Source organism: Heterodontus francisci, chromosome 7 (genome assembly GCF_036365525.1).
Source record: "Heterodontus francisci isolate sHetFra1 chromosome 7, sHetFra1.hap1, whole genome shotgun sequence".
Lineage (NCBI taxonomy): Eukaryota > Metazoa > Chordata > Chondrichthyes > Heterodontiformes > Heterodontidae > Heterodontus > Heterodontus francisci.
Window position 1 is genome coordinate 100154914 of NC_090377.1, and position 1099036 is coordinate 101253949.

Here is a 1099036-nt window from a genome sequence, read left to right on the forward strand (position 1 = left end):
ATTGTGAGCTCCTATTCGGAGTCCTGAGACTGGCCTGAATTTGGATCGCAGCATCAACAATTATTTGCCCGTTAGTGGCCCGGCCATTAAATGAAGCTCCTCACAGCAGTAGTGCATTTCATCTCCGAGGGCAGACTGCTACGATGCACTGAAAACATGCTTTCTTTTGGCCAACATGGTACAATGACAATTGACACCCCATATCCAGGATAAGTGGGAGTTGAATGGTGACAGAACGATGTAAAATCAATTTTTTTTTAAATTGTTGCTCGGATTTTTGTATATGCATTCTCTGAATAATTCCTTTGAACAACTTAGTGTATGTGTAATAATTGTTGTATCCATGTTCAAAATTTATTTTGTGATAATGCACTACACATGACTGTAGTTAGCACCGCAGCCTCACAGCTCCAGGGACCCGGGTTCGATTCTGGGTACTGCCTGTGCGGAGTTTGCAAGTTCTCCCTGTGTCTGCGTGGGTTTCCTCCGGGTGCTCCGGTTTCCTCCCACATGCCAAAGACTTGCAGGTTGATAGGTTAATTGGCCATTATAAATTGCCCCTAGTATAGGTAGGTGATAGGGAAATATAGGGACAGGTGGGGATGTGGTAGGAATATGGGATTAATGTAGGATTAGTATAAATGGGTGGTTGATGGTCGGCACAGACTCGGTGGGCCGAAGGGCCTGTTTCAGTGCTGTATCTCTAAACTAAACTAAACTAAACATGACTGAAATTCAAAGGAATAACGAGGAACACCTGGCGACCATGTTTAGAAGTCACAGCTAGTGATGGTAAACAAGTTGATACCGAATATCCATTTGCCCCTAGTATAGGTAGGTGGTAAGGGAAGGTGGGGATGTGATTAGATTAGAGATACAGCACTGAAACAGACCCTTCGGCCCACCGAGTCTGTGCCGAACATCAACCACCCATTTACACTAATCCCATATTTCCCTACCACCTACCTATAACTAGTGACAATTTATAATGGCCAATTTACCTATCAACCTGCAAGTCTTTTGGCTTGTGGGAGGAAACCAGAGCACCCGGAGAAAACCCACGCAGACACAGGGAGAACTTGCAAACTCCACACAGGCAGTACCCGGAATCGAACCCGGGTCCCTGGAGCTGTGAGGCTGCGGTGCTAACCACTGCGCCACTGTGCCGCCCTGTGGTAGGAATATGGGATTAGTGTAGGATTAGTATGAAATGGGTGGTTGATGGTCGGCACAGACTTGGTGGGCCGAAGGGCCTGTTTCAGTGCTGTATCTCTAAATAAATAAAAAAATAAAATAAAATAAGACTAATCGTTGGTTTTAGAGATCTGAGTAATGGGGAATGATTGTACAAACTTGAGATTTCTAGCCATAAAAGGAAATGCCTGAGAGCTAATGTTACACCGTATATCATAGAAAACAGTATGGAAATTCTAGAAAGTAGGATAAAGGAACCCAAGTTCAACTTAATAAAAAGCAAATTTAGGTCTGATAGCAGGAAATTGTTCTTCACGTAAGTGATCAATCATTGGACTGGACCTCTGGACAGAGTAGTGGAGACAGAAATGCTAAAATCACATAGAAAAACAATTAGATGCCACATTTGGGGGCTACAGACTCATTTTGGATGGGTAAATAAAAATGGACACAAAGGCATTCTGCATTTTGTGATATTGCAATGTGGCATGAATTTAAAGAGTATAGGTTTTAATGCTTCCAACAGCGCACAGTGTTAAATCGACATTTTCCTAATGTTAAACCTCTCCATATATATCTTTTCTGTTATCTATGGACATAGTGGGTGATTGCTCAAGTCCTCTTATATTTTGTTAAGAAGAAAACCTGCCATGATATATTTGACACTGAAGCAAAATTGTTTACAAGTTGGTGCATCAAATGATTGAGTCAAGATTACACAGGGTTGAGGAACAGGAGTTTCCCTTCTTAACAAATATAATCACTGTTTCCGCACAAGCTAGTTTGGCAAATTTTATTTCAGAAGTGTACTCCTCACATTCTATAAATTGCCTTGACCTGGCTGAATCTGTTAGATGCCTTTGTTTTCCCAATGTTGCTCTGCAGTCTCCCACTTAATTGTTCCAATGCTGTTGGAGAAAGAAAACAGCAGGAGAAGCAAAATCCAGAGGTGATTTAAAAAAATGAAAAATAAGAGAGCAAGAACGACGCACAAAATTGGATACAGAAGTAAAGGGAACAGAAATAGAGTAGAGCAATCAGAAGTTGATAAAGATAGGGAGAGAGGGAATGGAAGTGGAGGAGGAGAAAAACAAAGAACTAGAAAAGGAGAGATAGATTTTCTTTCTGATTTAACACTACACTCATGAACTTTAATGGGGGTTCTACTACTCAACCAATGTAACTTCAGCAGAAGAGTTGCAGAAAACCAGCTAATAATCCATACAGAAATTCACCCCTATATCCTTAGCGAGAGGGGCTTGAAAGGCTGAGAGTTTTTCTATGAGGTCAAGCCCAAATATGGTTTTGAACCACCGAATCAGATAAATTATTTTCAAATTTATGGTTAAGAATGTCAGTTGGTTTGAGTGAGCTTTGGACAAAAGTTTATGGATTTGTTCCCCCAATGCCTACCATTGTTTTGTGGGTGGTTACATCCATGCAGCAGGCAGAAACTTTTACCTTTTAAGTTTTCAATTATTGAAGGAAAATTGCTGAAATTTAAAAGGTTATTCAAAGTGAAATACTGCATTGAATTACATCAAACTTTGCAGCACGGAAACAGACCATTCGGCCCAGCAGTTCCATGCCAGTGTTTTTGCTCCACACGAGCCTCTTCCCACCTTACTTTATCACACCCCATCAACATATACTTTTATTCCTTTCACCCTCGTGTACTTATCTAACTTCTCCTTAAAGGCATCTATGCTATTCACCTCAACTATTCCATTTGATAGCGAGTTTCAAATTTCACCACTCTCTGAGTAAAGAAGTTTCTCCTGAATCCTTTATTGGATTTATTAATGACAATCATATATTTATAGTTTTGGACTCCATACAAGTAGAAGTATCTTCTCTACGTCTACCCTATCAAACGCCTACAAGGGGCTGAATTTTCGCCATGGAGGTGGGCACCAGGAGTTGGGATTGTTTTCAGGTCAGGAACCCGCCGTCTGTGGGAAACTAATTAAAGTCACAATTTTCACAGGGGTGAGCCCTTAACTGATGTGGAGACAGGTTTCCCTGTCCAATTAGAGTCAGTGGGGGCGGGAACAGAGGCAGGTCAGATGAACTGATTTAGACTCCCCAAGGCAGCCATCACTGAGGCTCCCAGTTATCCTAAGGGAGAAATCTGCTCAGTGCCAAAGCCTTCCACAGCAGCAGAGGGAAGTGAGATGTCACAGGAGAGCTGGAGGCATAGCACCCAGAGCAGGGCAGACCCTTACTGCTTTGATGCTGACCTGGATCGAATGCTGCAGGCCATGAGAGAGAGGAGGGAGATCCTCCTCCTAGAGGGTGGCAGGAGGAGGCCACCAGCTGAGACCAAAGAGGCCTGGGTGCAGATTGCTGCCACCATAAGTGGCAAGGCGACACGCGAAGAACCTTGATTCAGTGCCGTAAAAGGTTCAATAACCTCATCCATTCTGGCTAGGTGAGTGTAAATCCCAACTCTCCGAACAGGTCTCAGTGCTTGCACCCTCCAGCAGACACACCACCTGAAGAGCCTCAGGGTGCAAGCTGCTCCTGAACATAGGAGGGGTGTGTGCTCAGGCCACTTACTCACCCATCAGAATAGTTCATTGCCATGGTGCTGCTGAGGGCCAGTCACCACTGAGACATGAAGCTGCTAAGGCATTGGGGCAGATGGCATTGGACATAGAGGACAGCAGTGCCTTATCTTGCTCTCTTTCATCCGTGCAGGGGAAACGGGTGCACAATGTCTAGGAGAGGGCCCAGATCAGAGGAGGGCTGCCGTTCTTTTACTGCATCACCCCAATGGAGCAGGCAGTGATGGAGATTGCCAGGATAGTGGAAGAGGAGACAGTTGGGTCTGGAGAGTCAGGAGTTTATGGTGGACCTGGTGATTACCGAGGGCAATGTGGTCATGTGGATGCAGTACATGTCACCCCTTCTGATAGCATGTTACATACTGAGTAACATTGGGTAACCTCAGCACGGCAGAAGTTTCTACTTTCCAAGGCTAGCTCTCATCATCTCTTCTTGTGTCACCCACAGATGCAGATGCCCAACCAACATCAGCCTCTCCCCCACCCTCCGTGGGCCCAGAGAAGCAAGAAGGAGGTGAAGAAGCTCCATCACACCTTTTGAGTGCACTGTCCACCAGCGTAGATACTTTCATCTCGGTTGTTCCTTGCGGCATGTAGATAGGGTGGCACAGGAAGGTGGTCATAGCACGAGTGTGCAGGAGGATGTGGCAGGGACAGAGGGAGCTGTGGTCAGTTCCCCTCAGAGGATGGAGGACACACACAGCCCTGCTCAGTTGGGCACAGGTGCAGGGTCTCAGAAATCACTGGAAAGGAGGCTCCACCTTGAACAGCAGCAAGAGATGTGCTCCCACATGAGGCAGTGCAGGGTCTTGAGCAGAGGTTGGAGGAGTCCATCCAGCTCATGTGCGCCACAGTGGCTCAGGGCAAGGAACACATGAGCTTCTCCATAGAGAGAGTGGCCAACCTTTTGGAGAGTCATATGCGGCAACACTTGCAGTGCATGCAGGAACTGCGCACGTCCTCAGGATCCATGAGATGCTGAGTAGTATTGACTGGTCAGTGGCACTGGTGACACAGAGATCCTTGGAAGGGATGCCACCTGCGCCCCAGCTGGTGCTGTCATCCGGGCATCCGGCGCACCCAGCAAGGGCTAAGGATGTCACTAAGGAGGATGAGGGTGCCACTCCCTCATAGGGTGCCTTCATCAACCTCAACCTCCTTGCATCCTCTGACTGAGGGGCCAAGTGACGGAGGCGGCCCTTGCAATGATGCAGTTGCAGCAACCTGTGGTGATGTTCCTATGGGCACCTCCACGGCGAGGATGACTGCCACATGCGTCTCAGCCACGATCTGAGACAAGTGAGCAGGTGGCCTCCACCTCCTCTGAGACCACAAGGGGAACACCACATAGGGGTGGCTGAATGCAGAAGCCACTGCGCCGCATGAAGCACTAAGTGGGTCATTGGGGTGAGTTCTTACTGTCTCTGTCAACTGTTTTCCTCTCTTTACACTGTATAAATTTTTACATTTTAAGCCACATATCTGGGACAATCGATGAGGCCCTGGACCTGAGGGAATCCAGCGATGGCAGTTAAACCCAATGCCCCCGATCCCTGTGAGGTCATGTCTGTCATAAAATGAATGTACTGTCCAGCTTTGACAAAGAGGGCATCAGTGATGTGCAAGGTGCTGTGGCGTGCTGCCATTTGTAAGAAGCCACCAAGGTCTGCAGCTGATCCTTGGAAGGAGTCAGAAGTGAAGAATTTCAAGGCTACGGTGACATAGATGGCAACTGGCAGGTCAATGGCGAATAGTGCTGCGAGGTGCAAGGTTTTCAGTGACTAGGTCACAGATGTCTCCGACTATCCTCCTGGAGAGACGTAGTCTCCTGCGGCACTGTATCTCGGTCGTCTCCACGTAGCTCCGTCTTTGGCGGTCGGTCCCGTGTTGAGGGTACAGCCTCCGTCTCTTTCCTGAGCCTCTTTCCTCTTCCATGCCCTCCTGCTGTTCAGGGTTCTGCCCTTCCTCTGGTGAGTGTTGTCCCTCATCGCCACTGGGTCCAAAATCTGACAGTCATGCCCCCATTGCCAGCTGCAGTCTTCCTTTGAGACAGGTGGCCACTTTATTGCGATTGGCAGCCTTTCCCCCTGCTCTTCTGCCCCCATGATGTAAGGGGGCTGCCAACCTTATTCAATCCCTGAGCCCTGAGTGCCTACTCTCCCGCCACCTGCGCAGCATCAAGGGCACCTCCTTCAGAAATGCTGAGTCCCCTTTTGTCCTGCTGATCCTCTTATGGGGCCAGGGTAATTCCCTAAGGCAGCTATGACTGTCTGCCTACTCTGTACCTGCATCCCTTCAGCTGGTCAGCAACAGAGAGGCGTATAACCTGTGTGCCCCCATCAGAATTTCAAAATCCAGCTCTAACAAGCTCGTAATGAGTTGCTTAAGTACTTTAATTGGCTTCAATTGGGAGGTGGGTGGGATCACTGTCTCGCCCTCCCTCTCCCCTGGTGAACATTGCTCCACCAGCATCTTGAAACTGACACGCCAGCTGGCACTGGTGTTTTTGGACCCCCCCCACTTCTGTTCCCGACCTCGAGGGTGCCTGAACATTCAGCCCATAATTCTAAAGCCCTCAGTCTTTATTCTGGAGAAAAGACCCCCAGCATGTTCAGTTTTTCCTGATGGTTGTATCCTGCCAGTTCTGGTACAATCCTTGTAAAAGGAAATTGCATTTTCTCCAGTGCTTTACGTGTCCTTTTTGTAATCTGGAGACCAGAACTTTGCATAGTGCACTAAGTGTGAGTTAACCAATGTTTTATATACATTTCATGTAACTTTTCGGCTTTTGAATTCTATTCCCCTAGAAATGAACCTCAGCACTTTGTTTGGACTTTTATGGTTATATTAAAAACACACCATTTACATTACTGAATCTTATGTTTTATTAAGTTTTAAATGTGTGTTTATAGAAGTTTTAATTCATATAAAGACATCCCATAGACACTGTGAAGGTTTAATCAAAATTATCTGCAAACTTCTCTATTGTCTCATCATTTTTGCTTCTGAAAATATGATTGAACAGCTGCATTTCAATTATATTATTACTGCAGTAACTATTACAAGGCAAGAGAGGACATTATAATATACAAGCAAGCAATGAAAACCAATTTATGCATAGTTGAGCTGTCATGCAGGCCCCCACTTGCCAAGAGTGAGGCACATTAATTTTGCCACATGGACATTAAATTTTAAAATTGTTGCTGGGAAGAAAAGAAGGCCGATTATAATGGGTTGCCAAGCCCCTGACTGGAAAGACATTTTTTGCATACTAGCAGACAGTGTTAGAACAAAGGAACCATACCCTGCTCAGCAATACACAAAAGATACCTGGTCAAACCAGTCAGTCACGTGAGCACCTGCTGGCCAACTCGGGGAGTTTTAAATTGGAGAAACAGTGTTGGAACTCCAAAAGCTCTTTGCTCTTGGACTGAGAACATCTCTCTTCTGTCTGCCCTCATCTCGTTCTCATCAGCTTCGGAATCCATTGAAGACATATGAACCCCAAGAGAGAAACATCTCCGACATGTAAACAAGGTTTAAGAAGAATACTGGGCCCCAACGAAAAGCAAGATCTACCTACAAGCAAGGACTACAGTGAGCTCGAAGCACAGTAACAAAAACCCCTCTTCAGAGATTTCCTCAAACCTCTCTACTTTATTTTTCTTCTGCTCCTTTCTGTCTCTATTTGCATGTGCGTATCATGTACCACTGCTAGCATGGAGCGCAGCGTGTATCCATAGGCGTTAACCGAATTAGAGTTTAAGTTTTAATAAATTTTACATTTCTTCGTTAAAACTAAGAAAGCCTGTTTGTGCTAATTTATTTGCCTTATAGTTGGAAAGCGATGAACAAGGATTCACCAAGGGGGAGCTCAAGGCACAGTGTGTTTAAGACAAAAACTGTTACAATAAGACCAGGTGAAGGCTGAGAGGAACCCCTAGATACCTTTCTCACCTGGCCGTAACATGAGCAATAATCTCATAATACTGAATACATAATCCTCTCCCAAATGCTTTCCTCCATGAAAACAAAGCTTTTTTAGGAGCCAGAATTCTGCAAAGGTTTTCTAGTGAGCTACAGAATCTGGTTTTAAGAATATAATTTTAGCCAGAATATACTGGTGCATGAGGAACCATTCTCATTCCACAGTATTTCATGTTTGTGGTATAATCACTGCAAGATTCCTGGAGTTCAACTTCCAATTACTAGTCTGTAGGACTACCCTCTGTGCTATGCACATCAATTAAGTGAAATGCAAAGATTTTGCTCCATTTTACAAATACGCTGTTGGAAATCATTAAGAAATGATTATTTACACCTTTTTGGAACAGAGTGATTGAACTATTTTCTTAGGAATAAAAGCTTTTATAAAAAGTGTGAAAGTTTACTAATATACAGAAATGGGGGATGGGGAGAAGAGACCCTGCTGTTTGATGCACAAACAAAGCAAGGCAATCTTGTAAATTAAGTTTTTGTTGACTGTCCATGGTGCCAGGCATTTGTCACTCAAATCTATCTCCTGATACTGAGGCACTTGTCATCATTAAACCTGGTGCTGGGGGTGAACCTAGTAAATAATAATAAATCACATTTTTATTCAACAAAATATACTTGAAATATATTTGATTTAGCTAAATGCAGCAAGTATACTTGATATCACAGTTCAGAGTTTCAGTGGTTTGAGATTTGTGGTTTGAATTTTTAGTATGATGTAATGGTCATAAATAATATAGTACTATTAATGTCTGAGTTCAGTTTTCTAAAGTCAATGGTACTTTATGGCTATATGTTAACCCATCACATTCATGTAATGAAATAATAATGCAAGTTCAAAAATAAGGCTTACAAGAGACATGTAATACACAAAAAAATTTTCAGGGACAAATCTTAGAGTCATATCAGTACTGTCAGTCAAATTAATCGTACACCTTTCAGTGGCGTAGGCTGATTCAGTTAAAAAGATATAAAGACTCAAACTCAGTCATTTACCCAGCGCTGCTGTCATTTGAAATTAATAGATTATGGCTGCACACTGGCTGGCTGGTTTTATAGCTTTGCTTACTGAGCAAACAGAACAAAAAGACATTGGAAGAGGGAGCAGCCCATTACTTATTTAATATAAAAAGTCCCTTTGTGTGCAATGAGGGTGAGGATTGGGTTGGGTTATATAGATTTCCAAGAAATCTTCCTGCCTTGAAACTGCAGCAGGGAATACAGTGAAAGTAATGTCTACAGTCAGAGGATCAATTATATTAAAAATTAGTGTGTGCTCAGTCTGGGATGCATTCAGAATGTCACACTGAGACTTTATATTAATATATTCTTTGCACTCTTATAATAGTATAAAACTGCATTTTGTGCTAATTGCTGCCAGAAATGGTTGTCCTTCTGCACACACTAAAGCTAAAATTTGTACCTGGTGTTTTGATTTTTTCTTTGCTTTTTTATGCTAAGGTACCAAATGTTATTTGTAACATTGGTACAAATACTTTTTACACCAACTTTAAAGTGATCAGGCTTTCTGTTCTTGTACAAATTATTTTTTTAAGAAGTCCACTAAGAGTCAATTTTTTGAAATATGAGGAAGAGGTTTTTTTTTAGACATATTAAAGGGGTAAAATGCTGAGGAGAGGACAACAATGCTGCTGGATGCTTTCCCCAAGGAAACGTATCACTCAGGTGGTGCCAGCAACATAATATTAAAGGAATTCTATTATCCTGTAAGGTACATTGAAAATATGTTTACATTTATGAAGAGAGGGATACAGAGCAAAATAACTCATACAGCACAGTTTGCAGTTGAGCCCCTCACTGTGTTGGCCTACATTACTTTCTTGCATTGACTTTTGCAGCCATTCCAGTGTACTCAATGTTGGGACCAGTCTGCCTGTGTGTGCCCAACGTTAAAGCAGTTTGTGTGCACCCGTCTGCCCTTGTGTACTCAATTTTACACCTCTTTCCCTTTATGAATTACACGTTGTACCGGTCTCCCTGCCTGTCGATGTCTCTGAGTAAAATCGCACCTTATGGGAAATGCCTTAATATTTTGATTACTTCCCTTTCTGTTAATGAATGGCATAATATACAATTAGAATTGCAGTGTGGGCCCACGCGGTTGGCGCCATGCAGGTTCCCAAGTGGCTTTGCCTTTCATGCTATAAACAAAAGGGGGGAAAAAGGATTGCAAACGAAGAACGTCAGTAACTGGAATCAGTCATAGAATATCCAAGTTCAATGACTTCCCGCTTTGGTCAATGTTTAACCGTGTTGACTTCGCATCCAGCCCTTAGTGGTGAAGCAAGTTTCGGTGTTTTGATGTGTTTCTGCTGGAGGCTCTGTGTGCTGCGTGCGTGCAGTTGCTGGACTGCGATGAAGTATAATAAAAGCAAAATACTGCGAATGCTGGAAATCTGAAATAAAAACAAGAAATGCTGGAACCACTCAGCAGGTCTGGCAGCATCTGTGGAAAGAGAAGCAGAGTTAACGTTTCGGGTCAGTGACCCTTCTTCGGAAGTATTAGCAAATATTAGAAATGTCAAAGGTTATAAGCATGTGAGGCAGGGGTGGGGTAAGAGATAACAAAGGAGAAGGTGTAGATTGGACAAGGCCACATAGCTGACCAAAAGGTCATGGAGCAAAGGCAAACAATATGTTAACGGTGTGTTGAAAGACAAAGCATTAGTACAAATAAGGTGTTAACGGACTGAAGGTTGAACAGCAGCAAGTACAAACATGAAAAAAAAGTGGGTAAGCTAACTGAACAAACTAAACTGAAATGAAATAAACATGAAAAAAAAGTTGTAAAAAATGTAAAAAAGAGAAAATAACTAAAAATAAAAGTAAAATGGGGGGCCCGTCATGCTCTGAAATAATTGAACTCAATGTTAAGTCCAGCAGGCTGTAGTGTGCCTAATCGGTAAATGAGATGCTGTTCCTCGAGCTTGCGTTGATGTTCACTGGAACATTGCAGCAATCCCAGGACAGAGATGTGAGCATGAGAGCAGGGGGGACTGTTGAAATGGCAAGCAACCGGAAGCTCAGGGTTCTGCTTGTGGACTGAGCGGAGGTGTTCTGCAAAGCGGTCAACCAGTCTGCGTTTTGTCTCCCCAATGTAGAGGAGACCACATTGCGAGCAGCGAATACAGTATACTACATTGAAAGAAGTACAAGTAAATCGCTGCTTCACCTGAAAGGAGTGTTTGGGGCCTGGGATAGTGAGGAGAGAGGAGGTAAATGGGCAGGTATTACACCTCCTGCAATTGCAGGGCCAGGTGCCATGGGACGGAGACGAGGTGGTGGGGGTAATGTCGGAGTGGACCAGGGTGTCGCAGAGGGAACGATCCCTTCGGAATGCTGACAGGGGAAGGGAGGGGAAGATGCGCTGGAGGTGATGGAATTGGCGGAGGATGATCCTTTGGATATGGAGGCTGATGAGGTGGAAAGTGAGGACAAGGGGAACCCTGTCACGGTTCTGGGAGGGAGGGGAAGGGGTGAAGGTAAAGGTGCGGGAAATGGGCTGGCCACGGTTGAGGACCCTGTCAACAACAGTGGGGGGGAATCCTCAGTTGAGAAAAAAGGAGGTCATATCAGAAGCACCGTCATGGAAGGTAGCATCATCAGAGCAGATGCGTCGGAGAAGGAGAAACTGGGAGAATGGAATGAAGTCCTTACAGGAGGTAGGATGTGAAGAAGTGTAGCCGAGGTAGCTGTGGGAGTCGGTGGGCTTATAATGGATATTAGTAGACAACCTATCCCCAGAGATGGAGACAGAGAAGTCGAGGAAGGGAAGGGAAGTGTCAGAGATGGACCATGTAAAGGTGAGAGAAGGGTGGAAATTGGAAGCAAAGTTGATAAAGTTTTCCAGTTCGGTGCGGGAGCAGGAAATAGCACCGATACAGTCATCAATGTACCGGAAAAAGAGTTGGGGGAGGGGGCCTGAGTAGGACTGGAACAAGGAATGTTCGACATATCCCACAAAAAGACAGGCATAACTAGGACCCAGACGGGTACCCATAGCGACACCTTTTACTTGAAGGAAGTGAATGGAGTTGAAAGAGAAGTTGTTCAATGTGAGAACAAGTTCAGCCAGGCGGAGGAGGGTGGTGGTGGATGGGGACTGGTTGGGCCTCTGTTCAAGGAAGAAGCGGAGAGCCCTTAAACCATCCTGGTGGGGGATGGAGGTGCAGAGCAATTGGACATCCATAGTGAAGAGGAGGCGGTTGAGACCAGGAAACTGGAAATTGTCAAAATGACGTATCAGTGTCGTTTCCTGCTCCCGCCCCGAACTGGAAAACTTTATCAACTTTGCTTCCAATTTCCACCCTTCTCTCACCTTTACATGGTCCATCTCTGACACTTCCCTTCCCTGCCTCGACTTCTCTGTCTCCATCTCTGGGGATAGGTTATCTACTAATATCCATTATAAGCCCACCGACTCCCACAGCTACCTCGACTACACTTCTTCACACCCTACCTCCTGTAAGGACTCCATTCCATTCTCCCAGTTTCCGACGCATCTGCTCTGATGGTGCTGCCTTCCATGACGGTGCTTCTGATATGACCTTTTTCCTCAACCGAGGATTCCCCCCCACTGTTGTTGACAGGGCCCTCAACCGTGGCCAGCCCATTTCCCGCACCTCTACCTTCACCCCTTCCCCTCCCTCCCAGTACCGTAACAGGGTTCCCCTAGTCCTCAATTTCCACCCCATCAGCCTCCATATCCAAAGGATCATCCTCCGCCATTTCCGCCACCTCCAGCGTGATGCCACTACCAAACGCATCTTCCCCTCCCTTCCCCTGTCAGCATTCCGAAGGGATCGTTCCCTCTGCAACACCCTGGTCCACTCCTACATTACCCCCACCACCTCATCCCCGTCCCATGGCACCTGGCCCTGCAATCGCAGGAGGTGTAATACCTGCCCATTTACCTCCTCTCTCCTCATGATCCCAGGCCCCAAACACTCCTTTCAGGTGAAGCAGCGATTTACTTGTACTTCTTTCAATGTAGTATACTGTATTCGCTGCTCACAATGTGGTCTCCTCTACATTGGGGAGACAAAACACAGACTGGGTGACCGCATTGCGGAACACCTCCGCTCAGTCCGCAAGCAGGACCCTGAGCTTCCGGTTGCTTGCTATTTCAACACTCCCCCCTGCTCTCATCCCTGTCCTGGGATTGCTGCAATGTTCCAGTGAACATCAACGCAAGCTCGAGGAACAGCATCTCATCTACCGATTAGGTACACTACAGCCTGCCGGACTTAACATTGAGTTCAATAATTTCAGAGCATGACGGGCCCCCCATTTTACTTTCATTTTTAGTTATTTTTTAATTTTTTACATTTTTTACAACTTTTTTTTCATGTTTATTTTATTTCATCTTAGTTTGTTCAGTTTGCTTACCCACTGGTTTTTTTTTCATGTTTGTACTTGCTGCTGTTCAACCTTCAGTCTGTTAACACCCTATTTGTGCTAATGCTTTGTCTTTCAACACACCATTAACATATTGTTTGCCTTTGCTCCGTGACCTTTTGGTCAGCTCTGTGGCCTTGTCCAATCTGCACCTTCTCCTTTGTTATCTCTTGCCCCACCCCCGCCTCACTTGCTTATCTCCTTTGACATTTCTAATGTTTGCTAGTTCTGAAGAAGGGTAACTGACCCGAAACGTTAACTCTGCTTCTCTTTCCACAGATGCTGCCAGACCTGCTGAGTGGTTCCAGCATTTCTTGTTTTTATTATCTGCGATGAAGTATGTTATTGTGAAGGGGGCGCTACTGCATTTTCATAAAATGCCCTTTTACTATTTCTTGATTTCACTTTGAATTTCAAGCTTTACATCTGTTCTTTCAGCACTCGGTAATCGATGCTAAGGCGCATCTGGTGGGTTTAAACTATTAAACTGTGAACATATGTGTGCTTCTGGGATTGTCACAAGGGACAAGTTCCGATGGGCGCATAATCTGTGCTGTTTGTTTCTGGGATCTTGAATTCGTCGCAAGTACTCCCAGGCCAGCTACACAGAGAAGTCAGCGAGATGAAGGAGAATGAGTGGATCTCGACCCATCTTTCAGCGCAGGCTTCTATGAAATGCAAAACTGTAATCAGCCATTGTTATATATGTTTGCATGAAGTCATTGCACGAAATCCGGAGTACATGTTTGCAATCCCTTTGTTAAATAACAAACGCAAAAAAAAGTTAAAACCCACGGTCGTGAAATATTAGCCGGAAATGCAGAAACGTTTGTCGGCGTAGTCCGTTGATAAATTAATACCTAACAAGATGATAGATATACTTTTCCAGATGTAAACCACATCACTTATGCAACGATGGCGCAAAGCTGAACTTTTAAGTTGAGCTCAGTCTATCAGGGTCGTTTATTTGCATTGATTTGGTGCGGCCGGGTGCTGTCAATTGGGGTTAGACTGAGCGCCAGTGCTTGCACCAGACAAGCCTCTTCTCGACTTTGTTAAATGAGTATATGAATAAGACGTTAAGATGGAAATAAAGCGTAAAAACATTACTTCGGCGTTGCACTTGAAACGGGCACATTATTCTTGTCCAAAATTTAATAGCTTTCCTCCGCTTGTGTAATAAGCTAATACAGTGATAGGCATCCTCTTTACGTTCCGAAGCGGAACCTTACAAATATTAACGAGAAAATACACACAGGCTCAGGTTTACATAATTACATCGAATTTACAGCACAGAAACAGGCCATTCGGCCCAACAGCTCCATGCAGGTGTTGATGCTCCACATGATCCCCCTCCCACCCTAGTTCTGGTCTCTCCTGCAAGTGGAAACATGCTGGAAGTTTGATCAGCTTTCTTTCATCTCATCCTTTAAATAAATATATGTGCAAAGTCAGGCCAAGAATGACAATTTTAAAATATGCCATGTGCATGGCAAATGACTGTTGTTGGTCGAGATTGAAGGGACTGAAGATGTGATACCATTGCCTAGGACGCAGACAGGTAACTAGGGAGGGGAAGATTTATTTACCTTTTTCCGATCTACATTACTGTGGATAATAAAAACAAAATACTGCAGATGCTGGAAATCTGAAATAAAAACAAAAAATGCTGGAAATACTCAGCAGGTCTGGCAGCATCTGTGGAGAGAGAAGCAGAATTAACGTTTCAGGTCAGTGACCCTTCTTCAGAACTGGCAAATATTAGAAATGTGAAAGGTTATAAGCAAGTAAAGTGGGGCAAGAGCTAACAAAGAAGAAGGTGTAGATAGGACAAGGTGACAGAATAGCTGAGCAGAAGGTCATGGAGAAAAGGCAAACAATATGTTAATGGTGTGTTGAAAGACAAAACATTAGTACAGATAGGGTGTTAATGGACTGAAAATTGAACAGCCACAAGTACAAACATGAAAAATACAATGGGTAAGCAAACTGAACAAACTAAGATGAAATGAAATAAACACAAAAAAACCAGAAATAAATATATAAAAAATAAAAAAATAGCTAAAAATAAACGTATCTTACTTTGTTCAGTTTGCTTACCCACAGTTTTTTTAATGTTCAATTTGCAGTCCGTTAATACCCTAGCTGTACTAATGCTTTGTCTTTCAACACACCATTAGCATATTGTTTGCCTTTGCTCCATGACCTCTTGGTCAGCTATGTGGCCTTGTCCAATCTACACCTTCTCCTTAGTTATCTCTTGTCCCCCTCCCCCTTTAGTTGCTCATAACCTTTCACATTTCTAATATTTGCCAGTTCTGAAGAAGGATCACTGACCTGAAACGTTAACTCTGCTTTTCTCTCCAGAGATGCTGCCAGACCTGCTGAGTATTTCCAGCATTTCTTATATTACTGTGGAGCTTTACATGGTGAATTTGTTATATTTTCTGTTAGTGCAAATGCGCTTTGATAGCAGGGGGTCGTCAGTAACCGGTTCAGCTCTTCATTCTGTAGATGTTCCTAGAACTGACGTAGGTCATGCTTCATCATGTATATGGCATTACCTTATAATCCCAGAGGCAGAAACTGCACAGAATTATGTCTCATACCTCTGATAGACAATCCAACTAAATGTTATATCCCGACCCTGTCAATACCTTGCTAGATGACATGCACAATGGAATACAACCTGTAAGATGGACCTTGGAACTCTTGAACATAATATTGTGCACAATTTCAATAGAAAAGGGGAACGGAAAAAATACAGGCTGATGGCCAACAGCGGTCTCTTAATCTATTATGCGTGGAGAATGTGCATGCTGGTCTCTGGGGACTCATTTCAGAATGTACGAACCTAGTTGACGCCACATGCATTGATGTGATGGACTTGATAGAAAGTTTAGATAAACTTGAAGTAACGAAGCTGTTTAATTTGGGATTGGAGAACACATGAAAAAATCACGAAAGAGCAAAGTTAGAAATGGGAAATAAATATTTTTCTATAAAACGGTGAAAAATGTGGAATAAATGCCCAGAGAGGGTAATTGAATCATTGACACCTTTTAAAATGGAGCTTCCTTTATCATAGTTTGAAAATCTCTCAAAACTTCACATCCAAGGAAGTACTTTTTGAAATGCTTGAAATCCAATTACTTTCAGCAAGGTCCCACAAACAACAAATGAGATGAGTGGCCAATCAGTTTTTCTTTGTGCAGTTGGTTGCAGGAGGAATAATAAGATTCCAATTTTAGACGGAGTTGGCTTGATGACAGTTATTGTCCTGTCGGTCATGAAGTCAAGGGTCTTGCATTTTATTGAATCTGACCTCCGTTCTCGCCCTCATAAACAACATCTTACAGCAGTGAAGGCGGCCATTCGGCTCATAACGTCTGTGTCGGCTGTAGAAATTCGAGGCTTTATTATAACAATCCAAACAGGTCACCAGAGCACTCAGATAAAACCATTTCTTAAATAAGGGGTTCCCCCAAGCCTCCAATTATTAGAATGTTAATGCACATGTGAAAATACATCTATTGGTTTAATAAAATTGCTATCTTCAGGAGTGGGGTAGTGGATTCAAGGGTGAACTGGTGTTATTTCTATAAGCCATTTGTTCGCTTCTAAATGCATAGATGACGCTGTTTGTCCACTAAGACGCACTTGAGCCCGTATTGCTATATCTGAAAGTGCTTTGCTTTTGAATGATCTCTTTTTGACAACAATGCTAGGGAATTCAGAGCTTGAAAATGATTTCAATAGGGTAATGACCTCAGTCTACGATCTGTGTATGGCTACCCCATGGTGGAAGAGTAGGCGAAGAGTACTCTCGTAGCATTGGGGGAGAGAGAGCGGTCAGTAGCACAACGGTAAGACTCCCTTCACGCCAAAAAGGGTACGGGTTCAGGTCCTAAAACTGCTGACATTTAAACCAAGAGTAAGAGGTTTATGTGGGTACCGTACACCACTGACAATAGGTTGACACAGGCCTTAAGACATGAGGTGTTTTCTCCCAAAGATGATAGTGTAAGAGACCACGCACATGTTCAATTATTCCGTTATTTATCTGGGATTGGAAATGCTAAGAATGTGTTATTTGTTGAATATTTATTTGTTGAATATTTGAATAAAATATTTAGTTCCATGTTTTAGCCGTGCCTTATTATTGACGTTAGTTATCTCTTTATGTGTGACCAAGAACATCTTAATACCCAGATCGGGCTAGTGCAGGTCAAGTGCTTTGGGAATGCAACCTCAATAAAGAGCTGTACAGCCTGACTCGGCTTCCTTATTTTCCAGGCTCAATAACATTATTAATGCCTACGAATAGCAGTGGAGCCGCACTAAAAAAGGGAAACACTTATAAGGAAAGCTATTTTCAACTTGCCCATACTCTTTGGTGTGATATAAACGATCTTCTTCTCCTTCTTCTTTGGCCTCCTTGTCTCGAGAGACAATGGGTAAGCGCCTGGAGGTGGTCAGTGGGTAAACGATCATGGGTACTAATAGCATTGAAGATAATAGTGGAATTGCAGAACTTCAGTACTGTTACCGTAATACATTGTACTAAGTTTGAAATGAATTGCATATCAATAACTATTAGCTACTTTGCTGCCCTTTCATTTCACATTTATGACGGATGAACAGTGCATTGTATTATTCTGTTGGTTTCCTTAAAGCAAGACCGTCAGGAAGAACCCTCTATCTAATAAGAGATTTTTGCTTCTTAGTGAGATGTTTTGACAAAAGAGTCCATGTTTAGTTAAAAAATTATGAACAATCTTATATTTCACATTCCTGTAAAGTCTATGCTTTAATTTTTAAACTGGTCTGAGTTAACATACAGGAACATAACTTCTGAAACTAATGGCTACGAATGCACGTACCATATAATTATTAAGAACGTAATAATGTGCAGATATTGTGAGATTAAATAGGATCCTGTCACTCTTATTTCAACTGCATTGTAATTGACTATTATTTCACGATCTTCCCCTACTTTTTTAGCAAGTCTGTGTTTAGAATGCTCACACAATCATCTGGTGAAAATGAAGTAATGCAGAGAAAAGTGTAGGTAGAAATATAATTGACCAGAATGTAAATCAGACCCTGCTCTCGGATACTGAGGTACTCAAGTGTATCGCATTTCATTGGATTCCAATGTCAAAACATCCACACAATCCAGCCAATAAATGGATTTATAAATATTTATCAAATTTTTAAAAATGAAATGGGTTATCCACACATAAGGCAAGGAAGCACAATGACAATGGTTGGCACAGATAACAGCATTTTAAAATGATATCTGGGGCTTCTACTCACTGTCGTGAGATGAGGTACCTTTGCAACTTTAAGGCGGGTCCTGCAGGAGTGGCTATTCCTGTGTATTGATGTTACCTGGGAACGGCTAGAGCCCCGAGGATCCTCCCCATCATCCTGAGCCCCTGCTACTCATGTGACACGGCATCTGCTTGGACAAAGCAGGCGCGTTGGAAGCACTTTGTCTCTGCTCAGGCTACCAGAAGAAGAGAAAAACTGAACAGACTGCAGCTTCACACGGTCACACCTCGAGTTCATGGCTCAACCGGCATTATAAAGCGGCGTGGTTAACTTGTGATCAACTTTTCGGCTTTGGTGCGTAAATTCGGCGAAAGAAGCAATGATCACTTCTGCTTGGCCGAAGTGTGCAAGTCAACATAAGTGCTCGGGTGCCTGGGGCTGACTCCTTCATATATATGTTTACGTACTTACATATATATTGTATTTCCGTATTGTTTAATCACTTTTAATGGCTACGGCTGTTATTGTCAGCACAAGAAAAGATGCCTGTCATGAAAGGGTTGCTTGCGCCTCAGAACACCTTTTTGGATACAATTGCAACACGATTCGACGGAACTCGTAAGTGAACTGCATAGATGTATGCCGTGAATAATGTTTTGTATATAAACTGGGGGAGGGGAAGGAACGGATGTTTCCTATTGCAGTTTTAGAAGATGAATATTTAATCAAAAGACACCCTAGTAATAGGATTATGAAGTTAAAAGTGCAAAACTTTGTTTCCCAGCCCTGCGGTTTCGATGTAAACAGATGGAGTAGACTCTAAAGCACAAGCAGTTTAACTTCAACTTAGTGAAATGGTAACCCGAGTATAGACCTTCCCTGCAGCCAGAAGACACAGGGCTGTTGGGCATCGTAATTGCAATGTTCAGTCTACTGATGCAACCTGCTATTGAAAAAGATGTGTTGGTAACGGCTTTTTGTTACGTGGTTATTGACCAGCTGTGACATGACATCGTACAGTGCTGTAATACGACCCGTTACAATAAGGCAGGACTTGTACACTGGAGTCTTCAGACCTCCAGATCTCCCAGAGCGACCGAACTCGATTCCCGTGACAGCCAATAATGAATTGCTTGGCTGAGAACTGGGACCCATTGGATATCACCAATTTCACGTTTTAGTCTTGTTTAATACTGTAACTGTTACGATCCCTAATGTTAGCTTTTCCCTTGGGATCGCTATTCCTGGGTTCCTGGTTTCAGCACCATGGTCAGAGACAATAGAGTGATTCGAAACAAACAGCAAACGCGCGAATAGCAGGAAAGCTGCTTTGCTCTTAACATAATGACCAGAAAAAAAGAAAATGCAGAATTCCTGATTAACGCAAGTCCTTTCGTCCACTTCAATTTTGATCAGTAATGCAGCCAGATAAGTTCAAATAGTTTGTTTTAAAAAGCGGCAGTTTGCATTCCTTGAGAAAAAACACCATACTTAATAAAATAATTGTCTGATTATTTAAATTCTTTTTTAAGAGCCAGTAAAATATGGTCTCTCCTTCGGGATTACTCTATTCAAATGTTATAAGAACAGGTACTTGAAAGTAGCTGCTGTGTGATCATGATGATCAGAGTGCGAGATATATATAGGCTTCAGATAGTTGTGAATATGTTAAATGAACTCAACTAAACGACCTAAAATCAATATCGATTAATGAAACATTTGGAAGCCGCTTCCTCTTTGGCATCGTCCTTTTAGACATTCTCATGTGCAGTTCACTAATGAACCAGAGTTCTTGTGAATACGAGATACAATGCTTTTCTAAAGTGCACAGGAAGTCTTTCGAATCCACTCGGTCTCATGGAGGTAACTCGCATCTGAGAAAATGAATCAAAGGCAGTAGGAAGTGAGTGCTGTTGAAAATATAAGTAGAGTTGTCTGTTTTCCATAGCCTGCTGCAACCATTGCCGTGAATGAAGGATGCTTAATGTGGGGCGAAGCTGGATATTACTGACACACAACACAGAAGATTAATAGCGCAGAACAACACTTGGTGTCGCTAGCAGTAGATCGCCGATGGTGAGGGAGTCAAATTGGGCTCGTTGGCACTCGTTTTTTTGATGCAATGAGTGCCCTTAAAAACGCCAAAAATGGCATCCGCGGTGCGCTCGCAACTTATGGGGCGAATATTAGTGAGGGTGTTAGTTTGTACACAATGAGCGTCCACCGGAAGTATGTAGTGTCCTTCAGTGTGCAATGCTGCTGTGACACTAGCGATGCCATTCTGGAGCTAAACACTTCAGCCAACGCCCTCATGTAAACTGGCACAGCTGAACATGCACTCAGCAGCTGGAAGGACCACCCCCCCGTACACCCCCCCCCCCCCCCCCCCCCACCACCAGCAATACATAAAAAGATAATCAACTACTTACAGTTTAGTTGCTGATTGATTTCTTTCAACAGTTTTGATGCTTTGCATAGTTGTTTAAAATTGCAAAAGTCTACATGGAGTGATGTGGCAGGTTCTGAAGGAGTTTTAGGTGACTTCAAGGCTTCTGCACAAACCAGTTGCCCTCAGATACTAGTTGGCATTCCCCCTGGAATACAGCATGACTTGAAGAATGAACAAGGACCATGCAGAACAGGACAAGCAGCTGGAAGAGGGAGAAGGAGGAGTGCTCTGTGCAGGAACCATATCCATCCAAGGTGTTCAGGGAGCAATATTCCTACCTGAACCTTCATGAGGAACAATGTGTGAGATGGCATCCTTACTGAAATCTGCCACCTGCTACAGTCACAACTGCAACCTCAGAGCAAGGCAAGGACCGCATTGTCAGTGGCTGTTCAGGTGACCATGGTAATGAACGTTTATGTGTCTCATTCTTGCCAGGCTGGAGCTGGAGATATTTATAACATTGTGCTGTTTCCATCCACTGTTGTGTAAGGGAGACTCTCTTCTAAGAGTACTAACTACATTTCATTTTCTCTTGCCAAAGAAAAGCAGGTGGAGGGAGCATAAGTCTTCGCTAGGACTGCCAGCTTCCCCACCATGCAGGGTGTCATTGACTGCAAGCACATCACTTTATGGGTGCCGTATGTCAACTCTGCCTATGCCAGAGCCAAAAAGGATTCAATTTTTTCAACTTGCAGCTGGTGTGTGGCAAATCATGCAGGTCAATTCCTGCTATCCTGGCAGTAGTCACAATGCCTTCATTCTGTGGCAGTCCACTGTGCCAACTACATCCAGCTCCAATGGCAAGCCAAAGGGTGGCTACTCCATGACAGGGGTTATCTGCTGACCAGATGGTTGATCATTCAAGTGCGCAACCCATGCACACTTGTGCAGCATGCTAACAATGAAAGCCATACTGCCACACAAAATGTGATCGAGCAGACCATTGGCATGCTGAAACAATGCTTCTGCTGCCTGAACCGCCCTGGAGGAGCCCTGCAGTACTCAACAGAGTGGATGTCAAGATTTGTGCTGGTTTGATGTATGCTCCACAACCTTGTCACCCTGACGGGACAACACATGCCACCAGCTATACAGCAAGTGACTGAGCAGCAGGAGCATGAGGAGGTGGAAGAGAAGGAAGAACAAGGGAGAAAGCAACCTAGATAGCTCCTTTATGGTTGGATTATCCATGACGAACTCATCTGAGTGCAATACCAGTAACAGCAATCCCAATTCCCCATTCACCAGTCATCTCACATGTTACCTGCACTCTATCTCTGAACATTACAACATCCACTTGGCCACAATGCAAAAATAAAAACCACCACAAAATGAACATTCCACCCAAATTTATAAATGAAACCATGCCACATTGTACAGAAAAAGTCAACTAACCACCCTTGTGAGTTCACTTAGTGCCTATCTCCCACATGCCTTTGCCTGTCCTAGTTCTCCTATGCAGTGCTACTCCAGTGAATGTAGCAGGCTGGCAGAAGGATGCTGACTTTCAATGGAAGAGACTGCAGATGACCTTGCAGGATAACCTTGAGCAGCTCTAGGCCTAGAAGGCCTGGTTGCTGACTGCACCATCTTGGCATGGATGACAGGCAGCAGCAAGAGCACTGGTGGAGTGGCAGTGGTGGGAGGATAAATGCTGGCTTCCTGAGAGAGGACTGCAGGTTTGTGCTCCATTGAGCTGCTGCCACTACCTTGGGGTGGCATCTCAACAATCCTAGTAATCTGTTGGAGGACAGAATGCTGGACTGCTGTGAGAGCCTGCAAGTCCCTTTGTAGACTATTATCTTCAACCATGATGGCAGCAGCCTGAGCTTGCTTGGCAGCAGTTTGAGCTTTCATGAGACCAGTCTGAATTTCTGTTGAAGCACTCAGATATTGGGTGGCTGCTGTTTGTGCTGCCATCAGCTGCTGCATCAATGTGTCATCGGAGCTGGCCACCACTTCCACGCTATAAAGGATAGGCTCCGAGTTCTGCGCAAAGCTGTGTGCCAAGTTGGTACTGAACCCATCCATGCTCCTTGATATTGACCACAGGCTTTCTGGCAGGCTTTCCAGTGCACCAAGTGTTTCATTGTGCATACCTATCCGCATTTTTCTGCAGGCTTCCCCATCAAAGTCCTCATCTGAGTCCTTTGAAGCGGAACCAGTGTGTGACTTCACCCTCTGGTGAGCTAGTACCTGCACTGCCCTTGTCTCCTGCCCTGATTGCAGCCCATTTGTGCCTGGTGTCTCACCACGTGCAGATCCCACCTCTATTCTATCCTTTAAGACACATGTAGTGTCAGTATCTGAGCTGATGGGTGCGAGTGTGGAATCAAGTGACAGTGCTATGTCATCATCACTCTTCATCTTGTTCCTCCACTGCCAGGCTAGATTGGACCTCTTGGGTATCTGAAAGGAGAAAAGCACAGGGGTAAGGTTGTGGTGTGGGAAGTAACAGATGCTTGCTTACACCATCTACAGCTTGTAAATCAGAAGATAGTGTGGGATGAGAAGGAGATTGGATGTGAGAAGGAGGATTAGGTATGAGGATACCGTCATCTCCGATGGTTTCAGCCCTGCAGCTCGCCACGGCCTTGTCAATGGCTGTCCCACTAATGGCGAACACTGTCTCCTCCAAGTGGGGGTAGGATATGCAGGCCGCCTGTCCCCCTCTGGTTTAGCTCCTGTTGCCTCCGGTTGTGTGCCACCTTGCTCTGCAAGAGAGAGGGAAGCGTGTCAACAAGTGTCATGCGATCTGATTCTGTGATGTGACTGTCATGGTTGAATAACTGTCAGTTTGGGCAAGCTGCGAGATGTGTGGTGTGAGTTTTGCAGCAGTGTTAGGCGTGTTAGGGTTGGGTGAAGCACATGAATGTCAGACATGAGGTCTGATTGACAGAGATTGTTGATAGGTAAGTGATGGGAATGTGGTGAATTGAGTAGTACCTGAGGCTGCTGGTGCAGTTGGTAAAATATGGCATTTGATGATGCATTCATTGACGTTGATGATTCATGTGAAGTCATTGCAACACTGAATCCAGGTTCTTGGGGTTTGGCTCCTGTCATTGACCTCCACAGCAATCTGTTCCCACTGCCTTTTGATTGTATGTCTTGAGGGCCCCCTTCCCCCTACAGATACAGGACATTTCTCTTCTTTTTCAGCTCCTCCACCAAATCCTCAAGTGCATGTCTGAAAGCCTTGGAGCCTGCTCTCTCCACTGTTTCCGATTCTTCAATGTTCCCCAGGTCAGATGCTCTTCAATCACAACTCCCAGTACATGCTCCAGCCACAATGCACTGCCCCTTTAAGAGGTGCTGGCTAGCTTTAAGTGGAGTTGTCCAGTGCAGTCAGTGCTGGCTGGACACACAAAGATCATTCAAATGAACAGGCAGTCTGAAGTTGCCATGCTGCCTGCATTGCAATCAACAGGCATGGGTTAATCGTGCAGAGAGATTCCCGTGTCTGTTTTCGGTGGCTGTTCAATTTAGCCCCCCATTAGTTTTATTGAGTATGGTGACAGAGACACTCAAGGACTTAAGGCTTCAGTGCTAACAGTTATTTATTTTATACCCAGGTACTCAATGATTTGATTGCTTTCTTGCTTTTTCTTTCAAATTGTAAAGCAATGAAATCAGAAAAATCCAGGCTGATGTAATAGATATGTAGGATAAAAAGAACCAACATATGCACTCAGCTTTTGTGTTGTAACTTTTCATTTGGGATCACTTGCAATGTAAAATTCAATTTCAGTAGAAATCAAATTGAAATTTTAAATATTGTGCTGTGATGCTTGCAAATCATTCATTGATCAAACCAATATAAAATATGTTCAGAATAGCAAAAGAGATCTTTATATTGAATCAACAAGTACTTGCATGAGCACAATGGGTGTGTGTTTGATACTTTGTGAACCAAGTGAGAAAATACACGGAATAAACATTTGTCAGTTTGTTGACAGAAATATAACTACAGAGTGTGAAAATTGTCCAGGTAAATAACAGGATGGGAGTCTTTTAGATTGAATGTGAAAGGCAAAATGTCATAGAGTCATAGAGTCGTACAGCATAGAAACAGGCCCTTCGGCCCACCGTGTCCATGCCGACCATAATGCCTATCTATACTAATCCCACCTGCCTGCATTAATTCCATATCCATATAATGTAGTCATGTTTTTGATGGTGGGATGTTAGATTTCTCAGAAACATGATCATGAGGGTTCCCAAAATTCAGCTACAGATTTAGTTTTAGATCACACTGGATTCCATTGACTCTGAAATCAAAGTTCAATATAAAAGTCAATCTCTACTAACTGAACCTGGATTTGTAGTCACCTGAATGGATAAACGTTTGCCAGGGAGCAACCTGATAGAAATAACTGTAGATCATTAAATTCAATTAGGAGCAGCATAAGAATTAACAGCCACATGCCCAAGTATGAACTAGGCAGTTGACATTGGGCCAGATTTTGTTGAAAAAAATGAGGGTGTCTAAATGATGCATGCTGTTATTAATTCACAAATTGACCGCAGCTTGTAGCCAGGAAGAGATGCCTCATGAATTGCAAATTGCCACAAGTGGCTGCCTGATTTGCATTGCTCCGCCATTAGCTTTATGAAACTGGCATCTTACGCTTAACTACTCTTTGATTTTCATTATTGCTACATTTTCATGTGAGTCACCCATTCAGTGTGCTACAGAAAGTTTAATCTGGCAATTAACAATATAAATACCCTTTTAATGACGTGATAATTATTAATGACTGACAAACAACCTCTTTTGCCCAGCTAAGTAAATAATTCTAAGCATGGCATTTCATTCCTTCAGGTTATGAATCATTTTAGGAGATTTAAAAAATGTCAATTTTTAAATTTTTTTTGTACTTTTCCTTTCTGTCTGTTTTTGTCTCTTTCTCTCTTTTAATCCAATCTTTCCTCCCTCCCTTGGGCCTGGATTTTTACTTACCTAATCTGCTGGGAGTGGACGGCTTAGAAAGTCACGGAGAATCTGGAAGTCAGGTTTCTCCTGCACTCTGTGGAGTTATAAGGACAGATTAAAGCTGCAATTGAGAATTAATCATAAAATAAATTGTACCTTATAATTTGCGCATGATGTGACTGGTAGGTTCATGCCTAGAAGCCAGCGAGCTTTATGGGCTTGGCTTCCTGTTGGGCAGGGAACCGGTTGTTGAAGCCACAGGACAAGGTAAGCCTGCGCCGGGTTTGGGGAAGTAGATCAGTCCTGGGGGAGAGTCAATCTGATGGCAGTGGGTATGGTCGATCCCAGGGAGGGGGAGGAAGGGTCAATCCCTGGGTGGGGGTTCCTGAAAGGGGGATTGGATGCCCCATAGGGAAGGGGTGGTGCCAGTTGTGGGGGTTGCTCAGGCAGGCATGCTGGATCCATAAGGTAGGTGTAAAGGTACTCACCTGCATCCCCCAAGTCCTCTCCTGTGTGTAGCTAGCAGGTTCCAGAGGCTTGGGCAACCTGGCTGACAGCAGCTAAAGTTGAAAAGCTGAATAACAATGAGACTTGCAGCCTCATTATAATATTTAAAGTACCAACCTTTCTCCTTGGAGCGGGTTAGTTGCCTACCCACTTTCGCACTTCAGTTAAAGCCGGAAGTGGGCGGATTGGAGGCGGTTTCGGGTTGGGAATCTGATTCTTAAGACTTTAGCCCCCCCACCCTATCCAAACCCGCTTTGTTATATTTCCCTTTCTGGACCTGATTTGACTCTAACTCACCTCCTCTCAGTCCTTCCGATATTTAATTTCTCAATCATTTAATCTCATTGGTTAAGGGATAGACTGTTTGCCCTGTTGTTCACCAAGTTCCTTGCTACACCATTATTTGCTCACACTTCCAGCTATTTTGTGGGCCTTGCACCAACAAAATCTGGCCATATCTAAATGTACACTGGCTACTGCCTGTCAATACAACTAACCTGTCACTACAATAAAATGGATGATGGGACAGCATTAATACATTTGCTCCAAGTAGATATATTGTAACTAAGATACTTAACATGAATTAGTTTCCCAACATAAGCTTTCTTACAAATAATAGCTAAGATTCACATTCTTTGTTAAGCAGCCACTTGCCATTGGTAAAATAAGATATTGGCTCTTCAGTTAAAATAAATGGAACATACACTTGGGATTGAGCAATGTGTTAAACTACCCCCATAGATGATCAAAACAGCAAAACAGAATTACTTGAACGTTAGAATGTATCTGGCCAGTGAATGGTGTACCCACATTTATATAGATCAGAATTAAATGGAATATAAAGAATTATGATTTGATATGTACATTTGTGCTACACTCAGAGATATGATCACTGGCAGAATATCACTTTCTTCACATTTCCCTCATAATGCGGTGGGGGGTGGGGGTGGTGGTGCCAGGTTGCAGAGGCTCCTAAGGCAGGCACTGGATCCAGGAGGTAAATGTGAAGGCACTGACATGCTGAATCCACCACGCCCTTGCCTTGATGAAGCCGTCACTTGGGAAACCCAGCCAACGGCAGTTAAAGTTGAAAAACTGAATGACATAAGACTTGCAGCCTCATTATAATATTTAAAATGCTAACTCACCTCCTTCGATCAGGTTGGTCACCTACCCACCTTCCGGCCTCGGAGAAACCTGGAAGTGAACAAGTTGGAGACCAATTTGGGTCGAGAAGCAGATTTTTGAGACTTCAACCCCCACCCAACCCAAACCTACCTTTTCTTTAGGTTAAGGTTCAGCCCAATGTGGACATTTTACCTTGGCAAAGCTCTTATTTTGGAGAAACCCTCTCTAAGGAATATTGCTGAATTAATATGAAGTGTACAAACTCATACAAAATCAGAACACTGCTGATACTGGAAATCTGAAATTAAAACAGAAAATACTGGAAATGCTCAGCAGGTCTGGCAGTATCTGTTGAGAGAGAACAAGTTGATGACCTATCGTCAGAACTGGAAAAAGTTAAGAGATATAACAGGTTTCAAGCAAGTACAGAGGAAAAGTGGAGAGAGGAGGAAAGAAGAAAAGGAAGGTTTGTAGTAGGCTATTTTGCCTATCACCCTATCACAGACTTGCTGTTTGTTGTTCCTCCTCTCTCTTTCCCTGTCTTTGTACTTGCTTAAAACCTGTTCCCGATCAGAAATCTCAGGCACCGGGACCATTTCCGGGTTCTGACCCCGTTGATGACTGAGGTTTGCCCCCGACGTGATCTTATGGGAGGTGGCCAATTAACAGGCCACCTATGGGAGCCCCGTCCAATTAGGCACGGTGGCTGGGTTCCATACTCAGAAGGTGCATTCAGTGCAATCTGTCGATATGGTCGTTGGCCACCTTTGCAGTGTGGGTGCTGCTGAAGGACCAGCAGCAGAGACAGCGACACAATGGAGGCACCTTCAGTAGGAGGTGAGTGACTGCCATCGCATCAAGTACAGCAGTAGCAGAGACATCAGTCTCCATGACCTAGCCGCAATGATGTGCTTTCTGCTTGGGATACATGAGCTTTGCGAATCATTGCCAGCAAATGATTACAAGGCCTCAATTGTTATGCAGCTTGGACCTCCCACTGTGATTACACCTCCAATGCATTGCCAGGCTTCTGACATAATGGCGCGCCCATGTGATGCTGAGAAACCTGCCTCCCCGTAAAAATATGGCCACTAATTAATGCTGATTCCATTCACAGTCCACCTCTGGGAAAATTTCCTGGAGGCGCGAACAGGGTGGGGAGGCTACCCGATGAGCTTCAGTTTGATTTTCCACATCCACCTGCCTCCAAAGATGCTTCTCTCTCCACAGATGCTGCCAAACCTGCTGAGTACTTGGAGCATTTTTTGTTTTTATTCCCAAGATGCCTTCACGGGGCTCGAAGAATTCCGGCCACTGTCTGCACTGCAACTGATGTATAATGAAGTTTAAAAGCTAGTAGTGGTTTTTTTCATCTTAATTTTTAATATTTTTAGTGATAAGGGACAGTTGGCTGTCTGCTAACATTACAATTTAACTGGCATTTGAATTCTGGTGAGTGGTGCTCTACCATATGCAGGCTGAATGTTATTTCTATCAGGGCAGAGAGTGAAGTGGAACAGGAATATAACTTCAGACTGTTTTGTCTGCAATTTTGTAAGCTGGCATTGGCCTCAAGCCAACACTAGTCTAAAACCATATTAATAGATGGTACTTGAAACAGAAGTAAAAAAAGAGTATGCACTATTTAACTACCTGGTTTTGAGACTAAAAGGCATTGAGCAATTGACAGACAAATTAATTAAACTAGAAGGGCTCATGAAACAAAATGGTGGATAAGTTTAACTGCTGCAGACTGTTATCACATTGGAGAAATATGTCCTTAAATAGGGGAATTAGGCTAATACAAGGCTACAGTCTGTAAAATAGTTAAAAATATTGATGTATTCAAGTGGGTTATCAAATCAATGTGAAAAAATTACTTTTTCGCTATCAAAATCTTTCCTTTCAACCTTGGCTTTTAAATGAATAGAATATCCAATAAAATGATGGTTAAAGAAATATTCCAGGAAAGGGTATGCAACTCCAGATCTGTGGCCACTTCCTTTCTTAATGAAATTGTCAGGTTTTTACTTGTCTATGGTGTAAGTGATGGTTTCTGTTTTACCAGGCCAGAGTCTCTTACCCTTCAGACTGACTGCATCCAACTTCCTGTCAGTCCGAGTCAGTAAAACATTAATGGTGAACATATGACCTACACTTCCCAATTTGTGGTGACATCCATCTCTTATAATTTTCATAGTGTTCAGACATGCCTTGTATTTGAGAGTGTTCAGACACTCAAATACAAGACATAATATTACATTTTAAGGCACTGCCTCTCTACTATTTTCCTTTCACTGCTGACCCTGTTCACCCTGTAAATTAGGAATTTTATTCCTTGAAATATTTTGACAGATTATAGATTTTCCATTTTAGTATGATATAGAAGAATGTTATGGCCTCAAAATAATGTGTGAATGAAAGATTATATACTATTCATGCTTCATGAGAAACAAAACATGAGGTAAAAGGCCAGAAGATTACCAGGGTGTTCATTTTTCCTCAGTTGTCCTCTACTCACTAAACCTGTAGGATAAGAGGAATGAATAGCTTGGGATTGGGTGACAAACTATTCCATGATCAGTGCCATTGATGCTCCCTGACTATCTGTCTGACAGTAGACACAATTCTGCAAGATGAGTCAGTCAGTTGATGCTTTCTTTCGAAATTAGAGTGCAGAATTTACATCCCGATATGGGGCGAGATCAGAGGTGGGCAAGTGTGTAATTTTACCCTGATGGCTGGTGTGCCAGCTTGGCGGCACCATCCCTTTCCAGAGCCTTTTTGCTGGAGGCTGGTTTGGGGTGGAATGACTACCCACCCCTAAGTGACGGGTAGTTTAAAGACCAATTATCAGAGGCGGACTGGAATTCCCCAGTTGGCCTGTGGGACTAATGCAGCATTGGGAACAGGTCAACTGCCGGGGGTGGTGGTGTGGGGGGGGGGAGGTGGTGGTGGGCCAGCGCTCCAGGATGCCTTTGAGGCCCTCCCCGCCCATTTGGCCATAGCTGCGGCAGCTGCGGTCGTTTTCTAATTCACATTTTTTAACATTGCTGAGAGGGCGTTCAAGATGCAGGTTGCAGCTCCTTCCACGCGAAAAAGCCTCCTATTGACCCTCCAGCTTCAAAAGCCCACCTAATTGACCTATTAAGTTAAAATCAAGGTCAGGTGTCTGCTCACAATATAATGGTGGTGGGGGGGGGGGGTTCAAGGCCCCCTTTTTACCCCGACGTTGGAGTCCCGAGCCAAAACACAAAATCCTGCTCAGAGCCTCCAGTTGACAGTCAATTAATATTCTTTAAATAGTTCATCAAAAGGAAACTTTTTATTATAGTGCTCTGTGGAAATGTCTGAAACCTATGTCAGACCATCTGGTTTTAAGCACAATATTTTGCAAATGAAGTTTGCAGCTGTTTTAATGCAGGTGGTCCCTGTTTTCTACACCTGAAATATTACTATAACAGCTGGTTTTGAAGCAGAAAAACTTGGCCCATTATGTGTAAAGCTACATTACTAATTTCAAAGTTAGAGGCAAATACTGGGGTGAATTTTCAGAGGCTTCCCCACCCCGCTGCCCTAATCTTGGCAGAAACCTCATTTGTGAATCTAAATGGGGTTTCTGTCGAAGTTACGGCAGTGCAGCAGGCGAAACCCCAAGGAAATACACCCTCATGATTTACCTAGGGTTCAAAGAGACGAAATAAATCATCAAATGTGCTAGACTAGGACTGTGGATCTCAAATTTTTTTGGCTGAAGAACTCTTTTTCAAGTGTTCAGAAGGGCTCTGCAATCAGGCATTGGACACCTTATTTACATATGCAAAGAGGCCTAACACTTGCTTCAGGTGTGGGTAAAGGATGCCTCTTGTTTGTCCTTACTCAATATGGCAGGTAGTCCATTTCTGGATGGAAATATGCTTCCTGCCTGGCATATTGGGGCCTTAGTAGTTCAGCAATAATTTCTGCAGCAATATGTATTGCCTGTGGGAGTGATTGAGAAGGGGAACTAAACATATGAATTTAGATGGGATTTGTCCTGAGCAGGGAATGCCTACTGCTAAATGTTGGGCTACTTTCTCTTATAGTCTCTCTTATATACAGGGATGTGTAGGGTGACCCCTTTAAAGGTAAAGCAAAGCTTGTAATTTCTGAACTCTCTTTTACTTCATGCATGTTCATTTTCATTCTGTGGCACCTTGTCTTTTTTTTTGTTCCGAAGATGTGGGCGATGTTGGCAAGGCTGCATATATTCCCTATCCCGAGTTGCCCAGAAAGGTGGTGGTGTGCCATCTTCTTGAACTGCTGCAGTTCCGATGGTTGATGGTGCTCCTACAATATTAGAATGTTCAGGGGTATTGATCCACCAATGATGAAGAAGCACTGATATATGTTCATCAGTATGGTATGTGACTTAGAGGGAAATTTGGAGGTGATGATGATCCCATGACATTACTATTTTGTCCTTACAAACAAGAAAGTTGTGATCAGGTGTCACAAGTTGAACGAGCACATACAGTGATAAATGAGCCTATCTCGTGTGTTGGTAGTGACCATGCATCATGCAGCTTGGCTGTGTTACAGCACTTTGAACGTATGAGTGTATCAAGCCTTTCAGTTGTAAATTGTAGCTTGACTGTGTAATGGATTATGGGCATGTATAGTTAGCAACAAACAATCTGCAAGGCTGTATGAACACTTGACATGGAACAGCAGTAAATCGTTAACAAGTTGCTTGGCAATACTTTCTGACATGCACACTTGGGCCATTACCTGGTAAATAATACTGTTTGGTATCAGACTTTGGCGGCATTATTAAAGTTTTTCCTCCATCTACTGCATCTGTCCCCATGCTGTGCAGGTCACGTTGAAACTGACCACCTCTCCCTGCCAGCATATGTTGCACTGCTTTCCTCTGGGGAGAGTGCCTCAGAGTACCAAATGTGGCAACTCTCCTCACCCATCTCGTGCAACAGCTCATCCACTCCACTATCCATCAGATTGGGGGGGGTGGTGGTGGAGGATGGGGGTAGGGGAGGTGATGGGGAGGGGCTTGGATATCATATCATTCCATTAATTACCAACCAGTCTCTGTTTCCTCCCTTCACTTTTATTTTGACTACCACTAGTTTTTTGACAACAACTTTAATTGCCCTCTCCAGCCTTTGGAACAGCTGAAAATATCTTCAATATATTTTTGACTTACTAAACTGTGACTTTTTTTCCAATATATGTGGGCATTTACCTCTTAAATGCTTCTGCATCTTTGAAATTTTAAAGGTCGTTTAAAGCCATCTGATGAACAATTTCTCACTACCTCTCCCTTTGTGGGCCTGGAGCTCACCATATATAATGAATTAGCCCTACTGTGAACTCGGTGTGGCAAGAGCATTAACCTTGCTATTCTGTAGTCCCAGCACCATCAGCAAATGTACACTGTTAATAGTGACAAATTGCAAATCACCTTTCTAACCTGTTAGGCTGTGGCTTGGCTGCTGGTGGGTGGGTGGAACCCTTGTTATAAGCAACTTTAGGCAAAATGGTAATAGAGAATAAAAAGATGTCCTGACTGAGGCCATGTCATAGCAAACATTGCAAAGTAAATATTCTTGTTTTAATGCATCACATGGATAAATAAAAAAAAGATTAAACGTTTTTCCCTTTATCATGACTGCTAAGATAGCATCACTGACTGTGACACAGGTACCTCAAATACAGTTACAGTACTTGAAAACAATAGAAGAAATTGTTTAATGAGTTTTGTTTGAACTCAGAACCTAGGCTATTACAAATATAAACAGTGGCAGCTGGTAACAGATCTGATTCACAGTATTGTGACATATTGAATATCAGTAAGGTCCTGAGGTGGAGTAGCCGTCAATTGGTACAGTGGTTACTGTCTTATATGTTTGCCAGTGTCATCGTCAAGCTTTTAGATTGAAGTGGTATGTGCTCCAGCTGTAAATGAGGGAAAACAAAACTGTTTGTCATTTTTGTAAGAATAGGCAGTGTTTCTGTAATACATTGGAAAGCGCTATGAACAAAGAACAGTACAGCACAGGAACAGGCCATTCGGCCTCCAAGCCTGCGCCGATCTTGATGCCTGCCTAAACTAAAACCTTCTGCACTTCCGGGGACCGTATCCCTCTATTCCCATCCTATTCATATATTTGTCAAGAATCCTCTTAAACGTCGCTATCGTACCTGCTTCCACCACCTCCCCCGGCAGCAAGTTCCAGGCACTCACCACCCTCTGTGTAAAGAACTTGCCTCGCACTTCCCCTCTAAACTTTGCCCCTCTCATCTTAAACCTATGTCCCCGAGTAACTGACTCTTCCACCCTGGGAAAAAGCTTCTGACTATCCACTCTGTCCATGCCGCTCATAACATAAACCTCTATCATGTCGCCCCTCCACCTCCATCGTTCCAGTGAAAACAATCCGAGTTTATCCAACCTCTCCTCATAGCTAATGCCCTCCAGACCAGGCAACATCCTGGTAAACCTCTTCTGTACCCTCTCTAAAGCCTGCATGTCCTTCTGGTAGTGTGGCGACCAGAATTGCACGCAATATTCTAAGTGTGTCCTAACTAAAGTTCTGTACAGCTGCAGCATGACCTGCCAATTTTTATACTCTATGCCCCGACCGATGAAGGCAAGTATGCCTTCTTGACTACCTTATCCACCTGCGTTGCCACTTTCAGTGACCTGTGGATCTATACGCCCAGATCTCTCTGCCTGTCAATACTCCTAAGGGTTCTGCCATTTACTGTATACTTCCCACCTGCATTAGACCTTCCAAAATGCATTACCTCACATTTGTCCGGATTAAACTCCATCTGCCATTTCTCCGCCCAAGTCTCCAACCGATCTATATCCTGCTGTATCCTCTGACAATCCTCATCACTATCCGCAACTCCACCAACCTTTGTGTCGTCCGCAAACTTACTAATCAGACCAGCTACATTTTCCTCCAAATCATTTATATATACTACAAAGAGCAAAGGTCCCAGCACTGATCCCGTGGAACACCACTAGTCACATCCCTCCATTCATAAAAGCACCCTTCCACTGCTATCCTCTGTCTTCTATGACTGAGCCAGTTCTGTATCCATCTTGCCAGCTCACCTCTGATCCCGTGTGACTTCACCTTTTGTACCAGTCTGCCATGAGGGACCTTGTCAAAGGCTTTACTGAAGTCCATATAGATAACATCCGCTGCCCTTCCTTTACTGAAGTCCATATAGATATAGATAACATCCACTGTCACTTCCTCAATAAACCCAATCAAGTTAGTGAGACACGAGCTCCCCTTCACAAAACCATGCTGCCTCTCGCTAATAAGTTCGTTTGTTTCCAAATGGGAGTAAATCCTGTCCCAAAGAATCCTCTCTAATAATTTCCCTACCACTGACGTAAGGCTCACCGGCCTATAATTTCCTGGATTATCCTTGCTACCCTTCTTAAACAAAGGAACAACATTGGCTATTCTCCAGTTTTCTGGGACCTCACCTGTCGCCAATGAGGATGCAAAGATATCTGTCAAGGCCCCAACAATTTCTTCCCTTGCCTCCCTCAGTATTCTGGGGTAGATCCCACCAGGCCCTGGGGACTTATCTACCTTAATGCTTTGCAAGACACCCAACACCTCCTCCTTTTTGATAATGAGATGACTGAGACTATCTACACTCCCTTCCCTAGGCTCATCATCCACCAAGTCCTTCTCTTTGGTGAATACTGATGCAAAGTACTCATTTAGTACCGCGCCCATTTCCTCTGGCTCCACACATAGATTCCCTTCTCTGTCCTTGAGTGGGCCAACCCTTTCCCTAGTTACCCTCTTGAAGTAACAGATCTTTATGCCAAGAATTATTAATCTCACTGCTCTGCCCATAATTCATCCTTCACCCAACACAAAATCCCTCCGTTCTGCTATCTCTCTCCTTCAAAAGCTTTATAAAATTGTATCTCCCATAACTCTAGTCTCACTACTTTTAAGCATGCAGTTATTTTCATCTCTGTGAAATGTTTAGGACATTTTAATGTTAAATGTGCTGTATAAAAGCAAATGGTTCTTCATGTGTTGGCAGTATATTTTGGTGGATTGACTATTTTGTATTTAAAATTCTCTTTATTTGCACCAACTCACATCACAAAATGTCTCAAGGTGCTTACAAGAGGAGCAGTGGGCACCAGGCAAAAAATAGCAGAGAAGTTGGGGAAATGACCAAAAGCATAGTCAAGCAGATAGGCTCTGAGAAGGGTTTGAAGGTGGGAATTAGGAAGAGAATTCCAGATTTCTGGATTGTGATAACTGAAAGTGCAGCTACTGATGGTACAGAGGAGGAAGCGGGAGAGGGTATGATGTTAGGGGTAATGCAGGGCACCAGAGCTGGAAGATGAAGAATGCAAGTTGGAATTAGAGTTGGATAGAATTGCAGAGGTGGTTTGAATCAAGATCATGAAATAATTTGAGAATGAGGATTTTGAAATTGATACACTGGGAGCCAGGGAGCGAGTGGAGGTTGGGATGAAATGATGAGATTACAAGTCTTTGTTCAGCATAAGATATGGCCTGCATATCCATCAACCAACACCACTAAAAATCTGATTATTTATCATTTATTTCATTGCTGTTTGTCGATCCTTGCCAAGCACAAATTGGTGATCACATTTCTCTACATTATAACAGTACCTACACTTCATTGGATCTGAAATGCTTTGAGAAGTATTAAGATCATGAAAGGTTCTCTATAAATGTAAATTCTCTCATTCTTTTGTGAAGTCTTTGGCTGTGAAATTGGGCTCCATAGCTGGTGCTGGTGTGATGGAAACCCGAATTCAAAAAAATAGCGGCTGGAATGCTTCTGGCCAATTCTGGCTTGGCTCGTGTGCTGCGTTCTGACTAAGGGCGCTAGTGTGGCTGTGCTGCATGTGTGCCGGAAGCATGCAGAGTGGGCGGATCGTGATGTCAAACAGCCTCTAATGCTGATTTGGCGCATGATCTGACATTTTGGAATGTGCAGGTCCTGTTCGCACCCTCTCTTAATCACTTGCAGCTATACATGCTTTCAGCTGCATGAAGGGCTAACTTTGCGACTTCCAAGTGTGATGCTTTTGACTGGCATTTGCTGATGCACAGTTAGGGCTGGATTTTATGATCCTCTGGAAGATGTGACGGCATGATCATTCACATCTGTTAAATACTATATCACATATATCTGAACATTCATTGCGATCTTACCAGGCATTCACAATGTTGTGTTGGACATGTGGCATTCACATGCCTTCAGTTTCGCATCTTTAAAAAGCTGGCGCCACCAAGGCGAGAGTCCTCGGTGCCTCGAGAGGGTAAGTAACTTTATTGGTGATATCTAGGGGAAGTGGATGGATGGAAGGAGAACTCTGCAAGTGAATTGTTTATGGGGTGGGGGGGGGCGGGGAAACAGGGGAGGTGAGGAACTGTGCAAGTGATTTGGCTTTGAAGGGGAGGGGAGTCCAGGGGGGCTGCTTGCAGAGAACAAAAAATGTTTTAAACAACTCAGAAGTGTAGCCTCATGGAGGTATTGAGGAAAGCACACTCATACAAATGCAGGGCTCACAGCCTTTTAAAGATGATGCCAACACCTGCTCCAGCATCAGGTGACGTGTGAACTTCGTTGCCATTGTTGCCCCTGCCACGTGATTGGGGGGGGACAGCCTCTGTCATTACATTAAATCGTCGCCTGCCGCATAATCGCGGTGGCGAGGCTGCTGACGTCACAGGCGGGACTGCCGCCATTTTGCACAGCTGCCGCCACTCTCGGCAGCGGAATAATAAAATTCAGCCCTTCGTGGAAGAACTGATGAAAGGTCACAGACCATACTCAGTAGGTCTGACCTGCTGATTATTTCCAGCATTTTCTGCTTAGGTCAGAGGTGTTGTTTGGCCTGTCAGGAGAAAGTCAGCTTCAGTAATGGGGGCTATAGTTGCAGTCCCTCTTGGGCTGTAGTGTGAGTTAGAAATATAGCACAAGCAGCAGAGAGGGGAAGCTGTGCATAGAGGGAGGACGATTCTCAGTAGAACACCCTACTCACCAAGGGATTTCAGGGAACCTCTCTTCTACCTCCACCTCTGCCAGGAGAAGTGTGTGAGGTACCTGCATGTCACTAAGGAAGTGGTCACTGAACCGTGCCTCCTACAACTCGACCTGCAGCCTCACAGCAGGGCCAGAACACCACTGCCGATGGTTGTCAAGGTCACCGTTGCCCTCAATTTATATGCCAGTCATTCCGTCCCGATGGGAGCAGGTGACATTAGCAACTTCGCGCAGTTCGCTGTCCATCGCTGCATCAGGGAGTTGATAGAGGATCTATGTAGAAGGAGAGGGAACTTCATAGTCATCTCACTGGCAGTTGTGGTAGCATGAATGCTGCCATCCTGGGAGAGGATAGCAGGTTCATGTTCCAAGCAGTCACTGGCACACTCCCTAGCAAGCACCTCAACAATCCTAGTAATTGCTGGAGTACAGATTGCTGGTCTGCTGTGAGAGCCTGCAAGTCCCTTTGGTATCAGCAGCCATTATGGCAGCAGTCTGAGCCAGCATGGCAGCAAGCATGAATCTCATGACCTCTGTCTGCATTTCCACTGCAGCACTGAGATGTTGGGAAGCTTCTGCCTGTGCTGCAATGGAAGCTGAGACGTCATCCACCAGACGCTGCATCATGGGTGGGTTCCCAAGTGCTGTAATGGTGTTGACCATCACGTCTACACAGGAAAGGATAGGCTCTGAGCTCTTCATGAAGCCATGTGCCAAGTTGGGGCTGGACTTCTCCAAACTCCTTGACAGTGATAAGTGACTCTGTGGCAGGCCTGCCAATACACCAAGCATCTCAGAGTGCATGCTACTTGCTCCTTGACCCCCTTCGGAAACGTGGCATCTTTCCTCCTTTCCACCTCTATCATTAATGCCTTCAGCGCCACATCACCAGAACACCTAGGAGCCCTCTCTCTTGCCTTTTGCTCCATTTGCTGTGCTTTTCCTTTGAGCCAAGCATTGCAGAGGCTAGCTGTGCAATGCACTAGCCATGCATGTTGCTGGGTCTCGTGTAGAGCGTGCAGCAGTACATTCTGCACTGGTCTGCACGCTGAAATCATTTAGCAGTGGAGGCACAATGAAGTTTGCACTCTGTCTGCCTCATTGGGGCTGGATGTGGGGATCGCAATGCGCAAGAATGGGTCTTATTCGATTTCCCCCCCCTTTGTGTTCTTCAAGGTACGTTATGTTAACCGTTTGAAATGCAGCACTTTCTCAATCAAGGCCTGCAGTATAAACATCAATAGTAATGGAAATTGGTATTTCTACAGTACTCTTCATGTGAAGGAACATACCCAGATTGTGTATAGCATAATTTAAACACCATTTCCCCTGCCTCAACCCCAACATCAGAGGAGTAGTCCACCAATGTGCCACTTCCCGTACTTGCCATTTTTTCATTATCTCTTAATTTAAAAACCAATTAGTGCCAGCTAGGGACAGTTTTGTGTTGTGAACCCACACTGACTAGGAACTGGCAAAGACTACCCAAATTCATTTCATGCAGTACCTTTACAAACAATAAAGATGGGAGAATTTCATTCCATTAGTCTAGGCTACAGACAGATGAGCGCTACGGGTAGAATTGGATAATCCAATATGCCAACATGTTCACCATATTAAGCATTTAAACTCTTACTTTTCAATTTTTTTCACCCCCTAGAGATGGTCATATGGCAAGTACAGTTCTTCAATGCAAGGAGGCGGCCCTCTTAAATCTTTGCCCTAGAGGTGCTCACCAGGAATTGTGTAGGAGTGGAGAAGGTTACACTGATGATCCGTCTTCCTTCTGGGAAAGTTCCTTTTTAGTGCTCCATGGAGTGTTCCATATTTCCAGTCATATTTCCCCTCTGTTACCTCAAGTTACACTTTGTCACTGAATATTCCACACCAACTGATTTCTTTTTCTCCCTATAAATGCTGATTTCAGAGTCAAATAAGATAAACGCATGCTCACTTTTTCTTTAATTCGTGCCTTCATTGTTTAGTAAGGAGCTTCAGCAAACATTACAAACTCTGAGGCTCAGAGGTGTAGTCAGCCTCCACGAGATGCCTTTCCATAGTGGCCAAGCTAAAGTCTCAGTCCCAATCAAAATTCTGAACTGCAAAGGAAGCATATAATCTATATTCAGCTGCAAAATACAAATTATTGATTCAAATCTTTTTTTGATGGAGCATTTGCTAATCTAGCCATGAAGCAATTGTTGCTTAAAAATGAGTAAATGTTTCATTGGAGAAATGGACTTTATAAATCATTAGTTAGGCCTCAGCTGGAGTACAGTGGACAATTCTGGGTACTACATTTCAGGAAAGATGTAAAGGCCTTAGAAAGGGTACACATGAGGTTTCCTCTGATGTTAGCAGGGATGAGGTACTTCAGTTGTGAACAGAACTTGGAAAAGTTATGACTGATTTCATTGGAGCAGGGAAGGTTAAGAAGTGACCCAGTAGAGGTTTTCAAGATTATGAGAGGTTTTGATAGGGAAAAACTGTTCCCTCCGTCGACTGGGTCAATAACCAGAGGTCATAGATTTAAATCATTGGCGAAAGATCTAGAGGGGAGTTGCAGAGAAAAGTTTTTACTCAGAGTTGTCAGGATCTGGAACACTCGACCTGAAAAAGTGATGGAAGCTAATTCCGTTAATTTTAAAATGGAGTTGCACAGGTAGTAAAGAATGAGAAACTTAGAGTTACGGACAAAAAGTGGAGGCAGGGAGGAAGTTAATGGTGGGAGTAAGCATGACTGCTCTTTCAAAGAACTAGCACAGGCACGACAGGCCGAATGGCCTCCATCTGTGCTGCAAGTTTCCATGGTTCCGTGATTCAAATTATTATTTTTAATTTCTTGGCATTGTCATTCATTCTGCTATGAATTAGTATAATTTATTCCCCACTTCAATTTTATTCTCAATTAATTAGACTTTTTGTCAACAATAATGCACAAATAATCCCATGCTTAACCAACACTCGCATACTATTTTCTGAAGGAGTCGAAAATCTTAATTACTTTCGGCTGTAGAATTGCAAACGTTGCAATTCTATTCCCATTTCTGGGCTGATTAAAAACAACTCTATAAATATAAACAGTGATAGCACATGGAAATCAATTGCAAATTATTGTTCAAATCTACAGTAATGAGATCAGGATTCTTAGTGTATTATTATTAAAACAAGGTTCAACCAAATAACTCTTATCTTTAATTTAATTACTCCATTTCCCCACTATCCTTCCACACATTTTTAATCCAGATCAACTGCATGAGTGACTTCAAGAAAGCTATCATAGAGTCATAGAGTACTGCAACACAGAAGCCCATCGAGTCTGCATCAGCTCTTTCAAACAGCAATCCAGTTAGTCCCATTCGCGTCTTCTCATTTCTCATATCACTGCAACTTTTTCTCCATTTTGAAGGCTACTATTCAAACTGTATCCACTGCACTATCAGACAGTGTATTCTAAATCCTAACCATTCACTGCATAAATGGGTTTTTCCTCTTGGTACCTCTGGTTCCTTTGCAATCACATTAAATGTGTACACTCTCATTATCGACTCTTCAGTTATTGGAAACAGTGTCTCTTTATTGACTCTATTTAAACCCTTCATGATTTTAAACATATCAAATCTCCAATTAGCCTTCTCTATCCTAAGGAGAACAACTCCAGCTTCTCCAGCTTATCCACATAACTATTCCTTATCACTGGAACCATTCTAATAAATTTCTTCAGCACCCTCTCCAAAATGTCCTTCCTAAACTGTGGTGCCCAGAATTAGACCAGTACTCCATCTGGGTCCGAATTAGTGTTTCATATAGGTTTAGCATAACTTCCTAGCTTTTGCGCTCTATGCCTCTGTTTATAAAGCATATGTGATCCTGGGCTTTATTAACTGCTTTGTTAATCTGTCCTGCCGCCTTCAAAGATTTGAGCACAAACACCCCCAACTCTTTCTCGTCTTGCACTCTCTTTAAAGTTGTACCATTTAGCTTGCATTGTCTCTCCTTATTCTTCATACCAAAATGTATCACCTCACACTTTTCTGCTTTGAATTTCACCTGCCATGTGTCTGCCTATTCACAGAGCAATACAGAAAAGTGTTTACAACACTTCCATATTTCATGTCATCTGAAATTTGTGCCCTGTACCCCCAAGTCCAAATCTTTAATATATATCAAAAACAGCAGTGGTCCTATTACTGAACCCTGGGAAATGGGGAACACGACAGTATATCTTCCTCCAGTTCAAAAAATAGCCATTCACCACAACTCTCTGTTTAGTATCCATGCTGATACTATCCCTTTTCTCCTATGGGCTCCAGTTTTGCTAACAAGCCTGATATGTGGTGCTTTGTCAAACACCATTTTAAAAATCCATATACACAACATCAACTGCACTGCCCACATGTCACCTCATCAAAAAAGTGAATCAAGTTAGTCAAACACAATTTGCCCCTAACAAATCTGTGCTGCCTCTCTTTTAATAGTCCATGCTTGTCCAACTGGCTGTCATTGTCACCTGGATTATGGTTCCTAAATGCCTGCCCAGCACCGACGTTAAATTGATTGGTCTGTAATTGCCAGGTTTATCCTTCTCTTTTTTCAACAAATATGTAACGTTTGCAATCCTCCAGTCCTCAGGCACCACGTCTATATCTAAGAAGGGTTGGAAGTTTGTGACCAGTACTTTTGCAATTTCTACCCCTCCTTTCCTCAGTAACCTAGGATGCATCCCATCCAGACTTGTTGACTTATCCACTTTATGTACTCCCAGCCTCCTTAGTACCTCATTATCTATTTTTATCTCAGCCATTATCCCGACAACCTCTTATTTTGCCATAGCATAGACAAAGTCCTCTTCCTTGGGCAAAAAAGCAATAAAACTACCCACTAGCTCCAGTAAATATACCATTAAAAAATAGCAGATAGAAGGACCCCAATATTTATGGACAAGCTGGGAGGATGCGGTAGCGTGTCAAAAAGATGGAAAGCCAATGGATTTGGAGGTCCTGCCAATATTCACAGCTGGATTCCTGCTCATCCTGGGCTCTAAAAAGCACTTACCTGCTGCAGCAGCAGCTTTGTTCTCCATTTCGCTGTCAGGTTTTCTGAGCCTCGGGAATCTATCCAGCAGCTGTTAAGTTTAAATCAGGCTCCAAGCTGCTCTGTGGGAGCCTCATTTAAATATGATAATGAAGTATCCCACCTCTTCAAGATAGAAAATGTGTGTTGCATGCAATCCTCCACCGTAAAAATGGTGGCAGGCGTATATAGGCAGCGGGTTGAAGACTCGTTCCACAAGTTTTAATTCATCTCTCACCCTCCATGGGGATTGATATGGAGGTCCAAGGTTTTATTTTGCTCTTGGATTCATTGTGTGAGTTCAGCTCCATGATAACTGCTTGTAATCATTCCTGGGTGTTCATTATTCTCTTTGTTATTTCAAGTGGAATAATATTCCACCCACCTGGCTATAATTGTGCACCATGTCACTATATCCTAGCTGTTTGAATGTGGTCTGACTGGAGTAGGTGGCAGCTGAATGTTACTGCCTGCTGGAAAACTGACAGCTTGTGGTATGCCGACAGTCGAGTTTAGTCTATCTGTTACATCAGCCAGTAGGGAGGAAGGAAGGCAAGACAACCAAGGTGAGGAGTGTGATCAGCAAGCAAGGCAGAAGTTACTGAAAGTCATCTCCTCCATAGATGAGTTTGCAGTAGACTCTCATTTACTATAATAAAGTTCTATAAAGCATCCTTTAGTAGCAATTTTTTTATTTGTTCATGGGATGTGGCCATCACTAGCAAGGCCAGCATTTATTACCCACCCCTAATTGCCCTTGAGCAAGTGATGAGCTGCCTTCTTGAACTGCTGCAGTCCATGTGGCATAGTTACGTCCACAGCGCTGTTAGGAAGGGCGTTTCAGGATTTCCACCCAGCGAAAGTGAAGGAACAACGTAATAGTTCCAAGTCAGGATGGTGTGTGACTTAGAGGGGAACATGCAGGTCGTGGTGTTCCCATGCATCTCTTGCCCTTGTTCTTCAGGGTTTGTACAGGTTTCGGATTTTGAAGATGCTGTCGAAGGAGCCTTAGTGAGTTGCTGCAGTGCATCCTGTAGTTGCTATTATGCATTGGTGGTAGAGGGAGTCAATGTTTAAGGTGTTGGATGGGGTGCTGATTAATCAGGCTGCTTTGTCCTGGATGGTGTCAAGCTTCTTGAGTGTTGTTGGAGCTGCACTCATCCAGGCAAGTGAAGAGTATTTCTTCACACTCCTGATTTGTGCTCTGTAGATGGCGGACATGTTTTGGGAGTCAGGAGGTGAATTATTCGCTGTAGACTGCTCAACTTCTGACCTACTCTTGTAGTCACAGTACTTATATGGCCAGTTAATTTTCTGGTCCATGGTGAGCCCAGGATGTTGATGGTGGGGGGGAATCAGCAATGGTAATGCCATTAAATGTCAAGGAGAGATGGTTAGACTCTCTCTCTTATTGGAAATTACCATTGCCCGGCACTTGTGTGGTGCGAATTTTACTTGTAACTTACTATCCCAAGCCTGAATGTTGTCCAGGTCTTGCTGCTTGCGGGCATAAACCACTTCAATATCTAAGGAGTTGCGAATGAAATAGAGCAATTATCGGCAAATATCTCCACTTTATGATGAGGGAAGGTCATTGATGAAGCTGCTGAAGATGGCTAGCCTCGGATACTGCCCTGAGGAACTCTTGCAGCGATGTCCTGGGACTGAGATGATTGGCCTCCAACAACCACAACCATCTTCCTTTGTGCTAGGTTTGACTCCAGCCAGTGGAGAGTTTTCCCCAATTCCCATCGACTTCATATTTTACTCGGACTCCTTAATACCACACTCAATCAAGTGTTGTCTTGATGTCAAGGGCAGTCACTCTTACCTTACCTTTGCAATTCAGCTCTTTTGTCCATGTTTGGACCAAGCTGTAATGAGGTCTTGAGCCAAGTGCTCCTGGCTGAATCCAAACTGAGCATTGGTGAGCAGATCATTGGTGAGTAAGTGGCACTTGATAGCACTGTTGACAACACCTTCTATCACTTTGCTGATGATTGTAAGTAGAATAATGGGGCGGTAATTGGCCAGATCGATTTGTCTTGCTTTTTATGGGCAAGACATAACTGGGCAATTATCCACTTTGTTGAGTAGATGCCATTGTTCATTCTGAACCCAAGCAGCTTGGCAATAGGCATGGCTGGTTCCGGAGCACAAATCTTCAGCACTACAGCCAGGATGTTGTCGGGGCCATTGCCTTTGCTGTATCCAGTGTGCTCAGCCATTTCTTGATATCATGTGATGTGAATCGAATTGGCTGAGGACTGACATCCTTAATGGCGAGAACTTCAGGAGGAGGCTGAGGTGGTACTTCTGGCTGAAGATGGTTGAAAATGCTACAGCCTTGTCTTTTGCACTCACATGCTGGGCTGCACCATCATTGAAGATGGGGCTATTAGTTGAGCCTCTTCTTCCCTTAGTTGTTTAATTGCCTACCACCGTTCATGACTGAATGGGGCAGGACTGTACATCTATTCATTGTGTAAATAATCGGGCTCTAATTAGAAACTGTCTACCAGGAAATTTCAAGGTTGGAACACTGCAACTCTGCCCTTTGTGTAGCTCAGACCAGGAACTGACCAAAATATGGACCAAACCTACCTTCATCTTCCACTATCTGGCTTGAGCATTAGTATTCGGTCCTACTGTGCAATGAATTCCATTAGTTGAGGTGGGATTAATAATGCACTATAATTATGCAGCATATCCTATAAGTTGTAAAAAAAATCCTTTAGGTTTAAAAAGAGTATTTGTGTTATCCATGTAAAACAGTCAGGCAGACAAGCCAAGAATACCTTAAGGCTTGGCCATTGCATACATGGCATTCTTTCTTTGCTAACGGTGATCCATTCCTTAATCTCTGCTACACTCAGTAACATTAAATGTTGTTTATGCAAGAATATGATCCATTGAACTAAAGTACAAGTACACTCTAATATGTCCATTCACATAGTCACTTCTTGTTATCGGCACACATATTCCTTCCCAAAATGAGCTGCATTGATAATTCAAAGAAAGAACTTGCATTTGAATTGTGCCTTTAATGACCTCAGGATGTTCCAAAGAGCTTTACAGCTAATGAAGTACTTCTGAAGTGTAGTCACTTTTGTAATCTAGGCAACTGTCGCTGGGTCAAAATTCTGGAACTCCCTTCCTAACAGCACTGTGGGTGTACCTACCGCACATGGACTGCAGCAGTTCAAGAAGGCAACTCACCACCACCTTTTCGAGGGTAATTAGGGATGGGCAATAAATACTGGCCTAGCCAGCGACACCCACATCCCATGAACGAATTAAAAAAAACCCAGTACCAATTTACAGACAGCAAGTTCCCACAAAATGCAATAAGGCAATGACCAGGTAATCTGTTATGGTGATGTTAGTTGCGGGATAAATATTACTCTTCTTCAAAATAATGCCATTGGATCTTTACATCCATTTGAGAGGGTGAATGGGGTCTCAGTGTAATGTCTCATCTGAAAAATGGCACCTCCAACAGTGCAGCACTACCTCAGATTAGATTATGTGGTCAAGGGCGGCACAGTGGTGCAATGGTTAGCACCGCAGCCTCACAGCTCCAGCGACTCGGGTTCAATTCTGGGTACTGCCTGTGCGCAGTTTGCAAGGTCTGCGTGGGTTTCCTCCGGGTGCTCCAGTTTCCTCCCACATGCCAAAGACTTGCAGGTTGATAGGTTAATTGGCCATTATAAATTGCCCCTAGTATAGGTAGGTGGTAGGGAAATATATAGGGACAGGTAGGGATATGGGATTAGTGTAGGATTAGTATAAATGGGTGGTTGATGGTCGGCACAGACTCGGTGGGCCGAAGGGCCTGTTTCAGTGCTGTATCTCTAAACTAAAGTCTCTGGAGTGGGATTGCAACCCACAACCTTCTGCCTCATAGGAGAGAGCTACCACTGAGCCATGGCTGATTGGGCTGAATTTACAAATGTTTTGTGTAACTCCTCTGAGGAATTAGTGGGTAAATGCACTACTCAATACAATAGTGAACCACACAGATTTGGAAGCCCCAAATTTCAATCTCTGCTCTGCACTGAGTTAGTGGTTCTCATGGAGGACTGCAATGGGTAATGTAAGTGTCCTCCTTGTCTGAGGGGCAAAGTTTGCCAAGGTTCTTTCTTCTACTCACTATCCAGTGACATATTGCAAAGTGTGCGTGCGTGAAAATTTCAGTTACATGACTACTTGGCTGAAGAATCTGAGAGCTGTTGATGCCCAATGAACAGTACCTTAACATGAGACAGCACCTTTAGAAGAAAAAGGAAGAAAATGAAACAAGGCTTTGCCTACAATTTATACAATGTGGAATTTAGCACTTAAGTTGATGTTTAAAATTTATGGTTCAATATTTGTACATTGATCATTTCAAAACAACATTTTCAATTGATTAACATAAAAGGGTAAATTTTGTGAGGGTCCAAGTCAACAACAGGGCAAAAACTCACATACAAGCTCCACTGGCAGCATGAGCTCTCACAATATTTATCCTATAAACTCAAAATACTAGTCTATGCACAGTATAATTTCAAACTGTTGAAATGTTTATACTGTATTAAATTTATTATTTATCTTTCGGTCCCTTTCTTTCCAGGGCCAGGGCCCTACTGATAGTGCTCATGAATTGACCGTTAGCAGAGAGTTAGTGCACCCTGGTGACTCACCTGCTAAATCTTTTTGGTGCTCTAGGTAACAAGCTCTGGCCTCCACACTTCATTGGGGTGAATACATTGTCAGATAGGAAATCAGAAGTTGTGAACCTATGCACCAGTACTCCACAAAGCAAGGTGTACATACACCAGCTTATTGTTCAGCTGTGCCATCCTGAAGTCTATGTGACTTCACAATTTGTAAATAGAATAGCTGGAAATCATTTTTTAAATGAATATTGACGATTGAGTTTGTAGAGCTGGAGTCGATTTCACCTCTTGGGCGGGAAAGTGGCTGAGCGAGTGGCCAACCAATCTGAAAGTGGCAGCAAGGAGGCTTACTAACTTTTAACAGCAGGGCCTTGTTATCATGCCACTGAACGAAGTCCCAACCAAAATGCATTCATACTTTGGGCACAATGTTAATAGCTTCGTTTAACCATGCTATATTGGATATCTCAAGATACAAAATGGAAGAAGTTCAAACTGGTGCCTGAAAAATCAGGAAACCTACATTAATAGCTATGAATGAAGATAACAGATACAAAAGTGCGGCAAGTGGATAAAGTTTCGGTGAGAGAGCTTTTGGGGAACAGTGATCATGATATCATCAGGTTTAGGATAGTTTTGGAAAGGACAAGAAACAATCAAGCATAAAAATACTTAACTGGAGGAGGACTAACTTCTTCTGGCCCAGGTGGGTTGAAATCAAAAATTGGTAGTCAAAACAGAAACTGAACAATGGAAGGTGTTCAAAGAGAACATGGTTTAGGCAGAGAATAGACACATTCCCACGAGGGGGAAAGGAAGGGCATCCAAAGCTTGAGCTTCCTGGTTGACAGAAGATATAAAGATTAAAATAAGGCAGTAAAAGGAGGCTTATGATAAATACAAGGTGCATTGTATAGTAGGGAACCAAGCTGAATATAGAAAGTACAGAGGAGATCTAAAAAAGGGAATAAGAGGGGCAAAGAGAAAGTCTCTGAATAGATTAGTGGTCAGCATTAAAGGGAACATAAAAGTTTTTATATAAACTTATAAATAGTAAAAGGGTAGTTGAAAGATGGGTGGGGCCAATTAGGAACCAATAAGCAGATCATCTTGTGGAGGCAGAGGGCATGGCTTAGGTACTAAGTGAGTACTTTGCATTTGTCTTCCCTAGAGAAGCAGATGTCACCAATGTAGCTATAAAGAGGAGGCAGTAGCAATATTGGATAGGCTATAAATAGATAAATAGGAGGTATTTAAAAGGTTGCTTGTCCTTAAAGTAGAAAAGTGATCCAATCCAGGTGGGAAGTAAGGAATAAAGTTACAGAGGCTCTGGCGCCAATCTTCCAACCTTCCTTTGATATGGGGGTGTTGCAGAGGACTGGAGGATTGCGAATGTAATACTCCTGTTTAAGAAAGGGGAGAGGGATAAACCTGGCAACTACAGGCCAGTCAGCTTAATATCAATGGTGGGGAAATTTTCAGCGACAAAAATCTGGGACAAAATTCATTGCCATTTGGAAAAAAGGGACAATGACTAAAAGTCAGCAGTGATTTGTTAAAGGCAAATAGTGTTTGACTAACTTGATTGAGTTTTTCGATGATGTAACAGAGAGGGTTGATGAGGGTACTGCAGTTGATGTTGCATATATGGACTTTCAAAAGGGGTTTGACAAAGTACCACATGACAGACGTGTTAGCAAAATTGAAGCCATGGGATTAAAGGAACAGTGACAGCATGGATAGAAAATTGGATAAGAGAAAGAAAGCAGAGAATAATGCTAAATGGTCTTTTTCAGATGGAAGGAATGGTGGTGCACAGACCACTGCTCTTTTTGATATATATTAATAACATGGACCTGGGTATACAGAGCAAAATTTCAAAGTTTGCAGATAGTACAAAACTCAGAAATGTAATAAACAGTGAGGAGGTTTGTAATGGACTTCACGATGATATGGACACACTGGTGAAATGGCCAGACATAAGGAAGATGAAATTTAATGCAATTAAGTATCAAATGATGCATTTTGGTAGCAAAAATGAGGACCAGAAATTCCAACTAAATGGTATAATTTTAAAGGGGGTGCAGGAACAGAGACACCTGGGGGTGTACGTGCACAAATCTTAGAAGGTTGAAGGACAAGTTGAGAAGGCTGTTAAAAAGCATATGGAATCCTTGGCTTTATTAATAGAGGAACAGAGTAAAAGGAAGCTATGCTAAACCTTTCCAAGACACTGGTTAGGCCTCAGCTGCAGTGTTATGTTCAATTCTGGGCACCACACTGTAGGAAGGATGTCAAGTCCTTAAAAGGTGTGCAGAATGGATTTACTAGAATGGTATCAGGGTTGAGGAACTTCAGTTATCTGGAGAAGCTGGGGTTATTCTCCTGAGAGTAGAGAAGGTTAAGAGGACATTTGATAGATGTGTTCAAAATAATGAATGGTTTTGTTAGAATAAATAAGGAGAAACTGTTTCCAGTGGCAGAAGGGTCTGCAAACAGAGGAGAGAGATTTAAGGCGCTTGGTAAAAGAACCAGAGGTGATGCAAGGAAACACATTTTACACAGCAAGTTGTTGTGATCTGGAGTGCACTGCCTAAAATGAAGGCGAAAGCAGATTCAATAGCAACTTTCAAAAAGGAATTGGATAAATACTTGAAAGGAAAAAATTACAGGGATAGGGGATTGGGACTAAGTTATACCAAAGAATCAACATAGGTACGATGGGCTGAATGGCCTCCTGTGCTGTATCATTCTACGATTCTATAAATTAATGCTGTGCCTGTATTGCTTGATTCTATGTCTGCACAGGGTTGCAACTAAATTAAATGACAAAGAGTTGCCATGATGCCCGGGGAAGTGTGAAATAAAAAATGCTTCCAATGTCAGAGGAATGCAAAATATCAGGCTGTAAGTGACTATCAGCAGAAAGCCTGAGTAATTGGGTATCAACATAATTACCAGAAAATAACTTGCATATATATAGCATCTTTCACATCCTCAAGACATAATAAAGTGCTTCACAGCCAATGAATTACCTTTGAAATGTGGTCGCATTTTTGAATCTAATTTGCACATGACAAGGTCCCATGTACTGCAATAAGTCAAATAACCTGCTAATCTGTTTTGGTGAGGTTGGTTGAGGGATAAATGTTTACCAGGACACTGGGAGAACTCACCTGCTCTTCCTCAAATAACACCCTGGGATCTTTTATACCCAGCTGACAGAGCAGGTGGGTCTCTGACAATGTAACACTCCCTCACTATGGCACCGAAGTGTCAGCCTAGATATTTGGGTGTAATTTGGACTGAATACGTTAGGCACTAAGAGAGGTGGCCAAGATGAAGTATAAAGCTGCAATGCTAAAGTTTCGGCCTAGTTTAGTGCAAGACACCATATTGGTAATGATGTTAAAGCCAGTGCTAGTCGCGGCTGCGCAGAGGCTTGTTAAGGGGCTGATTGACAATTAAATTGCCTGGTAGCTCTCATTCAAGAGGCTGCATGCCAATTTGGTAGGTAATGCTTTATTTAACGACCTCACCTAACAATGACTAGCTGAACAGCAGTAAACAAGTCTTTGCCGTCAATTGAGCGCTAAAAACCTATCACCTGTTCATGTTCACTTACTGTTGGAGCTTTGAAGAGGACTTTTGAAACATATCGGCAGCCTTTCTGGGACACTTTGTCAAGACTTCACCAACACTATTGCATTATTCTGGAAATTCTCTGAGGACTTCATCTAAAAAGAATGGATGCTGTGATACTCTATCTTATAGGAGTCACCAGGAGATAGAAAATGCTTGGTCACTTTGCTAGGGGTCTTCCTTAGTCTGCAGGAAGATGGGAGGAGCAGATAAGACCTGGGAGAACAGCACCAGCTGCTGCAGGAGAGAGAGTCGGGATGACAACGTTGACTTCTTCCCCACTGTGTGTACAGGACATTCCCCCTCCACCAGGACTTCCAGTACCACATCCAAGAACTTGTGCGCAGTCTCCCTCAGTCCCTGAGCTATCCTGAAACTTGCCACTCCTAGTCCACCAGCACACACACACCTTCAGTGGAAATGTGTGTGTGGAATTCAAATATACTGCTCCATGAAAATTGTTTCTAATCAGCAGAGTGCTAAATCTTCAAATGGTTGATTTAATGTCTCCACGCAAGTTCATGTAATGGTAATAAGCAATTAGGACCAAAATTACATGCTAAAACAAGGCATGTTTTATTAGCACAGCATACATTTAGCACCTGTTCTCACCCCTTCAGCAAAATAACCCCCAGGTCTTGGAGTAGTGCTTGAACCCATGACCTTCTGACTCAGATGCAAGAACCAAGCAGAGCAGCATGATTGCTTCATTAGCAGTGTGGGTAGGGAAATGGGGGAAACAGTCACTCCAAAGAGTAGGAATAATAGCTGGGATTTTTCAGAGGCAGTGGGGTCCCTCCATCAAGGCCAAAGTGGTGGGGGGGGGGGGGGGAGGGGTGAGCCTGCTCAGGTGTGTGGCAGCAGGTAAGCGTTAGGCACACAATCTGATGCCTTCCCACGTCATTTTGCCAGCCTTCCTGCCTCCGAGCATATCCCCAATGGCCCTGTAAAATTCCAGCCAGTGTAAATTAAGGCACAGCACTGTGGGTGATTCATTTGTTTTTATAAACACAAAATAGTGTGACCAGGGAATATTCTAAATATATAAAGTTCTGTTCTTTGTTAATCCTACCAAAAACATTCAGGAATCTGTAAAAACCACTTTGGGGCTGTCATTGCTAATTGTAGTAAAGAAGTAAATGGCAGCAAGAGGTTGCCACTTATTACCCATGTGACTTCCACGAAAGTTATTAGTAAATCTCGAGGCAAACTAGTTTCCTAGAGTAACCCTCCTTGGGGCGGATAACAGCAGTGAACATGGACCATTTGTCCCACTTCTGTGATTTATGGACAAGCAGATTTTGAAAATAACAGTTGGCAGTGAAGATGGTGCCAGGTTTGAGTGGAAATAGCTCGAAGATTTGAAAAGATCATTTATATTGTTTAAGCTGTATAGCTTTGAGAATCTATTACAAATGAAAGTGTATTACACCTCAGAGAGGTATCAGAAATGCACTGGCAAATGCTGTGCCTTTATTTGTTCTTTTCTTTAGTGCAATATCAAGAAACGCTGGGACAGGTTGAATGCATTGCCATACCCAAGTAGGTACTTCATCCTGAAACTGGCATCTCTGCAAATTGCATTCTCATGTTCTGCAGGTACTTTTTGTACTGAAATCTGATAGGTATTGTTCTCTTGTGACATTTTTGGCTGCTTCTATTGAGCTTCATTCTGAGAACCTCATTATCTGGCATTTCCTTCCGACATTTCATTTTTCATTAATGAAAGTAGGGACAGTGTCTGCTCCCTCAGTAATTTTCAGCTTGCCCCAAACCAACTGAGGTCGTTGTTCACTGCTTTTATCCACTCCTAGGTAGGATTACTCTAGGTAGCCAATTTGTCATAAGGTCATGGAAGGAGGCCATTCAGCCCATCGAGTCCATACCAGTTCTCCATGGAGCAATCCAGTCAGTTCCACCCCCCGCTGCTCAACCCCGAGCCCTGCAAGTGTATTTCCTTCAAATGTCCACACAATTTCCACTTCCACTACCATTGTGAGCAGTGAGCTCCAGGTCATTACCACCCGCTTCCTCATATTCCCCTTGCATCTCTTGCCCAAAACCTTAAATCTGTATCCCCTAGTCCTTGTGCCATCAGTTAATGGGAACAGTTTATCCTTGTCTTACTTATCTAAGCCTATCATTATCTTGTACACCTCTATCAAATCTCCCCTCAATCTCCTTTGCTCCAGTGAGAACAACCCCAGCTTTTGCACCCTAACCTTTTAACTAAAATTCCCCATCCCTGGAGCCATTCTGGTAAATCTCCTCTGCACTCTCTCAAACACCCTCACATCTTTTCTAAAGTATGGTGACCAGAACTGGATGCAATACTCTAGTTGAGGCCTAACCAGAGCTTTATAAAGGTTCAGCATAACTTCCCTGCTTTTGTACTCTATGCCTCTATTTATGAAGCCCAAGATCCCATATGCTTTACTAACCACTGTCTCAGTATGTCCTGCCACCTTCAAAGATCAATACACATGCACTCTCAGGTTCCTCTGTTCCTGCACGCGCTTTAGAACTGTGCCATTAAGTCGATATTGCCTCACCCTATCCCTTCTGCCAAAATACATCATCTCACACTTGTCCATGTTAAATTCCATCTGCCACCTGTCTGCCCATTCTGCTAGCCTATCTATGTCCTGTTGTAGGCAGTTCATATCATCCTCACTCTTTGCCACTCCTCCAAGTTGGTATCATGGGCAAAATTTGAAATTCAACTCCATATTCCAAGATCCATGTCATTTATACATAGCAAAAAAAGCAGTGGTCCCAGCTCTGACCACTGTCTACTATCCTCCACTCTGAAGAACAACCTTTTGCCACAACATGCTGTTTTCTGGTTATGTGTTTTATATTTTATATTTTATGTTTGCATCAACATAAAGCGGGTGAAGCCATTCAAATCACAAATGGTGGGAGATTGTCAGTCTAGTGTGAAGCCAAGTTTTAGAAATTTGCAAGTGGTCCACTGGACTGACTAAGGAATTTATAAACCTTTTAAAATCTTTTTACTGTCTTTAAAAAGCTGACAGGACAGTTACCTCTCTGCTTGCGTTATAATTTAATGGGACTTCAGATTCAGGCAAAATTGCTTCTCTTGGCTGGTCTTTTACAGCTATAAATAAATAAAGACTTGAATTTAGATAGCACCTTTCATGACCTCAGGAAATCCCAAAATGCTTTATAGCCAATGTAGTCTCTGTTGTAACGTAAGAAAGAAATGCAGCAGCTAAATTGCACACAGCAAGGTCCCTCAGATAGCAATGTGATAATGACCAGATAATTTTTTTCGAATGATGCAATTTGAGGGATAAATATTGGCCAGCACTCTCAGGATATCTCCCTGCTCTATTTTGAAACACTCTCATGGGATCTTTCTTGTCCACCTGAAAAGGCAGACTGGGCCTCAGTGTAACATCTCATCTAGAAGATAGAACATAGAACAGTACAGCACAGTACAGGCCCTTCGGCCCACGATGTTGTGCCGAACCTGTAACCTACTCTAAGATCAAACTAACTACCTACCCTTCATTCTACTGGTGTGGTTAAAGTGTAAAAGTCAGAATCCTGACCCAAACCTGCCTCCAAACCTCCCACTTCCAGCTTTAACTGAGGCCAGAAGGTGGGCAGGCAGTGGGCAGACGGCCAACCCACTCCAAGGAGGCGGGATGACACTTTAACTATTATAATGAAGCAGTGAGCCTCGTTGTTCTTCAGCTTTTCAAATTTAACTATCAGCAGCTGAGCTTCCCAATCCTCACAAACCAGGCAGTTCCATCCAGGAAAGGGCTTGGCAGAATTAAAAACAGAAAATGCTGGAAATACTCACCAGGTCTGGCAGCTTATTTTAGGGCTTGGCGGATCCAGAAGGTGAGTGCCTTTACATCTATCTCCTGGATCCAGAATGTTTTCCTGAACAACCCCTGTGATCGGGCACTGTCACCCCTACCCATCTCCACGTTCCCTCCGACCTCCTCTAAGGCGTCTGACAACTCCCACCCACCACCCCCCCAAGCCTTTGATCCACTTCGCAGGCCTCCGACTGCCCCCTCTGACCTCCCCCGAAGGCCTCTGATTTTCCCCCCGCCTAGGCCTGTGACATCCACCCCACTTCCCACTTCTCCCAGTATCATCGGCCCTCTGGGGATTACCCATCATCCCCAGCACCCGTTCCCCTCGGGATTGCCCCAATCCAAAATCGCTTCCACCCCCCCCCCACCCCAATGCAGACCTATCTTAGTCTATAGCCTTAACCAATTACCTTCCAGCCCCCTGGAAGCCAAACTTGTCAGGCAGGCTGGCTTCCGAGCAGGGAACCAATTGGTGATGTCAAGCACGCGATGTGGAGTTAAAACTGCAATCCCGACTTCCTGGTTCCCAACACTTTTCCGAGATTTGCAGCCCCCCCCCCCCCCCCCCACCCCCAATCTGGCCTGGCCTGCCAATCCCCTACTCTTGCCTGGTCAGGTCAGTAAAATTCCATCTTTTTCTCTGTTAAAGGCACAATATAAATTTAGGTTGTTGGTATTTTGGGAATCAGATTTCTTGATTCCATTGATTTTTCTGTGAAACTGAAATCTGGTGGTGCCTGTGATATGTAAAAACAAGCTGTGAAAGTGCAATGGGAATTTTAACTTAAACTGAGTGATATCCAAGATTTTATTACTTGCACTGCAGGGGAAACAAACTGAAAAATGGACCAAAAAGTCCCAGAACATAAGATTAAATATAAAAGATTTAGGGCAGCGAGTAAGGAGACACATTTTACATAGGGCATTGTTGTGGCTGGGGAATGAACCATTGGTGTTTGTGATAGAAGATGGAAGGAAAGTGGGATAAAGAGATAGGAGAGTAGAATGGGTGCATGAGATTAGCAGTACTGTTTGTGAAGAGGGTAAACATCAAAACAGCCTGGTTGGGCTGAATGGCCTGTTTCTACATTGACATTTTTATATGATGCTATGTAAAATGTTGGAGAAATGTTTGGGAGGCACAGTGGCACATTGGTTAGCACTGCAGCCTCACAGCTCTAGGGACCCGGGTTCAATTCTGGGTACTGCCGATGCGGAGTTTGCAAGTTCTCCCTGTGACCGCGTCGGTTTTCGCCGGGTGCTCTGGTTTCCTCCCACCGCCAAAGACTTGCAGGTGATAGGTAAATTGGCCATTGTAAATTGCCCCTAGTGTAGGTAGGTGGTAGGGAATATGGTATTACTGTAGGGTTAGTATAAATGGGTGGTTCTTGGTCGGCACAGACTCGGTGGGCCGAAGGGCCTGTTTCAGTGCTGTATCTCTAAATAAAATAAATAAATAAAAATATACAGAGGACCATATCAGAATTTAGAAAGAATAAACAGGTGCACATGACTCTGGTATGTATCCTTCATCAGAACTCTGTTTTTGTTTCTGATTTCCAGCATTTATACTTTTTTTATTGAAGATCTGAGGGGGGATATGAGAAAGAACTTTTTTATGCAGCAACTGGCACTGACCTGGAACTCGCTGCCTACATGGGTGGTGAAAATCAATGATTTCAAATTGAGGGAGATAAACTTGCAGGACTAGGAGAATGGAGTGCGGGAGCGAGACTGATTGGATTGCTCTACAGAGAGCCAGCATGGACTTGATGGGCTGAACGGCCTCCTTCTGTGCCTTAATGACTCTGAATGCAATGTAATTTTTCTGCTCTGTTTCACTTGCTGTCTCTACCCTGGCATTCTCCCACTGACCAATAATCTGCCCCACTATATCACTATAAGTGATGTAATGCTATGGATGTATGGAAGAATTGCACCACAGTGACTCATGGGGTGGCATTAGAGGAGTGCAGGGAGTTTGAATCCGTGCTGATCTTTCGGAACAAATGTGAAAAAACTGCACTGAATCTAAAGTGCAACCAATAGTTTTTTATGCAACAGCATTAGTAGCGACAGAGAGGGAACATTAAAACTTACACCTGGAACTGTTGCATGTGTACTCAAAATTAAAACCAGATTAAACCATGCATCCACAATAGTTCTGGTACTTGTCAACACCTCTACCATCCTGTATTCAATCGAAATAATAAACTGTACTTTAATTTCCATGTAGCTAACATTGGGAGCATTTAACAGATGGAAAGTACATAGGATATGCATAATAACGCAGAAGTGGGTTTCAGTGACAGATTTGGAAGGTTTGTCCAGTGCGTACATAGGATATACAACACAGAAACAGGCCATTCAGTCCAAGCAATTCATGCTGGCTCCCATCCTTCCTCATTTAAATTTATCATTGTCACCCTTTATTCTCTTCTCCCTCATGTGCTTGTCTAGCTTCCCCTTAAATGCATCTGTACTGTTCGCTTCAACTGTGGTAGCAAGTTCCATATTCTCACCACTCTCTCAGTAAAGAAGTTTCTTCTGAATTCCCTATTGGATCTCTTGGTGACTATCTTACATTGATGGCCTCTCGTTATACTCTTCCCCACAAGTGGAAACATCCTTTCTGCATCCACTCTTTATCAAAACCATTCATAATGTTAAAAACCACTAATTAGGTCACCCCTCAGCCTTCTTTTTTCAAGAGAATAGAGATCCAGCCTGTGCATCCTTTCTTGATATATATATCCATGCATTTCTGGTATCATCCTTGTAAATCTTCTCTGTACCCTCTCCAGTGCCTCAATACCCTTTTTATAATATGGCGACCAGAACTGCCAGCAATATTCTTGTGGTCTAACCAAGGTTTGATACAGGTTTAGCATAACTTTCCTACTTTTCAATATTAGCCCTCTAGAAACAAGGCTTAGTGCTTGGTTTGCTTTTTTATGGCCTTGTTAGCCTGTGGCACATTTAGTGATTGGTGTATTTGTACGCTGAGATCCTGTGGTTCCTCTATTGCACCTAGACTCACACCCATGGCTAACAAAAAATCTATCAATCTCAGCTTTAAAATCAACAATTGATCTAGCATGAATTGCCATTTGTAGAAGAGTTCCAAACTTCTAACACCCTTTGTATGAAGAAGTGTTTCCTAAATTCACTCCTGAAAGGTCGGAATCTAATTTTTAGACGATCTGCATAACTATTTTTTAATAAACCAAATAAAAACATTGAAGGACTTGTTTGCATCACCTGTTAAAGAACAATCATTGTTTAACATATCAAGGGGTGAATACAAAAATAAAAGCAGCAAGCTTCCAAAATCAATTTATCTTTTATTATACCCACACACTAAAGCCATTATAAGTCATTTGCCTTTCTCTAATAGAGAATGGGTGTTCACATGATTTTATATTTGTTTCTGAACCTGATTTATGGTTGACAGTTGAAGTTATTAATTTCAGGTCTTATATATCCTTATGTTTACTCAACAATCCTGTGTACCTGTCAATAAATGTATTATGTGCTGTGTAAATGTATTGGCTGTTGCTTATAAGCTTTTTATATCTTCAACATCTGTCAATTTTAGCTGTGTAATTAACTTTGTCTAGTTATTTTATCATGGTTGTGATGAATGAAAATTAATCTAAATCTAGTTTATGACAGGACTCTTTACCTGGGAGATGATGATGATTTTGGCAGAGGTCCTATTTAATTGTGTCAATGCATGTCCAAGGAGCAGTATGGTTGATTGCCAGTAGAGAGTTTATTAACTCCTACTTGACATTCTGGAGGACTTTTAATTTGACGACACACTGAAAGTGAGGGTGGGGGTTGGTTGAGGGGTGTGGTGCAGTGGTGGTAGGTGCCCGGTTGTGAGCAGGAAACCTGAAGTTAGTGCAGCGCATCTGTCAGTGGCTTTTTGCATCTGCCTTCTGGCTTTCCTGACCAATTAAATTGAGCAAATGTGATGACGACCCACATGAATCGAGCTGAACTCCAATACTTAATGGAACACTGCAAAGATGACAGTTGATGAATTCTGGAGGTGGAGAACAAGAGGAGGAACTATCAGGATGAAGCCCAGCATTCCAATTCTGTGATAAAAGAAAAATACTGCAGATGCTGGAAATCTGAAATAAAAACAAAAAAGTGCGAGAAATACTCAGCAGGTCTGGCAGCATCTCTGGAGAGAGAAACAGAGTTACCGTTTCAGGTCAGTCTGATGAAAGGTCAGAGACCTGAAACGTTAACTCTGCTTCTCTCTCCAGAGATGCTGCCAGACCTGCTGAGTATTTCCAGCACTTTTTGTTTTTATTCCAATTCTGTGCTTTGCTTTAGTGGTATCTTCTTGGATGAGATGCTGGGAGCTGTCAGGGCTCACAGAGAGATACAGTGGGCGGAAGAAACATGCCAGTGAAAGCAAGAAGGCATGGGGGGAGGTTGCTCAGGAGGTGAGCAGCAGGAGTGTGGTGCCATACTCCTGAATTCAGTGCTGAAATTGATTTAATGACCTAATCAGGGCAAGAAAGGTGAGTACAGTGGCATATTCAACAACATCCTGATGTGCGTATCAAGCCAATTTCCGCACTTTGCCTTCTGAAGCTTATTCCAACAAATCACTCCGCACACCAACTTATCTTGCAGATACACTCAGTGTTCTCTGTTAGTGCACTTCCTCACATTCCCATCTGTCTATCCACCACCAACACTTACCCTCATCTGAATACAATGTCACACCTTTCCCTCATGTTCACTCTCAACAAATGCCCATCCATCCATTCAACACATTCCATTACTCTCACTGATAGGTGTCTTCTTTCCCTCCTTGCTGGAGAAGGCAACAGAACCGGGGAGAGGCAGAGAACTGGACATGGTCCTCCATCAATCTCACAATTAACATTTGCAGAGCAGGAGGCACTGGAAGCCAGCGGAGCATCGGTGCTCCTGGACTTTGGAGTTGGTGAGATGGGAGCCTCCCAGCTACCAGATGACAGAATGAAATATCACACAGCCACATGGCATACGACACTCACTCATGTTGACTGAGCCAGTGAAGTATGATCATGAGCATAATGTTCAATTAAAACATTCTTACAATAACAGTTCTAATTCATGTCTTTAATCTCCCACAGGCCTTCATGCATCCGGCAGGAGGTGATGCAGGAGGACGATGATGGCACCTCCTTGGAGATTACTCAGTCTGAGGGTGCAGCAACACAGAACTCAAACAGACTGTGCACTGGCTCAGATACTCATATTTCTGTGGGAGCCATAAGGAAGATTGTTGGGTTTTCATCTGGTGACTCACACTTCACAAGTGAGCAAGAGCAGATAGTGGAGACAGGTACAGAAGTGGCAAGTCCATGTCGGAGGGCACAGGACTCTCCAAGCTCTGCACAGCTGGGCCCAGATACTGAACCTTACGGGCCACTGATGAAGAGGATACTTCTGGAGTAGCAGTAAAGAACAATCAACGTGTAAACAGGCTTTTCAGCCCCACCATACACACTTGCAGAGAGATTGGAGGAGTCTGGCACAAGCGTGACTGGCATGATATTGCATGGAAAGTGTGGCCACCTGCATGAAGCATCAAAAACAGTGATCAGACAAGTGCATACAGAGCCTCACCAATGTCTTGCCAGCTTAAATATGATCGCTGAAACCCTAGTCTTGGCCATTCGTCGTCCCACTGATCTGTAGCAAAGTGCTCTACAGCTTATTGCTAGCAGGGGAGTGTAGGTGAGCCATGAGGGGCATTATGGTGAAAGGGGACATAGAGTTGGGGACTCAGTTCAAAGTGCTTCCACTTCTCCACCATTGCCCCCTCTCCCCTCAGTCAGTACCTCACATGCTGTCTCATGTCCTCATGGTCCAGTCTGCCCCCGCCAGGTACAGGTGGGGTCCTCAGAGGCTCCAAAACCCAGAGGACATCGGCCAAGAGCATCTCAGCAGTCAGCATGGAATCTAAGCAGCCTGCCTCTACCTCTGCTGAAACCACAGGTGTTGCGCTATGTAGAAGTGCTAGGAATAGAAAGAGTAAAGATTTGTAATTGCACAAGGTATGCACATGGGTGTGTTGCGCAATGTTAGATTGTTAAGTACCTGTTTCATTTTTCAGTTACATAAATATTATTTGTTTTCACCATGTTCCGTGTTGCCCATTTTTGTCTCCTGCCTTTTCACTTATGATTGGTAAGACAGAATTTAATGCTAAGCAATGGCTGTCTGTGAAAGGGATGCTTTGTTGATTGTGTGACTGCTTTGTGTTGGGGGAAGGAGGAGGGAGGAAGTGGCATAGCATGTGGCTGCCAGATGGGTGCACTGGTGGAATCTAAGTGAGCATTACCATTATGAAGGGTTCCCAGGCAGCAAAACACACTGCTGCTAGTGCATTGGCTATATCACATTCCTCCTCCTCCTCTGAAGGGGCTCTGTGCTCTGCACCTTGCTCCTCCTGGAGTTCCAAACCTCACGATGTGCTATTTTGTGCAAAGCGCAGCACATCACAACCATTCTGGAGACCTTGGCTGATGCGTATTGAAGTGCGCCTCCAGATCTGTCAAGGCACTTGAAGCACATCTTCAGCATGCCGATTGTTTGCTCAATGACACATCTGATTTTCATATGGCTTTCATTGTAGTGCTCCCGGGCCTCATTGGTTGGGTTCCTCATGGGTGTTGTCAGCCAGCCATGTTTGGAGTGGGTATCCCTTGTCTCTAAACAACCAGCCAGTAATTCTGCTTTGAGGTACAAAGAGATTGGGGAGGGCGGACTCCCGTGTGGGAAAAGCATCAAGGCAGCTGCCTGGGAATTTTGCATAGATATGCATAAACATCTTTTTATGCACCAGCCATGCATTGATCTACAAGGGAGTAAAGGGTTATGGGAGGCAGGCAGGAAAGTGGAGTTAAGGCCACGAGCAGATCAGCTCTGATGTTATTAAATGGCAGAGCAGGCTTGAGGGGTGAAATGGCCTATTTCTGCTCCTATTTCTTATATTCTTATGATGGAGTAGAAGACCTTAGGGTTCACCAACACTCCTGGATGATCTGGGAGTGCCCCAATTGTCACATCTGTGCAGTTGATGCCCTGCACTTGTGACAAATCAGCCAGAGTTGCAAACCCGAGCGCCTGCTCATTCTGACTGGTCTCATTGGTGGCAAAGTTTATATAATTGTCTGCACTGGCATGCATGATATCATTTGTAGACGGCTGACTGCGAGATCCTGCTCCGTGGAGAACCGGCATGGACTTGATGGGCCGAATGACCTCCTTCTGTGCCTTAAATCACTCTGACTCTATAACTCTAAGGAGGCAGAAGTTCAGGGTAGTGGCAACTCTGACAGCCAGTAGTAAAGCGTTGTTACCATGTCCTCTTAGCAAAAGATCATTTTCCAGCAGGCTGTAAACGTCTACCACGAGACCCTGACCCTCCTGAAGCACTGATGTTCTGACATGTCCAGGTGGCTGATCCTCTCCCTGTATCTCCTGTGTTGTGCGTATCGCCTCCTACAAGCTGCACGTCTCTGTTCATCCCCTCTGTCCTGTAGAACAGCAGGTTTGTGAGGAGAAGGCTGCTTCTGCTGGTGGTGCTCCTGCTGGTATGCTGCCTGCTGTTGCTGCATGTCCTGCTGATGCTGCTGGTCATCTTGGTCCACATCTGAAGTTCAAACTAATACAGCATAAGCAGCACCCATGCTGATCCGGTAGATGACAGCTGCAAAGTGGTGGGCAAACACACAAACATCTAAATTAGTGAAAGTAACCTCCGAAGTAGTGAAATTCACCTCCTATGTATTGAAAATAATCTCTCTGAACACGTCATGGGTTTTCACACAATTAGGCAAGAAAGCAGCTGTGACGTTCCAGAACCTATCAGAATTTTTGCCTGTCATTTCTTCAGCCCCCATAATTGCTGCTGTGCTCTTGTCTTGTTTTCACTGGTGAGCTCCAGGAAGCTGGGAAACCTGTGCATAGAGTCATAGAGTTATACAGCACAGAATCAGGTCCTTTGGCCCATAGTGTCTGTGCTGGCCATAAAGCCTAACTATTCTAATCCCATTTTCCAGCACTTGGCCCATATCCTTGTAGGCTATGGCGTTTCAAGTGCTCATCTAAATACTCCTTAAGTGTTGTGAGTGTTCCTGCCTCTACCACCCCTTCAGGCAGTGCGTTCCAGATTCCAACCATCCTCTGCGTGAAAATTTTTTCTCAAATCCCCTCTAAACCTCCTGCCTCTTACCCTTAAATCTTTGCCCCCTGGTTATTGATCCCTCTGCTCAGGGAAATAGTTTCTTCCTATCTAACTTATCAATGCCCCTCATAATTTTGTATACCTCAATCATGTCCCCCCTCAGCTGTCTCTGCTCTAAGGAAAACAACCCTAGCCTTTCCAGTCTCTCTTCAAAGCTGAAGTGCTCCAGCCCAGGCAACATCCTGGTGAATCTCCATTGCACCCTCTCCAGTGCAATCACATCCTTCCTATAGTGTGGTGCCCAGAACTGTACACAATACTCCAACTGTGGCCTAACTAGCATTTTATATAGCTCCATCATAACCTCCCTGCTCTTATATTCTATGCCTCAGCTAATAAAGGCAAGTATCCCATATGCCTTTCTAACCACCTTATCTACCTGTTCTGCTGCCTTCAGTGATCTATGGACAAGTACACCAAGGTCCCTCTGACCCTCTGTACTTCCTAGGGTCCTACCATACATTGTATATTCCCTTGCCTTGTTTGTCCTCCCAAAATGTTTCACCTCACACTTCACAGGATTAAATTCCATTTGCCACTGCTCTGCCTATCTTACCAGCCCATCTATGTTGTCCCGTAATCTAAGGCTTTCCTCCTCACTATTTACGACACCACCAATTTTCATGTTATCTGCAAACTTACTGATCATACCACCTATATTCACGTCTAAATCATTAATGTACACTCCAAACAGCAAGGGTCCCAGCACCGATCGCTGCGGTACACCACTGGTCACAGGTTTCCACTCGCAAAAACAACCCTCGACCATCACCCTCTGCCTCCTGCCACTCAGCCAATTTTGGATCCAATTTGCCAAATTGCCCTGGATCCCATGGGCTCTTACCTTCTTAACCAATCTCTCATGGAGGACTTTATCAAAAGTCCATGTAGACTGCATCAACTGCTTTGCCCTCATCTGCACATCTAGTCACCGCCTTAAAAAATTCAATCAAGTTAGTTAGACATGATCTCCCCCTGATAATGCCTTGCTGACCATCCCTGATTAATCCCTGCATCCACAATTAAATCCCAAAACGCATATCAATATCAACCTTGGTGAGCTGTTAACGTATGCAAGTGTGAACCTGACTCTCCCAAGGGCATGGCTTTCACGCATCCTAATGTTTTGCAGTTAAATATGGAAGTTGGCCTGTTGGAGCCAGATTCCTGACTCGCTATCAAAAACACTCGCTCCTCCAAGTAAAACTTCTCCCTTTATTTCCTGCACTCAGTGACTCAGGTGTACCGCTTAGCTTGAAATCTTGGCAGAAAGTTTGTTTTGTATTGAAATTCTTTTATTTTTCAATTCACTCAGCATCTGTATAGCTCTTTAGAGACATTTTTAGATCCGACTTAGCCGGATTCCTGTGTCATTACTGCTTATAACTTGGAGGGTCCACTATTCGAACAAGAACATAATATCATGTATCACTCAAAATACATTATTCTGCAAGATGTGTCTTTTTAAGGCCACAATGGAGGTGAATTTCTGCGGTGATTCATTTGTGTTGTGTGTTTTAGTTGGTAGTGCTGTTGCCTGTGAACCAGAAGGTGGTGGGTTCAACTCCCAATTCAGGACTTGAGCCCAAGCTGACACCCCAGTATAGTACTGAGGGATGAAGGTGCTGTTGTTTTGGATAAGATGTTGAACTGAGGCCCCATCTGCCCTCTCAGGTGGATGTAGGAGATCCATTGTTTCAAAGAAGAGCAGGAGAATTATCCCTGGTGTCCTGGCCAATATCTATCCGTCAATCAACATCACAAAGGCAGATTATTTGGTCATTTATTACATTATCACATTGCTGTTTGTGGGACCTTGTTCTTGGCAAATTGGCTGCTGTGTTTTCTACATTACAGCAGAGACTACACTTCAGAAGTACTTCATTGGCTGTAAAGTTTTTTGGGGTGTCCTGTGGTCATGAAAGGTACCGTATAAATACAAGTCTTTGTTTTTCTTACACATCTTCCGTATATAGCCTTTATCCGGGATTTCTCTGGCCCAACTGCCGAAGTCAGTTTAACATTTGCCACCAACCCCCCCTCACCCCACAACAGTCCTTTAACACAATTCTCTTCACAAAGATTCTTGAAAAATTATGATTAGTGCCTCTGAAAACCTCTTCCCAAACTTCCCTTGGTATCCTGGGATACATATTTACCAGATTGTCCTTTTGAATATTTATCCCCAATGATACTTCAGTCATACTTTTATCTTCCTGTGTAAAAACTGAAACAAAATATTTATTAGGAATTACCCCCTTTCTTTCACCCTCAAGTCCGAGATGCCCCCTTTCATTTCTAAGTGGCTGCATCTTTTCGTCAACAATCCCTTTACTTACATGCTTAAAAGCACGTGCTATTTTCCTTAATGTTAGCCACCAGTCTTCTTTCAACGTCCTGCTTAATCTTGCTAATCTTTCTATTTGCTTTATTTCTATAATTATTATAGTTTTGTTCTGTATTATTCACCCCCTATATGAATTGTATCTCTCTTTTTAAATCTAATTTTTGTTCTATGCTCACTATTTATCCACAGGTCCACTGACTTTGATCCACCTGCTTGGTCCCTAGCAGGAATGTTTTTCATCTGTGCCTCGTATACCTTGGAGACCTGCTGCTGTTTAGAATGGCTGCAGCCTCTGTGCTGGTAGTTAAATTAGGCCAAAGCAATGGATTTGTTACAATTTCCGGACTTTAGAACTTCCCACTTGACCAGAATTTTACGCCACCCCAAACGAGCCAGATGGTGGCGGGAGAGGTGGGGGGGGGGGGGGTGGGTGGGTGCGGCGGGTGGCGGAAAATGGAGTTGCAGGCTCCGGGAGGCTTTCCCGACCGGCTTCCACCTCCACCCTCCAACCCCCCCCCCCCTTTACGTAGGGTTGGGGGCGGAGGGGGCGAAAAACAGCCCGCCCGCCCCAGGCCAGTCAAGGCCCTTAAATGGCCACTTTACGGCCACTTAAGGGCCTTCGCCAGCCTCCATGTGGATTTTACGCCTGGCAAGCGGGCGTTTTGGAACCGGGAAAAGCTGCCTGCGAAAAACAAGCGGCTGCGATCATCTACGGTGGTGGGGGTGGGGCGTGGGGGGGGTGGTCACTGCTCATCGGGCACAGGCGCCCAATGGAGGGTCACCCCTCTACCCCAACCACCCCCAGCACCCAACACGTCCCCCTTCCCCCCAACTGACCACCCTTGCCTCGCCAGGGCCTGACCGATTACCCCTGGCAAGACAACCAAAACCTACCTGTCTTACTGGCTCCCAGGCATCTTCTCTTCATGCTGGGCTGCAGTCCCAGCAGTGGCCACCACTCTCGGTGGCGCTGCTGGGACTAAGAGCTGACGGCCTGCTGATTGGCCAGCAGCTCAATGAGGCGCGCCTTCCTCCCTCAAGGGGGTGGAAGTCACGCCTCGAACAATTAAAGCCTGGGGGCATGTAAAATACGGAATAGATCCCCAGGCGAGGCGGAAGCAGGTTTGCCACTGACGTTTACATCGGAGGCCGGCTCTCTTCCACCCATGGTAGAATTCCGGCCATTGTCACTGTTGTAGCAAATGGGCATCTCTCTTGTTTGTTGTGACGCAAATGATGACAACACGATAGATGGACTGTTTTCCATTATTTAAATATCTTTTTGGACCTGCCACTTCTGGTGGAAAATGAAATGTTAGAAAAATACGGTGGATGAGGAAATTTTGGCAAAAACTAATATTTTCAACACATGGTCCAGTGTTTCTAAATTTCAGCACAGCTTCCCAACCTCTAGAGACTGCAATGTAAGAATGGCCAGCAAGCAGAGGGACCACATCCCCAACCCAATTTCTGCACCCAGCCACTCCAGTTCTCCCAAAAAATCTGGTGGAAAGATGTCAGAAAATCCCAACCATTGGTTGGGATTTTTCTGAGCTCAGAACGTTGGGCTCTGTGGCGGGGGACGGGGGGATGCTGGAAGAGTTCCGGCATTGACCCATCATGGAGCCCGACGCCAGGAGTGCGGGGCCCAATCTTCCCAGCGGCAGTGAGGCTCTGTGGTGGGCCCCCCACTGCTAAGCGATGGGAGCTGACTTTACATATTTAAGTGAAGTGAATGAATACATTTGAATAAAATTTGCTGCTATCTTACCTTCTTCCCGAGATCTTCTGAGCGCCGGCCGGCATTCATGCGTCTTTACTTTCCTGTCCAGGGAAAGCAGGCGCCACCGAGGTGGGGAAGGGGGAAACTTAGAATTATTAGTGCCCGGAGTGGGGGGGGGGAGGGCAGTGCGGGTAACGGGTTCCGATCGCAATTAATAGTATGGGGGAGGGTGGGAAGGGGTGACCTCTGCAATTTGATCAGTTTGGGGGGAAATTGTCAAGTGTTGCGCAGGTAGTGTTTTAGTGGGGAGAGGGCAAATATTGAATTTAAACATTATTGGAGGGGGGGAAGGGGCGATAGCTTTTTCAGTGGTATGTTGTGGGGGTGGGGGGTGGATTAGGACTTTAAAAATTTAAATGAGCCGGCAAGGCTGGTTGCCCTTGAAAAATGGCGCCAGCGCCTACACACAGGCAGCTGATGCCATTGCTGGCATTGCAGAGTCTGTCCCTTCCACATGATTTGTGGGGGTGAGGTGGGGGGGTTGCAGGGGAGCAGCCTGACTGCTCATTATCCTGGGACACCACGAGGTAGATTATGGTGGTGTGCGGGCTGCCATTTTCTTTGCCCGAAAATTCAATCCATTATTTCTAAAACGTAAATGCCGGTGACATTAAGCAAACTGGCTTCCTAGAGTCAGCCTTGGCAAAGTGAGATAGCTCAGCGGATACTGGCAGAAATACCATGATTGATTTCGATTACTTTAGTAAGTTCTCTATTTCAGATGCATATTATTTTGTCCCCATTAGACTGACATACTTTATACTATATTCCAGTCTATCGTCCAATGATGTTAACATGTTGTTTAAAACTCAACAGTGATGCAGGGAAAAAAATGATTGATAAAGGCTATGATCATTCTTTTAAGAAAAACAGAAATGCTGACAATACACTGGGAATAATTTTGACTTTGGGCGATGGTGAAAAACTGGCAATATCAGAGCAGTTGGTTGTTATACATCTCTCCCATTTTCATTTCCATTGATCTGATGACACCCATTTGACACAACCTCCCAGTCAAAATTACCTCCACAGACACAGGAACAGAGAAGATGGGTTAATATTTCAGGTGGAACTTACGAACGTACGAATTAGGAGCAGGAGCAGGCCATTCGGCCCCTTCGTGCCTTCTCTGCTATTTAATAAGATCATGGCTGATCTGATTGTGGCCTCAAACTCACTTTCCCGCCTACCCCCGTTACCCTTTGACTCCCTTGTTAGTCAAGAGTTTATCTACCTCTGCCTGAATAATATTCAATGACCCTGCCTCCACCGCTCTCTGGGGAAGAGAGTTCCACACTCACAACCCTCTGAGAGAAAAAAAATTCTACTCATCTCCATCTTCAGTGGGCAACCCCTTATTTTTAAACTGTGTCCTCTAGTTCGAGTCAACCCTTCAACAAAAATTACAGAGGGTCTTCACTTGAAACATGAACCTGTTTTTTTCTTTTTACAGATACTGACTGACCTGTTATGTATTTCCAGAACCTTGTGGTTATTTTCATTTCAAAATTTCCAGTAGTCCTTGGCTTTCTTTTTGCTTCCACCATTCTTTTGAGCTGGTTTTGAAACACTGTCTCACTCCAAATATTCCAATCCTTTTTGTAATTCAATTCTAATTGTATTTTTTAAAGGGTTAATTTAATTACTTGCTAAACAGCATCATCTAAAATCAGTAATAATTTCATCCATTCATTTTAAAAGGGTTAATGCTATTAACTAGTCAATAGCATTTATAAAATCTGTAATAATTGCCTAGTAATTAGTAATTATTTAGGAAAAGACGATTATTAATATTTCAGGATTTTTAAAATTTAAAAATGTGAATTTTGTACCTTTTCCATGCTGAAAAAATTGCGAAGGGATAGAGAAAGAAAAAGAACAAAAATATATTTGAATGAGGCCTGAGGTCTTCATTGAGATCTTGACACAATAATACACTATGTGAGCTGTCACACAGCAGTCCTAGTGCTTGTCATTAGCTGTGACATGCTGTCGAATGATTTCAAACCCAAAGACCAAGCCTTGTATTAATTTCCATAATCCCCCAACTCTTAAGGGATTTAAAATTAAAGACAGTACAACAACAACCATCTTGTAACATTCCCTTAGGTATCATATGTACTTGTGTCTAATTTAATAAATGATTAACTGTAAAGCTGTGACTTTGAAAGAAGTATCAACAGGGACTATGGAGAAGCTGCAAAGACAGCTTGTGTGGGGGTTGGGGTTATGCTTCTCTTTCCCCATCTCCCTGGTTTTGGACTTTGACAATTAAGTGTAGATTTTATTTTGTTTTCAACAATCTGCTTTGCTTCTCCAGTAAAAGACACTCACCATTCCACATGATCAAATTGGTCCTTGGGCCTCATCAACGTCAGGCTGATATCGGCAGTGGACTATTTTACGATCATCGCCATCACTGTGGCTGCATGGCTAACTAACTACTGGGCCAATTTATAGATTAACCTATCTGGTATCTAATCATTAGTATGAGTTTGAAAGAAAGGGGAGTCCTATGATTGGGAGAAAGGGCCTTTAACATGTCTGCTGCAGAGGCCTCGTGGCAACACATTTAAAATAATAATTAATTAGGCTGTACATCGCGATAGTAAGTGTATTTCTATTTAGGGTTTCAAAATTCAGGAGACAGCTCCCTTTTGTTGTAACTGACAGGTAATCCACCTAAATAAATATGCTCCTTTTTCATTATTTTACTGTTACAAGAGGCTTTTTTACTCTTTTACTCACGAAAATAACAGCAAAGAGAGAGCATGAGAAGAGACTGGCAACCAACATAAAAGCGAACCCAAATGTCTTCTAAAGGCATAGAAATAGTAAAAGGTGGTAAAATGAGGAGTTGGGCCGATTAGGAACCATAAAGGGGATTTACGCATGGAGGCAGAGGGCATGGCTGAGGGACTAAATGAGTTCTTTGCATCTGTCTTTACCAAGGAAGAAGATGCTGCCAAAGTCATAGTGAAAGAGGAGGTAGTTGAGATACTGGATGGACTAAAAATTGATAAAGAGAAGGTATTGGAAAGGCTGGCTGTACTTCAAGATGATGTCACCAAGACCGGATTAGATGCATCCGAAGATACTGAGGGAAGTGAGGGTGGAAGCTCCAGAGGCATATAGATATAGGAGTACTGCCAGAGGACTGGAAAATTGCAAATTTAATACCCTTGTTCAAAAAAGAGTGTAAGGATAAGCCCAGCAACTACAGGCCAGTCATTTTAACCTTACTGGTGGGAAAGCTTTTCAAAGCAATAATCTAGGAAAAAATTAACACTTGGACAAATGTGGATTAATTAAAGCAAGCCAGGATTTGTTGAAGGTAAATCGTATTTAACTAGCTTGATTGAGTTTTTTGATGAGGTAACAGTTTGTTGAGGGTAATGCGGTTGATGTGCTGTACATGGACCTCCAAAAGGCTTTTGATAAAGTTTGTTTTTATTCTTTCATGGGATGTGAGCATTGCTGGTCAGGCAAGCATTTGTTGCCCATCCCTAATTTCCCTTGAGAAGGTGTTGGTGAGCCGCCTTCTTGAACTACTACAGTCCAAATGGTGTAGGTATACCCACAGTGATGTTACGAAGGAAGCTACCAAATTTTGACCCAGTGACAGTGGAGGAATGGTGATATAATTCCAAGCCAGTGTGGTGTGTGACTTGGAGGGGAACTTGCAGGTGGTGTTGTTTCCAAGCGTCTGCTGTCCTTGTCCTTCTAGGTGGTAGAGGTCACAGGCTTGGAAGGTGCAGTCGAAGGAGGCCTGGTGAGTTGCTGCATTGTATCTTGTATATGGTACACCACCTGCCACTGTGCACCGGTGGTGGAGGGAGTGAATGTTTAAGGTGGTGGATGGGGTGCTGCCCAATGCCACATACCAGGCTTGTCAGCAAAGTAGAAGCCCATAGAATAAAAGGGATAGTGGCAGCATGGATATGAAGTTGGCTGAGTGACAAGAAACAGACAGTCGTGGTGAACGGTTATTTTTCGGACTGGAGGAACGTATATAGTGGGGTCGGTATTAGGACCACTGCTTTTCTTGATCTATATTAATAATCTAGACTTGAATGGGCAGGACACAGTTTCAAAATTTGCAGATGCCACAAAACGTAAAAGTATTGTGAACTGTTAGTATAGTGATAGACTTCAAGAGGACATAGACAGTCTGGTGGAATGGGTGGACACGTGGCAGATGAAACTTTGATGCGGAGAAGCATGAAGTGGTACATTTTGGTAGGAAGAATTAATAAAGGCAATATAAAATAAAGGACACATTTCTAAAGGGGGTGCAGGAACAAAGAGATCTGGGGGTAAATGTGCATAAATCAGCGAAAGTGGCAGGGCAGGTTGAGAAAGCAGTTAATAAGGCAAACGGCAAATGGTTTCATAAATAGAGGCATCGAGTACAAAAGCAAGGAAGTAATGGTGAACCTTTTTAAAATACTGGCTCGGATTCAGCTGGACTATTGTGTCTAAATCTTAGCAACAGACTTTAGGAAGGATGTGAAAGCATTGCAGAGGGTGTAGAAAAGATTTACAAGAAGGGTTCCTGGGATGAGGGACTTCAGTTATGAGGTTAGATTGGAGAACTGGGGTTTTCTCCTTGCAGAAGAGAAGGTTGAAAGGAGATTGAATAGAGCTATTTGAAATCATGAGGAGTCTGGACAGATTGGACAGGGAGAAATTGTTCCCATTGGAAGGATCGAGAACCCGAGGACAGTGATTTAAAGAGATTGGCAAAAGAACCAGAGGCGACATGAGGAAAAGCTTTTTTATGCAGTGAGTGGTTAGTATCTGGAATGCACTGCCTGAGATTGTGGTGGAGGCAAATTCAATTGTGGCTTTCAAAAGAGAATTAGATAATTATCTGAAGAGAAAAGGTTTGCAGGACTACAGGAAAAAGGTAGGCGAGTGGGACTAGTTGAGTTGCTTTCGCAGAGATCCAGCACAGACATGATGGACCGAATGGCCTTCTGTGTTGGGACCATTCTCTGGCTGGGATTTTACTACCCTCTGGAGATGGGCTGGGAGATGGGAGAGTGGTAAAAATGGCTGCGCAAGGCAACAGGAGGGAAGCCCAATGTCTTCCTGTCACCACAGGATATTTCAAAAGGCAGGAACGGCAGTGGCCCGGCCACCCGCTGATTGGAGGCGGGTGGCCAATTAATCCAATTAACTAGCCTATTAATGCCCATTTTACACTTACCCTCCCCCCCCCCCCCCCCCCACCGCATTTTACTGGCCTTGAAATGGCTCCACCGCGTGGGGAGACCGCCAGGTACATCAAGGCACTCTCTGAGCAGCTTCCAAGTGCGTGCCTTCTCCGGCAGCACTGGTTGCCCCCGCGGCTCCAATGCCAGAGCTGGAGAGTTTACCTCTCCGATTGCTGGTGCCTGCCTGCCTGGTCCCAGCACATTAAAAAAACTTCTCAGTGGCCTTTTGAGAGCACCTCAACATGGAGACGCCCTCTCCTTCCTGCAGCCTCACCAGCAGTCACCTTTATCGGTGGCAGTGCCAAAGCTGCAGAGCTGATTGTGCTGGCAGTTTGGAGAGACAGGCCACTGTCCTTAATTGCATTTGGTCCCGGCGGTGGGACCCACGGCATGCCAGTAAAATTCCGGCCTACGATTCTTTAAAATGCAAAGGGTAGGGCAGAGGGCCACCAGAGAAGTACAACTTTACAACCTTTCTGTTTTGGCCAAGCTTTGTGAGATCTTCTTTGTACTGCATCATTCTGTACTGCATCAAGGCATATTTGCCCATTTTTCTGTTGTACTTTTGTTATTAGCTCGATAGCCAAAGGACATGACACTAATGCTAAAAATGCAGTAAAAAAATGAAAGAAGCACCCCTTCCTTAATAACATTTTTGATTAGGCAATAATTCAGAAAAATACACTTCGGCTGCAAATTTCGACTCTGTAATACCAGTAGTTTAGATGTTACTGGTGCCATTTTGGTAGCAAAATGGTGTTCTCAATGCACGCACACACCTCCGGTGTGACCTGTGCCAGATACCATTGTGAAAAGGGTGTTAGTGCAAGCGTTAGCTGCATGTGCCAGAAGTATGCAGAGTGGGCAGATTGTGAGATCAGTCAGTTTGTAATGCTAATTTGATGTTTTGCTGCCATTTTTTTACCTTGGCACTCCAGCTAATACACTCTCTTAAACACACACAGCAGAACATGTGTTCAGCAACAGGAAGGACCTCCCACCAGCACTATTTAGAGGAATCATCAACTACTCTTAGGTTAGTTGCTGATTGATTTCTGTTGGCTGTTGCTGTGATTGTAGAGATGATGTGAGGTTTCTTCTGCTATTTAAAGTTGGTGAAGCCAGGAAGTGGTGTTGCACATGGTGAAGACCTTGATTCCGCCTTCAAGGGTCTACTTAGAACACCCGCTGCCAGCTATGGATGTTGCAGTTACTATTCTGCTTAGCCTGCAGCATGACAGGCAGATTGAGCTGAGGCAACATAAAGGAGGACAAGCTGCTTGCAGAGGGAGAAGCGCTCTCAGCAGGAAGCCATATCCACCCAGGATCATCAAGGAGCATTTCTTTTACCTCAGCCTAAACCAGGAACAGTGTGCGCATCATTTCCATTTTATGGAGGAGAGGCTCACTGAAATCTACCACCTTTGTCAGACAGACCTGCAGCCTCAGAGCAGGGTGAGGAGAGAGCTGCCAGTGGCTATGAAGGTGGCCATGCCCATGAATTTCGTCATGTCAGGATCCTTCCAGGCTGGAGCAGGTGACATTTCTAACATCTCCCAGTGATTAATGCATTTGTGCCAGAAGAGGGGAGTACATTGTGTTCTTTATGACCGGAGAGAAGCATGCAGAGTGTGCGCATTGCTTTATTAGGCTTACCCATGGTGCAGGGTGCCATTGACTGCACGCATGTGGCTTTACAGATGCCGCATCTAAATGCAGAGAGATGCAACTGCAAAGGGTTCCACGCCCTGAATGTACAGTTGGTGTGCGACCAAGCTCAGTGCAGCAAGCAGGTGAATGCCCACTATCCTGTCAGCAGTCTCGATGCCTTTATTCTGCGCCAGTCCACTGTATCATCAGTAATTCATATAATGAGCCATGCTGCTACACGAAACACCATCAAGCAGACTATGGGGGTGCTCAAGCAATGCTTCTGCTGCCTGAGCCCCACTGGAGGATCCCTGCAGTAGTCGCGCATGTCATGTTTTGCCGAGGTCTTCTGTGTCCTGCACATCCTCGCCATGATGAGGACATAGCCCTTGCCACCAGGTGCATGGCGAGCAGCCGTAAAGGAAGAGGAGCAGGAGAAAAGGAGAAGTCAACCAAGAGATCCCCTTTCCAGCCGGGCTGCTCGTAATCGCCTCATCTGACTGCAGTACCAGTGAACATAACCCCAATACTCTGTTCTACAACAGTCCCACACCTTACTTTCCCTCTGCCACTGGCCATCACAGTGCTCTCTTGGCCACAATACTGAAATAAAAGCAACCAGAAAACAACCATACAGCAACTCAGCAGCACATTTAGCATTGGGCTGCATGCTACTATAATTGAAATGATCAGGCAGCACAGTTTTTATGCCGCCTTCATCACAACAAACTGACATGGATTAATCACGTATCACAATCCCCAAGCCCATCTTTGGGCCTTATCCAAATTTTCCCCTTTCTACTTTGAAGCCTGAGCAATGGTCCTTTCCCTTCATCATCCCACTATCCCATTCACATGGTTTGTTTATTAATGAGGGCAGATGAAATGCAGCTTCACAATTGATCATGATTGGAAGAGTGACTGAATGGGAACACCTCCAACTGCATCCAACTTGATGTGAATTAGTGGAGAGAATGAGTTCAGTGCTGGCTGCCTCTGACACCATCAGCTTCTGGGGGAAATATTCCTTTAGCTTATTAGTTTAATGAGTTGATGCAAGATTTATTTTTATTCCCAGTTCATATTATGGATTGGCTCATTCAAAATAATTTTATAATGACTTGTGGGTTCAACAGATTCATGTGGGCAGACTTATTTTGTTTCAAGTCTAACATACAGAATTTAAAACTTTAAATGTTTTTGCTGTTTTTCAGAATTCTTGCCTTCTGTCATAAGTAGAGATTATATATTTTTCTGCATCTATCTTTGAGAGGCTGTGGCATGGACTTTGTTGCACTTCATTACCATTGGAGCTTCTCTGACTGTAAAATACTTTAAAACATAGGTGCCATACCAGGTGGCAGGGTTTGCACAGAGAGGGAAGAAAAGATAGGTAAGAAAAGCAATAGCATTGTATGTCCTTTCTCAGTAATGCCACTTCAGTCAACAGGCTTTGCAAAATGCAGCCAATTCAAAACTTACCAATCTACACTTGCTGGAAGGTTCAAACAAATACATGGATTCTAGATGGTAAGAGAGGAAAATAGCAAGAGAAAGTTGTTAATATCTGTATTGCAGTGCCTTCATTTGCTGTGTAGACAGAATTACTTTTCTTCAAAAGATTCGCAAATGTAGCCAATTAGAAAGCCTTTAAGACAAGCAGTACAGGTTAGCCCTTTACAGGAATTTTTCTCTTTATATCACTGCTGATCAGAATTCATTACAGACTTAACCTGAAACATAAAATTCTCTCTGAACTCATTTAATGCTTCCTGTATGCTAAAGACACATGGTTCCTGTACCAACTAGTATCCATGTATTTGTCTGAACCTTACAGCAAGTGTAGATTGGTAAATTTTGAACATGATAGAGGATATCGAAGCATAATTTGACTGAGTATCATTGGCCGAGGATAACTGGGACACCATTGGCTGATGATAGCTGGGGTGCCATTTGCCGAGGATGCCTGGGATGCCATTGGCCATGGATACCTGGGACGCCATTGGCCATGGATACCTGGGACGCCATTGGCTGAGGATACCTGGGACGCCATTGGCTGAGGATACCTGGGACGCCATTGGCTGAGGATACCTGGGGCGCCATTGGTCGAGGATACCTGGGGCGCCATTGGCTGAGGATACCTTTGCATCATTACTAAGCATACCTAGGAACTGCTATGAAACACTGAGATTTCACAAGCTGAAAATGCCCAGGAACCAGTGATTGAAAATCCACTGAGATGACCATGAACTTTAGGGTAGCACCATGACTGAAGATATTTTAACATGAATAGCAACAACTTATATTTACATAGTGCCTTTAATATAATATAACATCCCAAGATGCTTCACAAGCATTAAAAAGCAAAATTAGATATTGAGCCACATTGGACGATATTAGAGCGGATGGCCAAAAGCTTGGTCAAAGAGGTAGATTGTAAGGAGGGTCTTAAAGGAGGAAAGAGAGGTAGAAAGTCAGAGAAGTTTATGGAAGATATTCCAGAGCTTAGGTCCTAGAGAGCTAAAGGCACTGCCACCAATTGGAACAGTTAAAATCGGAGCTATTCAAGAGAGCAGAATTAGATGTGCGCAGATATCGCAACGTTTATGGGGCTGGAAAGGATTACATAGTTAGGGAGGGTAGGAGTTAGGCCATGGAGGGATTTGCATACAAGTATGAGAACTATGCTTGATCGGGAACCAGTGTAGGTCAGCAAGCACAAGGGTGATAGATAAACAGGACTTGGTGTGAGTAAGAGTGCGGGCAGCAAATTTTTCCATGACCTCAGCTTTATAGAAGGAAGAACCTGGGAGGCCAGCCAGGAGTGTGTTGGAATAGTCAAGTCTATAGTTAACGAAGGCATGAATGGAGGTTTCAGCAGCAGATGAACTGAAGCAGGGGCGAAGTAAGGCGATGTTACGGAGGTAGAAATAGGCGGTCTTAGTGATGGCGTGGATATGTGATCAGAAACTTATTACAAGGTCACATATGACACCAAGGTTGCATTTAGTCTGTTTAGTACCAGACAGTTGCCAGGGAAAGGGATGGAGTCGGTGACATAGCAGCCACATTGTAAAAAAAAGTGTAATGATGAAACGAACTAAAATAAAATGAAATAAAAATAAAAAAAATACAAAGTCAAACTAAAACAAAAAGGTAGAACTAAAAAAAAGAGGGCCAGTCATGCTCTGAAATTATTGAACTCAATGTTCAGTCCGGTAGGCAGTAGCATGCCTAATCGGTAAATGAGATGCTGTTCCTCGAGCTTGCATTGATGTTCACTGGAACACTGCAGCAAGCCCAGGACAGAGATCTGGGCATGAGAGCAGGGGGTTGTATTGAAATGGCAAGCGACAGGATGCTCGGGGTCATGTTTTTGGACTGAGCGGAGGTGTTCCGCAAAGTGGTCACCCAATCTGCGTTTGGTGTCCCCAATGTCGAGGAGACTGCATTGTGAGCAGCGAATACAGTATACTAAATTGAAAGAAGTACAAGTAAATCACTGCTTCACCTGAAAGGAGTGTTTGGGGCCTTCGGTGAGAGAGGAGGTAAAAGGGCAGGTATTACACCTCCTGCGATTGTATGGGATGATGCCGTGGGAAGGGGACGAAGTGTCGGGAGTAATGGAGGAGTGGACCAGGGTATTGCGGAGGGAATGATCCCTTCAGAATGCTAACAAGAGGGGAGGGAAAGATGCATTTGGTAGTGGTATCACGCTGGATGCGACAGAAATGGCGAAGGATGATCCTTTGAATGTGGAGGCTAGTGGGGTGGAAAGTGAGGACAAGGGGAACCCTGTCGCAGTTCTGGGAGGGAGGGGAAGGGGTGAGAGCAGAGGTGCGGGAAATGGGCTGGACACAGTTGAGGGCCCTGTCAACCACAGTGGGGCGAGGGGGGGGCGGGGTAGCGGAATCCTCGGTTAAGGAAAAAGGAAGACACGTCAGAAGCGCTGTTTTTACCTATTCCTGCAATATAGAAACTGGATCTGATTGAAACATATAAGATCCTGAGGGGTCTTGACAGTGTGGATGTGGAAAGGATGTTTCCTCTTGAGTGAGCATCTAGAATTAGGGGTCACTGTTTAAAAACATGTGGTCGCCCATTTAAGACAGAGATGAGGAGAAATTCTTTCTCACAGAGGGCCGTGAGTTTTTGGAACTCTCTTCCTCAATAGGCGGTGGAAGCGGAGTCTTTGAACATTTTTAAGGAAGAGGTAGATAGATTCTTGATAAGCAAGGGGGTGAAAGGTTATCGGGGGTAGACGGGAATGTGGAATAATCAGTTCAGCCATGAATTTATTGAATAGCAGAGTAGGTTCAAGGGGCCGAGTGGCCTACTCCTGCTCTTAATTTGTATGTTTGTATTTTTGCTCAACCTATATACAAGATTGAAATACAAGAAAATAATTCATAACTGCAGTCATTCTTATAAACATCAGACGCATCAGAGAGAAGTTAAAGTAAATGCCTATTTACATCAAATAAGTGCATAGAAACAATATTTTCCTCTTGAGGCATGTGTTTGCCTTTTCTCCATTCTTTTTTGCTTTTCGTCTTGCGGCTCCCAATAGTTTTTATTTTAGGCAAATTATTTAAAAAAGGATCTTCAGTTAAAAAGGTTGCTGACCCTGATCTTGAGTAAAAATACTTAATTTGAGGAACATCAATTTCAGAGGGTTGAGAACAGATCTGTCCTGGGGAAATTGGAACCAATGACTGGCGGGCAAAACTATTGCAGAACAATCAGCTGCCTTTAAAGAGGTGATAGTTCTGTTCTAGTTGAGGCACATTGCCACAAGGGGGAAAGGTAGGGCAGCCAAAGCCAGAGCTCCCTGGAATTTGAAAGTGATAGATCGTAAGATGAAGCAGGAAAAGGGTGTGTATGACAGCTGTCAGGTTGATAATACAAGTGAGAACCAGGCTGAATATAGGAAGTTCAGAGGGGAAGTGACAAAATAATTAAAGGAGTCAAAGAGAGGGTATGAGAAGAGACTGGAAGCTAACAGAAAAGGGATTCCAAAAGTCTTCGATAGGCATATAAATAGTAAAAAGGTAGCAAGAGGAGGGGTAGGGCTGATTAGGGACCAAAAAGGGAATCTATGCATGGAAGCAGGGGGCATGGCTGAGGTACTAACTGAGTACTTTACATGTGCCTTTACCAAGGAAGAAGATGCTGTCAAGGACATAGTGAAAGAGGAGGTAGTTGGGATACTAGATGGGCTAAAAATTGATAAAGAGAAGGTATCAGAAAGGCTGGCTGTATTTCAAGTTGGTAAGTCACCAGGACCAGATCAGATGCAATACTGAGGGAAGTGAGGGTGGAAATTGTGGAAGCACTGCCCATAATCTTCCAATTCTTTTTAGATACAGAGGTGGTGCCAGAGGACTGGAGAATTGCAAATGTTACACCCTTGTTCAGAAAAGGGTGTAAGCATAAATCCAGCAACTACAGGCCAATCAACTTAACCTCGGTGGTGGAGAAAACTTTTAGACCCCCATCCACCACCTTAAACATCCACTCCCTCCACCACCGGCGCACAGTTGCAGCAGTGTGTACCATATACAAGATGCAGCAACTCACCAAGCCTCCTTCAATAGCACCTTCCAAACCCGTGACTTCTACCACCTAGGAGGACAAGGGCAGCAAATGCATGGGAATACCATCACATGCAAGTTCCCCTGCAAGCCACACACCATCCTGACTTGGAACTATGTCGCCGTTCCTTCACCGTCACTGGGTCAAAATCCTGTAACTTCCTTCCTAACAGCACTGTAGGTGTACCTACCCCACTTGGACTACAGTGATTCAAGAAGGTGGCTCACCACCACCTTCTCAAGGGAAATTAGGGATGGGCAGCAAATGCTAGCCTTGCCAGTGATGTTCACAACCCATGAAAGAATAAAAGTAATGATAATCTGGGACAAAATTAACATTCACTTGGACAAATGTGAATTAATGAAGGAAAGCCAGCATGAATTTGTTGAAGGCAAATTATGTTAACTAACGTAATTGAGTTTTTTAATGAGGTAACAGAGAATTGATAAGGGTGCTGCGGTTGATGTGGTGTACATGGACTTCCAAAAGGCTTTTGATAAAGTGCCAGATAACAGGCCTGTCAGCAAAGTGGAGGCCCATGGAATAAAAGGACATAGTGGCAGCATGAATACAAAGTAGGCTAAGTGACAGGAAACAGAGTAGTGATGAATGCTTGTTTTTCAGACTGAAGGAAGGTATACAGTGGTGTTCCCCAGGGGTCCGTATTAGGACAACTGCTTTCCTTGATATATATGAATGACTTAGATTTGGGTGTACAGATCAGAATTTCAAAATTTCCAGATGACACAAAACTTGAAAGTATTGTGAACTGTGAAGAGGATAGTGATAGATTTCAAGAAGACATGGACAGGCTGGTGGGTGGATACATGGCAAGTAAAATTTAGTGCAGAGAATTGTGAAGTGATACATTTTGCTAAGAAGAATGATGAGAGACAATATAAACTAAAGGGTACAATTCTAATGGGGGTGCTGGAACAGAGAGGCCTCAGGGTAGATGTGCGTGTATCATTGAAGGTGGCAGGGTAGGTTGATAAAGTGTTTTAAAAGGCATACAGGGTCCTGGGCTTTATAATTCGGAAAAGGGCAGGGAAGTGGGTCTAGTTAAATTACTCTTGCAGAGACCTGGCATGGGCTTGACAGGCTGAATAGCCTCCTTCTTTGTTGTAACCATTCTATGATTCTACTTCTGGTAAATCATTTAACTTTTGCAGAGCAACCTCCCTACAGCCAGTGCCCCAATGTGTTGGCATCATTCCACTCAGTTGTGATGCAGCTGCATTTTAATATTATGCCTGGTACTGTTTGAAGCATGAACAGGGCTTTTCTAACCCACTTAGCAATGTCATCACTTGTGAGTCACATGGCTTCTTTTGCTTATGAATAAATTCCAAGATCCATTTTTGGACACTGGCATCAGGATGTCCCATTAAAAAGGAAGACCTTTGCAATGTTAAAAGCACCCTTGAAAGGACTGGTATGTCATAGACATTGCCTGAGTATTTTCTTATGGATAGCTGCAGTATTTAATCTCACCATTTTCTAGCAGCTTGAACCTGTATTTTGAACCACTGTTGTGATTATGTGAATAAAATATGGGTTACGCTAGTGCTTACCAAAAGAATGATGGCACAACTTAGCAGTTTAGAGTTCTGGTTTCAAAATGACAGCAATACCAAAGGGCAGGTCCCGTAAAATAATTTGATAATAGAACTGCATCCAAAAATAACCTAATTGCTCATAGAAGGCCTTGATGTTAGATACAGTTTGTGGTGTTACTCATGGCTTCTTTAAGATCCTGTTTGATTTTTTAAGTTATACAATTATATACATTATATACAAATTTATACATTAGCTTTGCCGGAACATATCCCAGATTTTCATATTAACAAAAATCTTTTTTTAAAATTATGTTTACTAAGGGTATACAGTGTTTCTTAGTATTCATCAAAGTAACAGATCTACTGTGGGAACTAATTAGAATTTTATGAATGTTTTTGTCCGTCTTTTCCCAAAGAAGCCTTTTTTCCCCACTAAAGTGTACACAAATTAATGTACTGCAAAATATTCTCCTTTTCCGAGGCTGTGGGAGGAATCTTAAAAGACAGTTGGCACCTTAACAGAACTGCTTTAAAAGTAGAATAATTTAAATCAACAGCAAATTCTGAATGAGCTGTTTTGTGAGCTTTTGTTTCACTCAGTTCCTGTTGTGGCTCAGTTGATAGCACGGTTGCCTCTGACCTTACAAGGTTGCTGGTTTAAACCCCACTTCAGGCCTTGAACATAAAAATGAAGACGGGCATTCCAGTGCAGTGGTGAAGGAGCGTATTGTTAAAGGTGCCGTTCCTCAAAAGAGGTGTTAAATTGAGGGGCCCCATCAGGGGGACATAAAAATTACTGTGGCACTAGTTTGAAGAGCAGTGGAGTTATCCCTGGTAGCCTGGCCAATCTTTTTCCCATCAATTAACATCACAACAAGCAGATTTTCTGGTCATTATCACATTGCTATTTGTGGGAGCTTTCTGTATGCAAATTGGCTGCTGCATTTCCTACATTATAACAGTGACTACAAAGTAAAGAACTTAATTGATTTGCGTCGGAGATCACACCTGCCAGATGGAAATATATTAATTACATCATATGGGACCTTATTCGAACGCTTACTGGACATTGAACATAACTTGTTTTAAAAAGATCGCAGAACAGCAGCTGAAAACATGGCTGCACATTTGCATTCTAAAAGACTGTAGCATGGAGAGACAATGGGAGTACTCCTGGATTCAATTAACCAGATGGGTTTTGTCAATAGTGATGATCAAAAGACATTGAGAGTCATTGACTCTGTATGAGCCAGCAGCCTACCTCCCTGTTGAGAGTGTCTGTTAAGCTTGGTGGAATCCACAAATCTCACAACAGAGGCTCACATGACTAACCTGCTGGCCAACCTGGAGTTAATTGAATTGTGCTCAGAACATGTTTTGGAAGAGACTGCAATTGAACTTCAAGAAGAGAGCACCTCTCTCTCTCACGCAAAGTTACACAGACTCACAGAAGTAACTTAAGCCTCAAGACAGAAGACCAGTGAAACAAGTTTGAAAGTGTGCACTGGGCCCCAATGAGAACTGCAAGAATTAACTTCAATCTAAGCCTTTACATCCAACTCAAAACCAGTAACTGAATTTCCTTCTACTACTTTAAACCTTCCCCCCTTTAATTCTTTCACCTCCTTTGTCTCTGTTTGCGTTTGTGTTTATCACGTATGCATACTAGCATGGTCGCGCCATGTATTTTTAGTAGTTTTAACTGAGTTAGAGTTTTAAGGTTAATAAAGTTTCAGCTTTCTTGTTTAAATCTGAGAAAACCTGTCTGGTTGATTTCTTTACAATCACAATTAGAAAGCAGTGAGCAAGGACTCACTGATGCGAAACTAAAACACACTGTGTTTTAAAAGTTAAACCCTGTTACAGCCAAACCAGGAAACGGCTGAGAGGGGAGTCCTAGACCCCTTTCTCACCTGGTCATAACAGATTGTAAAGTGCTTTAGATGTCATGTGGTCATGAAAGTGTGAAAACTAAGCACATCTCAGCATTCAGTATGGCGATCTCACACAGATTTCTCAACTCCACGCTATCATGGTCTGTGTGCAGAATTGGGAGAAACTTGTAACTTAACCTTTGGGTTCTCTGTTCTGAAGTCAAAGCCAGTTTGAAATACACTGAATTTAAATTGATGAAAAGTTATACGGTACATTGGTGAGACCACATTTGGAGTACTGTGTACAGTATTGGTCTCCTTATTTAAGGAAGGATGTAAATACATTGGAAGCAGTTCAGAGAAGGTTCACTAGACTAATACCTGGAATGGGCGGGTTGTCTTATGAGGAAAGGTTGGACAGGCTAGGCTTGTATCCGCTGGTCTTTAGAAGAGTAAGAGGCGACTTGATTGAAACACATAAGATCTTGAGGGGTCTTGAAGGGTGGATGTGGAAAGGATGTTTCCTCTTGTGGGAGAATCTCGAACTCGGGTTCACTGTTTAAAAGTAAGGGGTCGCCCATTGTAGACAGTGATGAGGAGAAATTTTTTCTCTAAGAGGGTCATGAGTCCTCTTCCTCAAAAGGCGGTGGAAGCAAAGTTTTTGAATATTTTTAAGGCAGAGGTAGATAGATTCTTGATAAACAAGGGGGTGAAAGGTTATCGGGGGTAGGCGGGAATGTGGAGTCGCGGTTACAATCAGATCAGCCATGATCTTGTTGAATGGCGGAGCAGGCTCGAGGGGCCAAGTGGCCTACTCCTGATCCTAATTTGTATGTTTGTATGTAAAAACTCTCACTAGTGGGATGGAATTGGTGCTGTGCACCATGTTGGTAGTCTTGGGATTCCATATGTGATTCTTCACACCGTGAGCTTCTGATCTGAACTGGAGCATCTGTGGGAAATACTGCACAGAGATCAAACCCTTTGCCACACAGATGAAAGACCAGGCCTGAGGTAAGGTTCCCAACCCTCCAGTTTGCCCTGTAGTCTCTAGGAATTAAAGGGAATAGTAATAGCTGTAATAAATGACAATGCGCTTGCGCAGAGAGAGTTTGTCCTGATCATATTCTTGCCTAGAGAATGAACGGGGTAGAAAGTTAGGCAAAATGAAAGAAAAGATTTTAATTTGAGATCGAGTCCATCTTTGGCTGAGCAAGCTTAACCTCTGAGTAGCTGAACCATACAGACCAAGAGAGCCCCAGGTTCAATCCCCTGTCTGTGATTAGGTCGGTGAGCTCAAATGGCGCAGTGATAATAGTGTTGCAATTGGCCTCAGCATTCCTAGACTAGGTCGGAGAAAATTGGCTGTGGTTCACTCTCTTAAGTGATATTCAGTGACCCCTTGTGGAAGTATATGTCTGTGGAATTGATTGGGCTCAGCTCATGGTGATTACCCCACCAACATTCATGTGTGGGCTCACATATTAAAAGAGGGCATCTGGCATCTGTTTGACCACATCCTAATGAGAAACCAATACTTCCAGGAGGAAAAATAAAAAAAAATGAAATAAAATCAGGATGATAAAATAAAGTGGAGAGATTGAAAATGAGAATGCACATCGCTGCACTGTGTAAAATGGGAAGTTGTGATACAAAACAGCACACTATTATTCTGTTCAACAAGCTGCTGTTAATTGAGTTGGTCTTGATGGTTTCCTAATTTTTGTTTAAATGTCATCTGTAATTCCATTGAAAATACAGCTTGTTTATCTAGCAGCACTCACATATTATACAGTTAAACTGGAAGCATTAGGTAATGGTTGCCCTTTACTGTCAGCCATGAGCATGAGTCAGAGCACCTCCATCTAACAATGAAGAAAGCACTTGATAAGAAATGATCTCTCGGTTACCTTAGGTCAGCAGAGTTGAATTATAGGCTTGCTTTGTGTGATCTATGTTGTGTATTGATTGCAAGCAAACATGCAGTAGGAGTAACACAATAACAGTTGTTTATGCAAATACTGCCCAATTGTTAATTGCTGGATGTTTGTGTCTTGAATATTCTAATTGGCTTGCTACAAACGGTGCCCAGAGAATTAATAATTTAAGTCACTGAAACCTCTTGAGGACCACAGGAGCATTTCTGTACCAGAAAATAACATTTCTTATGCATGAGCTTGTTGGAGTAACAATCCATGGCACCACAAATTGTTGGTCATTCACCCCCAGTAACCTGGCACCAGCTCAGCTTACAAAGGTGAGTAACCTAGCAAAACCTATATAGGGAGAAAATGGGGGTAGGGAGAATGGAGTATTTCCATACCCTTGTGTATATACTATATAAAATACTGAACTTTTTTAAAAAAAAAGTGCTGTATCCACAATGTGCCTCAATTTTCAAATTTTATGTTATAAATTGTTTTTCTTCTGCTTTATGATATCCAGTGGAGCAAATTCTAACTTTGTGTAATGGTGTAAAATGGATCATAGTGAGTCAGCAGCCTGTTTCACATCTCTCCCAATTTTTATTTCTATTGAAGTCAATGTTTTATGCTCACGCACAAAACCAAGGTCTACTACCCCAGTATGCAGATTATTAATGCTGTACTAGATCTCAGTACTCACAATGATTCACATGTATCTCACGCTTCTATGCCCCTGTTTTTCCAGTACTGTATGAGGACTGATCACTACTGTGCAAAACTGAACTAAGCTGAGATATCATTTGATGAAAATGCATCAAAATAAGGTGACAGCAGTAATGGTCGATTCTGACTGTATGGAAGCAGGGAATGCCCTTTGCATTGGAAAACAAGTCGCACTTTATTTGCCCATTTTGGTTACTGAAATCCTCTGTTTTCTTTTCAACCTGAAAGTAAAGAAAAGAAAGAAATTTCATTTATATTGCACCTTTCACAACCTCAGGATGTCCTAAAGTGCTTTACAGCCAATGAAGTACTTTTGAAGTGTGGTTACTGTTGTAACGTAGGAAACACAGCAGCAGTTTGCAAACAGCAAGCTCCCACAAACAGGAATGAGATAATAACCAGATAATTTGTTTCAGTGATGTTGGTTGAACAAATGTTCACCAGGATACTGGGAGAACACCCCAGCTGTTCTTAGAATAGTGCCGTGGGATCTATTACCCCCACCTGAGAGGGCTTTATGAATGTAATCGTAATGTCTTCATGAAGCCCAGCATCAGAACTGCTAGTGTATAGGAGAAGCAAATTTCAATCAGTATGTTTGTGTGGTAGATGTATTGTCTTGACTTTAATTTCATTCTTTTTCCTGGGCCAGATCAGGTGGTTGTGAATCAAAGCCTGCAAGTCTGCACCTGTTACATTAATATGCTTAGCATTTGCACAAATTACTGAAGCCATGATTGCCATTGTAAGGAAAAACAATACACCTAAAACGCAGCTCTGTTGCACTGGTTAATGGATGATTTTATGTTTGTGATTATGCAAATCAGTTTGACTGAAAACTTGAACCATAAATTCAATTGGAAAACTGGCGGAATTTGCGCCTGGATTGTCAATTGTTCCGAAAATGGAAACGCTACCTTGTAAACTTTGAAAACAGAACTTCTGCTCCTTAGTTATTTCCATTGAAATCTTGTTAATAAGTGAATAACAATTAATTTTAATTAGATCTATAACTTTCTGTTCTTTTTACACAGCACCCATTCAATGCAAACTTTAAGAGCAGGATAATAATTCACTCATCTTTATTTATCTAAATGGGTTATTTTAATACATGATTAGCAAATAGTATTCAGTCTCTTGGACAAGAGTTAATAGCATTAAAGAACATAGTAGAAGGCCATCCTCTGGAAATGGGGTCACAACTGCATCAGTTCAGTGGTCACAATCTAATAGTAGTTGCTTTATCCTCAAACACATTTTGGAAAAGAATAGGTTGATTCTAGCTAATTTGAAGCAGCCCAGTTGTGCCTTCTGTTTCAATCTGCTCTCTGTCTCCTTGTCCAATGTAAGACTTAAAGTAACCTGCCAATTTTGAATTAGGTTGAAGTGGTCTCAGGTATTTATCAATGTAAAAAAGTAGTTATTTCACTCAATGCATGAGGTTTAGAGCTGACACCCAAATGCATGATAGCCAAATATTGTGTAAAAATCACTTCCAAAGGCCATCTCATACTACTTTGAATTAACGCAGGCTGCAGTAGAACTCCAGCCTGGTGTAAAGCTGCATCTCTAGAATGCTCAGGCAGTCCAGTGATCCTCCAGGAACTTTCAAAACTTTGATGAAACATCTTTAATGTTAAAAAGGAATAGATGCTTCCTCCCATTCTCTACTAACAGTTATCCGGGGGTAGGGGAGGTGGCAGGAGAATGGGGATGGAACTTCACATATGTTTCAAAGGGCAGTGCATCGTTGTCACCGCAGTTCAGTGCTAGTCAGCCTGAGGTGATTGTGCATTATGACAAGTGTCTGCCGACTACACATCATGCCAGCAGATATCAGTTTCAGATCATTAGCTGCAATTTAGCTGTGGCCTAAATTGCTAACTAGTATCGTTTAGCATGTGTGAGCCAAGTGGGCAGGATTCAATCCTAGATACCTGAAATTAGGAATACCCAGATTCAAATAGAGCAGCATTTTGAAATGGAAGCAGTGGGGGTGTGGAGGGGGGGAGGGGGGGGGGGGGGAGGGGAAGGGGGTGGGGGGTGTGGTGGGAGTTAATGTGAAACGCCAGCAAAAGAGACTAAAAACATATTACTAAGCTTCCATGAATCATCTGCTAACTTGTGTAAAATAAAACTACCACCAATCTACTGAGTAGGAACATAAACTTTCTCCATCCTCTCTGACTCTAGGATAGACAAAATGGATTTAGTCCCCAAACAATTCACTGCTAAAAGCATGTTCCAAATGTTGCATTTTCTGACACAAGTAATCATTTGAAAGTATGAAATAGCACTGTGTCAAGCAGGGCCCCACCTGCCAAGAATGAGGCATATTAATTTTGACACATGAACATTGATTATAAACTGTTACTGGAGTAAAGAAAGATCTTGATTTTCCCAAAAAAAACACCAGACCCTTGACTGGAAATATATTAGCATATTTACAGACAGTGTTTAAAGGGGACAAAAGACCATTCCCTGACACATTCAATCCACAATGGACTTTTGATTGCCAGACATTGAAGGTGGAAGAACTAGCATTCCAGGTTGACTGCTAAGATGGCTGAATACACAATACACAGCTAGTCACATGACTAACCTGCTAGACCACCTGAGTTTTTTGAATTTGAACTTGCCACAGAGTTTTGAACTGGCAGAAAGCTGTTTGCTCCTGGACTGAAAAGACCTCGTGGCTGGCTTGCCACAGCCTCTCCTGTCTGCTCCCCTCTCTTTCTCACAAAACTCCAAGACCCATTGAAGATACATGGACCCCAAGAGACAAAAGTCTTCTACAGTGAACTTGGTTTAAAAAGAATACTGGGAGAAGCAAGATCCACCTACAAACAAGGACTCTACAGTGAGCCTGAAGACCTGTAACAAAAAAACTCTTCAGACATTGCCTCAAAGCTTTCCACTTTATTTTTCTTCTCTTTTCTGTCTCTATTTGCATGTGCGTACCACATATGCATGCTAGCATGGGCGTGGTGTGTATCCATAGGCGTTAACCAAATTAGAGTTTTAGCTTAAGTTTAATAAATTTCACTTTTCTTCAAACCTAAGAAAGTTTGCTTGTGCTAATTTCTTTGCCTTATAATTGGAAAGCTGTGAACAAGGATTCACCAAGGGTGAGCTCAAAACACAGTGTGTTTAAAAATCAAACCCTGTTACAGTAAGAACAGGTGAAGGCTGAGAGGGGCCCCTAGACACCTTTCTCACCTGGTTGTAACAAAGATTTGGTGCTAGCATCTGGAATTGACCCACAGACAAACGAGAGAAGTTGGAAGTGGAAAGCCGAATTGTTCCCAATCAAAAAAGTGCAAGATTAATACAGGTTTTCTTGTGGTTGTGTGTGCTTGAATACTAACATGTCTGCAACTGAAACTAGCAGCTCTCCAAGCCAGGGTGAAGTAACTTGGGATAAGTTAAAAGCACTGTCTGTGGAGGAGTTGAGGAAAATGGCTGAGCAGTGTTGGATCACTGTATGCAGCAAGGCTCGGAAGTCTGAAATCCTAAGGCTAGTGGCAAACCATTTTTCCCTTGAATCTGAAGAGTTTGAATGAGCTGCCAGAGGAGGTGGTGGAGACAGGAAACGTAGCAACATTTAAGAGCCATCTGGACAGGTACTTGAATGAGAAAGGCATAGAGAGATATGGAATTAATGCAGGCAGGTGGGATTAGTATAGATAGACATTATGGTCGGCATGGACGCGGTGGGCCGAAGGGCCTATTTCTATGCTGTACGACTCTATGACTCTATGACTGCAGGAGGTCAGAGAGACAGGGCAATAGCAGGAGATGTTCCCCTGCAGTTACCCTGAATGTGTAATGGATCAGGCCATGATCAATCCAGCTCCCCCAGAGGAGACTGCATTGGCACTGCAGGCAGATGACCATGAAGTTTGCCTGTCCAAGACTTTCTTTGGAAAGTTAGAAGACTCATGGAATGAATTAAATGGATTTTCCCTAGCTGAGGTTCAGCGAGCCGACCCAGTGTTGCGAGTGTTAGCACAGGCTGCCCAGTCTGAAAGTGAAGCAGAGGGCGTCCCTGATTGCTACTATTTAAAGATTGAGGTACTGATGGGGAACTGGAGTTCTCCTCACAGACCTGAGAGCAAGGAGGGGCAGTAGTTCACCAGTTAGTGGTGCCGCAGAGGTACTGGAGAGAAATATTAAGAAGGGCCCACGAGACTGCAGTGGCTGTACATGCCGGTATACAAGAGACCAAAGCCCGCATAAGACAGCAGTTTGAATGGTCAAAACTCCACGAAGGTATGGGTGGAGTACTGCAGGGGTTGTCACGTGTGCCAGGTTGAGGGGAAACCCCAACCTACAGTGTTAGGAGGACCCTCCAGAAGAGGGCCGGTGAACTGTAAAGGACCCCCACCAAGAACAAAGGGGACAGGCAGGCACACAGCTGGCAAAAGGTTAGACATGGAAGGGGAAAAAGTGACCAAGAGGGCAGGTTAAAGGAAGTCCGGGAGAAATCCTGGACGAAAATCCCTACTTTCCGGTCAGCCAATCCCAAACAATTTGAAAAGTTAGACCCCACATCCTCCTATGTAAATGCAGACTCTAGAAGCACCCCATCAGAGTTGCTAACAGCATTTACAGGAACCTGCAGAGACAAAGAAAGACCTCTTAGGGGCAGAGAAACCATGAGGGTGATGCCTCACCTGGTCGATGTGCTACAGGGGAGTGCAGTAGGGTCTGCACACATACCTGCAAGCAGGAATGTCCCAGAGAACAAAGGGGAGATTAACAAAGAATCCTCCCCCACAGTCAGAACCAAAGAGGAGCCACCCATCCCCTGAAGTCAAAAGGCTTTGCATGACTCGGCAAAGCACTGAAAGAGAGTTAAGGATAGACCCGCCCACTACTAAATCTTCTGAAAATGAGGTCTGGAGCCGAGTGACCCTGGTGGAACCCCAACTGCATATCAGTGAGCAAGTTGTTGCTGAGTAATTGGTGCTTGGTGGCACTGTCAACAACACCTTCCATCACTTTGCTGATGATCGAGAGTAAACTGATCGGGCGGTAATTGGCTGGATTGGATTTGTCCTGCTTTTTGTGAACAGGACATACCTGGTAATTGTCCACATTGTCGGATATATACCAGTGTTGTAGCTATTCTTGAACAGCTTGCCTAGGGGTGCAGCTACTTCTGGAGCACAACTTTTCAGTACTACAGCCGGGATGTTGTCAAGGCCCATAGCCTTTTCTTTATCCAGTGCCTTCAGTCATTTCTTGATATCAGACTGTCATCTGTGATGCTGGGGAACTCAGAAGGATGCGGAGATGGATCATCCACTCAGCACCTCTGGCTGAAGATGGTTGCAAATGTTTCAACCTTGTCTTTTGCACTGATGTGCTGGGCTCCCCATCCTTGAGGATGGGGATGATTGTGGAGCCTCCTCCAGTTAGTTCTTTAATTGTTGACCACCATTCATGACTGGGTGCGGCAGGGCTGCAGAGATTGGATGTTTCGATGTGATCCATTGGTTGTGGGATAGCTTAGCTCTGTCTATCACATGCTGCTTCCACTGTTAAGCACACATCTAGTCCTGTGTTGTAGCTTCAGCAGGTTGGCAGATCATTTTTATATTATGCCTGGTGTTCCTCCTGGCATGTTCTCCTGCACTCTTCATTGAACCAGCATTTATCCCCTGGCTTGGTGGTAATAGTAGTGTGAAGGATATTCCGGGCCATGAGGTTACAGATTGTAGTTGAATACAATTCTGCTGCTGCTGATGTCCCACAGCGCCTCATGGATTCCCAGTTTTGAGCTACTAGATTTGTTCTGAATCTATCCCATTTAGCACGGTGGTAGGTGGTAGTGCCACACAACATGATTGTCAGTACCTTCAGTGTAAAGATAGGACTTTGTCTTCACAAGGACTGTGCGGTGGTCACTCCTACTAATACTGACATGGACAGATGTATCAGCGACAGCTGGATTGGTGAAGGCAAGGTCAAGTAAGTTCTTTCCTCTTGTCGGCTCTCTCTTTGCAGGCCCAGTCTGGCAGCCATGTCCTTCAGTCCTTGGCCAGCTCAGTCATTAATGGTGCTACTTAGCCACTCTTAGTGATGGGCATTGAATTCCCCCACCCAGAGTACATTTTGTGTCCTTGATACCCTCAGTGCTTCTTCCAAGTGGTGTTCAGCATGGAGAAGCACTGCTTCATCAGCCGGGGCGGGGGGGTGTGGGCGGTGGTAAGTAGTAATCAGCAGATTTCATTGCCCATGTTTGACCTGATGCCATGAAACATCATGAAGTCTGGTGTCAATGTTGAAGACTGCCAGGGCAACTCTGTCCTGACTGTATACCACTGTGCCACTACCTTTGGTGGGTCTGTCGGTGGGACAGGATATACCCAGGGATCGTGATGGAGGAGTCTGGGACATTGGGTGTAATGTATGCCTAGTCTGTGGGACAGCCTTTCCAATTTTGGCACAAGTCCCCTGATGGGAGTAAGGAGGATTTTGCAGGGTCGACTGGGCAGGCTGTACCATTGTTGTTTTTGGTGCTTAGGTTGATGTCGGGTGGTTCTTCTGGTTTTATTCTTCTTCATCTTTTCTGTAACGGTTTTGTACAACTGAGTGGCTTGCTAGGCCATTTCAGAAGGAAGTTAATAGTCGTGCACATTGCTGTGTGCCTTGAGTTGCATTTAGGCCAGACCAGGTAAGGACAGCAGATTTTCTTTGCTAAAGGACATTAAAGTGAACCAGATGGCTTTTTACGACAACTTGGTAGTTACATAGTCACGATTACTGAGACTAGCTTTTAATTCAAGATTTATTAATTAATTGAATTTAAATTCCTACAGCTGCCATGCTTTGAACTCGTGGCCCCAGAGCATTAGTCGGTGTCTCTGGATTACTAGTGCAGTAACATTACCACTATGCCATCATCTTCTTATATTCTCTGCCTCAGCTAATAAAGCCAAGTAGCCCGTATGACTTCTTAACACCTTATCTACCTGTCCAGCCACCTTCAGGAATCTGTTGTCATGCACTCCAAGGTCCCTTTGTTCCCTAAACTTCTCTTGTAGCTGGTGTATGAAGAAGATCATGTCCACGGTAGATCTGATGGCACGGAAACTGCACTCTGTTTCCGGGTACACTCGGTCTGCAAGTAAATGGAGTCTTCAAGTATAATCCTAGCAAAGGCCTTCCCCATGACACTAAGGAGTGTAATGCCCCTGTAGTTGTTGTAGTCCCCTCTGTCACCTTTGTTTTTTGTATAGTGTGATGATTTTCACATCACGCATCTCCCGTGGCCTACTTTCCAGCAGAGAAGGTCATCAGTGTGCCAATAGATGGGATTTTCCATGCTTGGGCAGTTCAGCTGGGATTCCATCCTTGCTGGGTGCCCTTAGAGTCATAGAGAGATACAGCACTGAAACAGGCCCTTTGGCCCACCAAGTCTGTGCTGCCCATCAACCAGCCATTTTATACTAATCCTACATTAATCCCATGTTCCCTACCACATCCCCACAATTCTCCTACCACCTACCTACACGAGCGGCAATTTACCTATCAACCTGCAAGTCTTTGGCTGTGGGAGGAAACCGGAGCACCCGGCAGAAACCCAAACAGTCACAGGGGGAACTTGCAAACTCTGCACAGGCAGTACCCAGAACCGAATCCAGGTCACTGGAGCTGTGAGGCTGTGGTGCTAACCACTGCGCCACTGTGCTGCCTTCTGTTCACTAGGTGATCTGTGGCTCGAGCTCCAGTGATGAGGATTCTTCATCTAACTCATCCATGACAGGAAGTTGCGGGAGAGCATCAAGTGCGTACTGGGAGATGTCTGGCTCACAGGAGTACAGCTCACAGTAGTGTTCAGCCCAGCAGGTCATTTGTTTATTTTTGTTGGTGACAATTAACAATCAGATGACAGGCATTTTCTTGTATCCTGTCCAGAAGGACAAGCCAGCTACTAGTTGAGCTTCCTCTGAATAGAAGCTGCTTTCATGATTTGGACAGATTTGGGCTTTACAGAGTTAAAAATTGTTAAGAGGAAAAGAAAAATATGGTGCAAAAGTGAAAAACACAGCTTTTAGGAGGCAGGTGCTTTTAAAAGCTGTGTTTGAGCTATACTCGGACAGTATACTTGAGTAAAAACACACTTAGCAGGAGTGCACTCTACTGCTACAATAATTTACCCTGGTTCTGGCAATTAACTTCGATCAGAATACCCTTTAGAATGCTATGAAACCTCTGATACAATCACTGCTTTCTAAATTCAAAAGGATAATGGTTTTCTATTGAATATCCTGGACCATCTTTAATGGAAATATAAAAATGTATTCAGATAAAATATCTTTGAATATGAGACTTCTGGCCTGCCGGCAAACCATTTGTTACTTTGATTGAAAGCAATAAAATGATTTGTTGAATCATGGTGGTATTTTATTCACCTGTGATTTATGAGACTGAAAATCCATTTTTTCAGGAGTCAACATGCAATGTTCCTGAGTGTACACACCAGTGTTATTGTGCTTTAGAAATATGGCAACAAATAATATTTGAATATCAATAAATTTGGTTAAGTGGAGTGTGGTAGATCTGAAATTAAGTCTTTTTCATTTTCTTAAGGAAACAATGCTTTCACATAGGGCAGGATCGATCAGTCTTACCTTTTCTAGTCACATATAGGCCAGAGATAAGAAACAATAATGCTTGCCCTTCCAGCCATATGATGTTCTCCTACTGTGAGCAACAAACCTACAGAGCAGAACAGGGAGAGTATTTCCTTCAAAGGAATAAATCAATGACTGGTTTAGATGGTGCAATACCTGCAATGACTGGTAACCATAATAACTTAGATAGTCATGGGCTGCAAGAAATAGGCTCAAGTGCCAAAAACACTCAACTTTACCTTTTGCTTTTATCAGATATATGCAGTTTCTGTTCTCCCCTGTTCTGATTTGTAGGGTAATTTTAACCCCAGAAAAGGGTAGTGTTGAGACGGGTGGGAAGTTAAAATGTTAAAAATCTGAAGCAGGAGCCTAACCTTCCACTTCTGGATTGGTATGAGGGGGGCAGGTGATTAATCCACTCTCAGGAGGTGGGTCGGCCACTGAAACCTTTTAAAGAGGCTGCGTCACTCCATTTTAACAGTGATTCTATTTTTAACCACAGTCGCCCAGGCCTCAGGAAACCCAGCAGGTAAAAGGAAGCAAGAAGGGCCAGATACATCAGGTAAATGTTGTTACAGCACTTCCTTTGGGCCAGGAAGATCTGGAGTGTTTCCTTCAGGGCCAACAAGCTAACCTGTAAAACCATCCCACAACCATCTCCATGATCTCCCCCCGAACTCCCATGATCATCGACTTCAGCCTGCAATCACTGATCTCCCCCGTTTGTGACCAATTCGTCTCCCCCAATCTCTTGTCGCTCCTTCCTATCTGTCTCTAAACTCCCTACCTCTACTCCTGATCTCTCTGCCAACACCCCCACCTGCAACCATCCAACCCTCCAAATCTCAGTGTATTCCCCCCTCCCCTCACTACCCAACTCTTCCCCACCCTTTCACGATCTCGACCCCAAGAAGCACAGAACCTTCCTGATCCTGGTTTGTGGCCTTTTCTAAAGCATTCCCTACCCAACAGGGAGCCAAGCCTGTCAATCACGCTGCTTCCAGGCAGGGAACCTGTTAAAAAAACACACAGACACACACCCCATGGTATCAAAACTCCAGTGTTTGGCCAACCAGAATTCCTCCCCCCACTTTGAAATCCCACCCTCTCCAGTAAATAAGAGGGCCTTGCACTTTGTTCACTGTCAGTGTTCGGAGTGAGATTTTTGCTGAAAAAGAACAAGACAGATCGCAAAACTAATTTTTAGGAGAAAGGTTGATTTAAAATAGGTACTTTTTAAAAACTATATTCATGACTTTCACTACAATTGAATGAAACCTAATAGGTCTCTGTTTATATTTTTCATTTCTGCTCATAACCAAAATAGCAGCTCAGCTTTGCTATACCATTTTGCAGCACTTGTCAGGAAGAATGTATTATTTATATTTTTGATTTTATCAATAATATTCCTTCCCTGGACCAGGACTGTGATATTGCCAACTGACAGAGAGAGAGTTTTGCCAAATAATAATGTTCTTCCCTAGACTGAAATATACCCTGGAGTGGTGGAACTCAGTGCAAATAATCTTCGACTGGTCTTGTCTCATTATGTTAAATACACTCTGTTCCTATCACATGCAGCATCAAAGCTGTACTCAGTAGTCTAGGGTTACTGACTCCAAAGGAATATTTATTGATGTAACTGAAGGTCTAGAATCAAGTGATAAATTTCAAATGAGAAAGCTCCTACACAGTTTTCTTTTAAATTAAAAAATCTAATAAAAATACAAGATGTAATGGGCTCTCAGAATTTTGTGTAATAAATGAGTTTATCTAAGCAATTCTATTGTATTGCTGTCTTACAACACACAGCAAGATAATGCAATATTGCTATGTTTATATTGTACACCAGCTGCAATATACATTTTGTGTTGATGCGATGATGCATCGATAATGCTAAATATGCAGTAAAACACAGGAGTAATGTTTGTGGATTGTGAATTCTGACAAGCAGTGTGAAAACTGCTTTGTCTTCACATGGCTGCAGTCTAACTCCAGTCATTGTAAATTAAACTGTTTTAAACCTTTTCCTCTGCTGATCCAGGCTCTGAGAAAGCATATTACCACAATCATGTCAACATACAATAAAAAACAGACTGGAAAAGACCAACTGACCCATTGAGTATGTCCTAATCATCTGCGTTGCAACTAGGCAACATGACCCCCAACACTCTTTGCCCACCAGCAGCCATTTCCGAGGTGGGCTTGCCAGGGTCCGCAGAAATGGTGAGTGGCAAGCACGACCAAACAAGTAACGTGGCTTCTGATCACAGTGGCGTGCTTTCTTTCATACAATATCGTGCACAACATGACATACTGTGAATGGGTGGCTTCTAAAGAACCTAAGGGTGAGGTAAACATTCGCCATCTCATTGTCGTGCCACTGGGAATTCTACTGCCACAGATGTCATTAGGAAGAATACCATAAACATTTGCCAACGTGAGATTTTTCGATGTCTCTTTTTAGATGATTGAGTGCAGGTGTGTGCAGAAGGTTCCAGAGCCTGTTTCCAGCAAGAGTTACAGATGCTTGTCCAAGGCCTGACTCAAAACTTGTGGGTGTAATTGAGCGGGAATCCAATGGAACTGAGTACTGCTGGATTTTTATTCTTTTTCTGTCTCATTACTACCCAAACCTGGATTAGGAGTAAGACAAAAATCATCTCCAGTTTTCCTTTAAATCCAGTAAAAGCAAGGATTCCACATAAAGTTGAATTGTGCAGGTAAATATATAGCTAGAACCTGTTTAATCAAAAATCAAGAAACAACTATCCAAGCCTTCGTGCATCTATGTGTAAACCACTTCCTTTCTTGATGCTATGAATTACATGCTCCTTCATTTTTTATTGCTGATTAACATTCCTGAATATGTTTTCCTTTTCTCTGTGACCTTTAATGGGCTTTTGATGTTGAACCTATTTGAGGAACTGTCTGTCGCTGCTGTCAGTATGTCATATTCAACACAAGATCTAACTGTTCTGGGAATGATGCTCTTGTATTTAAACCATTTCAGAAAAAAAATATTGTCAAAAGAAAAATGTAATCCACAGGAATATTGCCTCTACGCACCCCGCCCCCACCCCCCAATACCCGACGCATCAGAACACAATAAAAATCTTCTAGGTCATGCATGGAAAATATTACTTATCTTCTTCTTTGGCCTCCTTATCTCGAGAGACAATGGGTAAGCGCCTGGAGGTGGTCAGTGGTTTGTGGAGCAGCGCCTGGAGTGGCTATAAAGGCCAATTCTAGAGTGACAGGCTCTTCCACAGGTGCTGCAGAAAAATTTGTTTGTCGGGGCTGTTACACAGTTGGCTCTCTCCTTGCGCTTCTGTCTTTTTTCCTGCCAACTGCTAAGTCTCTTCGACTCGCCACACTTTAGCCCCGCCTTTATGGCTGCCCGCCAGCACTGGCGAACGCTGGCAACTGACTCCCACGACTTGTGATCAATGTCACAGGACTTCATGTCGCGTTTGCAGACGTCTTTAAAGCGGAGACATGGACAGCCGGTGGGTCTGATACCAGTGGCGAGCTCGCTGTACAATGTGTCTTTGGGGATCCTGCCATCTTCCATGCGGCTCACATGGCCAAGCCATCTCAAGCGCCACTGACTCAGTAGTGTGTATAAGCTGCGGATGTTGGCTGCCTCGAGGACTTCTGTGTTGGAGATACGGTCCTGCCACCTGATGCCAAGTATTCTCCGGAGGCAGCGAAGATGGAATGAATTGAGACGTCGCTCTTGGCTGACATACATTGTCCAGGCCTCGCTGCCATAGAGCAAGGTACTGAGGACACAGCCTTGATACACTCAGACTTTTGCGTTCCGTGTCAGTGAGCCATTTTCCCACACTCTCTTGGCCAGTCTGGACATAGCAGTGGAAGCCTTTCCCATGCGCTTGTTGATTTCTGCATCTAGAGACAGGTTACTGGTGATAGTTGAGCATAGGTAGGTGAACTCTTGAACCACTTCCAGAGCGTGGTCGCCAATATTGATGGATGGAGCATTTCTGACGTCCTGTCCCATGATGTTCATTTTCTTGAGGCTGATGGTTAGGCCAAATTCGTTGCAGGCAGCCGCAAACCTGTCGATGAGACTCTGCAGACACTCTTCAGTGTGAGATGTTAAAGCAGCATCGTCAGCAAAGAGGAGTTCCCTGATGAGGACTTTCCGTACTTTGGACTTCGCTCTTAGACAGGCCTGCCCCCTGATCTTGTGTGGAGGAAATTCCTTCTTCTGAAGACTTGAACGCATGTGAGAGCAGCAGGGGGAAGAAAATCCCAAAAAGTGTGAGTGCGAGAACACAGCCCTGTTTCACGCCACTCAGGATAGGAAAGGCGTCTGATGAGGCGCCGCTATGTTGAATTGTGCCTTTCATATTGTCATGGAATGAGGTGATGATACTTAGTAGCTTTGGTGGACATCCAATCTTTTCTAGTAGTCTGAAGAGACCACGTCTGCTGACGAGGTCAAAGGCTTTGGTGAGATCAATGAAAGCAATGTAGAGGGGCATCTGTTGTTCGCGGCATTTCTCCTGTATCTGATGAAGGGAGAACAGCATGTCAATGGTCGATCTCTCTGCACGAAAGCCACACTGTGCCTCAGGGTAGACGCACTCGGCCAGCTTCTGGAGCCTGTTTAAAGCGACTCGAGCAAAGACTTTCCCCACTATGCTGAGCAGGGAGATTCCATGGTAGTTGTTGCAGTCACCGTGGTCACCTTTGTTTTTATAGAGGGTGATAATATTGGCATCGCGCATGTCCTGAGGTACTGCTCCCTCGTCCCAGCACAGGCATAGCAGTTCATGTAGTGCTGAGAGTATAGCAGGCTTGGCACTCTTGATTATTTCAGGGGTAATGCTGTCCTTCCCAGGGGCTTTTCTGCTGGCTAGAGAATCAATGGCATCACTGAGTTCCGATTTTTGTTGGCTGTACGTCCAGCTCATCCATGACTGGTAGAGGCTGGGCTGCATTGAGGGCAGTCTCAGTGACAACATTCTCCTTGGAGTACAGTTCTAGATAGTGCTCAATCCAGCGGTCCATTTGCTTGCATTGTTCAGTGATTATGTCCCCTGATTTAGATTTGAGGGTGGCATAGCAACATAAGAAATAAGAACAGGAGTAGGCCATTCAGCCCTTTGCCCGCTCCGCCATTCAATATGATGGTGGCTGATCTTCTACCTCAATTCCACCTTCCTGCACTGTCCCTATATCCCTTCATTCCCATAGTATCCAAAAATCCACAAATCGCTATCTTGAATATGGTCAATGACCGAGCATCCACACAATCTGGGGTCAAGAATTCCTAAGATCCACAACCCTTTGAGTGATGAAAATTCTCCTCATCTCAGTCCTAAATGGAAGACCCGTTATTTTGAGATCGTGACCCCTAGTTCTAGACTCCACAGTCATGGGAAACATCCTCCCAGCATCCACTATATCATGCCCTTTAAGAATTTTGTTTGTTTCAATGAGATCGCCTCTCATTCTTCTAAATTCCAGGCAATATCAAGAGTGGTATTGAAGCAAGGTAGCAAAGTCTGCTCATTTTGTAGCTCTGTCACTATTTTTGATGCATTAAAATTTTAAAAGGAAAGCTGAAATCCTAAATTAAACTTTTAAAAAGACAGCTGTTAAGATGGCCACAGCAATTTGCATTGAAATACCTCACATTACAATGTATCGAGGTGGAGACGTATGTCTGAATAGCCCTCATCCAGAACAATGGCTTGAGCAGTTTGAATGCTACCTGGTATTGGTTTCATTAGCAAGACATTCAAAGCCATCTTGGAACATTAACACTAGTGGAGACGAACCTCAAGGGGATAATCATTGAAACAATAAAATCTGAGAATGATAGGAATTCTTAGACTTGGATCTCATTAAAGTGCAAAAGAGAATACACTGGGAGAATCATGTGACAGTCTCCCCAGTCTGTATGAAAACTTGGAGTTTCTTTTAACCACATCAGACAAGCTTTGAGTTCTAACCTGTGCAGGAGCCCAGTGGTCTCTCTCTCTCTCTCTCTCTCTTTGCAGGTAACACTAAGTTTCAAATGCTGTCTGCAGACTGCAAAACATCTAAGTGTACCATTGCTGAAGATGGAGACTCTGGGAGAAAGCCATCTACATCACTGTCTCCAAGAAAAGCCTGAACCAGGTGGCCACCTCTACTAGCCACCAATTTCAGGACCACAAATTCAGCCAGAAGACAACTGAATTACCAGACTTCACAGACTGTATATTATTCTATTTGTTCTGAACTCTAATCCAACCAATCTATTCTTCATCACTCTCTAACCTATTTGTATGTGTTTGGTTTGCTGTGTATGTGCTTGTGTGCATGTGAGTGAGAGAAAGTTGGAGCATTGTTTATTATTTTTACTTAGATTGGCTTTTGATTTTAAGTGCAATCAACTAACCTCTTTCTTGTTTAAACTCAAGAAAACCTGTCTAATTGCTTCTTTTATGATAGCACATAAAGGGTTAAACACTCACTGAATTGATAAGCACATCCATTGTTTAAAAGAAATAAACCATGTTGCGGTCAAACAAGGAGAGGGACAAGAGGGCAGCCCTTTGACCCCTCCTCACCTGATTGTAACAAGCACGTGCACATACTTAACAACATGACATGTCTCAATCACTGTTTTACACCTGTTCAAAAACATTTGCAGTTAAGTCACGCAACTTTATACCATGAACAGGCTCATCTCCATTTTTTGTAATACCTGCGTCATGGATGGTCTACCAATGTATGTGCGCCTTAACAGAGCCACTTCCCCATTTCCAATGAACCCATTAAGCGGACAGATTTGGATTTTACTTTGAAGGGGCACTGTGGTAGATTTCACCTTCACCACTTGAGTAGAGTGGATCTCCCATCCGTTGCAGAACACACCCAAGTGCGGCAGGTGAAAATGACTCCCACTATTTTTAAGAACATGCTTACTAGACTTTCTGGGCTGGACTTTGTTGGACGTCTGATGTCGGGCTCTGTGGCGGTGAGGGCACCAGCCCGCCATGGAGCGCGACGCTGTGATTGCCGGGCCCGATGTTCCTGGCGGCGGCGAGGCTCCGTCGTGGCACCCCACCGCTTGGCGACGGGACCCAACTTTAAATATTTAAATAAAGGATAGACATATATTTACATACATTTTACAGCGATCTTGCTGTCTGTTCACAGCCTTCCGTGCGACGGCTGGCACTCATGCGCCTTCACTTTCCGTCCAGGGAAAGCTGGTGCCACCGAGGCGGGGAAGGTCGGGGGGCTCTTGCAGGAAAAGGTTCCAGGAATTTTTCCTTCATGTGCTGTGACCCGAGCAATGTCTAAACAAGTTCCATTGTCGGAGGTCAAATTGGCACCACAGACAGATAGCCAAATATCTGAAACTTTCTTTGGGGATTTGGATAATCCAAAGGAAATGTTTAGTAAGTCTTCTCTGATCAAGGCTCAGCAAGCTGATCCAGAGTTAAATAAAGCGGCACGATCAGCTCTAACTGAAGCTCAAGCAAAGGGAGTTCCGGAAGGCTACTATATTAAAAATGAGATTCTGTGAGGAAGTGGAGACCTCACAGACCTGTGGATGAAGAATGGACAGTAGTTCACCAGATAATGTTACCACCCAAGCATTGCCAGGAAATATTAAGGATTGAGCATGAAATTCCTATGGCGGGACTTTTTTTTATATTCATGGGATGTGGCCATTGCTGGCTAGGCCAGCATTTATTACCCATCCCTAATTGCCCTTGAGAAGGTGGTGATGAGCTGCCTTCTTGAACCACTGCAGTCCTTGGGGTGTAGGTGCACCCACAGAGCTGTTAGGAAGGGAGTTCCAGGATTTTGACCCCAGCAACAGTGAAGGACCAGCGATATAGTTCCAAGTCAGGATGGTGTGTGGCTTGGAGGGGAACTTTCAGGTGGTGGTGTTCCCATGCATCTGCTATGTAGGGATCCGGAAGACCCAATCACATATAAGTCGACATTTCTACTGGCTGGGTCTTTCCAAGGCCGTGGTGCAGTTTTGTAAAACATGTCATATGTGCCAGATTGTGGGAAAACCACGACCTGCCATAAAACCGGCCCCTCTAATTCCCATACCAGTTTTGGGGAACCATTTAGTAGGATGTTGATAGATTGTGTGGGACATTTACCCAAAACAAAAGTGGGACATCAATATATACTCACGATTATGGATATGGCTACTCGGTTCCCAGAGCCCATTGCCTTGCGAACAATTTCTGCTAAGGTAGTGGTAGAAAAGTTAACTCGGTTCTTCACTAGATATGGATTACCGATTGAGATTCAGTCGGATCAAGGTTCTAATTTTATGTCTAAAATTTTTCAGGAAGTTATGAGTAATCTGGGTATAATACAGTTAAAGTTTTCAGCCTACCACCCACAGACACAAGGGGCTTTAGAACGGTACCATCAGACCCTCAAAATGATGATCAGGGCATACTGACACAAATATCCCCATGACTGGGATAAAAGGTTGAAATTTATTTTGTTTGCCACTAGGGATTCACTAATGAGTCTACCGGTTTTAGTCCTTTTGAATTAGTTTATAGACATGAGGTAAGAGGTCCTTTAAAACTAATCAAAGAAAAGTTTTTACAACAGAGGGACGAATCTTCTGTGTTAGATTATGTATCCGTGTTCCGGGAACAGCTCACGTGAGCCTGCAAAGTGGCTCAGGAACACCTGAAAGCTTCCCAAACAACCATGAAGAGATGGGTAGACAAACATGCCAAGATCTGAACATTTCAACCAGGGGATGAGGTGTTAGTATTATTGCTTTTACAGGGTGAACTGCTGAAAGCACGGTTCCGTGGTCTATATAGAGTAGTCAAAAGAATTGGTGAAGTAAATTATTTGATTGATACCCCAGATCACCAGAAAAAGAATCAGCTGTGTCATATCAATATGTTGAAACAATATCATCGCCGGGAGGAGGATAAGCAAGCACGGGCATGTCAGGTGGTAGGGACAGTGAAGGATGAGTTAGTGAGGATGAGGCAGAAGAAGGCCTAGAAAATTCTTAAATTGAACCTCTTACTATCCGGTTAGCTAATACTGAATTATTAGGGATTATTAATTATTATTAATTAATTATTAATTATTTATGATTATTCACCTCATCTACTCCATGTGGTACCAGGTTCCACATTCTAAATACTTGCTGAGTAAAGAAGTTTTTCCTGATTTTCTTATCAGATTTATTAGTTACTAACTTACATTAATTAATATTAACTGGGTACACATTTAAATATATGTTGTGACCTGTGGAGAAGTGGAACTAGAGAGACAGGGCACTCCTCCTGCCTTGGTTGTAACATGACCAGAAAATTAGATAGGATTATATAGCCCCTCTCTCCATTGCACTGCCATAAGTTAGATAAATGCATCATTGCATGATGCCATGTATACCTTACCTTCTTGGCTATCAGTGTATCACCAGTTTGCTTCCCAAAATTAACTTATATAGAATGACATAACATTTATAGCACAAAAACAGACCATTCTATCCAACTGGTCTACAGCAGCATTTTTGCTCTACATGAACTTCCCCCCACTCTACTTCATCTAACCCTATCAGCTTTACCTTCTATTCCTTTGTCCCTCAAGTATTCATGTAGCTTTCCCTGAACTGCATCTATGCAATTCACCTCATCTACTCCATGTGGTACCAAGTTCCACATTCTAAATGCTTGCTGAGTAAAGAGGTTTTCCCTGATTTTCTTATTAGATTTATTACTTACTAACTTACATTTCTGACCCCTAAGTTTAGGATTCCCTCACAAGCAGAAGTCTTTCCTCTACATCTACCCTATCAAACCCTTCATAATTGTAAACACCTCTGTTAGGTCACCCCTATGTCTTCTATTGTTCGTGAAAAGAGCCCTGTCATTTCTAGTGTCATCCTTGTAAACCTTTTTTGCACCTTCTATAGTGCCTCTATATTCTTTTTGGAATATGGAGACCAGAACTGAGCATAGTGAGCCTCATGGAATATCGAAAGCAGACCTGAAATTTGTAACAGTGTTAAACGATTTGAAAAGTTAAGGAATTCTTTTGTGTCACTCTTTCTCCAGGTCACTAATGTGCATTAAATGTTTGTTTAAGGAAAATCAAGATCGGAATTAATCTTCTGTCTTGAGTGTCTGAAGCAGATTTCTGCAAAATAGAGCCCAGCAATATCCCACTGCAGTTCATAAACTAATTCATATTAAATGAGTGTGTTTGATATTATGACAACTGCATTACACAGCACTAATATAGGATATGAACTTATTCCAAATTTCCCTGTTTTTCCCAAATGATATTAATGTTTGTGAAGAGTTAAAGGTATTTCTAATCCCTTTAGTATCAGGGATTCAAACACTCACTCTGATGGCATAATAACCATAGGTCAAATCCGGCTCATAAAAGCAATAATTTAATCAACAAAATTAATGCGCAGATTTTGTAGTCAACAGGAAAGCAATGACGCTCTCCGCTGTCCTGGAAGAAAGCAGCCTACAAAGATCTAGTGATCTCTGTGGCATGGACTTTCCCTTTCCCATCAGCAATTGAAATTTGATGCCAAGTCAAGATCTCCTGCTGTGCAGCAGCAGTGATGGCAACAAGCAGGGTAAGCAGCCAATCACATTGAAGTATTCTCACAGACAGCAAACCAGGAGGTTAACAAAACTGAATACCTTTACTTTTAATTTAACATTTCAGATAGCGAAATAAATTATGATTGGGTTAAGATAGAAGCTAAAATAAAGATAAGCAAACTTAATTTTTAAAAAGTGTAATTTTTTATCATAATGGAGAAATTCCACCAATATAAAATTAGCTTTTCAGGGCCACTGAAGGTGTTTAGCAGTAATTATGAACTTAGTATGCTGTTAAAAACCAAGTGACACTTTATTCAACAAGGTGTAACTATTTCAAGGTTTTGTACAGTGAGACTAACAGCATAAGAGTGGAATTTATCATCAGTTCAAAGACTGATTGCACTCTTTGGGGCTGGGGGGTGGTTTGGTGGTGGTGGGGTGCCATAAAGGTGCACTTTCCGGTGAAGCTGGAGAAGTCTAGAATCACTGACAGCAAGTTCTGAATTTCCACATTATTCTGTGCATGTGTGGGCTCCCAAAGTGGCTGTCAGTTTCAGTAGAGTATTGACAGCGAACGCTGATAATTTTGTCATCATTACCTCTGCAAAATTCAGGCCATTATATTATAATGTTTCATTTTTACAGGTGTTTAAATAGCTAGGTATTGAGAGGAATAAGACTACACAGACATCTCCCCCATCTCCCATTCAAAATAGCTGTCTCACCTTATAATACTTGTATTTATTTAGCACATTTAATGTAGAAAATAAGTCCCAAAACATTTTAGAGGTGTAAGGAAAAATTACATTTTGAGCCAGAAAAAGGAAATATTAGGAGGTGTGATGTAAATATTGGTCAAAGAACTGGATTTTAAGGAGGTCATAAAAGAGGAAAGGCAAAGTGATTTAACCAGGGAATCCCAGAGCATGGAGCCTAGGTGGCTTAAGGCAAAGTGCCAATGGTGGGACAAAGGGAGGGGAGGGGTTCTGGTCAGTCACAAGAAGTCAGAATAAGAGAAGGAGGGAGTTTTCAGCATTGGAGGGCTGCAGGAAGTTACATAAATAGAGAGGGGGGAATCCATAAATCGATTTCAATATGAGAACGATAATTTCAAATTTGAGTCATGGAGGCACTGAGAACCAATGTAGGCCAGAGAGGATAGGGATGAGCAGCACTTGGTGTGAGTTAGGATACAGGCAGCAGAGTTTTGGATGAGCTGAAGTTTACAGTGAGTTTCCACAGATGGCATTTCCATTGTTTCACCTTCACACAAAGCAATGTGTTCCACTGTGTGTAGTGCCCTTAGAACCATCAATCCCATTCCTAACATGGGATTCATGGTAAGTATTGACTACAAAGTGAATATCTACAGATATATGCTGATAAAGCATAGTGATAGAAAGTAACAAATGAAAGAAAGGTAAGAAGGAAAAGCAACAAGTAAAGGGAGATGATAAAAAAAGAGAAACAAATGTTCACATTTTTTGTTATGCAAAAAATCACTTGTCTAGTTCCCAGTGCAAATAACTTAATATTATTTAGTGTTATTTACTCTGACTCGATGACAGATAGCACATTAGTTGTGCATGAATCCATATACAACTTCATTGGTAATTGCTCACTTATAGCCACACTCAGCTCTTTGCATAAACAGGTACTGATATTCAGTGCCAGGAGACAGTGCAGTGAGCATGCTTGGAACAGCAAGAGGCGTACCTACAAATGAGGTGCTAACCTGGTGAAGCGACAACATAGGACTACGTGCATGCTGAGCAACGGAAGCAGCATGCTGTAGATAGAGTTAAACGATCTCACAACCAAAAATCAGATTGAAGTTCTGCAGTCCTGTCACATCCAGTTGCAAATGGTGGTGGACAATTAGACAACTAATGGGAGGAGGCGGCTCCATGAACATACCCATCCTCAATGATGGGGGACCCCAGCACGTTAGTGTAAAAAACAAGACTGAAGTGGTTGCAACCATCTTCAGCCAGAAGTGCCATGTGGCTGATCATCTCGGCCTCCTCCTGAGGTCCCCAGCATAACAGGAGCCAATCTTCAGCCAAGTCGATTCAGTCCATGTGATATCAAGAAGGATCTGAGTGTACTGGATACAGTATAGACTATGGGTGCTGACAACATCCCGACTGTAGTGTTTGACATTTGTGCTCCAGCACCAGCTGCACCCCTAGCCAAGCAGTTCCAGTATAGCCACAACACTGGCATCTACTCGACAAACTGGAAAATTGCCCAGGTATGCACCGGTCACAAAAAGCAGAACATATGCAATTCAGTCAATTACCACTCTATCAATCTACTTTCAATCAACAGCAAAGTGATGAAAGGTGTCGTCGACAGTACTATCAAGCTGCACTTACTCATCAATAACCTGCTCACCGATGCTCAGTTTTGGTTCCGCCAGGACCACTTGGCTCCATTTCTTATTACAGCCTTGGTCCAAACATGGACAGAAGAGCTAAATTCCAGAGGTGAGGTGAGAGTGACTGCCCTTGGCATCAAGGTAGCATTTGACCATGTGGGGCATCAAGAAGCCTGAGCAAAATTGAAGTCAATGAGAATCAGGGGAAAACTCTCCATTGGTTGCAGCCATAACCAGCACAAAGAAAGATGGTTGTGGTTGTTGTAGGCCAATCATTTCAACCTCAGGACACCACTGCAGGAGGTTCACAGGGTAGTGTCCTAGGTCCAACCATCTTTGGCTGCTACATCAATGATCTTCCTTCCATCATAAGGTCAGAAGTGGGGATGTTTGCTGATAATTGCAGTGTTCAGTTCCATTCATAATTCTTCAGATAATGGAGCAGTCTGTATTCGCATACAGCAAGGCCTGGACAACATTCAGCCTTGGGCTGATAAGTGGCAAGTAATATTTGTGCCACACAAGTGCCAGGCAATGACCATCTCTAACAAGAGTGTCCAGCCACCTTTTATTGGCATTAAATGGCACTGTCATCACTGAATTCTCCACCATCAACATTCTGGGGGTCACCATTGACCAAAAACCTAACTGAACGAGCCACATAAATACTGTGTTACAAGCGCAGGTCAGAGGCTAGGAATTCCGCACTGAGTAGCTCACTTCCTCACTCCCCAAAAGCCTTTCCATGATCTGCAAGGCACAAGTCAGGAGTTTGATGGAATACTCTCCACTTATCTGAATGAGTACAGCTCCAACAACAGTCAAGAAGCTTGACACCATCCAGGTGCCTGTTTGATTGTCACCACATCCATTACCTTAAACATTCACTCCCTCCACCACAGGCGCACAGTGGCAGCAGTAAGTACCATGCACAAGATACACTGCAACAACTTGCTAAGGCTTCTTCATCAGCACCTTCCAAACTTGTGAGCTCTGGTGCATAGAAGGACAAGGGCAGCAGGCGCATGGGAACATCACTAACTGAAAGTTCCCCTCCAAGTAACACACCATCCTGACTGGGAAATATATTGCTGTTCCTTCATGGTTGCTTAGTCAAAATCTTGGAAGTCTCTAACTAAGAAAACAGTTGGAGTAATTTTGCCACACAGAGTGCAACGATTCAAGAAAGTGGCTCACCATCACCTTTTCAAGGGCAATTAGGAATGGACAATAAATGCTGCCTTTGCCAGCGCCACTCACATTCCACATGCGAATAAAATAATAACTCTACTTACAGATTGGTTGTCCCATTTTATCAGTATTTTCTATTTTTAGCACCACTTCGGAGTGATGTCATAAAGTGCAGCTTGTGAATATTTAGAAGATATTTTGATTGCATAAATAGCATAATTCTATGCTGTGCAGTTTTCCAGCAACCTTGAGGGATGCTGTGTTTGCACGAGTTGCTGATCCAACAATCTGTGACATTTTAACGAATGTAATGCTTGTTAATATTTTGTGCATGTCTTATGGCACCCAATCCAAGCTAGGTAAAGCAATCCCTGGACAGGCATAAAGGAGTCCTAACACATGGCAGTGTAATTCCAAACAGAAGGCACTTTGCCATCACTTTATTGCATGATTGTATCATATTTTTAGTCATTATTTAGGAAAATGCTGCAACTCTGTCATACCATGTAGATTTAGTTCATAATTTGTGATCATGACTGCCAAATTTAAAAATAACACAGAACATTACGTTGCATAGGCTATGAATCCCAGGCGATACTGGTAGCTAAATTACAAGACATATCTAGAATTTAATGGAAGCAATCAACTGGAAAAAGAAGAGTTGTTAGAATTATTGCAGTCTGTTTTGAAGTGTTGCTAGGGTGATGACTGGCCAATGGCTTCAGTTAACCCATAAGTGCTGAATTTCCCTTCTAGTAATCACATTTGGCTCTAATATATAATGGTGAATTGAAGAGACACTGTTTTATAGCAATAGTGGTGTTAAACCAACTAGGTATAATAGGAAAATGCTATACAGACGACTTTTAAGATATTACAGAAATTTGTAAAAAGATCTTTGATGGAAAATGTGAGAAAGTAAAGTTGAAGAGAAAAACAGTGATAATATTCTCTCAATAATTAGATCTAAAGATTGTTATATATATTTACACATATTGATAAGTAAATGAACTAATTATACTGACAGATGATTTTGTGATTGGTTTCAACTGTATTGGAGTCCCTATTGAAATATAATTCTAGACTGCATATCTACTAATGAAATCTCAATTCTTCACTTTTCTGGCTCTGTTTCGACTATTCATCTCCTTGCAATGTGTCCCCATTCCTTCTAAAGCCTCTTAAATTTCTCTAACCATATTGCTGCTCCTTTCATTGTTAATATACCAGCTGCAATTGGTATGAACTTCTCGTTATTGTTACGACCAGGTGAGAAAGAGGTCTAGGGTTCCCTTTTAGCCTTCACCTGGTCTTATTGTATCAGGGTTTAAATTTTAAACACACCGTGTTTTTAAGCTCCCTCTTGGTGAATCCTTGTTCACCGCTTTCCAAATATAAGGCAAAGAAATCAGCACAACAGGCTTTCTCAGGTTTAAAGAAGAAAAGTGAAATTTTATTAAACTTAAACTCTGATTTGGTTAACACCTACAGATACATGGCATGCCAAAGCTAGCATGCATTTGCAATAGACATATACAGATAGGGACAGATAAAAGCAGAAGAAATAAAGTGGAAAAGTTTGAGGCAATATCTGAAGAGATTTTGTTACGTGTCTTCGAGCTCACTGTAGAGTCCTTGCTTGTAGTTAGATCTGGCTTTTCATTGGGGCCCAGTATTCTTCTTAAACCTTGTTCACCATAGGAGACTTTTCTCTCTTGGGCTTCATGTGACTTCAGTGGATTTTTGAGTTCTGTCAGAAAGAGATGGGAGCAGACAGGAGAGGCTGTGGCAAGTCAGCCAGGAGAGTTCTTCTCAGTCCAGCAGCAAAAAGCTTTCTGCCAGTTCAAACACTGTCTCTCCAATTTAAAACTCTCAGTTCAAATTCTGCAGCAGCCAGTTAGTCATGTGATTAACTGGTCTGACCATATCTATTTGTGGATTATTTTTGAGCGGAGGATAGCTCCTTTGTTCCGAAACACTGTCTGTTAATATGCAAAAATGTTTTTCTAGCCAAGGGCCTGGCAACCGCTTGTAACAGGCCTTCTCTTCTTCCCAGCAACAATTTGAAATTTAATGTCCATGTGGCAAAATTAATGTGCCTGATCCATGGCAGGTGGGGGCCTGCATGACATTATTAACAGTGCTTGTAGTTATTACTGAAACATATATAAGAATATAAAGGCCTTCAAATTACCATGAGCAAACATCAGTGTACAGTGCTTAATGTGCTTGTATGCCAAGCTCTTGCTTCCCATTTTGTTGCAAACACAACTTTTTAAACAACAAGCCAAGGAATTTTATGTATATGAATGTGTTAAACATTTGCACACTGATAATTGCAGAGAGTAAGTTCAAGGCCAAAGAATGGAATAAAAAGAGGACATTCAGCCTGTATTTTTAAAGACCCTGCATAATTTACTCTTTCATAAACTCTTGTTATGATCCTGTTGCTTTTTATTATGGGAAATATGTGGTGTGTCTTTACGACAGAAAAGGATCAGTACTGCTTTAAGACAGCCAGCTTCAGAAAGTGAATTTTGGTTGCCCCGGATACAGCCATTCAGAGACCGAGAACAGAATATACAATGTTGCAATTGACTTTTGAAACTAGCTGAAAAACTGGCTTTTGCAGAGACAGTTGAGAGACACAGACGCAGACACAGACTGTTGTGCCAGCATGTACTGAAGGAAATAGGAGCTCTCTCCCTCGGTCTATTTAAACCCTATTTATTATACTCTGAGAATTCTGAAAAGTCAAGCCAGATTAATTCTTAAAAAAGAAGTGTTGATCGGTGTTCATCGCTGGAAAAGGAAGAGTGGCACTTCGGCTGCTGAACTGGACTGCTGGGTTTCCTATGGTTGAGGAACTTGTTTTTTCCCATCGGACAACTGCAAAGACTTCAAGCAACCTTGGACCATTTCTACATGGAAGATTCCATTTCGGCTGGAGCGTAAATCTGCAAGGATTTTGTTACTTCTATTTTTAACTGTTGTTTTATCTTAGTAGTGTTTAAGATTTTTTTTAGTTTTTTCTAATGAACTGTTAATTTGTTAATATCTAAAGATACCTGGTTTGGTTCGCCTCCTTCGGAGTGGAGGGGGGGTGGGGGTGGGGGTGGTGTTAATAGATTGTTCAATTCGGCTGTGGCTTTCTTTAATTTGGAAAGTTTAAAGTGATATGTTATGTGATCTGTGGAGTGACGGGACTGAATTGACAGCGCGTTGTTCCCACCACAATCAGAATCATATATTTTGATTGGGGGCTTTGTCTTGAGCAGTCGTGTCATAACACTCTACCTTTGCTTTTTCTGCCTCACATTAAGGTAATTGAGTAAAAGTCCAAAATATATATCTAGCCTCCTTTAATCAACCTAGTTCAGAAGAAAAAACAGCAAATACTCTAAATCTGAAATAAAAAAACAAAAATTGCAATTGATGTGCATAGAAAGTGAAAAAAACAGCTTAATATTTCCATTCTCAAAACTGATAAAGGCAGTTTACCAGAAACATAAGCCTAACACTTCCCAATATAGATGCTGAAAAAGTGCTGCTTTTTCCTGGAAATTTCTTATTTAAACTGTTTTATATGTCAGTATAAGACCTACTACATGCAATTTAGGGTACAGTGTGACAGGCCATAGTTAATATTTCTACTTGTGAGCTGATCTTAACCCACTTGTGGCTCCTCCAGTTGTGGATGAGCTAGTTTGCCTTATTCGAGGTGCTAGTTACTCTATATCATGGATTTCTGACAAGTTGTGACATGTCCTGATGAGTGAAGACAGAATCATTAAGGAGGTAAGTATTTGAGGTGCCACAGTATAATAGTCTGTGGTTCATGGTGCATTCTCCTGGCATCCGATCACCCTGTTAGAATGTCCTTCAAGGCTAGAAACGGGGACAGGAGTGGCAGTGGAGGTGCGGGGGGCCAAAACATTGCTGTGGACGCGCTCGCCTGGAAACCTGACGTGACGTCGGTTCTGGATTTTGCCAGCGGCGAATGAACAGCAAGTTAGAATACATTTACATTGAATTGAAGCCAATTTTGTCACACCTTCTCCCCAGCTATTTAATGATGACACCACTGCCACAGGAAGGCAGCCATGGTGAGCAGTGGAGAGGGGAGGAAGGGAGAGCAGAGGCCATTGTTGGGCTGTGGTGCTGTGATCTCAGCAAGGGTGGGTGCAGTCTCAGGTGCTGGGATCTCTGTAAGGGTGGGCACAGTCTTGGGTGCTGTGATCTCAGCAAGGGTGGGCACAGCCCCAGGTGCTGGGATCTCGATAAGGGTGGGCACAGTTTTGGGTGCTGTGATCTCAGCAAGGGTGGGTGCAGTCTCAGGTGCTGGGATCTTTGTAAGGGTGGGCACAGTCTCGGGTGCTGTGATCTCAGCAAGGGTGGGCACAGTTTCGGGCGCTGGGATCTCTGTAAGGGTGGGCACAGTCTCAGGTGCTGGGATCTCGATAAGGGTGGGCACAGTTTCGTGTGCTGTGATCTCAGCAAGGGTGGGTGCAGTCTCAGGTGCTGGGATCTTTGTAAGGGTGGGCACAGTCTCGGGTGCTGTGATCTCAGCAAGGCTGGGCACAGTCTCAGGCGCTGGGATCTCTGTAAGAGTGGGCATAGTCACAGGTGCTGGGATCTCCATCAGGGTGGGCACAGTCTCGTGTGCTGTGATCTCAGCAAGGATGGACGCAGTCTCGGGTGCTGGGATCTTTGCAAGGGTGCAGCAAGGCACTCATGCATCCTCAGGAGTAAGTAGTAACAGGAAGGTCCTAAGGCAAGATCATGTCTCCCACGACAGCACGCAGGAGGTGCAGAGAATAGCTGGCCCGGGTCTCATACACCCAGTCTTTGTGGACCCCCTTGCCATGCAGCAGCGGCTCAGCGGGAGGGAGGGCCAAGATCTGGCCAGCCCCGCCAGTAAAGCTCTAATAGAGTGGCAGCAGCAGCAGCCACGCCAAGAAGGGCCTATCCTCAGCAGAGAGTGGACTTGTCTGAACTAGCTGCAAATGTCCAGCAGTGTCAGCGAGGACTACGGCTCTCCAGGGAGGCCATTATTGACTTATGCGCCACGCTGCAGGACAACCTATGACTCATGTCCGTGACCCTGAAGATCACTGTGGCACTCAACTTCCACGCATCTGGCTTTTTCCAGGGATCCACTGGGGACATGTTTGGGGTCTCCCAGGCAGCTGCCCATTGCTGCATCAAGGAGTGACCAATGCCCCACTCGATAGGGCTGGCAACTATTGTGTTACCAGACCAACCCTGGCAGTCAGGCGGAGAGGGTCATCGGCTTGGGAGCTATTGCTGGATTCCCCCAGGTGCAAGGTGTCATTGACTGCATGCATATGGCCATCAAGGCTCACACGGAGTAGCCTACTGCCTTCATCAACAGGAAAGGCTTCCATTCGGATATGGGGATAGTGTGGGAATATGGCGCTGAGGTAGACAATCAGCCAAGATCTAGCATGGCGGAGAAGGCTTGAAGGGCTGAATGGCCTACTCTTGCCCTTATGTTCCTATGTTCTGTGCTGCTGACACCAGAGGCTCGACATCAGCCTGGGACTCAGCATGGGCCAGACCTCCCACAGTCCTCTGACTGTCTGTGGCCTCAGCTGTCTCAGCCTCAGCCAGCTGCCTGGGTGCTTTTGTGGTGTCGTCATCAGCTTGTGACCCTGAATCTAAGCCTGAGCACATTCCCATTGATATGAAAATATCTGTGCGGGTGGAGGATGCAGGGGAATGATGTGACGGTGCATCCTCCGACTGTTACTCCTCCTCCTCAGAGGTTGATGGCAGTGCCCCTGCTCCAGTGGCTGAGCTTGGCTCCGAAGTGCCATATCCTGCAGGAGAGAATGCAAACATTTGTGGATTAGGTTGTTCAGATCGCCTCATGCCAACCAAGTGTGATGTGGATCTCTGGAAGTGTGGTGGAGGAGACATGAGCACAATAGGCTGAATTTTGTTATGAAGATGAGGGTCCTGGTGGCAGGCTGGAAGGTTGGCTCCACTTTGTAATTACACTGCCTGCCAAACCTTTAAAAGATGAGCTCCCATCTCCAAGAGCTGCCAGCCAGTTGGAAGGGCTGGCAGCTCTGCAGTATCGGCAGCACCATGGGAGCAAACCCCAGGAGAGGTGAGTGGGGTCGGGGTCACTGAGCCCATTCAGGCAGGGCCCAATGATGAGGAGGAGTGTGGGGTCAGTGAGGGTGGGGGACATCATCCTGGAGGGGGTGCAGGGTGGTGATTGCTGCCGAGGGGGTCCTCAGGGAGCCCTGGATTGCCCCAAAGGAGGGAGACCCCCCTCCCGTGACCAAGCTAGAAGGCCGCCAGGTTCCAACAAAGAATGCAGTTATGTTTTACAGACCAAGTAATTACAGAACCAGGAAAACAAGCTGTAAAAATAATGATAGCAATTGGAAATGAGGGATTTACACAGAATCAATACCTCTGGATTATCTGAACAGGACAAGAAAGATCCCACAAAGATATGGAAAGTGCTGGAAGGTCAACTCCGATTATGAGTGAATTTCAGAATTCTCCACCTGGAATTGATGTCCTGTAGGCAACAGCCACAGGAATCAATAGACCAGTTTGTCAGTAGATGCCATAGTAAGGGCAATGAATGTGGCTTCTCAGAAACTCAGCTGTCAGAGCGACTAATGGAGTTGGTGATTGTTTCAACACCCATTGAAGCATTTCAGAAGGACCTCTTGGGGAAAATGAAAGGTCACAGCATCGATGCACTGATGGAAGATGGCAGGAAACATGAAGCCATTGTAGCTGGACAACAGCACCTACAAGCACTAGGTGCAGCCAACAGTATCGGCACCATAACCAGGTTTAAAAAGGCAAGCAAGCTGTGTGGTAAATGTGGTAGGTCCCACACATGGCAAAATAGCCCTGCATTTCGAGACCTATGGAAGCGTGCAGTGCAAAAGGACACTGGACCTGCTTATGCGGGAATTCTGGCTCCGAAGACACAGCCAGAAATAATGGTCAGTTGCAAACAAACAGACAATAGGGCAACAGCAGCAAGGAAAGTGCCAGACACAGGTGTAAACGCAAGCCGATACACGAAATCCACGGCAAAACAGACCTGAGGCAAGACTCAAGAGAGAAGTAATTCTCAGTGAGAAGACAACTAAGCATTCCACATTGTGAACCTGACACATCATGTTGATGAAGTCAAACAACTGGATGCTTCAGCCACTTTCAGCATCATGTGCCCAAAGAAAGCTGGCAAACATACACTCAGGGTCAAGATTGACACTAGCTCTAGTGCAAATATCCTCCCAGTCTGAATCCTCAAAGATATGTACTGGAGTCATTGGAAATCAATGATGCAACTGACAACTGCCAAACTATCTGCATACAATGGGCCTCCCATCCCTTGCAGTGGCACATTAACAATGCAATGCAGATATTGCAAGTTGACATGGAAACCACAAACGTTCTACCTAGTAGACACGAGCAGACCAGCAGTGGCAGAGCTACCAGTGTGTAAGGACCTCAATATCATACCATCCACAAGAGCAGTGCCAAGGGGAAATCTCCAAGGACCAGAACCCACTTGCAGACTCTGACCAGCATCAAATGGTGCAACAGCACAACTATGCCGTTCCTTCTCTTCTGCTCTCTAGAGAACTGCCAGCACCATAACAAGCCAGAACAGGTATCTCCATGAGACCAAGTACTCTTCCCCCAACATACCCTCAGCTTGAGCCCAAACCTTCAGACGTGGAGGATGAGGAGAGGCGAAGGACATGCAATGTCCTGAAGAGGCAGAGGAGGAATGAGTTGAAGCGTTGTCTGTTGGTTCTTCGGGAAGAGATGCCGGAACTTTCCAAGAATGGCAAGGCCTCCATTTTGAGACAAGCAACAGAGTATGTAAACAGGCTGAAGGCAGAACAACAGAAACTGAATGCAGAGAGGGAGAAAATTCAGAAAGAACAGCAACAGATGAGATGTGAATTCCCCGAGCAAGAGTTGTCAAACCACTGAGACGATTTATGGACTTCTGAGCCTCTATACCTGCAAACCCCACAATCTTTATCCATGTGTAAATAATTTTGATGTTATCCAATGTTATGTGTTTTGCTTTTAGCATACGAGACCTCTTTTGAAAGAAGGGGAATGTTGTGTGATTGCCTTTAAGAGTGATGTCCCTTTAAGATCTTAGTATGCTAATGAGCCAAGTGCCAGTACTCAGTCATGTGGCCACAAGCTTGCATCACTCTGTAACTGTAACACCAAGAGGCAGCTTCTGTAAATAGTTAGCTCTGTGCTGTATGTAATAGTTAGCTGTTACTAAACCTGTTTGAGATCTTCAACAACTGAACTCCATGCATATCATTTATGTTGCATCAGACAATATAAAAAGCTTCTCATTACAGGTTTTATCTGGTGGTGTTTCCCAGTGGTGGTGGGACCCTCTGCCTTCCATTAAATTGAAGCGGAGGTGGGAAGAGGCTCTTAAATGGCCATTAATTGGCCACTTTAGGGCCTCAATTGGCCTGGGTCGGGAACACTGTCCTTGGCCTTCCCTGCCCTGGAATAAATTGGAAGGCGTCAGGAAGGCGACGTGCACTCCACTCCCTGACTTGCGACACAATTTTCTGGGGCCCACCCACTTCTGTTCTTGTCTGGAGGGAACCATTAAATTCAGTCCAGTGTCTCCTTACTCTCTTGTGCTCAGCTGCCCTAGGCACCCACTAACTCCAGGACCTCCTCCTCTGCCGGTATCAGAGGATGCACATCAGGGGCCCCCATCGCCAATCCTTGTTTTCTTCCTGCTGTTATGGGCCTATTTCTCCTGCAAGCGGAAGGAGAGACACAGTTAGACGTTGCACGAAGAGCAAGTGGACACTAGTGGCAGCCACTCGTCCCCTGATGGGGTCTCCCAAATGGCTCCTCCTCATGTCCGCTCTCAGGGGATCTATTGGGGTTGAAAGAAGGTGACCTGTCGCTGGCATGCAGCCATGTGTCTGCCAGGATGTGCTAATGCCTCACTGCCATGCCACCACCTTTGTGGCCACTCCCTCCCCATGTAGCACTCCCTCCCGTGTAGCCACATACAAGTCCCAAAGAGGAGATAGGTATGGATGACTCATGCTATTACTCTTGCGGCACTGGACCCTGTTCCCGCAGATGACCCCGCAGCTGCTGACCTCCTCTGCAATCTCCATCGAGGCTTGCTTCGTCAAGCGAGAGGATCTCTTCTTGCCATCCCTTGGAAAGTGGACTTCCCACCTTTCCCTTCAGCCTGGTGGAGAATCTCGAGGGAAACATTGCTAAGCCATGGGGCCACCTGGTGCGTTGCCTCGGGCATGGTCCCATTTGGCTCCCACACCATCTGTTCAGTTCACAGTCCTGGTGCAGGGGTGCAGGGACGTCCAGCAGCAGTAGTGGGGAAGTCCAGGAGTTGCAGCAGTAGAGGGGGGGGTCCCGCCGCAACAACAGCACTAGAGGGGAGTCCAGCAGCAACAGCAACAGTACAGAGGCGGCCAGGAGTAACAACAGTGCTAGAGTCAGGTTCGGAGTAACACCACCAGTAGAGCGGGTCCGGGAGTAACAGCAGCAGCAGAGGGGGGTCCAGGAGTAACAGCAGCAGTAGAGGGGGTATCCAAGAGTAAAATCAGCAGTAGAGGGGTGTCCAAGAGTAAAAGCAGCAGCAGAGGGGGGTCTAAGAGTAACAGCAGTGGCAGAGGGAAGTCCAAGAGTAACAGCAGCAGCAGAGGGGTTCCAGGAGTAACAGCAGCAGCAGAGGGGGGTCCAGGAGTAACAGCAGCAGCAGAGGGGGGTCCAGGAGTAACAGCAGCAGCAGAAGGGGGTCGAGGAGGCAAGCAGCAGAGAGGTCCAATAGCAGTCCAGAGTCACTGCATCAGTAAAAGGTAGCAGTACAAACAGGGCTGGCAGTGCTTTAAAGATGGCGCCAATATCTGTGTTTTCATCAGCTGATGCAGCCGTCAATGTCTCATAGCCCACTCCCATCCTGCAATAGGATGGGCTCCGGACCTTGGTTATGTTAATTGGCTGACTGCTATGGGATCGCAATTGGTCAGCCGCGACAGGCTGTTAAAATTCAGCACATTTGTATAAATATAGTCTGAGCACCACCTTACTTCAGAATTCTACTTTATTACCACAAATGCTATTCTCCCCTGTGAATCATGAGATCACCATGTTATTCTGCAGTAATAATTTTGTAGAAACCTCTCTTCAGTCAGGCTAATGGGAAGATTCTTGGTAGTGTAGATGAGCAGAGAGATCTTGGTGTCCAGGTACATAAATCCCTGAAAGTTGCTACCCAGGTTAATAGGGCTGTTAAGAAGGCATATGGTGTGTTAGCTTTTATTAGTAGGGGGATCGAGTTTCGGAGCCACGAGGTCATGATGCAGCTGTACAAAACTCTGGTGAGGCCGCACCTTGAGTATTGCGTGCAGTTCTGGTCACCGCATTATAGGAAGGATGTGGAAGCTTTGGAAAGGGTGCAGAGGAGATTTACTAGGATGTTGCCTGGTATGGAGGGAAGGTCTTACGAGGAAAGGCTGAGGGACTTGGGGTTGTTTTCGTTGGAGAGAAGGAGGAGGAGAGGTGACTTAATAGAGACATACAAGATAATCAGAGGGTTAGATAGGGTGGATAGTGAGAGTCTTTTTCCTCGGATGATGATGGCAAACACGAGGGGACATAGCTTTAAGTTGAGGGGTGAAAGATATAGGACAGATGTCAGAGGTAGTTTCTTTACGCAGAGAGTAGTAGGGGCGTGGAACGCCCTGCCTGCAACAGTAGTAGACTCGCCAACTTTAAGGGCATTTAAGTGGTCATTGGATAGACATATGGATGAAAATGGAATAGTGTAGGTCAGATGGTTTCACAGGTCTGCGCAACATCGAGGGCCGAAGGGCCTGTACTGCGCTGTAATGTTCTAATTCTAATTCTAATTCTATTTTAATCTCTTGATTTAATTGTCAATTGCATGGTTTGCATTTTATTGAGACTATAATGTATATTATACATGTTTAATAATGGGAGAGCGTATAGATTCTCACTTATTCTGGGGAGATGACAGTCCGTTAAAATTCATTAATAATAAATAAATTAGAATGAATTATAATTGCATGAATTTGCCCCTTGTTGTTTATGATGTTAACTTCAAAAGTGAATTACAACTAATTACTCATTCCTAATCACCCATAGTTCTACCTGTAATAAATACAATGAGTAATCAATAACTTCAAAACACAGTCTGATCAGCTTTTCCTACTCTCCTATCATTAACATGAATAATTTACACACATTGACATCAAAAAATGCTCTTTACAATGTGACTGAAAACCTTCATGCACAAACTTAAGTTCCATGAGAAGGGCTGAATCCATTCAGATAAGTGAGCACATTAATTTATAAGACCAAATAAAGTTTTCAATCAAGGAAACAAAACATAATCAAATAGTTAGAATAATTGTTGGGATATGTTTAGTAATGCGCATTGTGGGATCATAATTCACTGTTCATACCATCATCAGGACCCATAATTAGAGGGCCCATCTAGTGCATTGTGTAATCTGAAGGAACCCAAGAGAAAGAAAGAGAGACTTGTATTTATACACTGCCTTTCATGGTCACAGGACATCCCAAAGTGCTTTACAGCTAATGAAGTACTTTTGAATTGTAGTCACTTTTGTAATGTAGGAGATGCAGCAGTCAGTTTTCACACAGTAAACTCCCACAAACAGCAACGTGATCATGACCAGATAATCTGTTCTTTTATGATGTTGATTGAGGGATAAATATTGGCCAGGATACCTAGGATAACTCATTGATTCTTTAAAATAGCGCCATGGGATCTTCTAGGTCACCTGAGAGATGGCAGACAGGACCTCAGTTTAACATCTCATCCAAAAGACAGCACCTCTGACAGTGTAGCCCTCCCTCAGTATAGCACTGGAATGTCAGCCTAGATTTATAAATTCCCGAGTACTTGAACCCATAATCTTCTGACTCAGAGGCAAGAGTGCCATTAACTGAGCCACAACTGCAGTGAGTTGCCATCTGATAAAAGCAATGCAATCTTACTGGAGGACAGATCTATCATCTAGGGGCAGTTAGACAGGGATGAAGCAACAATGGAAATTTGACATCAGGACAAGCAAGTAGTACAGATACACAGCTTAGCAAATTGTACTCTTTACTTCAGGAGTCCTGCTCCAGACACTTGGGCACAAAATCTAGGCTGACATTCCAATGCAGTACTGAGGGAGTGCTGCACTGTCAGAGGTGCCGACTTTTGGATGAAACTTTAAACCAAGTTTGCCCTCTCAGGTGGATGTAAAAGGTCTGATGTCAGTATTGAAGAAGCGCACCTCCAATTTTGTCCCTCATTCAACATCACTGGAATAGATTATCTGGTCATTAGCACAATGTTGATGAGCTGAGGGCACAGATAGGCACATGACAGAATGACACCATTGCTATAACAAGGCTTAAACAGGGGCAAAAATGGCAGCTCAACATCCCTGGATATAGAGTTTTCAGGCAGGATAGAGAGGGGGATAAAAAGAGGGGGTGTAGCATTATTACTTAAAGAATTTATTACAACTTTGAGGAGGGATGATATGCTAAATGAATCATCAAATAAGGTCATATGGGTTGAGCTCAGAAATAAAAAAAAAGGGGCAGCCACACTGCTAGGAGTGTACTAGAGACCACCAAATAGTGAGAGGGAGATAGAAGAACAAATATGTAGGCAAATTTCTGAGTGCAAAAACAATAGGGCAATAATAATTGGAGATTTCAATTACCCTAGTATCAACTGGTTACAAACAGTGTGAGGGGCACAGAGGGCACAAAATTCTTGAACTGCATTCAAGAGAACTTTATAAGCCAGCATGTATCAAGCCTGATGAGTGTGGCTGCAATTCTAGATTTAGTCTTCGGAAATGAAGCTGGGCAAGTGGATGAAGTAGCCGTGGGTGACCATTTTGGAGATAGTGACCATAGTACTGTTAGATTTAGCATTATTATGGAAAAGGACAAAGATAGAACAGGAGTAAAAGTTCTAAATTGGGGGAAGGCAAATTTTACGAAGCTGAGAGGTGATCTGGCGAAAGTGGACTGGATACAGCTACTTGAAGGAAAATCAGTGGGAGGCATTCAAAAGTAAGATTCTACGTGTACAGTGTAGACATGTCCCCACAAAGAAAAAGGGTGGTACTGCCAAATCTAGAACCCCCTGGTCATCTGGAAGCATACAGGCAGAAAACAAAAGACAGTCGCAAAAAACTTTTTTTTTATTCATTCATGGGATGTGGGCGATGCTGGCCAGGCCAACATTTATTGCCCATCCCTAATTGCCCTTGAGAAGGTGGTGGTGAGCTGCCTTCTTGAACCTCTGCACTCCATTTGGGGTAGGTATACCCACAATGCTGTTAGGAAGGAAGTTCCAGGATTTTGACCCAGCGACAGTGAAGGAATGGCGATATAGTTCCAAGTCAGGATGGTGTGTGACTTGGAGGGGAACTTGCAGGTGGTGGTGTTCCCATGTATTTGCTGCCCTTGTCCTTCTAGTTGGTAGAGGTCGCGAGTTTGGAAGGTGCTGTCTAAGGAGTCTTGGTGCATTGCTGCAGTGCATCTTGTAGATACACATTAACATCCCACTCAGAAGAGTGTCTGCAACATTCGCAGACCTCCAATCCTCTGGTACCTTGCCTGTATCTAGTGAGGATTACACACTGCTGCCACTGTGCGTCAGTGGTGTAGGGAGTGGATGTTTGTAGATGGGGTGCCAATCAAGTGGGCTGCTTTGTACTGGATGGTGTCGAGCTTCTTGAGTGTTGTTGGAGCTGCACCCATCCAGGCAAGTGGAGAGTATTCCACTTAATACTTTAGAAAGCCTAGAGGAGTATAGATAGTGCAGGGGTGAAGTAAAAAAGGAAATTAGGAAAGCAAAGAGAGGACATGAAAAAATATTGGCGTGGATGCATAATGAGTACTTTGTCTCTGACTTCACAAAGAACAGGGATAATGCAGACATTGTGGTTAAAAAGGAAGAGTGTGAAGTATTAGATACTATAAGCATAATGAGAGAAGAAGTACTGGAGGGACTGACATACTTGAAAGTGGATAAATCACCAGGGCTGGATGGCTGTATCTCAGGCTGCTAAAGGAAGCCAGGGAGAAAATAACGGATGCTCTGAGGATCATTTTCAAATCCTCACTAGATACAGGCAAGGTACCAGAGGATTGGAGGTCTGCGAATGTTGCAGACACTCTTCTGAATGGGATGTTAATGCAGCATCGTCAGCAAAGAGGAGTTCCCTGATGAGGACCTTCCGTACTTTGGTCTTAGCTCTAAGACGGACAAGGTTGAACAACCTGCCATCTGATCTTGTGTGGAGGAAAATTCCTTCTTCTGAAGACTTGAACGCATGTGAGAGCAGCAGTGCGAAGAAGATCCCAAACATTGTAGGTGCGAGAACACAGCCCTGTGTATACAATAGAAAAGCAGGGATGTAATGCCAGAACAGTATAAAACTCTGGTTAGGCCACAGCCAGAGTATTGTGTATAGTTCTGGTCACCACATTACAGGAAGGACATAATTGATCTGGAGAGAATGCAGAGAAGATTTTCAAGAATGTTGCCAGGGCTTGAAAATTGCAGCTATGAGGAAAAATTAGATAGGCTAGGGTCACTTAATTGAGGTGTACAAAATTATGAGGGGCCTAGATAGAATAGACAGGAAGGACCTGTTTCCCCTAGCAGAGCGGCCAATTACCAGGGGGCACAAATTTAAGGTGATTGGCAGAAGGATTAGAGGGGACATGAGGAAAAACTTTTTCACTCAGAGGGTGGTGGGTGTCTGGAATTCATGCCCAGATCGGTGGTGGAGGCAGAAACCCTCAACTCATTTAAAAGGTACCTGGATCTGCACCTGATGTCCTGTAACCTGTAAGGCTACGGCCCAGGTCCTGGAAGGTGGGATTAGAATGAGCGGTTAGTTTTTTCATCCAGCGCAGACACGATGGGCTGAATGGCGTCTTTCTGTGCCGTAACTTTTTTATGGTTCTATGGTTGTTTGTGGGACCTTGCTGTGTTAAAATACATATCGAAAGTACTTCATTGGCTGTAAAGCACTTTGCTACCTCCTGAGGTTGTGAAAAGCACTTTATAAATGCAGTTTCTTTTCTTTCCAATGATCCGAAGCAGGATGGATCCTCTGGGTCTATCACAGTTCCTCAGAGATAATTTCATAATGAGTTTTGTTTAAGAGGGGTTTGCACCACTATTAGTCATCATTTTAGTAGCATCAACATTAATCAAATTAAAATTAAGGTCACTGGCTGCCTGCAGCTATATTGTAATCTGCAGGAAGCTGCTCAACGTATTGTTTGAACTGTCCTAATTCTGTCAGTCCTTCCTCAATAAAATAATGTTCCACACCCAGGTCATTATAATAAGTAAAACATACAGACATTTACATGTTTTCACTGCAGTAGTTGCTTGTCATTTATTTCTGTTCTTGGAAAATGTTGGGAAAAGAGTACAGTCTTGGTGAAGATGTAGAATGGAGTGTGAAATTTCCACTGATCAAGACTAAACATTTACTGGATTTAAGGGGACTTACCACCAGTTTGAGGGAGAAAGAAAGTTTAGAAGAGATAAATATAATTTTGACTCATGAAATATCATGATGGCATTTCATAACAATGTCGTATGTAGGAGAAGAAACATATTTTTCACTATTCTATCGAGCTAACAGTGCTCCTTTTAAGACTAAACAGTGTTCAGTTCTCATGCTGTGTTCCCAGTTAGAAATGAGCATTGGTTGATACATCATATACAATGGGCAATATCCTTCATTATATTTCATTCTATTTCTTCACTCTTGATAAATATAGTCTGCTGGATCCTTGGCATTGGATTTCATAGGATTCAGACAACATTGTAAAGTAAATGAACAAAGATCATGAGCCACTTTTACTCCCAAGAATAAATGGCCAAGAATGAGGGATTGCCTGGTACGAAGGTCAGACACGAGTGAGATTTCAGTGAAAGAGGTGCTTATGGATAATACACAAAAGAAAGATCTTGAAGTAGAGATGGGAGGCGGGTGAGGTGCTCAAATAAGAAAACGAGATAGAGGAATAGGGGGAAAATTGAAGTGAGATTTTGATATAAACATCACACCATCACCAAGGTTGGGAGACATCGTGCAACATGTGAGGTAGCTTTGTGAGGGAAAAGGTGTTGTATGCGAAGAGCTAAACATCAGTCCAGCTCAGCTTGTCAGAATATTCATCCAACAGAGAGATCACGGATGAAAATGCATTTTTTATTTTGCAGGGTGATGTGGAAGGGGGGTGGGGGGGGGTGGTGGCAAAGAATTATTGGGCAGCAAGTTAGTGGAAAGTTGACTGGGAGTGATGAAGAGAGTGAGGGAATGAAAGGTAAGGAATTGGAAAAGGGTGAAGGTAGAAAGAGATGGGCAGAGCAGCAAGGATGATCCATCCTTAGGTACACCGAGTGGAGCAGGACTATAATAATGCAGTCACATCAGCTCAACTGGAGTCAAGCTGCAGGCGAAAGGGACAGTTCAGCCAGGAGAAGCCTGGAGAGTAATATTGGTGTTGAGCATGAGATGTCATCAAACTTTGGACACACTTGCTGAAGAATCATGCCATAGAATTTTGTCGAGGTGGCCACAGAAATAGGCCTCGCGATGCTGTAGGATTCTAGGGCTTGAATATGACCGTTAGAATGCAGAAAGATCCATATCTAAATAACATTTCATCACATATTGCAGTTGAGGAACAGTATCACAATCGCTGCACACAGAGAAGTACATTAAATAAATGAAACATTCAGGACTCATTCCAAGCTCAATAAAAACAGAATTTTACATTCAATTAACTAACAACATCTTGCCCCGCTTCTAAACTATATAGTGTAAAGATCATTTGCCACCTGTTAAATGAGGTTTGCAGACAGCTTCTGCTTCACTTAAGAGTAAGTCCCTGATGTGATGAAGTTTGATCTTTATACAGATATATTGCTCTGTTGCTCTGAATTACTCATTTATATCAGTTTTATGTTCAGTCACAGTGCAACTCAGTGAAGTGAGGTGAGCATGTACCATTTGTCTCATACTCTGTCACAGTAATCGTCCCTTATGGTTATAGTTGCTTTGTTTTAAAAAGATGTGAATAAGCTGGTGGGCCACTTTCAGCAGTCATTGCCTTGATTTTATACTGACCAGTGCAGGTATGAATTGGCTTTCACAGAATCATAGAATTGTTACAGCACAGAAGGAGGCCATTCAGCTCGTCGTGTCTGTGCTGGCTCTCCGAAGGAACAGTTTAACTAGTGCCACTCCCCTGCCTTTTCCCATAGTTCTGCACTTTCTTCCTTTTCAGATAACAATCCAATTCCCTCTTGAATTCCTTGATTGAACCTGCCTCTACCACTGTGCTGCCCTCAAAAGAACACCCTGCTGAAAATGGAAATATTTCCTTTGTTTATAGTGCATATCTGACTGTGGTGCTCCAGCAGCACAAATATTTCTCGATGCAGAGTGCCTGCAATCCCCCTCATCCCATAGCACTGAAGGCACCACAACACCAGTGACAGATGCTGATAGAGGTGGTGGACACTGCCTGGCACCATTGCTCTTACAGCTGTAGACTACCTGAGTGAAACATAGAAACATAGAAAATAGGAGCAGGAGTAGGCCATTCGGCCCTTCGAGCCTGCTCTACCATTCATTATGATCATGGCTGATCATTCAACTCAGTAAGCTGTTCCCACTTTCCCCCCATATCCTTTGATCCCTTTCGCCCCAAGAGCTATATCTAAATCCTTCTTGAAAACATACAATATTTTGGCCTCAACTTTGGCCCATCTTTGTGGGTAGGAAAATGGTCCATGCCCAGAAAATAAGCTAGACTTTGAAACAATGCACTCTTTTTGTGTTGCTGATGGAGTTTTCAAATCAGAACTGCAAGGCAAACAAGGCAGGCTAAGCACCGAGAGTCAACATGCTTGCATTTCAAATACTTCTCTGTGATCAGGGGGTTTGTTTACAGATTACTAAGGTGTCTCACCAGGTTTTACTCTTGTACTATATGCAATGATGATGCCATTTGTGCATAATGAGACAACAATCACTGACAAACATTGCCAATCACAGACTGAGGTCACCAATCAGAGAAACACGTCATCAATTACAGACACACATCACCAATCACAGACACACGTCATCAATTACAGAGCCACGACACCAATCACAGACACACATAGGAACATAGAAGCAGGAGTAGGCCATTCAGCCCATCGAGCCTGCTCCACCATTCAATACGATCATGGCTGATCTTCCACTTCAATACCTTTTTCTCACACTATCCTCATATCCCCTTATGTCATTTGTATTTAGAAATCTGTCAATCGCTGCTTTAAACATACTCAATGACTGAGCTTCCACAGCCCTCTGGGGTAGAGAATTCCAAAGATTCACAACCCTCTAAGTAAAGAAATTTCTCCTCATCTCTATACTAAGTGGTTTCTCCCTTACTTTGAAATTGTGTCCCCTGGTTCTAGACTCCCCAACCAGGGGAAACATCTTACCTGCATCTACCCTGTCTATCTATTTAATTATTTTGTAGGTTTCAATGAGATCACCTCTCATTCTTCGAAATGCTAGAGAATACAGGCCCAGTTTCCCCAATCTTTCTTCATAGGACAGTCCCGCCATTCCAGAAACAAGTCTGGTGAATCTTCGTTACACTCCCACTACGGCAATAATATCCATCCTAAGGTAAGGGGACCAAAACTGCACACAGTACTCCAGGTACGGTCTAACCAAGGTTCTGTACAATTGAAGGACAGGAAGGACAGGAAGCTAGGAAAAGCTGGAGGGGTAGCTCTGTTAATTAATGATGGTATTAGTGCAATAGAGAGGGATAACCTAAGTTCAGGAGACCAGGATGTAGAAGCAGTTTGGGTAGAGATGAAAAATCATAAAGGCAAGAAGTCACTTGTGGGAGTGGTGTATAGACCACCTAACATTAACCACACTGTAGGATGGGGTATAAAGGAAGAAATAATGGCAGCTTGTCAAAAAGGTACAGTGATAATTATGGGGGATTTTAACCTACATATGGATTGAAAAAATCAGATGGGCAGAGGTAGCCTAGATGAGGAGTACATAGAATGTTTTCGGGATAAATTTCTTGGAACAATACATTCCGGAGCCAACCAGAGAGCAGACTATACTAGACCTGGTATTGTGCAACGAGATAAAATTAATTAATAACCTCATAGTTAAGGTGCCCTTAGGTAGCAGCGATCATAATATGATTGAATTTTACATTCAGTTTGAGGGAGAAGAGTGGGTCCAAGACTAGTATTTTAAACTTAAACAGGGTCAGTTATGAATGCATGAAAGCAAAGCTAGTTAAAGTGAACTGGCAAATCAGGTTAAGGGTTAGGTCAATTAAGATGCAGTGGCTGACATTTAAGGGGATATTTCAGAATACACAGAACAGATACATTTCAACGAGAAAGAAAAATTCCAAGGGTGGGACCTGCCATCCATGGATAATTAAAACAGTTAAAGATAGTATTGCTAAAGGAATAGAGTATAAAAGTAGGGAAGTGTTGTTGCAACTGTACAAGGCACCTGGAGCATTGCGTACAGTTTTGGTCCGTTACTTGAGGAGGTATGTAGTTGCTTTGGAGGCAGTTCAGAGAAGGTTCACTAGGTTGATTCCAGAGATGAGGGGTTTGTCTTATGAAGAGAGATTGAGCAGTTTAGGCCTTTACTCTCTGGAGTTTAGAAGAATGAGAGGAGATCTAATTGAGGTATATAAGATGATTAAGGGGATTGACAAAGTAGACATAGAGAGGATGTTTCCTCTGGTGGGGCAATCTAGAACAAGAGGTCATAGTTTGAGGATAAGGGGTAGCAGATTTAAAAGAGAGATGAGGAGAAATTACTTCTCTCAAAGGGTCGTGAGTCTGTAGAATTCACTACCCCAGAGTGCAGCGGATGCCAGGACATTGAGTAAATTTAAGGAGGAGATAGACAGATTTTTAATTAGTAAAGGGTTGAAGGGTTATGGAGAACGGGCAGGAAAGTGGAGTTGAGGTCGAGATGAGATCAGCCATGATCGTATTGACGGGGCTGAATTGCCTACTCCTGCTCCTAGTTCTTATGTTCTTGTGTTCTAAAAGCCTATAATTGCGCAAAGGTGGGAGACAGGTCAGAAGATTGGGCAGCATATAAAAAACAGCAGAGAATGACTAAAAGGTTGATAAGGAAGGTAAAATTAGAGTACAAGAGAAAGCTAGCGAGAAATATAAAGACAGATAGTAAGAGTTTCTAAAGATATTTAAAAAGAAAAGAGTTAACAAAGTGACCGTTTGTCCTATAAAAGGTGAGTCTGGGGAATTAGTAATGGGTAATATGGAGATATTTTGCATCGGTCTTCGCTACTGAGGATACAAGTAACATCCCAGTATTAGTTGCAAGTCAGGAAATGGAAGGGAGGGAGGAACTCAAGAAAATTACAATCACCAGGGAAGTGATATTGAACAAATTGTTGAAGCTGCGGGCTGACACGTCCCCAGTTCCTGATGGACATCATCCTAGGATGGTAAAAGAAGTGGCTAGTGAGATTGTTGATGCATTGGTTTTAATTTTCCAAAATTTCCTAGATTTGGGGAAGGTTATATTAGATTGGAAACTAGCGAATGTAACTCCTTTATTCAAAAAAGGGAGACAGAAAGCAGGAAACTACAGGCCAATTAGTTTAACATCTGTCTTCAGGAAAATGTTAGAAGCTATTATTAAAGTTGTTATAGCAGGCCTTTTCGAAAAATTCAAGGTAATCAGGCAGAGTCAACATGTTTTTGTGAAAGGGAAATCATGTTTAACAATATCACATATCATAACAATATCATATCACAGACACACATCACCAATCACAAATGCCCATCACCAATCAGAGACACACATCATTAATCACAGACACACATCACCAATCAAAGACACACATCAACAATCGCAGACACATATCACCAATCACAGACAAATCACCAATTTCAAACACACGTCCTCAATCCCAGACACACACCATCAATTACAGGCAGACATCATCGATCACAGAGACACATCACCAATCACAGACACACATCATCAATTACACCCACTCATCATTAATCACAGACACGTCAGCAATTACAGACACACGTCATCAATCATAGACACACGACCTGAATCACAGAAACACGTCATCAATCACAGTCACACATCAGCAATCACAGACATACATCACAAAGCAGTCACACATCGCCAGTCACAGTCTCACATCACAAATCACAGACACACCTCATCAATTACAGAAACACGTCATCAACCACTGTTACACATCGACGATCACAGGCATACATCACAAACCAGTCACACGTCAGCAATGACAGACACACGTCATCAATCACAGACACATGTCACAATTACAGACACACATCATCAATTCCACACACACGTCCTCAATCACGGAAACATGTCATCAATCACAGTCACACATGTCACCAATCACAGTCACACATCATTAATGACAGACACACATCATCAATCCCAGTTACACATCACCTATCACAGACATAGATAGAAATAGTCACACATCACCAATAACAGGTACATGTCACCAATCACTCTAACACATCACCAATCACAGACACACAGCACAAATTACAGATGCACGTCATCAATCATGGACACACGTCAATAATCACAGATGCAGAACACCAATCACAGTCACACATCATCGATGACTGACACACATCACCAATCAGACACATATCACCAATCACCGACACACTTAACCAATCACAGACACACATCACCAATTACAGACACACATCATCAATTCCACACACACGTCCTCAATCACGGAAACATGTCATCAATCACAGTCACACATGTCACCAATCACAGTCACACATCATCAATGACAGACACACATCATCAATCCCAGTCACACATCACCTATCACAGACATAGATAGAAATAGTCACACATCACCAATAACAGGTACACGTCACCAATCACTCTAACACATCGCCAATCACAGACACACAGCACAAATCAAAGATGCACGTAATCAATCATAGACACATGTCACCAATCACAGACGCAGAACACCAATCACAGTCACACATCATCAATGACTGACACATCATCAATCAGACACGTGTCACCAATCACAGATGCACATCATCAATCACAGACACACATCAACAATCACAGACAAACATCATAAATTACAGACACACATCATCAGTTAGAGACTCACGTCATAAATCACAGACACACACAACAATCACAGACACACATCATAAATTACAGACAAACATCATCAATTAAAGGCTCAGGTCATAAATCACAGACACACATCGCCAATCACAGACACTCATCAATTACAGACTCATGTCATAAATCACAGACACATCATCAATCAGAGACAAACACCATCAATTACAGACTCACATAATCAATCACAGACACACACCACCAATCACAGTCGCACCTCATCAATCACAAAGACACATCACCAATCACAGACACACATCACCAATCACAGACACACATCATCAATTACAGACTCACGTCATAAATCACAGACACACATCATCAATCAGAGATACACATCATCAATCAGCGACACACATCATCAATTCCAGACACACAACATCAATCAAACACAGACACACATTATCAATCACAGACACAGATCAATTACAGACGCATGTCATAAATCACTGACAAACATCATCAATCAGAGACAAACACCATCAATTCCAGACACACATCATAAATCCCACACACACGTCCTCAATCACGGAAACATGTCATCAATCACAGTCACACATTGCCAATCACAGACACACATCATCAATGACAGACACACATCATCAATCCCAGTCACACATCACCTATCACAGACAGAGATAGAAATAGTCACACATCACCAATAACAGGTACACGTCACCAATCACTCTAACACATCGCCAATCACAGACACACAGCACAAATTACAGATACACGTCATCAATCATAGACACACGTCAATAATCACAGACGCAGAACACCAATCACAGTCACACATCATCGATGACTGACACACATCACCAATCAGACACATGTCACCAATCACCGACACATTTAACCGATCACAGACCCACATCAATCACAGACACACATCATCAGTCAGAGACACAACAATTATAGATACACATCATTAATCACAGACACATGTCACCAATCACAGACACACATCATCAATTACAGACACACGTCCTCAATCACGGAAACATGTCATCAATCACAGTCACACATTGCCAATCACAGACACACATCACAAATCACAGACACATGTCACCAATCACAGTCACACATCATCAATGACAGACACACATCATCAATCCCAGTCACACATCACCTATCACAGACATACATAGAAATAGTCACACATCACCAATAACAGGTGCACGTCACCAATCACTCTAACACATCGCCAATCACAGACACACAGCACAAATCAAAGATGCACGTAATCAATCATGGACACATGTCACCAATCACAGACACAGAACACCAATCACAGTCACACATCATCAGTGACTGACACATCACCAATCAGACACATGTCACCAATCACCGACACATTTAACCAATCACAGATGCACATCATCAATCACAGACAAACATCATCAATTGCAGACACATCATCAATGATAGACACACATCATCAATGATAGACACATCATCTATCACAGACATACATCGTTAAATACAGACACATATCAATCATAGACACACATCATCAATTACATACATACACAGCAATCGCAGACACACATCGTTAATTACATACACAGCAATCGCAGACACACATCAATCGCAGACTCACATCATTAATTACAGACACACATCATCAATCACTGACACATCATCAATCGCAGAGGCACATCATCAATCGCAGATGCACATCATCAATCACAGATACACATCATCAATCACAGACGCATCATTAATTACAGACACACATCATTAATCACAGGCACACATCAACAAGCACAGACACATGTCATCAATCACAGAACCACATCACCAATCACAGACTCACATCACCAATCACAGACTCACATCACCAATCACAGCCACACATCATCAGTCACAGTCAGACATTATCAATCACAAACACACACCATCAATTACAGACACACATAATCAATTACAGATATACAACATCAATCAGAGACACATAATCTCAATCACAGACACACATCACCAAAGACACACATCACCAATCACACATGCACATTATTAATCACTGACAAACATCATCAATTACAGGCACACATCATCAATGACAGACATACATCACCATTCACAGACACACATCATTAATTACAGACTCATCATCAATCACAGACACACATCATCAATTACTGATACATATCATCAATTACAGACACACATCATCTTGACAGACACAGGTCATCATTCACAGACGCACATCATTAATTTCAGACACAGATCATCAATTACAGACGCACATAATCAATGACAGACACACGTCATCAATCACAGATGCATCATCAATCACAGACAAACTTCATCAATTTCAGACACACATCATCACTCATAGACACACATCATCAATGTCAGACACTCGTCATCAATAGCGGACAGACATCATCAATCAGAGACAAACGTCATCAATTTCAGACACACATCATCAATCAGAGACACACATCATCAATCAGAGACACACATCATCAATCACAGACACACGTCATCAATCACAGACACACATCATCAATCACAGACACACATCATCAATCACAGACAAACTTCATCAATCGCAGACACACATCATCCATCAAAGACACACGTCATCAATCACAGACAAACTTCATCAATCACAGACACACATCATTAATCACAGAGACATGTCATCAATTACAGACATACATCATTAATCACAGACACACATTGCCAATTACAGATGCACATCATTAATTACAGACACACATCAGCACTCACAGACACACATCATCAATTTCAGACACACATCATCAATCACAGACAAACTTAATCAATCACAGACACACATCATTAATCACAGAGACACGTCATCAATTACAGACACACGTCATCAATTACAGACACACATCATCAATTACAGACACACATCGTCAATGATAGACACACATCATTCAGAGACACGCATCATTAATTACAGACAAACATCATCAATCACAGACAGACAGACATCATCAATGACAGACACACATCAACATTTACAGATCCACATCATCAAACACTGACACACATCATTAATCACAGACGCATCATTAATTACAGACACACATCATTAATCACAGGCACAGGTCATCAATCACAAACACACATCATGAATAACAGACACACATGATTAATTGCAGAGACACCTCGTTAATTACAGACAAACACATTCAATCACAGACAAACATCATTAATCACAGACACAGATCATCAATCACAGACACACATAATTAATTACAGACACACATCATTAATCACAGGCACACATCATCAATCACAAACATCATTAACCACAGCCACAGATCATCAATTTCAGACACACATCATCAATCACAGACACACATCATTAATCACAGCGACACGTCATCAATCGCAGACACACGTCATCAATCACAGACACACATCATCAATTACAGACACCCATCATCAATCACATACAAACATCATCAATTTCAGACACACATCATCAATCACAGACACACATCATTAATCACAGAGAAACGTCATCAATCACAGACACACATCATCAATCACATACAAACGTCATCAATTTCAGACACACATCATCACTCAAAGACACACATCATCAATCACAGGCACACATCATTAATTACAGACACACATCGTCAATCACAGGCACACATCATTAATTAAAGACACACATCATCAATCACAGACAGACGTCATCAATTTCAGTCCCACATCATCATCCACAGGCACACATCATTAATCACAGAGACATGTCATCAATCGCAGACACACATCATCCATCAAAGACACACATCATCAATCACAGGCACACATCATTAATCACAGAGACACGTCATCAATCGCAGTCACACGTCATCCATCAAAGACACACATCATCAATCAGAGACAAACATCATTAATTACAGACACCACATCACCAATCACAGGCACATATCATCAATCACACACACATCACCAATCACAGACGCACATCATCAATCACAGACACACATCACCAATCACAGACACACATTACCAATCACAGACAAACATCAGCAATCACAGATACTCATCAGCAATCAGAGACACACATCATTTACTTCAGACACACCTCATTAATTACACAGACACCATCAATCACAGAAACACATCGTCAATCGCAGATGCACGTCATCAATCACAGATACACATCATCAATCACAGCCACACATCACCAATCACAGTCAGACATTATCAATTACTGACACACACCATCAATTACAGACACACATAATCAATTACAGACATACATCATCAATCAGAGAGACACAACCTCAATCACAGTCACACATCACCAATCACAGACAGACATCAGTAATTACAGACACACATCATCAATTACATACAAACATCATCAATTTCAGACACACATCATCACTCAAAGACACACATCATCAATCACAGACATACATCATCAATCACAGACACATATCATTAATCACAGAGACACGTCATCAATCGTAGACGCATATCATCCATCAAAGACACACATCATCAATCAGAGACAAACATCATTAATTACAAACATTCATCATCAATTACAGACACCACATCACCAATCACAGGCACACATCATCAATCACACACAAATCGCCAATCACAGATGCGTATCATCAATTACAGACCAACATCACCAATCACAGACACACATCATTAATTACAGACACACATCGTTAGTTACAGACACACATCATCAATCACAGACAAACACCAGCAATCACAGGCACACATCATTTATCACAGATACACATCAATCAGAGACAAACATCATTAATTACAAACGCAGTTACCAATCATAGACACACATCATTATTCACTGATACACATCACCAATCACAGACACAGATCGTTAATTACAGACACACATCACCAATCAGAGACACACATTACCAGTCACAGACACACATCAGCAATCACAGACACAACTCATTAATTGCACAGACACCATCAATTACAGAAACACATCGTCAATCGCAGATGCACATCATCAATCACAGTCAGACATTATCAATTACAGATGCACACCATCAATTACAGACACACATAATCAATTACAGACATACAACATCAATCAGAGACACTCAACCTCAATCATAGTCACACATCACCAATCACAGACACACATCATCAATTACAGATGCACATCATTAATAACTGACAAACATCACCAATCACAGACACACATCAGTAATTACAGACACACATCATTAATTACAGACACTTCATCAATCACAGACACACATCAGAAATTACAGACAGATATCATCAGTTACAGACACATAATCGATGACAGACACGTCATCATTCACAGACACACATCATCACTCACAGACACACATCATCCATCACAGACACATGTCATCAATCACAGACAAACTTCATCAATTACAGACACACATCATCAATCACAGACACACTTCATCCATCAAAGAGACATGTCATCAATCACAGATGCACATCGTTAATTACAAACGTCATCAATCACAGACAAACATCATCAATTTCAGACACACCTCATCAATCACAGACAGACATCATCAATCACAGACACGTCATCATTCACAGACACACGTCATCAATCACAGACACACACCATCAATCACAGACAGAAATCACAAATCACAGACACACATCATCAATCACAGACAAACATAATCAATTTCAGACACACATCATCAATCACAGACAGACATCATCAATCACAGACACGTCATCATTCACAGACACACGTCATCAATCACAGCCACACACCATCAATCACAGACAGAAATCACAAATCACAGACACACATCATCAATCACAGACACACTTCATCCATCAAAGAGACATGTCATCAATCACAGACACACATCGTTAATTACAAACGTCATCAATCACAGACAAACATCATCAATTTCAGACACATCATCAATCACAGACAGACATCATCAATCACAGACACGTCATCAATCACAGACACACATCATCAATCACAGACAAACATCATCAATCACAGACACGTCATCATCCATTAAAGAGACATGTCATCAATCACAGATACACATCGTTAATTACAAACGTCATCAATCACAGACAAACATCACCAATCACAGACGCACATCATCAATCACAGACACACATCACCAATCACAGACACACATTACCAATCACAGACAAACATCAGCAATCACAGATACTCATCAGTAATCAGAGACACACATCATTTATTTCAGACACACCTCATTAATTACACAGACACCATCAATCACAGAAACACATAGTCAATCGCAGATGCACATCATCAATCACAGAACCACGTCACCAATCACAGCCACACATCACCAATCACAGTCAGACATTATCAATTACTGACACACACCATCAATTACAGGCACACATAATCAATTACAGACATACATCATCAATCAGAGAGACACAACCTCAATCATAGTCACACATCACCAATCACAGACAGACATCAGTAATTACAGACACACATCATCAATCACATACAAACATCATCAATTTCAGACACACATCATCACTCAAAGACACACATCATCAATCACAGACATACATCATCAATCACAGACACACATCATTAATCACAGAGACACGTCATCAATCGTAGACGCACATCATCCATCAAAGGCACACATCATCAATCAGAGACAAACATCATTAATTACAAACATTCATCATCAATTACAGACACCACATCACCAATCACAGGCACACATCATCAATCACACACAAATCGCCAATCACAGATGCATATCATCAATTACAGACCAACATCACCAATCACAGACACACATCATTAATTACAGACACACATCGTTAGTTACAGACACACATCATCAATCACAGACAAACACCAGCAATCACAGGCACACATCATTTATCACAGATACACATCAATCAGAGACAAACATCATTAATTACAAATGCAGTTACCAATCATAGACACATATCATTATTCACTGATACACATCACCAATCACAGACACAGATCGTTAATTACAGACACACATCACCAATCAGAAACACACATTACCAGTCACAGACACACATCAGCAATCACAGACACAACTCATTAATTGCGCAGACACCATCAATCACAGAAACACATCGTCAATTGCAGATGCACATCATCAATCACAGATACACATCATCAATCACAGTCAGACATTATTAATTACAGACGCACACCATCAATCACAGATACACATCATCAATCACAGTCAGACATTATCAATTACAGACGCACACCATCAATTACAGACACACATCATTAATTACAGACACTTCATCAATCACAGACACACATCAGAAATTACTGACAGATATCATCAGTTACAGACACATAATCGATGACAGACACGTCATCATTCACAGACACACATCATCACTCACAGACACACATCATCCATCACAGACACATGTCATCAATCACAGACAAACTTCATCAATTACAGACACACATCATCAATCACAGACACACTTCATCCATCAAAGAGACATGTCATCAATCACAGATGCACATCGTTAATTACAAACGTCATCAATCACAGACAAACATCATCAATTTCAGACACACCTCATCAATCACAGACAGACATCATCAATCACAGACACGTCATCATTCACAGACACACGTCATCAATCACAGACACACACCATCAATCACAGACAGAAATCACAAATCACAGACACACATCATCAATCACAGACAAACATAATCAATTTCAGACACACATCATCAATCACAGACAGACATCATCAATCACAGACACGTCATCATTCACAGACACACGTCATCAATCACAGCCACACACCATCAATCACAGACAGAAATCACAAATCACAGACACACATCATCAATCACAGACACACTTCATCCATCAAAGAGACATGTCATCAATCACAGATGCACATCGTTAATTACAAACATCATCAATCACAGACAAACATCATCAATTTCAGACACATCATCAATCACAGACAGACATCATCAATCACAGACACGTCATCAATCACAGACACACATCATCCATCACAGACACACACCATCAATCACAGACAGAAATCACAGACACACATCATCAATCACAGACAAACATCATCAATCACAGACACGTCATCATTCACAGACACATGTCATCAATCACAGACACACACCATCAATCACAGACAGAAATCACAAATCACAGACACACATCATCAATCACAGACACACATCATCAATCACAGACACACTTCATCCATTAAAGAGACATGTCATCAATCACAGATACACATCGTTAATTACAAACGTCATCAATCACAGACACACATCACCAATCACAGACACACATTACCAATCACAGACAAACATCAGCAATCACAGATACTCATCAGCAATCAGAGACACACATCATTTATTTCAGACACACCTCATTAATTACACAGACACCATCAATCACAGAAACACATCGTCAATCGCAGATGCACATCATCAATCACAGAACCACGTCACCAATCACAGCCACACATCACCAATCACAGTCAGACATTATCAATTACTGACACACACCATCAATTACAGACACACATAATCAATTACAGACATACATCATCAATCAGAGAGACACAACCTCAATCACAGTCACACATCACCAATCACAGACAGACATCAGTAATTACAGACACACATCATCAATCACATACAAACATCATCAATTTCAGACACACATCATCACTCAAAGACACACATCATCAATCACAGACATACATCATCAATCACAGACACACATCATTAATCACAGAGACACGTCATCAATCGTAGACGTACATCATCCATCAAAGGCACACATCATCAATCAGAGACAAACATCATTAATTACAAACATTCATCATCAATTACAGACACCACATCACCAATCACAGGCACACATCATCAATCACACACAAATCGCCAATCACAGATGCATATCATCAATTACAGACCAACATCACCAATCACAGACACACATCATTAATTACAGAGACACATCGTTAGTTACAGACACACATCATCAATCACAGACAAACACCAGCAATCACAGACACACATCATTTATCACAGATACACATCAATCAGAGACAAACATCATTAATTACAAACGCAGTTACCAATCATAGACACACATCATTATTCACTGATACACATCACCAATCACAGACACAGATCGTTAATTACAGACACACATCACCAATCAGAAACACACATTACCAGTCACAGATACACATCAGCAATCACAGACACAACTCATTAATTGCGCAGACACCATCAATCACAGAAACACATCGTCAATTGCAGATGCACATCATCAATCACAGATACACATCATCAATCACAGTCAGACATTATCAATTACAGACGCACACCATCAATTACAGACACACATAATCAATTACAGACATACAACATCAATCAGAGACACTCAACCTCAATCATAGTCACACATCACCAATCACAGACACACATCAGTAATTTCAGACACACATCATCAATCACAGACAGACATCATCAATCACAGACACGTCATCATTCACAGACACACGTCATCAATCACAGACACACACCATCAATCACAGACAGAAATCACAAATCACAGACACACATCATCAATCACAGAGGCACGTCATCGATCGCAGACACACGTCATCCATCAAAGAGACATGTCATCAATCACAGACACACATCATTAATTACAGACACACATCATCAATCAGAGACACACATCATCAATTACAGACACATCATCAATCACAGCCAGCTATCATTATTACAGAGACACGTCATCAATCGCAGATACACATCATCCATCAAAGAGACACGTCATCAATCACAGACACACATCGTTAATTACAGACACACATCGTCAATCACAGACAAACATCAGCAATCGCAGATACACATCATCCATCAAAGAAACACGTTACCAATCACAGACACACATCGTTAATTACAGACACACATCGTCAATCACAGACAAACATCAGCAATCGCAGACACAGTTCATCAATCACAGACACACGTTACCAATCACAGACACACATCGTTAATTACAGACACACATCGTTAATTACAGACACACCTCATCAATCACAGACAAACATCAGCAATCGCAGCCACACATCAATCGCAGACAGACATCATTAATTTCAGACACACCTCATTAATTACAGACACACATCATCAATCACAGACGCTCAATGTCAATCCGAGATGCACATCATCAATTACAGATACACATCAATAATCAAAGACACACATCATCAGTGACGGACACACGTCATCAATGGGAGACACACATCATTAATCACAGACAAAATATCAATTACAGAAACACATTACCAATCACAGACACACTTCACCAATCACAGACACGCGTCATTAATTACAGACACACATCATCAATCACAGACAAACATCAGCAATCGCAGAGACACATCATCAATCGCAGACTCACATCATTAATTACAGACACACATCATCAATCATAGGCACACATCGACCATCACAGATGCATATCATCAACCCCAAACACATATCACCTATTACAGACACACATCATTAATTACAGACATACATCATAAATCAGAGAGACACATCATCAATCACAGAGCATCATTAATTACAGACACACATCATTAATCACAGGCACACGTCATAAGTCACAGAACCACATCACCAATCACAGACATACAACACCAATCAAAGCAACACATCATTAAATACAAACACACATCATCAATCACAGGCACACACCATCAATTACAGACGCATCATCAATCACAGAGACACATCATCAATCACAGACACACATCATTAAATATAGACATTCATCATTAATCACAGACACACGTCACCAATCACAGGCACACATCATCAATTACAGACGCATCATCAATCACAGAGACACATCATCAATCACAGACACACATCACCAATTACAGACACATCATCAATTACAGACACACATCACCAATCACAAACACATATATTTAATTACAGACACACATCATCAACCACAGACACACATCATTCATCACAGACGCATCATTAATTACAGACACACATCATTATTCACTGACACACATCATTCATCACAGACACAGATCATTAATTATAGACACATCATCACTCACAGACACACGTTATCAATCAGAGACAAAATTCATCAAATACAGACACAAATCATCAATCACAGACGAACGTCATTAATCACAGGCACACATCATCAATCACAGACACGCATCATCAATCACAGGCACACATCATCAATCACAGACACGCATCATCATTCACAGACACAGATCATTAAATACAGACATACATCATTAATCACAGACACACGTCATCAATCAGAGGCACACATCATCAATCACAGACACGCATCATCATTCACAGACACAGATCATTAAATACAGACAGACATCATTAATTACAGACACAATTACCAATCACTGACACACATCATTAAACACAGACATATTATCAGTTACAGAAAAACATCACCAGTCACAGATACACATCACCAATCACAGACACACGTCATCAATCACAGGCACACATCATGAATCACAGCCAGAAATCATCAATCACAAACACACATCATGAATCACAGACACAAATCACCAATCACAGCCACACATCAATCACAGCCACACATCATCAGTCACAGACATACATCAGCATTAACAGACACATATCACCAATCACAGCTACACATCATCAATCACAGTCAGACATCATCATTCACAGACACACATCATTAATCACAGACTTATTATCAATTACAGAAACACATCACCAATCACAGACACACATCTTCAATCACAGATACACGTCATCAATCACAGTCACACACCATCAATCACAGACAGAAATCACAAATCACACACACATCATCAATCACAGACACACATCACCAAGCACAGACACACATCACCAATCACAGACACACATCATCAATCACAGACACACATCATCAATCACAGACACACATTACCAATCACAGACACACATCATCAATTACGGACACACATCATCAATCACAGACACACATCATCAGCTACAGACACACATCATCAATCACAGACACACTTCATCAATCACAGACACACATCATCAATCACAGACACACATCACCAATCACAGACACACTTCATCAATCACAGACACACATCATTAGTCACTGACACACATTATCAATTACGTACACACATCATCAATCACAGCCACACCACATCAATCACAGACACACATCACCAATCAGAGACACACATCATTTATGACTGACACACATCATCAATTATAGACACATCATCATTTACAGACACAGATCATTAATTACAGACACACATAATCAATCACAGACACACATCATCAATCACTGACACATATCATCAACTCCAGACACACATAATCAATTACAGACACATGTCATCAATCACAGACACACATCATCAATCACTGACACATACCATCAACTACAGACACACATAATCAATTACAGACACATTTCATCAATCACAGACACACATTATCAATCACAGACACACATCACCAATCACCGACACAGATCATCAGTTACTGACACACATTATCAATTACGGACACACATCATCAATCACAGACACACATAATCAGTTACAGACACACATCATCAATCACAGACACACATCATTAAAGACAGACATACATCATCAATCAGAGACACACATCATTTATGACTGACACACATCATCAATTATAGACACATCATCATTTACAGACACAGATCATTAATTACAGACACACATAATCAATCACAGACACATATCATCAACTACAGACACACATAATCAATTACAGACACATGTCATCAATCACAGACACACATTATCAATCACAGACACACATCACCAATCACCGACACAGATCATCAGTTACTGACATACATTATCAATCCACACGCACATCATCAATCACAGACACACATCACCAATTATAGACACAGATCGTTAATTACAGGTACGTATCATTAATCACAGACACACGTCTCCAATAATGCGCTCTGTTAAATCCGATTATAAAGTCATGATAAGTAATGAACTTGACTAATACTGAACTTGAGTAATAATAATATCGTGAATAGTAAAGAGGTGCACTGCAATCATTTAATTTGCATAAGCTATTGTCCTATCTCCAGTTTAATTCATATGCACAGTCTTTGATTTGCTCCCACTGTGGCCTAATCAATATATTATGGGGAATGACAATGGCAGTGAGCAACTAGTCATGGAAGCATTTCTCATATTCCATCCTGGGCGGTCTCTTGATCCAGGCAGATCATGGCTTTGTAGGAAGCAAATCTGGCAAAAAAATTTACTCAAATAACAACAACTTAACTGACAACATGCGGCCAGGAATGTGGAATTCCTTGACCAGCACAGGGTTAGAATATAATCAACACCCTTATACAAGAATCAGTAAATGAAAAGGATGCTGATCACCATTAGGTCAATAGAGGCACTGGATGACTGAAACAATAACTGTTGCCAAACTGAGCACCCTGCTGTATTCCTGAGTTATAATGCCAGGTTAATGCATATATCATGGTGATTATTTAATTAATGAATCACACTCAAGAATCACGTATGGCAGGCCAGATTGTGTTTTTGGACTGCAGTATGTGGGAGTTTGTGGGCCGCAAGTCTGTCCCGAGCAAACACATCTGCAGTGTATGTGTCTGTCTCAGATCTTTCCAGCTTGGAGTGATTGAGCTGGAATGCAAATTGAAGACACTCCACCATATGTGGAGGGGAGGAGTATCTGTACTGTTTGCTGCGTACTTCAGTCACCTCTTAGAGAGGTGCAGGTTCAGAATTGGGTTAGTGTGACCGATAGTAAGGGGAACCCAGGTGAGAGATACAGAATGAAGATCTACAGAAACTGATACTATCCAAGAGACACATGTGCTTTCTGCCTGTGAGAATAAAGATAAAGACTGTTGGAAAGGCTGTCAGAATGATGACCATGGTAGCTTGGAACAGGAGGCTGTCCAAAGTGAGGAGTAGGGGGTAGCGTAATGTGGTAGTTGTAAAGGTGTCAATAATTAGAAAGACAGATAGCATCCTTTGTAAGCGGGATCGAGAGTGCAACATTATGTTTACCTAACTGATGCCTGGGTGAGTGCCATCTCGAACCGACTTGAAAAGATATTGAAGAAGAAGGGGACTGATCTAATTGTTGTGGCCCATGTTAAGACCAACAACATAGGAAACATTATGCAAGAGGTCAGAGAATACCAGGATCTAGGAGCTAAATTTAAAAAAAACAGCACCTCAAGTGTTGTAAACTCTGGATTATTACCCGAGCCACATGTAAATTGGCATCGGTAAACAGATTAAGAAGATGAATATGTGGCTGGAATGTTTTGGAGAAGAGGGATCCCAAATCACAGGACATTGGCACCAGTACTGGGACAGGAAGGAACTGTACCACTGGAACAGGATGCACCTGAACTGGGCTGGGACCAGGGTCTGAGTAGAAAGGATAAATAGGGAGGTCACAAGGACTTTAAACTTGTGACTGATTGGGGGAGGGCTCAGATGGAAAAGGTACTAAAAAATAGTTGTAAACAAACAAAAAGGAAGAGCGTAGGATAACAGTCAGAAATTGTGCTTGAGGCACTACAGGTAAAGGGAAAAGTAAAAGATGTAATTAAATCAGAAGAAATGTGTGAGAAAAGTAACATTAGAGCTGAAAGACAGGTTAGGGTATATGGCCCAAATAAGGGTTCTTTGTACAAATGCACAGAGTATCAGGAACAAGTTGAATGAATTGCAGACACAAATTCAACTTGGAGAATATTGCATGGTAGTTATTACTAAGACATAGCTGCCCAGGACGGTCAAGAGTGGGAACTAAATATACCAGGTTGTAAAGTCTACAGAAAAGGTTGGAAAATGGTAGAGGGAGGACTAACCTCAGTGATTAATGATGAAATCACTTCAATGATAAGAGAGGATATAACAAGAGGTAAGCAGCCAGTGGAGACTTTATAGATAGAATTAAGAAATAAAAACCATTTAAGAGTGTCGTGGGAGTTATGTTTAGGCTCTGTGGTAGCAGGCGTGAAGTGATAGATTGTATAAATCCAGAGATTAGCCAAGCATGTAACAAAAGCAGAGTGATTTCAATGAGGGATTTTAACTTTCATGTTGATTGAGATAAGCAGATTCGTACATGTCAGAAAGGCAGTGCATTTCTTGACTGTGATCAGGATAGTTTTCTGCAAAAATATGTCCTACGTCCAACAAGGGGGCATGCCATATCAGATTTAGTCAAAAGTATTGAACCGGATTAGTGCATTAATATTTATTTAGTAGTGATCATAATATGATTGAGTTCAAACTAGTGTTTAAAGGGAGAAATCTGAAACAGCTACATAATTCTAAATTTAGGCAAGGCTGACTTCAATGCGATTAGACAGAGACTGTCCATAATAAACTGGGCAAATCTGTTAATGGATAATTTGCCCCTTCTATGGAGGCCTAGTGGTGTTTTACAGGCTGCACTGCACCACTAGCCACTTCCTGTGCAGCATTCCATCAGGAAGCGGGTGCCCACATGGGCATTTCCAGTGGGTACTGGAAGTTTGTGAATCAACGCAATCCTGACATCAGACAACCCACCAGGATACAAATTTGGATTATGCAGGTCAAGGCAATGAATTCATACATCACGTACCAAAGATCAGGCATCCTGTTGCCAGATGGACCATGAACCAGGGCTATTTAAAGAGACATTCAACAAGTTGCAGGTGAGATGCTTATGACTAGCTTTATCTTAGATTAAGTTTGTGGAAGCACTGTGCTGGGCTTTTGGTTGTTTGCAGTTGTTTTTTTGGCAGTTGGTGGTTACAGTCAGGGAGAACAGATGCACACTTGACCCAGGTATGGGAGCAGTTGTTGCAGAGGATGCAGAGAGGGGAAGCTCTACGAGGAGCGTGGAGTAGGAGAGCTCTCCACAGAAGGCTCTAATCACTAAGGGTTTTCAGACAGCTGGTATCCTACCTTTATCTAAGGAGCAGTGCCTGTGCCACCTCCTGTAATCCAACCTAAAATGTCACACCAGGGCAAGGCCAACCCTGCCAGTGCCCATCAAGGTCACCGTTGCGCTCAACGTTTATGCCTCCAGTTCCTTCCAGCTGGAACCGGAGGCACTGCAAACATTTCTCAGTATATATTCCTTTGCAGCATTTGGGAGACGATGGAGGCCATATATGGCAATCATCTTCTCGCTCTGAAGGGACAAACAGGTTGAGAGACCACATGGCTTTGCCAGGATAGCGGAATTCCCAATGGTAGAGGCACAATTGACTGCACCCATGAGGCTGTGCGGAAGAGCTACAGGAAACACATGGGGTTCCATTAAATAGCAGTTGGTGTGCGACTACACCAAGATCTTAATCTCAATGAATGCTTATTGTCATGGCAGCAGCCACTATGCATTTATTCTGTGCCAGTTGGCCCTCCCTTCATCCCTAATTCGCCTCTCCTAGAAGAACAGGAGGCTGACAGCTTGGGGATAAGAGTTACTTCCTTTGTACATATCTGATCATCCCCTTCCATTATCCCACAATGTGAACGAAATAGGCCTTCAATGAGAGCCACGGAGCCACTTGCAACATCGTGAAGCAGTCAATCATCTCCTGAAACAGCAGTTCCATTGCCTTCACAGCTCGGGTAGAGCACCGCAGTACAGTTCAGAGAGGGCCTCCAAGTTGCTGGTAGTCTCTGCGTCCTCCACAACCTCGCCATTATGAGGGCACAGCCATTACCTCCAGGGATCTGGAGTCTAACTCAGGAAGAGGAGGAATAGGAGCAGATTGGGAGGAGGCATACAGGTCACCTTGAAACTGGATGGGCTGTCAGAGAGTGCATTATGAGGCTCTTCTCCCACTGAGTCAACTTCCACAGACCAATGTGGGCCCACCATTCCCCACCATAACATCCATTTTAGAGGCTCATCACAGCATTCCCTGGGCCACCATCCAACAATCAAATCCACCAACAAAGACCTTCACGTAACACCTTTATCCAACAACACATCCAATTATTCAAACAAAAAATGACAGTGACATAAGGCTATCTGTCAGTGCACTCAACATCTCTGTGTGCATCGTCATAAGTGTTCTCCTGTCGGCCACCCCATCTAAGTCCTCATCTGAGATCCCTGTAGCAAAACTTACCTGCAACCTCACCCTCTGGGGAGCTATCACATGGGCTACCCTTTCTGCTGACCTAGTTGCAGCCCACTCGTGCCCAGTTACTCACCACGTGCTGATCTCAACATTATGCTAGCCTCCAAGGTATCCCCAGTGACAGTATCTGTGATGGTGGCTGGGAGTGTCCGATCAAGTAACTGTGCCTCCTCATCACTGTCGGGGGATTTGTCTTTCTCTTCCTCCTGGCTGCATTGGGGCTGTCCAGGTGGCAGTTCTTGGGTATCTGTAAGCATAAAAGCAGAAGGGGAAGGTTGGGTTGTGGGAGATAGATGGGGAGGAAAGCAGGAGGTCCATGGTTCCACCATCTACAGATTTTACTTCACGCCACATCTCAGGATGAGGGTAATGAGAGAATTCAGAGAGGGCATAAGGCAGTAATTTCTCATCATCCTGATACTGGATGCCATGGGGTCTGTTGCTGCCAGCCCCAGGATTCAAAGCACCATCTCCTCGGTGGGGAGAGAGAGGACTCAGCGTGCTGTACCCCGGCTGGGTTTGCTCGGTCTTTCCTGTGTTGTAGGCAGCCTTCTCCTGCAAGAGAGGGGGCAGAGCGCCAGTGATGGTGTTGTATTGCATTTGGGTAATGTGCCTGTGTGGGTGAGGTGGAGTTGGTGAACGTTAACGCTGAGTCCTGAGCGCTGGTGAGTGCTATTGGTTGAGTGAAGAGGGTGCACCACTGCCAGCTTTTGGAATTCTTATAACTACACATTTAATTTCCCAAAACTAAAAGTGACCTCTAAAATATTAATATAAACCATGAACCTGGTGATCATAACAAGATAGAAGCATAACAATTACAAAGAAATATCAATGGATTAAGTGGCAAATGGATTTCAATGTGAGCAAATGTGAGGTCATCCACTTTGGACCTAAAAATGCAAGGTACCTTCTAAATGATGAAAAGCTACAAACAGTAGAGGCCCAACTAGACTTGGGGATCCATATCTATGAATCATTAAATCTCACGGATAGGTACAGGAAATAATCAAGAAGGTTAATGAAGTGCTGGCCTTTGTTTGTATAGGGATAGAATACAAGGGGATAAAAGTTATGTTGTAGTTATACAAAGCCCTGGTTAGATCACACCTAGAGTACTGTGAGCAGTTCTGGGCAGCACACCTTTGGAAGGATACATTGGCCTTGGATAAAGTACGGCTTTTCCTTTACCAGAATAACACCTTGACTCCGAGGGCTAAATTAAAAGGGGAGGTTACTCAAACTAGAGTTGCATTTCCTGGAATTTAGAAGATTAAGGATGTGATTTGAACAAAGTTTTCAAAATATTAAGGAAACCTGATAGGGTGGGTAAAGAGAAACTCTTTCCATGTTTTGAGCAGTCTAGAACTAGGGGACAAAGCCTAAAAATTAGAACCAGGAGTGAAGTTAGGAAACACTACTGCACACAAAGGTTGATAGAATTTTGGAACACTCTTCCCTATGTTGCAGGCAACCTTCTCTGAGATTGACAGATTTCTGTTCACCAATAGTATTAAGGGATATGGAGCAATGGTGGATATATGGAGTTAGGTCATAGATCAGCCATGATTTCATTGAATGGCGGAACAGGCTCAAAGGGCTAAATGGCCTACTGCTGTTCCTATGTTCCTAAAAGAGACTTAAAATGGATAGTAATTTTCATGAAAGTTGTCCATCCCACTTTTTCCTTTCAATAATGTTCCACCTTAAGCATTGTTTGGATTTCACTTTTATCTCACTTAATGGTACCAACTTACTTTTTAAACGGTGGAGATTAATTAAGTAAAATTTATTGTATCTGCTCCTTACAGCCATTTGAATTTTGACCCAGTTAGGAACCAGGTCACCGTTTGTCTCTTGTTCCTCATAGTACAAAACAGTCTATCAAAAACAATTTTTCCAAAAAATATAGTTTATAAAATTTTGTAAAAAAATTACAAAATAATTCAAAATGGACATTTCAAAAGTGCAATAAAGATCATTTCCTTTTGATGCAGAACTACTCTTGCCATTCCATTTTATATACAATGTCCAATTGCCAAAAAGATTCTCTAGTGCATACAGACTGAGAGGTTTTACATGGATTTCAGCCCCTCGGTATACTATGGCAGGAGGACCTTACATAGTGGCTTTTCTCATTGAGCCTTTGCAGCGGCTGCCCCAAGTTTAGTGCATCCCGCAGCATGTAGTCCTGGACCTTGGAATGTGCCAGTCCGCAACTCTTGGACAGCTCTTTGCACTGGAAGACCAGCAAGTTTCGGGCAGACCAAAATGTGTCATTCACTGAGTTGATGGTCCTCCAGCAGCAGTTGATGTTTATCTTGGTGTGCGTCCCTGGGAGCAGCCCGTAGAGCACTGAGTCCTGTGTTACAGTGCTGCTTGGGATGAACCTCAACAAAAACCACTGCATCTCTTTCCAACCTGCTTTGCAAAGGCACATTCCAGAAGGAGATGGACGACATTCTCTTCCCCATCACAGCTGCCTTGAGGACAGCATGCGGTGGTGCTGAGACTCTTGGTGTGCACGAAGGATCTGACAGGGAGGGCCTTTCTCGCCACCAGCCAAGCTACGTCTTGGTGCTTGTTTGAAACTTCTGGCGATGAGGCATTCTGCCAAATGCGTTTGACAGTCTGCTTGAGGAACCAACCGACAGGATTCAGCATCTCCTTTTACACTGCCTGTTGAACTTGTAGTCAAAGATGTTTTTCTGCACAAACCTTTCCACGAGGGGTAGGTGGTGCGGGATGGTACAACTGAATGGAACGATCCACGGCAAAGTGGTGAGACCCATCTTTCGCAATACCAGGGACAGATAGAATCCCAGCACATAGTGACACTTGGTGTTTGCATACCGGGGGTACCAAAGGTGGCCATCAGGATGAAGGCAACATTGGGTATGTTTTTCCTCCTTTATCTAGAAGTTTGCACATCGTGTCCCTGGGGGCACAGTCCATTTCCGATTTCTAGATAAAACGAAAGATAGCTTGGCTGATCGCCACAGCACAGGAATGGGGTGTGGGCCAGGCCAGCGCCTCCTACAGTAACATCGTGAGTGCCTCGCACCTGATGGCTAGGTTCTTACCTGCAATGAAGAGGGAGCATCGTTCCCACATAACCAATTTCCAACTCACCATGGCTGTTCGCTCCTTCCAGTTTTTGGCGCACGCCCCAGCCCCTCCGAACCATATCCCCAACATCTTCAGGTGGTCTGACCTGACGGTAAAGGGGACAAAGGATCGGTCGGCCCAGTTCCCAAAGAACATGGTTTCATTCTTGCCGCGAGTTTCTTTGGCTCCCAAGGCCAGTTCGAACTGGTCACAGATGGTCATCAGCCTGCGAACAGACTGCGGATCCGAGCAGTAGACAGTGACGTTATCCATGTACAGGGAGGCTTTGACCTGAGTGCCTCCGCTGCCTGGGATTCTCACCTCTCTTATGCCTGTATCCTTCCTGATGGACTCAGCAAAGGGTTCAGTACAGCAAACAAATAAGGCAGAGAAGAGAGGACAGCCCTGCCTGACTCCAGATTTGATCAGAAAACTTTCCAATTCTCACCCATTGATTGAGACTGAACTACTGATGTTTGTATAGAGCAGTTGGATCCAATTGTGGATTCCCTCCCCAAACCGCATTTTGGAGAGCACGCCCATCATGTATCTGTGTGATATTCTGTCAAAGGCCTTCTTCTGGTCCAAGCTAATGAGGCAGGTGTCCACCCCCCTGTCCCATACATAGGCGATCGTATCTCTGAGTAGCGCGAGGCTATCAGAGATCTTCCTGTTGGGTACAATACATGTCTGATCAGAGTGAATCACCAACTCCACAGCAGACTTGACCCGATTGACAATGACTTTGGACAGAATTTTGTCATCCACATTAAGCAGTGAAATGGGCCACCAATTTCTGATTTCCTCTCTCTTCCCCTTCTGCTTGTAGATGAGGGTGATGATGCCTTTCCTCATAGATTCTGACAGGCTGCCGGCCAGAAGCATACTCTCATACACTTCCAGCATTCTGGGCCGATCCAGTCCCACAGAGACGAATACAACTCGACTGGTAAGCCGTCACTTCCGGGAGTTTTACTCATCTCGAAGGACCTGACGGCCTTTGTCAGCTCAGCTCGTCCAGAGTTAACAGTTTGTCCAGACTCTGCCCTGTACTGTCAGCTAAGAACTCTGAGATAGGGGATAGGCAGGACTGGGAGGCTGTGATGTCTGTGGTCTTCACATTGTATAGCCTGGCATAAAATGATTTGCTGATCCTTAGTATGTCAGACTACGATGATGTTACTGAGCCGTCTTCTCCTTTCAGGCTGCTGATCACAGAGTTCTCTCTGTGTACCTTTTGGAAGAAGCATGGGCACGTCTCATCCTGCTGAACGGAGCGGACTCTGGACTGGAAGATGATCTTGGAGGCCTCTGCAGCAAAGAGTGAGGCCTGCTGGCTCTTCAGCTCTTGGAGATCCTCCTTGACAACGACCCCCATCGACTGCAGCAGCAGCAGATTCTGCATGCTTTTCTGGAGTCGGGACATTTCTCTCTGTCTCTCAGCCTCTGAACACCTTTGAGGATGAAGAACCTGTTGCGGTTCACCTTGATCGCTTCCCACCAGTGAGTCAGGCACTCAAAAAAGTCTTTCACAATTTTCCCACCTTTGTAATTCCTTTTGAGTTCCTCAATGTTCTCTGGGGTCAACAATTTCACATTCAGCTTCCAAGATCCCCTGCCAACCATCTGATCTTCCTGTAAGTGACAGTTGGCCAGTAGGAGGCAGTGGTCAGAGAAGAACATTGGCTTGACATCAGTGGATCTGACCATGAATGCATGGGACACAAACAGGAAGTCAATCCTAGAATGGCCAGACTGGTCTGGTCTTGATCAGATGTATCTACGCTGTGCTCCGTCTGCAGGGTTGCTGAAGACGTTGTGCAGCTTGGCATCTTTTACTGTTTCCATCAGGGGTCTGGACATGGTGTCGATTTGACTGTCGGCGTGCAAATTTGTCCAGCTGCATCGATGATGCAGTTGAAGTCACCGCCTAGAATGACCGGCCTGGACATTGCCAGCAGCGTTGGGAGCTGCTGGAGGGCGGTCAGCCGCTCGCTGTATTGAACCTGGCTGTACATGTTGATTACAGGAGCGGAGCATTTTTGTGCATTACGCCTGCTGTAAGGAGACGACCATCCACCAGCTCCTTAACTTTGAAGATGGTGAAGTTGCCTCCACGCAGCAGAATACCCAGGCTAGAGGAACAGGAATCATTTCCCCCTGACCAAATGGAGGGCCCTTGGGACCCCAATCGCAACCATTGCCTGTAAGTGCTGAGGTGCGGTATTCCACACCCCTCCAGAAACAGTAGGTCGGCTTTGACCTTGGCAAGGTACCCCATGGTCGAAACACATCGTGTAGTAGACTCAATGCTGTGCACATTAATGGAAGCAATCTATAAACCCATTAAAACTGAATGTTGCTTATCACACCAGATGTCGTTATTAGTCCCAGTCCTTGGGTATGTTCGCAAACTGTTTCACAGTTGTTGGGCTCAGTAAACTGTCCTGGTCACTCATGGGGGGTTTGTTCTGCTGCGGTGACATTGGGGCGGGGTGGGGGAGGTTCTCCTGCAGGCAGCAAGTTTTGGACTGTTCTCTGCTGGTGGAGTCTTTCCCCTTTGTTCCTTCTCGAGGACATTGCTGCTTCCGGTTTCCTGGAGCAGTGGTGCGCTGGGCTTCTCGCTGCACTCTGCACTTTGGAGTTAGGGTTCACTGGGCCCATCATTGCATCCAGTGTTTCGGAGCTGAGGGGACCATCTCGTTTGCGTTCTGCCACTTCTTTTGCTGGCGTCGTCTTTCCTGCCCTTTCTCATCCGATGAAGAGCAGCTGCTGTAGTTGGTCTCAGACATGAACCTCCTCTTGCCATTGGCTTAAGTGGTGGCCTGTTCCCTTTTTTGGGTCTTTTTCTTTGTGGTTTTCCTGTTAACCACTTGCCACTCACCCGGTTGTTGCTCTGCTGACTCCTGTTCCATTGATTCTGTCTGCTGAGGAGGAGGCTCCGGGCACAGGATCGGTGTTTGGCAGCTCGCTGCAGCTCCCTCTCCTTTCTTCTTCTTGTCTTCCTTCGACAAATTTTGCCTCGCTGGGGGGCTTGGTGGGGGGAGGGTTGCTGGTCTCCTCCGCAGCACCAGTCACATTCACCGTTCCTTCTTTCTGCCTCTTCTTTGGTTCTCGTTGCCTGTGCATAACTGAAGCAGTACTTGGGGCAGGTCTTGTAGAGGTGGCCTGCCCCACCACACAGATTGCAGCACTTAATCTGCTTGCAGTCCTTTGTCTGATGGCCTTCCTGCTTACAGTTCTTGAGGACAACTGTGCTGCAGTTGGCCACCACATGACCAGATTTGCAACAGGTAAAACAAACTCTGGACTGCCCCGCGTAGACCAAGTAGCTCCAACTTCCTCCGAAAGTGAAGCTGGAGGGAGGGTGGAGGATGGCTCCATTGGCCACCTTCAAGGTCACCTTGATCTGCTGTTTGCTGGTTCAAATCCCGAATGGGTCCTTGACCTCAGTGCTGCTCCTGGTCATCTCGACGTGCCTGGCGAGGGAAGTCAACACATCTACAACAGGAATATGGGCATTGTAGAGGTGGATGGTCACCACCCAGTTCTGTTGTGACAACAGCATCAAAAATATTTTCTTTATGTTTTTCTAAAAATATACTTTGTTCATAAAAATCTGTAAATAAATACATTCCAAAACAGTTCCAATTTGACGTTCCAGAAAGTGCAAAATAAATCAGTTTCCTTTGATACAGAACGCAAGTTTCCTCACAACCCTTGTCATTCCATTTTACATGCAATGTACAATTGCATCACACAGCAAAACCATATTTTGGTGCATACAGCCGGAGGGGTTTTACATGGGTTCCAGCACCGCGCCCCCGCCCCCACCCCCACCCCGGTATGTTATGGCGGGAGGTACTTACACAATGGCAGTGAACAGCATCAAAAAAAATGTTTTCCAAAAATATACTGTGTTCATAAAAATTTGCAAAAATACATTACAAAACACTTCAAAACAGTTCGTATTTCACATTTCAGAAGTACAATAGAGATCAGATTTCCTCGACACAGAAAACATGAAGTGCCTCACAATTCTTGCCATTCCATTTTAAATGCAATGTAAAATTATAAGCAGTTCACACTCAGGTTAAAAAAATTGTGTTTTTGTTTTTGTTCCTATTTCCTGTTTCTATTTAACGTGTAGCACAATAATATCATTATAGCTCATGACACAAACATTCCAACAGCAGAGAATGGCTTCAAAAACCTATTGAAGAAGATGAGTAAGCAGATTCAATAGTTTTTCCTTGCCAGTATCATAGATGTGTCAGTGATTCAGTACAAATTAACACTCGGAGGAAACATAATGCTAATTCCTACCAGAGATGGAAAATTCTCATTGGTTTTACTCTGCATCTGGCCTGTACTGCACGTGACCCCAAGCTTGCTGGTGACACAGGGTTGACACAGTGGAAAAAAATCCTTTCTCCAGCACTGAAATCTATTTCCTTGAACACCAAAAATAACCAAATGATGCCAATTGATCTATGTTTTACCAGGCAACTGGCAGGGCTGACAGAAAAATAAAGAGCAGGTGGATTCCCACATGTAAAGGAAAGATCACGTGCTGAATTTTATCACAAGGTAGGAAGTCCCGCCACCGGGACTAAAAGTGGGTCCCAAGCCTGTGCTGGTGGACGGCGGGATCGCGGGTGTGATTTTACCGGCGGCAGCCAATTAAGAGGCCGCCACCAGCACTGCCGTCCAATTGAGGATGGCGGCCTGAACATAACATAGGAAATAGGAGTAGGAGTTGGCTATTTGTCCCCTTGAGCCTGCTCCACCATTCTATAAGATCATGGCTGATCTGATTGTAGCCTTAACTCCACTTTCCTGCCTGCCCCCAATACCCCCCGCCACTTGATAACCCTTGATTTCCTTGTAGATCAAAACTCTGTCCAACTCAGCCTTGAATATCGTCAATGACCCAACCTCCACTGCTCTCTGGAGTAGAGAATTCCAAAGAGTAATAAGCCTTTGAGAGAAAGAATTCCTACTCATCTCTGTTTTAAAAGGGAGACCCCTTATTTTGAAACTGTGCCCCCTCGTTCTACATTCCCCATGAGGGGAAAATTCCTGTCAGCATCTACACTTTCAAGCCCCCTCAGAATCCTATATGTTTCAATAAGATCACCTCTCATTCTTCTAAACTCCCATGAGTATGGGCCCAATCTGCTCAACCTTTCCTCATAAGGCAACCCTTTCATCCCACGAATCGACCTGTTGAACCTTCTCTGAACTGCTTGCAGTGGAAGTATACCCCTCCTTAAATAAGGAGACCAAAACAGTACACGGTACTCCAGGTGTGGTCTCACCAATGCCCTGGACAGTTGTAGAAAGACTTCCCTACTTTTATGCTCCATCCCCCTTGCAGTAACGGCCAACATTCCATTTGCCTTCCTAATAACTTGCTGTACCTGCATGCTAACTTTTTGTGATTCATATATGAGGACACCCAGATCCCTCTGTACCACAGAATCCTGCAGTCTCTCTCTATTTAAATAATATTGTGCTTTTCTATTCTTCCTGCTAAAGTGGACAACCTCACATTTTCCCACATCTGCCAAATTTTTGCCCACTTACTTAACCTATCTATATCCCTTTGCAGACTCTGTCCTCCTCAAACTTGCTTTCCTATCTATCTTTGTATCGTCAGCAAATTTGGCTACAATAAACTTGGTCCCTTCATTTAAGTCATTAATATAAATTGTAAATAGTTGAGGCCCAGCACTGATCCCTGTGGCATCCCACTAGTTACAGTTTGCCAACCTGAAAATGCTACATTTATCTTTCTGTTCCCTGATAGTTTGCCAATCCTCTATCCATGCTAATATAATATCACCTACACCATGAACTCTTGTGTGGTAACCTTTATGTGGCACCTTATTGAATGCCTTTTGGAAATCCAAATACACTACATCTACTAGTTCCCCTTTATCCATCCCACTTGTTACATTCTCAAAGAACTCTAATAAATTTGTCAAACATGATTTCCCTTTTATAAAACCATGTTGATTCTGCCTGATTGCATTATGATTTTCTAAATGTCCTGCTACTACTTCCTTAATAATGAATTCTAGCATTTTCCTAATGACAGATGTTATACTAACTGGCCTCTAGTTTCCTGCTTTCTGTCTCCCTCCTTTCTTGAATAGAGGTGTTACATTTGTGGTTTTCCAATCTGCTGGGACCTTTCTAGAATCTAGGGAATTTTGGCAGATAACAACCAATGCATCCACTATCGCTGCAGCCACTTCTTATAAGACCCGAGGGCGCAGGCCATCAGATCCAGGGGACTTGTCAGCCTTTCATCCCATTAGTTTTACCAGTGCTTTATCTCCATTGATAGTGATTGTTTTAAGTTTCTCCCTCCCTTTTGCTCCTTGATTTCCTATTATTATTGGGATTTTTTTAGTATTTTCTTCCATGAAGAAAGATACAAAATATTTGTTCAAAAACTGCCATTTCCTTGTTTCCCATTATTAATTCTCCAGTCTTATCCTCTAAGGGACCAATGTTTACTTTAATCACTATTTTCCTTTTTATATACTTGGAGAAACTCTTACTGTCTGTTTTTTTATTTAGTCATTTTGTAGTACAGAACTTGAGAATTGCTGAAAATAGAGACATGTTGTCGCAGTTTTTGTCTTGCACTCATCAGGACAATCCACAAGAATAACCAATGTAAGGGAAAACAACAACTTATGCTGCATGAGAAGAGAGTGCCAATTGGTTGGCAAGTGAACTCTGATTGATAGAGGCGTTGCCATGAGAATGCACCAGTTTAAGGTGACTGACAGTGAACTGCCAAGCTTGGTTGGTTTCAGAATGTTCTAAGAAACTTTCCCAAGTACACTCTATGAACTCCTCCTCAAGGCTACCTTTGCCAATTTGTTTTGTCCAATCGATGTGAAGATTAAAATTACCCATGGTTATTTCAGTACCTTTCTTACAACGTCCCATTAGTTCTTGGTTTATACTTTGTCCTATAGTATAGCAACTGTTAAGGGACCTATAAATTACTCCCACCAGTGACTTTTTTCTTTCATATTTCTTATCTCCATCCAAACCAATTCTACACCTTGATCTTCTGAGCAAAGATCACTTCTCACTACTGTACTGTTCTCATCCTTTATTAACAGAGCTACACCACCTCTTCTTCCTTTTTCCTGTCCTTCTGAAATGTCAAATAGCCTTGAATATTCAGTTCCCAGCTTTGGTCACTCTGCAGCCACGTCTCTGTAATGGCTATCATGTGGATTCTTATTTTGTATGCTTTGTCTCTGTCACACTCTGGTTATCTTTACTCATATCGCTACCCTGCACTATTGCCTTGTCCTTTCTTGTTAACTTTCTAAGCTCACCTCCTATGAACCCTCCCCCTGACATCAAGGCAGCATTTGACCGTGTGTGACATCATGGAGCCCGAGCAAAATTGAAGTCAATGGGAATCAGGGGAAAACTCTCCATTGGTTGGAGTCACCCTTGGAGGGGGGCCATTCCGCCACTGGTAAAATGCCAGCGAGCCTGAAAAATCACCCCCATTTGGGGCCTTAAGTATGTGATTTGGCTGCCGCCACCATTTAGTGGGCAGTCAATCCGATTCCCAGGCCATTCGAGAAGCTTTCCCAATGACAGGAATGTGTTGGGGAGACGTCCCAACACAGCTGCCCTGATTTTCCCAGCTCACCCCACAACCCACTCCCACCTCCTAGCCAGCCACCTTGGATCTGGGAAAATTCCGCCCATCATCTTTCAGATGAGATGTTAAACTGAGGCTCTATCAGCCTGTCCTGGTGGATATAAAAGATCCCATGGCCCTTTAAAGATGAGAAGGGAATTTTCCTGGCATCCTGGTCAACATTCATCCCTCCACCAAAACCACCAAAGAAGATCTGCCATCATTTATTGCAGTGCTGCTTGCTGGACCATTGCTGTGTAAAAATTGTCTGCTGTTTACCTACATAACAGTGACGACACATGAAAATTCATAGATAAAATTTAGAAGGAAAAAAATCTATTCAGAAGAAGGGATGGTTGCACTGAGTTTCAATATTATTTCTTTCATCCCTGGAACTGACGGTCCAGATATAGTCCAGATATTCATATCCAAGTTTTTTTCGCCCTCATCATTCTATTCAGGGCCTTTCAGATAGGAAGTCAGGATATCAGGTGAGGATAGGATTGTGCTTGACTATGATGCCTTCCCTATGATCAAATACCCTGCTCAGACTTTCTGTCTAGGCTCACATGTGAAGATTAGTCACTTCGGTAAAGTGCAGGCAGCAAATGGTCCCTGGGGAACTGTACCTTAGAGTGAATCAGTAGCGGAAGTGGAGGATAAAGTTGGAACAATTTTTTTTTAAAGTAAACAAATCATCTAAAGGATGCATTCACAGCTAAGATTCACCCATCCAAGAATGTCCATTATAGATCCTAACAGACTGTCCGGGGTTAGGGGAAATTCTTTCATTTCCCTCTCGGTGGTGAGCACATAATGGGCACAGCTGGTATGATCAACTACCTGAGAAGTAAAGTATGGCAGCAGAAGTAGCTGAATTTCAGGGGAAGAGCTAATTCCCCCCACCCCCAACCTATTGCAGGAATATGAATTTCTGGCCCATTCGGTCCCCCTTTAAAATCTTTGGAGATTCCACCTCTGCCTGCTTTAAACACAGACCTTGAAAATCAGGTCACATCGAAATGATGGGAACTCCTGTGTAGGGACTCTCCACCCATGGCCCTGCCCTCTTCCCCATAAATAATAACCTTTTTTGAGGTAGATACAGGATCCTTATCCCAGCCTATTTTTCAAGCCTTCTCCCACATTCCCATCGGAGTTGCTATGGAGAGCACCAGAAGGCCCATGGACTTTTGATCCCAACATTTCTTGTAAATGATAACAGGCATGCTAACAGAATAATTTGTATTCATTTCCCTAAGAGCATAGAATGAAGGTTTAATAGACTGGTTCAAAACTGTGTACTCTGACTACCATGGGCAGCAGTATTGGCTGCAGCTGTACTGTTTACTATAGCAACCACTGTGAGCTATGTATAGGTGACCTTGCTGCACCATGACAACAAACTCCAAAAAACCTTTGACCTTATACACTAACAATAGATTTCAGTGTGAGCAAGCAGACAGCATTAATTAATACCTTCTAACACAGTCACTAATTACCATAAAGAAATCAATATAAATTACACTAACTGTACACCTTTAAAATACAGCAAAGTGGTTTCATCACTTTGTTCTTTTAAAATACAAACAGAAAATATCAGATAACTGTAGAGTAATGGGATCTGCAGTTCATTACATGTCTAGTAATATTTCTTCAGATTATTTTTTTTCCTACAGACTAATGAACATTTAGCACATTCATACAGCATTCCTCTGTTCTCTGTGGAAGCACTATTTCAGTGGGCAGAGGAATGCACATTAAGCATCTGTCCACTTATGTCACCAACTAATAACTTCTATGCTTATATGTTATTCATCTATCACTGTTCTAGTTTCTTATTATAAATTGTCTTCTCTGGTTAAATTTGCGTTCCTAGAATCTGGCAAATGAGGGGAATTTCCAGAGGCGACTTTTGCCAATACTGGGAAATCATGCTATATACTCCCTACGGTTTTCTGTGTATTTGTTCAGTACTTGGTAAAATTTTACCTAAATTGCCCTTTGCCACAAGTGAGGATACTTGTACAGTATAAATGAACTAATATGACCCAAAATGACAGATTTCCCTACCTAATAGTTTAATTTTATTCTGTTTCTTGATTTACGTTTTTACAAGTATTTCCTTCCAGTTGTCGAAATAGTTCATCCTACTGACAGTATCACTGGTACTTACATGGATTATGTACACTCAAAAGCAGGAGCCCATCATTACATTGTCTAAAGATAATCTAAACTTTCCCCTCCTTCTATCTTTTTGATTGGTGCTTATTGAGCTCGACTTTCTTGTAACTCCAGGCTGCGGCATGTTTTTACCCAGAATAGAAAGTAAAATTATCATTACCACTTTCACAAGCTCTGCCTTCATCGAATGGAAGAGAAACAGCTGTCAGAACCCTTTGGTGCTATTTGATTTATCTTTTTAACCTTATGGCAAGATTAACAATTAAAGAGAACTCAATGAACAGCCAGCTCGTCATTGATGAATACAATCTAAATAACTGTGTTATCAGTCTGTCAACATATTTGCTTAATATATTTGCTTAATATTCCTTCTTTTCTCTTGATGCAGTTTAATTACAACATTTTTAATACTCTGGTGGTTCGAGTTCCATATCTATTTTCCTAATTGGAACTGTTAAAACAATAATTGCTGAATTCCTCAAGTAGTCGTTTCAACTTTTTATTTTCCCCTATTTATAACCAGTTACGTAGTAAAATAAGATTGTAAAGTGCCGCTTTGATATCAGTTACTGAAGGGAGTCGCAATTTAAAACTGGCAGAGAGATTGATGTGTACGATACCATTGTATTTTCACTCACTTTTCCCCCTTTTCTTTTTAAAGCTGCGCTCTGGGTACCAGCAGCCATCTGAGATATAGTCCAAGTGACCAGTCCTCGAGGGAATTTTATGCTCTTCCCTGCGGTGGGTTTGGAGGCGGGCATAATGGGGACCCTGCTACCTTCTCACCTCCGCCAAAATTAAGTCAGGGCGGGAGGGCCTGTGAACGGCCTTCCACCCCACTGCCAATTGAGGCTTTTAACTGGGCAATTGATGCCCAGTTAAGGGCCTCATCCCACCACCGCTGCAATTAGCCATGCAGCGGGCAGCACTGGTGCCGCATGGGAGGTATGGCATGAAAAACTGTGCGGGCTGCTTGCCAGCTCTGGGGGGGGCGGGGGAGGGGATGCGTCATCCCTCATTAAAAGACACAGTGCCTGAATGAGGGACCTGGCATCAGGAAAAGGGGCTCGCTGAGAGCCAACTCCCTGACCTTGCTACTGAGCCCCCTACACCCCCTCTCCCCTGCGACACACCCATCCCGTGAGACCTCTCTCGCCTGACCTATCTGTGGCCTGGGTCCAGCGACGCTCCTGGGCTTTGGGTAGGTGCTCCACTGGCAGCAGCCACCTCCTCCATAGTGGCGCTGCTCAATGAAAGAGCTGCCAGCCTATGATTGGCTGGCACTTCTCCAAGGGCGGGACTTCCAATTCCAGGGTCCTTGATTCTGTGAAAGGCCCGCCACTGTCCTCTTTAGTGCCTAATTGACACTAGGTTCAGTGGGCCTCCCACAGAAGTGGTGACACGAGGTTCTATCTGTCGCTTTTTCTGGACATCAAGACCCTCATTGCCAGCATAAAGTCCCGGCCAAGGTTTGTGAATCCATATAGTGAGAGTTGGCAGGTATTCAAAACTGGAAGAGTATTACAACTAAAGCCTGAACAGGTAAGCCCTTTCCCACAGAGGTCAAAGGCTAGTGATCAGAAGTAGGCACCCTGGCTGATTTGCCCACTCCTGAGCAGGGAGTAAAGAGCAAAATTGTGATGTTTCAATCGGCACCCTGTCTGAAACTGACTAACCAAGAAGACTGGAGATCGAGCCTGGAACTTTACAGGCCTGAATAGCTCACATACATATCACCTGAGTAAAAGCCTGTAAAAGGCTGACAACCAAAAAACAGCCTTGGATACAGGCCTATGACATATAACTACACTGAAAGTGCAGTGAGCTATTTGCTTGTCATGATTTAAGGTGTATGTTTATGCACAATTCCATCATGTGCATAATGGATGCAAACATCTTCCCTTCACTTCTCAGTTGATGCTGGCATTCTCCCTCACCTATACAACTCCCTGTCCCTCTCCACATCTGATCTATTCCTTTCAAGTAACAATAGTGGAATTTAATGTGGTGAACTACCACTGTCCTACTTAGTCTAACACTCCCACCCGAACCAGTGTTTTATAAAGGTTTATCACTTCCTCGCTTTTGTACTCTATGCCTCTTTTAAAAAGTCCAGGATACTGTATGCCTTTTTATCCACTTTCTCAACCCGCCCTGCCACCTTCAATGATTGTGCATATTTACCCACAGGTCTCTCTATTCCTACACAGTAACAGGATATGAGTAGACTGAAATGAGAATAGAGCAGTCTGGAAAACTAGGAGTTGGAATTCAGGGGGCACTGCATCCCAACCAACTCATGGGCAAACATTTCTTCTGTGCACAAGCTGGAAAGAAATTATGAAATCATGAACTAAAGACACAGAGGAAATCTTACCTTATAATCTAGCTGCTGAAAATTACCAATGGAACAAAGCTATGGAAAGCAAGGAGGAGCAGGATTGGGACCAGATCCTATAATGTCTTCTATTTATTTAATAAAGATATGTTTTTTCATATCTTCTATGACTTTACTGTTCAGTTTATATTCTAGTTAAAGTACACCATCTCCATTTATGACTTTGTTTAGTCAGTTCCACATTGGTAGTGTTTTTTTCCAAAGTGAACCAGCGAAAATGAAGGAACGGCGATATAGTTCCAAGTCAGGATGGTGTGTGGCTTGGAGGTGAACTTGCAGATGGTAGAATTCCCATGCATTTGCTGCCCTTGTCCTCCTTGTTGGTAAAGGTTGTGGGTTTGGAAGGTGCTGTCTAAGGAGTCTTGGTGCATTGCTGCAGTGCATCTTGTAGATGGTACACACTGCTGCCGCTGTGCATCGGTGGTGGAGGGAGTGAATGTTTGTGGATGGGGTGCCAATCAAGCAGGCTGCTTTGTCCTGGATGGTGTCGAGCTTCTTGAGTGTTGTTGGAGCTGCACCCATCCAGGCAAATGGAGAGTATTCCATCACACTCCTGACTTGTGCCTTGCAGATGGTGCACAGGCTTTGGGGAGTCAGGAGGTTAGATACTCGCCACAGGATTCCTAGTCTCTGACCTGCTCTTATAGCCACAATATTTATATGGCTACTCCAGATCAGTTTCCGGTCAATGGTAACCCCTAGAATGTTGATAGCGGGGAGTTCAATGATTGTAATGCCATTGAATGTCAAGGTGAGATGGTTAGATTCTCCCTTGCTGGAGATGGTCATTGCCTGGCACTTGTGTGGCACGAATGTTACTTGCCACTTATCAGCACAAGCCTGGATATTGTCCAGGTCTTGCTGCATTTCTACACAGACCACTTCAGTATCTGAGGAGTCGCGAATGGTGTAATACATTGTGCAATCATCAGCGAATATCCCCACTTCTGACCTTATGATTGAAGGAAGGTCACTGATGAAGCTGCTGAAGATGGTTGGGCCTAGGACACTACCCTGAGGAACTCCTGTAGTGATGTCCTGGAGCTGAGATGTTTGACCTCCAACAACCACAACCATCTTCCTTTGCGCTAGGTATGACTCCAACCAGCAGAGAGTTTTCCCCCTGATTCCCATTGACTTCAGTTTTGCTAAGGCTTCTTGATGCCATACTCGGTCAAATGCTGCCTTGATGTCAAGGGCAGTCACTCTCTCCTCACCTCTTGAATTCAGTTCTTTTGTCCATGTTTGAACCAAGGCTGTAATGAGGTCTGGAGCTCAGTGGTGCTGGTGGAACCCAAACTGAGTGTCACTGAGCAGGTTATTGCTAAGGAAGTGCCTCTTGATAGCACTGTCGATGACACCTTCCATCACTTTACTGATGATCGAGAGTAGGCTGATGGGGCAGTAATTGGCTGGGTTGGACTTGTCCTGCTTTTTGTGTACAGGATATATCTGGGCAATTTTCCACATTGCCGGGTAGATGCCAGTGTTGTAGCTGTACTGGAACAGCTTGGCTAGGGGCACGGCATGTTCTGGAGCACAGGTCTTCAGTACTATTGCCGGAATATTGTCAGGGCCCATAGCCTTTGCAGTATCCAGTGCCTTCAGTCATTTCTTGATATCATTCAGGGTGAATCGAATTGGCTGAAGTCTGACATCTGTGATGCAGGGCACTTCAGGAGGAGGCCGAGATGGATCATCAACTCGGCACTTCTGGCTGAAGATTGTTGCAAATGCTTCAGCCTTATCTTTCACACTGATGTGTAGGGCTCCCCCATTATTAAGGATGGGGATATTTGTTGGGCCACTTCCTCCAGTTAGTTGTTTAATTGTCCACCATCATTCATGGCTGGATGTGGCAGGACTGCAGAGCTTAGATCTGATCCGTTGGTTATGGGATCGCTTAGCTCTGTCTATCGCATGCTGCTTACGCAGTTTGGCACGCAAGCAGTCCTGTGTCGTGGCTTCAATTTTGTTTCCACCACAATTTCTGGTCGGGCATTCCATGTTCATCTCGTTGCATTAACAAGAATCTCTTAACCTCTTCTTTCATTCTTTTGATGGTCTTCAGTTACCAACTGACTAACCAGTGGAAAAGTTTTCTTCTATTTACTTGATCAAAGCACTTCATAATTTTGTAAATTTTTCTCATATTTTTAACTTTCATTGTTCTAATGAAAAGAGCTGCAGTTTCTCTAGTCTTTCCTTATAAATAGGCCTCTCAACCAATCTCAATCAATTGAAAGTTTCAAAATTGTAATTGATATTTTGCTAGGCAGGGCATTAATTGGAACCAAGGCAGGAAAATTGATCAAAAGATGTCATTGTTTCCAGTAGATTCATGAGTTTCATTTACAACAATGGGCAATTGCCAAATAACTTCCCATTGTTTTGTAGTTGCAGTAAGAACAGCGAGTCAACACCGTGATTCTTTCTGTGACTGAAGTTCTTGTTTTGGCAGATAAAACATCAATATAACATGTTGAACATAACACAGGGGATGTCAGCTAAATAACAACAACAACTTGCATTTATATAGTGCATTTAACATAGCAAAATGACCCAAGCTGTTTCACAGGAGCATTAGCAAACAATGACCATACTACGGGTTAAATATTGTCATCACCACATGTAATAGCTGTTTTAAAGTTTTTATTGAACAGCACATATTACATTCTGCTGAAGCAGTTTCTGTGTAATGAAACATTTGAACTCACAACAGAAGAGCAAGAACACAAGAATTAGGAGCATATGGCCCATCGAGCCTGCTCTGCCATTCAAAATGATAATGGCTGAGGAAGTTATATGTACTGTGGATAAAGGGGAACCAGTGAATGTACTGTACTTAGATTTCCAGAAGGCATTTGATAAGGTGCCACATCAAAGGTTATTACAAAAAATAAAAGCTCATGGTGCAGGGGATAACATTTTAGCATGGATAGAAGATTGGCTAGCTAACAGGAAACAGAGAGTAGGCATAAATGGGTCATTTTCTGGTTGGCAAGATGTAAGTAGTGGTGTGCCATAGGGATCAGTGCTGGGGCCTCAACTTTTTACAATTTATATAAGTGACTTAGATGAAGGGACTAAAGGTATGGTTGCTAAATTTGCTGATGACACAAAGATCGGTAGGAAAGTAGGTTGTGAAGAGGACATAAGGAGGCTACAAAGGAATATGTGTAGGTTAAGTGAATGGGCAAAAATCTGGCAGATGGAGTAAAATGCGAAGTTGTCCATTTTGGCAGGAAGAATAAAAAAGAAGCATATTATCTAAATGGTGAGAGATTGCGGAGCTCTGAGATGCAGAGGGATCTGGGTGTCCTAGTGCATGAATTGCAAAAGGTTAGTATGCAGGTACAGCACGAAATTAGGAAAGCTAATCGCGTGGGGAATTGAATACAAAAGTAGGGAGGTTATGCTTCAGCTATACAAGGCATTGGTGAGACCACATCTGGAGTGCTGTGTACAGTATTGGTCTCCTTATTTAAGGAAGGATGTAAATGCGTTGGAAGCAGTTCAAAGAAGGTTTACTAGACTGATACCTGGAACGGGCGGGCTATCTTATAAGGAAAGGTTAGACAGGGTAGGTTTGTATCTGCTGGAGTTTAGAAGAGTAAGAGGTGACTTGATTGAAACATATAAGGTCCTGCGGGGTCTTGACAGGGTGGATGTGGAAAGGATGTTTCCCCTTGTCGGAGAATCTAGAACCAGGGGTCACTGTTTAAAAATAAAGGGTCACCCATTTAAGACAGAGATGGGGAGAATTGTTTTCTCTCAGCAGGTCATGAGTCTTTGGAATTCTCTTCCTTAAAAGGCGGTGGAAGCAGAGTCTTTGAATATGTTTAAGGCAGAGGTAGATAGATTTTTGATAAGCAAGGGGGTGAAAGGTTATCGGGATAGGTGGTAATGTGGAGAAATCAGTTCAGCCATGAACTTACTGAATGGTGGAGCAGGCTCGAGGGGCCGAGTGGCATACTGCTGCTCCTAATTCGTATGTTCGTATGTACTCCACTTTCCCGCCCACTCGTCATATCCCTTTATTCCCTGAGAGATCAAAAATATATCTATCCTAGCTTTAAATGTATTCAACAATGGAGCATCCACAACCCTCTGGGGTGGAGAATTCCAAAGATTCACAACCCTTTGAGTTAGAAGTTTCTCCTCATCTCAGTCCTAAAGGATCAACCCCTTATCCTGAGACTGTGCCCCCATGTTTTAGATTCCCCAACCAGCAGAAACAATCTGTCAGTGTCTACCCTATCCAGCCTTTTAGCATCTTATATGTTTCAAAGCACAGCATGGAAGCAGGTCAAGGGTTACGAATTAACTGCCAAAAGTACATGGTATTCAAGTCAATCATTCTGAAAGCAGAAACTTTAAAGAAAAGTTGTAAAAAACACAAAATACCCCAAACTCCTGGGACTGTTGAGGGTGGAAGCCTTGTTGGGGCCCATGGCATTTGATGATGCATTCACTGACCTTGACCACTCGTGACGTCATTGAATTTTTTCTGACACTGTATATTATGTTTTTATGTGTCCAGGTCCCTGGGACCAGACTCCTTGCATTGACCTCTGTGGCTATCTGTTCCCATTACCTTCACAGCATATGTCTGGAGGGCCTTGCAGGATGCCTCACGCCCCCTGTGGAAAGATGATCTCTCTCCTCCTTTCCACCTCCCACACTAAGGTCTCCAGTGCTGCATCTTAGAATCTGGGAGCCCTCTTTCTGACCTGCTGCTCCATTACTCCAATTTCTTCCTGCTGAGAAAGTCTATCCCTTCCACACCCAGCATTTGCTGCAGCCAGATTGCATATCCCCTTTAAGAATTGCAGGCTATCTTTAATTGGTGCTAACCTGCCATGAACCTGGGCCCCCTGCTGAGCATGCTGCCACTCAGCAGCATATTCAGCACTGGGCTGTAGACCAGAGGCATGGAGATGAGCAGGAGCACAAAATGTCCGTGCTGCCTGCATCACTTCCACCAGAAGCAGGGTAATCGTGCATCACGATCACTGTGCCCAATAACAGGCCTCATCCAACTTTGATCCCAGTATCTTTTTATTTATCCACCTTTCAGATGAGATGTTAAAGCATGGCCTCGTCTGCCCTATCAGGTGGACGTAAAAGATCCCATGACACTATTTCAAAGAAGAGCAGTGGAGTTATCCCCAGTGTCCTGGCCAATATTCATCCCTCAATCAATATCACAAAAACAGATTATCCAGTCATTATCACATTGTTGTTTGTGGGAGTTTGCAGTGTGCAAATTGGTTGCCACATTTCCTACATTACAACAGTGACTGCACTTCAAAAGTATTTAATTGGCTGTCAAGCTCTTTGATACATCCAATCTCAAAGTGCTATAAAAATGCAAGTTTTTTTCCTCTTTATTTTGTTGACTTGAGGTGTTAAGTAATAGGCTTTCTATTATAAATGCATATAATTGTATTATATCAATTAAATTATTCGGTTGATAATTGTTTAATAAATTTGCTTAACATTTTAAATTTAAAACAAGAGCTGATGCGATACTCTACTGTTCTTGAAGACTGCAAAAAGATCTTATGAAGGCATATAATCAATTCCAGTATGTTAAAAAAATAATTAACAGGCAAACTTTATTACTTGCCCTCTTGGAATATTACTAAAAGGTCACCTAGATATCATGGCTAGCATAGGTGCTGTCAAAGGTCTGGGGACTTGGGACTCATCCAAGGTATGACAGCAAGGCAGTCTAAAACAAGAAGTGTAGAAAAGGTCCAAACATATAAAACTGATAAAATATACAACCTGAGAATGCTGAGAATGTGGAAATCGCTGTCACATGGAGTGATTGAAACAGGCAGTATTGATGCATTTAAGCGGAGGCGTGATACTTATCTGAGGCATAAGAGACTACAGGGATACAAGGGCAGGATAGGTAGAAGTAATTAGAGTGAGAGGAGGCTCTTGTGGAGTATGAACACTGGGATAAGACGAGTTTGGACCTGTTTTTGTGATGGCAATTCTATGTAATGTGGGTTAGTTAGGCTTTCGCATATGTTAATGACACCATCTGGTCTGGTGTTCCAAAACCCTTTGAGAAGATCAACCTCCATCTGCACATCATCTGCTAAAGTGACATACGTTCATCTCTGCCTGCACTTGTGGGTGTGCAGATACATGTAGGTGGGCACAGAGCATTTCAGACCTGCCTGACCTCCCTCTGTTAGTCCTCCTCTTCTTCCAACCATCTAAGTCAAAGGAATTCCCACCGAGAACCTTACTGGTGCCAGCAGTGTCACTGGGGGGGCAAACAATTTTCATCATTTGGCACTAAAGGCTTATTAGAAAGAAAAAATGAAGAAAAACAGGATCTCTATCTGTACATCAGTATGTATCATAGGTAATATATATATATATCATGTATACCACTGTCCCTGTCTGTATATCAGTATCTAAAACAGGCAATGTCTACCTATCATTTATACCACCGTCCCTGTCTATACGTAAGTATTTACAACTGGCAACATCTATACATCACTTATACCACTGTCCCTGTCTGTAAATCAGTATATACCACAGTGACTATATGTACATTAGGTATACCAACTGGCACTAATTATTAATCTGTAATGTTTATACTATACTACTGCATTTGCAAGTTTATATTTTTCACCTGGACATGTGGTCTATGATGTTATATGGCAATTCTTTACATGTGTCGTGGACTAAAGACCTTCCGGGTCAGAGGGGTTAAAGGTCTGAATGAATAGTTTACCATTTTAAATATGCTGTCTTATTTTAGTACTTACCTTGCAGTAACATGGAATCATTGCTTAATTAGTAATAAATAAATTATGTCAGGGACTAACGAACGGCTTCTTTGAATTTATGGTTATCTCCTGGTCCCTCTGCTTTCAAGTGCTATAATTCCGTGTTTCCCACCCCACAATCTGTACACCTCATATTACAACATCAGTCGGCGAGAATTAATTGAGCTGTATGGTTTTTCCCATTACCTGCATTGATGCAAAGCTGTTCTATGCCTGACAATGGAGAGTCATTCTTAAGAGTCTAGTCAAAGTGAGATCAATAAAATCTTGTACAGCACAAGTATGTAATTTAGTCAGTGTATCATGTCTTTATTTCAATTCTCTGGGGAGCCACCAGAGGCCATAGGAACTAAAAGAGTAAATTTAATTACAGACATGCATTACATTGGACTTTAGTTTTCAGGTTTAAATCAGTTTTTCTCGTGGTTCTGGTCTTCTACATTTGTTGCCTGTTAAAAGATTCCGAATGAGAGAATTTTTAATATATTCAACAAATGTCAATTTCAGAGCCTTCCAATTAGTTAAATCTTTGTGGTACATATACAAGCCAATATACAACAACCTGGATTTTCCACTGCAGCACTTTTATTTTCAGAAGTTATTTTGAACTGAATCTCTAACCACCAGTGTAACTCTGTGTTATTTTCCATACTTCATCTTAACATTGTGAGCAGGTATGTCCCCTACATTTGGAGCTTGCCTTGGAAGAGTGTGGGGGAAGGGTGCTGGAGGTGAACACGGGCACTGCTCCAACATTGCACTGGCTACTGTAGCCATTTTCCAAGTAGGAATAATAATATCACTGAGACCAGAAGAAACTTGTCTGAGACAGCAGAATCAGGGCACCGAGTCCCAGGTTTGCAGATTTCTCAGCAGATGTTTTATTGTACCACATAAGGGGAAGGAGGGACCAGTTATTTGGCACCAAAGCATGGAAGTCAACCTAAAGAATGATCGCGGTATAGTGGAAGGAAATAGGCTTGGCAATCAGTGGCACTTCTACCTAGCCCCTCATATGGTTACTTAGTGACTTCATCAGGGCAGCCAAGGTAAGAACAGGGAGTCACAAATTGAACAAATGCATGTTATCACATTTACATCCACCTTGCCCTCGTGTTGAACATTGCCTACTACATGCCTGAAATGTGCCCAAGGTACCACGAGATATTTCACACCCCCTTTCTGCTTAACAGCATACCTTGTAAACCTCAATATCACTCCCATTAAAGAAAGATGACTCAGACTGAAAAATGTACATTGAAATTAGTCACAATACCGTAGAGGAGGAATTCATGGAGTGTATACGGGATGGTTTTCTGGACCAATACTTTGAGGAACCAACGAGAGAACATGCCATCCTAGACTGGGTATTGTGTAATGAGAGCGGAATAATTGATAATCTAGTGGTGCGAGACCCCTTGGGGATGAGCAACCATAATATGACAGAATTCTTCATCAAGATGGAGAGTGACGTAGTTGATTCTGAGACCAGGTTCCTGAACCTTAATAAAGGAAACTACGAAGGTGTGAGGTGCAAGTTGACTATGATGGATTGGGAAATGTTACTTAAAGGGATGACGGTGGATAGGCAATGGCAAACACTCAAAGAGCACATGGATGAACTGCAACAATTGTTTATTCCTGTCTGGTGCAAAAGTAAAATGGGAAAGGTAGCCAAACCATGGCTTACAAGGGAAATTAGAGATAGCAAAAGATCCAAGGAAGAGGCAAACAAATTCGCCAGAAAAAACAACAGACCTGAGGATTGGGAGCAGTTTAGAATTCTGCAAAGGAGGACCAAGGGATTGATTAAGAATGGGAAAATAGAGTACAAGAGTAATCTTGCGGGAACGTAAAAACTGACTGTAAAAGTTTCTATAGGTCTGTGAAGAGAAAAAGATCGGTGAAGACAAATGTAGGTCCCTTACAGTCAGAAACAGAGGAGTTTATTATCGAGAACAAAGAAATGGCTGACCAACTAAATGCAAACTTTGGTTCTGTCTTCACAAAGGAGGACACAAATATCATACCAGAAATGTTGCGGAACACAGGGTTTAGTGAGAGGGAGGAACTGAAGGAAATCAGTATTAGTAGAGAAATGGTGTTGGGGAAATTGATGGGATTGAAGGCTGATAAATCCCCAGGGCCTGATAATCTACATCTCAGAGTACTTAAGGAAGTGGCCCTAGAAATAGTGGATGTATTGGTGGTCATCTTCCAAGATTCTATCGACTCTGGGAAAGTTCCTACAGATTGGAGGGTAGCTAATGTAACCCCACTATTTAAAAAGGGAGGTAGAGAGAAAGCAGGCAATTATAGACCAGTCAGCCTGACATCAGTAGAGGGGAAAAGTCGAGACTCCATTATCAAAGATTTTATAGCAGAGCACTTAGACAACAGTGCTAGAATCGGACAGAGTCAGCATGGATTTACGAAAGGGAAATCATGCTTGACAAATCTACTAGAATTCTTCGAGGATGTAACGAGTAGAGTTGATGAGGGGGAACAAGTGGATGTGGTTTATTTGGACTTTCAGAAGACTTTCAACAAAGTCCCACATAAGAGATTAGCGTGTAAAATTAAAGCGCATGGGATTGGGGGTAGTGTATTGCAATGGATAGAAAATTGGTTGGCAGACAGGAAACAAAGAGTAGGGATAAATGGGTCTTTTTCCAAATGGCAGGCAGTGACTAGTGGGGTACGGCAGGGATCGGTGCTAGGACCCCAGCTATTCACAATATACATTAATGATTTAGATGAGGGAACTAAATGTAGTATCTCCAAATTTGCAGATGACACAAAACTGGGTGGGAGGGTGAGCTGTGAGGAGGATGCAGAGAGGCCGCAGGGTGATTTGGAAAAGTTGAGTGAGTGGACTAATGCATGACAGATGCAGTATAATGTGGATAAATGTGAGGTTATCCACTTTGGTAGCAAAAACAGGAAGGCAGATTATTATCTGAATGGTTATAAACTGAGAGAGGGGAATATGCAACAAGACCTGAGTGTTCTCATACACCAGTCGCTGAAGGTAAGCAAAAAGGTGCAACAGGCGGTAAAAAAGGCAAATGGTATGTTGGCCTTCATAGCGAGAGGATTCGAGTACAGGAGCACGGATATCTTGCTGCAATTATACAGGGCCTTGGTGAGGCCATACCTGGAATATTGTGTGCAGTTTTGGTCTCCTTATTTGAGGAAGGATGTTCTTGCTGCAGAGGGAGTGCAGCGAAGGTTTGCCAGACTGATTCCTGGGATGGCGGGACTGACATATGAGGAGAGATTGAGTCGGTTAGGATTATATTCGCTGGAGTTCAGAAGAGTGAGGGGGGATCTCATAGAAACCTATAAAATTCTAACAGGACTTGACAGGGTAGATGCAAGAAGGATATTCCCGATGGTGGGGGAGTCCAGAACCAGGGTTCATAGTCTAAGGATACCTTTCAGGACTGAGATGAGGAGAAATATCTTCACCCAGAGAGTGGTGAGCCTGTGGAATTCACTACCACAGAAAACAGTTGAGGCCAAAACATTGTATGTTTACAAGAAGGAGTTAGATGTAGCTCTTGGGGCGAAAGGGCTCAAAGGATTTGGGGGGAAAGTGGGAACAGGTTACTGAGTTGGATGATCAGCCATGATCATAATGAATGGCGGAGCAGGCTCGAAGGGCCAAATGGCCTACTCCTGCTCCTATTTTCTCTGCTTCTATGTATGTACATTATGCTTGTTGGCAAGGTTAGGGAATGCCCTTGAGAAGGGTTCTGTAATTATTTGTATATTGTGTGGAGAGGTAAATGACTGAAGCAGAATGAATTGCTATTTCTTTTATGGATAAACATTGTTTCATGACTACATATGCAGTGGCCACAGATGGGAATTAAAATAATGTCTTCCAGGACAACTGTGATCATATACAGTTGGCAACAGGTTTTCCCCTTTTCTGCCCACACACTCTTCTTGGCTTGTAATAATTTATCTTCCTCCTTTTAGGAGCTATCTTCTATGTAATAAATTATGAAAGGACATGACTAAGGAGCTCCCCATTATCGGTTGAGGCACCTGAAGTGTGATTTTATCTGTTCTATAACAATTCTGGTGGCAGTATGGGCATCATCATATTGGTGCTTGCTTCTATTATAAGGGAACCCAGAGTCATCAGTCACTACTCCAAAGAGCAGCTTCTATCTCAAACCATTGAGACACCTGCCTTTCAGCAGTGAAGTGTGGTGGCAAATTGGATTGCCTCATGATGAAGGAATAGCAACAGCTACCTTTGTACCGAATATTCATATCAACATGGTGTGTTGATCATTAACCAGCTCAACATTGATCGACTGAAACACTTTCCTGTTCAGGAAGTTGATGGCATTTTGAAAAGAGACAGTCAGTGACCTCTTTCACCTGTGGAAATCATATCACTAAATAAAAATTGTACAGCCCTATGTCGCTGATAAACAATACCCATAGGGAACGTGATGAGCTGTCTGGATTGAGAAAATGATACATCAGTAACTTGTTTGAAGTGATGTACAGACGATCCACCAATATGAAAAATGTCCTCTGATACAACCTGAAAAACCCTTAGGCATAAAAGTTAAGAGCTGCAGCTAGTTTTGCCATTATATTCAATGTGTGGAGGTGGGTTCAAACATGTGGCTTCATTCAGTTATCACCTCCAGAGGGAGGCATTGTTGAGGTTCAAACAGGAACATATTGGGCAGGTAGATGTTCATGGGTACCTGTGAATGGACGCTGTGGTCAGGATTTCATCCGGGCAATGAGGGTCCTGATCTCTGGCAAAAGCACAGGCGAGAACCTCGCGTTGCCCTACTGTGGGAGACACGCCGAATCAAGTGCCGGCAAGGCATTTAACGGGGCGGCAAGCAACCCGCACGGTTTTTCTTACCGTGTTCCCCTTGCGACGACAGGCCCCCGACCACTGGGCTAATTACGGCGGCAGGATGAGGCCTTTAATTGGGCATTAATTGCCCACTTAAGTGCCTCAATTGGAAGCGGGGGAGGAAGGCCGTTCAGAGGACTTCCTGCCTCGGACTTAATCTCGGTGGAAGTGAGAAGGTGGCGAGGTCCCTCCTCACCACCGTCCCACCCGATGACATGCTCTCCCTGCCTAAAACAACGGCTGCAGGGGTGAGCCTAAAATTCCCCCATGTGTCTCCCATGATGCCTGACAAGCCTATATCCCTACAGAGCTCCTCCTCCACCACTTCCTCATCACAAGAGAGATAATAGGAAATGCCCAGGGAACCATTGTGAATATTAGTTGTATTTAAATTCCAAACAAACAAAAGGAACACAGCACCAGCTGCGATGCTGAAATAAGTCTCAAGCTGAACCGTGAATAAGTGACAAGACTGACTTTGATCTTAGAAGGTAGCTTTTAACAGTGCTTCTTCCTACTTGATATCGCCTCTTTCATGTAGGTCTGTTTTGAGGTGCACTATAGGTGCTAGTGAGGTAAATCCCAATGGATTTCATCAAAGGACCATTTAAATCCAATTTTCATGCAATGGCAAAATTATGGCAGAGCTATGTGCAGTGGAGGAAAATTTAAATTTTGTTTATAGCCAGGCATTCGGCAATAGTCCACCCTATCCCATTTTCCTTCACCATCCACTCCGAATGCACCACCAAACAGGTGGCAAACAAGAGGGAAATGTAGGCCGGCATATTAAGTAGTTACAAATTGGAGTGGCATTGTGATGCAACAGGTTATTTCTGTTTGGGAGAGACATGCAATACTGTACTAATGTGCCTCCTGGCTTGCTGTAGTCATGTGACCTCTACCACGAGGCAATCACTGCAGGCATCCATCAGAAGGCAGTTCAATAAAGACTTAGTACAAGCAAGGCTGTTGTCCTGTGAGCTCATAACACGGCGTCAGAGTGGAGCTGAGATTGAGTGTTGAAGAGCTGTATAGAAACATAGCTACTAAAAGAGGCACACAGGAATGTTCAGAGCTGCTGAAAGCTGCTAAAATCCACAGCAAGCCACAGAAAAGGAACAAAGAAGCACTGAAAGCACTGGGTAAGACACAATGGCTGCAAATCTTCCTCTCCTGACACCAGTTGAAATGAAAGGTGGTATGAAGCAGAACTGGCAGTTTTTCCACTCGCAATGGCAAAATTACGAAATTGCGACAGATTTAATTAACAAGCCAGATCAGCTACGAGTAGCTACACTTTTATCACTGTTGGGGAAAGACTTCCACCCTAAATCTCTCCGAAGAACAAAAGAAACAGACAGCAGAAACTTTGGAAGCCTTGACAGCACGCTTTGAACCCCAAGTGAACATAACTTATGAACGGTATGTGTTCAGTATTAGGACCCAAGTTGAAAAAGAGACCATTGATCAATATGTGACCGCATTAACACAGCTTGCAGAATCCTGTGAATTTGTGCAAATAAAAGATGATCTAATTAAAGGCAGGATTGTATTAGGCGTAAGAGATCCCGCAGTGAGAGCACGTTTACTGAGAGAGGAGAAACTTACTCTCAGGAAAGTGATAGACATGTGCAGAAGTGCTGAGGTTGTAAATCAGCAGCTAGAGCATATTCATGGCAGAACAGACCAGGCCTTGCATTATGCTGATAGACATTCCAGGCCAAAAGGGCAGAAAGATGATGGACAAAAGGCAGGCTGCAAATACTGCAGAGGATATCACATAAAGGAAAAGAAGGCATGTCCAATGTGGGGAAAGCAGTTTTTCACTACAAGAAGCCAAATCATTTTGCACGCAATGTTGGCTAGAAGGAAGTACAACAAGCAGGTGCAGTTGGCCACTGGAGAGATATCAGCTGAAGATTCTGACAAATTACAGCATACAACAGGTTGGTTCAGTCAGGTTTATAGGTGATAAATGGTTTGTGACTGTTAGAATAAGGACTGCAGAAGGAGAACATCTAGTCAATGTAAAGTGTCAGATAGATACCAGTGCGTCATGTAACATCATAACCTTCACAGACCTGTGCGAAGTGGCTCAACATGGTGATCCAAAAATGAAGCCCTCGAAAGTAAGATTGAGGCTATATGATGGCACCATACTAGTGCTGAGAGGACAAATTACTCTGACAGCCCAATGCAATGACAAGAATGAAGGTCTGGAGTTCCAGTTCATTGACGGCAAGCAAAAGCCACTCATCTCAGCCGCAGCAAAAAGAGATTTGCAATGTGTCGCAGCACACTAAACCATTGACCGCGGAACAGATACTAGAGGAGTACAATGATGTATTTACAGGTTTAGGATGTCTTCCTGGAGAATATCATCTCGAAGTTGATGAGAAGGTAAGACCAATTTAGCATCTCCCGAGGAAAGGTCCAGCTGCCCTCAACGCCAGCCTGAAAGACAAGATAGAAGAGATGGAGAAGGGAGTAATCAAGAAAGTGACAACCCCAACAGAATGGATTAGCGGCATGGTAGCAGTGAAACAACCTGGAAAGCTGAGAATATGCAGCCACCCAAAGGATCTAAATAAAGCTCTGAAGAGATTCTGACTACCCCCTACCAACTCAAAGGAACTTTGCCACAACTGGCAAAGGCAAAAATCTTCACTACCCTAGATATGAAGGATGGTCACTGGCAAACGAAGCTGGATGAAAGCTGCAGCTTTCTAACTATACTCTGGACACCGTTCGGGAGATACAGATGGTTGTGCATTCCGTTTGACATTTCCATGGCTCCAAAGGAGTATCAACGCAGACAGCATGAGATAGTTAGTGATCTTTCCAGAGTGGAAGCTCTGGTGGATGATCTGCTAGTTTATGGATGTGGAGACTCAATGGAAGAAGCCATTGCTCACCTTGATAAAAATCTAGTGTGACTGCTGGACAGAGCTCGACAGATGAACCTGAAGCTGAACAAGAAAAAATTCCAATTAAAGATGCCCGAAGTCAAGTACATAGGTCATTTACTGACAGCAAAATGTCTTCGTCCAGATCCTGAAAAGGCGAGAGCAGTAGCAGTGATGTGACAACTAACAGCTGTAAAAGCAGTGCAACGATTTGTTGGATTTGTCAACTATTTAGCAAAATTCTTGCCCAATTTGTCATCAGAGTGTGAACCATTGTACTAACTTACTGTCAGGGACGTGCAGTGGTATTGGGGCACAGAATAAGAAGCAGCATTCACTAAAATCAAGCAACTAGTGACAGCAACACTAGTGCTGAAATACTATGATGTAAATGATCAAGTCACCCTGCAGTGTGACGCCAGCGAGACAGGACGTGGAGCAACCCTAATGCAACAAGAACAACAGTTGCATTTGTATCCAGGGCATTAACGCAAATGGAATGACGCTATGCTCAGATCAAGAAAGAGTGCCTGGTCATTGTCTTTGCTTGTGAACATTTTCATCAATACCTACTTGGAAGAAACAAAGTGACAGTCGAGTCCAACCACAAGCCAGTTCAAAGCATTTTCCCCAAGCCGCAACTTTCTGCTCCAAAGCACCTGCAAAGAATGTTACTCAGGTTACAGAGATATCGGGCAGGATTTTGTTCTGTCCCAGGTGTTGGAGTCCGTGGCGAAGAAGATGCCAGAAGATACCTCCGGGAGAGGGCCACCACGCACCCCAATGCCGGGAGGGCCCAGCCTGATATTACCAGTGGTGGCGAGGCCTTGTGGCGGGCCCCCCGCCCACTGCTCGGCACCAGAACCCCCATTTGAATATTTAAATAAATTGAAATTAATGATACTTACGCCACCGCCTGCTGTCCCACTGCGACTTCAACCCTGTGGCCAGCACTCCCGCGCCTTCCGATCCCTGTCTGGGGAAACGAGGCGCCACATTGGTGGGAGGCGATGAGTTTATCAGTTCAGGTGCGGGGGGGAATCGGGGTCAAAGTAACAATATTGGTGTAGGGGATGGTGGGAAGGGTTTGAGATTAAAGTTTATGCAGTTTGGAGGGGAAGGTCACATGGACAAAGTAAGTGTTTTGTGGGGGGAGAGGGCAAATAATTAATTAATTTGTTATGGGGGTGGGAAAGGGGCAGAAGGAATGTCTTTATTTTTATTTACCACAGTTTTAAATATTCAAATTTACTGGTAGGGCTCAAAGCCCTTTAAAAATGGCATCAGTGCCTGTGCACAGGCGGCTGATGCCATTGCCGGGTTGGACAGCTGGCCCTCTCCATTTGATCGGTGGTGGGGGCGGCGGCGGTCTGCCCCGGCTATTTAAATGAGCTGTTGTACGGAAGATTGTGGTGGATCTGCAGCATGCCGTTCTCTTCGCCCACTGCCGAAATCGGCGGCAGGCACAGAGGATTCAGCCCATCATCTGGACGTGACATACAAGCAAGGGAAACAGATGTACATTGCTGACGTGCTGTTGAGGGCAGAACTCCCTATGAAGAAAGTAGAGGATGCTACGACAGAGTGTGAAATCTTCCAGATCCAACATGAAGCTGCAGCTTGACATGTTCTGGAAGTCATCAACCCAACATTGAATCTGACGGACAAGCACCTTGCTCAAATCAAGCGAACTACCCAACAAGATGCAACTCTCCCAATGTCGCAAGAAGTAGTGATGAAAGGATGTCCTGAAAGCATCTAGGACACTCCTGTGGTGACAAGAGCATATTGGGCATACAGAGATGAATTGACAGCCCAAGATGGCATCTTGTACAAAGGAAATAGAGTCATTATCCCTAAGGAGTTGAGAGGAGAGATGCTTAAGTGCATCCGTGCAAGCCACCAAGGAAGTCAAGTCTGAGGAAGGCAAGAGAAGTGCTCTGCTGGCCAAACATGAGCAATGAAATCAAGGACCACATCAGCCAGTGCAGTGCGTGTAACGGGAAAGCTAAGCAAGCTAATGACCTGCTGATGATATATGACATCCCAGACAGACCTTGGATGAAGCTAGGAGTAGACCGCTTCACTCGCGCAGGAACTGATTAGCTTGTCACTATAGACTGCTAGTCTGACTACTGAGAGGTAGACCAGCTGACCTCAATGACTACCAGTGAGATTGTAGAATGCCTGAAAGCACACTTCAATCGTTACGGTATTCCAGACGTTGTGATGATCGACAATGGCCCTCAATTCACAAGTGAAGAATTCAGCCGCTTCATAAAGGATTGGGAAATTCAACACCATGCATCATCTCCACACAATCACCAGTCAAATGGAAAGGCTGAAGTGGCAGTGAAAATCGCCAAAGGAATCATAAAGAAATCTAGCAAATCCAGCACAGATGTATACAAGGCAATCCTTGAGTGGAGAAACACACCTACTGAAGGCATGGAAGGTAGCCCAGTACAAAGACTAATGACACACTGCACCCAAAGTACTCTTCCAAAAGCAAAAAAGCTACAGAAGCCAGAAGTACTGACAGGTGACAAAATCAAGGTGAAATGGCAGAAAGCCAAATTTAATTTTGATAAAACTGACAAACCATTGCCAGAATTGAGCATTGGAGAGCCAGTAAGGGTGCAAACCTTCAACATTCTCAACAAGAATCAGCCCAAGTGGTGACTTGGAACCTGTGTAAAGCAGTTGTCACCTCGATCTTATGCGGTGGAAGTGAGTGACCAGATATACCGTCGCAACCACAGACACACATGCACAACTGGAGAAGCTGTTCCTTCACTGCAGGCGGCCGATCAGGAAGATGTGAACTTACCATCGGCACAGACCATAGATCAACCATCAGTCCCAGAGGGCCACACCACCCTAACAATGGAAATGGAACAACAACAGTTACTGTGGCAACAAGTGACATGGGAATGATAATCCCCGAAGAAGGAAAATCACCCAGATGAACAGCCAACAACAACGCGCACACGTATCATTAAGTGACCGGCACGATTTAAAGACTATTTGTGCAATGCATGTGTGGAGACTGTTGAGAATAATGAACTGCTAATGCATGAGAACAGTTGTGTGCATAGTGGGTAACTTGGGCAACTCACAGTGTAAATGATAACGCATGTAATTTTTTTTTTGTTTTTTTGTCTGAAAAGGGGAATGTTTGGGAGAGAAATGCAATACTGTACTAATGTGCCTCCTGGCTTGTTGTAGTCATGTGACCTCTACCATGAGGCACTCACTGCAGGCATCCATCAGAAGGCAGTTCAATAAAGGCACAGTACAAGCAAGACCATTGTCCTTTGAGCTCATAACAATTACAATGACCTATACCAATGAACTCCCACTCTCCTCCACACCACTGTGAGCAGGTGTTAAGCACAAGCCAGGTGGCAAGTCTGACAGGAAGTCAATTCAGACCATTATCACATTGTTCTTACCAGATGGTTACATAGCTGCTTTGGCAGAGTGCCAGGAGTAAGTTATCATTTGGGTAGGATGACTTGGAGAGCAAAACACAAAAAGGGAAATGGGAGAAATCATCATCTGCACCTTTTGGCAGGGTCAGTGTTTGGACGCTGGTCCTTTAAGTGCTTGCTGATCAAGAAAATATTTGTCAGTCATTTTTCTATTTAATTTAGATAATGAATGCTTGAATCAAGTTACAGAATTGACCTTTCTTTGCTAAATTTCTTTGAGAGTACAAATGTGGGTTAGGTCTGTACATACCAGAAATCAGCCTGTTGTCACATCATGCAAATATTTTCCACCCACATATTGTTTGTCTATCCTAGCAACATAGTATTTAAACAAGGCACCACTAGGTTTAATGAGAGTTGCTTGATGATGAGGGGCAGCGAAACCTTATTTAAATAATAGCCTGAATAAGCAAGGCATTTGGAGTTAGGCGATATGAGAGGATTGATTTTTTTTCCTATCTTCTTTCATTTCTTAAAGATTTGCAGGTCTATGTAGCCATGAAAGAAGCAAAAAATAAGAGCTCACTTTGGATTGTCGATGGAATCATTATTCTCACTAATGAGGCATACGGCCAGTCTCACTGCATTATGTGCAAGGAAACACCAATCAATACAAATTTAGTTAGGTTATATTTTGATATCTATTACAGTCCTCTCTAAAAGTCATCCCTGCTATGTAGGCATCCATTTTGTGCCACAGAAGAAGCTTCAAATGAACAATAATCACAGTTTAATGTTGATTCCAAAGATGCAAGTGTAAAAAAAAAATTAGAAAATACTTCTGTTTATATGGCACCTTATTACATCTCGAAACACAATGAATTATTTTTGAAGTGCCTGACTGTTGCCATGTACACTAACATAGCACAGCCAACCTGCACCAGCGACATCATACAAACAACGAGATGAATACCCAATGAATCGCAACGTATCTCTTGCAGTGAGAAGGAGAATGCAGGTATAGTTCGACTTAGGATTCAGTATGAAAAGCAAGTCGGCAAATAGGGAAACATTCCTCCCAGCATACAAAAACCGTAAGTCAATATTAGAAGGATAAAATTATAGAATGATGTAGCACAGAAGGAAGCCATTTGGCCCATCATGCCTGTGCTGGCTCTTTGAAAGAGCTATCCAGTTAGTCCCAGTTAGTAAGCAGAGAAGCCTTAGGGTGATTTGGACAAGTTGAGTGAGTGGACTAATGCATGGCAGATGCAATATAATGTGGATAAATGTGAGATTATCCACTTTGGTAGCAAAAACAGGAAGGCAGATTATTATCTGAATGGCTATAAACTGAGAGAGGGGAATATGCAGCGAGACCTGGGTGTTTTCGTGCACCAGTCGCTGAAGGTAAGCATCCAGGTGCAACAGGCAGTAAAAAAGGCAAAGGGTTCGAGTACAGAAGCAGGGATGACTTGCTGCAATTATACAGGGCCTTGGTGAAGCCACACCTGGAATGTTGTGTGCAGTTTTGGTCTCCTTATCTGAGGAAGGATGTTCTTGCTGTAGAAGGAGTGCAGCGAAGGTTTGCCAGACTGATTCCTGGGATGGCGGGACTGATATTTGAGGAGAGATTGAGTCGGTTAGGATTATATTCGCTGGAGTTCAGAAGAGTGAGGAGGGATCTCATAGAAACCTACAAAATTCTAACAGGACTTGACAGGGTAGATGCAGGAAGGATGTTCCCGATGGTGGGGGATTCCAGAACCAGGGGTCATAGTCTAAAGATACGGGGTAAACCTTTCAGGACTGAGATGAGGAGAAATTTCTTCAACCAGAGAGTGGTGAGCCTGCGGAATTCACTACCACAGAAAGCAGTTGAGGCCAAAACATTGAATGTTTTCAAAAAGGAGTTAGATATAGCTCTTTGGTCTAAAGGGATCAAAGGGTATGGGGCGAAAGCCGGAACAGGCTGAGTTGGATGATCAGCCATGATCATAATGAATGGTGGAGCAGGCTTGAAGGGCCAAATGGCCTACTCCTGCTCCTAATTTCTATGTTTCTATGTCCCACTCCCCTGCTCTTTTCCCATAGTCCTGCAAATTTTCCATTTCAAGTATTGATCCAGTTTTCTTTTTGAAAGTTATTATTGAATCTGCTTCCACTACCCTTTCAGGTAGCGCATTCTGAACTTGCTGCTTAAATAAATGTTTCCTCCTGTAGCCACTGGTTCTTTTGCCAGTTACCTTAGATCTGTGTCCTCTGGTCAACAACCCTTCTGCCATTGGAAGCAGTTTCTTCTTATTTAATCCATCAAAACTCTTCATGATTTTGAACACCAATATCAAATCTTCTTTCAACCTTCACTGTTCAAAGGAGAACAAGCCCAACTTCTCCAGTCTTTCATCACTGGTACTGTTCTAGTGCATGGCTTGGCCATGTGAGCCGCATGGAAGATGGCAGGATTCCTAAAGACACATTGTACAGCGAGCTCGCCACTGGTATCAGACCCACTGGCCGTCCATGTCTCTGCTTTAAAGACGTCTGCAAACGCGACATGAAGTCCTGTGACATTGATCACAAGTCGTGGGAGTCAGTTGCCAGCATTCGCCAGAGCTGGCGGGCAGCCATAAAGGCGGGGCTAAAGTGTGGCGAGTCGAAGAGACTTAGCAGTTGGCAGGAAAAAAGACAAAAGTGCAAGGGGAGAGCCAACTGTGTAACAGCCCCGACAAACAAATTTTTTCTGCAGCACCTGTGGAAGAGCCTGTCACTCTACAATTGGCCTTTATAGCCACTCCTGGCGCTGCTCCACACACCACTGACCACCTCCAGGCGTTTACCCATTGTCTCTTGAGATAAGGAGGCCAAAGAAGATTGTTCTAGTAAATCTCCTCTGCACCCTCTCCATATCCTTGACATTTTTCCTAAAGTGCAATAAAGGCCTGCTTCCCAACCCGAACCCGATGGGACCCGACAACATGTGTCGGGTTCGGGTCGGGTCGGTTTGCACTTCTGGGTCCGGCATTCAGGCTCGGGTTGGGCCGGGGTCGGACATGCTCTATCACAGGTAAGTGGCTTCACTGTTGATTTAATTTTTGTACTAGAAAGGTGGTTTTGTAACAAAGTGAAAAACGGAAGATAAGTTAAGGCTCGGGTTGATGTGGTTCTGTCGGGCTCGGGTCGGGTTTTTTTTTGAAGACCCGAGCAGGCCTTTAAAGTGCAGTGCCCAGAATTGGACACAATACTCCAGCTGGGGCCAAACCAGTGTTTTACGTAGGTTTAGCATAGTTTCCTTACTTTTGAATTCAATGCCTCTATGTATGAAGCCAAGACTCCCATATGCCTTTTTAAACAACCTTTTCAACTTGTTCTGCCAGTTTCAAACACTTATATACATACACTCCCAGGTTCCTATGGTCCTGCAGCCCCTTTAAAATTGTGCCAATTATTTTATATTGCCACTCCTCATTCTTTCTACCAAAATGAATCACTCCACACTTTTCTGCGTTTAATTTCATCTGCCATGTGTCTGCCCTTTTACTAGTCTTTTTATGACCTCCTGAAGTGTGTTACTATCCTCTTCATTGTTTACTGCATTTCCAAGTTTCTTATCATCTGCCAACTTTGAAATTTTGCCATGTATACCCAAGCCAAGGTCATTAATATATATTAAAAAGAGCAGTGCTCCCAAAACTGACCCCTGAAGAACAGCAGAGCATACTTCCCTGAAAAACAACCATTCACCGCTACTCTTTGCTTTCTGTCCCTAAACTAGTTTTGTATCCACACAGCTATTATCCCTTTAATCCCATGGATTTTAAATTTGCTAAAAACTCTATTATGTGGTACTTTATCAAAGGCCTTTTGAAAGACCATATTCAGAACATCAACCGTACTACCCTTATTTACCCTCTCATTTATTTCATTAAAGAACTCAATCAAGTTGGTCAAACACAACAAATCCATGCTGGCTTTCATTTATTAATCCATATTTTTCCAAGTCCCTATTAATTCTGTCCCAGATTATTATCTCAATAAGTTTCCCCAGCACCAACATTAGGTTGACTGGCCTGTAGTTGCCAGGTTTATCCATCTCCCCTTATTTGAATCGGGATGTAACATTTTCAACCCTCCAGTCCTCTGGTACCACTTCCATATCTAAGGAGAATTGAAAGATTCTGGCCAGAGCCTTCACAAATTCCACCCTTACTTTCCTCAGCTACCTAGGATGCATCCCCTTGGGGCCGGGTGCCTTTTCTACTTTGAAGACAGCCAACCTTTTTACTATTTCCTCCATCTATTATTATCCAATTTGTATTCTCTGCTACCTCCTCCTTTACTCTGATTTTGGCAGAATTCTGTTCTTACGTGAAGACAGATGCAATGTACTCATTTAGTACCTCAGCCATGCCCTCTGCCTCCACAGGAAGATCTAAGGCTGGATTCTTGTTTTGAGGTTGGGATGCCAACAACCAGAGCATTTCCATGTCCCAACCCTGCACCATGTCAGCGAATTTTTAAATGCTATATAAGTAATTGGCCTGGGAGCAAGTCCGTGCCCAATTAGAGAAGCTGGAAGAGTTATGGAGGTGGGAATGGAGAATTGAATGTAACTTTTAAAGGTAAGTGGCTGCCATTGCTGGGCTTGCTGTTGCCAATACAGATGAATCAGCAGGGATCTCAGAGGGTCTGTGTGGGCTTGGGAATGCATCCTCTTGCAGCCCCCACAGTGCTCCTCTGGCCTCCTGCTGTCCAGGAGGTTGCATCTGCCATAGCTCACCCTGACTGCTCTGTCCAATGTCAGAGTGGCTTGTTCCTATTTGAACTCCATTAGCTGGGCTTTGTGGATTCACCAGGCCTTCTCATGCCAACCCCAGATGCCACAGTGATGCCAGCGGGCTCACTTCCCTCTCCGCTTTCCTGCCACTCCCACTGTGACATTAAACTCTTCCAGCTGCAGCAGTAGCCACACTGAGACATATCTGAAGCAGCTAAGCTTTATTTTCTGCCTATGAACTAATTTAATCAGCCCTTCCCATCGCCTTCACAGCCCTCAACACTGTTCACGTCTTCAAAATCCTGTCTTATTCCACCCCTACCAATGGCGTCTTCCCCATTCCCAGCCTTTAAAAATTGCTCACAGATACTGACAAGCCTGTTAATGAGCTCTTTAATGAGCTCAGCAGGCAGTTAATTGGCATGTGCTCGACCCATTCCCTCCCTGCCGGTGGCACTTTGAAAGTAGTATTAAGTTCCAGAGGCGGCAGGATCCCGTGCCGACTTTTGGGAACACAATATTCAAATCGTGCTCGCAGCCGTTCCAGTATTCAGTGGGGTTCGAAAATCCAGCCCCTCCTTTTTGGTCCCAAATTAGCACTACCCATCCTTTCACTATGCTTTTGCTATTAATATGTTTATAAAAGGCTTTGGGTTGCCTTTTATGTTACCCACTAATCTATTCTCATGCACTCTCTTTTGTCCCTCTTATTTCCTTTCTCAGTTCTCCCCTATAATTTTTTGTATTCAGTTTGGTTCTGTACTGAATTTATAAATCCAAAGTTTATCAGAAGCCTCCTTTCTCTGCTTCATTTTAATCTCTATGGCCGGAATTTTACATTGGGCAGGAGGCCTCACCCACCAGCCAAAAGGTCAGGGGCGAACCCGCCTCTGCTGGGCCTGGGGAGCCATGTTGGGATGTTACTGTCCCCAGGCCCTTAATTGGCCTTGGGTAGGAATTCCACCTCTCTGAGGCAGGAAGTCCCGTCTAATGGAGCTGCCAGCCAATCAGTGAGTTGGCAGCTCTCAGTCCCAGCAGCGCCACTGGGAGTCATGGCTAATGCTGGGACTGCAACCCAGCCACAGCAGCAAGAGGGACGACGGTCTCAGAAAACAAGTAAGGTTTTGGGGCCTCACCAGGGACAATTGGCCAGGCCCCAGTGAGGCAAGGGGAGTCGGTTGGGGGTGGGAGTGAACTTTCTTCCAGTGGGGGCGGTTGGGGCTTCGAGGGCAGCCCTCCATGAGGCAGAGGGTGCCAGATTAGAAGCCCCCCCTCCACCCACAAAGAGGCTGCCAAGTTTTACCTGGCGGCATTCTGGGGATCTGAGCCACCACCTGCCACTGGTAAAATACCAGCGACAGTGGGAGGAGGCCCTTAAGTAGCAGTTAATTGGCCGCTGCCACCCCTCTTAAAATTTTAGTGGGGGCGGGAAGGCATCAGGAATGACATCCTCCACCTCCCACTCAATTTTACGCCCCCCCCCCCCCCCCACCTCCTCGCACCAGCCTGCTCTTGTGGGGTGCTGTAAAATTGCATCCTATAACTTTTGCCATCCAGGGAGCTCTAGTTTAGGATGCCCTCCTGTTTTCCCTTGTGGAACTGTGTCTAGTCTGTACCTAAACTATATCTTCTTTGAAGGCCTTCCATTGCTCACTTCATGTTTTACCTGCCAATCTTTGATTCTAATCCAACTAGCCCAGTTTCCTATTCAACTGACTAATATTAGCCCTCCTCCAGTCAAGTATTTTCACCTTTGAGTTTCCCTTATTCTTTTCCAAAACAAATCTAAAGCTAATAATATCGTGATCACTGTTTCCTTTCTGCTCCCCCACTTGCCCCACTTTATTCCACAGAACTATATAGATCCAGCACTGCTTCCTTTGTCGTTGGGCTACAAATATACTGAGCAGGAAAGCTGTCTTGTACCCATCTCAGAAATTCCTCCTCATTCTTTACCCTTTACACTTTTATTTTTCCAGTCTATATTTGGATAATTGAAGTCCCCCATTATCAATACTCTAAAGTTCTTGCATCTTTCTGGAATTTGCCTGCAAATTTGTTCTTCTATCTCCTTCCCACTATTTGGTGACCTGTAGTATACACCCATCAATGAAATGGCTCCGCTATTGTTCTTTAATTTAAAGCAAATAGATACTGTCTTGTACCCCTCATCTACATCATTCCTTTCCAGTGCTATCTCTTGCCCTCCTTTCTTTATTTCCTTGCCTATCTTCTCTGAATGCATTGGAGCCCGGACTATTAAGAAACCATTCCACCCCTTGTTTGAGCCAGTTTTCTGTTATTGCCACTATATCATAATCCCAGATGGCACAGTGTCAAATTTTGCTTTATAGCACTCCTGTGAAGCACTTTGGAACGTTTTATTACATTAAAGGCGCTCTACATAATACAAGTTGTTGTTGGTACTTTGTGCCTGCAGTTCACCAACCTTATTTGCCACACTCTGTGCATTTATGCACATGCACTCCAAACTTATCTTAGACTGCCTCACATTTCCATCCTGCCTGATCATTCCTATTTCTGAACTATTCTTTATTCTAATGCTGTTTTTTTCTCCCAGTCCTCCATGCATCTTATATCTTCACTCTAATACTCCATCATGGTCTCTGCCCCTCACCCAAATTAGCTAAACTCTCCCTGACAGCAATAGTTAACCTTCCTACGAGGGCTTTTATCCCATCCATGTTGAGGTGCAACCTGTCCATTTTGGATAGGCCCCTTCTGCTCCAGAACTGGTCCTGTGTCCCAGGAATCTGAAGCCCTGCCTATTGCACCATTTCTCCAGCTGCACATTAATCTATCTTATCTTACTGCTCCTATACCCACTAGCATATGGCTCTGAGAGCAATCTAGAGATTACTACCTTTGAGGTTCTGCTCTTTAAGCTCCTCCCTAGCTCCTGAAACCCTATCTATAGTGCCTCAACCTTTTTCCCTATCTATGTTATTGGTTCCAACATGGACCACAACTTCTGGTTTTTCCCCTTCCTCACCTGCAAAATGTCACCCATTCAGTTATGTCCTTTGCATCTCCTGCAGGTTACCGAAGATAGCACTTGTCTTTTCAAGGGTGTTTATTTTTATTAAATTGAAAAAAGTAGGTAGGGTTGTCAACCCTCCAGCATTACCCTGGATTCTCCAGGAATTAAAGATTAATCTTTAGGGCACTGTTGCAAGCAACCTAGGAAAAAATCATAAGGGCATTAAAAACTGTGGGTTTTTTTTCTCAAACATGTAATCAAAGGCTATTTGTCTGACAGTCAAGAATCATCCACTTGGATAATAAAGAGAGCATTCACCTTCCATATTGTATGGTAAGGTGGTGTACCACAAGTATGGGCAGATTAGGTGACCAATGACAGGAGTGTGGGGGAGGGTGATTGGCAGCAATAGGTCATCTCCAGGAATGTATCCAACCAGAGGTGGCAGCACTAAAGGTCCACAGCACAGCCACTGTTGAAGAGAGGAGGCAACAAAAACAAATAATCAGAAAGTTGTGATGATTTATAAACATTGGTCATGACATCTAACCAAGATTGTTCTCTTCCTGCTGTTAGCTAGTTCTTTATTGTTGGTTTAGAGTGGAAGGAGCTTTACTTGGTACCTGTGGTATCTCTTGATCTTCCATTCCTTAACTTTTCTTCAGATATCTACCATTCCCAGCAAAACATTTAAATATCAAGCACAATATTTCTTAAATAGATAACAAGTACTTGCAGAGAGCGAGGCCAGGTTAACAAAGAACTTCTCTCAAAGAGACAAGTTTTGAGGAGGCTTTGAAGGAAGAAAGAGATGGAGAAAAGTGAGGCGTTTAGGAAGAAAATTTGCCAATCCAGGGCTATGATGGCTGAAGTGAGAGAAACTACAGCAGAGCAGGAAGAGGTAACAGAGTTAAGTGGGGTGAGACCATGCAGATGCTTGTAAATCAGGATGCAACGTCTGAAATCAGTGCACTGTAGGTGAGAGGCAGTGAAATTTGCTGAGGACAGCAGTGATAGGCAATTTGTATTTATTAAGAGATATGATGCAGGCACTGGAATTTTAAATGAATTGGTGTTTGTGTAGTATGGAACTTGGGAGGTTGGTGGGAGCATTGGAGAAATTCATCCTGGAGGTGAAAAGGTATGGATAAGAGCGTCAGTGAGAGTGAAATAGCATGAATCACAAAAAAGTCAGCATGCAGATACAGCAAGTAATTAGGAAGGCAAATGGAATGTTGGCCTTTATTGCAAGGGGGATGGAGTATAAAAGTAGGGAAGTCTTGCTACAACTGTATAGGGCATTGGTAAGTCCACACCTAGAGTACTGTGTACAGTTTTGGTCAGCTTATTGAGGAGGGGCATAATTGGAAGCAGTTCAGAGGAGGTTCACAAGGAAGATTCCTGGGATGAGGGGTTTGTCTTATGAGGAAAGGTTGAGCAAATTGGGCCTATGCTCATTGGAGTTTAGAAGATTAAGAGGTGATTTTATTGAAATGTATAAGATTCTGAGGGGGCTTGCCAATGTTGATGCTGAGAGGATGTTTCCCCTTATGGGGGAATCTAGAACTAGGGGCCATAGTTTCAAATTAAGGGGTCCCCCATTTAAGATGACGATGAGGAGCAATTTCTTCTCTCAGAGGGTTGTTAGTGTTTGGAATTCTCTTCCCCAGCGAGCAGTGGAGACTGGGTGATTGAATATATTCAAGGCCAAGTTAGACAGATTTTTGATCAACAGGAGAGTAAAGGGTTATGGGAGGCAGACAGGAAAGTGTAGTTAAGGCCCCAATCAGATCATCCATGATCTTATTGAATGGTGAAGCAGGCTCAAGGAGCTGAGTGATGTATTCCTGCTCCCATTTCTTATGTTCTTATGAGGCAGGGGATGTTATGGAGTTGGAAAATGGTGATCTTGGTCATGGATAGGTTGTAAAATTTGTCGACAGACTGGCCTTCAAACATTAGCTTAAAATAATCTATCATTGTTGGACAAAAAAAATTAAAGAATACTTCAAAAATTGTTCCTATTTCTGTACAGCTCAATTGTTTCCAAAATGAGAATGGCATCAAAATTGAACAGACGTTTCGTAAAATTTTGACTGCAGAATCACAGTACTGCAAATTAGGTGGCTGACCTCCATCGCTGATTCTAAGATCTGCTCTCCTATTGAACCAGAAATTGTGAACATAAGAACATAAAAAGTAGGAGCAGGAGTAGGCCGTTCAGCCCTTCCAGCCTACTCCGCCATTCAGTGAGATCATGACTGATCATCTACCTCAAATCTACTTTCCCACATGGAAACAGCCTCTCCACATCTACCCTGTCAAGCCCTCTCATAATCTTATCTGTTTTGATGAGATCATCTGTCATTATTTTAAACTCCAGAGAGTATTCGATTCAATTCTACTCATATAACAACCCTCTCATCTCATGAATCAATCTAGTGAACCTTCGTTGCACTGCCTCTTATGCAAGTATATCCTTCCTTCAGTTTGGAGACCAAAACTGTACAGTTTACTCCAGGTGTGGTCTCACCAAAGCACTGTTCAACTGCAGCAAGACTTTCTTACTCTTATACTCTAACGCCCTTGTAATAAAGGAAAATATACCATATGCCTTCCCAATTGCTTGCTGTACCTACATGTTAACTTTCAGTGTTTTGTGAACAGTGACAATCAAATCTCTTTGAACATCAACATTTAATAGTTTCTCAGCATTTAAAACATATTCTGTTTTTCTATTCTTCCTACCAAAATAAATAACCTCGCATTTCCCCACATTATATTTCATCTACCACCTTCTGGCCCATTCACTTAATCTATCTGTATCCCTTTGCAGAATACTTGGGTGGAATTTTATTTTTTGATCCACTGGGAGCAGGTATGGTTTGGGCGCCAGTAGCGCACAGGAAGCTCAGGAGTCGGGCTTGCCAGGGCTTTGTGAAGTTTTGACTTTACAGAATGTGTGTGATGTTGTGATGTCACTGATAGGTTTCCCGCCCAGAAATCAGCCTGGTAAGTCCTGACTGGGAATGAGCTTCCAATTCTGGGAGTGGAGCAGGGAGAGAAGAGGCCTAAGGATTGGGGGGGGGGGGGGGGGGGGGTGGAATTGGAGGCCTTGAAGGGAGGTTGGAGTGGGTGTGGGCAAGGTATGTATGCCAGATCCAGCAGGTAAGTGGAAAGGCACTACTGTCGGTATCCTACAGTCCTCACCGCCCTGTAGCTGCCGGGTTTCCCAAGGCTCAGGAAGCTCAACCAACCAGAATTTGGTTTAAATGTTGCAGACATTATATATATATTATATTTATATATATATATACATATTTATTTCTCATATTATAATATTTAAATTGCCAATCTGCCTCTTGGGAGTGGATTGACTGCCCTTTCCCATTTTGCCTTTGTTAAAACTGCAAAAGAGGGTGGAGGTGGAGGGTGGCGTGGGTTGGAGGGGAGATGGAGTGCGGATTCAGATTTTTAACACATTAACCTTCCACCCGTACCAACGCTACCTGTTTTTGGGGCTAAAATTCCCTCCTTGTGTTGTCCCAGTGGCCTACTTTTCCACCTCCTTTGTAACATCAGCAAAACCAGATACATTAAACTCTTTTCCTTCCCATGGCATTATTTCAAAGCAGAGCAGGGGAGTTATCCCCAGTGTCTTATTTATTTTATTTTTTATTTAGAGATACAGCACTGAAACAGGCCCTTCGGCCCACTGAGTCTGTGCCGACCATCAACCACCCACTTATACTAATCCTACACTAATCCCATATCGCTACCACATCCCAACCTGTCCCTATATTTCCCTACCATCTACCTATACTAGGGGCAATTTATAATGGCCAATTAACCTATCAACCTGCAAGTCTTTGGCATGTGGGAGGAAACCGGAGCACCCGGAGGAAACCCACGCAGACACAGGGAGAACTTACAAACTCCGCACAGGCAGTACCCAGAATTTATTTATCCCTCTATAAACATCACAAAAACAGATTATCTGGTCATTATCATTGCTGATTTTAGGAGTTTGTTGTGCGCAAATTGGCTGCTGTTTCCTACATTACAACAGTAACTACACTTCGAAAGTACTTCATTGGCTGTAAAGCGTGAAAAGTGTTATATAAATGCAAATCTCTCTTTCTTTCATCTAAGTCATCAATATAGATGGTAAAAAGCTAAGGCCCAAGCACAGTTCTTGCAGCTATCCACCAATAACAGCTTGCCAACTTGAAATGACCAGCTTATAAAAAAAAAAATCTAAATCAAAATCTAATCTATTCCTACTCTCTGTTTTCTGTCCTTTAGCCAATCCTTAATCCATGCCAATATATTGCTCCCTGTGCCATGAACACTCATATGCCAACCTTTTGTGTGGCACCTTATTGAATGCCTTCTGAAAATCCAAATATACTATTTTCAGTGGTTCCTTTTTATTTACCCTGCTAGTTGAATTCTCAAAAAAAAATTCCAATGGATCTGTCAAACATGACTTCCCTTTAGTAAAAGCATGTTGACTCTGTTGTCATGCAGACCCCCACCTGCCAAGAATGAGGCACCTTAATTTTGTCATATGAACATTGATTTTAAACTGTTGCTGGAGTGAAGAAATGACGTGTTTGAAGATCACCAGGCACTGGGCTGGAAGGATGTTTGCATACTGAGAGATGCTGCTTGTGGAGACAAAAGGCTGTTCCCTGCTCCAGTTAACCCAAATGGATTTTGATCACCAGACATTGAAGGTGTAAGGAAGTGCATTCCAGGCCCTACTGAGATGATATAATCCACAGAGCCAGAACTGGTTAAACCAGCTGGTCACATGACTAACTGGCTCGTCCAGGTTTTTGAACTAGCCACAGGACAGTCTGAATGCAGAAGGGAGTGTGCAACTGAAACTGAAACAAGCAAGTCTCTCGCCTGGCTGTCTCTCCCTCTCACTTTCTCCCAAGTCACCGGACCCACGGAGGACACATAAACCTCAAGAGAGAAAAAACTCCTACATCGGAACAAGTTGAAGCGTGAAATGGGCCCCAATGAATGGAAGAATTACCAGCAACCAAAGACTCCACATTGAACTTAAAGGACTGTAACTACCAGATATTGCTTCACACGCTTCCCCTTTATTCCTTCTACTTTTTCTGTCTCTATCTGCATGTGTGTTTATCGCGTATGCATGCTCGTGTGGTCAAATGCATATTCGTAGTCGTTAACCGGATTTGAGTTTAAGATGAATAAACTACCTTTCTTGTTTAAATATAAGGAAACCTGTTTGATTTCTTTGCCTTACAATTGGAGCAATGAACAAGGATTCAGTAAGGGGGAGCTAAAAACACGGTGTTTAAAAATTAAACCCTGTTAAGGTTAAACCAGGTAAAGGCTGAGAGGGGACCCCAAGACCCCTTCTCACCTGGTCCTAACACTGTTTAAATATATTCTGATTTTCTAAGTGCCCCATTACCACTTCCTTAATAATGGACTCCGACATTTTCTGAATGACTGATGTCAGGCTAACTGGCCTGTAGTTGCCTATTTCTCTCTCCTTCCTTTCTTGAATAGTGATATTACATTTGCTACCTATCAACCCACTGGAACCATTCCTGAATCCAGGAAATTTTGGAAGATCATAACAAGTGCATTCACATCTCGGCAACTATCTCTTTTAGAACCCTAGGATGGAGGCTATCAGATCCAGGGGATTTGCCAGCTTTTAGTCCCATTAATTTCTCCACTACTTTTTCTTTACTAATTAATTACTTTAAGTTCCTCACTCTCATTAGACCCCTGGTTCCCCACTATTTTTGATATGCTTTTTATGTCTTCTCCTTTGGAGACAGATACAAAATATTTGTTTAACATCTTTGCAATTTCCGTATTCCCCATTATAATTCCTGTTGTCTCTGCCAATGTTCCCTCTAATTTCCCTTCATTGTGCATGGCTGGTTTGTTGCACTGCGTAGTCACTTTAAGATTGCCACGCAGCCACATATGCGCACATCTTAAAGGGACCGCTTCTTGTGCACAGCCAGTTTGCCCCCTGCGCAGTAATTCCTGGACTGCTATGCGGCCACACACCCACGCAACTTAGAGGGAATGTTAGATTCAGCCTACAAGGGACCCATGTTTACTTCTGCTACTCTCTACACCACTGAATACACCAAGTGCTGCCCATTTTATATGCTTTTGACAAACTATTGGCCCTGAAATTCCATGGGAGCTCTACTGGTTTTCCATCATAACTCCAGCACGACACCAGTAGAACCCTGCAAGGAAACAGCATAAATGGCTGCTTCAGCAGCTTATGCTGGTCTCATGGGGATTCCACTCGTCTCCTTTGGGACCGATAGTGGGAGATTATTCGAACCCCTGCAAAATTTCAGGGTCATTGGCATTATGTCTAGAAAGGAAGTAGTGAGATAGCTGTGTAACATTTTCATCACAGGTGTGTCATACACAAGCAACTTGATGCTTCAGGATGTGACATTTCCATGCAATTTGTGACCTTATGCAGTTGCTGAAATGCATAAAATGGGTTGCAGAACACTTTCTAATAAATAAACAGTGCCCCTTTAAACAATTTGTTTCTTTTATTTGGGTCTCTTTTCCTCTCCGCTTCCCTGCCAGCATCATCTGGCCCTTACTAATCCTTCAGCAATCAGTCTTGTTCTGTGGTTTCCCTGTAACTGTGAGTGCTCTATTTCCATGGCTATTTTTGCTAACAATGTCACTCATATTGTGATTTGTCCTCCCTTTTCACAGCTTCCCCCAACTACTGAATCACAGATAATTTTGATATTGCAGTGATTGCTCCTGTCACATGATTTTTGCTATTGGTTTTGTTATCTTCCTGTTAGCCTACCATTTCTTCCCAACGCTGATTCACTGATTATTTTCATCGCATGGATTCACAGTTAATAAGAAGCCACAGGGCAAGAGCAAGAGCCTTTATTGTGGAACTCCAGGACAATCCTGATCCTTTAATCATAATTTGGAAATGACTTCAGGAAGGGAAGTTGAGTTAGTGTAAAACTATGGAATACAATTGACACAATTTGCAAGGAATTGTTAGGTAAGAAAACTTCTTGTAATATGCAAAGCCCACGATTACAAAGAAAGCTCCTGAAAGTGCTCAACAGCTTGTATGATTCTCTGATTTGGTACCAAAATCAAACAGAGTAAGTACTTAGAGGTTCTTTAATATTTATTGATGGAATTTTTAAAGCCCTAACTTGAAGAATTCTTTTTTAAATTTATCTACAACAGTCATGCTGACCACCGTTATTTCACTAGCAAGCATGGAAATTCCTTTCCGATGAAAGATCATAGATCTGAAACATTGACTCTGCTTCTCTTTTCACAGAAGCTGCCTGACCTGCTGAGTATTCCCAGCACTTTCTGTTTTTATTTGGGAATTCCTTTTGTAGTCCTATGGCAGTCCTGGGTTTGGAGGAGGAAAAGTAGTATTTTTTTGTTCTTCTGCCATTGCTTCCCTTATGCTGCACTTCACCAGACACTCCCTCCTGACCCTACAGAGATGGATGTATCTGAGATGCGAAGTTCCTACAAATTGATTAAAGGGACACATGATACTATGGTGCCTGTATGAAATGGCTGTCCAGAGCCTGAATGCTAATATATTTGAGCACCATGCTACAGTTATGCAAAAATATACCCCGGTCTTAGTGAATGAATGAGTTTGGTGGAGGAACAAAGATATTAAATAAAAATGGACACCTACCTTGTTGAGCTGGCTCAATTCTTTCTGGCTCACACCCTCAATTGACTCCATTCCAGTAATTTGGTTGGCTGATTGTGGGCCTTCACTTACTGTTTTTGAGTGGAGCTGATATGGTGCCTGCAAATTGGAAGAAGTAGTCATTTTCAGTTTTTCTTTCCCCAAAATGAGTGTGCTCCAGTTTGCGATGCTTATTTGGGCTTCCCAGTGATTCACCTGCCAAGTCCCCATGGAGCTTATTTAAATCAAAGCTAATGGCAAAAGTGTGCCAAAATCCCAAAAGTTGAACTTACTGAACAGCAGGGGTAAGATAGAGCAAGATAAATGAGGTTTGCTTCTGACTCCCTGAGAGACTGAGGCCATTGGATACTTTCTCCTGCATCCTTGGTGAGAAGTCCTTAAAAGAAAGGAGGAAAGACTTGCATTTATGTAGCTCCTTTCTTGACCACAGGACATCCCAAAGCACTTTACAGCCACTAAAGTACTTTTGAAGTGTAATCACTTTTGTAATGTAGGAAACACAGCAGCCAATTTGCATGCAGCAAGCCCCCAAAAACAGCAATGTAATATTGACCAGATTATGTTTATTACGTGATGTTGATTGAGGGTTAAATATTGGCCACTTCACTGGGGAGAATTCCCCTGGTCTTCTTTGAAATAGTGCCATGGAATCTTTTAAGTCCACCTAAAAGAGCAGACAGGGACTCAGTGTTAACATCTCATTCAAAAGACAGACAAAGTATAGGATTCCCAATCGACATTCTTCTGTTGGCTGCCACAGTGCAGGAGGAATTGCAGAAGATGATGGAGAAAAGGAAGTAAGGCTGCATATCTGGAAAATGCACTCTTCACACTATTTATTTGGAGATACAGCACTGAAACAGGCCCTTCAGCCCACCGAGTCTGTGCCGACCATCAATCACCCATTTATACTAATCCTACATTAATCCCATATTCCTACCACATCCCCACCTTCCCCCTACCTATACTAGGGGCAATTTATAATGGCCAATTTACCTATCAACCTGCAAGTCTTTGGCTGTGGGAGGAAACCGGAGCACCCGGTGAAAACCCACACGGTCACAGGGAGAACTCGCAAACTCCGCACAGGCAGTACCCAGAATTGAACCCGGGTCGCTAATGCTGTCAGATTGCAGTGCTAACCACTGTGCCGCCCCTAAAGAATTTAAAGACCCTATTGATCTTAAGAACTTAAATGAAGAGCTAAAAGAGAAAATAGGGGAGCTATTGTGCCAGCTATTGCAGGAAGACCTGAAGTCAAAGTCATCTACCCTGACAGCTCTATCAGTGGTTTGAAGGTGATGACCATACTCAACTTTTGAGCCACTGGATCCTTTCAAGCTGCCATGGGAAAATTGTATAATAACAGTCAGGTTCCTAGGCAAGTATTCACCAAGTGATTGACACACTTTTCAGGATAGTTGGGGAATTCATGCACTTGTTGTTAAGAATCTTGTCCTCCCCAAAGTCAAGAAAGATAATTACGTGAATGGATGGCTTGTAGGTTGCAAAGCATACCCCTTGCTACCACGGATGATGACCTTGCTAAGAGTTGCAAGAAGAGCTGCTACAGAACACTATAACAAGCACATGCCTTGACCAGAGCATTCATTGTAAAGCCTACCAGACTCTGGAGGGGCTCTGAACATAGCAACTTAGCCCCTGAGCCTGTTTCACTGTTCAATGAGATCATGACTGATCTGTGATCTAACTCCATATACTTGCCTTTGCCCGATAACCCTCAGTACCTTTGGTTATCAGAAATCTATCAATCTCAGATTTAAAATTAACAATTGATCAAGGAGCAATTGCTATTTGCAGAAGGTGAGCCAGATTTTATTCTGGAGACCCCACCTTGGCCCTCTGTCGGACCCCTGGTGTGATTCCAGGGTGGGCAGCCAATTAACTGCCCACTGTTGAGGATGCTGTCCTTTTAAGGGACGACCTGCTGCCTCCAGAGCTGCTGGCCAATTGGAAGGCCAGCATCTCTGCAGTAGTGCCACTGGGAGCGGTGGTTGTACTGGTACTGCATGAGGCCCTGCAGAGTAGAAGATCGATAAAGACGCTGGTAGAGTTAAGTGGGGTTTGGGTCACCAAGGCCATCAGGCAGGCTCCGGTGACAGGGTAGGCGGGGATGGGGGGTTGTGTTAGTGAGAGTGGGGGGTTTCTTCCTGGAGGGGGGCAGCCATGGCCACTGGGGGGCAGGGGTTCCAAAAGAAGGACACCCCAACCCTGCTAGGAGGCTGCCAGGTTTTACCTTGCAGCATCTCCCCATGGCATCAGGCTCCTTTGCCTTCAACAAATTTGAGGAAGAGGTGGGAAGAGGCACTTAAGCGGCCATTATTTGCTCACTTAAGGGCCTCAATTGGCCTGTGGTGGGAAGGCCGTCTTCGGCCTTCCCCATCCCAGACTAAATTCAAAGGTGTCAGGAAAGCGACAGGCACTCCAGCAACCCCAACCACACCTTCCCTTGCAATTTTACCAGCTTCCCCTTCTTCTGTTCCCATCCCTAGGGGGCCCATAAAATTCTGCCCAATAGTTCCAAGCTTCTACCATGCTTTATTTGCAGAAGTGTTTTCTCATTTTATTCCTAAAAGATTTGACTCTAAATTTAGACTATGTCTTCTAGTCCTAGAGTCCCCAACCAGTGGAAATAGGGTATCTGGAGATAAACTATCTGCATCCCTTAATATCTTGAAACCTTCAATTATCTCACCCCTTAACCTTCTAAATTTCAGGGAATACAACCCTTGTTTGTGTATTCTCTGCTCATAATTTAATCCTGGAGTCTAAGTATCATTCTCATAAGTCTACACTGTATTGTCTCCAAGAACAATATATCCTTTTAAATGTGTGGTGACCAGACCTGAACACAGTAGCCCAGGTGTATTCTAAGTGGGGCGTGGCATAGCAGTAGCAGAACCGAAATGCCTTGTATTCTAATCCACTAGATATGAAGGTCAGCATTGCATTAGATGTTTTGATTCTTTTCTGTGTCTGTTCAGGATATTTTAATGAATTATGTACATGGATCCCCAAGTCTTTAGGCCTCCACTATTTCTAGCTTTTCATCATTTAGAAAGCACTCAGATCTATGCTTTTTAGTCCTCACACTTGCCTACATCAAAATTTATTTGCCACAGTTTTGCTCATTCACTTGATCTATTAATATCTGTGTATTTTTATGGTTCCAACTGCACTGGTACAATGCCGCCAATCTTTGTGTAATTGGAAAAATTAGATGATGGGATAGACAGACACGTATACAAGTTGTTAATAAATGCGGTGAACAGTTGATGCCCCAACACAGACCCCTGTGGGATACCACCAGGCACATCCTGAAAATTAGAGTACCTGCCCATTATCAATTTCTCTGCCTCCTGCTGCTCAGCCAATTTCCTAACCAGATCAATAATTTCTCTTCAATTCCATCAGCTTCAACTTTAGTTAACAGTCTGTTATGGTGAGACTTTATTGACTGCTTTCTGGAAGTCCATATAAATAACATCCATAGACATTCCCCTGACACTACCTTAGTCACCGTTTCAGGAAGAGAAGCCAATGCAGGTGATTCTCTGGCTCTGATTAAATAGATAAGAATGGAACCAATTGACCACAGTCCCATTCAGCTGGATAACAGTGGAGAGGCATTAGAATAGGATGATGGGGTTAACTACATTAAGGCTGCCAACGTTGTGGAGCTAAGAAGACCCACAGACGAGAGCAGTGCCCAGCAAGTAAAGCTGACTGCTTTAAGTGTGGATGTGCCACAGCAACATTTCTTTGCTTAAAGGTACAAAGCAGAAGACCTTCACATAAAGAGCAGTGAATCAAGTTCAGCAATACCCACAGGAGAGAGAACCAGAAGAGTTCTTGGGAGAAATCAATAATCCAGATCAGGATTTCTGGACAGCAGATATCTATGTGAATGGACACCTCACGAATTTTAAGCTTGACACAAGGCTAGTGTCAGGGTATTGTCTGACCAAGAGCCTTGGGTAAAAAGACATTACCTGCAACCGACAGATATACAGTTGCATAGTCCAGGTGGGACACAACTGCGAGTTGAAGGCAAACTCCAAGTGACTCTTCAGCATGAAGGAAGACAAGTGGTAAAGACCTTCTACATCTTACACAATCAAGAATTTTTTTTACTGAGCAGGATTGCATGCTTGGTACTGCAGTTGATTGAAAAGGTAGCTGAAGTCAAGCAAACAAAAGTAAACTATTTGTACCAATCATCAGCCGATGTGTTATCGAGGGCAACCGTAGATCACCCATCACAAGAAGATGCACATTTCATAGGTGACATTGTCATACTCACAACACACAGCACAAAGTTGGCCAGCAAGCACACAGAGGTTGCAAAAATATGACAAGCATAGAAGAATGATTAAGAGTGCATCCACATTAGAAAATATTGTACACGTGGGTGGCCAGAAGAAAGTCCAGGAGGGAGAACAATGAAGATGTTCCATGAGTATGGTTTTATGCAGGTCCCCAACTGCCAAGAATGAGGCATATTAATTTTGCCACATGGACATTAAATTTCAAATTGTTGCTGGGAAGAAGAGAACACTTATTACAAGGGCTGTTAATCTGACTGGATATTTTTGTATATTGACAGACTGTACTTGAAAGGACAAAGGGGCTATTCCCTGCTCCAATTTAACCCACAATGGACCTTTGATCACCAGGTATTGTGTGTAGAGGAGACATTGCAAGGTCTGCTAGGAGAAGACAATCTACAAGGGCCAGGACTGACTAGGTCAGCTGGTCGCATGACTAACTGACTCTTGCAGGTTTTTCTGAACGCACCACAGAGAATTTGAACTCAGAAAGCTGTTTGCTCCTGGGCTGAGAAGACTTCTCTTCTGCCAGCTCCTATCTCTTTCTCACGGAACTGAAACCCACTGAAGACACGTAAACCCCAAGAGAGAAAAACCTCCTACAGTGAACAAGGTTTAAGAAGAATACCAGGCCCCAGTGAAAAGCAAGATCAACCTACAAAAGGACTCTACAGTGAGCTTGAAGAACCGTAACAAACTCTTCAGATATTGCCTCAAACCTTTCCACTTTATTTTTCTTCTGCACTTTTCTGTCTCTACTTGCATATGCGTATCTCATATGCATGCTAGCATGGGGCGCAGTGTGTATCCATAGGTGTTAACCGAATTAGAGTTTTTAGTTTAAATTTACTTAATTTCACTTTTCTTCTTTCAACCTAAGAAAGCTTGTTTGTGCTCATTTCTTTGCCTTATAATTGGAAAGCAGTGAACAAGGATTCACCAAGGGGGAGCTCAAAACATGGTGTGTTTAAAATTAAACCCTGTTATCGTAAGACCAGGTGAAGGCTGAGAGGGACCCCTAGACACCTTTCTCACCTGGTCGTAACAATAGAAAATACTTCACCATAATTGACGACATATTAGTTTATAACAACAGACTTGTTATTCCTACTTCAATGAGATCCGATATCTTAGATCAATTACATCAAAGCCATTTGGGTATAACCAAATGCAGAGCGTGGGCACAGTCTTCAGTATGGTGGCCTGGTGGATATCAAGACCATAATCAACAAATGTCAGACATACGTGATACAGAGGTCAGAAAAGCGCAAACTGCTGTTGACGACCCAATTTCCAACTAGACTGTGCCAAAGGCTAGGCATGGATTTATTCATGTTTAGTGGGAAGTCATACATCATCATTATCGACTACTTTTCCAGGTGGATGGAAGTCAGATGATTACATTCTACAACTACTGAGCTAGTTATCAGAATCCTTATGGACATCTTTGACACATGGGATTCCAGATGAAATATTATCAGACAACGGACCACTGTTCGCGAACAAATGTTTTACCCAGTTTGCCGTGAAGATGGGCTTTCAGCATCTTATGAGTTCACCGAGGTATCCTCAGTCCAATGGCGAGGCAGAACGAGATGTGAGAAGATCTTCCTATCTCACTCTGAGTTTATCATTCAATGCCCCTGCTGTGTGGATTATCACCAACAGAATTACTTATGGGAAGGAAGTTAAGAATTAATGCCTGGATTGAGGATTCAAGACGATGAGAAAGTTCGAGAAAGACAAAACTCCTACAGAAGGAAATAAACCCGGAATTACAATAGAAGATTTCGAGCGAGAAGCTTACTCAAATTAAATAATGGTCAAAAAGTTTGGATACATGACCTGGAACAAGAAGGTACAGTAATCCATGGACATGAGGACGATCACCGATCGTATGTTATATGAACGAATGAAGGGAACATATGAAGGAATCAGAGGAATATAATTCCTATTCCGCAAAAGTAACAGCCAATAATCCGTCTGCAAGATCCAAATGAAGATGAACAAACCGAAACTGAACGGAATACTACAACCCGTAGAAACGAAAAACCATGTCAGCAATCCAGACTTCCTATGAAGGAAGACTGGATTAATGGCATCTACAGTAGGCTGGTGAAGCAATTTACCATTTGCATGATGGTATCTAATCACTTTGTCGTTAGTGCTGCGGAGCTCAGGGTCCTTGGTCATGTCAAGGGTGAGTAGGGAATTCGCATGAGTATATAATCTCATGTAAAACCTGTTTTATCACAGACATCTGATCAAGCAAATATTGTTTCTCTCTTCTGATCTATTATGTAACTCTTAAAGCCAATGCCAATGAAAAGTATTAATAATTGTGCTCATTTAAACTGATAGGGGGTAACGTTCCTGCGCAAACAAAAATCCGGATGTAAATTGTGCTCAAAATTATGCTAGGATTCCAAATTGAATTTTTGGGCCAAAGTTTCCATTCCTTTGCATGTCACTGAACATAAAATTATCCATAAACCAGTGCAATTAGGCAGTATTTTAGAATATATTTTTCCCTTGCATTAAAAAATTCCTTAATTTATTTATGTTCCGTTTTAATGCAACTGAAAATTGATTTATCACAAAAAATAAGCATTTATTACCAATTTTATATAACTAAAGATGACTTTAAAAAAACATACAGGACCATTTGCTGGTTTCATTGGTATACAATAATCAGTTTCTTAGTAAATCAAATATTTTATATTTAAAAGCTTTTAAAAGGCTTGGGCAAATAGTGCCCTTGCACCAAAGAAAGCTCAATTTTAAGAGCCTTCTCAAAGGCTCAATAGTGATTAATTTGATCTGGGGTGGGGCCAGCTTCCAGTGAGTTTTTTTTTAAATCAGTGCACAAGATTGCAGAAACTCAATTTACACTGAATGTACAATGCACTTGAAATTCCTTGATCTTTTGCTCTATCTTAGGCACATTGCATTGAAAATCCAGTGTAACTTAGTGGTAACTTCAGGCCAAAATATTCAATTAACTTAACACAGAATTGCCTCCCCGCTCTAGTCTGATAGACCCATTTTGATCTTTATCTAGTCTCAATAAATTTTGTGGGCTGCATTAGTTGACTTAGAGGACAGCTCACTTAATACTTACTTCTATGATTACCCTGCTCTTAACTTCGAATATTTTAACTGTCCCCTTGTTACCATGTTATACCGGCCATTACATATAGTGAATCATGTTTGCAGGAACACACTGTAAGTGTTCAAGAAGACCCATTAACCTCAACATAATTCAGATGGGTAATAAACTTGGCCTTTCCAGAATACCCCCACATCCTAAATACAAATAAAAAGAATGAGTGAAATCCCCTTGTTAATTTCAGAACCATTATTGTGTTACACATTTTAAACTTGGGCTGATGACCCTCAAGACTGTTGTTTTGTTCGGTGTAGAACTATGGGTTGGTCAATTCATGGACATGGCTACTAATTAGCAACTACTAATCTAATTCAGCCTTCACATCTGCTAATACATAGATTACAGAGTGGGAATGGGATGAACTATTATTGTACTGTTGGCATTCCTGTCATCACTAAAAGGGGCATCTGTTTTATACAAATTTGGATTGATCTCTTTTTTTAAAACACAGCAAATGGATGAACATACATTTACATTAAAACATTGCGTTCATCAGAATTCACATTTTGTGTCTGGAAGAAAATACTTTTTTATGCATGACAAGAAGAGATTTGTTGGCTGAGGAAAATGTTATGCTTTGGGCCACTACCCATCCCCTCAAATCATTTCATGTTGGACTTTTCTAGCTGCCAGAGAAAGAAGAATTTCATTCCATAAGTCTGGGCTGGATTTGAATTCCTTGCGGATATGGACCCAAAGCGTAATACAGCTCATTACTCAATACTAATTATCTAACTCTTACTCAAAGGCCTCAAGGATGCCTGCTTTGGAAAAAATAAATTTTAATATTGATGTTGTAGCACCTGCTTCTTTGAGGTTTGGAAGGAAGGCACATTAATTGGCAAAGCAGTGGGAGCTACACTCAGCATTTATTGTTCCGTACCTGATCTTGGAATAAGCAGTACTGATACTGACACCTGGACGCAGAGTTCAAAGGGCAGTGTTCCAGTTCACTCTGCCACACAGTGTTAAGTTAGCTGACCTGTACCGAAGCAGCAGTGGATTACTGCAGTACCCTTGGCTACAGAGACAGAAAACCAAACTCTGCTACTACTTCAAATGATTACCCATTAACTCCTGCTGGGAGTGTGCTTGTGATGTCTGGTCAGGGCTTGACTGATATCTTTTCAGGTCAAATAACTTGCCCATACTTGTTATGTTATTGCTTTCTTCAGCAATAAGGTACCAAACAATTTTGAGCTGAGTGGTAGCTAAAGAGTGGGTTGTTTATTGTGAAATAATAAGTTTACAAGAGAGCTTTATAATACATGTGTGAATAGGTGACGAACACAACTCCAACTGAACTATCATGTGTTGGTTGACATCACTTCCTGTGATGCGTGAAGTACTCAAACTGTTAAAGCAATATCACAACGATACTCACTGCCTAGTTCATGAGTGAAGAATGGTATTTGAGTTAGGAAATGGCAGAATACCAGTGCCTAGAACTGTACTGCAGCTTGGGCCTGTTACCTCAGGAGAGGAGGAAGAGAATTTAATCTTATGAAACGAAACAAAATAAGCAATTTGGCAAGCCACAGAACTGATGTAACAGAAGGCAGCTATCATGATCCTCCAGGTTCCCATTCATAAAATGATAATTCATAAAAACAATTCATTTCCAGATGTAGACACAGCTGGAACATACAAGCAACTGTAGGAGGATTGGGACAGAGTTAGGCGTTCAAGAAGAGAAAATAATTTTATGAAAATAGCTGTCCTTAAACCTGCTTTGTATGCAGTTACTTTAGGGGAATTCAGGAATGTGACTGATCTGCTGATCGATATCATGTCAATTTGAAACATTGGCCTGGATTTTGTGGTAAGAATAACGGTGAGGCTATCAGTATTCACCATTATTAAGGAGCAAATTGGAAAGCATCTTCCGGTGCATGCATATGCGCAGTTAGATGCAGAAATCAGGACATTGCAGCGTGCTTTGTTCTGCTCCTCTGCTTCACTACATAGTATCTCATCAAGAGACTCAACATTTACATATATGAAGGGCTTGAAGTTGCAGTACTCACCCACTATTCAGGACTTGTTCATTCAAGTGTAAGTGATCTTTTTAATGGCGCGATAAGTCTTAATTACTGCCAAATAACCTCTCAACATTGAAAATTTACTTTATACGTAAGGAGCTTCATTCAGATGTAATTATTGCTGAAGATTTTAAAAATTAAAATTACATGTTTTTTAACTTTGTCTCTTTATATCTGTCTCCTAATCCCATCCATCTTTCGGTTTCTTTATTTCACTTTCTGTACATGATTTTACATTGAATTAATTGTTCTAATTTGCACTTTTGAGTGCCTCAGTAAGGATTCTTCAGTCCGGTTGAGGAAAGCCATTGCTTGTTATGCTCACACAGGGGTTTCGTCTCCTCTAATTGCTGCAAATCACAATGTAAAAGCCCAAAGAAATTTTGCGGGCAAATGTAAGCATAATGAATGGCGAGTGCTGTTCATTCACCGCTGAACACAAAATCCATGCCAATGTTGCATTTATCCTCTTCAAATTCACATTGGATTTCCTGAAGGAAACAGTCAGTCATTGTGTTTTGTGTGATTTTATTCTCAATGACTGAAATCACATTACTATAATGAACAGCTCTGCTAAGTGATCAATACAGCTGACGCACACTGATCACTACAAGCAGTTGGAAAAGCATAGCCCTTAACATGAGGTTCTGCCATTGAAACAAAATATTGTTTAGTTACTACAAGCCAATTCAATTGTAGTAAGATTTTCTGATTATTAACTATAATAAGCTGAATGGATCTATCACTGATGTTACGATCAAGGCGGGAGTAATGCACTGTTAATTCAATCCCACTACTCCACAGGTCACAGCATATAAGTAAAGTTTCCCACCTACCGGAAACTAGCCGTATTAAACACTTTATTTATTCCCAGAATAAAGCACACCAAACCAGGTTTCTTTAAACAACAAAAAAAACTACTTATTAACAAACCAAATTTTAAACTATAATGAGATAAATCAATATGTATGAAAAGATTTTACAATTCCTTATTCTTCCGAACCCTCATGCACACGCATACATTCAAAAACCAATGGTTAATCAGTTTTAAATGATGTTACAAATTAGAACTGTTTCTTAAGAATAATAAAATAACTGGGTAACTTCTGGTAGGATATTTCCAGATTGGTGAGGTACCCCAGAGTCAAATAGTCAGATACCACTCGAAGTCTTTCCAGGCAAGTTTGATAAACAATCTGTGATGGGTAGGCATTCAAGGCAATTCGTCTGCAGCAGGCGTCACACAGATCTTTCAGCAACAGGTTGTAGCAACAGGTCTACTTAATTTTAAAGTAGTAGTCTAACAGTAGAACCTTTCTTAAGATTTCATCAACTTCCAAATACATAAAAGAAAACAAGACGCACTCTTGAGGCAGGGATTCTTGAGACTGGAGGCAACAGCAACCTGCCATACCCAAAACACAAGGCTTCCTTTCTCCAAAACAGTGTTCTCCACAGAGAATAGCAACTCCTCTTTTCCTGGGTCTTTTCTCTCTCTTCAGGCAGGTCAAAACCATACCTCAAATGTAGTATTTCCTTATAAGAGATGAAAATCTTCTGTTGCAGAGAGGTGGCGCCCACCCCAGGCCAATCAAGGCCCTTAAGTGGCCACTTAGCAGCCCAGACCCCGAGAGAAGCCGCCTGACAAAAGCAGGCAGCTCTCTGATGGCCCGGGGGAGGTGGGGCCCTCATGATCGGGCACGCTGTGCCCTATTGAGGGCCACCCCCACTGCCCCAACTACCCCCATCTCCCAACACGCCCGTGCCCCCCGGTTCCCCCAGTCGACTACCCTTGCCTCGCCAGGGCCCGCCTGATCACCCCGGCAAGGCAACCAAAACTTACCTTTGTTCCGGGCTCCCCGACATCTTCTTCTTCAAGCTGGGCTGTAGTCCCAGCAGTGGCCACCGCTCCCATTGGTGCTGCTGGGACAGTTAGCAGCCAGCCCGCTGATTGGCTAGCAGCTCTATTAGGTGGGACTTCCTTCCTCAATCGGGTGGAAATCCCTCCTCAGACTAATTAAAGCCCAGCGACCCGCAAAATACTTGTCGGATTCCCAGGCAAGGCGGAAGCGGGTTCGCCAAAGACTTTTCAGTCGGTGGCCAGCTCCTGACTGCCCAGGGTTAAATCCGGCCAATGTCTTTTTTCTGGTCTATCAGCAAATCACAGCTACAGTTCACTGCTAGCTGCTTGTCCAGCTCCCTGGTCTCTTTCACTCTGCAAAACTGGAACTGCAGCTCTCCAACAATCCAAGTCACAAGACCGTCGTAAATCTTTTCAGTTGCTTGGAAACCATTCTTGCAATCTGCACTCTTCAAACACCAAGTCTCTGCAGTCACTGCTCACAGAAAGTCCTTGTTCTCAGTCATAAAAGGCACACAGACCTCTTAGTTTAAAAAAAACTCGTGATACTAATTGTAGTAAAATGTGTGGACTACAGATAACTTGTTGCAGATCTACAGTTCAACTGTAAATTTAATCTCAGGTTACATCAAATTGCTGCAGAAAGTCCTGTTTATTGCTGGTAAGGTTACAACTGTCGCTTGAGTACTGGCATTAATGACTAACTTGCACTCTAATACATTTTTCACATCTCTTAGAGACATTTGTAACTCATTGAATAAAAGCACTTTCTCTTCTTGTCCCTGGGAGAGCTATGAATTTAGAAAGCAACCTTGAAGAACTCAAGTTATGAGATGAGACCAAAGGCTGAATTTTCACCAAGGAGGCAGGAAACAGGAGCCAGGTCTGCTTTTGTGTCAGAAACTTGCGTGAGGAAGCCCTTAACTGATATGGAGACGGGTTTTCTGTCCATTTAGAGCCAATGAGGGCGGGAACAGATGTGGATCAGATGAAGTGCAGGACTCATTTAGACTCCCACGGCAGCCATCACTGGGGTTACTGGTTGTCCTGTGGGAGAGATCTATAGTTTGTGCCAAAGCCTTTCACTGCACCAGAGTGAGGCAAGATGTCACAGGGGAGTCGGAGGCCTGGCACCCAGGGCAGGGCTGCTCCCCACTTCAATGCCAACTTGGGTCTAATGCTGGAGGCCTTGAGGGGGAGGAAGAAGGTCCTTTTCCCATAGAGTGGCAGGAAGAGGCCACCTTGTCATGCAGCAGGGGCACCTCCCTGTTCAGTGTTATCCCACTCTTCCTCTTCCTCCTCCTCTCTTACCTCCTGCTCCTGCTGCTTCCCCCATGAGCTGTTTCTTTCCGGGGCCTCACCATCCTCAAGATCCACATCTCTCTGGAGAGCCATGTTATGGAGAGCGCAGCAGACCACCACGATGAGTGAGGCTCTCGCGGGAGGGTTATGGAGGGCGCCACCTGACCGATCCAGGCACCGGAATCGTATGTTGAGAAACCCGATGGCCTGCTCAATGGTTGTCCTACTGAGCAGGTGGCTTTGGTTGTGTTGCCTTTCTGCCTCTGTCTGGTGTTCCCGTAGAGGGGTCAGTAGCCATCTTTTCAAGGGATTTCCCTTGTACCCTAGGATCCAACCACCCACTTTGAGAGTTGAAGTGAAGATCCGAGACAGGTTGGACTGGCAATGGATGAAGCAGTCACGGAAGCTGCCAGGAAAGTGAGTGCACACATAGAGAAAGCTCTTGTTGTGGTTGCAGACCAGCTGGACATTGAGGGAGTAGAAGCCCTTCCTGTTGATGCATCTCACTGGCTGATCCCTGGGTGCCTTGATGACCACATGGGTGCAATCGATGCCCTAGACCTGGGGGAATCCAGCAATGGAGGAGAAACCCAGTGCCCTCTGTCCCTCCTGAGGCCATGGCTGTCATTTAAATGAAGGTGCTGTTCAGTTCTGGCAAAGACAGCATCAATGACCAGAGACATGCAGTGGTATGCAAGCATTTTTGAGATGTCACTAAGGTCTGCAGCTGACCCTTGGAAGGAGACAGCAGCGAAGAAGTTCAAGGCCGCATTGACTTGCTGGCCACTGGCAGAGCATGGTGACCATTGCTGTGAGGTGCAAGGCCTTCAGTGATGAGGGCACAGATGACTGTGACCATCTGCCCGGAGAGTCGCAGTCTCCTGTGGCACTGGTTCTCGGTCATCTCCAGGTATCTCCGTCTTTGGCGGATGATCTTGTGTTGGCTGTTGTTGCCTTCCTGCCCCTCTTTCCACTGCTGTGCCCTCCTGATGCCCAGGGTTCTGCCCTTCCTGCAGAGTATGTTGTCCCTCATCGCCACTGGGCCCAAAATCTGACAGTTGCGTCCCCATTGCCAGCTGGAGCCTTCCTTCTGGGCAGGTGGCCACCCATTGTCCTTGGCAGCCTTGCTGCCTACTCCTCTGCCCCTGTGATGCAAGGGGGGTGCCGACCCAGTTCTGAGTGCCCACTCTTTCTGCTATCTGTGCAACACCAAGGGCACCCCTTAACAAGTGCCCAGTCCCCCTTTGACCCACTGACCCTCATGTTAAAAACTCATTTACTCCTGAATGCACCAGCCCTGGGGGTAACCATTGACCAGAAACTTAACTGAACAAGCCATATAAATATTGTAGCTACAAGAGCAGATCAGAGGCTGGGAAGTCTGTGGTAAGTAACTCAGCTCCTGACTCCCCAAAGCCTGACCATCATCTACAAGGCACAAGTCAGGAGTGTGCTGCAATAGTCTCCACTTGTCTGGATGAGTGCAGCTCCAACAACATTCAAGAAGCTTGACACCATCCAGGCCAACGCAAACTGCTTGATCGGCAACCCATCCACTACGTTAAACATTCACTCTCTCTACCACTGGCACATAATGCCAACAGTGTGTACCATCTAAAAGATGCACTGCAGCAACTGACCGTTCCTTCACTGTCGCTGGGTGAAAATCCTGGAACTCCCTCTCTAACAGCTGACTGTTTCAAGAAGGCGGTTCAAGAAGGCAGCTAATCACCACCTTCTCAAGGGCAATTAGGGATGGACAATAAATGCTGGCATTGCCAGTGACGCTCACATCCCAACAACAAATTGAAAAAAAATGCCCCAACTTTTTCAGCCATTTTTAGTGCTGATGTAGTGGACAAGTACCCCAAGTTCATGCTATTGTAGTCATTTCAGTGCCGAGTCTATTGGCGAGGACTCCACCAGCGCACCTGTGGAAGAGCAGGATAACTCTGACTGCAACTTCTGTATTTCCACATTTAAATGTGCGTGTCCATACTCCAGAGTTGCTGTCAGATTTCCTCCATTATAACGGTGAGCACAGGTAGCCTCACTGTTGTTCTCATTGCAAATTCTGAGCCAACATCTTTAAATTATGGATTTAGTGCAGTCATCAAATAATGTTTTTAATATTAATTGCTTTGCATGCTGTTCAGCAGACACCATATTGTTTTGTAGCAATATGATCGAAAAACCTCATCCAAGGAGTAAACTAGACAAGCTAGATGGTTTTAGAACAAAGTGTGTCCATATTCCACCTCCACTGTAAATAAGAGTGAAAAAAGACAGGACTGACTAAATTGAGTTATTCAGGATTATAGGTAGGAGGGAAAATGTTTGTTGTTAAAATGTACTGTTGAGTTTACAGAATAAAATATTACAAATTATTACAATAAAGTATTAAAATATTAGTTATTACATGAATGATTACTGAATGAAATGAATTATACATGCATTGACTCTTACAATGTATCATGAAATATAAAACAAAAAGGTTTCCACGATGAACCCTAGTTCACAAAATGTTACTGCTCAATAATTACTTGTTAACACAGCCTGCTACTTTTGTTCTTTACTAGAATTGGGAGTGGTTCTTGTCACACTTAATGTCTGGTAAAGTTACTCAATTCCATAATAATTTCTTACAGTGGTGTTCGAGTCATCGAGATGGAATTTATCTCTGAATTAACATTAGGGGAAAATTCTTTAACCATTAAAAAAACTATTGAAATTTATGAAAAAGTCTGCATAAGATATTACATCAAATTTTGCTTTGTAACTGGTTCTAAAAATAAAAACTAGCGATTAATTCATCAACTGCTCTTCAGCACCTCTGGTTGTGGGGGCAGTGGGGTGCATGAGGGCGATTATGCCTGACATTTTTTGATGAGTTATGTTCTTCCTTCTCCTCCTCCCCTAAAGGTAACCAATGAGGAAAGACTTGCATTTATATAGTGCCTTTTGTGACCTCAGGATGTCCCAAAGGACTTTTGTAGTGTAGTTACTGTTGTAATGTAGGAAATGCAACAGCCAATTTGCGAACGGCAAGCTATCTCAAACAGCAATATGATAAGGCCCAGGTAATCTGTTTTAGTGATGTTATTTGAGGGATAATTATTCGCCGGGCCACCAGAGAGAACTTCATTCTCTTCAAAATTGTGCCATTGGATCTTTTACATGCACCTGAGAATGCAGGCAGGGCCTCAGTTTAATGTCTCATCCAAAAGATACCACCTCCAACAGTGCAACAATCCCTCAGTGCTGCACTGAAGTGTTAGCCTAGATTTTATGCTTAAGTCTCTGGAATGTGACTTGAACCCACAACCTTCTGATTCAGGCGAGAGTCATGACTGACAACCAACTGCCCATCACTCCTGCTTTTCATAACTGCCGTGGCTCACAAGTTCAAACTAAGGTCATTGGAAGCCATTCTCTCCAAATCTAAGAGCTCCTTGTGATCTCCAAACTGTATTGGCATCATCATTAACTCATTACAAGCCGGTGTTCCAATATGACACGTTGCCAGTTGATGCCACGATGGATTCACTTTTCCACTTTGTCCTTTGTACAACTACTGCTAAGATGCGATGAGACAGGCGTTGTCAGTTTCCCAGTCAGCTCTTGTCAGATCTTAGCAACCGTTGTACATCTAACCACTCGTCTGATGCCTTTGGGGAGGACACTGGCTGTCCTCATCTGTAGTCTGAGCTAACTGTAACTTATTTGCTTGAGTTGTTAATAATGTGTTCTACTCCAGCATATTTTAGACTCCATGTTACGTATCATCATAATACTCATGCAGCTAATAAGCTGTCAGTCCGGATAGTTTTTCTGCTGTCAATTTTCAATGACATCTCACCAACCTACAATATTTACAGCAATTGATAGCAAACAGTAGTTTATACACTAGCAACTCTTTGGACTTGACTATTTGTTGCAGCTTTGCTATCTTTATTTGTAGAGACCTTTTCAAAGGGCTAATTAGTAATAAAGTTAACTTTGTTAATGAGATAATTGTCATTACAAAAGATTATTGGTGACATAGCCCTGAGTAACTATAAGTAGCTATCATCAACTGGATTACATTTTTGTGAGTTTGTTTCTAAAATAACTAAATACATTGTGTTTTAATTAGAGTGCTTCAAAATAAAAATGATATGAAACACGTTGGAATAGCAAACTAATGGGTCACATTCAATTTGAATGTCAGTAAGCACGAGCACCGTTTTGCACCCCACTCTACATAGCTCCCTATCTGTTCTGCACTCTGAGCAGACAAGCACCAAATGAAAGCCGTGCCATTTCCCAGCAGGAAGTTTGCAGTGCAAGCTCATGCCTGGGTGCTACAGCTACCCCCGAGGTCATTGGCTGCTGGCTGTGGGCCTTAACTCTGGGCTACAGGCATCGGCCATGTGGCTGAACAAAAAGAGGTAAAAATTTGAAAAATACATGGGGGTAATTTACTTAAGAACCTCCATGAAGCTTTCTTTTTAAAAGGCACACAAGTAGTTTTGTATTGCTTTATTGAATTTTTCAAAAGCCTGTGTTTTGTTATAATTTTAATCATAAGCTTGTAACTCTTAGTGGTGTCCTTTGAATATTCAATTTAAATGTACTATTTATTTATTTGAATTAAATTATAACAGATTATCTTCTAAACTCTGCAATCGATAATATTTCCATTGCAAATGGTTAAAGAGGTAATTAACCTCTCGATCTGATATCTACATGCACTTAGAAAGTAATAACAGATTATGTTTTGCCTTTATATTACAATTAACCTCCATGACACACAATTCTAAATGTCTGCATCATGCCTTATTGTGGCTAGATATTCACTCGGCAAAAAGCACTGATAGTTCTGAAGATTTATTATAATTGAGTAGAAGTTTTACAGCATATGCAAAAGATGCTATCATTCTCGGGGAGGTGCTAATCTACCCTAGAGTATATAATAGCATATAAACACGTTCAAAGTTCAACAAAGGAATCATGAAGTAATTGTATATCGTCATTACATTAAGTTTTTTTAATTCTTTTTTTTTGCCTTAAGGCACACACTTTTGAATTTACTTTGGGACGAACGAAAAAAATGGCGCCCATGATCTCCCGCACGGCGGCTCATTTAAATACCCTGGTTGGCCCGCCCCACCCCATCAATCACGTGGAGGAGGCGGGCTCTCCAACGCCGGCAATGGCGTCAGCTGCCTGTGCGCAAGCGCTGGTGCCATTTTTAAAGGGCAGCTAGCCCTGCCAGCTAATTTAAATTTTTAAAGGGAACCATCACCACCGTCCCCCCTGCCCACTGTTCAAATCAAAATTCTATTGCCCCTTTCCCAACCCCCAATAACAAAATTAACTTTCTGCCCATTCCACCCCCAAAACATTTACCTTTCAAATATGACTTCCCCTTCCCACCCACCCCACTAACTGAACAAAGTTTACAGGTCACCCCTTCCCAGTATCACCTACATTAATGATGCAAGTTTGACCCTGTTTCCCCCCCCCCCATCCACCCGCACTCCAAATCTCTCACTCTCCCCTACCCACCACTGTGGCACCTGCTTTCCTCAGACGGGAAAGTGAAGGCATGGGAGTGCCGGCTGCAGGTCTGAAGATCACAGCCCCACCGTTCAGATCGCACGTAAGTGTATTTAAATATATGCATTCAATTAATTACCATATGTTAATCCAGGTCCCATCACCCATTGGCAGAGGGGGCGCTGCCATGGAGTCTCACTGCTGCCAGGAAGATCGGACCCAGCCTTCCCGACTTTGGGCTCCGTGGCAGGCCGCTGCCGGAATGATCTTTGGGGGCCCTCCCCTCACCACGGAGCCTGAAGTCGGGAGCCCTGTATTATTTATTTTTATTTATTTAGAGATACAGCACTGAAACAGGCCCTTCGGCCCACTGAGTCTGTGCCGACCAACAACCACCCATTTATACTAATCCTACATTAACCCCATATTCTCTACCACATCCCCACCATTCTCCTACCACCTACCTACACTAGGGGCAATTTACAATGGCCAATTTATCTTAACCTGCAAGTCTTTGGCTGTGCGAGGAAACCGGAGCACCCGGCGGAAACCCACGCAGACACAGGGAGAACTTGTAAACTCCGCACAGGCAGTACCCAGAACTGAAACCGGGTCGCTGGAGCTGTGAGGCTACGGTGCTAACCACTGCGCCACTGTGCCGCCCATAATCCCGTCAGAACTGGGTCAAATATAATTCTGAAGAGTTCTGATGAAGGGTCACTGACGTGAAACATTAACTCTGCTTCCCTCTCCACAGATGCTGTCAGACCTGCTGAGTATTTCCAGCATTTCTTGTTTTTATTTCAGATTTCCAGCATCCGCAGTATTTTGCTTTTATTCAAATATAATCTTCTTGTTTTTTGTGATGCACTCACCAGACGTCACTTAAATCTCAATTGGGAGGAGGAGTTCTGCCCAATTTCCCCACCGTTACCTGCAGTTGAAGGGACTGTTGCATGCAAATGTTGTGATGGCTGAAGCTGCTTTAACATTGTGCTAGTGATGCCAGCTTACAAAATGTGGAGCTTCTAGCTGGCAACAGCAGCAAAGATAATCGGCTTTTTTAATTTGCTAGTGCCATCAGTTCTTGACTTGTGGTCACACAGCTAGGGATAACTCCAAATATAAACTTGCCAAATACACTAAGGACATGGGCAAGAAGATCTGTTTTTCTCCACTGTTTGGTCTCCAGCAACTCTGGCAAGTTTATCTGTGACATTGTCGCTGGCTGCAGCAGATTTGAGCTTAGCATTTTCCATGGCACTAGCACAATATAAAAGCAGCTATAAAATTACAGGATTTGTTAATGGTTCTGGGAAATGAAGATTTGCTTTTGCCAACTGCCGCCAGCATTTGGAGCTTGGCTAACTGTTCACTACATGTACTGAATTGGCTGCAGAGTGCTTTCGGCTTGATGTCATGAAGTGATGATCTACAAATGCACAAAGCTAACTCGACATGCATGCCTTTTCAGTCACATGGCAGATGGGCATGTGTTATTTTTGATGTCATTGTGCCAGAACTTCACTTGTACGTAGTGGATGAATTGATTAATGGGATTGCAATAGGGGCTAGTCTACATGGAAAGCTGCTGCACTCCTTACACAAACACAGGAGGGCTGCACAATTCAATTGTTCTTCCATTACCTGCACAATGGAGCCCAAATTAAGAACAGCTTGAGATAGGTTAGCTAAGTACAACTCAGGAATTAGATCGTGTGCATTTGGTGTGTATAGTCAGATTTAAACTGATGCTTTTTAAGTTTGGATTCTGGGAGATGAGTGTCTAAGTACAGAAAGCAATTGGATCTATAGTTCCAGTAACAGACCAAGAGTTAGTAGTGTAAGCAAAAGGATTTAGCTGACTGATAATTGTTTCCCAAAATCCAAAAACCGTACAGAAGTTGCCTATGGTTCAATGACATGCCTCTTGGGAAATATACACATTGAGCCATTGAGGAAATTGATGTAAAGTCTGTTTGTGCTTATTGAGGTGTAATTTCTACCATCTAAACACAATACTGCATAATCCTGGCTATATATAATGCAATTGTCAGCACCACTAATCCTTAATGAACAAATGAGAAAAGAAATGCTTAAAAGTGCCAAAGCAAATACATTGATAGAGTAAAGTTTAGCTGATCGAGCACATTTGACCATCTTATGCTTATCCAAATAAGTAATATGCTTCTCACAGCAAAACATCTCTCATTTGCTTAAAAATAGATTATTGTGCACATTACTGATGACAGGTGCCTGTTGAGGTTAAATCAATTGCTCTGGCCTGTAGAAAATACTGGCAACACAGAACATCTGAGAGAGAAAGAGAGGTTCACTTTGTGGGTCAGTCTTCATAAAAACTGATCTAAGACCCCTACCTGAAATGTTAACCTCACTTTCCCTTTCAAATACTGATCCACCTGCTGTGTATTTCCTGCATTTTTTTCGCTTTTATTTAGATTTCCAGCCTTTATGTTTTTCCTTTTTTTATTTTTGTCCTGATGTTATTGGGCCCTCTGAAGTGAGATGGGTGTATTAGAATCAGTGATATTGTTTCGAACATCTCCGATTCAGATAGTAGTTGATTATTCCACTTCTTTTAAGAAATATTTCCAGGAGAAGTTAAATAGTATATTTGGGATAGTAGTATTATGATTGAGTACAGATACACTGGCTAGGATATTATGTGGGCAATGGGGGTCTGGACATCCAGAAAAAGTGATGTTGAGAACCCCCCGTCGCCTCTTCTGTGGGAAGGCCTCCGAATCAAGTTCCTATTGGGTGCTTATTTGAATAGCAGTGGGCCTTCCACAGGATCAAAGACGCCAGTGATGGAGGCCTGCAGCTCTTTAACTGAGCAGCGCTACCACGGAGGCGGGCTGCTGCTGATGGAGCACTCAGCTGAGGCCCAGGAGCAGCGCTGGACCTAGGCCACAGGTAGGGCAGGGGGAGAGAGGTCTCGTGGAGTGGAGGTCGCAGGGGAGTGGGGTGTAGTGGAGTCAGTAGTAAGGGCAGGAGGGTAGCTCTGATTGGGCCCCTCCTTCCTGATGTCAGGTCCCTCGTTCAGGCACTAAGTGTCTTTTGACAAGCAAGCGACCCACCCCCCCCCCCCACCCCCACCCCACCCCCATGCCAAATCCTGGAGCCGTCAAACAACCCACACAGTTTTTCCTGCCATACTTCCTGTGCTGCGACAGGGCCACCTGCCACTCAGCTAATTGCGGCGGCAGCAGCAAGATGAGGTCTTTAATTGGGCATTATTTGCCCAGTTAAGGGCATCAATTGGCAGCAGGGCGAGAAGGCTGTTCACAGGCCTTTCCACCCTGGACTTAATTTTGGTGGAAGTGAGAAGATGGTGGGGCTCCTCCTGTCATCATCCCACCTGATTTTTGGCTCTCCCCGGCTCCAAACCCGCAACGGGGGAGGCCATAATAGTCCCCCCACTGTTTCAAATTGGATAGGAGATACCTTTCTGTCTAGGAGTGCCCACATAGTGGGGGGAAATTTTAACCCCTAAAAATGGGTGGGTTTGTGTTGGGAATTGAAATATTAGAATGAGGCTGGACCAGTCTACCTGCCTCATCAACCACCTGCGATTGGACACATCTCCCCACCCTTTTAATCCCCTTCCGATTCCCCCACCACCCCGAGGCCTCCGTTCGACACAACTCCACCCACCCAGCTTCTGATCCCTGAAGTCTCCGATCTTCGACCACCCCCCCCCCCCCCCCCCCCCCATGCTGTGGAATTAAAACTCCACAGCGTGTGGGAAACCCCCAACTTCTTACAACCTTAAAAAGTTTAAATTCCACCCCGTGAATCTTCTGAGCAATTCCTGAGTCTGATCTTTGCCAGAGATGATGCTCGGTGCAAGAAGAAATCAGAAATAACTTTTTGTGTATCAAGTTTAATATGCTACCAATCTTTTGGTCGTTCCATTTTTTATAAAGCCTATTAATGAAATAAACATCAGTTGTCAATTATCCTGTTGCAGTTTCTTACTGATAGAAAGGTTACAGCACAGAAGGAGGCCTTTGGCCCATCATGTCTGTGCTGGTTCTCTGCAAGAGCAACTCAGCTAGCCCCCTCCCCCACCTTTTCCCTGGAGCCCTGTATATTTTTTCTCTTCAAATATTTATATAATTCCCTTTTTAAAGCCATGATTGAATCTGCCTCCACCGCAATCTCAATCAGTACATTCCAGATCCTTAACCACTCACTGCATACAAAAGTTTTTCTTCATCTTGCCGTTGGTTGTTTTGCCATTCACCTTAAATCGGTGTCCTCTGGTTCTTGGTCCTTCCGCTGATGGGAACAGTTTCTCCCTATCTACTCTGTTTAGACCCCTCACAATTTTGAACGAATTCAGAATTTACCAGATTGAGTAAGTAAGAAAAGGTATATTAATTTGTACATATTACATGGTCTACTATCAGGAGTAAAGATTAGATGCTTCTGGAAAGCAAAACTGGAGGGAGCAAATAAAAATAAAAGGCAATGGCTTTAAAATGGGTGGCACAGTGGCGCAGTGGTTAGCACCGCAGGCTCACAGCTCCAAGGACCCGGGTTCGATTCTGGGTACTGCCTGTGTGGAGTTTACAAGTTCTCCCTGTGACCGCGTGGGTTTTCGCCGGGTGCTCCGGTTTCCTCCCACATCCAAAGACTTGCAGGTAATAGGTAAATTGGCCGTTGTAAATTGCCCCTAGTGTAGGGAGGTGATAGGGAATGTGGGATTACTGTAGGGTTAGTATAAATGAGTGGTTGTTGGTTGGCACAGACTCGGTGGGCCGAAGGGCCTGTTTCAGTGCTGTATCTCTAAATAAATAAAAAATAAAATTATACTGTGAGAACTTAAGTGCATGAATACTTAACGTGTTCACATGAAGTTCTTTCTTCACTGTTTTAGCAGAAGCCTAATGTGTTTGAAAATAAAGGGGATCAAGCTTGTTGAAATTAGCAGAAAACTGAATTTCACCGAAACACATCGATAGCCCAGAGTCTAAACACAAGGTTGTTGTATTTGTTGCGTAAGTGACTTGCTCTTGCCCCGTAGGTAGGCAACTGGCTTCTCTGCACCTCCAAACACTTTCATTTATGTACATTAACCTGCAATGTTTCATTAATGTACTTTAAGTTATATTCTTTACACACTTGCACTGTTGAAAAATCATTCTTTAACAAATGATTCATGGATATTTTTGGAAACTATAAATATTATGATTTACTATGCTATAGTAACCACAGAGGTTTCTAAAGTGTATGCAGCAGCTTTTGAAATGCAAAGCCCATTACATCGCCATTTACTTCTACAGTATTTGATTCACCTAAAAAGAGCATGGATAATGTGTACGACTTAACTATGGATTTGTTGTGCATTAAATTCTCTCTTTGCCCAAATTGTACTACACTAACTGACTAAATAATGTGTCCTCCACCCCTCTACTTAAGAAGAAATCTGCACAATTTATCATAAAACAAGGGATGGAGATACTGTCTGCCATTGTGGAACTGAAGAATGCTGGTAGCATGTGTCTACTGTCCAATCTGTCAACTCCATCAATCCTAATGCAGGGCATTCATTTACATTTAGACATTGACAAGCAAAGCAAAAGCAAAATTACTTGCACAGGAGCAGATTCCGTGAATTAAAAACTGCATTTAGGCTTTCCACTTTAGTGCTGCATTGCAATAATCTCTCAACCATTTTAAATTTTCAGATTTAAAAAAAAATGTATTTTATGATTTTGTCTCTCATTCCCCTCTCCTTGTCATCACATTGTATCCAAATGAAAGTGCAGGTGGGTGGTCTGCCCTCTATTCTCTGCTAGTACCAGTGTTTGCTGTGTGACTGCCTGAGGCTTGAAACATATTGGGCTGAATTTTATGTCGGGCGGATGGGAGCTGGCCACCAACGTAAAAGTCGGTGGCGAACCCGCTTCCGACTAGCCCAGGGACCCATCCCGCATTTTACGGGGTGGGTGATCGGTCAGGCCTCACCAAGGCAAGGGTGGTCGTTTGGGGCAAGTGGGCCCACCACGTCCGTGCCGGCCGTCAAGCACCTATTTATTCTAATCCCATTTTCCAACACTTGGCCCATAGCCTTGTATGCTCGGGCATTTCAAGTGCTCATCTAAATACATCTTTAATATTGTGAGTGTTCCTGCCTCTACCACCCCTTCAGGCAGTGTGTTCCAGATTCCAACCACCCTCTGGGTGAAATTTTTTTTTCCTCAAATCCCCTCTAAATCTCCTGCCCCTTAACTTAAATCTATGCCCCCTGGTTATTGACACCTCTGCTAAGGGAAAAAGTTTCTTCCTATCTACTCTATCTATGCCCCTCATAAATTTGTACACCTCACTCAGGTTCCCCCCTCAGCTTTTCTCTGCTCTAAGGAAAACAACCCAAGCCTATCCAGTCTCTCTTCATAGCTGAAATGCTCCAGCCCAGGCAACATCCTGGTGAATCTCCTCTGCACCGTCTCCATTGCAATCACATCCTTCCTATAGTGTGGCGACCAAATCTGTACACAGTACTCCAGCTGTGGCCTAACTAGCGTTTTATACAGCTCCATCATAACCTCCCTGATCTTATATTCTACATCTCGGCTAATAAAGGCAAGTATGCCATACGCCTTCCTAACCACCTGTGCTGCTGCCTTCAGTGATCTATGGATAAGTACACCAAAGTCCCTCTGACTTTCTGTGCTTTCCAAGGTCCTACCGTCTATTGTATATTCCCTTGCCTTGTTAGTCCTCCCAAAATGCATCACTGCACACTTCTCAGGATTAAATTCCATTTGCCACTGCTCTGCCCATCTTAGCAGGCCATCTATATCGTCCTGTAATCTATGGCTTTCCTCCTCACTATTTACAACACCACCAGTTTTCGTGTCATCTGCGAACTTACTGATCATACCTCCTATATTCACATCTAAATCATTGATGTACACTACAAACAGCAAGGGTTCCAGCACCGATCCCTGCGGTACCCCACTGGTCACAGGCTTCCAATTGCAAAAACAACCCTCAACCATCACCCTCTGCTTCCTTCCACTAAGCCAATTTTGGATCCAATTTGCCAAATTGCCTTGGATCCCATGGGCCCTTACCTTCTTAACCAATCTCCCATGCGGGACCTTATCAAAAGCCTTACTGAAGTCCATGCAGACTACATCAACTGCTTTACCCTCATCTACACACCTAGTCACCACCACGAAAAATTCAATCAAATTTGTTAGTCATAATCTCCCCCTGGACAAAGCCAAACTGACTATCCTTGATTAATCCCTGTCTCTCCAAGTGGAGATTAATCCTGTCCCTCAGAATTTTTTCCAATAGTATCCCTACCACTGATGTTAGACTCAGTGGCCTGTAATTACCTGAGAAATCTCTGATAATCTCATCTTAATACCCCATTTATATCCTCTGAAGAAGGCTAGTATATCAGTTTTAACATGACTTTATCCCTTTACTCTTACCGTTGTATATTTGTTAAATCCAATAGGCTGGGTAAGATTTTACTCCACCTGTTGATGCAGTTTTTACAGCATTTCTGAGCTCTATGGCTCAGTTTTTAATGAAGCAATGATTTGAAATACATTTTTAATGCAGTATCTTCTGAGATTTACATTGTTTTTCGTATTGTTTGATTTGCTAATTGTATTTGCATACTATTTGCAGGAGCATGCATTGATACATTTTACATGTTGGCACCGTTGCATGTACTTGACGAATATTGTGTGTTTTGTCAGTGATGGTCCTTGTGGAAGAATTGGACAGGTGCATTTGTGATCTTTCCTGCCTGGTTTGGGGCGGGGTTGGGGTTAGCTGTCGATATTTACAGTGCTTTGTATTAATCTGTCCCTTCATCAGCAGTTGTGAGGCTCCTGTGCATTTCTGTCCAGCCTCATTTGTTTTTGCAGCGCTTCTGGTGAGGAATTGCTACAAGTGTTCTTTTCGATTAAGACTATCTGTCTCAACTACATGACTTCCAGAATGTCAAATAACGGAAACAGCAAAAAAAAATGATCTTGAAATCTTAGCTTTGGGAATGTGTCTTTCTAAGGTGGATTTATGGATAGTCCCAAGCCATCTTCTAGAAGTACTGATATTTGTAAAATCTTGTTTCTGGTACTTGCTGAGAATCAGATTTTTAAAAATGTTTTCCAGTGATACGCATCCGATTATAATTCCAAAGGACATAAAACTGGGTAGCAGCAAACAATGTTCTTAAAAAAAAGATGAATGCACTATTCACATTTGTGATAGTGTATGGTAATCATAAAACCTGGATTCTTGCCCAGAAATCAGAGAAGTTAGATTAGATAATGATTCCACAGATTAATGAGGGAGTAAATGTTTAAATGTATAAGGGAAGTGTAACATCACATCATGTACTATGCACAATGATATTAATATGCCACATATCCTTATTTTGGCCTCTCAACCAACACCGCTCTCCCTCTAATGTGGAGTGCAATGGGTCACAAACATTCCTGCATCTCCTGTTAGTGGGAGGATTGGGTGGAAAGTGATTCACCTGTGCATTCACCTCCAGAGCCCCTAACTAAATGGTGCAACGGAATTGCACAAACAACAGCTATTGGAAGTGAGAACCAAATGTGAAATTTATTTTGCAAATCAACAAATAACATTAAATGGAAACATTCAGGCAACACATTAATTGTACAAGGACAAATTTATTCAGGAAATGAAATAACTTAGAATCAAATCAGATTCTCTAATCCATACAAAGGCATATTTATATACCACATAGTAACATTATAATCCAAAGGATTAATACATCAGGGGTTGGTTAAGGAGACTTAAATTAAACTAGTATGTGCTTTGATTATACCAAATATTTTCTTCCAAAGGTGGCTTTTGCAAGCAGCTGCTACAAAATTCTTTCAAAAGTTCTAGATTCCAAACTTCCAACTTTCTGTTTTGAATTACAGCTACTGCATTCTCACATGTTGCTCTATAATTCTTTCTTCTAGATCCAAATAAGTAGCTTATCAATTTGCACTGAGAAAAGTATTGACATGTACCACTGGATCAAACTTTATACTTTCTCTTGGGGAAAAAAAAATTAGAAGCTGTCAGTTCAGATGAAGGTAATCGTGAAGGTTATTGGAAGTGGAACAAAAGCAAAATACTGCAGATGCTCAAAATCTGAAATTAAAACTATTCAGTGGGACAGACAGCATCTGTGGAGAAAGAAACAGTTAACAGCCTGGATTTTTACTTACCTGACCCACTGGGAGTGGTTGGGGTGTCAGAAAGGCTCATGGAACGCGGAAGTTGGGATTCCCCTACATGCTGTAGAGTTTCAACAGCATGTGTGAGATATCACCGATCTGTTTCCCACCCAGACGCTAGCCTGAATGACAGGTTTGGCTTCCAGTCGGACAGGGAGCCAGGTGGTGAAGACCGCAGAAAAGAGTAGGTCCACGCCTTGTGTGGGGATCAAACTAGGGTGTGAAGGGGGAATCGATCCTATGGGAGAGAAGGAGGTCGATTGGGGTAAGGTAGGGGGACGGAGGTGGCAATCCGGGGGCAACTGCTGATTCCAGTGAGGAAGTGGAAATAAGCAGTCTTAGTGATGGCATGAATATGTGATCGGAAGCTCATCTTGGGGTCAAATACAACATCAAGGTTGCTAACAGACTGGCTTAATCTCTGATATTTGCCAGGGAGAGGGATGGAGTCAGTAGCTAGGAAACAGATTTTGGAGCAAGGACCCAATATTCGCAATATTTAATTGGAGGAAATTTCTGCTTATCCAGTACTGGATGTCAGATAAGCAGCCTGATAATTTAGCAACAGTGGAGGAGTCGGGAGAGGTGATGGTGAGTTAGAATGGATGTCATCAGCATACATGTAGGAACTAACGCTGTCTTTTTGGATGATGATGTTGAGGCTGGCAATTAGATGAGAACTAGGAGGGGCCAAGGATAGATCCTTGGGGGATGCCAGAGGTAACAGTACAGCAGTAGGAAGAGAAGCCATTGCAAGTGATACCCTGGTTAGATAAGGTAGATTAAATAGGTAAGAATGGAACCAGATGAGAACAGTCCCATCCAGATGAACGACAGTGGAGAGGCATTAGAGAATGATGGTATGGTCAACCATGTCAAAGGTTGCAGACAGGTTAAGAAGGGCGAGGAGGAATAGTTTACCTTTGTCACAATCACATAGGATGTAATTTGTGACTTTTGATAAGAGCCATTTTGGTACTGCGGCAGGAGCGGAAACCTGATGGGAGGGATTCAAACATGGAATTCCAGGAAAGATGGGCACGGATTTGGGAAGCAACAGCATATTCATGCACTTTGGAGAGGAAAGGGAGGTTGGAGATGGGGTTGTAGTTTGAAACAATGGAGGGGGTCAAGGATTGGTTTTGATCTATCACGTATGAGGCAAAATAACTGACCAGAAAATAAGTCAGCCATTTCAAAACATGTATCTAAAATTGTATTTTGAGGAAAAGATGCAACTGCACTATTTTGGTTTTTTTTCTGGGGCTGGATTAGCTGGACAATTACTGAAGCAAAGTACCATAGCATTGAAAGTACATGCCTTGTCAGGAAGGATATCTGGGTTGCTTTACATGCATCTTGCTGACCAATATTCAGGGAGGAATCCAGACCTTTGTCCTGCCTACCCTTCCTAACAAGGACATACTGTGTGGTGGAAAATGACCAACAACAGGAAAAGATGGTTTATGTTTCACTAACCAATCTGTAGTGGCTCCTCTAATGTATACTGGTTAAAAGCACCACATAGTATGGCATTGAGCTATACAGATCAGGAAGATGGCAAGTTTGATTCTTGATGTGTGCTGATGTTTGTTCGTCAGCCAGCATGACAGTCGACCAGTAAAACTGTCCTTGATACCCATAAGTAGAAATATCAACTAGGATTTCTGTTTCTGTTGAGGATCTATTCACTCTTCCTAGAAAGAGCACATCTGTGAACATCAGCTGAGGACAAGATCAAACTCTGGTAGGTGATATATCATGGTAGAATAGCCTATGGATATTCACAAACCAAGCCTACAATTGGTGAACTTTGCATATGATTGTTATTTGTGTTAGTTTTACATACCTTTATGTGCTATAAATGGGTTAATGCCTGTGTAGAAATACTGCACATAGGAATGTAGGCCATCTGCATGAAAACATAAAAGGCCCAATCTTGCTGGGGCAGGGCATCTTGCAGCATGCCTTTTAGACATTTTCTGCACCTTACAGTTCAAAATCATTGCTGGAAATGCAAGCTGATATTGGTGTGGTGAAGGCAATGGTGTATCTGGAATATTGATAAATGACAGGACCAACAGTATATCTCCTCCTCATTGAGAAAATGGAACTGGAAAGATGGTAAATTGGAGAAGGTGAGTTCAATATCAAATCAGGTAAAGAATGATGGGGAAGAAAGATTGGACTGGGAGGGAAAAAAGACAAAGAAAACGTATGAAAAACATGTAAATGAAAATAAATTGTCATTTTTAAAATTTCTAAACAATTTACCACCTGAAGGAATGAGAGTCCAACTTTACATCGTCCAATTTCTGGGCCAGAAAGTTTGATTGGCACTGTATTAACAATTATCACATCGTTTCAAAAAAAAGTACTTACACTGTTAATTACCAGACTTGACTTTCTATGGCGAGTTTAAGGGGCAGTTAATGTATAAATACCACAAGTTCTTAAATGTAATGGGGAGACTAAGGGCGAGATGCAGTTCATGTGAAGCAAATGCCTTAGCTGCGTAAATCATCCAGGAGGCTCTGGAGACTTGCATCACATGGGCAATCTCTTAATCCCCTGAACTTCCAGGCTGATTTGCACATTAACTGTGTGCATTGCTAACATGCCAATATTTCCCAAATTATTTGCATATAAACGTCACTGATAATTTCTGTCCTCCACTGCTTAGCCTGATGATTGGCCTCTTTGGAAAGGATAGGGGGTTGCTTGGCAGCCTTTAGTATCATAGTCCAATACATCAAAAATAAATTGCTGTTTTGTACCTTGAAATCTGATTACAAGATTTGACTGCTGACTGTCTTTCATTCTTTTGCTGTTTGTGGACCTTGTATGCAAATTGGCTGCTATATTTGCCTATAAAAAAGTGACTACATTTTAAATGTAATTCTTTGATTGTAACATCCTTCTCCCTTTTATTAAAACATGCATCAAGGTTTGTTGGTCAATTGTACATTGAAGCCAACAACAGTCTGTTCTGCTGTTACAAAAAAAAGCACGTGAAAATAAAAACAATTTGAAAAATATTCCTTATTTCCCACTTTTTTTGCTAATGAGTTAACACTGAAGTGTTCTTGGTAACCTTGCTATGTGTATTCTTGTGTACATCAATACTTTTGAGATATTCGACATGTGTGTTGAATTGCGTATATTCTTCTTGATGATGGAGGTATCTGTCAGAACCTGGAGAGTTACCCTGAAATGGAGCAACATTTTCCAGCAGGCTAGGTGAAATGGGTTTGATATCAGCATATCCTAACTGTTTTTCCTGCAGATATTAAGGGAAAGAATACCATTCGCAAGGAATGTGGTCAGTATTAATGTGGTTCTGCTAATTCTATTTGTGGATATATAACAGGGGCATGCATTTTCTTGTAATCTGATTTCCCACAAGATTACCAAGTTCAGTGAATACTGATTTGAAAGGAATGGCAGATAGAATTCAATGTTAGTAGGTCTGAAATGACACGGTTTCATTAAAAATAACAGCAGTGATTATACTCTGAATGGAAGTAGGCTTGGTGCTGTGGGATTTGGGGACAATGGTTCACAGTGCTTCAAGTTGATAATGCTATAAAAAGGTAATGGAATTCTAGGTTTTATCACAAGGTATAGAATATAAAAGCCAAGAGACGGTAATGAGCCTATATAAGATTTTAATAAGACATCCATTGGAATACAAAGTGCATTAATCGGCTGAACACTCCAGGGAGGATATTGAGGTAAATGAGGGCGGTACAATGTAGATTGACTGATCACTGCTGGCTGGTATGAGGAAATACAAATATGTAAAGACTTGAAAAATAGTCTTTTTTAATAGAACAATGCAGATTATAGGACAAATGATAGAGGCGCTAAAAATTATGAAAGCATGAGCCTGAGTAGATATAAGCAGATTGTTTAAGGTAGCTGAGGGACCTGGACTAAAGGCAAATGGATATGATTAAATGTGAGAGGTTTAGTACAGAGGGCAGGAGAACCTTACACAGAGTTGAGATTGTGGTATTCACTTCCAGGGGTAGCAATTGAGGCAGAAGTAATGTCGACATTCAGAATTAGTTGAGAGGGGGAGGGGTGTAGAAGGGGGCTTTGTCACATGATATTCTGAATGCATTTCCACCCAACCCCCCCCCCCCCCCCCCCCACGATCTTTAAATGGATTAAAGAAATTGAGGACAGGGCTTGTAAATGTGATTAGGACTATTTGCTCACATGGAGAGTAAATGCCAACATAAGCTGGTTGGGCCAAATGCCCAGTTTCCATAATGTAACTTCAGTGTATTTCGAAAACAGTTTCACATGGTGTAAGATCAGTTGTCATCAACAGCAATTTATATTTATTAAAGTGCTTGCAATGTAGAAATATGTCCCAAATGCTTCAGAGATATAATCAGATAAAAATGGATGCCAAAGCCAAGAAGGGGTGTTGAGAGATGACCAAAAGCAAGTGTGATGGGTATTGCGGAGTGTCTTGAAGTAAGAGTGGTGGAAGGGTGGTGCTTAGAAATTGAGGGCTGCATTCTATGTTGCTACTGCCAAGAACGGCGATGGCCATAAAAGATAGCGACCCAATCGCATGGGTTTTACTCCGCGGAGCGAACACGATCTTGTACGCGGCGGCTCATTAACATGGCCGGGGTGGCCCGCGCCACCCCCCCCCCGATGGCATGAAGGGGGTGGGCGAGCTGTCACAAGCAACGTCATCCGGTATCACTGCGCAGACACCTGTGCCATTTTTAAAGAGCTTCAAGCCCTTAGAAGAAATTTTAATTTTTAAAGGGATCGAAGTGTTTCAATTTAATTTACACATTTCATTGCATGGGCACTCCCCTCACCCACAGCCCCAAGGAATAACTGAGTCATTAAAGCCCATTTCCCCCCTAAAAAACTTTGAATCAGATTGCGACCTTTTCCCCCGACCTTTAGTAACTTTAACCCTCAACCCCTTCCCACTATCTCCATCACCAATCCAAACAGTTTGACCCCGCTTTCCCCCCACCCCCGCACTGAGACACTTATCTCCTTTCCCCTCCCCATGAGTGTTGCGCCTCATTTCCCCGAACGTGGATTCGAAGGTGCGGCAGTGCCGGCTTACTGGGATGAAGATCACGGTGGCACTTCAGGAGGCAACAAGAACGTCATTAATGCAGGTGAGTTAATTTGTTTGAACATTCAAATCTGGGTCCCATTGCCAAGCGGCAGGGGCACCACCACAAGGCCTCACTGCTGCCGGCAAGATCGGGACAGGCCCTGCTGGCGTCGAGGTCAGTGGTGGGCCTCATCCGGGGCAATCTTCATGCCCCCACACCCCCCATGGATCCTGACGTCGAGGAAATCCAGTCCTTAGTGTTGAGTTCAGATGGCTGAAAACACAGTTACCAGTGGAGGGGTGAAAAGAGTGTGGAATGTGCAAGAGGCCAGCATCAGAGGAGTGGAGAGTTCTGCACCGATTACAGAGATAGAAAAGGGAAAGGTCATGAAGGAATGTGAGGACGATAATTTTATATTGGTGAACCAGGGAGTTAATGTAGAGCAATGAGAGCGCGAATGATATGTGAGTGGGACTTTGGTGTAGTTTTGAATGAACTGAAATTTATAAAGCATGGTAGATAGGAGGTTGGCCAGAAGAACATTAGAATAAAAAGATCTTCAGCAGAAGGTGGGCTGAGGCAGGAATAGAGACAGGTATTGATGTGGAGATGACAGGAGACAGTTTTTGCAATCGAGAGGATGTGGAATCAGAAACTCAGCATGGCGTCAATTAGGATGACATGGTTGAGAACGGTCTGCTTCAATTTAAAACAGAGGCTGGGGAGAAGGATGGAATTGGTCATAATGGTAGAATGTTTGTGGCAGAAGCCAAAGAAAATAAGAGGTAATTTTGACGTTGGGAAATTTCAACTACCTGTTGTTCATCTCCCTTGATCTTGATTTTCACTGAAGTTGTTCAGTAAGGGCAGTTCCACAGTGCTGATCAATAGAGAAGAGGTGTTGGAGGAGGATGATTTTGTTGACCATATCAAAGGATGCAGAGAAAGTGAGAAGGTAAAATATATCATGATTGTGGTTGCAGAGGGTCATTTGTGACACTGATTTATGGCCATTTCAGTGCTGTCAAAGGTGCAGAAATCAGATGGCATTTCAGAAAAGATAGACGCAGATATGGGAGGTGACATCTTCAAGGACTTTGGATAAAAAAGGAGGTTGGGGTCATAGTTTGAAGAACAGAGATGGAGGATTTTTTGAAGAGGGGGGATAGCAGTGGATTTGAAAGCAAGATGAACAGTGCCTAGGAGAGGGAACCATTTACATTATCAGGACACTTGAGTGTCTGTGCTTCTGCATGAATAATATTTGTCATTTATTAGGAAAGTTTTAATGGCCGGATACTATTACAGTAAAGATGTGATTCATGAATGGTCCACGCACTCAAAAGCTTTACAGATAGTTTTTTGCTGAAAAGTTGCTGCTAAAATAATTCTATGCGTAGATACAATAATATTGGGAAGTGTTCACCAGAGCAAAATAGATCTGCAAACCATCTCTGAGTGAGGAGCTAGAGAACTATTAATATTATGATCCCTGTGGAGATCAACAAATCAAAAAACCGAATTTACCGAACAACCCCGATTAGAAAAAAACAAAGGGACAAGATTTCTCTTTTATAAAACTTTTACTTTAACAATCAAACCAAAATCAACATAAATTAATTAGGAACTAACAGACAAATCGCAGGCTATGTGTGTGTATATATATATATATATATATATAGCAAATTACACAGTAACTATCGGGTACAACAAAGACAGATCTCATGGATTTACAGGGCAGTCCACTCATTATATAAGACATCAATTACAACAACAAAGTTCTTCAAAGCTCTGATCTTCCTCACGTAGATATCTATGTCCTTTCTTCCAAGATACAGTCACTGATTCTCATCCAACAGTAGTTCCCCTTCAATCCTGAACTCCATATGTACAGTCATCACCCAAAACAGCACGCTTCTCCAGAATCTTCTCAACTTTTCTCACGACAGGCTTGATGGCCTGCATCTACCAGAACTACCTTTCATCTGGGAACTTCAGCGACGACCCTGTGCACTGTATGGCTGGGTCCGGATATTCAGTTACTCTAAGTAACAGACAGTTGCTAGATCCAGCCTTCACTTTCTTCAACCTGCCTGCACTGCACCCTTCTGCCATCTAAGCTACGATGGTGCTGGTGCTATGTTTTTTTTAAAATCTGGTTCCAACCAGTTTCAGTTTCCCCAGAAACTTGAAGTTTTTGTTTCATTTTCTGTTGAGACAGTCTGGCCCAGTTCCTCACAGTCTGTTCCGGTACCTCACAATCTGTCTCATAAATGAAACAAGCTTTGCAACCAGGGTCAGTGCACCTAACAGAACATTCAACACGTCAGCTGTTAAGATAACAGCTCGCACATACTCCCCAAGGGGTCCCAAAGACTGGAGATTCCATAACAGTACCTATATATTAATGGTATGGCCATGATCTCTGCTCCCTTAAGTTCAAAGGACGCAGGCTTGAACAGGTATGGTGGCCAACTGGTTTAATTATCCACTGCCTGATCTGGCTGAACCACATAAAGCACTTTTGGGTCTTGTCCTCATTTGCTAAAATTGCTCACTATTCCAGGATCATCCTGGAATGCAAAGATAGCCCTGGGCTTCTTTTCACTAAAACCTCCCACCCCTGTCTCCTCCAGTCTCTCACTTCCAACAATAAGTGCGAGGAAGGAGCTCATGGATGTCTTTGTCACTAAGATTGAGACCATCTGATCAATTGTCTCTGCCGCTTCCCTCCTTGCCATTAGGTTACGGGGCCAAACTGCCTCTAAAGTTTCCCCATACCCTAGCCCTGGACTCACAACTTTTTCTAGTTTTTCTGGTCTTCTCTAAGCTCATCTTGTCCGTGAAATTCATCTGTCTCCTCGATCCTATTCCCACTAAACAGTTGACCACCCAACTTCCCTTCCTGGTCCCCATGTTAGCTGATGCTGTTAATGGTTCTCTTACTTCAGGTGCTGTGCCTCTCCTTTTTTAAATCTGCCGGCATCACACCTCTCCTGAAAAAAAAACCCTTGTCCCCTCCACTGTTTCAAACTACCACCCCATCTCCAAACTTCCTTTCCTCTCCAAAGTCATTCAACTTGTTGCCTCCCAAATCTGTGCCCATCTTTCTTGGAACTCCATGCTTGAATCCCTCCAATCAGGTTTCCGCCCCTGCCACAGTTCCGAAACTCCTCTTGTCAAAGTCACAAATAACATGCTATGTGACTGTGACAAGGTTAATGATCCCTCCCCATCTTTCTCGACCTGTCTGCAGCCTTTGACACAGTTACCCACACCCTCCTGCTTTAATGCCTCTCCACTATCTTCTGAACAAAAGTCATATCCGACTCGAAATGTCAGCTCTGTTTCTCGCTCCACAGATGCTGCCAGACCTGTTGCGTTTTTCCAGCATTCGCTGATTTTAGTCCTTAAATCCTAACTCTTTGGCCAAGCTTTTGGCCATCTGCTCTAAAATCGCCTTATGTGGCTCAGTGTCGAATTTCACTTCATAGCGCTCCTGTAAAGTACCTTCGTATGTTTTATTAAGTTAAAATTGCTACATAAATATAAGTTGTTGTATATTGGTGATCGAATGAAGATGAGCAAAGTGTTCAGAAAAAAAATTGCATGTTCCTAAAATAAACAATGAAAATAGAAAAAAATGAATAAAGAAGGAGCAGAAATCTGAACAGGATTTTGAAAACTTCTATTAAATCTCCCCTTAATCTTCTCTGCTCTAAAGAGAACAATCCCAGCTTATCTAGTTTCGCTGAAGTCCTACATCCCTGGTACCATTTGAGTAAATCTCCTCAGCACCCTCTCTAAGCCCTTGACAGCCTTTCTGAAGTGTGGTGCCCAGAATTGGACACAATACCCCAGCTGGGGCTGAACCTCTGATTTGTAAAGACTTAGCATTACTTCTTTGTTTTTTGTACTCTACGCCTCTATTTATAAAGCCAAGAATCCTGTATGTCTTTTTAACAGTCTTCTCTACTTGTCCTGCCATCTTCAAAGATTTGTGCACATACACCCCCAAGTCTCTGTTCCTGCACCCCCTTTGAGATTGTACCATTTAGTTTATACTGCCTCTGTTCATTCTTCCTACCAAAATGGATCACTTCAGAATCTCTGCCTTATATTTCATCTGCCACGTCAATTTGACCAGTGTGTCTATGTACCCCTGAAATCTGCTACTATCCTCACACTGTTTGCTCCATTTCCAAGCTTTGTGTCATCTGCAAACTTTGAAATTATGCCCTGTATACCTAAGTCCAATATCATCTAAGCAATGTACAGCTGTTTGCCTTGATTGGACCCCAGCATCTCTTCCAAGGATGGAACCAGCGTAATTTCTTTGACGTAATGACCGGTACAATACAATATGCAAAATATTGCTCACTGAGTTCATTGCTGTTACCTTTTTTTATGGTTGTTACTTGCTGCAATTCAGAAATTTAGGCAGATACATTTGGAACTTCTGATCAGCTCTTTATATTGCTTGTTCTAAAACTTAGCATTATTCATCAGTTGTCTTTGTGCTTCACATTATTTGCTGTCTCTTCTACTGAGTAAAGTTGTTTAGACATGTATCTTTTGTAATCTAAAATTTCCCAGAAATTTCATATATGGCTTGTTGAGATAATTCACATGAATTTTCATTGTCTACCTTTGTAAGCTCAGAAAGTTTTTTAATGCAGCTCCTACCGCAGCCAGGAAATGTGTCACACAGTTGCTTTGTGCCTGGAACATATGATGGTCATTTTCAATATATACATCCACCCTGCGGATATTATTACAGCCGCTCCATAGCGTTGTCCACTGGAGCCTGTAAGACCTTGCCAGTGAAGCATGCCTTTTTCTCTTGCTTTCTGTGCTCCAGTACCAAATGCCTGATGTGCCTCATTAATGAACATTATTGTGCACTCCACAGCTGGAGTCATAAAATATTCCCATTTTAAACTATCTAAATAGCGCATTTGATGCCTAACGAGTGGCCTAAAAGCTTTAATTTGGTGCACCCTAATTGGCTGATCAGTGGTGTGTGCATGCTAGTAGCATTGATCTCTCAGGAATTGAACTGTTCAACATAGTTTACACCAATGATTTCATTACTAAGGCCTATGGGGGAAAAGGACACCACAGTAACACTTGAGTGAACAATTCCACCTTGTGTATTAATATTATCGGAAGTTAAAAGGGAATTGTTCGTGGATTTTGTTGACTATAATGTTATTTCCCTTTTCAATTGTTCACTTAAAACAATGCAGGCTGTATAATTTCTGTCTGCTCCAGTTACAGGGTTCTGTCATACAGTTTGTTGTTGCTCCAATGTTAAGCGACCTGGACCTCTTTTATTTGATTTTCATGCATTGTAGAGATCTAATAAATTGTTATTTTCAAGCATTCCCTATGTTTTAATGTGACATTAACACACAGTAGATATTTTGCTGCATGATAACATTCTACAGTCCACTTGAGCTATTGTATATTTTAACTCAGTTGAAAAAAAGTGTAAACTTTAGGATATGATTTTAATGGAAGGAAATTGTATTAGGCTCACGACCCTGCTACTAACTTCCTAACTGCCTCTCAATACTGTCAGTTTAAAACATGTGAAATCCACTTCTGTGTGTAAGAAGGAAGGCGAACCTATCAAATGAATTCATTAAAAAGTAATTACGTTAACTCACTGTTTTACTGGTACATAAACCAACGAAAGTTTTCATGGGCTAAAGAATGAAGCATCGGCCTCTTTTGGGGGCAATTTCAAAATCTGGAATTTGTGTGATTCTTTCACACTGCAATATTTTTCACAGCAGCTTTACATAATTTAGTATGATATATGCAAGTTGCAACAAAGTCATGATTAAGGGAGACTAAAAATTTGTTCCTCTGCCCAGAAACCTGAACATTCACTGCTGTCAAACTAAAAAAAAAGTGCCTGCTGAAATTTAGCTTTCAAACCACAATATGTTGAAAATACATTTTAAAGTAAGCTGTTATTCCCTCAAAGATTATGTTTGAAATAAAAATCTTCTAAGAAGATTGAGGTTGAGTTCATTAACTGAACACTTAGAGGTAGAAATTAGTATGTGCCACGTCCAATTTCTGGGCACAAAATTAGAGTTAGGAGGACCAATTTTGGGCAGCAAACTCTTGTGGCCGATCGCTCCTGGAAGTGCACAGTTCCATAGTGCTGGGACACCCAATGAAAACAAGTGTTGTACTAAACCATGGCAGACATCTGTTTTGGGACCCCAATGCCAAATTGGATAACAACTGAGTGGAGCATGCATTGCACAATACTTACCTAACTGTGAAACACTCCTGCTCCTCTTCAGCATTGCTCCTGGTCTACGCTCACACCCACTGCCTCCTGTTCACTTCTCCCCAACACCGGCCCACCCACAGACCCACTCAAAGGCTGCTGCCGCCTTCAGAGCTAGCCTAAATTGGTGACCTCCAAACTGGCAATCTGTGTTGGGACATCTGATTGGTGTCTACAGTTTTCCGGTTAAAAGCAGATACGGCCTGCCGCTGAATTTGGCATGGGCCTCACGCTGGCATGGAACAACCACTCTTCTGACTTACTGTCTGTTTTGGGGATGCGTCAAATTTCTAGCCTTTTTCTTTGAATGGCACTACCGTCGATTCCATACTACTAAATCTGTCTGTGCAGTGTTACTTCAGATTTACATTGTAACAGGCAATGATAACTTATATACTAATGTTTAACAAAAAAAAACTGCTCTGATTGCTTAGAATTGCTCCTGCTCCACCTCAACTCAAAAACACAATGGCACCATATTACTGTTGTGAATTTTGGACGCTTTCAGTTCTTTTTGGATGGATACGCTGAGATGGGCCGAATAACCTTGCTCATCCATATCTGCCTTATGATTTTATAAAAATCATTCCATCTGACAGTCCAAACTTGTTTCACCATTTTCAAACTGAGTTAGAATATCTTTGGAATATATGTGCCCATAAAGTGCCACCCTACAGTGCTCATTGCAGTTATAATTAATTTATTAACTTGTCATGGAGAAAGAATAGACTTTAAAATTTGGCTCTGTGGTGGCCATATTTTTGGTATGACCTTTTGGTTGCAAAATGGCTTTTGCACCACCTGCATGTCGGATGCCATTTTGGTGAGGGCATTGGCGTGGATATTAGGAGCATATGCCATAGGTATGCAGAGTGGGCAGATTGTGACTTCAGTCAGCCTGTAACACTGTGTTGATACCAGCATTACCATTTTTGGCCTCACCACTCCAGCAAATGCACTCTCTTAACCTTGCACAGCTGAGCATGCATTCACCAGCAGTGTTATTTGAAGGGATCATCGATTACTTTCAGATTAGTTGCTGATTGATTTCTGCTGGCTCTGTCTGAGTTTGTAGAAATGCTGTGGGTTTTCTAGTGTTGTTTTAAAGTTGGTGAAGTAAGAGGGGAGAAGGGCTTTCAGCAGGAGTATTTATCTATCCAGTGTTTTCAGCGAGCGACTCTCTTCCTTCAATGTTACCGAGTGTGTGCGATGTCTCTGTTTTATAAAAGAGGTGCTCACTGAAATCTGCCACCAGTTGCAAGCAGACCTGCAGCCTCAGAGTAGGGTGAAGATTCGCTACCAGTGGCTGTAAAGCTGGCTGTGACAATGAACTTCTTCACGTTGAGATCCTTCCAGGCTGGATCAGACAACTTCTCTAACATCTACCAGTTTTCCGTCTGCTGCTGTATAAAGGAGGTGGCCACTCTGTATGCCAGGAGAGGGGAATACATAGCATTCTCACTGGCCAGAACAAGTAACTGACAAGTAACATTTGTGCCACACAAGTGCCAGGCAATGGCCATTGCCAACAAGACTGGTTCTAACCATCTCCCCTTGACATTCAATGGCATTACCATTGCTGAATCCCCCACTCTCAACATCCTGGGGGTTACCATTGGCCAGAAACTGAACAGGACCAGCCCCATAAATACTGTGGCGACAGGAACAGGTCAGAGGCTGCAAATTCTGTGGCAAGTAACTCACCTCCTGACTTCCCAAAGCCTGTCCACCAACTACAAGGCACAAGTCAGGAGTATGATGGAATACTCTCCACTTCCATGGATGAGTGCAGCTCCAACAACACTGAAGAAGCTCAACACCATCCAGGACGAAGCACCACCTGCAAGTTCCCCTCCAAGCCACACACCATTCTGACTTGGAACTATATTGTTACTTCATGAGTGCTGGGCCAAAAACCTGGAACTCCCTTCCTAATAGCACTATGGATGTACCTACACCATAATGGACTGCAGTTGTTCAAGAAGGTGGCTTGCCACCACCTTCTCAAAGGCAATTAGGAATGGGCAATAAATGGTGACCTTGCCAGTGACGCTCACATTCCATGATAAAATAAACAAAACGCAGAAAGGACTTGCACATGGCTTTGTTGGGATAGTGCTCATGTGGCTTTGCATGCTCTGCATCTAAATTATGAGATGTACCACAACTACAAAGGTTTCCATTCCCTGTATGAGCAGTTGGTGTGTGACCATACTCAGCACTTCATGCAGGTGAATGCCTGGTATCCTGGCAGCAGTCATGATGCTTTTATTCTGCCCCAGTCCACTGTACTATCAGTATTTGAGCCACCATGTCAAACCGGAGGGTGGCTGCTGGGTGACAAGGGCTAACTGCTGACCACCTGGCACATGACTCCGGTGTGCAATTCAACCACATGTGGGCAGCGTACATAAAATGAGAGCCATGCTGCCACACAAATCATCATTGAGCAACGCTCTGAAGGCAGCCCTGCAGTACTCAACAGATCATGTGTCACAATTCGTTGCGGTCTGCTGCATGCTGCACAACCTTGCATCATGCTGCACAACCTTGCCACAGCCCTTGCAACCAGGTATACGACCAGCAGCAGAAAAGGAGCAGGAGGAAGGGAGGAGGGAACAAACACATTCCCTTTCCAGCTGGGCTGTCCATCATTGACTCACCTAACTGTAACACTAGTTAACACAAATCCAATACGACATTCAACAACAGTCCAACACTTTACCTTCCGCCTCTGTCACTGACTATCACAATGTCCTTTTGGTCACAATATTGAAATAAAAGCCGACACACAAAGCAAACGTTTCAAATTTATCAAACAAAGAATCCAATATTCCATACAAAATTCAACTAATCACTCTTGTGAATTCCCGTAGTGCCTGTTTTCTGTTTGCCTTTGCCTCTCCTACAGTTCCTACACAGTGCTACCCCAGTGATTGCAGCTTGGCTGGTGGAAGGCTGCTGACTTTCACTGGGAAGACTGCAGATGGCCTTTCAGGACGACCTCGAGCAGCTCTGGCCCTAAAGGGCTCAGCTTCAGACTTCACCACCTTGGCATGGGTGGCAATAATCTGGGCTAGCCAGCTGAAAGGCAACAGCAAGGACACTGGCAGAGTGGCAGTGGTGGGAGGATGAATGCTGTCATCCTAGAGTCATAGGGTCATAGAGTTTTACAGAAACAGGCCCTTCGGTCCAATGCGCCTGCGCCGACCATCGAGCACCCATCCAATCTAATCCCATTTTCCCACACACGGCCCATAGCCTTGTATACTATGGCATTTCAAGTGCTCATCTAAATATTTCTTAAATGCTGTGAGGGTTCCTGCCTCTACCACCTCTTCAGGCAGTGTGTTCCAGATTCCAACCACCATCTGGGTGAAAATTTTTTTCTCAACTCCCCTCTAAACCTCCTGCCCCTTACCTTAAATCTATGCCCCCTGGTTACTGACCCCCCTGCTAAGGGAAAAAGTTTTCTGCTGACCTATCCTATCAAAGCCCCTCATAATTTTGTATACCTCAATCAGGTCCCCCCTCAGCCTCCTCTGCTCCAAGGAAAACAACCTCAGCCTATCTAGTCTCCCTTCATAACTGAAATGCCCAGGCAACATCCTGGTTAATCTCCTCTGCACCCGCTCCAGTGCAATCACATCCTTCCTGTAGTGTGGTGCCCAGAACTGTACACAGTACTCCAGCTGTGGCCTAGCCAGCATTTTATACAGCACTAACATAACCTCCCTGCTCTTATATTCTGCGCCTCGACTAATAAAGGCAAGTATCCCATATGCCTTCCTAACCACCTTATCTACCTGTGCTACTGCCTTCAATGATCTATGGACAAGCACCCCGAGGTCCTTCTGTACTCCCTAGGGTCCTACCATCCATTGTATATTCCCTTGCCTTGTTAGTCCTCCCAAAATATATCACCTCACACTTCTCAGGATTAAATTCCATCTGCCACTGCTCCGCCCATCTTACCAGCCCAACTGTATTGTCCTGTAATCTAAGGCTTTCCTCCTCACTATTTACAACACCACCAATTTTCATGTCGTCTGCGAATTTACTGATCATTCCTCCTATATTCACGTCTAAAGCATTAAGGTACACTACAAACAGTAGGGTCCCAGCACCGATCCCTGTGGTACCTCACTGGTCACAGGCCTCCATTCGCAAAAACAACCCTCAACCATTACCCTCTGCCTCCTTCCACTAAGCCAATTTTGGATCCAACTTGCCAAAGTACCCTGGATCCCATGGGCTCTTACCTTCTTAACCAATCTCTCATGCGGAACCTTATCAAAAGCCTTACTGAAGTCCATGTAGACTACATCAACTGCCTTACCCTCATCTACACAACTAGTCACCTCCTCGAAAAATTCAATCAAATTTGTTCGACACGATCTCCCCCTGACAAAGCCATGCTGACTATCCCTGATCAATCCCTGCCTCTCCAAGTGGAAATTAATCCTGTCTCTCAGGATTTTTTCCAATAATTTCCCTTCCACCGACGTTAGACTCACTGGCCTATTTATCCCTGCTACCCTTCTTGAATAATGGTACCACATTTGCTGTCCTCCAGTCCTCTATTACCTCTCCTGTGGCCAGAGAGGATTTGAAAATTTGTGTCAGAGCCCCTGCTATCTCCTCCCTTACCTCACATAGCAGCCTGGGATACATCTCATCTGGGCCTGGGGATTTATCCACCTTCAAGCCCGCTAATACAGCTAATATTTCCTCCTTTTCAATGCTAATGTGATCAGGTATATCACAATCTCCCTCCCTGATCACTACACTTACATCGTCTCTCTATAGTGAATACAGATGAAAAGTAACCATTCAAAACCTCACCTATGTCCTCCGGCTCCGCACACAGATTGCCTCTTTGATCCCCAATGGCCCCCACTTTTTCCCTGATTATACTCTTGCCCTTAACATACTTATAAAACACCTTGGGATTTTCCTTTGTCTTGTCTGCCAGTGATTTTTCATGCCCCCTCTTCGCTCACCTAATTACTTTTTTACGTACCCCCCGCCCCACCACAACATTCTGTACTCCTCTAGGGCCTCCGCTGTTTTCAGCACTCTGAATCTGCCATAATCCTCCTTTTTTTTCCTTATCCAATCCTCTATATCCCTTGACATCTAGGGTTCCCTTGACTTGTTGGTCCTACTCTTCACCTTTACGGGAACATGTTGGACCTGAATCCTCACTATTTCCTTTCTGAATGACTCCCACTGGTCTGAGTTAGACTTTCCTATAAGAAGCTGCTCCCAGTCCACTTTGGCCAGATCCTGTTTTATCATATTGAAATCTGCCTTCTCCCAATTCAGTACTTTTATTTCCAGTCCCTCTATGTCCTTTTCCATAACTACCTTAAATCTTACAGAGTTATGGTCACTATCCCCGAAATGCTCCCACACTGCCACTCCTACCACTTGTCTGGTTTCATTCCTAGTCCAATACCACTCCTCCTCTTGTAGGACTCCCTATGTGCTGGCTCAAAAAGCTCTCCTGTATGCACTTGAAGAATTCCGCCCCTTAAGCCTTTTGCACGAATACTATCCCCTTTAATATTGGAGAAGTTGAAATCCCCTATTATTATTACCCTATTATTTTTGCACCTCGCTGAGATTTGCTTACATATCTGCTCCTCTATCTCTTCTTGATTGTTTGGAGGCCTGTAGTACACTCCCAGCCAAGTGATTGCTCCCTTTTTGTTTTTAAGTTCTACCAATATGGCCTCATTAGAGGAACCTTCTAAGATATCATCGATCCTTACTGCAGTAATTGACTCCTTAATCAACAGTGCAATGCCACCTCCTCTTTTACCCCCTCCCCTATCACATCTGAAGATTCTATACCCTGGGATATTAAGCTGCCAGTCTTGCCTTTCCCTCAACCATGCCTCAGTGATAGCAATAATATCATAGTCCCATGTGTTAATCAATGCCCTCAATTCATCTGCCTTACTAGTAAGACTCCTTGCACTAAAATAGATGCAATCCAGCCTTGCATTGTTTGCTTGAGCCTTAACAGGTCTACATTTACTCTTCCCTCCAGACTGACTTAGCTTCTCTTCTATATTTCATTGTACATCACCCCCTACTGTGCTTCCACTCTGTATCCCATCCCCCTGCCAAATTAGTTTAAACCCACCCCCTCCCAACAGCACTAGCAAACCTCCCAGCAAGGATGTTCGGCCCGTTCCGGTTCAGGTGCAATCCGGCCAATTTATACAAATCCCACCTTCGCCAGAAACAGGCCCAGTGATCCAGGAAACTAAAGCCCTCCCTCCTGCACCATCTCCCCAACTATGCATTCATCTGCTCTAACCTCCTATTCATATATTCACTAGCCCATGGCACCGGAAGAAACCCAGAGATCACAACCTTTGAGGTCCTTTTTAATTTGCTACATAGCTCCCTAAATTATTTTTGCAGGACCTCATCCCTCTTTCTACCTATATCATTGGTACCAATGTGGACCACGACCACTGGCTGTGCACCCTCACCCTCCAGAATACTCTGTAACCGCTCGGTGACATCCATGACACTTGCACCAGGGAGGCAACATACCAGCCTGGAATCATGTCTGCGACCACAGAAACGCCTATCTGTTCCTCTAACCATAGAATCCCCTACTACTATTGCCCTCTTGTCCCTTTTTCTCCATCCCAGAACAACTGAGTTATCCATGACATTCTGGTTATGACTCTCGGTGCATTCTCCAGAGGAACCTTCTTTCCCATCGGTACCCAGAACTGAATACCAGTTAGAAAGTGGGATGTCCTCTGGGGACTCCTGCACTACCATTATGTTAGCAGTCTGAGCGTGCTGGACAGCAAGCTGAGATGCATGACTTCAGTCTGAGCTTCCACTGCAGCACCCAGATATTGGATGGTTTCTGCATGTCCTGCAATGGAATCTGAGACCAGAGTCATCAAACATTCTATCATGGTTGGGTCAGCAAGTGTTCTCATGGAGTTGGCCACCACTTCCACGCTGGAAAGGATGGGCTACAAGCTGTGCACAAAACGCTGTGCCAAGTTGGTGCCGGACTCCTCCATGCTCTTTGACAGTGAGAGCAGGCCTGCCATTGCACCAAGTATTTCATTGTGCATGCCGATCAGCCTTTTTCTGTACACCGCCCCATCAAAGTCCTTATCTGAGGACTCTACAGCAGAAATCATGTGCGATGTCACCCTCAAGGGAGATGGCACCTGTGCTATGCTTTCTCTCTGTTCTGGCTGCAGCCCACTTGTGCCCAGTGCCTCACCATGTGCAGATCCTGCCTCTATGCTACCCTGTAAAGTACGCGCAATGCAAGTATCTGAGTTGGTGACGGTAAGTGTGAGATTGAATGACGGTATTTCTTCATCATCAGTCTCTTGTTCCTCTTGCACTTCACACTCCTGTGCCACTGCCTGGCCAGGTGGCAGTTTTGGGGTATCTGAAAGGAGAAGGGCACAAGGGTACGGTTGCCGTGAGGAGAGGAGGAGAAAGCAAGAGGTGCAGCTTACACCATCTGCAACTTGTAAATCAGAAGAGATTGTGGGATAATGGGGAAGTGGAATGTAAGAAAGAGGACGAGGAAGGAACATACCTTCATCATCTTCAGTGGTTTCAGCCCTGTCCCAGGCCAATGCCGCAATCATGGCCGCTGAAATGATGGCGAGTACTGTCTCTATCAAGGCATGGGCATGCAGCCATGCCTGACCCCCACCAGTTAGCTGCAGCTGCCTGTGGTTGTGCAACACTTTATCCTGCAAGAGAGAAGGAAGTGTGTCAGTGAGTGTGGTGCAATGTGTTTGGGCGATATGCCTGTCATAGTTGAATAGCTGGCTGTGTGCAAGTTGTGAGATGTGGCTGTGGGGTTTGTAGCAGTACTAAGTGTGTGAGGGTGAGATGAAGCTATTAATATTAGGTACGAGACATGGCTGACAGAGATTGTTGGTAGGTGAGAGAAGTGGGGAAATGAATTGAGCAGTGTTTGAGTTTAGTTGGTAAATTATGGCACTTAAAGATGCATTCCATATGTGTGAGGCGATTGAACTTGCAGCCCTGCATCCAAGTCCTTGGGGTTACACTGCTGGCATTGACTGCAGCAGCTATCTGCTCCCACTGCCTGTCCAATATCTTTCTGGAGTGCCGCCCGGCCCCCAATGTTAGAGGACCTCTCGCCTCCTGTTCACCTCCTCCATCAAGGTCTCTAGTGCTGCATCTGAGAACCCTGCAGTATGCTGTAAACCCTGTTGCACCATTAGTCAGTGTTCTTACTCAGAATAAAAGCAAAATACTGCGGAGTTCCGAAGAAGGGTCACTGACCCGAAACGTTAACTCTGCTTCTCTTTCCACAGATGCTGCCAGACCTGCTGAGTGAATCCAGCATTTCTTGTTTTTGTTTCTTACTCAGAATGTCTTTCCCAGCCACTTCCAGCACCTGCTCCATCCAGATTGCACCTTCAGGCTGACTTTAAGTAGTGCAAGTTAGTTTTAAACGGTACTAACCTCATACAAACTTGGGCCCCCTGCTGAGGCATGCAGCCACTCAACAGTGTGTTTAGTGCCGAGATGCATGCTACTAGGATTTAATTTAGCAGCCAACATGAAGTTTGTGTGCTGCCTGCATTGAAAGGACCGGGTGCATATTAATTGTGCACCGTGATCTCTGCACCCATTTTCAGGCCTTATCTGATCTCCCCCCCATAGTCTTTACCGTGGTCTGACGGCGGGGGTCTCGACATCGGGGGAAACTGACGCCGGGAACCCCGTGCTGGCTCTTGAACAGAAGGCCCGCCGAATCTGGTGCCAATCAGGCACGTAACTGAAGAGCGGCGGGCCTTCTGTACAATTTAGGACCTCGCCGCTGGAAGTCCTGGCCTGGCTGAGCTGTTGGCCAATCAGAGCCATGAAACACCGAGCAGCACTGCTGGAACCAGGCTGAAGGTAGGTCAGGGCGGGAGGGGTCTTGCGAAGGAGGTTGGGAGGGGGACGGCAGTAAGGGAAGAGGGGTGGTCCTCAGAGGACCACCCCCCCCCCACCTTCCTGATGCCAGGTCCCTTGTACAAGCACTAAGTGCCTTTGAATGAGGGACCCCACCACCCCCCGCATCCGGGAAGCAGCCGACATGGTTTATCGTGCCATGCTTCCCATGCAGCAGCAGGGCTGCCCTCTGCACAGGTAATTGTGGCTGCGGTGGGAAGAGGCCCTTAATTAGGGGTCAATTACCCAGTTAAGGGACCTTAATTGATGGCGGGCGGGAAGGCTGCTCACAGGCCTTCCCGCGGCGGACTAAATTTCGGCGGAGGTAGGATGGAAGAGGATGTCCCCTCCCGCCGGCATCCCAGCTGATTGTAAGCTGTCTCTGCCTCCAAACCCGACGCTGGGAGATCATAAAATTCCACCCATTAAATTCTGTTGACCGAGTTTTATGAGGGCTTTGATGGTATTAAATGGAAGTCTCTCATATCTATTTTCTTCTGACTTTCAGTTTTAAACTAAAAAGCTTGGATTACCCATCAATTACTCTGTTGGTTGGTTTTCTTTCCATTTGAACTGTATCCCTGCAGTGTAGCTTTTAAAAATAAAATCTGTGTATTCTGCAATTCAGACTTTGTCTACCAAAAATCTGCTTAGTTTATGTTGGCAAAACATCATTGCTCAGTGACTGACCAAGTTCTAGATGGTAAAATGGGCAGGTTTTTGGTAGAGTGCAGCGTTTTCTTGGCAGCATCATTTAGTGGACAATTTATTCTGTTCTTTTTCCCTTGGACTTTTCAAAGATCAGATTAAGATGTTTTTAAAAGATTGTCTTGAATTTTGAGGCTGAGTACCCTCACATAGAGAATGATTACAGAAAAAATTTACAAATTATACAGAAATAAATGAAGTAGTAAATTTCACTGAATATTAGTGCCACATTTTGAGCTTTTTCACATGTTTACTTGTGTAAAGAACAGTCCCATTAACAGACTGAGTTTCCACAGAGCTGAATCTGCACCTTTATTCTCCACCTATTTTGGGTTAGCACAGCATAGGTCTGACCAATAACTCCAAATCACAGTAAACTGCTCGTTGGGAGTTAAATAGGACACCCTCCACTTTCTTCTTTCTGCTCAAAGAGTGGCAAATAATCATAAGACATCATAAGACCATTGCATAATATATAAAACTACAGTTCAGATTCATTTAAAGATAAAATAATACATAGAACCAGATGGCAAGATACTAAGCTGTACAATCATCAAACTTACATTATTTATTATGCAATAAAAATATGAACGGGGCACACATTTCCAGTGCACAAACCTTGCTTCCTGTGTCACAGTTTTGAGTCACATTTTTATATCAGCATTTAACATTATAAATCACTGTGTAACTATTTATGATGGGTGGGAAGGAAGGAAAGAAAGAAAGAAAGAAAGAATTATATTTATATACCAGCTTTCACGACCTCTGGACACCCTAAAATGCTCTTACTGTCAATGAAATAATTTTCAAGTGTAGGCAATGTTGCAATGTAGGAAATGCGGCAGCCAAGTTGCACACAACAAGCTCCCACAAACAGCCATGTGATAATGACCAGACAATTTGTATTTTAGTGATGTTGATTCGGGAAACGCCCTACCTAGTGCCTTAAAATATTTCCATGTAAATGTTTTATCATTGCAGTATATTGGCACACCAATTGAGTCAGTCAATATGCTTTTGAAAAATTTTCCCTTGGTGATTGAAATTTCTAACATGTAAAATTAGGTTTTAAACAAAATATCTTAAAAAAAAATTATATTCCATAACAGTACGATTAAATTTACTCATTTGAAGTGTCATTTGTATCGCAAAACATTCGTAAAGGTTTTACTTCAGTGAATTGTCCTGTCTCAATAGCCTACATTTCCGTTGGAGTGCTGGAGGATGTTGGTGGGAGGGGGGGAAGAATGGTTCGGGAAGGGGGCACTTTCCAGTGTTCCCTGAGCTGTCTGTAATGCTGATGAAGGTGCTTCCAGTAATACTAATTGGTATATACCCCTCTATTCTAAGAAACTTAGCGAAAATATTCCAGCCTCTCTCAGCATATTTTTATTTAGGAATATATAAACTGCTTCTTACTTAGAGAACTGCACAAAAGATCATGAAATTTCAGGGGAAAATTATATTTCGCACTAATCAAGTTTCCATGATCTTTACCATTACTTTAAAAAAAAACCACTAGAAAAAAGACCCACCCACCAAACTCCAGGATGAATTAATCACCATTGCAACTTTGTTAATTGTATCCATTTGCAGGCTTTTAACATTAAGCTGGTTCTTTTCGGCACAAGGACACTAATAGGCACATTTGAAAAGATTTTGAAGTTTTTTTTTAATTTACTCAAACCGATTACTGTACACCAATGGAACTAGCTTGGTATATTTTTTAAAGGCCATTTTCAGTCATTTAAAATAAGGTTACTCACAGGTGCAAGATTGATACTAATTAAAAATGCTTATTTTTTGTGAAACCATTTTCAACTGTATTAATCAAACTGCACCAAATTAACACTCTTAAATATATTAAGGAATATTTCTTAGAGCAAATTTTTTTATAATTGCATTTAAAAACCCTACCCAATTGCGCTAGTTCATGGCAGACTTTGCATTCGGTAATATACAAATGAGTTTGAGCCGAACCCAAGGGGGAAAAAAAACACTTCTCCAAAACGGACAAAAAATATTATAGCGCCCAAAGTGTAAACTATCCTAAAGAGAGAAAGTGTGAACAGCCGTGACAAGTGATGCCTGTCTTCAGCCAATTCGATCCACGTGATTTCAAGATAGGGCTGAACACACTGGATGTAGTACTGAAGACTTGTGCTCCAGAACTAGCTGAACCCCTAGCCAATCTGTTCTAATACTGCTACAACACTGGCATCTACCTGACAATGTGGAAAATTACCCAGGTTTGTCCTGTCCACAAAAAGAAGGGCAAACCCAGTCCAGCCAATTACATCCCCATTAGTCTACTCTCAATCAACAACAAAGTCATGGGAAGTGTCATCGACAGTGTTATCAAGCGACACCTACTCAGCAATATCCTGCTCACTGATGCTCAATTTGGGTGTCAATACTATTTGTAACTCCTCAGTTAATGAAGCAGTCTGTATCTGCATGAAACAAGACCTGGACAACTTTCAGGCTTGAGCTGATATTGGCAGGTAACATTTGCCCACACAAGTGCCAGGCAATGACCATCTCCAACAAGAGAGAGTCTAACCATCTGCCTTTGACATTCAATGGCATTACCATCGTTGAATCCCCTACCATCAATATCCCGGGTGTTACCATTGACCTGAAATTTAACTGGATCAGCCATATAAATACTATGGCTGCAAGAGCAGGTCAGAGGCTGGGAATTCAGCAGCGCGTAACTCACCTCCTGACTCCCCAAAGCCCGTCCACCATCTACAAGACACAAGTCAGGAGTGTGATGGAATACTCTCCGAGTGCAGCTCTGCACTGCATCAACTCACCAAGGCTCCTTTGACAGCACCTGGAAATTTCAGACACCCCTGGAGCTGATGCTTTGTTTAATATGGGTTTCCCTTAAATATTTAAATATAAAGATAAAGCAACCTTATTTTTGCCTTAGCTAGATACCCCACAGTGGGATATAACACATGGCAGTTAATTGGATGCATTCATTGAAATAATTTTTGATCATGCTTCTATTCATCTGCATTCATTTACTGTGAGCTTGAAGGAAAATGTCACCAATGAATGTGAGAATGCTGTGTACTTATCCATATAAATTCCAGACTTCCTTTGCCTGCAATTTTTTTAACAAGCTCCCTGTGGAGTGAGAGCCACATGCCAATATATTGGAGTGACTGAGAACAACTCTGAATTCTTAGCGTGTTGTTTCACACCATTGTAAGGGTGATGACTCAGCAGTTAATGTCTAATTACAGGCCAAATTGATTTTAAGTTTTCAGTTCTCAATCCTCAATTCAGTTATACATTGGAAAGACTGAAGACATTGGCTTCAGCCCCCACCATAATTCCTTACTCTCACCACTGATTCCATTCCCTTTCACGCTCTGTTTCAGGTTGAACTAGATTGTTTTCAAACTTGGTGCCCTAAATGACCCTAAGCTAACCTTCCAACCCCATATTCTCTCCATTGCAAAGACCGTTTAGTTTCACCCCTATAATATTGGTTGTCCCCACCTTGCCTCAGCTCACCTACTGTTGAAACTCTTATCAATGCCTTTGTCACCTTCAACTTTGACTATTCCGATGCTGTCCTAGCTGGCATCCCATTCTCTCCTATTGATAAACTTCAGCTTACCCATAATTCTTCTGCCTGCGCCTGCGCCTGCACCATTCATCAATTACCCCTGTCTTTAGTCACCCATGTTGGCTTCTGGACCCCCAGTGCCTCAAATTTAAGACAGCCATTCACATATTCAAATTCTTTCATGGACTGTTTCCTCCCAAAGACCCTCCTTAAAACTTATGTCTTTGAGCAAGCTTTTAGTCACCCCTCTTAATATCTCCTTCTTTAACTCAGGATCAAATTCTCTCTTATTACACGTCTGTGAAGTGCCTGGGATATTTTGCTGTATAAAAAGTGCCCTATAATTCTATTTTGTGTTCAGTTTATTGACATACTCTGAAAAGAAGAGGGGAAAATGGTCAGTAAAGGATAAGAACATAGATTCAATGTCACCTGCAATGCAAATATCATAAAGGCAAGAACAGAAAAGGGAAGCCATTTGGCCCTATTTAGTTCATCCTTTGAAAAGAAACCTTTGACCCAAAGTCACAGGATCTAATGCTTCTGTACTGGAAGCCATTGAAAGTATTGATCGCTCTTTGCTTGAAGAAGTGCTTCTCCAAGTCAGTCCTGAAATTGCCTTTTACCATAAAGCATAAAAATTTACAGCACCAAAGGAAAATATTTAGCCCATCATGCCTGTGCCAACTCTCTGCTAGACCAATCTAAAACTAATCTTGTAATCTTCCTGCCTTTCATTCTTTTGAGTAATCCTTTCCTCCATTGTGCCATATTGTTACTCAGGACCACCCTCGGCTGAGTGACTGTCACTGTCCACCTCAGACTTTCATGGAAAAATAGAAAAATGTATGGCACAGAAGGAGGCCATTTGTCCCATGTCTGTGCTGCCAAAAAATAATTTTCCAGCCAAATCCCACCCTTGGTCTGCAGCCCTCTTGGTTATGGAACCTCAAATGCATATCCAAGTGTTTGTTAAATGCAATGAGGGTTTCTGCATCTACCATCCTTTTCAACAGTAAATTCTAGACTCTCACCACCTTTTGGGTGAAAATATTTACTCCTCAACTCCCCACTAATCCTTCTTCTAATTACTCTAAATCAATGCCCTTGGGTTATTGACCTCTCTGCTAACAGAAATAAGTTCTTCCTATCCACTCTATCTAGGCCCCTCATAATTTTATACACCTCAGTTAAATCTCCCTTCAGCATCCTCTGTTCCTAAGAAAACAATCCTAGCCTATCTTTCCTCAAAGCTAAAATTCTCCATTTCTCGCAGCATCCTTGTGAATCTCCTCTATACACTCTCTAGTGCAATCACATCCTTCCTGTAATGTGATGACCAGAACTGTACGCAGTACTCTAGTTGTGGTTTAACTTGTTTTTCTACAGTTCTAGCATTGACCTCCCTGCTATTATACTCTAGGCCTTGGCCAATAAAGGGAAGTATCCCAAATGTATTTTTAACCACCTTCTCTACCTGTCCTGCTACTTTCAGGGATCTATGGACATGCACTTCAAGGTCCTTCTATTCGGACACTAATGGGGATAATTTTAACTTAAGTCAGCTGGGGGGAGCCTGCCAGGATCAGATTGGCTTCCTGTTTTATACCCTACCTGATTTTTACTTTCCATTGACTTCAAAACAAGTACTTGAACCATCTCTGTCAGTTTCCTGCTGGGTGGGTTAGGTTAACATGACTTCTTCAGCATCTATTTTTCCCTGCGTCTGTGAATCCTGTCTAATCTCCTGCAGATGGTAACCCACTTCTCACTTATTACATTATCCTTGTGTCTTGAAGTGCCTTGCACTGACCACATTCTGGATAGTAAGATCCAGAAACACCTCATCCCCTCTAATCGTGTGAGATGTGGCCAGTTGCTACTCAATTTTCCAACACTTAGTGCATCCAGGAGCTTTTCTGATGTACTGGGGATACATGATGGCCCATATTTTGCACTCCATGCACATCACAACTGTTGCTCTGATTTCCTGTCCTGCAGTTGGGGTTTAACTTGAAAGAGCATGCTGCTTTTCTATTCCACTTACTATCTTGCTCATCTTACAAAAGTTCTCTCTTATTCCTCAGTCATTGTAATGGCTGTTTAAAGGGGTTGCATTGCTCATTACGAGAGTGTCCCCATTTAGTTTTACTATCTTGATCAATCTGGATTCAGACAACCTGTAAACCAGACAGTCAGGGATTCAGGTATAAAGTTGTTGATTTCTTCTGTTTTATTTGAAATGTTCTTTTGGGCCTCCTTATCTCGAGAGACAATGGATACGCGCCTGGAGGTGGTCAGTGTCAGTGGTTTGTGAAGCAGCACCTGGAGTGGCTATAAAGGCCAATTCTGGAGTGACAGGCTCTTCCACAGGTGCTGCAGAGAAATTTGTTTGTTGGGGCTGTTGCACAGTTGGCTCTCCCCTTGCGCCTCTGTCTTTTTTCCTGCCAACTACTAAGTCTCTTCGACTCGCCACAATTTAGCCCTGTCTTTATGGCTGCCCGCCAGCTCTGGCGAATGCTGGCAACTGACTCCCACGACTTGTGATCAATGTCACACGATTTCATGTCGCGTTTGCAGACGTCTTTATAACGGAGACATGGACGGCCGGTGGGTCTGATACCAGTGGCGAGCTCGCTGTACAATGTGTCTTTGGGGATCGGAGAATACTTGGCATCAGGTGGCAGGACTATATCTCCAACACAGAAGTCCTTGAAGCGGCCAACATCCCCAGCTTATACACACTACTGAGTCAGCGGCGCTTGAGATGGCTTGGCCATGTGAGCCGCATGGAAGATGGCAGGATTTGAAATGTATTACTCATGATTATAAGTATGTTCTCACCTCCAAAAAAAATCCTACGATGCAAGTTAACATGAACAGAAAATGAAGTGTGAAGCCTGTGATGCTGTTCAATAATCCTTCACTTTTCATAATACTGTCAGTGTTTCTAACGAACCCGTCTTCAATGCTAATGTATTTTTAACTGATTTGAGACTTGGCAGCCACTTGTCAGAATGTTATATTATCTGTTAAAGATGAGTTGTCCTCATCTTGTTTGGATTTTGTTCGGATCACTGTTGAATAAATCAGCAACATGCCAGTGATGAAATTTACTGAAAAATATCTCTCGTCTCTAAATTACATCAAACAAAAAATGGAGGAAGAGGGACCTGCATAATACAGATTCAGAAATGGTTTCAACCCCTCCCCCTGCAGAAAAGCATTTTTCCTGGTTTACAGGACTGGATTTGGAATAATAGCAAATGGTGGCACTCATGATTTCAAATGTCGGGTGACATTACTAATGCCACATTCAGATTAAAGGTAAATACTGCCAAATATATACTTGAGCTATTGACCAAAAGTTTCATTGATAATTATTTGCTGATTGACATCAAAGCCATGGCTCAAACAAACAGTGAGGCAGGTATTTGTGCACTGAAATCATTCCTTTATAGCCTTGAGTGCAGATTTGTTTCGGTAACAACTAAATTGTTCAGGAAACAATTTCTAACCAAGAGAAATGTTATCAAGTAATTGTTAGATTTTGTTTCTAGGGTAAGTTAATACTTATCCTAGAAATCCATAGAAATGTCACATAATATGAAATATAAGATAATTGCCATTTCTTCCTATTCAAACTGGATGTCATTGAAACGTGCAGGTTTCAATGTTCAGTTCTATTTACTCATTGGGCCTTAAATTCCCTTGAGATGTAATCCCAAAGGTTACACCAGGATCATGACCAGCAGTGCTGACCCTGCCAGAGGTTTTGTTTTTGGGGTCAGTGGGAGGGCACCTTATTTACATGGGACAGGCAGGTACAAACACCATTCTGGGCCTGTTTCCTGTGCATGCCTGTCCATAGCTTCCCAAAACTCTTACCTGTCTGTCCTTGGGAAGATCTGGGGTGAGTGGGAGCAGTTGCTCAGGTCTACCGCCCCCCCATCCCCACCCCACAGCAAGATACTGACCACATCCTCCTTGTTCACCTGAGCAAGGGAGCCAATTCCACATAAATGAAAAGAAAACTTGCAACTTTCTTCAGAGATCAACACCCCTCCCTTGGCGTGGACCCCATTAGTGGTACCCACATTCACCCAAATGGAGGCTGGGATGCCTCACCTCACTGAGCAGATCAGCTTTCACTGATGTGTTGTGTCCTGAATGGGTCAAAGGAGCAGGAACACGCAGCGTAGGGAGCCCCTGTTCATGGATCCACCAACTTACCATCATTTTCCTTGTAACGGGTAGATAGAGGTTTCACTCCTTATATGGCAAAAAGAGGCAGGATCAGGTCTCCATCCTCTTCTGAAGGGCTTTGCCCCTTTCCTCCTGGACTTATGGCTGGAGATGGGTAGAAAGCCAAAGAAGTTTGGAACCCTCTTGCTTTACACTTTTTTTACACCCTGAATGGGGTCATATATACAAAAATGATTTAATGTTGCAGCTTTAGTTCTGACAACTCATGGAGGTTTCTCCTTACTCAGTCGGAAGGAACAACTGGCAACGAACATAAATGGCCACCATTTTGTCTGAGATGAGGAATTTGTCCTATGCGTTACTAACCATTGCACATCTTTCTTACCTTGGAAAGGACCATAGCCTTTTGCATCTAAAATAGAGGTGTCAAAGTTTTTCTTCTTTGTGGGCCACATAACTGTAAACTATGGAGCTCGAGAGCTACACATGACTGGAGATTCTGCAGGGGTTCTCTTGTGGGAAATCAGCGGAATCCCCAAGAGAAATGGTGTAAATAACTGAAGTTTACAGCAAAGGATTAGAGCAATCCTTCAGATCTTCGACCTGACAAAGTTGAATCCATGTTCCTGTCCACATGCACACCGTTCAAATTGCCGATACTAACCAATCTTGAAGTTCTGATTTAGGATTAATCAAACAATGGGGCAACAATGCTAAGAATAGCCTTTTTCAAACTTCCAGGACAAACCAGCAAATAGGATTGATTTGCCTAAGCTTCAGGGGCCAGATTGCCAGGGCTTGGAACTGTTTCCATCCCTGGCTCTAAACACAGTTAGAAGCTAGGGCAAGAGAAATAGAATACCAAAGGCACAACATTCAGGGGACTAAATTGCCTTTTGGGACACTGACTTTTCTTTTGTTTTGTTCTTTTTTTAATGTAAATTTGTGATTGTGAATTTGAACACCTACATATGCACGGTCTTGTATTGTGCCATTGATTATGTTGTTTGCTGGTGCTCTGAAGTTCACCCCCACAAATGGGATAGACTCGAGAGAGCAGCAGCCTTGCACTTTGTGAAACTCAGCACAGTTCTGCGATACAAACAACAGATAAAACATTGCCTTCTGACAATGAAGAACTGAAGGATGAGAGGTGTCTACATCTATTAATAAAGCTGTGTGGATTTTCTAATATCACTGGGTGGTTTACAATGTGACATTGGCTTCAAGAAATAAAATATCTAAAGCATACCATCATCACCTGCAATATAAAGTAAACTCCTTTCTGTGAAGGTCAGATATTTGGATACAAATGCATCCAGAGAATGAAACGTGTTCAAATGTTGATGGTAGGATAACCGGTTTCAAAGGTTCAACTTGTGCTGTATCTTACAGTCTGGTTGTCCTCAGATGCTATCACTCTATGGAATATCTATGTCATTTAGCATTCTGTTGCTGTTTACATTTCAAAGAGGTCCAAATAAAATTTCAGTAATGTTTGCTATTTTGCTCCAGAGATTGTGCATCAGGTAAAAAGACTAGCATTTATATAGCACCTTTCACAACCTCCAGACATCCCAAGTCCTTTACAGAAATGAAGTACTTTTGAAATGAAGTTCTTTACGGAAATGAAGTCACTGTTGTAACGTAGAAAATGCAGTAGCCAATTTGTGCACAGCAAGCTCTCAAAAATAGCAATGAGATCATGACCAGATTATTACCAAAATAGATTTTGTATGAGGGATAAATATTGGCCTGGACACTGGGGAGAACTCATTTGTTTTTCTTTGCAGAGTGCCATGGGATCTTTTATATCGACCTGAGAGGGCAGATTGCGTCTTGGTTTAATGTCTCATCCAAAAGACAGCACCTCCAACAGTGCAGCTGTACTGCACTGGAGTATCAGCCTAGATTTTGTGCTCAAGTCCCTGAGTCTCAACTATCTAAATACTTGTCTGTTGGGAAGCGTTCTGCAAAAGCCTGACCTTTTCATAAGTGTAGTTAGGGAATTTGAGTGGCGCAGTGGTTAGCACCGCAGCCTCACTACTCCAGCGACCCGGGTTCAGTTCTGGGTACTGCCTGTGCAGAGTTTGCAAGTTCTCCCTGTGTCTGTGTGGGTTTCTGCTGGGTGCTCCGCTTTCCTCCCACAGTCAAAGACTTGCAGGTTGATAGGTAAATTGGCCATTATGAATTTCCCCTAGTGTAGGTAGATGGTGGGAGAATGGTGGGGATGTGGTAGAGAATATGGGGTTAATGTAGGATTAGTATAAATGGGTGGTTGTTGGTTGGCACAGACTCGAAGGGCCTGTTTCGGTGCTGTATCTCTAAAAAAATAAATAGAATAGGAACTGATTACTGCACAAAACCATGCCTATTGTTTTAATCTGTTCAAGATTTCCTCAATACAATGTAAAAAGTGGAAGAACGTTCGTAGTAACCATTAGTAGATGGAATAAAATCAGTGTGTGACATTGTGACTTAGTTATGACATTGTAAGAGTATAAGCTTTTTCCAGCCTAGTGCCACTCTCTCATCTGATTGAGTTGCTTTTGGTCTGCTTGCTAACATACTAGATTAATCGTTATTCATATTAGTGAAGTAAATATTTAGAGTTATATTTAATACTACCTGTGCATGGTACTTGCTACAACTAATTTCAAGTTGTTCTGAGTCAATAAAGCAGAAATAATAAGAGATTCAAATGCTATTCCTGCTTTCTGTTGGTGATTCAGCTTTAAAGACTTTCAAGGCTTAGATTTCTAAAGTAATGCAGTTAATATGAACCTGTTATGATCATATGTTATGGCATTGTCTCAACTTAACTCTGATATGTAGACGTTTGGACAGCTGCACTGTCCATTTAGTCAATGTTCAGGGGCAAAGGTATCAAAATACATATTGTTTTGGCAGAATCTCGCTTATCCTTCATGATAATGCACCCTGAAATGTGTGTTCTCAAACACACATACAGGTGTCTTGTTCATGCTTTGTAATAAATTTAGATGCTGACTGTGTGTCTGGTATACAAGTACTCATTCCTCTTTCTTTACTCCTCTATTGCATCATATCCTGGTAATGATAGGGACTTGGTGCTAAAACAGTTTTCAGCATTTGACTAAGATCAAATTCAGGATCTGTTCTAGAAGCACAGAAACATAGATTTACAGAACATAAGAAGGCCATTCAGCCCATCATGTCTGTGCTGGCTGAAGAAGAACTATCCAGCCCAATCCTACCTTCCAGCTCTTGGTCCATAGCTCTGTAGGTTACAGTACCTCAAGTACATTACCCAAGTGTTTTTTTAAATGCAATGAGGATTTCTGCTTCGATCACTCTTTCAAGCAGTGAGTTCCAGACCCCCATCACCCTCTGCATGAAAAGGTTTCCCTCGACTCCCCACTAATCCTTCTACCAATTACTTTAAATCTAAGCTCCTGGTTATTGACCTCCCTGTTAATGGAAATAGGTCCTTCCTATCTGCTCTATCTAGTCCCCTCATAATTTTATACACCACAATTATATCTACCCTCAGCCTCCTCTGTTCCAATGAAAACAACCCGAGCCTATTTAATCTCTCCGCTGAGCTAAAATTCTCCATTCTTGGCAACATCCTCATAAATTTCATCTGTATTCTCTCTAGTGTGATCACATCTTTCCTGTAATGTGGTGACCAGAACTGCACGCAGTACTCTAGCTGTGGTCTAACTAGTGTTTTATACAGTTCTAGAATAATCTCCCTGCTCTGATATTCGAGGCCTCGGCTAAGAAAGGAAAGTATCCCGTATGCCTTCTTAATCACCTTTATCTACCTGTACATGCCACATTCAGAGATCTGTGGACATGCTCTTCAAGGTCCCTCTGTTCCTCTATACTTTTCAATTGTACCATTTGTTATGTATTCCCTTGCCTTGTTTGCCCTTCCCAAATGCATTACCTCACACTTCTCTGGATTGAATTCCATTTATCATTTTTCTACCCACCTGATCAGTCCATTGATACCTTTCTGCAGTCTGCAGCTTTCTTCCTCACCATCAACAGCATGACCAATATTTATATCATCTGTAAACTTTTTAATGATGCCCTAAAGTCTAAATCATTGACATCTACCACAAGCAGCAAGGGACCCAGTACTGAACTTGAGCAGTGGCTGGAGTCGCTACGGTGCATCTGCGAGGTTGAAAGTTTCGTGGATAGCACATTTCTGGATGTGGTCAACCCGCACTTTGAGAGTGCAGGGAGAGAGGGAATGGGTGACTGTCAGGCAGTCAAGGAAGACCAGGCATATAGTGCAGGAGTCTCCGGATTGCATCTTGCTCTCCGACAGGTATTCAGTTCCGAACACTGGTTAGAGTGATGGTTCCTCTGAAGAGTGCAGGCAGAGCCAAGCCTGTGACACCATGGGTGGCTCAGCTGCACAGGGGGAGGAAAAAGAGAGGAAGAGCAATAATGGTAGGGAATTCGATAGTGAGGGGGATAGACAGGTGATTTTGTGGCTGCAGACATGACTCCAGGATGGCATGCAATGTCATTGACTCTGACTCTATGTTGCCTCCCTGGTGCCAGGGTCAAGGATATCACTTAGCAGCTAGAAGACATTCTGAGGGGGGAGGGTGAACAGCCAGAGGTTGTAACAAAACAATGGGAGATCTTTAAGGAAGAGATGTTTCAGGTACAAGATAAGTACATTCCAACAAGAGAGAAAGTCAGGGAACCAAAGGCAGGACTCCTTGGATGGTGAGGGAGATAGAGAACATAATGAAACACAAAAATAGGATGTAATGATGCATGTCAGGTGAATTCTTCAAGTGAGAAGCAGGCCAAATACAATACTGACACCAATGACATAGGCAGAAAGAGGGGTGAGGTCCTGCAAGCAGAGTTTAAGAAGCTACACGAGAGATTGCAGGACCTCAAGGGTAGTAATCTCCATTTTACTCCCTGTACCACATGCTAGTGAGTACAGAAATAGGACAATATAGCTGAGGAATGTGTGCTGGAGAGATGGTGCAGGAGGGAAGGCATTAGATTCCTGAGGCATTGGGACCGCTTCTGGTAGAGGTGGGACCTGTACAAGCTGGATGGGTTGCATGTCAACAGAGTTAGGACCAATATCCTCTTAGGAGATTGTGCTAGTAGTGTTGAGGAGGCTTTAAACAAGCTTGTCAGGGGGATGGAAACCTGAGAGTAGATTCAGAAGGGAGAAAAGTTGGAAATGGAAGGCAGTAAATTAGTAAGTGTGTTTAGAAGGCAAAAGAAAAAAAGGCTAGAAAAGAGACAACCAAGGAAGTTTGGCAGTGCTAAATGTGATATATTTCATTGCAAGAAGTCTAGGGAATAAAGCAGATGAGCTGAGAGCACAGATGTGTGGGAGTATGATATTATAGCTGATGCTGAGACATGGCTGAAACAAGGGAAAGAATGGAGCTCAACATTCCGAGTTACAGGTTATCAGATGAGATAGAGAGGGGGCGATAATAAAGGAGAGGGGTTCACAAATACTGATTAAAGAAGTAGTTATAGATGTGTGGAGGGATGATATGCAGAAGGATGATCAAAGGGAGAACAGCAAGGAACAATTTAACAAGGAACAATTTAAAATTCTAAATTGAAAAGGGCTATCTTCAATGGGATGAGAGGGCATCTAGCCAGGGTAGAGTGGAACCAAAGTTTGACAGGGAAAACTGTAACAGAACAATGGGAGATCTTTAAGGAAGAGATGTTTCAGATACAAGATAGGTCCATTTCAACAAGAGGGAAAGGCAGGGAACCAAAGGCAGGACTCCTTTTTTGAACCAGGTTCCCACCCCCTACCAAATTAGTTTTAAACTATCCCCAGCATCCCTAGCAAATCACCCCACAAGGACATTGGTCCCAGCCCTGTTGAGGTACAACACATCCATTCTGTACAGGTCCCACCTCCCCCAGAACTGGTCCCAATATCCCAGGAATTTAATGCCCTTCCTCCTGCCATGCATTCATTTGCTTTATTCTCCTATTTTCTATACTCAATAGCACGTGGCAGTCGGAGTAATCCAGAGAGTACTACCTTTGAGGTCCCGCTTGCTAGTCTCCTTCCTAGCTCCCTAAAATCTGCCTGCAGGACCTCATCCATCTTTCTGCCTATATTGTTGGTACCAATATGGACCATGACTGCTGGCTGCTCACCCTCCCCTCACAGAGTGCTCTGTAGCCACTAAGTGACATCCTTGACCCTGGCACCAGGGAGGCAATGTACCATTATGGATTCAGTCTGGGGCTGCAGAAACTCCTGTTTATTTCCCTAATTATCGAATCTCCTATCAGTATTGCTGTTCAGTCTTCTTTGTACCCCCTGTGCGGCTGAGGCAGCAGTAGTGCCAAAGACTTGGCTCTGGCTGCACTCCCCAGATGAACCATCACTTTCCTTATTATTCAGAACTGATTACGGTTGGAGAGTGAGCCACACTCAGAGGACTCCTGCACTACTTGCCTCGTCCTCCTAGACTGCCTGGCAATCACTCATTCCCTCTCTGCCTACAGAATCTCCACATCCAGAAACATGCCATCCACATAGCTCTCAGCCTCATGGATGCACTGCATTGACACCAGCTGCTGCTCAAGCTGCAAACGCAGAACTCAAGCTCCTCCAGCTGATGATACTTCTTGCACATGTGGTTGTCCAGGACACAAGAAGTGTCCTGGAGTTCCCACATGACATTTGGTGTGCATTCCATGGGACTGCATTGCCTTGCCATGGCTCTATTTATTTGATGTACTAAATTTAACAGAATTAAACTAAGCACTCATTAAAGACTTATATATATTGAAAAGTTTATCTAATTTATTAATTTAATAATTAATAGTACATTAGAGATTCTTAGCTCTGTGTTTGACTTCCCTATCTTAAAGAGCAAAAATAAACCTGCAATACTCACCAACCAATCACATACCTGCTATCTTGTGATGAGGCTCCTTGATTTTTTTTTTCCCGTTGATTTTGAACCTCCAGTGCCTGACTCACCTGCAGATGCTGGGCTTGGCTTTTTCTCCCATCGCTCCTCTCCCTGTCCTGCAGGTCCTGAGATTGGCTTTATCTCCCATCTCTCCTCTCGCTGTCCTGCAGGTCCTGAGCTTGGCTTTATCTCCCATCTCTCCTCTTGGTGTCCCGCAGGTCCTGGGCTTGACTTTATCTCCCATCTCATTCACCTGCAAGTACTGAGCCTGGCTTTTACTCCCTCTGGTCCTTTCACTTACCCACAGGTCCTGGGGCCAGCTTTATCTTCCACAGCTCTTCACACTCCACTGCCACTCCTCCCGTTCTCCTGTGGGTCTGCTCCTGGGCCTGGCTTTATCACCTGCCACTCCTCTCATTCTTCCATACGTCCCATGCCTGGCTTTATCTCCCACCGCTCCTCACTCTCTCGCACATCTGCTCCAGGACATGACTTTATCATTGCTCCTCTCACTTGCCCACTGGACTCGTATATGGAAGAATTTCCACTTCAGCAAATTACTAGAGGCAGTTTGGGCTGAGGAAATTGTGCCCAGCAGAGATCAAAGTCTTCATGAGGAGAGCAAATTTTTGAATATAAAAACTACCAGGGCACATTGCTCAAGCTAGGATTATTAAAAATAAACCAGTTCATGTAAAAGTTCAGGACAAACAAATAAAGTGTGTAGTATAAGGGTCTGAAAGAGAGTGTAAAGAATGCCACCTACCAGGATGATGTAAGCAATCGATTGGTAGAGAGACTTGAAGGGATGTAGCGTGGCTTTTGGAGAAGGCACACAGGCTAGTGTGGAGTATAAATAATTATAATGTAATAAAGATTAATGTTTAACTACGACAGACTAAGAATCTCTCTAGCTAGACTAACTAAGGTGGCAGTGTACTGAACATATAACAAAATGAATGATAATAAAAGCAAAATACTGTGAATGCTTGAAATCTGAAACAAACCAGAAATTGCTGGAAATACGCAGCAGGTCTGGCAGCATCTGTGGAGAGAGAAGCAGAGTTAACAAATGGTGTTTATTGAATGGTGTTTATTTGGGAAAAATCAGATGTAACAGCAGGTAAGTAAGGAGTATTGCATTTTTTTTAATACAGTTTATCAAGATCCTTGTTCTTAAAAATGAATTACATGAATTCATTGAAGTACAAGGAGATTGACCTCATTGTCACTTTCACATCCTGGTACACATCAATCTAGAAAGCTACAAACACTGGCCAGCATCACAAAAAGGACAGCTTAAAAACAGCCCTGGATTTAGGCCTGAAGCCAAGGAGTTCACAAGATGATTACAGATGAGGAGGCTTTTTGGTCCATCTTGTTCATTCATCTAGCAAGACACTCCCTCCCCCATTAGAGCATTTGCTCATTTATTAACTGGTTGCAGGGGTTTTGCCTCTGCTCTGTGATTTATGAAGAGTTTCCTGGTGTCAGTCCAAAATGACCTTTCCAATAATATGAACCTAGGTCCCTTTGTTATATTACCACAATTTAACTTAAAATACTATTCTGGATTTACTTTCTCTATACCCTTAACATTCTTGTATACCTCAACAAAATCACCTCTCAGGTGCCCCTTTCTACCTTCTAAGCCCAGTTTTCTCCACTTCTTCCTTAGAACACAGACTCCAAACTCTGGGAGCTGCCTGCAACTTCTCTGCACTACACCCGCACTTGAACTTTTTTTTAATTCTTTCATGGGATGTGGGCGTTGCTGAAAAGGCAAGCATTTATTGCCTATCCCTAATTGTCCTCGACAACTGAGTGGCTTGCTAGGCCATTTCAGAGGGCAGTTAAGAGTCAACCACATTGCTGTGGATTTGGAGTCACATGTAGGCCAGACCAGGTAAGGATGGCAGATTTCTTTCCCTAAAGGACATCAATGAACCAGATGGATTTTTAATGTAATTGTGAACTGAATGCAGTATTAAAAGCGTGATCTGACCAGAGCACTGAACAGATTGGTTACTGCCTCCTCCAATTTATATTATACCCTTTTAAATGTAAATGAGGGGCCTAGCTCTTTTCTGCCCTATTAGCTTTTTCATCGTCTGAAAACAATGATCAGCATTGTCATAGAAGGATTGATTTCCCCAGTTGGTTGCTTCTATGACAGAACGACATTCGTAGGAAGCATTGGTCAGGAAATCATGGGCCTGCTCTACCTGATTTTCCATCCTTTCAAATTAAATGTTTGGAAATTTCAGTGGTTGCAGGCCCACAATTTTCCAACTAATGCTCCCTGTGAGTGCTGCTCCACACCAGGTTGGAGAATTGGTCCTATGATTCCATGGGTATCAGGTTTGGGCTGGTGAATGAAGTTTCAATCAAGTAGGCTGCTGTCGCCTCAATGGCGTTGAACTTCTTGCATTGTGTTGTCGCTGCACCCATCCAGGCAAGTGGAGGGTATTCCATCATGCTCCTGACTTGTGTCTTGTTGTTGATGGAAAGGCTTTATGAAGTCAGGTGGTGAGCAAGTCACCACAGAAAGCCCAACCTTTGATCTGCTGTAGTAGCCACGGCATTAATGTGGTTGTTCCAGTTGAGTATTTGGTCAATGGTTATCCCCAGGATGTTGATGATGGAGGTACTCAGCAATGGTAATGCTTTTGAATACCATGGGGAAATGGTTAGGCTCTCACATTGGAGATGGTCATTGTTTGGCACCTAAGTGGCAAGTAACAATTGCGTCAGACATCAATCCAAGTCTGGATGTTGTGCAGGTCATGCTGGAATGGGCTACTTCATTATCTGAAGAATTGTCAATGGAGCTGAGTACTGTGAAAGCATCAGCAAACAGGCCCTTATCATGGAGAAAAGGTCTATATCTCTAGTGCATATCTCTGTATAAAAAGCAGACACTGTAAATCCAGATATATTTTGAAAACTATCATTATGAGGAAATTGTGTTCTCCTTTAATGGCACCTATTATCCCTCTGTATTTATTTTCTTTAAATACGTTAAATAAGGCACTGGCCATAGAGGATGATACACAGTGCCAAATTTATGCGATGTGTAAAGTTGCCAATGTACAGGAAATGTTGGGAGCAAATTTTAGATGAGTTAATGTTGGCAGAATCATACATGAATGATTTTGCTGATCAGGTTTAACACAAGCTAAATTTACTTGTAGGTACTTAATTATATATAACCACACTCGTCCAGTGCCCGTTTGTCATAAAATGGTTTGTCTGTGTACTCTGCTTGTTGTTGAAAATGTGTTACTGTGCCTCTCGTTATACACTCGCCTTCTCCTCTATTATTGCTAAAATAGGCTAATGGCTTAATTTCTTGTATTTGAATCTATAATTGTAATTGTTAACGCAGCGTATGATTCCCACACTCCAAGATAATTTGAAACCAATTGCACAATTGTTGAAGCAAGGCGAGTAATATGAAGACTGAATGAGATTTACTGAATGGGTTAATGATGCTCTTCTCAGTGGGAGATTAGTTAGTACAGAATGATAGTTGTGCCTTTCATTGAAAGATATAGATGTTCGCCTTTACAATGATAATGAGCAAATGTGATTGTACTTTACATGCCATAAGTCACGCGAATCAGGTGTACTGCAGCTTCAGAAAGGAACTTGGAGTGTTCATTATATTAATGAGTGCCTCCCATTGAAAACCAGAATTAGAACAAGAATGAAAGAGAATTTCAGAAGGAGTGATTTACTATCTAATGTTAATATTTTCTGATTTATATTTTGTAGAAATTGTTCAGCTTTCATTTAACCAATTCTTCTAAAATGAGAAGCTTCTTATTAGAAAGTTTATTTTGTGGTTCTTTTTGTACAAGCAGAATTTGATACATTTGCAAAGTTACTTCCATGGGGGTGTTCTATAGTATTGACTCTAGCAGTACCAAAAATATCAACAGGATTTTTTTTGATCTCTGTTGTTTACACCCCAATTTTAATGATGTTGCCACTCTCCAGAGATGTTCCTCTTTGAACAGTGCTGAATGATTTGGTGTCTTGTACAGCTGCCCTTTAGAAATGGTCTCAATATCTTTTAGGCCAGCTATTATTGTCATTCTTTTGAAGATCTCTATCCAACATTGCTTTGGACGCATGTAATTAAGAGTAGATTGAAGAGAGTATGTAATTATGTGCTGAAGCACCTTTTGGTGCTTTAATCTCTCTCTGTTCTGGAGGAGGGGAGGCAGGGAAACACCAATCTAACGCTTTTATTCTCTGACTATGGCCGGACTTTTATGCCACTCCAACATGCCGGATGGTGGCAGTGGGGGGGTAGGTGGGGTGACATGAAGTGGAACAGGAGGCTCCAGGAGGCTTTCCCGACCCACTCCTGCCTCCGCCCCCCCCCCCCCCCACTTTACATAGGGCGGTGGGGGGGGGGGGGGGGGAGCAAAAAATGGCCCACCAGCCCCAGGCCAATCAAGGCCCTTAAGTGGCCACTTAACAGCCACTTAAGGCTTTCATCCACCTCCACACGGATTTTAAGCGTGGCAGGCGGGCATCCTGGAGCCAAGAAAAGCCACCTGGGAAAAGCAGGCGGCTTCCGATCATCTCAGTGGTGGGGGGGGGGGGCCCTGTTCATCGGGCACTGGGTGGCCGATGGAGGGCCGCCCCCACAACCCCAACCACCCTCAAGACTCAACACGCCCCACTTCCCCCCAAACGACCACCCTTGCCTCGCCAGAGCCCGACTGATTACCCCCGGTGAGGCAACCAAAACTTACCTTTCCTCCCGGCTCCCCGACATCTTTTCTGGACGCTTGGCTACAGTCCCAGTAGTGGCCACCGCTCCCGGTGGTGCTGCTAGATCTAAGAGCTGCTGGCATGCTGATTGGCCAGCAGCTCAATGAGGTGGGACTTCCTCCCTCAAGCGGGTGGAAGTCCTGCCTCGGAACAATTAAAGTCTGGGGACCCGTAAAATACGGAACGGATCCCCAGGTGAGGTGGAAGCGGGTTAGCCACCGACTTTTACATCGGAGGCCGGCTCCTGTCCGCCCACTGTAAAATTCCAGCCTATGTTTTGTTTCTGAATAGGATGCCATATTGCAGTTTTGGTCGTCGTTCTGAATGAGGAATCTGGGGCTTTTAATATTGGTGAACAATGATACAGGTTGTACAAAATGTTAGGAGAACAAAATTAACTGCACTTGAGCACATAATCCAGGCTGGCACATGTGTGCATTACTTAGAGAGTACTGCACTGTCTTTTTTTGGATGAGACATTAAGACAAGATCCCATCTGCCACCACAGGTTGTGGTAAAACATCCCATGGCACCATTCGAAGAAAAGCAGTGGAGTTCTGTCCAATATCCTGTCCAACATTTATTCCTCAACCAACTTAGAAATAGTGATCTGGTCGTTTATTTCACTGCTGATTGTGGAGCCTTACTATGTGCAAATTGGCTACTACATTTCTTACATTACAACAGTGACTATGCTGCATAAGTACTTCATTGGCTGCAAAGTGCTTTGGGATGTCCAGTAGTCACGAAAGACATATAAATGCAAGTCTTTTTTTCGTATATCTCAATAAGATCAGCTCTCAGTCTCCTCCACTTTAAACTGAATAGTCCCACTTTCTCCAGTTCTTTTTCTTAACTCAACCCCTTGATACGCGGGATCAGCTTCCGGCTCTTCTCCACACTTCTTCCAATGCTTGAATAGCTCTCTTCTTCTTGCCGACAAGAACTGAACACAGTATTCAAGGTGCGGTCTGATAAGAGCACTATAAAGTTTGATATAATCAGGCAGAGTCAACATAGTTTTGTGAAATGGAAATCACGTTTAACCTATTTATTGGAGTTCTTTGAAGAAGTAATGTGCTGTGGATAAAGGGGAACCGGTGGATGTACTGTACTTAGATTTCCAGAAGGCATTTGATGAGATGCCACATCAAAGGTTATTGCAGAAAATAAAAGCTCATGGTATAGGGGATAACATATTAGCATTGATAGAAGATTGGCGAGCTAACAGGAAACAGTTTAGGCATAAATGGGTCATTTTCTGGTTGGTAAGACGTAACGAGTGGTGTGCCATAGGGGTCAGTGCAGGGTCCTCAACTTTTTACAATTTATATAAATGACTTTGATGAAGGGACCGAAGGTATGGTTGCTAAATTTGCTGATGACACAAAGATAGGAGGAAAGTAAGTTGTGAAGAGGACATAAGGAGACTAAAAGGGATATAGATAGGTTAAATGAGTGTGCAAAGATCTGGCAAATGGAGTATAATGTGGGAAAATGTGAAATTGTCCATTTTGGCAGGACGAATAAAGAAGAAGCATATTACCTAAATGGTGAGGGATTACAGAGCTGTGAGATGCAGAGGGATCTGGATGTCCCAGTGCAAAAAGTTAGTATGCAGGTTCAGCAAGTAATAAGGAAAGGTAATAGAATGTTATTGTTTATTGCGAGGGGAATTGAATACAAAAGTAGGGAGGTTATGCTTAAGTTATACAAGGCATTTGTGAGACCACATCTGGAGTACTGTGTACAGTATTGGTTTCCTTATTTAAGGAAGGATGTAAATGCGTTGGAAGCAGTTCAGAGAAAGGTTACTAGACTAATACCTGGAATGGGTGGGCTGTCTTATGAGGAAAGGTTGGACAGGCTAGGCTTGTATCTGCTGGAGTTTAGAAGAGTAAGAGGCCACTTGATTGAAACATATACGTTTCTGAGGGGTCTTGACAGGATAGATGTGGAAAGGATGTTTCCTCTTGTTGGAGAATCTTGAATTAGGGGTCACTATTTAAAAATAAGGAGTCGCCCAGTTAAGACAGCGATGAGGAGAATTTTTTCTCTCAGAGGGCTGTGAGTCTTTGGAACTCTCTCCCTCAACAGGCAGTGGAAGCAGAGTCTTTGAATATTTTTAAGGCAGAGGTAGGTAGATTCTTGATAAGCAAGGGGGTGAAAAGTTATCGGGGGCAGGAATGTGGCATTGAGGTTACAATCCAATTAGCCATGACCTTATTAAATGGCGGAGCAGGCTCATGGGGCCGAGTGGCCTACTCCTGCTACTAATTCGTATATTTGTTGTCAAGAAAACACTATATGCCAAATGAGAAATATGAATTCATCAGCTGTAAACCTACATTAGACTCTTAATGGAGAATATCCTTCAGTTAACTTTTAAAAAATCTGGCAGCCAAGATGGCCACTGCGATATGCATCTGAAACACATTTGCACATTCCAAGGTCCAATCAGAGCCAAAAGTCTGAGAAGCCCTGAACAATGTTTGCTCTAACTAATTGAATTACCTAGGATTGCTTCATTAGCACGGCAGTCAAGGCAATCCTGACCCATTGACTTTGAAAGAGCAAACCCCTCCACATGTAAAAATTGGCATCCTGAGGCCTGTGGAGTCAATTCTGAACCTTGTATCTCATTAGACGGTTCCAGAGAATACCCTGAGGCAGTCATATAACCGTCTGTCCATTTCTGAAAAAATTGGGAGTTTTGTTACACAGACAAGAGACAAGCAATAACGGATTGTGCAGCAGCAGAGAAGGCTGTGCACCTCCCTTTCTCTCTCTCTCTCTGGAAAACATCAAGTTTGAAAACCATCTCCAACTGTGGACCCTCCAAGCCTACAGACTGCTACAGCCAGAGACCAAGGAAAAGAGCCGCCTCCAAGAAAGCCCTGAGCAAAGTGGGCCAACCACAAAGTGCACTTTGACCAGCCAAAGACTTCAAGAATACAACTCCAGCCGGAAGACCACCGAACCATCCAACCTCAGACTGTATTTAACTTTTATTTATTCTGGACTTTAATCCAACCAAAAAACTTACTTTCCACTTTGTAATCTATTTGTGTGTGTGTGATCCCTGTGTGAATGCATGCATGAATGTTTAGCTTTTTAAAAATTATTTTAGATCGGGTTTAGCTTGTTAAGTGTAATAAACATACCTCTTTCTTGTTTAAACTCAAGAAAACCTGTCCGATTGATTCTTTCATGATCACATTAAAGGTAAAAGGTAAAACACTCACTGAGGTGGTAAGCACAACCACTGTTTAAAAGGAATAAACCCTGTTGTAGTCAAATAAGGGGAAGGGCAAGAGGGGCGATGGTGACCCCCTCCTCACCTTGGCTGTAACATCGTATACTTGATTATTTCTCACTACTGATCTACTTGCCTGTTAACGAAATTTTCTGCCTGTTGATTTGGGCCATCCTCCTTTTTCTTTCTCCTAATCTTTGCCTTTTGTCCAGTGCAATTATTTTCCAGTTCTTCCCTCTCATCATTTGTCCCACTTCATTTCCCAGAGCAAAATCAAGCAAAGCTTCTTTCTTTAATAATAGAAAATGCTGAAAATACTCAGTAGGTCAGGCAACAACTGTGTAGAGAGAAACAGAGTTAACATTTCAGGTTGGTGACCTTTCATCAGTGACAATGAAGGATTGGTGATACATTTCCAAATCAGGATGGTATATGACTTGGAGGGGATCTTGTAGTTGGTACACACTGCACAGTGGTAGAGGGAGTGAATGTTGAAGGTGGTGGACGGGATGCAGATCAAACGGGCTGCTTTGTTCGGGACGGTATCGAGATTTTTGAGTGTTGTTGGAGCTGCACTCATCAATGCAAGTGAACAGTGTTTCATTACACTCCTGATTTGTACCTTGTAGATGGTGGAAAGGCTTTGTGGAGTCAGGAGGTGAGTTACTTATTGCAGAATACCCAGCCTCTCACCTACTCTTTTAGCCACAGTATTTATGTGGCTGGTCCAATTAAGTTTCTGGTCAATGGTAACCCCATGATATAGATTGTGGGGGATTTGATGATGATAATGTAATTGAAAGTGAAGATGGGGTGTTTTGACTCTCTCTTATTGGATTATGGTCATTGCCTAGCACTTCTGAGGCATAAATGCTACCTGCCACTTATCAACCCAAGCCTGATAATTGTCCAGGTCTCGCTGTCTGTGGGCACAAACTGCTTCATTATCTGAGAAGTTGCAAATGGAACTGAACACACCATCATCAGCAAACATCCTCACTTCTGACTTTATGATGAAGGGAAGGTGTGTGAAGCAATCTGTGAAGCAACTGAAGATGGTTGGGCCTAGGACACTGCCCTGAGGAACTCCTGCAATGATATCCTGAGGCTGAGATGATTGGCCTCCAACAACTACAGCCATCTTCCTTTGTGGTAGGTATGACTCCTGCCAGTGGTGATTTCCCCCCTCATTACCAAATTTACTTGGGTTCCTTGATGCTACAATCAGTCACACTCACCCTTGATGTCAAAGGCAGTCACCTCTGGAATTCAGCCCTTACAGTTTTAGTTTCAGCAAAGCTTATAATGAAGTCTGGAGCTGAGTGGCCCTCGCAGAATCCAAACTGAGCATCAGCGAGCAGGTTATTGGTGAGTAAATGTAGTTTGATAGTACTGTCAATGACACCTATCACTTTGCTGATGATTGAGAGAAGACTAATGGTGCAGTAATTGGCCAGATTGAATTTGCCCTGCTTTTTGTGAACAGGACATACCTAGGCAATTTCATACTTTGTTGGATAGATGTCAGTGATGTGTTTGTACTCAAACAATTTGGCTGGCTACATGGCTAGTTCTGGTGGACACGAGTCTTCAGTACTACAGCTGGAATGTTGTCGAGGCCCATAGCTTTTGCTGCAGACAGTGCCTTCAGCTGTTTCTTGGTATCATGTGGAATGAATCAGATTGGCTGAAGACTGGCTTCGGTGAAGATGGGGAGCTCAAGAGGAGGCTGAGATGGATCATCCACTTGGCACTTCTGGCTGAAGATGGTTGCAAACACTTCAGCCCTGACCTTTGCACTCACTTGCAGAGCTCCTCCACCAATGAGAATGGGGATAGTCATTCAGTTTCCTCCTCCGTTGTTTAAATGTCCACCACCCCTCATGACTGGATATGGCAGGACTGCAGAGCTTTGATCTGATTTATTGGTTGTGGGATTGCTTAGCTGTGTCTATCGCATGCTGCTTCAGTTGCTCAGCTTGAATGTAGTCATGAGTTTTAGCTTCACCAGGTTGGCACCTCGTATTTAGGTACATTTGGTGCTGCTCATTGAATGAGGGTTGGTCTCCTAGCTTGATGGTAATGTTAGTGAGGGATATGCCAGGCCATGAAGCTACAGATTATTGTGGAATACAATTCTGCTGCTGCTGATGGCCCACAGTGCCACATGAATGCCCAATTTTGAGCTGTCCTGAACCATCATGCTTAATCATTTGACATAGTGGTCGTGGACACAGCATACTGGAGGGTGTCATCATTGTGAAGACAGGACTCTGTCTCCACAGGGAAGATACGGTGGTCACTCCTACTAATACTATCATAGACAGAAGCATCTGTGATAGGTACGTTGGAGAGGAAAAGGTCAAGTAGGTTTTTTCCCTCGTGTTGGTTCTCTCACCATCTGCCACAGGCCCAGTCTGGCAGAGGTGTCCAGCAGGTCTCGGACAGCTCAGTCAGCAGTGTTACTATTGAGGTCCTCTTGGTGATGAACATTGAAGTTCCCAAACCAGAAAACATTCTGTCCCTTTGTTAATCTCAATGCTTCTTCCAAGTAGTGTTCAATGTGGAGATATATTGATTGATCAGCTGAGGGAGGACAGTAGGTGGTAATCAGGCAGTCTCTTTGCCCATGTTTGATTTGATGCAATGAGACTTCATGGGGAGTCAATGATGCAGATTCCCAGGGTCACTCGCTCTTGACTGTATATCACTCTGGTGGGTCTGTCTTGGTGGTGGGACAGGACAAACCCAGGGATGGTGATGGAGGAGTCTGAAACATTGGCTGAAAGGTATGGGTCTGTGAGTATGACTATGTCAGGCAGCTGCTTGACCAGTCTCTGGGACAGCTCTCTCAATTTTGGCACAGGTGCATAGATGTTAGTGAGGAGGACTTTGCAGGGTCGACTGGGACTTTGTGTCGAAATCCAGCGTGTGGCCAATGCTAAGCAGTCTGTCTGATTTTAATTTCTATACCTTGCTGTAGCAGTTTAGTACAGCTGCGTGGCATACTAGGTCATGTCATCGGCAGTTAAGGGTCAACCACATTGCTGTATTCTGTATTTAATATATTCTTCACATTTAATGTTTCTGTGAGTCGTTTTCTTTAAACGTTTTTATTATGGGAGGAGATAACATCTTGAAAAAAACAGTGAAAACAATATATTTTTTCAATTCAACAGACAGCAACTTTGTTCTGGGAAATGCTCAGGTACTGAACGTGTATCCAATAGTGTACTGCTCCGATGGATTCTGCGAACTGACTGGCTATGCACGAGCTGAACTCATGCAAAAGAGCTGTGCTTGTAAGTTTCTCTATGGAGTAGAAACAAATGAAGCAATGAAAATCCAGATCCAAAAAGCACTGGATGAGAAGCGTGAGTTCAAGACTGAACTGATCTTCTACAAGAAGAGCGGTGAGTAGACCAAATTAAATTCTTTTTCACTAAGCTTACTATTTTACAAAGAACATCAAAGAACAAAGAACAGTACAGCACAGGAACAGGCCATTCGGCCCTCCAAGCCTGCGCCGATCTTGATGCCTGCCTAAACTAAAACCTTCTGCACTTCCGGGGACCGTATCCCTCTATTCCCATCCTATTCATGTATTTGTCAAGATGCCTCTTAAACGTCACTATCATACCTGCTTCCACCATCTCCCCCGGCAGCAGGTTCCAGGCACTCACCACCCTCTGCGTAAAGAACTTGCCTCGCACATCCCCTCTAAACTTTGCCCCTTTCACCTTAAACCTATGTCCCCTAGTAACTCTTCCACCCTGGGAAAAAGCTTCTGACTATCCACTCTGTCCATGCCGCTCATAACTTTGTAAACCTCTATCATGTCACCCCTCCACCTCCGTCGTTCCAGTGAAAACAATCCGAGTTTATCCAACCTCTCCTCATAGCTAATGCCCTCCAGACCAGGCAACATCCTGGTAAACCTCTTCTGTACCCTCTCCAAAGCCTCCACGTCCTTCTGGTAGTGTGGCGACCAGAATTGCACGCAATATTCTAAGTGTGGCCTAACTAAAGTTCTGTACAGCTGCAGCATGACTTGCCAATTTTTGTACTCTATACCTCGACCGATGAAGGCAAGCATGCCGTATTTTAATTTTAAAATATACTTCCTTTCCTCCTCCAAGTCCCCTTTTGCTCTTGTCCCTTCTCTATCCATCTGACACCTGTGCTACATATCATTCCACACTGATACAATGGTCCTGCTATTAATAGGGAAGGTGCAGGGGAGACTGAAATCCACTGAAGAATCCGGCAAGGCTGGGGATGTAGAGGCTCTGCCAATCTTAACATCAGTGCTTCGTTAGCATATTCAGCTCCACCTCCCACCCCCGCTCTGCCTGCCCCCATCCTCCATCGTCAATACAGTGGGCTGATTAGTTATTTTAATGCCTTTGGGAAAGATCCAAAACCCTACCATATCTTACTCTTCAGCATCTTTTTCCGAGACTTTAAGAGCATAATATTTAGCTTTTTGGACGAAAATCCCAATAGGAAGTCTGAGTTGTTGTTAGTTCGTGCCATGGACTTTGAGATGATTGTTCCTGTTTTATTGCTTTTTAGGCCTGTCTGCAATCATTCACTGATTTTGTTTATGTTAGTATCATACATGTCAGCTGTCTAATGTTTCAACCCATGATCATCAATTTACATTTCTTTGGGGCAATTTGTGTAACAGAATGACTTCTCAGAGTGAATTGCAGTGGAGTGGACAAAAACGGGTAAGAAGGAGAGAAGGACTCGGAGATTGACATCACTGCTGGGCAGAGGTATCTTTAAGATGGTTTTGAAAGTAGGAAGAGAGGTGACGAAGCAGAGGTGTTAAGGGAGGGAGTTCCAGAAGGGGGCATAGTGTCTGAGAAAACAGCTGCCAATGGTGGAGCAATGGTAATTGGAAACAGGGAGTGAGTCAATGGAGGAGAAGCAGATCATGCATGCAGGGTATATGGTTGCAGGAAACTGCTGAGATTGGACAGGGCAATGCTGTGGAGGGATTTAACAAATTGATTAGCTACAGCGAGGTGAGTACGGAGGTGCTGAATGTACTGCTAAGAATGTGGGTTGTGGCATGTTGTTTGAATTGTAATGGAAGCAGGAAAGCTGGTAAGAAAAGTGTTTAGAGAAATCAGATTTAGAGGGGAGAGCAGCATTGAACAGCATTGTAGCAACACAGAGCGGCACAGTGGTGCAGTGGTTAGCACCGCAGCCTCACAACTCCAGCAGCCCGGGTTCAATTCTGGGTACTGCCTGTGTGGAGTTTGCAAGTTCTCCCTGTGTCTGCGTGGGTTTTCTCCGGGTGCTCCGGTTTCCTCCCACAAGCCAAAAGACTTGCAGGTTGGCAGGTAAATTGGCCATTATAAATTGCCACTAGTAGGTGGTAGGGAAATATAGGGACAGGTGGGGATGTGGTAGGAATATGGGATTAGTGTAGGATTAGTATAAATGGGTGGTTGATGGTCTGCATAGACTCGGTGGGCCGAAGGGCCTGTTTCAGTGCTGTATCTCTAAACACTAAATAGAGGCAGAAATGGGCAATATTTCAGAGCCGCAAGAAGCTCATTTTGATACAGATGATATTGTGGGGCGAGGGGTCTGGTGAGAAAGCTGAGTTCAGATAAAGCAGCATATCAAGGTTTTGTATTTTTTTTTTGGCTTAGCCTGAAGTGGCAGCCACTGGTCAAGGGCACTGGAACAAGGGGTTAGATAAAGAGGATGACTTCAGTTTTGCCACCGTTAAGCTGGAGGAATTGAAAGTTATCAGATCAGTTACCACAACAGATGAATTGGGTTGGAAGGTGGGACTAAATTCAAAACTCTGATTACAGGCTACCAGAACCGGTCAGTCCATTTAGAGGACAGGACTGAAGATTTTAGAACCATTTGATTTTATTTCTTCCACTGTTGGTTGCATGTAAACTTGGGGCAGAATGGTTTTAAGATGAGCTAATAATTTCTGAGCATTGTGGTTATTTAGTACTTGTCCCCAAAGAAATGACCTATAACATACAAGCTATAAAGTGCAGCTTTTAAAAACTTATGTTCCTCAAAGGTACTTTCTGAAATGCCAAGCTGTTGTGAGATGTGAAATTTATTTTCTTCATGACTGGCTACAGTTGTTTATTTGAGATAAGGAGGATGTTCCCTGGTGTGGATTAGGAAGTTTTACTTGAGCATTCCTGTAACTGTACTTGTAGAATTGCCAAAATATGAGAACAAAATAAGAAAGGGTTAGAATGATAAGTTTAACTTCATTTTTATGAATTCCACTGAGGTTCCTCAATTTAAGACTTTGGAGGGCAATTTTATGCTGTTGGCGGCGGTCTTGACGTTGGGAGAAACCAACACCGAGATCCTCGCGTCACCTGTTTTCCACAAGGCCTGCTGAATTTAGTGCCAATCAGGCACTTAAGTGGACAGCAGCAGGCCTTCCATAGGATCTAGGACCCCGTTGCTGGAAGTCCCGCTCTTGGAGAGCTGTCAGCCAATCAAAGGCCAGCAGCTGCAGCGCCACTGCAGAGGCAATGGCTGCTGCTGAAGATGACTGTTCTGGAGGCTGAGTTGCTGGAGCCAGGTCTCGGGTAAGTCAGAGCAGGAGGGGCATCTTGGGGGGCAGCGGCTTGGCAGCTGGCCTCGCACTTTCCAATGCTTGCTCCCTCATTCAGGAACTAAGTGACTTTGAATGGGAGCCCCCCCTCCCCCACCCCCACCCCCAGTGCCAGGAAGTAGCCCGCACAATTTTTTGTGGCATGCTTCCCGTGTGGTGACAGGGTCACTCACCACCAGGCTAATTGCAGCTGCGGTGGGAAGATGCTCTTAATTGGGGGTTAATTACCCAGTTAAGGGCCTCAAAGGCCATTCACAGGCCTTCCTGCCCCGGATTAAATTTTGGCAGAGGCAGGATGGTGGTGGAACCTTCCCCCAGCCCCATCCCCACCCCCACCCCCAACACCATTCCACCTGACCTTATGCTCTAGCTGCCTCCAAACCCACCATGGGGGAAAGCATAAAATTCCCTCCTTTATTTGCATCAGTCTGTATTACACTATAGTAGTTAGCCTATTTGATGGTGTGTTTGTTGTGGAGCTCGGTTATGTTCTCTAGCTTTGAAAGTTATTTACAAGTTTATGGGCAAGGTTTCTTTACCATGCAATAACTGGGTAGACAGCCTGAACTGTCCATATTGGAGAAGTGACAGTAATAATATGAGAGCAGCAAAATCCAGCTCTTCACATCAGTTCCTGCAAAGCATGTTTTGGTGGGCCAGTCAGACAGGAAAGAGTACATTTATTTCATGCTGATTTATTCAAGCAAATGATTATTGGTATGGTCACATAGTGGTAAGGTTCTAAGTTGGGTACTGGATTGACGGATTAATCCTTTGAAGGTAGAAAAGGTTAGGGCAGTGGTGACTATTAAACAGAAGAGAGGGCTTCAATCATCAGTTGTGCTCTGATGTCCCTTTGAGCAGTCACTGAACAGTCCTCTGAGTTACTCTCATTTTGACACTCTTCTCCTTGTAGTCTTGCTTCCAAAGCAGTTTGAGCCACCTCAGCAATGTCCATGCCCATGTCTTTTTGGATGGGTCCTTGCGCAGGGCACAGCGGACTGCAGTGAGCTGGAACATACTACAAAGAACCTGTCAAGGCAGTGACAATGTCCCTTTTAAGATTCCAATTATCTTATAAGATTCCCATTATCCTTTTGGTCACCAATCTGTTAAGGGCATTTTTCTAGTAGCAAATCTCTGCTGCAGTTTGGGCCACCGTTGGTTGGGTCATTACCCATGGGAACAGGGGTACACACCATCACATACAAATCATCCCTTAACATGACTTTCTTCCTTAAGGAACTCTGCGAGAGAAGAATTCTGATGGCTGAATTCATCATGTGTAATTCCAGTAAATCTTGCATTGGCATTCAGGATCTTGTGTGTGTTGGCACTGACTTATATATTTGGAGAGTAGAAGCTCTTTCTGTTAAGGGACAATTGAACAAGATCTGAAAAAAACATAGGTACTATCCTTCACATCCTGAAACTTGGGAAAAGTTTTCAAGCTTAGAAACTCCTCACTTCCAGCTTCAGCGGATCCAGACGACAGCATATTTATATTTCTGATTCTAACTTACTCCAAATGCACTGACAGTGGACATGTTGGAAGCTTGGGGCTGCAGTGCCTTGGCTGTCATTCTCATATGTTGATTAGCTGGCTGGGAACTCAGTAAGTGAATGCACAAAGGGTTAAATTTATTAACGAATTCAGGGGGTGGGGGAGGGAGATGATTTGGGGTGGAAAACTGACACAAATGGCTTTTGCCCCAATTTGTTATACAGGAAAAATACTTGCTACACAAAAGGAAATGTTGTGGAATTTCAGGGTTGTTGAACTAGGTTGTGTTTATTTTAAAAGAAAATGCCTCTCATACTGACCCCAATACAGATTAAGAATGTGCCCATCAGTCATCCCCACGGAATATTATGTTCTCTTCCATTTTACAGAAGGATTGTGTTAACTATATCCAACTAACATGGTCCTATCATCCAAGTGCCAGTAGAACATGGTGCTAAGTACAAGCTGCCAAAAATGCACAGCTAACCAACATTTAAGCAAGCATATCAATCCTCTCCACGACATAGATCCCAGTATATATTTTAAACCAAGTGCCTTTCTTTTATACATTGATGTATGAAAAGCTATCAATGATTAGATCTGCCTAAATTTATGGTAAAGTCAGTGTGACTCAATCCCTTTGCAGTGAGGTCCTTTAATTTTTTTTCCATTTGGAAAGTATTTCCTGTTTAATGAAAATACCAATTAAATTAGCTCCAAAGCAATGTATATTTTATTAGGATTTGAACAGATTCCTTTATCTGGAGCTGAGTGAGCTATGGTTTATAATACCTTGGCCTGAATCTGTGTGTCTCTTGCTGCTACTCTTGCTTTAAAGTGTTGGAAGTTCCAGTGAATTGCCATCATCTGATTAAACAGTGACTGACTCCACATCAGATGGCAATTGATTTGAGTGACACAAACTCCTGTGTCTCAGATGGATGAGATGCCCCAGCTTGGCAACCAGATGGAGCACGCTATAAAAAATGAGGCCTTCCATTTTGGATGGTGAAAGGGAGAATCTTGAACTGTAGCTCTAGTCAACTCTGTGCATCTCCTATTTCATTCACCCCACCATTGGCAGCTGTGCCTTCAGCTGGCTAGGCCCCAAACTCTGTAATTCTCTCCGCACAACTGTTCACCTCTCTCTCCTACTTTTAGATGCTCCTTAACTTGGTCCTCTTTGATCAAGCTTTTAGCCGCCTATCCTAATGTCTCCTTCTTCAATTCGCTATAAAATGCTGTCTGATTAATCTCCAATGTAGCACCTTGGGACATTTAACTTTGTTTAAAGCTCTATACCAATTTTTGTTGTTGATGAGAATGGGAATTTCATGGTCTGGGCTCATGAATTGCCTGTAAAGCAAGAAACATCCTCAACATGAATACTTTATCTCACTGTCACTGAGCCATATTTGTACAGGACTTAAAACGTTTCATCCCTTGATGCCACATGACTGAAGATTTAGAGATAGAAATTCATGTCGAGCCATAGCACATGACTGATGCAGGAGGTCCAAGGGTGGCCTGAAATTTGGCCTCATCTAAATAACCTGGAAAAGTTATCTCCACAGACAGCTTTTCCTTCAGCAGTAAGTGTCAGGGCACCTGCCCTGCCAGCAGCAGCTTCAGGTAAATGCCAGCAGGGCACAAATAGCCAAGATTGCAGCCAGCAAGTGTTCACATCAAAAATTGTTTTTTATAGTACTAATCCTTTTGATGTCAGCCTCTTACTCAGCCATATACTTGCCAGCAAAGTGGCAAGCTTACTCCTCTCAGGCAACCTAATTTCCAAGAGGTTTCCTGAAACAGGTGACAGGACCCTCGTTAGCATATGTAAGAGCTATTTTAGGTGGACTGAAAAATAGCCCAACCCAATTTCTGATTGGATGATCAGGTGTCTTTAGGGGACAGGACATTGAGTTTTGGATCTGGCCCTCATTGCGCTGGTTTTATGTCTGTACCATGGGCCCAATGGGGTTCTATTTCCAGGCCTTACTGTTTCTGTAAAACTTGATCATTGTATCCAGCAGGAAAATACAAATGGACAGTTTTCTGTTGTTTTGAAAGTAAACCAAAGACACTAAATGTGGACTATTAACAAAGAAAGAGCACTTATATTTTGTGTTATTACATCCCTTGAGATGTTTCAAAGTGCTTCACACCCAATGAATTGCTTCTTAAGTGCATTCACTGTAATGTCATTGCAGCCAACGATGCTTTTGTGCACTGTATTGGACAATATTGTATTTTGCTCTGAGCCACCATTATTATCAACACTTCCAAGTGCATCTTAGGAACTCAGGACTGGAAATGTATGTTAGTTTGTCTGTGCCATGTGAAATTAAGCAATAGTGAAAGAAAGTCTATTTATTTATTAAAGGGTTGTTTGGTTAAGTGAAGTGATAAGAGTTTAGAGCCGATTCCTCCAATATCATGAAATGTACCCACCTCACCCCCACCAAAAATAATTGGAAATGATTGTTTTGAAATTTTGTCCTGTATAAAAAATCTTTTTTGTTCCACCCCAAGAGAATTCCAGAGAATGATGGGCATAGATCGTGTGTCCTTCAGTGTGACGCTCTCGGGTTGAGGCCCATACAGGAATGCAAAAAGTACGATGTTTAATGATCTAATTATGTGACTCTGCATCCAGCTGTACAGTGTGGTGCTCATCTGTTTGTCCTTCCTTCCTTCCTTTATCAACAGATTGGAGAAGCCTTCTGCTGCTGCAAAAAGGCAGGGATGGATTGCTGTGTTATTTTACGTTGTGTGGCTACACTGCACCTCCACATGAGCCCTGGCCATCTGGGAGATCCCATGTACCTAATTTCATAAAATGTTCAATTAAGCCCATACAACAGGTCCCAGTGGGATTCAGGTAAGGGGCGCACAATGGAAAGACAGGCTAACCCAGTGCTCAGCCTGAGACTTGGTTCAAATAGAGGAACTATTTGTTTGTGACTTCACAGACCCTATGTGCACAATGCTCTTGAGAAGGTGGTGGTGAGCCACCTTCTTCAACCACTGCAGTCTATCTGGTGTAGGTACACCCACATTGCTGTAAGGGAGGGAGTTCCAGGATTTTGACCCAGCAACAGTGAAGGAACAGCCATATAGTTCCAGTCAGGATTGTATGTGACTGGGAGGTGGTGGTGTTCCCATGTGCCTGCTGCCCTTGTTTTTCTGGGTAGTAGAGGTTGCAGATTTGAAGGTGCTGTTGAAGGAGCCTTGGTGCATTGCTGCAGTGCATCTTATAGATGGTACACACTGCTGCCACTGTGCGTCGGTGCTGGAGGAAGTGAATGTTTAAAATGGTGGATGGTGTGCCAATCTAGAGGGCTGCTTTGTCCTGGATGGTGTCGAGCTTTTTGCATGTTGTTGGAGCTGCACTCAATCAAGCAATTGGTGAAAATGCCATCACTCCCCTGACTCGTGCCTTGTAGATGGTGGGCAGGTTTTAGGGAGTCAGTGGTGAAATACTTGCCACGGAATTCTCAGCCTCTGACCTGCTCTTGTAGCCACAGTATTTATATGGCTGGTCCAGTTAGGTTGCTGGTCAATGATGGTCCCCAGTCTGTTGATGGTGGGGGATTTAGCGATGATAATGCCATTGAATGTAAAGGGGAGATGGTTAGATTTTCTCTTGTTGGAGATGGTCATTGCCTGGCACATCTGTGCCAGCCCAAGCCTGGATGCTGTCCAGGTCTATCTACATGCAGGCACATACTGCTTCACTATCTGAGGAGTTGTGAATGAAATGAAACACTGGAATCATCAGCAAACATCCTCACTTCTGGTCTTATAATGGAAGGAAAGTCATTGATGAAGCAGCTGAAAATGGTTGGGCCTATGGCACTGCCCTGAGGAACTCCTGCAGCGATGTCGTGTTGCTGAGATGATTGGCCTCCAACAACGATAACCATTTTCCCTTTTGATAGGTATGACACCAGCCAGTGGAGAGTTTGCCTCCTTATTCCCATTGACTTCATTAGGACTCCTTGATGCCACACTCTGGCAAATGCTGCCTTGATGTCAAGGGCTGCCATTCTCACCTCAGTCTGGAATTCAGCTCTTTGCTCCATGTTTGGACCAAGGCTTTAATGAGATCTGAAAGAGAGTGATTCTGGCGGAACCCAAACTGAGCGTCGGTTAGCAGGTTATGATGAGTAAGTTCTGCTTGATAGCCTTGTCGATGACACCTTTTAATACTTCATCATAATCAAGAGTAGACTGATGGATTGGTAATTGGCCAGATCGGATTTCTCCTGCTTTTTATGGACAGGACATACCTGGTTAATTTTCCATATTGTTGGGTTGATGTCAGGGTTGTAGCTGTACTGGAACAGCTTGGCTAGGGGCACAGCTAGTTCTATAGCACAAGTTTTCGGTACTACATTCAGTATGTTGTCAAGGCCGATAGCCTTTGATGTATCCAGTGCGCTCAGCCATTTCTTGATTTTATGTGGAATGACTCAAATTGGCTGAAATCTGCCATCTGAGGTGGAGGCCAAGATGGATCATCCACTTGGCACTTCTGGCTGATGATGGTTGCAGGCACTTCGGCCTTGTCTTTTGCACTGATATGATGGGCTCTGCCATCATTGAGGTTGACACTGCTATAGTTATCTTGGGAGGCCATGCACTAAATGACATCCCCTGTAATGCAGCCTCCTACGAGAGGTAAATCATTTTTACCTGAAATGGTTCATATGAACCATAAGTGATCACAGGACTGCTAGAATCCTTGGCAGATTCAACCTGCTACAATCACTGTAAACCAGATTGAAATGTAACATCAAAGATAATGGAGGGATTGGATTCAAGTCCTGTATGTGGTTTATTGTTTCATTCCTTCAGGTTGCTACAATGAACCAACACATAAATAATCAACCAATGATATCATTGTGTGGATTAACCTGATACTCAGATGAGACATTAAACTGAGGCTCTATCTGTGCTCTCAGGTGGAGGTAAAAAATCCCACGGCACTATTCAAAGAAGAGCAGGGTAGTTCTCCCCAGTGCCCTGACTAAAAGTCATCCCTCAGCAAACACCTAAAAGATAATCTAGCCATTCATTTCATTGCTGTTTTGAGACCTTGTTCAGTTTACAACAGTGACTACACTTCATAGGTACTTCATTGGCTGTGAAGTGTTTTGAAACATCCTGCAATCATGAAAGGTATTACATAAACACAAGTTCTCTTTCTTTCTTATTCAACCTTAAAAAATCTTTCAAAAATGATCTTCCTTCTGTATAATATCTGCATTAATGCTTGCTCCTATCAAGACTTCTGATGCTGATTGTTATAAAGTGAAGGGTTATGGGGGTGTGGGGGGAGCAGGCAGGAAAGTGAAGCGAAGGCCACAATCAGATCAGCCACGATCATATTGAATGGCAGAGCAGGCTCGAGGGGCTGAATGGCCTACTCCTGCCCCTGTTTCTTACGTTCTAAGATTTGTAAGAATACACAGAACCACAGTCTATGTGCTCTTGAAGCAATATAAAATGATATATGTTTGTCATACATTGTACTACAGTTATACAGACAGTAAATAGCTATGCACACTGAGCAAATGTTAGGATGAAATTTATGAACAAGGATTGAGAATAATCACAAATGCATAGAAATACTTTCTGATTTAGTGTTTTGTTGAGCACTAGTTAAAGAATTCACAAAATTAGATTGTGTTAAAATAGGTCACAAATTGTTAAGCAAACAAGTTAACAAGAACACTACCAGAGGTAATTAAACACAATGCAGCAGTATTTGCATGTCGGTGGGAGTAACATTACAATAGGTTACATTTTTACACTAAAATAAGTGAGTCTCCAGATGCAATTTGAGATGGAGTTGGCTCAATAATGTGGACACTGCAGTCTGAGAAGAGTCTTGGGCTTGATGCAGCCGATAGTCCTATTTTCACCATTCTAAACAAGTACCTTTTCCATGACGACCACTTCTGTGAGAGTTTAGGCACAAGCTCATTTCAAGTTGTAACATCCTTCAAAAAATAATATTTTTGGTTTATTTTTTGAAATAATTGTTTTAATCAAGTTGCTTCTCAGGCAATAGCTTCAATTATAATATTTCCCCCATTCCAGAAAATGATATCCTTGTGTGTGTTAAAGGCTAGCCAGTGTAAATATTGGACTCTAAGCGTAAATGGTAATGAAAACCTATTTCAGAGGGGCTAGTAAACTAATATAATTTTGTTTAGCTAATATCTACGATTCAAGATGGGGGTATGAGGGCATGATCTGCTCCTTAGTGCTGAGAGACTCTGGTCTTGATATTAACCGTCCTCAAGATGGGTGGGAAAGGGTCAAGAGGTTAAAAAGTGAAATACGTGGAACTCGATCCCAATGACTGCACACACTGCTGCACGGCTTTCCCAGGGGTTAGAAAGCTAGGCAGTGAAAAGAAAGCAGGAGCTATTGGCTTCCTGAGGTAAATGGCTGTTTCCGTGCTCATTGTGGGCCAGGAGACGCAGGACCGCTCTCCCCCAGGCCCCTCAAGGAAGTCATTGGCCTCCCCAAGCCACAATTTCCAGTCTCCCTCCTCTCAGCCCCATTCACCAGCCTCTCCAAGCTGGATCTCCTCTCACCCCCTGCAGCTGCGGCCTCCTGTTTGCTTCCGCCCGCCAGCCAGGTTGTCCATTTATTTGACTAAAGGGCAGGAGACAGTGCGACAAGATGTTAAAGGCATGATCTCCACATCTCCAGGCTTGCCAGATTCTTGGCCCGGTTTCAGCTTCACCTGCACCCTCCCACCTCCCCATAAGCATCAGGGTCTCTATATCTGCTTTAATGTCTTTAACTTTTCAATTGTATTTATAAAATAGTCTTTACAGCAATGTGAGGATTTAAGGGTGTTCTGCATGAATGAATTAAGAAGGGCCCAAATGGCCTTCCTCATCCAAACGTATCTTGTGAGTAGATATTGTATGTTGGACACTTAAATGAAAAATGTTGGGCAAGCCTTAGTTGAAGCAATGTCAATCGTGTTGACGTAACACACATGAAGTAATGTTAAATCACTCAGATGAATGACTTGGTAATTTTTTTCATGAAAGTGTGCCTGTCATGTGGGCCCCCCAGAATGGGGGGACATATATTTCACCACATGGACATTACATTTTAAAATTATTACTGGAGTAAAGAAAGAACTTGTTTTTTAAAAGGAAGCAACACCAGACCCTTGACTGGAAAGACATTTGCATATTTACAGACAGTACTTAAAGACAAAAGACCATTTCCTGACATATTCAATCCACAATGTACTTTTGATTACCAGATGTTGAGAGTGGAGGAGATCACATTCCAGGTTGACTACTAAGATGGCCGAATACACAAACTGACGTGGTCACATAACCCCACCCCCCAGTCACATGACTAACCTGTTGGGCAACCTGAGTTTTTTGAATTTGAACTAGCCACAGAAGTTTTGAAGGCAGTAAGCTGTTTGCTCCTGGACTGGAAAAGACCTCTCTCCTGTCTGCTGTCCTATATCTCACCAGTTTCGGAATCCATTGAAGACATATGAACCCCAAGAGAGAAAAGTCTCCGACAGTGAACAAGGTTTAAGAAGAATACTGGGCCCCATAGTAAAGCAAGATCTACCTACAAGCACGGACTACAGTGAGCTCGAAGTACAGTAACAAACGCCCTTAGAGATTGCCTCAAACTTTTTTCACTTTATTTTTCTTCTGCTCTTTTCTGTCTCTATTTGCATATCACGCAAGCATGCTAGCGTGGGCACAGCATGTAGGCATTGACCGAATTAGAGTTTAAGTTTAAATTTTAATAGATTTCACTTTTCTTCTTTAAACCTAAGAAAGCCTGTTTGTGCTAACCCTGTTACAATAAGACCAGGTGAAGGCTGAGAAAGACCCCGAGACACCTTTCACACCTGGTTGTAACAGTGCCCCTTTAACAAGAGTGCATGTACTGTTTTTGGAGGAATGACAAAACCACTTGTACCTATACACCCAGGCTCTAGTTATATTACTGGACGGAGAGGGATAGTTATGGAATTAACTCACAGCTGCAGTCCCGATTTTATAACACCTGGTTTATGAATCCACCACTCAAGACTCGAGAGATTCGGTGCCCCAAGTGCTTCTATGTATGCACCGAGCTTTTCTCTTGGCTGGGAACTTTTAGAAGTTTTGAAAGCATGGACAACACTTTGTAAACTTAGTCAGTTTCTTTTAAGTGCTCAGGAATGGGGGCATGTGGGGGTGAGGATGGCAAGCTACCCCTTCAACATGTTTAAAAATCAGTTTGACCCCATTGGGGTTATATTCCACATGGTACCCAAGGCCAAGCAGTATGAGGTGGCTTACCCGGGAAGTCGAGTATCATTCCCACCAGGGCCTTATTCTGGAATTATACTGTCACTTTTGTGTTGCTGAAGTAAATGACCCTTGATTTTAACCGAGTGCATTCCTAAACCATTGTTGTAATTATTACAACCTTTATCAAATGCATGTTTTCAATAAACTCTTAGGATTATCTAGTTCTCTTAAACCACTACATGAATATTGACCCTGATCTTTCCCTATCAGATCCCTTCTGGAAAATAGCCGAGGCCCGGCACAGCTGATGTATGCCTTTTTGTTTTGTTCATGGGATGTGTCGTTGACCAGACCTGCATTTGTTGCCCATCCCTAATTGCCCTTGAGAAGGTGATGGTGAGCCATCGCCTTGAACCGCTGCAGTCCTTGTGGTGCAAGTACAGCCGTGGTGCTGTTAGGGAGGGAGTTCCAGGTTTTGACCCAATGACCGTGAAGGAACAGTGATTTCTTGTTCCAAGTCAGGATGGTGTGTGAATTGGAGGGGAACTTACAGGTGGTGATATTCCCATGTGCCTCCTGCCCTTGTTCTTCTAGGTGGTACAGTTTGCAGATGCTGTTGAAGGAGGCTTGGTGAGTTGTTGCATTGCATCTTGTAGATGGTACACACTGCTGCCACTGTGCCCAGTGGTAAAGAGAGTGAATGTTTAAGGTAGTGGATGGGATGCTGATGAAGTGGCTGCTTTGTCCTGGATGATGTTGAGCTTCTTGAGTGTTTTTGGAGCTGCACCCATCCAAGCAAGTGGAGAGTATTCTATCACACTCCTAACTTGCGCCTTGTAGATGGTGGACAGGCTTTGAGGAGTCAGGAGGTGAGTTACTCGCTGCAGAATTCCTAGCCTCTCACCTGCTCTTGTAGCCACAGTATTTATAAATGGTTGGTCCAGTTCAGTTTTTGGTCAGCTGTAAACCCCCAGGATGTTGATGGCCTTGTAATGGCTGAACCCTCCATGCTCTTGTTGCATGATAAATACTTCCAGCTGGTCGAAGCCAGGTGCAGCGACTCTCTATGCTGGGTATTCCTACTTCCGGGTGCAGTCAGGAAGCAATGTATCTCTGGGGGCAGGTATGGCAAGTGAATTGAGGCATACCAGCTGCCAGATAGGTGAAGTTAAATTCCTTCAGCAACCAAGCCAAGGAAATGTCTTGGTACCCCCAAAGAAGAGGGGCATTTTAATTTGTCTGATCAGCCCACTTATTCAAGATGTCAAGGGGTAGATGGCTGGGATTGGGAGATGGCTGATCCCCTTCCCAACCACCCACTCCCAAATTGACAAGCAGGCACTGGATATTTCAGCCACGTGGGATAGGTTTGTCCCCACCTGCAAACAATGGCGGAGCAAGCTCTTGAGATCACAGGCTGGCTTAAACCTTGTGTAACTGCCTGGAATACATCCCAAGGAATTTTGGACCCTTATTATTTCCAAGATAAGAATATTGTAAATTCCTTTTGTAATCCTTGATTTCACTGCTGTTCTAATATGTTATTGCACAGGGAAATCCTGTCACATTTCATTTATGCAACAGATTCATTGGTGTCAATCGCATGTTTCCAAGGGCATGCTTAATAAAGCAGCTCCTCATTTACAAACTAAAATTATGGAAACTGTCAATCAAAGTATGTTAAACTAAAGAACTTTATTTAATTAATGAAAATGTAGTCATTCTCATTTTTTTAAAGATAGTACTGGATTAACATGATACTTGTTAGGATATCAAACTAGAGTTGCAGGATTCCTAAGTCTAGGCTTGAATTAGCCCAATAAGCTGTTGTAACTCTGAAGGTATCAGATCCATTTTAATATAACTTGTACCAGGTAAATATTTAAGGTGCCAAACTCTTCCCTCAGGCAGTTTAAAAAAAAATGAAGTCGTGAACTCAGCCCACTGTCCAGTCTGGATTTTCCAATCTGTGCTATTTTAATAATAGCAGTAAATCATCTAAAATAACAAATCCACATATAACTGTCCATCAAAACAGTTAGTGATTGTGAATGGCACGGTAATGAGAAAAGGGCACAATCACTTTTGAAGAAACACCAGGGGAACAATAGAGAACTTGAAACAGAAATATTGGCCTGGAACACTAACGAAACTACATACCGACAGAAGAGACTGTGAGGAGCTTCGCAGCTGTGGGGGGAGTCAGTGCAAAAAAATACAGACTTCACCACAGAAGGAAGTGTGGTCACCTGCAAATAGAATCCAACAATCAGGTGAGTTAAAAGCCCTTTAAAAAGCCTAAAGTAATTTTCATAAGGCACCAGGCTCAGAGAAAAAAAAAACACATGGAAAAACCCAATACTTTGCTTTGGCTGAACGCAAGGGCAAAGAGTGGGAAACCCTTGAAAAGCACAGGAAACCCCTAAACACAGCAGGGATGCTCCAAGAAGGCAACCAAGCCTGAAAAAAACAAACAAACTGAAGTTCTCAAAGAAAGAGAGAAAACCCTAAAGAAGTGTATTAAAACAGCAGGGAACAGTCGAACAGTTGTTGCACTCCATTAAGGCAACCAAGACTGAAAAAGAAAAACAAAGTGAATTTTTCAAGTAAAGGGAAAACATTTTTTTTTTAAAAAGCCTTTTAAAACAGCAGGGAACAGTCAAATACCTCTGACACTCCATTAAAGCAAGCTCGCCTGAAAAAAAAAGTTTCTTAAAGGGGAACACTCTGTTTTAAAAAAGCAAAACAAAAAGTGTACTAAATAAAGCAATAGGGATCCAAAATTGCCGGACAGTTTCCAAAATCAAGAGGGACCCAATCCAATTCAAAGCTAGGTATTGTGGAGAAAAAGATTCCTAAGGTTTAGAATCACTTCACAACTCCATAGAAAATCTGAATTGCAACAAGTGAACACCTTCCTATATTCAGTAGGTACGATTGCGGATGACTTAATTACTCAATCAGGGTACCAGTAAATTCAAAGAGGTATTCCAAGCATTTGATAAATATTTTAATCTCCATACCTATAAAATCTTGGAAAGAGCCAAATTTAACAAGCGGGCGCAGACGATTGGTGAATCTGTAGACTCCAATATTAATGACCTTTTATAGATTGGCAGAAGGTTGCAAATACGGCGAATGAAAGGCAGAACTAATCAGACAGAATAGTCGTTGGCATAGCGGATGAATCCTTGTCAGACTTGGGAAGACCATACACTGGAAAAGGCCATTCAAATGGGTAAGACAGGCTGAATTTCGCAAACAGAATAGGGACATCCTACGAACTGAAGGCGAGCCGTGGATGAGAAGGAGTCCAATGCCTGTCCAAACTGGTTAAGCCAAAGCCAGGAAACACTTTGAGGAACAGAAAAAACGTACAGGTGAGAAGGCACATGACATAGGAAAACCTTACCAACGTTGTGGAGTCAAGGAGACCCACCAACGAGAGCAGTGCCCAGCAAGGAAAGCAGAGTGTTTTAAGTGTGGAAAAACTGGACGCTATGGAAAGATGTACCATAGCAAGATTTCTTTGCTTAAAGGTAGAAAGCAGAACACCTTCACGCAAAGACCAGTGTATCAAGTACAGCAATGCCCACAAGAGAAGGAACTAGGAGAGTTCTTGGGAGAAATCAGTAATCCAGACCAAGATTTCTGGACAGCAGACATCTACGTGAATGGACACCTCACTAATTTTAAGCTTGACACAGGGGATAGTATCATGGTATTGTCTGACCAAGAGCCTTGGGTGAAGAGACATTACCTGCAACCAACAGATATACAGTTGCATGATCCAGGCGGGACACAACTATGAGTAAAAGGCAAACACCAAGCAACTCTTCAGCATAGAGGCAGGCAAGTGGTAGAGACCTTATGTCCTACACTATCAAGAACTTTCTTTACTGATCAGGAATGCATGCTTTGAAATGCAGTTGATTAAAAAGATAGCCAAAGTCAAGCAAACAAAGGTGAAGACTCAACACTACGAGAAAGGTTGAGAAAGAAAAAACTCCTACAGAAGGAAACAAGCCAGGAATTACAAGAAGAGATTTTGAGCAAGAAGCTTACCCAAATTAAACAATGGTCAGAAAGTTTGGATACGTGATCTGGAATGAGAAGGCATTGTCTTCATGTTTATGGATTACTATCAGCAATCGTACATTATACGTTTGGAAAACTGTTGGATAGAAACTTGGAGGGGCGATGTAGTATAAGGATATAAAGGGTTAATACCAAAGACAATGATAGAGACCTCTCTCACTGTACGATTGATGATGTAACAGTCACATGAGATAGGCTTGAGGAAAGGAAGGTATAGCAGCACGAGGGATGCTAGCTTAGGTGGCCTGCGGAGAGTATATATAGTAACTGTAAATTATAGTTGTTAATTAACCTTTACTGGAGTCCTAGACTTTCTCTAGAATGTCCTGGCAATGCTACAGAAACACAACAACGCAACACTAACTATAAGTATTCCTGCATCTATGCATGCTTTCAAGGTTCTGTTGGATAGGGATGGAGAAGGAGAAATTGCCTAACCAGACAGTCTACCCCTCCCTGGGGTCTTCTGGTCTATTTCTTAGGCCACAGTAATAGCTGTTGTTCCGACAGAGAGTCACCAATGCAAACCAGGAACAGAAACCTTTCAGGATTGTGTGTCTGTGTGTGTTCTGGATGAGGGTAACAGAAAGCTGTGGGTGCAGATCACTGAGCACATTGTACTTTAGCTCCTTGGCCACCTGTGCAACTGCAGTTGCATGATATCATTTGTACATCCACTCTTCAAATACTGGGGACCAGGGAGATTTTGTGATTTAGCTGCTATTCTCTGAATTAAACAATTTTGGCTCAGATCACTTAAAATATTTGACTCTGATGATAGTTTGGTAGTTGGTGTTGTATGTTTGTGTCGTCTAGCTAGGAGAGATCACTGAGACTTTGATAAGTTTTAACAATAAATAGTTTATTACATATTAAAGAAATATATAAAGCTTTCCTTAAGTATGTCTAACTCCACTGAAGCCATGATGCTTCTCTTCTCTTCTAGTCTCTCCCATTTTATCTCTTCCATCATCACAAAGGCAGGTGTTACTCACGCTGTCCCAGGATTAACCCTTTCAAACCTTTATACTACATCTTTCCCCCCCCCCCCTCCAAGTCTTTGTCCATTTTTGTTTGTGCATTCATTATTACTTTTACATACTACCCCACCCCAAGTCTCTGACATCACAGATACAATCTGTCAGGAGGCTTCACAATGCTCCCTGATCATGTTGTTGTCTGACTCAGAAGATCTTGATTGAAATATATAAGATTCTGAGAGGTCTTGACAGGGTGGATGTTGAAAGGATGTTTCCTCTTGTGGGAAAATCTAGAACCAGGGCTCACTACTTAAAAATAAGGGGTCGCCCATTTAAGACAGATGAGGAAATTTTTTTCTCTCTGAGGGTCGTGGGTCTTTGGAACTCTCTTCCTCAAAAGATGGTGGAAGCAGAGTTTTTGAATATGTTTAAGGCAAAGGTAGATTCTTGATGAGCAAGAGGGTGAAAGGTTATCAGGGGTAGGTGGTAATGTGGAGTAATCAGTTAAGCCATGAACTTGTTGAATGGCAGAACAGGCTCGAGGGGCTGAGTGGCCTACTCCTGCTCCTAATTCATATGTTTGTACGAATCAGTAATCTTTCTCTGAACTCGTGTTTCTTGACTTGGATGGCCTTCATTGAGGTTTTTAGTATCCAGTGCTTTCTGAATTTCTGGTTCATCCAAATGTATGTCTGAGCGACATTGTTTTTTTTGTACTAAAATCTTAGAATTCTATGTGTTTTTTTAAAAACTGTGTAAAGGATTTTCAGTGGACACGGACACCTGCAAATAGCTGAAATTTTTGGATGTTGTCTTTGTATACAAGAATAAGAAAACAAGCAATTTCAAGGAAGCCAGCCAGGGGTTTTGATCTCCTCAAAGCAACACTTGGAATGACCGAGGAGACACTGTGTCTGGTCATGTGATCAGCTCAGGAAAGTTTTTACTTTCACTTTGAACCCTTTTTAAAAACCAGTGAATTGGACAAAGAGCAGGCATTTTGAAATTTGGTTTTAGACCTGTCTGGAGATCAAAGTGGAATACCCAGAAAAAGACCTTTCTCTGTAAAGAAAACTTGCATCTCTTAAGCACTGGATACTACAAACCTCAATGAAGGCCATCCAAGTCAAGAAACAAGAGGGCGGCACAGTGGCTCGGTGGTTAGCACCGCAGCCTCACAGCTCCAGTGACCCGGGTTCAATTCTGGGTACTGCCTGTGTGGAGTTTGCAAGTTCTCCCTGTGTCTGCGTGGGTTTTCTCCGGGTGCTCCGGTTTCCTCCCACAAGCCAAAAGACTTGCAGGTTGGTAGGTAAATTGGCCATTATAAATTGCCACTAGTATAGGTAGGTGGTAGTGAAATATAGGGACAGGTGGGGATGTGGTAGGAATATGGGATTAGTGTAGGATTAGTATAAATGGGTGGTTGATGGGCGGCACAGACTGGGTGGGCCAAAGGGCCTGTTTCAGTGCTGTATCTCTAAATTAAAATATGTCATGATCCCTGTGGAGATCAGCAAACCAAAAGAACCGAATTTACTGAATGACCCCAATAAAAAAAATCAAATAGACAAGATTTCACTTTTATAACAATCACACCAAAAACAATGTGGCTTAAACTTGAATTAACAGACAAATCACAATCAATATTTTCCAAATTGAATGTTAACTGTCAGGTACAACAAAGATAGATCTCATGGATTTACTGGACAGTCCACTCAGCACATATGGCACCAAGTACAACCACCTAGTTCTTCAAAACTCTGAGCTTTTTCAGGTAGATCTCCAGATCCTGTCCTCCAAGATGCAGTCACTGATTTTCATCCGATGGCCATTCCCCTGCAATCCCGAACTCCACGGGTACGGTCTCCACCAAAAACGGCGCAATACTCCAGAATCCCCTCAGCTCTGCTCATGATGTTCTTGATGCCATGGATCCACCAGTATTTCTATAAGTAACTGAAAACAGCTGCAGCAACTTGTATTTGCCAATGGCCAGCTCCCGGATTCAGCTTCCAGAGACTGCAGCCTGCTTGAACTCTGCAATCTTATAATCTGGAGATGACTCTGGTCAGATGACTCTGTCTCTTATTTGGTTCTAACCAATTCTGTCTCTCCAGAGCCCTGAAGTTTTTAGTTTCACTTTTAGCTAGGGACTGTCTCCAAAAATCAAGCTTTGAAACCAGAGTCAGTGTATCTACCACAACATTCAACAAGTCATCTGTTCAGACAACAGCTTGTACATGCTCCTCCACTGGTCTCTCAAACTGCGGACTCCATCACAATTATTCCAAAGAGTTTAAAGATCATTAAAGAGCTTGCCCACTTTTGTTGATATATGGTTGACTGGAATCTAGGAATTTAAAATGGACAATTTCATTGCTAGATTCTAATGCGTTATCAAAAATTAAACAAAAGATTTGTGTATGAGCTATTTGCATTGTCTGGAACCTGCCAAGAATGCACTTGTTCCTTTTACATAGAAAAATCTATCAAGAATGTGGAACAAAGTGAATCACAAAAATCACTTTGGTTCAAAGATAAAACTACATTAAGTATAACAGGTCTGGCAGCATCTGTGGAAAGAGAAGCAGAGTTAACGTTTCGGGTCAGTGACCCTTCTTCGGAACGGTTCCGAAGAAGGGTCACTGACCCGAAACGTTAACTCTGCTTCTCTTTCCACAGATGCTGCCAGACCTGCTGAGTGAATCCAGCATTTCTTGTTTTTGTTTCAGATTTCCAGCATCCGCAGTATTTTTCTTTTATTTAAGTATAACAGACTGTACATGCACTGTTTCCTAGGGCTACTGCTGTACTCTCCAGCCACAATATATTCAGGCTGGATTTTTGCCTGAAGCAAAACATTATTGATAAACTTGGCTCCAATCACTGGAAACGGAGAGTTTTAAAACAACTGTAGGAGAGATGCTTTGACACTATCATCGGAACAAAATAATTCAACCTTTATAGTCAAATGGTCTTCCACATAGTCCTTAGGCTGCCATTTAGATGATTTCAATGTATAAGTGGCCTTTTAAACAGACAACATGTTGTGTTGAAGGGATCAGGAGCTAAAATCATATGCCGCCATTAATAATATTTGAGTTTTGCTCAAAAACCTATAAACACTCAAAACATTTCTGCCGTAGCAAATATAACATCTGTTGCATTACAAGTCTGCCAATCACCACCAATATGCCGATGCAATAGCTCAGATTTTATCTATTTCAGGAATTGAGACTGCCTGAAAAATCCTCATTGATGCAAAGCCATTGATGTTAAAGTTCTATTTCTTGTACTGTAAAAGCTTTCTTGAGCTTTATTTTTGTCCCAAGAGATACCTTTTGAGATCAGAAGGGTAATTTTCACTGTCAATACTTGGGTAAACAGGTGGAGTGTACCGCCGCTCCCCAATAGTATAAATCGCCCTATTTCCTTTTTCATTGCTTTAACTGTAAATGGAACTGGTTGTATAATGTGCATAAATCATTGAAGGTGGCAGGACAGGGTGAGAGCCTGGTTAATAAAGCATACAGCATACCAGATTTTATTAGTAGGGGCAAAGAGTAAAAAAGCGAGGAAGCTATGTTAAACTTATATAGAACACTGGTTCAGCCTCGACTAGTGTAGTGCATCCAGTCCTGGGCACCACACTTTAGGAACTATGCTAGCTTTGTCTTGCAATGATAGCTGCAGATGTGCTTTAAAAAGATGACATCTGGCTGTCTGCTGACTTATAACCTATGAAGACAGTTCCACGCGGTCATCGCTAACTATTTATGCCAGGGATGTTTCTCAGTCTGGCATATCTTTTTTTCTGCAGTGCCATGTAAATTACAGCATGCTGTGATTGGTGTAGTATAAGGATATCAAAGGGTTAATCTTGAGAGAATGTAAAGATTACTGCCCACCAGGATGACTTAAGAGATTATGTGGGAGAGACTTGAGGACAGTTACAGCATGGCTTTTGAAGGAGACACACAGGCTAGTGTAGAGTGTATATAGTTACAATGCAATAAAGGTTAATGTTTAAACAGTACAGACCAAGAACCTCTCTGGCTAGACTCTATATGGTGACAGCATAAAGAACCAAATATATGACATGGTGAACAACTCTGGGATCAAAGGCCTATACGCAGAAGAGAAAATTTGAAACAATAATCATTCTTCAGCCTGAAGAGAAGAAACTTTAAAACAAGTAGCTGAAGAGAAAAAAAAACTACATACTTTAGAAGGCAGACAAAAGCTCCATAGAACAGAAGTGTGGCTGAAAAGCAAGCGAGCGGGTGAGTCACTGTGCTGACGATCGAGAAATCCCAGTTTTAAAACAAAAAAGCCTTTGAAGAGCTTGAAAAATTAATTTTCTAAAGGCTCCATGTGAGTGAGAGAGAAACAAAAGAGGTAAGCCCTGAAAAGTGTGCGAACTGTGAAAAAATAAATGTCTGATAGTGAAGGTTTAAAAAAAAGCGCAGGAAACCCCTGAACGCAGCAGAGTCTCCATTAACGCAGCTAATCTGAGAGCAAAAAATCATTAAACACGTCAAACATGAAAATAAATAAATTCTAGCTCAAAAAAGCTGCTGTATAAACATTTCAATGAACTGCTTAAGCAAAGGAAAAACCCTGAGAGAACCTTAAAAAAAAGCAAACAGGGAACACTGTCAAGCACCTGCTACACTCCTTTAAAGCAAGCTAGCCTAAAAAAAAAGAGTTTCCTGAAGGGGAGCACTCAAATGTCTATTAAAAAAATCAAAATTTGGGAGTGCCAGAGAGTTTCAAGAGTCACAAGGGATCCAATCAGACTCAAAACTGGGAACTACAGAGGAAAAGGTTCCTCAGATATAGAATTGCATCGTAATTGGACAGCAGGTCCAAAACAGAGCAAGTGCATACATTATCATATTTAATTGGTGCTGTAGTTGATGATATAATAGCAAGACAACGTATTGATAAAGCCACATTTGACAAAGTCTTAAAAGCTTCTGATTCCTACTTCAATTGGTGCAGCAATAACAGACCAATCATATGAGGTGAGAAAAGACCTTGGTACAGGGCTGAACAAGAGGCACCAGGAGAAAAGGTACACGGGTGGTGGTGGGGGGGGGCGGGGGGGGGGGGGGTGGGAGAGCAAAAAACATCTTTAAACCCTGCCAGTGATGTGGTGCCAAAACTTCCCACAAGCATGAATAATGTCCCGGCAATAGAGCATAATGCTTTTATTGCAGAAAAATAGGGCATTTCAGAAAGATGTACCAAAATAAAATCTCTACCTCAACCTCTAAAGGAAAAGTAGTTACGAATAGGGAGGTAAATGAAGTTACGCAACCTCCTGCAGCAGACCAATTGAAATATTTTCTGGGTGAGATCAATGATCCAAAACAAGCATTTTGGTCAGCAGACGTATGAGACATATCACTAATTTCAAAGTCGACACCACATCAAGTGTGACGGCCCTGTTAGATAAACAGCCACAACTTTCCACACACATTCTGCAACCAACAGAAGCTCAGTTACATGGCCTAGGAGGTGCTGTCCTTGAAGTAAAGGGGAAGTTACAAGCAATGTTTCAATTTAAGGGAAAGCAGATATTAGAAACACTGTATGTCCTAAGCAATCAGGAGTTCTCACTCTTGTATTGGCCTTCACATTATAAAGAAAGTTGAAGAAGATAAACGAGAAGAATACAGGTGCCAGAACAGAGGGAGAGTCCCCCACCCTGACCTGAGCATTGCAGAGAGTCCAGATTCCAGCAGAGAGCCCGCACAATGCAGAGAAAACTACACAGCACAACCCGCCATGCTGCTCAAAGACTACAAGAATGAGAAAGAAATGCAGCAAGTTCCTACAGGAGTGCTACACGGATAGAGAACTTGGGAAGAAGAAAGTCCAACAAAATTGTCAGGTACACAAAGAAGCTTAAAGAAAACCACTACTTTCAACCAATTCCCAACTAGACTGTGGGAATTGTTGACAATGGATTTATTTTTCTTTAATGGACGATCCTATCTAATTATAGTTGATTGCATCTCGGGATGGATCCAAGTTAAGGGGATGTACGCAACAACAACTGAAGCAGTCATCAGAGTTTTACTAGAAGTTTTCGCAACACATGGTTTACCTGATCAGATAGTATCTGATCATGGACTACAATTTGCAAATGATTACTTCACGCACTTTGCAGAAGAATGTGGATTTGTTCACCTATAACAAGCTCTCTTAAGTATCTACAATCAAATGGAGAAGCTGAGCAAGTAGTCATAATGTATGTTGATGAAAAATCAAAATTTGCAATTAGCACTACAGAACTATTCCATTATTGTGTGAATTAGCACCATCAGAATTCTTAAAGAAAATAAATCTTTGCATGCAACTTCCAATTCTAACCAAGAAATTACTTCCAGGATTGAAAAGCAAGCATTATCAGTGATTATAAGACAAAGAACAGTCGTATTGGAACAAACAGACCCATAATTATAACAGCAGATACTGGACAAGAAACCTACCAAAGTTGTGAAAGGGCAAAAGGTATGGGTACAAGACCAAAATAGAGAAGCGGTAATTCTCCAGCAAGACAAGACCTAACAGCAATCTTTACTGCAAACTCAAAATTATCTTATTCCTTTACATCAGGTTGGTGGAGTTGTGGATAGTGCCGAAGGATGTTGTAGGGTACAGAGGGACATAGATAGGCTGCAGAGCTGGGCTGAGAGATGGCAAATGGAGTTTAATGCGGAAAAGTGTGAGGTGATTCACTTTGGAAGGAGTAACAGGAATGCAGAGTACTGGGCTAATGGGAAGATTCTTGGGAGTGTAGATGAACAGAGAGATCTTGGTGTCCAGGTACATAAATTCCTGAAAGTTGCTACCCAGGTTAATAGGGCTGTTAAGAAGGCATATGGTGTGTTAGCTTTTATTAGTAGGGGGATCGAGTTTCGGAGCCACGAGGTCATGCTGCAGCTGTACAAAACTCTGGTGAGACCGCACCTGGAGTATTGCGTGCAGTTCTGGTCACCGGATTATAGGAAGGATGTGGAAGCTTTGGAAAGGGTGCAGAGGAGATTTACTAGGATGTTGCCTGGTATGGAGGGAAGGTCTTATGAGGAAAGGCTGAGGGACTTGAGGTTGTTTTCGTTGGAGAGAAGGAGGAGGAGAGGTGACTTAAAAGAGACATATAAGATAATCAGTGGGTTAGATAGGGTGGATAGTGGCGAGTCGAAGAGACTTAGTAGTTGGCAGGAAAAAAGACAGAGGCGCAAGGGGAGAGCCAACTGTGCAACAGCCCCAACAAACAAATTTCTCTGCAGCACCTGTGGAAGAGCCTGTCACTCCAGAATTGGCCTTTATAGCCACTCCAGGCGCTGCTTCACAAACCACTGACCACCTCCAGGCGCGTATCCATTGTCTCGAGATAAGGAGGCCCAAAAGAAAAGAAAAAAGAAAGAAAAGAAGATAGGGTGGATAGTGAGAGTCTTTTTCCTCGGATGGTGATGGCAAACACGAGGGGACATAGCTTTAAGTTGAGGGGTGATAGATATAGGACAGATGTTAGAGGTAGTTTCTTTACTCAGAGAGTAGTAGGGGCGTGGAACGCCCTGCCTGCAGCAGTAGTAGACTCGCCAACTTTAAGGGCATTTAAGTGGTCATTGGATAGACATATGGATGAAAGGCCGAAGGGCCTGTACTGCGCTGTAATGTTCTAATTCAAATTCTAATCAAAGATGTCAATCGGTCATACATATAGATGACTCAGATGATGAACCGAAAGTTCAAAATGCTACAAACCTCAATGAAGGCTGTCCAAATCCAGACACAAGGGATCAGAGAAAAACTAACAATCTTCCACATCTGACTATGACAAGATCAGGGAGAGTTGTGAAGCCTCCTGATAGGTTGAATCGATGAAGTCAGAGACTTGGGGAAGATGGGGTAGAATGTAAATAAAGTGAATTATGTAAATATATATTGGGATAAACTCTTGGGGGGAAATGTAGTATAAGGGTATCAAAGGATTAATTTTGAGAGAATGTAAAGATTACCGCCCACCAGGATGAGGTAAGAGATCATGTGGAAGAGACTCAAGAACAGTTAAAGTGTGGCTTTTGAAGGAAACACACAGGCTAGTGTGGAGTAGATATAGTTACTATGCAATAAAGGTTAATGTTTAAACAGTACAGTCTAAGAACCTCTCTGGCCAGACTCTATACTGTGGCAGTATAAAGAACCAAATATATAACAATTGGTATGCTTAGAAAGGTCATGACTTCACATAATGGCTGAGAAAATTGGCACTTCAGCACCATTGAATTGAGTCTATATTCTCTGCAATTTAGAAGAATGCGAGGTGATCTCATTGAAACATACAAGATTGTGGGCTTGACAGGGTAGACACAGAGAGGTTGTTTCCCCTGGCTGGGGAATCTAGAACATGGGGGCACAGCCTCAGGATAAGGGGCCAATCATTTCGGACTGAGATGAAGGGAAATTTCTTCACGCAGAGGGTTGTGAATCTTTGGAATTCTCTGCCCTAGAGGGTTGTGGATGTTCCATCATTGAGCAGATTTAAAGTTGAGGTAGACAGATTTGGTCTCTCGGGAAATCAAGGGATATGGGGAACAGGCGGGAAGCAGAAGACCAACCATAATAGTGTTGAATGACGGGGAAGGCTGGAGGCCCTCTGACTGGGGCATGCAGCGTTTCCAGCACAGTCCTTGTGGTGACCTATGCTGGGAAGAGTGTTCACACGAGCATGCTGTGCACACGCCGAAAGCTTCCTAACTGGCCAGATTGTGACATCAAACAACCGTTCCAGAAGAGTTGACACATGAATTCCAAACTTGGATCGTGCAGGTCCACTCAACGCATTTGCTTGTCACTCATCAAGCTCTGCACATTGCCCTCTGCCAAGTTGAAACCAGACTTCTCCATGCTCCTTGACAGTGACAGGACGCTGTCTGGCAGACCAGCCTGCGCAACAAGCACCTTGGTGTGCATCCTCATTAGTGTTCTCCTCTATGCTGCCCCATCGAAGTCCTCATCTGATTCCCCTATCGCAGAATTTGTCTGCAATCGTGCCGTCCAGTAAGTTGGCACATGTACTATCCTCTCCCCCAGGCCTGGTTGCAGTTCACTCATTCCCGGTGACTCCGATTCCGATTCTGCACTGGCCTCTAATGTTCACGCTATACCAATGTCTGAGCTGGTGTCTGTAAGTGTCAAATCAATTGACGGGGCCTCTTCATCAGTGCTGTGGTGTTGCTCTCTCTCTTCCTTCTGGGACTCTTATGGCTCCACAGGTGGCAGGGGTGTGTAAAAGCAGAAAATTAGAAAGGGGAAGAGTGGGGTGAGGGAAGAGGCTGGGGTGGAAAGCAGGAGGTCCATCCGCAGCTTGCACATCATGTCATATAGCATGATGAGAGTGAGCTGGGAGTTGAGAAGGGCATAAGTTAGGGACATACTGTCATCTTCAATGTTCTTGCCAGTGCAGAGGCCACAGGCTCCGTCACAGACAGCCACATGATGCAAACAACTGGTTCTTCCATAGGACTCAGGAGATGCAGGTGTCCTCATCTCCTGCCAGTTCTTCTCTGCTCCAGACTGTTATGGGCCACCTGCAAGAGAGAGGGAAGAATGTCCTTGATTGTTGCACTTTGTTTGGGTAATGTGCCTGCCATAGCTGAATAGCTGGAGGTATGTGTAAGAAGCAAGAGGTAGGTGTGAGGCTGACATGATTGGAAGGTGTGTGGGGTGAGGCGGAGTATCTGGATTTTAGGCCTGAGTCTTGAGTGCCAGAGAGGGTGGCTGGGTGTGTGATGAAGGCATTGGACAACATGACAGGTTGGTGGTGTGGTGGGTGGGAGACGTCATATGAAGAGGCATTCACTGATCTTGACCACCTTGATGAGGACGTTGAACTTCTTGCGGCACTGCTGCCAGGTCCTCAGGGCCGAACACTGGGCATTGACCTCCCTGGCCACCTGTTCCCCTTCCCTTCGGAGGGTTTTCTTGAGGGCCACCTGCACCTCCACCCCCATCCCCCCTACCCCTCCACCCACAGAAATATGACCTCTCTTCTCCTGTCAACTTCCAGCACTAAGGCCTCTGGTGCTGCATCCATGAAACAAGGAGCCCTCTCTCTTCCCTGATGCTCCATTTGTGCAGTTCCTACTTGCAGCCAGTGTTATAGCAGATGGTCAGCAGCAGCTCCCTTCTACTGAGTGCAGCTCCCCTTTAAGAGGGACAGACTGCCTTTCAGAGGATCAGACTAGCTGCACCACATGATAGCAGTACACATTGCTCAGCACTCTGGCACCCAATAGCACGGGCCATGCTCAGGCCAATACTACTATCGTGTAAGTGGGAAGACAGCCCCAGGTTTGCTTGCTGACTGCCTTAACAGGAGTGGGCACCGGGTGATCCCGAATCACCACCCCTGCAACCCCCCACCCCACTGCCCGAAAATGGGCCTTAATGAATTTTTACCCCGTGTCTTTATGCTATTGCATCTGCTGCCACTGTCTCCCTTGGGAATTGGAACCTACATATGCACTAAGCCCCATCAGCCAAGCTGGCATATGTGGACCTCTCTTTGTAGATCCAGTGGCAATTCTCATACACTTTGAACTGTCCCGCACTTCCATGAACCTCCATTTCTTCCTCCAAAATGCTTGGATATATGGAGATTCCCATTGGTGCCATTAATGATGCTGGCTGGGGAATGGTAATCTCCTTACTCGTCTCTTAAATGTCATTTCCACGCGCAGTTGATCTCCTAGCAACCATAGATGACCATTATATTAATTTAACGTTTTGCACACACAGATATCAGAAAATGGTGTGCAAGACAAAGTGATGGCATCCCTGCTAGGTCTATTATAACAAAGCTCCTGCCTGTTTCAGATGGTGACTTCCTGGCCCCAAACTTTTCACATGCAGAATGCACACTCACCCTGAACTCAGTGACAATCTAGCAAAATGAATTCCCATGCCATTATTCCCATAAATTGGCACATATGGCTTGATGGAGACTAAAGTCAGACTTATTAGCTACTGTTGCTGTGAAAATGTAACACTGTAGTTTCAAATGTAACTGTTCTGAGCTAGTTTGGAATAATCCATCCAGCCATGTAATCACCTCTGAACCACCAATCATTTTAGGTATTGAACAAGGCTGAGATAATCCAGCCAGCAATTACCAAAGAAATATTAAGGTATTTGATAATGTAGGCAGCACTTGCAGTTACTGGAACACAGTACATTTTATAACCAGGTGAATAAACCATTAAAACTGATTAAAACAGCATTTTACTTAATTCTGTAATTAGTGCAATGTTATAATAAGGACAGAGAATAAAATGTTACATAATTCATCATCCTTGAGACTAATACCATTCTTTAAGTAACAGTAACTATTGTATTAATTTACTATGACTGAAAGCAATTACAGTAATATAAAATTCAGCTAAAATCAACTATCAATAATGTAGACAGCTCAGGTACCAGTACCAAGCTGGGTATGTTGGCCCTCCAGTTCTCTACCTAAGGACTCCTTCGTCAGCCTTTACAGTGAGTCATGGCAGGCGATTTGATCATGGGGGTATTATCTAATCCCATGCTCACCTGATGTGCAAACATACACACTTATAACAGGGGTCACCAGATTGCGATCAGGGTGAGACCCTGACTGACTTTCTCTTTCTTAACCCAAGGGTGCTCAGTCAGGGTGGGGGACCCAGGTTGAGATCAGCTCACGCGGCCAAAGTAGCAATCATTTGTGAGCTTTCCTGAGCTGCATTGATCAGTTTCTGTCTGTATCTGAACCATCATTTAGCTTCTCACTGTGTTAACCAGCTAAATCATCAGGGAAGTTTTGGTAAACATTCAGGTATTGAAGGTGTTACGACTGCGGCGGGAGCAACGCACTGTCAATTCAGTCTCATCACTCCACAGGTCACAGCATATTATTAAGCTTTCACACCCAATTGGAAAACAGCCAAATTAAATACTCTAGTAACCCCCAGAATAAAACAAATCAAACCAGGTATCGTTAGACACAATAAATTAACTACTTATTAAAAAACTAAATCTTAAACACTTAAGATAAACCTATGTCTAAAGACCTTATAACTTCTTATTTTAATCTAACTCTCCATTCACACACAAACATTCAAAAGTAACAGTAGTTAATCAGTTTTTTTAAAAAGTTGAGTTTTAAAAATTAACTGTCTCTTCAGAATGAATAAAATGGTAATTCTTTGTAGGTTACATTCCTGATGGATGAGGTCTTCTAATGTGGAAATAGTCAAAGGCCACACGAAGTCTTCACGTGGATTTGATGAAAATAGTCCTTCAGAAGATAGGCATTCAACTCTTCGGCTGCAGCAAGCATTAAACAGTTCTTTGAATGATGAGCACAGCAATACAAACGGTTTCTTGAAAATGAAGGTTTTTCTTCTTTACAGGGAAGTAATTTGGCTTGCAGCTCCTTGTAGAATTTCTGCTGAGAGCGTATAAACTGCTTTTTTCTTCAGTATGCCTCATTGGAAAGTCTGTCCAAACTAACTAGTTTCAGCCAGTTTCTGCCAGTTGCACACACAGCCAAGTGGAAACATTACCATGTGACCTCTCTTTCCTGCTGTTGCCCAGGGTAACAAAAATGCAGCTGTGGCACACTGTATCTCCAGAACTTTCTCCCCCTTTAAGACTCTGTTAAAACAGTGCACCTTTTAAGGCGCACTTTTTTTTTAATCGAAGGAGAAAAATAATTACAAGTCCGTGACAAATGCCAAATGCAACTTCCAATCAATAAATGCTTTTATGAAATGATTATGTATATCTAGTACTGGATATAAAGAATGAATCACTTCAGAAGTTCATACATATAAGGGATAATTGGATAATAGAATAAACCATTGCCCATTTCATTAGCTGGTCATGTAGACTTATTGTTGCCAAGGTTGAAACTTTGGTAACAGCAAGATTTATCAGAAAGAAATTGAGGCAGATTGGCTATCTACTGAGTTGAATAGAACTGCATGTACTTACTTTTCACAGGCATGGAAATAGTTTATTCTCGAATTGGTATATTCACTGTTCACTGTTTTGTGATGAATTCTAAAATAAAAGGAGAAACATCAATGCTTTGTTGTATTATATGTATCTAATTTTTAAAAAAAGTATACTCCCTGCTGAAACCCGGGTAGGGAATGAGTTGGGTTCAGCAGTGACCTATGATCTGAGGGCATGAACATGTGCAGGCAGAGAGTTGAGTTGATGCTCACATTTAGTTTTCTAGAAGAATGCATTGATTCTTACTTTCTCTGCCTAAGTATTCACTGAATGATTGAAAAATGCATAGCTTTGTAAAATGTTTATTCTGACACAGCACAATTATCGCAGTCAACCAGGTGCTAAGCAGTTTTCCTTTTCCCCTTTGAAACCAAATTGTTACTAACTGAATAAAAGATTAACATAATTAATTATTTAATACTACGGATGCTGGAAATCTGAAATAACAGAAATGCTGTAAATACTCAGCGGGTCTGGCAGCATCTGTCAGAGAGAAATAGAGTTAACATGTTAGGTCTGTGACCTTCCATCAGTTCTTTAATAGCTGTTTTGTGCTTGCACAGACAATGACTGTGTGGAGTGGGGTTCTCCACTTCTCTAATGCCCTGATGCCACTGAATATGCGGGTCTTTGTTCTCTTGTTTGCTGTCTCACAGGAAATTGGGAGTTTGACTCCTGATCCATCACCCTGACCTGAGATTAGCCAGTAGAGCTATCAATCAAGCTTGGTATCAATGCACTCCCCACTGTTGTGTGTGCACCTTTCAGAGGTGTGGCTATGTTATCTTGCCAGCGATGTAAGAGCTGTGATGTAACACACTATGTGACCTCAAGGTTGGGAGCAGTCTTAAGTAAGTACCTGTACAGGAAGACCTGTCTGTACATGCAGAACATCAATAAAGAGTCCACATTACCAGGTCGCTAACCCCATCTTGAGTGGTCAGCCCTTTGTGTATAGTAGCAGCCAACACAGAGGTTAAGAGAACAAGCAGCACCCACTGCAACTGCAGAGTGCAAAATAAAATTTAAATACTGCTGATGCTGGAAATCTGACACAAATCCAAAATCTGCTCGAAACATTCAGTACATTAGGCAGTATCTGTAAAGAATGGAAAAGTACTGATGTTTCAGACATTGCTCTTCATCAGAACAGCCTGATTTATTATTTCTAGCATCATCTATTTTTGCTTTATTACACAGCTGAACAGAAAAAAAAACATTACAATCCCTAAAATGTGAATGTTTACTGGGAGTGTCTGAGATGAGCTAATGTTTCCGCTTTTGTCCTTGATTATCATAAGTAACAGTTCTAATGATTGCTCATTAACCTAGTAATTCTCCCTTTTGTCCCACTGTGAAGAAGATCAAATGTAGTGGCCTAGTGGAGTTATGTTGGGGAGCCAGTGGAATGCAGCAGAAAATTCCTCAGGAGCCATTTCACTAGCTCTCTGTATGTTTCTGCCACTTTCAGGATTTTTTGCCAGAAGTCACTGAGGGGGAGGCATGAAATGCATGTGTCCAGATGTTATACAAGTATAGAAATATGTTGTACAATGTAATTTTTGTCAATTATGCCCCAGCAATATTGGATGCACTGTATGTCTTTTGTCACTGGTGTTCAGAATTGCTATAGCTAACTGATTTAAGATGTCTTTACTATTTTTCCACAAAGTATTTGGAAAAATTAGTTATATTTAAAGCAAAGGATGCACACAAAACTCTTGTTTTTATAAAAACAAATGAAAAACATTTAAAATAAAAATGTTCCCTATAGACTGCAAATGATAAGCAATTTGTTAGCCTATCTTGCTAATTGATAAACACCTTAGACCCATTGGAATGGATTTTGTGCTGGAGGCGGTGCTCCCAGTGCCAGGCCGAAAAAGTGGGGGGGATCCCCGCCTCTGCCATTTTGTGCTGCCCCTGGAGCAATCCTCCAATCTTTCTTTTTAAATCAAAGCTTCAGAAGGCGGGATCCTCGTCCCTATAAAGACATGGATCCCACCTCCAAGAACTGCCAGCCAATCAGAGGGCCAGCAGCTCAGCAGTATCGGCAGTGCCACCAGGAGCGGTAGCCACTGTCGGGACTGCATCGGCCTCGGACCCAGGCTCAGTGCTGGAACCCCAGAACAGAGGTAGGTTTGGGGGGGGTGGCGGTTGTTGCCAGGGCCAGTCCAGATGGCCCCAGCGAGGGGTGGTGGGGGGTTGTCGTGCAGGCCAGGGGCAGGGCATCCCAGAGGGGTAAAGTGGTTCCCAGTTAGGTCCATCTTGGGAAACAAATTACCCACAAAGGAGTGACCCCCCCCACCCCAAATCTGCAGGGAGGGTGCCTCGTTTTACAAGATGTCCTCCCTGCGCGGCAGAGGCACCGCTGGTAAGATCCCAGTGGCGGCGGGAAGAGGCCCTTAATTGGTCATTAATAGGCCACTTAAGGACTTTAATTGGCATCTTGGCGGGAAGGCCATCATTGGCCTATCCCACCCTGGGAATGTCGCTTGGCAATTGGGAGGCGATGGTCTGTGCGCACCACCCCCCTCCCCCCCCCCCACCCTGCTACCATTGCGTTATTCTTTGCTCTGCCCTCCCCCCCCCCCCCCCCACCTCCTCCGCCTCTATCCTCATTTCAGGGGGCCACACTAAATCCTGGCCATTGTGTCCCACTGTTTGTACATGGCTGAGGATGTCTGGCACAGGCCAACCCTCTCGAGCTATGAGCCGAGAAATAAGAAAACAGAGACCTTGATACAAACAGACAATGGTTTCGACTGAAAGTTGTAAGGGCAAGTTTTTGCGACACCAAAAGGAGGATGAAGGAAGATGGGATTCATTTTGTTTAAGTCAAGCAAGGTGACCCATTGGTGTGGGGAAGGATAGCATTGTCATTATTTTTGTATTATTATATGAAAACAAGTTGTACTAATGGAATTAAGTGAGGCTGATCATAACTATTTCCCTCTCTGATCGCTTTTTATGAGATAAAGCAACTTAGTTTGTATCTGCACTCATCTTACTAGGTGTTTTCTCTGTACACCTTTTGAGAAGGTTTGAGAAGCATGTGGAGACATGAATGAAAGTTGAGAATATCTGGTTCAAATCACACAGGGCTGCATTGTTATCATTATTAAGCTGATGCTCCAGTGCAGTACTGAAGGTGTGCTGCACTATTGGAGGTGTTATCTTTTGAATGAGACATTTAAACAAAGGTCCTCTCTGTGCTCTCAGGTGGGTGTAAAAGACCCCATGCTACTATTTCAAAGAAGGGGAAATAACCTCAATGTCCTGGCCAATATTTATTCCTCATTCAACATCACTATAAACAGATTATCTGGTTATTATTTCATTGCAGTTTGTGGGAGCATGCTGTGCACAATTTGGCTGCAGCATTTCCTACATTACAACAGTGACCACACTTCAAAAGTACTTCATGGGCTGTAAAGCATTTTGAGACGTCATGATGCATGAAAACTACTCTCTAGTTTGTTTTCCTCTCCTCTCTTCTTTCCATTTTCCTGCACTTTCACCCAAATCCTTTTATATTTCTCCTTTTCAGTCATTTATTCAATTCTGTTTTCAATTGTGCTGTGGGCAGAATTTTAACTGCCAATGATCAGGGCGGGTTTGGTGCAGGTGGCGGGGACAGTGGGGTTTAAATTCCCCAAAATGTCAGTGTCAGAAACCCGACATGATCCCACTCTCTCTCAGCTTTTACCGGGGCACATTTGTAGATAAATGAAAAACCCCCGTAGAGATGTCAGGTTTTTGGTTATTTACTTATTAAAATTAATTAATTATGCCTTTAACCCAGCATTCTGGCTGTCAAAGCCAACGTACAGGTTTCCGAAGCTGTGTTGAGCTCACCATCGTCAACAAATTGAGAGCACAGCAGGAAGTCATTGATCAATGAAATTGACAGGGCTGGAAAGCCTTTAAACAATGAAACTGCATTCCTGCTTCCCTGCCTATGTGAAAGGGTTGTGCTCATAGGACTTCTTCTGACAGCGTAATTTCACTGCCTTACGGGTGATTTCCAACTTTTTGGCAGTCATTTAACCTAGCTTGGATTTTACTCACCTTAGATCTGCACTGCCCTGCTGTCAGCCTTCACTGCAGCATGCGAGCAACTTATGCAGCTCTACATTGGACCTCTGTTGAGGAACAAGATGACCACCAAACACAGCAGCAGCAACAGCTGCCTTCTCCACAGTCATGTGATGCTGCACAGAACAGAGGGGGTGGACACTGAACTCCAGCTCGAAGGAGCTGATAGCACCAGTACAGGGTACACAAGCAGAGGATCAGCTTCCTCAACTAATGAAGCCACAGTACCTCAGGTGGCTCAGGCTTTTGAGACAGGTCATTGCTGACATCTTCAGCCTCCTAGAACATGACCACCTTCCAAGAGGCCCAGATGGGCATGCAGTGTCAGTGCCCTGAATTTCTTCACCTCTGGCTCCTTCCAGGAATCTGCAAGTGACATCTCACAATTTGCTGCCCAAACGTGTATATTCTAGGTGACTGATTCCATTTTCACCAAGGTCACCACTCAAATCCACTTTTACACTGATGAGGCCAGTCAAACATTGTTTGCTGCAGTGGCTGGATTCCCACAGTTACAGGGAGTCATTGACTGCACACATTGGGTAATCAAGTCATCCTCAGATCAGCTGGAGTATTTGTCAATCGGAAGGGATTTCACTTGCTCAATGTTCAGCTGGTATGTAATCACCGAAGGCTTTCATGCTTGTCTGTGCAAGATATCCTGGAAGCTGCCATTCCTTCAATCTGCAACAGTTATCTCTTCCATAGATCCAAGCAGGTGACTACTGGAGATAAAGGTTACCTTCTGAGGATGTGGCTGATGGCACCTATGAGGAGCCCTACCACTGATGTAGAGGAAAAGTACAACTGGAGCCACATGGGCATAAGGGTGATCATTGAGCTAATCATTGAGTTGCTGAAGATGCAATTTAGGTGCCTGGACAGATCTGGGAGTGCCATTCAGTATGTACCAGCAAGGCTCTCCAGAATGTTAGTGATCTGCTATGCCTTACACCACATCACACTGCAGAGAGGACTGGAGCTGCAGGAGGAGGAAGGTACAGACCACTTGGCATCTAAGGAGGAAGAAGAGGAGGAGCAGCCTGATGTGTCCAGGGTGCCTGCAGCCGCTCACCTAGCAGCCAAAGAAGGCAGCAATGGACTCAGCCAGGCACAGTTCAGATAACCCGAGTGTGTGAAGCCTTATTGCACTCCAATGCTAAACCCATCACATCTCTGCAGCCAATATAAATCATTCCAATAATCAAAGTTCCAACCATCATATTCACACCCTTTACTTGTCTTCCACTCTGGTCATACCATCCTCTTGAAGGCTAATGTCCATTTGGAATTTAGGAGGCAACAATGGAAATAGCTGGACAATGGAGATTTCAAATAAATTGCGTGATTCATTGAAATATTCATTTACATAACAAAACTGGCAGTGTTATAAACATCCAAGTGAAACCTGTTGTGCAACTAAGAAGTTTTCGTCTTCCACTTTTTATTACTCCCTTGTGGTGCTACCCCTGTGGTTTCAAAATCGCTGGAGGAAAGCTGCTCGTTCTCCTGATCTGACAGATGAAATGCCCGTGGCGGACCTCCTCTAGGTTTTGAAGCCCACGAGGACCCCACCAAAGACTGCCCCACCTGCATCTGTGCTCGGGCAGAATCAGTCATTGGGACAGGAGGTAGCTTGTGGGGCTATGTCTTGGTGGGGATTGGGGATATTTGGCAAGGGATGAGAAGTGAGAGCACCTTGCATAGAGTGGCCACATCCTTGTACCCTTTCTCCATTTTCCCTCTCATGACCCACGTACACTTCCCTGCTAGCCAAGAGCACTTTGCTGCACTTCTGTGAGGCATTGAACAGCCAAGGCGAGGCTTTCTTCCATTGTATTTAAAGTGGCCGACTGAGTTTGCAAGCCATTCATAAGGGCAAACATGCAATTAGTTGCCTGCTGTATCTGATTCTCCATGCAAGTGGCCACTCTTTCCATGGAGGAGGAGGACATCAGCACAAATGCCTGAAACATCATGGCACTCATGGTAGAGATGTACTCAGATCTCTCACCAAAGATGTACAGTACCTCTAGAAATGCTAATAGAACCTTACACATTTCCCATTGCAGATCCAGATGATCCTCGCGGCTGAGCCTCCACGTCCAGCCCAGCAGAGTTTGGGCTGTGCAGCGCCTTCCGATGCGGACTCTCCACTAATATTCCCATCATCAGCACCTGCTCCTGCTCACATGATGTGCGCCTCACCATGTGATAACCTAGCTATCTCTATTGGAGTCCCTACTGTGGTGTGTGGTCCTGTGCTGGTGGAGGGTGTACATGAGTTGTGTGACGGTGCTTCCTCAGAGTGTACGTTCTCCCCTGAAGACTCCTCAGCCTCTCCCTGGTCCAGCTCCTCCATCATCCTTGAAGGAAGGGTGGGAGATGAAAGACATGAATTAGAACTGATATGGGGAAAGGGTTCAACTTCAACATTGTGCAGACCTTCACATTTCAGTTAGTGGTGACAGCAAATCAACATGAGTAATTGTTACGTGCCAAGTGGCAGTGCGATATCTAATTCTGTCATTAGGTATGTGGGAGAACACCCCCCCCCCCCCACACCCCACCCCCCATCTCTCCATTGCCTATGCCCATGCAATCTGCCACTCTGCTTATCTCCATGGCCTCCTCTGCAGCATCAGTCAGGGTGCCTATGGCTGAAAGGCCACCCCAAATCTTTGCGTCTCTTTGGAGCTCTGTGTCTCTTCTGCAAGGAGATAAAGCAGAGAGATATGAGTGTGAGAAATGGAATGCGTGGAGAAGATGAAAGGACAACATTTGTGGAGGGGGATTGGTGTGAGATATCAACAAGATGAGAATGAGTGTCCATATTGACTGCTCAGATAGGGCTGTGAGGAGGAGCTTCGACAGAGGGGAATGAATGGAGTTGCAAAGTGTGTTAGTCTGAAGAGTTCTGTGCAGAAGAATGCTGGGAAAGTCAGAGTGTCGGCGTTGACACCTCAAAGTGTTATGCCATTCACCTTTCCTGCCCTTATGAGACCATTGAACCTCTTGGGGCACTGTGTCCAAGTTCTGGGGACCACACTTCTGCTGCTCACTGCTTCATCCCACTCTAGCCACACTTGCTTGTTCTGCGAGCTTGGCCTCTGCCTCCTGTCCATGGGAAACAAAACTTCTCTGAGGATGCTCACAGCCTCCAGCACCACCTCCAGGGAAGGGTCAAAAAATAAGGGGGCAGCCTTGCCATCTTGCACTTCCATTCTTTTCCTTCCTGAAACCAAAGAATCAATGTAAGATGCAGCCTTTAAATGGAAATCCTTCCATTGACAGGTTGTCATCACACCCGCACTCTGGTCGGGAAATCCGGAAGCGGGATATTAATACAATAGCTGAGTTAAACAGCCAAGGTAAAGCCTGCTCTGCATAAAATCAGGTTCCCAACCCCCTGCCGGCCCCCCTGCTGTAAGCAAATGCTGCCCATTGTTTCTGTTTCAATAGCAACTGTAGTAAAGCATTCCATATTTAAATAATCCTCTGGTTTCCAACTTCCCCCTTTATTCTACTTGTGATAACCCTGAGTTTATGCCCCTTGGATACAAATTCACTATTTGCCATTTCAAAACCTTTCTGAATTTTGAAAGGGTATTCGTCCAGCCTTAACTTTCTCTGTTCCAGTGGAAAAAGCACTGGAATGTCCAGAAACTTTGGAAGGAAAGAGCAAAGTTCAGTATCTAAAACAGGAGGCAATTGGCACCCTGCAAAGCATTCTTCAAAGGTGGAAAGGGACAGAACAAAGGACTGTCTGCTAGCATCTCAACAAAAGATTTAGTGTCACACATAATATGACAAAAAACTGCCAAAATTGAAAATAGACGCATTTCCATTCTGCTATATAACAAGAAAATATACCAAAGGGAAAGTACTGCACAGAACTAAACCATTAGAAACAAGTGTCTTGAATAATTTATTCCCATAAATTTAGTTCTGTGCCATTATCTTCCCTTTCCTACTAAATGTCAGATCATAACACACACAACTTGAAGTATTCTGCATTCTGCTAAACACGTGTAATACACACCCACTCAAATGTAGGATGTGCTTCTGTTCGAGTATGTCATGCATGAAACTTAATATATAATCTTCCTCAGCCACACACTGCCTGCATCGTCTTTTATACTACATTTAGATTATAGGCCATAGTTCTATAATAGGTACTGATTCCCTTGCTGCTGAAACTGCCCCATTTATACTGCATGGTAGATTTGGTAACCATGTATAACAATGAGTTAATTTAGTGAACAGTTGAGTTTAACAAGCCATGAAGAACCCAGATGCAATTCCTACTCTGGGTTGAATTAGCTGATGTCAGCTGGGGTAGCAGGCAGTAGGTTTGCTAAAATTAGTTTCATTAACCCCGATTTAGGGAGTGAAAATCTGCCAGACTTCCCATTCCTGATCGCTCTCCAGTAATTGTCACAGAAACTGCACCTTGTGGTGGTGGTGATGTGTGAGTACAGGATAGACCATGGATGTTTTGACACAAGTGGATTAAAAAGCCTGCTGATTGACAAGGTTTCACATGAGCAATGACGAGCTGTAACAGGTGCGCGGGTATGACCTGTACATTACCACCTATAAAACTCTAGCAAGAATTCTGAGGGTGGGGTGGGTTGGGGGCGAGGGGGGCAAAAAATAGGTTAAATAAATTCAAAACCACTTGTTATGTTCAAGAAAACCTTTGATTCAAATATCTGCTCGTATTGTTTTTCCTTTGTTTTTCCTCTTCAGGTTGCTGTGAAAAGGGGCGGAAAACTAGGAATACATGCCTAGCAGTTTTAATTGAAGATTTTAATGTTCACCTTTCCTGCCCTGTGAAAAGAGAATTGATTGGCACTTGCGTATTGTCAGTATTTTAATGCTGACTGTTTCTCAATACCTCTCAATACTGATTGATGTAGTTTAGTACGATTATATCTTCACTGGCTTCCTATTTGAATTGGAATTATGAGCTCAGATCTTCCACTTCTGCAGAATTGGGGCACATCTTTTGTACGGAGAGCCTTGTGCCCAGTACAAAGATACCCTGGTTGTTCTTACTGGTTCAGGGTCATTTAAATATTTCTGGTGAGCTTTTCACCCTCTCACCAGAAGTCCAACAGTAGTAGAGGCCTTCCTCGGTCTGTCTTTTCCAGTGGTCTCTGAGCTGCTGGTGTGTTTGCTGCTTTTCTCAAAGTCTGGCACTAAAGCCCGCGCAATCAAAAACACAGGCTTTAAAATTTAAACCCCCTTCTCCACCATAGCAACACTGGATACATGGAATTTACAGCACAGAGATAGGCCATTTGGCCTAACTGGTATTTATGCTCCGTATGATCCTCCTTGCACCTTATCCAACCCTGAAGCATACCCTTCGATTCCTTTCTCCCTCCTGTACTTATCTAGCTTCCCCCAAAATGCATCTATGCTATTTGTCTCAAGCACTCCATGTGGTAAATAGGAGTAGTTGAGGCGACCAGGGACAAACTGGCATCCCTTGCATCCAGTACTGCTAAGGGCCAACTGACAGAAAACATGTGGCCATTGCTTCTGCCAGTAAATCTGATGGATACAAAAATGGGCATGCGCCTGTCAACATTTTCCTTAGCCCACCAGTTCTGGCCAAAAATTGGCAGGGTGAGGACATAATGTCCTCGCAATTCCATCTCCTAGATTATAACATTATGAGTACTTCAGCTGCAAATTTGCAGCTCTGCATTAGCACAGAAGAAACATAGCAGAACAGGGGCAAACGCTCCAAAGAAAACTCATGACCACTCACACTACCGTATATAGATTAGATTAGATTAGATTAGAGATACAGCACTGAAACAGGCCCTTCGGCCCACCGAGTCTGTGCCGAACATCAACCACCCATTTATACTAATCCTACACTAATCCCATATTCCTACCAAACATCCCCACCTGCCCCTATATTTCCCTACCACCTACCTATACTAGTGACAATTTATAATGGCCAATTTACCTATCAACCTGCAAGTCTTTTGGCTTGTGGGAGGAAACCGGAGCACCCGGAGAAAACCCACGCAGACACAGGGAGAACTTGCAAACTCCACACAGGCAGTACCCGGAATCGAACCCGGGTCCCTGGAGCTGTGAGGCTGCAGTGCTAACCACTGCGCCACTGTGCCACCCCAAATAGAGACCATGAGTGGCTATCTGTCCCTAGTGAAGGAGCTGTGAATGCAAAGGCTAGGATTGTCTATGGTGTTAATTATCATTGATCTGTTTGAGGAAAGACATTGGAGTTGCAGAGATGGCTGAGTTTTTTTTCAAAAATATTCTTTATTCATAAAATTTGTAAAAAAAAACTGCATTCAAAACAATTCAAAGTGGACATTTCAGAAAGTGCAAAAAAGATCAGTTTCTTTCGATGCCGAACGTGAGGTGCCTCTTAACTCTTGCCATTCCATTTTATATACAATGAACATTAGCATTACGTAGCAAAAACCTTTTCTGGTGCATACAGCCTGAGGGGTTTTATACAGGTTCCAGCCCCTTGGTATACTTTGGCAGGAGGACCTTACACAGTGGCCTTTCCCCATTGAGCCTTTGCAGCAGCTGCCCCAAGCATTAGTCCATCCCTCAGCACGTAGTCCTGGACCTTGGAATGTGCCAGTCTGTAACACTTGGTCACGGACAACTCTTTGCGCTGGAAGACCAGCAAGATTCAGACAGACTAAAGTGTGTCTTTCACCGAGTTGATGGTCTTCCAGCAGCAGTTGATGTTTCTCTCGGTGTGTGTCCCTGGGAACAGCCCGTAGAGCACAGAGTCCTGTATTCCGGAGCTGCTCAGGATGAACCTCGACAAAAACCACTGCATCTCTTTCCACACCTGCTTTGCAAAGGCACAATCCAGCAGGAGGTGGACGACAGTCTCTTCCCCACCCACAGCCACCTTGAGGGCAGCTTGCGGAGGCAGTGAGACTCAGGGCGTGCAGGAAGGATCTGACAGGGAGGGTCTTTCTCACCACCAGCCAACCTACATCTGGGTGCTTGTTTGAAAGTTCTGGCTATGAGGCGTTCTGCCAAATGACTTTGACAGTCTGCTCGGGCAACCATCCAACTGGATCCACCATCTCCTTTTCCTGCAGTGCCTTGATGACGTTGCGTGTGGACCACTGCTTGATGGACTTGTGGTCAAAGGTGTTTTTCTGCAGAAACTTTTCCACGAGGGACAGGTGGTATGACACGGTCCAACTGAATGGAGCATTCCGCGGCAGCGTGGCCAGACCCATCCTTCACAACACCGGGGATAGATAGAACTGCAGCACGTAGTGACACTTGATGTTTGTGTACTGGGGTCTACGCAAAGCTTGATGCATCCACAGACAAAGGTGGCCATCAAGATGAGGGCAACATTGGGTACGAAGTATGATGACATCAATGATCTACACTTACAATCCTGCTTCTCCACCTTGCCCCCCGCCACCACACTGCGTGCACACATTGTTACAACCAAAGCCTGCACTGTCTTTTCTCGTCCCACTTCTCCACAGGTCACAACATATATTTCAAAAAATGTTTCCCCAGTTACCAATTCGGTCAATCTACAATTCTACACTTTATCCCAGAATAAAATACATCTACCAGGTTTCTTTAATAAACAACAAAATTGTCAGTTTATTATAAAACAAGACTTATCCATTAACGAAGTAAAGCATTAACACACAGATTGAAATATGAAAGTTCCCTTTTTAAATTCCCCCCCATACTTACTGAAAAAATACAGAAATTCTCTCTGCAGAGATCTGTTACAAAAAAAGAGACAAAAAAGAATACTTTGGCCAAATACTTGCTAATTCTGGAAGAAAAAGAAGATATGGAAGGATGCCAGTTGTCTTTTTTTTTTGTCTGGCGTCTGGGTTACAGAGACGGGTCACTGGGATTCTTTTCTGGAGCAATTCGTTTATCTGGCAGGTTTTTCCTCAGGAGAAATGCTGCATGAGGGGTTTTCAACTCCCACACACCCGATACGCAGGGTATTTTCAAAGAGTTAGAGAAAGAGGTGAGCTGGGTGTTCTTCCTTTTTCTTGGCAGGCAAAACCAACTGTCTTCGAAACAGTTCACACCCCAACTGACTTGAAAACAATATCCAAACCCCAAACAGCAAGTCAACCGCTTGACCTCCATAAACAACATCAGTATCCTTTTAATAAACTGTCAACAACAAAGCAAAGTCCAGTTTCCGTGAAGTCTTCAGCCTTCCAATGAATCCATCTCCACAATTTAAATGAGTCCTCAAAAAATGCTTAACAAAAAATATAGAAGCATCTTCATAACAACATACACAATACTGTAATGATGCCACACCTGGTTTGAAATGGTGTTTCTCTATCAGAATAAAATCTACCACGGAAGATTGGGAGAAGTGAGTGAACAGATGCTGGGTGGGTTAAATTTGCAACCGAGAGAGCAATTCCCCCCATCAATAGTCACAAATAGGCTTTTGATAGTATGCACAGGAGCAAGGATATCTATAGCCAGGACACTATTGTTTTTCAGATAGAAGCATTGGAAACAGCTGTCACATGATAACCTGCCTCTTAATCTTATTCATTACAATTTTCATACAACTCTCATTGCCCAATAATAGGGTCTGGCTGTGCACCCTTTTCTTCAGTTATATTCAGCATTCAGATATTCATTTTAGACTCCTCCTATGGGGAAATAAATTTGCGCATGAATAAAAATCCTTTCCCCGATTTATTTTTGTCATTGTGTGCCTATTTCAGGGAACAGCTTAGTGCATAAAATATTTATCGGGTAAACAATGAGCTGCAGCAACAGCCTTCAGTCAACACTGCCCTCAAGATAGTCAAGGTAGCAACAGTACCTATGCCACTGATAGCTTTCAAGTTGCAACTGGGGACGTCACAGCAATGAGTCAGAATTCAGTCCACAGAACCATAAAATTGTTGACTGCCACTCAATTTAAAAGTGCCCATTATTGCATCAACTTTGACATGGAGTAGCATCTGCAATCCCATAGATAGTAGGGCAGACACCGATTTCCATGGTTTTTTAGGGTTTGGAAAATGATTGTATTTGTGTTGTTAGTCACACACCATCCATAATACCGTGATGCCCGTAAATTGAAGGGCCTCCACTCCCTTAATGTGCAAATGGTATGTGATCCCCGACTTAGGCTCCTACCCATTAATGAGCAATTCCTTGGAAGTATCCATGATTCATATATCTAGTGCTAATCCAACAATTGCTGAACATTTTCAAAATGACAGAAGGCCGATGCCTAGCTGTAACAAAACTTAGGCTATATGTTTCACCCATGACTTAAGGCACTTCTGCAAAACTCATGCATCGGGATTGATCTGGGATACAACAAGGTTTATGATAGGACCAAAATTCTGATTGAGCAGGCCTATAATGAGTTCAAACAGTTTGAATAATTCAAGTGGCTGCCTCAGGTATGCTGTTGAAAAAATGGCCTGACCAGTGACTGTTTTCTGTGGGTTGCATAACATTGCATTGATAGAGATATCAGCATACCGTTCAATAATGGTTAAGCAGCCACCAGACAAGGACGCAACATAAATAAATGGAGGCTTGAGAACAATGCAGGCAATTGATTGATAGATTATACCCTGTTAAAGAAGCTGAGAATTTAAACTAAGACAGTCAAAAGACAATTCAGAAAAAGTTTTTCACGTTAAAAATGGTTTTGAGATGTGGAATACAATGACCCAGAAAGCTATAGATGAAAAGTGAATTCAGATGTTTAAAAGGGAGATACTTACTTGGGAAGCATGGGATATGAAGAAAATGCAGGGAATTAGGATTAAAATTACAGAACGTCATGGGAATCAAAATATTGGATCAAATGGCCGACTTATGTTCCAGTGTTTTTCCTTGAACTGCTGTCCTGGGATTTCATTTTGAGTTGATTGCAATGATCTACAATGATGTCCATTTCTTGTGTGAAACGTTTTTTCCTGAATTCCATTTTAACTGACTTAGTTTAAATTCTAAATTATACCCTCCTCGGAAACCATCAATCAATTGCTCCCACATTCCCTCATGTTACCAACTCCTAAAGGTCCCTTAAAATCCTTATATCCCAAGTAATTATCTATCTCTCATTTAATCATCTCAATTCACCCCATCAGTTACCACTATCTCAGCAACATAAGCACATACTGGTATCATTTAGATTTACAAAGCAAGTATAAACAACATCACATTTTCACCAGTGACAACATTTATTCCAGTGTAATGTGCATGATTGTGCAGTGTCATGTGTGACATAGTGTCTCTGTGCTTCTAATTAATGTCGATAGAGAACTGTCTATTTAGATGCCAAAGTTTAGTTTTTTTATTCGTTCATGGGATGTGGGTATTGCTGGCAAGGCCATCATTTGTTGCCCATTCCGAATTGCCCTTGAGAAGGTGGTGGTGAGCCAACTTGTTGAACCACCCGCAGTGCATCTGGTGTAGGCACACCCACAGTGCTGTTAGGGTGGGAGTTCCAGGATTTTGACCCAGCGACAGTGAAGGAACGGCGATATTGTAACAAGTCAGGATGATGTGTGATTTGGAGGGAATCTTGCAGGTGGTGGTGTTCCTATGTGCCTGATGCCCTTGTCCTTGTAGGTGATGCATATCATGGGTTTGGAAGGTGCTGTCAAAAGAGCCTTGGTGAGTGATTGCAGTATATCTTGTAGATGGTACACACTGCTGCCACTGTGCACCAGTGGCGGAGGGAGCGAATGCTTAATGTGGTGGATGGTATGCCAATCAAGTGGGCTGTTTTGCCCTGGTTGGTGTCCAGCTTCTTGAGTGTTGTTGGAGCTGCACTCATCCAGGCAAGTGGAGAGTATTCCATCACACTCATAACTGGTGCCTTGTAGATGGTAGACAGGCTTTGTGGAGGCAGGAGCTTCGTTACTCTCCAACGAATTCCCAGCCTCTGACCTGCTCTTGTAGCCACAGTATTTTTGTGGCTGTTCCAGTTTCTGGTTAATGGTAGCCCCCAGGATGTTGATGACGGGGTATTCAGCAGTGGTAATGCTGTTGAATGCAAGTGGAAGTGGTTAGATACTCTTACTGGAGATGTTCATTGCCTTGCACTTGTGTGGCATGAATGTTACTTGCCACTTATCAGTCCAAGCCTAATTGTTGTCCAGGTCTTGCTGCATGCAGGCATGGACTGCTTCAGTATCTGAGGAGTTGCGAATGGAACTAAACACTGCAATCATCAGCGAACGTTCCACTTCTGACCTTATGACGGAGGGAAGGTCATTGGTGAAGCAGCTGAAGATGTTTGGGCCTAGGTCATTGCCCTAAGGAACTCCTACAGCAATGTGCCAGGCTGAGATGATTGGCCTGCGACAATGACAACCATCTTTCTTTGTGTAGGTATGAATCCAGCCAGTGAAGAGTTTTCTGCCTGATTCCCATTGACTTAAATTTTGCTGGGGTTCCTTGATGGCAAAATCAATGCTGCTTTGATGTCAAAGACAGTCACTTTCATCTCATCTCTGGAATTGTCCATGTTTGGGCCAAGGCTATAATGAGGTCTGGAACGAAGTGGTCCTGGTGGAACCAAAACTGGGCATTGATGAGTCAGTGTTGCTTTATAGCACTGTCAAGGACACCTTCCATCTAATTGGCTGGATTGGATTTGTCCTGCTTTTTGTGGACAGGACATACTTGGTCAATTTTTCACATTGTCGGGTAGATGCCAGTGTTCTAGCTGTACTGGAACAACTTGGCCATGAGCGCAGATAGTTCTGAAGCACAAGTCTTCAGCACTACAGCTGGAATGTTGTCGGGGTCCATAGCTTCTACTGTATCCAGTGCACTCAGTTGTTTCTTGATATCACATGGAATGAATCGAATTGGCTGAAGACTGGAATCCGTGATGGTTGGGACCTCAGGAGGAGGCAGCAATGGATTGTTAACTCGGCACCTCAGACTGAAGATGGTCGCAAATGCTTCAGCCTTGTCTTTTGCACTGATGTGCTAGGCTGTGCCTTCATTGAGGATGGGGATGTTTGTAGAGCCTCCTCCTCCCATTAGTTGTTTAATTGTCTGTCTGTCACTATTCATGTCCAGATGTGACAGTACTGCAGCATTTTGATCTGATTCATTAGTTGTGGGATCGCTTAGATCTGTCTATAGCATGCTGCGTCTGCTGTTTAGCATGCAGATAGTCCTGTACTACAGCTTCAAAAGGTTGGCACTTCATTTTTAAGTATAACTGGTGCTGCTTGTCATGAGTTCTTTGTTTTATCTTCAGCAACACAATGAGGTGCATGGATTCCAGTTCGTTGAAGATCTCTAGAGAGCTTATTAACAGTTAAACTATTACATACAACACAGAGAAAACTATATACAGAACCTTTGTCTAGGGTGTTACAGTTGCAGAATGACACTGGCTTCTAGTCACATGATTACATCCTGGTTCTTAGCTCATGAACATACTGAGTTCTTAAAGGTTTCCTTTTCTTCAAGGGATTTCCCTTGTCCCCTTGGATCCATCCATGCACTTTGAGGGATGGATTGAAGTACCAAGGCAGCCTGGACTGACGGAGGACGAAGGAGTCATGGCAGCTGCCAGGAAAGTGAGTGCACACATAGAGGAAGCTCTTGTGGTCACAGACCAGTTGGGTGTTGATGGAGTGGAAGCCCTTCCTGTGATGGTTCTCAGTGGCCTGTTGCTGGGTGCCTTGATGGCCTCATGGGCGCAAGTGGTGATGCCCCGCATCTGGGGGAATGCAGTGATGGAGGCTAAAACCAGTGCCCTCTGTGTCTGCGCAGGCACATCTGTGCCAAAGTGGATGTAGTTCCCTGTCCTTCTGAAAATGGCATCCTGGACTTGCCTGATGAGCAGCCGACTGCAAGATGCCACCTAGGTCCACAGCTGATCCCTGGAATGACCTGGTTGCATTGAAGTTTAGGGCAATAGAGACTTTGACGGCTGCAGGTAAGGGATTGCCATGGGGGTTGTGAGGCCTCAGGTCATTGTGGATTAGAGCATACAGGTCGGAGACCATCTGCCTGGATAGGCGGAGCCTCCTAGGCACTGGTGCTCTGTCATTTGCAGTTAGCTGACTCTTGGGATATGCATCTGATGTCTTGGGTAGCACCTTCTTCCCCTTGCATCCTCCTGCTGTGCTCCTCTGGCCTCCTGCTGTCCAGGAGGTTGTATCTGCTGAAGTTTATCCTGGCTGCTCTGTCCAATGTCAGAGTAGCCTGTTCCCATCTGAAGTCCCTCAGCTGGGCTTTGTGCATTCACCAGGTCTTCTGCTGGCAACCCCAGCTGTCCAAGAGATGCCAGCAGGCTCACATCCCTCTCCAGATTCCTGCCAGACACCACTGAGAAAAGCAAGTCTCTCAGCTCCAGCAATGGTTACTGTGTTGCACATTTGAAGCAGCTGAGCTTTATTTTATGCCTCTGCAGTATTTTAATCAGCCCTTCCCAAAGCCCTCATGGCCCCCCGTAGTGTTGTGACCTGAACACCCTACCTTGTTCCCCACATAGCATCCTCCATGTTCTCAGCCTTTGAAAATTAAAAACTGCTGCTGACAAGCCTGTTATTGAGCTCAACAGACACTTAATTGGAGGCATGCGCCCAACCCGTTCCCTCCCTCCCAGCGTCCCTTTAAAAATGGTGTCGTGTTCGGAGGCGACGGGTCGCAGTCCCGACCTCCGGGAACGTGTTCTTTAACTAGCACTTAACCCCACACTCACATTCATCGGGCTTTAAAAATCTGGCCCACAGTCAGGTGGGAACATCATAGCAAGCTCTCAACATTGAGTCTGTGCCCAGTAAGTTGTATTTCCAGGTCAAACAATGACAAAAAAAACTCCTGCTGATCACTACTTACTATCATTCTCTCAACGGATGAATCAATAGTTCTCCTTGTTGATTTGGAGGAAGCTGTTCAGAAAACAAGAGCACAGAATTATCTCTGCCTGGGAGAATTTAGTGCCACCACTGAGAAAGCTGAACCCTGTAAAAGGATCAACTACCAGACCGAGCCTGCATCCAACATGAGGTAGCAATCGCACCAACCTACCTGTCACAAACACAGTGGTCCACTGTAGCATTGCTCGGAGTAACTACCATGCAGTCTTTGTCAGACAAACTCTCATCTCTACAGTAAGGGCACCCTTCATCGTGAGGTATGGTACTACTGACATGCTAAATAGGACAGATTAAAGAAAGGTCAGCCAAGTCATGAAGCTGTATGGGCCATCAGCTGCAGCAGAAACTACCAAAATCAATAACTTTACGGCCCAGCACATATCTAATTTCTGAGAATCATATTTTTATTTGTTCATGGGATGTGGCATCACTGGCAAGGCCAGCAATTTATTCCCATCCTAATTGCCCTTAAGGAGATGGTGGTGAGCTTCAACAACAACAACAACTTGTATTATATAGTGCCATTTAGGTAGTAAAATGTCCCAAGGCACATCACAGGAGCGGTAGGAAACAAAATTTGACCCTGAGTTGCATAAGGGGATAAAAATGACAGATAACCAAAAGCTTAGTCTTAATCTTAAAGGACGACAGAAAGGTAGAGAAGCAGAGATGTTTAAGGAAAGAATTCCAGATGTTACACCCGTGAGCTTTGTTGAATGATAATTTTCTTTAATCCACTGACTGGAGATCTGAATTTATATTTTTTTTAAAGACATTTAAAAAAAGAAACTATAAGGATGACTTTGCTGGCAGCTTAGAATGGTCACCTAATTTGCAACACTGTATCCTACACTGCAATACTGTGAGGTGGGAGACGAAATGTCTGTTCATATCCTAGCAAGAACCAAGACCCAGGAAGTTTAAGGGAACAGCTTGTTCTTTTTCTTTTTAGCAATAATGCTAACTGCTATGTTTGAATGACTGAGTGACTGACATGTGACAAGCCCCTCCCCATCTATGGCTTTAAGCTTGTGTCTTTCTGCAGCAGAGAGAGGGGAAGCAACTGGACTCTTGACACATGCAGACCTGAGTGGGGGTCTCTGTCTGTCTGTCTCTCTCTCCTTCCATTCCAGCTTGAAAGCTTTCAAATCCTGCCTGTTGACTGACCACCTTTTCATACTCTGGCTACAATCAGAATCCCGTTGGAGGAAATCATCCACATCACTGTCTCCAAGAGACCCACCGAACCAGTCATCTATCTGTTCATAATAAAAGCCTCAGGACCACCAAATTCAGCTAGAAGCCAGCTGAGAAAGCCACCACATGAACTTTTGCATCGAGTCCACCATCATGAATATCTTGAGGATTGTCATTGACCAGAAGCTGAGCTGGATCAGCCATATCAGAATCGCGGCTACAAAAGAGAAACTGACGGAATATTCTGATGGTGATGGTGGGTTCCTTCTTAGCCCCTCAAAGTCTCTTTGCCATCTCCAAGGTTCAAGTTAGGAGTGTGATGGAATACTCAATACTAACATGGATGCATACAAGCACAACATTTTAAAGTTCAACGCCAACCAGGACAGAACAATTTGTCCCTGTTATGGCCTCAGTATCCACTCCCTCCATCACCAGTGCACTGGGGCTACAGCATATACAATTTACAGGATGCATTGCAGCAATTTATCAAGATTATTTTGCCAGCACTTACTAGCCTGTAGCTTGATCACCGAGAAAGACAAGAGCAGCAACATTGCACTATCGCCTCCAAGATCCTCACCAAGTCACAAACCATCCCATCATTGTTCCTTCATTGTTGCAGTTTCAATATCCTGGAGTTTCCTGCCTAACACTATTGTAGGAAAACTATCACCACAGGGACTGCAACAAATTCAGGAGAAGGACCACCATAGATAATTATGGATAGGCAGTAAATTGCCAGTGTTGCCTACATCCCATAGACAAATTTTTAAAAATATGAACTTAAAGCAAGCATTTCGAATTTCCTTCATGCACGAGAGTCTGCACTTTATGTAGCCCAACTGCTCTTTCATTTCAACTATCCCATCATATTGTGGTAGCAGCACAACACTTTTGCTATGAAAAGTTGGCCATTGCTGGCCTCATAATGCTTAATCTGCCTGTACACCCTTTGTTTGCAGACTAAATATTGACTTACCTTTATTCTTTTCCACAAATTATTGAATAACTAACTTCTTTGATCTTTGGTAGAGGACTGGTGTCTGCATACATGGTGAGAAGTGAGCAATTACAGACTACTTTTAATAACTTTATCCACAAATCATTGAACAACTAAGTAACTTTATCCACAAATCATTGAACAACTAACTTCATCAATAGTCTGGAGGGATCAAGCACACAGCATGCACTCTGTCAGCAACATCCTGCTAGGTATACTTGTTTCCCTTGAGTCAAAAAGAGGTTTTCTCCTTTTCAGCACTATCTTCAAATTCAGGCAGTGAACTATCTGTAAACCAAACTTTTCTTGTGCATAGCTGCAACATAGTTGCCCCAGAGTTGCACTTTCTGCAGCTAGCTTAACATCACATATTTCTAGTTAAGTGGTTGTCCAGTATGTTTCATGCATCTGAAGTGGCTTAAGTTGGAATTGATTAGATTTCTGGCATTAACACCAATGCAATGAGAGACTGCTCCCAACAGAAACATGTGGAAATTCACATCAGCACAAATAAACCTATAAAATAGGAATATTAACACTGGCAACCTAAAGCAGTAGAAATACCTGATGATCAATAGAAATTGCGCCTGAGATGAGATGTCATCTGTCGCATACAATGGATGGTAGGACCCTAGGAAGTACAGAGGGTCAGCGGGACCTTAGTGTACTTGTCCATAGATCACTGAAGACAGCAGCACAGGTAGATAAGGTGGTTAGGAAGGCATATGGGATGCTTACCTTTATTAGCCAAGGCATAGAATATAAGAGCAGGGAGGTTATGATGGAACTGTATAAAATGCTAGTTAGGCCACAGGTGGAGTACTGTGTACAGTTCTGGGCATCACACTATAGGAAGGATGTGATTGCACTGGAGAGGGTGCAGAGGAGATTCACCAGGATGTTGTCTGGGCTGGAGCATTTCAGCTATGAAGGGAGACTGAAAAGGCTTTCCTTAGAGCAGAGAAGGCTGAGGGGAGGTATGATTGAGGTATACAAAATTATGAGGGACATTGATAAGTTAGATAGGAAGAAACTTTTTCCTTTAGTGAAGGGATCAATAACCAGGAGGCATAGATTTAAGGTAAGGAGTAAGAGGTTTAGAGGGGATTTGAGGAAAATAAAATTCACCCAGAGGGTGGTTGGAATCTTGAACGCACTGCCTGAAGAGGTGGTAGAGGCAGGAACCCTCAACATTTAAGAAGTATTTAGATGAGCACTTGAAACACCATAACATACAAGGCTACAGGCTAAGTGCTGGAAAATGGGATGAGAATAGTTAGGTGCTTGATGGCCGGCACAGACATGATGGGCCGAAGGGCCTGTTTCTGTGCTGTATAACTCTATGACTCTATGACATATTGGTTTCTATGCACACTGCAATGCACACTTCCCTGAATACCAACATGCACTTCTCTACAATCTCACCTGGGAATTACAACAGACAAGGAACTAATAGCAAAAGATCAGAATCAATGGGAATGCAGAAAAGGAGATGAGGAAGAATCAGTGAGAAGGAAAAGATATTGTCAATGAAGCAAACAAGATGCTCTACTTTGCTGATCAGTCAAGATAAGAAGTAACTTTGCCAGGTCAGGTTGGTGTTTTTTTTTCCAGTTATGATTGGATAACATACAACACAATTTCCAGTTAAAATTCAAACCAGTAAAGCAATTGGTTCCAAATTATCTTCAGTCCAAACCAGAATTTTGAGGAAATTTAGAATGTACACTCCACAAAGCAGAAAGAACCCTTCAAATGGAGCATTGTTAGAATCCAAGGTATCACATGTTCTTTCCCGAAAGTTTTATAGAGAAATGTAATTTTACTTTGATTTCCAAGTTGAATTTTCCCTGAAATAAGTTTGCGGAAAACTAAATACTGATCATGTAATGAAAGCAGGTTAAATATATTAGGGGGTGAAATTGGTCTTCATCAATAGTGCAAAAGGTGTGATAGCGAATTAGCAACTCCTTTTTCACTCCACCCTCAGATGTCAATGGATAAAAAAATTGGGCAGGATGCAAACAGATTGCCAATTCATTATCATCTATTTTGTGTTATCATCAAAGACCAACTTCACTCCCGTAATGCACATCCTGACTCTGTATGTATGTGAGGTCAGACTTTGCAGTTAAATAATTTTTTATCTTCTTTAACTTTTCCATAATAAGTCACTTGACTTCCATTATAAGTCATTTGAGAAGATAAAATTTGTCAGTACGCAGCTACTGCTTAGTTTCAGCACTTCAGGATCACACTGTAAATTCTCAGCAGTGCTTTTGGCAGACAGTTGTATTTTATTTTGTACCTGTCATGTTGCAGATGAAGGAGGAAATTAATCAATATTTATTTCTTTATATTTCTGTACCTGACAACTCCTAAGTGAAAAGCTCTAGTGGGGATAAAGTTATTTAAAGCAGTCTGTAGTTGCTCACTTCTCACCATGCATGCAGACGCCAGTCCTCTATCAAATAAGTTAGTTGTTCCAACATTAGTACAATCAATACTGGTGGGAATTTAGCTTTCCTCAGGCTATGGATTCAGAGGCCCAATCATTTGTGAGGACCAGATCCCAGAAGCTGGTACCTAGATTGTCTTGGGTCACTTGGAAGTATGGATAATCTCTCCACTATATTATTGAGGACACTGAATTTATGCTTATCATTACACAGCCAAGAACCAAATGCAGGTTCCCTCTGTCTGGCTTTTCATCTTGCCAATGCATAGGTGGGTCACCATTTTCCATAGAAACTGAAGATGCATTTGGCTATTAAGGGAAGTAGAAATGCTTGTGCTGCTCCAGCGCAAACAGGCACATATCAGCTCTGCAGCAATCACAAACCTCTAACTCAATCTTTTGGTAGGTTTAATTAAATGGTAAAGCTTGTGATCTTCAAATTTATTTATAGGTTGTCTATTGTGGTTTCAGTCCCACATGGTCATCACTAACCCTTCATCTGATATAACAAGGAAAATGTCAGGGTCTGGAAATGGCAGATATTTTGTGACTCTCTTGACATACACCACCATTTCGTTTTTTGACCTGAATTTTGTCTTTATTTTTTATGATTTTAACATGGTTGTCTTTTTTTCTCTTCAATCAATTACAAAGTGGAAGACAGGTACAGTGGAAACAGCTGAAAGAATTATTTGTTTTGATGGCTGGGAGACAGGTTAATGTATGCAGTTTAGAGATATTTCCGTGACACAGAAGAAGTTATGAAGTAACTGCTGGTACAAATAGTTATTGCAATTGCCAGTCTTTTTGTCTCTGAATATAAATTTACCTGTAAATAAATCATGGGAAATAGATTTAGCCTGTATGCAGTGGCCTATAAGCAGTACATTGTTTTATACTTTTGAAGTGATGGGAGAATGTATTCGATACCCCACATGTTCTTGTGTGATTCAGCATTAATTATTATGACTGAGGCTGGAGAAGTGCACTGTCTTCCTCTAGTTCCACATCTCCACAGGTCACAACGTATATTAAAATTTTTTACTCAGTTCCCTAAGTGGCCAATTATATACCCTATTTTATTTCAGAATAAAATCCACCAACCAGGTTTCTTTAATAAACAACAAAATTATTTATTTATTATAAAGCAAGACTTATTCAATTAAGATGCAAAGCCTTAATGCGCAGGTTAAATATGAAAGTTCCCTTTTTACAAAAAGACAAAGAAAATACTTTTGCCAAATACTTGTTAATTTTTGAAGGAAAAAAGGACAAGACATGCAATGTTCTCCCCTGGCTCTTTTATCTGGTGTCTAGATACTCGTAGACAGCTGTTACTGGATTCTTTTTTGAAGCAGTTTCTGCTCAGGCAATGTTGAGGATTAGTTGGGCAGGCTTTTCAGGGGAATGCAGCATCAATTTCCCCTGTCCACACACTGGATTCTCATTGTTTCTCAAAAGGGTGGAAAAGGATGAGCTGGCTTCTCTCTTAGTAGCCTGACCCCCAACTGACTCAAAACAATATCCAAAATGAAAACAACTCTTGGCCACCATAAATCTTGACATATCACTTCTCTGTAAACAATTCCCCTAGTCACCAAGGCTCCTGCTGTTTACTTAGCTTAAGACATGTGACATCCAGCAAGGGTTTGTTTTTAAACAAAATCTCAAGTCCTTCCAGCATCTATGGAATCCGTTCAGTCTTTCAAATAAATCCTTTTCCATAATTTTTAAGCATAAGTCCTCAAAAAATATTTAAAAATGGAAGCACTTTCATAACAATCAAAACATAGAGAGTTAAGGTACAGGTTTCAGTTCATAAGATTTTACAGCAGGGGTAGTTTTACATGGTGCTATGCTTTTGAAACTATTATGCCATATATTTTGTTAGCTATGCTAAAGTTCCAATTTAGAAAAATAGTCCATCCCTATTTATTGACTCCATCTTTTTTTTTATTCGTTCATGGGATATGGGCATTGCTGGCTAGGCCAGCCTTTATTTCCCATCCCTAATTGCCTTTGAGAAGGTGGTGGTGAGCTTCTTGTACTGCTGCAGTCCATGTGGGGTAGGTACACCCACAGTGCTGTTAGGAACGGAGTTCCAGGATTTTGACCCAGCAACAGTGAAGGAACAGTGATGTAGTTTCAAGTCAGAATAGTGTGTGGCTTGGAGGGAAACTTGCAGGTTGTGGTGTTTTCATGCATTTGCTGCCCTTGTCCTTGAGGTTGCGGGTTTGGAAGGTGCTGTTGAAGGAGCCTTGGTGCGTTGCTACAGTGCATCTTGTAGATGGTACACACTGCTGCCACTGTGCGTCGGTGGTGAAGAGCGTGAATGTTTGTGGATGGGGTGCCAATTGAACGGGCTGCTTTATCCTGGATGGTGTCGAGCTTCTTGAGTGTTGCACCCATCCAGGCAAGTGGAGAGTATTCCATCATACTCCTGACTTGTGCCTTGTAGATGGTGGCCAGGCTTTGGGGAGTCAGGAGGTGAATTACTCGCCATAGGATACCTAGCCTCTGACCTGCTCTTGTAGCCATGGTATTCATATGGCTACTCCAGTTCAGTTTCTTATTAAATCAGAACAAGAAATTGGGAATTGTACTTTTGCACCAAAGTGACATAGTGTGTGTTTTTAATTTTGCTGTCTGTGCTTACACAAGGTGTATCAATTTTAGGTGTTGCATGTTACTTATATGTTCATATCTTTCATGCTCTGATGTAGCTTTCAACCGCGATCCCATCACAGATGGTACATGGTTGCTTCTCTTCATTAAATAACTACCCTGAGCATGGCAACTTTCACAGATCCTACTACTTTCCTGAGTATTAATAATCTGAATCAAATGGGCCACTTTGAGCTGTAGAAAGAAAGTGGCCAAATTCGTTAAATGCCCTTTCCCAGGTATGAGCCGAGTGGCACATTAGAATTGCCTGAAAAAGTAAAACATCAACTTATATTTATATAGTGCTTTTATTGTAGTAAAACATCGCAACATGCTTCACAGGAGCATTATCAAACCAAACTTGACACTGAGCCACATAATGAGATATTAAGGTTGATGACCAACAGCTTGTTCAAAGAGGTAGGTTTTAAGGAGGGAAAAGAGGCTTAGAGGTTTAGGGAGGGAATTCCAGAGCTTAGGGCCTTGACAACTGAAGGCCTGGCTGTCAAAGGTGGAGTGATTTTAATTGAGGTAGTAGGCTCGAAGACTGTCCTAAATTGATCCTAGCTCTTATTATCTTCAGACCAGTGATCTGGCAGTGCCAATCAGATGACCCAATGCAGTTTGCTGGTTGGGGCCTGATTAATTTCAACCAACTTGGTCATCAGCTGTGAGAGCAGGCTAAATGGATTAATATTGAGCCAGGAGGACTCCACAATAAGTTAAGTATAAAAAACATACCTGGTGATTTCTTCAGCTGCCTGCAGCAGCCCCTTTAAGGACTGCTGGTTACGTTGCTATAGATGCAGAAAAACTGCATGGAGCTTGCGTGGTGGAAATTCCAACTAGTCTTAATGAATATTGAAATGAAACCTGCACTGATTTCAGGTGATCGCTGGAGCTGCCTTACAAACTGACCTGAATAAATTTAGCAGTGGCCCAAACGCATGTGCAGACCAGGCATTGGCCATTGCACAGCTAAATTCCCTGTCATTGCACCAATTTTACAACCATGAAATGAGCGCAGTAATGTTGAACTTCAGTCTTCCCAATATTTAATAGGAAATTTCTGCTCATCCTGTACTGGATATTGGATAAGTAGTCTGATAATTTAGCAAGGGGAGGAGTGGAGAAAAGTGGTGATGAGGTAGAGCTGGTTGTCATCAGCATATATGTGAAAAATAACGCCATGCTTTCAGGTGATGCTGCCGAGGGGCAGCCTGTAGATGCGAAATAGGGGCCAAGGATAGATCCTTGGGCGAGTTCAGAGGTAACAGTGTGGGAGCGGGAAGAGAAGCCATTGCAAGTGATTCTCTTGCTATGATTAGATAGATAAATAGTATCTGTGGGATGCTGTTGAGAACCCTGAGATCATCTTTTTATTTTTTCTCTCAATTTTTAATCTAAAATAATTTTTTCCTTCAGGAATGTATGATTTGTTGACGGTTGTTATCGCATGATAATTTTTTCCTGTGTCTGCACTTGGTACGCTGGGGTGTTTGGTACAGCAAATTGTGTACCTTGGAGCGTTAATCACCCAAAACCTGCTCCGCCAGGCGGGACATGTCATTCGCATGCCTGATACCAGACTCCTGAAGCAGTGTTCTACTCGGAACTTGGTCACAGCAGGAGACTCCCGAGAGGACAGCAGAAACGCTTTTGAGATGTCATCAAAGCATCCCTGAAGAGATCAAACATTCCCGTCGACTTGTGGGAGTCCCTGGCTCATGACTGTCCTAGATGGAGAAAGCTTATTTGGGAAGGCATCGTACACCTCAAGGGACTTCATCAGGAACATGTGAAGGCAAAGTCGAGGCATCGGAAGGAGCACACAAACCTCCAAACTATTCATCTGCCTGACTCGATAAGCACCACCTGCCCCTTGCATGGCAGATTCTGCAGATCACGCATTGGACTTATCAGCCATCTCAGAACCCATCGAACTGGAGTGGAAGCAAGTCATCCTTGATCCTGAAGGCCTACCTAAGAAGAAGACAACCTTGGAGCACATACTTGCAAAGAACCGGCCCAGTTTTCCTTCATTTAAATCAGACACAATGAAGACTTTATTATTTATAGGAATTGCTTAACTTCACTGCAGAAAATTAAACTAAATTATTAGGCAGTTGGTATTTCCAATGTTTTTCGATTATTTTTGGGAAAGTAGCTCATGTTTCTGAGTAACCTGTCAATGTGTAGTGCACCTCCTCTGTGTCAGTGAGTAACTGTATGGCCCAGTCAGGTGCAAAGTTCTACAAAACTGGAAGATTTCAGATTTTATCCCTGACATGTTATCCACATAGAAACCAATACAGATCCAATTGAGGATTGTGTGAAAGCATCTGCTTTATAAGATGATCCCTCTATCTGTGTAAGTGAATAACCAATGATATCGAAGCTGTTGTGGAAGATTTTATTCCCCCTCTCTCCTCCTTCTGTCATTTCTAATTTTGCTCCAATTGTGCCTGTCACAATCTGGCATCCTATAGCATTCTGTGGACTTTATCTCAGTTCATAATCTCTATAAATTTGAATTGCTGAATGTAGAGTTGTCAAAAATGTCGACTTTTGTCTTGCCCCACAACCACCCCCGCCCCCCTATTCCACACCATCCCCACCAAAATAATTCTCCTTCTGGTCCTTTGACAGAGATTTTCCTTGTAACTTTTATAAATCATCCTTTTGCCCTCTCTTTCATCCTGATGATTGGATCTCCTACAGAGAAAGCTGACTTTTTGGTTCACTTTTTCCTTTCACTCTAATCTCACTATTATTAGAAAAAAACCTGCCTCCATGACTACATTTTGTTACATAGGAAAATGACAACAGGCAAAGACCAACTGCCCATTTAGCCTGTCCCATGTAGTGCACACCTTAAATATCACAATATGTACACATCCTACTCACTGCAACCTTAGAGCATCCTGGGAGCAATGAAAAACAGATAAAAATTCAGGCCAATTAGGGAGGAAACCAAATCTGAAAAATTTCCCTCCAGCCCCTTTAAGTGACCAAAACTAGTCTAGGAGACCACATTGACCCAAATTTGTACCTCTTGTACGAGGTGAGCACTGCCCCAGCCCAGCCAGAACCAGGTCCAGCTCTCTCTTGAAGGAATGCAGTGAATCAGCGTTCATCGCATAAGCCAGCAACTTGTTCCTCAGGTCCACTATTCTCTGGGAAAAGAAAAAACACCCAACATCCGACCTAATTCTTCCCTTACATAACTCAAATCATTCCTGAATTTCTGCTTCTCTAATGCATACAGACCAATCTCTTTAACCCTACCTTGGTAGTTAAGGTGTTTTAAACTGGGAATCAATCATGTTCTGCTGGCGTAACTCACATCAACTTTTATCCTTGCCCAGAGCTTTCGATTTCAGCAAGATCTCTAATCCTGATTGTGACCCTTCCATCATTCTCTGTAGCCTTTGAATTTATCCCTGTTAATCCCAGCTCTTCAATTCTATCTCTTATTCCCAGTTCATCTTTATTTGCCTTGGAAAATTTGCTCATATTTACCCCAGCCTTTTCAACTACTGCCCTATATTCCCTTCATTGGTGCTTTCAAATGCTATGAAAGCTGCTCTTAGATCTCAAATTATCCCTCACACTTAGCAATCTGAGAAAATTTCAGATGCAAGGCCCCTGCTAGCTTGCTTGGGCATTGAAAATGGGCACTTTCTGGCTGCACAGAGGGGTAAGTGATGCATGTGGGCTGGGAATGTCCTCTTCCAATGCCCCTGCCCCCGCGCTCACCAACCCCAATCCCACTTACCTCTCCCTGGGTGTCCTCCTCCCCTCTTCAGAACTGCAGGGCTGTCAGTACTGCAGAGCTGCTGGCTTTCTGATTGGCAGCTCTTGGAGGTGGGGTCTTGTCCCTTAAAGGAACGAAAACCCCGACGGCAGGCAGTTAATTGGCCGCCTGCTGTGGAATAGCAACGGGGGTCCAACGGAGGGCCGAGGCAGGGTCTCCTCTACCTTTGGGCCCACTGCTGGGACCCCCCTCGCCAGAACAAAATTCAGCCCTAGGTTTCCCCACTCACACTAAACACTTCTCCACTCCTCAACATCTGTTATCTCTCTATAAAGCCTAATTAGATCCAGTACTTGAATATTGCGTCCATACCTGGTGATACTCCTCAAAAATCTCTTGTGCACTTCTGGACAGGAGACAGGAAAATGTTTTTCTGATTGACAATCCATCTGTCTCTTCTTTTTTCCAATTTGACTCGCTGGACCACTACTGTGGGCAGTGATCTCTGGAATTTTTCTTTCTTCCTCCTAATCCAAATACACCACCCGATCACGCCTTCCTTTACATCCTTGCTGCATTGAATTTGAGACTCATCATGTAGTCTTCTGCGCTGATATTCTTTCTCAGAATTTCAGAAAATGTGGAAATCATTACCTTCCTTAGTGTCTGTTTCCTCCTACAGTCTTTAGTCTTCTAAAACCTAGACTTGGCATCACCTAGTAACCGCTTTCTAATTTAACATGCCTCCTTATATTCTTTTCAGCCGTAGTGGTATCTTTGGCCTTTCATCCTTCACCTTGCTTTTTCATTTTTTTTCAAAGACAAACTGCAAGGAACAAGTAAGTTTGCTCCATTAGTGGGATTATTTCAATATTAACCTAATTCTCAAAGAGTATGCTCTGATCAGTTGTTCAGTAAGGTTGATGTTGGTAGTGATTGAAGTGGTGCTTCAAGTTCCTGCAAATGAGCAACACAATATAAATGCAGGTTGTTCTCGTATTATTTGTGATCAACTCCTGTGTAATTAAGATAAAAATGGTGACATGAAAATAATGGCTGAAAGACGAATTGCAGCCTTAAGTATTTTCTGACCTTTTTCTCCTTCTGTTTGATTGAATCTATGTCGCCAGCTGTAACTGTTCTATTACTGTGTGATATTAATGCTGAAGTGACTCCTGTAATTCCACTGACTGCTAACTCAGACAGAGAAAACCAACCTGCTGGTGCAGACAGATGGATGCTTTGTAAAACATCTGTCAGTGTCAGCTTAGAGGATTCCGCTTTATTCTTTTCTCTTTCATAATGGCAGGATAAGGCTACCACCTTGTTGTGTTATTGACTCTAAATAACTGTTAGTAACATAAAAGTTTTCAAGTATCAGTTGTGGCTCAGTTGGTAGCAATCCTATCTTTTGAGTCAGAAGGTTGTGAGTTCAAGTCTCATTTCAGTGACTTCAGCCTACAATCTCGGCTGACATTCCAGTGCAGTACTGAGGGATGAGATATTAAACTGAGGCCCTATCTGTCCCATCAAGTGAGCTCAAAACCTCCCTTGGCACAAATCAAAGAAGTTCTCCCCAGTATACTTTCCAATATTTAATTCTTTAACAGCATCACTAGAGCTAATTATCACATTGCTGTTTGTGGGAGCTTGCTGTGCGCACATTGGCTGCTGCATCTCTTACATTATCACTGTGACGACACTTCAAAAGTACTTAATTGGTTTTGAGAAGTCCTGATCTCATGAAAGGTGTTACGTAATAGAAAGTTTTTTCTTTCGAATGTGACTGTCCAGATCCCAAAATTTATAATGAACTTGAAGCACCACTTCAACCATTGCCAATATCAAACTTATTGAATAGTCCTGTTTTGAGCTTTGATGCTTCAAAAACATGTCTAGAATTAAAATGGACACACCTAAAACACAATTGTGGCAATTTTTATAGGCCTGAGCTCTCATTTGCTGCAAAAACCAACCTTTTGAGGTGGCTTCCAGGCAATGGAAACAAAATGTTCTAAAGCTTTCTTTTAAGATAAGAAATCATTGAAAGGCTACGATATTGTACACCAATAGTATCAACATCCCAGTTGAGGCAGTGGAATTTTTTTACCTAATGCTTCTTAGAATTAAAATAATATAACTAGAGCACCAATTTTAACCTAACCTGCCTGGCAAAGATGGGGCAGTTTTGGGCCAGATGAGTTACTGAAGTCAATGGAGAGTAAATTCTGGTGGTATGTAATTAGGGCTCCATCTCAAACCCACTACATTCTCACCAGGCGAGGTTAAAATTGGGGCTGTATAGGAGTAGGAGTAGGAATAGGGAAATAGTGATGGTGAGAACCATTTTAACTTCGGGGCCTCATTTAAATTATGCAATGCTGACTCCTCCCCCCACCACCCCCACCCCCATCCCCCCACCACCCCCCCACACCTCCACCACAATTCAGGTGGAAATGATGAGGGGACCAGCTGGTGGGAGCAGCATTTCAGACAGAAGGAGTCTATGGGAATGGTTCTCAGCATAAGGTAATATGTGAGGAGGAAGCGGCTTCCAGAGGCATTTGAGATCAAGTAAGCTAGTGGGATGGCTCAATGTTTGCTTGTGAGTCCTCAGCAGCACTCCTGCTTCTCCAGCCCACAAGTAAACTTAAAATAAATGAACCTTACAATTGTCAGCCTTTCCAGGACTTGGTACTGCTTTTCACCAGCTTTCAATGGAGCCTCCGCACTGGGTATCACTACCACCAGTGTCAGTTACAAATCGAGTTAGGTCCAAATTACGTCATCAGACCCCAATATTTAAATATTAATGAGGCTCCCGCCTGTTGCAACCAAAAGCCCGCTGGTTAAATGACAGCTGGGACAAACATCCGAGCACCATTTTAACACGCATCCGATTCACACAAAGTTAAAATTGGGCTCAAAGCATGTGAGCTACAGAATTCTAAATGAAACCTTCTGACCCAGAAGGAACAGAGATGCAGGTGATCTAAGAATTATATAGGACAGTTAAAAAGATCACGGAGTGGATTTTACCGAGCCCATGACTTCGGGCTCTGTGTCGAGGTGGGGGGGCAGGAAGATGGTTGTGGCAGAGGCACGCCACGGAGCCCGATGCCAGGAGGGCCTGGCCCGATCCACCTGGCAGTGGCGAGGCTCCGTGGTGGCCCCCCACTTCACTGGGCAACAGGACCTGCATCTACATATTTAAATCAATGACATGAATAAATTTAAATGAACTTACAATATTCTGGGCCCGCCGCGGTCCTCAATGTGACTGCCGGCACTCCCGCGCCTTCAATTCCCAGTCTGGGGCAAGCTAGCATGACACTGGTGGGGAGAGGGATGGAGTGAAGATTTCCAGTGCAGTGGGGGTGGGGGGAGCAGGGGGTCAAATAAACAGAATGAGTGTAGGGGATGGTGGGAAGGGGTGAACTTTAAACTTTGTGCAGTCTGGGGACTGGGGGGAAGGTCAGATTTAAAAGCTAAGTGTTTTAGCGGGAGAAGGGCAAATAGTTAATGTAATTGTTATTGGGGGTTGGAAACGAGTGTTAGAATTGTATTTGATAAATTTTGGGGAGGGTGATGTATCTTTAAAAACTTAAATATGCCGGCAGGGCTGGCTCCTCTTTAAAAATGGCGCCAGTGCCTGCACGCAGGCAGCAGACGCCATTGCTGGTGATGAACGGCCTGCCCCCTCCTTGTGATTGGCGGGGTGGTGGTGGGCCGTCCCGGCTATTTAAATGAGCTGCCGCGCGGGAGATCGCAGTGGCTCTTTGGCGTTTATGAGCTCGCTGCCAAGAGCAACGGCAGGCTCTTAAAATCCAGCCCCATTTCTTCTGTTCATAAACTCTTTGAGCCATTATCGACTGTAAATAAAAGTGCTTTTACCATTTACATGTTTTTATGCAAAATGGTTCAAATAATGCATTGGATCTTTAGCAGGTAGCACTCAAAGTTTACTAACCAACAATCTATGCTTCAACAAATCACCAAAAAAACCAATTGACTTGTTATTCATCATTTCGATGACAACCATCACTGTGTGTCAAAAAAAAGTAATTCATTCGCCAAAGTATTTTGAGACATTTTGACATGAAAGGTCATATGTAAATGTAATTTTCATAGTGAGTTTGCAATGACTTTGAGATAAGGATGTATTTAATGATTTAGTGGAGTTGAGGTAGAAAATTAGTCATAATCATATTGAATGGCAGTGCAGGCTCGAGGGACCATATGGCCAACTCCTGCTCCTATTTTTTACGTTCTTACGTGTCAAAGTTAACAGTCTCTGACTTCCAGCTGTAGACACAAATGGATTTAATTTCTAACGAATAGCTTAATGTGATCACAGAAAATTCTTTTACATGCAATATTACATAATTAGTATGAGAAAAAGTCTTCAAATTATCTGAGTGCATGTCTACAGGGGAAAAACAGAAGGAAGAGAGCTGTGGGGAAAACAAGAGTGTCATCGGAATTAGTGAAGACAGTGGAGTGTATCTTAAAAGTATTTTATCAGTTACCACTTTATGTTGGCTGCAGTCATTTTCTTTAACAGATTGGAGTTCTTTGTGCAAAGTGAAATATAATGAAGATAAATGTAATATTCACAGCTTTGCCGTAAAACACATAGAGAAGCTACTACTTTCTTGCCAGGCCCAAAAGATTTTAGAATATTGAGACTGAATTAGTAGAAATGAATTTTAATGACAATTGAAGTCCTCAATCATGTTCCAAAGGTGTCTTTGCTTTCAATCATAATTTGAGAAGGTTTATTTTTGGCTTCTATTACACCGCATTGGGCATCGCTCCAGAAATGTCATCTGTTGAGCTTTGTTTCCCTGGAAGTTATTTACTCCAAAGGGAATCCAGATTGAAGTAGCATCAATGGAAACTTATTGCTGTTTTCAGCCTTAGACTTAAACTTCCTCATAAGCTTGTGTCTCCTGAAGGATTTTATCCTGAGGGTCCCTGGAACTGTTTGGAGTCATTCTTGGATTGCTTATCAGACAGTGACACAACTAATGAGTAATTTCACTGTTAGTTAGGATTTGGAATGCATGCATCCAAAAGGGACAGAGACAGCAGAATTGGACTCATTTCTATGGTTGATATGAATTAGGAATTTGTCCCTTTGTAAATTTTTGTGTACTCATCTATAGTCTATATATAAGTGATTCATAGTTCACATTCAGAAGTGGATGGTTAGGTATTTCTCTCTCTATTTACAAAATTATTTTCTGTAGAAACCTTTCAATAAAATCAAATGAAGTCAAAAGCAGATGGCCCACACTGTAGAAAACTTCAGGTCACAAAGATAAGTACAGATGAGTGAGGCCATTTGGCCCAGGTATCTCTTCCTTTCATGGAAACCCAAGAAAGTCACTCATCACAACATCTCCCAGTCTTTTGAATTAGTCCAGAATTTTTGCTCTCACTGTCACATCGGAGCTCCATTCCAGGCATTGATTACTCTTTATATGATGTGTTTACTGACATCAGTCCTGACCTTGTCATTTAGTAGGTAACCTATGTCTTGCAATTGTGGTTTAATTTGAACTTGTGCTGCAGATTAATTTTTTATATTCCACTTAGTACACCAAATGCTGTAGCCATTTAGTAGGTCGCGTACTGGTGGCCCAACAGAATGAATGCCACCATGACTCAGAGGCACACTGGGGCAAGTCAGAGGAGAGATTCAGTGAGGCCTGCTTTCAGACACGGGGATCATGATGCATGACTAACTCGTGCTCAGTCCTGTTGAGGCAGGCAGCGCGCATACTTCATGCTTCTTGCTCATCTAAATGATTTCAGCATGCAGCCCAGCATGAAACACACTGCTGACTGGCTTCCCACTCAACAGGGGGCCCAGCAGTGTACGTGGCTAACACACACACAGCTAGCCCGGCCGGACCTCTTAAAGGGGAGCTGCACTCATGCAACAGGATCTGCTGTTACTATCTCTTGAAGGTTTAGCTGGAAGGAAAAACACAGAAAATTGAGCAACAGGCAAGAGAAAGGCCTCCCAGGTATTGTGGCACTGGAGGCATTAATCGTAGAGAGATGCCATATTTCCTCAGGTGACCAGGAGGTCCTCAAGGAATGCCCTGAGAAGGGAATGAGAGCAGGTGATCAGGGAGTAAATTCTCAGTGTCTAATCCTGAGAACCTAGCTACAGTGCTGCAAAGTTCAATTGTAATGTATTTGTATAATGATGCTAATAATGTGGTGATGTAATGACATGATGACATCATGATATAAATAACCACTTCCTTGAACTGGCCATGCTTGTGGAAATCTAGTCAGTTAGTGCCACCCAAATATATCACTGAAAATGGCAATAAGGATGGGATTAATGTCTGTCAATAAAGGCAGGGACTGCAATGAACAAGATCAACCAGCTTTTGATAACCTACCTGCTCAGATGGTGGAGATTTTGGCTGGTTTGTGTGAAGCCTGAGCCTTCATCTGATTTCTCGGTTGACTGGGTCCTAGTGTGCATCGGAAAAAGTGTTCATTTGTCTAAGAGAATATTTTCAACTACTGACTAGACTGGTTTTAGTTATCACTTGTTATGTTTACGCCGGGTTGCTGGATATCTTATATTTATCTGATTTATCTCAGAGCAGTGCAGATATCATACTTGAATTAAATCACCAGCTGGTTTATTCACAGCACTTTAAAATATCTCAGCTGTTACTAGATCTCAGTACAATGTCTTCTCGGAACAGTCTGTGCTTCTTTTAGTTTCAGTTTCAAACTCTTAAGCAATCAAGCACAGTGAACACAGATAAGTGGACAGACTAATACAATCAAACCCAGATCAATCAAACACGACATCACTGTTGCAGGCAGCCACATTAAAGTATTTATTGGGTTACTGTGAATTTGCAAACAGGAAAATATGGCTATTATGCCCATGAGATACATCGGAGGGCTAGGAACAGGTGAGAGGGTTCAAGAATCATTCAGTTTGCATATTGAAAGAACGGACATGTTTTTTAGAGCTAATTATATTTTTGAACTCATAGGTGACAGTGAAGAGGTTAAGACTCAAAGGCAATTCTTGAGCACAACAATTTTGTTAACGAAAATTGACCTGGAAGTGTATGGCACACTAATAAACCTTCTTGCTCCCAACAAGGCAAAAGATGTGCCATTCAAAACAATCACCGCCAAGTTGCAGGAACATGTCAACCCTAAGCCACTAGAGATAGTGTAAAACTAAAAATTTGGAATCAGAAATCAGGAAAGTAGTGAAAAAGTTGGTGAGAACATTGTAGCACTGAAGAATTTATCACTACATTGTAACTTTGGCACATTCTTTGACCGTGGATTACGAGACAGATTTGTGTGGGGATTGGTGGATCAAAGAATCCAATCAAAGTTACCAATCACACAAAATCTTACACTTGAGCTCGCTTGTAAGATTGCTCTTTCTATAGAGATGGCATCAAAGAATGCACGCGAATTTCATCCAATGCCAGCTTCTGTCCACTGTCAGAAGGCTTCTGCCAAGCTTAAAGTGGGGAGACCTTGTCAGAAGAGTGCTGGTGTTAGTGGTTTAGTGTCTTGTAAAGGCAACCACACAACACAAACACGTCAGTACAGAAATGCAAGTGCTTCAATTGCCAAATGATAGGCCATATTGCAACTGCTTGCTGAGCGAAGGTCAAAGCAGGAAAGTGGTATTGGAAAACAGCGATATCACAAGGGTGAGGTTCATAATCTTGAAGTGAATCCAGAGTCCCTAAGTGAAGAGGAGCTAGAGCTGTACAGCATGTATTCCACTAACAATCAATCAAATGACAGAGAATTTTCTGCAAAGGCATTGGTAAATCAACAGTACATCAACATGAGCATCAATCCAGCTGCAGATTACTCCATTATAAGTGGAGATACATATGAGAGCAAATTCAATAATGTATCTCTAATTGAGAGCACAATTCAGTTGAAAAGCTACTTTGGTGAGGTGTTATAAATGTGTGAACAAATGGAGTGCAATGTGCAATAAAGGGGCAACTCCCTCAAGTTACCCATTGTAGTGGTGAGATATGTCAACAAACCAACATTAATGGGCAAAGACTGGCTTTGCAAGCTGAAGTTAGACTGGAAGCATGTTTCCCAAGTTGAGATGATCTAGAAGTTTGATCAGCTATTGAATAGTTACAGGAACATTTTTGAGGATAGTTATGAAGGTATAATCGGTGTGTAAGCACACATCAGGCCTGATGCAAAATTATTGCAAGGCTAGGCCAGTTCCTTACGCTTTCAAAACCCAGGTTGAAGAGGAACTAAAGAAGCTAGAGAGGAATGATGTGCTAGTGAAAAACTGACTACAGTGGTTGAGGAACCCCAAATGTAGTAGTGCCCAAGTCAAACAAAACTGTAAAACTATGCATAGACTACAAGTCACAATTAACCAGGCTGTGGATGATGAGAATTATCTACTACCAACCTCTCAGGGTTTGTATGTAGAGTTAACAGGATCTATGCTATTCTTGGAGTTGGATTTTTCCCATGCTTCTGCACAGCTCAATATGGAACGAGAGAGTCAGCAGCATCTCACGATAAACACACACATGGGATTATACTGCTACACGAAGCTGCCCTATGGTGTGAAGTCTTCTCCAAAAATCTTCCAAGCTACAATGGATAGATTTGCTTGTGCAATCAGAATGATGTGTTGATCGCAACTGCAACAGAGGAAGCGAATCTTCAAGTGTTGGCCGAAGAGTTGTTAAAGCTCAATGATCACAATGTGAAGTTACAAAAGAGAAAGTGTGCTTTCGTGCAACATGAGGTCGTATACCTTGGCTTGAAAGGCAATGAAAAAAGACAATAGCTGGTGAAAGAGAAGATAGTCAATGTCGCAAAGTTAAAAAATGTATCTGAGGTTAGACCTTTTCCAGGCATGGTTTAATACTACTCACAATTTCAGCTTGAGCTCCACTACATGAGTTGTTGAAGAAAGATGTGAAATGGGAATGGTTTAAAGCACAGCAGGATGCTTATGATGCATATAAGAGAAGCTTGACCAATGATGGACTACTCGTTCAATACAACACAAATCATGACCCATCTGATGGTTCAAACTATGGAGTTGGAACAGTGATCATTCATGTCATGGATGATGGTCAAGAGAAGCTCATAGCATTTGTGTTGCATACCCTGGCCAAGAGTGAATGTAACTACGCGTAGATAGAAAAGGAAGTGCTTGCAATCATCTTTGGAATCAAAAAGTTTCACCAGTTTTTGTTAAGTAGAAACTTCACACTAGTAACCAATAATAAACCCCTAGTAGCTATTATGGGCCCAACATTTGAAAAACGGACAATGGCAGAGTCAAGGATGCAGCAGTGGGCTGTACTCTTCTGAAAGTGAAACCACAACATCGAATATCGCAGTTTGAAAGAGAATGCGATCGCTGCCACACTGTTGCGTTTGCCGCATGAGGACTCAGAAGTAGGCTGTGAAGGTGCAATCTTCACATTAGGAGTAGTAGATGATGACTTTCCAATCACTGCCACTGAAATTGCAGCTGAAACTCAAAGACTGTGTTGAAAAGAGTTTATGGTTGAATGGAAGGACAGAATTTGATCAGTGTACAGATGAAGAGCTGAAACCATTCTACGATAGTCGCAATGAGTTGTCAGTAAAGAGGGCTGCATTAAGTGGGGTCATAGAGTGGTGGTACCTAGTTCTCTGAGAGATAGAATTATGGCAGAACTCCATAATGAATACACAGCAATAGTCAGTATGAAATCCATAACTAGAGGTTTTGTTTATTGGCCTGGTCTAGACAGTGACCTAGAATCATTGATTATCAAATGTACATCCTGCCAAAATTGTAGAAACAATCCATCTAAATCTCCTTTTCAATCATGGCCGCAGCCAATTCGACCATTTCAAAGAGTTCATGTAGACTTTTGTGAGAAGGAAAATGGCAATTTCCTAGTACTCATTGATAGCTACTCGAAGTGGATCAACATCAAGCACATGGGTCAAAACATCAAAGCTGAATGAACAATTGACGTGTTAAGGTCTATTTTTGCTTCTCATGGACTGCCAGAGCTTGTCTCAGATAATGGTCCTCAATTTTGTTCTACTCTACCCTCACTCCTCCTTACCATCCGGCATCAAATGGAGCAGCTGAAAGATCGGTAAGGATGGTTAAAGATGCACTCAAGAAGCATATGCTGCATGGGTGTTCATATTTCAGTATGAAACAGCTATTGGCTAATTTTTTCCTAAGTATTGAACAACCCCACATTCCACTGCAGGGTATACACCTGCTGAGTTTTTGATGAAGAGAAGGTTAAGGACACATTTGAGTCTGGTCCTACCCAACTTGATTGTTAAAGTTGAATGCAAATAGTTCAGTCAGGAGTGTCAAAAAAAAAGAGAATGCAGTTTCAAGCAGAGTGAGTGTGTTTGTGTTTTCTGTTCCCCTCACAAGTCACACAAGTTGAATGTGGGAAATGAAGTAGAAGTGTGTGGAACCAAAAATACTTGGTTGAGATTGATGGTTAAGTAGTGTTATGACCAGGTGCGAAAGAGGTCTAGGGTTCCCTTTCAGCCTTCAGCTGGTCTTACTGTAACAGGGTTTTATTTTTAAACACACTGTTTTTAGCTTCCCCTTGGTGAATCCTTGTTCACCACTTTCCAATTATAAGGCAAAGAAATGAGCAGAAACAGGCTTTCTTAGGTTCAAAGAAGAAAAGTGAAATTTTATTAAACTTAAACTCTAAATCAGTTGATGCCTACAGATACATGGCGCACCCACACTAGCATGCATACGCAATACACACATGCAAATAGAGACAGAAAAGAGCAGAAGAAAAATAAAGTGGAAAGGTTTGAGGCAATATCTGAAGAATTCTTCAAGCTCACTGTAGAGTCCTTGATTGTAGGTAGATCTTGCTTTTCGTTGGGGCCCAGTATTCTTCTTAAACTTTGTTCACTGTAGAAGACTTTTCTCTCTTGGGGTTCATGTGTCTTCAGTGGGTTTTGGAGTTCTGTGAGAAAGAGATGGGAGCAGACAGGAGAGGCTGTGGTGAGCCAGCCAGGAGAGGTCTTTTCAAAGAGCTTTCTGCAGACTCTCAATTCAAACTGTACAATTCAGAAAAAAACCCAGACTGCCAAGCAGGTTCGTCATGTGACTAACTGGTTTGACCAGATCTGTTTGTGGATTGTATTGGAGCAGTGGATAGCTCCTTTGTTTCAACACTGTCTGTCAATTTTCAAAAATGTTTTTCCAGCCAGGGGCCTGGCAGCCCCTTGTCACAGGCCTTCTCCTCTTCCCAGCAACAATTTGAAATTTAATGTCCATGTGGTGAAATTAATGTGCCTCATTCGTGGTAGGTGGGAGCCTGCATGACAGTGGGAAATGTCCATGTCGATCCCATGTTCACAGCAAGGAATGAACCAAAACATGAGCACAGTCCGCTTGATCACAAGCTCATGCCAGGGTTTGAACCAGTTCAGACTTCAGTGTCTGAAGTACCAATTTCTGAGAAAGAAACAAGATCATCTTGAAATACTGAACCAAAACCAAGCAGTCCAAAACCTGAGTATACATCAAAACCGGTAAGGAGATCAGGAAGATCGTAAACTGGTTATCAAACTTGATTTGTAGATATAGTTTATTGTAGAGAAACAAAAAGGAACATATTTTTCTTTTGAAAGGGGAAGCATGTAATGTATTTGTATATTATGCTAATGATAGACACTTCCTTGAACTGGCTATGCTTGGTGTCCATTTTCTCTGCTAGTGGCACTCGAATATGTTAGAGGTAACTGCCAGGATTGTTGGGCCGACATAATTAATCAACAAAAGCCGTCAATATGGTGCATGCAAATGAGCTAACAATTGACAAATAATTCACATTCCCTTTTTTAATACCACACTAACGGTATTGTACTGCCACTTGTAGTATTTGCCATATGCACTATTTTTGAACTTGAGTTGAATTGATAGCAAAATCTGCTGGGATGGTGCAGCTTTTTTCACCTTTCCACCTTGCACCTTATTATTTACCTCATGGGAGGCAGGGAGATTGTGGGTTGCTACTGGCCTTGTGCCTTTTGCAGTGTGGAGTCAGGATGATTGTTGCTGCTGTCGCTGTAGCCTAGAGACAGATTCTTTGTTCTGTGAAGACTGGGTAGTTTTGTTCAGAAAGCCACCAGATGTTTCTATCCATATAATTAAAGTTGACTCCACCTGTACACCTACCAATGGCTAGTGCTAACTTGATAATGTGCAGTGAATATGTGATTGTGTTCCCCAGTAACAATAACCGCAAGCAGTGAAAGCAGATAAAGATTAATTTGTAGCTTTCTTTCAAGGCAAACAATTTAAAAAGCAACAGCAAAATATGGAAGCAAAACCTGACCACATATAGCCGGACTGATTTCGCTACTTAGAATGAAATATTTGCCCTTTTTTAAAACAAAACACTGAAATATTGCAGTAATTTATCTTGTTTGCTCTCAAGTTTATGACTGAATTTACATCACTTTTGCAGGATTTCAGTTTGAGTCAATTCTCTGGAAATGACTAGATTCTAAAACCAAAGTTTTGCTTTGTAAAATAGAATTACTTCCGACCATATTTTGAAATGGAGTCATTGATTTTTAAGGTTTTCAATTCTACATTACTTGGAGATCAAAGCTAAGAATACAGTTCCAGACCTGCTGAAATCCATCAATTATTTGATTTGGACTTGGTAAAAGGTGACAACTGCATGTTATTAGGAACAGAAGTAGGCCACTTCGCCCCTCGAGCCTGTTCCACCATTCAATGAGATAAACTACAATCTCAACTCCTCAAGTCTAAAAGTGATGACTGATTCAAAAGGAGAGAACTGTCCAGGTACATGATCACTGCTATAAGTAATGTATGGTTAGGAAATCCAACTACAGGACAAGCACAGAACCTGAACTGGAGCACCCATGATCCGAAAGCATGTTTGGTTTGTTATTTGCCATTAAACATTAACAGTGAGAACATTTGCTTGCTCCTTCGTGTTTTCATAGAAATATCAAATAAAAAACATTGCTATCACCCGAACAAAATAAAAGGTATATACATAATAATAAAAGCAAAATACTGCGGATGCTGGAAATCTGAAATAAAAACAAGAAATGCTGGAACCACTCAGCAGGTCTGGCAGCATCTGTGGAAAGAGAAGCAGAGTTAACGTTTCGGGTCAGTGACCCTTCATCGGAACTGACAAATATTAGAAAAGTCACAGGTTATAAGCAAGTGAGGTGGGGGTGGGGCAAGAGGTAACAAAGGAGGTCTAGATTGGACCAGGCCGCATAGCTGACCAAAAGGTCACGGAGCAAAGGCAAACAATATGTTAATGGTGTGTTGAAAGACAAAGCATTAGTACAAATTAGGTGTTAATACACTGAATATTGAACAGCAGCAAGTGCAAACCTGAAAAAAACAGTGAGTAAGCAAACTGAACAAACTAAGATGAAATGAAATAAATGCAAAAAAAAATTGTAAAAAATGTAAAAAAAGAATGTAAAAAGAAAGAAAAAAAAAATCACTAAAAATGAAAGTAAAATGGGGGGCTGTCATGCTCTGAAATGATTGAACTCAATGTTCAGTCCGGCAGGCTGTAGTGTGCCTAATCGGTAGATGAGATGCTGTTCCTCGAGCTTGCGTTGATGTTCACTGAAACACTGCAGCAATCCCAGGACAGAGATGTGAGCATGAGAGCAGGGGGGAGTGTTGAAATGGCAAGCAACCGGAAGCTCAGGGTCCTGCTTGCGAACTGAGCGGAGATGTTCCGCAAAGTGGTCTCCCCAATGTAGAGGAGACCACACTGTGAGCAGTGAATACAGTATACTACATTGAAAGAATTACAAGTAAATCGCTGCTTCACCTGAAAGGAGTGTTTGGTGCCTGGGATAGTGAGGAGAGAGGAGGTAAATGGGCAGGTATATACAGTTTGTTTCTTTATATAGCTTGGAAACATAGGAAGAGGAGTAGGCCATTCAGCTCCTCGAACCTCTTCTGCCATTTGGTTAGATCATGGCTAATCTGTATCTTAACTCCAGTTATTCAAATTGGCCTCTATATCCCTTAATACCCTAGGCTCACAAAAATATAGCAATTTTAGTGTTGTGTTTATCTTTCTTTAAAATAAACACACCAACCACACATGGAGGATTGGTAACTAAAATAAGTGGATTCTTTATTTGAAGATATGAAACTATGTACAACAATAACTGGGAGGCTAACGAACACGTCTGATCTCTCTGACTGCTTCTAACTTCTGTTCAATGGTTACATGAGTATATACATCATATCCCGCCTGGTGATAGATAGCAGTTTCAGACTGGCCCCTTAAAGGTATATCACAACATCCCCCCTTTTCCTAATTTAAAATTGTATCTTTAAACAATCAAAACTATGTACATCACATCAAGAAAACTGTTGTGTTTCAATATAAGATTATACAAAGTGATAAACTTATGCGTCTTGAAGCATAATGGAGGTTTATTGATACACCAGACTTGGTTACTGTCAAGTTGGTTTGAGATTTCTATATGTTCTCACAGCTCTAGTTGTCCATAGGAGTGTTGTGCTTGGATCATGTTCAATTTGCGATGAGGCTACTTGGTGTTTTTTGGTCTGGTATTTCCCTAATTTGGCATTGATTTCTTCACAGTGTCATGCCGTTGGGTGTTCGTACTTGTACCTTTTGTCCGATGTCTTCTTGTAATCAAAGGAATTCCTTCTTCAGGGTCCTAGTGTCTATATTTGTGCTTTCGGTTCTGAGATGGTGTCCCTCTTCCTCTGAAGGTATTTCATCTCCACTTCTTCACAATCTTCAGATAAGTTTCCAGTTGGACCCTGCAATGCTGTGTTGGCATCTTTGATTGTCTCGGTTTTTCATTTTGACTTGCTGACTTTGTAGCCCAGCTCCTGCAGTGCCTGCTGCTGCTCATCACAGATCATCTGTAGTTGTCCTTGTGATCTGTTGTCTTCACCATTATCAATTTGATGCTATGAAAGGTAACCGAGGTCAGGTCTCTGCATGACGGGAGGGCTGCAATCACTGGACCTGTGGTGGTCCGCGATATAGAATATCTGCGCTGATCTTGGTGAGTTGTTGTATCAGCGTTCAAGTGTAATGGATCCCAGAGATGGAGGCCGGAATTTAACTACACCCAGCCAGCAACAGGAAGAGGAAGGACAGCCCCGGAAAGCAGGTAAGTTTTTGGGGCCTTGTCAGGGACAATTAGCCAGGCCACAGCAAGGTAAGGAGGGTTGGTTGTGAGGGTTGGGGGAGTGTTGTGCGTTGGGGGTGGTTGGGGCTTCAGGGATGGCCCTCCGTGGGGCACAGGGTGCCCGATCAGGAGGGACCCTCCCCCCCACCCAGCCCGCAAGAATGCCACCAGGTTTTACCTGGCGGTGTTCTTGGGGCCTTGGCTGTCTGCCCATTGTGGGTAAAATACCGGCGGTGGTGAGAGGAGGCCCATAAGTGGCAGTTAATTGGTCACTTAAGGGCATTGATTGGCCTGGGACGGGTGGGTCGTTCCTCGTTGGAGGCCATAAAATTCTGGCCAGAATCTGAGCTGTTGTATGCTGTGAGCTTGGCAGTGGTTGGTTGAGTCATAACTTGCCATTTCTATGGGTGCATGTTCTTCAAAATGCAAAGTGGTAGATTGTTGGCACTCGCACCCATGTCAATTTTGGTCCACAGTGTATGTTTCCTCGGCTTTTGTGGTCATATAATGTGGATAGTGCCAAAGGCTTCAGAAGGTCCCACCGTGTCAACACACTCTATGATGTTGACAGTATGGAATGCCTGCTCACTGTGTGCGTCAATGCTTTGGTCATCCTCACCTTCCAATCTTGTAGTCTGGCTGGTCATCGCGTGGATTTTCTGCTTGTGGAATTTGGAATGGTCCCTCTGTTGGGATGCCATGCCTGTCCTGCATCTGACTGCAGCTGGCCCTGGTGTCGAGCCATCTGTTCTGGCTTTGGTTTCTTGCATTGACGCTTCCAGTGCCCTCTGGTGCCACACACCTTGCAAATGTCATGGAAGGCTGGACTGTTTCTTGGTAAATCTATTAGACTGCACCACCTGCATGGCTTGCCAAGTTTGGTAGCATTGGCAACTGTGCCAATTATGGTCGTAGTGCACAGAGCTTGTACACTCTGCCTACCCGTAAGAATTGCTTTGAATTTGCACCAGCTTTTAAACAAAGCTTCCAAGCTGTACCCTTTGGGTTGGTCAAGAAGATCCTTTTGGAATGCTTTTTATGAACAAGGGTATAACATTTGCAATTCACCAGTCCTCTGGCACCACTCCTGTATTTAAGGAAGATTAGAAGATTATGGGCAGTGCCTCCACAATTTCCACCCTTACTTCCATCAGCAGCCTCAGATGCATCCTATCCCATCCTGGTGACTTATCAAATTTAAGCACAGCCAGCCTTTCTAATTCCTCCTGTTTTTCAATTTTTAGCTCATCCAGTATTTTCACTACCTCCTCTTTCATGATGACTTTAGCAGCATCTTTTTTCTTTGTACAGACAGATGCAAAATACACATTTAGTACCTCAGCCATGCCCTCTGACTCCATGTGTAATCCCCCATTTTGGTCTCTTATCGGCCCCACTCCTCCTTTTACCATTTATATGCTTATAGAAGACTTTTGGATTACCTTTTACGTTAGCTGCCAGTCTCTTCTCATACTCTCTCTTTGCCTTTCTTATTTCCTTTTCACTTCAACTCTGAACATTCTATATTCAGCCTGATTCTCACTTGTACATTCAATCTGACATCTGTCATACACTCCCTTTTTCTGCTTCATCTTACTCTCTATCTCTTTCATCATCCAGGGAACTCTGGCTTTGGTTGCTGGCTTTTCCTCCTCGGAATGTACCTCAACTGCACCCAAACTATCTCCTCTTGAAAGGCATCCAATTGTTACATATGAACATATGTACGAACATATGAATTAGGAGCAGTAAACCATTTGGCCCCTCGAATCTGCTCTGCCATTTGATAAGATCATGGCTGATCGTATTGTGGCCTCAATTCTACTTTCTTGTCTACCTGTTATAACCTCTGACTCCCTTGTCAATCAAAAATCTATCTAACTTAGCCTTAAAAATATTCAATGACCCAGCCTCTTTTCCCTCTCCGGGGAAGAGAATTCCACAGACTAAAAACCCTCTGAGAGAAAAAACTTCTCCTCATCTCCGTCTTAAATGGGAGACCCCTAATATTTAAACTGTGTCCCGTAGTTCTAGTCTCTCCCATAAGGGGAAAGATCCTTTCAGCATCCAATTACATTTAATTACATTTTTGCCTACCAATGTTTGATTCTAATTTATCTGGGACAGATCCATTCTCACCCCACTGAAATTGGCCCTCCTCTAATCAAGTATTTTTAAAACACAACTTAAGAAATAGGAGAAGGAGTAGGCTATTCAGCCCTTTGAGCCTACTCTGCCATTCAGTCAGATTATGGCTGATTTGATTGTGACCTTAACTCCACTTTCCTGTCTGTTCCCCATAACCCTTGACTTCCTTGTCGTTTAAAAAATCTGTCTAACTCAGCCTTGAATATATTCAATAACTGAGCCTCCACTGCTGTCTGGGGACGAGAATTCCAAAGATTAACGACCCTCTGAGAGCAGAAATTCCTCCTCATCTCCATCTTAAAAGGGAGATCTCTTATTTTGAAACCATGCCCCCTAGTTTTAGATTACCCTATGAGAAGAAACATCCTCTCAGCATCTACCCTATCAAGCCGCCTCAGGATTTAATTTGTTTCAATAAGATCGCCTTTTAAACTCTGTTGAGTATAAGGCCAACCTGCTCAACCTTTCCTCATAAGACAACCCCTTCATCCCAGAAATCAGCCTAGTGAACCTTTTCTGAACTGCTTCCAATGCAAGTATATCCCTCCTTAAGTAAGGAGACCAAAACTGTACGCAGAACTTAATGTAAGAGCATAAGAAATAGGAGCAGGGGTAGGCCATTTAGCCCTTCAAGCCCGCTCTACCATTCAACAAGATCATGGGCTGCTCATCTACTTCAACACCATTTTCCTGCACTATCCCCATAACCCTTGAAGTTTTTAAAATGTAGAAATCCATCGATCTCAGCCTCCACAGCCCTCTGGGGCAGAGAATTCCAAAGATTCCCCACCCTCTAAGTGAAGAAATTCCTCCTCATCTCACTCCTAAATGGCCTGCCCCTTATTCTGAGACTGTGTCCCCTGGTTCTAGATTCCCCAGCCAGGAGAAACATCCTCCCTGCATCAACCCGGTCAATCCCTGTAAGAATTTTGTATGTTTGAATGAGATCACCTCTCATTCTTCTAAATTCCAGAGAATAAAGGCCCAGTCTATTCAATTTTTCCTCATAGGACAATCCCTCTAACCCAGTTATTAGCTTGGTGAACCTTGGTTGCAATCTCTCTAAGGCAAGTATATCTTTGCTTGGGTAAGGAGACCAAAATTGCACACAATACTCCAGGTGTGGTCTCACCAAGACTCTACGTAATTTCAGTAAGATATCTTTATTCCTATACACAAATCCTCTTGTAATGAAGGCCAACATGCCATTTGCCACTTTAATTGCTTGCTGTGCCTGCATGTTAGCTTTCAGTGACTTTAGGTCTGGTCTCACCAATGGCCTGTACAGTTGTAGCAAAACTTCCCTACTTTTAGATTCCATCCCCCATGCAATAAATGCCAACATTCCATTTGCCTACCTAATTATTTGCTGCACCTTTATGCTAACTTGTTGTGATTCATGTACAAGGACACCCAGTTCCATCTGTACTGCAGCATTCTGCAGTCTGTCTCCATGTAAATAATATTCTGCTTTTCTACTCTTCCTGCCAAAGTGGACAACCTCACATTTTCCCATATTATACTCCATCTGCCAAGTTTTTGACCACTCACTTAACTTTTCCAAATCTCTTTGATGATACTGTGTGTCCTCCTCACAAGGTGTTTTCCTATCTATCTTTGTATTATCCACAGTTTTGGCTACAATACACTCGGTCCTTCATCCAACTCGTTAATATAGAGGCCCCAGCACTGATCCCTGTGGCACTCCACTAGTTGCAGTTTGCCAAAGTGAAAATGCCCCATTTATCCTGACTCTCTGTTTCCTGTTAGTTAGCCAATCTTCTATCCTTGCAAATATATTACTCCCAACACCATAAGCTCTTAACTTGTGTAGTAACCTTTATGTGCCACCTTATCAAATGACTTTTGGAAATCCAAATACACTGCATCTATTGATTTCCCTTTATCCACCCTGCTTTTTACATCCTCAAAGAACTCTAATAAATTTGTGAAACATGATTTCCCTTTTAATAAAACCATGTTGACTCTACCTGATTGCATTATGATTTTCTAAATGTCCTGCTACAACTTCTTTAATAATGGATTCTAGCATTTTCCCATTGACAGATGTTAGGCTAACTGGCCTATTGTTTCTGCTTTCTGTTGCCACCCCCCACCACCCCCCCCCACCCCCACTTCTTGAATAGAGGTGTTACATTTGCATTTTCCAATCTGCTAGGATCTTTCCAGAATCAATGGAATTTTGGAAAATTACAACCAATGCATCCACTATCTCTGAAGCCATTTCTTTTAAGACCCTAGGATACAGGCCATGAGGGCCAGGGGATTTGTCAGCCTTTAATTCCATTAGTTTTCCGAGTACTTTTTCTCGAGTGATAAGTGATTGTTTTAAGTTCTCCCCTCCCATTTGCCTCTTGATTTTCTGCTACTCTTGGGATGCTTTTTGTGTCTTCTTGCATGAAAATATTTGTTCAAAGTCTCTGCCATTTCCTTGTTTCCCATTCATAGTTCCCCAGTCTCATTCTCTAAGGGACCAACACTTACTTTAGCTACTCTCGTTTTAATATATTTGTAGAAGCTTTTACTATCTGATTTTATATTTCCTTTTAGTTTATTCTTGTACTCTAATTTCTCTCTTTTTTAATCATCTTCTGCTGGTTTCTAAATTTTTCCCAATCTTCTGCCCTACCACTAATCTTTGCAGCATTGTACGCCTTTTCTTTCAATTTGATGCCATCCTTAACTTCCTCAGTTAGCAATGGGCGGTGCATCCTTCTCATAGAGTCTTTCTTTCTCAATGGAATATATCTTTGTTGAGAGTTATGAAATATCTCCTCAAATGTCTGACTGCTTCTCTACTGTCTTACCTTTTAACTTATTTTCCCGGTCCACTTTAGCCAACTCTGTCTTCATACCCTTCATACCCTTTATTTAAGTTTAAGACACTGGTTTCAGACCCAAACTTCTCACCCTCAAACTGAATGTGAAATTCATCATGTTATGATCAATCTTGCCTAGAGGATCCTTTACTATGAGGTCATTTATTAATCCTGTCTCATTCCACATTACCAAGTCTAAAATAGCCTGCTCTCAGGTTGGTTCCAGAATGTATTGTTCCAAGAAACTGTCCCTAATACAATCTATGAACCCAACCTCGAGGCTACCTTTGCCAATTTGATTAGGCCAATCTATATGAAGATTAAAATTGCTCATGATTATTCCAGTACTTTTCCGACATTATATCTTGATTTATACTCTGTCCTACAGTATAGCTACTGTTAGGGAGCCTATAAACGACTCCCACCAATGATTTCTTTCCTTTGCTATTTCTGAGCTCCACCCAAACAGGTTCTGCATCTTGAGCTTTTGAGCCACAGTCATTTCCCACTACTGTACTGATCTCATTCTTTATTAACAGAGCTACCCACCTCCTTTTCCTTTCTTCCTATCCTTCTGAAATGTCAAACACCCTAAAATACTCTATGGCAATACTTGCAATTTATGGTTGGCATTGCAGTTGCCGCTCTGATCTTTTCAGTTTTATGATCCTTCTCCACTTCATTATTTGAAAGATTCACTGATTGCTTAAGAAGTTCTGAAAACTGGTTCATGAAAGTGAATCTGATCAATCAACAACACCATCATTGGTTTCACATCCTTAATGTAAAAAAGGCTCCAAACCATGTCACAGAAACCTAATCAGATTAAAACAAATACCAAACCAAAGAAGGAGGCATCAGATGCAGTGCCTAAGAAGTTGTCAAGTCCCAGGCTCAAGATTTTTGTTCGGTTTTGGGTGTGTTATTCCATTAAAGGCGAAATAAATATAAGGTGGTGTTGTTGGTCCATGAAAGGGGTGCCCATGTTGGAACATGCAACATTTTCTCCATTTCTGGCATCAGTGCTGGGATTTTTCTTTTTGAAGCAGAGCTTTGTTAGGACAGGACTTGCATCTGACCCTCCAGATCTGCCCCATTCCTGACATAGTTTCAAATGATATGGATCATCCCAGATGCTCTGTGGGTTCCTGGTGAAATTCCATTGTATAAACAGAGTCTGTCCATGCATGGGAGGAAAATCCCAATGGTATTGCAGTGGGGACACTGCTACAACAGCAGAAGAAATTGCAAGAAGCCTTAAAGGAGCAGAAGCACCTCGGAAAAATGGCAGGATGGTTCTCACTGAAGGTCTCAGCTGAGATCAAGGCCTTTAGTATATAAGTGCTGGGTCCAATTTGATCCTCTCGATCCATTGGGGACACTGGAGGCCTGTACTCCATTCTTGCAGAATATGTTACGTGGTTGCAGATTTCGTAGGGTAATAGTTCATTGGCAATCAAATAGCTGCAGCGGAGTCAATTTAGGGAAGGGGAAGCTTCTGCAAGGAGAAAGGTCAAGATGAAATTTAAGACAAAGCCTTTGTTGAGTGAGTGGAGGACTGGTCTGTGAAGTAAACCTAGTAACATAAACTATGAGTTTCAGGGGCAGGAGGAAAGTTGGCAGAGTAAAGGTCAGTCAAAGAAGTTGTTAAAGAAATCCAGCTTCCAGGTTAATTTGACCCTACCTTCCACCTCCCTGTTTATGGACGTAGATGGAGAATAATGGAGTGTCTTCTGACAACGCCAGAGTGATCGCCAATGTCACCAGTGCATCCGAACATTTGCCAGCTTGTCAGTATGAATCCGCGCATACATGCTTATGTCACCACACAATGACTTCTTTGTCAGTAAACACAGCCTCGGGTTTAATTAATCTTTTGTGTCAGTTTGAGCGGCGCCATTTTTATTACTGGCAATTGACAGACATCGCAAGCAGTGATGAGGCCGTATGTGCCAGTACTGCACCACCTAATGGTTGTGTTGTCAGCAAACGCAGCCACAGAATAAACATAGCATCACCATTTGAATTCTATTCAGGTGTCGTTTTTTTTCTCAATGCTACAATCAGACTGCATGCAGGCTGACAAAGTTTAAAGTAATTGTAATTTCCGAAGCTGCTCTCGACGTGCTTGAAAAGCATCATTGGGGAACACTGTCTACAACATGTTTAGAACTATATTTGGTAGTTGCATGCCACAACAACATGTGTCTAATTTGGACTGATGTACTTAATTCCACGGAACTTCGGCATGTTTACATCTTGGTGACATTGGGTGGAATCTTACTGCCTTTAAAGCTTTTCAGAGGTTGGGAACAAAAGCCAGTTCCGAACCTGCTGCTAATGCCTAACTGCCCACTTGCGCAATCTTACCGAAGGCAGCCAATTAAGAGGCTGCCACTTGGAGTGTCATCCAATTAAGGATGGTGGGCAGGGCATGCAACTGACTGGACCAATGGGAGGGCCCGTAGAGTTGTCCTGCCAGCAGGAGAGGTGGCAGGCAGGAGAATGCGAGAGAACCTCAAGGTGGAGGCGCCCTCTGAAGGTGTAGAAAAATGTTAAAATTATTTGTGGCCTCAGCTGCCAGGTCATCATTGTGGAGGAGGGCTCCCTCCACAGGATGGCCTGGAGCTGGAGCTGTGGCTCTGTGGCAAAAGTGGCTCTGGGGGGAATGGGGATAAATAAAGAAGGCTTCACTGGCCCTCTGACCTGCTGCTGAGAGGCTACCTGTGGGACCTGTCGGGCTTCTCCTGTAGTGTGGGGCCCACCACCACTGGTAAGATCCCCAATCTGGCCCGAAGTGACCAGTTAATTAGTTACCTGCCACTGCCAGGCGAGTATCCACTTGCATTGCTCACCCGCCTCTGGTAAGATTGGCTGGAGGCGGGAATGTTTTGAGTGGCTGACCCAATGCGGCATTTTCTAAATGTCCCCCCCAACCCGCCACCAAAGCCATGTGTGTGTGGGTGGTAAGACTCTGCACAGGACTCCCACGGATAGAGCACAACAAAGGATTGATGATGTCTAGTGTCAGTTCAGTTCAGTTCGCTACCTCCCATGGAGCTTACCAGCGATTGCCATTTGGATCTTTATTTTTATTGGGATAAATTTCAGTGTTTTGCCATTTCAAGGTTGGCACCTCTAGGTTGGGGTTAAGTTTTAGCGTTGGATTAGATTTAAGTTGGAATGAAGTTGAACTTTTACTTCTATGCTCACACCAGTAGCTGAAATTTAATCTTGAGAATGTGGACCTGAATGTAGGTGGGGTGTTTAGACCAGTGAAATTAACTGCATACTGGGAAGCTGATTCCACCCCGCCGACTTCCGCATTTGACTCCAGTGTGGTAGGCTGCCTATCCACAACCGCCTTCAGGAGAGGCAGATTGTCAATTTCCTTATACCAATTGCTCAATTATAGTGATACTGACCCACTGTTTGAAGTTAACATTGCATCCACAGGTTTGCTGGGCTTCCTGAAACTTGCCAATGAAACCAAGGTAAGTGTGTTAGTTGCATATTAATTGTGATAGGTTGCATGTAGGTGGTGACATTAACGGGATTCACTTGTGTTCCTATAAATCAGAAAAGACCGAAATTGTGGTTGTTGGATTAGGAGGTGTATGCTTGTAATGTGTATTTATGTAAATAAATGCTTGTAGAAGTGTGTAATGATTGCCTCCAGTTCTATCCTTCACCAGTTGGCTTTCAGGGGAAGATGGTATTGTTGTGATTGTGTCACTGAACTAGTAATCCAGAGGCTGAGCCTAATGCCCTGGGGACAGGGGCTCAAATGCCACCAAGGCAGTGGGTGGAATTTAAACTCAATTCATTTTTTTAATAAGAGTTTGGAATTAAAAAAAAAACTAGTCACAGTAATGATGCCATGAAACTATCCATGAAACCATGTAAAAGTCCATCTGGTTAACTAATGTCCTTTAGGGGAGGAAATCTGCCATCCTTACCTGGTCTGGCCTACATGTGAATCCAGACCCACAGCAATGTGATTGGCTCTGAACAGTCCTCTGAAATGGCCTAGAAAGTCAGTCAGTTATCAAGGGCAATTAGGGATGGGCAGCAAATGCTGGCCTTGCCAGCAACACCCACATCCCATGAAAGAATTTAAAAAATAAATCGTAGCAGAGGATGGTTTCCTAAAGGTGAAGTTGGAAACTAAAAAAAAACAGAAAACTGAAATCTGAGTGGCCAGTGTGGAAAATGGCAGAAAGCAAGTGTAAATTGTAAGGGTATGATTACCCTCCAATGTTCTCGGCGTCTCAACCATATGACCAGCGGAAGAATGAAGTGGGTATGTGGATACGGGTTACATTCCTACCAAAGAGAAACCAAGGTATGGCCTTGACGTTGTCGATTTCCACAAGAAATTAAATCAGAAGTGAAGTATTTTGTGAGATATATGCCGGTCAGTTGGATTGTGATGAAGGTTTGGACCTTCCATTCCAGTTCTTGAATGAAATCTGCAAGAAAGATGATTTGTTGAGTGCCTATGAGACATTGTCAGAATTTGATAGATTTCAGTAAACAGATAGTCATTCCATGGAAGAATATATCATGGAATTTAACAGATTGTATCAAAGATTGACAAAATTCAATTTGGCTATCCCTAGATTGGTACTAGCGTTTTTTTTAATTCTTTCATGGGATATAGGCATTGCTGGCTAGGCCAGCATTTATTGCTCATCTCTAATTGCCCTTGAGAAGGTGGTGGTGAGCCACCTCTTGAACCACTGCAGTCCACGTGGTGGAGGTAAACCCACAGTGCTTTTAGGAAGGGAGTTCCAGGGTTTTGACTCAGTGACAGTGAAGGAATGGTGATATAGTTCCAAGTCAGGATGGTGTGTGGCTTGGAGGAGAAATTGCAGGTGATGGTGTTCCCATGTATCTGCTGCCCATGTCCTTCTAGGTGAAAGAGGTCGCAGGTCTGGGAGGTACTATCGAAGGAGCCTTGGTGGGTTGCTGCAGTGCACATCTTGTAGATGGTACACACTGCTGCCACAGTGCGTCAGTGGTAGAGAGAGTGAATGTTGAAGGTGGTGGATGGGGTGCCAATCAAGCGGGTTGATTTGTCAAGGATGGTGTCAAGCTTCATGAGTGTTGTTGGAGCTGCACTCGCCCAGACAAGTGGAGAGTATTCCATCACACTCCTGACTTGTGCCTTGTGGATTATGGACAGGCTTTGACGAGTCAGGAGGTGAGCTACTCACCACAGAATTCCCAGCCTCTGACCTGCTCTTGTGGCTACAATACTTATTTGGCTGGTCTTGTTCAGTTTCTGGTCAGTGGTAACCCCCAGGATCTGATAGTGGGGGATTCAGCGATGGTCATGCCATTGAATGTCAAGGGAAGATGGGGGTTAGATTCTGTCTTGTTGGAGATGGTCATTGCCTGGTACTTGTGTGGTGCGAATGTGACTTGCCACTTATCAGCCCAAGCCTGAATGTTATGCAGGTCTTGCTGCATCTGGACACAGAATTAAAATACTGGATTGTGCTAAGGTGTCTCTTATGGACAGGCTATGAGTTCTAACCAGTATTCAGTTCTCAGAGAAGGAGATTCTGTTCAATTAGATGTCTGCTGCCTCAAAAAAAATCCTGGGGCAACAGTCATTTCCTTCAGCCTTGGTGGAACAAATGAGACATTTCGTGGTGACACAAAGAATACAAGACACAATGATTAACAGATTTTGAAATAATCCTAATACCGGATGCAGGCATCAACACAATGGAAGGATTAAACACTGGGAGAATGAGGATAAAAGCACCTTCAGCAGATCTTGCTATTACAGCAGAAGACAAAATAGGAACAACAGTAATGGGAGGATGAATCCCAGGAATGCCCACTGAACAGTTAAAAAAAAAGATGCCTCAGGTGTGATTCGAAGTATCATTATGTGGTAAACTGCCCAAAACGAAGAGGCAGGATCCTCAAAATGACATATGATGAAACAGAATTGGGAGGAAGAGGATGAACAGAATGATGAATCTGACCAAATCATACTGGTCACAATGAGTTTTCTTCTTCGGCAGTCCCTCGGCTTCTTCCACTCCAGGGTTGTGGGTCCTTAGGTGACTGAATAGTCCAATTCTGGATCCATACACTCTGCCACAGGTGGGGCAAGTGGTGTTTGGTGAGGCGAGTGAATGGGATGCTCGAATTTCCGAACGCTTCTTCCGCTGTTTGCGCTTGGTCGCTGCCTGGGCATGTTGACGTTGTTCGAACTGGCTGGCACCGTCGTGGATGCTTCTCCATTTTGGGCAGTCTCGGGCAAGAGATTCCCACGAATCGGTGGAGATCTCACATTTTTTCAGGGAGCCTTTAAGGACATCCATGTAGCGTTTCCTCTGCCCTCCTGGTAGCCTCTTGCTGTGACAGAGCTCGGAGTAGACAGCTTGTTTTGGGAGTCTTGTATCAGGCATGCGGACGATGTGACCTGTCCAGCATAACTGACGAGACACGACCAGCGTCTCAGTACTGGGGATGCTGGCCTGAGAGAGAACACTGATATTGGAGTGCCTGTCCTGCCACTGAATTTGCAGGATCTTGCGGAGGCATCGCTGGTGATATCTTTCCAGGGCTTTACAGTATCCATGTTTCCGATGCATACAGGAGGGCAGGTAACACTGCAGCCTTGTAGACCATGAGCTTGGTGCCAGATTTGAGGTCTTTGTCACCAAACGCTTTTTTCTTCAGGCAACTAAAGGCTGAAGGCTGGCACATTGGAGGCGATGCTGAGTTTCATTGTCGATGTCAGCCCTTGCTGAGAGGAGGCTCTCAAGGTATGGGAAGTGATCCACATTTTCCAGTGGTTCACCATGGATCTTGAAAGTTGGGGGACAGTGTTGTGCTGCAGGAGAAGGCTGGTAGAGGACTTTTGTCTTCCGGATGTTTAGCTTAAGGCCCATTCTTTCATGCGCCTCCGTGAATGCATCGACGAGGGTTTGAAGCTCGGCCTCTGAGTGTGCACATACGCAAGCATCGTCAGCATACTGCAGCTCAATGACAGAGGTTGGAGTGGCCTTTGCTCTGAACTGGAGGTGACGTAGGTTAAATAGTTTCCCCTCGTCCTGTAGAATAGATCTACTTCGGCAGGGAACTTCATGGAGATGAGGTGGAACATTGCAGCCAGGAAGATGGAAAAGAGCGTTGGTGCGATGACACAGCCTTGCTTGACCCCAGTTTGGACTCGGATTGGGTCAGTGGCAGATCCGTGGCAGATCCGTTGGCAGAGGATGGTGACGAATTTCTCCGGGCTGCCAAATTTGAGGAGGATGTTCCATAATCCCTCCTGTGTTTAGTCCTGTGAAGAATGTGTTTGTCGCAATACTGGAGAGTGCTTGTTTTTTTTTTATTTGTTCCTGGGATGTGAGATTCGTGGGCAAGGCCATCAGTTGTTGCCCATCCCTAATCGCTCTTGAGAAAGTGGTGGTGAGCTGCCTTCTTGAACTACGGCAGCCCATGTGGTGTTGGTACACCCACAGTGCTGTTAGGGAGGGGACTCCCTAACCCAGCAACAATGAAGGAACATCAATATAGCTACAAGTTGGGATGGTGTGTGGCTTGGATGGGAGCTTGCTGGTGGTCGTGTTCCCATGCATCTGCTGCCCTTATCCTTTTAGGTGGTAGAGGTTGGAGGTTTGGAAGGTGCTGCTGAAGGAGGCTTGGTGAGTTGCTGCAATGCATCTTGTAGATGGTATACACTGCTGACACTGTGACCTGGTGGTGGAGGAAGTGAATGCTTAACGTGGTGGATGTGGTGCCGATCAACAGACTGATGTCAAGCTTCTTGAGTGTTGTTGGAGCTGCACTCATCCAGGCCAGGAGAGAGTATTTCATCACACTTCAGACTTGTGCCTTGTAGATGGTGGACAGGCTTTGGGAAGACAGGAGGTGAGTTACTCGCCACAGAATTCCCAGCACCTGACTTGCTTTTGTAGCAACAATATTTACATGTACTTCAACAGTATGTAGGACAGGTTGGTTAAAATATTATCTTGATTCATTAAGCAGTGAGGATCGATGCAAGGTTAAGGAATATAAAAGTACTACTTGCTTTAATTTTGACAATGACAACACATTGAGGTCACTAAAGAGCGTTGTAATTTCATGTAATACAGCTGGAGTAAGCCATTTTATACATACTGATGTAGTCTCTAATGAGATACCTTTGCTGTTGAGTAAACCTTCTATGAAAAAGGCACAAATGGAATTTGACATGGAGCATGACAAGGCAATTATTTTTGAAAAGTCAGTTGATTTGCCATTTACCCAGTCAGGACATTATTGTATCCCCGTAACACCACAGATGAGGACCAAGATGACTAGCAACAGCACCTGTGGCAGCCTGCTGCTCACAGACCTATAACTGCACAGCAGAGATGCACAGGTCACAAGAGGCACTACCCACGAAACATGGTCTTAGCAGAGACTTAGTTTCTTGATATGTCCGAACACCAGTGTCTCAGGAGACTCAGGATATCATGTCAGGTGGTGTCAGACATCTGAATCCTCCTAGAAGAAGACCTGCTACCTGCTGGACCTCATGGCCACACACATTACCAGTGGTTGTCAAAGTCACCAAATCCCTCCACTTTTTTGCTTCTACATCTTTCCAGTTCTCTGCCACAGACAGATGCAGGAAATCACAGTTGGCCGCCCACAACTGTGTAATACAGGTGCACTGATGGGTTGTTTGCCACACCCGACAATTATGTGAATTTTGCCAGTCAGAATAAGCGGATGCTTGGCCTTACGGCTCTAGCTGACTTCTCACAGCTGCAAACATTTGGCAACTAGGGGTATTCATCAACTGCAAGGGCTTCTATTTTATAGGAATATAGGAACAGGAGTAGGCCATTTAGCCCCTTGAGCCTGTTCTGCCATTCACTGAGATCAGGGCTGATCAGCAACCTAACTCCAAATACCCGCCTTTGCCCCATATCCCTTAATATCTGAGGTTAACAAAAATCTATCAATCTCAGTTTTAAAATTGCCAATTCATAGAATCATAGAAGTGATCTGGAATCAATTGCCAGTTGCAGAAGAATTAAGGCTAAGTTCTCAGAATGACTCAGCTCTTCTGAGTAATAAAGGTCAGCAACTCCACCAACTTCTGCACACATAAAGGCTCTGTGGGAGATAAAAGACAAAGGCAAGTTAAGAATATGTTGCAAGTTATCATTATGAAGATTATCATATTCCATTTGCTGTTGAAATCAAGTCAACATGATTGAGTGTTGATATCAGTAGATAAACCCCTTCGATGCTGGAGCAAATGTGTTGAATTTGTCATAAACACAATACTTTTCAAATGAGAATCTTTATTTCTTCAGAGTACAGAATCAACCTGACATACATAGACATATGCAGAGGCCAGGTGATGTTTGGAGGGCCTCCTCCCATTCTCTGCCACTCGCTGGTCTTCTGTACTCTCCACTCCTGTAAGGAGGGAAAGAAGAGATGTATGAGCGAGCATAATGGCATGTCTTCCAATGGATGCATTGAATTTGGTGAGAGTGACTGTGACATTCCATAAGGATGAGGATGAGTGCAATTGTGGACAGATAGCTGAGGATGTGAGGAAGTGCTTAGAAAGAGGAGGATGAGTGCACTTGCAAGGTAGGTGGATGTGAAGTGTGATGCGCTGGAGTAAGCTATAAGGCAGAGCAAGGGGTTGGGGTGATATGCACAGTATGATGTATGTGAATATGCTATCTTTCCTGCCCTGTTTAGATCATTAAACTCTTTCTGCACTAAATACAGAAGCATGGCACCATTATCCTGCTGCTGATCTCCTCCACTACCTGCAACCACACCTTCTTGGTGACAGCTGCAGGCCGCTTCCTCTCCTTGAAAGGGACCAATATCTCTCTCCTATTCCTCTCCACCTCCAGCAGAACTTCCAGGGATGTGATACTGAAATAAGGTTCAGCCTTTGTCCATATGGAATCCATTCGGACACTTGCTTCTCTTTTCTGTCCAATTTCTTCCTTCAGAGTTGAGATTGCTTCATGCGAATCTACATTATGCCCATTGCCACTGATTGGATGGGAAACCCGGAAGTAAAATGATAATGAGGTGGCTGAATTAAAAAGGCACTGACAGATGCACTGCCCTTATTCCTGGTTTCCCACATGCTATTGGACCGCCCCTCCCCCCACTCCCAGAACATCGTGAATTTAAATTAGGTCCTGAGTTTCTTAATTGGCAAATCTGCAATTCCCAACATCAACATCCCTTATCTGATGAATGGAAAGATCCATTGAAAAGTACCAAATTCAATCTGAGGATTTACTTTGAGAGAATAAAATTTACTATTCAGAATTGTGGAATTTATTGGCAAAGGACTCATTCATCACAAGATGGCAAACCACTTCTACCTGTGGATCAGGTTACCCAGCCAGGATCGCCAATTAATTGTGTCAGACTGGAAGATGCATGACTCCCTATGGGCAGTGTAGATATCATAATCGTTCCTGCTTGCTTCCTCAGAGAAGTGGGGCAAGATAAGTTCCTTTGAGGAAATTAATGTTCCCTTCAAGCCTATTTAATCAGCTAAATCTTCTTTTAATTTAATTTTCTCAAATTGGTTTACCCTCCACTATAGCTATGGTACTGTTCTACTGCTAGATTCATAATGGGTGCTAAATGCTTTTAACAATAAACAGATGTGTGCTATCTGTTTCTTATACCGTTTTCTGTGCTGTGATAGCCTATGCAACTAATGCAGCGAAGTACTTATTTAAAAAAAGAATTCTGGCTGTTTGAATTTTTGAGTTCTAAAATCTTGTTGGCTGTTCTGCATGATTATCCCTTCATCGTGCCACATTTTCAGAAGGATGAGCTACTGCAAATATGTCAAAGAGTACTCATGCGACAGTGTTCACATGGAAACACAAATGAACTCTGTGTCTACTTGGGAGCAAAGATTGCACTCTGTATACATAAAAGCAGAATATGGGCACTGTGTGTACATGAGCCTGACACTGGATGCTGTGTATTCATGGGAACAGACACTAGACACTGTGTACATAGGAAAAGACACTGGACACTGTGTACATGGGAGCACATACGGGACTGTCTACAATGTCTGGAGGTAAAGCAGGTGTTATGGAATTGACTGCCCTTTATACAGCCCACCCGATTCACCTTTTCATTTAAGTTAAATTGAGCACAATGAATAATGACAATCCATCTACTACCACCCATTTTGCGGCCCCACAGACGTGGAATATTACCCCCAGGACTGATTATGCAACCTCTGTCGTGTAGCAGGAGCAAATTAATTGCATTGTCGAAGCAAAAGCCTGAGACTCACTCAGCACCTGGGCGCATTACATTCTGTAATTCATCCAATAGGCTCCAATGGTGCTCAGAGCCAGCACATGTGTTGTTCACTAAGCTTGTTAAGGCCATAAGAAATATATAATTGAGAGTAAGCTCCATAATGCATTCCGAGTGCCTAAACAGTGCTTCAGACACTTAGAATTCACTTAAGATGAATGCTCTGTGGGGCAGCACTTTATTTTAGCTGGCTCCTTGCTGTTAAAGGTGTATTTCTGTTCAACTGATTTTCTGTAGCTGTTTGGTGGCGGATGGGATCTATGCAGGTTTTTCATATACACAAATCACTGTGCACCGATACAAGAAATAATCAAAATGCTAATAGGCCATTCAGGAGTGAAATTACACAAAGAGTAGTGGAAATCGAGAACTTGCTCTCTCAAAAGGCTGTGGATGTTAGGACAATGGGAGCTTTCAAGACTGAGAGATTTTGTTGGATATGGGTATCAATGTATAGGCAGAAAAGGCAGGTAAATGGAGTTGGGGTACAGATCAGCCATGATCTGATTAAATAGAGAACTGAATGCCCTCCTCCTATTCCTATGTTTATTATTCATTGCTTCAGAACCGCATTTCTATAATGGGAGAAAGGAAGTGAGTGAAACTTATTCGAGCTGTACTAAAAGCTGCATCTGTTATTTGTGTTCCCATGGACTGCTCACAAAATAAGAGCTCATGGTGTTGGGGGTAGCATATTAGCATGGATAGAGGATTGGTTAGCCAACAGGAAGCAGAGAGTAGGGATAAATGAGTCATTTTCAAGTTGGCAATCTGTAACTAGTGGAGTGCCATCGGGATCAATGGTGGGGCCTCAACTATTTACAATCTATATCAATGACTTGGTTGAAGGGACTGAATGTATGGTTGCTAAATTTGCTGATGATACGATGATAGGTAGGAAAGAAAGTTGTGAAGAGGACATAAGGAGTCTGCAAAGAGATATAGATAGGTTAAGTGAGTGGGAAAAAATTTGGCAGATGGAGTTTCATGTGGGAAATTGTGGAGTTGTCCACTTTGGCAGGAAGAATAGAAAAGCAATATATTATTTAAATAGAGAGAGATTGCAGAACTCTAAGGCCAGAATTTTACATTAGGTAGGAGGCCCCACCCACCGGCTGAAAAGTCCGTGGCGAGCCCGCCTCTGGCAGGCTTGGGGAGCCAGGCTGGAATTTTTCGCCTCCTAGGCCCTTAATTGGTCTTGGGTGGGACTTCCACCTCCTTGAGGCAAGAAGTCCCACCTAACGGAGCTGCTGGCCAATCAGCGGGCTGGCAGCTCTTAGTCCCAGCAGCACTACCGGGAGCAGTGGTCACTGCTGGGACTACACCCAGCCATCGGAGGCAACAGAAAGGACGGCTCCGGAACTCAGGTAAGTTTTTAGTGCCTCGCCAGGGACGGTTGGCAAGGCCCCGGCGAGACAAGGGGATTCAGTTGTGGGGTCTGGTGGGAGTGTTGTGCGTTATGGGTGACTGGGGCTTCGGGGGACTCTCCGTGGGGCACAGGGTGCCCGATCAGGAGGCCCCCCCCCCCCGCTCGCAAGAAAGCCACCTGGTTTTATCAGCGGTGTTCTTGGGGGCCTTTTCCATCCGGCCACCAAGTGTAAAATACCCGTGGTGTTGGGAGGAGGCCGTTAAGTTGCAGTTAATTGGCCAGTTAAGGGCTTTGATTAGTCTGGGGCAGGCAGGCCATTTCTCACCACCGCTGCCCCGGATAAAATTGCAGCCAAGGTGCGAGGGGGTCCGGAACCTCCCCACCCACCCCCCCCCCCACCACCACCCACACCTCCCACTCAATTGTACGCCCCTTTGACCCCTCAGCTCCCCCTCCACCCCCACTAGCCCGCTCGTTGGGGAGCTGTAAAATTCCAGCCTAAGGTACAGAGGGATCTGGGTGTCCTGGTACATGAATCAAAAATGTAAGTATGCAGGTATAGTAAGTGATTAGGAATGCAAATGGAATGATGTTGCAAGGAGAATGGAATATAAAAGTAGGAAAGTTTTGTTACAGTTGGACAGGGTGTTGGTGAGACCACACATCTGGAGTACTGTGCACAGTTTTGGTCTCCTTACTAAAGAAAGGATATAATTGCATTAGAAGTATTTCAGAAAAGGTTAACATGACTGATTCCTAGAATGAACGGGTTATCTTTTGAGAAAAGGTTGGACAAGTTGGAGTCCATTGGAGTTTAGAAGAACAAGAAGTGATCTTATTGAAACATATAAGATCCTGAGGGGACTTGACAGGGTGGATGCTGAGAGGATGTTCTGGGAGAAACTAGAACTAGGGGACACAATTTAAAAATAAGGGGTCTCCCATTTAAGACGGGGATGGGGAGAAATCTTTTCTCTGAGGGTCATTAGTCTGTGGAATTCTCTTCCCCCGAGAACAGTGGAGGCTGGGTCATTAAATGTTTTTTAAGTCTGAGTTAGGTAGGTTCTTGATTGACAAGGGAGTCAAAGGGTGCAGGGGGTAGATGGGAAAGTAGAGTTTAGGCCACAATCAGATCAGCCATGATCTTATCAATTGGTGGAGCAGCCTCGAGGGGTTGATTGGCCTATTCATGCTCCTAGTTCATATATATACATATACATGTCCATTTACTGCTTTGAGATGAGTTATAGTTATACCTCTAGCTGCTTCTCTCTATTTGAAGGTTTTGGAAGGAATCACAAGGCACACAGGTACCTTAGCTACTGAGTCCATTGTGACTGAGAATGCACAACATTTACACATACACACAGGGCGGTACAGTGGCGCATTGGTTAGCACCATCCAGCGACCCGGGTTCGATTCTGGGTACTGCCTGTGCGGAGTTTGCAAGTTCTCCCTGTGACCGTGCGGATTTTCGCCGGGTGCTCTGGTTTCCTCCCACAGCCAAAGACTTGCAGGTTGATAGGTAAAATTGGCCATTATAAATTGCCCCTAGTGTAGGTAGGTGGTAGGGGAAGGTGGGGACGTGGTAGGAATATGGGATTAATGTAGGATTAGTATAAATGGGTGGTTGATCGTCAGCACAGACTTGGTGGGCTGAAGGGCCTGTTTCAGTGCTGTATCTCTAAATAAATAAATATACTGTGTTAATAGTACTGTATCTGCTGTTTAGTTCACATATTATACAATTACTCAGTCATGTTATGTCAATTTTCGTTATTTAATCTGGACAATAGCTAATTATAATTAGTGATTTTTAACCATTTTGCTCTGGGATACAGGTTATGAAGTATCCCAATTGCTGACAATAGACAACTATGGCTGTTGAAGGCTGTTTAACTTCGTAGACTGATTAGACTGATGCAAATATGTCAGTTCACAGGATTAAATGTTTAAAATAGTGAAATCATTGGAGGCTGACTGGGAATCAATTTTTAGTTGATTACAGTGAAGTTGCCTATTCAGCATAGAATAAAGTATTGAATGTTATGTACTGTAATAGCCATGAAAACTCTTTATTATTTTTAATTATAACGTATATCAATATTGAATTGAGACGTCGCTCTTGGCTGACATACGTTGTCCAGGCCTCGCTGCCGTAGAGCAAGGTACTGAGGACACAGGCTTGATACACGCGGACTTTTATGTTCCATGTCAGTGCGCCATTTTCCCACACTCTCTTGGCCAGTCTGGACATAGCAGTGGAAGCCTTTCCCATGCTCTTGTTGATTTCTGCATCGAGAGACAGGTTACTGGTGATAGTTGAGCCTAGGTAGGTGAACTCTTGAACCACTTCCAGAGCGTGGTCACCGATATTGATGGAGGGAGCATTTCTGATGTCCTGTCCCATGATGTTCGTTTTCTTGAGGCTGATGGTTAGGCCAAATTCGTTGCAGGCATCCGCAAACCTGTCGATGAGGTTCTGCAGGTACTCTTCAGTGTGAGATGTTAATGCAGCATCGTTAGCAAAGAAAAGTTCCCTGATGGGGACTTTCCGTACTTTGGTCTTCGCTCTTAGATGGGCAAGGTTGAACAACCTACCACCTGATCTTGCGTGGAGGAAAATTCCTTCTTCCGAAGACGTGAACACATGTGAGAGCAGCAGGGAGAAGAAAATCCCAAGCAGTGTAGGTGCGAGAACACAGCCCTGTTTGACGCCACTCAGGATAGGAAAGGGGTCTGATGAGGTGCCACTATACTGAATTGTGTCTTTCATATTGTCATGGAATGAGGTGATGATACTTAGTAGCTTTGGTGGACATCCGATCTTTTGCAGTAGTCTGAAGAGACCACGTCTGCTGACGAGGTCAAAGGCTTTGGTGAGATCAATGAAAGCAACGTAGAGGGGCATCTGTTGTTCGCGGCATTTCTCCTGTATCTGACGAAGGGAGAACAGCATGTCAATGGTCGATCTCTCTGCTTGAAAGCCACAATGTGCCTCAGGGTAGATATGCTCGGCCAGCTTCTGGAGCCTGTTTAAAGCGACTCGAGTGAAGACTTTCCCCACTATGCTGAGCAGGGAGATTCCACCGCAGTCACCTTTGTTTTTATAGAGGGTGATGATATTGGCATCGCGCATGTCCTGTGGTACTGCTCCCTCATCCCAGCACAGGCAGAGCAGTTCGTAGAGTGCTGAGAGTATAGGAGGCTTAGCACTCTTAATTATTTAAGGGGTAATGCCATCCTTCCCAGGAGCTTTTCCACTGGCTAAAGAATCAATGACATTACTGAGTTCCGATTTTGTTGGCTGTACGTCCAGCTCATCCATGACTGGCAGAGGCTGGGCTGCATTGAGGGCTGTCTCAGTGACAACATTCTCCCTGGAGTACAGTTCTAGGTAGTGCTCAACCCAGCGGTCCATTTGCTTGCGTTGGTCAGTGATTGTGTCCCCTGATTTAGATTTGAAGGGGGCGATCTTCTTGATGGTTGGCCCAAAAGCTCTCTTAATGCCATCATACATTCCTCTGATGTTTCCGGTGTCTGAGGCCAGCTGAATATGACTGCATAGGTGTTGCCAGTAGTCATTTGCACAGCGCCTGGCTGTTCTTTGTTCAGCTCTTCTGGCTGTTTTAAGTGCTACGGATGTTAACTTGCTGCGGGCTTTCTTGTAGTTCAGCAGTGCAATGCGCTTAGTGGCTATGACAGCTATGTCTCAATTCATTCCATCTTCGCTGCCTCCGGAGAGTCCTTGGCATCAGGTGGCAGGACTGTATCTCCAACACAGAAGTCCTCGAGGCGGCCAACATCCCCAGCTTATACACCCTACTGAGTCAGCGGCGCTTGAGATGTCTTGGCCATGCGAGCCGCATGGAAGATGGCAGGATCCCCAAGGACACATTGTACAGCGAGCTCACCACTGGTATCAGACCCCCCGGCCGTCCATGTCTCCACTTTAAAGACGTCTGCAAACACGACATGAAGTCCTGTGACATTGATCACAAGTCGTGGGAGTCAGTTGCCAGCGATCGCCAGAGCTGGCAGGCAGCCATAAAGGCGGGGCTAAAGTGTGGCGAGTCGAAGAGACTTAGCAGTTGGCAGGAAAAAAGACAGAAGCGCAAGGGGAGAGCCAACTGCGAAACAGCCCTGACAACCAATTTTACCTGCAGCACTTGTGAAAGAGTCTGTCACTCTAGTATTAGCCTTTATAGCCACTCCAGGCGCTGCTCCACAAACCACTGACCACCTCCAGGCACTTACCCATTGTCTCTCGAGACAAGGAGGCCAAAGAAGAAGAAAGAAGATCAATATTATTAAACAATGTTTTTTGCAATGCTGTATGTCAGTGTGTCAAGCACTGTAGTAAGTTTTTAACATTATTTATTGGTCCATGCTGATCATGTGATACCATAGTCCAATCAGATTCAATCAAGAATATATAAGACAACCTTTTTAACTTTCTGCTCATATTTATACATTGTTTTATTAGTGTTCTCTTCTGCCATTAATTAATTTCCCCTTGTGTATCCAGGTTCTGATTCCTTAACCCTCTCTGGCCAAATCTCCTCTCCACTTTATCCATGAGAAAAATGACAGGAAATCAGCTAATTTAATTAAACACTTTATTATTAATAGTGAAAGATGAAAGAAGTAGGACTTTTAGGATTTATGGTTCTCATTATCTAAGATGAATCAATGTTGGTATTTTGAAACTCAATAATTCATAACAAAATACACATTATGAATTTAAGTTACAAGTAAGAAACCTGTGGATGCCCATGGTTATCTTTGAGTTAAGTGTAACTGTGCCCATGGTACTTTGGACAGCTGCTGGAACCTGACAGGAAGACAGAATTCTATGGCGATTAAGTATATATTGTGATTAAAAACCCCACCTGCCAAGAATGAGGCACATTAATTTTGTTGTATGGAACATTAATTTTAAACTCTTACTGGCTGGAAACATTTGCATTCTAAGAGACAGTTGTCTGGAGAAGACAATGGAACTGCTCCCTAATTCAATTAACCAAATGGATTTTGATCACAAGACATTGACTGTGTGAAAGCCAGCATTCCAGCCCCCTACTGAGGATGTCTACTAAGATTGAAAGAATCCACAAAACACGCTGGGCAGGTTGTTTCAGGAAAAAAAGCTAGTCACATGACTGACCTGCTGGCCCAGGTTTGTTTTGAATTGTGTTCACAGAGCAGTTTGAAGTCAGACTGCAACTGAACTTGAAGGAAGACAGCATCTCCTTGTCTCGCTCTCTCTCCCTCTCATGCAAAGACAGGGATCCATGGAAGAAACTAAGTCAAGCCAGAAAACTATCGAAACAAGTTTGAAAGTATGCACTGGGCTCCAATGAGATGGCAAGCTTGAACTGCAGTCAAAGACTTTACATCAAACTCAAAAGACAGTAGATGAACTCCAGCTATTGCTTCAAACCTTTCCCCTTGATTCTTTCTACTTTTCTGTCTCCATCTGCGTGTGTGTTCATCACGTATGCATGCTAGCGTGGTTGTGTTGCATATTTTCAGCAGTTTTAACTGAATTAAAATTTTAAGGTTAATAAACTTACACCTTTCTTGTTTAAATCTAAGAAAACCTGTCTGGTTGATTGCTTTGCCATTACAATTGGAAAGCCGTGAACAAGGATTCACTGAGGGGAAGCTAAAAAACACTGTTTTAAATATTAAACCCTGTTAAGGTCAAACCAGGAAAAGGCTGAGATGAAGCCCCTAGACCCCTTTCTCACCTGGTTGTAACAATATCCTTGGCTTTTCTCATGGCAAGATGAACCTTACAAATGTTTAGCATTAAAAATTGTCGTGCTCACAAGAAGTGCAGCAAATAAAATACAAAAATAAACTGAAGAGTTAGAAAAAACTGGAATAATTTATAAAAAGACCATACATTTTTGCCTTCAACAAGATGGAGAACACAGTCACATGACAAATACCATCTCCTGCAAAAATACACATCCATATCTGCTGAGAACTAAAACTCATTAATCCTGTCAGTATTGAAATGAGACAACTCATCACAAATGGATATGAGCTATCCACAAAACAAGCTGAAACAAAGACACTCACAAACGCTACATCTCCAGCTACATTTACCACAATAGAGTGTGAACAGCTCTCATCTGATCAAAATGAGTCACCATCGGAAGCTATTGTATAGCCCATCAGGAACTGAAGCCGAAAGTTACATGGGTGAAACTAACACTTTATTAATTTACCTTTAGGGGTAACCTTTTTGGAGAACAAAGAGTCATCAGTCATTCAACATCAGAACATGAATCATCAAGATCAACCTGGGATCTCCAGCCACAGAGAACATCGAAAGCCATCTTTCATTCCAGCACAAGACTGAGAGAGAGATCAATTCCAGCTCAGAAATTTGAATCCTACTGAGTTGAGTTGGCAACCACCTGTAACAGAGAAGCAAGAGAGTGGCTTTTGAACAACTCCTCCACCTGTGAAAATTAAACTGAGTCACTAGCACCATCTTCAAACTGAAGTGTTATCTGCCAGGAGACTTCAGAACCCAGCAAGAGCATGGTGGCCAGCAAACGGCCTGCAACTTTAAAACTTATCTTCTAAGAGGAGCTCACAGTTTTTCCTGAAAACAGCAGACTTTTACACCTTGAACTCTTCGTGCCTCCTACCCTTTACCTTCTATCTATCACTTCTTGAGTGTGCATGAGAGAGGGAATGCATGCGTGGGTGGTGTTATGAACATTTCAGGTGTTTATTGTTTCATAAATATTCAATCTTCTGTTTTAATCTCATGAGAAAAACCTGTCACTATCTGTTTATTTGACCAACAAAACACAGGGACTGAAATCAAATTAACACAAAACCCTACCTGTGGTCAGTTGCGAGATGACCAGTGGAAACCAGCCACACCATTTCCCACCTTTCCATAGCATAATTGTAAAGCTTCTTTAATGAAAAGCACCGATAGATGACTGCATATTTTTTTTTGGTGCTTTAATCATTGAGCAGCCTATGTAGAGGATGGAATATTGTTCTATTATTGAGTCTGACAACATCTGAAGTTTCTGATGCAATGGAAAAATGTGGACTGGGATCGGATATCCAGAAATTGCACTTTCCCAGCCTGTGATTTTCCAACTATTCATATTAATCAACATAAAATCACAGCTGGGCATATAGAATTTCTCACCATGTGTTCCTAGCATCACTGAACCAGGAAATCCTGGCTGTGGCATAGAACTGTAACAGTTTGTATAGCTATTCATTTTGACAGCATCTCAGGTGATCTGCTGTACAGCAGCATGTGATTCTTCTGAATTATTCACTTCTTTAAATTCGAGCTAACTTTTTACTAATCAGAAAACCTAAGAGAAGTACTATTACAAAATATTGAATACTGAAAATAATATGTCAAGCTCTTTTAATGCACCTATTTATCTTCAAAGCTTCAGTCCAGGGTATTAGCACTGATATTCCAATACCACTTTGAAAAAGGTTGAAAAGGGTAAGAGATCAAGTAGTATTGGGTTAGGTGATGCCAAGTTTGGATTTTCAGGTCATGGAAAAAAATAACCAGAGCTTCTAGTTTCATATAATCAATCATACACTTACAGTGCCATTCCAACATCAAGGATATTACTGCATTCCAAACCCTCGGCCCCAGTCTCTGAACTGAAATGTGAGAGTCAGCTCGCAGTTGGCTTTGGAGTGAGATTTGTGTGACTTTTCTTCTTCCTCTTTAGATGGTACTGTGACACAGTAAGAGGAAGTCCCATTCACAGCTATCAACTGATAAGCCTGCATACATGTCCATTCAATCACCAGAAATATCAATATTTGGCACATTGGTGTCTAATAAATATAAGCATTATGATTTAAGTTTACAATAATCAATGGAAAACAGGTAGAGAAAAGACTGACATGATACTAAGGCTAATTTCATACTGCTTGTGGATTTATATCAGGCACTAAGAAAGTGACCTGAGCTGGATGCATATTTATACTATTATTATTTTGTGGGATTTACACTACCAGCTCTATACCACTTCAGTGCAATGCTGATGGTGAGAAAATCAGTACATATTTATGAACATTGCCCAGGCAGCTTGTCTAAAAGACTGAGGCCCAGGACTTGTTCCTGGTATCCAGTATGCTACACTATGTTATAGTTCTATGGTATGGTAACCATTAGCAATGTAAAGCAGACCTGTCCTCAATGTTAAGGTAACTATACAGTGAAAATTCAGTTCTCCCCCCTGGGTATGATATCATTACTAACACAAAGTCATTGGGTGCTTGACTTATTCTGACACCAGAGGGAGCATTTGATCATCACCAGGTTACCAGTGTGTTGCCTTGGTCATATGTTGGTGTTGTTTTCCATACTTGCATGATCGGATTTAAAAAGGCTTCTTTGGAAGAATACCCAAAGCGTGCCCATCATGACAAAAAAACTCTTTGCTTTGTGATTTACTGCTGCTTGCTTTGTTACCTGGGACAACCTATTGCCCCGCTCCCTACAGCTAGTTAATTTAATGCACACAAGAGGATCCACCGCTCTTTAATTTTTAATGTACTTCAAGACCATTAGTGTCTCCTGTGGAAAGATGTTTTTTCCTAGAATTTGACAAGTGGATATGCTGCAGGTTATTAAGCAAACCAATTACATGATTGTGATCGCTCATGTTACAGTTCTATGGAATGGTAACCATTAGCAATGTAAAGACCTCAATGTTCTAATGACCATTCACTCCATCACAGCATGGGGCTTCTGCAGCTCTTGTGTGTTAATGACTTTAATGGCTTACAGTTGTGTTCTCGGCACCCATGAAGAACGGGCAGGTAGTAATCAATCTATTCCTTCTCTCCAGATTCTATTTAATAACTTAAGAAACCTATACCTGCTCATTTGGACTTAAATTCAGCTATGGAGATTTTAAGAACTCAAACCTTCCAAAGTCAAACCCAATAGTAAAAGATGAATGCTAATAAAGAGGATGGATAGGAATGACTATGATTTGGAGTAACATTTTCTATTTTTTCCCTTCCTCTGAGGCTGGAGATTCTCACTACTGCTTGGTTTGGATGAGTAATGATAATACTGTATCCTGAAAAGTAGTATTGGAATATTAGTATTAATACCCTACTCTACAGCTTTGAACATTTCATTTTATATATTTTTATGTTTATAACCTAAAAATATATATATAAAGCATATAAGTATGATGTGCTAATAGGGCTTTCAGATGTAGAGTTAGCTTTCATTAACTGCTACCCATTTGTTTTTGAAAATATCGTCTAAAGTAACTTGGCTCTTTGGAAATATCCTTGGCCGTCAGTCTTTTAGTCAAGCTGTCTAGACAATTTCCAAACTATCAGCAATAGAATCGAGCTCAAAGAGACAGTCTGCATGATTTCTTTAATTGCCGCACATTGTCAGTGTTGTGAGTCACCGCAACTGTTTTCTTGACTTAACGTTTTGGCCGATGAATTGGTTATAAGTTTTCCTGATCTATAGAGAGATTATTAACGAGGGCACAAACTCAAAGCAACATTCCAAGTTTAATAGTTGGAAAGACCATAAGGTCCTACAGTGTTCAGATTTAATATTCTGATTTGTAGTATGAAAGTGGTCCTGAAATCAGATTACTACCAAGCCACTGAATAGACCAACTTCTGGGCTAAGCCTTGGAATGGTCCTTAGTGGAAATGCTTCAGCGTATGATGCAGCTGCAGTGTTTCAAATTTGTGCCATTTCCATTCCCTAGCTGCTGATTCCGGCCCTCTCCCTAGCAACTGTCTGAGACTGAACCAGACTATTCACAATCTTGGTGTCATATTTGACCCCACGATGAGCTTCCAGCCACATATTGGTACCATTGCTAAAACTGCCTATTCTCACATCCATAACATCACCTGACTCTGCCCTTGCGTGAGCTCTTCTACTGAAACCCTCATGCATGCCTTTGTTACCTCTAGGTTTGGCTATTTGAACACACTCCTGGCCAACCTCCCACATTCTATCCAAAATTATGCTGGCTGTGTCTTTACTCGCGTGAAGTCCCATTCACCTATCACCCTGTGCTTGTTGACCTACATTGGCCCCTGGTTAAGCAGGTAGTATTTAAGATTTAAAATTTAAGATTTAAAATTTTCATCCTTATTTTCAAAGCTTTCCATTGTCTCACCCCTTCTTATTTCTGTAATCACCTCGAGCACCATAACCCTCCAGGATATCTACACTCATCTAATTCTGGTCTCTTGAGCACCCCTGATTTTAATTGCTCCACCAATGGTGGCCATGCTTTCAGCTGCCTACGCCCTAAACTCCCTCCCTAAACTTCTCTGCCTCTCCACCTCTTTCTTCCTTTAAAACACTCCTGAAAACCTATTTTAGTTTAGTTTAGTGATGCAGCACTGAAACAGGCCCTTCGGCCCACCGAGTCTGTGCCGACCATCAACCACCCATTTATACTAATCCTACACTAATTCCATATTCCTACCACATCCCCACCTTCCCTATATTTCCCTACCTATACTAGGGGCAATTTATAATGGCCAATTAACCTATCAACCAGCAAGTCTTTGGCATGTGGGAGGAAACCGGAGCACCCGGAGGAAACCCACGCAGACACAGGGAGAACTTGCAAACTCCACACAGGCAGTACCCAGAATTGAACCGGGTTCGCTGGAGCTGTGAGGCTGCGGTGCTAACCACTGTGCCACTGTGCCGCCAAGCTTTTGGTCATCTGCCCTAACATTGCCTTATCTGGCTTAGTGTCACATTTTGCTTTATAATGCTCCTGTGAAGCACCTAGGACCATTTATTACATTAAAGATGCTGTATAAATACAGATATTGTTTATATTATTCAGAGACTAGGGGTAACATCAGAACAGCTTCACATGCCCTAGAGTTTGTACATGTGTTGTAATTAGCCATCATCAATATGGCAATTGTCCATAGCAATAATAGCATCCTGTGACCACCTCAGGTGCCACACTAAGCCCAATGTGGGGGACCAACATGTCAAAAATTATTTAAAAAAAATGTTAAACCCTCAATCCCAATAATTGAAAATACGGTAGTGTGATTCAGGAGCATTTTGAATTGAGTGTACAATTCATTAAATACCACTCTTCATAGCACCCCACATCAAACCACATTAATTTTTTTTTGCCACTTGGTTTTACATAAGGGCATAATGAGGCTGTTGGATTTAGAAAAGGTTATTGTTGCATCGGGTTTTAAACCTTGTTAGTTTAAGGTAAGTGTACGGTCAATATATTTCAGCAATTCTGTTGAATGGTCTCAGCAAATATGGATGGGGGTTTTAATTACTTTTGAACTATAATCTCTATTGATTATATTGCAGCTATTTGTGCATTGAAAGGTCCCACAAACAGCAATGAAATGAACAAACAATTCATCTGTTTTCTTGATAGTTGACTGAGGGAGGGCTTTTTTCAAAGACATTGGAAGAATTCTCTTCTCTTTCTATTGTGTCAAGGAATCTTTTATATTCACCTAAATAAGCTGATAGGAACCTCAGTTTAACATTTCATTCAAAGAACGGCACCTCCATTAATGCAACACGACCTCAAGACTGTACTGAAATGTCATTCTAGATGGTGTGCTCAAGTCCTGGGCTGGGGCTTACACCAAGAACCTTCTGACCCTTCTGCGCTGTAATGTTCTAATTCTAGTTCTAATTCTAATTCCAATGAGAGTGTTACCACTGAGCCAAACTGACACTTAGACTGAATACGTGATATCCCTTATTCTAAAATAGTAGAAGATGTAACAAATGGAGAAAGTATTTTTGTAACCTAATAAGTCAACAGGATGCAAATAAACTTAATAAGAAATCTTATAATCCCATTCTATCAATGGAGATTCAGACTTGTTTGTCCAAATTTTGTATTGCGAATAACGGTGAGGCTGACAGCGTTCAGTGTTATTATGGATGAAATTGGACAGCAATGTCTGGAGTCCACATATGCGTGGTTCAACACAGAAATCAGGAGGTTGCTGTCCGAGTTACCTTGCTCCTCACCAAGCTGTGCTACCCCAATACCTCACCCAGAAGCATAGCATTGAAAGCCATGTAAGGGAGTGAAGTTTCAGTACTTATCCAGTAGCCACCCACTAAACTTGCCAGAAGAAGTTAGAACTGCTACATTCAGGTTTTTTTAATGGTGCGATAAGTGATAATTACTGGCACTGAAAGGCAACTGTGGCTCAATTGGTAGCACTCTCACCTCCGAGTATCTAGGTTCAAGGACCGTTCCATGGCTTGAACAAAAAAAATCAAGGCTGACACTCCAGCGTAGTACTGAAGGAGTGCTGGACTGTTGGAGGCGCCATCTTTCAGAGGAGACATTAAAACGAGGCCCCATTTGCCTGCTCAGGTGGATGTCAGTGATCCCATGGCACTGTTTTGAAGAAGAGCAGGGAGTTATCCCTAGCTTCAGAACCAATATTTATCCCTCAATCAACATGACAAGAATAAAGTATCTGGTCATTATCATGTTGCTGTTTGTGCGGGGTTTGCTGTGCACAATTTGGCTTCCACATTTCCGACATTACAACAGTGACTAATTACATTTCAAAAGTACTTCATTGGCTGTAAAGCACTTTGAGACATCCAGTGGTTGTGAAAGTGCCATATAAATGCAAGTCTTTAGCGTTTTTTCACAATTTTATTTTACATATGTGGAGTCTCATTCTTTCAAAATGTATACAATATTGGAGATTTTATTTTCTTTTTGTCTCTTTTCTCTCTCTCTCTCTCAATACCATCTTTCTGTCCCTCTCTTTATTTTGCTGTCTGAACATGACTTTACAATGAATTAAATCTAATTTGTACTTCCTGGCTTAGACTCTGCAGCTGTAAAATTGGGCTCTGCAATGCTGTTGGTGTTGGCTCTACTGGAGCCTGGAATGCTGAAAATGGTGGCCAATCCACTTCTTGCCAAATCCGGCATGGACCCCATGGTGTGTCATGCTTGGAAGTGCGGGTGCCTCTCGTAAACACTCTCAGCTGAACATGCATTCAGCTGCACAAAATACTCCCTCTGGCCTCCCAATAGTGCTGTTTAAAGGCATCAGCATGGGACTTTCAGGTGAAGTGTCTTTGGCTTTCTTTTGATGTTGCAGAGTTTGTGTGCACTGTGATGTTGGGGGAGCTGTTATAAGTTGTTGGACTCAGAAGGGAGTGGTGCTGGACTATTCCAAGAAATGCAGTGGAGTTTGAAGGCCTCTGAGTAGAAAGCCTGCTATCACACATGAGCACGGCAGGCAGATGGAGCACAGGCAGCAGAGAGGGGAAGCTATATGCAGAAGGAGGAAGAGGAAGGCTCTCAATAGAAGGCCGTACCCAACAATTGTTTTCAGAGACCACTTCTACCCCTACCTTAAGCAAGAGCAGTGTCTGATGCAGTGATGATTCATCAAGGAGATGGTCACTGAATTGTGTCACCTCCTCCAACCAGATGTGTCGCCGCAGAGCAGGGCAATGACAGCACTGATCATCATGGCCCTCAATTTCTACGCCTCAGAATCCTTCCAGGCAGGAGATGGCCACATCACCAACATCTCTCAGTTCACCATGCATCGCTGCATCAGGGAGGTAACAGACACCCTGTAGAGAAGCAGACACAACTTCATAGTCTTCTCTCTAATCAGAGTGAAGCAGGAGGAGCGACCACATGGGTTTGCCATGGTACCGGGATCCTCAGTGGTGCAGGGAACCATCAGCTGCACATACATGGCTCTGTGGGCACTGCATCTCAATGGGAGATAGACTGGAACCATAAGGAATCCACTCCCTTAATGTGCAGTTAGTGTGCAACCATGCACAGAGCATCGTGCTGTTGAACGTTCACTATCCTGGCGGTAGCCAGAAAGCTTCTATCCTGTGCCAGTCAACCATTGCCTCCATATTCGAGGCACCATGACGAACCAGAGGCTGGCTGCTTGGCAACAAGGGCTACCTGCCGTACGACTGGTTCAAGACTCCGCTCAGCCACCTGACCACACTTGGACAGTGCGCATAGAATGAGATATATGATGTCACCAGAAATGTCATGAAGCAAACCATCGCCGTTTTAAAACAATGGTTCCGCTGCCTGGACAGCTCGGGAGGAGCCCTATTGTACTCACCAAGGGCTGTCTCCAAATTCGTGGTGGCCTCATGCATCCTACACAACCTGACTCTCATGAGGGCACCACCTCGGCATGACTGGCAACAATCCGGGCTGGCTGGCAACAGCAGTGGCACTGCTGGAGTGGAAGAGGTGGGAGTATGAATGCTGTTGTCCTGAGAGAGGACAGCAAGTTTGTGCACCAAAAAGATTCTGCCACTTCCCAGGGCCGGCACCTCAGCAATTATAATAATCTGCTGGAACACAGATTACTGGACTCTTCTGAGAATCTTTATGGCTTCTTTGAGCACTGGTATCTCACTCATGATGGCAGCAGTCTGAGCCTGTATGGCATCAAGCTGGGCTTGCATGGCAATAGGCATGGATCTCATGACCTCAGTCTGAGCTTCTACTGCAGCACTGAGACATTGGGTAGCTTCTGCTGTGTTGTAATGGAAGCTAAGACATTGGCCACCAAACGCTGCCTCAAAGCTAAGTCCGCAAATGCTGTCATTGAGCTGACCACCACTTCAGTGCCAGAGAGGATGGGCTCCAAGCTCTGCATGAAGCCCTGTGCCATTATTGGAGCTGAACTCCTCCATGTTACTTGACAGTGACAACAGGCTCTATGGCAGGCCTGCCAATGCACCAAGCTTCTAGAATTAGAACATTACAGCGCAGTACAGGCCCTTCGGCCCTCGATGTTGCGCCGACCTGTGAAACCATCTGACCTACACTATTCCATTTTCATCCATATGTCTATCCAATGACCACTTAAATGCCCTTAAAGTTGGCGAGTCTACTACTGCTGCAGGCAGGGCGTTCCACGCCCCTACTACTCTCTGAGTAAAGAAACTACCTCTGACATCTGTCCTATATCTATCACCCCTCAACTTAAAGCTATGTCCCCTCGTGTTTGCCATCACCATCCGAGGAAAAAGACTCTCACTATCCACCCTATCTAACCCTCTGATTATCTTATATGTCTCTATTAAGTCACCTCTCCTCCTCCTTCTCTCCAACGAAAACAACCTCAAGTCCCTCAGCCTTTCCTCGTAAGACCTTCCCTCCATACCAGGCAACATCCTAGTAAATCTCCTCTGCACCCTTTCCAAAGCTTCCACAACCTTCCTATAATGCGGTGACCAGAACTGCACGCAATACTCCAGGTGCGGTCTCACCAGAGTTTTGTACAGCTGCAGCATGACCTCGTGGCTCCAAAACTCGATCCCCCTACTAATAAAAGCTAACACACCATATGCCTTCTTAACAGCCCTATTAACCTGGGTAGCAACCTTCAGGGATTTATGCACCTGGACACCAAGATCTCTCTGTTCATCTACACTACCAAGAATCTTCCCATTAGCCCAGTACTCTGCATTCCTGTTACTCCTTCCAAAGTGAATCACCTCACACTTTTCCGCATTAAACTCCATTTGCCATCTCTCAGCCCAGCTCTGCAGCCTATCTATGTCCCTCTGTACCCTACAACATCCTTCGGCACTATCCACAACTCCACCGACCTTAATGTCATCCGCAAATTTACTAACCCACCCTTCTACACCCTCTTCCAGGTCATTTATAAAAATGACAAACAGCAGTGGCCCCAAAACAGATCCTTGCGGTACACCACTAGTAACTAAACTCCAGGATGAACATTTGCCATCAACCACCACCCTCTGTCTTCTTTCAGCTAGCCAATTTCTGATCCAAAGCTCTAAATCACCTTCAACACCATACTTCCATATTTTCTGCAATAGCCTACCGTGGGGAACCTTATCAAACGCCTTACTGAAATCCATATACACCACATCCACTGCTTTACCCTCATCCATCTGTTTGGTCACCTTCTCGAAAAACTCAATAAGGTTTGTGAGGCACGACCTACCCTTCACAAAACTGTGCTGACTATCGCTAATGAACTTATTCTTTTCTAGATGATTATAAATCCTGTCTCTTATAACCTTTTCCAACATTTTACCCACAACCGCAGTAAGGCTCACAGGTCTATAATTACCAGGGCTGTCTCTACTCCCCTTCTTGAACAAGGGGACAACATTTGCTATCCTCCAGTCTTCCGGCACTATTCCTGTCGACAATGACGACATAAAGATAAAGGACAAATGCTCTGCAATCTCCTCCCTAGCTTCCCAGAGAATCCTAGGATAAATCCCATCTGGCCCAGGGGACTTATCTATTTTCACACTTTCCAAAATTGATAACATCTCCTCCTTGTGAACCTCAATCCCATCTAGCCTAGTAGCCTGAATCTCAGTATTCTCCTCGACAACATTTTCTTTCTCTACTGTAAATACTGACGCAAAATATTCATTTAACGCTTCCCCTATCTCCTCTGATTCCACACACAACTTCGCACTACTATCCTTGATTGGCCCTAATCTAACTCTAGTCATTCTTTTATTCCTGATATACCTATAGAAAGCCTTAGGGTTTTCCCTGATCCTATCCGCCAATGACTTCTCGTGTCCTCTCCTTGCTCTTCTTAGCTCTCCCTTTAGATCCTTCCTGGCTAGCTTGTAACTCTCAAGCGCCCTAACTGAGCCTTCACGTCTCATCCTAACATAAGCCTTCTTCTTCCTCTTGACAAGCGCTTCAACTTCTTTAGTAAACCACGGCTCCCTCGCTCGACAACTTCCTCCCTGCCTGACAGGTACATACTTATCAAGGACACGCAGTAGCTGCTCCTTGAATAAGCTCCACATTTCGATTGTTCCCATCCCCTGCAGTTTTCTTCCCCATCCTACGCATCCTAAATCTTGCCTAATCGCATCATAATTTCCTTTCCCCCAGCTATAATTCTTGCCCTGCGGTATATACCTCCTGTACACTGCCCCTTAGAGGTCCTCATCTGAGTTCTCTGCAGCAGAACTCATCTGTGACTTTGCCCTTTGGGAACCTGGCATACAGAATCACAGAATAATACAGTGCAGAAGAGGCTCTTCGGCCCATCGAGTCTGCACCGATGCATTAAAACACTTGACCTATTCCCATTTGCCAGCACTTGGCCCATAGCCTTGAATGTTATGACGTGCCAAGTGCTCATCCATACGTGCTGTACTTTCCCGCTAGCCTGGCTGCAGCCCACTTGTACCAACAGCATGTTTAATGCTGGGCTACCCGCTGCAATCATTGAGATGAGCAGGCATCATGTAGTTTACATGCTGCCTGCCTTACCTTGACTGAGCAGACTAATCATTCCCAAAACCAGCACTATCCAACTTTTAGCCCTGTATGCACCTCAGTAAGATTCTTCCATTTGATTGGTTGAGCAGCTCGCTGTTGCTTTCCTTGATTACACATGCCCCAGAACCCCTGTAGAGGATGCTGCAATGAATCAGCTGCCCGATGACAGCCAATTGCCACTTAAAAGTCCACAAAAAGTCTGAGTAGCTGTTAGCTTGATGAATGGTGCAAGCAGATTTCTTAGTTGTTATGGTCGCAACAAAGGTTATTGAATTGTGGTTCACGTCCAAGCTTTATTACAGTCATTGATTTGGTCTTCCATTTATGTTAAATGACATGCAAATAATACAACCTGGTTACCAGGCTCCAAATCCATCCAAGAGCGATGTGAGAAAACAACACAAGGCCTGGAGTGACCTGCTCCTACCCTCTAGGCCCACTGCATGGCTGCCTTGCTCCTGACCCTCAAAAGTGCTCTGAAGCTAAAGGAAACCTGGATCTATTTTTATGTTATATTACAACCTTGCTCTGTTCTTAAGTAAGATGTAGATATGTAAAGCCACATTTTTAGCTGTTTTCCATCTTTATAATCTTTTCAGCCTGTGCATGGTGTGTTACAAGCTTTGTTTCTAGTACAGTAAGTGCTTATGCCAAATATTTACCCTGTTTCTCGGCCTGGATGTTTTCATTCTCTGCCCTTGTGTTTCCAAACTCTGTGTTGTATATGTTTAAAGACAGGTTTCAGATTTCCCTTTCTCTCACATTTGCTGTACCATTAAAAATGTTAAAGGAAAGAAATGCTGGAATAGATTGACCTTTTAAATAATCTTAAAACATTCTCAACAATGGCAAGTGTCATTCCTTCACTGAAAAATCCAGGAACAGAATGAGCAGGCCACCCTGAAGTTGGGAACGGAGCCAGATGGGGCCTGAAAATACCAGTCGGTGCCAGTTGGTGTGCTGGTTCCTTGACCCCGTTCCTGGCACTGGCCATTTTTGCTGAAGCTCATCAGGAGCCTTGTTAAGGGCACTGAAAGGAGGCTGGCTGTGATTTTCCAGTCGGTCTCCAGTTTCCGACGTGACGGGGGCCAGTTTAACTGCCTGGAGGAGGGCACCCAATGGCAGGCTGGTGGACCAGTACTCCAGACAGGCCTAGAGTGAGTGTGGGTGCAGCCACATGCTGCCCTGTAGAGGGGCACTGTGCCCCTACCCTCCAACACTGGTGGCCTGGCTGCAAGAACCATTTTTAATTAAAAATTGTAAAAAGTTGGTGAGTGGTGTTATATGTTTGTTTTGGTTCACTGCCACCTTATTTATTTAATGTAGCCAAAGAGATTCTTAGTCTGTATAGTTAAATATTAATCGTTATTGCATAATAACTATATACACTCCAAACTAGCCTGTGTCACTCCCTCAACAGCCATGCTGCATCTATTCTCGAATGTTTTTCCCAAGTGATCTCTTACACACCATGGTCGGAGATGTTCTTTACACTCTCACAGAATAACCCTTTCAGACCCTTATACTACATCTCCCCCTAAGTCTTTATCCAAATATATATTTACATACATTCACTTTTTTATTTGCATACTACCCCATCTTCCCCAAGTGTCTGACTTCATAGATTCAATCAGTCAGGAGGCTTCACAATGCTCCCTGATCTTGTTGTCATCAGATGTGGAAGATTGGTAGTCTTTTTCTGATCTCTTTTGTCTTGACTTGGATGGCCTTCATTGAGGTTTGTAGTATTCGGTGCTTTCTGAATTCCCAGTTCAGCAGCTGATTGGTCTAAATGTATGACCAATTAATGTCTTTGCTGTAAAGGAATAAGATTCCTTATATTTCTTCTTATTGTACCTTCTGGACTTCTTAGTAAATGAGATCGCTATTGATTCTCCTCTCTGGAGAATGACTCCTTCTCTGTTTTGGTCTCGTAGCCATACCTTTTGCCCTTCTGACATCTTTGGTGGGTTTCTAGCATGGTATTTCCTGTTTGTATTCTTTGATAATCCTTGCTTTATAACCCTGGAAGTAATTTCTTGGGTAGAATTGGAAGTTGCGTTCAAAGCTTTCTTCCCATTAAGAGTTCAGAGGGTGCTAATCCGCATAATAATGGAACACAAGAAATAGGGGCAGAAGTAGACCATATGGCCAATACGATCATGGCTGATCGTGGGCTTCAATTCCACTTTCCTGCCTGATCCCCATATCCCTTGATTCCCTGCGAGAGCAAAAATCTATCTATCCCAGCCTTAAATGTATTCAATGATGGAGCATCCACAACCCTCTGGTGTAGAGAATTCCAAAGATTGACAATCCTTTGAGTGAAATAACTTCTCTTCATCTCAGTCCTGAATGATTGGCCCCTTATTCTGAGACTGTGTCCCCGTGTTCTAGATTCCCTTACCAGTGGAGTAGTTTCACTGACCTGAAACGTTAACTCTGTTTCTCTCTCCACAGATGCTGCCAGACCTGCTGAGTATTTCCAGCACTTTCTCTTTTTATTTCGGATTTCCAGCATCCGTAGTATTTTGCTTTTATATGGGAATAGTTTTGTATGTCAGTAGTGCTAATTGGAAATGTTGATTTTTCTTCAACATTGCTTTAATGGTTCTGACTGCTCACTCAGCTTCGCCATTACATTGTGGATACCTAGAAGAACTTGTTAGATGAACAATCCACATTTTTCCGCAAAGTGCGTGAAGTAATCGTTTGCAAATTGTGGTCCATTATTGGATGCTATCTGGTCGGGTATACCATGTGTTGCGAAAACTTCTTGTAAAACTTTGATAACTTTGTTCTTGTGTACATCCATTTAACCTCGATTCATCCTGAGAAGTAATCGATTATAATTAGATAGAATCTTCCATCAAAGAAGAATAGATCGATTGCCAACCGTTTCCAGTCTAGTTGGAAATTGGGTCAAAATTAGAGGTTCTCTCTGATCCTGTCTGTGAACTGCACATATGTCACAATTCAAAATCAGTCCTTCGATATCCTTCAAGATTCTTGGCCACCACACGGATGCCTGAGCCCGTGCTCTACACTTAGTTATGCCCATGTGACCCTGGTATATTTTCTCCAAGATATCTGCTCTGGAAACATCAGTCTCTCGTCATATACCAATAAATCATCCATCATGGTAAAGTGTCTTCTAAGTTCAAAGATGATTTTCACCCTCTTACCCTTGGGACTCTGTTGTGATCAACTTTGCTCGCAATTTTGGTGGACATAGAGGCATTCTTCATCTTGCCTCTGTGCCTGATGAATTTGTTGGAGTCTATTTGAACTTGCCGGCATTGTAAAGCAGTGACCTGCGAATATGACTCAATTTCATTGATAAAGTTAACATCCTGTTGAGTAGGATGGTTGACCGTCACTCGAGACGATGCACTCCCATTTGTTGCTTGACTTGTACGCATACTATTTCGTAGGTGAACCTCATGAGCCTCAACCGGAATCTCTGGATCAGCAGTCGCATCCTAGCGAGTTCCTTTTCATTGAGTAAGGAAACTAGGGGTTCGTGGTCTGTCTCAATTATAACCTTTAAACCAATGTAGATTAAAAACTTCTCACAAGCCCAAATGACTGCGAGAGCTTCCTTCTATATCACGGCGTATCTCATCTCTGTGTCAGATAGTGCTTGTGATGCATAGTAAACAGGTCTTCGATCCCATCGGACAGTTCTTGGAAAAGGACTGCTCCTATCCCTGTGGACACGGCATCGGTTGTGATTGTAGTTAGAAGTTAAAGGTTATAATGGACTAAAACATCCAGCGAAATCAGTAGGTCATCAGTAACCTTGACTTCTTATCTAATGGAACTTGCCAAAAGGCACTATTCATGTCAAGTTTCATAAAGACAGTGCTTCAGGATAACTGTGCCAAATTTCATCCACCGAGGACATTGGATGTACTTCCCGTGACACAACCTTATTAAATTACATTAAGTCTACACAAGTATGAACATCACCATTTGGTGTAGGAACTGGAACCATTCCTGAACACCAGTAACAGGAGAAATGACTCCCATCCTGGTCTGGTCATGTCTTCTAATTGATGTTGGACTTTCTTCATTAGTGGGTGTGAAATCTTCCTCTGTATGAAGAGACAAAGTGGTTTAGCGTCTTCTCGCAAAGTAATCCTATACTCGGTATTCAGTCTGCCTAGACCTATGAGCAATTTTGGGAATTCCTCTTGAAAGTGACTCCTGGATTCTTGTTTAACTTCAACTTTCTCTATAAGATGAAGGTCAATGCAAGTTTTTCTACTTAAGAGTAAGAACTCCTGAGTTCTTAGGACTTACAATGTTTCTAATATCTGCTTTCCCTTGTACTGAAGCGTTGCTTGTAACTTCCCCTTTACTTCAGGCCATGTAACTGAGTTTCTGTTGGTTGCAGAAAGTGTGTGGATTGCCACAGCTCTTTGTCTGATAAAACTGTTACACTTGCTCCAGTGTCGAGTTTGAAACTAGTGATATGTCCGTTGACATATATAGCTGCAGACCAAAATGCTTGATTCAGATAATCTTGCCAAGAAAATATTTTTATTGCTGTGCTGCAGGAGGTTAACCATTTTGTTAACCACTCTATTCTTAAATGCTTTTTCTTCAGAGTTTGAGGTAGTTGAGATTTTATTTTGGCACATTTTACTGAAATGCCCTATTTTTCTACAATAAAACATTTCGCTGTATTGCCAGGACATTGTTTGTGCCTGTGGGTACTTTTGGGGTCACATCACTGGCAGGGTTTAATGGCATCTTTTGCTTCCCCCACGCATCCCACTCCCCCAGTGTACCTTTTATCCTGGTGCCTCCTTTTCTGCCCTCTGAACTGAACAGTTGTAGGAGGTGTCCTGAACCATGATCTTTTCTTGCCTTGCAGGAATGCTCTGTTGTTCTTTTAGACTTAAGTTTGCCTCACCAGATGAATAGCTTTATCTAGAGTGAGATCTTCTTTTGACTGCAAAAGATCTGATAGGGATTCGTCAGCAACACCCACCCACAAAATATGATCCCTTATCAATTCTGATTTAAGATCTCCATACTGTTACAAGTGTTTCCATTTTTTTTGTCAAATTTTGAGAATTTGTGTTTTTAAATTTAAAAGGATTTCATAGATGCTGGAACTTTGGGTGTTTTTTTTTAAATAGTCACCAGAAGGTTTGGACTGAGTTTGAACTGTAAACAGTTACTGGAAGGCACCTGTTTTCAAATAACCCAGCAGGGGTTGTTTTAGACTTGGGGAGATGTTTACCAAGAAGTGGCAAGCCAAGATTTATGGTTGTCAGGAGGCTTGTTTTCTGGAAAATGTTAGTTTCAGTTTGAGCTGTTAAAAAAGCCAGAAAGTCAGTTGCTTCTCACCTGCCATCCCTCTCTCTTGCAAAGAAACCCTGTATTTCCAATGTGTCAGATTCCTATTTCCTCCTGTATTTGAAGAAAGTCTGCATATTTAAAGAACTGGCATATCGAATGTGTGGGAACTGAAATCTTGTGCTTCATTCCTGCTATAAGCACAGCTCTTTCTGAGTTCCCTGCTGTTTTAATAGCCTGTTCTAGGCTTTTCCCCTTTCTTTAAGAACCACAGTTTATTTGTTTATCGTCAGGCTGTGTTCAGGGGATTGCGTGCTTTTTTGGGTTTTCCCACTCTTTGCCTTCACATTCAGCCCAAGTGAAGGATTGGGTTTCTCCCTTTTTTTTTCTCACACAATTACTTCAGAAAATTACTTTAAGCCCTTCAAAAGCTTTTCACGCGATTCCTCGACCATCGGCACTGTCACTCACCTACGAATGGAATTGATGTACAGGCAACCATGCTTCCATTCAGTGGAGCTTCTCTCAGCCTGCAAGACCTGCAGTTTATTCCAGCTCAGGCCTTTTCAGCTAGTTTCTTCAATTTGTTTTTCCTTCTGGATGTAGGTTTCGATCCCGCTGCTGATCATCATGTTATATGCTGGTTTTGTTATGCTGCCATCTTATTTAATATAGCCAGAGAGTTTCTTAGTCTGTAGTAGTTAAACATTAATCTTTATTGCATAATAGCTATATACACTCCAAGCTAGCCTGTGTGACTCCTTCAACAGCCACGTTGCATCTATTCTCGAGTGTCTCTCCCATGTGATCTCTTACATCATCATGGTGGAAGGTATTCTTTACACTCTCTCAAGATTAACCTTTTCAGACCCATATTCTACAAGTGGGTGCCGCCATCTTGAAGCACCCTCTCTCTTACTTACCTGCCATCACAGCCTGCTGCTCACCTCAAGCTGGAAGGCTTCTGATTGGCCCTGCAGCTTTGAGAGCCCGCCTGCCACCCTTAATTGGACAGGGAACCCGTCTCCATGCCAATTAAGGGGGTGTCTCCTTGAAAATCCCAATAAGTGACTGTTTTCTCCTTGGGAGCAGGTTTAGGACCCAGAAACAGTCCTGACTTCTGTTTCCTGCCCCTGTTGGGAAAATTCAGCCCCAGGTCAGTGAATCAAATTTCTAAATTGACAATTCAGGCTCTAATTGAAGACATTTGGGAAAATCAATCCCTTAATATGAATAGAAACTCCTTCTGTTACCTAGATCTGGAGAATTTCTTATGAGCTAGCGCAGGATGAATTACTCTCTGACTTTGATGAATTGAGTAATATTGCAACCACGGCAGATGCCATGATCCCTTTAGCTGAAGGTAGATTCAGCATTTAAATCCTGCATATAATCCAGTGGAATGTCCCTAATTTCACCATCCTGTGCGGAGCCTCCCCAATCAATAACGAAAGTCTGGCAGCCTAAAAATGAAGTCATAAACAATAGCTTTCAGCACTTGTTTATAAGCATGTTTGTCTGCTGCTTTGGTGCCATAGAATTCATCCTTAAAAATAACCAGGGTATATTCGACTGCTCTAATAGCCTTGGGCTATTTTATAGAGCCACTGTTTGAAGCAGTTTTAAAAGGACTTTAAATTCAACAGGGCTGCATGTGGCCCTATTTTACCCTACATTAATTTGACATTCTGGTGATCAAGGATTTATAGAGTTTCTCTCTTTATGCTGTAAATAACCTTTCACAGATCACAGTAGAAATTTTGCAGCAAAATAAACAATTGTCTTTTTTAATCGGTATTTGCATAATGCATAAAAGTTTTGAATCATACAACTCTCAACATTCGGCTTTATGCTACTCAATGCCTAAATCTTCTGGAAAAAGATTGCAATATTCGTTTTCAATCAAAATCAGTTAACTTATGGAAACCAAGAGATTTAATACAATTTCCAATCTTTTAAAGAAACAGCAACAACTTGCATTTATAAAGCACCTATAATGTAATAAATCATCCCAAAGCATTTCACAGGAGGTTTATCAAACAAAATTTGACATGAGCCACCTCAGGTGATATTAGGGCAGGTGACCAAACATTTGATCAAAGAAGTAGGTTTTAAGGAGCATCTTAAAGGACGAGAGAGAGGTTGAGAGGCAGAAAGGTTTAGGGAGGGAATTCCAGAGCTTAGGACGCAGGCAGCTGAAGGCATGACCACCAACGGTGGGGCAATAAAAATTGGAGATGCACAAGAAGCCAGAACTGGAGAGCACAGAGAGGATTGTAAAATTGTAGGAGGTTGCAGTTGAAGTTCATGAGATTCAGACTTTTTTTTCTCTATTATTGTCCCCAAAAGAGCAAGAAGGATTTTGATGCAATGCTGTGATTCAGCACCCATACTCACTGACTACTGCACTTCTGCAATTAACCAGCCCCTCCCCTCCACAAAATTTCAGTATTACTCCCAGAAATTTAGATTCTGATTCTGAAAGATAAAACAAACAAAAACAATGGAAAAATGCAAGCACAATTTTAATGTAAAACGGGTTTAATTTTGTTCTCATCCTACATGGATAACTTATAGCTATTGACATTGAAATTTCGAATAAAGGTTGCGTTAAATCTTTGATCAGACTCGTGTACAGCTCTATATGTGCTGATGTGTAATGGAATGGATGTGTGTATTTTGCATGCAAAAATAAGTTTCCATATTCAAAATGACAAAAGGACTGGTGAGTAATATTGAGCACCACAATCCCTACAGTTCATGTCTCCCCACACCATTTTCTTACTTTTTTCACAGCACAAAGATTACTAATTGCTGGACATCTAATGGAAAAGACCAAATGGCCAAACTCTGCCAAGCTCATGAAATGTATTCTCCTTGAAAGATATATTTTTTGTTTTCCTCAAAGGTTAAACAACTTGGGTCTTGCCTTCCTGATACTACAAGCTGAATTTTTGGGCGCCACCAAAATCGGGAACGGGGGTAGACGTAGGTTTGGGGACCAGAAAGGCCGCCTGCTCCCAAAAGGCTGGCAAGCCGTTAGGCTCATTAGGAGTTTTGTTAAAGGTCAGTAATGGAGACCGACTGGGATTTTCCAGTCAGCCTCAAGTTTCCCAACATGACGGGCAAGGCAGATCAATTGCCTAGAGGCGGGCACTCAGCGGCAGGCTGGGATGCCAGTGCTTCTGTCAGGCCTACAGGTCCTCCCTGCCTGCATGGGTGGGGGTAAAGACAAAGGCCGCCCTTAGAGGGGCTCCTCCTGCCCATCAGTGCTGGCCTGGCTGCTTTTTGTATTTTTTCATTAAAGTTTTTAAAAAGTGGCTGAGAGGGCACCTTCTTGTTGAAGCACCCTCCCAGTCATATAAAAAGGAAAAGAGTAGCCAAAATAAACTTTGATCCCTTAGAGGCAGAGACAGGAGAAATTATCATGGGGAATGAGGAAATAGCAGAAACTTTGAACAAATATTTTGTATCTGCCTTCACAGTAGAAGACACAAATTACATGCCAGAAAATAGAGGGTAACCAAGGGGTTAATAAGAGTGAGGAACTGAAAGTAATTATCAGCAGAGAAAAACTTAAGGAACTAAAGGCCGAAAATCCCCAGGACCTGATGGCCTAACATCCCAGGGTTCTAAAGGAGGGAGCTGCAGAGATAGTAGATGCACTGGTTATGATTTTCCAAAATTCCCCAGATTCGAGAACAGTCCCTGCGGATTGGAAGTCAGGAAATATAATACTACTATTCAAAAAAGAAGGGAGAGAGAAAACAGGGAGCTACAGTCCAGGTAGCCTGACATCAGTCATCAGGAAATGCTGGAATCTATTATCAAGGAAGACTTAGAAAATCATAGTATGATCAGGCAAAGACAATATGGTTTTACGAAAGGGAAATCTTGTTTGACAAATGTATTAGAATTTCTTGAAGAAGTAACTAGTAGGATAGATAAAGTTGAACAAGTAGATGTAGTAAAATAAAAGCAAAATACTGCAGATGCTGGAAATCTGAAATAAAAGCAAGAAATGCTGGAAATACTCAACAGGTCTGGCAGCATCTGTGGAGATAGAAGCAGAGTTAACGTTTCAGGCCCATGACCCTTCATCAGATGTAGTATATTTGCATTTCCAAAAGGCATTCAGTAAGCTGTCACACAAAAGGTTAATAGGCGAGAAAAGGGCTCATGGAGTTGGAAGTAATATATTAGCAAGGACAGAGGATTGGTTAACAGACAGGAAGCAAAGAGTAGCGATGAACGGGGAATTTTTAAGTTGGCAGGCAGTAACTAGTGGAGTGCTGCAAGGATCAGTGTTGAGGCCTCAGCTATTTACAATCTATATTAATGATTTAGATGAAGAGGCAGAGAGTAATGTATCTAAATTTGATGAAGATACAAAGCTGGTTGGAACATAAGCTGTGAGGAGGCCACAAACAGGCCGCAAAGAAATATTGTCAGGTTAAGTGAGTGGGCAACAAGGTGGCAGATGGAATATAATGTGGGGAAGTGTGAGGTTATTCACTTTGGTAGTAAGAATAGAAAAGCAGAATATTTTTTAAAAGGGCTTGAATGCACTCGTACAAGGAACACAAAGTTAGCATGCAGGTACAGCAAGCAATTAGGAAGGTAAATGGCATATTGACCTTTATAGTGAGGGGATGGGAGTACAAGAATAAGGAAGTCTTGCTACAATTTTACAGGGCTTTGGTGAGACCACATCTGGAGTACTTTGTGCACTTTTGGTCTCCATATTTAAGGAAGGATATACTTGCATTGGAGGCAGTACAGCAAAGGTTCATTAGATTTGTTCCTGGGATGAGAGGGTTGCCCTATGATGCGAAGCTAAGTAAATTGGGCAGCAGTTTAGAAAAATGAGAGGTGATCTCATTAAAACATACAAAATTCTGAAGGGGCTTGACAGGGTAGACACTGAGAGATTGTTTCCCCAGTTGGGGAATCTAGAATATGGGGGCCCAGTCTCAGGATAAGGGGCCAATCATTTAGGACTAAGATGAAGATAAATTTCTTCACTCAAAAGGTTGCGAATCTTTGGAATTCTCTAACCCAGAGCGTTGTGGATGCTCCATCATTGAGTATATTTGGATCTGAGATCGACTGATCTTTGGACTCTCAGGGAATCAAGGGATATGGGGAGTGGGTGGGAAAGTGGAGTTGAGGCAGAAGATCAGCCATGATCGTATTGAATGGTGGAGCAGGCTCAAGGGGCCGTATGGTCTACTCCTGCTCCTATTATGTTCTTACTTACCTTGTACTGCAGCCGAGTGCTTCTCTGAAGCTGGAAGGCCTCTGATTGGCCATCCAGCTTCAAGAGCCCACCCTCTGCCCTTAATTGGAAAATTATCACTCTAATCAGTTTCCCACCAGAGGCAGTTTCAGGACCTGAAAACAGTCCTGATTCCTGTTCTCTGCCTCCGTGGGAAAAGTTCAGCCCCACATGTTGGCTTCTATATATTTTTCTCATCCACACTCTTTACTACTACTGTGTAATTTCAGTTGTCATGCTTTGCAGTGAGTGAATGAACTCTAACCGAACATTGCTGTTCACAATAAAATTCTGTTGATTCACCATTTTTTATTTGTCTGAATGCTCTTGGCTTTTCTATCCTATTAACTTCCCAGGAATTTGGAAATACTAACCAGGCATGCACGGGTAGAAATCCGTCTCAGGTCTCATTAACTACAGTGGAACTGAAAATCTGGCACTAAATCTAATGGGCAGCCAATTGATACCACCCATTTTGCACCACCGCCTGAGAAAAATTTCTACCCCATGGTACTACAACAGCCTTCCAGTCCCCAGGGGCTCTGTTTATTGCATACAGTTTTATTTTGAAATATCTATCATCTGAGGCAACGGTTTGATGTGCAAGAGCTGAAGTCATGTTCCCTGCTAAAGCAGTGAATGGTTTCAAAACTAACTGAGGCTGTACAAGTTTAAGGTTCTTTCTATTCCCCTGGCTAATTGCTTACAGCCAAAGAAAACAGTAAGTATCTGTTTTATTTATATTCATGAGGCAGCTCTATACATCACCCTTATGGTTAAATATCAGGGAAGGCAGGAAAATAACTGGAGAGATGTGGAAAATATCTTTTGCCTGTTCAAGGTTGACTATAACCTGCATGCTGTAGCATCTGGAGGCAATATCACCTGCTTGTCTCACAGGATACAAGCCCAGATAACGAAATAAGTAAAATAATAACCTGTGGAATATTGTATTCAGGCATCAGTGAAAACTGCTTCCTTATATGTGATGGATATTTACCAATCATTTTAGAGTTTCCGTTCAAAAGTGATTTATAATATAGAACAATATTGCATCAATCTATAAGGTGGTTTGCATGAAAGATGTAACTTACACCCTCATTTACGAACAGATCTAGTGTTGCTAATGCTTGTCAAGTTTTTGAGCCTTGGATCAAAAAAGAATTGCAAGGTTACCAACAGATTTAGTACTCTTCATAGAATAAAATGGCATCCTGCACAAGAAAGGTTGACACCTGACTGGCTTGGAGTTTTTTTTTGTTCGTTCATGGGATGTGGGTATCACTGGCTAGGCCACCATTTACTGCCCATCCCTAATTGCCCTTGAGAAGGCAGTGGTGAGCTGCCTTTTTGAACCACTGCAGTCCATGTGGTGTCGGTACACCCACAGTGCTGTTAGGAAGGGAATTCCAGGATTTTGACCCAGCGACAGTGAAGGAACAGCGATATAGTTCCAAGTCAGGATGGTGTGCGGCTTGAAGGGGAGCATGCAAGTGGTGGTGTTCCCATGCCTCTGCTGCCTTTGTCCTTCTAGGTGGTGGAGGTCGCGGGTTCGGAAGGTGCTGTCAAAGGAGACTTGGTGAGTGAAGGCATAGCAATGGACAAAAGCATCATAGCACTGCACTTAACCAATTGCCTATTACTGGAATATTTCAGAAAAAGATTTGAGTTTATAGATTTCTGGGTATTTATCTGAGTGTTGCAGATTGACTGGTGTATATTTCTGCCATTTGTGTGATGTTTCTCACTAGCACACTTTAGTTATTTTCTGGTATATTTGGTCAGATGTCTCCCTTGTACATTTTATTTTTGCTGGTATGCTCAGTGAGGGTTTACACTGGTGTATTTTTCAGAGGTTTCTCCCAGGGTCCAGTAGATTTGTTGCTACATTATGCAGCCTATAAAGCAACCTCTACTGCCACAAACTGCACTTTCAGGTCATTCATACATTACTGAGCTATACAGAACCAATGCATACATTTAGTATACAGTAATGTGTGTTCATTTGGTAGATTAACATGAACACGCATATCAGCACACTTTTGCCCACACGGGCATAATTCCTTGCCAGGTCAAAGTAATACAGTACCTTTTAACACTGTCACTAAGCTTTAATGTTCTTTTTGGGTTGTTAACCATCAGTTAAATTGGAATTTAGTATAGTTTTTTCAAGGAATTGTATTATTTTGAAAACGTCAACCAGTTATAGGTAATGAGGAGCCTGCCATGTGATTGACTATTTTAGTTGTTTTCTGGTATATTTGGTGAGGTGTTGCAAATTGATTGTCCAACATTATTATAGGCCAGTTCAATCAGGCCTGGGATTTCCTGTAAATGTGCAATATTAGGAAATTCAATTCAGTCTGCAGTTAACAGATTCTGATCTGAGATCTGATCCAAACAATGAGAGGCTCAGCTCTTCAATGTATTTGTATGACATTGTAAGCTTTATAAAATAAGGTTTTCAGTCCGATTGCAGGTACTATGACACCATAAGGGAAAATGCAGGGCAGCTCTTGCTGGAAGCTTTGGTGTAGTGGATTGTGTACAGAGACTTTATGGATTAGGTAATCACTGTCATGTTCAGTGTGGAGAAGATGGCTTGATGATTTATATCAGGAGTTGATATGGATGAAATGGCATTGGCTTCAGAGCTTTACTGTGTTTCAAATTGCATGGTACCATATATTTCGGTGTGAATCAGTATTAGATTAGATTAGATTAGAGATACAGCACTGAAACAGGCCCTTCAGCCCACCGAGTCTGTGCCGACCATCAACCACCCATTTATACTAATCCTACACGAATCCCATATTCCTACCAAACATCCCCACCTGTCCCTATATTTCCCTACCACCTACCTATACTAGTGACAATTTATAATGGCCAATTTACCTATCAACCTGCAAGTCTTTTGGCTTGTGGGAGGAAACCGGAGCACCCGGAGAAAACCCACGCAGACATTCAGACAATCTAATCTCATTGATTAAATGCACCTCTAAATTCCATTAAAACCATATATTACTTCCATTAAACTAATACAGTCTCATGGTTAGAAATGGAGTAATTTTCTTAATTTCTAACACCACGTTAGAGCAGTATTCCTCCGCATTTCTGGAGTTTTCAATGGAATACAGCATCCAAGCTTTGCTGAGAAGCTGATCTTTTGCAGCATATTTTAAAATATGCTGAACTAGACAGGGATCTCACTGAGAGAACACAAACATCAGTCTATGATAAATGCCCGCAGTACTGTGGCAGATGTTCCATCTCTTGCTCGTGGCCTTAGTGCAGTTGAAAACCCTAGAAATTGTTGGGCTTGATGAGGATAGCCAATTCTTTGCTGCTCTCCACCCTCCAAGGAAAAACAAAGTGTTGCCAGGCTGCCAGCCTTCTGTAATAATATTCAAAGAATCTCTCATGTTTAAATTAGATTTCCACGTTTGTCCCAAGAGCTGTTGCAGTTGAATCTCAACATTCTGATCAATCTTGAAAGTCTGTATACAATACCAATGACAAAACCTCACATTACTTCTCCTACAACAATAACTTATATTTATATAGTGCCGTTCATGTAATAAAATGTCCCAAAGGATGTCCATTCACAGGAACTTTATAAAGTAAAATATGACACCCAGCCACATAAGGCGATATTAGGTCAGATGGCCAAAAGCTTATTCAAAGAGGTAGGTTTTAAGGAGTGTCTTAAAGGAGGAAAACGTGGTAGAGAGGCGGAGAGATGTAGGGAGGATATTCCAGAGCATAGGGCTGAGGCAACTGACGGCACAGACACCAATGGTGAAGAGATTAAAATCGAGAATGCTCCAAAAGGCCGGAATTAGATGCATGCAGACATCACAGAGGTTTGTGGGGCTGGAGGAGCCCAGCCAGTTTAAAAAGGAGCTGCAGTGAGGGAGAATCCCCAGTCAGAGTGGAACACTGAGAGAGGAATTGTCAAGCACAAACGCCAGAAGATTTTCAGAATTTTGAAAGAGTGATGTAATTTCCAGCATTTCTTGTTTTTATTTCAGATTTCCAGCATCTGCAGTATTTTGCTTTTATTTTAGGGTTGATGAGGGCAATGCTTTTGATGTGGTGTACATTTTTTAAATTTGTTCATGGGATGTGGGCGCCGTTGGTTAGGCCAGCATTTATTGCTTTCCCCAATTGCCCTTGAGAAGGTGGTGTTGAGCTGCTTTCTTGAACTGCTGCAGTCCTTAGGGTGTAGGTACACCCACTGTGCTGTTAGGAAGGGACTTCCAAAAGGCATTTGATACAGTGCCACACACCAGGCTTGTGAGCAAAATTATAGCACATGGAATAAAAGGGACAGTAGCAACATGGATACGAAATTGGCTGAGTGACAGGAAACTGAGAGTAGTGGTTAATGGATGTTCTTCAGGCTGGAGGAAGGTTTGTAGTGGAGTTCCTTCAGTGGTGGGGCTCTTGCTCTTCCAGATATATATTAATAACCTAGACCTTGGTGTATAGGGCAAAATTTCAAAGTTTTCAGATGATATGAAACTTGGAACAATTGTGAACTGTGAAGAGGATAGTGTAAAACTTCAAAAGGACATAGACAAGTTGGTGGAATGGGCAGACAAGTGGCTGATGAAGTTCAATGCAGAGAAATGTGAAGTCATTCATTTTGGTCAGAAGAACATGGAGAGACAATAAAACATAAAGTGTACAATTCTAAAGGGGCTGCAACAGCAGAGGGACCTGGGGGCATATGTACATAAGTCATTGAAGGTGGCAGGACAGGTTGAGAGAGCGGTTAATAAAGCATACAGTATCCTGGGCTTTATTAATAGGAGCATAGAGTACAAGTGCAAGGAGGTTATGTTAAATAAAAGCAAAATACTGCAGATGCTGGAAATCTGAAATAAAAACAAGAAATGCTGGAAATACTCAGTAGGTCTGACAGCATCTGTGGAGAGAGAAGCAGAGTTAACATTTCAGGTCAGTGACCCTTCATCAGAACTGGCAAAAATTAGAAATGTAATAGGTTTTAAGCAAATAAAGTGGGGTGGGGCTAGAGATAACAAAATAGGTGTTGATAAGACAAGGTCACAGACAATATCTGACCAGAAGGTCATGGAACAAAGGCAAATGGTATGTTAATGGTGTAGTGAAAGACAAAGTGTTACTGCAGAGAGGGTGTTAATTCACAGAAAAATGAACAGCCCTAGCCCTAAGCATAAACATGAAAAAAACAGTGGATAGGCACAGTAGAAACAAACTAAACAAACTAAAATAAAATAAACAAATAAAAAAGAAAAAAGAAAAAATAACTAAAAATCAAAAGTGGGGCCCATCATGCCCTGAAATTATTGAACTCAATGTTCAGTCCGGCAGGTTGTAGCATGCCTAATCGGTAAATGAGATGCTGTTCCTCAAGCTTGCGTTGATGTTCACTGGAACACTGCAGCAATCCCAAGACCGAGATGTGGGCATGAGAGCAGACGATTGTATTGAAATGACAAGCAACTGGAAGCTCAGGGTCATGCTTTCGGACTGAGCAGAGGTGTTCCGCAAAACGTTCACCCAATCTGCGTTTGGTCTCCCCAATGTAAAGGAGACCACATTGTGAGCAGCGAATGCAGTGTTCTAAATTGAAAGAAGTACAAGTAAATCGCTGCTTCACCTGAAAGGAGTGTTTGGGGCCTTGGATAGTGAAGAGAGAGGATGTAAATAGGCAGGTATTACACGTCCTGCAATTGCATGGGAAGGTGCCGGGGGAAGGGGACGAGGTTATGTTAACCTTGTATAAGACACTAGTTTGACCTCAGCGTTCAGTTCTGGGCACTGCACTTTAGGCAAGATATGAAGGCATTGGAGAGAGTACAGAAAAGATTCACGAGATTGGTTCCAGGGATGAGGAACTTCAGGTATGAAGACAGACTAGAGAAGTTAAGACTGTTTTTCTTGGAGAAGAGAAGGCTTAGAGGAAATTTGATAGAGGTATTCAAAATCATAGGTCTGGTCAGAGTGGATAGGGAAAAACTGTTCCCACTTGTGAAAGGATCGAGAATGAGAGGGCACAGATTTAAAGTGATTGGCAAAAACAGCAAAAGCGACATGAGGAAAATCATTTTCACGCAGCAAGTGATTAGGATCTGGAATGCACTGACTGAGAGTGGAGGCAGTTTCAATCAAGGCATTCAAAACGTAATTAGACTCTTATATGAAAAGGAAGAATGTACAGGGTTATGAGGTGAAGGCAGGGGAATGGCATTAGGGATTTGCTCATTTGGAGAGCTGGTGTAGACACGATGGGCCGAACGGCCGCCTCCAGCACTCAAATAATTCTATGATTCTGAGATAGTCTAATAAATAGAGCCATGGAATGGCACATCAGTCCCGTGAATGTGCATCCTGCTCCATGTGCAAACTCCAGGACATGTCTCATTTTTCGGAGAGGGAGCAGCAGCTTGTGTCACTGTCACGTGCACGAGGCTGAGAGCTATGTGGATAGCACATTCCTGAATGTAGTCACCTGCAGTTTACGAATGTGCAGGCAGAAAGGGAATGGGTGACTGCTCGACAGTCAAGGAGGACCAGGCAGGTAGTGCAGAAGTCCCCTGAGTGCATCTCACTCTCCAAACATTCTAAATACTGGTGGGAGTGATGGTTCCTCTGAGGAGTGCAGCTGGAGCCAAATCCACAGCACCATGAGTGGCTCAACTGTACAGGGAGTTGGGGGGAAAGGAGGAAGATTGGGAAAGCAATAGTGATAGTGGATTCTATATTTAGGGAAACAGACACGGTTTTATTGGCACAGATGTGAATCCAGGATGGTATGTTGCCTCCCTGTTGCTAGGGTGAAGGATGTCACTGAGCGGCTGCAGAGCACTCTGAAGGATGAGGGTGAACAGCCAGAGGGTGTGGCCCATATTATAACAAACGACAGGTGGAATGAGATCCTGAAGGCAGATTTTAGGCAGCTAAGAAAGAGACTAGCAAGCAAAACCTCAAATGTAGTAATCTCTGGATTACTCACAGTGCCATGTGCTAATGAGTACAGAAATAGGAGGCTAGAACAGAAAGATGTGTGGCTGGAGAGATGTGCAGGAGGGAGGGCTTTAGATTCCTGCATTTGGAACTTGTTTTGGGGGTGGTGGGTCCTGTACAGGCAGGACAGGTTGCATCCAAACAGAACCAGCACCAACGTCCTCGAGGGTGGTTTGCTAGTGCGTTGGCGAGAGTTTAAACTAACTTGGCAGGGGGATGGGCACCAAGACATAGCATTAAAAAGGTGGAACAATGTGCTTGAAGGATTGGGAGAGACAGATAGCACTAGAGTAAGAAATAATAAGGTCTTGGGTGGGGCCATACTAAGAGTGAATGCAATAAGGTCTAAATTAGGTTTACACTGTTGTATATAAATGTACGAAACATTGGTGAGCTGCAGGTGCACATGGGAATATGATGTCGTGGCTGGATACCTGGCTCATAAAAGGACAGGAGCGGGGGCACTAAATCTTCCTGGATACAATGTGTTCAGGAAAGATAGGGAAGGAAAGAAAGGAGGAAGGTGGTAATATTGATTAAGGAGAATATGACAGTGCTGGAGAGAGAGAAAATGTTCTGTCCTTGACTCCTCCAGAATCCATTTGGGAAGAGTTAAGAAACATTTGAGGTGCCATTACAGTACTGGGTATATTCTATAGGGAACCAACTGGTGGGAAAGTTATAGAGGAGCAAATTTGCAAGGAAATCACAGAGAGATACAAAAACTATAGAGTAGTGATAATGGGAGACTTTAATTATCCTAATATGGACAGGGATAGTGTAACGGGCAGAAATGAGGAAAAGTTTCTGAAGTGTGTTCTGGAGAATTTTCTAGATCGGTATCTTTCCAGCCCAATGAGCAAGTATGCATCGCTGGATCTGGCTCAGGGAAATCAGCTGGGTCAAGTGGATCAAGTGTCAGTCGGGGAACATTTTGGGAATAGTGGTCATAGTATCATAAGGGTTCGGTGAATTATGGAACAAGACTAGGAGCAATCTAGAATAAAAATACTTAAATGGAGGAGGGCCAATTTCTGTGGGATGAGAATGGATCTATCCCAGGTTAATTGGAATCAAAGATGGGCAGGCAAAACAGTAAAATAACAAAGGAATGCCTTTAAAGAAGAGATGGTTCAGGTACAGTTGAGGTACATTCCCACGAGGAGGAAAGGCTGGACAACCAAGTCAGAGATCCCTGGATGACGAAAGAGATAGAGAGTAAGATGAAGTAGTAAAAGGGGTGTATGACAGATGTCAGGTTGATAACAAAAGGGGTGTGATGGAATACTCTTTGCTTGCCTGGATGGGTGCAGCTCCAACAACACTCAAGAAGCCCCATACCATCCAGAACAAAGCAGCCCGCTTGATTGGCACCCCATCTACAAACATTCACTCCCTCTACCACCGATGCACAGTGGCAGCAGTGTGTACCATCTACAAGATACATTGCAGCAACACACCAAGGCTCCTTCAACAGCACCTTCCAAACCCACAACCTCTACCATCTAGAAGGACAAGGACAGCAGATACATGGGAACACCACCACCTGCAAGTTCCCCTCCAAGCCACACACAATCCTGACTGGGAACTATGTCATCGTTCCTTCACTGTCGCTGGGTCAAAATCCTGGAACTCCCTTCCTAACAGCACTATGGGTGTACCTATCTTACGTGGACTTCAGTGGTTCAAGAAGGCAACTCACCACCACCTTCTCATGGGTAATCAGGGATGGGCAATAAATGCCGACCAAACCAGTGATGCCCACATCCCGTGAATGATTAAAAGAAAACAAATGAGAACCAGGCTCTATATGGAAAATTTAGAGGGGAAGTGAAAAAGAAAATAAGAAAGGCAAAGATAGAGTATGAGAAGAGATTGGCAACTAACATAAAAGGGAATCTAAAAGGCGTATAAAGAGTAGAGGAATATTAGGAGGAAGGGTGGAGCTGATAAGGGACCAAAAAAGGACATATGCAGAGATGCAGAGGGCATGGCTTAGGTACTTAATGAGTACTTTGCATCTGTCTTTACCAAGGAAGACGATACATGTTGAAGTCCTAGCAAAAGAGGAAGTAGTTGAGATACTAGATGGGCTAATAATTGATAAAGAGGAGGTATTAGAAAGGCTGGCTGCAATTGAAGTTGATAAGTCACCGCCAGATAGGATGCATCCAAAGATACTGAGGAAAGTAAAGATGGAAATTATGGAGCTACTGCTCATTATCCCCTAATCCTCCTTAGATATGGGGGTGCTGCTAGAGGATAGGAGAATTGAAAATGTTATACCCTTGCTCAAATAAGGTTTAAGAATAAACCCAGCAACTACAGGCCAGTTAATTTAACCTCAGTGGTGGGGAAAGCTTTTAGAAATGATAATCCAGGACAAAATTAACAGTCACTTGGACAAGTGTGGATTAATTAAGGAAAGCCAGCACAGCTTTGTTAAAGGAAAATTGTGTTTAACTGTATTGAATAAGTTTTGTGATGGTTGATGGGGGTAATGCAGTTGATGTGGTGTACTGGGATTCCAAAAGACGTTTGATAAAGTGCCACATAATAGGTTTGTCAGCAAAGTTGAAGCCCATGAAATAACAGGGACATTGGCAGCATGGATACAAAGTTGCTGAGTGACAGGAAACAGAGAGTAGTGGTGAATGGTTTCAAATAAAGGAAGGTATACAGTGGGGTTCTCCAGGGGTCAGCACTAGGACCACTTCTTTTCTTGATATATTAATGGCCTAGGTTTCAGTGTACAGGGCACAATTTCAAAATTTGCCGATTACACATGTCACAAGGATTTCCATTTTTTTTTATCTTGAGAATCTATTTTTTTTTAAACAGAAAAGGATTTCAGTTACATTGATTCATCTGGAATTTTGGAGAGATTGCTGAACTTTGAGGTTTTGGACAGAGTGAAATGTACACAAACTGCAAGGCATCTGTTTCCAAACAACTCAGCAGGGGCCATGATTTCTGACTGTCATGTGATTTGACTGTTGAACTTTAGTTTCACTTTTGGATTGTGAAAAAGTCAGTTGAAAGAGTCAGTTGCTGTGTCTGACTGGAGAGGAGAAAACCTACCCATCTTTCTCTTTAAAAAGGAATTCTGCATCTCTTGAAAGCAAACCCTGTATTTCAAATGTGGCAGACTCCTATTGCCTCCAAACTCTGAAGAATCCCTGCATCAGCTGTACTGTTGCCACCTGTGTTTTAAGAAGTCCTGAATGGTTGCAGAAATCTTGCATCTTAAAAAAAAAGGAATTTGCATTAATGAGTAAGACCTAAGAAGATCCTTGCTGCTGATACCTGATGGAAGACTCATGTGAAGCCTTCGGTAGTTGAATTTCTCTGACTGCCTACCCAAACAGGTTGTTTATCAACCTTGCCTGGAAGGACTCTGAGTGGCATCCAACTATTTGACTTTGGGACACCTCACCAAACCAAAGAACTTCCGTCTCTATTTTTTCAGTAAAAGGTTTTTTTATTCCTTTGAAACCACTGTAAACAAAACTCCCCTTTTTCCTGGTTAACCGGTTTTTGGATGTATGTGTGTCTGCATGAGGGGTAGGGAAAAAAAAGGAGCTTTAATATCTCTATTCGTATATATATTTACTTCATTATTGCTTAAGACTTGGTTTTATAATAAATGGATAATTTTGTTGTTTATTAGAGAAACCTGGTTGGTGTGCTTTATTCTGGGAACAAATAGAGTATCAAATTGGCTATTTCGATAAGTGGGATGTGTTGTGACCTTTGGAGAAGTGGGACTGAATTGACAGTGCACTCCTCCTGCCTTGATCGTAATACATGAAGCTTGAAAGTATTGTAAACTCTAAGGAGGATTGTGATAGACTTCAAGAGGACAAAAACAGGTTGGTGGAATGGGTGGACGCATGACCGATGAAATTTAATGCTGAGAAGTGTAAAGTGATGCATTTTGGTAGGAAGAATGAGATGAGAAGAAGCAATATAAAATATAATATACAATTCTAAATGGGGTGCAGGAGCAAAGGAACAAATCGAAGGTGGCACAGTAGATTGAGAAAGTGGTTAAAAAGGCATTCGGGATCCTGGGCTTTATAAATAGAGGCATAGAGTACAAGAGCAAAGAAGTTATGATGAACCTTTTTGGCCTCAGCTGGCGTATTCTGTCCAATTCTGGGCAGTTTAGGAAGGAAGTGAAGACTTTAGAGAGGGTGCAGAAAAGATTTACAAGAATGGTTCCAGGGATAAGAGACTTCAGTTACATGGATAGATTGGAAAAACTGGGATTGTTCTCCATGGAGAAGAGAAGGTTGTGTGGAGATTTGATGGAGGTGTTCAAAATCATGAGGGGTCTAGACAGAGTAGATAAGGAAAATCTGTTCCCATTGGCAGCAGGGTCAAGAACCAATGGACACTGATCAAGGTGATTGGCAAAAGAAGCAAAGGCGACATGAGGAAAAACTTTGTTATGCAATGAGTGATTAGCATCTGGAATGCACTGCCTGAAAGTGTGGTGGAGGCAGATTCAATTGTAACTTTAAAAGGAAATTGGATGAGCCCCCGTAGGGCAAACAGTTGCTGGGCTATGGGGAAAAGGCGAGTAAGTGGGACAGAGTTGCCCTTGCAGAGAGATGGTATGGCATGACAGGCTGAATGTCCCCCTTCTGTGCTGTAACCATTCTATGATTCTATGAGATAGGGAGGGGCAAGGCCATGGAGGGAATATGGAGCATTCTCTCTCCTGATGAAAATTTAAGCATCACTGGTTAAGCCAGGGTTGGCGGATGGTCTTTTTGAGTACAGGAAATGTATTAATCTCGGTTCCAAGCAACCACCATGGTGAGTTCTGTGAGACAGTTGTCCTTGTAAATGTGTCTGTCTTTGTAACATGGTCTCTCACTCCACTCTATTGTTTTATCATATATGCAAAAGCAAATAGCATCATTGGATATTTATAAATTTAATCTGACATAGGTGTTACAGATTTTGGGTCCAGTCTAGACATTATAAAAGAAAAGGAAGACTTGCATTTATATAGCACTCTTCATGACCACCAGACGTCCCAAAGTACTTTACAGCAAAGGAAGTGTTGTCACTTTTGTAATGTAGGAAACACAGCAGCCAATTTGCACATAGAAAACTCTTACAAACAGCAATATGATAATGACCAGATAATCTGTTTTTTGTGATGTTGATTGAGGGATAAATATTGGTCAGGACACCGGGGTTAACCCCCCCCCTGCTCTTCTGTAAAATAGTGCTCTGGAATTTTTAACATCAGCCTGGGGGGCAGACAGGGCCTCAGTTTAGCGTCTCATCCAAAGGATATCACCTCTGACAGTGCAGCACTCCCTTAGTACTCCACTGGAGTGTCAGCCTTAATTTTTGTACTCAGAACCTGGAGTAGGACTTGAACCCAGAACCTTCTGACTCCAAGGCAAAAAGGGCCACAGCTGATAGTTTAGTGTCAACAGTTTAGCATCAACAGTCATGCCAATAAGTAGATCCCATAGCTCTAAGGATCAGAAGTTTTCCTATGGCAATAACTAGTTTTGTGATAGTGTAATAACGAGACTCCCATGTTATACATGCTGGATATTCTGATCCTCATGTGTACCCTTGTGTACTTCTCCAATTTTCTGAAAGGTGGACTGATTAAAACTTTAGTGAGTTGTAGTCCGATATGAATATTAAACTGTTTTATTTTGCAGTCAGCAAGTGAGTTTACAAGGTAACCAGTACAGCTAATTTCACCTTAAAACTTAAATTGTTATAGAGAAAATAAAAGAAAATAATAAATGTGTTGTCCTGTCCCTGTTCATGGGCTGTAACGTTTCACTTTGGTCAACTGTTTCACTGAACAAGGCTTATTGTGAGCCTAGTCAGCTCTCTACTGAAAATAAACTTGCATCTTTCACCAGATCTTTCTAAATGACCTCAAACATCCACTTTCTTATTGCCCTGCAGCTAGGCAGGGTATTTCCAATTTGACTTCTGGCATTCTACCTGTCTGCTGTCTGAGGGCGTAGCCAATAGAGTTGCCAATTAAACTGACTACATCTTCCTCCAGTTCCTCCTCACACCCAGGTGAAGCCTCCAAGAAACTAACTGCCTTTTTTTAAAAAAAGGTGATTAAGACTGACTGTCTGCACACAGTGAGTCTCGATGGTCTACTATTTTCTGATCTGAAGACAGGGAGCAGTGCACAGACTGGGTTCCCCTGGATTGGCATGTATACCAACTTCCCTCCCTATCTCTGGCTCCTGAGGCAATTTTCATGTTCTGACTTCAATGTTCAAAACTTCAATACTAAACATACCTTGATCTTCTGCAGCAAAACAATCAAACCTTGCAACACATTACACATTCCTAGGAGCCAACTCTACTTAAACAGCATTCCAAACTCAACATCTATTTCTTATTTGGTTCTTGGAAGCCTGTTATACAACAAAAGTAACTCTTTTCAAAATGTATAATGCCTCTGCTCTCATTATTGCATGCATTAATTTGTTAGGAATTCAACTACTTGCTAGAATGTAAACTGCATAGATCTACTATTCCAAGCTTCTAGTATTGTCCTAAACTCCTCATGTGATGTAAATATAAATCCATTTTTAACATACGTTGTCGATTCTCTTAGGGAGAAGCTTAAATGATGGAGCTTCTTTCTGCTGGCTGACCACAAGGCCTTACCTGGGGCAAATATTAATGTGGATAATGGCCCAGGCTATTTTCTAATGGTTTAATTTGTATAAATATTTAAATTCACTGCAAATGGGTAATCACATTTTTTATGCCAGAAATGATGCTTCCTGCCGTTGGTGAAGTTCAAAACACAGTCATCTGGGCCAGGGTGGTGAGAAAACCATCAGCTGATTTGTAAAACTCCATAATTGTGAGGAAATCAAAGCCTTGGTCCTGTTTCATTGGGTATTTAGCAGTGGGATGGTCTGTGTCCCAGCTGCACAGGCGTTGGTCCCCCATTTTTAGGTATCCCTGAAGTGAATTGAGCTCCTTGAATATGTAAATTGGAGGCCTAACTCCTGTTCAAGGATCACTTTGTGAACTTAGTGACCGATGAGGAGGGTGGTATTTCTGTGCGCAGGTTTCTGCAGTAGCCCTTGTGGTCACCAAGCAAAGCTATGTACTTAAAATTTAATTTTTAAAGATACATCTTGCTGTGGAGACAGGAGGAGTATGAGTGCTTCCTGACTCCACAGGAGTTGCAGTTGCCCCCACTGTAACCTGCTCCAACCCCTCTCCTGTGATTTACCTCTGATGTCCTCGGGACTGGATTGGGTTTGGCTGAATTTAGTAGAAGATATGTGAGATAAAGACTGCAGGCTGTTGAACATAAAGACTTCTTCTTTATTCTCTGTTTTACTTTCACATTCCCTTTGCTAGCATGTGTAATCTACAGCAGCCTGTAGAGTACACAATGCACAATGCAATTTCAAATTGAAAACATAACAACACTACATCCTTCCCCTTCTTCGTAAATCAGAGACATAGCATGTTTCTAAGGTTTGTTTCCAAAACTGTAAACAATAAACTTAAACATACATAGTTCATTTCGTAACACAGTGACTTAAGTATGGTGGGCGTTTTCTCTCACGAGTAGGATATTGTCTGACATCAGACGTAGTCTCATTTGAATCATGTTTTTCATCTAGGGTCTCAATGTTGGAATCAGATTCAATGCTTATGAGTGGCGTTTTCAGTGCTGTGAAAAATGATACATTTCTTGTGATGATTTATGAACTGCGCTTAGCAGTGATCAATAATCCTTTTGTGTTGGTCACAACAAATGGTTGGATATCTAAGGGTTTGTTTGTTTTCCAGCATGACCTTCATGTTTCACAAGCATTTGCATACGTGTTGATCATTAGCTCTGCAGGGTAGCTCAGGAAGACGTGTGTGCATCGGATGTGCAAAGATGAGTGTAGCTGGAGGTTTTCCAGTAGTCGAGTGAGGTGTCACTCTGTAATTATGAATAAAGTGATGTAGTTCTTGTTTCCATGACTTGTTCTCAGCTGTAGCTGTATGTATTGCTTTTTTCAAGGTTTGCATAAATCTCTCCACTTCTCCATTAGTTCTTTGCCAATGGAGTGTAATTTTTCTATGAGTGAACCCTAGATAATGTAAATTTACTGAACTCATCACTGTTGAATGGGGGTCCATTGCCACTTCTTACTGTTTGAGGAATTCCAAACAAGGTGAAGATCTGGTCAAGGTTTGGGATGACTGCTTTCATTGAGAATGGGAATCTGCTGTAGTCGTCAGTGACAGCAAGCAGGTGTTGACCTATGGGCAAATCTTCAAAATCAACGTTAACTTCAATCCATGTCTCTGGAGGTAGTTCAGACATCTTGAGAGGATCATGAAGATTTGACATTGTGATTGCTTGACATGGTAAACATTGATTTTTGTGCTCTACCATGCGGTTGATTCCTGGAGTTGTTTGGTTTTGACAATTCCCTGGTGTCCTTCACGTGCTATGTTGACAACACATTCCCTCAATGAGTGTGGAATGACAATACAGTTGTTGCATAATACGAGATCGGATGTGGATGTAATGGTTAGCTCATTTCAAGCATTGTGAAGACCTTGTAGTGTGTGAGTGATTTCGTTTGTAGACGCTTTCTCGATCACATCTTTCCAGTTTCGTGATTCCATAGCCTTCATACATAGTTGCAAAGCCTCATCTTGTTTTGGTGCTGCTTTGATGTCAGCTAGTTTTAGCAACTTTGGCACCGCATTTATGCTTACGTAGTTAAGATGTTGTTCAGCAACTTTTTCCTCATGACTAGTAGGACTGACTGTTGCCAACAGATGTTGCGAAAGGTAGTCCACTGGGTTGAGCTTCCTGGGCTGACCTGCAACATGGAACTCGTACTCTTGTAATTTGAGTATCCAACATTCTATTCGAGTGGATGGTTTGGTATGAGGATTGTTGAACAAGCTGACTAGTGGTCTATGATTGGTTATTACTTTAAACTCGCTTCCATATAAATAGGGATCAAAGTGTAAGATGCCCCATGTGACTGAGAGCGCTTCTCCCTCTCTGGCAATACGTTGCTCTATGGGCATTAATGATCTGCTTGCCATCGCAACGATTGATGGGTTACCTGTCTTATCTTTCTGTCCGAGAACTGCACCTAAGGCAACTGGGCTTGCATCCAAGACGAACTGGGTGGTTTTCTCTGGGTCAAATTAGGCATTTGTGCAACTTGCTGACAAACATCGTTGATCTGGTGTACTGCTTGTTTGTGTGATTTAGTCCATTCCCAATTGGTGGTCTCTTTTGTCAGATCGTGTAGGGGGGCAGATAGCGTAGCAGGGTTAGGAATGAAGCAACTACAGTATGTGGTGAGTCCTAGCAGACACTGGACTTCCTGCATGTTTGTAGGAGCCTCAGCATTTGCAATGGCTTTAACTTTCCGTGGATCAGGTGACACTCCTTCACCACAGAACACATAACTGAAGAATTCATTTCTGCTTTCATTGAACAAGCACTTGTCTTTGTTCAAGGTAAGGTTACATTCTCTAAGAGGTAGTAGGCATGCATGTAGGCATGTCTCGAGTTCCTTTCTTGTGCGACGATAGATGAGAATGTCATCATTGATGATTAGCGTGCCTTCAGGTCCTTGAAGTGCAGATTGAATCAAGTGCTGAAATACCTCAGCTGCTGAGCTGACTCTAAAGTTGAGCCTTTTGTATCGAAAAAGTCCGATATGAATAGATAATTCAGTAAGATATCTCAATTCTGCTGCAAGTTCAATTTTATGGTAGCTTGCATTGAGATCAGGTTCAGTGAAGTATTTAGCACCATTCATTTTCTCCATGATGTCATCGATTGTCAGTGTTGTGTCTTTCTCGTTGTATGGCTTGGTTTGGTGATCGCATATCAACGCAGCTTCCAATCTGGTTCTCGCTCTTGAGTTTCTTGATGATTAGTATGGGTGAGACCCAAAGGGTAGGCTCACCCCCCAACTTCCTCAACAATGTCAAGTCAAGTAGGCATTGAAGTTCCTGCTCTGTCTGTTTTCTGACATGAAATGGTATTCATCGCCGTTGATGCGCAGCTGGGGGACCCCTAGGGTCTACACGAAACTTGCATGTAACACCTTTCAGCTTACCAATACCAGTGAAGTGATCAGCATACAGTTCCAGAATGGTTTTCTTATGCATAGGAATCGCGTATGTGACTGCAATCATGTGCAGAAATGTTGCTGTGTGGAAACTGCTAACTGTGTCCCATTCTCCAGATATGATGTAGAATAGAGCATTCATTCTAGTGTCTTTGAATGAGACTGGCGTTTTAAAAGTTCTGAGAATTTTCAGCGGTTTTTTACAGTTGTCAGGGAAAATTTTTGTATTCCCTGGTTTGCAGACAATGGGCCAATCCTGAAGCTGGTTGAATGTTTTGTCTCCCATGACATTGATGCTCCTGTGTCTATGAAAGCTTCGATGTCCGAACAGCCAATGGTCACTATCACACATGGCTGTTTGCTGTGTCTGAGAGGGAGGACAAATGTATATTCAGGGTCATTGGCCTCTACATTCTCTCATCTTTTTGCTGTGGTATGCATAAATGACACCCTTCTGTTGGTATTGGTCTTAGTAGTTGATTTTGCTGATGAGTGACAAATATGAGCAAAGTGGTTGGGTTTTCCATAGGCTTTACACTGTTTACCAGTAGCAGGATTCTCCGTCCAGTGTGGGTAAGCACCGCCATAATGGAAACATTTATGGACAGGTTGCAACTGTTTGTGAGATGGCTGTTGTTGCTTTGTAGGTGGTTTCCTGACACATGAGCGGTGAGTAGTGTTCACAGGAGTTGAACTTGGAGTGTGGTTGTTACTGTTAGCAGTCTCAACTTCGGTACCTCTGGACTCTGAGAGTGATAATGATCTTGTCAACTCTAGCAGCTCTGACAGCTTTCTATCTTTCTCAAGTGCTTTTCGACACAGTTGACTGGAGAGACAGCCTTCGACTATTTGTGTTTTGATTTCCTGTTCGACATGTTCAACATCACCAAAGTCACATTTGCTTGCTCGTTGTCTCAATCATGTGCAATATTGATCAGTTGTCTCATTTTCTTCTTGCTTATTGTGTTGGAAGACAATTGTTTCATACATGGTGTTTTTCTTAGGCGTAAAGTAGGTCGTCAGCTCATTGTTTGCTGAGTTGTAGTAATTTTGCTCAGGCATAAGTGTCTCAAAGATGTCTTCTAATTCTTCACATCCATAGTGTAGAAGCAAGGCCTTTTTCCTTGTGCCATCGCGCCTTCAAAACATCGCAGCCACTTTTGCCATCTTGGGGATGCAGATGATGGCTCTGAATGCACATCAAAAGGTGATAGCTTAGGCTTGGACAATGCCATATTGATCAGCAATGCAGTGATAAAGGATCCAGGATCACACTCCTTTTCACAGGAAGCTTCTCTGCAGTGATCCGAGATTATATTTTTTTGGATTGGATGGTTATTTTGGAGAGGTCAGTCTGTGAGTGTGCACTGTACAAGCTCCCTGTGTCACTCTAACAGTTTCCAAAATAAAATGCTGTCTGTAAAAGTAGCCTAAAGCCTTCCAAAATGTTCATACCTGAAAGCAATGTTCCGGTCTTTCACCATTCTTTCTATTTACCATGTTGCCATTGTTATGTCCTTGGGACTGGAGTGAGGTTTAGCTGAGTTTAGTATACGATATGTGAGACAAAGGTTGCAGGCTGTTGAACATAAAGGCTTCTTCTTTATTCTGTGTTTTACTTTCATTTTCCTTTTGCCAGCATGCATGTTCTACAGCAGCCTCTGGAGTGCACAATGCAAATTGAAAACACTACAGCACTACATCACCTAAGGACAGCAGCACACACAAGGCCAGGGACTGATTTCTATTGATCCTCATGCCTATTACATCAGGCACATGCTTTCTTCGCTGCATTGAGTCCAGGCCAAAAGTTGGGCACAGACAAATTTTTACCCATTTGATTGTTGTCAGGGCCTCCAGGGGTTCCCTCTGGTTGGACTTCCCATTATGTCAGGAAAGCTAAAATTGAGATTGTACAACATTCGGAAAATTGCTTTATCTTTTAACTGACATGCACAAGGCATTTAAAAACAGTTCTGCTTTGTTGCAGTTTGAGTCTAAAAAACTGCAGATGAGGATTTTTTTCCAACTCTGGGGAGGGGAGAGGAAATGAGTTTTTAAATGCTAAAAGAAAATTGTGGTGGGATGCTGCTTTAAAAATGTTGAGCTATGCATTTACCAGCAATGTCGATGGTGCCATTAGCTAGGGTACAGAGCAGCTGCAATGTACAATCACTGTCATATAGAGGCAGTCAGCTATTAGCTATCAGTAGGAATAGATGTCCCACTGTGGTTTAACATTTTCCTATGTAAATGTCACATCTTGCAAAATAGCACAGAAAAACTGGAGTCAGACATGTTTATTCAAATGGCAGAGGTTGTAGTCATTAATGTCTGAGTGAAAATGACACAGGAAAAGTTTGTAAAAGAAGTTTAAACTTGTCCAAAATATTTCAGTTTTCTTAAATGTTAAATCCGTCTATAAAATGCTTCTTTTGTCCAGCCCTTTTAATGGTCAGCTACATGCATGTTGTCTCCTGTTCAGTGCATGCAAAGAGCTTCTTCCACAGCAAAGAAAGATGTAAATCTAGGATTTAAGGATTCACAGACATGGTGTATGAATACATCATAGAGCTGTTTCTTCAAATAACTGTGTTCAATTGGTGCATTTGTTGACCCAAGAATTGTTGCAAGGTAATGGAAATCTGTATGCATTGGTAGCTTTATACTGGTATATTGACTTACAAAGCCCACATCCCAGAGACTATGGGCTGGATTTTGTTGGGCAGCGAGTGCAGAAAATGGCAGCTTCCCCGCAAGGGACTCACCCACCGTGATTCTGCAGCAGGCGGCCACTTGACATACCGACGGTGGCCCCTCAATCACATGGCGGGAGCATTGACAACACTGTGAATGGCGTCACCTGATGTGGGAGCAGGTGCCAGCACCATTTTTAAAAGGTTGCCAGCTCTGCAAATGAAATGCAGAGTTGACCCCTTCTTCCCTCCCCCCCCACCCCAACATCTATAAACAAGATGAAGAGTTGGCACCCTCCACTCCTCTGTGGCGCCAGCTTTTCGTGGATGGGAAAGTGAAGGCACATCAGTGCCACACATCGAGCTGAACATCAAGAACTGATGGGAAGATCGCAGTGGATGACATTGAAATTTTTGCAGAAAGCTATTTAAAATATTTAAACTAGGGTCTCGCCACAGAGCGGCTGAGGTGCTGCCACGGAGCTTCCCCACCCTTGGGAACTTCGGGCCTGGCAATCCTGGTGTCGGGTTCCGTGGCGGCCACTGCCACTCTGATTCTCCAGCCCCACCCCTGCCAGGCTGAGCACAAGTTCCAGCCCTCTGGGTGGAATCTTGTTTGCTTAGTCCCTGCTGGATCAGCAGGACCATTTTTGGGTCAGGAACCTGTTTTGCTAATGGGTGACCTTTGCCGAGGCTGTTTCCCAGAGCAATGACGTTAGTACTCCACATCCAGACTGCCCAAAACATTAGGGAGGGAGGGCGGAATGGCGCGTTCATTCTGTCAAAGGAAGGATTCTAATTAAAGGGGCCATGACATGGGTTACAAGGGCTCACCAGAACCTAGATTTTTGAGGCACCAGCAACCACAGGAATGGAAAGGAGACCTGGTAAGGCTGCCCCTGGGTCTCTTACTCTTACCTGGAGATCTTACTGTGGGATCTGAGGGACTGCAGTGAGGTGAGTTCTCGCAAGGATGAGAGGAAGAGGACAACCTCTCCACCCAAGCAGGTGTGGATGGAAATGGCTGAGGAAGTCAACAGCAGGAATGTGGCTTCTCCAATCTGGAGACAGTGCACCAAGAGGACCCAGGACCTCAGGAGGGCATGACAGGTGCAAAGCCCCGCACTCTGACTTTCCCAGCATTCTCCTGTACAGCACTTCTCAGGCCATCAGACCTTGCAGCTCCACTCATTCTTCTCTCTCCAGGCACCTCACATCCCCATCTGAGCAGCCGACACTCACAATCATCCTCAGCCTATTGTCCTCTCACACCCATGCCTCAAAGTCACCCTCCACAAATGGTGTCCTTCCCTCCTCTCCACACAAGCCATTACAAACACTCATACCTCTCTGCTTTCTCTCCTTGCAGCAGAAGAGAGCACACAACTGGGCGAGAGACTGAGACCCTTTGCGGGGTTGGGTTGGCTCTCCAGTGACAGGCACTTTATCGGCTATTGGCAACACGTGCCCACCTGCTCCACTGGGAAGAAGGTCTTGTTCCAGGAGGCTGAAGATGTCAGCAGCGATCTGCCATGAGAGCCTGAGTCTCCTGAGGCACTGGTGCTCAGACATGTTGAGAGCTGATCACCTGCCTGTAAACCCAGGGTTGAGGATCTCCACCTCCTTCCAGCTGGTTCTCAGTGTCCATCCCATCTGCCCTATGGAGGGGTTGAGGAGAAGGCACGTGGTACTGCTGCTGGTGTTGCTCCTGCTGCTGCTGGAGCAGTTGGCAGTGATGTGACTTCTGCATAAGCTGCTCCCATGCTGTGTTGATGGCTGGCAGCAGGGAAGAGGAGCTGAAGGTGAGTGAAGTGCCAGACAGGTGAAGTGCCTTCCAGGAAGTTGGCAATCATGTATCAAGCAGTGACAGCACTGTCCTTGAACATCAGTCTCTTAATAGTCATTGATGGAGCTCTTCATTGTAAGTGATCAAAGTCTCCACATCTTGTTAGTTTCACTGGAGAAGCTCTTCCCATTGTGCTCTAGCCTCAGTGACCCTGGTGAAGTGCAGACACAACGTGCAACCCATGCACTATTGGAAAAGAAGGGTTAATGTTTAATCAGGCTCTTAATTGCCTTTTTAATCACCCCAATTGATGTCCTGCCAGACCCACATGTGTTCTCCACAGGACTTGGAAACCGCCTTGGAGAAAGCCAAAAGATCCAGACCTGATATAATTTTCTGGGACTTTTCCACCCCGCATGTACCAGAACCCACTTCCACCTAGCTGGAAAAATTCTGCCCCACGCAACTTCAAATGCTATAGTCTTTATACTGAAGCTATCCCTCAGGTAAGACATTAGATCGGGGCCCTATCTGCAGCTCAGAGGGGCATAAAAGATGAGGAGGCTTTGTCGCATTTCTTATGAAGGGTCCCCACCTTTAACATCAACTTGTCTGTTCTCTTCACAGATTAGAACATAGCAACAGGGGTAGGTCATTTACCTGACCTGTTGAGTGGTTTCAGCAGTATCAGTTGTCCAGAATCTGCAGTTTTTTTTTGTTTTATAATTGGATATAAATTATCCTATCGTACTAATCAGAGAAAAGCAGAAAGTTCTCCAAGTGCCCAGGTCAGCATTCCTCCCTCAACCAATACTGCAATTAGTCATATATCCTTTGTGCATTAATTTTGTGTAGGTCTTAACCCATCAGTGTCTGATTGGAAGCTCTTGTCTCTTCTGCCTTCTTCAAACTTGCCAACGTCCTGCACAGTCTCTTTTCGTCTTTCACCTGATTTCTTGATCCAAAAACAGTGTAAAAATTGTGGGGAAAAGGCAAATAAAAAATATATACTTGTGTTATCTACCCCTTTTTTTTAGAGGGAGCTTTACTCTGTATCTAACCCATGGTGTACCTGCACTGGGAATGTTTGATGGGACAGTGTAGAGGGAAATTTACTCTGTATCTAACCCGGGCTGTAGCTGCTTTGGGAATGTTTGATTGGACAGTGTAGGGGGAGTTTTACTCTAAATGTAACCTGTGCTGTACCTGTCCTAGGTGTGTCTGAAATGCATAATGTTCTGTTGTTAGCATTGAGATTTGTAATCTTGTTGAGACCAGACAGTATGAAGATGACTGAAGGTCTGGGTTCATTCTCTGTGTAAGAGCTGGAGAAATTTGCATTGTCTGGATAGGAACATAAGAAATAAGAGCTGATATAGGCCATTTGGCCCCTCAAGCCTATTCTGCCATTCAAAAAGATTATGGCTGATCCAGACCCCAATGCTACTTTCCCATTGATTTCCATATCCCTTTATTCCCTCGAGTCCAAGGGCTGGATTTTCAAAGCAAAATTGGGAACCTGACACCCTGATGAATTCTCGGTCCCGACCCCATACTTCAGCTGCATTGCCCTCGCAACTCAATTTTTGAATACTAATGGCCTAATTGGGCAAGAGGCGAGCTCAGCATCCAATTAGAGATGCCAAGCACCTCCAGGAGGCAGAAGCTGCCTACCTTGCGCCAGCGGCAAAGGCAGGCGGCAGTCATGTTGGGAGCTGCCGCTACCTTGCCGATGAAAGCAGGCAGCTCAGGAAAGAGCCAGGATGATAAAGCTGGCAGAAAGTGGACATGGACACTAAGTACAAGTACAGAACTCGACCTGGCGCTAGTTGGCCCCTCAAATTTCATTTGAACACATATAGAAACAAACTTAATTTTTGCCTGTGGTGAACCCAACAGCCGTGCATTTACGTGCACCAGACTGGGCAAGATCACCAAAATCAGATTTAGCAATTGCCTTCCTGAACGTCCCAGCCCCTTAAGCTCCTAAAGAAGCTTAATGCACCATTAATTGGTGATGTGCGTGTTTCCCGTTCCCCACCAGGACTTTGAAAATTCGAAACTATCCCGGAGGCTTTGGGATCCTGAGAAGACCTCTACGACCGCTATTTTCAAATGATGCCTGCACCGGGTCCCAACCCTTCGAAAATCCGGCCTCAAAAATCTATGAATCAGTGCACATACACAGTTCTCTAAGGTAGAGAATTCCAGAGATTTACAGCCCTCTTTAGTGAAGCCATCTCTCCTCATCTAGGAGCTAGATAACTGAGCTCTTATCCTGAAACAATGTGAAGTTGGCTGAGTGACAGGAAACAGAAAGTTGTGCTGAATGGTTATTTTTCGGATTGAAGGACGGTATACAGTGGGGTTCCCGCTGCTTTTCATGATTTCTGTTAATGACCTAGACTTGGGTGTACAGGCCACAATTTCAAATTTTGCAGATGACACAAAACTTGGAAGCATTATGAACTGTGAGGAGGATAGTGATAGACTTCAAGAGGACATAGATAGGCTGGAATGGGCAGACATGTGGTAAATGAAATTTAATGCAGAGACGTATGAAGTGATATATTTTGGTAGGAAGAATGAGAAGAGGCAATATAAAATAGAAGATACAATTCTAAAGGGAGTGTAGGAGCAAAGAGACCTGGGGTATATGTGTACAAATTGTTGAAGGTGGTAGGGCAAGTTGAGAAAGTGGTTAATAAAGCATATGGGATTGTGGGCGTTATAAATAGAGGCATAGAATACAAAAGTAAGGAAGTTATGATGAACCTTTTTAAAAGACTGGTTCGGCCTCAACTGCAATATTGTGTCCAATTCTGGGCACCACATGTTAGCAAGGAGGATGTGAAGGCTTTAGAGAGGGTGCAGAAAAGATGTATGAGAATGGTTCCAGAGATGAGGGACTTCAGTTACATGGATAAGTTGGAGAAGTTGGTGGTGTTCTCCTCAGAGAAGAGAAGGTTGAGAGGAGCTTTGATAGAAGTGTTCAATATCATGAGTGGTCTAGACAGAGTAGATAGAGAGAAACTGTTCCCATTGGCGGATAGGTCGAGAACCAGAGGACACCGATTTAAGGTGCTTGACAAAAGAGCCAGAGGGGACAGGAGGAAAAACTTTTTACACCACGAGTGGTTAGAATCTGGAATGCACTGCCTGAAAGTGTGGTGGAGCCAGATTCAATCGAGGCTTTCAAAAGGGATTTGGATAAGCATCTGAAAGGGAAACGTTTGCAGCTTTATGGGAAAAGGGCAGGGTGCTGGGAGTAGCTGAGCTGCTCTTGCAGAGAGCCGGCATGGACATGACAGGCTGAATGGCCTCCTTCTGTGCTGTAACCATTCTATGATTCTATGATTTATGTAGTGGACTGAATTTTACAGACACAACCCCCCCCCCCCTCCAACGTCGGGGGTCGTGGAAAATGTCTCTGGCAGAGGCCCGCCACGGGCCTAGACTCCAGGAAGGCCTGGCCCGATATTGCCGGTGGCAGCAGCGAGGCCTCATGGCGGCCCCCATCGCCCCCCACCCCCACCACTCGGCGATGGCAGCAGAATTTACATATGTAAATAAATTTAAATAAAGGAATTAATTACCTCCTTCTCTCCGCCTTCCATCCCGCTGTGATATTGGTGCCAGTGGCCGGCAATCTCACGCCTTCGGATCCCCGTCCGGGGTACGAGGCGGAATGCTGGTGGGGAGGGAGGAGCAGGTAAGTTTTTCAGTTCGTTGGTGGGGGGGGGGGGGTGGGGGTGGGGAGCGGGGTCAAACTAATCTCATTGGTTTAGGGGATGGTGGGGAGGGTGAGAGTTTAAAGTTTATGTACTTGTGGTGGGGGGGGAGGTCAGGTGGGCACGGTAAGTGCTTTGCAGGGAGAGCGCAAGTAATGCATTGCACGGTTGTTGGAGGGGTGAGAGAGGGGCAATTTAAATGTTTTTAAAATTTTTTGAAACCTATTTCTTTAAATGTTGAAATTAAATTGAAGGGCTTGAAGCCCTTTAAAAATGGTGTCAGTGCCTGCGCAATTACTGGGGATGGACTGCCCACCCCCTCCACATCATCGGGGTAGGCGGTCCGCCCCTGCCATTTAAATGAGCTCCGTGATGTGCGGTCCACACAGCTGGACCACCATTCAGCAGCATTGTAAAATGCAACCCAGTGCCTTTCATAGCCTCAGGATGGCACAAAGCCTTTTACAGCCAAATAAATACTCATCTCCCCCAGTTCATCTTACCACGTCCCAGCAGTTAAAAAAATTGTTATATGTTGATGGAGGACTGTAAACTTGCGAAACATCACAGCACCAATCCTAAAAGCTGCACTTTGCAGAGTGAAAACTTCAGATCTTTGAAGTCTTATTAGCTAAATGAACAAGTAAGTACTTCGTGCCAAACACAACAATGGAAAATAATTTCCTCTTCTGTTTGTTCGGTTCACACCAGTCTTTTCTTTGGAAGAAAAAGACTGACATTTGCTCCAAACATATCATGCTTTTTTTAATTGAAAAATGCCAGGTCTGAAACATGACACAAATATGCCATTATGGGAAGAAATCAGTTCCTAATACTGAAGGTTAGAACCATTAGACTTCCAAAAATAATAATGACCATCCACCAAAACAAAAATCAATTAAGTAACACTTATTATCTACTGGTCAGTCACTGTGTTCACTATGGAGAAGGACGATGTAGGTGTAGAGATGCGGGAGGGGGATTGTGATATACTTGAACAAATTAGTATTGAAAGGGAGGAAGTATTAGATGTTTTAGCAGGCTTAAAAGAGGATAAATCCCCAGGCCCAGATGAGATGTATCCCAGGCTGTTATGTGAGGCAAGGGAGGAGATAGCAGGGGCTCTGACACAAATTTTCAAATTCTCTACGGCCACAGGAGAGGTGCCAGAGGACTGGAGGACAGCTAATGTGGTACCATTGTTCAAGAAGGGTAGCAGGGATAAACCAGGTAACTACAGGCCAGTGAGTCTAATGTCAGTGGTAGGGAAATTATTGGAAAACATTCTGAGGGACAGGATTAATCTCCACTTGGAGAGGCAGGGATTAATCAGGGATAGTCAGCATTGCTTTGTCAGGGGGAGATTGTGTCGAACAAACTTGATTGAATTTTTTGAGGAGGTAACTAGATGTGTAAATGAGGGTAAGGCAGTTGATGTAGTCGACATGGACTTCAATAAGGTTTTTGATAAGGTTCCGCATGAGAGATTGGTTAAGAAAGTAAGAGCCCATGGGATCCAGGGCAATTTGGCAAATTGGATCCAATATTGGCTTAGTGGCAGGAGGCAGAGGGTGATGGTTGAGGGTTGTTTTTGCGAGTGGAAGCCTGTGACCAGTGGGGTACCACAGGGATCGGTGCTGGGACCCTTACTGTTTGTATTATAATTGATGATTTAGACGTGAATATAGGAGGTATGATCAGTAAGTTCGCAGATGACACGAAAATTGGTGGTGTCATAAATAGTGAGGAGGAAAACCTTAGATTACAGCATGATATGGATGGGCTGCTAAGATGGGTGGGGCAGTGGCAAATGGAATTTAATCCTGAGAAGTGTGAGGTGATGCATTTTGGGATGACTAACAAGACAAGGGAATATACAATGGATGGTAGGACCCTAGGAAGTATAGAAGGTCAGAGGGACCTTGGTGTACTTGTCCATAGATCACTGAAGGCAGAAGCACAGGTAGATAAGGTGGTTCGGAAGGCATACGGGATACTTGCCTTTATTAGCCGAGGCATAGAATATAAGAGCAAGCAGGTTATGATGGAGCTGTATAAAACACTGGTTAGGTCACAGCTGGAGTACTGTGTACACTTCTGGTCACCACACTATAGGAAGGATGTGATTGCACTGGAGAGGGTGCAGAGGAGATTCACCAGGATGTTGCCTGGGCTGGAGAATTGCAGCTATGAAGAGAGACTGAAAAGCCTAGGATTGTTTTCCTTAGCGAAGAGAAGGCTGAGGGGGGACCTGATTGAGGTATACAAAATTATGAGGGGCATTGAAAGGATAGATAGGAAAAACTTTTTCCCTTAGCGGAGGGATCAATAACCAGGGGGCATAGATTTAAGGTAAGGGGCAGGAGGTTTAGAGGATTTGAGGAAAACTTTTTTCGCCCAGAGGGTGGTTGTAATCTCGAACACACTACCTGAAAGGATGGTAGAGGCAGGAACCCTCACAACATTTACGAAGTATTTAGATGAGCACTTGAAACGCTATAGCATACAAGGCTACGGGCCAAGTGTTGGAAAATGGGATTAGAATAGATAGGTGCTTGATGGCCGGCACAGGCACGATGGGCCGAAGGGCCTGTTTCTGTGCTGTATAACTCTATGACTCTATGAAACAGGCTCAGCTCATTTAATCCACATAATCAATTCTACTGTTTTAATCTTCTTTGGCATCAGTTTATAATGGTTCAGTCAGCCAGAACCATTACTCACAGAAATAAAAAGAAAACCCACAGATGCTACAAATCCAATGTAAAAGCTGAAGACACTGGAAATGCACAGCACCTGAAAGGAAATAAAAGTTAAGCCGAGAAATTGTTGTTGGTAAGATTAGCATGCAAATGCTTAGCACATTAGTTTAACATTACTCTATCCTTTTAACAACAACATTTGTAATAGAGATTGAAACTCTTTTGAAATACCAGACAGTGGAATGCATTTACACAGCATTATCACCAATAGGAATGTTTAGACTGTAATGTTTCAGGTAGTATGTTTTATCAGAACAATTCGTTAAAGGGTCCGACATAGAGTATTAAACCATCTTTCTCTTTCAAATTCTGACTTACCAGTACATATCTAAGCATTTTCTACTTTCACTTCAAAATAATTATTGTGATCCTTGCCCACAGTAATCCTCGTATATTACCAATCTCTACCTGTTGTTTTATTGCTTTGCGCATTTTCCGTGCACTGTGTGCTGATATCAGCATTTAAATCATTCCAAGGTGCTTGATGAAGACAAGCCCACGATAGTCATCGTGTTAAGGGCTTAGATGGAGTGGAGTTCTTAAAATGTATACAGGAAAACTTTTTAGCTCATTATGGAGAGGATCCAACAAGGGCGGATGCAGTGCTGGACCTAATTCTGGGGAATGAAGCCGGACAAGTGGTTGAAGTGGGGGTGCATTTTGGTGATAGCGACCACAACATGGTACAATTTAAGCTTGTTATGGAGAAAGAAATAGACAAATTGCAAAAAAAGGTTTTGGATTGGGGGAGAGTGAATTTTAGTAAAATAAGGCAGGATCTGGCCAAGGTAGACTGGAAAGAGATACTTGTCAGGAAATCTACAGAAGAGCAGTGGGGGGCATTCAAAAAGGAAATGGGAGGGTACAGGCCCAACATGTTCCCTCTAGGGTAATAGGTAGGAGCAACAAGCCCTGAGAACCGTGGATGACCAGAAACATTCAGGGTACGATGAGAAGGAAAAGAGAGGATTTTAGCAAATACAAGAAGAGCAAATCAATGGAAGCATTAGTGGAGTACAGAAAGTGTAGGATGGAGCTTAAGAAAGCAATGAGGACAGCAAAGAGGGGATATGAGAAAGCTCTGGCTGGTAAAAGTAGGGAAAATCCCAAGATATTCTATAAGTATATCAATGGGAAGAGGATAACCAGGGAAAGAGTAGGACCCATTAGGGACCAAGGGGGAAATTTATGGGTGGAGCCAGAGGACATTGGTAGGGTGTTGAACGAATACTTCACATCTGTCTTCATCCAAGAGAAAGAGGACATAGAAATGGAACTTAGAGAGAGAGACTGTGAGGTTCTTGAGCAAATTGTCATAGGGAGTGACAAGGTATTGGAGGTTTTGGAAGACATAAAAGTAGACAAATCTCCAGGTCCGGATGATTTGTGTCCCAGGATGCTGTGGGAGGCGAGGGTGGAGATTGCAGGGGCTCTGACCCTAATTTTTAATTCCTCTCTGGCCACGGGGGAGGTGCCAGAGGACTGGAGAACAGCTCATGTGGTCCCACTATTTAAGAAAGGTTGTAGAGATAAGCCAGGGAACTACAGACCAGTGAGTCTCACGTCAGTGGTAAGGAAAATATTGGAGAAAATTCTGAAGGAGAGAATCTATCACCACTTGGAGAGGCAAAATTTGATTAGGAATAGTCAGCATGGCTTTGTTAGAGGGAGGTCATGCCTAACAAATTTGATTGAATTTTTTGAGCATGTAACCAGGTGTGTAGATGAGGGTAGTGCAGTTGATGTAGTTTACATGGATTTCAGCAAAGCCTTTGACAAGGTCCCACATGGGAGACTTATCAAGAAAGCAAATGCACATGGGATACAAGGTAACTTGATAAGGTGGATTCAAAATTGGCTTAGCTGTAGGAGACAGAGACTGATGACAGACGGCTGTTTTAGTGACTGGAAGCCAGTGTCCAGTGGCGTACCACAGGGGTCTGTGCTGAGTCCCCTATTGTTTGTCATTTATATAAACAACATAGATGACTATGTGGGGGGTAGGATCAGTAAGTTCGCGGATGACACATAGATTGGCCGAATGGTTAGCAGTGATGTGGAGTGTCTGAGGTTACAGGAAGATATAGACGGGATGGTCAAATGGGCAGAAAAGTGGCAGATGGAATTTAACGCTGAAAAGTGTGAAACACTTTGGAAGGAGTAATGTGACACGGAAGTATTCTATGAATGGCCTGAAGTTCCGAGGAACAAAGGGACCTTGGTGTGTTTGTCCATAGATCTCTGAAGGCAGAAGGGCAGGTTAATAGGGTGGTGAAAAAGACATATGAGGCACTTGCCTTTATCAATTGAGGCATAGATTACAAAAGCAGGGAGGTCATGTTGGAGTTGTACAGAACTTTGGTAAGGCCACAGCTGGAGTACTGTGTGCAATTCTGGTCGCCACATTATAGGAAGGATGTGATTGTATTGGAGGGGGTGCAGAGGCGATTCACCAGGATGTTGCCTGGGATGGAACATTTAAGCTATGAAGAGAGGTTGGATAGGCTTGGGTTGTTTTCGCTGGAGCAGAGAAGACTGAGGGGTGACCTGATCGAGGTGTGCAAGATTATGAGGGGCATGGACAGGTTGGATAGGGAGCAGCTGTTCCCCTTAGTTGAAGGGTCAGTTACGAGGGGTCATAAGTTTAAGGTGAGGGGCAGGAGGTTTAAGGGGGATTTGAGGAAGAACTTTTTTACCCAGAGGGTGGTGACGGTCTGGAATGCACTGCCTGGGAGGGCGGTAGAGGCAGGTTGCCTCACATCCTTTAAAAATGAGCACTTGGCACGTCATAACATTCAAGGCTATGGGCAAAGAGCTGGCAAATGGGATTAGGTAGACAGGTCAAGTGTTTTAATGCATCGGTGCAGACTCGATGGACCGAAGGTCCTCTTCTGCACTGTGTTATTCTGTGATTCTGTGATACTTATAATTAAACTAAATGGTCAGTTACCATTACTCAACCACAATGACGATTTTCAATGCCTGGATTTTAATGTGGGATCAGAGCCAAAACTGAACAGAATACATCTTGGATGATTTACACATCCTAAATTGATGTTGCTGTAAATGAGATTCTATCCCAGCCTCATTGAGGAGTTTCATGCCTAAAATCTCAAGTGATATGCCATAAAAAAGATATTTATTGACTTAGTTCTTGGCAATGAAGTGAAGCAAATAGTTGCTGTGAGAGTAAGAGGACAATTGGGAAATTGTGACCAGAGTGTAGATGGGTTCAATGTAAGAATAGAAAAGGATAATGTAGAGTCAAAAATAAGGGTGCTGGACCAGTAAAAGGCAAGGTCTAGAGAGATAAGTGTTCTGTTCCAAACTAACTGGGCAGAAAAGTTATCAAACTAATTGATAGGTCACCAGTGCGGGGGTGTAAAGGAGGTTAGAAGGATAAATGGAATTGATAGGAGTGACCACCACACAGTCCTTGTGGAGACGAAGCCCCGCCTTCACATTGAGGATACCCTCCATCGTGTTGTGTGCCACTACCACTGTACTAAATGGGATAGATTTGAAACAGATCTAGCAATGTACAACTGGGCATCCATGAGGCGCTGTGGGCCATCAGCAGCAGTAGAATTGTACTCAACCACAATCTGTAACCTCATGGATTGAAGATTGGTTGGCAGACAAGAAGCTCAGGGGTTTAGGTTAGAGAGGGTTGCAAGTGGTGTACTGTAGGGCTGAAAGTGGGCACACTTTTGTTCTAGTATTTATAAAAGATTTGAACTTGGGCATAGGAAGCACAGCCTGAAATTTTGCTAATGACGCAAAAGCAGCAGGCTTGACAGGGAGGATTGTATTCAAGAGTCAATGGCATGAAGGGACAGATGGCAGATGCAATTTAATGTTGATGAATATGAGGTAATACATCTCTGAAGAAATAAAACAGGGAATAGAAGTTTGAGCATAATGGAAATACACCGAAGGGTGTGAATAAACAGAGATCTGGTGTTCAAGTATTTGCTAAAAATGTGAATGCAGAAAGATAAAGTTACAAATGGGCCAGTAGAATTTTATGTTTTATGAATAGTGGCAGAGAGTACTCGAGAAAAGAAGTAATGATAAATTTATATAAGGCTTTGATTATGCCACACTCAAGGGTTACAGACACCCACAAATAGGTTACAGAGTAGGGAAGGATAGATTGGTTGGATTAGAGTTCGGAGCAATAAAAAGGAGTATACAGTCTGTGAAGTTTGGTGACTCGGTTGTCTTCTGGATAAACTCGGTGGTCCTGAGACTTCGGGCCTTTAGATGTGGCCAGCAGACTCGGTGGTCCTCCTGGAAAACAGCGATGTGGATGAGTTCCTTCATGGGGTCTCTGTCTGCCACAATGATGGGCTTAGGTAGTTATGGCCAGCAGACAGGGTGTGAAACATGCCAGGTGGACTGAGGAGAGAGAGAGAGAAAAAGAGGGATCCCACTTGGGGCTCTTCTGATCAGTGTCCAGTTGCTTGTCTGCTGCAGAGAGAGAAAAGCCAGTTTAAAACACTCAGACGGTGGGCCTGTCACATGATGGCTCAGTGTATATTTCCTCTTGCAACTTAATTAGTCAATGTCTCGGAATTCCCTTCTCTCAATCAGAATCCATTGTTCACGTGATTGTCTTTGAATTGTTCATCTCCACCAGTTTAATGTCCCAAGTGTTCGCCTTTAAATGTCTTGTTAATGGGGACTGGCCAGATGATGCACTCCAAACTTCCCAAGTCATTATTCTGGAGGGGACTGGCCAGACAATTCAACTCCTTCTCAATGCATTGAAATGTTGGGGATTTTGATGCAAATCTCAGTGGCCATTTTAGCTGCTAGCAGTCACCTTTTTAAAAACTTTAATTCAGGTTTCCAGCCAATGGATTAAAAAAATCATTCAGCATAGCACATCTTTGTGGCAGTGTGTTGTTTTGGGTCCCCCATAATGGAAAGGACATGAAAACCTTAACAGAACAGACAGTGTAGACTCACCAAGACAATGTCAAGGATGGAAAATAAATATTTGAGGTACCGGAATTATTTCCACTGCAGCAGCAAAAGCGAAAAGGAGATTTAATAGACGGTTTTAAAATGACCGAGGGCTTTGTAGTCAAAAAAAAGGAAAAACTGTTTTTTCTAGCTAGAAAAAGCAAACAGAAGAGGTCATCAATTTAAAATTGGGAGAGAGAGCAGGGAGGTTAGAAATTTCATTACTGAAAAAATTGCTTGCCTGTGGAATGCTTTACATGAAGAAGTAGTTGAAACCATTGCTGAGACTAGTGAATCCTTTAAGGTGAAAATTGGATAATATTGGAAGTGCAGGATGATACAGGGCTATGGGGAGAGTGCAATGGGGCTTCCTTCTGTGTTGTGAATGTTATGGTTTCACTTCTGGCATAAAGCTCACAATTATATTTTCAGCTCTTTTGTCTCCCATCTAATCCATTTTCTTAACTCTGTTCATCTCAGTCTTCTATTTCTGTACTTGCGATCTTCCTGTTTTCTCCTTCCAAGTCTCCCATCTTTGTAGCAATGATCTCCTACTCTGTCTGTCTCAATCTCCAAATTCCAATCCCTTAATCCCTTAATTTTGTTCTTCTTCATTCCTAGTGTTATGCCTTCTGTCTCCGCTTTGTTCTTTTCTGCCTTCTACTTATAACCCTGTTTTCTCCATTCCTAGTTCTATTCCTGTTCTTCCATCACTGACTCCCAGTTTAATCCCTGTGATTGCGCTGTTCTATCCTTCCCATATTTTGTCCATAACCTGTAGTCTCCTTTATCGTATCTTTCTCAGCTGTGTCCTGTGATTCTGCTGTTATGTCCTTTCCAGTTCCCAGCTCAATTCCTCTGAATTCACGTTTCTGTCCTCTGTTCTGAGCTGTATCCACAGTGTTGCAGTTCTATTCTTTTCCATATTCCAAATGGCACTAGCAGAGATTGATGTCACAATGGATGGGAGCTAGAGCAGTTTGTTTCATACCAAGCCCCCACCAAACTTTACACATCTGAGCTACAAAATAAGTTTATATTTGCTCTGCGTCTTTCTAGACCTGAGATAAACAATATTAGATATCAGGATTCAAAGCCCACCACTCACTGAAGAGATGAAAGAGAAAATATGTAATGAATACACCTCATTGGTGTTTTCACAAATTGGAAGGAGGAAGTAAGGAATTTATCATTGATCTACAAAGCTTGCAAATTCAGATAAATGTATTAATAATCTCTATAAGGCCAGATGTATTAAAAGCCAGTTAGAAATTCAGGTGAAAAATATATTAAACAAATACTGCTCTATTTGTATAGAAGATCAATAGGAAGGAGGGACTCAACTGTTCACATTCCTAAATATTGGCACCATATAGTGCTTCCAGGACTTTGATTATCCACCTAATTTGCTTTTGTTTGTATCCCATGGTGCATAACAATGCTGTGTCATAAACTGTCTGTGAGGGAAATGAAAGCTGGAATAATTCCTTGGAAATATGAAACCCTGTTATTAAAGTGATTTTACAAATTTAAACCTCAATTACTTAAATTATAAATATTTATCAACTTGTTTTCATGAGCTGTCAAGTTTTCTGTTTATGTATTATCTTGGGCAAAGAGCATTATTTAAGAGAAACTAATACCTTCAGTGCATTACCATTAGGAAAAATAACTAGATTGGTTGGTTCGCAAATTAAAAGACTAAACTATTTTCATTGAAGTGGAGTTCAGTAGAATAAGTAAATTAGAGCAGATCAGTGACTACGACTGGATTTTTATTAGGGGCCTATAGTTTGAATCATGTAGGAAACCAGGCAGGTGGCCAGTTAAAATCGCCCAGGTTTCTCAGCTAAATGAAAGCCGTTAGGAACTCGCCGTTCTGAATTGGAGCCTACTCACCTGAGCAGGTGGCAAGGATACCCATCCAAAACTTCCAGTGTCTTTCTTTGCAAATAAATGTTGGATCCCGAAAGCACATGGGGACCTGACTGCAATTTTAACTAATGGCCTGAGCAGAGGAGTTGCTGGGGCTTTCCCACCAGATGAAGACAGGAAGAAGTAGAGCCAGGCCAGAAAAAGCCCAAATAGGTAAGTTTTTATTTATTTTCAGTGTAGGGTCAGGAGGAGCATGAGTCCTCCATGAGAAAAGCTTAGGCTTCTCTTGCCACAGATGCCCCAAGCCCTGAACACAAGACCTCAACAAAACGACCCCCAAAAACCAATCATGCCGCACTTGTTGCCTGCAGGTGGCCTCTGGGCCACACTACGTTCTGTAGCTTCCCTCAAAATTCCTGCCTGGACTGGTTGAAAGTGGTATCCCAGCTTCAAAAATTTTAATGGGCATTAAGACCATTCTGCAATGGATGGCCAGGCATCTAACCTGTCTGCACTGTTTTGCACGGTTAAAATCTGGACCACAATTTTAATTGCCATTGAGCATGAAAATTACAATCATACAGTATTGTAGCACAGAAAAAGGGCTTTTGCCCTATCCACGCCTCTGTCACTTCTTACAGAACTATTCATTTAGTTCTGTTCCCCTGCCTATTATACATACTTTTTAAAAAGGTTTCAGAATCATAGAAACTTACAGCACAGAAAGAGGCCATTCTGCCTGTCCTACCTATGTGGCTTTTTGAAAGAGCAATCATGCATTACCCCACATACCCACATTTTGTTCATAACCTTGTCAGTTCCTCATTCTGGGACCATTGTTTTTCTTGATATATATTAACAATTTAGCCTTGGGTGTACAGTGCACAATTCCAAAATTTGCAGATGTTTGATAAAGTGCTACATGATAGGCTTGTCAGCAAAGCTGAAGCCCATGGAATAAAAGTGACATTAGCAGCATGGATACAAAGTTGGCTGAGTGACAGAAAACAGAATAGTGCTGAGTGGAACAAAAACAAGAAATGCTGGAATCACTCAGCAGGTCTGGCAGCATCTGTGGAAAGAGAAGCAGAGTTAACGTTTCGGGTCAGTGACCCTTCTTCGGAACTGTCAAATATTAGAAAAGTCACAGATTATAAGCAAGTGAGGTGGGGGTGGGGCAAGAGATAACAAAGGAGAAGGTGCAGATTGGACCAGGCCACATAGCTGACCAAAAGGTCACGGAGCAAAGGCAAACAATATGTTAATGGTGTGTTGAAAGACAAAGCATTAGTACAGATTAGGTGTAAATACACTGAATATTGAACAGCAGCAAGTGCAAACCTGAAAAAAACAGTGGGTAAGCAAACTGAACAAACTAAAATGAAATGAAATAAATGCAAAAAAAGATTGTAAAAAATGTAAAAAAGAATGTAAAAAAAAGGAAGAAAAAATAACTAAAAATGAAAGTAAAATGGGGGACTGTCATGCTCTGAAATTATTGAACTCAATGTTCAGTCCGGCAGGCTGTAGTGTGCCTAATCGGTAGGTGAGATGCTGTTCCTCGAGCTTGCGTTGATGTTCACTGGAACACTGCAGCAATCCCAGGACAGAGATGTGAGCATGAGAGCAGGGGGGAGTGTTGAAATGGCAAGCAACTGGAAGCTCAGGGTCCTGCTTGCGGACTGAGCGGAGATGTTCCGCAAAGCGGTCACCCAGTCTGCGCTTGGTCTCCCCAATGTAGAGGAGACCACACTGTGAGCAGCGAATACAGTATACTACATTGAAAGAAGTACAAGTAAATCGCTGCTTCACCTGAAAGGAGCGTTTGGGGCCTGGGATAGTGAGGAGAGAGGAGGTAAATGGGCAGGTATTACACCTCCTGCGATTGCAGGGGAAGGTGCCCTGGGACGGGGACGAGGTGGTGGGGGTAATGGAGGAGTGGACCAGGGTGTCGCGGAGGGAACGATCCCTTCGGAATGCTGACAGGGGAAGGGAGGGGAAGATGCGATAGTGCTGAGTGGTTTCAGACTGGAGGAAGGTACTAAGACCATTGTTTTTCTTGATCTATTTTGATGACTTAGACTTGGGTATCCAGAGCACAATTTCAAAATTTGCAGATGACACAAAATTTGTAAGTGTTGTAAACTGTGAGGAGGATAGTGATAGACTTCAAGAGGAATAGACAGGTGGAATAGGCAGACACAATTTAAAGCAGAAAAGTGCAAAGTGATGTGATACATCTTGGTAGGAAGAACGAGGAGTGGCAATGTAAACTAAAGGATACAATTCTATAGGGGGTGCAGGAATAGAGAGACCTGGGGCATATCGTTGAAGGTAGCAGGGCAGGTTGAGAAAGAGTCAGATGGGATCATGAGCTTTATAAACAGAGGCATAGAGTACATAAGCAAGGAAGTTATGATGAACCTTTATAAAACACTGATTTGGCCTCAACTGGAGTAGTGGGCTGAATTTTATTCTTGCAACAGGGTCCCAGCGGCAGGTTGGAAGGTTGGGGGGGAGACTCCGCCTCAGTCGTCTATTGGACCCCTATTGCAATTCCATAGTGAGTAGGCAATTAACTGCCCGCCATCCTTGTAAGGGACGAGCTCCCGCCTCCAGAGCTACCAGCCATTCAGAGGGCCGGCAGCTCTGCAGTACTGGCAGTGGCACTGGGAGCAGTTTATGTCTGGGTTTATGTCTGTTTCTTAGGAATAGAAAGAGTAATAAAAATAAATTAGGTTGTTACGTTCTGGTAGGATGTTTTCAGTACAGTGAGGTATCCCAGAGTGGAATAGTCAGATGCCATTTGAAATCTCTCCAGGTGAGGTTAATGAATAGTCTTTGATGGTTAGGCCTTCAAGGCAATTTGACTACAGCAGGCATCACACAGGTCTTTCAGCAGGGGTGCAACAACCAGTCTGCTCAGGACTCTCAGCAGCAACACGGCAACAGAAGCTTTGTTCCAAGTTCCAGGTTTTCCCAACAGGAATCTCACTGGATACAGGAATTCTTCAGAGACAGGAGACAATGGGAATCTGCCACTTTTCAAATGTAGGAATTCTTTTCAAGAGATGCAAGTCTCCTTTACAGCGAGAGGTCTTTTTCTGGGTCTCCAGACAGGTCAGGTCTAAGTTTCAATATGCCTGCTCTTTGTCCAACTCACTGGGTTTTAAAAGTCCAAAGTGAAAGCAAAAAACCTTCCTGAGCCGATCACATGACCAGACAGAGCGAGGCCACTGCCACTCAAAGTGTTGCTTTGAGGAGGTCAAACCCCTGCTGCTTCCTTCAAACTGCTTGCTTTTCTTATTCTTATATACAAAGTAAAAATCCAAAAAATCCAGCTATTTGCAGGTCTATTGAACATCCTTTTTCAGGTTTTTTTTAAAACACACAGAAGTCTAAGATTTTAGTACAAAAATAAAACCTTTTGTAAAAGGGTCATAGTCATAGAGTCTCATAGAGTCATTTACAGCACAGAAAGAGGCCTAATGGCCCATTGAGTCCATGCTGGCTCTCCACAGAACTGTGAAGTCAGTCCCACTCCCCAGCACGATCCCCGTAGCCCTGCAAGTCTATTTCTCGCAGGTGGCCATTCAACTTCCTCTTGAAGTCATTGATCGCCTTTGCTTCCACCACCCTTGTGGGTAGTGAGTTCCAGGTCATTACCACTAGCTGCATAAAAAGGTGCTTCCTCATAGTCCTGATGCATCTTTTGCCTAAATCTTTCACTCTGTGTCCCCTAGTCCTTGTACCATTTGTTAATGGGAACAGCTTTTCCTTGCCTAACTTATCTAAGCCTGTCATAATCTTGTACATTTCTATTAATTCTCCCTCAATCTCCTTTGTTATGAGGAGAACAAACCCAGCTTTTCCAACCTGGTAAATCTTCTCTGCACCCTCTCAAGGACCGTCACATCCTTCCTGAAGTGTGGTGGAGGGGTTCTTCCTGGGCATGGCAGCAGTTGCCACCGGGGGGACCCTTTGGAGACCCTGGATTTCCCCCAAAGGAGGGACACCACTCCTACCCCACCAGAAGACCAGGATGGTGCAGCCAATGCCCATCAATGTCCCTGTCGCTCTCAATTTTTACACCAATGGATCCTTCCAGACGGGAGCAGACAACATTGCCAACATTTCCCAGTTCCCTGTCCATTACTGAATCTAAGAAGTGTCCTGTACAGCAAGAGAACAGACTTCACTTTCTCCTCTCTAACCAGTATTTTTTTTTATTCATTCATGGGATGTGGGTGTCACTGCCAGCATTTATTGCCCAACCCTAATTGCCCTTGAGAAGGTGGTGCCTTCTTGAACCGCTGCAGTCCATGTAGGGTAGGTACACCCACAGTGCTGTTAGAAAGGAAGTTCCAGGACTTTGACCCAGCGACAGTGAAGGAACAGCGATATAGTTTCAAGTCAGGATTGTGTGTGGCTTGGAGGGGAACTTGCAGGTGGTGGTGTTCCCATGCATCTGCTGCCCTTGTCCTTCTAGGTGGTAGAGGTCGCAGGTTTGGAAGGTGCTGTCTAAGGAGCCTTGGTGCATTGTTGCAGTGTGTCTTGTAGATGGTACACACTGCTGCCACTGTGCGTCGGTGATGGAGGGAGTGAATGTTGAAGGTGATGGATGGGGTGCCAATCAAGCGGGCTGCTTTGTTCTGGATGGTATTGAGCTTCTTGAGTGTTGTTGGAGCTACACCCATCCAGGCAAGTGGAGAGTATTCCATCATACTTCTGACTTGTGCCTTGTAGATGGTGGACAGGCTTTGGGGAGTCAGGAAGTGAGTTACTCGCCACAGGATTCCTAGCCTCTGACCTGCTCGTCAAGCCATGGTATTTATATGGCTGGTCCAGTTCAGTTTCAGGTCAGTGGTAACCCCCAGGATGTTGATCATGGGGGATTCAGTGATCGTAATGCCATTGAATGTTAAGGGGAGATGGTTAGATTCTCTCTTGTTGGAGATTGTCATTGCCTGGCACTTGTGTGGCGCAAATGTTACTTGCCACTTATCAGCCCAAGCCTGGATATTGTCCAGTTCTTGCTGCATTTCTACACGGACTGCTTCAGTATCTGAGGAGCCGCGAATGGTGCTGAACATTGTGCAATCATCAGTGAACAGCCCCACTTCTGACCTTATGATGGAGGGAAGGTCATTGGTGAAGCAGCTGAAGATGGTTGAGCCTAGGATCTGTGATGCTGGGGTCTTCAGGAGGAGGCCGAGTTGGATCATCCACTCGGCACTTCTGGCTGAAGATTGTTGCAAATGCTTCAGCCTTGTCTTTTGCACTGATGTGCTGGGCTCTCCCATCTTTGAGGATGGGGATAATTGTGAGAAGCCTGAGGAGCAGGCATCTGGCTATCCCAGGGTAGCAGATTTCCCAATGGTGCAGGAGGCCTTCAACTGCACACACGTGGTTCGAGAGCCCAAGAACTGCAAAAGGATTCCACGCCATTAATGTGCAGTTGGGGTTCAACCATGCCAAGACCATCATGTTGGAGAATGCCTGCTATCCTGGTAGCCATCATCCACACACCTTCATTCTGAGGTAGTCTGCTATTCCTGCAGTCTTCGGGCCACTGTGAAGAACCAGAGGCTGGCTGCACCCAGAAGTCTGGTGTGGCTCTTGCCCTTCATGATAAGGCTGCAGTGGCTAGCCAGGTGGAAGTGCTTTGGTATCTGAAAGCAGGAAATTTAAAGACAAGGGTTGAGGTGATCACTGGTGGGTGTGTGAGGGTGAGGTGGAGCATCTGAATGTTATCCCTGAGTCCTGACTGCTAGGCACTGCTGATGTGTGAGTGATGGTGGTATGGTGCATTGAGCAGCGTGTGAGGTTGGTGATGCGGTGGATAGGAGATGTCATTTGAAGATGCATTCACTAACCTTGACCATCCACATGAGGTCATTGAACTTCTTGCGGCATTGTTGCCAGATCCTCACACTCGGGGATTTGCCCTCCCAGGCCATTTGCTCCCATTCCTTTCTCTGAGGGTGTTTCTTGAAACTGGCTGGCTTCTGCTGGTAATGCACTCACCAGAGGCCTAGGATCGTCGAGGGTCCCAGGCCACAGGTGAGTCAGGGCGGGAGGGGTTTTGTGGGTGGTGGTCATGGGGGAGGGGGTTGGCAGCAAGGGCAGGGAGGGGCTCTCAGTGGGACCCCTCTTCTTGATGCCAGTTCCCTCGATCAGGCACTAAGGGCCTTTTAATGAGGGCCCCTCCACCGCCCGGAGCTGGCAAGCAACCTGCACAGGTTCACTTGGTGTGCTCCCCGTGTGGCGACAGGTCCACCTGCTGCTAGGCTAATACTGGCGGTGGCAGGATAAGGCCCTTAACTGGGCATTAATTGCCGACTTTAGGCCTCAATTGGCAACGGAGCGGGAAAGCCATCCACGGGCCTTTTCGCCATGGACTTAATTGGGGTGGAGGTTGGAAGGTGGACCTGCTCTCCCCACCTTCAAACTCACCATGCGGGAGACATTAAATTCCCCCCATTGTGTCCCCTATTCCCAATCTAGATTGCTTATATATAAAGCAAGGGGAATAATATTTCTAACACTGATCCCCAGAGAACCCAGTGTTTGCATCCCAGCAGTCCAAATAGCATCCAATAGTCATTAGTTGTCTATTTTTTGTACATCAGCCATCTTCCTATCCATGCTACAACATACACTTTAATACCATGTGCCTTCATTTTATCAGCAGATCTCCTTCATATCAAAATCCATATGCTCAACATTCACTGTATTTCCTTTGTCAATACATTTTATTATTTTCTCCAAGTACTCAATTAAATTTGCCAGCTGTGACGTGCCTTTTACAGATCAGTGCAAGCATCCTCAATTGGTCCATGTCATTCTTTGTATTAATTTTATCTCGTAATATGATCCCAAGAAGCTTGCCCACAACTAATGTTAAGATGTCTGATCAATATTTACCTGAACCCGACATCCCATCATAAGAAAACAGGACAAGTAAATGAAGACATAAGGGAGGAAAAGCAAATTGTTGATGGCATCAAACTGATGGTCTGTTTTTTTGGGGGGTGGGGGGGGAGGTGTGAGGTGTGAAGGGTACGATGGGGCTCTGAGGTAAGCTTTCTTAGAAAATGTTGAGTATTTCACTGTCGCTGGGTCAAAGACCTGGGACTTCCTTTGTAACAGCACTGTGGGTGTATCTACACCAGATGGACTGCAGCAGTTCAAGAAGGCAGCTCACCACCACCTTCTCAAGAGTAATTAGCGATCGGGAGTAAATGCTGGCTTTGCCAGCCCATGAAAGAGTTTAAAAAAACATTAAAAATGGTTAATTTTAACATTTATTTACTTCACAAGGGATTGATTTTCCTTTTCAAATAAAAAAATCTAAGTAATATTAAGCTTTTCAGAAGCTAACCAGAACATCACTTTCTCAAAGTCGCCTCAGTAATCGTTCTCCCGAATGCACCACTCTGTTCCTCACCCCATTTTACACTGCACCCATCCACCTTCCTAACCTCTTCCAGGCAGACACCCTCCTCCTCCAACTCTCCAAGTTCATGACACTCTTGCCTCTCCCTTTTCAGTTCAGCCTGCGATTCTCTCCCCCTTCAACCCAGGTGAAGTTGGTACTCTTCTTCCACTCATCTTCCCAGTCAAGCTGCCACTACTCTTCCCTCCTATTCAAGTTGGCAGTCTTGTTGCCCACCTCCACCACCCTCTCTTCCCCTTCCAGCTCCCTCAGTTCGTTTTGGCATTCCTGCCTTCCTCCTTCCAATACACACCCACTCCATGCAGGTATAGGGATTTGTTCCATTCCTGGCAGTGCTCCAGGAGTGGCTCAGGGGAGATGAGCCTAGCCAACAGGATGCTGCCTACAAGCACTACATGTTTACAGTTGCTGAAAACTGAGCATATGCTTCTCTTCTAAATTACAAATGGGTTTGTGTATGTCCTGTAGGATTGCCAACCCTCTATGGTTATTCTGCAGACTACAAGAATTAAAGATTAAACTCCTGGACATTACTACGAGCAAGCTGGGAGAAGAATCATAGAGACATTTAAAAAAAGCTGCATGCCCTGACTACACCCTTGGTTCCGTGCTGTAATGGCTGTAAAAGTGACGGCAGGGCTTTAACTCCCCCATACATAAAAACAAGAAATGCTGGAAATACTCAGCAGGTCTGGCAGCATCTGTGGAGAGAGAAGCAGAGTTAATGTATCGGGTAATTGACCCTTCTTCGGAACTGAGTTCTTATTTCAGATTTCCAGCATCCGCAGTATTTTGCTTTTATTTTAATTCTCCCGTCTTGTGTTCGGCAAATTTCACCAGCTTTCTGATGACAATCTCCTGCAAAAGTCAACTTTCTGTCATCTAATCACAGAATGGCGTTAATCATACTCCTGAATGGGTCTGCGTACAAGTCAGCTGTGACCCCCCCTGGTTGGCAAGCGGCAGTGGTGGGAGCTTTTAAATCGGGAAATTTTAAATAAAAGAAAGGTTATTTGAAGCTTCATCTACCTTGATCCATTCATGCCCAATTGCTGTAAAAGTTTTTTAAAAATGTTTATTAAGTAGTAACAGACCCCCTTTCTTCTTTCATGTGAATTGTTGGCATCAAAACACTTTAGCCCTTTGCAGAATTTTCCCCAAATTCCCCCAATTTTCCCCATGTTCTGCTGATTTCCATGTTATGCAAGATTCCATCTTATCTTATGAGGTAGAGTGAAAGTGCTGCATGTTTTATTCTTTATCCAAAATAATTCGTTAAGGGGTAAAAATCAAGGGCAGTTATTGATATTTGTACTTGACAAAGTATTGTGTTTGCCAAGAAGAAAAGTCCTTTTCTTTTGTCTCTCTTTAATGTGCATACAATGCTGCATTCTTTAATTGTTTTAAAAGTAAAAATGCCTCTTAATCCATACCCCTGGAAGTCTGCACTTTTGTGTGTGTTAACCATGCTGGTTTTAATTTCAGTCTAATTTTTGCACTTTTATAGCCTCATTTTACTTATGCAAGTTTTGCAGATATTCATCTAAGCTGGTTAATTTAACAACTCATTGCTAACTACTGATTTCTAGCCAACGTTGCTATATCTCCCTAAAGCACCATGTCACTGTAAATATATAAATAATATCTCTGATTTTATTTTGTACTTTCGCTTACCTTACATACCTGAGCTTAAATAATTTGCAAGAAATTAGTGGTACATTTCAGAGATATGGAAAAAATTAGACTGTTTGACTCATATATCTTAACCAGAGAACATGGACATCCACCACTTCAGTCAAATACTGAAGTCTGTTTTCAAAGGAATTCTTATATTTTATTTTTTAACATGTTAAAATCTGTTATGATGTTCAAAGTGTTGAATTTTATAGGGCCACATCCCATGAAACTTAATAAAATTCATTTGTATCATGCCACCTAGGTTCCTTTATAATGTGTTCTAGAGTTTTGTGCAAACATTAAAAAAATACAAAGTAGATATCACAGCTAGAAAGATTAAGAAAAATATATCAGTGCCAACTTTGCCTATTACTTCAACATGTTAACATTTCAAAGGTGTATTAATATTCATTACTACTGGAGGAAGATTTCTATACTAAGCAAAGTTATGTGATCCCTCAAGAAACAGTACTCAGGAAATCTTTCTACTATTTCTATGTTGTGAGTAACACATCTTTTCTCAAAGTTTGTTTTATGACTTCACTGCAATATCTTTCTCTGCATTTGGCTATTTGGGAATTGGATGCAGTTGGACAAACTGGAAAAACCCAATCAGGCATTGCTTTAAAGATACTTGTATATCCAGAAATCTAGTAAGGTGATATTTTTGTTTCACTGCCAGCTCTTTTTTCTAAACAACCCACATTGTGCCCCTAAGAACGTAAGTAGGAATGGAAAATGCAGCACTCCCAATTTGCACCATTGTTCTGCACCTTCAGAAATTATTTTAATCCTCTCTTATCAGCTTTATATTGCTTTATAAATGGAATGATCAGCTGTATTTCTATTTTCTTGACTATTGCTCTCTTCCACTTCCTTCACCTCCACTTAGGAGGTTTTGCTGTGTGTATTATCTTAGTTATTTTCATGCTCTTGTGTTGATACCCTAACATTGCATCACTAGAATAATTTTTGTATATCATCCAGCACTTCTCAAATCCTGTTTGCAGGTCATTAAATCCATTAAATGCCACTCTGTGGTCCCTGCCTTTTGAGTTTTATATTTTTATATTTAGCGATACAGCACTGAAACAGGCCCTTCGGCCCACCGAGTCTGTCCCAACCATCAATCACCCATTTATACTAATCCTACATTAATCCCATATTCCGACCACATCCCCAACTTCCCTCAATTCCCCTACCACCTACCTATACTAGGGTCAATTTATAACGGCCAATTTACCTATCAACCTGCAAGTCTTTGGCTGTGGGAGGAAACCGGAGCACCCGGCGAAAACCCACGTGGTCACAGGGAGAACTTGCAAACTCCGCACAGGCAGTACCCAGAATTGAACCCGGGTCGCTGGAGCTATGCCCTACCCTTTGATTTGTTCAACACTATAAAAGGGCTTTGGTTATCTTTCTATGTAAATTCTGACAATGGGCTTATATGCAAAATATTAACCTCTCTTTTCTTTATCCAGATGCTGATGAGCTGGCTATTAGTTTTCACTATTTTTAGATTTTTCTTTCTATATTTCTTCATACCCTAGCTAGCCTGCAGTTTCCTCATTGAATACATGAACTGAGTCGATATTCACTGCACCCCATATTGAGTTTCTCATTAAAATTATTTTGAGCTATGTTAGCGTATTAGCATGAAACTTAGTTCATTGTTTCTGGCTCTTTACAACATGTGCCCACCTGTGTCCATCCTATAGAGGCCGATTTCCCTACCCCAGACTAAATTGGAAGGCACGGGAAGGCAACGAGCACTCTGCTCCCACCTCTTCATTCCTGTACCAAGGAGGCCCATAAACTTCAGCCCCCTGTCTACGTGTCCTGAAGCCTGTAGACTATCCTCATCATGATCTACTACTTTGCCAATTTTTATATCATATGCAAACATCATTAAGCTGCTTTCTACACCCAATTCTAGATCACTTATATGAGTAATGGACCCAAAAATAATCCTTGGAGAATACCACTGCAAACCATCTACCAGTCTGAAAAAACATTCATCTACCAGCACCCTTTCCTTTCTGTCACTGAACCAATTCTGTATCCATATCACCACTTTCCCTTTAATTCCATGAGTTTCCATCTTATTAATAAGCCTCCTGTGTGGCACTTTGCCGAATACCTTCTGAAAGTCCATATATACAACATCTACTGCACTACCTTGATCAATCATCTTTGTTACCTCATCAAATAATTCAGTCAAGTTAGTCGGACACAATTTACCTTCAACAAATCCATGCTGGCTATCTTTGATTAACCCTGCCTTTCCAATGAAACTTTATTTTGTCCCTGGTAATGCTTTCCAATAACTTCCCAACACTGATATTAGGCTGCCTGCCAGCAGTTTCCCAGTTTTTCCGTCTTTCTTTTCTTCAATAGTGATATAACATTATCAACCCTCCAGTCCTCCGGCACTATTCCTGAATCCAATGAAAATTGAAAAGAAAAGGAATGAGCAGGCGAGTGGGACTAATTGGATAGCTCTTTCAAAGAGACACAAGCATTGTCCAGATGCTGGCCAAACTGCAGTTCAATTCTAACATTTTATTTTATGGTATTCAAAGAGGTATCCGATATTCACATAAAATTGTAACATCCTTTAGCTCAAAAAACTAGTTAGACATGAAATAAAAACAAGAAATGCTGGAAATACTCAGCAGGTCTGGCAGCATCTGTGGAGAGAGAAGCAGAGTTAATGTTTCAGGTCAGTGACCCTTCATCAGTTCTTTCCAGCATTTCTTGTTTTTATTTCAGATTTCCAACATCAGCAGTATTTTGCTTTTATTTTAGTTAGACATGAAATTTATTCTGAAATCATGATTTTCAATGGTTGCAAGCGATGTAAGTAAAACTGTCTCATGCTGTTTATCTGCTATGGTGACCTTGTGTGAAGTGACATATCGATCATTTTTCACATCGAGGCACATATTTATTGTGAGACAATTGGTATGTTGGGAACTTTTGATTTGTCGTCTGCTACTTCAATCAATGATAAGTGAATTCTTTTGAATTAATGTATGTTCTTGTGCACAAACCAGAATGTTAATCAATTTATAAGATCAGGATGAATGTTTACTCTATGTGGGTGAATTAGCTGGTGTTTAGTTCTAATGTCTCCTGTAGAATTGAAACTAATTCAGTAAATATGTAACACATAGCTGCAGACAAGGTGGGATATTCTGTGTAACGATACTGCAAAGGCAATTGGTGCAGGGAACAACTGGTGATTCAAAAACCGCAAAATACGGATCCCTTAGCGTTGTTGGTGCAGGCGCTATGGAAGACTGGAACTGTACCACCTCCTCCAACCAGACCTACAGCAACACAGCAGAGTGATGACAGTGCTGCCAGCGGCCATGAAGATCACCAAGGCCCTCAACATTGATGCCAGTGGATCCTTCCAGGCAGAGCAGGCGACATTGCCAACATATCACAGTTTGCCATGCATCACTGCATCAAGGAGGTGACAGAGGCCCTTTATGTCATGAAAGGGGACTTCATAGTCTTCTCCCTTACGAGAGAGAAGCAGGAAGAGCAGGCACGTGGCTTTGCCAGGCTAGCAGGTTTCCCAATGGTGCAGAGTGCCATTGACTGCGTGTATGTGGCTCTGCAGGCCCCATACATTAACAGGAAGATGTAACACAACCGCATGGGCTGCCATTCCCTGAAGGTGCAATTGGTGTGCTAACATGCCCAGAACATCATGTTGGTGAATGCCCACTACGCTGGCAGATGCCATGAAGCTTTCATTCTGCGGCAGTCTACCATACCCGCATCTTTGAGCCACTGGTATCCGCAGCCATGCTGGTAGCAGTTTGAGTCTGCATGGCATCAAACTGGGCTTGCGTGGCAACAAGCTTGGATCTCATGGCCTCAGTCTGAGCCTCCACTGCAGCACTGAGATGTTGGCTGGCTTCTGCCTGTGTTGCAGTGGAAACTGAAACATTGGCCAACAGGTGTTGCATCATGGATGTGTCTGCAAGTGCTGTCATGGAGTTGGCCACCACTTCCAAGGTAGAAAGAATGGGCTCCAAGCTCTGCACAAAACTCTGTGCCAAGTTGGAGCCAGATTCCTCCATGCTCTTTGACAGTGACAACAGGCTCTGTGGCAAGTCTGTCAATGCACCCAATGTGTGCCCATCAACATCCTCCTGTACACTGCCCCATCAAAGTCCTCATCTGAGTCTTCTGCAGCTGAACTCATCTGTAACCCTGCTCTATGATGAGCTGGTACATGTGTGATCCTTTCCCCCTGCCATAGCTGCCACCTACTCATGCCCGGTGACTCACCATGTACTGATCTCCATTCGAAACTACCCACCAAAGTATGTACAGTGCCAGTATCAGAGCTGGTGGCATCAAGTGTCATATCAAGCAACGGTGCTCCTTCCTCAGACATCTTCTGTTGCTCATGCCTCTTAATTTTATATGAATTGTGTTTAATTGTATGCAGGTGGTGAGCATTAATTGGGGATTCACTTAAGCTTCTATACATATTCACAGACTGAAACTGTGGTTGTTGGGTTAGGAGGTGTATGCTTGTAATGTGTAACTCTGTAAATAAATATAAACATGTGTAAAGATTGGCTGCAGTTCTGTATTTCACCAATTTACTTTCTGGAATAGAACATGGTAGCAGAAGATAGTTGCCTAAAGGTGAAGGTTGGAAGCCCAGAAAATAAATTCAGACAGAATACTACAATCTTAGTAGCCATTGTGAAAAATGGGAGAAAGAAAATGTAAATTGTCAGGGTATGATTACCCTCTGATGTTCTCAGAGGCTGAATCTTATGAACAGTGGATGAATGAAGTGGATACGTGGACACGGGTTATGCCCCTACCAAAGAGCAAAGAAGGTATTGGTGTTATCATTTCCACTAGAAGTAAAATCAGAAGTAAACTATTTTGTGAGCTAGCTGCTCATCAGTTGGGTAGTGATGAAGGTTTGGACCTTCTATTCGAGTTCTTGGTGAAATTTACAAGAAAGATGATCTATTAAATGTCTATGAGGCATGATCGGACTTTGATAGATTTCAAGAAATAGATGGTAATTCCATTGAAGAATATATCATGAAGTTTAACAGATTGTATAACAGATTGATGAAATTCAATTTGAGGATCTCTGGATCAGCACGATCATTTAAATTGTTGCATTGTGCTAAGGTGTCTCCAATGGATAGGTTTCTTGTTTTACTGGTTTTCGCTTCTTGGAGAGGGAGATGCTGTTGAATCATATGTCTGCTGCCTTAAAAATTATTCCTAGGGCAACAGTCATTTCCTTCAGCCTTCGTGGAATGAATGGGACATTCTGCGGTGCCACAAAGAATAGAGGACTCACTGATTGCCGGATTTCAAAATGGTCCAAGATACTTGAGGCAGGTGTCAGTAGAATGGAAGGATTAAAGACAGGCAGAATGATAATGAAAGCACCTTTAGTAGATCTGGCTTTTACAGGAGAAGCCAAGATTGGAACAATAATAGGCAAATCCCAGGAATGCCCAAGGAACAGTTAATGGGTGCTTATGGTATAACTCAAAGTATCATTATGCGATGAGAGCAGAGAGACAGTGACCTTGAAATGGCACATGTGGCAGAGCATTCTGAGGAAGAGCATGAAGATGGTGATGATTTCAAACAAATTATACTGGTCACAAGGAGTTTAATCCTGTGATGAATGTGTTAGTCAAGGACTCATTTAACTGTGTAGTGCTAGATTGTGCTTGGACTTTGATAGAATGTGGAACAGTTTGGTTAAAATGTTACCTTGATTCATGAAGCGATTAGTAGTAGCAAGGTTAGAGAATATAAGAGTACAACTTGCTTTAGTTTTGATAATGACAACACATAGAGGTCACTATAGAGAGTTAATTCCATGTAAAATAGCTAAAGTAAGCCATTTTATAAGTACTAATTCTCTAGTGCGATACCTTTGCTGTTGAGTAAATCTTCTATGAAAAAAGCACAAATTAAACTTGACATGGAGCATAATAAGGCAATTATTTTGGGAAATTCAGTGACTCTGCAGTTTACCAAGTCAGAACATTATTGAATCCCTGTAACAAAACCTAATGTTTCTCATCAGACTGTTAGACAAATATTAATAGCATCAGGTGATAAGAATCAAGGAGAAAATAAATTGTCCTAAAGTTACATTGACAATTTACTCAGCCTACTTGGCAAACTCCTGCTAAAAGTTGTAGGTGTGGCTGATGAAAAGTATATGAAGCTAATAGAAGAGATTAGAGAGAAGTGTAAATTTTTTAAAAGTATAGGAGGGTGCTGCTGCGTCCTATTGTAAGCCTTCCATTGGCATGTGACTTTAATGAGGTAATTGCCATTTAAAGACAGAAATATTTTCATTCTACATTTTGTAGACTTGGTAACCAGATTTAGTCTTTCTACAATAATAATTAGTAAGGACAAAAGGGTTATTAATAGACAAAATCATGAGGAAATGGATAGGGACAAGAATTGGGGCATCAGCGAAGTTTCTAATTGATAAGTGAGGTGAATTTGCCAATGACAAGTTCAGAGACATGAACATCATGGTCATGAATATTGCAACTGAAAGTCCTTTCAACAATGGACACTGTGAAAAGAATCATGCGGTGATCAATGAAATACACCATAAAATTTTATCTGACCAACCAGACTGCAAGTTGACAACTGTCCTGGCAGTTTATGCAAAGATTTCACTTTATGGACGAAATCTCAAATTACCTTCTGTGCCGTGTGATAGTCCTCTTGCTCCAGAAGGTAGTACAATTAGTTCCATTTTGCTACACATTTGAATGCTTTATATGTCGAGAGACAGGCTTTCATCAAGGCTGAAGTCTCTGAGAAAATATGGAGAGCTCTGAGACTTCAGATAAGGCGATCCAAGACAGAATCTAATCCAGGAGATTTAGTGTGTTATAAAAGAGAGGGTCATAGGGAATGGAAAGGCCCTGGTAAGTTAATAGGTCATGATGGTAAGTATTTATCAAATATGGCAATAAAACACTTAAGGTTCTTTAATCACACTTAATCGGAATTAGTTACAAAATCTCAGACTCTGAGTGGCTGATAGAAGTAAACAAGCCACCTTGTACCTTAAGTGCTCATGTTTTGTGATAAAGATGGTAGATCAAGGGCTAGATAGTGGTAGTGTGAATGATCATGACATACAGGACAGAATTATTACTTTTAAAGGCCAATTGCCCAGAGTGGGCACTCGGGTGACATATATTCCAGAGGGATCTAGTGACTGGAGGGATGCAAGAATTGTGGAATGTACAGTAAAAGCTACTGCCAAGTTTAAATATTGGGCGAATGTTCAGGATGACGACCGAGAGGCGAGGTCCATGGACCGGCAGAATGGGTGAAAGAATGGAGTGCAAGTTCGAATAGTGGGTCTGAAAGTTACTCATTTCAGAAAACGATCGCGTACTGGTGAAAGAACCTCTGATAGTGTGGGAGGGAGGTCTTATAGTAATAGTCCTGAAAAACATCAAAGTTCAAGTAGAGGCCGTAGCTTAAATAGATTACACAATGAAATAAAAGCCACAGAACAGTCTTGGAACAGAGCTGGAACCAGAAATCCTCATGATCATGAAGTTTTGGGGCTTGCCAATAAACTTGAGGGTAAACTAATAAGAGAGACAAAACAAAGAGATTTAGATAGTTGGAAAGAGTTTGGAGTTTATTCTGAGGTACCAGATAAGGGACACCAGCTTTGTCACATCGCTGGATTTGTACTGAAAAAGTCTTTGCAGTTGGAACATATATGGCTAAAGTGAGGCTAGTTGCAAGGGGTTTTAAAGAGTGACTGGGCAATACAGATGTTACAGTGGACTCTCCCACAGCTGGAAAAGTAATCTTAAAAATCTTTTTAGCTCTTTTGGCCACATATCCATGGGAATGCAGATCAATCGACATAAAAGCTGCATTTCTGCAGGACAATACTTTTCAGGAAGAGGTGTTTCTAAAACTGCCCAAAGACACAGCAGAATCAGAAGGTGAACTATGGAACTAAACAAATACGTTTATGGCCTGAATGATGCTTCCAGGGTGTGGTATTTCTCAGTGAGATCTATTTTGCTGAAAATATGTTGTGTTCAACGAAAAGCAGATCCTGCAATGTTTTATTGGGATCATAAAGGAAAACTCTCAGACATCTTCATGACGCATGTTGATGATTTCTTATGAGGTCATATTTTGGAATTTGACAAATGTGTTACGAATAAGATGAGAATAGAATTTAAAATTGGGAGTCGGCTTGTGGGGCTCGTAATATATTGGTTTAGATATTAAGCAGAGTCCATCTGGAATAACTTTAAATCAGCAATCCTGTTTAGAGGGTGTTACTCCCATCCCTATTAATCATACTAAGTCATCACAGAAAGATGATGTTAGATATTAAAGAAGAGACAGAGCAATTCCAAAGCTTAATCAGTCAGTTGAACTGGTTGGGCATTCAAACTAGATGAGATTCCATTTTTAATGTATTGGAATTAAGTAATATGATGAAGCACCCTAAAGCAGAGAATGCTTTCAAGGCAAATAAAACATTTTTAAAAAAATTAAACGTCTTCTTCAGTTCCCATCCTCAGGTGGCTGAAAGAACATGGAATTTGTCATTTTTACTGATGCTCCATATGCTAATCTTGATGGGTATTTGTGTGCAGCTAGTTTCATAATATTTCTTACGGGTGAAAATAGGAAATGTTGTTCTTTAGCTTGGGAAGTTAAGATATAAAAAGGGTTGGTACTTTTGGAGGCACTGGATTTGGGATTCTATTTGTCAAATATTTGATGAGATTCTGTACAGGGATGTACTGAAGATAGTATACCCATTACATGTTATGTAGATAATCATTCATTGTGGGATAATGTACACCCAAATTAAATGGGCGAATGCAAGTCATCAACTGTCTGATTGCTTTACTAAGAGAAATGTATGTAGGAAGAAATTGTTAGGTCCTAGAGCAGCGGTGACTCAATGTAATGCTTTTTACAGAATATGGGGGTTTTTAGAACCATAGAACCAAAGAAAAAGTACAGCACAGAAGGAGGCCATTCAGCCCATTGTGTCTGAGCTGGCCGAATAAACTATTCGCCCAAACTAATCCCACCTTACAGCACCTGGTCTATAGCCCCACAGGTTACAGCACCTCAGGTACATGTTCAGGTACATGTTCAGGTACCTGTAAAAGAATTGAGGTCTCTGCCTCCACCACCATTCCTGGCAGCGAGTTCCAGCCACCCCCCACCCTCTGGGCGAAAAAGATTTCCCCTCATGTCCCTTCTAATCTTTCTACCGATCACCTTAAATCTGTGCCCCCTGATAACTGACTTCCCTGCCAGGGGAAACAGGTCCTTCCTGTCTACTCTATCTAGGCCCTTCATAATTTTGTACACCTCAATCAAGTCACCCGCAGCTAGGATCAAGCGAGTCCCTCGAGGAGTATAGGGGATGTAGGACTACACTTAAGAAGGAAATTAGGAGGGCTAAAAGGGGCCATGAGATTTCCCTGGCAGATAAGATAAAGGAGAATCCTAAAAGATTCTATAAGTATATTAAGAGTAAAAGGGTAGCTCGGGAAAGAGTAGGTTCCCTTAAGGATCAGTGTGGTAATCTATGTGTGGAGCCATGGGAAACTGGTGAGGTCTTAAATGAATACTTCTCGTCTGTATTTACCGTGGAGAAGTTCATGGAAGCTAATGAGTTCAAGAGAAGGAACAACGATATCCTGGAGCATATCAACATTACAAAGGGGGAGGTGTTGGAGGTTTTGAAGCGCATTAAGGTGGATAAATTCCCAGGGCCTGACCAGGTGTATCCTAGGATGCTATGGGAAGCAAGATGGAGATTGCTGGGGCCCTGGCAGTGATTTTTGTATCATCGTTAGCCACGGGTGAGGTACCAGAAGACTGGAGGATAGCTAATGCTGTGCCTTCATTTAAGAAGGGCAGCAGGGATAAGCCAGGGAACTACAGGCTGGTGAGCCTTACATCAGTGGTGGGAAAGTTATCAGAAGGGATTCTGAGAGACAGGATTTATATGCATTTGGAAAGGCATGGTCTGATTAGGGATAGTCAACATGGCTTTGTGCGTGGGAAATTATGTCTCACGAATTTGATTGAGTTTTTCAAGGAAGTGACCAAGAGGATTGACGAGGGCAGGGCGATGGACGTTGTCTACATGACAAGGTCCCGCATGATAGGCTGGTCCAGAAGCTTCGAACACATGGGATCCAGGGTGAGTTAGCCAATTGGATACAAAATTGGCTTGGTGATAGGAGGCAGAGGGTGGTAGTGGAGGGTTGTTTTTCAGATTGGAGGCCAGTGACCAGTGGTGTGCCGCAGGGATCGATGCTGGGCCCTCTGTTGTTTGTCATATATATAAATGACTTGGATGTGAATGTAGGGGGCATGATTAGTAAGTTTGCAGATGACACCAAAATTGGTGGTATAGTGGACAGTGAAGAAGGTTGTCTAAGGTTACAACAGGATATAGATAAACTGGGAAAGTGGGCAAGGGATTGGCAAATGGAATTTAATGCAGACAAGTGCGAAGTGATGCATTTTGGGAAGTTAAACCAGGGCAGGACATATAAAGTGAATGGCAGGGTCCTGGGGAGTGTTGTTGAGGAGAAAGACCTTGGGGTGCAAGTACATAGTACCCTGAAAGTGGCAACACAGGTGGACAGGGTGGTGAAGAAGGCTTATGGTATGCTTGCCTTCATCGGCCGAGGCATTGAGTACAAGAGTTGGGACGTCATGTTACAGTTGTACAGAACGTTGGTTAGGCCGCATTTGGAGTACTGTGTGCAGGTCTGGTCGCTGCACTACAGGAAAGATGTGATTAAGCTAGAGAGGGTGCAGAAAAGATTCACAAGGATGTTGCCTGGTTTCGAGGGCTTACATTATAAAGAAAGATTGGATTGGCTGGGTCTGTTTTCCCTGGAGCGAAGGAGGCTGAGAGGGGACATGATAGAGGTATATAAAATTATCAGAGGCATAAATAGGGTAAATAGCCAGAGTCTGTTTCCCATGGCAGGGGTGACTAAAACTAGAGGGCATAGATTTCAGGTGAGAGGGAGGAGGTTTAAAGGGGATCAAAGGGGTAAATTTTTCACACAAAGAATACTGAGTATCTGGAATGAGCTGCCTGAGGAGGTGGTGGAGGCAAGAACAGTAGCGACATTTAAGAGGCATCTGGACAGGTACTTGCATGAGCAAGGCATAGAGGGATATGGAATTAATGCAGGCAGGTGGGATTAGTACAGATAGGCATTATGGTCGGCATGGATGCGGTGGGCCGAAGGGCCTGTTTCTATGCTGTACGACTCTATGACTCTATGATACCCCTCAGCCTCCTCAGTTCCAGGGAAAACAAACCTAGCTTATCCAATCTTTCCTCTTGCTGCAACCTTCAAGCCCTGTACTCTCTCCAGAGCAATTATGTCCTTCCTGTAATGTGGTGACCAGAACTGCAAGCAATACTCCAGCTGTGACCTAACCAACGCTCTATACAGTTCCAGCATCACATCCTTGCTTTTGTACTCTATACCTCGGCCAGTTAAGGAAAGCAATCCATATGCCTTCTTCACCACTCTATCCACCTGTCATGCCACCATCAGGGACCTGTGGACATGCACTCCAAGGTCTCTCACTTCTTCTAGCCCTCTCAATAACCTCCCATTTATTGTATATTCCCTCGCTTTATTTGCCCTCCCCAAATGCAATACCTCACACTTCTCTGGATTGAATTCCATTTGTCACTTTTCTGCCCACTCAACCAAAACATTGATATCATTCTGGAGTCCACAGCTTTCCTCCTCACTTTTAACAACATGGCCAATTTTTGTGTCATCAGCAAATTTCCCAATCATGCCACCCACATTTCAGTCCAAATCATTAATCTTTACCCACAAACAGCAAGGGACCCAACACTGAGCCCTGTGGAGCACTACTGGAAACCGCTTTCCATTCACAAAAACATTCGTCGACTACTACCCTTTGTTTCCTGTCGCTGAGCCAATTCTGGATCCAACCTGTCCCTTTCCCCTGTATCCCATGGGCTTTCATTTTACTGACCAGTCTGCCATGCGGGACCTTGTCAAATGCCTTACTAAAATCCATGTAAACCACATCCACGACACTAGCCTCATCAATCCTCCCTGTCACTTCTTCAAAAAACTCAATCAGATTAGTAAGACATGACCTTCCACTAACTAATCCATGTTGACTATCCCTGATTAATCCAGTTTATCCTGTCCCTCAGAATAGATTCTAACAATTTACCCACCACTCAGATCAGACTTACTGGCCGCTAATTACCTGGTTTATCCCTCGCACCCTTTTTAAACAATGGTACAACATTCGTAGACCTCCAATCATCTGGTATCTGCCCTGTATCTAGTGAGGATTTGAAGATGACCCTCAGCCCATCTGCTATTTCCTCCCTGGCTTCCTTTAACAACCAGATGTTTTGATTTAATTTGTTTAGAAATTGTGGTTGTGAATATTAACTCTAATTTTTATTTAAGGCAAGAGAATGGAATTTGTTAATTGTGTTATGCCAATGTGTTTTGTTGAATGATTTTCTTTGGTGCACTGGCTGGAGATCTGAGTATGTCATTTAAAAAAAAAAGACATTTTAAAAAGACAAGCTGCCAGCAAAGTCATCCTTTCGGCTTAAGATGATCACCGAATTTGCAGCACTGCAATGCTTGTGAGGAGAGAGAGGAAATGTCTGCATTTCCCAGCAAGAACCAAGACCCAGGAGGTTTAAACGAGCTACCTGTTCTCTCAGCAAGCAGAGAAATACTGCTAACTGCTATGTTTGAATGACTGAGTGACTGTCATGTGACAAGCCCTCTCCATCTGTGGTTTAAGCTGGTGTTTTTCTCTGCAGCAAAGGAGAAGCAACTGGACTCTGACATGAGCAGACCCTAAGTGGGGGACTGTCTCTCTCTCTCTCCATTCCAGCTTGAAAGTTTTTAAATCCTGCTGTTGACTGACCACCTTTGCATTCTCTGGCTACAATCAGAAACCCCGTTGGAGGAAATCAGCTGCAACACTATCCCCAAAGAGATCAACTAGACCAGTCATCTACCTCTTCAAACTAAAAGCCTCAGAACCACTGAATTCTGCTAGAAGCCAGCTGAATCACCAAACCTCACAGACTGTATACCTTTTTTATGGACTCTTACTGAACCAATCTACCTTTCCCCACCCTGTAACCTATTTGTGTGTGTGTAAACCTCTAGTGTGTGTGTGTGAGTATGAAAGTTGATGGCGTGTTTATTATTTTTATTAGTTCAGCTTAGGTACAATAAAGTTAACCCCTTTCTTTGTTAAGAAAACATGTCCGATTGGCTCTTGTTATGATCATAGCAAGTAAGTAATCAAAAACCAAATGAATTGGCCAGTACATCCACTTTAAGAAAGAATTAAACCTCTTGTGGTCAAACAAGGAGAGAGAAAAGAGGGAAACCCTTTGACCCCTCCTCACTTGACCATATCAATTGTATATTAGTTGTGTTTAATTGTATTCAGGTGGTGTGCATTAACTGGAGATTCATTTGAGCCCTTATAAATAAACACCAACTAAACTGTGGTTTGTTGCGTTGAGAGGTGTATACTTGTAATGTGTAATTTTGTAAGTAAATATAGAAGTGTTTAAAGATTGGCTCCAGTTCTACCCTTCACCAACTGGCTTTCTGGAATAGAACAATGCCCTTCATGGTGAGGCTACACTGGCTGACTAGGCAGCAGTTCTTCAGTATCTGAGGGCATAAATGCAGAAGCGAATGGTTACGGTGGAAAGCAAGAGGTCTATGGTCACCCCATCTGCAGCTTGCACTTTCTACCTGATAGCGGAAATAGGGTGAGGTGGGATTTGTAAAGGGCATCATCCTAAATGTTCTCATTGGCACTGAATGCAAAGGCCTCATTCATTCCGGCCCATAATGCAAAGCACCATCTCCTCCAAGAAGCTCATAAGATGCAGGAGTGCCTGCATACCAACCCCCCACCCCCAACCCTCTCCACCAGTTCTCTGCTGCTCCCTCCTGTTATGTGTGACTTTGTCCTTCAAGAGAGAGGGGAAAGTGTCAGTGAGTTTGTTGTAATGTGTTTGGGTGATGTGCCTGCCATAGCTGAATAACTGGAAGTATGTGGAAGCTGCAAGATGTGAGTTAAAGCTGGTTGTATTGTTGAGTGTGAGAAAATGAGGTGGCGCATCTGAAAGGCATGAGTTTGATTGCTTAGTGATGGAGCTGTGGTGCATTGTGCAGCATGAGAGGCTGGTGGTGTAGGGGTAGGAGATGTCATTTAAAAATGTATTCACTGACCTTGAGCACTTGTGAAGTCATTGATCTTTTTCCCAGAACCTCAGCCAGGTCCTTGGGGTCACATTCCAGAAATTGACCACCATGCCCTTTTCAGGGTATGCCTCAAGGGCCTCCTGGCCCCTTGTGAGAATATGAGTGCCCTCCTCGTGATCTTCTGGAATAAGGCCTCCAGTGCAGAGAATATCAGAGAACGTGGGAGCCCTGTCTCTGGCCTGTTCCTCCATTGGCAGTCTTGTTCCTTCTATCAAAGACTTTCTGACACAGTTTCACCAGCTGCTGTAGCCTGAGTGCTCCTCCCATTTAACAAGTGCAGGGCTGCCTTTAGGAAGCGTAGGCTAGCCATGCACACAGCTGAGCACACTGCTGAGTGTGTGTCAGTCAGCAGTGCATTCCACATTGGGCTGAACGCTACGATCATGTTGATGAATAGGCAGCACAATGTTTGTATGTTCCTTGCCTCAGCCCGTCCGAGCATGGGGTAATTGCGCATCATGATCCTTACACTCACTAACGTGCCTAATTGAAATCTTTCCCCATCATGAGTTGAGTGCAGGATCAATCTTCCTTCCTATGGGCAAATAGCCTACGATTAAATACTCACTGCCTGAGCTTGCACTTAGAGTAAGGGTGAGGCACTGAGGCATGATTGAATAGTTTGGAAGACTCTCCTCAAACAGATTTTCCTCTCTCCTCCTGAAGATGTCCAAGTCAGCCAATCAAACTTCCTTCTGAGGAAGCCTTTGTGCCCAACTTAACTTCCCTTGTTGAGAGTTCAGCATCTTGAAGCTGTAGCTACAAGCTGCCTTCGCCAAAAATAAGTGGAGTCGATGGAGAATAATATTAGGTGAGTGTAAAACCAGCCAGCAAGTTTGGTTAAAATAACCTCCATTGTGTCTAGCAGCATGAGGGAATTGAATTAACATCATTGAGGAGAACTCAGTAATCCTGTTATTTCAACCATTTATGTTAATTCAATCTGCCACATGGTCAGGTTCAGCACCTTCCCTGAGCCAATTCCTTTGACTCTTTAATCAGCATTCGCTGCTTCAGCAGAATCAGACAAAAAAAAACTAACATTAAACACCATTTTTCTGAACAATTTGTATCAGAAGTGCTACTCTTGAAACAACTTTAACTTGTATTGAATGGACACTGACCACAAATGACCATGGAAGTGTCCTGAAGGGCCGAATGGCCTACCCCTGTTCCTATTTTCTATGTCAGTATTACCCTTATTAAACACAGTGGTGGTAAATTGCCAAAGGGATTTACTGGTTCATGCACAATAATTTCAAGACAAGAGCTGCAGAAACTCTGGGGAAATAGCCAAATCTTTATGCCATTTTTCCATGGTTGCCACAGGTGTTTGGCTAAAGTTGCACTGATCAAGCAAGAGAATCCCCACAGAAATTCACCTCCTCCTAGCGAGTTTGCATACATCAGGGGTGGGGTACTGGTTGCTCTACCAGATGGTGCTAAGACTAAATCACAGTCTTGACTGAAGTTTGTATTCACAAGTTCATAAAATAAATGAAGGTGGCCATTCTACCCATATTAATTCATCTGCGCAGAGCAATCTTAATGTGTCCCCATCCCCAATACCCTCATCATATCATCCATTGTTTCTGAAAGAATGCCAGGGTTTTTGCTCCCATTATAGGTGGTCTGATTAGCAAGTTTTCAGACGACACTAAGATTGGTGGAGTAGCAGATAGTGAAGGGGACTGTCAGAGAATACAGCAGAATATAAATAGATTGGAGAGTTGGGCAGAAAAATGGCAGATGGAGTTCAATCAGGGCAAATGCGAAGTGATGCATTTTGGAAGATCCAATTCAAGGGTGAATTATACAGTAAATGGAAAAGTCCTGGGGAAAATTGATGTACAGAGAGATTTGGGTGTTCAGGTCCATTGTTCCCTGAAGGTGGCAACGCAGGTCAATAGAGTGGTCAAGAAGGCATACGGCATGCTTTCCTTCATCGGACGGGGTATTGAGTACAAGGGTTGGCAGGTCATGTTACAGTTGTATAAGACTTTGGTTCGGCCACATTTGGAATACTGCGTGCAGTTCTGGTCGCCACATTACCAAAAGGATGTAGATGCTTTGGAGAGGGTGCAGAGGAGGTTCACCAGAATGTTGCCTGGTATGGAGGGCGCTAGCTTTGAAGAGAGGTTGAGCAGATTAGGATTATTTTCATTAGAAAGACGGAGGTTGAGGGGGGACCTGATTGAGGTGTACAAAATCATGAGAGGTATAGACAGGGTGGATAGCAAGAAGCTTTTTCCCAGAGTGGGGGATTCAATTACTAGGGGTCACGAGTTCAAAGTGAGAGGGGAAAAGTTTAGGGGGGATATGCGTGGAAAGTTCTTTACGCAGAGGGTGGTGGGTGCCTGGAACGCGTTGCCAGCGGAGGTGGTAGACGCGGGCACGATAGCGTCTTTTAAGATGTATCTAGACAGATACATGAATGGGCAGGAAGCAAAGAGATACAGACCCTTAGAAAATAGGCGACATGTTTAGATAGAGGATCTGGATCGGCGCAGGCTTGGAGGGCCGAAGGGCCTGTTCCTGTGCTGTAATTTTCTTTGTTCTTTTTGTTCTATTACTTTATCTGGAAGCTTATTCTACAAATTGATCATTTTTTGTCTGAAGAAGAATTTCTGAATACTTGTTGTTTTCTACTTTCCAGCCATTTTGTTTATCCATTCCCAAGATTCTCTTGAATCCTCACAATTTTGAGTTTAATTAATAACCTTTCACGTGGAAGTTTATCAAAATGTTACCTTGTCCAGGAGATTGCGTGGCTGCCTCAGGCATCCTGATTGCATCGGGCAGACTAGATGGTCTTTTCCTGCCTGTCATTTTCCTATGTTTGTAAAAATGTCTTGGAAGTCAAGATACATCACTTTATGTTTACCACACTTGCTTGGGATGTCACTTCCTCAAAGAAGTAGAGGAGGTTGTCAAATGAGATCTTCTTTCATCAATCAGGATCTTCCAATTCTGGCATCTTGAGCATCCTGACTTCCTTCATTCCACCATTGGCAGCAATGCCTTCAGCTGCCTAGTCCCTAAACTCTATAGTTCCCTCCCTAAATCTCTTTACCTCTCTACCTCTCTCTCCTCCTTTAAGTTGCTCCTTGAAACCTACATCTTTGACCAAGCTTTTGGTCACTTGTGCTAATGTCTCTTGAAGTGACTCAGTGTCACATTTTGTCTGGTGGCTCTCCTGTGAGGTCCCCAGGGATGTTTTACTATATTAAAGGTGTTATATAAATGCAAGTGGTTGTTTGATCCATCAGTATCCTCCCTTTATGAATTCATGCTGGCTGTGGCTAGCTAGATTTTTTACATGCTTTTCATTAATTTTCCAAAAACAGCCACCAGACCAGCCACTGGAGAACTTCATCTCAATAGGAAAGGAACAGTAAAGGGTTTAACTACCACAACCAAGTGTGACCTGCATTCCAGCTACAAATATAAAAATCAACCATCCATGTGACCAGTGGTTGGTGGAGTGGAACACCAATCTGTGTTATAATTCCTCTTTTGTCTTTTGGGCTGATCTGGATTTGGAAAAATTTGCCAATATCAGTCATCTGGGAAGAGAGGTGACATTATTTAAACACACCCCCATTCAGAGGAAAGTGCAAAGGGAGTGTAGGCTAAGACCATGTGTATGAGTAGCCTGGTGTAATGAGTGGGGTACATATGTCAACAATTTAAAGAAAACAAATCTTGGATATAGATCATTGTGAACACACTAAAGGACAATCACAAGCCTGTTCTTTCTAAGTGTGTTCATAATTTCGCTGTAATCAGCATGCAGTAGAAGTCTAAGCCTACTAATATCCTTTATTCACTATAGAGAGGAGGATTTTTTTTATTCATTTGTAGGATATGGGCGTCGCTAGCCCAATTAGGGACTTTTGGCACAGATTTTCTGATTGATGTTAGTTAATGCAATAATACAATAATTTAAGTTTACATGTCAAACGTTTCTATTAATAATACTGATGTCTGTTTTTTTTTTCATTTTCAGGTGCACCCTTTTGGTGCCTGCTAGATATTGTTCCAATTAAGAATGAAAAAGGAGAGGTCGTGCTGTTCCTGGCTTCACATAAGGATATTACTGATAGCAAGAACAAGCTGTCACCAGACAGCACAAAAGATCTAGGTAAAGAATGTTTTTGGTAAAGATACATTGGTTTATTTGCAAAACACTGAACCTGTAATACAGCAAATACTTCACTGTCCCAGTCCATTGTACTAGGTTTATTTGCTTAAAGGAGCTTGAGACTCAAACAATGGTTAGTATAGAATAATTATCACCAACAATTGTTTTAATGGATGTTAAATGGTTGCCATCTAAAGCATCAGGAAGTTAAACTGTCTGTCAGCAGTACACACAGTTTCCGTAATAAAACAGGGGAACCAGGCAGTAATACGTTGCGAGGAACCAGATATAATAGGAATTGCTGAGACATGGCACAGAAAAATCGGGATTGAGAATTAAACATTACAAGATATAACGTATTTACAAAATATAAAGAGAGGAAAAGGGGAGGTGGAGTACCTGAACTTAGTAGAAATAACATAATGACAGTAAAAAAAAGCAACAGTTATCAGTAAGACAGCAATAGAATCTATGTGGATAAAGATAAAAGATAATAAAGTATCAATCACATGAATAGAGGTAGTCTACAGACCACCTAATCGTGGAAGGGAGGTGGAGGAAGAAATTGCAGACAGATTAGGGTAATGAATAACAAACTGTTAAGATCAAGGTGGAAGGAGTGCACTGTTTATTCTAGTCCCACTTCTCCACAGGTCACAACATATATTTTAAATTTTCCCACTTATAATACAATCAATCATATAATGTATTTTTCCTAGAATAGAACATACTAACCAGGCTTCTTTAATGAACAACAAAATTATCAGTTTATTATGGAAGTCTTAACTAGTAATGAAGTAAAGCATAAACACATTGATTTAAATTTTAAAGCCCCTTTTGACCTTAGAGAGAGAGACACACACACACACACACACACACAGACACATGTTAACCGGAAATTTTAAAGGGATTGTTTAAAAATTCAAAGCTCTGTTACAGACGAAAAAAAACACTTGGGCTGATTACTTGCTCATTTTTGAAGAAAACAGAAGATGAGATACGTTGTTCCAAAACTGACATACAGGGCTAAAATTAACACCACCCCGACGAGCGGAGGGATGGCGTAAAATGGAGCCGGAGGCTCTTAGAGCCCTTCCCAACCCGTTACCACCTCCACCACCACATTGCGCAGGGCGGCGATGGCGAAAAACGGCCCTTCCAATCAAGGCCCTTAAGTGGCCACTTAACAGCGTGGCAAGCGGGCATCCTGGACACAAAAGAAGCTGCCTGACAAAACCAGGTGGCTCTCAAACATCCCGGGGGGTGCCTTCATGATCGGGCACACTGTGCCCCCCCAACCAACCCCCAACCAACCACCCTTGCCTCGCCGGGGACCGACCGATTACCCCCGGCAAGGCAACCAAAACTTACCTGCCGTCCAGGCTCCACAGCATCATGACTTCTAGCTGGGCTGTAGTCCCAGCAGTGGGCACCGTTCCCTGTGGCGCTGCTGAGTCTGGGAGCTGCCAGCCCACTGATTGGCGAAAGGAGAGGTCATGCTGTTCCTGGCTTCACATAAGGATATCACTGATAGCAAGAACAAGTTGGGTCGGATCCCCAGGCGAGGCAGAAGTGGGTTTGCCACCGACTTTTCAGCCAGTGGCCGGCTCCCGTCCGCCTAGGATAAAATCCCAGCCACAGTCTATCCTCTGCATACACGTTGTTACAACCAAGGCGGGAGCAATGCACCATCAATTCAGTCCCATCACTCCACAGGTCGCAACATATCATTAAAGATTTCCACCCAACCAGAAAACAACCAAATTAAACACTCTAGTAACCCATGGAATAAAATAGACCAAATCAGGTATCTTCAGACAACAATAAACTATATATTAAAAAACTAAATCTTAAACACTATTAAGATAAACCTATATCTAAAGACCTTAGAACTTTTTATTTTAATCCAACTCCCCCATTCACACACATACATTCAAAACTAACAGTTAACCAGTTTTTAAAGTGTTTTAAAAATTAGCTGTTTCTTAAGAATAAATAAATAAGTAAGTCTTTGTGGGTTATGTTCCTGATGGATGAAGTATCCTAGTGTGAAAATAATCAAATGCCTCTCAAAGTCTTCACATGGATTTGATGAAACAGTCTGTTCTTGATAGGTATTCAAACTTTTCGGCTGCAGCAGGCATCAAACAGTTCTTTGAACAAGGAATATAGCAATGGGTCCACTCAGATTTTAAAAGCAACAGTCTCTCAGTCGAAACTTTACTCCAAATGGTCTTTTCAAGGGTTTTTTTTCTCCTCAGACAATTATCTAGGCCTGTAGCTCATTGTAGAATTTCTGCTGAGCAATAGACAGCTCTTTTCCTCATCAGCACGCTTTACTGGTGAGTCTCTCCAAAACTAATTCGGACCTTTTTTTGCCAGTTTTACACACAGTCAAATGGAAACATTACACCATGTGACCCCTCTCTCCTGCTGTGGCCTAGGGACAGATGCAGCTGGCACCCTGTGCTCAGCCTTAAAGGCACACTGTTCTCAAACAGAGTCTTAAAGGCACACACTGTTTAAAGCTGAGGAGAAAATAAAAACAAGCCCGTGACAATGTAGACAGGTCACTGGGATCTTTTAAAACAGTTCTTTTCAGGCAGTGTTGAGAAGTAATTTAGCAGGCTTTCTTCCAAGGTAAGAGATGAGATGAATTGGCACAGTAGACTTCTCAGGGTCTTTTAGAGATGCTGGAAAGTGAACTGGGTTATGTTCTTCTCTCCTTCCTTCACTTCTTCAGCAGCAGACTAACTTTACCAGCCATTCACTCCAGAAGGTAAACGACACTGACACTCCAACCAAAAGCTTGTGAGTCTGTTGTCCTCTCAGGTGCAATCTGCTGCTCCCTGGGTTTGTCCAATCAAGGGGCACGTGACTGACTTCTCTGCCCACATCTACCCCTGTTACCAGGGTTTCAGTTCTATTTTTAAATTGAGTCATGTGACAACCAGTATACATTGTTGCCAAACTACTTCTTTCAGTGCCCTCTTAATTATCCTCTTGAAAGAAAAACTGGTTCAACATTTATTCAGTTTGACTATGAATTCCTCAAAAAATGTTTTAACAATTTGACAGAATCACTTTCATAACACCTCCACCCTTGGAGGATTAAAACACCATTTTTAGAAACATAGAAACATAGAAAATAGGAGCAGAAGTAAGCCATTCGGCCTTTTGAGCCTGCTCCGCCATTCATTATGATCACGGCTGATCATCCAACTCAGTAGCCTGTTCCCACTTTCGCCCAATACCCTTTGATCCCTTTAGACCCAAGAGCTATATCTAACTCCTTCTTGAAAACATACAATGTTTTGGCCTCAACTGCTTTCTGTGGTAGCAAATTCCACAGGCTCACCACTCTCTGGGTGAAGAAATTTCTCCTCATCTCAGTCCTGAAAAGTTTACCTCATATCCTTAGACTATGACCCCTGGTTCTGGACTCCCCCACCATCGGGAACATCCTTCCTGCATCTACCCTGCCAAGTCCTGTTAGAATTTTAAATGTGTTTCATTACAAAATGTGGGAAAAATAGAAGATAAAAAATTTTAAAACCCATTTAACACTCATACTCATTCATTCTTTTCTTGTAGTTAATTCAATTCTGCTCTGTACCCGCCTTCCTTCAGAGAACTCGAACAAAGTTAGATTCTTGATAAAGCATCTGCAATAACATTATTTTTGCCCGCAATGTGGATAATCTTTAAGTGATAAGATTGTAATAATAAAATTCATTGGAATAGTTTGGCATTCTAGTTTTTAAATTTGTCCACCAAATCAGCCAATTGCAACCTTCCGAACAAAGCCCCCCCAGCTGTTCCAGGCGAGGAATTGGGTAGGAGCCTGTCTTTGTTACTGCGTTAACGTTTCTGTAGTAATGCAGAGTCTGGTTGAAACATCAGGTTTAGGCACTAATACTACTGGTAAATTCCAGCTGCTTTGACTGGGTTAGGTGATTTTCCAGCATGTATTGGATTTCTGCTTTTACCTGGGCCTGTTTCTCTAGACTTAAGCGATAAGGATGCTGTTTTATAGGAGAGGATTCCCCTACACCTACATCATGTGTGGCCAAGGTTGTACATCCTGGCTTATCCCTACAGACTGTTTTAAATGCTGTGAGTAGCCTTATTAGGTCTTCTCGTTGTCCTGCATCTAAATATGAAAGCATTGAGTCCAATCTCCCCAGCAATTCAGTATTAGCTAACTGGATAGTAGGAGGTTCAGTTTGAGAATTGTCTCAGCCTCCTTCTGCCTCATCCTCACTATCCCTTTCATCCTTCACTGTTCCTACTACCTGACATACCTGTGCTTGCTTATCCTCCTCCCAGCAATAATATTGTTTCAATATATTGATATGAGACAGCCAATTCTTTTTCCAGCGATCTGGGGTGTCAATCAAATTTTTTACTTCACTAATTCTCATGACCACTTTATAGGGACCATTGAACAGTGCTTTCAATGGTTCACCCTGTAAAGACAGTAATATGAACACCTCATCCCCTGGTTGAAATGTTCAGGTCTTGGCATGCTTATCTGCCCATTTTTTCATGGTTGTTTGGGACGTTTTCAGGTGTTCCTGAGCTACTTTGCAGGCTCTCGTGAGCCGTTCCCAGAACACGGATACATAATCAAGCACAGAAGATTCTTCCCTCTGTTTCAATAATTTTTCTTTAATTAGTTTCAGAGGACCTCTTATCTCATGTCCATAAACTAATTCAAAAGGATTAAAACCTGTAGATTCATTAGGTGAATTCCTAGTGGCAAACAAAATAAATTCTAGCCCGTTATCCCAATCATGATGATATTCATGACAGTATGCCATGATCATCGTTTTGAGGTTCTGATGGTACCTTTCTAAAGCTCCTTGTGTCTGTGGGTGGTATGCTGAAGACTTTAGCTATGTTATACCTAAGTTACCTATAACTTCCTGAACAATTTTAGGGATAAAATTGGAACCTTGATCCGACTGAATCTCAATCGGTAATCCATATCTAGTGAAGAACTGAGTTAACTTTTCTACCACTACCTTAGCAGAAATTGTCCGCAAGGGAATGCGCTCTGGGAACCGAGTAGCCATATCCATAATCGTGAGTATATATTGATGTCCCACTTTTGTTTTCGGTAAGGGTCCTCCTACACAGTCTACCAACACCCAACTAAATAGTTTCCAAAAAACTGGTATGGGAATTAGAGGTGCCAGTTTTATGGCACGTTGCAATTTTCCCACAATCTGGCACGTATGGCACATTTTACATAATGTCACCATGTCCTTGGAAAGACCTGGCCAGCAAAAATGTTGACCTATACATGATTTGGTCTTCCAGATCCCCACATATCCCACTGTTGGAATTTCATGCGCCATCCTTAATAGTTCCCGGCGATACTTTGAGGTACCACTATCTGATGAATTACAGTCCATTCTTCATCCACAGGTCTGTGAAGAGGTTTCCACTTCCTCTTCAGAACCCCATTTTTAATATAATAGCCTTCTGGAACTCCTTTTGCCTCAGCTTCTGTTAGAGCTGATTGTGCCATTTTATTTAACTCTGGATTAGTTTACTGAGCCTTGATCAGAGAAGAGTTATTAAACATTTCCTTTGGATTATCCAAATCCCCAAAGAAAGTTTCATATATTCAGCTATCTGACGATGGTGCCAATTTTACCTCCGACAATGGAACTTGTTTAGCCATTGCTTTGGTTACAATACACGAAGGAAATATTCCTGGAACCTTTTCCTGTAACTGTTATGCCTCTTTAACTTCATTTGGTTTTTCTGTGACTAAGGAGAAGCTACTACTTTCGCTCCAGCCAAAACATTCCCCAGGAGTAAGTCAACACTGTCTACTGGCAAACTATGGACAACTCCTACAGTTACTGTTCTAGACATTAGGTCACACTCTAGGTGCACCTGATACAAAGCACGGGTGTATACTCCCTGCCAATACCATTGACTTAAACTTCAGCATTCAGTGCAATCTCTGATGGAAATGTTATGCCTTTCCCCAGCAAAAGCATTTGTGTGGCTTCTGTATCCCTAAGTATAACTATAGGTTTGCTTGCCTCACTTGGGGCATAAGGTGTTACTTTTCCTTTCGACAAGAATTCCCTATAACTCTCAGGTATCTTATTCGCAACCCCTGCACTCACATTGGTTTTTGTACTTGGCCTTACAGCTGCAGTCAAAGCTACAGCCTGATCTATCGTACTCTTGGTCAGGGCCCCTTTCACTGCATTGGCTTTGTGCACCCCAGTAAGTTCCATGGGTTTGCCCCACAACTTCCAGCATTTTGCATGAAGATGTGCCACCTTGTGACAATGGTAACATTTAGTCTTGCGGACATCACTTCCACCCTCAGCACCCTCCTTTCTGACCTGAGGAGGAGATCCCGGGGAATTCCCAGCTGTCCCTTCTTGTCCCCAGCTATTTGCCTTCTTTTCACCCTCCCACCTTCTATCCTTCTTGGGTTTGTGGGGGGTGATGAACAAAGGGTTTGGGCTTATACACAAGCTCATAATCATCAGCAATTTCTGCTGCCTGTCTGGCCGTTGAAACCTTTTGGTTCTCTCACTAACAAAGGGAGTGAATTTTTAAATTCTTCCAGGAGAATTAGTTCCCTAAGGTTCTCATACATGGCTTCCATCTTCACTGTATATATCCAACCATCAAAATTAATTTGCTTTACCCCCACAAATTCTATATAAGTCTGCCCAGACAATCTCTGAAGTTTCAGAAATTTATGTCAGTAAGCTTAAGGGACTAACTCATACGCAGTGAGAATAGCCTTTTTTGCCATCTCATAATCTCCAGATGCCTCCTCAGAAAGCATGGCATAAACTTCATGAGCTCTGCCCATCAACCTGCTTTGCATAAGCAGCGTCCAGCTTTCCTTCAGCCACTTCATCTGTTTGGCTACGCCTTTCCTCAAATTTTAGGAGGGCTTGTACAAATTTAAACAGCTCTCCACTGGGTCCTGAGCTGGAGACAGATCTTTCCCCACCAGAATTTTCACTGGAGTCAAGACCATTCTTTTGACATAGTTCCAGCTTTCGAATCTGGTATTCCTTTTCTCTCTCTTTTTCCTCTCTATCAAGTTCAAGTTTTTTATTGTCAATTCTCTTTCAAGCACAAGCTCAAGATTTTTTTTATTTCCTTTTTTTTGCTTTGTCAAGTTCAAGCTGCTTCAACTGTAACTGAATTTTAGTTAATTCAACTGCACTACCCTTTGGTTTGCTTTCTTCTTGTTCCAATTTCAAATTCTGTGCTATTACTTCAATGACGCCTTATTTCTTAGCTCCTGGTTTTAACTCTAACACCAACAGTTTGCCACATCCTTTAGCTTAACCTTGGCTAAGTTCCTCATATCAGTCAGGGATACATCCTCCTTCTCCAGAAAAGTCACAGCTACTGTTAAAGACATTACAGTGGTGTAAACTTTATTCTATTACACAAGAAACCTGGTTCTTTATATTTTTCCTTTTTCAATTATTATTACCCCACTTACAATTGAACATTGCTGACATTGTGTTTATCCCGGCAAAAGAACCCCCAATTAATATCTATGTTACGACCATGGCCGGAGGAGTGCACTGTTTATTCTAGTCCCACTTCTCCACAGGTCACAACATATATTTTAAATTTTCTTTAAATACTTACTAATACAGTCAATTATATACTCTATTTTTCCCGGAATAGAACACACTAACCAGGTTTCTTTAATGTACACAAAATTATTAGTTTATTATAGAACAAGTCTTAACTAGTAATGAAGTAAAGCATAAACACACAGATTTAAACTTTAAGGTCCCCTTTTTACCTTATCCCCACACACAAACACACACACACCCACATAGACATATATATACCGTAAACTGGAAAAATAAAAGGGATTTTTTAAATTAAGAGCTCTGGTACAGACAAAAATCACTTGGTCTAATTACCTGTTCATTTTTGAAGAAAACAGCAGATGAGATATGTTGTTCCAAAACTGGCATACAGTCTAGCCTCTGAGTACACGCAGACAGTTCACTGGGATCTTTTAGAACAGTTCTTTTCAGGCGATGTTAAGAAGCAATTTAGCAGGCATTCTTCAAAGACAGGAGACGAGGTGAATTAACACAATGGACTTCTCCGGGTCTTTTAGCGATGCTGGAAAGCGAGTTGGGTTGTGGTCTTCTCTTCTTCCTTCACTTCTAAAGCAGCAGGCTAACTTTATCAGCTGCTCACTCCAGAAGATAAAACACACTGATACTCCAATCAAAAGCTTGTGAGTCTGCTGCCCTCTCAGGTGTGCTCTGCTGCTCCCTGGGGTTATCCAATCAAGGGGCAGGCGACTGACTTCTCTGTCCACATCTCCCCCTGTTACCAGGGTTTCTGTTCTATTTTTAACTTAAGTCATGTGACAACCAGTATACGTTGTTCCCAAACTCGGTCTTTCAGTGCCCTCTTAATTACCCTCTTGAAAAAAATCCTGTTGCAACATTTATTCAGTTTGACTATGATACGCATATGAGAGGAAGAATAAAAAGGCAGATTATTATTTAGATGGAGAAAGACTACAAAATACTGCAGTACAGAGGGATTTGGGTGTTCTTGTGCATGAAACACAATAAGTTAGCATGCAGGTGAAGCAAGTAATTAAGAAGGCAAATGGAATTTTGGTCTTTATTGCTAGGGGGTTGGAGTTTAAAAATAGGGAAGTCTTGTTACAACTGTACAGGGTGTTGGTGAGGCTGCACCTGGAGTACTGTGTACAGTTTTGGTCCCCGTATTTAAGAAAGGATATATTGGCATTGGAGGCAGTTCAAATGAGATTCACTAGGCTGATTCCTGGGATGAACAGGTTGACTTATCAAAAACAGCTAAATAGGTTAGGCCTTTATTCATTACAGTTTAGAAGAATGAGGGGTGATCTTATTGAAACATACAAGATTCTGAGAGGGCTTGATAGGGTAGATGTTGAGAAGATGTTTCCACTAGTGGGGGAATCTCGTACTAAGGGACTTCGATACAGAATAAGGGGCCACTCATTTTAAAACTGAGATGTGAAGGAATTTCTTCTCTCAGAGGGTAGTGAATGTCTGAAATTCTCTACCCCAGAGAGTTGTGGAGGCTAGATCACTGAAAGTATTTAAAGAGGAGGTAGATAGATTTTTGAAATATCAGGGAGTCGAGGGCTATGAGGAGCTGGCACAAAAGAGGAGTTGAGGTCTGGGGCAGATCAGCCATGATCTTATTGAATTGCGGGGCAGGCTTGAGGGGCCGAATGGCCTACTCCTGCTCCTAGTTCTTATGGTTCTTATGGACTGGTTGAGCTAAATGGCCTGTTTCTATGGAAATATTCTATGTAATTCAATGTTAAGTAGGCTAGTTGTGTGCATTCTTACCCCTGGTTCCATTTCCCAGGCACTACTAGGTGCCTGTGATAGGAACATAGGAACAGAAGTAGGCCATTCATCCCATCGAGCCTGCCCCGCCATTCAATACGATTATGGCTGATCATCCACTTCAATGCCTTTCCCCACACTATCCACATATACCTTTATGTCATTGGTATTTAGAGATCTGTCAATCTCTGCTTTAAACATACTCAATGCTTCTACAGCCCTCTAGGGTAGAGAATTCCAAAGATTCACAACCCTTTGAGTAAAGAACTGTCTCCTCATCTCGGTCCTAAATGACTTCCCTTTTATTTTGAAATTGTGACCCCTGGTCCTAGACTCCCCAACCATTTTAGCAGCATTTATCCTGTCTATCCTCATAAGTATTTTGTAGGTTTCAATGAGATCAACTCTCATTCTTCGAAACGCTAGAGAATACAGGCCCAGTTTCCCCAATCTCTCTTCAAAGGACAGTCCCGCCATCTGGGAACAAGTCTGGTGAACCTTTGTTGCACTCCCTCTATAGCAATAATATCCATCTTAAGGTAAGGAGACCAAAACTGCACACAGTACTCCAGGTGCAGTCGAACCAAGGTTCTATACAATTGAACCAAGACTTCACTACTCCTGTACTTAAATCCTCTTGTGATGAAGGCTAACATACCATTAGCCTTCTTAATTGCTTGCTGCACCTGCATGTTGGCTTCCAGTGACTTATTGACGAGGACACCCAGGTCCCTTTGTACATCTACACTTTCTAACCTCTTACCATTTAAGAAATACTCTACACATCTGTTCCTCCTATCAAAGTGGATAACCTCATATTTTTCAACATTATAGTCCATCTGCCATGTTCTTGTCCACTCACTATTCTGTCCAAATCCCCTTGAAGCCGCTTTGCATCTTCCTCTTAACACACATTCCCACCTAGTTTTGTGTCATCTGCGAGCTTGGAAATATTACATTTGGTCCCCACATCCAAATCATACTGGTCGAGATTGTGGCTTTTCTAAAAAGTTAGTAAATAATTCCATCACCAATTGGCATGCATTAACATGCCTGCCTGCACCCCAGAGTGTCAGTATCTTTTCTTTGAAAAGTTAGTTTGGAATTATTAAATACAATAAGGTAACAGTTGTGTGCTCTTTCATTTCAACTGCAAAAAGACACCTGTGAAATAATTGATGAAACTTCGTAGATCAGAGAAGTTTACTTTAGAAAACATTTTTATTGAAGTTGAATCCACTGAAGATCAAGTGAAGCATTCCAGCAGTCACATGTGTTTCCTGTAGTGACGCCCCTGCTTCCGCAGACAGTGCCATCACCATACCCGGGCATGTCTTATTCCACCGGCAGGACAGACCCAGCAGAGGTGGCGGTACAGTGGTATACAGTTGGGAGGGTGTTGCCCTGGGAGTCCTCAACATTGACTCCATACCCCATGAAGTCTCATGGCATCAGGTCAAACATGGGCAAGGAAACCTCCTGCTGATTACCACCTACCAAAGCCCCCTCCCACCCCCCTTAGTTGATGGATCAGTACTCCTCCATGTTGAACTGCACTTGGAGGAAGCACTGAGGGTAGCAAGGGCACAGAATGTATTCTGGGTGGGGGACTTCAATGTCCATCACCAAGAGTGGCTCGGTAGCACCACTACTGACCGAGCTGGCCGAGTCCTGAAGGACATAGCTGCTAGACTGGGTCTGCGGCAGGTTGTGAGGGAACCAACAAGGGGGAAAAACATACTTGACCTTGTCCTCACCAGTTTGTCTGCCGCAGATGCATCTGTCCATGACAGTATTGGTAGGAGTGACCACCACACAGTCCTTGTGGAGAGCAAGTCCCTTCTTCACATTGAGAATACCCTCCACCGTGCTAAATGGGATAGATTTAGAACAGATCTAGCAATGCAAAACTGGGCATCCATGAGGCGCTGTGGGCCCTCATCAGCAGCAGAATTGTACTCAACCACAATCTATAACCTCATGGCCCAGCATATCCCCCACTCTACCATTACCATCAAGCCAGGGGATCAACCCTCGTTCAATGAAGAGTGCAGAGGGCATGCCAGGAGCAGCACCAGGCATACTTAAAAATTAGGTGTCAACCTGGTGAGACTACATTCCAGGACTACTTGCATGCCAAACAGCGAAAGCAGCACGCAATAGACAGAGCTAAGCGATCCCACAACCAACAGATCAGATCCTCGCTCTGCACTCCTGCCACATCCAGTCGTGAATGTTGGTGGACAATTAAACAATCGACAGGAGGAGGTGGCTCCATATATATCCCTATCCTCAATGATGGGGGAGCCCAACAGATCAGTGCAAAAGATAAGGCTGAAGCATTTGCAACCATCTTAAGCCAGAAGTGCCGAGTGGATGATCCATCTCGGCCTCCTCCTGAAATCCCCAGCATCACGGATGCCAGACTTCAGCCATTCAAATCATTTCGCGTGATAACAGGAAACGACTGAAGGTACTGGATACTGCAAAGACTATGGGCCCTGACAACATTCCAGCAATGGTATTGAAGACATATGCTTCAGAACTTGCCATGCCCCTAGCTAAGCTTTTCCAGTATAGCTACAACACTGGCATCTACCCGGCAATGTGGAAAATTGCCCAGGTATTTCCTGTATGCAAAAAGCAGGACAAATCCAGCCCGACTAATTACCGCCCCATCAGTCTACTCTCGACCATCAGCAAAGTGATGGAAGGTGTCGTCAACAGTGCTATCAAACGGCACTTCCTTAACAATAACCTGCTCAGTGATGCTCAGTTTGGGTTCCACCAGGGCCACTCAGCTCCTGACCTCACTACAGCCTTCATTCAAACATGGACAAAAGAGCTGAACTCAAGAGGTGAGGTGAGAGTGACTGCTCTTGAAATCAAGGCAGCATTTGACAAAGTATGACATCAAGGAGCCCTAGCAAAACTGGAGTCAATGGGAATCAGGGGGAAAACTCTCCACTGGTTGGAGTCATACCTAGTGCAAAGGAAGGTGGTTGTGGTTGTTGGAGGTCAATCATCTCAGCTCCAGGACATCACTGCAGGAGTTCCTCAGGGTAGTGTCCTAGACCCAACCATCTTCAGCTGCTTCATCAATGACCTTCCTTCAATCATAAGGTCAGAAGTGGGGATGTTCGCTGATGATTGCACAATGTTCAGCACCATTCGTGACTCCTCAGATACTGAAACAGTCCATGTAGAGATGCAGCAAGACCTGGACAATATCCAGACTTGGGCTTATAAGTGGCAAGTAACATTCGCGCCACTCAAGTGCCAGGCAATGACCATCTTAAACAAGAGAGAATCTGACCATCGCCCCTTGACATTCAGTGGCATTACGATTACTGAATGCCCCACTATCAACATCCTGGGGATTACCATTGACCAGAAACTAAACTGGAGTCGCCATATAGCTACCATGGCTAGGAAAGCAGTTCAGAGGCTAGGAATCCTGTGGTCAGGACGAAGTCACCTCCTGACTCCCCAAAGCCTGTCCACCATCTACAAGGCACAAGTCAGGAGTATGATGGAATACTCTCCACTTGCCTGGATCGGTGCAGCTCCAACAATACTCAAGAAGCTCAACACCATCCAGGACAAAGCAGCCCGCTTGATTGGCATACCATCCACAAACATTCATCCATTCACTCCCTTCACCATCAACGCACAGTGACAGCAGTGTGTACCATCTACAAGATGCACTGCAGCAACACACCAAGGCTCCTTAGACAGCACCTTCCAACCCACAGCCTCTCCAACTTTGAAGGACAAGGGCAGCTGTTGCATGGGAACACCACCAGCTGCAAGTTCCCCTCCAAGCAACACACCATCCTGACTTAGAACTATATCGCCGTTCCTTCACTGTCGCTGGGACAAAATCCTGGAACTCCCTTCCTAACAGGACTGTGGGTGTACCTACCCCGCATGGACTGCAGCAGTTCAAGATGGCAGCTCACCACCACCTCAAGGGCAATTAGGGATGGGCAATAAATGCTGGCCTGGCAGTGACACCCACATCCCACGAAGGAATAAAAAAAATTCATTTAATACCTTAGCTATGCCCTCTGCCTCCATGTGTAAATCCCCTTTCTGGTCCCTAATCAGCCCCACTCCTCCTTTTACCACCCTTTTACTATTTATATGCCTTTCAAAAACTTTAGGATTTCCTTTAATGCTAGCTGCCAGTCTCTTTTCATGCTCTCTCTTTGCTTCTCTTATTTGCTTTTTCACTTCCCACTCTGGACCTTCTATATTCAGCCTGGTTCTCAATAGTATTTTCTACCTGGCATTTGTCATAAGCACACTTTTTCTTCTTAATCTCTGCCTCTTTTGTCGTCCAGGGAGCTCTTGATTTGTTTCCCCTTCGAGGGAACATACCTTGACCATGCCCGAACTATCTCTTCTCTGAAGGTAGCCCATTACTCATCTACCGGTTTTCCTGCCAGCTTTTGACTCCAATTTATTCGCCCCAGCTCCATTCTTAACCCATTGAAGTTGGCCTTCCCCCAGTTATTTATTCTTACCCTGGATTGCTCTTTGTCCTTTTCCATAGTCAGCCTAAACCTTATGATGCAATGATCACTATCCCCTAAATGCTCTCCTACTGATACTTGATCCACTTAGCCCACCTCATTCCCAAGAACCAGGTCTAGCAGTGCCTCCTTTCTCATTGGACTAGCAACATACTGTTGTAGAAAATTTTCCTGAACACACTCTCGGAACTCTTGCTCCTCACTGCTTTTTACACTTCTATTATCCCAGTTTATGTTTGGATAATTAAAGTCCCCCATTATAACTACCCTATAATTTTTGCACTTCTCTGTAATTTCCTGCAAATTTGTTCCTCCACGTCCTTCCCACTAGCTGGTGCCCAAAAGACAACACCGAGCAATGTAACCGCACCCTAATAACGTACTATTCCCTACTCTTATGCTATCTATCTCCCCCAGTATTCTGTGCACCTTGGTATTCCTCTCTAATACTTGCTACTGGTTCCCACACCCCAGACAAGTTACCAGCTTTGCCTCCCCCCAATCTGAGCACCTTCACAGGTTCCCATCCCCCTCACAATTTGGTTTAAACCCTCCTCAACAGCACTAGCAAATCTCCCTGCGAGGATATTCGTCCCAGTCCTGCTAAGATGCAGCCCGTCCATCTTGTACAGGTCCCACCTGCCCCAGAACCAGTCCCAATGTCTCAGAAATCTGATGCCCCCCCCTCCTACACCAGTTCTCCAGCCACATGTTCAATTGCTCAGTTCTGCTATTCCTATGCTCACTTGCACATGGGACTGGGAGTAATCCTGAGATTACTGCTTTTGAGATCCTGCTTTTTAATCTCATCCCCCTTCTTACTTATGTCATGGTTACCAATGTGAACCAAGACCTCTGGCTGTTCACCCTCCCCCAGAAGAATGTCCTGCAGCTGCTCCATGACATCCTTGACCCTGGCGCCAGGGAGGCAACACACCATTCTGGAGTCACGTTTACTGCCACAGAAACGCCTGTCTGTTCCCCTAACTAATGAATCCCCTATCACCACTGCTCTTCCACTCCTCTTCCTCCCCTCCCGTGCAGCTGAGCCACCTGCAGTGCCACAAACCTGGCTCTGACTATGCTCCTCTGAGGAACCATCACCCTCACCAGTATCCAAAATGGAAAACCGATTAGCGAATGAGATCATATCAGCGGACTCCTGCACTACCTGCCTTGTTCTCTTAGACTGCCTGGCAGTCACCCATTCCCTATCTGCCTGCATCCTTTAACCTGAGGTGTGACCACCTCCCTAAACATGCTATTCACGGAGTCTTCCACCTTGCGGATGCACAACAGTGACTCCAGTCGCCACTCGAGTTCCGAAACCCAAAGCTCAAGCTTCTGCAGCCAGTGACACTTCCTGCAGATGTGTTTTTCTAGGACACATGGTGTGTTCATGACTTTCCACGTGCCACAGGCTGTACATTCCACTCAGCCGAGCTGCCTGCCATACCTTAACTTTACAGACTATTTATTATAAGTAGAATTGCTTACCAGTTACTCACCAATGAGCTCTTACCATTGCACCGAAGCAAGAACCAAATACTGGAGGGTTAAAAAAGTAGAAAAAAAGTTTAAAAATGGAGCACCTCCTGCCCCCTTCACCAAACTTGCCACTCACCAAACTCGAATCTCTACACTCAGCTTGCAATCGGCACTGCAATTGCAGGCTGCATCCAGACCTCTGTATTTATAACTTTTGAAGTTGAAACTGCAGCACCCAGATTTGACTGGTCAGCTACTTAACTAATCAGCTACTCTGCAGTAGAGCCTGTTAATCCCTGCCCAAGACTGTAAGAAACCTACTTTGCTTTCTTAACCCTACTTTACTTTCCTAACCCTACTTTATCTAGAGGGTAAATCCTAGTTAAATGCTAACTGCAGACAAGACTTTTATCAAGATAACAACACTTAAAATACTCACTCACCAAACTCGAATCTCCACACTCAGTTTGCACACTACATACCATTTTCACTTAAGTCACTTGAGTATGGTGGGCGTTTTCTCTCACGAGTAGGATATCGTCTGACAGCAGGTTTAGTCTCATTTGACACATGCTCTTCATCGGAGGTGTCGATGTCAGAATCGGATTCAATGCTTACGAGTGCTGTTTTCAGAGCTTTGAAGAATAGCGCGTTTTGTGTGCTGATTTGCGAACCGTGCTTAGCAGTGATCATTAATCCTCTTGTGTTGGTCACAACAAATGGTTGGATGTCAAAAGGGATTGTTTGTTTTCCAACATGACCATCATGTTTCACAAGTACTTTATCTCCTGGCCTTAGCGGTGTAACTCTAAATTTCATGTTTTGCTCTGCCTTTACTTTCATTCGATCCTTCTGATCTGAATCACGTTCGAGTACAGGTTGATCATCAGGTCCACAGGGTAGCTCAGGAAGATGTGCATGTATAGGATATGAAGAGATGAGCATAGCTGGAGGTTTTCCAGTAATCAAGTGAGGAGTAGCTCTGTAATTACGAAGAAAGCAATATAGCGCTTACTTCCACGACTTGCTGTACGTATCACTTTTTTCAAGGTATGCATAAATCTCTCAACTTCACCATTAGCTTTTGGCCAATGGGGTGTGATAGGTAGTTTGTGAATTTATTGAACTCATTGTTGAATGGGGATCCATTGTCACTTCTTACCCTTTGAGGGTTTCCAAACAAGGTGTAGATCTGGTCAAGCTTGGGGATGACTGCTTTCATTGAAGTTAACATAACTATTTCCACAATTGGGAATCTGCTGTGGTCATCAATGTCAACAAGTGGGAAAATTTGTGATGTCAACACTGAATCCAATCCATGGTCCTGGAGGTAGTTCAGACATCTTGAGAGGATCACGAGGATTTGACATGGTTTGCCATGTCAAGTAACCACACTGATTGATTTTGTGCTTTACGATGTGGTCAATTCCTGGGAACCATATCTTTTCCCTAAGCAGTTCTTTGGTTTTGACAATTCCCTGGTGACCTTCATATTGACACATTCCCTCAATAAATGTGAAATGACAATACAGTAGTTGCGCAACATGAGATCAGATGTGGATGTACTGGTTAGCTCATCTTGAACATTGGGAAGACCTTATAGTGCGTGAGCGATTTTGTTTGTAGACGCTTTCTCGATCACGTCTTTCCAGTTTTGTGATTCCATAGCCATCAACCGTAGCTGCAAAGCCTCATCTTGTTTTTGGGATCAGATTGGGCGGCTAGATTTTTCAGCCGGCGCAGACACGATGGGCTGAATTGCCTCCTTCTGTGCCGTAATTTTTCTGTGGTTCTATGGTTCTATGGTTTTTTTGCTGCTTAGATGTCAACTAGTTTTAGTGACTTTGACACCGCATTTAGGCTTATGTAGTTAAGATGTTGTTTGGCAACCTTTCCCTCACGACTAGTAGGACTGACTGTCAATAACGGATGTCGTGAAAGTAGTCCGCTGGGTTGAGCTTGCCGAGCTGATATTCAACATGGAACTCATACTCTTGTGAGTTGAGTATCCAATGCTCTATTCGAATGGGCGGTTTACTATGTGGATTGTTGAACAAGCTTACTAGTGGTCTATAATTAGTTATTACTTCTAACTCGCTTCCATACAGGTAGAGATGAAAGTGTAAGATACCCCATGTGATTGAAAGTGCTTCTCCCTCTGTTTGCAAATAATGTTGCTCTACAGCTGTTAACGATCTGCTTACCATCGCAACGATTGATGGGTTACCTGTCTTGTCTTTCTGTGTGAGAACCGCACCTAAGCCAACCGGACTGGCATCCGGGACGAGCTGGGTGATTTTCTCAGGGTAAAAGTAGGCATTTTTGCAACTTGCTGACAACTGTCGTTTGATCTGGTGTACCGCCTGTTTGTATGATTTAGTCCATTCTCAATTGGTGGTCTCTTTTGTCAGATCGCGTAAGGGGGCATTGTGAGGTCAGAGATGAAGTGACTACAGTACGTGATGAGTCCTAACTGACTCCAGACTTCCTGCACGTTTGTAGGATCCTCAGCATTCTCAATTGCTTCAGCTTTCCGTGGATCAGGTGATACTCCTTCACCACTGAACACATGACTGAAGAAATCAATTCTGCTTTCATTAAACAAGCACTTGTCTTTGTTCAAGGTTCCTGTGACAGTCAAGTGAGGAGGGGTCAAAGGGCTTCCCTCTTTTCCCTCTCCTTGTTTGACCACAAAAAGTTTAATTCTTTCTTAAAGTGGATGTACTGGCTAATTCAGTACGTGTTTGATTACTTGCTTTGATCATAACAAGAACTAATCGGACAGGTTTTCTTGAGAGAACAAAGAAAGGGGTTAACTTTATTGTACCTAAACCGAACTAATAAAAATAACAAACAACGTGCCAATTTTCACTCATACACTCACTAGGGATTTACACACATACAAGTAGGCTACAGAGCGGGGAAAGGTAGATTGATTAAGAGTCCATAGAAAAAAGGGGTATACAGTCTGTGGCATTTGATGATTCGGCTGGCTTCTAGCTAAATTCAGTGGTCCTGAGGCTTTTAGTTTGAAGAGATAGATGACTGGTTCGGTGGGTCTCTTATAGACAGCGATGCGGATGATTTCCTCCAACGGAGTTTCTGATTGTAGCCGGAGTATGCAAAGGTGGTCAGTCAACAGGCAGAGTTCGAAGCTTGTAAGCTGAGATGGAGAGAAAGAGAGAGGGACCCCCACTTGGGTCATAGTCCAGAAGCTTCTCCTTGCTGCTGTAGAGAAACACAAGTTGAAAACCACAGATGGGGAGGGGATTGTCACATGACAGTTACTCAGTAATTCAAACCTAGCAGTTAGCAGTATTTCTTCTTGCTAAAAGAAAAAGAACAAGCAGTTCCCTTAAACTTCCTCGGTCTTGGTTCTTGCTGGGGAATGAGCAGACATTTTGTCTCTCTCCTCACAGGCCTTGCAATGTAGGATACAGTGTTGCAAATTAGGTGGCCATCCTAAGCTGCTAGCAAAGTCATCTTTTTTTTATCTGTTCTTTTTAAAATTTCTTCAAAAAAAATAAATTTGGATCTCTAGTCCGCTTTCATTAAATGAGCACTTGTCTTTGTTCAAGGTGAGGTTACATTCTCTAAGACGTTGTAGGCATGCATGTAGGCGTGTCTTAAATTCCCTTTCAGTGTGACTGTGAATGAAAACATCATCACTGATGTTCAACGTGCCTTCAAGTCCTTGAAGCCCAGATTGAATCATGTGTTGAAATACCTCAGCTGCTGAGTTGATGCCAAAGCTGAGCCTTTTGTATTGGAAAAGCCCAATGTGAGTACAGAATACGGTAAGATATCTCGATTCTTCTGCAAGCTCGATTTGATAGTAACCTGCATTGTGGTCATGTTTAGCAAAGTGTTTAGCACCATTCAGTCTCTCTATGATATGATCGATTGTCAATGTCGTGCCTTGTTGCATGGCTCGGTTTGGTGATTGCATAGCAATGCAGATTCTAATCTGGTTCTCGCTCTTGGGTTTCTTGACGACTTGTATGGTTGACAGCCAAGGGGTAGGCTCATCCCCAACTTTCTCAATAATGTCAAGGTCAAGTAGGCATTGAAGTTCTATCTCTATCTGCTTCCTGACATGAAATGGTTATTTGTCACCATTGATGCGTGACTGGGGCACATTAGGGTCTACATGCAGCTTACATGTGACACCTTTCAGTTTGCTGATACCAATGAAATGGCCACCATACAGTTCAAGACTGTTGTTGTTATGTGTAGGAATCGTGTTTGTGACTGCAATCATGTGCAGCTCTGTTACTGTGTTGAAACTGATAAGCGTGTCACATTCTCCAGATATGATATAAAATAGAGCATTTGTTCTAGGTCTTTGAATGAGACTGGTGTTTCAAAAGTCCCGCGAAGTTTCAATGGTTTGTCACTGTTGTAAGGGAAAATTTTTGTATTCCGCAGTTTGCAGAGAATGGGGAAATCCTGAAGTTCATTGAACGGTCTGTTCCCCATGACGTTGACAGACGCTCCTGTATCTGAGAGCATCTACGTCCGAATAGCCAATGTCATTGTCACACGTGGCTGTTTGCTGTGTCACAGTGCTCAAAAGTACCACTATAGTATATAATTGGTTTGGTTTTCCACAGGCTTTGCACTGCTTACCAGTAACTGGATACTCTGTCCGGTGTGGGTAGGCACTGCCATAGTGGAAACATTCTTTGGCTACTTTGATTTAGATTTGATTTTGATTTAGAGATACAGCACTGAAACAGGCCCTTCGGCCCACCGAGTCTGTGCCGACCATTAACCACCCATTTATACTAATCCTACACTAATCCCATATTCCTACCACATCCTCACCTGTCCCTATATTCCCCTACCACCTACTTATACTAGGGGCAATTTATATAATGGCCAATTTACCTATCAACCTGCAAGTCCTTTGGCTGTGGGAGGAAACTGGAGCTCCCGGCGGAAACCCACGCAGACACAGGGAGAACTTGCAAACTCCACACAGGCAGTACCCAGAATTGAACCCGGGTCGCTGGAGCTGTGAGGCTGCGGTGCTAACCACTGTGCCACTGTGCCGCTATGTCTCAACTCTGTTCATGAGATGCCTGTTGTTGCTTTGCAGATGGTTTCCTGTCACGTGAGCAATAAATAGTGTCCACAGGAGTTGAACTTGGAGTGTGGTAGTTATTGTTTGCAGCTTCAACTTCAGTAGCTCTGGACTCTGACAGCAATAATGATCTCACTAACTCCAGCAGCTCTGATCGCTTTCTGTCTTTCTCAAGTGCTTGTCGACTAGAGAGATAGCCTTCGATTATTTGTGTTTTAATTTCCTGTTTGACAAATGTAACATCACATTTGGTTGCTAGTTGCTTCAGTCGCATGCAATATTGATCATTTGTCTCATTTGCTTCTTGCTTAATGCGTCTGAAGACAATTGTTTCATTTATAGTATTTTTCTTGGGCATAAAGTAGGCTGTCAGAGCATTTTTGCTGAGTCATAATCATTTCACTTAGGTGTAAGTATCTCAAAGATATCTTCTAATTTTTCACCTTGTTATGATCAGGTGAGAAGGGGTTTCAAGGCGCCCCTCTTGTCCTTCTCCTTGTTGGATCACAACAGAGTTTTTTCTTTTTTAAACAGTGGGTGTGCTTACCACTTCAGTGAGTGTTTAACCTTTTACTGGCTAGTCAGTTACATTGGTGCGGTGGGGGGGCACATCATCCGCATGTCTGACACAAAACTCCCAAAACAAGATTTCTACTCTGAGTTCTGTCACGGCAAAAGGCTACCAGGAGGGCAGAGGAATCACTACAAAGATGTCCTTAAAGCCTCCCTGAAAAAATGCAATATCTCCACTGATTCCTGGAAATCTCTTGCCCGAGACTGCCCAAAATGGAGAAGAAGCATCTGCAAAGGTGCCAGTCAGTTCGAACAACATCAACATGCCCAGGCAGCGACCAAAGAGCGGAAGGAGCATTTGGAAATTCAAGCATCCCTTTCACTCGCCTCACCAAACATCACCTGCCCCACCTATGACAGAGTGTGCAGATCCAGAATTGAACTATTCAGTCACTAAAGGACCACAACCCTGGAGTGGAAAAAAGTCATCCTCGTTCCTGAGGGACTGCCTAAGAAGAAGAACCTTTTACCATTGTTGTGATCATATAAAAACCAATCAGACAAGTTTTCTTGAATTTAACCAAGGAAGAGGTGAGTTTATTGCACTTAACCAAAAAGCCGATCTAAGTAAAATAATAAACTATGCTTTCACTCACACATACACAAGAATCACACACACAAATAGATCCCAGAGTAGAGAGGAATAGTGCGTGGAATAGAGTTTGGATCAAATAAAAAGAATATACAGTCTGTGGTGACTGTTAATTCAGTTGTCTTCCAGCTGAATCTGGAGTCCTGAAGTTCTTGATTGGTAGATGTTCTTGGAGTCTGTGGAGCAGGTGTTCTTCTTCCTGGGAGTCTTTGCCGTGGATCTTTTTCAGCTAGAAGGCAAGCTTCGAATGCCCCAAGGTCACCTGGAGGGTGAGAGAGCAAGAGAGAGAGAGAGAAAGTGACATCCCTCTGGATTCTGCACACGTCAAAGTCTCAGGAGCTTGTCCCTTTGTAGCAAAAGACTGCAAGTTTTTCACAGATGGGGAGGCGGTCACGTGATTGTCCAGTGTCCTCGTTTGCGATTTAATTAGATTCAAGTCTAGGAATTCCCAATCTCTCTCGGGTCACATTGTTTCAATGTTTACCCCTGGGGGGTTTATCTGCCACTGTTAATGTTCCAAGATGGCTTTGAATGTTTTACCGTTAGAAGTGAAACTGTTAGTTGATTCCAAGTTCATGAGGCATTGTTCCAGTGGTGGTTAGCTCAGACATCCATCTCTCCTTTGATACCTCGATGTATAAGGTATTCAGATGCAAATAGTGGCGGCCATTTCTAACTGTATAGCAGTGACTTTTATCAGTTTATTTCTGTCGCTTGTTTTTAAAAGATTAGTCCAAGTTTCCAACCGCTGGATTAAAAATCCTCATTTTCATAGCACATTTTCTTGACAACCTCTATAGTGGAGAAGTAGGGCCTTTTTTCCTTTTGTCATCTGTGATTGCAAAACCTGTCATTGCGCCTTCAAAACATCACAGCCACTTTTGCCAATGTGGGAATACTGATGATGGCTCTGAATGCACCTCAAGAGGTGGTAAATTAGGCATAGACAATGCCATATTGATCAGCAACGCAGTGCTAATGCATGATCAAGGATCCTGGATCACATTCCTTTCAGAGAAAAACTTCTCTGCAATGATCCGAGATTATATATATTTTTTAATTGCATGGTTATTCTGGAGCGATCAATGTATGTGTGTACACAGTTTGTCATTTTGGAGAGATCAGTATACACTGCTGTTAGTCTCCAACTTAAATGCTGTCTACAGAAAGTAGACAAATACTGTCTAAAAGTTTCATACCTGAAAGCAATATTTCCTCTGTTTCACCATCCGTTTCCTGTTTTTTTTCACCAACATGGTCGCCATTGTGACTTAGGACTAAAAGTAAGATTCAGCCAGAATCAATAAGAGACATGAGACTGCATGCTGTTGGAAACAATGGATTCCTTTATTATTCTCCTTTCTTTTCCCATTTCCCTCTACTGGCTCATGTGTGTATGGTAGCCTCAAGTAGATAAAATGCACAATGCAATTCTCAAAACACTACACCAAAGGCATTGCTGCCTCATAGAAACAATTTACAATGAACTGCATTGCCTTTTCCGTGTGTGCTAGAAGGGCACAGTCATCAGCAAACAGGAGCTCCATGATAAGTTCTTCTGTGGTTTTGGTATGTGCTGGTAGTCATTGCAAGTTGAAGAGACCGCTGTCTGTTCAGAAGTGGATGTTTATGCCGAGCCTGCCTTTGCCTCTTGAAGCATCATACTGAAGTAAATAGATAAAAGGGATAGTGCCAGAACACACCCTTGCTTAACACAACTGGAGATAGGGGAAGCTGTCTGAGAGGGCTCCATCCTGCTTGACCTGACTTTTCTGACCTTCGTGCAGTTGACAGAGAATGAGGAGGAACCTTAGAGGGTTATCTAGACAGCATCTTCCAAAGTCTATCCCAGCAGTCTGTATCAAATGCCTTGGTGAGATCTACAAAAATAATATACAAGCCCATGTTTTGTTCTCTACTCTTCTCCTAGATCTGTCTCAGCACGAAAATCATGTCTGTATTTCCCCGACTGGGCCTGATTTCACACTGACTTTCAGGGAGGCTTTCTTCAACTATTGTCAGAACAAGTCTATTTCGAAGTACACTGGCCAAGATTTTGCCAGTAGTGGAGAGTAAGGTGATGCCTCTGTAGTTTGAGCAGTCAGACCTCTCTTGCTTGTTTTTGTAGAGAGAGATAGAAGGTCCTGAGGTACTGTCCCTTTCTCCCAACATGCTGTATACAGATCTGTAAGCCTACAAAAGGTCACATCGCCTTCCTGTTTATAGACTTGGCTGGAATCCCATCTATTCCGGCGGCTTTGTGTGATTTTAATTGTGCTATAGTGGTCTTTGTCGTAGGTGGTCAAAGCTGACTCATAGATGGCGTCTCTGATGTGGGCCCACTTGGTCTCAGCATCCCCTGTGGGAGTGTTTTGAAGGGCTGTTACAAGTGAATTTAGAAATTTTTGCTGTGGGTGAGAAATTCTGCTCGTGTTGATGCGCGGGTGGCCCTTCTGCTTGGAATGATGCAACTTCTTTGGTCTGAGTCTAACCTTGCTGCACACCAGGGAGTGGTCGGTGTCGCAGTCCGCACTGTGGAAGCTGCGTGTGATTTGAACACTGTTTAAGGCGGCTCGCCTTGTGACAATGAGGTCTAGCTGGTGCCAACGACGTGATCTTGGGTGCCTCCATGAAACCTGGTGACAGGGTTTAGTGTGAAAGAACGAGTTGGTGATGCAGAGGTTATGATAGGTACACAACTCAAGCAGTCTCTGCCCGTTCTCATTCATCCTTCCAACGCCATAGCGCCCAAGGCAGGAGGGCCATGAGTCATGGTTGGCCCCAACCCTGGCATTAAAGTCCCCCAGCAGGAATAGGTGTTCGGTGTTGGGGATGCTGCTAATGATGTTATGGAGTTGTTCATAGAACTGGTCTTTAGCTTCAGGTGGGGAGCAGAGTGTTGGAGCATAGATGCTGAGTAGGTGTACTGGACCAGAGGTGGTGAGCAGTCGGATGGACAGTATGCGTTCCGAGCCATTTGAGGGAGGCTCTATCATGCTGAGCAAGGAGTTTCTGATGGCGAAGCCCACTCCATGCTGTCTTGGTTCTTCAGGATCCCTGCCCTGCCAGAAGAAGGTGTAGTCTTGCTCTGCTCGAGAGCCACTCGCGGGGAGGCGAGTCTCCTGAAGTGCTGCAATGTCCACATTGAATCTACTGAGCGAAGAGAAATGCAGACTGGTTTCAATCTCATAATGAAGAGCTGGAACCTGTCATAGCCGCTAAGCGCATTGCACTGTTGAACTACAAGAAAGCCCCCAGCGATTTAACATCCGCAGCACTTAAAGCAGCCAGAAGTACTGCACAAAGAACAGCTAGGCGTTGCGCAAACGACTACTGGCAACACCTATGCAGTCATATTCAGCTGGCCTCAGACACCGGAAACATCAGAGGAATGTATGATGGCATGAAGAGAGCTCTTGGGCCAACCATCAAGAAGATCGCCCCCCTCAAATCTAAATCGGGGGACATAATCACTGACCAACGCAAACAGATGGACCGCTGGGTTGAGCACTACCTAGAACTGTACTCCAGGGAGAATGCTGTCACTGAGACTGCCCTCAATGCAGCCCAGCCTCTACCAGTCATGGATGAGCTGGACATACAGCCAACCAAATCGGAACTCAGTGATGCCATTGATTCCCTAGCCAGCGGAAAAGCCCCTGGGAAGGACAGCATTACCCCTGAAATAATCAAGAGTGCCAAGCCTGCTATACTCTCAGCACTACATGAACTGCTATGCCTGTGCTGGGACGAGGGAGCAGTACCCCAGGACATGCGCGATGCCAACATCATCACCCTCTATAAAAACAAAGGTGACCGCGGTGACTGCAACAACTACCGTGGAATCTCCCTGCTCAGCATAGTGGGGAAAGTCTTTGCTCGAGTCGCTCTGAACAGGCTCCAGAAGCTGGCCGAGCGCGTCTACCCTGAGGCACAGTGTGGCTTTCGTGCAGAGAGATCGACCATTGACATGCTGTTCTCCCTTCGTCAGATACAGGAGAAATGCCGTGAACAACAGATGCCCCTCTACATTGCTTTCATTGATCTCACCAAAGCCTTTGACCTCGTCAGCAGACGTGGTCTCTTCAGACTACTAGAAAAGATCGGATGTCCACCAAAGCTATTAAGTATCATCACCTCATTCCATGGCAATATGAAAGGCACAATTCAACATGGTGGCTCCTCATAAGAGCCCTTTCCTATCCTGAGTGGTGTGAAACAGGGCTGTGTTCTCGCACCCACACTTTTTGGGATCTTCTTCTCCCTGCTGCTTTCACATGCGTTCAAATCCTCTGAAGAAGGAATTTTCCTCCACACAAGATCAGGGGGCAGGTTGTTCAACCTTGCCCGTCTAAGAGCGAAGTCCAAAGTACGGAAAGTCCTCATCAGAGAACTCCTGTTTGCTGACGATGCTGCTTTAACATTTCACACTGAAGAGTGCCTGCAGAGTCTCATCGACAGGTTTGCGTCTGCCTGCAATGAATTTGGCCTAACCATCAGCCTCAAGAAAACGAACATCATGGGGCAGGACGTCACAAATGCTCCATCCATCAATATTGGCGACCACGCTCTGGAAGTGGTTCAAGAGTTCACCTACCTAGGCTCAACTATCACCAGTAACCTGTCTCTAGATGCAGAAATCAACAAGCGCATGGGTAAGGCTTCCACTGCTATGTCCAGACTGGCCAAGAGAGTGTGGGAAAATGGCGCACTGACACGGAACACAAAAGTCCGAGTGTATCAGGCCTGTGTCCTCAGTACCTTGCTTTACGGCAGCGAGGCCTGGACAATGTATGCCAGCCAAGAGCGACGTCTCAATTCATTCCATCTTCGCTGCCTTCGGAGAATACTTGGCAGCAGGTGGCAGGACTATATCTCCAACACAGAAGTCCTTGAAGCGGCCAACACCCCCAGCTTATACACACTACTGAGTCAGCGGCGCTTGAGATGGCTTGGCCATGTGAGCCGCATGGAAGATGGCAGGATCCCCAAAGACACATTGTACAGCGAGCTCGCCACTGGTATCAGACCCACCGGCCGTCCATGTCTCCGCTATAAAGACGTCTGCAAACGCGACATGAAATCGTGTGACATTGATCACAAGTCGTGGGAGTCAGTTGCCAGCATTCGCCAGAGCTGGCAGGCAGCCATAAAGACAGGGCTAAATTGTGGCGAGTCGAAGAGACTTAGTAGTTGGCAGGAAAAAAGACAGAGGCGCAAGGGGAGAGCCAACTGTGCAACAGCCCCGACAAACAAATTTCTCTGCAGCACCTGTGGAAGAGCCTGTCACTCCAGAATTGGCCTTTATAGCCACTCCAGGCGCTGCTTCACAAACCACTGACCACCTCCAGGCGCGTATCCATTGTCTCTCGAGATAAGGAGGCCCAAAAGAAAGAAGAAATAGTGGTCTTGATCTCTTCACGGGTTGGTGGTTCATCCAGCTCGGACTTCACTTCCCTCTGGGAGATTTCTACGATCGACGTCTCCCGAACCATCTGCAGGTCACCAAATAGGCTCGTGAAATGTTCTGATCATCGTTGCAAGATAGATTCTATCTATGAGTAGGGTTGTGCCATCTGAAGATTTCAGTGGTGCCTGCACCTGGTGAGAAGGTTCATACATAGATTTCAAGAAGGATCTCAGATCTCCCATGTCTGCATAAATTTGTATCCTCTCAGTGAGCGCTGCTACCAGTTGTTTTGGAGGATCAAAGGTTGGTTTGAAGAGTGCAGTGGGCTTCCCTATATGAAGCTTTTGTAGCCTGGCCATCAGGACGTGTAATAAATCTGTTGGGGCAGAAGTGTTTCTTTTGAAGAAGCTCTTGGATTTCCATGTCATTTTCATCAAACCAGACTTGGTTTCTTCTAGTTGAGAGCCAACCACTTCTGCAGCTATTTCTTGTAGGATAGATTTCAACTGTTCCCACTGCCCTACTGGAGTCAGGTCACTGCAGAGCCTGTCTTCAAGCTTTCTTTGGAAAACTGCATTTACGTCTGCTAGATAGAGTCTATGGACTTGTAGTTTCCTTGTTTGTGGACCTTTCTTTTTGGTTGATAGTTTTATTCTGAAGGCAACATTAGCTCGTACCAGCCCGTGGCCGGTGTAACAGTCAGCACAGGGCATAACTCAGGTGTGTAGGACGTTCTGTATGTCAAGTTGGCACACCAGAATATAATCCAAAAGGTGCCAGTGCTTTGAGCATGGATGACTCCAGGTGGACTTAAATTTGGCTTTCTGTTGGAATAGAGAATTAGTGATGTTGAATTTGTGCTCCATGCAAAACTCCAGCAGAAGTCGACCATTGTCATTACAAATGCCAATGCCATATCTGCCCAAGACACCTTGCCAATGCCCTTGGTCATGCCCAACTCTCCCGTGGAAATCTCCAAGTATGATGAGCTTATCCTTCAGTAGAAGGTTGTGCAGGTCTCAGTAGAAGCCTTCTTTGGTCACTATATTAGCTTGTAGGGTGATTATGGGGAACTGGTTGTCCTGGATTTGTAGTCGTAGGGATATGAATCAATCAGAAAAACCAGTGGGGTGGTTCTGAAGCCTGCTAGCAATGGAGTTCTTAATTATAAACCCAACACTTGCGAGGCATCATTCATCTTTACCTTTCCCTGACCAGAAAAGTGTATAAGCTGCTCCATGCTCTGTCAACGATCCTTGCTCTGCGAAACAAACTTCACTGAGTGCTGTGATGTCAATGTCCAGCTGGGCGAGCTCTCCATCTGTGGTCATTTGATCTGACATTGTGCGAACATCCCAGCATGCAAATTTCAAAATGTTTTGTCTCTTTTTGTTTTTGTGCTTGTTGCTTTCTTTTGCACTGCTGTACGAGATACCCATTGGTATCAGTTAGGATTATATTCGCTGGAGTTCAAAAGAGTGAGGGGGGATCTTATAGAAACCTATAAAATTCTAACAGGACTTGACAGGTTAGATGCAGGAAGATGTTCCCGATGGTGGGGAAGTCCAGAACCAGGGGTCATGGTCTAAGGATACGGGGTAAACCTTTCACGACTGAGATGAGGAGAAATTTCTTCACCCAGAGAGAGTTGAGCCTGTGGAATTCGCTACCACAGAAAACAGTTGAGGCCAAAACATTGTATGTTTTCAAGAAGGAGTTATGTATGGCTCCTGCACCTATTTTCTATGTTTCTATGTTTCTATAAGCCAGCCAGGTGAGTTGAGACAAGCAATGTTTGGCCACCTTTTCTAGGACCGTCTCCATTCTGAGCAAGCAGTGCTGTTCCTCGAGAAGCCTGCTTGGTCACTCAGGGTGCTGCCGGATGATGTTGATTTCTCAGGTCAATAGTCACAAATGACCCACAGTATTGCGCCGCCTACATGGAGGATTGAAGCCACTGTCGCAATTGTCATCTTGCACCTGCCTTTTTCGCCTCTCCCCCATCACTGTAGGACTTTTCTTTCTGCCTACGCTAAGTCTGTTTAAAGTGGAAAGCAGCGCACGCAAAGCAATCTCACTCTGTAGACGAAGTGTTTCTCCACAGTGACTCAGCAGGCTGAGACGGCTGCAGCAACCGCAAAGCTGTAGATGTTATGATTTCAAGAGAAGCACGCGGAGACCAAGTTCAGGCAGCAGAAGGGGCACACAGCACCCCACTCACCTATCCAACTCTTCAAACACCACCTGCTCCACATGTGGTAGAGGCTGCAGTTCACAGATCAGACTGATTAGCCATTTTAGAACTTACTGGTCTGAAGTGGAAGCATGTCATCCTCAGTCCCGAGGGACTGCCTAAGAAGAAGGATGTCAGAGTGCCCTTCTCCTAGCCTTTGGCTCATGAACCTGCCCTGAAGTCAGCGGGGTTATTTTCCCAAAGCTGGGTTTCCAACCGTCAGTTCCCTTATGTTTGAGCCTTGAGACATGGAAAGTCGCCTTGCTGTATCTCCTTCGCATTTGTTGAATCCATCAGGTCTCCTCTGCCCGGTCCACTGAAACAGTCTGAGTGCTGCTAGCCAATAGTGTAAAGCACAGGTCCCTCTGAGTTTTGAGCAGCGGTGGGGGGGGTGTTCCTCACTTGGTAACGCAGGCTGCCACAACAACAGCTGCAGACTTTTCTCCTCCACTGCCACCACTAGCATCTTGCAGCACCTGTTCATGTCCAAAGACTCCAAAATTCAGCAGTAAACCCCCTCAATAGACTCCCCCCCCCCCATCTCAGCAATAAACCCCCATCATACTCAACACTAATCTCCCTCAAGTAAAGCCCCCCACCCCGGCACTACATGGTAGAGGAAGGGATATGCCAGGCCATGAGGTTGCAGATAGTGGTTCAACACAATTCTGCTCTGCTGATGGCTCACATCATCTCATGGATACCCAGTTTTGAACTGCCAGATCTGTATTTAGTCTATCCCATTTAGCACAGTGGAAGTACCACACAACACAATGGAGGGTGCCCTCATTGTGAAGATAGGACTTTATCTCCAGAAGAACTGTGTGGTGGTCACTCCTACCAATACTGCCAGGGTTGGATGCATCTGCAACAGGTAGTTTGGTGAGGACGAGGTCAAGGAGGTTTTCCCTCTTGTTGGTTCTCTCACCACCTGTCACATGTCCAGTCTGGGAGCTATGTCCTTCAGGACTCGGCCAGCTCAGTCAGTAGGGGTGCTACCGAGCCACTCTTGGTGATGGACTTTGAAGTCCCCCACCCAGATTACATTCTGTGCCTTTGCCACCCTCAGCAGGAGGTTTCCTTGCCTATGTTTGACTTAATGCCATGAGACTTCATGGGGTGTGGTGTCAATGTTGAGGACTCCCAGGGACACTCCCTCCTGACTATAAACCATTGTGCTGCCACCTCTGGTGGCTCTCTGCTGCCAGTGGGACAGAATAAACCTGGGGATGGTGTTAGAGGAGACTGGGACATTGGCTGTAAGGAATGATTCGGTGAGTATGACTATATCTGGCTGTTGCTTGACTAGTCTGTGGTACAGCTCTCCCAGTTTTGGCACGTCCCCAGATGTTAGTAAGGAGGACTTTGCAGGGTTGACTGGGCAGGGTGTGCCTTTGTCGTTTCTGGTGCCTCGGTTAATGTCTGGTGGTCCGTTTGGTTTTATTCTTTTTCAACTTTTCTGTAGCATTTTGATCTGGCCATTGTCATACTACTGCTTGTGGAGTCTTGCTGTGCGTAAATTGGCTACTGTGTTTCCTACTTTATAACTGTATAAAAATATGTATTTAATTCGCTGTGATTTGTTCTGGGCCATCAAGAGTTTAAGAAAGGGGCCAAATAAATGCTAGTTATTTCCTCTTCACCTGAAAAGTTAACTGCTAGTCAGAGCAGAAATAGTAGGATATATTGGATGAATACGTGGCTGAAGAGATGGTGTGAAGCGGAGGGTTTTAGATTCCTGTGACATTGGGACCAGTTCTGGGGGAGGTGGGACCAGTACAAACTGGACGGGTTACACCTGGGAAGGACAGGGGCTGATGTCCTAGGGGGAGTATTTGCTAGAGTGGTTGGAGAGGGTTTAAACTGAAATGGCAGGGGGATGGGAACATTTGCAAGGAGTCAGAGGAGGGGGGATCAAAGACAAGAACAAAAGACAGTAAGAGGAATAAAAGTGATAGGCAAGAAATCAAGGGCCAGAATCAAACAGGGCCACAGTGAAAAATAGTGGGAAAAGGACAAGTAATGTTAAAAAGACAAGCTTTAAGGCTTTATATCTTAACGCGCGGAGCATTCGCAATAAAGTGGATGAATTAATCGTGCAAATAGATGTAAACGGGTATGATATAGTTGGGATTATGGAGACATGGCTGCAAGGTGACCAGGGATGGGAAATGAACATCCAGGGGTATTCAGTATTTAGGAAGGACAGACAAAAAGCAAAAGGCAGTGGAGTTGCATTGCTGGTTAAAGAGGAAATTAACGCAATAGTGAGGAAAGATATTAGCTCTGACAATGTGGAATCTGTATGGGTAGAGCTGACAAACACTAAGGGACAAAAAACGTTAGTGGGGGTTGTATATTGACCCCCAAACTGTAGTGTTGATGTTGGGATGGCAGTAAACAGGAAATTAGAGATGCAAGCAATAAAGGAACATCTGTAATAATGGGTGACTTTCATCTGCATATAGATTGGGCAAATCAAATTAGTCACAATACCGTAGAGGAGGAATTCTTGGAGTGTAGACGGGATGGTTTTCTGGACCAATACGTTGAAGAACCAACGAGAGAACAGGCCATCCTAGACTGGGTATTGTGTAATGGGAGAGGAATAATTGACAATCTAGTGGTGCAAGACCCCTTGGGGATGAGCGACCATAATATGATAGAATTCTTCATCAAGATGGAGAGTGACGTAGTTGGTCCTGAGACTAGGGTCCTGAATCTTAGTCAAGGAAACTACGAAGGTATGAGACGCGAGTTGGCTATGATGGATTGGGAAACGTTACTTAAAGGGATGACGGTGGATAGGCAATGGCAAACATTTAAAGAGCGCATGGATGAACTACAACAATTATTTATCCCTGTCTGACACAAAAGTAAAACGGGAAAGGTAGCCAAACCATGGCTTACAAAGGAAATTAGGGATAGCATTAGATTCAAGGAAGAGGCATATAAATTTGCCAGAAAAAAGAACAGACATGAGGATTGGGAGCAGTTTAGAATTCAGCAACGGAGGACCAAGGGATTGATTAAGAAGTGGAAAATAGAGTACAAGAGCATGCTTGTGGGGAACATAAAAACTGACTGTAAAAGTTTCTATAGGTATGTGAAGAGAAAAAGATTGGTGAAGACAAATGTAGGTCCCTTACAGTCAGAAACCGGGGAATTTATTATGGGGAACAAAGAAATGGCTGACCAACTAAATGCATACTTTGGTTCTGTCTTCACAAAGGAGGACACAAATATCATACCAGAAATGTTGGGGAACACAGGGCTTAGTGAGAGAGAGGAACTGTATGAAATCAGTATTAGTAGAGAAATGGTTGGGGAAGTTGATGGGATTGAAGGCCGAAAAATCCCCCGGGCCTGATGGTATGTATCCCAGAGTACTTAAGGAAGTGTCCCTAGAAATAGGGGATGCATTGATTGTCATCTTCCAAGATTCTATAGACTCTGGGACAGTTCCTACAGATTGGAGGGTAGCTAATGTAACCCCACTATTTAAAAAGGGAGGTAGAGAGAAAGCAGGGAATTATAGACCAGTCAGCCTGACGTCGGTAGTGGGGAAAATTCCAGAGTCCATTATCAAAGATTTTATAGCAGAGCACTTAGACAACAGTGCTAGAATCAGGCAGAGTCAGCATGGATTTACGAAAGGGAAATCATGCTTGACAAATCTACTAGAATTCTTCGAGGATGTAACTAGTAGAGTTGATGAGGGGAAGCCAGTGGATGTGGTTTATCTGCACTTTCAGAAGGCTTTTGACAAAGTCCCACATAAGAGATTAGCATGCAAAATTAAAGCACATGGGATTGGGGGTAGTGTATTGCGATGGATAGAAAATTGGTTGGCAGACATGAAACAAAGAGTAGGGATAAATGGGTCTTTTTCCGAATGGCAGGCAGTGACGAGTGGGGTACCGCAGGAATCAGTGCTAGGACCCCAGCTATTCACAATATGTGTTAATGATTTAGATGAGGGAACTAAATGTAATATCTCAAAATTTGCAGATGACACAAAACTGGGTGGGAGGGTGAGTTGTGAGGAGGATGCAAAGAGGCTTCAGGGTGATTTGGACAAGTTGAGTGAGTGGGCTAATGTATGGCAGATGCAGTATAATGTGGATATATGTGAGGTTATCCACTTTGGTAGCAAAAACAGGAAGGCCGATTATTATCTGAACTGCTATAAACTGAGAGAGGGGAATATGCAACAAGACCTGGGTGTTCTCGTCCACCAGACGCTGAAGGTAAGCATGCAGGTGCAACAGGCGGTAAAAAAGGCAAATGGTATGTTGGCCTTCATAGTGAGAGGATTTGAGTACAGGAGCAGGGATGTCTTGCTGCAATTATACAGGGCCTTGGTGAGACCACACCTGGAATATTGTGTGCAGTTTTGGTCTCCTTATCTGAGGAAGGATGTTCTTGCTATAAAGGGAGTGCAGTGAAGGTTTACCAGACTGATTCCTGGGATGACGGGACTGATGTATGAGGAGAGATTGAGTCGGTTAGGATTATCTTCGCTGGAGTTCAGAAGATTGAGGGGGATCACATGGAAACCTATAAAATCCTTACAGGACTTGACAGGGTAGATGCAGGAAGGATGTTCCCGATGGTGGGGGAGTCCAGAACCAGGGGTCATAGTCTAAAGATATGGGGTAAACCTTTCAGGACTGAGATGAGGAGAAATTTCTTCACCCAGAGAGTGGTGAGCCTGTAGAATTCACTAGAACAGAAAGCAGTTGAGGCCGAAACATCGTATGTTTTCAAGAAGGAGTTAGATATCTCTTGGGTCTAAAGGGATCAAAGGATATGGGGTGAAAGTGGAAATAGGTTACTGAGTTGGATGATCAGCCATGATCATAATGAATGGTGGAGCAGGCTCGAAGGGCCAAATGGCCTACTCCTGCTCCTATTTTCTATGTTTCTATGAAAACACACACACTTGCACCAAAGCTGTGAGTGTAATTTTAAAACAATAACACTTACACTTAGTGCATGGTTGTGTTTATACTTTGCCACTTTGGGCAGGATCTCTGAGGGGAGTTGGGGAATGGTGGTGGGTTGTTCCTTGCAGGCCAACCAAGCTCATTGCTGATTGCTAGGCTGTACCCAAAATAAGGGATTTAACTAGTGGTAGTTAATTGTACTTTACTTTGTATATCTGCCATGGTTGCCACTGAAACGGTCTGCTGCCCATTTCGATAGCTCTGCACTTTCCAAATGAAAACAGCAATTTGCCTAAATTTCCTGGACTTGAAGTCCAGCCTCATCAAGGCACCATGGTCACCTCGCAACAGTGTAATTTATTACTTTTGAGCAAGAAGAAGCCTCCGGACTCTCCTGCTGCATTTGTGGAGCACTATAGCAATTTTTTTTCCATGACTTAATATTTTTTCCTGTTGGCACCTTCAATTTTCCACAGCAGACATGTGTGTCTATGAAAACCTCCACCCATATCAAAACGTTCAGAAGGACAAAGAAGCTAAAAATGGACCTTCCAATGTGCATTCATATATTCAGCTTCTTAATGGAGGGAGAAGGACAGTAGCAGAGGTTGGAGGTACAGCAAATAAGGCATCATGGTAGGAGACTGCACCGCACTTGCTTTATGAACAGGAAAGGCTTCCATTCAATAAACATCTAGATTGTCTGCAAAGGATTCCTCACCTGAACATACAACATCCGGGAAGTTTCTGCCGTCACCGATTTGCCCAGCAGGCAGGGCCAGAACCAGGCATGGATTCTGGGGACCAAGACCCTGAATGCATGGCTGCTGATAACTTTACACTTCACCCACATCACACCAGAGGAACACTTCAAACGGGCAGATTGAGTCATGTGGTAGCTGTCGAAGAGGCCCACTGGAGTCATCAAAGACCACATCAGGTGTCTGGGCATGTGAGGAAGCCTCCTGGAGCATGTGCTTTAGAGTGTGATGAGGATTGGAGTGGTCTTCTGTGCGTCGGAAGAATTTTGGATTGTAGGAAAATGCCACCTTGGTCATGGTGGCTGAGGAGCCCACAGAGCCGGAGGATCCCAACCTGGACATCTCAGAGCCAAGGGATGAAGGCCGTTCAAAGGCGTCAACACTTCGAGTTGTCTGGGAAATCAGAGGGCAGCTCGTAGCATGGCTTTACGGTGACTGATTGCCCCTAACTTCAGAAACCATTCACTCTCCTGCCACCCCCACAAGCGCCCCAAAGGGAAAGTAAACTGAGAGTCCAGTCAAAGTTAGAAACAATGGAGCTTTTACTGAAGCGACAACTTCAACCAAAGAGGTTTCAATTTACAGCAAACCGCTTGCTGCATAAAAAAGTGCTTCCTCGCATTCCCCTTGCATTTCTTGCCCTAAACCCTCAGTCTGTGTCCCTAGTCCTTGCACCATCAGTTAATGGGAACAGATTTTCCTTGTCTAACTTATCTAAACTTCGATGTCAGGCATGCACAGATTAGCACAGAAATCCTGAATCCCCAGACCCCTCCCAAAGCCAGTAATCATGAAATCAGTGAGAACTTCATCTTTCCCACTCCAACATCACAATTAGAAACCCCCATAAAAAGTGACGGCAATGTGATTAATCACATTTGATGAAGGAACAGAATTGACCCTGAAAAAATAATTTCATAATTATGGAATGCTGTTAGGTAATTAATAGATATTTTAAGTTAAAATTTTGAATAACTTTTTTAAAAAGTTTTTTCAGAATATTTTAGCTTCCACCATCATCTCATGTGTATGTCCCAATCTTTAGTTTGCTCTCTGTAAACATTATTAGAAGTGACTTTATTTTACTGCTTTTTGTTTCCTGTTTGTTTGACCGTGAAAATCCTTTAATGTGATTGGCAGCTTGGGCAGCCTGATGACATCACTGCTGCTCCACGCTGTGAGTACCCAGTGAAGAACGCTGCAATCAGTTACAGTATCACTGCACAGTGCTAGAGGTGAAATTCTCACCAGAGAAAACGCTAGACCTCTCATCGAGACTTACTTCATGGTCGTCAGTGAATGCCCTTGCTTCACCGCTGACTGCAAACACCAACCTGACTTTCCTTAGGCAAACAGACTAATCATCAAACAGTTGACTGTAACTGTAGTTTTGAGTTGCATAGTGCAACTGCCTTGAAAAAATGTACAAAAATCAAAGAGCAAATGAAACCTCGATACAGTTGTGGCCAAGAAGAAATGGGCCAGAGTCAGCAACTCAACACAAAAAGAGTTAACAGTAATCTGGTCACGCAGTTAAAGCACAGTACAAAGCAGCCCCTGAGGAGGAGAGGGAGCAGCAGGAGTGGGATTTCCACCAATCGTTCGAAACATCACACTTGGCCATGGTGTCAAGACCAAATAACCTGTTGCTTCACCTGACAATCTGGTTAGGATCAGGGATTTGGAAAGGGTGCACCACTGATGCTGGACTGAACAGGCATGGGGTCATTTGTACTTTGGCAGCTGGCTTCTGGCATATAGGCTGATGATCACATCTCGGAGCTCTCTAGAAACCCGGTCTCACCTGCCATGAGCCCTGAGTGGAGTGGGGGAGCGGGGCAGGGAATAATCACATCCCTGTGAAGTTCTGCTGCCCTCAGAGCCAACAGTCACAAAAACATGCCAGGCAAATGATGCTTCTTTTAATCCAATGGCTGGAAACCTGAATATTAAACTAGTGGAGATGAATCAATCAAACCTTGCAAGCTTCGAACTCTGTCTGCTGACTGTGCTCACTTACTTAATTGTGGGACGGGAACTTTCCAGAAAGAACAGACAGAAACCTCCTTAAGCTACACAGTTTAGAGAACCTTCTGGAAAGAACAGTCAGAGATCTCCCTCGAAGGAATTCAGTCACATTGCTGTCTCTGGGGAACCACTGAATCAGCGTCCGCATCTTCCAACCGGAACAAATTCAGCCTGCAACCAGCCAAGTCACCAACCTCCACAGACTGTATACCCCTTTTATTTCTCTGGACTCCAATTCGATCAATCTATTCTTACCCACTCTGTAACCTATTTGTGTGTATGTGTGTCTGTGAGAGAGAAAGTTGGAGCATATTCTTCTTATTTTTTTTCTTATATCGGTTTAAGTACAATAAAGTTAACCTCTTTCTTTGTTAAACTCTAGAAAACCTGTCCGATTAGCTCTTTTTGTAATCACGGCTTGGAAACAAGTAAACACTCACTGAATTGGCAAATATATCCACTTAAAAAAAGAAATAAATCTGTTGTGGTCAAAAAAGGAGAGGAAAAAGAGGGGAGCCCTTCAACCCCTCTTCACCTGATCATAACAACAGTGTCTATCACTTGGACACAACTACCACCAGCCCTATGAATACTCAATCTGTGACCACTGGCATCGGTGAATGGCTGGTCCCATGCATCTAGCCACGTTCTGCAGGCCCTGAGTGATCACAAGTTAGGGACTGGAAGCTATGAGTTAATCTTCCTTCCAATCTGGTCCCACCCACACCACCCTCACATCTGCTAAACCTACTGTAAATCTCAGGAATCCCCTGCGTAGGCATTTCATCTGCCACAACTGATTACTGATGATTTGCACAATGCTCAAAAGGACCTGTGATGTACTTTGGTGGAAGTTGTGGTCAGCAAATGCGTCACGGAGACTGTTGCAATTATTGATGTATTATACCGATCCAGCAAATACATTTTTTTTAAATGATATTTATCCCTACCTTCAATTGCAGCTTTCTTTGTAGAAGTGCTGTAGGTAATTCTGCATTTGAACTGCAAACTCATTGTTGTCAGAAACACGCAGTACCTAACATATATTTTCATATATCCCAGCAGAGTATTTCTCTGATTGTCCTTCCTCGCTACAGTCTAAGTCTACCTCGAGATACTTGATGAGTAATTCAGGCTGTTTTCCTCCACCTTTGGTGGTATTTTCTGAATTTGGGGAAGGAAATAATCAGACTTCAAAATTCATTTTAACCTTTCAAACAATTCTGAAAGAAAAAAATTGGGATGTGCCTTTCCTTCAGAAAATAAAACTTGAAGAATTATAATATGTCTCAGACATCATAGTTAACACGAATGGAAGTTCACCATGTTTGAATAATGAGTGATATCAGTTCATAAAAAATACAGTTCTCTTCAATCTTATCAATTCCTCTTCCATTTTAGTCATGTTTACCATTCTAGGAATGCCATCAGAAGGCTGATGGACAGCTTTTAGTACATTGGCCAAGTGGACATTATTCACATGTGAACCCTCAGATTGACACTGGCAATCTATTCCATCATTATATAGAATTTACAGCACAGAAACAGGCCATTCAGCCCAACTGGGGAAGAGAGTTACAATTTTTTTTTAATTCATTCATGGGATGTAGGCATCACTGGCCAGGCCAGCATTTACTGCCCATCCCTAATTGCCCTTGAGAAGGTGGTGGTGAGCTGCCTTCTTGAACTGCTGCAGTCCATGTGAGGTAGGTACACCCACTGTGCTGTTAGGAAGGGAGTTCCAGAATTTTGACCCAGCGACAGTGAAGGATGGTGTGTGACTTGGACGGGAACTTGCAGGTGGTGATGTTCCCATGCATCTGCTGCTCTTGTCCTTCAAGGTGGTAGAGATTGCAGGTTTGGAAGGAGCTGTCTAAGGAGCCTTGGTGCGTTGCTGCAGTGCATCTTGTAGATGGTACACACTGCTGCCACTGTGCGTCGGTGGTGGAGGGAGTGAATGTTTGTGGATGGTGTGCCAATCAAGCAGGCTGCTTTGTCCTGGATGGTGTCGAGCTTCTTGAGTGTTGTTGGAGCTGCACCCATCCAGGCAAGTGGAGAGTATTCCATCACACTCCTGACTTGTGCCTTGTAGATGGTGGACAGGCTTTGGGGAGTCAGGAGGTGAGTTACTCGCCGCAGGATTCCTAGCCTCTGACCTGCTCTTGTAGCCACAATATTTATATGACTACTCCAGTTCAGTTTCTGGTCAATGGTAGCCCCTAGGATGTTGATAGTGGAGGATTCAGCGATGGTAATGCCATTGAATGTCAAGGAGAGATGGTTAGATTCTCCCTTGTTGGAGATGATCATTGCCTGGCACTTGTGTGGTGCAAATGTTACTTGCCACTTATCAACCCAAGCCTGGATATTGTCGAGGTCTTGCTGCATTTCTACACGGACCGCTTCAGTATTTGAGGAGTTGCGAATGGTGCTGAACATTGTGCAATCACATTGTTCTCCTTGTGTCCTAGCCTAAATTTATTCCTCAACCAATATCACTGAAACATTGCGGTTTGTGGGGCCTTGCTGTGCACAAATTGGCTGTTGAGTTTTCCTACATTATAACAATGACTACATGTCAAAAGTAATTCATTTGCTGTAAAGAACTTGGGATATCTTGAGATCATGAAAAACACTATATAAATGCATCTTCTTTCTCTCTAATAGTGAAAGAGAGAGCAAAGGATTGAGCAAATTAAAGAACTTTATAAACTCAAGCTAATCATATTCATCAGAGTTGCCTTCTAAGTTACCAATCAAACATTTTGAGAGAAGCCCATCCAGAGAGATTTTTCTCTGCATTTCAGTCTGTACACATCCACTTCCAGGTTGTAATACAGAGGAAGATGGCACAAGCTTGGACACACCCAGACTCCATCCACTTGCACTCCAATGCACTTCTGGTCCCGGGTCGTATAGAGGTTGAGCCATGAGCCTGTAATTGATAGTAGTGTGAAAATGTAGACTAAGAGAGTTGCTACTGAGACTCTGCTTATCCATTTGCTACAGTTCCACTGATCATGGGAGTTGTGTGAAATGCCACATCCAGCTGATCATGTACCTAACCTCAGATGCTTCATTTGCCCGTTGCATGTCTACAAAATGCAAATGCTTGAACCTGGAAATACAGATAGCTTCAGTACTTTTTGAGTGGGGCTCATTTGGACCTGACCAAACAGGTGGTGGGTGGGGGGGGATGGATGAAAAATTGGCCCTCATTTTTCTCTCACCCAAAAGTTGTTTTTCCAAAAGTCCGATGTCATGGCAATGGGGGAGGGCCAAGCGATTATACAACTCACAGTTGTCAGCATCTCAGTGTCATTAACGATGGGTCTCTAGTTGGCTTTTACACTCCAGTGCTGTGTGAAAGGCCTCTTTTTCAATTACCTGCGTAATGGATTGTTTAATATATATTTGGCAAAACATTAGCAACTGCGCCTGGTTTAAACATTTACCACAATGTAACAACTGTTTCTTAACTTCAGTGAATGTAACTTCTTTCTAAATTGTTGCATCTTTAAAGGATAGGTTTATTATAATGTCTGAAAAATCTCCTGGAAAATTGCAGGATAATTTAAACTTTAGATATCCTGAGACAGCTGACATTTCTGCCTGCAGAAATTTAATGAAAATTTGCAAAGAACAAGTTATCACCCATCATTTTTCTCTTTTTTTGCCAAGGGTATACACACCTTCATTTCTGTGATTTATTTTCCTCTCAACCTTCACACTAACTGCAGCCAAAAGGAGATAACTATCAGTAATATTCTTGAAATAAGAAAACAGAAAATGCTGGAAATACTCAAATAGGGTCAGGCAGCATTTGTGGAGAGAGAAGCAAAGTTAACATTTCAGACCGATGACCATTCATCAGATTCACATCATTAACTCTGTTTCTCTATCCATCGATGCTGCTAGGCCTGCTGAATATTTCCAAAATTTTCTGTTTTTATTTCAGCTTTGCAGCATCTGCAATATTTTGCTTTTGTAATAATATTTTTGAGCCTGTCATAAAGAGTTTCATGACTGATGATTCAAACTCACATCCTTCGGCTGTCCCCATAGGGATTGTAATAACATAGGTGTAGTCATTTAATGCATAGAAATAATTCTGATCTGTGTACTGTCTACCTGCTAAAAACTGTAATGAATTAGAGCTAGTTCTAAGACATGGGCCTACGCTTTCTGATCTGGTGAGAGTCCAGACAGATTGATAGTGGTGCAGTCTTTGCACCACCCCAACTCCCTTAGAACTTCCAATGTCAGGCTTATTAGTATCTTACTGTGTTATTTCTTTTGCCATTGGCTGAAAATGTAATTATTTTGTTTGGCGCATTTTCTTAATTCTGCTTTGCCTAGTGCAATTGAAGTTTTAAATTCTCCTCCGCCTCCTTCGTAACATTGGTCACGAGGGAAGCAATACCATTCGTGATGCTCAGCAATATTAAGGCGTTAATAATGGAAAGTATGGAAGATGGCATAGTCCCATCATTATCCTGGAATTTGTATGTACCTGCCCAAATATTGTCAGGCATATTTGCTGCCGATTGATGCTTCTGATGGAAAATAACCAGAAGTGATAGTCAAGGTCGGAGAGCTTATTGCTTCCTGCTACTTTACTTGCTGTTGTCTGCCCAGCAAACAATCTAAAACAAGTGCCATTTCAGTGGAAAATCGTGCCTATAGATTCTAACTTGTGCATATTTGTAAATGGCACTCGGTAGAAATTTGGCTTTTCAGGAACACAGAGACAGCAAGTGGTGAAAGATCCCATTAAGCAAGCTGTGAATCAAAGACATAATTACAGGAAGATAATTTTCCTCTATACAATACATTCTCATGTTGCACAGCTGCAATCCATAACGAAAACAGAAAGTGCTGGGAATACACAGCAGGTCTGGCGGCATCTGTGGAGAGAGGAAACAGAGTTAATGTTTCAGGTCTGTGACCTTTCATCAGAATTGGCAACAGTTAGAAATGTCATAGGCTTTCAGCAAGTGGAAAGGGGAGGGGGAAACAAGAACAAAAGGGAAGGTTTGTAATAGGGTGGAGGGCAGGAGTGATTAAATGACAGAGATGTCACAGAACAAAAGGAGTGGTAATAGTTGTAGTAAAAGACAAAGCATTGTCCAGAGAGAGTGTTAATGGCAGAATAATGAACAGCTTGGCTGAAAGCAAAAACATGAAAAACAAGTTTAAGACAGGCATGTGGTTAAAAAAAAAATTTAAAGTTAAAAATAAATAAAAATTTAAATTTAAAAAAATGGCAGTCATGCTCTGAAGATGTGGAACTCAATATTGAGCCCAAAAGATTGTAGAGTGCCTAATTGGAAAATGAGGTGCTGTTCCTCGAGCTTACGTTGAGCTTCATTGGAACACTGCAGCAGGCTGAGGACAGAAATGTAGGCGTGAGAGCAGGGTGCTTCACCTGGAAGGAGTGTTTGGGGCCTTGGATGGTGAAGGTAAAGGGGTAGGCAATACACTTCCTGCGATTGCATGGGATGGTACCGTGGGAAGGGGACAAGGTGTCGGGGGTAATGGAGGAGTGGACCAGGATGTGCGGAGGGGACAGTCACCTCGGAATGATGACGGGAGGGGAGGGAAGAACGCGTTTGGTGTTGGCATCATGCTGGATATGGCAGAAATGGGGGAGTATGTAGAGGCTGGTGGGGTGGAAAGTGAGGACATGGGGAACCCTGTCGCTGTTCTGGGAGGGAGGGGAAGGGATGAGGGAGAAGTGCGGGAAATGGGTCAGACACCATCAAGGGCCCTGTCTAACACAGTGGCGGAGGAATCCTCAGTTGAGGGAAAAGGAAGACATATAGAAGCGCTGTTGTGAAAGGTTGCATCATTAGAACAGATGCGTTGGAGATGGAGAAACTGAGAGAATGGAATGGAGTGCTTACAGTAGGCAGGGTGTGAGGAAGTGTAGTCAAGGTAGCTGTGGGAGTCTGTGGGCTTATAATGAATATTAGGAGACAGCCTATCCACAGAAATGGAGACAGAGATGTTGAGGAAGGGAAGGCAGGTGTCGGAGATGGACTATGTGAAGGTGCAATCAGAATATAGTGAGGTGGAAGAATCAAACCTGTATTCAATTGTGCCCTTTGTCAGCTGCAACTAACAATCAAGAAGCAAGAAGTAGAGTCAGCTGTAGTTACTTAGAAGTTTAGGGCACAGAAACAGGCTATTCGGCCCAACTGATCTATGCCACTGTTTGTGCTCCAGTCGAGCCTCCTCCCACCTTACTTCATCTAACCCTATCAACATATCCTTCCATTCCTTTCTTGCTCATGTACTTACCTAGCTTCTCAAATGCATCTGAATTATTTGTCTCAACTCCTCCCTGTGGTAGTGCATTCCATATTCTCACCACTCTGTAAGTAAAGAAGTTTTTCCTGAATTCTTCACGGGTTTATTAGTGACTATTTTACATTTCTGGCCCCTAGTTTTGCACTTCCTTGCATGTTCCAGGTGATGTTTGGATATCCTTAAATTTTCAGACTCACTGCTGATTCTGGATGACAATCTAGTTAGATTCATTGGAAACTAAATGGACCTACCTGATGGTCAATTAAATGGAAAAATCAATATAAGATCAAAAGCTAACTGAGAGGTTCAGGTGGCAGCTAAGCCACAACAGTGAAGCTCATTCAGATTGAACACTCATCCCTATGCCAAGATAAAATTATGTTATTGAAGTCACTCTAAGGTATATCTCCTCTTATAAAGTGTATATGACGTTTATGGGAGAGTTGTTTCTGTTTTTTCTACGACAATAGCAGACCCTGCCAGATGATGGTGTCCACACTGAATGAATGGCAATTCTGACTTTAATACTACAAGTTAGTATTTGGCTATAACATTGCCAGTATCAACTTTACTACTTTGCAAGGTTTAATTTATTATGGCAGATCATTGATTAATGTGCTAATGCATAAACTTCTTTTGTGTGTTAAGATAACGCAGTCAGCAACTGATTGTTAAAATATCACTTAAAGGACTTTTGCACAGACATGTTAACTAATGCACGACCAGAGAAAGTCAAACCTGCTGTATGTATAAAACCTACCTGTAGATATAGTGAAATTGACTAACTGATAGAAAATTGCATGCCAATTTCCCAATATACACTCTATCACACAGAGCTCAGCACTGAAAGCGCAAATTCAAAAAAATCTAACCCCTTGTAATGTATCTGGGATTGTCTCATTCGCACTTGTGCAAAGCAGTGCCCTTTTAAGATATCCCAGCAGTTGGAAAATAAAATGTTTCTGGCTCATTAAGTTCTGTGTATGCCTTAATGAGCCTTGTTGCAAGTGAAATATGGACTAATAAAACATGTCAATAATTTGTTAACTAACTGCAGTAAAATAATTGCATCAAACAATTGTAATTAAGGGAGGCACTGATATACAACCTCAGTAGAAGGCAACAACTGTGAGAACTCGAAGCTTTTAGCTATATCTCCTTCGATGTCGTGAACATCTGGCAGCTTAAGTGATATCATCGTGATTTAGGAAATTTGCAGATAAGCTCAGTTCCTGGGACAGTTTGCCCACACCACGCCTTGCTATCCGCATCCCAACCTTATTCTAACTGGCCATGAACATACAGACTATATAGAGAAAATAGAATTGGTTTTCATGATGATAATATTCCAGTTTTCACAGGGGTGGTCAGCTTGAGATACGCCCAGTCTGTGTTCTTGTACAATTAACCTCTAATATTAGATTCTAGGCAGCCACAAAGGCAGAACTCTATCAGGCAAAGAGCAGAGTGCAGTGGTGTGCATACTGTTATGACCAGGTGAGAAAGGTGTCCAGGGTTCCCTCTCAGACTTCACCTGGTCTTACTGTAACAGGGTTTAGATTTTTAAACACACCATGTTTTGAGCTCCCCCTTGGTGAATCCTTGTTCACCGCTTTCCAATTATAAGGCAAAGAAATGAGCACAAACAAGCTTTCTTAGGTTTAAAGAAGAAAAGTGAAATTTATTAAAACTTAAACTTAAACTCTAATTCGGTTAACGTCTATGAATACACGCCGCGCCCCACACTAGCATGCATATGCAATACGCACATGCAAATAGAGATGGAAAAGAGCAGAAGAAAAATAGAGAGGTTTGAGGCAGTATCAGAAAAGTTTCTTGTTACTGTACTTCTAACTCACTGTAGCCCTTTTGTAGGTAGTTCTTGCTTTTCGTTGGGGCCCAGTATTCTTAAACCTTGTTCATTGTGGGAGACTTTTCTCTCTTGGGGTTCCTGTGCCTTCAATGGATTCCAAAGCTGGTGAGAAAGAGATGAGCAGATAGGAGAGATGTCTTTTCAATCCAGGAGCAAAAAGCTTTCTGAGTTTTAAAACTTTGTGGCAAGTTCAAATTCAAAAGAACTCCAACAGCCAGATAGTCATGTGACTAAACTGGTCTGACCACGTCTTCTGTGTATTGGGGGGCAGGGACTGGTTCCTTTGTTCCAACACTGTCAGCTAGTATTCAAAAAAGGTCTTTCCGGCAAGGGGGCCTGGCAATTCCTTGTGATAGGCCCTCTTTTCTTCCCAGCAACAATTTTAAGTTTTAATGTTCATGTGCAAAGTATGTGCCTCATTCTTGGCAGATGGAGGCCTGCATGACAATACACAAATTGTGTATCCAAAATTGATGTCAGCTGCAAACAGTGGTATATCTTTACAATAAATGATCTTGGGAAGTAAAAATCAATGTGTTGACTTCTGGTTGCTGAACCTACAGTCAGGCAAAAAGTGATCAATGTAACTTTAATTACACAAAATGTATTTGTTTCGGTAACACAGACATTTTGTCTTGTACTTAAACTATTGGCCTGTGATATCAATTATGCCACTTGGGTCACACTAATGATTTAATTCATGCTGTGAATAAAATTGAAATTCCCCACAGTTGATGCTTGAAACTGGGACTGCTGGCAATGTTAATATAGAACTGGCAGCAATTAATAAAATGTTAATCTTAAGATGTTTTTTAATTATGTTTGGTTGTGCTTTTTTCCTGTAATTTTTCTGAGATAAGAAATTTTCTATTTTATTCCAAAGTGTTCTGGAGAACCTGCAGCCAAGAAGTTGGAGGGGAGTGGAAACGTAGGGGGGATTTGGAGGGGGAGGTTAGTATGACTGGAAAGAGCTACAGAGATAAAGACAAGGTCATGAAGAGATTTAAGCATGAGGATGTGTATTTTAAATTTGAGGCATTGTAGGACCCAGACTCAATATAGGTCAGTAAGACAGGAGTGATGGATAAGCGGGACAGTGTTACGATATGAGCAGCAGAGTTTTGGATGACCTGATGTTTAGGGAGGGTGGAGAATGGAAGATCAGCTGGAGAGAATTAAAATAGTTAAGTCAGAAAGTAAGAAAGGCATGGCTAAAGTTTTCAACAGCAGATAAGTTGAGATGCAACAGAGATGGACAATGATGTGGAGATGGAAATAGGTGTTCTTGGTGATGGACAGGGTATGGTCAGAAGCTCAGCTTGAGGTCAAATAGGATGACAAGTCTGGTTCAACCTGAGCCAGTGGCTGGGGTGGGGGTTGGTATTGATGGCAAGAGTACAGAGTTTGTGGCGGAAGCGGAAAACAATGGCTTTAGTCTTCCCAATGTTTAACTAGAGGAAATTGCAGCTGATCCAAGACTGGGTGTCAGATGAGAGGCACAGCACAAAACAGTTCCTTCTGAAAGCAGTGCAAGGTTACCACTGCAGCTCAAAACTGGATCATTTTGATGCTCAGGCTTTGATTTGTGCTCAAAAAATTAGGGGCAGCATGACATTTAGTCAGCAAAGCTATGTAAGAGCATTACATTCTTATTATTCTAATTTGTTTGTGTCCCAGTGATCGATTTGTCAGCAACATGAAGGAAAGCTAGCAGGGTTGGTTTATCCAGCTACAGGCGGGATATTCAAGCAATAGAGTGTAACTTATTTTTAATCTAGAGTTTTATTAGTTTACTGATCTGTTGTAATTTAAACTTTAGGGGGCAAGGAATAAAGAAATTCAGGTAGATGAAAACAACAATGCAACAAGATCATCATATCACCAGTCACATTATTGCACCTGAGCCCTCAAACCTGATTAAAATAGCATACACAAGTTGTCAGTAAACCAGATTCCTTTAAGAGGAGGCTCTTTGCCCCCTCGAGGCAATATTTTCAGTTAATTTTCAAGGGCTTGTGGCTGAGCTGTACTCCTATTGTTCCTTGCGGGAGCAACTGTTAAATAAGAACATAACATAAGAAATAGGAGCAGGAATGCACCATACAGCCCCTCAAGCCTGCACCACCATTCAATACGATTATGGCTGATCTGCTGCCTCGACTCCGCTTTCCTATCCGTTCCACATATCTGTTGTCCAGAATTTTACGATGGAGAAACAATAGATTTGAAATAGAAAGAAATCAGTTCAGTGGGGCAGGAACAGGCTGAAACAATCGGTCTGCCAGGTCATCTTTCGATTAGGCATCCTTCATTGAGTTCAACAATTTAAGACTGCAATTTCTGCCCCATTTTGTTTCCTTTTTCTTTACAGGTTTCAGTTTACTCTCGTTTTTCTCTTGTTTTTGCTTTCAGACAGCAACTGTTCATCATTCTGCCATTTACACCTCAAAGAACAGTACAGCACAGGAACAGGCCATTCGGCCCTCCAAGCCTGCGCCGATCTTGATGCCTGCCTAAACTAACACCTTCTGCACTTCCGGGGACCGTATCCCTCTATTCCCTTCCTATTCATGTATTTGTCAAGATGTCTCTTAAACGTCGCTATCGTACCTGCTTCCACCACCTCCCCGGAAGCAAGTTCCAGGCACTCACCACCTTCTGTGTAAAGAACTTGCCTCGCACATCCCCTCTAAACTTTGCCCCTCGCACCTTAAACCTATGTCCCCTAGTAACTGATTCTTCCACCCTGGGAAAAAGCTTCTGACTATCCACTCTGTCCATGCCGCTCATAACTTTGTAAACCTCTATCATGTCGCCCCTCCACCTCCGTCGTTCCAGTGAAAACAATCCGAGTTTATCCAACCTCTCCTCATAGCTAATGCCCTCCAGACCAGGCAACATCCTGGTAAACCTCTTCTGTACCCTCTCCAAAGCCTCCACGTCCTTCTGGTAGTGTGGCGACCAGAATTGCACACAATATTCTAAGTGTGGCCCAGCTAAAGTTCTGTACAGCTGCAGCATGACTTGCCAATTTTTATACTCTGTGCCCCAACCGATGATGGCAAGCATGCCAAATGCCTTCTTGACTACCTTATCCACCTGCGTTGCCACCTTCAGTGACCTGTGGACCTGTATGCCCAGATCTCTCTGCCTGTCAATACTCCTAAGGGTTCTGCCATTTACTGTATACTTCCCACCTGCATTAGATCTTCCAAAATGCATTACCTCACATTTGTCCGGATTAAACTCCATCTGCCATTTCTCCGCCCAAGTCTCCAACCGATCTATATCCTGCTGTATCCTCTGACAATTCTCATCACTATCCGCAACTCCACCAACCTTTGTGTCATCCGCAAACTTACTAATCAGCCCAGCTACATTTACCTCCAAATCATTTATATGTACTACAAAGTGAAAAGGTCCCAGCACTGATCCCTGCGGAACACCACTAGTCACATCCCTCCATTCAGAAAAGCACCCTTCCACTGCTACCCTCTGTCTTCTATGACTGAGCCAGTTCTGTATCCATCTTGTCAGCTCACCTCTGATTTCGTGTGACTTCGCCTTTTGCACCAGTCTGCCATGAGGGACCTTGTCAAAGGCTTTACTGAAGTCCATATAGATAACATCCACTGCCCTTCCTTCATCAATTATCTTTGTCACTTCCTCAAAAAACTCAATCAAATTACACTATCAGGAGCCTCCTTTCAGGACTTCCATTCTCCCAGTTTCTCCATCTCCGTCACATCTGTTCTGATGATGCTCCCTTCCACAACAGCACTTCTGACATGTCTTCTATTTTCCTCAACAGAGGAATCCCCCCCACTATGGTTGACAGGGCCCTCAACCGTGTCCGACACATTTCCCACACTTCTCGCCTCACCCCTTCCCCTCTCTCCCAGAAGTGCGACAGGGTTCCTCTTGTCCTCACTTTCCACCGCAACAGCCTCCACAGCCAAAGGATCATCCTCCACCATTTCCACCACTTCCACCATAATGCCACCACGAAACCCACATCTTTCCCTCCCCTCCCCTCCCCTGTCAGCATTTCGAAGAGACCATTCCCTCCGTGACACCCTGGTCCACCATCCATCAACCCTGACGCTTCGTCCCCTTCCAATGGCACCTTCTCATGCAATCACTTTTACCTCCTCTCTCCTCACTATCATAGGCCCTAAATACTCCTTCCAGGTGAAGCAGCAATTTATTTGAACTTCTTTCAATTTAATATACTGTATTCACTGCTCACAATGTGGTCTCCTCTACATTGAGGAGACCAAACACAGATTGGGTGGCCGCTTCGTGGAACACCTCCGTTCAGTCAGAAAGCATGACTCCGAGCTTCCGGTTGCTTGCCATTTTAATGCACCACCCTGCTCTTACGCCCACATTTCTAACATTGGCCGGCTGCAGTGTTCCAGTGAAGTTCAATGCAAGCTCGATGAACAAAACCTCATCTTTCCATTAGGCACTCTACAGCCCTCTGGACTGAACATTGAGTTCAACAACTTCATAGTATGACTGCCATTTTGTTTTTTTTTACCCTATACCTGTCTTACACCTGTTTTTCATATTTTTTGCTTTCGTACAGAGCTGTTCATTATTTTACCATTAACACTCTTTCTGGATAAATGCTTTGGCTTTTACAATGGCTGTTCCTATTCCCTTTGCCTTTTGTTCCATGACGTCTTTGTCATTTAATCTCTCCTGCCCTCTGCCCTATCACAGACCTTCCCTTTTGTTCTTTGCCCCCCACACGTTTTCACTTGCTCAAAACCTATTACATTTCAAAACCTTTGCCAGTTCTGATGAAAGGTCATGGACCTAAAGTGCAAAGAACAAAGAACAGTACAGCACAGGAACAGGCCATTCGGCCCTCCAAGGATGCGCCGATCCTGATGCCTGCCGAAACTAACACCTTCTGCACTTCCGGGGCCCATATCCCTCTATTCCCTTCCTATTCATATATTTGTCAAGATGTCTCTTAAACGTCGCTATCGTATCTGCTTCCACCACCTCCCCTGGCAGCAAGTTCCAGGCACTCACCACCCTCTGTGTAAAAATCTTGCCTCGCACATCCCCTCTAAACTTTGCCCCTCTTACCTTAAACCTATGTCCCCTAGTAACTGACTCTTCCACCCTGGGAAAAAGCTTCTGACTATCCACTCTGTCCATGCCACTCATAACTTTGTAAACCTCTATCATGTCGCCCCTCCACCTCCGTCGTTCCAGTGAAAACAATCCGAGTTTATCCAACCTCTCCTCATAGCTAATGCCCTCCAGACCAGGCAACATCCTGGTAAACCTCCTCTGTACCCTCTCCAAAGCCTCCACGTCCTTCTGGTAGTGTGGCGACCAGAATTGCACGCAATATTCTAAGTGCGGCCTAACTAAGGTTCTGTACAGCTGCAGCATGACTTGCCAATTTTTATACTCTATGCCCTGACCGATGAAGGCAAGCATGCCGAATGCCTTCTTGACTACCTTATCCACCTGCGTTGCCACCTTCAGTGACCTGTGGACCTGTATGCCCAGATCTCTCTGCCTGTCAATACTCCTAAGGGTTCTGCCATTTACTGTATACCTCCCACCTGCATGATACCTTCCAAAATGCATTACCTCACATTTGTCCGGATTAAACTCCATCTGCCATTTCTCCGCCCAAGTCTCCAACCGATCTATATCCTGCTGTATCCTCTGACAATCCTCATCATTATCCGCAACTCCACCAACCTTTGTGTCGTCCGCAAACTTACTAATCAGACCAGCTACATTTTCCTCCAAATCATTTATATATACTACAAACAGCAAAGGTCCCAGCACTGATCCCTGTGGAACTCCACTAGTCACATCCCTCCATTCAGAAAAACACCCATCCACTGTTACCCTCTGTCTTCTATGACCGAGCCAGTTCTGTATCCATCTTGCCAGCTCACCTCTGATCCCGTGTGACTTCACCTTTTGCACCAGTCTGCCATGCGGGACCTTGTCAAAGGCTTTACTAAAGTCCATATAGACAACATCCACTGCCCTTTGCTCATCAATCATCTTCGTCACTTCCTGAAAAAACTCAATCAAATTAGTAAGACACGACCTCCCCCTTCACAAAACCATGCTGTCTCTCGTTAATAAGTTCGTTTGTTTCCAAATGGGAGTAAATCCTGTCCCGAAGAATCCTCTCTAATAATTTCCCTGCCACTGACATAAGGCTCACCGGCCTATAATTTCCTGGATTATCCTTGCCACCCTTCTTAAACAAAGGAACAACATTGGCTATTCTCCAGTCCTCTGGGACCTCACTTGTAGCCAATGAGGATGCAAAGATTTCTGTCAAGGCCCCAGCAATTTCTTCCTTTGCCTCCCTCAGTATTCTAGGGTAGATCCCATCAGGCCCTGGGGACTTATCTACCTTAATGCTTTGCAAGACACCCAACACCTCCGCCTTTTTGATAATGAGATGACTGAGACTATCTGCACTCCCTTCCCTCGGCTCATCATCCACCAAGTCCTTCTGCTTGGTGAATACTGATGCAAAGTACTCATTTAGCACCTCGCCCATTTTCTCTGGCTCCACGCATAGATTCCCATCTCTGTCCTTGAGTGGGCCAACCCTTTCCCTGGTTACCCTCTTGCTCTTTATATATGTATAAAAAGCCTTGGGATTGTCCTTAATCCTGTTTGCCAATGACTTTTCATGACCCCTTTTAGCCCTCCTAACTCCTTGCTTAAGTTCCTTCCTACTGTCTTTATATTCCTCAAGTGCTTCATCTGTTCCTAGCCTTCCAGCCCTTACAAATGCTTCCTTTTTTTTTGACTAGGCTCACAATATCCCATGTTACCCAAGCTTCCCGAAACTTGCCAAACTTGTCTTTCTTCCTCACAGTAACATGCTGGTTCTGGATTCTAATCAGCTGACGTTTGAAAGACTTCCACGTGTCAGATGTTGATTTACCCTCAAACAGCCGTTAACTCTGTTTCTCTTTGTATAGATACTGCCAGACCTGCTGAGTGTTTCCAGCATTTTCTGTTTTTATTTCCTTCAGAATCTTGTCTGTTTCAATGAGATCACCTCTCATTCTTCTGAACTCCAGACAGTGCAAGCCAAATTTATTCAGCCTCTCATCATTAGCCAACCCCTCTCATCCCAGGAACTAAGCCAGTGAGCCTTCACTGTACAGCCTCAAAGGCAAGTATATCCTTCCTTAAATATGGAGACCAAAACTACGCACAGTATTCCAGGTGTGATGTCACCAAAGCCCTATACAATTGTAACAAGACTTCCTTTTTCTTGTACCCCAGTCCTCTTGCAATAAAGACCAACATGCCATTTGCCTTTCTCATTACTTGCTGTACCTGCATGCTAACTTTGTGTGTTCCTTGTATGAGTACACCCAAGATTCTCTGAACATGAACATTTAAAGGTTCATGCCTATTAAAAAATATTCTGCTTTTCTATTCTTACTTTAAAAGTGAAAACCTCAAACTTCCCTACATTGTACTCCATCTCTCACTTATGTCCACTCACTTAACCTGTCCATGTCATTAATATAGATTGTAAATAGCTGAGACCCCAGCACTGATCCTTGCAAACTCCATTAGTTACAGCCTGCCAACTTGCAAATGCCCCAATTATCCTGACTCTGCTTTCTATCCATTAATATGCAAGATAAAGTCTCATGGAATTGGGGGTAATTTATTAGCACAGATGGAGGAAGAGGCTTATAATGTTGCCAAAAAGAGTGGTAAGCCTGAGGATTGGAAAGAATATAGAATTCAGCAAAGGAGGACCAAGAAATTGATGAGGAAAGGGAAAAGACAATATGAGAGTAGACTAGCAAGAGACATAAAAACAAATTGTAAACGTTTCTATTGGTATGTAAATAGGAAGAGATTCGTGAAAGTAAACATGGGCCTATTAGAGGCAGAGACAGGTGAAACATAATGGGGAATAAGGAAATGGCAAAGACCTTGAACAAATACATTGTATTTGTCTTCATAATAGAAGACACAAAAAAATACCAAAAATAATGGGGAACCAAGGTTCTGGTGTGAATAAGGAACATAAAGAAATCAATATAAGTAAAGAAACAGTACTGAAGAAACTAATGGGACTAAGTGGCGACAAATCCCCTGGAGCTGTTGACTTGCATCCTGGGTTTTAAAAGAGATAGTGGATGCATTGGTTTCAACTTCCAAAATTCCTTAGGTTCTGTAAGAGTTCCCAAGGATTGGAGGTTTGCAATAGCCCTGCTTTAAGAAAGGAGCAAGAGGGAAAACAGGGAATTATAGATCAGTTAAAGTGACATCTGTAGCAGGAAAAATGCTGGAATCTATTATTAGGGACATGGTAACAGGGCACTGAGACAATCATATAATTAAACAGAGTAAAAACAGATGTATGAAAGGGAAATCATGTTTGACAAATCTGTTAGAGTTTTTTGAGGATGTAACTGGTAGGATGATTATGAAAAAACAAGTGGATGTAATGTATTTGGATTTTCAAAAAGCATTCAATAAAGTTTTTTTTTCATTCTTAGGATGTGGGCATCGCTGGCCAGGCCAGCATTTATTGCCCATCCCTAATTGCCCTTGAGAAGGTGAGCTGCCTTCTTGAACCACTGCAGTCCATGTGGGGTAGGTACACCCACAGTGCTGTTAGGAAGGGAGTTCCAGAATTTTGACCCAGTGACAGTGAAGGAACGGCAATATAGTTCCAAGTCAGGATGGTGTATGACTTGGAGGGGAACTTGCAGGCGGTGATGTTCCCATGCATTTGCTGTCCTTGTCCTTCTAGTTGGTAGAGGTCGCAGGTTTGGAAGGTGCTGTCTAAGGAGCCTTGGTGCATTGCTGCAGTGCATCTTGTAGATGGTACACACTGCTGCCACTGTGCATCGGGGGTGGAGGGAGTGAATGTTTGTGGATGAGGTGCCAATCAAGCGGGCTGCTTTGTCCTGGATGGTGTTGAGCTTCTTGAGTGTTATTGGAGCTGCACCCATCCAGGCAAGTGGAGAATATTCCATCACACTGCTGACTTGTGCCTTGTAGATGGTAGACAGGCTTTGGGGAGTCAGGAGATGAGTTACTCGCCACAGGATTCCTAGCCTCTGACCTGCTCTTGTGGCCACGGTATTTATATGGCTACTCCAGTTCAGTTTCTGGTCAATGGTAGCTCCTTGGATGTTGATAGTGGGGGATTCAGCAATGGTAATGCCACTGAATGTCAAGGGGAGATGGTTAGATTCTCTCTTGTTGGAGATGGTCATTGCCTGGCACTTGTGTGGCACGAATGTTACTTGCCATTTATCAGCCCAAGCCTGGATATTGTCCAAGTCTTGCAGCATTTCTACACAGACTGCTTCAGTATCTAAGGAGTTGTGAATGGTGCTGAACATTGTGCAATCATCAGCAAACATCCCCACTTCTGACCTTATGAGTAAAGGAAGGTCATTGATGAAGCAGCTGAAGATGGTTGGGTCTAGGACACTACCCTGAGGAACTCCTGCAGTGATGTCCTGGAGCTGAGATGATTGACCTCCAACAACCACAACTATCTTCCTTTGCACGAGGTATGACTCCAACCAGTGGAGAGTTTTCCCCCTCATTCCCATTGACCTCAGTTTTGCTGGGGCTCCTTGTTACCCTACTTGGTCAAATGCTGCCTTGATGTCAAGGGCAGTCACTCTCACCTCACCTCTTGAGTTTAGCTCTTTTGTCCATGTTTGAACAAAGGCTGTAATGAGGTCAGGAGTAAGTGGCCCTGGTGGAACCCAAACTGAGCGTCACTGAGCAGGCTATTGCTAAGCGAGTGCTGCTTGATGGCACTATTGATGACACCTTCCATCACTTTACTGATGATTGACAGTAGGCTGATGGGGTGGTAATTGGCCAGGTTGGACTTGTCCTGCTTTTTGTGTACAGGGCAATTTTTCACATTGCAGGGTAGATGCCAGTGTTGTAGCTGTACTGGAAAAGCTTGACTAGGGGCACGGCAAGTTCTGGAGCACAGGTCTTCAATAATATTGCCGGAATATTGTCAGGGCCCATCACCTTTGCAGTGTCACATGAGGTTATTACACAAAATTAGGACTCATGGGATTGAGGGTAATATATTGGCATGGATTGAGAATTGGTTAATGGACAGAAAGCAGAGAGTGGGAATAAACGGGACATTTTCAGGTTGGCAGGCTGTAACCAGTGGGATACCACAAGGATCAGTACTTGGACCTCAGCTGTTTATAATCTATATTAATGACTTAGGTGAGAGGACTGAGTGTAACATATCCATTTTGCTAACGATACAAACTTTGGTGGGAAAGTAAGCAGCGAGGCAGACACGAAGAGGCTGCAGAGGGATATAGAAGGATTGGGTGAGTGGGCAAGAACATGACACATGGTGTAGGATGTGGTGAAGTATGAAGTTATCCACTTTGGTAGGAAAAATAAAAAATAAAAAATTTTGAATGGTGAGAGTCTGGAAAATATTTGCATTCAAAGGGATCTGGATGCCCTTGTACATGACTCACAGGCAGTTAACACATAGGTACAGCAAGCAATTAGGAAGGCAAATGGTATATTAGCTTTTGTTACAAAGAGCTTAGATGATAAGACTAAAAAAGTTTTACTGCAATTGTACAGGGCATTGGTGAGGCCACAGTTTTGGTCTTCTTTTATAAGGAAGGACATACTTGCCCTCGAGCGAGTGCAATGAAGGTACACTCGACAGGTTCCTGGGATGAGAGGATTGTCCTCTGAGGAGACGTTGAGTAGACTAGGCATATATTCTCTTGAGCTTCGAAGAATGAGAGGTGATCTAATTGAAACATATTGAACTCTTAAGGGGCTTGACAGGGTAGATGCTGAGAAAATGTTTCCCCTGGCCGGGGAATCAACACAGGGTCAAGGTCTCAGAATAAGAGGTTGGCCGTTTAGGACTGAGATGAGGAGAAATTTCTTCACGCAGAAAGGTTGTGAATCTTCGGAATTCTCCAACTCCTATTTCTTATGTGCTTATGTAGCAATTACAATACAATTCTCTCAGTAGGAAACCATTAATTTAAGTATTTTTTCTGTTAAAAAAATTCCTTACAAAATTACTTATTTACAATTTGTTCCCATGTACAATGCCCTCAGGAGGGGTAAGGATAAATAATGCTTTACATGTGATCTTTTTCATTTGCTTAACATATCCCTTAAAGGCAGGATAGCTGTTATCATTGAATTCTTACATAGTCGCCCAACCAAGATGACAGCTTGAAGCTGTAATTACGATTGAGTTTAAAGGCAAATCTAGCCTCCTGAAAAAGCATTTGGCAAACATTTCTTCAACTGCTTGCAAACACAAGTTGCATTCAAATGTATCATTGTGTCACTTCAGCAAGTTTATAATTGACTTCTGAAAGTATTTTATACTGGTGATCAAAAGCCAGAATGGGGTGCTAGGGAAAGCTGACATAACAGGAATCATTTAAGAAATAGCTGAAATCTGAATAAAGAAACAGGGCAATATTTCAGATAGAAAGCTTTCAATAGAATTGGGTCTCTACCTGAAACAATAATCTGTTTATTTTCATTTCAGATGCTGACGAACCTGCTGTGTATTTCCAGCAACTTGTTTTCTTTCTCAGAATAAATATTTTTTTCATGTTTTAATCGCTCCCTGTCTCCTGAAGTTGTCAACAATAATGAATTTGATAGTGCACAGTGGATTTCAATTCTACTTTTCAGAGCATGGATTCCCCTTTCCATCCATTAGTCACAGATGTTGAGAGATTTCTCCTCCATTACGTCCAACGGAAATTGTATTAGATTAATCTGGAATTCCACATCTCTATTAAAGTCACTAATTACACTACTAGTGTAAATGCTGCCACTGCGCCAATCAGGTTTCCTAATTCAGTTGTGTGAGTTAATTTAGCAAACAACCACAACATTAGGTGAGAACATTAAGGGAAGGAGCAGCTGAGATTTGATAAACTGTTCAATTATTTAAAATGTTCAGAAGTGTTGACTTAATTAAAATCTTAATATTTATTAACTCAAATCTGCTATGTCGGAAAATTGAATAATTTCTTGGATGCGAAAGAAGGTGAAAGGATTACTAATGAGCAAGCCATTCTCTTGGAGATTAAGTGTAGCACTGAGATTTTGATGAATAACTTAAAGTAACTGAGTGTGTTACAACCAGGTGAGAAAGGTGTCTAGGGGTCTTTTGCTGTCCTCACCTGGTCTTATTGTAATAGGGTTTTATTTTTAAGCACACTGTGTTTTGAGCTCCCCCTTTGTGAATCCTTGTTCACAGCTTTCCAATTATCAGGCAAAGAAATGAGCATAAACAGATTTTCTTTGGTTTAAAGGAGAAAAGTAAAATTTATTAAACCTTAAACTTAAACTCTAATACAGTTAATGCCTACGGATATACGACACATTCACGCTAGCATGCACACGTGATACACACATGCAGATAAGGACGGAAAAAATAAGAGGAAAATATAGTAGAGAGGGGTTTGAGGCAATATCAGAAGAGTTTCTTGCTTACTATGCTTTGAGCTCACTTGATTGCAGGTAGTCTGGCTGTTTGTGGGGGGCCCAGTGTTCATAAACCTTGTTCACGTGGGAGACTTTTCTCTCTCTGAGGTTCATGTGTTTTCACAAGATTCAGTTCCATGGGAAAGAGATGGAGGCAGGCAAAACTGTAGAGGAGGTCCTGTTCCAAATGGGAGCACATGGCTTTCTGAGTTCAAATCCTCTGTTGGAAGTTCAAATTCAAAAACTCCAACAGTCAGTCAGTCATGTGACCAAAACTGGTCTGACCACTTCTTCTGTGTATTTGGCCATCTTAGTAGTTAATCTGGAATGCTTCAATATCTGGTAATCAAAAGTCCGTTGTTGGTTGAATGTGTCAGGGCATGGTCCTTTGTCCCTTGTGCCAACACTGCCTTTTACCATGCAAATGTCATTCCAGTCAGGGGCTTGCAATTTTAAGTTTTAATGTTCATGTGGTGAAATAATATGTGCCTCATTCTTGGTAGGTGGAGGGCTTGCCTGATATGTGTAATACCTACTACTTACTGCGGTCAGTCCAGAATTCAAAGCTCTGCTGCCTTCTTGTCTGATAATTGAAAAGAGAGACTTTTCAGACTAACTCAGCAAATACTTTCATCTCGGTCAGAGTATTTGCACTTTTTGCATTGCTGATTTTTAAAAAAAGCTTAACTGAAAGGGACCTGATCAGGTTTTACTGAGGTTTCTTGTAGTGACCAGCTGGTTCTTTGGTGCTATGAGTGCCATTTTGGCTCCAAGATAGCATCCGCAGCTGTGCACATATTCCTGGTGAGAGACACCCCAGTGTGATTTTGTTGAGGGTGTTAGCATGCACACAGTGAACGTCTGCCGGAAATACGCAGAGCAGGCAGATCATGACGTCAACCAGCGTCTAAATCTGATTTGATGGCAACGCTACCATTTTGGAACTCAATGCTCCAACTAATGCCCTCTCTTAAAGATGCTCATTGATCATGTGTTCAGCAGCAGGAAGGACCGACCTCCAACAGCACAATTTAAAGGGATCATCAATTACTTACAGGTTAGTTGCTGATTGATTTGTACTGGCTACTGCTGTTTGGTGGTTTCCAGAGTTGTGTAAAGTTGCTGAAGTCCACAGGGAGTGATGTGGCACATGTCAAAGTGCTTTATCCTGACTGCAAGGATTCTACACAAGCCACATGCTCCCAGACATGGGTGCAGTAGAATGCCTTCCCCTTGGACTACAGCATCAGAGGCTCCATAAAAGCAGTTAGGATTTCAAACTGCATGGAGTAATGTGCGCACAGAGTGGAGACTTCAGCGGAGTGAGACGTAGTCAGAGTGTGAAGGTGGGAATTTGGTTCACATGGTAAGTTCTGGTAAGTTTTTCTCAAGTTCAATTTAAATTGAGCCAGGCTTTGACATACAACTTTCAAACTTCAAGTTAGTTGAATTACTAACTTGAATTCAGGGCAGAGAGGGACAGAGGAATTGCTTTATGACGTTCCAGCAAAGAAGGTAAGTGATTGGATGGTGATCATTTTCTCTTTTTTTCTTATCTAAACTAAGGAATTTTATTTGGGGTTAGTGTAACATTAATTGGAATAATAAGAATAGGAATCTTCTGAGACTCCAGTAATTTATTCGTAAGGTTTTATTAGTGGTAGTAAGGTTTATCTGCAGTAGTAAAGCTTATTAGTAGTATGGCTTAGTAGTAGTGGGGTTTATCAATTATAAATTAATTAGGAAAAATAAATTAACACATAATAAAGATGGCAGGGCAGGTGATGTGTTGTGGCTACAGTATGTGGGAGCTGGTGGACGCCAGTGTGATCCACAGCAAACACGTCTGCAGTGTCTGCGGCTCAAGGAGCTTCGGCTCAGAATCAGTGGGCTGGAGGCCGAGCTACAGACACTGCGATGTATCAGGGAGGGGGAAGGTTTGATCCAGAAGGCAGTCATACCCCTTTGGATGGGGTCTTCTGATTTGGTCAGTGCTCAGGGACAGGAGGATGTGACTGCGAGTGAGGCAGGTAAAGGGATTGAGAAGGCAGAGGTAGAGGAGCCTCAGCCCTTAAAATTGTCCAACAGGTTTGAGGTTCTTTCAGCTTGTATGGATTAGAGAGAGGGCTACAGGGTGGATGAGCAAACTGACCATGGCACCATGGTACAGGAGGCCATTCAAGCGAGGGCAGTAAATAGGAATGCAGTGCTAATAGGGGACAGTATAGTCAGGGGGATGAACACAGTTCTCTGCCGCCAAGAGTGAGAGTCCAGAAGGCTATGTTGCCCGGATTCGGGACATCTGCTCGGGGCTGGACAGGAACTTGCAGTGGGTGGGGGAGGATCCAGTTGTCGTGGTCCACGTGGTTGCCAATGACATAGATAGGACTAGGAAAAAGATTCTGCATAGGGAATATGAGCAGCTAGGGGCTAAATTAAAAAGCAGAACCTCAAAGGTAATAATCTCTGGAAATCCAAAGAGAATGGTCAAGGCATCAGAACAGTATAGCGTTGTGGGTAATGACAAGCAGAATGGGATAGGAAGGGACAGAGAGTTTAACAAAAATTGTACCTCAGCAAATAAGGTCATTGCAGGGAATAGAAGTAAAAAAAATTAAACTGAAGGTTTCTTATTTGAATGCACAAAGCGTCTGCAATAAGATAGATGAACAAATGGCACAAATGAAGGTTTAGGTCTAATTGCCATTCCAGAGACATGGTTACATGGAGATCAAGGTTGGGAAATAAATATTCCAGGGTACACAATATTTTGGAAAGACAGACAGAATGACAAAGGAGGACGAGTAGCCCTGATAGTAAAGGATGAGGTAAGGACATTAGTGAGAAAGGATCTGACCTCAGAAAATTATGAAGTAGACTCAGTATGGGTGGGAATTAGGAATAGCAAGAATCAGAAAACACTGTTGGGAGTAATTTATAGGCCTCCTAACAGCAGTGGTATCATTGAACAGATAAACGAGAAATTATTGGAGCCTGTAACAAAGGCAATGTAATAATTCTGAGGGACTTTAATCTTCACATAGACTGGAACAATGAAATTGGCAAGAGTGGTTTAGGGAATCAGTTTGTAGAATGTTGTCAGGGCAGTTTCTTGGAGCAATATATTGTGGAACCAACTAGTGATAAAGCTATTTTTGATCTAGTATTGTGTAATGAAGCAGGGTCCATTAATAATGTCATAGTAAAAGATCCTCTGGGAAAGACTGATCATCATACCATTGAATTCCATGTTAAGTTTAAAAACGACATACTCCAATCACAAACAAGAATCTTAAACTTAAAGCCAATTACTTAGGTATGAGGGGAGAACTAGCTAAAGTAAATTGGGTAAACAGACTAAAAGGTATGGTGGTAAATGAACAGTGGGAAACATTTAAAGAAACAATTCAAAATGTTCAACAAAAATACATTCCATTGAAAAACAAAAACTCAGCAAGAAAGACCCATCCGTGGCTCACTTAGGAAGTTAAGGATAGTATTAGATTAAAAGAAGAAGCCCACAATGTTGCAAAACAGAGTAGCAAGTCTGAGGATTGAGTATGTTTTAGAAACTGGCAAAGGGTCACCAAAAGTTGATAAAGAAGGAAAAAATAGAATATGAGAGTAAACTAGCCAGTAATATAAAACCAGATTGTAAGAGCTTTTATATAAAAAGGGAATAGCTAAAGTAATCGTTGATCCGTTAGAAATAGAGACAGGAGAAATTATTATGGGGAATGAGGAAATGGCAGATGCATTGAACAAATATTTTGTGTCTGTCTTCACAGTAGAAGACACAAGTTTCATACCAGAAATTGACAGTAACCTAGGGCTTAAAAGAATATCAGCAGAGAAAAATTATTGGAGAAACTTAAGGGACTAAAATCTGCCAAATCCCCTGGACCCAGTGGCCTACACCATAGGGTTCTTAAAGAGATAGCTGCAGAGATAGTAGATGCGCTAGCTTTGAATTTCCAAAATTCCTTGGATTCGAGAATGGTCCCATCAGATTGGAAGTTGGCAAATGTTACAATGCTTTTCAAGAAAGGAGGGAGAAAGAAAACAGAAGTACAGGCGAATTAGCTTAACATCAGTCATTGGGAAAATGCTGGAATCAATTATTAAGGAAGTCTTAACAATCAATTAGAAAAGCACAGTATAATTAGAACAAGTCAATATGGTTTTACTAAAGGGAAATCCTATTTGACAAATTTATTGGAGTTCTTTGAGAAGGTAATTAGTAGAGTCGATAAAGGGGAACCAGTAGATGTAGAATACCTGGAGTTCCAAAAGGCATTCAATAAGGTGCCACATAAGAGGTTAATAGGCAAGGACTTATGGAGTTGGGAGTAATATGTTAGCATGGATAGAGGATTGGTTAATGGCGAGGAAGTAAAGAGCGGGCATAAACGGGGCATTTTTAAGCTGGCAGGCAGTGAATAGTGGAATGCCACAAGGATCAGTGCTGGGGCCTGAGCTATTAAAATCTATATTAATGACTTAGATAAACAGACAGAGAATAATGTTTCTACGTTTGCTGATGATACAAAGGTGGGTGGAAAGGTAAGCTGTGGGAAGGACACAGCGAGGCGGCAAAGAGATATGGGGCTGGATTTTAAGAGTCCGCCGCCGCTTGTGGCGATGAGCTCAAAAAATGGCGGCGCACACACTGCAGAGCCACCGCAATCTCCTGCGCAACGGCTCATTTAAATCACATGGAGGAGGCGGGCTGTCTGTGCCGACAATGGTGTCAGCTGCCAGTGCACAGGCGCAGGCGCCATTTTTAAAGGGCATCAGCTCTGCCGGCGTATTTCAATTTTTAAAGAGGTATCCCTCACCAAAATTTAACAAATAAAACTGTAATGCCTTTTTCTGACCACCCCCCCCACCCTCAATAAAAATACAGTATTTGCCCTTCCTCCCCCAAAATACTTACCTTTGAATTCTGACCTTCCCCCACCCCTCCCCAACTGTACAAAGTTGAAAGTTCGCCCCTTTCCACCATCCCCTACACTGATGAGACTTATTTGACCCTGCCCCCCCATAACAGTTTAACTCATCCCCCACTCCCCACCAGTGTCACGCCTGCTTTCCCCAGACGGGGAATTGAAGGCGCGGGAGTACCAGCCGCCATTCCGAAGATTGCAGTGGGCCCGGAAAATTGCTGATAAGTCTATTTAAATTTATTCAGCTCCTTGATTTAAATATTTAGATTCAGTTCCCGTTGCCCAGCAGCGGAGGAGTGTGGGGGGGCAGGCCACCTCAAAGCCTCGCCCGCCATTGGGAGGATTGGGCCAGGCCCTGTACCAATTAGTACAGGTTAGGTGTTAACGGACTGAATATTGAATAGCAGAAAGTGCAAACCTGAAAAAAAAGTGGGTAAGGAAACTGAACAAACTAAGATGAAATAAAATAAATGCAAAAAAAAAAGATTGTAAAAAATGTAAAAAAGAAAAAATAACTAAAAATGGAAGTAAAATGGGGGGCTGTCATGCTCTGAAATTATTGAACTCAATGTTCAGTCCGGCAGGCTGTAGTGTGCCTAATTGGTAGATGAGATACTGTTCCTCGAGCTTGCGTTGATGTTCACTGGAACACTGCAGCAATCCCAGGACAGAGATGTGAGCATGAGAACAGGGGGGAGTGTTGAAATGGCAAGCAACCGGAAGCTCAGGGTCCTGCTTGCGGACTGAGCGGAGATGTTCCGCAAAGCGGTCACCCAGTCTGCGCTTGGTCTCCCCAGTGTAGAGGAGACCACACTGTGAGCAGCGAATACAGTATACTACATTGAAAGAAGTACAAGTAAATCACTGCTTCACCTGAAAGGAGTGTTTAGGGCCTGGGATAGTGAGGAGAGAGGAGGTAAATGGGCAGGTATTACACCTCCTGTGATTTCAGGGGAAGGTGCCATGGGACAGGGACGAGGTGGTGGGGTAATGGAGGAGTGGACCAGGGTGTCGTGGAGGGAACGATCCCTTCGGAATGCTGACAGGGGAAGGGAGGGGAAGATGCGACTGGTAGTGGCATCACGCTGGAGGTGGCGGAAATGGCGGAGGATGATCCTTTGGATATGGAGGCTTTCTCTTTCAACACACCATTAACATATTGGTTGCCTTTGCTCCATGACCTTTTGGTCAGCTATGTGGCCTTGTCCAATCTACACCTTCTCCTTTGTTATCTCTTGCCCCACCCCCACCTCACTTGCTTATAAGCTGTGACTTTTCTAATATTTGTCAGTTCCGAAGAAGGGTCACTGACCCGAAACGTTAACTCTGCTTCTCTTTTCACAGATGCTGCCAGACCTGCTGAGTGGTTCCAGCATTTCTTGTTTTTATTTCTGCCTTTACTACATGCTTGTCTAATCTCTGCCTTTATATATTCTGCCACTTCACACCTGCTACCTGGGGGCCTATACACTATTCTGATTATAGTATCAGCTGTGGTTCAGTTGGGAGCACTCTGAACTCTGTCTCAAAAGGTTGTGGGTTTAAGTCCCACCTCAGGACTTAAGTGCAAAAGTCAAGGCTGACACCACAGTGCAGTACTGAGGAAGTGCTGCACTGTTGGAGATGCTGTCTTTTAGATGACATGTTAAAATGAGGTCCCATCTGTCCTGTCAGGTGGATGTAAGCGATCCATGGTACTATTTTGAAGATGAGCTAGGATTTATCCCTGGTGGCTTGGCCAATATTTCTCCCTCAATCACCTGGGGATGGTAGCGTAGTGGTCATTTTACTGAACTAGTAATCCGAACGCCCAGACTAATAAGTGAGTTCAGATCCCACCATGGCAGCTGAAAGAATTTAAATTCTATTAATTAATAAATCTGGAATAAAATGCTAGTCTTATTAATAGTGATCATGAAAGTACTTAATTGTTATAAAACCCCATCCGGTCCGTCAGGGGAGGAAATCTGCCATCTTCACATGGTCTGGCCTACATGTGACTCCAGGCCCACACCAATGTGGTTGACTCTTAACTGCCCCCTGAAATGGCCTAGCCAACCATTTAGCTGCAGGTGGGCAATTAGGGGTTGGCAATAAATGGCGGCCTTGCCAGTGGTGCCCACAACCCAAAAACAAATTTTAAAAAATCAACACTGCAAGAACAGATTGTCTGGTGATCATCACATTAATGTTTGTGGGAGTTTGCTGTGTGCAATTTGGCTGCTGCATTTCCGACATTACAACAATGACTACACTTCAAAAGTACTTCATTGGCTATAAAGTGTTTTTGGGCATCCAGTGGTTGTGAAAGATGCTAAAGAAAAGCAAGTCTTTCTTTTTCTTAAATCATATTTCTACACATTAAGACTCCACTGCCTGTTTACCTCTTATTATATCCTTTCTTATCATTTAAGTAATTGCATCCGTAATCACCAAGACTGAGCTGAATGTAATCTCTGAATAAACAGGAGCTGAAGGGATTGGAAACTGCTTGCAGAAGGAAATCCACTCTACTAAATAATATTAAATACAGATGGGTCTGAATACTTACAGTAAATTTTTGAAATGGCAGAGCCAGTGTAGAAGTGGCAAGCTAATCAAAGAACTATTACTGAAGGCAGAATATTCCTTACATCTCTGAACTCAAGTGTGCCTGAGCAACAGGAGCTCTATTCAATGCAGGATGCTTTTAAAGCTGCATCACCCTTAATTATTTTCAGTCGATTGTTAAAGTTCTGAGGGACACAGACCTGTGACACTTAGCTTTAGCATGTTTGGATTACTTGAAATTAAAATGTCATGAAAAAAATTTAAATATAAAAATTAATATTAAAATAGCGTGACAGCTGTAGTTCAATTGGTAGCACTCTCGCCTCTGAGTCAGAGGTTGTGGATTCAATTCCCACTCCAGAAACCTGTGCACAGAAATCCAGGCTGACACTCCCAGTGCAGTACTGCTGGAGGTGCTGGCTTTTGGATGAGATGATCAACTAAAGCCCAGTCTGCTGTCTCAAGTGGACGTAAAAGATCCCTTGGCACAATTTCAAAGAAAAGCAGGTGAATTATCCCTCGTGCCCTGGCCAATATTTATCCCTCAATCACCATCACTTAAAACAGGTTATCTGGTCATTATCATCACATTTCTATTTATGCTGTGCATAAATTGGCCGACACGTTTCCTGCATTACAACAGTGACTACACTTCAAAAGTGTAAAGTGCTTTGGGACATCCTGAGGTCGTGAAAGGTTCTACATAAATTCATTTTGCCTGCTTTTGCTCCGTCATCCCTATCCTCTGTCTCCCACTCTGTCATTGTAGCCCTGCCATACTCACTGTCGCTGTGTCTTTCACTCTGTCATTCTCACTGTCACTCTCGTTCGTCTTTCTTCCTTAGTCACTCTCACTCTGGGCCGCAGACAGCCCCCTTCCTAGTTGACACGGAAAAGGAAAATTTGACGAGGATTAACCAGGTTATGTAATGATATCTGCCAAGCCAATATCTAGCCAATCAAATTGCATTTTGTTGCCCCCACTTCCAAATTGGAAATGGGAGAACAGGGAGATGGAAGAAATTAAGGTAGATTTGTGGTTTTAAACTAAAAAAATATATATTAGTTAGAAAATAGTAAAAATAAAATTAAAGCTAAAGCAGTAAAAAGGCAGATGGACTCAAAAGATGAGAAAGTAGTAGGAAAAAAGACAAGATGAACACAGGTAAAGTTGTTAATTGGAAAAATGTAAACTTGAGCTAGAAGTTCTGGAACTCCAGGGACAGAGGGACCTGGGGGTTCATGTTCATAAAACTTTGAAGGCAGTTGGACATATTGAGAGAAAAGTTAGCAAAGCATATGGGATCTTGGGCTTCATAAATAGGGGTGTTGAGTGCAAAAGCAGTGAAGTTATGCTGAACCTTTAAAAAGCTCGAGTTAGGCCACAACTCTCGTCTTGCGTCCAATTCTGGTCACCACACTTTAGGAAGGGTCCTTAAGAGGGTGCAGAGGAGATTTACCAGAAGTGTTATAGGGATGAGGGATTTTAGCTACAAGGTTAGGTTGGAAAAGCTGGTGTTGTTCTCCCTGAAGCAAAGGAGGTTGAGGGAAGATTTGATAGAGGTGTACAAGAATATTACAGGCTTAGATAAGGTAGACAAAGGAAAGCTTTTCCCATTACATTCCATTAGTAAGGGAGGATCTCAGATCGGAAGGACAAAATGTGGAATCTGTTTGGGTGGAGCTAAGAAACAGCAAGGGGCAGCAAACATTGGTAGGAGTTGTTTATGGGCCACCAAACAGTAGTGGTAGTGTGGGGCATGGTATTAATCAGGACATTAGAGAAGCAGTTGGCATGGATAAGACAGTAATCATGGGTGAATTTAATCTGCATCTAGGCTGGATAAACCTATTGAGCACTAATGCTGTTGCAGGACGAGTTTCTAGAGCAGTATGTTGAGGAACTGACTAGAGAATAGGTATTTTAAATCTAATTTTATGTAATGAGAAAGGGCTAATTAATAATCTTGTTGTAAAAGATGCTTTAGGGATGAGTGACCATAATTAGATAGAATTTTACATTATGTTTGAAAGTGAGGTAGTTCAATCTGAAGCCAGGGTGTTAAATCTGAACAAAGGAAATTATGAAAGTACAAGGGGCAAATTGGCTGAGGTGGATTGGGAAAATACATTAAAAGGTATGACAGTACATTGGCAATGGATAGTCTTTAAAGAATTATTACATAGTGAACAGCAACTATACACTCCAAAAAGGCACAAAAGCCCCAAAAGAACCGTGGCTAAGAAAGGAAGTTAAGGATTGTATAAGATTAAAAGAAAAAGCCTATAAAGTGGCCATAATGGTTATAAACATGAGGATTGGAAGGATTTTAGAATACAGCAAAGGAGGACCAAGAAATTGATAAAGAAATCGAGAATAGAATATGAACATAACCATCAAAAAAGATAAAAACGGACTGCAAAAGCTTCAATAGGTACAAAAAAAGGAAATGTTTGGCTAAGACAAATGTGGGTCCATTACAGGCAGTGAGGAGAATCTATAATGGGGAATCGAGAAATGGCAGAGAAGCTAAATTTTTACTTTGTGTCTGTCTTGACTGAGGAAGATACAAGTAATCTCCCAGATTAGAGATCCAAGGGACTAGGGAGAATGAGGAATTGAAGGAAATTAGTATTAGTAAGAAGATTGTATTGGAGGAATTAATGGGGCTAAAGGTTGCTAAGTCCCCAGGACCTGATATTCTATATGCCAGAGTGTTGAAAGAGGTAGCTATGGAGATAGTGGATGCATTGGTGATCATCTTTCAAAATTGTGCAACGAGATAGGATTAATTAATTGTGAAGATGCCCCTAGGCAGCAGCGATCATAATATATATTACATCTCCCCCCACCAAAGTTTTTCTCCATATATATATTTATACATTCATTTTTTTAATTTTTACATACTACCCCATCTCTCCCCAAGTCTCAGACATCACAGATTCAATCTGTCAGGAGGCTTCACACCTCTCCCTCATCTTGTTGTTGTCAGACTCCGAAGATCAGTAGTCTTTCTCTGAACTCTTGTTTCTTGACTTGGATGGCCTTCATTGAGGTTTGCAGTATCTGATGCTTTTTGAATTTCAGGTTCAAAATCTGGTGCGTCCAAATGTATGACTTATTGACGTCTTTGATGAATAGAAATAAGATTTCTGCTATTTCTTCTTATAGTACCTTCTGAAGTATGTACTAAATAAGATCTCTGTTCATTCTCATCTCTCTGGACAATTACTCCTCTGCCTTGGTCTCGTACCCATAATTTCTTCTATATCTTTCGATATTCCTGGCCATCACATGGATGACTGAGCCCGTGCTCTGCATTTTGTTATACCCATGTGGCTCTGCTGTATTTTATCCAAGTTGTCTACCCGGAGTGAGTCCGGAATCACCAGCCTCCTGTCATACATCAACAAATCATCCACAATAGTAAAGAGCCTTCTGTGTTCAAAGAAGATTTTCATCCTCTTACACTGGGACACTGCTGCAGCCAGCCTTGCTTGCAATATTGGCGGATACAGATGCATTCCTCATCTTGCATCTGAGCATGACAAATTTCTTTGAGCTTTTTTGAACTTGCTGGCCATTGTGATGCAGTGAACTGAGAATATGACTCAATCTCATTAATATAGTTAACATCCTGTTGTGTAGGATGGTCAACAGTAACTCTGGACAATGCATCTTCTGAATATGTTTGTGATGTCTTTAGCATATAGCAACCAGAAGAAATCTGGCTGCTGAATTCATGATGTTGCAAAAGCTTAGTAACTAGAGGCAGTCATATCACCAATTCATTTATCAGAGAAACAGCCATTTTTTGTAATAATGAGGTGAATTTTCCTGTGCTAGTATTATTCCAGTGGATGGAGTACAGCGGGAGAGTGCTCCATCAAGGACAACGATCTCAGCAGTCAAACCTCCAATATAAAAACAGAAAATGTTGGAAATACTCAGCAAGTCTGGCAGCATCTATGGAGACAGAAAGAGAGTTACTGCTTCAGGTCGATGACCTTTCATCAGAACTGGGAATAGTTAGGTATGTAATAGGTTTTAAGCAAGTACAGAGGCAGTGTGAGGGGCAGCAGGGGAAAAGAACAAAAGGAAAGATCTGTGACAGGGTGAACAGCTTGAGAGATTAAAAGACAAAAGAGATGATGGTGCAAGGCAAAAAGGAGTGGCAATGGGACAAATAATGAAACAACAGATGTGTCTAGAGGAAGTGTATAAGGGAAGAGTTGTCAGCGATTACAGAGAGGGCCGGGCAATTTTTGTCATAGTTGTCATGGGGGCAATGTGTCTGTTTCCTTTTTGTCCACCTTAGTCATAACAAAAAAAGGAGTCAGGTGGAACAGTACTTCCATCACTCAGTGTATGAGACTAGTGGCATTCTACACTAAGTACTGAAGCTGCAAAGCTATTTTGAATGTCTGAAGTCAATGATACATACCTTTCTTGAAAATGATAGCCTACCCCTTTAATATGTAGTACCTAAATGGCACATCAAGAAGTAATAGTTCCTGATGTTTAATGGGAACAGTCTGCCCCTGATCTGAATCTGTGTACAGAGGCATTAGACATTTATTTGCATGTAATCTATATTATTTTGCCCTGTTCAGCTGTAGTCAGATCTTCTTCTTTGGCCTCCTTGTCTCGAGAGACAATGGGCAAGCGCCTGGAGGTGGTCAGTGGTTTGTGAAGCAGCGCCTGGAGTGGCTATAAAGGCCAATTCTAGAGTGACAGACTCTTCCACAGGTGCTGCAGATAAAATTAGTTGTCAGGGCTGTTACACAGTTGGCACAGTCAGATGCACCCAGCAGAAAAGCCATAGAGGAAACCTAGTGCAGTGCTATTCAGGTGAAGAATGGAGCCAAAGGATTTGTATTCATTTCCTTTGTGCACTGTACCTGTTTTCAGATGCTGTTTGAACTCTCAACCGAGGAAAATCTACCCCAATGCTTTTTTTTTAAACACAAGGTGAAATTCTTGTTTTCACTAATTTCAAATGAAAGGTAGAAGTGAATGCAAAGTTGTGAGATACTGCTTTTTACAATTTACTTTTCATTAAAATTAACAAAGTCATAAGCCTCACTCCCAAGAAGAGAATTTGTAACACTCATTGGACTGGCTATCATATGATACTAATGTGACATTATCTGAACCACACAATCATATCAAAACACGATATCACATTTGCCTTATAACTTAGCACAATGTAGATCTCAGAAGGGTTTTTATCTTTAAATATCGACACGTATGGTAGGGAACTCAAAACTTTCTGTGTATCAGCTCTCACTAAAGCAGAATAGCATGTCGCTTCAAGCCCCATTCCCAGTCTTGAGTGCATAAATGTAGGCCGACACACCAGTAAAGTATGAGAAAAGTGCTACATTGTACTGGGCTCAATAGTAACAATTGTTGATCTCATTTGTCACCTGTTTCCATGCATTTCTCTATATCACCGTACATTTCTATAATTTTCAACTAATCCCAATATTTGCATCTTGTTACCTGTTTGCAGATGACATAGAAATCTACAAAAACACCAGGCCGCCAGGGTTCAACGCTAACAGAAGAAGGAGCAGAGCTGTCTTGTACCACCTGTCAGGACACTTACAGAAACAGGACAAGAGCAAGCTCAAGATAAACAATGTAAGTATAAGAACCCAGAGATTACTTGATATGCTGGTTCAGACCCTTTTCTATTATATAGGTTTTTTAATTTTCGTCTTTGGTGATCAGCCTGTGATGTAAGGGAGTGACATCAATTCATCGCCTGTAGTGGAGTAAAACAAAAATAACAAGCACAGGCATACCCTGCTGGGAAAAATGCACATTTGTCATTCCTAATTTTGTTTCAGCTGTTTGCAAGTCCTGACATGAGCTAATATTAAGCATGGGATCCATCTTTTTTGTGCTGAAGGTGAAAGATTTCAACTCTGGAACATGTTTCCACAGTGTTGCCCTGTGCCTGCATCAAACATTGCCACAGAAAAAGCAATGTGGTCAGATATGGTATCAAATCTCCTCTGCTTTGCCCTTTTAAAATTGATTAATCCCAGCTTCGGAAGAATGTCTCATACTGTGTTAGTGGATTGTTTGCATGTTCCACAGCAACCATCCTTATATCCTTCCTGAGTTACATTGCCAGTTTAGTGCTAATTTATCATAACAACACTCAATTGTGTTCATATTGCTATATTGACATAGAAACATGTCCCAGGAAAATGGACACCGAGCTAAAGGAGGAGATATTGGGGAGGGGCCGATCAAAAGGTTGATCAAAGAGGTGGGTTTCAAGGATGGTTTTAAAGGACCAGAGGGAGTTGGAATAGTGCAGTGATAAGCATGTTAGTGCTTTCAGTCCATGCTCATTCAGAGCTAGGTTCAGACTGCCCTAACTCATTTCTCACAGCTTTCAGAAAGGACTCTTGCACACAACAGAAATAAATGTCCATCCTATACCCCATCAGTCTGGGTATGTTTTTAGCCTGTAGCACAAAGTATTCTAATCCACACAGAGACCCTTTTCCACAGGTCACACAAAACAGCAGTGCCTTTAACTACACATACTGCAATATCCTCATGAATGCTCATTAGATTGCTAATTGCTTGATACCTATAACAGGAAGAAGTTAGGTCAGGTCAAAACTTTTTCAAAATAAGATGGACAAAGAGTAGGGTTTAAGCTTCATTTTGAGTTAGAATTGTGTTTTAAGATTATATTTAAGAGTATATTTTAGATCAGGAGGGTTAATTTTACATTAATAAAGATAATCCTTATTTTGGATTGGCTTTATTACTGTAATTTTTTCAACGTTCGTGGATGAGCTGAAAACCAGTCAACCTGTTAATAATATGAGTTAATTATATTTTCAAGTTAATTTTTCACATACTAAAAAAAATAATGCAATAAAATGTCACGGAATTAATTAGAATTTCTAGTCCTGTTCCAAGTTTAACATCATAAAAAGATTAGGTGATTGGCACAAGATTGCTGGCCTTCAGCAGCTTACACTTAGCAGCAGAAAGGAAACAATGGTGTATCCAATCACCTGTTCCTATTCATGGGCAATTGCTTGCGGGGCATTAGCTGCAATCGCCAACTCCATCAATAAAAACCATGCAGTCTGAAAATCCATCCCAGCTTTGTAACATTGTGTTTGAATATTATCTTTCAGAGACAGTTGGAGGAGATTCCTGTTGACTCAGGCACACATTTTATTAGTTTGTTTTAAAATCTAGCACTGTGACTCCATCATGGAGGTAGATATCACAGTAATTAATTAAAACATGATACTTTGGAAGCTGTACATGCTGTTGATTTGATTTTGCTCTGACTATTGTTTCATATTAGGGAGCAGTGGGACTGGTTGAAAAGAGAAGTTGAATCCATAAAAAATCATGTTTAAATCATAAAGTGTAAGCATCATTGACTTTTACAGCAACCAAATGAGTAGCAAGTGTTCCGTTCTACTGATGCAGAAGCAATTCTGTCAGGTTCATGGCTTATAAAAACCTGCATGAAGGTGCATGTTATTCTTGCAAGCAGTGGTCATTGCCTAAGTGGCCATTATTCCAGTGTGAGCCTGGATAGTAAATGTCAGCAGGCTATCTGACTGTGGAAGAAATCAGAGCTAAATTAGACTGTGCCCTTATGCAGCATCCATACACGTAAAATCCAGTAGGATTTATTATACAGCAAACCAGAGGTGGGAACCCTGTTTGTTTTTTTTCTTCTCCTTGCCCACGACTTGTCCTGGGCTGAGATCAAAGACCAGGGGCTGGATTTTAACAAACCCTCAACGTCGTGATCCATGGCAGGGGGGGGCCCGAAAATGGCTGAGGATGAGGCCTGCCACAGACCTCGACGTCAGCAGGTCCCAGCGAGGCTCTGCGGCGGGCCCTCCGTGGATGGGCGATGGGACCACAATTTAAATATGCAAATCAATAAAATTAATAAATTTAAATACACTTACCTCCAATCTTGAGGGCCCGCCACAATCTTCGGCACGGCAGCCGGCACTCCCCCAACTTCAGATCCCCATCCAGGGAGACATGGCACCACACTGGTGGGGCGGTGGGGAGGAGGTATGTTTTTCAGTGCAGTGGTAGGGGAGCAGCAGGTCAAATAAATGTAATGGGTCTAGGGGATGGTGGGAAGATTTGAACCTTAAACCTTGTGCAGTTTGGGGGAGGAAGGTCAGATATAAAAGGTTAAGTGTTTTTTGGGGGGGGGGGAGGGCAAATAGTTATTGTAATTGCTTTTGGGGGGGTGAGAAAGGGGCATTAGAAATTTATTTATTTAATTTTGGGGATCCTTCTTTAAAAATTTAAATATGTTCGCAGGGCTGGCTCCCCTTTAAAAATGGTGCCAGTGCCTGCGCACAGGCAGCTGACGCCATTGCCGGGGACAGACAGCCCACGCCCTCCACGTGATTGGGGGAGGCGGGCCGCCCCAGCTATTTAAATGAGCCGCTGCGCTTAAGATTGTGGCGGCTCTTTGGCATGCGGGTCACGTGGGCAGGTCGCCATTTTCTGAGCTCACTGCCAAGATCAGCAGCGGGATCTTAAAATCCAGTCCCAGGAATCAAACCTGGGATGTGCTTGGTCTTTATGGCTCATCAATGGACATTTTGCCAGCATTTTCTGCCCCTGCACTCACCATTCCCCACAATTCTTCAACCATTTGTGTGTTCACAGGTTAAACAATAGGCTAGCGCAGTGGTCCTTAAACATTTCTGGTTGAGTGACATCTTATCAAATGGATTTGTAACCATGGAACCCCGCCACATACACCAAAATAATAACATTATATAATGCTCATAACATGAAAGTGCTACATTAACGAGTGTTTTAATAATGCTTTTAAGAAAACAGGTATTTATTTACAGATATCAGGTGGGTGTGCCTGCTTCTCACTGGAGAGTCTGCCTATTTTGATGTAATGTTTGACAATGGCACTTGTAAATTATTCTATACAAATGCAAATGTTTCTTGCTTCTCATGGAGAAGTGGATAGAATTACAGAATGTGGTCCCCCAATACACCCATAAAAATCCCATATAATTAAAATAAAATTTGATTTACTCAGTCTGGTAGACCTGTAGAGCACTGGGAAATCGGCCGAAGGATGGTCTGAGACTAATCTTTGTGCGTCATCTCCATGCATGACCCTGCACCAATGCAAGAGGCTGCAGACTCAGTTAACAATGCCATATTACTCCACACAGGGCTTTTAGCCAAAAAGCTCAGTGTCCTATGCAGTGACACCTGGCCTGAGTGGCTAAGTGGTGACAAAATGAGAACCAAGCTCCGATCATGGCGTCCTGGATGTTCACTCACCCGTAAGGCTGCCCCTGCTCATTAAGCACTTACACCTTATTTTGTGGACCCCCCGGAAAGCCTTTATGGACCCCCAGTGGTTCATGGACCCCAATTTGAGAACCACAGGGTTAGTGATCTCAAAAGCAGAAAACTCCAGTCTTTGTCTGAGTCAGTGGTTTGCTTACAGAATTCTATTTCTCCTGTCCAAACCTGTGCTATCTAGAGTTTGGGAATATGGATTCATGGAGTGCAATACATCCCCTATAACATTCAGAATCATAGAAGCAATAGACCTGACTAGGGTAGATAATAAATATCATACAAATTGCATAATCACTCAGGAAAATGTTAAAATGTTAGAAGCTATTATTAAAGAAGTTATAGCAGGGTACTTAGAAAAATTGAAGGTAATTAGGCAGAGTCAACATGGTTTTGTTAACGGAAAATCATGTTTAACCAATTTATTGGAGTTCTTTGAGGGAGTTACATGTGCTGTGGATAAAGGGGAAGTGGTAGATCTACTGTACTTAGATTTCCAGAAGGCATTTGATAAGTTGCCACATCAAAGGTTATTGCAAAAAATAAATTCTCATGGTGTAGAGGACAACATATTGGCATGGATAGAAGATTGGCTAGCTAACAGGAAACAGAGAGTAGGCATAAAGGGGGCATTTTCTGGTTGGCAAGATGTAATAAGTGATGTGCCACAGGTTTCTGTGCTGGGGCCTCAACTTTTTACAATTTATTTAAATGACTTAGATGAAGGGACCGAAGGTATGGTTGCTAAATTTACTGATGACACAAAGATAGGTAGGAAAGTAGGTTGTGAAGAAGAGATAAGGAGGCTACAAAGGGATATAGATAGGTTAAGTGAGGAGGCAATAAATCTGGCAGATGGAGTGGCAATGTGGGAAAATGCAAAGTTGTCCATTTTGGCAGGAAGAATAAAAAAGAAGCATATTATCTAAATGGTGAGTGATTGCGGAGCTCTGAAATGCAGAGGGATCTGGGTGTCCTAGTGTATAAATCGCAAAAGGTTCTTATGCAGGTACAGTAAGTAATTAGGAAAACTAATAGAATGTTGTTGTTTATCATGAGGGGAATTAAATACAAAAATAAGGAGGTTATGCTTCAACTATACAGTGAGACTGCATCTGGAGTACTGTGTACAGTATTGGTCTCCTTATTTAAAGAAGGATGTAAATACATTGGAGGCAGTTCAGAGAAGGTTTACTAGACTAATAACTGGAATGGGCGTGTTGTCTTATGAGGAAAGGTTGCACAGGCTAGGCTTGTATCCACTGGAATTTAGAAGAGTAAGAGGCGACTTGATTGAAACATATAAGATCCTTAGGGATCTTGACAGGATGGATGTGGAAAGGATGTTTTCCCTTGTGAGAGAATCTAGAACCAGGGGTCACTGTTTAAAAATAAGGGGCTGCCCATTTAAGACAGAGATGAGGAGAAATTTTTTCTCTCAGAGGGTCGTGAGTCTTTGGAATTGTCTTCCTCAAGAGGCGGTGGAAGCAGAGTCTTTGAATATGTTTAAGGCTGAGGTAGATAGATTCTTGATAAGCAAGGGGGTGGAAGATTATCGGGGGTAGGTGGTAATGTGGAGAAATCAGTTCAGCCATGAACTTATTGAATGGCGGAGCAGGCTCGAGGGGCTGAGTGGCCTACTCCTGCTCCTAATTCGTATGTTCGTATGTTTGTATGTATGTTCATATGGTTTTGAACTCACTTTTGCTCCATTTCAGTGAAGTTGCCAACTTTGTGTTAATTAATTCTAATAGAAAGGACTGATACTTCATTGATATGAATAATGAACTGTTAGAATGCTACTTGTAGTGTTACCAGTACACGATTGGAATACAATAAAATAAATTGCTTTTTGAGTATATAATATACAGATCTTCATGAAAACAAGGCACCGCAAATCATTCTTTGGACATATCAGATATCTGTCATTCCTCAGAAATTCAATCCAGTCTTCTAGAGTTAATCCTGAATGTTAATGTGATTCAGTTCAAGATATCAGATAGAATAAACAGCATTCATTGTGACTTCCTGTGATTTAACTCACCCCAGATTATCCTTCATGCCATCATTGGGTGTAGCAACAGGCAGCAGGCAACTAGACAGGCAAGAAACAGTCATTGCTGCATCAGCATTCTGTGAGATAGCTCTGGTTTAATTTGGAATGTTATGCATCCAAAAAGAAGATAAATGTAGGAATAGGAGTAGCATATTCATTCCCTCGATTCTGTTCCAATATTCAATTAGATCATAGCTGATCTGTACCTCAGCTCCATTTATCCACTATGTGAAAAATGAAAACTTGAAAAATGACTTTGTTTTCCAATCATGCAAAGAAGCCTAGATGTTTGAAATGTCAGGTCTCCACATTTTACATTTAGTATTTTTAGTCTAACTGTATAATTTTCTTTTTGATTTCTCTTCAATAATGCATGCTTTCAAAATAAGGGAAAAGAGAACATAAAATCTGGCAAGAGGTCCAGTTAAGAACAATCCCACAGTTCCCAATTTGTGAGTAAATGGATGCTATGATGCAAAACTGCATCCTGCTCAGCATCATAATCCTGTGTAAAAACATAAACATATCACTTCATGTGGTTTAGTGTAGACAAAGTCTCTGCACCAATCGCTTTTTCTCTTGAATCATCTGCCGACTTCCATGTTTTCCAGAGGTTTGTTTAAATCTGTTCCATTATGGTCCTGCAGAAGGGATTAAGATTTTCTTTAAATTGAAACAAGTGTCAGCAAACTTTGACAGAATGGAAAGGGATTACTATGTATAGGGGTCCAGCTATCACAGCTATCCTCTTTGAAAGCACTTGAAAAAGTTTTACATTGTTTATAGGTGGTAGTCTTTTTATTATTAATTTTACTGTTTATGCAATTATTTGCTGCTTGTTTCATCTTTAAGGTACAATGTTCATACAAGGCAAAGAGGTTTGCAGTTAGCAAGTTGGTTACAGAATTCAGCAGGAACAACATACATTGATGAAATGAACATAGTGAAATACATTATTGAAATTCTGATGCACATGACTTTGTGCTGGAATAAAAGACAGAATTATGACAACAGTCTTTGATCAACAGTATTGCAGAATTACACCCTGGAGAAATCTAGGTCAAGGGTCAAAGCTTATAGTGTAGTACAATTCTTCTTCTTCTTCTTTGGGCCTCCTTATCTCGAGAGACAATGGATACGCGCCTGGAGGTGGTCAGTGGTTTGTGAAGCAGCGCCTGGAGTGGCTATAAAGGCCAATTCTAGAGTGACAGGCTTTTCCACAGGTGCTGCAGAGAAATTTGTTTGTCGGGGCTGTTGCACAGTTGGCTCTCCCCTTGCGCCTCTGTCTTTTTTCCTGCCAACTACTAAGTCTCCGACTCGCCACAATTTAGCCCTGTCTTTATGGCTGCCCGCCAGCTCTGGCGAATGCTGGCAACTGACTCCCACGACTTGTGATCAATGTCACACGATTTCATGTCGCGTTTGCAGACGTCTTTATAGCGGAGACATGGACGGCCGGTGGGTCTGATACCAGTGGCGAGCTCGCTGTACAATGTGTCTTTGGGGATCCTGCCATCTTCCATGCGGCTCACATGGCCAAGCCATCTCAAGCGCCACTGACTCAGTAGTGTGTATAAGCTGGGGGTGTTGGCCGCTTCAAGGACTTCTGTGTTGGAGATATAGTCCTGCCACCTGATGCCAAGTATTCTCCGAAGGCAGCGAAGATGGAATGAATTGAGACGTCGCTCTTGGCTGGCATACGTTGTCCAGGCCTCGCTGCCGTAGAGCAAGGTACTGAGGACACAGGCCTGATACACTCGGACTTTTGTGTTCCGTGTCAGTGCGCCATTTTCCCACACTCTCTTGGCCAGTCTGGACATAGCAGTGGAAGCCTTACCCATGCGCTTGTTGATTTCTGCATCTAGAGACAGGTTACTGTCTGGGTTGAGCACTACCTAGAACTGTACTCCAGGGAGAATGCTGTCACTGAGACTGCCCTCAATGCAGCCCAGCCTCTACCAGTCATGGATGAGCTGGACATACAGCCAACCAAATCGGAACTCAGTGATGCCATTGATTCTCTAGCCAGCGGAAAAGCCCCTGGGAAGGACAGCATTACCCCTGAAATAATCAAGAGTGCCAAGCCTGCTATACTCTCAGCACTACATGAACTGCTATGCCTGTGCTGGGACGAGGGAGCAGTACCCCAGGACATGCGCGATGCCAATATCATCACCCTCTATAAAAACAAAGGTGACCGCGGTGACTGCAACAACTACCGTGGAATCTTCCTGCTCAGCATAGTGGGGAAAGTCTTTGCTCGAGTCGCTCTGAACAGGCTCCAGAAGCTGGCCGAGCGCGTCTACCCTGAGGCACAGTGTGGCTTTCGTGCAGAGAGATCGACCATTGACATGCTGTTCTCCCTTCGTCAGATACAGGAGAAATGCCGTGAACAACAGATGCCCCTCTACATTGCTTTCATTGATCTCACCAAAGCCTTTGACCTCGTCAGCAGACGTGGTCTCTTCAGACTACTAGAAAAGATCGGATGTCCACCAAAGCTACTAAGTATCATCACCTCATTCCATGACAATATGAAAGGCACAATTCAACATGGTGGCTCCTCATCAGAGCCCTTTCCTATCCTGAGTGGTGTGAAACAGGGCTGTGTTCTCGCACCCACACTTTTTGGGATCTTCTTCTCCCTGCTGCTTTCACATGCGTTCAAATCCTCTGAAGAAGGAATTTTCCTCCACACAAGATCAGGGGGCAGGTTGTTCAACCTTGCCCATCTAAGAGCGAAGTCCAAAGTACGGAAAGTCCTCATCAGAGAACTCCTCTTTGCTGACGATGCTGCTTTAACATCTCACACTGAAGAGTGCCTGCAGAGTCTCATCGACAGGTTTGCGGCTGCCTGCAATGAATTTGGCCTAACCATCAGCCTCAAGAAAACGAACATCATGGGGCAGGACGTCAGAAATGCTCCATCCATCAATATTGGCGACCACGCTCTGGAAGTGGTTCAAGAGTTCACCTACCTAGGCTCAACTATCACCAGTAACCTGTCTCTAGATGCAGAAATCAACAAGCGCATGGGTAAGGCTTCCACTGCTATGTCGTACAATACCAAGGTTGAAAAGAACAGAAAAGGATGAAACTGAAGTAACAACAGTTAGATGACACCAAACTTGTGTTTTAAAAACCAGTAGAAAGAAGAACGGACTGCGAGAGGAAAAAGGTCCAAAGTTTTGATGTCTGGAAAAGACATGATGAATCTTTTAGAAGGGTGGTGGGTGAGGGGAGGGGGCAATTTTCTGAATATGTGCTGGTGTGGGGATGAAGAATGATGAGTAGTGCACCCATGCTTTCCTAAAATGCTTGGGTAGTAGGCAAGGTTTCCAGTATTAAATATACAATGCTGGAAAGGTAGCATTTAATGCCCATCACGAATTGCCCTTGAACTGCTGCTATAGGTTTGCTGATAGTACTCCCACAAAGGTATTAATTAGCAAATTCCAAGATTTTGACCTTGTGACAATGAAGAAACAGCAATGGCAGTCAGAATGGTATGTGACTTGTGCAGGAATTTTGAAAAGATGGTGTTTCCATGATGCTGCTCTTGTCTTTCTCGGTGGTAGAGCTCAGGGGCTAGGAGGTGCTGCTGAATATCATTATCAATCCACCAGCCAATTAGATCACCATGATTTAATAAATTGCCTAAAGATATGTTTCTAACATTTGACCTGTAGTGAAGGGAATTAATTCACCAGTAATCCTTTTAATGCTGAATCTATCTTGCAGATTTCAAAATATGTACATTGTAGACATGCCATATTTATGGACAAAATTTGTGTATGGAAGTCCCATGCCTTCCGATCTCCGTTTGGGAATTCAAGGAGAGACAGTGATGGGGAGGGGGGAAGGAGTGAAATTATCAGCGTGGTGGGGGGGGGGGGAGGGAGTGAGAAAAACACTTTTTATTGGCTTTGGGGATGGTGGGAAGGGGTTGAAGGGCAAATGTGACAAGGTTGGGGGGAAAGTTCGAGTTGGGAATAAAATAAATTTTTCAGATATAGTCCAATAAAAAAAGACATTGGCTGGGGGGGTGGTGTTGGAGGTTGGAGAAGGGCCTCCAGCTTTTAATTATTTTTTCATGAGAATGCACAGAAATCTAACTTTAAAAATTAAATTTTTTTCCTAAGGGCTTGAAGCCCTTTAAAAATGGCACCAGCACCAGCGCCTGCGCAGTGGCGCCGGACACTGCTGCAGGGGATGGACCAGCTGCCCCCTCTACGTCATTGAGGGCAGCCGAGAACGGTGGCAAGCTTATCAGATTCAGCCCGTGGTGTTACAAATTTGGTTCTGCCATAGATCCCTGCTCAAGTTCAGTGGCACCATTCGCTTCCATAATGGATCAGAGCATCTTTCTTTTTAAGGGAGATGACCGATGCTGCTTGTCTACTTATATGATAGCAGGACTGGAGAGGGTGTAATGGTAGTATCATTTTGTAAGCAGAACCCCCATATTTGCATGCCTATCTCTTCAATTTCTCCAAAAGAGGACTGAGTTAACACTAAATGTAATTAGGTTTGCTTCAAAATAATAAGCTACATTATTCCATATAAAGTTATATGTGCACAGGAATAGTTATGATCAGATGCAATTAATCCTATTGTTACAAATTAACTCCATCACTATCATAAAAATAATGAACACACCACACTATCCCATTTCAGTGGGACATCTCACTTCAATTAGACAGACTAACTCCCCTGCAGTCTGACCTAGCGCCCAAGGCAGGACCTTCTCTCCTTACAGACTCCTACCTGAGCAGCTTTCTTTTTCCAAAAGCCAGATTGCCTTTTCAGTGTCTGTCTCTCTTAACTCCTACATCACAGACAGACAGAAATCAACCAGATTTCCAAATAAATTGGAATTAAGAAATAAGAGGTGTATTTACAAATACTCAGACAAACTCATGATCAGTTGTCATTGGCCTGAATCTTATTTGGGCTCCCTTTGAACTCGCCTGCATTCAGCAGCTGCCACCAAGCCCCAGTGATATTACGCGCGGGGGCCCATTTGCATCACTACGACGCGCTGCTCCCCCCACCCCACTATATTACGTGGGGAGAGGTGGGACATCTGGCACAGTGAGGAACCTTTTGACAGCTTTGTAGCAGGTGCTGGGGCCCTATTTAAAGGGCCCCAGCACCTGCTTCCTGACAGCTGTCAAATAAATAGTTACCTCACTGTTGAAGAGTGAGGCTGCTGTCAATCTGGCAGCAAAGCAGAAAGTGCTGGAGAAACTCAGGAGGTCAGGCAGCATCTGTGGAGAGAGAAGCAGAGTTAACTTGACCAAGTTCACAGACCTGAAACTTAACTCTGCTTCTCTCTTCATAGATGCTGCCTGACCTGTGGAGTTACTCCAGCACTTTCTGCTTTGCTGCCACATACTTACCCTGCTGTGTCCCACTGTCCTGTGAAGTTAAGATCCTCTTCTTCCACTCAAGTGTTACATTGCTTCTTGTAGGCGTGCCACACCTGGGTGAATAATCTTAATTTTGCATGTACCATAAAAGGCAAATACAGAACAGAAATAAAACCATAATTGAAGAATATTTACATACTATGGGCTTCTAATCATCTGACTGTGAAAAGCTGCAGACTAATATGCATTTGGAATCTGTAATCATTTCTCTGCAAACTGTTATGTGAAAATACATGTAACAGCAATTAAACGATCTTTGTTAAAAAAACAGGAAAATATGTTCATATTCTAGCTGCATTGCTAACTAGAGATATGACACCAATAAATATGATCAGCTGCTGCAGAAGCAAAGTATTCATGAACATGTTTTGATGTGTAATGTTTGAAAACCATGACAACAGCACAGATTTCCACACCAGTCCTGCATTGGTTTTCAAACATGTGCAAGACAAACCTTGCAGCCAGAGGTTAGAGCAGTTACAAGGTGGAGTCACCTTTGCATTTAAAGGAACACACCAAAAGCCGAGGATGGCAGAGGGCTGCTCTAGGGTGGCCCCATAGTGCAGCAAAGCCTCCCTGGTCACTCTCCTCCAGGCTGTGCAGGAAAGGTGGGAGGTCCTTTCCACCAGCGATGGTAAGAAGAGGCCCTCCCGCCTGAACAAGGCAGTCTGGCTGGAGATGGCACAGTAGGTGAGTAGTCATGGGTTCATCCAGCGTCAAAGGGGATGAACGAGCACTCCCCCAGCCTGCCAGGACCCTCCAGGGGCCTCGTGTTCACAGAGTACGAGTGCCAAAGTCATCCACAGCCAAAGGGCAATCAGATCAGCAGCGTCCTCCAGTCAGGCTGCTAGCGCAGAGGTTGCACTGAGAAGGGGCACTCGCAAGCGTTTACAGAGAACACACTGACACAAATGGGAATGCATGGATATCACAGCAATATAAATACATTTTTCACTAAATGTTCCTCACCAACATGTGTGTCCTTTTCTCTGTGTGAATGATATGTGCCAGCATGTAGCACCAATGTCACATCCCTTTGCACCATTGGCCTTTCAGGAGAGCCAACATATGTAATAATATCATTGCTATGCTACCATTACTCATGAGTGTTTCCATGCATGCAGTGACATAGACATTGGCTCAGTCAGCTGCTGCCTCTAATGGTTTACGCAGGGATGCTGCAGATGTGGACTGCCGTACAGACGGTGAGCGAGGGTGATGTGCGACTTGCAGATGCTATGGAGCAGACAGCCTTGGTCTGATAAGCCACTGCCGTACATCCCTGGCTCACTGCTAGCCCTGCAGGCAGAGAGCCCAGGTGCCATCTGCCCTCCCATGCGTCTGTTGTAGGTCCTCAGCATCCTCATAATCCGAGGAGGAATCCTGGTGACGTCTTTCCTCATCATGCCAGGCCTGCCCCCTATTGGGTGTGTAGTTGTGCAGAGCACAGCGAGCAGTAAAGAAAGGAGCTGGCCTTTTCGACCCGTAGTAGAGGGCATCGACCATGCCACCAGCATCCACCTATCCCTGAGCAGGAGCTCTAACAACCCCACTGCCTTGTGGGCGTCTCGGGAGAGACCAAGGCTAAGGGAGTAAACCCTAACAGAAAATCCGGAGCGGAACCCTGAAGGCGGTCATGTGTCACCTTTGGCATGTTTCCGGCAGTTCCTGCAGCCATACCAGTGCCAAACATCATGCTCTGCACTCCTTTGGACCCCAGCAGGAAGGCCAAAGGGGGTTTTGGATGCTTGGACAACTCACAACCTCCATACATCGGCTCAGGCATGCGCCATGGAGAGATCACTCCATAGTCGCCTCACAGCGACCAAAACAACACGGAAGGCAGCAGTTACAGGTTAAAAGTCCAGCTGAATTGGCAGAGAGATTGGGCACCACAGGTTGCCTTTGTCGGTGGGAGAGGTCATCGCATCTCATTGGACAGCTACAACCCGCCTCAAACCGGGCAGCCCCCGGTCAGTAAGGTTCTGTCCCGCCATAGTCCACCTGCTTCAATGGGTGCTTGGAGCTCAGGGTCATTGCCTGAAAAGTGGACTGCAACACCGCACCAAACAGCACGAAAAAAGGAAAGAAGGTACCAGCCCTTCGTTTTGCAAGCTGGAACATCAGCACTATGTGTCCTGGCCTGTCGGTAGACCTTACACAAATCAACGATTGTCGGAAGACCGCCATCATTAACAAAGAGCTCAGTAGACTCAATGTGGACATTGCAGCACTTCAGGAGACACGCCCTCCTGCGAGCAGATCTCTAAGAGAGAAAGACTACACCTTCTTCTGGCAGGGTAGGGATCCTGAAGAACCAAGACAGCATGGAGTGGGCTTCGCCATCAGAAACTCTTTGCTCAGCATGATAGAGCCACCCTCAAATGGCTCGGAACGTACACTGTCCATTCGACTGCTCACCGCCTCTGGTCCAGTACATCTCCTCAGCATCTATGCTCCAACACTCTGCTCCCCACCTGAAGCTAAAGACCAGTTCTATGAGGAACTCCATAATATCATTAGTAGCATCCCCAATACCAAACGTCTGTTCCTGCTGAGGGACTTTAATGCCAGGGTTGGGGCCGACCATGACTCATGGCCCTCCTGCCGAGGGCGCTATGGCATTGGAAAGATGAATGAGAATGGACAGAGACTGCTGGAGTTGTGTACCTATCATAACCTCTGCATCACCAACTCGTTCTTTCATACTAAACCCTGTCACCAGGTTTCTTGGAGGCACACAAGATCACATCGTTGGCACCAGCTGGACCTCATCGTCACAAGGCAAGCCTCTTTAAACAGCGTTCAAATCACACGCAGCTTCCACAATGTGGACTGCGACACCAACCACTCCCTGGGGTGCAGCAAGGTCAGACTCAAACCAAAGAAGCTGCATCACTCCAAGCAGAAGGGCCGCTCGCGCATCAACATGAGCAGAATTTCTCATCCACAACTGTTACGTAAGTTTCTAAATTCACTTGAAAAAGCCCTTCAAAACACTCCTACAGGGGATGCAGAGACTAAGTGGGCCCACATCAGAGATGCCATCTATGACTCAGCAATGACCACCTATGGCAAACATGTGAAGCAGAATGCAGACTGGTTTCACTTTGAAGAGCTGGAACCTGTCATAGCCGCTAAGCGTATTGCACTGCTGAACTACAAGAAAGCCCCCAGCAATTTAACATCCGTAACACTTAAAGCAGCCAGAAGCACTGCACAAAGAACAGCCAGGCGCTGTGCAAATGACTACTGACCTATGTAGTCATATTCAGCTGGCCTCTGACACCGGATACATCAGAGGAATGTATGATGGCATTAAGAGAGCTTTTGGGCCAACCATCAAGAAGATCGCCCCCCTCAATTCTAAATCAGGGGACACAATCACTGACCAACGCAAGCAAGTGGACTGCTGGGTGGAACACTACCTAGAACTGTACTCCAAGGAAAATATTGTCACTGAGACCATCCTCAATGCAGCCCAGTCTCTGCCAGTCATCAATGAGCTGGACGTACAGCCAACAAAATCGGAACTCAGTGATGCCATTGATTCTCTTGACAGCGGAAAAGCCCCTGGGAAGGACGGCATTACCCCTGAAATAATCAAGAGTGCCAAACCTGCTATACTTTCAGCACTCTACGAACTGCTTTGCCTGTGCTGGGACGAGGGAGCAGTACCACAGGACATGCGCGATGCCAATATCATCACCCTCTATAAGAACAAGGGGGAACACGGTGACTGCAACAACTACCGTGGAATCTCCCTGCTCAGCATAGTGGGGAAAATCTTCGCTCGAGTCGCTTTAAATAGGCTCCAGAAGCTGGCTGAGCGTGTCTATCCTGAGGCACAGTGTGGCTTTCGAGCAGAGAGATCCACCATTGACATGCTGTTCTCCCTTCGCCAGCTACAGGAGAAATGCCGCGAACAACAGATGCCCCTCTACGTTGCTTTCATTGATCTCACCAAAGCCTTTGACCTCGTCAGCAGACGTGGTCTCTTCAGACTACTAGAAAAGATTGGATGTCCACCAAAGCTACTAAGTATCATCACCTCATTCCATGACAGTATGAAAGGCACAATTCAGCATAGCGGCGCCTCATCAGACCGCTTTCCTATCCTGGTGGCGTGAAACAGGGCTGTGTTCTCGCACCCACACTGTTTGGGATCTTCTTCTCCCTGCTGCTCTCACATGCGTTCAAGTCTTCAGAAGAAGGAATTTTCCTCCACACAAGATCAGGTGGCAGGTTGTTCAACCTTGCCTGTCTAAGAACGAAGACCAAAGTACGGAAAGTCCTCATCAGGGAACTCCTCTTTGCTGATGATGCTGCATTAACATCTCACACTGAAGAGTGTCTGCAGAGACTCAAACAGGACTGAGGCTGCCTGCAACGAATTTGGCCTAACCATCAGCCTCAAGAAAACGAACATCATGGGACAGGACGTCAGAAATGCTCCATCCATCAATATCGGTGACTACACTCTGGAAGTGGTTCAAGAGTTCACCTACCTAGGCTCAACTATCACCAGTAACCTGTCTCTCGATGCAGAAATCAACAAGAGCATGGGAAGGGCTTCCACTGCTCTGTCCAAACTATCCAAGAGAATGTGGGAAAATAGCGCACTGACACGGAACACAAAAGTCCGAGTGTATCAAGCCTGTGTCCTCAGTACCTTGCTCTATGGCAGCGAGGCCTGGTCAACGTATGTCAGCCAAGAGCGTCGTCTCAATTCATTCCATCTTCGCTGCCTCCGGAGAATCCTTGACATCAGGTGGCAGGACCGTATCTCCAACACAGAAGTCCTCGAGGTGGCCAGCATCCCCAGCGTATACACCCTACTGAGCCAGTGGCGATTGAGATGGCTTGGCCATGTGAGCCACATGGAAGATGGCAGGATCCCCAAGGACACATTGTACAGCGAGCTCGTCACTAGTATCAGACCCACCGGCCGTCCATGTCTCCGCTTTAAAGATGTCTGCAAACGCTACAAGAAGTCCTGTGACATTGATCACAAGTCGTGGGAGTCAGTTGCCAGTGATCGCCAGAGCTGGCGGGCAGCCATAAAGGCGGGGCTAAAGTGTGGCGAGTTGAAGAGACTTAGCAGTTGGCAGGATAAAAGACAGAAGCGCAAGGAGAGAGCCAACTGTGTAACAGCCCCGACAACCAATTTTATCTGCAGCACCTGTGGAAGAGTCTGTCACTCTAGAATTGTCCTTTATAGCCACTGCAGGCGCTGCTTCACAAACCACTGACCACCTCCAGGCGCTTACCCATTGTCTCTCGAGACAAGGAAGCCAAAGAAGAAAGAAGAAGTATAGGGCATCACCCTATCCATCCAGGCATTGGAAGCGCTTTTTCAGCATGCCGATCACCTGCTCAATGGTGGCTCTTGTAGCTCAGTGACTAGCATTGTACATCTCCTTTGCAGCAGTGTTGGGGTTTTTCACTGGTGTCGGGAGCCATGTCTGCAAGGGATAGAATTGTCTCCAAGAAGCCACCCCTCCATCTGTGCCATTTCAGTGAACAGCGGTGGCAGCTGGGACCGGTGCAGGGCCCGGTACAGGGCCCAGGCATCATGGCAGTTGCCTGAGAAGCGGGCACAGATTTGCATGAAGCATCTCCGGTGATCACATAAAAATAAAATCAAAATACCACAGATGCTGGAAATCTGAAATAAAAACAGAAAGTGCTGGAAATACTCACCATCAGAAGAAGGGTCTGACCTGAAACGTTAACTCTGCTTCTCTCTCCACAGATGCTACCAGACCTGCTGAGTATTTCCAGCATTTCTTGTTTTTATTCCGGTTGTCACATATCAGCTTCACCTAGATTGAGAGGATTCCTTTAATGGTGACGTCTGCAGGCGGTAGCCTGGCGGGATGCCTGATGGCCACATGGATGCGGTCTATAAACATTAAAACCTATGGTTCTCCAGTAATGGTGCTGAAACCAATGGCCCTCAGGGCCTGGCTGTGAGAGTCCATTCTGAAGCAGACATACTCACTGGCCCTCCAGTGCAGGGCTTTGGTGACCTCCCTGATGCAGCGGTGCACTGCTGACTGTGTGACCCCACAAAGGTCTCCGATGGGCCCCTGAAAAGCTGCATTGGCATCAAGCATGAGAACCGCTGCCACTTTGAGGACCGCAGGCATAGCATGTCCACCGAAGCCCAGGTCATCTTTGAGTAGGGCACAGAGACATGTCACCACCCTCTCTACATGCGCAATCACCTCTGAAACTGATGCTCTGACATCTGATGGCATGTCATATGGGGCCTGTAGATGCACAGCAATCATAATGGCCAACTCCCCTTGGGGGCTGCTGCTCACGATCGGGGGCCTCTACATGGATCGCACCTGCCTGTTGATTTTGCGTCTGGCGCATACGGATCCTCAGGAGCAGAGGATCACACAATGTAAAATGAGCCATACCTATTTTCATGTGATAAATAAAGTTGAACCCTTCATTTATTTGAAGGTTCCTAACAGGGCAGGGATTGGTGTTGATGGGTACATCAGAAGCTTTCATGAATCGACTATGCGGCGTAGCATGGCATTGCCTGTCTTGGCCAGCACTCAGAGCGACACAGCATGACCACATCAAGATCATACCATTTGCCCCCACCATCCATATAACCTTCATGCTCCCACCCTCTCTGGCACCCTCCCCACCCACAGGGTGACTGGCATGCCATTGCCCCCTCACAAACACAAACAAATGCATAGCGTACACTGTTTATGGAGGGAGGGTACACAGTACCTCCCTTCATGCCTGCAGAGCTTTCCCTCCAGTAATTCCAGACCCCCTCCCTCCTCTCTTTAAGAGTGCAGAGCTGAGACCCCTGTGATCCCCCTCTCTCCCCTCCCTTCCAGTATGCAGAGTGAGACCCGAATATCAGAACTTCTGTAGCGAAACCTTATGCCTCTGATGATCCTCCAGCTTTTCTGTTCATGAATGGCTGCCCGTTCAAAGTAAAATCAGGAAGTGTGCATCAAGAGGCGGTGGGCTGCTTAATCAGGAGAGGTAAGTCCCATTTTGAATATGGTAATTGGGGTGCTGCCGCCGAGCGGCGGGGTGGGGGGGGCCACACCGAGGTCCCCCGCCGCCCGTAATATGTGGTGGGCCCTTCTCGACGTCGGGGGTCGAGGCTGGCCTCTCCCCGCAGAATTTTATTGGACGCCGCGCCGCGGGGCTGGTAAAATTCAGCCCATTTACTTTATGGGAAAAATAAGTTCTCTTTAGTTTATCTACCTACCATTGCCTGAGTGCCCTTTTTAAGCTTGTCATTCATTTTAAAGGCCTGATATCAAAGGAATTCTTTTTACAAATTATTTATGTGAAAATGCTCAAAGGATTCCTGGACATGACAGGCAATTTAATGTAGCCTTGACAGCATCGCCCACATCTTATTAGCAAATAATAATAAATTATTCTATGATCTGGTTTGGATGTTAAAGCAAGCTTGCTTGCGTCAGAAATCTTTCCTGAATCTTTTTAGCTGAAGGGTGATACCCCTTTACCTTTGAATGCGATGCTAATTGAAACTGGGCTGAATTTTACCAGCCCCCCCGACGTTGGGGGTCGTGGCGGGAGGGGGCCAGAAAATACTTCCAGGAGAGGCCTGCCACGGACCTCAACTCCAGGAAGGCCCCGCCCCATTTTACCAGCAGCGGCAAGGCCTCATGGCAGCCCCCCCCCCAACCCCGCTGCTCAGTGAAAATACTTAATGAACATATTTAAATTAATGATAATAAATGAATTATTACTAACTTGTCATGACGGCAATCACATGCCAACATTTTAGCCAGTTGCCGAACTCCCGCACCTTTGGATCTCCGTACGGAGATCCGAGGTATAACACTGGTGGGGAGGGGGGAGGAGTGAATGTTTCAGGGCTGGTGGGGGTAGCGGGGTAAACAGTTCCTATTGGTTGCAGGGATGGTTGGAAGGGGTTGAGGGTCAAAGGTAATGAAGTTCTGGGGGGAAAGTTCTGGATTGCAAAAAATGTTTTTTGAGGGCGATAGAGAAATTTAGATATTGAGTACTTGGAGGGGTGGGGGGGGGGGGGGGGTGGTGTGAGAGGGGATTCTGTTGGATCCCATCAGCTACAAAGAGAGATGAAGTCCGACCATGACTTTTAGAAACTTTATTGCAGTATCTGATTGTTACATTACAAGGATACAAAAAGAACAAAAATCAAAACAAATGAACATGCAAAATAACAAAACAAAAGAACATGTGCTCACTACAGCAAGCCTTTCTTATAGTTATTCAAACAGAACTAGTAACGCCCCCTCCCCTTGTTTCTGAGTGATTTGCAGACTTCTGTTATCAGTGCATGATTGGTTCATTCGTCCCTGTATTTTATTTTTGCATTTTATTTCAGTAGTTTCACATCCCCCCTCCTTGAACTGTTAAGTTGATTATTAAACAATAGGCTACTATTAAGCTATCTGCAGCTGTCCTGTTAGCTTCTGCTTGTTATTTTTTATAAATTGGCTCCACAGCTCCACAATTAGTTTGTTAGTTGACTAGCTTACTTTTGATCTGTCCCCCAGTCCCCCCTTTGATTCTTCAAACATCTTTAAGAATCATTCCATCAATCCCACCTAGGTCCCTTTAATGGTCTCTATTTGTCTAGAAACTGCCTTCAACACCCGGAGGGGTTGCGCTTAATACGTTGCCCACTTGTGCCACAAGAGGGGACGGTGGGAGCTCTGTAAGGGCATAAGCTTGGCAGGGGCTTCAGTTAATTGTTTACAACAGCACTTAATTTTGTATTTTACGTTTTTGCTTATTATGATTGTAACAAAAAAGATCAAACCCTGTAACATTGAGGTCCCTATCGAGTCCAACCACCAGGTCGCCCAACACCATAAGGTGGGAGTTGGGAGTTGTTTGAGTTTCTCTATCAACATGCATTTCCCTGGACACTTGATTAGTTCCCCAAAGTGGAAAGGTTTTGTTAGCCAAAAGTAAGCAGATACTTAAAATGCATGCAAAGAGGATAATAAAAATTCTGAACATATTGGCAAATGTTAATTATCCTGATAGCAAGTCGGTGTTTAGTCACAGATCGCTCGTTTGATGTGAGAGGTGTGTATCCAGGCTTTCTTCCCTTCCACCTTAACTGCTGCCTGGGTGGTCAGTAGCACCTGGAAAGGTCCCTCCCACTTGGCCTCCAATGGTTCTTTATGTATTTTCTTCACGTAGACCCAGACTCCCGGGACGATGTCGTGCCCTCCTTCTGGTGGGTCACCCCAAGCTGCCGATACCTGCGAGGAAGCAGAACTGATAGCATTTGTTTGGTTCTGACAATATTCTAGTAGAGCGTCACTCATCAGGTGACAATCAGCTTTTCGCAAATCAATTGTTCCCGGCAGAGACATGGGTCTCCCTGTTATTATTTCAAATGGACTCAGGCCCGTAGTTCTGTTCGGAGTCACCCTACTTTTGTGTAGGGTTGTCACCGCCCATCCTGCTTTCCGGGTACCATTGTCAACAAAGGAGGAGCCGTCTGTAAAAAGGATTAAATCTGGATTGTGCAATGCCTCCTCCACCACTAAGGTTACTTCCTCTGTCTCTCTCATAGCCTCCACACAGTCATGCTCTTCCCCCTCTGGCTCCCCAGGCAACGGGAGCATAGTTGCTGGGTTTACCGGGCTGGATTGGACTATATGGAGGTTCGGGACCTCTAGGATCGTTGTCCATCAGGTCCATCTGGCTGCTGTCACTTGGGATACTCTAATCATGGACAGCAATGTGTGGACGGTGTGCAGATACTTGACTGTTAGCTTTTGATCCAATACCAGACCTGCAGCAGCCATCACAGCTTGGCATGTGGCTTCCATGGCCCATAGGCAACTGTCCCATCCTAGGGCCATGATGTCCAGTTTTCTCGAATAGCATCCAATAGGTCTCTGTTGGTCCCCATGCTCCTGTGTCAATATGGCGGTCATATATCCCTCTTTTTCATGTACAAACAGGGTAAACGTTTTCCCGTTGTCGGGGATTCCCAGGGCTGGCGCCGAGGACAAGGCCCTCTTTAAAGTAGCCCACAATCGTTCTTATCCTGAGCCCATATTGGGTGCTCCCTCGGCTCCTCCTTCTTCAGACTTCTGATGGACCATGTTACCTGGCCACCTTCAAAATGCAACGAGGAGTTCAGCTGGGTAAGAACGTCCATACCCAAAAGGGCCTGGTCCACCAGACCTATCCAGACTGGTGTTATCAATTCGTGTGGACCAAGACCAATGCTTATGGGCTGAGTTTTCCTGATCATCAACCCATGGCCACCAGCCCTGTGGGCGGTCTTAACTTTACTGTCCATCAGTATAGAGTTCCCGTATCGTTGAGGTAGACACGTTAATTCGGCCCCAGCATCCAGTCTATATCTTGATCGCCCACCCTCGCGGTTATATACTATCCATCTCTTCGTTGTTCGATTAGTGCTAGGAGGAGCACCGAAAGGGTGAGGGAGGGCTCCGCCAGTTTTTTGCCGCACCAAGTAATGCCAGTATCTCCTTCCATTGCTGGGGTGACAACTGTTTGAATTTTCCGAGGTTATTGTCCTCAGGGGAGGGACCTGGTCTTGGTGCCGGATTGTATCCTTGCCGTCCTCTTCCCCGTCCCTTCGCTCTACACATCTTAACCCAATGGCCTTCCTTCCCGCAGTAGTGACATGCCCCGGGTCGCCTATCTTGCACCCTATCAGGCCCTTTGGGCGTCCAACCCACCTACAGAGCTCGGAGCTTTGTTCCCATGTCTCTGTCCAGCTGACTGCATCGATCAATCAACTGTGCGTAGGTTACTCCTGTGCCTTCCCACTCTGTTAAGGTTACCTTCAGCATCTTAGATAATTCTGGTTTTAGCCCTGCAATAAAGGCAGACTTCAAGGGCACAAAACGGGTATCGTCCAGATCCTCTGGGGCAATGTCCGTTATCCCCGAGTGTTCCAGCCAAGCAGATCTAAACCTCTCTGCATACTCCTGCACCTCTTCAGTACCTTTTTGCTGATAGGCTGTAATTTTATTCCAATCCGTCTTTGTGGGACAGAACGCTCGCAGCCACTGACTAATCGCAGCCCATCCCGCATCTAGTTGTTGCACGTCCTCGCCTAAAGCAGTTTGGACCTCTCTGTTCAGTCTTCGCCCCGCAAGCCCGGGCACAATCAAAGTCAAAATCTGTACCCCCGTCCCATGGGTGGAGGTGGTAAATTCCCTTCAGACGTTCCAACTGTTCCCACGTCTTCTGACCCTCCCCCCTTTTTCGGGTCAGGCAATTCTTTGGACCATTTATCAATTTTCTCAGGATCCGCCGGGACATGCATCCAATAAGTGTTGTGCTCAAACGTAATCACCTCGTTAGCATCTGTAGTGTTCTTTTTCTGCTTGACCTTAACGCGTTTCTGTTTAAGGGGGAGGAACTGCGCAAAAGGAAACTCATCATCAGTATCACTTTCTTTGCTGGAGGACTCAGCTTCCTCTATACCGACTTCACGCCGTTGCGTTTTTCGTAGTTCTTTTAGTAACGACTCCAGATTTGGGTACAGGCGAGACGGTTGTGGTCGGCGGGGTCCGCAAGGCGGTCCTGGTCCCTTCGGTTGGGTCGCCTGTCCATCTTGTAATTATTTTTTAAGTTCTTTTATTTCAGTCTCCAGCCTTTCCTTTTTAGATTGTTTTTCAATCTCTAATTTTACTAATTTAAGCTTTTCCTTTCTCAATTGTTCGCAGACTGCCTTCAATTGGTCCTTTGCATTAGTCAGGTTGCGGTTGCAGTCGCGTTGAGCTTGTTGGATAATTTCATTACACTGTCGGATCTGGCCCATTACGGCTAAGGACCGTTGGGTCCGTTCTTTATCCTTTAAATGGGTCATTTTTCCCCCAAGCTCTCTTTATATCTTCCAGGGACCATTGTCCCTTGGAGGCACCGTATTTCTGTTCAATTTCAGTACAGATTTTAGCCAATTTAAACTGTTGCTCTGTATATCCTTTTAATTGCCAAAGAATTTCATCTTCGGAAACTTCTGGCGGGGCCTGCCCGCCTTTTACGGTGGTTGGCAACTGTCAGTTTCCTCGTCAGTTATTGTACCAATTTTGTGTGGGGGAGGGGGTCTCGAACCGTGGGGCCTCTTATACAGGTGCCGTGGAGCTTTTCAGCCGGGCTGGTCTATTACCATCGAATGCCGCCAATTTAGACGTCTATAAAGGGGGTCTCGAGCCTCGGAAGAGTTCGGGATCGCGTGGTGGAGTACCGAAACTAGACAACGGCCGAGGACTTTTTAAAGCAAGGAGGAGTCCTTACCTCCGGGGGCCGATATAGGTCCGATGTCCAGGGATTCTGTCTTTATCCTCCAGCGATCCTGCCGACTACGCTAAGTTGTTGAATCCCATCAGTTACAAAGAGAGACGAAGTCCGACCATAACTCTTAGAAACTTTATTGTAGTACGTGGTTATTACATTACAAGGATACAAAAAGCAAAACAAAAGAACATGCAAAAGAACAAAACAAAAGAACATGTGCTCACTACAGCAAGCCTTTCTTATAGTTATTCAAACAAAACTAGTAACGCCCACCCCCCCCCCCCACCCTTGTTTCTGAGTGGTTTGCAGACTTCTGTTATCAGTGCATGATTGGTTCATTCGTCCCAACATTTTATTTTAGTAGTTTCACATCCCCCCTCCTTGAACTGTTAAGTTGATTATTAAACAATAGGCTACTATTAAGCTATCTGCAGCTGTCCTGTTAGCTTCTGCTTGTTATTTTTTATAAATTGGCTCCACAGCTCCACAATTAGTTTGTTAGTTGATTAGCTAACTTTTATCTGGCCCCACAGATTCAAAGTGATATTAACATTTTATTTTGATTTTTGGAACAATGGGACCTTTTAACAATTCAAATCTAACTGAAGGGCTTGAAACCCTTTAAAAATGGTGCCGTGTCACCGGACGCCATTGCCAGGGATGGAGTGCTTACCCCCTCTACGTCATCGGGGGCAGGCATTCCGTCCCCTCCATGTAAATGAGCCGGTGCACACGTCTCGCGCGTGTGCTGCACCAGTTTTCGAAGTTTGCTGCGAAGCTATAAAAATTCAGCCCATAATTTTAATTGTATTACTTCCTTTTTAGAAAGATTTGACTCCAATTGCCCCCTTCTCCATTTGTACTACTTATGATTCTATCGGGATGCTGTCACCTTGGCTATCAATCCCATATCATGATTGACTGACAGGAGATGCAAATATTATGGAGTCTCTGACACCCAGTAGTCTAGGGCAGGTGGCGGGGGAAGGATTTGTGTAATCCCTGCAAGTCCCAATAGATCAGTTGGAGAGATGCGAACATAGGAAAAGCAGTAGGCCATGTAGCCCCTCGAGCCTGTTCCACCATTCAATGAGATCATGGAAGAACTGTGACCTATCTCCATATACCTGCCTTTGTCGCATATCATAGAATGGCTACAGCACAGAAGGAGGGCATTCAGCCAATCCTACCCATCTCTATACCTGAATATCTTTGGCTAGCAAAAATCTATCAAACTCAGTTTTAAAATTTACAACTGATTCAGCATCAATTGCCTTTTGCAGAGAGAGTACCAAATTTCTTGCAACTTGAGAACAGAGGCAGTAATGAATTATACTCTTGATGGTAATGTTAGCAGGTTGCTTCATCATGGTCTGTCTGTGATGTGGCAGTTAAGAGAGATAGACACTGTAAAGGCAGTCTGATGCAGGGGAGTTGTCTGTTTAAGTGAAGTGAGATGACTCACTGAAATGGGGTAGTGTGGTGTGTTATTTTTCTGTTGGTAGATCTCCATATTAAATCTAGCACAGGGTAGGAGTGAGTAGACATGGGTATTCCTCAGCAACCCCTTCTGCAAGACTGACATGCTGTTTGGCAAGACACTATAATACGTAAATTTAGGATCACTTGAGACAAATCCTAAAAAAATTAATGTCATCCTTAACCAACAATTTATACTGCATCGTGCCTGTTAGTTTATGATCAGGAACCAGTTTAAAAGCCAACATCAATCAAGATCTAATATCTCAATAGGCTGCCTAACATCAGGAGATGGGGAATAATGTCAATCATTAGAATGTAATGGGGAAGTTATTAGATGCTTCAATAAGAGGAGAGAGAGTTTTATAATTAATTTATGAACTTGTAGAAGACAAAAATAAATCTTTATTGTATTTAACTATGTTTTAATCGAATAAATAAGGTATGTACACTTTAGGTCACATGATGTTTTGAACTCTAAATCTGAATCAGTGAACATAAGGGAAATCTATGATTTCTTATCATCAGCCATCTGAAAGAGGAATTGAAAAAGGTACAGGTGAGACCAAGACTATCAAATATCTCTTTAATAAAAAGAAGACTTTTTATTGTGTGTTTGTTAAATGCCACACATTATGTCTTGATATATTAATCTGTCAGGAACATTTTGCTTGATTATGTGCATTTGGCACCATCGTGACAAAGTTGGTGTGTAGCTGTTTGCCCTTCATTGTTACTATGCTAACTTGCTTTACAGTGAGAGTATGGAAGCCAAAGAACTAGAGGGAGGAGACATGTACATAAATGTATATTAAGTAGCGTTGGAGAGAAAAAAAGCTGTTGTACATCCATTCTATTCCTTTTAGGTCCAAACTGGATGATCTCATTTGCCTACATTGAAATTCATTTGAAACAGTTTTGTCTATTTACTTAATCTATTAATAAATATCTCTTTGCAATTTTATGCTTCCATCTGCACTGCTAACAATACTGCCTATCTTTGTGGCATCACTGAATTTGGATATGTGACTTTATATTCCATCATCTAAGTCATTAATAAATACAGTGAATATTTGAGGTCTCAACACAGATCCTTGCGGGACACTACTAGTCACATCCTCCCAATTGGAGTACCTGCCCATTATCCATACTCTTTGTCTCCTGCTGCTCAGCCAATTTTCTAACCAGGTCAATAATTTGCCTTCAATTCCATGAGCTTCAACTTCAGCTAACAATCTCTGATGAGAAACATTATCAAATGTCTTCTGGAAGTCTGAATAAATAACATCCATAGACTTTTCCCTGTCCATTACTTTAGTCACCACTTCAAAAAGGTTCAATCAGGTTCTTCAGACATGACCTACCCTTTACAAATCCATGCTGACTCTCTGTGATCAGTTGAAAATGTTCAAGTTGTTCAGACATCCTATTCTTAATTATATACTCTAGTAATTTCCCGACAACAGATGTTTGGCTAATTGGTCTATAATTCCCTGGTTTTCCTTGCTCACTTTTCTTAAATAGCAGACTGGCATGCACAATTTTCCAATCTAAAAGAATGGTTCCAAAATGGTGAGAACTTTGAAAGATTATTGTTAGGGCATCTGCAAAGTTCTCACCATCTTCCTTTAAAATCCTGGGATGGAAACCATTTGGTCCTGTGAATTTATCACACTTTGGTGCCATTATTTTCTTCATTACTATTAGTTTCTTTATGTTAATTTTTGTGGCTCCTGACCCTGATTCCATAGTTCCTTGGGAATTATGGCATGCTGCCGTCTTATATTGTAAATACCTACGCAAAGTAATTATTCACCATGGCTGGCATTTCCTTATTTTCATTGACAATGTCACCATTATCAGTTTTCAAAGGCCCACATTGCTTCTGACCACACTCTTTCCTAATATAATTATAATACTTTTTTGTGCTCTTCCCTTGCAAGTTTCTTTTCACATATCTTTTTGTAGCTCTTGTTATATATTTTGTCACCCTTTTCTGCTCTTTGTAGCCTTCCCATTTGCTCGGATCTGTGCTATTTTTACAATTTTTTATGCCTTTTTCTCTTAGTTTTATGGTGCCTCTTAGCTCTTTAGTCATAGAATGGTTACAGCATTGAAGGAGGCCCCTCGGCCTATTGAGTCTGCGCCAACTCTCTGACAGAGCAATTCAGCTAAGCTCATTCTCCTGCCCTTTCCCCGCAACTTTGAAACTTTTTTTATCTTGAGTTTCTTATCCATTTCTCTTTTGAAAGCCACAATTGAACCTGCTTCCACCACATTCTCAGGCATTGCATTCCAGATGCTAACCACTTCATGCATAAAAAAAATGTTTTCTCATGTCACCATTGATTCTTTTGCCAACCACTTTAAATCTGTGTCCTCTGGTTTTCCACCCCTTCACCAAAGTGAACAGTTTCTCTCGATCTACTCTGTCTAGACCGCTCATGATTTTAACACCTCTACTAAATCTTCTCTCAACCTTCTCTTCTCTAAAGGAGAACAAACCCAACTTCTCCAATCGATCCTTGTAACTGAAGTCCCTCATCCCTGGAACCATTCTCATAAATCATTTCTGCACCCTCTGCAAAGCCTTGACATCCTCTTTATAATACGGTGCCCAGAATTGGACACAATATTCCAACTGAGACCAAACTAGTGTTGATTACCATTTATCTATTTATAAAGGTTCATCAAAACTTCCTTGCTTTAGTACTCTATGCCTTAACTTATAACTCCCAGGATCACCATATGCCTTTTTAACCACTTCATCAACCTGCCCTGCCACCATCAACGATTTGTGCACATAGACCCCCAGGTCCCTCTACTCCTGCACCCCCTTTAGAATTGTATCCTTTAGATTATACTGTCTCTCCTCGTTCTTCCTAAAATGTATCACTTCATATTTCACTGCATTAAGTTTCACCTGCCATGTGTTCACCCATTTCACCTGCCTATGTCCTCTTGAAGTCTATCACTATCCTCCTCACAGTTCACAATACTTCCAAGTTTTGCGTCATCTGCAAATTTTGAAATTGAGTCATCCATAGCTTCTTTTTTTGGCATGTACAGCTCTTGTCCCTTTGGTATATTAACAGGTTCTGTATCATATTAAATTCTTTTTTAAGACTTCCCATTGATTTTCTGTTGTTTTACCCATTAACAGACTTGCCCAGTTTACTGTGGACAGTCTCTGTCTCATTGCATTGAAGTCAGCTGTACCTAAATCTATAACCTTATTAGCTGTTTTGAATTTCTCTCTTTCAAACACTATACTGAACTCAATCATATTATGATTGTTATTAGATAAATGTTCACACATCACGGTTGCATCTAAACTGGAAGGGGACCAATATCCTTGCGGGGAGGTCTGCTAGTACAACTCGGGTCAGTTTAAACTAGTCTGGCAGTGGGGGGGGGGAGGCGCGGGGGGAGCGGGTGGGACCCAAAGTAGTAGTCTTTCCGATGAGATAGTTGAGGCAAATGTAGAGGTTAAAGCAAGCAAGTCCAGTAGGCAGGCCGGGCAGGGGCAGGACAGGGAGCGTGGAAGGTCTGGTAGGCTAAACTGCATTTACTTTAATGCAAGAAGCCTTACAGGTAAGGCAGATGGAACTCAGAGCATGGATCTGTACATGGGATTGTGATATTATAGTTATTACGGAAATGTGGTTGAGGGATGGGCAGGACTGGCAGCTCAATGTTTCGGGGTACCGATCCTTCCGGCATGACAGAGGTAGAGGTAAGAGAGGAGGGGGAGTTGCACTATTGATTAGGAAGGACGTCACGGCAGTACTTAGAGAGGATATCCCGGGGGGAACGTCCAGCTAGGCCATAAGGGTAGAACTTAGAAATAAGAAAGGGGTGATCACTTTGATGGGATTATACTATAGGCCCCCCAATAGTCAAGGGAATTGGAGGAGCATATATGTAGGGAAATCACAGATAGGTGTAGGAATTGTAGGGTTGTAATAGTAGGTGATTTTAACTTCCCTAATATTGACTGGGACTGCCTTAGTGCTAAGGGATCAGATGGGGAAGAATTTGTTAAGTGTGTCCAGGATAATTTTCTGAAGCAGTATGTGGATGTCCCTATTAGAGAAGGGGCTACACTCGACCTCCTCTTAGGAAATGAGGCTGGGCAGGTGCTTGATGTGTCAGTGGGGGAGCACTTTGGGACCAGTGACCATAACTCTATTAGCTTCAAGATAGTTATGGAAGAGGATAGGACTGGTCCTCAAGTTGAAGTCCTAAATTGGGGAAAGGCTAATTTTGATGGCATCAGACAGGAACTCTCAAAAGTTGAATGGGAGAGGCTGTTTACAGGTAAAGTGGGAGGCTTTTAAAAGTGAGATAGGAAGAGTTCAGGGCCGGCATGTTCCTGTTAGATTGAAGGACAAGGCTGGCAAGTTTAGGGAACCTTGGTTGACGAGGGATATTGAGGGTCTGGTCAGGACAAAGAAGGAGGCGTATGTCTGGTATAGGCAGCTGGGAGCAAGCGAGTCCCTCGAGGAGTATAAGGGATGTAGGAGTACACTTAAGAAGGAAATTAGGAGGAAGAAAAGGGGCCAGGAGATTTCCCTGGCAGATAAGATAAAGGAGAATCCTAAAAGATTCGATAAGTATATTAAGAGTAAATGGGTAGGTAGGGAGAGAGTAGGTCCCCTTCAGGATCAATGTGGTAATCTATGTGTGGAGCCACGGGAAATGGGCGAGGTCTTAAATGAATACTTCTCATCAGTATTTACTATTCTTCGTGTGAAAAATTTACCCCTTTGATCCCCTTTAAACCTCTTCCCTCTCACCTTAAATCTATGCCCTCTAGTTTTAGTCACCCTACCATGGGAAACAGACTCTGGCTATCTACCTATCTAGTGAGTTCAAGGGAGGGAACAGTGATATCCTGGAGCATATCAACATTACAAAGGAGGAGGTGTTGGAGGTTTTGAAGCGCATTAAGGTGGATAAATCCCCAGGACCTGACCAGGTGTATCCTAGGATGCTATGGGAAGCAAGGGAGGAGATTGCTGGGGCCCTGGCAGAGATTTTTGTATCATCGTTAGCCACGGGTGAGGTACCAGAAGACTGGAGGATAGCTAATGTTGTGCCTTCATTTAAGAAAGGCAGCAGGGATAAGCCAGGGAACTACTGGCCGGTGAGCCTTACATCAGTGGTGGGAAAGTTTTAGGAAGAGATTCTGAGAGACAGGATTTATATGCATTTGGAAAGGCATGGTCTGATTAGGGATAGTCAGCATGGCTTTGTGCGTGGGAAATCATGTCTCACGAATTTGATTGAGTTTTTTGAGGAGGTGACCAAGAGGATTGACAAGGGCAGGGCGGTGGACATCATCTACATGGACTTTAGCAAGGCCTTTGACAAGGTCCCACATGGTAGGCTGGTCCGGAAGGTTCGAACAAATGGGATCCAGGGTGAGCTAGCCAATTGGATACAAAATTAGCTTGGTGATAGGAGGCAGAGGGTGGTAGTGGAGGGTTGTTTTTCAGATTGGAGGCTGGTGACCAGTGGTGTGCCACAGGGATCGGTGCTGGGCCCTCTGTTGTTTGTCATATGTATTAATGACTTGGATGTGAATGTAGGGGGCATGATTAGTAAGTTGGCAGATGACACCAAAATTGGTGGTATAGTGGACAGTGAAGAAGGTTGTCTAAGGTTACAACAGGATATAGATCAACTGGGAAAGTGGGCAAGGGATTGGCAAATGGAATTTAATGCAGACAAGTGCGAAGTAATGCATTTTGGAAAGTTAAACCAGGGCAGGACATATACATTGAATGGCAGAGCCCTGGGGAGTGTTGTTGAGCAGAGAGACCTTGGGGTGCAAGTACATAGTTCCCTGAAAGTGGCAACACAGGTAGACAGGGTGGTGAAGAAGGCGTATGGTATGCTTGCCTTCATCAGCCGAGGCATTGAATACAAGAGTTGGGACATCATGTTACAGTTGTACATAACGTTGGTTAGGCCGCATTTGGAGTACTGTGTGCAGATCTGGTCGCCGCATTACAGGAAAGATGTGATTAAGCTAGAGGGTGCAGAAAAGATTCACAAGGATGTTGCCTGGTTTCGAGGGCTTGCGTTATAAAGAGAGATTGGATAGGCTGTGTCTGTTTTCCCTGGAGCGAAGGAGGCTGAGAGGGGACATGATAGAGGTATATAAAATTATGAGAGGCATAGATAGGGTAGATAGCCAGATTCTGTTTCCCATGGTAGGGTGACTAAAACTAGAGGGCATAGATTTAAGGTGAGAGGGAGGAGGTTTAAAGGGGATCAAAAGGGTACATTTTTCACACAAATAATAGTGGGTATCTGGAATGAGCTGCCAGAGGAGGTGGTGGAGGCAGGAACAGTAGCAACATTTAAGAGGTATCTGGACAGGTACTTGAATGAGCAAGGCATAGAGGGAAATGGAATTAATGCAGACAGGTGGGATTAGTATAGATAGGCATTATGGTCAGCATGGATGCGGTGGGCCGAAGGGCCTGTTTCTATGCTGTACAACTCTGTGACTCTATTTGGCTATTAACTAAATCTGGCTCATAACTAAATCTAAGATGGCATGCTCCCTTGTTGGTTCTTGGACATATTGCAGAAAAGTATGTTGAATACACTGCCTTCCTGGAATGAGTAAGTCTGCTTATCTCAATCTATATGAAAGTTAAAATTTCCCATTAAAACCACTCTGCCTTTGCTACATGCTTGTCTAAGTATCTGCATTTATGCATTCTACCACTTCACAGCTGCTAGCAGGGGGCCTTTGCACAACTCTCACTACAGTCTTAAATCGTTTTCTATTTCTTACTTCTACCCATAATGTCTCCAGTGCCTATTTACCGCTTGTTATATCCTCTCATATCATTGAAGTGATTTCATCCTTCGTCATGAAAGCTACTCCTCCCCCCTACTGTTTTTCCTATCCTTCCAATAGACCTTATAACCTCGCTAATTTAGTTCCTAGTCCTGATTGTCTTGCAGCCATGTCTCAATAATGGTTACCAGGTCATCGTCTCCAAGTTGAATTTGCACCTGCAATACATTCAATTGGTTCCTTATACTCAGTGTGTTTGTATAAAGAATGCTTATTTGGGCTACACATATTAACCTGTTCCTTGCTCTAATGTTTTACTCACATGTAACTTATTTCTCTCTCCTGGTATAATCACTTCGCATCTTTTAATTTTCCCTTTACCTGTATTGTCTAAGGCACAAGCTATGACTGTAACTATACTCCTCCCTTTCATTTGTTCTTGAATTATTAATACTACTGTTTCCACTTGAACCATCCCTGATTTACTAGTTTAATGTCCATGTAATCACCCTATTTATCCTTTCCACCAGGACCCTGATCCAAGTCTAGTTCAGGTGGAGCCCATCCTAACAATGCATTTCCTCCCTGTCGCAATATTGATGTCAGTGTCCCATGAAATTATGAAACCCTTTTTCTCAAGCCGTTCCTTCAGCCACCTCCCTAATCTTTTTATCCTATGTCAATTTTCAGGTGGCTCAGGTAATAATCCAGTGATTATAACTCTTGAGGCAGTTTTCTTAAATTTAGCTTCTAGTTCCTGGTACTCTCCAAACAGGACCTCTTGCCTATCGTCCCATATGTTGTTGGTCCCAACATGGATCACAACATGGATCCACCCCTCCCTCTCCAATATGCTTTCGATGAGATGTCCTTCACCCTGGCACCACATAGACAACATACCATGTGGAACTCTTAATCCTGTTTACAAAGGATGCTATCTTTCCTCTTAACTATTGAATCCCCTACAACTGCCAGATTATGTTTCCTCTCCTCCTCCTCATCTTTGGACAGCCTCCTGCTCCAACATATGATGGTCTACATTCTGGCTGTACTTCCAAAAGTTTTTATCATTATCCTCACAGGTAGCCAGCACATTGTACCTGTTGAATAGGATCTGTTTCTGCAGATCCCTGTTCTCTATCTTACCCGAGTTTACCATACTCTGTTCTGACCCTGCATCCCTCTACAAGGTGTGACTGAGGTCTAGAGCAAACTGTCCAGATACTGCTCCAGACCTTCCATATGTGTTGGAATGTCTTCAACTTGCACTCCAGTTCAATGACTGTGAGTTGAATAGATTCAAGTCAAACACATGTATTACAGATGTGTTCACTCTGAACAGTCTCGCTGTCCAAAAGTTTACACATACTGACACACAACCTGCATTGCTATATCTTAGTCTATTATTTATATCTACTTTTCATTTTGTTGTAAGGTTTTTCTTTTTCCACACACTAACTTGCAATAAAACGCTGGACATGAATTTTAAATACTTACTGCCTCAAGCTTACATGAACCACTACGAGCATTAGAGACAAAAAGCAGCACCTCCTTCCCCCTATGCACCAAATTACCAACTTTTGCACTCTGTTCTACGATCACTCTGTGCTGACAACTTTAACTTTAAAACAATATTTATAGAATGAGAATTTGCCATTTCATTAAGAAAAATGCTTCAGTGAAAGATACCTCTATTTATCTATAGTTAAGCATAGAGTTGGGATTATCCTTCATCTCAATTCACTTTGAGGCAAAATTACTGCATTCTGAATGTTTGTAAAGCATTTTGGAAACAGTCCCGACAGTACACAGAACACTTTTTTTTTACTTGTTTTAAACAGAATGTCTTTGGAGAGAAACCAGCACTGCCAGAGTATAAAGTTGCAGCTATTCAGAAATCCAGGTTCATTCTGCTTCATTATGGCACTTTCAAAGCCGGATGGGACTGGTTGATCCTCTTGGCAACGTTTTATGTTGCGGTCACTGTTCCGTACAACGTCTGCTTCAGCGTCAGCAGAGATGACCATTCTGCTGCTTCAAGAAACCCGCCTAGTGTGAGTGACATCTTTGTGGAGATTCTCTTCATGCTCGGTAAGACTTTAATCTCCTCAAGTTAAATGTAACACAAAATGAGCAACAGTGAATACAAGAAAAGTAATGACCCAGATTTTCCTGGGGACTTGCACCATTGTTATGGAGCATCCACAACACAGAGATGCTGCACAAAGAGGAAATTATTGAGTAAGTGACTTTTTCCATTTGTAATACTGCTCCTTATTTTCCTGGGACTTGTGCTGCACCACTGCCCTCACTGAAAACAGTTAAAAGATAATTATCAGAGCTCTTGCCCCCACTATAATCAGTGGTGTTCATGATTTTCATGCATTTAAGCCAATTAAGCCAATTTAAGCCAAATAATAGCCCAGGTCTCCTGATAGCAGCATGAATTGCTGCTCCAAGATCAGCTTCCTTTAAACATGTTTGCTTACCTCACTGTATTTCTCACTTTTTCTTCCTTCTGAGATGCTTTGAAAGGTTTTCAAGTAAAATTGCTCCAAAACAAATAACCTGGCTCAGGAAATCTCTAAATATTTCAGTTGCAAAAAAGTATAAACTAACAATCCAGCTTCAAACCAAGTCAACATATCCAGATATAATGGGAAGGAATACAGATAATGGTGGGAAAGGCTAGGGTAAAGAACTGCATGTCTTTAAAACAAAAGGACTGAACTGAATAGATTAAATGCATTGAACATAGGAAGGGATAAATCAAATTATTCTCTCTCTGTTCTTTTAAAAGTTATTAGTTAATCCTGATATATGTATTGCAACCATGCAAAGCCATTTTTTAATTTAAATTTTAAAAAGTTGGAGAAAGGGCACCCACCTTCCCACTTACCTGTAAAGGCAGCCTGCTGCTTCTTCAGAGCTGGAGGGCCTCCTTTTGGCCCTCTAGCTTTGAGACCCCGCCCTCTGGCCTCTAATTGGCCCATTCAGGGAAAATCACAGATGAGTGACTGTTCCCCACATGGTGAGGGCTTCTGGCCCCCATTTCAGCCTGAGAGTGGTGTCCTGAAGCCCACAGGGAAAATCCTGCCCCAGGTGTCTAGAAACAGAAATATCATCGAGAAGGTTATCAGCCAACGACATTGAAGAATTCTCACAGACACCAAACCAGGAAGTAAATGCAGTTATTATCTGGTGAAATAACGCATCAGAGGACATAGCGGCCACTCAGAAGTAGCGCACTTACAGTGATCAGATGAATGTTCCTGATGGTGCACAAGCAATAATTAATCAGATCAATAACACACTCAGTTGGCAGTAGTTCATTTGTCTTTACAAGGATTTCAGGCATTGGCAGCGAGGGTATTATTGCTCTGGCCATGGGCAACATTATCATTTAGTGATATAAAAATGGACAGAGTATATTTTCTTTTCTTTAAAAAAAGCTTTCCTCATAAGGATTAGATGCAATTTACATATAGCAAAGGAGATAGAAAAAGAATGTACACAGTATAGTACCAACAGGGATTCAGGTTTTCTGGATATCCTTGATCTAATGTACAACCTGAGCCAAGCATAGAGTCAAAACTTTCCGTTCAGATCCGTTGCATTGCAATGAATTCCAATTAATGTAACGATTTAAATCCCCATCCTTTAAAACCAGACATGCTGTCCAAATGTAATTAGAGTGAACGATGTTAGCAGGGTATGATCGGATCTCAGTGTTTAAAAAATCAGCGTTCTGAGCAATGTAATGCAATTTCATACTGAGAAAGTAAACTCCCAAGTGGACTAGAATAACTGAGAAGAAACTGCAGGTATTTCGGGCAGTAATCTATGCCAACAACTGAACAGTTTTTGAGGCTCAGTCGATTACTCTCCCACTAATCCAACATTGTGGGTCATTCAGCTGTTTTTGCTGACCAGTACACAGGTGTTATTGATCTGATTAATTATTGCTTGTGCACCATCAGGAACATTCATCTGATCACTGAGGGTGCACTACTTCTGAGTGGCCGCTGTGTTCTCTGTTGCGTTATTTCACCAGAAAACTTTGGAGTAAGGTACCAACAGCAAAATCAATGCACTTGTTGGTGAAATCTCACCACTGTGGGAAAAGCTGAGCCAATATGCAGCAAGAGTAATCTACTGAGACTGATTGTTGCATCTGTGCCATTGGAAAGAGTAGTGTCAGCCTTGGTCCAGTATTTATAATTTGACCTCTTACATCAGAAGGTTGTGGGTTCCAAGTCCTAGTACAGATACTTAAACACAAAATCTAGGCTGACGCAGTACTGATAGTGTGCTGCCCTGTCAGAGGTGTCATCTTACAGATGAGATGGTAAACCAAGGCCCTGTCAGCTGGATGTAAAAGGTCCCAAGGTGCTATTTTGAAGACGAGTAGGGGAGTTATCTTTGGTGTTTTGGCCAATATTCATCCTTCCACCATTATCACGTTGCTGTTTCTGGGAACTTGGCTGCTGTGTTTTTTATATTACAAAAGTGACTACCCTACAAAAGTACTTCATTGGTTATAAAGCACTTTAGGACATCCTGAGGATGTGAAAGGCACTATATAAATGTCATTTTTTTGTAGAATAGAAATCCATACCAGATTTCAAAAATGACTGGATAATTTTCTTTTAGTTCATTCATGGGATTTGGCGTCACTGGCAAGACCAGCATTTATTGCCAATAGCTAATTTTCCTTGGGAAAGAGGTAGCAGGTTGCCTTCTTGAAGCACTGAAAACATTATGGTGAAGGTACTCCCACAGTGCTATTAAGGAGGGAGTTCCAGGATTTTCACCCAGCAGCGATGAAGGAACAGCGATATATTTCCAAGACAGGGTGGTGTGAGACTTGGGAAAATTGATGATGGTGGTGTTCCCATTCACCTGCTGCACTTGCACCTTCTAGGGAATGGAAGGTGCTATAAGGTGCTATTGAAGAAGCCTCGGCGAGTTGCTGCAGTGCATCTTGTAGATGGTATACACTGCAGCACAGTGCACTGTTCGTGGAGGGAGTAAATGTTTAACGTGGTAGATGAGGTGCCAATCAAGCGGGTTGCTTTGTCTTGGGTGGTGTTGAGTTTTTTGAGTGCTGTTGGAGCTGCAGTCATTTAGGCAAGTGGAGAGTATCATACTCCTGACTTGTACCTTGTAGATGATGAAGAGGCTTTGGGGAGTCAGGAGGTGAGTTATTCACTGCAGAATATCCAGCCTCTGACCAGCTCCATAACCACACTATTTATTTGGCTGGTCCAGTTTAGTTTTTCGTCAATAGTGACCCCAGGATGTTGTTGATGGAGGATTCAATGATGATTATGCCATTGCATGTCAAGGGGAGGTGACTAGACTCTCTTGTTGGAGATAGTCATTACCTGGAACTTGTGTGGTGAATGTTACTTGCCACTTATTAGCTGAAGCCTGAATGTTGTCCAATTCTTGTTGCGTGTGGGCACGGACTGCTTCTTTCTCTGAGGAGTTGCCAATGGAACTGAACACTATGCAATTATCAATGAACATCCCTACTTCTGACCTTATGATGGAAGGAAAGTCATTGATGAAGCAGCTGAAGATGGTTGGGCCCAGGACACTGCCCTGAAGAACTCCTGCAGTGATGTCCTGGGGTTGTGATGCTTGGCCTCCAACAATCACAACCATCTTCCTTTGTGCTAGGTATGCCTCCAACCAGGGGGGGGGAGAGTTTCCCCCGATCCTCACTGACTTCAGTTTTACTAGGGCTTCTTGGCGTCACACTTGGTCAAATGCTGCCTTGATGTCAAGGGCAATCACTCTCACCTCACCTCTGGAAGTCAGCTCTTTTGTCCATGTTTGGCTCCTTTCATTACTTTGCTGATGATTGAGAGTAGGCTGATGGGGCAGTAATAAAAACAAGAAATGCTGGAAATACTCAGCAGGTTTGGCAGCATCTGTGGAAAGAGAAGCAGAGTTAACGTTTCGGGTCAGTGGCCCTTATTTTAGTGTTTAATTCACTGATGGGGCAGTAATTGGCCAGACTGGATTGGTCTTGCTTTTTGTGAATAGGACATAAACTGGGCAATTTTCCATTTTGTCGGATAGATGCCAGTGTTGTAGTTGTATTGGAATAGCTTGGCTAGTGGGATGACCATTTTTGGAACACAAGTCTTCAGCATTGCAGCCAGGATATTGTTGGGGTCCATAACCTTTTCTATATTCAGTGCACTTAATCGTTCCTTGATATCATGTGGAGTGAATCAACTTCACCGAAGACTGGTTTCTACAATGCTGGGGACCTCAGAAGGAGGACAAGATGGATCATCCACTTGGCACTTCTGGCTCAAGGTGATTGCACATCTTTCAGCCTTGTGTTTTGCACTGCCGTGCTGGGCTCCACCATCATTGAGGATGGGAATGTTCATGCAGCCTCCTTCTCCAGTTAGTTAATTGTCCATTTCCATTCACCAGTGGATGTGACAGGACTGCAGAGCTTTGCTCTGATCTGTTGGATTGCTTAGCTCTTGTCTACAGTATGCTACTTCCACTGTTTTAGTTTAGTTTAGTTTAGAGATACAGCACTGAAACAGGCCCTTCGGCCCACCGAGTCTGTGCCGACCATCAACCACCCATTTATACTAATCCTACACTAATTCCATATTCCTACCACATCCCCACCTGTCCCTATATTTCCCTACCTCGTACCTATACTAGGGGCAATTGCTAATGGCCAATTTACCTATCAACCTGCAAGTCTTTGGCATGTGGGAGGAAACCGGAGCACCCGGAGGAAACCCACGCAAACACAGGGAGAACTTGCAAACTCCACACAGGCAGTACCCAGAATTGAACCCAGGTCACTGGAGCTGTGAGGCTGCGGTGCTAACCACTGCGCCACTGTGCCGCCCATGTTTAGCATGCATGTATTGCTTGTTGTAGCTTCTCCAAGTTGGCAACTCATTTTTAGGTATGCCTGGTGCTGCTCTTGGCATGCTTTTATACACGCCTCATTGAGATAGTAAGGAATGTGCCAGGTCACATGGTTACAGATTGTGGTGAAATACAATACTGCTGCTGGACCTTTTGCAATAGAGTCCATTATAATAGCAACTGGATAAGGTGTGTGCAAAGAAATAGGGTTGATGGCCTTTTCTTGTGCTGTGCTCTCCCAATATGTTACTGCAGGCTTCCAAAGTTTTCAGTTAAATTCAAATGTTTAATTTCTGCTTTATGTTCATTTGCATATTCTGTTAACTGCAAATTGCTCCAAAACTGTAGAAATTGGGTCTCTAATTCTATTGAAGGAGCAGTCACTGCATTGAGCTTGAAGAGCCTATGCTGCTCAGCAGTTTCCAACATGCAAAAGGATTGTGAGACCCTGGTGCATTCTCTTAGCCAGGTGCCACTAGCCACAATATAACTGTGTACCCTTACTCTACATAAAACACTTTCAGTCAACCTACAACCATGTATTTTCAGATGCTGTCGTCACTAATATAGTTAGCTCAACTAGTGAATTTGATGCACCACTCACAATAGTGAGGCTTTTTTCCTATTGAATTGGTATGACTTGGCCTTATCAGACTTTTTAAAATAGCCTTACCTGAAATAAAACGCATTTTAAATTCAGTTGCACCGTGAGTGGTTACATAGGTTGAAGTAAGAAAAAAACAAATATATCATTTACTTTGCTTCTTCTGCCTTTCTGTGCATCACTGACTTTGTAACAATGTCAGATAAAAGTCATAGTATCTAATTTACATGATTTAAACTCAGTGATGTGTAACATTAATTACTAGTCAAGGAACTAACATTAGTAAATGACTCAATAACACACAGTGTACCAAAAAGATGCAATTCATGATGTGACCTGAAGTGTAAGATTAGTAGATGTTGTGCCAGTTTTATGGACAGAAAACAGGTACACTGAGCCCCAGTTTCAGGGACCAACATCTTGTGCCCAACGTGTGCCCGAAAAACATTCAACCCAAAATTGGACATCCCTATTGGCCACCATAAATAGTTAGACGCCTTGCATATGTAAATGAAGGGCCTTGCTCCTGTTTTAGGTCCTTTTGCAGAACCTGGAGATCAGAGTGGAGCAGACACCAGGCCTGCTCTGTTCCAGATTCCTCAATGGCCGCTGTGGCCTAAGCAGCAGGTGCCAAATGATAAGTTTTTTTTTAAATTTCAAACCGTTGCTGTGGAGCCAAGTGCTGCCAAGATCCCTGACTATTCCCCACCCTGCTACTACCCCACCTGCCACTCCCCCCCCCCCAGGGGATATCCTTGTGGCCACTGCTGGTAAAGTTAAGCAGTTTGGTATTAATTTCTTAAAATAAGCTAGATGCTTGTGGAGGCAGGACAGGCTGAGAAGCTTGCCACAAATTATTGAAATGAAGTCCATGGTCCAATTTTGGGCCCTGCCTCGGGCAAATTGGTTGGGGTACATCATCAGTGAGTTGGGTGATTTGAAAACCTCTACCTACCTATAGTGTAATTTAAAAAGTGCAAAGAACATCTTAAAACTATGTACAGCAGCTCAAATGCAGTAATTTCAGTCCAGTTTCTAATTCATAAATCCACCCTGAAAACAGGCCCAGATTAATTTCTACCACAAAGATTTTATAGCGATGGAAAGTATGAAATTAAAAGTGTTTAAATATCAGGAACTTCAAAACCTTTTCAGATGTTTCCATGATTCAACCATTTAATTCAAGTTTCAGATAATTTCAAGAACAATCAAATCATTTTTTTATACTGTAGGAATCACAGCAGCCAATTTTCACATAGCAAGCTCCCGAAAACTACAATGACACAAATGACTGGATGGTCTGTTTTAGGTATTGGCTGAGGGTTAAATGTTCGCCAGGTCACCAGGAGAACTCCCCTGCTTGTCTTTGAATAGTGCCGTGGGATCTTCTATGTCCACCTGCGAGGGCAGGCAGAGCCTCGGGTTAAATATCTCATCTGATAGATGACACCTAAAACAGAGCAGCATTCGCTTGGTATTGTACTGAAGTATCAGCCTAGATGTGTGCTCAAGTCTCTGGAGTGGGATTCCACAATCTTCTGAATCAGAGGCGAAAATACTACGCCGAGCCATGGTCGATACTTGACATTCAATATCTGAGCCAATGTTACTGCTGTAGTTGCTTTAGCATTGTATTGGGCAATGTTATTTTATACATCAATTTGAATGTAATGACATGTGCTGATCAATAGTAAGTACTGCATCAATGTTGCAATAAAGCAACTGATTAGATCTAGAGTGGAGAAGTCGGGCATTTTGCAAGATGAAAATTATGAAGTGGTAATGACCTGCTGTTTTCAAACATAACCAATAATATTTTCCTCCTTATCATTGATGTTGCGTCATTAGGAACAACAGAGCATATAAGAATGGGCCTTGAGCATTGTGTCCTGTTCTACAACATACTACGTCTGTAAAAATATTACCGGGGATTATTTTTTAATGGAGACATTTGTCTCATGACAAAGTCACCAATTTGCATTTTTCTTTTAGATGAGCCCAACCCTTTTGCAAACATATTACAGAATTTGTCTCTTCTTTTGCTGTTACCACAAAGGTTTCAACACTGTTAGTGTTTCTAATTTATGTCATTGAGTTTCTTTACTTTTTCCAAAGTTCCAGTCAAAATTTTAATCTCATTTCAAAGGATAAATAGTTTTCATGATTCTTGGCATACTCAGTATGACTGTGGATGATTTAGAAACTAGGGAAGCGCCTAAACTATGTTTTTAAAACAAGGAATTCTACTGTGGATAATTTTCAACCAGTCTATGTGAGGCCAACAAAAAGAAAAAGTGTCTGCAACTTCAAAGAGGATTGTTTTAACAGCTGTGCACAAATAAGATAAAATACTACGTTTCATTTATTTAAACTAAAATATCTTATTTCTTTCTCTTGCAATTGTTACAATTCAATAAGTCGCTGTCGTATCTCAAGGTTTTCATTTATCATGCAATTTGTTCAAGGATTCTAGGATAACATAGAGACAATGAAAAAAAATTATCTTAAAAATATACTTTCCTTCTAACGTTTCCATGATGTCTTTACCCTCTTAAAAAATTAATCTATCTGTCATGGGGGTCCCCCCACATCCTCTGTCCATCTCCCTTCCTCACTGTTAACCAGCAGGGAGTCCACAGCATGTAACGCTATGCTCTGTCCTCGGGAGCGTGCCCGATACAGCTCAAACTAAGACAGGGCTCTGTGCGACAAACTTCACTGCTAGTTCAAAGGGATGGGAAACTGAGAAAATAAAGCACGAGCAAAGTCAGTTGATGGTTTTAAAGCTATTTTGAATCCTCCACTCTGATAAAATGACTGATTAGCGATCACAACCTGGCATTATTTTAATGCCCACTGCTTTATAATGCCAATGAACGGCTTGTTGATGGCTCTTAATACCAATGGCTGTGATCTTCTGTTAGGCACATTAAGTTCTCCAAAGGTGTCCCACCTGTGTCAGAGTCTTTGGGATCCATTTTCATTTTGCCAGCTTCAGCATAAGTCCTTATAATTGTGCATATCGCAAGTGCCTGACATGCCTGACGCTCAGCCAATTATCTAGGTTTGGCTAATTTAAATGATCAAGCGAAGCGTTGGTCGGCACTACTGCCTCTGATTTGGGGCTCACTTCAAATAAGGGGCAAGAAGTTGCATCTTAGTGCAGGCCTTAACAACATGCAGCAGCATAAAGTGAAAGCCCAAGTTTATGCCAAAGCAGCAGCAGAATCTTCCCAGATTTTACCAGCATTCTGGGGACAGGTTGGGAAGCAGGGGGACCCTAAAATGGTGAGAAAAGGCGAGAGATGGAGTGCCCATTGCCTTCCCGCTGCCATACCATTTTACCAGGAGCGGGGAAGGTGGAGGACGGCCCTCCCTCCTCCCCCACTTAAGTGGCCAATTAAGGGCCTCTTCCCGCCTTTAGCATTTTACCAGTGGCAGGTGGGCCCTTCATCGTGGGGGGATACCACTTGGGGAACCCTGGTGGCCTCCCAGCTGGCACGGTGGGGGAGGGGGGGCCCTTCTATTCAGGCACTCTGTGGCCCACAGAGGGTCCTCCCATGTCACTGGAGGCCCCACAGCAACCACCCCTGCCCTCACCAATCCCATTCCCTCCCCCCCCCAACCACCTCACCGGAGCCTGCCTGACTGGCCCAGCCGCCCCAGACCACACCTACCTTGTTGGGAGGGCAGCCTTCTTCCATGGCATCCTCTCTTCCAAGTGCCATCCCAGCAGTTGCCTCTGCTCCCGATGGTGCTGCTGAGATGCTGGACCTCCAGTTGGCCGGAAGCTTCTGGCGGCAGACACTGATCCTTTGAAGGACAGGAGCACTGACGCAACTAATTAGTTGCCAAATGACCAAACAATGTGGCCGGTGTCCCACAAATGGTTGAGGCGGGGTTTCCCCTGGCTTTCGGGCCCATCGTCGGGGTTCCCGCCATGCCAGTAAAATTCCGCCCTCACAGTGCAGCCAAGCTGGATTTGCACCAAACTATCTCAAAGTTGCTGCTGCCTTTTTGATGATCTTCTGATCTTAAGGCAAATGTCTACTGTCAGGTGTTCTTCATTACAGATGGTCACCCAGCAGAATCTCCAGAAAATGACATGGGAGGCCTTATTTGCGTGGAATCTGATTGTCCCACACCCATCCGTTCAGCCGCAGGAAGTGCACGGATTCCCAAATGGGATTAGATCCAACTCCTACTTTTTGTCTCTAATCTGCAGTAAACTGGCACACATGGAGGTTTATAGGGATAGGAAAATTGTCCCTGGGATAAGTAATGCTGGTAGGTATTACACCAGCAATAAGTACCACCCTGCATTTTTGAAGTAGACAGGGTTGGAGAAAGGACTTCATAAAGCATTCACGCACCAACTGTCCTGGGACCATATGTATAGGCCAAGAAGCAGCTGCCTGTTACTACCAGTAGACTGGAATGCTAAACTTCAGGGATAGCTTTCAGAGAGAATTGCCTTCCTTGTAGCAGTCAAGGTAATTATTATACGTAATACCTATGTTGCTGGATGCCAACAGGCTCTAAGTGAAGACCTCACAGGTGTGAGCCACTATTTGGTGCAATTGTAGAATGGTTACAGCACAGAAAGAGGCTATTTAGCCCGTCGTGTCTGTGCTGTCTCTCTGAAGGAGCAATTCACCTAGTGCCACTCCCCCGCTTTCTCCCCATAGCCCTGCATATTCTTCCTTTTCAGATAATAATTCAATTCCCTTTTGAATGCCTCGATTGAACCTGCCTCCACCACACTCTCCTAACCACTCACTGCGTGAACAAGTTTTTCCTCATGTCACCATTGCTTCTTTTCCCAATTACCTTAAATCTGTGGCCTCTGGTTCTCGATCTTTCCACCAATGTGCACAGTTTCTCCCTATCTACTCTGTCTCGACTCCTCATGATTTTGAATACCTCTAGCAAATCTCCTCGCAACCTTCTTTTCTTCAAGGAAAACAGTCCCAACTTCTCCAATCTATCTACGGAACTGAAGTTCCTCATTCCTGGAACCATTCTCGTGAATCTTTTCTGCACCGTCTCTAACACCTTCATATCCTTCCTAAAGTGTAGCACCCAGAACCAGGCGCAGTTGGTTCTCCAGTTGAGGCAGAATCAGTGTTTTAACATAACTTCCTTGCTTTTCTACTCTATGCCCCCATTGATAAAGTCTAGGATGCTGTATGCTTTATTAACTGCTCTCTCGTCTTGTCCTGCAACCTTCAATGATTTATGCACATATATGCCCAGGTCTCTCTGCTCCTACAGCACATTAGAATTGTACCCTTTATTTTATATTGTCTTCCGCTTTCTTTCTACAAAATGAATCACTTTGCACTTCTCTGCATTAAATTTAATTTGCCACTTGTTTGCCCATTCCACCAACCTGTTTCTGTCCTTTTGAAGTTCTGCAGTTCACAATACTTCCATGTTTTGTATCATCCACAAGTTTTGAAATTGTGCCCTGTATATCAAGGACTAGGTTATTAATATATTATCCAGAAAAACAGGGTTCCTAACACCGACCCCGGAAAACTCCACTCTAAATCTTCTTCCAGTCTGAAAAACAACCATTAACCACTACCCTCTCTTTCCTGTCACTCCACCAATTTTGTATCTATGTTGCTACTGTCCCGTTCATTCCATGAGCTTCGTCTTTGTTCAGAAGTCTTTTGTGCGGCACTTTATTAAACGCCTTTTGGAAGTCCATGTACACCGCCTCAACAGCATTACCCTCATCAACCCTCTCTGTGAGCTCATCAAAAAACTCAAGAAGTTAGTCAAACACGATTTGCCTTTAACAAATCCGTGCTGGCTTTCCTTAATTAACACGTATTTATCCAGTTAACTATTATGTCCACAGGCCATAAATCAGGTGACTGATGCTATGTTTGACCATGTTTTAAAAAGGTAGCTGAGAGAACACCTTCTTGTTGATGTGCCCTCCTAGTTACTTATCTTCTACTGCAGCCACATGCTCCTCTCCAGCTGGAAGACCTCTGATCAGTTTTGAAAGCTTTTATACAGAAATAGAACCTGAGATCCCAGTGACAGTCGAAGTGACACCATTGTGAAGTTTTCGAAAGATCAGGGAATAATTGATTGTACTCCTGTGACGGAGGACTTGAAAGGGTTTCCAATCCTTCAAAGTGGGGATGGAGTTTGGCCTCACCCAACCCCGCTCCCCAATTCAGGATTATACGCATTAATGCCTACACCCCCTGGTGCCCATGGATCATACATTATACGCCAATCAACCCCAGTGACCTATTCGAAAGGCATGAAAGGCTTGAAGAAGGATATGTCTTCTGGATCTGCAGAGACACAAAACAGTGCACCTGTACAAGCTACTGCCGTCCCTCCTGCAGTGTGGTCGACGCTCTTGCTATTTTGAGTAAAGGCTGGAACTCACCAATTTCTACACATTGGGCTGAATTTTCCCCACAGAGGCAGGATACAGGAGTAGGGATTGTTTTCGGGTCCGGAGCCCTCCTCCGGTGGGAAACTGATTAAAGATTTTCACGTGGGTGAGCCCTTAATTGGTACAGAGACAGGTTCCCTGACCAATTAAGGGCAGTGGGTAAGTGTTCCCTCCACAGGGCAGCCTTTGGCTGTACCCTCACCCAGGCAGACAGGGAGGGCCTGTAGGCCTGCCTGGAGCACTGACATCCCAGCCTGCCACTAGGTGCCTGCCTCCAGGCAGTTGATCTGTCCACCCACCCCCCCCAACCCCGCTCTCTTCACCCCCTTGCAGGGGGGCAGCCTTCCCCGCCTCTAACCCACATTGGCCACAATGGCTGACATCGAGAAAAGGTTCAGGAAGCCAGCACATTGGCTGGCCTCGTTATTTTCAGGCCCCGTTTACCTCAGTTCCTGACCTTGGTGGGGGGCAAAAATTCAGCCTATTGTCACCCAATGCTCATCCATGGGATGCAAAAATTGCTTATGGTTTTTCTTATAGAGTTTGCTGCAAAAATTTGATGGCAGCTGATTCTTGCTGCACTTCAGTATTAGATTGGAGAAGCCTTTCCCATCACCTTATCAATATCTTTCAGGTTGCTTGAGATCTTTGGCATTCAGACTTTGCCATAAAGTGCTCCTCTAGGCACCAAATGAAGCAGACGCAGCACAAATTGATTCAATATCCTGTGCTCAAAGGCGCCACTGGAGAAGTCTACTTCTCAGATGTGTCTGCAATGAATTTGTAATGGTTGGGCCTCTACTCATAATTTCTGAGCCTCCCTGAAGACTGCCTTGGTTACACCATTTCACCAATGGTGCCGTCATCAACTGAATAGTGATGTACAGCCTATCTTAGGCAATTTGTAATGTTAAAATGAATGGAGGAGGAATTCTGCAGTTGCTGTTACTTAATTGTTTGTTCCAGGGAGTGCTACAGAATGGCTGTCTGGACTTTTCATTTATTATGCATGTTATGGATATCTGCCTTTCCTCCCTAGATACTGTGATATTTACTCCATGCTCCACATATGACAAACACATAGACATACACGTATCTCTGTGGGTATGTGGACTCCTGCACTTCAAAGGAATATATTCATAATGGTCCATTGGCCAATAAACTCAAAATGTAGATCTCCCAGGAACCATTTTCTGGAACAGCTTCAGTTATTTCACTAGAATTGTTGCTGTTAAAATAACTACATTGATGAGAATTGAGGCAAAGCCCCATTGCTGTCAGATGAAAGAACAGTGCTAGATCCCATTAACCCCTGGAAAAGAGAGTGGAACTGTTCCAATGTATATGGTGATCACCTCCCGTAAAAAGACCACCTTCTTCCCCTACCCTTCTGTAAAAGTGCCATTGGTTGGATCTGACCAGATTTAGCTCTTAGTAAAATAGCCCTGTTTTGTGACCTTCCAAACAGTGTTATGTTAACTAATAGCATTATCTCACAGGAAAAATCCAGTATTTTGAAACTTTGAAAGGTGACCATAAAACCTGCTGTTCAGTATTTAGCAGAAAACACTATCTGAGCACGTGTTAAGAAGTTATAATGTATGCACGAGTGATGTATCCAAAAAAACTTATATCATTATTTGCTATTAAAATCACCCCTTGCTGCCAGCTGTCCTGCTTGACATTGTTTAATGGTCGCAGCATAAAAAAACTCAGTAACTCCAGGGTGTGGGCAGTAAGGAAAGATTGTACAACTGCAAAACCCCAAAGAAGAAAGTTCTAGAATAATGGGGAAAGAAGGAATGTAATGATGCTTATAGCACTCCTTCAGGACCCAAATGACTGTGTTTTTCTTTTCTGACTGATATGATTCAAACCCCTGTTACAACTCTGTAGCATTCACAGGTGTCCGTTTTCACTAATATTTAGTCTTAGAGGTTACGGTAGCATTGGAAAAATGTTAAATTTTGCTTTTTGTGTTTTATAATGTTCTTTGAACCCTGAATGAAGTCTAACCATTTTATGGGCTTGCAAGTATCTGTTTTGTAGCTCAAACAAAAAGCATGAATTTCTCAGTTGTGATTTCTAATGTCAAACAGATTGTGTCCCACCTTGCAAGTACTTCCTATTATTATTCTTCTAGCATCGAAGCTTCTACAGTTGATGTATTATATCAGTGTCACCAAAAATATGGCCTTGGATTATTTGCAGCCTAACTCCCTTTCACCTGCAGGCTTCAGCACGCTCACTGTTTTATAGGCCTCTGGGCCTCCATTAACAGCCTGGCTAGCTGTGGGATGTTGACAAAAACTGGGTTGCATCTGTTTCCTCTCCTTTTCTTGTTGTTCAGGTTAAGAAAGTAAATCTTTACCAAATTTAATTCAGCAAGTGAAATAGTCCTGTTAACCTAGAGCTACAGGTCCTATTGTTTTTGGCTTTTCTTTTTCTGTGGGGAAGAGAGTTACAATTTTTTTAAAATTCATTCATGGGATGTAGGCATCACTGGCCAGGCCAGCATTTACTGCCCATCCCTAATTGCCCTTGAGAAGGTGGTGGTGAGCTGCCTTCTTGAACCGCTGCAGTCCAGGGGGTAGGTACACCCACAGTGCTGTTAGGAAGGGAGTTCCAGTATTTTGACCCAGCGACAGTGAAGGAACGGCGATATAGTTCCAAGTCAGGATGGTATGTGACTTGGAGGGGAACTTGCAGGTGGTGATGTTCCCATGTATTTGCTGCCCTTGTCCTTCTAGTTGGTAGAGGTCGCGGGTTTGGAAGGTGCTGTCTCAGGAGCCTTGGTGCATTGCTGCAGTGCATCTTGTAGATGGTACACACTGCTGCCACTGTGCGTTGGTGGTGGAGGGAGTAAATGTTTGTAGATGGGGTGCCAATCAAGAGGGCTGCTTTGTCCTGGATGGTGTCGAGCTTCTTGAGTGTTGTTGGAGCTGCACCCATCCAGGCAAGTGGACAGTATTCGATCACACTCCTGACTTGTGCCTTGTAGATGGTGGACAGGTTTTGGGGAGTCAGGAGGTGTGTTACCCGCCTGAGGATTCCTAGCCTCTGACCTGCTCTTGTAGCCACGGTATTTATATGGCTACTCCAGTTCAGTTTCTGGTCAATGGTAGCCCCTAGGATGTTGATAGTGGGGGATTCAGCGATGGTAATGCCATTGAATGTCAAGGGGAAATAGTTAGATTCTCTCTTGTTGGAGATGGTCATTGCCTGGCACTTGTGTGGCGCGAATGTTACTTGTCGCTTATCAGCCCAAGCCTGGTAATTGTCCAGGTCTTGCTGCATTTCTACCTGGACTGCTTCAGTATCTGAGGAGTCGCGAATGGTGCTGAACATTGTGCAATCATCAGCGAACATCCCCACTTCTGACCTTATGATTGAAGGAAGGTCATTGATGAAACAGCTGAAGATTGTTGGGCCTAGGACACTACCCTGAGTAACTCCTGCAGTGATGGCCTGGAGCTCAGATGATTGACCTCCAACAACCACAACCATTTTCCTTTGTGCTAGGTATGACTCTAGCCAGCGGAGGGTTTTCCCCCTGATTCCCATTGACCTCAGCTTTGCAAGGGCTCCTTGATGCTATACTTGATTAAATGCTGCCTTGATGTCAAGGGCAGTCACTCTCACCTCACCTCTTGAGTTCAGCTCTTTTGTCCATGTTTGAACCAAGGCTGTAATGAGATCAGGAGCTGAGTGGCCCTGGCGGAACCCAAACTGAGCGTCACTGAGCAGGTTATTGCTAAGCAAGTGCCGCTTGATGGCACTGTTGATGACACCTTCCATCACTTTACTGATGATTGAGAGTAGGCTGATGGGGCAGTAATTGGCCGGGTTGGACTTGTCCTGCTTTTTGTGTACAGGACATACCTGGGCAGTTTTCCACATTGCAGGGTAGATGCCAGTGTTGTAGCTGTACTGGAACAGCTTGGCTAGGGGCACGGCATGTTCTGGAGCACAGGTCTTCAGTACTATTGCCAGAATATTGTCAGGGCCCATAGCTTTTGCAGTATCCAGTGCCTTCAGTCGTTTCTTGATATCACGCGGAGTGAATCGAATTGGCTGAAGTCTGGCATCTGTGATGCTGGGGACTTCAGGAGGAGGTCGTGATGGATCATCAACTCGGCACTTCTGGCTGAAGATTGTTGCAAATGCTTCAGCCTTATCTTTCGCACTGATGTGCTTGGCTCCCCCATCATTGAGGATGGGGATATTTGTGGAGCCACCTCCTCCAGTTAGTTGTTTAATTGTCCACCACCATTCGTGGCTGGATGTGGCAGGACTGCAGAGCTTCCATCTGATCCGTTGGTTATGGGATTGCTTAGCTCTGTCTATTGCATGCTGCTTACGCAGTTTGGCATGCAAGTAGTCCTGGGTTGTAGCTTCAGCAGGTTGACACCTCATTTTGAGGTATGCCTGGTGCTGCTCCTCGCATGCCCTCCTGCACTCTTCATTGAACCAGGGTTGGTCTCCTGGCTTGATGGTAATGGTAGAGTGGGGGATATGCCGGGCCATGAGGTTACAGATTATGGTTGAGTACAATTCTGCTGCTGCTGATGGCCCACAGCGTCTCATGGATACCCAGTTTTGCATTGCTAGATCTGTTCGAAATCTATCCCATTTAGCACGGTGATAGTGCCACACAACACGATGGACGGTATCCTCAATGTGAAGGCGGGACTTCGTCTCCACAAGGACTGTGCGGTGGTCACTCCTACCAATACTGTCATGGACAGAAGCATCTGCGGCAGGCAGATTGGTGAGGACGAGGTCAAGTATGTTTTTCCATCGTGTTGGTTCCCCCACCACCTGCCGCAGACCCAGTCTAGCAGCTATGTCCTTTAGGTCTCGGCCAGCTCGGTCAGTAGTGGTGCTACCGAGCCACTCTTGGTGATGGACATTGAAGTCCCCCACCCAGAGTACATTTTGTACAAATGCCCAAAGTGTCACGATTGAAAGTGAGAGCTCCCTCTGTGGGGAATCGTGTACAGGAAGCCTTTGCAGGACTGTGACTTTTTAGAAAGGCATTGGTTGTGACTATGGCGGTTGATTAAAAAAAAAAGTTGGTAAGACTAAATTATATACTCAGTAGTAATTGTTTGTATGTTGATTAGCTGATGTGATTTGTTGCAATGACAATATATGAAAATCTGTTGAGACCCGTGGTGACCGAGCTAATAACAGTTGTACTCATTAATTTAAAATAGATTGATTTTCTCCAGCCACAGCCTCTCTAAGCTGCCTAAATGAATTCTGGAGATCATATTGAGTTTCATAGCATGTTGCCTGTGCTCATCTGCTGACCAAAGATCCACAGAATCATTAAATCTACTGGCTGACTTTGGACAACTTAGAAATCTATAACTATGATGTGGAACTGTGCAACATCCAGACTTGTGAGGATATTTCACAAGCATGAAAAGAGACAATTTGTCCTACCATTCTTTGAAGAACAGCAGCTTCTTTGCCTGGTGTCCTGGCCAACATTCCTCTCTCAATCAACACCACCAAAAACAGATTAACTGATTGTTGACTGTATTTGCTGCATGGGACCTTGCTGTGCCCAAAATGACTGCTGTCTTCACCCACTTGGCAACATTTACTGAACTTCAAAATAATTAATTCTATGTGATGTGCCAAGAGACATAAGATCATATCAACGTTGTATGTTTGGTTAGTCTATCTAGGAGAGATTACTGAGTCTTCAGTAAGTTTTAATAATAACCAGTTTATTACATGTTAGAGAACTATATACCACTTCACACAAGTATGTCTAACTCCACTGATGCCATGCTACTTCTCCTTCACGTCTCTCTCTCATGTGATTTCTTACATCATCATAGTGGGAGTTATGACTCACACTGTCCCAAATATTAACCCTTTCAAACCCTTATGCTACATCTCCTCCCAAATCTTTGTCCATTTTTTTTTGTACATTCATTTTGACTTTTACATGCTACCCCATCTCTCCCCAAGTCTCTGACATCACAGATTCAATCTGTCAGGAGGCTACACAACTCTCCCTGATCATCTTGTTCGGGAACTTGGAACTCGGAAGATCAGTAATCTTTCTCTGAACTTTTGTTTCTTGACTTGGACGGCCTTCATTGAGGTTTGTGGTATCCGGTGCTTTCTGAATTTCAGGCTCAACATCTGGTTCATCCAAATGTATGACTGATTGATGTCTTTGATGAATAGAAATAAGATTTCTCCTGTTTTCTCGTATAGTACTTTCTGAAGTATGTACTAAACAAGATCTCTGGTGATTATCATCTCTCTGGACAATTACTCCTTCTCTGCCTTGGTCTCGTACCCAAACCTTTTCTCCTTCCATCAACTTGGGTAGATTCCAGGTAGATTTCTACTGTTATCGTTATAAGCTTGTTGTTTTCGATAAGACTTTTCTCTGTCTTGAACTATCTTATAATCCTGGACTACTAGCCCTTGAAGTAATTTTTAGGTTAGGATAGGAAGTTGTGTTCCAACATTACTTCCCATCAACACTTCTGATGGTGCTAATCCACAAAGTAATGGAGTAGATCTGTAGATTAGGAGTTCTATTTGAAAATCTTCATTCTTTAACAGTACTTTGATAGTTCTGACTCATCTTTCAGCTTCACCATTACATTATGATATCACAGCTATTACAGAATCATGGCTTAAGGAGGGACAGGAATGGCAGCTCAATGTTCCTGGTTACAGAGTTTTCAGAAGTGATAGGGAGGGGGATAGGAAAGGAGGGGGAGTGACAATTTTGGTCAGGGAAACTATTACAGCTGTGAGGAGGGATGATATGTTGGAAGGTTCATCAAATGAGGCCATATAGATTGAGCTAAGGAACAGAAAAAGGGGCAATCACACTCCTGGGAGTGTACGATAGACCCCCAAACAGTTAAGGGAGATAGAAGAGCAGATATGTCGGCAAATCTCTGAGAAGCGCAAGAACAATAGGCCAGTAATAGTAGAGGATTTTAACTAACCCAATATTAACTGGGATTGTTTTAGTGTGAAAGGAATTGAGGGAGCAGAATTTTTGAGGTGCATTCAGGAGAACTTTTTTGCCCAGTATGTAGCAAGTCCAACAAGACAGGGCACAGTTTTAGACTTAGTTTTAGGAAATGAAGATGGGCAGGTGGAAGGAGTGGCTGTGGGAGAGTATTTTGGTGGTAGTGATCATAATTCAGTCAGTTTTAACATAATTATGGAAAAGGACAGAGATAGAACAGGAGTTAGAGTTCTCAACTGGGGCAAAGCCAAGTTTACTAAACTGGGGAGTGATGTAGTAAAAGTGGACTGGAAACAGCTACTTGAAGGTAAATCAGTGTCAGAACAGTGGGAGGCATTCAAAGGGGAAATTCAAGGGATTCAGAGTAAACATGTTCCCGCAAAGGAAAAGGGTGAAGGGGCCAAATCTAGAGCCCCATGGATGTCAAGGAGCCTATAGGGTAAGATGAGGCAGAAAAGGAAAGCTTATGTCCGACACCAAGAACTCAATACTCCAGAAAGCTGAGAGAAGTATGGAAAGTGAAGAGGTGAAATCGAAAAGGAAAGCAAAGAGAGGGCATAAAAGAATATTGGCAAGCAAAATCAAGGTGAACGCAAAGATGTTTTATCAATGCATTAAGAGTAAGAGGATAACTAAGGAGAGAGTAAGGTCCATAAAAGACCAAAAATGTCTATGTGTAGGAGCGGAAGATATTGGTATGGTTCTTAATGAATACTTTGTGCCTGTCTTCACAAAAGAGGGGAACAATGCAGATATTGTAGTTAAAAAGGAAGAGTGTGAAGTATTGGATGTGATAAACATAGGGAAAGAGGAAGTATTAATGAAATTAGCATTCTTGAAAGTTGAAAAATCACCAGGGCCAGATGAAATGTATCCTAGGCTGTTAAGAGAACTAAGAGAGGAAATAGAAGAGGGTCTGACCATCATTTTACAGTCCTCATTGGGTACAGGTGTGGTGCTGGAGGATTGGAGAATTACGAACATTGTACCTCTGTTTAAAAAGGGAGTGAAGGATAGACAGAATAATTACAGGTCAGTCAGTCTAACCTCAGTAGTGGGCAAATTATTGGAATCTATTCTGAGAGACAGGATAAACTGTCACTTAGAAAGGCACAAGTTAATCAAGGATAGTCAACATGGTTTTGTTGAGGGAAGATCTTGTTTGACCAACTTGATGGAATTTTTTGAAGAAGTAACAAGGAATATTGATGAGGATAGTGCGGTTGATGTGGTCGATATGGATTTTAGCAAGGCTTTTGACAAGGGCCCACATAGCAGACTGGTTAAAAAAATAAAATCCCATGGGATCCAGGGAAATGCAGCAAGGTGGATACAAAACTGGCTCAGTGGCAGGAAACAAAGGGTAATTGTTGACGGCTGTTTTAGCGACTGGAAGGCTGTTCCCAGTGGCATTCCGCAGGGCTCAGTACTGGGTCCCCTGCTTTTTCTGGTGTATATTAACGATTTGGACGTAAATGTAGGGGGTGTGATCAAGAAGTTTGCAGATGACACAAAGATTGACCGTGTGGTAGATAGCGAGGAGGATAGTTCTACGCTTCAGGAAGATACTGATGGACTGGTCAGGTGGGCAGAAAAGTGGCAAATGGAATTCAACTTGAAGAAGTGTGAGGTGATGCATTTGGGGAGGTCAAATAAGGCAAAGGAATACACAATTAATGGGAAAATACTGAGAAGTGTAGAGGAAGTAAGGGACCTTGGAATGAATGTCCACAGATCCCTGAAGGTAGCAGGACAGGTCGATAAGGTGGTGAAGAAGGCATATGGAATCCTTTCCTTTATTAGCCGAGGTATAGAATACAAGAGCAGGGAGGTTATGCCAGAACTGTATAACTCATTGGTCAGGCCACAACCAGAGTACTGTGTGCAGTTCTGGTCACCTCAATACAGAAAGGATGTAATTGCACTCGAGAGGATACAGAGGAGATTTATGAGGATGTTGCTAGGACTGAAAAAATGCAGCTATGAGGAAAGATTGGATAGGCTGGGGTTGTTCTCCTTGGAACAGAGAAGGCTGAAGGAAGATCTGATCGAAATGTACAAAATTTTAAGGGGCCTTGATAGAGTGGAGGTGAAGAGTCTATTCACCTTAGCAGAGAGGTCAGTGACAAGGGGTATAGATTTAAAGTGATTGGTAGAAAAATTAGAGGAGAGATGAGGAAAAACTTTTTCACCAAGAGGGTGGTGATGGTCTAGAACTCACTGCCTGAAAGGGTATTTGAGGCAGAGACCTTCAACTCATTCAAAAGGAGTCTGGATATGCATCTCAAGTGCTGAAAGCTGCAGGGCTACGGACCAAATGCTGGCAGGTGGGATTAGAATTGGTGGATTGTTTTTTGGCCAGCACAGACATGATGGGCCAAGTGGCCTTTTCCTGTGCCTTAAACTTTCTATGATTCTATGATTGAGGATATCTAAGGGAACTTGTAAGACGTACAAATCCACAGTTTTCCACAAAATGCACAGTGGTTTGCAAATTGTGGACCATGATCGGAAACAATCTGGTCAGGAATGCCTTGTGTTGCAAAGATCTCTGTTAAAAATCGAATGACTGTTGTTACAACCAGGTGAGAAAGGTGTCTAGGGTTCCCTCTCAGCTTCCACCTGGTCTTACCGTAACAGGGTTTAATTTTAAACACACGGTGTTTTTAGCTCCCCCTTGGTGAATCTTTGTTCACTGCTTTCCAATTTTAAGGCAAAGAAACCAGCACAGAGAGGTTTTCTTAGGTTTAAAGAAGAAAGGTTGAAATTTATTAAACTTGAACTTAAACTCTAATTTGGTTGATGCCTACAGATACATGATGTGCCCACACTAGCATGCATACGCGATACACACATGCAAATAAAGACAGAAGAGAGCAGAAGAAATAAAGTGGAAAAGTTTGAGGCAATATCGGAAGAGTTTTTTTTATGGTTCTTCGAGCTCACTGTGGAGTCCTTGATTGTAGGTAGATCTTGCTTTTCGTTGGAGCCCAGTATTCTTCTTAAACCTTGTTCACTGTAGGAGACGTTTTTCTCCTGGGGTTCATGTGTCTTCAGTGGATTCAAAGGCTTGTGAGAAAGAGATGGGAGCAGACAGGAGAGATCTTCTCAGTCCAGGAACAAACAGTCTTTCTCAGTTCAAACTCTCTGTGGCCAGTTCAAAAGAAAGCCCTGGAACAGCCAATTAGTCTTGTGACCAGCTGGTCTAACCAGTCCTGGCCGCTGTGGATTGCATCACCCACAAATTTGCTTCCTCGCCCCCTCACTGTCCGGTGATCAATATCCATTGTAGGTTGAATGTGTTAGGGAATGGTCCTTTGTCCTTCCAAATACTGTCTGTTAATATGCAAATGTCTTTTTCAGCCATGGTTGGTCTGTTTAACAAGTCATTTCCTCACTCCAACAACAGTTAAAAATCAGTGTTCATGACAACATTAATGTGCCTCATTCTTGGCAGCTGGGGGTCTAGCATGACACTGTCTTAGTAGTCATTGTGTACAAATGTTTGACTTCGATCCACCTTGAAAAATAATCAAGAACAATCATGTAGGATTTCCCATGAAACTTGAATAGGTCCATCCCCAGATGTTCCCACGGCCTGGTTGGAAATTCGGTCAAGATAAGGGGGTTTTCCTCTGGTCCGGTCTGTGCACTGCACATAGCTGGCAATTAGAAATCATATCTTCTATATCTCTCAATTTTCCTTCCCACCACATGGACAATGGAGCCCATGCTCTGCATTTCGTGATACCCATGTGGCGCTGGTGTATTTTCTTCAAGATGTCTGCCCGGAGTGAGACTGGAATCACCAGTCTCTCATCATATACCAGCAAATCATCCACAATAGTAAAGCGCTTTCCGGGCTCAAAGAAGATTTTCATCACCATACCTCTGGGACGCTGCTGCGGCCAACCTTGTGTGCAATATTGGCGGATACAGATGCATTCCTCATCTTGCATCTGAGCATGACAAATTTCTTTGAGCTCTTTTTGAACTTGCTGGCCATTGTGATGCAGTGAACTGAGAATATGATTCAATCTCATTAATGAAGTTAACATCCTGTTGTGTAGAATGGTCAACAGTAGCTCTGGACAATGCCTCTGCAGTCGTTTGCAGCTTGCCCTGTATGTATACCGTTTCCTACATGAGTCTCATTAGCCTCAATCTGAGTCACTGGATTCTCAGAGGCATTCTAGCAAGTTTCTTTTCATTAAGTAAGGAAACTAGAGGTTTGAGGTCTGTCTCTATGATAACCTTTAAGCTGATGATATAATCTGAGAACTTTTTGCAAGCCCACATGACTGCAAGAGCTTCTTTCCCTATAACAGCGTACCTCGTCTCAGTCTCATACAGTGGTTGCGACGCAAAATAAACTGGTCTGCGACATTCATTTGGCTGTTCTTTGAAAAGGACTGGCCCTAACACTGTAGATGAGACGTCTGCTGAAATTATGGTTGGTAGTGAGGGATTATAATGTGCTAAGATATCTGGTAAAATCAGCATTTGCTTGATCCTTTGAAATACCTGCTCCTGATGTGCATCTCAAAGCCATGCTTGAGCTTTCCTTCATGGTTGTCTTAAGGGTTCAGTAACTTGCACAGATTGGGCAGAAATATTGCCAGCCGGTTAACCATTCCAAGGAATCATTAAAGATCTTGGACAGAAGTAGGCATTGGAAATTCACGAATGGCTCTCATCTTTTGCAGGTCTGCCATTTTGTCCTTGCTATAACATGTGCCCTAGAAAACAAAGAGAAGTTTTCAAGAATTCATATTTTTTATTAAGTGTCAGATGTTCTTTTAATATAAATTTGCCTGGAAATACAACAGACCTGAGGATTGGGAGCAGTTTAGAATTCAGCAAAGGAGGACCAAGGGATTGATTAAGAAGTGGAAAATAGAGTACGAGAGCAAGCTTGTGGGGAACATAAAAACTGACTGTAAAAGTTTCTATAGGTATGTGAAGAGAAAAAGATTGGTGAAGACAAATGTAGGTCCCTTACAGTCAGAAACAGGGGAATTTATTATGGGGAATAAAGAAATGGCTTACCAACTAAATGCATACTTTGGTTCTGTCTTCACAAAGGAGGACACAAATATCATACCAGAAATGTTGGGGAACACAGGGCTTAGTGAGAGAGAGGAACTGAAGGAAATCAGTATTAGTAAAGAAATGGTGTTGGGGAAATTGATGGGATTGAAGGCCGATAAATCCCCCGGGCCTGATGGTATGCATCCCAGAGTACTTAAGGAAGTGTCCCTAGAAATAGTGGATGCATTGGTGGTCATCTTCCAAGATTCTATAGACTCTGGAACAGTTCCTACAGATTGGAGGGTAGCTAATGTAACCCCATTATTTAAAAAGGGAGATAGAGAGAAAGCAGGGAATTATAGACCAGTCAGCCTGATGTCGGTAGTGGGGAAAATTCTAGAGTCCATTATCAAAGATTTTATAGCAGAGACTTGGAGAACAGTGGTAGAATTGGGCAGAGTCAGCATGGATTTATGAAAGGGAAATCATGCTTGAAAAATCTACTAGAATTCTTCGAGGATGTAACTAGTAGAGTTGATGAGGGGAAGCCAGTGGATGTGGTTTATTTGGACTTACAGAAGGCTTTCGACAAAGTCCCACTTAAGAGGTTAGCGTTTAAAATTAAAGCGCATGGGATTGGGGGTAGTGTATTGCAATGGATAGAAAATTGGTTGGCAGACAGGAAACAAAGAGTAGGGATAAATGGGTCTTTTTCCAAATGGCAGGCAGTGACTAGTGGGGTACGGCAGGGATCGGTGCTAGGACCCCAGCTATTCACAATATATATTAATGATTTAGATGAGGGAACTAAATGTAATATCTCCAAATTTGCAGATGACACAAAACTGGGTGGGAGGGTGAGTTGTGAGGAGGATGCAAAGAGGCTTCAGGGTGATTTGGACAAGTTGAGTGAGTGGGCAAATGCATGGCAGATGCGGTATAATGTGGATAAATGTGAGGTTATCCACTTTGGTAGCAAAAACAAGAAGGCCGATTATTATCTGAACTGCGATAAACTGAGAGAAGGGAATATGCAATGAGACCTGGGTGTTCTCGTACACCAGTCGCTGAAGGTAAGCATGCAGGTGCAACAGGCAGTAAAAAAGGCAAATGGTATGTTGGCCTTCATAGTGAGAGGATTTGAGTACAGGAGCAGGGATGTCTTGCTGCAATCATATAGGGCCTTGGTGAGGCCACACCTGGAATATTGTGTGCAGTTTTGGTCTCCTTATCAGAAGAAGGATGTTCTTGCTATGAAGGGAGTGCAGCGAAGGTTTACCAGACTGATTCCTGGCATGGCGGGACTGACGTATGAGGAGAGATTGAGTCGGTTAGGATTATATTCGCTGGAGTTCAGAAGAGTGAGGGGGGGATCTCATAGAAACCTATAAATTTCTAACAGGACTTGACAGGGTAGATGCAGGAAGGAGGTTCCTGTTGGTGGGGGAGTCCAGAACCAGGGGTCATAGTCTACGGATACGGGGTAAACCTTTGAGGACTGAGATGAGCAGAAATTTCTTCACCCAGAGAGTGGTGAGCCTGTGGAATTCGCTACCACAGAAAGCAGTTGAGGCCAAAACATTGTATGTTTTCAAGAAGGAGTTAGATATAGCTCTTGGGTCTAAAGGGAACAAAGGGTATGGGGTGAAAGAGGGAACAGGTTACTGAGTTGGATGATCAGCCATGATCATAATGAATGGCGGAGCAGGCTCGAAGGGCCGAATGGCCGACTCCTGCTCCTATTTCTATGTTTGTTTTTGTAGACGATTCAAAACTGTTCTAACCCTCAGATCATGTTCTTCAATGGACTCCCCATGGACTAAGATGTTGTCTTTATGGCGTATTACTCCTTTAAGGATCTGTAGATTGTTCGACATAGTTCTTCGGAATATTTGTGGTGCTGACATTATACCGAATGGTAAACGATTAAAACAAAACCTTCCGAACGGAATAATGAAGTTTATCAATAACCTTGACTTCTCATCCAACAGGACTTGTCAAAAGCCACTATTCATGTCGAGCTTTGTGAACATGGTACTTTTGGATAACTTTGCCAAGCTTTCATCCACTGAGGCCATCGGAGGAACTTCTCTTGTCACAGCCTTATTAAGTTGATTTAATTCTACAGAAATGCAAAGACGACCATTAGTTTTAGTAACTGGAAGCATTCCAGAGCACCACTCTGTAGGCTTAGTGACAGGAGAAATGACTCCCATTCTGGTCATCTCTTCTCGCTGAAGTTGGACTTGTTTCATTAGTGGGTGTGGTATCTCCCTAGGTGTGAAAAACGTACAGGTTTAGCATCTTTTCACAAAGTCATACTACATTCGGTCTTAAGTCTTCCTAGAACAGTAAATAATTTTGAAAAGTCTTTTTGGAAGTGACTCCTGGATTCTTGCTATTTAACTTCTTCCACTTTCTTGATAAGATTAAGGTGTATACAAACTCTTCTACTGAAGACAGAAAATTCTTGTTTCGGTAGAACATACAGTGTTCCCAATATCTGCTTTCCGTTGTACTTGAGTGTTGCCTGTAGCTTTCCCTTGACTTTCAGTTCAATCCCTCCTGGACTGTGTGACTGAGTTTCTATTGGTTGCAGCAATGCAGTGATAACCATGGCTTATTGTCTGTTAAAACTGTTACACTTGCTTCAGTGTCTAGTTTAAAGTTGGTAATATGACCATTGACATATATATCTGTAGTCCAGATAGCATGATTAGAGTCATTGATCTCACCAAGGAAGTTTTCTAACTTCTCTCCTGATGGAAATTGTTCTACTTCATTAATAGCTCTATGCTTGAAGACTTTTCCTTTAGAACCTGTGAAAGTAGAGCTTTTACTTTGGCACATCGTCCCAAAATGGCCAACTTTCTTGCAGTAAAAGCATTCTGCTTTGTTTGCAGGACACTATACATGCCTGAGGGTCTTTCTGGTGCCATAGCACTGGCAGGGTTTTATGGTGTCTTGCACGTTCCCTCCCAAGTGTACCTTCTTTTTTGGTGCTTCATTTATAGTCCTGTGCTGAAGGAACTGTATGGTCGCTGGAGGTTTCCTGACCTAAAGTTTTTCTTCACCTCTCAGGATTGCTCTATTCTGCTTATGGACCTCTGCTTGTCTCACCAGCTGAATTGCTTTTTCTAGGATGAGACCTTCCTTAGACTGCAATAAGCCTGATAGGGATTCATCAGCAATACCTACTACAATGCAGTCTCATATTAATTCTGATTTTAGGTCTCAATATTCGCATCCTTCAACTAGCCTGTAATGGTCATTAATAAACCAGTTCATCTGGTTTCTGGACTCTTCCGTTGAATTTGGCCCTTTCTAGAATCTTGTTGCTCCTCAGATTGAAAGGTTGAAATCATTATCAAAGGCTTTTAAGACTTCTTCAAATTTGTCTGATGTTTCATTAATGCCTTGTCCTGCAATAACATCATCTGCTATTGTTCCTATGGAATAAAGTAATGTGTTGACTTGTTCTGCTTCAGACTTGCCATATAATTTTGAGCAATTCTATACCTCAGAAATCTTTTACTCCAAAGTGACCAGTTTGAGTTTGATTTGGTCCTTCCATGTATCCAAATCTCTCTGGTAGCATAACTTAAAGATCCATGACTTTTCTAAGCCTTCTAGGCAGTTTACTTTCTGTTTTATATTTTCCCTCCAGTATTGGATGTTTTCCCACACTACTCAGCCTCGCACTGACTCCCATTGTGGTTACTGCCTATCCCTGGGAAATTTCTCTAAGTCTAGGTATTTATTTCTTGAATGCAGCTTTGCAGTGTTATTTCAATAATCTCTTCACTCCCTTCCCCTAGACTATCGAGTATTTGCAGCCGCTTCTTTTTAAATTTTTCTCTGCCTCATGGTCACCACGTGTAATGTCGGAGATCTCGGATCCACCCTTGCTAAGGATTTGGTTTTCCTGGTGCTGCCTGCCCAGTGCACCGTTAAAAACAATTTTCTACCTTTTTTAAGAGTTGCTCACCAGATCCACAACCATGGCTTGGTTCTCTGACTCGAAGGCTACGATCGCTGGAGTTGGATATTTTCCATGGACCGCCACACCTCTGTGGTGCAGCCTGAATGCCTCTGCAAACCAAATCTCCGACTCTTCGTGCCTTCACTTCGTCCGTGGAGCAGCTCTGGAGCTCCTCACAGCCTCTTCTTGAGTCCTGCAGTTTTGGCGCCACATTTCTCAGTTCTGACTTTCCAATCTTCCTTTCAAAATTTTCTGGGTGTTGTATGGCAAAACCATCACTGTTCACCGTGTTGTATGTTTGGTTAGTCTAACTAGAAGACATTACTGAGACTTCAGTAAGTTTTAACAATAACTAGTTTATTACATATTAGAGAACTATACACAGCTTTACACAAGTATATCTAACTCCACTGATGCCATGTGATCTCTTACATCATCATAGTGGGAGGTATTACTCACAATGTCCCAAACATTAACCCTTTTAAATCTTTACACTACAATCAATGCAATTCCTTTGAACATTTTTGTAACAGTCTTTGAGAATGTTTTGACACTTGGAAAGTGATACATTTAAAGAAAGTTTTCACTTGACTTCAAGCAATGTATCTGCAGCACTTCTTTCCAAGTCATTTTACAAAGAAAGGCAGATACCTTGTAGTCAACAGAAAAATTCATAAAAGCCTCTGAACCTTATTGATGCATATTCATTGAGAATAAAATCTTCAGCATGCACAGAAAAAATGTGTTTTGAAAGAGATTCCTAAGTAAAAATATGATCCTTGACATCTTGATATTTGTTCTGCAGAAAATCTCAGCTGTAATTACTAAGTCAAATAATAAATTCTTACTGAGTTTCATATTGCTTAATAAAGGAATGTTGCCCTGAATCAGTTCCAGTGACAGGAATTAACTTTACTAGTTGGTACGGTTTGAATTAATGAGTTAATACTCATTCACTTCTCACTGCCTGTCTATTTGAGGTCACCCTGGGTGCACAGATTCTCCTTTCAAGACACTATTATTTGTGTCTTTAAATACTTTTTGCTATTTCCATCCCCCTTTATGTGGCATCCTTTCAATCCCCCAATAGAGCAGCTGCTCACCCCTGTACTTGTTATTTCTTTCTCCTTCCTCATGTGGGGAACAGCTGGCTTGCATTTAGCAGCTTCCTGCAGTGGAATGGTTGAAACCCAAAGCTCACTATGTGGGGAATCATCGACACGAACCTCTATTCCATCATGATCAGGCAACATGAAACGGCTTGTGGGGGATGATACAGGGACAATTTTCTTGCCCTAGTGCTAAAGCAGTGGGATTTCGGAATGGTGAGCAGAATGACATTATCAAGCTGAGACAACCTCATGCTAATTCCTTATTTTGTGTTCATGGCAAGCTCCTAGCCTAGATTTGGTTTACCTGCAGGAATTCGCTGTGTGCAGGGGACAAGAAATAATGTATAACAGTTCTTAAAGGATAGCATTTGTTGTTGCAGAACAGAGAAGGAGTAATGGCAGCAGGACAGAACAGATCAGCTCCATTCTCAGAAGCATGCTCAGAGGCCCATTGTCAAGTGCAGCAAAGCAGAATTGTCCCTTTTGGCATCCCAGGGCAACCTGCCCTCAAACAAAATGTATTGTCTATTTGGCAAGAAGTGACATTCGGGGTAAATGTAGTCTTCAACATCCAAAGTTACTTGAGAACAGTTAAAAAAAAAAGGTTAATAGCTTCATCAAGACTATCTAGATAGGCTAGCTAATACTGCACTATAAATGTTAGACGTGCAAAGTGTGTCGCTCACCAATGACTTCCTCTTGTTGCACTCTGAGGCTGTGTGTTAAGATCTGGCAAGAAACGATCTTTCCAAGCATTAGCTGCATTTCCAGACCACAGAAGATGCACTTTATTGCTAGTACTTCACACTGGAACTGTTGTCATATGACCTATTGGAATGATGACCCCACATCATAATCTTACAACACAACTGCCCGGAATGATCCATTTTCAGATATTCAAACACAACCTGTGATGCACAGTCGCTAACTCACACGCACAAGTGGCCAGTTGGCTGTCACTCCTCAAAGTACTCATCAAATTTCCAATACTTCTCTGCTCACAGGACAAGGCGACAAACAACAAGAGGGAATGGAGCATAGTCTCCTAATCTGAGACCCTCTAAATCTATATGAACACGTCATGCTGGACATGAAGGCACCTGAGAACATAAAGTGAGCTGAGCACAATTAAGCTGGAGGTCTCACCAAAGCTCAGGGCTAGTACTATCCTTTCTTGCTATTCTTCCATTCACTCACTAATTCATTCTTCTGCATACATTATATCAAACTATGGTACACGCATTCAGTTATGTAAACTCTACTTCAGCAGGTCCTCTTCAGTCATTCTTCCTGTATATGATTGTATGTGGAGTGAAACACAGAGCACTGGTTAGCAAGAGCAGGTGATAGAGGGAAAGGAGGAACAGGAACCTGCTGGCCAGAAAGAAGCTCAAATCCTTCCTTGGCTACAATATAGTCATCACAGACTGTGCATTTAAAAGCACTATACTATCTAACCATTGTTTTTACCAGTCATTAGAGTATCTTCCTAGCAACTTGCAAGGTCTATTGGTGACTGTGGGGAGACCACTGTTCACATCTGCAGTCATGCATGACCCAGTCATAGAACTTTAGTCCAGCGTAGAGGGTGTGGCAACTCTCAGGCCATCTGCAGCAGAGCCCCCAGTGAACAAATCTGACTCACATTTGAAATATCTTTCTTGAGTGCTCCATCTGTTGCTTTGAAGGCTTGGGTTCAAATTTGCAACAGACTGTCTTCACCAGTTTCATGCTGGGCAATTGGATGGAGAGAGCTATTAAAAAGGGCTTCTCTGCTTTCATTGCTGACTACATCATCTAGCCTCTATTCCCTCAAGTAACAGCCGGCATACCGGACAGCTAACAGGACCCAGCAGCCAGCACAATAGCAGGCATAACTGAGCCAGTTACAGGACCATTTAATTGCCCCAGGTAGTGCAGGAGACCCCTGGGTGCATCTCACTCACCAAGTAGTATTCCGTTCTGAATACTGGTGAGAGTGATGGTGCCCCGGGGTGTGCAGCCAGAGTCTAGACCACAGCACTATAGCTGGCTCAGCTGTACAAGGGGATAGGAGGGAGTTTGGAAAAGCAAAAGCGATAGGGGATTCTATAGTTAGGGGAGCAGAGAGGTGTTTCTCAGCTGCAGACGTGAATCCAGGATGGTATGTTGCCTCACAGGTGCCAGAGTTAAGGATGTCAATGAGTGGCTGCCGAGCACTCTGAGGGGGAAGGGTGAGCAGCCAGCAGTTGTAGTCATATTGGTACCATTGACATAAGTGGAAAGAGCGAACGGAAACAATGGCGGTCCACCCGTGCAGGGCCGCATGTCGCAGAGCCGCCATGATATTAAACACAGCGGCTCATTTAAATAGCCGGGGTCGATGACGTGGAGAGGGCAGGCGGTCCGTCCCCAGCAATGGCGTCAGCCGCCTTTGCACAGTCACTGACACAATTTTCAAAGGGCTCCGAGCCCTACATTTCAATTTAAAGAGATAGTGATTTTAGAAGATTAAATAAATTGATCCTGAACCCCTCCCATTGCCCCCTCCAATAACCATAGGATTAATTACCTGCCCTCTGTCCCACCCCAAAATCTTACCTTGTGCACCTGACCTTCCACCCCCAAAGTTCACAAACTTTAAACTTTACCCCTTCCTACCAACCTCTACACCAATGAAATGACTCTGATGCCGCTCCCCCGCACCCCCCCCCCCCTCACTGAAAAACTTACCTGCTCTCCCCTCCCCACCAGTGTTCTGCCTCGGATCCCCGGACGGGGTTCCGAAGGCTTGGGACTGCCGACCACCAATATCGCTCCAGGACAGATGGTGGGAGTGGGAAGGTAATTTATTTGTTCATTTAAATTATTTTATATATTTTAAATTTGGCTCCTGTCACCAAATGGCAGGGGCCACCACAAGGCCTTGCCACTGCTGGCGATATCAGGCCAGGCCTTCCCAGCGTCAAGGCCCGTAGCGGGCCTCTGCCAGAGGCGTTTTCCGGCCCCCCCGCCACGACCCCTGAAATCAGGGTGTCTGTAAAATTCAGTCCAGAGTTCCAGAGCTCCAGATCATGGTGTTGGAAGGCTGTATTACCTTCAGTGGAGCAGAAGGAGGTGGATTTGGGAGATGAGTCCTTAGAAAAAGAGTAATTAGAACATAGAACATAGAACATACAGCACAGAACAGGCCCTTCGGCCCACAATGTTGTGCCGATCCTTTGTCCTCTGTCAAGGACAATTTAATCTATACCCCATCATTCTCCTTTATCCATATACCTATCCAAAAGCCTTTTGAAAGTCCCTAAAGTTTCTGACTCAACAACTTCCCCGGGCAAGGCATTCCATGCCCCGACCACTCTCTGGGTAAAGAACCTTCCCCTGACATCCCCCTTATATCTCCCACCCTTCACCTTAAATTTATGACCCCTTGTAACGCTTTGCTCCACCCGGGGAAAAAGTTTCTGACTGTCTACCCTATCTATTCCCCTGATCATCTTATAAACCTCTATCATGTCACCCCTCATCCTTCTCCTTTCTAATGAGAAGAGGCCTAGAATGTTCAGCCTTTCCTCGTAAGACTTATTCTCCATTCCAGGCAACATCCTGGTAAATCTCCTCTGCACCCTCTCCAAGGCTTCCACATCCTTCCTAAAATGAGGCGACCAGAACTGCACACAGTACTCCAAATGAGGCCTTACCAAGGTCCTGTACAGCTGCATCATCACCTCACGGCTCTTAAATTCAATCCCTCTGCTAATGAACGCTAACACCCCATATGCCTTCTTCACAGCCCTATCCACTTGAGTTGCAACTTTCAATGATCTATGCACATAGACCCCAAGGTCTCTCTGCTCCTCCACATGCCCAAGAACCCTACCGTTAACCCAGTATTTTGCATTCATGTTTGTCCTTCCAAAATGGACGACCTCACACTTTTCAGGGTTAAACTCCATCTGCCACTTTTCAGCCCAGCACTGCAACCTATCCAAGTCCCTTTGCAGACGACAATAGCCCTCCTCGGTATCCACAACTCCACCAACCTTTGTATCATCTGCAAATTTACTGACCCACCCTTCGACTTCCTCATCCAAGTCGTTAATAAAAATCACAAACAGGAGAGGACCCAGAACTGATCCCTGCGGCACGCCACTGGTAACTGGGCTCCAGGCTGAGTATTTACCATCTAAGACCACTCTCTGCCTTCTATCAGTTAGCCAATTCTTAATCCAACTGGCCACATTCCCCACTATCCCATGCCTCCTGACTTTCTCCATAAGTCTACCATGGGGGACCTTATCAAATGCCTTACTAAAATCCATGTACACCACATCCACTGGTTTACCCTCATCCACTTGCTTGGTCACCTGCTCAAAGAATTCAATCAGGCTTGTGAGGCAAGACCTACCCCTCACAAAACCGTGCTGACTGTCCCGAATCAAGCAGTGTCTTTCCAGATGCTCAGAAATCCTATCCCTCAGCACCTTTTCCATCAACTTGCCTACCACCGAAGTAAGACTAACTGGCCTGTAATTCCCAGGGTTGTTCCTATTCCCTTTCTTGAACAGGGGCACAACATTCGCCACCCTCCAATCACCTGGTACCACCCCCGTCAGCAGAGAAGATGAAAAGATCATTGCCAGCGGCTCTGCAATTTCATCCCTTGCTTCCCATAACATCCTTGGATATACCCCGTCAGGCCCGGGAGACTTGTCTATCTTCAAGTTATTCAAAAACCCCAACACATCTTCCCTCCTAACGAGCACTTCCTCGAGCTTACCAGTCTGCTTCCCACCGTCCTCTTCAGTAATACACCCCTTCTCATTTGTAAATACCGAAGAGAAGTACTCATTCAAAACCTCACTTATCTCTTCCGGCTCAACACACAGTCTCCCGCTATTGTCCTTGACCGGACCTACGGTCCCCCTAGTCATCCTCATATTTCTGACATACGCGTAAAAGGCCTTGGGGTTTTCTTTTATCCTACCCGCCAAGCATTTTTCATGCCCTCTCTTAGCTCTCCTAATCCCTTTCTTCAGATCCTTCCTGGCCATCTTGTATCCCTCCAGAGCTATGCCTGTGCCCTTTTTCCTCAACTTTATATACGCATCCTTCTTCTTCCTAACAAGACTCTCAACCTCTCTTGTCAACCACGGTTCCCTCACATGACCATCCCTTCCCTGTCTGACAGGGACATGCTTATCAATGGCCCCTACTATCTGCTCCTTGAAAAAGTTCCACATTTCGACCGTGCGCTTCCCTGCCAGCATATGCTCCCAACTTATGCTCCTCAGTTCCTGCCTGACAGCATCATATCTACCCTTCCCCCAATTGTAAACCTTGCCCTGTTGCACATACCTATCCCTCTCCATTACCACAGTGAATGCTACAGAATTGTGATCACTATCTCCAAAGTGCTCGCCCACCAACAGCTCTATCACTTGCCCTGGTTCATTACCTAGTACCAAATCCAATATTGCCTCCCCTCTGGTCGGGCAGTCTACATACTGAGTCAGAAAAGCTTCCTGGACATACTGCACAAACACTACCCCATCCAAACTATTCGATCTAAAGAGTTGCCAATCAATATTTGGGAAGTTGAAATCCCCCATAATTACTACCCTGTGACTTCTGCTCCTTTCCAAAATCTGTTTCCCAATCTGCTCTTCCACCTCCCTGCTGCTATTGGGGGGCCTATAGAAAACTCCCATCAAGGTGACTGCTCCTTTCCTGTTCCTGACCTCAACCCACAGTGCCTCAGTCGGCAGATCCTCCTCGAAAATTCTTTCAGCAGTTGTTACACTATTTCTAACTAACAATGCCACCCCCCCACCTCTTTTACCACCATTCCTAATCTTATGAAAACATCTATAACCAGGTACCTCCAAAAACCATTCCTCCCCCTCACCTATCCACGTTTCAGTGATGGCCACAACATCGTAGTCCCAAGTGCCCATCCACGCCTTCAATTCACTCACCTTATTCCTGATGCTTCTTGCGTTGAAGTATACGCACTTTAACCCTTCTCCGTGCCCATCTGTCCTCTGCGACAGTGCTACCTTCCCCAATACCTCACTACACTCTTTGTCTTTCTGAGTGGACCCACTGGTCCCTGGATTACAAGTCCGGTTCCCATCCCCCTCCCAAACTAGTTTAAACCCTCCCGAACAGTACTAGCAAACCTCCCTCCCAGGATATTGGTGCCCCTCTGGTTCAGATGCAGCCCGTCCTGTTTGAACAGGTCCCATCTTCCCCAGAATGCAGTCCAATTATCCAAGAACTGGAAGCCCTCCCTCCTACACCATTCCTGCAGCCACGTGTTCAGCTGTGCTCTCTCCCTATTCCTAGCCTCACTATCACGTGGCGCCGGCAACAAACCAGAGATAACAACTCTGTCCGTCCGAGCTTTCAGCTTCCAGCCTATCTCCCTAAACTCACTTCTAACATCTGTGCCACCCTTCCTTCCTACGTCGTTGGTGCCAATGTGCACCACGACCTCTGGCTGCTCCCCCTCCCCTTTAAGGATCCTGAAGACGCGATCACAAACATCACGGACCCTGGCACCAGGGAGGCAACAAACCATCCGTGCGTCTCGCCTGCGCCCACAGAACCGCCTGTCCGTACTCCTCACCATCGAGTCCCCGATGACTAGTGCTCTCCCATTCTCCCTCCTTCCCTTCTGAGCCACAGTGCAGGACCCCGTGCCAGAGGCCCGGTCACTGCAGCCTGCCCCCGATAGGCCGTCCCCCCCAACAGTATCTAAAACTGTATACTTGTTGTTGAGGGGAACGACCACAGGAGATCCCTGCACTGACCTCTTCCCACCTCTAACTGTTACCCAGCTGCCTTTGATTTGTGGAGTAACGACCTCCGTGTAGCTTCTATCTATCAACCCCTCAGCTTCCCGAATGATCCTCAGTTCATCCAGCTCCAGCTCCAATTCCCTAACACGGTCTGATAGGAGCTGGAGACGGATGCACTTCCAGCAGGTGAAGTCGGCAGGGCCACCGGAGGTTTCCCTCACCTCGAACATTCTGCAGGAGGAGCAATACACTACACTGGCTGCCATTTCTTTTATTCAATTACCCCTTAGTTAAGTACAACTATAGATATTAACAAAAACAGTAAATAGCTTACCTGCTCAGTCCTTTTTGGTTAGAGGAGGAGGGTAAAAAGGGTCTTATTATTAGGTTAGAGGAGGAGGATGGGTGGGAGACACTACATGTGTAGTGGCTCGGGTTTACTCAGCTCCGCACCTTTAAGGAAAATACCTACCCAGGAGTCCTCGCTGCCGACCAGCTTCCGGTTCCTCCGGCGCCAAAAGAAACTCAAAGACAAGGAAAACAGTAAGTAAAACAGTAAGTACTTACTTTTAAAACACAGCTCCTGATGCCTTCACTCACCCACCGAAGAGTCGCTACCTTCTCCTGCTGCTCCGCCGGGAAATGAGCTGGAGATATTTGAAGAGAAAAAGTAGACAAAATAAATGTGAATTAACTCATTGTCTAAGATTCTCACCATGTACAAGGCTCTCAGAGGGTTGTGCGACTTTGGAACTCTGCCTCAGAAGGTGGTGGAGGCGGGGTCATTGAATATTTTTAAGGCGGAGGTAGATAGATTCTTGTTAGGCAAGGGAATCAAGGGTTATTGCCGATAGATGGGGATGTGGAATTCGAGACACAAAAGATCAGCCATGATCTTATTGAATGGCGGAGCAGGCTCGAGGGGCTGAATGGCCTACTTCTGCTCCTAATTCGTGTGCTCGTATGTTTGTGACTGTCCTTGTCTGTTGCTGGAGCAGGCTAAAGGTGCCAACTTTCATTATTATACTGATATACCATTCTGAATCAAGAGTTCTTGGTATATTTGCAGGATGTAAGGGGACACTTTCCATTTCCCAGCCTGCAAGAAAGTTAAAAGTTTAAAGAAGTTTAAAAAAAAACTAGCAGACATGTAAGAGTGATTTGTTACATAACTAGCTGTTATAGCACAGCAAGAGGCAGTTTGTCACACTTCCTTGTGCTCACTGAAGTCTTCCAGTCTCGTTCCCATTGAAACTTTGTAGAACATATTCTTCCTTAACAATTATAGAGATAACAGTTAATGAATATACGTAATCTCCAGAATCAATTAAGAGGACAAACATTTACTTGAACTAATTACTGATCGGGTTTCTAGACTGAGGAAATGGCATGGAAATTTTCAATGTGATGGATAACCATGTCTATGTACTCAGTGTGTCATTTACTCTCTTCCAGAGAAAGGAGAATGATCAACTGCACCAAGAAACGCCACACCCCTTAGCACCACCCAACACTATCCCCACTTGAAGCAAGCAGCAACACAAATACACATGCTGCATGGGATGTTGATACAGATGAGGATCATGAGGCACAGGGTAAGGCACTGAGCATTGGTTTGGAAGATTTAAGGGTGGTGATGTCTGATGACACACCAGCTGTTCCAAAGCAAAAATTTAGTTTGCTAAGTGCCTATCCTGATTTGTTATGGAGATACAGGGCTAAAAATTGGATTACTCCTGGTTTCGGGCACACAGACTGCAATTCACGATTAAACTTCATGCTGCCTGCTCGTTTAAATGCGACCCATGCTGCTGCCTGTCTGAATACTCATAACAGGTCCTGACAGTATGCGTGGCTAGCACATGTTCCGGCTAGCCTGCACCTCTTAAAGGCAGCCTGCCCCTCTTAAAGGGGAATTGAACTCATTATAATGAAGCTGCTACTGACAGCCTGGAGTACAAATGGATGCAAGGAGAAGGACACCAAATGGACCATCAGCAAAGTGGGAGGGTTTTCAGGTTCTTGGATGCAGTGTTGGAGCCCTTAGCCCAGCAAGTCAACAGAAGGAGACCATTTTGCCATGAGGATCCAGAAAACCCTCAAGGAACACCCTCAGAAGGGAAGGTGAACAAGTGTCCAGGAAGGTCAATTCTCAGAGTCCGAGGACCTGACAGCAGTGCTGCAAGAATTTCAGTGACCTCATGTGGGTGGTCAAGGTCAGTGAATGCATCTTACTGCCATGTAAGCTTAGACTGCTGCCACCATTGCAGTGATGTGTGGAGAATGCAGCAGAGCATCATGAACTTGGAGACACTTTCTGATGAGTATTGTCAGCTGCCCCCTGAGCTGCCCCCAGACAGTGGAACTGTTGCTTGAGAGCATTGATGGTCTACTCCACAATGTTCCGTGTGGCAGCATGGCTCTCATTGGAGGCCTGTTGTTCTCATGTGGTCAAGTGGCGGAGCGCAGTCATGAATCTTGTGTATAGGGGGTATCTTTTGTCTCCAAGCAGCCAGCCTCTAGTTCTTCATGGTGGCCAAAAGATGGCGAGATTGGCAGACTACCTCAAAATGTAGATGTCGTGGTTGCTGCCAGAATAGCAGGTATTCACTGACATTGATGGTCTGTGCATGGTCATGTATCTACTGCTGGTTGATGGAGTGGAGCCCTTTGCTGTTCCTTTTCTTCTCCCCATTTACATGTGTAGCCTGCAGAGCTGCGTGTGTGCAGTCGATGGCTCCCTGCGCCATTGGGAATCCCATTCCCCAGGGAAAGCCACGTGCCTGCTCCTCCTGCTTCTCTTTGGTTAGAGAGAAGACAAACACACCACAGTACTTCCACAGACTTTGCAAGAGCAAAAGTAAGTCAGAAGCACCTCACCTGCAATTTGGATGGTTGACCCATTAAATAGCGCTAGTGGGTGGTCCTTCATGCAACTGAACACATATTCAGCTGGGAGTGTTTAGGACACAACATTCATTGGACTGGCCCAAGTTTGAAGAACATGCATCAATCAGCCTGAGAGACTGTTTAAGAACAGGATCTGCCCATGGTCAAAGTTTCCCTTGCACATGTGGCACATCCATACTAGTGCCCTTACCAGCATGGGGCACCATGCGGGCCACGCTGGAAGTGTGCGTCCACAATTTTGAGTGCCTCCAGCTTGCATAGCACCAGCAGTCCTATGGAACTAAATTTTGTGGCCACCAATCTTAGTGAGGCTAACTGAAAGCAGGAGAGGAACATTAGTGGGATATAAAATCCTGCTCCTGGATTGTAAAGCCCTGCTCCTGAAAGCAGGAAGGGAATGTAAATGGAAGGTATCCAATGCCTGCAGCAACCATTTTCCTCCCACCCCCAGACGGGCCCCCTGGTGCAAATGAGATCCCACCTGGAGCCTGCCAAAATTGTTGGAATTAGGCTGATGCCAGAAAATTGACCGCAATCAGTGACACGGCAGTCAGGTGGCCTCAAAGCTGATAATCCTGACCATGACTGTTTCTGCCTAAGTGGAAAGTCCACCCCTGCCCCCCACATCATCATGATCAAAGGAGTAGATTTTATTTTTACATTTGAGAGTTAAATAGTCTTTCAAAGCACAGAGAAATATTGAGCAGGGAGGATTGCATATCTGTAACTGCCTGCCTCAACTTCCATTCTGTTAAATTAATGAATGGCAAATCTCTTAGGCTCCATTACAGATATGTGATCCTCTTCACCAGATTTTCCTGTGTGTGCTGCACCCAGGTGATTATTTAATGCACCAGCAAAAAATAAGAGGAAACCTGCCTCAAAGTATTTTTCATTTTGAAAGTTCTTTGTTCCACAGATCTCTATAGTATTTAGAAAAGAAATTAAACACATTTATATCTGTGGCATTGCTTGTGATCCCCAGAGCCTACGACCCCAGCCCCCCTCCCCAACTTCCTTCAGTGGCTCAGTGAGTAAATTCACCAAAATGTAGCAGAGGCATTCAGACAAAGAAGTCCCACTGGTTTGTAATGAGGTAGCAGGCTTCAGCCAGGGCTAGGTGGGTGCACTGCAATTAGTTGCAGTGTTCCTTGGTTTGAATGGGAGAACTCATTTAGAATTCCTGTTCCTGACAAAACACAGCGACTTCTGCTGTGAAAGTGCTTGAAGTGCATGTGTATTCAGCACTGATGCCTGCCAGCACCCACTGTCTGGACTCATGCATCATGTGTGGTCACATAGAAGAAGGAAATATTTGCATCTATTTAGGCAAAATACCCAAGGTCTACCAGCATTGATGCCTGCCAGCACCCACTGTCTGGACTCATGCACCATGTGTGGTCACATAGAAGAAGGAAATATTTGCATCTATTTAGGCAAAATACCCAAGGTCTACCAGCATTCAGGGAACTGGACCACAACACGAGTCAGCCCCTTTGGGACAAAAGGAGAAAAAATAAAATGCTCACTTGCAAATATTCTCTTCAGTAAAACTAAGAATGTGATATAGTAACCACAACATGTACAGCCAACCTTGTGGGAAAACTGCATTATAAAAATATGCTTGCAAGGTTTTCTTTTCTTTGTAGAATAATTCAGCAGTTTGGGCACTAGAGGTTTGAATTTGTTTTGTTTTTTATTTGAATGTGCTTATAGAATTACATCGATTGCAGTGTTTCATAGAAAATAAGTTTTTCTTGGCTCCAAGTTTAAGCTTTCCTTTTGAAGAACTTGGCCACCTGAAAGTCATGTTTTGAGATCAGCTAGCACTGAAACAATACTGAATGATAGCATTCACAACATTTCAACCAATGAGAAAGGACACAGGATGGCATGAGAGAGGCAAGTGTCTGCTTGACTCATTTGATTGCATGCTCACCTTTGAATCTCAAATTGTGAGTTCAAGTCCCAATCCAGGAATTGAGTGCATTATCTATGCTCACACTCCAGATTAGTACAGTACTGAGATTGCAGCATTGTTGAAGGAGTTATCCATTGCTCATCTGACTATTCCAATAATTCAAGTTGCTGTTAAAGCTCCAATTATGTTATTCAAAGTAAACCAGGGAGATGCCTCGTCAAAATGCCTTCTTCAATGAACATTATCAGAAGCAGATTAACAATTTAAGGGAGCAGTAACTGCAATAAAGCCTCACAATGCATGTTTTGTTGACCCCACTCATACCCTAAAGTGTATAACTTGTTAGTTCCATGCTGAAATAACTACAAAGTTTGAACAGTCTCTTTACAATAAACATGACAATAGAACTTTAATAGGATTGGGGAATAATTAAATGATGCCTAGTTAGTATCAGTTATTTGAGTTGCAGCTATTCCTTTTATGGGGAACCTTTCCCATAATACTAAATTGTCTCCCAGTGTAACCACAGAGATATTAGTCATATTTTTCTTAGTGAAAATTACATGGTCCCATCAAGAAATCCCAGTTTGCTACCTTTAGGTCAATATTTTTGATTATAGACCATCCAGTGCAAATAACACGTCATTGCTGTAGGATTGGGTTGTCTTCAACACTGGGCCATAATTTGCTGTCAAATAATGATGAGGCTAATGGTGCTTGCCATTATTTGTACATAAATGTGACAGCAACTTCAGACACAAGATTAATCATGGATATCCAAAATTTGCTGTCGGAGATGTGTCGCACCTCTCTTGAGCGTTGCGAAATGGCATCTTGATGTCAGTCTCATCATTTGAAATACAATGAACAGCATGACGTTGCTGTACTTGCAGGGTAGATATGTACTAAACTGACCACAGAAAGCTAAGTCTTGCGCATTTCAGTCAAAGTTCCCTTTTAACAATATCGTGTCATTTACTTCCAGTCAAACTCTCTGATGCTGAAAGTTAACTTTTATAAGTGTGGAGTCTCATTCCATCAAGTTTTAATTATTGTTGGAGATTTTAAAAATGTGTTATGAAAGTTCTTCTAGTTTTTAATATTTTTTGAGGACTTATGGTTGACGATTGTGGAGATGAATTCATTTGGGACTGAAGTGATTCTATAGATGCTGGATTTTTATTTTTAAAAAGGTCATTGGAAGGACTTGAACTTTCTGTTTAAAAACAACATTTACTGGATTTCACATGTCTTAAGCTAAATAAATAACAGAAGTCTTGGGTGACTGGGGGGAGTTGTTTAGAGAGAAGTGACATGTCAAGATTTATGGCAGTCAAAAGTTGGTTTAGTTTTGGAATATTGTTTTGAGTCAGTTGGTTTTATAGCCTGCTGAGAGAAACACCCAGCTCTTCTTCTCTCCACCTCTCTGAGAAACCCTACAAAATCCAGTGTGTGATGGCTGAATTGCCTGATGCCACATTCCCCTGGAAAGCCAACCAGACTAATTCTCAATTTTGCCTGAAGAGAACTGCTCCAAAAAGATCCCAGTGACAGCTGTCAACTCATATGTGGGACACCAGAATAAAGGGACAACTGATATCATTCCATATCTCTCCTTCAAGAGTTAACAAATATTTGGCCAAAGTATTTTTTGTCTTTTTTTTTGTAAAAAGATCGCTGTAGAGAAAACTTTTTTTTCTTTAACTGGTGTGTGTGTGTATGTGCGTGCGTGCATGCATGCGTCTGTGCGCATGTGTGTCTGGGTAATTTTAAAAAGGAACTTTCATATTTCAATCTGTGTGTTTATACTTTGCATCTTTACTGAATAAGTCTTGTTTTATAATTAATAAACAACAAAATTATTAATTTAAGAAACCTGGTTGGTGCATTTTATTCTGAAATAAAAAATGGAGTATATAATTGGCCATATCTGTAACTGGATAAACACTTAAATATATGTTATACCTGTGGAGAAGTGGAACTAGAGAAAGACAGTGCACTCCTACAGCCTCAGACATAACAAATATAAAATCTAAATCTAAAATAATTTTTGCTTTTCCTTTTCTCGTTTTACCCTATGTATTTTTCTTTCCGTAGTTGATCTGACATTGAATTCACCCACTCTATGTTACACTTCCTTCTCAGTCCTTGCACTGTTAATTTTACAATCCTTCAACCTGATTGCTTAAGAAGATAGAGTTGTTTTCCATGTTCATTCAGGTCCCAGATGCTCCATTTCCCTCGTTGCAATGTTATTTAGTTGTACTTCCAGCAACTTACCAACAACATTTAAAAACCTAAATGTGCAAGGGCAAATCTAACTAACAACCACAAAGGAAGATGGATGTGATTGTTGGAGGTCAATCATCTTAGCCCCTGAACATCACTGCAGGAGTATCACAGGATACTGTCCTTTACCCAGCTATCTTCAGCTGCTTCAACATAAGGTCAGAACATAAGAACATAAGAAATAGGAGCAGGAACAGACCATATGGGCCGTCAAGCCTGCTCCACCATTCAATATGAACATGGCTGATCTTAGGCTTCAACTGCACTTTCCCCCCTTCTCGCCATATCCTTTGATTCCCTGAGAGACCAAAATACTATCTATCCCAGCCTTAAATATATTCAATGATGCTACATCCACAACCCTCTGGGATAGAGAATTCCAAAGATCCACAACCCTTTAATAGAAGAACTTTCTCCTCCTCTCAGTCCTAATTGATCAGCCCCTTATCCTGAAACTGTCCCCCCTGTTCTAGATTCCTCAGGCACAGGAAACAATATTCAGTATCTATCCTGTCAAGCCCCTTCATAATCTTGAATGTTTCAATCAGATCACCTCTCATTCTTCTAAACTCCAGAGAATATAGACCCAATTTACTCAGCCTATCATCATAGGGACATATCTAGTGAACCTTCCTTAAATATGGAGAGTAAAACTGCACACAGCATTCCAGATGTGGTCTCACCAAAGCCCTGTACAATTCTAGCAAGACTTCTTTATTCTTGTACTTCAATTGCCTTGCAATAAAGACCAACATGTCATTTGCTTTCCTAATTGCTTGCTGTACCTGCATGCTAACGTTTTGTGTTCCTCGTACGAGTGCACCAAAGTTACTCTGAACATCAACATTTGCAAGTTTCATGCCTTTTAAAGATATTCTGCTTTTCTATTAGACCAAAGTGAATAACCTCACACTTCCCCACATTGTACTCCATCTGCCACCTTGTTGCCCACTCACTTAACCTGTCTATATCTCTTTGCAGCCTCTTTGTGTCCTCCTCACAGCTTGCAACCCACCTAGCTTTGTACTGTCAGCAAACTTAGATACATTACTCTGTGTTTTCATCTAAGTCATTAATATAGATTGTAAATAGCTGAGGCTGCAGCACTGCAGTAGTCACAGCCTGCCAAAATGCTCCATGTATACCTACTCTCTACTTCCAGTCCGTTAACCACTCCTCTATCTATGCGACTATATTACCTCCAACTCCATGAGCCCTTAGCTTGTGTATTAACCTTTTATGTGGCACCTTATTGAATGCCTTTTGGAAATCCAAGTAGACTACGTCTACTGGTTCCCCTTTATCTACCTTACTAGTTACATCTTCAAAAAACTAAGAAGTTTGTCAAACATGGAATGAATTTTGTAAACCCATTTTGACTTGCTTTAATCATACTATAGTTTTCTAAGTGCATTGTTTAAACTTCCTTCAAAATAGATTCTTGTATTTTCCTGATGACTGATGTCAGGCTAACTGACCTGTAGTTCCATGTTTTCTCTCCCTCCTTTCTTGAATAACAGTGTTACATTTGCTAACTTCCAATCTGCTGGAACCATTCCAGAATCTGTGGAATTTTGGAAAATCATAGCCAGTGCAGCCATTATCTCTGCAGCTGTCTTTTTTAGAACCCTAAGATGTAGGCCATCAGGTCCTGGGGATTTGTCAGATTTTCATCCCTTGAAATTCTCCAGTACTTTTTCTCTGCTGATATTAATTACCTTAATTTCCTCACTCCAATTAGCCCCTAGGTTACCCTCTCTTTCTGGTATGTAACATGTCTTCCACTGTAAAGACGGACACAAAATATTTATTTAGTGTCTCTGCCATTTTCTCACTTCCCATGATAATTTCTCCTGCTTCTCAGGGACCAACATTTACTTTATCTACACTCTTCTTTTACGAGTGCTTCCATTTTTTTTGTTAAATTTTGAATATTTGTGTTTTAAAACTGAAAAGGAGTCCATTGATTTTTTTTACAAGGATCACTGAGAGGTCTGCAATGTAAACAGTTACTGGAAGGCAACTGTTTTCAAATAATTACCCAGCAAGGGTTGTTTTTGACTTGAGGAAAAATGTTTACAAAGTAGTGGCAGGTCAAGATATATAGGGGTCAGGAGGCATGACTAGTGACATTGTTTTTGGTTTCGCTTTGGACAGTGAGTTGAGATATGGACAATGGTTTGAAAAAACAGTTGGAGAAAATTTGCCAAGAGAGCAACACCCAGCTCAGTCTGTTCCAGCTCTTTGAAAAAGCCTGCCAGTTTTCCATCTCTTGAGAAGCTGAGAAGCAAGTGTAAGAAACTGCTTGAAACCCCTGTTACTGCATTTTCCCTGGAAAGCCTGCCCAACCTGATCGTCAACATCGCCTGCGAATAACTGTTCTAGGAAGATCCCAGTGACAGCCGTCTATATGTATTTGGGACACCTTTTTTCTTCAAGAATTAGCAAGTATTTTTTACCAATGTATTTTTTTCGTACTGGAGCTCTAAAAGTAAATCTCTTTATTTTTTTCGGTGTGTGTGCACGCACGTGTGTGTGAGACACGCTAAGGTAAAAAGGGAACTTTTATATTTCAATCTGTGTTGAGGCTTTGCTACGTTGCCAGTTACTTGGGTTATAATAAACTGATAATTTTGTTGTTTATGAAAGAAACCTGGTTGGTGTTATATATGAAGATTAAAGCCCCCACAACTATTACATTTCCTTTGTTACAATCTCCAATAATTTCTCCCTTCCCCTGTCAGCATTCCGAAGGGATCGTTCCCTCCGCGACACCCTGGTCCACTCCTCCATTACCCCCACCACCTCGTCCGCGTCCCAGGGCACCTTCCCCTGCAATCGCAGGAGGTGTAATACCTGCCCATTTACCTCCTCTCTCCTCACTATCCCAGGCCCCAAACACTCCTTTCAGGTGAAGCAGCGATTTACTTGTACTTCTTTCAATGTAGTATACTGTATTCGCTGCTCACAGTGTGGTCTCCTCTACATTGGGGAGACCATGCGCAGACTGGGTGACCGCTTTGCGGAACATCTCCGCTCAGTCCGCAAGCAGGACCCTGAGCTTCCGGTTGCTTGCCATTTCAACACTCCCCCCTGCTCTCATGCTCACATCTCCGTCCTGGGATTGCTGCAGTGTTCCAGTGAACATCAACGCAAGCTCGAGGAACAGCATCTCATCTACCGATTAGGCACACTTCAGCCTGCCGGACTGAACATTGAGTTCAATAATTTCAGAGCATGACAGCCCCCCATTTTACTTTCATTTTTAGTTAGTTTTTCTTCCTTTTTTCTTTTTTTTCTCTTTTTTTTTACATCCTTTTTTACATTTTTTACAATCCTTTTTTTTTTGCATTTATTTCATTTCATCTTAGTTTGTTCAGTTTGCTTACCCACTGTTTTTTTCAGGTTTGCACTTGCTGCTGTTCAATAATCAGTGTATTTACACCTAATCTGTACTAATGCTTTGTCTTTCAACACACCATTAACATATTGTTTGCCTTTGCTCCGTGACCTTTTGGTCAGCTATGTGGCCTGGTCCAATCTGCACCTTCTCCTTTGTTATCTCTTGCCCCACCCCCACCTCACTTGCTTATAATCTGTGACTTTTCTAATATTTGTCAGTTCCGAAGAAGGGTCACTGACCCGAAACGTTAACTCTGCTTCTCTTTCCACAGATGCTGCCAGACCTGCTGAGTGATTCCAGCATTTCTTGTTTTTGTTCCAATAATTTCTTGTTTAGTGCTCTGTCCAATGGTATAACTTCTGCTAGGGGGCCTGCAAACTACTTCCATCGGCATTACTAAATAAATATGCCTCATTGCACAATACTAGATCTAAAATAGCTTTATCCCTAGATGGTTTCACAAAAATATTTTACAAAGTCTTCTTCCATTCTCCCTTTGCCAATTTGATTGGTCCAGTCTATATGAAGATTAAAGACCCCACAACTATTACATTTCCTTTGTTACAATCTCCAGTAATTTCTTGTTTAGTGCTCTGTCCAATGGTATAACTTCTGCTAGGGGGCCTGCAAACTACTCCCATCGGCATTTTCTGACCTTTGCTATTCCTAATCTCCACCCTTACTGATTCTACCTCCTGATTTTCTGTGCCAAGATCATTTCTCATTAATGTCTTTGTGCCATCCTTTATTATCAAGGATATCCCTCCTCCTTTTTCCATTCTGCTTGTTTTTTTAAAATGTTGTGTACTCTGTAATATTTTTTTCCGACCTTGGTCACCTTATAACCATGTCTCTGTAATGGCAATTAGATCTAAACCATTTATTTCTCTTTGTGTCATTAGTTCATCTCTCTTATTGCAGATGCTTCCTGCATTCAGATAAAGTGATGTCAATTTTACTTTTTTACAACTATGCCCTGCATGGACCTTACTCTCTGCACTAGTACTGTTAAACTCTTTGTCCATTCCTGTCCCACTCAGTTTGTCTTTACCCACATCGATATACTTTTCTATTGCCTCAACTTTTATCTTTGTAATTCTAAATCTCCCTTCATCTGCACCCTCTTCTCCCTCTGTTAGTTTAAAGCCATTTTTCCTTGCTCTGACCATATTTGCTAGTGCACTCTTATGTTTGTACGTTCTGTCCCTTCCTGTCACACTTTGGTTACCATTACCTGTATCACTACCCTACAATATTGCCTTGTCCTTTCTCTTTAATTTTTCAAATCTCCCCTCACGTGAACCGTCCCCCCAACTATTTAGTTTAAAGCCCCCTCTACAGCCCGAGTTATATAACTCGCAAAGACACTGGTCACAGCATGTTTCAGGTGAAGACTGTCCCAGTGTTACAGCTCCCTCTTTCCGCATTAGCAGTGCCAATACCCCATGAATCAAAACCCAGTTCTCCCACACCAATCTTTGATCCATGCATTCAACTTTCTGATCTTATTTACTGTATGCCAATTTGCTCATGGCTCAGGTAGTAATCTAGAGATTATTACCTTTGTGGTTCTGTTTTTTAATTTAGCCCCTAGCTGCTCATATTCCCTCAGCAGAACTACTTTCTTAGTCCTTCCTATGTCATTGGTACCCACATGGATCATAACAACTGGATCCTCCCACTTCAAGTTCCTCCCCAACCTTAAGGAGATGTCCATAACCCTGGCACTGGACATGCAACACAGCCTTCGGACTCACGCTCTCGGCTACAGAGAACAGTATCTATCCCTCCAACTATACTGTCTCCTACTATAACTACATTCCTTTTAATACCCCACTTGAATGGCCCCCTGCACCACGGTGCCATGTTCAATTTTTTCATCCACCCTGCAGTCCCTTCTCTTGTCCACGCAAGCTGCAAGAACCTCAAACTTGTTGGACAAATGCAAGTGCTGAGGCCTCTCCATTACTACCTTCTGGGTATCCATACCTGCCTCACTCATAGTCATCCCTTTCTGTCCCTGACCACGGACCACATCTGAAGTACCGAGCCTAAGGGTTGTGACTGCCTCCTGGAACAAAGTGTCCAGGTAACTTTCCCCCTCCCTGATGCATTGCTGTGTCCGAAGCTCAGACTCCAGCTCATCAACTCTGAGCCGGGTTCCTCGAGCTGCAGACACTTATTGACTATGTGGATCACACTGATGTCCACCAGCTCACACATGCGACAGCTGCAACACATCACCTGCCCTGGAATCTCTATTGTGTTTTATTCAACTTATTAGTTTCAAGTTTAGAACCATCACTCAACTGTTGTCTGTAGTTATATTAAGTAGTTTAACTAGCTAGGCTATGAATTTAATGCAACCTTCCTTATATCTCCCCAGCACAAGTTCAAACTATTGCCCCCGCTTAGAAGGAGAAAACCTTAAAACTCATCAACCAATCACATACCTGCTCACCTAATTAATGTCTTTGAAAACTCACTAGCTACTGGGGGCAGAAAAAAAGGTATAAAAAGCAGCAACTCCTTCCCCTCTGCGCCAAATTTCCAAGTTAACACTCGTTTTTATCCGCACTCAGTCCTCGTTGTCTCCACTCTGTGCTCCCACTCAGAAGTGGGGATGTTCGCCGATGATTGCCCATTGTTCAGTATCTTTCACAACTCCTCAGATACTGAAGCAGTTCCATGCCCACATGCAGCTTGGGCTGCTAGATAGTATCAACATTTATGCCAGACAAGTGCCAGGCAATGACCATCTCCAACAAGAGAGAATCTGGCCATCTGCCCTTGATGCTCAATGGCATTACCATCGCCGAATCCCCCACCATCAACATTTGGTGGTTACATTGATCAGAAACTTAATTGGACCAGTGTTGTGAATACTATGGCTACAAGAGGAGGTCAGGGGCTGAGAATTCTACAGCAAGTAACTCACCTCCTGACTCCCCGAAGCCTGTCCACCACCTACATAGCACAAGGCAGGAGTGTGATGGAATACTCTCTACTTGCCTGAATTAGTACAGCTCCAACAGCGCTCGAAGCTTGATACCATCTAGAGCAAAGGAGCCTGCTTGATTGGCACCCCCATCGAGCACTTTAAAAGTTCGCTTCCTCCACCACTGGCACACAATGGCAGCAGTGTGTACCATCTGCAAGATGCACTGCAGCAACTCGCCAAGGCTCCTTCAACAGCACCTTCCAAACCTACAACCTCTACCAACTAGAAGGCCGATGGCAGCAAATGCATGGGAACACCAACACCTGCAAGTTCCCCTCCAAGCCACACACCACCTGACTTGAAACGATAACACTGTTCCTTCACTGTTGCCGGGTCAAAATCCTGGAACTCCCTCCCCTAACAGCACTGTGGGTGTACCTACCCCACATGGACTGCAACGGTTCGTGAAGGGGGCTGACCACCACCTTCTCAACGCCAGTTAGGGATGGGAAACAAATGATAGCCTTGCCAGCGACACTCATATCGATGAATGAATAAAGAAAGGCACACACTGTGAGATTCACTCCTACAGCAAATTATGGCCTCTTGTGTTTGGGGGAAAAAAATGGGCCAGATCTTGCTGGAGTGGATCATCTTGTGAGATATGCCGTTAGTTAGACTTTTTCTTGCATTCTTCAGCTCAAATTTTTGTGCCTAAACTTGCTGGAAGTGCGAGCTGATAACTGTGTGGCGAGGTCAATGAGGTATCTGGTGAACAGTGGGACCAATAGTTTATCTCCTTAACCAATAAGATTTAAGGGTTGAGAAAGAAACAGAGGAACGGCCGAGAAGGAAATAGAGTGATTAAGGTGGGTGAATTAGAGTCAAATCTGGTGCCAAAAGAAAAATAAAGAGATGGAAAAAAAGATTGGATAAAGAAAGAGAAAAAAAAGAAACAGAAAGGTAAACTAAGAATTTTTTTTTTTAAAGATTTGACCTTTCATCACAACTGGAAGAGGTTAGAGATTTAACAGTATATAAGCAAGTCTGCAGCCGGGGAAATGGGGGAGGAATGTTGAGGGGTGGGGAGGTGGAGGATGTTCCAGTTTTGATGAAAGATCATTGAGCTGAAATGTTAACTCTGTTTCTCTCTCCACTGATGCTGCCTGACCTGCTGAGTATTTCTAGCGTTTTCTATTTTTATTTCATATTTCAAGCATCTGCAATGTGTTGGTGTTGTTTTAGTGGATTGTAAGAGTTGCTTGATATAATCAATACAAATTCTGTATGTGCACTGTTACAAAAGTAAAGAACACACAAGCACTAGCTCAATCTGGGTCATTAAATGCAACCTAAAAGCACAATCTGTCTGTATCCTGTCCTAACATCCAGAACAGTTCACTCTCTTATATTCCTTGAACACTTCTTGATGTCTGTGCTCTGATTTTTAAGAGCTCCTCCCATAGCTCCCACTGAGATCAAAAAAGGTTTCTAACACCAAAGCATAGTGTCCTTCTGAATAACCAGATGTCATCAACGAATTGTCCATTGCTTGGATCTCTGACAGAACTTCCCATCTTATATTGTAATTACCATTCCTCTGCCTACTATCTGGAACTCAACATAAAGCTCAGTTGGGAATCTAACCCCTTAAGAGGCTAGTTTTCGCGAAAACACTACCTTAACTGTCACCCATGACTCAGTTGGTAGCATTCTTGCTCTGAATGAGAGAGTTGTTGGTTCAAGTTGCACTCCAGGACTTGAGCACAAAAATCAAAGCTAACAGTGCAGGGCTGAGGGAGTGCTGCACTGTCAGGGGTGCCGGCTTTTTGGTGGGATATTAAACCGAGGCCTTGTCTGCTTTCTCAGGTGGGCATAATAGATCCCACAGCACTATTTTGAAGAATAGCAGGGGAGTTATCCCAGTGTCCTGGCCAATATTTATCCCTCAATTAACACCACAAAAACAGATTATGTGGCCATTATCACATTGCTCTTTGTGGGAGCTTGCAGTGGGCAAATTTCCTGCAACGTTTCTTGCATTAGAAGGGTGACTACACTTCAAAAGCACTTCATTGGCTGTAAAGCACTTTGGGACAGCCTGTGGGAATGAAAGGCGCCATATAAATGCAGGTCTTTCTTTAACATAGTTCATATCAAAATTATTTCTGTGAAAAAAAATGGCCAAAGAATCCTGGACCACAACATTGCTGTTAACCAATCATTTGTATATGCCCGCCCAAGATCTGTCATCACTTCTGGTGAAATTCTGTCTAGACTCTGGCATGAAGAACATGTACTTGGATAGATAGTGGGGACACTGGATGCCCGTGGAAATGCACACGAGCGTGAGTCTGTGCTTTCAGAAGACAAGCAATTAAAGTTTGATGCCAAAGAAATTTATAATATCTTTCAGGTTTCAAAACTGTTTAAGCAGGATTCAACAGTTTAAGCAGCTAGTACCAAACAACTTAACATAAATCATCAGTCCTTTTGTATATTTGGATTTGTTTTTCCTGTCTCTTTTGCTGCTGCTGCTGCTTGTAGCTACTCCTTCCAGGAGATCTGCTGTCATGGTATGTCACGCTCGTCTATCTTGTGCCATCCTCACACATCCACTGTAGCTTGTCTGCAACCGCTCTGTGGCATCCATCATCCAACTACGCCTAGGTCAACCTTTCTTTCTGCTGCCCTCCACTTTTCCATCTAGAAGAGATCTCTGTAGCTTTTCAGCTCTGATCAAATGGTCTATATACTGATATTTTCTTTACTGTATGTCACTTTTTAAAGTTCTTTTTTCTCTTGCATTTTCAAGCACCTCTTCATTTGTCTTATGGTCTCGACAAGGAATTTTAAGCGTACATCTTGTTCCCCTTGTTCAAAAAAGGATGTCAAGATAAGCCCAGCAACTACAGGCCAGTCAGTTTAACTTCAGTGGTGGGGAAACTTCTAGAAACAATAATCTGGGACCAAATTAATAGGCAGGACAGACCCAGAAGAGGTGGCAGCACAGGGTATACAGGCGGGAGGGAATTGCCCTGGGAGTCCTCAACATCGACTCCGGACCCCATGAAGTCTCATGGCATCAGGTCAAACATTGGCAAGGAAACCTCCTGCTGGTTACTACCTACTGCCCTCCCTCAGCTGATGAATCAGTATTCCTCCATGTTGATCACCACTTGGAGGAAGGACTGAGGGTGGCAAGGGCGCAGAATGTACTCTGGGTAGGGAACTTCAATGTCCATCACCAAGAGTGGCTCGGTAGCACCACTACTGACCAAGCTGGCTGAGTCCTAAAGGACGTAGCTGCTAGACTGGGTATGTGAGTAACTCACCTCCTGACTCCCCAAAGCCTGTCCACCATCGACAAGGCACAAGTCAGGAGTGTGATGGAATACTCTCCACTTGCCTGGATGGGTGCATCTCCAACAACACTCAAGATGCTTAACACCATCCAGGACAAAGCAAACTGCATGATTGGCACTCCGTCCACAAACATTCACTCCCTCCACGAACGACCGACAGTGGCAGCAATGTGTACCATCTACAAGATGCACTGCAGCAACGCACCAAGGTTACTCAGGCAGCACCTTCCAAACCTGCAACCTCTACCACCTAGAAGGACAAGAGCAGCAGATGCATGGAACACCACCACCTGCAAGTTCCCTTCCAAGGCACACACCATCCTGACTTGGAACAAAATGCCATTCCTTCACTGTTGCTAGGTCAAATTCCTGGAACTCCCTTCTTCATAGCGCTGTGGGTGTACGTACCCCACATGGACTGCACGATTCAAGAAGGCAGCTCACTACCACCTTCTCATGGGCAATTAGAGATGGGCAATAAATGCTGGCCTGGCCAGCGATGCCCACATCCCATGAAACAAATTTTTAAAAAATGTGGATTAATTAAGGAAATCCAGCACGGATTTGTTAAGGGAAAATCATGTTTTGTTAAGGGAAAATCATGTTTAACTAACTAGCTGGAGTTTTTTGATGAGGTAACAGAGAGGGTTGATGAGGGCATTGCTGTTGATGTGGTGTACATGGACTTCCAAAAGGCATTTAATACAGTGCCGCACAACTAATGAGCAAAATTATAGCTCCTGGAATAAAAGGGACAGTAGCAACATACAATATTGGCTGAGTGACAGGAAACAGATTAGTGGTTAATGGATGTTCTTCAGGCTGGAGGCAGGTTTGTCGGGATTTCCCCAGGGGTAAGTGTTGGATCCCTTGCTCTTCCTGATATATATTAATGACCTAGATCTTGGTGTACAGAGTACAATTTCAAAATTTGCAGATGATACAAAACTTGGAACAATTTTGAACTTTGAGGAGAATAGTGTAGAAGTTCAAAAGGACATCGACAAGTTTGTGGAATTATCTGACAAGTGGCACAAGTTCAATGCGGAGAAATGTGGTGATTCATTATTGTAGGAAGAACATGAAGAGACAATATAACATAAAGAGTACAACTCTAAAGGCGGTGCAGGAGCAAAGGGACCTGAGCGTATATGTGCATAGGTCATTGAAGGTGGCAGGACAGGTTGAGACAGTGGTTAACAAAGCATACAGTATCTTAGGCTTTATTAATAGAGGCATAGCGTACAAGAGCAAGGAGATTATGCTGAACTTGTGTCAGGCACTAGTTCAGCCTCAGCTGGAGTATTGTGTCCAGTTCTGGGTGCCGCAATTTAGGAAAGATGTGAAGTCATTGGAGAGAGTACAGAAAAGATTCACAAGAATGGTTCCCAGGTTGAGGAACTTCAGTTATGAATATAGATTGGAAAAGTTGGGACTGTTTTCCTTGGAGAAGAGAAGGCTGAGAGGTGATTTGGTAGAGATATTCAAAATCATGAGGGGTCTGGACAGAGTGGATAGGGAAAAACTGTTCCCACTCATGAAAGGATTGAGAACGAGAGGGCACAGATTTAAAGTAATTGGCAAAACAAGCAAAAGGGACATGAGGCAAAGTTTTTTTATCGCAACCAGTGATTAGGATCTGGAATGCACTCCCTGAGATTGTGGTGGAGGCAGGTTCAATCAAGGCCTTCAAAAGGGAATTGGACTGTTATCTGAAAAGGAAGTATGTGCAGGGTTACGGGGAGAAGGCGGGGGAATGGCATTAAGTGAATTGCTCATTCAGAGAGCTGGTGTGGACACGATGGGTCAAATAGCCTCCTTCTGCATTGTAACAATTCTGTGGTTCTGTCTTAGCATCCACATTTCAAAGGCCACAAATTTCTTCCACAGATTTGTACTTATTGTCCAGGTTTCTGAGGCATACAGGAAAGTGGATAGAATGTAGCATCTTATGAATTGTTTCCTTGTTAAAAGCTTGAGCTTTCTTGTTGTTAACACATCCTTCAGCTTCACAAAATTACTTCTGGCTATCTCTTTCCTTCTTCTGACTTCAACGTCACATCTACCATCTTCTTTTAGCATTTGCCTTAAATAGACAAACTTATCTTCTTGTCCCAGTGTGACGCCATCCACTTCAATCTTCACTCGAGTTACTTCCAATGTATTCCTTCTAACTACCATTGTTTTTGCCTTTTTGGTGTTCATACTCAATCCATATTCTTTCAAGCTGCTCTTATCAGAAAACATTGCAAAGAATGACATTACTATTCCACATTCAAACTGCAAATATCACATGAATGTTATATTGCTGAGAGGATTAGACTTTCTGCTATATCAAACAATTGTAGTTTATCCTTTATCTAAACTTTCTAGGCAGAGTCAAAGTAAATGCGATGCTACGTCTCAGTAAGATAACAGGTTAAGTAGTGTCACTTCTTGCTAATCTATCATGCAGTGAACCATGATGTCATTGGCCCTTTCATATTCCCAGCTAATTTCTCTCAATATAATCCTGAGGAAAGATAATTACAAACATTGGAATTTCCACTTAACTGAACATTTGATAAATGACTATTTACAAATGAGCAGATATTTAAAAACTAAAATGTTCATTAGTTTTACTGTTATTAACTGAAGAAAACCTCAAAAAACACAACCATGACCTCTCTGTCTTTGCAAACCACCACCAGCCTCCACTCTCCCTTTCCTCTCCAAAGCTCTTGAACATGTTGTCGCCGTCCAAACCCATCCACATTTTCCCACATCTCCGTGTTTGAATCCCTCCAATCAAGTTTCCACCCCCCCCAACAATGACGAAACACCCCTTATCAAAGTCATAAATTACATTCTATGTGACTGTAATTATTGTCACTTTTCCCTCCTCATCCTTCTCAGCCTTGCTACAGCCTTTGACACACTTGACCATACCATCCTCCTACATCCCCTCACCTCCGACATCCGGCTAGATGAGACCGCCTTCAGCTGGTTCCATTTCTATCTATCCAGCCATGGCCAGAGAATCACTTGCAATGGCTTCTCATCTAATTCCCACAATATTACCTCTGGTGTCTCCCAGGGATCTATCCTTGGCCCCTCCTATTTCTCATCTACATGCTGCCCTCACAATATCATATGAGAACACGTCAGGTTCCACATGTAGGCTGACGATATCCAACACAACCTCACCATCACCTCTCTCAACCCCTTCATATCCTCTGATTTGTCACATTGCTTGTCTGACATCCAGTACTGGATGAGCAGAAATTTTCTCCAGCTAAATACTAGAAAGTCCAAAGCCATTTTCTTTGGTCCCCACCACAAACTCTGTCCCTAACCACTGAATCTGTCTTTCTCCCTGGTCATTCTCTAAGTCTGAACCAGAACATTCACAACCTTGGTGTCTTATTTCATCCTGAGATGAACTTCCAACCCCATAGCCATTCCATCATCAAGACTGCCTACTTTCATCCCTATAACATTGCCCATCTTGGCTCCTGCCTTTGCTCATTTGCTGCTGAAGCCCTCATACATCTATGCCTTTGTAACCTCTAAACGTGACTATTCCAATACACTCCGTGGCAGCCTCCTATCTTCCGCAAAACTTGAACTCATCCAAAACTCTGTTGCCCATACCCTAACTTGCACCAAGTCCTGTTCATCCATCATCCCTGTACTCGCTGACTACATTGACTCACAGTTTGGCAACATCTCGATTTTAAAATCTTCATTTTTGTTTTCAAGTCTCTCTCGGGCCTTATCCCTCCTTATATCAGTAACCTCTACCAGCACCACAACCCTCCAAGATCTCTGCACTCCAATTCTAGACTCTTGCCCATCCCTAACTTTAATCGCTCCACCATTGCCATGCCTTCAGCTGCCTAGGACCTAAGCTCTGGAATTCCCTCCCTAATCTTTCCATCTCTCTACCTCTCTTTTGTCCTTTAAGATGTTTCTTAAAACCTACCTCTTTGTCGTAAAATCACGCCTTCTGAATTCACATTCTGACTCTGGTTATAGTTTGAACCATTTCAATCCCTATTGCATAGCATTCAAAATTACCTTACCTGTCCCACTCACACCTATTGCGTATAGTTCCAGTGTATCACACCACTCTTATTTGCACCTATTATATATAGTTGCAGTGTATTAAAGGTGTGCAAAGAAAACGCGACCGAGTCAGTACCCATGTACTGATGTAAAGGCCTGCTACTTGGCCCAACCCTGACTGGATCCGACGACACGTGTCAGGTTCGGGCTGGGTCATGTCAGGCTTCCGGCTCCGGCATTCGGACTGGGGTCGGGTTTCCTTTGCACACCTTTACAGTGTATCACGTGACTCTCCTTCACTCAAACTGCAAGTTATGGCTAATCCAGAACTAGATGCCAGACAAGATGTCTAGTAGCACAAAGGCACTGGAGGTGTCAGGAGAGGTAATGAAAGGATAGCTGGGCGTCATCAGCATATTTGTGGAAGCTGACCACATGTCTCCGGATAATGTCACTAAAGAAGCAGCATTTTTTTTTATTCATTCATGGGATGTGGGCGACGCTGGCCAGGCTGGCATTTATTGCCCATCCCTAATTGCCCTTGAGAAGGTGATGGTGAGCTGCCTTCTTGAACCGTGCAGTCCATTTGGGGTAGGTACACTTACAGTGCTGTTAGGAAGGGAGTTCCAGGATTTTGACCCAGCGACAGTGAAGGAATGACGATGAAGATGAGGAAAAGCAGGGAGCTTAGAATAAATCCTTGGAAGACACTGGAGGGGATGGTGCAGGGGTGGGAAGAGAAGCTGCTGCTAGCAAATTCAATCTGAGACAAAACAGTAGAAAACAGAACAATACATGTTTTGTAGCAAAATGTTCACACATCTGATGTAAAATTCTCTCCAGAAGTAACTTACTGGTTTACTGGTTACTGTGTTTATAAATAAGGTATTGCCTTCTGAACCGTAGTATAAAGGAGACCGTGTTGGTGCTGCCAGAGATAGACCCTCACATAGTAGGTTTTCAACAAGCCACTGCAGACAGAGCACTGCCAGGACAAAACATAAATGGCTGCCTTTGATAGTTAGTAATGGCTACCGCTGGTCACTGCTGTTCCTGAATCCAGGAGGGCTGAGCACTCATGGAGCTTCTGCCGATTGTATGACTGTGTAGGGTAGATTATCTGAACCCTTGCCCATGGCAAGGTACTTTACTTGCTGCAAATGCATATTGGAAAATCATGGGCAGAGGCCTGGGATTTTCTGATGCACCGGAGGCATTCAAGGTACCTCATTATGGGCAAGTACTCAGAAAATCTACTCTTGTGCTTGCTACTGATTGGAAAAATAATTTTAAAAAAACACAACCAGGAATCCATGTTGGAGTATTTTGTTTGGATATGTACTCTCAATTATACGGCACAAACTAAATAATTTCTCATACAGCTGACTTTGGATAAACGGATACCTTATCCAAGCACTGAGTTCTAATGTACCGTGGCATTTCCCATTTAATCCAAAGTGTACTATTACGGGTCCGAGCATAATATTTAAATACGGAGCCTGGTCCCCACACACAAAAAAAGTGTTGCCCATTTCTTTGCTCTTTAAAATGATTTGTGTTCTATCCTTTCCTGCAGAATGAATGTCATTTCCTTTAAGTGATTATTTTGAAATTAATGCTTTCACTATGATCTTTATTTTCTAGACATCATGCTGAATTTTCGGACAACATATGTCAGTAAGTCTGGACAGGTTGTCTATGATCCTCGCTCAATTTGCGTACACTATGCAACTACCTGGTTCTTTGTGGATCTTATAGCTGCACTTCCCTTTGACCTTCTCTACGCATTCAACATCAACGTGGTGAGTGTATCTGCTGAGGAAATAGTGAAATTCAGAAAACTACAGATTGAATTGCAAGCACATTACCTATTAACTCTGCCTGATGCTCCTGAAGCAGCTGTAGCTTATCTCTATTTGCTTTAGGTTGTGTGGCCAATTTTATGAGTCCAGAATACGAACATATGAATTAGGAACAGGAACGGGCCACTCAGGTCCCTTGAACTTGCTCCTCCATTCAACTAGATCATGGCTGATCTGATTGTAACCTCAACTCCACATTCCTGCCTACCCCTGATAATCTTTCACCCCCTTGCTTATCAAGAATCCATCTAGCTCTGCCTTAAAAATATTCAAAGACTCTGCTTCCAGCGCCTTTTGAGGAAGGAGTTCCAAAGACTCACGACCCTCTGAGAGAAAAAATTTAAATGGGCGACTTCTTATTTTTAAACAATGATAACTAGTTCTAGATTCTCCCACAAGGAGAAACATCCTTTCCACATCCACTTTGTCAAGACTCCTCAGGATCTTATATGTTTCAATCAAGTCACCTCTTACTCTTCTAAACTCCAGCAGATACAAGCCTAGCCTGTGCAACCTTTCCTCATAAGACAACCCGCCCATTCCAGGTATTAGTCTAGTAAACCTTCTCTGAACTGCTTCCAATGCATTTACATCCTTCCTTAAATAAGGAGACCAATACTGTACACAGTACTCCAGATGTGGTCTCACCAATGCCCTGTATAACTGAAGCATAACCTCACTACTTTTGTATTCAATTCCCCTTGCAATAAACAATAACATGCTATTAGCTTTCATAATTACTTGCTGAACCTGCATACTAACCTTTTGCGATTCATACACAAGGACACCCAAATCCCTCTGCATCTCAGAGCTCTGCAATCTCTCACCATTTCGATAATTTGCTTCTTTTTTATTCTTCCTGCCAAAATGGACAATTTTACATTTTGTCCACATTATGCTCCATTTGCTTCAGTAGCTTTTTTGCTATTGGAAGAATAGTTTGGTGCGGCGTGACATTAGTCTTTGTACCAGACTACTTTCCATGCCTTCGGTAGGTGTGTTTCTCCACTCGAGGATTGCCTTGTATACATCTGTGCCAGAATTGCTCGATTTCTTTATGATTCCTTTGGCAATTTTCACTGCCGCCTCAGCCTTTCCATTTGACTGGCGATAGTGTGGAGATGATGTATGGTGTTGAATTTCCCAATCCTTTATGAAGTGGCTGAATTCTTCACTGGTGAACTGAGGGCCATTGTCGGTCATCACAATGTCTGGAATGCCGGAACGACTGAAGTGTGCTTTCAGGCATTCTACAATCTCACCGATAGTCATTGAAGTCAGCTGATCTGCATCCCAGTAGTCAGAATAGTAGTCTACGGTGACAAAATAATCAGTACCTGTGAGAGTGAAGAGGTCTACTCCCAGCTTCATCCAAGGTCTGTCTGGGATGTCATGTGTCATCAGCGGCTCTTTAGCTTGCTTAGCTTGGTACTCATTGCACACACTGCACTGGCTGATTGGTCCTTGATTTCATTGCTCATGTTTGGCCAGTAGAGCACTTCTGTTGCCTTCCTCAGACTCGACTCAATTCCTTGGTGGCTTGTATGGATGTGCTTTAGCATCTCTCCTCTCAACTCTTTAGGGATAATGACTCTATTTCCTTTGTACAAGATGCCATCTTGGGCTGTCAATTCATCTCTGTAAGCCCAATATGCTCTGTGACCAGTGGAGTGTCCTTGATGCTTTCAGGCTATCCTTTCATCACTACTTCTTGCAACACTTGTAAAGTTGGATCTTGTTGGGTAGTTCGCTTGATTTGAGCAAGGCGTGTGCCTGTCAGATTCAGTGTCTCTGCTGGGTTGATGACTTCCAGAGCATGTTGAGCTGCAGCTTCACATTGGATCTGGAAGATTTCACACTCTGTCGTAGCATCCTCTACTTTCTTCACCTCCAGATGATATCTCTGTAACCGGAGTAACGTTCCTTGCAGACGCTTTGGAGCAGATAGTAGTGGCTTGAGGAAAATGCTTTGAGGTGGCCTGTAGTCAGACTCGACTGTCACTTTGTCTCTTCCAAGTAGGTATTGATGAAAATGTTCACAAGCAAAGACAATGGCCAGGCACTCTTTCTCGATCTGAGCATAGCATCATTCTGTTTGCGTTAATGCGCTGGATGCAAATGCAACTGGTTGTTCTTGCTGCATTATGGTGGCTCCAAGTCCTTTCCCGCTGGCGTCATACTGCAAAGTGACTTCATCATTTACATCATAGTATTTCAGCACTAACATTGCCGTCACTAGTTGCTTGATTTTAGTGAATGTTGCTTCTTGTTTTATGCCCCAATACCACTGCACGTCCTTGGCGGTGAGTTGGCGTAATGGTTCACACTCCGACAACATATTGGGCAAGAATTTTGCTAAATAGTTGATGAATCCAGCAAATAGTTACACTGCTTTTACATCTAGTTGGTTGCCGCATCACTGCTACTGCTCTCACCTTTTAGGAATCTCGACGAAGACATTTTGCTGTCAGTACATGACTTCGGGCATCTTTATTTGCAATTTTTTCTTGTTCAGCTTCAGTTTCATCTGGTGAGCTCTGTGCAGCAGTCACACTAGATTTTTATCATGGTCAGCAGTGTCTTCTTCCATTGAGTCTCCGCATTCATAAACTAGCAGATCATCCACTATAGCTTCCACTCCGTGAAGACCGCTAACTATCTCATGCTGTCTGTGTTGCTACTCCTCTGGAGCCGTGGAAATGCCAAACAGCATGCACAACCATCTGTATCTCCGAATGGCGTTCAGAATGTAGTTAGAAAGATGCTGCTTTCATCCAGCTTCACTTGCCAGTAATCATCCTTCACATCTAGGGTAGTGAAGAATTTTGCCTTTGCAAGTTGTGGCAAAATTCCTTCGATGGTTGGCATGGGGTCGTGTGATCTCTTCAGAGCTTTATTTAGATCCTTTGGTTCGATGCATACTCTCAGCTTTCCCGGTTGTTTCACTGCTACCATGCTGCTAATCCATTCTGCAGGAGTTGTTACTTTCTTGATTACTCCCTTCTTTTCCAGCTCTTCTATCTTGTCTTTCAGGCTGGCGTTGAGGGCAGCTGGACCTTTCCTCAGGAGATGCTAAATTGGTCTTACCTTCTCATCTACTTTGAGATGATATTCTCCAGGAAGACATCCTAAACCTGTAAATACAACATTGTACTCCTCTAGGATCTGTTCCACGGTCAATGGTTTAGTGTGCTGCGACACATTGCAAATCTCTTTTTGCATGGTGAGGGTTACCAGTCCAAGCTTTAGACTTACTTCAGCTGAGATGAGTGGCTTTTGCTTGCCGCCTATGATCTGGAACTCCAGATCTTCGTTCTTGCCATTGCATTGGGCTCTCCGAGTAACTTGTCCTCTTGGCACTCATATGGTGCCATCATATAACCTCAACCTTACTTTCAAGGGCTTCATTTTTGGATCGCCATGTTGAGCCACTTTGCACAGGTCTGTGAAGGTCATGATGTTGCATGATGCACTGGTGTCTATCTGGCACTTAATGTTAACTTGATATTCTCCTTCTGCAGTCATCGTTCAAACAGTCACAAACCATTTATCACCTATCGACCTGTCTGAAACAACCTGTTGAATGGTGTATAGTGATTCATCAGAATCTTCAGCTGACAGCTCTCCAGTGGCCATCTTGTTGTGCTTCCTTCTAGCCAAACACTTGTGTGCAGAATGATTCAGCTTCTTGCAGTGAGAACACTGCTTTCCCCCTGCTGGACATGCCTTCTTCTCCTGTGTGTGATGTCCTCCACAGTTTTTGCATCCTGCCCTTTTGTCCATGATCTTTCTGCCCTTTCGGCCTGGAATATCTATCAGCATAATGCAAGGCCTGATCTGTTCTGCCATGAGTAAGCTCTGGCTACTGACTTAAAACCTCAGCACTTCTGCACATGTCAATCGCTTTCCTGAGAGTCAGTTTCTCCTCTCTCAGTAGACATGCTCTCACTGCACGATCGCTTATGCCTAATACAATCCTGTCTTTAATTAGATCATCTTTTAGTTGCGCAAATTCACAGGATTCTGCGAGGTGTGTTAGTGCAGTCACGCATAGATCAATGGACTCTTTTTCACTTGGGCCCTAATATTGAACACATACCGTTCATATGTTACATTCACTTGGGTTTCAAAGCATGTCTTCAAGGCTTTCAAAATTTCTGCTGTCCATTTTGTTTTGTTCTTCAGAGAGATTTAGGGTGGAATACACTTTGTAACAGTCTTTCTCTAACAGTGATTACAGTGTAGCTACTCACAGCTGCTCTGGTTTGTTAATTAAATCTGTCACAATTTCATAATTTGCCATTGCAAGTGGAAAAACTGCCAGTTCTGTTTCATATCACCTTTCATTACGACCAGCGCAGGCAGAGGAAAATTTGCAGCCATTGTCTAACCCTCTACTTTCAGCTGTTTCCTTATTCCTTTTCTGTGGATCCCTGTACCTTTTAGCAGTTGTGACCATTCTTGTGGCCTTTGTTCCGTAGCTGTGCTTCTTCACCACTCAATCTCAGCTCCACTCTGATACCATGTTACAAGCTCACAGGACACCAGTCTGGTATGTATTTGTCTTTAAGGAAACTGACTGTAATGGCTGCCTGCAGTCAGAATGCCTCATGATAGAGGTCACATGACCACAGCAAGCCAGGAGGCACATTGGTACAGTATTTCATTTCTATCCCAAACAGTCTAGAATTGAGTCAGCCTGCTGGTGCCTTGAATTCACCAGTTCACTTGGTGGATTTCAAAGCACTGGGGGATTTCAAAGCACTGAAGCAACTGTGCATGTGAGGTGGGGAGAAACCACCTATATTGGATCGGCTGCCCATTGAACAGAGGCGGGCTGCCAATTTAATAGTTAAAGTCCCAGCTTCATGGGAGATGGCCTCCCCGCAGCAGCCCAGCAGGACATTGGAAGTGAAGCTCCATGGCCCAAAGAGGGAGCTGCGGGTAGGGAAGACCGCCCAATGGCTCCAGTGGGCCATCCAGAGGGTCTCATCTGCTTGGCCCCTCTGAATTTTAATTTAAATCGTACCTGTCTGAGGGGTGCCTCTATTTTGAGGCACCCTTTCGATCTCCGACCTGCTTCAGAAGCACCTACCTCTCTTGGTTGGTCTTCCGAGGCTCTAGAGCTGCCAGCCCTCTGATTAGGTCAGCAGCATTGAGAACCCGCCCACCATCCTTAATTGGACAGCGAACCTGGAGTCAGCCAATTAGGAGGCTGCCTCTGCAAACATTGCAGAGCTGGTCCCACTGCTGGCAAGTGCAGGTTTGGGATCCCCATCGCATCCCAACATCAGGGTCCCGAAGCCCATGGGAAAATCCTGCCTATGGACTTATTATTGGATCATAGAATGATGTCTCCAACTTAAGTAAATAGCTCAAAACCCTAAAGACCCAGTGACAAGGTTATGATACCAATTACTGAAGTCAATGAGATGAAAAGAAAAAAGTTACACATTGTAATGTGGTCAAAAAAAAATAATTAAATGAGTTAAAAGGTCAATTTTTTTTAAAGCAAGATTTTAGTGTTACGACCAGGTGAGGAAAGGGTCTCTGTCTCTTTCCTGGTTTGGCCGTAACAGGGTTTAACTTTTAAAACGCAGTGTTTTTAGCTTCACCTCAATGAGTCCTTGCTCACGGCTCTCTAATTGTAATTGTAAAGGAATCAATCAGACAGGCTTTCTTAGGTTTAAACAGGAAAGACGTAAGTTTATTAAGCTTAACACTCTGACTCCGTTAAAATTATTAAAAATACGCGATGAAACTATGCTAGCATGCATATGCAATAAACACAAATAGATACAGAGGAGGAGAAAGAATTCAAGGGGGAGGGTTTGGAGTAGTAAATATAATTCAGTTACTGTCTTTGGTTTGGATGTAAAGACCTTATATGGAGTTAAGTCTTGCAGTTCTCACTGGGGCCCAGTGCACACTTTCAAACTTGTTTCGCTGGTACCAGAAGGCTGAAGAAGTCCTCCTAAGCTGCGTCCATGGTTCCCTGGAACTTTTCTGGAGAGAGAGAGACAGAGAGAGAGTGTGCTTTCTTCTTGAAGTTCAATTGCAGTCTGCCCAAACCTTTCTGTGAGGCACAATTCAATCAATTCCCAGGTTGGCCAGCAGGTTAGTCATGTGACCAGCTCTTTGTTTGAAACTGTATCGCCTGCGAAGGTTGTTGATTCTTCAAAGCTTACTAGATACACTCGGTTGCGGGGGCGGGGGTTGGGGTGCTGGCTCTTACACAGACAATGGCTCTCAATGTATTTTCATCATCACTGTTGCCCACCCAATCTTGCTAATTGAATCAGGGAGTATTCTCATTGTCTCTCTATTCAACTGTCTCTCAGAATGCAAATATGCAGCCACGTTTTCAGCCATTCAGTTCTGTGGTCTTTTTAAACCAGTTATGTTCAATGTCCAGTAAAAATTCAAATAGTATTCCATATGACAAAATTGATATGTTTCCGTTTGACAGGTGTGGTTTTGTCACATTAGAAATACTGACTAGTAATGGAACAGCATATTCCCAGTGCTTCCTTACAATGTAAAAACTCATTTATTCCAGAATTCTCCTGTTCCTCTTTGAGTAGTGCCATGGACAAGGAGCGAGTGCCTGAGTTTAATGTCTGATTTGAAAACTGTACTTCCTGCAGTGCAGCACTCCGTCAGTGCTACATTGAAGCATGAGTCCAGATTTTTCCTCAAATGCAGCTGTGAAACAATACTGCTCTATTCTAAAACAATATGGCTTTAGTCTAAACCTTTCCATAAAATTTTGGTTGATAAATTGAGAATATTTCTGTAATTTATAGGTGACATTTTTTTGTAACAATCTACAGCAGTTTTGGAGCATTGGTTTTCAAACTGGGATCTCTGGACCTTGAGTCCTTTGAGGTAAATAACATTTCTGTCATGTTGTATTGGTTGATTATCTGTCATACTATTTCTGTTGTTGGCTACTTACTTAAGTACTTAAAAAGTGTTCTCTTTGGAGGGTTGACACTGTCTTGAGGATAGGGAGCCATGAGGATGTGCAGGGGTCTTCTCATAAAATAGTTGAAATCCACTGCTGTGATCATATGCCAGTTACAGTGATCCTTCCCTGAAAGCAATGACACTGCAGAATAATTGCTTACAATCTCATTACTGTAGGTTTATTAGCAAGTAATCTGTGGTTGATTATCAGCATTTAACTCTGACTAACCTTTCACTCTTAGCTTAAAAATAAACTTTCTATCAGGCAAAGTGACATTTTTGTGATTGTTTTATTTCCACAGTATTTTGGTGTTCATCTTCTGAAAACTGTCCGTTTGCTCCGCCTGCTACGGCTGCTTCAGAAACTGGACCGTTACTCACAGTACAGTGCTGTAGTCCTCACACTGCTCATGTCCATGTTTGCCCTGATAGCACACTGGATGGCCTGTATCTGGTACTTCATTGGACAGAAGGAAATTGAAGCCAATGACCTTTCTACCTGGGAAATCGGTAAGTGATGCCACTTGTATAGGTCAGCTCAAACTGCCAGAGCCTTATGTAAGTGCAGTAACCTCTCTGGATCTACAGTAGAGAAAGGGTTAGCTGCTCACCTATAAAATATCCTCCAGGGGGTAGTTTGTATTGATTTCCTCATGTTGATTATTACTTGCATTATTTTATTCAAGAAAGGCGAAAGACAGCTCTTAATTTCCACTCCATAAAAACTACACAATAATCCACCAACACCCCATATGGCATTGGATTGTGTACTTATAGGCATTACAAACATTTACAATATTCCTTCTTTTGTGTCACTTGGCAGCACACACAGGAAGCAATAAGCTCATGGGCTATAAGTTTAATGGACCTAAAGACATTTGTTTGATGAAAATTCTACAAAGAAGCTGGTAGATAGGAAGGACAGGAATGATCCAGTAGCTCCCTGAAAAATTGCTGTTACAGTTTTTAAGTGCTCCTTAGATGTAACTTGTCCTGTGATAAAAACATCATTGAGGATGAGGATGTTTGTGGAATCACCTCCTCCAGTTAGTTGGTTAATTGTCCACCACCATGCACGGCTGGATGTGGCAGGACTGCAGAGCTTAGATCTGATCTGTTGGTTATGGGATCGCTTAGCTCTGTCTATTGCATGCTGCTTACGCTGTTTGGCACGCAAGTAGTCCTGGGTTGTAGCTTCACCAGGTTGACACCTCATTTTGAGGTATATCTGGAGCTGCTCCTGGCATGCCCTCCTACACTCTTCATTGAACCAGGGTTGGTCTCCTGGCTTGATGGTAATGGTAGAGTGAGGTATATGCCAAGCTATGAGGTTACAGATTGTGGTTGAGTACAATTCTGCTGCTGCTGATGGTCCGCAGCACCTCATGGATACCCAGTTTTGCATTGCTAGATCTGTTCGAAATCTATCCCATTCGGCATGGTGGTAGTGCCACACAACACGATGGAGGGATCCTCAATGTGAAGACGGGATTTTGTCTCCGCAAAGACTGAGCAGTGGTCACTCCTACCAATACTGTCATGGACAGATGCATCTGCGGCAGACAGATTGGTGAGGATGAGGTCAGGTATATTGTTCCCTCTTGTTGGTTCCCTCACCATCTTCCGCAGACCCAGTCTAGCAGCTATGTCCTTTAGGACTCGGCCAGTAGCGGTGCTACTGAGTGATGGACATTGAAGTACCCCACCTGGTGTACATTCTGTGCCCTTGCCACCCTCAGTGTTGTTCAACATGGAGGAGTACTGATTCATCAGCTGAGGAGGGTGAGGTTGGTGGGAATCAGCAAGAGGTTTACTTGCCCATGTTTGACCTGATGCCATGAGACTTCATGGGGTCTGGAGTCAATGTTGAGGACTCCCAGGGCAACTCCCTCCCTACTGTATACCACTGTGCCTCCACCTCTGCTGGGTCTGCCCTGTCGGTGGGACAGGACAAACCCAGGGATGGTGATGGCAGTGTCTGGGACATTATCTATAAGGCGTGATTCAGTGAGTATGACGATGTCAGGCTGATGCTTGACTCATCTGTGGCACAGCCCCCAGATGTTAGTAAGGAGGACTTTGCAGGGTCGGCAGGGTCGGTTTTGCCGTTTCTGATGCCCAGGTCAATGCCGGGTGGTCCGTCCGGTTTCATACCTTATTGACTTCATAGCAGTTAGATACAACTGAGTGGCTAGGCTATTTAAGAGTCAACCACATGGCTGTGTGTTTGGAGTCACATGTAGGCCCAACCAGGTAAGGACAACAGATTTCCTTCCCTAAAGGGCATTAGTGAACGAGATGGGTTTTTACGACGAGGGTTTCATTAGACTAGCTTTTTAATTCCGGATTGTTATTAATCAAATTCAGATTCCACCTTCTGCCACGTTGGGATTCAAAGGCATGGTCCCCAGAGCAGTACCCTGGATCTCTGGGTTGCTAGTCCAGTGACAATACCACTATGCACCATCTCCCCATGCTCCTAATTAACTCCAAAGGATCATTGTAGTATTTCCGATCGAGGCTACAAACAAGAATGAAAACTGCTTTAGTTTTCTGATCACCCTAATTATAAATATCATTTGTATTTTGAGTTTGTTTTTGATTCTTTTTGCCATTTAATCAGCAGCAATTTACAAAATATGGGCTAAATAAATTGTGGAACTTGAGCAATATTATGTTATATGTCTGAAGGAGCAAAGTAAGAGGAGTGCTGAATGGGTTAATCCCCAGAGGCTGGTTCTCCTGCATTTGTGTGACAGAAGTGAGTCCTGTTAGTGTACTACATTTAGTTTCACTGGGGCCTGGAAGCTAATCCACCTTGATAAAGTGGATGATGAATTCCAGTTTGCTAATTGAATGATTATTGAATTTACCAGTGCTGTCAGTTCAAAGCTCCATTAACGTTGCTTAATCAGTGTATTGGCTCAGTAGTTCATAGCAACAAGAGGCTATCAAAATGCCATGGAGAAGATTTTTGACTTTACCGCCTGGATGATGAGCATCGTCTGGGGACGAGGGCAGAGAGGAAAGTCAAGGAGGAGGATCACATGCTAGTAACAGAGTCTGGCTGGGTGTCTTTCCATTACTGGAAGGAAAATAAGGCAGATGCTGTCACCCACCTGTCTTCTGCCCTGCCCCACCCTGGCAGTAAAGATGAAAATCTACTACTGTTTTATTTTCTGATTAAATCTTTAACCTTTCACCCACAGTACAGTTTTCTGGTTTGTCAGTTTTAGTCACTGCATAGAGCCACTGGTTTGGTAACTAATGCTTAATGGAACTCAGTAACCTAGGGCTAAAAAGAAAATGTTCTCAATCTTAGAGCATTCATCATTAAAGTTTGTTGCAGCCTTCGGTTCCCACCACTAACTCCATTGGCTACAAATAGTGACACCACGAATCTGGTCCAGAATGGAAATGATTGGGTAATTTCCCTGTCAACCAAATCTGGAGTCCGCACTGCTGTAAGAGAATGGGATTGATTTTCTGCACATATTTTGTATATAATTATCCTCCACTGACTGCATTTTGCTGGAGAGATCACCTTGCTTTTCTCGGGAGATGTTGCTGTAGTTTCCGTCATGAATTCTGCTGTATTTCGTAAAGACTTTTTAAAAATGAACTCTGTAGGGCTGCTATAGTGCACTGTTTAAATAGGCTCTGTTTGTTGAGTAAATAGACATTGCTTGCTGTAAAATAGATGATTTGCTGTTAGTTTTCCATTAGGCTTATCCCCCTCCAACTCACTGGCTGAGCCAGTGCACTCATTGGCTGACACGGTGATATCAATGGACACTATGAACTCCATTCCCATGCCACTGATTCTGTCGCTCTCCCTAACCACTGTTGGAGGCTGCACCAGACCATTCGCAATCTTGGTGTTGTGTCTGAACCCAAGCTGAGCTTCTGACCCCATATCTGCTTTATCACCAAGACCTCTGTAACATCCCCTGACAATGCCCCTGCCTCAGCTCATTTGCTGGTGAAACCCTTTTCACACCTTAGCTACCTCAAGACGTGACGATTCCATGCTCTCAAGGCTGAGCTCCCACCTTGCACCCTCCGTAAAGGTGAGCTCATTCCAAAACTGCCCCTATTCGAACTTGTACCATTCCCATTCACCCATCACTCCTGTGCTCGCTGACCTACATTGGCTCCCAGTCCACAATGTCTCCATTTTAGCATCTTCATCTTTGCTTTGAAATCTCTCCATGACCTTGGAGGAGGTGGCTCCACAAATAACCCCATCCTCAATGATGGGGGAGCCCAGCACATCAGTGCAAAAGAAAAGGCTGAAGCGTTTGCAACAATCTTCAGCCAGAAGTGCCGAGTTGATGATCCATCTCGGCCTCCTCCTGAAGTCCTCAGCATCACAGATGCCAGACTTCAGCCAATTCGATTCACTCCGCATGATAGCAAGAAACAACTGAAGGCACTGGATACTGCAAAGGTTATGGGCCCTGACAATATTCTGGCAATAGTACTGAAGACCTGTACTCCAGAAATTGCCGCACCCCTAGCCAAGCTGTTCCAGTACAGCTACAACACTGGCATCTACCCTGCAATGTGGAAAATTGCCCAGGTATGTCCTGTACACAAAAAGCAGGACAACTCCAACCCAGCCAATTACTGCCCCATCAGCCTACGTCTATATCGCCATTCCTTCACTGTCACTGGGTCAAAATCCTGGAACTCCCTCCCTATCAGCACTCTGGGTATCCTACCTCCCATGGACTGCAGTGGTTCAAGAAGGCAATTAGGGATGGGCAATAAATTCTGGCCTAGCCAGTGACACCGGCATCCCATGAATGAATAAAAAAAACCTTGCCCTCCCTATTTCTGTAATGTCCTACAGCACTACAACCCTCCAAGATCTGTGTGCTCCTCCGATTCCAGCCTCTTTCACAACTTCGATTTTAATTACTCCAATGTCAATCATCAGTAAAATGATGGAAGGTGTAATCAACAGTGCCATCAAGCAGCACTTGCTTAGCAATAACCTGCTCAGTGATGCTCGGTTTGGGTTCCGCCAGGGCCACTCAGCTCCTGACCTCAATACAGCTTTGGCTCAAACACGGACAAAAGAGCTGAACTCAAGAGGTGAGGTGAGAGTGACTGCCCTTGACATCAAGGCAGAATTTGACTGAGTATGGAATCAAGGAGCCCTAGCAAAACTGGAGTCAATGGGAATCAGGGGGAAAACTCTCCGCTGGTTGGAGTCATACCTAGCACAAAGGAAGATGGTTGTGGTTATTGGAGATCAATCATCTGAGCTCCAGGACATCACTGCAGGACTTACTCAGGGAAGTGTCCTAGGCCCAACCATCTTCAGCTGTTTCATCAATGACCTTCCTTCAATCATAAGGTCAGAAGTGGGGATGGTCGCTGATGATTGCACAATGTTCAGCACCATTCGCGACTCCTCAGATACTGAAGCAGTCCAGGTAGAAATGCAGCAAGACCTGGACAATTACCAGGCTTGGGCTGATAAGTGGCAAGTAACATTCGCGCCACAGAAGTGCCAGGCAATGACCATCTCCAACAGGACAGAATCTAACCATCTCCCCTTGACATTCAATGGGATTCCATCACTAAATCCCCCACTATTAACATCCTAGGGGCTAGCATTGACCAGAAACTGAACTGGAGTAGCCATATAAATACCGTGGCTACAAGAGCAGGTCAGAGGCTAGGAATCCTGAGGCGAGTAACTCACCTCCTGACTCCCCAAAGCCTGTCCACCATCTACAAGACACAAGTCAGGAGTGTGATGGAATACTGTCCACTTGCCTGGATGGGTGCAGCTCCAACAACACTCAAGAAGCTTAACACCATCCAGAACAAAGCAGCCCACTTGATTGACACACCATCCGCAAACATTCACTCCCTCCACCACTGACGCACAGTGGCAGCAGTGTGTACCATCAACAAGATGCACTGCAGCAATGCAGCAAGGCTCCTTAGACAGCACCTTCCAAACCCGCGACCTCTACCAACTAGAAGGACAAGGGCAGCAGATGCATGGGAACATCACCACCTGCAAGTTCCCCTCCAAGTCACACACCATCCTGACTTGGAACTATATCGCCGTTCCTTCACTGTCACTGGGTCAAAATCCTGGACCTCCCTCCCTAACAGCACTGTGGGTATCCTACCTCCCATGGACTGCAGTGGTTCAAGAAGGCAATTAGGGATGGGCAGTAAATTCTGGCCTGGCCAGTGACACCGGCATCCCATGAATGAATAAAAAAAACCTTGCCCTCCCTATTTCTGTAATGTCCTACAGCACTACAATCCTCCAAGATCTGTGTGCTCCTCCGATTCCAGCCTCTTTCGCAACTTCGATTTTAATTACTCCACCATTGGTTGCCTTGCCTTCATCTGTCTGGGCCCTAAGCTCTAGAATTCCGTCCTATACCTCTTTATCGCTGTACTTCTCTCTCCTCCTTCAAGACACTTCTTAAAACTAACCTCTTTGACCAAGATATGTGTTATCTGTTCTCATCCCTTCAATGCTGACTTGGTGTCAAATTTTGTTCGATAATGCTTCTGTGAAATGCCTTGGGATATTTTGCAATATTAAAGGTGCTATATAAGTACAAGTTGTTGTTATAGGTGATGTCCTTTTTCAATGAAAACAAGATAAATAAGCTTTATAAATATGGGCAGATTTTTCTCTTTAGTGCTGTGACGTAAAATATTCCCTGGGTGGAACAGAGAGAAAAATCAACCCCACAGTTTCCGTGTACAGGTAGCATTATGAAATTCTACAATGTCTTTGACATTCCCTTGGAAGTCAAATTCTTAGAATGGTCAAACTAACCTGATTTGAGAACTCAAACATTTTTGCTGAACATTGGCTATTTGGAATATTTGCATTGCAGCAAGTACAATATCTGTTCCAGAGCGAAATTTCAGAATGGAATTCAGTGCAGTCATTCTAATTATCTTTTGTTCTTTCAAAAGTTAATTTTTCCCTAGCAAGCCTCTTGAACATCTGTTAAGTTGCCAGTCTTAAAATGTGATCCTTGAGAGTGAGGGTCAACAGGCTATCCAACTGTGATTGTGTTACAAATGAGTCTGGTCCAGCCCTCACTCAATATCTACACATGTACAATATCAGGAAGCAGATTGGGAGTACTTTTTTTTTCCAGCTCCTAGCTGTTCCCAATTGTTGTGGACCAACAGCCATCCCAGCTAAGATTAGGTGGACCATGCATTGAACCTGGGATCTTTGATGCTCTGCTCTGCATCACTCACCCATATAACCATCCCTAACTTGGTTTTATTGGATAATTTAGACACCTTATTTTAATTGCATTATTTCAATTTTACAGACACCATTGTAAAACTAGAAATTAAAAGAGATGAAACATTATTATTAGCATTTCAATTTAAACAGGTGAAAGGGATAAAGAAAAAGAGAACATGAATTTCCAACACTCTCTTGTAATTAATTTTCTCAATTGAATGTCAGTAAAAAGGTCAGATTTGTTGAATTATTTGATGACATTGCTATTTTTAATTCAAAAGGAAGCTTGACTTGTTCTTTAATACCTGTGTGTTTAGTGTTACTGTTTTATTTTTAAATTCGCTTGACTAAATATTCACGCCTACAAGCCATTCAGATGATCAATGGAGCCTGGAAGTATGTGTACTGAATTAACTTCCTAGCTGATGTAACTGGATTAGTCACAAAGTGTAAGGATTTCTCTGGTCACCATTTGCCGTAACATCCAAAATATATTTGTGAAGATCTCGGGGTAAGAATGTGTCTAGGTCTGATTAAAGTGCAGCTGAACCAAGATCAAGAGAATTTGGTCCTCGAGCCTCAGTTGCATACTCAGGGAAAGCTACTGCAGCTGGTTGCATCTCCAGGGCCAGTTCACCCAATAGGTGAATCCAATTTAGGGCTGCCTGCCTCAGCAGCAACTGCCCTCAGGTAAGTTCCAGGATGGCAATTGCACCACCTGTGGAGATATAGATAACATTTTAGTGAGACAAAGCCAGATACTAATCATTAAGCTGCTTTATTTTACAGTCATCAAGTGAATTTTTTATTTTATTTTGAGATACAGCACTGAAACAGGCCCTTCAGCCCACTGAGTCTGTACTGACCAACAACCACCCGTTTATACTAATCCTACATTAATCTCATATTCCCTACCACACCCCCACTATTCTCCTACCTACACCAGGGGCAATTTACAATGGCCAATTTACCACAGTCTTTGGCTGTGGGAGGAAACCGGAGCACCCGGCGGAAACCCACGCAGTCACAGGGAGAACTTGCAAACTCCACACAGGCAATACCCAGAATCGAACCCGGGTCGCTGGAGCTGTGAGGCTGTGGTGCTAACCACTGCGCCACCCTAATATGCAGAGTAATGGTTATAAACAAACCTCATCTTCTTTCTAACTAACTTCAGTTCACTCCTCATGAATGAGAAAGGTAACAAAAATACATCAGTGACCTTTATAGTACATTAAGGGACATTCAGTTTTCTTGTACAGTCTTTTTTTCTGACACTTGGCCAGCCATTCACACCAAAGCCAGCTTACCCAAAGGGTAACTGCTTAGACCTTACTGGCCTCCCTCTAAACCCAACTCATCAACAGGTGGGTCTTTGTTCTTTTGGGCTGAATTTTACAGACCACCAACGTCAGAGGTCGTGGCCGGGGTGGGGGGGGTGGCCGGAAAATGCCTCTGGCTGAAACCCGCCACGGGCCTCCACACCAGGAAGCCTGGTCCAATATTGCTGGCAGTGGTGAGGCCTTGTGATGGCGCCCCCGCTACTCAGCAACGGGAGTCCAATTTAAACCTGTAAATTAATTAAATGATGGAATAAATTGCCTTCTCGCTCCGGCCATCTGGCCCGGTGCAATATCGGTGCTGGTGGCCAGCACTTCCGCACCTTTGGATCCCCGTCTGGGGATCTGAGGCAGAACACTGGTGGGGAGAGGTGAGCAGGTAAGTTTATCTGTGCAGCAAGAGGGGAGCAAGGTCAAAATAATATCATTGGTGTTGGGGATTGTGGGAAGGGGTAGCGTGTAAAGTTTATGTGCTTTGGGGCAGGGAAGGTCAGGTGGGCAGGAAGTGTTTTGGGGGGGTGGTGTGAGGGCAAGTTATTAATTTTATGGTTTTTGGGAGGATGGAAGAGGGGCAATTTAAATGGATTTAAATTTTTTTATTGACGTTACCTTTAAATATTTAAATTGAATGTTAAGGCTCGGAGCCCTTTAAAAATGGCATCAACGCCTGCATAAAGGCAGCTGATGCCATTGCCGGGGATGGACCACCTGCCCCCTCCGCGTCATCAGGGTGGGCAGTCCGCCCTGGCTATTTAAATAAGCCACCACACTGAATAATGCAGCGGTCCATGATTGCGTTCTGCCCGTGTCAACCGCCATTGTTTTCGTCCGACGCCGATTATGGCAGCAGACGTATAAATTCCAGCCCCTCCTTTCCTGTCCCAGTGGAAGTTAGTGCTGGGTTCCTGATCCCTCCCTCTGTCTGGGGTTGGCCAGAAAAGTGGTCAGTCAAACATTCTACCACCCTCTTCCTGAAATATGGGTCCTCAGAAATAACGTCTTTCTATTCTGAAAATGAATGGGACATCTTGATAAGAAGGAATCTGGAATGAGTCAGTTGTCGCAGTTCAAAGTGGTACACAAAGCGGTTTGTCTAGCTTTAAAACACATACCCCCACCAATCCCCTTGTTGAGAAAATGTTAATGCCTTGAGAACGTAAAGGTATTATTCTTAATATAGATTCTTTCTGTGGAAATAAATGGGTTAAAATCTTTTAAATAAGGACAGACTAATAGTTTGAACTATAAAAACAAAAATATGTTTACGAAGAAGCATGATTATATAGAATCAAGAGCAAATAAGCAGATGAAAATATTAAATGGAGCACCTAACTTTCACCCGGCACTCAAGACATTTTAAGCCTATTGGCTGCCTGTCCATAAAATAGATGTTAATCACAGGCACAGTACTCACCATTGACCTGATTGCCATTGTCTATCATATGAAAAATCGACTAGCTGAAACAGAAAACAGAGAGCAGTGACTATGAGCTGGATTTTGTCCCAATGGCAGGGACCTGACGCCGGGACGGAAAGCCAGGGGCAAACCCGTCTTGGCCATTTGCGGGATCCCTGGCCACATTTTCCGGTGCTCTGGCAATTACCTGCCTGGCGCTGTGGGTCCCATACCTTTAAAAGATGGGAGCCTGCCCCCAAGAGGTGCCAGCCAGTTGGAGGGCCAGCAGCTCTTCAGTCCCAGCAGTGCTACCAGGAGCAGTGATCACTGCTGGGATTGCACCCAGCCCAGAGACTCAGTGCTGGACACCAACCTCCCGACATGGTAAGTGGCGTCGGAGGTTACCGTGCACAATCAGGCAGGCCTTGGCGAGGGATGGAGGTGGGTTGGTGAGGACGGGTGGGGTTTTCCACGAGGGCAGCCATTGTTGCCAGGGGTCCCCCTGTGGGCCACAGAGTGCCCAATCAGGAGTGGTATCCGCCCCCAAGCCCACAGGGAAACTGCCCGGTTTTACTGGGCAGTCTCCCCACTTGGAAGGCAGGGGGGCCCACCTTCCACTCATAATATGCCAGCAGTAACAGGGAGAAGCCCTTAAGTGGCCCTTAATTGGCCTCTGGGCAGCAAGGCCATCCTCAAGCTTTCCCATTCCTGGTAAAATTCCATGGTGTTGGGAAGACAACAAGCAGTGGGGTAGGCGGTGGCGTAGTGGTATTATCACTGGACTAGTAACCCAGAGACCCAGGGTATTGCTTTGGGGACATGGGTTCGAATCCTGCCACAGCAGAAGGTGGAATTTGAATTATATTAATAAATCTGGAATTAAAAGCTAGGCTAATGATGGCCATGAAACCATTGTCGATTGTTGTAAAAACCCATCCGATTCACTAATGTCCTTTCGGGAAGGAAATCTGCTGTCCTTACGTGGTCTGGCCTACATGTGACTCCAGACCCACAGCAATGTTTTTAACTCTTACATGCCCTCTGAAATGGCCCAGCAAGCCATTCAGTTGTACCTAACCACTACAAAGGCAATAAAAAGGAATGAAGCCGGACGGACCACCCGGCATCGACCTAGGCACCAGAAACGACAATGGCAAACCCAGCCCTGTTGACCCTGCAAAGTCCTCCTTACTAACATCTGGGGGCTTGTGCCAAAGTTGGGAGAGCTATCCCATAGACTAGTCAAGCAACAGCCTGACATAGTCATACTCACGGAATCATACCTTACAAACAATGTCCCAGACACTGCAATCACTATCCCTGGGTATGTCCTGTCCCACCGGCAGGACAGACCCAGCAGAGGTGGCGGCACAGTGGTATACAGTAGGGAGCGAGTTGCCCTGGGAGTCCTCAACATCAACTCCGGACCCCATGAAGTCTCATGACATCAGGTCAAACATGGGCAAGGTAACCTCCTACTGATTACCACCTACCACCCTCCCTCAGCTGATGACTCAGTACTCCTCCATGTTGAACATCACTTGGAGGAAGCACTGAGGGTGGCAAGGGCACAAAATGTACTCTGGGTGGGGGACTTCTATGTCCATCACCAAGAGTGGCTTGGTAGTACCACGACTGACTGAGCTGGCCGAGTCCTGAAGGACATAGCTGCTAGACTGGGTCTGCGGCAGGTGGTGGGGGAACCAACAAGAGGGGAAAACTTACTTGACCTCGTCCTCACCAATCTGTCTGCCGCAAATGCTTCTGTCCATGACTGTATTGGTAGGAGTGACCACCGCACAGTCCTTGTGGAGACGAAGTCCCGCCTTCACATTGAGGATACCGTCCATCGTGTTGTGTGGCACTATCACCGTGCTAAATGGGATAGATTTCGAACAGATCTAGCAATGCAAAACTGAGCATCCATGAGGCGCTGTGGGCCATCAGCAGCAGCAGAATTGTACTCAACCATAATCTGTAACCTCATGGCCCAGCATATCCCCCACTCTACCATTACCATCAAGCCAGGAGACCAACCCTGGTTCAATGAAGAGTGCAGGGGGCCATACCAGGAGCAGCACCAGGCACACCTCAAAATGAGGTGTCAACCTGGTGAAGCTGCAACACAGGACTATCTGCTTGCCAAACTGCGTAAGCAGCATGCGACAGAGTTAAGCGATCCCATAACCAACGGATCAGATCTAAGCTCTGCAGTCCTGCCACATCCAGCCGTGAATGGTGGTGGACAATTAAACAACGAACTGGAGGAGGTGGCTCCACAAATATCCCCATCCTCAATGATGGGGGAGCCCAGCACATTAGTGCGGGAGATAAGGCTGAAGCATTTTCAACAATCTTCAGCCAGAAGTGCTGAGTTGATGATCCATCTCGGCCCCCTCCTGACGTCCCCAGCATTACAGATGCCAGACCTCAGCCAATTCGATTCACTCCGCGTGATATCAAGAAACGACTGAAAGCACTGGATACTGCAAAGGCTATGGGTCCTGACAATATTCCAGCAATAGTACTGAAGACCTGTGCTCCAGAACTTGCCGCTGTTCCAGTGTAGCGGCAACACTGGCATCTACCCGGCAATGTGGAAAATTGCCCAGGTATGTCCTGTACACAAAAAGCAGGACAACTCCAACCCGGCCAATTACCACCCCATCAGTCTACTCTCAATCATCAGTAAAATGATGGAAGGTGTCGTCAACTGTGCCATCAAGCAGCAGTTGCTTAGCAATAACCTGCTCAGTGATGCTCAGTTTGGGTTCCGCCAGGGCCACTCAGCTCCTGACCTCATTACAGCCTTGGTTCAAACATGGACAAAAGAGCTGGACTCAAGATGTGAGGTGAGAATGACTGACCTTGACATCAAGTATGATCAAGTATTTGACTGAGTATGGCATCAAGGAGCACTAGCAAAACTGGAATCAGAGGGAAAACTCTCTGCTGGTTGGAGTCATACCTAGCACAAAGGAAGATGGCTGTGGTTGTTGGAGGTCAATCATCTGAGCTACTCAGGGTAGTGTCCTAGGCCCAACCATCTTCAGCTGCTTCATCAATGACCTTCCTTCAATCATAAGGTCAGAAGTGGGGATGTTTGCTGATGATTGCACAATGTTCAGCACCATTTGTGACTCCTCAAATACTGAAGCAGTCTGTGCAGAAATGCAGCAAGACCTGGACAATATCCAGGCTTGGGCTGATAAGTGGCAAGTAACATTCGTGCCACACAAGTGCTAGACAATGACTATCTCGAACAAGAGATAATCTAACCATCTCCCCTTGACATTCAATGGCAATACCATCGCTGAATCCCCCACTATCAACATCCTAGGGGCTACCATTGATCAGAAACTGAACTGGAGTAGCCATATAAATACCGTGGCTACAAGAGCAGGTCAGAGGCTAGGAATCCTGTGGCAAGTAACTCACCTCCTGACTCCCCAAAGCCTGTCCACCATCTACAAGGCACAAGTCAGGAGTGTGATGGAATATTCTCTACTTGCCTGGATGGGTGCAGCTCCAACAACACTCAAGAAGCTCGACACCATCCAGAACAAAGCAACCCACTTGATTGGCACACCATCCACAAACATTCACTCCCTCCACCACCGACGCACAGTGGCAGCAGTGTGTACCATCTACAAGATGCACTGCAGCAACGCACCAAGGCTCCTTAGACAGCACCTTCAAAACCCGCGACCTTTACCACCTCGAAGGACAAGAGCAGCAGAAGCATGGGAACATCACCACCTGCAAGTTCCCCTCCAAGTCACACACCATCCTGACTTGGAACTATATCGCCGCTCCTTCACTGTCGCTGGGTCAAAATCCTGGAACTCCCTTCCTTACAGTACTGTAGGTGTACCGACCTCACATGGACCGCAGCGGTTCAAGAAGGCAGCTCACCACCACCTTCTCAAGGGCAATTAGGGATGGGCAATAAATGCTGGCATAGCCAGTGATACCCACATCCCATGAATGAATTTTAAAAAAAAATTCACCCCCTCCGGCCTTTTCTCGCCATTTGACATCCCCACATACCTCCTCCCAGCCCACCCCTTGAGGGCTGGTAAAATCCAGCCCTATACTTCAAAAGTACTTCATTGGCTGTAAAGCAGTTTGAGATATCCTGAGGTCATGAAAGGCTCTAGACAAATGCAAGCCCTTTTTTCTTAACAAAAACTTGCACGAATTGCTTTACAGCCAAAAAGTATTTTTGAAGTGTCGTCACTATTGCAACGGAAACATAGCAAGCTCCCACAAATAGCAATATGATCATGACCAGATAATCTGCTGTTTTAGTGATGCTGATTGAAGAATAAGTATTATCCAGAACACCTGGGATAACTCCTCTGACAGTACAGCACTCCCTCAGTACAACACTGGAGCGGCAGCCTTGATATTTGTGTTCAAGTCTCTGGTGTGACATTTGAACCCACAACCTTCTAATTCAGAAGCAAGAGTACGGCCAACTGAGCCATGGCCGACCCATAGTGTCTGCCTAACTGCTTCTTGGCCTGTGTGCTACAACGGATGTTAATTCAGCAGTGCAATGTGGATTTATTGATACATAAATTGTGGGCTGATTTTCCTGACCTTTGACCTGAGGGATTCCCAGCTGCAGTACTCCTACACCTGGTCATGAGTTGTGCACTCGGATACATTTCTCCTGTCTGCCACCAGGGCAAAGGCAGGGCAACTGAACACAATTATTCCTACACCTTATCACACTGCAGTGTACACCCCACATAATTAAAGGAGCCATAAATTAAGTGTCCCCCGAGGATTTGGGCAAACAGTGAAATAACCATACTTCCTAAAGGTCAGTTCTGGGACTTTTCCAAACTCGGAACAGGAAATACCTTTATAATTTTTGCATGACTGTTAATGGGAAAGTATTCAAATTTCTTTTTAAAATCAATTTATCATCCCCATGTTGGAGCAGTAATACCAATTAAGAGGCTGTATCAAGAATGAAATCTTCCCAGTGTGTGCAACACCTGTGCTCAATAGCAATACACTCCATACAAACTCATACAAAAACCATAAAAATCCTGCAGGAGAGGAATCCTCAATCACGTGGCTGGGCTCATCAAGAAAAACAAGAATGTTGCAGCTTTAATTAAAAGGATGTTATTTTAATTATGATATAAAACTGCTAGACTAAAATATTTTTATTTAATCTGATACCGAGCAACGACAGCTTATATTTATTTAGCACCTTTAAGGTAATAAAACATCCCAGGCACTTCACAGGAGCATTATAAAACAAAATATGACACTGAGCCACTTAAAGAGGTATTAGGTCAGATGACCAAAAGCTTGGTCAAAGGAGTAGGTTTTAAGGAGAGTCTTAAAGGAGAAAGTGAGGTAAAGAGGCAGAGAAGTTTAGGGTGGGTGTTCCAGAGTTTAGGGCCGAGACAACTGAAGGCATGGACACCAATGGTGCAGTGATTAAAATCGGGGATGCTCAAGTGGCCAGAATTAGATGAGTGCAGATATCTCAGAGGGTCATTGGAACATAGCAGCAAGAGTAGGCCATCGAGCCTGTCCCACCATTCAATATGATCATGGCTGATCATCCACTTCAATGTCTTTTTCCCACACTATCCCCATATTCCCTTAAGTCATTTGTATTTAGAAATCAGTCACTCTCTGCTTTAAACTTACTCAATGACTGAGCTTCTACACCCCTCTGGGGTAGAGAATGCCAAAGATTCACAACCCTCTGAGTAAAGAAATTTCTCCTCATCTCTGTTCTAAGTGGCTTCCCCCTTATTTTGATATTGTGTCCCCTGGTTCTAGACTCCCCAACCAGGGGAAACATTTTAGCGACATCCACCCTGTCTATCCCTTTAAGTATTTTGTAGGTTCAATGAGATCACCTCTCATTCTTTGAAACTCTAGAGAATACAGGCCCAGTTTCCCCAATCTCTCTTCATAGGACAGTCCTGCCATCCCGGGAACAAGTCTGGTGAATCTTCATTGCACTCCCTCTATGGCAATAATATCCTTCCCAAGGTAAGGGGACCAAAACTACACACAGTACTCCAGGTGCAGTCTAACCAATGTTCTATACAATTGAAGCAAGACTTCACTACTCCCATACTCAAATCCTCTTGCGATAAAGGCTAACATACCATTAGCTTTCCTAATTGCTTGCTGCACCAGCATGTTAGCTTTCAATGACTTATTGACAATGACACCCAGGCCCCTTTGTACAGCTACACTTTCTAATCTCTTACCATTTAAGAAATACTCTGCACATATGTTCCCCCTACCAAAGTGGATAACCTCACATTTTTCCACATTATATTCCATCTGCCACATTCTTGCCCACTCACTAAGTCTGTCCAAATCCCCTGGAAGCTGCTTTGCAGCTTCCTCACAACACAGATTCCCACCTAGTTTTGTGTCATCCGCAAACTTGGAAATACTACATTTGGTCCCCACATCCAAATCATTGATATATATTGTGAACAGCTGGGGCCAAAGCACTAATCTCTGCGGTACCCAACTATTCACAGCCTGCCAACACGAGAATGACCCGTTTATTCCTACCCTCTGCTTTCTGCCTGTTAACCAATCCTTAATCCATGCCAGTATATTATCTCCTATCCCATCTGCTTTAATTTTGCTAACCAATCTCCAATGGGGGACTTTATCAAAAGCCTTCTGAAAATCCAACTATATCACATCCACCAACTCCCCTTGATCAATTCTGTTAGTAACATCCTCAAAAAACTCCAACAGGTTCATCAAACATCCCCAAAGGTTCTTTTACAACAAGATTATTAGTTAGCCCTTTCTCATTACATAATATTAGATCTAAAATAGCTTGTTCTTTAGTCGGTTCCTCAACATACTGCTCTAGAAAACCATCCCTAACACACTCCAGAAACTCATCCTCCACAGCATTAGTGGTCATTAGGTTTACCCAGTCTATATGCAGATTGAACTCAACCATGATTACTGTATTACCCATGCCACATGTTTCTCTAATCTCCTGATTAATACCGTGCCCCACACTTCCACTACTGTTTGGTGGCCTATAAACAATGCTTACCAATGATTGCTGCCCATTGCTGTTTCTTAGCTCCACCCAAACAGATTCCACATTTTGTTCTTCTGATCTGAGATCCTCCCTTACTAATGTACTGATCCCATCCATTATTTTCAGTGCAACACCACTTCCTTTTTCTTTTTGCCCATCCTTCCTAAATGTCGAATATCCTTGAATATTCAGTTCCCGGTTTTGGTCACCCTGTAGCCACATTTCCGTTATGGCAATTAGATCATACCCATTTACCTCTATTGGGCCTTTAAATCATCTACCTTGTTGCAAATGCTGCATGCATTCAGGTAGACTGCCCTTAACCTTGTCTTCTTGACATTATTCTTCATTCTAAGTCTAGTTGATGCTTGCTTTTGTTTCGCCTGCCTTCTAATGTCACTTGCTACTTTTCTACCTCCTGTTACCAGCTTTACTTCCTTCCAATTTGAGCTACGCCTCAGGTTCCCATCCACCTGACAAGCTAGTTTAAACCCTCCCCAACAGCACTAGCAAATCTCCCTGTGAGGATATTAGTTCCAGTCCTGTTAAGGTGTAGCCCATCCATCTTGTACATGTCCCACCTGCCTCAGAACCAGTCCCAATGCCTCAGAAATCTGATGCCTTCCCTCCTACACCAATTCTCCAACCTCATGTTCAATCGATCAATCCTCATAGTCCTATACTCACTTGCACGTGACACTGGGAGTAATCTGAGATTACTGCTTTGGGGGTCCTGCATTTTAATTTCCTTCCTAACTCTCTAAAATCTGCTTTCAGAACCTCATCCCTCTTCCTACCTATGTCATTGGTATCAATGTAGACCACGACCTCTGGCTGTTCACCCTCCCCCAGAAGGATGTCCTGCAGCCACTCAGTGACATCCTTGACCCTGGCGCCAGGGAGCCAACACAGCAGCCTGGAGTCATGTTTACTGCAGCAGAAACACCTGTCTGATCCCCTGACTATCGAATCCCATATCACTATTGCTCTTCCACTCCTCTTCCTCCCCTCCTGTGCAGCGTTTTTTTTATTCATTCATGGGATGTGGGCGTCACTGACCAGGCCAGCATTTATTGCCCATCCCTAATTGCCCTTGAGAAGGTGGTGGTGAGCTGCCTTCTTGAACCGCTGCAGTCCATGTGGGGTAGGTACACCAACAGTGCTGTTAGGAAGGGAGTTCCAGGATTTTGACCCAGCGACAGTGAAGGAACGGCAATATAGTTCCAAGTCAGGATGGTGTATGACTTGGAGGGGAACTTGCAGGTGGTGGTGTTCCCACGTATTTGCTGCCCTTGTCCTTCTAGTTGGTAGAGGTCACGGGTTTGGAAGGTGCTGAGCCACCCGTGGTGCCATGGACTTTGCTGTGGCTGCAGTCCCCTGAGGAACCATTGCTCTCACCAGTATCCAAAATGGAAAACTGATTAGCAAGCAGGATAGACTCAGGGGACTCCTGCGCTGCCTGCCTGGTTCTTTTAGACTGCCTGGTGGTCACCCATTCCCTCTCTGCCTGCATGCTCATAACCTGCAGCATAACCACCTCCCTAAACATGCTATCCACGTAGTCCTCTGCCTCGGAGCTCAAGCTTCTGCAGCCAGTGACTCATGACTTCCCACATCCTGCAGGACGTACATTCCACTTGGCCAAGCTGACCTGCCATACCATAACTTTAAAAAGGTTTTATTACAATGAGAAGTAAAATAACTTACCAGTTACTCACCAATCAGCTACTGGAGGCTGAAAAAAGGTAGAATAAAGAAAGAAAGGAGCCCCTCCCTCGCATACCAAACTCCTACTTTACACTCAGTGCACTTAAATTTATTTTCTTCTGAATTTATGTTCCCTGCCTTACCGAACTCCCTCAATTACTAAACTCCCTTAGCACTCTGTGTCCTCAAGCAGCACTGAGAGTCCCTCAATTTATACTCAGAAAACAATGCTATGTCAGCTCTGCTAGAGCTCAGAAACCTGTTTAAGCTAGCTACCTAATTAACTAGCTACAACTATTCCCCGATTATACCCCTGTTTAAAACTGCAAGAAACCGAACTTACCTCTTAACTGAACAGGAATTTCAATTAATTGCTAGATTTAAACAAAACAAAAACTAGTCTTGAGAGATTAACCCTTACAATTCACTCAATTACCAAAATCCCGTCTTCAGACTCAGTGCAGACAAGCAGCACTGAGAGCCCCCTCAATTTATACTCTGAAAACAATGCTGTGTCAGGTCTGCTGGGGCTGGAGGAGATTACATAGGGAAGCACAAGGTCATGGAGGGATTTGAAAACAAGGATGAGAATTTTAAAATCAAGATGTTGCTTGACCAGGAGCCCGTGTAGGTCAGTGAGCAAAAAACAGTTTTTTCACCAATTAAGTTCAACCTTTGGTAATTTACTTCATACTCTGCAAATTGTAGCTGATGTTTTTTGCACAATACTAAATTAGCCCAGAATGTGCTGTTTCTTTAATTATGTTGTCTGCTGCAAGCACTTAACCGCAGCTTTTGAGTCAAATTAGAAAGCTCTGGCAGCTGTGGCAACACCCAGTGAGGAGCTTTTAACATCCTTCGGGTGTCCTAATTACATGTTTCTGGCACGTGTCATGATACTCTCTGCTGGTCCATACAGTTTGGCCATGGTCTTTACACATCCAGTAAAGTGGTGGCACCAGCATTATTCTGTGTGCCCACCTGCCATAAAGTCTCTCAAATGGCTACAACTATATGCTTCAGACTTTCTCCTTCAAGTTCTGTGCAAGTTGCTCTGCCGTTATTTAACATGAAATAAGAACAAAAAATGCTAAAATTGTACACATCAGCATCTGAAAGGGCAAGTTGGTGTTTCAGATGAAGCTCCCTTGTGTTAGCTGATCACTTCAAACCAGCAGGTGATTGGCAAATGACACTTCATGCAGATTTGAAACAGCTTATTGCATAAAGAGCTGGTGAGAAAATTGTCCCCCAAAAAGGGCGCAGTGTTTCCAGCAAGGCAACGCCAATGGCGATATATTTTCATCATCACCACCTAGCCCCAGTCTGGAAGAGTGGATTGAAAACAATGGAATGAAAATCAGGCAGGCTCCATAAATATGAAGTGGAAAATCTACCCAATGGTGGCATCATATATGGAGTGGCACAGTACGATTTCCATTTTTGCAGCAGTATCAGCAGAGATATCAAACACTTTGTACAATCAGATTTCAGCATTTAGAGGGTTATATTTGTGAAGATTAAGAACCCACCCTGGGACCTTCCTAGTTTGTATGATTCTTTGCTGATAAGGACATAATTGGGAATGCCTGTGATGCCTCTGCAGTCAAATATCCTGCTAACATTCACTGTTTCAGTTCGCACATGAAATTCATCTTTGCAAGGCTCCTTACCATGTGTAGAAACTGACTTGACAAATGCAAAATGATCATCTGAGCATTGTGAGAGAAGCTGATCACTGCATCCGGTCCTCTGATTGTCACTTCCATCAACCTGGGCTCCGAACCAGCAACCTGTCTTCAAAAAACTTACTGTATGAAAAAAAGCTACTTGGCCAAGGTGCAAGCAAGCTATCAATGTGAGTGGAAGTGCAGGAGAGAAGGAATCTGGATAGAAGGAATGAAGGGGAAGAACAAGTAAGCTATTACTGCTGATGAATTACAAATGATGGTGTGGGAATTGCTCAGTGAAATGTTTGCCTAACATTTCTATGAATTAGTTAAGATCTGCATAGAACGAGAGAAGAATTATGATCAGCACATTTGTACAGGACCCTGTAATTTTATAACTCCTGGAACAAAAGAGAAAATTACCGCTCTACATTACCTCCATGATACCTCTGACCTACTTTCCCAAAGCTTAGTTTTGGAAAGTGTAAAACATCAAGTAAATAGATTTTTCTGGAACATCGTATTGGCCTAGCATTGGTGAATCTATTTCTATTTCCTAAATGATTAATTAAGATCTTTAGGCAGACCTGCTTGCAAGGACTTGAAATTATGGAATACTTTTTTTTATTCATTCATGGGATGTGGGTGTCACTGGCCAGGCCAGCATTTATTGCCCAACCCTAATTGGCCTTGAGAAGGTGTTGGTGAGCTGCCTTCTTGAACCGCTGCAGTCCATGTAGGGTAGGTACACCCACAGTGCTGTTAGAAAGGAAGTTCCAGGACTTTGACCCAGCGACAGTGAAAGAACGGCGATATAGTTTCAAGTCAGGATGGTGTGTGACTTGGAGGGGAACTTGCAGGTGATGGTGTTCCCATGCATTTGCTGCGCTTGTCCTTCTGGTTGGTAGAGGTCGCGGGTTTGGAGGTGCTGTCGAAGGAACCTTGGTGCGTTGCTGCAGTGCATCTTGTAGATGGTACACACTGCTGCCACTGTGTGTCGGTGGTGGAGGGAGTGAATGTTTGTGGATGGGGTGCCAATCAAGCGGGCTGCTTTGTTCTGGATGGTGTCGAGCTTCTTGAGTGTTATTGGAGCTGCACCCATCCAGGCAAGTAGAGAATATTCCATCACACTCCTGACTTGTGCCTTGTAGATGGTGGACAGGCTTTGGGGAGTCAGGAGGTGAGTTACTCGCCTCAGGATTCCTAGCCTCTAACCTGCTCTTGTAGCCACGGTATTTATATGGCTACTCCAGTTCAGTTTCTGGTCAATGCTAGCCCCTAGGATGTTGATAGTGGGGGATTCAGCAATGGTAATGCCATTGAATGTCAAGGGGAGATGGTTAGATTCTGTCTTGTTGGAGATGGTCATTGTCTGGCACGTCTGTGGCGCGAATGTTACTTGCCACTTATCAGCCCAAGCCTGGATATTGTCCAGGTCTTGCTGCATTTCTACCTGGACTGCTTCAGTATTTGAGGAGTTGTGAATGGTGTGGAACATTGTGCAATCATCAGCGAACATCCCCACTTCTGACCTTATGATTGAATGAAGGTCATTGATGAAGCAGCTGAAGATGGTTGGGCCTAGGACACTACTCTGAGAAAGTCCTGCAGTGATGTCCTGGAGCTCAGATGATTGACCTCCAAGAACCACAGCCATCTTCCTTTGCGCTAGGTATGACTCCAACCATCAGAGAGTTTTCCCCCTGATTACCATTGACTCCAGTTTTGCTAGGGCTCCTTGATGCCATACTCAGTCAAATGCTGCCTTGATGTCAAGGGCAGTCACTCTCACCTCACCTCCTGAGTCCAGCTCTTTTGTCTATGTTTGAACCAAGGCTGTAATGAGGTCAGGAGCTGAGTGGCCCTGGCAGAACCCAAACTGAGCATCACTGAGCAGGTTATTGCTAAGCAAATGCTGCTTGATGGCACTGTTGATGACACCTTCCATCACTTTACTGATGATTGAGAGTAGACTGATGGGGCAGTAATTGGCCGGGTTGGAGTTGTCCTGCTTTTTGTGTACAGGACATACCTGGGCAATGTTCCACATTGCCGGGTAGATGCCAGTGTTGTCGCTATACTGGAACAGCTTGGCTGGGGGTGCGGCAAGTTCTGGAGCACAGGTCGTCAGTACTATTGCCGGGATATTGTCAGGACCCATAGCCTTTGCAGTATCCAGTGCCTGCAGTCGTTTCTTGATATCACGCGGAGTGAATCGAATTGGCTGAAATCTGGCATCTGTAATGCTGGGGACTTCAGGAGGAGGCCGAGATGGATCATCAACTCGGCACTTCTGGCTGAAGCTTGTTACAAATGCTTCTGCCTTATCTTTCGCACTGCTGTGCTTGGCTCCCCCATCATTGAGGATGGGGATATTTGTGGAGCCACCTCTTCCAGTTAGTTGTTTATTTGTCCACCACCATTCACGACTGGATGTGGCAGGACTGCAGAGCTTCGATCTGATCCATTGGTTATGGGATCGTTTAGCTCTGTCTATTGCATGCTGCTTATGCAGTTTGACATGCAAGTAGTCCTGGGTTGTAGCTTCACCAGGTTGACACCTCATTTTGAGGTATGCCTGGTGCTGCTCCTGGCATGCCCTCCTGCACTCTTCATTGAACCAGGGTTGGTCTCCTGGCTTGATGGTAATGGTAGAGAGGGGGATATGCTGGGCCATGAGATTACAGATTGTGGTTGAGTACAATTCTGCTGCTGCTGATGGCCCACAGCGCCTCATGGATGCCCAGTTTTGCATTGCTAGATCTGTTCGAAATCTATCCCATTTAGCACGGTGATAGTGCCACACAACACGATGGACGGTATCCTCGATGTGAAGGCGGCACTTCGTCTCCACAAGGACTGTGCGGTGGTCACTCCTACCAATACAGTCATGGACAGAAGCATCTGCGGCAGGCAGATTGGTGAGGACAAGGTCAAGTATGTTTTCCCCTCTTGTTGGTTCCCCACCACCTGCCACAGACCCAGTCTAGCAGCTATGTCCTTTAGGACTCGGCCAGCTTGGTCAGTAGTGGTGCTACCAAGCCGCTCTTGGTGATGGACATAGAAGTCCCCCACCCAGAGTACATTTTGTGCCCTTGCCACCCTCAGTGGTTCCTCCAAATGGTGTTCAACATGGAGCAGTATGATTCATCAGCTGAGGGAGGGCGGTAGGTGGTAATCAGTCAGAAGTTACCTTGCCCATGTTTGTCCTGATGCCATGAGACTTCATGGGGTCCGGAGTCGATGTTGAGTACTCCCAGGGCAACTCCCTCCCTACTGTAGACCACTGTGCCGCCACCTCTGCTGGGTCTGCCCTGCCGGTGGGACAGGACATACCCAGGGATAGTGAGTGCAGTGTCTGGGACATTGTTTGTAAGGTATGATTCCGTGAGTATGACTATGTCAGGCTGTTGCTTGACTGGTCTGTGGGACAGCTCTCCCAACTTTGGCACAAGCCCCCAGATGTTAGTAAGGAGGACTTTGCAGGGTCGACAGGGCTGGGTTTGCCGTTGTCTTTTCCGGTGCCTAGGTCGATGCCGGGTGGTCTGTCCGGTTTCATTCCTTTTCATTGACTTTGTAGCGGTTAGGTACAACTGAATGGCTTGCTAGGCCGTTTCAGATTGCATGTAAGAGTTAACCACATTGCTGTGGGTCTGAAGTCACATGTAGGCCAGGTCAGGTAAGGACAGCTCAGGTAAGGACAGCAGATTTCCTTCCCTCAAGGACATTAGTGAACCAGGTGGGTTTTTTACAACAATCGACAATGGTTTCATGACCATCATTAGACTAGCTTTTCATTCCAGATTTATTAAATTCTAATTCCACCTTCTGCTGTGGGATTCGAACCCATATCTCCAGATCAATACCCTGGGTCTCTGGGTTACTAGTCCAGTGATAATACCACTACGCCACCGCCTCCCCCTACTTCCCAGGTTTCCACAGGTACTTTGCCACAAGGTCTGTGCAGTACTTTCTGATAGACATAGCTTTGTTTAAAAGCAAAAATAGAAAATGTAGGAAACACTCAGTGAATCAGGCAGCATCTGGGGAGAGAGAAACAAAGTTAACATTTCAGGTCGATTACCTTTTATCACAACTACTTAACATGCATGTGATGGCACATGGCATTAAGCCTGGATCTCTGGAAACAGCAAGAGTAGTTTGAGGAATGCTGAAAGTCATGGAGGTATATGTGATCATGGGTGGATTTGAAACATGAACTTAAGTTGGAATCCATATGGAGTAAGTCAGATCCAAAGACGTTTGCTGAGAAAAGAGATGCGCTAGGGTCGCGGGTTTTAGCAAGCACTTGCTCAAACAGGAGGAAGGAAACAGATAGCGATGAAGGTTGACTTTGTGGGTCAAATATTTGTGGCATTCTGCATTTGAGCATGTAAGGCAACAGAGGTGCGATCTGTGACTTCCTGAACTTTCAGGAACCCTGCCACTTGAGAAAATTGCACAGCCCTCTCATCCTGCTCTGATTTGTCCAATGAATTGGAAGGAGATGAATTGCTTGCTTAAGCAGAAAAGGTATCCATTACTTTGATTATACAGCAAAATAGTGCAGGTTAACTATTATGCATGATGTTGTCAGGAATGATCCAAAAACATACAAAACTAAGAACTATTGTGACTTTCTCAGCCACAGGCAATGCTGTGCCTCCGGATGAATTGACTGCAGATCACCTTGGAGCATGTGACACAACTCAGTCATATAGGGCTGGATTTTACCTTAGGCGGACAGGAGGTCACCACCGACGTGATAGTCGGTGGTGAACCCACTTCCGCCTAGCCTGGCGATCCGTCCTGCATTTTACGAGTCCCCGGGTTTTAATTGTCACGAGGCTGGACTACCACTTGAGAGAGGAAGTCCCGCCTCAGTGAGCTGCCGGCCAATCAGTGGGCTGGCAGCTCTTAGCCCCAGCAGCGCCACTGGGATCAGTGGCCACTGCTGGGACTGCAGCCCAGCCAAAGCCACGGATCCAGGAGGGAAGGTAAGTAGGGGCATGCCTCACCAGGGGGATCGGACCTTGGTGAGGCTGGAGTGGTCGTTTGGGGAGATGGGAGCGTCTTGGGTCCTCGGGGCGGGTTGGGAGGCGAGGGCAGCCCTCAATTGGGCATCTTGTGCCAGATTGCCATGCACCCCCCACCTTCCGGGGCGAGGAAAGGCCAGCAGCTATCGCTGGGTGGCCTTTTGCGTCCCCAGCACACCCACTTGCCGCAGGTAAAATACCCGTGGAGGCAGGTGAGGGCCCTTAAGTGGCCGTTAAGTGGCCACTTAAGGCCTTGACTGGCCACGGGCGGGTGGGCCGTTTCTCACCCCCCGCCCGACGCTGTAAACTTGGACGAAGGCGGAAGCGGGGCGGGAAGGCCTCTCGCTCAATTTTACACCGCTCCCATGGCACCATCCAACCCGCTGGGGTGGCGTAAAATTCAGCCCATAATCTCCAAAAACCCAGCCTGATCAAACACTGCTCCTCTGGCCGTTTGAAGCCAGTGCACCTCAGTTTGTATTTGTGGATGTGTAGTGGCATAGAGTGCTGAAGGCACAGCTGAACCTATCTTGCGTACCTCCATTGGTCATACTCTTCTTTATCCAAAGATGTTGCTGGTTAACACCTGCATGACAACAAGAAGAAACGAGGCAAAAAGACAAATGTAAATTCTCCTTGCAGTTTTCAGGCAAGGACGTTTTTTTAAAGACTTCCTGGTGAAACCTCAGGTCCTAGCAACTAAGGACAACCATTTTATATGGGTGGGAAGATGAAACCGAAATATACTGAGAGGAGTACTGAGAAATTACACGAACCTTAAAATGTCATTAGGGCCGCAGTAACATGTGAGAACTGTCAAAGTGATAGGTAACAAAAGCAGCAGATAAAGAAACTGCTGGAAACTTACATGAGAGACTAAATTGATTCTCCGCCCTGATTTCCAGTTCGTTTTACCCATTTTTTTCCCCTTTGGCAAAGCTGTTCAGAAAATCTAGGCTTTGGTGACAAAAATGGAAGAAATATGCCACTTGTGAGTAATGAGAGCCTTCACTTTGATGACTGATAACTGCTTCCTCAACATTTCTTGCTCTTTCTATTTTTACAGTTATTTTGCTTTCCCTCTTTAACCCTTCCCTCCACTATACCAGACATCAGTCACCAGGCCGATGACCTATTCTTGGGCAAAATGCTGTAGCTATCAGCCAAGAGTACTGTGGTTTGGCAGTGATATTTTAGGCTGAATTTTCCAGGTGTGCTCTGCCAATGGGGGTCTTGCCCACCAGCTGCCCACACTAAGAACTCATGGGCATGCTGCCTACATTTTGCCATATTGCCATGGCTGACAGACAAGACTCTTTGCCAGCTGCTATGTGTGTTCAGAAAATTGACTCTACAATTCCTTTTCTCTGAGTATGTACTTGCACACAGTGCCTGTCCATGATGACATGGCTTAGATCATGATCTCACTGTTACAGTGATGAATCACAGGCTCAAAATCTAAATGCTCACTAGAAAGCCAGCCATTCTTGAGTTATTATTCCATGATATTGGCATGTTTAGATAGACTGATGTACGGCGACATTTCCTTTCCACTGGGAATAATTACAAGCGATGTACCCTTTAAGTTGCGCAGTTATGCAGCAATTGGGAATGTGCTGCACAGGAAACAAACAGGCTGAGCACAAACTACGGTCCCTTTAAGATTGCAGCGCAGCTGCACATGCTTTCATCTTAAAGGGACCGCACAGTGCAACTAACGGGCAGCGCATAGCAAAGGGGAATTACAGAGAGCATTGATTACAAGTGTTTACAGAGCAGCTGAAACTATAGAGCTGCTATTCCTTTCCACAACCCTCCACCTGCCCCTGTGGTGAATAGGCTAAGCTGTGCTTGATTTTGATGAGCCAGGCCCTACCTCCAGCATAGACCCTCTCTGGCAGGGCCTTGTGGTGAGTAAGCAGCAGTAAAAAGAAGTGAGTGTACCTGCCAGCCTCATAGACTTGTGGAGAACAGGATCTATAATGTTACCAGTCCTGAGAATCGAGCTGCAACTTCAAAGCAAAAAGGACAGCTACCTTTGGGCCTCCTTAGACCCTCCAATCTGAGCAGGACCTCTGTTCTAATGTCTCCCACCATCTTTGTGGGAAATCCATGAATCTGGGTGCCCTTGGGCTACGCACATATGAATTTGAGGCATTGTTCCCCCCACCCCTCCCCCCCCAACGTCTCACCTTTACTGCAGGTATAGGTGTTCTGTGGGACAAAGGCCAGGAAAACCTTTATAAATCACTGGCTAGGCCTTAGCTGGATCTCTGTGTCCAATTCTTAGCAACCACACTTCAAACTGGATGTCAAGCCCTTGGAAAGGATGCAGAGAAGATTTACCGCAATGTGGTAACGGGGATGGGGGACAATAGTTATATGGAAAGACTGGAAAAGCTGGAATTGTTCTCCTTAGGGCAGAGAAGGTTAAGGAGGGATTTAATAGAGGTGTTAAAAATTATAAAGGGTTTACATAAAGTAAATAGGATGAAACTGTTTCCATTGGTAGAAGAGTTGGTAACCAGAGGTCACAGATTCAAGATATTGGCAAATGAACCAGGGGGTAGGGAAAGATGATATTTTTTTCCATGATCTGGAATGCACTCCCTGAAAGGTTAATGTAAGCAAATTCAATAATAACTTTCAAATAGGAATTGGAAAAATATTTGAAAAAGAAAAAAATGCATAGTTTTGGGGAGAGAGCAGAAGTGGATCTAATTGGATAGCTCTTTCAAAGATCCAGTACAGACTCAATGGATGCAATATTCTCCTTCAGTGCTCCATGATTCTATGAAAATCAATCAATTTTTAAAAAAACATTACTCAAAGTCATCCAGCTGCATCTGAACTCCTCTGCAAACTCATTAGGTTACTCAAAAAAAAGCTGACCCAGTGTTACATGGAAATTGTAAACTATTTCTACACAGAATATTGTGTTTCAGCGAGAGATTTGATCAGACTACAAAGAAAGTAATCAGTACAGTTATCTGGTTTTTCTGAAATTCTGTTATGAAAGAAGACATCAACTAAAGCAATTCAGGGCTGACAATACCACAATTCTGGTTGTTATCTGAAACCATATCAAAGGCTTGTTACAGTCAGACTGATCGCTTCAAAACAAGACTCCTGCCCCAGTGTAACAGTGCCAAAAGTAGATTTAGTCTCTAGAACATTCTCAAAGACCAAATGCTGTCAAAACTTCAATTTCAAATCACGTTACTTTAATACGTGGATCAGATTCTTTGGTACTGTTTCTGGCAGAGATGTGCAAAGTCCAAAACAGCTCGGTTGAGGTAACACCTGCTTTGGACTCAGACCCCGTTCTATTGTTCAAATTAGATAATTCAATATTGTCTCAAAAGGGGCGATTTCATGATCCAGCATTTCCAGCAGGACACTTGTAACAGGAAATCACGGTCACATGGCTTATAATTTTCCAACTATTAAAATTAATAGACAGAAAATCCAATGGAGCATGTCTGCGATTTCTTATGGTGTGCTTCCTGCAGATGCTGCTCCCCAAGGTGGGGGGTATTACTACCTGGAGATTCCCCCTCAATTGTAAATATATTATAGATTTTTTCATGGTAAAAACATATTTTAATGCATTGTTACTTTATAGCTCAATACAGCAGTGAAGGGCTATTATATAAAATAGTCATATAATTTGCTGTGTTCTGAAGTGTGTGTCTCTCCTCCATTTTCCAGTGTTTTATGACATCAACATTGCTGGTTAGAAATAGCCTCAGAGCAATAATTTTTAGGGGAGGTCCCTCCAGGAACATAAATTCTCATAGAGGGCTGTCGGCAGCAAACATTATCGTAATGTAAAATACAAACAGTAAGTGCTGGAAATACTCATCAGGTCAGGCAGCATCTGTGGAGAGAGAAGCAGAGTTAACTTTTCAGGTCTGTGACCTTTCATCGGAACATTTATTCATCATGTCACTGAAAAGGGAAATTCTACAAAAGTTTAGTTTAGTTTAAATGCTCTTTACTTTTCTTCTTCTTTGGCCTCCTTGTCTCGAGAGACAATGGGTAAGTGCCTGGAAGTGGTCAGTGGTTTGTGAAGCAGTGCCTGGAGTGGCTATAAAGGCCAATTCTAGAGTGACAGACTCTTCCACAGGTGCTGCAGATAAAATTGGTTGTCGGGGCTGTTACACAGTTGGCTCTCCCCTTGCGCTTCTGTCTTTTATCCTGCCGACTGCTAAGTCTCTTCGACTCGCCACACTTTAGCCCCACCTTTATAGCTGTCCGCCAGCTCTGGCGATCACTGGCAACTGACTCCCACGACTTATGATCAATGTCACAGGACGTCATGTCGCGTTTGCAGACATCTTTAAAGAGGAGACATGGACGGCCGGTGGGTCTGATACCAGTGACGAGCTCGCTGTACAATGTGTCCTTGGGGATCCTGCCATCTTCCATGCGGCTCTCATGGCCAAGCCAGCTCAAGCGCCGCTGGCTCAGTAGGGTGTATATGCTGGAGATGTTGGCTGCCTCGAGGACTTCTGTGTTGGAGATACAGTCCTGCCACCTGATGCCAAGGATTCTCCGGAGGCAGCGAAGATGGAATGAATTGAGTCATCGCTCTTGGCTGACATACATTGTCCAGGCCTCACTGCCGTAGAGCAAGGTACTGTGGGCACAGGCTTGATACACTCGGACTTTTGTATTCCGTGTCAGTGCGCCATTTTCCCACACCCTCTTGGCCAGTCTGGACATAGCTGTTTACTCAGTATACTCTATTATAACAGTACTGTATTCAATTAACAGCAAAAAGTAAGAGTTGCATTAATACAACAAAAAATATGGCTAATATCTGAAGAACCTTTGTGGCTCTTAGTGCTACATGGACAGTAGTAACATTGTCCAGGATAATATAATTCCACCCATGGACACTGACATTTTTGCTCCGTGGTCAATGCTCTGTTTTTCATCTGTTGCCTGCTTTGTCTCCAGCGTAGAGCACAAGCTTAGTTTCTTTCTGACTGTGTCATTTAACCAAGAGCCAATCAGCACTGGGAATAGCATCAATACCTATTTTCGGAAAAAACTCGACACTAGGGGTCATTTCGATTTTCAACATTAGAGTAAAATGGGCAACATCAGACCAGCTGCTGTTTTTACAATTCTCCCCATTTTAATTTCTATTGACTTCGATGGAAATAAAAATTGGGGCAGTTGGACAGTATATAAGGTTTAGAGGTTTTTGGCAGTTTTGGTGATATTTGAGGCAAACTCAATTCTTCAGTCTTTCTCAATAGGGCACTGTGATCATTTAATAAATTCAATCCAATCTAAATGTGATTTTTGTGCACAATATCAAATGAAACAGCAAATAATTTATCAATGACATTTGAAATATTTTTAAAGCAAAATGAGAAAGATGCAATGATGAAGGCATTCTATAGGGATCAATATAACTTTGTTGATGTCCACATGAAAGAGTACCCTTGGGAAAGACAGCAGTTCAATGATTCATATTGCAATATGCTCTCTGTTCTATTTATGACCTTATACAGAGGTAGGACTGAACTCTCTGTGCAGTACCTTCTGCAATGCATGGCATGTTCTGTATATAGAGAGGACTACACTGATATAATTACCATTATGTAGCAGCATTAAAATCCTTCTACAAATCATTCTGAAAATGCACTCACAAATTGTGAAAAATTTCTTAACTGTGCCTTGGTCACTGAACAATTGGGTCTGAGAGTATTATCTGCAGTACAAATGCCCATTCCAGTCATTGTTTAACTTATTGAAACGGTCCTCTGGCTTTATTAACCTGCACTCCTAGTTGGCCACGATGGCAATGATAATTTATACTTCTCACTGAAAGTAACTTAATACAGGATAAGACTTTGTCAATAGGCTTCAATTTTGCTTATCTTCTAAGATACTTCTCAGAATTGTACTGAATACCATGTACACTTCATTTTAATTTGATTCCACCACATAAGTAATTTATGGTAAAACCTTCCCAATCCAATGCGCTTTTCTTCATGGACCTCCCCTCTTCACCACACTGGCCCACAAACTGCCCTATCCCCACCACAACCCAAGTTGAAAGTCATCAGTTGCCAACATCTAGTAAAGACTTTAAAAAATGAGGTTCAGCTTTCTGTCAACTTATGTGAAAATCTTTCAAAATTAAGAACTATCTTGCAGCTTGGGAAAATAATTTATTGAAGTAGGTTAAAGTTTAACCCTGGAGATACAATACAGACGAACATATGAATTAGGAGCAGGAGTAGGCCACTCGGCCCCTCAAGCCTGCTCCACCATTCAATAAGATCATGGCTGACCTGATTGTAACTTTGACTCCACATTCCCACCTACCCCCGATAACCTTCCACCCCCTTGCTTATCAAGAATCTATCTACCTCTGCCTTAAAAATATTTAAAGACTCTGCTTCCACTGCCTTTTGATTGAGAGAGTTCCAAAGACTCACGACCCTCTGAGAAAAAAAAATTATCTTTATCTCTGTCTTAAATGGAGACTCCTTATTTTTAAATAGTGACCCCTAGTTCTAGATTCTCCCACAAGGGGAAACATCCTATCCACATGTACCCTGTCAAGACCCCTCAGGATCTTATATGTTTCAGTCAAGTCACCTCTTACTCTTCTAAATTCCAGTGGATACAAGCCTAGCCTGTGCAACCTTCCCTTACAAGACATCCTGCCCATTCCAGGTATTAGTCTAATAAACCTTCTGTGAACTGCTTCCAACGCATTTACATCCATCCTTAAATCAGGAGACCAATACTGTACACAGTACTCCAGATGTAGTCTCACCAATGCCCTGTATAACTGAAGAATAACCTCCCTACTTTTGTGTTCAATTCCCCTCGCAATAAACAATAACATTCTATTAGCTTTCCTAATTACTTGCTGAACCTACATACTAACCTTTTGTGATACATGCACTAGCACATCCAGATCCCTCTGCATCTCGGAGCTCTGCAATCTCTCACCATTTAGATAATATGCTTCTTTTTTATTCTTCCTGCCAAAATGGACAGTTTCACATTTTCCCACATTATACTCCATTTGCCAGGTCTTTGCCCACTCACTTAACCTATCTATCTCCCTTTGTAGCCTCCTTATGTCCTCTTCAAAACCTACTTTTCTACCTATCTTTGTGTCATCAGCAAATTTAGCAACTATACCTTCAGTCCCTTCATCCAAGTCATTTATATAAATTGTAAAACGTTGAGGCCCCAGCACTGATCCCTGCGGCACACCATTCATTACATCTTGCCAACCAGCAAATGACCCCTTTATGCCTACTGTCTGTTTCCTGTTGACTACAGCCAGTCTTCTATCCATGCCAATATGTTACCCTCTATACCATGAGCTTTTATTTTCCGCAATAACCTTTAATGTGGTGCCTTATCAAATGCCTTCTGGAAATCTAAGTACAGTACATCCGCCGGTTCCCCCTTATCCACAGCACATGTTACTTCTTCAAAGAACTCCAATAAATTGGTTGAAGATGATTTCCCAAAACTATATTGACTCTGCCTGATTACATTGAATTGTTCCAAGCACCCTGCTATGATGTCTTTAACAATATTTCTAACATTTTCCCTACAAGAGATGTACAGTTTACTGGCCTGTAGTTTCCTGCTTTCTGTCTCCCTCCCTTTTTGAATAAAGAAGTTACATTCACTATTTTCCAATCTAATGGAACCTTCCCCGAATCTAGGGAAGTTTGGAAAATTAAAATCAATGCATCAACTATCTCACTAGCCACTTCTTTTCACACCCTAGGATGAAGTCCATCGGGACCCAGGGACTTGTCAGCCTGCAGCTCCAACAATTTGCTCAGTACCACTTCCCTGGTGATTGTAATTTTCTTGAGTTCCTCCTTCACATTTCCAGATTTACATTATTTCTGTGATGTTACTTGTATCCTCTCGTGAAGACCGATGCAAAATACCTGTTCAATTCTTCTGCCATCTCCTTAATTTCCCTTATTAATTCCCCAAACTCTCTATCAGATCAGTGCTCACTTTGTTAACTCTTTTCTTTTTAAAATATCTACAGAAACCCTTATTATCTGTTTTTATATTTCTACCTAGCTTTCTCTCGCACTCTAATTTTTCTCTCCTTATCAATCTTATAGTCATTCTTTGCTGTTCTTTATATTCTGTTCAATCTGCTAACCTGTCACCCACCTTTGCACAATTATCGGCTTTTTCTTTAAGTTTGATACTATCTTTAACTTTTTTTAGTTAACAATGGATGGTGGGTCCTCCCCTTGGAATTTTTTCTTCCTCATTGGAATGTATCTATTCTGTGTATTTTGAAATATCCGCTTAAATGTCTGCCACTGCATCTCTATTGACCTATCCCTTAACCTACTTTGCCAGTTCATTTTAGCTAGTTCTGCTTTCATGCCCTCATAATTGCCTATATTTAAGTTTAAAATACTAGTCTTGGACCCATTCTTCTCTCCCTCAAACTGAATGTAAAATTCATTTCATATTATGATCACTGCTACCTAGGGGCGCTTTTACAATGAGGTCATCAATTAATCTTATCTCGTTGCACAATACCAAGTCTAGTATAGCCTGCTCTCCAGTTGACTCCAGAAAGTGCTGTTCTAAGAAACTAACCCGAAAGCATTCTGTGAACTCCTCATCTGGGCTAACTTTGTCCATCTTATTCTTTCAGTCTATATGTAGATTAAAATCCCCCATGATTATCACCGTACCTTTCTGACAAGCACCCATTATTTCTTCCTTTATACTCTGTCCTACTTTGTGGTTACTGTTAGGGGGCCTGTACCCACTCCCACAAGCGACTTCTTACCTTTATCATTTCTGATCTCTACCCAGACTGCTTCTACATCCTGGTTTCCTGAACTTAGGTCATCACTATTGCGCTACGATCATCATTAATTAACAAAGCCACCCCTCCACCTTTTCCTAGCTTCATGTCATTCCTAAATGTCATGTACCCTTCAATATTCAGGTAGAGACAAGAAATGAGTTAAGATAAATGTATAAAAAGACTCCTAACTCTTCAGTATCACCTTAGCTCAGTTGGTAGCACCCTCACCTCTGCCATGGTCATATCTCCATGATATATACTGAAGTCATTATATGATTTAATTTATATAATATAGATGGGATGAATAGCCTCCCTCGTCTGTACTTATATAGCAATGTTTTGATCAGGAAAAGACCATTAGCCATCTAGTGTATCCTTCTAAAACAGCATTCCATTTCCTTATTGTGATTCTGTTAACCCTGTTATTCCCCCTTTACAGGCCTTTTTTAAAACCTGCTTTCCGTTCCACCACTCCCACTTTGGTCTTTGTAAAATTCAGCCCTGTTACAGGATTCATAAATATCAATGGAACTTAGCAGTAATTAGACGGGCAAAACAACCATGTTGAGTGATATTTGACAGATGGCTTGATACTAATAAAACGATTTACCTGCAGGAAACAAAGTCATTTTCTGGTCTTTTAATTCCAATATTTTGAACGTTTTTTAAAAATTCTCCTCACTGAATCTTGCTCTTTATATTCTGTTTCTCTTAATGCTAATTTATGACATAAGTATAGCCACATTAAAAATTAAAAGGCTTACCCAAATGTCGGTTTTTAAACATGCTGTACCTGATGTGTATGAATGATGGTTAAATGAGTTGAAACTCTTCAAACTCAAAGAACGAATGTACTGGTGTGCGTTTAGCCTGGGCTCTTAATTGGCCTTGGTTAGGACTTCCACACCTCTGAGGCAGGAAATCCCACCTCCAAGAGCTGCCAGCTAATCAGAGGGCTAGCAGCTCCTCAGTCCAAGCAGTACCACTGGGACCTGTGGCCATTGCTGGAACTGCACTCAGCCAGGACCAGCAACAATGGAGGAGGCCCCAGAAAAGGTGAGTGGGGGTCAGGTCTCGATGGGGAGAATCGGCTGGGCCCCAGTGAGAGGGTTGGGGGTCGGAATGTAGGGTGGAGGGGTTATTTAGAGGGAGAGGCCTGTGCTGCTGGAGGTCCCTCCAAGGGGCACAGATGGCCCCCAATCCAAGCCTGCAAGAAGCCCACCAGGTATTACTGGGCGGCCTCCTCAGGTGGCAAAGTGCCCGGTCAACAACGGTGGGACGAGGCCCTTAAGTGGCAATTAATTGGCCACCTAGGTGCATCAATTGATCTGGGGTGGACAGGCCATTTGCCATGTCACCCACCACTGGTAAAATAGCATCGGGTCCAGGTAGGCAATGGAACCGAAACTCCCGCCTCCCACTCAGTTTGGTACTTTTATGGCAGGCCATTTGCTTTAGGTCTACTGAGAACTAATCCAGAAATAAAACTGTGAATAGACTTCACCTTTTTTAACATAAGAGTTGTGATTCAGTCTGCTAAATGAACATTTGCATGCTTCAGTGATTCCAAAATCAAGCACGTCCTTCTCTGTGTCAGGAGGAGGGAAGACCCTCTTTCAACAGAGTTCAGTTTTTCATATATTATAGGAATTAAAACTTTCAAAAATATAATTACATATTTCATGCTGTCATATCAATTTCGCTATGCAAATCATCAAGATGATTTTTTTTTATAAAGTACTCCTACTGGTATTTTTAGCCAGCTTAAGGCCATTATGATTGACTAATAAGAGAACTATTAGGACATTGTAAATGGCACTGGAAAGCGTTTTGTTTCATATGCAGCTGCTGTATTATTTATTGAAACAATGTGTATTATAGGTCAGTAAATAGATCTGTAAAGAATGCTGCTTTTTGTCATCTTTCCAGCTATTTACCCTTATTACCTGTCACTCATTCCTCTTGTTATTTTCCCCTCCAATTTCCCCCATAAAGCTGCACCGCCCTCGCTTCTTGAAAGTGCTGGTTCAAGCTGGGGTGCAATTGTAGTGGGCCTCCAGCACCTCACCCAAAATATAATGAGAATGATAGAATCTCACAGCACAGAAGGAGGCCAATCAGCCTATCGTGCCTCTACAGGCTCTTTGAAAAATTAGTGCCATTCTGCAGCTCTTTTCCCATAGCTATGCAATTCTTTCCCTTTTGAGTATTTATCCAGTTCCCTTTCGAAAGTTACTACTGAATCTGCTTTTGACATACCTACCCAGCCCCCCATCTTCCATGCTCCATAAACTTAAGATCATCTAAAACTCTGCTTATTGTATCCAAACTCGCACCAACATTACCTGTGTTCGCTAACCTCCTGGTTAAGCAACACCTCAATTTTGAAATTCTCATCCTGTTCTCAAATCCCTCCATGACCTCACCCCGACCTAGTTCTGTAATCTCCTCCACCCCAACCGCCAAGATATCTGCAAACTTCCAATTCTAGCCTCTTGGACATTCCTGATTTCAGTCACTCCACCATTGCCAGCCATGTCTTCAGATGCCAGGGACCCAAGCTTTGAAATTCCCTTCCTAAACCTCTCCATTTCGCTACCTCTCTTTCCACCTTTAAGACACTTAAAACCAACCTTATTGACCAAGACGTAGGTAGAAAGAGGGATGAGGTCTTGCATCAAGAATTCAGGGAGTTAGGCAGCAGACTAAAAAGCAGGACCTCTCAGGTTGTAATCTCTGGATTACTCCCAGTGCCACGTGCTAGCGAATATAGAAATAGGAGACTAGCACAGATAAATGTGTGGCTTAAGAGTTGGTGCAGGAGGGAGGGTTTTAGATTCCTGGACCTGTACAAGCGGGACAGTCTACATCTGAACCAGAGGGGGATTAACATCCTTGCTGGCGGGTTTGCTAATGCTGTTGGGAGGAGTTTAAACTAATTTGGCAGGGGGAGGGGACGCAGACTCCTAGCAAAATAGGGACACAGCTAAAGACAGGAAAGCAAACAAGTCAGAGGGAATACAACGGAAGTAAGTTTCAAGGGAGTAAGACCAGGATGGATGGCCTCTACTTCAACGCCAGGAGTATTACAGGTAAAACGGATGAGTTAAGGGCAAGGATTGGCACATGGAATTGTGATATAGTAGCCATCACGGAGACATGGTTGAGGGAGGGGCAGGATTGGCAGCTCAATATCCCGGGATATAGAATCTTCAGGCGGGACAGAGGAGGGGGTAAAAGAGGAGGCTGTTTTGCAATATTAGTTAAGGAGTCAGTTACTGCAGTAAGGAAAGATGATATCTTGGAGGGGGAATCAAATGAAGCTTTATGGGTAGAGTTTAGGAATAAAAAAGGGACAGCCACATTGCTAGGTGTTTATTATAGACCCCCAGTGGGAAATTGAGGAGCAAATATGTGTGCAATTCGCAGAGGTGTGTAAAAATAATAATAGGGTAATTATATTAGGTGATTTCAACTTTCCCAACATTAATTGGGATAGTCATCGTGTTAAGGGCTTAGATGGAGTGGCGCTCTTAAAATGTATACAGGAGAACATTTTAGCTCATTATGTAGAGGATCCAACAAGGCAGGGTGCAGTGCTGAACCTAATTCTGGGGAATGAAGCCGGACAGGTGGTTGATGTGTTGGTGGGGGCGCATTTTGGTGATAGCGACCACAATATGGTACAGTTTAACCTTGTCATGGAGAAAGAAATGGACAAGTTGCAAAAAAAGGTTTTGGATTGGGGGAGAGCGAATTTTAGTAAAATAAGGCAGGATCTGGCCAAGGTAGACTGGAAAGAGTTACTTGTCGGGAAATCTACAGAAGAGCAGTGGGGGGCATTCAAAAAGGAAATGGGGAGGGTACAGGCCCAACATGTTCCCTCTTGGGTAATAGGTAGGAGCAACAAGCCCAGAGAACCATGGATGACCAGAAACATTCAGGGTACGATGAGAAGGAAAAGAGAGGCTTTTAGCAAATACAAGAAGAGCAAATCAATGGAAGCATTAGTGGAGTACAGAAAGTGTAGGATGGAGCTTAAGAAAGCAATTAGGAGAGCAAAGATGGGATATGAAAAAGCTCTGGCTGGTAAAAGTAGGGAAAATACCAAGATATTCTATAAGTATATCAATGGGAAGAGGATAACCAGGGAAAGAGTAGGATCCATTAGGGACCAAGGGGGAAATCTGTGGGTGGAGCCAGAGGACATTGGTAGGGTGTTGAATGAATACTTCACATCTGTCTTCACACAAGAGAATGAGGATATAGATATGGAACTTGGAGAGAGAGAGACTGTGAGGTTCTTGAGCAAATTGTCATAGGGAGTGACAAGGTAGTGGAGGTTTTGGCAGGCTTAAGAGTGGACAAATCTCCAGGTCCAGACGATTTGTGTCCCAGGATGCTGTGGGAGGTGAGGGTGGAGATTGCAGGGGCTCTGACCCTAATTTTTAATTCCTCTCTGGCCACGGGGGAGGTGCCAGAGGACTGGAGAACAGCTCATGTGGTCCCACTATTTAAGAAAGGTTGTAGAGATAAGCCAGGGAACTATAGACCAGTAAGTCTCACATCAGTGGTCGGGAAACTATTGGAGAAAATTCTGAAGGAGAGAATCTATCACCACTTGGAGAGGCAAAATTTGATTAGGAATAGTCAGAATGGCTTTGTCAGAGGGACGTCATGCCTAACAAATTTGATTGAATTTTTTGAACATGTGACCAGGTGTGTAGATGAGGGTAGTGCAGTTGATGTAATTTACATGGATTTCAGCAAAGCCTTTGACAAGGTCCCACATGGGAGACTTATCAAGAAAGCAAATGCACATGGGATACAGGGTAACTTGATAAGGTGGATTCAATATTGGCTTAGCTGTAGGAGACAGTGAGTGATGACAGACGGTTGTTTTAGTGACTGGAAGCCAGTGTCCAGTGGCGTACCACAGGGATCTGTGCTGGGTCCCCTATTGTTTGTCATTTATATAAACGGCATAGATGACTATGTGGGGGGTAGGATCAGTAAGTTTGCGGATGACACAAAGATTGGCCGAGTGGTTAACAGTGAGGTTGAGTGTCTTGGGTTACAGGAAGATATAGAAGGGATGGTCAAATGGGCAGAAAAGTGGCAGATGGAATTTAACCCTGAAAAGTGTGAGTTGATACACTTTGGAAGGAGTAATGTGACACGAAAGTATTCAATAAATGGCCTGACACTGGGAAGTTCTGAGGAACAAAGGTACCTTGGCGTGTTTGTCCTAGATCTCTGAAGGCAGATGGGCAGGTTAATAGGGTGGTGAAAACAGCATATGGGACACTTGCCTTTATCAATCGAGGCACAGATTACAAAAGCAGGGAGGTCATGTTGGAGTTGTATAGAACTTTGGTAAAGCCACAGCTGGAGTACTGTGTGCAATTCTGGTTGCCACATTATAGGAAGGATGTGATTGCACTGGAGGGGGTGCAGAGGCCATTCACCAGGATGGTGCCTGGGATGGAACATTTAAGCTATGAAGAGAGGTTGAATAGGCTTGGGTTGTTTTCGCTGGAGCAGAGAAGACTGAGGGTGACCTGATCGAGGTGCACAAGATTATGAGGGGCATGGACAGGGTGGATAGGGAGCAGCTGTTCCCCTTAGTTGAAGGGTCAGTTATGAGGGGACACAAGTTTAAGGTGAGGGGCAGGAGGTTTAAGGGGGATTTGAGGAAGAACCTTTTTACCCAGAGGGTGGTGACGGTCTGGAATGCACTGCCTGGGAGGGTAGAGGCGGGTTGCCTCACATCCTTTAAAAAGTGCCTGGATGAGCACTTGGCACGTCATAACTTTCAAGGCCATGAGCTAAGTGCTGGCAAATGGGATTAGGTAGACTGGTCAGGTGTCTTTAATGCATCGGTGCAGACTCGACGGGCCAAAGGGCCTCTTCTGCACTGTGTTATTCTGTGATTCTGTGATTCTGAAGCTTTTGGTCATCTGCCCTAATATCTCTTCATGTGGCTCGGTATCAAATGTTGTGCAGTACCTTGGGACATTTTACTAGCTTAAAGATGCTATATAAATGCAAATTGATGATGTTGTTGCTTCCACTATCCTTTGAGGTAGTACATTCCAGATATTAACAACTTGCTGCGTAAAAAAATTCTCCTAACCCAACCTCACCTCTGTTTCTTTTGCCAATTACTTTAATTCTGCATCCTCTGGTTACCAACTCTCCTGCCAGTGAAAACAGTGACATATTACAGCTGGCAAGTTCACACCGAAAGAGTTTGAATGAGCAGACTCACAATCTTTGTGAAAACAAATTTCAACTTGAACTTTACAGCATCGTTGACTTGTTTGAGAAAGAATTGTGTGGTATAGATTAGATCAGAACAAGTTAGACACCTACATTGTCCTAGAAATAACCTATCATCTGCTCAATCTGAAAGTTATGTTTGTTTGAAAAACAAAATGATTCTTCCCATTGGTAATTAATGTTACGACTGATCATTACTTTTCTTGGTGGGAACATAAGGACTGTTTGTAGCTGCGAATTAAGAACTAGAGTGCAATCAAACTGTATCCTACTTAGTTTTTTTCTATTGATTTCAAAATATAGAACAGCCGAATAGATTTTCTCAAACTTTATTTTTCTCCTTCCCTTCTTGAGAAAGACTTTAAGGCAACACGCTCGGTTCGCTGACATAATTTCTGATGTATGACTGATGGTATTTGTTACAAGTTGAAACCAGTTGGTGGAAATACTGTATGCAGTTATACAGTCAGCTTTACACAACTTCCAAACCAGTAAAATCACTGAACTGCACACAGAGGAACAGGAGGAGGCCATTCAACCCCTCAAGCCTGTTCCACTGTTCAGTTAGAACATGGCTGGCCTATACCTTAACTCCATCTACCCACCTTGATTCTGTAACCCTCAAAACCCTTACCTAACTAAAATCAATTAATCTCAATTTGAATTTTCCATTGATCTAGCATCAGCAGCATTTTGGGGGACAACGTTCCATATTTCCACCTTTTGTCACCACCCTTGAATGGTCTAGTTCTAATATGCATGCATTTATGTGTACACATGTATGTAGATGTTTGAAGACAACACTGTGATCTAGTGCTGGTGACATTTTTAATGTTAGTAAAAAGCTACATATATACTAAAAATGAGCTTGCATCTCGCGTACAGTGGCACTAAGCTAAATCATTTGGGGGGACAATGTTTGATAATTACAATAGCACACTTCAAGATTATTTGACCGAAACCTATGAAACATAATAGGATCTGGAGCCACTGATGAGCTCTCCCATCCAATTGTATACAACTGGTGGATCTATCCTGCCAATATGACAGGGTCTACCCAGGGATTGAGAGGAAGGAGTCTCAGATGTTGGCTGATAGATAGGATTCTGTGAGTACAACAATAGCAACCAGGAGTGGGAATCTTGTTTTAGTTATTTTCCCACCATAACTCCAAGGCACTGAGGCTAATTATTGTCCCCTTATCACCAGCCTGGTTGAAGTTAGTGAAGTCAGCACACACATGGGTCCAACCTGTGACATTTCTGCTCTGTATGGTTCTCTTCCAAACTGGGCAATGCATTCACTGAAAAAGAAGACTTCAGTTTGGCATACAGCTTTCCATATAACAAGAAAATAAAGCTGATCACTGTAGGTTCAAATCCAAGGTGATAATTTTAAGTTACCACGCCCAATGGGTGACGTAACACTTTCTATCAATGGAAAGTAAGATCAGGTAGAAAGGGCAGCTAATCTGATTCCTACCTGCTGAGTTAAGACTAAATGATGTTGTTTTAATTATAGAAGACTAATTCTCATGCCATGCCTGGATGTGTGTGTGAGGGAAAGAGAGAAAGGTACCTGCGTGCTGAATAACAAAAGGTGCTAACACAGCAGTAGACAAACAGCATGCAGTATTTATGTGGAGACAGCTGAACTTTAAGTGGAAAGTGAAAGTGTCTCCCCTTCCCCTCTGAGATTAGTTGATTTCTGCCAACGTGGCAATGAGGATATACAATTGGCCTCAGACCCTTCATTGAGGAGGGTAAAATAATCAGCCAAGGTTCCCACTCTGAGGAGCTCAAAGTTTCGGGGTCGCTGGTCTGTCACTAGAAGTGCAGTAGGGCAAGGTTTCTGACTCAGTAGGATATAAACGCTGTCCCAAATTGAGTGGGCAGAGCCTTTTAAATAGCTGGGGTTAGTGACTTTTGCCTGAGAGGGGCCCACCCCAAAAAAGTGTTGGGATTTCAGAGCGGCAGGCTCCCACCCCAATCGGAATTTCAGGACTTTGATCTTTATCCAGTGACCATTGTTGTAACTTAAGTATGCGTGCTCATCTATGATATACTTCCATGAGTGACTAGCTTGCTGACCCTCACTCTTTTCGCCTAGACATTTGAGTTGGGTACTGAAGGGCTGGAAAGACCTAGAACTGTAGACCGGCATGCCTCAGCACTTTCAGAAGAGGAGGGGAGGTATTGGGGGTTGAAAATACAATTCAAAATCTAGTAAACATGTGCTAACATGCAAAACAAAATAACTGATTTCTTAAAAAATATTAACTGCTTTTGAAAGTCGGCACGTATGCCATTGATAAGTGAAACGTACTGAAGAAATTTGTGACAGAGATCATTCCTCCCTCTAGATTTACCATTAGAGTAATTCAAATATAATTAATTATAGACTCACAACAAAGCTCCACTTGTCCTTCTTGCTTGTCCTTCTTGTTGTGAGTCTTAATATTGGTGCCAGCCATTCGTCCGTCATGGTGAAAACCCACAATGGGATATAAATAACTGAAAAAACCGTAGATGTTTCTTTATGAGCATAATAACAACAACTTGCAGTTAATGTAGAAATATTTCCCGAAGTATTTTGCAGAGGGGTAATCAAGAAAATTGTAAGGAAGTGAAAGTACTTCATGTATCCAGCAGTTCTATTGATAACACATGGGAGAGTAAGCATGTGTTTCCTTTAACTGAACAGTCCCACTTATGCTGCAAATCTTATTTATTTATTTATTTTTATTTAGAGATACAGCACTGAAACAGGCCCTTTGGCCCACCAAGTCTGTGCCGACCAACAACCACCCAATTATGCTAACTCTACAGTAATCCCATATTCACTACCACCTACCTACACTAGGGGCAATTTGCAATGGCCAATTTACCTATCACCTGCAAGTCTTTGGCTGTGGAAGGAAACCGGAGCACCCGGCGAAAACCCACGCGGTCACAGGGAGAACTTGCAAACTCCGCACAGGCAGTGCCCAGAATTGAACCCGGGTCCCTGGAGCTGTGAGGCTGCGGTGTTAACCACTGCGCCGCCCGTATGAGAACCTACTAATCATTTCACCACCATTTTGTTGCAGGAATTAGAAGTGTTTATAACAGAACAATCACTAGGGGGGTATTTATGCTCTCCTCGGCATCAGGTTTGGAGGCAGGGACAGCATATAATCGGGCAGGATGGTGGCACTGGGGGACCCCGCCACCTTCCCACCTCCACCCAAATTAAGTCTGCCACCAATTGAGGCCTTTAAGTGGGCAATTAATGGCCAATTAAGGGCCTCATCCCCCATCCCTCCTCCCCCACCAGAATTAGCCCAGCAGCGGGCGGGCCTGTCACCGTACGGGGAGCACACCAAGAAAACCCATGTGAGTTGCATGTTGGCTCCAGTGGGAGAGGGGGGGGGGTGGGGTGGTGGTTCCCACATTAAATGGCACAGTGCCTGAACGGGCCACTGAGAGCCACCCCCTGCCCTTGCTACTGACCCAACCCCTTGTGGTGGCACTGCTCAGCTAAAGAGCATCCGATCTCTGATTGGCCGGGAGCTCTCAGCAGACGGGACATCCGCCACCAGGGTGCTTGATCCAGAGGAAGGCCCGCCTGCAGCCCACTTATAATTGGCACTTGATCCGGCAGACCTTCCCCAGAGAAGGTGACGTGGGGCTTTCGCCGGTGCTTTTGCCAGCAGTTAAGATCCCTGTCACCTGAATAAAATTGCAGCATAGGAATCAGGGTGGCATTGTTCTCTTGCAATGCAGACTGACACCATACCTTGATTGGTTGGAAGAGATGAGTGTAAGAGTTTGGGTGGTATCTCTTGAAAGGATTGAATTTCTGTAATGGGTCGGATATGATGCGTACTTTTCAGAGTTGAATTTGATACATCGGTTGGAAGGGTTGAATTTGCCACAGGTGTATACCCCTGATTATTAAGTAAAAAACTGTGCTCCCTAACTGTAGCAGCTTTGTGAACACTAATTTTAAATAATTAATTTGCACCAAAAGGTTGCTTTTAACCTCCAATATTTTGAAAACAGAGCAAATGTTATTAGATAATGTGCCCTGTGAAGTGGAGTGAGCTCTAAGTTATATGCTGCTGACACAGATGTTTCAATGAATTTAATTGAATGTGTTCCATCAACTAGCAATTGGCTGTATGTGGTTTCATTAAAATCATATGAAAATGGCAGTCATCATTTTTTACTGAAAAATGTCAAATACCTTTCTGGTGTCATAGTTACTCCGTAATTGATTGGTGCATTTAGTTTGCCATAAACTGTTCTCTTTTTACGCTTCTTTTATTGAAACATCAGCCTGGCTCAGTGATAGGGCTTTAGCCACTGTGTCAGAAAAGTATGTGTTCAAGCCCCACTTGAACAATTTGGTCTTGATTTTAACACCTGGCGGGGAATATGGCAAAGCCAGTGACCCAGTTCGTCTAGGAGTGGTAGCAGGGAGGCCCAGCCAGTTTTAACTGGCGGGACTTGTTAACGTGCCATGTGCCAAACTCCCATAGGATGTGTCTCAAAATCTTTTAAGAATCCAAAAAGGATTTTGAATAGGATGTTTTGAAGCATGCCCAATTACTTTTGAAAGTTTTAGTAGCTGGAAAGTTGAGGTTATTTCTTTTTGCAACTGCAAAATGTGTAAGGGAAACAACTTTAATGAGCACCTAGTTCACAAACAAAAGAAAATGTATTTGAGTAATTTTTCCTCCTCACCACCCTCCCACCCCCCACTCCCCTCTTCAAGCCCTTTTAGAGCAGAGCTTGTGAAGGTGACTTGAGTCATCCATTTGTTTTCTCAGCCGGGATCTATTGGCAAAGGTGAGTAGTATTGAACAACATGTTTCAAGTTGGGCTGCTGGCTAACTTGAGGCGACCCTACCTTTCTTCATATATAATTGGCCCCAGGGCCAAGATCAAGATATCAGGACCAATATGATGTTGAATAATTCATCTAAAAATCTTACAGGATTGGAACAACCTTCACAGCATTGGCACAGTGTTTCATTTTTCGATGGAGGGCTCATTTTTCTTTTAAAATTACCCTGCTTGAGCAGCTTGTGAGCACAGACGCATTTTTAAATTACACCAATTGAATGATCAAACTCTTGACTGATATTCCTTTGACTAAATTTCAGCCGTAGATCACTGATGGCTTCAGATGCTCAATTTAAAGCTTCAGAGATTACTTTTCTCTGTCACTTTGTTGATTGCTTTTGGTAGAGGACTCTTAAAAATAACAAGGTAATCACCTAACATTGTGGGAATGGTGAATATCTCCCAGTGCATGGTTCTAAAAGGTACTAATGCACAGTGTGGATTGAAAGGTGTACAATAAGTCATTAAATTAGTACAGAGAGGCTATAACCAGGAATTTTATCGACTTCCTTAATGGTAGAGTATTGAGTCATGTCTAATATGTTCACAGGACATGGGAAATATCCATAGGGTGCAAAGTATGGTGATTAATTGGATCAAATTTTACATTTTTTTTATTCATTCATGGGATGTGGGCATCGCTGGCTATGCCAGCATTTATTGCCCAACCCTAATTGCATTTGAGAAGGCGGTGGTGAGCTGCCTTCTTGAACCGCTGCAATCCATGTGGGGTAGGTACACCCACAGTGCTGTTAGGAAGGGAGTTCCAGGATTTTGACCCATCGACAGTGAAGGAACGGCGATATAGTTCCAAGTCAGGATGACTTGGAGAGGAACTCGCAGGTGGTGGTGTTCCCATGTATCTGCTGCCCTTGTCCTTCTAGGTGGTAGAGGTCACAGGTTTGGAAGGTGCTGTGGAAGGAGCCTTGGTGCGTTGCTGCAGTGCATCTTGTCGATGCTACACACTACTTCCACTGGGCTTCGGTGATGGAGGGAGTGAATGTTTGTGGTTGGGGTGCCAGTCAAGCAGACTGCTTTGTCCTGGATGGTGTCGAGCTTCTTGAGTGTTGTTGGAGCTGCACCCATCCAGGCAAGTGGAGAGTATTCAATTACACTCCTGACTTGTGTCTTGTAGATGATGAGCAGGCTTTGGGGAATCAGGAGATGATTTACTCGCCACAGGATTCCTAGCCTCTGACCTGCACTTGTAGCCATAGTATTTATATGGTTACTCCAGTTCAGTTTCTAATCAATGGTAGCCCCTAGGATGTTGATAGTGGGGGATTCAGCAATTGTAATGCCATTGAATTTCAAGGGGAGATGGTTAGATTCTCTCTTGTTGGAGATGGTCATTGCCTGGCACTTGTGTGGCGCGAATGTTACTTCCACTTATCAGTCCAAGCCTGTATATTGTCCAGGTCTTGCTGCATTTCTACACGGACTGCTTTAGTATCTGAGGGGTCGTGAATGGTGCTGAACATTGTGCAATCATCAGCGAACATCCCCACTTCTGACCTTATGAGTGAAGGAAGGTCATTGATGAAGCAGCTGAAGATGGTTGGGCCTAGGACACTATCCTGAAGAACTCCTACAGTGATGTCCTGGAGCTCAGATGATTGACCTCCAACAACCACAACCATCTTCCTTTGCGTTAGGTATGACTTCAACCAGCAGAGAGCTTTCCTCTTGATTCCCATTGACTCCAGTTTTACTAGGGCTCCTTGATATCATACTCGGTCAAATGCTGCCTTGATGTCAAGGGCAGTCACTCTCATCTCACCTCTTGTGTTCAGTTCTTTTGTCCATGTTTGAACCAAGGTTGTGATGAGGTCAGGAACTAACTGGCCCTGGCGGAACCCAAACTGAGCATCACTGAGCAGGTTATTGCTAAGCAAGTGCTGCTTGATGGCACTGTTGATGACTCCTTCCATCACTTTACTGATGATTGCGAGTAGGCTGATGGGGTGGTAATTGGTCGGGTTGGACTTGTCCTTCTTTTTGTGTAAAGGACATACCTGGGCAATTTTCCACATTGCCGGGTAGACGCGAGTATTGTAGCTGTACTGGAATGGCTTGGCTAGGGACGCGGTATGTTCTGGAGCACAGGTCTTCAGTACTATTGCCGGAATGTTGTCAGGGCCCATAGCCTTTGCAGTATCCAGTGCCTTCAGTCGTTTCTTGACATCACGCGGGGTAAATCGAATTGGCTGAAGTCTGGCATCTGTGATGCTGGGGACTTCAGGAGGGGGCCGCGATGGATCATCAACTCGGCACTTCTGGCTGAAGATTGTTGCAAATGCTTCTGCCTTCTCTTTCGCACTAATGAGTGGGCTCCCCCATCATTGAGGATGGAGATATTTGTGGAGCCACCTCCTCCAGTTCGGTATTTAATTGTCCACCACCATTCACGGCTGGATGTGGCAGGACTGCAGAGCTTAGATCTGATCCGTTGGTTATGGGATTGCTTAGCTCTGTCTATTGCATGCTGCTTACACAGTTTGGTGTGCAAGTAGTCCTGGGTTGTAGCTTCACCAAATTGACACCTCATTTTGAGGTATGCCTGGCGCTGCTCCTGGCATGCCCTCCTACACTCTTCATTGAACCAGTGTTGGTCTCCTGGCTTGATGGTAATGGTCGAGTGGGGGATATGCCGACCATGCGGTTATAGATTGTGGTTGAGTACAATTGTGCTGCTGCTGATGGTCCACAGTGCCTTATGGATGCCCAGTTTTGCATTGCTGGATCTGTTCGAAATCCCATTTAGCACAGAAATAGTGCCACGCAACACGATGGACAGTATCCTCAATGTGAAGGCGGGTCTTCGTCTCCCCAAGGGCTGTGCAGTGGTCACTCCTACCATTACTGTCATGGACAGATGCATCTGCTGCAGGCAGATTGGTGTGGACAAGGTCAAGTATGTTTTCCCCTCACCACCTGCCGCAGACCCAGTCTAGCAGATATGTCCCTTAGGACTCAGCCAGCAGTGGTGCTGCCGAACCACTCTTGGTGATGGACATTGAAGTCCCCCCACCCAGAGTACATTCTGCACCCTTGCAACCCTCAGTGCTTCCTCCAAGTGGTGTTCAACATGGAGGAGTACAGACTCATCAGCTGAGGGAGGGTGGTAGGTGGTAATCAGCAGGAGGTTTCCTTGCCCATTTTTGGCCTGATGCCATGAGACTTCATGGCGTCCGGAGTTGATGTTGAGAACTCCCAGGGAAACTCCCTCCCTACTGTATACTACTGTTCCACCACCTCTGGTGGGTCTGTCCTGCTGGTGGGACAGGACATACCCAGGGATAGTGATTGCAGTGTCTGGGACATTGTCTGTAAGGTATGATTCTGTGAGTATGACTCTGTCAGGCTGTTGCTTGACTAGTCTGTAGGACAGCTCTCCCACCTTTGGCACAAGCCCCCAGATGTTAGTAAGGAGGACTTTGCAGGGTCGACAGGGCTGGGTTCGCCATTGTTGTTTCTGGTGCCTAGGTCGATGCCAGGTGGTCCGTCTGGTTTTATTCCTTTTTATTGATTTTGTAGCGGTTAGATACAACTGAGTGGTTTGGTAGGCCATTTCAGAGGGCATGTAAGAGTCAACCACATTGCTGTGGGTCTGGAGTCACATGTAGGCCAGGTGATGACGGCAGATTTCCTTCCCTAAAAGGCGTTAGTGAACCAGATGGGTTTTTAACAACAATCGACAATGGTTTCATGGCCATCATTAGATTAGCTTTTAATTCCAGATTTATTAATTGAATTCAAAGTCCACCTTCTGCTTGAGGTGGGATTGGAACCCATGTTCCCACAGCAATACCCTGGGTTTTTAGTCCAGTGACAATACCACTATGCCACCACCTCCCCTATTTATTAACCAGCAAACAAAACATGTAACTGCTCAAAAAAAATTTCCATTCACAAAAAGAATAACTCCAAAAAAATGTGCAAAGTGTAAGTTTTCCTGCAGACATTTTTCCTATGCCCACTGGAAGTGTTACAGGTACGCCAAATGCAAAACTTTGAAGCAGGTCGCCCTGTCACCCATTAAAACTCTCTTTGTAATAATCTTTGTGACAATGCTGCAGGTAGGTGAATCGTATTGGATGACATGGTTCAAAACTAGGCACCCATAATGGGTCCAACTACAGCAGAATTGTGTACCCCCATAATTCAACCTCATGACCTGGCATGTTCCTCACTCCTCAATCACTATCAAGCCAGGAGACCAACCCTGATTCAATGTGGAGTGTAGAAAAGTGTTTCACGAACAGCACAGCCATATGTATGTAGTGTCAATATACTGAAGCGACTACACAGAGCTATCTGCATGCTTAAGCAGCAAAAACAACAGGTTACAGATAAAGCAAAGCGGTTGCACAGCCGTACAACATCCAGTTGCAAATGTGGTGATCAGGAGGAGGAGGTGCCAAGGACATCTTCATTATGTGAAATAAACACTCCAATTGGTAGAGTAATAACTAACTGTTCATATTTCCAGACCCTCTGGAACATTATGATCAAAGAGTACCAAAACCAATACAAGAGAAATCTTAGAATGTAATTGCTACAGTGTGTTTACTTCCAGTAGATGGCCATCTAGTGCTCAGTTCACAATATGCAAGTACTATGCATAACAATCTCCATCGTTAACCATGATAGCATCCTCTGCCCTTAATTGTCTGTCATTGCCTCTTTGGTGAGCACATTCTGGAGAGTATGTTCCAGAAACCTCTGACCCTCTTTGATGCTGCAGAGCTTGACTACTTGCTGTGTAAGCACAGGGATCCTCTGTTCCTGAAATTCAATTTTCTAGCACTTAGTGCAAATGTGCTGCCCCTGGATCCAATGAGCATTCATGTAGTGTCCTCCATATACATTGCAAGGCATTTTTGAATTGTCATTTCTTCACGTCTAACTTAAAATATGTAATGTAATGTTAGCCTGAACTATTGGCTATCCCTTCCAGGCGAGGATGATTGCCTGCCGTGAGTTCCAAGATGGCTGATGAGGCCAATTTGGGATATACAGAATTTATGGCATGTCGGGCATTTGTTGTCATGTGAGATGTCTGGTCGTGTATTAGTTCGGGTCATGGCTTATTCTTTTCGCTGCTCTCGCTTTTCCTCTTCATTTTGTTGTCGTTGGGTCTCAAAATGCTGGAATCCTTCCGACAGACTCTGTCTCCATCTGGTTTGGTCCAGGGCGATGCTCTTCCAGGAGTTGATGTCAGTGTTGCATCTCTTCATGTTAGCTTTCATCACATCCTTGAAGCGCTTCTTCTGTCCTCCTCTGGTGCTTCTATCGTGACTGAGCTGGGACAAGAAGACCTGCTTTGGGAGCCTGGTATCTGACATCCAAACTATATCACCAACCCAATGAAGCTGATGATGGATAATCATAGCCTCAACGCTTGTGGTGCCTGCTTGTGAGAGGACACTGATGTTGGTGTGCCTGCCCCCTCACTTGATATGTAGGATCTTCCGTGGGCAGCATTGATGAAATGACTCCAGTGCTTTGAGGTGCCTCCTATGTTTCAGCCCCATACTGTAAGGTAGGGATCACAACCGCATAGTAGACAATCAGCTTGGTTTCAGTTTTGATGTTACGATCTTCAAACACTCGCTTCCTCAGGTGGCCAAAGGCTGCACTAGCAGATTTCAGGTGATGCTGGATTTCTTCATCAGTGTCAGCTGTCTGTGAAAGATAACTTCCAAGATACTGGAAGTGTTCCACATTTTCCAGGCACTCATCATGAATCCTCATCAATGGGGCTGGGTTGTGTGCATTTTGGAGATTTCTGATGGACGACTTTGGTCTTCTAGTGTTGTGTGTAAGTCCCATCTTCTCATATGCCTCAGGAAATACATCGATGATTCTCTGAAGATCCATTCCTGACACAGCACTTACTGCAGCATCGTCAGCGTATTGGAGCTCAATGACTGAAGTCGGGTGGTCTTAGTTTTTGATTGGAGTCATCTGCGATTAAATAGTTTACCATCCATTCGATGAATAAGCTGCAGTCCAGCAGGGAGCTTGTCTCTAGTCAGATGGAGCATGGCAGCTAGGAAGATTGAAAAAAGAGTTGGGGTGATGACATAACCTTTCTTAACTCTTGTCTTAACTTCAAAGGGGTCTGTGATGGATCAGCTGCTAAGGATCACTGCTCGCATATCATCATGAAGCAGGTAAAGGATGGTGACGAATTTTAGAGGACATCCATACTTCAACAGAATCTTGCAGAGTGCCTCACGATTTACAGAGTCCAAGGCCTTTGTCAAGTCAAAAAATGCTATGTAGAGAGGTTGATGTTGTTCGCGACATTTTTCTTGTGGTTGGCGAGCTGTGAAAATCATGTCAGCAGTGCCTCTTGATGGCCTAAACCCACACTGAGATACGGGGAGTAGCTCTTCAGCAAGTGTAATGAGTTGGTTCAGAAGGGTTCTTGTGATGATCTTTCCTGCAATGGACAGCAGGGAGATGCCGCTGTAATTTCCACGGTTGGATTTGTCCCCTTTCTTGAAGATTGTCAGAATCATAGCATCCTTGAGATTATTCAGGACTTCCTCTTCATTCCAGATCTGTAGGATAAGGGTGTGGAGCTGTAATATTAGTTCCTGTCCTCCATGCTTAAAGATTTCAGTGGGGATTCTATCACCTTCTGCTGTTTTGTTGTTCTTCATTTGTGTGATGGCTGTTATCACCTCCAAAAGGCATTACCAGAGTTCCTAGCTCGTCTCTATCTGGATGTTGTGGGCTGGAGGTGAAAACACTCTCATCAACAATGAATTCTTGATTGCAAAGGTCTTCAAAACGATCCTTCCAACGGGCATTGACAGCTTCCCTTTCCTTGATTAGATCTCCCCCATCCTTAGGCCTCAAAGGAGCTGTTCCTTGAGTACTTGGGCCATAAATAGTCTTGTGACAGTGAAGAAGCCACTGATTTCATTCATATCAGCGGAATGTTGAATTTCCTTTGCCTTGTCTGCCCACTGCCTGTTCTTCATGTTGCGGGTGCTCCTTTGTACCTCTGCCTTTGCTTGTTGGTAAGCCAGTTTCTTTTACTTTGAGTTTGTGTCATTCTGCCAAGCACAGAAAGTCTTGCGCTTGTGACCAATCAGTTCATCGCTAACCTGATCATTTTCATCAAACCAGTCCTTATGTTTCCTGACAGAAAATCCAAGTGTATCTTTGCACAGTCTGAACTACCAGAGATACCAAACTCTCACAAGAATCACACTCCACTTACTCACTTCACACAAGTTTCGAGGAAAAAAACTCCTGTCCATCTCTTCTCCCAATACTGAACTCCAGCTCAGGCTAAATGTTGTTTCATCTTTTGCAAGAGCACGTAAGGTACTGAGTACATTTTTTTTATGCCTATGGAAACATGTCTCTAGCATTATGTTGTAATTTACCATTACTGCCTTAAATGCTTGTAATTGAAAATTACATATGACATCTTCCACAAAATGTTCAATGATTCAATTATTGAATTATCTATTTAGCTCTTTAAACATGCATGCTTAAGGAGCCATTCATAATTTTCAATGTCTAATTTCCACAAGAGTAACCTCTTGTTTACTGCTACTTGAGATCTATCTCAAAAAATGATGCAACTTGATTATTTTGTATATAAACTTTATATATGTTGATTGGTGACACTGAATTCACATACAACAGTAATCTTGTACATTCCACAAATACTGGCATTCTGAGAGTAGGCTATGATTTCCACCTTCATTACTGAATTGATCCTGTGAATTTTACACCTGCCAGTATGCTGAGGAGAAGCTGAGTGTTAATTGAGCATTAAGCCACCCACATATTTGAGAACCATCCCAGGTCAATGTGATAATCTATTAACGTGATAATCTATTAACGTGATATTATAATACAGTCGATTCCAGTTAGTTTAATTGAGATTCCCAACTGAAGTTGGTTACATAAAAGGATCAATGCAAACAGTACCCAGCAGTAAAAAGATCAGATCACAACTTTTACCTCAGTCTGAAAAAATGTAAATAATATGTCAAATTAAAATTTTTATGGAGGCATCAAATTGCAAAAAAAATTACTGAAAAAAATTAACAGCTTTCCTTCAAGGTACAGTGTCTAGTTGTCTACTTCATTAGATCACTTGAAGAAACAAGAAAAGGATGATGCTTAAAGGTTTTGTCACGTCGTAAAAACCACTTGGAACCCGGTGTATTAATAATCTGACATATAATGATGTTCGATCAGAAAAACAACAATTTGCCTTTATATAAGCACCTCTCACATAGTAGAATTTCCCAATGCTTTAGAAGGAAAAGGAGAACATGGAGCATAAAACATGAAGGTGCCAGGGGTGGGGGATTGAGGGGAATTGTAGGCACATTTGAAGAGTTGAAAGGGGCATTTTGAAGAAGAGAGGTGGCAGGGTGGAGTGATTTTCTAAAAAGAGTTCCAAAGATTATGAAAGATCAGCCTCCAATAAAGCAAAGGATATGAGGCCTGAGATATAACCTGGAATCGGGAGCGGGGGTGGGGTTTGGGTTGGGGTGTGGACTGGGGCATGTGGCTGCGGGCAATCACTGTGCTGAGATCAAGGATACAACTAGGGGACAGGGGATAAATTGAGCTAGGAAAGGATGAAAGTAATGCCTGTGAGGACTTGGATATGAGAAAGGACACAGCATTTAAATTAACTGGCTTTTGAGAAGGGTGGAGGAGAAGACGTTGGTGAGGTAAGCATTCAAGGAATCAATCCTTGCAATGATCTAGGCATGGAATTGGATTTGAGTAGTGTGGGAAGATATTTAGGGTTACATGAAAGCAATATAACAGAGGTTATACAACTTAATTTTGGTGACTGACCAAATATGAGGTAAGAAGGATAGTTCAAGGTCAAGCAGAATAGTGAGGTTGTCCATTATCTGAGCAGATGATCAAATTTACCATTCATACAACAACACCACAAACTTGCATTTGCATAGTGGCTTTAACACAGTAAAATGTCCCAAAGTGCTTCACAGGAGCATTATCAAACAAAATTTGACGCGGAGCCATACAAGCAGATATTAGGTCAGATCATCTAAAGCTTAGTCAAAGAAGTAGGTTTTAAAGAGCGTCTTAAATGAGCAAAGAATGGTTAGAGAGGTGGAGAGCTTTAGGATGGGAATTTCAGCGTTTATGGCCTAGGCAGCGGAAGACACAGCTGCCAATGGTGGATTAAAATAAGGGATGCACAAGAGACCAGAATTGGAGGAGCACAGAGATCTTGAAGGGTTGTAGGACTGGAAGAAGTTACAGAGATGGAGAGAGGGTGAAACCATGGGGAATTTGAAAACAATGATAACATTTTAAAATTGAGATGGTGCCAGAGCAGGAGTCAACAAGCACAGGGGTCAGTCATGAGGGAAGATTTTCTCAGTGTGCTGTGTATGATGAAATCATAAACACATTTATGAAGAACAGTTTATACAATGGAGGCAGTGAGAAATTTGGGCTGATATTGCAAGCTTTATAGAAATCTTCTCCACTATCAACCTGACTTTGATTAGTCATACATCAACTTGAATAACAAAATTTAATGAATGTCTTCTATAACAAGCCAGAGTAATGTAGTTACAGAAACACATAAGGGTAGGTAAAGATTGGCAAAAATTCTGAGAACGGATCAACGGGGTGTGTTAAATCCAACAGTTTTGTTGATTATCAAGAATGACCATACTATCTAACCTAAATGGGATGTTTAATGGGCACCCTGCTGGTCTGAAAGATAATGGTCTACAGCAGATGAAAGTGGAACACTGTTTTCCAGACATTGTATTGTTATTTAAATGCAGCTGATTCATTAAAGGGTTTGATTAAGAAATTGAACATGGGCCACACAGACCAGCATGAACTCACCAATTCCATGTTCCCAGTGGGACCTGTGAGCTGCAGAGCACTAATTCTGAAAGAGCTCCTGGTTGAACTTACCTTGTAAACTCTCTGGCACTCTTTTTTTTGTAATAATGTTTAAAAGCATCATCTAAAGTTGGCCCCTTTTTTGCCAAGATCCAGACTCACTCACACTGTGAGACAGGAACAAAAAGCAAAATACTTTGGTTGCTAGAAATCTGAAATAAAAATAGAAAATGCTGTAAATGCTCAGGGAGCATCTGTGAAGAGAGCAGATGAGATATCCTGTGTTATGAACCTTCCATAGTTCTGAGAAAGGGTTTATACCCGAAATGTCTGGTCTGGTGTGATAGGGATGCTGGCTTGAATCCTGAGGTTTGCTTTAGTGCTCGTAAAAATAACTCAGATTTCCACAGCATGAGACACAGAATTTAATGGAAAATATGTAGTTTTATTTTGAAAATCAATTTTTGTTGTTCATTTTTCATTCTGGAAATTTCCAAACAGCTTGTCCACATAGAGGGATCACTAAAATTTAGTGTAGTTTAGCAGAGCCTTGGTCAGACCTCATTTGGAATGCTGAGCCAAATTTTACCAGCCCTTTGGTGATGGGCTGTGACATGGGATGGCTGGCAAAATGGTGCAGGAAAGTGTCAGGTGGCCTGCCTGACGTCTTCCCGGAAGGGGCTCTCCTGTTTGGAGCACTCTTTTTTCCCTCTGCAGCAACAGCATGCCTGCCATCTGTGACCACGCACCCCCCACTCCCACCAATTCACTGAGGCCTGCCTGACTGGCCCCAGTACCCCCAGACCTACTTACCTGACTGAGAACGCACAGCCATTGATGCATTCTGATCCTCCAGGTGCAACCCCAGCGATGGCACTGCTGAGCTGCCAGCGCTTTGATCTGACAAAATGTGGCCCCAGATCCCACTGCCTGCCAAAGTGGGGTCGCACCCCACTTTTGGCCCTGATGACGGGACCCCTACTGCCTAAGTAAAATCCAGCCCACTGTGTTCAATTTTGGTCACTGCATGCCAGGAAATAAATATTGTAAATATTGGCCTGGGAGGAGTACAGTGCAGATTCAGCAGAATAATCACAGAATCGTTACAGTGCAGATCGGCCCATCGTGTCTGCACTGGCTCTCTTCTCCCCATAACCCTACACATTCTTCCTTTTCATATAACTGTCTAATTCCCTTTTGAATGCTTCAATTGAACCTGCCTCCACCGTGTTCTCAGGCAGCTCATTCCACACCTTAACCACTCGCTGCATGAAAAAGTTTTTCCTCATGTCACTTTTGCTTCTCTTACCAAATACTTTAAATCTGTGCCCTCTCATTCCCGAACCTTTCACGGGTGGGAACAGTTTCTCTCGAATTATTCTATCCAGACCTCTCATGATTTTGAATACCTCTATCAGATCACCTCTCAGCCTTCTCTTTGTTTTAGTTTTAGAGATACAGTATTGAAACAGGCCCTTCGGCCCACCGAGTCTGTGACAACCATCAACCACCTATTTATACTAATCCTACACTAATCCCATATTCCTACCACATCCCCACATGTCCCTATATTTCCCTACCACCTACCTATATTAGGGGCAATTGCTCATGGCCAATTTACCTATCAACCTGCAAGTCTTTGGCATGTGGGAGGAAACCGGAGCACCCGGAGGAAACCCACGCAGACACAGGGAGAACTTGCAAACTCCACACAGGCAGTACCCAGAATTAAACCCGGGTCGCTGGAGCTGTGAGGCTGTGGTGCTAACCACTGCGCCACTGTGCCGCCAAGGAAAACAGTCCTAACTTCTCCAATCTATCTTCATAACTGAAATTCCTCATCCCTGGACTAATAATAATACCAGGACTCTCAGAGTTAAATTAGGAGGACAGGTTGCATAAAATTGGTTTGTACTCCCTTTAGAAGGTGAGGAATGATCTAATCAAAGCCTTTAATATGATAAACAGGTTCAATAAGGTAGATACAGAGAAATTATTTATTATGGTGGGGATGAAGTGATTTATGACTTTAACCCCTTGTAGGGACTAAACCAAATCAGGAGTACATCCCTATGAATCTCCTTTAATTAAGTTCAAACCAGGCAAACTCTTATAGACACTTATTTGGGTCTAAAGAATTGAACTCGTTTTCCCTGAAAGAAAGAAAACTAACAGAGAATATTACCATCTTTTGGATAGCCTATTTTAAAAATAATTATGGCTAAGTCATAAATATCCCAGATATTATAAGGGTCTGGGAAGCTCTCTTCAATACATATCTCTCCACTTAAAGAGACACAGAGAGAGGATTTTTGTAGTTGTATACAGAATGCTACATGAGACGATTTATTAACTTTATTTATGAAAACATTTAACATGCAGTACATTTTAAGTGGATAAGTATACTACAATATCAAAGATTACTAAGAGATGTAAAACATAATCTTATTTCTAAAATAGAATCAAAAATTTCAATTTTGACAATGTTACAGCAAAATATCTTAGAATATCCATCAAAATTCAAAGAAAACTGTTACCTTAAATTCCCCGAGTAAGCCTCCTGCTTAACAAGACAAAACACTCTTGGTTAAGAGCAGAATTCTCTTGTCATGCAGTCAGCTGTTCTTACCATAGGTTGAGAAGTATTGATGAGGAATTTCAATACCCCTGATTTATCGATTCAAAACTCTCACGTTTACACTGTTTCTAATCTATTAACTCATCTTTTGGAATGACGGTGTTACTTTTCTGTGCATGTTTTTCCCTGCTTTCGCTATGCATATATGGTAATAACATTAGCTACATATTCCCAATTAATTATCTGCTGAGAATTCCCTTCTCATGAAGTTGTGAGCTTTTATCTGACCAAAATGTTTGTAGTGTTTTATAGTAACATTTAACTTTATAAATGTGTTTTATACTTAAAAGCTTTTTAATTAAATTTGTGCGGTAACTGTTTTTGCCTTTTTGGGTTAAATTGGGTTTACGTGGCATCTGTTTTTGTAGGTTACATTCCATTTTGTGATTGATCATCTGTGATGGTTATTTGATGGTACCTTGTACCATCTCCTTAAGTCAGTCTGTCTATATCATTAACATTATCAACTAATTAGGATTATAGTTATCAGTACAGAGCACGTATAGCCTGTCTCAGTATGTTTCCAATGTAGCAGGAAACTTGGAATGGATTTTTTAACTCTGCCCTTAAAGGAAATTTCAGTCAGTCTTGAAAACTGACCACTTATTCAATCTTTAATTCTAAAAGGTGTAATGTATTAATTATATATAAATTCTACCTAATTAAGCCTACTATACCTATATTTCATCACAGGGAATCCAGAGTAAGGTATTCAATCTTAAAATTAGAACTAACCAATCAGGAAGCACTTTTTCACATGAAGACTGGTGGAAATCTGGAACTCTCTGAAAAAGCTGGGTCAATTTAAATATTCTTTGTGCCTGAGACTTTAGTTAGGTAAAGCAGTGAATTGCGTTGACGTAGAGATCAGTCATAAATAAATTGAATGGTGGAACAGACGTGAGGGGCTGAATAGCCTAATCTCGTTCCTAAAGATCCTAGCAGTGAGCAGTTATGGCTGAATAGTATTAAAAAGGTTTTGCTACTTAAAACTTCTGAAATAGTTTTATATATCAAAGGAGAACTATAATGACAGGGTAAGTGCTGGAAATTGTAAGTAATTGTACTTAGCCCTACATAAGTGGCAGCTAATTATTTTTAAAAGTATTTGTTATCAATAATGCTTGTTAGAGAGCTCTTTTATAAAGTCAGGCAATAAAAATATCTTTTGAGGAGATACAACACAAATTTCAGTTACTGCAGCTCTACTTAAATGGAAGTGCTTTTGTACCATAAATGCAGTACGAGATGTATGGCCCAGTCAATCCTTATCTACAGAAATACATGCTCCTGATTCTCTGAAACCTAGACTACTGTTGATTGTATGCAGGCCTGCACCTCTTAGCCTAGAAATGACTATTGCCAATACTGGCAGACGGATACTGGATGCATTCATGTAATATTCCATCATCCATTATTTTATCAGGGATATCAACCCATTAAACAACCTCCACCATGATACCACCACCAAACACATCTTCCCCTCCCCTCCCCTGTCAGGATTTCAAAGGGATCATTCTCTCCATGACACCCTGGTCCACTCCTCCATCACCCCGACACCTCATCCCCTTCCCACAGCACCTTCCCATGCAACCACAGGAGGTGTAGTACCTGCCCTTTTATCTCCTCTCTCTTCACCATCCCAGGCCCCAAACACTGTTTTTAGGTGAAGCATTGATTTACTTGTACTTCTTTCAATTTAGTATACTGTATTCGCTGCTCACAGTGCGGTCTCCTCTATACTGGGGAGACCAAACACAGATTGGGTGACCGTTTTGCAGAACGCTTTGCCGCTAGCACGATCCCAAGCTTCTGGTTGCTTGCCATTTTAATTCGCCACCCTATTTTCATGCCCACATTTCTGTCTTCAGCCTGCTGCAGGTTCCAGTGAACATCAACGCAAACTCAAGGAACAGCACCTCATCTTCCGATTAGGCACTCTACAGCCTTCTGGGCTCAATATTGAGTTCAATCATTTCAGACCATTAGCCACATTTGTTTTGTTTATTTATTTTTATTTATATATAATCTATCCCCCTCTGTCCTATCATAGTCGTTCCTTCTTGTTCTTCTCCCCTCCCCCCCTTTCACTTGCTCAAAGACTGTTACATTTCTAACTTTTGCCAGTTCTGATGAAACGTTAACTCTGTATCTCTCTGCACAGATGCCGCCAGACCTGCTGAGTATTTCCGGCACTTTCTGTTCTCATTTCAGAGTTCCAGCGTCTGCAGTATTTTGCTCTTATTATAGATTAAAACCTCCATTAAAGGAATGAACAGAGGAACAAACACCTTAAGCATTCATCCACTAATAGCAGCAATAGTTCTTTCTAGGCTGGTATGTAGCTGCCATATATATCCCAGTGGGGTGCTTCGACTGCCAGTGTGCGTGGGCAGTGGAATCTGGCCACTTAAATGTTATACAGACCTACTCAACACATTACCAGCAAGAAGAATCAGAACCATGCTTGGTGAGTAGATATGAATAAGATGTCAATGCCTCTTTGTAATTGGGCTATATTTTTAGCTGCTGAAGGCTCAGATGCTGGAACATAATTGCTGTCCTAATGCCTCTGGAAGTCGCTTTTTACTACACAGCAGTGGCACTGTTGGCAAATGCAAATGCTGTCCTTCAAGAACTACACTAAACCCTTTATGTGTATTTACAGCAAATTACAGATCAACAGGAGCCAACACAAAACTGCGTCTCATCGAAGTGGTTCTGTTAGTTCATGCTTTCAGTCACTGCTATAAGCTTCAACCTTCCTCAGTTTCACATGCACCAGCTGGAATCATGCTGAGGTTCAGAAGATAGTGACAAGCTAGTTCTATGTTACAATGCCATGTAGTCACAGTCCTGGGAGAGTGATGCTAAAATGAACTGTGCCAAACTCTGCTGTTTGTTTATTTAAATCTACAGTTTTTCTCCTCCATACCCATTTGAAACCGAGTAGGTGCACATTTTCCTCTGTTTTTGCCTGGAGTGTCATGTGTGTAGAATACTTCAGGAGTACTTGTGAGTCTGCTCCATTTCAAAGGATAATTACATTACCAACCAAGCAAACTTTCCCATGTCTTAACTATTCCTCTACTTTGCTATAACTAACTCAGGGGTGCATTCCTTCCCACCCCTGCATTTCAGTATTTCTTGATCATGAACCATGAATTTTGGCACCCTGTTTGACGGCCTGCTGGTGTTCACTTTCAGGCTGGTGTCACACCCAAAAGTGATGATGCAATAAACTCATCTAGGGACTTACTAGGCCAACAGCAACAACACCTTGCATTTATATAGTGCCTCTAATGTCATAAAACATCCTATGGTACTTCAAGTGAGCATTGTCAAATGAGATTTGACACCGAGCCACATAAGGAGATATTAGGGCAGGTGACCAAGAGCATTGTTAAAAATGTAGGTTATAAGCGGCTTCTTAAAAGAGGAAAGAGAAATGAAGAGGTTTAGGTAGCGAATTCCAGAGCTTAGGGCCTAGACAGCTGAAGGCACAGCCAACGATGCTAGAGCACAGAAAATTGGGGATGTGTAGGAGGTCAGGATTGGAGGACCACAAAGATCTCGGACGGCTGTACCGATACATGCAAATGCTATCCACAGCATGAGACTAGCACTACGACAGTAATCCAGTAAAGGTACTTTGAAAAAATACAGCATTTACCTAAAAGGTTATCCCAGAAAGATTTATTTGATTCTGTATAGTCTTTGGCATATATCTGAATAAACCTCATTGAGACTGGTGGTTGATTTGCCAGCATTAAATCAATCTGTTGGAGCTAATCCTTGAGGTAATCATCAGAGTGCTTCATTATCATCTGATTCACAGTGCTGTGCCACGGATGCGTGCTGTGGAAATTTAGCATTTAAGATAGGTAGGAGTTGATCTTCCTTTAACATCAGTACTTGATAAAGGTGGGGCATTTTCTGGAGAACTAACTCACTCATGTCTGTAGCGTCCTGAAAATTCTGGAAGAGCTGTTATATTTTTTTCAAGAATTCTGATATAAGCTGTTTTAATTGCTGCTGATAGTATTCAAACAGCTCTGCTCCTTGAAGATAGTTCAACACTTGGACAAGAATCAGCTATCCCTTGCTAGTTGAATGAAGTGACTGCATGTTGAATGAGCCACCCCGTTCAGTATATATGATCTTTTGAGGGGAAGATGTTCTGCCTCCTCGTACTGTGTAATGATTTGAACTGCTGTTTGATTGTTCGCATTTTGCATAGTGACAGCAAGTTAAAAGCATTGTTTTTGTGCTTCAAATATGCATATGTTTTTATGTACTTTGTTCTATTGAAGATTGCAGCCTGAGGATAAGCTTATCTTCCAAAATGGGCTCTCTTATTGTTGAAGGATAAGAGGGATAAGAGAATATTATAGAAGTATTCCGAAAAACATGATGTATATAGTATGTCATGTGGCGCCCCACCTTCCAAGAATGAAGCACATTAATTTCGCCACATGAACATTGATTTTTAAACTGTTACTGGAGTAAAGAAAGAACTTGCTTTTTAAAAGAAAGCAACACCAGACCGTTGACTGGAAAGACATTTGCATATTTACAGACAGTGCTTAAAAGGGACAAAAGACCATTCTCTGATACATTCAATCCACAATGAACTTTTGATTACCAGATGTTGAAGGTGGAGGAGCTAGCATTCCAGGTTGACTGCTAAGATGGCCGACACACAAACAGACGTGGTCAGACCAGTTTAGTCACATGACTAACTGACTGTTGCAGGTTTTTTTTTAAACTTGCCGCAGAGAATTTGAACTCAGAAAGCTGTTTGCTCCTGAACTGAAAAGACCTCTCATGGTTGCTTGCCACAGCCTCTTCTGTCTGCTTCCATCTCTTTCTCATGGAACTGAAGACACATGAACCCCCAAGAGTCTCCTACAGTGAACAAGGTTTAAGAATATTGGGCCCCAACGAAAAGCAAGACAGCCTACAATCAAGGACTCTGCAGCGAGCTCGAAGCACTGTAAAAAAACCACTCTTCAGAGATTGCCTCAAATCTCTCCACCATTTTTCTTCAACTCTTTTCTGTCTCTATTTGCATGAGTGTATCGCGTACGCATGCTAGCGTGGGGCGCGGCATGTATCCGAAGGCGTTAACCAAATTAGAGGTTAAGTTTAGGTTTTAATAAATTTCACTTTTCTTCTTTAAACCTAAAAAAGCCTGTTTGTGCTAATTTCTTTGCCTTACAATTGGAAAGTGGTGAACAAGGATTCGCCAAGGGGGAGCGCAAAACACCGGGTGTTTAAAAATGAAATCCTGTTACAGTAAGACCAGTTGAAGGCTGAAAGACTCCCCGGGACGCCATTCTCACCTGGTTGTAACAAGTATTTTTTTTATTCATTCATGGGATGTGGGCATCGCTGGCTAGGCCAGCATTTATTGCCCATCCCTAATTGCCCATGAGAAGGTGATGGTGAGCTGCCTTCTTGAACCACTGCAGTCCATCTGAGGTAGGTACACCCACAATACTGTTTGGAAGGGAGCTCCAGGATTTTGACCCAGCGACAGTGAAGGAACGGCGATATAGTTCCAAGTCAGGATGACTTGGAGAGGAACTCGCAGGTGGTGGTGTTCCCATGTATCTGCTGCCCTTGTCCTTCTAGGTGGTAGAGGTCACAGGTTTGGAAGGTGCTGTGGAAGGAGCCTTGGTGCGTTGCTGCAGTGCATCTTGTCGATGCTACACACTACTTCCACTGGGCTTCAGTGGTGGAGGGAGTGAATGTTTATGGTTGTGGTGCCAGTCAAGCAGACTGCTTTGTCCTGGATGGTGTCGAGCTTCTTGAGTGCTGTTGGAGCTGCACCCATCCAGGCAAGTGGAGAGTATTCAATTACATTCCTGACTTGATCTTGTAGATGATGAGCAGGCTTTGGGGAGTCAGGAGGTGAGTTACTCGCTGCAGCATTCCTAGCTTCTGACCTGCTCTTGTAGCCACGGTATTTATATGGCTACTTCAGTTCAATTTCTGGTCAATGGTAGCCCCTAGGATGTTAATAGTGGGGGATTTAGTGATGGAATCCCATTGAATGTCAAGGGGAGATGGTTAGATTCTCTCTTGTTTGAGATGGTCATTGCCTGGCACTTGTGTGGCGCGAATGTTACTTGCCACTTATCAGCCCAAGCCTGGATATTGTCCAGGTCTTGTTGCATTTCTACCTGGACTGCTTCAGTATCTGAGGAGTCGTGAATGGTGCTGAACATTGTGCAATCATCGGTGAACATCTCCACTTCTAACCTTATGATTGAAGGAAGGTCATTGATGAAGCGGCCTAGGACACTACCCTGAGGAACTCCTGCAGTGATGTACTGGAGCTGAGATGATTGATCTCCAACAACCACAACCATCTTCCTTTGCGTTAGATATAACTCCAACCAGCAGAGAGTTTTCCCCCTGATTCCCAATGACTTCAGTTTTACTAGGGTTCCTTGATTCCATACTCAGTCAAATGCTACCTTGATTTCAAGGGCAGTTACTCTCACCTCACCTCTTGTGGTCAGATCTTTTGTCCATGTTTGAACCAAGGCTGCAATGAGGTCAGGAGCTGAGTGGCCCTGGCGGAACCCAAACTGAGCGTCACTGAGCAGGTTATTGTTAAGCAAGTGCCACTTGATGACACTGTTGATGACACCTTCCATCACTTTACTGATGATTGAGAGTAGACTGATAGGGCGGTAATTGGCTGGGTTGGACTCATCCTTCTTTTTGTGTACAGGACATACCTGGGCAATTTTCCACATTGCTGGGTAGATGCCAGTGTTGTAGCTGTACTGGAACAGCTTGGCTAGGGGCACGGCAAGTTCTGGAGCACAGGTCTTCAGTACTATTACCGGAATATTGTCAGTGCCCATAACCAAGTTGTTCCAGTACACACCATTCACCGCAAATGAATAGGCCATTCGACCGAACAAGTTTATGCCAGTGCTTATCTCCACAGAGCCTTCCTCACCTTACTTCTACTCATCCTATCAACATATCGATCTATTTCTTTCTCCTGTATGTAGAGGCCAGAATTAGAGGAACACAGATATCTTGGAGAGTTGTGGGGCTGGAGGAGATTACAAAGATAGGGAGGGATGAGGCCATGGAGGGATTTGAAAACATGGTTAAGAATTTTAAAATGAAGATGTTGCTTGACTGGGAGCCAGTGTAGGTTAGCGAGTATAGGGCTGATAGGGGAACAGGACATGTTGCAAGATAAGACGTGGGCAGCAGAGTTTTGGATGACCTCATGTTTATGTAGGGTAGAATGTGGAAGACCAGCCAGGACCAACCAGTTGGGATAGTCAACTCTAGAGGTAACGAAGGCCTGAATGAGGGTTTCAGCAGCAGATGATCTGAGGCAGGGGCAATGTTATGGTCGTCTTAGTGATGGTGCGAATATGAGATCAGAAGCTCATCTTGGAACCACTGCAGTCTGTGTTGTGAAGGTACACCCACAGTACTGTTAGGTAGGGAGTTTCAGGATTTTAACCCAGCAATGGTGAAGGAACAGCAATGTGACTTGGAGGAGGACTTGGAGATAGTGGTGTTCCCATGCAGCCGCAGCCTTTATCCTTCTAGGTGGTAGAGGTCGCAGGTTTGGAAGGTGCTATTGAAGAAACTTTGGTGAGTTGCTGCAGTGCATCGTTTAGATGGTGCACACAACAGACATGGTGCACTGATGGTGAAAGAAGCGAATTTTTAAGGTGGTGGATGAGCTGCAATCAAGCGGGCTGCATTGTCCTGGATGGTGCCGAGCTTCTTCAGCATTGTTGGAGCTGCAATCATCTAGGCAAGTAGGGAGTATTTCATCGCACTCTTGACCTTTGGCTTGTAGATGGTAGAAAGGTTTTGGGGAGACAGGAGGTGAGTCACTCACCACAGAATACCCAGCCTCTGACCTGCTCTTATGTGGCTGGTCTAGTTAAATTTCTGGTCAATGATGACCCCCAGGATATTGATGATGGAAGTTATGACAATGGTAATGCCATTGAATGTAAAAGGGTGGTGGTTAGACTTTCTCTTGTTGGAGATGGTCACTGCCTGGCACTTGCGTGGCATGAATATTACTTGCCACATATCAGCCCAAACAGAAATGTTGTGCAGGTCTTGCTGCATATGGACACAGAATGCTTCAGTATCTGAGGAGTTGCGAATGGAACTGAACATTGTGCAATCATCAGTGAACATCCCCACTTCTGACGTTATGATAGAGGGAAGGTCATTGATGAAGCAGCTGAAGATATTTGGGTCTAGGACACTACCCTGTGGAATCCTGCAGTGATGTACTGGGGCAGAGATGATTGGCCTCCAACAACCACAACCATCTTCCTTTGTGCTAGGTATGACTCCAACCAGTGAATCATATTCCACCTGATTCCCATATAATGTATGATTCTGCTGCTCAGGCGTAGTTGTTTTTAACCTTCCTATCCCTATATTGCCGTAATTTAGTTGCTGTCTATATAGGAGATCCTAAGGTCAGTTAAAGATTAATTACTATTGGTAAGGGAATTTTGCAGTTTGGAAGGCGCTTGTGAAGTTCTGAGTCTAGGCCTGAAGGAATGAGCATTAGATGCCTACCTTTCTTTCTCTTTTTCTAACATTTTTGTGTCTTTAAAATGTGATGTTTGGTGTAATATCTGCATTATGATTGACTTCAGATTTTTGTAGAAAGTACAATTACATTATTCCTATTAGTTCCCCAATAGTTCTTAATGGTCACCCACTCTAGTAGAAACCCGTATAGGCAAGGAGGTAAAAAAAAAAGCAAGTGCTGAAAATTCACAGCAGGTCCGGCAGCATCAGTGGAGAGAAAAACAGAGTTAACGTTTCAGCTCTGTGACCTTTTATCAGGGTTTCTGATCATTTACCTTGTTGTGGGGCAACTCAATCACCACACGAAGAGACTCAGATAGAGGTTTTGATCATTTATTCAAGCAAATGCAGGGAGAGATCACCTTGGGCAGCCCAAGATAGTACTCTGATTTTACATACAAAGATACAAAGTTATATACTGTTCTTGTCACGTAATATGGTCAAACAAAGGATGATTGATCATGCACTCTAATGAATACACTATTTTATTCTCATCAGAGCTCACCCCAGATGTCTGTAGCCTGGGTCCAATATCTCTTTGTTTCACATTGTGCAATCTGGACTGATCCCAGCTCCAACCTTCACTCCCTAATCCTGCCAGCAGCTTGTCTGTTTCTTTTCTCATCCTGACTTAATTATATTCTGCTGAGTTGCCTTTCCAATACATTGCTTATTTCTACTTAACCCCTTCAACCTTTATCACAGTTGCATAGGATGTCATGTGGTAGTGAGTTCCACATGCTCATCACTCGCTGGGTAAAGAAATTTCTTCTGAATTGCCTATTTGATTTCCTGGTGCCTACCTTATATTGAGGCCTCTAGTTTTGCTCTTCTCTAAAATGGAAACACTCTCTCGGGGCTGAATCTTATTAGTGCACCGTACATCACGGCAGCACGCTTTGAACTCCGTGACTTTCAGACGCGAAAGCGCTGCTGCTGAACCCCCGTGATATTTAGCGTGGGGACTCATTTAAATGGAAGGGGCGGAACAGCCGCCCTGACGACGTAAAGGGAATGGCTGCTCCATCCCTTCAATGGCGTCTGGCACCACTGCGCGGGCGACAGCCCCATTTAAAAAAATCTTTGAGCCCTTTAGGAGCCACTTTTAAAAAACTTTAAGCCCTTAAGGAGTATTTGAATTTTTAAAGAGATAGAATGATGAAACTAACATTCTCACTCCCCTCGCACACACATAACAAGGAAGAATCAATGGATTCATTGGACACTCCCCCCGCAAAAACTTTTGTACAGATTCCAACATTTCCTGCCCCCCATTTTAGCAACTTTAAACCTTGACTCTTTCCCACCATCCCCACAACCAAGCAAAAGGGTTTTCCCTGCTTCCCCTCCCCCCCAACCGCCCTGAAGCTTTCACTCCTCCCTCCCCCTCACCAGTGTCACGCCTCGGAACTCCATACGCAGTTCCGAAGGCAGGTGAGTTGCGGCCATAATATCGGCATGGGACGGCCGCCAGGACACGCTAAATATACGTAAGTCAATTTGCATTGATTTTACTATTTAAATGAAGGCTCCACTGCCAAGCAGCAGTGTGGGGTGGGGGGGGTGGTGTTGCCGCACCGAGGCCTCACCGCCTCTGGTAAAATGCGGCGGGGCCTTCTCGGCATCGGGGCTTGTGGCGACTTTGAGGAGCGAGTAAAATTCAGCCTCTGTGTCTGCTCAATCAAAACCTTTCATAATTTCAAAGACCTCTATTAGGTTACCCCTCAGCCTTCTCTTTTCAAGTGAGAAAGAAGAGGCCCAGCCTGTTCATCCATTCCTGATAAGTATAACCTCACAGTTCTGGGTTTATCCTTGTAAATCTTTTATATATCCTCTCCAGTGCCTCTATATCCCCGAGTTCTTCAGGATAGTGTCCTAGGCCCAACCATCTTCAGCTGCTTCATCAATGACCTTACCTCCATCATAAGGTCAGAAGTGGGGATGTTCACTGATGGTTGCACAATGTTCAGCACCATTCACGACTCCTCAAATACTGAGACAGTCCATGTCCATATGCAGCAAGACCTGGACAACATCCAGGCTTGGGCTTATAAGTGGCAAGTAACATTCGCGCTACACAAGTGCCAAGCAATGACCATCTCCAATAAGTGAGAATCTTACCATCTCCACTTGATGTTCAATGGCATTACCATCGCTGAATCCCCTACGAGCAACATTCTGGGGGTTACCATTGACCAAAAACTGAACTGGACAAGCCACATAAATGCTGTGGCTGCAAGAGCAGGTCAGATGCTGGGCATTCTGCAGCGAGTAACTCACCTCCTGTCTCCCAAATGCCTGTCCACCATCTACAAAGCACAAGTCAGGAGTGTGATGGAATACTCTGCACTTGCCTGGATGGGTGCAGCTCCAACAACCCTCAAGAAGCTCGACACCATCCAGGACAAATGGCTTGACTGGCACCCCATCCAACACCTTTAACATTCACACCCTTCACCACCGATGCATAGTGGCAGCAGTGTGTACCATCTACAAGATGCACTGCAGCAACTCACCAAGGCTCCTTTGACAACACCTTCCAAACCTGCGACCTCTACCACCTAGTATGACCAAGGGCAGCAGATGCATGGGAACACCGCCACCTGCATGTTCCACTCCAAGCCACACACCATCCTGACTGGGAACTATATTGCCGTTCCTTCACTGTTGCTGGGTCAAATTCCTGGAACTCCCTTTCTAACAGCACTGTGGATGTATCTACACCCCAAGGACTGCAGCAGTTCAAGAAGGCAGCTCACCACCACTTTCTCATGGGCAATTAGGGATGGGCAATAAATGCTGGCCTAGCCAGCAAAGCCCACATCCCACGAACGAATAAAAAATTAATAATGGCAACATAACTGTACACTGTACTCCAAGTGTAGTTTAACCAAGATTCCATGCATGTTTAGCACAGCTTCTTTACTTTTCAATTCTGTCTCTCTCGAAATAAACCATAGTGCTGGTCTGCTTTTGTTATGGGCTTATTGACCTGCATCGCAACTTTTAGTGATTTGTGTATCTGTTCTCCCAGACCCCATTGTTCCTGTACCCCCATTTAGATGGTTAGGGCTCGATTTTAACTCTGTTTCAGTGAATGGGTTTTGAGTGAGTTAAAATCTTGCCCAATTTATTTTTCAGGTAATATGTGACCTCCTTATGTTTCTAATCAAATGTCATACCTCACCCTTATCTATTTGAAATTCATTTGCCAAGTATATCCCCATTCTTCAAGTTTATTAATGTTTTCTTTGATTTGCAGCAGTCCTCCGCAGCGTTGAATATACCTTCCAATTTGGTGTCATCCACAAATTTAGAAACTGTGTTTTTGATTCCAAAGTCTAAATCATGAATATAAATTGTGAACAACAGTGATCCCAACATTGATCCTTGTAGAACCCCACTTCCCCTACTCTTTGCTTTCTGTGTTTCAGCCAACTAGCTATCCATTCTGCTAATTGTTCCATGACCCTGCATGCTCTGGCCTTACTCATTAGTCTACTAATGTGGATATCTTATCAAAGGCCTTTTGGAAATCGAGATATATACTACTGAATTATTCTTGCATATGCTCTCTTCTTCAAAGAATTCAAAGTGGTTGGGCAGGCAAGACTTTCCCTTTTGAAATCCCTGCTGACTAATCATTTTTTTTTAAATTTCTCCATGTTTTTCTATTTCTCCTGTAGTGGGGATTCCATTATTTTTCCCACTGCAGCTACAGTTCTTTGGACATTCTATCTCTCTTCTTAAATACTGGTATAATGTTAGTTATCTGCCAGTCCTCCGGCACAATATCTTTTTCTAACAAATGATTATGTACGTATAATAGTACCTCTGCTGTGTCTTCCCTAGAATCTTTTAAAATATAAGATGCAATACATTTGGACCAGGAGTTTCATCCTCTTTAAGTTTGATTAGTTAATTTAATATTTCTCCTCTTTACTTTATATGCAGATAAGTCTTTTCTAATCTCATCTTCCAGTGTTATGTCTACCTGATCCTTCTACCTGGTAAATACTGAAGCAAAATAATTATTTAATATTTCTGCCGTTACTCTGTCACTGCCTCTGATTTCATCCTATCAATCCCATAGTGATCCTATTCCCATTCCAACTTTCCTTTTTGAAGTGCCTGTGGAATGCTTTATTATTTTGTTTTTTGTTCCTTGTTAATTTAATTTCATAGCTCCTTTTTGCCTTCCAGTTGGTTTTTTGCACTTCTCTCCTAACCTGTTTGTATTCTCCCTCATCATGTTCACCTCTCTTGTCAATGTACTTATTGTATGTGCCTTATGTCTTTATTCATCCATTCATTAGTGTTTAGTTTGTTCTTGTTTTTTGCAGAATATCTTTTTCCTGGACTCTGTTAAACACCATTTTAAATGCTTCCCATTTCTGTTCGACATCATTGTTTGTCAATATTATTGTCCATTTTATTTTCCCAAATTCTTTCCTTAGCCCCTCAAAACAGGTTTTCTCCAATCTATTACCCTGGTCTTTGTCATACTGATGTCCTTCTCAATTATTATCCTAAATCATATTATATTATTGTCACTTTTGCCAAGATGTTCCCCTACTTTTATTTCTCTTATCTGCTGTGGTTCATTCCCCATTGCTAGATCTAGTAGTGAATCCTCCCTTGTTGGTCTTATATATAGGGTTAGACAGGAGTCCTTTAAACATTATAGGAACTGCATTCCCTTATCCCCTTTACCTAACTCTTCTGGCCAATTAATTTCAGACTGGTTGAAATCCCGCATGGTTATTAGTCTGCTTATTACTCATTTCCCTAACCTATTTGCATATTTCTTCCTCCACCTCCCTTCCACTATTAGGTGGACTGCAGACTACCCCTATTAGTGTAATCTCCCATTTTTTCCACTCTATCTTTTCTAAATATGTTACTGTCTGCAATGTTTAATTCCCAGTCCTGATTTTTTGAGCCATGTCTCAGTAATCCCTACTACATCTGGTTCTTCGCATCATGTTACTGCCTCCCACTCCCTTGTTTTATTACAGACCCCATGAGCATTGCTGTACAGTGTTACAACCAGGTGAGAAAGGGGTCTAGGGGTTCCCTCTCAACCTTTGCCTGGTTTGACTGTAGCAGGGTATAATTTTTAAAACACCATGTTTTTAGTTCCCCCTCAGTGAATCCTTGTTCACTGCTCTCCAATTGTAAGGCAAAGAAATCAACCAGACAGATTTTCTTAGATTTAAACCAGAAAGGTGGAAGCTTATAAACCTTGAACTCTAATTCAGTTAACGACTACGAATACACAACGCGACCACGCTAGCATGCATACGCAATAAACACACATGTAGATAGAGACAGAAAAGTAGAAAGAATAAAGAAGAAAAGTTCGAGGCAATAGCTGGGATTTAATTACGGTCCTTTGAGTTCGATGTAGAGTCTTTCATTGCCGCTAAGTCTTGCCGTTTCATTGGGGCCCAGTGCATGCTTTAAAACTTGTTTCAATGTAGGAGTATTTTCTCTCTTGAGGTTGAAGTGACTTCAGTGGATCTGGAGATTTGTGAAAGAGGGAGAGAGCTAGCCAGAAGAGAGGCTCTCTTCTTCCAAGTTCAATTGCAATTTCTCAAACTGTGCTGTGAGCAGTTCAAACAAAACCTGGGCCAGCAGGTAAGTCATGTGACTAGCTGTTTTAACAAACTCCTGCATTTGGTGGATTCTGCATCTTAGCAGGCGTTCTGGAATGCTGGCTTTCTTGCACATTCAATGTCTGGTGATCAAAATCCATTTGGGTTAATTAGATCAGGGAGCTGTTCTATTGTCTCCAGACACAGTCCATTAGTAGGCAAATGTTTTCCAGCCACTGCTGATCTCTTCAAACAAGTCATTTCTTCATTCCAGCAACAGTTTAAAATTAATGTTCATAGGATGAAATTAATATGTCTCCTTCTTGGCAGGTGACAACATGACAACAGTTTAACTCATTTTTCATAGCAACACCTTTCACTTTGTTTTTAAACATCTTTTTACACACCGGTTCTCTAACTCCAATTATTCCTTGACCATTTATAGAATAATTAGCTTCAGCCAGGAAAATAACAAACCTGTTGATGCATCAAAGTGGGGTGAAGGGAAAGAGAAAGAAAGATGACAATTTGTTACCTTTTCTTCCAAATATTGCAGATGCGGCATTTCTTATCAAAGTATTTCTTTGCCAGCCGGCATGATGGAAGATAGAACAGATTGAGATTAATGGGGCGGGAAGGAGACATGGTATGCTGAATTAATCATAGGGCTTCTGAGAATGTGATGTAGTTAATAGTAAAAAATTGTCCCTCTGTGGAAACAGAAAGTACAGTAAAAGTCACCAGCTTTCAGGCCTCATTGACATAGGGACAGAAGTCCCGAAGTCAAGGAAGTACAGAATTGTGAACTAACACAATGTTAAATAGAAGGAAGCGGTGGGCTGATCAACGCTGCACTGACGTTGAAGGACCATAACCTACAAATCATGCTATGCAATATTACAACACAAATGTTTGGTGCCGTCAAGTAAATGACTTATCCCTCTGTTTCAACAGAAGTGCTTGCCGACTTAAACTGAACAGCTAAAGATAGTGGACAATAATTTTATACGAACATCATAAGCCAAGCGAGCAGTGCATTTCCAGTCCCGATAAGAAAAGATGATTAGAAGAGTCAGCGAGAATCATCTTTCCTCATTAATGGTATAAAAATTATCTGCTCAGTTTATGTCAGTGAGGCAGCTGCTGTTCGAGACCTACAATGGGGAATCCAGTGGCCAGATACAATGTAAAAACAGCTAGTGCTTTAGGTTGCGTTTTGGTGAAGCAGAAAATAAGCAGTAAATACCCTGCTGAATTTGCAGTGAATAGAGATGTCATTATAACCCCAGAGAGGCTATGAAGTCTCAATAGGACTGCTCCAAAGCAATCATTCTGGCAATGCTCCAAAATAGCGATGCAGCCAGCAATTATTAAGTGGCAGGCACCTTTTCTCCTCATCTTTTAGAGTTTCTACAAAAACGCAGCCTGGTTCTCAAAGAAAATGCTAAGTTATGCAGTCTGTGATTGTTGTAAGCAGGCTCTTGGGATTGCACAGTTTAGCAAAAGTACTTGTTGGAGTGGAGTAATGCTCCAGTTGAGGAAAAGAAAAACAATAAATATACTGTGAATTTCCTCAGTAGTTATAGAATGTGGCTTGACTGAACCTATGGTACTAAATGGAAGTATAGTTTCTTATATGCTTGCTCACAGGCTTAGGAATAAATATTTTTTTTGTTGTTTAAAAAGCCAAGGGACATTATTCCTAGTTTAAATAAAAACTGATCACCTTAGTCACCATATTGTCCAGATATGTCCACGTGTTATATGAAAACTACACTACAAGGTAACATTTTAACTTTCAAGTAGACAATTTGTGAGTCATAAATTTACATAGAAATTTACATAGCACAGCAACAGGGTCATTCAGCCCACAGGTCAATGTCAGTGTTTACAAAGACACATCGGTTGGGATTTTAGGGGACCTGGCAGGAGAGGGAAGGTGGAATCAGAAGCAGGTGGCGAAGCCCTCCCTCTCCAGCTCCCGTTCCTGCACTTAGCTCGCACCGGCCTGCCAATTAATAGCAACCAGGCAGGGTGGCCAACCACTCAGTGACCAGAAGTGGGCATTGAGGCAGCAACCGCATTGCTACCTGACAGAGAAGGAAGTGGTGCCAGCATGTTGAAAAGGCTGTTGGAACCCAACCCCTGATGTCCTTTGCTGCAGCACTCATCCCTAAAACCATCCACTGAACAGTAAGGCCAAGAGGCATCCTCCAAAGATTGAACCCTCCATCAGCCTTCAAACATTGAACCCTCCATCATCCTTCAAATATTGAACCCTCCATCATCCTCTGAACATTGAACCCTCCATCATCCTCCAAAGATTGAACCCTCCATCATCCACCAAACATTGAACCCTCCATCATCCACCAAAGATTGAACCCTCCATCAGCCTTCAAACATTGAACCCTCCATCATCCACCAAAGATTGAACCCTCCATCAGCCTTCAAACATTGAACCCTCCATCATCCACCAAAGATTGAACCCTCCATCATCCTCCAAAGATTGAACCCTCCATCATCCACCAAAGATTGAACCCTCCATCATCCTCTGAACATTGAACCCTCCATCATCCTCTGAACATTGAACTCTCCATCATCCTTCAAACATTGAACCCTCCATCATCCTCTGAACATTGAACTCTCCATCATCCTTCAAACATTGAACCCTCCATCATCCTCTGAACATTGAACTCTCCATCATCCTTCAAACATTGAACCCTCCATCATCCTCTGAACATTGAACCCTCCATCATCCTTCAAACATTGAACCCTCCATCATCCTCCAAAGATTGAACCCTCCATCATCCACCAAACATTGAACCCTGCATCATCCTCTGAACATTGAACCCTCCATCATCCTCTGAACATTGAACTCTCCATCATCCTTCAAACATTGAACCCTCCATCATCCTCTGAACATTGAACTCTCCATCATCCTTCAAACATTGAACCCTCCATCATCCTCTGAACATTGAACCCTCCATCATCCTTCAAACATTGAACCCTCCATCATCCTCTGATCTTTGAACTCTCCATCATCCTCCAAACATTGAACCCTCCATCATCCTCTGATCTTTGAACTCTCCATCATCCTCCAAACATTGAACCCTCCATCATCCTCTGAATATTGAACTCTCCATCATCCTTCAAACATTGAACCCCCCATCATCCTCTGAACATTGAACTCTCCATCATCCTTCAAACATTGAACCCTCCATCATCCTCTGAACATTGAACCCTCCATCATCCTTCAAACATTGAACCCTCCATCATCCTCTGAACATTGAACTCTCCATCATCCTTCAAACATTGAACCCTCCATCATCCTCTGAACATTGAACCCTCCATCATCCTTCAAACATTGAACCCTCCATCATCCTTCAAACATTGAACCCTCCATCATCCTCTGAACATTGAACCCTCCATCATCCACCAAAGATTGAACCCTCCATCATCCTCCAAAGATTGAACCCTCCATCATCCACCAAAGATTGAACCCTCCATCAGCCTTCAAACATTGAACCCTCCATCATCCTTCAAACATTGAACCATCCATCATCCTCTGAACATTGAACCCTCCATCATCCTCCAAACATTGAACCCTCCATCATCCTCTGAACATTGAACCCTCCATCATCCTCCAAACATTGAACCCTCCATCATCCTCTGATCATTGAACTCTCCGTAATCCTCTGAACATTGAACCCTCCATCATCCTCTGAACATTGAACTCTCCATCATCCTCCAAACATTGAAACCTCCATCATCCTCAGAACATTGAACTCTCCATCATCCTCCAAACATTGAACCCTCCATCATCCTCTGATCATTGAACTCTCCATCATCCTCCAAACATTGAACCCTCCATCATCCTCTGAACATTGAACTCTCCATCATCCTCCAAACATTGAACTCTCCATCATCCTCCGAACATTGAACCCTCCATCATCCTCTGAACATTGAACTCTCCATCATCCTTCAAACATTGAACCCACCATCATCCTCTGAACATTGAACTCTCCATCATCCTCCAAACATTGAACCCTCCATCATCCTCTGATCATTGAAATCTCCATCATCCTCCAAACATTGAACCCTCCATCATCCTCTGAACATTGAACTCTCCATCATCCTCCAAACATTGAACTCTCCATCATCCTCCGAACATTGAACCCTCCATCATCCTCTGAACATTGAACCCTCCATCATCCTCTGAACATTGAACTCTCCATCATCCTCCAAACATTGAACCCTCCATCAGCCTTCAAACATTGAACTCTCCATCATCCACCAAAGATTGTACCCTCCATCATCCTCCAAAGATTGAACCCTCCATCATCCTCCAAAGATTGAACCCTCCATCATCCACCAAAGATTGAACCCTCCATCATCCTCTGAACATTGAACCCTCCATCATCCTCTGAACATTGAACTCTCCATCATCCTTCAAACATTGAACCCTCCATCATCCTCTGAACATTGAACTCTCCATCATCCTTCAAACATTGAACCCTCCATCATCCTCTGAACATTGAACCCTCCATCATCCTTCAAACATTGAACCCTCCATCATCCTCCAAAGATTGAACCCTCCTTCATCCACCAAACATTGAACCCTCCATCATCCTCTGAACATTGAACCCTCCATCATCCTCTGAACATTGAACTCTCCATCATCCTTCAAACATTGAACCCTCCATCATCCTCTGAACATTGAACTCTCCATCATCCTTCAAACATTGAACCCTCCATCATCCTCTGAACATTGAACCCTCCATCATCCTTCAAACATTGAACCCTCCATCATCCTCTGATCTTTGAACTCTCCATCATCCTCCAAACATTGAACCCTCCATCATCCTCTGATCTTTGAACTCTCCATCATCCTTCAAACATTGAACCCTCCATCATCCTCTGAATATTGAACTCTCCATCATCCTTCAAACATTGAACCCCCCATCATCCTCTGAACATTGAACTCTCCATCATCCTTCAAACATTGAACCCTCCATCATCCTCTGAACATTGAACCCTCCATCATCCTCTGAACATTGAACTCTCCATCATCCTTCAAACATTGAACCCTCCATCATCCTCTGAACATTGAACTCTCCATCATCCTTCAAACATGGAACCCTCCATCATCCTCTGAACATTGAACCCTCCATCATCCTTCAAACATTGAACCCTCCATCATCCTCTGAACATTGAACCCTCCATCATCCACCAAAGATTGAACTCTCCATCATCCATCAAACATTGAACCCTCCATCATCCTTCAAACATTGAACCATCCATCATCCTCTGAACATTGAACCCTCCATCATCGTCTGAATATTGAACCCTCCATCATCCATCAAACATTGAACCCTCCATCATCCATCAAACATTGAACCCTCCATCATCCTTCAAACATTGAACCCTCCATCATCCATCAAACATTGAACCCTCCATCATCCTTCAAACATTGAACCATCCATCATCCTCTGAACATTAAACCCTCCATCATCCTCTGAACATTGAACCCTCCATCATCCTTCAAACATTGAACCCTCCATCATCCTCTGAACATTGAACCCTCCATCATCCACCAAAGATTGAACCCTCCATCATCCTCTGAACATTGAACCCTCCATCATCCACCAAAGATTGAACCCTCCATCATCCTTCAAACATTGAACCCTCCATCATCCTCTGAACATTGAACTCTCCATCATCCTTCAAACATGGAACCCTCCATCATCCTCTGAACATTGAACCCTCCATCATCCTTCAAACATTGAACCCTCCATCATCCTCTGAACATTGAACCCTCCATCATCCACCAAAGATTGAACCCTCCATCATCCTCTGAACATTGAACCCTCCATCATCGTCTGAATATTGAACCCTCCATCATCCATCAAACATTGAACCCTCCATCATCCTTCAAACATTGAACCATCCATCATCCTCTGAACATTAAACCCTCCATCATCCTCTGAACATTGAACCCTCCATCATCCTTCAAACATTGAACCCTCCATCATCCTCTGAACATTGAACCCTCCATCATCCACCAAAGATTGAACCCTCCATCATCCTCTGAACATTGAACCCTCCATCATCCACCAAAGATTGAACCCTCCATCATCCTTCAAACATTGAACCCTCCATCATCCTCTGAACATTGAACTCTCCATCATCCTTCAAACATGGAACCCTCCATCATCCTCTGAACATTGAACCCTCCATCATCCTTCAAACATTGAACCCTCCATCATCCTCTGAACATTGAACCCTCCATCATCCACCAAAGATTGAACCCTCCATCATCCTCTGAACATTGAACCCTCCATCATCCACCAAAGATTGAACCCTCCATCATCCTTCAAACATTGAACCATCCATCATCCTCTGAACATTGAACCCTCCATCATCGTCTGAATATTGAACTCTCCATCATCCTTCAAACATTGAACCCTCCATCACCCTCTGAACATTGAACCCTCCATCAGCCTTCAAACATTGAACCCTCCATCATCCTTCAAACATTGAACCCTCCATCATCCTCTGAACATTGAACCCTCCATCATCCTCTGAACATTGAAACCTCCATTATCTTCTGAACTTTGAAACCTCCATCATCCTCTGAACATTGAACTCTCCATCATCCTCTGAACATTGAACTCTCCATCATCCTCTGAACATTGAAACCTCCATCATCCTCTGAACATTGAACCCTCCATCATCCTCTGAACATTGAAACCTCCATCATCCTCTGAACATTGAAACCTCCATCATCCTCTGAACATTGAACTCTCCATCATCCTCCAAACATTGAACCCTCCATCATCCTCTGAACATTGAACCCTCCATCATCCTCCAAACATTGAACCATCCATCATCCTCTGATCATTGAACTCTCCGTAATCCTCTGAACATTGAACCCTCCATCATCCTCTGAACATTGAACTCTCCATCATCCTCCAAACATTGAAACCTCCATCATCCTCTGAACATTGAACTCTCCATCATCCTCCAAACATTGAACCCTCCATCATCCTCTGATCATTGAACTCTCCATCATCTTCCAAACATTGAACCCTCCATCATCCTCTGAACATTGAACTCTCCATCATCCTCCAAACATTGAACTCTCCATCATCCTCCGAACATTGAACCCTCCATCATCCTCTGAACATTGAACTCTCCATCATCCTTCAAACATTGAACCCTCCATCATCCTCTGAACATTGAACTCTCCATCATCCTCCAAACATTGAACCCTCCATCATCCTCTGATCATTGAACTCTCCATCATACTCCAAACATTGAACCCTCCATCATCCTCCAAACATTGAACCCTCCATCATCCTCTGAACATTGAACTCTCCATCATCCTCCAAACATTGAACTCTCCATCATCCTCCGAACATTGAACCCTCCATCATCCTCTGAACATTGAACTCTCCATCATCCTCCAAACATTGAACCCTCCATCATCCTCTGAACATTGAACTCTCCATCATCCTCCAAACATTGAACTCTCCATCATCCTCCTAACATTGAACCCTCCATCATCCTCTGAACATTGAACTCTCCATCATCCTCCAAACATTGAAACCTCCATCATCTTCTGAACATTGAAACCTCCATCATCCTCCAAACATTGAAACCTCCATCATCTTCTGAACATTGAAACCTCCATCATCCTCCAAACATTGAACCCTCCATCATCCTCTGAACATTGAACTCTTGATCATCCTCTGAACATTGAAACCTCCATCATCCTCTGAACATTGAACTCTTGATCATCCTCTGAACATTGAAACCTCCATCATCCTCTGAACATTGAACGTTCCATCACCCTCTGAACATTGAACCCTCCATCATCCTCCAAACATTGAACCCTCCATCATCCTCCAAACATTGAACCCTCCATCACCCTCTGAACATTGAACGTTCCATCACCCTCTGAACATTGAACCCTCCATGATCCTCTGAACATTGAACCCTCCATCACCCTCTGAACATTGAATGTTCCATCACCCTCTGAATATTGAACGTTCCATCACCCTCTGAACATTGAACCCTCCATCATCCTCTGAACATTGAACCCTCCATCACCCTCTGAATATCGAACGCTCCATCACCCTCTGAACATTGAACGTTCCATCACCCTCTGAACATTGAACGTTCCATCACCCTCTGAACATTGAACCCTCCATCATCCTCTGAACATTGAACCCTCCATCACCCTCTGAACATTGAACTCTCCATAATCCTCTGAACATTGAACCCTCCATCACCCTCTGAACATTGAACTCTCCATAATCCTCTGAACATTGAACCCTCCATCACCCTCTGAACATTGAACGTTCCATCACCCTCTGAACATTGAACTCTCCATAATCCTCTGAACATTGAACTCTCCATCACCCTCTGAACATAGAACTCTCCATCATCCTCTGAACATTGAACCCTCCATCACCCTCTGAAAATTGAACTCTCCATCACCCTCTGAACATTGAACTCTCCATCATCCTCTGAACATTGAACCCTCCATCACCCTCTGAACATTGAACCCTCCATCACCCTCTGAACATTGAACCCTCCATAACCCTCTGAACATTGAACGTTCCATCACCCTCTGAACATTGAACCCTCCATCACCCTCTGAACATTGAACCCTCCATCACCCTCTGAACATTGAACTCTCCATCATCCTTCAAACATTGAACTCTCCATCATCCTCTGATCATTGAACTCTCCATAATCCTCTGAACATTGAACTCTCCATCATCATTCAAACATTGAACTCTCCATCACCCTCTGAACATTGAACCCTCCATCATCCTCTGAACATTGAACTCTCCATCAACCTCTGAACATTGAACTCTCCATCAACCTCTGAACATTGAACTCTCCATCAACCTCTGAACATTGAACTCTCCATCATCCTCTGAACATTGAACTCTCCATCATCCTCTGAACATTGAACTCTCCATCAACCTCTGAACATCGAACTCTCCATCAACCTCTGAACATTGAACTCTCCATCATCCCCTGAACATTGAACTCTCCATCATCCTCTGAACATTGAACTCTCCATCATCCTCTGAACATTGAACTCTCCATCATCCTCTGAACATTGAACTCTCCATCAACCTCTGAACATTGAACTCTCCATCAACCTCTGAACATTGAACTCTCCATCAACCTCTGAACATTGAACTCTCCATCAACCTCTGAACATTGAACTCTCCATCATCCTCTGAACATTGAACTCTCCATCATCCTCTGAACATTGAACTCTCCATCAACCTCTGAACATCGAACTCTCCATCAACCTCTGAACATTGAACTCTCCATCATCCTCTGAACATTGAACTCTCCATCATCCTCTGAACATTGAACTCTCCATCATCCTCTGAACATTGAACTCTCCATCATCCTCTGAACATTGAACCCTCCATCATCCTCTGAACATTGAACCCTCCATCAACCTCTGAACATTGAACTCTCCATCATCCTCTGAACATTGAACTCTCCATCATCCTCTGAACATTGAACTCTCCATCATCCTCTGAACATTGAACTCTCCATCATCCTCTGAACATTGAACTCTCCATCATCCTCTGAACATTGAACCCTCCATCATCCTCTGAACATTGAACTCTCCATCATCCTCCAAACACAGAACCCTCCATCACCCTTCAAACATTGAACCCTCCATCATCATGTTATAGATAGAGAATTCATAATGCATTAGATAAAGTTCCTCTTCAGAGATTGTCAGCTGAAGTTGAAGCTCATGGAATTGAAGGCAAATTTTATTTGGTTGGGAAATTGGCTGAGCGGAAGGAAACAGAGGACTGTATTTTCTGAGCCCTTTGGAGAGAGACTGGGAGATGGAAGGCTGGGATTATGGAAGGATAAGGCATTGGGAGAGGATCACGAAATCTTCCTGCCACTATGGCACCTTGCCAGTGGCGGGATCCTTAATGGTGCGAACACCCACCGGGCAGCCAATTGAGTCACTTAAGGGCCCAATTAAGGGCAAATTCAGTCCCCCACGGCCATTTTGCCTGCATTAGGAAGGCCCCTCAACAGGTGGGGAGACCACCATGCAGCCTGGCAGCCTCCCAGCAGGTTCTGGGTGGGGCCCTCCTTGATGGGCGCTCTATGGCCAACAGAGCTACCCCCTGGCAGCAATGGCCACCTCTGTGCCTAACTTGCCATCAGTGCAAATCGAGCCTCTCCCATAAGTTCCCCTCCTCCCCCAATTGCCGGGGTCTGCCTGGCTATTCAAAACTAACTCACTTGCTCTTCAAGGATGCCGCAGCATTGATACGCACCCCCTCTCCCTCACACTGAAGTCTCTACAGTAGCCACCAGTAGAGGTGGCACTACTGAGCTGCCAGCCCTCTGTTTAGGCCAGCTGCTCTGGGGGCAGGGATGGGTCGCCGTCCACAATTGGATAGCAGCCCTGGCGGTGGCCTTATAATTGACAGAAAATGGCAAAATGCCGCCCAGGGTCCCGCTGCCCACCGGAGCTGGGTCGGCTCCCACTTTTGTCCCCGGTGGTGGGACTTAACCCTGAACAGAAAGGTATAGCCCAGAGAGTCGGGAATAAGGGCAGGAACTCTAATTAGCAGGATGTGACTGGTGTTGTCCAACAAGGACCTGAGTTGGTGCTTCAACTAATCACTGTATTTATTGACAAGTTAGGTGATGCGATGGAAAGCCACATATCCAAATTTTCTGATGACATAAAGATCTAGGAGGAATGGTAAGCAGTGTAGATGGAAGCATAAAATTACTAAGAGATATTGATAGGTTAAGTAAAAGGGTAAAACTGTGACAAATGGATTTCAATGTTGGCAAATGTGAGGTCATTCACTTTAGACTTAAAAAGGATAGAACAGAGTACTTTCGAAATGGTGGGAAGCTAGAAATAATGGTAGTACAAAGAGACTTGGGGGACCAGGCATAGAGATAATTAAAATATCATGAACAAGTATAGAAAATAATCAAAAAGGCTAATGAAATGCTGGCCTTTATATCAAGAGGACTAGAGCACAAGGGAGTAGAAGTCATGCTTCAGCTGTACAAAGCCCTGGTTAGATCACACTTGGAATACTGTGAACAGTTCTGGACACCACAGCTGAGGAAGGAAATATTGTTTTTGGAGGGAGTGCAGCGTAGATTCACTAGCATGATGCCTGGACTCCAGCTACTAGGAGAGTTTAAACAAACTAAGGTTGTTGTTACGACCAGGTGAGGAAGGGGTCTCAGGCTCCTCTTTCGCACCTTCTCTGGTTTGACTGCAACAGGGTTTATCCTTTTTAACACAACTTACCACCTCAATGAACACTTGCTCCTGCTCCTCTAATGTAAATGCAAATGAACCAATTAGACAGGTTTTCTTGACTTTAAAGAAGGAAGATGTAAGTTTATTAACCTTATCACAATAAACCGATTAAAATTACTAAAATACACGACGCATCCATGCTCACATTCACATGAGTGGCGCACGCACCCACACTCACACACAAGTAGATTACAGAGGAAAACAGAGTTGGGAGGTTGGAGTAAAGTTCATAATAAATAGAATTTAAATACTGAGTCTCAGTGTCTTTAGTTGAAATTGTAGTCCTGAATCCTCACTGGGACATGTGCACAATTCAGGCTTGCTTCTCTGGTTCCAGAAGGCAGAAGAGGGGCTTTAGCTGTGCCCCCTGGTTGTTGGCTGTGCTGGACTGTAGGTTTGCAGCTGAGGCTTCCCTGGATCCTTGCTGGAGAGAGACAGGTGCTTTCTTGCTGGCTTGCAGTTACAGTCTGCCTTCTGAGGCACAATTCACAAACTCCCAGAGTTACACAAGCAGTCATGTGATATGAGTGATATGATCACCTCTTTATTTGAAACAGAAACTTCTGGGAAAATGTCCTTGAAATTCAAGGCTCTTCTCAAGCTGTTCAAACATATTTGGTTGTGGGGGGGGAGCGTTGGCTCTTTCACAGTCAATGGGTGTCGATGGCTTTTGACAATCAACATTGACAAAACCATTCTAGGTAATTTAATCAGTGACTGCCCCCATTGTTCTGGCTAGACTTGGTAATTACCTCTGTCTCCCAGCCGGCCTTTGGCTTCTCATATGCAAATTGTGCATGGCCATCTTAGCTGCCCTGTTCTGCTTTTTTAAAGGTTATTTGTAATAATGCCCAGGAAATGTCTCAGGCAGAGTTTGATACGATGAAATTAATATTTCCATTTGGCATCTGGGGTTTCTGTCACAGTTGTATACCCTGAAATTTTAAAAATTATAGGTGACTTGATCAAAATTCTCAAGATGTTAAGGGGAACTGATATGGTAGATGGAGAGAAACTATTTCTGCTAATTGGAGAGCCTAAGACTAGGGGGTATGGTCTAAAGATTAGAGCCAGAACTTTCAGAAGTGAAATTAGGAAGCATTTTTTCACACAAAGGGCTGTAGAAGTCTGGATCTCTCTTCTCCAAACAGCAATTGATTCTAGATCAATTGTTTATTTAAAAATTGTTATCCAAAGCTATCAAGGGATATCAGGTATGAGGTTGGGTCACAGATCAACCATGATCTCATTGAATGGCGCAACAAGCTTGAGGGGTTAAATGGCCTACTCCTGTTCCTATGTTCCTAATTTCCATGGAACCTTGTTTGGATCAGAGCTTCAAACATGGGCCCCTCTGCCGAGAGGGCATGTTTGCTATACCTAGTGAAAACATTGCCCATTGATCAACACAAGTGGAGCCCACCTTGGGATCCAGGTTTGAGTTGTGGCCTGGACCATTGAAGGTGCTAAAAACAATTTGCAACATTTTTTGGCTCCCTCGTAATGAGGAACCGATGGACTATTTAAAAGATGCTTTGGAACCAGGGTCAGGGGCAGAGGGTAGCAACCACCTCCCCTAATTGCACACTCCTGAATTTCTGGATCAGGCAGGTATAAGAGATTCACCCAAGCGTGCCACAGGAACTTTCCAGCCATATTTAAAAGAAGCGGCCCCATATATTTTGACAGGGTCCGCACTGAAGGTCACAAGTGGATGCTTCCTGGCACTTATATTGATTCTCTAAATTTTCAGCTCTTCAATATTTAGGCAAGGAGGAGCCAAAAATTCCCAATATTTCTGCATGTAGTCATTGTTTTCATCCACTTTGCCAGAGGACCCTCAGTTCATGTGGCTCTGCAATATAGACCATTTGTTGCAACTATAAAGTGCTCTATTTATTATTCTGTAATGTATAAGTTTTAATTTGATGTTGCAAGTACCACAGGAGAGGTGACTTTGTAGATTTTGTGTGATGATCAAGTTGAATATCAAATTCCTTCTCCCCAGACTTATACAGATGTCACCAAGGTGTAGCAACTCTGAATGGCAAGAAAGAGAAACAAAGACTAGCAGTGGCATAGACGTGTGGCAAACCATGCGTTATCCTGGTATTCTTAAGTAATTTCAACTGTATAGTTGAAGAATTCAAAAGAAGCCTTCTTAGCAGAACTTCAAAACATGCATGGCAAAATAAAACTGTCCAGGACAAATCATTTTTATTTCCTTCATAAATTCTGAATGAGTTTCATCCAGAGCCAAAGTGGAATAACTTTAATAAATACGCGTTCCCATTATTTCTTCCAGGTTGGCTTCATGAGTTGGCAAAGCGGTTGGGAACTCCATATGTATCCATTTCTGCACTAAGTGTCTCCACCTCTGTGAACTCCACAATCCAGACCACCTCCATTAACACCAGCTCTGGAGGTAACAGTTCCAGTTTTGAACTGCTCGGTGGTCCCTCAATCCGAAGCTCCTACATCACTTCACTCTACTTTGCACTCAGCAGCCTAACCAGTGTGGGCTTTGGGAACGTCTCGGCTAACACTGATGCTGAAAAGATCTTTTCCATTTGCACCATGTTAATAGGAGGTAGGTTTGCATATTGTTCTAAAGTAAACACTGCATCTTTTTTCTTTCAATTAAAAGTTTAACAGTCTAAGCAGAAATGCCTGCAGTCATTTGGGATACAATGATCATCAAAACCAATTGGGACTTGACTTGGGCTTTGTTAATATAATTTAAGCAAATATCAAAATTTGGCGCAATTCAGACACTTCAGATTCAAATCGATCTTTATGCTAAACATATCAATAAATATTTTTAATCAAAACAGCAAAGGCTGGAAATAGCAGACGTGGCAGCATCTGTGCAGTGAAAAACATAGTTAAATTTTCAGGTCGATGACCTTTTATCAGAACTGGAGGATGTTAGAGATCAACAGTTTTTAAGCAAGTACAAAGCCAGGGAAAAGGGAGAAGGAAAAGAACAAAAGGGAGAGGTCTGTGTGTGGAGGGCAGGAATGATAAAATGACAAAAGGGTGCATGGTGCTAGGCAAAAAGGGGTGATCATGAGACAAATAATGAAAAAAAAGATGCAGAAGAGGTGTAAATATTTGAGAGCAGAACAACAGAGGTGGGATGGAAGCATTGAAAATCTGACAAAGAGAATGCTCCCGTGGCCCAAGAATCTGGCGGAGAAAGGTAGGTAGACTCCAGGTTGGAATTCTATGCTCCCCCCCCACAGCAGGTTTGGAGGCAGGGAGAGCATGAAGTCGGGTGGGATGGTGGCGGGGGAAGAGCCACCACCTTCCCGCCTCCTCCAAAATTAAGTCGCTAATTGAGGCCCTTAACTGAACAATTAATGCCCAATTGAGGGCCTCATCCCACTGCCAGTGCAATTAACCATAGCGGTGGGCGGCCATGTCGCTGCACGGGAAGCACGGCTGGGAAAACTGTGCAGGCTGCTTGATGGCTGCGGGGGTGCGGGGGGTGGGGGGGGGTGCGGTGTCCCTCGTTAAAAGGCTGTTAGTGGCTGATTGAGAGACCCGGCTTCGGGAAGAGGGGGCCCACTGAGAGCCACCAGCCTGCCCTTGCTAACGACCCCCCTACACCCCCTCCCCCAAGGCCCCCACCCCGCAAGACCCCTCCCGTCCTGACCTACCTGTGGTCTGGGTCCAGTTCTGCTCCTGGGCCTCGGGTAGGTGCTCCACAGGCAGCAGCCTCCGCTTCCGCAGTGGTTTTGCTCAATGAAACAGCTGCTGGTCTGTAATTGGCCGGCAACTCTCCGAGAGCAGGGCTTCTGGTGCCAAGGCCCTGGTTCCTGTGGAAGGCCCGCAGGGTCTCCACCTAAGTGCCTAACTGGCACTAGATTTGGTGGGCCTCCCACGGAAGTGGCACCACAGGATTCTTAGCGTGGCCTTTTCCAGACATCGAGACCCCCATCAGGATAAAACCCAGGCCTAGGAGTACAGACCACCCCATTGGCCGTGTACCAAGAGGGAATCCCCACCCCAAGAACCAGCTAACGTCTCCTTCATTCCCAGTGGCTCTGCTGCAGCCACCTTCCATTACCAGCACCTGCTTCCCAAGCGAAGGTAGGAGCAGTGTTTATGATTTAAAGTTGTTTAACTCATTGTTGAAACTGGAAAGTTTGTAAAGTACTGAATAAAAAAGTGAGGCACTGTTGCTCAAACTTCTTTTTTCTATTTTTCCCAGTTCACCATATGTTTCCTGACATCATAATTTATTTTATTTGTTCATGGCATTGTATCATTGCTGACAAGGCCAGAATCTGTTGCTCATCCCTAATTGCCCTTGAGAAGGCGGTGGTGAGCTGCCTTCTTGAACTGCTGCAGTCCGTGTGGTGCAGGTACACCCACAGTGCTGTTAGGAAAGGAGTTCCAGGATTTTGACTCAGCGACCGTGAAGAAACAGCGATATAGTTCCCAGTCAGGATGGTGTATGACTTGGAGGGGAATTGTAGGTGGTGGTGTTCCCCTGCATCTGCTGCCCTTGAACATCTCGGTGATAGAGGTCGAGGGTTTGGAAGGTACTGTCGAGGAAGCCTTCGCTGTTTGCTGCAGTGCATCTTGTAGATTCCACTGTGCGCTGGTGGTGGAGGAAGTGAATGTTTAAGGTAATTTATGGGGTGCTAATCAAGTAACTGCTTTGTCCTGGATGGTGTCGAACTTCTTGATGATGAGCTGCACTCATCCAGGCAGGTGGAGAGTATTCCATCACACTCTGACTTGTGCCTTGTAGGCAGTGAACACTCTTGGGGAGGCAGGAGATGAGTTACTCGCTGCAAAATTCCCAGCCTCTCACCTGCTTTTGTCACCACAGTGTTTATACAGCTACTCCAGTTCAGTTTCTAGTCAATGGTAACCCCCAGGATGTTGATGGCAGGGATTCAGCGATGGTAATGCTGTTGAGCATCAAGGGGAGATGATTAGATTCTCACTTGTTGGAGATGGTCGTTGCCTTGTACTTGTGTGGCACGAATGTTACTTGCCATTTCTCAGCTCAAGCTTGAATGTTGTCCAGGTCTTTCTGCATGCAGGCACAGACTCATTATCTAAGGAGTCATGAATGGTACAGAAGACTGTGCAATCATTAGCGGACATCCCGACTTCTGACCTTATGATGGAGGGACGATCATTGATGAAGCAGCTGAAGATGGTTGGGCCTGGAACACTACCATGAGGAACTCCTGCAGTGCTGTCCTGAGGCTGAGTTGTTTGGCCTCCAACAACCACACCATCTTCCTTTGTACTGGGTATGACTCCAACCAGGGGAGATTTTCCCCCCTGATCCTCTTTGACTTCAGTTTTGCTAGGATTCTTGATGCCACACTCGAATGCTGCCTTCGTGTCACGTGCAGTCACTCTCACCTGACCTCTGGAATTCAGCTCTTTTGTCCATGTTAGGACCAAAGCTGTAATGAAGTCTGGAGCCGAGTGGTCCTGGTGAAACCCAATGGAAGATGAGTGAGATGTTTCTGCAATTGGCTGAAGTTCCAGCAATAAAAACTGCTTTTTAGATTTTGTTTTTCTTAAAACTTGCTTTAGCAGCAGGTAAAAGAATGTAGGCAGTGGTGTAAAGGAGGCCAGAATATTTTGGAATAGCATTACAGATCTTTTGCAAAAATTCTTTGCAAACTTGGCTAAAGAAACAGAATTGCCTTCCAGTTTAGCTATGAAATGTAGGAGTCAGTGTGGCCTGAGGCTGAAAAATAAAACTTATTCAAACTCACATAATTTAATTGGGTTGCGCTATTTTTGATCTTTAACAAGCTTGATTCAGATTGGATTCATATTTCTTGTTCAAAGGCAGACTTCTCGTCCTCAAGTGATGCCAACCTGGAATCACAATCATTGAGCTGAGTCAGTTTCTGAGTGTTGGCTTTGAATCTAATGGCCTTGGGTTGAGAGAAGAGTAGAATCACCTCAGGTCAAACTAAGGACTGATTCTATCATATCCAATTCATTATTTTCAGTTTGGGGGCATGAATGCAAACAAGTTGACTTTATGCTGTGGGATAATAGTCTAGGAATGCTCAACATATTGACTTAAAATTCTATTCTCTTGTAATTTTAGAAAAAGCGTTTATTTGTTTTAAGCAGGTTTGCATAGAGCAGAACAGCATAAATAACACAGTAATAATGGAGAGAAGAATTTTAAAGGAATTACATATATGTATGCTATATTTCAAAATGTAAATTGAAGACCATTGGTTTTCAGGGTGCGGGAGAGCTATTTATACAATTCTCAAACAATCCTTGTGTGACTAGCTGGTTATAGCAGATGTTAGCTGTGGCTTTCTTAGTAGCACTTTCACCTCTTAATCACAATGCTCCAGGTTGAAGTCCCATTTCAGGGGAAAACAGGGGCTGACACTCTTGTGTAGAACCAAGGGAGTTCTACATTGTTGGAGGTGCTGTCTTTTGGATAAAATGTTAAACTGAAGCTCCATCTGCCTGCTTGAGTGGATGTAAAAGATCCCTCTGCTCTTCTTTTGAGGAAAGGTGGGGGAGTTATCCCCAGTGTCCTGGGGCCAATATTTATCTCTCAAAAAACTTCACAAAAACATATTTGGCTGAATTTTAAAGGGTCTCTGATGCTGGGAAAGGTAGCGGGGGGGGGCATGAAGATCACAACGGATGAGGCCCGCCACCAATGCTGGCAGGGCCCATCCTGATCTCGGCAGCGGCGGCAAGGCCTCGTGGCAGCCACCCCGCCGCTCGGCAACGGGACCTGCATTACAATATGCAAATGTGTACTTACAATTAATTAATATGCAGGCCACAGCGATTATGACATCAGGTTGAGATCTTCATTCAGGCAGCCAGCAATGCTGCGCCTTCGAATTCCCGTTCAGGGAAACAAGGCATGACACCTGTGTGGAGTAGGGAGGAGGTACCTTTTTCAGTGTGGGAGGGGGTCGGGGGTCAAACTCTTCAGATTGGTCATGACGTGATGGGAAGGGATAAAGGACAAAGGTTCCGAACTTTTGGGGGAAAGGTCAAATATTCATGGTCGGTGTTCCGGGGGTTGGGGGGGGGTGGGGTTGGTGGGGAACGAAGGGCAGGAATGGCATGTAATGCCATTGGGGGTGCGGGAGAGGGCGTGGAAAGATTATTTTATTCATTTTTATAAACTTTACTGTCAGGCAAGCTCCCCACCTGCCAAGAATGAGGAAATTTAATTTCGTCACATGAACATTGATTTTGGACTGTTGTTGGTGAAGAAAGAACTTGCTTTAAAAAAACAATTGGAAACTTTGGCTGGATAGAGACATAGAGCATATCCACAAACAGTACTTCAAAGAACAAAGGGGCTATTCCCTGCTCCAATTTAATCTACAATGGATTTCTGATTACCAGACGTTGAAGGTGGAAAGGCTAGCATTCCAGGTTAACTGCTAAGATGGCTGAATACACAAACAGACGTGGTCGGACTGGTTTGGTCACATGACTAACTTGGCGTTTCTTGAATTTGAACTTCCAACAAGGAATTTGAAATCAGAAAGCTTTTCTCCTGGACTGAGAGCACTTCTCTCCTGTCAGCTCTCATCTCGCTCTCACCAGCTTTGGAAACCATTGAAGACACATGAACCCCAAGAGAGTAAAATTTCTTACAGTGAACAAGGTTTAAGAAGAATACTGGGCCCCGACGAAAAGCAAGACTACTTACAAAAGTACTACAGTGAGCTCAAAGCACAGTAAACAAGAAACTCTTCTGATATTGCCTCAAGCCTCTCCATTTTATTTTTCTTTTCTTTTCTGTCTCTGTTTGTATGTGTGTATATCGCGTGTCCATGCTAGAGTGGGCGCATCGTATATCCGTTGGCGTTAACCGTATTAGAGTTTAAGTTTTAATAAATTTCACTTTTCTTCTTTAAACCTAAGAAAGCTTGTTTGTGCTCATTTCTTTGCCTTATAATTGGAAAGTGGTGAACAAGGATTCACCAAGGGGGAGTTAAAACACAGTGTGTTAAAAATTAAAACCCTGTTACAATAAGACCAGGTGAAGACAGTAAAAGACCCCAAGACACCTTTCTCACCTGGTCGTAACATTACAGTCACTGTGTCTTTAAAAATTTAAATGGTCATTGAGGGCTTTAAAAATGGCACCTGTGCCTGCGCATTGGTGCACTGTTGCTGGGGACGGCTCGCCTGTCCCCTCTATATCATGAGTGGGGGGGGAACGGCTGCCCTGGCCATGCTAATGAGCCGCCACATCCGAAATCACGGCAGCTCTGCGACGTGTGCCCCCTGTGTGCGGGGCACAAATTCTTTCGCCCAGAGGCGGGCTTTAAAAATGCTGCCCTTTATCTGCTCATTATCCTGTTTGTGGGAGTTTGCTGTGTGCAAATTAGCTGCCACATTTCCTACATTACAACAGTGACGACCACGTCAAAAGTACTTCATTGGCTGTAAAGCACTTTGAGACGTCCAGTGGTTGTGAAAAGTGCTATATAAATGAAAGTCCTTCTTTCTTTATTTTGCAAAGATGACATAACTTACTGCTTCAGCTTAGGTGGCATTGATTACCTTGCACTATGTTTGTAGTCTATTGACAATAGTCGTTTTCAACCAACACAGAAATTATCTATGAAAACCTATATGAATTGTTTGACTTTGCTATGGTCATTTCCTGAACACTGCAGCATCTGCAAACATGAATGGTTTCACCTCAGCTGTACTATTAGCCTAAGGCGTTTGGCCTTCCTGCGCAGGCAAGGATCATTTTTCTGAAGGCTACAAGAGCATATTTACTTATCAGAAATTGAGTACCATGTGTAGAGATATACTATTTTTACAGCTGTTGTAAAAATGTCAGCAATGAAATAGCATTGGTTGGCTTTATATTCTCTACAGTGAACTATTTAGTTGCTGTTTGATTTATCTATTAATGTTGCTGCAGCTATATGATAATATCCTTAATCAAGCTTGTTAATTGCTTAGGTTATTAAACACTCCATGGAATCAGAAGCTATTTTACAGCATTATATATACTTGAACTATTGAATACTTTATATATTTCATGCACAATCTGTTTTACCTACAGTCTTCAAATTGATTTTTTATGTGTACTAAATGAGAAGTGTTACAATAATTCCCAGAACTAGGATACCTCTAATTTCAATGGGGTCTAAATACTTGTATAAACTGGTTTTTCTTTTTTCTGTTTTTTTTTATTCAATGAAATAAATATTGCTCCAGTCTTCTAAGAGTCAGGCAGCAATTAATTTCATTTTTTTGTGACTTCAAAACCTGTCAGGCCTCACTTGCAGTGATGGCGATAGTGCTCTGGTCATGTTTCATTAGCTTTTAGTGGCAAAAATCAAAATTATTCACTATTCTACGAGAGTATTCGCAAGTGCTAAACATTTTCACAGAATATCTATATAAAGCGGTGTATTTTATGTCGGCAGTGGAGATCCCAGCAACGGACCAGGAGGCAGGGGGTAACCCCGCCCTGGTCCTTTATTGGACCCCCAGTCAAAATCAACAGCGGGCAGGCAATTAACTGCCCGCCGTCAGGGAGGCCTGTTAAGGGACAAAATCTTGCCTCAGCACCACTGTGAGCGGTGGCCACTGCTGGTACTACAGGAAGCCTGGAGCAGCAGCCATGGAGGAGGCCCCAGAAGATAGGTGAGTGGAGTCGGGCTCACCGGGATCACTCAGACATCCCCTGGGGAGGAAGGGTGGGGGTCGTTACTGAGGAAAGGGGGGGTCTTTCAGCAGGGGGGCCCTTGCTGCTGTGGTGGTGCCCCCCCACCATGGGCCACAGGGTGCCTGAGCAGGAGACCCCCCACCCCAGAGCCCCCTAGGAAGCTGCGAGGATTCACCTGGCGGACTCTCCCCATGGCAATGGGCCCCTCCGATGTTAGCTAAATGCCAGCGGAAGCGGGAGTGGGGCCTTAAGTGGCCCTTAATGGACCACTAGAGTGGCTCAATTGGTCTCCCAGTGGACTTCCCTTTCGCCCCAGTGCCCACCATGGACAAAAAGGCATAAGGGCAGGACAATGTCGGGTACGTTGCCTGGTGCCACTCCATGCCATTTTGTCTGCACCCTCGCCTCCCAACCTGTCACCACAGCCCCCTTAAAATTTCACCCATAGAGTGCCCCAGAGAGAAGCTTATACCATTAAAGCAGCTACAAAGGGCTTTCTGCTAATTTTCTCGCTCCCATAATGTTCTCCCCTTCTCTCCTGAAGACATTGATTCATGCTAAAGTAAAATTCCACAGGTTCCAGCAACTTGAATATGTGCTCATTCTGGGAAGGGGAAAGCAGAAAGCCTACTGAATGTTTTAATTATCTATAAGGCTGGTCTTCTACCACAACACCTACTCAATCATGCATCACACTGACTAGCAGATTGGTTAGAGGGAGCCATTTACCAGCATAAGGGTTCCTTCTGCTTATTAGTCTTGAGTTTCACCTGAAACTCGAGACCATCTTAATGAGGAGCCCCTCACAAGCAAGAGGCCATTCGTCCACACCAAAGAACTGCTGGTCTGCCAACATTATAGCACAGAAAACTAAAATCTTGTTGATCTTTCTACACACGGATATCTAGTAGAAGTGGTTTGTAAAGATCCAAAGGAAGAACTCTCTCCTCACTCTTTAGTGACAATTTGAAACAGATGAAGATAAAGAAATCCAAATAATGCAAGAAATGGCAAAAGTAACTGGCTAGATAGTAAAGCTGAAGATGGCTCAGCAAGTAAGGTTCCACCTCTCTAATTTGCCTTCTGTGTAGATCCTATGAGGCAAATCACCTATTCTTCCTCTTCCAGTCATGCACAAAATCTCCAACTGCTTAGCTGCTCTACATCCAATCTGGTAACTCGCAATTGAGCACTGGATTTCCCCTTGAGCTGAATCTTTCCCCACCTTTCCTTGCCAGAGCCAAATGTGTCAACCTGCCTGACTTCAGCTAGCCCCAAACACAGCTGTTTTCCGGGTGCCTGTCTCAACAGGGGCATAGACTGAAACTTTGTGCAAGAAAACAGAAAATTGATACCTGCACAGAAATCTTCTAAGTTTCCATTGTTATGACAATGTGCTTTGTTGAATGATAATTTTCTTTAATCCACCAACTGGAGATCTGAATTTATGGCCAGAGTTTTAAGTTGGGTGGGAGGTCCTGCCCGGATGGAAAGTTGGGGGCGAGCTCACCTCTGCCGGACCTGGGGAGCCACACTGGGATTTTTCACTCCCCAGCCCCTTAATTGGCCTTGGGCAGGACTTCCACCTCCTTGAGGCGGGAGGTCCCACCTAATGAAGCTTTCGGCCAATCAGCGGGCCGGCAGCTCTCAGTCCCAGCAGTGCCACCAGGAGTGGAGGCCACTGCTGGGACTAAGAACATCAGAACATACAAACGTAAGAATTAGGAGAAGAAGTAGGCCATTCAGCTCTTGAGCCTGCTCCACCATTCAATAAGATCATGGCTGATCTGTTTGTGTCTTGAATTCCACACTCCCATCTACCCCTGGTAACCTTTGATTCCCTTGCCAAACAAGAATCTGTCTATCTCCTCCTTAAAAATATTCAATGACCCTGCCTCCATCACATTCTGAGGCAGTGAGTTCCAAAGTCGCACAACCCTCTGAGAGAAAAAATTTCTCCTCATCTCTGTCCTAAAAAGGCGACCCCTAATTTTAAAACAGTGCCCCCTACTTCTGGACTCCCCCACAAGAGGAAACATCCTCTCCACATCCACCTTGTCAAGACCATTCAGGATCTTATATACTTCAATTGTTTCCCCTCACTCTTCTAAACTCCAGTGAAAACAAGCCCAGTCTGTCCAGCCTTTCCTCATAAGACAACCCATTCATTCCAGGTATCAATCTAGTAAACCACCTCTGAACCGCCTCCAACGCTTTCACATCCTTCCTTAAATAAGGAGACCAAAAATGCACACAGTATTCAAGATGTGGTCTTACCAATGCCCTGTATAACTGAAGCATAACATCTTTACTTTTATTTTCAATTCCTGTCGCAATAAAGGATAGCATTCCATTAGCCTTCTTTATTACTTGCTGTACCTGCATACTAACTTTTTGTGACTCATGCACTGGAACACCCAGATCCCTCTGCACCTTGGAATTCTGCAGTCATTGTCCGTTTAAGTAATACTCTGCTTTTTTATTAATCCAGCCGAAGTAAACAACTTCACATTTTCCCACATTATACTCCATCTGCCAGATTTTTGCCCACTCACTTAACCTATCTATAATGGTCTGCAACCTCCTTATGTCCTCTTCACAACATTCTTTCATACCCATCTTTGTGTCATTTGAAAATTTAGTGACCATGTCATCACTCCCTTCATCTAAGTCATTGATATAAATTATAAAAAGTTGAGGCCCCACCACAGACCCCTGCGGGACTCCACTCGTCACATCCTGCCAATCAGAAAAGGACCCATTTATGCATACTCTCTGTTTTCTGCCAGCTAGCCAATCTTCTATTCATGCTAATATGCTACCCACTACACCATGAGCTCCTACTTTGTGCAATAACCTTTTATGTGGCACCTTGTCAAATGCCTTCTGGAAATCCAAGCACAGTACGTCATCGGGCTGCCCTTTATCCACAGTGCATGTTAGTCCTTCAAAGAACTCCAATAAATTGGTTAAACGTGATTTCCCTTTCACAAAACCATGCTGACTATTCCTGATTACCTTGCATTTTTCTAAGTGCCCAGCTATAACCTCCTGAATGATTGATTCTAACAACTTCCCCAAGACAGACATCATGCTAACTGGCCTATAGTTATCTGTTTTCTGCCTTCCCCCCCTCCCCCCCCCCCCCCCACCTTCTTGAATAGAGGGGCTATATTTTCTACATTCCAGTCTTATGGAGCCTTTCCAGAATCCAGTGAATTTTGAAAAATTAACACCAACGCATCTACTTCCTCATTAGCCACCTCTTTTAAGACCCTAGGATGAAGTCCATTAGGACTCAGGGACTTGTCAGCCCGCAGCTCCATCAGTTTGCTCAGTATCGCTTCCCTGGTGATTGTAATTTCACCAAGTTCCTCTCTTCCTTCCACCTCCTGATTTATAGCTATTACTAGAATGTTTTTATATCCTCTAAAGTGAAGACAGAAGCAAAATATTTCTTCATTTCATTTGTCATTTCCTTATTTTCTACTATTAACTCCCCATTCTCACTCTCTAGAGGACCAACACTCACTTTACTTACTCTTTTCCTTTTTAAATACATGTAGAAACCCTTGCTATCCGTTTTTACATTTCTCACTAGATTCCTCTCATACTTTAATTTCTTTCTCCTGATTTAACCTTTAAGTCATTCTCTGCCGTTCTTTATAATCTGACCAATCATCTGACCTGCCACTTATCTTTGTGCAATTATATGCTTTTTCCTTAAGTTTGATCATTCCTTAACTTCTTTAGTTAACCACAGATGGTGTCGCCCCCACCTTAGTGTTTTTTTTATAGTAGGAATATACTTATTCTGAGTATTCTGAAATATCCCCTTAAATGTCTGCCACTGCATACCTATTGATCTATCGCCTAGACTAGTAATCCAGTTCACTTCAGCTAGCTCAGCTTTCATGCCCACATAGTTGTCCTTATTTAAGTTTAAAATACTAATCTTAGACCCACTTTTCTCTCTTTCAAACTGGATGTAAAATTCAATCATATTGTGGTCACTGCTACATAGAGGTGCCTTTACTCTGACATCATTAATTAATCCTGTCACATTACACAATACCATGTCTAACGTAACCTGCTCTCTGGTTGGTTCCAGAATGTGCTGCTCGAAGAAACTATCTCCAAAGCATTCTATGAACTCTTCATCAAGGCTACTATTGCCAATCTGATTTTTCCAGTTTATATGTAAATTAAAATCACCCATGATTATTGCCGTCCCTTTACCACAAGCACCCAATATTTCTTCTTGTATGCTTCGTCCTACATTGTGGTTACTGTTAGGGGACATGTAGACCACTCCCACTAATGACTTCTTTCCCTTACAATTCCTCATCTCCACCCAAACCGATTCTACATCCTGATCTCCTGAACCAAGGTCATCACCAATGCCATCCTTTATTGACAGTGCTACCTCTCCACCTTTATCTAGCTTCCCATTCTTCTTGAATGTCATATACCCCTCAATATTCAGGACCCAATCCTTGTCATCCTGCAGCCACGTCTCCATAATGGCTATCAGATCATATCTTTTTACTTCAATGTGCCTTATCAGTTTGTCTACTTTGTTATGAATGCTACATGCATTCTGTATGCACTGTATCCTACACTGCAATGTTTGTGAGGAGGGAGACTTAATGTCTGCTCATGTCCCAGCAAGAACCAAGACCCAGGAAGTTTAAAGGAACTACCTGTTCTTTTTAGCAAAAGAGAAATACTGCTAACTGCTATGTTCGAATGACTGTGTGACTGTGGTTTTAAGCTTGTGTCCTTCTGCAGCAGAGAGAGGAGAAGCTTTTGGATTCTGACATGGGCAGACGCTAAGTGGGGGTCCACCCCCCCCCCCCCTCTCTCTCTCACTCTCTCTCTGTTCATTCCAGCTTGAAATCCTTTCAAATCCTGCCTGTTGATTGACCACCTTTGCATACAATCAGAAACCCCGTTAGAGAAAATCATCTACTTTGCAGTCTCCAAGAGACCCACCGAACCCGTCATCTATCTGTTTAAACTAAAAGCCTCCGGACCACCGAATTCAACTCAAAGCCAGCCAAGTCACCAAACACCACTGACTGTATACCCCTTTTTTCTATGGACTCTGACTCAACTAATCTGCCTTTTCCCACACTGTAACCTGTGTGTGTGTGTGTGTGTGTGTGTGTGTGTGTGTGTGTGTGTGTGTGTGTGTGTGTGTGTGTGTGTGTGTGTGTGTGTGTGCGCGTGCGCGCGTGTGAGTGAAAGTTGGTGCGTTTTTTATTATTTTTATTAGTTTGGTTTTGGGTACAGTAAAGTTAACCTCTTTGTTAATTCAAGAAAACCTGTCCTACTGGTTCTTGTTATGATCAGAGCAAATAAGTAATCAAACGCCTACTGAATTGGTCAGTACATCCACTTTAAGAAAGAATTAAACCTGTTGTGGTCAAACAAGGAGAGGGAAAAGAGGGAAGCCGTTTGATGCCTCCTCACTTGACCATAACACCATACACACTAACTCGAAAATTGACATGCTCATTACTGTTTGAAATTGGTGCTTCAAATCTAGCATTCCAAATACCTAATGTCTTCCTACCTAACAGTCTTCAGGAGCTCTTACTGAGTGTGTGATGTATGTGGAACCAGCTGATATTTACTTTATTAAACCTGAAAGCTTTGCAGCAATGGTCGGGGCCCATTGTATTTTTCGAAATAGAGTTAGGTTTCAACCTGAAGAAGTGCGACCAATTATAGCGTTAGAAAATCATTGGACAAAGAACATCCTTTACTAACCCGATCTGCATCATTTGTTAACTTTGTGGGATAAAAGCTCCTACTTCAATAAGAAAGATCCTAATTGTCAATTTCACACAGGGCTGGTTTTAGCTAGCCCAGAAAATGATTGAATCCGAAGCCCCTGCACGAATAAGAGTTACAAACACTGACTGGATGATAGGTATCTGTGTGCTGCTGAATGAAGTAAGTAAGGATATAGGCGAGAGAAGCAAAGACTCTGTTTAGGAATGGAGAGCAAATAGCAAAATCGTGATTGTGAATTCCTGCTATTTGATGTACTTCTGTGCTGGGAATGCAAAATTTGTAAAACTATCCCAAAGATGTCAACTTTTTCATTAATTTGACTGACTTTAAAAGGGCCTTTGATTGCTGAGATAGATCACATCCTGGCTATCTTACACTATTATGGACTTCATCAGAAGAAAATAAATATCATCAAGGAACGCTATGATAGAACTTGTGTTAAAATGGAGAATGGAACAATGGAATGATTTAAAGACTGATGCATGGCATGGATGTGTCTCATCACCTTTATTATTTGGACTGTTATTTGCAATAAACCTGATGATGCACATTGACAAAGAGAACAGTGGACTCAGAGGAAAGAGACAGCAACATTCTAGATCTTGCAGGAACAGAAAAAGAAATGCAAAGAAAAACAGGCATAATCATCACAATTGGACAATAAGTAGGTTAACTTATCAGAAGAAAGCTCAAGATCATGGCAGTTGAAATGGAGGACACCATCAAGCATCAAACTCAGAAGAGACGCCAATCTTGGAATGCAGTTTGCAGCATTGGTTCAAAGTTAGTGCTTTTACTACACTAGATAACATCTCAAGGATTATTAAACAAAGAATCAGACTGTGAGATAGTAACATTTTATCCACCCTACAATATAGCAGTGAAATCTGATTAACGACAAAGTCTACAGAGAAGAAAGTTAACCCTTTCAACATTGTCATTGGAGGATATTCAAGATTAAGATGAAGAAGAAGAAGTGTGCTTATGAAAGAGGTCAGGTGGCAAATACAACCGTGAACTAGGCGGAGTATAGAAGGTTCAGAGGGCATGTGAAAAAGCAAAAAAGAGAAGCAAAGAGACAGTATAAAAAGAGACTGGCAGCTAATACAAAAGGGAATCCAAAAGCCTTCTATAGGCATATTAATAGTAAAAAGGTGGTAAAAGTAGGAGTAGACCAGAAACTGAACTGGAGTAGCCATATAAATACCGTGGCTACAAGAGCAGGTCAGAGGCTAGGAATCCTGCGGCTAGTAACTCACCACCAGACTCCCCAAAGCCTGTCCACCATCTACAAGGCACAAGTCAGGAGTGTGATGGAATAATCTCCACTTGCCTGGATGGGTGCAGCTCCAACAACACTCAAAAAGCTCAACACCATCCAGGACAAAGCAGCTCGCTTGTTTGGCACCCCATCCACAAACGTTCAGTCCCTCCACCACCGACACACAGTGGCAGCAGTGTGTACCATCGACAAGATGCACTACAGCAATGCACCAAGGCTCCTTCAACAACACCTTCCAAACCCACGACCTCTACCACCTAGAAGGACAAGATCAGCAAATGGTGGGGAACACCACCACCTGCAAGTTCCCCTCCAAGCCACACACCATCCTGACTTGAAACTATATCGCCATTCCTTCACTGTCGCTGGGTCAAAATCCTGGAACTCCCTTCCTAACAACATTGTGGGTGTCCCTGTCCCACATGGACTGCAGTGGTTCAAGAAGGCAGCTCACCACCACCTTCTCAAGGGCAATTAGGAATGAGCAATAAATGCTGGCCTAGCCAGCGATGCCCTCATCCCATGAATGAATTTTTTAAAAAGGCCTTATTAGGGACCAAAAATGGTATTAACGCAGGAGGCAGGGGGCATGCTGAGGTATTAAATGAATAATTTGCATCTGTCTTTACCAAGGAAGAAGATGCTGCACAGTTCCTTGTGAAGGAGGAAGTAATTCAGACATGTCAAGGATTTAAAATTGATAAAGAGGAGGTATTGGATAGGCTTGCTGTACTTAAAATTGATAAGACACCAGGACCAGATCAGATGCATGCAAGGATACTGAGGGAAGTGGGGGAGGAAATTGCAGAGGCATTGGCTATAATTTTCCAGTCTTCCTTAGACTTAAGAGTGGTGCCAGAAGACTGGAGCATTGCAAATGTTTAACCCTTGTTCAAAAAAGGGTGCAAAGCCCAGCTACTACAGGCCATTCAATTTAACTTCACTGGTGGGGAAGCTTCTCGAAATGATAATTCAGGACAAAATTAATAGTTACTTGGGCAAACCTGGGTTAATTAGGGAAAGCCAGCATGATTTGTGAAAGGCAAATGGTGTTTAATTAACTTGCTGGAGTTTTTTGATGAGGTAACAGGGAAGGTTGATTAGGTTAATGCTATTAATGTGGTGTACATGGACTTCCAGAAAGCATTTGATAAAGTGCTGCACAAGAGAGTTGTGAGCAAAGTTATAGCTCTTGGAATAAAAGGGACAGAGGCAATGTAGATATGGAATTGGCTGAGTGACAGGAAACAGAGAGGTTTGTGGTGGAGTTCCCCAAGTGTCAGTGTCACAAGATATATATTAGTGAACTAGAGCTTGGCATATAGGGCACTATTCCAAAATACGAAACTTGGAAACATTGTGAACTGTGAGGAAAATAGTGTAGAATTTCAATAGGACTTAAGACTAGTTGGTAGAATGGGCAGACAAGTGGCAGATGAAATTTAATGCAGAGTCGTGTGAAGTGATTCATTTTGGTAGGAAAAATGCAGAGGAACAATGTAAAAAAGAGGGTGAAATTCTAAAGGGGGTGCAGGATCAGAGGGACCTGGGTGAATATGTGCTTAAATCATTGAAGGTGGCGGGAAAGGTTGAGAGCGGGTTAATAAAGCATACAGCATCATAGGCTTCATTAATAGGGGCATAGAGTACAAAAGTAAGAAGTTGCTAAACAGAACACTGGTTCGGCCTCAACTGGAGTATTGTTCCCAGTTCTGGGCACAACTTTAGGAAAGATGTGAAGGCATTAGAGAGGATGCAGAAAATATTCAAGAGAGTGGTTCCAGGGATGAGGAACTTCAGTTATGTGGATAGATTGGAGAAGTTGGGACTGTTTTCTTTGGTGAAGAGAAGGTTGAGGGGAGATTTGATGGAGGTGTTTCAAAATCATGAGATGTCTGAACAGGGTATATAGGGAAAAATTATTCCCATTAGTGGAAGGATCGAGAACAAGAGGGTACAGATTTAAGAAGCAATGGCAACATCAGGAAAAACCTTTTCACGCAGTGAGTTGTTAGGATCTGGAATGCACTGCCTGAGAATGTGGTGGAGGCAGGTTCAATCGAGGCATTCAAGGGGGAATTGAATTGTTATCCAGAAAGAAAGAATGTCCAGGGCTACAGGGAGAAAGCAGGGGAGTGGCACTAGGTAACTTGCTCTTTCAGAGAGTCAGCACAAACACGATGGGTCAAATGGCCGCCTCCTGTGCTGTAACAATTCTATGATTCAGTGAAAATTAACTGTACAGATAAAGTGCTGAAACTTAACCAGTAGCGAAGCAAAGCATTAACACACAGATTGAAATATGAGAGTTCCCTTTTTACATTAGTCACACACAAACACACACACACACACCCCAGTTAACCGAAAAATAAAGAGATTTTCTCTTTAGAGCTCTGTTACCAAAAAAGGACAAAACAAAAAGATTACTTTGGCCAAATACTTGCTAATTCTTGAAGAAAAAAGGAAATGTGGAATGATGTCAGTTGTCCCTTTATTCTGGAGTCCCTAATACATGTAGACAACTGTCACTGGGATCTTTCTAGAACATTTCTTTTCAGGCAACATTGAACATCAGTTTGGCAGCTTTCCAGGAGAAATGCACAACAGGGGTCTCTGGCACGCCTTTCAGGAGGAATGCAACATCAATTTCTCTATTTTTTACACTCGCTTCTAAGAGCTTCTCAAAGAGATGGAAAAGTTGACAGGCTTTTCAAAGAGATGAAAAAGGCTGAGCTGGGGTTTTGTCCTTGGAAGGTGGATTTTGTTTTAACTCCTTTCAAAACACTGTCCACACCCCATTCTGTCCAAAGCAAAACCAGAAACAATATCTCAAGAGTCAAGCCCCCTGACTCCTATAAATCTTGATCTGTCACTTCTCTGTAAACATCCTCCCCACATCAAAAAGCCCCCGCTAGGTACTTATCTGAAGACAGGTGAATTTTAGTAAGGGTCATTTACAAGCCAAGTCCAAAAGACCTTCCAATGACCTGTTTTAAAAAAAAACATCAAGTCCAGCATTTATGGAATCTTTTTCAGTTATAAAACCCAAGTCCCCCCAAAAAATTAACAAAAACTGGAAGCACTTTTATAACACCTCCATCCTTGGAGGAATGAAATGCCATTTTCAGATGTGTTTCATTACAAAGTATGGAAAAAACAGAAAATGAAAAATATTAAAATACATTTACACATTCATTTGCATGCATTCTTTACCCATAGCTAATACGGCTCTGCTTTGTACTATCTTTGCACTCAGATAACTCAAAGCAAAGTTAAATCCTAGACAAAGCATCTGCAATCATTTTTTTTCCCACAATGTGGATAATTCTTTCAGTGATAAGCTTGCAATAGTAAACTCCATTAGAATAGTCTGGCATTCTGTTTTTTACATTTTTCCACAAAGTCTAGGGATTACGATCAGCATATACCAGTGTCTCTCTGTAGTCGTGGCAGACATAGACATCAAAATGCTTAAGAGCTAGTGTTACAGCCAAGTGAGGAGGGGTCTCAGGCTCCCCTTGCGCCTCTTCTCTCGTTTGACCGCAACAAGGTTTATCCTTTCTTAACACAGTGGTTGAGCTTACGACCCCAGTGAATGTTTGCTCCTGTTCCTCTAATATGATTGCAAAAGAACCTATCAATCAGACTGGTTTTCTTGAATTTAAACAAGAAAGAGATAAGTTTATTATACTTAACACTCTAACCCTATGTAAAATACTAAAAATACTCTACACGTTCACATGAGAGTCACACCCACACACACAGATTACAGAGGGAAAAAGATTTGGTGGTTGGATTAAAGTAATGAATAAATGGAATTTAATTGCAGTATGTGAGTCCAATAGTCCTCAGCTGAAATTGTAGTCTTGAAGTCTTCACTGGGTCACATGCACAATGGTTGGCTTGCTTTGCTCAGGGCTCCTGAAGGCAGAAGGGTGGTGATTGATTCTCCTTCTCTGGGTGCCGGCTGTAATGGTCTGTAGGCTTGGGCGGGTTCCCAGTCACAGCCAGATCTTCTCTTGATATTTTCTGGAGAGAGAGAGAGCCTGCTTCGTTGATGGCTTTTCAGTTACTGTCTCTGCTGTCTGTGTGACAAAGCTTACAGTTTCTTCAGAGCTGCACAGGCAGTCACATGGCTCTACTAAACCCCTTTGTTTTTAATGAGGTTTTTTCTGGAATCTTCTCTGAGATTCAAGGAGCTACATGTCTCAGGAGGTCCAGTCACACTTGGAGAGGGTTGGCTCTTTCAAAGTCAATGGTTGTAGATGGCCTTGACAACCACGTTGTTAAAGCCATTCTAGGTAATTCAATCACTGAGAGCAAGCCATTGTTCTGGATGAGTTCAGATAGACTTTTTGTCTCCAGTTTAGTTTCCTGGTGTTTCAAATGTAAATTGCAGTGGCCATCTTGGCTGCCAGTTTTTTTAAAAAGTTAACTTGTAGGATTTGTCCATTAAAAGTCTAATGTAAGGTTTCAACCAATGAAATTAATATTTTCCATTTGGCATATAGGGTTTTTCATGACAGCTAGTAATAAGCCTAGGGCATCTTTTTCCACTGTTGAATATATTTTTTGCTGTCAATTTAGTTTTTTGGAAAAGTATCCCACTGGCTTTTCTATGCCTGATTCATCGTCTTATAACAGGACTGCACTGATCCCCAGGTCACTTGAAGGACTTAAAGAAATTTGAAGCAGCCAACGCTAGTTCATTAATCAAAATGGCTTTCAGCCTCTGAAAAGATGCTAAGCATTCCCCTGACCACACTATGTTGGTTTTTTTTGTAGCAAATCTGTCAGTGGAGCAAATTAAAATTTGGTACAAACTTGTTGTAGAAACCACACAAAGTTCAGCATCTATGGAATCCTTTTCAGTTTTAAAACTCCAGTCCTTAAAAAAATGTAACCAAAAATGGAAGCACTTTCGTAACAGTTGTGATAGCGAGATTAGATTATTAACTTCACAAGTATACAGATGTTGTAGGCTCTTAAGACTAAAAAGCAAGTTATCCCTAACTGACATGTTTCAAACTTGTGCCTAAATAAAGCTGGTAAAGATGTAAAGACATAGGAAATTGAAAATGTTGAGTACAATCCAATGCAGTATCTGTGTGCTTACTATACAAAAGAAAACATATTTTGCATTTAACTTTGCTTTGTCGTTTCCTTCAACAGCTCTCATGCACGCTGTGGTATTTGGAAATGTGACTGCTATAATCCAGAGAATGTACTCCCGACGGTCCTTGTACCACACCAGGACAAAAGACTTGAAGGACTTCATCCGTGTTCATCGAATCCCCAAGCAGCTAAAACAGCGAATGCTTGAATGTTTCCAGACTACGTGGTCTGTGAATAATGGCATTGATGCAAATGAGGTATGCAGTACTAGCACCATTTCCTGTCCTGTTAAACACTGGGCTCGTTCCTACAGTCCAAGAATTGAAGAGCTGATTGCTCTGTGGGGTATAACAACCTGTCGAGAAAGATCAGGCCACCTGTGTTTTTTCCCACTTGGTTGGTAGAATGCTTCCTTACCTTATACAGCCAAACCAGTCAATTTGATTAAGCAGCAATCTGTTTTAAGCAGTTTAAATCTCTTACAGCCAATTTAATTAACAAAGCTGTGCACCAGTATTAATCAGTCATCACCTGCTAATATGCTCACGCCCACAGATAAAAGCAATGGTAAGAAATGGAGTCCAAGAAACACAACCCACAGCTGAGTATATCCACTACTCTTTCCATATTTTGGTTACTCCTCTTCTGAAAATGCTGACTTCATCTCACCATAGAAGTTTGCAGCACAGACGGAGACCATTTGTGTCTGTGCCAGTTTCTTGCACAAGCAAGATAAAACTACCCTGCTCTCTCCCCAAAGTCTTGTTATCTTCTGCTTCAAATGTTTATCTATTCTTCCCTTAAAGATGCAATGGCATCTGCCTCAGCGACTCCCCGTGGCACGACATTTCACGCACTAATAACTGTGTAATGCAATTATTCCCATCCTCTCTCCTCACTCTCTTGGAGACAATTTTAAATTGATGACCCCCGCCCTCATCACCAATACTAACAAGAGGAAATAGACTTATCTTATTCATTCCATCAGCATTCTTTGTCATCTTAAAATTCCCTAGTAAAAAACATTTTAGCCAGTGAAACTAATTGCAGAATCTTAAGTCTCTCCTCAGCAAAGCACTTGCTGTAGCACCTCCAGATATTCTCTCCCCAGTAGTTACAAGCTCATTCTTATGAGAGCATGACCGCCAATCTTGGATCCTTGATTGGGGGATCACAGGGTCAGGCCAATGTGCAGAAGTTTTGCCCAGGCTCCTTCCTCTCTGGGATGTGGGAAATCCATTCCTGAGTGTCAACAGGCTATTCAACCATAGAACTCGAAAGGCTGAGCTTAATCCTAACTTATGCACTTTCTTCTGGGAGTCAGGAGATTGCAACCAGGTCCTGGAGCCCTGGCTACCTGTAATTTCCCCTCCTTTACTCAAGGGCACTGAGTCCACTCCTAATGCCTCTTACTACTATCACAGAACAGTGTTTGAAATTGAGTCCTTCCTGATTCGTATGATTCAGTACTACAGCATATATTGAATTTGCCTACTGAACCATAAGGAGAAGGTATACCTATCGTTCGTAAACATTAGGCATGATCGTAGTTTTAAAATACATTGTGTTGGAGATAAGGCATTCATGCTTTCTCAGGATAGATGCTTGAATTCAGCTGACTTCTTCCATGATTGTTTTGGTGAATTTAAACACAAAGGCGACTGCTTTAGTACACACGGCAGACTGTTCTTATCTACATTTTTAATGATTAAAGCTTCTGTCTTAGCTACTTGTGAACTTGCAAGCAAGTGGGGGCCAGGAACCTACTGGTGGAAATAGCAAGAAACTGGCAGTGACCAGAACTGTAATGGAACTACAGTAACAGCCTATGGTGCAAGGCACTTTAATGCAGAATGGAAGAACAATTTTTTGTACAACTGTCTTCGTTCCAAGCAAATTATTATATAAGGGATGTCTGGCTAGGTGTGTTACCGGTGTTTGGGCTGTACATAAGGACTGAATACAGTGCTTACTGTTGAAAGGAGCAGATTAGTTGGAAGTAATTGGGTGCTAATCCTCAATTTGGGTAGTGCCTTTCTTACATATTATTACAGATATCTCTGAACATTATTTAATTTTCCATACTATGTTGTTGCAACCATCTTCAGCTAGGAATGGCAAGTGGATGATTCATCTCAGTTTCCTCCTAATATCCTCACCAACACAGAAGCCAGTTTTCAGTCAATTCAATTCACTCCACATGATATCAAGAAATGGCTGAGCACACTGGATATAGCAAAGGCTATGGGCCCCGACACAATCCCGGCTGTAGTGATGAAGACCTGTGCTCGGGACCTAGCCGTGCCCCAGGAGAAGCTGTTCCAGTAGAGCTACAACATTGGCATCTACCTGACAATATGAAAAATTGTCCAGGTATGTCCTGTCCACAAAAAGCAGGACAGCCCCGATCCATTCAATTACTGCTCTATCAATCCAATCTCAATAATCAGAAAAGTGATGGAAGGTGTCGTCACCAGTGTTATTAAGCGGCACTTAATCACCAATAACCTGCTCACTGTTGCTCAGTTTGGGTTCCGCCAGGGCCACTCGCCTCCAGGCCGCATTACAGCTTTGGTCCAAACATGTACAAAAGTGCTGAATTCCAAAGGTGAGTTGAGAGTGACTGTGCTTGACATCAGGACAGCATTTGACTGAATGTGGTGTCAAGAAGACTTAATGAAATTGAAGTCAATGGGAATCAGGGAAAAACTCTCCATTGGTTGGAGTCATACCTAGTAGAAAGGAAGATGGTTGTGATTATTGGAGGCCAATCAACTCAGTACCATGACATCCCTGCAGGAGTTCCTCAGGGTAGTGTCTAACCATCTTTAACTGCTTCATCAATTTCATCAATGACCTTTTTTCCATCTGAAGGTCATATACACAGCTATTCACTGTGTTCAGTTCCCTTTGCAACTCTTTAGATACTGAAGCAGTCTGTGCCTGCATGCAGCAAAATCAGGACAACATTCCTGCTTGTCCTGATAAGTGGCAAGTAATATTTGCATCACACATATACCAGGTGATGACCATCTCAAACAAAAGAAAGTCTAACCACTTCCTCTTGACATTCAATGGCATTACCATCATTGAAACCCACCATCAACATCCTGCAGTCACCATTGACCAGAAACTTAACTGTAACCTGCCACATAAACCTACAAGAGCAAGTCAGAGGCTGGGAATTCTGCTGCATGTGGTTCACATCCTGACTCCCCAAGCCTGTCCACCATCTACAAGGCACAAGGCAGGAGTGTGATGGAATACTCTCCACATGCGTGGATGAGTGCAGCCTCAACACTCAAGAAGCTCAACACCATCCAGGATAAAACAGCCTGCTTGATTGGCACCCAATCCATCAGCTTAAACATTCACTCCCTCTATCACTGGCACACTGTGTCTACAGTGTGTATCATCTGCAATATGCACTGCAGCAACTCACCAAGGCTTTTCTTCAACACCACCTCCCAAATCTGCGACCTCTAACATATAAAAGGACAAGGAACACCATCACCTTCAATATAAAAACAAGAAATGCTGTAAATACTCAGCAGGTCTGGCAGCATCTGTGGAGAGAGAAGCAGAGTTAACGTTTCGGGTCAGTGACCCTTCTTCGGAACTGGCAAATATTAAAAATGTCAAAGGTTATAAGCAAGTAAAGCGGGGGTGGGGCAAGAGATAACAAAGGAGGTGTAGATTGGACAAGGCCACAGAATGGCTGACCAAAAGGTCATGGAGCAAAGGCAAACAATATGTTAATGGTGTGCTGAAAGACAAAGCATTAGTACGGAGGTGTAGATTGGACAAGGCCACAGAATAGCTGTCCAAAAGGTCATGGAGCAAAGGCAAACAATATGTTAATGGTGTGTTGAAAGACAAAGCATTAGTACAAATACTGTGTACTAATGCTTTGTCTTTCAGCACACCATTAACATATTGTTTGCCTTTGCTCCATGACCTTTTGGTCAGCTATTCTGTGGCCTTGTCCAATCTACACCTCCTTTATTATCTCTTGCCCCACCCCTGCTTTACTTGCTTATAACCTTTGACATTTCTAATATTTGCCAGTTCCGAAGAAGGGTCACTGACCTGAAATGTTAACTCTGCTTCTCTCTCCACAGATGCTGCCAGACCTGCTGAGTATTTCCATCAATTCTTGTTTTTACTTCAGATTTCCAGCATCCACAGTATTTTGCTTTTATTACCATCACCTTCAAGTTCTCCTACAAGTCACACACCATCCTAACTTGAAAACATATCACCATTCCTTCACTGTCACTGGCTCAAAATCCTGGAAATCCCTTTCTAACAGCACTGTGCAAGTACCTTCACCACAGGGCCTGCAGCAGCTGAAGAAGGTGCCCTTCTCAAGGGCAATTAGGAATGTGTAGCAAATTCTGGTTTTGCCAGGAATGCCAACATCCTGTGAATGAGTACACATAGGAAAAATCTGAATATTTTCAATTGCATTTGCTTCTTGTCACAACTCTGTGTCCTGGCTCTTAATTAACTTCTTCCTCACGTAATTTTGTGTGCAGGCTCTGTGCTCACAGCTACGTATTCCAGCTTCTGACCAGGCCCTGTGCTTATCCTTTCTCTATTCCTTTCTCTTTGATTTGCCCCTATGCTAACCCCTTCTCCATTTTGTAGTTCTGTGACCTGTATTTGAAATTTGAACATAGAGTTTGGACGACATATATTACTTACAGGTGTTGTAATTCAGATATGGTGAATGCAGCAACTGTTCTTCATGTACCTCTCTTATGCATTCTATCTGCCTGATTTCTGAATGCATTGTTGTGAGAAGAATCTATTTTATTTAGACTTTGCCACTATACTTGTTGTATCACAGTGCAGGAATATAAAAGCTTCAGTTCGTTTAGGAAAAATCATGCAGTGTCGTACCACATAACTGTACGTTGATATTGAAAGATTTCGACATCTCATTGCCGTATCTAATATCTGCATTTCTGGCTTGTATTTCCAATGCCAAAACATATCAAGGATAAAGAAAACCGTTGCAATTCTCATGAAACTGCCAATTTGAGCATGACTTGGGCATGACCTCTGCCAGGGAATGAAATGCGATTTAACAATTTTAGTGTAATCGCATTTGAGTTTCAAAAACTGCAGAGTTAACTGTCATAAATTGGCTCAACTGAGAAGCAGCGATGAGTAAATCTAACTATACAGCACAACTTTTAAAGAAGTGCCAGGAATCTGCAGTCAATGTCTGTTGTGAAGTGTGGCAGTGGTTTCAACATGAAGTCAATTTTGCTTTGTCAAAAATCCACATGGCTTTCTCATCTGGAGGTTGATGAGCAGTACTTTGCATAATAAGATCATGAGTTCTGGTTGATGAGAGAAAGATAACTTGTGGGCTCCCTTAAAATCTTCCTCCGGCTGCTGGTCACAGTTGACGTCGCACCACCTCTCTTACAAATTGCGGCTTTATCGCCGTTGACCAACAAGGAAGTGTCCTCTGCCATGCTTGGTCTTCATGTACTGGAATAAAGGCAATCTTCACCAGAAGCAAAAGCTGATGGACACTCTTGTGTTAATTGACCCTCCAGTCAGAGCGCTTTCTGGCGCAATCATTTTTGTGCGCAAAGAGGTGCAGGGAACCCAGTTGAAAGTTGGGGATAAGTGTGGAGACCCAAGATTCTATCAAGAGTGAGGCTGCATTAAACTCCGAGTAAACTACTGCACAAATGAAGAGTTTCACTCGAGAAAATTGGCGTTAATGGGACAGTAAGGGTCTAAAAACGGGGCTAGTTAACCTCAACGATGCACCAGCTGTAACTCTCAGAGGCCTATTCCTGGGCTTCCAAAGCGACTGCCTGAAACAAGCATTAGGCATCTTTCCGATGCTAAGCACGGTCCTAATGACGTAATTAGAACCCAACCTGCAATTATATTGGAAACCTGGGTGGAACATATTACATGAACCGTGTGTAGTCTCATTCTGCTACACATTTTCTTTCCTTCTGGTTCCACAAAAATAATGCTGTAGCCCCGCATTACCCTGCTGTGGTATCTCAGATGCCTCCCCGCCTACCAGCATGCCAGGCAGAGGCCGAAGAGCAGAAAGCTGCATCAAGCTGCATCCACAGCTCTCCTGCCAAATTCAAATGAGGCCAGGGAGTCAAAATCATGGCAACCTCTTCACCACAGGAGTAAGTGGGCACACAGCGCACTCCACTGGTCAGCTGGCCAAAAATCAAAATCGACCCCAAACATTCTTGTCAAAACAAAAAATTGTCAAAAAATTAATGAAGTTGTTTGTTTAACTATTAATTGTCATTTTCAAAGCAGAACAATTCTATTGTGAATAACCTGTGAAAAAGTTTAGAGGATTTTTAAAAACATCATGTCGAAATTAGAATTTCTCATTGATCATGCTCAGTGATTCAGTGAGTTAAAACTCCATCCTGCAACCTGGGTCTGAATCCAATTCAGACTGATAGATGCAGAACTCCTCTTTCTAATTGATCCTAAATGGAATGAGTTTGAAAAGTCTCAACCCAGTTCCCAAAATACAAAACTGTCCATTTTCATCAATAAATATCACTAAATTGTGAATACTATTCAGATAGTTGGTGCGTAAAATAGGAACATCACACTGCAGTTATGAGAGAGAAATTACATTTTAGGGTTTTTAGTCGAACTATGTCTATTATGATTATTTCCAAGATAGTTGCTTAAAAAGAGTTCCCTATGAATCATGTTGTGTCTTTATATGTTCAATATGTAGGAAGGTTGGCACTACATTTGGCTTATTGGATTTGGCTCAGTGTCAATTTTTTGGTTTAATTACAGACTTGTGAAATATCTTAAGGTGGTTACTATGTTAAAGGCTCTATATAAAATGCAAGTTGTTGTTCCAAGTGATTAAAACACATGTTTTACTAACGGTGAAATCCTCCTTCTCTAAACCCCAAAGGACAATTATTGCTACTGGGAAAATACAGAGATCTCACCTGTCAGAAATCGTAAAAGAATCAGACACAACACTGCAGTTTGTTATTTCAAATGGTGATAGCAGACCTAATCTCCAAGTCCCAAAAATGTGAAATGGAGGTCAGGTTGCATCTGAAATTGCCCAAGCATTGAGCAGTTAAAAAATTAACTGAATAAATACATTATTTTGAGGCAGATTTCTTCAGACTCCATCCTCATTCAGTCTAGAACACTGGACCAAACTGTTTACTTGTGAGTAATTTATTGAAATGTGAAATTATTTTCAATAAAATTGAATTTACCATTAACCCTAGCCTGCCTTCTGGAAAAAGACCTTATGAGGGTAGATGATATAACTAATTTAAAAAATATGCAGTACACATTTAAATAGATGTCGGTGTATCTCCCACAGTGTTGCTGGAGACCAAGCTGAAGGCAGAGCCAGGAGTGAGCAAACAAGGTTATAGTTCAGGAAGCCCAAGGACTCAGTAGCAGATTACAGCCAGTAGTGACAAGGTTAACAAGTGGAAGGGGTACAAGGGGAAGCGACATTTGGCTGAAGAAGGAAACCACAGAGAACAAGCTGGAGTTGCTGGAAGTGGCAGACAAGGTCAGCAACAGGAGTGTGAAGCCTTGGTCTGCATTACAGAAGAGGTTTACTAACCTGATCAGGGCAGGAAAGGTGAATGACATGTCATATTCAAGTACAATTCCTGTTGCTGTCCATCGCAAGCTTTCTCCTGCACATCACTCCTCATATTAGCACAACTTGCAGGTGAATCCATCCCTATCTCTCAAGGCACCTTCTCACATCCCCATCTGACCAGCCACTGCTGACACTCACCCTCACCTTGATGCAATGTCATTCCTATCCCTCAAAGTGACCCTCCACAAATGTTGTCCTTCCATCCTCTCATAAGTCCTCAGCTCACACTCATATGTCTCTTTCTTTCCTTGCATCAGAAAAGAGCACAAAACAGCAGGGGAAGGCAGAGCACCGGGGTTGGGGGGGATGGTGGGGGGGGTGATACTCCAGTGATAGCCACCTTGACAGCAGTAGAGGAGGAAGCACTAAATGTAAGCCTGGTCTCCGCATGCCTGTGATGGAGAGATGGGGTCCCCCAGCTATGTGGTGACAGAATTAAATACAGCCTCATGCATACAACACTCACTCATGTTGACTTGATGTCACCAGCCACTGAAATATGATGATCTGCACAATGATGACTGTGATCCCTCTCACCTTGTCAGTTCTAATTTGTGTCTTTCTTCTTCCACACGTCCCAAAAGCATCTCTGAGCACCTGTTGCTGGAGGAGGACAAAGACTCCCCAGAGGAGGTCCCTCACTCTGAGGGAGCACTGTCACATGACTGATGCACCCCCTCCACCAGATACACTCAGATACACACACCTCAGTGGGGCCTTCAAGGCATGTAGTTGTGTTGTCCCATGGTGAAGCGCACATCACAAGTGTGCAGGAGCAAATGTTGGAGATGGGTACAGCAGTAGAGAGTCCCCATCAGGGGTCACAGGACACTCAGCTTTACATAGATGCTGAGTGTTGGAGATCATCAACAAAGTGGACAATTCTGGATCAGCAGATGTGTGTTTCTGTCAGCATTTCCACAGGCACTACACACCATTGGAGAGAGCTTGGAGGAGCCCATCTCTAGCATGAGTGTCACAATCTTTCAGTCCTTCACGCTGATGTCTATGTCCATGCAAAAGGTAACCATTTGCACGGACCATTAGATACGGCAGGCAACTAAGTGCATACTTGCCCTGACCAATTCCCTGCACACTCAGAATGCCACCTTAAACAGAATGGAGGAACACCTCACCTTGTCCAATCAACACCTCAATGAAGTGCAGCAAAGTTTTCTCTAGCTCTCAGCTAACAGTGAAGTTCAGGTGGGCAATGAGGGAAGATGGAGAAAGAGAACAACAAAATACTTCCACTCCTGTCCCCTTCCCCCAACCCCCTGCCCAGTTAGAGTCCTATATGCTGCCACCTGTTCTGATGGCCAAGTCTGCACCGGCACAGGTTTGTCACATTTCTGTTCATGTTTATCAATGTTATGACCAAAGCTGGAGGAGTACACTGTCTTTCTCTAGTTCCACTTCTCCACAGATTGCAACATATATTTAAATGTTTATCCAATTACCGATACAATCATATACTCTTTTTTATTTCAGAATAAAATACACCAACCAGGTTTCTTTAATAAACAACAAAATTGTCAGTTTATTATAAACCAAGACTAATCCAGTAATGATGCAAAGCATTATCACACAGTTTGAAATATGAATGTAAATAGATATTCCTTTCCAGATACCCAACACACTCGCTTTCTCTTACAAAAAGGCAAAATAAAAATACTTTGGCCAGATACTTGTTAATTCTTGAAGGAAAAGGAGAGGATATGGAAGGATATCAGTTTTTCTTTGGTCTGCATGCAGGTACATGGATATGGATCACTGGTATATTTTCAGAAGCAGTTCATTCTGAAGATGTCAAAAATTAGTCTGGTAGGCTTTCCAGGAGAAATGCGGCATCAGGGGTTTCCGATATCACACTGGATACGCAAGGTTTCTCAGACAGGAGGAAAGAGGCGAGCTGGGTGCTTCTCTCTTGGCAGGCTGACCTCCAACTGCCTTCAAAACAGACCACAACACAACTGAACTAAAAATATATCCAATGCAAAACCAACTCTTGACCATCATAAATCTTGACATTGTCACTTCTCTTTATGCAACTCCTCCAAGTCACCAAGGCTTCTGTTGTTTATTTAGCTTAAAGCATGTTACCTCCAATAAAGGTTTGTTTTCAAATAAAACCTTAAGTGTCCTCCAGTGACCTTTGTAAAAAAAAACACATCCATACAATCTTTTCAATTTTCCAAATCAACCAATGTCCATAATCTTTAACAATCCTTAAGGGTGCTGGGACTCTTGCTGCTTCTAGTGTACATTAATGATTTAGACGTGAATATAGGAGGTATGATAAGTAAGTTCGCAGATGGCACGAAAATTGGTGGTGTCGTAAATAGTGAGGAGGAAAGCCTTAGATTACAGGATAAAGATGGGCAGAGCAGTGGCAAATGGAATTTAATCCTAAAAAGTGTGAGGTGATGCATTTTGGGAGGACTAACAAGACAAGGGAATATACAATGGATGGTAGGATCCTAGGAAGTACAGAGGGTCAGAGGGACCTTGGTGTACTTGTCCATAGATCATTGAAGGCAGCAGCACAGGTAGATAAATTGGTTAGGAAGGCATATGGGATACTTGCCTCTATTAGCCGAGGCTTAGAATATAAGAGCAGGGAGGTTATGATGGAGCTGTATAAAACGCTAGTTAGGCCACAGCTGTGTACACTGTGTACAGTTCTGGTCACCACACTATAGGAAGGATGTGATTGCCCTGGAGAGGGTGCAGAGGAGATTCACCAGGATGTTGCCTGGGCTGCAGCATTTCAACTATGAAGAGAGACTGAAAAGGCTAGGTTTGTTTTCCTTAGAGCAGAGAAGGCTGAGGGGGGACATGATTGAGGTATACAAATTTATGAGGGGCATTTATAGGTTAGATAGGAAGCAACGTTTTCCCTTAGCAGAGGGATCAATCACCAGGGGGTATAAATTTAAGGTAAAGGGCAGGGGTTTAGAGGGGATTTGAGGAAAACAAATTTCACTCAGAGGGTGGTTGGAATCTGGAACGCACTGCCTGAAGGGGTGGTAGAGGCAGGAACCCTCACATTTATGAAATATTTAGATGAGCACTTGAAATGCCATAGCATACAAGGCTACAGGCCATGTGCTGGAAAATGGGATTAGAATAGTTAGGTGCTTGATGGCCGGCATAGTTTCTGTGCTGTATAACTCTATGACTCTATGGACAAGCCCTCAAAATATTTCAAGAATGGAGCACCTTCAATAACATCAAGCATAAACTTTATTTCCAAGCTCCATTTCCCACCCTCCACATTGCTGCCTGCCACCTACCAAGTGACCTTCTTCCTGGTGGAAAATGATATGACGAGGTAAAGACGAACAGTGGGTGTCTGGATGAATGCTTTGTGCTGGGGGCTGAGGGATGGGATGGATGCTCAGTGGGTTCAGAATTGGTGTGCTAGATTGCTGCACTGCCTCACATTAGCTGAAACGTCCTTCAATTAGTCCATCCTGGGCATCCCTGGCAGCTAAGTGAGGGGCTACAGATGCCCTCGTCTCATAAGGCTCCTCCAAAGATGAAGGAGCAGAGCAGTCCTGACCTTCCTCCTGAAGCTCAAGTCCTCTCTGCTGCACTATGTTGTGCATACCGCTACTGTTCTGGACATCCTTGCTGGTGCACACTGAAGGGTGCCCTCATATCAGCTCTGGCACCTGAATCTCATCTTCAGCATCAATTGTAACTTTCCTGGGCATCAGTGGACTCCTTCCTCACAGGTGTCATCAGTCACATCCTTAGAGTGTAGCCCTAGTCACCAAGGGGCCATCTGCCCCATCTGCTTAGAGGTGGGACAATCTGCAGCAGTCTTGACTGGCACAGAATGAAGGCATCATGGCAGCTCCCTAGGGATCTTGAACATTTAACATGCTGCCAGCAACACAACGAGCAGGCATGGGTTAATCGCGTACCAGGATCTCCATGCCTGTTTTCAGGGGTTAGCCAATTTAACCCTCTCAGCATTAGAAAATGTACAAATTTAAGGGTTTTTAAAGCTAAAGCACCTTTTATGTACTCATCAAGGTAATGGATAAAACCCAACAGAGACCAAAATACCTTTCCACTGCCTGCAGATATTCAGTCCCAGCCTGAAGCTACTGTAGCCCTGCATAAGTTATAAAAGTTGCCCAACAAACATCCTTGAACAGCAATCTCAGAAGAAATCCTCATTAACTCTGCTACATTGAATCCTGCATTCCGCTCTGAATTCAGCTGTTTCATTGGTGCAAGAGGCCACAGTGGGATTGGTTAAAATGTGATGAGAAAGCTGGTGGGAAGTTCTGGATATAATTTTAATTTTTTTTTCCAATGTGGGCATGTTCACTGAATGAAATCAACTGAACAGAATTTATTTCCCCAGAACCATCAGCAAACGTTCAGAATAACAAGACTTTCATTAATTCATTGAACTGCAATTCCAGGTGCCTATTGATATTCCTTGAACACATTGTGCTCCATCAACTTTGTTAGACTGGCGAGGGATTCAGATCTGACACCAACTGGTTCCGATAAATCTCTCTTATTGTCACTCAGCAGGGATTAACACATTGCAGTGTTTAGGCAGTAATTTACAGTTCCAAAAATATCATATATCACCTGTTGGATACTGGACAGAGTAGCACAAGGTGTCTTGTACTTTATCTGGGCAAGTGTTAGGTTCTTGCCGGCATTACATCCACCCATACAAGCTAGATATCTTCTCTTTGCCTTCTAACTTTGAATCTGACTGTTAAATTCCCTCTTTTTTTTTTGTGTCCCAAAGTCCTGGTCATCTGACTCATTGGGCTGAATTTTGCCAGGTGAGTCATGATCCTGACATTGGCTTCAATTCCGAGTTAGGAACCTGGAAGTGGCCGTGATGGGATGTTGGGCCCAATCTTCCTGGAAGCACCCAATAAAAAGGCCGCCTCCTGGTGCCCTGTTCAATTGGGGATGACAGCTGGATTAAAACATCAGGAGATCCATTCAATGCACCCTATTGATAGGGCTACCAGCCTCCTTCTCAAGTGTGGGCACTGTTGAGGGGCCAGCAGCAGGTTTGGCAGCAGTGCCATGATGGCGCCTTCAGTAGGAGGGCAGCAGCACTCAGTGCAGCAAGTACAACATTAACAGAGACATCGGTCTCCACACAGTGGCTTCAATGGCATGCCTTCTGCTTGGGGAGACCGGAGCATGGCGATTTAATGCCGGCAACTTAACAAAAGGCCTCAAATGTTTTGCATCATGGACCTCCCGTTGTGAAGCCAACTCCGCTGCATTACCAAGCTCCTGACACAGCCGGGGGCATGCACCGTCAGGAAAATTTTGATCCATTGTCAGAATAGGGACTGATTTCCCTACTAAATACTATAATTGACTACCTACCACTACCAAGTGGGTAGCCTGCCTCCAGGAAAAGCGCATGGAGGCAGTCACATGTCGCGGAGCCAAAGGGGTGCAATTCCATTGAAATTTCCACCCCCTCCCTTTCTTCCTTTTCCCTGATGCACTAGTTGAGAAATCTGCTAACAGGTTTTCTCCCACAGTCTACCACAAACCTACCTTCGCTGGTCAATACACGCATTGGGATTCTTACAGTTCCATGCGCTATAAGATTGGCCTTATCGGCAACCTCGGTAAATAGGGCCCAAGACATTTGCTCACCATGCAAGCTTGATGCTGAAATAGGGCAAATCAAAGGCATCCTGCATGACAATGGCTACCCTGATCAGATCATTTCTCACTGTATATCGCACAAACTTATGAACGGGCCTAAGGCCGTCATTTTCGGCCCTGAATAGTGCCCAGTCTACCTCAAATTACCCTGGAAGGGTAATGTATCCCAAACTTTTGAGCAACAGGTGAAGCTAGCTGCTTCACTCTGTTACAATGCGTGTGGTGTTCGCCACTAACAATGCTGCCATCAAGCCAAAAAGATGTTCTGCCTATCACACAAATGAGTAATGTGATATATGAATTTCAATGCCAGTGTAATGCCAGGTATATAGGCCGTGCGTCCCAAAGACTGGCAATCGTATCAAACATCATGTCCCTTCTGCTGTTCGCAACGGTCAAGGTACAGGCTGTACCCAACCAGCCCATGCTTACAAAACTCAAAATACAGTGTCCAACATTAGATGTGATTCTGCGATTGGACAACATTTGCTAAGTAATTCTCAGTGTGCTGAGAATTACCCTGGCAACCAATTTAAGATTGTCAGTAGGGCTCGCAGTGTGGCGCATTTGCGTATACTGGAAGCTACATATGTTAATACACAGGGCCTTGTTCTTTGCAGACAGAAAGAATGGGGTGGTGCAGTGGTTAGCACTGCAGCCTCACAGCTCCAGCGACCCGGGTTCAATTCTGGGCACTGCCTGTGTGGAGTTTGCAAGTTCTCCCTGTGACCGCGTTGGTTTTCGCCAGGTGCTCCGGTTTCCTCCCACAGCCAAAGACTTGCAGGTTAATAAGTAAATTGGCCATTGTAAATTGCCCCTAGTGTCGGTAGATTGTAGGAGAATAGTGGGGATGTGGTAGGGAATATGGGATTAATGTAGGATTAGTCTAAATGGGTGGTTGTTGGTCGGCACAGACTCGGTGGGCCAAAGGGCCTGTTTCAGTGCTGTATCTCTAAATAAAAAAAAATGTGTACACACATTGCGCCTGTTTCAGATAAACAAAATAAGTGACAGCCATTCACTGGTTCATTCCTCAGGTCACTGCCTTGACCAATCAGAGTCAAGCTGCCTGGTTTAAATTTCAAGCAAAGCTTGGCAGTTAACTGTCAGTCACCATAAACTGGTGCATTCTCCATGGCAATTCCTCTACCAATCAGAGTTCACTTGCCAACCAATCAACACTCTCTTCTCATACAGTATAAAGTTGTTGCTTCCCCTTACATAGGTATTCTTGCGGATTGTCCTGATGAGTGCAAGATGAAAAGCTTCAACAACATGTCTCTATTTTCAGCAATACTCAAGTTCTGTACTACCAAACGACTAATTATTGGTATGATAATCTTATAACTTCCAGAGGTTTTATGTATCAGAAAATATTCATTTGGAATAAAATTTGTGGTGCATTTTATAAGAACTAATTTCAAAGCAAAGTACAAAGATTCTTCTAAAATGATGCCCAAGACTGAGTAAAATTGTTCATCCTGTTGTTACACCATAACCAATAGAAAGCACATGTAAACATCTGCTTTATAATATGTTTTCTCTATGCTGCCCAAAAGCAGATACGTAATGGGTACCTACTGTATATTAGTGTTAACAAAATAACATGGTAACATTTAACGCTCTCATTCTCTGCTATTATCATGCCATGTTACGATGATACTTTAAAAAAGGAGTTGGTTTTCAATCTGTCTGCAGTCTTTTTGATATTTTGATGAATTAATGGGTATGAATACAGTCCCTCTGGCAAGTTATTATCATTCCACGTTTGTAGAATCATAAATAATTGAGATACCTTTCCTTAGATCTCCATTATGGTTAAATGTAATGCCACTGCTTTGGAAACACAACAGCGCTGCTCAGAGCAGTCTTGTTCCATGTAGATATTCAAAGGCAACTTCCGGAAGTTTATTGCCCTTTATGAATCCAGTAGAAACTTGTGTTCCTTCCAGGATTTTGGTCATTTTGGCCAGAAATAATGTACTGTCTGATATTAGTGATACTGCCCATACATGTATTCACTGCACCAAAAAGATCCCATCGCAAATAAAAATAAAAGGGATAAACTGCTATGGTTCGTTCTACTGTGTGAAGAAACGCTCCATCTTTAATTTATATGATGGCACTATTTGACTGTGGAATAAGGCTCAATAGGTCCTATAACAGCTCATTGCACAAGGTTCAAAACAAGTTCTTTTTGTGCCCTAATCATGATAGTTTTATCTGAACTTATGTAGCACTGCTCACAGTAGGCTGGAAGAACATGAGTGTTACAGTGTGTAAGGCACAACACTTATTCTGTTGAACATAACTTTATGCACCCCTTAAGGCTCCAAGGTGTGATTGCTGTACTTCCCTAGGTCAGTAAGAGGCTAATTGCTCCAGCAGATTTTCAGGTCAATGAGATGGCAGACTAACATTCTATAATTAGAAAGTATTTTCTGTACCTTTGTGAGATCACTTTGATCCCCAGGCCAATTAGAAGCCTGACATCTCTTTTTATAAGAGCATATATCTGACAACATACCAACACCAAGACCATCTATTTCCACTTCCGTAACATCGCCCAACTCAGCTCAGCTGCTGCTGAAACACTCATCCATGCCTTTGTTACCACGAGAGTTGACTATTCCAATGGACTCCTGGCCGGGCCTCCCACATTCTACCCTCCATAAACTTGAAGTCATCCAAAACTCTGCCGCCCGTGTCCTTACTTGCACCAAGTCCCGTTCACCCATCGCCCCTGTGCTCGCTGATCCACATTGGCTCCCAATCAAGCAATACCTCCATTTTAAAATTCTCATCCTTGATTTCAAGTACCTCCATGGGCTCACCCCTCCCTATCTCTGGAATCTCCTTCAGCGCCACAACCCTCCAAGGTATCTGTATTCATCTAATTCTGCCACTTGAGCATCCCCAGTTTTAGTTGCTCCACATTGGTGGCTATGCCTTCAAGTGCCGGGGCCCTAAACTATGGAATTCCCTCCCCAAACCTCTCCTTCTCTCTACCTCTCTTTCTTCCTTTAAGACACTCCTTAAAACCTACCTGTTTGATCAAGCTTTTGGTGACCTGTCCTAATATCACCTTGTGTGGCTCAGTATCTAATTTTGCTTTCTAATGCTCCTGTGAAGCACCTTGGGACATTTTATTATGTTAAAGGTGCTATATAAATTCAAGTTGTTTGTTGTGTTTTGTTTTAAAAGTGTGATTCTTGTAGTCAATTAAAAACAGTATTTTGGTGATGTTGGATATTCTCCATGTAATTATATGATTGGTTTTCCATCTAAAGTGGGACTCTGAATTTCCATGTATCACAGTGTCATGGATGCATTGCAAAACTTTTTAAGATATAGGTGGCTGTAAGAGCTGACAGCTTTTATTAATTGCACACTCCATCACATCCATTACTTATTCACCTTGAACATTTATGGGAATATTTTCCTTTTATCCCCTCCTTCGACTGTGAGTCAATTTAGTTATTTTTGGTCAGCTGAATGGCCATCAGTCAAAATGGCAATGTGCTCCCACCTTTACATCTGTTTTTGTCCATGATGTGAATTCATTAGCATTAATGTCAGAAAAACAGCCATGCAGTGCATGCCATTAATAATGTTGTTGTCACATTTCTCAGGTAGCTATCAAGCCAATTAACGAGTGAAGATGCAGCTAATTCAACTGCACAGAAAGCGAAGCCCATAGTGTTTGATGTTGCTGGTTGAAATATTAATTTTTTGAAGTTGACTGACAGTGACTTAGGCATCCTGACGGACTCCGTTGTTAAAAATCAGGAACTTTTTGAGCAGTGGAAGCAACCCAGAAGCATTTCCAGAAGTGACACATATGGGAGGATGAGTCAATGACGTAACTAGCTTGTATGTTGTAGTATGTTGGCAAGTCCAGCCTGAACTCTACACAATTGCATCCAGTATTGGGTGTAATTATCATTCTAGCATTCGGAAGCTTATAATTTGAACAATGACAATAAGCAGCTTACTTGCATTCATAACTTTAAAAAGTTAACACTTATAACTTCAAGTCAGGTATTGGAGGAGTTAGATGTACATGGCAGGTGATGTTATAAATGCCAACTTTTTAGCTATAAATTAAATAGAATGGAAGAAAAAATGAAAGAACTTGCATTTATATAGCACCTTCCATGACCTCAGGATGTCCCAAAGTGCTTCGCAGCCAATGCAATGCTCATAGACTCAAATTAATTGGACTATTTTCCTTCATTTGAGTATGCACACATACCATACTGCAAGAACATTTACTGCTACATAGTGCTCACTTTCTGGAAAGATCTCAACTATTTCACTTCTGAAGATACAAAGTTATGGAATAATTCGACTGATCTTCATAGACACTTTCGCAAGTTACTTAAAAACATGGTCCTGATCTTAGAATTATGGCCAACTATATAATCATACAAACACCGAATTCTGTGTTGCAGCTAGTTCCAGCTGCCAGTGAATTTCCTTACCATATTATTTGGCAAGGACTGACATATGAATATTTTTACATAAGCCCTGTTTTGACTGAAAGAGCCAGGACTTGGCAGAACAGTGCTAACATGTTCTGGTTGTTGTTATTTGCGTTATGTTATTGCATGTGTTACAACCAGGTGAGGAGCAGGTCTCAGGCTCCCCTCTTGCCCTTCCTCTTATTTGACCACAACAGGGTTTATTCTTTTTAAACAGTGGTTGTGCTTACCACCTCTGTGAGTGTTTTAACTTTTTCCTTTACTGTGATCTTGAAAGAACCAATCAGACAGGTTTTCTTAAACAAGAAAGAGGTTAAGTTTATTACACTTAACACTCTAACCCCGATTTAAAAATACTAAAAAAATATGCTACACATTCACGCACACATTCACAGGAAAAGGACACACACACAAATAGATTAGAGAGGGAAAAATTGATTTGGTGGTTGGATTAAAGTCCATAATAAATGCAACTTAAGTACACTGTCTGTGAAGTGGGTGATCTGGTAGTCTTCTGGCTAGAGCTGTATTCTTGAAGTCCTCGCTTGTCAAAGTGCACTTAGTGGTTGACCTGCTTTGCTCAGGGTTTCCTCGAAGGCAGAATTGTAGTTGGCTCTCTTCCCCTGGTTGCTGGCTGTAGCAGTCTGTAGGTTTGGCGGGTCCACAGTCACAGACAGTCTTCAAACTTGATGTTTTCTGGGGAGAGAGAGAGAGAAAGGGAAGCCCACAGCTTTCTCTGCTGCTGCAGTCTCAGTTTCTGCTTGTCTTCTCTGAGTGTAATAAACTTCTGTTTTTTCAGAGATGGACAGATGGTCACATGGTTCTCTCAATCCCCTTTGTTTTTAATAAGATCCAAAGTTTAAAACCCAAAAGCTCTCACAAGTAGGGTTGTCAGAGTTTACCCCTTGGAGGGACATCTCCACTTATGAATGCCTCAGGATGACTTTGAGTGGCCCGCTAATGAGGAGGATCTGGGTAATTTACTCAGTTATCCAAAGCATTTTTCTGGCTGGACTTCTTATTAGACTTTTGTCTCCAGTTCAAACTCCTGATATTTCAGATGCAAATTGCAATGACCATCTTGGCTGCTAGTTTTTAAAAAATTCCTGTTGGACTTTGTCCCCATTAAAAGTCTAATGTAAGTTTCCAACCCATGAAATTAATTTTTCTCATTTGGCATATGGGGTTTTCATGTTAAGGTTTGAAATTATGGTGGTAATTATATTTATAATGCTACTACCATGACGACTGATGTTTATAGCTTCTCATGAATGAAGAGCTGGAAATTCTGTCCATTCATAGTCAATGGTTGGAAAATCTAGCCCATAACATATACACTGAGCAACGCTTTAAAATGTATCCTTCAACTAAGTTTAATCAATTAATTACTGTTTTGAAGTCCAGTTATTTTTATGTAGGCAAACAATCTCAGCACGGCCTTACACACACCAAACTAATGTAAAACCAAATAATCTGGTTTTATTTGGTGCCAACTGAGAGAGAAATGTTAACCTGACAGTAGGGTAACTTCCTGATTTCCTTTGAGTAGTGTTACGACCAGGTGAGAAAGGGGTCTTGGGGTTCCCTCTCAGCCTTTGCCTGGTTTGACCTTAACAGGGTTTAATTTTTAAAACACCATGTTTTTAGCTCCCCCTCAGTGAATCCTTGTTCAATTGCATCCAGTATTGGGTGTAATTATCATTCCAGCATTCGGAAGCTTATAATTTGAGCAATGACAATAAGCAGCTTAAGTATGGCAAAGAAATCAACTAGACAGGTTTTCTTAGATTTAAACCAGAAAGGTGGAAGTTTATTAACCTTAAACTCTAACTCGGTTAACGACTACGAATACGCAACGCGACCACGCTAGTATGCATATGCGATAAACACACAGGCAGATAGAGACAGAAAAGTAGAAAGAATAAAGGAGAAAGGTTCGAGGCAATAGCTGGGATTTATTTACAGTCCTTTGAGGTCAATGTAGAGTCTTTGATTGCCAGTAAGCCTTGCTGTTTCATTGGGGCCCAGTGCACGCTTTACAACTTGTTTCGATGCAGGAGTCTTTTCTCTCTTGAGGTTTAAATGCCTTCAGTGGATTCAGAGATTCATGAGAGAGAGAGAGCTAGCCAGGAGAGAGGCTCTCTTCTTCCAAGTTCAGTTGCAATAGCTCATTTGCTGAAGACGTCAGTCACATAGAGCAGACATATCTTGATGCTTGTAGTGCAGGAGGTGCCACTGGTCACTTCCCATGTGGACCCCAAGGTGTCAGATCACTGGAGTGGTGCACACAAAGTGCGTCCCCTGCATACGTCTGAAGAGCTTGAAAGAGCAAGATCATGACATCACAGGCCTCACAGTTTAATACAATAACAAATACAAAAATTGGCCAACAAATATGCAGGGACACCTTCTTTATTCACTCCTGTAAGACAAAGCGTTAGTAAACAAGGTGGGTCACAATACAGAGCTATTTAAAGGGCCACTCAACAAGTTACAGCTGAGGTGCTTTTGACTTACTTGTGCTCAGACAAAGTTGGTAGAAGCACTGTAGTGAGTTGCTGGAGGAGTGTGAAGGTTTCTGCTGACCACAAAAAGGCTAAGAGGATTACATAGCCGTTGATATGTATGGGGGCAATAGTTGCAGTGCCATTTGTTCTGCAGCATGAGCAGGACAGGCAGTGTAGGAGGAAGAGAAGAGAACCTCTTTGAGGAGGGTGGAGAAGGAGGGCTCTCCTTAGAATGCCCTGCCCCCAGAGGGTCTTCCAGGAGTACCACTCCTCCCTTGCGATCAGCCAGGAGCAGTGTCGCTGGAGGCTTCACCTATGCCACCTCCTTCATGATGGAACTGTTTTGTTTCAGGCGGCAGCTGGCAACATTAGCAATGTTTCACATTATATCCGGGAGGTGACAGAGGAGAAGAAGGGACTTCATCCTCAGCCAGAAGCCAGGAATCTCATGACCTCTGTCTGAGCTTCCACTGCAGCACTGAGACATTGGCAAGACTCTGCCTGTGCTGCAGTGGATGCTGATACAGTGACCAGCAGACAAACCATTATTGGTCAGTCCGACAGTGGTGCCATGGAGGTACCCACCCTTTCCACAGTGGAAAGAATGGGTTCCAAGTTCTGCACGATGCCCTGCACCCAGACTCCTACATGGTCTAGACAGTAACTGAATGCTGTCTGGCAAGCCTGCCAATGCAAGCATCTCAGGGTGCATGTTTATCAGTGCTCTCCTGTAATCCACCCCAACGTGGTCCTGCAGCAGAACTGGTGTGTGACTTCACCATCCGGGGAGCTCGCACAGAAGCTGACATACCCCGCTGGCCTGGCTGAAGCCCATTCATGCCCTGTGACTCACCACGTGCAGATCCCGACTCTAAACTAGCCTCTAATGTTCACACAGTGGCAGTATCTGAACTAGTGGCAGTATTAGGTCGTGTGGTGGTGCTTCTTCTTCCAGGCTACCTTCCTCCTCTTGCCCCTCGAATTGCTTCTGGAGGGGCTGAGTAGCCAGTAGTTCCTGGCTGTCTGAAAGTACAAAAGCATAGGAATGGGTAGAGGTAATGGAAGTGGGGTGGGGAAGTTCCATAGTCACTTCATCTGAGTTTCCATTTCATGGCACTTTTCAGAATGAGGGTGAGGAGTCAGTGGAGAAGGTGTGTAATACAGCAGACTACCGTCATCCGGGATGTCTTCCACTGCGCTAGATGCCACTGGGTCCATGGCACTGCTGCCCATGATCCTGAGGACCATCTCCTCCAGGGTGCTGAGAGGATGTATTTATTCTGGTCCTCTGGCTTTCTCGCTTGTTGTGGGTGACCATCTCCTGCAAGAGAGAGGGCAGAATGTCAATGACTATGTTAGTGTGTTTGGATGATGTCGGCCATAGCTGGAGGTATTATGGAGGCACTGAGAGGTGTGTGCGTGGCTGGTATGCTTTGAAGGTGTGTATGCATGAGGTTTAGTGTAAGGATGTTGTGATGAGTCCTGATTGTCAGGGTATGGTGCTGGGTTAGTGATAGGGGTGTGGTGCATTGAGCAATGTGAGATGTGTATGGTGTGATGGGTATGAGATGTGGGCCCCACAACTGAAAATCGGGGTGATTGAATTTCATACTGTTAGGACTAGACTTTCATTTATGGAGGTGGGAAACAGGAACTGTGTCCGGTTTTGGGTCTGAAACCTGCCTCCTGTGGAAAGCTGATTCAGATTGCAATTTTCAAGGGGAAAGCCCTTAACTGGTATTTATTTATTTATTTAGAGATACAGCACTGAAACAGGCCCTTCAGCCCACCGAGTCTGTGCCGACCATCAAACACCCATTTATACTAATCTACATTAATCCCATATTCCTACCATATCCCCACCTTCCCTCCATTCCCCTACCACCTACCTATGCTAGGGGCAATTTATAATGGCCAATTTACCTATCAACCTGCAAGTCTTTGGCTGTGGGAGGAAACCGGAGCACCCAGCGAAAACCCACACGGTCACAGGGAGAACTTGCAAACTCCTCACAGGCAGTACCCAGAATCGAACCTGGGTCGCTAGAGCTGTGAGGCTGCGGTGCTAACTACTGCGCCACTGTGCCATCCATGGTATGGAGACAGGTTTCCTGTTCTCTTAGAGCCAGCGGGATTGAAAATGGCAGTGGGTCAGATCAAGTGTGGGGCTCATGTAGTCATCCATGGCAGCCATCACTAAGACTGCTGGTTGTCCTGAGAGAGAGATCTGCCTTCCACAGCACTAGAGGGAAGCAAGATGTCACAGGGGAGCTGGAGACCTGCGCTTGATCAATGCCGACAGGGATCTAATGCTGGAGGTCCTCTTCCCAGAAGGTGGCAGGAGGAGGCCACCCTCATCATGCAGCAGGGGCACCTCTCTGTTCAGTGTTATCCCCCGCTGCCCCCTCTTCCTCCTCCTCGCTTACCTCCTGCCCCACCCCAATGACCTGTATCTTTCCAGGCCTCATTGTCCTCAAGGTCCACACCTCAATGGAGGGCCATGTTATGGAGATTGCAGCGGCGACAGGGAGAGCGAGGTGGCAGCTGGGTAAGTGAGTTTACAACTTATATAAACTTACCTTTTTGTTTCGGCAGTTTCTTTTTGCAGCGGCGACAGGGAGAGCGAGGTGGCAGCTGGGTAAGTGAGTTTACAACTTATATAAACTTACCTTTTTGTTTCGGCAGTTTCTTTTTGCAGCGGCGACAGGGAGAGCGAGGTGGCAGCTGGGTAAGTGAGTTTACAACTTATATAAACTTACCTTTTTGTTTTGGCGGTTTCTTTTTGCAGCGGCGACAGGGAGAGCGAGGTGGCAGCTGGGTAAGTAAGTCCTATATATTTGGGCAGCGGCTGAACCCGAGACACTACACCTGTAGTGTCTCCCACCCGCCCTCCTCCTCTAACCAAAAAAAAAGGACTCGGTGGTGTGCAGATAAGGTAAGGCTTTTTCTATTTCTTTTTTGTTTTGTGTGATTGGTAAAAACTTTTCGTTCCTTTTTCATTTATCTAAGTTAAGACTAAGTTAATCTTAAGATTAAAAATGGCAGGCGATCTCAGACCCGTGTTATGCTCCTCTTGCTCAATGTGGGAGCTCAGGGACACGGCTGATGTCCCTGACTCCTTCACGTGCTGGAAGTGTGTCCAGCTGCAGCTCTTGTTAGACCGCATGATGGCTCTGGAGCTGCGGATGGACTCACTTTGGAGCATCCGCGATGCTGTGTGATAGCACGTTTAGCGAATTGGTCACACCGCAGATTAGGATTGCTGAGGGAGAAAGGGAATGGGTGACCAAAAGGCAGAGAAAGAGCAGGAAGGCAGTGCAGGTGTCCCCTGCGGTCATCTCCCTCCAAAACAGGTATACCGTTTTGGATACTGTTGAGGGAGATGGCTCACCAGGGGAAGGCAGCAGTAGCCAGGTTCATGGCACCGTGGCTGGCTCTGCTGTTCAGAAGGGCGGGAAAAAGAGTGGAAGGGCTATAGGCATAGGGGATTCGATTGTAAGGGGAATAGATAGGCGGTTCTGTGTTCGAAAATGAGACTCCCGAATGGTATGTTGCCTCCCAGGTGCACGGGTCAGGGATGTCTCAGATCGGCTGCAGAACATTCTGAAGGGGGAGGGTGAACAGCCAGTTGTCGTTGTGCACATAGGCACCAATGATATAGGTAAAAAACGGGATGAGGTCCTACAAGCAGAATTTAGGGAGTTAGGAGCCAAGTTAAAAAGTAGGACCTCAGAGGTAGTAATCTCAGGATTGCTACCAGTGCCATGTGCTAGTCAGAGTAGAAATGAAAGAATAGTCAGGATGAATGCGTGGCTTGAGAGATGGTGCAGGAGGGAGGGGTTCAGATTTTTGGGACATTGGGACCGGTTCTGGGGGAGGTGGGACTATTACAAATTGGACGGTCTACACCTGGGCCGGACTGGAACCAATGTCCTTGGGGGTGCTTTTGCTAACGCTGTTGGGGAGGGTTTAAACTAATGTGGCAGGGGGATGGGAACCAAATGAGGAGGTCAGTGGACAGTAAGGAGGTAGTAACTAAAGCCTGTAAGGAACTAGATAATGAAGTCAGCGTGACTAAGGGGAAGAGTAGGCAGGGAGCAGATGATGAACGCAAAGGGACTGGTGGTCTGAGGTGATTTTTGATTTAGATTTAGAGATACAGCACTGAAACAGGCCCTTCGGCCCACCGAGTCTGTGCCGACCATTAACCACCCATTTAAACTAATCCTACACTAATCCCATATTCCTACCACATCCTCACCTATCCCTATATTCCCCTACCACCTACCTATACTAGGGGCAATTTATAATGGCCAATTTACCTATCAACCTGCAAGTCTTTTGGCTGTGGGAGGAAACCGGAGCACCCGGAGGAAACCCACGCAGACACAGGGAGATCTTGCAAACTCCACACAGGCAGTACCCAGAATTGAACCCAGGCCGCTGGAGCTGTGAGGCTGCGGTGCGAACCACTGCACCACCACTTGCTGACAGATGTGGAAATTCCACCCCCCCCCCCCCCCCCCTTACCGCAGGCATTGTTTGGGCAGCCTGATACTCCATCCCCAACAATTGCAAGTAGGGACTCCCATGCCAGGCTGGGAACTGGTGTACATGTAAATCCAGCCATTCCTGCACATTCCAACAGTAACTCCATCAGGACTGTAATGCAAGAAGTGTAGTAGGTAAGGCAGATGAACTTAGGGCTTGGATTAGTACCTGGGAGTATGATGTTATTGCTATTACTGAGACTTGGTTGAGGGAAGGGCACGATTGGCAACTAAATATCCCAGGATATCGATGCTTCAGGCGGGATAGAGAGGGAGGTAAAAGGGGTGGAGGAGTTGCATTACTGGTCAAAGAGGATATCACAGCTGTGCTGAAGGAGGGCACTATGGAGGACTCAAGCAGTGAGGCAATATGGGCAGAACTCAGAAATAGGAAGGGTGCGGTAACAATGTTGGGGCTGTACTACAGGCCTCCCAACAACGAGCGTGAGATAGAGGTACAAATATGTAAACAGATTATGGAAAGATGTAGGAGCAACAGGGTGGTGGTGATAGGAGATTTTAATTTTCCCAACATTGACTGGGATTCACTTAGAGTTAGAGGTCTAGATGGAGCAGAATTTGTAAGGAGCATCCAGAAGGGTTTTCTAGAGCAGTATGTAAATAGTCCAACTCGGGAAGGGGCCATACTGGACCTGGTGTTGGGGAATGAGCCCGGCCAGGTGGTTGAAGTTTCAGTCGGGGACTACTTTGGGAATAGTGATCACAATTCCGTAAGTTTTAGAATACTCATGGACAAAGATGAGAGTGGTCCTAAAGGAAGAGTGCTAAATTGAGGGAAGGCCAACTATACCAAAATTCGGCAGGAGCTGGGGAATGTAGATTGGGAGCAGCTGTTTGAAGATAAATCCACATTTGATATGTGGGAGGCTTTTAAAGAGAGGTTGATTAGCTTGCAGGAGAGACATGTTCCTGTGAAAATGAGGGATAGAAATGGCAAGATTAGGAAACCATGGATGACAGGTGAAATTGTGAAACTAGCTAAGAGGAAAAAGGAAGCATACATAAGGTCTAGGCGGCTGAAGAAAGACGAAGCTTTGGAAGAATATCGGGAATGTAGGACCAATCTGAAACGAGGAATTAAGAGGGCTAAAAGGGGTCATGAAATATCTTTAGCAAACAGGGTTAAGGAAAATCCCAAAGCCTTTTATTCATATATAAGGAGCAAGTGGGTAACTAGAGAAAGGATTGGCCCACTCAAGGACAAAGGAGGAAAATTATGCGTGGAGTCAGAGAAAATGGGTGAGATTCTAAACGAGTACTTTGCATCGGTATTCACCGAGGAGAGGGACATGACGGATGTTGAGGTTAGGGAGAGATGTTTGATTACTCTAGGTCAAGTCGGCATAAGGAGGGAGGAAGTGTTGGGTATTCTAAAAGGCATTAAGGTGGACAAGTCCCCAGGTCCGGATGGGATCTATCCCAGGTTACTGTGGGAAGCGAGAGAGGAAATAGCTGGGGCCTTAACAGATATCTTTGCAGCATCCTTAAACACGGGTGAGGTCCCGGAGGACTGGAGAATTGCTAATGTTGTCCCCTTGTTTAAGAAGGGTAGCAGGGAAAATCCAGGTAATTATAGACCGGTGAGCCTGACGTCAGTGGTAGGGAAGCTGCTGGAGAAGATACTGAGGGATAGGATCTATTCCCATTTGGAAGAAAATGGGCTTATCAGTGATAGGCAACATGGTTTTGTGCAGGGAAGGTCATGTCTTACCAACTTAATAGAATTCTTTGAGGAAGTGACAAAGTTGATTGATGAGGGAAGGGCTGTAGATGTCATATACATGGACTTCAGTAAGGCGTTTGATAAGTTTCCCCATGGTAGGCTGATGGAGAAAGTGAAGTCGCATGGGGTCCAGGGTGTACTAGCTAGATGGATAAAGAACTGGCTGGGCAACAGGAGTCAGAGAGCAGCAGTGTAAGGGAGTTTCTCAAAATGGAGATGTGTGACCAGTGGTGTTCCACAGGGATCCGTGCTGGGACCACTGTTGTTTGTGATATACATAAATGATTTGGAGGAAAGTATAGGTGGTCTCCTTAGCAAGTTTGCAGATGACACTAAGATTGGTGGAGTAGCAGATAGTGAAGGGGACTGTCAGAGAATATAGCAGAATATAGATAGATTGGAGAGTTGGGCAGAGAAATGGCAGATGAAGTTCAATCAGTGCAAATGCGAGGTGATGCATTTTGGAAAATCCAATTCAAGAGTGAACTATACAGTAAATGGAAAGGTCCTGGGGAAAATTGATGTAGAGAGAGATTTGGGTGTTCAGGTCCATTGTTCCCTGAAGTGGCAACGCAGGTCAATAGAGTGGTCAAGAAGGCATACGGCATGCTTTCCTTCATCAGACAGGGTATTGAGTACAAGAGTTGGCAGGTCATGTTACAGTTGTATAAGACTTTGGTTCGGCCACATTTGGAATACTGCGTGCAGTTCTGGTCGCCACATTACCAAAAGGATGTAGATGCTTTGGAGAGGGTGCAGAGGAGGTTCACCAGGATGTTGCCTGGTATGGAGGGCGCTAGCTATGAAGAGAGGTTGAGTAGATTAGGATTATTTTCATTAGAAAGATGGAGGTTGAGGGGGGACCTGATTGAGGTGTACAAAATCATGAGAGGTATAGACAGGGTGGATAGCAAGAAGCTTTTTCCCAGAGTGGGGGATTCAATTACTAGGGGTCACGAGTTCAAAGTGAGAGGGGAAAAGTTTAGGGGGGATATGCGTGGAAAGTTCTTTACGCAGAGGGTGGTGGGTGCCTGGAACGCGTTACCAGCGGAGGTGGTAGACGCGGGCACGATAGCGTCTTTTAAGATGTATCTAGACAGATACATGAATGGGCAGGAAGCAAAGAGATACAGACCCTTAGAAAATAGGCGACATGTTTAGATAGAGGATCTGGATCGGCGCAGGCTTGGAGGGCCGAAGGGCCTGTTCCTGTGCTGTAATTTTCTTTGTTCTTTGTTCTATGACAGAGACCTTTGCAGGAGGGTGTTGGAGGGTGCCACCCGACTGGTCCAGGCACCAGAATCGCATCTTCACAAAACCGATGGCCTACTCATTGGTTGTCCTGCAGAGGAGGTGGCTTTGGTTGTTTTACCTCTGTGCCTCTGTCTGGGGTTCCCGTTGAGGAGTCAGTAGCTATCTGTTCAAGGGATTTCCTTTGTCCCCTTGCAGCCCCCCGCTTTGCTCCTCTGGCCTCCTGCTGTCCACGAGGTTGCATCTGCTGCGGCTCATCCTTGCTGCTCTGTCCAATGTCAGAGTAGCCTGTTCCTATCTGAACTCACTCAGCTGGGCTTTGTACATTCAACAGGCCTTCCCCTGCCAACCCCAGCTGCCTCTGTGATGACAGCGGGCTTACCGTCCCTCACTTGTCTCCTGCCGTTCTCCACTGTGACATTAAACTCTTCCAGCTGCAGCAATATCCACACTGAGACACATCTGATGCAGCTAAGCTTTATTTGTGGCCATTGAATTAATTAAACAGCCCTTCCCATAGCTCTCATGACACTCCACACTGCTCACGTCTTCACAACCCTGTTGTGTTCCCACCTGTTGCCAGCCTTTAAAAATTGCTCCCTCCTGCTGACAAGCCTTTTAATGAGTTCAACAGGCAATTAAATGGAAGTATGTGCCCGACCCGTTCAGTTGCTGCCAGTGTCCCTTTAAAAATGGCATCATGTTCCGGATGCGGTAGGTCCCAGTGACGACATCCGCAGACGCGATCTTCAAATTGCGCTCACCTCGGTACCCGCACTTCGTGGGCTTTGAAAATCCAGCCCTTGGTCTTATTGTAGTAATGTTAATGGAAGCAAGAGAATTAACCTTAATCACGTGTATTTGTGAAAGGAGTATTCATTAAAGATTCCATTTGATCTTTAACCTGAAGGATTGTGAAGGAAGGCTAAAGATTAGAACAGATTAAGGTAGTAGGCAAAAGCTGATGGCACCAATTCAGTGCTGACAACAAAGTGAAAAATAAAAGTGAATTCATTGCCCTAAGTTTCAAGTAGGGTGATAAATAAGAGCACAGTAAGGTCAAAGGAAGGATTTATATTTGAATTTATGTTCCAGAATTCAAGCCAAGCCACTTACTTAGAGCAAATGGAAATCTGTAACAGTGTGAGTTATTTTTGGTGCTGAGGGACACATGGAGTGATCAGTCTACCAATTTTCCTGATGGGTTGCTGCAAGTATACATATTTCAAGTGCTATGTCCTTGGTTTGGCGTTAACTTCCTACAACCTTATAAAAATCTTTTATTTATCTCCAAGATGGTGCTATTGAAAAATGCAATTGCAAAGGTTTTGTTCATTAGAAATAACACACACACAAATTGTAGAATACACTGTGGTGCGAATGCATCTATCTAACTTTGGACAATGAACAGCATTTGAGGTGCTTCTGATTTTTGTCTATTACAGCAACAGTGTGATTATTACTATAAAATTTGATTCTCACCAGTTTTAGTCCTAGAGTTACTCTCATACCACAGGGTCAAAGCAATGCCACTCTTCTTGGAGTTTTTTTATTAAACTATGCTATTTTACATTTGGATACATGTTTTGTATTTTCATTTCTTCAACTCAGTTGAAGTTGCAGTAGCCTTTGCGGTGAAGACTTTTACCGTCAGCAGTAGTGCCATTAAGCTAAGTGAAGGCAAACCAGCATAGGCAACACATTTTCAATGTAACGGGTTTCTATTGTGCATTTATGCAACAATTTCAAGCCACACATTAAAACTGGTAATTGATTGAATTGAATTTGCAGTTTATAGTATCACAAAAAGATTAAGCTTTTCACTCACAATTGTTATTTGAATAGTGAGACCCTGGGCAGGATTTTTAAAGGGCTGCAGTGTTGGGACCCGGGGCAGACGAGATTTGAAAAATGTGGTCCCAGAGGTCGTCTCCGGAACCCGACGCCTCCGAGACAGGCCGAAATTTTCAATGAGTGGATGGGGAGAAGGGAATGTGGAAGTCGCTTGCTTCCAATTAAGGGCCCATTAAGCCCACAAAGGAGCTCATTAAGGGGCCAGGGGGTCCACACTGAAATTTTCAATGGCGATTCTGGCGAGCCCGACCAGTCTGATGCACGATAGTGCAGAGCTGCCGGACTCTCAGCAGCCAGGGGGCAAACTTTATTTCTGCATGATGAAATGTTTTGGGCCCATGGGGATCTTGTGCCAAGCCAAGCGTGTTTTTTTTTTATTTTGGAAGCGCTGCCTCACCTCTTTATTCCACTGGCCCTCCATGGAGCTGCCTGCTCTCATCTGCAAGGCAGCGGCTGTCCCCATCATGGCTGCCACCTGCCTTTGTCATTCACACTCTGCAGGCAGCTCCCACCTCCTGCAGATGCTCAGCACCACTGATCGGGCACTGAGCACGCTTCCTGCCCAATTAGGACATAAACAGTTGAAGATTGCATCATGTTAGTGACACATCTAAGGCATGGGGTTGGGACCCGGAAATCATCAGGGCGTCTGGTTGCCGACCGTGTTTTGAAAATATAGCCCTCTATGTCTAACATGGCTCCATCAACTCTCTGTTAAAAATAAACATGGAAGTTACACTGAAGACCTGGAATTGACATAGATTTTACTAGCTGGAAGCAAAATTCCTTCTCAGCCTGGTCTATGACCAATAGGTCAATTTAATAACTTACAAAGCCACAGAAAAATATTTACTATCCAATAAAGAAGGTATAATATTTTGATGGCAAAAGTACTTTTAAAAAAGTTTACATTGCACCCATTCCTTTTATTTTCTGGACATTATGACAAACTGTAACCAGGCACCAAGAGGTACACAAGTATAATCCAGAGCAATCCTGTAATCCTGATTTTCTTTTTGACTTGCTGTGAAAAAACATTTTGCCTCCACTTGGTGCCAACCACTGATGACCCAGTCACTAATGGGAACTTGGTCTTGTGGAAAATTATAGACTCAAATCCACATTTGAATATTCTCTGCATCACCACATCTTATGCAATGAATTATGACCTGTGACACAATGAAACAAGAAATAGTAAAACATTTGTTCAAATGCCAATAGAATCTTTTCATGTTGCCATGTGAGTACTGTTGTGTCATGCATTGTATACAATGGGCAAGCTACAAGAATAAGATTAAGCTAATTGAGTGAGACTGTTATGCATCAACACAATGCTTTTTTTAAAAAAAACTTATTTGCCACTTGCTTATTTATAATAAAATATAATTGCATCACAACATCTTTGATAACCAGGCTATCTTTATAATAAAGTGTAATAGAAGCAAGGTAACTAACCTCTAAACAATTTAATTTAGTAAATGTAATATTCATTGTAGCTGCCATGTGGCTCATTTTAGTTTCTAGTTCAGGGATACTTGTATCAACATGCAGTGTTCCAGAGTGGTAGGTCATTGATTTATGGCTAGCACACAACTCACAGATAGTTCTCAATCCTCAGTCTTCAAAACGCTGAGCCCTGGAGCTAATATGCCTAGTGGTTTCTGCTTTAGGTCTGCAAATGTGTAGCCTCATTTTTCACATTTAGTCTAAATTTCACTGCAGACAGATTTTAATTTAAGTGTTGTAGGCACAGAAAGTATGGATACATCTGTAACTTAGACAATGTGAATGTGTTGAACATATCCTGTAGGAATACAGGAGGTTAGGTTATGAATTGCAGGAATATTGAATAAATCCTGCCACATTATCTTTGGGCCTTTCATCATATTTCTCTCCCACATTCACTTTTTGACCTTATGTTTTGTTACAAGTTGCAAGGGAGAAAATAAACATTCTGGTGGCTTATTCCATCCATCATGTTAGAAAGTGATTTCATCTGCAGATAGTATGTTGTCTTCTGCTTGAGCTAAAAACTTGCACAGTTGACTGAATGTATAAATGGAGAATAAAAGATGGTTGGAAACAACTTAGCAGACTGCAGAACAATCTGACAGAACCATGCAAAGTTAAACTGTTATACTTAGCAGTAGCTTTGCATTGACTTACAGCCCATAATGGACTATTTGAGGCCTTTTATATTTAAAAAATCTTATACAATATTGATGAATGTCACCATTTGAGTTTATACATCCTGCTTCTGTATCCCTCATGTTTCTATCTTTCAATCCCCTCAGTTTTGCTCTACAGAGGCCTTTCTACAATTTTATTGTGGTTTTATGAGATGAGGATGGGTATAAAAGGAAGTACAAATAGCGGCAATGTTTACATGCTGGGGGAGGACAACTTTATTGAAAAGCAATGTGTATTGTTTGACCAGGAAATATGCTTTTATTCTGTGTCAATTTTAATCATGTAATACGCTGTCTCCATTCCAGCTCCTGAAAGATTTCCCTGATGAACTGCGAGCTGACATTGCAATGCATCTGAACAAAGAAATCCTTCAGCTGCCTGTATTTGAATCAGCTAGCCGTGGGTGCCTTCGATCCCTCTCCCTAAGCATCAAGACCTCTTTCTGTGCTCCTGGGGAATACCTCATCCGTCAGGGTGATGCCCTGCAGGCTATCTATTTTGTCTGCTCAGGTTCCATGGAGGTCCTGAAAGACAACACTGTACTGGCTATTCTAGGTAAGTATTGCCTTAAATACTCATTACTGACTGTCATAGCTTACTTGATGGTCACTGTTAAAACCCATTTTACATGTAGTCATTAGAACTGACTAACAATTAGAAAAGAATGACTTGCGTTTTATACAATGCCTTTCCTGACCTCAGGATGTTCCAAAGTGCTTCACAGCCAATGAAGCACTTCTGATGTGTAGTCGCTCTTGTATTGCAGGCTCGATAAGAGGAAACCGGTGGATGCAGTGTATTTGATTTTCAAAAAGAATTCGATAAGGTGTCACACAAGAGGTTATTACACAAAATTAGGGCTTGTGATATTGGGGGTAATATATTAGCATAGATTGAGGATTGGTTAACAGACAAAAAAACAGAGAGAGTAGGAAGAAATGAATCATTTTCGGGTTGGCAGGCTATAACTAATGGGGTACTGCAAGGAGCACTGTTTGAGCCTCAGCTATTTACAATCTAAGTCAATGACTTAGAAGGGAGGACCGAGTGTAATGTATCAAAGTCTGATGACTTTACACTCGCTCACTCACTTGTTCGTCCTTCGTAGTCGAAGTGTATCATGACATCAACTAGAATTCATTGAGTTAAGTTTCAGATGTGGTGTGTTTAAAGATGACTAATCAAATCAATTTGAGCATGAATAAATCTGTTGCATGTTGGACACACATGTATTGGCATTTGCGGTTATGGACTTGTGAAGCTCGCGTTTCCTATTGGTCAGCGCGGGTCTGTTCCGTTCATAGGAGGTGGCACCTTTATTGATGCGACTGCGCCATATAGAGTGACCCTGGGCAAGGTTCTCCCATATCTCAGGGGTGATATTGAAACTCTTCAGTGAGACCTTCAGGGTGTGTCCTTGAAGTGCTTTTTCTGTCCTCCATGTCAATGTTTCCCTTCAATTAGCTCGTCGTAGCATTCTGGCAGCATGTCCTGCCCATCTTATCTGAACACTCCAGCAGAGTGTGGATGCTAGGCATGTTGCTCAGGGAGAGAATCTCAGTGTAGAAACCTCGTCTTGCTATCTGATCTGATCTGATCTCTCCCTCCTCTGAGTTCACTGCTCTTCTATCCTCCCTAAATTTCTCCCTCCATGTAAACTCCCAAACCCATATTCACAGCCACCCACTTGACGTTGCCATCTTACGTGGCCTTGCTAGTCCCATCAAATCAATTAAAGATAAGGCGATCTCTGATCATTTCCTTGTATCATTCTCCACCCACAACCCCTTTCCATGCCCCAACCCTACCTCATTCTGTATCCATCCCAGGAAAAAAAATCCCCCAATTCACTTACAACTGCACTTGCAAAATCTCAACTATTTAGCCTTTGGCCCTCTATTCTTCACAATATTTCTGTAGTTACTGATTTGCTCAACCGCAACCTCACCTCCACCTTTGATGCCCTAGTCCCCAATAAAAAGATCAGTCTCTCTCACCCTGGACGTTCCCCCTGGTACAGCCTTCATCTCCACTCCCTTAAGTTTACGGGACAGAGGTTTGAAAGGATATGGCAGACAACTGGTTTAGCCATCCACTGCCAGATCTGGCTGGATCATCTTGGAATGCTAAGATAACTCCTGGTTTTCTTTCTCTACTGCAAACCATCTTCTTAAACTCCTTTCCCTTGTCCTCTCCACTCTCACCTCCAATAATAAGTGTGAGGAGCTCATGGACTCTTTGTCACTAAGATCGAGACCATCCGACTAGCTGCCTCTGCCATGTCCCTCCCTTCCATAGCTTCATGCACTTTGGTTTTGGCTTGTAGTCACCTCAAATTGAAGACTTTGCCAGCCGTGAGATATGCAACATGGATGGCACTTCCGATAACACAGAATGGGAAAGTAAGCTGTGAGGAGGATGCAAAGAGATATAGGCAGGTTATGTGATTGAGCAAGAATGCGGCAGGCGAATATAATGTGCAGAAATGTGAAGTTACCCACTTTGGTAGGAAAAATAGAGAAGCAGAATATTTTTTGAAAGACAAGAGATTTGGAAATATTGTTATTCAGAGGGGCCTGTGTGTCCCTGCAGGTACAACAGGCAATTAGGAAAGCAAGCAATATGTTAGACTTTATTGCAAAGAGATAGGGGTATAAGAGTAAAGAGGTCTTACTGCAATTATATAGGGCCTTGATGAGACCACACCTGGATTACTGTGTATAGTTTTGGTCTCTTACTTAAGGAAAGATATACTAGCACTGGAAGGAGTGCAATGAAGTGTCACTAAACTGATTCTTGGGATGAGGGAATTGTCATATGAGGAACAAATGAGTAGATTAGGCCTATATTCCCTAGTGTTTAGAAGAAGAGAGGTGATCTCATTAAAACTATAAAATTCTTAAGAGGCTTACAGGATAGATGTGGGGAGGATGTTTCTCCTGGCTGGGGAGTCTAGAACTTGGGTCACAGTCTCAGAATAAGGGGTCAGTCATTTAGGACTGAGATGAGCAGAAATTTCTCTAGAGAGCTGTGAATGCTCAGTCATTTAGTATACTCAAGACAGAGATGGATAGATTTTGGCTACTAATGGCATGAAGGGCTGTTGGTATAGAACGGGAACATGGAGTTGAGGTAGAATGTCAGCCATAATCTTATTGAATGACAGAGCAAGCTCGAAGGGCTGGATAGCCTACTCTTGCTCCACTTTCTTATGTTCTTAAATGTCGCAGCCAATCTGCACACATCAAGGTCCCACAAACAACTATGAGATAAGTGAGCAGACAATCTGTCTTCGTGATGCTGACCAAGAGATAAATGTTGACCAGAACTCCCCTGCTGTTGTTCAGAATAATACCTTGGGATCTTTTACGTTCACCTAAGAGGGCATGTGGGGCCTCAGTTTAACATCACATCTGAGTCTGCTGTTGACGATTTCATAGAAAAGAATTTTGTCTCAGGCTAGTGGTGTACCACAAGGATCAGTGCTTGGGCCCCAGCTGTTCACAATATATATCAATGATTTGGATGTGGAGACCAAATGAAGTATTTCCAAGTTTGCGGATGACACAAAACTAGTTGGGAATATGCGTTGTGAGGAAGATGCAAAACAGCTTCAAGGGGATTTGGACAGACTTAGTGAGTGGGCAAGAAAGTGGCAGATGGAATATAAAGTGGAAAAATGTGAGGTTATCCACTTTGGTAGGAGGAACAGATGTGCAGAGTATTTCTTAAATGGTAAGAGATTAGAAAGTGTAGATGTATAACGGGACCTTGTCAATAAGTCACTGAAAGCTAATATGCAGGTGCAGCAAGCAATTAGGAAAGCTGAATGTTTGTTAGCCTTTATCACAAGAGGATTTGCAAACAGGAGTGGTGAAGTCTTGCTTCAATTGCATAGAACCTTGGCTAGACCGTACTTGGAGTACTGTGTGCAGTTTTGGTCCCCATTCCTTAGGAAGGATATTGTTGCCATAGAGGGAGTGCAACAAAGGTTCACCACACTTGTTCCCGGGATGGCGGGGCTGTCCTATGAAGAGAGATTGGGGAAACTGGGCCTGTATTCTATAGAATTTCGAAGAATGAGAGGTGATCTTATTGAAACCTACAAAATATTTAAAGGGATGGACAGGGTAGATGTAGGTAAGATGTTTCCCCTGGTTGGGGAGTCTAGAACCAGGGGAGGGGGGCGGCGGTAGGTGGTAATCAGCAGGCGGTTTCCTTGACCATGTTTGACCTGATGCCATGAGACTTCATGGGGTCCGGAGTCAATGTTATGGACTCCCAGGCAACTTCCTCCTGACTGTATACCACTGTGCCGCCACCTCCGGTGGGGCAGGACGTACCCAGGGATGGTGATGGCAGTGTCTGGGACATTGTCTGTAAGGTATGATTCCCTGAGTACAACTGTGTCAGGCTGTTGCTTGATTAGCCTGTGGGACAGCTCTTCCAATTTTGGCACAAGCCCCCAGTTGTTAGTAAGGAGGACTTTGCATGGTCGACAGGGCTGGGTGTGCTATTGTCGTTTCAGATGCTTAGGTTGATGCCAGGCGGTCCATCTGGTTTCATCCCTTAAGCAATGTCTGAGGCTAGTTGTGTAGTTGGTTGGATGGGGCATTTGAAGATGCAGTCACTGGCCTTGACCACTCATGTGAGTTCATTGAACTAGTTGCGGCACTGCAGGTCCTCAAGGCTTGTTTCTTGGCATTGACCTCCATGAGTATCTGCTCCCACTGCCTTCTGTGTGTGTGTCTGGAGTGCCTCCTGCCGCCTGTAGATACAGGAATCTCTCCTGCTTTCCAACTCTTCCACCAAAGCTTCCAGTGCAGTGTCCAAAAATCTTAGGGCCAGCACACTCCCATGTTGCCTCATTCGTCACTGTTTCCCAGGTTGGAGTCACTTCCCGCATGACTGCTAGCACTTGCTCCAGCACAATGCACTTCCCCTTTAAGAGCTGCAGGCTAGCTTTATGCACTGTAGGCGAAAGCTTTAAGTGGTGCTAGACACTCAAGCTAATGGTCCAGCCAACCAAAAGCACGCTCAGTGCTGGCTGAAATCACTATAATGAGCAAACAGCACAAAGTTACCACGTTGCTTGCATTGCAATGAACAAGGCGTGGGATAGTTGCATACCACAATCCCCTCATCTGTTTTCGGGACTATTCAATTTAGCTCTCTTTCTGTCCTCACAATCATTGTTGTCCCTTATTTTTGATCCTAGCAAGTTGGACATAGTGGGGTAAGACTGACTGGTCTATCATTTCCTGGTTTATTGGTTTCTCCCTTTCTCGAACTGAGGTGGAACATCCAGGACATTCCTTTCGAACTTCTGATTCCAGAGATTTTTGGAAAATTATCGTTCGTGTTGCTGATATTTCTTCCCAACATCAATTGGGAATATCCTCCTCAGATATTCCTGCAATCCCTCTCAATTAAAAACTGTTGCAAAATATGTATCTCTGCAATTGCCTCACTCTCAAGCTGGCCCCCTACATTGTTATTGAGTCTGCGGCCTCTCAATTAATACGTATGTTCAAAGTTGTTTCTGTAAATGTGGAAAGGGCTGGCAGAATGATACCTAGGTTTGGTTCTTGGCGGACTTGTAAGGTGATCTCAATAACAATTATATGAAGCAGGGTGAAAGGGAAATTCAGCCTATATTACCTCACAACACATCTTTGTAACACTAAGTAATATTTCATTGTCAGTTTTTGTTAACTTTGTCATTTCATACATGGTAAATATTGGCTGGGTCAAAGATGACAAGTATTCAAACAAATATGTAATTAGATTATTGAGTGCTAAATCAATCAATTCCTATAAAAATTTGTTGAATGATTACCTGACTGGAAATGGGATTGAAAGTTATAAAGATAAATTTAAGCATAGAACAGTAAGTGACATGTTATTCAGGATGTGTAAATATTGTCTGAGACAAGTTTGATTTATTGGTAGTTTACTATGTTTAATTCCCTCCATTAAGAAGTTTAAATAAATTAAGAGGCTGTTGCAACACATTGGAGTTGGATGGTTTAACGGCCTTATCTCATTTCACACGTTCTTATGTTCTGAACTAACATATCATGTTGATCCCATTTCCCAAAGAGCTTGTGAAAATTATAAAATAAAGTACAGCTCATTTCATTCTCATTTGAATGACAAGCTATTTGAAATAAAAGCAGAAAACATTGGAAATATTTAGCAACTTTGTCAGCAACTGAGAAGAGAAAAGGCAGGGGAACCTTACAAGTGTCTCTTCATCAGTTAATAGAAACATAGAAAATAGGAGCAGGAGTAGGCCATTCAGCCCTTCGAGCCTGCTCCGCCATTCATAATGATCATGGCTGATCATCGAACTCAGTAAATGTTCCCGCTTTCGCCCCATACCCTTTGATCCCTTTAGACCCAAGAGCTATATCTAACTTCTTCTTGAAAACATACAATGTTTTGGCCTCAACTGCTTTCTGTGGTAGCAAATTCCACAGGCTCACCACTCTCTGGGTGAAGAGATTTCTCCTCATCTCAGTCCTGAAAGGTTTACCCCGTATCCTTAGACTATTACCCCTGGTTCAGGACTCCCCCACCATCAGGAAGATCCTTCCTGCATCTACCCTGTCAAGTCCTGTTAGAATTTTATAGGTTTCTATGAGATCCCCCCTCACTCTTCTGAACTCCAGCAAAAATAATCCTAACCGACTCAATCTCTCCTCATACGTCAGACCCGCCATCCCAGGAATCAGTCTGGTAAACCTTCGCTGCACTCCCGCTATAGCAAGAACAGCCTTCCTCAGATAAGGAGACCAAAACTGCACACAATATTCCAGGTGTGGCCTCACCAAGGCCCTGTATAATTGCAGCAAGACATCCCTGCTCCTGTACTCGAATCCTCTCGCTATGAAGGCCAACATACCATTTGCCTTTTTTACCGCCTGTTGCACCTGCATGCTTACCTTCAGCGACTGGTGTACAAGAACACCCAGGTCTCGCTGCATATTCCCCACTCTCAGTTTATAGCCGTTCAGATAATAATCTGCCTTCCTGTTTTTGCTACCAAAGTGGATAACCTCACATTTATCCACATTATACTGCATCAGCCATGCTTTAGCCCACTCACTCAACTTGTCCAAATCACCCTGAAGCCTCTCTGCATCCTGCTCACAATTCACCCTCCCACCCAGTTTTGTGTCATCTGCAAATTTGGAGATGTTACATTTAGTTCCCTCATCTAAATCATTTATATTGTGAATAGCTGGGGTCCTAGCACCGATCCCTGTAGTACCCCACTAGTCACTGCTTGCCATTCAGAAAAAGACCCGTTTATCCCTACTCTTTGTTTCCTGCCTGCCAACCAATTTTCTATCCATCGCATTACACTACCCCCAATCCCATGCACTTTAATTTTACATGCTAATCTTTTATGTGGGACTTTGTCAAAAGCCTTCTGAATGTCCAGATTAACCACATCCACTGGCTCCCCCTCATCAACTCTACTGGTTACATCCTCGAAGAATTCTAGTAGATTTGTGAAGCATGAGATTTCCCTTTCGTAAATCCATGCTGACTCTGCCCAATTCTACCACTGTTCTCTAAGTGCTCTGCTACAAAATCTTTGATAATGGACTCTAGAATTTTCCCCACTAAAGACATCAGGCTGACTGGTCTATAATTCCCTGCTTTCTCTCTACCTCCCTTTTTAAATAGTGGGGTTACATTAGCTACCCTCCAATCTGTAGGAACTGTTCCAGAGTCTATAGAATCTTGGAAGATGACCACCAATGCATCCACTATTTCTAGGGCCACTTCCTTAAGTACTCTGGAATGCATACCATCAGGCCCTGGGGATTTATCGGCTTTCAATCCCATCAATTTCCCCAACACCATTTCTGTATTAATACTGATTTCCTTCAGTTCCTCTCTCTCACTAAGCTCTGTGTTCCCCAACATTTCTGGTATATTTGTGTCCTCCTTTGTGAAGACAGAACCAAAGTATGCATTTAGTTGGTCAACCATTTCTTTGTTCTCCATAATAAATTCCCCTGTTTCTAACTGTAAGGGACCTACATTTGTCTTCACATACCTATAGAAACTTTTACAGTCAGTTTTTATGTTCCCCGCAAGCTTGCTCTCGTACTCTATTTTCCCCTTCTTAATCAATCCCTTGGTCCTCCTTTGCTGAATTCTAAACTGTTCCCAATCCTAAGATCTGTTGTTTGTTCTGGCAAATTTATATGCCTCCTCCTTGGATCTAATACTATCTCTAATTTCCCTTGTAAGCCATGGTTTGGCTACCTTTCCCATTTTACTTTTGCGCCAGACAGGGATAAACAATTGTTGCAGTTCTTTAAATGTTTGCCATTGCCTATCCACCGTCATACCTTTACGTAATGTTTCCCAATCCATCATAGCCAACTCGCGCCTCATACCTTCGTAGTTTCCTTTACTAAGATTCAGGACCCTTGTCTCAGAATCAACTACGTCATTCTCCATCTTGATGAAGAATTCTATCATATTATGGTCACTCATCCCCAAGGGGTCTCGTACCATTAGATTGTCAATTATTCTTCTCTCATTACACAATACCCAGTCTAGGATGGCCTCTTCTCTAGTTGGTTCCTCAACGTATTGGTCCAGAAAACCATCCCGGATACACTCCTAGAATTCCTCCTCGACTGTATTGTGACTAATTTGATTTGCCCAATCTATATGCAGATGAAAGTCACCCATAATTACAGATGTTCCTTTATCGCATACGTCTCTAATTTCCTGTTTAATGCCATTCCCAACATCACCACTACAGTTTGGGGGTCTATATACAACCCCCACTAACGTTTTTTGCCCCTTAGTGTTTGTCAGCTCTACCCATACAGATTCCACATTGTCAGAGCTAATATCTTTCCTCACTATTGCGTTAATTTCCTCTTTAACCAGCAATGCAACTCCACCGCCTTTTGCTTTTTGTCTGTCCTTCCTAAATACTGAATACCCCTGGATGTTCATTTCCCATCCCTGGTCACCTTGCAGCCATGTCTGTGTAATCCTGACTATATCATACCCATTTACATCTATTTGCCCGATTAATTCATCCACTTTATTGCAAATGCTCCGCGCGTTAAGGCACAAAGCCTTAGGCTTGTCTTTTTAACATTACTTGTCCCCTTCCCACTATTTTTCATTGTGGCCCTGTTTGATTCTGGCCCTTGATTTCTCTGCCTATCACTTTTCTTATTCCCCTTACTGTCTTTTGATCTTGCCTTTGATTCCCACCTCCTCTGACTCCTTGCAAAGGTTCCCATCCCCCTGCCATTTTAGTTTAAACCCTCCCAACCACTCTAGCAAATACTCCCCCTAAGACATCAGTCCTGCTCCTGCCCAGGTGTAACCCATCCAACTTGTACTGATCCCACCTCCCCCAGAACTGGTCCCAATATCCCAGGAATCTAAAACCCTCCCCCTCACACCAACTCTTCAGCCACGTATTCATCCGATATATCCTGCTATTTCTACTCTGACTAGCACGTGGCACTGGTAGTAATCCTGAGATCACTACCTTTGAGGTCCTACTTTTCAACTCTAGCTCCCTATATTCTGCTTTTAGGACCTCATCCTTTTTGTTTTACCCATGTCATTTGTACCAATGTAACCATTGGTCCTACTTATCTTTAGTACATAAAAGTAAAGTAGGTGCTGAATGACAAATGAAAGTGAAGGGTTATTTTGATCAAACCATCATAATGTAATGCTCAATTACTTCTTTGGATTATTTTTGATATTTTACTATCTTTGAACTAAGTGGTTAATTATTTGAAGTAAACTCCATGCACAAAATGATTTTAAAAAAATTAAATCTGAAAGAATATTTAATTACTTACTGTAATTTTCTACTGCTGCGTATGCTATTCCTTTTTGATGTTACGAATATGAGTGAGATTTATTTATCTGGTCTCCTAAATACTTAATTTCCTTTGACCTTGGAGCTCGCCAACACATTTTCAATTACATTCAAATTGGGAAAAAAAATGAACATTGCTATTTTACTTTATGATTTGAGCATACCCATTGCAAAAAGCCAAGTTGGTATTTTTAACCAGAGTTACCATAAAGCTGAGGCAGCTTTAGAAGCTATGGTAACATGATATCCATTACAGCCCAAATTTGATCTTGGTTGTCAAAAGTTTTTAAGCATTTCTACTGACTATTAACAGTCACCACTTATAGGAAAGTTATATCTGTATTAGCTATAATGTAATGTTGGTCCAAACGAGAGCTTCATCCAACAATTTGGGCAAATCAAATTAGTATTCCTAGATTAAAATTAGTTACCACTTTTGATTTTTTGTTGCTTTCTGCCAAGTAGCATCTACTAATATCAAATGACTGAGGAAGGATTGCAAGACTTTTTTAATTCATTCTTGGGACAAGGCCAGCATTTATTGCCCATCCATAGTTGCCCTTGAGAAGGTGAGGGTGATCCTTCTTCTTTACTTACTGCAATCACATGGTAAAAGACCTCCCATGGTGCTATTAGGGAGGGAGCTCTAGGATTTTGACTAAGCCATAATGAAGGAGCGACAATATATTTCTAAATCAGGATGGTGTATGACTTGGAGAGGAACTTGGAGGTGATAATGTTCCCATGAACCTGCTGAGCTTGTCCTTCGAGTTGGTAGAAGTCTTGGATTTGTAGTTAAAACAATCAGTTTACAGAATATCAGACACACTGGGAAAGATGTAAAACAATTTATAAGTACGATGCCAGAATTGAGAGATTATAACAATAAAGAAAGACCGGGTTTCTTTTCTCTAGAAAAGAGATGGCTGAGGAGTGACCTAATAGAGTTTTTAAAAATTATAAATGGGTTTGATAAGGTAGACATAGAGAAAATGGTTCCACTTGTGTGGGAATCCCAAACTAGGGGTCATAAATGTGAGAAAATCACTAATAAATCAAATGAGGAATTCAGGAGAAACTTCTTTACTCAGTATCTGGTTAGAGTGTGAAATTGCCTACCACATGGAGCAGTTGAGGTGAATAGCATAGTAGCAGTTAAGGGGAAGCTAGTTACATACATGAAGGAGAAAAGAATAGAAGGATATGCTGATAAATTTAGATGAAATAGCATGGGAGCAGGCTTGTTTGGAACATAAATACAGTACAGACTATTTGGACCTAATGACCTGTTTCTGTGGGATAATTTCTATATAATTCATAATAACCATAGGAATGAAGTATTAGTGATCTGATCCAAGCTTACATTACAATTTTGAAGTTGGTCCCTTCCACTTGGTGCTATTTCTAATATATACATAGCATACTTTTTATTACTAAGTTTGTTTTTGTAAATGTTTTTCACAATTGCTTTATGTCTGCAAACTGTGTGCCATATGGAAGCTGGCATCTGTTTGGGTTGACAGAGGGCAACTTTCATCTTATCCTATCCATTGAACCAAGGTTCCATCTGCCTGTTTATCCGGATATTAAAGATCCCATACCAGTACCTTGAAGAGGAGCAGGCTACTCTCACTCTGTCCTGACCAGTATTCCTCCCTTAAGTAATAGCCCCGAAACTAAAACAGATCAATTCCATTTTCACTGCTGTTTTAGTCGGGTGCAGGGGACACTGCTCATGAAAAGTTGCTGCTGGGTTGATACTACAAACCAACAATCATCGCTCCTCAAAGTAATTCACTAAGACTTCTCAACATGAAATGGTATCATATGAAATCTAAATATTATTATTATCTCAGTGTGTTGTGTATCCTGGATCACAGATACTCTTTGTTTCTTGTCAGTAATGGTGCTAACAAAAAGACTAATAGAAGTTGAATTTTTTTGAAGGCAAAGAGTTTGTCAAGGTTTTGAAAAAGCACGGTCCTGAAATTCGTATGGAGGTCAAAGGTGTTGTATCTGTGGTCGAATAGTACTCCAACTCTCCCACTGCCAATATCGATGATTCTGTTGGAAATCCCTGAGCCAGATTATTTGTAATATTTTGGGCCGATTCCAACACCATTGAGGTGCAACTAGGGCATTAGCCACTAGTCACATTTGGCTAATTGTGTTTCTGATTAGTAAATAAAAAATGAGTAATAGATATAAACGAGTTGGGCAATACTCGTATTCATACAGTGTACGCCTGTGTACTTTAACCTTTTTGTGTGTTTGTTGGTAAAACAGTAAGACAAGAAGTGAGTATGCGAGTATGTTTTGATTATTGGAAGTGCTTTTACATCCTCAGTTGCAGAAGAGTGGTAGATTTTTGTTGAGTAGTGTGAGGTACATTTATCTAAATTTTGTGTATGTAAGGCATTTTTGACTATAATTGTTGATTGTGGCTTCAGTGGTGCACTGTGGCTAGTCAGCAATTTCTATTGAAAAACAATATTGGACATGGCCTACCTGGAGGAGGACGGCATTGCCAGTGGCTGTGAAGGCAACCATAGCCAGGAATCTTAATGCAGCTGGCTCCTTCCAGACTGGAGCAGGCGATATTTGCAACATCTCTTAGTTTGTCATCCACTGTTGCAAAAGGGAGGTCACTGAGACTCTGTATTCAAAGTATTTCAAGGACCTAGCAGCAGTGCATTAAGCAGTTCAGTGACCTCTTATAAGTGATCAAGGTCAGTTAATGCATCTTCAAAGAACATCTCCTAGCAACCACACGACGAACCTTTCACACTGCTCAAGGTACCACACACTTATCACTCATCTATCAGCAGTCCCATCACTCAGGACTCAGGCCTAACACCCAGATTCTCTATCTCACCCTCATGCACATTCCAAGGGGAATTTAATTATCCTAATATAGACTAAGGTAGTAATAGTGTAAAGAAGAGTTTCCGAAGAGTGTTCAAGAGAATTTTCTTGATCTATGTTTTTTGGATGTGGAAAGGATGTTTCCTCTTGTGGGCCAATCGAGAACTGGGAGTCATTGTTTAAAAATAAGGGGTTGCCCATTTAAGACAGAGTTGAGGAATATTTTCTCTCAGAGGGCTGTGAGTCTTTGGAATTCTCTTCCTCAAAAGGTGGTGGAAGCAGAGTCTTTGAATATTTTTAAGGCAGAGGTAGATAGATTCTTAATAAGCAAGGAGGTGAAAGGTTATTGGGGTTGACGGGAATGTGGAGTTGAGGTTATAATCAGATCAGCCATGATCTTATTGAATGGCGGAGCAGGCTCGAGGGGCCGAGGGGCCTACTCTTGCTCCTAATTCATATGTTCGTATTCTGTCTTGTCAGAGAGAAGCAGGTGGAGCAAGCACACAGCTTTATGAGGATTGCAGGCTTCTCATGGTGCAGGGTGCCATTATTTGCACACAATTCACTTTGCGATTACCACCTGTCAACTCTGAAATGCAACCTGAAGGTATTTCAATCCCTCAACGGCAGATGGTTTGCGACTATATGCAATGAATGATACCCGGTATCCTGGCAGCAGTCTGATGCCTTCATTCTGTGGCAATCCGCTGTACCATTTGCAGTTGAGCCACCAGAGACAAACCAGAGGGTGGCTACAGGACTAAAAGTGCTATCCCTTGAGGACATGGCTCATGACTCCTATGCACAACACATGCACCCATGGGCAGCATCCATATAAGAAAAACCATGCTGCCACACGAAATGTCATGGAGGAGACCATTGAGGTGCTCAAACAATGCTTCAATTGTTTGAATTGCTCAGGAAGAGCCCTGCAGCACTCAGCAGGGAAGTAGGAAGAGGAAGGGGGAAGCAACTAACATCACCCCTTTCTGGCTGGGCTGTCTGTGATCAAGTCGTCCGATTGCAATACCAGTAAACGCAACCCCAGTTGATGGTTGTGGTTTTTGGAGGCCAGTTATCTCAGCCCCAGGATATTACTGCAGCAGTTCCTCAAAGTAGTGTCCTAGGCCCAAACATCTTCAGTTGCTTCATCAATGACCTTCCCTGCAATGTAACAAAAGAAGTAGGATGATTGCATAATGTTCAGTATGATTCCTATCTCCTCAGATAATGAAGCAATCCATGGCCACAAGAAGCAAGATCTGGACAACATTCCAGCTTGAGCGGATAAGTGGCAAGTAACATTCGTGCCACACACGTGCCAAGCAATGACCATCTCCCCTTGTCATTCAACTGTATTACCATTGCTGAATCCCCCACCATCAACATCCTGGGGGTTACCATTGACCAGAAACTGAACTGGACCAGCCCATAAATACTATGGCTACAAGAGCAGGTCAGAGGCTGGAATTCTGCAGCGCGATACTCACCTCCTGACTCCCCAAAGCCCATCCACCATTCACAAGGCACATGTCAGGAGTGTGATGGAATACCCTCCAGTTGCCTGGCTGAATGCAGCTCAACAACACTTAAGAAGCTCAATACCATCAAGTTCAAAGCAGCTCACTTGATTGGCACTCCATTCACTACCTTAAACAGTCACTCCCTCCACCATTGACGCACTGTGGCAGCAGTGTGTGTTTTGCAGCCACGTGGTGCAATGTGGGTGGTTCTCACTGTTCACCTGACTGCAGGTATTGTATTTGTTTTAGAGTTTAGCCCCTTGGTGTTTTATTTTTCAAATAACCAGACAGCGACAGGTTTTCTTGTTGGTTTTAAAAACAGAAAGTCAATTGGTTATTTATTAATTTGCCTTGTCCTGAAATTGTCACAACTGCATCCACTCACGCAGTCACTTGTGCACACACACAGACACACAAACACAAGAAACAGATAGAGAAAGGAAGGAGGAAGGGTTTTTTTAGTGGGCGAAAGGTTATGATAAACCTGTTGAATTCTCTTGAGACTCAAGTTCTAGACAGTTGCAGGCCTGAAATTATTGTAGATTTCTTTTTTGATTGAAGGTTCTATTGAAGTTGGTGGGTCATTTCCAGCTCTCTCTGCTGTATAATGTAGATATCGGATTTTTTAGCAGGGCATGTGCTTTCTGGCTTGCTGGAATGCCAGCTGTTACAAGTAGCTTCACCTTCTGGACCAGTCTTTCTCTCTGACTTTTTTTTAAGGTATAACTGTGTCACTTTACACCTCCTGTTAGGAGACATTCTGGTTTCAGCCCCATGGTGATCACACAATGGCCCAGGACATGGCTAATTCACACCTCCTTTGTTTTAGAGGAAGATGTTCAATTATGGATTGTTTTTAGGATAGGTGTAAGATGGGTTTCGTTAACACCTTTTGGCTTTGAAGGTTTGTCCTTTGTCTTTGGCAGACTGTTTAAATACACAAAAAGCTAATCCCCTTTTTCAGTGCCGTTTTGGACCAGTTCACTTTTTAAAATAAAGGTTCATTTTTTAAAGACAAAGTCCGTTTTTTCCATAACTCTTCAGCGTTAGTCCGTGAATGTTATATCATCACACCTCAGATATGCGTGACAGTGTGCCATCTGCAAGATGCACTGCAGTAACTCATCAAGGCTCCTCTGACAGCACCTTCCAAACCCACAGCCTCTACCACCTAAAAGAACAAGGACAGCAGATGCATGGGAACACCACACCTGCAAATTCCCCTCCATCACATACCATCCTAACTTGGAAATATATTACTGTTCCTTCGCTGTCGCTGAGTCAAAAACCTGGAACTCCCTCCCTAACAGCACTGTGGGTGCAGTAGTTTAAGAAGGCAGCTCACCACCACCTTCACAAGGGCAATTCGTGATAGGCAATAAATGCTGGCCTTGTCAGCAATGTTCACATCCCATAAACAAATAAAAATTAAATCCCCATTCACCAATGGTTCCACACCTCATCTTCCTTTTGTCACTGACCATCACAGCATGTGCTTGGCCACAATGCAAAAATAAAAGCCACTACAAAACAAACATTCCAAACCAAATTTATAAATGAAACTATGCTATATTTCTTATAAATGCCAACTTATCACCCTTGTGCATTCCCTTTGTGACTGTCTTCCTTTTGCCTTTGCCTATCCTAGTGCTCATGAGCAGTGCTACCCCAGTGGCTGTACCATGACCTTTGGAAAGCTGCTGACATCCAGTGGGGGACACTGCAGATGGCTTGGAGGGCAACGTCGAGCAGCTCTGGCCCTAGACGCCCAGCTTCTGACTGTACCATCTCGGCATAGGCGGCAACAGTCTGGGCTGGCTGGCTGACAGGCACCACCAAGGGTACTGGTGAGGTGAGAGGATGAATGCTATCATCCTGAAAGAGTACAGCAGGTTCGCTCCATGGAGCCACTGCCACTCCCCTGGGCTGATGCTTCAGCAATCCTAATAATGTGTTGGAGGACAGATTGCCGAACTGCTGTGACACCATGCAAGTCATGTTGAACACTGGTATCGCAACTATGATGGCAGCAGTCTGAACTTGTATGAGAGCAGACTGCGTGTGTGGCATCAAGCTGGTAACTGCTAAAGGAGGTGGCCACCACTTTCATGCTGGAAAGAATGGACTCCAGCCTCTTCACAAAACCTGGTGCCAATTTGGTATAGATTAAGGAGAGCTTTGCAGTGCTAAAAAGAGAGGATATCCCTGAGGGGTCAAGGGCAGAATCTATTTGGCTAGAGCTAAGGAACAAAAATGGTGGAAGTACATGCTGTATCGGCTATCAACTAGTGGAAAGGATGAAGTAGAACAAGTTTTTTTTTATTCGTTCGTGGGATGTGGATGTTGCTGGCTTGGCCATCCCATCCCAATTGCCCTTGAGAAGGTGGGGGTGAGCTGCCTTCTTCAACCGCTGAAGTCCTTCGGGTGTACACAGTGCTGTTAGGAAGGGAGTTCCAGGATTTTGACCCAGCGACAGTGAAGGAACAGCGATATGGTTCAAAGTCAGGATGTTATGTGGCTTGGAGGGGAACTTGCAGGTGGTGGTGTTCCCATGCATCTGCTGCCCTTGTCCTTCTAGGTGGAAGAGGTTGCAGGTTTGGAAGGTGCTGTCGAAGGAGCCTTGAGTTGCTGCAGTGCAACTCATAGATGGTACACGCTATTGCCACTGTTGGTTGGTGGTGAAGGGAGTGAATGTTGAAGATGGTGCATGGGGTGCCAATCAAATACTTTGTCCTGGATGGTGTCGGGCTTTTTGAGTGTTGTTGGAGCTTCACTCATCCAGGAAGTGGAGAGTATTCCATCACGCTCCTGACTTGTGCCTTGTAGATGGTGCATAGGAATTGGGGAGACAGGAGGTGAGTTACCCACCGCAGAATTCCCAGTCTCTGACCTACTCTTGAAGCCACAGCATTTATGTGTCTGGTCCAGTTCAGTTTCTGGTCAATGGTAACCCCCAGGATGTTGATAGTGGGGGATTCAGCAATGGTAATGCCATTGAACATCAAGATGGTTAGACTCTCTCTTGTCTGAGATTGTCATTGCCTGGAACTTGCAAGGAAATTGCAGAGAGATGCAAGAATTACAGAGTAGTTATCATGGGGGACTTTAATTAGCCAAATACAGACTCGGATAGTAGTAGTATAAAGGGCAGAGAGGGGCAAGAATCCCGAGAATGTGTTCAGGAAAATTTCTACAGCAGTATGTTTCCAGTCCAACGAAAGGCACTGCTGGACCTGATTCTTGGGATTGAGGTGGGCCAAGTGGATCAAGTATAAGTAGGAGAACATTTAGGTGACAATGATCATTGTATCATAAGGTTTAGGTTGGTTATGGAAAAGGACAAAGAACAATCTCAAGTAAGTATAATTAACTGGGGGAAAACCAACTTCAGTGGAGTAAGAATGGATCTGGGCCGAATAAATTGGAGTCAAAGGTTGGGAGGAAAAGTTGCTGAAGAACAATGGGCTACCTTCAAAGAAGAGATAGGTCGGGCACAGTCAAGGTATATTCCCTCGAAAGGGAAAGGTAGGGTAAATAAATCCAGAGCTCCCTGGATAACAAAAGAGATAGAAATGAAGATGAAAATGAAAAATGTGCTTATGACAGATGTCAGGTAGATAATATAATGGAAAACCAGGCTGAATATAGAAGGTTCAGAAGGGAAGCATAAAAGCAAATAAGAGAAGCAAAGAGAGTATGAAAAGAGTCTAGCAGCTAACATTAAAGGGAATTGCAAAATCTTCTTTGGACATATAAATAGTAAAAGGGCGGTACAAGGTGGAGTAGGTCGGATTAGGGACAAAAAGGAGCATTTATGCATGGAGGCCGGGGGAATAGCTGTGATATTAAATGAATAATTTGCATCTGTCTTTACCAAGGAAGAATATGCAACCCAGGCCACAGTGAAAGAGGAAGTAATACATGAGAAAGATTTAAAATGGATAAGGAGGAGGTATTAGATAGGCTGTCTATACTGAAAGTTGATAAAGCATGAGGACTGGATGAGATGCATCCAAGGATACTTGGGGAAGTGAGAGTGGAAATTGCAGAATTCCTGGTCATAATTTTCCAGTCTTCCTGAGACTTGGAGGTGATGCCAGAGGACTAGAGAATTGCAAATGTTACAGCCTTGTACAAAAGTGATGTAAAGATAAGCCCAGCAACTACAAGCCAGTCAATTTAACTTCAGTGATGGAGAAACCTCTAGAAACAATAATTCGGGACAAAATTAATAGTCATATGGACAAATGTGGGTTAATTAAGGAAAGCCAGCAAGGATTCATTAGGGAAAAATCATGTTTAACTAACTTGCTGGAGTTTTTTGAAGAGGTAACAGAGAGGGTTGATGAGGGCAATACTGTTGATGTGGTGTACATGGACTTCCAAAAGGCATTTGATACAGTGCCACACAACAGACTTGTGAGAAAAATTATAGCTCATGGAATAAAAGGGACAGTAACAACATGGATACGAAATTGGCTGAGCGACAGGAAACAGAGATTGGTGGTTAATGGATGTTCTTTGGGCTGGAGGAAGGTTTGTAGTGGAGTTCCCCAGGGGTCAGTTTTGGAACCCTTGCTCTTCCTGATATATATTAATGACCTAGACTTTGGTGTACAGGGCACGATTTCAAAATTTGCAGGTGATACGAAACTTGGAACAATTGTGAACTGTGAGGAGGATAGTGTAGAACTTCAAAAGGACATAGACAAGTTGGTGGAATGGGCAGACAAGTGGCTGATGAAGTTCAATGTGGAGAAATGTGAAGTGATTCATTTTGGTAGGAAGAACATGGAGAAACAATACAGCATAAAGGATACAACACTAAAGAGGCTGCAGGAGCAGAGGGACCAGGGTGTATATGTGCATAAATTGAAGGTTCAGGACAGGTTGAAGGAGCAGTTAATAAAGCATACTGTATCCTAGGCTTCATTAATAGAGGCATTGAGTACAAGAGCATGGAGGTTATGTTAAACTTGTATAAGACACTAGTTCAGCCTCAGCTGGAATATTGCATCCAGTTCTGGGTCCCGCACTTTTAGGAAAGATGTGAAGGCATTAGAGAGAGTACAGAAAAGCTTCACAAGAATAGTTCCAGGGATGAGGAACTTCAGTTATGAAGATATATTGGAGAAGTAGGGAGGTGCAAAGTGGCTTTAGCTATGTAGGCTGGCTTTAACTCATACTAGCCTCTCACTATTTTACATCTCCTGCTCGGCATGCAGCCACTTAACAGCATGCTTAACACTGCCTCCATGCTACAAACATTTAAATGAGCAGACAGCATGAAGCTTGCAGCTGCCTGGATTGGAAGCAACAGATTAACATCTCCATGCCTGTTTTTGGTCCCTGTCCAATTTCCCAGCCAGAGAGTTTGCAGTTGATATTAAGTTGAGAGGCACAGTAAGCAGTGCAGACGGGATCAGGAAATTCCAAAGGTTCGTAGACCAGTTAAGTGAGTGGGTAAAACGGTGGCAAATGATGGCGTTCAATGTGCGATAGTGTGAGATCAACCAATTTGCATCGAAGAAAGATAAATCCAAGCATTTCTTAAATGGTGTGAAACTAGGAATTGTGAAGGAGCAAAGCGGTTTGGAGTTTCATGTTCACAAATCATTAAAACCTAGTGAATAGATAGAAAAAACATTTCAAAAGGACTAGTGGAATGTTGATCTTTATCTCAAGCAGGCTGGAATGCAAAGAGAGCAAATTGACTTCAGTTGTATAGAGTCTTGGTCAGACCCCATCTGGAGTACAGCAGCCAGTTCTGGGCACCACACCTCAGGAAGAATATATTGGCTTTGGCTGGGGTACACCACAAGTGTATGATACTGGGGCTTAAAGGCGTAAATTATGAGGGCAGGTTGATTAAACTTAGCTTGTATTCCCTTGATTATAGAATCAAAATTATCAATGAATTTGACAGGGTAGATACAGATCTTAATCTAGTGTCAGGTCACCCAGGAGCCCTTTTTTTGCACAAAGGATAGTAGAAATCTGGAACTCTTTCCCCTAAAATGTCTGGGAATGCTTGGCAAATAGAAACTTCCAAGACTAAGATTGGTAGATCTTTGTTAGGTAAGTGTATCAGGTGATACAGAGCAAAGGTGGGTAAATAGATTTGAGGTACATATCAGCCATGATCAAACAAATGGCAGAACAAGCTTGAGGCACTGAATAGCACACTGATTTTCCTATGTTGTTAGAAAAAGGAAGCGAGTGTACAGATCAGCCATCATCTAATCGAAAGGCAGAACTGGGTCAATGGGCTGAATGGCCTAATCCTGTTCATATACTCCAATCCTATCCCATGTTATACCTCAGAAAAATAGGTCATAATTCATTATATTTTGAACAGCAAACTTTCATTATAGAAACTATTTTCAAAATGGCAACATAATTAAATTTCAGTTTAATAAATTACTGTAAGAGACCTTTGAAATGTAAGTGCTTGGGTTGAATCACTGAAAGGCACTTATTAGGGTTCAATTCTGTTTAGTTTAATGGAAATTTGTATTGTACATAGCAAATTGTTGCATACAAAATGAAAACAAATATAAAGTGTCAAACTCCACCCGCTTAGGTGTTTGATTTACAATTCATTCTTTGAAAAAAAATCTCAAAATCAGTGGCAACAAAATTAGGTCCACTATTTTAATAACAACAACTTGAATTTATATAGCACCGTTAATATAATAAAATGTCCCAAGGCACTTCACAGGGGCAATATAAAACAAAATGGGATTTGAAAACAAAGATGCGAATTTTAAAGTTGGGGTGTTGCTTAACCTGGAGCCAATGTTTTCAATGAGCACTGGGGTGATGGGTGAGTGGGATTTGGTGCAACTAAAGACATGGGCAGCAAAGTTTTGGATGGCCTCAAGCTTACGAGAGTACGATGTAAGAGGCCAGCCAGGAGTCTGTTAGAATAGTCAAGTCCAGAGATGACAAAGGCATGGATGAGTGTTTCAGCAGTAGGTAAGCTGTGGCAGGGGTGGAGTCAGGCAATGTTACAGCGGTGAAAATAGGTTTGTCTTAATGATGGCATGAATATGTGGTTGGAAGTTCATCTCAGGGTCAAATACGACACCAAGGATGTGAAGAATCTTGTTAAGCTCTGCCTATGGATAGGCTGTTTGGTCAACCCACCTGTATAAGCCAGGAAGGCACTTTCAGCATTGCTGGCATATTTGAACCTTCCTGTCACGTTGAGGAAAATTCCATTTGAACTGACAAAAGTCACATACGTGACTTGGTACTAACTGTGCATGCACCAGATTCACACACATGATGTTTAGTTCAAATCTTATTTATGCCTTCATAGTAACAGCAGTTATCTCCTGTTACCAAATCTACCCTGCATTTTAAACGGGCAGATTCATCAGCAGAATAGTGGCCACCCATTGGCTTTAATTAGAAGCAGTGAAGGAAAAGAGATTAATAAGGAAGAGCAAAGCACGTCGGTAACAGATATTTTTTTGAGCCTCACTTTTTTCAGGGCCCCCAACGTAATAAAGCTGCCTTTGATTTGGACCTGAATTCTCCATGGGAACCCTGCACTCTGCAACTGGAGCAACTGGCAATTAATGTTGTACAATCATTGTGCTAAAATAGTACTGAGGGGAACATATAAATGGTTAAAGTGTTCATATTGTCTTATCTGAGAACTTTTTTGTAACCTATCAGAGAAAGGTTGGAGAAGATTTAATTAGATCATTTGTGTTCAACACATTCTATTTTGATCAGGAGCACTACTCGAAAACAAAATTAATGGAATTTTATGCCTGTTTTTATTTCAATGCCAACCCTTCCAGTGATGTACTTTGAATCTTGCTTGCAAACTTAGATAATTAAACGATTCATCCAGTGATATGAAATGGCCTCCATATAAAATAATCAAATAAGTATTAAACATTAAATAATATATATTAATTTATATGGTAAGCCATAAATAATCAGGCACATTTCTGCCCTGTGGTCAGAAAATCCTGAAGAATTTTTTTTTGCCTTTTTAATGAAATGACACTGAGCCAATTGAGAACACTGGTCCTTAGGATATGTAAGTAAATTACAATGCACTTAATGTACATTCATTATTGGAATTGCATTTGCGATTGCACTGCTTTTGTTCTTTAAAATACTCCTTCCTTCCAGCTAAGCCATGTGCCTAGTTTTCCATTCCCACATGACATAAGATAATAAGAATGAATGCTGAAGGCCATTCAGCCCATCTTGTTTCATCTTTCCAAAGAGATCCAAACTCACCCATTGTATCATCCAATTATTTCTTTGGCAGTTCCTGGGTGTTTGCTTCCATGACTCTGTCTGGAAGTTTATTCCACATATCAATTACAATTTGCATGGACAAGAGTTTCCTAATATCAGTGCCTGCCCAAATTAACAAGATAATTACAGATAACATACTTCAGGCATTAAATTAGCATAACCTCAGGTCCCATCACATCACATGTACTACTGCCAGTGGAGGGGAATGGCAGAGCCTAGGCTTGATCTGAATTTGCAGTCTGAAACATGGTATCAATGTGTTTGAACACTGGTGCACATGAAACTGAACCTTTTACAATGGAAGACTATTTTCTGCTGGTGCCATTGTCTCCCTTCTGGGGTGTAACTGCCATATTTTGTTTCGTTTCATGAGGCACAAAACAAAGGTGCAACGCTAGATCATGCATAATCATGGTGAGGAGCAATAAATGCTACAAATACCATTGAAAACCAGCCTTGCAACATAGACACAATCATTTCTTAAACCTCATAGTAGAATTATTTTATCCGTTTTTCACTTTAGCATCGTAGTTTTTGCAAAATATTTTATTCTATGAGTAAGAGAAATAGCCAGTTAAAGTAATTCTTTCATCAACAAATACTCAGTGAAAACATGAAATCTGCAGGTAGTAATATCTAGTAATGTTATTGTTTTGCCCTTTGATCAAATTCCTAACTGAATCATTTCAGAAAACGTAAGGTACATCACTTCAGATTCATTAGTCTTTTTGAGTTCATTTTTATCGTGAGAATTCTTAGTATAATGTGGCAGTTAACTGGGATTGCAGGAGGGTGAGTGACACACTATTCACACTGTGGGATCAATCGAGAGGGTAGGAGAGTGAGTGACACTATAAACATTGTTGGATTAATCGAGAGGATAGAGAGTAAGTGACACACTATTCACACTGTGGGATCAATCAAGAGGGGAGGAGAGTGAGTGACACTATAAACATTGTTGGATTAATCGAGAGGATAGAGAGTAAGTGACACACTATTCACATTGTGGCATCAATCGAGAGGATAGAGAGTAAGTGACACTATTCACATTGTGGGATCAATCGAGAGGATAGAGAGTGAGTGACACTATTCACATTGTGGGATCAATCGAGAGGATAGAGAGTAAGTGACACTATTCACATTGTGGGATCAATCGAGAGGATAGAGAGTGAGTGACACACTATTCACACTGTGGAATCAATTGAGAGGGTAGGAGAGTAAGTGCACACTATTCACACTGTGGGATCAATCGAGAGGATAGAGAGTGAGTGACACTATTCACATTGTGGGATCAATCGAGAGGATAGAGAGTAAGTGACACTATTCACACTGTGGAATCAATCGAGAGGATAGGGAGTGAGTGACACTATTCACATTGTGGGATCAATCGAGAGGATAGAGAGTAAGTGACACTATTCACATTGTGGGATCAATCGAGAGGATAGAGAGTGAATGACACACTATTCACACTGTGGAATCAATTGAGAGGGTAGGAGAGTAAGTGCACACTATTCACACTGTGGGATCAATCGAGAGGATAGAGAGTGAGTGACACTATTCACATTGTGGGATCAATCGAGAGGATAGAGAGTAAGTGACACTATTCACATTGTGGGATCAATCGAGAGGATAGAGAGTGAGTGACACACTATTCACACTGTGGAATCAATTGAGAGGGTAGGAGAGTAAGTGACACAATAAACATTGTGGGATCAATCCAGAGGATTTAGAGTGAGTGACACACTATTCACACTGTGGAATCAATCGAGATGGTAGGAGAGTGAGTGACAGTATAAACATTGTGGGATCAATCGAGAGGATAGAGAGTAAGTGACACTATTCACATTGCGGGATCAATCGAGAGGGTAGGAGAATGAATAGCACACTATAAACATTATTGGATTAATTGTGAGGGCAGGAGAGTAAATGACACACTATTCACACTGGGATCAATCGAAAGAGCAGCAGAGTGAGTGACATGCTATAAATACTGTGGTCCAACTGGCAGCAGAGCAGAATGAGTAGTACTGTTGAACTATTTGAAATTAGCGATAAGTGGTGTTTTAGTTCACTTTAATGTAAGTGGTCAATCAGGACAGTCAAAGCCAAAGTTGACATAACCAACTGAAAGAGATTTTGTTTCCCCAGTACAGCATCATTTTAAATGTTAGCGCAAGGCATCCTTGTTATTATGAAGTAAGGAGAGGTGGAGAACTTGGACCCCGTGTAGCCTGAAATAAGCAAACTGAACTTCTGTTCAGCCTGGTAGAACAGGAGAAGTTGAAAGAGGCAGAGAACTGGAATAGCAGCCCAGCAGTGTACGGCCCCCATGGGCTTCACCATTATTACTCAGTGTTCACCTACAAGAAAATAAGAGCAGAAAAGTACCTGTTTGTTAGATAACCCCCCTCCCCTCCCCCAACCCTCCCATTCTCACTATATTCATCATACTCTCCTTTCTGCAGAAATGTATCAAAAGGTAAATATACCAAATTATGGAGCTCCATTGGAATTGATTGTGGATCAGAAATAGGGCTTATTTCCTCTGTAACTTTGAACCAAAGAAAGAAAGAATATTTGTACAACACCTTTCATGACCTCAGGACATCCCGAAATGCTTTACAGTCAAAGACTTTTGAAATATAGTCACTGTTGTAATGTACAAAACTCGGCAGCCAATTTGCAAATGACAAGGTCCACAAACAGTAATGTTAGAATGACAAAGTAAGCTGTGTTAGTGATGTTGGTTGAAGGATAAATATTGGCCAAAATCTGGGTCTACTCGGGCACTACTATTCACAATCTTAGAAACATCATGATAATTCTTGATGCTTTGCTGCATTTAATGAAGTTTTCTATTGATGGACAGGTCCTGATATGAATGCTTCTCTTCTACATGAGATCCACAAAGCAGCTTGGCTGGAAGCTGTGGCATTATCTGCCACTGAATTGACAATTGCAGTTTTCAGTCATCTTCTTCCAACTGTAGCTCTTCCCTACTGCTTTAATTTGATCTTGCAATTCACAAAAAACCAAGCTAATCAAGTCAGATGAACATCACACTGAGAATGTTGTTCTTCTCTGTTAGATGCCTGATTTTTAATAAAAGTGAGAAGACTGTGGGAAAGTAGAATTATTTTTTCTGCCAGTTGATGTCTGTGGCAAATCCTTCCCCATAGGTGGAATACATTTTGAAATGGACTGTCATTGGCATATCGCTGATTTATTTAGCACTGGAAATTTACACAATCATTGCACAAATGTTATACAATAGGAAGTGTGCATGCTGGGTCTTAGCAGTACGAACCTGTCTCAAATGTTAACCATAATGATTAATAGACTAGTAAATTAATATTGAAACAGTAGTTGTAAATAAGAAGACTGTCACTAATTCATCTAGGAACATAGGAACAGGAGTAAGCGATTTACCACTCAAGCCTGTTCTGCAATTCAGTTAGGCCATAGCCGATCTGCTTTCAAACTGTTTACATTTTTAATATATATTATTATTATTCAAAACACTTTTGTACTTAGCCGACTGGGAACTAATCTGGGATTCAGCGCCTGGGGGTACCGAGGCGATAAACAAGTCAGATAGCTGACTGGTTGAGGATCAAACAAATGGAGGTGGTCAACTGGGAGGCATAGCGTCAATAGAGCTGGAATGGAATCAAGTATGTAAGAAGTGCAGAAAGCTGAGAGCAGTTGCAGCTGGAAGTATCTGTAAATGCTCAACAATGCACCTTTGTTTTTTTTTGAGAAAAAGATTATTTCCAAATGCTTCTTTGTATATGGTTTTGATTCATGAATTATTTCAGTGCCATTTAATCAGACATTCTACAGGTTTTTCCAAAGCAGAGTCACGGTTAAGTCTCTAACTTCTCTGTTTTGGATATTGAATAATTTGTTGCAAATTCTGGAGCAGATTTGCTGCACAGGGACAGAAATCTGAGAATATAAAGGTATCTAGAAATGGGAATATCTTGCAGCAGTTCAGGCAGCCCTCCATTAACATCTGTGGGAAATAGATTTATTCAGTGCCTAAGGTAGTAAAAACATCAATCACAGAAGGGTTCTAAAAAATATCCTTTAGGCAATATATGTTCCAAACTCTTAACTAAACAAAATAAATAAAAATGAAGATTTGTGATTATTAGAATTTCTCCCATTTTCTCTGCTATCTGGTAAAACTCATGTAATTATCAGATTGGCTGATTTGTTAGATAAGCTTTGGATCATGGGTCTATGCTTTGAGAAAGGATTAATCAATCCAAGCAAAATGTAGACAACATCTTTAGTTGGTCTATATCTTAACAAGCAAAATAGAAAGGATTAACTTCATAAGTTAATTAACTCAATAAGTAATTGTCAACCTTTCACATGATTTCACCTGTGGATAAATGTACCAAGGTTTAACGCCCATTACATTTAAGTTATTCTTTTTTCAATATTTATATTTGTAGGGGAACCTACAAACAAGTACTGTTATGAAACATTTGACAACCTCTTATTTCTCTTTATCTTCATTTCTTAAATATTTCAGTTTAAATGGTCAATGATGGAAACATGTCTCTCCACAGAGCCACAATCAACAACTCACGCCATTTCAATGCCTGACCAATGCATTCACTGGGCTGAATTTAAAACCAGTACGGCGCACGCGCATAATGTGCACCACGGAATCACCGCGATACTTCGCACAGCAGCTCATTAACATGGAGGGGGCAGACGCCCGCCCCCGATGACATAGAGGGGGCGGGTGCTCCATCCCCAGCAATGGCGTCTGGCGCCACTGCGCAGGCGCCAGCACCATTTGTAAAGGGCTTCAAGTCGTTACGACCAGGTGAGAAAGGTGTCCAGCAGTCTTTTATTGTCTTTACCTGGTCTTATTGTAACAGGGTTTAATTTTAAACACACTGTGTTTTGAGCTCTCCCTTTATGAATTCTTATTCACAGTTTTCCAATTATAAGGCAAAGAAATGAGCACAAACAGGCCTTCGTAGGTTTAAAAAAAGGTGAAATTTATTAAACCTTAAACTTAAACTCTAATACGGTTACCGCCTACAGATATACGACGCGCCCCACTCTAGCATGCGCACACAAAACACACATGCAAGTAGGGACAGAAAGAGCTGAAGAAAAATAAAATGGAGAGGTTTGAGTCAGTCTCTAAAGGGGGTTTCTTTTTACTGTTTCAGTTTTTCCAGCTTGCCATAGAGTCCTTGATTGTAGGCAACCCCTACATTATCGTTGGGGCCCAGTATTCTTCTTAAACCTTGTTTGCTGTAGAAGACTTTTATTTTATTTAGAGATACAGCACTGAAACAGGCCCTTCAGCCCACCGAGTCTGTGCCGATCAACAACCACCCATTTATACTAACCCTACAGTAATCCCATATTCCCTACCACCGACCTACACTAGGTGCAATTTACAACAGCCAATTTACCTAACACCTGCAAGTCTTTGGCTGTGGGAGGAAACTGGAGCACCCAGCGAAAACCCACGCGGTCACAGGGAAAACTTGCAAACTCCACACAGGCAGTACCCAGAATCAAACCCAGGTCCCTGGAACTGTGAGGCTGCGGTGCTAACCACTGTGCCACCTGTGTTCTTAGTGTCTCTTAGTGTTCATATGTCTTCAGTGGTTTCTGAAGCTGGTGAGAGCTAGATGAGAGCAGACAGGAGAGAGATGTTCTCAGTCCAGGAGCTAACAGCCTTCTGAGTTTTAAACACTGTATGGCAAGTTCAAAATTCAAACAACTCCAACAGTCAGCCAGCCATGCGATCAAACCAGTCCGACCATGTCTGTTTGTGTATTCGGCCAGTTTAGCCGTTAACCTGGAATGCTATAATAAAAGCAAAATACTGCAGATGCTGGAAATCTGAAATAAAAACAAGAAATGCTGGAAATACTCAGCAGGTCTGGCAGCATCTGTGGAGAGAGAAGCAGAGTTAACGTTTCAGGTCAGTGACCCTTCTTCAGAACTGGCAAATATTAGAAATGTGAAAGGTTTTAAGCAAGTAAAGCGGGGGTGGGGCAAGAGATGACAAAGGAGAAGGTGTTGTTAGGACAAGGTCACAGAATAGCTGACCAGAAGGTCATGGAGCAAAGGCATACAATATGTTAATGGTCTGTTGAAAGACAAAGCATTAGAACAGATAGGGTGTTAACGGACTGAAAATTGAACAGCCGCAAGTACAAACATGAAAAAAACAGTGGGTAAGCAAACTGAAAGATGAAACAAAATAAACACAAAAAATATATAATAAAAAGGAAAAAGAAAAAATAACTAAAAATAAAAGTAAAATGGGGGGCTCGTCATGCTCTGAAATTATTGAACTCACTCTTCAGTCTGGCAGGCTGTAGTGTGCCTAATCGGTAAATGAGATGCTGTTCCTCGAGCTTGCATTGATGTTCACTGGAACACTGCAGCAATCCCAGGACAGAGATGTGAGCATGAGAGCAGGAGAGAGTGTTGAAATGGCAAGCAACCGTAAGCTCGGGGTCCCGCTTGCGGACTGAGCAGAGGTGTTCTGCAAAGCGGTCACCCAGTCTGCGTTTGGTCTCCCCAATGTAGAGGAGACCACATTGTGAGCAGTGAATACAGTATACTACATTGAAAGAAGTACAAGTAAATCGCTGCTTCACCTGAATGGAGTGTTTGGGGCCTTGGATAGTGAGGAGAGAGGAGCTAAATGGGCATGTATTACACCTCCTGCGATTGCAGGGGAAGGTGCCGTGGGAAGGGGATGAGGTGATGGGGGTAATGGAGGAGTGGACCAGGGTGTCACGGAGGGAACGATCCCTTCGGAATGCTGACAGGGGAAGGGAGGGGAAGATGCATTTGGTAGTGGCATCACGCTGGAGGTGGCGGAAATGGCGGAGGATGATCCTTTGGATATGGAGGCTGATGGGGTGGAAAGTGAGGACAATGGGAACCCTGTCGCGGTTCTGGGAGGGAAGGGAAGGGGTGAGGGTAGAGGTGCGGGAAATGGGCCGGACACGGTTGAGGGCCCTGTCAACCACAGTGGGGGGGAATCCTCGTTTGAGGAAAAAGGAAGACATATCAGAAGTGCTTTCATGGAAGGTAGCATCATCAGAGCAGATGCGTCGGAGACAGAGAAACTGGGAGAATGGAATGGAGTCCTTACAGGAGGCAGGGTGTGAAGAAGTGTAGTCGAGGTAGCTGTGGGAGTCGGTGGGCTTATAATGGATATTGGTAGACAACCTATCCCCAGAGATGGAAACAGAGAAGTCGAGGAAGGGAAGGGAAGTGTCGGAGATGGACCGTGTAAAGGTGAGAGAAGGGTGGAAATTAGAAGCAAAGTATTATTAACCCTGGAATGCTAGCCTTTCCACCTTCAATGTCTAGTAATCAAAAGCCCATTGTGGATTAAATTGGAGCAGGGAATAGCCCCTTTGTTCTTTGAAGTACTGTCGGTGGATATGCTAATGTCTTTCTCCAGTCAAAGTTTCCAATTGTTTTTTAAAGCAAGTTCTTTCTTCACCATCAGCAGTTCAAAATCAATATTCATGTGGCAAAATTAATTTTCATCATTCTTGTCAGGTGGGGGTTTGCCTGACAAAGCTCTAACAAGTCATTTAAATTTTTAAAGAGAACTGCAAGTTGCATTTAAATTCAAACATTCAAAAAAAGATCGAAGCCCCTCTTCCACCATCCCAATAACCAAGTTATTTATTTCCCTCTCCCCCCAAGAAAACTTTTTTGCCGGTCCCGAACTTTCACCCCCAAACTTTAATATCTTTGCCCTTCAATCCCTTCCCACAATCTCCTCAGCCAATAGTAAGAGTTTTCCCTGATCCCCCCTCCCCCGCCCTGAAAACTTCACTCCTGCCCCCTCCCCACCAGTATTCCACCCAGATCTCCGAATGGAGATCCGAAGGCGCAGGTCTACCGGCAACCGGCCAGAATATTGGCGTGGGACAGCCATTGTGGAAAGGTAAGTAATTATTCAGTGATTTAAATTGATTTAAATATTGAAATTAAGATTCCAACGCGTGCGGCAGGGGGACCACCATGAGGCCTCGCCACCTCCGGTAAAGTGGGGCGGGGCCTTCCAGGCGTCGAGGCCCATGGCACGCCTCTCCCGGCAGGACTTTCCGGGCCCCCCTGCCGCGACCCTGCCATCGGTAAAATTTAGCCCACTAGATCACAAGAGAATTACAGATGAAAGAGGCCATTTAGTCCATCTGAATTCATCCATAGAGGATGACCCTTAAGTCCCCTCAATTACAGCTGCAAATTGATATTAAATGATTCCAGGTTTTTACTTCCATTGCTCTTACCTGAGAGTCCATCTCGTGTATCAATTGCTTTGTGTGAAGATGGGCTTCCTAACATCAATCCTCTAACTTTGCTATTTATTAGTTTAAACCTGTGCCAGCCCACCCCACACCACCACCTCTCCAACCTTCACCTCCATCCCTTGTTCTACTATCATATTTGAAGTTAAAATCTTTTTCTGGATTTACTTTTTCTGTGTCATTTATAATCTTGTATACTTGTAATATTCTTAGGTATCTCCTTTCAAAGTTGAAAAGCCCAAGTCTCTCCAGTCTCTACTAATAACTGAGACCGCTGAGACTTGGGATTAACCTCGTGGTTCTTCTCTTCAATGCCTCCGACACTTGAATGTCTCCCATATGTCTCTGTGACCAGAACTGGACACAGTGCAGTCTGACCCAAGCAGAGTACAGTTTGATCGTGACTTCCTCTGACTTATATTCAACTTTTTTGATTCTGTAGTTCAATATTCTATTGGTTTTGTTGATTGCTGTTGTGCAATGGTTGGGCATTTTGAATGTTAGGTCTACTAAGACACATCGGTCTTTTTCAACTACATCCTTAGCTATTTCAGCACTATTTACAGGGCACATGTGTTGCCTGTTTTTCATGTAATATTTAATACTTTACATTTGTCTCTCAAGTTATCAATATTTTATATGTGTGTGTATATATATATTATATATATAAAAAGAAAAAGAAAGAAAAAAAAGAAAGAATATATATAAAACAAATATATGTTTTGTTTATAAAACCATACAGTGGGAACACCGTGTTAATTGACAGAACTGGCATGTACATCAGTTGGCTCAGTCATGTAGATCACCTCCAATTCATATTTTCTTAGCTGTTCCACAAAAGCAGAGTTGGCTACTTCACCCTTGGTTTCACCAATATTACGAAAGTATTTCCATTTTTTGTTAAATTGTGAGAACTTGTGTTTTATTTGGGAAAACTGAAAAGGATTCCATGGATTTTTTTTTTCACTGGGGTCATTGAAAGGACTGAGAGGGCTTGGTTTGTAAGCAACCCTTACTGGAGGTCACCTGTCTTCAGATAATTACCCAGCAGGAGCTCTTTGACTTGGGGGAGATGTTTACGTAGAAATGACAGGTCAAGATTTCTAGAGGTCAGGAGGCTTGACTCTTGAGATATTGTTTTGTTTTCACTTTGGACAGTCAGTTAGATTTTGAAAAAAACAGCCAGGAGAACAGTCACCCCAGATTAGCCTGTTTCATCTCTTTGAAAAGCCTGGCAGTTTTTCCATCTCTTTGAGAAGCTCTTAGAAGCGAGTGTAAGAAATAAAGAAATTGATGATGCTTTCCTCCTGAAAGGCCTGCCTGAAACCCCGGTTGCCACATTTCTCCTGAGATGCTGGAAAAACCTGCCGGATAAATCCTCAATGCCACCTAAACGAATTGCTCCAGAGAAAGATCCCAGTGACAGCCATATGCGTATTTGGGACGCCAAACCAAAAAAAGGAACAACTGACATTTTTCCATATCTTCAAGAATTAGCAAGTATTTGGCCAAAGTATTCTTTTTTGTAACAGAGCTCTAAAAAGAACATCTTTTTATTTTGGTTAACCGGCCTAAGGTAAAAAGGGAACTTTCATATTTTACTCTGTGTGTTAATGCTTTCCTTCATTACTGGTTATGTCTTGTTTTATAATAAACTGATAATTTTGTTGTTTATTAAAGAAACCTGGTTGGTGTATTTTATTCTGGGATGAAGAGTAGAGTATATGATAGACCATATCGCTAACTGGGTAAACATTTAAATATATGTTGTGACCTGTGAAGAAGTGGAACTCGAAAAGACAGTGTACTCCTCCCACCTAGGTCGTAACACCGGTTATGTAATAAGTGTGTTTCTGGTCTTTCATTCTTGTGAAACTGTTTAAAATATATATATTAAAAAGAGAAGAGAGCTACTGGTACTTAAAAGATTTGGAACTTGGGACTGGTTTCATCAGTTTGTTGCCCTCTTCAGGTCAATAAAGTGAAGCTGAGATTAGCTTTCATTTTGGATTTGTTTTTAATCTTTAGCACTCTAAACACTCAAACCATTTTCTGAAGTCTGAGAAAACCAAAATTAAACTATATGATCATGACTACATCTGTGATGTCTGATGAAACCTGCAGTTGCACAATTTAAATATCCATAACTTCAAATTCCCAATTGCCTTGAATTGTGCTGTGCAACAGTAGTGACAAAATCAATAAAGTATTTAGAAAGTTACTGTAAGTGCCCTTTAAAGGCACTTATGTTTTAATAATTAACATCAGAATGTAGAGATTTTAATCAAATGCTGGGCAGGGGCAGTTTGGTTTTCCATGAACATACTTTTTTTTGCTGTTGGTAATGTTAAAAATTATTTAATTTCATGTGTCGATGTGACATCCAGCTTTCTGAATCACTTCAGCTTTCAACCAATCAAGATATTTCTTCTTTGAGTATTTGAACAAAATGAAGAAAATGAAATGCTATCTGCTGGAATTGGGTCTTTGGTGTGCTGTATTTCCTTCCTAGCACAACTAGCTTTCTTTTTCAAGTTCTTGTGCTATTGATGAAGCTTAGCACTTAAACTTCCTTCAAACTGTAAGAAGCATTGAGACCATCATCAGTTTACAACTTTAATCTAGGTACATGAGTTGAGAAAGACAAAGAGGAAGTAGCTCTGAACTATAGGAGTAATTCTGTAATCCCACACTCCTGGTGGAGAAGCCATGGTCCCAGGGAGTGTTGGTCAGAGAACTGAAGTGGGAATGTTGTAATTGGGCTGAATTTTATCAGCCTTCTAGGGACAGGCAGGAAAGCAGGGTGGGGGTGAGAGTGTGGGGACAAGGATGGCCTTCCTGTCCAGAGACCAGTTGAGGCTCTTAAGTGACCAATTAAAGGCCACTTAAGGGCCTCTTCTCATCGCCGCTGGTATTTTACCAGCCGTTGGTGGGATCCCCGCCACGTGGGGGGGCCACCCAGTAACATCAGGCAGCCTCCCTGCGGTGAGCCCTCCTGCTTGGGCAATCTCTGGCACACGGAGGACCACCTGTGGCAAAGGCTGCCCCTGTGCCAGAACACCCCCGCCCTCAACAGCCACCCCAACGTCCCACCCCTCACCGGGGCCTGCTTGACTGTCTCTGGCGAGCCCAGGCCTCTTACCTGGACCCCGGAGTTCCAGCACTGCTCCTTGTCCCGGGCCTACTGCAGTATCAGCAGTGGCCACCGCTCCTGGCAGCACTGCTGGGACTACTGAGCTGCCAGCCCTCTGATTGGCGGCAGCTCTTGGAGGTGGGATCCCTGTTCTTAAAGGGACGGGAATCCTGGTGTCTGGTAGTTAACTGCCTTAGCACTATAAAAGGCAGCCAGGGATCCTCAGAACGGCTTAGGTGGGGTTCCCTTTGCCTTTCTAGCTGGTGTCAGGATCCCCGAGGCCTACATAAAATCCAGCCCCTTATCTCTGATCTTGCGAGTATAGCTTCCCTGCTAGGAGCATAGAATCACCTTTATGTCATGTGTAAGGATTTGGTTTTGTCTAAAAATGCTGAACAAGATCAATTGAAATCTCTCATTTTCATAGAATGTTCCAGCTCAAAACGAGGCTATTTGGTCCATCATGTCTGTGCTGGCTCTTTGAAAGAGCTATCCAATTAGTCACGCTCCTCTGCTCTTTCACCATAGCCTTTCATATTTTTGCTTTTCATGTATTCATCCAATTCCTTTTGAAAGTTACTACTGAATCTGCTTCCACCACTCTTTCAGACAGTGCATTCCTGATCACAACTCACTGTATAGAAAAAAGTCTCATCTCCTTTCTGGTTCTTTGCCAATTACCTTCTAGTTAAAGATCCTCCTGCCACTGAAAACAGTTTCTCCATATTTACTCTGTTGAAACCTTTCACAATTTTGACCACCTCTATTAAATCTCCCCATAATCTTTTTTGCTCAAAGGAAAACAACCTTGGATTCTTTTCCATAATTAGTCAGGGTGGGATAGGGTACCTCAGCCACCCAATAAATGCCCAACGTCCACACAAAGCAGTTTTCAGGTAGGCCTGTAAATGTGTGACAAGCCCACTCGTCTGAAACAGTCATACCAACTGTTCTTAAAGAGACTGCTGGAGGCTGGTCACAAAATGAACCATGAAGCTTTCAATTTTCTCTTTTTAGTGTGCCCAGAAGGAATGGTAGTGGTCCTCCTGGGCCTCCAAAAAAGCTGTGTCCCGTTTGCCTGCCCACTTCTGGATTGCCTCCTCCCATGTCCCTGGCCAGACTCGCTAGCCAACTCAGCTTGGAAGCTGGCAGGTTTTCCAGTCCCCTGAACCAACAAGCTAAAGCATGCTTCCAACTTCGGCTTAACTGAGATCACGAGGTGGACAGGTGACCCATCCACTCCAAAGAGGCGGGCTGGAACTTTAAATATGAATATGAGGCTACAAGTCTCATTGTCAATTAGGTTTTTGACTTTACTGTTGTTGACCAGGGTTCCTGAGTGACATGAAACCGGCGGCTTCAATCAGGCAAGAATTTGGTGCATTCAGAAGAGAAGTACCTGGATCCAGGTAAATAAAAGCAAAATACTGCGGATGCTGGAAATCTGAAATAAAAACAAGAAATGCTGGAACCACTCAGCAGGTCTGACAGCATCTGTGAAAAGAGAAGCAGAGTTAACATTTCGGGTCAGTGACCCTTCTTCGGAACTTATCCCCTTACGCCCCCACCTCAATGAATTTCGCGCTCGGCATGACGTTGAGCTCTTCTTCCGTCACCTCCGCCTCCGGGCTCACTTCTTTAACCAGGAGTCCTCCCCCCGACCAGCAGACCCATTCACCCGCCTCCAGCATTTTCCCTCTACCTGGACCCCTCCCCCTGGCCTCTTACCCGCTCTTGATCTCTTCATTGAAAACTGTCGGCGAGACATTGGTCATCTCAATTTCTCTGCCCCCCTCACTCACTCTAACCTGTCCCCCTCTGAACTTGAGGCACTCCGTTCTCTCAGCTCTAACCCCGACATGGTTATCAAACCTGCAGACAAGGGTGGTGCTGTTGTCGTATGGCGTACCGACCTCTACCTTGCAGAAGCTCAACAACAACTCACGGACACTTCTTCCTACCTCCCTCTGGACCATGACCCCACCACCGAACATCAAGCCACAGTCCAAAGGACTGTCACTGACCTCATCTCCTCTGGAGATCTTCCCTCTACAGCTTCCAACCTCATAGTCCCACAACCCCGGACAGCCCGCTTCTACCACCTTCCCAAAATCCACAAACGGGACTATCCCGGCAGACCCATTGTGTCAGCCTGCTCCTGCCCCACTGAACTTATTTCTTCCTATCTCGACTCCATCCTTTCTCCGCTGGTCCAGTCTCTTCCCACCTACATCCGTGACTCTTCTGACGCCCTACGTCATTTTGACAATTTCCAGTTTCCTGGTCCCAAAAGCCTCCTCTTCACTAGGGACGTCCAATCGGACAATCCCACAAAAAGTGGGAAGACCCTAACTATTGCAGAAGTAGCCACTTATCAACAGATCTGCGACATTATTATATTATATGCAGCCTCACAGCTCCAGGTTCGGTTCTGGCCTCTTCATTATGGACGTCCAATCTCTCTACACCTCTATCCCCCACCAGGACGGTTTGAGGGCTCTCCACTTCTTCCTGGAACAGAGGCCCAACCAGTCCCCATTCACCTCCACCCTCCTCCGCCTAGCTGAACTTGTTCTCACATTGAACAACTTCTCCTTCAACTCCACGCACTTCCTTCAAGTAAAAGGTGTTACTATGGGTACCCGCATGGGTCCTAGTTATGCCTGTCTTTTTGTGGGATACGTCAAGCATTCTTTGTTCCAGTCCTACTCAGGCCCCCTCCCCCAACTCTTTTTCCGGTACATTGATGACTGTATCGGTGCCGTTTCCTGCTCCCGCCCCGAACTGGAAAACTTTATCAACTTTGCTTCCAATTTCCACCCTTCTCTCACCTTTACCATCTCTGACACTTCCCTTCCCTTCCTCGACTTCTCTGTCTCCATCTCTGGGGATAGGTTGTCTATTAATATCCATTATAAGCCCACCGACTCCCACAGCTACCTCGACTACACTTCTTCACACCCTACCTCCTGAAAGGACTCCATTCCATTCTCCCAGTTTCTCCGTCTCCGACGCATCTGCTCTGATGATGCTACCTTCCATGACGGTGCTTCTGATATGACCTTTTTCCTCAACCGAGAATTCCCCCCCCCACTGTGGTTGACAGGGCCCTCAACCGTGTCCAGCCCATTCCCCGCACCTCTACCCTCACCCCTTCCCCGCCCTCCCAGAACCGTGACAGGGTTCCCCTTGTCCTCACTTTTCACCCCATCAGCCTCCATATCCAAAGGATCATCCTCCGCCATTTCCGCCACCTCTAGCGTGATGCCACTACCAGTCGCATCTTCCCCTCCCTTCCCCTGTCAGCATTCCGAAGGGATCGTTCCCTCCGCGACACCCTGGTCCACTCCTCCATTACCCCCACCACCTCGTCCCCGTCCCATGGCACCTTCCCCTGCAATCGCAGGAGGTGTAATACCTGCCCATTTACCTCCTCTCTCCTCACTATCCCAGGCCCCAAACACTCCTTTCAGGTGAAGCAGCAATTTACTTGTACTTCTTTCAATGTAGTATTTTGTATTCGCTGCTCACAGTGTGGTCTCCTCTACATTGGGGAGACCCAGCGCAGACTGGGTGACCGCTTTGCGGAACATCTCCGCTCAGTCCGCAAGCAGGATCCTGAGCTGCCGGTTGCTTGCCATTTCAACACTCCCCCCTGCTCTCATGCTCTCATCTCTGTCCTGGGATTGCTGCAGTGTTCCAGTGAACATCAACGCAAGCTCGAGGAACAGCATCTCATCTACCGATTAGGCACACTACAGCCTGCCGGACTGAACATTGAGTTCAATAATTTCAGAGCAAAACAGCCCCCCATTTTACTTTCATTTTTAGTTATTTTTTCTTCCTTGTTTTTACATTCTTTTTTTACATTTTTACAATCTTTTTTTGCATTTATTTCATTTCATCTTAGTTTGTTCAGTTTGCTTACCCACTGTTTCTTTTCAGGTTTGCACTTGCTGCTGTTCAATATTCAGTGTATTAACACCTAATCTGTACTAATGCTTTGTCTTTCAACACACCATTAACATATTGTTTGCCTTTGCTCCGTGACCTTTTGGTCAGCTATGTGGCCTGGTCCAATCTGCACCTTCTCCTTTGTTATCTCTTGCCCCAGCCCCACCTCATTGCTTATAACCTGTGACTTTTCTAATATTTGTCAGTTCCGAAGAAGGGTCACTGACCCGAAACGTTAACTCTGCTTCTCTTTTCACAGATGCTGCCAGACCTGCTGAGTGGTTCCAGCATTTCTTGTTTTTATTATACCTGGATCCAGGTGTCTGCCTGAGGAGCCGTCGCATTTGGCCATCCACTAACCATCTTACTCGCAATCTCTGAGGACTCCAGTCCTACCACAAGGCTTCTGACCTCCCTCCATCACCAGGCCTCCGAACTCCAGTTACTCCCCCAAGGCTTCTGACACCACCCCAAATCCCCAGGACCCCTGACCTCCCTCCACCTCTCAAGATCGACAACCCACCTGATCGACATCCCATCCTCCCCCAACCCCCGACCCCAATCATTCCCCAGCACACTGCCCCCCCCCCTCCCCCACTCCGGCATGGACTTAGCTGCTGCGGCCTTCACCGACCAGCTCCCCACTCGATTGGAGGCCCAACCTGTCAATCAGGCTGACCTCTGGGTGGGTACCAATCAGTGATTTCACTGAGGCACTGAGGAATAACCCCAAAATGTAGGTTCCCCAGGACTTTCTAACCAACCTGCGGCCTGTGGGTCAGGTAAGTAAAAATTTCCCCCCTGCCCTTCCTTCATATTATTAACTTGCAGCTCTAAAATTAAGTGAAGAACTCAATTTCTGTTATCATCTCTTCCCCAACACCATCTCTCCACCCATGCAATTCTGTTCAAAGTTTCTTTTGAATGGTCTTTAGCAAAGCCTCGAAGTAGCATTAAAAAATGCCTGAAACTGCTGTCTACTAATCTTTGTCATCTGTTCGCCCATATTTGTTGCTTCTCAAAAGCGGCCACACAGAGGATAACATGGCTTTAAAAGTCTATTCCTCCCAACAATAACATCTTTTATCTATATAGTGCCTTTAACATAAAAGTCAAACAAAGTATTCGTCAAGAGTCAAATCAGAACATAATTGTTGTTGTAGGAACATTAACATTTATTTTCCAATGATTGCAGAACAATCACAGAGAGTTAAAGCCTCGGGTTTATATTTCTTTGTATAGTCAATTTGGGGACCAGAAATAATTTAAAAGAACTTTGATCCTGAACACAGTACTGTAACACACCTGTAAAAAAAATCTGAGAATCTGTTTGGGGCACAGATTCTCAAGCAAACACTAGATTTAAAGAAAGGCCGCTTATAAATGCTCTTATTCATCATTCTCTGATGTAGGTATAAAAGTATAAGCTGCCAGTTTATTTTATCTGTTTCAGAACATTGACTTTTTGATGTTGTCTGCTAGAATGAGACCAGAGCCTATAAATTAATGCAAGCGCTGATCGCGTCATAATACTTAACACTTTCACATCAAATTCCTTCCTTTGCTAGTTTAATGGAATTGTTGATCCATTTTAATGAAGTAATGCAGTCAATAGGTTGCGAAGATGATGCAAACTGCAGGAGTCAACCCTGGGTGCTCCCAAAACCCCATTGTTGAATTAGTTACTTAAATTCACAAATAAAGGACCCATTATTGTTTATTATACAAGATAGCAAATTTTCATTTCAAAATGATTTTCCTGCTGTTTTGGTGAAATATAGAGGTCCTCAGATCATGATTCTGTGTTATCGTGGCTCAGTTGGCAACATTCTCACCTCTGAAGTAGGTGGTTTCAAGCCCCACTCCAAGTTTTGAATACACAGACCAGGCTATTGAGGGAGTGCCACATTAACAAGTGCTATGAATGCTAGACTTTGTAGCATGGTTACGTTTTTAAAAATTGTGATTTTTAAAAATTTAAGATGGAGCACAGGAGGTCAGGTCACCTCATATTCATCCTGCAAAAGGACAGGACAGAAGTCTTGGTCAGCAGGACAACAGAAAACACAGATCAAAGACTTTTTTTGAAAAAAGACACTGCAGGGATAATATCTGAAGAACAATGGGTTTTTCCCTCCCAGACTTTCAGGGCATGAAAAGTGGGGTCGGTGAATCTGAAGATGCAAATGTACCAGGGCAGCTGGGAACAATGGGAGGTCCAGGTGACTCTGTGAAACCACACTGCTGGACTTTGCATATTGGAACAGGACCATAAGCTATTGATGTGTGGTTACAGATAAATTTAACAGATTTTCTGAAGACAGACAGGCTATAAGAGAAGAAACCAGCAGTGGTGGCCTCGAGAGAGAAGGAGAGAGAGAGAGAGAGAGCACCTGCTCTCAGAAGCCTGAGACAGCGAAGGGCTGTGAAGATTTGAACCTGTTTTGAAACTTGGAGACCAGCAGGATCACCAGGAATCGCCTTATTCACTGATGTCCAGATCAGAAGTGCTTGGGCTTGGAGAAGTGAGCGAATCAGACATTAATTTTGAAAAGGTCTGGGAGATCCAACTCATTGCAACTGTGGGGGAGGGGGGGGGGGATGCAGTTTGGGACTTTTAACAGCAAAGATTTATCCATTATGGAGGACTGTATAACGTATAAGGGTGGTTTGAGGTTTTTAAGTGCTTGAATAAGTAAAGAAAATATCTTTATAATTTGGGGTATCAGCTACTTACAAAATACTATTTAGTTAATGGGGATTTCTTTTAGTTTAGTTGTTATAATGAGTCTTAAAACGTGAAATCTTGTTGTGTAATTCTTTAAATTGGTCTGGCGGTTCGCATCTTGTATTTTTCATGTTAACGATCTCACTGAGGTCATAACACAAGGTTGCCATTCTTTCAATGAGCTATTAAGCCAAGACTCTACGTGTTGTAGTACTTCAGGTACTCAGTGGTTAGCATTCTTGCCTCTGAGTCAGAAGGTTGTGGGTTCAAATGCTACTCTGGGACTTGAGCACACAATCTAATCTGACACTGTGGTGGAGTGCTGTGCTGTTGGAGGTACTATCTTTTGGATAAAACATTAAACTGAGGCCTGTTTTCCCTTTCAGATGGATGTAAAAGATACTACAGTACTATTTAGAATTCCCCTTGGTGTTCTGGCCAACAGCTAAAAACAGATTGTCTGATCATTATCACTTTACTGTTTGTGGGACCTTACTGTTCCCAAATTGGCTCCTGCATTTTGCTACACTACAACAGTGACTACATTTCAAAGAAGTATTTAATTGGCTGTAAAAACATTTTGGGACATCCTAAGGTGCTACAGAAATGCAAAACTTTTCTTTCCTTTATGAAGATCCTATAGGAGTTGTCCTGGTTTTTTGGTCAGTATTTCTGTGCTCAACTAAAATCAGTGAATTGACAATTAATCTCATTGGTGTTTATGGGATTTTCCTGTGTGCAGAATGGCTGCTGCATTTGCCCAAATACAGTCACTCAGTCACTACACTTCAAATGATTCACTATATCAAGTACAGAAAGCTGTGATAAGGCATTATCTAAATATGAGTCTTTAACTCTCAGAGTAAAGTTAGATTGTAGGATATGCAAATATGTTGAATTTATTAAATAACCTCAAAAAGTATAATCAGTCATGTAATTACAAGCCATTCAGTGACTTTGAGACTACAATGTAATAGTAGAGTGGGCCATTATTTCATTAATAATTCTGCTTTTAGAATTTCAAAATGCAATTCACTTATATCTAAATACAAATCCACTGACATTGTTATAATCACGAGAAAAGCTATCACAGTAGCCTCTCATAGATTCAATGAACAGAATTATAGCTCTGAGAAAGAAAGAAAGACTTGCATTTATATAGAGACCATGGGACATCTCACAGCACTTTACATCCAATGAAGTACTTTTTGAAGTGTAGTTACTGTTGTAATGCTTGCACCATGAGTGAAACAACAGTGCATATTCCAGAACTGTAGCGGAAGGAAGTGTGTGCAAGGTTGTAATTTAATCCAGGGATTCAGTCATTACATGAAGTTACTTGAACTTTACTCTTCTTATTTCACCTTTGCATCATTCATAGTTTTTTTCTTGTTATTCTCAACTTCAGTGTTGTCATTGTCACTTGAAAGCCCAGCAATCCAGGATTCAGAACAAAAAATTAAAACCTTATTTAGATCTGTACATTCTACTAATGATAGTATGTGGATCTGAATGGTATCTGGTGACATGCTGGTTGAGACATGGTTGAGGGAGGGGCAGGACTGGCAGCTCAATATTCCAGAGTACAGAATCTTCAGGCATGACTGGGCGGGGGGGGGGTGTAAAAGAAGAGGTGGCATTGCACTATTGATCAAGGAGTCAATTACTGCAGCAAGGAGGGACGATATCTTAGAAGGTTCCTTAAATGAGATCATATTGGACAGAACTTAAGAACAAAAAGGGGGCACTTACTTTGCTAGGAGTGCACCACAGGCCTCCAAACAGTCAGGAAGAGATAGAGGAGCAGATATGTAGGCAAATCTCCGAGACGTGTAAAAATAATAGTGTATGAATAGTAGGGGACTTCAACTTTCCCAATATTAACTGGGATAGTTTTCATGCAAAAGGCTTAAAGGGGGTGGAATTCTTAAAGTGCATACAGGAGAGCTTTTTGAGCCAGCACTTAGAGAGTCCTACAAGAGAAGGGGCGGTACTGGACCTAATCGTAGGGAATGAAGCCGGGCAAGAGGCAGAAGTGTCAGTGGAGGAGCATTTTGGGGATAGTGAACATAACTCTGTAAGATTTAAGGTAATTATGGAAAAGGACAAAGATGAAACAGAAATAAAGGTACTAAATTGAGGGAAGGCCAATTTCAATATGATAAAACAGGATCTGCCCAAAGTGGACTGGGAGCAGCTACTTGTAGGAAAGTCTACATCAGACCAGTGGGAGTCATTCAGAAAGGAAATAGTGAGAGTTCAGGGCCAACATGTTCCCGTAAAGGTGAAGGGTAGGACCAACAAGTCCAGGGAACCCTGGATGTCAAGGCATATAGAGGATTAGATAAGGAAAAGAAAGGAGGCTTATGGCAGATTCAGAGGGCTGAAAACAGCAGAGGCCCTAGAGGAGTATAGAAAGTATAGGGGGGTACTTAAAAAAGTAATTAGGAGAGCAAAGGGGGGGGCATGAAAAAACACTGATGGGCAAGATAAAGAAAAATCCCAAGGCATTTTATAAGTATATTAAGGGCAAGAGGATAACCAGGGAAAGAGACCATTAGGGACCGAAGTGGCAATCTATGTGTGGAGCCGGAGGACGTAGGTGAGGTTTTAAATGATTGCGTTTCATCTGTGTTCACTATGGAGAAGGACGATGTAGGTGTAGATATCAGGGAGGGGATTGTGATATACTTGAACAAATTAGTGTTGAAAGGGAGGAGGTATTAGCAGTTTTAGCGGACTTAAAAGTGGATAAATCCCCAGGCCCCGATGAGATGCATCCCAGGCTGCAATGTGAGGCAAGGGAGGAGATAGCGGGGGCTCTGACACAAATTTTCAAATCCTCTCTGGCCACAGGAGAGGTGCCAGAGGACTGGAGGACAGCAAATGTGGTACCATTATTCAAGAAGGGTAGTAGGGATAAACCAGGTAATTACAGGCCAGTGAGTCTAACATCAGTGGTAGGGAAACTATTGGATAAAATTCTGAGGGACAGGATTAATCTCCACTTGGAGAGACAGTGATTAATCAAGAATAGTCAGCTTGGCTTTTCTGGGGGAGATCATGTCTAACAAATTTGATTGAATTTTTTGATGAGGTGACTGGGTGTGTAGGTGAGGGTAAAGCAGTTGATGTAGTCTACATGGACTTCAGTAAGGCTTTTGACAAGGTCGCTCATGGGAGACTGGTCAAGAAGGTAAGAGCCGATGGGATCCAGGGCAATTTGGCAAATTGGATCCAAAATTAGCTTAGTGGCAGGACGCAGAGGGTGATGGTCGAGGGTTGTTTTTACGATTGGAAGCCTGTGATCAGTGGTGTACCACAGGTATCGGTGCTGAGACCCCTGTTGTTTGTAGTGTACATTAATGATTTAGACGTGAACATAGGAGGCATGATTAGTACGTTCGCAGATGACACGAGCATTGGTGGTGTCGTAAATAGTGAGGAGGAAAGCCTTAGATTACAGGATTGTATAGATGGGCTGGTAAAATGGGCAGAGCAATAGCAAATGGAATTCAATCCTGAGAAGTGTGCGGTGATGTGTTTTGGGAGGACTAACAAGGCAAGGGAATATACAATGGGTGGTAGGACCCTAGGGAGTACAGAGGGTCAGAGGGACCTTGGTGTACTTGTCCATAGATCACTGAAGGCAGCAGCACAGGTAGATAAGGTGGTTAGGAAGGCATACGGGATACTTGCCTTTATTAGCTGAGGCATAGAATATAAGAGCAGGGAGGTTATGATGGAGCTATATAAAACGCTAGTTAGGCCACAGCTGGAGTACTGTGTACAGTTCTGGGCACCGCACTATAGGAAGGATGTGATTGCTCTGAAGAGGGTGCAGAGGTGATTCAGCAGGATGTTGCCTGGGCTGGAGCATTTCAACTATGAAGAGGGACTGGATAGGCTAGGGTTGTTTTCCTTAGAGCGGAGAAGGCTGAGGGGAACCTGACTGAGGTATACAAAATTATGAGGGGCATTGATAGGGTAGATAAGAAGAAACTTTTTCTCTTAGCGGAGGTGTCAATAACCAGGGGGCATAGATTTAAAGTAAGGGGCAGGAGGTTTAGAGGGAATTTGAGGAAAACAATTTTCACCCAGAGGGTGGTTGGAGTCTGGAACACACTACCCGAAGCGGTGGTAGAGGCAGGAACCCTCACAACATTTAAGAAGCATTTAGATGAGCACTTGAAATGCCATAGCATACAAGGCTACGGGCCAAGTGATGGAAAATGGGATTAGAATAGATAGGTGCTTGATGGGCTGAAGAGTCTGTTTCTGTGCTGTATAACTCTATGACTCTATGGTTGTACACACGTAGATGTAAAGAAATGTTGAGCACTGAAAGGTTGTGTCAATATTACAGGGGGACTGTGCAGCAGTGAATGTACTGTTAGTCACACCAGCAAACTCACATCGATGCCCAACTTGATTCATTTTCACACTTAAAATGTAACAAATAAAATGGATTGAAGTCACACACTTCCTCCGAAACACAGATTAATCAGCAGAATTTGTATTCCCTTGTGATGATTTAAAGTGTCCTCTGGTCTGTGGAATCTGTACTTTTTGGGAATCTTCACAGATTTGAGTATGTTGGTACACCACAACTCTCAGCCCATCCCCTCTCTACAGCTGTACATCTTTCAGCACTCTAAGTTCACAAGATAGATATGGATGAGGAAGGCCATTTAGCCCATTGTAGTTCATCCATCCACAAAGACCCTACAACATGGCATGCAATTATTTCTGAAATGATTCCAGGGTTTTTGCCTCCATTACCTAAACCAAAAGTCCACTGTCTGTATTGGCTGCTCTATTTTTTTATTTTTTCATGGGATGTGGGCAGCACTGGCAAGGCCAGCATTTGTTGCCCATCCCTTTGTGTGAAAAAGAACTTCCTGACATCAGTTCTAAATTTTCCTGTTACTAGTTTGAACCTATATCCACTTGTCCTTCGGTCATGGTTTTAGGAGAAAATAACTTGCATTTATATAGTACCTTTCATGACCTCAGAACATCCCAAGGTGTTTTACAGCCATTGAAGTATTTTTGAAGTGTAATCACTGTTGTAGCGTGATGTTTAGTTTGAGGTAGTATTCAGGGGATCCATCTTTTCCATACTATTCATTATCTTCCATACCTCAATAATGTCTCATTTGCCTCCTTTCAAAGCTGAAAAGTCAATTTTTCCTCTTAACTCAATCATCTGACAGTCGAGTTTAGTCTCATGGCCATTGTCTAAACTTCCTCCAACATTTATTAAGAATCTCTAAGCCATTTAAACTTTGCATCACTAAGTTTTACGAAGGGAAAACTGTGCTGGTTGATAGTTCTGGAGTTTTCAATCCTATTGAAGTGAGACAGCAAAGTGTTTTTAAAGAATTGTTTGGTCTGTGCATATTTCCTGATGAAATTTGCTTTTAACAATTTACAACCAGAGTGTGCCCAATATAAGGATATCAAGAATTTTTGGCATCTCCAACCTGTTAGTCTTAAGAAAACACTTGGTGAGCAAGTACATATGCATCATTATACAATTAAAAAACCAAAAATTTTACCAAAATAAAAAGATCTTTTCCCTAGCGTCCCCTGTGCTTTCTGACAGAAATGAAGCAAATCTAGATGGAATGGTCTGTGAGGGATATCACTTCTGGCTAAAATAATAAGTATTCCTCCTATCTGAAACACAGCATTTCATTGGGCACGTGGAGCTAGTTAAAATACACCACAAGATTGATATTAATTGGCTAATGAATAAATGATCACAAGGGAAAATTATTCATTGCTTCTTTTATCTGTTTTGGATGGTTGTGCAGGCACAAGGTGCTGGATGTATTAATTACAGAATACCTTCAGAGGCAAGTTATTTCTTATATGGCTTCCTGGTTGCTGTTGGAAGGGAAGGGTTCACAGTTAATAGGATCTGTCTGTCAAGCTGGTGGTTTTCATTATACCTCAGTGGCAACATTTAGTGGAGAGTGTACATGCTGGTCTAACAAAGGAAGTAGAACCCAGTATATCTCATTTTCACATTGCTTCTAATCTCTTCCCCTATGTTATACTTCAGAAAGCTTGTTGTTGAAGGATTATGCTGGAGCCGATCTTTACTCAGTCTTGCATTTATTTTACAAAATAAAAAGATTACAAACGTGCAGCTCCTCACTCAAACCTTCACCCAGTTTCAATAAATGTCTCCTTATGTACAGTCAAGTAAGACCCTAATTAACACCCTCCACCTGCATCTGATGAAACACAATTAACACCTTACCTTTCTCAACTCGTTTGGTGATGCTGTATAAGTATAGGTTATTGTTGTGTGGCCACCCTAAGAATTTCAATATATTAACTTACACACCAAGAGGAACAGTTTCCTATGGCCACTATGTATTAGTGACATCATAAACCTTTTGGGAAGATTTCCTATTTTCCCTATTTCTATCAAATAATAAAATCCTTTTGAAAAAAAAAACTTTTGGAATTCCCTAAAAAAATAACCGACAGAGGAATCTTCCCACTGTCATTATAATGCCCAACATACTGACCAGAGGAAAGCTTTTCCTGAAAGCCTGTTTTTTTTTTAAATGTCATTTTTCCACTTATTGCGTGAAGGTGTTAGTTATTGAGGTAACTTAGGTTTCCACTGAAGAAACCCTCAGGCAAAGCTATAATCCCACTTTCTCTCTCTGGCTTTGGACTTAGCTACATATGGCAACACTAACTTCTATTTAACCACTCTTACCTGAAGGAGGCCAACATCTCCACTGGCTGATAGAAGAAGTAGGATGGGAGGAGGCTCTTGTGGAGCATAAATACTGGCATAGACCAGTTGGGCTGAATGCCTGTTTCTGTGCTGTAAGATCTATGTCAGACACTAAAAAATAAACTCAGAAGAGCAAATGGTAAATGGGCTGGCAGTAGCCTTGTTTTTTGAACCAATATATCCACATTTCTTTTTCCTCCAATTGATAATCCCACTGCACATGATAAGTGGGATTTTGGGTGTCTTAGAGTCATAGAGTCAGATGGTATTGGGACAGGCAAATCTGGGAGGTCAACAGGGAGCCATTACACCAGCTCTCTGCCAATTGGCACTACATCCTGGACTTGCCACTGGAAGTGACAACAGACATTGAATACGTCCAACAAAGTATGGACAAACAGACTCATGGGAGGCGGTAATGACAGTGGCATCATATGTCAAATTCCGCCATCATTACCACCATAGCAAAACTGGATGTTGGTAACTCCAGTATATTATAGGCATCCTGCAGTGCCAAGGATAGAAGGAAAGCTCTTTAAAATTTAATACCCCTGAATTCAAGTATGGAATCGGCCATTTGCTTCATGCCCATACTGCCCCTCTCTGCCCCACTAATGTGTGGAAAGACCATCACTGAGGAAAAGTTGGGCTGCTATCTCTTTGCGCAGCTGTGAGTGCAAAGAACCTGCACACGATATAAATGTCAAATGTTTCAGTAAAATCCTCCAAGTTGAAATGCACTTTTAAAATACAGTGTAAACTCAGGCATTTTAGCATGTTAATTGTTTCGACAAATGAGTAAGTAATAGCTGTTTGCGGTGTTGAATAGACAATGAGTTGGCTTGATTTTATTACATTTGCTAGAGCATATGCACAGCTCCTCTCAATAATTAATCAGGTGTCTGAAACAGCATGCTTGCCTTTGCAATTTAGTGAGTTCACTGGAATCAAGGAATTTCTAAACATTCAGCACTTTAACTCTTCAAGCACGTAGGGATGATTCTATTTATTCCCACTTAATTGATGTAAATGAGGGTTTAGTCTGAATATTCCACAGAATTTTAGGTTTATTGTGAATTGGGACAGTGTGAAGTCAATCTTTAAGCAGTATAATAAGCTGCATCAAATAAATTCAACAGTGCATTGGGGTGAGGTAATTAAATTTTTATAACTGTAAATCAGCAGTGCAACCCTTCTATACAGTGCTATCTTGCTATTATAAAACATTGACATGTTCTACTCAGAGCCACACATGTAAACTAGTAGCAACCAAAAGCTTGCAATTTTTTAATTTAAATTAGGTGCTAAGTACTGAATCAAGGACAACTTCACAGTGCAATGTGCTGTTCAGTAATAATTTGTATTTCCACAGGAGCAGTAACAATGTGACAATAAATAAATAATAAGGTATTCATTGACTGCTAGTACAGAATTTAGGCAGGTTGGATTCAGCCAGTAAACCATATGTCTTGCCCCTCTCTTTGTACACGTTCCACCTATTGGTCCAGAGAGATGCAGAAAGCTACTGACTTGGGGTTTCTCTTCACCTATCCAGGAAAAGGCGACTTGATTGGCTCTGACTTTTTGGCAAAGGACCAGGTGATTAAGACCAATGCAAATGTGAAGGCTTTGACCTACTGTGACCTGCAATACATTATCCTGAAGGGTCTGCGGGAAGTACTGGAGCTGTACCCAGAATATGCGCAGAAATTCGTTGAGGACATTCAGCACGACTTGACATACAACTTGCGAGAAGGGAATGACGCTGACGTAAGTTCATGCCTTCAAATTATCACAGATGAACTGCAGAATGTGTTTCAAAGCGGTGCCAGCCCACAATTTATAAAATATAATTAGATACAAACCCCTGAGCATCCCCATGGCTTAGTAGTGGCTAACTGTGTGGTACACCCCCAGTTTGTGCAGTTAGTTGATTTCAACTTAGACAAGTTTTTTGGGTGGCACAATTGGCCTTAACACATTTGGGCCAAGGAGAAAGAAAAAAGACTTGGGCCGGAATTTTACACACACCCCCCCCTCCAAAGAGCGGGAAGGTGGTGGGGGGGTACAAAATGGAGTGTGAGGCTCGGAGGGCCCTTCCCGACCTACTCCCGTCTCCTCTGCCACTTTATGCAGGGTGGCGGGAGCGAAAAGCGGCCCGCCCGCCCCAGGCCAATCAGGCCTCTTAAGTGGCCACTTAACAGCCACTTAAAGGCCTCTGCCCACCACCATGGGGATTTTACCTCTGGCCGGTCGGGTGGCCCAGGCCCGAGAGAAGCCGCCTGACAAAAGCAGGTGGCTTTCTGACGGCCTGGGAGGTGGGGGGACCTTCATGATCAGGCATCCTGTGCCGCTAGAGAGCCTCTCCCACTGCCCCAACCACCCCCAACACCCAACATGCCCCCCATCCTCCCAGTTGACCACGCTTGCCTCGCCAAGGCCCGACCGAGCACCCCTGGCAAGGCACCAAAAAATTACCTTCCTTCCAGGGCTCGATGACATCTTCTTTCCAATTGCTGGGCTGCAGTCCTGGCAATGGCCACCGCTCCCGGTGGCGCTGCTGGACCAGCTCCATTAGGCGGGACTTCCTGCCTCGATGAGGTGGAAGTCCCGCCTCAGACCATTTAAAGGCCTGTGAACCGCAAAATGCAGTCCAAATCCCCAGGCCTGGGGAGGCGGGTTCGCCAGTGACTTTTCAGTCGGTGGACAGCTCCTGTCCACTGAGGGAAATATTCCAGCCTTGGATTATAAAGCATCTCTCATGACTTCAGGACATCCCAAAGCACTTTATAGCCAATGACGCACTTTTGAAGTATAACCACTTTGTAATGTAGGGAAGATCAAGAGGGGAAGACATATCAGCCGAGGCTAGAGATCCTGATCACGAACCAGAGAACCCTGCTGGAAGTGAACAGATGGATACGGAATGAGGACTGACTCAAGTATAGCAGTAGCAGTGCCCCTCCACCGTACCCCGCCCAGCCACCCACAGTGAAATAGCCTAGTATGTCTCCGTCTAATTGCTTCCAAAAGATCTGGAGTGGACCTGCTGCTTGTGGAATCAAACCCAAAGTGGCCCTACGCTTTGAAGCTCCCATCCTAAACCACTTTGCCTCTCCAGCTGTCTTCCCCACTTTAAAAAACCTGGTTAAAACCTATTTCTTTGACCACACTTTCAATTGTCATGTCTAATCTCTCTCTTCCTGGATCACCGTAAGGATTTCCTTACGCCCATCAAAGGAGCACCTTGGGCTGCTTCTTTAAGTTAAAGGTGCCAAACAAATTCGTGTTGTGTGGAGTCAGTGCCTTCAAGAGAGGAGGGAAGAAGATTGGAGGGATAAAAGTTAAAGGCAAAAATCATTTAGTGCAGACCTCAATTGGTAAAAGCAGACTACGAAATATAGTTAACCCCATTCATCACTTGACAGAGCAGCATAAAATGTATAATGGATGATAGTTTATAATGGTGGCGAAACCAGACAGGACATTTCTGAAGGATTTTCTTGTGATTGGTCTGGGGGCAACTGGGGGTTTGAAGTAAACTGAATTTAGAAACATATAATGTGCAGCGCTAGCGCTTTTAGAGTTGGGATTTTAAAAAAGTATTTCTGCTTCAAATGAGATCTGACAGAGTGTTTCTAATAATAACCAGCACAGCCTAAAATAACAGCAGCTTGTCCTGGAGCTTTGCAAGTCTCTCGGGGACTTCAGCAGTGAGACCAGAGCTAAAAATAGCAGCACGCACTCTCCTTTCTCTAGTCTCATCAATAACACAGACAGGGCAGGCTGCTCTGCACATGCTGATACAACTGTTTCAAGAGTGTGGAAGGGGAAAAAATTGATTTGCAGATTCCTGTAATTACCTCCCAGATGATATGTTGCAGCAGAAAATGAGAGAGACAGTTTCAATAATTCAACAAATCCTTCCTTTCTTTTGCAAACTGTCTGAAAGAGTCATGACTGCACATATATTGAAGACTGTACGTTTGCACAAAGGATCTGTGCATGTGGGCTTTTTTTTTTAAACTTTGCTTCTGGCTAGCTCTTCCGAGTTCCAGAAGGGATTGCTATTCTTGCTAAAAATAGAAGTTGGAAGACTGCATGGGTCCAGGTTCATGAGTTATTGAGGGAGAATGTGAGAAATATATGGCAGGTTGATAATGAGAAGCCTCCATGTATGTAGCTAGCTCCTTTGTGTTCCTCTCAACGCATGTTTCACTTCCACCTGAAATTTCTGAAAGAGGAAAAGGATAACATGTTTTCCCAAAAAATATTATTTTTGGGAATTGCCCGTGTTTTATTTTGAGGTTAAAAAGTATTTTTGATAACCCCTTAATATGATTATATTTCTTAATCACACACAAAGGTTGGCTAACATCACAAGAGGGGATGTATTGTCATAGCATGTTCCAATAAACACTGTCAATTTAAATCAGCTGAAAGCTTCTTTGCTTTTTATTTATTTATATCTTTTGGGTAAATTTTTGTGCTCATCAGTGTAAGACGTGTCATTTTTGAGGGAAGGGAACATGTTCTTCTCTTTTAAATTTATGGTATTAGCATCAAATTCTCTTACCAGGTATAGCATAAACCAAATCTGCCGCAAGAATATGTCTGAACCACAAGAAAAGCATCCCCGACTACAGTAGTGTAAGTTTTTCCAGTCATTTGAGTCAGATTGATTATTATATTTGGCCTAGAAATTTGACCACACTGCAACCCTTTTACCAGCATAAAGTGGACGCCTAGGAATCCAATTTGACAGGTGGTGTGGACGCACTCATTCCACACTGGAAATGCACCGCCTGCTTTGCTGGATCGGCCTTCTCAGTAGGCGCCCAAGTCCTGTACTGGAAGCATTTAAAATGTTCACTCTAATATTTAAATATTTTTTATCAGATCCTTATTTGAAATCGCTCTGCCCACCACCTGGCTTGCCATGTTAAAAACTCATCCAGAAAATTATAGCACCAACAAGCAGCCAGAACCCTACAGGAGCTCTATTTAAAGGGCCAATCCACTACACATGAGAGGGAGCAGCAAAGAAAACAGGAGCAGTTGGGAGGAGGAGGAGGGTACTGACCAGGCGGAGGCCATACCCACAGCAGGAGCCCTCCTCATACCTCTGCTTCACCGAGGAACAATTTCTCATGCGCCTTTGTTTCACAAAGAGGCTGTCACCAAGCTATGCAGCCACAGCTGGAGCCTCAAGCCAGAACATGGACAACATTGGGTTTCTTCCAAGCTGCAGCTGGTGACACAAGTGACATTTGTGCAGGATTATATCAGGAAAGTCACCAGGAGAGATCCACGCATCACTTTCCCAATGGGCAGAGGGACAGGACGAGAGAATACTAGGCCTTGCCCACGTTGCAGGCTTCCCCAGAGTGCAAGGTGCCATAACTACATTCACAATACCTTGTATGCTCCCTGCCGCCCACACTGGAGTTTTTCTCAATTGGAAAGGGATTCTACTCACTGAAAGTCCAGCTTACAAACAGTGCATCATGCTAGTCTGTGACCGAATTCATGGCAGCATTATTAGTTCATTTATCCTGTGCCAGTCCTCTGTGACAGCTTTATTCCAACCAGGCTGTCGAGCTACAGTCTGGTTCCTTGGCGACAAGGATTATCCCCTCAAAACATGGCCTATGACTCCCGTCAGGAACCCAGGCACAGTCGCAAAGCTGGCCTACAATGAGAGGCATGCCACCACCAGAAATATCATTCATTGAACAGACAGCCAGCATGCTCAAGCAATACTTCCACTGCCTGGATCATTCCGGCAGAGCTTTACAGTATAAACCCACACTGTGTTTCCAGATTTGTGGTCATGTGCTGCATGTCCCCTCCGCGACAGCACCTGAACAGGTGGACAGCTGGCATAGCCTTCCTGCCTTACTGAGTAACATATAAAGGAATATATCTTAAGTGGTTTATTAGCTGTAATATTGTATTATTGCAATTAGCAATAATTGCCATATTACTATAGCAATATTACTGCCACCCAGGCAGCAAGACGTGGAGGTGAAGAAGCAGCATTGACCACTGGTGCCCCCTACTGCCAGAGCTCTTAGAGAGCTACTCATCTACAAGTGATTCATATGAACCATCATACCTAACCCCCAAATCACCAAGAGTCCCGCAAACCCTATCACCATTGTCCTTACTACCGCCATCTGATTGCCTTCCATCAGTCCAGCCTTATGAGTTTTGCTTCACTAGAAACATCAATTAACGAATCCAGAAAACAATTGCTCCAACAATTCCAATTGTTGGTTCCTTAGAGGATGAGACTGGAGAATAGGTAGCAGCGACTGCAATATGATGGAATTTTACATCCAGTTTAAAAGAGAGAAAATAAGACTTGTATTTTAAACTTAAATAAGGGCAACTATGTGGGCATGAAAGCTGAGCTAGCTGAAGTGAGCTATGTGAAGAAAAAAAGATTGGTGAAGACAAATGTAGGTCCCTTACAGTCAGAAACAGGGGCATTTATTACGGGGGACAAAGAAATGGTTGACCAAGTAAATGCATACTTTGGTTCTGTCTTCACAAAGGAGGACACAAATATACCAGAAATGTCGGGGAACACAGGGTTAGTGAGAGAAAGGAACTAAAGAAATCAGTATGAGTAGAGAAATGGTGTTGGGGAAATTGATGGGATTGAAGACCGATAAATCCCCAGGGCCTGATGGTCTGCATCCCAGAGTACTTAAGGAAGTGGCCCTCGAAATAGTGGATGCATTGGTGGTCATCTTTCAAGATTCTATGGACTCTGGAACAGTTCCTACAGATTGGAGGGTAGCTAATGTAACCCCACTATTTAAAAATGGAGGTAGAGAGAAAGCAGGAAATTATAGACCAGTCAGCCTAACGTCTGTAGAGGGGAAAATTCTAGAGTCCCTTATCAAAGATTTTATAGCAGAGCACTTGGAGAACAGTGGTAGAATCGGGCAGAGTCAGCATGGATTTACAAAAGGGAAATCATGCTTGACAAATCTACTAGAATTCTTCGAGGATGTAACTAGTAGAGTTGATGAGGGGGAGCCAGTGGATGTGGCTAATTTGGACTTTCAGAAGGCCTTCGACAAAGTCCCACATAAGAGATTAGCGTGTAAAATTGAAGCGCATGGGATTGGGGGTAGTGTATTGCGATGGATAGAAAATTGGTTGGCAGACAGGAAACAAAAATGGGTCTTTTTCTGAAAGACAGGCAGTGACTAGTGGGGTACCACAGGGATCGGTGCTAGGACCCCAGATATTCACAATATACATTAATGACTTAGATGAGGGAACTAAATGTAATATCTCCAAATTTGCAGATGACACAAAACTGGGTGGGAGGGTGAGTTGTGAGGAGGATGCAGAGAGGCTTCAGGGTGATTTGGACAAGTTGAATGAGTCGGCTTATGCATGGCAGATGCAGTATAATGTGGATAAATGTGAGGTTATCCACATTGGTAGCAAAAACAGGAAGGCAGATTATTATCTGAATGGCTATAAACTGAGAGAGGGGAATATGCAGCGAGACCTGGGTGTTCTCGTACACCAGTCGCTGAAGGTAAATATGCAGGTGCAACAGGAAGTGGGGCACAGGGTGCCCGATCAGGAGGGCCCCCACCCAGCTCGCAAGAAGGCCGCCTGGTTTGACTAGGCTGTGTTCTTGGGGCCTTTGCTGTGCGGCCGCCGAGGGTAAAATAACCGCGGTGGTGGGAGGAGGCCCTTAAATGGCAGTTCATTGGCCACTTAAGGGCCTTGATTGGCCTGGAGTGGACGGGCTGTTTCTCGCCGCCGCACATAAAATTGCAGCGGGGGCGGGAGCAGTTGGGGAATGGTCCCCCCTCCCCCACCCATCCTCCCACTCAATTTTACATAACCATCCCCCCCCACCCCCCCAACCCCCACCACGCCACCAACCTGCTCATTCGAGGACCATAAAATTCCAGCCATGGTCTTTCATGCAGGATGATGGGGAGTTTGAAGGAATGGATGAGAGGGAGACTCTACAGTGGAGCACAGCAGATCAGAAGCAATAGGAAGGCAGAGAACAAAGCATGGGAGGTGGAGAGGGTGAATCACTTCCGTTCCTTTTCAAGCTGCTGCATTACTTTGAATTTCAGATCTTCAAAGCTGGAAAGTGCCTCACCATTGCTGTGCTGTGGGATTAATCAGCCATGTCTGTACAAAAATATCTTTTAGGATCATTGAATATAGCAAATTTTTCACTGAAATTTTTTTTTTCCAGTGAGTATTGTTACATATTTTTTTACTTACCGCCCATGTTTAAGACTTCATGGTGCATCTGCTGACCGTTGCAGCAACCACCCAATTTAGATCTATTGGCTTCAGGGTTGTTGCTATAATGATTGGCCAATCTGCAGGCAGCAAGTTGAAAATCTGCGCTTTGTCTTAAGTAGGCAGGGAAAACTGGTGTCCCAATTAATTATCTACTTTTCAACATTACATTGTATGAAATAATACATTGGAATACTTTGCCTTGCTGTATTCAGAGCACTGTGTTATTCCATACAATCAACAGAGATTTTCCGCTGCTGGTCAAATTTGAAATTTCTTTCTTCCCGGAAGTGCTGAGAAATTTGTGTTTAAGTTTGACATGATCACTGTTAAAATATCAGTTTACTTCTATACTTATGCTGCAGCAAATGAAACTATAACATTTTACGCAAAAAGACTCTTTTGTGTCGATTGTCAGTCTGCAATGAAGGAGGTTCATTGCAGGTATGTTACTATAGGAAAGGTTTCCTTGTTCAGCCTGCTGAGCTGCTGAACCAGTGAGTTCGGAGAAAAAAAATAAATCAAGCTTGTAAACTTAGAATTAGAGTTTTGGCACCATTGTCAAAAATCTCTCAAATTCATTGTGCATATTTCCACATCTGATCACGAAATGATAAGTATAGCTTGGTGCACAGGTGGTAGCCGTGACTCAGTGGTAGGACTTTCATGTCTGAGCCCAAAAGTTGGAGCTAAAGCGAGACAGATGGGTTCCGTCACACATGCGTACTGCATGAGAAAGAGCGATCTGAGAATAGCCCCAACTCCAGAGACTCGAGCAGATATCATCAGCTAATAGTGCAGCACTTCCGCAGTACTGTACTGAAGTATCAGTAGCACTGTATTTTGGATGAAATGTTAAACCCTGTTACGCCACTTCAGGTGGATGTAAAAGATCCCATTGCAGGAAGAGCAGGGGAATTATCTTCGGTCAACCAACATGACTAAAACAGATTATTTGCTTATTATCTCACAGCTGCAGTAAAATTGGTTGCTGCTTTTCCTACATTACAACAGTGACCACAGAAGTAATTCATTGGCTGTAAAGTGTTTTGAAATGTCCTGAAATCATGAAAGGCGCTATGTAAATGCAAGTCTTTCTTTAACTTCTGAAGCTGTTTTTATATTGATTTCATGGTGATACCGGTTCCTGACCCAAGGGTCTCACTGCAACACCAAAGTAAACTAGCTGGGTTCAGTAATCCTAGCCGGTGGGCAACTCTTTGGGAGGTGGCATTTAGCTGGTGTGGCTAGCTGCCAGCTGCACTCGTCCCACTTGGGAGCTGGCGTTGCAAGCATTTCAATAAAAGTATAAAATCAGCTTTAGGTGTTATATATAGGAACCTTTGCGGCTAAATATTTGATTTAATCTTAAATAAATTCCAAATTTGTGATTTCACCCTCAAACTTGTACACCCTCACACAGTATGTCAGGTGGAAATAATGGGCACCTTGAACAAAAAGGCCCAGTTAAGGTGGTGGTAAGCAGGAATGGGATGGTAAGTTTACGGCGGCAGTTTTAAATTTGCAGCCACCCCAAGAAGGGAGTGTTAAAATCATCCCCAGAGTCTCTCTAATCTTTCTGCAAAAGCTTCAAAAAATTGGCTTGTCTTTATAAATACCGATGAATGATCCATGGTCGTGCTCATAATGCAAAGGACCTCACGTGCAAGGTCGAACAACACTCACTTTTCATTCTCTCATCACTGGTCACTTGAATGGTATTGTTTTGTGCACTTTTGTAGCTGGAATATGAGCGCAATGGGGGCCTTATCCAAAAGCTGCCCTCTATCCTGGAGGATGAAGAGCTGGAAGAAGATGAGAACACGCCCCTGGCTCCCAATGCAAATAGCACAACAGGAATAACATCACCCATCAAAGTGTTTCGCTCACCTATGATTAGCAGATGTTCAATGGCAGGAAAACAATTGTCCATGCCAGCTGCTCCATCCACAGGAACTCTGAACAACAGCAATAAAGATATTGGCAAATGCAGACTTTCGAACAGCAATGGAAGCAAGCCATCCAAATTACAAATCCCTGCTATAAACTGTACTGCACCCCCTGACCTCAGCCCAAGGTAAGTGGCTTTTTGTGCCCGTTATACTGAGACTCTAAGATAGAATCAAATTGTTATTTTTTACTTAGTGGTTATTGTGAAGGTTTTATTCAGTTCATCATCTCAATGCAGCCAGTCCAAATTGTACAAATCAGATTCAACAGCTTACAGTCAAGGTTTTGTTTTCAATGTAAGACTTAATTGTAGCTCAAATTGGTAACGATTTTGGGATATGTGGGAATAGTAGATTCTGACCAAAATCTGAGTGTAAGATTTGGATACTTAAATGTATGTATGCACTGAATATTTCTTATTGTATATTTATATAATACAGAGAATGGGGTGTCCATTGTATAATTACAGAGAAGAGGGAATTGTAAATATTGGTGTATTTACCACAACTCAATGAATGTGCTGCCTTTTTATAGGGTTTAGTGAATGGTCTATTTATAGGTATATTTACATACTCTACTGATCTCTTTAGAGTCTGGTGAATGAGCTATTTATGATTTTGTTTACATAGGTTAGTGAATGTCTGTTGGTATATTCATATACTCTAGTGAATGTATGACTGTTAGCATGTTTACCAGGGTTCAACAAATGGTCTGTCCATTGATATTTCTACAGGATTTAATGAATGGTCTATCCATAGGTAAAGTTAATGCTTTCTGTGGGTGGAACTGTACTCCAGTGAATGCTGGTGGAATCCGGGTGTCTTGTCAGTTTATTTTATATCCTTTTATTTGGAGAGTCATGTGGGTATTTTCTGTGTCTAGCGGACTGTGGCCTAATGTTTAACGCTGACAACTCAGCCAAGCTAAACCTCAGTACTCAACAACTGACTTGCAAAAAGAAATTCTAGTAATTTTCCTTAAAATTGTCCGATATTGCATCAGATTATGACTCCCAATATTGTGGTCTTGAAAAAAGAAACAAGGAATAAATAACATTGCTTTTAAAATGATTTTTTAAAAATGGGACAGACTTGGGAAAAATATATTTCCAAAGATACTAAGCTGGCTCTCATAACTGAGTTAGCATGTGGGTATTTGTGAAATCAGGAATTTCTTCCTGTGTGTATATATAGAATCTATCCATGTATATTATGTGTTTTAAATGAGGAAAGAGAGACATGGGCAATGTTGGACTTTCATCTCTGGCCTCTGGTTTCAAATCTAGACCAGACTGGTACTATGAAAGCCTGGCCTCCTGGCCAGCAGTAAGACTCTTGCATAAAATGAGCAGTCTTATCCAAGTTCCTGGTGATTGAGTGTACTGGACAAAACTGCCCATAAGTCATCTTATGACCAGGTGAGAAGGAGTCCAGGGGTTCCCTCTCAGCCTTTGCCTGGTTTAACCATAACAGGGTTTAATTTTATTAAAATACACCATGTTTTTAGCTTCCTCTCAATGAATCCTTGTTCACTGCTCCGATTGTAAGGCAAAGAAATCAATTCAGACAGGTTTTCTTAGATTTTAAACAAGAAAGGTAGAAGTTTATTAATCTTAAACTCTAATCCGGTTAACGACTACGAATATGTGACACAACCACACTAGCGTGCATACGTGATAGACACACACGCAGATAGAGACAGAAAAGTAGAAAAGAATAAAGGAGAAAAGTTTGAGGCAATAGATAGGTTTATATTTTACTGTCCTTTGAGTTTGCTGTGAAGTCTTTGGTTGCCGGTCAGACCTGCAATTCGTTGGGACCCGGTGCACACTTCAACTTATTTCGAGGTCAGTTTTCTCTCTCTTTAGGTTTACGTGTCTTCCGTGGGTCCGGTGGCTTGGGAGAAAGCAAGAGAGAGAGAGGCTTCCTTGTTCCAGGTTCCAGTTTCAACAGCCTCTGCCTTTCTCTGTGGTGCAATCAAAAAAACCCAGGTTGCCCAGCAGGTTAGTCATGTGACTAGCTGGTTTGACCACTTCTGTTTGTGGATTCTGCCATCTTAGCAGTCATCCTGAAATGTGAGCTTCCTCACTTTCAATATCTGGTGATCGCAGCCCATTTTGGGTTAAGTGGAACAGGGAATTGTCTCTCCAAACACTCTCTCTTGGCATGCAAATGCTTTCCCAGTCAAGTGTCTGGTGATTTTTTTAACAAGTCCTTTCTTCACTCCAGCAACAGTTTAAAATCAATGTTCACCTGACAAAATTAATATGCCTCATTCTTGGCAGGTGGGGGTCTGCAGGACAATCAGTACAAACCAATACTAAATTCGCAAGCTCACACAGTAACCATAAGAACAACTGAAGTGGAAAATGAAACAAGTGGATATTGTGCCAGTTCTGGAGTTGAAATGCATTACTGGCACAGAATCTAGAGAGATTAGTTTGCATCGAGCCATGCTGTGCCTCATTTGGAAGTGCTTGGTACCGACACTAAGTCGAGAAGTGGAATTGTGTTTTATTACCTCCACTGACATCTTGAATGAGCAACTGGGATTGTTTGTGCCCATTTTTGGACACGACAAGTTTCCTTAGAGCTCCAAAATTGTACCCATGGTGTATGCACACACTTATGGAGTGAATAGCACTGGGTGCCATATTGGTAAGGGCATTAGCACACCTGGCAGGCATATCACAACGTCAATCAGCATGCAATGCTAATTTGACACCAGCAGTACCATTTGGAGCTCAGTGTGCCAGCTAACGCCTTCTCTTAATCTCACACAGCTGAACAAACATTCAGCAGCAGGAAGGACTCCCCCAGCACTACCATACCCACCCCCCTCCGCCCACCGCCCTACCACCAGTGCTATTTAAAGGAATTATCAACTACTTTCAGGTTAGTTACTGATTGATTTCTAGTGGCTGTTGCTGCATTTGTCGCAGTGTTTGGTGCTTTCTATGGTTTTTAAAGGTGAAAGAGTCTGCAGGGAGTGATGTGGAAGATGCTGAAGGACACTATCCTACTTCAAGGTTTCTGCGCAAACCAGTTGCTCTCAAACATGGGTGCACCAGTAGGCATTCCCCTTGGACTACAGCATGATTTGGCGAATGAACAGAGGCCACTTAGAACAGGGCAAGCTGTTGAAAGTGGAGGAGGGGAGAAGGGCTCTCAGCAGAAGGCCATATCTGCCCAAGGTGTTCAGGGAGCAACTCTCTCCTACCTGAACTTCACTGATGAACAATCTACACTTCTGCTGCCACAACTTCAACCTCAGAGCAGGGGAAGGACCGCATTGCCAATGGCTGTGAAGGTGACTATGGCGATTAACTTTTATGTGTCTAGCTCTTTCCAGGCTGGAGCTGGAGCTATTTGTAACATCTCACAGTTTGCTGTCCACTGTGGTGTAAGAGAGGTCACTAAGGTGCTCTATTCAAAGAGAGATAACTAAATGTTATTCTCTCTTGCCAGAGATGTAGGCAAAACCAGCCTGCAGCTTCACTATGATAGCAGCTCCCCACAGAACATGCACATTGCTTTACAGGTGCTGCACGTTAACTCTGCAAAACGGATTCCACTCTCTCAACGTTCAGCTGTTCTGTGACCATGAGCAGAGAATCATGCAGGTCAATGCCCAGTATCATGTCTGCAGTCATGATGTCTTCATACTCTGGCCGTCCACTGTGCCAGCTGCATTTGAGCCACCACAGCAAACCAAAGGGTGGCTACTATGCGACAAGGACTATCTGCTGATGCGCATTGGAGTGATGATCCATGTCAGCACACGCACACGTATGCAGCATGCATACAATGAAAACCACGCTGCCATGTGAAATGTGATAGAGCAGAGCATCGGCATGCTGAAACAACATTTTTGTTGCCGGGGGGAGCCCTGCGGTACTTGGCACAGCAGGTTTCAACACAAGAGCTAAGAAACAGGAACAGGAGTAGGCCATTTGGCCATTCAAAGATTTATGTTAGTCAGCTGCATTGTGCACAACATTGTCATTGTGAGAGGACAGCCCTTGCCACCAGTTATATGGTGAGCAGTTGAGGAGCAGAAACATGAGGAGAAGGAGGAGGAAGAAAGAGGGAAGAGGCAATCTACACAGTCCCTTTATGGCCTTGCTGTCCTTGAAGAATTCATTCAAATGCAATACCAGTAACATCTGGGGACATATGCGAAAATTGGGAGAGCTGTCCCACGGACTAGTCAAGCAACAGCCTAACATAACCATACCCATAGAGTCATAGCCTACAGCCAACACCCAGTCTCATCTACCATCATTCTTGGGTACATTCTGTTCCAAAATTGGGAGAACTGCCCCAAGATTAGTCAAACAACAGCCTGACAGTCAGTCATACTGGCAGGAAATTTCCTGGTCTCCTGCTATTAGAGGATAGCATAATGGCGCAGTCTGCATGTGCTGAGACAGTAGTCATGAGTGGTCTGCAGCTAGGGAAGGGGGCAAGGATAGAGGAGGTACCAGCTCGATGGAGGGAGAGGTGACACATGAGTTCCATTCAAGGACTCGAATGAGCAATATGATGGAGCAGGCCAATTCCTTGTTCGCCAGCAGTGCCACATATTACGTTCCCTTTGTAACTGACCATCACTTGGCCACAGTAAAAATAAAAGCCACACAAAATAAACATTCCAAACCAAATTTATAAATGGAATAATGCCATATCGCATATAAAAGTTGATAATAATCCTTGTGCATTCCCTCAGTGCTTGTCTTCTGTGTGCCTTTGTCTGTCCTAGTGCTCCTACACAGTAGCTGCAGCATGGTGGGTGGAAGGCTGGTGACTTTAAGTGCAGGAGACTGCAAATGGACTTGGAGGATGACCTTGAGCAGCTTTGGGCCTTGAAGGCTGGGCTGTGGACTACACAACCTCTGCATGAGTGGCAACAGTCTGGACTGACTGGTTGAGAGATAACAGCAAGCGCACTGGCAGAGTGGCAGGGGTGGAAGCACGAATGCTGTCATCCTGAGAAAGGACAGTAAGTTGTGGAGCTCCAGGGAGCCCTGCCACTACTCTGGGGTGGTGCCTCAGCAATGCTAGTAATCTGTTGGAGACAGATTGCTGGACTGCTGTGACACCCTGCAAGCCCCTTTGAATACTGCAATTCACAGCCATGATGGCAGTGTTTGGGTTTGCATGGCAGCGGTCAGATACTGAGTGGTTGCTTCTTGTGCTGCAATGGAAGCTGAGACTTTGGGTCCACAAGTGTGCGAATGGCTGGAAAGAATGGGCTCCAAGCTCTGCACAAGGTGCTGGACTCCTCCATGTTCCTTGACATTAAACACAGGTTTTCTGACAAGTTTCCCAATGCAACAAGCATTTTCTTATCCATACCCATCTGCGATCTTCTGTAGTCTGCTCCAGCAAATTGCTCATTCGAGTCCTTGAATGGAACTCATGTGTGACCTCTCCCTCCGTCGAGCTGGTACCTGCTCTATCCTTGCCCCCTTGCCTAGCTGCAGACCACTCATGGTCACTGTCTCAGCACATGCAGACTGCGCCATTATGCTATCCTCTAATAGGAGGAGACCAGGAAATCTCCTGCAAGTATGACTGACTGTCAGGCTGTTTCACTAATCTTGGGGCAGTTCTCCCAATTTTGGAACAGAGTGTACCCAAGGATGATGGTAGATGAGACTGGGTGTTGACTGCAGGCTATGACTCTATGGGTATGGTTTTGTTAGGCTGTTGCTTGACTAGTCCATGGGACAGCTCTCCCAATTTTGGCACATGTCCCCAGGTGTTAGTGAGGAGGTCTTTACAAAGTTGACTGCGCTGCATGACTGCCAGCACATGCCCCAGTCACAAGGCACCTCCCCTTTAAGCAGTGCAGGCTTGCTTTAAGTGATGCTAGCCACTCAGGATATTGGCCCCCTACTGATGTGTCCAGTTAATCAACATTGCAGTGATCATTGAGCATCATTGAAATGAGCAGGCAGCATGAATTTAGCACAGTCAACGGATGCAGGTTAATCGCACAACAGGATTCCCGCACCCATTTTTGGGGGCTATCAAGTTTAGCACCCCGCCCCCCCCCCCCCCGCCCAACCCCTCTGTCTTGTTTATATGATTATATTTTACATTAAATCAGTGATTTAAAATATTTATACACAGTACAATTGGATAGTCCCTTAAAAGTTTTCATTATCATTGCACGGCCCCAATCAAATGAAGGTTCTGTCCTGAAGTGCCACAGCTGCCGGTACTCATCCAAGGAATGTAGGCTTTTACCATGTATTAATGTATTAATGACATGGAACACAAAAGTCCGAGTGTATCAAGCCTGTGTCCTCAGTACCTTGCTCTATGGCAGTGAGGCCTGGACAATGTATGTCAGCCAAGAGCGATGTCTCAACTCATTCCATCTTCGCTGCCTCAGGAGAATCCTTGGCATCAGGTGGCAGGTATCTCCAACGCAGAAATCAACATAAAAAGGTTTTACAATTACATTAGGAAAAAAAAGGTGTTCTGAAGAAATGTGGGCCCCTTAAAAAGTGATGACAATATTATCACTGAAAATAAGGAAATGCCAGACATGTTGAATAACTAGTTTGCATCAGTATTTAAGCTGAGGAAGAGGTCAGCATGCTAGACATCCCAAGGAAACTAATATTGAATCAGGAACTCGCCCTAATTAACGTAAGCAAAATAAGAGTGATGAAGAAAATAATGGCACGAAAGAGTGACAAATCTCCAGGATCAGATGGTTTCCTTCCCAGAATTAGGGGCGAACATTGCAAATGCCCTAACTATAATCTTCCAAAGTTCACTTGATTCTGGAACTGTTCCTTTAGAGTGGAAAATTGCTGATGACACTCCTATTTAAGAAAGGTGAGAGAGAAACCAGGAAATTATAGATGTTAAGCTAACCGGTCTGTCATTCTGTCTGTTGTTGGGAAATACTAGTCTATAATTAAGGAGAGGGTGACAGAACATCGTGAAAATTTTCAGCTGATAACAGAAAACCAGCGTGGATCTGTAAGGAGCAGGACATGCCTAATGAATCTGATTACTTTAGTCACCTCCAAAAAATTCAATGGACAGGGGAATGCCAATGGGTGTTATTTATATGGACTTCCAGAAGGCATTTGATAAAGTCTCTCATAAGAGACCGTTAACTAAAGTTGAAGCCTCTGGAACTGAAGTCAATTATTGACTTGGATAGGAAATTGGCTGAGCAGCAGGAGACAGAGTAGGGATAATGGGAAGGTACTCTAAATGGGAGGCTGTGACTAGTAGTGTCACTCCAGGATCTGTGTTGGGACATCAGTTTTTCATCATATTTATGAATACGATGATGGGTTAGAAAGCCACATATCCAAATTTGGGCAAAACTGTGGCAAATGGATTTCTATGTAGGAAAATGTCAGGTCATCCACTTTGGACCTGAAAAGGATAGATCAGAGTACTTTCTAAATGGTGAACAGCTAGAAACAGTGGAGGTCCAAAGAGACTTGGGGATGTGCTCCCACATGTCAGAGTTTCCTGAGGCAGTGCGGGGTCTTGAGCAGAGAATGAAGGCGTCCATCAGCTCATGTGCACCACCATGGTTCAGGGCTATGAACACATGAGCTCCTGCATAGAGAGAGTGGCCAACCTCTTGGAGAACCATATGCAGCAGCACTTGGAATGGATGCAGCAGTGACGCACTAAAGAGCCATAAGATGCTGCGTAGTGTGGACCGGTCAGTGGCGCTGGTGCCGAAGAAATCCTTGAAGGGGATTCTGGCTGTGCCTCAGCTGATGCTGTCCTCCAGGCATCTGGAGCACCCTGCAAGGGCGGAGGAGGTCACAGAGGAGGATGAGGGTGCCATCCCTCACAGGCCGCCCTCATAGTCCTCGGCTTCCTTATCCCCACTGACTGAGGGACCATCTGTGCAGCAGGGCCCAGTGACAGAGGCTGCCCCTGCAATGCTGCAGGTGCGGCAGCCTCTGGAGATGCCCCCACGGCACCTCCATGGCGAGGACGACCACCACATGCATCTCAGCTACAAGCCGAGAAGAGTGAGCAGGCTGCCTCCACCTCCTCTGAGGCTATGGTGGGGGGGGGGGGGGCACCATGTAGGAGTGGCTGAGTACAGAGGCCATTGTGTTATGTGGCATACCAAGTGGGTCACTGGGGTGTCTTCCTACTATCTCGGTAAACTGATTTCCTCTCGGTACACTTTATAAATGATGACACATTAAAGCACACATCTGGGACTCCTTTTATTGATGCAATGACAGGAAAAGTGCTATGAGGTGGTGAAAGAGATAATGGAATCCTCAACAGTGAGGGCAAAACCTTGGGCAGATGTGCTTCCTTCATTGGCGGCAAGTGGTTCAATGTTGTAGGCTGCGTCTTCCGTCCATGTGTTAGCGCAGGGATGTCAGACTCTCTTCGATGCCATGCCCCTCAACCTGAGTCAAAGGGTTTCTGTTGAAACTTTCCTGAATTAGATCCCTGACATTCATGGCTTCCTCACGGGCCTATTGTGCCCCGAGCTGTGCCTGGCCTCCTCTTTGTGCAGCAGGGGCACCTCTCTGTTCCGCACCATCTCCCTCCGCCTCCACTTCCTCCATCTCTCTCACCTCCTGCTACTGCTCTTCCCTGGATGAGCTGTCTCCTTCCAGGGCCTCACCGGCCTCAAGGTCCACAACTCTCTGGAGGGCCATGTTATGGTGATCACAGCAGACCACCACAATGACTGAGACCCTTGCAGGAGAGTATTGGAGGGTACCACCCGACTGATCCAGGCACTGGAATTGCATCTTCAGAAGCATGATGGTCCACTCAATGGTTGTCCTAGTGAGCAGGTGGCTTTGGTTGTATTGTCTCTGTGCCTCTGTCTGGAGCTCCTGCAGAGTGGTCAGTAGTTATGACTTCAAGGGATATCCCTTGTCCCCTAGATCATCCATGCACTTTGGAGCTTGGAATGAAGATCTAAGGCAGCATGACTGGCGGAGGATGAAAGAGTCATTGCAGCTGCCAGGAAAGTAAGCGCACACATGGATGAAGCTCTTGTGGTCACAGACCAGCTGTAAGTTGAGGGACCAGAAGCCCTTCCCATTGATGTATCTGACCAGTAGGTCGCCGGATGACTTGATGGCCAGATGGGTGCAATCGATGATGCCCTACACCTGGGGGAATCAAGCGATGGCAGCAAAACACAATACCCTCTGTGCCTGCAAGGACGCATCTGTCATGAATTGAATGTACTGTCCGGTAAAGAGGGCATCAGTGATTTGCAAGATGTTGTGATGTGCTGCTGGTTGAGAGATGCCATTAAGGTTCACAGCAGATCCATGGAAGGATCCAGAAGCAAAGAAGTTGAAGGTCACAGAGACTTTGACGGCTACTGGAAGGGCATGGTGACCAGTCCTACGAGGTGCGAGGTTTTCCACGACCTTCTGCCTGGAGAGATGCAGTCTCCTGCGCCACTGGGTCTGGGTCATCTCTAGGTAGCTCTGTCTTCGGTGGTATGGCCTCCATGTCTTTTCTGCACCACTGTCCTCTCTCGTGCCCTCCTGCTGCTCAGAGTTTTACCCTTCCTGCAGAGGGTGTTGCATCTCATTGCCAGCTGCAGCCTTCCTTCTGGGCAGGTAGCCACCCAATTATCTTTGGCAGCCTTTCCCCTGCCTTTTTTGCCTCTGTGATGCCAAGGGAGTGCTGACCCCGTTCAGTGTCTGAGTGCTGAGTACCCACTCTCCCTGCCACCTGCACAGTGCCAAGGGCACCTCCTCTCTGTCCCACTGACCCTCTTATGGGGCCAGGCTGATGCCCTGGGGCAGCCAACACTGGCTTTCCACTCTGTACTAGCCTCCCTTCAACTGATCTGCAACAGAAGGTGCGTGTAACCCACGTGCCCCCTTCAAAATTCCGTTCTTCGAGGTTAACTAGTTCTTAATGAGCTTATAAGCAACTTTAATTGGTTTCAATACAGAAGAGAGCGGGATTTCTGTGCCACACTTTCCCTGCCCTGATGAACATTGCCAGCACTGGGAGTGGTGTCCTGAAACTGGCACACTGACCAACCATAGTATTTTTGCGCCCCTCCCACCGTGGGGGGGGTGGGTTGGCCTGAAAATTCAGCCCAAGAAGTTTGCAGATGATTGGTTGTGTGCTTGATAGTGAGGAAGAAAGCTGCAGACTGCAGGACTGGTCAGGTGGGCAGCAAAGTGGCAAATGTAATTCAATCTGGACAAGTGTGAGGTAATTAATTTGGCGAGGGCAAATAAGGCAAGGGAACACAATAAATAAATAATATGATTCTGAGAAGTGTAGAAGAACTTGTCAACAGATGCCTGAAGGTAGTAGGACAGGTAAATAATATGGTTCAGAAAGCAAAGGAATGTATCCCATATATGAGACATGAAATATAAGAGCAGGGAGATTATGCTAGAACTGTATAAGATGCTACTTAAGCCAAGGTTAGAGTATTGCACACTGTTCTGGTCACCGCATTATAAGCAGGAAGGATGTGATCACACTAGAGAGGGTACAAAGGAAATTTACAAAGATGTTGCCAGAAATGGAGAATTTTAGTTACACAGAATGATGGGATCGGCTGGGGTTATTTTCTTTGGAAAAGAAGGGGCTGATGGGAGATTTAATTAAGGTGTTTGAAATTGAGGGGCCGAGATAAAGTGGATAGGAAGGACCGAAAGTTAGGATTAGAGGGAAGTTGAGAAATTTTCACCAAGAGGGTGGTGGGAGTCTGGAACTGATTACCTGAAAGGGCATTGAGGCAGAAACCTTCAAGTATTTAAAGCACTTGAAGTTCTGTAAGCTGGAAAGTGGGATTGAGGGATAGCTCTTTTTCGCCTGGTACTGACATGATGGGCTGAAAGGCCTCCTTCTGTGCCATAAATTTTCAGTGCAAATTCATCATGCATTTCCGCATTCTAGTTGCTTCACAGATAACAAATTACACATACACAGACATACGTGACATCTGATACAAGCCATTCTTCAACTTTCAGATGATATCAAAAGATAGGCAGAACGTCTTTTTGGCTTGATGGCAGCATCCTGTTAGTGGCAAACACCACACTTGTTGTGCCTAATACCCACTTGCTCTTAAAGAATCCGCGGAATCTGATTGGTGAAAGGTATATCGATATTTTATTCACACACTAAATCATCAAATACAAGCTCTCACTACTTGCACAGTATACTACCCGTCAAGACACGAGGTGATCAGTCTCGGGCTTGCAGCTGTTCTCTGAGCCCCTGACTCAGGGTATCTTATCGAGTGTTCTTCTCCGGGGTTCTCGTACCTTCCTCAGTTTCAGTCAGGGGTTACATCTTGTTTCTAAGACCCGCCCCTCTTACTTACTCATAGGGGTCTGGTATATTGACATAATGATAATTCCTTATTTGGCTCAGTGAGAACCTGTTCAAAACTTCAGTTTCCCATTATCTACTATGAATCAAATCTTATCTAGTATCCATGACAACTCCCTTTATCTGCTACATGCAAAGACAGGGTTTGGTATCATCAATATGTCTTATCTATACTGTTTACAATTCCTCGGCCATCTGTGTGCTATGGCCCCTTTTCTGCTAATCCTCCCTATGATTTAACACATTATTTATTGTTGTGTAACTAGCCCCTTTATTTTAACTAAGTTTTTATGTGTTTTTACTGGGTCTACAGTGTTGCTACTGCATCGTAGCAGCATGAAACAGCTAGCTTCACCTGTTGCTCAAATTTTGAGATACCTTACCCTTCCAGGGTAATTTGAGGTAGGTTGGGCACTTTTCAGGGCCGAAAATGACAGCCTTAGGCCCATTCATAAGTTTGCGAGAAATGATCTGACCAGGATAGCCATTGTCACACAGGATGCCTTTAATTCACCCTATTTCAGCATCAAGCTTGCATGGTGAGTAAATGACTAGGGCCCGATTTATGAGATTGCTGATAAGGCTAACTTTATAGCACATGGAACTGTAAGAATCCCAATGCGTGTATTGGCCAGTGAAGGTAGGTTTGCGGCAGACCTTGGTAGAGAACCCCTGAGCAGATTTCTCAACTAGTACCTCAAGGAAAGGGAGCTCATTTGACTGCTCCATTTCAAAGGTGAATTTGAGTGCAGGATGGAGCCCATTAAGACATGTAAGGAAATTATTGCATGCAGCTGCGGATTGAAATATAGCAAACGTATCATCTACATATCAGAAATGTGCAAGAGGTAGGAAATTGGGTGCCATTCCCTTGAAGACACGTTTCTCATGGAACCCAACAAAGATGTTTGCGAGAGCTGGGCCTAGAGGGATCCCATGGCAACACCATCTATTTGGGCATACATGGTGTCATTAAAACTGAACTCAACTGCGCGAGTTGCCAAGTCCATAAGTTCAATCAATATTGATTCACGCAATGGTGGTGGGTCTAGATCACCATGATATAGTGCTGCAGCGCAAATATATATGGCTTCCTTAAGTGGTACATTGGTGAATAGGCTAGTAATGTCAAATGAACACATGGACATGGCATTGCTATCGATATGCAAGTCCTGTATGGTCTTGGCAGTTGGCAAAGTCACCATAAACTGGTGCATTCTCTATGGCAATGCCTCTACCAATCAGAGTTCACTTGCCAACCAATCAGCACTCCCTTCTCATACAGTATAAATGTCTTGCTCGCCCTTACATTGGTATTCTTGTGAATTGTCCAAAATGCCTCTGTTTTTAGCAATACTCAAGTTCTGTACTACCAAAGGACTATTTATTTATTTCTTACTTGTCAAAACCTTAGGGATGGGGGTGGAGTTAATCACAAGGGCAAGTCTCAGACATGCTGTAACTGAATTAAGCAAGCAATGTTTTGCAAAAGTTCAAATTGATTTAAAACGAGACTACAAGATTTTAATTTAAGTTGCATAAAGCAATAGCAATTTCTAGCTCCTGACAACACAGAGCATGTGCAGAGCGATCGCCGACATCATCAGTGCATCTGAACATTTGCCAACTTGCCAGTATGGGTCCACGCATGCGTGTGGTGACATCACCATGTAATAACGTCCGAGTGTTGCCTCACCCCTTAAAACAAAGCACTTTGTGAAGATCAAATTGATCTAACACACTGCTTTCCACAGTTGCAGAAGAAAACTTTAGTCAAAATAAATCCACACCAGAATATTTAATGGAAGAACGTTGAATAACATTTTTACCAATTCTGGGTGCACAATCTTAAATTGAAATGAACATACTGAATCAAACATATTTGCACTCTTATACAATTTAGAATTATTGATCCCAGTACCGACTTGTGAACACAAAGTGCCAAATTTTTTGTGATATTCTCGGGTCACAAACCCAAGGAATATTTTCTTAGTTTAAATCAATTCAAAAACCAAAATATGGCTCAGGTATCTCAAAAATAATACACATGTGTACACATACATAGAGCAAACAATTAAAAAAATTAAAACAGAACATGCCTGTAGGAAAGATATTCATTAAAAATGCTGAATACTTCCAACATCAAAAACAAGACGATAGAGGGTTAAACAGCTTGAAGCTCTGTGAACAGAACAGTGGGTGCTGCTGACACAGAAAGCAAACAAAACACAAAATGCTTTCTTTTAAGATAGTTTCATTCACAGATTAGGAAACATCCTCAAATTCTCACACACTTTCAGGAACTTTTTCCTTTATAAAATAAAACAGAACATGCTGAAAATACTTATCCAATTTCTTTCTCACAACAACTTTAACTTTTGCTGTGGGCTTTTTAACTTACTTCTCTTTTTCCTAACCCTTTTGGTGCACCTCAAGTTTCCAACCATGGAATTTTTAATGGAACTCTTTACAATGTTTCTATGCTGTGAAAGTCCTGATGATATTAACTGTTGATATTAACTCCATGTCCTCCTGCATAATCTCTCTCTTCCTGTCTCAACTTTTCAAACCTCTCTTCAATTACCTCTTTCACTATTTGTTGTGCTTTTGCCATCCCTTTTTATGGGCTAGTAGCCAAAAAGTCTCCCTGTTATTCTGGTTTGAACAATCATTTTCATACACATTTCGCCGCCAATTGAGCACGCAGCTCTTCACATTGAGGGTGCAGCTCTTTCTTCAGGTACCCCTCTAGGTTCTCTATAGTAGCTAGGGTAGCCTAGTCTACCACTATATTCCAGTGTCTGTCTTACCTTTCAAGTCTGTGTATGGGTGCCAATGATTTATGACTTTAACACCTCCCACATTGGGTAGTAGAGTGGAGTTGTGGGCTTGAATCCAACAGAAACACACAGCTACAATGGGAAAAATTTTTGCTGCTGGGTCCCAATCCTGCCGTCAGGATGAAATGTGGGCTGGGAACCCAGAAATGCCAGCGGCGGGACCCCAAGGGAGATGTTGGAGGTGGCCGCCTCCAGGAACCCTGTACAATTAAAGACAGCGGGCAGGCTCCTGAGTCTGGAGGGCCAATAGGAGGCCATCCAGCATTGAAAGATTGGCAGCCCCACCATCAGAGGGGGGCGCTGCTGAAGTACGTAGGGAGGCGAGAAGTCGCCTCCATTCCCAGTCGCCTGCCACAAATGGGGGATATAAGGGTCAAAAGGGTTCGAGCGGTCAGGCAGAAGGGGGAAAGTCCTCCCCAATAATGGGCACTTTAACAGTTGTTTATTAGCATGGAGCCTTCCCCAATGAGTGGAGCTTCCAGCTCTGATGGGTACGTGGCCTGCCACTGGGAGCCTGCCATCCTTTCAAGGACAGCCTCCTGGCTTGAAGGGCACCCCGTATGCCAGCTGTAAAATCCAGATGGTGTCAGGAGTGTGCCCTTAATTAAGGCTTCAAGGAACTTAATTGGCTACCAACACAGACGGTTGGGTACCAGTCCGACCATTACCCACCTCCTGCCGAATCCCATGGAGTTGGGAAAGTGTCTTGAAGCCAGCCCAACGGGATTCCCCTCCAGTTTGTGGGACCCCCTCCCACACCCCTCCTCCAGACCCGCCTCCACAAGCCCCTGAAAATTCTGCCTAGTATCTCTCACATATATCTATCTTATTTTTATTTAACCACTAACATATGGATTAAGTAAGAAGTACAACTAGATCTATGTTGGAGTCTTCAAGAGCGCAGTCGGCCAAACTGAAGATTACTTGAAGTCTGTTGAACCTTTAGATATCTTTTTTCTGTTAGTCTAAGACCCGCCTGTCCTAGCCGACTGCAGTGAAAAAGCTAGATATTGTATTAGTTCTTATATTCTTTGTGTCCACGTTCCTTTGTGATTCTCACATTCACATCCCAATGATTGGTTCATTAAGGCGTGCCTATTTCCCTGTTATTCACATTGGGTTCAAAGTTTAATGGGGAGCGGGTTATTTCCTCATGCGTGTCACATGTTACAGTTCAATTGGGTCTAATCTCAAAACTGTGCCACTCCATTCTGCTGCTCCCACAGTAACTCAAGATTTGCCCTTGGTTACCAGCTGCCTTTCTCTGATGGGGCTGAATTTTTTTGTTGGGGGTGGGAAACTGAAGCCAGGACTGTTTCCAGGTCCCAAGCCCACCCCCCGGGAAGGAAGCAGATTAAGTCACAATTTTCGCAGGGACAACCCTTTAATTGGTTGGAGTTGGGCTTGGTGGCCAATTAGCGGCCGCAGGGTGGGAACAGAGGCGAGCCAGATGAAGTGCGGACCCAATTTAAGCTCCCCGTAGCAGCTCTTACCGTGGCTGCCATGTGAAGGAGCAAGCAGACAATTGTCGTTGAGCCTTGATTTGGACTGCCGTGTCCCATGATGTCACTGGAATGTTGAAGGTCTGGCACCCGAGGAAGGGCAGCCTCTTGATTCTCAGACAGCGAGGTCGAAGTGATGCTTGAGGCCATGAGGGAGAGGAGGGAGAGGAGGGAGGTCCTCTTCCTGGAGGGTGGCAGGAGGAGTCCACCCATGCAGACAATGCAGGCCCAGGTTGATATAGCAGCTATTGGCAGTGACAGAAGTGTCATTAGAAGATCTTGGATTCAGTGCCACAAATGATTCAATTGCCTTCTATGCTCTGGCAAGGTGAGTGCAGACCCCAATCATCAGGGCAGGCCTCTGGGCTTGCACCCCCCAACAGACACACTACCTGATGCATGTTGCTCCTGAACATGGGATGGGTGTGTGCCCAGGCCACTTACTCGCTCCTCAGAATGTCTCATAGCCACAGTGCTGCTGAGGACCAGTGAATCATGCAGCTTCTGATGGATAGGGACAGATGCGGTTAACCACTGAGGATGGCAGTGCCTCATTTCGTTCTGTTTTGTCTTGCAGGAGAAACAGGCACATAATGCCCGGGCAAGGGTGCAAGCAGGCAGAGGGGTGCCATACTTCCAGATGATCACACCAATGGAGATAGCCAGGATTCCGGATGAGGAGGAAGTCGGCCCTGGCAAAATGGGAACTCATGTTAGAGATTGTACCTTCAGAGGACGAAGTGTCCATTGTGGGGGAGGGTTGCATTGGATGCCACCCCATCTGATAGCATGCTAAGCATTGATTTGCATTGAGTAGCCTCAGCACTGCAGTGGCTTCTCGCTCTCCTAAGCTAGCTGTCATGATCTCTTGTGTGTCCCACAGATGCAGGCATCCGACAAAGTCACCCTCTTCCTCTCCCTCCGCGATTTCAGAAGAACATCACAGAACCAAAGAAGCACTGTCACGTCTTACAAACGTACCATCCACCAGTACATATACTGGTGGATCTTGGTGTCTTGGCGTGCCTTTAGGTAGGGTGGCACTGGGTGAGGTGCATGGCACTATTGGGCAGAAAGAGGTGCCAGTGGCAGGGGCACCTGTGGCCAATAATTCCCCATTGGAGGATAAAGGACAGACACAGCCATGCTCAGCTGGGCACAGATGCAGGGCCTCAGGAGTCATTGGAAAGGCGGCTCTACCTAGATCAGCAGCAGCAGATGTGCTCCCACCTGTCAGAGTTCCCTGAGGCAGTTCAGGGTCATGGACAGGGAATGGAGCTGTCCATCCAGCTCATGTGCACCACAATAACTCAGGGCTATGAGCGCATGAGCTCCTCCAGAAAGAGAGAGTGGCCAACCTCATGGAAAGCCATATGCAATGGCACTTGGAGTGCTGGCAGGAACTGCACACTGATGCCCACAGGATGCATGACACACTGTGTAGCCTGGAGTGGTCAGTGGCACAATTGGCACAGATATTTGGAGGGGATGCCACTTAAGCCCCAGCTGGTGTCCCCCCCCCCCCCCCCCCTCCAGCCATCTGGTACGCCTGCCAAGGGCTGAGGATGTCACGGGGGAAGATGGGGTGTCTCCTCTCGTGGGGCACCTTCATCATCTGCAACCTACTTGGCCCCTCTGACAGTGGGAGCCTTTGTGCAACAAGACCAAGTGACGGAGGCTGCCTTTGCAGTGATGCAGCAGATTTTTGAGGTGTTCCCACGGGCACCTCTGCAACGAGGATGACCACCACATGCATCAGCCACAGGCAGAGATAAGTGAACTGGCTGCCTCCACCTCCTCCTGCCCCAGAAGGAGAGCACAAATTAAGAGTAGCCCAGCGCGGAGGCCACGACATCACACAGAGTACTGAGTGGGTCACTGGGGTGTCTTCTTATAGTCTCTGTGCACTGTTCCTAATTTCTTATCACTATATAAATAATGACGTGACAAGAAACGTAGTATGAGGTAGTGAAGGAGATCAAGGGTTCCTACGTAATGAAGGCAAAGGCTCCAGGCAGAGGTGCATCCTTTGCTGGCGGTAAGATTTTATATGTCCAGGTTGCTTCTTCAATGCAAGTGTTAGCACAGCTACCTCAGAGTCACTTGCATCCCATGCCCTTCATCCTGGGTCAGAGGGACTCATTTAAAACGTTCCTGAATCAAATGATCCCTGACATTCATGGCATCCTGAGACCGTCACACCCTTGGTGTCAAGTCCTTGTAGAGCCGAGGCACCTTGGTGTTCTGCATTCTCCCCCTCTGCCTCCAGTTCTTCCTCCCTACCTCCTGCTCCTCCTCTTCTTCTGATGAAATATCTTGTTCCAGGGACTCACCATCCTCCAAGATCCACACCTCTCTGGAGGGTCATGTTAAGGAGAATGCAGCAGACCACCACAATGACCATGACCCTTGCAAGAGGATATTGGGAGGCGCCACCTGACTGGTCCAGGCTCCTAAATCACAGTTGAGAAGCCTGATGGCCTGCTCAGTAGTTGTCCTAGTGAGCAGGTGGTTTCAGTTATATCACCTCTGTGCCTCTGCCTCAGGCTCTCATAGAGGGGTGAGTAGCCATCTCTTCAAGTTATCCTTGTCCGCTAGGATCCATTCACGGATTTTAGGGATTGGAGTGAAGAACTGCAGCAGCCTGGACTGCCGGAGAATGAAGGAGTCATGGCAGCTCTCAGGAAAGTGAGTGCACACATGGAGGAAGCTCTTGTATTTGTCACAGACCAGCTGGACATTGAGTGGAAGCCCTTCCTGCTCATGAATCTCACTGGGTGCCTTGATGGCCATATGGGTGCAATCAGCGATGCCCTAAACCTGGGGGAATCCAGCAATAGCAGCGAAACTCACTGCCCAATGTCCCTGTGAGGCCTCATCTGTCATGAAATGAATGTTTTGTCCAGCTCTCGCAAAGAAGGCATCAGTGACTTGTGAGATGCAGCAGTGCGCTGCTATTTGCAAGATGCCACCAAGATTCACAGCAAGTCCTTGGAAGGAGCCAGAGGCAAAGATGTTCAAGGGCACAGTGACTTTGACGGCTACTGGCAGGGCTTAGCAACCAGTGCTGCAAGGTGCAAGGTCCTCAGCGACCAGGTCAGAGATGACTGTGACCATCCACCTGGATAGTCGCAGTCTCCTGCGACACTAGGTCTCTGTTTTCTCCAGGTATCTCCTTCTTCAGCAGTTGTGGTAGACTCCTCATTCGAGTATGTCCAAACTGTAAATGATTTAATCATTTTCTGTGGGTCCTCTCATGACTGGAGTCCGATACAGGATCGGCACGGACGTCCACAGAACTGGCAATTCATATTGTCGTTGGTGCTTGGGGGAACTTCTGCAGCTGCGCAACCTCTGGCCTTTCTCTGGGCATGTCTGATGTCATGAGTTTGGAGTACATGGTCCTTGAAACATCCTGAACCAAACTTCAGTGCCTGCCTCCACGTGGGCCACTCGGTTGCGGTATTTTCCCAAGCGAGGTGGTCTGCAATGCAGAAGTTTGTAAGGCTCATTTTTAGGGTGTCCTTATATCGTTTGTACTGACCACCTTGATGTTGTTTGCCCTGAGACAATTCCCCATAGAAGATCTGCTTTGGGATTCTGTAATCATCCATGTGGGAGACATGGCCTGCCCATCTAAGTTGAATTTTCTGGAGGATGGTCGCCATGCTGTTGAGCCCAGCATGATGGAGAACCTCATTGTTTGTGATTTTGTCCTGCCATCGCATTCTTGTGATGGACTTGTTGTTTTTGACGGAAGCATTCCAGAGCTTTGATGCCTACAGCAGACCCAGGATTCTTCACCATATAGCAGGGTGGTTCGGACAATGGTCTGCTAGAGTTTGATTTTAGTTTTCAGTTTAAAGCTGTACAGTAGATCCTATGTGGAGGTTATGGCCTCCATGTCCTTCCTGCCGTTTGTCCCTCTCCTCTGCCTGTCTGATGCCTGGGGTTATGTATTTCTTGTGGGGGGCGGGTGGGGGGAGGTGGGGGGGGGTTGGTGCTGCTCCTCATCAGCCTAAAATCTGAGAGTTGTGCTCCCATTGTCAACTGCTGCCTTCCTTGTGCTTAGCTAGTTGCCCTTGGCTGCCTTGGCCCCTGTTCTTCTGTCCCCACTATGCCAGGAGGGCGATGACCCCATGCAGTCCCTGAGTGCTGACTGCCCCCTCTCCCCATCACCCCAGCACCAAGGGCACCTGTTTCCCAATGGCCGAGACCCCCTTTGCACTGTTTGAAACTTTTATGACTCCAGCATAATTCTCTAGGGCAACCATGACTGGTTTCCCATTCTGTACCCATCTCCCTTCACCTGGTCTGCCCTAGACATTGTGTGTATCCCTGCGAAACTCTCAATTTGACACCCCCCCCCCCACCCTCCCAACAAACCGCCCCCACTTATAGCACCCTAATTTCCTTTAATCGAGGATCTGGCAGAATGGCTGCCCCGCCCTCACCCCGCCTGAGATAACACCCTTTGGACCAAGCTAATGGTTTATACGGCCTTTGTTCTCAGCACCTTGCTGTACGGCTGTGAAACATGGGTGACTTACAGCTACCAGGAAAAGAAGTGCAATAATTTCCATCTACACTATCTGCGGTGCATTATAGGTATATCCTGGCAGGACAGAATCAGAAATGGGGCTGTCCTCTCAAAGGTAGAGCTCCTAAGTGTGTTGGCACTGATCAAACAGAGGTGACATCGATGGATCAGACACGTCCACAGGATAGAAGATAGTTGCTTACCCAAGGGCTTTCTGAATGGTGAGTTAGCTGGGGCCAGACGACCAGTGGGGTGCCCAACGTTCCATTTCAAGGATGCTTGCAAGCATGACATGAAGGCCCTAAATGTTGATTATCACACCTGGGAGTCACTAGTTGACGGAAGAGGGAAATGGTGACACATCCTGTGGACTCATGTGCATTATCACAATGACCAATTGCAACAGCAGCTTGGCAACAGGTGCCAACGTCAAACAACTCACAGCATCACTTGGCAGCTTCACGTGCAGCACTTGTGGCAGAATCTGCCTCTCAAGGATGGGTCATCACAGCCATCAGCAAAGGTGCACCAAGAGAAGACATCCCACCTCAATGAATTGTTTGCTGTGTGTCCATCACCTTTTGTAGCTGGAAGGATGCCAACCAGTTGCTAATTTATTTCTTCTAGCTGTTGCTGCAATTCTACATGTTTTGCTTGCTTTTCCATACTTGTTTAAAGTTTCAGTAGCCTACAGGGAATGGGCTGGTTGCTGCTGAAGTACACTTTTGGTGGCTTAAAGGCTGTGTACAATTAGTGGGTGGGCTAGCAGGCTTTCCTCTTGGCATTGAGCAAAACTGCGAGAATGAGGTCACACAGAGCAGTGCAAGCTGCTAGAAGAGGAAGGAGGAGGAGTGGGGGAGAGAAGGGTTCTTAGCAATGCCCTTCCCATATTGGCCAGCACTGTCCCCTAATGGGCATTAAAACATGCAGGCGTGCCTGTTCCCCTTCCATTAATTCCTGCTGCCTCCAGTTGTGCACCCATCTTTTCCAAGAAAGAAGGAAGTGTGTCAGTGAGTGTCATGCAATATGTTTGCATGATGTAACTGTCAAAGCTGAATAGCTGCGAGTGGGTGCAAGCTGCGAGTGTGTGAGGCTTGCAACAGTACTGACTCTGTGAAGGTGAGGTAGAGTATATAAATGTCAGGTGTGAGTCCTGATTGATAGAGTTTGTTGGTAGGTGAGTGATGTGAGTGTAGTGAGTTGAGCAATGGATGAGGCTAGTCATGCAAATGGCAGGATATGGCACTTGAAAATGCACTTCTGACCTTGACAACTCTTGTGAGATCATTAAACTTCTTCCTGCATTGCATCCAGGTAGGGTTACTGCCTCTGGAGTGTCTGAGAACCACCAAAAGAGTTCAACTTTTTAGGGACGCCCCTGCAGCCAACACCACAGGACAAGCACTGTGTCAGAGGCAAAGGCGGCCATGTTATCTTGTGGAACAAATTACCCGGCTGTAGGTTCTTTATGATCTGGTTGCTTGTGTTCCAGAGTTACTGCAATTGTGCTGGAATTTGAGACCAGAGGCAATGGTGGAACTAGAGACTATTTTCTGGTCACTATTGCTGGTGGTACAAGAGTGGAATATGTGTTGTGGTAAATGGAAATTGTGGCTCAGGTCCATATTGTCAGATCTGCTCCATTTTACTGCCATGTATCGCAAGAGGTTAGTATGCAGGTACAGTATGTTATTAGGAAAGCTAATAGAATGTTATCATTTATCACAAGGGGAATTGAATACAAAAATAGGGAGGTTATGCTTCAGCTATACAGGGCATTGGTGAGACCACATCTGGAGTACTGTGTACAGTACTGGGCTCCCTATTTAAGGAAGGATGTAGATGCGTTAGAGGCAGTACAAAGAAGGTTTACTGGACTAATACCTGGAATGGGTGGGCTGTCTTATGAGGAAAGATTGGACAGGCTAGGCTTGTATCTGCTGGAATTTAGAAGAGTAAGAGGCGACTTGATTGAAACATATAAGATCCTGAGGGGTCTTGGCAGGGTGGATGTGGAAAGGATGTGGGAGAATCCTTGTGGGAGAATCTAGAAATAGAGGTCACTGTTTAAAAATAAGGAGTCACCCATTTAAGACAGAGATGAGGAGAAATTTTTTCTCTCAGAGTGTCGTGAGCCTTTGGAATTCTCTTCCTCAAAAGGCAGTGGAAACAGAGTCTTTGAATATTTTTAAGGCAGAGGTAGATAGATTCTTGATAAGCAAGGGGGTGGAAGGCTATCGGGGGTAGGTGGAAATGTGGAGTAATCAGTTCAGCCATGAACTTATTGAATGGCGGAGCAGGCTCGAAGGGCCGAGTGGCCTACTCCTGCTCCGAATTCATATGTTCGTATGTATGATCATCTGGTGGGCCTTTTAGATTCATTTAAAGTGGTCTTGCAAAAAAATGAGCCATAGCTTTATTAAACTATCACAGTACATTTACATAAAATCTATAGTAATGCTCTGCCTGTTCAGAATGGAATCATATTGGAATGGGCCTTGGCTGATTGAACTATTAAAGAGGCCAAGGCCTTTTAACCATTATTCTATTTTCCACTTCCACCAATTCATTGGTTTTTACTGGTAATTTTTCAAAGAATTTTTAGTCTCTCAAGACAGTGTTTATGTAGAACATAAATTAACATAATATTATATATTATAAATTAATATAATTAAAAATTAACTTGAATTGTCTGACAATTCACTGGACAGCTGCTCAGCATTGAAGCAGTTACAAATTTCCGTCAAACAAGTGTGATTAAAAACATAGGGAACATGACATTTCATGGAAATCAAGGAATGACAAGGTGGGTTTTGAAATGTCCCAAATTTCTTTTTTTATTCATTCATGGGATGTGAGCATCGCTGGCCAGGCCAGCATTTATTGCCCATCCCTAATTGCCCTTGAGAATACATTATTTCACAGTTAAAGTGGTACAAGAAGGAAACCAGATGTGTCAGGGAGATCAACAGACACTTGAGCCAGACTTCTTACACCTGCTGTTATGCTGCCAACTGTGTCTGTAAGCCAGTTGATCACAGTGTCATGGCAATGACAAGAGGGAACTGGCCCCTTTGCTAGGAAGGGAAAATATGATCAACTGGGGTTCCCACCCCTGATTGCAGTCCAAGGATTTCTGCAGGAAAATGCATTTATATAGCACCTTTCATGGACCTCAGGATGCCCTAAAGCGCTCTACAGCCAATGAAGCACTCTGGAACTATAGTCACTGCTGTAATGTAAGGAACCATGCTAGACAATTTGCCTATAGCAAGGTGCCGCAGACCAAAATGTGACCTTTTAACATCCCCCTGAAAGGGCAACCTGGTCTTTGGTTTAATGTCTCATCCGAACAACGGCACCTCCAAAAGTGCGGCACTGTCTTTCAATACTGCATTGGAGTGTCAGCCTAGATTATGGGCTCAAGTTTCTGGAATGGGGCTTGAACCTCTGGGAGGTGAGACTGCTACCACTGAGCCAATACTAAGATAGGATTCGACTTGACTATGATTTCCTTCATGAGAGAATAGGCTGCTGACATTCGCTGTCTAAGCTCATACATGGTCCATTAAACATAATATCATGGGGCGCCCAATGCCAGTGGTACTTATATCCCCAGCGGAAGTGAGGAGAGCAGTGGCAAAAACAAAAGATGTGGTTGACAGGGCCCTCAACCGTGTCCGGCACATTTCCCGCACCTCTACCCTCACTCCCTTCCCCTCCCTCCCAGGAACCGCGACAGGGTTCCCCTTGTCCTCACTTTCCACCCCACCAGCCTCCACATCCAAAGAATCATCCTCCGCCATTTCCGCCACATCCAGCGTGATGCCACTACCAAACGCATCTTCCCCTCCCTTCCCCTATCAGCATTCCGAATGGATCGTTCCCTCCGCAACAGCCTCGTCCACTCCTCCATTACCCCCAATACCTCATCCCCTTCCCACGGCACCTTCCCCTGCAATCGCAGAAGATGTAATACCTGCCCATTTACCTCCTCTCTCCTCATTAGCCAAGGCCCCAAAGACCCCTTTCAGGTGAAGCAGTGATTTACTTGTATTTCTTTCAATGTAGTATACTATATTCGCTGTTTACAATGTGGTCTCCTCTACATTGGGGAGACCAAACGCAGACTGAGTGACCGCTTTGCTGAACACTCTGCTCAGTCTGAAAGCATGACCCCGAGCTTCTGGTTGTTGGCCATTTCAACACCCACCCCCCCCCCGCTCTCATGCTCACATCTCTGTCCTGGGATTGCTGCAGTATTCCAGCGAACATCAACGCAAGCTCGAGGAACAGCATCTCATTTACCAATTAGGCATGCTACAGCCTGCCGGACTGAACATTGAGTTCAATAATTTCAGAGCATGACGGGCCCCCTTTTTATTTTCAGTTATTTTTGATTTTTCCTTTTTATATGTTTATTTTATTTTAGCTTGTTTAGTTTGTTTTGACTGTGCCTACCCACTGTTTTTTTGAACATTTGTGCTTGGAGCCAGGGCTGTTCATTTTACAGTCAATTGGCACCTTCTCTGTACTAATGCTTTGTCTTTCAGCACACCATTAACTTGCCGTTTGCCTTTGTTCCATGACCTTCTGGTCAGTTATTCTCTGTGACCTTGGCCTATCAACACCTCTTTTGTTATCACTTGCCCCACCTCCACTTTACTTGCTTAAAATCTTTTACATTTCTAATATTTGTCAGTTCTGATGAAGGGTCACTGACCTGAAACGTTAACTCTGCTTCTCTCTCCACAGATGCTGCCAGACCTGCTGAGTATTTCCAGCATTTCATGTTTTTATTTCAGGATTCCATAGATGTTTGTTTTACTGGGGTCATTAAAAGGACACTTGCTTGAAAGCAACATTTTCAGGAAGTCACCTGTCTTCAGATAAGTACCTAGCAGGGGCTTTTTGATTTGGGGTAGATGTTTGCGGAGAAGTGACAGGTCAAGATTTATAGGGGTCAGGAGACTTGACTCTGGTTTCACTTTGAACTGTGTGTCGGTGTGTGTGTTTTGAAGGCAGTTGGAGAAAACCAGCCAAGAGGGCAGTCACCGTCAGCACCCTCTTCCATCTCTTTGAGAAATTCTTGAGAATCAAGTGCAAGAAATAAACAAGCTGATTCTGCATTTGTCATGAAAAGCCTGCCAGAAACCCCTGTTGTCGCATTTCTCCTGGAAAGCCCACCAAACTGATCTTCAACGTCACCTGAAAAGAACTGTTCTAGAGAGAGCCCAGTGACAGCCGTCTACATGTATTTGGGATACCAAACCAGAAAGGGACAACTGACATCTTTACATATCTTTTTTTTTCATCAAGAATTTGTAAGTATTTGGCCAAAGTATTCTTTTTTGTCTTTTTTTTGTAACCGAGCTCTGAAGAGAAAATCTCTATTTTTTGGTTAACCATTGTGTGTGTGTGTGTGTGTGTGTGTGTGTGTGTGTGCGTGTGCATGTGTGCGTGCGTGTATGTGTAAAAGAGAGAGAGAGACAGGGGCTAAGGAAAAAGGGAACTTTCATATTTCACTCTGTGTGTTAATGCTTTGCTTCATTACTGGTTCTGCCTTGTTCTATAATAAACTGATAATTTTGTTGTTTATAAGAGAAACCTGGTTGGTGTATTTTATTCTGGAATAAAGAGTAGAGTCTGTGATTGCCTGTATCGGTAACTCGGTAAACATTTAAATATATGTTGTGACCTGTGGAGAAGTGGAACTCGAAAAGACAGTGCACCCCTCCTGCCTCGATTGTAACAATTGAAAAAGCATTTTATAGATTTTTAAGACTCAGCCACAGGCAGAATAAAAGAATTCCAGCAACCCATACAAGAGCTGATTCTTATTGTAATAAAATTAAATGCTTTACTGATTACCTGGCATGCAGTAGATGTACAGAACATATTTATTTCAAAAATCACACTGGCTGCAGAAATAAATAGGACTTTTGAAATGGGTCCAAACTTCAATGAAATGTCCAATAAGCACCAGATGTAAGGTTGTTTGTGCAAAAGTTTCATTTTCTCCATTTGTAGTAGCTCTTCTCTGTTGGCAATGGTTTCTCTCATCTCTCCTTTGTGACGGTCAGTGTGACTGCTGCTTTTAGCTCACCATCTCAATAAAACTCCCAACAGTGATAGCATGTCACACTGGCCTCCTGCTTTTTCTCCTTGTGCAGTATTGATTTCCTACTAAACTTCCCTTAATTCAGGGTAGTCTACTAGAGTAATAGAAGTGCAATTTTGGTACTTTGCTGATCTTGTCCTGATGTTATTATGAGCTGTGTATCCTCACTACATGCCATTTTAATTGGTTATCGTGCTAGTTCCATTAAAATAAAATCAAGATAATTTGCTTGATGCCTATTGTACACTAGATAAGTGCAACCATTGAAAATGGCTTTCTTCCTGTCAGATGTGATTCATTTTTTAAAATTAATTTCCTTCTTTATGCCAGTCTCCCTTCCACACTGCATGCAACGCATTTATTGAACATCGAGAAAGCCAGCCACCACTCACCCTTCCCGATTGCTTACTATCATTGCCACCACTCCCCCACCTCCACACCACCCCCACCTCCACCCACCACCGAGGTACAATCGTTGGACTGTGTTGAGTTTACTGGTCTCAGCCAGGGTGGTCTGAGGGGACTTATATTTGCCCCAGTGCCCCTAGCCAAGATTGAAAGAAAATCATCCAGCTCTTAAATGCTTTACCATGGTCCCCACTGGGAATTGCAGCTGTCAGCTGAAAACAGAATCGGGTTCGAGTTTTAACCGATCTTGATTGAAGTGTACGGAGAGATGCAGAATGGTAACGTGGCAAAACGGGGCTTTTTTAGTGTGCAATAAAAACATTACCTGAGGCAGGGACTGGCATAAAGAGGTAAAATTCATTCAAAAATGAATCATATTTGATAGGCGATCAGGAATTATGCCAAATTCAATGGCTGCATTTATCTAATATACATAGGAATCATGCAGAATGTTGTGGTTATTATAAAGGCTTGCACTATTAAGATTAATTTCAATTGATCAGACAAAAATCCAATCTTAAAAGATATACCTAAAATGCATTATAGATGTCTAATATTTAGAGTTTAACAAATTTGTGACATTAGCTATAAAAATGAATAGTTGTTTAGTAATACTATAATAACCTTTCTATGAATAATTTGCACATCTTTAATTAACAATCCCTGTTATAGACCTAAAATTAAACATTCACACAGCTTTCAAGATACATTTTTTTCTTTGACGGGCAGAAATGGTTCTTAATGAACTATTTACTATTCACATGCTTACAAAATCAATACAAATGAGAAAGGCCACTCAGCCCATCCTAGCTGTTCCATCAATCCCCCTCTCCCAGAAACCAGTCCTTTGTTATATACTTAAGGGGTTTTTGGCTCCATAACACGAGCTGGAAGTTGAACATTCTTTGGGCTGCTACCAGTGTTGATATTATAGCTGCCATTTTGCTGTGTTCTCAGCCAGCTCATATAACAAAAACTTGCATTTATATAGCACCTATAACATAGTAAAATGTCCCAAAACAATTCACAGAAGCTTAATCAGACAAAAATTGACACCGAGCCAAAGAAAGAGACATTAGCTTGGTCAGAGGCATAGGTTTTAAGGAGGGTCTTAAATTTGGTGATAGAGGTAGAGAGGCAAAGAGGTATAGAGAGGGAATTTCAGAGCTTAGGGCCTAGACAGCTGAAGACATGGCCACCACTAGTGGAAGAATTGTGCAAGAGACCAGAATTGAATGAGCACAGAGATCTCGGAGGGTTGTAGGGCTGAAGGGGGTTGCAGAGATGGGGGGGGGTGGGGGTGAGAGAGTGACCGTAGCGAGGCCACACTGAGATTTGAACACGAGGATGAGAATCTTAACTTCAAGGTGTTAGACTGGGAGCCGGTGTAGGTTAGCAACCACAGGGGTGATGGAATAGCAGGACTTTGTACGAATTCGGTTACTTGAGGTATACTTACGGATGAGCTCAAGTTTATGGAAGGGTGGGGAATTGGAGGCCGTCCAGGAAAGCATTGGACTAATGTAGCTCAACAATTCATTTTTTAACATTGCTGTCCTGTATGGACTTTCCCCAAAATTCTGGCAAGACCTGCAGCCCAAATTATAACTTCAAAAATGTGATTTTAGAAAAAACACAGCCTCCAAAACTAAAAAATCCTGTTTAGTCACTTCTTCAAAACCTTCCCACATCACATTGCAGAAACACTTCTGAGACTGAGTGACATCAGCAAAGCTTTTGCACTTCACAAATTTTGCAGTTGCTCTTTTTGCCTAAATTAAGTTGAGATTCCATACAACTACTGTTGAAATAAGGAAGCTGGTACTCTACAGAAAAAGGGAGGGAGAGAGAAAGAAAGATGTCCCATGACGAATTGTTCCACAACATGGGAACAGTCAGGACACAGGTTAGGCAAAGAAACCTAGGATCATCCAACAAGCCAGTAATTTGTATTTTGGAAATGACAGTGTGTGTTCATGTAACAAACCACTATCAATCAGTTGGACCGACTGGCCCCAATATTAACTCAGAGGTGGGAAGGGAGCAGTGGGGGGTTACAGTTCAGTGGTCTGGAAGCCCGGAAGAGCAGATTTCAATCAGGCCCTGCCAAATTTAACAGCAAAACCTGATTAGCATTTTTGGAATCCATTTCTCAGCTGCAGCCAGCCAAATTGAAACCTTCAGGCTATTGGGTGGGTAAGCCTTCTGTAGAGGTCAAGGAAGGAGGGGAGAGGCTCACAGGGTACTGGGAGCAGTCAGGGAAGATGGGAAGAAGATTGCAGAGGTTATCGGGGTAGAAGATCACAGCAGGCTAGAGAGATTGGGGGAGGAGGGGAGAAGATCGCAGGGATGGAGAGATTGGGGGAGGAAGAGAGAAGATCATGGGGGCTGGAGAGATCAGGGAGAATGCGAGAAGATTGCAGGGGGCTGGAGCGATCAGGGAGAGGGGGAGAAGATTGCAGGGGGCTGGAGAGATCGGGGGCAACGGAAAGGCTTGCAGGGACTCGGAGATGGAGCAGAAGATCACGGGGGACTGCACGGATTGGGGGAGGAGGGAGAAGATTATGGAAGGGGCCCATGGAGGACATTGGGGAGGAGGAGGTTGCAGGCTGGAAAGTACATTGGAAGGGCATTGGATCATTTGGAGGTGGGGGGGGAGTTGAATTCCAATTACTAGGGGCGTTAATAGGTTTGCTTGATGGGCCAGGGGGAAGTACTCCTGCTCCTTCTGGCCCACAAGCAGTGCTAGAAAAGCACTTAACTGTTCAATGCAGCAGTGCTCGCCTCCATTTAGCTGCTGGGCTAAAGCTGAAACAGGGAAAAATGTCTGAAGCATATAGCCTCATTAAAATATTTAAATGAGCGCCCCACCTCCTGGGACCATTGCCCCCTCATGCCACTTCCATTAAAACCGGAGGTGGACAGGTTCAAGGAGGGTTAGGTTTGGGTTTAAGATTTTTTACATTTTTACTTTCCACCTGACCCAAACTCACCCGTTTTGGGGGGTTACAGCTCCCCCCCTTTTTAGCACATCAACTTCCCATTGTTCCCATACATCTCTGTGTGTTTTCCATGCACATGTTGAGTAGGATCAGTGGAGCATACCAGAAGCATTGGTGCATGAGGACAGGCTGTGTGTTTTTGCTGTTCATGTTTGTATTCATTAGAGTAATATCCCAAATATGTATAACAGGTAGTGTATGTAAATGACAGGGGTGCATTTCTCTTATACAGATACTGTGTGCTGTTGTATGTCATGTATAACCAGCAAACTTAACATGGTGCATACTGTAATGCAAGATGAATAATATCAAATTAATTTGCATTGTTCCTAATTTTCCAAATGATGTATCTGATTAGGTGTTTAATGAAATTTGATCTATCTTTAGCATTTTACTTTGGCATAATGATGGGTTCTGTGTAATTTTAAAAACATTACATTTCTGTACCTTCAGATCAATTAGTAATAGTGCAAAGAAAGATTAGCAGCAAGTATTTGTTTCCACTATTTTATTATTAGAAAGTTATTGCATCATAATAAGATTTAACTCTATCCCCTCCAATCATTCGCTCTTTCATTTTCTGCACCTGTCTCCTGGACAACAAAATCCAGCCCTCAACCTGTGCCCATTTGTGTATATGACAGGGGAACCAGCCCCCACCCCCACCAAACACTCACTGCCAAATTTACTTTTCATTGAGGTACACAGAAAGTAATATCAACCAAGGTATAAAACTGGCAGTCTGTCTGATCTGATCACATCAGTTTCCTACTGGCCAGATGAGGTTAAAATTACTCCAAGGTCTTGTGGGGGCCTGGGCACCCTTCCCTCAGTTAGCTAACAGACATCAGAGCTGTGGCACCATGAACAGGCGGACTCCAGAGATGTGGCGATAGTAGCCGGGGCACTCACTGACCCCAGGCTAATGCCATGGCCTCCTGCCGACACCACGAAAGATCAAGACTGGAGGGCACCAGAGAAGACAATCTCAATGTAACTGGTGAGTTTGAGGCAAGAAGATTTTCAGCTCCAGCATTTTAACTTATGGACTATATCAAAGAATTTAGTAAATGCAACACAGCGTGTGCTACAAAGCCAAGCGGATCAGGTAGGCTGCATCATTGCTCTCTGGCGTGTGCTAAGTTTGCTCAACTCACCCAGCAATACAATTGGCCCCAGTGTCACTTGACTGGACAGAGAAAAATCAATCAAGGCTCCTCTTATTCCTGATTACTAACCAATAACCTTCGCTGGTGTGTGCATGCAGTATCAGTAGGCAGCAGGAATAGTCTTGTTCCATGGTGAGGTAGCTCACTAGCACTTGTTGTCTGTGAAGAATTCCCTTGGAGTGAGGTATCAGGAGTTGCCAGAAACATTTGAACCATAACCCAACACAGGTCATTGTCCATAGTAATGGAGAAGAGGGCCAAAAGAAGGAAGAAAGTTGCGAGAGAAAAAAATCATATTTTTGAAGATGTCCTGCCATTTGTCAGAGCAGATATTGAAAATTAGTCTGAAGGGTTAGCTGGCAGGTACTATTGGTGGCAAGTTAAACTTGTCGGATGGTTTGATTGACTGATCTGGTAAGTGGTGTTAAGCTCAAAACTGTCAGATAGGCCGGGATTTTCCAGGTAGGTCATAGGTCCCACCACCAGGACCAGAAGCGGATGCCACTTCCCTTCACAAGTTGATCCACCGATAGTAAACAATCGTGTACCAGCCCATATTTAAAGGGCTGCCAGCATAATCTGAATATAGCTGCTGCTGCTCTTTGGACCCACTGAACTGCTTGGCCCTGCAGGCCTCAGGCGACCAAGGTCATCCCAAGCCACGGAGCAGCAGGGGCAGCAGCCTTAGATGGATGAGGCTGGGGAATTAATAATGAGAAACAAGGAAATGACAGAGACTTTGAAAAAGTATTTTGCATCTGTCTTCATGGGAGAAAACAAAAATAGTATTCCACGAATAGTAGAAAATCAAGAGGCAAAAGGGAACGAGGAACTTAAAACAATAACGATCACTAGAGAAAAAGTACCAGGAAGACTAATGGAACGAAAAGCTGGCAAGTCTCCTGAACATATTGGCCTGCATCCCAGAGTCTTAAAGAAGTGGCTACAGAGATCATGGATGCATTGGTTGTAATCTTCCAAAATTCCCTAGATTCTGCAAAGGTCCCAGCAGATTGGATAACCGCAAATGTAACAGCTCTATTCATGAAAGGAGGGAGACAGAAAGCAGGGAACTATAGGCCAGTAAGACTAACATCTGTCATTGGGAAAATGCTAGAATCCATTATGAAGAACGTAGTAGCAGGACATTTAGAAAATCGTAATGCAATCAGGCAGAGTCAATATGGTTTTATGAAAGGGGAATTGTGTTTGATAAATTTAGTTCTTTGAGGATGTAACAAGCAGGGTGGATAAAGGGGAACCAGTAGATCTAATGTATTTGGATTTCCAGAAGGCATTCGATAAGGTACCACATAAAAGGTTACTGCACAAGATAAGAGCTCATGATGTTGTAGGTAATATATTAGCATGGATAGAGGATTGGCTAACTGACAGAAAACATAGAAACATAGGAAGTAGGAGCAGGAGTAGGCCATTCGGCCTGTTGAGCCTGCTCCACCATTCAAATAGATTATGGCTGCTCATCTACCTGTACACCATTTTGCTCCACAATCCCCATATCCCTTGATATCATTAGTATCCAGAAATCTATTGATTTCTGTCTTGAACATGCTCAATGATTAAGCTTCCACGGCCCTCTGAGGTAGAGAATTCCAAAGATTCACCATCTTCTGAGTGAAGAAATTTCTCCTCATCTCAGTCTTAAATGGCCTGCCCCTTATTCTGAGACTGTATTCCTGGTTCCAGACTCACCAGCCAGAGGAAACATCCTATCCGCATCTACCCTGTCACGCTGTAGGACACCACTGCTCGCAGGTGGTTGTCCAGCTTCCGCTGCACTCCCCTGTGGCACTTCCACTGAGTGAGGCATCTCTCTCACTCTTGGCTTGCCTGTTTGGGAACTTTCCTTCTCCCTAATTAAATCTTTAAAGAACATTTCAGGTAATCATATCTCTGGTGCTTTTCCTTCAACCTCTGCTGCTGTTATTTCAGCTCCTTTAAATTCTTCTGTCTCTATCTTGGACTTTTTAAATTCCTCTGACTCTCCTTTAGCCTCTTTAATCTTTACTGGCCCTATAGCGCCCCGCCCAATGGGATTTTTGGGGCTTCCTCAGAACTCTGCAGCTGTGCAGGGTTTTGTTTGTTACCCTCAGTTTCTCAGGTTTCCATAGACTGTCCTGAACCCTCTGGGTACAATACTGTTCTTCCTGCCAAGTTATTGCTCAGCAATAGGTCAGCCCCCTTCATTGGTAAGCTCGGAATGATCCGAACTGTCACTACCCCAGTGACCAACTTACTCGGTAGGTAAACTTTAAAGGAACCTTCAAACATTTGCCAGTAAGCCCTTTACCAATATTTGTCCTGCTTTCAGGTGGCATTTCTGACATTTCAAACTTGGCTGCCAGTTGGGTTTGAAAACAACTGGTATTCCTGAGGATTGTTATCGCTTTGCTTGGTGCCTGGGATACGAAAGGAGTCATTTTTCCTTTTTGTAAAAAGTTCTGTATGTGTTCTGTTCTTGGGTTATATTAAAACACATGCTTATTACTTTCATAGCCATGGACACTGGTTCGATAGCAGTGCCCCCTGTTTTTCTTGGAATGCCAGCACATTCCCAGGTTGCCACACTGGAGACACATTGGGTGTGCCCCTACTGATTTATCACCTTTTAAAAGTTGGAGATTGATCTGGTTTTTCTTCCCTACTCTCCTTTTCTCTCAAGCCCATTTCTGCCTCATCTGCATCCTTGCTATCTCTCCCTGGCCTGCAAGAGTTCCTCGACCCAAATTTATAATGAGTTTGAGATTTGTGTATTAACTCATAGTCGTCGGCCATTTTTGCTGTTTCTCTTACCCTTGTAATTCTTTGTTCTTCAATGTGAGTCATTATACTAACTGGGGAGCATTTTTAAATTCTTCCAGAAACATCACTTCTCTCAAATTTTCATTTGAGGGTTCTAGCTTGAGAGATTATATCCAGCGATCAAAAGCCACATGTTTAATTCTTTCAGATTCAATGTAGGTCTGTGCGGGCCTTTTCCTGGTGTGTCTGAATTTCTGTCTATATGCTTTAGGTACTAGCTCGTATGTATTTATAATCGCAGTTTTAGTTTGTTCATCGTCAGAGGAACTCTCTTCTGAAAAGAGAAAAAGCTTCACGAGCCCTCTCACAATCTCGCCTTGTAAGGGAGAGAAATTTCTTTCGGCAATTTTAGCCTGTAGCTATTTTTTCAAAAGAGATAAAATATAACGAAATCTCCTCCTCATCAAATTTTGGCACTAGTCTTGAATGTCTCAGTACATCAAAGCTTTGCTCTGAATTGGGGATAAGATTTGAGTACCTGGTGGCATTCTCATTTTGGGTTTGCAACCTTTGCAACTCAAACTGTTTCACCTCTCTTTCCTCTTTCTCCCTCTGAAACTCCCTTTCTTCTCTTTCCTTTTGAAGCTGAAACTCCCTTTCTTCCTTTTCTTTCTGAAACTCTCTCTCTTCCTTCTGAAACTGCATCTCCTCTCTTTTCAGTTGCAACTGCATTTCTTCCCTTTTCATCTGCGATAGAATTCTAGTTAGAATTTTTTTTTCAGACTCTGACTCCATGCTTTCTTCTTTTGTTTGTACATGATTCCCACCTCTGTAGCTAAGCTTTTAAATCTTCAAAACTTAATTTATTTAGCTTATCATGGGATATGTCTCCATGCTCTACAAACTCCTTCGCATTAAATATGGCCATCTCTTTTGTTTCTAGCACCATAGAGGAAAAAATACAAGAAAACCTGTTTGTTTCCTTTTCCATAACTTTAGAGGTCAATTTTCCTCAAGTTTTTAAAATCTCTCATTTGGCTGGTGGTTTAGATCCCAGATGAGCCCCCAATTTGTTACGGAAGGGTGTGGGTAGTTCCCACTGTTCAGCTCCCACCTGACCGCAGCTGAGTTTTTTTTTATTCGGGTTTTAACCCCTTTGTGTTTTATTTGTCAAATAGACAGACAGCGACAGGTTTTCTTGTAGGTTTGAAATGGAAGATTAATTATTTATTGAGCAATATGCCTTATCACAAAATTGTTGCAACTGCACCCATCACGTATTCACTCATGCACACACACACACACACACACACAGACACATAAGAAGAGACAGATAGAGAGATAAAGAAGTAAGTGGCTTGAAGTAAGGTAGGGTTTCAGAGTTCATGGTAAACCTGTTGAATTCTCTTGGAGTTCAAGTTCTCTTTAGTTGCAGGCTTGAGATGTTTGTAGATTTCTCTGTTGGTGGAAAGCTCAGTTTGAAGACAGGGAATCACTTCCAGTTCACTGCTGTACAAGTTGAAATTAAGAATTCGCAGCAGGGTGCCTTCCTCCTTGCTTGTTGGATTTTCTCCCAGATCTCAGACAGACCAGCTTTGGTGATGCTTCTTCCTGGGTCTCTCCCCTTCCCTCTCTTCAGAGAGCTACCTTTTAAAGCAAAAAGTTTCTCAGATCTCGCCTCTTTTGGGAGACAAAGATTTCCTCCCCGTGGTGACCAACAATGGCCCAGGATACGGCTACTTCACACCACCTTTGTTTCAGGATAACCCATTCAGTTCAAAAGTGTCTCTTGATGGGTTCAGGATGGGTTCAATTGACACCTCTTAGCTTTGAAAATACTCTTTTGTTCGTACTAAACAGTAGACAGTTTGAATATACAAAGCCATGTCTTTTAATCTTGGGTGGCCATTTTGGAGCACATTGTCCTTTTTTTTTAAAAAAGTCAATTTTTATTACTCTTCAGGTTGAGTTCTTATAGTTTCAATTGCTGCAATTTAAGTGAGTGTCATACCTTGTCCTATTTGACCCTGAGATGGGTTTCAAAACACGTTTCCTAACCACCACCAAGATTGTCCATTTCCACCTCCACAGCATGACCTGCTTCCTTTTCTACCTCACCTCACTGCATGGAAAAGCTTATCCACATCCTTATCACCTGCAGATTCCATTACCCCAATACTATCCTGGCCGGCTTTCGATTCAGCTCTTCACAAGTTGCAACTCATCCAAAGTTCTCCCACACTAATACAAAAGCAAAATATCGGGGATACTGGAAATCTGAACCAAAAACAGAAAATGCTGGAAATACTCAACAGGTCAGGCAGCATCTGTGAAGAGAAAATCGGAGTTAGATCATAATTTCTGTACCCATTTTTTTTCTTTTTCCATTTTTTCTTTTTGCTGGTTCATTTTTCTCCCCCTCTTGTTTCTTTCTTAATGCCTTTACTTAGTGTTCGAATGGCTGCTATCCTGCCATTTACACCTCATCCAGACACACCTTTTGTTTCTTTACTTGTCCCATTACCACTCCCTTTGGTTTTATACTATGAAACCTTTTGTCATTTCATCTTTTCTGCCCGCCACATTATCATAGACCTTCCCTTTTGTTCTTCTTTGCACCTCCCCTCTTTCACTTGCTCTAAACCTATTACATTTCTAACTTTTGACAGTTCTGATGGAAGATCACGGACCTGAAACATTAACTCTGTTTCTATCTCCACAGATGCTGCCAGACCTGCTGAATATTTGCAGCATTTTCTGTTTTTCTCCCACGCTATTTCCTACTCTCCTATTATGCCTGTGTTCAGCTATCTTCAATGGCTCTCTCTCCCCCTACACAACAATTTCAATATCCTCATCGTCTTTTACAAATCCCTCCTTGGCCTTAGCCCATTGCCCTCTTTCCCTCCGCACCCTTTCCTCCCACCAGCTCTTCAACCTCATTCAGCCCTATGCCCCTGCTTGCATCCTCCTCTCCAAGGAATCTAGTCTCCTTTTACATCCCACCTTCTGCATCTCTCTGCTCCACTTTTGCTGCAGAACTTTCTGTTGTCTGGCTTACATTTATCCGTATACTAAGTAAAGATTAGAGTTGGTGGATTTGCATTATGGCTGATTATGTAGTTTTTACCTGTCATTGCAAGATAGAAATAAAAACTCCACCTGAGTGCAGGAGGTAGAAATGTTTGTGTAATGGGTAAGGCCTAGGCTTTCTGGCCTAGCTGTGTATACTCCATTCAAGGGCACAGGACATTGGGACTCTATTGTTATTGTCATGTTACGAGACGAACAAAAATTCACAATAACTAAGCAGCCAGTCCTATGCAGTAACATCAACAGCATAATTGAAAATGCTGAGCGTGACCAAGAAAGAACAACTAAACCTAAACAGAGCACACTGTAGTACCATCAGATAATTACTGGACTCTCCATATTTGTGCCATTTGATTGAATATAAACTCTTGTTTATACATTGTTTCTGAACCGCATTTTACTAGCTCAAAGGGGAGTTGTCACCTAAATTTTATAAATAACCTCTCATATACTCTGAATAACCATTAAAGCAGACTTTTAACTCAATTTAATGGATCATCGGTTTCTAATAAAACTGTTATAGGACATCTTTTCATCTCTTTGGCAAAGTCTAGTCTCCTTCACCAGTCATACACCACCTAGTGCTAGAGATTGGAAGGTACTAAAAATGAGCAGAAGCAATCTTTCATCTTCACTTCACACGCATACGAACATACGAATTAGGAGCAGGAGTAGGCCACTCAGCCCTTCGAGCCTGCTCCACCATTCAATAAGTTCATGGCTGAACTAATTACTCCACATTTCCACCTAACCCCATAACCTTCCCATCTATCAGAATTAAGTGTCTCTCTAATAGCCTGGAACTGAGAAAGGTATTTGTGATACCTCAGTAATAGCCTGGAGCTTGTACAAAACCAGGCTTGTGTGAAATCAATGCCTTGCACCAAATTGCTTATTTGTACTTGTACAGTTCATTGTCCCATTAATTATCTAAACTCTGTGGGACTGGGCATATTTAGATAATCAAGTATTATGAGATAATCTGAAGCAGACTGAAGCCATTTTATATAATGAGTAGTTCTCAGGTTGTAGATTTGTATCTTGTTTCCAGAAATCTAAACGGAGATTCCAAATTGTGAATTCTCTATAATGTCAGTACATTGGTACCCAGCTGTTGTTTTAAAAAGGAAAAGGAAGTGATAAGCACATTTGGTCATGAATGACTGCAGGGCTGGATAAGGGAGAGGAAAATCAGACCAGTTGGGATAGACTGGAGCTGACCTGCATAACTTCATACGTGGCAGATTTAAATCCCTGATAGGTAATGTGATATGTTCAAATTGCTAACTCCGACTTGATATGTTGTGCTGAATCTTAACTCCCAAACCTGGGTGGGTTGGTGTAATGTCAGAGGTTAAAAATTAAAAAATCTGAAACAGGAACACAACCAACCTTGAACCCACCCACTTCTGGTTTTAATGGAGATGGGACGAGGGAAAGATGACCAATCGGCTGACAGGAATTGGGTTGGTCATTTAAGTACTATAACGAGACTGTCTGCCTTCATTTTAACAGTCATTCCATCTTTAACTCATGTCAGCCGGGTTTCCCAGACATCAGGCAACCTGGCAGCTGAGAAAAGTCAAGGAAGGCTGAATCCATATGGTAAGTGCTTTTCAGCACATCTTGTGGATCAGAAGGAGCAAATGTGTTTCCTCCAATTGCAACAAATTACCCAGTAAACCGAACTCCATCCCACGCAATCTTTTGTTCCTTGCTACAACTGCCATCGGACACACCCCACTCCAATCACCATCGGACCCCCTGTTCACCATCTGTTGCCCTGCCAATCATCATCAGAACCAGCAACCGCAATCTGCTTCCCCAATTACCATCGGACCCACCCACAATCAAAACGCCCTACCTGTGATCAGGCATCTTCCCCTGCCGGTGATTGTAACCACTCTGTAATGTAGTGCAGTGGTGACTTCACCTTTAAGAAACCGTATCTTTAAGAGATCAGGCAACTGATGACCTCACCAGACACTTACAAGGAGGGGACATCATTTTGTGAGACTCACTCAGCACATGGTTTTATAGAGAGAAGACACACACCAGCGAGGGAAGACCTGTACCTGATAGCATGCAGGCTAAATAAGTAAGACAATAAGACAATAAATAGTGTTTGTGTTGAATTCGAATATGGTTGTCATTTAAATGAAGACTTAAGAGCACAGCACAACACTACAAACCCCTGCGATTGGGAACCCCCACACCGCTCCCCACAACCCCCTCCTCCCCCCTTGACCCTTGCAGTCAGGACTTTCCGGTAAATGAAACCCGGCAATTGGAACCCCACCAACAGACCTACCTGATCTCCTCAGCTGCAGCCTTGTGAAGCAGGCTTCCTCACCCAAAAGGTCTCTAGCCTGTCAGTCAGGATACCTGACTGCAGCGGGTCAAGAAGACAGCTCACCTCCACCTTCTCAAGGGCAATTAGAGATGGGCAATAAATGCTGGCCTAGCCAGCGAAGCCTACATCTCATGAATGAATTAAAAAAAACCTGTGGGACAGAAACTAACAGAATTTTAAAGGAGGCCTGCAGTTAAAAAGTGCAGGACATTTGGGGAAACCCAGGTTTCCTAGCCTCAGAACAGCAGCTCCCTCCCTCCACCGCCCACCCCCCACCTACAAACCACGGAGTCAACTTTGGGCTAACCTCCAGGCCGTTAACTCTAACATTTAGCATCTGCATTGATATGTTAACTCTGGCTTAATATGTATTCAAACATGTGTGAGTTGCCTTGCTTAACTTTGTTCATATTGGGAAGACAGAAAAACAACTCAAAAATGTAGACAGAACTAACAATGCAGATCCTAAAGCATAGGTCTAGTTGTCCACGGCTACTTGATGTATGGACTTGACTTAATGTATATTATTTATTACTATTGATCTATTTTTCCATATCATTATCATTCAGGAGTCTTACTGCAAGTCAATCCAGATACTCTTTCAGTCACTTTGGTGACCAGCCTAAACATTGATTCCAGAGCCAGCTTTGCTCAGAAAAGCAGCATGAATAAACAATTGATGTACAAAGGAACCTGGCTGAACTCCTTGTTTCAGCAATATATGCTTTATAATACAGAATATGACAAAGTGACAGATCAAGAAGCCACGAGCAGCAGCAGAGTGGGTTCCTCAGGTCATATGTCTTGCATTTGGGGACCCCAGATCCTAGGCTGTCAATGGACTGGATTTCTGTCCATCTCACCAGATTTCTCTATTTGTTGCATTATAAGCACATCTCTGTCAATTTCCCACTGGGCGTGAAATGAGCCGCAGTGGGTCAGCCACTCATTTTTACTCCCAACCAACTTGTCCTTTTTGTTGACTACGATGATTGTCAGTGACAGCAGGAAGCTGAGGAGCAGTTTAGGGGTTACAGTAAAGAAAATCATCAGCAACATTCCATAAAATGGTGCTGAAGTTGGCACTGGAAGTGAACATGGTTCAGGAATTGCCAAAGAGTTTGGAATGGCACAAAAGTGGCTATTTTGCAAGTTTTAGTAGAGTCTGGCTGAAATTGGATGGCTTAGGTGTAAAAGGTTAGTATCACAGGAGTATAACTTCTTGTCATGTGCACACATTGGTTGATCAGATGTTAAACTCCAAAGTAGGCGATATTGATTTTGTTCCTTCAGCTCTCTCTATCATGCTTTGTAGATAAAATCTGTTTCCTTGGTAACTCATTAGCAACCTGCAAAGCCAGGACCAAAAGAAGTTAATTACGTTTAGTTACTATAAGCTTGTGAGGGGTGATAGGGCATGAGCACTTCATGTAGGAAAATAAATCAACCTTTGAACGTTATTTCTAAAAATGTGCAGTTACATTTATGGTTTTATGTTAGCTTGTATCATTTTGGATGAAGTGGTAAAACCAGTGTGCTGATGTAAATCACAAATGATTGTTTCATTGTAAATAGACATATTTCCTATATAATAAAAGCAAAATACTGCAGATGCTGGAAATCTGAAATAAAAACAAAAAGTGTTGGAATTACTCAGCAGGTCAGGCAGCATCTGTGGAGAGAGAAGCAAAGTTAACGTTTCAAGTCACTGACCCTTCATCAGAACTGGCAAAGGTTAGAAAAAAATTAGGTTTTAAGCAAGTGAAGGGGAGGGGGGGTGTGGGGGAGAGAACAAAGGGGAAGGTGTTTGATAGGGCAGAGGGCAGGAGAGATTAAATAATAAAGCTGTCCTGGGACAAAGGCAAAGAGTGTATTAATGCTGCAGGTAAGAACAGCATTTTGCTGTTTCCCAGCTTATCTCTGCATTCTAATGATGAGGACAAATATAATGCTTGTGTTATATATATGATTTCAAATAACAACAACATGTGATGGAGAGAGAGGGGAAGAAAGGAAACTGCTATTACAGTAAGTAGTTGAGGACTTCTTTGAAGAAATAGAACTTTTGCAGTAAATTATTTGAAAGGATAACCCCTAGTCCTCTTTGCATACATTTAAATGTACATAATTTTTTCGTAGCTAAAGATGTGCATTGAATTGAGCTGTGCATCTGACTCCATTGAATAAAAATGTCTGAAACATTTGTGATCAGTGCAATGGTGAATGGAGCCACGAAACAGAAAGTAGTTCAAAAGAGCCTAAGATGGAACTCTCACCTACTCCTAATGTAATTTATTCCCTACTCTGTTTTTCTCTGCAGCATACTAAGTTCTATTGTTCTCTGTGGTCTCGTTCCCTGTTATCTATTGCCAGCAATGTAATTCACTCCCTCTTATCTATTGTATTGTATGCAGCTCACAACCTGTTACTCTGTTATCTGTTGTTCTCTACATAATTTCTTTTTTGTTTACTATTGCTCTCTCTGCAATAGTCTATTATCTATTGCCTCAGTATAGCACACTTCCTCCTACTATTCCCCTCTCTGGAATTCACTCCCTGTTATTTGCTGTTCTGTATGTAACCTAGTCCCTGTTCTTCATGTAACTCGCACCTTGTTTTTCCTATTGTTCCCTATGGAACTCACTCTGTTACCTATTGTTTTCTGTGCAATCTACCCCATTTTTTTTTCAGACAGCTGCTGTTGGTAATAATTCTGCTGTTGCCAATTACAGCTCCTCAAACACATCTTTTGTTTCTTTACTGGTCCCATTACCATCCTCATTTGCCTTGCACCATCATTTCTTTTGTTATTTAATCACTACTACCTTCCAGCCCCCAAGAGCTGCCGGCCAATCAGAGGGCCAGCAACCTCAGCAGTGCCATCAGGAGCAGTGGCCATTGCTGGGGCTGCATCTGGAGGAGGAGGGCGCAGCGATGGACAGCGCCCTTACATCAGGTAAGTGAGGTATGGGGATGCCAGGGCCAGTCAGGCAGACACCGGCGATGAAGTTGGGGAGGGGTGATGTTGGTGTGAGGGCAGGTGGTGCTGTCCCAAAGGGCTGGTAAAATCTAATCCTTTAACTCTGTTTCTCCACAGATGCTACCTGACTTGCTGAGTATTTCCAGCATTTTCTGTTTTTACTCCATTATCAGTTGTTCTCCATCTAACACCCTTCCTGCTGTTTATTTGTCTCAACATCATTCACATCATGTGTCTACCTGTTAGCTGTTGTTCAATGTGCAATATATTCTCTCCCCATTGTTAGTGTAACTGCCACATTCAGCTTTCCTACCTAAAGAATTTGGAAAAAAAGTTATGTTTAATATTCAATTTTATGAAAAATATATTCTTACACTGTTAAAAAAGGCACTGTGGTTAATATGTAAAAAAATAAGTTTTTTCCTAGAAACTAAACAATCAGAAATTCATTATTTTGTCAAAATAATTTTAAAACCACTTCACACCCATAGTGTTGGAAAGTTCTTGAGTCCTTGTCTGGGTGAGAGAGGCTTTTTGAAATGAAAAGACTGTGAAGGCAGTCATGTTAGCACTTGAGAGCTGAGAAGGCTTTGTAGAGTCCACAACATTAAAAATTCACATTCCATAACCATTTTTTTGCTCTACAGTGCACTTATCTGTGGTCTCTTTTAAAATAGCTATAGTGGCTGATGCTCTCTTAATCATTATTTATCTTTTTCTAAAGTTAAGTCAAAACACATTAATCTAATCTTATATAAATCACTGTTGGAAATACATTTTAACACAGTGTACATACCTTCAAGACATTGTTATATTGGAATGAGCTCAGGGAGAATGATAAGAATGGTTTCAGGACACAAAACACATGAGATTCAAGGAACTGCGCTTGTTTACAGTGAAGGAAAGAAGATTGAGAAGGGGCATGACCCAGGCCTATGAAATGTTGCAAAGCTTGGATAAGGTAAATGTAAAGACTCTATCTAACTTGAATTATGAACCCAGGAATAGAGCTCTTGAGCACATAACTAACAAGGCGTCAAGTAAGGTTGGAGATTAGAAATAGTATTTTATCCCTCCACTGAAGACTGGCAAATAGGACAGTTTAATGTTATGCCAATTAATTCCTTTGAAAAGAGCAGTATTAATTGTGTAGTTAGTAATCAATTGAAAATTAAATCAAAAGCAAATTACACTATAGACTTTGATCTATAGACCTGAACTGTTGGAAACATAGTAATTTCGGAGTTGGAAAATGGAGATTATAAAAGTTAAATAGGTATCGCAATGTTTTACTTGATTACCTCTGCAGCTTGGACGAACCTTTGCAGATCAACCCATAGGAAATTAAATGAATTGGCTAAAGTTTATGATGGAGCAAACTGTACACAGTCTGTGGAAGGGGCAAACTTGATGAGTCAAATGGCCTATTCTTCTTCTCTGCTTTTATCTGCTTGCATATTTAAATTAAGAGTGCCCCATTTCTAAGAGTGTAACTGGGTGGTATAGGCTCTGTGATCTGGATTTTAATCCAGTTCAGTCCAATTGCACAAAGCCCCTTTCTCTGTTGTCTACAGGTACCTATGCAATGGCTGTTTGAAAATTCTCCCCTTTATTCTTATTAGGCGTGGTCCCACAACACACAACTGCCCATAACAACTTGATATAAATTGTTCTTAAAATGATAATTTCACTAAGGTTGGTATGGGAAATTTTAAAAGGGTCAGAGTGAAAAAAGATCAGGACAGTGAAATTCCTGAGTCTCTAATGTTAAAATACAATGTTTGGACAGATTTACTGCATCTGATCCCAGCTATAGTTGACCTAATACTATCCTAACACTCATTAACAATAAGTGAAAAAAAGGTCATCCCATTCTGCCCTCCATAAACTTGAGATAATCCAAAACTCCTCTGCTCGTCCTAGCTCACACCAAATGCTATTCACCCATCACCCCTGTGCTCGTTGACCTGCATTCACTCCTGGTTAAAAAAATGCCTCCATTTTTAAATTCTCATCCTTGTCCATGGCCTTGTCCATTCCTATCTCTGTAATCTCCTCCAGCCCTACAATCCTCCAAGATATCTGCATTCCTCCAATTCCGGCCTTTTGAGCATCCCAATTTTAATCTCTCCCCCTTTGGTGGCCGTGCGTTTAGCTGCCCAGGCCCTAAGCTCTGAAATACCGTCCCTGCACCTCTCTGCCTCTCAACCTCACTTTCCTCCTTTAAGTCACTCCTTAAGACCGACCTCTTTAGCCAAGCTTTTGGCATCGGACCTAATATCTCCTTAAGTGGCTCGGTGTCATATTTTGTTTTATAATGCTCCTGTGAAGCGCCTGGGACGTTTTATTACATTAAAGGCGCTATATAAATACAAGTTGTTGTTGTTGTATCCTTTACTTTGAAGATAAAGTACATCAAAAGCAACAATACACTGATTTAGTTGCTACCAATGGATTAAACTTGGGGCCGAACTGTCAACCCACTTGGTTCAATGGGAGAACAAAACTGAATCAAGTAATCTAGTGTCTAAGTGTTATCCCACCCAGTGATGAAAGAAGGTGAATGTTTGGGTGAGAACTATATGAGAGTTTGACAAATCTCCCTTTTCCATCCCCTTTATATTCATGAATTCATGTGCTAAAAATGCAGCAGATGGATGTAAATGAGAGGGGAAAGACACACAATATCGAAATATTCAAACGGCCAAAATCATAAATATTGAGAAGAGTCTGGAGTGATACACAGTCTGCTGGATCATCTGGGCCAAGAAGAAGAAGAAGGATCAGTTCAGAATTAATCTGCATGTAATCTTTTTTCTAGTTTTCAGTTGTGTTTTGAGCCACAATTGCGTGGGTATGTTTGTAGGTTGGGCTGTATTTTCGACAGCACTGAGACTTTGCTGACACTTGTTATTGTTTACACAGTTGGAATGCTTATTTTTGCAAGCTACTTCACTTACTCTGTATTTCTAGGTGAAGCCTGGCTCTCAAGTTTCAATGGGAAGGTGGACGGGCAGCTTGTTTCTGGACCTCGACTGCTGTCCTTATTGTTCAGTGGAGGGCTGGATTTTCCCTGTGGGCATCTGAATCCCTCAGTCAGGCTCAGATAGGGATCAGGAGCTCGCACTGTGTGGAGAAACAGTCACTCAATGTGATTTTCCTCAGAGTGGCTGATTAGTGGCCAGAGGGCAGGCTCAATCAAATTCTAATTGAAGCTGAAGGGCCAATCTGAGGCTTTGCAGCTTGAAAGCAGCAGCAGGATGCCATGGCAGGTAATTGAGAGAGAGGGCATTTCAAAATGGAGGCACTCTCTCTCCAACTTTTTCAAAATTTAAATAACGAATGGCCTTTGCAGCTGAGCCACCGCTGTGAGAGGGGGAGCCCCTCTACAGGGTGGCCTGCAACTGCTATTCCACCCAGGCATGCAGGGGAGGGCCTCTAAGCCTGTCCCCCACCAACCCAGTCGGCTCCCAGGAGGCCACCTCCAGTCACTTAAACTGTCTTCCACCACCTCTGGGAACCTGCAGGCCAACTGGAAAATCCCAGTCAGCCTCCTTCAATTGGCCTCTTAAGTAGCTGTTAAGTAGCCATATGTGGGCAAATAGCACTGTTGGCTACCACCACCGCCCACCAACCACCCCCCCCCCCCCCACCCCCTATCCTGCCTCTGGGAAAATGACCTGGGCTGGGATAGAGCTGGGAAACGAGCATGCAGCCCACAGTACTATTTTTAGCATTGCCTGCCTTGGTTCCTGTCATGATTGTGTGTGTGGGCTTGAGTATTAGAGAATATATGGTACTTGGAAGGGAAACTGAAAGTAGCTTTGTGCTTTGGGGAAAACACCTGACCTGGGGGTTATTGTGAGGCCAGATAAGCATATGTTCCAGTAGTGAGAACAAGTAAGCAAGAACTTTACTTTAATAAAATGCTTGTTACATCTTTGTTACAGTTAAAGCTGTGATTTCGTGTGATTCATTTCAGCCTGAGATGTGACAGTTCCCACTTCCAGTGAGGCTCAAAATCCAACCCACAATATTTACAGTACAGAAAGAGGCCATTCAGCCCAAAATAGGTCCATGCCGGTGTTTCTGCTCCACCTGAGCCACTTACATGATTATTAACCAGGCACAGATACCTCTATCTGATTTATCGTTGCACTATAGGAATATTCCAAATCCCCGAGGTACCCACAGTCCAGATCAGGAATTAAGTCATGTGTGGGACTCTGTAACTCTGTTAGTGCTTCATTCTGCTGATCCCACTACTGTTTTAAAGTTACACTTACACGTCAGACCCTAACATATTTTTGTATCCTCTCTTTAGAAGAATACATTAGGGCAGAAATGGGGGTAGGCCATTCTTCGGGCAGTTTGAGCACAGACCATTTCACGGCTAATCAGCGAGTGCATTCAGGCCACTGTTAAATCTGTGAGGTCCATTTTTTAGGTGTCCCCAGCAGTTTCTCATCTTAAACGCTGCAAAGGCTTGGGAGACATCTTGCTTGTAGTTTACAGTGGTTTTTGACATGTTATTTGATTTTTAAAGTGTTTACAATGGCTGGACAAACTTCTGAAATCTGAAGAGGGTACCAGCAACTCACTTTTTTTCCAAATGGACACCCTTCTATCAATTCCATTCTGCAGCTGCAGGGAGACCAGATTGAAGGTAGTGAGCTCACAGATCCAGGCCAACAGACCAGTGTTTCTCTAAGAAGCAATGTATAAGGACAATGGTTCTCAAAGATGGTGGCCCGTGAGCTGGTCCAAGATGCAAGTCAATGGCACGACTCAGGCTTTACGAGAAAACAGGCCAGAACCACCACTCGCGTGACATCACACAACTGGAACCAGTTCCGCATGCATGGCACGAGTCGTCATAAGTGCAAGCAGCAACAATATAGTTTATCAGCAAGTTTTATGTTACTGCTATAACATACAACTGTTAGATCAGATTTCCAACACTTGTGGGGCTGAAAACAAAGAGGAACTGGCTGAAGGTGGAGCCTGACATGAGACTGAAGCTCTTCAGCTTGGAACCAGACATCACCTCATTGGTATCTCATCAAAAGCAGCGCCATTCTTCGCATTAATTCTGGTGAGTTTTTTTTGCATTGGCAAGTGAACATGGGTGAGGTGGGACTGGTAGATGGTTCACAGGGTCTTTTGCCCCACCTATGTGCTCTGTAGCAAAAGAAGTTTGAGATCATAAGGAGGCTGCATTTCATCGAGCTGCAACGACTTTCGCAGCAAGAGCACTGCCACAGTGGGTACTGCATTGCCTGTTCCAGTCAAAGTCTCTATAGATCTGAACTTCCAGGCTCCAACAGGCAATATCAGAAACATGATAGAAAAAAAGTAGAAATTACCACACAGAAACAAGCCATTCTGTGTTGATGTTTTACCCTCCATGCAAACAGATAGAAGTCAGATTGCATTAAGCAGGTGGCTGATGCCATGTTTGTTAAAGAAAAATGTTTCATCACATACAAGATAGGGACGAGGAACCTGGACCTCCCTCCAGGTACTCCTTCCCCTCAGGGAGACAGGTAGGTGCCATCGTGCACACAGATGGAGGAGGAGCGCGTGCAGAGCCCCGGGGCCTTCCTCTCAGAACACTTGCAGGGTAAGCGACATCTCATCCTCCCCCAAACCCCCAGTGTTGACCCCCTTACCTCCAGCAGGCAAGCACACAGGGGATACTCAAGCACCAGTGCTGCAGACCCCCAGTAGGATGGAGCCATCAAGGCCCTGTTCCTCCAAAGGACGCCCGCCACGGTCATCCACAGTAACTGGGGCAGCGCATTGAGCAGACTGCCTCCACCTCAGCTGCTAATGTCAGGGTAGCACCTAGACAGAGTGGGGGGAATAAGGAAATTGAAACAGTTTTGATCATGAAGGTGGCACAGGTGCTGTATAAATTGTCACAATTGCAAAGATGTATTGAAACATTTTTATTTCATGCAAAATTTGATCCACCCTCAGTAATGTTTTGCTTGGCTTCAGAAGGATACAAAGATGTTTTTTTGGAGGCCTATGGCAGGAAAGCAATGCCGCTTGCATAGTATCTCAGAAAATATCCAGTGTCCATATCTCATTGGAATGTCAGCCTTCAGTCTTCAATGTTGCCTTGATGTCAAGGGCAGTCACTCTCACCTCACGTCTGGAGTTCAGCTCTTTTGTTCATGTTTGGACCAAGGCTGTAATGAGGTCAGGAGCTGAGTGGCCCTAGAAGAACCCAAACTGAATGTCAATGAGCAGGTTATTTTTGAGCAAGTGTCGCTTGATAGCACTGTCAACGACCCCTTCCATCACTTTTCTGATGATGGAAAGTAGATTGATAGGGTGGTAATTGGCTGGGTTGGATTTGTCCTGCTATTCGTGTACAAGACATACTTGGGCAATTTTCCACATTGCCGGGTCGACGCCTGGTATCCCTTGCATATCTCTCCATGGCCCTCATATCGATGATGGCATCGTTGTCTTCCTCCTCACCCTCTTCATAGTCATCCTCATCTGAGGAGGACTGGTGTTCCTCCTATTCCTCCGCCTGCAGAATGTGGCCGCGTCTAATTGTAAGATTGTGCAAGGCACAGCAGACAATGATTATTTAAGAGCTCCCGCAGACTGGTCAAGACAACAGAATCACATTTTCAGCATGCCAAAGGTGTATTTGATGATGGCTGTGGTGGATGCTTGTGCATCTCTTCAGCAGCGCTTTGGGGATGGTGTACTGGTGTCATCAACCCTGTACAAAGTGGGTAACCCTTGTCACCCAGGATCCTTCCATCCACTTTGGCTGGTTCTTTCAAAAATGCTGGCAGCTGGGAGTTCCCAGCCTTTCCACGTGCCCGATAAACCCCCACCCTTCCCTACCTGACTACCCTCCCCTGCTCCTCTATGTAGCCCCCGCACATGACGTCGCCGCCATCTCCTAAGATGATTCACCCTTGCTGGTGCCAAGCCTGGAGGGAAACATCCATTCCAATGCTGCTGTTAGTTTAGCAGATGAGTTAAAGAGAGAAGAGCACAGACCTGGGACTCAACTGCACAAATTCAACTGTTGCATGCCACATTAAAACATTCATGATGGCACGGGAATATCGCTCACTGTTCACTTAATCTGGCAGGTAGAACTAAACCCTAACTATGTGTAGGTTAATGAATATTTATGTTATTTAAATGAATGCAAAGCTGCAATCCGCCACCACGCTGGGGGAACCTGCCGATGACTTAATTCCTCTAAAATATCCTGCCGTCAGGAATCCGAGAAAATCAGCTCCCGCTCAATTATATCACGCCACACGCCACCAAATCCACTGCAGCGAACTACATAAAATTCCCCCCCTTGTGGCTGAATTGCACTTCCAGGACTGAACTAGAGCTTTCATCAAGCATGTCATTGGAGTGTTCAAGCAATGACCCAGATGCCTGAACAGGTCTGATAGCTTCCTTAAATAGAGCCCAAAGAGCACTTATAGTATGATAGCGGTTTGCTGAATGCTGTGTAACCTTGCTATGCAATGGGATGATACATAGACCCACTTCATCGAGACGAGTGTGATGACACTGATGACTTAGAAGCTGACAAAGCAGGAAGATTCCAAGAGACCCCTTCGGTCAGAACTCTTCAGCATCAACTCATTGAAGAGCACTTCAGCTGACCAGTCCCTGTTCCTCCTGCATTATCATTTGTGCCAGTCCTTTGACCCTCCGATAAAATATATCTGCCCAAAGGCCAACATTGATATTCAGGTCACCTGACATTGTAGGGTCACTCAGCTATCAAGAGCACTACACACACAGATTTCAAAAAGTTTATAATTTTCTGGCTTACACACCAACTATCACTTGATGTGAGCCCTTCACGCATTTCTTCAGCTATCGCTCAGCTACTTTAACATTTCTATGAGGTGCTGTCCCAGTGTTTCAACATAGCGGGTGGAAGGCAGCTGTGGTTCAGACAGGAACACTTGAGATGTTTGTGGTCGGTGACTTTCAGAAGCGTGGGCCTGATAGGCTCCAGCAACTTGGCAGCTCTGGGGTGTAGCCTGGTCCACCTTCCTGGCACAGTGTGGGCATTGATTGAAGGGACGGTGAAGGCACAGACATGTTGTCAACCTGAGATAGGGAAACACGTTGCACTTCCAGTACATGAGTATCCCCCAATTTATCAGGCTATATCTCAACACTCCCACCAATCTGCAGGGGAGCAAACTGCAGGAAATCCATGATCTGATCGAAGCCCCTATCCATTAGGTGTCTCAGCCTGTCTAAGATGGAGGGGGTGGGGGTTGCAGTAGAGGTAGAGGTGATGGTAGCACCCAATCGTGCATGGTCTCAGTAGGAGCATCCCTAAGAGATGGCATTTGGTTGGTGTCACAGATTCCTGCAAGGAGGGCCCAGCTGCAGCATTCGTTGAGGTGACAATATGCTCAATGGTTGGCTGGAAAGTGTTGACGGAATATGCAAAAACCACACGCATGTTGGTAGCATACTTTTCCACAGTCTTCAACATGTTGCTTTAGCTACCTGGCGGGCAGTCTATTGCATTTAGCGATTGCTGGTGAGCAGAAAGCATTCTTTTAAAGATTGGGCCATTGAAGTCCACATCTCTGTCCTCTTTAGCAGAGCTAGGTCCCAAGCTTGCCCTTTGACAAGCCATTTCCTGGGCTGTCCTTTCCACTTGTACTTCTTCCTGCTGCTGTAGTAGCAGAGAAGTAGTAGTGTAGTGCAGTCCCAGGCTCCCATGCTGTGTATGTGAGCTAAAGAGTTAAGTGGAAAGAGAAGAGGGAGTGAAAATGTCCACAAACAACCTGCTGTGCATGCCCTCCAGCTTCATCTTTTTTCTCTGTCTAATGATATTGATAAGACCCCCTCCTATTCTTGAGGTTTTCCTCTGATTCTTTTCACTGCAAAAAGAGAGGCCATGGGTTCGTGTGTGTCTATTTGAAGGCAGCATAGTGTGTATCCTTAGAGAAACAAATGGCAAGTTTGGACAAGAGAGGGAGGTCAATATGAGATGTCAGGTGAGTGAGTGCAAGTGGAAAGAGATGTAGTGAAGTGTCCCATTGGGATTGGAGTAAAGGCTTGTGAAGCTGGCACAGGGAGAACTGTAAGTGCTGGAACTAAAGGCTGGTTTTGCAGGGCTGTGTAGAGAGTCAAAGCATGTGAAAAGGAGTCATACTTTGGCAATCCTAGTAGGGTCGTTAAATTTCTTTCAAAACTGCAGCCAGGTCCTAGCAAATATGCTGCTGATACTACCTTTCCAGTCACTTCTCTGCAGTGCTTCTGACTAATTTCCTGGGATACCCATTTGAAGGAAAGAGGACGTTCATAGAAGTATCTGAAAATTGAGGGGGCCCCGGCCATTGCCATTCTGTCTGCTGCCTCAATAATACATGCTCCCCTCTCCACCACTGAAAACTCGACCTTCCTTTTAAGACCTGGTGGCAGACCCACTGGAGCGCACCCCCACCCCCACCTGAATAACAGGTTAAGCAGGGCAATTAGCACTGGACAGTTGCCTCTTGCAAAGAAATAAGGCTGGACCAGGTGAATCGATTGACCAGTACCATCAGACTGGCAGAGTGGAAGCCCCACCCACAGCCTACCTGATCTCCAAGGAGATCAAAAATGTCGTCTTCAAAATAATGCTGGTGATGTAATCTGAGATGCTCACCTCTCCAGGTCAAGTTGTTTTCTGTCCTAGGGGGAAAACATATTTCAAATGTTTTGGAAATCCAAGTAATGTTTTCCACAGTAGAAAGTACAGCCCTGCACACAGATTATCTTGCAGATTTTGGGTACTGTTTCATTTCCTTCTCTGAGCACACCAAGTCGGAACAGATTGAATTGTAAAATGAGCTTGGAGCAGAGAAAAGCCTTTCTATGACATCAGTGCAAAGGGATTGATTCAGCAGTAATGGAAAGCAAATAGAAAGCTTGGCTTTCCTGTGAACAGCTTGAGCTTGTTTCATGGCCCTTTGTTAGTCATGTGGGACTATCAGCAAGGAACCCTGCTTCCAAATGTAGCACAAGCTGATTAGACATTACTGGTAAAAGTAGAAGCCATTTCACCAGCTAATGAACCAATTACTATTGATGTAGACTTGTTGCTTTTTTACTAAGTTGATTTTAGCTGGTAAACAGGAACTGTACAAGTATCCACTTAAGAATTGCAGTGTACCAGTAATGATCCAGCACAGTTTCTGTTCATATACTATGTTGATTTCCCCCTTCCTTAATCAACAGGTAGTATCCAGTAGTCTTTTTAAATTGAAATTTGTTGTTCAAAAGTAGACTGTATTTTCCAGCAAACATTCAGCCTCTGGTCTAAAGAAGGTGATAGTTATATTAATGTTAATAATTTAGCCTTGTTTTCTGCTTGCTCTGTAATCTCATGCTTGATGTGATGTGTCTTGGCTAGGTTTGTGGACGGAATTGAAACTGACAACAGTGTACCAGCCAGGCAGAAATTTGAATTCAATGCAAAGCAACTAAATGAAGAGAACAGCCTTTCCCAGTTAAGCTCAGGTAAATATAATTTATAGCAATCTTTTTCTATAGAAGTACTTAGTAACAAGTGATATGTGCAAAATGCTTTTGCTCAGCAAACTGCAAAGTCCTACCTGATTGATGGATCCTTTTTCTGCCACCTCTCCTTTTCCACTCTGTCTGACTCATAAAATTCACTTTATCTTCTCTCTTGCTCTTTATGACCCCGATGTTGCCTAACTTTACAGATCTTAAACTTTCAACTTAGGTTTTAAATAGTAAAACACAATCACTACTACAGGTCAGACAATTTAACTTTGCTGATGGGAAAGCTTTCAGAGGCGATAATCAGGGACAAAATTAACAGTAACTTGGACAAGTGCAGATTAAATAGAGAAAGCCAGCACGGATTTGTTACAGGCAAATTGCATTTAACTAACTTGATTAAGTTTTTTATTCGTTCATAGGCTGTGAGCGCCACTGACAAGGCCAGCATTTTTTGTCCATTCCTAATTGCCCTTGAGGAGGTGGTGGTGGGCTGCTTTCTTGAACCGCTGCAGTCCATCTGGTATAGATATGCCCACAGTGCTGTTAGGAAGGGAGTTCCAGGATTTTGACCCAGTGAAGGAACAGCGATATAGTTCCAAGTCAGGATGGTGTATGGCTTGGAGGGGAACTTGCAGGTGGTGGTGTTCCCATGCAATTGCTGGCCTTGACGTTCTAGGTGGTAGAGGTCGCAGGTTTGAAAGGTGCTGTCGAAGGAGGCTTGGCGAGTTGCTGCAGTGCATCTTGTATAGGGTACACACTGCTGCCACTGTGTGCCGGTAGTGGAGGGAGTGAATGCTTATGGCGGTGGATGGGATGCCAATCATGTGGGATGCTTTGTCCTGGAGAGTGTCGAGTTTCTTGAGTGTTATTGGAGCAGCACTCATCCAGGCAAGTGGAGAGTATTCCATCACACTCCTGACTTGTGCCTTGTTGATGGTGGACAGGTTTTGGGGAGTCAGGAGGTGAGTTACTCGTCGCAGAATATCCAGCCTCTGACCTGCTCTTGTGGCCACAGTACTTATGTTGCTGGTCCAGTTAGGTATCTGGTCAATGGTAACCCTCAGGATAGTGTAGAAATCAGCAATGGAAATTCCTTTGAATGTCAAGGGGTGATAGTTAGATTCTCTCTTGTTGGAGATGGTCATTGCACAGCACTTGTGTGGCGTGCATGTTACTTGCCACTTCTCAGCCCAAGCCTGAATGTTGTCCAGGTCTTGCTGCATGCAGGCAGAGACTGTTCCAGTATCTGAGGAGTTGCAAATGCTACTGAACACTGCAATCACCAGTGAACATCCCACTTTCGACCTTATGATGGAGGGAAGGTCATTGATGAAGCAGCTGAAGATGGTTGGGCCTAGGACACTACCCTGAGGAACTTCTGCATCGATGTCCTTGTGCTGAGATGATTGGCCTCCAACAACCATAACCATCTTCCTTTGTGATAGGTATGGCTCCAGCCAGTGGAAAGTTTACCCCCTGAATCCCACTGACTTCAATTTTCAAGGGCTACTTGATGCCACACTCTGCCAAATGCTGCCTCGATGTCAAGGGCAATCACTCTCACCTCCTCTGGAATTCAGTTCTTTTATCCATGTTTGGACCAAAGCTGGAGCCAAGTGGCCCTGGTGGAACCCAGACTGAGCATTGGTAAGCAGGTTATTGCTGAGTAAGTGCAGTTTAGTTGCACTGTCAATGATACCTTCCATCATTTTGCTGATAATTGACAGCAGACTGATGGGTCGGTAATTGGTCTGATTGGATTTGTCCTGCTTTTTGTATTATCGGGAAAATGCCAGCATTGTAGCCGAACTGGAACAGCTTGGCTAGGGGTGCGGCTAGAGCCGGAGCACAATTCTTCAGTATTACAGTCGGGATGTTGTCAGGCCCCATAGTCTTAGCTGTATCCAATGCCTTCAGCCATTAATTAATATCACGTGGAGTGAATCGATGAAGTAACTGAGATGGTTGTCCTGGGTAATGTGGTTGATGCAGTGTATGTGGACATCCAAAAGACATTTGATAAAGTGCCACATATTAAACTTGCCAGCAAAGTTGACGGCAATGAAATAAATGAGAAAGTGATAGCCTGGACACAAAGTTGGCCGAGTGGCAGGAAACAGAGAGTAGTGGTGAACAGTTGTTTTTTGGACTGGAGGAAGGTATGCACTGGGGTTCACCAGGGGTTGCTACTAGGACCACTGCTTTTCTTGATATATTAATGACCTAGTTTTGGGTGTGCAGGCACAATTTTATAATTTGCAGATGACACAAAACTTGGAAGTATTGTGAACTGTGAGGAGGATAGTGATAGACTTCAAAAGGACATAGGCTGGTGAAATGGGCAGACATGGCAGATGAAATTTAATGCAGAGAAGTATGAAGTGGTATTTTTTGGTAGAAAGAACAAGGAAAGGCAATATAAAATAAATAGCACAATTCTAAAATAGGTGCAGGAACAGAGAGACTTGAGGGTATATATGCATAAATTGATGCAGGTGGCAGTGGAGGTTGAGAAAGTAGTTGAAAAGGCATACGGGATCCTGGGCTTTATAAATAGAGGTATAGAGTACAAAAACAAAAAAAGTTATGATGAACCTTTATAAAATTCTGGTTCAACCTCAACAGGAGTATTATGTGCAATTCTGGGCACCGCACCTTAGGAAGGATGTGAAAGCTTTAGAGAGGGTGCAGAAAAGATTTACAAGAATGGTTCCAGGTATGAGGAACTTCAGTTATGTGGATAGATTGAAGAAGCTTGGATTGTTCTCCTTAGAGAAGAGAAGGTTAAGAGAAAATCTGATAGAAGTATTAAAATCATGAGGGGTCTAGACAGAGTAGATAGAGAGAGACTGTTCCCATTGGTGGAAGGGTCAACTATCAGAGGACATTGATTTAAGTTAATTGGCAAAAGAACCAACGGCGACATGAGGAAATGCTTTTTTAAGCACGTGGTTAGGATCTGCCTGAGAGTGTGGTGGAGGCAGATACAATCAGAGCTTTCAAAAGTGAATTGATTAGTACCCGAAGAGAGAAAATTCAGAGTGCTACAGGGAAAGGGTTGGGGAATGGGACTAGCTGAGTTGCACTTGCAGAGAGCTGGCACTCACCAGACAGGCCTAATTGTGGCCTCCTGTGCTGTAACCATTCTATGACTGATATTTATTCAACGTAAATATTTTAGCTCTTCAAGTATAATGGAATCCTGGCGATATCCCAGTTCATTGCTGCCTCCTCTGATCTGTCACTATCTTAGTGTTACTATGTCATTGCTCCTTTGAATTCTCTTATACTCTAAATATGCCATACTACATGATCCTCCACTTCCTCCCTCCATCAGGCCTCATCACTCAGACTTCTACTCTGAGGCATTCTTTTCCAAGACCTGAAGACTGTGGAACTAACTTCCCTCAGTGTTTCCTTCCCCCTGCAATGAAAAGACTTCTAAAATCCAAGTTTGGTGCCACCTAATTACCACTTCCTGCATGACCTTATTGTATGTCTGACTCTCTTTAACCTTGGTGGTGTCCAGGATATGGGTCTAGCCCCATAATCCCAACTCTCAATTTAAAAACATCTGTATATGGTAATCTCATAAGATCACCTTTACATTATCAGTAGGGTCCTACCAAATTCACAGCCATGAAAATGTGTCACGAACCATGAAACCTTGGGTCCTCCACGAAATCAGCCATTTTGCAAACTTCACAAGTTTTAGTGATTGACACAAGACTCACCTCGCTGGTTGGTAGATGAGGGAGGGCTTCCAGTGTAGTTTTGAGGTAAGCAGTCTCAAGTATTAGCAGACAAGCGAGAATGCCAGAATGAGCAAATCAAAAACAGCCACAACCATTACTGCAGCAGTTGTCATCAGAGCGCTCCAAGCTGCACACACGCGCAATGGTCTCATGTGCACTGAGATGCATGTGCATGCACAGCCTACGCCTTGCCTTGCCGGGGCAAACTAGTGCAGGCGCAGGAAAACGCTCTTGCCCCTTGGGACTCAGACTGCTCGCTCCCCACTTCCACCTTCCCCCCCCCCCCCCCTCCCCGGCCGCCCGCATGCCCTCCCGCTCTCTGCTTCCTCCCCCCCCCCCCCCCAAGTCTCCAGCTGCTCGCTCCCTCCTTCCCCACCCACCCCCATCCCTCCAGCACTAGCTCTAGGCTGCGGGCCGCTTCCCTCCTCTTGGCCACTCGCTCCAGCCAAATAAGCAAAGCGGTCCATGAGGGGTGACAGGGTGATGTAGGAGCGAGTGGCCGAAAGCAGCCGCGGCATAGAGCTAGCGTCTGGAGGGATGGAGGGTGGGGGAGCGGCCAGACAGTAGGGATTGGGGGGGCGGATAGTGAGCAGCCGGAGCGTGGGATGGTACTGAAACCTCACAGAATTATGGAGGGTGAGCAGCACTGTCTGAGATGCTGTCCTTCTGATGAGACTTTAAACAGCGCAATGTTCTCTGAGTATCCAACATGTCCAATGTGTGCTGCCATGGGTTGAAGTGTTTTTCTGTGATAAATTGAACAGTGCCATCTTTAATTCTGGCAGCTGCCTGAATGTCACAGACAGTGTCATTTCAGTGGAATAGGCTGCATTTGTGCATATGCTAGTACAATGCCACCTAGTAGTTGCATTGTCAGCAAACGCAGCCTGTAATTAATTCAAGAAGCAGAAAAAATATGGTGCAGTGCTAGATGGCCATTTCTAATTGTCCTTGAAAAGGTGGTGGTGAGCCACCTTGTTGAACTGCTGCAGCCTATTTGGTGTAGGTACACCCACAGTGCTGTTAGATAGGGAGTTCCAGGATTTTGACCCAGCGACAACAAAGAACGCCGATATAGTTCCAAGTCAGGATGACGTGCGACTTGGAGGGAAACTTGCAGGTGCTGGTGGTCCCATGTTCCAGCTGCCCTTGTACTTCTAGGTGGGTACTAGTGTATTCATACAGAACTAATAATTTAAAATTGTAATTTCCATTGTCATTCACACGTTTTGTTCCCTAGTAGATCCCTGTTACTATCCACATGAGAGACTTCTTTCCTCGTGTTTGGGCTGACACAAGTTAATAAGGCGAATAATTGCACGCAATAAAAGGTCAGACTATGCAATCAGGGAACAGCACTCTTACCAACAGGTCTTGATTTATTCACTTCCTGTAAGGGGGCATCTGGGTAAGGACTGGAGACGGTCAAGAAACAGGAGCTAATACTCTGAGAAACTGGAGCAAGATTGAATTAGATCAAGAGGTGAGCATTCAAGCAGATGGGATGAAAGGGCTGGAAGAGAGAACAAATCCAAATAAAAACTGGAAATATAGAGAATGGAAGAACAGCCAGCAGAATGTAATGAGAGGGATTTCATATTAATTAGGCCATAAAATTATAGAATCTTATAGCACAGAAAGAGGCAGTTGAGAGGATCGTGCCAGTGCCAGGTCTTTGACAGAGCTATCCAATTAGTTCCACTCCCACATCCTTTTGCAATCATAAAGATCTGATTAATTTTGGGAGGAGTTAACAGAGATATATTTTGTGTTTTACCTGTTGACTTTCTCCTTAAAACCTGTGTCACTTTCCTGTCAAACTAAGCAGCCGGCCAGCCTGCTTTCATGCCACTGACTGCCGTTCTGCAACCCACTGCTGCAAAGTGTGTGACAACATCTTACAGTGACTCACCTGACAGCTTTATTCTCTTCCTGTGGAAAATGTGCTGAGCCTTAACAGCAAGACCAAGATTAGGAACCTATCACTTGCGGGAATGCGGATTCAAGCCCACGACCTGCAGTCCTGTGGTGCACGGAGCTGCCAAACTTCCAGGATTGTCCTATAGACTCCAGAAATTGAAGATTAGTCTCCAGGTTGCTGCTGTAACCAACTCAGGAGAAAAATCCTCGGGCTTTTTCTTCATTTATTGATGCAATGTGGGCATTCGGTGGCAAGACCAGCATTTATTGCCCATCTCTAATTTCCCTTGCGAAGGTGGTGATGAGCTGCTTTCCTGAATCACTGCAGTCCATATGGTCTAGGTACACCCATAGTGCTGTTAGGAAGGGAGTTCCAGGTTTTTGACCCAGCAACTGTGAAGGAACAGCTATAAAATTGCAAGTCAGGATGGTTTGTGACTTGGAGGGGAACCTGCAATTAGAGGTATTTCCATGCGCTTGCTGCCCTTGTTCTTCTCGGTGGTTGAGGTCACAGGTTTGGAAGGTGCTGTCGAAGGATGCTTTGCAAGTTATTGTAGTGCAACTTGTAGATGGTATAAACTGCTGCCACTGTGGTAGAGGGAGTAAATATTTAAGCTGATGGATGGGGTGCTGATTACTTGGGCTGCTTTGTTCTGGATGGTGTTGAGCTTCTTGAGTGTTGTTGGAGCTGCACTCATCCACGCAGTTGGAGAGTATTCCATCACACTGCTGACTTGTGCCTTGTAGATGGTGGACAGGCTTTGAAGAGTCAGGAGGTGAGTTACTCACCGCAGAATTGCAGCGTCTGACCTACACCTGTAGCCATAGTGATTATATGGCTGGTCCATTCAGGTTTCTGGTCAGTAATACCCACAGGATGTTGTTGGTGGAGGATTCAGCAATGGGAATTCCATTGAACGCCAGGGGAGATGGTTAGATTCTCTCGTTGAAAATGGTCATTACCTGGCACTTGTGTGGCACAAATGTTACTTGCCACTGGTTGTTCTCCAGGTCTTGCTGCTTGCGGACACAAAGTGCTTCAGCAGATGAAGAATTGCAAATGGTACTAAACGCTGTGCAATCATCAGTGTAAGTACCCACTTCTGACCTTATGTCAGAGGGAAGGTCATTGATGAAGCAGCTGAAGATGGTTGGGCCTAGGACACCACTGCCCTGCGAAACTCCTGCAATGATGTCCTGGGGCTGAGATTATTGACCTCCAACAACCACAACGATATTCCTTTGTACTAGGTGTGACTCCAACCAATGGAGAGTTTTCCCCGATTCCCATTGACTTAAATTTTGCCAGGGCTCCTTGATACCACACTAGGCCAAGTGCTGCCTTCACCTCACTTCTGGAATTCAGCTCTCTCATTTGTGTTTGGACAAAGGCCCTGGTGGAACCCAAACTGAGCATCAGTGAGCAGTTATTTCTGAGTAAGCACTGTCGGCGATACCTTCCGTCACTTTGCTGATGATCGAGAGTAGACTGATGGGTGTGGTAATTGGCTGGAATGGATTTGTCCTGGTATTGTAGCTGTACTGGAACAGCTGAGCTAGGAGCACAGCTATTTCTGGAGCACCAGTTTGCAGCCAGGATGTTGTCAGGGTCGATAGTTTTTGCTGTCTCCAATGCTGTTTCTTGATATCATGCAGAATGAATTGAATTGATTGAAGACTGGCATCTGTGATGCTGGGGACCTCAGAGGAGGCCAAGATGGATCATCAACTCAGCACGTCTGGCTGAAGATGATTGTGAATGCTTCAGCCTTGTCTTTTGAAATGACATGCTGGGCCCTGCCATCATTGAGAATGAGGATGTTTGTGGAGCTTCCTCCTTTGGGTAATTGTTTAATTGTCCACCACCATTCACAACTGGATGTGGCAGCACTGCCAATTTGTTGGTATGATCTGTTGGTTGTGGGATTACTTCGCTCTGTCTAAGCATGTTTGCTTCCACTGTTTAACATGCATGTAGTCCATGCTGTTGCTTCACCAGATTGGCGTCTTATTTTTAGGTATGCCTGGTGTTGCTCCTGGCCTGCTCTCCTATACTCCTCACTAAACCAGGGTTAGTCTCCTGGTTTGATGGTAACAGTAGAGTGAGGGATATGCCGGGTTACAGATTGTGGTTGAAAACAATTCTGCTGCTGATGATGGCCCATAGTGCCTTGTGGGTGCCCTAGATTTGTTCTGAATCTATCCCATTTAGCATGGTGATTGTGCCATGCAACATGATGGAGCCTGTGCTCAATGTGAAGCTAGAACTTTGTCTCCACAAGGACTGTGCTGTGCTCAATCCTACCAATGCTGTTATGGACAGGTGAATCTACGACTGGTCGATTGGTGAGGACGAGATCAATAGATTTTTCCTTCTGGCTCAGTCTGACAGATGTGTCCTTCAGAACTCAGCCAGCTTGATTAGTGCTACCGAGCCACTCTTGATGATAGACATTGAAGTCCCCCACCCAAAGTACATTCTGTGTTCTTGCTACCCTCAGTGCTTCTTCCAATTGGTGTTCAACATAGAGGAACACTGATTCATCAGCTGAGGGGGGTGGTAGGTAGCAATCAGAAGGAGGTTTCCTTGTCTCTGTTTGACCTGATGCCATAAGACTTCATAGGGTCCAGAATCAATGTTGAGGACTCCCAGGGCCACTCCCTCCCGACTGTATAGCACTGTGCCACAAACTCTGCTGGGTTTGGCCTGCTGTTGGGACAAGACATAGCCAGGGATGGTGATGGAAGAGTCTGGGACATTGGCTGCAAGGTATGATTCAGTGAGTATGACTGTGTTAGGCTGTTGCTTGACTAGCCTATGAGACAACTCTCCCAATTTTGGCATGAGTCCCCAGATGTTAGTGAGGAGGACTTTTTGCAAGGTTGATTGGGCAGGGTGTGCCGTTGTTGTTTCCAGTGCCGAGATCAATGCCAGGTGGTCCGACCAGTTTTATTATTCTTCAGCTTTTCTGTTATGTTTGATACAACTTAATGGCTTGCTTAGCCATTTCACAGGACAGTTAAGAGTCACCCATATTGCTGTGGGTCTGGAGATCCTTCCCAAAAAAAAATTAATAACCAGATGGGATTTTTACGACAATCCAGAAGTTTCATTATCATCATTACTAACACTAGCTTTTAATTCCAGAATTGCTGTGAGGATGGACATGTTGGGTGATCAGTGGTAGGAGCATGACAGTTGAAGGCAGGAGGTCATATGATAGAAACCTCTAGGAATGCATGCAACCAAAGTTGGCAATTCTGGTGGTGCAGCTTGCAGCTTCAGCATCCAACTGCACAAAGAATCCATCAGCCTACATAATAATGAGACAATTTGTCTACAGAAATAAATGAAGGGAAGGGAAAATCTAGGGAGTAATTATGCTGAATTATTTATTTACTGTAGATCTCAGCTTAAGGCTGCCAGGAGTGAGGAGCAGCCAAGTCCCACAGGTGCCCATCTGTTATTGGTATTCAATTGTAGGTTTATTACTTTTTAAAAGGAAATGTTATTTTATCTTCTAGGAATTTGTTAACTTGTAATATTTGTACTGGGATTTTAGCTTGGTTGATATCCAATTTCAACATCTTTATGACTACAGGTCATCAAGTGTTTTGTTCCGATTCTCATCACCTGAGTGATTGAAGCTCTGTTTGCTTTGTTTCCAGGGGAGGCTGAGGAGACCAAGCAAAATATCTCTAAACTTAATCAAGAGGTGAGTCGCAACACTTCCAACATCTTCAAGACTTTTCACACTAAGAGGTGACAAACTGAGACCCTTTTCCTCGCTCTTTCTGCCCTGAAACACCCCCTCCTTACTGGATTACACCAGTATAGGAAACAAACAACTATGGGTGGGCTGGTTGGGGTAAGGACCACCTCTCATTAGAAATGAATTTTACCACATACAAGAGAAGATTTCAGAATATGAGAGTAAGAGGTGCTGAACACTAGTGGGAGAAGTGTGATCCTTGTTAGTGCTGGGTTTTTGTGCATAGGTCTGTGTGAGACTCTGGTGATATGGTGCCCAGAGAGCTAGGGTGCCACCTGGCTGGATTTGAACCAGACAATCCAATTTTTGAGTATGATGCTTAGAAAATTCAAACCCCAAATCTGTCATTTCTTTTTAAAAAGAGGGACAATCATTTTCTCCACTTTACCCCATGCCTCACAAAACACAGACAGGGGCCTGGAATTCGCTGCTATGCGATAGTGGTGACAAACGTGACAATCGTAGAATGGTGACAGCACAGGAGGAGGCCATTCGGCCCATTGTGTGAGTCCCAGCTCCCTGCAAGAGCAACTCATGGAGTCCCACTCTCCAGCCCTTTCCCCGTAGCCCTGCAAAATCTCTCTCTTCAGTTGTGTATCCAAGTCCCTTTTGAAAGGCACGATTAAATCTGCTTCCACCACACTCTCACATAATGCATTCCATATCTAACCATTTAGAAAAAATTCATGTTCCCATTGCTTCTTTTGCCAATCACTTTAAATCTGTGTCCTCTGGTTTTCAACCCTTCTGCCAAAGTTTTTTTCTATCCACTCTGTCTAGACCCTTTGGAACACCTCCATGAAATCTCCTCCCAACCTTCTCTTTAAGGAGAACAACGCAGCTTCTCCAATCTATCCACATAACTGAAGTTCCTCACACAGGAACCATTCTTATAAATCTTTTCTACACTCATTCTAAAGCCTTCACATCCTTCCTAACGTGCCAGAATTGGACCCAATACTCCAGTTCAGGCCGAACCAGCTTCATCATAACCTGATGGAATACTCTCCACTTGCCTGGATGGGTGCAGCTCCAACAATACTCAAGAAGCTTGACACCATCCAGAACAAAGCAGCCTGCTTGATTGGCACCCCATCCACCACCTTCAACATTCACTCCCTTCATCATCGGTGCACAGTGGCAGCAACTCACTACAGGATGCAGTGCAGCAACTCACCAAATCTCCTTCGACAGCACCTTCTATACCCGCAACCTCTACCACTGAGAAGGCCAAGGGCAGCAGATGCATGGGAACACCACAATCTGCAAGGTCCCCTCCAAGCCACAGCACACTAACATGGAACTATACTGTCATTCCTTCTCTGTCACTGGGTCTAAATCTTGGAATTCCTTTCTTAACAGTACTGTGGGTGTACCTACACCCCAAGGACTGCAGCAGTTTAGGAAGGCAGCTCACCACCACCTTCTCAAGGGCAATTAGGGATGGACAATAAATGCTGACCTAACCAGCGACACCCACATCCCATGAAGGAATAATTTAAAAACCTGCTTGCTTTTGTACTCTATGCCTCTGTTTATAAAGCTTAGGATCCAGAAAGCCTTTTTAACCACTTTTTTTCAACCTGCCCTGCCACTTTCAATGATGTGCGCACTTCTACTCCCACTTCCCTCTGCCCCTGCACCCTCTTTAGAATTCTACCCTTTATTTCATATTGCCTCTCCACATTCTTCCGACAAAAATGCATCACTTCACACTTCACTGCATTAAATTTCATCAGCTACATGTCTGCCCATTCCACCAGCATATCTATATCAGCTTGAAGTCTATCACCATCCTTCTCACGGTTCACAATACTTCCAAGTTTTGTGTCATGTGCAAAGTCTAGGTCATTGATATATACCAAGAAAAGCAGTAAACCTTGTAGCAACCCTTGGGGAACCCCACTGTATACCTTCCTGCAGTCTGGAAAATAACCTTTCATCACTATTCTGCTGTCACTCAGCCAACTTTGTATCCATACTGCACTGTCCCTTTTATTCCATGGCCTACAACTTTGTTGACAAATGTGACACTTTATGAAACACGTTTTGGGAGTCCACATGTATACCACATGAACTGCATTAACCTCAACAACCCTCTCTGTTACCTCATCAAAAAAACTCAATCAAGTTAAACATGATTTGCCTTTAACAAATCCAAGCTGCCTTTCCTTAATTAATCCACATTTGTCCAAATGACTGTTAATTTTATCCTGGATTATCATCTCTAAATGCTTTGCCACCATCGAGGTTAAACTGATCGTAATTGCTGGGTTTATCCTTACATTCTTTTTGGTAAAAGGGTGTAACATTTGCAATTCTCCAGTTCTCTGCCACCAACCTGTATCTAAGGAGCTCTGGAACTCGGAGCTCAAGCTGCTCCAGCTGACAACACATCCAGCACATGTGGTTGTCCAGGACACGAGAAACACCCTGGAGTTCCCACATGGAACAAGGTGCACATTCCACAGGACTGAGGTGCCCTGCCATGTCTCTATTTATTAGACTATTAACTAAATTACGAGAAATAAACTTAACACTTAAATAAATATTCACCAGATACTCACCAATCAGCCCCTTCCCTTGTGCTGATATCATTTTATTTTATAGGCAGATTAATTTAAATGTTTTATTTAAAATCTGAGGTATATAGATAATAGGAGTTAATTTACTGAAAAATGTACACAAGTTTGGCCATTGTGTTCCCTGATTCTCCAGTGGCGAAATCACTCCACAATTTATTGGAAAAATAATTAGAACATGCCACATCCACAGTGAGCATTGCGGAGGATTTGGAGTGGTCAATGTCTGATGCACGTCCAAGGTGCCTGGGCCCGAGACAGAATGGAACAATGGGTTATTTAGCAGGGACTCAGTTAGGGTCAATGATTCCATTCTGATAATGTAGGGATAAGTCACGGTATGTATGGTTAGAATACCCAGGTTGGGTTTCATTTGATTGCTGCATTTGTTAAGAAGGGATGCATATGCGTAGGATTGTCTCCTGAACTGCATGCGATCTCTCAGCGATTGCCAATTGCAATTCATGCGTAGCACTAGCCGGGTAAAATCAGTTCATGCTTAGTTTTCAAAACACTTACTTTATTGCTTAATTGAGGTTTTGTAGTTCCTAGAACAAGTTAGTAAAAATGGTATTGTTGGACAATCTGCGAAGCGATTGCATGCTTTACTGATTACTGGTTCTGAGCCCTCCAGCGCCATTGTGTAAGGGTCTTAAGTAAATGTGGTGATCACAGTGCCATTAATTCAGTATACTCCATCTTGCCATTAATTTTAATGATTGGTAGTCGGAGATATGATAATTACCAGTTAAATACTTTTGGCAAAGGTCTCTTTGGAACAGCACTAAAGTCCCAACAACATATGGCATGGGGTATAAAATCTACTTACACCATAATTTCCTGGAATTTCTACAATATATTGATGCTATACATTGGTGCAAGTTTTCAGCAAATTCAGGCCAATTACTTACAGAAGTCATGACAATTTTTTTATCAGCTAACTGCCGGTAGTGACTTTAAGCTCAGAACAGATATAGTCTTTCATTTTACCTGTGTAAATGAATTTTAAAATGGATACCATATAGTTTAATTCAGTGAAATCATCATATTAGATCATTTGCTTACACTCCAAACGTTGTAATGTGAAATTTAATTACTAATAATCTGCTTCAGTGGTGGGATTTTTATATCTTTTAGATGTCGTACCTCTCACAGCAAGTCACCCAGCTGAGTAAAGATCTGCAAGATATGATGCAGTTCCTGAAACCTTTGTTGACTTCCCACAAGTGCATCCCTCTCTCTCCAGACCTCACACTGAACCCCAGTCTTGCAGCCATCTACAGCAACAGCAGTGGATTCAGCAGCATAATCCGGTCACAGGCTCCCTCCACAGCTCAGACTTTCCCCACATTGTTGAAGCCTGACTTTCAGCAGAGAGGCTCATGGCCTGATAGCAACCCATATCCCCCAAGGTCATCAATATCAAATTTGAGCAGTCCGTTGGAAAAGGTACAGACTGTTCATGCCTCATTATCTCTGGACTCCTTCTTGGTGGATTCATCCCAACATACAGATCATGGAGGTAGTGAGCCCCAGGTTCTGAATCAGTCCAAGACTCCGGTCACTGGCCAATTAACTCATCAACAATTTACTCATGGAGATTTAATGCCCCTTGTCCCTTCACCCCCCATTGCATTGGTCAATTTACAGCAGGCTGGACAGCCAGATGGACACAATGCCAAGCAAAGTGAGGCACCGATGGCAAAACTCTCCCAACCAGCAGATGCTGACTGCTTACCAGATAAAGTGGCTGAACTTCTAAGCCCCTTCAGCTCAAGGTTAACAAGGGAGCTGCAAAGGTCAGAAACATGTTCCGTTGAAATGATAAGGATGTCAGCCGAGGACTCTGGCAGTGATTCAATTCAGTTCATTGATGATGATGGGACAAATGTATAAAGGCCTGAGACTGAAGAAACAGATAAAGCTTACCATGTCAGTAATACCAATATGTTTTTTAGAGAAGTTTTTTGATTTGATCTTGAACCATAACAGAAAGAACATTTTTTTGCTCCAGAAGGATATAAACAAGTGGACACTGTTTATTTGTAAGAAATTTCTGATATTTGGAGACAACTTGCAACCTTTGAAACATATGAACTGACACAAGAATGTGCAACCTGATAGAGTAACTTAAACAGGTGAATGGATCCCACTGTTATGGGATCACACTGTCATGGGATGCCTTTCAAGGAACAAAGTTGCTGTAAAATATTGAATGGAATACAGGCATGATCTGCTTTTAGCGATTTGTTTCTATGCATGTATTCTTTTGAGTGAGCCAAATTGTGTATAAATACAGAATACAAACCCGCTAAAAAGTGTTGGAACTGGCTGATTATACATAGCAGAAAAAAGGACTTATTTTTCTATCTTTGTTACATGGAAGAAAATCTTTATACAGATTACTTTTTCCTTTTTTGCATAATGGGATAAGCATGTTTATTAACCAGGTTTTAAAAGATCAAATTAATTGCATGTAATATATACATATATATATATTTATGCATGACACATATGGGTCCAAGGTAGCATTAGCAGAATACCTTGGAATTGAATGTGTATTTTATTAAAGGTGATGCACTCTGAGATTAATCAAATTCTAGTCCATGTGATTCAAACTTTAATTTTAGTCCTAAAATAGTAACAGCAATAATGGGGGACAAAGCTATGTGCTTTAGAAAGAGAAACATATGCCATGTTGGATATTTCAAACATGTATTTTCAGTGGTCTTGTTATTGCACCAAACTCATAAATAGGTCAAGGTCAGGTGATGTCACCTACCATTTCATTTGCAGTCTCCTATTTATATTTACCCTCAATACTTTAATATAGTAAAATTAAAAGGGGGCAGGGGTGGCAGCCAATTCTGCTAGCTGCAGAGTACTGTATCCCCCTTCCGACCTCTGGGAAAAGTGAGTTAAATTCCGGTTCAGGAAGCACATGTGCAAATCTCTCCATTTTTGAAATTAATTATCTCCACTGATGCGTAGTATTTCTGGTTCTATCTTCTAATTTAGTCTCCTGGTTTTGCACCAGTGAACCATGCATTGTTCCATTCAAAAATGAAGATAAATCAGCTGTGAGTGTTAAGAAACCATGTCTGTCCAATCTTATGATTAGGCATTTTACAGCCTTCCAGACTCAACATTGAGTTCAACAATTTCTGATCATAACCTCTGCCCCCAATTTTAGTTTTTTTTTGTTTTTGGACAGCAGCTGTTGGTACTGATTCAGCTTTTCCCATTTACATCGAGGTTTAGAGAGGATTTGAGGCAAAAATTATTTTCACCCAGAGGTTGGTTGGAATCTGGAACACACTGCCTCAAGAGTGGTAGAGGCAGGGACCCTCACAACATTTAAGAAATATTTAGATGAGCACTTGAAATGCCGTAGCATACAAGGCTGCGGGCCAAGTGCTGGAAAATGGGATTAGAATAGATAGGTGCTTGATGGGCGGCACGGGCACAATGTGCTGAAGGACCTGTTTCTGTGCTGTATAACTCTATGTCTCTATGACTTTATATCTCCTCTAGATCCATTTTTTGTTTCTATACTTATCCATTAGCATCCTCTTGCCTTGCACCATCATCCCTTTTGAAATTTAATCTCACCTGTCTTCCATCTTATCATAGACCTTTCCTTTTGTTCTTTTCCCAAACAACACCTTTCTCTGCCTCTGTACTTGCTTAAAACCTGTCACATCTGTTTCCAGTTCTGATGAAAGATCATCAACCTGAAATGTTAACTCTGTTTCTCGCTCCACAGATGCTGCCAGAACTGCTGAGTATTTCCAGCCTGTTCTGTTTTTATTTTTGATCAATACTCTTGCCCTTCTGACTGAACAAAAAAAAAGCACAGATAGGTCAATTATGGAAAAAAATTACAAATAAACCATCTAATCTCAGGCCTACTCCTCCATGGCTCAGACTTTCCCCAGATTGCTGAGGTCTACCTTCTGAAGGTTTGTTCAGATATATGTAATAAATTCAACAATACAATTTAAGTGGTGGAATCTATTACTGATTTCAGCCAAAGATTTCATGACCAAAAATGTAGTACTCTCTAATTACAATGTAATTTTTCTTAGTGTAGGGGACTGCGCTACACTTAAGTACAGCAATTGTTGTGAAACAATAGTAAGTTTTTCTTTGCTTACTTATGCTGCATTTTCCAAACTAACAAAATGCAATGGCACTAGAATAATTTACTAAAACACTGCACCCTTTGTAGTTTTATATGTTCTTATTAATTAGTTCATGGAATGTGAGCATTGCAGGGAAGGCCAGCATTTGCTGGCGATCCCTACCTTTGAGAAGATGGTAATAACTTGCCTTCTTGAACCATTGCAATCAATGTGGTGTAGGTACAGCCACAGTGCTGTTAGGAAGGGAGTTCCAGATTTTTGACCCAGTGACAATGAAGGAGCAGTGATAAAGTTCAAAGTCAGGATGGGCTGTGAGTGGAGGGGGACTTGCAGCTGGTGGTTTTCCTATGTGTCTGCTGCCCTTGTCCTTCTAACAGGTTTGGAAGGTGCTGTCAAAGGAGCCTTGGTGAGTTGCAGCAGTGCACTTTGTAGATGGTACACCCAGCTGCCACTGTGCATTGGTGGTGGAGGGAGTGAATGTTGAAGATGGTGGATGGGGTGCCATTCAAGCGGGCTGCTTTGTCCTAGATGGTGTTGAGTTTCTTGAGTGTTGTTGGAGCTGCACTGATCCAGGCAAGTGTATAGTATTTGATCACCCTCCTGGCTTGTACCTTGTAGATAGTGGACAGGAGGGGGGAGTCAGGAGGTGAGTTACTTGCCGCAGAATTTGCAGCCTGTTACCTGCTCTTGTAGCCACAGTATTCACATGACTGGTTCAGTTAAGTTTGTGGTCAATGGTGACAGGATAATAATGGTGGGGAATTCAGCAATGGTACTGCCATTGAATGTCAAGAGGAGATGTTTAAATTCTCTCTTGTTGGAAATTATTATTGCCTCGCATTCTCTGTCATTTATCAGCCCTGGACTGAATGTTGTCCAGGTCTAATGGCATATGGACACGTACAGCTTCAGTATCTAGGGAGTCATGAATGGTGCTGAAAATTGTGCAATCAGCAATCATCCCCACCTGATCTTTTGATGGAGGTAAGGTCATTGATGAAGCAGCTGAAGATGGTTGGGTCTAGGACACTACCCTAAGGAACTCTTGCAGTGATGTCCTGGGACTAAAATATTTGGCTTCCAACAACCACAACCATCTTCCTTTGTAGTAGGACTCTAACCAGTGGAGAGTTTTCTCCCGATTCCCATTAACTTCAATTTTGCTGGGGCTCCTTCATGCCACACTCAGCTAAATGCTGCCTTGATATCAAGCGCAGTCACTCAGCTCTTTCGTCCATGTTTGGACCAAAGCTGTAATGAGGTCAGGAGCCAAGTGGTCCTGGTGGATTCCAAACTGAGCATCAGTGAGCAGGTTATTGCTGAGCAAGTGCCAATTGATAGCACTGTCAATGACACCTTCCACCATTTTGCTGACGATTGGAGAGAAGTCTGATGGGGTGGTAATTGGCCAGTTTAGATTTATCTTGCTTTTTGTGGACTGGACATACCTGGGCAATTTCCATATTGTCAGGTTGATCCCATTGTTGTAGCTGTACTCGAACAAACTTGGTTAGTTCTGAAGCACAAGTCTTCAGTACTACAGTTGAGATGTTGTCTGGGGCCATAGCTTGTTTCCCTCCAGTATTGTCTCCTGAAGATGCTGACTCGTTTTGAAGTACAGTTACACAGGGGCTAGCCAGCTCTAGCACCTTACACAAGTGGTCATTCATCATGTATGGACCAAGCCAGTGAGAGTCAACAAGCTATTCAATCACAGGGCTTCACAATTCAATCCTCTGTTCATGTAACATCAGCACACATTTTGCCACAGGACCCACTCTTGATCAGAAGTGGGAACCCTAGCTGATATTTCCCTTCCCTCCCCTAGAGTCTCCCAAGCCAGTTGCAGTACCCCAACTGCTGATGTTGTGGCTGAGATCAAATATCTCAGCAGAGACCAGCAGTTGAATCTTTGACCTTCATGGTATACATATTCAGCATCACATCAAGCAGTTCATATACTTCCTGAATCAGTGAAACAGTCCAAGTAATGTGAAATGTTACTGTCACGTGAGGAGGGGTCGAAGGGCTTTCCTCTTTTCCCTCTTCTTGTCTGAGGTTTAATTCTTTCTTAAAGTGAATGTACTGGCTAGTTCAGTAGGTGTTTGATTGGTTCTTGTTATGATCATAGCAATTAAGTAATCAGACAGGTTTTCTTGCATTAACAACCAAAGAGGTTAACTTTATTGTACCTAAATCGAATTAATAAAAAATAAACAATGTGCCAACTTTCACTCTCTCACACACACTCTGGAGATTTACACACACATACACAAATAGGTTACAGAGTGGGGAAAGGTGAGTTAGAGTCCATAAAAAAGGTGATTCAGCTGGCTTCTAGTTAAATTTGGTGGTCCTGAGGCTTTTAGTTTGAAGAAGTAGATTACTGTTTTGGTGAGTCTCTTGGAGATAACGTGCGGATGATTTCCTCCAATGGGGTTTCTGATTGTAGCCGGAGTCTGCAAAGGTGCTCAGTCAACAGGCAGGATTTGAAAGCTTTCAAGCTGGAATGGAGAGAGAGAGAGAGAAAGAAAGGGACCCCCACTTGGGGGTCTACTCATGTCAGAGTCCAGTTGCTTCTCTGCTGCAGAGAAAAATGCCAGCTTAAAACCACAGATGGGGAGGGGCTTATCACATGACAGTCACAGACATTTAAACATAGCAGTTAGCAGTTTCTCTCTGCTTGCTGAAAAGAACAGGTAGTTCCTTTAAACTTCCTAGGTCTTGGTTCTTGCTGGGAAATGCATAGACCTTTTGTCTGCCTCCTCACAGTCCTTTACAATGTAGGATACAATGTAGCAAACTAGGTGATCATTTTAAGCTGCCAGTTTTAAATGTTCTTTTTAAATTCCTTCAAAAAATATATATAAATTCGGATCTCCAGTCAGTGGACCAAAGAAAATTATAATTCAACAAAACTCTTGGCATAACAATGAAACATCAGTAGCTTTCAAATAACACCACGGAATAAAATTATAGAATCTTACAGTACAGAAGGAGGCTATTCAGCCCATCATGCCTCTGCAGGCTCTTTGAAAAATTGGTTCTACACCCCAGCTCTTTCCCCATAGCTATACAATTTTTCCCCTTTCAAGTATTTATCCAATGTCCTTTTTAAAGTTATTATTGAATCTGCATTTGACTATTCCAATGTATACCTTTGCAGCCTCCCATCTTCCACGCTCCATAAACGTAAGGTTATCCAAAACTCTGCTTGCCATATCCTAACTCTCACCGTTCACCTATCGCCCCTATGTTCACTGACCTACATTGGCTCCTGGTTAAGCAACACCTCGACTTTAAAATTCTCATTTGTTTTTCAAATCCCTCCATGACGTTGCCCCCTCCCTATCTCTGGAGTGTCCTTCAGCCCTGCAAGATAAAAACATGCCTCCAATTCTGGCCTCTTGAACATCCTCATTTTAATCTCCTCCATTGCCGACTGTGCCTTCAGCTGCCAAGGCCCTAAGCTCTGACATTCCCTCCCTAAACTTCTCCACCTCTATACCTCTTTTTCCTCCTTTAAGACACTCCACAAAACCTACCTTACTAACAAAGCTTTTGGTCATCATCCCTAATATCTATGTGGCTCAGTGTCAAATTTTGTTTTATTACGCTCCTGTGAAGCACCTTGGAATGTTTTACTACATTAAAGGCTCTATATAAATGCAAGTTTCAGGTAGTCCATTCCAGATTTTAACAACTTACTGCACAAAAATTAATTTCCTAACCTCACCTCTGCTTTTGCCAATTACTTTAAATCTGCATCCTCTGGTTACCGACACTCTTGCCAGTGGAAACAGTGACATATTACAGCTGGCAAGTTCACACAGAAAGACAATGAACAAGCTGACTCATATCTTTGTAAAAACAAATTTCAGCTTCAACTTTACAGCAACATTGACTTGTTTGAGAAAGAATTATGTGGTGTAGATTGGATCAGAACAAGTCAGACACCTACAGTGGGCACCCCATTGTCCAACAAATAACCTATCATCTGCTCAATCTGAGAATTATTTTTGTTTAAAAAAAATTGATTTGTGCCATTGGTGATTACTGTGACAACTGGTCATTATATTTCTTGGTGGGAACATGAGGATTATTTGTTGCTGCGAACTGGATTGCGAACTTGCAATCAAACTGTATCCCGCTTACTTTTTTCTATTCATTTCAAAATAAAGATCAGTCAAATAGATCTTTTCCCTCTTTCAGTAGTCCGTTTTTCCAACTTTACATTTCTCCCACCCCCACCCGCACCCCCCCCCCCCCGCCCCACTTTTGAGAAAGACTTTAAGGCAACACACGCAGCTCACTAACATAATTCCTGATGTACGACTGATGGTATTTGTTATAAATGTGGGAGAGATGGTGGCATAGTAGTATTGTCACTGGCCTACTGATCCAGAGGCTCAGACTAATACCTTGGGGACATGGGTTTAAATCCCACCATGGCAACTGGTGAAATTTAAATTCAATTAATAATAAAAAATCTGGAATTGAAAGTTAGTCCCAGTAATGGTGCAATGAAACTATCATCAATTGTTGTAAAAACCCAACTGGTTTAATAATGTCCTTTAGAGAAGGAAATTTGCCATTACCACCTTGTTTGGGCTGGCCTACATGTGACTCCAGACCCACAGCAATGTGGTTGATTCTTAATGGCCCTCTGAAATGGCCTAGCAAGCCACTCAGTTGTACCAACCACTACGAAGTCTACGAAAAGTCTAAGGAAAGGAATGAAACCAGATGGACCACCCCACATTGACCTAGGCACTGGAGACGACAATGGTACAGCCAGCCCTGTCGACCCTGCAAAGTCCTCCTTACTAACATCTGGGGGCTTGGGCCAAAATTGCTGTCATTACCTGGTCTGGCCTACATGTGATTCTAGACCCACAGCAGTGTGGTTGACCCTTAACTGCCTTCTGAAATAGCCTAGCAAGCCATTCAGTTGTTAAGGGCAATTAGGGATGGACAAAAATTGCCGCGCTTGCCAGTGATGCCCACGTCCAATGAAAGAATTTTTTAAAAATTGAAACCAGTTGGCGATCACGCAGCAGAGAGCCATTTTGCATTTTGGAGACACAGGCCCCACCCCCCCCCCTCAATCACGTGGCAAGGGAAGGATATGAGTTGCCTATTACGGCGCCAGATGACTCTGGTGCAGGTTCTAGCACCGTATTTAACAGCCTGCCAGCCCTGCATTCATTCCTGCCTTAGATTCATCGGCAGCTTGGAGCAGCTTTGAGCGTATTGTGACTGGTTCCTGTACCACCACTACCCTCCCTCCCCGAGGAGGGCAGAAAATGATGGCCAAGGAAAGACAAAAGGCAGATTCACGGTTCAGTGATGGCTCCCTGCAGATTCTCCTCCAGCTTGTAAGGGAAAGGCAGGAGGTCCCCTTCCTCAGCGATGGCAAGAAGCGGTCCTCTCGCCTTACCAAGTTTGGGTGGAGATTGCAGAAGAGGTAAGCAGCCATGGGGATCACATGCCACAACTGGGTGCAGTGCGGAAGAGGGTCAACAACCTCCTGCGTTCGGCCACTGTAAGTGCTTCATACTACTCTTCTTTTTGGGGATTGCATATGACGACGCGGAATAATGCGTGACATGGGGAGGGTAGCACTATTACGGTGATGGAAGACTTGTGAGGGTAGGACATCATCTGACAGATGCATGGCTGCATCTCAGCTACAGGAAACCGTCCTTCATAGTTCACCCCCATTAACTCCCCTGACAGCTTGTGTCAGCATGAGAGATATCAGAACTCCCAGCAGGGAACGAGGCTCTGACATTCGTAGAAATGTCATGTAGACCTCCCTGCTAATCTCTACTATCTCCATCCTTCCTCTTACAGGAAAATAGGAGAGAGAGGGCCCAGACTGGCAGAGGAATCCCTGCTCTGTGTCCTCTCACCACCACTAAGGAAGAGGACTCGGAACTGGCAGGGACTCAGGATAGCTGTACAATTTCGGATGAGGAAACTGGAGTCCCTGCATAACAGAGTAAGGTTTGACTTCCATTGACATACTCATTAATTATGGTGAACCACATCCCACATGGTTGAGATGACGAGATCTGCACCGCCTAACTCACACATGTTTGCGTTCTCTCATGCAGGTCAGTGTGTGTAGGAGACCACCCACAGGGGTACAGTCATCCAACTCGGAGGAGGAGGGCCATTCAGAGGATGCACCGTCCTATGACTCCTCTGCACCTTCCACCAATGCAGATACTTTCACCTCAGTGGCTTTCCACTTGGTTGTAGATTCAGGGTCACAAGCTGGTGAGAGCACTGCACACGCACCTGAACAACTGCTTGAGGCTGAGACAGCTGAGGCCTCTGACAGGCAAAAGACTGTGGGTGGCCAGGCCCATGTCGAGCCCCAGGAAGATGATGAACCTCTGGTGTTGACAGCACAGAGCGTGCTGGAGTTGCAAGGAGAAGTAAGGCAATATCTGGCAGAGCTGCCAGAGGCCATGCACTGCCATAAGTGGACGATGCAGAAATCCATCCATGCCATGAATGCTGTCATGTCCCAGGCATGTGAGTGCATGGCCTCCTCCATCGAGAGGTTGGCAACCCTCATGGAGAGGCAGATCCCACAAATGTCTGCAGACCTGCACACAAATTGCCTTGGCCATGAGTTCAACTCAGCAGTGACTAGGCGAGAGAAGGACAAGGCCCCTGGAGTCATCTCCAGCTCAAGTGAACCTTCAAAGGGAGGAGGAGAGGCTAACCTCCACGTCTGGGGGCTCGCCTTAGTGTGTTCTGAGTGTGGACAACAGCTCTTCTGCCCCTCCACCACTGAGCCCAGCTCCAGCAGCCACAATGCCTGGGGAGAGACCTGCGCCAGTGCAAGAAACCCTCAGGCAGCTGGGTCTCTCCAGACCTCAGGCAGCCAGAGGACGGCTACCGAAAGCATCACAGGCCCAGGGGCAGCCTAATCAGCAGCCTGCCTCCAGCCCAGCTGCTGTGGCAGGGATCACATCGCATAGGAGCACTTGCAAACGTTTTAAGAAAACCACCTAGACACACTTTGGGACTCACAGGTGTAGATAATATTTAATGTCATCACCAATTAAAATTTCTTTTGTGCAAATCATTAACCATCATTGTCTGAAAGCAATATTCTATTATGTCTTAATTGTGGGCTGCTTACTTCCCCCTTTCTTCTTAGTGCAATGCCAATGTGACCACAGCCTTCATTAACATATGTTCTCCCTGGGCACTCACATGCTTGCAACGAGTCGCAAGTCAGCGAACACAGATGGAAAGGAGGTGACTGAATTCATACCCGAAGGTGAGTCTTTATTACATTCTCAGTGAGTGGACATCAGGGTGGCTGAAAGCGGGTCATTATGAGGTTGCCTCTCACCTCCTTTGCATGTCGCTCAACATGTCTGATCTCCAGCACGTGTCTTCAATATGCTGGCTCCTCTCCCTTCTCTGCATCCTCCTCGTCGGTTGAGGAGTACACTCAGGCATCTCTTCCTCATGCAAAGCCTTCCCCCCACCCCCGGCTCTGCAGTGCTGGATTGTGCAGAGCGCAGCAGACCACCATGATACATGGGACCCTCACTGGGGCATACTGCAAGGGTCCACCAGATCGATCGAGGCACCAGAATCTCGTCTTCAGCAGTCCAATAGCCTGCTCAATGGTCGCAATGAGCTGTGGCAAGAGTTGTATCTCACTGATGCATTGCGAGGATTCCTCACAGGTGTCAGAAGCCAAGTCTTCAGTAAATACATCTGGTCCCTAATAATCCATTCCTGAAGGCGAGCTGGGGTCTCGAAAATCTAAGGCACCTGGGACTGTCAAAGTGTGTAAGCATTGCGGCTGCTTCCTGGGAAGCAGGCACAAACCTGCAGAAAATTCTTTTGGTGGTTGCAGTCCAGTTGAACATTGATTGAATGGAAGCCCTTCCTGTTGATGAAGGTGGCTGTTTGTTCCGTTGGAGCCTTAATGGCCACCGCGTGTAATCTACTCCACCTTGCACCTGTGGAGATCCAGCTTTGGCCCCAAAACCGATGGCCCGATCGGCCCGATTGCCAGGTCAGTCCGGTAGTCACCGGCCCACTTGAACAAGCCATTGGTCACCTCCTTGATGCAGCGGTGAACTGCTGCCTGGGCGACCCCACACATGTCCCTGGTGGATCCCTGGAAAGATCCAGATGCATAGATGTTTAGGGCCATGGCGATCTTCAGGGCCACTGGAATGGGTTGACCCCCAAATCCCATAGGTCGCAACTCGTCCTGCAGCAGGGCACATAAGTCGGTGATGGCCTCCCTGGAGAGCCAGAGTCTTTGTTGACAATGGCGTTCAGACATTTGTAGGTAGCTGATTCGAGTCCGGTACACACTCTGGTGTACACGGTCCCTTCTTGGCATGGCCAGCTGTTGCTGCGCTTATCGTAGAGCTTCACGCACAGGCACAGCTGCCTCTTGGCCCTCCCTCCTTCGGAGGGTCTGCAGAATGCCATGGTGGTCCAAAAATACACAGTGTATGAAACCCATGCCAGATGACCTGTGGGCCTGTAGATCACTGTTGATGCAGAGCTGACCCTGCCTTGGTAACTGAGCTTTTGACAATTCTCTTGGCGGATTACCTGATAGACCTCAGAACCCAACATTGCTAATGGCCCACCCTCTGTTCCAGCAGTGTGAGCGACCAAACATATCACACAGCTGTTTGGTTACCCAATACAGCGCCCCTCCCCCACATCCACACTAAACCCTTGCAGAGACCCCTCCCCCACCCACAATGAACCCCTGCAGAGCCCCCAAGACTTCGAACTTTCTTACAGAGCCCAAGACCCCCAACCCCCTTACAGAGCCCGAGACTCCAAACCCCTTACAGAGCCCAAGACCCCAAACCCCCTTGCAGAACCCTCCGCGACCCCGAACCCCCTTGCAGAGCCCACAGCAACACAGTCCAACAATGGCCTCTGAACCCCCTTCTTCCCCTATGCAGCAATGCTCAGGACTCCTTCTCCAACGCAGCAATATGGCCTCTCACCTCGGGGTTTTAACTCCAAAGGCACATGAGTGCCGCCCACCAGTCACATAATTGAGAGCATATCGTTAAATTGCAATTAATTCTATTTGAATGCATTTCAAAGATCAGTTCATTGATTTAAATTAGCTCCCCATCGTATCAGGCAGCACTGCCATCATGGTGCTTTCCCGCTGCTGACAAAATCCAGAACCAATGTCACGATGTCAGATTTCCAGGTTCTCTAATCTTCTTGACCCTATGCCAACTGGCATGTGGCGCAGGTAACAATCCAGAGGTTTGTACCTTTGAACTTCTGCATTTTAATTTAGACCCTAACTCCTCAAACTCTCTCACCTGGAACTAGGAATGATGTTCTGCTATGTCATTGTTTCCTACATGAACATGACAACTGGATCCTCCCCTTTCTACTCCAAGTTCTTCTCCAGCTGCAAGATGTCTTTAACCCAGGCACTGGCCAGACAATGCAACCTTCAGAACTCTCGGTCACGACTGTAGAGAACAACATCTATCCCCCTGACTATACTGTACTTTATCCACCACTTTCCTTTTCACTCCCCTCACCTAAAGGCTTCCTGCAACATGGTGCCAAGGTCAGTTTTCCCATCCACCCTGCAGTCCTTGTTCTCATCCACACAGGTATCAAGTACCTTGTACCCTGTTGGTCAAAGTCAAGGGTCATGGCTCCTCCATCACTACATTTGGATTTATACCTGCCTGACTCGCAGTCACACCTTCCTGTCCCTGACCACGGACCAACTCTAAAATTTTACTTAACCTAAGGGGTGTGCCTGCCTGCTGGAACAAAGTGTCCAGGAACTCTCCCTCTCCCTGATGCCCTGCAATGTCTGCAGCTCAACCACTCTGAGCTGAAGTTGCTCAAGCTGCAGACACATACTGCAGATATGGTTGCCTAGGATTGTAATGCTCTCCACAAACTCTCACATGTTGCAGTTATGCACACCACCTGGCCTTCCATGTCTGTCTAACCCAGGGGTGTCCAAGCTTTTCACATGGGAGGCCACATTACAATTTGTGTCTTACATAGGGGGCTGGTGAAACAATTTCGGGAAGATAAAGGCATTAAAAATGTATCTTACTGTTAATCAAAACAACATCAAATATGTATTTTTGTGAAGAAGCTTTCAATGAGAAGATTAATTTATTGACTTACTTCACTAAGTTGGTCACTGATTTAGTGAGATACCTGGCATTTTTTATGCTTCCACAAATAGTCAATGTCTGCTTGCACCCGTGTAACAATGCAGAATATTCTGGATAAATGTCCATCAGTCAGGAGTGATCTTTATTGCTCTCTCTCCCTCCACTCTCTCTCTCTCACTATCTCTCTCCCCCCTTTCTGTGTGTCGCCCCTACGTGTCCCCTGTCTCTCTCTGTCCCCCATCTCTCTCTCTGTCCCTGTCTCTTTCTCTCTGTCCTCCCCCCTCGCTCACTCCCTCTCTCTGCCCCCTCTCTCCCTCCTTCCTCCATCTCTTTGCCCCCTCTCTCTCTCTGTCTCTGCCCCCTCTCTGCTCCCCCCCCCCCCCCCACCCTGCCTGCTCCCCTTCTCTCTCTCTCTCTGATTGTTGCTGAGAGCGGGAACAGTGGTTTCTGAACTTCGGACAGATTCATGGTTTTCTGGTGGGCTTTTTAAAAAAAAACCCAAAGCGGTCCTGACAGGTGTTGGGAGCAGGAATAGCAGCTTCCGAGCTTTGCACAGATTCGGGGTTTTCCGGTGGACTTTTAAAAAAACAAAACCTGCTGGAAAACTCCGAATCTGTGCGAAGTTCGGAAGCCGCTGTTCCCGCTCTCAGCACCTGTCAGCTGTGAATATGTAACAGAGTGTTAATGAGTATTAGATAAACATCTGAGCTTAGAAATTCCAATTAAGCTGTGAAACTGACAGTGCGATTTTTTTAAAGCCAATCTGGTCAGCAAGAAGAAGCCAATAGGAAATTTCGCATCTGTGAAATTACCAGTCACGGACTGCTGACAAGAATGAGAAATGGCCGGGTACAGTTTACATCTGCAGGCTGGATGGAAACCTTTGGCGGGCCGGATTCTGGACAACCCTAGTCTAACCTTATTTATTTATTTAATTAGGTAACTAGTTACTAATTTAGTAAAGTAATATCAATTTACAGTCTTCTAGCTTGAGACTAAAGAATAACACACAGCAGCTACTGGAAATAAAACAAAAAGAATAAAAAGCAGCACTTACTTTCCTGTCTGCACCAAATTCCCAACTTTAGCACTCAGTTTATGAAGCACTCTGTTCCCTGATCACTCTGTGCAGTGGCTTCCTGCCACAGTAATTAACAACTTATTCAGGCAACCACTTTCAGCTGATTAACAGTTAACTTCCACTACCACTGAGAGGCAGTTTCTGTTAACTAGGTATCTTAACTAGCTTGCAGTTTCTTATACAGTTTTAAAGGTCTAAATCAAATTCTAAATGTGAATCTACATTACAGCTCAAGAAATACCAGAGAGATCCCACTTGCACTAAATTTCCAACTTAGCACATGGTTTACGAAGCACTCTGTGCTTCACACTCACTTCCACTCCCCTCTAATCCTTCTGCCATTTAAATTGATGCCCCTGGTTATTGAGCTCTCTGCTAAGGGAAATAGGTCCTTCCTATCCACTCTACCTAGGCCCCTCATAATTTTGTACACCTCAATTATATCTCCCTTCAGTCTATTCTGTTTGAAAGAAAACAACCTCAGCCTATCCAACCTTTCCTCCATTCCTGGCAACATTCTCATAAATCTCTTTTGTACTCTCTAGTGTCATCACATCCTTCCTGTAAGTGCGGCAACCAGAACTGTATGCAGTACTCCAACTGAGGCCTAATTAGTGTTTGATCATCGCCCTGCACTTATATTTTATGCTTGGATGATAAAGGAATGTATCCAATAAGCCTTTTTAACCACCTTATCTACCTAGCCTGCTACCTTCAGGGTTTGTGGATATGTACTCCAAGGTCCTTCCATTCCTCACTTCTTTAGAATCCTCCCATTATTGTGTATTCCTTTACCTTGATTGCCCTCCCCAAATGCAGTACCTCACAATTCTCCAGATTGAATTCCATTTGCCACTTTTCTGACCACCTGACCAGACCATTGATATTTTCCTGCAGTCTACAGCTTTCTTCCTCACTATCAACTACCCAAAATGAAGAAATTAAGGACTTGAATTTCTATACAGCCTTTCATGATCTCAGGACATCCCAAAATACTGTACAGCCAATGAATTACTTTTGAAACATAGTCACGTCTTATAGGAAACAGCAACCAATGACAACAGCACGGTCCCACAAACACAATGTGATAATGACCAGACGTTGTTTGAGAAATAAATGTTGGCCAGGACACTGGGGAAAACTCCCCTGTTCTTCTTTGAAATGGTGCCATTGGATTTTTTTGCAACCATCCAACAGGGCAGACGAGCCCTCAGCTTAATGCCCTGTGGACTCCAGATCACCTATTTAATATGAGAGAAGATTCAAGCAAAATACTAAAATATTTTGCCCTCTCCGCTTTAATCCTTGGTTGTTTTTCACAAACGGAATTGCCTTGGCCCCAGCAGCAGAGAACTCATTGTGCTGTATGGAGTATTTGATTATCTCTGTCTCTACTCATTCTTATAACCTTCATTTGTCATTTTTAAAGTACTTTTAGATTTGGTGCTTCTGCAGTTCAGGTCAAGGGAGAATTATAGCATGTGGCAGCTGCTTATCCTTTTCCATCATTAAAACTACCTCCCTTGTCCTGGCAGCAGGAATTATAGTCACAGATTTTCATATTTGAGATGAAGGAGATAGTTTTAGTATTGCAAATGCAAGGAGTTGGCCCCTCAGACATTGCTCTCCCCGATTCAAACTGAAGTACCACGAAACAAAAAGCACCTTTTGACAAATTTATCCAGGGTGTTTTTTTGAAGGAGTTAATAGTTACATTTTTCAAAATAATGAAGAGCTATTCAGCTCCCTGGGGAAGATGCACATGTCCCACACATCTTGTAATGCTCTCGTGTTAAGGTCATTACAAACCTGCTGTGGGGCTTTTAAAGCATCACAATGTTCTCACATTTTTGAATTACTCAGCCAAGTGTTATACTATCTTCTTGATAATATACCAAAATGACACATTTATAGATAGTCATACCACCGAAGCCTGTATATGGATAACAGTGTCATATTAGGGCCAAAAAGACACAACTCCTAGTACAGGAAATTATGTGTTCTTTATATTTCACAAAATCACACCCACCACCAGCTGTGATATGTATCAATTCATGTGGGTGCAGAGACTTACAATTGGCTTGATTAACATGGTAACAATATTATGATAATGGGCAAAAGCTATCTCCTAACTTCCTAATAGCTGCTGCATCAAAGCAAAAACAGTTCCAGAGTCAAATTTCATCTACAGGTAGCATGGTGATTAAAATATTATATTCCATTAGGATTTTAGAGCCGTCTTGAGAAATTGAAGATTCTCCAGACCAAGAAAATGAGCCCGAATTTGCTGTCAAAATAGCAATGAGGCTTATGGCAGTCACTGTTATTTATGCTTAAATGGCATAGCAACTTCAGGCAAGGAGCAGATGTGTGGTTAAATGTCAATATCCAAAAGCTGCTGTCTGAGTTGCACAGTTCTGTTGTTACCTTTCAAAAATGGCATTTCACAGTCTGCCTTGCCATTAACATGCATTGAATGTCATGAAGTTGCTTTATTTGCACAGGGCTTACAAACTCAACCCACCGCAGATATTTAGGGCTAATAATTAGTAGTGCAAGTACCTTTTTTTAATGATGTGATAATAGTTAATGACTGACAATCAACCTCTTGAACACTGAAAATTAACCCTGAAAAGTCTGATTTCCTTCAGGTTTTAAAAAGATCAAATTTTTAATTTTAAAAAAATTCTTATTTTTCCTTTGCTTCTCTGAATTCAATCTTTCTTTCCCTTTTCTTTATTTCTCCTTCAGTACCTTAACTGATATTGAATTCTCCCACTCTAATTTTCACATCATGCTCAGTCCTTCCACTGTTTATTTCTCAATCCTTCAATCCTATTGTTTAAGGAGGTACTTTGTAGGATGTTCTGTTCATTCAGGTCCCAGATGTCATGTTTCTGTCACTGCAACATTATCAGCTCGCACTTTCAGCAACTTATTGGGCACAAAGGAGTTTGAGCTGAAAGGGTGCAGGGGCAAGTCTAACTAATAGCAGCTACTGTTAGGTGCCCTGATACGGCAGATTCTGGCCAATATCATTGATGATGGCAGAAATTATGTTTGTTTCAGCTCTGTATACACATTTTTAAAATACTTGTGCAGGGGAATATCATTGGAAGTAAAAATCATGCTTCCATATTGTAATAACAAAGTGACACTACAAAGCAACTTTAACGTATTTGCAAAACTATTGGCTTTAATCAAAAATCGACTCCTGGGCCTTTATTTTAACCTCCTTTGCTCAGCAAGAATGGTGCATGGAAGGGGTTTAAAATAGGCAAAATCTGCCTCTGACACTCACTTCAGGTGGACAGCTAGCCAATGGCTGTTAAAATGAACCGGGCCTCCTGCTACCGCTCCCAGGCGGGTGGATTGAACGTCCTGTCGGCTTCCCATCTGAGAGTTAAATTTCATCCTAAAGCGCCCAGGTTTGATCCATGATCTGTGCTGAATCAGCATCTCTGGATTAGGGTGAGGATAATCAAGCAGGGATTGGAAAAGAAGAAGTTTGAGCTTTCTCACCCCTACAACAGATAGGTTGCTATTCCCTCCCCAGCTTTCAACTGCTGCCACTCATCAGCTCCCTCATAGATAACCACTTAGACAAGGTACCGGAGAAAATGAGTATGGGAAGCAAAAATATTGCTAAAGAGTTAAGAAAAATCAGATGAAGTAAAGATGCAGACACAATGAGACAACAAGTCCAGTTAAAAAACAAAGTGAAAATAATAGGAATATATAAAGCCAGATAAGCTGGGGAAAAAGCATAACAAAGAAAAAATGCAAGGTTGATGGAAACTGACTTGTAAATCCTGTTGTGGCTGTAGCTCAAACTACATCCTGTGAACATAAATTAACCAGTACGTGCTTTAGGGCCAGAACAACCTACCTTACCAGCAGAGGGATTTCAGTGTACTTTAATTACATTAAAAGCCTTTTGTTGAACGTCGCACTTGTTCAGCAAAGCAAAAGGCATCTGCGACAAAAACAGATAATCCAGTGGCCTTGCTGTCTGCTTTGTTGCTTTTGCTAATATGCCCCAAACTTGTATGGTTTGGATAAATGTGTTCAAATCTTTTTACCATTATGAGCACTGGAAGTGACTGTTGGACAAATAACACTATAACAGACCATAAAGCTCAGCAGTAAACTACAAATGAAGATTATTAATAAAGAGTAACAACAGCAAGGTTAAAAGCCACACAAAAAATTCACTAGTTTGTAATACTTAACCGAGCGGCACTTCAAAAAGAATAAAAATCCTGGAGCCCAGTTATTGTCGTAAGTTGAATCATGCCTCCGTGAGGGGAAAATTGAAGTCCAAGGAACAACCTAACAGCTCCTAGAACATATAGTAACACAGCCAGTTAAGAAAATACTGTAAAAATTAGCATTACCAGTCTCGGTTATGTTTCTCAATTGCTTTGAAGTCTGAGATGGAACAGAGTGTCCAAAAGGGTACATATACCAATCTATCAAAGTTACCAGCAGAGCCCCAACAGAAACCAGTCTCAAGTTTTTCACGCACTTTAAAGACTAAGCAAAGCTGTTAGCCGAAAATAGTAACCACTCTAAATAAACAGCAGATCAGTCAGCATCTGTGAAGAGAAAAGGAGGTTAACTTTCCAGAAATTAAAACTGAAAAAATTAACAAATATTTTAGAATAGGGGAAAAAAGGAGGGGAGCAAGAAAAACACAACATGCTCTAATCAAACACAGGAAGATAATGGGTTGAATGAACCAGACGCAACCTGATCAGTAAAAAGATTTTTTAAAATATTCAAAGAAGGTGCGAGAAACTAAAAGGTCAAGAAAGCCACCTAAGAAGGCGATGAGGAAATGGGAGAAATTGAAAGAAAAATCAAAGCTGGCAGCTGTGGATCTAAATGAAAATGCCACAAACACATGTTCATAGAATCACAGAACAGTACAGCACAGCAGGAGGTTATTCAGTCCATCATGTCTACACCAGCTCTTTCGAAAAACAGTTCAGTTAGTCTGACTTCCGTGCTCTTTCCCCACATCCCTGCAATTTTTTCTTCTTCAAGTATTTATCTAGTTCCCTTTTGAAGGCTACAATTGAATCTGTATCCATCGCTTTATCAGACGGTGAATTCCAAATCCTAACCAATCATTGTGTAAGTTTTTCCTCAAGCCACTTCTGGTTCTTTGCCACTCACCTTAGATACGTGCCTTCTGGTTATCGACCGTTCAGCCACTGGAAATAGTTTTTCTCTCTTTACTCTATCTAAACCCTTCATGATTTAAAGCACTACTATCGAATTTCCTCTTAGTCTTCTCTGGTCCAAGTAGAACAACCCCAGCTTCTCCAGTATATCCAACTAACTATAATCCCTCATCCCCGGAAACATTCTAGTAAATCTCTTTGGCAGCCTCTCCAAAGCCTTCACATCCTTCCCAAAGTGTGTGCCCAGAATTGGACACAATACTCTACCTGGGACTGAACTAGTGTTTAAACAGGATTTAGCATAACTTCCTGGCTTTTGTACTCTATGCCTCTATTTGTAAAGCCTGAATCCCATATGCTTTAAAACTACTTTGTGAACCTTTACAGCCATCTTCAAACATTTGTGCACAAACACCTCCAGGTTTCTCTGTTCTTGCACCCCCTTTAAAATTGTACCATTTAGCTTGTTCTGTCCCTCTCCATTCTTCCTATTAAATTGCATCATCTCAGTTTTCTGCATTGCATTTCATCTGCCACATGTCCACCCATTCCCCCAGCCTATCTATGTACTCTTGAAGTCTATTACTATTTTCTTCACTGTTGACTACACTTCCAAGTTTCATACCATCTGCAAATTTTGAAATTGTGCCCCATACCACCATATCAAAAACAGCAGTAGTCCTGGTGCTGAACCCTGGGAAACACCACTATACAGCAGCTTCCATTTGAAAAACAGCCTGTCATGAAGGTCCCCATCTGCCAAGAACGAGGCATATTAATTTCTTCATATGAACAGCAATTTTAAACTGTTGCTGGGGTGAAGAGATGACTTGTTTAAAGAGACCAGCAGTGGCTGGAAGAACATTTGCATACTAAGAGACAGTGCTTGGAGAGACAAAAGAATTTCTCACTGATTTAATTAACAGAGACTGGGCAATGGTGATGCACACCTTGTCAGTGTAAGAGACAGCACTACACCAACACCCCACCCGCCCCCCCCCCCCCCACCCCACCGAGAGCTTTGGAATCCACAAAAGACGGAGAGTTTGTTGAAAAAGCTTAATCACATGACTAACCTGCTGGCCAACTTGGAGGTTTGAATTGTGCTCACAGGACAATTTGAAGACAGACTGCAGATTGCAACTTAACCTGGAACAAGAGAGCTTCTCTCATGGCTGGCACTCTCTCACTTTCACACAAGCCTCCGGACCCACTGAAGACACGTAAACCTCAAGAGGGAAGAGACCCCTACATCAAAACAAGTTAAAGCGTGCACTGGGCCCCAACAAACAGCAAGACTTACTGGCACCCAAATATTCAACATCAAACTCAAAGAACTGTAACTACTACCAGCTATTGCCCCAAACTTTTCCCCTTTTTTCCTTCTACTTTTTCTGTCTCTATCTGCGGGTGTGTTTATCGCGTATGCATGCTAGCGTGGTCGCGTTGCATATTTGTAGTCGTTAACCGAATTAGAGTTTAAGATTAATAAACTTCCACCTTTCTTGTTTAAATCTAAGGAAACCTGTCCAATTTCTTTGCCTTACAATTGGAAAGCAGTGAACCAAGATTCACTGAAAGGGAGCTAAAACACAGCATTTTTAAAATTAAATCCTGTTACAGTTAAACTAGGCAAAGGCTGAGAGGGAACCCACAGACCCCTGTCTCACCTGTTCGTAACACAGCCATTCACCACAACTCTTGGTTTTTGATCCCTTAGCCAATTTGGTATTCATGCTGCTACTGCCCTTTTATCTCATGGGCTTCAATTTTGCTAACAAGCCTAATATGTGGTACTTCATCAAATATCTTTTGAAAAATACTATATAGACGTCAATTGCACTGCCCTCATCCACACAGAATCAGAGAATTGTTACAGCGCAGGAGGAGATAACTTGGCCCTTCGTGTCTGCGTCGGCTCTCCAAAAGAGCAATTCACTTAGTGCCATTCTCCGCTTTCTCCCCATGACCCTGCACATTCTTCCTTTTCATATAACAGTCTAATTCCCTTTTGAATGCTTCAATTGAACCTGCCTCCACCACACTCTCAGGCAGTGCATTCCAAACCTTAACCACTCGCTGCATGAAAAGGTTTTTCCTCATTTTGCTTTAGCTTCTCTTACCCATTACTTTAAATCTTTGCCCTCTCGTTCTCGATCCTTTCACGAGTGGGGACAGTCTCTCTATCTACTCTGTCCAGGCCCATGATTTTGAATACCTCTATCAAATCACCTCTCAGCCTTCCCTTCTCCAAGAAAAACAATTCCAACTTCTCCAATCTATTTTCATAACTGAAGTTCCTCATCCCTGGAACCATTCTTGTGAAGCTTTTCTGTATTCTCTCCAATGTCCTCACATCTTTCCTGCGGAGACCAAAACTGGACACAATACTCCAGCTGAGGCCGAACTAGTGTCTTAAATAAGTTCAGCATAACTTCCTTGTTCTTGTAATCTATGCCCCCATTAATAAAGCCCAGGATACTGTATGTTTTATTAACTGCTCTCTCAACCTGCCCTGCCACCTTCAATGACTCATGTACATATACACCCAGGTCCCTATGCTCCTGCACCCCTTTAGAATTGTACCTTTATTTTATATTGCCTCTCCCTGTTCTTCCTACCAAAATTAATCACTTCACATTTCTCTGCATTGAACGTCATCTGCCACCTGTCTGCCCATTCCAGCAACCTGTCTATATCCTTTTGCAGTTCTACACTATCCTCCTCACAGTTCACAATGCTTCCAAGTTTTGTATCATCTGCAAACTTTGAAATTGTGCCCTGTACACCAAGGTCTAGGTCATTAATATATCAGGAAAAGCAAGGGTCCCAACACTGATCCCTGGGAAATTCCACTACAAACCTTCCTCCAGCCCGAAATACATCCATTAACCACTACTCTTTGTTTCCTATGTTATGACCAAAGGTGGAGGAGTGCACTTTCTTTCTCTAGTCCCACTTCTCCATGGGTCACAACATTTATTTAAATGTTTTACCCAGTTCCCAATATGGCCAATTATGTACTTAATTTTAGTTTCAGAATAAAATCCACCAACCAGGTTTCTTTAATAAACAACAAAAGTATTAATTTATTATAAAACAAGACTTAGTCAATAAAGATGCAAAGCTTTAACACAATTTGAAATATGACAGTAAATATATATATACTCCCTTCTAAATACCTAACACACACACACATATGTTAAAGGAAAACTAAAGATGCTTTGGCCAAAGTACTTGTTAATTCTTGAAGAGAAAGTATAAGATATGTCATGTTCCAGATGGCATACAGTCTGGCGTCCGAGTACACGTAGATGGGTCACTGGGTACTTTTCAGAAGCAGTTCATTCAGGAGATGTCAAGAGGAATTCTTCTAGAAGCTTTTCAGGAGAAATGCTGCTTCAGTTTCAGTATTTCTTACACTGGATTCTCAAGGTTTCTCAAAGAGGTAGAAAAGGATGAGCTGGGTGCTTCTTTCTTAGCAGGCTTACCCCCAACTGACACAATACAATGTTCAAAACAAAACCAACACTTGACCACCATAAATCTTGACATGTCACTTCTCTGTAAACAACTCCGACTAGTCACCAAGGTGTTTGCTATTTATTTAACTGAAGATGTGACTTCCAGTAAGTGTTGTTTTAAAACAGAAAGCTCAAGTCCCAAAGTCCTCTCGGTGACCCTTTTTAAAAAAAAAAGTCCAGCATCTATGGAATCACTTCAGTCTCCCAAATGAATCCATCTCTACAATCTTCAACCATGAGTCCTCAAAAAAAAAAGCACTTTCATAACACCTGTCACTCAGCCAATTCCGTATCCATGTTGCTACCATCCCTTTTATTCCATGAGCTATAACTTTGCTTACAAGTCAGTTCTGTATCTAACGCCTTTTGAAAGTCCATGTACGCCACATCAACTGAATTACCCTCATCAGCCCTCTCGGTTACCTCCTAAAAAAAATCAGCAAGTTAGTTAAACATGGTTTTCCCTTAAGAAATCTATGCTGCCTTTATTTAATTAACCCACATTTGTCCATGTAACTATTAATTTTGTCTCACATTATTCTTTCCAGAAGTTTCCCCACCACTGAGGTTAAACTGACTGGCCTGTAGTTGCTGGGCATATCTTTACACCCTTTTTTGAATAAGGGTGTAACATATGCAATTCTCCAGTCCTCTGGCATCAAACCTGAGTCTAAGGAAGACTGAAAAATGATGGCCAGTGCCTCTATGACTTCCTCCATCACTTCCCTCAGTATCCTTGGATGCATCTCATCTGATCCTGATTCTTAATCCACTTTAAATACATCCTGATCAATTTTAAACCCTTTTAGTGCCTGAATTACCTCATCTTTCACCATTGCCTGGGCTGCATCTTCTTCCTTGGTAAAGACAGATGCAAAGTATTCATTTAATACTTCAGTTATGCCCTCTGCCTCCATGCGTAAATCCCCTTTATGGTCCCTAATTGGCCCAACTCCTCCTTTTACCACCCTTATACTATTTGTATGTCCTATAAAAAACTTTGGGATTACCTTTAATATTAGCTGCCAGTCTCTTTTCATGCTCTCTCTTTGCTTCTCCACTTCCCCTCTGGACCTTCTATATTCAGCCTGGTTATCAATAGTATTTTCTACCTAGCATCTGTCATAAGCACACTTTTTCTTTTTTATCTTAATCTCTACCTCTTTTGTCATCCAGGGAGCTCTGGATTTGTTTCCCTACCTTTCCCTTTTGAGGGTACATACCTTGACTGTGACCAAACTATCTCTTCTTTGAAGGTAGCCCATTGTTCAGCTACTGTTTCTCCTGCCAACCTTTGACCACTTCTGTTACCTCATCAAAAACTTAATCAAATTCTTCAAATATATTTGCCCTTAACAAATCCATGCTGGCTCTCTTTAATTGCTGGGCAAGGCAATTCTGCAAGGATGAAGAAAAAACAGCCCAACAAATAAGGTGCAGACTCTTCCTGCCAGAACTGTGGTGTAATACCAGAATGTCAACCCCACCAGCCAGTTCCATTGGCAACATCTTTTATTGCAAAGAAAATTCAGGTCAAAAATAAAGCATGCAATTACTACAGTCAGTGTCCAGACCAGAGAGCTGAAAAACACCCAACTGAAAATGAAATATATAGGGTAATTTTAACATCTGGATGCAAAGCCACATCGAATTTGGCGGGGCACCCGGCCAGGAGCTGTACTGAGAGGCTCGGTCTATTTTAAATGTCAGGCGTCGGTAACATTCTGTCAGCCTACAAAGATTGAGTGGCCTGGGTGCCGCCAGGCTGGCAGTCAAGGAAGTTGTAGTGGAGGTGCGGAAGGAATTTTGGATCTGTAGAGGAGGCCACACCATGAGCACCAAAATACATGCAGATTTGCTGTCTCTTGTATGAAGAGTATTCAGGGGTCCTTGGAAAATGATGTGGAAGGTGGTGAATGAACAGGTGTTGTATCTGCTATGGTTGTACAGGAAAATGCTAGGGGAGGGAAGCTGGGAGTTCAAGTAGTGAAAGAGTGAACAAGGACTTGCAGGAGGGAATGGTCACTCTGGAAAGCAGAGAAGGTAGGGAATGGGAAGATGTGCTTAGTGGTAGGTTGCAGAGCACAAATACGCTTTGGTGATGTCATCAGAGCAAACACAACAGAGAGAGAGTAATCTGGGAGAAAGGGATGGAGTCTTTACAGGATGGGAAAAGCATAGTCCTGGTAGTTGTGAAGACTCAGTAGCACATTTCCGTGAAGAGATCATTATCAAAGAAAGATAGTGGAAGTCCAGAAAGGGAAGTCTGAAAAAAATGTGAAGATGAGGTATGAATGGAAAGCAAAAGTGTATTTATTGTAAATACTTTTTGAGATAGGCATCACCCCTTGGACTGGTACAATAGCACATGAAACAGACAGTAAGTACAGAAAGATTACATTCTGGCAGTCAATATTAATTACCCAGATAGGCTGAGTTTTTTTTTCATATTGATCCATTGGGCAGAAAGATAGTTGGTACAATCTTACACATATCCTCAGATTTAATTAAAGGCAACAGAGAAGAAAAAGAATCCAAAGTCACATTAATTAAATAGCTGTGATCTACTGATACTGCAGTCCTGGTTCAAAGTACAGAAGTATTGGATCCAGCTAGGCTGTTCTCAGCAAGCAGCAGCCAATTTAAAGGAGCCTCAACAGTGGCACAGCTATAACTACCTCCCTTCAAAAAATGTCTTTAATGTCTTATTAAACAGCTTCATTAACTGGGTTTCTTACTGTGAAGGTCAAGAAAATGTTCATCCAAAATTATTGGGAAGAGTTTTATCGGAACATAGGAAGTAGGAGTGGGAGTAGGCCATTTGGTCCCTCAAGTCTGCTCCGCTATTCAACTAGATCATGGCTGATCTTCTACCTCAATGCCATTTTCTCACACTATCCCCATTTCCCTTGATATCTTTAATACCTAGAAATCTGTCAATCTCTATCTTGAACATACTCAATGACTGAGCCTCTACAGCCCTCTAGGGCAGAGAATTCCAAAGGTTCACCACCCTCTGAGTGAAGAAATTCCTCCTCATCATTCAGGGATACAAAGTGTTTAGAAAAGATAGGGAAGGAAAAAAAGAGAGTGGGGTGATTAGGGAAGAAATTATAAACAAAGCTGCAGCTCAAACAACTGTTAGTGCATGGAAGAATGAGCCATGAAGATAAAACTACAAGTCTTGAATGTTGATGTGCAAAGAAGCATTAAAAAAATCACCCAATATGTCTAATTCTGAAGATGCTGCAGACGGCACCTACCCATAGTAGAAGTTTGTCTCCATTTAGGACAAATCAGTGCACTTGATCAGCACCTCATCCACTAGCCGAAATATCCATTCCCTCCATCAATGGTGTAGCATGGCTGCAGCATGTACTATCTGCAAGATGCACTGCAGGAACTCACCACAGCTTCTTGGGTTGCACTTCGCAAACCCACGAGCTGCATCACCGAGAAGGACAAGGGTAGCAGGTGTATGGGAACACTGTCACCTCCAAATTTTCTGCTGAGTCACAGATCATCTTGACTTGAAAATATATCACCATTCTTTCATCATTGCGGGGTCAAAGTCCTGAAATCCTCAACTCAACATTATTATGGGAGCACCTTCACCACAGGGATAGCAGCAGTGCTAGAAGACCCACCATCACCACCACCATCTCAGAGCAAATAGGGATGGGCAATAAATGCCAGCAATGACTACATTCAGAGAATTAATAATTTAAAAATCCAATATCTCTTCTATTGTCTAGTTCAGTGGAATTTCCTCTGTGAGATTCCACTCCTAGCTATTCAGTCATAGCCAGAGCATCTCCAGAAATAGCTTCTCCTCCTAATTTGCAATGTTACCACCAAAATCACCCAAGGATCTATCCTTGGGGCCCCGTTCCTCAGCTACATCCTGGTCTTGGCGCAATTATCCACAAACATAGGTCAGCTTCCACATGTACCCTAATGACTGTCACCATAGAACGATAGAAAGGTTACAGCACATAAAGAGGACATTCAGCTCATCTTGTCTGCGCTGGCTGAAAAAACTAGCCGCCCAATCTAATCCCACCTTCCAGCAGCTAGTCCGTAGTCTTGCAGATTACAGCACTTCAGGTGCATGTCCCGGTACCTTTTAAATGAGTTGAGGGTTTCTGCCTCCACCACCGATCCGAGCAGTGAATTCCAGACACCCACCACCCTCTGCATAAAAAAGTTTTTCCTAATGTCCCCTTTAATCCTTCTACCAATCATCTTAAATCTGTGCCCCCTGGTAATTGACCTCTCCGCTAGGGGAAACGGGTCCTTCCTGCTACTCTATCTAGGCCCCTTATAATTTTGTACACCTCAATTAAGTCACCCTCAGCCTCCTCTGTTCTAAAGAAAACAACCCTCGTCTATCCAATCTTTCCTCATAACTGCAATTTTCAAGCCCTGGCAACATTCTTGTAAATCTCCTCTCCTCTCTCTCCAGATTAATTATATCCTTCCTGTAATGTGGTGACCTGAACTGTACGCAATACTCCAGCTGTGGCCTAACCAGTGTTTCATACAGTTCCAGCAATACATCTCTGCTTTTGAATTCTGTACCTCAGCCAGTAAAGGAAATCATTCCATATGCCTTCTTCACCACTTTATCTACCTGTCCTGCCACCTTCAGGGATCTGTGAACATGCACGCCAAGGTCTTTCACTTCTTCTACCCCTCTCAATATTCTCTCATTTATTGTGTACTCCCTTGCTTTGTTTGCCCTCCCCAAATGCATTACCTCACACTTCTCCAGATTGAATTCCATTTCCCACTTTTCTGCCCATTCAACCAAACCATTGATATCATTCAGGAGGCTACAGCTATCCTCTTCACTTGCAACTACATGGACAATTTTTATGTCATCTGCAAATTTCCTAATCATGCCTCCCACATTTAAGTCCAAATCATTAATATATACCACAAACAGCAAGGGACCCAACAATGAGCCTTGTGGAACGCCACTGGAAACTGCTTTCCATTTGCAAAAACATCCATCGACCACTACCCTTTGTTTCCTGTCACCGAGCCAATTTTGGATCCAACTTGCCACATTCCCCTGTATTCCATGGGCTTTTATTTTTCTTACCAGTCTGTCATGTGGGACCTTGTCAAATGCTTTACTAAAATCCATATAGACCACATCCACTACACTACCCTCATCGATCCTCCTTGTTACTAACTAAACTGAATTTTTTGAGGAAGTAAGACATGACCTTCCCTCAACAAATCAATGCTGACTATCCCTGATTAATCCATGCCTTTCTAAGTGGCAGTTTATCCTATTTATTTTTTATTTATTTATTTAGAGATACAGCACTGAAACAGGCCCTTTGGCCCACCGAGTCTGTGCCGACCAACAACCACCCATTTATACTAACCCTACAGTAATCCCATATTCTCTACCACCTACCTACACTAGGGGCAATTTACAATGGCCAATTTACCTATCAACCTGCAAGTCTTTGGCTGTGGGAGGAAACCGGAGCACCCGGCGAAAACCCACGCGGTCACAGGGAGAACTTGCAAACTCCGCACAGACAGTACACAGAATCGAACCCAGGTCCCTGGAGCTGTGAGGCTGCGGTGCTAACCACTGCACCGCCCATGTATCAGAATTGATTCTAATAATTTACCTACCACCGAGGTCAGACGGATCGGCTTATAATTATTTGGCCTATCCCACGCACCCTTTTTAAACAATGGTACCACGTCCTCTGGTACCTCATCTGTAGTGAGGATTTGAAGATGATCCTCAGAGCATCCTGTATTTCCTCCCTGGCTTCCTTTAACAACCTGGGATAAAATGCATCTGGCCCTGGTGATTTATCCACTTTCAAGATGTCAGACCTTCTAGTACTTCCTCTCTCATTATGCTTATCGTATCTAATATTTCACACTCCTCCTCTTTTACTACAATGTCTGCATCATCCCTTTCCTTTGTAAAGACAGAGACAAAAAAAACACATTAAGGACCCTTCCCATATCTTCTGCATCCCCACATAAGTTACCTTGTAAATTTGATAGGCCCTACCCTTTCCTCTTGTTCTTAATGTACTGATAAAACATCTTTGGCTTTTCCTTGATTTTACCTGCCAATAATGTTTCATGTTCTCTCTTTGTTTTCCTAATTTCCTTTTTTACTTCACCCCAGCACTTTCTATACTTCTCTAGACTTTCTAAAGTATTAAGTTTTTTGTGACCGTTATAAGCTTTCTTTTCCTGCTTTATCTTACTTTGTATGCTTCTAACCAGGGGGCTCTAGGTTTTGCAGTACCACCCTTTATCTTTGTGAGGACATGTCTACACTGTGCCTGTAGAATCTCGCTTTTGAATGCCTTCCACTGGTTTGCCACTGATTTTCCAACAAGTAGCTGTATCCAGTCCACTTTTGCCAGATCATCTCTCAGCTTCGTAAAATTTGCCTTCCCCAAATTTAGAACTTTTTCTCCTGTCTTATCTTTGTCCTTTTCCATGATCATGTTAAAACTAACTGTATTATGGTCACTGACTGCTACTTCATCCACTTGCCCAGCTTCATTACCGAAGAATGAATATAGAATTGTGCCCCCTCTCATTGGGCTTGTTACGTGCTGGCTAAAAAATTTCTCTTGAATGCAGTTCAAGAATTTTCTGCCCTCTGTGCCCTTCACACTGTTATATCCCAGTTGATATTAGGGTAGTTGAAATCCCCAACTATTATTGTTCTATTGTTTTTGCACTCAGAAATTTGTGTACATAGTTGTTCTTCTGTCTCCCTCTCACTATTTAGAGGTCTATAGTACACTCCGAGTAGTGTGGCTGCCCCTTTTTTATTTCTGAGCTCAACCCATATGGCTTCATTTGATGATTCATTTAGCATATCATCCCTCCTCAAAGCTGTTATTAATTCCTTAACCAATAATGCTACACCCCCTCCTTTTTTATCCCCTTCTCTATTCTGCCTGAAAACTCTATATCTAGGGATGTTAAGATGCCATTTTTGCCCCTCTTTAAGCCAAGTTTCCATTATAGCAATGATATCACGTTACCATGTGTCTATCTGCACCCTCAGCTCATTGGCTTTATTTGCTATACTCCTTGTATTTAAATAAATACTTGTTAACACTGCCAAATTCCTGTGCTGCACACATTTTAACCTTTGCTTCTTCTGTCTTCAGAGTCACGCGCTAATTTTCTGCCTTCTGTTCCCTGCCCTGAATTTGTCTTATCTGAAACTGCCCTCACCATTTGTGTTATTACGCTGTTGATCTGACATCAGTCTTGGATCAACCATGATCTCCCCAGTTAAACATTGGAACAATTGAAGCAATTATCTTTGGTCCCAGCCACAAACTGCCATTGATGCCATCCCCCTCCCCAGCCAAGATCTCAGGCTGAACCAAGCTGCTTGCAATCTCAGCATCTTAATCACCCCCAAACGAAGCTTTTGAATCCATGTTGGTAGCAGTCTCACCTCTGAGTCAGTGGTTGTGGGTTCAAGTCCCACTACCAGACTTGAGCACAAAAATCAAAAGTTGTTACTCTGGTGCGGTACCGAAGGGGTGCTGCACTATGGGAGGTGCCATCTGACACACGAGATGTTAAACATGGTAACGTCTGCCCTCTCAGGAGGACAAAAAAGCTCCCACGGCACTATTCTGAAGAAGCGCAGGGCTGTTACCTCGGTGTCTTGGCCAATATTTATCCCTCAATCAACATCACAGAAACAGCTTATCTATTCATTATCATATTCCTGGGCGATGAGGTGTGCAATGTTACGGAAGTGGAAATAGACGATCAAGAAAAAGATTTTAATTTATACTGCACCTTTCATGACCACCGGATGTCCCAAAGTGCTTTAAAGCCAATTAAGTACTTTTGAAGTGTAGTCATATTGTAATGTAAGAAACACGGCAGCCAATTTGCACACAGCAAACTGCTACAAACAGCAATGTGATACTGACCAGATAATTTGGTCTTTGTGATATTGATTAGGGGATACATATTGGCAAGGACACTGGGGATAACTCCTCTACTCTTCAAAATAGTGTCGTTGGATCTTTTACATCCACCTACTGTTTCTAATTTAATGTTATTGTTTTAATGGAGACAGAGGTTAAAAATGTCACGTGTGTATAGACTTCTCAACTCTGGTTGGATATATTCTTGGAGGTTTGATCACATGACATTGTGAATATTCATTGCGCATACATTAAATATTTTTCCTCGTTCACTGCTGCATCCCAATAGGTATTTTTTAGACTCTACTTCCCTGACTGTCCTCTCGCTTAATAGTACAGGTAGAAATTCTTACTCTTGTGCAGCTATACTCATTTTCATTACTGGCTACGTAAATCAGATCACCCTTTTGGCATGCTTGTATTGCTCCCATTCGTCCTTTTTCAAAGTTTGTTTTTAACTTCACAATTAATTGCATTGCTGATTCATTTTGGCTTTTTTCTTTACTGTTGTTTCTAATTTAATAAAGTATTCAACCTGTGTCTTACATATGCCTTTGAAGGTATTGCATTTGACCAGTGCGAAGATGTTAGTAAATTGTTCTCCCAGTAAATCTATTTCGTTTTTCCCCTCGTGCCCTGCTAGTTTGCCATTTTAAAATTGTGCACCAAGTGTTCGCACACTGCACTATTCTCAACCGCTATTTTAAAAAATCTAAATAGCTCTCCCCTATAAGATACTATCAAACCTGTGCTTCAACTATTGTATACCTTATCTTGTACATTTCCTCTTTTAGTTAACATGATTTGAGTTTCCATTTTTGCAGGCTTGCTTGTTATTCCTTTTTTGACTTACACTTGCTGGAATTCTGTAGGCTTTCAGCGCTTTTGTTTGGTTTCCTCATACATGAATAATCTTAATTATTAATGACTATTCCCCTTATGAATGACCTGCTAGTGAAATCACATTCACAGAAATTGGCTATTTCAAAACTGTATTTCCTGCAATTTTTTTAATGCTTTAATGATGAAACAGCCACTCTCCTGCTTTTTATTATAAGGAATTTTACTCCTTTAGAAATAGAGACAAGCAACCGTAAATACAACCTGATTGGACAGCAACTCCCAGAGATCATATTTAGACCTAAAAAATCTAATTAAAAACTCTTAAAATAAACGCTATGTGGAAACACCATTACTGCTTCATTTCAGTAGTTATCCCCTCCCCGTTAAGTGTAAACAGATATTACTTCAGTACATTCAATAGTAAATATTAACATTTCAATACATTGCATTCATATTGTGTTAAAGGTATAGCCAGCTAACATGTTCATAAGAAATTCCCTTATTTTTGTTCAACTTTTATACTGTTACCCCATTGAGAATCAGTTAAAGCTGTATGTGGGACTGAGGCAGCCCCCACCAAAAATAGCTTGTAGGGGACATGTGGAGGAGTCCTTAGATTTAGTTCATGGTCAGAAAACAGCTCTATTCTGCCAAATGAGAGACATGAAAAAAGTTTTCACAGCATCCAGACCACAATGAGTTATAAAGTCAGGCTACCGAGTAATTCTCAACGTAGCTGTGAAGCGAAGTTTCCCAATCAGGAGAGACATGTTCCTGTGAAAATGAGGGGTAGAAATGGCAAGATTAGGGAACCATGGATGACAGGTGAAATTGTGAGACTAGCTAAGAGGAAAAAGGAAGCATACATAAGGTCTAGGCGGCTGAAGAAAGACGAAGCTTTGAAAGAATATCGGGATTGTAGGCACAATCTGAAATGAGGAATTAAGAGGGCTAAAAGGGGTCATGAAATATCTTTAGCAAACAGGGTTAAGGAAAGTCCCAAAGCCTTTTATTCATATATAAGGAGCAAGAGGGTAACTAGAGAAAGGATTGGCCCACTCAAGGACAAAGGAGGAAAGTTATGCGTGGAGTCAGAGAAAATGGGTGAGATTCTAAACGAGTACTTTGCATCAGTATTCACCGAGGAGAGAGACATGACGGATGTTGAGGTTAGGGACAGATGTTTGATTACTCGAGGTCAAGTCGGCATAAGGAGGGAGGAAGTGTTGGGTATTCTAAAAGGCATTAAGGTGGACAAGTCCCCAGGTCCGGATGGGATCTATCCCAGGTTACTGTGGGAAGCGAGAGAGGAAATAGTTGGGGCCTTAACAGATATCTTTGCAACATCCTTAAACACGGGTTGAGGTCCCGGAGGACTGGAGAATTGCTAATGTTGTCCCCTTGTTTAAGAAGGGTAGCAGGGATAATCCAGGTAAATATAGACCGGTGAGCCTGACGTCAGTGGTAGGGAAGCTGCGGGAGAAGATACTGAGGGATAGGATCTATTCCCATCTGGAAGAAAATGGGCTTATCAGTGATAGGCAACATGGTTTTGTGCAGGGAAGGTCATGTCTTACCAACTTAATAGAATTCTTTGAGGAAGTGACAAAGTTGATTGATGAGGGAAGGGCTGTAGATGTCATATACATGGACTTCAGTAAGGCGTTTGATAAGGTTCCCCATGGTAGGCTGATGGAGAAAGTGAAGGCGCATGGGGTCCAAGGTGTACTAGCTAGATGGATAAAGAACTGGCTGGGCAACAGGAGACAGACAGTAGCAGTGGAAGGGAGTTTCTCAAAATGGAGACGTGTGACCAGTGGTGTTCCACAGGGATCCGTGCTGGGACCACTGTTGTTTGTGATACACATAAATGATTTGGAGGAAAGTATAGGTGGTCTGATTAGCACGTTGGCAGACGACACTAAGATTGGTGGAGTAGCAGATACTGAAGGGGACTGTCAGAGAATACAGCAGAATATAGATAGATTGGAGAGTTGGGCAGAGAAATGGCAGATGGAGTTCAATCAGGGAAAATGCGAGGTGATGCATTTTGGAAGATCCAATTCAAGAGTGAACTATACAGTAAGTGGAAAAGTCCTGGGGAAAATTGATGTACAGAGAGATTTGGGTGTTCAGGTCCATTGTTCCCTGAAGGTGGCAACGCAGGTCAATAAAGTGGTCAAGAAGGCATACGGCATGCTTTCCTTCATCAGACGGGGTATTGAGTACAAGAGTTGGCAGGTCATGTTACAGTTGTATAGGACTTTGGTTCGGCCACATTTGGAATACTGCGTGCAGTTCTGGTCGCCACATTACCAAAAGGATGTGGATGCTTTGGAGAGGGTGCAGAGGAGATTCACCAGGATGTTGCCTGGTATGGAGGGCGCTAGCTATGAAGAGAGGTTGAGTAGATTAGGATTATTTTCATTAGAAAGACGGAGGTTGAGGGGGGACCTGATTGAGGTTTACAAAATCATGAGAGGTATAGACAGAGTGGATAGCAAGAAGCTTTTTCCCAGAGTGGGGGATTCAATTACAAGGGGACACGAGTTCAAAGTGAAAGGGGAAAAGTTTAGGGGGGATATGCGTGGAAATTTCTTTACACAGAGGGTGGTGGGTGCATGGAACGCTTTGCCAGCGGAGGTGGTAGACGCGGGCACGATAGCGTCTTTTAAGATGTATCTAGACAGATACATGAGTGGGCAGGAAGTAAAGAGATACAGACCCTTAGAAAATAGGCGACAGGTTTAGATAGAGGATTTGGATTGGCGTAGGCTTGGAGGGCCGAAGGGCCTGTTCCTGTGCTGTAATTTTCTTTGTTCTTTGTTCTTTTGTAATCCGAGGACACATTTTTATGCTATTGAGGTAGTCTTGTTGTAAGCCAGCTGCCTTTGCCAATACATCTTTTGTACTTTTCCTGATCCTTAAGATTTCAAATTATGTTGCAAAATACTAGTCGCGTTACCACATGTTTGTATGAAATTCCTGTTTGCAAGTGTAACAGATGTTACCCCATTAAAAGTATAGGTTGATTTGTCTTTGAAACAGGACAAAGGACTTTCATTTGAATATATTAAACATCACAGCATCAGAGTCTTTTGTTTTTAATTTTTTTCCCTCCATTGCTACAAAGGAAAGCTTCAGACTCTTGACTGGTTTCCATGGTCAACGTTGGTTGATGGCCTACAATAGAAGAATATAATGGGCCAGAGAGGCAGAAGCCAGCCAAGGTCCAGACACAAGCTTTTCACAACATATTGATTGAGCCACATCATCTGACTAGGCCAGACATTATTTTACAATCATGACAATATCAAGTAATAGTTATGTCATTCATTGATGTAGCTAAGGTCAATGAAATTCAGCCAAATAAGTACCAAACTTATTATAAAGCTCTTACATTTGTTATGGACAGGTGGTAAGGAATGTGGGTGGTTTCCAATGTTCACCTCCCAACTGACCACAATCGTGTTTTGTTAAAAATGACACTTTAGCTCCTCAGTGTCTTTCGGGTTAAATAAACAGACAAAGGTGAGGTGAGGGTGACTGCCCTTGACATCAAGGCAGCATTTGACAGAGTATGGCAACAAAGAACACTAGCAAAACTGGAATCAATGGAAATCAGGAGGAAAACTCTCCACTGGTTGGAGTCATACCTAGCGCAAAGCAAGATGGTTGTGGTTGTTGGAGGTCAATCATCTCAGCTCCAGGACATCACTGCAGGAGTTCCTCAGTGTCTTATGCCCAACCATCTTCAGCTACTTCATCAATGACCTTCCTTCAATCATAAGGTCAGAAGTGGGGATGTTCGCTGATGATTGCACAATGTTCAGCACCACTCGCGACTCCTCAGATACTGAAATAAAAGCAAAATACTGCGGATGCTGGAAATCTGAAACAAAAACAAGAAATGCTGGATTCACTCAGCAGGTCTGGCAGCATCTGTGGAAAGAGAAGCAGAGTTAACGTTTCGGGTCAGTGACCCTTCTTCGGAACCCGAAGAAGGGTCACTGACCCGAAACGTTAACTCTGCTTCTCTTTCCACAGATGCTGCCAGACCTGCTGAGTGAATCCAGCATTTCTTGTTTTTGTTCCTCAGATACTGAACTAGTCTGTGTAGAAATGCAGCAAGACCCGGACAAAATCCAGGCTTGGGCTGATAAGTGGCAAGTAACATTCGTGCCACACAAGTGCCAGGCAATGATCATTTCCAACAAGAGAGAATATAACCATCTCTCCTTGGCATTCAACAGCATTACCATCGCTGAATCCCCCACTATCAACATCCTAGTGGCTACCATTGACCAGAAACTGAACTGGAGTAGCCATATAAATACCGTGGCTACAAGAGCATGTCAGAGGCAAGGAATCCTGAGGCGAGTAACTCACCTCCTGACTCCCCAAAGCCTGTCCACCATCTACAAGGCACAAGTCAGGAGTGTGATGGAATACTCTCCACTTGCCTGGATGGGTGCAGCTCCAACAACACTCAAGAAGCTCGACACCATCCAGGACAAAGCAGCCTGCTAGATTGGCACCCCATCTCCAAACATTCACTCCCTCCACCACCGAAGCACAGCGGCAGCAGTGTGTACCATCTACAAGATGCATTGTAGCAACACACCAATGCTCCTTAGACAGCACCTTCCAAACTTATGAGCTCTACCACCTAGAAGGAGAAGGGCAGCAGATGCATGGGAACACCACCACCTACAAGTTCCCCTCCAAGCCACACACCATCCTGACTTGGAATTATATCGCTGTTCCTTCACTGTCGCTGGGTTAAAATCCTGGAACTCCACATAGACTGCAGCGGTTCAAGAAGGCAGCCCACCACCACCTTCTCAATGGCAATTAGGGATGGGCAATAAATGCTTGCCAAGCCAGTGATGCCCACATCCCAGGAACGAATAAAAAAAGGACAGGTTTTCCTCATAGGTTAAAAAAATGTTTTTAAACAAATCCCAAAATGATCGCAACACCACTCACACACACATTCACTCTCACATGCACTCTCAAGAGAAGATAGAAAAGTATAGTTTTTGAGATGTCCAGAGTTCAAATTGTAAAAGTCTGTTATTTCAGGGATAACCTGTGGGATCCCCTAGGCAGGTGAATTTTAAAGTTGTAGGCCTGTTTGTTGGTTGTCTGGTAATCATTGGGCTGTTGTAGTCTCCTGGCAGTTCACTTTGGGTTGAAGATGCTGCTGATATCTTAGGTCAATTCTCACAAGTAGAAAAGTCATTTTTACAAAAGCATTTTCTTGTCTCTGCTGGAGCTAGCTTCCAACTTGTCTCAGCAGGGTTCAACTGTATTGGCTGGAACCGATCACTCTCTCTCTCTGTTAATTCTTGTTGGAATTCAAGATGGCTTTTGTTGCATTGTGTGGCTGAGGACGGAGCAGACTGATAATGTTGCCTCTCGTCCTGCCCCGAAAAGATTCCTACTTTGTTCCTCAAAACTATTACCTTTTAGGGTGAATTTTACAAGGGTTGGCTTCGCCCTTGTGACTTCAGATTTCAGTTCTAGCTGGGCTGTTTAGTGGCCTTTTGATGATGGCCCCATTCTGAGGAGAAAAGGGTGGCTCACATTCCAATGTAATGGAGGTTATTCGGAGACGAGAAGCCTGAGACAGGTCTTGTCTCACTGTTATTGAGTATAGTTCACATCCAGGTGTGATTATCTGTCGCATTTCCACACAGATGGGGCTTAATTGGGACAGATGCGGATTTGAATGCAAGAGATGCTGAGGGTCATGTGTCTTGTCTTCCACTTTGTTGACAGCACACGTATCAGTGTTTTTTTTTAATTGTTCCTTTTTATATAACTTTTCAGTTTAGTTCGGTCTTTTCATCACTGCACTTCTCGTGAACGCAACACTATAAAGTCCTGAAGTGTCACAGACCTGAAGTGTTAACTCTGTTTCCCTCTCCACTGATGCTGCCAGACCTCAGTATCTCCAGTATTTTCAGCATTGCAGTAGTTTGCTTTTTTATTGTAAAGCTGGTTTATCTCTATGTGTATTGCAGTTAAAAAGCAGAACCAAGCTTACTCTGTGTATAAATGCTGAACATTAACTATGAAAAAGTGAAGTCATTATCTGGTTTAACCTAATTACATTCCTACAATAGCCTGGATTTCTGGCGTAGACACAATCCAGAATTTGGATCCAAACTTGTACCCATTCCAGCACCAATTGTGTCAATATCAAGTTGCACTCAAGTTTCTTTCTAATCTCATTAGTATGCACCTGACTCTAAAATGGGTGTTAATCAGAACACAATTGAAACAGAACCAATTGGACCTCACAGTGTTGGGATGGAAGACCATTAATGTACCTCTCCCCTGTTTCAGTCTGTGGGATGCTAAGGCATCATTCAGCCACAGCAGCAGGGAGTTAACCTTCTTACCAATTATCCATCCTTCCACACAGCCCCTGAGCGTACGTGATAACTAAGTTGCACACAATGAACGTATCGTGACAGCCTCCACAGCATGCTGCACCTTGAGGGAGTGGTAGCCTTTTCACTTTCCAGGCTTCCAGTTTTCCTTACTCCTGTTCCTCCTCCATCATTATAGTAGCAAGTAGGGGTAGCACCAGCAAAAGCATCTTATAAAAGGAAGTTTTGCAACATAGTTTTACATTCCTCTATTCCACATAAAGCCCTTTGCTGATGTATCAGATCAAGCCACAAAATGGCTTTCTGATCACATATTGAGCAGCGTAAATAGGATTTGCGCTGTGCAGAGCTCTGTCCAGCTATTAAGAGCTGGTACAGATCTGTGTGTAATGGGAGACCATAATGTCAGCGTGCCTGATTTTCAACATGCGATTTTCCAGATTAATTTTAAATAACCAGAAAATTGTATGGCCATTCATCTCAATGCCTGAATGTCCAAAATGGGGGAGAATTGGCTAACCGCCAATAATTGTGTACCATGAGCCCACACCCTTTAACACGTGCCCGCTCATCGCGCTGCAGGTGCAATGATAAATTAGGGCTGCCCGCAGCTTTACATGATTGCTGTGTGCAGCCAACGCTACCCAGGCTGTTCATTAGCTGCATGCATCAGCAGGGGGCCCTACTATCACAAATGGCTAGTGCGACCTAAAGGCAGCCTGCATCTCTCAAAGGGGATGTACATTCTGGCTGCAAGAAGTGCTGGGAGGCCTTTATAAAGTGAATCAGTGCACTGGAGGACTTGGTGGAAGAGGTAGAAGGTGTAATCGCCGGGGGCGCAGAAGGCCTTCCAGACAGACATAAGCTTAGAAGGCAGTAGAAAGAAGTAGGGGTGGAGGTCAATGCCAAGAGCATAGCTCCAAATGAGGGATGGAGCGCAGGAAGAAGTTTAATGATCTCTCTGAAGTTGTTATGGTGAGCACGTTCATCTTCAAGTGGTATCACTGACCAACTGCATCATTAGCCTCAATTCACTCCACCCCATCACCCACCTGCCATCAATCTCCATCAATCAGTACTAAAGCCTAAAATTCATGTGCTTAACCTCATCCGCATCCACTTGACACCGTTGCAAGCCTCACACCAACAACTCAACTTGCATACACTGATAGCTATACGGCCGTGACAGCCACTTCACCCAAACATATTGAAGGACATTCACTGACATGTCCCTCTTTCTTGCAGGAGAAAATGGTACATAACAGCAGGTAGCAGCAAAAAACTGGAGGAGGACAAGCATGCCGTATGTTTTAGCCCCTATGGAGGATACAGTGCTGGCCACCATGGGAGGGGCATCATTGAGGCTGGACCACTGGCAAGGTTGAAACGATTGATAATGAGGGTATCTGTTACCCAATCTTCCTTTGCTCATCCCATGTTTCCGACATCCCTCAGCCTCTTCTGACTTAGAAGCTGCAGATGGTTAAGCATGCACTTCTTACTTTCTCCTTTCCCCTCGGCAGAACCTAACCCCCTGTCCCTTTTTTATTTCAAATACCCAAGAACTGGAACCTTCCCAATGGAGGAGGTGAAGGATGAAAACGGTGAAGAGACATCACTTGATCTTACAATTGCAGCCACTTGCCCTGACATGGCACGTAGTTTAGAGGCTAGGATAGAGGAAGTGGGCACAAGTGTACAGGAGTCAGGGTGGGAGGAAAGGATAGCAAAGGTGCCAGCTCACCAGAGAGCGGTTGCCCACTAGTTCTGCTGCAGAGGATGCAGACGAGGTTTTGATGGGCTAGGCCAGGGGCCGGCAACCTTTTTTTAAAACCTGAAGAGCCGTTTTGAAAGAAATTGCCTAAAATAAAAACTTTTAGGAGCCACAAGATGAAAGAAAATTAATGAAATAAAGGAATAAGCATACCCAAGAGGAATGATAGTTTATCAAAAATCTGAGGAACATTATGCACTTATTTGATACTATAAAAAATCATTTGCTTTAACTTCTCTGTGACGCTTATAAGAATGACTGCAGTTACTACTGAATTGCATGTAATTTCAATCTCATATAGAGGTTGGGCAAAAAACCTATTCCTGGGATGTAGGAACTGGATTGAACCATTATTTTCATTTTCAAAGTTGAATCTTGATGCAACCCAAACCTTAAATTTGCCTTTGGCTTTATCAACTTTTTGCTGGAGCATCATTTCCAGATGGGTATTTTCTGGCAAAGGTTTTGAGCATGGCTAACAATTGCTGGGCAGAATTTTATTTTTTGTAAAGATAAAACATTTCATCCCATATCGGAAATCTCCGTGTCCTGTTTGGCTTGGTAGCAAAACAAAATCTAGTCATCGCTAAGCTAAAGTCACTATTATCTTCAATGATTCTCTGTTCCAATGCAATTCAACCTTTTTATTTTCTGTGATTGAATTTTTTTTCCCCCCTATGATGCTAACAACCCTTTTTTCTCTGCAAATCCTTTTGTAATCATATTTTTTGATAAGCTCTCTCAAAAATCAGATGTATATACACATTAAAACATGTATTTTTTTTGCACCTTGTGATATCAATTGTTAAGGCTATTCAAGTACCAGATCACTTAGGAACATAGGAACAGGAGTAGGCCATTCGGCCCTTCGAGCCTGCTCCACCATTCCATGAGATTATGGCTGATCTGATTGTGGTCTCAACTCCACTTTCCTGTCTGCCCCACATAACCCTCGACTCCCTTGTCTATCAAAAATCTATCTAACTCAGCCTTCAATAATGTCAAATGACCCAGCCTGTTTCTGGGGAAAGAGAATTCCACAGACTAATGACACTCAGAAAAAATTTCTCCACAACTCTTAAAATGGGGTCCTCATTTTTAAACTGTCTCCCCCAGTTCTAATCTCCTCCACAAGAGGAAACATCTTTCAAATATCCAACCTATCAAGTCCCCTCAGGATCTTATATTTTTCAGTAAGATTACCGCTCATTCTTTTAACCTTCAATGGGTAAAGGTCCAACCTGTTCAATCTTTCTTCATAAAATAAGCCCTTCACCCCAGGAATGAGTCAAGTGAACCTTCTCTGAACTGCCTCTAATGCAATGATATCCTTTTCCTAACAAGGAGACCAAAACTGTACACAATACTCCAGATGTGGTCTCACCAAGGCCCTGTACAGCTGCAGTAAAACTTTCCTACTTGTACATTTTCAATAAATGCCAACATTCCATTTGCCTTCCTAATCAATTGCTGAACCAGCATGCTAACTTTTTGTGACTCATGTACCAAGACACATAAATCCCTCTGTACCACCGGGTTCTGCAATCTCTCTCCATTTAAATAATATACTGCTTTTCTATTCTTCCTGCCAAAGTGGACAAGTTCACATTTTCCCACATTATACTCCATCGGCCAAATTTTTGCCCACTCACTTATATCCTTTTGTAGACTCATTACCTTCTCTTGACAACTCACTTTCCTACCTATCTTGATGCCATCAAATTTAGCTACCATACATTCAGTCCCTTCATCCAAGTCATTTATATAGATTGTAAATAGTTGAGGCCCCAGCACTGATCCTTGTGGCACTCCACTAGTTACAGCTTGCCAACCCAAAAAAGACCCATTTATTCTGACTCTCTGCTTCCTGTTAGCTAGCCAGTCCTTTATTCATGCTAATATGTTACCCCCTACACCAAGTACTCTTATTTTGTTTAGCAGCCTTTGATGTGGACCTTATCAAATGCCTTTTGGAAATCCACGTAGACCATATCTACAAGTTCCCCTTTATCCACCTTGCTTGTTACTTTCTCAAAGAACTCTAATAAATTAGTTAAACACGATTTCCCTTTCACAAAACTCTGTCGACTCTGCCAGATCCCATTATGATTTTCTAAGTATCCCGCTATAACTTCCTTAATAATAGATTCTAGCAATTTCTCCAACATCATAGAAACTAAAGTTTTGGTTAAGGAAATGAATAACTCAATAAGAAAAATTGTGTTGCTGTCTAGTTCTTTGGCTTGTCATTTTCTTGACAATTTCTTCAGCTTTTTTCATGATAATGCAATCCAACTGGAAAAGGTTAGGAACCACAAATGAGACGTTAAAGAGTCGCAACTGGCTCCGAAGCTGTGGGTTGCCAATCCTGGGTTAGATGACTGAAGAAAGCTGATGGATGCACTTAATCAAATGCTTGGTGCACTGGAAAGCCTGCACACAAGGCCAGTACCAACTTACCATAGGACTTTGCGCACAGCCTGGAGCCCATCCTTCCCAGGATGGAAGAGGTGGTCACCATCATCAGCACACTTGTGGAATATGCAGCACATGATGGCTGATTTCACAGCTTCCACTCGAGTAGTCTGATCTTCCTTAAAGGTCTAAGTGCTGTAGCAGAAGCCCAGACTGCTGCCATGGTGGCTCTGAACGCCCTCGTTCAAAGGGGTTTCCAGGGCAACATAGTAGTCAGTCAATCTATTCTCCAACTAATCAGTAGATTTGCTGAGGTGCCGCTCAGGGAATGCAGCTTTCCTTTCTCATGACTGTATTCCTGCTCCTATCCCTGTCCTTACTGTTGTCTGTCAACCAGCCAGCCAGCCCAGACTGCTGCTGCCCAAGGCAAAAGGGTGCAGACTGAAACCAAGTTTTCGAAACTGCTCAAGGTCCAAGAGCATCTGTGGCCTCCTTCATTGGAAGTCAGCAGCCTTCCACCACCCATGCTGCAGCCACAGGGGTAGCACTGCATAGTAGAGGCAAAGACACACAGATGACAGGCACCAAGATGTAAAAGGGTGATTAGTTTTTTTTGCATGCATTGTCATAATTAAATAAAATTGGATCTAAATTTGCATTTTCTGGTGGTTTTTAATTTTGTGTTGTCAGAAAGAGGACGATGTGATAGCCAGTGATAGAGGAAAGGTAAGGAGTGTGGAACTGTTGGGTCAATGGAGAATTGTGGTTGAGGTTACTGGCACCATGCATTAATTATTTCATCATGTAGAGCCTGGGCAGTAAATGACTGCCTACGTTGTTGCATCCCTTACTACTCCTCTACTTCCTCAGCTTCTTACCTGATAGGATGGAACAGTCTCTACCACCACCTAAATGCCAGGTTGTGAAGCATACCATTTGTGGTCAGCCGTAGCTCAGTTGGTAGTAAAGGCCTGCTACCCGACCCGAACCCCAGGGGACTCCTCCGGGTCCGGCTTTCGGGCTTGGGTTGGGTCGGGCCGGGTCCGAGTCAGACACACACAGCAAAAAGTGTTAAAAGTAAAAAACCTACCTAAGCTGGGAGTCCGGGGCATCAAAGAGGGAAACTCTGAGTCTGCGCAGTGAGCGTCTCTATGATGTCATCACGCTCATGCTGCAGCTTCCTGCAGATTGGGAATCGCAAGGTAGGTAAACAGAACATTCCGGTGGTTGGGTCGGGCTCAGACGCGGGGAAGGAATGGAGGGACTAGGGCCAGGTCGGGCTCGGGTCCGGTGTGGTTCTGTCAGGTTCAGGTCGGTTTTTCTTTCGTGACCTGAGCAGGCCTTTAGTTGGTAGCACTCTTGCCTGAGTCACAAGGTTCCAGGCTCAAGTCCAACTCCAGGATTTGCACAAAAAATTCAAGGCTGACACTCCAGTGCAGTACTGAGGGAGTGCTGCACTGTTGGAGGTGCCACCTTTCAGATGAGACCTTAAACTGAGGCCCTGTCTGCCCTCTCAGGTGAAAGTAAAAGATCCCATGGCACTACTTCAAAGAGGAGCAGGGGAGTTATACCTGATGTCCTGGTCAATATTTATCCCTTAAGCAACATCACAAAAACAGTCTGTCATCATCACATTGCTGTTGTGGGAGTTTACTGTGTGGAGAAATGCCCATATAAATGAAAGTCTTTACTTTTCTTTTGAATCTAGATACTCAGCTGAGTATTGCAGGCCTCCTCCAGAGCAGTCCAGGCAGTAAATGATTTGCTTGAAGATGTTAGTGGGCCCCATAATGTTCCTGCTGTCAATATTGCTCTCATTTTAGGCCTGTGTGCATGGGTCATGGACCAGAGTCATCAGCCATGTCATGAGTGGATAACTCTTGTCCCTTGCGGTTCATAAAAATGGCCTTGTTCAGTTGAAGTGCATGCAAGGCAATGTGCTTGCAGTCAATGACAGCCTGCATCATGGGGAAGCCTGCAATCTGTGCAAACCCTTGTGCTCATTCCAAGTGCTTTTCTCTAGTGAGAGAGAATGAGGTGAATCTGTTCCTGTTTGTATAGAGAGCCTCAGTAACCTCCTTATGCAGCGGTGCACTGCAAACTACAAGATGTAACTTATATCTCCAGCAGCAATTTGGAAGGAGCTAGGTACATAAAAGTTCAGAGCCACAGTCTCTGTGACAGCCACAGTCGATGCTGTCCTTTCCCTGCTTTGAGGTTGCAATTGTGAGATTTCAGTCATAACCTCTTTAGCGAAGCCAAGACATCTCAAGCATTGGTCCTTGCTGAAGTTGAAATAAGAGAATTGCTGCCTAAAGACCAGTGAATGCGGCCTCCTCCTGAGAGCCTTTCTCCTCCATCTTCTAGCAGCTTGTCCTGCTCGACATGACCTCTCTTCATTCTCTCAGTCATGCTCAATTCCCAGCGGAAGGCCTACCAGGCCACCCATATCTGGAAGCAACTTATTTCAGCACAAGCTTTTAAGTGTACAAAAATGTACTTCAGCGCCAGCCAGACCACTCCCTGCACACTACTGAAACTTCAGGCACATATAGGAAAGCTCCAAAAACACGTACCACTGCACCAGGAGCCAGAAGAAACAATCCAACAACTAGCTGGTAAGTAGTTCATAATCCCTTCAAAAGCACTGATCGAGGGGGCGTTCTTCATGCCACTAAACTTTGTATTCAGCTGTGCAAGGTTGCGTTAGGGAATAGGATGGAATAGGATGGAAGGTGATGTTCAAAAACAGCAGCACTGGCATCACACTATAATCTGCCTTGTCTGCATGTTGCCAGCAGTCATTGGTGTGCGTGCTTTCAAACCCCTTTATCCAGATGGTGTATATCGCACCATGCATTAAGGCGCCATGTAACACCTAAAAAAGGATGCTACCAAGCCCATTTCTCCCCCAAAATATGCACAACTTTGCACCAAAAGTATTAAGTTGCAAAATTTAGCCAATCTTCTGACACCTCAATAAATTGCAACATAGCTTTAAAGACAGACTGAAGTATCAACATGCAGATGGATTTGAATGAACAACCAGTAATGCGCGAGCATGATTTGCTCCCTCTGCTTTCCTTAGTATTTCAATATCAAAGATTGCTCCCTCCAGCACCCACCTCCCACCAACTCCAATGCTTTTATAATCTTCCTCTCATAAAAGGCACGCAACTGTGGTGGTCATTGGTACCCTCCTAAAAAGCATCTAACCGCCTGCTATTCCAATATGAGCCTGGACAGCAAATGTCGGTCGACTATTCAAAAATATGAAAAATCCTGTCCTCACTAGGCATTCACCTTCGCATTTTCTAGCACATAGCAATCAGAAACAGGAATCTCAGATGATTTCCCCTACCCTCGCTCAAAGGCAGTGAGATCAAATAAAGCATTCCTATTAAAGCCCCTGGCAGACAGACACATCAGCATAGACTGAGAACTGAGCCGAGGACTTCCTTGGTCTGTACGGCTCAGTATAAAGGGAATTTACTACCTGAGACCTCAGACATTCCCAGAAGCTCTTCTAATGTGTCACCAGGTAAGTCACAGTCCTGCAAGAACAGCCATGACATGCTACAGGCAAACAGTCCATGGATTCTTTTTTCTTTAAAAAGTTTATAAGCAGGAGCAGAAAGAATTCTTGATTGATGCAGCAAAGTGAGTCTTTGAATTCTGTACAATCGGTTAACTGAAAATCATTTTTAATAAGAAAATATAAATTTCCTGCACAGACACCATGAATGTGAGTACATTATACTGTTATCACAATAGACCCTTGTTAATTATAGGACATAACTAAAATTTCATAACCAGTGTTATATAAAACAGCCTAAGATGCCACAATTTATTTAATTGACTTCTGTCAGTGGAGCTTAAAATGACATCAGAAAAATGTGATAGTCTCTCCGCAATATATTACACAGACAGTGCTGCTAAAATACCTGTGTATAAAGGCAGAAACCTATTCAAATCAGCTGCAGGTATGTACAAAAACTGAGCGAGATCAGTTTAAAATGCAATGTAATTAAAACAATCCATTGGGAGGAGTGTACTTAAAATGTAGTGGTCACAACTTTTTTTTTTAAAAAGTGTTCAAATTATTATTATTTTTTTTTTAATTGTTTCATGTTCAAACCCTTCATGCTTAAAGTATTTCAACCTTTGATTACTCTGTTTACATTTTTCCATCCATATTTCTGTACAGTCCAATCTGCTAAAACAAAAGTACCTAAGATAATGACAACAGCTGCAAGCAGCCAGGCACTAACACATGCAGCAAGACAACACAAATATGAACACTGGAAATTTCAATGCAAACCCTTACAAAGCTTTCTTCTTTTTTTTTATTTGCCAAGGGCCAGAAAGGAACTCCTTCTTTGTACTGCTGTGTTAACCCCAATATTATACAAATACTAATAAACCTTATGCAGCAGTGAAAAAACTTGACAGGTGATAAAATTCAAATGCCAACATTTGAGGGTCAAAAGCAAAAGCAATAAAACAAACAGGAGCCAGTTGTGCAAACTGTGAAATTCAACTAAAAGGAAAACACTACAAAAATAAAGAAAAACTGCATTCTTTTCAATTGGCCTACACAGGTTTTATTTGAGTATCATATTCAGAGGTCCAGAGGACATTCTTCGAAGTGTAACGTCCATCTAAAATGTGCAGTGTAGGTTTTTTTATTTTTAATTGGAATATGAGAACATTTGAATGGATGCCAATACTATCTTTTTTTTTTTTGCAATCGCGAAGCCAAGGGACGATAGTGCAAGGTAAAAGTTTCACTCTACCACCAGTGGCATTGTCAGCATCGGCAATGACACACTGAACAGTGTGAAAAAGCCAGGCTTGGAATATGTGGATGTACAAGTCATTTTTGCAGCAGCACTCATTTGTATGGAAGATGTTTGACATTCATACAGCTGCAATACCAGAAATACCATACTTGCAGCACAAGTGGCATACATGTCAACATAGTTTGTCTTGCTCCAAGATATCAGGCTCATCACTGTGATGGGCACACTAATATATCTCAGGAGTTTGGTTTGCCTCAGAAGGCATGGAGTTTCCTTAAACTGATTTACCAACATTCCTTAACTTTAGAACAGCCCTATGATTATCACCATCTCCCATGCACGAAGTACCAAGTATCTCATGACTGTGCAAATAGGTGTCCAGTTAGCAGCAGTGAGATCAGGTCTACTGTACATTGGACGAGACCACCAACACTCAATCCATTGGAGCCCAGCCTACATTTTACAATTTTGTTGCTGATGAACAGAATTGTAACATGTTCAAAAAGTGCAACAAAAAAAGAGTCAAATCGGATGAGTGAGGAAATTCCTTCATTACCTGTCCCTGAGTTGGATTTATACCTGGATCTTGATGTGAAGGTAAGTGACCATTGCAAATGCATTCCCCTTCCCCTAGGAATATATAACATAGGTTTCGAACATTACCTGTGTAGGTCTATTAACAGATGCAGTCCCAAAGTAAACACAGATAATTGTGGTTCACCAAATACATACAATATTTTACATACTCAATAGAGCTTCCAACCAAAATTATATTTTTTCCACACTTTTGTTTAAATATTAACATTCTTTTTAGGATGCTCTGTGTAAGTAAATTCTTTACACCAAGTATATAGCCTTAATTCAGCAAGCAATACTTCACCCTGGAAAATTGGGGGAAAAAAAACTATTTAAAAAAAAAAAATCAGAAAGTAACCAATCACACACTAAATAGCTGCAGCAAGAGTAGATTTTTTTTTGGACTCAAAGGAGGAAAACCGATTGTTCTCTAAGTAGTCGGTGGAAGCAGTCACATTGAGACTGAACCTCTTTCTTCACTGCATTGTTTGTTTTTTCTTCCTGAATGCCTTAACATTTCTTCACTAATCATTGCACACAAAAACTGCAGTCCAAGGTGACTTGTGCAAAAAAGGGTCGGGGTGAGCTTTCCGCTGAACCTCCCACCTGCTGTCCATTTAGAGCTTCAGATAGGACCCCACCAGGTTGGTTACTCATGATAGAAATTGCTGCAGTGCTGTTTTTGCCCTGTAACAGATTCAGAAATAGTTCTTGAAATGCTCTTTTATGACAATCATCAAAATTCCATTAAAGCATTTATCTAAACTCAAATGCCAAAGTGGTTATTTCTGTGGTCAGCCAGTAAAAATAAGGGTTGCACTTCCCACCCTGACACAATGCAATCCCCACACAGACTTTTCATAACAATTTAGGTACAACACTGCAATACTGATGGAACAATAATTAGTGTTTAATGGGATAACAAGTATGAAAATTGCAGCATGGGTTTGTTACTATTAAAAATTTGGTCCTCAGGGAATTATCAATTCAATTATACTTGAAGAATAAAAGAATTAGAATTATGCTTGCACAAAGCAGTCATCACTGGAAGTGTCTACGGTTAATGTTAAGTTCAAAACCAATAATCATGCAGACAATTTATAAAAATAAATACTTTAAAGAAATTTTGGAGCTTCAGCACTGTGTTTCAGACAGAACTTTAAAAAGAAAAATTGAGAACTATCTCAGAAGGTTGCACATAAAAGGCAGTAGAGTAGAATTCGCCGAACAATGCTGGCTCAAAGCTTAAAGATCCTAGCTTTATTTGCAAGATGACTAAGATTTAAAATCTCTCCAGGAAACATTTTTCTTCAATGCAGCCTCAATCTGTTTACTTCCTACTGATTCCACTGCTGAGGTCTCCATTGTAACATACATCAAATTGCACACATTTCTTTTGCTTCTATACAACTTACTGACTTATTACCTTAATTTATGCCTCATACTAATTGATATCATACATTCCTCTGATGTTTCTGGTGTCGGAGGCCAGCTGAATATGATTGCATAGGTGTTGCCAGTAGTCATTTGCGCAGCACCTGGCTGTTCTTTGTGCAGCGCTTCTGGCTGCTTTAAGTGCAACGGATGTTAACTCGCTGGGGGCTTTCTTGTAGTTCAACAATGCAATGCGCTTAGCAGCTATGACAGGTTCCAGCTCTTCAAAGTGAGATTGACACCAGTCTACATTCTGCTTCACACGTTTGCCATAGGTGGTCATAGCTGAGTCATAGATGGCGTCTCTGATGTGGGCCCTGCATCCCCTGTAGGAGTATTTTGAAGGGCATTTTCAAGTGAATTTAGAAACTTATGTAACAGCTGCTAGTGTTGATGCGCGGGCGGTCCTTCTGCTTGGAGTAATGCAGCTTCTTTGGTTTCAGTCTAGCCTTGCTGCACACCAGGGAGTGGTCGGTGTCGCAGTCCGCACTGTGGAAGCTGCGTGTGATTTGAACGCTGTTTAAAGAGGCTCGTCTTGTGAAGATGAGGTCCAGCTGGTGCCAAAGATGTGATCTTGGGGGCCTCCAAGAAACCTGGTGACAGGGTTTAGTATGAAAGAACGAGTTGGTGATGCAGAGGTTATGATAGGTACACAACTCAAGCAGTCTCTGTCCATTCTCATTCATTCTTCCAATGCCATAGCGCCCAAGGCAGGAGAGCCATGAGTCATGGTTGGCCCCAACCCTGGCATTAAAGTCCCTCAGCAGGAACAGGTGTTCGGTGTTGGGGATGCTACTAATGATATTATGGAGTTTCTCGTAGAACTGGTCTTTAGCTTCAGGTGGGGAGCAGAGTGTTGGAGCATAGATGCTGAGTAGGTGTACTGGACCAGAGGCAGTGAGCAGTCGCATAGACAGTATGCATTCCGAGCCATTTGAAGGTGGCTCTATCATGCTGAGCAAAGAGTTTCTGATGGCGAAGCCCACTCCATGCTGTCTTGGTTCTTCAGGATCCCCACCCTACCAGAAGTTGGTGTAGTCTTGCTCTCTTAGGGATCCGCTCGCAGGGAGGCGTGTCTCCTGAAGTGCTGCAATGTCCACATTGCGTCTACTGAGCTCGTTGTTAATGATGGCGGTCTTCCGAGAATCGTTGATTTGTGTAAGGTCTTCCGACAGGCCAGGACACATAGTTCTGACATTCCAGCTTGCAAAACGAAGGGCTGGTACCTTCTTTCCTTTTTTTGTCGTGCTGTTTGGTGCGGTGTTGCAGTCCGCTTTTCGGGCAATGACCCTGAGCTCCAAGCACCCATTGAAGCAAGTGGACAGTGGCAGGACAGAAACTTACTGACCGGGGGCTGCCCGGTTTGAGGTGGGCGGTAGCTGTCCAGTGCGATGCGATGACCTCCCACCGACAAAGGCAACCCATGGCGCCCAATCACTACGCCAACTGATTTGGAGTTATAACCCGTAACTACTGCCTTCCGTGTTGTTTTGGTCGCGGTGAGGAGACTATGGAGTGACCTCTCCATGGCGCATGCCTGGGCGGATGTATGGAGGTTGTGAGTTGCCCAAGCGTCAAAACCCCCCTCTCGGCCTTCCTGGTGGGGTCCAAAGGAGTGCAGAGCACAACGTTTGGCACCGGTATGGCTGCAGGAACTGCCGGAAACATGCCAAAGGTGACACATGACCGCCTTCAGGGTTCTGCTCCGGATTTTCTGTTAGGGTTTACTCCCTTAGCCTTGGTCTCTCCCGAGATGCCCACAAGGCAGTGGGGTTGTTAGGGTCCCTGCTCATGGATAGGGGGCTGCCGGTGGGGGGGAAGGGGGTGCGAGGGGGAGGGAGGGGGTGCGAGGGGGAGGGAGGGGGTGCGAGGGGAAGGGAGGGGGTGCGAGGGGAAGGGAGGGGGTGCGAGGGGAAGGGAGGGGGTGCGAGGGGAAGGGAGGGGGTGCGAGGGGAAGGGAGGGGGGAAGGGGGTGCGAGGGGGTGGGGTGGGGAAGGGGGTGCGAGGGGGTGGGGGGGGAAGGGGGTGCGAGGGGGTGGGGGGGAAGGGGGTGCGAGGGGGTGGGGGGGGAAGGGGGTGCGAGGGGGTGGGGGGGGAAGGGGGTGCGAGGGGGTGGGGGGGGAAGGGGGTGCGAGGGGGTGGGGGGGGAAGGGGGTGCGAGGGGGTGGGGGGGGAAGGGGGTGCGAGGGGGTGCGAGGGGGTGGGGGGGGAAGGGGGTGCGAGGGGGTGGGGGGGGAAGGGGGTGCGAGGGGGTGGGGGGGGGAAGGGGGTGCGAGGGGGTGGGGGGGGGAAGGGGGTGCGAGGGGGTGGGGGGGGGAAGGGGGTGCGAGGGGGTGGGGGGGGGAAGGGGGTGCGAGGGGGTGGGGGGGGGAAGGGGGTGCGAGGGGGTGGGGGGGGGAAGGGGGTGCGAGGGGGTGGGGGGGGGAAGGGGGTGCGAGGGGGTGGGGGGGGGAAGGGGGTGCGAGGGGGTGGGGGGGGGAAGGGGGTGCGAGGGGGTGGGGGGGGGAAAGGGGTGCGAGGGGGTGGGGGGGGGAAGGGGGTGCGAGGGGGTGAGCTGTGAAGGGGGAGCGGGAGGGGTTGGAGGAAGGGGGTGCAGGTAATAAAACATTTCAACATCTCCCACCATTGCCGGCGCGAAAGCTCACCGCGTCCTCCGGGAGGTGGGCAACAGCTTCGAGCGCCAGTACCAGCAGGATTTCACCGACATTGCGCTGCAGATGCGCTTCGAGCCGGACTCCGCCCGCAGGCGCTTTCCAGCTGTGGCCGAGGAGCTCTTCCGCGATGGAGTCAACTGGGTATGGGTCGTAGCTTTTCCCGTGTTCGGGGGCACCTTTATTCCCAATAGGTCGTTTTCCTTGTCCAGGCTTTTCCGTCCCCCACAGGCTCATCTCTCTGCTCAGACTTTGCCAGGATACATAGCAGAAACAGCAGCAGCATGATCGCATCTCTTTGTAGATTCACAGTGCCAGGGTGTAGGGTACCAGATTGGCGTTGATTTTCCCGAATAATATAACTGCCCTCTGCTGCACTTAGCAATTGATCTGCTGCTTCTCGTGAAATCATTCACTCCATATACTGTACAATATCCAGAGATACAGACTGAACCCTCACTCCATATATTGTAAAATATACAACGCATTGTTACTTATTCCATGGATCTGGTTATATTTGACATGATCCAGGAAAGTAAATTATTGAAGCCAGAGGAATGTATGATGGCATTAAGAGAGCTTTTGGACCAACCATCAAGAAGATCGCCCCCCTCAAATCTAAAACAGGGGACACAATGTCTGACAAAAGCAAGCAAATGGACCGCTGGGTGGAGCACTACCTAGAACTGTACTCCAGGGAAAATGTTGTCACTGAGACCGCCCTCAATGCAGCCCAGTCTCTGCCAGTCATGGATGAGCTGGACGTACAGCCAACAAAATCGGAACTCAGTGATGCCATTGATTCTCTAGCCAGCGGAAAAGCCCCTGGGAAGGAAGGCATTACCCCTGAAATAATCAAGAGTGCCAAACCTGCTATACTTTCAGCACTCTACGAATTGCTTTGCCTGTGCTGGGAGGAGAGAGCAGTACCACAGGACATGCGCGATGCCAATATCATCACCCTCTATAAGAACAAGGGTGACCGCGGTGACTGCAACAACTACCGTGGAATCGCCCTGCTCGGCATAGTGGGGAAAGTCTTCGCTCGAGTCGCTTTAAACAGGCTCCAGAAGCTGGCTGAGCGTGTCTATCCTGAGGCACAGTGTGGCTTTCAAGCAGAGAGATCCATCATTGACATGCTGTTCTCCCTTCGCCAGCTACAGGAGAAATGCCGCGAACAACAGATGCCCCTCTACGTTGCTTTCATTGATCTCACCAAAGCCTTTGACCTCGTCAGCAGACGTGGTCTCTTCAGTCCACTAGAAAAGATCGGATGTCCACCAAAGCTAGTAAGCATCATCACCTCATTCCATGACAATATGAAAGGCACAATTCAGCATAGCAGCACCTCATCAGACCCCTTTCCTATCCGGAGTGGCGTGAAACAGGGCTGTGTTCTCGCACCCACACTGTTTGGGATCTTCTTCTCCCTGCTGCTCTCACATGCCTTCAAGTCTTAAGAAGGAATTTTCCTCCACACGAGATCAGGTGACAGGTTGTTCAACCTTGCCCGTCTAAGAGCGAAGACCAAAGTACAGAAAGTCCTCATCAGGGAACTCCTCTTTGCTGACGATGCTGCTTTAACATCTCGCACTGAACAGTTTCTGCAGAGACTCATCAACAGGATTGAGGCTGCCTGCAACGAATTTGGCCTAACCATCAGCCTCAAGAAAACGATCATGGGACAGGACGTCAGAAATGCTCCATCCATCAATATCGGCGACCACACTCTGGAAGTGGTTCAAGAGTTCACTTACCTAGGCTCAACTATCACCAGTAACCTGTCTCTCGATGCAGAAATCAACAAGCGCATGGGAAAGGATTCCACTGCTATGTCCAAACTGGCCAAGAGAGTGTGGGAAAATGGCGCACTGACACGGAACACAAAGGTCCGAGTGTATCAAGCCTGTGTCCTCAGTATCTTGCTCTACGGCAGCGAGGCCTGGACAACGTATGTTAGCCAAGAGCGACGTCTCAGTTCATTCCATCTTTGCTGCCTCTGGAGAATCCTTGGCATCAGGTGGCAGGACTGTATCTCCAACACAGAAGTCCTCGAGGTGGCCAACATCCCCAGCATATACACCCTACTGAGCCAACGGCGCTTGAGATGGCTTGGCCATGTGAGCCGCATGGAAGATGGCAGGATCCCAAAGACACATTGTACAGTGAGCCCATCACTGGTATCAAACCCACCTGCCGTCCATGTCTCCGTTTTAAAGACGTCTGCAAACGCGACATGAAGTCCCGTGACGTTGATCACAAGTCGTGGGAGTCAGTTGACAGTGATCGCCAGAGCTGGCGGGCAGCCATAAAGGCGGGGCTAAAGTGTGGCAAGTCAAAGAGACTTAGCAGTTGGCAGGAAAAAAGACAGAAGCGCAAGGGGAGAGCCAACTGTGAAACAGCCCCAACAACCAATTTTATCTGCAGCACCTGTGGAAGAGTCTGTCACTCTAGAATTGGCCTTTATAGCCACTCCAGGCGCTTACCCATTGTCTCTCGAGACAAGGAGTCCAAAGAAGAAGAAGAACTAATTGGCAACATTTATGACATTAATAAAGGGGAAGAAGTTATTCCAACAAGAACAAGATTCATACACATCTTAACAATACTTACTTGTCACAAAGGTTGGGGTCCGCAGATTGAACCAATTTATGTAAAATATCTACTATTCCCAACTCTCTGAGTTTATCTTGACGCTCATGGGAACCTAATAAATTAAAGTACAAGTTAATCCTTCATAATAATTGGTTATCTGTACAGACTGGCACAAATCTCCATAATATATTTTACATCCTTCAATTAGAAAGTGTTTTATTACTAGGCATCCATTTGCATGTTTAATTGGGTATAAAGATCAATGAACAGTAAATCCCTTCAGTATTTCAAAGGCTCTTTATTCAGAATTATGGGTGCTTGTAGCCCACAAAGGACACTGAGAGGTGAAAGTTTTCATAACTAAGGCACATGTTTATCTGCCAGCTTTTTCTAAGAACCTTCTAATGCAATATTAAAAGACTAATAGACTGCATGAGGGAGCTTTTAATGCAGATTCTACTTTCAGAACAGGAATTGCTTGCTCCAAACATGCAGATGAACGTACACCATAATGGCCATCATTATATTTTGATTGCTTGTTGAGGTACGGTTCAATGGATGCTAGATACCCTCTGGTAGACCTCACCTGAGGAATAATTATTCAGGTGTGAGCTGGGACAGTGTGGGCCAGAATGCTATTGATCGCGAGACATCAGAGTGTCCAATACTGTCCTCACCTCACATGCAGAATTCCAGCAGAAAATGCTGGATAATAATCAGGAATTTCTGGCTGCTTTTTTTTTCATCTTAAATCTAAGGGATTATGGCCAATTATAGCACCCTTTTTTTCATTCTGTTTGAGATCAGCTAAATCAGCACAGACCAGTGATTAAACCTGGCACCTCCCTTGTCTGTATGGCTCAGCCACTCACTGCCTAAGCCTGGTGACTGATCAGGGGAATCTGACAATGTCCCTTTAAAATAAATCAACACATTAGAAAATATGTTATACATTTTCACACAGAAAACTAGCTATTCTGGCCGCCAAACAGTCTAGTGTAACTTTGGGACAAAGTTAAATATACAAACATATTCAATTTGTGAAATAAAAAAGCAGGCAGGTTATCAAGTAATTACCAAAGTTTTATAATTTCAAAGTTTTAAGAAAAAACATATCTGAAATAGTAGCTGACTTTCAAGAAAACAATTATCTAATGATGCCCTTACCTTCCTCTTCACTCCATATGAGATTAGATATACAAAATGTAGCAGCTAACTGGAGTTTTATATTTGAATGACCCTGGAAAGTAATTAATTGTATGAATGGATAGAAAGGTTAAAATAAAACAAAATGTATTTAATGTTAGCAAGTTCGCCAGCCAGTGGACACAGCTCACTGAACATTCAAGCTCCTCCACTCCACAAGTAAAACATTATAAATGCTCTTTGTCTATAAAGGCAATAACCAAATGCACAATGCTGAAGTAGTAAATATTACAGAATCATGATTGTTGATTTTAATCCGGTATTGCAATTTAATTCTGGGGTAGAATTTGGACATCCTGGATTTTTACAGCAGTGAATGTGATGTGGGGGAATGGCGGTGGTGGGGGGGCGGGGGGTGACAGGCCAGGCTTCACTGGCATTGCACCAGCAAATTGCACACACATTTGGAGCACCTTGTCAATCGGGTGGAGTTTGATGTGACTGATTCCATTAGGCAGGTGGTGGGCTGAGTGAGCTTGATGCCTGCCCAATGGAAGTGATCCAAGGTTGTGTCTCAGTAGCAGTTGGTCAATTGGAGGGGACCAGTTATCTGTCAGCTCTGCGAGGGGAATGCAGCCAGTCTAGATAAGTTAAGGAAAAGGCAATCTTGAAGGAGGGCCATGGAAGGTTGGCATGGTTAATGAGTGAATGAGACTTGGTATGGGATAATTTTGGACACAACATTGATGAAGACAATTTTTTTAAAACAAGGAAATAGAGTCAATGAGTTCAGCTTAATTATACAGAATTTAGAGCTAAAGTTCATCCCAGATAAAAATAGAAACATATTAATCCACATCAAACAAGCACCTCGAAGGTGAGTCAGTTATTTCTGGTACTGTTGTTTAAGACCACTTATGATTCTCAAACACCACCCTTGCCCCTCACCTACAGGACCTTTTAAAAATTTAACATGAATAGCATCCACAGCTGCCACTTTTACCTTTAGCGAGGTGACACTGTGTAGAGTCTCATGAAACTATTCTGACAGAGCTGACATTAGAAAGTAGTAGCACTACATACCAGCTAATGCTTAAGACATATCTAGTCTTAACAGCCTGGTACCTACAACAGTTAGAATTCTCAACTAAGAACACTGAATAAATTCCACAAGTTCTTGGAGGGTGTGCCACAGAACATCATTTAGGCATTTGTACAGATGTGTTCATGCTGCAGCACAAAGGGCATCAGGTGGTATCCCCTTGCTAAAGAAGAGTACAGGGTAGAAAGATGCACAGGGAGAGAATGCTGTGCAATTACGATAAAGGTTGCTACACCATGAATATCATTAGTTTCTATCCCCAGGATTTGGTGGTCTGCTATGGCGCCTGTAGTTTTAACTCATGGTATGAATGTGACAGCTGATACTAGACTACTTATTTGCAGAACTGATCAAACTTTCGCAGAAGTGAACTTCACTCTTAATGATTCCAAAGTACAATCTGCTGCCAATGAAAATTTGCAAAAAAAAAAATATATGGCACTAGTGCTGATCACACTACCCTTAAAAATAATAAAGTATAAACAGAAAACTACAGTTTTGTTTAACTAGCTTTTCATATTTTAAACAGGTAAGTATGTGATCTTCCTGTAAAATTTCCCTCTGCCACATTCTGACAATTGAGCAATCGCAAAGAATTTCTCTCCACCTAAAGATGCAGGTTTAGCTGTGAGAAAGATAAGATATAACCCTTAATACGATGGTAGAGGTAGAAATCAATTGGTAAGAATTCATGTCTCACTAATTCTGTCATATTGGATAAGATAATCTCAAATTACAGTAATATCAGCCAAAAAGAGGCATTGAGATCAAACATGATTGAGGAGTGTACGACTGATATAAATTATACTTGGATATTTTTATTAGTGCATAACTTAAGTCCTAGATAGATTAAGACATCTAATAATGCAACTTTAAAGCCCCTACATCCAGCAATAAAAGCACATAACCCAGCTGCTGTCTGCAGCAGATAAGATTTTCCTCAAGCAGCAACTCCTGGAACACAAAGCCATCATGCACTTTCAACCTGGTTTCACAAAAGGCTGTGAAGCAATTATTCTCAGAACAGTGATTGCATTCATTTCCTCCTGTACTCTAACACTTAACTATTTTCCAAAATGAAAATCAATACCCCACAAAAACAAAATCCATAATTTGCTGAAATTTAAGAAAAACTGTTTACTTACCATGTAGTATTTAATTTTTTGTAACATGTCATCATTAGTCATGATGAGGTCCTTTGCAGTTGTTCCATCTGCTATATTAGCAAGTATGCATAATGTCTATAGGGCATTAAAAAAAACACTAGTCAGCTAATCGGCACAAATACAGAACATAGCTCAGGGTCATGGATTAATACTAAAATATGTAAACATCTCACTAAAATAAAAACAACCTTAAATAAACAGGTCAACTTTTAGTTCTGACAACTCTCAATACATGTTTTGATTGAAAGCAATCAAGGTTCAGATATAACCAGTACATCGTACATGTCTACAGTACCTAATAAAAAGTATAACATGAAAACTGCATTTCCAAATGGTACAGATATGCAGACAAGAGCTAATAATTCTGTAACATGAAGCATTTTCAAGTCAGATACAGCACAATTAGATTCCTACAACAAACAACGTGCACTTATACACCAGCTTTAACATTTAAAATCGTCCTACAGCAATGAAAGATATTAAGAGGGATGGACTAAAAGGTTGGTTAAAGAGATGGGTTACTGTATAATCACTCCCAGGTACAAACTATTCTTTATATTATCATTCTGCATTGCTGGCATTATAATTAATCTAATTTCAGCACTAATTTTAGTATTTTTATAAACACACACATACAATTTAACATCCTGAAATGTCACTGATGCAAGGTACAATCCTCCACTCCAACAAGTTTAACTAAGCTTGAAAGACCAGCCAGCATCAACTCGGGGAGTGTGTCCAAGCAACTACGTGCAAGTCCCAGCAGTCTACCCACAAAGCCAAGGCAACTCAGTTCTGTTTGTTCTTATAATTCGTACTCGTTGGTTTGTCCTGTGGCCTGGAAAAGGCTGCTCATAGCTCTGTTGTCTTGGTAGCAGATAAATTGCATTAGAACTACAATATCTGTTAGTATCTGCAACTTCAGATATAGAGATGGCCTGTGACAGCCTATGCTCCAGGGTGTAATGGGCACAATAAGGGACATTGAGCTGATTAAAGTGCTCAGTTATCTTCTATTCCAGAAAATACAACGAATTGTTCATTATAATCACATTATAAGGGCGGCACAGTGGCGCAGTGGTTAGCACCGCAGCCTCACAGCTCCAGGGACCCGGGTTCGATTCTGGGTACTGCCTGTGTGGAGTTTGCAAGTTCTCCTTGTGTCTGCGTGGGTTTTCTCCGGGTGCTCCGGTTTCCTCCCACAAGCCAAAAGACTTGCAGGTTGATAGGTAAATTGGCCATTATAAATTGTCACTAGTATAGGTATGTGGTAGGGACAGGTGGGGATGTTTGGTAGGAATATGAATATGGGATTAGTGTAGGATTAGTATAAATGGGTGGTTGATGTTCGGCACAGACTCGGTGGGCCGAAGGGCCTGTTTCAGTGCTGTATCTCTAATCTAATCTAATCTAATCTATTATTGTAACTTATGGAGACAATAATATATACTATTAAAATCTAATGGGTAAAACAGAAAACAAACTTCACCTTTTATCTCGGTTTTACAAACCAGTTCACCAGCTATCTTACATGGTCAATGCCTCAGCTCAAGGCTTTAATTAAAACTTTAGCCGATAAATCCTGACAGTGATCATCGACAGGCAATTCCAGCACAGGATGGTGGCAGCACAACCATACCATTGCCTGTGCTCGCCTAATGTCCACAAGTGCTCAGTGCCAGCACAGGACAAGTGAGCAATGGTGGAAATGTGCTGATTTTGTTTTCTCCACATCCCCAGTACAAGGATGCTGGAACCAACTTTGGTATCCTTCTATGACCATGTTTTAGACCAGCTAATTCAGGACATGTGCTGCTGGTGTATGTGGCTCAATATCACATATTCATTCAGTGAACCATCTTGGGAACCAAATTCCCTGAATTTATAAGGATTGAAATTTTGGAAAAATGCACAGCTCCTTTAACTTTATGATGATTGTGTACTGCAGGCAGGAAAAATAAATGGGTGTTTGTTTTCAAACTGGAAAAATAGATTAATTCAAATAAAATGCCAAAAAGTTGAATTAGTTATCAGGTTTGTTGAGTTGGAACTGTAATCCAAACCTTTTAATTGGAATTATGCAACTTCAAATTAATTAACTGAAATTAAAAATATAAAAAACTCGTACTGCTTTATTTACATTGCATAATTTGAACTACAGAATAATTTGATGTTTTCAAACAAAAGCTATTTTGAACTAGACTATATTTAAACCGGTAAAGACATTTTTGTGTATGGTTGGATTGTTTTAAGACATTTTTATATTTCATGCCAAATAAGCATGGACTCCAAGTCTTTCTGAAGTCTATATAGCTCAATACCACCAGATTCTTAAAATATTCTTATTTGCTGTGGTCTTGACCTTTCATAGTCATAGAGTCATTACAGGAGGCCATTCAGCCCATCAAGTCCATGCCACCTCTTTCTAGAGCAATCCAGTCAGTCCATTCCCCTGCTCTATCCCCGTAGCTCTGCAAGTTTACTTTTCTCAGGTGCTCATCCAATTTCCTTTTGAAATCTTGATGGTCTCCACTTCCACCACCCTCGTAGGCAGCGAGTTCCATGTCATTACCACTCACTGTGTAAAAATGTTCTTTTCCTCACACCCTTCCTGCATCTCTTGCCCAAAACCTTAAATCTTGTTACCTAGTCCTTGTACCATCAGCTAATGGCAACAACTCTTTTTCATCTACCTTATCTAAACGTGTCATAATCTTGTACGCCTTCATCAAATCTCCCTCCATCTCCTTTGCTCCAAGGAGAACAACCCCTGCTTCTCCAACCTAACCTTGCAGCTAAAATCTCTCATCTCTGGAACCATTCTGGTAAGTCTCCTCTGCACACTCTCAAGGAACCTCAGATGTTTCCTAAAGCGTGGTGATCAGAACTGGACACAATACTCCAACTGTGGCCCATCATCCCTGTTCTTGCTGACCTACATTGATTCCTGGTTAAGCAACGTCCTGCTTTATAGGCCTGCTCGGGTATAGAATTTAAACCTGACCCGAGCCCGATCCGACCACTTCTAACCCGAACCCAATCCGGGCCCCCCCGAGTCCTTTGGTTTTTTTCTCGCGCCCAACTCGACTCAACTACCAGAAATTAATGATGCTTACTCTTACTCCCCTTTCCCTCCCTGACCAAAAGGCAGCACTACCACTGTGTCCGACCCAGCCCGACCTGACCCAGCCCAAATGCCGGACCTAGAAGAGCGACCCGACCTGAACCCGACATGTCATCGGGTCCCGCTGGGTTTGGGTCAGGTAGCCATGCTCTACCCTGCTTTTCCCATCTCTGTAATCTCCAGCCTTACAACACTAAAATACATCTGTAGTCATCTAATTCTGACTTCTTGAGTTTCCCCGATTTTAATTGCTTCACCATTAGTTACCATTCCTTCACAAGTCCCTAAGCTCTGAAATTCCCTCCCTAAACATCTCCACAACTTGCTTCCTCCTTTAAAACGCTCTTTAAAACCTACCTCTTTGGTGAAGGTTTTGGTCATCTGCCCTAACGTCATAATATCTGTTGCATGGTGTCAAACATTTGTTTGATAATACTCCTGTCAAGTGCCTTGGAATGTTTTACTACGTTAAACCTATTATATAAATACAAGTTGCTGTTATTTCAATTTTTCCTCTTATCTTTGGTCTACATGCTAAGCCACAAAGGTGATGGGTGAGACTGGTAACTCTACACATGATGAAATTCATGTCTCACAGCCATGCCCACATGCTGTGATGGGGTTTGTGCTTGTTATGCCATCGGCTCAACATGACCTGACATTTCACTTAATCTGTAGACTCCTCAGAACTCTATTACTGCATCACTTATTTATAACTTCACTCTAATTCTTTTCTAAAAATGCATCAAAACAACACATTTGATTGCGATAGTAATTTTATCTGAACATATAATTGCATTTTGCCATAAAGAGCATGAAAAGCTAGTTAATTAGCACCATCTGGTGGACTTTAAAGAAAGTTCTTGTGTACCCAACTCACATACTGTCAGCATCAAGCCAACAAACTATTAGCTAAAGACAACTGAAAGTGATTCCACTAGTTTGCCTACCTAGTGATTATCTAGATAAAACCAGCATGTAGTGCAACAGATCAAACAGAACGAAGCATTTTGCAAAGACCTCCTAATATCATCCCTGTCATACAGCGCAAAGTTATAGCAAGAAAATCACATTGCTGTGAATGAAGCAAGTGTGTGAGAATATAGGAAGAGGAACAAAGCCATGCCAAAAAAGGTTGACTAGTAACCACATCTGTCACTGAGTTTCTATCTTTAAAACCTGTAAAAGACAAATGTAAGACTGATATCAGGATGTTCTTCACACAGATAGTGACCACCACCTGGAATGGACTTGTGGGTGGTGCAATCCTTAGTGGGTAAATGCACTACTCAGTTTGGTACGGAGTCATACATAGCAGGAACGTTCATGTTTGAAACCTTAGTCTGTGCTTAGCTGATCTCAACTAAAGCAGCTGTGGGAATGGTAAAAATGGCGGGAAAAATAGCTGTTATTGGTACGTTAATTATGTTGTTTAAGATACACAGGTGAAGGGCATTGTTTGATTAAGGACTCAGCTGATATAAAGACAGGCAGCTGGGACACAGGCGGAAAGGAGACAGAGATATGTAATGCTGCATTTTGTGAATAAACTTATCAAGAAAAGGATCTGTGTCTGGTTTCATTCTTCACCATTTGGCTTGGATTCATTTAACATAGCCATGCTTCCTGTTCTTCATTTTCTGCAGATGCATGTGTGTGAATGACAGATAAGGACAGGATTTTGCTTCACGGTGATACCAGCCACTGTTGAACTGTCTGTTAGTACTCACTAACCAAGTTCACATATGAAGACTGGCCATTTGGATGAAATGATGAAGGAGCCATTGTGCCCCAACAAGGCACAAAAAGGAAAAGCAAAAAAAAACTTCTGTACATCAATGGTACATTGAAGCTCCAGCACACAATATAATTAATAACCAAACATTTGTGCTTGGTTTTACGTTAGAACTACACTGGTCTTCTTTGAATTGTGTCATTGGATCGTTATCATCCACCTGAGAGGATAGACATGGCCTCATTTTAATGCCTCATTTAAAAGATAGCACCTCCAATATTGCAACACTCCCACTGTATTGCAGTGAAATGCCATCTTAGAATATGTGCTCAAGTCTCTAGAGTGGGGCTTGAACTCATCACCTTCTGACTCAAAGCTGGCTCAAAGTCTGTTATCATTGAGCTGAAGTTTCAATCTTGAATCCTGAAGTTAAACAGTATAAGATATTCTCTCCAGGAGAGCAGCTCACATCTCTGGGCTTCATACCAGGTAGCATGCTGCAAGTCAAATTTGAAGAAACAGTGTGCATTTATATAGTGCCGTATTCTATCCTCAGGATGTCCCAAAGTAATTCACAAGAAAAGGATTACTTCTGAAGTGCAGTCACTGTTATGCAAGAAATGCAGCAACCAATGTGCACACAGCAAGGTCCCACAAACAGTAAATGAGATAAATTACCAATTAATCTGTTTTTGTGGTGATGCTGGTTGAGGGGAGAATGTTTTTATTCTCCGAGTTACCTGGCCAACAAACAAAGTCCTACAGTCAGCAAGTCAGAAAGAATTTATAAAGACAGCATGAATGTTAACGTTTCAGGCACAGCTTTTTATCAGAACCCTGAAGGGCTGAGTCTGAAACATTAACCTTCTTCCTTTCTTTACAGTTGCTGCCTGACTTGCCCAGCATTTCCAGGTTTTGTTTATGATTTCCAGCATTTTGCGTAACTGTGAGAACTAACTGCTTTTATTCAAATAGTACCTTTATATCCATTAGCTGGATCGATCTCATGGCATTTTATTAACTTAGTAATGATTTTTCTTAATGTTACAAGAAATTGAATATTGATACCTGCACTTTTAATCTTTAAAAAAAAAGCTGTAACTGAGGGAGAAGTGGACAGCTCTTTCCTACCAGGGAAGTTGCAGTCTGCAGTATAATTCAGTCTTGTGGCCTTTGCTTTATACCATACATGTACCAGTCACAGGCTATAATTGCAAATTAAATTACTCAAGGATTCCAGAAGATAACAAACCATAGCGTATTACTCCGAAAACATACCAACACCTTATCAATCCCAATGGGCTCTGTAATCTTCATATGAACATCGATAGCATTCTCTACTTGTCTAGCCCAATGAGTCAATGCTTCCCAGTCATAACCAACCTCTGTGAATACTGGGACAGCATTTGCTCGGCAACATACCCTAATTTGTTTTTCCTGTAGATTCATTTTTGCATGGTAACCTAAAAAGGTTGACTTGTGCATGGCCTGTGCGGGAACTTTTCAGGTTGCCACGCAGCCTAGAGCGAACATTGCTAGGCAGATCAGGCACAACCTTTGTGGTTAGGGAACTCCCAAAAATTTGATCTTATCTACTACTTCTTATTCAATTGTCATTTAGAGTCATAATGGCACAGAAGGAGGCCATTCAGTCCATGCCAGATCTCTGTAGAGCAATCAAGTCAGTCCCATTCCCCCTCTCTATCCCCATAGTACTGCAAGTTTATTTCCCTCAAGTACCCATCCAATTTCCTTTTGAAATCATTGATCATCTCCGCTTCCACCATATTGTAGGCAGAGCGTTCCAGGTTATTATTACTTTCTGCGTAAAAAAGTTCTTCCTCACATCCCCTCTGCATTTCCTGCCCAAAACCTTAAATCTATGTCCCCTAGTCCTTGTACAATCAGCTAATGGGAAAAGCTTTTCTTTGCTAATCTTATACACCTATATCAAATCTCCCCTCAATCTCCTTTACTCCAAGGAGAACAACCCCAGCTTCTGCAACCTAACTTTGCAGCTAAAAAAAAACTCACCCCTGGTATCAAGCTAGTAAATCTCCACTGCACCCTCTCAAGGACCCTCACTTGCTTCCCAAAGTGTGGTGCCTAGAACTGGACACAATACTCCCAACTGTGGTCTCACTAGAGCTTTATAAAGGTTCAGCATAACTTCCTTGCTTTTGTACGCAATACCTTTATTTATGAAGCTCAAGATCCCATATGCTTTGCGAAATACTCTCTCAATATGTCCTTCCAGCTTCAAAGATCTATGCACATGAACCCCTAGGTCCCTCTGTCTCTGCAGACTCTTTAGAACTATGCCATTAAGTCTACATTGCCTCTCCATATCCCTTTTTTGCTAAAATGCATCACTTCACACTTCTCTGTATTAAATTCCACCTGTCACTTGTCTGCCCATTCTGCTAGCCAATCCATGTCTTGCTGCAGTCGTTTGGTATCGTCCTCACTGTTTGCCACATCTCCAAGTTTGGTATCATTGGCAAATTTTGAAATTTTATTTGGAATTTCTAGGATTTCACCTTTCTACTATAAGTGCTTTGTAGATACTATATCAAGTTTTACCATAACATGATTCTGACTTGTACAGAGGTTATAGACCTCTGTGCTAAAATGAGGAATTGTGATCACTTCACAATATTCGCCAGTGAAGACTTACTTGACTAAGTTCATTTTACACACCAGATGTCCTAATCGTGCATAATATTTTTAGCCAAATTATTCTTTAAGCAGCCTATCTACCCTTTAATATTCTTCATACTCACACAAAGCTTTAAAAAATCCTTCTCGTTGCTATCCAACATCTGCCTTTCCATTTCCATTATTGTCTTGCTTCTTATAAATCAGCCTTCAGTTACCAGTTTTCACTACTCTTGTTTTCTAGTATCTTTTTTAAAAAATCTGCTTAGTCATTAAGCTGCTTTTGCCCTTCTTACTCAGCCAATAAGGTTTTGGCCTTGATTTTTTTTCTCATGGAAATACACGAGCTCTCACATCCCTTCAAGTAGCTTTTGATAAACAATTTTCTTCTGTTATTTTACTTTCTAATTCTTTCTCACTCAATTCTCCCTGAAATTCACATCGCCCTAAATTTTACTCTCTAAAATTAATTACATCTACATTGTTGCTTTGGTCTTAACTTTTAACATTTAATATATTCTAATAAATATAACTACATAATTTTCACTAGAACCCATCAGTTCACTAACTTCCAGGTTTATCGATCAAATCCTATAATTGCTAAACACTGAATGTGATATAGGATTGACCACCTCTGTGAAATTACTGGTGCTTTCACCACTTCCTTCTGATTGCCACCAATCTGTCTACATTATTCTGTGACATTGAAATCCTCATTATGTTGCAATCACCTGCAGCCCTCTTCCTTGCATTAAAAACTTACTCTGTATTCTCTAAAGCATGCTTCAGCCTCTTGACTCCACTTCATGTTCATCTTTTACTGACAACCACCTGCCTGTGATCCAATGGCAAAAACTACTTTTTTTATTCATTCATGGGATGTGGGCGACGCTGGCTAGGTCAGCATTTGTTGCCCATCCCTAATTGCCCTTGAGAAGGTGGTGGTGAGCTGCCTTCTTGAACTGCTGCAGTCCATTTGGGGTAGGTATACCCACAGTGCTGTTAGGAAGGGAGTTCCAGGATTTTGACCCAGCGACAGTGAAGGAACGGCGATATAGTCCCAAGTCAGGATGGTGTGTGACTTGGAGGGGAACTCGCAGGAGGTGGTGTTCCCATGTATTTGCTGCCCTTGTCCTTCTAGTTGGTAGAGGTCGCGGGTTTGGAAGGTGCTCTCTGAGGAGTCTTGGTGCATTGCTGCAGTGCATCTTGTAGATGGTACACACTGCTGCCACTGTGCGTCGGTGGTGGAGGGAGTGAATGTTTGTAGATGGGGTGCCAATCAAGCAGGCTGCTTTGTCCTGGATGATGTCGAGCTTCTTGAGTGTTGTTGGAGCTGCACCCATCCAGGCAAGTGGAGAGTATTCCATCACACTCCTGACTTGTGCCTTGTAGATGGTGGACAGGCTTTGGGGAGTCAGGAGGTGAGTTACTCGCCTCAGGATTCCTTGCCTCTGACCTGCTCTTGTAGCCACGGTATTTATATGGCTACTCCAGTTCAGTTTCTGGTCAATGGTAGCCACTAGGATGTTGATAGTGGGGGATTCAGCGATGGTAATGCTGTTGAATGCCAAGAAGAGATGGTTAGATTCTCTCTTGTTGGAGATGGTCATTGCCTAGCACTTGTGTGGCGCGAATGTTACTTGCCACTTATCAGCCCAAGCCTGGATATTGTCCAGGTCTTGCTGCATTTCTACACGGACTGCTTCAGTATCTGAGGAGTCACGAATGGTGAACATTGTGCAATCATCAGCGAACATCCCCACTTCTGACCTTATAATTGAAGGAAGGTCATTGATGAAGCAGCTGAAGATGGTTGGCCCCAGGACACTACCCTGAGGAACTCCTGCAGTGATGTCCTGGAGCTGAGATGATTGACCTCCAACAACAACAACCATCTTCCTTTGCGCTAGGTATGACTCCAGCCAGCGGAGGGATTTCCCCCTGATTCCCATTGACCTCAGTTTTGCTAGGGCTCCTTGATGCCATACTCGGTCAAATGCTGCCTTGATGTCAAGGGCAGTCACTCTCACCTCACCTCTTGAGTTCAGCTCTTTTGTCCATGTTTGAACCAAGGCTGTAATGAGGTCAGGAGCTGAGTGGCCCTGGCGGAACCCAAACGGAGCGTCACTAAGCAGGTTATTGCTAAGCAAGTGCCGCTTGATGGCACTGTTGATGACACCTTCCATCACTTTACTGATATTAGGCACCTTTATCCCTAATTCTAAGTTTATTCTTAATGCTCCTTTCATTTGTGCAAAAGCATTTAATTTTCTCCCTTGCCATCTGCGTATCTTCATCTGAACCTTTTACAACATTTGCAGTCTTTATCATGCTACCTCTTGGTCAGGGAAAATCAGTTGATAATCTATATTTAACTAAATAACTCCAAGTGAATAACGTATTCAGTCATTTTTCTTTAACATCAAATTTTGTTTATTGCCCACCTCCCCAAAAAAATAAATCTGAGAACACAAATCAGGGCTTCATTAAAATAACTGCTTTCTCCAACACCTATTTTCCTCCCAAATTGCAAATTTTTTTCAGTCCAAAAACCTGTATTACTTAAGATAAATTATTTTTCATTAGCCTCATGATAGGTGAAACTCATTTAAGTAGAACTAGAATTAAATGGAAAAACGGTTTATGTAATTCTTAAGATAGATATCCAGACTTTAAATTCAACAGTACATTTTGTAGGAACAATAGAATCGATATAATCTATTAAATTGCAAAAAATAAACCAGTTCCCAATTTTTCAATTAATTTACAGCTAATTTGCTGAATGATACAGTTCTTAGGAACACTGGTAAGATATACTCAGATATAATAGCTTTGACCTGGACATCTGATCGTAAGTTCAGTTTAGCTTTTTCAGGTAATCTTTTCCAAGATGCATTCAATATACTGCTTCTTCAAAATTACCTTGTTTTGTTTATTAAATGAATACATACTTTGAAACATCAAATCACATAAATAGAGCTGCTGACTGGTCAACAATACTCAAATGGACAGTAAAAAGGGCTTAATATAGCTAGGATTATGGGCCACAGCACAATATAGTTGCCTACTATATAATAAACAGCACACCACCTAAAGATGTGGCTTGTTTGAACAATTAAGTAAATTGTAAGTTTGTAAGAGAGCACTAAGCTGGATCTGTACAGTAATGTAGGCTTCATTAACTCAATGATGCCCAGAGGTCTGCTCCCATGCCCATCACTGGCCATGTTGAAGTAATGGCCAGCAGCAAGGTCATGGTTGGAGAAGGCACTTGTGAGACACTTGTCTCTCAACATAATGGCACATTTGTATCATTCAATCCAATTTGTCATCCAATTTTCCTCCCACATGCTGATGCAACAGAAAGCAATCAGGACCCACCAGTCATCACAAACATGAATGTGGAAGAGGAATCTGTAGTGCCATCTCATGACCTTGCACAAGGATATGCAAAGCCACTTGAATCCAAAGTGGCTTCCAGTCAAATCCTGCAGTAAGTTGGTATACTTATTCCTTCCACTGGGAATTATATAGGGGAAGCCACAGGTTAAGGATTAGAAATTGCACACAATACACCAGCAATAAAGGAGAGCACTATGGGAACATAAGGAATCGCTCAGTTTCGGAATGAATAGAGATCTTAAGAAAAGAATTATCAAGACTGTGCTTTGAAGTGAAGTGTCTTCTTGTATGGGGCTAAAACATGGACCTTGAGAAAAGCAGACATCCAAAGTCTAGAAAGTTGTAAAATGTGGTTCTGGAGAAGGTAACTTGGAGAGAACACAAGAACAATGAAGAACTTATCAGGATGGTGGAGGAGGATAGATCGTTAGTGAATATTAAAAGGAAACAAGGTTGGATTGGCCATATTCTAAGGCATGAGAACTTGGTGAAGGAGGTCATTGAAGGAAGATTTAGAGAGATGTAGAGCAAGAGAGAGAAAGTGAGTGATGATGTTAGACAACTTGAAATTGAAAATGGGAGGCTTCTATAAGCAACTGAAGAGGAAAGCGCACGATCACGATGCATGGAGAAATGAGCAGATGACCTGTCCTTAAGCAGATCCCTATAACAACTACGGGAAAATATGACAGGCAAATAAATTTTTAAAAAAGGATGAAGATTATCAAAGAAAAGTCGATAGAGAGATCAGGTTTTGCAAGAGGGACACCACCTGCACTAGCCCTTACCCACATATTATTTAAGTGCAAGGGTCACCAAGTCTGCAATGTCTTTTGGTGGGTTATTGAAGCAGGAACTAAATAAATCCAGTTACACCCCAAATTCCCCTTGTCCATTTCTGCAAGGCAAAAATTTTATCCTAGTATATGCAACACAACCTCTTCAACTTTTGAATTATGTTTGCAATTCAGAAACGTTATCTTAAGCAAAATGTTACAACAAAAATCCTAGCTTTTCAAGTTAGAAGTTTGCTCTACAAAAAAAGGGAAGATTTTTCTTTCTTCCATCAGTATTGACTGCATGGTGTAAGCACATAATGGTTATATACTGTAATCACACATTAATAATCACCACACCCCAGCTCTCAAATACAGTGGAAGCAGACAGTCATTAACGCAGCTATATATTTGCTTTTTAAGAGTGTAGAGTCCAAACAGGCCTCAAATGTTTTGCACAAGCTGAACCTACAAATGTTTCTCTTTATTGGTTAGGAATGACAGATTTGTCACTTATTTTATATTTCATTTCCATATCAGGTTGACAGATATTAATTTTATGGTCCATATTTCAACAACTGCTTTTAATACTTCCCTTGAAGCAATAGTGGCAGGGAAACAAACGGAACACATGCTGACAGAGAGTCTGGAAAATAAAAAATGGCTAAGAACGCAGTTATTGATGTCAACCAGCAATTTAAATTAAAGTATGAAATGAACTTTGTAAAGCAATATTTGTTTATTTTCTGGTATAAGTTTTAGCGATCTCATTAATTAAATCCAAAAATAACCTGAGCAGAGCAGATTCCTGAAAACAGGTTTATTAATCGTGAATAAAGGTAGCATTTTCTGTTCTGTCATTGCCTCGATAGGTCACTGCAGAAACATAGACACATAGACTAGAAAATGGAAAAACAAACTATTACTTCTATAGAAGCATCAAATTAAAGAAAACTTGAAAGCTGAAATGTAGAGTTAAGCCTTTAGTGAATGAAAAAGCACCTAAACACTATTCCTGACAATACATTTAGAGCTCTATTTAGCAGCAAGCTACCCATTTTGGAAAAAAAAAGGTTGTGCCATCCAAATTGGATCCAGTTTTAAAAGTATATATTTTTTAAAACAGTAAACATATCTAAGTCCAGCTATCATTTAAAATATCTACATACGTAATTACTAGTAGTATTTTTTGTTTTGGTTCCTTGTACCCCATCTTGTACCCCATCTCATTTCAAACATGGAGAAGATATTTTAAATGCCTTGGAGGTAAAGAAGAAAAACAAAGCATACTACTAGTAAATTACACTGAGTCCTAAAACAAGACAATTTCATACTCTTATTCTTGGAATCAAATTTTGAAAAAGACTGCAATGGTAAGAATGCACACATTCAAAATGCTATCAGCCACATGTACGATGCTTAGGTCTTCAACAATTTTAATTTTTCTTTGCAAACTTATCTTAAAAGATTAACAAACCCTGAAGATCAGGTTTGTTTTTCTGCAGCCCCACCTGCATAATCAATAATTTATGTTGTAATGACCACTCTTATTCAATCTGCCTCCTTTAACCTGAACATACAACTTGTATTTACATAGTGCCTTTAGCATAATACATGTCCCAAGGCATTCACAGAGGCAAAAATGTATGCCAAGCAGTAGCAGAAGAGTTTATGGTGAGAACCACAGGAATGCTTAAAGAGAAATTTTTCAAGGCAGGGATAGAAATAGAAAGGCAGTAAGTGGTCTTTAGAGAATGAGTTCCAGAGTGTGGGGTCAAGATGATTGAAAGCTTTGCCTCCGATGGCGGATTGAAGGAAAAGGGAGGAGACAAAGGAGGCCATACTCAGAAGAGCAAGATCATGAAGGGTTTGATAAACAAGAACCAGGATTTCGAATTCAATACCTAGTTGGTCATGGAACCAATGGCGATTAGTAAGAATAGGGGAAATAAAGGCAATGCAGAGATGGAGTCTGGAACGCACTGCCTAGAGGGGTGGTAGAGGCAGGAACCCTCACAACATTTAAGAAATATTTAGATGAGCACTTGAAACATCATAGCATACAAGGCTGCGGGCCAAGTGCCGGAAGATGGGATAAGAATAGTTAGGTGCTTGATGGCCGGCACAGACACGATGGGCCGAAGGACCTGTTTCTGTGCTGTATAACTCTATAACTCTAATAAAGTTTTGGACAAGTTGGGGTTTATGTAAGGTGAACCTGGAGAAGCGGAGTCTGAAGGAAATGAAGGCAAAGCTAAGGGCTTCAGCAACGGCAGAGATCAAGTACAGGCAGAAGTCGATGAATCGGCAGAGGTGGAAAAAGGCAGTCTTGGTTGTAGTACATGGGTTAGAAGCTCAGTTTATGATTGAACAGAACGCCAAGATTTCACACTATCACATGCAGCAGAGTGAGCAGCTGAGAGGGACAGACTCACAAGCTAGGGTGCAAAGCTTTTGGTGGGAACCAAACAGGATGACTTTAGCTTTGCTGGTGTTAAGTTGTGTAAAAGGCAGAATTTTTCAAACTTGATATGGCCAAGAAGTCAGACAGCACATTGAGATGATGCAGTCAAGTCATGGGGGAGTTAAGGTAGAGGTCGGTAAGCTCAGTATTCATATAGAAGCTGAGCCCATAACGACAGATATTGTCAAGGGGAAGCATGTAAACAAGGAATAAAAGGATTCAAAAATAGAAACTTGTGGCATTCCAGAGTTGACAGTAAGGGGGAGGGAAGGATTCTTCTTTTTCTTTTATTCGTTCATGGGATGTGAGTGCCGCTGGCCAGCCTTCATCATTGCCCATCCCTAACTGCCCTTGAGAAGGAGGTGGTGACCCACTGCCTTGAACCACTGCAGTTCATGTGTGTCGGTACACCCACTGTGCTGTTAGGGAGGTAGTTCCAGGATCTTGATCCAGTGACAGTAAAAGTTTTCCAAGTCAGGATGGTGTGTGATTGGAAGGGAACTTGCAGGTGGTGGTGTTTCTATGCGCCTACTGTCCTTATCCTTTGAGGTGACAGAGTTCACGCGTTTGCACGATGCTATTCAGAAATCACAGAATTATTACAGCAGAGATGGAGGCCATTTGGTCAATCGTGTCTGCACCAGTTCCCTAATGAGCAATTCACCTAGTGCCATTCCCCTGCCTTCTCCCCGTAACCCTGCACATTCTTCCTTTTCAGATAACAGTCTAATTCCCTTTTGAATGCTTCGATTGAACCTGCCTCCACCACACTCTCAGGCAGTGCATTCCAAACCTTAACCACTCGCTGTGTGAAGAAGTTTTTCCTCTTGTTGCTTTTGCTTCTCTTTCCCATTACTTTAAATCTATGCCCTCTTGTTCTCGATCCTTTCACGAATGGGAACAGTTTCTCTGCATCTACTCTGTCCAGGCCCCTCATGATTTTGAACACCTCTATCAAATCACCTCTTCTCTAAGGAAAACTGCCCCAACCTCTCCAATCTACATTCATAACTGAAGCTCCCCATCCCTGCAACCATTCTTGTGAATCTTTTCTGCACTCTCTCCAATGCTTACACATCTTTCCTAAAGTGTGGCGCCCAGAACTGGACGCAATACTCCAGCTGAGGCCGAACTAGTGCCTGACACAAGTTGAAGATAACCTCCTTGCTCTTGTAATAAAGCCTAGGTTACGGTATGCTTTATTAACCGCTCTCTCAACCTGTCCTGCTATCTTCAATGACTTATGCACATATACACCCAGGTCCCTATGCTCCTGCACCCCTTTAGAGTTGTACCCTTTATTTTATATTGTCTCTCCGTGTTCTTCCTACCAAAATGAATCACTTCACATTTCTCTGCATTGAATTTCATCTGTCACCTGTCTGCCCATTCCAACAACTTGTCTATGTCCTTTTAAGATCTACTCTATCCTCCTCACAGTTCACAATGCTTCCAAGTTTCGCATCATCTGCAAATTTTGAAAATGTGCCCTGTACACCTAGGTCTAGGTCATTAATATATATCAGGAAGAGCAAGGATCCCAAAACTGACCCCTGAGGAATTCCACTATAAACCTTCCTCCAGCCCGAAAAACATCCATTAATCACTACTCTCCATTTCCTGTCACAAAGCCAATTTTGTATCCACATTGCTACAGTCCCTTTTATTCCATGAGCTATAACAGTATTAGTAGAGAAACGGTGTTGGGGAAATTGATGGGATTGAAGGTCGATAAGTCCTCAGGGCCTGATGGTATGCATCCCAGAGTACTTAAGGAATTGGCCCTAGAAATAGTGGATGCATTGGTGGTCATCTTTCAAGATTCTATAGACTCTGGAATAGTTCCTACAGATTGGAGGGTAGCTAATGTAACCCACTATTTAAAAAGGGAGGTAGCGAGAAAGCAGGGAATTATAGACCAGTCAGCCTGATGTCGGTAGTGGGGAAAACTCTAGAGCCCATTATCAAAGATTTTACAGCAGAGCACTTAGAGAACAGTGGTAGAATCGGGCAGAGTCAGCATGGATTTACGAAAGGAAAATCATGCTTGACAAATCTACTAGAATTCTTCGAGGATGTAACTAGTAGAGTTGATGAGGGGGAGCCAGTGGATGTGGTTTATTTGGACTTTCAGAAGGCTTTCGACAAAGTCCCACATAAGAGATTAGTGTGTAAAACTAAAGCGCATGGGATTGGGGGTAGTGTATTGCGATGGATAGAAAATTGGTTGGCAGACAGGAAACAAAGAGTAGGGATAAATGGGTCTTTTTCTGAATTGCAGGCAGTGACTAGTGGGGTACCGCAGGGATCGGTGCTAGGACCCCAGTTATTCACAATATATATTAATGATTTAGATGAGGGAACTAAATGTAATATCTCCAAATTTGCAGATGACACAAAACTGGGTGGGAGGATGAATTGTGAGCAGGATGCAGAGAGGCTTCAGGGTGATTTGGACAAGTTGAGTGAGTGGGCAAATGGATGGCAGATGCAGTATAATGTGGATAAATGTGAGGTTATCCACTTTGGTAGCAAAAACAGGAAGGCAGATTATCATCTGAACGGCTATAAACAGAGAGAGAAATATGCAGCGAGACCTGGGTGTTCTCGTACACCAGTCGCTGAAGGTAAGCATGCAGGTGCAACAGGTGGTAAAAAAAGGCAAATGGTATGTTGGCCTTCATAGCGAGAGGATTCGAGTACAGGAGCAGGGATGTCTCGCTGCAATTATACAGGGCCTTGGTGAGGCCACACCTGGAATACTGTGTGCAGTTTTGGTCTCCTTATCTGAGGAAGGATGTTCTTGCTGTAGAGGGAGTGCAGCGAAGGTTTACCAGACTGATTCCTGGGATGGCGGGACTGACGTATGAGGAGAGATTGAGTCAGTTAAGATTATATTCGCTGGAGTTCAGAAGAGTGAGGGGGGATCTCATAGAAACCTATAAAATTCTAACAAGACTTGACAGGGTAGATGCAGGAAGGATGTTCCCAATGGTGGGGGAGTCCAGAACCAGGGTCATAGTCTAAGGATACGGGGTAAACCTTTCAGGACTGAGATGAGGGGAAATTTCTTCACCCAGAGAGTGGTGAGCCTGTGGAATTCGCTACCACAGAAAGCAGTTGAGGTCAAAACATTGTATGTTTTCAAGAAGGAGTTAGATATAGCTCTTGGGTCTAAAGGGATCAAAGGGTATGGGGCGAAAGCCGGAACAGGCTACTGAGTTTGATGACCAGCCATGATCATAATGAATGGTGGAGCAGGCTCCAAGGGCCGAATGGCCTCCTCCTGCTCCTATTTTCTATGCTCACAAGTCTGTTGTGCGGCACTGCATCAAATGCCTTTTGGAAGTCAATGTACACCACATCAACTGCATCGCCCTCAACTACCCTCTCTGTTACCTTTTCAAAAATCTCCAGCAAGTTAGTTAAACATGTGAACGGTACTGAACACACTGTGAAATCATCAACAAACATCCCCAATTCTGCCCTTATGTTGGAGGGAAGGTGAAGCAGCCAAAGAGGGCTTGGCATAGCACACTACCCTGCAGCAATATATTGGGGCTGACATGATTGGCCTCCAACAACCACAATCATCTTCCTTTGTGGTCGGTATGACTCCAACCAGTGGAGAGTTTACCCCCTCCCACCGCACCTCCCCCCCCCCCCACCCCCAATTGCCATTGACTTCAATTTTGCTAGGGCTCCTTGATGCCACACTCGGTCAAACACTGCATTGATGTCATGGTCAGTCACTCTCATGTCATTTCTTGAATTCAGCTCTTCTGTCCATGTTTGGACCAAGGCTGTATTGAGGTCTGGAGGCGAGTGGCTCTGGCAGAACCCAAACCGAGCATCATTGAGGAAGTGCTTCTTAATAGCACTATTGACAACACCGTGCATCACTTTGCTGATGATTGAAAGTATACTGATGGGCCAGTAGTTAACCAGACTGGATCTGTCCTGCTTTATGTACACAGGACATGCATGTGCAATTTTCCACATTGCCAGATAGATGCCAGTATTGTAGCTGTACTGGAACGACTTGGCTAGAGGCCCGGTAAGTTCTGGAGCACAAGTCTTCAGTATTACAGCAAGGATGCCGTCAGGGTCCATAGTCTTTGATGTATAAGACAGGTGAGAGCAGGGAGGAGATGGGAGTGTAGTTAGAGAGTGATGCAATGTTCAACAGGAATGATGGACAAAGTCCAAGCTTGGTAGTGAGTCAAAGGAACCCCGGGCCCAACTGACTGGTGGTCAGGATGCAGGCCTGATTGATTGGCAAGAGCAAAATACTGCAAATGCTGGAAACCTGAAATAAAAACAGAAAATGCTGGGAAATACTCAGCCGGTCAGGCAGAATTCTGATGAAAGATCATCAACCTGAAACGTTAACTCTGTTTCTCTCTCCACAGATGCTGCCCAACGTTGACTATTGGGGTCAGCTGAGTCAGACAACAGGGGATCAGTTGAGGTCCAGTTCCAGCTGGCTGACTGACAATTAGGTCCAGAATCTAGCTGGCTAGCTGTCAGGGCTGTGTGTAACTGCATTGGGACATTTTTCTATATTAAAGGTATAAATACCCAGTTGTTGTAATGCAAAAGCACTGAATTGATAATGCATCAAAACATCACAAAGTGACATGGATATCTAGTTAATACTCCAGAAAACTTGATGCTCAATCATAACTCACAAAAGTATTGAGTGTTTTATTTTGCTAACCATTCTGATCAAGTGCACAGCTATGCCAGCAGAATCAATGTATCAATTTGTGCCCTTGCAAATAAGCAAAATGCACCATTGTAATATGCTGGAGTAAAATTCTGGGAAAATAATTTTTAAGTTTGTAAAATACTACAAGATATAAATGATTAGTCTATCCTTGGGAAATAGATCTATCCTTTTGGAAAGAAAAATGAACAGAGACCAAGTGAAGATAGGCTATGGCTTGTAGGTGTGGTACAATTTGCAGGTTAACATATTTCAATTTATCCAGTATCAGTATTGTCATGCTCACGCAAGGAACAGTTATGAACTGAAGTGAACTGGAGCAATTATGAACTGTAAAAATAAACTGATGAACTAAACTCCAAAAAATGGACACACTTTTATTGCAGACAAGATGGAATAAAAGGTCAGGTGACCTCTCCTGTACTGCAAATATACATCGTGACTATTGGAGACTAAACCCATCATCATGTCAAGACTAGACCTGGGGAAGGCACATTAAAATTCTAAACAGGCCATTCAATGCTAAATGGCTCCTATCTTCAAGAATTAGGCTGACAATGGCCTTCGCAGATAGGGAGACTCCGGATTCAAAGTCAAGATAATAGGTGGGACAGAACAACCACTTTATCAAGATAAGCCACATTCAAACCCCATTGTGAGACAATGGACACACATTCAAAGATATTGTATGAACACACCAGGGGAGAGCATCCATGGTCACCTGACCAAAACCAAGCCTAATAAGATTTTCTCTTAAAAAAGAACTCCCTGAAAGACAAAGACAGAAAGCCAGCCAACCAGGAAGCTGAGAGCTCCTATCCAGCCAAGAAGACCCTGCCTGTAACATCTTTAAAACACAGAGGAAAAGACTGCAAGGTGATCTTGAAAATTCCCCACCTTAGAAATTCTAACAGGATTCTTGTCATCGACTTTGACAGAGTCTTAATCAGGGAAGTCTGCAATAATTCAGTGAACCAAGAAAAGGAATACCATGCCTGCACCGCTGTTACAAAATTCCTCCCGGAAAACCAAGATTTCAAATTGAACTCTTTTTACAACAACTGGACTTAAATGTACACTATCCTCTAACCACTATCTATCTCTTCTAGTGTGTGTGTGCATATGAGTGAGTGAGGTTGCAAATATTTTAGGGTATTGTTTAATAAATAATTTATCTTTCTTTTAATCCTACGAGAAGACCTGTTTATTTGACCTCTAAAACACTCAGTAACTAAAACAACATTTTTTTTAAAACTGTCTACAGTCAGTTGAGAGGTGAAAAGTGGAAGTCATCCATTCCATCTCCCCTCTTTCCATACAGTGTGTTTAAAAAGACTGCAGCCAAAGGAAGTGTTAAAACTGCCATTTCATCTATTCTTAAAAGAATATGGAATCTATATGCAATCCACATTTGGCAAGTACACTGCATTAATAATACGTCAAATCACTTGAAAGTTAGATTTAATATCTAATTCAAGCTTGGATATTCCATGTCGAAAGGACTGATAAACTGCAGGCTGTTTGCATTGACAGTATACTCAAGATATATATTCAAATGAAAATGTTTCAGCATATTTTAACATAAATGTCTCCAAGAAAAATGAAACTTACCTGTTCTTTAACTTCAATGTTATGCTCCCCTTCAAGGATGAGGGTCACTGCTTGCATTATCTGTTTTCCATGAGTGCTCATTATCTGGTCTATGTGCTGGCAATATAAAAGACACACATTATATATTCTCAATGTTAAAACGAGCAGACTTTTCTACAATGTTTAATTACTTTATACAACAATTCTAAATAAATGTGATACAGATCAATGGTTGTGCACAGCAGTGATGAAATAAAAGCTGCAAGAGTCTACAGAAGCTACACTAGACTCTAGGGGACACCTTTAACCAGAATTATTCTTTGCACAAACTTTTACACTTATAAAACATCCTGGGGGTTAGCATTGACCAGAAACTGAACTGGAGTAGCCATACAAATACCGTGGCTACAAGAGTAGGTCAGAGGCTAGGATTCCTGCGGCAACTAACTCACCTCCTGACTCCCCAAAGCCTGTCCACAAGGCACCAGTCAGGAATGTGATGGAATACTCTCCACTTGCCTGGGTGCAGCTCCAACAACACTCAAGAAGCTCGACACCATCCAGGATAAAGGATCCATTGGCACCCCATCCACAAACATTCACTCCCTCCACCACCGCACAGTGGCAGCAGTGTGTACTATCAACAAGGTACACTGCAGCAACACACCAAGGCTCCTTCGACAGCACTTTCCAAACCCGCGTCCTCTACCACCTAGAAGGACAAGGGCAGCAAATGCATGGGAACACTACCACCTGCAAGTTCCCCTCCAAGCCATATGCCATCCTGACTTGGAACTATATTGCTGTTCCTTCACTGTCGCTGGGTCAAAATGCTGGAACTCCCTTCCTAACAGCACTGTGGGTGTACCTACCCCACATGGACTGCAGCAGTTCAAGAAGGCAGCTCACCACCACCTTCTCAAGGGCAATTAGGGATGGGCAATAAATGCTGGCCTGGCCACCGATGCCCATATCCCATGAATGAATAAAAAAATATATAGAAACTGATACGAACAGTTTCTAGAAATTCTAACAGGATTCTTGTCTCTAGAGACGTTCATTCTGGACAGTAGTATAAAAATGAACAATGATAAAATGTGAAGTAAAATAGGAAAGTAAGGTATTTTGCTTGACATTTGTTTCCTCAATTTTGTTATTTCTTTGGCCTCCTTGTCTCGAGAGACAATGGGTAAGCACCTAGAGGTGGTCAGTGGTTTGTGGAGCAGCGCCTGGAGTGGCTACAGAGGCCAATTCTAAAGTGACAGACTCTTCCACAGGCGCTGCAGATACAATTGGTTGTCAGGGCTGTTACACAGTTGGCTCTCTCCTTACACTTCTGTCTCTTTTCCTGCTAACTGCTAAGTCTCTTCGACTCTCCTCTCATTAGCCCCGCCTTTGTAGCTGTCCGCCAGCTCTGGCGATCGCTGGCAACTGACTCCCACGACTTGTGGTCAGTGTCGCAAGACTTCATGTCGCATTTGCAGACGTCTTTAAAGCAGAGACATGGACGGCCAGTGGGTCTGATACCAGTGACGAGCTCACTGTACAATGCGGCCTTGTGGATCCTGCCATCTTCCATGCGGCTCACATGGCCAAGCCATCTCAAGCGCCGCTGGCTCAGTAGGGCGTATATGCTGGGGATGTTGGCCACCTCGAGGACTTCTGCGTTGGAGATACGGTCCTGCCACCTGATGCCAAGGATTCTCCGGAGACAGCGATGATGGAATGAACTGAGACGTCGCTCTTGGCTAACATACGTTGTCCAGGCCTCGCGGCCATAGAACAAGGTACTGAGGACACAGGCTTGAAACACTCAGACTTTTGTGTTCCGTGTCAGTGTGCCATTTTCCAACACCCTCTTGGCCAGTCTGGACCTAGCAGCAGACGCCTTTCCCATGCGTTTGTTGATTTCTGCATCGAGTGGCAGATTACTGGTGATAGTTGAGCCTAGGTAGGTGAACTCTTGAACCATTTCCAGAGTGTGGTTGCCCATATTGATGGATGGAGCATTTCTGACGTCCTGTCCCATGACATTCGTTTTCTTGAGGCTGATGGTTAGGCCAAATTCGTTACAGGCAGCCGCAGTCCTGTCGATGAGTCTCTGCGGACACTATTCAGTGTGGGATGTTAATGCAGCATCGTCAGAAAAGTGGAGTTCCCTGAAGAGGACCTTCCGTATTTTGGTCTTCGCTCTAAGACGGGCAAGGTTGAACAACCTACCATCTGATCTTATGTGGAGGAAAATTCCTTTAATGTAATTAATTAGCACTACAGTGATTATTTTCCGAAGAAGGGTCACTGACCCGAAACGTTAACTCTGCTTCTCTTTTCACAGATGCTGCCAGACCTGCTGAGTGGTTCCAGCATTTCTTGTTTTTATTTCAGATTTCCAGCATCTGCAGTATTTTGCTTTTATTTTAGTGATTATTTTTTAAATTGACTGATCGACTACAAACAGGATTCTTGGTTTTATATCTGCTGCACTGATCGTAAAAGCAAGTAAGTGATTTGAAACTTCTATAAAAAACATTGGTTGGGCCCCAAATAACTTCAGGCAATTTTGTGCATTCTAAAATTAGAGGCATGAAAGGGTACCACAAACAAAAAAATGATGAACGGTTTTGAGAAAGTAGTCAAAGATTTTAACAAGGGGACACAGATCAGGATAATCACAAGATCAAAGTGGGAAGTCAGCAAAATATTTTCATGGGGGTTGATAGAAAACAAAATTCTTTACGAGGGGCTGACCAGGCACAGACTATGAGCAAAGGAAACTGGATAAGCACTTGAAATAGAATATAAAAATATACAGGGAAAGTGTACGGTAATGGAATTAGAATAGGAAGCTCCATTTGAAGAAGTAACACAGGCACGAGGATTGATGGGATGCTGTCCATCTTCTGATATGTAATTCCTAAGATTCTACTGTGAAGTTCAGAATTATTCAGTCCTACCAGCATTATTTCTAATAGATAGGAAAAGTAGGAAATATTATGATCTCTGAATAATGCAAATGCCATTATACAAGGAGAGGATTAGGACTATAAATATTAAGCATCTTAATGTGCTGAATGAAAATCAGATTTCACATAGGGACTTACCAACTACTGTTACAATACTATTTTTTGCACAACACTGGAATCTCAATCCCTTGCTGCATGAATTCCTAGGTTGTGAGTATGCCCCTATAACCCTCTTGAACAGGGCTTATCAAATTCAATTGTGCTGCAGGTGGTGAGCAGAGGGTGGAAGAATAGCCACTTTCTTCTAAGCTCCAAGCAGTTTCATATCAGTATTGGTGAAAGTCAGGTAAGTAAATTGCATGCCTGTCCTCTTAGCTGGGATAATGGGACACAAGGAGACCCAAATGAGAAGAAAGTAGAGAAAAGACAACGTTAAAATGAAAAGCAATGCATTTGCTTCTCATGCATCAAGTCAGATGGGAAATGGTTACTCCTGAAATTCATGAGGGAATATCAATCCATTTTTATACATCAAGTAAATAACATATCTAACATGCTTCACACAAAAGTTCAAGACTCCCCAGAACCAAAGAATGGGACTGCTCCTGGAAATACTGTTTACAGCGATGTATAACTTCTATACAGATCTATATACATATGGCTATCTGCAAATACATACAAAATAATGTCTTAGGGTCTTGCTTAACAAACCATAAATGTTCCATTTAGTGCTGTGCTTCAGGGAAGCAGGCATTTCATCCTTTAAAACTGAAAAGTGAACCAGGTGATGTGTGGAAAGAACAACTTTGTAAATTTTGTAAAATGTTACACACATGTACACTTTTTAGAGGTGCAAATCTTTTAAATGTCACTGACCATGAACCTAAAATTCAGAAACAGTTACAATTATCCTTTGGTTGATTTCAGCACTTCATAATTATCTACAGTAACGTGGATTTGCCCGTTTAGAGCTGTGGTCCCAAATGTAAATGCCATTTTGGCAGCTAGACATCACAATGCTCAGAACCAGAGAGAGATTGGTTAGAAGGGAAAACTGTTGACATTCAAATTACAAATACGTACAGGCCTAGTGGATAGGAGATTCCTGAGGAGCCCCAGAGTCTTCATTAGTACATTCACATCTGAATCCGAGAGCAATCTGAAGAGTTGTTCCGTACTCAGTCCTCTCAAAATATCTGTCTTTATCTTCTGATCAGCTTGAAAAGCCATATTCTAAAAAGAATAAACTGGATGATTTAAACTGCATTTGGCCTGTCGTCTATTGCTGGAAAAATGATCTGTAGTATCTTAAATGGCAAGTTTCCTAAATTTTGAAGGCTGCCCTCTAATATACCTGTTGTATTTCAAAAGCATATGCACTGTAGAAATATGTAGGTGTATGCGGGGGTGAGCACAAGAAGAAAACAAGGAAACCAATGTGATGCATGTGCAACACATTCCTTCACCAGTTTCAAAAATAAAATCCAGACTTTTTTTTTAACAAATGCTTTTAGTGTCAACTCCTATATCAGATTGTACATAGCACAAAAGTTAAATTATATTATATATAATATTGGTTTTATTTCACAACCTTTAAGTAAGTAGCACAAAGTTCTGCTCGACTGAGTGCTGCACGCCAGAGTGGTTAACTCAGGAACTTAGTAAGTGTGGGAATTCGGTATAGGTGAGGGAGGATGTACTGTTATGGTCTTTTACAGAACAAGCACTGATCCAACAGAGGGAGCTGGAGACAGAGAGACATGAGAGCTGAAGCCCAGAGGCATTAATTAGGTGAGCAGGTAGGTGATTGATGGGTGAGTTTTAAGGTTTTTACCCTTTCTAAACTGGGGCAGTAGTTTAAACTGATACTTGGGAGATATCAGTATTGTATTAAATTTGTAACTTAACTAGTTAAATACATAATATAACTACATATATTATCAGTGATATTTCTAAACTTGAAACCTAATTAAATAAAATACACTAGAGATGGCAGGGCAAGTGATGTGTTGCAGCTGTAGCATGTGAGAGCTAGTGGACACCAATATGATCCACAACAACCACATCTACAGAGTCTGCAGCTCGAGGAATTTCAGCTCAGAGGCAGGTATGGGTATCCAGAAGGTAGCACCGGAGCAGCCTCAGCCCTTGCACTTGTCCAACAGGCACAAGGTTCTTGCAGCTTGTGTGGACAAGAGCAGGGATCACAGGGAGGATGAGCAAACTGACCACAGCGCCATGGTGCAGGGGCCATTCAAGAGGGGTGGTAAAAAGGAATGTAATAGTAGGGGACAGTATAGTTTGAGGGATAGATACTGTTCTCTGTAGCCAAGAGCACGAGTCCAGATGGCTGTCTTGCCTGCCCAATGCCAGGGTTAAGGACATCATCACGGGGCTAGAGAGAAACTTGGAGTGGGAGGGAAAGGATCCAGTTGCCGTGGTCCATGTGGGTCCCAACCACATAGGTAGGACCAAGATAGAGGTCCTGCTGAGGGAGTATGAGCAGCACAGGCCTAAATTAAAAATTGGACCCACAAAGGTAATGATCTCTGGATTACTACCTGAGCCACAAACAAACTGACATTGGGTAAATAAGATCTGACAGTTGAATACGTGGCACAAGATTGGTGTGGGAGAAATGGGTTTTGATTCATGGGGCACTGGCACCAGTACTGGGGAAAGAGGGAGCTCTAACAGCGCTGGGATCAGTGGCCTGGCAAATCATATAACCAGGGCTGTAGACAGTGCGTTAAACTAAATAGTGGGGGGGCTCAGGTGAGGAAAATTTAGGAAGCTGACGAGAAAGGACAAGATAATGGTGCAGGGTAGCAATACCAGTAATGATAACCAGAGTGTGACAGGAAGGGATACAGCGTACAAATATAAGAGTGCTCCAGCAAATAAGGTCAGAGGAGGGAAGAAATGGTAAAAAGACAGAATTAAAGGCTCTTTATTCGTAACAAGATGGATAAACTGATCGCACAAATAGAAATAAATGGGTATGATACAATAGCTATTAAATATTCATGGGGATTTGACATTTCGGAAGGATAGGAAGGAAGGATAAGGAGGTGAGGAGGCTTGACAAGGTAGATGTTGAGAGGATGTTTCCCCTCATGGGGGAATCTAGAGCTAGGGGGCACCCATTTAGACAGAGATTGAAAGGAATTTCTTCTCAGAGTTGTTAATCTTTGGAATTCTCTTCCCCAGAGAGCAGTGGAGTCTGGGTCATTGAATATATTCAAGCCCGTGTTAGACAACTGTTTGATCTACAAGGGAGTCAAGGGTTATGGGGGGGGCAAGCCAGAAAAGTGGAGTTAAGGCCACAATCAGATCAGCTATGATCTTATTAAATGGCGAAATGGGCTCAAGGGGCCGAACGGTCTACACCTACCCCTTGTTAATTGTGTATCAATTGTTTAATTATATGCAGGTAGAGGGCGTTAACTGCGGTCATACTTGAGCACTTATAAGGAGACTCTTACCGAGACTGGTGGAAGGTTTTGAGTGAGAAGCTACATGTTTGTAATCCTTTCACACAGTACAATAAATGTGAAACTGAATAAAGATAGGCTCGAGCATCATCGTTCCACAACAAGCTTTCTGGAATTTAACATCCCTATTTCTTATCTCCTTTGCAAGATTCAGTAAGAACATTATGACATATGGTTATTAAGTGCTGTAAAAGAAATTGTTCTGCAAAATATGCCAGACAACAAATTAAAAAATTTTACCATAATTTCCAGTAAAATAATTACATTGTTGACAGATCAACTGACACTCACAAATAGATTTCAGTATTCCTTTACTTACAGTAGGCAATGGGAGCAAAAACAGAAAAAGAAATGAGTGGACCCTCATGTCATACAAATCTGGTGTCCAAACAGGACTGCAATGTCAATACCATGTACCATGCTTCACTGCTTCTGTAAAATTATGATCAAGTCAAATGTAAGTTTTAGCTGTCCAGAACCCATGGCTCCTGCCCACCTTTAACCCTCCCATTGAGAGCAACAGAGAACCACCCGAAGGAAATAATCTCAGTTCTCAATTTCGAACTACTGTTGATCACTACCCTTTAGTCTCGATTATCCAACCAATTCACTATTGAATTCTTAATTTTCTACCTTTATCCCAAAGCTTTTAGTTCAGCCTCATCTCTGATGTGGAATTCTATCCAGTATTTTCTCAAAATTAAAATGTACAATATCAGCATTACTCTAGTCACCAACTTATTAATATCACAGAGGTTTAAAATGAGCTAGCTAGCCATGGCTCAACCTTTATACGTCCACAGTTAATAGATTACCTCACTGGAGGGAAGAGGAGGGAACTGGGCCCTTCCTAGGATGGGCTGAGACAGTTACATTACAGCAGATGCTTTCTACACTCTCAGAATACTCAGTGGCAACAAATGCAAATCCAAAATATTACATTTCCAGGCATTGTCCCTCCATGCCTAAATAAGTGAATACATGGAGGAAATAACACTCCAACCAGGCACATATGGTCATAGCAGGTTTCATGACAAGCAGCACAGCTTGGAGCAAGGTCACCTCAACATAGAAGAGTTGCAAGGCTTATAATTATTTCCAACTCAGCAAAGTTTGAAAGCTAAATCACACACATCATTTTTGAAGGTTTTTTTTTAAAGTGACAATGCTCAGATAGGCATGAAATAGAACATTGCATGTCAGGACTGTTTTTTGACCTGCAATGAAATTTGTATCAGTCGGATAATCATCTCAGGGATCCACATTTAACAATGCATTATCTTACACTAGACAAATTCTGATGTTCCAACTTAGAGTGGAAAAGGCAATCCACAAGTTGATAAATAAGTACAATCAAGGTCATCCAATTCACTCTCTTATAGCATATAAAAAGCTATGCCAACCTCATTAGACAGGTTTGTCTACAAGTGTATTCTGGTTTAGATTTCTGACCAGGAAACTCAAGTTTGAATCCAGTCTCAACGAAGATATCCAGTCATAATTGCCTCCTGCCACAAAACGTTTTCAAATTAACTGGGATATCTGACAGGAAAAAAAGGACCCTTTATGCACTAGTCAAGCACTTGGAACTATAGAAAAATTACGGCACAGAAAGAGACCATTCTGCCTATCTTGTCTGCGCCAGCTGAAAAAATAACTAGCTGCCCAATCTAATCCCACCTTCCAGCACCTGGTCCGTAGCCTTGTAGATTACAGCACTTCAGGTGCATGTCCAGGTACCTTTTGAGTTGAGGGTTTCTGCCTCCACCACCAATCCGGGCAGTGAATTCCAGACACCCACAATCCTCTGGGTGAAAACATTTTTCCTCATGTCCCCTCTAATCCTTCTGCCAATCACCTTAAATCTGTGCCCCCTGGTAATTGACCTTTCCACTAGGAGAAACAGGTCCTTCCTGCTACTCTATCTAGGCCCCTCATAATTTTGTATACCTCAATTAAGTCACCCCTCAGCCTCCTCTATTCTAAGGAAAATAACTCTAGCCGATCCAATCTCTCATCGCTGAAACTTTCAAACCCTCGCAACATTCTTGTAAGTCTCCTCTTTTCTCTCTCCAGAGCAATTATGTCCTTCCTGCAATGTGGTGTCCAGAACTGTACGCAATACTCCAGCTGTGGCCTAACGAGCGTTTTATACAGTTCCAGCAATACATCCCTGCTTTTGTATTCTATATCTCGGCCAATAAAGGAAAACATTCCATATGCCTTCTTCACCATATTATCCACCTGTCCTGCCACCTTCAGGGACCTGTGGACATGCAATCCAAGGTCTCTCACTTCTTCTACCCCTCTCAATATCCTCCCGTTTACTGTGTATTCCCTTGCTTTGTTTGCCCTCCCCAAATACATTACCTCATACTTCTCCGGATTGAATTCCATTTGCCACTTTTCTGCCCACTCAACCAAACCATTGATATCATTCTGGAGTCTACAGCTATCCTCTTCACTTTCAATTACACGGCCAATTTTTGTGTCATCTGCAAATTTCCCAATCATGCCTCCCACATTCAAGTCCAAATCATTAATAAATACCACAAACAGCAAGGGACCCAACACTGAGCCTTGTGGAACGCCTTTGGAAACTGCTTTCCATTCACAAAAACATCCGTCGACCACTACCCTTTGTTTCCTGTCACTGAGCCAATTTTGGATCCAACTTGCCACATTCCCCTGTATCCCATGGGCTTTTATTTTTCTGACCAGTCTGCCATGTGGGACCTTGTCAAATGCCTTACTAAAATCCATATAGACCACATCCACTACACTACCCTCATCAATCCTGCTTGTTACTTCCTCAAAAAATTCAATTAAGTTAGTAAGACTTGACCTTCCCTTAACAAATCAATGCTGACTATCCCTGATTAATCCGTGCCTTTTAAGTGGCAGTTTATCCTAATTCTCAGAATAGATTCTAATAATTTACCCACCGCCGAGGTCAGTCTGACTGGCCTATAATTATTTGGCCTATCCCTCGCACCCTTTTCAAACAATGTACAATGTTTGCAGACCTTCAATCCTCTGATACCTCGCCTGTATGTAGTGAGGATTTGAAGATGATCCTCAGAGCATCTGCTATTTCCTCCCTGGCTTCCTTTAACAACCTGGAATACAATCCATCTGGCCCTGGTGATTTATCCACTTTCAAGGATGTCAGACCTTCTAGTACTTCCTCTCTCATTAAGCTTACCATATCTAATATTTCACACCCCTCCTCTTTTATTACAATGTCTGCATCATCCCTTTCCTTTCTGAAGACAGAGACAAAATACTCATTAAGAACCTGCCCACATTTTCTGCATCCATGCCTAAGTTCCCTTGTACATCTCTTATAGGCCCTTCCCTTCCCTTAGTTATCCTCTTGCTCTTAATGTACTGATAAAACATCTTTGGGTTTTCCTTGATTTTACCTGCCAATAATGTTTCATGTCCTCTCTTTGTTTTCCTAATTTCCTTTTTTACTTCACCTCTGCACTTTCAATACTTTAAGCTTTCTAAAGTTTTTTGTGACCGTCATAAACTTTCTTTTTCTGCTTTATCTTACCCTGCATGCTTCTAGATAACCAGGGGGCTCTAGATTTGGCAGTACCACCCCTTTATCTTTGTGGGGACATGTCTACACTGTGCCTGTAGAATCTCACTACCACAAGTTTGCCACTAATTTTTCTTCAAGTAGCTGTATCCAGTCCACTTTTGCCAAATCACCTTTCAGCTTTGTAAAATTTGCCTTCCTCCAATTTAGAACTTTTATTCCTATTTTATCTTTGTCCTTTTCCATGATTATACTAAAACTAACTGTATTATGGTCACTATCCAAAATGGTCACCCATTGCTACTTCATCCACTTGCCCAGCTTCATTTCTGAAGACTAAATCTAGAATTGCGCCCCCTCTCTTTGGGTTTGTTCCGTGCTGGCTAAAAAAGTTCTCTTGAATGCAGTTCAAGAATTTTGTGCCCTCTGTGCCCTTCACACATTTTGTATCCCAGTTGATATTAGGGTAGTTTAAATTCCCAACTATTATTGCCCTATTGTTTTTGCACTCAGAAATTTGCCCACATATTTGTTCTTCTATCTCCCTCTCACTATTTGGGGGTCTACAGTACACTCCTAGTCAACAGGTTGCAATGCTGCCTGCAATCATAGAATGGTCTGTGCACTGAATTATCTCATGCAAAGCACCAAAAATGTAAGTGCAGAGGGAGAGAAAGTAGCAAAGAGGAAAAAAAAAGTGGATTTGACTTTCTGATGTACTTTATATTAAGCTATATTGCCTATCTCCATATTCAGATTATCACCATTGTCCACATTCTGACGTGTCTTCTACTTATATTTCAATCATGTCCTTTTTAAAGGGGTGCAGGAAGAGAGAGAGCTGGAATTCACATACCTAAATCTTTGAAGACAGCTGAAAGTGTTGATAAAGCTTGTAAAAAGCATACAGGATCATTAGCTTTACAAAAAGAAGTAGCGAGTACAAAATCAAAGAAGTTAGGCTAAATATTTATAAAATGCCAGTTCGGCCTAAACAGGGGTGGTGTGTTCAATGCTGGACATCATTATGTAAGAAGTATGTCAAAGCTTGAAGAGGGTGTAGAGGAAATTTACCAGAATGATACCAGGGACAAGGGCTTTCAGTTCTGTGGAAAGTTTGGAGAAGCTGGGATTATTCTCCTTACAGCAGAGAAGGTTAAGGTGAGATTTAATAGCTGTGTTCAAAATTATGATGGGTTTTGATGAAGGAGAAACTGTTTCCAGTGGCAGAAGAAACAGAGTCAGGATTTTAACAAAGCTTGAACTCAAATCACAAAGACATTGGAAAGGCAGACAAGAACTATATTTGTAGGGGATAATCTACATGGAATAGATGAACAATAGCATATCTCAAAGCAAGTGATCTAGCTTTATTTCTTATTCATTTACCATTCACATACAGTTGGAGTAGAACATGGCACCAATAATTAAGGTTGACCCAGAATCTTCATACTTACTTTTGAACTGCAAACCCAACTAACATTTCAATAAATGAGCTAGTTATGTCAGCCATGGCTCACTCTCTCTTCAGACAAAAGATTCTGGGTTCAAGTTGCAGTCCAGAGATCTGAGCACAAAAATTTAGGCTGACACTCTGCTGCAGTACTGAAGGAGTGCCGCACTGTCATAGCTGCTACCTTTCAGATGACATGATAAACCGAGGCCTTGTCTGCTCTCAGGTGAACTTAGAGGAAGAGGAGCAGGGGAATTATCCCTGGTGTCTTGGCCAATATTTGTCTATCAACATCACAAAATAGATTATCTAGTCATTAACACATCTCTGTTTGTGGGAGCTTGCTGTCTGCAAATTGGCTGCTGTGTTTCCTACATTAGAACAGTGACTACACTTCAAAAGTATCTCACTGACTGTAAAGGACTTTGGGACATCCTGAGGTCATGAACTCATGATATGAATTCAAGTCTTTATTTCTTTCTAAACCTTTCTCTGAGAAACATCTTTTTCTCTTCTACCTAGATTCAAGAAAGCTTTGCACACTAAAACTGCACCTCATTAAACATTCTAAACATCTGGGAAATACTTCACGAGAACAACTAGTTTTTAAAACAAAGTCACAGTTACGCTGAAGCAAACTTTGGTCAGACAAAAACAATGTGGGTATGGATGTTACAGTGCAAAGAAACATGAATAGTAACTGATATGACCAAGGAATGTCACAAACTAATGATCAGCACCAAAAGAAGGGAGGAATTAGGAAAAATTTCTTTAACAGAGGGTTACTATGATACAGACTGTCCTACAGAAACAGAATCATAACTGCTTCTAAAAAGGGAAGTGGATAAATAGCTGTAGAAGTAAAAGCATATGGGGAACTAATGAAAAAAGCAACTACTTTCAGAGAGTTGGCACATGCACATTGGCTCAAATGGCTTTCTTCTGTGCTTTAATACCCAATGATTCTATGCAACATGATGCAAATTGAAGTTGTAAATATTGAATTAGTCTGAAGAATGGTTTCTAAGCAAACACTGTTGAGAATGGGAGAAAGATGCAACAAAGGAATCAGTATCAAGAATTACAAACATGCAGCAGGAAACTGAGTTAATTAAGGAGAGCCAGCACTGATTTGTCGAAGACAGATCATGCTTGACTAATGTAATTGAATTTTTTGATGAAGTAACAAAGAAGGTGAATAAAGGAAATGCAATGGATTTTACTATATGGATTTTAAGAACGTGTGACAAAATACCATATAAAAGGCTGGTTAACAAAATTGAAACTCATGAAATAGAAGGGTCAGTGTCAGCTTGGATAAAAAAATTGGCTTGAGGACAGAAAACAGTTGTAGTAAATGATTGTTTTTCAGACTGGAGGATGGTAGACAATGGTGTTCCCCAAGGTTCAGTGCTAGGACCACTGCTTTTTTTGATTATATATAAATGACTTGGATATTGGAATAGAGAGTAAAACTTCAAAATTTGCAATGATACCAAAATGGGCAGGTAGGAGTGACAAACATGTGGGGATGTGAAAGTGAGGATGATACCAATCGATTGCAGCAGGACATCGATAGGCTAACAGAATGGGCAGACTAGTAGCAGATGGAATTTAATATAGAGAAGTGTGAGGTGATTCATTTTGGCAGAAGGGATAGCAAGAGGCAACAGCACAGTTCTAAGTGTTGTGTGCAGGATCAGAGGGACCTAGGGGTTCACGTGCATAGATCTTTGAAGCTGGCAGGACATACTGCGATAGTTAGCAAAGCATATGGGATCTTGAGCTTCACAGAGATATTCCATACAAAAGCAAGAAAGTTATGCTGAACCTTTACAAAGCTCTGGTGAGGCCACAACTGGAGAATTGCATCCAGTTCTCCTCACCATACTTTCAGAAAGATGTGAGGTTCCATGAGGGTGCAGAGGAGATTCACCAGAATGGTTCCAGAAATGAGGATTTTAGTTACAGGGTTAGGTTGGAGAATAAGGGGTTGTTCTCCTTGGAGTAAAGGAGATTGAGGGGAGATTTGATAGAGGTGTACAAGATTATGGCTTGTTTAGATAAGGGCGACAAAGAAAAGCTGTTCCCATTAGCTGATGGTACAAGGGGGAGACAGTGGCTGAGTGGTAATGTCACTGGACTTGTAATAGAGGCCCAGACTAATGCCCCAGGGACACTGATTCAAATCCCACCATAGCAGCTGGTGGAATTTAAAATTCAATTAATTCATAAAAATCTGGAATTGAAAGCCAGTCTCAGTAATGGTGCCATAAAAATTATCATTGATAAAAACCCATCTGGTTCACTAATGTCCTTTGGGGAAGGAAATCTGCAGTCCTTGCCTGGTCTGGCCTACATGTGACTCCAGACCCACAGCAATGTGGTTAAGTCTTAACTGCCCAATAAAATGGCTCAGCAAACCACTTAGTTGTCAAGGGCAATTAGGGATGAGCAACAAATGCTGTCCTTGCCAGTGACGCCCTCATCCCATGTAAGAATTTTTTTAAAAGTACGAGGCGGCATAGATTTAAGGTTTTGGGAAGAGATGCAGAAGGGATGCGACGAAGAATTTTTTTTACACAGCAAGTGGAAGTGACCTGGAACTCGCTGCCTACGAGAGTGATGGAAGCAGAAACAATGAGTTCAAAAAGAAATTGGATCGGTATCTGGGGGGAAATAAACTTGCAGTGCTACAGGGATACATCAAGAGAATGAGACTGACTAGATTGCTCTACAGAGAACTGGCATGAACTCAACGGGCTGAAGGGCCTCCTACTTTGCCATAATGACTATGACTATGTAAGGACAAGACCACAGTAAAAAGGTATATTTTAATAATCTGGTGGTATTGACCCATATAAACCAAGGAAAAACTTAGGGTCCAGGCTTAATTAATGTACACAATTGGCATGAAATACAAAAATGTCTTAAAATAATCCAATCAATACACAAAAAAAAATTTCCAGTTTAAATAGAGTCTAATTCAAAATAGCTTTTGCTTGAAAACATCAAATTGTGCAATTTAAATAAAACAGTATGAGATTTTTTATGAAATTGGGTGAATGACAAGAAACAGAGTCGTCGTTAATGCATCTTTTTCGGACTGGAGGAAGGTTTGTTGTGGAATTCCCAGGGATAGGTGTTCGGACCCTTGCTCTTCCTGATATATGTTCATGACACAGCCCTTGGTGTACAAGACACAATATCAACAGTTGCAGATGTTATGAAACTTGGAAGCATTGTAAACTGTGAGCAGGATAGTGTTAAACTCCAAAAGGACATAGATAGGTGGCAGATGAAATTTAATGCAGAGAAGTGTGAAGTGATTCATTTTGGTAGGAAGAATGCAGAGAGACAATATAAAATAAAGGGTACAATTCCAAAAGGGGTGCAGGAGCAGAGGAACCTGGGTGTAGATGTGCATAAAACTTCAAAGGTGAAAGGTCAGGTTGAGAAAGCGGTTAATAAAGCTGAATTCAAGAGATTAGTTGAGAGTGATTGTCCTTGCACAGCATTTGATCAAGTGTGGCACGTCAAGGAGCCCTAGCAAAATTGAAGTCAATGGGAATCAAGAGGAAGCGCTCCACTGGCCAGAGTCGTACCAGCACAAAGGAAGATGGGTGTGGTTGTTGGAGACTCATCATCAAAGCCCCAAGGTCATTGCTGCAGGAGTTCCTCAAGGCAAGGTCTTAGGCCCCACTATCTTAAGCTGCATATTCAATGACCTTCCCTCCATCATTAGATCAGAAGTGTGAATGATCACTAATGATTGCACAGCATTCAGTTCCATTCGCAACTCCTCAAATAATGAAGCAGTCCATACCTGCATGCAGCAAAAGCTGGACAACATTTAGGCTTACATTGAAAAGTGGCCAGTAACATTCACACCACCCAAGTGCCAGAGAATAACCATCGCCAACAAGAGAGAATTTAACCACCTTGCCTTGACATTCAACGGCATTCCCACTGCTGAATCCCCCACCATCATCATCATGTAGGGTCACCATTGACCAGAAACTTAACAGGACAAGCCACATCAATTTGGCGTCTTCAAGAGCAGATCTAAGGCTGGGAATTCTGCAGTGAGTACTTTACCTCCCGACTCCCCAAAGCCTTTCCACCATCTGTGAGGCACAAATTAGGAGGGCAATAGAATACTCTCCACTTGCCTGGACGAGTGCAGCTCCAACACACTCAAGAAGCTCAACATCATCCAAGATAAAGCAGCCCACTTTATTGGCTACCCAGCCACCACCTTAAACATTCTCTCCCTTTACCATCAGTGCACTGTGGCTGCAGTGTGTACTATCTACAAGTTGCACTGCAGCAACCTGCCAAGGCTTCTTTGACAGCACCTTCCAAACCCGTGACCTCTACTGCCCAGGACAATGGGAGTAAGCGCATGGGAACACCACTACATGCAAGCTTGACCCCAAGTCACACTGTCGTTGGGTCAAGATCCTGGAACTACCAGGATAATAACTATACCACATGGACTGTAGTGGTTCAAGAAGATGGCTCACCACCAACTTCTCAAGGAAATTTAGGGGTGGGGTATAAAAGATGGCCTTACCAGTAATGCCCTGATTCCATGCACACATAATAAAAGCTCCAGCATAAGTCTTTGACCAAGTTTTTGGTCACCTCCCCACACCCTAATCTCTGGCTTGGTGTATTGTGTTCTACATGCATCCATCAAGCATCTTTTCATTTTTCCACGTTAAAGGTACTATATAAATGCAAGATGTTATTGTTAACTCATCCCCTTTAGGAAAGGAGTGGGGAAAAATACTGGAAAAACAAATAAATTCAATGGACTGATTGTTAAGAAAAGACTGCATTAAGCATTTGAATTTTAAATTAATCACTCAACAGTGGTGCAGTGGTTAGCACCGCAGCCTCACAGCTCCAGGGACCTGGGTTCGATTCTGGGTACTGCCTGTGCGGAGTTTGAAAGTTCTCCCTGTGACTGCGTGGGTTTTCGCCGGGTGCTCCGGTTTCCTCCCACAGCCAAAGACTTGCAGGTGATAGGTAAATTGGCCGTTGTAAATTGCCCCTAGTGTAGGTAGGTGGTAGTGAATATGGGATTACTTTAGGGTGAGTATAAATGGGTGGTTGTTGGTCGGCACAGACTAGGTGGGCCAAAGGGCCTGTTTCAGTGCTGTATCTCTAAAAAAAAGACTGCTTTTTGGTATTCATACCTACAGTGGTTAAATGTTGACCTTGAATTAGAGACAAAGAAAAAGACAAGTTCTACCATACCTCAAAATAATCTTCAATATTGCTCACTGCAAACTCATCACACCCTTTCTATCAATGCAGAAACTGTGTCTGTATCTATTCGTGTTCTACAGAAAGTAAATATTGTAACAAATACATAGCAAATGTACAACAAAGTAACAGACCTAAATGCATCCAGTCAGTTTTACAACTAAAGTGAGTGGAGCTGCAGATGTTTAAAAAGCTCTTGAACCATTGTCTAAATAGCCTAAAATTGTTCATAAGAACTAAATAATCTGAAGTGCACCAACAAGATTTGCCATATTATGAAACATTCTTACCATTAAAGCCCATATCCCATTAACTCTGAGGGCTGGATTTTCACTCTGAGTCAAGTTGCACAATAGTTCTACAGCTCCTGACTCCAAGATGGGCTGTAACATACAAGATTATATTACATTTTTAAAAAGATTATTAATAAAGGATTTCCTAGTTTGTCTCCTCCCAAAAGCTCCAAATAGAATTTTTAAAAGTGATCAAAAAACAACTTTTTAATCATTTTTCCCAAGCCATATTTGTCACCACTGGGGAGTAGACAACAGCCCCCCAAAGAGTAAATGAGCAGCGTCCCAAACTGCCTCGAATATCCAAGCTCAGCTGTAACCACAGTTCTGCAGTACTCTACAGAAAAGCATATCTAAAGCTGATGCTGCCGATCATATCCAATCACTCAAATTCCAGACTGGGTAAATAAGGCTCATCTGCTTATAAAAATTCTGCTTCCTATACAGAACACTTGGTTCTGGACAACATAAAAATCTAGCTCACACCATGTCTGGCCCAGGAATACGTGATACTGATAATGGACATAAAAAAGGAGTAACATTTCCATCACGTCCAAAAATAGACACTCACCATTTCAGCAGCCATGCCACTAACTACTTCGGTTACTGGTCATCTTTTGAGTGAATTTACGTTGTTTTATTTCATTTGTATTTTTAATAAGGAACAGCATGAAAATGTAATTCAGTTGGACACTGTAATAAAATATGATTTTAAATCTTGTACTTCAAGCCAAATGGCCTTGAATTACTGGCAACTTGTTTTGATTCAAATGCGTTTAATAATTAGTACCAACAGCAGCGGCAGTTATATGCCCATTTATTTGCTAAAGACCAACCTCTTTGCTTGGGGAGAATTCAAGGAGAAGATTGCACAGTGTTGATGACGCCACTACAAGGACTTCATCAGGAGCATTTTGTAATAACTGAAAGATAAAAGATAAGAACCAAGGTACATCTTCAAAGGCTTTATACTCTCCAACTTGCTTTAACAAAATAAAATATGGCTGCATGTTTTCTACATTACACTTCAAAAGTACTTCATTAGCTGTGAAGCACTTTGGGGCATCCTATGATCATAGAATAGTTACAGCACAGAAGGTGGCCATTTGGCCCATTGTATCCAAGCTGGTTCTCTGCAAGAGCAACTCAGCTAGTCTCACTCCCCAGCCCTTTACCAGTAATCTGGCAAATTTTCTCTCTTCAAGTGCTTATCCAATTCCTTTTGAAAGCACGAATGAATCTGCCTCGACCAAACTCTCAGGTAGTGCATTTCAGATCCTGACCAATTGCTGTGTAAAAAGGTTTTTCCTCATGTCATCATTGGTTCTTTTGCCGACCACCTTAAATCGCTGCCCTGTGGTTCTCAGTCCTTCCGCCAATGGGAACAATTTCTCACTATCTACTCTGTCCAGACCCCTCATGATTTTGAACACCTCTATCAAATCTCTTCTCTAAGCAGACCAACTCAGCTTCTCCAATCTATCCGCGTATTCCCTCATCCCCGGAATCATTCTTGTAATTCTTTTCTGCACCCTCTCCAAAGCCTTCACATCCTTCTTAAAGTGCAGTACCCAGAATTGGGTACAATACTCCAATTGAGGCCAAACCAGTGTTTTAAAAAGGTTCACTGTATCTTCCTTGCTTTTGTACCCTATGCCTCTATTTATAATGCCCAGGATCCCACATGCCTTTTTAACCACTTTCTCAAACTGCTCTGCCACCTCTATGATTTGTACACATATACCCCCAGGTTCCTCTGCTCCTACACCCCCTTTAGAATTGCGCCCTTTATTTTATAGTGCCTCTCCACATTATTCCTACCAAAATGTATCACTTCACACTTCTCTGCCACTTGTCCGTTGTCCGTTCATTCCACCAGTCTATGTCCTCTTGAATTCTACCAGCATCCTGCTCATAGCCCACAATACTTCCTAGATTTGTGTCATCTGCAAATTTTGAAATTTTTCCCTCTACACCGAAGACTAGGTCATTAATATGCATCAAGTAAAGCAGTGGTCCTAGTACCGATCTCTGGGGAACCCAACTGTATACTTTCCTCCAGTCCAAAAAACAATGTTCATTTTATGTTTCTTGTCACTCAGCCAACTTTGTATTCATACTGCTACTGGCCATTTTATTCCATGGGCTTCAACTTTGCTGGCAAGCCTATTATATGGCACTTTATCAAACTCCTTTTGCAAGTCCATGTACATATCAGCTGCATTATCCCATCAACCTCTCGGTTATCTCATCAAAAAACTCAAATCAAGTTCGTTAAACATGATTTCCCTTTAACAAATCTGTGCTGGCTTTCCTCAATTAATCCACACTGGTCCAAGCGACTGTTACTTTTGTTGCGGCTTAAAGTTTCTGAAAACTTTCCAACCATTGAGGTTAGACTGACTGGCCTCTGGTTTTATCCTTCCATCTTTTTCCACAATTCTTCAGTCCACTGGCACCAACTCCATATCTAAGGAGGATTGGATGATTATGGCCAGTACCTCTGCAATTTCCACTCTTACTTCTTTCAGCATTTTTGGATGCATCTCATCTGGTCCTGGTGACTGATAACTTTAAGTACAGGTAGCCTTTCTAATATCTCTTTTTCAATTTCTAGTCCATCCAGTATGTCAACTACCTCCTTTCACTAACTGCAGCGGGATCTTCTTTCTTTGGCAGAGACAGATGTAAAGTCCTCAATTAGTACCTCAACCATGCCTCCAATGAAAGTATATAATTCCTTAAACATGGAGACCAAAACTACCCACATACTCCAGGTGTGGTTTCAACAAAGCCCTATATAATTATAGCAAGACTTCCTTATTCTTGTACTCCAATCCTCTTGCAATAAAGTTCAACATGCCATTTGCCTTTCTAATTGCTTGCTGTACCTGCGTACTAACTTTCTCTGCTTCTTGTGCAAGTATATCCAAGTCTCCCTGCACAACATTTACAAGTTTTACGCCTTTTAAGAAATATTCTGTTTTGCTATGCTTACTACCAAAGTGAATAACCTCACATTTTCCCACCTGTTGCCCACTCACTTAACCTGTCTATATCTCTTTGCAGTCTCTTTTGTGTCCCCCTCACAGCTTACATTCCCACCTAACTTTGTATCGCCAGTAAAGATACATTACTCTGTTTCTTTGTTTTTAAGTCATTAATATAGATTGTAAATAGCTGAAGACCCAGCACTGATCCTTGCATCATTCCACTAGTTTCAGCCTGCCAACTTGAAAATGCCCCGTTTATTCCTACTCTCTTCTTCCTGTCCGTTAACTAATCCTCCATCCATGCTAATATATTACCCCCAGCTCCAGAAGCCCTTATTAACCTTTCGTGTGGCACCTTATCGCATGCCTTTTGGAAATCCATACTCCATATACTGGTTTCCCTTTATCTATCTTTATTTAGTTGCATCCTCAAAGAACTCTAATAAATTTGTGAAACACGATTTCCCTTTTGTAAAACCATGTTGACTTTGAGTTAGGAAAGAGAAAATACAATGAGGTCTGATTTAGTTTTGGAATGCACATGTGTAAATGTACAAAATGTGGTTAATAAGGTTGGTGAGCTACAGATACAAATAACCATGTAGGAATATGATGTACTGATGATGACTGAAGCCTGCCTAAAAAAGGGAAGGATTGGATGCTTAATATTCCTGGGTACAGGTATTCAGAAAAGATATGTAGAAGAAAAAAAAAAGAGCCCTAGCAGTTTTGATTAAGGAAAATATTGCACTGTCAGAAAGAGAGAATGTCCTTGAGAGGACAATGACAGAATTTATTTGATTGGAAACAATAAAAACAATAAGTGGGCTGCTGCATTACTTGGTTTATTTTATAGATCACCAAATATTGGGAAGGAGGTATAGGGGCAGATTTGTAAAGAAACTACTGAGAGATGCAAGAACAGGAGATTTGAACTACCCCAACATTGAATGGGACAGTGATTGTGTTAAGGACAGAGGAAAGGAGAAATTTCTGAAGTGTATTCAGGTGAATTGTTTTGATCAGCCCAACAAGGAAGGAGGCATTGCTGGATCTAGTCCTGGGGAATGAAGTGGGCCAAGTGGAAAATGTTAGAGTCGGAGCATCTTGGGAATAGTGATCATAGTTAGAAGGAAAAGGAGCAATCTAAAATAAAAATTCACTGGAGGAGGGCCAATTTCAGTGAATTGAGGAGAGATATGGCTTGGGTAAACTTAAGATTAAAACTGGCAGGCAGAAATGTAATGGAGCAATGGAAGACCTTTAAAGAGATGATGATTTGGGTACATTCTAGGTATATCCCACAAACAGTTAGGGAGGGCAACAAAGCCAAAGCTCACTGGATGACGTAGGAGTTAGAAAGTTGGATGAAACAAAAAATAGAAGCACATGACAGATGAAAACTTAATACAAGGGAGAATCAGACGGAATATAAAAAAGAGAGAGAAGTGCAAAAGGAAATAAGAGAGGCAAAGAGAGAGTATAAGAATAAATTGGCAACTAACATAAAAAGGAAATCCAAAGGTCTTCTATAGGCTATTAACAGTAAGTGGGTTGAGAGCAGCAGCGGGGCTGATTCAGGACCAGAATGGAGACCTATCGGTGCAGGCAGAAAGAATGGTTGAGGTACTAAATGAGCACTTTGCATCGGTGTTTATCAAGGTAGAGGACTCTGCCAAAGCAGTAGTAAATGAGGACATTGCTGGGATAATGGATGAGATAAAAACATATACTAGAAAGCCTGTCAATACAGTAAGTACAATAAGTGGAGAAGTCACCGGTTTTAGATGGGGTGCTGAGGGAAGTAAAGGTAGAAATTGCGAAAGCACTAGCCATGATCTTCCAATCCTCCTAAGATACATGAGCGGTGCAAAAGGACTGGAGAATTCAAATGCTACACCCTTGTTCAATAAAGGAACAAGGATAAACCTGGCAATTATAGACCAGTCAGTTTAACATCAGTGATGGGGAAGCTTTTAGAAACAATAATCTGGGTGAAAAATGGCAGCCCCTTGGAAAAGCATGGGATGATAAAGGAGAGATTTGTTAAGGGTAAATCATGTTTGACTAACTTGATTGAGGTTTTTGATGAGGTAACAAAGACGGTGGATAAGCACAGTGCAGTTGCTGTTATGTATATGGACTTTAAAAAAGGCATTTGATAAAGCACCGCATATTAGGCTTGTTAGCAAAATTGAAGCCCATGGGATACAAGGGGCAATAGCAGCATGGATATAAAATTGGTTAAAGGATAGGAAAGAGTGAGTTGTGGTGAATGGATGTTTTTCAGACTGGTGGAAGGTATAGAGTGGAGTTCGCCAGAGTTCAGTACCAGGGCCACTGCTGCTTTAGATATGCATTAATGACTTGGACTTCAGGGTATAGGGCACAATGTCGAAATGTGCAGATGACATAAAAGTAGGATGTGTAGTAAACTGTGAGGAAAATAGAGGATATAGATAGGCTGGTGGAATGGGTGGACACTTGGCAGATGAAATTTAACACCAATAAATGTGAGGTGATACATTTTGGTAGGAAGAATGAGGAGAGAAAATAAAAGCTAAATGGTACAATTTTAAAAAGGGTGCAAGAGGGAAGACACCTGGGGATGCTTGTGTACAAAACTTTGAAGGTGGCAGGACAGGTTCACAAAACAGTTAATAAAGCATATAGGATTATTGGCTATATAAATAGAGGCAGAGTGTACAAAAGCCAAGAGGTTAGGCTAAACTTTATAAAACACCACTTTGGATCCAGCTGGAGTACTGCGTCGAATTCCGGGCACCACACTTTAGGAAGGGCATGAAGGCTTTGGAGACAGTACAGAAGAGGTTTGCTAGAATAGTTTCAGGGATGAGGGATTACAGTTATGTGGATAGACTGGAGAAGCTTGGATTGTTCTCCTTAGTGCAGTGCAGGCTAAGAGCAGATTTGATAATGTGTTTAAAATTTTGAATAAATATTGTAAATAGAGAGAAACTGCTCTCAATGGCTGAAGAGTCAATAACCAGAGGGCATAGATTTAAGGTGATTGGCAGAAGAACCAGAGGCAGCATGAAGAAAAGCCTTTTTTACGCAAGGAGTGACTAGGATTAGGAATGCACTGCCTGGTAAAAGTGGTGAATGCAGATTCCATAGGAGCCTTCAGAAAAGACAATAAATACTTGAAGCAAAAAAATAGCAGGGATATGGGTTGTTCATTGTAAGAGCAGGTACAGACTTCATGGGCTGAATGGTCTCCTTTTGCTCTGTACTATTCTGTACTTTCTCGGATATCTGTGAAATTCAATGATAGTTACATAGCAACAGGAGTAGGCCATTCAACCCAAAGTCCTTTCCAGCATTCAATAAGGTCATAGCTGATCTGTACACCTTATACAAATTCTATTTACAATTTGCCAGTCTGAAATTTTGCATTCTAACTATGCGACTTTATAAGTTCCAACTTGCTAGACCAAACTTGCTGCCTTTGTGTTCAAAAGCATGTATTTTTAATATAGTACAGTTGAATTCTACCATTATATCTTCAGATATGAATTATCCACTGCAGGATTGCATTTTAATTACAGAGACGTTTTTACTCAGATCCATCATTTACATGCCAGTGTTCATTCACAAGTACAAACCTGTTAAAACTATCAGTTGTCAGTAGTGCACTCGGCAGGTCCTGGACTGAATTCTGCAGGTTATTTACTCAGTGCACCAGTGACCTTTATTGGCAGAGAGTGGTATTACATAAATAAATTTAATTTCCATGTCTACATCACACTTCTCAAATTAGTGACAACAACCAAATTAATTTCCTAACAGCTGGAGCAGTATTGAGACAAAATATTTAAAGTTTATTCTGAAGTTTCAATATAATTAAAGCTCCTTAAAATGCATGCCGTTACTTACCTTCATTAGTGGTTTCCACACTGTATGATCCTGAAAACTTGTCCGGAGTTGCTGTACTGATCTGGATAGGCTATGCAAACACCTATGGATGGAAATCAGAAAAAGATACAAATCTTCATAAAACAATATAGAATTAAATGAATATGTAATGTTTGCTTATCCCTTAACTAGGTAAGAATAAATAGTGATCAAACATTCAAGACCAGTGACTGAGATTAAATAAGCCCAAAGCCCATCAATACGTGAAGCAATAAATCAAGGTAATGTTAGTCCAACCCAACGATATAGTCAAATCAACCCAACGATATAGTCAAATCAGATTTATGTACTACATTAGCAGAGGATGAGGGTTTGGCAGAAGAACAGAAGTTATTTTCAATCTTTACATTGCAGAAGGAAGATATAATGCAAGAGGGTTTAGGGAAAGCTGAAGATTAATGCAGGGCAGAAATTTGAGAAATTAATTTAAAACAGAAACATTGTAATGAGATGAAATGGTGAAATCACAGAAATCACCAGACCTTAATAGTTTCTATCTGTGTATTAGAATTAGGAGGCAAATAAACTGGGGATTCATTCATTACAACCTTCTAAAGGTCACTGGATTTAGGGACAGTATGAGAGGACTGGACGTAGCAAATGCCACACCTTTATTTAAAAAGGAAGGTGAAAAACTAAGTAACTACAGACCAGTGAGATTGATGTGAGTAGTAGGAAGATTTCAAGAATATATTAAGGATAGAGTAAAAGTGTTTTTTGCAAGAAATTGTTTTTACAAAAGGTGGTTCATGTCAAAGCAACCTATTAAAGCTCCTTGTCACAGACAATAAAGTGGTGCCTGGAAGAGAATTATTAGCCGGTTTTTCATAGATTTAAGATTCCACACAAGAAGTTGTAACTAAAATAGGGGCACCTGGAATTGGATAGGAAACTGGTTAATAGGAGGAGGTAGCCAATATGGATAAAAGGGATAGCAGTAATGAATGCTATCATCCCCACCCCTGGAATCTATGTTGGTTCTCAGCTTTTCACTATATGCAACTCTGATTTAGAAAGGAAGGAATAAATCCAGGTTTACAGATGATCCTAAGTTAGCAATTGTGAAGACGACAGTAGTAAATTACAAAAGGACACAAAGATCTTAAGTGAATATGCAGATGCAATTTAACAAAAAGTGAGGTAGACTAAGAATGGCAGATAATCTTGCATAAATGGGTAATACTGGAGGAGGTAGACTCAGTTTTAGGGGTCCAGATATATAAATCACTAAAAGCTAGCCTTCAAGTGTAAATAGTAATCAAAAAGGCTAATGTGATACAGGCTTCATCACAAGAGATCTAAAATCATAGAAAGTTTACAGCATAGAAAGAGGCCACTTGGCCCATCATACCTGTGTCAGCCAAAAAAGGTTCCACCCTTTCTAATCCCACCTTCCAGCATTTGGGCCGTAGCCCTGTAGATTACAGCACTTGAGGTGCATATCCAGACTTCTTTTGAATGAGTTGAGGGTTTCTGCCTAAACTACCCTTTCAGGCAGTGAGTTCCAGACCCCCACCACATTCTGAGTGAAAAAACATTTCCTCATCTCCCCTCTAATCTTTCCGCAAATCACTTTAAATCTATGCCCCCTAGTCACTGACCTCTCTGTGGGCGGCACAGTGGCGCAGTGGTTAGCACCGCAGCCTCACAGCTCCAGGGACCCGGGTTCGATTCCGGGTACTGCCTGTGTGGAGTTTGCAAGTTCTCCCTGTGTCTGCGTGGGTTTTCTCCGGGTGCTCCGGTTTCCTCCCACAAGCCAAAAGACTTGCAGGTTGATAGGTAAATTGGCCATTATAAATTGTCACTAGTATAAGTAGGTGGTAGGGAAATATAGGGACAGGTGGGGATGTTTGGTAGGAATATGGGATTAGTGTAGGATTAGTATAAATGGGTGGTTGATGTTCGGCACAGACTCGGTGGGCCGAAGGGCCTGTTTCAGTGCTGTATCTCTAATCTAATCTAATCTAAGGTAAATCCACTCTATCAAGGCCCTTCAAAATTTTGTACATTCGAATCAGATCTCCCCTCAGCCTTCTCTGTTCCAAGGAGAAAAACCCCAGCCTATCCAATCTTTCCTCATAGCTGCATTTTTCCAGTTCCAGCAACATCCTCGTAAATCTCCTCTGCACCCTCTCTAGTGCAATTACATCCTTTCTGTAATGAGGTGACCAGAACTGCACACAGTACTCAAGTTGTGGCCTAACCAATGATTTATACATTTCCAGCATAACCCGCTCTAATATTCTTTGCCTCGGCTAATAAAGGAAAGGATTCCATATACCTTCTTAACCACCGTACCAACCTGTCCTGCTACCTTCAGGGATCTGTGGACATTCACTCCAAGGTCCCTCACTTCCTCTACACTTCTCAGTATTTTCCCATTAATCGTGTATTCCTTTGCCTTGTTTGACCTCACTAAATGCATCACCTCACACTTCTCCAGGTTGAACTCCATTTACCACTTTTCTGCCCATCTGACCAGACCACCAATAATTTCCTGCAGCCTACAGCTATCCTCCTCGCAATCGACCACACGGCCAATCTTTGTGTCGCCTGCAAACTTCTTGATCATGCCCCCCACATTTACGTCCAAATCGTTAATATATACACCACAAAAAGCAGAGGACTCAGTACTGAGTCGCAGTCCTTGGAACAGAGAAGGCTGAGCCTTCCAGTTGCAAAAACACCCATCAGCAATTACCCTTTGTTTCCTGCCACTGAGCCAATTTTGTATCCACCTTGCTACATTTCCTTGGATCCCATGGGATTTTATTTTTTAACCAGTCTGCCTTGCGGGACCTTGTCAAAAGCCTTGCTAAAATCCATGTAGACCACATCAACTACACTACCTCATCTATCTTCCTTGTTACTTCTTCAAAAAATTCAATCAAGTTGATCAGACAAGATCTTCCCTCAACAAATCCATGCTGACTACCCTTGATTAATCTGTGCATTTCTAAGTGACAGTTTATCCTGTCTCTCAGAATAGATTCCAATAATTTGCCCACTATTGAGGTTACACTGACTGGCCAGTAATTATTCCGTCTATCCCTCACTCCCTTTTTAAACAAAGGTACAACTTGGCCATGTGAGCCGCATAGAAAATGGCAGGATCCCCAAGGACACATTGTACAGCGAGCTCGTCACTGGTATCAGATCCACCGGCCGTCCATGTCTCCACTTTAAAGACGTCTGCAAACGCGACATGAAGTTCTGTGACATTGATCACAAGTCGTGGGAGTCAGTTGCCAGTGATCGCCAGAGCTGACGTGCAGCCATAAAGGCGGGGCTAAAGTGTGGCGAGTCGAAGAGACTTAGCAGTTGGCAGGAAAAAAGACAAAAGTGCAAGGAGAGCGCCAACTGTGTAACAGCCCTGACAACCAATTTTATCTGCAGCACCTAGGGAAGAGTCTGTCACTCTAGAATAGGCCTTTATAGCCACTCCAGGCATTGCTTCACAAACCACTGACCACCTCTAGGCGCTTACCCATTGTCTCTCGTGACAAGAGAAGAAGAAGAACAACAACAACATTAGTAGCCCTCCAATCCTCCGGCACCACACCTGTATCCAGTGAGGACTGGAAAATGATGGTCAGACCTTCCGCTATTTCCTTTCTTGCTTATTTTAACAGCCTAGGGTACATTTCATCTGGCCCTGGTGATTTATCAACTTTCAAGGATGCTAATCCCATTAATACATCCTGTCTCCCTACATTGATCATATCCAATACGTCATACCCCTCTTCCTTAACTACAATATCTGCATCGCCCCAATCTTTCGCGAAGACGGACGCAAAGTGTTCATTAAGAACAATACCAACATCTTCCACCCCTACACATTGGTTACCTTTTTGGTCTTTTATGGGCCCTACTCTTTCCTTAGTTATCCTCTTACTCAATGTATTTTAAAACATGGGGTTCACCTTGATTTTGCTTGTCAATATTCTTTCATGCCCTCTCTTTGCTTTCCTAATTTCCTTTTTCATTTCACCCCTCCACTTTCTATACCACTCTTGGCTCAACACAAAAATGTAAAAGCAATTATTCCTTCAATTATTCAGAATGCTTATTATCCATCATTTGGATAGTTTTGGCCTTGGGAATGATTTGCTTGCTCAGGAAAAATCCAACTATGCACCAGGAAAATACCTGGGATGCAAAGACTGAGTTATGATGAGAGATTCTGTAAACATTGGCTATATATCCAGCAGATGAGGAGTTTAAGTGATATCTGATTGAGGTGTTTCAAATAATGAAGGCAATTGATGGGGAATCTAGAACGAGAGAACATAATTCTAGAGTTTCCGTTGAAAGCAAATCCAGGAATGATTTTTCCTCAGAATGCCACAAAGACAAAAAGTCAACTGACATACGTGGAAAGGAAATAGACAATTACTTGGGAAGTAGAGGTTAGGAAAAATGGAGAAAAGGCAGTCAATTGGGATTACAGAGAGTTGCTATGGCTAACAGAAGTGGCAGAGCAGAAATTATGGTTTGAACGGCATACATCTGTTGCTACATTCCCAAAATAAGATTGGCCAAAATTAAACTGCCCAAATGATTTAGCACCAAAAATCAAGCTTCCTGACTATTAGTAATGACAGCTCAGAAGATCACAAGACAAATTAAGAAGGCTGTTCAGTCCAGCCTACCTAAAAAACCCTCATAAGTGTCCAATAGTTTCTTAAATAAACTTAATCCAGTTGATCGGTTTTGCAAGAACACCTTCCTGACATCAGTATGAACTCTGTCTTTCACTAATTTGAATTTGTGCCTTCTTGTCCCACGATCAACAATTTAACTTGAAGACTTACTATTTCTATACCATTAACTATGCTGGCATAACTTTATGAAGTACCCTCCCAATCATCTCTTTCTAAGGTTGAACAGCTGGATACTTTTTTTTTAAAAAAGACTTTTCTCATAACTCAAGCCCCCATGCCTGGGATCAGCTTCCATGTCTTGGATCAGTCTGCTGAGGGTTTCTTCAGTCAAGCTAACATACGTCCAATTAATGCAAGACTACAACTCAAAGCATTCGCCAGAGCTGGCGGGCAGCCATAAAGACAGGGCTAAATTGTGGCGAGTTGAAGAGACTTAGTAGTTGGCAGGAAAAAAGAGAGGCGCAAGGGGAGAGCCAACTGTGCAACAGCCCCAACAAACAAATTTCTCTGCAGCACCTGTGGAAGAGCCTGTCACTCCAGAATTTGCCTCTATAGCCACTCCAGGCGCTGCTTCACAAACCACTGACCACCTCCAGGCGCGTATCCATTGTCTCTCGAGATAAGGAGGCCCAAAAGAAAGAAATAACTCAAAACAACCTTGTCGACAAGATCAAGGTACACTCCACCTACATAATTTTACACAGTTGCATTTAACTCAAAATCAATGGCAAATTGGAATTTGCCTTACTAGTTATACTCATTAAAATGCATCTTAGAATAATTTACTAATTCAATTATTCCCAGATCAATAGGGTTGTTGGATTTAATTCCTGGAAAAAATTATGTTTCAACCATGAAAACTAAAAGTTACCCTCCAGGCACTTGAAAAGTTGAAAGCATAACCAGAAAGCTGTCAAGCCAACTTTAATTTTAATTAGTTCTTTGATGTGGTCATTCTTAAAACTAGAATTTACCATTTATCCCATGCAACTACATTTAAAATCGACAACACATTTACTTTATAGTACAGCAGAACTTTACAAAAGAGGTGGTTAAGTGCCAGGCCCTCAAAGAATACTTCAAGCTCTTTAAAGGAAGTGCTTAAACTTCAAGTTCATGGCTAATCACACCCTAGCCTGCTAATTACATAGCAAATCTAGGCTCCCTTTCATTCTGTATTTTAGTATCCATGCACAGTGCTGCAGGAGTATTTAATAAGTTGATTGAAGGTTCAGTGTCTGCTGAATCAATAATAATCACCATATTTATTTTAGAACTATCAAATTGTATTTCAGACAGAAAGATTCAGCAGTCCATACCTGACAGCAGCTAACCGCACCTTGATACTAGATTCAGCTAAGCCAGTCACAATTCGATCCATCATATTTTCAGTCTCAATAATCTAGAATGAAAAGTTAACAGCATAAGTTTGTGACTTCATAAATTCACTGAGGTACAATTAAATCCAGCCTTTGTACTTTACATTACATTATATTATCTTACAAAAGCAAACAAAAACAGAAAATGCTGGAAATACTCAGCAGGTCAGGAAGCATCTGTGGAGGAAAAAACGCAGAGTTAATGTTTCAGGTCTGTATGACGTTACATCAGAACTGGAAAAAGTTAGAAATGCAATATTTTAGCTGTGGCTAAGCAAAAAGCATACAAAATGATTTAAATAGTTTTCACAAACTTGGCAATTTTTCAACATATTCATTGCAATATGAAGACAGAATAATTTCATAGTAGAAACTGATATATATGGAGTTGAGAGAATAGTAGGTGATAAGCAATCTGTACCAATCCCTTAATCACAAACTGGGAGTCAAGTTGAGCTATATTTTGCATTACCGGACACCACCAATCTAAGTTTTTCCCCCCACAAAAGGAATGTCAACAGAGTAACAAAGCTTACAAACAAACAAAAGACCATCATGCAGCAAAGACAACACATGGTCTGTCTTCACACAGCAACAGCAATTGTTCTTGAAATGAACTGTGCTTGTAGGAAGCTCCCATGCAGTGGCAAATGTTCATTTCCTGGTTTGGTAACAGCCAATCTATGAAATGGAGACATCAAACGTAGCATCTTGATTGGCATTTGTCTGTATTCTAAACCCTTTCAAAGACAGTAATAGATTAAGTTTTCATAATTTTTTTTTTTAATGTGATGCTAAAAATTGGCCACAAAATGACAGTGGAAATAAATAATTCTTACATTTGGTTATTTTGATTTTCCTGCATCAGCATCTTTATTCTCAGTATGAAAACAAAATGACATACGTATTTGCTTGATAAACTTATCTTTCTGTACTCCTTTCACACTTGGAAATAAACAAGGATCAAATAAAGAGGAAAAAATCTTGGTCAGCCTGTGAAGTTATAAAATGTCTTGTAAAGTCTTTCCCTCTGTTCCATGAATGAACCTCTCCAATCAGGTTTTCATCCCTGTGTCAGCACTGAACTGGCCTTCAAAGTCACAAACGACATCCTGCGACTGTGATCATAGTACACTACCCCTCCCCATCCTTCGCGACCTGTCTACAGCCTTTGATACGGTTGACCAGGCCACCTTGCTCCAACTTCTCTTCTCCGTTACCCAGCTGGGTGGGACTGCCATCGCCAGGTTCCGTACCTATCTGTTCAGTCATAGCCAGAGAATCTCCTGCAATGGTTTCTCAAACACTTACACACTGTTACCTCTGGAGTCGCCCAGAATCTATCTTTGGTCCTCTCCTATTTCTCATCTCCATGCTGCCCCTTGGCAACATCATCACCACCACCTCTCGACTTCTCCACTGTCACTCTGCTTGCCTAATATTCTGTAGTGGATGAGCAGAAATTTCCTCCAATTAAATATTTAGAAGACAGAAAGCATTGGCTTTGGTCCTGCAACAAATTACGTTTCCTCGCCACCAACTCCATCCCTCTCCATGGCCACTGTCTGAGAATGAACCAGACTGCTCACAACCTCACCATCTTATGTGACTAAGCTGACCTGTCGATCCCATATTCTCTATCACCAAGAGTGCTTACTTTCACCTCCTTAATATTGTTCATTTCTGCCACTGTCTCCGCCTATCAACCTCTGAATCCCTCAGCTGTTTTTGTTACCTCCAGACTCAACTATTCCAACACTCTCCTAGCCAGCCTATCACCCATCACCCTCCATAAACTTCAGCTCATCCAAAACTCTGGTGCCTGTATCCTAACCCGCAGCAAGTCCCGTCCATCAATTATACGTGTTCCTTGACCTACACTAGCTGCCAATCCAGCAATGTCTCAATACTTAAAATTCTCATTCTTGCATTCAAATCCCTCCCTGGCCTTGCCCCTCCCTATTTCTGTAACCTACTCAAGACTTACAACCCTTCGACATCTCTGTGTTCCTCCAATTCTGGCCTCTTGCGTGATGGTTACCACTCTATCATTGGCTGCCATGCTTTCATGTTGCCTTGGCCTGAAGTTCTGGAATTCCCTCCCTAAACCTCTCCCTCCCCCTTTAAGACACACGTTGAAAACCTTTGCACCTATCCTAATACCTCTCCAAATGATTTGATGTCAAATTTTGTTCAGGAGTGCTCCTCTGAAGCGTCTTGTGACATTTTACTACATTAAAAGTGCTATATAGATGCAAGTAGTCGTTGCTGTAAAGACAAACTTCAATCTCAAATACCAGTTGATTGTTAAAATCAATCCCTTTAAAAAAAAAATCAGACCTTACATTAGCCTTTTCCTCATGTAATCCTTCTTAACACACACAACTCAAGAGAAAATTGCTTTCAGAAGTTTTACCTGGCAGCATGTAGCCTCCCAATCAAGGATGCCATTTCCAGGGCAGGCCGTCGCCTGGGAGTCTGAGACATGTCATCCAGCCTCAGCCTCACAACACCCACAGCTTCTTATGGAAATTAGTAGCACACCAGCTTTCAAAAACAATTCTTCTAAAGTGTCTTTCTCTCTCCCCCGCACCCCCAAATCAACACACACATCAAAAGTAGAATTTTCTTTTTATTAGTTATTGGAATACAGGCAACTGTGACAGGGCAGTATTTATTGCTCTTTGAGGGCATTAAAAGTCAATCATGCAGTTGGGACTGGAGTCAATTGTAGGCCAGACCAGGTAAAGGTAGGAGGCCCCTCCCCTGAAGGATGTGAGTGAACCGCTGGACTTTTGCAACAATGTGGCAGCTTTCACTGTCATTGCTTCCTGGTGCTAGCTCAGAAACCCATCAAATTCCGTTTCACAACTTACCATAATGTCAACTGACTTTACAACCTTAGTGTTGCTAGCCCTGTACCACAACCACTAGCTACTGTACCCTTTTAAGGAATCCCAAAGACAGCAGTATCCTCTTAGCTCCCGATTGTTTCCCTTCAACTTGCACTCCACATGCAAGCAATTTTAAAAAGAAAATTAAATATAGCAAGATGCATTCTGATGTACCTATTTCACAACTTTAATTTTAGGTCAGGCACTGTGTATTAATTTCAAATCTTGAGCAATACATGGAGGACATGGAAAATTTTACAGCCTGTTTTTAGATGGAACAAACTTGACTTTAAACTTGATCCTCTCAGCAAACATTTTATCAAAATGTCCTTATAAACTAGTACATGCAAAAAAAAATAACTGTGGGATAATCACTGAAATCTACAATATATCACTTGAACAAACATTACTGTACTTCCACTATTCAACTGACAACTGTTTTTTTCCAGCTGTGTTTCAGCAAAGCAATATAACATTGGTTCTCACAAATCTTCCCATCATATTTTTAAACACTGTACTTAAGACCCATTCGATGTCATAAATTAACAAATTTTGTACAATTTTGTCATACAATACAAATTTAAATTTTGGCGTGGTTGGGGGGAGGGCAGGAAAGCAATTATACATTTCTTCAAGACCTTAGTTGGCCATGAAAACCCCTTCAAAAAATATACCGGTATTTTAAGAAAATCATGATAAAGTAGCTAGTCTCAACTCAACTATTATCTACTGGATACAGATTCCCTATAAATAAATAAAAATCCATGTACAGGTGTAAAATCAGTTTTGAAATCATTCATATCCCTAAAGTTTATCTCTGGAAATATTATTAAATATTAATTGCAAAAATAAAATTGTTAGAAAATGAAACAAATCCCATTTCAATTTGTAACTAATTCTGAATAAGCCTTTCCATCTTGGTTAAGATTACTTTTTTTTTTACAACAGCCAACTTTACAATTAGTTAACTCTTTTGTGACATTTTATGGAGTTATAACACAGAAACCAGCACAAGGTACCAATGCTATTATCACAGGGTTCTTTCCCAGTCACTGTCACAAGTAGCTCTGAATTGTGTGTAGTTGGAATGAATTGTTCCAATCTAATCAATCGGTTTAGATAAATCCTAAGAGCAAAGCTTTGGTTGCTGTGAACTTTGCCTGAATATTACAAACAGAAATACCGTTAATACATAATAGGTCTACCAGCAACCATAAAGAGAGATGTGTTAACGTCTCCAGTCTATATTTGAAAGGTCAAACCATCGTTTCTCTTTTCAAATGCCACAGACCTACTGTGTGTTCATAGCTTTCTCTCTTTTTATTTCAGACTTCCAGCAGTTACAGCTTTGTATTTTTATCTCAACATTAAATTATACCCTCCAATCATTTTTTTTTAAATCACAAAATAAGAGTTCAACGAAATGGAAACAATGATAGCAGAGGTTAATTGTGCCAAAACTATGCCGAAGACCGATGATGGTAACAGCACCAGAATACTGTTGAAAGATTCACAGAATATATAAGCATTACATTTCTTCCTTATTTTCTAGCCAAGCAAACTGGCAAGAAATCAAGTCAACCTCTACGAACGAGAGTTACTCTGCTTCTACGTGGAGAAATACCTCAGCTAAGAACTGAAACCTGGGGAGGTGGGGAGGAGTGAGGAAAAGTAGCAATCCACATCTAATTACTCTGTACCTCATAGCACAGGATCGAAATGGAAGCAACTTAGGTGGGTGCATCTTATGTTACTATATACACAGACAGAATTACATTTTTTTTTAAAACTGTAAGTGCATCTTGTATACATATTATTTAAAAGCCTCTCAGAGTTTTTTTGCAGTGAGACAGAACATAATCTTCACTACTTGTTGCTCGGATGCTTGTGTGAATGAGGTTTGCCCATTATGGGCGACAGCTGTATAATGCGGTAGAGCTACAAGAATCAAAAACAGAAAATGCTGGAAATACCCAGCAGGTCAGGCAACATCTGTGGAGAGAAAAACGGAGTTAACGTTTCAGGTCATGAAAGGTCACCTGAAATGTTAACTCTTTCTCTCCACAGATGCTGCCTTATCTGCCGAGTGTTTCCAGCATTTTTTATTATTGTTTCAGATTTCCAGCATCCACAGTATTTTGCTTTTGTAGAGCTACAAGAATGTTGGATTCACTGAAAATGAAAATTTGACCTTCCTTAGGCTGCACTTACACTAAAGCGGTTGCCTAAAAGTTGCACGATATATCAATAGCCAGGGCCAGACCCTAATCCAGAGCAAAGTTTCCTCCAAGGGACCTCACTCTGATTTGCACCCGAATCAGGCTGCACCCCACTGGGTTTGTTTTATAAAGTTAGTGTCGATGTAATGTGAAATTACCTCACAAATGGTGCTTTGGTTGCAGGAAACTGTATTTAATAAATATAAAGTTGGAATAGAGTTCCTTCTATCCAGCTAACCATCACTTGCAGAACCAGGCTTACTGGGGCATCCAGTGATTGATACCCCAACTACACTTTTGCCAAATTTATGCGCTCCCAATAAAAAGACTTGCTTTTATATTGCAGTTAATCATATTTCAGAATGAATTACCTTTAAGTGTAGATACTGTTATGTTGGCAAACACAAAAGTCATTCTACGCACAGCAAAACACAACAAACAGCAAGTTGTTTGGTGGCACTGGCTGAGGAATGTATGGCCTGAAAATTGGCAGAACACTTTATGCTTTTTTAAATAATGAAAAGTGATCTTTTCATCTTGGTTTAATATCTCACCGCCAACAAGCTCTCTGTACTTCATTATGATTTCATCTTAGCATGTGAGCTCAAATGCCGAGTATAGGACTGGAACTCTCAGCCTTCTCATCCACAGGTGAAACTGCTACCAGCTGAGCAAATCTGACAAAGTTGTAACCCTCAAATTAACAAGACATTACCACCACATTCCCACTAATCAATCAGCAATTAGATGTGATAATATTACATTATGAGGGTCCATTATGAACTAGCCATTCTATTATATTCATTCAACAGCTTCTCCAAAAAAATGCATACACATTACAGCAGTTATTCAATGACTTTAATAGATATTATAGTTTTGATGAGCATTGATATTTCATCACCAATGCCTGACTGAACGATCAAATGGTGAAAAAAAAACGATTCGCACATTTTATATATTTTGTTTAAACAATGTCTATTGGCGACAAGAGGGCTTTTGGCCAGGTGCTATTACTGACAATCGTGTGAGGGATGTGAATTATCAATGTAGCTATTAATTCACACAATCGGGCTAACTCCAACTCATCCTCATCAGGGTTTGTTAATGAAACTAAAGGTACTAAAAGAAAAACATATGTAGGTTGGTGATAATTCTTTGTAACAATTTAATTCTGAGCAAAAACCTTAGGTAACTTTATTAGGAGGCATTGACAGGATGCAGCTAGATGTGACTGATGAGAACAAATGTCTCAATTTTGGTGGTTATTGAGAGTACAGCAGACTGCAAAAATTGGACTGCCATACTAACAGGAAAGTCATAGATTTCCCATAACTTTATTGATGTTTCTTCAAGCAATGGTTAACTCTGCATAGAAAGGACAACATTACAACTGATATATGTAATATATTATAAAATGAATTATTTATGAATGTTTTAACATTATTGGCAATAATGAATATCTTAAGTTGCAAAAAAAACCTATAATCAATATTTCAATACCCCTGCTCACATGATGCTCTACAATCAATTTCTAAATTTTTGATATTATACAGCATTATAGATTTCATTTTTAAATCTCATTGCTCCACAACAATCATAAGCTGTACTGACTTTTCTCTCATGATATTACCTTAACACAGGATTGAGTTTATTTTCTCAATCATAAAATCAAGCCTAACTGCTAGTCCACATGGTGAATGGAATTTTCCTCAATGTAACGATGGCAACCTCCAAATGGGATGTAATTCCGTTTTACATTCTAAAAATGACAACTCAAAATACATAGAAGGAAGTTGAAAGTTGTTATCCAATCTTAGGGATGCTCAAGATATGAATTGTACCCCTAAATTAGATTGCCTTTCAGATCACTGATATGCAAAAAATATTAAATATAAAAAACCTTGAAAAATGTTGCTACAATAAATCATTTATGATTCATACCTTCATCAGAAATCGTACTTAGGTTATTAGGAATAAAACTAAATAATTAAATATACTGCAGTCATTTAAAAAACAAATATTCACAGTCAATGGCAAAAAATCTATTATAATCTGCCCAATCTATAATGTGCTAAAGATATTTATTCCTTAAATTTGAAATGTAATTTTACAACATTTGGTAGGATCCCATGAGGGAAAAATAGATTGGTGAGATTTGTATATTAAGCCTTTAAAATGGTAACATTAACCAGCAGCAATTTTTAAATACTGGTAACAGTTCTGCATCTACAGCTTTATCAAATCATTCATTAACAGCGGTTAAAATCAGAATGATTTGCAGCAATACGGCTAACTTTTATAGTTAGGGCATCAATTTTGTTAAATGCATTTGTATTTTTCTGTTGCTTTGGTTTATATTGAATGCAGGAAGCAATGATGAAAGAATATGGCTTTGAAAAGCTACCGAGAAATGAATTAGCACAGTAGTTATTAACTAAGCATTAGCAACCTCGTCATTTTAAACGTGCAGTAATGTGGCTCCCAAAAACTGCTGGGTTCACTAACTCCAAGCCAGTACAATACAAGCGTAACACATTAAAAATAAAAAGGCAATCTGTTTTTAAAATGTGTTATGAATGGTGAGTATTCCATTTTTGTGGGGATTCTCAAGATGAGAGATATCAGTGTTGGAGAATGGAACATCTTTTACTTCTGGCAGTATTTAGCATGATGCACTCAATGTGCAGCATAGGCAGGTATAGAGTACTGGTCCAACAGTAACTCAACCACAACCTCAGAAAAAGACTTTATTTCACTATGAAATACATTTATATTTATATACATTTTCCTCCAGATGCCAAGATTAAGTTTAATAACCCACTGTATTACTTGACATCTCAGAGGAAAAAACACTTTAAAATCCATTGTTGAACTGAAATCGCTTTCTACTAAAGTGTCAAATAAGGAGACACACATTGGTGAACAATGATTACCCTGCACAGCAGTGATAAGAAATGGGGTTCGTAAAATACCATCTGATAGTATTGCATATTAAGAAATCATAAAATTACCAAAAGCAGTACAATTCTCACAAATAACAGACTCTATTATAGCAAAGCAATGAACAAAGGAATCCGAGTTTTTTGGCTGCTACCATTAAGCACGTGATGTACCACATGACAGTCCAACCTGAAGCTGTTAAAAGGTTCCCTGCAGCTGTTCTTGCAAATACAAAAGAAACCCAAAAGCCTGAATATGGGACAACATGCAAAATGGGTTTCCTTTGAATTTACAACAGCAAAAATTAAAGTTTACTATGATTCCTTCAAAGTAGAAAGTTATGGGTGATTGTGCAAAAGGACGTGGAACCAATTGGGAACTGAGCAAAAAACATCCAAACCTTATTTCAAAATCAGAAAGCAGCTTTGGAGTGGGCAGGAAAGGCTGCATAGAAGCGCAATCAAAAATGTCAGACCACAGCAGGTTTCCCCTATCCAAGCTGAAAATATTCCTATTACTCATACTGCAATTGATTTAATTCAGACATTACGTCATGTCTGATATTTGGCCTACGACTCAATGAAAATATTCACTAAGCATTTTGAATAAGGGGTGGGAAGAATTTAAAATAATTCATGCTGTAAAAGGTGACTCTGTGCAGAAAGTATCTGACCGATGTCCTGGAAAAGAATACCTATCCATTTTCTAACTATGAAGATGAATCAAAAACACATTTATAAATATTGTCAACAACCTTGAACAAGTCCCAGGTAAAAAAATCTTACAGCTTGTATCAGTTAAAACTAATAAGGTTTGGAAACCATTTAGAGCAGAGAGAATTTATTTCCACCTTAACGAAAAGCCTTAGTTCAATAGCCCAAAATTATGGACGTTGGGTATCTCAATTCATTCTTTAAATATTTCCAAATTATAGCCTCAACCTGCTGTGGAGCGATTTTGTATATTCACCAAGGCTCATTCAATAGCACCTTCCAAACCCCCGACCTCTACCACCTAGAAGGGCAAGGGCAGCAAATGCATGGAAACACCACCACCTGTAAGTTCCCCTCCAAGCCACACACCATCCTGACTTTAAACTATATTGCCACTCCTTCACTGTCACTGGGTCAAAATCCCAGAACTCCCTTGCTAACAGTACTGTGGGTGTACCTACACCACATGGACTGCAGTAGTTCAAAAATGTGGTTCACCACCACCTTCTCAAGGGCAATTAGGGATGGACAATAAATGCTGGCGTAGTCAGCGAAGCCCACATCCCATGAAAGATTAAAAAAATTATTTCAAATAATGCAATTGATAGTTATGCATGAATTACAGACGTTTGCGCAGTCCCATGTTGATCATTCATGCACAAACATATTCAAAGCCAAACTACAGACCTCATTTTAGAACAATGTAACTGCACAGGACATGTATAGAAGACAGCAGAGACCCTAGAGCATATAGGCACACTCAACAATGTATAGTGTACTAGGGTGTATTTTTTCAAGTATTTGGAGATGCATCATAAATTCTTACAGTGGGCATTCTCCTGTTTCCAAGGTTTTGCATATGTTATACACACATAGTATTCAGTGATTATGAATAAAACCATTCACTCTGGATAGTAAATACATTGCATACCTTAAAATGACTGACAGATCTTCATAATATGCAGAATGCAATATGAATTCCAACTGTGTATTTTGTTGAGAAATTTCAGGCAAACACTTTGTAGTTTAAAATAAAAACAAAAAATGCAGGAAATACTCAGCAGGTCTGGCAGCAACTGTGGAGAGAGCAGAGTTAACATTTCAAGTCAGTGACCTTTCATCAGAACTGGTAAAGGTTAGAAATGCAATAGGTTTTAAGCAAATAAAGTGGGGGGTGGGACAAAAGTTAACACAAAGAAAGGTGTTGATAGGACAGAGGGTCAGAGAGAATAACGGACCAGAAGGTCATGGAGCAAAGACAAAGGGTGTGTTAATGGTGTGGTGAAAGACAAAGCGTTAGTGCAGAGAGGGTGTTAAATGACCGAATAATGAACAGCCCTGGCCAAAAACACTAACATGAAAAAAGAGAGTGGGCAGGCACATGGTTAAAAAAAAATGATGAAACAAACTAAAATAAAATAAGAAAAAATAAAAATAAAAAAGGGGGGGCCAGTCATGTTCTGAAATTATTGAACTCAATGTTCAGTCAGTAGGCTGTAGCATGCCTAATCGGTAAATGGGATGCTGTTCCTCGAGCTTGCGTTGATGTTCACTGGAACACTGCAGCAAGCCCAGGACAGAGATGTGGGCATGAGAGCAGGGGGGAGGGGGGTTGAAATGGCAAACAACAGGAAGCTCTGAACAGCAACTACAGTATACCAAATTGAAAGAAGTACAAGTAAATCGGTGCTTCACCTGAAATGAGTGTTTAGGGCCTTGGATAGTGAGGACAGAGGAGGTAAAAGGGCAGGCATTACACCTCCTGCAATTGCATGGGAAGGTGTCATTTTGCCCCACCCCCGCTTGATTTGCTTAAAACCTCTTACATTTCTAACATTTGCAAGTTCTGATGAAAGGTCTCTGACCTGAAACGTCAACTCTGCTGCTCTCTCCACAGATGCTGCCAGACCTGAGTATTTCCAACATTTTTTGTTTTTATTTCAGATTTCCAGCATCTGCAGCACTTTGCTTTTACTTTTTAAATTACTATCTTTTCAGTGGCTTTACAGATAATGCTCAAAGCTTGGACAGCAAGACTGTGTGAGCCACAACCACTGACCATCAGTAATAGTAGTGCTCTCTAATTGGACAGGAGACAGCAAAATGGAATGGGGTGAAGGCAGAATAAGTATGTTTTATATTCTATGAAATTGTCCAGTGAGGCAGCTAGACTTGAAAACCAGCAGCCATAAGACTACAGCTCCATTTCCCAGTCAATAGCATAAGCGGTGCAACATCTGACTACTGTTTCCAAATGAATAATGAATGGATTGAGAAAAGACAACCTCGGGTAATGAGTGAATTTTGAATCAATTTGGCTCCCATTCATGCAGATACAAGGCCAGATCCAAACAGGTGCCCATATAGAAAATGTAATTCAATTATTGGCCTTCTGTTACATTAATACAATGTGCACTAGGTAATTTATTCCTTTTCCCACTGTAATAAAAAGGGCATGTTAGTGTGATCTATGGAGGTCAGTAAGCAGTTGCTAATGAACAATACATGCAGAAAGAACAGGGGAGAATAAGCATCCAATATCATGCGAAAAAAGTTTCCAAAAAAATTTACATGTTGTGGAGGCATTAAAAAAATGCGCATTTTGATGTCTATCCTCAAAAATAAAATGGGAACTTCGTATTTTGTCTTTACTTGTAAAGCTCTAATTTATATATTTTTTAATACCGCCATAAGCTCTACGACATTGCAGTGTTTCAACACTATTCTTTGGGCACAATTACACTGAAAAATATTTACATACAAGAAGTTGATCTGATTCACAATACAAAATTTAAATACTAATTTAATATTTGTTGACAGTTGGTATAAAATCCACCATGGCAACAGGATTTTCCTGGGATAACATGCTAAAACTGACTTTGTAAATTTGGCCAGCACAATTTACGTCCCAGAATTTATGCTAAACATTCATAAATCAGTGGTTAAGTCTCAGATGGGCACCACACTTTAGGAATGATGTCATGTGCCTTGAAGAAGGTGCAGAGACTTACCAGAATGATAACAGAGATGAGGGACTTCAGTTATGTGGAAAGCCTTGAGAAGGTGGGATTGTTTTCCTTAGAGCAGAAGTGATGAAGGGGAGAGTTAATAGAGGTGTTCAAAATTATGAAGTGTTTTGAAAACGTTATATTGTTGCTCCCCATCTCTTAGCGTGTTTAACAAAAGATCATGCAAAAAACAAAATCAACTGTGAAAATACTTAACTCGAGGAGGGGCAACTTCAGTCAGTTGAGAAGGAATCTAGCCTAGGTGGATTGGAATCAAAGACTGTTGGGGTAAAACACTAAAGGAAGGTAATTCAATTCTAGAGACCCCCGGATGACTCTAGATACTGAGGTTAAAATGAAACTGAAAAAGGAGGCTTATGATAAATGTCATATTCATAGTTCAGTAAAGAATCAAGCTGAATACAAAATGTACAGGGGAGAACTGAAAAGGGAAATAAGGGAGCAAAGAGCGTGTACGAGAATAGTTTAGCGGGTAACATAAAAGAAAACCCAAACATTTTTCATGAACATATACATTGTAAAAGGGCATTCAAAAGAATGGTGGGGTCAATTCGGCACCAAAAAGGAGATCTTCTTGTAGAGGTACAGGGCATGGCTGAAGTACTAAATAAGTACTTTGTACGATTTTTCACTAAAGAGAATGCTGCCAGCACAGTGGCGTAGTGGTTAGCACCGCAGCCTCACAGCTCCAGCAACCCGGGTTCAATTCTGGGTACTGCCTGTGTGGAGTTTGCAAGTTCTCCCTGTGTCTGCGTGGGTTTCCTCCGGGTGCTCCGGTTTCCTCCCACAGCCAAAAGACTTGCAGGTTGATAGGTAAATTGGCCATTATAAATTGCCCCTATTATAGGTAGGTGGTAGGGGAATATAGGGACAGGTGAGGATGTGGTAGGAATATGGGATTAGTGTAGGATTAGTATAAATGGGTGGTTAATGGTCGGCACACACTCAGTGGGCCGAAGGGCCTGTTTCAGTGCTGTATCTCTAAATCAAGTCACAGCAAGAGGTAGTCGAGAAATCAGATAGGATAATAGATAAGGAGGTAGCAAAAAGGTTGTCAGCTAAAGGTAGAAAAAGTCACCTGGTCCCAAGGGGATGCATCCTAGGTTGCTGAGGGAAGTAAGGGTAGAAATTGTACTGGCTCTGGCCACAATCTTCCAATCCTTCATGGATATGGGAGAGGTGTCAGAGGACTGGAGGTCTTCAGATGTTACACCACTGCTCAAATAAGGGATAAAGAGATAAATTCAGCCATTCCAAGGCAGTCAGACGAACATCAGTAGTGATAAAACTTTGAGACACATTAACCTGGGACAAAATTAATTGGCACATGGAAAAATATGGGTTAATCAATGAAAGCCAGTATGTATTTATTAAAAGCAAATTGTGTTTGACCAACTTGATTGAGTTCTTCGATGAGGTGTTGCAGTTGATGTGTATAAGGGCTTTAAAAAGGCATTTGATAAAAGTACTGCATAATAGGCCTGTTAGCAAAAGTGAAGCCCCATGGGATTACAGGTGCAGTTGCTGCATGGATACAAAATTGGCTGAAGGGCAGAAAACCAAGAATAGTGGTGAATGGCTGTTTTTTCAGATTGGAAGTGAAGTGTGCAGTGGTGTCTCCCAAGGGTTGGTGTTTTGATATACATTAATGACCTGGATGTAGGATCCATACAGGGAGTAATTTCAAAGTCTGCAGAAGACACAAAACTCGGAAATGTACTAAACATTGAGGAGGACAATCAGGAGGACACAGACTGGTGAAATGGGCAAATGTAACTCACCACCTGACTCCCCAAAGCCTGTCCACCATCTACAAGGCACAAGTCAAGAGTGTGATGGAATATGCTCCACTTGCCTGGAAGAGTGCAGCTCCAACACTATTCAAAAACCTCATCATCCAGGAGAAAGCAGCCCACTTGATTAGTACCCCTTCAACATTCTCTCCACCACAAGCACACAGTGGCAGCAGAGTGTACCATCTACAAGATGCATTGCAGCAACTTGCCATGCCTCATTCAACATCTGGATGATAAACCTGGAACTCTCTTCCTAACAACACTATGGACTGGATTTTACGTTGGGCGGACGGGAGCTGGCCACCGACGTAAAAGTCGGTGGCAAACCCACTTCCACCCGACCTGTGTATCCAACCCGCATTTTACGGGTCCCCGGGCTTTAATTGTTCTGATGCGGGGCTTTCACCCGCTTGAGGAAGGAAGTCCTGCCTCATTGAGCTGCCGAACATTCATCGGGCCGGCAGCTCTTAGTCCCAGCAGTGCCACCGGGAGCAGTGGCCACTGCTGGGACTGCAGCCCAGCCGAGGACATGGAGCCAAGGCTACAGGTAAGTTAGGATTGCCTCTACGGGGTGATGGGTCGCACCCTGGCGAGACAAGGGTGGTCGTATTGGGGAAAAGGGGGTCGTCTCGGGTCCTGGGGGCAGCCCTCAATCGGGCACCCTGTGCTAATTTGTCAGGGCCCGCCCCCGGGCCACTGAGTGGCCACCAGCTTTCACTGGGCAGCCTTTCATGTGTCCCGGATGCCTGCTTGCCATGGGTCAAATCCCCGTGGAGGCGGGCGAAGTCTCTTAAGTGTCCACTTAAGGGCCTTGATTGGCCTGGGGTGGGCGGTCCATTTCTGAAATGGACTGCCCCCCCATATAAAGTGGAGCGGAGGCAAGTGCGGATCGGGACGGCCTCCCAAAGCCTCCCGCTCAATTTTACACCACCTCCTCCGCCACCATCCGGCTCGCTGGGGTGGTGTAAAATTCCAGCTTATGGGTGTACCTACACCACATGGACTGCAGCAGTTCAAGAGGGCAGCTCACCATCACCTTCCCAAGGGCAATTAGGAATGGGAAACAAATGCTGGCCTTGTCAAGACACTTACATCTGAAGAACAAATAAAAAAAATTAGCACAGAAGTGTGAATTAATTCATTTTGGCAGGATGAATAAGGAGACTCAAATGAATTAAATGGTACAATTTAAAAAGGGTTTCAAGAACAACAAGACCTGGAGAGCTACAGCCAGCACAAGCACAATGGATCAAATAGCCTACTTCTATCCTGATTCTATGGCATGGATTACTGAAGCTAACTTAATTGTTTTTACACCAATTTAACAAAAAGCTCCAACAGTGTAATATGTGCTTAAATTTACCCAAAAAAAGTGATTTCATTACAATCGTGCAAAAGCCTCTTAAGCTATTTATTTTTTCAAAATTTCAATTGTTTGAAAGGGATGTCCTTTTGTACTTCCTCTCAACTACATCTTACGCTTACCATTAACATCCTCAACCTTCTGCCCAGTGGTGCTGAAAAAGGCACCTTTAGCATCTGCTCACACTGAAAGCTGCATTAGCATATTAGAATGAGACATTTCAGGTGCCCCGTGCAATACCTAAATATTACTCACACTGTAACCAACACAAATTATCCAATAACAGAAAAAAATACAATGCAGCCCCACAGAATACCACATTGAAGGACTGCACACATACAGTATTGTCTGTTCAGCTCCAAAACCAGATTCTGAAATATCTACAATTTGCGCATCCCAATTCCTTATTCCTGTAGTCAACTCATTTTTGTTAGAAACTGATGATTGTAGAGTTGCAACTTCTGAATAAACAAAAAGGTTAAAATGCAATTTCTTGCATTTTAAACTTGAAACTAAAAAATTGTGAAATGATTTTCATAATTTTTCTAAGTAGAATACCAGGTCCCAATCAGGTCAAAGGGGACAATTGCTTGAAGAGGAAATTAATGCTGGCAGACTCTTTTCAAAGTCCACAGCATTACTTTGTTGAATTTTAAAATCTTGCTCACGAAGAGCACAGAAAGTACACGAAAATGATAATGCCACATTGTTGCATCAAAAAACACCGAGGTTTGAGACTTCAGTCACATTGCCAGAGCAATATGGAAGCATGCATGTTTTCCAGCACTGGTGGCTCTCAGTCTTAATGGGTACATTTGCATGCACAACACAGTTCTCTCTTATTTAAGAAAAGCCAAAGGCAAGATGCCATTTTGGTGGCTTGTCACTCACTGTGTCGGGTTGAGAAATTCAACTATATTTTAAATGCTGTAATTCAAAAGTTATCTGGAAATAGTGTTTTGCATTACTGTAGATTCAGAAAACAAGCTACCAGCAATGTCATTGCACAAAGCTTTATTTACAATTAAACTTGCACATCAGCAACACAAATGAACACATCAGCAGGCCACAAATTAAAAGTGATACAGAAACAGAAGCTGAGTACTTCCGGTTTGCAGCAGGTAGGTAGGCAAGCATTTATATAACTGGCATTACAGTACTACTGCATTATGTGAGTCAGTACTATACACTACACTTCACAGTGCTTATTTTGTTACTATTGTTACGAACTCATGCAAAGAATGTAACTTAAGGATCCGGTGCAGGTTCAACACAGGAAACACCAGTACTTGTCATTCCAACATGAACACGTCACAACTCATTTCTCTAGACAATGAGTCTCAATCCCATTCATTCTTCAGATCTGATTATGCTCTTTCGCAAAGTCACTGTTAATTCTCTTCACCTTGTTCTCAGGTTGAGGTCACTCCCTGCCTGTTGGTTGCCAGGACCGGGGGACGCCCCTCTCCCAGACTCACCTTCTTCCGGATGTCTTCATCATTCGCTCCAAGGGAGGCATACAACTTGAATGCAGCTTGGCGAAGTTCATGAGCATGTTTGAGGTCGTGGTCGAGCTGAAGAATATTAGAAAAGAAAAAATAAAGTACCTTTTCATTTTTGCAGTAGTTGCAATTAATTCATTAATCAATAAAGTAGACACATTAGCACACCAAATGAAAATAATTTGCATTAATATACTATTGGAATAAGTGCATTGAAAGAAGTGATTGTTACAAAGTCAGACGATTCTTCAGCAGTTACCCAAATTTTAATTATTGGTTTATATGCTGAAGAGGACCGTCATTATAGAAAAAAATGGTTTTCAATTTATACTTAGAAATCATCGCTACAAAAAACAAATCATTCCAGGCAAATCTGATTTTGCTGTGCTGACATTGTAGGTAATAAACAAATAGTGCACTAATTGCAATAAATAAATGCCAGTTTGTAGCCATAACAATACAATATTATGCTCCATCACTGCCAGGCACAAATAATTCAAACAGCTGTCTTTGAAGATTTACTAAAGGTTATCAGCAATAGTTATGGGATTTTTTTCTGAAGTGGCGGGCTCCATCTCCTGGTGAAAGTGGAAAAAAAATCCCCATCCTGCAGAATATATGCAACTGATTTGAAGCTATTTTGAAGGCAGCAGCTGAACAATTAATTCACAGGTTGCTGCCCTCTGGCTGACCAATGTTAGCAAGAGAAGTACAGAAGGAACAGAAGTGTGAAATGTTCAGGGACAGTAAATTTACTACTGTGTAGCCATTCAGGTTAAATCCATGAACACAGACACTTTTATAATGGATCTTCCTATTAATAAAGATTAATACTGCAATCTATTTATCTACAGCATTATAATATATTTCCTCAAAATTCAAAGTGCTGTAAATTTGCAAGTTAGGAAACTTACCCTTTTGATATCTGTGATTGCACTGACTGAACTAGGATACTTGAAGTAATCAGCGAGCATTGCAATAAGATGATCTGTTATGCTGGCAATCCTCTGCAACTCTACATCCGGTTCTATCAGGTATGCCAAGGTTTCAGCACCTTCCACCCGCTCCTCCAGCAGCCTCTCTTTACTGCACATCCTAACCAGGCACGGGAGTGTCTAAATAAGACAAGGAATTTGGTGAGGTTAATCAAGCTATAAGCAAAACACATACAATAGAAGAAATTTCTTAAGTGTGAGTGTGAGACCCACCTTAACATCAACGAGGATTTTTTTTTATTAAAGGGAGTAGAGTTTCCAGTGTGCTTCCCTCTTATCAGCATGCGAATGAACACCAAAAAGACAGTGGACCGCTCAATTGTATTGTAGATTAAAATATATTTCATAAGCCACTATCCTAAAAATGGATCACCTTCAAACTGCATTTTGCTTTCCATCAGTTGAACTCACATAATATTGTGCAACATAACCAATTCAATACATGTATATTTTGGAAGGGGAAAAAAAGTGATAAAAGGGAACTTAAGAGACTTGGTACCACTATGTGACCACAAACAGTTCTAGTTGTATTGTACTTGAAAAAATGTAAATGTCATTAACTGGTAGCAGTAAAAGGCAGGAATAAGCAGAAAAATCAAGAATACATATTATAAAGCTAAATCATCTTGTCAAACAACTCCTCAAACATAAAGCCCCTTTTTGGGACAGAAATTCCAACTGTTTTGAATTCCACAAACACAAATCAATATGAACAGCAGAAAACATGTAAGCAAGATGGGCCTCAACAAAAATGCATGTAAGAATTTTAATTGTGGTGAAAGGGAGTTTACAACTATCAGAAAATATCCAACAGCGGAATTAAATAACATTTAAGAAGTGATTCTACTACTGCAGGAAGCTCAAATAATTTTAGAAAATGTGTCTCAAACATGAAAGATGATTATTAAACAATATTTATATAACACCTTTAATGCAATAAAATATCCCAAGGTGCTTCACAGGAACATAATAAAACAAAATACAACACCGAGCCACATAAGGAGATATTAGGACTGATGATCAAATGCTTGGTCAGAGAGGTAGGTTTTAAGGAGTGTCTTTAAGGAGGGAAGTGAGGCGGATAGGTGGGGAGGGGGAATTCCAAAGCTTAGGGCCTAGGCTACTGAAGGCAGGGCCACCATTGGTGCAGCAATTAAAATTGGTGTTTCTCAATTGGCCAGAATTAGATGAGCACAGATATCCAGGAGGGTCATGGGACTGGAGATTACATAGATAAGGAGGGGCCAGCCCACAGAGGGATTTGAAAACACAGATGAAAACTTTAAAAACAAGATGGTTGCTTGACTGGGAGCCAATGTAGGTCAACAGGCACAGGTGAACGGGACTTGGGGCAAGTTAGAAAATAGTCAATATCACACAAAGCAAGTCACATAGCACATCTTAGTTGGCTTCAGTGGACTTGACAAGAGAGACAGCTTGACCTCAGATTCAGAAGGCGGCAGATCTTACTGGAGCATAGCATCTCTCAGTGTGCTACATCAACTATACTCTCTTCAGCATTCTTCAGTTAGAAAGAAAATTTTGCATTGTAATTTGCTGGAAATATGAGCTAATAATGGTGTGGCGAGGGCAACCAAGTATCTGGGTCCTCAGTTAACAATAGGGCCAACAGTCTATCTCCTTCCAATGAGATTTTAATGATTGAGAAAGAAACAGAGGAAGAATAGTGGAGGAGGGTGAATTTGAATCAAAACCAGGTGGAGAAAGAGCACAAAAGATTTGAAAGAAAGGAGGCAAAGGAAAGGTAAGGAAAAAAAATCCTGGATCACTGGACATTTTTTTAAATCTCTAACAATGACTACATGCAAGAATGAGATTGAACAGTTTCAACTGCTCCAATTCTGAGCCAGAGAGGTTGATTGGCATTGCTTTAACAATTATCAGACCCATATAAAAGGTATTTGCATTCTTAATTACCAGACAACTTTCTGCAGTGAATTGAACAGGCAATGAATGCAAAAATCCTGCAAGTTATTTAAAAAAACCATGAAGGTCAAGGATGAGATGCTGTTTATGAAAAGCAAATGGTGGAGTGGCATAAAACAATCAGTCCCCAAAACAAGCTGCTCAATTTGCACTTTAATAATGGCTGATATCATTAACACGCCTTTATTTTTCCTGCAAGATCCGGCCCATTATCTGTTAAGACTGAAATACAATTTTCTTTCTGAAACATTTGTCCCCCATACAGTAGCAATGTACAAGCATGATTTGTATTTTTTCTTAAACTAGCTTACTAACACCAGTAAGAGAGTCTGGGTGGCTTGAAGGGTTTCCAACCCTGTCAGATTGTCCACGAGTCTCATCGGAAGGGACTATGCATCTCCTGGGCACTGCTACCAGCAGCCTGGGAGAACTTAGCACTTTAACTTTTCCACTGCAGTAGCACCCCTTCCCAACCAGTGATCTAGGATCAACTGGTGTGTCATGAACAATCGGGGGTCGATAGGCTCAAGGGAGAAAGAGAGGGGAACAGAGAGAGACTGAGGAATGGGATCAAGGAGAGGAAGAATGAGGTCAGGAAGGAGGGAAATGGGGTGGGAAATTGAGGATACTCATGGGAAAAAGCCAGGGGGGAAATGGGAGAAGATAGGTTCATGAACTGAGGACTTAAACCACGCAATGCTTTACCACAAGTGGCTATCAAGGTAGAGACGAGATCATCGTTGAAAGAGGAATGGCACAAATATTTGAAAAGGAGTATTACAAAAGGATCTGGAGAGAATGGGTTACAGGAGAGAACACCAGCACTGGCAACAGAAGCCAAATGGCCTCATGTCACGTAATTTCTATCATTCTGTGAAAAATCTGAGAGTGGTTTAACAATGTTGGTGTTGAGCTGAGATTTGGATGATCTGCCCTATAAGAAGTGCCCCAAACACCAAGCCCAATGCCATTTGTGCATTCTCTCAATTTGTTTCACGTTAGTCCATGCCAGTCGGTTTTGACATGTGCAGTTCAAGGACAGATCAGCTCTGACTAAGGTTCCGAATTCAGAGTTGTCATCTTTACACAGAACCCGAGTCCAAACCAGAGTCCAAGAAGACAGGGAGAGAGATGTAGTAACATTTGCAGGCATACATGATCAGACATCACTGCTGTTAGAATGTCACATGATCAAACTTCCAAGGCAATCTCCAGAGTTGGCAACGTGAGTGGGTTATGTGGAGAAAGACAAAGGCAGACTTTACTAACTAAAAGGCCCGTTTCTGTGATGTAACATTTTATGGGGTTAAACAAAAAAAGTACAATGAAAAAGCCTGGTGTCTATATTTCTCAGCTATACTTAAACTGTATAAATTGTTCTATATCTGACATCTGCAACAGTCTTCTGCCTTTCCAGTCTGCGTACCCAGTTCCAGAGGAGTTAATGAACCAATGTCCTTGTCTCATATTCTTCCTATAGAGTGGCTGAATGTGACCTTGGAGTAATTTCCTTGGATAACTGACATAAGGCGCAAAAGAATGTCAATTTTCTGGGCAATGGGGAACCAAAAGCAGGAACAGACGTGCTACCCAGGGGCAAGACTCCACACATTATTGCTGAACAAAAGAAGACTCACAAACACTGAATCTTCCAACAGGCCCGTTTCTTCCAAACAATCTTCTCTGGGCACACCACATAAGCCAGAGCATCTCCAGATATAGAATGGGCGATATATCATTTAAAGACAGTTACTGGTCACTCCATAATGGCCATCATCTTCGAGTCGGTTTGTCCGCACCCACTTCATAATTGAAACATCCATACCAGCATACATGGTTTTAAAATGCAGACACAGGATTTTATAAAAGAGGGAGAAAAAAAAAATCAACAGAACTCTATGCTGAGGCATGGTGTTTATTAAATAGGTATAGGACAATGTTGTCCAATATATGAGCTCCTTGCCATATGGGGCTAATTGGGAATCCAGAACTGGTCAATTGCACTTCTAATCAGTAAATTAAAAAATGAGCAATGGACAACTCCACTGGGCATGTGATTTCAATACTCATTTGCATGGTGTATGCATATGTACTTTCAACCTTTGAGTGTTTGTTGGTTAAAATTGAAAAGTGAAAAGCAGAGTGAGAGTGCTTTACTTCATTGGTTACTGAATGGTGGTAATGTTTATGAAGTGTATATACACACAAAGAGTATATTTACTTCATCCTAAGGGTGCATGCTGCTGAAATCCTCATTCCGTTGCCATCACCAGGCTAGACTGCTCCAGTGCTCTCCTCCCTCTCATCCTTCACAACCTTCAGTTCATCCAAAACCCTGCTACCATATCCTACCCCACACCAAGTCCCACTTACCTGTCAGTCCTATTCTTACTGAACTACATGGGGGGGGGGGGGGGGAAGGTATGGAATGGAATGGGGGTCCTGAGAAAGAAGGGGTGGGATGGGGATGAAAGGAATGGGATGGGTATGGCATAAGTACTGTTGCAATAAACATACTAATTTAAGTGCAAATGTTTTGTGGGTCTCTTCTACTATTGGAATAAAAGAGAGAAAGATGATTTAGCTTCAGACCTAAATAGTTGCTAAGCAGGACAAGGAAGAATAGGCTCAAGAGGACAACTCTATTTGCATAGCATTTACTGTTGAAGAGGAAAAAAAGTGTTGGGCCTGGAGCAAGAAAACATGGAAAAATAACATCCTAGATTCTAAAACATGATAGCACATCCTGAGGCAGCCTTATTTTAACAGAATCTTGGCAGTAGAAACCAATGGGGAAAGAAGAGACCAATAATTCAATGTGGACACTAGAATTTTTTGTCCTGCTTCAGACTAATTTTTTCTTGTACAAGCATCTCAGTTATAGCTTAGACTCCAAATCAACGATCAGAGAGTACACAAATACAAGAGGACATGGAGCTTCATGCTCACATTGGACTTGCCCCTTACTGTCTTTTATCAAACTGTTACCTAGAACTCGCAGTCCTGAAGGCAAAATACTTTTTGTCAGAAACTTTAATGTTACAAGGCTGAACTGCCTTACATACTATAATGACCATCACTAAAACAAGGGACACACACATCACAAAAGAACTTTCACTCTCCAATCAAACAGATTGAATATACTATTGAATCCTCATACCAACCTTTAAAACTATACTGTTATCATCTGTTCGGATTGCACCAGCCCTGCACATGTAAGTCAGACTGTAAAACGATAAAATTGGAACAGAAGTTACAGAAATAACTGCAGTGTTCAAAATTTCTTCTGCTTTGTTAGTTCTATGAGGCAGACAACAAGCTCTGTTGGCATGTTAAGAACAAAGCAAATATCCTCAAATGATACCGCAATCCAAAGCTGTAGAAGTAGCTTATCTATAGATTTAATTTAAATGGCAAGCTGCATATCTTTGACAAAATGTCACTAGTGAAAAACTTGAATAGGTACCATTTTGCAGATGTCAGCTGCATTTCAATAGGTTTATCCCTCTGCATCATCTTCACAAATACTTGGGGTAATAACTCACCATCTACCAACACTAAAATAGAAGAATATAAGTCATTAGAAATGTTGTAACCAAAGTGTCTGAAAGAGGATGTTTGCATTGGCTTTGTAGTAGCTTTTACAAGAATGACCATATACCTCACTGACAGAAACAGTAAATGTTGGCTTAATTACACCAAACAAATCTATTCAGGCTATCCTAAGCTACACAAGACCCCTATAAAATAAAGACTAGTATGAAAACCACCCCTGTGGCTTTGAGTCCTACAAAAAAGATAGAAGAGCATCAATGCAATTACCGACCTAGAACACCAGAGGGTGCCTCTGATTGCCATAGCAAGCATGACCTCGGACAACAAAAGATGCTCATATAAAGGGAAAGCACACTGAATTAATTTAGATTCCTTCTCTAAAATTGAATTCTAAAAATTTGTAGTAGTAAAACAAGTGCAGACATCAAGCTGCTATCTAGATTGAACCTATCACATCGACTGAGAATATTTTTATGGGGGCTATTCAACTAAAAACCCACATTAAGGTTCCAATCACACTGGATTTCATACTAGATTGTAATTATTTGAAAAGCAACATTTCCATGTTGCAGGAAGTTATACAGAACAGACAGAAAAATAAGTAGGAAAAGAAATTAAGCAAAATATATTACTCACCATTTACAAGAGTCAAAGAAACTTGGGGATTTTCATAAGCCAAGACTGAAAAGCATTTTAATGCTTGCATCTGAACCTATTGAGAAACAAAATAAAAATATATTACTCAAGATATTAATATGTTTACATTTAAGACATTTTAAGATTACACTTTAAAAAGTTGTGAAATTCAGCTTCCACACATATGCCAATAACACCCAGCTCTGCCTCTCCAACTACTTCAAACGCTCCACAGCATATCAGCTGCCAAACATCCAGTCTTGTAGAAGACTCAATATTGAGAAGCTCAGTCATCATCAGTTGTCAACAATTCCATCCCACTCTTTGGCCAAGCTAAGGTTAGATAACACAATTTGCACCTTCAGTGTAGTGTCCTGTTCGACCTCAAGCTGAATGTAAGACCCATACCCTCTGCACCACAAAAAGCGAACTATTCCCAACCCCACTGTTACCTCAGCCCATTTGCTGCAAAAGTTTTTATGACACCTCCAGACTTGATTATTCCGATGTTCTCTTTGTTGGTCCCCATCCTCTACCCCCGTAAACATCAGGGCATCTAAAACTACGTTTCACATCTCTTATTTTACAAGTACCAGTTACCCATCACCCCAATCCTTCTGATCCCACATTTCCTCAAATTTAAGATACTCATGCTTTCTTTCTTTTGTCTTTTATCTGTAACTTCTTCAACCTCTCGCTGAAATCTCCGGAGGGTTTAACATATAAAGAGGGACTGATGGAGACACTCCACCTTTATCAACTGAAGAAAATGGAAGAGGTTTGTGTTGGTAAGCAGCTCACACCCAATGATTAGCTGATGATAACACCTGCAACAGAAGGTTATTAACACAAAACCTCTTCCACTTCCTTCAGTTGATAAAGGTGGAGTGTCACCATCAGACCCTCTTTTTGAAATCTCGGGGGGGGGTCCGTGGTTTCATATCAACATATCTAGCAATGCAAAACTAGGCATCCATGAGGTCCTGTGGGCCATCAGCAACAGCAGAAATGTATTCAACGACAATCTGTAACCTCATGGCCTGGCATACCCCCACTCTAACATTACCATCAAGCCCGGGGACCAACCCTGGTTCCATGAAGAGTGCAGGAGGACATGCCAGGAGCAGCACCAGACCTATCTCAAAATGAAGTGTCAGCCTGGTGGAGCTACAACATGAAACTCCTTGCATGGCAAACAGCGGAAGCAGCATGCAATAGACAGGGTTCAGCATTCTCACAACCAATGGATCAGATCCAAGCTCTATAGTCCTGCCACATCCAGTCGTGAATGGTGGTGGACAATTAAACAACTGACAGGAGGAGGAGGAGGCTCCACAAATTTCTCCGTCCTCAACAATGGGGGAGCACCCCCCATGCCCGCAGCACACCAGTGCAAGTGAAAAGGCTGAAGCATTTGCATCCATCTTCAGTCAGAAGTGCTGAGTGGATAATTCATCTCGGTCTCCTCCTGAAGTCCCCAGCATCACAGATGCCAGTCTTCAGCCAATGTGATTCACTCTACGTGATATAAAGAAACGGCTGAAAGCACTGGATACTGCAAAGGCCCCTAGCCAAGCTGTTCCAGTACAGCTACAATACTGGCATCTACCCGGCAATGTGGAAAATTGCCCAAGTATGTCCTGTGCAAAAAAAGGCCAAATCCAACCCGGCCAATTACCACCCTATCTGTCTACTCTCGATCATCAGCAAAGTGATGGAAGGGGTCACTGACAGTGCTATCAGTGCTATCAAGCGGCACTTGCTCAGAAATAACCTGCTCACTGATGCACAGTTTGCATTGCACCAGGGCCACTCAGCTCCTGACCTCATTACAACCTTGGTTCAAACACGGACAAAAGAACTGAACTCCAGAGGTGAGAGTGACTGCCCTTGACATCAAGGCAGCATTTGACTGAGAATGGCATCAAGGAGCCCGAGCAAAACTGGAGTCAATGGGAATTAGGGGAAACTCTCCACTGGATGGAGTCATACTAGCACGAAGGAAGATGGTTGTGGTTGTTGGAGGTCAATCATCTGAGTCCCAGGACATCACTGCAGGAGTTCCTCAGGGTAGAGTCCTAGGCCCAACCACCTTCAGCTGCTTCATCAATGACCTTCCCTCCATCTTAAGGTCAGAAGTGGGGATGCTCGCTGATGATTGCGCAATGTTCAGCACCATTCGCGACTCCTCAGATAATGAAGCAGCCCATGGCCATATACAGCAAGACCTGGACAACATCCAGGCTTGGGCTGATAAGTGGCAAGTAAAATTCCCACCACACAAGTGCCCGGAATGACCATCTCAAACAAGAGAGAATCTAACCATCTCCCCTTGATATTCAAAGGCATTACCATCGCTAAATCCCCCCACTGTCAACATCCTGGAGGTCACCATTGACCAGAAACTGAAATGGACCAGCCACGTAAATGCTGTGGCTACAAGAGCAGGTCAGAGGCTGGGAATGCTGCGGCAAGTAACTCACCTCCTGTCTCTCCAATGCCTGTCCACCGTCTACGAGACACAAGTCAGGATTGTGACAGAATACTCTCCACTTACCTGGATTGGTGCAGCTCCAACAACACTCAAGAAGCTCGACACCATCCAGCACAAAGCAGCCCACTTGGCTGGCACCCCATCCACCACCTTCAACATTCACTCCCTCCACCACTGACGCACAGTGGCAGCAGTGTGTACTATATACAAAATGCACCGCAACAACTCACCAAGGCTCCTTTGACAGCACCTTCCAAACCCACGACCTCTACCAACTAGAAGGACAAGGGCAGGAGATGCATGGGAACACCACCACCCGCCCACATCTCACAAACGAATAAAAAAAAAGCTAGGAGTACTAGCTATTTTCCTGCATGTCAAAGAACTTCAGTGCTGCAAGGACATGTAAAGAAGATTATGAATGGCTCTCCAATATCATTCAAAAACAACTTGACATTTTCCTACAAAAGCAAAATACTGCAGATACTGGAAATCAAATACAAACAGAAAATGCTGCAAATACTCAGCAGGTCTGGCAGCATCATCAATCGGAAACGTTAACTGTTTCTCTCTCCACAGATGCTGAGTATTTCCAATATTTCCTGTTGGCATATTCCTAGGCTACCACTGAATAACATAGACACTGGTTAAGGATACATCAAAAAAAATCAATAAGGGGGAATAATTAAAATGAATAATGTTTGTTTTCAAATTAAATTGTTCTTCCTTTTTGTTTAGAAACTAAAATGGACATTTCTGGTACAAACAGGATGTAGTGCACACATTCTTACTTTAGAGGTCTTGGCAACATTTTAAAAATATTTTTAGTGAATATTTTTGCTCTACATAATTTTCAAGCACTTACCTTGTAGGAGGGTGAAGTCAGTAGATGGGCAATGTTCTGAACTGCACCATGGGTGAACAACACAGCCTGGTGTTCCGGAGTCTAACAAAAACAAGTCGAATTTTAATATTTCTGTTGCACTTCACTTACAAAAGGAGAGCACGTTTAAAAAGGGGGAGGGGAAAAAAGGAAAAATATAATTCAGACATTAAACACAATTATTTGTCTAACAGACTTAAAAGGCAGGATTAGCTCATTTTTAGTTTGGATCAAAAGGGTAAAAATCTATCCATGCAGAAATGGAAATGACTGATTGAAAAACTGACATTTTGAAAACAAATGAGAGTAAAATAGCATCATTTTAGATGTTAATGACATTTAAAATAAAAACAATTGTCCTTATATTGTGTCTCATATAAACTTTAAAAAAAAGCTGAACTATATTTTTGAAATGAAGGAACTACAGCAAAGGACGATGGTCAACAGCAAAGTTTAAAAATGACGCCTTGGATACAGCAACCTATGTGGATTAAGGGGAACCGGTGGATGTACTGCACTTAGAGTTCCAGAAGACATTTGTTAATTGCCACATCAAAGGTTATTGCGGAAAATAAAAGCGGTGCAGGGAATAACATATTGACGTGGATAGCAGATTGGCGAGCTAACAGGAAACAGAGAGTAGACATAAATAGGTCATTTTCTGGTTGGCAAGATGCAACGATTGATGTGCCGCAGGGATCAGCGTTGTGGCCTCAACTTTTACAATTTATATAAATGACTTGGATGAAGGTCGCTAAATTTGCTGATGACACAAAGATAGGTAGAAAAGTAACCTGCGAAGAGGACATAACAAGGCTACAAAGGGATAGAGGTAGGTTAAGTGAGTGGGCAAAGATCTGGCAAATGGGGTATAATGTGGGAAAATGTGAAATTGTCCATTTTGGCAGGAAGAATAAAAAAGCAAATTATCTAAATGGTGAGATTGCAGAGCTCTGAGATGCAGAGGGATCTGGGTGTTCTCGTGCATGAATCACAAAAGGTTGGTATGCAGGTTCAACAAGTAATTAGGAAAGCTAATAGAATGTTATTGTTTATTGCAAGGGGAATTGAATACAAAAGTAGTGAGGTTATGCTTCAGTTATACAGGGCATTGGTGAGACCACATCTGCAGTATTGTGTATAGTATTGGTCTCCTTATTTAAGGAAGGATATAAATGCATTGGAAGCAGTTCAGAGAAGGTTTACTATACTAATACCTTGAATGGGCGGGTTGTCTTATGAGGAAAGGTTGAACAGGCTTGGCTTGTATTTGCTGTAGTTTAGAAGAGTAAGAGGCAACTTAATTGAAACATATAAGATCCTGAGGGGTCTTGACAGGGTGGGTGTGGAAAGGATGTTTCGCCTTGTGGGAGAATCTAGAACTAGGGGCCACTGTTTAAAAATAAGGGGTCTCCCATTTAAGTCAGAGATGAGGAGAATTTTTTTCTCTGAGGGTTGTGAGTCTTTGGAACTCTGCTTTCACCGCCTTTTGAGGAAGAATACTTTTATATTTGAATATTTTAAAGGCAGAGTAGATAGAATATTGATAAACAAGGAGGTGAAAGGTTATCAGGGTAGGGGAATGTGGAGTTGAGGTTACAATCAGATCAGCCATGATCTTGTTGAAAGACGGAGCAGGCTTGAGGGGCTGAGAGACCTACTCCTGCTCCTATCACATCTTAGGAACTTCTCAAAGTACTTAATATTTAGTGATTTTCTCAAATGCAAGCAGATGAGCAGAACAGAAGACAAAGTAAATCAGAAGTGGTGAATAAGTAGCACTAAACTTGGATTTTAAAATGCTTGATGATTAGAAGATGGGAAAAGACAGAAAAGTGAGGAGCTCCAGAGTTTTGAACACCTAGGAAACAATGAGTAAAAGCAGAAGATTGTGTAATGAATCACAGGACGATTTTCAGTCGATCAAGAGAAAAATACATTGCACAATTTTACAGAAAATCACAGCTGTGGTCTGGAGATTCTATTTAACATAATTTTGATTAGCCCCTCGAGGTACACCATGTATCCCTACTATTCATGAAAGTAATGAAAGGAAGGTGCTCCAAACTACACACATCTCCACAAATATATCAATGTTGCTTCTTGCCAACACAGGAGGCACATGAATGGATTCTCATCATTAACTTTGCCTCTATTCCAGACAATCTGAATAAAGTTAGTCATCTATCTTCCAATAGAAAACAAGAGCGCAAATATCAGGCTAGATGAGGATTTGAATCAGAGCATTCATCTCATGAGAGTAAAACTTTTACATTATGTATTGTATGAGGAACTTATAGTTGGCCAGGATTATAAGAAATTCAAAATCTCAAACTTTATGAAAAAGTTGTCTATAATTCTCTACATGTGGATGGTGGGAAATACATAACCTGGGCTAATTGGCAAATATCCACTGCAAAAGGATATGTCTCATACCTTTTTGTCTAACAGACAGGACTCCTGGATAAGGCAAAAAAGTGTGTGACTGGTTTGAGTAAGCAAATAATGTTCAAGTACTGTACGTCAGTGTGCCACTGCAACAGAAAATATGTGTCTCATCTCTAATAGTTATTCAATTAAAAATGAGCTCTGTTTTTCACAGCTAGACTAGTATGCCTAAAATATTTATTTATCTGTTCTGACCAGAAGGTGCTGACTGACCTACTCTGGGTTTTGAGCATCTTGTATTTTATGTTTCTGGTGCTTACAATGTCCACATTAGCTCATCTAGATTAAAGCAGACACATATGGTATTTTTTAATGTGAATTCACAATTAATGGGAAAATACTGATAAGTGTAGAGGAAGTGAGGGACCTTGGAGTGAATGTCCACAGATCCCTGAAGGTAACAGGGCAGGTTGATAAGGTGGTTAAGAAGGCATATGGAATCCTTTCCTTTATTAGCTGAGGTATAGAATATAAGAGTCAGTTGCCAGCGTTCGCCAGAGCTGGTGGGCAGCCATAAAGGCGGGGCTAAAGTGTGGCGAGTCGAAGAGACTTAGCAGTTGGCAAGAAAAAAGACAAAAGCACAAGGGGAGAGCCAACTGTGTAACAGCCCCGACAAACACATTTTTCTATAGCACCTGTGGAAGAGCCTGTCACTCTAGAATTGGCCTTTATAGCCACTCCAGGCGCTGCTCCACACACCACTGACCACCTCCAGGCGCTTACCCATTGTCTCTCGAGATAAGGAGGCCGAAGAAGATAGAATATAAGAGCAAGGAGGTTATGCTGGAACCTTATAACTCATTGGTTAGGCCACAACTTGAGTACTGTGTGCAGTTCTGGTCACCTCATTACAGAAAGGATGTAATTGCACTAGAGAGGGTACCAAGTTAGATTTACGAGGATGTTGCCAGGAGTAGAAAAATGCAGCTATGAGGAAAGATTGGATAGGCTGGGAATGTTCTTCTTGGAACAGGAGAGATCTGATTGAAATGTACAAAAGAAGAACAAAGAACAGTACAGCACAGGAACAGGCCACTCGGCCCTCCAAGCCTGCGCCGATCTTGATGCCTGCCTAAACTAAAACCTTCTGCACTTCCGGGGTCCATATCCCTCTCTTCCCATCCTATTCATGTATTTGTCAAGATGCCTCTTAAACGTCTCTATGGTACCTGCTTCCAGCACCTCCCCCGGCAACAAGTTCCAGGCACTCACCACCCTCTGTGTAAAGAACTTGCCTCGCACATCCCCTCTAAACTTTGCTCCTCTCACCTTAAACCTATGTCCCCTAGTAACTAACTCTTCCACCCTGGGAAAAAGCTTCTGACTATCCACTCTGTCCATGCCGCTTATAACTTTGTAAACCTCTATCATGTCGCCCCTCCACCTCCGTCGTTCCAGTGAAAACAATCCGAGTTTATCCAACCTCTCCTCATAGCTAATGCCCTCCAGACCAGGCAACATCCTGGTAAACCTCTTCTGTACCCTCTCCAAAGTCTCCACGTGCTTCTGGTAGTGTGGCGACCAGAATTGCACACAATATTCTAAGTGTGGCCGAACTAAAGTTCTGTACAGCTGCAGCATGACTTGCCAATTTTTATACTCTATGCCCCGACCAATGAAGGCAAGCATGCCGTATGCCTTCTTGACTACCTTATCCACCTGCGTTGCCACTTTCAGTGACCTGTGGACTTGTACGCCCAGATCTCTCTGCCTGTCAATACTCCGAACGGTTCTGCCATTTACTGTATACTTTCCACCTGCATTAGACCTTCCAAAATGCATTACCTCACATTTGTCCAGATTAAACTCCATCTGCCATTTCTCCGCCCAAGTCTCCAACCGATCTATATCCTGCTGTATCCTCTGACAATCCTGATCACTGTCCACAACTCCACCAACCTTTGTGTCATCCGCAAACCTACTAATCAGACCAGCTACATTTTCCTCCAAAATTTTAAGGGGACTGGATAGAGCGGAGATGAAGGGTCTATTCACCATAGCAGAGAAGTCAGTGACGAGGGGGCATAGATTTAAAGTGATTGGTAGAAAAAATTAGAGGGGAGATGAAGAAAAACATTTTCACCCAGAGGGTGGTGGGAGTCTGGAGCTCACAGCCTGAAAAAGGGTAGTTGAGGCAGAGACCATCAACTCATTCAAAAGGAGTCTGGATATGCACCTCAAGTGCCGTAAACGGCAGGGCTACGGACCAAATGCTGAAAGGTGGGATTAGAATAGGTGGATTGTTTTTCGGCCAGCACAGACACGATGGACCAAGTGGCCTCTTTCTGTGCCTTAAACTTTCTATGATCCTATGAATGCAGGTTCTTCTATTGCTTTATTAGTGTTAGATGGTCTGAGACTACTTAGTTGATATAATTATTCAAAACTCATCTCTGGGCTATCAGCGATCTATTGGTTTAATATATTAAAACTTTGAAATCCATTTTTGATGGACAGCTTTAAGTGACTATGAAAGTATCCTCTTACTTTCTTGTCAAACTCTGGTCAAAGGGAAGTAGGAATCCTTGCTCACCATTTCCTTTCTTGATATACTGCTATGTAGGCCTATGACAAATAAAGGACTCATTCTCTTTCCCATGCAAATGCCATGCTTTATATGTGTTGTCCAAAACTGAGAATTACTGTCATGTCAAGGCATTTTAAAGTATTGCTAAGAAATCATGTACTTTACTACTGTACTCATTTGGCTAATTAATTTAGCTTGTTATTTCTGACTGTTAGGGGTTCAAAAACAGATAGGAACCAAGTTCAGCATTCTAATATTGTAGTTACAGACTTAATCAGTGGCAACGTGCAAATATCAAAGTGGAGTATTGAGATAGCCAATATTATTCTAGTCCAATTCAATAATATAAAAATTAAGTGCTCAAAATCCTCAAGGAGGAAACCACAACTCAAGACACAAATGTGACATCAACTGCACCAAGCTGGTAGAAAATAAAAGCAACTAAACACAAATCAGAAAAAGTGTGAAGTACGAAACAAATTCAGTTACTGATTAATAATAGGCAAGTATAATACTGCGCTATTACACTAAAATCCTTGTCATCAATTAGAACACACCAATTCATCTTTCTTGCTTTTTGAATCACAACTTCCCCTCCCACTGCATTACAATATCTACTCTTGTAGTACACCTTTAAGGGAGTGTGGTTACATTTTTAGTACACCTTGCTAGAGGAAATAATGTAACATACCATGTGACTGAGTCTCATGCTTATATGCTGCTGATCACCAGACACGTACAGATGTTCTCTTGCAATATAAGCCATGCTACTACCCTCAATAAAGGAACCCATTATTTAGGCGTTAACTGATCCCTGATGCGTGGTTAGTACCTTAATGTCCGAAGTCTTAGTAAGCACAAAGAGAAGAAAACACAATATGGCGGCAACAGTGGGATTTAGCCAGCAGTGAAGATTTTAAGAGTCAAAGACTTTAGAAATCTAAGTTCACCACGCGCAGCGCGGAACCATCGATAGTGGAGAACCTGGAAATGGCTGGTAAGCAATAACGAACTTTGGAGTCAAAATCGCTCAGTCGACAAAGACTATGTGGTGTAAAAACTGAAGACCACCACGCAGTGAGGTCTATAAGTTTTAAAACTGGAACAGTGTGTTGAGAGGTATAGTGCTGGGCAGTGCTCAGCGAGGGAAGGCGAGTTGCGGGGACACAGGCAGCCAGATCAATCATGAGCAAGAGAAATCAGAACTGCTGCTAAAATGGGGCTGAGCAGAATCACGAACGTTAACGGCGAAAACAGTAGTAAACATCTGGAAAATTCTGCATTGCTATTACAGGCTGTGCAAACATCGTGGTGTGTCCCCACCATAACCGAGCTTCTTGGGTAGAGTCAGAAAAAAGCACGCGAAAGCGACAACAGCTTCACTCATCTTAACTAGTGCTTAAGCAATAGGACAAGCTGCTGCAAACTGAGGAACTGCAGCGTCTACAGTGACTGCAACATTCAAGCCCTAACCAGCATAACGACAGGGACATAGTTTAAAAACACAGAAAGCAGCAGGAAAGTCCAAAAAAAAACAGGAAAACAACTGAAAAATCTCAGATTTATTATTGGGAGTTCAGTCTGTTCAAACAAAGAACAGAGCTTTGGCTCGTCAACTTGGGCATCTCTATACCAGATCAGCAAGCCATCAAAATCCATATTGTGAATGGAAACACACACCTACATCAACTAAATACATCTGGGTTCACAGAAAAGCAACAATACTGGCAGGACTGATCACAGCACAATCCTTGTGAAAACAAAAGTTCCGTTTTCACATTGAGGATACCATCGTAATATGTGGTATGACCACCATTCTGCATGGGGTAGATTCAGAACAGATCTGCCGGCTCAAAAAATGGGCATCCATGAGGCATTGTGGGCCAACAGCAGAATTGTATTCAACCACAATCTGTAACCTCATAGCCTGGCATATCCCCCACTCTACCATTACCATCAAGCCAGGGAATCAACCCTGGTTCAATGAAGATTGCAGGAGAACATACAAGGAGAAGCACCAGGCATACCTAAAAATGAGGTGTCAAACTGGTGAAGCTACAACACAGGACCACTTGCACACCGAACAGTGGAAGCAGCATGCAATTGAGAGCGAAGTGATCCCACAACCAACGGATCAGATCAAAGCTCTACAGTCCTGCTGCATCCAGTTGTGAATGGTGGTGGACAATTAAACAACGAACAGGAGGCGACAGCGGCTTCACAAATATCCCCATCCTCAACGATGGAGGAGCCCAGCACATCAGTGCAAAAGAAAAGGCTGAAGCATTTGCGACCATCTTCAGCCAGGTGTCAAGTGGATAATCCAACTCAGCCCCCTCCCAAGAACCCCAGCATCACAGATGCCAGTCTTCAGTCAATTCAATTCACTCTACGTGATATCAAGAAGGCACTGGATACTGCAAAGGCTATGGGTCCTAACAACACCCCAGCTGTAGTACTGAAGAGTTGCGCTGCAGAACTAGCTAATCCCCTAGGCATGCTACAACACTCGTATCTAACCGACAATGTGGAAAATTGCCCAGGTGTGTCCTGTGCAAAAAAATGCAAGACAAATCCAATCTGACCATTTACCGCCCCATCTGTCTACTCTCAATCATCAGCAAAGTGATGGGGAAGATGTCGTTGACAGTGCCACTTATACAGCAATAACCTGCTTACTGACACTCAGTTTGGGTTCCGCCAGGGCCACGCCGCTCCTGACCTCATGACAGCCTTGGTCCAAACATGAATGAAAGAGCTGAACTTCAGAGGTGAAGAGTGGATATCAAGGCACCATTTCACCAAGTGTGGCTTCAAGGAGCCCTAGCAAAATTGAAGTCAATGGAAATTAGAGGCAAAACTCTCCACTGGTTGCAGTGATACCTAGCACAAAGGAAAATGGTTGAGGTTGTTGGAAGCCAATCATCTCATCACCAGGACATTACTGCAGGAGTTCCTCAGAGTAGTGTCCTAGACCCAACCATCTTCAGCTGCTTCATCAACAACTTTCCCTCCATCATAAGATCAGATGGGGATGTTCACTGATTATTGTACAATGTTCAGCACCATTCACGACTCCTCAGATACTGAAGCAGTGTGTGTCCATATGCAGCAAGAACTGGACAACATTCAGGCTTGGGCTGATAAGTATCGAGTTACACTCACGTCACACAAGTGCCAGGCAATGACAAAGTGCTGGAAATACTCAGCAGGTTTGGCAGCATCTGTGGAGAGAAAGAAACAGAGTTAACGTTTCAGGTCTGTGACCAATCAGACTGAGGTCACAAACCTGAATTGTTAACTCTGTTTCTCTCTCTCCACCGATGTTGCCAGACCTGCTGAGTATTTCCACAACTTTGTTTTTTATTTCAGATTTCCAGCATCTGCAGTATTTTGCTTTTATATTATTATGCCAGGCAATAACCATCTCCACCAAGAGAGAATCTAACCATCCCCCCTTGACTTTCAACAGCATTACCATCACTGACTCCCCCACTATCAACATCCTGGGGGTTACCGTTAACCAGAAACTGAACTGGAGCAGCCACATTAAGTACCGTGGGTACAAAAGCAGATCAGAGGCTAGGAATTCTACAATGAGTAACCCACCTCCCGAAAGCCTGTCCACCAACTACAAGGCACATGTCAGGAGTGTGATGGAATACTCTCCGCTTGCCTGGATGAGTGCAGCTCCAACATCCAAGAAGCTCGACAACATCCAAGACAAAGCAGCCCACTTGATTGACGCCCCATACTTCACCTTCAACATTCATTCCTTTCACCACCGACACACAGTGGCATCAGTGTGTACCATCTACAAGATACACTGCAGCAACGCACCAGGACGCCTTCGACAGCATCTTCCAAACCCACATCACCACCTGCAGGTTCCCCTCCAAGCCACACACCATCCTGACTTGGAACTATATTGACATTCCTTCACTGTTGCTGGGTCAAAATCCTGGAACTCCGTTTCTAACAGCACTGTTGGTGTACCTACACCCCAAGGACTGCAGCAGTTCAAGAAGGCAGCTCAGCACCACCTTCTCAAGGGCAATTAGGGATAGGCAATAAATGCTGGCCTAGCCAGTGATGCCCACATCCCATGAACGAATAAAAAAAACTGAAGTTTTACCACAGTCCAGATCATTTGTCCACAAAAGGTTGGCAAGCATTTGTTATTGGCCAAAATAGATACAAGGACGAGAGCAAACATACTCCCTCTGCAGATTCTACAAGAAATATACCCAAATAAATGGAAGGCCACAGCAAAACCAAACGCTGTAAAATTGTCTGCATACAATGGACCAGCCTACATGATAGAGCTTAAACATAACCAGTCATCCTGGAGGTCGGAAGCGTTCTACATCATAAAGACAAAGGTCCAGCGATTGCAGGTCTCCTGGTGCCAGAAGGAAAACCAGTATAAGATACGTCCATCACTTCAATCAGCAACCTAACAGCATAGTACTCAGATTGCTTTGATAGAATTGGCAGCTTCAAGGGAGCCACAACTTTACATCTGAGAGGATGCTGTACCATCAATCGACCCACCACGTAAATGCAGCATCCACATTTAATCCAAATCGAAAGTCGAATTGGACAAGATGGAAAGCAAATGGGGTCATCAGAAAAGTACAAGAACACATGGATTGCTGCAGCTCAATCAGGAGTGTCCTCAAGAAAGAGGGATCACAGAGCCTGCCTGGATCCAAGAAGGTTGAACAAAGAGCTCAAGCATTGTCCACACAAGATTCCCACACTGAAAGAGCTTAACCCAAAATTTGCACGAGCCAAACTTTTGTCAAAACTAGACGCATAGAATGGTTATTGGTCAGTACATCTGGCTGAGAAGTCTCAAGAGCTGACTACATTCCGTACTCCATTTGAGCAGTATTGTTTTCAACTATCAATTAGCCAATATCTCTTTTAGGCACATATAGACCACATTACTTGTGCAGTACCAGCTTGCATATGCATAGCGGACAACAGTGCCGTAGTGGGAAGGACAAAATAGGATCATGACAGAAAGCTACATCATCTTCTGATACAAGCAGCGCTCCAAGAAGGGCTGGTATTTAACAGTCACAAATGTGAGATTAAATGTACACCAAATCAACTTTTTTGGGTCAATTTTCTCGAGTGCAGGTATTCGTCCTGAGCCCAGCAAGCTGGAGGATGTTCGCGTGATGCCAACACCCCTAGATGAGGAGGATCTCCAACATTGTTTAGGTCTCTTCAATGTTTTAACTCCATATATCCCAAATTTTGCGCAGAAAGTGTCGTCTCTACAGGAATTATTGAAGGAGGACAACATCTTTTCCAGGAACTGAAGAAGTTGATATCGGAAGCATTGTTGTTACAGTTTCATGACCCCAGAGATACGACCACTCGAAGTGGATGCATCCCAGAAAGGATTAAGAGCAAGTATCTTGCAGAAAGGCAAGCCCATTGCATTCATATCGAAATCTTTATCTGCAGCGGTCAAAATACTCGAACATAGAGAAAAAACCATTAGCCTTCTTGTCTGAAATTATGCGTTTTCACACTTACCTACCCGGGAAGAGATCTGTGGTAGAAACAGATCAGAAGCCGCTCAAGGTGATTTTCGAAGAAGTCACTGACAAACTTGGTACATCCAGGGGAGTTATTTTTAAAGGTAAACAGGTAATCACACCGGAAGCATTGAAATGTGACATACTATAACAGCTACTCCAATCTTTTATGGGCGTTGCAGGGACCAGAAGACCAGCCAAAGAAACAGTCTGTTAGCATAGGCGACGACATTGAGGTCACAGTGAAGCAGTGTGAGGCATGCCAAGAACACGTGCCAAGTCAGCAAAATGAACCACTCATTCCTCACAAGGTGCCTACTCATCCATGGACTTCAAAGACAGGAATACAAGACCAAACATGATATTCAACTCCCACCAATAACCCTATACCCCAAGTCCCATTTCCATTCACATCCTCTACTGCTCAACCCAACAGCGAGCAATCACATTGTCATGTTTAACACCGAGTTGAACTTCAAGCCACAAATTCTATCCGACACCAAGTCTGCCTACTTGAAACTCCACAACAATACCTCCCCACGTCTAGGTTCAACTTCTTTTGTGCTCTCTGCGCTAGCCTATCCTAAATAAATTACAGCTGTCTTAAATATTGACTATCTACATCCTATCCTGCACAAAGGTCCATTCGCATCACCCCTGATTTGTCTTCCTCCATTGTTTTGATGTCTTAGTAAATTAATTTCAAAATCCTTATCCTCAATTACAAATCCTTCCACAGCCTGTCCTACCCAAACTATATAACTTGTGAGCCCTATGTACTAGAATGTGCCCTCTGCTTTTCTGACTGATTTTTTTTTGCATTACCTCTCCCTCCATTGCATCACTGGCAGCTGAGGCTTCAAGCTTTTGGGCCCTCAACACAAACCTTGCTACGCCTCTCTCCACACTTTCAAAAACCTCCTCAAATCCTACATTTTCTACGGTGTCTTCAATCATCTCCTCCAAATTCTTCTCTAACGACAGTTTGCCATCTTTTGGGGAAAATAGAAGTAACTTTACCCTTCATGTGGTCTGTTTTGTACCAATTTTGGAGCATTTGCTTAAGTTGAGTGCCAAAAGTAGAACAATATTTCATTACTCACCTTGGATGTGAGCTAATTAATTGAGAGCAATAGGATTTTGATGTGAGCTGTTCTCCTTGGCTTTAGTATCACTGGCCACTCCTGTAAGCTCACCTTGTGTTTCCTACTCACCATGATATATTCTACTAAGACAGTACAGTGGCAAGGGTTCTTTGCCTGAACCCTGGATATTGGTCAGGTTATGGCACATTCCGGTGAGTAGGAAACACAAGGTGAGCTTACAAGAGTAGCCAGTGAAACTAAAGCCAAGGAGAACAGCTCACATCAAAATCCAAAACTGTGACAAAGTGGGACTCAACTATTGCTCTCAAAATTAGTTAGCTCACATCCAAGGTGAGTAATGAAATATTCTACTTTTGGCACTCAACATAAGCAAATGCTCCAAAATTGGTACAAAACAGACCACATGAAGGGTAAAGTTACTTCTACTTTTCCCCAATATTTCTTACTCCTGACCTTAGATAGTTTTCCTCCACTACACCAGTATGTTTCCCACCAACCCCCCACACAATTTCCCAGTCACCCTGAAGTCTTGACTAAGGAGGACTCCCATTTTGTTGAATTAGACAAATTTATACCGATGATCTGTGGTCAGTTGTAACTGGTCAAATTAAGTGCATTTAAATATTCTAGACAGATAGTGAAGGAAGACTTTCATCCCATCAATATGGATTGGTCCCAGGGAAGAAGCAAATTCATACAAAATCATTTGACTAGTTCCTCCATTTACTCCTTCATGATTTCAGCTAAAATAAAAAAAATGGTACGTCACTGATTTCTGTGCAATAAATTTAAGTTAGAAGTCACTGCACATGCTTTCCCAAGAACAACACTCGCACCAATTTCACCAAATGTGGTACAGCTTCAGTATATATGGTTTAACACACCAATTTAAATAGTTTAGGACAGACTCCAATTTTAGATTACACTTGAAAGGTCAGCATTGATGCTTGAAGATTTTTCTGATTTTTTTTGTGTCTCTACAAACGAGATTTATTATTTCCATTTAAAGTCTCTTACCTTGCAACAATGGGAGAAAATCTGACAGATATACTCCTGTGTGTATCGAGATCTACTGAGCAAGGACATAAGATGTGGAACCACAGTAGCATCCTAGGGACAATATTGAAACAAAAATTTAAATATATCTTTAGGAAGTAACTAGGTCTCCTAAAACTGTCAATACACTATAACAAATTTTGACGGTTGTATCTTCCCTCACTCCCTGCACTTCAGCAGTTTCCCATCCCTTGCCAGCCTCTCCGGAGAATCCAACACTACCTATGGCTAAAGGGAAGGCAGGGATTTTATTGCCACATCAACATCAAGATGCAATGGAAGAGAAGCCCTCTGGAGACTTCTGTGTTGGCTTTACTCCCTGTGGGGAGGCAGTCTTGATGCTATGAAAGGTGCCAAGCAGAAGCCAACTAAAAATAAAACAGTGTGGAAATTAAAGCTTGCATTTCACCACTCAATGGTATGCCACACACTGCACAAAAGAATTGACTCTTTAAACAAAATCTCAAACAACTAAAATGCCCTTGTAAACAGGAATGGAAAAACTACAAAACCTATTCAGGTGTCTGAGGTTTTGTACTTACTGTATAAAGTACCTCCACTGGCGTCACAGGGCTTGTCAATATTGTACGAAGACATCGAAGGCAAGCCTCTATAAATTTCAGGTCTGGAAGGAGGAGACCTATTTCGGGGTAGTCGGGGGGGAAGAAAGGATTTATGAGAGTCAATGATTTATCGCAAACCAGCAACAGTCTCCAATTAAATTCTTGTTATAAGCTCCAAAAAGGTCCAGGGTAACCCCTGTAGTACAATCAGAAGCTAACTGCCACCTTCTCAAGGGCAATTCGGAATGGGCAACAAATATTGGCCTTTCCAGCAATATTTACTTCACATGAATTTTTTTTTAAAATCTGATATTCAGTATATTCCACAGTCTAGTCACATTTCACAAACATGTGCACTAGTAGCTTTCCATTAACTTCATTAAATGACCATTCAACACATTGTTCACCTGGGCAGTATCAGCAGGCTATCTGGCTTGGGACACATCATATGCGAGCTTGAGCCTCATCAGTCATTCACCAGAAGTTGACGTCTACAGATACGTCCAAACAGGATTCACTGAACAGTTAACAAAAACAGGAATTCTAACTGTTCACACCTCCAAACTAGCCTAGAATGCTGAAGCCAATTGTAGCATCCCTCCACTAACCAAACTAACACAACAAGCCAGGGGTCACATTTGGTATTACATAGTACAGAAACAGGCCCTTCGGCCCACTGTGTCCACACCGGCCATCAAGCCTATCTATTCTAATCCCATTCTCCAGCACTTGGCACGTAGGCGTAGGTGACTCAATATTATACCATGTAAGCCACGAGAACAGCTTTCATGTCAAACAAACTGGCATGACGTTCGCTCAAACTTTAATGCACGTCTTCAAAACAATAGTACCTTGTAGTAACGCTGGAATTATGTGACAATCTAACAAAGACTTGACATTATTTTCTGTGCCCATTGCAAGACTTCCTAATACTACTGCACATTCGGTTTTAAGTTCTACGGTCGAAGTCTCTTGCTGTAGTAGGTACAATAATCTGCAAAATAAAAAAGGAAATTAAATATATATTTAAACTCAAGTTGAAGTGAAGAAAAAATATTTTCATTTCTAAAATATACTTGAAAAGTTAGTCCCAACTGGCCAGGTAATAGCCTTTTTAGTTCCAACAAGAACTGCAAATGTTAGTATTTTCCTTTGACCAAAATTAGTGACCAAAATGTAAATTGAGAGCTTTAGTAAATCACAAGTCCTTTTAAGTCAATAAATGTCCATTGGTACAGAAACGGCAGAGCAGATTTGATTTGTGCATTAATAATTACTTCACTACTGAAGAACCTGAACAGTTAATGTAATTAGTGCTCCATACTGCACAATGCATTCTTAGGGAGTTTAAAGACCAATTGAAAGAATGTAACATTTTAGCATTCAGGCCATTTCACATTTGTGAAAGAATCTTAACAGTGTTTATAACAACCTATGCACATTACACCAGAATTAAAACATCAACTTTTATTATTAACCCTGTTTATTCCTCTTAATTCAAAGTCACATCGCAAATGATACGGCAATTCAAATTTTACTACTAAATTCCCATTTTGCTGTATTACTTAATTCAATGTTTTGGAAAATTATGCTTTTAGTGTAAATGCAACTGAATTATCAGGATACTCTCCAAAAGTTCTATATTTTAGAGGGTTTCCCCCCCTGCACAAGTTAATCAATGTTGATGCTAAGAAAAGGAACACTTTCTACTTTGGCCTCCTCCAGCATGAGCATCAAAAACAGAGCATCACATATCAGTTACAGTAAAGAACCCTCTATTCTACTCCAATTACATTCCATAGCCCCTCAGAAAATATCTTAGATTACATGAAGATGAATTTGTACACGTCCCATCCCCAAAATTTGTTTGTCTGTCCCAAATCATGGGCAATTTATGTTCTGGAGCCAATTAAGAACACATACACACAAGGGCTTGTTCCTCAACATGCTTGGTTATAGAGCTTAATATTTGCTTATCCTAATACTGGTGCATTTTAGAATAATTTTTTCATATATTTAGTTCAGCAGCATTCTAGAAGGCATTCAATAAAGTCCCTCATAAGATACTAGTAGCTAAAGTTGAAGCTCAATTATTGACCTGCTTAGGAGTTTGTCCGAGAGGCAGAGAGAGTCGGGATAATGGGCGGGTATTCGCATTGGCAGGATGTGCCTAGTGGTGCCTACAGGGATCAGTGTCGGGGCCCCAACTATTCATTATAGTATTAACAATGTAATTGTTAATTAAGCCACATATCCAAGTTTGCTGATAACACAAAGATAAGCAGCATTGTAAGCAGTGTAGATGGAAATAGAGAAAACGGGGAACTACAGACCTGTTAGCCCGATGTCGGTAGTAGGGAAAATACTAGAATCTATTATAAAGGATGTGATTACTGGACACTTAGAAAATAATGGGCTGATTCGGCAGAGTCAACGTGCATTTATGAAGGGGAGAATCATGTTTGACAAACCTGTTAGGTTTTTGAAGATGTTACTAGTAGAGTGACTAAGGGGAAAACAGTAGATGTAGTGTATTTGGACTTTCAGAAGGCTTTTGATAAAGTCCCACATAGGAGGTTACTAAGCAAAATTAAAGCACATGGAATTTGGGGTAATATACTAGCATGGATTGCGGATTGGGTAAAAGGCAGAAAACAAAGAGTAGGAAGAAATGGGTCATTCTCAGGTTGGCAGACTGTGACCAGTGGGGTACTGCAAGGATCAGTGCTTGGGCCCCAGCTGTTCACAATCTATATCAATGATTTGGATGTGGGGACCAATTGTAACATTTCCAAGTTTGTGAATGACACAAAACTTGGTGGGAATGTGAGTTGTGAGGAGGATGCAAAGAGGCTTCAAGGGGATTTGGGCAGGTTGAGTGAGTGGGCAAGAACATGGCAGATGGAATATAATGTGGATAAGTGTGAGGTTATCCACTTTGGTAGGAGGAACAGAGGTGCAGAGTATTTCTTAAACGGTGAGAGATTGGAAAGTGTTGATTTCCAAAGGGACCTAGATGTCCTTGTTCACAAGTCACTGAAAGCTAGCATGCAGGTGCAGCAAACAATTAGGAAGGCAAACGGTATGTTATCCTTTATCGCAAGAGGATTTGAGTACAGGTGCAAAGAAGTCTTGCTTCAGTTGTACAGAGCATTGATGAGGCCGCACCAGGAATATTGTGTGCATTTCTGGTCCCCTTGCCTGAAGAGGGATATACTTGCCATAGAGGGAGTGCAGCGGAGGTTCACCAAACTGATTCCTGGGATGGTGGGATTGTCCTATGAGGAGACTGGGCCTGTATTCTCAGAGTTTAGAAGAATGAGAGGCGATTTCATAGAAACTTTAAAAATTCTTACAAGGATAGACAGGGTAGATGCAGAAAGGACATTTCTCTGGCTGGGGAATCTAGAACCAGGGGACACAGTCTCGGGATAAGGGGTAGGCCATTTAGGACTGAGATGAGGAGGAACTTCTTCACTCAGAGGGTGGTGAATCTTTGGAATTCTCTGCCTCAGAGTGGTGGAACTCAGTTACTGAGTAAGGTCAAGACAGATATCGATAGATTTCTAGTTGCTAGTGATATCGAGGGATATGGGAATAGTGCAGGACCATGGCGTTGAGGTAGACGATCCGCCATGATCTAGAATGGCGGAGCAGGCTCGAAGGGCTGAATGACCTATTCCTGCTCCGATGTTCCCAAGAATGAAATTAGAGATATTAATAGATTACATGAATGGGTAAAACTATGGCAAATGGATTTCAATATAGGCAAGTGTGAAGTTATCCACTTTGGACCTAAAAAGGATAGAACAGAGTACTTTCTAAATGGTGAAAAGCTAGAAACAGGAGAGGTCCAAAGGGACTTAGGGATCCAAGTACATAGATTAAAATGTCACAAAAAAGTTCTGAAATAATCAAAAGTCTAATGAAATGCTGGCCTGTAAAGCTAGAGGAATAGAAGGGGGGTGAAGTCTTGTTACAGCTATGCAAAGCCCTGGTTAGATCACACCTGGAGTATGGTATTCAGTTCTAGGCACCGCACCTGAAGAACGTATCTGCCTTAGAGGCAGTGCAGTGTATATTTACTAGAATGATAGCAGGACTGCAAGGATTAAATTACGAGGAGAGATTACACAAGCTAAGGTTGATTTTCCTGTAACTTAGAAGGTTAAGGAGTGATTTAATTGAAGATTAAGATATTGAGGGGAACCGATAGTGCGGGTCAAAAGAAACTATTTCTGCTGGTTGGGGAATCCAGCACTAGGGCACATAAGCATGAGAATAAGAGCCAGGCCTTTCAGAAGTGGTCAGGAAACGCCTCTACACGCAAAGAAAACAACCTGCATTTATATAGCACCTTTCATGACCACCAGACATCCCAAAGCACTTTACAACCAATGAAGTACTTTTGAAGCATAATCACTGTTGCAATGTAGGAAAATTGGTAGCTAATCTGTGCAGAGCAAATTCCTACAAATAGCAATGTGATAATGACCCGATAATCTGTTTTTGTGATAATGATTGAGGGATAAATATTGGTTAGGACATCAAGGAGAACTCCGCTGCTCCTCTTCAAAATAATACCTACGAGAACCTCAGATTAATATCTCATCTGGAAGACAGGACTGCGTGACAGTACAGCACTCCCTCAGTACTGCACTTAAGTGTCAGCCTAGATTATTGCACTCAAGTCCTGGGGCGAGACTCAGAACCTGCAACCACTGACTCAGAGAGCACTACCAACTGAGCCACAGCTGACACAGGGTGGTAGAAGTTTGGAACTCTCGTCCGCAAATGGCTGTTGATGCTGGGTCAATTGCTAATTTTGATTCTCAGAATGATAGATTTCTGTTAACCAAAGGTATTAAGGGATATGGGACAAAGGCGAGTATATGGAGTTAGGTCCCAAATCAGCCATGCTCTCAATGAATGGCGGAACATGCCCAAGGGACTAAAGGGCCTATTCCTATTCACCAAACAAAGAAAAGGATTAAACTATTACACTACCTTGGTACTGCTCCCAGGACAATCAGATTAGCTTTTTGTTTGTTATTTCCAATTACAGCATTCTTCATGTCACTGCACAAAAAAAAAAGTAAACAGACACAAATGGTCACTAAAAACAAAGAGGCTTGATAGTTCAATACTTAATTTGAAAGTAAAGAGTTTTGTTTCCAGGACTTATACTCCTGGATACGCTCTCCCCACACTTTCAGTAGAGCCCATTTAAAACTAACAATCAGCTGTGGGCCATGTAGAACCCTAGGCACATAGGGCTACCATCACTCTTCCACTACAGTATATTTTTTGGCAAGCTGCTGCACCTGTTTCCAATTGACATCAGCTTCTAGGATGTCCTCTACAGTGCTTGGCCAGGTTATTCTTGGCTTTTTTTTTAAAAAGGGACAGTCTAACACTCCTTGTGGAGTTATGATTTTAGAATTGCAGCTCATTTTACATTTCAGACTGATATGGCAAGTCAAACAAAATCATGTCTCAGTCAAAATAGCTGGAACCAAGCACCATGCCTCTTCTTTTGAAGTGATAACTGCATCCACTGTTCACAAGACTAATTAAGATACCACTTTCATTTTTATTCATTATGACTGATCTTGAGGTCATTATTTAATTGTGGCTTACTTCAGTACTTTCAATCACAGCAATGCCTATGTTTAGAAACTACCACACAATTATGGCTTCCAATTAAAGGTTTTGTATGCTTTTTCTGTACCTATTTCCATATATCCAGTTATATATTGAAAACATCAAAATATCTTTAATTGTCACAGCTGAGATTGCCATATGTTCATTCAGTCCCAAAATATAAAATATAGGGCAGACTTGGATATAATCATTAATTCATTAACTGCAGTCTATGTGACTGCTTAGTTTATGCACAAATGAGACATAAAACCTTGTAGTTTGTAAATTTCAATGAATTTTACACAAGAATCCAGAAGATGGATTACATATCCTCATACAGTACTTACATAACACCTTGCAACACCTTCTGGGGGTCAGGATCGAAGAGCCGGTCAACATAATGACGACTGCTAGCTGTAACTTCCTAAAGAGAATGAAGAGCTTAGATTAATGTTTCACTTTTCATGAACAGCATTTCTGCTGTGAGTAACTAGGCACTAGCAAGGTTAACTTCATGGCCAGTATTAATCTACTACCCAACTCACGAGGTTCTGAGTTGTTCACAAAATAAATGTGCCTATAAAGAACTCATGAGCAAGAAAAGCTGTAAAAATGATGTGCATCATTTTACAAATAAAACTATCACTCTCTTCTAGACCAATGTTGTCCAATAAAAATTGCTGGCTAGTCACAGCTGTGGCTATGATAGCACTGTTTTCAACACATACACTAATTTGAAATGGAAAACGCCTTACACACAATACTGGTAAATGTTCTTCACATGTATGTTTACTTAACAAACATCTACCATTCAGTGTGAAACTCTGCAGTCTTTCTCCTTCACCAATGTTTGGAATTCTGGCATGAATTTATCACACACAACACATCTTATGCAGCTTCGACATTTTTTTTTTTGAGTAGTTGCTAGAAGTAATCTGACTTCATCAAAATCATTGCTGAGAAAGTTAACTCGCATAACAGGCGACAGACCCATAACATGCACTCAAGAACATGATGCAGTTTTTTTTTTGCCATATCGTGCCTTGGTGGAGCTGCTGGTTGGGCTTGCTTTCTTCTGGCATGCAGAAGTTATTCCAATTGGTCAAGCTGACTACATACAGAGGAGAACTATCAAGTGTTGCTGGTGTCTCCATGATAAACAATATTTTAGCAGATAACCAATAAGCAGTAACCAAGGGGGAAAAACACTCAAAACGCATTACAATTTAGCTAAAAAAAAAATGCACAAAGATGAAAGAGCACATGCATACACATGAATTTTTTTTATTCTTTCATGGGATGTGGGTGTCGCTGGCAAGGCTAACATCTGTGGCCCATCCCTAATTGCCCTTGACAGCTGAGTGGCTTGCTAAGCTATTTCAGAGGGCAGTTAAGAGTCAAGCACATTACTATGGATCTGGAGTCACACGTAGGCTAGACCAGGTAAATACAGCAGATTTCCTTCCCTAAAGGACATTAGTGAACCAGATGGATTTTTACAGCAATCAATTATAGCTTCATGGCACCATTAATGAGACTAGCTTTCAATTCCAGATTAATTAACTAAATTTATTCATTAATTGAATTTAAATTCCACCAGCTACCATGGTGGGATTTGAACCCATGCCCCCAGAGCATTAGCCGGGGCCAGTGGGTTACTGGTTCAGTGACATTACTACTATGCCATCACCTCCCCTATATGAGTATTGAGATCACATGCCCAACAACAGCGTCTATTACTCTCATTTACTAATCAAAAATACAATTAGCTGCAGCTGGATTCCTAATTTGCCAGGTGGCTAGTGCCTAAAGTATTGGATAACAGTACTACACTGCTAATTCTGCATTAGACAAAAAGATTAATACTGTCAAAACTATGGTCTCCAATTTCAAGTATATAAGGAAAAGAGTAGCTAAAGTAAGTATTGGTCCCTTAGAGGATGAGCCTGGGGCATTAATAATGCGAAACAAGGAAATGGCAGAGACTTTGAACAAGTATTTTGTTTGTCTTCACAATAGAAGACAAGTATCCCAAGAATAGTAGAAAATCAAGAGGCAAAAGGGAGGCAGGAACTTAAAAACAATCACGATCACTAGAGAAAAAGTACTTGGAAAACTAATGGGACCAAAGGCCAACAAGTCCCTTGGACCGGATGGCCTGCATCCTAGGGTCTTAAAAGAAGTGGCTGCATTGGTTGTAATCTTCCAAAATTTCCTACATTCTGAAAAGATCCCAGTGGATTGGAAAACCACAAATGTAACACCTCTATTCAAGATCGGAGGGAGACAGAAAGTAGGAATCTATAGGCCAGTTAGCCTAACATCTGTCACTGAGAAAATGGTGGAATCCATTATTAAGGAAGTAGTAACAGGGCATTTAGAAAATCATAATGCAATCAGGTAGAGTCAGCATGATTTTATGAAAGGGAAATTGTGTTTGACAAACTTAGAGTTCTTTGAGAATGTAACAAGCAGGGTGGATAAAGAAAAACCAGTAGATGTAGTGTATTTGGATTTCCAAAAGGCATTCAATAAAGTGCCACATAAAAGATTACTACACATGAGCTCATGGTATTGGGGGTAACATATTAGCATGGATGGAGGATTGGCAAACTAACAGGACAGAGTGTTGGGATAAATGGGGAATTTTCAGGTTGACAAACTATAACTAGTGGAGTGCCACAGGGATCAGTGCTGGGGCTTCAACTATTTACAATCTATGTTAATGACTTGAACGAAGAGACCAAGTGTATTGTAGCCAAATTTACTGACAATACCAAGATAGGTAGGAAAACAAGTTGAGGACAGAAAGTGTCTTGAAAGGGATATAGATAGGTTAAGTGAGTGAGTGCCCAAAACTTTGGCAGATGGAGTACAATGTGGGAAATGTGATGTCCACTTTGGTGTGATGAACAGAAAAGCAGAATTTTATTTAAACAGACAGACTGCAGAATGCTGCAATAGAGGGATCTGGGTGTCCTCGTACATGAATCACAAACGTTAGCAGGTATAGCAAGTAATTAGGAAGGCAAATGGAATGTTGGCATTTATTGCAAGGGGGATGGAGTAGGGAAGTTTTGCTACAACTGTATAGGGCATTAGCGAGACCCCACACAGAGTACTGCATAGAGTTTTGGTCTAAGGAAGGATATACTTGCATTAGAAGCAGTTCAGAGAAGGTTGACCAGGCTGATTCCTGGGATGAAGGGATTTCCTTATGAGGAAAGGTTCAGCAGATTGGGCCTATACTCATTAGAGTTTAGAAGAATGAGAGCTGATCTTATGGAAACATGTAAGATTTCGAGGGGGCTTGAAAGAGCAGATGCTAAGAGGATGTTTCCCCCTTGTGGGGGAATCTAGAACTAGGGGGCAGTTTCAAAATAAGGGATCTCCCATTTAAGACAGAGATAAGGAGGAATTTCTTCTCTGAGGGTCATTAATCTTTGGAATTTTCTTCATTGAATACGAGGCTGAGTTCGACAGATTTTTGATCTATAAGGGAGTCAAGAGTTATGAGGGCCCGGCAGGAAAGCGGAGTTGTGGCCACAATAAGATCTGTGATGATCTTATTAAATGGAGGAGCAGGCTCGAGGGACTGAATGGCCTTTTCCTGCTCCTACTTCATATATATCAGAGTAGATAAAAGTTCACAACACAGAAGTGCCCATAATGCTGCACGAACTATCACTAAACTGACAATTTCATTCACAAGTCATTAAAACTTCTGACTGATGTTACTATTTCAGAACTAATTACTCACAAGTTAATAAATTATTAGATACTGAAAAACATCACTTCTGCAATAAGGAGAAAGGAATGTGCACAGGAAGCTTTTCCTTTATCTGATCACTGCCATACTTGATCTGTAAATGTTAGATGAGGATTGGACAAAAAGAGGGAAAAGATATCACATTCTAGGCAGACAAGTCAGTTTGTTGACTACAAAGCGTCAAAGAAACTGGTAAAGAATTTCTGGTCTCGTCCTTTACGGCCATGGTTCAATGGATTAATTTTGACAATGTCTATTCTTCAATTTTGGCATGGTTGCAAAATTATTTTGTGCGATGGAAAGGTTCTAGTGTAAATCCTTAGTCCAAACCCAACCCAATGCCTGAGGGAAATGATCAGAGACTTCCAGCAGCAGCAGCCTCACGCTGCTTGGATTTGAAACCACATGGATTTTTGACAGATTTGAAATGTTCTTGGGAGCTCCCCAAAATTCTTGGGCAATTTTAAACATACCCAACTTCATTTAAATGTTTAGGAAATAATCACTTCATTCTATATCTATAGGAGTTTTGGAGGCAAAGTCGCATCTTCACATTGAGGATACCCTCCATCGGGTTGTGTGGCACTATCGCCGTGCTAAATGGGATAGATTTCAAACAGATCTAGCAATGCAAAACTAGGCATCCATGAGACGCTGTGGGCCATCAGCAGCAGCAGAACTGTACTCAACCATAATCTGTAACCTCATGGCCCGGCATATCCCCCACTCTAACATTAACATCAAACCAAGGGATCAATCCTGGTTCAATGAAGAGTGCAGGAGGGCATGCCAGGAGCAGCACCAGACATACCTCAAAATGAGGTGTCAACCTGGTGAAGCTACAACCCAAGACTACTTACATGCAAAACAGCATAAGCAGCAAGCGATAGACAAAGCTAAGCCATCCCACAAGCAACGGATCAGATCCAAGCTCTGCAGTCCTGCCACATCCAGTCGTGAATGGTGTTGGACAATTAAACAACTAACTGGAGGAGGTGGCTCCACAAATATGCCCATCCTCATTGATGGGGAAGCCCAGCACATCAGTGCAAAAGATAAGGCTGAAGCATTTGCAACCATCTTCAGCCAGAAGTGCCGAGTGGATAATTCATCTCGGTCTCCTCCTGAAGTCCCCAGCATCACAGATGCCAGTCTTCAGCCAATTTGATTCACTCCGCGTGATATCAAGAAACGACTGAAGGCACTGGATACTGCAAAGGCTATGGGCCCTCACAATATTCCGGCAATAGTACTGAAGACCTTTGTTCCAGAACTTGCCGTGCCCCTAGCCAAGCTGTTCCAGTACAGCTACAACACTGGCATCTACCCTGCAATGTGGAAAATTGTCCAGCTATGCCCTGTACACAAAAGCAGGACAAATCCAACCCGGCCAATTACTGCCCCATCAGTCTACTCTCGACCAGTAAAGTGATGGAAAGTGTCGTCGACAGTGCTATCAAGCGGCACTTGCTTAGCAATAACCTGCTCAGTGACGCTCAGTTTGGGTTTCGCCAGGGACACTCAGCTCCTGATCTCATTAAAACCATAGTTCAAATATGGACAAAAGAGCTGAATTCAAGAGGTGAGATGAGAGTGACTGCCCTTGACATCAAAGCACCATTTGACCGAGTATGGCATGAAGAAGCCCGAGCAAAACTGGAGTCAATGGGAATCAGGCGGAAACCCTCCGCTGGTTGGAGTCGTACCTAGCACAAAGGAAGATGGTTGTGGTAGTTAGAGGTCAATCATCTCAGCTCCAGGACATCACTGCAGCAGTTCCTCATGGTAGTGTCCTAGGTCCAACCATCTTCCGCTGCTTCATCAATGATCTTCCTTCAATCATAAGGTCAGAAGTGGGGATGTTCGCTGATGATTGCACAATATTCAGCACCATTCGTGACTCCTCAGATACTGAAGCAGTCAGTGTAAAAATGCTGCAAGACCTGGACAATATCCAGGCTTGGGCTGATGAGTGGCAAGTAACATTCGTGCCACACAAGTGCCAGGCAATGACCATCTCCAACAAGAGGGAATCTAACCATCTCCCCTTGACATTCAATGGCATTACCATCACTGAATCCCCCACTATTAACATCCTGGGGGTTACCATTGACCAGAAACTGAACTGGAGTAGCCATATAAATACCGTGGCTACAAGAGCAGGTCAGAGGCTAGGAATCCTGCGGCAAGTAACTCACCTCCTGACTCCCCAAAGCCTGTCCACCATCTACAAGGCACAGGAGTGTGATGGAATACTCTCCACTTGCCTGAATGGGTGCAGCGCCAACAACACTCAAGCTCAACATCATCCAGGACAAAGCAGCCCGCTTGATTGACACCCCATCCACAAACATTCACTCCCTCCACCACCGACGCACATTGGCAGCAGTGTACACCATCTACAGGATGTACTGCAACAATGCACCAAGGCTCCTTAGACAGCACCTTCCAAACCCACGACCTCTACCAACTAGAAGGACAAGGGCAGTTAATGCATGGGAACAGCACCACCCACAAGTTCCCCTCCAAGCCACACACCATCCTGACTTGGAACTATATCGCCGTTCCTTCACTGTCACTGAGTCAAAATCATGGAACTCCCTTCGTAACAGCACTGTGGGTGTACCTACCCTACATGGATGCAACGGTTCAAGAAGGCATTTCACCACCACCTTCTCATGGGCAAGTAGTAATGGGCAATAAATGTTGTCCTGGCCAGTGACGCCCACATCCCCATAAAGGAATTTTAAAAAATAAAATGTAAACTGCTGGGGAAGGATTAACCACACGCACTAAGCCCTCTTCTAGGCAGGACAACTGGAATAGGAGAGGTGTGTGAGGGCACCATTAGACAGCTATCCTTTAAATAGAAATACTTTCCATTTTCTATCCTCTTCCCCTTTCCCTATTTACTCAAATATGAACATGCAAAACAAACAGCCAGTGGAAAAAAAAAACTAAAATTAAAATAACACACTACATTCAAAGACGCAGCCTAGACTGTTGAGTATTTCTCGCATTTTCTGTTCTTAATATCAGGTTTCCAGAATCCACAGTATTTTACTTTTGGCTTAGTATTTAAGTCCTGCCACTTCACTTCCAAGAATGCCCACTTTGAAGTTGTTCTGCTCTTAACTGGCTTTCCATTTGTCTCTTTTACACAGAGTCATAGAGTAATACAGCACAGAAACAGGCCCTTCGGCCCATCGTGTCCACGCCAGCCATCAAGCACCTATTTTAATCCCATTTTCCAGCACTTGGCCTGTAGCCTTGTATGCTATGGCGTTTCAAGTGCTCATCTAAATACTTCTTAACTGTTGTGAGAGTTCCTGCCTCTACCACCTCCTCAGACAGTGTGTTCCAGATTCCAACCACCCACTGGGTGAAAAAATCTTTCCTCAAATCCCCTCTAAACCTCCTGCCCCTTACCTTAAATCTATGCTCCCTGGTTATTGACCACTCCGCTAAGGGAAAAAGTTTCTTCCCATCTAACCTATCTATGCCCCTCATAACTTTGTATACCTCAATCATGTCCCCTCCTCAGCCTTCTCTGCTCTAAGGAAAACAATCCTAGTCTTTTCAGTCTCTCTTCATAGCTGAAATGCTCCAGCCCAGGCAACATCCTGGTGAATCTCCTCTGCAACCTCTCCAGTGCAATCACATCCTTCCTATAGTGTGGTGCCCAGAACTGTACACAATACTCCAGCTGTGACCTAACTAACATTTTATACAGCACCATCATAACCTCCCTGCTCTTATATTCTATGCCTCAGCTGATAAAGGCAAGTATCCCATATGCCTTCCTAACCACCTGATCAACCTGTGCTGCTGTCTTCATTGATCTATGGACAAGTACACCAAGGTCCCGCTGACCTTCTGTACTTCCTAGGGTCCTACCATCCATTGTATATTCCCTTGTCTTGTTAGTCCTCCCAAAATGCATCACCTCACACTTTTTAGGATTAAATTCCATTTGCCACTGTTCCGCCCATCTTTATCCTGTAATCTAAGGCTTTCCTCCTCACTATTTATGACACCACCAATTTTCGTGTCATCTGCGAACTTATCATACCTCCTATATTCACGTCTAAATCATTAAAGTACACTACAAACAGCAATGGTCCCAACACCGATCCCTGCAGTACACCACTGGTCACAGGCTTCCACTCGCTTTATTTGCCCTCCCCAAAAGCAATACCTAACACTTCTCTGGATTGAATTCCATTTGCCATTTTTCTGCCCACTCAACCAAAACATTGATATCATTCTGGAGTCCACAGCTTTCCTCCTCAACATGGTTCACCTTTCTGTTTCCCTTCTCGTGTTTCATCAGGTAACTACTAAAACTCACTTTCACAGCCACACCTCTTTCCTTGGCATCTTGGCTGAAGCATTATAAATGGATTCCAACTTTTGTGTTTCAGACCCACCAAGATTACAGATATCTCCATGATATTCAGCATTCCTCAAACCAATGTTCTCACCATTTCCTAGGATCCACGCTCACTTTCTCAGACAGCAGGTGCTGGTAATGTTTCTGCTGTGACCAATTACACCTCAAGACTCATATTTTGTTACTTGTCTTGCAGCTTCATCCCTTCTGTCATTTAATCACTCCTGCCCTCCACTCCACCACATACCTTCCCCTTTGTTCTTTCCCTTCCTTTCCCCTGGCTCTATATTTGCTCATAAACTTAAAACTCTTAACTTCTTCCAGTTCTGATGAAAGGACATCATCCTAAAATGTGAACTCTGTTTTTCTCTCTCCAAAGATGCTGCCAGACCTGAATATTTCCAGCATTTTCTGTTTGCATATTATAGAATTAAGCTGGAGTATTCAGGTTCTATAAATTATTCCAAAACTAAAAAGTTATCCACAATAACAAGTCAGTGGAAGGATTCTGATTGCAGCCGTGTTGAGTTTCACAATAAAAAATGAAGATATGAACAAAAAAAAACTTTTGCATAGCACCTTTCACAACCTCAGTACATGCCAAAGCATTTAACAAGCAATGAAAAGCGTTTGAACTGTAGTCACTATTGTAATGTAGGAAAGTGTGGCAAGCCAATTTGCACACAAGGTCCCACAATCTCAATTGGCAATGAGATAAATAGCAAATTAAACTGTTTGTGATGTTGGTTAAGGGCACCTGACCAAATAAAAATCTACAAGAGAATGCTTTAACAACCCAATTAGAAAGTTCACAGAATTATAATGAGATGTAATTTAAGAACAAACACCACTTCAACTTTTGAAAATGTTATTTTTGAAGAGATATAATGGATATCTGTGGGGTTTTTTAAATTCATTTATGGGATATGAGCATCACTGGCGAGGCCAACATTTATTGCCCATTTCTAATTGCCCTTGAAAAGATGGTGGTGAGCTACGTTTTTGAACTTCTGTCATCCATGTGGTGTAGTACACCCAGTGCTGTAAGGGAGAGTGTTTCAGGATTTTGACCCAGTACCAATGAAGGAACACTGATATAGTTCCAAGTAAGGATGGTGTGTGTCTTGGAGAAGAGCTTGTAGGTGGTTGCGTTCCTATGCATCTGCTGCCCTTGTCCTTCTAGATGGTAGAGATTGCGAATTTGAAAGATGCTGTCGAAGGAACGTTGGTTGCTACAGTGCATCTTCTAGATGGTGCACACTGCTGCTACCGTGTGCCAGTGGTGGAGGGAGTGAACGTTTAAGGGATGCCAATCAAGCAGGCTGCTTTGTCCTGGATGGGTGGAGCTTCTTGAGCGTCGCTGGAGCTGCATTCATCCAGGCAAATAGTAAATATTCTATCACACTCCTAACTTGCACCTTGTAGAAGATGGACAGGCTTTGGGGGAAGCAGGAAGTGAGGTCCACACCACAGAATTCCCAGCCTCTAATCCATGGATATCTGTGGGTAATTAGGGCTAGATGATTTGGACTTGGAATAGAGAGCAGAATCTTGATATTTGTGAATGACACAAAAGTAAAAGGTTTAGAAACGACTGTAAAAGACTTCAGGAAAACAGATGAGTTAGTGGGAGAGGCAGACAAGTGACAGAAGCAATTTAGAGTGGATAAATGTGAGGTAGTACATTTCAGGAGGGAAAATAATAGGGGTATACATTCAATGAAAGGACGCTTCGGGTATGAATGAACAAAGCCCAGGAGCTCAAATACAAATTCCCTGGAGGTGCAAGTGTAAGGAGATAAAGCAAGAAAAAAAATGATTAACAGAATTTTGGGTTTGATAAATAAGGGTAAAGAGTACAAGAGTAAATAAGTAATGATAAGTTCATACAAAACAACTGTTCAGTCAGTTATGATTGCTGTGAGATTTTGCATACCCCATTGTAGAAAGGACATTAAGGCCAGTACAGCATATTTCACCGGGATGATGTCAAGAATGGGAAACTATAGTTGAGGAGAGACGGGAGAAGCAGAGGATGAGCGAACTTAAGAATTAACTGAAAACAATCATTGAGAGTTGTCCAATATAAATTGGTGCGGCGACACCATTTTAGCCACTTTGGATCTGCAAAGGATAGAACAGGGTATTTTCTAAATGGTGTAAAGCTGGTGGAGATCCAAAGAAACTTTCGGGTCCAAGTACACAGATCATTAAAGTGTCATGAACATTTAGATTAGATTAGAGATACAGCACTGAAACAGGCCCTTCGGCCCACCGAGTCTGTGCCGAACATCAACCACCCATTTATACTCATCCTACACTAATCCCATATTCCTACCAAACATCCCCACCTGTCCCTATATTTCCCTACCACCTACCTATACTAGTGACAATTTATAATGGCCAATTTACCTATCAACCTGCAAGTCTTTTGGCTTGTGGGAGGAAACCGGAGCACCCGGAGAAAACCCACGCAGACACAGGGAGAACTTGCAAACTCCACACAGGCAGTACCCGGAATCGAACCCGGGCCCCTGGAGCTGTGAGGCTGCGGTGCTAACCACTGCGCCACTGTGCCGCCCTACATGTACAAAGAATAATCAAAAAGGCTACTGGAATGCTGGCCTTTATATCGAGAGGAATAGAATACAAGAGGGTAGGAGCCATGCTTCAGCTATACAAAGCCCTAGAGTACTGCTGGCAGTTCTGGGGACTACACCTTCAGAAGGATATATTGGCCATGGATGAAGTGCAGCGTAGATTTACTAGAATGACACCTGGACTCCTAACTAGGGTTTATGCCCTGGAATTTAGAAGGTTAAGTCTTGATTTGATGGAAGTATTCAAGATATCAAAGGGAACAGATAGGGTAGATTGGGAGAAACTATTTCCACTGGTTGGGCCAGAGCTTTCAGGAGTAAAACTGGGAAGCACTTCCACACGCAAATGGTGGCAGATGTTTGGAATTCTCTTCTGCAAACAGCAATTGATGCAATTGCTAATTTTAAAACTGAGATTGGTAATTTTTCTAATGAGAGGTCACTGACCTGGAACATTAACTCTTGTTTCTCTCTCCACATATGCTATCAAACCTGCTGAGTATTTCCAGCATTTTCTGTTTTTACTTCAGATTTCCAGCATCCACAGTATTTTGCTTTTGTATTGATAATACCTTTGGTTTAAAAAAATCTAAGCAATATGGGGCAAATGCAGGTACACGAGCTCAGGTCGCAGATCAGTCATGATCTCAGTGAATGGCAGAACAGCTCGAGGAGCTACATGACCCTACTCCTGTTCCTATGTTCCTACATACATGAATGCTAGGAGAAAACATCATATGCACAAGACAGGTAAATGTTCTTCACAGTTAACTACAATGTGGATACGGTAGGTTAAGAGAAATGTCTTCATACGGACGATAACTGGAGCATGAAATACTTTGTCACAGGGAACAGCTGAGACAGAAATTATTACATCTTTAAATGGAAAACTGTATAAAGACTTGATGCAGAATAAGACATCAGGAAAGAGTAAGGCAATGGGAAAAGTCTTGGATTGCTTCAGTCAAAAAGCACACTTTTGTTTCATAAACCACCATGGATATATTCTGGTCAATAGATTTAGGTGGCAACATACCCAGTGGTTTAATTTGCTGTTTTCATGTTGGTAAAAATTTCTGCCAGTGCTATTTTAAAATAAATGGATTAAGAGTGATAAAATAACAGGAATTTATGCAAACGTGTTAATCAGTGTGCTAAAGATAACAAATTAAACCCAGTGGAGTAGTAATCGTGCAATCCGATTTACAAATGATAAAAGCAAGGCTTAAAGTACCAGGTTACAAATATCTGAAGATTTAGTTTAACATTAGCACCATTAGGCTCCACTGTGAAAAATGTTTTCAAGAAATTAAAATTCTCAGTGCTGGGCTAAATAAAAATCATGGGACAAGATAAGGCAATTTAACAAATCAAGCACATACAAAATCCCTGAAGGAAGGGTTCAAAGATACTCCTATCTCAAAAAGCAAAGCAAAGGAAACCTTAACCTGACTAAGGTTAATGTCTTGATCACCCCAGCAGCCAACATGTTCTTAGCCTTTGACTGCTAACACTTGCACTTAATCTCTATAACTCAGGCCCAGTCATTGAGCTTTTTTGAAAAGAGTTAATTTATACTGAATTGTGAGAATAGTGATAGACTTCAAGAGGACAAAGACAGGCTGGTGGAAAGGGCAAGCACACAGATGAAATTTAATGCAAAGAAGTGTGAAGTGATACATTTTAGTAGGATGAACAAAGACAGGCAATATAAAATAAAGGATACAATTCTAAAGGGGGTGCAGAAACAGAGACCGTAGGGTAAATGTGCACGCAAATCAGTGAAGGTGGCAGGGCAGGTTGAGAAAGTATTAAAAAGGCATACGGGATCCTGGGCTTTATAAATAGAGGCAGACAGTACAAAAGAAAGGAAGTTATCATGAACCTTAATAAAGCGCTGGTTCGGCCTCAAATGGGGTATTGTGTCTAATACTAAGAATCGCACTTTAGAAAGGGTGAAGATTTACGAAAATGGTTCGAGGGACAAGGGACTTTAGTTACATAGATAGACTGGAGAAGCTGGGGTTGTTCTCCTTAGATAAGAGAAGGTTGAGAGGAGATTTGATAAAGGTGTTCAAAATCATGAGGGGTCTACACAGAGAGAACTGTTCCCATTGGCAGAAGGATGGAGAACCAGAGGACACCAATTAAAGGCGACTGACAAAAGAACCAATGGCAACAGGAGGAAATACTTTTTTTTTTACACAGCGAGTGGTTAAGATCTGGAATACACTGCCTGAGAGTATGGTGAAGGCAGATTAAATCGTGGCTTTCAAAAGGGAATTGGATAAGCAACTGAACAGAGAAAAATTGCAGGACTAGAGGGAAAAGGCAGGGGAGCGGAACAAGTCAAGTTGCTCTTGCAGAGAGCCAGCAAAGACATAATGGGCCAAATGGCCTCCTCCTGTGCTATAACCATTCTACGACATTCTATTCCTAGATTTCGCTGAGAGTTGATTCATTGATTGATTACAGAATATTTTACACTCCTCTTTCACGTTACTGAAGATTTGGCAGAAAACAGTTTACAACAGACAAGTACACAATATACTGTATGCTATTTTACAGATGTTATCCTGCTTTCCACCTTATTCCAAACATAACAGCTTTGAAAATATTATGCTACATTCCTTTTGTACCCATTTACATTCTATATAAGAGCACACTGGTCTCATCTAACAATAATTTAATTAGCCCAGGAACCAATGTTATGCCATTTATCTACTTGAAGACATTATAGTGCCAGGTCTTTTCCACCTACAGAATACTACCAGTACTAATTAGAAAGAAATGCATTGCTACGATACTTCCAATCACTATACCAATGCCGCTGAACAATAGAGTGATGTCGTACGCCTTCCAGTATTTATTCTCTCATCTCAGATCATATCCATCATCCTAGCAGTATTTGGATCTAACCTCACCGTATTACAGCTGGGTTCGACCATAAAAAGCCAATATTGGTGCAACTCAAAAAAACAATCATCTTGCCCTTAAGTCATATTAAGCAAAGAAAAAGGGTATTCAATTAATTTGTGAATTATCACAAGCTTGTCACGCCTACTGAAAAGGGTGTCTCTCGCTCTCTCTGAAGTAACCCAAAAATGAACTGGCATGCACCTACCAATATCTGGTGCAACAATCTACTTTTATTGATCTATTTTACTGCCCCTTTTTCTTACCTTCATTGTTACACTCAGAGTTCCACTGTATTGCTGTTCTGTAGTGAGAAAATCAAGAAACTGTAGAATTAAGTGACAATGATCACCAAAAGAGAGATCCTTAAAATCTGCACTGGAAAGCAGCATGCTCCTTATTTTTAGAAATAGCGTCTTGAAAATTAAGCAAGAACCATAAAACTGCAATCACTTAAACACAGCTGATATGAGTATCTAAGGTGTAAACATCAGGTTTTTAAGCATACTTTCTAATGAAGAATTACAACATTGCACTTCATTCCTTTCGTATCAGCACAACTGAAAATGCTGAAATCTTGCATAGAACAGCACCATTTACTCTGCAAAGAAACTCTATATAATCCAAAGCAGGCCCAATAATAGTCAGTATTATGAAAGTGCTTTTTTATTTAAGGACTCATATCCTAGAATTATGGACATTGGTTCATTTGGCAAAATGAGAAAATTCCATGCATGTGTTTTTTCCTTTACCAAATGTCACATGCCTTAAGCTCAATAAACAACTTGGTGACTTGGGGGGAGATGTTTATGGAGAAGTGACATGTCAAGATTTATGGTGGTCAGGAGGTTTCACTTTTGAGATATTGTTTTGGTTTATTTGGGGTGTGGACAGTGTTGAAAGCAGTTGGGTTTGAAAAAAAAACCTGTGAATCCAGTGTATGACAGTTAAAACTCCTGATGCCACATTTCTCCTGAGACACTCCTGGAAGGCTTGCCAGATTCTCAACATCGCATGAAAATAACTGCTCCAGAAAAGATCCCAGTGACCTGTCTACATGTACTCAGACGCCAGACTGTATGCCATTTTTGGGACAGAGCATATCTTATCCTTTTTCTTCAAGAATTAGAAAGTATTTGGCCAAAGGTTTTTTTTGTTTTCTTTTGTAAAAGACCTCTGGGGAGAGTTTTTTTGGGGGGGGGTTTCAGTGTGTGTGTGGGGGGTATTTAAAAAGGGAACTTTCATATTTCAATCTGTGTGTTAATGCTATGCCTCACTACTGGATAAGTCTTGTTTTATAATCTGATAATTTTGTTGTTTATTAAAGAAACCTGGTTGGTGTATTTTATTCAGGGATAAAGAGTAGAGTATATGATTGACTGCATTGGTAACTGGGTAAACATTTAAATATATGTTGTGACCTGTGGAGAAGTGGAACTAGAGAAAGACAGTGTCCTCAGTGGTAACAGTATTCAGATGGCTTAAGTGAGATAGTGTATCCTTTTGAAAGTGAATGATACATGCCACAATTGGAGATAGCTGAGCAAGCAAATTGGAATCAGGTTCCTGAACTGTAATCAGCAATTACATGCAGAACTTTAACGAAACAGCAGCTAACTGGAAAATTATTTTACTGTTACTAATATTTCTTTCCCACATCACTGCAATGTATAATCACTGTTTCAGGAGGAAAAGGTGTGAACTCTAACAATGTTGTAAAAATTGTGCCAAATTACTCTCCATAATCAAAATCTCATTTATGCCATTTTGATCACTATTCTATTAGAAATCAGAAAAAGATGTTTTATAAAGGAAGTTCAGTAATAAAAATGCATTAACCAGTGCTTTATCTCATATTGCCACATCAGAGTTTGCAGTGTGATAATGAGGAAAAAAAGTAGCTAGTACTTTTTCTTTACTGGGAATATATTGTGGCATAAAGTAACTTTGCATCAAAGGTAGCCTTGTAGCAGGAACATTTCAAAAGCAATTGATATAACTGAACTAAATGTGCAAATAAATTAATCCTCTTTCAGTGTGCCTAGTGTTTCATATTGGCAGTACCCTAGCAGCAATGTGCCACTTCAACATTGCACAAGAGTTTGAATATTAGGTTCAGATTAAAGAGCTAGGGATCAACAGAGACAAGGTAGAACTTGCTTTTCCCAACAACTGATCCCCTCCTTTGCTGAAGGTGTTGATTCTTTGTTGGCAGACATGTTCCACCACCACCTTCCCCAAATGGTCATTATTTATAACAGTCTTGACATTGACCATTCAACCACAAAGGCTATCATAGAAAAGCCAGTGCTTAGGGGTAAGATTGTGGGTCAACTTTCCCTTTGCTAACTTGGGGGCACTGAGGCTAATTAAAGCCAATTAAATATAAGAAACCTGTCAACTTTCAAATTTTTTGCAGCATAATTTAGATACTATGTGTACTATAAAAACAAGGCTGAATTTGTTCCCAATCTAGCTGGGCAAGGGCAGGCATCAGAAAAAGAAGCTCGGTCACAGAGTTTCACAAATCCCGAGGTGGAAAAATTGGGGCCTATGGGATTCTAAAATAGGCTGCAATCAAGCAATCCTCATCTTTCACTACACAATATGCAAATACATCACACTAATGAGTGTACTTTGCCACCAGCAAACAATTGAGTGTAAATGTCAAAATTCTTGTTGCTAAATGTTTATATTACATGATAATTTTTTCTGCAGACACAGCAAATGTTTGTTAATCCCCATACTGAAACATTTGCAAAAACTTAAATCTAACTGTTTATTTTCTCCACTGAAATCACTGCAATGTAGAATAATTTAAATGGCAGTCTATCATTATTACTGACACTGCACTAGAATACAGACTAGTGTGTCAGGTACTAGAAATAACTTGATAAAGGATGCAGATACACAAGTATGTATAACTACAAAAAGACGACAGCCTTTCACAGCCTCAGAATGTCCAATTGCGCTTTACAGCCAACGATGTACTTTTGAAGCATAGTCATCATTGCATTGTAGGAAATGAGGCAGCTAATTAACACACACGGTCCCACAACAGTAAGGTGATAACTTATACTTATATAGCGCCTTTAACATAAAAGAATGTCTAAGGTGTTTCATAGAGGCATTATAAAACAAAATATGACACTGAGCCACACAAGGAAATATTAGGGCAGATGACCAAAAGCTTAGTCAAAGTGGTATGTGTTAAAGAGTGTCTTAAAGAGGTAAAGGGGTGGAGAAGTTTAGGAAGTGAATTCCAGAGGCGAGGGCCGAGGCAGCTGAAGGCACAGCCACCAATGGTGGAGCAAACAAAAGTGGGGATACTTAACAGGCCTGAATTAGAAGAGCACAGACATTTCAGACAGTTGCAGGGCTGGAGGAGACGACAGATAGGGAGGAGCGAGGCCATAGAGGGATTTGAAAACAAGGATGAGAATTTTAAAATCAAGGCGTTGCTGAAGGGGTCTGGAGGTAACAAAGGTATGGATAAAGGTTTCAGCTGCAGTAGAGCTGGAGCAATGCGGAATCGGGTAATGTTACAGAGGTGGAAACAAGTGGTCTTAGTGATGGTGATGGATATGTGGTCAAAAGCTCATCTCAGGGTTAAACGTGACACCAAAGTTGTCAACAGTCTAGTACAGCCTCAGCTAGTTGCCAGGAAGAGGGATGGAGTCAGTGGTGAGGCAGTACATTTTATGGCGGCTTCAGTCTGACAATTTAGAGAAAGTGGAGGGATAGCGAGAGATGGTGGTGAGGTAAAGCTGGGTGTCGTCAGCGTACCTGTGGAAATTGACGTGTTTTCAGATGATGTCACCAAGAGGCAGCATGTAGACCGATGGCAATTCTCTGGCTCCGAATAAATAAGAATGGAACCAAACGAGTGCAGTACCACCCAGATGGAGGACGGTGGAGAGGCATTGGAAGAGTTTGGTGTTATCCATTGGGTCAAAGGGGAGGAGATGGCTCAAGAAGGGCAAGGAGTTTGCTTTTGTCAGTTAACCTGTTTTAGGTGTTGGCTCAGGAATAAATATTGGCCAGGACACCAGGGAGAACTCCCCAGCTCTTTTCTAAGAGTGCTGTCGGATCTTTTACTTCCACCTCAGAGGGAAGACCAAAAATGTCTTGTGAAAGATAGCATCTCCAACAACGTAGCACTCAATTCAGAGAAGAGAGTTCGACCCACTGAGGCACAATTGACAATTCTTAATATGGTGATCTGGACTCTCTATAACTAGCTCTATTCCTATTCAGTTCCAAACTTCACATCAGCCGAAGCTGTGCTGCACACTTTAACAGGTCAGTTACACTTCATCAGACAGTGGCAGAAGGAAGCAGGAAACCACTTCCTGTTTAATTATTTAATAAATACATATTTACACAGTGAAAATTATGTTTGTGAAAAAACTATGGTTTTCTGGAGATGTGGAAGAACTTTTTTACGTAAGTGGCAACGTCTTGGAACTCGCAGCCTAGGAGCGTGGTGAAAGTGGAAATGATCAATGGTTTCAAAAGGAAATTGGATGGACACTTGAAGGAAATAAACTTGTAGGGCTACTGGGATCGAGTGGGGGAGTGGGACTCTGAATTCCTCTGCAGAGAGCAGGCATGGACTCGATGGGCCGAATGGCTTCCTGTCCAGAAATGACTGACTTTCTACAGCATCAGTTACTAATTTCGGAATTAAAGGAAATGCGATTCCTTCACGATGTAACGGGGCGGGCGATTATGGATACCGAATGAGTAAATAAGTTTTCTCTTTGAATCCAATTAAAAAGGATACACATAACGTAAAAAAATACGAGCATACATTACATACAGCCCATGGCAAAGAGATCTGCACCGATGCATATCTCAAATTAAACGGTCGGTGAATTGTAGGAAGGCTGACGATTTGTATTTTAAAAAGGGAGAGGTTTGCTGTAAATATCAGGCCCAAACCGGGAGCTGCAGCATGCTGATATTCCCGGAGACTAGCTTTAAATACAGGAACTGCAGCCGTTCCAGGCCGAGACACGGAAACACCACCGCCCACACCAGACATGTCGGCCTTTCGCTTCGGGCTCGCAACTATGGCCTGAGGAGGGCGAATCAATGTGGGTGGGTGAGTGGGTTCGATACTCACCGAGAGTACACTCATCCGCATCGGGGCCTCCAGCAGACACGCCATCTTCAGCAGAAGCAAAGCCGCCCGAACCCGCTGGCCTGGCCTGGCCTGGCCGGGCCCGGCAACGTAGCGCAGCCGCAACACCGCGCCCGCACTTTCCACACCCGCACAATAAAACACGCGCGGCCTTCACACGGTAGACTTTGTACCGCACCCGGCCACCGGCAAGCGGCTCATTATTTATTTGCTTTGTTTTTTTAAATAAAATACTCTCGCGTCAAATTCATCGAAAGTGAAGCTTTGAAATATTTATATTTACCTTATCCATTACCAGCAGATTCGGATAAAATGTATATTATTGTTTTGAGATTTTTTTAACAATTATATTTTCTTGTTGTAATATACATCTGTTCCATACAGTGGTTTGCGGAACGGTTTTTTGTTTAGTTATTTTTCTCTTTCTGTCCGCTGAAAGTGTTGAATGTTGTGGCGCACGTTGCACTGAGTTTACTTGAATGGGGGGGTGGGGGCTGAGAGGTGCGGAGAGTGCATGCGCTCTGTGTGTGAGCGGCGCGTGCGCGTTGGCACTGAATTATTAGTGGTCGGTGTGGCTCCATGAGCGCAGCTTCCGGCGGCGGCATCACAGCAGGCGAGCGAGGGTCAGCAGGCGAGCGAGGGTGGGCAGGCAAACAGGTAGGTCGGAAGGAAAGAAACAAACGGCAGGTGGAGGTGCAGGTGTCAATGCAGTTGCTGGTCTTGGGCCTGGCTGAGGAGGAGCCGCCTCTTCAGTTCCGGTCGCCCGACTTAATCCGAGTCCCCCTCCCCCACTACAATGACAGGGATGTGGGGGAAAAGCGCATGTGTGGGTTCGGGCTCATTGATGGCCCCAGCAGTCAAATGGCCAACCTCTAGGTTCACGCCTTTAAGTTACCCGAGGGTGAATAGTGATTGCCTGGTAAGGGTCCATAAAGACTCAACATCTTCAGGAGTGGAAGATTTTTTTCGTTATTTAAAAGAGCTATTGTGTTTGTTTTTAGATATACTATTTATTTATTTAATTAGTAAGTCCTCCTTGTAAATATCACCCCTAACATCTCCCTGATATTCACAGCCTTGAAAATAAATACACACCTAGTATTCTAAATGGGGTGCAGGAGCAGATGTATATGTGAATAAGTCATTGAAGGTGGCAATACGGGTTGAGAGAGTAGTTAATACAGCATCTTAGGTTTTATTAATAGGGGCATAGAATACAAGAACAAGAAAGATTTGTTAAACTTGTATAGAATGCTGGTTTGGCCTCAACTGGAGTATTGTGTCCAGTTCTGGGTACCATACTTTAGGAAAGATGTAAAGGCATTAGAGAGGGTGTGGAAAAGATTCATGAGAATGGTTCCACAGATGAGGAACTTCAGTTACTTGGATAGATCGGTAAAGTTGGTACTGTTATCCTTAGATAAGGAGATTTGATACAGATATTCAAAATCGTGGGTCTGGACAGAGTAGATAGGGAAAAACTGTTCCCACTGGTGGAAGAATTGAGAACAAGAGGGCACAGATTTAGCATAATTGGCAAAAGAAGCAATGGAAATATGAGAAAAACTTTTTCATGTGGTAAGTGCTTGGGATCTGGAATGCACTGCCTGAGTGTGATGGAGGCAGGTTCAATCGAGGCATTCAAGAGGGAATTGGATTTTCTGGAAAGGAAGAATGTGCAGGGCTATGGAGAATTGCTCCTTCAGAGAGCCAACACTATACTGTAACGATTCTGTGATGGTTTTTAAATCTGTCATCTGTCTCACTGATTTTGATCACAAATCTGACTCGTAACATTCCCATGTTAGCAAGCCTGGGTGCACCTTATGTGTTTGTGTTAATGGTAGTGCCAGATGTCTTCACTAAGGTTACTCTGGAGACAATGAACTCCAATGACTTTTTTTTAAAGTGAAATGTTGCCTGTTAAATAACTCGAATTGTTTCTAATGCTTTGACGGGATGAAAAACTTTATACTTGCAGCATTTTGTTTCTTTTTGGAAAGTCAGGGCAGCACAGTGGCGCAGTGGTTAGTGGCGCAGTGGTTAGCACCGCAGCCTCACAGCTCCAGCGACCCGGGTTCAGTTCTGGGTAGACAGAGTTGACTAAAGTGGATTGGAAAAATATGTTAAAAGGTAAGATAGTAGAGAACGAGTGGCAGACATTTAAGGAGATATTTCACTGCGGGACAGTGGCGCAGTGGTTAGCACCGCAGCCTCACAGCTCCAGCGACCCGGGTTCAATTCTGGGTACTGCCTGTGTGGAGTTTGCAAGTTCTCCCTGTGTCTGCGTGGGTTTCCTCCGGGTGCTCTGGTTTCCTCCCACATGCCAAAGACTTGCAGGTTGATAGGTAAATTGGCCATTAGCAATTGCCCCTAGTATAGGTAGGTGGTAGGGAAATATAGGGACAGGTGGGGATGTGGTAGGAATATGGAATTAGTGTAGGATTAGTATAAAATGGGTGGTTGATGGTCGGCACAGACTCGGTGGGCCGAAGGGCCTGTTTCAGTGCTGTATCTCTAAAACTAAAACTACTGCCTGTGCGGAGTTTGCAAGTTCTCCCTGTGACCCCGTGGGTTTCCGCCGGGTGCTCCAGTTTCCTCCCACAGCCAAAGACTTGCGGGTTGATAGGTAAATTGGCCATTGTAAATTGCCCCTAGTGGTGGTAGGAGAATGGTGGGGATGTGGTAGGGAATATGGGATTAATATAGGATTAGTATAAATGGGTGGTTGTTGGTCGGCACAGACTCGGTGGGCCGAAGGGCCTGTTTCAGTGCTGTATCTCTAAACTAAACTAAACGATAAATTTAATTTCACTGAAAGTTATCCCATCCTGTTTGCTCCAATAATAGCTAGACCATTGAATCTGACCCATCGCACACAATTTTGCATACTGTCCCTAGATTTTTTTCCATTTACATTCTCTACTTGTAACTTTCAATTACTCTTGATAAATGCTTTGTAACTTTTAAAAATTCAGTTGCTGATTCATGCAGCATGTAGCTGAGCCAGGCTGATGAGAAAAGTTGCCGCTCCATTCTCATCTTGATGCTGTTAGCTGAACGTTGCGAGGTTATGTGCTGCAATTGTCTTAAGTTCCTGTGGGATAGGGAGAAGACCATTGGCCAGGGTACCTGTCCTAATTTCTGGAAGTGTGTATGCATGGATGCCAAGTAATAAAATCATTCTTGATCATGAACCCTATCTTGGTGAAATTGCTCCGATTCCCTTTTTCCTAGTACTGCAAAGTGATTAACCCCCGACTGCCCCCCTCGCCCCCAAATGAATTGTTTCTAACAATGCTGTTATTAGGAGATAGTTGAGATTTTGAGTAATGCTTTTTAAAAAGTAATGGAAAAGGCATCTTTGTTACTTTACCAAATTCTAAAAATTGAAATATAGCAATCAGTTAATTAAGGCCACTCAAGTGATGGATTCAGCAAATCTTTTGCATTATAAGCTCCTTGCTACAGATAACCAGGGGTGAAAATTGCAGGTTTCTCACCCCACCCACATTCAAATAGCACAGTTGGTGAGATAGGAGTTAATAGTGTCATAGAATGGTTACAGCACAGAAGGAGGCTATTCAGCCTGTCAGGTCCATGCTTGGGTCCCTGCACATTATACTGCACTTGAAGTTAATATTAACTAATTTTTATTTATGATTTTTTTTGGTCTTTATGCATTGTTCCTATAAGGTTTGTTGGGTATAATTCTAGTTTCTCCTCTTTGCACCTTTTTACATGTACTGCAATGAGTATTTCAGTTTTGTGAGTTGGCTGTCCAAATTGGACAGATTCCGTTACTTGTGGTGATTCCCTGTTGTTGGTCAGTCACGTTCAGCATGTCACTAGCTACACAAAATGTAGCCCTGTTCTGGATATTGTAACTGCCTTTTTAAAGTCTGACTATCAACTGTATGCGCAAGAATGGATTCACCAGTTCAGTAGAGATACTGGTATGCTATCTACCAGGATTTAGAATCTCATGTTTGGATCTAAAATACATATTGAGTAATCGATCTAAACTAATTGACCTGTTACTGTTTAGAGATGCAGTTTATTATTTTCATGCTTTGAAATATGGCGATCTGAAGAAGAATTTTAAAAACTTTTTCAACCTAAACTTAGAACTATTAATTGTGTTTTATTCCTGTTTTTTAGGATTTATTTTCTAGTATTTTAATTGATGTATAAAATAACACAATCCTACAACATATAATAATTGAGTGGTGTAACTGCATGTCTTGTAATTGTTTATGATCTGTAGGACTAAGCATGTATTGCTATTTTGTAATTCTGGTCAGTTATTAAACTATTAGTGAAGATTGAGTTTAGTTATACTTTGTTTTAATAGTTTGGTTCAGAGTTCAGCTCTAATAGGACAATGATAGATGTACATATTTCACTGTCTGAATTTAAGCAGTCATATCTTAACTGCCAATTCTATTGTCAAATATTCTTAAGATCAATTTATAACTGCAGCCTGTTTTTGAGCCTCTTAATTAACTATTCAACAGCCTGCAAGAAAAGACTTAAAGCTGTATTTTGTGTATATGTGTGTGTGTATATTTTTTTTTATTCCCTGTAAGTTTAACTTCAGTAATTAATGAATATTGCCCTTTCTTTAATTTCAGAATCTATGGTAGTTTAATTGGGTCAGTACACTGAGACATGAGTGTGCTTAAATAGGGCCCAGGAAGGGAGATTGCTCGTAAAGACACCCAGCTCATTGGAACTTGTAGTGCAAGCTGTTGCACACTGTTACAATGAAGGTAGCAGTAGAAGGTTGCTGCCATGGTGAACTGGACAAAATCTATGAGAGTATTCAGTTTTTGGAGAAAAAGGACAATGTTAAGGTGGACCTCTTGTTGTGCTGTGGAGATTTTCAAGCAGTCAGGAATGAAGCTGACATGATTTGCATGGCTGTACCCATTAAATACAGACAAATGCAAACTTTCTACAAGTAAGTAGGTGTTCAAGGTTGTATTCATATTACCACTCTGTTTCTTTGTCCTTTTCTAAACTAAACACTCATTGTTTATGAAAAATGTAATTTCACCTTTAAGCTGTTGTATTCAAAAGCTTACTGTAGTGAGCATTTGCATTCATTTCTGTTTGTAATATAAAACATATTTTTAAAATTTCCATCTAGAGTTTTTATACCTGATTGAATGATGTACCTAACCAGCAAATTCTATAATTTTTTTTAAATTCCTTCTGTTGAATAAAATGTACTGTTTGTAAAGTTAAATGTTTGTTGAATTGTTAAATGTAGATATTACTCTGGAGAAAAAAAAGCCTCTGTTCTCACCATCTTCATAGGAGGCAATCATGAAGCTTCCAATCACTTACAGGAGTTGCCATATGGAGGATGGGTGGCACCAAACATTTACTACCTAGGTATTAAATTACTGAAGTTTTTATACAGTATATCAATGTATCTTGCAACAAGTCTAAGCTTCAATTAATCAATTGTTTCCTAATTTTGACCAAGACATAATGATCATATTGTACTTTGGATAGATAGAAGTAAGTTTTTTTTTAAGGATCAGTAAATCAGTTATGTCGTCAATTTTTTAAATTATTTAATTTTTTATCTAATTAATCACTCGTGCTGAAAACTTTGTAGTCTCCAATAACTTTCCTTTTCAAATTAATGTATAATTATAAATAAAAGCAGGTTTATAATTGGCTGTAAAATGTTAGCTGACAATTCTAGGTCATTGTGTATATGATGGGAGGGTTAGGAAGAAAAACAATATGGTCTGCATTATCTAAGATTTGACAACAAGCTATGCAGAACAATGTGAATATGGTTTCTCTTGCTTTATATTTTTTAATTATTCTGCCTAAAAAGGCACAGAATTTGAATGACAGCCCAGCAATTATTTGATACAACTGGCTGATATTTTTCTTGATACAAGCTGTGACTAACAAAGGTTATGGAGGGATGCTGCAGTATTAAAGGCCTCATCTTCAAGGTGTGTTTCTCAGAAAGAGTAACAGATTTGTTATTTGTTTCTAGGGTATGCTGGCGTGGTGAAGTACCGTGGTGTACGTATAGGAGGACTCTCTGGTATTTTTAAGCCACATGACTACAGAAAAGGTAAATTGATGTAACTTGCTAAAACTCACCCAAACAGTGAATTCCAACTAATAATTGCCATGAGCCCATAATTGTTGTCCAAAACAAATGTCTGGAGGCTTAATTACAAAAAGCTATTTTGTACTGAATAGTACAGATTCAAAAATGATGCATGTTCTTTTATTTTTAAATTTGTTGGGAGCGTTACTCCAATGAATGGAACAAAATTTAATATAAAATTGATATGAAGTCATAGAGTTAGATTGTGAGGCAAAGCACATGATCACATGACTCCACTTCTGAAGTTTCTTCAAAATGTATCCACCTGTGATTTTTTTCAGTTTGATGGGTAGCCTTTTAAGGTTTTGTGGAGTACAATAAGAAGAACTTTCTTGATTACAAAAAGTATTAATTTGTTAGATTAAAACACCATCGTGATTTTTATGGTTTCCAGGTCATTTTGAGTATCCACCATATAATCAACAGACAATGCGAAGTGCATATCATGTCAGAAATATTGAAGTCTTCAAACTGAAGCAGGTTAGAAGAATTAATGATGTGCACGTCATTCATATTACCATTTATTTTGGTGATCTGATTTGTTCTGTTACAATGTTTTCACTTCCTAGTTTTCAACTTTTTTTACTTTTCTACATCTAACTTGTTTTACACCAAACTAAGTGTAACCGTTTGCTGTAATATCCTTAAATTATCGGAATGTTCTTTCTTGATAGATGTGGTAATACAAAATAGGAAACACTTGCAAAGGTAAGTCTGCTGTTGCCTAACTAATTCCTCCTGATTACAGGACCATTCTTGGCAAGAAATATGTCTGGAATTTACCTTGGGTCTATCTGGACTTGAATTTCTGCTCCTAAGCTCCCACCAGTACCATCTTTGGCTTGCTACTGGTCAGGGTGAGGTGCTAACTAAGCAGAAAATCCCTCCAATTTAACTTTCTGCCCAGGGTAGAATCAGGGGTTGACCCTGCAGCTTTAAAGACAGTCAATTAAGTGATTTCCCAAAGTAATATGTTTTTAGTGCTAATCAAGGACAGGGAACAAAGTTCAAGTAAGAGGAGGAAATTATGTTATCATATTTTCTAGACCTTCCCATTCCCCAGTGAATTGACAGCTCGGTGAGTTGACTATGGGCCTCTACTGATGCCCTTTAGTAACCCACTATTAGTAGGAGGTCTAGAACAGCTGATGTGACTTGGACTCACCAATTTATTTTTATTTTGGGATGGTGGAGGGTTCCTCCATTCCTAAGGAAGTAGTCTCCCATCTCAACATAACAAGTCACCAGATTATCAAGTTAAGTTTGTGAATTTGACAAATGAGGAATCACAAACTTGCCTCTTAGATCGGGGGCCCTACCTTTTGCAGCAGAGGGCCAGATCATTGTTGCCATAATCAGTGACTGAGCTGCATTAAGCAGCATTTACTGAGCAATAACCTGCTCACTGATGCTCAGTTCTGGTTCCGCCAGCACTCCGCTCCAGACCTTTTTACAGCCTTGGTCCAAACCAAGAGGTTTGGTGAGAGTGACTGCTCTTGACATCAAGGCAGAATTTTACCAAGTATGGCATCAAGTAGTCTCAGCAAAATTGAAGACCGAGGGAATTGGGGAAAACTCCCCACTCGTTGGAGTCCTACCTAGCACAAAGGAAGATGGTTGTGGTTGTTGGAGGTCAATCAGCTCAGGACATTGCTCCAGCAGTTCATCAGGATAGTGTCCTAGGCCCAACCATCTTCAGCTTCTTAATCAATGACCTTCCCTCCCCCACCCCCCAACATAAGGTCAGAAGTTGGGATGTTTGCTGCTGATTGCACAGTGTTCAATACCATTCACAGCTCCTCAGATACTGAAGCAGTCCGTGCCCGAATGCAGCAAAACCTGGACAACATTCAGAATATTCAGACTTGGGCTGATAAGTGGCAAGTTACATTCGTGCCACATAAGTGCGAGGCATTGACCATCTCCAACAAGATTGAATCTAACCATCTCCCCTTGATATTCAATGGCATTACCATCACCGAATCCCACATCATCAATATCCTGGGGGTTATCGTTGACCAGAAACTTAACTGAATCAGCCATATAAATATTGTGGCTACAAGAGCAGGTCAGAGGCTGGGAATTTTGTGTGACTCCCCAAAGCCTCCACCATCTGCAAGGCACAAGTCAGGATTGTGATAGAATACTCTCCACTTGCCTGGATGAGTGCAGCTCCAACAACATTCAAGACGTTCAACAGCATCCAGGACAAGGCAGCCTGTCCACCACCTTAAATATTCACTGCCTCCGCCACCAGCGCACGGTGGCAGTGTGTACCATATACAAGATGCAATGCAGTAACGTGCCAAAGCTCCTTTGGCCGCACCTTCCAAACCCATGACCTCTACCACCTAGAAGGACAAGGGCAGCAAATGCATGGGAACATCACCCATTGCAAGTTCCCCTCCGCACCACATACCATCCTGACTTGGAACTATATCGCCTTTCCTTCACTGTCCCCGGGTCAAAAGCCTGGAACTCCCTCCCTAACGGCACTGAGGGTGTTCCTACACCATATGGACTGCAATGGTTCAAGAAAGGGGCTCATCACCACCTTCCCAAGGGAAATTTGGGATGGACAACAGATGCTGGCTATGCCAGCGATGCTCAAATCTCATGAACAAATATAAAACTGCAAGCTTCCCATTCACAAAAAATGCAAGCAATTTAATATGTGATGCACAAAGGGTAATAAACCTTGGGCCATCCTAAGTAAGCTCTCTATTTCTAAAGTGTCTACATTGTACCCACCAGCATGCAAATAAAAATGAACCACAGGCCTGCTGGAAGGAGCTCAAGGGCTCTATTCAGCTTCTGTCTTGTACCCTGCCATTCTAAATTGCTTGGGAGAGCTTCAAAAAAAAATCTAAGCAAACATACTTCTTTAAATGCAGTAACAAAATTGGCTTGATTGCTTTTACTGGTCTATTTAAATAAAATAGCTATCATTCTAACACAAACATTTTGCATTCAATAGTTTTCTTTTAAGTACTTTTCTCAATATTACTCCTATTTATTTTCAGTTAAAACGACACATGGACATCTTCCTGTCACATGATTGGCCCCAAGGTATTTATCATTACGGTAACAAAAAACAACTTCTTAAGAGTAAGGCTTTTCTCCGTCCAGAGGTTGAGGCTAATACCTTGGGGAGTCCTGCAGCTACAGAGCTTCTGCAGCACCTCAAGCCTTCTTATTGGTTTGCAGCACATCTACATGTGAAGTTTGCAGCTTTAATGCAGCATCCGGTAAGATATGAGCAAGGAAAAATGCAGACTTTACACCTTCACTCTGTATTTTGACTGTACATAACAGAAGTAAATACTTATTTGTGGTGTGACACTGGAGAAATGAGACTGCATTTGGTGAAATGCAAACATGCCTGATAACAGCATCCACTTCATTATCACATTGACATGCCATGAAATTTAGCTCCTAGAACAGCACAGCATCTTTCAGTTAGGCACTTTATAGCCTTCCAGACTCAACGTTGAGTTCAACAATTTCAAATCATAACCACTGACCCCATTTTCTTTGTTTTTGGATGGCTGCTGTTAATGATTCTGCATTTTCCCATTTACACATTCTCTGGACACCTATTTTGTCCTCCCATTACCACCCTGCTTTTGCCTTGCACCATCATCTCTTTTGTCATTTAATCTCTCCTATCTTCCACCCTATCACAGATCTTCCCTTTTCGTCTTTTCCTCCCCTCCCCCCTTTTCCTACCTCTACTTGTTTTAATCCTATTACATCCCTAACTTTTTCCATTTCTGTGGAAGGTCATCGACCTGAAACATTAAATGTTTCTCTCTTCGTAGATGCTGTTAGACCTGCTGAGGATTTCCAGAATTTTCTAGTTTTATTTCAAATTTCCAGAATCGGCAGTGTTTTGCTTTTGTACTAGGAAATGTAGTGTTTTCCTTAAGATTTTTGTTCTTTTGTGTGGAGGGAGTTTTGTAATTAATGTTTGTGCATAATCTCCAATAAAAGCAACAATTGGGTGTTTACCGGTATGGCATAAACTGGCTTATATTCCTGGGTTAATAAAACTCTTCAAATACACTCTCTCTATTTATTGAAGATGGGGAGGAAGCAAGGAAGGTTTATGAAATGTTTCTCGCCTATCAGATTTGATAAATATTTCTAGTATTAAAATATTTTCAAATTGAAGGGCATTAGATATATACTTAAAGGGAAAAATTGCAGGACTATGGGAAAGGAGCAGGGGAGGGGGACTAATTCAATAACTCTTTCAAAGAGCCAGCACTGGCATACTGGGCCACGTGCGCCCCTCCCCAACTTCTGTGCTGTATGATTCTGTACTAATATTGGCTATGATCTTCATCCTGCCAAGCAGTGTGACTGGAGTGGTATTTTTAGAAAATATATTGAAGGGAACAGAAGGAATCACTTTGTTTATCTGTTGGAGGTTGTCCTGATAGGTCAAAGAATAACTGTCACATGGGGTGATTACAGATCATTTGGGTCTGTGGTTTGATCCCTAATCTGGGTTGATTAACGAAACTACCTAAACAGCAGTGGGGGCGCTACAGTTAGTTTGTGTACCCAGACTAGGGACACTCCTGATTGCCATCCAGTGATTCGTGCTGGAAAATGAATGAACATTAGATGAGGACAAGATCAGGCTCTGCAGTCATACAGAGTGAAACAGGAATAAAAGCAAAATATTGCAGATGCTGGAAATCTGAAATAAAAACAAAATTGCTGGAAATACTCAGTAGGTTTGGCAGCATCTGTGGAGAGAGAAGCAGAGTTCATATTTCAGGACCCATTACATTTCTAACCTTTGCCAGTTCTGATGAAAGGTCACTGACCTGAAACATTAACTCTGCTTCACTCTCCACAAATACTGCCAGACCTGCTGAGTATTTCAACATTTTTTTGTTTTTATTTGAAACAGGAATAAAAATTATTGATTAAAGATTAATATCTATGCCTGTTACTAATTTGTGAATTCTTGTACTCATTATGGTAAAGGTTGTCAAATTTCCACGTTCCGCACCTTTAAGCAATATCAGTACTCCCATGTCAAATAGGGAAGGGAAAACCAGCCAGGGTTCCGACCTGCAAATTAATTAGAACTCCATTGCTGCATTTCATGAAGGCATGTCACCAATCACATGCAGAGTAAAACTGCTGCTCAGTCCCAACTTCCAAAAAGCAACTCCTGCTGCACTCGTATGACTGTTGTCAACAATATGTTTGTTAATTGCACATCTAATATATTTATTAGCAGGTGGAGGGCATTAATTAGGGTTTCACTTGAGCACACAAAGAGACACTTACTGAAACTGTGGTTTGGTTGAGTTAGGTGTTTGCTTGCAATGTTTTACTCTAAATGTTAGACTAAATAAAGATTGGTTGCAGTGCTATCCTTCACCAACTGGCTTTCTGGAGTATAACATGTTTACTGTTGAGATTGGAAGGGATTAGGAAAGCCAAATCAAAGAATGGGAGGGAAGAATGCTGTCCTAATGAGCTGTACTAGTGCAGTCATCTATACTCTGTCCAATCAAACTTGACAATAAGTTTCCTGAAGAGAGATTAAGGAATCTGTGCCAGCAATATGTAGAAAGAGGTATACCACAATGATACTACTTCTGACATGTGAGATCAGGGGATCACTCCAGTGCTGCATATTCTCCAGGACAGTTGGGTAGTTTGCCTCATCGTTAAAGGTCCTGTTGATTGTGTACTTTGGTACGTGAATTCTACAAGATTTGCTGAGTTTCTCCTCCCAGCATCATGGCCTACATGTTTGGAGTAATTGATCTTGTAACCTTGTTTATCCATAATAATGATGCTAACATGAATGATTTGTAGATATGTACTGTGGTACCTCAATTGTATACTGTGACGTGCAGTGCTCTTGACCTTCTATTCTCTTTGAGCATCTGCCAGAGATTATCCAATGACTAGTGAATTGTAGAGAGGTGTAAGAGAGTGGATGTCCGTTTTTTAGTATGATAGTGGAGTAGTTCTGTTACAAGATTAATAATTCCGAGGCCTGGAGTAGTAAGCAGGAGAATAAGAGTTCATATTTGAGAATTTGAATTCACCTTTTTATTTAAAAAAAAAGTGGCCATAAAGCTGTTGGATTGTGATATAAAACAAAAAAAATCTGGTTCACTAATCTCCTTCAGAGGAGAAGCTACTGTCCCATATGTGATTCCAGTCCTACACCAGTGTGGTTGATTCTTAATTTCCCTCTGAAGTGGCCTAGCAAGCAACTCAGTTGTGGCAAATTGCTATTGACGACTAAGAAGGCAGCCCACCACCACTGCCACATCAGAGCAACTGGGAATGGACAGTAAATGCCAGCCTTACCAATGCCACCCACAGTCAGAATTTTTAATCTTTGTGTTTACCAAGGCTTTGATGAGTGAAGTCCATGGCATAAGTTTGTTACAAGTGTATATTGACCCAACTTAATTCACGGCAAGTTTATTCCAAGTTTTTTTTTGTTTTCTTACAGAAGAGTGATGGTGAGCAACTGCCAAAAGCAACAAAATTTTTGGCTCTAGATAAGTGTCTGCCTCACCGAGATTTTCTACAGGTATTGTACAACACTGTTACTGTTTTAATTAGAAACAAATCTACCAGCACAAAGACATAACTCTTTCTTTTGCTACTTCAATTGTAGTTAAATCTATGTGTTCAGTGTTATTGGATGCAAGGCCAGATAAAAAAATACAATATCGTTCTTGTAAAGGTAAATTAGGCTTGTAGAATAATTGAATAAAACCTGTTTCTAACTATTGGAATAAAAATGTCAGTTGAGATCATTTTTGTAGGTGGTTTTGCCTTTTGACATTATCTGTCTGGCTGCAACATAGTTTACAATTTGCTAAATTTAATATGCGTTTTTAATGTGGGTTTTTTTCTTACTCTAGATTGTGGAAATAGAGCATGACCCAAACGCTTCTGATCACCTAGAGTATGATTCTGAATGGCTGGCCATTCTAAAAGCAACAAATGATTTAATTAATGTCACCTCTAAAACATGGAACATGCCTGAAAATAACAGTCTGCATGCAAAGTAAGTACATATTTTACAATAGGACATATATTTCTGAAAAAATAGGTTGTTTATGAAATCTATACATTTTAAAGCTGAAAATTTGAGAATGGTGTAAGAAATGCTATTTGGAAAGAAGTGTCCCTGGATCAGCTCATTAAAACTTAATAATTAGTCAATTTTCCCATATTCTGCCATCACTGAATTATACATGGGGAGTGTGCAGTGTATGTCTTCCAAAACTTTCTACTTTTGTTCATCCAAATCATCATTGGCATAAAATCATAGCCCTGACATTAGCACGAGATATCTTGTTTAATCCATTAATGGTTTAGTACTCAATATGGACTGTCCCTTACCAACCCATTACCATTTGAAGATTGAATTTTTGAATCCCACCTGATTTATATTTGGCAACGTGATCTGTTTGACAGTTATTTACTTGTATTTCAAAGATCTGTATGTTTGTGCACATATCTTTGCAAAACAAGAATAAAGTCCTCTAATTTTCATATTGAGCAAAAATTCAATTAACCCAAGCTACTAATAAACACGTTACAGGTATTCAGTTAAGTGATTTAGATGTATTTTGTTGTGTTGTGCCGGCAATTGTATTGATGACTTCTATTCTGATGCAGGTGGGACTACAGTGTGTCTGAAGAAGACATTGAAGAACTGTTGGAAGAGCAAGGCCATAGCCTCCAGATCCCCAGTAACTTTAGCCATACAGCTCCTGCCTATGACCCAGCACACCCACAGAGATCAAAAGAACCTGTCCATGTGATTAACCCACAGACAACTGAGTTCTGTGCCACCTTTGGCCTCACTGATCTGAATGCCAAGGTGAAACAGATGGAAAATGAGGGTCTTGTGGAGGGAGAGGAAGAGGATGATATGGACAGTGCTGATAACCCAGAGGAGCCCAGTGATTATACCACGGACACTTCTGGACTTTCTTCCTCCATAAATCCAGATGAAATAACACTGGAGGATGATGATGACGACAATGGAGACCTCAGCACACATTCCATCGAACCATCCCCAGACCACCCCTTCACAGACTCATCAGCAAATTTCTCTGATGTGAGAGATCTCCCTGATTCTATGATTGTCTCATCTGATGAGACACAGGACTCTGCAAACGAGGAACTGGACAAGTCTGGAGACAGCAGCATGACTGAGGGAGAAGGAAAGAGCACACGCACAAAGGCTGTAAAACGAATTAGCAACGAGCATGAGAATGGAAGTAGTGGAATAAAACTAATTAAGAGGCGCAACCAGAGTATATACCACACAAAGAGCAATGAGAATGAAGATAATGAATGATTATACACATTGACGGGATAATGAACTTCAGGAGCAGCAGCTTCTGTGCACAATTGAGTTTTTAAGATTGACACGAATGACTTCGAAAACCTATTTTGTTTTAAAAGCTGGACTCATCTCAGTAAACTTAATCACCAAACATGTCTGGTGTAGAAAGTGTAGAAATACACAATGTATTTTTACTGTTTAAAAATAAATTTTATGCATACTGGTTCTCTAATTTGTTGGTCCAGATTGAGATGAGTGGACTTGCAATCATTTTATTGTGTTGATGTGAGACATATTATCCTTTTAAACGTAACCAATACACGTGCACAGACACAAGAAAAAGCTAAAACAATTGGCACACAATGCAACATTTCTAAAAGCTCAAGTCCCTTTCAGATAAAGTTAATTTTCCTGACAAAACGTACTTTCCACAAAATGCAAATTTGCACCATTTTTTATTAGTCTCCAGGCACAACTAGCCATTTTGTAAGTTTTCTAGGTGTTCCTCTCCTTCTCCCCTCCAATATTGACAAGATTCTATAATTTTGTCAAACATTTTTGATTCGTGTACATGATATAATGAAATCAGTCTTTCTATTTTCAAGTTTGCTTCAAGTAATCTAGTCAATGTCATCGTTTTGGTCTGTTTGTAAATGTGGATACTAAATTACAGCATTTTCAAAAAAAATCCCCTCATTACAGTGCATTTGTCTAATCTCAATTATCTCCACTCTTCAGAAGCAGTGATTAGCAGAATGGAGCTTGGCTGATTTATTTTTTTTCTTCTCTAACGAAGAGATTCTGAAGCCACTTACCACCACTACTGCAATGAGCTGAGATCAATTCAGCAGAGACCAGAGATTAAATCCAGCACTTGACTCTGTATGGAACTCAGTACTGCACTGTATTTATCCACAAGCCCAGCATATATTACTGCTAATGTAACTTGATCACAAATGCTGTCTTATGAGGCTTTGCTGCAAAGTATCATGTATTTTACAAAATTGAAAAATAAATGCACTTTGTGATCACTAATGAGGAAAATCAGATTAAACTGCAAATAGCACTCGTGTCTCAGAATAATACGATGGGACACAATTATTTCTGAACTTGTTGCTTTGTTTGCTGATTAACAAATTAGAGATTTCTTTAAGCTCTTTTGCATATAGTATTGATGCTAATCAGTTAATTTACTGGTCCATTCGACGAGGAACTGGATTTGTGTCCAGTGATGGGTATGGTAACTAAACATGAACATACGAATTAGGAACAGGAGTAGGCCACTTGCCCCCTCGAGCCTGCTCAGCCATTCAGCAAGATCATGGCTGATCTGATTGTATACTCCACTCCACAGTCCTGCTTACCCCTGATAACATTACACCCCCTTGCTTATCAAGAATCTATCTACCTCTGCCTTTAAGATATTCAAAGACTCTGCTTCCACCACCTTTTGAGGAAGAGAGTTCCAAAAACTCACGATGCTCAGAAAATAATTTCTCCATGTCATAGGTGACCCCTTGTTCTAGATTCTCCCACAAGAGGACACATCCTTTCCACATTCACCCTGTCAAGACCTCTCAGGATCTTCTATGTTTTAATCAAGTTGCCTCTTACTCTCCTAAAGTCCAGCAGATACAAGCCTAGCTTGCCCAACCTGTCCTCATAAAACAACCCGCCCATTCCAGCTATTAGTCTAGTAAACATTCTCTGAACTGCTTCCAACGCATTAACATCCTTAAATCAGGAGACCAATACTGTACACAGTACTCCAGATGTCGTCTCACCAATTCCCTGTATCGCTGAAGCATAACCTCCCTACTTTTGTATTCAATTCCCCTCACAATAAATGATAACATTCTACTAGCTTTCCTTATTGCGTGCTGTCCCTGCATACTAACCTTTTGTGGTTCATGCACGAGGACATCTGGATCCCTCTGCATCTCAGAGCTCTACAATCTCTCACCGTTTAGATAATATGCTTTTTTATTCCTGCCAAAATGGACAATTTCACATTTTCCAACATTATACTCCATTTGCCAGATCTTTGCTCACTCACTCAACCTATCTATATCCCTTTGTAGCCTCATGCTGTCCTCTTCACAACTTATTTTCCTACCTATCTTTGTGTCATCAGCAAACTTCACAACCATACCTTCAGTCCCTTTATCCAAGTCATTTATATAAATTGTAAAAAGTTGAGGCCCCAGAACTGATCCTTGTGGCACACCACTTGTTATATCTTGCCAACCAGAAAATGAACCACTTATGCCTACGGTTTCCTGTTAGCACGCCAATCTTCTATCCGTGCCAGTACGTTACCGTCTACACCATGAGCTTTTATATTCCGCAATAACCTTCGATATGACACCTTATCAAATGCATTCTGGAATTAAGTACAGTACTTCCATCAGTTCCCCTTTATCCATTGCACGTTACTTCTTCAAAGAACTCCAATAAATTGGTTAAACATGATTTCCCTTTCACAAAACCATGTTGACTTTGCCTGATTACCTTGAATTTTTCTACGTGCCCTACTATAACGTCTTTAATAATAAATAGCCTCTAACATTTTCCGTATGACAGAATACAATTTAATTCCACTTTCCTGCCTGCTCCCCATATCCCTTGATTCCTTGTGAGACCAAAAATCTATCTATCCCAACCTTAAATGTATTCAATCATGCAGCATGCACAACCCTCTGGGCTAGAGCATTCCAAAGATTCACCATCCTTTGAGTGAAGTAATTTGAGTTCATCTCAGTCCTGGATGATTGACCCCTTATCCTGAAACTGTGTCCCCATGTTCTAGATTCCCTGACCAGTGGGAACAATCTCTCAGCTTCTACCCTGTAAAGCCCTTTCAGAATCTTGTACATCTCAATTCAATCGCCTCTCATTCTTCTAAACTCCAGAGAATATAGGCTCAATTTACTCAGCCTCTCATCATAGGACAACTCCCTCATCTCAGGGACCAATCTAATAAATCTTCGCTGCACTGCCTCCAGTGCAAGTATATCCTTTCTTAAATGTGGAGACCAAAACTGCACAAGACTTTATTCCTATACTCCAATCCCCTTGCAATAAAGGCCCAACATGGCATTTGCCTTCCTAATTGCTTGCTGCACCTGCATGTTAATTTTGGATATTCCTTGCATGAGTACCCCCCAAGTCTCTCTGAACATCAATACTTACCAGTTTCACACCTTTTAAATAATATTCTGCTTTTCTATTTTTACAACCAAAGTGAACAACTTCACACTTCCCTACATTATAATCCATTTGCCATCTTGTTGCCCACTCATTTAACCTATCTATATCTCTTTGCAGATGTTAAGCTAACTGGCCTGTAGTTTCCTGCTTTCTGTCTCCCTCCCTTCTTGAATAAAGGATTTACATTTGCTATTTTCCAATCTAATGGAACCTTCCCAAAATCTGGGGAATTTTGGAAAATTAAAACCAACACATCAACTATCTCACTAGCCACTTCTTTTAAGACCCTAGGATGAAGTCCATCAAGACCCGGGGACATGTCAGCCCGCAGCTCCAACAATTTGCTCAGTACCACTTCCCTGGTGATTGTAATTTTCTTGAGTTCCCCCCTTCCATTTCCTGATTTACAGCTATTTCTAGGATGTTGCTTGTATCCTCTATAGTGAAGACCGATGCAAAATATCTGTTCAATTCACCTGCCATCTTTTTTTCCCTTGGAGTCATTTTTCAACTTTGAGCTCTGGCAGGGAGCCTCACTTGCTAGAGGTTGATATCCAACTTTGGAGCGCACATTGCATGTGACTTTTCAATGATAATGGAGGGATGATTGTATATACCATGCTTGAGTTTCTAATATGCATTCAATGGAAGAGATTACACACACAAAATGGTCTCTGGTAAACCTGCCTATTTTAATCACACAAGTTGTATTCTTTCCTCTTGATCAGCTCCCAACAATTTTTCATACATGAATAGCCACAAATTTCCTTGAATCCAATAAAGTGTGCCACCTCTTTCACCATAATTAGCTTCCTCACTTCAATTTCATGCACTAATCCAAGAACCATCTCAAACTTCATAACTGTTCAATGAACTTTCAACATGTATCTGAAGTCCTACAGGATTAGATAAGTTTTAAAATTATACAACTAACTGCGAAAGTGCTTCCATTTTAAAAAATATTTCATTTTTTTGAGGACGTGTTAAAACTGAAAAGATTCCATGGATGTGTTTTTTTTTAAACCAAGTTCACCGAAAGGACACTTGAGATGGTGTTTGAAAGCCACCTGTGCTGGAAATCATGTTATTTGGGCTCAGTAAACAAGAGAACCCTTGCTGACCTGGGGATAAATGGTTAAAGAGAAGCCACATGTCGAGGTTTATGGAGGTTAGGAGGTCAATTCTCTGTTTGGGGTTTGGATATTGTTTTCAGTGCAGTTGTGTGCGAACTGTTAGAAGACAGTTGGTGTTTTCCTGCCAAGGGAAAAAAAGAGTCCACCCAGCTCACCTCCTTCTCCACCTCTTTGAAGAAATCCTGCAAAAATCCAGTGTGGGAGAGCTAAAATCCCTGGCGCTGCATAGTGCCTGAGAAGCCAAAAAAAAAATCCCCAAAGCCACATTTGTCCTAGAAAGCCTACTAGAATAATTCTTGACATCTCCAGAACGAGCTGCTTCTGAAACAAGCGCAATGGCTTATCGACGTGTACCCAGACGCCAGCCAAAAAAAAAGGGACAACTGACTTCCTTCCATATCTTCTCTTTTTTTCCATCAAGAATTAACAAGTATTTGGCCAAAGTATTCTTTGTCTTTTTTTTTGTGACAGACCTCTGCAGAGAGAATTTCTGTATTCTTTTCAGGTGTGTGTAGGGGTGCAATTGGGAGATTTTTTTAAAAAAGGATCTTTCATACTTCAATAAAAGCAAAATACTGCAAATGCTAGAAATCTGAAATAAAAACAAGAAATGCTGGAACCACTCAGCAGGTCTGGCAGCATCTGTGGAAAGAGAAGCAGAGTTACGTTTCCGGTCAGTGACCCTTCTTCGGAACTGGTCTTTCATACTTCAATCTGTATGTTAATGCTTTGCTTCATTACTGGTTAAGTCTCGTTTTATAATGAACTGAATGTTGTTTATTAAAGAAACTTGTTTGGTGTATTTTATTCTGGGATATAAAAATAGGGTTTTTTAAAATTCTTTCATGGAATGTGGGCATCGCTGGCTAGGCCAGCATTTATTGGCCATCCCTAATTGCCCTTGAGAAGGTAGTGGTGAGCTGCCTTCCTGAACCACTGCAGTTCATGTGAGGTCGGTACACCCACAGTGCAGTAGGGAGGGAGTTCCAGGATTTTGACCCAGCGACAGTGAAGGAACGGCGATATAGTTCCAAGTCAGGATGGTGTGTGTCTTGGAGGGGAACTTGCAGGTGGTGGCGGTCCCATGCATTTTCTGCCCTTGTCCTGCTAGTTGATAGAGGTCACAGGTATGGCAGGTGCTGGTTAAGGAGCATTGGTGCATTGCTGCAGTGTACCTTGCAGATGGTACACACTGCTGCCACACTGAATCGATGGTGGAGGGAGTGAATGTTTGTAGATGGGGTGCTAATCAAGCTGGCTGCTTTGTCCTGGATGGTGTTGAGCTCCTTGGAGCTGCACCTATCCAGGCAAGGGGAGAGTACTCCATCATAGTCCTTACTTGTGCCTTGTTGATGGTGGGCAGGCTTTGGGGAGTCAGGTGAGTTACTCGCCGCAGGATCCCTACCTCTGACCTTTCCCTGTAGCCACCGTATTTATATGGCTACTCCAGTTAGTTTTTGGTCAATGGTAATCCCTAGGATGTTGATAGCATTACGATTGCTGAATCCCCCACAATTGAATGTCATGGGGAGATGGTTAGATTCTCACTTCTTAGAGATGGTCATTGCCTGGCCCTTGTGTGGCATGAATGTTACTTGCCACTTATCAGCACAAGCCAGAATATTGTCCAGGTCTTGCTGCATTTCTACACAGACTGCTTCAGCATCTGAGGAGTCGCAAATGGTGCTGAACATTGTGCAATCATCAGGGAACATCCCCACTTCTGATTGAAGAAAGGTCATTGAAGAAGCAGCCGACTGCTGGTTGGGCCTAGGACACTAGCCTGAGGAACTCCTGCAGTGATGTCCTGGAGCTGAGATGATTGACCTCCAACAACCACAACTATCTTCCTTTGCGCTAGGTATAACTCCAACCAGCAGAGAGTTTTCCCCGATCCCCATTGACTTCAGTTTTGCTAGGGCTCCTTGCTGCCATACTCAGTCAGTCACTCTCATCTCACCTCTTGAGTTCAGCTCTTTTGTCCATGTTTGAACCAAGGCACTGTCGATGATACCTTAGCTGTATTGGTAACTGAGTAAACATTTAAATATATGTTGTGACCTGTGGAGAAGTGGAACTAGAAAAGACAGTGCACTGCTCCTGCCTCAGTTAACACACTGGGTAATGTACTATAATATAGTGCATACAAACAAGTCTTGGTATTTTGCATTTTATTATTCCCCAGTAATGCTTTTTTTTCCCCAAAATATACTTTATTCATAAAAATCTGTAAAAAAAAATACATTACCAAACAGTTTAAAACAGCATCAAGTCAAAAAATATAAACAGTGTAAAGGTTATCAGTTTCCTTCAATACATTCATGAGTTGCCTCACAATCCTCCCATTTCATTTGTCATGCCTTTAACATTTCTACATTTTACAGCAAATGAAAATTTTCCCGATACAGTTTGAGAGGTTTCCCATGGATCCAGCCCCTCAGTTCAGCTTGGTGGGGGGACCTTACACTGTGGTCTTTCCCCATTGAGCCTTTGCTGCGGCTGCCCCAAGCTTTAGTGCGTCCCTTAGCACGTAGTCCTTGGAATGTGCCAGTCTGCAACAGTCGGTGGTGGACAACTCTTTGCGCTAGAAGACCAGCAAGTTTCGGGCAGACCAAAGGGCATCTTTCACCGAATTGATAGTCCTCCAGCAGCAGTTGATGTTTGTCTCGGTGTGTGTCCCTAGGAACAGCCCGTAGAGCACAGACTCCTGTGTTACAGAGTTGCTTGGGATGAACCGCGACAAAAACCACTGCATCTCTTTCCGCACCTGCTTTGTAAAGACACATTCCAGGAGGAGGTGGGCAACTGCCTCTTCCCCATCACAGCCACCGCGGGGGCACTGTGGAGAGGGGGCAAGACTTCGGGTGTGCAGGAAGGATCTGATGGGGAGGGCCCTTCTCACCACCAGCCAAGCTACATCTTGGTGCTTGCTTGAAAGTTCTGGTGATGAGGCATTCCACCAAATGACTTCGGTGGTCTGCTCGGGGAACCATCCGACAGGATCCACCGTCTCCTTTTCCCGTAGGGCCTTGAAGACATTCCGTGCAGACCACTGCCTGATGGATCGGTGGTCAAAGGTGTTTTCCCACAGAGACTGCTCCACGAAGGATAGGTGGTACGGCACGGTCCAACTGCATGGAGCGTTCCGCGGCAATGTGACCAGGCCCATTCTTCGCAACACCGGGGACAGATAGAACCTCAGCACGTAGTGACACTTGGAGTTTGCGTACTGGAGGTCTACACACAGCTTGATGCAGCCGCACGTGAAGGTGGTCATCAGGATGAGGGCGACGTTGGGTACATTTTTCCTGCCCTTATCCAGAGGTTTGAACATTGTGTCCCTCCAAACCCGGTCCATTTTGGATCCCGAGATGAAGCGGAAAATGGCTCGGGTGACCGCCACAGCGGTATGGGCCAAACCTGCGCCACTTACAGCAACAACGTAATACACCTTTTTGTGTCTTGTCTTATAATATTGTATACACCTACCTTCCTATTACCAAATATAGACTAAATGATTTCAATGTACCTTAGAATCACGTCATGATAAAATTTGCAATATTAATATAACCTGAATGGGACAGTAACTAAGTATGTTTCAGGTCTTGATTACATATTCTTCACTCCTGGGTTAAAGCTTCGTCAGAATGCTGAAGCTTTGAAACACACTCCCACTTCTCTTTTCATCCATTTACAATATTTCAATCAACGAATGAGTGCGACCTAACCCACCACTGCTCAGAGCAATGTGTCATATATTAATCTCACTACCTTAAAACTACACCTAGTTATATTAATATAATCCACACAAGATTAAATCCAGTTTATTAACAGAGCTGTGAATGTAGTCTCTTTTAGGACAAATAATCTCTAACTTCAATGTGTATTCAAGATGAAAATTGAGATGTTTATCATTCCTGCAGGTTCCTCATTAAATTGTTAAAGCTAATAATATTTTTAAAATTGAATGGAAAGGTTATCTTATGTAGCGTAATGCCCCACCACTTCAAGGGGAAAATTAGTTCCCTGTTTGCAGATTTCATCACTTCAGCTTTATAACAGGTGTTATGGCCAGGTGGTAAGGGGTGTGGGTAGTTTCCACTATTCACCTCCCACCTGACCACAGCAAGTGTTTTTGTTACTAGGGTTTTAGCCTCGGTTTTATTTGCCAAGTAAACAGATGGTGACAGGTTTTCTTGCAAGGTTAAAACAGAAGATTAAATTATTTATTGAACAATATTCATTCCCAAAATGGTCGCAACTGCACCCACACCCACCCACCCACCCTTTTCCTCTCTATTCTTGCGGAAGTGGTTTTTGGGGTTCATGGTAAACCTGGTGAATCTTCTTGGAGGATATTTTCTCTTCTTAAGTTGCAGGCCTGTGTTGGTCGCAGATTTTCTGGTGATTAAGACTTCAGTCTGGAGGCGATGGTCATTTTCAACTCTTTGTTGCACCAAGTGACAATGGTGTAGTGGTAACTTCACTGGACTAGTAATCCAGAGGCCAGGCTCATGCTCTGGACATGAGTTTGATTCCCACGACAGCAGATGGTGGGATTTGAATTCAATCAATAAGTCTGGAATTAAAAACTAAGCTTAATGGTGGCCATGAAACCATTATCAATTGTTGTAAAAATGCACCTGATTCACTAATGTCCTTTAGGGAATGAAAGCTGCTGTCCTTTCCTGGTCTGGCCTACATGTAACTCCAGACCTATACCAATGTGGTTGACTATTAACTGTCCTTTGAAATGGCCCAGCAAGCTACTCAGTTCAAGGGCAATTAGGGATGGGCAATAAATGCTGACCTAGACAGTGATGCCCACATCCCATGAACTAACTTTTTAAAAAGTTGAAGTGTAGAATTTGCAGCAGGGCTCCTTTGGTTGTTGCTGGATCCCTCGCTTTTTGTGATGCTGTTGTGATCTCTTTCTCCTCTCTCTCTAGAGAGCTACCTTTTAAAAAAGTAAAAATCTCTCACATTTTGTTTCTGTTAAGAGACGCATGGCCTCCTCCCTGTGGTGTCCAACAGTGGACCAGGATGCGGCTACTTCACACCTTCTTTGTTTCAGAAGAACCCATTCAATCCAGGAATGTCTCTTGCTGGTTTCAGAATGGGTGTAATTGACACACCTTAGCTTGGAATGTATCAGTTTGTCCTCAACAGACGGTAAGACAGTTTGAATATACAAGCCCAGTCAGCCTGACCTTCAGCAGCCATTTTGCAACACATTGACTTTTCCTTTCAAAAGTGCACAATTACTTATATCTCGAGTTTGGTTCTGTATTTTCATCGCTGCACCTCTCGTGGGCATGACACTGGATTGTAGGAGGGAGGTGTAAATGTGTGTTATCTCTCCATTAAGTGACATTGGCAACATCCGAGTACATAGCAGATCTCCCGTACTCTGTTGTACAATATGTCACTGCAAACCTACTGGGTCACTTTACATAAATCCACTGCACTGTAGCGTCAGCCGTGGCTCAGTGGGTAAGGGTGGTCTTGCCTCAGATTCAAAGTTGTTGTTTCAAGTCCCATTCTAGAGACTGGAGTACAAAAAAAATCTAGGCTGACACTCCAGTGCAGTACTGCAAGAGTGCTGCACTGTCAGAGATGCCATTTTTCGAATGAGAAGTCTAAGTCAAGGCCCTGCCTTCTCTCTCAGATGGACGTAAAAGATGCCACAGCACTAATCAAAGAGTAGCAAGGGTGTTATCCCCAGTTTCCTGGCCACCGTTTATCCCTCAACCATCACTAAAACAGATCCTCTGATCATTATCAAATTGCTATGAGTGGAACCTTGTGCACAAATTGGCTGCCACATTTCCCTAAATTACAATAGCGACTACACTTCAAAAAGCACTTCATTGGTTAGAAAGCACTTCGAGACCCTGAAAGGCATGATACAAATGCAAGTTGTTCTTTTCACTCTAAGTAACCATTTAAAAAAATATATATAATGGTCATGTCTTCACTAGCATTACAATACTTTGGATCTGTAACCTTTTATTGAATTTGTGTTCCCTTTAATTTTAAACCTCTAAACATCCAGATCTGAAAGGTAGCATTGAAAGCGGCCTGCAAGCAGGTTATCTTCTGGCAGCTGGGGGTTAGCAAGTGACACAGAGACAGTCAAATAGAGGAACAAAAATAAATATAAGATTAACTTTGCTTTTGTGACCCCCCATTGTCGCTGGCAAGGAAAGGTTGAGGGTTATCATTGTTATACTTTGCACTGGGCTGAATAATGGAAGTAAATTTGTAATTGTCTGAACTGTTGAAGGATTAAATTGAATTAAATAAACAAATTCTTTACCTCAGATCCCTAGTTTTCACAGCTTTCATTTTTACATGTTGAAATGTTCGACATTTTGAACCTTCAATAATTGCAGTGTTCCCTGCCTAATGTATCTAGCAATGGGCTAATAAGTTTTTTTTTTAAATCTTTATTACTTTCATGTAACATTTGCAAAGTTTATTTTCTTTGAAAGTCTATAAGTAAATCTTTGTCACAGCCGTGTCTCCTTATATTTTACAAATTCTATCAGCGCTTCTTTGAACGATTTCATTTTAAGCTATCCTACACCTTCCGCCTGCCCCCCTTTCTCCCTCCACCCACCCACCCACCACCCCCCCATACACACATCTTTATGGTGTTGAAATCAAGGCCTATCGTACAGCCCTCTATTCTAACTCATTCTTTCCCAAGATCTCCTTCCCACACCTCCCCCACCCCCCTAAGTCTTACAGGAAGACCACAGCTGGACTGCTCACATCTGCCATTATGGGGGAAATCAATGGTAAAATGACCTATAAAAGTCTTAACAGATAAAGATTAATAATGCAGACATGTAGAAAGACACAAAGAAATTCAAATACAACGAAATGCTGGAGAGACTCAGCAGGCTAGGCAGCATCTGTGGAGACAGAAATAGAGCTAATGTTTCGGGCCGGTGACCTTTCATCAGAACCAGAAGTAGTTAGACATTGAAGAGTTTTAAACAAGTACAGGAGTAGGGACAAAAGTGGAGTGGAGAAAATAAGAAAAGGGAAGGTCTATGATAGGGTGGAGGGCAGGAGTGATTAAATGACAAAAAGAGATAATGGTGTAAAAGGAAAAAATGCTGGAAATACTCAGCAGGCCAGGCAGCATCTGTGGAGAGAGAAACAGAGGTAACATTTCAGATCAATGGGATGAGGGTACAAGGCAAAAGGGGAAGTTAATGGGGCAGGTAAACAAACAAAAAATAGGTCTAGAGGAGCTGTAAATGGCAACTGCAGAACCATGACCAGAACCTGCCATCTGAGAAAATGGAGACAGTGGTTAGGATCCCCTTAACGCCTCTGTAGTATAAAGGGTTTGAAAGGGTTAATGTCAGGGACAGTGAGAGTAACATCTCCCACTGTGACTGATGTAAGAGATCACATGAGAGAGACCTTACGAGGAGAAGCAGCATGGCATCCGTGGAGTTAAGACATACTTCTGTAAAGCTGTACATATTTCTTTAATATATAATAAATTAGTTATTGTTAAAACATACCAAAATCTCTCCTAGCTAGACTAACCAAACATACAACATGAACAGTGGTGGTTCTTGCCACACAAACACCCAGCAAATTTTGAAAAAAAACTAAAAACATTGGAAAGTCAGACCTGAAAAAAGTGGCACCAAAACGGCAGAACTCGAGAAGAGGCTGTGAGAAGCTCCAGAGCTGCTCCACGGATGAAGTGGAGGAACGGAGAGTTGGGGAGTTGGCTTGCAGAGGCATTCAGGCTGCAACACAGAGGCGTGATGGTCTTTTAAAAAAAAAATCCCAGTCCAGCAATCACAGGCTTCAAGTCGGAGAACCAAACAACAGTTGGGGAACTGGCAAGCAACCTTTAAAAAGGGTAGAAAATTGATTTTAATAGCTCACTGGGCAGGCAGCACTGGGAAAGGTAAATCGCTAGCAAGGGCAAGTCTGAGGTCGGCACAATTACACAGAGCAACTGCAAGACAGCATGAAAGAAAAGCAGCTGAAAATATTCAATACTCCAGAGGAAGGGAGTGAAGAGATTATTGAAATAACACTGCAAAGCTGCGTTCAAGAAATAAATACCTCGTCTAGCAAAGAGACTTCTCAGGGAAAGATGGTGACCGCAGCAGGAGTCAGTGTGAGCATGAGCAGTGCAGGAAAACGTTCAATACTGGAAGGCAATTTTAGAACAGCAATAAACTACTTAGAAAGCTTAGAAAAACCATGGATCTTAAATTTACACTGCCAGAGGGGTTTGGACACATGGAAGGTCCAAATCAAACTCAAAAATGGTCACTTTGGAGAAAAAGATTTTTGAGGTACAGAATTGCTTCAAATTTAGACAGCAAGTCTGAAGTAGAACAAGCCAACACATTACTTTATTCCATAGGAGCAATAGCAGACAATGATATTTCAAGGCATTACTGAGACATCAGACAAATTTTAAGAAGTCTTAAAAGCCTTTGATAACTATTTCAATCTGAGGAGCAACATAATTCTATAAAGGGCCAAATTCAACAGAAGGGTCCAGAAACCAGGTGAACCGGTGGATGCTTTTATTAATGACCTTTACAGGCTAGTTGAAGGATACGAATATGGAGACCTAAAATCAGAACTAATACGAGACGGCACTGCAGTAGGCATTGCTGATGCTGATGCAGTCTGAGGAAGACCTCACGCTAGAAAAAGCAAGACAGCTGGTGAGACAAGCAGAAGTCTGTAAGCAGAACAGAGCAATCCTGAGAGGTAAACAACCACCTTGGTTCAGGATACCTCCAATGACCATACAGTTCCTTAAGCACAGGACTGTAAAAGAAGCACCAGAAAAGGTGGTACATTTGGGAGGGAAGGTGCAAGACACCATGAAACCCTGCCAGCATTGTGGTGCCAAAAGACCCACAGGCACCAACAGTGTCCTACAAAGCAGATGCTTCCACTGCAAGAACGTCGGCCATTTGAGAAGATGTGCCAAAGTAAAACCTTTACTTTCACAGGTTTTAACGGAAAAGTCTTCATGCATAGAGCTATTAATGAAGTTCAACAATCCCTGTCAGAAGAGAAATCAGAAAACTTCCTTGGTGAGATTAATGATCCTAAATCATGGATTCTGGACTGCAGATATATGTGTGTCAATGGACTGTTATACCAATGTGCTTTGTTGAATGATAATTTTTTTTCAATCCACTGACTGGAGATCTGAATGTATATACTTTTTAAAAGACATTTAAAAAAGAAAGTTGGGCACCTAGTTTGCAACACTGTATCCTACCCTGCAATGCTTGTGAGGGGGGAGACAAAATGGCTGCATTTCCCAGCAAGAACCAAGATCCAGGAAGTTTAAAGAAACTACCTGTTCTTTCAGCAAACAGATAAATACTGCTAACTGCTATGTTTGAATCACTGAGTTACTGTCATGTGACAAGCCCCTCCCCATTTATGGTGTTAAGCTGGCGTTTTCTTTGCAGCAAGAGGAGAAGCAACTGGATTCTGACATCTGCATACCCGAGTGGCGGGCTCTCTGTATTCCAGCTTGAAAGCTTTCAAATCCTGCCAGTTGACTGCCCACTTTTGCATACCCCGGCAACAGTCAGAAACCCCGTTGGAGGAAATTATCTGCATCGCCGTCTCCAAGAGACCCACCGAACCAGTGGTTCTATGGTTCTTCAAACTAAAAGCCTCAGGATCAGTGAATTCAGCTAGAAGCCAGCCGAATCACCAAACTCCATAGACTGTATATGTTTTTTTCCTATGGACTCTAACTCAACCAACTGACATTTCTCCACTCTGTAACCTATTTGTGTGAAAACATCCAGAGTGTGAGAGTGACAGTCGGCACGTTGAGAGCGAGAGAGAGCGAGAGCAGTACATCCACTTTAAGAATTAATACTGTTGTGGTCAAATAAGGAGGGAAAAAGAGGGAAGCCCTTCAAGCCCTCTTCACTTGACAATAACAGAAATTTGGGGGGCTCATGTCTGGGATCAAACTCAAAAGACAAATGGGAAATTGGAAGCAGGAAACCAAATTGATCCCCAGCATTAATTTTTAAAACTCCAGTACAGGTTTTCTTGTGGTTTTCAGTGCTACAGTACTAAAATGTCCATATTTGAGACCAGTACCTTCCTAGAAAACAGTGATGTAACTTGGACCAGGTTAAAAGCCCTATCTGTTGAAGAGTTGAAGAATGTAGCTGGGCAGTTAGAGATTACGATCCATCCAAAAGCTAGAAAGCCTGAAATCCCAAAACTTGTGGCCAGCCATTTTAAAATTGACACTGAAGAACCAGAGACAGGCATAGAATCTGAAACAGACACAGTAATGGTATAACTAGTTGTACAGAGGAGACTAGAATTAGAATTCCAGAAGGAGAAAGAGCAGAGAAAATTTCAGGAAAAAGAAAAAAAAGAGCTTTCCAGAGAGAGAAAGAGGAGAGAATTCCAGCAAATGGAGAAAGAAAGGGAATTCCAGAAATGGAAGGAAGAGAGGGAATTCAAGTTAAAGCAGCTCAAACTGAATAGGGGGAAGACCCAATGTACCCAGTGACGGAACAGTCAGTGATGGAACTACCCCTAGCTCAAGACCAGGTGCTGAGCTTTTAAAGTTCTCCTAGTTGATACCAAAGTTCAATGAGGGGGATGTGGAAGCATTTTGCATCTCTTTTGTTAAGCTTGCAATACAGATGAAGCTGACACTGTTATTGCAAAGCAAACTAACAGGAAAAGCCCGTGAGGTTTATTCACTGTTGCCTGATGAGAGTTGATCAGACTATGAGATAACTAAAAATGCTATCCTGAGCGCATATGAACTTGTACCAGGGGCGTACTGCCAAAAGTTCCAAACTCTCCAAAAGCAGCCAGAACAAACTTACATCAAGTTCGACAGGGTTAAGCAACACGTTTTTGACCAATGGATACAGGCACTTAAGATAGAGTCCACCTATGAAAACCTGAGACAGGTGATCCTCCGAGGAATTCAAAAAACTCACTTCCCTTTTCCATAAGAAACCACATGGAGGAACAAAAGGTTCCAAGAGCCAGACAGGCAGCAATCCTGGCTGATGATTATAAACTAATTCACAAGCCTATGCCCCAAGGGAAACCCTTCCCTGGTCACCTCCAAAAACCTGAAAAGGATAGAAGGTGGGAGGGTGATAGGAGGATGAACAGCCATGGGAGAGAAGGGAGAGCTGGAAACACAGGGGACCCTCCTCACATCAAAAAAGGTGCTGAAAACAGCAGTGATGCCTGAAAGCCTGTATGTATTGTAACAAGGCAGGTCACCTTCGAGCTGACTGCTGGAAGTTATGGGGAAAACTCATTGGTTTAGTCAGGGTACACCAGACCAGTGCAGAAAATGGGGCTCTGATGGAAAGCACAGCGGACCAGGCTGTGGCTTTAACTGCGGCAGTAAAACCCAGTAATCCTGCCGCTGAGAGTGCGGGAAAACTTAATAAAATCCCTGAGTGTTACCAGGATTTTGTGTCCAGAGGAAAAGTGACCCCATACCTCTCAAGTGAGGCGAGTAAGTCCATATTCATACTTGGGGGATACAGGGGCCACCCAATTCCTTCTGCTGGGAAAAGGCATGACCTTTCCCCCAGAGAGTGCATTGAATGCTAGAATGCTAGTAAATGGTATCAGAGGAAAGTATATGCCCATATCTTTACACCAGGTGCACCTGGAGTGCGACTTGTTTCAAGACTGGTAACCATGGGGATTGTCCCTAGTTTACCTGTGGATGGGATCTGGCAGTGGGTGAAGATGGTAGCTTCCGCAGTGGTTTTAGAGAGACCAAAAGAGATCAGGGAGACAGAGCAGTTACAGGAAAAGGTCCCTGGCATTTTTCTTGACTGTGTGGCGACCTGGTCCATGGCCAAACAAGCTCCGTCAGAAGAGGCTGAACTGACACTGCAGACAGATGACCCGACTGTCTGGTTATCTGAAACCTTCCTTGGGAAATTAGAGGATCCAAAGGATGGGTTAAACAGGTCTTCCTTAGTCAAGGCTCAGCAAGCCAACCCAGGGTTAAAAAAGTTAGCACAGACTGCCCAAACTGAAGCTGAAGCAGTGGGAGTTCCAGAGTGCTGCTATTTAAAAGATGAGGTGCTGATAAGGAAATGGAGACCTGCAGATGAAGTGGTTCACCAGGTAGTAGTGCCACCGAGGTACCATAAGGAAATATTGAGAATAGTCCACAAGATTCCAATGGCTGGAAAACCCAAGCCCGCATCCGACAGCATTTCCACTGGCCACAACGCCACAAGGATGTGGTGGAGTTCTGCAAGACTTGCCACACATGCCAGGTTGTGGGAAAGCCTCAACCTGCGCCCCTAATTCGCATTCTGACTTTTGGGGAACTGTCCAGCCGAGTGCCGGTAGATTGTGTGGGGCCCCTGCTAAGAACAAAAAGGGGGCTACCAGTATCTTCTCACCATTATGGATGTGGCTACCTGATTTCCAGGGGCTATCCCACTAAGAACTATCTCTGCCAAGGTAGTGGTGGAGGGGCTAACCCAATTCTTTACCCAATATGGGCTGCCTGCAGAGATCCAGTCAGATCAGGGCACAAATTTTATGTCCAGTCTTTTTCAAAAGATCATGAGTAATTTGGGCATAACCCAGCTAAAGTCCTCAGCCTACCACATACAGTTACAAGGTGCTTTGGAGTGGTACCACCAGACCCTAAAGACAATGATCAGGGCATACTGCTATTGGTACCCCCCATGACTGGGAAAAAGGGCTGGGATTTCATCTGTTTGCTACCATGCACTCACCCAATGAGTCCACCGGCTTTAGTCCCTTTGAATTAGTTTATGGACACGAGGTGAGAGGTCCTATAAAACTAATCAAGGAAAGGTTTTTGGGACCCAGGAAAAAATCTTCCGTTAGCCTACATCTCCATTTTCCGAGAACGGCTCACGAGAGCCTGTGCGGTGGCTCAGGAACACCTAAAACCCTCCCAGACAGCTATGAAAAGGCAGGTGGATAAACATGCCGAGGCAAAAACATTTCAGTCCAGAGACAACGCATTACCAATACAGGAGAGAACTATTGAAAGCCCGGTTCAGTCGTCCGTACAGAGAATATAGACAATTAGCCAGGTGAATTATACATTTGACACCCCTGATCATAGGAAAAAGCAAAGGCTGTGCCACATCAATATGTACCGGTCACAGCATTGGGCAAAATTATCAAGTCCAAATTCAGATTTGAGAGAGAAGCTGCTCCCTTCAAGTAAACTTATTTACTTTGCCTCTTATTCTTATTGTCTTCAAATTTCTTCATTCTGACCAGTTTTTAAATCAGTTTATTGCCCTCCCCCTAATTCTATCCTCAATCTTCAATACTCTTTTTCATTATAGACTCCTCACAAATAATTGCAAAAGACTCACATACGTACGTTAATCTAAGGCTTCTTCTCCTCATATTATGTCGCAAAACCCTTTGGTAGGTAGTCCTGTAGTCATTTATTTGTAGTTGGCAAGCAACCACCATTTTTCATATTATGGTCAACGAATACCTGCAGCTTTGGGTGATCAAGTTTTTCCAATGGCATGTTGGCACTTGCAAAAGCATTCAGAAGTTCCATTGTAACCAATTGATGATTTTCTGAGTTCTCTGTTGACTTCTTAAAAGATGAAATCATTGCTTGGTTTTTTTTTTTGCATGTTTGTTTTCCAGCAGCGCAGTGTCGAATGCTCTCTTTCTGTTGTGTGGCTTTCGGAAGTGGCGCTTTTTTCACGGCCGTGAATTTGGTAGGGCACTGGTTATAGCACTTGCTCAAATGCTTCTGAAAATTCATGTACTCCACATCCACTTCACATCGCATACATCGTATCTGTTGCTCCTGCAAAAAACCCTTAGTAGATTTCCGTACCACTTATAATTGTTAGACTTGTTTCAGTCACATGTTGATAACACTTTTGTTATAAAATAACACCACCTTACCTGTTGTGGGCACAGACTAACTAGCATTGGGATAGCACTGGGGGTACTGTCGTTTTGAGCCCCGTCAGTACTTTTAGTGGGCATCCCAGGGTCTGGAATTATTGGGAGGCGGTTTCAGAATTCTGTGAACGCTGAAGATGAAGATGGAGTTTCTGGAAACTAGGGCCAAGCACAAGACTTCTGAATCACTGCAAGAGAGGTGACAGGATTTCAGGATACTGGCGACAGCTTTAGAATTAGGGAGCAATGGGAATGCAGGTTAGAATTTTGCGAACATTGGAAGTTGGGTAAGGGGAAGCTTGTATGGGTGATGAGTTCAATAGACCTTTGTAATGGGTTTTGGACCATGGAGGAAGCAGTATTTGGGGTTACTGAGATCTACCAGTATTGCGTCAGCAGGACCTAGCACCCTGGTCATCGAGTGGCCTGAGAGAATGGGACCCAAATGATCCTTGACCGTTTTGAAACTATGTTTAAGATGTTAGTTTGGACATTCAAAATTCTACTTACTAATTAAAAATTAAAAACAGCTTTCTCCCAGAAAGTATCGAGAAAATGGGAAAGGTGTTGCATAACTTCTTGTCACAATAAGTATACTTACGGATTGGAATTCTGGACAATTTTAGATCAACTTTTGTATGTGGTGTTGCTGCTAGCATATTAGAGGATAGGCTGTTCTATAACAATAGAGATGTATTTTGTGACTGGTTGTGTTGAATCAGAGGATACCCTACTTTATGACAATCGGAGTTTTAGCAACAGTGTTGTCGAAAAAGTGACATTTACAGGAAGTATATACTATATACAGTAGCGACAACTTGCATTTATATAATGCATATAACATGGTAAAATGTCCTGAGATATTTTACAGGAATGTTGCCAAAAAGAATTTGACACAGAAACTTGAATGTGCGATAGATTAACATTTCCTTCTACAGAATCTACTTCTCCTTTAAATACAATCTGATTTGTTTTAAATGGGGCAGTGATCTTTACTTTGAACGCCAAGTCAAAAGCTGATGAAGTTTAACAGCAAGCCCCATTGTAACCTCAACTACAATGCTAATGCAAGTATGTGGAAATTTCAACGTTTGTGAAATCAATTTTAGTGGTCTGACATGTATGGAGTAAGCAGCTATGAGGAAAGATTGGATCAGCTAGGGTTAGCCTCCTTTTGTTCTAAGGAAAATGAGGAGTGACTTAATTGAGGTGTACAAAATTATGAGGGGCCGAGGTAGTGTAGATAGGAAGGACCTGTTTCCCCTAGTGGAGGGGTCAATTACCAGAGGGCACAGATTTAAGGTGATTGGTAGAAGGATTAGAGGGGACATGACGGAAAACTTTCACCCAGAGGGTGGTGGGTGTCTGGAATTCACTGCCCGGATCAGTGTGGAGGCAGAAACCCTCAACTTTTTTTTTTGACAAAAAGTTACCTATACATGCACCTGAAGCACTGTAACCTGCAAGGCTACAGACCAGGTGCTATAAGGTGGGATTAGATTGGGAGGCTAGTTTTTTCAGCTGGCACAGACACGATGGGCTTAATGGCCTCTTTATGTGCCGTAACGTTTCTATGATTCTATGGTTAAAACAGTATCACAGCCGGGAAGGGAACAAACAAGCACAAGTCTATCAGGCAGTCAGGAAAGAGGAGGGTGAAAGGGATAGTGAGGACTAGCTAGAGGAAGGCCTGGAGGATTCCCAAGTCAAACAAGAAAACCTATCCAGTTGGTTCTTATGATCATAGCAAGTAAGTAATCAAACACCTACTGAATTGGCCAGTGCATCCACTTTAAGAAAGAATTAAACCAGTTGTGGTCAAACAAGGAGAGGAAAAAGAGGGAAGTCCTTCAACCCCTCCTCACTTGACCATAATAGGACATTTTACCAACTTTAAACTAGACACTGGAGCAAGTCTAACAGTTTTATCAGGCAATAAACCACGGTTATCAACGCATTGCCTATTGGAAACACTATGTTCCACAGAATCAAGAATTTTCTCTTTTAAGTAGAAGAATTTGTATAGACCTTCATCTGATCAGGAAAGTGGAAGAAGTTAAGCAGCAAGAATCCAGGAGTCACTTCTAAAAAGATTTTCTGAAATTATTTACTGGTCTAGGAAGACTTAGACTGAATATAGTATTACTTTGTGAAAAGATGCTAAACCTGTATGTCTTTTCATGCCTAAGAAGATACCACACCCACTAATGAAACAAGTCCAATGTGGATTAGCACCATCAGAACTGTTGATGGGGAAGAAGCTCAAAACACAACTTCCCATCCTACTCAAAAAATTATTTCTAGGGCTAGAAATCCAGAATTATCCGAGTTCAAGACAGAGAAAAGTCTTATCGAAAACAACAAGCTTATAACTATAACAGGAGATATCGTACCAGAAACCTACCCAAGTTGTTGGAAGGAGAAAAGGTCTGGGTACGAGACCAAGGCAGAGAAGGAGTAATCGTCCAGAGAGATGAGAATCAAGAGGGATCATATTTAGTACATACTTCAGAAGGTGCTATAAGAAACAGGAGAAATCTTATTTCTATTCATCAAAGACGCCAGTCATACATTTAGATGAATCAGGTGTCGATCCTGAAATTCAGAAAGCACTGGATACTGCAAACCTCAATGAAGGCTATCTAAGTCAAGAAACAAAAGTTCAGAGAAAGATTATTGATCTTCCGAGTTCCAAGTCCCCGAACAAGATGATCAGGGAGAGTTGTGTAGCCTCCTGACAGATTGAATCTGTGATGTCAGAAACTTGGGGCGAGATGGGGTAGTATGTAAAAGTAAAAACAAACATATAGAAAAATAGATGGACAAAGACTTGGTGGAAGAAGTAGTATAAGAGTTTGAAAGGGTTAATGTCTGGGACAGTGTGAGTAACACCTCCCACTACGATGATCTAAGAGATCACGAGAGAAAGACTTGGAGAAGAAGCAGCATGCCATCAGTGGAGTTAGACATACTTGTGTAAAGCTGTACATATTTCTTTAATATATAATAAATTAGTTCGTCAAAAAACTTACCAAAGACTCAGTAATCTGTCCTAGCTAGACTTAACAAACATACAACAGACTCCACCTCAAGTCAAATATTTGGACCGAGTGAAAAACTTCCATATTAGGAAAAGTGAGAAAAATAATTGTAAAAAATGGCAGATGCAGGAAAGAGTCAAACACAAAAATGCAAACAAATCCCAGTCAATCGTGCAAAAACAAAAAGAACAGGCCCACACCATGGGCTCATACCTCCACCAGCACTGTGCTCTGATGTACAGGCTCTAAACTCAAACAATTTCCCATCCCCCGACGGTGACAGACCATGATGGAGAGATCAAAGTGGGAATGGAAAGAGGAGTTAAACTGACAAGTCACAGGGAGGCCAATATCACACTTCTGGACAGAATGGTGATGTTTCGCGAAGCAGTCACCTGATCTGCATTTGATCTCCCCAGTGTAGAGGAGACCACACCATGAGCAGTGAAAACAATATACTAGACTGAAGTACATTTGAATTGCTGCCTCTGATTTATCCTGGGTTTTTAAAATAAAGTTTGACATACTGAAGAACTCTTTCTTCTGATTATAATTCTCCTCCAGGCTGCCCATACCCAGTCAAGACCAACAGACTATTTGCAAATGTTGGTTATTGCCCAAAGTATCAAGCAACAAAATTCAAGCATAAATTTATTCAATCAGAGCTGGCAGCTGAATTTAAATTGCTTTGGATTGGCAGAGTTGGAGATGATAAATTATTTTTAGATGCATTTTCAATTAAAAATGCTGTTCTGTACTCGCCCAATTGAGTTTATCCACTGAGCTATGTAGACAAGGATAATCCCCAGTCTCTGCTAGTTTAGTTGATCTCCGGATTACAGTAGGAATGTATAATTCACTTCAGGGCCCTTTGGTTAGGGGAGGGAATATTAACCTTGGTGGTCATGAAAGTACCAGATTGTTGTAAAAACCCAGCTGGTTCATTAAAGTCCTTCAGAGAAGGAAATCTGACATCCTTACCCGGTCTGGCTTACATGTGACCCCAGACCCACAACAATGTGGTCGACTCTGAACTGAAATGGCCTAGAAAGCCAATCAAATGTATCAAACAGCTACAGAAAAGTTGAAAACAGGCAGACTGCCCAGCATTGAGCATGGCACCGAAAAAGACAACGACACACCCTGTCCAGTTGAAGCTGCAAAGACCTCCTCACTAACATCGGGCGTCTTGTGCCAAAATTGGGAGATCTGTCCCACAGACTAGTCAAGCAACAGCCTGAATTAGTCATACTGACTGAATGAGACCTTACAGCTAATGCCCCGGACTCTTCCATCACCATCCTGGGTTTATCCTGTATCAGGAACAGGACAGCTTCACCCGAGGTGGCGGCACAATGATATACAGTCAGGAGGTAGTGGCCCTCGGAGGCTTCAACATTGACCCCAGATCCCATAAAGACTCATGGCATCAGATCAAGGAAACCTCCTGCTGATTACCACCTACTGCCCTCATTCAGCTGATGAATCAATATTGCTCCATGTTGAACACCACTTGGAAGCACGGAGGGTAGTAAGGGCACGGAATGTACTCTGGATGGGGGACTTCAAATGTCCATCAAGAGTGGCTTGGTAGCACCACTACTAACCAAGCTGGCCAAGTCCTGAAGGACATATCTGCCTGACTGGGCCTGCGGCAGGCGGTGACAGAACCATCAATAGGGAGAAACCTACTTGACTTCATCCTCACCAATCTACCAATTGATAGGAGTGACCACCACACAGTCCTTTTGGAGACTAAGACCTAGCTTCACACTGAGATTACACTCCATCATGTTGTGTGGCACTATCACCGTGATAAATGGGCATACTTAGAACAGATTTAACAGCTCAAAACTGGTCATCAATGAGTTGCTGTGGGCCATCAGCAGCAGAATTATACTCAAGCACAATCTGTAAACTCATGGCTCGGCATATCCCCCACTCTACCATTACCATCAAGCTGGGGGACCAATCCTGGTTCAATAAAGCTGCAGGAGAGCATGCCAGGAGCAGCACCAGGGAGACCTAAAAATGAGGTGCCAACCCAGTGAAGCTACAACACAGGATACATGCATGCTAAAACAGTGGAAGCAGCATGCAAAACAGTTAAACTATCCCACAATGAACAAATCAGAACTAAGCCCTGCAGTCCTACCACATCCAGTCATGAATGGTGGTGGACAATTAGACAACGAACTGGAGGAGGAGGCTCCACAATCTTCATTGATGGGGGAGCCCAGCACATCAGTGCAAAAGATAAGGCTGCAGCATTTGCAATCATCTTCAGCCAGAAGTGTCGAGTGGATGATACATCTTGGTCTCCTCCTGAGATCCCCAGCATCACAGATGCCTGTCTTCAGTCAAATTGATTCACTTCATGTGATATCGAGAAATGGCTGAAGGTATGGGATACAGCAAAGGCTACGACCCCTGACAACATCCTGGCTGTAATACTGAAGACTTGTTCTCCAGAACTAGCCGCACCCCTAGCCAAGATGTTCTAGTACAGCTGCAACACTGGCATCTACCTAACAATGTGGAAAATTGCCCAGATATGCCCTGTGCAAAAAAAAAGAAATTCTGGCCAATTACCGCCCCATTAGTCTACTCCTGATCATCAGCAAAGTGATGGGATGTGTCATTGACAGTGCCATCAAGGGGCACTTACTGAGCAATAACCTGCTCACATATGCTCAGTTTGGGTCCCGCCAGGGCCACTCAGCTCCAGACCTCATTACAGCCTTTGTCCAAACATGGACAAAAGAGCTGAACTCCAAATGTGAGGTGAGAGTGACTGCCCTTGACATCAAGACATCAACGAGCCTTAGCAAAATTGAAGTCAATGGAAATTGGGGGGGGGGGGGGGGGGGGGGAAGGAAGAGGGGACTCTACACTGGTTGGAGTCATACCTAGCACGAAGGAAAATGGTTGCGGTTGTTGGAGACCAATCATCTCAGCCCAATGACATCACTTCAGATGTTCTTCAGGGTAGTGACCTATGCCTCAACCATCTTCAGCTGCTTCATCAATGACCTTCCCTCCATCATAAGGATCAGAAGTGGGGATGTTCACTGATGACTGAACAGCATTCAGTTCCATTCGCAACTCCTCAGATATTGAAGCAGTCCGTGCCCAAATGCAGCAAGACCTGGACAACATTCAGGCTTAAGCTGATAAGTGACAAGTGACATTTGCGCCATACAAGTGCCAGGCAATGACCATCTCCAACTATGGAGAATCTAACCA

General features: G+C 43.0%; 3 protein-coding genes across 10 annotated transcripts; 2 read left to right on the forward strand and 1 right to left on the reverse strand.

The window, feature by feature from the left end:
• Positions 1-18994: 18994 nt before the first annotated feature.
• On the forward strand, positions 18995-887688 carry kcnh3 (potassium voltage-gated channel, subfamily H (eag-related), member 3). The gene is made up of 15 exons (XM_068035730.1): positions 18995-19070; positions 271714-271947; positions 455603-455737; positions 526504-526634; positions 560280-560529; positions 618830-618987; positions 626319-626526; positions 711894-712178; positions 731524-731723; positions 763694-763943; positions 812409-812623; positions 820894-821228; positions 873647-873753; positions 883107-883153; positions 886930-887688. Exons 1-15 carry the CDS (start codon positions 18995-18997, stop codon positions 887686-887688), a joined length of 3390 nt encoding a protein of 1129 aa, XP_067891831.1.
• A 45305-nt stretch (positions 887689-932993) lies between these two features.
• On the reverse strand, positions 932994-1060421 carry armc8 (armadillo repeat containing 8). 4 transcript variants are annotated; one of them, XM_068035735.1, is made up of 23 exons: positions 1060224-1060421; positions 1055061-1055098; positions 1041464-1041540; positions 1040481-1040552; positions 1036325-1036467; positions 1035453-1035550; positions 1034872-1034964; positions 1022201-1022281; positions 1018842-1018917; positions 1018117-1018207; positions 1017815-1017875; positions 1012623-1012823; positions 1011685-1011780; positions 995193-995275; positions 989171-989252; positions 983117-983203; positions 982278-982370; positions 969303-969452; positions 965278-965373; positions 944758-944853; positions 942532-942604; positions 941383-941476; positions 932994-935371 (listed from the first exon to the last, which is right to left on the reverse strand). In XM_068035735.1, the coding sequence occupies exons 2-23, from the start codon at positions 1055064-1055066 to the stop codon at positions 935338-935340; spliced, it is 1983 nt and encodes a 660-aa protein (XP_067891836.1). In that variant the 5' UTR covers positions 1055067-1055098; positions 1060224-1060421; the 3' UTR covers positions 932994-935337. The 4 variants fall into 4 exon arrangements, with proteins under 4 accessions (XP_067891836.1, XP_067891835.1, XP_067891834.1 ...); XM_068035734.1 differs by lacking the exon at positions 1060224-1060421 and adding an exon at positions 1059923-1060213; XM_068035733.1 differs by lacking the exon at positions 1055061-1055098.
• On the forward strand, positions 1059834-1075524 carry dbr1 (debranching RNA lariats 1). Of its 5 annotated transcripts, none has more exons than XM_068035737.1 (9): positions 1059834-1059897; positions 1064575-1064903; positions 1065216-1065340; positions 1065966-1066046; positions 1066480-1066565; positions 1069109-1069333; positions 1072585-1072665; positions 1073003-1073148; positions 1073766-1075524. In XM_068035737.1, exons 2-9 carry the CDS (start codon positions 1064707-1064709, stop codon positions 1074451-1074453), a joined length of 1629 nt encoding a protein of 542 aa, XP_067891838.1. In that variant the 5' UTR covers positions 1059834-1059897; positions 1064575-1064706; the 3' UTR covers positions 1074454-1075524. The 5 variants fall into 5 exon arrangements, with proteins under 5 accessions (XP_067891838.1, XP_067891841.1, XP_067891840.1 ...); XM_068035740.1 differs by having other exon boundaries at positions 1059872-1059893; XM_068035739.1 differs by having other exon boundaries at positions 1059881-1059901.
• The last annotated feature ends 23512 nt before the right edge of the window (positions 1075525-1099036 follow it).

What these genes read in the sequence shown, in the direction of transcription:
- armc8 (XM_068035732.1), bottom strand. Translation starts at nt 1,059,967, where the DNA reads ATGGCGTGTCTGCTGGAGGCCCCGATGCGGATGAGTGTACTCTCG. An exon ending in AAGGTGTTGCAAGGTGTTAT is followed by an intron (nt 1,040,553 to 1,041,463) that starts GTAAGTACTGTA and finishes TTTTTTGTGCAG; the next exon opens with TGACATGAAGAATGCTGTAA. An exon ending in CAGTGGAGGTACTTTATACA is followed by an intron (nt 1,034,965 to 1,035,452) that starts GTAAGTACAAAA and finishes TATTGTCCCTAG; the next exon opens with GATGCTACTGTGGTTCCACA.
- dbr1 (XM_068035737.1), top strand. Translation starts at nt 1,064,707, where the DNA reads ATGAAGGTAGCAGTAGAAGGTTGCTGCCATGGTGAACTGGACAAAATC. An exon ending in ACCAAACATTTACTACCTAG is followed by an intron (nt 1,065,341 to 1,065,965) that starts GTATTAAATTAC and finishes ATTTGTTTCTAG; the next exon opens with GGTATGCTGGCGTGGTGAAG. An exon ending in CAGCTTTAATGCAGCATCCG is followed by an intron (nt 1,069,334 to 1,072,584) that starts GTAAGATATGAG and finishes GTTTTCTTACAG; the next exon opens with AAGAGTGATGGTGAGCAACT.
- kcnh3 (XM_068035730.1), top strand. Translation starts at nt 18,995, where the DNA reads ATGCCTGTCATGAAAGGGTTGCTTGCGCCTCAGAACACCTTTTTGGAT. An exon ending in AGACAGCACAAAAGATCTAG is followed by an intron (nt 455,738 to 526,503) that starts GTAAAGAATGTT and finishes ACCTGTTTGCAG; the next exon opens with ATGACATAGAAATCTACAAA. An exon ending in GAGAAGGGAATGACGCTGAC is followed by an intron (nt 812,624 to 820,893) that starts GTAAGTTCATGC and finishes GCACTTTTGTAG; the next exon opens with CTGGAATATGAGCGCAATGG.